Source organism: Venturia canescens, chromosome 7 (assembly GCF_019457755.1).
Source record: "Venturia canescens isolate UGA chromosome 7, ASM1945775v1, whole genome shotgun sequence".
Classification (NCBI taxonomy): Eukaryota; Metazoa; Arthropoda; class Insecta; order Hymenoptera; family Ichneumonidae; genus Venturia; species Venturia canescens.
Genome location: NC_057427.1, coordinates 11773410 through 12874463, shown reverse-complemented (window position 1 = coordinate 12874463; position 1101054 = coordinate 11773410). Strand labels below are relative to the sequence as shown.

The 1101054-nt window shown below is 39.2% G+C and overlaps 72 protein-coding genes and 6 long non-coding RNA genes across 150 annotated transcripts; 40 read left to right on the top strand and 38 right to left on the bottom strand.

Annotated features, from left to right (window-relative positions):
• The first annotated feature begins 44695 nt into the window (after positions 1–44695).
• LOC122413021 (lachesin-like) lies at positions 44696–81482 on the top strand. 2 transcript variants are annotated; one of them, XM_043423086.1, is made up of 11 exons: positions 55042–55081; positions 55433–55524; positions 62687–62793; positions 67456–67641; positions 74105–74188; positions 75241–75364; positions 75898–76035; positions 76643–76762; positions 76941–77006; positions 78506–78676; positions 80340–81482. In XM_043423086.1, the coding sequence occupies exons 2-11, from the start codon at positions 55455–55457 to the stop codon at positions 80666–80668; spliced, it is 1395 nt and encodes a 464-aa protein (XP_043279021.1). In that variant the 5' UTR covers positions 55042–55081; positions 55433–55454; the 3' UTR covers positions 80669–81482. The 2 variants fall into 2 exon arrangements, with proteins under 2 accessions (XP_043279022.1, XP_043279021.1); XM_043423087.1 differs by lacking the exons at positions 55042–55081; positions 76941–77006 and adding an exon at positions 44696–44952.
• A 63401-nt stretch (positions 81483–144883) lies between these two features.
• LOC122414001 (zwei Ig domain protein zig-8-like) lies at positions 144884–425517 on the top strand. The gene is made up of 6 exons (XM_043424741.1): positions 144884–146815; positions 221478–221626; positions 310644–310854; positions 395382–395601; positions 397413–397510; positions 421091–425517. The coding sequence occupies exons 1-6, from the start codon at positions 146758–146760 to the stop codon at positions 421192–421194; spliced, it is 840 nt and encodes a 279-aa protein (XP_043280676.1). The 5' UTR covers positions 144884–146757; the 3' UTR covers positions 421195–425517.
• Positions 425518–437203: 11686 nt separating this feature from the next.
• LOC122414003 (uncharacterized) lies at positions 437204–439473 on the top strand. Its single transcript, XM_043424744.1, has 2 exons — positions 437204–437637; positions 438950–439473. Exons 1-2 carry the CDS (start codon positions 437286–437288, stop codon positions 439147–439149), a joined length of 552 nt encoding a protein of 183 aa, XP_043280679.1. The 5' UTR covers positions 437204–437285; the 3' UTR covers positions 439150–439473.
• A 19686-nt stretch (positions 439474–459159) lies between these two features.
• LOC122413998 (maternal protein exuperantia-like) lies at positions 459160–464353 on the top strand. Of its 2 annotated transcripts, none has more exons than XM_043424739.1 (6): positions 459160–459471; positions 461178–461481; positions 461815–462096; positions 462223–462424; positions 462547–462692; positions 463113–464353. In XM_043424739.1, the coding sequence occupies exons 2-6, from the start codon at positions 461182–461184 to the stop codon at positions 463455–463457; spliced, it is 1275 nt and encodes a 424-aa protein (XP_043280674.1). In that variant the 5' UTR covers positions 459160–459471; positions 461178–461181; the 3' UTR covers positions 463458–464353. The 2 variants fall into 2 exon arrangements, with proteins under 2 accessions (XP_043280674.1, XP_043280673.1); XM_043424738.1 differs by having other exon boundaries at positions 459161–459471; positions 461146–461481.
• A 1425-nt stretch (positions 464354–465778) lies between these two features.
• Positions 465779–483413, top strand: LOC122413991 (xanthine dehydrogenase/oxidase-like). Its single transcript, XM_043424721.1, has 24 exons — positions 465779–466100; positions 467703–467758; positions 470340–470520; positions 471403–471534; positions 473455–473620; positions 473742–473955; positions 474819–475039; positions 475267–475369; positions 475796–475923; positions 476022–476144; positions 476227–476394; positions 476515–476799; positions 477199–477303; positions 477654–477867; positions 478083–478266; positions 478751–479130; positions 479231–479424; positions 479614–479772; positions 479856–479984; positions 480100–480230; positions 480370–480631; positions 481418–481514; positions 481590–481700; positions 482961–483413. Exons 1-24 carry the CDS (start codon positions 466075–466077, stop codon positions 483026–483028), a joined length of 3837 nt encoding a protein of 1278 aa, XP_043280656.1. The 5' UTR covers positions 465779–466074; the 3' UTR covers positions 483029–483413.
• Positions 483414–487531: 4118 nt separating this feature from the next.
• On the bottom strand, positions 487532–489638 carry LOC122414005 (uncharacterized). The gene is made up of 3 exons (XR_006261679.1): positions 489213–489638; positions 488179–488334; positions 487532–487948 (listed from the first exon to the last, which is right to left on the bottom strand). It is a non-coding gene; the product is annotated as an uncharacterized lncRNA (long non-coding RNA).
• On the top strand, positions 488318–495334 carry Cul2 (cullin 2). 3 transcript variants are annotated; one of them, XM_043424729.1, is made up of 8 exons: positions 488318–488656; positions 491296–491500; positions 491597–492095; positions 492246–492425; positions 492512–492730; positions 492931–493101; positions 493681–494703; positions 494828–495334. In XM_043424729.1, the coding sequence occupies exons 2-8, from the start codon at positions 491382–491384 to the stop codon at positions 494957–494959; spliced, it is 2343 nt and encodes a 780-aa protein (XP_043280664.1). In that variant the 5' UTR covers positions 488318–488656; positions 491296–491381; the 3' UTR covers positions 494960–495334. The 3 variants fall into 3 exon arrangements, with proteins under 3 accessions (XP_043280664.1, XP_043280662.1, XP_043280663.1); XM_043424727.1 differs by having other exon boundaries at positions 488318–488792; XM_043424728.1 differs by lacking the exon at positions 488318–488656 and adding an exon at positions 489639–489946.
• A 369-nt stretch (positions 495335–495703) lies between these two features.
• LOC122414002 (homeobox protein ARX-like) lies at positions 495704–498379 on the bottom strand. Its single transcript, XM_043424742.1, has 3 exons — positions 497821–498379; positions 496859–497067; positions 495704–496638 (listed from the first exon to the last, which is right to left on the bottom strand). The coding sequence occupies exons 1-3, from the start codon at positions 498029–498031 to the stop codon at positions 496285–496287; spliced, it is 774 nt and encodes a 257-aa protein (XP_043280677.1). The 5' UTR covers positions 498032–498379; the 3' UTR covers positions 495704–496284.
• A 993-nt stretch (positions 498380–499372) lies between these two features.
• PrBP (Prenyl-binding protein) lies at positions 499373–501677 on the bottom strand. Of its 2 annotated transcripts, XM_043424745.1 has the most exons (5): positions 501561–501677; positions 501113–501443; positions 500666–500728; positions 500334–500591; positions 499373–500052 (listed from the first exon to the last, which is right to left on the bottom strand). In XM_043424745.1, the coding sequence occupies exons 2-5, from the start codon at positions 501151–501153 to the stop codon at positions 499971–499973; spliced, it is 444 nt and encodes a 147-aa protein (XP_043280680.1). In that variant the 5' UTR covers positions 501154–501443; positions 501561–501677; the 3' UTR covers positions 499373–499970. The 2 variants fall into 2 exon arrangements, with proteins under 2 accessions (XP_043280680.1, XP_043280681.1); XM_043424746.1 differs by lacking the exons at positions 501113–501443; positions 501561–501677 and adding an exon at positions 500802–500908.
• Positions 501678–502661: 984 nt separating this feature from the next.
• LOC122413992 (RING finger protein 207-like) lies at positions 502662–516511 on the top strand. Of its 4 annotated transcripts, none has more exons than XM_043424723.1 (8): positions 502662–504221; positions 505179–505605; positions 508140–508288; positions 508397–509184; positions 509326–509682; positions 509762–510044; positions 512351–512782; positions 512886–516511. In XM_043424723.1, exons 2-8 carry the CDS (start codon positions 505397–505399, stop codon positions 513524–513526), a joined length of 2859 nt encoding a protein of 952 aa, XP_043280658.1. In that variant the 5' UTR covers positions 502662–504221; positions 505179–505396; the 3' UTR covers positions 513527–516511. The 4 variants fall into 4 exon arrangements, with proteins under 4 accessions (XP_043280658.1, XP_043280657.1, XP_043280660.1 ...); XM_043424722.1 differs by having other exon boundaries at positions 505176–505605; XM_043424725.1 differs by lacking the exon at positions 505179–505605.
• Positions 516512–519119: 2608 nt separating this feature from the next.
• LOC122413995 (poly(A) RNA polymerase, mitochondrial-like) lies at positions 519120–542834 on the bottom strand. 2 transcript variants are annotated; one of them, XM_043424732.1, is made up of 7 exons: positions 542729–542834; positions 521809–522002; positions 521343–521585; positions 521030–521239; positions 520724–520938; positions 520180–520400; positions 519120–519760 (listed from the first exon to the last, which is right to left on the bottom strand). In XM_043424732.1, the coding sequence occupies exons 2-7, from the start codon at positions 521836–521838 to the stop codon at positions 519201–519203; spliced, it is 1479 nt and encodes a 492-aa protein (XP_043280667.1). In that variant the 5' UTR covers positions 521839–522002; positions 542729–542834; the 3' UTR covers positions 519120–519200. The 2 variants fall into 2 exon arrangements, with proteins under 2 accessions (XP_043280667.1, XP_043280666.1); XM_043424731.1 differs by lacking the exon at positions 542729–542834 and adding an exon at positions 522249–524444.
• On the top strand, positions 535890–546548 carry LOC122413996 (facilitated trehalose transporter Tret1-like). 2 transcript variants are annotated; one of them, XM_043424734.1, is made up of 6 exons: positions 535890–535949; positions 541897–541976; positions 542760–543107; positions 543352–543509; positions 543644–544096; positions 544844–546548. In XM_043424734.1, exons 2-6 carry the CDS (start codon positions 541920–541922, stop codon positions 545451–545453), a joined length of 1626 nt encoding a protein of 541 aa, XP_043280669.1. In that variant the 5' UTR covers positions 535890–535949; positions 541897–541919; the 3' UTR covers positions 545454–546548. The 2 variants fall into 2 exon arrangements, with proteins under 2 accessions (XP_043280669.1, XP_043280668.1); XM_043424733.1 differs by lacking the exon at positions 535890–535949 and adding an exon at positions 537194–537616.
• Positions 546549–546948: 400 nt separating this feature from the next.
• Positions 546949–550018, top strand: LOC122414000 (maspardin-like). Its single transcript, XM_043424740.1, has 6 exons — positions 546949–547195; positions 547637–547771; positions 548113–548339; positions 548427–548535; positions 548801–549049; positions 549158–550018. Exons 1-6 carry the CDS (start codon positions 547040–547042, stop codon positions 549236–549238), a joined length of 957 nt encoding a protein of 318 aa, XP_043280675.1. The 5' UTR covers positions 546949–547039; the 3' UTR covers positions 549239–550018.
• A 1883-nt stretch (positions 550019–551901) lies between these two features.
• On the top strand, positions 551902–555948 carry LOC122413997 (major facilitator superfamily domain-containing protein 12-like). 2 transcript variants are annotated; one of them, XM_043424736.1, is made up of 6 exons: positions 551902–552838; positions 553606–553888; positions 554257–554371; positions 554724–555095; positions 555348–555601; positions 555695–555948. In XM_043424736.1, the coding sequence occupies exons 1-6, from the start codon at positions 552649–552651 to the stop codon at positions 555813–555815; spliced, it is 1335 nt and encodes a 444-aa protein (XP_043280671.1). In that variant the 5' UTR covers positions 551902–552648; the 3' UTR covers positions 555816–555948. The 2 variants fall into 2 exon arrangements, with proteins under 2 accessions (XP_043280671.1, XP_043280672.1); XM_043424737.1 differs by lacking the exon at positions 551902–552838 and adding an exon at positions 552960–553440.
• A 323-nt stretch (positions 555949–556271) lies between these two features.
• On the top strand, positions 556272–600812 carry LOC122413990 (insulin-like receptor). 5 transcript variants are annotated; one of them, XM_043424720.1, is made up of 12 exons: positions 556272–556292; positions 584630–585935; positions 587627–587801; positions 588523–588769; positions 588923–589028; positions 589704–591107; positions 591434–591711; positions 591822–592202; positions 592284–592819; positions 592891–593386; positions 593598–593842; positions 593982–600812. In XM_043424720.1, exons 2-12 carry the CDS (start codon positions 585317–585319, stop codon positions 594655–594657), a joined length of 5163 nt encoding a protein of 1720 aa, XP_043280655.1. In that variant the 5' UTR covers positions 556272–556292; positions 584630–585316; the 3' UTR covers positions 594658–600812. The 5 variants fall into 5 exon arrangements, with proteins under 5 accessions (XP_043280655.1, XP_043280654.1, XP_043280650.1 ...); XM_043424719.1 differs by lacking the exon at positions 556272–556292 and adding an exon at positions 556972–557052; XM_043424715.1 differs by lacking the exon at positions 556272–556292 and adding an exon at positions 557288–558124.
• A 9764-nt stretch (positions 600813–610576) lies between these two features.
• On the top strand, positions 610577–613259 carry LOC122413994 (uncharacterized). The gene has a single exon (XM_043424730.1). The coding sequence runs from the start codon at positions 611224–611226 to the stop codon at positions 613159–613161; it is 1938 nt and encodes a 645-aa protein (XP_043280665.1). The 5' UTR covers positions 610577–611223; the 3' UTR covers positions 613162–613259.
• Positions 613260–613875: 616 nt separating this feature from the next.
• Positions 613876–615495, bottom strand: LOC122412949 (uncharacterized). Its single transcript, XR_006261462.1, has 2 exons — positions 615043–615495; positions 613876–614917 (listed from the first exon to the last, which is right to left on the bottom strand). It is a non-coding gene; the product is annotated as an uncharacterized lncRNA (long non-coding RNA).
• On the top strand, positions 614835–655773 carry LOC122412945 (probable serine/threonine-protein kinase DDB_G0282963). Of its 2 annotated transcripts, none has more exons than XM_043422946.1 (10): positions 614835–614951; positions 622867–623393; positions 623757–624248; positions 625053–626830; positions 627436–627548; positions 643549–643629; positions 648941–650799; positions 651091–653635; positions 653776–653931; positions 654179–655773. In XM_043422946.1, exons 2-10 carry the CDS (start codon positions 623004–623006, stop codon positions 654346–654348), a joined length of 7584 nt encoding a protein of 2527 aa, XP_043278881.1. In that variant the 5' UTR covers positions 614835–614951; positions 622867–623003; the 3' UTR covers positions 654349–655773. The 2 variants fall into 2 exon arrangements, with proteins under 2 accessions (XP_043278881.1, XP_043278880.1); XM_043422945.1 differs by having other exon boundaries at positions 614873–615010.
• On the bottom strand, positions 643424–645147 carry LOC122412948 (uncharacterized). The gene is made up of 3 exons (XR_006261461.1): positions 644265–645147; positions 644004–644182; positions 643424–643846 (listed from the first exon to the last, which is right to left on the bottom strand). It is a non-coding gene; the product is annotated as an uncharacterized lncRNA (long non-coding RNA).
• Positions 655774–655889: 116 nt separating the features above from the next.
• mRpL24 (mitochondrial ribosomal protein L24) lies at positions 655890–657840 on the bottom strand. Its single transcript, XM_043422947.1, has 5 exons — positions 657586–657840; positions 657072–657254; positions 656641–656843; positions 656360–656546; positions 655890–656039 (listed from the first exon to the last, which is right to left on the bottom strand). The coding sequence occupies exons 1-5, from the start codon at positions 657679–657681 to the stop codon at positions 655953–655955; spliced, it is 756 nt and encodes a 251-aa protein (XP_043278882.1). The 5' UTR covers positions 657682–657840; the 3' UTR covers positions 655890–655952.
• A 2673-nt stretch (positions 657841–660513) lies between these two features.
• On the top strand, positions 660514–663394 carry Daao2 (D-amino acid oxidase 2). 2 transcript variants are annotated; one of them, XM_043423189.1, is made up of 7 exons: positions 660514–660847; positions 660962–661171; positions 662206–662417; positions 662517–662619; positions 662755–662872; positions 662985–663086; positions 663156–663394. In XM_043423189.1, exons 1-7 carry the CDS (start codon positions 660663–660665, stop codon positions 663276–663278), a joined length of 1053 nt encoding a protein of 350 aa, XP_043279124.1. In that variant the 5' UTR covers positions 660514–660662; the 3' UTR covers positions 663279–663394. The 2 variants fall into 2 exon arrangements, with proteins under 2 accessions (XP_043279124.1, XP_043279126.1); XM_043423191.1 differs by having other exon boundaries at positions 660515–660847; positions 662206–662431; positions 662552–662619.
• Positions 663395–663892: 498 nt separating this feature from the next.
• Positions 663893–667564, top strand: LOC122413078 (tubulin polyglutamylase TTLL13-like). Of its 2 annotated transcripts, none has more exons than XM_043423185.1 (10): positions 663893–664558; positions 664716–664991; positions 665086–665242; positions 665327–665427; positions 665517–665645; positions 665725–665950; positions 666226–666398; positions 666474–666708; positions 666782–666949; positions 667310–667564. In XM_043423185.1, exons 1-10 carry the CDS (start codon positions 664251–664253, stop codon positions 667547–667549), a joined length of 2013 nt encoding a protein of 670 aa, XP_043279120.1. In that variant the 5' UTR covers positions 663893–664250; the 3' UTR covers positions 667550–667564. The 2 variants fall into 2 exon arrangements, with proteins under 2 accessions (XP_043279120.1, XP_043279119.1); XM_043423184.1 differs by having other exon boundaries at positions 663894–664558; positions 664716–665006.
• A 61-nt stretch (positions 667565–667625) lies between these two features.
• On the bottom strand, positions 667626–675293 carry LOC122413080 (protein pygopus-like). Of its 3 annotated transcripts, none has more exons than XM_043423186.1 (5): positions 674667–675293; positions 673110–673409; positions 672010–673041; positions 671722–671867; positions 667626–671132 (listed from the first exon to the last, which is right to left on the bottom strand). In XM_043423186.1, the coding sequence occupies exons 2-5, from the start codon at positions 673323–673325 to the stop codon at positions 671012–671014; spliced, it is 1515 nt and encodes a 504-aa protein (XP_043279121.1). In that variant the 5' UTR covers positions 673326–673409; positions 674667–675293; the 3' UTR covers positions 667626–671011. The 3 variants fall into 3 exon arrangements, with proteins under 3 accessions (XP_043279121.1, XP_043279123.1, XP_043279122.1); XM_043423188.1 differs by lacking the exon at positions 674667–675293 and adding an exon at positions 674240–674427; XM_043423187.1 differs by lacking the exon at positions 674667–675293 and adding an exon at positions 673744–674124.
• Positions 675294–681544: 6251 nt separating this feature from the next.
• LOC122413099 (putative odorant-binding protein A10) lies at positions 681545–685532 on the top strand. The gene is made up of 3 exons (XM_043423222.1): positions 681545–681759; positions 683937–684132; positions 685126–685532. The coding sequence occupies exons 1-3, from the start codon at positions 681748–681750 to the stop codon at positions 685266–685268; spliced, it is 351 nt and encodes a 116-aa protein (XP_043279157.1). The 5' UTR covers positions 681545–681747; the 3' UTR covers positions 685269–685532.
• LOC122413100 (uncharacterized) lies at positions 684131–701800 on the bottom strand. Of its 2 annotated transcripts, none has more exons than XR_006261489.1 (4): positions 700984–701800; positions 700477–700717; positions 699858–700054; positions 684131–684236 (listed from the first exon to the last, which is right to left on the bottom strand). It is a non-coding gene; the product is annotated as an uncharacterized lncRNA (long non-coding RNA). The 2 variants fall into 2 exon arrangements; XR_006261488.1 differs by lacking the exon at positions 684131–684236 and adding an exon at positions 693887–695950.
• Positions 701801–703826: 2026 nt separating this feature from the next.
• Positions 703827–747673, top strand: LOC122413097 (lachesin-like). Of its 4 annotated transcripts, XM_043423218.1 has the most exons (9): positions 703829–704118; positions 707939–708120; positions 725896–725993; positions 739288–739579; positions 740994–741167; positions 741783–741911; positions 744026–744164; positions 744856–745013; positions 745356–747673. In XM_043423218.1, the coding sequence occupies exons 1-9, from the start codon at positions 704114–704116 to the stop codon at positions 745703–745705; spliced, it is 1527 nt and encodes a 508-aa protein (XP_043279153.1). In that variant the 5' UTR covers positions 703829–704113; the 3' UTR covers positions 745706–747673. The 4 variants fall into 4 exon arrangements, with proteins under 4 accessions (XP_043279154.1, XP_043279153.1, XP_043279156.1 ...); XM_043423219.1 differs by lacking the exon at positions 740994–741167 and having other exon boundaries at positions 703827–704118; XM_043423221.1 differs by lacking the exons at positions 703829–704118; positions 707939–708120; positions 725896–725993 and adding an exon at positions 738625–739071.
• A 5092-nt stretch (positions 747674–752765) lies between these two features.
• vap (RAS p21 protein activator vap) lies at positions 752766–759361 on the top strand. Of its 2 annotated transcripts, none has more exons than XM_043423342.1 (14): positions 752766–753049; positions 753665–753846; positions 753963–754144; positions 754893–755290; positions 755384–755529; positions 755656–755989; positions 756295–756638; positions 756935–757126; positions 757396–757594; positions 757690–757908; positions 757984–758216; positions 758335–758476; positions 758585–758728; positions 758844–759361. In XM_043423342.1, the coding sequence occupies exons 1-14, from the start codon at positions 753002–753004 to the stop codon at positions 758919–758921; spliced, it is 2841 nt and encodes a 946-aa protein (XP_043279277.1). In that variant the 5' UTR covers positions 752766–753001; the 3' UTR covers positions 758922–759361. The 2 variants fall into 2 exon arrangements, with proteins under 2 accessions (XP_043279277.1, XP_043279276.1); XM_043423341.1 differs by having other exon boundaries at positions 753605–753846.
• Positions 759362–759621: 260 nt separating this feature from the next.
• Ras85D (ras-like protein 1) lies at positions 759622–764933 on the bottom strand. 2 transcript variants are annotated; one of them, XM_043423345.1, is made up of 5 exons: positions 764515–764933; positions 764111–764349; positions 763175–763318; positions 762452–762658; positions 759622–762360 (listed from the first exon to the last, which is right to left on the bottom strand). In XM_043423345.1, exons 2-5 carry the CDS (start codon positions 764237–764239, stop codon positions 762256–762258), a joined length of 585 nt encoding a protein of 194 aa, XP_043279280.1. In that variant the 5' UTR covers positions 764240–764349; positions 764515–764933; the 3' UTR covers positions 759622–762255. The 2 variants fall into 2 exon arrangements, with proteins under 2 accessions (XP_043279280.1, XP_043279279.1); XM_043423344.1 differs by having other exon boundaries at positions 764614–764933.
• A 236-nt stretch (positions 764934–765169) lies between these two features.
• mRpS6 (mitochondrial ribosomal protein S6) lies at positions 765170–766642 on the top strand. Its single transcript, XM_043425028.1, has 4 exons — positions 765170–765362; positions 765874–766013; positions 766096–766257; positions 766453–766642. Exons 1-4 carry the CDS (start codon positions 765318–765320, stop codon positions 766553–766555), a joined length of 450 nt encoding a protein of 149 aa, XP_043280963.1. The 5' UTR covers positions 765170–765317; the 3' UTR covers positions 766556–766642.
• On the bottom strand, positions 766643–778424 carry Chd64 (calponin 3). Its single transcript, XM_043425027.1, has 3 exons — positions 778173–778424; positions 768566–768702; positions 766643–768482 (listed from the first exon to the last, which is right to left on the bottom strand). The coding sequence occupies exons 1-3, from the start codon at positions 778224–778226 to the stop codon at positions 768107–768109; spliced, it is 567 nt and encodes a 188-aa protein (XP_043280962.1). The 5' UTR covers positions 778227–778424; the 3' UTR covers positions 766643–768106.
• On the top strand, positions 773752–790774 carry LOC122414127 (alanine--glyoxylate aminotransferase 2, mitochondrial). Of its 3 annotated transcripts, XM_043425015.1 has the most exons (8): positions 784177–784903; positions 785027–785118; positions 785262–785446; positions 786367–786679; positions 786858–787061; positions 787166–787480; positions 789868–790119; positions 790186–790774. In XM_043425015.1, exons 1-8 carry the CDS (start codon positions 784891–784893, stop codon positions 790321–790323), a joined length of 1512 nt encoding a protein of 503 aa, XP_043280950.1. In that variant the 5' UTR covers positions 784177–784890; the 3' UTR covers positions 790324–790774. The 3 variants fall into 3 exon arrangements, with proteins under 3 accessions (XP_043280949.1, XP_043280951.1, XP_043280950.1); XM_043425014.1 differs by lacking the exons at positions 784177–784903; positions 785027–785118 and adding an exon at positions 773752–774294; XM_043425016.1 differs by lacking the exons at positions 784177–784903; positions 785027–785118 and adding an exon at positions 781629–781664.
• Srp68 (signal recognition particle 68) lies at positions 778829–781259 on the bottom strand. The gene is made up of 3 exons (XM_043425013.1): positions 781063–781259; positions 780579–780916; positions 778829–780219 (listed from the first exon to the last, which is right to left on the bottom strand). The coding sequence occupies exons 1-3, from the start codon at positions 781157–781159 to the stop codon at positions 778924–778926; spliced, it is 1731 nt and encodes a 576-aa protein (XP_043280948.1). The 5' UTR covers positions 781160–781259; the 3' UTR covers positions 778829–778923.
• ECSIT (evolutionarily conserved signaling intermediate in Toll pathway, mitochondrial) lies at positions 781434–783478 on the top strand. 2 transcript variants are annotated; one of them, XM_043425018.1, is made up of 3 exons: positions 781434–781602; positions 781898–782879; positions 783086–783478. In XM_043425018.1, the coding sequence occupies exons 2-3, from the start codon at positions 781958–781960 to the stop codon at positions 783391–783393; spliced, it is 1230 nt and encodes a 409-aa protein (XP_043280953.1). In that variant the 5' UTR covers positions 781434–781602; positions 781898–781957; the 3' UTR covers positions 783394–783478. The 2 variants fall into 2 exon arrangements, with proteins under 2 accessions (XP_043280953.1, XP_043280952.1); XM_043425017.1 differs by lacking the exon at positions 781434–781602 and adding an exon at positions 781623–781820.
• LOC122414129 (transmembrane protein 64) lies at positions 790475–794617 on the bottom strand. Its single transcript, XM_043425019.1, has 3 exons — positions 793274–794617; positions 792354–792515; positions 790475–792135 (listed from the first exon to the last, which is right to left on the bottom strand). Exons 1-3 carry the CDS (start codon positions 793802–793804, stop codon positions 791968–791970), a joined length of 861 nt encoding a protein of 286 aa, XP_043280954.1. The 5' UTR covers positions 793805–794617; the 3' UTR covers positions 790475–791967.
• A 380-nt stretch (positions 794618–794997) lies between these two features.
• On the bottom strand, positions 794998–801015 carry Hexo2 (Hexosaminidase 2). Of its 3 annotated transcripts, none has more exons than XM_043425010.1 (7): positions 800100–801015; positions 799287–799479; positions 798254–798443; positions 797482–797725; positions 797060–797384; positions 795639–796365; positions 794998–795459 (listed from the first exon to the last, which is right to left on the bottom strand). In XM_043425010.1, exons 2-7 carry the CDS (start codon positions 799370–799372, stop codon positions 795214–795216), a joined length of 1818 nt encoding a protein of 605 aa, XP_043280945.1. In that variant the 5' UTR covers positions 799373–799479; positions 800100–801015; the 3' UTR covers positions 794998–795213. The 3 variants fall into 3 exon arrangements, with proteins under 3 accessions (XP_043280945.1, XP_043280947.1, XP_043280946.1); XM_043425012.1 differs by having other exon boundaries at positions 799287–799465; XM_043425011.1 differs by having other exon boundaries at positions 800130–801015.
• A 123-nt stretch (positions 801016–801138) lies between these two features.
• LOC122414130 (cone-rod homeobox protein) lies at positions 801139–827298 on the bottom strand. Of its 7 annotated transcripts, none has more exons than XM_043425021.1 (6): positions 827218–827298; positions 804852–805167; positions 803689–804406; positions 803278–803412; positions 802590–802858; positions 801139–802317 (listed from the first exon to the last, which is right to left on the bottom strand). In XM_043425021.1, exons 3-6 carry the CDS (start codon positions 803770–803772, stop codon positions 801987–801989), a joined length of 819 nt encoding a protein of 272 aa, XP_043280956.1. In that variant the 5' UTR covers positions 803773–804406; positions 804852–805167; positions 827218–827298; the 3' UTR covers positions 801139–801986. The 7 variants fall into 7 exon arrangements, with proteins under 7 accessions (XP_043280956.1, XP_043280959.1, XP_043280955.1 ...); XM_043425024.1 differs by lacking the exon at positions 827218–827298 and adding an exon at positions 807055–807268 and having other exon boundaries at positions 804848–805167; XM_043425020.1 differs by lacking the exon at positions 827218–827298 and adding an exon at positions 807055–807268.
• On the top strand, positions 823867–825129 carry LOC122414133 (uncharacterized). The gene is made up of 2 exons (XR_006261706.1): positions 823867–824154; positions 824657–825129. It is a non-coding gene; the product is annotated as an uncharacterized lncRNA (long non-coding RNA).
• A 732-nt stretch (positions 827299–828030) lies between the features above and the next one.
• Positions 828031–830362, bottom strand: Ppt1 (Palmitoyl-protein thioesterase 1). The gene is made up of 5 exons (XM_043424998.1): positions 830230–830362; positions 829647–829756; positions 829429–829556; positions 828600–828758; positions 828031–828495 (listed from the first exon to the last, which is right to left on the bottom strand). Exons 1-5 carry the CDS (start codon positions 830348–830350, stop codon positions 828093–828095), a joined length of 921 nt encoding a protein of 306 aa, XP_043280933.1. The 5' UTR covers positions 830351–830362; the 3' UTR covers positions 828031–828092.
• On the top strand, positions 828713–866542 carry LOC122414124 (transmembrane protein 42). Of its 2 annotated transcripts, none has more exons than XM_043425008.1 (4): positions 828713–828843; positions 864902–865022; positions 865229–865375; positions 866302–866542. In XM_043425008.1, exons 2-4 carry the CDS (start codon positions 864909–864911, stop codon positions 866449–866451), a joined length of 411 nt encoding a protein of 136 aa, XP_043280943.1. In that variant the 5' UTR covers positions 828713–828843; positions 864902–864908; the 3' UTR covers positions 866452–866542. The 2 variants fall into 2 exon arrangements, with proteins under 2 accessions (XP_043280943.1, XP_043280942.1); XM_043425007.1 differs by lacking the exon at positions 828713–828843 and adding an exon at positions 864349–864590.
• Positions 830334–842037, bottom strand: LOC122414118 (uncharacterized). The gene is made up of 3 exons (XM_043424999.1): positions 838981–842037; positions 832863–833308; positions 830334–831588 (listed from the first exon to the last, which is right to left on the bottom strand). Exons 1-3 carry the CDS (start codon positions 839061–839063, stop codon positions 831203–831205), a joined length of 915 nt encoding a protein of 304 aa, XP_043280934.1. The 5' UTR covers positions 839064–842037; the 3' UTR covers positions 830334–831202.
• On the bottom strand, positions 844834–849417 carry MsrA (methionine sulphoxide reductase A). Its single transcript, XM_043425001.1, has 5 exons — positions 849236–849417; positions 848473–848633; positions 847895–848015; positions 847383–847519; positions 844834–846229 (listed from the first exon to the last, which is right to left on the bottom strand). Exons 2-5 carry the CDS (start codon positions 848622–848624, stop codon positions 845992–845994), a joined length of 648 nt encoding a protein of 215 aa, XP_043280936.1. The 5' UTR covers positions 848625–848633; positions 849236–849417; the 3' UTR covers positions 844834–845991.
• On the bottom strand, positions 852358–863478 carry MYPT-75D (Myosin phosphatase targeting subunit 75D). Of its 5 annotated transcripts, XM_043424991.1 has the most exons (9): positions 863258–863478; positions 862962–863002; positions 860675–860938; positions 859946–860391; positions 859738–859863; positions 859570–859645; positions 859260–859477; positions 858879–859056; positions 852358–857507 (listed from the first exon to the last, which is right to left on the bottom strand). In XM_043424991.1, the coding sequence occupies exons 3-9, from the start codon at positions 860901–860903 to the stop codon at positions 857197–857199; spliced, it is 1584 nt and encodes a 527-aa protein (XP_043280926.1). In that variant the 5' UTR covers positions 860904–860938; positions 862962–863002; positions 863258–863478; the 3' UTR covers positions 852358–857196. The 5 variants fall into 5 exon arrangements, with proteins under 5 accessions (XP_043280926.1, XP_043280924.1, XP_043280927.1 ...); XM_043424989.1 differs by having other exon boundaries at positions 862962–863478; XM_043424992.1 differs by having other exon boundaries at positions 852358–857414; positions 862962–863478.
• A 1101-nt stretch (positions 866543–867643) lies between the features above and the next one.
• On the top strand, positions 867644–888897 carry LOC122414116 (dual specificity protein phosphatase 15-like). 2 transcript variants are annotated; one of them, XM_043424997.1, is made up of 8 exons: positions 867644–867913; positions 872423–873013; positions 878640–878756; positions 879012–879136; positions 879413–879584; positions 880097–880275; positions 881671–881871; positions 882634–888897. In XM_043424997.1, exons 2-8 carry the CDS (start codon positions 872993–872995, stop codon positions 882914–882916), a joined length of 1098 nt encoding a protein of 365 aa, XP_043280932.1. In that variant the 5' UTR covers positions 867644–867913; positions 872423–872992; the 3' UTR covers positions 882917–888897. The 2 variants fall into 2 exon arrangements, with proteins under 2 accessions (XP_043280932.1, XP_043280931.1); XM_043424996.1 differs by lacking the exons at positions 867644–867913; positions 872423–873013 and having other exon boundaries at positions 878553–878756.
• On the bottom strand, positions 876129–879919 carry LOC122414115 (RNA polymerase-associated protein CTR9 homolog). 2 transcript variants are annotated; one of them, XM_043424995.1, is made up of 2 exons: positions 878628–879919; positions 876129–878424 (listed from the first exon to the last, which is right to left on the bottom strand). In XM_043424995.1, the coding sequence occupies exon 2, from the start codon at positions 877857–877859 to the stop codon at positions 876303–876305; it is 1557 nt and encodes a 518-aa protein (XP_043280930.1). In that variant the 5' UTR covers positions 877860–878424; positions 878628–879919; the 3' UTR covers positions 876129–876302. The 2 variants fall into 2 exon arrangements, with proteins under 2 accessions (XP_043280930.1, XP_043280929.1); XM_043424994.1 differs by having other exon boundaries at positions 876129–878018.
• An 81-nt stretch (positions 888898–888978) lies between the features above and the next one.
• EMC8-9 (ER membrane protein complex subunit 8/9) lies at positions 888979–890824 on the bottom strand. The gene is made up of 5 exons (XM_043425002.1): positions 890471–890824; positions 890144–890220; positions 889774–889843; positions 889479–889573; positions 888979–889347 (listed from the first exon to the last, which is right to left on the bottom strand). The coding sequence occupies exons 1-5, from the start codon at positions 890678–890680 to the stop codon at positions 889176–889178; spliced, it is 624 nt and encodes a 207-aa protein (XP_043280937.1). The 5' UTR covers positions 890681–890824; the 3' UTR covers positions 888979–889175.
• A 4512-nt stretch (positions 890825–895336) lies between these two features.
• On the top strand, positions 895337–900690 carry LOC122414112 (fas-binding factor 1). 4 transcript variants are annotated; one of them, XM_043424987.1, is made up of 10 exons: positions 895337–895467; positions 896552–896729; positions 896810–897465; positions 897757–898218; positions 898443–898651; positions 898729–899195; positions 899265–899641; positions 899758–900080; positions 900148–900280; positions 900363–900690. In XM_043424987.1, the coding sequence occupies exons 2-10, from the start codon at positions 896552–896554 to the stop codon at positions 900462–900464; spliced, it is 2907 nt and encodes a 968-aa protein (XP_043280922.1). In that variant the 5' UTR covers positions 895337–895467; the 3' UTR covers positions 900465–900690. The 4 variants fall into 4 exon arrangements, with proteins under 4 accessions (XP_043280922.1, XP_043280923.1, XP_043280920.1 ...); XM_043424988.1 differs by lacking the exon at positions 895337–895467 and adding an exon at positions 896044–896294; XM_043424985.1 differs by lacking the exon at positions 895337–895467 and having other exon boundaries at positions 896337–896729.
• LOC122414122 (uncharacterized) lies at positions 897341–901704 on the bottom strand. 4 transcript variants are annotated; one of them, XM_043425003.1, is made up of 6 exons: positions 901450–901704; positions 901237–901369; positions 900894–901014; positions 900699–900807; positions 900538–900608; positions 897341–897477 (listed from the first exon to the last, which is right to left on the bottom strand). In XM_043425003.1, exons 1-5 carry the CDS (start codon positions 901571–901573, stop codon positions 900562–900564), a joined length of 534 nt encoding a protein of 177 aa, XP_043280938.1. In that variant the 5' UTR covers positions 901574–901704; the 3' UTR covers positions 897341–897477; positions 900538–900561. The 4 variants fall into 4 exon arrangements, with proteins under 4 accessions (XP_043280938.1, XP_043280941.1, XP_043280939.1 ...); XM_043425006.1 differs by having other exon boundaries at positions 900538–900602; XM_043425004.1 differs by lacking the exon at positions 897341–897477 and having other exon boundaries at positions 900519–900608.
• A 97-nt stretch (positions 901705–901801) lies between these two features.
• On the top strand, positions 901802–907263 carry LOC122413741 (uncharacterized). 2 transcript variants are annotated; one of them, XM_043424301.1, is made up of 3 exons: positions 901802–902687; positions 903415–904010; positions 904238–907263. In XM_043424301.1, the coding sequence occupies exons 1-3, from the start codon at positions 902177–902179 to the stop codon at positions 906125–906127; spliced, it is 2997 nt and encodes a 998-aa protein (XP_043280236.1). In that variant the 5' UTR covers positions 901802–902176; the 3' UTR covers positions 906128–907263. The 2 variants fall into 2 exon arrangements, with proteins under 2 accessions (XP_043280236.1, XP_043280238.1); XM_043424303.1 differs by lacking the exon at positions 901802–902687 and adding an exon at positions 902904–903025.
• Positions 907264–907362: 99 nt separating this feature from the next.
• On the top strand, positions 907363–910429 carry LOC122413744 (cilia- and flagella-associated protein 91-like). The gene is made up of 8 exons (XM_043424309.1): positions 907363–907567; positions 907658–907836; positions 907929–908137; positions 908256–908616; positions 908723–909057; positions 909142–909363; positions 909440–909741; positions 909829–910429. Exons 1-8 carry the CDS (start codon positions 907455–907457, stop codon positions 910298–910300), a joined length of 2193 nt encoding a protein of 730 aa, XP_043280244.1. The 5' UTR covers positions 907363–907454; the 3' UTR covers positions 910301–910429.
• On the bottom strand, positions 910429–913588 carry pall (pallbearer). The gene is made up of 3 exons (XM_043424315.1): positions 912948–913588; positions 912605–912853; positions 910429–912073 (listed from the first exon to the last, which is right to left on the bottom strand). Exons 1-3 carry the CDS (start codon positions 913032–913034, stop codon positions 911303–911305), a joined length of 1107 nt encoding a protein of 368 aa, XP_043280250.1. The 5' UTR covers positions 913035–913588; the 3' UTR covers positions 910429–911302.
• Positions 913589–914479: 891 nt separating this feature from the next.
• On the bottom strand, positions 914480–947945 carry LOC122413739 (mucin-5AC-like). 3 transcript variants are annotated; one of them, XM_043424298.1, is made up of 10 exons: positions 946987–947945; positions 946520–946732; positions 945637–946036; positions 945396–945535; positions 942299–942482; positions 942020–942169; positions 927105–928780; positions 920469–920559; positions 915812–919539; positions 914480–915704 (listed from the first exon to the last, which is right to left on the bottom strand). In XM_043424298.1, the coding sequence occupies exons 8-10, from the start codon at positions 920536–920538 to the stop codon at positions 915390–915392; spliced, it is 4113 nt and encodes a 1370-aa protein (XP_043280233.1). In that variant the 5' UTR covers positions 920539–920559; positions 927105–928780; positions 942020–942169; positions 942299–942482; positions 945396–945535; positions 945637–946036; positions 946520–946732; positions 946987–947945; the 3' UTR covers positions 914480–915389. The 3 variants fall into 3 exon arrangements, with proteins under 3 accessions (XP_043280233.1, XP_043280232.1, XP_043280234.1); XM_043424297.1 differs by lacking the exon at positions 945396–945535; XM_043424299.1 differs by lacking the exons at positions 942020–942169; positions 942299–942482; positions 945396–945535; ... (1 more) ...; positions 946520–946732; positions 946987–947945 and adding an exon at positions 932474–932515.
• Positions 941570–949438, top strand: Gyc32E (Guanylyl cyclase at 32E). Its single transcript, XM_043424300.1, has 20 exons — positions 941570–941980; positions 942109–942205; positions 942310–942464; positions 943830–944015; positions 944184–944289; positions 944374–944523; positions 944922–945030; positions 945112–945196; positions 945337–945489; positions 945587–945764; positions 945937–946132; positions 946221–946332; positions 946413–946724; positions 946975–947216; positions 947282–947524; positions 947929–948069; positions 948167–948359; positions 948464–948638; positions 948807–948997; positions 949134–949438. Exons 1-20 carry the CDS (start codon positions 941690–941692, stop codon positions 949335–949337), a joined length of 3519 nt encoding a protein of 1172 aa, XP_043280235.1. The 5' UTR covers positions 941570–941689; the 3' UTR covers positions 949338–949438.
• Positions 949101–950509, bottom strand: LOC122413750 (uncharacterized). The gene is made up of 2 exons (XR_006261612.1): positions 950384–950509; positions 949101–949313 (listed from the first exon to the last, which is right to left on the bottom strand). It is a non-coding gene; the product is annotated as an uncharacterized lncRNA (long non-coding RNA).
• A 742-nt stretch (positions 950510–951251) lies between these two features.
• On the top strand, positions 951252–957571 carry LOC122413746 (sodium-independent sulfate anion transporter-like). 2 transcript variants are annotated; one of them, XM_043424312.1, is made up of 11 exons: positions 951254–951384; positions 951502–951719; positions 953299–953471; positions 954119–954273; positions 954987–955284; positions 955386–955707; positions 955883–956044; positions 956128–956268; positions 956670–956815; positions 956927–957118; positions 957198–957571. In XM_043424312.1, exons 3-11 carry the CDS (start codon positions 953337–953339, stop codon positions 957450–957452), a joined length of 1806 nt encoding a protein of 601 aa, XP_043280247.1. In that variant the 5' UTR covers positions 951254–951384; positions 951502–951719; positions 953299–953336; the 3' UTR covers positions 957453–957571. The 2 variants fall into 2 exon arrangements, with proteins under 2 accessions (XP_043280248.1, XP_043280247.1); XM_043424313.1 differs by lacking the exon at positions 957198–957571 and having other exon boundaries at positions 951252–951384; positions 956670–956844; positions 956927–957115.
• A 169-nt stretch (positions 957572–957740) lies between these two features.
• On the bottom strand, positions 957741–977848 carry LOC122413743 (uncharacterized). Of its 4 annotated transcripts, XM_043424305.1 has the most exons (4): positions 962239–962548; positions 961759–961926; positions 961288–961614; positions 957741–960796 (listed from the first exon to the last, which is right to left on the bottom strand). In XM_043424305.1, the coding sequence occupies exons 2-4, from the start codon at positions 961863–961865 to the stop codon at positions 958930–958932; spliced, it is 2301 nt and encodes a 766-aa protein (XP_043280240.1). In that variant the 5' UTR covers positions 961866–961926; positions 962239–962548; the 3' UTR covers positions 957741–958929. The 4 variants fall into 4 exon arrangements, with proteins under 4 accessions (XP_043280240.1, XP_043280242.1, XP_043280241.1 ...); XM_043424307.1 differs by lacking the exons at positions 961759–961926; positions 962239–962548 and adding an exon at positions 977714–977848; XM_043424306.1 differs by lacking the exon at positions 961759–961926 and having other exon boundaries at positions 962239–962541.
• LOC122413745 (sodium-independent sulfate anion transporter) lies at positions 962873–969842 on the top strand. Of its 2 annotated transcripts, none has more exons than XM_043424310.1 (9): positions 962873–963074; positions 965195–965428; positions 966015–966210; positions 966331–966551; positions 966893–967457; positions 967893–968119; positions 968235–968408; positions 968810–968972; positions 969062–969842. In XM_043424310.1, the coding sequence occupies exons 2-9, from the start codon at positions 965207–965209 to the stop codon at positions 969217–969219; spliced, it is 1926 nt and encodes a 641-aa protein (XP_043280245.1). In that variant the 5' UTR covers positions 962873–963074; positions 965195–965206; the 3' UTR covers positions 969220–969842. The 2 variants fall into 2 exon arrangements, with proteins under 2 accessions (XP_043280245.1, XP_043280246.1); XM_043424311.1 differs by having other exon boundaries at positions 962899–962963.
• On the top strand, positions 970502–977541 carry LOC122413747 (methanethiol oxidase). Its single transcript, XM_043424314.1, has 8 exons — positions 970502–973476; positions 973574–973731; positions 973889–974068; positions 974220–974523; positions 974687–974947; positions 975215–975548; positions 975812–975934; positions 976158–977541. The coding sequence occupies exons 1-8, from the start codon at positions 973470–973472 to the stop codon at positions 976198–976200; spliced, it is 1410 nt and encodes a 469-aa protein (XP_043280249.1). The 5' UTR covers positions 970502–973469; the 3' UTR covers positions 976201–977541.
• A 737-nt stretch (positions 977849–978585) lies between the features above and the next one.
• On the top strand, positions 978586–998232 carry Arl4 (ADP ribosylation factor-like 4). Its single transcript, XM_043424984.1, has 4 exons — positions 978586–979067; positions 993685–994308; positions 994604–994819; positions 995326–998232. The coding sequence occupies exons 2-4, from the start codon at positions 994095–994097 to the stop codon at positions 995520–995522; spliced, it is 627 nt and encodes a 208-aa protein (XP_043280919.1). The 5' UTR covers positions 978586–979067; positions 993685–994094; the 3' UTR covers positions 995523–998232.
• A 3158-nt stretch (positions 998233–1001390) lies between these two features.
• LOC122414106 (cilia- and flagella-associated protein 100) lies at positions 1001391–1007035 on the bottom strand. Of its 3 annotated transcripts, none has more exons than XM_043424975.1 (8): positions 1006921–1007035; positions 1004938–1005122; positions 1004612–1004828; positions 1004197–1004454; positions 1003296–1003662; positions 1002871–1003100; positions 1002428–1002751; positions 1001391–1002066 (listed from the first exon to the last, which is right to left on the bottom strand). In XM_043424975.1, the coding sequence occupies exons 2-8, from the start codon at positions 1005075–1005077 to the stop codon at positions 1001671–1001673; spliced, it is 1932 nt and encodes a 643-aa protein (XP_043280910.1). In that variant the 5' UTR covers positions 1005078–1005122; positions 1006921–1007035; the 3' UTR covers positions 1001391–1001670. The 3 variants fall into 3 exon arrangements, with proteins under 3 accessions (XP_043280910.1, XP_043280911.1, XP_043280912.1); XM_043424976.1 differs by having other exon boundaries at positions 1004938–1005119; positions 1006921–1007025; XM_043424977.1 differs by lacking the exons at positions 1004612–1004828; positions 1004938–1005122 and having other exon boundaries at positions 1006921–1007016.
• Positions 1005864–1010245, top strand: LOC122414108 (uncharacterized). Its single transcript, XM_043424981.1, has 4 exons — positions 1005864–1005998; positions 1007700–1007969; positions 1008117–1008500; positions 1008808–1010245. Exons 2-4 carry the CDS (start codon positions 1007706–1007708, stop codon positions 1009495–1009497), a joined length of 1338 nt encoding a protein of 445 aa, XP_043280916.1. The 5' UTR covers positions 1005864–1005998; positions 1007700–1007705; the 3' UTR covers positions 1009498–1010245.
• LOC122414109 (mitochondrial thiamine pyrophosphate carrier-like) lies at positions 1009401–1012145 on the bottom strand. Its single transcript, XM_043424982.1, has 5 exons — positions 1011704–1012145; positions 1011315–1011467; positions 1010942–1011144; positions 1010290–1010763; positions 1009401–1009517 (listed from the first exon to the last, which is right to left on the bottom strand). The coding sequence occupies exons 1-5, from the start codon at positions 1011818–1011820 to the stop codon at positions 1009484–1009486; spliced, it is 981 nt and encodes a 326-aa protein (XP_043280917.1). The 5' UTR covers positions 1011821–1012145; the 3' UTR covers positions 1009401–1009483.
• A 117-nt stretch (positions 1012146–1012262) lies between these two features.
• LOC122414110 (uncharacterized) lies at positions 1012263–1013241 on the bottom strand. The gene is made up of 2 exons (XM_043424983.1): positions 1012572–1013241; positions 1012263–1012499 (listed from the first exon to the last, which is right to left on the bottom strand). The coding sequence occupies exons 1-2, from the start codon at positions 1013055–1013057 to the stop codon at positions 1012272–1012274; spliced, it is 714 nt and encodes a 237-aa protein (XP_043280918.1). The 5' UTR covers positions 1013058–1013241; the 3' UTR covers positions 1012263–1012271.
• Positions 1013242–1013364: 123 nt separating this feature from the next.
• On the bottom strand, positions 1013365–1020107 carry LOC122414107 (ATP-dependent RNA helicase p62-like). Of its 2 annotated transcripts, XM_043424978.1 has the most exons (7): positions 1020036–1020100; positions 1019804–1019892; positions 1017746–1018801; positions 1017270–1017448; positions 1016933–1016992; positions 1014685–1014927; positions 1013365–1014529 (listed from the first exon to the last, which is right to left on the bottom strand). In XM_043424978.1, coding segments are annotated over exons 2-7 (1647 nt in total). In that variant the 5' UTR covers positions 1019806–1019892; positions 1020036–1020100; the 3' UTR covers positions 1013365–1014422. The 2 variants fall into 2 exon arrangements, with proteins under 2 accessions (XP_043280913.1, XP_043280915.1); XM_043424980.1 differs by lacking the exons at positions 1013365–1014529; positions 1014685–1014927 and adding an exon at positions 1015009–1016139 and having other exon boundaries at positions 1020036–1020107.
• A 1502-nt stretch (positions 1020108–1021609) lies between these two features.
• Positions 1021610–1034701, bottom strand: LOC122413809 (DEAD-box ATP-dependent RNA helicase 20-like). Of its 2 annotated transcripts, none has more exons than XM_043424411.1 (4): positions 1034607–1034701; positions 1034191–1034411; positions 1032882–1033338; positions 1021610–1032087 (listed from the first exon to the last, which is right to left on the bottom strand). In XM_043424411.1, the coding sequence occupies exons 2-4, from the start codon at positions 1034220–1034222 to the stop codon at positions 1030378–1030380; spliced, it is 2199 nt and encodes a 732-aa protein (XP_043280346.1). In that variant the 5' UTR covers positions 1034223–1034411; positions 1034607–1034701; the 3' UTR covers positions 1021610–1030377. The 2 variants fall into 2 exon arrangements, with proteins under 2 accessions (XP_043280346.1, XP_043280347.1); XM_043424412.1 differs by having other exon boundaries at positions 1032882–1033332.
• A 1659-nt stretch (positions 1034702–1036360) lies between these two features.
• LOC122413810 (probable ATP-dependent RNA helicase DDX17) lies at positions 1036361–1043232 on the bottom strand. Its single transcript, XM_043424413.1, has 8 exons — positions 1042959–1043232; positions 1041879–1042238; positions 1040847–1041500; positions 1040485–1040657; positions 1040353–1040412; positions 1037782–1038027; positions 1037054–1037239; positions 1036361–1036852 (listed from the first exon to the last, which is right to left on the bottom strand). Exons 1-8 carry the CDS (start codon positions 1042973–1042975, stop codon positions 1036815–1036817), a joined length of 1734 nt encoding a protein of 577 aa, XP_043280348.1. The 5' UTR covers positions 1042976–1043232; the 3' UTR covers positions 1036361–1036814.
• A 993-nt stretch (positions 1043233–1044225) lies between these two features.
• CSN1b (COP9 signalosome subunit 1b) lies at positions 1044226–1047757 on the bottom strand. The gene is made up of 4 exons (XM_043424414.1): positions 1047507–1047757; positions 1047177–1047412; positions 1045061–1046308; positions 1044226–1044704 (listed from the first exon to the last, which is right to left on the bottom strand). Exons 2-4 carry the CDS (start codon positions 1047285–1047287, stop codon positions 1044627–1044629), a joined length of 1437 nt encoding a protein of 478 aa, XP_043280349.1. The 5' UTR covers positions 1047288–1047412; positions 1047507–1047757; the 3' UTR covers positions 1044226–1044626.
• Positions 1047758–1048092: 335 nt separating this feature from the next.
• LOC122413808 (peroxidase-like) lies at positions 1048093–1052786 on the bottom strand. 2 transcript variants are annotated; one of them, XM_043424410.1, is made up of 11 exons: positions 1052764–1052786; positions 1051615–1051792; positions 1051373–1051511; positions 1051134–1051260; positions 1050888–1051073; positions 1050612–1050790; positions 1050403–1050488; positions 1050107–1050326; positions 1049557–1049859; positions 1049234–1049416; positions 1048093–1049164 (listed from the first exon to the last, which is right to left on the bottom strand). In XM_043424410.1, exons 1-11 carry the CDS (start codon positions 1052769–1052771, stop codon positions 1048431–1048433), a joined length of 2343 nt encoding a protein of 780 aa, XP_043280345.1. In that variant the 5' UTR covers positions 1052772–1052786; the 3' UTR covers positions 1048093–1048430. The 2 variants fall into 2 exon arrangements, with proteins under 2 accessions (XP_043280345.1, XP_043280344.1); XM_043424409.1 differs by lacking the exon at positions 1052764–1052786 and adding an exon at positions 1052589–1052726.
• Positions 1052787–1053036: 250 nt separating this feature from the next.
• Sgf29 (SAGA-associated factor 29) lies at positions 1053037–1054777 on the top strand. Its single transcript, XM_043424415.1, has 5 exons — positions 1053037–1053197; positions 1053309–1053566; positions 1053671–1053832; positions 1053915–1054143; positions 1054285–1054777. Exons 1-5 carry the CDS (start codon positions 1053159–1053161, stop codon positions 1054470–1054472), a joined length of 876 nt encoding a protein of 291 aa, XP_043280350.1. The 5' UTR covers positions 1053037–1053158; the 3' UTR covers positions 1054473–1054777.
• On the bottom strand, positions 1054553–1056460 carry LOC122413814 (tubulin-folding cofactor B-like). The gene is made up of 6 exons (XM_043424416.1): positions 1056226–1056460; positions 1055928–1056071; positions 1055519–1055603; positions 1055219–1055410; positions 1054986–1055058; positions 1054553–1054907 (listed from the first exon to the last, which is right to left on the bottom strand). Exons 1-6 carry the CDS (start codon positions 1056340–1056342, stop codon positions 1054790–1054792), a joined length of 729 nt encoding a protein of 242 aa, XP_043280351.1. The 5' UTR covers positions 1056343–1056460; the 3' UTR covers positions 1054553–1054789.
• Positions 1056461–1056944: 484 nt separating this feature from the next.
• LOC122413232 (ribosomal protein S27A) lies at positions 1056945–1060191 on the top strand. Its single transcript, XM_043423429.1, has 4 exons — positions 1056945–1057024; positions 1059258–1059385; positions 1059555–1059772; positions 1059962–1060191. The coding sequence occupies exons 2-4, from the start codon at positions 1059283–1059285 to the stop codon at positions 1060109–1060111; spliced, it is 471 nt and encodes a 156-aa protein (XP_043279364.1). The 5' UTR covers positions 1056945–1057024; positions 1059258–1059282; the 3' UTR covers positions 1060112–1060191.
• On the top strand, positions 1057158–1059170 carry Ip259 (NSA2 ribosome biogenesis factor-like IP259). The gene is made up of 2 exons (XM_043423428.1): positions 1057158–1058165; positions 1058270–1059170. Exon 2 carries the CDS (start codon positions 1058322–1058324, stop codon positions 1059099–1059101), a length of 780 nt encoding a protein of 259 aa, XP_043279363.1. The 5' UTR covers positions 1057158–1058165; positions 1058270–1058321; the 3' UTR covers positions 1059102–1059170.
• Positions 1060192–1060243: 52 nt separating the features above from the next.
• Positions 1060244–1065629, bottom strand: Taf3 (TBP-associated factor 3). 2 transcript variants are annotated; one of them, XM_043423426.1, is made up of 11 exons: positions 1065446–1065629; positions 1065147–1065318; positions 1064273–1064515; positions 1062921–1064095; positions 1062218–1062802; positions 1061940–1062104; positions 1061768–1061868; positions 1061582–1061694; positions 1061339–1061421; positions 1061169–1061266; positions 1060244–1060685 (listed from the first exon to the last, which is right to left on the bottom strand). In XM_043423426.1, the coding sequence occupies exons 2-11, from the start codon at positions 1065310–1065312 to the stop codon at positions 1060550–1060552; spliced, it is 2865 nt and encodes a 954-aa protein (XP_043279361.1). In that variant the 5' UTR covers positions 1065313–1065318; positions 1065446–1065629; the 3' UTR covers positions 1060244–1060549. The 2 variants fall into 2 exon arrangements, with proteins under 2 accessions (XP_043279361.1, XP_043279362.1); XM_043423427.1 differs by having other exon boundaries at positions 1061946–1062104.
• Positions 1065630–1065902: 273 nt separating this feature from the next.
• Positions 1065903–1067405, top strand: LOC122413615 (protein MIS12 homolog). The gene is made up of 4 exons (XM_043424076.1): positions 1065903–1066200; positions 1066568–1066737; positions 1066848–1066985; positions 1067052–1067405. The coding sequence occupies exons 1-4, from the start codon at positions 1066113–1066115 to the stop codon at positions 1067295–1067297; spliced, it is 642 nt and encodes a 213-aa protein (XP_043280011.1). The 5' UTR covers positions 1065903–1066112; the 3' UTR covers positions 1067298–1067405.
• On the bottom strand, positions 1067353–1070719 carry LOC122413614 (coiled-coil domain-containing protein 130 homolog). 2 transcript variants are annotated; one of them, XM_043424075.1, is made up of 5 exons: positions 1070583–1070719; positions 1069039–1069355; positions 1068443–1068703; positions 1068186–1068324; positions 1067353–1068104 (listed from the first exon to the last, which is right to left on the bottom strand). In XM_043424075.1, exons 2-5 carry the CDS (start codon positions 1069348–1069350, stop codon positions 1067878–1067880), a joined length of 939 nt encoding a protein of 312 aa, XP_043280010.1. In that variant the 5' UTR covers positions 1069351–1069355; positions 1070583–1070719; the 3' UTR covers positions 1067353–1067877. The 2 variants fall into 2 exon arrangements, with proteins under 2 accessions (XP_043280010.1, XP_043280008.1); XM_043424073.1 differs by lacking the exon at positions 1070583–1070719 and adding an exon at positions 1069602–1069869.
• Positions 1070017–1075569, top strand: LOC122413609 (death-associated inhibitor of apoptosis 2-like). Its single transcript, XM_043424064.1, has 8 exons — positions 1070017–1071014; positions 1071517–1071637; positions 1072216–1072425; positions 1072517–1072695; positions 1073083–1073226; positions 1073452–1073594; positions 1073734–1073948; positions 1074214–1075569. Exons 1-8 carry the CDS (start codon positions 1070550–1070552, stop codon positions 1074402–1074404), a joined length of 1668 nt encoding a protein of 555 aa, XP_043279999.1. The 5' UTR covers positions 1070017–1070549; the 3' UTR covers positions 1074405–1075569.
• A 566-nt stretch (positions 1075570–1076135) lies between these two features.
• LOC122413611 (baculoviral IAP repeat-containing protein 7-B-like) lies at positions 1076136–1089121 on the top strand. Of its 5 annotated transcripts, none has more exons than XM_043424066.1 (3): positions 1076136–1076345; positions 1084459–1085391; positions 1085604–1089121. In XM_043424066.1, the coding sequence occupies exons 1-3, from the start codon at positions 1076304–1076306 to the stop codon at positions 1085997–1085999; spliced, it is 1371 nt and encodes a 456-aa protein (XP_043280001.1). In that variant the 5' UTR covers positions 1076136–1076303; the 3' UTR covers positions 1086000–1089121. The 5 variants fall into 5 exon arrangements, with proteins under 5 accessions (XP_043280001.1, XP_043280002.1, XP_043280004.1 ...); XM_043424067.1 differs by lacking the exon at positions 1076136–1076345 and adding an exon at positions 1076455–1076629; XM_043424069.1 differs by lacking the exon at positions 1076136–1076345 and adding an exon at positions 1079471–1080311.
• LOC122413613 (annexin A13-like) lies at positions 1087622–1094209 on the bottom strand. Of its 2 annotated transcripts, XM_043424072.1 has the most exons (9): positions 1094193–1094209; positions 1092193–1092330; positions 1092062–1092108; positions 1091415–1091802; positions 1091008–1091090; positions 1090837–1090899; positions 1090497–1090680; positions 1090237–1090418; positions 1087622–1090017 (listed from the first exon to the last, which is right to left on the bottom strand). In XM_043424072.1, the coding sequence occupies exons 2-9, from the start codon at positions 1092263–1092265 to the stop codon at positions 1089952–1089954; spliced, it is 1086 nt and encodes a 361-aa protein (XP_043280007.1). In that variant the 5' UTR covers positions 1092266–1092330; positions 1094193–1094209; the 3' UTR covers positions 1087622–1089951. The 2 variants fall into 2 exon arrangements, with proteins under 2 accessions (XP_043280007.1, XP_043280006.1); XM_043424071.1 differs by lacking the exon at positions 1094193–1094209 and having other exon boundaries at positions 1092193–1093654.
• Son (Son RNA binding protein) lies at positions 1094019–1099926 on the top strand. Of its 3 annotated transcripts, XM_043424060.1 has the most exons (12): positions 1094071–1094631; positions 1094709–1095023; positions 1095181–1095856; positions 1095972–1096123; positions 1096232–1096377; positions 1096493–1096601; positions 1096679–1096908; positions 1097004–1097114; positions 1097236–1097349; positions 1098767–1098995; positions 1099115–1099230; positions 1099705–1099926. In XM_043424060.1, exons 1-12 carry the CDS (start codon positions 1094319–1094321, stop codon positions 1099816–1099818), a joined length of 2625 nt encoding a protein of 874 aa, XP_043279995.1. In that variant the 5' UTR covers positions 1094071–1094318; the 3' UTR covers positions 1099819–1099926. The 3 variants fall into 3 exon arrangements, with proteins under 3 accessions (XP_043279998.1, XP_043279997.1, XP_043279995.1); XM_043424062.1 differs by lacking the exons at positions 1099115–1099230; positions 1099705–1099926 and adding an exon at positions 1098308–1098372 and having other exon boundaries at positions 1094021–1094631; positions 1098767–1098901; XM_043424063.1 differs by lacking the exons at positions 1099115–1099230; positions 1099705–1099926 and having other exon boundaries at positions 1094019–1094631; positions 1098308–1098996.
• Positions 1099927–1101054: the final 1128 nt, after the last annotated feature.

The window sequence follows — 1101054 nt, the reverse complement described above, 5'->3', positions numbered from 1 at the left end:
TTCAGGGCAACATTTTTTTTTTCAGGTGCTCACTCAAAAATCATACATAAAAAAAAACATAAATCAGTTTATACATAAAAAAAAAATTGTCGCGAAAGGAGAACGCGGTTAAAAAATATTTAGAGGTTCATCATCGGCCTTATACTTTTCTCATTTGACTAACATTGAAAATGTGCTTCCTTTCATTGATATTGGTATTTCTCAGTCCGATTTCATATCGTCGGGTTGTATGGGTGAGTTTTTGTAGGAAATTGAATTGGCTACAAAAAAAGTCCTTTGAGAAAAAACGCTCAAGTCAACTGTTTCCGAACTATTACTATTCAAAACGAATTTTAGATGAAAACGTGTTTAAATCTACTTCTCGACTGATTTTTCAAAGATATCGTAAATGAAAATTTTATATGAAATTGAATTTCCTTTTAAGCAAGTCATGTGAATTAAATTTTTCGATTCAACCTTTCACGACTGACGTGAGCTCAAGATATATTTTACGAATAAATGTTCTAGGAAATTTTTCACAGCCATAGAATTTTATTTTAATACCTATTACAATCCGAATGTTAAGAATATTGAATGTACGGTCTTGTAATTTTGTTTTTCCAAATTTTTATTTTCAGATTCAGATTCGTAGTTAGGTACCCGAAAAACTTTCAAGTACCCATTGCAGTTTCACAATCATCAAAAAAAACTTGATGTATTTTGTCTACCATATTATATCGGATAATTCGTTTAGGAGTAAACCGAATTTAGCTTCGCTGCCCCGTACAGCTACAGTAGCTCAGCAACGCTCATTCCGCGTTTATCTCCAAATTCAAAAGTCGCGCGGTAATAACAAATGCCCTGAACTTTGGGGTTGGAAAAAAGTCTGAAACCAGTATCGACATGCACCTGCTCTGGAATCATTATTGACATTGATCTCGTGTCAATGTGGGTGTAGGAAAGCGGGACTAAAATTCGCGACTATATGTGGCTACTGCTATGGAATATCATGTCTGAACTCAAACTTGACTTTTGACACGGAAAGGAAGAGTTCTGTTGAGAAAGAGCTTGACGAGGATGGTTCTTTCATGGTCGATATGGAGACCGAGACGATGATCACAGCCTCGCGGCTTCGCGCATTCGAACACGGTAGAAACTGCTCAGTGAACATCGATGGCCGCTATCCTAATACTCGTCGTGTTCAACAACGTTATTTGATGAATTTGATAATTTTTGTTAACTAATATTTTTTTTACAGGCTCTACACCGAAAAACAAGATTCCAACGATAACCTAAACTGAAAAAATATATTTATTCGTATACAAAACAGGCCAAAACACGAAAAGTATTCAAGATACGAATAAAATGCATTTTACCTTTTTTATATAGAATTTTATGAGCTTTAATTTTTATAATAACCTTCATCCCGATCAGACTAACGGTTACCGAGTTATAATATAAAAACTGAATTAGTGCGCCCTTTTTTCAAGATAGCGGATCGAGTCTTTTTATTTTTTCTTATTTGACTAGGCTATTAGGGTATTCGTCCCACCCACTTCGACTCAATGATCTTTCTTTTTCTAATATATATTTCCCTCGGCAGTTGTTCAAACTACTACAGGATATACATATATATTGTATCATATTATTCAGGAATTAATTGATTCATCGATTTGTGTGCATACGTATATTTATATGATGATATCCATGTATATACGAAACACGGCAGCATGCTCAAAGCCACGCGCGGCGCTTCTGCGTATTAAATTGAGCGTTAATAACATTCAAATCTGCGAGCTTCCTCGACCAGGTCGCAACGTCACCGTTCTCTAATGGTCTCGCTCTGTGTTCCCCACGCTCCTTTCTTTTCAACCCTCATGCAGCAGCTTAACGCTCGTGAATTCTAATGATCTCTTCATCTCCCTTCTCGAAGACGCCGTTTCATCCTTTCTAAATCTTTCTTCTCTCGTTCCAACCGTTCCGACTTCTCGGTCGCGGTATCTTCCTTTACCTGTCGATTAATCATCGGCTCCCATTGTCCCTCCTACATTCATCCCCCATTTCGTCCTTCCGACGCCATTTTATTTTCAGTCGACGTCACGAGACTCCTTTCCATCAATTTTCGAATGTTAAGACGCCGAATACATCTTCGCGCATTATATGCAGATGAGACTTGCAAATCTATTCGAATATCGTTTATTCGGGGGAAACATCACTTTTTTCCGCTTGCAAGCAGCGCATTGCGCACTTGTCTCGTGTTCACCAGCATTGTGCAAACTATACTTATAGGGGAGACCGGGGCAAAACGGGATACTCGAAAAATGAGAGAAATTTTTATGTCTTTTTTTTCAGTGGATAAAGAATACTAATTTTTACAAAATAAACATTGGCAATCTTCGTTATTATTCATATAATTAATTCTAAACTGAATTACAGAGGGTGCGTTCGAGGTACGTTCGAGCGCTGTAAGCGCCGAGATCGCTTTCAACGCTTACAGTGGTAAGTCGGAAGCACTCGGTTACAGGTGTGAAATGCACCCAATTCAATTAAAATCATAGTAAAAAAAAATTTCACGAGTCTTTGAGGGGTACCCCGTTTTGCCTCGGTTTTTTTTTTTTTTTTTTTTTTTAAATTGAACGGAATTTCAGTACATTTCTTAGTTTTTGGGAGTAAAAAATAAACAGAGCTTCCCAAAGTTCTGAAAAGTTCAATATTTCCTTAGGTAGCCCATTTTGCCCGGGTCTCCCCTAAATAGAACGCGCGAGATTATTTAAAACTATCATTGCAGCTGGGTTAATAACTAATTTCCGGTGATAAAGTCGCTTGAACTAACGCAAGAATTCTCATCGAAACGTCCTTACCAGCCGTTTGTTTCACGATGTTCCCGGGAGGCCGGGACAAAACGGTCTACCTACGGAAACGTTGTACAAATTTTTCCGTGCTTTGTCTATTTCTTCTTCTTAAACACCGAGAGTTTCTAACGAATTATTGTTTCATTTTTCAAAAAGTAAAAAATAAAGTAAGATATTTTTTTTTTCTTTGATTTAACAATGTCTGTGATCGGATATATTAAGAGGATGGATCAGTCGGTATATCGCAACCGTGAGTGCGAGAGAGATAGCTGCAAATTTCAAAATAGACATTTTTTGACACAGTTTGACCGATTAAAAAAAGGCTCTGTCAGCCTACGCAGGACGATGGCAAAAATCGACTGACAGAGCCTTTTTTCAATCGGTCAAACTGTGTCAAAGAATTTCGATTTCGAAAATTCCAAGTGAAGTTACCGACTGATCCATCCTCTTGACGCATGATTGGAATTGGAAAAAGAGAGAAAATACGGTGTGATGTAAAGAGTTCTTTGATCTGTGATTGTCCTTTTATCGGTGCTCTAGTCGTCGTCGCTTCCACAAATTCCCGCGACGATATATTATAGCGAAAGTTGAATGCATCCAGATTCCTTTTTCTTCAGCAACTGCTCCTTGATCCGTCACCGACTTCAACGATTCAATGTGGTTCAGAGTGGTTCAGAGGACACCGAACCAGGACCCTATTCTCATCGATGGTCAAATGAATTGTGTCGTATTTGGGTGGGGGTCAAAACAGCGAACGATCAAAATAGCGAACAGGCATTCTGTATATCTATATATGCATATATAGATATACTGAATGCCCTGTTCGCTATTTTGTCGTTCGTTGTTTTGACCCCCACCCCGCTTTATATTGTTACAAGTTGTAATTTTCTGTAATAAAAAAAAAGCCGAAACGGGGTATTACTCAAAAAATTGTGAATTTTTATTTACTGTAATACAACACTCCTTGACTGCTGCAAGTATTGCGTGCAAGTATAAAAAAAAGTAAGAGCAAACAGAAATTTTGAAAGAATCCATTTATTTTTATTTTTTTATTTTTGGAGAAATATAAAAAATCGAGAGGATAAAAGTAAAAATTTCCTTATTTTTCCAAGTACTCCGTTTTGCTCTAGTCTTCCCTACTCCGCGCGATGAGGAAAGAAACAATTATAACGACAAAGTAAGATGAGCGATCAGGGTTAGGGCATGTCAAATGTGCGAATGCGTCTGTCATATGTGATATTTTCCGCACGTTTTTGCAGGTCCTGGTGACTGCGCGAAAAGTTGGAAAGAATTGCGAAGTTATTTGCAGTATTATTAAAGAAGAGGTAAGAACGATGAAATCGAAATCCGAGGTGCCACATTATTCGTTTATGATTCGTCGACATAAGAAGGTATCGAGGCTCGCCATACGCAAAGTTTCGATTTTCAGAATGTCACGAGCGTCTGTGGGTGCCGCAGCGGAGGGATTCGAGCGGGAGGAGGAAGAAAGTTCCCACATTACTTAATTAATCGTCGTACTAATTGAATTGCGTTGTTTAGTGAACCGCAATTTCGTGGATGCACGAACTCAAACTCATCCTTTGCCTCCTTATCCTCGATTCTGCTAACAAGGTTGAGACTCTTGAAATATCTTGAGTAACGACGATAACATTTGCGCAGACCCGGGTGTCACATCTTACGGAACGTTGAGTGCATGAGATAGAAAAAAAAAAAATAAGTGCGCAAAATATAAAATTAATAACTTTATTTCCATAAACTGAAGGGAGATCAAGCTCGTTATATTTTGTTCTCATTACAAAAAGGCAATGCATCGGTATTGTGACGCACTGACCGTGTGTATACCTTCAATACCGAAAGCTTCATTAGTTCCATTCAAATAATCAAAAAGTTCTTTTAATATTTTGTCAATCCATATCTGTGCTCTTGAAATCGTATCTTGCATTGTAAATTTCAATGTTTGCTCCGATCCTTCTCGATCGGTGCTTCCGTTATTTCCCTTGAGATATTTAGAGCCCTCGGTTCACGACTTTTTCTACTCCCTGGTGACAGCACCACCGTAAATATATATTTTGCGGTTTAGATCAAAGCGAGTATCCGAGGATGGCTTTTATTTGGAGAGCAGGTGTGTGTGTGTGTGCGTGTGTGTGTGTGTGTGTGTGTTGTGCCTATTCGTACGGACCCTCTTGTGAGCTAGTTTCGTTATCTTATTTTTTCTTTTCCGTACTTTCCCTCTTCAATAAATTTAAATAGATGCCCAAGACGTCACTAGATAAGGAGTTGCTTTATAGCTGTTCATATATTTCAACGCCCGTGCTGTTGCTTTAGAAACTCTCATTCCATATATGTGTCTACACATACTATATATATGCATAAACACTGTCTTGTGGGGCCGTCTATTCCTCTCTCTCTCTCTCTTCTCTCTCTCTCTCTCTCTCTTCTTCATACGCGACGTGATTTTTCTCGACTTCGATGGCAGGATTTTTGTACGGCGCATCCGTCTATAGATATACATGTATTTATATAGGTTTGAAAGAAGACGTATATAAATATACCCCGATGTATAGGTGTGTGTATTCACACCTTTATCCATCCATCCGATCGGGATACTTCAATCCTTTGATCCTCTTCTGATCTTCTCTACAGCTAAAGAATGCACATGGGATTCAACAGTTCCCGGGGAGCAGTCGACTCGCGCGATTCGACTCCACGTAATTTATATACGTGCATGCAGAGCTATATCGGTGTGGGTTCGACGGTTCGAGTCGAAAGAGCACATCGAGAATAAGTAAACCGATTGTGTATATATATACCGTATTGATATAGACTCGAGTTGCCGAATACGCCAAGACAGGTGCGTGTGTATATATTTAGTAAATAGAAGAGACACGCCGGTCATACATCTGATTATTTTCTTGTTCAAACCGTATGGCGCGAGCGGTATAGCACGATCCTGTGACTCACCGATACCCGGCGTGCTTCACTTTTTCATAATGAAAATAGCTCGTTTTGATAAAGGGAAAAGTGGCTATGTATCTCGCCGCGATTTGCCTGAACGCGGCCGTATAATTATCAATAAAAACTTGGCCTCTAATCGATATCATACATTTTTATACTGCACGTAACTTGGATAGTACATTTTTCAATTTGTTCAATATTTATGATTTTTTTTGAAAATTTTTATTTTTCTTTACAGAATTTTTTTCGATTGTTTTTTATTGTTGAATTTTTTTGAACTTTTCAATTTTTCGTTTTAATTATTATTCATGTATACGCAACGCTTCGATCCCTCGTCTGAGGGGGTGATGCGTAAGTTGTATGAATTCAAGATGCGTTTCAAAAGCTCGAAATCTATTTAATTGCGTAAAAGATTTAGGTTATATATAGCGGGGACAGAAAGTTTTAGAGGCCTCCTTTAGGATGCTCGTAGCCTTCGCGTCGTTGAATATTCATGAGCGACAACGAAGAAGACGAATCGATGTGTGTATATTGGATGAAGAACGCGCTCGCGAGAATAACACATGCTTGAAAGCACGTTCGTATGTACGTTGCATTGTGCGATACGAGTGCGCCGCTACTAAACATGGAGCAGCTATTCCTCTCAAATGTTTTGCGTATACTTAGTGGAAAAGCTTGTTATGTTGTCAAGGGCGTGCGATATTAATGATACCTTTATGAGGATAGTGCATATTGAGGATACTCCCTAATGAATCTCTGCTGGAGAGACGGACCGTTGAGAGGCCACAAACGCACGCGTGTCAAATATATGAATATTTTATTATTTAAGTATCGTGCCTACATTTAAAAAGTCGTAAATTCAAGTTGAACTTGCAGCTATGCGAATATGTTTGAATTCGTTGAATATCTCTGTAACGTACCCACTAAATCGACACAGATTGATGAATATTAAAATTTGACAGTCGACAGACAGAATGCTATCGGAGAGCCCAATGAAATAATTATTTCACATGGCAATCCAGCACTTTTGTCCTCACGTTCCGTTAACGAGCTTCTAAATAGGTAACCGATTTCGAATTCACACGTATTTTAGGAACTGTGCGACAGAAGTCACGTTGGTACAGGTTATTTCTCCGTAGAAGCTCGGTGAGTGGTTCTACGCGCAAGGCCATTCTACCCTCTACTTTTTTCCTTATTTTTTTTATACATGCGTCATAAGTTGTCAGCTTCGTTAGTCTTCCCGCCAAATTTTTTACTACTCGGTCTACAATGAAGCTGAAGCGTTCGATAAAAATCCGAGGAGAAACAACCGCAAACGAGAATAGCTCGAAAAAATGTTCCGATTTGACGTTAGCGAGAAAGCTATCGTCATTTTCCATTGCATCGAGTACATCTTTATCGATACCGATTCCTGTCATGAACACGCTGCTGTTGCCGCTGCTGCTTCTTTATTCTCAATCACTTCTAATTGAACTTTTAACTCTCTCCACGTCCAGGCCAATCTATTTTCATTGTTATCTTCGAGATCGAATCGAATCGTCCCATTCTTGTATCAAACATGAGGCGTGTCTCGAACAGTTGAAACGAGGAGCAGTAAAAATGAAACAGTCTGGTCTAATTTTTGTACGATTGCATCAGTAATTTAGGGTATAGCTTTCAAAATATTACTTTTTTCAAGCTCGCGAGTATGCCTGTCCCGCAGCAGCTTGGGCCCGGGATTGGGCAGGTTTAATTACCTGTCGTGGAGCCGAGCACGGAGTAAAGACAAACTTTACGGATGAAAAAAGTACTCCAAAGTAAAATGGACGAAAAAATGTACTCGGCACGAATAATTCTCCGGAGTGTCGGGAGAGATTTCGTCGGATCCCAATCCGGGCAATTGAGTACTCAAAGTTATAAAGCAGTCTCGAAGTGAATGTGATTTCCATCGACGTTCGGAATAATTACGCGTTGTCCTGTATATAGATAAAAAAAAGGTGGAAACAATGATTTGTTTCCTTGTGCGTCTCTCTTTCTTCATCTATATATCTGGAAAAGTACAGGGTGTCCTCGCCGTTGAATGAGAGTTTTACCCGAGGTTTTACCAATCAAGTATAGAGGAACATGAATCGTCGCGTTGGCTGAATCCCCTTGAACGTATATCAACACATATCTGTTCATAATAATGTATAGAAAAAGTATAAAAGACTTCTAAAGCTTGAGAACAAAAAAAAACAAGTAAAAGGGGAAAAGGTTATCGAAGCAGATATAGGAAAATTATATATAGATATAAGATACGGTAAAATGTGCAGACATCGAGTTTTAATGAGGTGAGACGTCGTTGGGAGCAAGGTACTATTCAAAAGAAGAGATTTAAAGTTTAGTTTAGATTGTATGTGTGCCTGTGTGAGTGTGCGTGTGTGTGTGTGTGTGAATGTGACTGTTTTTCTCGAACCCTTCGATGGAGAACGGGACAGGGAAGTGAAGCGTAAATAATATGCTAATCCAGATGATGTTCCTCGCTTGAAATCTTTCTCCATCCTTTTTTCTTTGCCGTTTTTTCTTCTTTCTTAAGTACTTCTTACGTGTTATCGCGATCGCGCTGTTCTCGGACATTCGCGAGAGCCACGGATCTCGAACCATCCCGACTAATGCATGTTATTTGGAAGGTTTGGGAAAATAAAACTTTTCCGGAGAAAGGGACATAGACGCGGGGAGATCCCATTATACCACTTGCTCGAGATCCTCATAATCCCTGATGAAAAGATTTAAGACAAAATATATTCGATGAGCACCCAAGTGTTATTAAGGTGTTTCGGTATACAGAAGTCAAAATATTAAGAAATTGATCAAATTTGGTGATAAATTTTCTTCAGCATCAAGTGCGAAAACACGAATTTTTTCAAAATTTTCTTGTACTTGGTTATGAAGTAATTATACGCATTAAAGCAGATTTCTTATGCCCGAAATGTATATCTATATATATGGAAACGATATGCTTATACACGTGAACTTTAGTGATCAATTACTCGATAACTGTGTAGAAGAAAAATCTTAAAAAATTTGTAGTGTCAAATTTGACACTAAAGAATATGTTCACCAAATTTTATAAAATTTTGAACTTTTTGAATTTTTTTTTATGTTTTCAGCGTGGTTTAACATGGCAACATTGTATCGTCTGTACCGAAACTCCTTGATTATTCAACAATACCGCCGGTTGAGCCGACGAAAGTATTCAACAGAACGAGAGTATAACAGAAAAACAATAATAGATTGGAAAACGGAAAACTGGCTTGAGTAAGCAGAGAATATGTCTGTGCTAATATGAAATTACTCGTCTAGCACGCACAAATAAATATACATTTATGGACCGTGGGAGCTTTTATACCTGCTGCAGTGAATCCGGTTCTCCGACAAAATAACCAGAAGTTTGCATCGCCCTGATTCGATGGCTAGAGCAAATGGGAAAGGGTTTTGAAGAGAGTCGAAAAACGCGTGCAAAGGATGAGCAGATCAGAAAAGGAGAGAGGAAATGGCGAAAGGCGTGACTACATTCGAATGTTGAGCGTGACGTACACGTGTCTATGTGCACGGGTAGGAGATGCAAATGGGACTTGGGATTGAGTGAGGAGTAAATGTACGAGAGTTACGTTGTGAGAGATGGACAGATCTCATCCCGTCGCATAAGGAATGGACCCACAGGAAAGAGAAAGGGGGGAAAAATAATGGGGGAGTCAATACGATGGAACGAGCGAGGGCAAGAAAAATCTCCAAAAGTTTCGATATTTATGTACGACTTCCACGATGACCCGCTCGCGAAATATTCTACCACGAATATTTCTTCCAATATACGAATATATTATAACCAACTGTTATAATAGATTCTTCTAATGAATATATATATATATTGGGAAAATAGTTCGATTTAACTATGGATTGAAAATCCGTGTAGTTAGTTTCTCGAGAATAAAAATGAAGCGGTGAAAGCCATGCACTGATAACTCCTTCATACACGCGTGGTCTGGAAATTCCTGCACATAAATACATTTGTATTTGGAGAAAAAGTGCGGCTCGAAGGCACGTGTCATCCAGTATATTCTTGTGTAGGCCGCACAACTTTCTGGAGGGTTGAAGAAAAAGAGAGACAGAGAGGAGAAAAAGATCGTAAGGAGGATGAGGACAACGAGAAAAAGAAGGGAAGGAAGAATTTCGGGAGAAGCTTCGGGAGCAGAAGCTTTTTTCTTTTTCCCGAACCTCGAAAATTTACGAGCACCGTCCTGATGGGCTTTCCTTGCTTTCCACCATCTAATATTCTTATCCTCGAGCCTCACCTCGAATCTTCGTGTGTACTCGTCATCATCTACACGCGGGAGCTATACCAAAAAATGTAAACCCCAATATCACGTCAAGATGGAGGCTTATCGTGACATTACGAAAGTGAGTCACTGCTATGAACATATATACAAGGAACAACGAGATAATAGAGTCTCCTTCTCCACCCTAAGGACAATCACATTTTTGCCACACGTTTCAATTTGTCCGTTCAATTATTCATGATAGAATAACTGGCTGATTGTTACTTATACCTCCATAAAGAAATAGTAAGTGACGAAGTAATTTCGAATTTTTCTCTATTCTCGAAGCAACGATGAAACATCCAATCGTAATCATCGTGTATAATATTATTATATTTCGGTTGTTTATTAAATTTATATTTCTAATCGGGATATTGAATAAGAGGAGAAGTCAAAGGCCACATTTCGCTGATCGTTAACTTTATTGATGTACACACTCCGAAGGATGGATTTCTACAAATATCGACGGTGATGATCTATAGTCTTCTTTTTCTAAGGAGATTTCATGTCTTCCATACACTGCATGCAATCTATACACAATCGTGGGCTCAGTAACACACGCACACACGTGCCCACTTATTAAGACGATGGATCAGTCGGTAATCACACCTCGAATTTTTGAAATTGAAACTCTTTGACAACGTTCGTCCGATTAAAATAATAAAAATGTCATCGTACGCAGCACGATCGCAAAAATCCGATGACATTTTTATTTTTTCGATCAAACGAACGACGTGGAAAAATTTCCCTTTCAAAATTTGCAGCTATCTCTCTCGCACTTACGTTTGTGATTACCGACTGATCCATCATCTTAAGGGTTTTTATGCATTAATTATTTATGCATTAATTAATAATCGGTATAGTTTTAATTTTTACGGTCTTTTTGTATAGATGGCTCAACAGTCTTCTTTCATGTTTTTATCGTTTTATCCGTGACAATAAAATATATTATCAACAATTTGATAACGATGACAGGAATAATAGTAATACAAATAATGATAATAATGCACACAATTTAAGGGAAACGTGCATAACGCTTATATTATATCGTAAAACGATGATACAACGTGATATAACGTATATATAAAAACGGGAAGCTCAACCGCACGAGGAGTACTTTCAAATCCGTTAAGCATCTGAGCGAGAGAGAATATTCGGACCTGTATAGTCGTTCTCAGATTCGCACAAGAAGGTATTCGCACGAGTGATAACGTGCTTTGAAAAATATTCTCTCCATCCCCCGTTCTCTCTCACTCCCTCTGCTTTCTTCCCGTTGCCTACGTAGTGGTGAGTGCACGCAGTTTGCGGGGCGCTGCTTACTCCGTGGAGTGATAAGCGTAACGATACTGGGGCGCGAACGTGATTCGGTAAATAAAAATGCTCTCTTGTAAGTCCAAGGTTTTTTTCATTCAACGCTGCCGTTTCCTTCTCTCTCTCTCTCTCTTTCTCTCTGCATATTTAAATGTGAATGTTTATAAAAATATTATTTCAATCAGTAATATACTTTTATTATTAGTAAATATTACTCGTTTTTTGACATATGACTCCATCGGCTCTACAAATTCGTCGATATACGAAACAACGATACCATGAGATAATGAGTTTCTTAAAATCACGAATATTTGGAAATATCTTATTCAATAAGATCAAAATGCTCATCGATTTAAATCACAATGTGTTTCCTGTGAACTATGAATAATGATTTCACTGTAAGGACACCTTGTGTATTTCCTTCTCTTGATTTTTCGAAAATTTTTTTTTCTAGAACGTGTGTGTGTGTGTGTGTGTGTTTTTTTTTATTATTATCAGAGTAACACAGATTTAATAAAAATTCCTGAGTGAGCCACGAACGTCTCGCGAAAACGGGCTCTGACGTTTCGAGAGCATATCGAATTTCGTTCCTGACTGCTTTCTCAACTCTTTCTCCGCCTTTTCAGTCATACCTACTCCTTTTTGGCAGTCTGTAAAAGGGGGATTGATGAATTTTTTGTACAGAAAAATTCATGTACTTTAAATGACATTCTTCCCTATGCAGTTCACTTGTTTAATTAATGAATAATTTTCATCATTGAGACAATGGTACTGAGAAAGATGGAGTCAAAGCTATATAAAGATGAGATCGATTTTGTAAAAGAGAATACTATTCTCGAAGTATTATTAGCAGGACCTCCGATGACATAATTTTCTTTCCCCATCGTCGCGGGTATCTATCGACGAGCTATTATGAACGTTACAATCGGATCGATTTCGCGCGATGTTTATCGAGAAGGATAGTATTATATAAGGTGGGTGGAGGGGATCATTCGATGCGTTGTTCATCAATTTGGGAAGCTATCTTGTGGCTTGAGAGCACTGATGTGGCAACTGGTCTACAGGGAGGCTTTTTCACTCTGAGTAGTTCACGCATGAGTTTGAATCGTATTTTCAAAATGTGTTGGACCCATCGGAAAACTCTTAAACGTACGTTTCCTTTCGACCGATTTTCGGGACTAATATAGAATTGTTTTTTCGTCATAAGGCGTTGGCCCAAGATTTCATTACACTTATTTGTGGCTGAACACTGCGCACATAAAAATGTTCATTAATATTACTGTATTTTGGAGCGGAGTCGGCTTTTTTCACTTCAATCAGACCATATATTTTTTATTTTTTTTTTATTTTATTTTTTTTTTTTAGGTATAGAACGTTCCATATTGAATCGAACGGGTCGAAAAGTGTTTATTTATGATTTTCTTAATTTTTTCGAATACTTGAGTACCTCTCTGGGTCTATATGTTATTATCCCAGTCAAGAGAGCCCCACCAATATTTTATCCCCGCCCAAAATATCTCGCACTGAAATCTCCTATGTCCAGAATATCTCTGCCGATAAATACTCCCAAAATTTCATATCTCCAATGAAAATAACCCATGAATATTGAAAATATAATTTTTTAGAAGTAAAAGAATCCGCGATAAACGCATTATCATTATATTGTCATCATCATAATCATCATTTATATTAATAACAGAATCCGTTTTTTCAAAAATTCAATTCAAAATGTTACATGGTGAGCTATAGCGTGCAAATATTACAGCAAATCACACCTTTCATATTTCAATACAAAGTTCTTTCGCCGCATTCAGGCAATTGCCAACTGTTGTATCATTAACATAATCACTGATTACATTGATTTAATTGAGATATTAATTCAGCTATTGTTCGACCGTAAATTCGTCAAAGCTCAAAAAATTACAAATATAAACACATCATTCACAATAGCCGCACAATTTGAGAAATCAAATTTTTGAGTAGATTTGAAATTTAATTAAATTTCATTTTATTTCAATTGAAAAATTTTAATTTTCAAAATTAGAAAGATGTATAATTTTTTATAGGATATTATGGGCTATCATTGATTGGGATATTATGCGGCATCGTCATATTATTCGGCTGAGATGTTACCGCAAGGGGATATTTTCAAAATTGGGATATTTCAACTGATTTTTTTTGGTGTTATGTTTGGCAGAAGTTATTCAGGGCGACGACCCCTCGTAAAAGAGCTTTGTTAAATTTTGAGATTTCTTTGATAACGTTTTTTTATACTTCAACCAATTTATTTATACATTTTTCTGTGATAGTCGTTTATAAAAACAGAGATTCGAAACAAAAATAGAGAAACGTCTGATTTGGCGTGGAATGCCCTATATATACATAGATAAATCGGCAGACTCGGCTGTCACGTTGTTCATGTCGTACGTATATATAGACGTATATAGAGCTTTGAAGTGTGAGAGTCTTTTGATTCTAGTAAGAGGTTCTTTTTGTTTAGCCACAAAATTGAGGGCAGCTGATCGACCTGATCGAATATCAAATTTAGTCGACTAATTACTATGAAAGCCAACACGAAAAGTGAACCACGTTATCAATCATAGCGAGTTCCGACAACCGAGAGAACCGCCTGATAAAATTTTTCACTGTTATCTGCTTTTATAGTTAAATAGTATAGGGTTGAGAAAAGTACCGCAGTGCTAGATCAATTCATGGAGCTAACGAAATTTGAAGATTCTTACTGAATCGCATAAACGATGATTTCATGGGGGATTAATGAAATATTATAATTTTTGAATTTACTAAATTCTGTTTTACTCTGCAACCACAAATTTTCACTCGTGAAATTCTGGACGATATAATTTAATGTTACAAGAAACAATGATTTCAGATTGTCAATTTAATCAACCGAAGAAGTGAATAATTCAGAAAATGATTGTCGGAAAACCCTCTGGTTTGATTTGAGCGAAATAATTCGTTTTCTCTGTGCTGGCCTCAAGCTTTCTCCGTTCATGATTAATCCATCTAAATCGCAAGAAATATCAACTTTAGATGTGCAAAGGAAGGGGGGGATAAGGGAAGTTCGCGAAAGTTTTGCCGACCAAGAGGGCCACAGATCAGCCACAATTTCACTGAATGCTTTCATCGAAGTCCAAGACTTTTGACAGAGATGCTATTCGGTCATATACACGCCCCTCGTCTTCATTCGCGATCACAAGTAGGGGAATAGCCTTGATCTTCGAAAATACTTGAGGAATGGGGCAAACATCCAATATCCATATATAAATCAATGAATTTATATGGGTAGATCCATTAATTTTTAATAAAAGAGCGTGCGCTTTGGTCGGCGATTTGATGCTGATTTTTTTTTCTTGTAAGTACGTCAGAAAAGGAGATGATCCAGATAATTTGAGTCCGATTCGATCGAACCTGGCCGCTGGAGAATTTTTTGAAATTTCAAAAAGGTCAGTTTTTTAATCAATTTCAAAAGATCGTATTTCAGCTACTATAACACTTAGGGATTCTGTTCAACCAGCATTCTTTTCTGTGACTTTTCAACCAAATCACTGAATCAACAAAATTTCGCCTTTTTTTTTAAATTCTTTCAAACCTACTAGTTACCGAAATAGAGGGTTAAATAACAGCTGATTTTTTTGGGGGGGTGTGTTCTTTTCATATCTGCCTTAATTTCCCTCGATTGTTTCGATTACGTTACTATAGAGCCATGCAAAGATGATCAATTAAAAAAAAAATCGCTATGTTTAGAGAGCTGTCATTTTTTTCTCCGAAATTTGCTTCAAATTTACAAACAAGATGCTTCGTTATGTCCCAACGAAGTCGTGGAAATTTCAACTTGGGAATCGAGCTGAAATCCGAGTTATAAATTTTCGAACATCCCGGAAAAAGCACTATAAAAAAATCATAAAAACTCTCAACGTCTCCGCTTAAGAAACCAGTAGTAGACTTTAAAAAGTCAATGTCTTATTCAATGATTTGATTAACAGACATCTCCCTAGGAAAATCCGGACATATATTTTATTTCAGACTTTTTAAAGTTTACTACTATTTTCTTAAGCGGAGACGTTTTTCGGTTGGGAGTTTTTATGTTTTTTTTAAAACCTTTTTTTATTTCACACTTTTTAAAGTTCATCATTTTTTTATGAGAAAAACCGTCAGGGTGTCAACTCGATACTGGGCAACTCACCACCGCATGTTTGTTGCTGTCGAGTTGGAACTCTACCTTGAAAACGACAGCTTGAAATGAAAGTAGCAGCGTACAACTGTGTGAAGTTGTCGATGATCAAGCACTTCCTTTATACGGTCATCAATTCGATATGGCAAAATAATAAATAGGGGAGAGTAGGGCAAAGCGGAACACCCCCCCCCCCCCTCGAAAATTTAGAAAAATTTGTTGTCCACGGGAAATCTGCTAAATTTCGTTATTCGGCTGAGAATATTCTTTAAAAACTCGAAATTAAAGAAAAACTTTTTTTTTTTTGGAAAATTGTTTTTTTTTTTCAATCAATAAAGTGATCTATCAGCTCAGGATAAACTATGAAATAATTATTATCATAAAAAATATGGATATTTCCAACGTTTGTGATATTTATACAAATTTATCTCGTTTACGATATCTTTGTGGTATTTCATGATACTTCATGATCGGATGAAAAAAATGAAAGTCCCATATGGAAATGCGATTTATATATGCTTCTTATGATGATTTTTTTTTATGCGACCTTGGGAAAAGGGTTAAAATGTAATTGTCAAAATCTGGGGATCCGGTTTCGCGATCGAAAATTTTCTTCAATAATTTTTTTTTGTTTATAAGCTAATGAATACAAAATCGCAAAAATGTTTAGTTCCAAACTGTTTGTTTACAATCAAATCATTTGAGTTTGTACAGGATGGCAGCTTCGTATAATAGACCCATTTTGATTTTGTTGATTTATTTTTTTTTTCTTTAATTTCCGCAAAAATTACGGGACCGATTCTGGAAGTTTGAAGAATAATATTTGCGATTTTGCATTCATTAGTCTCCATTTTTTTCCTAACAAAATTCAGTCAAAAATATTTCATTATAAAAATATTTTTATAATGTATAAAGGAACTAGAAAATTCCCAAATTTTAACGTCTTCCGCGGTGAAATACCAGACTTTGAAATAAGGAATTTGAATTCGGCAAAACACAGCTTTATTTTGTATGTTGTCATTTTTGTACGATGCCTTAGCAAGTTTTTGTCAATAAAAATATATATCTCTATGAAAAATACAAGAAAATTGAAACCAATCGCTTGAGAAAACGCAAAAAATAATTGTTATAACATGTAATTTTTAAAAACTATGTTTTTGCAAAGTACATTCACCCTTTCTTTTGGAAGGACGACAAGAATAGTTACCTGTAGCCATACGTTTCTTAATTTCATACGTTATAGCTAAATTTACAGAAAAAAATAAATATGCTATGCGAGGTAGCCTTTCAATTTTTTTGAGAGTGACAAAAAATTTTATTATTATTATACTTTATGAGTCCATGGATCACTAACACTTTCTGCTATGAGAGCGAAAAAAAAGTTTTTGCTTCACGATTTTTGAGGAAAAACAGGAAAATATCGAAAAGTGGCTTGAGCACTATCTAATTTTTTTTTTCAATCTAAAGTTTTAGGAAAAAGACCTTTTTATGTCCTAACGATTTCCGCCAGAGCTGCGAGAAAAAAAATATCGATTTTTTTGGATCACCCTAATATATACATGTATCATATATTTACGACTATTAGGATATCTGGTAGAGAAAATATGTGAACATTTGTAAGACGATTTTTCTTCCTTGTATTTAGGCTTCGAGATCGGAACATTTTTGGACCCCGCCGATGTTGCTTGGAATATAAAACCACACGTAAATCATGGAGATGTTTGAGAGAAGCATTGACTATTCGGATTTTCGGTCGTATCTTGAATGTCCACAGACGCAAATCCTCTTGAAAATTCCTCTTTCTTTCGTTTAATTGTTGTCGAAAGTCCTTTTCAATGGCGGAGAAAAGATTGAGAAAGCGGTTTACATACATCTATTATAAGTTGGGTTGATATACAGGTTATTCTATGCTCGCACTAAATTTTTCGTAGTTGACTGAAAGCGAATGGATATTCTTGAAAAACTTGAAAAAAGTTTCATGAAAGAAAATATGCTTCAAACGAAATTAGTTTTTATATCGACGTGTGCGTATATCATCATTATTTCTTCCTTTTTGGTGCAATTAGATAAAGTTCTTCAATGCAAAATTTGAAACAATAGACAGTTTTATGCCAACCATAGTAATATTGATTTTCCCACTATAAATTTGTTATTACTTTTCTCATGAAAAGGAAAGAATACGGTGCTAATGATGCTACGATTTATTAATAAACAAATACGAAGTTTTTTAATCAACTTTTATTTTAAATTATTATGTGTACGTTATCCTACTTTCTTATTTCTCGAGGAGATTCCGCCAATGGTAACACTATTATCAATAAAGAGATAGCAAGTGCTGTTCAATTCTGATTTGGGATTTCGTTCTATATTCAGCGGGCATCTTAGAAATTCTCATTTGCTCGAATATGCATATGCATACAGGCTGTTTTATGCCGCATCAAGAGACGAACGATTCCGCTTTGAGCAAACAATCTTTTATGTTAAATCAAAGTTGAGCGAAACGATACAAATGACATGGTATAAAGCGATGAAGAATTCATAAAATCCACTCTGATGACAAGTGTTTGCACTTCAAAACTCAAACTCCATAGTAAGCCTTTCTCTTTTACTCAAAATTGAGTTTTTTTTTCTGAAAGACGTTGCCTCTCACGTTGACAGCTGGTTCATGAACGTGTTATATTTTATGAAAGTTCGTCACCTTTTTGGTCCGTGTGAAATTTGGATCCGTTGAAGTTTTCTTTTCCGAAAAATCCACTTTCATCTTGAACTGTTATTTCACGATGGGAATAAGAAGACAAGCAATTACCTAGAAAAACATGGAAGAGTTGTCATTCGAGTTTGGAATGCATCGGATAATACACGTAAATCTTTTGTATTATTAGAGAAATAAAATGGTTGGTCCGGGAAGAGTTCATGTCGATGATAACAATATTCCGTGCGATCCTGTTACCGGATGATCAATTTGCCAAGCTTGTTAGAGAAAGGCTTTCCCTGTCACTGGTGTGTGTTATATATTATATATTCTTGGATAGAAAAAGACGAAAAGCGAGCGGTAAAAGGATGAAAAGAAAGGATAGAAAAGAGGGACTAGAGTTATTTACTTTATTTACTGGTTTCTTCCACGGAAACTCGTTGAGATAAGCCACCGCCCAACTTTTCTACTCTCTTTATTTCTATTCCTTTACTCTTTCTGTAGGACATATCTTACTCATCTTTTCCTTACCGTTTTGCGTCGACATTCTTCCCGAAACACAGATCAATTTGCCCTTAATCAATACTATGTGGAAATAATCACATTCTCGCTAATCTACACTGCTGTTGAAAAGGTCCGTCAGTTTCGAAAATTAATACTTTTCATTGAAAAACAATCTACAAATACGTTGATTCCAATTATTAAAGTCTATAGCTCAAGTCTTGTTAGAGGATTGTATTGACAGTTAGACTTTATTCAATGTCGTAAAATCCTACTTTAATATGTTTAATTTTTATCCTCATATAGCACAGGCGTATGTGGGAATAAACTACGACTTCCGGTTTGTGTAATATAATATAAAATTCTTTCCGGTTTGATACCGTTGTTAAACACGTTCGACAGTTTCCCGACATATACACCAATATTTAAATCCCAAGAAATTATTTTTAAGTTTGCACCGGATTCCGACTGATCTTACTCTGCTGTCATTGATTGTTCTATTTAAAATTTAAACAAAAGTTTGAGTATCAAAGACTCTTTAATCGACAAATGGTCTGTTTTCTTCGAATAATGAAAATTTCATTCCGGCCTGCGTTTGTTTGTTTTTATATTTATTTTGCTCGAAAAGAGCCCTAGCTATTACCCCATTTTCAGTTTGTTGTTTATTACCATGTTGTCTCTAAGTTATCTCCTTTATTATCCGTTCACTATCAAACTTGGAATAAATAGTCTGTGTACGTATATTATACGTCGTTGGCTCTAGAGTGACGAAATTACACACCTGATTAGCACTCACCGCGCTTTAACGTTGCTTCAGCTTATCTCTTTAATTTCCTGTGCCGAGCATCCCCTGTTCCCTCTCTATCGTTTTTTATTATTTTTTCCTCTCCAACATTCGGCGCAACGATCGTAAGTGGCGAATTCATTTTGTTTTGGGAAATATTTCTCCTTTAATATTTTAAAGTTTCGAATAACAAAACTCATTTGCGAATAAACATTCAGCAGAGCAAGTCTCAATAACTCAACGCTGATTTAATCTACATACACATGATTGAATTGAAACACAGAGTTACTTCTTTTCAAATTACACTTATCTCAGTAACTAATGAGACAATGTTCATTTGTGTGGAGCACATGTTTTTGTGCAGATTCTAATGAATCGCAAATTGTAGTGGGGAAGGGGAAGGAAAATAAGAAAGAATAAGAGAGAGAGAGAAAAGGAAGTGAGCCAGGATTTACTGCGTTTCCGATGAAGTGATTTCCCTCTGCAGAGTAGTCCGTTCGGTGTATAATTAATTCATTGTAATGCGTTCGTCAAGGATTAAAACGCGTTAAAATGGAAATGATACAGCATAATCTTGATTTTTCAACAACTAATTAGTTGATTTATTATTTTTATCATTATTACCATTATTCGGCGTTGGTAAAATGTCTTATCATTGAAGCCATTCGGATTGACGATGAATAATGTTCTCGTAGCTCATTTGACTGGGAGACGAGGAAGCGAAAGTTATTTGGGTAACTCCATAAGGTTCCCCGTGCTCTTGCACCCTCGGCTAGAGGGTGCAAGAGAAATTTGTGTTGAGCATCATTTCGTCCCTGTGGGTATAGAAATAGGTCAAACTGACTTATTTATATGCATATATACATGTATAAATATCATATTATGGATAAATATGTACCCCGTAATGCATATATATATAAAAATGAGGCATTAAATATTAGGCTGGCGTTTTAGCAGAGATTTGATGAATTTTAATTAACGCACCCTCCGCGGACAGGTACCAAGTAAGTGTAAATAATCCACAGTGAATCATCCTCGATTTTCTTCTTCTCTCAATTCGGCAATTCTTATATTCGTTTCGCAATTATGACTTTTTACCGGATTGATTGTTTTGGTGGATAAAATTTATTTTAAATGTTGGGAAATATGTGGCAAAGTGGCCCAAAGGAATTTGACGAGTTTCGTCGATGAGCACAAGGTCATTCACTTTCTTCTATGTCCTAAATATGATTTCTCCTTCTCGTTTTCTAAATTTTGGGGCAAATGGGCACTCCATCAAATGCGGTAAAAATTTATGATTGTAAACTTTCGTTAAACAGTCGTTGTTATTTACTATTTCCAAATAAAACATCGAAGGCTGCGACGAAACAGAAAGAAACAAGGCATAGAGACCCTCCCTCGGATGGGATGAAAAAAAGCCAAAATCCTTCGGTATATTAAATTTTGCCCTATTTTTTTTCAAGCGGAATATATGAACATTTAGTCCACTACTTCGAAGAATAAATGATCTTTCGACTATTGTTGAGTCCTACAATTCTTTATTCATCCTTTTTCTTCTGAATTGCACTAATTTTGCACTAATTTAGTGAGCAAAAACGAAAAACCACCAAAACAAAAATTCTCGTCTCTCTGTTCTCATTTTTATTCAAATTCCTCCGAATATTCGATTTGCTGTGGGACATGCGTAAAATGGGCCCACACCTTGTGTGCAGGTATTGATGATGCCTTAATTATAAATGCAGTTTTGTCAATAAAAATAAAATAAACATAAAATATCAGCAATTTGCACAATTATTCTCACTCTTTATCCTAAATAGTTATAAGTTTTTCGAAAAACAAAGGATTTTTACTGGTCCTGTGTCCTAGAAATTGGAGTTCCGTGGATGTACACTTTGCCCCATATTCCCCTATAATTATTTGGTACATAGTTTTAAGGAATCGGATAAAAATTTTTGAAGGCCTTTCTCTATATTTTCAGCCTAATTTCTCTATATTCAACATAAACCACGACGCCACTTGTGCGCTCTCGTTGAGAAAAATGTAGAAAATATAACTATATTTTTATTCGAATCAAAGAAACTCGAATCGAAGCAACATTATGTTTAGTCTGTGAAGTATCGCATTCTAGAAATAGGACAAATAATGCGAGAATCATGATAATAATATGATTATATCGATCGGTGATACGGAATTGTGAGCTATTTTGACAGTTTGTTTTATCTTCGCTAGTACATGTGAAAGGTAGGGAAACCGGGGGTGCAAGAGAAATGCTACGAAACAGTACATCGAAATAGAGGCCCGATGGAAATCTCGCTTTTAACGTGATAATATCGTACAACTCTATTTCCGATCAAATTTTTGGCATTGAATCGACGTGTATTTCCATTCGAACGACATACGAAAAATTCTTCGTACTCATTATGAACGCGATGAGATATTACGCAACGATAAATGTGTAAAAGTGCGGTAAAAAGGTACGATCCTATCGTCACTAATTCTTTAAATGATAATTCTTTCGTGAAATTTGCTTCGATTATAGCCCTCGGTAACGTCATGATACCAGTTCAGGTACTGCATGATAATGAAATAACATTCGCTTGATTTTTCAAATGATGTTGCTCCTTGAAAAATATTAAAAATGACGTATTACACAACGGCAGAAACAGTTCAAACGTCGAGATACGAGAGACATAGATATTCGTGCTTTTCTCACCGTGATGGCGACACCACGGTCCACGGCTGAGAAATCTTTGTGGTCGTGCCATCGAGAGCGAGCGAGACCGAGCAAAATCGTTGAAATATTATTTTTCTCTACCAAAAGCTCACACTTCGAGGCATTATTTAAATTGGAATTACTTTTCTCATTATGGTGCATCCAGGGAGAAAATCTTGCGCTATTCCGATCTTACTTTTATAATTTACGTTGAAAGGGATTGAGGTTGGGCTCGGAATCTAAAAAAAGAGTGGTAAGTTAATCTTTGACAGTTGGAGCTGCCGAGCCATCTGAGTTTTTAAAGAGCAAGAAAAGTAGGTAGTAGTAGCGGCGAGGGGCGAAGGGGGGAGGGAAGAGAGATCGAGAGATCGAAAGAGCTAGGGGGAGGGTATGGTGCGTACACGCTTTTAGACCAAGTTTAACGTACCGATTAAATGTATTGTTAGTGGATTTGTATTACAGCATATCTTATTAAGATGTAAAAATATTAAAAACGCTAGTTTTGCAAAACCATCAACTGATAAATGCAAATTTCCACGCTGACACATTTTCACTGGTGTTTTTTACAGAATTATCTGCGTTTTTTGATCGATTTTATTGCAACAAGTCTCATTTCGTTCGTCAACTGGTCCTCTATGAATCCGCCATGTAGTTGTTTTTTTTAACTTGATCGTTTCACTGTTGCAGCTAATTGTTCATTAAGTGAAAAAACTTTTTCATTCATAATTTCTGAAGGAATGAGTTAAAGGAAAATCTACGTGGTGAATTCGTAGAGGATCAGTTGAGGAACAAAATGAGACTTGGTGCAATAAAATCGGTTAACAAATACAGATGATTCTTTGAAAAATACCTGCGAAAATGTGTCATCATGGAAATTTGCATCTATCGCAAAACGATAGTTTTGTAAAACTATCATTTTTAATATTTTTTCACGTTAATAAAATATGCTTGAATACATATCTACTAACAATAAGTTTAATCGGTACGTTGAACTTGGTCTAAAAACGTTTTGAAAATTTAGCACTCATTTGACTAGCATGCAGTACAGCATGCATACCCTAACAAAATTATATCTTGCCAAATTTTGAATGATCGAAATCGGTGCAAACATATTTGTCAACCAACCCCATCCTATGCAAGATAAAATCGGTTATATTTAAAGACTATTTTCGTAAGTCTAATCAATAAATATTGAGACACGATATATATTTATTTTAAATAATAATTTTATTGATTAATTATAAAAGTGCGACATGTTTTCGATATATGAGCTCGATCACGACTGTTAATTCTTTTTTTTCTTGATATTACTTAATTTATATTCCAAGGCATACGTAATGCTATTACTTTCATACTCCTATATATTTGAAGGGGAAGTCAATCAATTTCGAATAAAGATACACAGCCCGTCTTGACTTCCGTTGCAAAAATTTTTCTTTTTAATACTTGGTATTGAGCAGCTGCCGCGTCTCTAGATATGTAAGTTTTCTTTACAATTTCACTGTAACATTATGCGAATATCTCTTAAAACAGAGCGTCAATAAAAAAGTATTATAAACTGACCGAATTCGTGGACATACGTATTTATATTATGATTTATTTACTAAAAATTAATGTGGCAAGTGATTACGTCGGAAAGTCAACGGACCTTCATGCACGAATATTTTATAGGTGGTTGCTGTATAAATAAATAAACTTATAACACTTGGTATCAGGACAAAACTGGGTTGCCTTAGGACCCCTCAGGTATTTAGTTTTTTTATTGAAATCGCGCGAGGATGCGTAGTTCATCCCGAAATCAGGCATGATCGGATTCGTATATAAAAATATAGACGCGCCATGATAGCATGCGCAATGGATATTTAGCCGTTCTTGTATCCATCGTTAAAAAGCCCGCGAGGAGAATAATTAAATTTCATCGTTAATCCTGTATAATACTAGACGTCCGAGAGCTTGGTGAGACGAGCTTATCGTCGGTGATCCGTGTTAACAGGCCACTCACATAAACACGTTCCCACGCTAACACACTCGAACCATCCGCCATCAGCTTGATCGTCTGCGTCTACGGTTTTCTTTTTTTTCCAGTGGAATAGAGTTTAAGGAGTTTCGGTACAGGCAATACAATGTTGCCATGCTAAACCATGCTAAAAACATAAAAAATTTCAAAAAGTTTAGAATTTTATAAAATTTGGTGAACATATTCTTTAGTGCCAAATTTGGCAATACAAATTTTTTAAGATTTTTCTTCTACACAGTTATCGAGTAATTGATCACTAAAGTTCACGTGTATAAGCATAGCGTTTTCATATATATAGGTATACATTCCGGGCATAAGAAATCTGCTTTAATGCGTAATTACTCGATAACTAAGTAGAAGAAAATTTTGAAAAAAATTGTGTTTTTGCACTTGATGTTGAACAACATTATCACCAAGTTTGATCAATTTCTTAATATTTAGACTTTTGTACCGAAACTCCTTAATCGCGCGCTTGTCATTTCTTCGTATCATTTTATTGTTTATCGGATGAAGATGTGATTCACGCATCCTCCTTATGTATTTTGAAAAATAATGCGAGAAAACAGTCGTGGACCTTGGCAATTTCTCGTGATAGGTAGAAAAGATAATTGATGAGAGTTTGAAGAAATTTCCAAAATCAATTAAAACGTTCTGAATTCAACTTGGTTCTTTTTTATGTAAGTTCACGTGCGTAACTTTCCATTATGATCATCGACTGCGATGATTCTTTCTTCGTTTTCAAGGAAGTGCTTTCGATCTGAAGGCAACTCCTAAAAATTAATATCACGCTCCAAAGCTTTCCACCACTCGTTTTGAAAATGTTTTATTAGCATTTGGATGCATTATGAGAATATTATCATGCGTTAATTATAATATCAACCCTTAATAGCTGCAGTTTCATCGGAAGACACTATGCTGAATACTTGCAGTATTCATGTACTGCAGTATGCATAGAGGGTTTCTTTTCAACATAAATTTTGATTGAAGAATTTTCACTTATGATTCGTTGAGCTAGATAAATATCTCTAAACGAGATCGTAGACGCAGCAAAATTTTACACGTTTTCCCGGAATGGAGTTTTTCTTGTGTAAAAGTTAAAAAAAAAAAGAAACAACACCACGAGAATGTATGAAATATTTCATTATCTTGTTTCCTTACTTTATAACGATGCATGCATTAGCACAGGTATTCCGCAAAAGTAGCGTTGGAAGTCGACGTTCCAAAGTTCAGACTTTGTCACGTCCAGCTTTTTCGAATTCAGCCCTTTTTTTTTATATAAATGTATTGTCAGTGGACTTATTCCATAAATTTTCTTTTTACATGTTTCGTAGTTGGAGCTCTGCTCCAAAGACCTTTGATGAGCAACCCTCATATTAAATACGAGCAAATTTGAGACAGGATGAAAATGAAAAAAGTTGGAAATGTTTCTGTCTAATCAGTGCTGTCGTGAACCTCTTATCTTAAAGCGAGAATAGTTCTCAAGTCCCTTCCTACCTACGTGCTGTGTATACCCTCGTGTATCGCAGTCTTTTAGACGAACATATTGTTCCCTGTCTACTCCATTGTTTTGACTTACCTTATGCCAGCCATTTGCAAGTTTACGTTCAGCGATTGAGCGATAAGAGTGGAGGAGAGAATCGGGTCATCGCAAGAACGTACAGTGTGTACCAAAAGTCGCGTTTTCGGCTTACCACTCAGATTCATCCCGGAACTTTTAAGCGAAAAATGCTCTCTATGTTTTAACCTCGCGCCTATTGTTCATGATGCACGATAGAGCCATGTAATCGACAATACAACGGCTCTGATGCTTGGATGAGGTACCAATTGTCGCGATCTTATCAGTGCCTTTAATTCGAAATTCTTTGCAACGGAATTGTCTTTGCAACGGAATGCAGAGCACATCAAGGCAAGTGCTGAAATTCTGATCCACAGGATTCCGAACGTTGAGGATTTTTGAAAATTTCAGCATGGTTTTACGGACATTGTGTATGTATATGCTCGTACATATATGACGAAAACAGTCTTCATAACAGTTTGATCGCGAAGGCTGGGATTGTGCGTCTTCTGTGACGTATATAGACACAAGAGCAGGAAAAACGATCGAAGACCAGGAACGAATTCAAGATAACATTTACTTCCGAGGCCTTTTCACTGTTTCATATTCCCAGCATAACGTACGGTTCTTATAATCATCATAACAACTTTTCGTGCGATGTTATCTTTGAACTCTCTTGAAAAAATCTTCAGTCTTTCACGATTTTTAGCATTTATCTATTTATTTACCATGCACACATTTTTCAACCTTAATTATGCATGGGAAACATGTAATTAGTTAATGCGTTACATTGCCGAAAATTCGTTTACAATCATGGGTTTCCTTTCGAGAAAGAGAGACCATTAAATATTTGGAAATGGCGGGGATCACTTGTAAAGACTTTTCTAGAAGCGAAAAATTCATTTAGACCCGTTTTTAAAAAACCGTATATTTACCACGATATTTACAAACGATGTTACGAGAAAAGAAGTCTTATTCTTCCTCAGGCACCTTAATAGATGGGGAGTTTGGATATAAATTACAGTTTATTTATCAGAGAATTTTATTCTTTCAGATTTGTAGATGAACCTTTGAAAAATATCTAAAGACCAGAGGTAGTAAAAAAGGACAAAAAATCTGCTGAATCTGTAATGAATATAATATTTAGAAACTTTGCTCCGGGTTCCTGAATCTTCTGGCTACTCGCGTCTTAAAATTGTGTAAGACGCGGAAGCGTAAATTCAGCTAGCTTCGTTGGCTATAGTCTGGGAAGAGGATTACGAGAGGGGAATAAGAGGGAAGAAAAGTGCCCAGAGCGATGATATCCTTCAGAAGGAAAGAGGTGTAACCAAGCGAGCTAGACGAGATTTCATTCAAGAAGATCAGTGGTCGTTTTGTATACGTATGTACATATAAAACGTACGAATATATACATACGAAGAGAACCACGGTCCATCCCTGGTCTTTTTCTTCCGGACGAATGAAGCCAGAGAACGTTCTCTCGCCACGTGAGCGATAAGGGTAATGTTTCTCCTAATTTTTTTAGACCGTCTTTTATCCTTCTCCTCCTCTCTTTCTTCTTTCTTCCTTCTTCGGGTCATCCCTTATTGCCTTCTATCATCATTCGATTCTTTTTACTTTTCTCTCCCTCCCTGCCTCGCTGTTCGTTTGGCCATATATTCATCTTTCCACCGTATATGATGTGTGAAGATAACGCAAGCTCGTAGAGAGACCCATAGCCCAACAGAGAAAAAAGGACAGCTGCGTGAACGAAGCTCTTTCGCGTTGCATTGAAATAACGTAAATGTCTTCGACTTTATCTTGTCAGATGAACTACATCCGTTTTCAGAACATGCACTTCCGAGGATTTGCTTGAACAGGACAGAATATGGTTCTATTGTACAGTTGAGTATCACCTGCGAATTCCTTATTATCACAGAAGAATCATCGTTTTTTTTTTCAAAAATATCAAAATTCAACCAATAATCAAGGGTTAAATCAAATTTTCGCCTATTTTTAAACCGAATCAGTATTGATTTATCACTAGCTGATGAAGCCAAAAAGAGCTGTGGGAGCGGCAACTTTAACGTTGTTTTGTCCAACCAACAACGCTTCCACTCGTATGGATTTTCACATGTGCTGCATAGCTATAGTAGCATATCGTGTGGGTAAATACATAATATGTGTAATGCACCGTATTATATTCTTTATAGGCAGTAGAGCTTTAGTTAAGATTTCAAGATAGAGGCTTCAGGAGATAACAAAATGGAGGATAGAGCGAGCCAACGTCGTGTTCTCTCTGCACTCTTCCATAGCGATACACACTTGAACATGTCTGTATGGGCTTTTTCCGGTGAATCGAATTACTTCAAAATTTTACTGCAAAATCGGATTGGCCTGATAATAGTTACTCCTCAGTGAAATTTCATCAATTGACTGTTAGAAAGTGCCTCAACGAACAAAGCAAGTCTCATCGTTGTCATTGACTTCTACAGACCTTCAGATCGATAATTTTTTTATCGATATCATCTGTTTCAATGAATCCTCATTTTTAAATAAAAACTCTAATTCCATATACTTCATAGAAAGCATCTTTTGCAATACCTATCGTCATAGGTGCATAAACAATACTGTCGTACATAATTATATGAAACATTTTTATTACAAATCGAACTTCAGGGTCAAGAATACTTATTTGATCGCATTCTGTAACAGTCTGGTAGAGAGTACGAGAAGTTTTTCTACCGAAGGAAAAAAAATAATAAAAAAAAACAACATTGAGCAGAACAACAACTATAATAAAAGCTCCGAGGTTTTTTAAGTCCTCTCAGTACTATGAATTTAACATACACTTTTAATCGCGCCATAGGAATATTTTTTAAACAGAAAAAGTATTTTTTCCCGGTCGAAATTGCCTATATACAGACATACACACACACATATAGGTATTATACTAAAGTTATACGTCATTGCAGCCCGCTCTTTTTCTCTCTCTCTTTCTCTCTCTCTCTAATCTTTTCGGTCTTTCCTTTTCTGCACGTCTGTGTGCGCGTTTTACGTTACGCGAGTTTACATTTGTGCATCAGATGATTGTGTACAACTGTGTGTATATTCGAGTTGGTGTATGCGCGCGTATGCGCGTGTGTGTGTGTTGGTGGCCAGATTTCTCCCTGGCTGTGTCTCTCGTCCGTCCGGACTCAATGTTCTGGAGGAAATCGCTGACTTATGCCTTCGCGGCCAAGTCATAGGTACCTCGACGTTTTTCCGTTTTTTTATCGCTTTTTTTCACCATGCTGAACCCCCTCAACGTACTGGTTTTTTTCTTCTTTTTCATAACCGACGAGTTGCCTCGGTGTGGGTGAGATCGAGGTTGGGGGACTCTTTTACATTGTACCCAGATTTCAGCGATTAATTTTCCCCCCATTGTGTCTCGTGGACTGTGGCAGCGCGCCCTCTAGCGTCCTTCGTCTTTCCTTTTTCACCCAACGATCCACACTAGTGTTGACTATACTTCTCTTACTCCTTCCTCTTTTTTCTACCGCTTTTCCACTCTTTCTCACGTCTTTCAATCCTCTGCCTTCTTTCAGTCCACCTTCTTTACAACTCTGTCTGTCCCTATTCGCTTTCGTCGTTTGCTTCCTCGCTCAATGATTCTTCGCTGCGCCCTCTCGCTATTTAGTACTTTTCTCCTTCATCCCTATGATATCCTCGATTCTTCTCTCTCTTGCTTTATTTATCCGTCTTTTTCTGTAGATATATTCAATATATACTATATATGTGTTCATCATTGTGGATATATATAGAAATCCGTGTGTATCCATGCATGATATCACTCTTGGTAACCAACGCGAGTAATGCATACTCCGCATTTTCGCATTGACAAACACTACCCCGAATAGTGGGTATTAAAAACTATATCCGCTCTAATGGAACATCTATAGTACCGAGGCACTGGGATTCCGGATTTTGATTCTTGACTTCCTCGCTGGATTAGCAATCATGATAAAAATGACACAAATTTGACACAGCTGCAAGCTGCAACAACCTGGCTAGATATATTATATATGTGGAAAGATGTAAAATGAGGCTTTTTGATTCTTCGAAGCAGTGATCCCCTTTTTAATCCGTTACGGAATATCTAACGAATCGTGCTCATTATATGCACTATGAATTATTTGAACTCGATGCAAATTAATAAGCGGTTTGATTTAAATGGAAGACTGTATTTCTTATCTGCTGAGCCTCTCCTTTTAATAAACCCGTACGGCAGAGTTGAGCAATAGATGAAAACATTATTATCAATCTTTCAGCTTTTATAAATAAAACACTGGTATTTTGTTGACACATCGGAGAAGCTAGATTTGCAGAAAAAATGTTTTATTAAAAAGTAGCGTATAATTCGTAAGGTTTAATCTACCGTTTAAATATTACGAGTCTTTGGGATTAATACTAACTTTTTTTTTTACAAGATCTCGCACGTCGAGAACGAAGAATCTTTGGTTTGTAAATCTCTTGTCACCGAAAGAACAATGCACGGCAATCTCGAGACCCAGTTTCTCTCTTTAATACATATAATAATAACCGCAGAGGGGTGAAAACTCCAAGAAAATTTCTTCATCCAGAATACCTTTTTTGCCGCGGCAATCGCACACACAATCGCGTATAGTTGCATGAAAAATTCATGAAATGTTCCCCCGTTTCCGAAATCTATTTCTCTTTCTTTCAGAATAAAATATTCTTTTTTATTATAGTTTTTTGTCTTTTCTTCATTATATCGCGAGGTGTAGAAATTGTTGAGATTGCAAGGACGAGTGACAAAACGATTGCGAAGCAGAGAGAACAGCCTCAGGCTGTAATATACTCTCGTTCCTTCTCTTCCTCTCCCTTTCTGTCACACCTTTCGCCATACACGTTATTGTTTTTGTTTGTACACGAAGAGAGATCTCAAACGCCACCATAATGTCCGAGAGACGATACCAAGATCTTCAAGATACCAAAAAAGTTTTTTTTTAATTTCTCTTTTCTACGCAACACTTATCCTGGTGAGGTGTAATGACGAAGGTTGCACCAACTCGAAGTATGGAACTGAATTCAAACGTGATGCGAATTCGTGGGAAAATAATACCGCGATAATGATGAAAAAACCATTCGTGGAAACGGACGTGTGTAAACGTCCTTCCGAAGAATGAAAGTATCCTAAAAGTAGGCTCGAACAGTTGGTTCCCGATTTTACTTCAATAGCGAAAAATCGCTGAGAGATTCATCTATAATTAAAGCGTTGAATTTGATATTTTAAGACAAATATTTTTCCGCCTCCTTCTTCTCTATCTCCCCTCCTCCGTTTCATTCTCTTTAGAGAACGTAACACCGTAAAATAGGAAGATTCCACTGAGATTGAAATCGAGATGTTGCGGAGTTTTCCGAATGGTATACCATTCGAAGCATCGGTATCGTCTTCGTTTCATATACTCTCGTATAAATATACGATATGTATTGTATAAAGCGTTTACACGGAGTAGAATGACAAATGTGGATAAAGTCAGTGGTGCCATATGTAGTACAAAGCGTCACCGCTTGGAGTGGGTAGCGCCACAAGTACCCAGCCTCAAACTTGTACATACCTGGAACCTGCACATACAATACACACACGTCGATTTAAGCTACGATTTACCCTTTCCCGTCAGGCTATTTCTGGCAGTAACCATAACTTTTGGACAATGTGCGTTTTGTCGTAAACTAGGCGTCACGTTTGTACCTTCATACCGGATGCTTCGTGTATGTACAGCCGACCATTTATGTGTAACTGTACCGTCAACATCATTAAGGCGCACACGTGTATTGGTGTTGAGTAATGGTTTGTGTTTTGCTGACTTCTTATTCACCCAACTGCCACTTCGACTCAGTGTAATAACTATTTATAATATATCGTACAACTTTAGTTTGACCGAGAGATAAAAATTAACTTAGAAAAATTAATTTTGAAAAACGTGATGGGACGAGAGAATAAAATGAAATTTGTACCTCGCAGGTCACGGTATTGATCTCAATCACTTTTGATTTTTTAAGCCTTTTTTTCTCTCGTCTGCTGACAATGAGTGAGATCAAGCGCATTACCAAACGGGACAACAACTGGTATGATGAAATACGGAAGAAACGTTGGTCCGACAAAGCAACCAATAATTTTCTATGATTTTGAATTTTAATTTACATTTTGATGCCTATTACCCAAAGAGTTTGAACTGTTCTCTATATCCTATTTTGTTTTTGTTAATTCGTTATAATTTAATATTCCAACTATTCAATATTCATACCGGGGCCTGACCTAAATAATATCCCATGCACAAAATATCATGATGTAAAAATACAAAATAGAAACAAAAAAAATACAAAATATCTCCGTACACAAATGTCCCAAATAGTATACAAAATGCGTATAAGAAATGTGTATCTAGTTTTGGAATATGTTGATATGAGGTGTATTTCTGTGTATGATTATTATAGATTTGTGGATTATTTTTATGGATTATGGATTATTATGAATTACTCACAGAAATAAAAGTGGAGCAAGTTATTTGCGGAGATGATGGTCATGCAAAAAAAAGTACCGGGATTAAAACAAGAGAATTCCATTACCGATTATTTCCGTGGAGTTGCGCTCAACCGAAGAAAGTAATAATTTTTTTTGTTTCCGATCGAAAAATAATATGTTGGGGCATAACATCATATATGCTTGTGTTGAAATACACAATATTATACTTATCGCATGAATACATGATCATATGTTTGTTTGTGTTATGATTTGTGTTTGCGTAGGATATTTATGGACTGGTTATTTATGCGGAGGTTATTATATACATGAGATCGATTCTGCCACCTGTAATTCAAGGATGGACATATTATCAGGTGATCAAATCTTTTTCCCTGTTCATTATTGACATGTTCTTCGGACATTATTAAATAAGTGTATTGGGTCACGGACCCTTGGTTCATCGATTTTTCTTGCTAAATATTCGTTAAATATTAACGACTTCACCAAGAATCGTACTTGGCGTTGATAGAAGGCGGGAGGGGGTTGTGGGGGGGGGGGGGGGGGGGGGAAGGGAGAGATAGATGAATCATAACGAAAGACTTGCTTCAATCAAGACGATTTAATTTTAATATTTCCCTCATGTCTCGATTGAAATTTGATGACATTTTTTAACTCAATTATTTTCTGAATTGCATACAAGCTTAAGGGGTGAGATGCAATCAAAATTTTCAAAAAATTGATTTTTTTTACATTGTCTTAAAGAATGGTGTTTCGGAAATATTCTTTGACAATTTCAAATTCATTCGATGAATAGTTTCCGGGATATGCCACAACTAGTGAAGGGGCGGAAAGGCCGAAGAGGTGATAATTCTTGGTGTTCGTATTAGAGTACTGAAGTCAATGCGGAATTCGATTCTCACGAGCAAGATTGTCCTCCAATTGTCTATATCCCATAAAATCAATTTATGGAGATCTGAGTAATGATGATTTACTCTTTAATAGGTATATCGATGGCTCCAATCAAAACAACAACGATAGCTTAAATCAGCTAGTTTATAAAACAAGCTCAAAAACAGTGTGTAATAGCAATACTATTGCAGAAATTGTTGCATCTGTTGCTGCTTGTATATTCAATGAAGGTGCACACACTGACCATGAATACACTTGCCATTAATTGTAGCCCTAACAGAAGCCCTATTTTATGCGTCAAGAATTAATGATTACACGTGAGTAATTATTTAATTTGTATTTTTAAACACGAATCAAGTGTAAAATTGTGAAAACCCTTTCAGAAATTTTCAAAAATTTTGAACTCAAAAACTATGAGCTATTTAGCAAGATTTTATAAAGAGTACTTTCGTTACAAAAAGCCGCCATTTTGTTTGTTTAAAGAAAAAAAAGCTTCGATCAAACACTATAGATGTATCATTAAATTAATGATTTCACCGTCATACAAAAAAAAATGGTCAGTACCTTGAACCGGACCCATCAACCTTTACGTATCTTGGTCCGCAAAATTCGAATCCAGGGTCAAATTGGCCAATATACCTCCAAAATTTTGAGTGAATTCCAAAAAACCGCAAAAATGGGGGAAAATTGCACTTAAAAACGTGATAAAAGTTGTCGTCGACCTTTAATTGGGTGTTTTTTTTATGTAATTCGATGCGCTGAATCTGAATCCGGGGCCAGTGAGGACCCCGAAAATTTTGAGTAAACTCCAAAAAACCTCGATATGAATCTCGCATCCTTCGAGTGACTCAATCCCGTTCTGCATTTTGATTGTCTCAATGAGTTGATCGTCTTCCAATTTCATTTCTTCCTCATCGATATTTATATCTTTAACTTTGGTTTCGTTTGTGTTGACTTTGTCACTTTAAAATCATCGCCCATTTTGTCTCGCATAGTTGTTATCAATGTTTCAATTTGTTCTCCTGTTTCACAACCCAGTATCACCGTTCCATGGTTACCTTTCTTCAATCTTGTTACACCAACCGGCATGTTCTTGATATCGACTCTTTCCTTTATTGCTTTTTTTGTAGCCTCACTTTCTTGTTGTTTGTTCGGTTTAATAATTATAACCTTTTCTTTCTTTTCATCTTCGACAACTTGACTATACGTTGTCCTTATTGCTCCTACGGGGTGCTCTATCTCCTACTTTATCAATTCTTTAAGCTTTTGCATTTCCTCCCGAACTATCTCCATAATAATTTTTCTAATTTCATTCTTGCATGCCATTTCGTACTTCATTTATTTTACAGTCGTGATTATCCAATCTATTTTCACTCCTGCCTCTATCTCGGCTGGTCTTTCTTTCCATTGTTGGCGTTGTCACTTTCTTCTGAATAATTTGTTCATATCGTTCCGGACATGGCACTATTTCCTTACGTTCATTCTGCACTTCATGCTTAAACTTACATCCTGAGTGAAGAAATCGTTTCACACAGGACTTGCACTTCAACACATTTGTTGTGATATATTTTTTACACGCAGAACAATGGTATTCAACAAAATCCGTTACCTCTACTATAGTTGAGTCATTGGCACTCATCACAACATATAGGAGTTAAGACCCGAGACGTGTATTACACACGCCCGGGGTTCAACGTCCTCAACAACCACGTTGCACTTTTGACCACCTCTCGACACCTCGCAATTAATGGCTAGTACGTGTCATTAGTTATCACCGATCTCATTCACCGAAAAAATCGATTTTCCACTCATAAATTAATATATTTCGACAAAATTTACATTAGTATGGCTCCCTTTGATGAAACACAACTTTTGAGCTGCGTTTTGGAAATTTCCGACCGTTTTTACCCATGGAAAAATCGGTTTTTATACGGAGCGACTTTAAACACGTCCGGACTCCCGCAGAGAGAGAGAGATCGATTGATCTATTGACCGATTGATTGATACGTATATTTATATACCTTGGATGGAGCCATAAGGTAAATACATAAAATACATTGAAAATAACAAAAATAAAAATAAAATGAGCAAAGATATTATATATATAAAAAAAACTTGATGACTTGCACTCTGAAACGAAAAAAAATACAGATAAAAAAGTGAATAAAAGAAAAAGTAATTGAAAACAATATTATTCTTGTCTGCTAAATTGATGATACAGTAATAATCTTTGCAAACTTGAAATTAGAGCCCGAGATGCAAGAGTTCATCCAAGAGTACCACTGACGCTATCTATAGCAAAAAGATGTTCAAAACAATTTATTTGGCCTTAAACACTGGACGAGAGGCAATATTTGAGATAGCCAATGGAAGAGAGTGCCAAAAATATATCACAGAAAGGTAGAAAGAATTTCAAAACGTGGCAGTGCGATGCAGAGAAATGTAAAACGTAGGAAGATTTTATTTATTACGTATATAAGGTGCTGGAGAGACCAAGAGCGTAAAAAAAGATCGATTGAATAGGCAGAGGTTTTGCCATGCAAAATTTGAAAAGTTAGAATGCCCAGAAATAAAGTTGCCCAGACGCCACTGCGTGAGCTAACCAAATCTCCTTAACCCTAGAACGCATGACTGGGGTGTGAGCACACCCCACGCGAACTTCAAACTACGCTCCCGTCCTAACAAGCGACATTATCGACTGATTATCGACCGATTTTTTTATATATAAATTCAATTGAAATTAGTTTTATCGTACATCATTCTTTTCGTTATAAAAAAACGAAGAAAATGGTGTAGGATAAAGTCAGTTTAGCATCGTAGGACCGGATTTATAAGCAGAAAAGGAGTGGGGTGCGTTCAAACCCCGGTCATGAGGTTGAGGGTATGAAAAAAGGCACATGAGGTGTAGGGTTAAATAAATCTGGATGTCATCTGCAAATATCATATACTTGGTATAAAGTAAATTGTCACCAATGTTGTTGATAAACAAAGAAAAAATAACGGACCAAGCACTGGCCTTGGCGGAACATCCGATGTTGTTGGTGAAAAATTAGAACAGTGCCCCTCTAAATTCAGTACCGCCCGAATGCGATTTGTTAAGTAAGAGAAGATCCATTTTAAGGCAACGATGGAAAAGCCAAGTTTACCGAGTTTTACAAGCAGTTTGATATGAGAGATTGTACCAAAAGGTTTACTAAAATCAAATAGAAAAAGGATAGTTAATTTTTGATTGTTAACAGTTTGACGAACATTGTGACAAATTTTTAGCAAAGCTTTTTGAGTACTGTAACTCTCACGATAGCCCTATTGCCACGGATCAACAGATCGTGAAGCGAAAGATAATTTGGAGTTTGAATCAACGTGACTCTTTTAAGAAATTTGGAAAGTTTGCATTAGCAACTGGGGTCGGCAATTAGATTGTGATCGCGGTGGATTAATTTTCAGCAACAGTCTAATGAAAGCACCCTTCTAAGACGATGGAAAGTACGAAAGTCTGAAACTGTAGTTGAAATGATGAGTAAAAGTTATTGATAATAAAGTATAACTCGGTGAAGATCAACCAGTGACAGTCCATCTGAACCCTCGCCCAAGCCAGGCTTAGTAGCCATAACCAATGATTAACAAATTCAGGGCTAACATTAGAAATCTCAAATTTTGGACGACGCGGTCTTATTCCTTCCACCTCCTTTAGAAAAAATCCTGCTCCCTTAGAAATAAAAAGAGTGAAAGAAACAATAGCTAATTCAACGACTCAATTATTGTATCGAAAGTCAATGCGATCCAGAAAGACAGATGAAAGCAATTTGATAAAACGTCTTCAATGGTATTTGCAATAGCAATGATGACGCTTTAGGAAAGCGTATAAACTTCTGAAGATACTGACAATCAGTCCACTTTTAGCTTTTGTTCAGCTGGTCGAAATGACAGTTCACAGAAATATTAAGTACATTTTCTATCCTCGATGTCCTGCATTGTATAAAGCAAATGAGCATCGATGATAAATGAGGTAAAGCGTAAGTATGAGCCATGTACAGTCATATGTACTTGAAGATGATAATGGTCTGTGAATTGAAAAAAATACAAATAGACAAAAGAGGAAGCGCAAACGAGTAGGAGTGAAATAAAAGGATTTGAAAACTTTCGTGTATAGGAATAAAATTTCGATGATATGTCAAAAGATGCCACTTCTGGGTCACACAAGCAGAAATGTTTTTCGTTGTACGTCATATAAGATTGTCATGGCTCACACGACGTTTTCTATCTCTCTTTTCTTTCTGGATCGTCACGTTTTCATACGACTCTTTCGTCCCTTATCATCTTTCGTGCATTTTTCTGTCGACGTATTTCGTTCTTTCATTTCTTATTTTTGCTTCTACTAACGTTTTTAAAATCTCATACGCTTTCATTTTTTCCCTAATTCGTTTTATACCATATTATTCCAAATTCCATTATTGTTAACCATCGAAAGCGATACTGATTTTAGTTTCAAGTAAATTACCGTTTGTTTTTAACAAAGGTTCACCGATGAAATGTTTTTTGTTTTACCGGACCTCATTGATGTTTTAGTCCGTTTATATTCTTATTTCTTCTCATTCCTTTCTTTCAAAATTCTCCGGTCCTCGCCTTTACATTTGTTTCTTTAAACGGCTCCTGGACTCAAGGGGGATGTCATTGCCGGTGAAGTGGGAGAAGGTTTTCCCAAGGAGGCGGTTGCTGCAGAATTTAAACACTGGAAGAGGGATGGAAGAGAAGCTAGTAGTGGAACAGCTGGCACATACTGGCGACAGCCCGCCCGTCACTAACTCAACCTGTATACACACGCGCCATGTGCGCCAGATACAAACTTCATTGATGTTGGGTGAAAAGAACGGGGTGAGATTTTCGCCCTTCCTCTGCCTTTTTCCTCAGTCAATTGCCCGTCTTTTTTCAACTTTCTTCTTTCCAGCTTCCGCAATACCGCTTATCCAATTTTTTCTGATGTGGCCAGATGCTGATTCGATCACGTCCTAATTTAATCGACCATCGATTTATTTATATTTTTCAAACTCCGCTGATCATCGTGAGCCGGTTCAAACATATTACTGTACTGATTGATGCTTTGATTTTAACTTTCACGTTATCTCGTAGCATAAAAGTGATTGGCAGCGTCCAAATATTGTCTATAAATGATGGCGAGGAAAAAATGTATGAGGAAATACGAGGGAGAGGGAGAATGAGAGCGAGCGAAAAAAGCCGAGAAGCTCGAGACTTGGAGAAGAAAACGATGCAGGAAAACGTACGTTAAGAGACGTGCTCAAGTAGAAATCGTCGTTGAAGGTACGCCGCAATTTTTCATCCACGCTGCGCCCGAACTCTTCGTGCGTTTTCACCACACGCGTGGCGATGAAAAATCGTGGAAGAACGAAAGCACGGCCCGATGGGGGGCTGACGCGTGGATAGACGGAGGAGAGTAATCCAGAAATAGGAAGAGTGAAAGTGGGGGAAGAAAGCAATGAAGAAAAACGTTCAACAGTAGAAGACACGTTTTGTGGAGTTTCTTCTCCTAACCGACGTGCGCTCCCTCTCGATCGGAAAAACGGTATGGTGTATATGGCCTTTATAAAGGCACGCTTCTCGAAGGCGAGTCGAGGCCCTAAAAGTTTCGACGAGACTTTCTTGCTACGAAAAAAAAGACGCCATCTTCGAGTCTCACGATTTTTTGTTCCTTCTTTTTTATGGAGAAGGGCCTGTAATACCACGGTGGATGTATACAACCAGCATCAATAGAGGACATGAAAACTTATGTTGTTTTACTTTCCTATCCATTTTTATTGACTGCAGAGTACACGTGTCAGTAAACGTCGCAATCGTTGTTTTATTTAATGGTAGCGTTTTACTAACTGATGCTTAAGGTACCTGAATTCGTTTGATAATCGATAGACACGGTAGTAACTTGACATCCCATTAATAAAAAGAGGAAAGAATATTTAGCATTATGTTTTATAAATCTCTCTCCAATATTTCCTGTTGTTATTCACTAGAAAAAACTGTATCGCACCTGTCATCAACTTGATTTTAGAGAACTAGTGAGAATCGGCGGTGAATAGCTAATATTTTAACTTCCCATTCTAATTGCTTCTATGAAAAGTTGATTGAGCAAAGTTTTACTTCGAAGTAGTCCGATTTATCTCGTCTGTAAAGTCTTGAATTTCACAAGTGAACGTCTCAATTGTCAATCGTGAGATGAATGGGACAAAGAACATCTCCAAATGAAAGGAGAAAACAACTTTTAGAAGCATGTCAACCGGTGTGTTATTTTGTCCCAACCGTCCCTGTAATTACTCAACAGTTACCTCGTTTCCTCTTGAAGAGATTCTAGTCCGTTTCACTTTTCGAAATATAGAGAATTCTATATGCCTTGACTCGGAAAGAAAAGTGAAGTTTCTCTGGGAACAAAACTTATTGGCATTGAAGAAAAATTATTGCCTTCTTTTATATTGAACACTCGGATGAAGAGCCAGAAAAAACTCTAGCATTAGTTGATCGTTCAAACATCGGGTATACACGTTTTACGAGCATTATATCTTGGCGTTGCTAGAACAATATATTTCAACGCAAAATGTGTGCTATCGAAATTTAATCGTGCTTGCCAAAGAGGTTTGAAATTTCGGTGTATTTAGTACTTTGAATAGATACTTGATTAATTAATAAACACGTTCATGTCCTGAAACTACTTGAGCAAAAATTTTACGCAAACTTGACAGCTTGGAAGTTAAAAAAAAAAATCTGAGTAAGCATAGAAAAGTTATATTTTTTCACTTGATAATCTTGTCGATTCAGCATCTGCCAATAGTATTTAACGGTGTACAGAGATCCGCAGTTCTAACTAAGTGCTGCGAAAGTATCACGTTTGACGCGTATAGGAAACCAAGAGGTCAATCACATAAGAGTTCATCGAAAATCGAAGATTCCAAATACGAACTCGCACACAACGGCACGCGGGAAAGTCGTACTTGGGTGACGCTCGAAGAACGCGATGATTTGTACAAAAGTGAGCCGTAAGGGAGCGCTCGCGTCGTTCACGCCGGAAAAGTAGGCTGCACATGTGTGCTCGCTTCGAGCAAGCTTTATGGTTTATAGCTATTATTACTATCGTCTGTGCGCCCAATCGGTGATTTCACCAAATGGAGGGCGGAAAAAGGTTGCAGGATCGCCAACGGTGGCGGTGCCGGAAAGGGTGGGGGAGTCCGAGAGGAAAGTTGTAGCTTTCGTTGAGAATCGAGTTGTCGTTTAGTCGTCGTCATAGTCGTCGTCCTCATCGTTGTCGTCGTCTGCTGGATACGGGCCCGAAGATACGGAACTCTTCTATTACCATTTCCAACGATCCTCCGCATTTGCATATGGGGTGTCCCACGTCAACCACTGGATTTCTGAAATCTGTACACCGCATCTGGTCGTTTTGAACTGAAAAGTTCGCAACGACAAATCGTTGCTTAGGGATACGACCCACAGTCCCGCCCTGATTGCGAGCGTACCATATAGCGGAAAATGCAACGTTTGATGGACGTTAAGGAGTTTCGGTACTGAAGTCTAAATATATTAAGAAATTGATCAAATTTAGTGATAATGTTATTCAACATCAAGCGCGAAAACACAAATTTTTTCAAAATTTTCTTCTACTTATTGTTAGTTATCGAGTAATTACGCATTAAAGCAGATTTCTTATGCCCGGAATGTATACCTATATATATGGAAACGCTATGCTTAAACAAGTGAACTTTAGTGATCAATTACTCGATAACTGTGTAGAAGAAAAATTTAAAAAAATTTGGCACTAAAGAATATGGTCACTAAATTTTATAAAATTCTGAACTTTTTGAAATTTTTTATGTTTTTAGCATGGTTTAGCATGGCAACATTGTATCGCCTGTACCGAAACTCCTTAAAGTAGCTGCATATACTTTTACAGTTGAGACAATGTTCGGATGGATATAGATCATCACGTTCTCGTCGGCGATCTCTCTAATTTTTTTATATAGTGCAACCATTGCACGTGGATAGAGCTTAATAGTACTTACTATCCATTTAATGATATTTACATTCATCGCGACAATTGGAATTGGAATTTCTCCACACCGTTTTTTTGGTATCCCAGAAACATTTATTTATAATAGTTAGGTCGCGTTAATTGATTAATGATTTGACGAACGCTAAATTAACTATAGATTTTTTAGTTTCAACTAAGGAGTAAATATTAATGGTTTTAAGATTGTATTTTAAGATGTATACGAGAAAAATGGGCGAACTAGTATGCAGGCCAGCTAATAGCACCCTCATGCAAGGGCGGTATTCACATATACTTTTGGCCCCCTTCAATTTGGTTACTGGTGACCTAAAAGGCCATACCAGCGTGGAAATAAAACAAAATTTCTTTTTTCTTTTTTGTCTCTATCGACAGTTTATACTTTCAAGAATATCCTGTTAAAATTCCAATGCTCTATCTTTAATACTCTCCGAATGACAGCTTCTCAAAGGGCAACCGTTCACCGGTATAAAATGCTTCCTTTTCCTGGAGGCGACACTTCTTTCTATCTTAATCTTTCGGCATTGTAAACGGTACGTAATGAGTGTTTTTCGATTCGAGCTGAGTCGGACACAGAGCGAGACTGTCTAACGGACTTTTTCCAATATTTTTCGAAAATTTTCAAAATTTGTTTCTTATAATAATTAATTAATTATAGTAGCTCTTAGTTCACGGTAGGGAGAAAGTTTGCCGAGATTTTTTTTGTTTTCGATTCACCTACTCAATCGGGCGGAAACAAGGCCGCAGTGAGGAAACTTTTTTTTCGGCGCCTCCGAAGACAGGCTATGACTTTTTTAAATATAAAAATATTTCTCAATTAAAAAAATATGTAGTACAAATCACATTTACCTCAACAAATACCTAATTTTTCAAAACATTTAATCCAGTACCTTTCTTAAAAAAAAAATCGTGAAAATCACCCAAAATTTTTAGCGTTTACATCGATTTGGTCCATGTACTAGTAGATCGGACAATCTTTCATCATATTTTTTTAAAGGAACTACCACGATTATCCGTATATGGCACGATATTAGTTAAAGAAAGTTATCATATTATTTAAGGTGATGGATCAATCGTGCGATCCATTACCTTAATGGCAAATAATATGTCGAATTCATTGCGGAAAAAATTCCATTCCGATTTTTTCCCATGATTCCATAATACACTGGGAAAAGTAAATGTTGCTCGTAGTCACTCAACAGCTTCGATCAGAGGCCACCACAGCTTTAATAAGTACAACTAAGTTGCGCTGCAGATGTCAAGTGACGTTGTCACATTTTTATGGGTCCACAAAATTTTAAGATGCCGTAACTATTTGTCGTTTTCGGCTCAACATTTCTAATTCACATGACCGTATAATTAATGGTTTTAACCTTTGACACTTAAATTAAGTTTCTAATTAATATATTATTATTAATAATAATAAAAAAATAATAAAAGTAACTAATTAAATAAATTTCTAAATTAGAAATATATTGAATTTTGAGTTGAAGGGGCTACTGAGTCATTGTGGCCATATAAGCACCGTGTTAAATTCTGCAGTTTTCGGCTATTAATATTTCAAACAAACAGTTGATAAGACTCTATTCGAAATCTGGCAGTAAATGAGAAAAATTGGTTACATTTTGAAACGTTATACGCTCGGGAGGTTGTAGCTACATAAGCAATATATGATCACCGGGCTGTCCACGTATTTATTCATTCCTCCCTTGGACATTTTTTTCTCGTACCCGTTTGTGCTCTGAACGAGAAGCGGTTTACAGAGCTTTTCACGTATGTAAATTGTTGAATGCTTTCGCCATAGCAGCTTTTCTAGAGGCACATTGCCGATGCATTCATTGTATATACATTTATAAGGATGCACATGAATGGAGAAAAGGTTCAGAAAAATAAGAATAAAACAGCGAGAAAATGAGAGCTTATGGAAACTTAGGAGCGGCAGTAAATTTTTTACTTTCCGTAATACATTTTTCTTGAATGTTCACTCTTCAGTAATCTCTTATTAATTCATTTTTCCTTTCCATCTTTGCAGAATCATCGCTCTGACAAATTTGTTTGTATTTTTCTGCATTTTCTTATCGGATAACTTGAGTTATATCGGTGATCTCACCGAGGAAATAAAGAAATAATTTCATTATGTTGATTTGCTTCACATTTCTCCAATTTATTCATCATTTGTCGATATCTCAATTTCTCCCTCCCTCTTTCCATTTACGTGTGCATGCAGATATAAATATAGTATAAAGAAAATTGATGTGGCTGAGGCGATGCTGGAAACTTTCCCGAGACGGCGATTTTCAGTGACTCGTCGCGGTTCCTGAGTCTCCCTCGCCGCTCCCATTCTATTCCGGTCCGGCGTCAGAGAAAATTGGACGGTAGGCGGTCTGAGAAGGGGGTAGGGGGAGGGAGAGGAGCAAGAGGGAAGAAAAGGAAAAAGGAAGAAACGTGTAGACGATAAGAGAGGTGGAGGGGCGAGGCAAGAGAAAGATAAAGAAGGAAAAGAGAAGAAAAAGGGAGAGAGAAAAAGAGGGACGGACCTGCCGTGTGGCATGTTACGTTATCGCATCTCTGAACTCCTAATTGCAGAGGGACCAGTGAGAAATTCCGCGAGCGAGCGAAATGAATGGCAGGTATGAAGAAAAGTAAAAAGAACAAACTATATTTCCAGAGATCGTCTATGCTCAAAAGTGTCTAGGTTGCGATGGAAATTCTAAACCGTCGATCGGGCAACGAGAATGAGAGAGAGAGAGAGAAAGAAATTTACTAGACTATTACATATTAAGCCAGCGTAGTCACTTGTATCACGGCGAATCGTTCAATTCATGTATTTTCCATAAGATCATGTAATCGAAACATTTTATTAATGTATTGTGAACAGTTGAAAAAATGATCTTCTCAGTTGGCTAGAGTTATATATAGTTGATAATCCCTCTTGGTTTGCTATATGCGGGCGTAATGTACATGAAAAGCGGTCGAAAATTGGAATGAATGACGAAAAATGGGCTGTCCCTGTTGATGATGTGAGGTGCGGAACGTTTTGGAAAACACGACCAGACACCAGATCTTTTTATGAAAAAGCTCGTTGGCTGTTCGGTTAATATGTAATTGAAACATGTACGCAGATACATGATCAAAGGTGAGGAGAGCTGCAATTTTTTTCACCAAAAGTTCCCTGTCAGATCTCGCGGTCTCTCTACCACACTGGAGTTTGCGCGTTTCTCCTATTTCTCGCCTCCGCCTACTTTGCGCTCCTTTACATCGAGGAATACTAGAGCGAGGACGATCAGGATCGTCGAACAGTTTACCGGCGTCAACCGGTGCACACGGTTGCTTAACCAGACCGGAAGTTCGTTGATAAAGCGCCGGCGCAGCCACTGTGTATTCTCGTGTCACGTGCGCGCTCAATGTATCTCTTGTTCAATAATCTGCAATGTTTATAAATCATCCGGTTTATCGGAATATCAATCAATGATATCGGCGAATATGCATTTTGTATTTTTTTCATTTCTTTCCTTCTCCCGTTCTTCTGCTTCTTCTTCTTCTTCTTCAACGTCTTCTTATCTCTCGGTTATTTCACTGTCCTGTCACGTGAGTCTTTTTGAGACATTGAAAAATTAATTTTATATTTGGTCTAGTAAATATAATTCTATCTTTCTTTCGTGGTTCTTGTAATTTTTGATTTTTGTATTTTTCATTAAAAAATTGTGAGAGTGAAATTGTTTATGTGACGCCCGAACAAATGTGATTGATTCGATGAACCATCAGCTAATATGAATTTTTAATTTGTACTTCCACTGTCACTCGGATTTATCGAAATACCACTACAAATACAACTTTCATAATCATATTCAAGATACGACAAAATGTGCTCAATTTAAAAATTCATATATGAATGATCAATGTACGATGATCTGACCCGTCTGTCAGAGCACGGACTAGTACGGAGTCAGTAGAATCTTATAACGAACGTAACGTGGGATTTATTTGTTACCTTTTATTTTAAAATTTAGGGAAAATGAGTTACCACACCCCCTCAATTTCTCCACGATATATTTTTAAAATTGCAGGTACAACCACTGTTTATAGTATTTATGCAATGGGATTCTCATGAGAAGTGCTAGATTCATTTGTTGCGCCAACAACCGGTATATGTATATAGGAATAAAAGATGAAAACGTCCGAGCGAGTGACGAAGAGCACATAATCCGCCTGGCGGTAATGTAAAAAAAGAGAATCACAAGTTTGAGAGCCGGTAGGAGAGAAAGAGCAAACCCCTATCCTTCCGTTCATTGTAGCTGCTGGTTGAGAGAATAATTAAAAAATTCAAGCGGTTCGGATGCTCTTACTTGTCAATTCTTTCTGAGATATTTCATAAAAAATTCTCGGGAGTCAAAGGATAAAAAATTATAACCGCTAATAAGCCGTGGATATAAACATTTTTTAATTTGGTGCACTAGCAAGCGTACATTTTTTCTGGCCGTTCAAAGAGCCAAGGAAGTGCTACCAGACGTTGCACTAATCGAGACAGAAAGCAAAATAAACGTCGCAAGGTGATGGAGTCCAAAGCGTTTTGAGCTACAAATAACGCGTATCTCTCGCACAAAATCGAGAAAAATGAAGGAAGGAAAAGAACTGACATTTCCCTGGCAAATAACAACTAGGGAGTACGGCTTATTCGTTTTATTATGTTTAATCTCTTCGTTCGTTCTCGTCGTTTTGAGAGATTTCTCATTTTAATGTGATAATCCTCTTTGCGAATGAAGAGCATTGAGTGAAAAAATAAAATGCAAAAAATATAATTTTTTTTTTTATGAATCCGGTTGAGTGCGAAATGGAATTATATTCTTTTGTGAACATCCGGGTGAAAGAAAGTTCTGGAGAATTTCTAATTGAATGGGCTTTCTTCCACCGTGATAAAACAAATGTTTGAACAGAAGTTTTTCCATACGGTTTATACTGTTCTTAAAGGTTATTCCTTACGATTGTTACTTCTAACGTACCCCATTAAAACTGAATCACTCAGATGGTTGTCGTGCTTGCTGGTCAGAACTTGTCGGTATTTAATTATTGGACAATCATGCGATTTTTTTTTTAGATTTACTTCGAATAAGAATTTCTCAATGGTTTCCGATAGTTCCACATTGAAAAATGCCACGCGGTTTTCGGTTTTCTTTCTAGAGCTCCTCGCTCACGTGGTGATTTTTCCTTCCCTCTCTCCACTTCTCTTTTGGAGGATAAAACTTTAGTCGTAGATACAATTTGTAAAGTTCCAACACACGTGTTCGCAGATGAGTCGGCAATTACATATACTATTTTTCGAATTGGTAAACGCATTGGGATGTTCTACCATCAGTTGAAAAAGGTGTCTTCTCGAATTCTTCTTTCGTCTTACACTTTGAATGCGTACTATTTCGTTTCGATTCCAATAAACTAGACATGTTTGACATCCCTTCAAGCCTCACTCTCTATCTGTTAGTACAAGTAATGTCATTTTTCAATTGCTCCCAAAGGAATAATCCTCTCGTTGAAATACCATGCATCATCGCGATGGCATTACTTTTCACAATGTTTCTACTACTCGAAGAACGTTCTATTCCATTTCGCATCGTGCTACGCCATTAGAACGTGCTTCAAAATCTTTTCGCAGCCACTGAAGAGAAATATATTTTTGTGCTATATCTTGTTCATCCAAACTTAATAGTTCTCCGCTCTTTTATTCATTGCTGATCGTTCACTACGTTGAAGAGAAAGACAGCAAGATAGAGAAAAGATCTGAGGAAAGAGAGAGAGGGAAAGGAAGAAAGGAGGAGTAAACGAGGGAGAGTCAGGGAAAAGTGGAGTCGCTCGTCTGAACGAATGAACGAGATTCCAAGATCCCCTATTAGCGTAATGAGGAATTGCTACGAGTTCGTTATACACGCATCATTCTTCCTATACAACATCACTAAATTCGCGGTTGATCGTTATCGATTTCCTTGAAATTCCTCCCTTGAAACAAATTTGTTTTTTAACGATTTCTTCGGTCCATCACTCAATCGCCATTTTTCTCGTTCCTGATTGCGCCAATGAAATGATTTCTCCAATAACGAAACTTCATATGAGAAGCGTCATTTGTCACGAAGTGTTCATACTTGCGAAACTCGGATTTTAATGAATAATCAGTCAAGAGGTTGAGTATGCACTGTTATAAGAAGAATTAATGACATTTTTGCAACTTCAAATGCAACCAGCATGCTCGACAGTGTGGAAATCATCCTGAATCTTTTATTTAACTTCCGTGTCGCGTGAGACTCGAATAAAGCAGCAGATGCGCCAGAAAACACAGAATGCCACAGATCGTCGCGAGTTCGTATCATACGAGCCACGTCTCTCTCACTCCTGCGTATTTCGCGGTAACTTTTTATTGTCAGTAGCGTTGTTGCGACGCCAAACGAAGACGGTGCAACTATGCGACGGCATGAGGTGTGTTTGCCATCGTTTCTTTCTCCCTCTCTCTTTTATTTCTCTCTTCTCAAAAGAATACCCAAAGGTAAGAAAAACAGGAAGAAAGAGCAAGACAGAGAGAACTAGGCACGAAATTGATAACATAAATATCGTGGCGGACGGTGGCCGCAATTTATAGCCATTGTAATGACCCTTAATGTTCGCGAGTAGTTTGGCTACGGTGAACGCCTTTCCCTTGCCTTCTTTTTCTCTCTGCTATCTTCTACCATCTTCCTTTGCTTCTCTCGTTCTTTAGAGCTCCGTATCCCGTTCTACTCTTTCTTACAGTAGCAGGTTGGCGGGTCTCGTCGTCGTAATTCTCAGATGGGGCCAAACGTCACTAATTTTCTTAGACTCTTGTTTCCAAGTGTCTCTTCCTCAACCTGCTTATTTTCTGCTTGCGGCTCAAATTTATCAATATTCTTTCTCTTCGCTTTTGATGTACGAAATAAAATTGATTTTTCTATACTTTCGGAGGGTGGGATGAAGATATAAATATGTAGGAGAGACCGAGGCTGGTCGGCCAACTTTTCAAACCATTGCTTGTAGACAAGGAACTAAACATGATTTCAAAAACCAAATGGTTGTTTCGAATAGAAGCAACCTTCCTCTATCTCAGATAAAAATTTTCATTTTTAAACGTAAAACGAAATGAGTTATAGAATCGCTTTTTTAACGAATCGTTTTTGTGTCAACCGAACCCACGGTCGGGGTCTCGGTGACTGTGGTACTATTTTTACCTAATAATCAACTACGTATTAGTGGATTTAATAAAAACGGATAGTTATTAATACTATTCATTTGATGATTCGAACGATAAATAAGAAAAGTTCACGTAAGTCAATGTAAAGATAATTTTTGTCCATAAGTGTGCGAGAAACAAATATTTCATCCTCATTAATCAGAATTGCAGTTTTCGTCAAAATTTTCAAATCTTGATAGCATACTTCTGAAGACTTTTGGTTGTTTTAAGGAAGTTGAGGCATTAGAATGAAAATGATGTCATCGCTTTTAAACCGATTGCATCTTATAAAGTGAAGTGTAAAAAAAAATCAGTTAAATTTTCAGACAGTTTAGGAGCGTTGTTGCTGAGAAAAATCAATAACAATTTGGCCCAAATAACATGTAATCTTATGGAAGTCAAGACACATTCAGTGATATCTTCGTTAAAAATGATGCTAAAAATATGAAATTTTTTGGGCAACATGAGCAAGGCTTGCCGAATAATGCCAATTTTTTTCAGATTTATTAGGAGATTTGCTGAGATTATATTAATAATAATCTGTTTCCCGTGCAGTTTTTTGAGGCTAGGATCGTCACTGTTCGTGTTTTCGACTGAGCTTTCACGAGTTTTTCGTCTTTTTTTCCCCAAATTTTCTTTAAAGTGTATGCAACATTGCCAAACTGTAAACTGGCCTAACTTTTGAAAGGTACAGGTCATAACTTTTGGGTAAAAAAAATGACTGTACAGCCTCAACTTCCTTAAACAACGTGTCGCTTCAACGCGTTGAGACACATGAATGAGTGGAGGCTACAGCGAACAATTATATCAACTGGGTGTATGTTTACATTCCGTAGTTTGGGTGTTATTGTTTATTAGTCAAATTGCCTCATTGGCCAACTAGCCCCGGTCTCCCCTATAGTCAGACCAGTTGCATTCGAAGACGCTTGGCGGTAATTTGAAGAGCTACAGTTTAAGAATTGCGGCTTATGTCAAATAACTTCTAACACCACGATAAATATATATATATTTTGTCATTTTAGTGATTTTGGTATACCCATGTAAACAAAGAAGAATCCATTTTCCAACGAGCAGAATATTTATAATCCTTCATTCGTGAGATGAACTGCCATTAAGGAGGGTGGCTACCGATGATACAATGTTGCCATGCTAAACCATGTTAAATACATTAAAAATTTCAAAATGATAAAAATTTAATAAAATTTGGTGAACATATTCTTTGGGGCCAAATTTGACAATACAAATTTTTTAAGATTTTTCTTCTGTACAGTTATCGAGTAGATCACTAAAGTTCAAGTGTATAAGCATAGCGTTTCCATATATATAGGTATACATTCCGGGCATAAGAAATCTGCTTTAATGCGTAATTACTCGATAACCAAGCAGAAGAAAATTTTGAAAAAAATAGTGTCTTCGCACTTGATGTTGAAGAACATTATCACCAAATTTGATCAATTTCTTATAATTTTGACGAGTGTAGCCACCCTCCTTAATGATGACAAGAAAATACTTAAGGAGGGTGGCTAGCGACGATACAATGTTGCCATGCTAAACCATTTTAAATACATTAAAAATTTCAAAATGATAAGAATTTAATAAAATTTGGTGACCATATTAATATATTCTTTAATGCTAAATTTGACAATACAAATTTTTACAGATTTTTTTTCTGTACAGTTATCGAGTAATTGATCGCTAAAGTTCAGGTGTATAAGCATAGCGTTTCCATGTATATAGGTATACATTCCGGGCATAAGAAATCTGCTTTGATGCGTAATTACTCGATAACTAAGCAGAAGAAAATTTTGAAAAAAATGGTGATTTCGCACTTGATGTTGAAGAACATTATCACCAAATTTGATAAATTTCTTATCATTTTGACGAATGTAGCCACCCTCCTTAATGGTTATGAAGTTCCACGATGGTAAAAGTGAAGACATGAGAAAATGAATATATTTTTATTTTCATTATCGAAATTCCATTGAATTAGGATTTGAAACATCGTACAATTGTAAAGCGCTGTTTCAATGAGTTCAATTGGGAATAGAGGAGAGTGTTTCTCATCCCTCGAGGCGATCGCAACACCACATGATTCCCTCGTCTTCGTAGTTTTCGATGGTTCCATAGCGTTGTCGCGTGGTCAAACCGAGTGTAGCTCAAACTATAGGTACTCTTTATAGGTTGCTGCCGATCTCGCAACCTCGAGATTCTTTACCCCATAAATCGAAATACCATGCTCTCCTTTCTCATTTTTTTTTCTCCTTCTCCTTTCTATTGATTTTTCATTTTTCTTTTTTCTTCCTTCTTTCGCTTCCGCCTGAACATCTATATACGTTTGTTTATCTCTTCTCCTTTTTCTCGCCTGCTACAATTCATCCCTTTTGCTTTACTCTCGTTTCCTCGCTGCTCAACATGTATTCCTTTTCTCCTTCTTCCACTCTCCATTTTTTTCCATTTTTCTTTGAGAAAGGAACCTCATGAAGAGTAGATACATTTCAAAGAGTGCTCAAAATACTAGTGCCATAGAATTAGAAATCAAAAGGGAGAGGGAGAGAAAAATTTGATACACTAACGTAATTTGAGGGGAAAAAATCGCTCTTCTCCTCATTTGTCGTTATTTTTCTTCTCTCTTACGCCCCAGTCCCTAATTCGCTTTATAAACATTCGGAAGGCTCTCGGAAAATATAATCTGTGTCACCTCGTAATTTGAGGATTATTTAAGGGCGGGGTAATGTTAATTCGATGAACAAAGGCCCAATTTTAAGAATTTTTTTAGAGGCTACGAGTAATATAAATTTGTTTATTGATTGTGACTTTTTAATATAATATATGAGCAATATTTCCTGAATCTTTAAAACTCAAAGATCAATAATTAACTCGATGGTGGCAAATCTTCAGAAGCACTTCGGAAAAAGTTGTCCACTGGTGGTAAATAGTATAAATGTAAATCTACTCAACCGATTTTTTTTAAATTTAGCATTCTTCCTTACATAATTTACCAGGTATCTACGGAAGGATTTTTTTTCGATTTAAAAATTTTTTTGTGACATTTAGAAGTGAAAATGTCGATTTATCTCCTAAAAAATGAGTCTATTTTTTATTGTAAAATTAATAATTATGAAAAATTTAAAAAAATTCTCGTCGATATTTGGTCAATTAAGTGATGAAGTAGTATGCCAAATTGAAAAAGAATCGGTCGAGTAGAGTTCGATTTATACCATTCAACGGTGGATAACTTTTTTTCCGAAGTGCCGCTAAAGATTTGCTATCATTGAGTTAATTATTGATATTCGAGTTTTAAAAATTCAGGAAATATTGTTCATATATTGTATTATGATATCACAATTATTAAAATAAATTCGTATGATTCGTAGGGTCTAAAAAAATTCTTAAAATTGGGCCTTTTTTCACCGAATTAGCGTACCCTGCACTGAAGCATTTCAGTGCTTTTTGATGGCAGACTACTGAGTCAAAAAAAATGACAGAAATCGACTGTAAGATTTTTTTCCAACCTTCTGTATTGAAGTCTATGTTTCATTCTTAATATTTCATTCTCTAATATTTCTTATGTTCGTCCATCGGTATTACCTTTATTTGTACATTCTCAAGTTATCCGTGTAACTTTCTCATGTCCAGGACCGAGGAGGATAATAATTATTAATAATTCGTCATAATGAGTTAAAAATTGCGCAAAAGAGTTGATCGTTGTCGACTCTCTCGATTACGCTTGCCATTTCTTTGATAAAATATCACAGATTCCACAAATATGTTGCCAAGAGTTTGGAGCTATCGTAAAACGTTGTTAGACAAAAAGAAAAACATACCTTTGTTTCGGTATAAAAAAAGTGATTCAGTGCCGCTGCCCAGAGGCGGGAAAAGGATGAGAAATTGTAGTTAGTGCATGCGTTGGTGAGGATGAGACAAGAGAGACTTTTCGAGCTAGGAGTAGAGCTTTAACAGCAGGGGTGTTGCAGAAAAAGAGACAGCAGTCATACGAGGAATTCAATGCCGACTAAGTTCTTGAAGTTTTTCCAAATGTATTGCTTTTCGTGAGAGACTTGTTCAAAATAATGGCACGCGTTAATGCTGGAAAATTTTCTCATCTATACTTTTATACGATTTTTAAACTTTTTTTTCGACAGCTCAATTATTGCGTAGAGCGACATGTCGTATGGAACAAATTCTACGTGTAATATTGAAGATGCGATTTCACAAACACTACCAACCAAAACTTATAAAATCTCATTAGAACGGCAAACATGCACTAAGCTAACGGATTCGTAGAACGATCGGAAATTCATATCAGACCAGAGAATAACCATATTCAAATGCTCGTTTAATTATATCTGATTCGAAGGTTTCCATAGATTTTTCGTTATCAGTGACCGCTCTACATTGACTCGGACGTGGTTTGATGCTTTATTTTTTTTTTTCATTATGTCTCCCGATTCATCACAAGCTTCGAATTGGGTGTGCGACCTTGAATTTCCGAAATAATATTTGGATGGTTCGAAATAGTGGTTGGATGGCTTTTTCCCCACTTTGCGTAATACGGGACACGAGAAATCCTATGTATCTAAATATATATCCATACAAATACGTTGGATGTATCGTGCGGGCGGGGAAAAGTCGAAAAAGGGTAAAAAAATCATTTGAAACGTGACACAGAGTCGGAACGCGGAAATTTCTATTTTTCCCCTGTTGGATACCACTCTTTTTGTTCACCGTTGTTCTTTATTTTACTCCCTTATTCACTCTCGCTGATTTTTATTTCTTTTTTTTGACGCGACGTAGCTGCGCCGCGAAAATGTTCCTTTTTTAACGTTATTCTCGTTTTTTGGCACACGCGCTATTTTTATTTCACTCTTTCATTCACTCTCGCTGACATTTCTTTTTTTTGTATAATCATTCGAGGTTATGCACGAGAGCGAGGTTCAAAATTTACATAAAAACCGAAGCGGAAGGGTGAAAGAAGATGGCGAATTCTCGCTGTGGAACGAGAAAAGCGGAACAGAGAAATCTTTCCACCGCCTTGAAATTGTTCACAGCTTTCCGGCTCATTCCATTCGTCAATCGTTTTATACTACGCTACGATCGATCATTCATTTCCGTCTCGACGTATTCTTATGCAAAACGATGTGGATCATTAGTTCGAATGTCAAGGGCAGAGACAGTCTCTTTCACGTGAATTTTCAGCAAGCCCTGGTGTGTGACACATTTTTCCATTTTTTCCGTAAATTCTTGGCCAAGAACTCAGAGCGAGACAAATGATCATTCGCACAAGGGAAATAACGAGAATTTTCGCAAGAAAATTGCATCCTTGAAACGTCCGAATGAATAATCACGCGTGGTGCAAAGAAAATTGAAAACATTTTTCTATTTCCTTGGTATTATTATTATCCATATAATTTTCGAAATTTCACGTGATCGAAAACTAATCTCTTAATGTCGCAGAAATCGATTCATGCTGAAATAAAATAAGGTTAATTCTGAATGCGATTTACGAACCTCGTAAGAGAACGTGTCGACCGATCGATGAGTTTTTACAATTGAGTTCTGTTTAAACGCCGAGAATAATGATGAAAACCATCATTCTGGTTAGTCCTACCATGGCGTATGGGTGAAACTGAATTTGCAATTACGTTGAAAATTTCGTGTCAGATAGTTATACCGATCGGATATCAAGTGCTAATAAAATCCTTGCTGTTGTTCTTCAGAAAAACCCGTGGAGAATTTCAAAACGCAGAGTTATGGCAAAATGCCTCAGAAGAAGTGAAAACATCATCGTATATTTTATCCTTGTAAATATTTTCAACTCGAAATCAACAGAAAAATGTTTCCACATGTTTCTCATGTTTATATACGTAACTGAAGATATCTTTCAATAAGGGAATTTAAGTAAGTTGGCAGGTGAGTCGGAGCAGTGTGTTAGTTAGCGAAACTTTTTTTCCAAGTCACACCATCGCACCACTCGAACGGAATGATCGTGAAAACTCGAGCGGAATAATCGTGCGTAGCTCATAAATTTTATGTTCGCGATCAATTCAGAGCAAATATTTTTCAAGAAGGATAAGAATTGCCTGATTTGATGGCAAGGTGTCGATAACAAAGCACAAAGAGAAAATAAGTGGATCTTTTTCAAAATCCGTTGAGAGTAAGGACCTTTTCAAAAATTCTCCGGGCATTGTTAGGGGTTACAATATTTTTTTTGGTTATCGATATTTTTATGAATAATATTTAAAAAAAAAAAAAAAAAATCGTTAATAGTTGGGACGAGAGCTTGTTCGAAATTTGTTCTTAACTAAACTAAAAACCATTTCTACGAGAAAATATTATTGTGTCGGAACGCTCCCTTTTGGTACTGAATACTTTTCCTATGCAAAAGGAAGCCTTCTCAAGGAAATTTAATATACCCCGTTGAGTTACAAAGAGAATGTTCTGGAAGATGCACGTGGGTACTTTACGGAAAAAGACGCAATGTTATGTAAAAGGGTATGTGTACAGACAGGAACGCGATTATAAATGTATGAATGCTATTTCATATCGTGACTCCAAGAATTTGTTGATGCGCAATATCCAGATATTATTACAAATCGCAACCATTGTTTTATCCCGTGGGTGCGCACATTTAATCGAATACGACGAGGCATAACACGAAGTACGCATGGACATGAAAACAAAAACAAACGATAAAACGTGACAAGCCAAAAGTTTCGGAACTTCATTGTGACGCGTTACATTTGACGGGAGTTGGCAAGTCGAATTCCTGAAGTAGATAGTGCCGGTTGAGTTACTGGACCGTAAAGAGACTTACTAAAATGTGGTATATATTTGTGCTTCTAGTTGGTTCGATGATTCCGGCAAAATGGTTGTTGGAGAAAAAGCTATTTTCGTGATGTTGATCGTTCTCCTAACATATCCAAACGATAATTTTGGTAAGTCTTTCCACTTTTAAAGGGTATGTGATTGTTGTAAAAAATGTTCACTGATCGTCGCGATCAGACCGGCAAAAAAAGACGAGAGACGTAGAACTCTAAATAAGCGAATCAACCCTCGAGTTGCAGCGCGCTGATGAGTCGAAGCTTTAGCGCACCTCATTTTCACTTTTCGTTGCACATTAAACGAGAGGCATCTTGTTATCTGAAAATATGGTCCCGCATGTTCTCAACCTCTAGACTATTTAATATGTGTAACTTGTATGGGATAGAGAAAACTTGATAATGCATACAACCGAAAGCATTGGAGGAACATATTTGAGCATCAATATGGCTTTTGAATATATTGCGGACAGTTGCCGCAAGCGCTTTGGTGAAGTCAAGTTTGAGGACATACACACGCGAGGAGCATCATCGTTTGTTATGGAATATGAATTTTGCCAACAGAGCGATATCTATCGCAGTTTGAGGCTTGATTCAACATGATTTCTATATGCATGATTTATTTTTATTGGAAATTGGCATTAATCGGGACTTCTAAACTTCAATATTCGTTTCTTACGATTCATTGTGCTTCTTTGTAATGTGGCTAGTTGTTATTCGTTTAATCGTATTGTAATGATGATGTAGCAACTATTCACGAAAAAATATCGCTGATGAAATATAAATAAATCACTAACTTTTAGTAGCGATCCTGGAACAAGAATCTATTAGATATTTCGGTATTAGATGACTACCTATAAAATCTTTGGAGCCCCCATCGGAGCATGTATCTCTGCTTATTAAAAACTCCTCGACTCGTATGGATTTAGAATGATTATTTGCTGATCGCAATGTTAAAGAAAAATTATTTCGTGCAACGAAAATTCTAAATTGGTAAGCCAGTGTGATCGGACAATTTTTCAAATAATTGAATCTCATCTAAATGAAAGAATAAAAGCAAACATTCCTCGGAATATAGTTGTATATTGAATTCTGCAACTTGAAAAATGTTTGCTTTTGTACAGCTGAATACATGTTACCGATACCGTGAGCATGTCTGGTGAACACAGTCGCCAGTACATTTTCGCGTTGTGTTTTATATACGCTCATTTTGAGATTGTCCGAAAAGTGAGGTCTTTCTTTTCCTTCATCCCTTAATATTTTTCTCTTGTTGAACTTTTTTTTTCATTGTCTACTCTGTTTTTTCATACAAAGGACAATTACGCCTTGCTCGTTGAAAAAAATGTCTCGTTTTCGCTGTTCGAGTTAATAAGGACAAGTTAACAGCGTCAAAGCTGTCGTTGGCAACCAGGTGAATGAAAAGCTCCTTCTCCGTAAAGCCGCTTCAGAGAGCTTATTTTCCTCAGTCTGTCATTTCTATATCACTCGCGTATTATATAGGGGAGACCGGGGCAAAACGGGATACCTAAGGAAATATTGTACTTTTCAGAAGTTTGGGAAGCTCTGTCTATTTTTTACTCCCAAAAACTAAGAAATGCACTGGAATTCTGTTCAATTAAACAAAAAAAAAAAAAAAAACCGAGGCAAAACAGGGTACCCCTTAAAGACTCATGAAATTTTTTTTTACTATGATTTTGATTGAATGCACCTTGGGTGCATTTCGCACCCGTAACCGAGTGCTTCTGACTTACCACTGTAAGCGTTGAAAGCGATCTCGGATCTTACAGCACTCGAACGTAAGTCGAGCGCACGCTGTGAGCGCTCTCAGCGCTTACAACGCTCTAACGTACCTAGAATGCACCCTCTGTAATTCAGTTTAAAATTAATGATATGAATAATAACGAAGATTGCCAATGTTTATTTTGTAAAAATTTGTGTTCTTTATCCACTGAAAAAAAAGACAAAAAAATTTCTCTCGTTTTTCGAGTATCCCGTTTTGTCCCAGTCTACCCTATATATATGGGTCATTCCATACCAAACCGACCAATCCGTGACCCTGACTATTTTTGATTTTGCTGGAAATTTTCTATTATTTTGTACCTACTGAGAGAAGTCGTTCCTAATTTTTTTAGATTTTTTTCTCAACCCATCTGATCACAACAAATTTTTCAAAATTTCGTACAAATCGTAAATTTTTTTGTAAACGCCCATAACTTCTTCAATAACATAGATATCGAAAAAAAATAGTAGGTCATTTTTTTCGTCTTGAGTTGTAGTTTTATGAAAAACATACAAAAAAAAATGACAAGATAAATTTTCATACTTTTTTTTCAGTTTTTAACCAAAAATATTTTTTTTCTTTCAAATTTGGACCATTTTGATTATTTTTTAAATTCATCACGTTTTAACAGACCTTTTTACACATGCAGAAAATTTTTCAGCTTGATATATTCCATAATTTGTTACTTTTTTTTCTACTTCTTACCAGGTGTCAAACGAAAAAGCGTTTTTCTTCCTTGAATGAACAACGCAAGTATTAGAGAAGAGACATTCCGCTTCATTTTGGGTTTTTTTTAATGTCTCTACGTCTACGACCTGTTTTGTTCTTAGCTTCAATTTTGTAATTAGAAAAATTTATTACGATTATTTTTTGCAGAAAAATATTTTTTTTGTATGATGCGGTGTTTCTAATTTTTTTTGCGGCTGCTTTACGGAGTTTTCAGTATAGTTGTATTGAATCGAACACACATTTACCATATAAACTTTTTGAAAAATGGAATCATATTGACGCTCGTAATCCGATGTACTTGACAACTTTTGTATTTATTTAAAAACATTTTCTTTCTTGAATGAAAAGTCTTCCAACCATTGATTTCCATGATTATATAGGTGACTGCTCAAAAACCATAAATGTACTTGTCTCTAGTTTCTTACAATATTCATGCTGTATGTCAGATTTAAAATATACTTCAAGTAACATGCCTTCCTTCATGCACATGCAAATTGCGATAAAAACCTATTTCTCATGAATTAATCTGACTTAGTAATTACAATTAATTATATTACAAATAGAATTTTTTATACCTATTTTGAAAAAAACATTAAGAACTCTAGACGCTATATCATGTTGTGGAGCAATATTCAAGCATCACCTAGGCATTATGCTCATTTTAAGGTTTATAATTCGTATTGCATTATTCGAAAATCATCAACGAAATTAATTTGGTACTAAAATAGTTCAGTAACGGCTGAAGGTGAACTATTTGAGAAATTTCCGGAATTTCAAAAACGTTAATAGCTTGTAAAACACTGAAAAAATAATCTGCCCACTACGGGTGATGGCTTGAAATTTTTTATATGGTATCATGGTGTTTTTAGAACTTTTTCACTTTTTCAAAACACGACGTTTTTTTCGAAAATTTTTTTTTCTGAAATGAGAGATGTTCGGACCACTAAAAATATGATGAGAATGTTTTTAAGACTCAATGTGAGCATGTAAAAAAAATCAAAGAAATCCGAGTGGATCAAGGTCACGGGTTTACACACTTAGACAGGAATACCTCATGTATTTTTTTGGTTTTCAAGAATCTTTTTGGTTTTTTTTCCTGAGATGTTCCATTTTTGAGATTTGCTGTCAACACCGATTCCAGGAGTGCTATTTTCAACACACCCTTATACAAAAAAATACCATGGAACGAATTAAAAACAAAATTTTTCCAGTACATTTGAGTGTGTAAAAGATGTGTACAAGGTTTTATTTAAATCTATTCAACCAATTATTATTTATAAAATAAACAAAAAAACCTAAAATTTCAACGTTCACACTGTTCATAGCCCTTCGAATCGTCTTACACCTTCATCCTTGCTCCGTTATTGTTTACCATACAAAGAAATGAGGAGATATTAATGCACCTTTTAATATTTCATATAAAGCCAATTCAAACTGTATTATACACGGCTGGAAAATGATTACGTTTCACATGATGAAAAAAAAAAACAGTATTAAACCAAGTCCAAAAATGAAATTCATAAACATTGAAAGCTAGTCCAACATAATTGAAAATAGTTTTTTTGAATGAACTGAAATTATATTTTTCTTTAAAAGTGATATATTTTTGAATACGTCTATATGGTAAATGTGTGTTCGATTCAATACGACTATACTGAAAACTCCGTAAAGCAGCCGCAAAAAAAAACATTAGAAACACTGCATCATACATTGTTCAATATAAAAGCACTCGGAGTTGTGTCTTATTCGGCAGGCTGTAGAGAGTGATGGAAGTTCGGGCCAAAAAATTCCTCGAAGCGGGTCGTTCTGGATATAAAGAACCTAAATTTTTGTAAACATCGGAGTTGATAGAAATCCGTGATGGACGGTCAAAGTTAGCGATTTTTCGTAAAATTTCAAAAAAAAAACTTTGGAATGATATTTCTCTAGGCTTCTTCACGTAATTCAAATTTTCCTCATGACTTGCTTGAAAGATATGAAAAACGAAAAAAATGAGCCATATTAGAAGTTAATTAAGCTAGAAATAAGCCTGTAGCATCAATTTGAAAAAGGTCATTTTATTGAAATTTTCAATTCATTTAACTCGATCAGAATAAAAGGCCTCTTGATCTGGACGACTGAACAACATTTTTTTATAATCTAGATGGTGTACTAAAGGAAATGGAACCAGTATTATTTGACTTGAACGTAAAGTTTTTGTAAATCGTTATCTCAAAACGAGGCAAAAAATGAACATTTTTTCACCGTTACAAGGCTCGTTCTCGTGACCTTGAGCACTTAGAGAGTTGAAATTTGGTATTTGAGAATAGTTTTTAATGTACTTCGAAGTATCCAAGTTTGAGCAAGATCGAAAGATCCCTCCCGAGATATTGGGCGAAATTCAATGGATTTACTCATATATATATATGTGCATGCCGATTCATTACGAAATATTAGAGACGTATACACATAGCGATGAATATATAAAACGAATTGAACAATATTACCGGAAAAAGGATAAAGTGCAATATTCTACAAAATCTCACGGTGATTGTCTACTTATAATAGTTTAAATCCTATCATTCTCGTTATGAGATAAATAGGTCAATCCACTAAGCGCTCTCTACAACCTCTTATTTTCTTGAAACTCTCCCTATGTCTTCCGCTTCTTATCCACTACTTATTTCCACGTTGCTCACGATCCAGCTTTCTTGCTTTTTCCTCTACTGATATTCTCGTCCTTGCGTTTTCTTTTTCCTCTTCTTCTTTGCTTCTGCCTTTCCTGCTGTCCCTGGCCCCTTGGGGCACGGAGCCTTCTTTTTCTTGTCTTTCTCTGTCGTTTTCTCCCACACATTCCACTCTCAATGCGGCAGAAAAGCTCATACACTTCTTTTTCAAGCTTTTCTACTCTTTCTCTTCCTCCCCTCCCTCTATTACTCCATTTCTTTCTTCTTCGCACTTTTCGAGACCCAATCTTTCCATCTTTCTCCCTCTCTCTCTCTTTTTCTCGAATTTTCTTCTTTTGCCTTCTCGCCTCAACTCGAAAAGCGCTCTTTCCTCACTTATTCGATACTCATCTTGACTACGGGTTCTCTTATTCACTTGGGGGCTCGCTTATTACGTTTCGTTGTGGCTTCTTGTCGCTGCTTCGAGAGGGCTCTTAGCTATACACCCATTGAGAGTTTTCTATCTTTCTCTCAGTCGACGGACGCCATTTGTGAAAATCCAACACGAAATCGCTCACTCCTCTTTTTGTATACTGTGGACCCTCTTCTCTATGCCCTCTCTTTTTCAATGCCGTTTCAGCCTCTCTCTTTCTCCGTTTCTCTCACAGAGGAAAACTTTATTTCCCTTTGATTCTTTTCAATCATCTCGCAGTACGCGCTTCTGTTATGTACTAACCAGGATTCACGAGCACGGAATCGCTTATTCTTGTGAGCCATCAACCATTCACCAATGCAGTATGTAGGGTAGTATGGGGCAAAATGAAAATTTAAGGATTTAAGCAAGTTTCATTCATGAGCATATGGTCTTTCAACTATTTTTGAGTCCCAAAATTGATGCCCAGTCCTTGTTTCCCGAATTTCGTAAAAAAAAAAAAAAAATTTCGGAGCAAAACGGACACAGCCCCTCAGAGGCATAAAAATCGCAAAACCGACATTTTTCGAAATACAGCCATTCCAAGCGACTGTTCCCGAATAGAATGTCAACTCGATAATATGGGAAAAGAAATGGGACTACTCAGACTCTATTCCTTGGATGTAAATGAAAAGAAATGAGTCAAATCTTATATCCCATTTCTGTCATGTTTTTGAGGAATGCAAAAAATCAACTTTGGGTCCATCGTGTTGGGGTATATTTGGTGTTCGCACTACATCGGAATCCCACCATTGATTCATGGCCTTAGTTTCCGGAATTTCTTCAAAAAAATTTTCCGGGGCACAACGGACACAGCCTCCAAGAGGCATAAAAATCAAAATATCAACATTTTTCGGAATGTAGCAGTTTAGCAGACAGAAAAAAGCTCACCAAGACAGCCAAGTCCTCGTCTTTTGAAGACGTTTCTTGCATTTTTTGCGAAGGGTTATATTCGTAGTCCTCCGAAGATTGGATTTACTGTGTAACATGCAAAAAATGGGCACACACCTTGTGTACAAGTGTTGAAGACGAAGATGTTAGCTATGAGTGCGATTTTTGTAAAAAATGAATAAAAAACCTTTTTTTCTTATTCGTACTTTGATTACTATAGTGGTTTTTAAAAATAAGTCAAAAAAGCGAATAGATAGTGAGAAAGTAGTTTGGGATCTATTTTGCTCTGAAACTTGAATTTTTTGGAGATGTCACCGTGGAATTCAATAATTTACCATGATTTATGGTCAGGACATGATTTGGAACCGAAAAAAAATGTATGCATTTTATGAAATTTCAGTTTCGGGAAAGTCTGTTTTGCCCCATATTACCCTACTCGTGTACACATTATTTGTCCCATAGGAATTTAGTCGCATGGAGCACGCACAAATTTCCTGTAAGATCGAATATGAAGAATTAATTTATATATATTTTTTAATTACGCGTGGACAATTTTTGAATATACACTTCGTTTTAAGTTATAATTCATTCATCGCTATTGAGCTTTATCGAAAACGAGACTGCCCAATATTTCTTAGAAGTCAGAAGCATTAGAGTCGAATTTACATTTTGTACAAATACGTGCATCGCGAAACGGTATTTTGTTTTTTTTCTCAAATAGATGATGCGTATAATTTGTCTTTTCTCAATCGTTGATTCAAGGTGGCGCCTTTCAACCGGAATTCGGTGGTCCGATTGCGAACCTCACAATCCCGTTGGGCAGAGATGCAATGTTTACTTGCTTGGTCGAACATCTCGGAGGATACCGGGTAAGTATCGTGCAGTCTTTTGTCATTTTCAGTAGTCCTATTCTACATTTCGTCGTATCTCCCTTTCGTATTCAGTAGCTTAATAATTTTCATTTTTCAACCAATAAAATTCTGAGAGCAACCATTTTTTGTTTTCGCTTGTTACAAAGCCATTGGTTCTTCAAATCCTGAGAAAAAAAATCAAAAGGTAATTTACTCTCTCAAGTTTTATTTTGAGCAAACGTATAGAATTTAAATTTTTTTATAGACATAAGTTGCTTAGGAAATCTCATTGTTTTGGATAGACGTGCCTCTCTCAGTCTCGGTTTTATAGAACGATCGGTACACACGTGCCGGGAAATTCACCCTCCTTTCTCTCTCTCTCTCTATCTTTCTTTCTGGTTATTTCATTTTTCTCCTCGATATAGTTTCGCAGCGGAGGCGCCTCCAGGGTTTAGTATATTCACGGTAAAATGCAAATTTACCGCAGAAAGTTTAGCGATGCGCTATGATCACTTGAATATATATACATGTAATGTAACATCAAATGTTTACTTTGTCGACAGCACGGGATACCTAATCAATCTGTTTGAAAAACTTATATCACGTAGGAAATTTTATTTTTTTTTCATAGCAACATATTTTTGAATTAATGAAAGATGGGTATTTTTAAGAACTATCCATGCATCACAAAAATTATCATTTTTAATGAATACGCGGGCAACACAGCTGCTCCATCAATTTAGCTCCATGTCTAAATAATTTGCTCAAAATTACTTTGTAGAAATAACCTTTGCGATGATTTTGACTGTTCGGTCAGAGAAATTGGACTTGGAATTCTCATAATTCATCATTATTATCTCTGAATTTAAGTAACCAGCTTCAATTGATTTCAATTTTTCGAGAACTGTTCCATATGGGGCGTTTCATGCCAAATCAGACACTACTTTTGAAGTTCCCATTTTTTATTTTATTGATTTTTTTTTCTCGAAATAAATTTTTTTACTGGAGCTCACCAGATTTATTTCCCATTTTTGATAGCCACCAATTTTTTTTAAATATCGTAATTCTTTTCTCTAAACATATAACTGAATGAAAAATAATGCGAAACTAATGCATGAGTCGAGAAGGAGAAGGGGGGGGGGGGGGGGTTGAAATATTTGTTTTGAAATATCCTTCCAATCTGTTTGATAATGAAATAATATTTTATTATTAAAAAAATATTTTTAATATTATTAAAAATAATTCATGTTAAAATAAAAACGTAATAATATTTAAAAATAAATACGTTCGTTTTTCGGTATTATTTTTTACGTTTTAAACTGGACCGCGTTTTCAGATTAAATTCTTAGTCCTCAATTCTGCGAGCGAGTCCTCCAAGACACAAGCCTCAGCTTCAATTTTGTTTTTGAAAAAGTTTAATTCGATTTTTTTTCGCAGAGTTATCTCGTTTTCAGCAAAAAAAGACAAATTTCAGAAATTGCAGTGTACTGCGAGAACTAATAGATATCAAAGGATGTTTCAAGAGTGAAAAAAGTTGCATCTGGGATTGTTTTAGTCGCTGAAATTCTTTTAGATTTTTTTATACATTTTTTTTTATTAATTTTTCAGTGTAACCTAAAGTGCATTGATAGTCATAAATCGAAAAGAATGAGGTTTTTGATATAACTTTAAGAGGGAAAAAAGTTTCACTTTGTCATTTCCAGTTCATTAAAATTTTTTCGGATTATTTTGCAAATTTTTCTGGTCGGCAAATTTTTACGTTTTTTATCTATATTGCAGCTCGTTTCCTTAGAAAGTTTCATAGCATCTGCAATCGCTTGTTACGAAGTGCAAGGATCTTTTCTAATATGACATTAATAGAATAAAATTAGAATATTTATAAATTTATGCAATTCCCTATTTCGTCAAAATAATAAAAATTCTCGTATCTTATTATGTTAAAGAATTGAAATTTTTGTTTCGACGAAAATGCTCCGCTGCCTTCGCGAGTCTTCCTCCAGTAAGACTCGCAAAGATCCTTGCACTTCATAACGAGCGATTGGAGATGCTATGGAACGCTCCAACGAAACGAACTGCAATAAAGATTAAAAACGTAAAAATTTGCGGACCTAAAAAATTTGGAAAAAAAATCCGAAAAAATTTTAATGAACTCAAAATGATAAAATGAAACTGCTTTCTCACTTAAAATTGTACCAAAAATCCCATCCGTTTCGTTTTATAACAATTAATGCACTGAAGATTCCACCGAAAAATTGATAAAAAAAAAATTTTTGAAAAAAATCTAAAAAAATTTCCGCGATTGAAACAATCTCCGACGCAACTTTTTCTACTCTCGAAACATCCTTTGAAATCTAATAATTTTTGCGGTACACGACAATTTCTGAAATTTAAAAACAAATCGTATTTAACTTTTTCAAAAACAAAATTGAAGCTGAGGCTTGGTCTTAGAGGACGTGCTCGCAGAATTGAGGACCAAGAATTTAATCTCAAAACGCGATCCAGTTGAAAACGAAAAAAATAATGCCGAAAAACGAACTTTTTCAAAATGACGTAGTACACGTAAAAAAAGTCGGAGAGACTTTTCAAAAAAAACCAAATTGAAGCCTAATGTCTCCTCTTTGAAATGCGCCTCGTTGCATCCAGATATATTCACTAACGCGGGAACTTTTCCAGATTTTTGTCCGGAAACTTTTGACCAGTAGTGTATACCAAACAAAATAGTGCTGAGCGTAAAAATATAAAAATAAATAGCGATTTTCACGATGTGAAAAAGTGGGTGAGCGCTGTAGTGGATTTCATCACGACACGAGGCGCGTTGCGGCTCTGCCACAACGACACGGTACTAATGAAAGTAGTTTTGTGTCTACAAACCCATGCAAAGAAAACGAGTGTTTAAACATTTTTGACACACACTTGGAAGTACCATTGCCGGGCGAAACAGTTATTCGATATTTTAAGATTTTTAAATATTGATAATACGCTCATTGTTTTCACTACTACCACATGGTAAAAAACTAGCCGTTTTTCGAGATTTTTGTATTACTTTCATGCAATTCCAATTCCGAACAGCTGCCCGCATTTAGTGACTGGGGATTAGTTGCTTTACGTATTTACATTGTATTACTTCAACCAAATTTTCTCGGGATGGAAGTTCACAGGCAACTATTAACGCAATTCCAATAACAATCCGAGCTACGACCCTCGTATGATTTTCATTTGATTCAGCTGAACATTTTAAAAGTATTATACCTACTACTTTTTTTCTACTTCAACTATTTTTCCATGAGATGCATGGGTATGGTCCGTATGCTGTAGTACCGCACCTAAAATAGTTATTTTTTTATTTAAGTTTAATTTTTTAAATTACTGTTTTAAAAGGATGGATCAGTTGACGAAATGACCGGGCGTCCTCCCCTTTTCCAGCGGTATTGCAGAACTTGCTAGAAGTTACTGCATACTACCGCTAGAGGTCGCGGCGCACGTATTCCTCCAAGTTTCAACGTGCTGGGCGCATAAAAAACTTGATGAGAGACGGGTCTAAACAATTTCAATTGTTTATATGAAAGAACGTTAGTTCTTCGTACATCTCTAAAGCGATTTTTTTAATTGGGCAGTTCAATATGAATTAAACTCTCCAGTGGGAAAAACCACTGGGTTCTCGCTTGAAAAAGCAGTGTAAATGAATAAACAATTCATATTGTTTATAAGGAAGAACGATCGTTCTCCTGTAGATCGCCAACGATTTTCATCCTTGGGTAGTTCAATAAGAATTGAAATATTCAGCGGTAATAAACCACTGTGTAAATGAACATACCGTCAATTTGTATTGCACTTACGCATAAAAATACGAAATATACGCAATTAAAGAAATATATATTATTTCGACCGCTTCTCACATTTTAACGTTGTGAGGTTAGTCATTATATTGTGTTCACTACCCGCACTCTTTGCACAAAACACTCGTTTCCACAAATCCCGGTTCAATGCTCGTTAGTTTTCCGCACGACACAACAATTTTCTCCATAATCCACAACGAGAGCAGCATCCCGATTTTTTTCAAGTAATGAAACCTGGAAATTTATGCTTGCCGCACGAGCTCGCAGTTTCAGTAGTCTAACGATTCAGGGTTACCTTCGTGAAAGCAAGGCAATCGATGATTGAGAATACGATGATCGCGCAGTAAGACGGAGTTCCGGCTAATTAAAATTTGACGAAACCGGTGTATAGTCGATCACTCTTTTCAACCAAAATTTCGAAATGGAAATTTGTCGTCAATTTTACATAGATTTCAATGCAACGAGGCAAATCTTTGTTCCGAATTTGCGCTTCGACTGACAGGCCAAAATTTCGATCCGTCGTTCATTTCTTTCGGAATAATTAGAAGATTACTCCCATGGTAATGGAAAAAAAAAATTTTTATCAAATTTTTCAAAATCGCTCTGTCAGACGATTTGTGTTATACCATAGTGTACGCAGTTCAATTTTTATGAAAATCGGTTGAGCAGTGTCAACGAATTTTGCAATCAAAAATTCGATACCGGCGAAGCGACTGATCCATCCTCTTAATGGCATTGTATTGAATTTTTTAAAACTTGCTCGAAGAACAAACCCGTCTAATCTGTCCGTATAAGTATTGTAAGCGAGACGTATAATTTAATTCGATATTAACGCGGTTCTTAGGTTGGTTGGATAAAGGCCGACACAAAAGCCATCCAGGCGATCCACGATCACGTGATAACCCACAATCCCCGGGTCTCAGTGACCCGAAGCGATCATACAATGTGGAATCTTCACATAAAGGGTGTTGAACTCGAAGACGCTGGATTGTATATGTGCCAAATCAACACCGATCCCATGAAGAGTCAGGTGAGTTTTTTTTTTTTTTTTTGGAAAGTTACGAATTGAGTCAAGGTGGTCTATTAACGATACAAGCGAGAGTGTATAGCAAAAAGTAAACACACGTTTTGCTTAAGATGCATATTTTTCTTGAAAATTGACAGAAGAATTGTGAACTGGTTTTTATTATAGGCTTGAGCACAGCAGTATTGCATCATGCAAAAATTGTCTGTTATTAATCCTAATATGCACTTGAAACATTCTTTGAAATTGTCATTATTATACATAATAAATTTACTCGAGAAATTGTTCATGGGGAAGAATCGGATGAAAAGTTACATGACTCGTAGTGATTGAAAAAGTATTTCTCGCATAAAGTTCATGAATTGTTGTTTCGCCGAATTATGGAATCAGCCGTTATATTCTTTAGCATCAAGTCCGGCTTGAAAAATATTTGATTTTATTATCGTTACTGCAAATGGTCCCCGTGGACCGAGTATATAGCCGTTAAACATGTGAATAATAGGGACATTTTCGTCGGTGTTATGTATAGTAGTGCCTTGAAGCAAGGTTCACGAGTATGTGACAATTCCCGAGGCGCATACCGAGTGATCAGAAGGACTTTGAAATCGCGTTTACGGTTACCTAAATCTATTCGTGAGAGTGAGCTCCGTCGTGGTTGTGGATTCGTGTGGAGCGCTATCGTATTTTGACGAGAATGGTAACCCCTTCCCTCTCACTCAATCCTCTCACAAGGGTGAGCTCTTTAGAGTAGAACTGTGCAGTTCGTCAATCGGCTTAATTTTGGGAGAAGGCTCAGAATTGTTGCTAGGCCACAGGGAAAAGTGGAACACAAAGGAGAAAGGAGAGGTGGGGGTGGAACTGTTTCGAACAATGCCAAAATACGTATCAATATCGAGCTATGATTCCGAGAATTAATTAGAGTCTCGTTCGGTTGTGTGGATCAAATAGCACATCGCGGTATCGATTCCTGGGCTCTCTCAATATCATGCATATGCTTCTATATGCGTCCGTCATTGACATTGAGAATTTATGCACAGAAAGGAAATACGCGTAATAGAAAATCCACAGTATAGGATTATTCGAAATATGAAACGGATGATTGACATTTCAAAGTAATATATCGATTTATGAAATAAAATTAAAAAGCATTGCTGACACGATGCTTGTTTAACGTAACAAAATACAAAATTTTTTTCACTTATTAAGAAAATATTTTCTTCATACCTGTGACGATGTCATTTAGTAAAAAAAGTTTTCTTCCCATCAGATGCAGTTTTCGGGTCATATCTGGTACACCGGATTTCTTCAATATTTGAAATTATGAAATTATATTTGCTTTTATCGAAATTGGATATCTGAGGATTCGATTGAGTTGTTATAACATTATAATGTTTCTATTATCCAGGGTTTTGGTAGCGACTTCCTTGAAAAAAAAGAGACCTTTAGAAAATTTTTCGCAAAATTCTCATCCGATAGTCCGCTTGTATACAATTCAGTCATTCCATATTTAATGATCCGAAGATTAATTTTGTTGATCAAATGGTGAATCAAACCCGTTGAAAGCAACGTCAAAACTTTCTTCGTGTCACAGGTGCTTTTGGCTCTCGCATTACGCTCCTTTGTGGTATCGAATATTTCCAATATCCTTATAGCTTCACCATAGCTGTAACGGGATCCCTTCTTTTGGTAACCACCAAAGCTCACATAGTTGGTAGGTGCTCAAAGTGGGATTTGTCACCGTACGCTTGCAACCTCAAAACACTTTTTATTAATTCGTGAGCCTATATTGGCTCACCAGGTGTTTTTGTGAAACTTTAGTAATTATCAGGCTTGGTAAACGTCAATATACAATGAGAACATTTATCAAATTCGTTATTTATAATTCTATACACAATTTGAATAACTTTCGAATGATTTTAACGTTTGGCGGATTTAGTTGTCAATGGGCTTAATAAAATAACAAAAAATGACGAGCGTTTTATCGATTAGATAATAAAAAAAAGTTGAATTACAGTAGAATGAATGTGAAAATGATAAGAATAGGAAAATCACAAATTCCGGAAGTAATTAGTGTTCAGCGGGTGCAATTTGGGATTAAATTGTGATTCGGTGCTTCGGGATGAAAGTCTGCCTCGGTTCGTTCACTTTTTCAAAGAACTAACCGCGAAGTGGTCCGAGAAATTTCTCACCAAGTAATATATAGATGCATCCAGATCTCGGTTAAGGGGTTGGGGTTAGTTTCGTAAGTCGAGAAATCAGATTGAATTTATGCGGGTATACTCTCGTTCTTCCTGTTTCTTCTATGATTCTCTCTCTTCTTCTCTCCTCGGTTATCGTTACCACGAGACCACGACTAATCCACTAAAATGTTTCTATCCTTTTCACTTCCTGTAAACTCTTCTCTTACCTCTTACGATCCTTCCGAACCCTCTACAGCCCTTCACGAATACACCGTAATGCCTCATATAGCGTGCGGACGAGATTTTCGTTGCTTTACCGCCTCCGAGCCTTTTTCCACGTATAGTCCAGAGCCATACCTTAAGTAACAGGGAAAGAAGAAGCCGATTTTCAGAAATTTCAAAGCACAAAGTTTTCATTTCGTCTTCAGTGGTTACAGACGAGATGGAGGAAAAACGGTAGCAGGTGGCTTTTCTCCGAAAATAATTACAAGTATTACGGTCTAACGATCATTGTATGCAAATTAGTGTACAATGAGCATTAACATGTCACGAGTTTCGTGAGCAATTTTCGAAAATACCTTCTTCTCAGGAGAACATTATTTTTAATGAAATGAAATTTTATCCGATCTTTGCATATTTACATTCGAGTTACACAATCAATAGAAAATCTTTAAATCATTGAGTTCTTCGTGGTATAACAAATTTATTAGTAAATGGTTAAACGGCGGTGTTTATCAACGCGCATAAGTGATAACCGTGTCTCAAGTTCTGCGATGCCCTACCAGCACGGAGCTCGTTGCTTTCCGAAAGATTTCATTCATAGAACTGTAATCCTCCGAGGATGGATACTAAATTTTATAAATACTGGGTAACCTACTTCGAATAGAAGTGATGAAAAATTTTGACATTACTTCATTGTGCTCTAATAATAACGCGGAACAATGATTTCGAGATTCCCTTGAAAATTTATTTAAAATTTATTTAAAATATTCTTGTCTATTATTAGTGGACTGGACAGTTTTTGCTTAAGGGGTCACGTATACGCTTGCTTTCTGAAATATATTAAATACCTTTTTCTCGAAGGTGCGGCGAAGAATCAGTGAAAACTTCCGTCTAGTAGTTGGACGTTATCTTTCGATAGTTGATCTGTGAAAGTAAATATTGGTCACCCGGTACGTGGAGAGTCGGCCGTTTTCGCACACGAGTTCGTACTTAGTTTAGCGGGCTCGCAAGAGTCTCGAGATCTCATCTCGAGTGAAACGAGTTATTTCTTGAGTGCGTGAGCAATCCTACCGACGTTAGACCCAAACGATATATACGAAGTCGTGCACTCGCGAGAAGTTAAAGCGATGAAGTATGCGTGCGACAGAGGTAAATCCTCGCTTCGTTAGTTAAGACATGAGACTCACAAACAGTACACGGTTGCTTCTTGCACGATTTTCCTTGTAATCAAATCATAAGAATATAAAAGGCAGGAGTGCAAACACTCAACGAAATTTTACTCCCTATCACATGCCCTTCTCATTCTCAGGATCTAACTTTACCTATACACACTCGTGCATTATGGTACGCATTAATCGCGGCTGTGTTGGTTTTAATGCTGGCAGTTTATCAGTTGTTCTTGTCTTATCACTTTACCTTGTTCTTACCCTTTTCTTGGCATATCAACATTATTATCATCATCATTATACGCATATCTAATTAACATTATTAAAGTACGATGTACAGTTCTCATCGGTCGATAATGAGAAAAAGTCAATCGAGAGATGCACGGTGGATGGTAGCGACTCCTCAACGTCGAATATTAAAAAGGTTAACATTGCTATTGGTAACGGGAAACACACCAATTGAGAGAGTGAATCGAATAACTCATTCGTTATATATCACTGTGGAGGCAAATGATGAAAGTCAATACGAGTCGTGTTACGGTGAAGATGTATGTATAGTTAATTGTAAATATTGCTCTAGTTAAATGATTTACAAATGATGAGTATCCAGGTAATAGTGCTGGAATATTGCAGCATAAGCAGTCTTCCATTGTGAGGATCAAGGGTGAAAATTCTTTTTTTCTTTCCAACCAATTCTTTCACAGATTTGCTTTCGTGACTGTTTCGGTAGTGTCGGACTAGTTCGCGTATGAAATTACTATTCTTCGTATTATGTATCACGAATTTGTGTGTATGTCTATAGAAAATATATGGGAGACGAGAGACTTCTCCCGAGGCTGAGATTGCTTCGTACCTATACGTATAAATATATACTAGCAGTTAGGCAAAACTTGAATCTTAAGATGTCTGGTTAGAGTGCGTGGCCCATTCATTACAAGATTTCTCAAGCAGCCCGCCAACCACGGCGTTCTCCAGAAAATTTCGTTATAATGATTGAAGTTTCGAGTCACTCTCGTCTCTCGCGTGATGTTCCCCTCATAACAAGAGGACTATAAAGAGGCGCTTAAATCCTTGCAAATCTGAGCGGGACGTAAAAGCGTGACGGAGAATGTTCTCGAGTACGATCGCATAAAGATACGTCCATACGTGTGTAATCAGTTTATACGTGGTTCGGGAAAGGGGCAGACAAAGTTAGGAGAGTAGTGTAACGTAAAGGGAGTTATACATATATGCCTATATAGATTGTCTTTTTATCCTCTATTTGACTAGAGTCTTAGAAGCCTGTACGAATGCACTGAGTATGATTTTGTAAGCCAGCGAAAATCTTGATGGGGAATTACGAAATTCAATTAAGTCATCCCAATACGAATTCTCAGAACTCCGAGCTAAGTACAAATTGGTGCACTCGAGAATAAATCACATTTCGAACTTTTGAAATCGTGATAAATTCTTGCTCGGTTGTTAGTGTTTTGAAATAAGTTTTCATCAACTGTTAGTACAACGAAAAACAAATGCTACATATTATCTCGTCGTTGTTTGTATCGATTCAACCTCTTTTTCACGAAGAAACATTGATGCTGAGTCATAAATTGAATATGGATGGGTTCTTACCCATATTTATAGACATGTCGGCTGATACCCTCACCGAAGATACCTTATTTGCTAAGTATGGAGGGAAACTGCAGAAAACTTTTCCAACATATATCTGCACTGCCGTCCACCCCGCACGAACATTACAGAGAGCGTTGATGCATCGAGATTTCATCCGAATAACCTGGAACTATCGATGCGTCAACATTTTTTTTTAAGTTCCATTCGCGTTTTGACCTTAGAATTCAAACCCAGAATCCATGGAATGAGCTGTTACTCTCCCTCTCTCCTTCCAAATACGACGAACATAATATTCTGATTATTTACTTTGAAATGTACAGCAATATACATTTTTGCGTAGACCAAATTTCATACGAAATGTTCGTGTAAGTAGTAGTTTCGGTTAGTCTGTTAGTTTTGTTTTAGCATTCAAGCGAATATACTTTGAATTTGGGAGATGTTTTTATACGGGATTGTACGAAACGAAAAATAAGAAAAAGTGGATGAAAGGATCGGAAGCTTGAAAAAGACGAAATTATTTTCAAAAGTCTTCAGAGGGAGCGAAAAAAAGGAGAAAGTGAAAAAGATAATGAAGCTGTGTTAATTAACGAAAAACCTCGTCTATGAAACGACCGGTTCTTTCACCCTTAGCCCCGATTGCCCCCTCGAGATCATCATCAAACTGCTCCCCCATGTTGTATCACTTTTTTATCTTTCATTTATCTCTCTCTCTCTCTCTCTTTCTCTGAGCAAGCGCTTCAAAACTGACCCGCACTTTTGACCGGTAGTTCTCCTTCCGATGGAAGTTTAAACAAAAGCTTTTGATACTAAACTTTGAACAATTAGGAACTTGCGCAACATATATGGATATACAAATATCTCACGAGGCTTTATCTTTTGACATTGAGCAAGATACTAATTGTCTAGTAGGAGTTCGACCGCTGATAAGATCTTTGTGCTCGTTAATTTACTCTTAACTGTCACTTTCTTTGTATTTATTTCCAGTCGTCACCAGTTTAGATACAACTAGTTATTCTTCCAGTCCATAACGGTATTAATTCTCATTCTTTCATTGGTCAGTACAGTAACTTGGAGAAAAATCAGCGAAAAATCAAAGTATCGAGAATCAATCATTTTTTTCTGAGGGCTACAAGGGAGAGTCATTAATGGGCATAGCAGAGGAGATTTTATTTTAAATATTTATTAAAATTCTTGTTTCAGAAATTTTCGGATGAGAAATAACTCCCATATAAAAATTTTATCTCTCGACCTTGCTTGCTATACTTAATATTTCAACATGTCAATTTTCAGACCGGCGTTCTCTCAATCGAAGTTCCGCCGGATTTTATAGCGGACGAAACTTCCGGAGACGTAATGGTTGGTGAAGGTGGTCAGGTATGGAAATACGGTTTAAGGTAGACGAGAGAAATGAGTCTGATGAGAAATAACATTCTGATCAAATAAGATACCCAATTTGTTGAGGAGTGTGAATTCTTGAAAGCTACAAATTGCATTTAAGTGGAGAATCAACCGATTGAATTTTGCAGAAATAGAATCCGGACGAATGAGAAAACGTCTGTTCTATTTCACAATAAAGTCCCGTTTGCTCTTGCACTCGTTCCCTCTCGTGCTTTCGGAGAATTCTCTTCTCAAATTGAATAACGTGATATGCAGAGCAAAATTCACTGCGTGTTACGGTTCATCGAGTTCCGTACCTCGATGCGTTTTGGAATTGCAGGAATCCGCGAGGAATTCCACGATATTAAACTGTACAAGGTATCGCGTTTTCGCTCAGTCAATTATCCGTGCCGTTGTTATTCACTTTTTTTTGAGCATTTTCAAATTAAATATTTGAGCTCAAATACAATATATTATCAACGATTTAAATGAGGATAGTTTTGCCCTATATAGTGTCATCATAATGAATCTATCGTAATAAATTTTTTGAATAATAGTTTCTTGTGAAGCTGCAATGATTATAATGTTATTCATTCGTATAAATCAGTAATTTCAGTACTTTAGTCGAAGATTACCGAATCATTACGAAACTACAGGATTCTGTAGGTGGACTTGACTCCAATAAACTGGGAGTCATGGGCATGTATTACCAAACGAAATTTGCAGGAATTTCGATTAAAAATTTTTTAATTTTAACACATCAATTCTATGAACGATACACATATTTCTATTCTCATTTGAGCTATATTCATACGGATAAATTTATAAACTTTTTGTTAATTCCGTCAGCGAAATTTCTCTCAACGACCGCAGAGTGGAGTGCTCTTATAGAATTTATACCATTGAATCGAAATATCGAAAAAGGATAAAAAAATTTGGTACTAATTAGAAGAGAGCATCGCATCGATGCAATTAGTTTGACTGGATGTAAATGAAAATCGGGATTCAGTCTTCATTCAGGATTCGAATGTTGCATTCTCGTATGATAGGTAAAGCTGACTTGTCGCGCGAAAGGCGTACCTCCACCGCACGTTATTTGGAAGAGGGAGGATGGCAAAAACATCGTCATGCGCGAACCAATATCTGCGAATTCACCGAACCATCAAACTCGCAGTGAGTTATCATGAAATAAGTATGCGTCTACTATATGAAAGCGAATCATATTTCCGTATTACGATAAGCGAGACATTTTCCAGCCAACATTTTATGCTAGTAAAAAAATGTCATCATTATCACCGAATTAAAGCATGTTTTAAACTGTTAAAAAGAACCAGCCGATGTAACGAATTTTTTTTTTGGACAACAGAAAATATTGCAGCCTTTGACATATTTTTGTCGAGTGGTTATTAAATATTATAAAATAGCCGATAACGGTCTAATTACGACTTACAAATTTTTCGACCGAAAGGTAATAAATTGTGCACGAATAATTTCAATAATGAGTTGTCAATAATTGAAAGAAATCGATTAAAGCCTACCATTTGTTACAAAAAGTCACCGAAACGGAGTCTTTGAAAGGATTGAGCCCGGAAACTAAATGTGGATGGGCGTTAATTATGTACCACGACGATGTACTTTTTCGAGAGGCAAAAAAGGAAAGAAGAGCAAACGCAATTGGAATCAATAAAGCATCTCCTCTGTCATAGCGATCTCCGTAAAGGAATTTCACGGTGAGGAATTACATCTAACGAAGGTGTCAAGGAATGACATGGGGGCGTATCTATGCATAGCGAGTAATCGAGTACCACCTTCCATCAGTAAACGTATAACGATCAACGTTCATTGTAAGTCAATCATTAATTTATTTCGTTGGTGTAGAAATGTAGCACGATACGGAAAATTCGTGCCACTCTCAAGATACTGGAATATCAGCAGAAAGAGAGAGAAAGAGGACGATGAAAGAGGACGTAAATATGAAAAAAGGAGTAGAAATATGAGGAGAAAAATAGATATATTTGATACTGAATAATTATCGAAAAAGAGAGAGGGGAGAATAGAGAGAAAAAAAACTGTGAAATCGTAATCAATTGAGTAGAATCGAACTCGTGGAACATCAAGACTGTTTCAAAATAGTCTCGTTATTCCGAGCTTACTACATATGCCCTTATGATTTTCAGTCTCTTAATATATGGAAGGCTCACATACAAATAGAATACCGTGTATGGAGAGTCGAAAGCGGTTGCTGGTCGAACTCTCGTCAAGCCTTCGAGGCATGTAGATTGGAATTTCCTCGATATTCGATTCTCCCCCCCCCCCCCCTATCCTCTCTCTATCTCTCTCCGGACCGCTCTCTAAATACACATGATCTGGAAGCTACGCGATGTGAGACCGAACGTTTACCCTCTTCGTCTGCTCCGTGAGTGTGTATACATGCTCTTTATGGGTCCGCAGTTTCACCGGTAATTCACGTACCTAATCAACTTGTCGGCGCGCCGTTGGGCACTGATGTCCTCTTGGAATGCCTCGTCGAGGCATCACCAATGTCGATCAATTATTGGGTCAAGGACAACGGTGAGCGAACGATCAACCAATTGAGATTATGATTTCTTTAGGGATCCATGTTTTCCTCTTTTCTTTCATCTCCTCTTATGTCCCGTTCGCATTTGGATTATTTTAACACTGTTTTATATCTACATAATATATTTATTCATTAGTTTATTAGTGAGCAGGGCATTTTTTATTTTTACAGCATTTGTCACCGAAATATATGATAACTCTATGGTATACGCAATGAAAACCAGCAAACGAGAACCGAGTGAGTCAAAGACGAGACTATAGAAAAAAATTATAAAAAACTTCACTATTTTCAAATTTCTTTATTTGGGCATGAATGAGCAAATATTTTCGAACTCTCGATCAAGTTGATATGCAAAATTTCATTTAAAATACCTATTCATTTAAAATACCAATTCTGCAGATTGAATCATCTGAACAGAGTTCAAAACTCTCATTTGACCGCAAACATATTGCTGGGGGTACATTTTTTGTTGGTTTGGTTAAATCATAATCCTTTATATTTAAACATTTGCACATTTGCAAATGTCGATCTGCGAATTGAAGTTTAATCCCTGTGGGATATGATAATTTTATTTCATTCATTTCCAAGATTGACAGGTAAATGGTGAACGTCTCCGTCTCGGAAACCATTACACGAAGAGTTATTTACATACGGACCCGATCTCTTTCATATGTTCATACGTGTGTATATAATTCAATAAGGTAATCGAATTTATTTCACCGAAAAGTTGGCCAATCCGTCGACTGTTACGCCATATTTGCTGGCACGCTATTTTATTCTTGTCATTCTGTACAATTTGATATTTTCTTATTCGGAAACATTGAATGTGGTCTACACCACATTTATGCTGGATGAAATCGATTCATTCTTATATCAGTTTTTATATGGTTGATCAAAATTTACATCTTATTGCACAAATTCGTCAGTTAATTATAATTATCGGTATTGGCGTTTTATTTCGAGACCAGTTACTGCACTGTCCCAGATTAACGGAACGATCGATTCTTTTCAATTTTTCAATCTAATGAAGATTTTATCGCGAGGAATTTACGTTGCTGAAATGGAATATGTTACGGTCTTTATAAAATTTTCGATCGTAAAATCGCACCCCCTAATTTTTACAACTGCATTTTAATCTTTACCCGGCCGGGATTTGGGAGTTTAGGTCGCCCTTAAAAAGTGCCTAAATTAGGGTCTGGTATCACGTATCTACTATGTACAAAGTTCACATCACAGGGCTAGCCGATATATCGGCTTTCCGGTCCTCTAGAGGTTAACCCTTTTCCCAATGTCCCATCAAAGAATTTTCTTTATCATAAGAAGTACATAAATTACATTATCATATGGAACTGTCATTTTTTTTATCCGACAAATTCTCAAAAAATGACGGACACTTCAACTTCACGAGTAAGGGGAAATCGACCAACCTCGATGCACGGCCCGTTTTGACTCGCTCTGCCTACAAAATTCTTCTTTTTAATGCGTGGCGTCAAGACGCTGCCGAGTCTGTAGATAAAATCCTGAAATTCTGTGATCATATCGGAAAACAGAAAAAAGACAGGCTCCGTGAAAAATTTTTCGAAAACCATTGCAAATTTTACTCAAATGGCACAAAACTTCAGTCGCCATATTGTTTTTGTTTTGACCTATACTAATCTTCAATATTCTCTTCATTATTTCACGGAGTTGATGGATTCGGCAACAATACCGAAAAAAGTGACAAAAATATGTTTCAGAAGAGATGATTATCACGAGCGCCCGTCACGATGTTCAAGTTTTCCAGAAGTCGGCGTTTCAGGTTCGTATGATGTTGACTATACGAAATCTTCAGCTACAGGATCTTGGAAAATATCGGTGTGCCGCGAAAAATTCTTTGGGTGAAGTGGACAGCAGCATACGGTTGTACGGTAAGCTTTCAAATCTTGTAAATTTAAATATTCCATCGCATTCACTAAACAATCGATCTTACAAAGTTACTTATCGGATATGAGAGAACAAACAGGATTTTTTTTATAACTAAAAAGTGTCACTGAACGCAAATAACGACGCGTAATTACCGGTAATTTGAGGGTAACAATTGCAAATAACTAAAATTCTCAATCGCTTTTACTTCTCTCTCATTATACATTTAATATGTATGAAAAGTAATAAGACGAAATTAATAGTTCAAAATTACGAAATTCAATTATTTAGCCACAAATAAACGTTGCCGTCAGTTATACTTTGAAATTTTCAAATTATGATTTCCATCTCTCTTCAAAATTATTTTCGTCGCATGTTTCACGAATTTTCATGAAAAGACTGTTTAATAATTAGATTGACCTATGTAGCTATGACTGCAAATTACTCGAGCTCGTTACTAATTGATGAAAAATTCAAAAAAAAAAAAAAAAAAACACAACAGCAACGAAACTATTGATCTTTCGAGGTCGGCATTCATATTGGTGAGCCAATTTTTTTTTTTCGTCGCATTCGTCTTTATCGTTCCTGATAAAATAAAGAATGATGCTCGAAGGTCCCGAAACAAGTGGAAAATAATAAAGGGGATAGAGAAAGATGACGATTTATCCGGAGAAGAAAAGTGTGATCTTTCACCCGTTGGGGGAAAGAAAGTGCGGACTCGGAGTAGGAGTGAAAAAAAAAACTTTTTTTTCCCTCTTGCAGAGTCCGATCGAGCGCGGTTCTCGCTGATACGAATTTGAGAAACTTTCGTATCCGGGATATCTCGTCCTTTTTCTTTACGTTCCCGATGTCGCTATACGTATTTTTTCGCTTCTACTTTTTCTTCTTTTCTTCTTCTTCTTATTCGGGCGTCACTTACCGTCCGTCGGCGAAAGCTCGCGAGTGTGCCACCATTGTTTCTCGCCTTAGGGACTTTACCCCCGTTCGTCATCCCGAACCCTCTTTCGTATATATATTTGTCCCTTTACCTTCGCATAACTGCCACTTCTACGTCCTCTTTCCATCTCCTAGGTACCACTTTTCTCTGTTTTGCTGTTTTGTTTTTTTTTTTTTTTTTTTTTTTTCGTTCCTCTCACGAGTAACGACAGCCCGGTGGTAATAGTGAAAGGAGTTGCCCGAGGACGCTCTTTGCCATCCTTTATGGCCTGAGGTATTTCAACCCCCCAGGATACACGCGCTTTTACTCACAGATTTTCTACCCCTGTATCGGATCCATCGATGAAAGACATGCACGCGCGCACCCACACATACACACATACACGTGTACACGTATATGTTTTGGACTGCACACGCAATTTATTGAGGTCACGAAACAGCCGGCAAAATTCCACGATCCCTTGTAGAAGCGGCAGCATAAAAACAATGGCATACCATATGTTAGCGAAAATGAAACGTAATGCAAAAACCAAAGCATGAGAATCATCACGTTCTATCAGCGGTGTATACTTAAATGAGCGCGCTGATAAAACTGGTGCATCGCAATCCTTATACTTGTGAAGAGTAACAAGAAATAACCCTGCCAACATGGGACTACGTAGGTAATATCGAAAATAACGATGCGCGAATAAGATATTGAAAAAGACAAAGCTCTGATTGTATGTTTCACAGGTATATCAGGCCCAACGAAAACTCAGACGGTCGGACCACCGGCGTTTTATGATGACGAGGACGAGGTCTCCTTCGGCTCGGCCGATACCGACAAAATAGATTCGAACAACAACCATTACAACGCTAATAAACTATATCCGGTTGACAATACGGTGAACGGGCACGTTAGTTATCCCTCAGCATCGAGTCCAACCCCAACCGTGAAAATGAATAAAAAAATCCGCTCGGGACTCGATCATATGTCATCCGTTGGAACTCGAGATTTCGCCTGTCGCATTAGCTTAATGCTCCTCGCATTCGTCACGATCGTTGGATTCAGGCGGCTCTGAAGATTGAGACCCGACACCGTGAAATCCTTGCGAAAATACGCCCATACACACATATACGAACAACGAGCCGTTCGCATATACACGCTATGTACAGATGTGTGGGCACGCCTACCTTTGTGTATTGAAGTAAAAATTTAAGGGGGCGAGTGAGCAAAGGCGCGAATTTGAGTTAAATCGCCAGCCTACCACTTTTCACCGGGGTGTCTCGAGTGCCGCCTGCCCAAGCAAAGCTTCGAATTTATATATGTATAAATATGTGTTCTCTCGTAGACATACCTATATATATATTTGTGCAAAAGAACGAAAGATTGGTACGAGCAGATAGTGAAATTGAGCTTATCTTGCCAGTTGGCGGCAAGCTCGACGGGGAGAGTACAAAAAAACCACACTCGCGTATACACCTTCACACACCACATTCGGCTCTAAAATCTGCGTGAATTTCGCCGAAATAGAAATTATAGGCTTCCTTTCGACGCTATGAACCGCCGATCCGTCGATGAATTATATGCTTCCTCGGGATATTACCGCGCGAATTTAATGTTTACCTATGATAGATCTAAATTTCGGAAGATAAAACATTTTTATTTTCGGTGTGTGCATGCGCGTGCGTGATTTTGAAGAGATAGCATAACTTCTGAATATTGAAGGATTTCTTACAACACCTGCATCGGGGTACCGTTTTCATTGCTGTTTCGTTTGGATCTAGAATAGCAATCCTTCTATTCTTAAGGAGGGTGGCTACCGACGATACAATGTTGCCATGCTAAACCATGTTAAATACATTAAAAATTTCAAAATGATAAGAATTTAATAATATTTGGTGAACATATTCTTTAGGGCCAAATTTGACAATAGAAATTTTTAAAGATTTTTCTTCTGTACAGTTATCGAGTAATTGATCACTCAAGTTCACGTGTATAAGCATAGCGTTTCCATATATATAGGTATACATTCCGGGCATAAGAAATCTGCTTTAATCCGTAATTAATCGATAACTAAGCAGAAGAAAATTTTGAAAAAAATAGTGTCTTCGCACTTGATGTTGAAGAACATTATCACCAAATTTGATCAATTTCTTATCAATTTGACGAACGTAGCCACCCTCCTTAACAAGTGAAGCTTTTATTTGGCCGATTTATGTTATCCTACACTTGCGTGTTATCATTGTGTATAACGATACAAATCATAGTACCGATATACCTTTTAGGAGGACGCTTATTACTTTTGGAAAGCAATGAATGGGCAACAGTGGACGAGAGCTAGAACAAATGTAGTCCCCAATGTCTGGTACAACGATTGCTTTTTTTTTTCCGTTATCTCAACAAACGTTTCATGTTTTTTCTCATGTGCCGCCCCCACGGAACCGCAATGTGAACGAAACGGGCTCTTCTTTCCGGCTCTGTCCACGGCTTACATTTATGACCCAACGATCTCGCTGTTCTTGTCCCGAGACTTGGTATTTTCCGCACTTAAGCCGCTGGAGTTTCCGGGGGCTCGAGGTCGGACCAACTGTTAATAAAATCTTTAAGACCCTCGCACATATCGACCTGAAACAGCAATTGCCTTTTCCCCTTTCATTTCGTCACGATACAAGCAAGTTCCTTTCAATAAAATCATACCTTTGATTTCTATTGAAGGTTATCATGGACTTTCTTTTCATTTTTCTGCCTAAGTTATTTCAAGTTGGCGAAATTGTGGATGCGCGATAATAATGCTGCGCGCAATATATGTAACAATACATTGAAATAATTTCGTATTATTTTGAAAAAATTTTTTGGCAAAAATGAAAATATCAATTATCTTTTGGATAAATTTTCTCTGCTTTAGATACAGTGGAAGAAAAAAACATGGACAAGGCTTATTGATAATGTTCTACTTTCCGAAAGTATATGAACGAAAATAAAAAAATTCATGCACTGACGTTTTTTTTCTTTGGTACTTCCAAAATTTGGCTCTTAAATAATTATAACTCTCGAAAAAACGTGAGACAAAAACCAAAAATTCGTTCGGATATTACTTTCATTTAGTATCGTTTTATAAAATAAAAATGCGTAAAAATAAAAAACGGCCGAGGTCACGGCTGCTAGATAGGGAGCGGAATGCCTCATAAATACATTAGGATGGTCCTTACCGGGGTAGTTTTAAAATTTTTACTCTCCCAAGGGCTTCTTCCTTGATTAAATAAAAATGATCACTAAAGGTTCAACTATTAATCTTAATCCTAAAATCTGGCCCAAGATATGCCTAGGATTTTCCATTTAACTATCACCTACTTATATCATTTTCATCCTCATTCATCTAATACCCGAACATATCTCGCGCAATTATTCTGATCGGTCATCTTGTCTCGTATATAATTTAATGCTTTTCCATACGCCATTTTCAGTCGATATTTATATGCATTTCCTATGTATAAAGTCATGTTTTTCATACAAACTTACTTTCTATCTGCTGGTAACTAGCGAACAATTCAATTTGTATAATAAAAATGTGTATAACAGTATTGTGAAATCGTCAAGTCTTTTATTTGAATATCTTGTTCCGTGGAAAAGATATCCGAATGAAGAAACAAAAAACAAAACTTAACTGAAATCTTTTCATAAAAAAAGAAGCATTTTCGCCCGTGGGAGAGTACAAATTTGAAAATGACTTTATTATAGACCATAATAAATGATTGCAGCTATATATTGATACACCAAACACCAGAATAAAAAGGTGATCCCTTGCATATATGTACGTAATAAGAAAATTACATAATCAGTGAATCCTCAGGGTATATACACCTGACGTTGTCTCATAATAATGATCATCTCTCTTGAGATTAGTAATGTTGAAACATTTAGAGCCAACTTCATATTATATCAAAGTATTATATCTACGAGCAAGATACCTTTCGCGACACTACCTTACATTTTCGATCAGAATAAGATCCGAGACTATTAAGACTAAAAACTTCACTTATATTTGTCTACGGGGAAATTATGGTGAATCCGGGAAAATTTCATCTCCCAGTGACTTCGAGTTACCCTCAAGTGAACCGACGTAATCTAGCTGTTTATTGATGGGAGTATAAATACGATGGCGCGGATGAATTCACCGGGAAAAAAAACATTGTGGCAATTTCTCTTGTGAGTCGCAACATGAAGATAAATGCTTCGGCACCTGGATGGGTTCCCGATATATGTGCATGTACGTATAATATGTATAAGTCGATCCGAGATGCTCTCTGTACAATCTGTGCTTATTATATTTACTATTTTATGTCCTCATCCATTGCATCCTCTAATTATTATGATATTTTATACATAGGGGAGAGTAGGGCAAAGCGGAACAGCCGGGCAAAAGCGGAACGACCCCTCGAAAATTTGAAACTTTATTTTTCATCTGAAATCTGAAAAATTTCGTTATTCGGCTGAGAACGTGTTTTAAAAACTTAAAATAATAATAAAAAAAAAACATTTTATTTATATTGAATTTTTTTTCAATCAATCAATTGATCTATCAACTCGAGATAAACCGTGAAATAGTTATTATCATTGAAAATATAGATATTTTCAACATATGTGATATTTATACAATTATATCTCGTTTACGATAACTTCATGGTACTCTTAGAAGAACGTGAGACAAGGGTTTACATATGTTCTGTCGACTATTGCAGTAATCAAAAATTGTTTTTCACACTTATTTCTCATATCCTATCAAAAAATGTATGGGGCAAAATAGACTCCCTCTTTGACTAATTTTTTCAGATGTCTGGTGAAATTAAATAAAACTTGAATTTTATGAAAAAAATGGGGCCTTTTCTTTGTACAAAAAAAAATTTGCGTCCACTTTGCCCGTTTTTTTCTACTTATTTTGAATATTGTTAAAAGTTTTTCGTTTCCTGACGTTCTATTTCAACGGAACTTCATTGAAAATATTAGAACGTTAATGTGGGCTGGAGCGACGTTTTTTTGTGTCCACATTGCCTCATTTTTGAATTTATTTTGAATTTTGCTAAAAGTTCTTCGTTTCTTGACGTTCTATCTCAACGGAACTTCGTTAAAATTTATGAAACGAAATTTGGTCTCATCACACTTATTTTCATCTGAAACAAGAAAAAAATAATCTTACAATGAAAATAATTCAGGTTAAAATTTGAGTAAAATGTCTTTTGGGGTGGCACTAAATATGATGTTAGAACGCCTCGAACTGCTATTGTTTTGTTGAATACACGTTATATTCATTTACCTTGGTGTTACAAAAAAGCAAAAGAGTTGTGATTTTTCTCACTTTCCGGTATGTATCCTCAAAAAACAAGAGCACCATGAAGTGATCGTACAGTATAAATGAGATAAAATCGTGTAAATATCACGTGTGTTGGAAATACCCATGTTTTCAATCACAATAATATAATAATAACGAAATTTTGCAGATTTCCAATGGAAAAAAATGTTCTAAATTTTCAGGGAGGGGGGGGGGGGGGTGTTTCGCTTTGCCCGGCTGGCCTATTCTCCCTCATCCAAAAACTGTATTATTCTATTAGCTCGCGCTTCAAAATTTAATTCATGATAAATAAAAAAAAGAGTTCCAAATTATATCGGTATTTCGGAACAGCGCTTTAATGGATCGTTGGTTTTCCTGAAGCATGTACGACGAAAATACGTCTTGAGTCCGAGAATATGACACATTTAGTATTTGTTTCTTTAATCAGCAAACGAATTGTTATATTTATATATATAATGAAATACGCGGATGTGAGCAATGATAGCAACGAGGACGGTCGTTGAACGAAGTCTTTTTAGTATGGCGATTTATTTTCCTCATTTGAGATATCAAATGGGTTATATTATTAAGTTATTTAGTGCTCAAAACTGGCACATATCGAATTAAGACAAATCGAACGAGTGAAAATACTTTGAGCCGGGCTCAGTTAAATAGAAAGTGTTCGATAACTTTTCTTGTTACTAAAAACAACAGTAAATTCGATGATGAATGAAATGTTATTCATCGTATTTATGAAATGTGTGAAATTATAGGGAAGAGTGGGGCAGAGTCAAACAGTCGAGCAAGATAGAACACTCTCACGGAAGAGAATTTGCTGACTAGAATTTAATCATCTCACTCAGGGCATCTGTTTACCACTAAATATTCAATAAAATATTGAATTTTTTCGGAATTTGAAAATTCTTTCAATATTTAAAAATTGGCCCATACGGTGGAGGATTAGCATTGAAAGAGTGATATTTATTGTAAAATTGTGTATTTCAGTGGGGGAAAAAGAAAATCATGAAGAAACTGAAAAATTTGATCATGTACTTTTGAGTATATGATCAGCTGATAATTACCTGGGTAACGATGATGCAAAAAGGGCATCGCATGTCTCCCTCTGTTTTTTTCCTAGATAGATGACATTGAGGTAATACTATATATTTAATGCCTTTAGGGTTTTTTTTTAATAAAGCGTATTTTCATTATAATCGTTTTCATTGTGCTTACTAAAAAAAAAAAGCAAACGGATTGTGATTTTTCTCGTTTTCGAGTGTGTTTCTTAAAAAACAACATAACAGCATTATAAAGTTATCTTGAATCAGACAGAATTGTATAATTATTATATATGTGTGAAATATCCATATTTTGAATGATAATAACTATTTTACTGCTTATCTTCAGCTAAACAGCATTATTTTGGTCATTGAATTCGAGCTTTGGAAGCACATCCTTGGTTGAATAACGAAATTCTGCATTTTTTCCAATGAGAAGAAAACAAATCGCTGTATTAATAAAGGAAGATAAACCAATTGAATTGGTATTGAGACGATCATATCGCTCTTGGGAACTGAGTTATGATTATCCTAATATCCCTAAAATATATATACACAATACTCGTATAAACATCGATACGTTGATAATATATATTATTGAAATCGATTGAATATAACAGCTTTTTAATTAGTAAGAGATGAACGAGAATCATGTAAATTATTGTATATGAGTGTACAATAACACTGTAAACGAAATTATCCCTCTCTTACTCTCTCTCTCTCTCTTTTTGTTGGCCAATGGTTTTTATTTTTAAAATCAAGGTAAAGGTTTCATCGAGCATTTTTCAGAGGAAGTACGAAAAATTGTGCACCTATTAATCCGAAATTTTACTACGACGAACTAATATTTTCATTGACTCATATAATTTCTCAAATTATCACATTTTATTTGCACGGATAAGGGAGTCAGCCCGTGTGACAGCTTGATTTTCACACAATTCCGGGGGATTGATTTATCTGATATGAAAAAACCAAAGAGCGCTTTAATTTATAAAGCAGTAGCCATTGCCTAAGCTAGAATCATACAAAAATATTGAAAATTGAAGAATTTTTACGCTTTGAGACTCAAAATTTCTATTCGAATATATAAACTTTGCTGCAAAAAAATCGCGAAATAACTCTCAAAAATCGGGCCGTCACATGGGGTTGACCCCCCATATAGGCATATAAGTGCAATAAGGACATTGTTTATAGGTTATACAAATGTTTCTGATCTTTTGGACAAGGAATGCGAATAATATCTTATCATTGTTGTAAATTATCTTGAAACTTTCGAGCTCCATTTTATGCGCAATACAGAGAAAATAAAAAAATTAGTAACGAGCGTTGAATTAGACGTCGATAGATTGACGATATAAAATTGTTGCAACAGTACGATGAATTTCAGGGTAAAGACATCAGATTTCGTCATCGGCATGGAGAAATTGATGTACTATATAAAAAGCTTTACTATTGATACAAAGCATAATCAAAGAGACGGCCAAAGTCTGATTCTATAATTAAACCTTAATTTACTTATATTCTATTATTCACACGAGTGTTGTAGCTTTCGAATGTTGAGCTCTGCACTATCTTCTTTTGCCACTGCGTTACGAAATAACTTTGCACGAAAAAATGAATTTTTGAAAACTTGACCATTTCATGAGAATAAAATTCGAATTTTCTTTGACGTTACCGAGGGGCCTCATTCGTTGTACCGCATGATTTTTTCTGACAAACGAACAGAATTGTAAATGGACGCATTTTTAGATATCATAAAAAAATGGACAAGAAATAGCGAAATTTTTCAGAAGCTCAATTTCTGGCGAAAACAATTAGGGCATCATGGACTATTCTCAATAAAGTTCTTATTGCGTTTATCGAGGGTCTAACGAGGACTTGTTTTAGATCTAAATGAAATGATAAGCTATCAATAGCATTATAAATATTATAGAAGGGCATGAATGTGTTCATCAGTGAATGGGTAAGAATGAGGGAGCGAAATAATTCATACGAATCCCCCAACATTTTATATAACCACCTGATAGTTGAAACTGTCATGGTGGAAGTTCCCGAAAACAGCTGGGAACGCGATCCTTGCAGCAAAGTCATTGGAGCGAGCTCTTTTTTTTCAATCAATTTATATTTAAATTGAGCCAGTGCAACGACTTTATATATAGGCTTAATTTTCCCGAAACCGCCAATATTTTTAGCAGCAGGAATTTAAAGATTAATCAAAAATAATTCTGGATCTATTCTGTGAATATTTACACAGACGTGCGATCAGCCAAATGAAGGACTGTATAATAAAGAAAAAACCTACTGAATGGAAAGCAAACGATAGTTTAAATTTTAAAAAATGAGCTAAAGCGTCAATGGTGTATGATGGTTGAATAAAAAATGATCTGCTATGAAAATGCTTAAAATTCTTCCCCAGTTGCCAATCCAAAATATATCCTTCCCAGATTTTCGACGACACTTTGTTTGGGTTTGTTCTTACTGAATTTAAAACAGACTTCACGGACATGATATGCATGCACGTTGTAATAAATATTTTTCTCCTCTTTTCTATGGCTCGGAAAAAAGTACAAATATTAATCGAAATAATCAGAAAATTTTCGCGTCAACAGCCATTAGTTGAAAATTGAACGCGCAATATATCACTCCGGTATTGGAAGTTTCACAGAGCGAAAGTTGAAGGATCTGTTCCATCTTTAACCAATGATTTTTTATTACCATAAGTGAAAATCGCACGGCCAGTAGACAGAATTGCTTTGTGTCTTCTTTTATGTTATTATTCATTCTTGACAGCTAACCATCTAGTAAAGACGAATAATACTTTTAAAGTTCAAGAAACTACGAGTGCGAGAGTAAATGCGTTCGGATTCAATGATTTGTTTATCGTTTATCACATAATCGCATGTAAAGTAGAAAAATGTAATTTTTTTAAACGAACTCTGTAGTGGTGATAATCACAGAAGACTCGTCAAAGATGGAATAGAAGATTGAAATGTGCTTGAGAGTCTACGAGCACGTGGTGGGAGATTGAAGTAAGTCTCGTACAGGACGGATTCAGGCTGCATCGCCCCCGTTTGGCAAGGTAATATGTGCATGCTGCGGAAGGTTTGCAAATCTTACTCGAAAAGTACGAAGACGATCCTAGAGGTTCCTTCATAAATAAACACAACTGCCCGAACATCTGGCGTGGACGTAATTCATCGTGAATTAATTTAAGGGCTCACGGTGCGCTTTCCTTTGCCGCACTGGTACTTTCATTAAGGTCTGCTTGCGCCATTTGGTCCCTCGCTTTCTCCCTCTCTCGGCTTTCTCCCACTCTCCTTCCTCTTACACCCCATCTCGCGCTTTATGCTGATTTTATTTCCCTTCTTTCGCGAACTTTGAGATCTCTCAGTAATTGTGCGGTATTATATTTTATTACCCTGGGCATAATGGCCGCGTAAAATATGGCTCATCGAACTGGCATATCCAGCAAGTCAAGAAAATTTCTCGACTACCTTGAGATATTCTACTTCTCTCTCATTCTATTCTTACCCGGCAGTTTTCGGCTTATGAAATCTTACTTTTTTCTTTTATGCGCACAAGCATTATATTTCTCTTAATTTATTGCGTATGCCGTTCGTGCCAATTCATAACGCGCATTTCCAATCGATTTTCAACGATTTTATCGTTCGGAACTTCCTCCAAGTTTTCGAGTTATCTCGAATATTTTCGAATATGGGAATGCTATACGATTGCTTCGAGATGAATAACTTCATTTTCTTTGGTTTCCTCGATTACTTTCTTCAATATTCATACATTTTGTATATAAAAAAAAAAAAAATAAAAAAAAATATATATTCTGTGTTCTGAGATATTTGACAAATCTTTGAGGCTCGAGGATCAATTACATTTTTCACCGATTTCACTGATAGCCTCGAGTAAGAGTGACTCTCACGGTGAAAAGTGATGGCGTGATAAAACGGTAAAAGAATTTTTTTTCCAATGAAGCATTTTTCTTATGTGCTGTTCACGTATATAAAATGTTTTTTATTTGATCTTCAATTATTCGCAGCTCGTTTATGACTTATCTTCTTTAAACATTCAACTAATCACAATGAGTTGTTTAAGGATGTATGTAAAAAATATCGACGTGTCAAATTTTCCATGAATTTGAAATGTTTAATAGAGTTGATCACGCTGCATCGATTGAAAAAAAGTAAAAGGTACTTAGCCGATGGTTAAAAAGAAATATTCAAGAATTAAAGCGGCATTTAACTCCATGTCATTTATACCGGAAGTTGACAAAATCGAACTAAAATGATAAAAAAATATATAAATTGTTGTCAACGCACGGCAAAAAATAAATTTTCAGAAACTTCAACCTTTTATCGATTTTTTCACGTAAAAAAAACCACTGTTTCCGATGTCATTGTGGAGATATTTGTCGTTAACTTTTGACGTTTCAGCGGCGTTCTGTAGTTAGTACGTCCACCATATTGAACATGTAATTTGATTGGCTTGATCACAGTTATCGAATTGGATAATAATTTTATTAAAAATAGCAAATTATGATTCAAAATGACATAGTTTTATTGTTAAAAATAAAATGCAAACAGAAATGATTCGCCATTGATATTTTAACATAAGACATAACCTTAAAAAATAAGTAGATGTACTGCAGAATTGACCTTATATACATCCTTAAGATTAGTGTTCTTGATCGAGATAAGTTCGAATTTATAACAGTTTTGTGAAAATTGAGTGTTTTTGTAGAAATGTTACAGAAAATATAATTTTTTTCTCAAAGCCCAGTTCTATAGATGGAAAAATAAAAATTCGCGAAACATATTATTCGCAATATCGGTTACGAAATGGGTAGGAATTTCAATTTTATCACGCGATTCCGCGTAATATCGGAGTGTCGAAGATTGACTTTTTTAGAGAACACCGAAGGGACCAGTAAAATTTATCTTATATTATGTTAAACTTGTACGAGACACGGTAGGGAGAGCACAGCATTTAGAGAAGCGCGGATTTTCTTTCTCGTGTTCTATCTATCCGAAAGAAAAGAGACAACGAAGGTGGTCGCAAGCTCCACCGAACGGGATCCTTGCACTATATTTAGCATAAATCGATGGCCTGAGAGTCAGAAAAGTGGCAACAATGCGCTCAAATACACGTTTATAAGCCCTTTTAAAGTTAGCCAAAAACCCTTTCTCTCTGTTTTTCTCTCCACATCCCTTTCGATCTCTCTTATTTCCTCTTTCGTCTCATCCTTGCCTATCGTTCGCTCTTTCCCTCTTGCCACGCACGTGCAGTGTAGGGTAACATTCAAACACTTGGCACCAGCCGGCACCGGGTATGTGACATGAATATTTGTTTCTAATAAGATATGCTGCATCGCAAACGCCATTTGACATACCTATGGGAAACACCAGCGGATTTACATTAAGACCATTAACTCGAAGAGCAGAGCGGGGGGAAAAATTTCCTTACCTCCTGGAACGTGTCCTGCTCGTCTCTAAATTGTAGCTGAAACATATTTGAGACGGAAACTATTTAATTTGTCAATTAGCGGATTTGGTTTTTTTTAAAGTAGTTCGGCCGTTCTATGAGTAGTCAAGTTTGCAACTACTCTATGTTGGTGAAATTTAAGTCTAAATTATTAATAAAATTAATAAACACTCAGATTGAGAATATTTTTACCGCAAGAATGTAATAAAATGCTTTAAATATATCATAAAAGATAAAATGTATACTTCAACTTGACTAGTTAAGGAAGTTGAGGCCGTACAGTAATTTTTTTACCCAAAAGTTACGCTACCTTCAAGTTAGGCCTGTTTAGAGTTTGGTAACGTTGCGTACACTTTAAAGAAGAGTCGAGAAAAAAAAGACGAAAAACTGGTGAAAGCTCAGTCGAAAACACGGACGGTGACGATCCTAGCCTCAAAAAACTGCACGGGAAACAGATTATTATTAATATAGTCTCAGCAAATCTAATAAATTTGAAAAAAATTGACATTATTTAGCAAGCCTTGCTCATGTTGCGAAAAAAATTTAATATTTTTCGCATCATTTTTTAGGGAGATATCATTGAATGTGTATTGACTTCCATAAGATTACATGTTATTTGTCCTAAATTGTTATTGATTTTTCTCAGCAACGAGACTCCTTAATTGTCTGAAAATTTAATTGATTTTGTTTTTACGCTTCACTTAATAAGATGCAATCGGTTAAAAAGTGATGATATCATTTTCTTTCTAATGTCTCAACTTCCTTAAAAAAAAGCGAAGCTACTAGTCGAATAAAAGTACGTGAGTCAGTCTCAAAAATAAATTTAATGAAATTCCCATGATTCCCGAATTTGCCCGAAGTTCAATCAGCTGTTACCAGCAGTCCAACGTAATGACTGACATCCGCTTTCGACACGTTAAAAACCAAAGTTTTTTCATGTTTTCTTTCTTAAAAGCCCCGTAAGGTAATGTTTCTTTTAAAGAAACGGAATCCGTAATTAATTTTCTTTACGAAATAAACTTTTCCAAAGCTCGAACACCGTACAATTTTTTCATGATTAATATTATTGTGTTCCCACATAGGGTACCATGTTAAAAACTCAAAATTGTAAATGAAATCAGTCAAAATTGTAAATGAAATCATTTAAAATTTTGCCCCGTAATTTTGCACCGTACTTTATCGAACGACTGAACTAAAGATGGATATTTTTGCCATGTCGGTGATATTTGCGAAGTTCATAAAATGCTTATTGTGATGACCGTTTCCTTATATTTGAACTGTTTACACTTTGCTATAATATTTGTTATAATTTATCAATAAAAGCAGTATTGAAGCTTTGATCTAAAACGAAAAAATCGTGCTCGCAATCTGAATAATGCTGTTGTATATTGGAATTGTATTGAATCATAAAAATAATGAAATCTAATTTGAATTACGAATTTTGAGTAAGACCTATTTGCCTGATGGTTTTCATTTTGCAGCATAGTAACTCGTCAATTAATGTGAGCAGCCTATTCTATTTTTTGATAAACCATTTTTATTCATTAATAACTTCAGCGCCGCGCTGTCGAAATTAATGAATAGACTTTTGCAGAAAATATAAAAAAAAGAAAAGTCGTTCATCACTCGTTCCAATAGATTGCACGAAACCGGTGTAGTCGAAATCTCCTTAAATGCTGAAAACTCTCGAACTCTTAATTACTACGTCGTTGTGCGGCTGTCCGTCTGATCGATCCGAGCTTAACTGGTTTCCCGATGCCGGAAGACCAATGCGGAGAGGACAATTGTACATTTTTCTCTCTGTTTCGCGTTCTCTCTGGCTCTGTCTGTTTGGTCACGCGTCAATTAAATAAAAGATAAAGTCCATTGAATGCGGCTACGTACTTGTACCATGTTCATGTAGTATCTCAAACCAGATAGTCACCGAGATTTTTTCGATATGTTTTTTTGGCTCACGTCGAAGCGACCGTTCGTTCGTCAAATAAAAAAAAAAACAGTACAAACGTCCAGTCTGGGTTGCCTTTTTACCGATTGGTTAATTGTCGTGAACTCGAAATATGGGGGCGCTTTTCGTTATATTCGTTGATTTTAATTATTCCGAACCTTTTTAGATTTTAGGGACCAAAATTGATTCTGTCGGAAAACAAATATTATTTGAGTAACAGGTTTGTGATCGCAGTTACAAAATCGCTCGTTAAAGCTTCCGTTGCTTCGATAATCTTTTAAAATAATCATTACATAATCATTTTTATTTTATGAGTACCAACGCTCACAGTTTAAGTAACCACAAATATGACACTGCAAATTTGCCGTTTTAGAGTATTCCCAGCAATTTATAATTCATGAACGGTATCAATTTTTCATGGCAAGTAATACGAGAAGTAATATCTTCAAGATCGAGTGCCAATAAGAAAACCTGCCTCTATATCAGTTTCATGCAATTAAGGTCGATCCCCAATGACAGCCCCAAACAAAAGTTATCTACCGTCTGCGTATTAAAAGGATTGATAATTCGTTCGGATCGTAATCAATAACTTTGTAAAGACCCTATACACGTACTCGGTGCCAGCAGATATAGTACAAATATCATTTGCTTTCGTAAAATTTATTCTAAAAGTATTTTTGATCTGACATCGCGAGTAAATTTTTTGACGGAACTATCCGGGCTACGCTTCAACACACAAAAAAGGTTGCCTATACAGACGACATTCGCTTGATCGCTTGCAAAATATATCGTATGCAGCCTAAACATTCGTACTTCTTGAAATTATATCGTTCAAACTAGATGGTCAATCACCTTGATTTTTTTCACAATATCTGTGATATCCTGCTCTAGCTCCTCGTTTTTTATAAACTCCCTAATTTTAGTTCTAACGGTAGAATTAATAATGTGCTGTTTGCCTATGCATGGTCCATACGTTACGTGTTAATTGAGTCAACTTCAATTACATATATTTCGGGTTCGGGATGGTGAAACTTGTTAAAATGTTATAGAGTTCATATGTTAAACAATACGTATGCCAAATTTAAATAATTTCCTAATTTAACTGTCTCGTGGAGGAACTACCTTAAGTAACCTGTATGTAACTGAAACGAATAATTCAGATCGTAACATCAGTGTTCACTCAGAGACTCACGAATATCAATAGTGTTAATAATATAAATAACCCAATTCTATAAAGTGCGGGGTTCCGAAACGTATCTTTCATCAATTGATATCGAAAATGATTCTAATAACTCAAATATATTCGTGGATACAATCGCATAGGGGAGGTGATAAAATTTTCGATCCTCGCTAATGAGGGTAACAAAGTGGTTGTGACTGCGGTAAATTTCTTTGTTACCCGGTGAATATGTTACAAGGAAAAGAGGGCGATTACTGCTCTTGAAAAGATGTCAATTTTGACAGGAAGAGTAGTTGTCGGAAAAGAAAGGGAAAGAGGAAGCGCGAGAGAAATTGCGATTGGGGATTGTGGGAAAAAAATTCTGGAGAGAGTTGTGTGGAAAAAAATCGATAAGTCGCTGGACTCTCGAGACCCGGATGGACCAAAACGCATCGTCATTTGTCCCTTTTCATGGTACTCTTTATCAATCCTCATGCAAACACTTGAAAACTTTTGGGTAAATACATACGTGAAATGCTCAGTAGTATATTTTTTGTACAAAGGACGAGGGATCCTGATGAAACGAAGTAGCGAATAGCGGATTCTCCGAAAGAACTGCCTTCATATATATATACAAACTATATATATCGAAAAGCCCCTTTTTCATCAGCCACTCCACACTGCAGATTGCGAGCTTTGGTATTTTCACTTTATTCACATGTAAATGTATGTATGGGTTTCTCTACGTGAAGTTGAAAAAAACCTCAGTGTGTAATCTCTAAATTATGGATTTTTTAATATTCACGTATCTTTCAATTCCGGCTCCAATATCTTCATTAAGTTAATGATAATGTGTTCTGTCACTTCATTTCATAAAATCCGGACGAATTTTTCTCGATAAATATTTGAAATCAAATTTGCCGTCACCTTTCCCAAATTTTAGTATTAGCTCACGTATAATTATATATATGTAAATTTATACAGGAAACTGATACAACAGCTTGAATGTATGATAAAATATAAAATATATGGTGTTAACAAGCTTCGGGTTATACTTAATGTATAGTTATATTATTATACATTAGATGGATGACCGTGTAATCATGAATCGACTCGCGCTCGCGCATCAGTATAATCGAGCGGGAGGCAATTTTTTTTAAATTCCTGCTGGACCGATCGGCCAGCTTTCCCACGGTTCCCCATAACCCTTGTATAGATCCGGTACGGTGGCGCATAAGGAAAAATTAAGAGGTTTTCCCCATGACAATGGAAAAGAAAACGAAATACCCAACAGCGAGATTTGAATCGGTGCGGAGACACATCTTTTTGAGCGCGTTTCGCAAGTAAACATTTGAGTTACATAACATGAAAAAAAATTGTACCTCTTTCAAGAATTCACAATGAAGAAAAATGTTCAATCATTTTTCAAATTAAAAATTTCGCTTGCTGACAGTCCTCACCTGCGAAACCACCGTAAACGTCTATATGATACCGGGTATACATAATTTGTTCAATTTTGAAAGTCTAAAAAAAATTTCCTTGATGGTAAAAATGTAGCTGTATTATATGACGAACTTTCGGAGAATAAACTTTTTCAACCAGACAAACAAGTGATTAATTTCACACGACCAATTGACTGTTATTTTGATTAAAGAAATATACAATAATATACATGCAGGACACATCGCTGTTTTAATTTTCCAATGGATACAACATGCATCGTTGTATCCATTATAAAGTCTGCATAACTTTACAAGCTCTTAAAATTTCAGGTCGATCGGTTTACTAGCAAAGCAAACTGGATACCTGCCGAGCGATAGCTATTTTAACGCGGTTGAACATGAATATTTCAACGGAGATGATGGAAACTATTTTGTACATATTGTTGAATGGCATATATATGAGATTTGAAAAAATCATCAACTTTTGATTTGCATCTGTTGGGGAATCACTGAACATTCGAACTTGAGATCTGATTAAATAAGTAATGAATCGATGGCAACGAAACCTTTTTCGAAAATTACTGAGGTGCCTCGATCCATTGGCGTCAATATTTTGGTCGTTTGAGCGATATTGTAACTACCACGCGTTCACTCGTTTTTCATTCTAAAGGCCGATCCACGATCGAGAGAACAAATTAATTATCTCATTGTTCAATATTGAAGATACATATGTATATCTGAGCTCAAACGATCAAATAAATCACGGCTTATCCATCCACCTTTTCTGTTATGCGTTATATGCTTTTGGCAAGCAGAAGCGAATAAAAATGAGCGAGAATAGGTCGAGCAAAACAAACGCCGACTGGTCGATTGGATAGCAGCATTTTTGCGCATACTTGTATAAAATTGGTTGTGTTTTACCGTTGGGAAAAATTCATCCGGCAACTCTGCACTCGAGGGAGTTTCGAGTTGTTACCTCCCCACATGGAAAAGTGGGAATCCGGTTCGGGTTCGCCTCCTATCGCAGCTACAAAAACTTTTCATCCACCAACGTCGTAGTCGTTATGGCTTTCTTTCTCTCTTGCGCTCCAATCTTTTCCTCACTTTTTCCTTTTCTCTTCCATGCTCTCGCTTACACTTTCTCTCTGCCCCTATTCTCAAGCAACATCAGTGATTTATATAACAAACCAAGTGAACTTGCCGCTCGGAGGGCGAAAAAAGAATACCCAGAATATTCTCGCTAAAAGTGCTGGGCCAAAGGAATTTTTTTCTAATCGCCGAGCGGTCTATCTCGCCTAATCTAATACCGAGCCAGTTTTTTTCCACGACTCCAAAACCACGGCACTGGAGTTATGAACCCCTCCACAATGAAGGAGGTTCGTACGGTAAGGATTCTTTCTCATTTCACTTCTGATAAACTATTAAGTTAGTAGGTGTACGAGAGTCTACAAATGTTCCTTATTTATGGATAAGGAATAAAATGAATATTATGATATAGCAGTGAAAGTGTGACGCTCTTCTAGAATTCAAAAAAAGTTGAAAACACAATGTTCGTAAAATGCAAATGTTGTCAATGCCCGACTACTTGGTGGGAAAAAGTAAGTTTGTATATCTGATGTTTTTCGTCATCCTTTTTATTTGCCTTGTCCGCTCGGTTAAAGTTATTTCAATTTTTGGGAAGACCTGTACGACCAGCGGTGTATCCGTAAACGTATGGGTACTCGAGAGAAGTTTTGGCACGTATCGCCACGTGAGAAGAACGTGTCCCGACGAAATCAGGGGTAGGTTTTGTAGCGGGGCAAAAAACCATTGTATGCGTAATGTGGATGTAGGAAAAGTGCGGATCGTGCGATGGAAGCACAGCTTGGTGGAGAAAAGGGGGCTCGTTGTGTTGCTAGTGGAAGAGGAAGGTCGAATTGCAATCTACCACGTCAGCTAGTGGTGCTGTCGGGTCCACGATGAAACGACGAGAGAGGACATTGAAAGAGAGAGAGAGAGAGAGAGGCGGATATCGGGAAGGCGGTTCGAGGGGGGTAAAAGAATGGAGAGGAATAGCAGTGTGAAGCGGTATCAAAACTATCTCCCTCCCTCCCTCTGACCCAGGATAGACAGACGCACATTCATGAGGTCGTCCTGTCTATAAAAAAGCAAAGTATGAAAAGCTTGCCTCCTTTTTCCTTGTACCCGTTAACGCGATGTTTTCGTCCTCTCTCTCTCTCTCTCTCTCTCTCTCTCTCTCTCTCTCTCTCTCCCTCTCTTCACCCCCGTTTCTTCAAACTCCACTGGCTAGAAATGGAGAAATACGTCCTGTGCGTATATCCGTGGGGAAAAAAAAGATAGTGGATTTTTCCCCTTTTTACCTTTCACATACCCCTATGGTTCACCTATGCCGACGAGGATCAATCCTGAAACGGCTTACGTGCACTTTCACGGGGAGCCAAACAAAGTCCGGCGTTGCGAGTATTACTTTACGAGCTGAGAAGGACGTGATCCATTTCGTCGTTAATGTGACGTGCGAAGCATCCCTATAAAAGCTTCGGCTTCCGTTGTTCACCAACCACCAACGTACACACTCCATTTTATCTATCTGTAGCTCCCATAAGTCCGCGTTAGTCCATAACAGCTTCGCCCCTCCCAAGTACTAGTATATACACAACTCCCCCCCCGCGTCAGGCCCGAGATCATCATACTGTCGTGGATACGTGATACACGCGTTATTACTTACCATCCTTGTATACACATGTTTTTTCTTACTCATATCATCTGCACTATTTGTCTGCTTTCTCTACCTTCTCTTATTATACTCTCTTTCCCTCATTTTTAATATCTCAAATTCAGTTGTATTATTCCCACTTAAATCTCTATTCTGTACTACCTCTAAAAAATTTCATTTCCCCAAACGTTTTCTGTACCGTGTTTTTTCCAAGCCAATTAAATCCTGATGGAAGTAATTCTGAAATTTTCCTGGCTAGAAATATCGCTGAAGCGACGGATCGAGCGCGATGGAGAGGCGATGCGAGAGAACGTCGTATTTGGGTCTCAAAAAAAGATGCGGAGGTCTTTAACGAAGTGATACGGAGTTTCAAAAATTGCTTGCACCAAGCTATACCGTTTCATGAAAATTTCAATTCCCCATTACAGATGTTTCAAAAATATTGAATTGTTGTTTGTTATATTATTTTAAAATCATTGTCATATTTTATAGTATTTTAGGTTAAACCGCATTTCGATCATCGTTCCGTAAAATCGTATTGTCGGTGGCCGATTTATTCGGTGAAAAAAACGCCTATTTAAAATGAACTTGTTTATGCATGCAATAATCAATTACAATTATTTCCAAGAATAGTGTCATTTAACCAAGCTGTATCGGAAAATGGAATTTTCTTCGATCAATTCGAAAATCTCGTCTATTTTTGTGGAAATAATGATAAAGAGACCACGTAAAGACTCAGAACTTATTTTGTTGAAACGCACGAATGGTTAATGTTTGGCGGATAAATTGACCCGTTTGCTTGTACGGCCCGAGTTTTGAGGCGGTTCAATGGTTTTATCAAATGTCAGAAGCATTATTGCAGTTACCGACTCATTGACAATATGAAAGGAAACTTTTAGATTACGGGGTTTGCAGAACATTCATTTGCGACCGTAAAATGCTATTTTCCTATTTCCCATTTCCACGAAGCTGGACGACGTGACGTCAAGCGCATACACAATTTAATTATTTTTTGCTCTCCCTACTGCTCTGAACTTTCCGTATATGTTTCTGTAATGTGCTTAAAATTGAAAAAAATGTCGACTGCGTTTAGAAATTTGGGAAAATCTTTGGTGACAGTTTGTTCAAAAAATATCGAATTTCATCTAACGATGAACACGAACTGAAAATGCTTCGGTACGAGAATTTAGTTTTGCCTAAAAGATCGGTCACTACTTTTTTTTTTCAATTTTTATGCAATATTTTATGGAACTCTTTTTTTCTGATTCTGGTACAATCATTGCACGAGAGAGGAAAATTTGTAAAAAAAAAATCCCATTAATATACGCTACGTGAAGTAGAAAGGAAAATTGTTTACGTAATCGAAAAGAATCCAGGTGAATGTTGTTCGAATCAACCACAAATATTTCAACCATCCTCGAAATATACACGTAATTTGAATAGCTTTGCGTTCTACAAGATCCCTTGACAAGATTTGCTTCGTTTTACTACCGAGAGACGGTGACACCAATATCAAATAGAGAGCCGGGAAAAAAAGAATGATACTGAAAAAAATGTGATCATGAACGTTCGGTGGATCGTTTGCACCGATACGCGAGGTTCCCTAGCGCCTGTTTTCGTTCACGAGCTTGCCATAATCGTTTGCACGTGATCTCCAAATGTTTCAACCCCGTATTTGTTTCGGAACATCTCTGGTCACGTTGAAGTTTGTGAGCCAATGAAATGAAAAAAAAATATATATATACACACATATATATAAAATGCGAAATAAAGAATCCTTATTAGAATGCGCTCTCATCTTTGAATTTTTCAACGTCTCTTTTTCTGACAGCTATTTTATTCGGCGTTTCACATTGGATACTAAAAAATTTCAGATTGTTTTTATCGTATTATGAGCGAACATTCATTATGTGACTGTGTGACGAAGCGTATGAAAAAATCAAACATCCTATCAATATATAAACAAATTTAAGAGAAAATCCTCCGTAATTACACAAATGTGGGGAAGTTCTATCGCATAAATCCCTCCATTTATATCACGGAATCTGCATCATTCACAAATGAATTGATGCGAGACGTAACGAAAAATAAATCGAATTATGGGAAATTACACAAACGATTGAAGTATTATGTAATCTCGTATATTGAAGGATTTATTTTTGTAATAAACAATGTATTAAAGCAGAGCAATGCTGAACAACAGTAACGATATCGCGTTTGGTATTGCTCATGCGTTTATAATTTAATTGTAAAATTGCATGAAACACGATGATATTTTAAAAAAAAAGAATAAGATTACCATATTTTTTCCAAAAAACCATAAAACTCTAATGATTCCGAATTATCAAGAGCCTCCCGCCGAGTCGTAGATATAGCGAAGCACTCGATAAATTCCTGCCATGCTGACACGGTGAATAAAGCTTTTTTTTAATATTGTTTTTTTTTCAGCTGTTGGTCCACGAAGAGTAATGATTGTTGTACGCGTGTTTTGGTAGAGGGTTGAGGCACGTTGTCGTTTTCCCTCCGTCGGAGGGGTCTAGCGGACGGTGTACGTCGAGTGCAGCGAGGATCTATGCTAGCTCTTCTACGTTGTTCGCTGCTGCACCAACTGTTGGGTTAGAGTTGAAGCGAGAGAAGAGAGAGAGAAAGAGAGAGAGCCCGACCATCAAACACGATGCCAGTCTCGCTTTGCCTTTGCTTACCAGTGGCATTACGTAAGCAAGTTTCGTGATTTATATCTTTGAAAATGAGCTCGTGTGTGAGACAGAGAAAGTCAGAAAGTTGGTAAAGTAGTGGAGGCAAACTCTCAGAGAAAGTCTATCTGACTCGCTTCGTGAATTTACATGCGTTCACCGCTAATTATATATAAAATATCGTGAAATATGCTATCCGTCTCTATTTCATTTCTTCTTGCTACGATTTCCTCAAGCAGGAGAATAAAATGGAAAGCGCGCGCGAATGTTCGAATGCCATGGAGAAATTGACTTTAAAAAAATGGTAGCGAGGTGTATTCGCAACCGATCGGACCGAATCCTCGGTCAGCAATGAACCAACAGAAAATCCCATTCGACGAGACAGTATTTGAACTAGAAAATGTAAAATTACTTACGAGTACGCCAAAAGTTTGGCGACTCGATCGAGTGGATCGAAACTACGCGTCGATGTTCCTGCTCGAAAAGGAAGCGCGGGCAGAGCTAAATAATGGAAACGGAAGAGAATTCAACGTAGACGACGAAGTTTTTAAAAGTGATTTTTACTATGATAACGAGAATGAGTCAAGAAATTTAGTTCGTCGAGACGAAAAATGAGAGTCAGCGAGTTTCGATGTGCATTTTTCGACAATTTTTTCAGCCTCATGGAATTCAACTTATATATGTGAATTGTGTTTTGAGCATTTCGTGAGAGGCATTATATACGCGATCATATAATTGAGCAATTATAATTATGATATATGAGAATTAAAACGAAGATGATTTTCATGCGAATCGACTCTGCTTTACTATTTTGACTCGATCACACCCCTCTTTTTTCTATTATATATGAAGATAAATAATCCGAGGATTCCGATGATTCACTGAAAATTACAGAGAGTGGTGGAAATTGATAGAGTCACGGATGTCGAATATACGTGGTTGGAATACAGTAGAAAGGCGCAATGTGATAAGTCGTATAAGGAGGATTTTGGCCTGCACGAGAGGAAAAAAGAAGATGATCGAGAAGGTAGCGATGATCGTTGGCGTACCAGACAATGGGGTAGCGAGCGTTACGCGCTAGTCGAATGGCCATCGTTAATCAGATGGTCCTCCTCTCGTACGTATTACTCCGTTAGGTATCGCAGGAGCTATCGATGCAGGGTGTCCCAAGAGTCAGCTCCAGCATTATAAAAGTAAGATGTTTAGAGAGTGCTCAACATTTTTTCAGTCCTTCGCAGTGAATTCGGTTCGTACAATAACGAAGGAATCAAGAGGGAAAAGCGTAACACTTGCTACAGCTCTATCAACGGATACATTTGAGTCCAATCGCGCCACGCACGCATCTTTGACTTTCGTCGCATCTTAATAACAATTAGTGGTTCCTCAAGCCAGGATCGCGCGGGATGGAATCCTGCGCAGCACTGCGCAATACTGCACAATATTTTAATTCAATCGATTTCTATACATTGAGCGTGATGTTTCGAACACTCTATGAATACAGATCCGTATATGGATGTAACTGTGCTTTGCGCGTACAACATTGGATATGGTTGGTGCCTTGGAACGATGTGTGATAGCGGAGTAAGGGAGTTTGCTATATTGCCAGGTTGAATACATCCCGGTTACATCGCGTTATATCTCACTTTGGTAGATCGTGACGTTTCACGCTTCCTGGCTTCTTGATGGGGCCTACATTCGTGCATTTACGGCACAGTCTACGCAGACAAATAACATCTTGTCCAAAGCGATCGTAAACTCGATAGCCGTTTAGATATCGCAGAACAATTTTACCACCTCTGAGCACTTTTTGATTTTACAAGAGTACAATTTCGATGTCTCTCCCGAAAATACGCGGTGAAATACGGGACGCTCGACAAATTTACGATTACGGTTTTTTATTCAAGATTGTTATGAACATGAAGAAAATAAAGCTCAAAGAGTCTTTCCTACTCACTTAATTTCCACTTGTGGATAGATCATGCGGCAAGCCGTAATTTCATTATTGCCACGAATGATCATAATTCTTCTATTAAACATTTTTACCGGTCAAAAAATTTCGTTCAAAAAATGTCCATCCCATTAATGCTGTGCTTCATTTATCCAAAATTAAAGAGCAACTTGAAGCATTGTATAGGCATTGTGGCTTGGAGAGATCTTCAAGATAACTGGATGCCGGCTACCGCGTGTTCGTTTTTCGTGCTCAGGTGCGGATCGTGGCGTAACGCTGTCAAGGGACGCTTTCCTATTAATTTCAACCCGACTAATCTCCAATTTGTGTCTTCTTACTTTGTAAAGTATTACCCAGCGTCCATGATTCTCCGTCTCGTTGGTGTTCGAGCAAACTGTAGAAAGTGACAGACTCGGAAGTGAGAAAGAGAGATGTGGGGCTAGCTGCAAAGTAATAAATTGTTTGGGATCTTGAAGGGAATAAACCCCTATCGTCGTTTATACATACAAAAAGCTTCGTACCTGTATTCTGTATGTATGCGTACGCGTGTGCGCGAGTATTTGGATCTACAAATTTTCCCTGGATTCGACGAAGTTCGCAAGCTTGAGTGACAAATATCTTGGGGCATTATTTATTCTATTGAAATAATTATCCATCGATCATTATATAACCTGGAAATTCAACAATGAGAATGTAATTAAAGTGAATTTTTCGTGAATGAAAGAAGGGGAAAAAGTGCTGTCTACGAATTTGATTGCATTTTTCACGATCTGTCACAAGCCTGGAGCGCGCTTAATGGAACAGCGCATAAGATAGAAAGAGAAAGAGAACGAATGAATAGAAGAAAGTGCAAAGCAGGGGTTATTCGGCCTAGTCAGCAGCAACGACATGATGAATGTCAACCATTCAAAGGCGCGCCGGGTGTAATACGTTTGCGCGACACGCTTACACATACACAATCGGTTATTCTTTTCCTCTTTTCTTTTGCCCCTCAATCGCGTGAGGGTTTTTCTGTTTTTTGTTCCTCTTCTTACGCAAGATATACTTTCTCCTCACTAAATCGTTTCTGGTGGCTATATGCCTAAAAAACTGATGTATTCGTGATGGCGATAGAGCCAGAATGATAACCATGAAGAGAGTCTCGATTCCTCTCTTTTCTTCGTTTATCCCTGCTTGTTGTTGATACGGATCGCCAACCTCAACCCGAATCACGACTAATTCTCGGCTTCGCCTCGGCCTTCATATAGCACATGCCAGGAAATCCAACTTTCGGGCCTAGGGTCGTAATATACTATTTTTATGTTTTCTTTTTTATTTTTGCTTCCGCGATGTCAATTATAGAAAGATACTCGGGTTGCAAATTCCTAAGTACCTGGAGTATAGAAAATGTAACACAGGGGCACAGAACTCGACACATTACTTTCGTACCCGCAGCAAACAAAAATATTTGCTACCGTTACTGATCAGGGGTGCTCCTCTAGAGAATTTGTTATGTAGCGGTAGCAAATGCTGCGTTACATCAGCACAGTATTTGCTATGCGAGCAAATCTAGCCCAAATTTGCATTTTTCGTGTCCATAGCAAATACTATTATGCCACCGCAGGGAAAAGGATGCTACAATTACTTATAGTAATGCTATCGTAGCAAAAACACCGTTAGCAAATGATTTTTTGCTGGCCTAACGCATCCATTTCTGTCCGTGCGCAAACGATAGAAAGCCAAGAATATGGCGGATGATGAAGATGTGTTTCCTAAGGGTTGAAACGTGGGAGCGAGGCTGCACGTTTCTACTCAAACACGTTATTACTTGTCGATTTATCTTGTGTGGGTCTCCAAAGCCAACCAACTTGGCTGAACTAGGCTTGATTCAACGGTTAAGCATTTACTCTATCTATATAAAGTGTCCACGGATGGGAAAATAGAGAGAGAAAGAGGAAAAGAGAGAAAGAGATAAGGCAGAGTTAGTTTGACGAACTGTGGAATCTTCTCATTCGCTCTGAGAATCCGGGAATGATTTTCCTGTTCAAGTTTCTCTGTCGCTTACGATCTTCAATCTATTTACTCATTCATTCCTCAGTATGCTCCCTCTTTACCTTATCTTTACCCGTCTCTCTTTCTCTCGTTTGAGCTGTAATCTCGCAGATACTCCAAGCATTGTTTTTTCTCCGTCAATTCCCTTCTTGTACTCTTTCTCTCTCTCTCTCTCTCTCTCTCTCTCTCTCTCTCTCTCTCTCTCTCTCTCTCTCTCTCTCTCTTTCTCTCTCTTTCTTCCCATCCTTTCTTTCTCCCTTCTCACGATATTGAGTCGTGAAAACTGTTTTCTCTGCTTCGAGGAATACTCCAGCATCTCTCTCGACTACCCCAGTTATTGAATTATTCACTATAGATCTGGGGAATCTGTGAACGCTCCGGCAACGACTAAGAGGAAAGACAATTAACAGGAAACAGCTCGAGATAACAACAACAACAAGCGGCATTTCAAACCATCAGCAAGAGCCTTCTCACCTCACTCCCTCTAACTGGTATGGTTCTGGGCAACAAGGTGGTGCCCTCCGAGTCACAGTTTATTTCCCACGATTTGCTTATCTAGACATGCATGTGCATGTGTGCACATAGATATGGGACGATTCAAGCTGAATCGGTAGCTCCGTCACTATAACCGCGGCGTTGTTTGAAATCCGCGAAATATGAGCTCATGTTTTTTTCTCTTACTCTTAAACGCTGAGAAGTTGGTAGATTTTATCTCATTTATTTTTCCACCGTCTCGAATTCGCAATTATCACTTTAATCTAAGGTGGAGCAGTAGTTTTTATCAAGGCAAGTGCCAAATGACTGGGTTAATAATTCAATTCGATATGAGATCGAATTAATATTCCATTCGATTGCGAATACAGCATAAACAAAAATGATGTTCAACTATCACCAGATCCGAGCTTGTATAAAAAAATGATGCTTGAAATTTTTCGAGCTGAAAAGTTAAGATGAATGCTCACGTCTATTTCGCCTGGAGTACATGCACACGCTGAAACGACCAAAACGCGTGGCATTTCCGACCCACATCCACCGCCCTCCTGTTGTCGCCGGCTTTCCGCCTCTGTTATCTTTGTCATGGACTAGCTTGCGCGTTTAAATCGTGATAGCTAAGTTTGTTCTGTTAATTAACCGAAGATTCTTCGTGGTTATGATTTTTTCGACGAAAAACATCGAAGAATAGTTGAACAAGGACGACCCTTGTTATACGAGTTATTCGATTCCCAATAGCTCATTTTTTGCTTGGTTTCCAACATATTTATTCGTGCTCGAGGAAGCACTATTAATTCGGGTAAAAATAACTTTCTCACTGAGTTATTGACTTTCGATACCAATTCATTGTAATTTTTACTTTTTATCAATCCCAAGAGCATGCCATATCTGAGCGCGAAATTTATTGGAGACTGATGATGAATCTCACGTTCGACATAAAATTGAACCTCATAATTTGACTTTGTGTTATAGTTTAACTTCCGATCCTCATTTTTGAACGATTTTGATTTTAATTACGATTAATTATGATTGAAATACGATGTAAAAGATATTGAATTGTAAATAATTTATTGTTTTTCACTTTTTCGCCGTTTAAAAAAAAGCGAATACAACTGCTAAGTGAACTCAATGACAGAATCGCTCAGGAAATTGGTTTCGGAAATAATTTAGACATTGGTTATGTCGCCGCCCTTATCCTTCTCGAGTCACGCTACATCGGATATTCGAATGCGCGTCTGCGAGAATTTATCATTTCGTGTGGATGAATAATTCAATTCCGTTTCGTTCAATACTACAAAGAACACCACGAAGATTCAAGGTTTACAACTATAATTGAATTGTTTTACTGCTATTTATTATTCGTCTTAAAGAAAAAAAAAAAAAAAAAAACATAAAAAACAATACAAAAAAAATGAAATAAGATCACTCATGAAAAAAGTTGTTTATGAATGAAACAGACCTACTTATTTTTTCGACAAACCACAATTTTTTTCAATATTCAATAACTTCATTCGATCTATTGATCAATTGAAGCGCGGTTTACTTTTTAAAAACAGTTTGATGCTATTTAATTATTCCTTTTTCCATCCGCAAGATTGTGAATATTTTCTCTTCTTTTCATTCTCCAGAATATTCCCATTACTTATTCTATAGTCTGGAATTAATTTATTCGTTCAATTAATCTACTGAAGCTGCAATTGCCGACCATTTACGTCTTCCATCTAGTTTCGCTCCATGGGTTGTCTCTTTGTTACTCTTTATCAAGCAAGAGGGTGTATTCCTCTTACTGGCATGAGAGAAAACTCGGATTCCCTCTGTCACCATAGCCGTAGTGGCGAACGAGGTAACAGCTCGAGGAAAACCAAGGAGAAATGGTTCTATGGTACCAACTCGAAAAGCTTCGGTACAAGGTTCCTCTGTACCGTAGTGAAATGTGAAAGTTTCTCAGTATCGTTGCTCTCACGATTCTCTCTATGTTTCGTATGCAGGCCCACTCTAAGAACTTTCGATTGTTCCTCCTACGCCAAAATAACCAATGACGTGTCTCCGCATAATTTAAACGTTCTCAGCATGATGGCTCAAATGTGAGAAATCGGAAGATAAATATATTTAAGTAGTTGAACAGAAATTTACTACTTTGGACTAGTTAAGATATAAATTGAATGAAGAATCCCGCCATATGTTGTCATGCCCAATCGATCGGTTGGGTCACAATCCCAAAATACTATGTACTTTTATTTATTAATATCGTAAAAAAGAATTTCATAAAATGATGAACGTCCTTTACTGTTTTAAACAATTTCTAATATTTTTTAACAATGGACCTTTCATAGTATTGTGTTTATTCTGAATGGAGCGTTCGAGCCTTGTAGAGTCATTACTGCAATCACGGTCTCATTGAGTTCACTTTTTGGAGTTTGGAAATATAGGGCAATGAGGGGCAGAATAGATATTTAAGAATTTAAGCAAATTTTTTTGATGAGCTTTGAGCTATATTTGAGTCCCAAAATTGATTTCCAGATTTGGTTCATGTTTTTGGGTCATGCAATAAATGAACTTTGGATCCATCGTGCTGGGTTATAATTGATGTTTGAACTATATTGAAGTCACATCATTGATTCCCAGTCCTCGTTTCACGAATTTCGTAAAAAAAAATATTTTGGGGCAAAACGGACACAGCCTCTCAGAGACATAAAAATCGAAAAATTGACATTTTTCGAAATAGAGACGTTTGAAGAGACTGTTTTTTAATAGAATGGCAACTCGGTAATATAAGGTAAGATATGAGACAACTTAGGCCTCATTCTTTGAATGTAAGAAAGAAAAATAAGCCACATCTTGAGGTCGCATTTGGGCCATGTTTTTCGGTCATGCGAAAAATGAACTCGTCTTTGGAAGACGTTTTTTTGCATTTTTTGCGACGAATTGTATTCGCTTTCATCCGACGATTGAATCAGCTGTATGGCATGCAAAAAATGGGTAGATACCTTTGTATAGGTGTTGACGACGACGATGTCACCTATGAGAGCAACCTTTGTTCCTTATTTTCTTATTTTGACTGTTATTTTTGTTTTTAGATTAATTACAAAAGATAATAGATAGTAAGAACGTAGTTTGGGATCGAAGTCAGAATTTTATGAAATTTATAAAATTTCAGATTCGAAATGTAACTATTTTGCTCTAAACATTAATTTTTTGTACATTTCATCCTAGAATTCAACAATTGAAGATAATTTAGGGACAGAGCATGGTTTGGATCCGATAGGAAAATTTTGTGTATTTTATAAAATTTTATGTTTTATCGAGTAAAAAAGTAGTTTGGGATCGAAAAAAAATGTATGAATTTTTTAATATTTCAGATTTAGAAAAGTCCGTTTTGTTTTTTCCCATAATCCCTTATACCGTGTTAAACACCAACAATTTGTGAGATATACCCACTGACCAAAAAATCGGTGTCAACCGATGAATGGCTTCTTCATCGACACCTTTAACGAAGTAACCAGTGGAAGCAAGTTTTTTTCAGAGTTATTTTCGGAGTTTATTTGATACTGGACTTTATTAATACGAATTGAATCCGCCGGGAGTCCTTGCGAAAATCCTTTGTACCTCGAGTTTACATCGTCAATGGAGCATTCTCCAGTGGTACACTTTGGCGACACGGGATGGGGTACAAAGTGAGGGTCGTCCATTCGTTCTGTGATTAAAGAAAATTACGCAGAGCAACGGGGAACGATGGATAATTACAGGAGCCTCCGTGAATGCCTGGGCTAGTTTGGTCATCCAAGGTTGGACCAACACTGGACTATGTGAAGTGGTGAAAGCTTTGGACACAAGATAGTCCTGAAGAGATCGACGAACCGAAGGACGAAGAGCAGGAGGAAAAGAGGGCGAGGGAGCTCTTGTTCTGTGTACGTCACCGTTGATGACCACCAACAACAGAGCCAGGCTCTGTGAAACTACTCTCGTGTGTAAGGGTTCGAATACCATAGTAGATTCATCCACAACGCATTCATGGTCTATGAAATATACACATATACATTCGGATCTCACTAATTCAACTGTAAACACTTGCTGGTACTAGAAACTCCTACTAAATACTATTTCTCTTGTCTCTAATGACCGCGAGGTGGACTTTCCATAACTGGATGTCTCTAGGAAAAGGATCAACGTTGTTCGTCTCTTATTAATTCACCAAACGAGACCGGAGAACTCCAGAAATGGCAGAACACATGCTGTACATGGCGCATGGCCTAATTTCTTTATGAAATTTCTTTAATTATTTTAATATATGATGATCCTTGATTCATTATTGAATTTCTATAAATTGGATTAATCATGAACCTCGGGACAGGCTTCGGAAAGAATATTTATTGCGCTATTGCCTATTTCATTTCTCCATTAAATGTCTTTCATAATTTGTTTATCACAGTTATCGTTTAATTTTATGAAGATTGGAACAGTTTTCGACATTCCTTCATGGACTCTTAATGCGTTGCAAAAATCTCATTATCCCTTTTTTTTATTGCTACTCGATCTATGAATATAACTGAAATATCGGAGAAAGTGTGACGAGAATATTATAGTCCGCGCCATGAGAGTTAGGACATTAGAACACTGTACTACACAAGGTATCGTGTACTTTCCAAGTGACAACAAACTTCTGGGAAAATTTGCCTTGAGCTCTTCAGACCCTCTCTCCTTCGGTAAAGGTTCTCGTTAGGCGTCAAAGATCTTGGGTCAGTCTTCCTTCCTGAGGTTTCGCAGTTCTCATTCTCCATCCATCCCCCCCCCCCCTTCTCTCCTCTCTCTTTCCATGGAACCGGAAGCTGCCATAACTAGTAGACTGGGTGTAATTTTTTCCATCGTAACCCCCTGACGCTGTTATCGGTACGAGAGAATCCGATACGGGTTTTAAGTTTTGGTGCACGTACACGTAGTCAAAAAGACGACCGAGAACGAAAAATTATTGAGCGTGAAAAATGATTGCGTCCATATTTGTAAAAGACTTGGCTATCGCGTTCCAGGGTGGTTTGCGGTCCCGCATGAACGGAATATCCGAGCCCACTATCAAAATCGAAGAGATTTACGATGGTGATTCAAACAACGGCTGTCGGCTATGGACTACGAGAATTCACTCTTGGATCTACATAATATCGATTATCTTTTGGCACCAGATAGTCCTATTTTTGACAATAGACGCACCTTCGAGCAATAAAATTAGAATAGTTACTTTTTTTAACCGTCATTTATCTGACTATGAGGTGTAGTTCCTTTTACATATTGAGGAGGATTTTATATATTGAATAGTCATTAGTCAGATTATCAGCCAATCATATCAGACTCTAACTGGTATAGAGGTGGCTGAGAACAAGGTTTTTCTTGAACATTTTCAAGCAATGGTGCCTTTTTGAATTAGTCCACACGAAGTGAACCAACAGAAATGTGACAAAAGTCTAGTTTATCTACACCTAGGAGATGTTACGGTCATTAGCAAGATGTCTGCATATTGTGAAAAATTCGAGTGTTGGGACGATAATGCTTCTTTAGAATTTAGAGGAGTGGAAGATTCAATTTTGTCTCATTTGCCTTTCACATGCAGAGAGTAGAGGCGGACGCTATTCTTAGCTACCAGAGCACATACCATCTGTTTAATTGAGATGCATCTCTATGTAAAACCACGAGACCGGTTCAACGGAACTGGTTTTTTTTCCCTGTTTCTTCCATTCACAAAAGATCCTTGCACACCTTTGTTAGGTTACTGTGAAAAAATATGAGATCTATTGTAACATATACAGTGAATGAATTACGTTTCCTGTAGGAATTCTGAATTTTGGAAATAAAAAAAAAATGAGATCATTTTCCAACGTAGCCAAGTACAGTGAATGAATTAAGGTTCTTGTGGAATTCATTCGTGTACACTTTTAGCCCTAATCCCTCACTTATTCAGAAAAATTTTCCAGCAAACGTCACAGAGCAACAAAGGTTTCTCGAATAATTCTGCAATTATTAAGAGATTATCATCTGTTTTTATGCTAGCTCGGGTTATAAACTTAAAACAGTTTACGCGTACAAGTGCATGCATTGTATCTATACGATGAACTGCACAAATTCATTTTCAACATTACACACAAGCTTGGCGTGCATGGTTTTCAATCGGAAGCTCGGGAAGAGACAATTGTTCAAATTTACTATAAAAACAATAATTAATTAGAATTGTATGAACGAGTGTGAAAAAAAACGATCCCCCAATAAAATACGAGGGGCCCTGTTATATAATGATTTGGTAAACAATACAGATAGGTCAAATTTGTGGATAAAATTGAATAATTAAACGAACGGATAAAGAAATGAAATCAATCAATCCCTTTATATGCCTTTATCTTGTACGGATAGATACGGCCATTCTTTCATGCCCATACGCATTTTAATTTATCCACGCGTCACTTTCACTCGTTTGTCCGTACACTCTTTTTTTTACCAAATGGGCAGATGATTGGATGAATTACACAAGTATTGAAATGGATGAACAAAGAAGTAAGCTGTGTAAACATTGATTTCAGAAAAGAAAACGCGTTGAATACGAAACATTTGGAGTAATGAATTTATCAGTCAAACTAGTCAAGAATAGATATTTTTCTTTGTGTACACAGCGCGGGATCTCACGTCGAACTACTCAATAAAATAGTTGGATGGAAAAGGGATGGCAAATTAAAAAACAATTACATGAGAGGATCATCAAGTTTTCTTCAAATATATGGACGGATGAGGCATTCCTTCGCCGAGCTTCCGATTGAAAACCATGCACGCCAAGCTTGTGTGTAATGTTGAAAATGAATTTGTGCAGTTCATCGTATAGATACAATGCATGCACTTGTACGCGTAAACTGTTTTAAGTTTATAACCCGAGCTAGCATAAAAACAGATGATAATCTCTTAATAATTGCAGAATTATTCGAGAAACCTTTGTTGCTCTGTGACGTTTGCTGGAAAATTTTTCTGAATAAGTGAGGGATTAGGGCTAAAAGTGTACACGAATGAATTCCACAAGAACCTTAATTCATTCACTGTACTTGGCTACGTTGGAAAATGATCTCATTTTTTTTTTATTTCCAAAATTCAGAATTCCTACAGGAAACGTAATTCATTCACTGTATATGTTACAATAGATCTCATATTTTTTCACAGTTAAACATTTTTTAAAATTTATTTATTGACAATGCGAATATAGAAAATCATTTAAAACGACGGTCACGACCTTTTAATACTTGGCGTGCCTTTTTTACTTTTTGAAGTTTTAATATTTACTGATTTCACTTCTTTTTGCGAGACGTGACAACTATATGGGAATCGTATTTCATTCACTATATTTGTCAACTTCAGAAAACGATCTCATTTTTTTTTTATATTTTGAAGTTTTTTATTGAAAATGCAGATATAGTAAATTATTGGAAACTACGGTCGCGACCTTTTAATAATTGGCGTTCTTTTCTTACTTTGTCAATTATTTTTTTTTCTGATTTTACTTGGATTTTACCGCGGTAACAATATTTACTTAAGAAAAAAAATACATTCCTCGTCTTAAACGAAAATTTTTGAAACGATTTATTTCAAGGTGAGTGATTTTCACTATATGACAAAAGCAATCAACACAGCTAATTTTTCTATGTAGACGGACGAAAACTGTGCGGTTATTTTCATGTGAGTTGAAACCTTTTACAAGCAATAATGGTGACGATTTTGATTATCCATTCAGCAACTCGAATTTTCCAATGAAAGATTGGGAAATACCTATGCAATGGGATGATATTTTCATTTTCTATTCCTTTTTTTGAAACCTCCACTTGTTTACTTGGAAAAATGATTTTTGAAACTATCTTCTTCTCATTCATGGATTCCATGTTGACATGGATACTGTCAATGGTTTGCAATGTCCAAGGAGATGTTTCCATGGTATTCAATGTCTAAGACCACAGCTTTATGGTTATTGGTGTCCAGTGACATTTTTTCATGATCTTCTGTAACGTCTGAACCTGCCTCGTCAATGCAAACTATTAAATCGCAGATCTAGATATCGATAACTATGAGGAAATATATCGTAAACCATTGCACCGTTTACCTAAATATCGGGAAATATAAAATTGGCGAATATATATTGAAAAATACGAAGGCATCCACCTAGACATCGAAAACCCTATAGTCGCCAAACTAGACATCGAAAACTATAGAGCCGACGACCTAGATATCGAAAACCTTAGAAAAACTCACCACACTATCGGAAACTATGGAGCCGTTGACTTTCATATCGGGAACCATAGACAAATTCACCTTAACGTCGGAAACTATGGAGCTATCGACCGGGATAGTGAAAACTATGAAGTCGTCAACCTAGTCCACGAAAACAATGGGAAAACATACCTGGACATTGAAAACTACGGAGCCGTTGATCTAGACCTCGAAAAGCATGAAAAAACATACCAGGACGACGAAAGCCATGGAGAAATATACCTAGCCATCGAAAACCATGGAGCTGTCGACGTAGACATCGAAAAAAATGGAGAACCATAACCAAACATCGAAAACTATGGAATTGTTGACCTAGCATCAAAAGCCATGACGGAATATACCTGGACCACGAAAACCATGAAGGAACATACGTAGACATTTAAAACTATGAAGAAATATACCTGGACATCCAAAACCATGGAGGAATATACCTAGACATTGAAAAATATGTAGACACATACCTAGACATCGAAAAGTATGGAGTCATCGACCTAGATCACGGAAATGATGAAGAAATATACCTAGAGAACAAAAACTATGGAAACTCAGACCTAGCAATCGAAAACTGTGGAACCATCAACTTAGACCACGAAAACCATGGAGAAACATACCCAGACATCGAAAACCATGGAGGAATATACCTGAACCACGAAAACCATGATGAAACATGCCTAGACATTGAAAACCATGGAGGAATATACCTGGACGACGAAAAACATGGAGGAATATACCTGGACCACGAAAACCATGAAGGAACATGGTTTTCGTGGTCCTTCATACTTCGTCATTGAAAACTGTGGAGCCGTCGACCTCGACTGCGAAAACCATGAAAAAACATACCTAGACCACGAAAACCATGGAAGAATATACGTAGACCACGAAAACCATAGAGAAACATATCTATACATCGAAAACCATGGAGGAATATACCTGGACCACGAAAACCATGTAGGAACATATCCAGACATCGAAAACTATGAAGGAATATACCTAGACATCAAATCCCATGGAGGAATTATCCTAGACCACGAAAACCATGAAGAAACATGCCTAGACATTGAAAACCATGGAGGAATTATCCTAGACCACGAAAACCATGAAGAAACATGCCTAGACATTGAAAACCATGGAGGAATTATCCTAGACCACGAAAACCATGAAGAAACATGCCTAGACATTGAAAACCATGGAGGAATATACCTAGACATCGAAACCCATGGAGGAATTATCCTAGACCACGAAAACCCGAGAGAAACATACCTGGACTTCGAAAACTGTGGAGCCGTCGACCTCGACTGCGAAAACCATGAAGAAACATATCCAGACCACGAAAACCATAGAGGAATATACCTAGACATCGAAACCCATGGAGGAATTATCCTCGACCACGAAAACCCGAGAGAAACATACCTGGACATCGAAAACTGTGGAGCCGTCGACCTCGACTGCGGAAACCATGAAGAAACATACCTAGACCACGAAAACCATGGAGAAACATATCCATACATCGAAAACCACGGAGGAATATACCTGGACCACGAAAACCATGAAGGTACATATCCAGACATCGAAAACCCTGAAGGAATATACCTAGACATCAAAACCCATGGAGGAATTATCCTAGGCCACGAAAACCATGGAGAAGCATACTTGGACATCGAAAACTGTGGAGCCGTCGACCTCGACGGCGAAAACCATGAAGAAACATATCCAGACCACGAAAACCATAGAGAAATATACCTAGACATCGAAGAAACCCATGGAGGAATTATCCTCGACCACGAAAACCCGAGAGAAACATACCTGGACATCAAAACCTGTGGAGCTGTCGACCTCGACTATGAACACCATGAAGAAACATACTTAGACCACGAAAACCATGGAGAAACATATCCATACATCGGAAACCATGGAGGAATATACCTGGACCACGAAAACCATGAAGGAACACGTCTAGACATTGAAAACCATGAAGGAATATACCTAGACATCAAAACCCATGGAGAAATTATCCTAGACCACGAAAATCGTGGAGAAACATACCTAGACATCGAATACTGTGGAACCGTCGACCTCGACCGCGAAAACCATGAAGAGACATACTTAGACCACGAAAACCATGGAGAAATATACCTTAGACATCAAGAACTATGGAGAAATACACCTGGACATTAAAAACTATGGAGAAATACACCTGCACATCAGAAACCATAGAGGAATATACCTAGACATCGAAACCCATAGAGGAATTATTCGAGACCACGAAAACCATGGAGAAACATACCTGGACATCGAAAACTAAGGAGCCGTCGACCCAAACCTCGAAAACCATGAAAAAACATACCTAGACGACGAAAGCCATGGAGGAATATATCTGGACATAAAAAACTATGGGGTCGTCCACCTAGAAATCGAAAATCGCGATAGAATGTACTTAAACCTAGTCCTCCAAAACCCATGAGCTATCGCCCTAGACATCCTCGAAAAATCCAGCGGCGTCGACCAGAATTTTATATTTTTTTTATTTTTATTATTTATTATTTAATGTTATTCGTATTATTCAATTTTTTTATTTTATTATATTATTATCATTTTATATTATATATTGTATAATATAATATATATATTATATTATATATTAATTATAATAAAATATTTATTATAATAATATTTTATTATTAATTAATATTAATAAATAAAATATATATTATATAATTATATACATATTTTATGCGCAAACCAGGAGCTGGTATTGCCCCCGCTGTGCGCCCATTCTCTGTCTCTCTCGCTCGACGACGCAGAAGGAGAGGGGGTAGCCGCGTTCAGCGTAGTGCGTGACGTAGAGTGTGACAAAAGTAAGAAATCGTGCAAAGGACGTAAGTCCAAATGTAAACAAGCGTAACTTACGCCCCTCTGTCTCTAAGAAAATGAAAATCCCGAAATGATGGATTTTAAATCACTAACGTTACATATCTCAGGATCTACTGGACGGATTTACTTGCAACAAAGACCAATGGAAAGAGAAAAATCGAAAAAAAATCGTCACAAATTTTCAAGCTGTTTTATGAAATGGTTTATTTGTGAGAGCCATTTGAAAATTCTGTGACGTCATAAAACCGGCATATTCGCGTATATAAGAGTAGCGGCAGGGCTCGCGCTGGCTTTTCTTTTGCGCTGCAGTTTTTCCTTTTAATACTTGGCGTCGAGCCGCTACCGCGTCTCTTGATTTACACTAGTAAAAGCTTTTAAGCTCGAAATTTCGAAAATTCTCATCGCTTCGAGGTCGCTTCTATTAATTTTCGCAACGAGTTGAAGAAAAAAACGAACAATTAAGAAGATAATTCTAACTCTTCGTTTGGCAACTATGTAAAATATAATTTTCCAAACAAAAACGCATTCTTTTAAAAATAATCACTCTAATTATAATTAGCCGAACTATACGATCATTTAGTATTGTTTTCGAGAAAGATATGCATTTTTTTAAAGAACAAAATAAAATATTTACGGAAGATTTGTTGCAAAATAGAAACAGAAGAGAGTCAAATACTGTATGAGCATCGCTGTCAAAATGACGGATTGGATGACATCTCGAAATATTACACTGAAATTTAACTGAGCAATTTACTATGTACTTCTGGAATTTGTTCGATAAAAAAATCGAGGAGGTGTGGTGAAATAACTCATCAGTTTGTGCAAAAGGTATCAAGAGACTCGGTAGAGTCCCGGGACAAGTACATTGACAGCCCTGTCGTTGGCTGGCCCGAGGCTCTCACCGAGACCACATTTTCTCAGAATCAAGTAAATAAAATATTTCTACATCCTGTCCTGAAAATTTAAAATCTCCGCGTTCACTGCTTACGTTGCGTAGATTTTTTTCACTTGAACATAAACAAATGTTCGTATTGTATTTAAAAAATAAAGTAAAAATATCTATATTGTTTGATAGGAATGCTTAAAGTAACCAATATTTGTTGGAAAGTACAACAGAAAAATAAGATTTCCGCTGAACGGGACCATGGGAGCATCGAAGCTCTTAATGTTTCCGGCTGCATTATGCAGCTCCATCAGGGAGAATACAACGTTATAACCCATACCAAAGCCTGGCTTCATTCAGATAATGGCAAGATACGGATGAGGAAAATGCAAATTTAAACCATTCCTCGATTGCTGATTGCGCATTTAATTGTGTAATGCAATAAATATTTGACACTGCGAGCTGCTATTGTGCCTGCAGATATATGACATTGCAATGACATCGTTGAAAATGAACCAGTTTCAATAATTGAGAAATCTGAAGCCCAATGTATTTGCATATAAAAATTTCATAACGCTGTTGCGTACAGCCTGTCACCATCAAGTCTGCATTTACCTCAAATCTGATACTGATAATTCCATACCGGGCGGTTCAAACAAATCCATTTTTCATACGATTGTACGTCCACTGTAGAGCCGCGTTTGATAAATGCATCATCGGCGATCGACGCGACTAATTATCCGATCAGCATTCGCATTACCATAAATCACGGGAATTGCACTCCCAAATGATGTCCTTCGCAGTGAAAGTGTGTGAAAAGGAGAGTGAGACGGGAAATGGAAGTGAGAGAAAGACGGAAACTTATTCGACCGACCACGTTGCTGCAATGTCACGTATCCGTCTTAATTAGGCATCTATCTCATCGGGGATAGAAACTCCAATAGCATCAGTTACGCCAATTTCACGTATTATTTGCGAGCGTTGAATTATGTTGAATGACATTTAATCGCTGTGACAATGATACGTGGTAAATCTTATTAACATTTTCTTGATCATCCTTTTCCCTCAGTCCTGAATATCGTCAAAATTTTTTAAATGATTACAATCATACTCGAAACAATCAACTTTATTTTATTACTTATTTAGATTATTAGATTTAGAATTATTGAAGGAAAATATATCGCGTATGTTCTATGATTTTTCAATGTCACAATGACCGAATTTTTAGAATCATACGACATTTTCAATCCTGCATAAATCACAATGTCCGATACAATTCAATTGTATTTGTTGTTTTTGTTTCCTACACAGGTTTCTAGAACATCGAAGCTAATTTCTGGTTCAACGTCCAGCAGAGTTGAGATAGAAATGTGGCTTGAAGAATGTCCGGATTTTTTGTCACTTAGTTGTCTATTTCCAAATTTCAAGTTCTTCAAGTTACAGAGTGGTTGATCAATTATTCTATGGCGGAAGCACAACGAAAATTCGAAATTTTCGCCAATTTTATGGATTTTCTGTCTAGGGATTTAAATTTAATCTCACGTTATGAAACGTATCGAAATACGAGATGGTATAAATTCACCTGAACATTTTTTATCAAGATTAACGGAGATCTCTTTTTTTCACAAGATCTCGATCATACGAGGAAATAGTTTTGAGGATGAAATTTATTTCGTCAATTTGTCTGATGTACTGCTTTTGAACGATGATACGTACTACGAAGTGACAAGGGCACAAAAATGGGTCAGCATGTAGTGAGTTATATCGTATTAGAGTGTATAATATAATAATCTACGGCCCCAAAAGCATTCATGAAAAGAGAGAGAGAGAGAGAGAGAGGGACGCGTATGTGTGTATATGTATATTCATGGAGTATAATTTTCCACCAACTTTGTGAATGTGCCTTTAGCCCACGTGGCTCATATAGCTCGGGATTCGTACTACTTTGTCCATAATTTAGTTAAGAGCGTCATGCGTGTGACGTGCCCAGTATAGAATAGATCGGAACAACCGAAGCGCGAATAGAACTGGCGTAGGGCCAACCCCCAGGTCCAGAATCCGTGTAAGTGACTTATTATCCACACCGTTTACCTATATCCTTTGGCTTCTCGCTCCCTCCCTTCCTCTCTCTTCGCTTCTTTCCTTTTCTCGCCCAACTGGTCCCTGCTATCCGTGTTGTGTAGGATACATACTAAAGAGAATCGCTCCGTAGATGGAAGCATCGAGCAAGCCATTTACAGTATAAGTGACAGAGTGAGAGTGTAGAGAAGAGAGAGAGGCCAGTAGAGTGAGAATAGAGAGAGATAGAGGGTAGAAACGGATGCTAAATACCCGAGGATATTAGAGCCAAACCACTGCTCTGAGAGTTGAACACATCAGGGATGAACGTCAAACAATTGCATCGACTCTTGGCATAGTATTATTACTATACCACAACTTACATATCACCATTACCAATTTCAAGAATCACACTTATACCCTATTGAAATATTAATTGAAAGAATTTCGTCCGGGGGATGAATTTTTAAATGCACCAAAGATTCATCAAAAGCTTAAATGCTTCTTTATCGATAAAAAAGAATTCTCACCAAATTTCAGCTGTTTATACGAAATCTAACTCGTATCCTCAGACTGTCGAAGTTTTCTGTTTAAGGTGTTCCTTCAGCAGGGCCGTATTTTTTGGTGTCGCAAACCAGGGCACTCGAAATTTGGACGGATTCCTAACCTCTGAGAAGTCTTTGTTATATGGGAAAAGCTTCTGCTTCTGCCATTTTTTCAACTTCTATCATTAATATTTTTTTTTAACATTCGATAACCCTTTATTTTTATCATCGCTATGGATTCCTTACATTTTTTTGTAACCGTGAGACAGTTTGTATCAGGAATTTAAAGATATTCAGTGTATGAATTATTGAATAGAAATGTGACGATGATGGAATCTCCGTAAGTTTCCGTATGAATTTTATGATTTTTGAAATTTCAATTCTTCATTAAATGTTCGATAACCTGACCTGAAATTTCGCCAATCTATTCGCATGCGCTTGTACTTTACTGTAAATTAAAATCAATTTCTTTTGTGGAGAGTTCGGGTTCGTGAAAGGAATACCTTAATTCATCTATCTAATTCTTGGCTGCATCTTATGCTATCATCTCGTAAATACGATTGATTGGTCGATCATTTTATACTCTACGAAATTAGTTTAGCATTTTTATTGTCATTCTAATCTATTTACGGATATTTATGGATATTTACGGATCCGCGCCAAAGTTTGGGTTCACCTGGTGGAATTCTTGAAGAATTCTTTTTTTCGGTTGAGCTCGACTGAGTTAAGTGGTGGAGCCCCAAAAATTATGGGGTTTTGGATAAAATTTCAAGAGTAAGAAGAAAGATTTTATTCATAATTTCGACCTTATTGACATTTTTTCTATGTTCATTTTTTCGGAATGGGGGAATTGCTTTTTGGACATTTTATGATAATCCCCGTGTCATTTGTACACAAAAAATAGTTCATTAAAATTTCTTACCTTGTTTATGCATGAGTTTGAAATCATGTATTAAAATTGTCTTCTTTCTTGAAATTTTATTCCAAACCCGATCATTTTCAAGTTCCACCCTTTCTTTCATCAGGCCAGTCCCAATTAAAAATATTGGCAAAAAAATTCAAAGCTCACACAATTTTTTGCCCTTTTATCATTCTCTGAACGCCCACAGTTTTCGGAGACACGCCACAATTTCTGAAATTTCTCATTTTCAGTTGGAATTAAAATAACTATGCAAAATAATATGTAGCAGTACTTTCTGAAGAATAAAACTGAAGCTTTTGCTACCTCCTTCTCCCCCGTTATAGAGAGTAGTGGAAAAAAAATTTTCCCCTAGACAGGCAGTCAGTTTACGAAGGCCAAAAAATGGTCAGGACATGACAAGGGGTTCTAAAGAACATGCAAGCTCAAAAAAAAATCGTAGAAGATATTTAGAGGTGACAAAATGAAACTCTATTTGTCCACTCTAGAACGACGATCATTAAATTTGATTACGTTGACTTTTTAACTGAGCTATTAAACTTTTATTGTGGGCGAAAATTTCGCCAAGTGAACCCAAACTTTGGAGCGGAAGTGCATATTCGTAAAAAGATTGGAGTGATAATAAAAATGCTGAGACCAATGTTGTAGAGTATAAAACAATCGACAATTCAAGCGTAGTTATAAGACGATAGCATAAGACACAAGCCAAGAATTAGATAGATAAAGTTGAAACCGAAAAACTTGCTTGGTAATTGTTATTCAAATGGAAAACTTTGACGGACGGAGGACACGAGTTAGGATTGAAATAAACAGCTGAGATTTGGTACGTCCAAAAATTATATTGATAATAATGATTTGGTAAATGATACGAAAACGGCTTTATTCATTCGCATGCGAAGGAGTATTTTCATGCTGATTATCGTGATAATTATTCGTTGATGTTTCTATTAATGTTTTATAGATTTTGCAGGTTAGAGCATATAGGAGAAATAATTTCAAATATCAACTCAGATTCACTCAAGAGATATCGATGAGATAATAGCACGAATTTCGGCAGTATAGCTTCGCAAAAGATCTTCGTTTCATCATTGCTATCTGCTTCCTTCGATAAGCTTATAAAAAAAATTACAGTAACCAAGAGTCGATACTTTCTTTTTCATTTTGACACAATGGTGCTCCTTTCCGAAGCTCTGGAAATATGTTTATGTAATCGAATTCGCCAACTTGAAGAGCGATACTTTCAGGATGTGTATCAGAATACGGAAAATGGATTTTGTCACCAGTGCAGAAGGAATGAAGATGAAATTTTTCCCTTTCGTTTACATTATTGAGAACGACCGAATAAGTTAAAGTCAGGAAAGGTGTATACATATATTATATTTCGAGAAGCAGAGTGTAAGGGTAGTAGAAGAAGGTAAAATAGACTACCACCCCTGCAGCAAGGACTTGGTATGTAAAAACTTTGAGGTTTGCTACGCACACAATGCCGGAAAGTGAAAACTTTTACGAACCTTCCAGGATGAAATACATATCGTAGGGAAAACAAGAGAGCGAGTGGTGGTATACGAATGTCTGAACTTCTATGTGTATGAAGTTGCGCTGTGCGGACTGTGGTTTTTCCGTAGGAAGAAGGAGGAAAGAAATTTGTCCACGTGTCAGCTTGAAGAACTCCTCACGAGGGTCGATTTTCCTTTGACGGTTTTCACAATTCCTCGATTCGAACAAGTACATACGCAACCCGAGAATATTGGAAAGTCGAGACAACAACGGCGGAATGCAGTATATTAAAACCTGAAGCCTATATCAAATTATAAATACAGTATTAAGATGTTTTTCAACGCCCCCCCCCCCCCCAAAAAAAAAGAAAACATTTTATGTTTGGGAAAATAATATTTGTAAGTCTCGTTCCTGATGATAGTTAGCACTAATCACGCTTATTATGCTTATTTCACAACGTTTTTTAAGTAAAGAAAGGAACGAATCCGTCGTGAGCCTTCTGTTTGCTGATTGGAGTAATAAAGATTTAGAAAATAACCCGCAGACTGAAGAGAAAACTGAGCAATTGTTCGAAAGTCACTCAAGAGATATTGTCTTGAAAGCTTTGACTTTAGAACGAATCAAAATTTAAAGAGACGAAATATTACCGGAAATGAAAAAACACATGGGGTAAATGGGCCAAGGAAGGTCTTCCTCAGAAAATCAGAACAGAAATCTTGAAACTTTACAACAGAAAAGCAGAGTTGTATGTCGAAGCTCCTAAGCTCAATTTAAAAATTGTTCCAATACTGAATGACATCGGTAAAAGAGGGATTAAGCATTTCGTGGAGACCCAAAACTGTGTAAACACGGCCTTGTGACAGCCTTGAGAGCGACAGTGTCTACGAATTATCGATCCTCCAGAAGATGGAATCGATGAAGACATTTTAACCGATTACCTTGTTCGAGCTGGTCCAATCATGTCAGACGTATTCTGTCAATAGTCCATCGATCGTAAATCTTTCATTACACCTCAAATAAACAGAAGTATTGAACTAACGGTGGGAGAAATGGTTTCAGGCGAGTCGTTATATGGGGACAATCTCATAGACAAAGTAAAAAATGCTAGAGGGATCTAGAAAGCCTGGGCGCAACTTAGGGACAAGTCCTAAAAAGATCATTTCAAGCCTTAAGGAAACTCCAAAGCTTATTCCGAGAACTGTTGAAGGTTACATTCGAATTTTGGCCATCATGTCAAGTCGAATTGTTTAATGAAAAGAAAAAAGCGGCATACTTGATTTGAAATCGATTAAAAACTGGATCCACTGCACGTCATGCCAAAAATAAGAAATAAGTGGGTGTTACGCCAAAATAGCTCGGAGACAAAATAAAGCACGACAAAATAACCATCGAAAGTGCTATGAACCCATCCAACGATCCCGCACACACACACACACACAAGTTTGAAAAAAAAATTTTGAAAAATCATTTTATCTTCAATTTTTGGAAAGTCCACTTTGCCTCGAGTGGTCACTTTGCCCCATGTTTTCCTAATACAAAAGATTCGTGTGAAGTGTGAACGAAATATGAAAGAAGCCGTTGATTTATTGGAGAGTCTTGGTTTTATTATAAATTTTGAAAAAGGTAGCTCTAGCGCAAATCAAAAATCTAAATTTTGGGCTTTATTATTGAATTTGTAAAATTTCTCTGAGATAAAAAAAAGTAACTTTGAAAAAAAAAGTAACTTTGAAAATTTGCAAAATTCTTTGGCACTTTAGTGGTAGCATGTCTAGCAGTGGCGTAATGGCCTTATTCATACCAAAAAACTAGAGAACGATAAAAATTTTTAGCCCTGACATTGAATGAAGGAGATTGTGAAGGAAGATTTCTCATTACGGAAAAATTGAGAAATGACTTTGTTTGGTAGAAAAAATGGTGCGCTAATTGGATCAAATCTTATATCAGAATTAAAAATTTTGTACGCGAATAAATTTTTTCGAATATTGGTACGACACGAGACTCGTCTTTTGTCATCGACGAATCTCTCTCGAGCAGATGCAGAAGAGCCAAACGCGAGCGTATTTATCGAATATTAATTTCATTCTGAATTATTTTTATTATTGTACGAGCGAGAGGCAGTTATCACCGAGAGATCATTGAAAATTGTCGATTCGAAGAAAGTCATCAAGAAAATTCAATTGGAGAAATTCAAGGTTAACGAGAACTCCATGCCCCACCCTAGCTGTCGAAGACAATGCGTCTCTCAGCGTTTAGAGGATTTCTATGTTTCGCCTCAATTCAAGTAACTGATAAAACGGGACGAATTATTGAAATAGCTCAATAAAATAAGAAAAAAACGCTCAGTATCGCGTCGAATCGGTCGCTAGCGAGTTGTCGAATTCAAAACATATCGTTGAGGTCAGGTTTTTAATAATTTCGAATAAAATTTGTCTAAGAAAACCTTAAACTGGCCTCTAGGAAGTATCGAGAGCGAATTCTATTTTTGACCACTTTTGCAGAAAAAAGTGTTACAGTCTTAAAGTTTTTTGTTTCTGACTTACTCGACTGCGAAATGTGACTTCAATTGGATAATACCGCAGCCATTGCTTCTATAATAAGGCTCACAGAATTCAATGTCCGCTTTTCACTCACTCAGTGAACTTTCACAGCACATATAGAAGTGGTGTAAAGATAGAAAATAATAATAGCTTCTTACCTCCGATCAGCCGATAATATGGAGGCAGCTTCCCGATACACGAACATCGATTCGGAGTGGGAACTCGCTCCTGAATTTTCACAGAAATCAAAAAGCAGTTTGGTACTTTCTCGATTAATTTATTTGAAGGTAGACTTAACGAAAAATGTCTCAGATATTACTGACGATGATCCAGAAGCAGCAAAAGAAAAAAAAAACAAAAGCAGAAAAAAATTTTAGTTCCTAACTGTTTGTTTACAATCAAACTATTTGAGGGGATGGTAGTTTTGTACAATAGACTTATTTCAATATTGTGAATTTAATTTTTCTTTATATCCGCAAAAATTACGATACACCGAGTTTTGAAGTTTGATGAAAAATATTTGCGATTTTGCATTCATTGTAGTTTACGTTTTATTCTAACAATTGATCTTGGATCATGTAAAATAACTCGTTACGATTAAATGTGCCAAAAATGGAAGAAATATTTTTTAAATAATTTTTTTCCATCGAATTTTTGGCCCTTTTATAAACTGTGACGATGTTTTTTGCGATCTCGTACGATTGATTATAAATAAAATTTCTTTACTTGATTTGACGTCGCGATCAAAAAAATTGGTTGTTACATGTGACGAGTAAAACCAGGAGCAAGCGAGAAAGCGGCTATACCGGGAGGGGGAAGATAACTGAGGAATCAAGAACACTTTGAACGTCGAAACATCATACGAACAGAGCGAGCATTAAGGAGGGCTACGAAAACTTCGTTTTCCGTCGTTGGTTTCGTCTCTCCGTCGCCACGCAGAGTTCATAGAATTGAGATTTCTACTCTTCCGCCGTCAAGAAATGTCATATCGTCCCTCCTCGATTCCCGATGCATCGTGTGGGATTCTGTATCATAAGACCCCACGAATTCAAGTTTCAAGTATCATCGAAAATATTCGTATAAGCTAGGGGTTCAAAGGAGGAATTTCCCGCCGAAAAATTTTAACTCGGCTGTGATTGGGGACCCTGTCTGACGTTTGTACGATAGTACGACGCTACGACGAACCTGTCGATCATTTTCGGAAATATCGAGAGCGATAGGGGGAAGGGGGAAGCAGTTACGGTGCCCTGTCCATTTTCGTCAGATTTTCGGTCGGTATTCAACGGGATGGACGTCGAAAAATCAAGGAAGTTGTAAGTCCTCTTCTTATACTTCTCGAATCGGTAAGTGAGTTCGATCTTTTCTCGGTTGGTCATTTTCACAGTTCGTTCAGTTTAATGGAAACAAAATAGAATATTCGATCCCGAAACAATATGTTCGGCCGCGGCCGCGGTTGCTCCAAAGTGCTCCAAAGACTTTTCTCTGGTGTGAGATTTCAAATTTTATCACGCGCGTTCTCGGCTCTCGTTTTACAGGCCGTGGAAAATTCCCGGATAAAATTTCGCATCGTGGTCGTTAGCGGAAATCCCATTCGTGTTGTGATTTATAATTGTTGAAGCTTTTCGATAATACGTGGGTGAGAGGTCGTGGAACAGTGTGGAATTGAGTGAGAGAGAGCGTGCGGTCAAGAAAAACCAGCTTCGCGAATTGAAATCTTACTCCGGCCTGGATACCGAATAGCGGGTTCCCGGTATTCTTTAACAACGTCATTCTAAATATTTCGTTCTCGAGTAGTTCCGGGACGAAATAATGAAAGCGGGCTCGCATTAGAGTGTAAAGAGTGTAGGTCTTGACCGATAGAATGTGTGTTGCGTACGTGTTGGTTCCACGCTTTCTCTCTCCCGTAAAAATGTTTTGTTCGATTTTTCCGCGTTAAAAAGGACATCATTTTCTTGTATTTGACGAATTTATACCCGAAAATGTCATCCCACGTTGTTTTAATAGATTGTCATTAATTAAATAAATACTACTAAATTTTTCATTAAAAAGTTGACATCGTTGTTCGAATTCTTTTCCTCCGGAGCAACCTCGCCCTTCCCGTTGAACAAAGCCGGCCAACCGTCCTTTTCTGTCTCCGCCCACGGAAATTTTATTTCCGAAAATAACTCGACGAAAGAGAGAGAGAGAGACAGCGACTTTTGTGGCCTTGAGCAATTATTTGAAGTATTGAAAAAAATGGTCACAAAACATATATCAATAATATGCGTGGAGCGTGTTAATTGAAGAGCCAACACGGCGCTGGAACCGTGTATATTTGGGCTTCAACGTCGAACACGTTTGAAACGTGTTGATGTAACACGGAGAACTGCATTTTGATGCAACACGGGGCGTTCATGCAACACACATGAATGAAGCACAGCATTAATGAAACGCACTTTTAGCCCATGTTGTTACAACACGCCTCAAACGTGTAATTTTGCAACACAATAACACACGGCACGGCAAGCAACGTGTGGAAATCGGCATCAACATGTCATAATCGTGTCTGCTGCTCATAATTGCCGAATTATGCCGTAGTTACTATCAGACAAAGTGCCGGGTGGGCCCCGGAGTTTGAAACATTTTTTAAATTTTATAATAGACCCAAGTATAATGTGTTCATAACAACATGTATAGAAAAAAAAAATTATCACAATAAAAGAAAAAAAAAATAATTCTGAAAAATTACATACAACTGTCATCGAGAACGAGAGTTAGAAATATAATTTAAAAATCGAACGAGCCCACCAAAGACAGGCACAATTCTATGAGAAATCTCGTTCGAAGATGATAGTTCCCCACCCCTAGCTGTTCTTCCCTTATGATTTCTTTATCATCTCCATGGGTCATGTCAAATTTTGAATTTGGACAAAAAACAATATGAAGTTGGTCACGAGTTTTGTTTGACTTACAGTTTAGTATGTTTTATTTTACTTACATCTTTGTTTTACTTAAAAAAACGTTGTGAAGTAAGCATGACAAGCATGACTACCTATAACTATCATTTTCAAACGAAACTTTTCATATAATTTTGAGCGAAAGATCCGAAACTTCCTTGTTGTACGGATGTCTGATATATTACGAATTATCAACGTCACCGATCCATTTTTTTCAATTCTTTTTTTTAGTGCCTAAAGTAGCTACTAAATTCTTTGCTAATTCAACCCTGTAGTTCCCTAATTGCGGATGAATCGTCTTTCTCTCCTCTTTCTTCGTAGGACATAAATATCCGTACGAGTTATATATACGGAGTTTTATATGTGTTCGCCAAGCTTTTCCAACTTAAGAGATACCTGATGCGTTGCAACTTAGCGCTAAATTCCGAGATATCGGAAATATTGTTAAAGTTGGCCGTCTGAGGAAATTTCGAGGAGGATTGGGAGTGAAGGAATAAGGTGGTTTAAGGATACTCGGTGTAGGAGGGGTTTAGTTGAGTAACGTTAAGGGGTTGTAGCTCATGTTGGAGGAATAGTCGAGAGGAAGACAGAAGAGGCAGAAAGAGACGAAGAAGAACGAAAGAGAGGGAGAGATCGAGTGAAGTGGCAAGAAGAGGAGAGGAGAGGTGAAAGCTGTCCGCAACACGTCTCTGCTCTCAAGCATCCCGACCGCCCGAGGCGTCCAAGTTTACTTACAAGTTCTCTGCCAACTTCTCAATATTCATCCCAATTATAGTGTATAACGAGACGTGCCTGAGACCAGGCAATTGTTGCTTCTCCGATAGACCAATATTGTATATATGCATATACATATATATGAAAATGAGATGGGCGTATCCATAGTCAAACTCCTTTCACGCGTATGGGCATAACTTAAGAATACGAAACACATGTTAAAGGTAAATTATCGGAGTTGAGGTCAACAACTACTATAATATATTTCAAGTTTTCTCAAGTTTTTGACGTATCTGATCGAAAATTTATTCGACGGGATTTCCATCGATACAAAACTGAAACCGGAAGTTTCAGAAGAAAAGAGGTTGACCAGCATGCACTCAAGATCGTAGATTCTAAATAGATGAGCTAAGTTCGTAATATTGATATTATTTGCGGGAATCTTGAGATCCGCTACGCGGAGAGAGGTTTTTTTTTTTGGAAAAAGTGGTATTTATTGTAACGGGAATTAACGGGAATATCGATTATTGGTTGTAGTAACGACCGTTTAAAAAATTAATCATATAGTGCCGGTGGGGGAACGCCAAATACTACTTTTAGCCCCAGACATAAAAGGAAAAACGTATTGCGTTCGGTTTAGTAGTTGGAACGTTTTCGAATCGGTCCAAGTTTCTTGGTAGAGTTGATTGCCAAATGTGTCCCTTATAAAATCACATTCTTTGTGTTTCACTGATATTTTTCACTCTCTCTCTTTCCCTCTCTTTTTTATTTTCAACTCTTAGTAATCCCCTCAGCGTATCAATAGTAATGATGACATTAATTCGCTTGCGAGTTACGGGACATTTGGGGAACTAAAGAGACAGGGCAAAGGCACTTACGGAAGGACATCGGAATTGTGAAAATTATGAGTATGGCGGAGAGAGCACAAGAGAAAGGAAGGCGGAGAGAGGAAGGCGAAAAAAGGATGGAGAAAGAGAGAGGAAGAGGGGAGGATCTGAGGGGCGGTGAAGAGAACGCTGTTCTCTCCTCGCTTCCAAAACTTTATTCTATCTTCGAAATTAGTTCAGCCGCGTCTTGGCACGTCTTTGTCGAGATGTTGGTGATAAAGTTTAGTATGCTAATTCGTTGAACAGCTGCTCGGGTTTCCGTAGCTCACGCTCTCTCCTTCTCTCTCTCTCTCTCTCTCTCTCCCTCTCTCTCTCTCTCGTTCAAACCCACACTGCAAAATACCACCAAAATTATTGAATTTAAATTGCCGTAATTAAAATGTGTTATGCCCTGCGACACATTACGAATTTCGTGGTAATATCAAGTCATCTTATCCTCTTCCCTTCCTTCCTCACAATTCGAGTCCTTTCCCATCTTCATCGAGTTCTGTCTCTTTCATCTGTAAATTCTCGGTCGGAGGCTATACTTTTAGAATGAGTTTTGTGAAGCTGCTTGTATAGGTAAACCATCATCATATTCTACATATTGCAAGACACTTTCGCAAAGTTTGTACAAGATTATCTACCGCCAGAGAGAACGAGTCATTTATTTTCCACTGAGCAGCTCTGGGTGTATCACTCTCGTGAATCACAGAAGTTGTAAATTGATCTAATTTCTTTTCTGTAAATTTTACGCAAAAAAAAACTGTTAGGATTAACAATCCTCGTTTCCCGTACAGGAATTCCGCCATACCTCACGTTCGAGATTTAGCGTACGTGTCTAAGGTTTCTTTTCACTTATTCAAACCCGAAACGACAGCACCGAGGTTACGTGTGACTTTTGAAGAAAAAAATCTGAAAAAGCTAACAAGTTTACACCCTCTACAGTGAACAGATATGTATTGATGAAACTTGCAAATACAAAAAAAAAACAAAAAAGAACAAAAGGTTCTTCAACCGAAAATAGTTGAATAGTCTAAAACGAGATAGAAACATTTTATTAAGGTGAGGGAAAAACAACATATAAAATGCATTTGTATACATAAAAAATAGGATGAATGCAACGGTAACAAAGAATATGAACCGGATGATGACAACGCAACGACTCGGAGCGAAGACGATCAAAAGGCATATTTGTTTGCGTTTTTTGTTACGGGATTAAATATTCTTGTAACTCTTGTAACTGTCTGTGCCAGTATTATACACGGTCACGTGTGAATTTGAGCTTTTTATGAAAATAAAGAGCAGACACGAAAGAAAATCGAGAATGCGGTGATTTTGGATTTTGAAAACAAAAAAAAATTTTTATTCAAGCATGATTATTTGAGTTTCTATTCACAAAGATGAAAAAGATTTCAGTTTGAGTAGCTTATATTTTCATGGAATTTCTGATTTTTTCAATATTTCGTATTTTAGTTATTCTGCGATGGCTTTTTGAACATAAAAATAACATATTTTTCCTTTTAATTGGGACTCGATAGAATTTTGTGTCAAATTTAGTTTTTACTCTTCAATAATTTCGCAATCACGAAAAATAATATTTTTTCTTTTCTGATTGGACTCGATACAATTTTGTTATAAATTTCGCATTCACTTTTTGAAAAACAAAAAATTAAATTCATTTTTTTCAATTTTTCAAATTTAAATTCAATACTTACAAATGAGGCATTCTTTGTCTTATCCTTAAAACAAAACAAACAATCATACATTTAATTCTCAAAATAAAAAAAAATCCCTTTTCAATTTGTTCGCCATTCAGAAAGTAATGATAAAATTACGAAAACAAATAATAATAAGGATGGAATCACACCCGTAATCTTGAAACAAAACGTCCCCGAACTGTCTCGACCCTCCTGGTACATAAAAGAAAGGATTCTACCCAAAAATCTTGTCACCGAATGAACAAGAACGGCCACGGCCCTCTTGAATAGAAAAGGATATGAAATCTACCAAAAATCTTGAGATTTTTTTAGATTGCTATGTTTTATAACATAAAATTCCTTAAAATAATCCACAGCACCATATGGGAAACTATTATTGTTTTATAATTTTTTTAGATTTATGTATATATATAAAAGACAATTTTTATATTGTTCAAAGTACGTGGAGCATAATGGATCAGTAATAGTCTTTCCAATTAGTCACGACCAATTAAGATCGACCGTTTAACGCGTTGCTCCAATCAAGAGACAGACAAGTCCGTAACTTAACACTTGGCCTGTTCCAGCTTTTGATACGCGAGGCGACGAAAACGCGAGGGGTGACTCAGGGTGGCCAAACTCACAGTGAAAAGAGATGTAGAGGAAGAGAGAGGGAGAGAAGGGCAAAGTAGACCGAGCCATCAGACAGTCCCGCGCGCTTTTCAGCTTCCATACAGGAATGAATAGGGCAAGCTCTGGCAGGGCGCCAGACAGCAAGTAACTTATTATATCTGGCATTAAATTATTATAGAGCCACGGCACCGACAATGGGCACAGCGAAGTGCATAGGAAACGATTAAACTGAATGACGGATCTAGAGACTCTGTATTTTCCTTTCTACTTTTCTCTCTATCTGTCTATCGTTCTCTTTCAATTTTTACCCTGAATACTATTTTAAAGACCCATCCCTGGAAGTGTTTTCATTGGCTAAGTTTACGTCTGATATTCATGACCGTACCGACAAATTTTTCAAACGTCACATCCGAATCAATTTTAACTAACTTTTACAATGAAAATGCCTAAAGTTTGCTGAAAACGTTGGCATCTGCAATTTTACACAAAAACTTTTAGAAATGGATTCGTAGGAACGTCTGAGATAAAAAGTTTGTGGCAATACGAGAAATCGGAAATTTTTTTTCATCGACCTTTGGAAGCTTCAGCTAAATACTAATGCGAAGGTATTGTGTAACACTCAAAGACGTATTCAATTGCACATTTCTTTTGTTACAAGATTCATCTCGGTTCATTCTATGCTAATATGAGAGTTCTCAGATTCATTTCGCTGCTGACATACTCACTGAATATGCAGCATCATGACTATAAGCATCACGCCAATCGAAGCAAAAACCATCATTAGATCGTTTCTTTTGTGTAGATGCTACTATCTTTGCAGCCAATTAGAAATTAATACGGTTTAAGATCATATAGAGGTTCATTTACGAGTTCCTAAGTGCCATTCATATTTGTATACAAACATGTAGCAAGTAACGATGCCTTCAAAACCCCTAATTTTCGCCAATTATTCCTTATGCTTCGATCTTCCACGAGCATAAAAAAAACCTAATAAACTCAAGTTGCAACAATATTCCGATGTAGGATATGGTATGAACCTTTTGGTGGACGAGTTCGATTGGTCGATAATAATTAACAAATGTTTCCATATTCCACGAAATCCAAAAAAATCAATGAAAATTTACCCAGTCGCGTGAGACTCTACACAGTACTTCACGATAACAGCAATTTTTCGTATGTACTGACATTTCAAAAATTCAGTTCATCATCACACAGTTTTCCATTTGCCGATCGCCAGTATTATATATATATATATACGCAGGGGAATCGCGCAACAAGTTACAAATTTACAGAGAATTATATAGATACTGTGAGTGCGTTCTGATATTCACTGCTAGTGCCATCGGTACACGCGAATACACGATGGATCATACCTGTGTATATGTAAGACTCAGGGCAGTGAATTCCTACATATGGTCTATCTTTACATTCATACACAGTCTGTCAGAGCAGAATGTGTATCATAATCCAGTGTATTCAGTGCATTCATATTGTTTAGGGTCTCATCGTTAGAGAGAATAACGAAAAAATAGTCGGCCGATAGAGAGAACAACTATGCACTTGCTGTTACCATTCATTGGTTCACCCAGAATTTCTTTATCGGCGGCGTCGGAAATTTCGGTTGGTGATGAAGTCGCCCTTTTTTTTATCATTACCGACGGTAAGTCAACTCGAGGTGATGAAACCAAAATATTTTTTTAAGAACCCTACATATTTAATGTAGGGTTTTTCCACCTTATAAATTGAAAAACTGACAGAATTCATATTGGAATACATAGAAAAATTTGCATTAATTGAAGTCTTGATCTAATCGATTGCATAAGTAATAAAAAATGTTCGATTAACATGCACCTAAATTTTATCTTTTCAATCATAAATATATGGCCATTGACTACTTTCAACACTATAGTACCGATAACTATTGAAAAACTACCGGAAGATATGATCATTAATAGTAATTTTATAAAGTCTGGATTACATTTTTACTTTTTCGAAAAGCGAACTGATTGGTGGGTGAGAGCATGAGCGGAAAGAGGAAGAGAGATTGCGTCCTCGGTTTGATTCGATTTGTAGGATGAATGGTACTTACTCAGAGGTTGCCGTTTGAGAGAGGTTTAAAAAATGTTTCTTCTTTTATTTCTTGAATTGTAATGAACCAGTGGACGCGATTCCAATGTCATTCAGCAACGAGGGAAAATTCAACAAAAGTCGGTATGAGAGGCAAGCTCCGTCGGATGTCGGTCCAACATACCATACCGATATTTGATAAAAGAGGAACACCAAGTTTGATTCGAAAGTCGACCATGCCGTAGTTTCCAAATTCTCCGCATTATACATGGTAAAATCATCGGTAATAGAGAAAATAAAAAAATCCTGTTTTGAGATGTGTGTATCCTGTGAGTTTCGAATTATCAACGACTCACAAGATACCTTTTAATTTTCCTTGATAGTAAATCTAATTTCATAACGTCGCTTATATGGAGAGATTTACGTACAAACCATTGTCGTGATTACATTGCGAGCAGCACTACACGTAGATTATTGTTATAAAGTTCAATATACGGTTCTTTCAAGTAATGATAAAGAAAATTAGAGAGTTGAAAAATATTCGGTAAAATGAAGTTTGGAAATAATTTCTAAAATCTTGGTTCGGTACATCCCACAATTCTCGCTTGTATTATGGTAAATTATTCTGCGCTATTTATCAATATAGAAATAAAAATACCATTTCTATATATTACTTGTAGGGGATATGAGGGTAAAACGGCGTATACTTAAGGAAATATCCTGCTTTGTAGAAGTTGGAAAGCTTTGTTTATTGCTTATTTTCATACACCAAAAAACTTGGTAATTTTTTGAAATTTCGAAAAAAAAAAATCTTGGGATCCAATATCGGGTTCTCGTTAAAAATTGCTGAAATTTTTTTTCTCACAATCAGTGCAAATGTAATCCAATGCATTGCACCTTGACTGCTCCTTTTGAAAGAGTTGGGAAAGGCTTTTATTCTTTTTCGAAGCTTTTTTTGAATACTCTAAAAGTACTCTTTTTTTTCTTTTTCTGGAAAAATATACTAAATTGCAAGAATAAAACAAAAATAGTTTCCGCGAATTTTGAAGAACCCCGTTTTGCTTCGGTCTTCTCTGCATCATTTTTTTAAATGCAAGCTTGAAATTTCGAAGCGACAGCGAAATCTCTATTGAAACTTTTCCTCTCATAATGCAACGCGTACAGTGTGGAGTACGCATAATCTTAAAGTTTTTTGAGCTACTTCGAAGAAATTTGAAGCAAGAAAAAAAAATGACTTGCCACTTTCTATGGAAATATTTGTACTGCATAAACATTTGAGCTCTATGCGTTTGGTTAGCACGAAAAAGTTTGCAATATCAAATCGTGACGATCTTTTGCTTCTAAACGCGAAGAAAGAGGGTCAATTTAGATATCGGGGATTGAACAAAGCGTTTTAGTGGTTCTGTAGTGTTGCATTGGCTAAAATGCGCTATGCTATAGTTTGATGATGGTATTTCAAACAGACCCAAACTTGTTTATTAATAGCATCGAATCGTACTCAAGTTTAACAATGCAGTTGTTGCAATGTCGAAAGCATCTTCATTGGTTTCCAGATGAAATGAGATGACCCATGGAAGTTCCACTAAATAAGCAGGTTCTCATAACTAAAGATATTCATGAGACTTCTTTTTACGTCATTTTTTGCGGTTCAGTGCGCTATGGCGCTCTGGATAAATCATCACTTTACAATCAGGGGCCCGCCACCGACCACTTGATATTTTATCGAAAATGATAAAAATTCTTTCAGAGAAATAAGAAAGAAGACCATTTTCCTTCAAATCCACAGTTTTTTTAATTGTAGAAATCAGAAGTTAGTTTTGGATGTTACATTGAAAGTTAAGTTTTACATCTTTATGAAGTATTTCGCTGAAAACGAAAAAGAAGGTACCCTCCTCAGGTAACCTTTTCTCGGCCTAGATGTACAGGAGTTGGTCTTCCTTTCGCAGTTGTTTAGGTTTACATATCTGACAGACAAAAGGGCTCAAATCGTCAATACCAGATCACATGAAAGACGCCGCTTTTATTGTCAGTTATCGGTGTACCACTTCTGCGATACGTATACATACATGTATGATATATCCCGAGCTAGTCGTTGGAGAAGCAAGAGAAAATGCAAGAAAGACCAAGTTTCTTCGTGATAGGATACTCTTTAAGGTGTACCGAGGGAAGAAAATGCGCGTCTCCAGTTTGGATCACCTTGCAAGAATGTATATATCTAGACATATCAAGAAATGCGGCAGAGTCATGCATGCGCGTGTATATATTCCTGTAGGGTAATATATGCACATATTTAAAGAGCACAGGGAATTTCTAAAAGTGTTTGAGTGTCGCAGAGCGGCTCGGCTTGATGGTAACACATTACATTGTGTTCCTATGAGGTAGTCTAGTTCAAAACGGCAGATTCGTAAGCTCCAAAGATTTTTTTCAACATTCGTTCATTTTTCATGTCTCGCTGCTCCTAGAGGATTTTGTGTTGGACCGGTAGATTTTGTAACATGCAAGTAAATTTTCAACCAGTCATGAGTCTTTTCCAATCGCAGCTCAAACATTTTAAATGCAAACATCAGGAAACGTGTTTATTTAATTTTCCAAATTCAAGACTAACGACGTCGGATTGCATTCGGATATATTTTGTGTTGGACCGGTAGATTTTGTAACATGCAAGTAAATTTTCAACCAGTCATGAGTCTTTTCCAATCGCAGCTCAAACATTTTAAATGCAAACATCAGAAAAGGTGTTTATTTAATTTTCCAAATTCAAGACTAACGACGTCGGATTGCATTCGGATATATCAATTTACCATTATATAAATTAAAAAAAAAATCAATATGTATATCTGTGGAGCTGTGTTAACTTGAATAATTGTTTGATAGGTGGAGAATTTAATTTAATTCGGCGTGATTAATTTATTAGTTTTACGAAACTAAAAAGAGCCACTAGGAAAATCAGAAAAGAGGTTGACACCAGAAATGTTTGCGTGCATTACGCTGACTGCAACTGTTTACTAATTAATGCTCACGACAAACCGGAGAGGAAAAAGTCTGCTCGGGACGAAGTTTGTAAGGACCACTCCACAATTTCTATATATTCATGCCCTCGCGTTGCTGACATGGAAAAGTGAGCCGGCGATAGAGAAAGCGAGAGCAAGCGGGGTAAAAATGATGAAAAAAAATACTGTGGAGAAAAGAGTGAGGGTTGCTCGTGGGCTTCAAAGTTGATTGCCTGAAGCTTTTCTCCGCACAGTTATATATCGCTGATGCTGCATTAGTTGAAAGAGTCTGTCAGGACGAAGAAGGAATGTACAGACACCGAGAAACTGGAAACGAGTAACGAAACAAAAATTGCCAGAAGTTTTTTATTCTTTCGTTATAAGAATGGCGCGTATTTTTTTTCTCCGTCACCTTGACCAAATTTTTTTTATCTCGGCGTTCGGATGGTCGAGGAATCTTGAGAGTTGCATAGCTTTTTGGGAAACGTTTACTTTCTCGATTCATCAACGGGGCTGACAATATTATTTGAGTTTGAAACTTTGTGATTTCGGTAACGTTACTTTCGATGCTTGAACTTTTCCTTATTCTTCAAATCTGGACTTTTGGATTGCTTTTTCCTAAAATAATATTGCTTGCTATCATTTTTTGTCTAAATTTTGTTCTTCCCTTCTCCAAATTGCCAAAGTCACGGTAATGTATACCTACGCGGAATTACGTTAAGCGAAGTGCGGAGAATTTAGCCTTTAGAACAAAAATTGGAAGGGCGCTAGAGTTCCGTCCTATCCAATCTGTGTGTACACATCACTTCAAAAGCTCTATTCGGGCAAGAGTGGCTATCCATATATGCAGACATTCGCATTCTGTGTATGCGTGAATGTATGCATGTACTACGCGCGCTTTCATTTAGGCACCTTAAGATGATGGATCAGTCGGTAATCACACCTCGAATTTTTTAAATTGAAACTCTTTGACATCGTTCGTCCGATTAAAATAATGAAAATGTTATCGTACGCAGCGCGATCGCAAAAGTCCTATGACATTTTTATTTTTTCGATCAGACGAACGATGTGGAAAAATTTCCTTCTCAAAATTTGTAGCTATCTCTCTCGCACTCACCGTTGTGATTCCAGACTGATCCATCATCTTAAGAGACCATGCTGCAACTGTGGGCGATATGTAAACAGCGTTTTATGAGTAACCTTTTTATTTAAATTTTCATAACTATTAAAGTCACATGTAAAAAATTACCTAAGATAGTGATATTAAATAATAAAGTTTAGTGAAAAATCAACGTTTCTTTTTGTAACCCAACGTTTCAGAAAAAAAAGTGTTCAGTGTATTTTAAATAGATTTGATGAAATATTTCCAGTGCGGGTGATTAGTTTATGTGTTTGAAAAAAATGTCCACAAATCGCAGACTTTGATCTTTTAATTTGGTAACTATCTCGTCATAAGCGCTTATCTACGCGGAAGATACAAATACGTAGAAATCTGAAACAGACATGCACGTCCCTCTGTAATCAACAAACGGACTAATCTATCTAACTATTAATTGATATATGACGGATGAGCAGATGGACTGACCGTAGTTATATACCTGGGAAATATATTATTAGTATATACTGAAAGAATAAATTATGCATATTTCAACAAAGATAATTCTTTCTTCTCCGCGTGTCTCGACCGATCCAGAGAGCCATCAAACAAATTGCCCCTCAAAAAAGATGTGAAATGTTTTAAGTATTTCTTTTCGAGGTAATACTGTATATCCAATAGTATTATGGATTGCATCAACGGGAAATTCTGGGTTTGTGAGTAATTAAGTGCATCTTTATAAGAGTCTGTATATCAGACGAGCTTTTCACATTTTCTTTTGTCCCTCGTGCAAATGCGATAGCCGATGCGTACATTTGGAAAAAAGTGGCTATTGGAAACGCTCTTGAGGGGTCTCTTGAGGATATAAAAATCCGTGCAGTGGCAGAAAAATAGGGTTCAAACTATGGAATGAGCTCATAAAAACCTGCGAAGTTTACGTAGGAATAATAAAAAAACTAAAATGAAAAACGAATGGTCAGAAGGAGTAGCTGTTCCATTTTAATTGAAATGTCCTGAATCGATATACACGATCTTTGTCTTTGATTCTGTGTCTGATTTCAAAATTGTGCAATTCACGTTACTGAAATGAACGACGGGGGACTGTCTCAAACAAATAGAAACCGAAAGCGAGTAATGTGGTGGAGAATAGAGGAGAAAGTAAAAGGTACGTGACGTTTCCACCGAAAAAGTGATCAAAGGACTCCGACAATGATACAAATCCATTATCTTCTCAATGAGCATTTGTATACAACTAATAATGCAGAACAAGAATATACCTTTTAGCTGATGACGAATCGATATATAACGAACAGAACGAGTGACGAGATTGAAATCCCAGATTCCCAGATCACCTCCCTACATGCAGTCGTAACAGGAATATTTGGAATTCTTTGTGGGCTGGAATGATCTCGAACGATGCTCTTACAGTATACATAATAAGGTGATTAAAAAAAATATATTATATTTTCCTCAGTCGCAAGCGATTATTTTAATACATAAAATATAAGCAATTCTCTCGAAATTTGGGTCACCTAAAAAAATTTTAAGAAGTGGTGTAAGCGACGTTAAATATTTTTTTTCTTTCATGGTGAAAAACGACGATAAAAAAAGATTAATTGTCCGGTGTTGCAACGACAAAAATTAACACTCAATCAAGAGTTGATTCTCTCAATATTTGAGCTTGGAGGAAAACCATCTAGAGATCGTCCCATTGGTTTTTCTAAAGTTTTTTTTTATCGATTTTTCGTAAACATCTCGAGATAAAAAAATGATTCGCTTTGTTTCGCAGATTGATGTGTTAACATATCATAAAAACATTATTTTCTCAAAATTTGAATCACCCGATAAATTTTTTAGAGGTGCCGCCAGTGGAATTTATATAATTTTTCATAACTTTGGGCGTAAATTATAACATTTAACGATTCTGTTTGTATAGCATCTAAAAAATATTAGTACTAAGTGAAAAAGTAACATTTACAAAATTTCGCTTCTCTAAAAAATATTCATCGAGGGATCCGATCGATTTTGAGATATTTTTTTCTAATTTCAGCTAAAAACCGGCTTCTGAACGTCATTGGAGACACCACTAAACATTTTTTAGAAGATTTAAATTTTTCCAGAATTACTTTCTGCATTACATACTATATTTTTAATTGTTTGGAGTGGTCGTCAAGTAAGCGGTGATGCTGTCAGCGCGAAAGCAGCGCCGTAATTTATGCAATAGCCCGTCAATTTTTAATACAACGACATAGATCTTTGTATGATTGTGTGTATATGCATGCGTGTAATTCTTTAGAGCATCACTGTTTGTATTACGCTTAGTCCAAACAATTGCACATATTCTTTTTCGGAGATACTTCACTAATCCTCTCGGACCGTATGTTGCTTCTACGCAACACGCGCTTCCAGGCCCAATAAAACTGCATCGGTCGGTAAGGTCGGGGCTCTAACTGCCTATTTCCATGAAGCAAGGTTAGATTGCACCTTAGATACTCCTAAACCAAGAGATAAACTGCTTTAACCCATCGAAATATCGATATGAAGCCGACGTTTCATGTTGAGTTGGCTTTGTGTGAAAACGTGCTTTAGTTATCGCAAAAGAAAAGTGAGTACACATTTTTTTCGTACTCCAAACGTTATTTCCTTTCAAAGGAAAGCTAATATGATGTATTTAAGGTATTAGGTGCTAGATTCATTCGTAAATTTTCCTGATTTTGCTCCCCAAGGACCTGGTGCTGCGCGCAGCGAACATTCAAAAATTCATATTTCCCACCAAAAAAACCGAAATGTCACAATGGATTCGGAAACTAGAAAGTATTTTGAGATAAATTTATGAAGGGAATCATTTTCCGTCAACGCGAAATAGGTCTCGGTCTGAGAGGGCTAACAAGGAAAGGTGTCCTCCTCCGATTTTGATAATTTTTTTATGTTATGGTCCATCGAAAAATAAAAGACACGTATTTTTTTTTTTTTTTTTTTTTTTATCGGCTGAGAGTTATTTTTAAGGGGTGAAATCGACCCCCAAAGTTGGGCATGTTTTGCATCTGGTAGAATGTTTCATATAGAAGCACTCAACCGATCGAAACGAAACCAATTGCAAAATGTTCTGCATGTCAAATAACGTATATGACATGTCTAACTACTCATGCACCCCTATTGCATGGGGATGATTCACCCTCGAATATCCAGATTTTTTTTCGTATAAAAAAAATTTACGATCCGATTCTAATAAAACAAACGCCATTTTGCAATGCAAAGAAAAATCAAATAAAAAAATCAAATGCAATCCCCTTGATTTTTTTTCTTGGAAAAATTCATATACACGTCAACTTGAATTATTTTTGCTCTCTGAAATGTTGTTCCATTGAAATCGAATGAAAATTGTTTTTTATACAAAAAAATTATGAATGTCAGGGGGTGAATTATCCCCATCTAATAGGGGTGCATAAGAAGTTGAAAATGTCATATAGGTTATTTGGCAATCGGTTTTGTTACGTTCGGTTAAGTGCTTCTATTCGAAACACTGTACCAGATTCAAAACATGTCCAAGTCTGTCCATTTTATAAAAAGAATACTGTATTTGGAAGGGGACAGTGCTCAAAATAAAATTTGACATTTTAATACCGTTCAACCCCTCCATTTTTTTGATCTGATGTAACGCGCAGTGCAGGAATATCAAACTTTTTGCCCTTGTAGTGTAATATACTATTATTTTAATCACTCCAATACACAAATTACATGAATTTTAGCCAAATAATACATTTCACTCCTATTCATTTCTAGGATGTTGAAATGTTTATAAAAAAATTTTTGTTTCCTTCCGAATGATCTATCAAGTTTTCATATTTATTGGAACGTTTCATTTTCTTTTGATGATTATGTGATATTACAATAAGTGTTGCTGCAAACCCATCAACGTTTTTCACTGTTTTATCTCGACCCTTTTGTTCCATAAACGAGATAAATGTTTCAATTAAGCAAAATCGTTCTCCAGTGTTGTTTCACGGGTGTAAAATCATGTACTTTTATCTACCTGTGCTCTTGGGTAACGTTATACCTATTAGCGGAAGAGGCGAGAGTATCGTAGGGGATAAATAGTATAAAGTGCAACAGTAGAAAGTGGGTCAAGTTTTGTCACGCTATTATCAGATTACAAGGGTTATAAAGACCGTGGAAAAACGATCCTCGAGTGTGCCATATCCATACTTTTCTCGCACACTCGCACACGTATATAAAAACCCTTTTCGCCCCTCTTGTCTTAACGCTACCGTGTTACAAATCACCTTGAAGTTTCGGAGTGCACGTTCTTTAATGCGTCCTCGTCGTCTTCGTCCCCGGCGTTGTCGTCGTCTCCGGGGTAGTCGTACGTGGTGAAATACCACCCCTGGTTCGAGAAATCCAAGTGAGCCCGAGCTCGTTCTTGTGTTCGCGTTCTCTCGCTAAGCGCGAACACCGAATCCTCGACACGACGCCAGAAGAAAATGTCTCTTTCCCTTTCAGCCTCATTTCATTTCACTCCTGTTCTTTTGTTTCGAGCTCGCACGAAGCGTCTTTTACTTTTTTGTTATTTTTCAACTAACCATTTTCTCAAATTCAAAGTGAGACAGACACTCTGACTTGATTTTATAAGAAACAGACAATATTAAGTTTTGATTGTACTTTTTTGTTTGCTCTGTTTACTGGGGAATTTGAAAACTCGTATGAACGAAATTCATTTTGTACTCCGGGGAGCACCGAGTAATGAAGGAGCAATATCAAAATTTCTTGTTTCCACAACCTCTTCTGACCTTTCATCTCCACTATCTCCCGTGTACAGACACTCGTTTTGAACAGCATATTTTCTTCTCTTATAGTCATAAAAGTACAAAACTTCTCTATTCTCGCTCGTTTTCTTTCTCTCTCTTTCTCTTTCTTTGACTTTCTTTTTCACGTCATGTCGATATCGTTGAGCTTCCTCGGCCTTGCTCATGCTATAAACCGAGAACGTTGTGAGGTACACAAGAATCATCATGATTTATGACATTGGGATTGACTGAAAACAGTGTGGCGTAGCACGCAAAACGACTTGCACGGATTCTACTATGTCTGAGATATTTTTGGCTGAACAGGACATTTGATTGGTGACCTTGTTTTTTTTTATCTTAACCAGATCCTCCTTCACGCTATATCAGAGTTTCATTGTTGACTCCGGTAGAATAATCAACGTTAAGCTTCGAAATTCACAGATGCTAAAAAAGGCCTCGATAAAGAAAAAAGGCAGCTGAAACTTTGTTTCGTAAGCTTACAGACATCGAAGGAAGTCAGTACGAGAGACTGGATCTTTTAGTTTGGGCGAATAACGTGAGATTCGATTTTGAAAGGATGCGCAAAATTTAATATACTGGAAATTCGAAATTTTTTCGTCCGACGATATTGACATTTGTAATCATTTCCCATTTTCATTTTACCCTTAATCTTTCATTATTTTTTTAGGAGCATTCTGTATTCGTAATTAAAATATGTTTTAAATCGTTGCGCTTGCCTGTTATTGGCATCTTGAACGCTGCGTTTTTTTTGCTTTAGCAATAAAGCCTCTTTCATTGAAATGATACTTGCCCGCTACGATCGTCGAAGGTAAATATAACGCGTCGTAGGCGTTTCATCGAAGAAAATTACAAAAAAAAATACCGGTGAAGCGATTCCGTTACCAATGTACAATAATGTACATGTATAATAAAATGATTTCCGAAGTTGACGAGAGGTAAAAAAGAAACAAGGTTTCGTTAGCTCTCTTTAGCCCAGTCGGGTTAGCATTTAACCCTGCAAAAATTCCCGGACATATTTTTATTGTTGGAATCTTGGGGGGGGGGGGGGGGGGGGGGGGTCAGTGGGAGTCTAAATTCAAAATGGCGACCAAATTCCAACGGTGCGTCAGCCGCCATTTTGAATTTAAGCCAAAACGGTTTTTGCTTAATAACTTCGCCATTTTCAACTTTTCGACAAAAGTTTAAATGGCAAAGTTGTTGCAAATTTAATTATCTACAATTTATTTGTTGCAAATTTTTTCGTATAAACGATATTTTTAAAGTTAAGCGACGAAATAGTGAAAAACTATTAACATCGAGTTATCTCGTTGTTACTTGGTTTGTCCGGGTCTCCCCTATATACGAAGCCGCGATGTATAAGAAGTCCACCGACACCACCCCCGTATAACACGCCGATACCACCCTAACGTTTCTTGCCCTGGCCTCTTCGTTGCCTACAGCGACCAACGACTTTGGAACATCGCCACGGAGCGGGGTGTGCGCCAGATTCATCGAGATAAATTCTCTTACGGCGCAAGCAAACATGTGCGCATGCACCATTCCGAAAACAAGAGCCCGCAGAACCATTTCGCGCCCCGTCGCGACACGTACTCGTTCCGTCTCATATACGGGTGCCGCGTGTGTTTCGCGTGTGCGGGTTCTCACCCATTTTCGCCCTCGGTGTGTATTATTATTCGAAAGATAAATAAAACTTTTCTATTTTCCAACGACACGGCCTCCCTCAATCATATTTAATCCACATCGCGCGGTCGCATTCACAGTGCTACCATTTTTATCAATTGTTGATTTTATCAATATATTTGAAAAGGTCTACATTATTTTGCAATTGATAAACGATTTTTCACCACGCTGTTTTTTAGTTGTAACATTTTTTCATACTCTCTGTAAATGATCTGAAAAATTTAATAAACATTTGCTACTTAACAAATACGCGATGACACTACTTTTTGGGATATCCACGAAATGTTCATAAAATTGATCTTTGATTTTCTTACGATATTGACTTATCTATTCTCAACCTTTGATGTTGCATTATCCACTATTATCACCGTACGGGGATACTGCGATCGTTGAAACTTTCAAGTGTGTCGCCGGAAACTAAAAAAAGGATCTAACGATGCAGAATAAGAACGTTTGCTTTTTCGTGCCAAGTGTAAAAATCATCGCGGAACTATCGGATACCGCAACATTCTCGTTCAAGGGGGTTCGTCGTTTATTGGCAAACAAAAAAAGCGCTAAGAAATGCAAAAATTTACGACGGTTGGATGGACACTCGTGCCCAGAGGGTCGGAATTGATTTTCAATTTTGAGAATCTGCCAGTTCCACTCGTGTTTGCTACTTCGGAAAATTGAGGGAAATAAAAAGGAGTATTGGAGCTCGATGATGTATACAGACCTGCACCAAAAAAAATTACCTGTTCCTTGTATTCGTGATTTTCCTGTTATGAAGACGGTGAAAGAAACGAACTGTCAACGCTCGAAATCTTTATGGGATAGTTGGGGAACGAGCCTGTAAAAAATGATTGCAAAAATGTCTTCTTAATACAGTATGATATACAAGATCAGCAAAACCGAAATCCGCTCGAGCAAATTTCTTTCAATTCCATTGCGACGATCAGAATGGGAATGAACATCGAATAGGACGATCGAAAGAGAATGGAAATAAGCCTCTCCCCGAAGAGTGAAATAATAATCCAAAAACGCTGATGAAAAAAGTATATTATCACATGATAATAGAAAAAAAAACTGGAAAATTTGAATTGCTCGGCGTGCGATGAAATTGTCTCGGGAGCCCGCAGTAATCGTGCTATATTTACAAAAAAACAGCACGAAGTAGATGAAGAAAAGTCTGCGACGGGGGTGTCTGTGGCAATAAGCAAGAATATATTTCTTATTTACGTTCCACCGATGAGGGTTGTTAGTGCGTAGAGAATACAAATAAATACCAAGTCTAAGTGAACATCGTCGTTCTGAGTTGGGGATAAAGGGGAGGGTGGGCAATGGGTGATCGTTCGTAGCGAAAGTGACTTTTGATAATCTCGCGCTTCGTCGATTCCCCTTTCGATCTGATTCGAAGCAACGTAACCCTTAAGACTGCCCCTTATTTCTCCAGGGTTCCACGCCTTGAAGGATCTCTCACGATGAGACATTCCATCAGCTACTAACCGAAGTAATCGAAAACATGCGTTAGAACAAACTCAATTTTAACTTTTAATCGGCCCCAATTTTTTTTTTGGAAAGAGCCTGAAAACAGAGATTGGAAAGAAGAACGTCAAAGTCATTTCCTAATGTATATGTGAATTTTTAATACTGACAATGTGTTAGAGTGCAAGTGAAAAGTGCTTTTGTGGACATACGTTAATACTGAATCTGTCCTCGACCTTCCGAGAACAAGGTCGAATACCAGATAGTAACAAAAATAAAGGATTAAGCGGAACGCTGTTCGTAAAGTGTTTTGTTGTGAAAAAATGCTGTTTCACTTGTTATCAGGCTTACTATTGGTGATAGAAACGTGCGGAGTTCAAGGTACGTCTGTCGTATTTTTCTTGTATCACTCTCTCAAAACATTTTGATATGAAAATGTGAGAGTGAAAATAGGGATAACACTTTATCATTGAAATCTTCAAGCGAGGGGCAAATATAAACAATTGTAAATAATATGACGAATGGCAGTTATTGATAATTATGCGAATCGATGCTCAGCTTCCGTTCTTCTTAATTTCAATAAGATACATTTTTCATGAAAACAGCGCCAATAAAATAAAAGTATATATGCACGGAAGTGAATCGACTATAATTATCTCGCGATATTATTATATTGAAAGTGTGTGTTACCGGGCACGTTCCTCGAAAGCACGTAATACCGGACTTTTATCGATACTGTCTGTCTCACGAAGCTTTTATGGCTACATCCGGCCGATTTATATACTTTCACGCATTGAGTTTCTCCTTCTCTCTCTTCCTTTCTCCTTCCATTTCTCCTCTATCCTAGTACACAAGCACGCACGGATGTCATCAGAGTATGTGTGATTCACCCTCCATGAGATTTAGGCTATAAAACTCTAGCACTCGCGTCGAGTGATGGGTGACGTTAAAACTCGATCGTTTCGAGTCTATTATCGCGAATTTTCAGTCTCAGTCCTAATAAACGAAAAAATCAGCTCTTCGACCATAGTTGATTTTTCAATCGGGTATTGGAGAGAAAAACTAAAATTCCCTCCCATGGAATCATGACAATTCCGAGTGGTACCACGCATTTCTATTATTTACAGTCGTGATAATTTATAAACAAGAGATAATTGTTTATAACAAAGAGAGAAACTTGTGAATAAAAAGCACATAACTGTTTTTCGCGAGATGCTAATAGAAGAAAAGTAAGAATAAATAATACGAAGAAAGATATAAAAGAAGATAGGAAATGAAGAGGAGAAATACAGATGAAAAACAGTGAGGGTGATAAAGATACAAGAAAGCAAAGTGTTAATGCAGTTTCATAAGGTCCCCTGTCTTGGGAGAAAGCTAATTGCGTCGGACGATTAATATTCATGAGAAAACACGCGACTCTCTTGCTTTCTCTCTACCTCAGGGTTTTAAGAATTCCATGTTTTTTTAATACCATCGGTAACGGGTGAGAGCAGAAATATTTCTTGGATAGAAGCGGAGCTTCATTTTGTCCACGCCTGTTCACAAGCGTCTCAAGAAATCACGAAAGAGACAATTAAAGTGTCTCATCTGCCTTGATGTAGAGTGGAAACAATTGAGCCCGGATCAAACAGATCTAAAAATTACTCATTAATATTACGAACATTTCGGACACTTTTCAAACTCGATCGATCGATAACATTCTTGGGAAAACCTGTCGCTCAAGCAATGTACTCTCGATTCTGAATGTACTGACTGAGAATCTTTTTGAATATATTTTATAAAGAGATCAGATAGGATTTTCATCACCGGAATTCGGAAAAATCCCATTGCTCTTCCGTTCAATATTTTTAATGTAGGGTTTCACAAAAACCCTTTCATTCGTTCGTACAATTTTTATACACTTGCGGTAATAAGAAGAAAGGCCATATAGAACGATAAAAATAGCCAATCAGCCCCAGATAGGTATTTGGATTGTCCTTTGAGGGATTGTTAGTACTAACGTGATATTATGATCATGCAAGTTTCGAACCTCTATCAACTTGTGTTTTTGAATACATCAAGAAAATAAAAAAAATTGAATTTTTTTTCTCAACAACATCTAAATCGATTTTAATAAAAATTGGACATGTGAAAGAGGCATATGGGGGCTATAGATAGGAAAAAAAATAGGCGACAATCTTCGTAATAACCATTAGAAAACGGCTATTTTTTCCAAAATTGTTCTTTTTCTTTATGATAGCTTTCTGGAGCAAGTTCGAAACTGTATTTTTTAAATGTCTTTTCCAATGTAGCGGTATCCCTGAAATTTGCAAATTGATCAGTAAAGTACGTAATTTTGAAAAACAATAAAAACCGATTTTTAACACTAAATATCAATGTATTTCAATTTTTAAACAATTGAAAATTGAAATGAAGCTTACTTGATAAATGTTTGTGCATTAGGGTATAACTTACAAAACAACGATATTCTTTTTCCTCGGAGCTCAAACGGAAATCGTTGAATATGAAATTTTCCCAGAATTTTAGGTTTCGTAAAAGATATTTCGACAGTGCTCAAACCACTTTTCAATATTCTTTTTTTTCTCAAAAATGCTTTCATAGCAGAAAGTTTTTTATGAAATCGTGAATCATAGTCACTCTCAAAAAACTTTAAAGACTGTCTAGCATAATTTTTTTTTCTACGTATTTAGCTATAAATCATGAGATTGAAAAACATGTGGCTATAAATGACCATTTTCGTCAACGGGTAAAGGTATTTTCATGTATAATTCTATTCAATATACTTCATTTGCAACATAATTCATCAAAATTAGATGTTATATTAAACATTTTTGAGTTTTCTCGCGCAATTGGTTTCAAGTTTCCTGTATTTTTTTCATGCTGTTTTCACGAAAACTTGATAGGGCAGCGTACAAAAATGGTAGAATACCAAATAAAGCTTTGTGTTGCCGAATTCAAATTCTCTATTTACAAAGTCTGATATTTCACTGCAGAAGACGATATAATTTAGAAATTTTCTAGTTTTCCCATTTGTTATAGAAATTAGTAAAATATTTGGACTTAATTCTGTCGAAAAATAAATATACCCATTGTTGGAAGCACGACAAGAATGGTCAATCTCATGACTTATAGCTAAATACGCAGAAAAAAATAAATTATGTGAGGCAGCCTTTAAAGTTTTTTGTGACGAAATTTCATAAAATTCATGATTTCATGGAAGACTTTCGGCTATGAGAGCAAAAACAAAAATTCACTTTGCGATTTTTGAAAAGAAAAAGAAAGTATTAAAAAGTGGTTCGAGCACTATCTAAATATTTTTTAAAAAATCTAAAATTTTGGGAAAATTAAATTTTTTGGATGTACTAAAGATTCCCGTTGGAGCTCCGAGAGAAACAATATTTACTTTTTTAATCACTCCAATGTGCATACAACGTAACATCTGGTCACAATCGCGTGTTTTTTAGTTTAATTACTGGTCTTAACGCATCTCTAAATGCCCAAACGTGTCGTATATTATAACGATCAAACGAGCCTGCCGAAGGCGGGCCAAGTTCGATCGTTATTATAATATACGAAGACGTCTCGTTCGAAGATGATTAACAATAGCAACGTCAGCTATGCCGAAATCCACAACGCTTAGAGACTTTTATTCCAGAATTTTTGTTTCCTCCCGTTATATCAGCACTCCTTTGTTTCTCGTATGAGCGTCATATACCTCATTACGTTTCGTTGTGCCCAATAATTCACACGTCAAGAGAAAAATAGTGATTTTTTCTAATCAGTATAACGAAAGAAACAAGAATGGAAAAGGATAAAAAACGAGCACGATCACGTTCTCGCTCACGAGATCACAAAAGAAAACATGGAGATACTGAAGAAAAACTCGAAAAGATGCAACAGCAGATCCAGATTCTGTCTGATACATTGCTCTGCCTCGTTAATAAGAAAGATCTGGAACAAATTAATGAAAAATCTTCAGGTAAGAATTAACTGTCATAAGAAGACACTGAAACACGTGATTTTTCCACACGAGATAACATGGTACGTAATCCACACGATTCACGTACGCCTAATAAAGGCATGTAACTCGAAGAAACATTATTTATGCTTCATACGAGAAAAATATATATCGGGTTTTATTTCAATTAGAAATAACCTAAGTCTAAATAAGGCCAAAGTATACTTATTGAGTTCGGAACAAATAGTTCAATATACTGAAATAAGAAGAATGACCTTACGCTTTGTTTCCCAGCTTATGACTGCCACGAGCAAAACGATGAGGAACAGTCTGACGCTGGAAAACAATCTGACATCAAAAAAATTGTGACGACTCTGAAATAACCTTCAATATGGAGAAAACAGGAGAAGTCACACAAAAAACAAAAATTGACAGTGAAATTTTAGAGATCTGATGGGAAGATCCAAATCTGATGCCCGTAAATTCAATTAAGCTCCATATAGTGAGATTAAAAATCGATGGAGTACATGGATGAAAGAGGGGCTGTTAGAGGATACCAAAAAGGCATTGCTTAAAAAATACTCGAGAAATGGAGAATTGTACGCTGAACCACCAAAAATAAATTTAGAAGTGGCTGCAGTACTCACTGAAATTTCCAAAAAACGAGACCAACACTTTACGGAAACTCAACTGTCGGTAGGCACGACTATTACTTCGCTTGGAGTAGCTGTGTCACTGTTGTTGGAAGACTCTGAGGAAGGCATTGACCAAATCAAACTCATTGAGTATCTTTGTGGTACGGGCAAGTTAATGTCAGATATTTTTTATCAACACTCAAAAACAAGAAAGTCTTTTATCACTCCGATTGTGAAAAAAAGTGAATCATCGTTAATCATCGAGAACGACAAGTCACAGTATAATTCATGCTAGTCGCCAATGCCAGGAGTTAGATCGCCGATGAGCGATTTAAAAATTTCAATTTGAAAAAACATGTTTTTACAAAAGTGTTTCCAATATTCAACTGAGAAAGGCTGTCGTGACTAGGTATTATATGTAATATGCAAGTAAGCTTGATTTTGATTTTCAATGGTTTAAAAATTGAAATACATTGATTTTTAGTGTTCAAAATCGGTTCTTATTGTTTTTCAGTATGACATACTTTACTGATGAATTTGCAAATTTCAGGGACAAACCTACATTGGAAAAGACATTTAAAAAAGACAGTTGCAAAAAAAGCCGTTTTCTAATGGTTATTACGAAGATTGTCACCTATTTTTTTTCCTAACTATATAGCTCCCATATGCCTCTTCCACATGTCCAATTTTTATTAAAATAGATTTAGATTTTGTTGAAAAAAAAATGCTCAATTTTTTCGATTTATTCAGAAACCCAAGTTGATAGAGGTTCGAAGCTTGCAGGCTAATAATATCAGATTAGTACCAACATTCTCTCAAAGGATAATTCAAATATTACCTCATTTGTTCGTTAATATATATTTTTAATAACACGACATTTCATAAAACAAATTATGTTTTCCTGGAGAATCTTGGTAATTTCATGTTAATATAATTAAATGATATGGTTGGTTTCGTTCGGACGTCATATATGACGAATGATATTTTTGAAAAAAGTAACAAACCATAGTCGTTATTTGCGCTACAAACGCTAACGTTACCATTGAACCATATTATTATAACTTGAATTTTTAGCGCAAAAAGCGACTCCAGGAATGCATTTCATGAAGTGGTCATTAAATTAAATCATTCCACGTTGCGTAACACTATAATATGCTCAAACGGTATAGTAATAGAAATACAATCTTACCCAATATTGTTGTTTGTCGAGAGCTATTATGATTTCGCTCATTCTTAATTGTAAGGTAGGGTCGAAATTTATATAACGTTCATGGGGAAACGAACGCACACACACAGAACTTGTTAATCGGCTTTAGACTTTATGCAGCTTTTATTCTCTCTTAAACCCTTGTACATAACGTCATTATGCCATCAAAATCCGGATTGGCCGGAACATTTTTACTCCGGTTAAATTTACTCGGTGCTTAATATTTTTTACATCCCCGTGACATGATCCATCAAAGAGTTGAATTCGATCCTGAACAGTCGATAGCAACGTTCAACGGATAGATTTTGGTCTTCACCCGAACGATCCATTATTTGAACACACCATGACGTCATAATACCGGCGCATTCATTGTATTAGAGTGTGTGTCTTTTAACATTTGGAAACCCTCGTCCGATAGGACATTTTGTTTCCTGTGGAGCAAAAATAAGTCCATTTTCCATATTTTAATAAAATTCCAACCTGATAAAAATAAACTCGATGGTTTGTCTCTTCGAATGCTTCAGCGCCTATTCGATATCTCCAATTGAAAATTTCGTCTCTAACTCGCGTGAACTTCTAGCGTCTTATATTTTGCTTCGTTATTTATTCCAAGTATTATAAAAATAATGAAAAATTGAAAATAAGAAGAATGCGAGTTAACACTCCCTTGATGCATTTATTCACAGAATCATTCCTGTTTTTTCTCATGGTCCATGAGAGAATTTCAATTCAGTTACATTATGAGACCTTAAAAACGGTGGTTTGGTCGTATGTATGAAATATTTATATTGTCATACCGAAACGGATGAGAGAATGCTGCGTCTTCACGTCGGCATATAGGTTGAGAAGTATGCGCGGAATGTTGTCTATGAGTTATTTATTTGCGATCCTTCTACTCTCAACTATCACATTCTATATCGCTATCACTATTTTTTCCAATGCTGAGATATGTCAATAATGTCTTATGGAATATACAAAAAAAATCGGTTTCCACCATATGAAGGATACACGGGAGAGCTCATTTTGCACAACGAAAAATTTTCTGTCGTTCACTTTCACCAGGAAGCAATATACGTTTTGGCGCGGAGACTTTTTCCTCGGGCTGCGAAGGTCCTCGTGCGAAGACAATAATAAATCTGTTAAATGTGTTTTTTGGGTATACTTCCGAAAGCCATAAAACGCGGGTCGGGTTCGAAATTTGCGCAGACCTTCCTTTTTACATTCTAAGAGAGGCCTTAAAAAGATCGAATTATCGAATAAATCGAATTTTCATTTTTTTACGATGTTAAAAACAATAACGATTTTCTTGTCGTGGGTAGCATATTTAACTCTTGTCAAGAATATAAACCAAGCGTATGAGATTGAAAAAAAAAAAAAAAAATATTAGGTTAGTGCTGTCTTGATGGGAATAAGTGACTTATTTTAAGTGATTTTTCATACCATTATTCCAAGTGTGTTGGGGGTCACAGGGGGTGAAGTCCCCCGAGAGTGACGATTAAAATTTTAAGTTAATCAACATATGCGTACCAAATCTCATACTGTATCCCGCCATAAACTGCATTATGGAATATATGACTGGCAAACAACAATTTTTTGCTTCCATAAATAATCGCACTAGTTGCTACGATGACTTTTCTTTTTTACATCCTTGATGGCCATGTCAAAATGTCTTCGCACCCAAACGTCCCCGCTCTAAAACGCTCTTGTACTCAGCAAAAGTTGCTGTGCTGAAACGGCCGCGCTGAAACGTAACGCACCCTTGCACACTGGCTCTCCTTGAAAAGTAAATGAAAAATGACGGCACACTGCATAAAAGGAATGTAATACTCAATCTTGGAACAATATAGCGTAAACAAAAAATGGAGATTTACGAATCGCGAAAGTAGCTGATTATCTGAATTCTTTACTCTCTTTTGTGATAATTAAATACTTTAAATATGGGTAATTCCACGTCAAGTCGATCAATGGTTGGAACCGACTCCTTCCGAATTGGATGATTTCTTTTCAGAAGTTTCCTTTCGTTATACAACAAAATTCTGTGAAAAGGAAAAAATTGTAAGATTTTTTTTCAAAGGTTATGCAAAATGCCGTACTTTACAATTTTACGAATTTTTCAACATTGTTTTTTAAATATCTCGAAAACTATTTTAGTGACAAAAATGAGTTTGGGTCTACTTCAAAGGGGGTATTAGGGTAATAAAAAAAAATATTTTGCATAAAAATTTCAAAAAATGACAAATTGACAAAATTTTGAAAGTTGACAAATCAAAGTTCTGTATTAAATTTTTTACTTCCTTACCGATTCCAACCATTGGTCGATTTGATATGAAATTACCCATATGCAATGGCGGGAAATGGAATGTGAATTAAAAAATCGGCCACGTAGATCGTTTATAGGCTGCACGGAAGAATGAAGGGTGGATAAAATTCACCAGTGTCGACATACGCTTCGATTGTACAGTTCTACTCAGGCAAAGCGCTCCGCCGTACTAATTAGCAGAATTAATAACGCCATTTTTCATCCATACGTAAGTATATTTATCACTTCTGTGACAGTGTGTGAAGTGAGTATGTAGAGCGTCGGATATGGAAATATGGAAAAAAGTATTTGGCGTCCTTAACAATGACGATAATCCGAAAAAAATTCAAACGAATTAAAATCTAATTAGCTGTACGTTTATTTTTCTAGCATTTTTACATTTCCGCCAAAATTAACAAGAACGCCAGTACTGGGATATATTTTACCTTCTAATTAGGAGGGAGTTATGCTTCGACATTTGCAAGTTCAATGCACGAAATACCGGGATAAAAATCTTATTATATAAATGCTGTTTCAACACCCATATGTTTCCATTTTTTAATACCCAGGACGAAATTTTTTAAATGAACGAGAGCATACGGTCTGGTGAACAATAAACGACAAAAAGTAATAAAGAAAAAAAAAACAAAAATATTTTCTAATCAACTGCGAAGATTTTTTTCCAGACTTTAAGAAATTTGTGAGTATTCATAAATTTTGTGATATTGGAGGAGCTGGAAGAGAAATACTCTTCGCTGAGAGCGAAAATTCGTCAAATCGAAAAAAAGTTAAACGATTCGTTAAAAAAGCGATAGACGGTGAAAAGTAATAAAACTTTGAGTGATCTCTTTTCAGACGAATATTCCAACATTTTTCTTCGTGTTATTCCGTTGAAATCAATCTCGAGCTACTCTTATCGATATTGGTCGGATCGATCGAAACTAGAATGGAATTCGATTGGAGGGAAGAAAAAAAAGAAATGGATAACTTTCTTGCGTTGTTGAATGGCCGATTGAACGATCACCATTGAGGTCACACGAGCATCGATTCATCGTTCCGCGAAAATACCTCCAAAAGCCTCTGATCACGACCATCAGCTTCAGAAATGATGGAACGGTATGCATTGACCCCCTTATCGATGAATTGTAAATTCCGGTCAACCATCAGCAGAAATAGTTCAATAGGATGTCGAAATCATTCTTTTCCGGTTCAGCAGGTGTTGAGAAAAACTGGGCAATTTCCGAAAACAAGCCGTCGCAAGTCGAGACATTCTGATAATAATAAAATCCGCGAACAAAACGGTGCAAGTAGTTTTTTCAAGTTCGAATTACTCCTCTCGTACTATATCTATAATAACGTTTTCCATTTTTTGAGTTTCATTCTATTGGTGTCATGCAACCTCAAAAGCGTTATTTCACTGTAATACAAAGATAGTGACCCTTGTTGACAAAATTACTTTCAACATCACTCTAACATACATTATGGGATAGTACACGTTGCAGAACTAATAAAAATATATGTTACGGTCGTAGCCGATTAGTCTCAGCTTACGAATAATCGGATCCGACTGTTAAGAGAAACGGAGAGATTTCAATTACTGCATATACTCACGATAATAATATCCACGGGCTCGTTGAAATGATTAATCAATTACTTCTCGCTCCGAGCGTACAGAGTTTGGCATGTAAAATAGATGAGATACGAATATATATATTTATCAATATACAAGTTCAAATCATCGGTGTAGTCACCATGGCTATTTCATATTCAACGAACGTAAGCATATTCCGCTCATTTTCCATGTACTACCTAGACTTTTACATCATCTCGATTCACGTCCTCCATGTAGTCGGGGTTATTGCACATATAGTTGTGACCTGTTTTGTTGGCTCAGCTTCGGACGCTCGGCCCCAACCAATATCTTTTCAGTACAATATCGTCGATATAAGGCTTTCTTCCACTTTTTCACGAAAAGCTTGTATCCCACACTTTTTTCAAATTTGCTTTCATAACTGTGACACGAATTCATGGGATGATAAATACGTTCGTAGAAGATAAGGGAAGCTAAATATCGAAGAGGAATATTGATAAAAATATATATATATTTACGTGCCAAGGAGGATGAGTATTAGAGTGTGTCATTACGGGTGACATTTTTTATTCTTTACGGTGACGCCTGAAAAATCATCAGTTTGGTCCCAAGAACGAAACTATGCCAAGGGAAACCTTGGCATAGTTTCTAACCAAGAACTAACCCAAGAAGAAACCTGTCAAAAAATTTAGAGATTGCGCTTTGCTATTGAAGTTGTCCATTTAATAAACATGGGAATTTTTTTTCATTATTTCTATTACTCTATTGCGATTTGCTAATGCTGTAATATTTTCCAAGCGGCCTCTCTTATAGCGGAGTGGATGCTCTATACTAGAGTCCATTTAAACAAGCCCGTAAATCGTATAACTTCACAGATAGTATTGATTAAAATCAATTTCACGTGAAAATTCTTATTCCAATGGCTGTACTGCCTAGACCATTGTTCATTAAAATTCAACCCATCGTTAAATGAACATGGAAAAACTCACCAACTCCCCTAAGAGCTTTTTTCATGTTTGTTGCATGGCGTTCCTCGTCATTTTTGTTACGGTTGAGAGAAGGGCGATGGACTGTGCTTATAGCATGCTCTCATATGCGATACGTGTTAAACGGGCAAATTTTGATACTAATTATCTTCGGTTCTAGACGATCAAATATTTCAAAGTTTCACTAGCAGACAGACGCTGCAGTTTGTTCTGAGCTAGAAAGATTTCAAAAAAATCTGTGGACGGGTTAATTTGCTATCGTACTTCCTTAATGGAAAACTTTAGTACCAAAGCGTGACCTCTGAATATTTTTCGACAGCCATTGCAATACAAATTTCTACGTGAAATTGAGTTTAATCAATACTATCTGTGAAATTATGTAATTTGCGGGCTTGTTTTAATGGACTCTAGTGTAGAGCATCCACTTCGCTATAAGAAGCCGCTTAGAAAATATTACAGCATGGCAAATCGCAATAGGATAATAGAAATAATTTAAAAAAAAAAAATTCCTTGTTAATTAAATGGAAAACTTCAATAGCAAAGCGCGATCTCTAAATTTTTTTTGACAGGGCCATCCCTTGGCACAGTTTCGTTTTTGGGTTCAAACTGAAAATTTTTGGAGCGCCACCGTAAAAAAAAAAAAAAAAATCTCGTCCTGAAAGGACACACACTAATGAGCATGCCGATGTGTTTGAGAATGTTCATATTGACGAGTGTCCAATTCAAAATGGATGGTAATTCCAATAATTTGTGATTTTAATAATTCAGCAGACATCGGAAGAGCTTTTCAAAGTTTTTAACTTGATAATATTTCAATTCATTTATATTTGCGAATGTCAGAAGGGCATCTCTGTGAAGAACTTTCAAGAGCTATTAATGATTTCGAAAAAAACGTTGATCGAATGAATATGGACATGGACAAACCTGTATTTGCTTATATCCCAGTTTGCTGGTTAGACGAAAACGTATGCTACGAGCTGCGGTTTCACGAGGTAAACGCGTTTCGAGGATCAGCTATTTCGCGCAATGTGCGGTCACGATTTCGCGCAGCATACTGCTTGATCTGCTCTTTCTAACTAAACTCTACAATAAGCGTGGGTAAGAGATGTGTCGGTCTATTCGGGCTGCAGCGAGGGTTACCAACCACTACCGAGAAAGCCTCGAATGTCTGCCGAAGAGTCGAATGTTTGTTCCGTCGGTACAGCAAGCATCGGTACTTTTGAGACGATACGTTCGGAGCCCTAGCTCGACAACAAACTTTTCGTCCATCGCAATGACGAAAATTATTTCAATTCGGTGCGCCCATATTCAATTCTGTTATTTCCTTTACTATTCTAAAAAACAATTAATTTCTGCAAAAATAATTTCTCGATTATACATATGCATTAAGATGACCGCAAAAGGGGTACTTTTTTGTTTTTGTGGTTCAAGCCCGCGGGAAAACAATTCAGATTTTTTGACAAAAATCGCAAATATCGTATTACTATTATGCAAGTTTAAAAATCTATGTTCAACTCCTCCGAACCGAGGTCAAATTGTCATTTTCATGACTCTTAAGAAGAGTCTTATTTTATGTCGAATATGGGAATGACGTGGTCAGAATCAGGCGTCACAAATATCGTACATAATATTCTGCCCAAGATTCTGACCAATGAGTTTTTGATTCCACATGAAATTGCAAGTGCACAGCAACTACGGTAGAGCGGTTGTGAAAGCTTTGCAGCCTCGTTTCTAGGGTTCACCGGAAGTGTTCTTATAGTGTTCGGGTGGTCGGATCCGTTGGTCACCACTCGTGCTTCTCTCGTTTACTACATGTCCACCACAGAGCTATCCTCGGTACTGCTCTTTTTTTCTCCCCCCCCCCTCCCCCCTCCCCCTCCGCTGTTCTCTCTCTTCCCGCAATTTTCCCGGCTTCTCTCCCCCCTCTCTCTATCCTCTCCATTTTCTTTGAACGTCTCACTCTCCCATTCTCTTTCTCTCCTTTTCTCCTCATTTCCTCGTACCGGCTATGCTTCAGGATGAGCTCTTGGATTATCCCACCGAGGCAATTAACCGTCGTTCATTCGTAAAACGAGACTAATACAAGCGAATAACGAAATGAGCAGAGGAGAAAGGAGAGTGGGGAAGAGAGTCGAGAAAGATAAAGCCCATTGCAACAGAGACAAATCAGCGAAGAAAAAAAATATTAATAAGAATTAAATATAAAGTAAAGAATTCGCGACGCGACGAAAAATTGAATGAAATGAAAACCCGTTTTCCACTTGACTCAAACTTACGATTTCGTATATATTAGAATATATCAGATTATTCGTATTGACGCGTTAGGCTGGTCCTTATTTTGGGTTGATTTTTTTTTCAAATTCAACCCCCAGTTCGTCTCTAAATGTATAAAAAAAAGTGTGAAAAAGCTGCGGCCTGTAAGTTGACGGGAAGGGGTGCCGGCAAGCTTTATTTTCATTTTAATTTCGACTAAATTTGTGTTTGCTATATATTTGATTACCTTATTTTACTTGCCTTGGAAGCAGTCACAGCACTTCAGCTTGATTCAAAATATTGTTCTTAACAATATTTAAAAAAATATACATATATTAGGGAGCTTTTTTTCACAACTACTTTTTTTCGTTCCTCATGCAAAATTTTGTTAGAAATATCCAAAAAATAATTCCCTGAAAATTTGAGCCCTTAATATTGACTCTAAATACTTTCCCAGAACGTGAAAAGATTTCCCATTTAAAATACACATAAACTTTGATTTCATTTTTTTAAATATCTATATCTCAGTGGCATTGTATGATATCATATTGCATCAAGGCGCTATTTACTCATGATTAAATGCTCTACAAAGGTACCCATGATAACGTAGCTGCAATCTGCACCTGTAAGATGGTACGGGTTGCTAAATCTGATTTTTGCGAAAAATTCTCATTTTTTTGACGTTATTTCATAAGAGACTGGATTTATGGAAAAAATGTGAATGATGAACTTGTAGGAAATTCAATTAATCACAAAAAAAGTCTCAAATTAAATGGCTCAGATTAATATTTGCTGAGACATAAAATATTTACTCTTTCGTAATATGAAATTTTTGAGAATCGTTGAATCAAACTTCTCATAAATGCTAGTTTTCCATTTTTTATCACTAGGATTTCATGCAATTACCATTTTGTTACATCCAGGTGAGTGGAAGAAGATAGAAAATAACTGAGGTACCGAAGCATAATTGAAAACGAAATAGCTTTAAAGCGAAAAAAACTTAACTCACTGTTCGGAAAATAAAAATATTCGAAAGTTGAAGAATTATTCATTGTCTTTTTCTTGTATCGAAATTTTCATTTTCCTGCAAAGATATTATTGTGAAAGATATTTCACGGAAAAAAAATCATGCACTTATACATGTGATTTTCTAATCAGTTTAGCTTTAAAATCTTAACACCTCCTCTTGTGGTTTTTATAAATTCTTGATTTCTGACGTATTTGGTTGATGATTTCGATAACCACAAGAGTAACTAAATAGTTTGTACAAAAAAAACTATTTGCACGGGGAAAAAAACATGAATTGCTTTTTCTTGATCAAATCGTGCTTGCCGGCACCCCTTCCCGTTAACTCACAGACCGCAGCTTTTTCACATCTCTTTTTTTATTCATTTGGAGTTGGGGGTTGAATTTGAAAATAAAATTTCAACCCAAAATAAGGACCACCCTATTGACACATATATGAAAACCCTTTTTCCCTCTACATTCGTTAACAGAGGGTCTTCGGTTAGAAGTGCTCTCTGCAAAAAAAAAGATGTTCTATAAAATCCTAACTAAGAGCTACCTCATACAACATCTGGGTTTGCGAAATTCAGTGGCTCTCAAAGTGAATAACCACCGCTTAGATTGTTTTTCTGAGGTGTTATTTGAAAATTGAACAGCTAAACGAACTTAACTGTAGGTGAAGTTCAACTGCAATTATACAAAGAGTCTCGTTCGAGATGATGATTACGTAGTGTCAAGAAACTCGGTAGAGTTAGCCTTGTACTGCTAGAAGTCACCACATGTTTCAGAGTAAAAGTATTGGAAACCAACTTCCCTCATATGTATGTCGCTGCGCTTATTCTTGTCATTATTCTTTAGAGTTACTTATTGAAAAATTATTAATCTTTGGGGAAGGGAAAAAAGGTCTAAGACCGGGTAGGAATGAAATCATCTCGAACGAGTCTCTCCGTATAATTGCAGTTGGACTTCACCTACAAGTGAGATCGTTTAACTGTTCAATTATCCTTCGTGATCGTTCTCGATGACAATTACGTAAATGTTCAAAGTAAGATACTCGTTCTATAATTCAAATTGGAACAATATTTTTCATTTATTTATTTTCATAATTTCATGCATGAAATATCGCAATATTCTGGTTGAATATTGTCTTAACAAAATCAGATCCATCCTTTTCTATAGGTCGATTATAAAATCTCGCAAAACCTTGCGAATTTCCATTCCATACTATTTCTGATCGTATTAATATCAATTACACTCTTGCACATGCAGCTAATGTTGAAGGATGACGTGTCCTACGTGCCGTAAATAAGTCCGTATTAAGCCCGCGTATTTTTACCCCGTTCTTGATCCACCTACTCAAAGTTTGACTACCCACTGATTTGTGTGCTTTTTGTGATGCAATAAAGAGACTTTTCTCTTCATATCTAATATTTCTGGGCGCTTCAATATATTGCAACAAAGCCCTAGCAGAACAAACTTCCTGTTGATCTTCCAAAAAAGCATTTATAGTAGCAAAAGGGATAATAATAGTAGAGGGAGTGAAGTTCCATGTTTTGAAGATTTTATAGCATCAGGAGCCTTGATTTCTAGCCCATTGTTTTTTCTTGAAATGTTATCTATACTGATTAATGACAGGGCCTGAACTCTTTGCGCTGTTGCCAATGCTAAAAATGTCACTGCTTTCTTCGTAATTTCTTCGAAGTTCAGCGATTCTAAAGATTCCCATTGCGCTATTTAATTCAAAACAATATTGATATCCCAAGTTGTTTTATCTTTGGACTTCGACGGTCTAATTTCATAGACTCCTTTGAAAAAACGACTGATGATCGGACCGCTTGTTACTATACTTCTGTTAATAAAAGAGAAATTGCTGATCTAGCAGTATTCAGTGTACCGTAGGACGCTCTTGCTTCAAATTTCTGTGTTAAAAACCGTAATATTTTTGATGTTGAACCGTCAAAAGAATCATATTTTTTCGAATGGCAATATTCCCCCCATTCTCTTAACGCCCTAGTTGAGAAAGTTTACAAAAACTGTTGATAAAATTTTACGAAGAATAATGAAAAAATATATAATGGCTAAACTTAGAAAGACGCAGTGGTGAGATTTTCACAGGAGAAAATTATTGAATGGTAAGCAAAAAAAGTTATCGGGAGCCAAACTCAAACGCAAGAGAGAGGCAGCAGAGAGGTGCAGATTGTGACATTAGAATATTATGCAACCAAAGGCAAAGCAGGAGGTCACACGCACTTAATAGAAGAATAAACAAAAGAGCCAGAAATAATAAAGTATCATCGAGAGGAAGATATAGCACGATTTCCAGCCTGTCTGCGTCACCCGAGCTTTAGCACGCTTGCGCAGGTCATGAATTAACGGCTTAAGGAAGTTGAAGCGATATCATACGAAAAATACATTAGATTTTATTATTCCAAATTAATGAATTGAAAATTCACGTGAATCTTCTTGAACAGCGCTTAATTATGTGTGAAAAATTTGGAGAGGTTTCACCGCCTGGTAATCGAGATATTCATTGTTGAAAATGACAAGGTTAAACATTGGCTCTTATGGAAGCCCTCAAAAAATTGCAAACTTCAACAATAAATATCTCAATTTCACGACGGTGAATCATCGGCATATCCCGCTAGAAGTTTAATACTGTCTTAAGCTTTCTGTTTAAAAAATTTTAATGTGCAAAGTTGGAAAATAGTTTTAACATACGATACGCTTCAACCTCCTTAAGATGCTTGACAAAAATTAGACCGGAATGAAGAACAGTATCGAAAACTGAGTTGATTTCAAGTTGTTTTTTGAACCTCTTCATACGAAGAATGTGATCGCGAATCATAGGAGACTTGAGGCAGGCTGAGAAAGATTTAAACGCATTATTGTGAGAATTTGAGTTCGCATTCAAACTCGATTAACGAGAGTTTGCTCGAGGTGACAAAGCTCTAACACTCAGGGTATCAGGAATAAGTTCAGAAGAATCTAATGCGGTAAAAACCGCTAATGTTTTTTGGAGGGTCAATTATTTTGGTAGGAATTCCAGAAACACTGATCTCCGAACACTGAGCTGGTTCAGATTTCTTCTTCTTCTTCTTTCTTTCTTTCTGGCTGGCTCTGATCTACGTTTTACAGCGGACCGACCATACGGCCATGTAATGGTTCAGATTTCTGTTCGGTGTCTTATCGTACGAATAAGCGCTACCGAAAAAATGAAAAGACGTTAACCATGGTAACGGCATACCAAAACAATATTTTTGTTTTGTGGTTATATTACATCTCGTATAGAGAAGAAATTTTAGCCGAATATCTCATCATTTGATTGAGCTCTATCGATCAAAAAACAGGACAGTTACCTTCATTGGTACAATCTTCATTGACAATCTTTTCTTGGGGCGATGCATTATTAACACTATCCTGAAATTTCGTTGTCTCTTTTAGAATTTCTATTTTCCTTTTCAATTTTTCCATCTTCGCATGTATTTTCAAATTCTTGTATTCTGCTTTTCTCTCTTCATACTCTATAATTCTTTTTGTTTATCCCATTTTTTCTTATTTTTTATCTTTTAAACTTTTTAGAAACACGTGTGTACTTACTGACACAGAAAGTGATAATGACAAGAACAAGCGTAGCGACATATGAGGGAAATTGGTATCCAACACTTTTACTCTGAAACGTGTGGTGACTTCTAGCAGTACAAGGTTGTAGTACAAAATTATTATTGAGAATGAGTCTCGAAGCATAATTACTCTTCGTAATTGCAGCCAGCACCTCCGAGTGATGTAGTTCTACCAGTATTCATACAGTTCTAGAACTATTTGTCATGCTTCTTGTAAACAGTTGTTTTATTTTTCATGCAATATATGCTAGTGAACAATTTCACGATCACGCTATAAAATAGTAGTAAGAATGACATGCTGATATTTTTCCGTGAATGAATCGAAAAAATGTCAGTCCCATATGATAATCATAATAATTGGCTTTATTTTTTCGAATTACTTAAATATCTCTTTCATGAATGTATTAGTGAATATAGAATCGTGTCGAACAATAGAAAAATATGTACGTTCCGCGTAAATAATGGATTCTGAAACTTGGCCACATGCTATGGCATCCTTTCTTTTTTATCATCAATAGATGAAAAGAAAAAAGTTTTTCATTCAAAGTGAAAAACTTGTTCCCTTTTGTTTGGCACGTTTTTATTCGATATTTCATCTTTTCAGCGTTATATAAGAGCGTATACTTTAACAAAAACGTGTTTGATAGACTCGAGTCTTTTGGGACAGCAGTTTTAATTACTTCGTGCTGATAACAAGTTTTAATATTTCTATCTCACCTTGTATATAGCATCGTTATTCCATTGAATAAGGACTTTTCTTTTTTTTGTGATTGAAAAAATTTTATAGTTTGGAGCCAGTTGCCTCTGTCACCACCACTCCTCTCATATTTCTTTTGAAAACATGATTTTTATAACGTATCCTTTATGACATTCCCTCAGTGTCCCAATGCCGCATAGAGAGGCTGGCCATCTAGTTTTTTGAGTCAACCTTCGGGTTCTCTTCGTACTCTTTTTGTTTCTTTTATTCTTACGACTGCTGAATTTGACGACAATTTTTTTATTCCTGCTAAATTTACATTACAACAAAAAGAAACGAACGCGAATAAAAAAATGAAAGTAAATCTGCTATAGCGTGAATAAAGTATACGATGCAATTGAAATGAAGCTGCTTCCTTCCACTCGGGTAAGCATTAAAGTCATGATAATGTTTGAATGTATTTTTTCGAGAATAAAGTAATTACTTTATTTTGTAGAGAAATGCGATGCATAAATGTCTACTCTATTGTTTGAATTTTTAGTATAGCAGCAAAAGCGTGGCAAAGACAGAGGATTTCATTTTATTCGTCTCTAGCTTTTTTCTGATACTATCATACCACGAAGCTTTAAAAAAGTTGCGAAAACAGGCGCTTGCATTCAACCAGGTTTGAAAAAATTTGTATTAATATTATAATCGAATATGGCTCACAAGTGGATCCCACATGAGCTTCATCGTTTTAAAAATAAATTTCATTACAGCGATGATAAAAACTGCTTACAAGAACCACCTCCATATTAATAATTTTTGGGAAGTGCCGCGTGACTTAAATGTGCTTGTCAAAATTTATTTTCGCTCTGAAATAAGGACTTGACCTCTTGACTTCAAGGTCGTATATGAGCGACAGTAAAATGAAATTGAAAATTTTAATGATACAGTTGCGAATAACGCGAAAGTTTAAGACAAATTCGAGCGCAGTATAGTTGGATTTGCATCTGGTCAGTGATTGATATTGGAGTGCTTCATTTATTTGAAACGCGGTCATTCAAATACAAAGTAACAAATATCAAAATGTCAAGGTAAAGAATTATCCGAAAATAGCAATAGTTACTGTTGAGAAATAACGGAAGAGTGCGTTTTCTCATAATGGTCCATTCGTCCAGAATAATTTTGAAAGTAACAGAGATGCGATCCATTCAACGCATATATTTATATAATCATTGGGCTCATTGGTGATACGGAAAACAGAGTAAAAAGTGACGAGCTCCGCGTCGGGTTGTTGTGCGGCGGCGCTCCATGTACCGAGTGTACGTGAAATTGTACGTTCAGAGTCCAGGATCTCCTTTCCTGCAAGCTCGTAGAAACGAGATATCGCAGTTGGCTACCTTTAACTTACATTGGGCTGGAGCACGGCACAATCTGCGTCGGCAAAAACGTGGACACAGAGGTTACTGGTAGAGGACGATAAAGAAAAAAAAACACGAGAAAAAGAGCAGAGGGAAAAAAATTGTAATGCAACTCGGCAGTAGAGGGGGAATGCGAGAAGGGGGTGGAAGGAAATGGCGAGGGTAATGCATCTATCTCTGTGTTACCAGCGCCATCACGGCTCAAGGCTTAGCTTCGGCGGTAATTACGCAGCCTTTTTTAATTCCAACCAGTAATTCCGTAAAAAGTGAGCAGCCTGCGACTGTGCGACTCGATGCGAGTTGGTGCGAGTGTCCCACGTATACTTGTCCCCCTCTCGTCCCGCCGCCGCTTTGCTGTTCCCTACTCGAAGATTTCCTCGACCGCTCTCGTTTCATCCCAGCAACCATCTTTAGGGATGAGGCACGCACACAAACCCTCGCTCATTCGAGGTCCTCTTCCTCGACCCCACTCCTACACCTATTTTATCGTCATTCCCATTCCTACTCCGACTCCCCTTTTCGTCTTTCTCATCTTCTTATTTTTTGCCTCGCCTCTTCCTTCCTCGTTAATCTAGGACAATTATATTTCCGTAAATGTGCCCCACCCATCGAGGGTTTATCTGCCGGTGGACGGTACGGTTTTACAAAACTTTCACCGGGCTAGCTTCGGTTATCGCCTCCCCGGGTCTTCCAATATATCTATAATGCCCTTACACATAGGTACATTCACGCGTGCATATATTCATATCAAATCTATATTTTATATGAGAAACTACTCTCGTAAATATACCGATCTTTTCCGCAGACGGACGGGCGGAGGAAGCTTTCTCCGTATTATGATATTCCACGCGATACGTAGGTCGACGGGTTATAACATTTTACCTGAGTATTATACGTTATGCGATTAATTATTAATCCATCTGGTTTATATCCAATATTTATAATGGACCGGAAGCACCGAAAGACTTTCGAAAATTCTTATTATTATCTTCGCTGAATACTCTTTCTGTCCTGGATCATTTCATTTTTTCCATGAAACTAAGCTCTCCAAATGATATTATAGTACTACGAAGATGAATGATGAACGAAAATTTATAGTCATTTTTCAGAGATTAGTGTAAATAATTATTAGTTTTAGTCATCGAAAATGTGGATTACGCTGTAATTTGTCTTCCCTTCTTTTAAATATCTCAAACTTCCTTCCGCAGTAATACTTTCACTCGATAACAGTTCGATTTGGAATCGTGTTTCATCGCAAAAACTAATATCCCTTTTGCTTTCTCCCCTGTGGCAAACTTTTCCGATACTTTTCACATCAATGTTCCGTGTCATATCACTCCTCAAGCCCCGAGCTTTCGCGGTGCTTGTATTCCGTTTAGCTTATTTGTTTTTTCGGCTCGTCTTTACTTCTATGTAACGTTCCCACTGGAGTATCTCGGGTGAAAGTTCTAACCTTTTTGAAATTCTCTCATACGCTTTACTTCGTCCCATACACAATAATACGAATATGTGTATATTATATGCTCTTTCCGGAATTCGAAACGAGTGCCTTCCATCCATATAAAAGGCAGAAGCCTTGTATGTCTAACCACGTCCCTCTTACGCTTAAATTTTTAATCATCACATGCACAATTTGACAGCCTACGTTTTCCCTGTATTTATGATTCATTTCCGCAAGCACGAAATCAAACACATTCCTGTGACATTTTCGTCTTCCATCAAATACACTTTTCGTAAGTATGACTGCTATCTAGCAAAGCTCCAAATTTTCATCGATCTTGCAAAAAATCTTGACTATGTCACTCTTTATCGATTTATAGAGTTTCGTTAACAAGTGCGTGAATGATGTAGAAATGAATACCCGTTAGAATGATCGAGCGATTAGGATATTAATCGAGATTCTCCTGAGGAAAGTATATTTACAACTCAATCTTACACAGATTAATCATTCATTTGTAGATGGGATGAGTTTCAACAACGCGGCCACTAGCTACACCGCTGTCCCCAGGCACATTATCTATAACTTAATCGGGCTATAAATAAATATGAACGTCATAATCTCAGTTAGGGAAGAAGTAGCATCTTGTTACTTTCGCTTTTGCGAGGTGCGAAATTCATGCACACACACGCGCGCGCGCGCGTGTGTGTGTTTGTAGAAAGGAGAAAGGGAAGTCGAGGCTGAGAAGAGGCCCGTTGGGATGAACCACGTCGAGAAGTTGATATAAAGCCCTCGAGGGAATTTTCATCCTGCTGGCCAACGGACATTGAATTATATCGTGTGTACGAGAGAAGAAAATACCCATGGTGTGTATAGCCCAGCCTCTAAACATAGAACACGCGGGGCGGCAGAAGGTGATGGAAGAATAGTGAACTCGTTATCCGACTTCATGACACGAAAGAAGAAGAGGTACCCCGTTCGTTATTCCGCTCGAATTCGCGGTCAGAAAAAAAATTTCCAATAAAAATGTGCCATCAGCGTAAATCGTTTGTTAAAGTTTTGAAAAACAGTCTCTCGGTAAATTTTTCTATGAAAATGTTATCCGTATAGTTTTGTTCTCCAGAAGTATTTAACGAGTTCGCGGATTGGGAGGGATGGACGAAACCACAGCATGTATAATGAGTTACGGCCGAATTTCATGTGTATAATTGAAATTAAGCACTTTAAATGTGGAAAATATTTTTATCAGTTTTGAACGTTCATCACTTCTCATTCGAAGGTAGCGTAGGAATATTCCAATTTATGGAATTGAACTTTGATTATATCATAGAATTTCTTTATTATTTATAGTTGCTAATGGAATATCTTTCTCTTTTGGGTTGCATTGTTACAATGAAACTTTCGGAGAGCGTTTTCTCTTCGTCCATTTGTTCATTCTTTTATTTGAAAAGAAACATATAACAAGCTTGGAGGATATGCAGGAAAAGTCATGGTTTCGAAATGAATAGTTGGCATGAAATACCTTATACGTTGTGTAGTAAATGATGTTCCAGACGTACAATATACATATTTATGATTATGGATCGCGTACAATCCGCATTTACATGAACATAATACAGAGATTTTGGTGCAGTCGGGGGATACGCCAATCTCTCGAAAATACTCCAAATGGATTTCCCCTGGGCTCAAATTTCCGTGACTTTAGAGCAAACGTACAGTATTCTGAGTGTCGACCATACATGCACCGACACGGTAGAATGAGGTACCAGTTTCAACGAGGGATGCCTTGGCACCAAAAGGCTCACGGTTTTGTCTCTTCTTGAAGCCTTCTCATTGCTTTTCGTTTGAAAATTCACTCACACATATGTCACATGTATGTGTAGTTTGCAAATTTACATAATCTACATTAGAGTCTCGACCACTCGCGACAATCCCTCGAGATAAGTCGATTCGCACTATGGTATGATGATACATGTAGCATGTGGCGTGAAGTGAGTACTTTGCGCTGAACAGACAAGATTTTTCATCATGGCGTTTCAATTTTATTCGTGTCAACCTGAATCGCGTCAAACCTGAATCTAAAATTGCAATAATTAAAATTATCTTAAGGTAGTTCATGCACAAAATGATTTTCTTAAGGAAATCTTGAACTTACACAGATGAGTTTAAATGGGTAGTCGACTGACACGCATGTCAAAGGTCATAGCCGGGTAAGTAGGGGTGAGCGGCTCCCGCGCGCATTCGTTCTAAATTTTGGCAAAAAAGTTGCTTTTCCATGGGATGCAAACTCATCCTAAGTTTTGACCATGAAGCTGCACTAGGAATAGATATTAAAATACAGCTAGCATTTTTTCAGAAGATTTTTATTTTCTCGGGATCTACTGAACCGATTTTAATGAAAAAATATATGTTGTAAATATATTCACGGAGATTCACACAAAAAATCAAGAACAAGAAGAGATACAATTACCAGTTTTTTCTGTTAGACAATCGGATCTCTTTTTGTCGCCATTTTTTCGTGAGAACGATTTGAAGTTACTGTGACGTCATAAAACCGGCATATTCGTGTACAGTAGAGTGCGGTAGGCCTCGCGCTGGCTGTTTCTTTTCTTTTAATTATTGGCGTCGAGAGGCTACCGCATCTCTTGATTACCACAGACGAAAAATTATCATGTTCAAAATGACGTATCAGCCTCAGGAGAAACAATAATCAAAGTTTGCAATTAAAAAAAAATAATAATAAAAACAGAGTAGGTATACAGCTAAAACTCCGTTCTGTTCTTGCCGCTCTTAGACTAGCATTTATTTATTTCGATTATGTAGGTCGTATGCAAGATTTTATGGAAAAAGACGTATTTGAGTGGTATTCGAGCTCTCGACAGAGAACTTTTCACGACTAGTGTACGTACAAGATTGTTTGGCCAAGCAACACAACATTCAACACTACGTATAACTTTTTTTCTGTCTGACTTTCATATTGATATAAAAAAATGAAAAAATCATTACGGAAGAACATTTTATTTAAGAACTCGAGGTCATGAAAAGTCAAGAGCAGTGGAATTTAAGCTATAGAAGACTTGTAGAGGTAACCACGCAAAAACTTGAAAAACCTTTTGTGCAACCAATCGAAATACGTTATAATAGGAATATACATCTGGATATACGTGTGTATACAAACAATTCGGCGGATGTAGAATTTTTTATCCAAACATACATAAATATATATATATGTATGAGCATGCGCAATTGTATATTGTTGAACGAAGGGGCTGGAAACCAGATGAACTCTAGCGTCAAAAGTTTTCACATAAAAGTTGCTCGAGCATGTCAATATGTAGATTTATGTAGGTATACCACATCGACATATGTGCATAGTACTCATATACGTCTATATTCATCGAGTTGAATATATATTAATAGTCTAGTCACTTTAGCATAAGTTCTATTCAAACGACCTAGCCTTTCGCTAATTTTATAGGTTGTTTGTTTGATTATGTAATTATAGGTTATATAGTATAAGTATAGTATATAGTATAGGCAATATTTAGTGATCTGCGAGATATACTTGAGCAATATAACATCTACGATCATCGAAAAAACATTAGAATTTGTTTGCCAATGGGAGAGTTTTATTTCATCGTGCTCATTGCAACTTTTTTTCCAAATGTTCGTTTTCAAAAACGTATTCAATGGAGCAAGAATATTCCAGATATCTTTGTAACTTTGATCACAATTTCTATTTGTTTATAAGCAATAATGAAAATAGTCAAAAGACGATGACACAAAGTTCCTTGATTTTTTTCTACACTGTTGCTAAAGTGCATCTGCGGATTGATAAATGATACACGATTCGCTTCAGACTCGGCTTCCTGCATCATGTATGAACTTCAAATCGACATTTTGATAATCAAAATCGACATTTTGATTGCGGTTGCAGGAGTAAAATTGATTTTTTTTCCATTTGGAATTAACCGAACAGGACGCGTTCCAAACAGTTGACTGTGAAAAAAAGCGATGTTTCAATTTTCACTAATTTTTTATCACCAAAATGAAATTCTAATTTTTACTAAAAATCAGGGCTATATTCCTAACGGCCAAAACAAGTTATAAAAAAATTTAGCTAGAGGCTGGGTCTCGAGAATAGGACTTCGCTAAAATGCGCGCATTCAAACACAAAAAAAAATTGAAATATTGAGAGGTGAAGAAAAATGATGACGGTCAAAAGGAACTAACAGAGAATGTGCTTTCAGGGAATCATTGAACACGTTGAATTGTCGAAACTCAGCCGTATTCCGTGCACCTTGTCAGTTGGGTTTATTTTTTTATTTTGAAACGACTTGTAAAGTATTCCGCTCGGGGCGCAAGACGTGGCAAGACAAATTTCGTGCCCAGCCACCGGTTGAAAAACTTGATGGAAGTCGAAGCGATTTGCGAATGGAACTCGACATGCATATATGTGTATGTAGTCTCGCTTTTTATGCATGGAGAAGGAAAGGGTCTATTCGGCACTTTACCTTCTCGCTACTTCATACCCCGTTGTAGCAATTCCCCGGATGATATGCAGATACATCCCACCGAGCACCCTCATTTCACTCGCGTTTTCTTCCACATTTGTAAACTCTGCACACACATATATCGACGTTGAATACATTCTCCAAGATTTGTTTATGGGTTTGGAGGAAATTCAATCGGTTTGCATGCAATTCTTCCTATCGATACATTTTGTAAAAGGCTTATGAGATCTTATCAAATTTCGTAGTGCGAGCTATACTTTGAAGATGACTTTCAATGATCCAAGAACCGATTGAATTTATGTTATTAACTATTTTCTTCAAAGAACTTAAACAAATCTAATGTTCTCAAGTTTTTAATAAAAAACATTTTTCTTGCTCCCCCCTAGCCGAAAGTACGCACTTTCCGGCTGTATTTCAGGCCGGGAAGAGCATTTTTCGTGGCCGGCTAACTCGGCTAACTTCAGTGCGCTCTGACGATATTTTTGCGGCCGGTGATCCTTTCATTTCGATATATGAATGTGAAGCCTGTATTCGTTGCCATGATTTTGTTTATTCGTTGCCAAGCATCATTATTATTTGCTTCAAGCGGGCGCGTATAGCGTAGCTTTTATCATTCATGTTATGCGCTATACTGCCATGAACCCGGACGAATAACATACATTTGTTCGTTCAGATGAGAAAACAGAAAATAATGTAACGGGACTAATAAAATGAATATGGTCGTCCCGAATAATGTTGTATTTCCAGATTCCAGGTTCATAGGAAAGAACATATTCATATAAATTGTCAAGTATAGCGGGAAATATTCATATATAGAAATTGTTAACTATCATGGGATTTTAAATCAGACATGTATCAAAGAATTATTTATTTGTACTAATAATATTGTTGTATCATTGTGTGATATTTTGTGTGTGTGTTTTTTGACTTTTTGTTTATGTTTTTAATGCCCGCCCCGACCAGCAAAACCTCGGCTTCGCCTCGGTCCTGCAAAAGTCGGGCGGGCGCCCCCCCACTCCCCCCCTCGCGATTACTAGTAATTATTGAACGTACTTTCGGCTACGGGATCAAGAAAAATAGTATACAACCCACGGCCCAAATGTTGGATGCCCTGGCATGTGCAACTTTCGGGCCTAGGGTCGTAATATACTATTTTTAATTAGTCACTATGCATTAATAGTAATCTTTCATTGCTTATAATTCATATCAATGATATCAATGCCAAAATGCATGCCAAAATACACACTGCGTGTGTACAAAAATCGACACAGATTTTGATTGTTATTGTTGGTATGATTATTATTACTATGGTCATTACGAGTGTAGTTCATACTTATCATCGAAATTGGACTTTCAGTCAGTTTCTTTCTCTGAGGCTCTATCTTTTTCTCGCCTATTCCTATCTTTCACCTCTGTGCCCCACAAGAGAGCTTGAAAAGTCGATCATAAAACAATTGAAAAATCTTCCTGGGACCACTTCGCCATTTTATTTCACTTTCTCTTTCTCTCTCTTCCCTACCCTCTTTCTTCATTTTAAAACTTTTCTTTACTCTCGGTTCCACGACTCAACTGTACCCTGGGGTCGATTGATTGCAGTGATATTGTCCATCTCTTTCTCTATAGTTCGCTTTTCCTTTGTTCCATTCTTTTTCTTTTGCTTGTTCAAGCCTCTTTTGCCTAACGGTCTTTATCGAATTTTTTATTTGCAACTTACAGTGTAATTTCAACATGAGAACAGGAAGAAAAGGAGAAAGAAGGAAAGAGAGTGCGGTAGTTTAGGCAAGAAAATTGATTGAAAAGCAAAGTCCTTTTATACCTATTCGGAAACTGGACTAACTTTTATTCCGAAGATTCTTTTCGAATGCTCAGGACAGATCTTATTTCTGACTCTCCTATACAGTTTCGTCGTTCTCACTCCCTCCTTCCCTTCCATTCTTTTCCTATTTCTTTTCTTCATTTTCTCCAGTCCTTTTTTCACCGCGGGGCTAAAATTCGATCGTTCGGGAAATACGTTTTCCAGTCGAGCTATCGTACGCCTGAGCAACTCCATGACTCGTTTTATACTTTGCTCCACACATACACACATATGTCTCCAATCTGCCCTCTGGACCGTATTCCCACACAATTCATCTTGAGTTCTAGATATCGTACCCTACTATGCCGTATTCACGAAATGGTTCATTCGACGACCAGTCGATGTTAAACAGTGGCGGCAAAAAGATAAAATTATAGATACATCTTCACTGCAAGTACCCTATCGAGCTTTAAATCTCGATAAAACATGGGATCAGTTCACCTACGCGTTAACATTATTGTCAGAATGGAAAATAGACCCGCGAAATTTAAACCCGAATGTTTACGCGCCTATAGTTTCAGCATAGTAGTCGTTGTGAAGCCGAACCCAAAAAGTAGCTGTTAGTCGGACATCACTTATGTCAACAAAACAATTATTACTCATATTACTACTTGACACGTGCGTCCTAATTTTCTAACGCCATCGGAAATTTAATCGTACACTATTATTTTGAAGTAGTAATACGCGAATTTTCAAAACCGAAATGTTGATTCGTCACTATCCAAAGCCGCGGTAGCGTCTTGATGCCAAGTACTAAAAATAAAATTTTGTAGACGCAGCGAGTCAAGACGGACCGTGTATCTTTACTCCAGATCGGTCGATTTCCCCTTACTCATGATGTTGAAGTGGCCGCCATTTGTTGGAAATTTGTTGAATGAAAAAAATAACAGTGCCATATGATAATGTGATTTGTGCGCTTCCTATGATGAAATTTCTTTTTGCTGTGACATGGAAAAAGGGTTAAAATGCAGGTGTAAAAATTAGGAAATGCGATTTCACGATCGAAAATTTTATAAATACTTAAAATATTCCAGACAGTTTTGTGTCAACAAAAAAAAATGCAATGAGTAACAGATAGTAATGGAAAAAATAAACACGAGCCAAGAATAAAAAGAAGAAAAAACGAGAACAGGAAAAAAGGGGAAAAACGGATATAGGATAGAAGTAAACTGTAATACTACACTGTAATGCACACTTAGAGAAAATATAGTATTTCTGGTTGACTATAATGCCAATGTTGTGGATGATGAAACAAATGCTATATATAATATATATATTAGGGTGTGTCGTTTCAGGGCAACATTTTTTTTCAGTTGCTCACTCAAAAATCTTCAGTTTATACATAAAAAAAAAATTGTCGCGAAAGGAGAACGCTGTTAAAAAATATTTAGAGGTTCATCATCGGCCTTATAGTTTTCCCATTTAAATAGCATTGATAATGTGCTTCCTTTCATTGATATTGGTATTTCTCAGTCCGATTTCATATCGTGGGGTTGTGTGGGTGAGTTTTTGTAAGAAATTTAATTGGCTACAAAAAAAGTCCTTTGAAAAAAAACATTCAAGTCAACTGTTTCCGAACTATTACCATTCAAAGCGAATTTTAGATGAAAACATGTGTTTAAATCTACTTCTCGACTGATTTTTCAAAGATATCGTAAATGAAAATTTTATATGAAATTTAATTTCCTTTTAAGCAAGTCATGTGAATTAAATTTTTCGATTTAAACTTTCACGACTGACGTGAGCTCAAGATATATTTTACGGATAAATGTTCTAGGAAATTTTTCCATAGCCATAGAATTTTCTTTTAATACCTATTATAATGTTAAGAATATTGAGTGTACGGTCTTGAAATTTTGTTTTCAATCATCAAAAAAAACTTGATGTATTTTGTCCACCATATTATAACGGTAAACTGGAGTTTCCGAATTTGAATTTCGATTTCTAATGAGCAAAACCAAAGCCTTCGAGTACTGAATTTTATAAAAATCATCAAGAAAATTTCTGTATCTTGCAATGCCGCACAGCAGCGCTATCCTGCAGTACGCCGCACGAAATTTACTCGTAGAGCAGCGTGTACCACGCACAGCGAGCGCACGAAGCGACGCGAGCGTACAACGCGCTGCGAGGCCAGCAAATTTAACACAATCTACAATTTTATTTATGTTTAATGGAAATTCGTTTTTGTTCTTCATCAGCTATGCAATTGGAAGCAAAATAATTGGAATCGAAAATACTTGTGAATAGCAAAAAACTGCTCGCGAACATATTTTTGGTTCATAGTACCATATTTGCATGTTTCTCTGAGGTGATAAAAATATACTTTTATGGTAACGCTCATTCAAAAAAATATGATTGTATTTACTAAATTTTATAAGTCGTTTGCATCAAGCGTATATATTAACAGCAACAATGACCTTGCCAAACATATATTGTGTACATGTCACCAAATAATAGTAATACTTTTCCTTCTAAAATAAATAGAATCATTGACGATCAGGTATTGTACTCTCGACTATATATGCTCATGGTACGCTTGGCAAAGATTTAAGGTAGACCACGGAGAAGAAGGATTTTAACATAAAGAAAGAATTTCAACAAACCGAAGAACATTGATTGACCTAAGTGAGACTCGAACCAGGGACTGTTGGAGTTCGAGTCTGGAGCGCTATCCACTGCGCTACCATACGTTCTATAACTAAATTACAAGCAAACGCATATATAAGTCATCATCACGGTTTATATAGAAGATTTGTTTTTTTCAGCTATAAAATATGTGGTAGCGTAGTGGATTGCGTTCCAAACTCAAACTCTGAAAATCCCGGGGTCGAGCCTTCCTCTGATCGACTTTTTTTTTGTCGCGTCGTACTTTTACTCAGGAGAACGGTATAAACATCGCTTGCAGTATGGTTGTCTTAACGATAACAAATAATCATCAATACCTGGAAACACTCCGCAAAATTATAAAAATTGTTCCTATCATGAAATATTATGATAATGCCTATTCAATTATAGATATTAATTGCAATATGGATGGTAAAATTCAGTAAGGTTTATCCAAACATGAATATGATACGGTGTACCATATTTTTCATATCCAAAACAACTTACTTATAAAGTTACTTGCATTATCTGATCATTGTGAGAATTTTTATCATGATTGATAGTTATGTACTTTTAAATAACACATGGTCATTCACACCATAGGGATTAAATGTTTTGATGATCATGACAGATATAGTAGCAGCAACCACTGCTTTTTTTCTCAACAATGTCCGCAAAAAATACGAGAAAAAAGAAAAAACATTCACTATCTAATCGGAATTGAATCGAAAAAATTAAATGAAAACAAATTACCAAATATTCGGAATGTTCTGATAACAAATTATCTGAATCTGAAATTAAAAATTTGGATTAGAACAAAATTACAAGACCTTATATTCAATATTCTTGACATCACAAAAGGTATTAAAAGAAAATTCTATGGCTATGGAAAAATTTCCTAGAACATTTATCCGTAAAATATATCTTGAGCTCACGTCAGTCGTAAAAGGTTTCATATAAAATTTTCATTTACGATATTTTTGAAAAATCAGTCGAGAAGTAGATTTAACCTTTAGAGGACCGGGATTTGAGAGTTGAAATCGCCCTTAAAAAGTGCTCAAATTAGTGTCTGATATCACGTATCAACTATATACAAAGTTCATATCACAGGTCGAGCCGATATATCGGCTTTCCGGTCCTCTATAGAGGTTAAACACATGTTTTCATCTAAAATTCGCTTTGAATAGGAATAGTTCGGAAACAGTTGACTTGAATGTTTTTTCTCAAAGGACTTCTTTTGTAGCCAATTCAATTTCCTACTAAAACTCACCCATACAACCCCACGATATGACATCGGACTGAGAAGTACCAATATTAATGAAAGGAAGCACATTTTCAATGTTATTTAAATGGGTAAACTATAAGGCCGATGATGAACCTCTAAATATTTTTTAACAGCGTTCTCCTTTCGCGACGATTTTTTTTATGTATAAACTGAAGATTTTTGAGTGAGCACCTGAAAAAAAATGTTGCCCTGAAATGACACACCCTGGCCCATTTTAACTTTGTTATTTTAATATCTCGAAAACTTTTCTGAAAAAATTGTCAGGGTTTGGTGGGGGACGTCTAACGACGTTAACAGTTTTGATCTTCAGTAACTGTCTCGAGGTTATGTGAAGGTCAACTTTGTTTTCTCAATAGAAACTACATATTTTTATCGCAGATTCGTATTTTGTGTTAGAAAAAAAGTAACTTTTGTCTGACAAAGTTTTTGCACAATTCTCAAATTCAAATCGGAAATTGATACTCCAAGTTTTGGAGAATAGTATCACCCATTGGCTTCACCATCAGCGTCGGAATTACCCAGTGTGCACCACGTGGAGGTTGCTGAACGAATTTTACACACCACTTGGCCCTGAGAAGGGCCGTTTGTTTTTTTAACGCCTTTTGCTGCTTGATCTATCGCAATTCGTGTCCAAAATGACCTCCATTGCTCTAGATGCACAGGTTGAGCCTATGTCAGAAATTAATAATCACTGATCTGATGGTGTTGGCATTGATTGTTGTACACGCTCTTCCAATCCATTAATTTTACCATTGATGGGACGATCGAAAAAATGTGGCGCGATAATTTGATTGTCGACGATCCCTATCCAAGTGATAAGACTCCAGCCATGTTGATTACCGATTTCTCTACTCCAGTGAGGGTTCTCTGGTGACCAGTAATAGGAGTTGTGTCTGTTTAGATAACCAATATTGTAAAAGATTGTTTCGTCGTTGAAGCAAACCCTAAAGAAGAAATGTTCATCTTCATCGAATAGTCGGAATGCCCAGCGACAAAATTCAAGTCCTCGAGCGTAGTCTTGAACACCCAATTCCTGTAGGAGGTGGATATGATAAGGATGGTAACGGACGGAGCATAACATTCGCTGAACTGTAGATCACAGTATTCCGAGTTGTTGCATTGTTCGAGTGCTGATATGTAGATCCATGTGAACCATTCCCAAAACAGCAACAAACCGTGGGTCATTTCGGTTCACGTTCCGATTTCTTCGTCACTGACGAACAAGTGCATTGCTACGAGATTGTTTCTCAATGTTTATGATTTCTTGATAAGAAGGGTGATGGCAGCCATGATGGTGCTGAGCGTAAAGAATTGCAGCTTGTCGGTAATTCCTACGACATTCACCAAGCGTCAGTAAAATGTCGACTACCTCATTAGGATCGTAATTAGTCATTGGTTGAATCTTACCACTGACTTTTACAAATTCGGCTTAACACCAGCTTAAATATTTACGCGAATCCAAAAAACGTTTTCGCATATGTATCGATAGGAATAATAGGGAAAGTATTTTGTGAACGGGCGCTGAACTTTGCAAGTAAATCGAACCAGCATGATAATCGGTGATGATTAATTTCAGACATATACTTAACCTGTGCATCCAGAGCAATGGAGGCCATTTTGAACAAGAAATTCGCTAGATCAAGCAGTAACAGGCGTTAAAAAACAAACGGCTTTTCTCGGAGCCAAGTGGTGAGTAAAATCAGATCAGCAACCTCCACGTAATGCATACTGGGTAATACAGAAGCTGACAGTGAAGCGTGATAGCTCAGACAGTAATCAACAATTGGAACTACGCTAGCCAAGCAAGTGGGTGATACTGTTCTCCAAAATTTAGAATATCAGTTTTCGATGTGAATTTGAGATTTTTACAAAAACTTTGTCAGACAAAAGTTACTTATTTTCTAATATAAAATACGAATCTGTGATAAAAAAATATGTAGTTTCTATTAAGAAAACAAGGTTGACCTTTAAATAACCTTGAGGCAGCTACTGAAGATCAAATTTTGTAGACAAAAATTTCATCGGAAGCGCTTCGTTTTCGAAATATTAAAATAACAAAGTTAAAATGGGCCACCTAGTATATGTACAGATGTATCGGTATGCGAACATCCGAAACAGAAAGGTTTGACAGCAGCAGCAGAACATTGAACTTACACTTTACTCGTGGACATTAAGTAAACGTTTTTCTTTTTTTCAACTTAAAATTGAGACAAATAAGACATATTAACATGGTACATATAACGAAGCAGAACGCCAAAAACTGATACCAAAACATTGACCTACTACCAAACAACCGTTCAATGTTCTTTTCCGTACTTGAAACTGAGTAATTTTCATAATTCCGCACTTCTATTATTTTATTTGTATAAGAGCCTTACCGTATATGGCAGATCGGGTAGCGACCGTTATCCTTCTTTGCATACGCCGTATTACTTACACTCGATCCTCAAGGAAAAAAGCATAGTATCGTAGGCATCGTTTTGCCCGATTCGCGCATAAATCAAGGATATACCCTTACACCCCCGGAGAAAAACATATCTTATATATTTCCTAGATTTTTTTTACTCATCTTCGCACCAGTATCGATCTTTTGGTGAGCGAGTATCAGAATAGAATATTCATGTGAACTTTCTTGGATTTAGATGATTAAGCAGCCGACTCGACTATATAAGCTAAAGTCATTATGCGATTCAAATATTTCGTTGACCAAACTAATATTTTTGAATTTCGAAATGTATTGAAAGTCGAGTTTTATTAAATATTGGAATAATTTGAAGAACCGAATGGGAAGGTAAATTCGAGATTGGCTTAATAACGTAAAACAGTTCGATCAATGAAAACGACCTTTTCCGAAAAATCCCAAAATTCTGATGTTATCTTGCAATAGAAATCTGAGGTTATCCTGCTATCACGACTAATACACTTTTATTTTTGGCACAATTTCATCTCATAAATTTCACCCTTAGAGGACAGGAAAAAGAATTATTTACAGTCATCTTGTTCCAACCACTTTCCCGAAAACATCCTCATTTTTTTTTCCACAAGTGTACAAAATATAAAATATAGTCCTTCGGGCAGTGTGAAGTGTATCTATTATTTGTACCATTGTCAGACAAACGACGATAGCACACTGCTGAGGTTGTACTTGCCGACATTGTCATGTTACGAGGATATACATAAGAGTGGAATGTCAACGAGAGATCGGTGGAGGATTCTGCGGGAACGAAGAAATATAAAGGTACCTCGTGGAATTGTCAGGCTCGATATATCGACGAGTATTGCGAACGCGAGGTGGAATACAATAAAATGTTAAAAAAAAACCGACGCTCGAAGTTTTCTCAACGGAGCTGGGTAAACTTACACTGAATTCAGTTTTATTGGCCTGTCCTTTCTTTGGGGGAGGGCCGGCTAAAGTAGAGCATCCAGGCGAAGCAGAACAGCCCTCAACAAATGACATTTTTGTCTCATGGGGAAAGTAAAAAATTCGATGATTCGATTCAGGACAAGCGTTGAAAAAGTATTTGCAAGTTGAAAAAAGAACTTTCGTCACTGTTGTAAAAAATTGTTACTTGTAGACGGAAAATAATAAATGCTTTGCACAATGCTTGCATAATTATCTCTCATTTTTTGTTTTGCAGTCATCAGCTATCTATTTTTTACATGATTGTGTCATGGATTCCCTCGAGAAGTAGTGTTGCTTATATATACTACTCGGTTTATTTATAAATTTTGCAAGAAAATACAGTTAAAAAACGTTGTTTTTGTTTTTTCAAGTTCCCATTCTTAGGAAAATTATTTCTATATCGTAAAAGTTATTCTTCCAAACTGGTGTGCAGGAAACGTAAAATACATCCAATGGTTGGAAAATTGCATACAGATCCATACTTAATGTATGTGGTACATCTATATAAAATGTATTGCGTGTTGCTTCTACACAATAGAAATCGTCGGTGTTTTAATATAACGTCAGATAACGTCAGCTGGTCGCAAGATCATTGAGAGCGACGATCGGAGTTTTAAAGTAGAAAATAAAGAGATGCTTGATACTTGACGTCAGTAAAGTGGCTTTGATGGAGGATCCAAGCTAATATAGATCTTATAGGATCGGATTCCCATTTTGTTTTCCCACCTGGATACCACCTTAAAAAAACTTATCGGATATCGCTATAGTGTTTCTCAAACGTAGTGGAGAGTAAATATCTGGACTATTTTTGGTAATCTTGTTTTCAGAAAAATTTACTTAGGGAATTACTGAGAGAATGACGAGAACATCCGTACGCAATGTTTCTTTGGAAGCTACGGTTGAATTTACGCGTCGGAGCCATTATTTTGCATGGAGTCGAATAGAAAAAAGCTCGTAGACGGGCAGCGAGAATTTATTATTTGAAAATGCTGATTTGATATCTTTGAGAGCTCGGCTTGACGTTTTTCAGCCCCAAAGTGTTTTCCATTTGTCGACCTTTACTGCATCGATAATCCCGTGAAAGTACATAAAAATCGGAGGGCATAAATGTGAAATCGGAAACATTTTCGTATAAACTCTGAACCCGGGCTATGCATATCTCTCCATGTACATGCATCTGAATACCGGAATATGCGCATGTATATTTGCATACATATGCAAGAAAATGTTCGTCGATACATCTCACATGGCGTATGCACATATATGCGCACAGTATATGCATATACGTGATCGCGAATACACCCAGAGACGTCTAGACTCCATCGGTGCTTGCAGCTACCTTCAACATTCTGGGGATGCGAGTTTCTATCTGTATCTACATACACTCAGTCGCCAAATTCCCGCATACAGATTTGTCGAGTAGAAGATTCATCCCTCTCGACCATGTTAGTATTCGTCTTGTATTTGCTGTTCACGTGCACGTGTGTATAGCAATAGCAGGTGCTGGCTTTTCTTCTTGCCGAGGAAAAATCTAGAATGAGGTTTCCATATTTAAGAATGAAAAACATTTCACGAAATTTACGTTACACTTTGTACTGTATGATCCGGATACATTTGCCGGTCTTGTTCATCTCTTGACGCTACATTTTTTGTTACACGTAAATGATTATTAATATAGATTCGGCTGCACATCTTTTGGCGGTGCCGATTTTTCGGATAATGCAGAACTATTCCACTATTATTTCGCGTTGTTTGGTCGGGTGTTAAAAAACCTCGTATAAGTAATATCTCATCGTCAAGGAGATGAAAAATAGTCTGAATCAAGTTTCATAGGATGCCGGGAAGAAGTATTCTTATCCGCTCGGTGATTTTTGAATCTTCAGCCGAAACTTATCAGAATATTGTGACACGATAGCTCACCGACGGAGGGTTATTTCAGTCTGGAACGATCATGAAACGCTTTGCGCGATGAAGAAAAAAGAAAACCGATGGCTAACCACGATTACCAAAGGATTAACTCTACCATTTCAGTTGTGCTCGACAAAAGAAAAGATATTTTAACTTCTTTCAAGTTGTTTCGAAGTCCCTTACAGACTCGCAAAAAATATAGAAGTTTCTTATGTTTTTTTTTTTTTTTTTTTATCAGATCCTTAAGTTTAAGATTTACAAAACTTGTACAGTCATATAGGTGATTTCAACATTTTGAGATTCAATCGCCAGTTGAGAATTGAAAAAAAGCAGTTTCCCCGAACGAAGCAGGTCTGTCTACCGCGGTGGCCCATATCTACGAAGGAGCAGTTGTGCTCGTGTATATGTACGTTGTGTGTTTTCGGAGCCTTTGGCCGAAGGTGCCAACGGAGAGAAGCTTGTCGGTTTACCGTGAGGCAATTTGCTAGTATGCGAACAATGTACATAAGTTCGTATACGTTCGAGAATTCAAGTTTGAAACAGGGAATCCCGATCGATCGATCCTTTCTTGAACTCGACTACATATTCTGTCTATTGCTGAACACGCTCTCTCTCTCTCTCTCTCTCTCTCCCTGTTGCTCTTTCGCTCATCTTTCCTCTCTCAGTCGATCCTACTGACTCTATCCTCACGGTTACGTTAATGGTACTTAAGGTACTTTGTATGTTTCTGTTTCTCTCTCTCTCTCTCTCTCTGTTTCTCTCGCTACCTCCCCCCCCCCCTCTTTCGCGCTCTGGTCCAGTCTATAATCGGAGGCGTTTATTGTGAAAGCCCATACCCAGGACGAATGTAGAAGTACCCATAGGAGGACCATCGTTATAGTACAGAAACAGAGGATATAGGAGGAGAGTGAGAGAAGAGGATCGATACGATCATTATTCCATGGAGCTTACCAGTCCGTGTGTACACTGCATGCTCCGATAATTGAATTATGATACGCGTGGATACGCAAACCTTCCGCCTCTCAACCAAAATCCTCCTCTGCCTCATCCCACCCTTCGACTTCACTATGTATACGCTACTGACCAGCTATATACGTTGTTACTGTGTGTATATGGGTCATTCCATATCAATTGAACAACGTTGCGACGGAGACCCTCTTTGATTTTTTCACATGTTTTTATACATGTAAAAAGAAGTCGTCATCTAAATCTCCACCCATTTCGGAGTTCTCGATTTTTGCTGAAAAAATGTAAATCTCTGACTATAATTATGATAATGTCACTTAATAGGTGTCAATTGTTTTTATTTTTAACGCTCATCCTAAATAAAAATTAAAAACAAAAAAATAATTTTTTTAAATACTTATTTGGTCATTTTAGTCAAAAAATTATTTTTTCATTCATTGAGATACTTTCTATTTTTTTTCAAAAAAATTCACAAAATTCTACCTGAAAAAAATAGATGCAAGATGGACTTTAAATAACTTCTAGTAAAAAAATGTTGAAAAAATTTTTTTTCTGCAATTTCGATTCGTTTTTCTTCTAAGATCACATAATTTCTTCAATCAGTTTCAAAATACATGTACATGACTTTTCTTTTACATTTTACATCTGCTATCTTTACACGCTTTTTTTTATTTCTTATTATTTTAAATACAATGCGTTTTTATTTCAGTTTATCTAGAAATGCTTTTCACAATAATTGTGTTATCAGTATTCGGTGTGGCAGAATGAGTTTGTTGTGTGTTGGATATGGATTTAGCACTCATTAGACGATTCAACGATATTTTCTTCATTGATTGATACTCATCAGTTTTAGAGGAAAATTTAACTTCAATATTCGGAAAATTATTCGGTTGAGAAGCCTATTCATAAAACCCTTGTTGTCATTGTGATTTGCTGATGAAAAGGTAGCTGAAGACTTGTTCTAGCAGCCATCCTTTCCACGATAACACCTACACCATCACTAGGCTCCTTACCAAAGTTAAATTTTTGTTTAAACTGAGTGTCAATCGACGGAAAAAAATTGTTGAATCCTTTAATGAGTGCTAAATTCATACCCAATACATAACAAATTCATTCTGCCCCGCCGAATACTGATAACACGATTAATGTAAAAAGACTTTTTAGGTCAACGGAAATAAAAATCCATGGTATTCAAAATAATAAGAAATAAAAGAAAAAGTCTGTGAAGATAGTGAATCATCAAATAAGATGTAAAATGTAAAAGAAAAGTTATATATTTTGAGATTAATTGAAAAAATTATGTGATCTTAGAAGAAAAACAAATCGAAATTACAGAGAAAAAAATGTATTTTTATTTTTTTTTTACTAGGAGTTATTTGACGCTCATATTGCAATACGGCTCAAAAATTTCGTTTCTTCACGTAGAATTTTGTGAATTAAAAAAAAAAATAGCCGAAAAAGTACTAAAAATTTTTTTTTTAATTTTTGATTTTTATCTAGAAAGACCCTTAAAAATATAAACAAATAATCCATATTAGTTGACATTACCATAATTATAGTCAGAGATATACATTTTTAAATATATATATTATATTCTTACACATATTATTTAAATATTAAAAAAATTAAATCACCCATATATGTGTGTACTTGGAGCCACACCAAATCGTACGATTTGAAAAAGTTTTATTTTTGATTTCCTCAACTTTTTTATAAACAGTCCGACCTCCAAATAAGAAACCCCGCAATAAGAAACTTTCTCCAGTTTCTCACTCGAGCACTTCCCCCACTCCGACTCGAACTTTGAGCTCGAGAATTTTGTACGCGAACCTCTGGTTAAGAAACCAGCTTGGTAGAGATTATTCGGGCAAAGTAGAGTGAACGTGTAGTGTAAATTGATTTGTGCATGCTTGCGTAAGTGTGTGAGTGTGTTAATATAACTGAAAATCTACAAGTTTATTAGAAATTTTTTTTATTCATCAACAAGATATGAAGGATTCTCTGTCGAACCGGCTACTTTGTTTTCGACCATCTCAGATTTACCCCATATCTGATTATTTCGAAGTACCACTAAAACGCACTCTATGCTAATTTTTTCAAATTTTTAAATTCATAATTTTAGAAAATACCGTTTTTTTCAAATGAATATATCTCGGAAACTTGAACTAAAAAAAATGTTTTCACATAAAAGTTGTAGTTTCGTGTGAGCTTTCGAGCGGACGACTCAAAATAATTTTTACGTTCTGGTAACGATGGTTTTTTTACGAAAAAGGGGAGAATTATTTTTGTATTCAAAAACAGCCATTTTTTTGGCTGAAAAAATTCAATATGTCTGACGATATCGCAAAAAAATCGCCAGAATGGCACGGATCGAGGTTCTATGCAATATATAAGAAAAACTCTTCCCCTTGGGGGCTTCTGGTTTCTTATTTGGAGGTTGGACTGTATTGAATTTTCAATCAATCGCTCTTTTTTGGTTTTTCCTTCATAACTTTCTTAATAACGGTTTGAACTGAAGCTTTTTTTCAAAATCTTTGTTTTCAAATGGTTTTTATAGGAAAAAATACAAATAAAAGGTCAAAGTATATTTGATTGAGCCTTTTGAATTTGAAATATTAATGCTGTTCATGAAAGTAAGTGTATCTTACAATTCTCTTGAAAATTTTCTATTTCAAACTACTATTCTATGAATAACTTTTAAAGAGGCTCGGTTACGAACGCTCGTACGCGAGAGAAAAATAATTTTTTTAGTATCTTATGGTTAAATTTCTAATTTTGATGTATACATAATCCCAGATGTGGTCATCGACCATTTTAGAAAGTAAAAAAAAAATTCACGTGTGGACAGGTCTAACACAGGTGTTATAGGAGAGTTCCTCTAAAAACGCATGTCCTATAAGTAATATTTTTACTCTTGCGCAACGGAAAAGAACGAAAAACTAGGGTAGCGTTCCTTAGATTGTGAGGATTGAGAACATATAAAAAACGTTTGGGGTTATTGACTTATCTCAAAAGGTATTAACTGTTGAAGTGTCTGAAAACTCGAACTTCCGGGACAGTTAGTGACTGGGAGTAGATTTAGCAGCGTTGCAGAATTCAGATGTTCCATACAACGCTAAAGCGCATGGGCGACATTTGAAAATGCGGGGAATTCACGGTTATGAATGTGCCAATGAAATTCGTGAATAGACTGATTGTAAGTTAGCTTCACACATATTGCAAACCATTGAAATTGAAGAACCATGTTGCAAGCAAGGGATAAAACCTCCCGAAGATTTCAAAATCTATGCGAAATTAGAACCATTTTAATTATTTGTGTCTGTAATGAAAAAAAGTAATGCGATTCTTAAAATCGTTACTATCTAAATCAAACTTTTGATCTTTCCAATTTCAATGGATTGCAACATACATGAAGCCGAAATTGGAACTTCATTTTTAACAGTTTATTAATGGGTTCGAACTGAAAACACTCTAAACTAACTGAATTGAACTTCTAATAATAGATATAGCAAAGGTATAACAGAGGTTAAGATACAAAAAAAATCACGTAACTGTTGGCATAAAAAAACTATCAGTAGCGTCACTACGGGAGAACGATATTCGTTAAGATGTGCATCACTTTAGAAATTGTATATAAATTCTCAAGTTACTATTATTCAAATATAAAAAAATATATATTCTACAGTGAAAAATTAGCATTATTAAAATAATATTGAACCAATTTTTCAAGGAACACGAAAATAAATAAATATACGTTCGATATAACGGTTCATAAATAGACTAAACGTGTACTTATTGACTCTATGCACCTCTCAACAATTCAAAAATATTGGAGTTATCTGAAGATAGGTAGAAAAAGTATTTACGGTAACGAAAATCGATACTGATAAAGATTTACAAAAAAAAGTTTTTTTTTAGATTATCAAAAATCGAAAACAAAATGTTATTATGAATGGCCCACTACCGGACCAGTCTTAAAAGTTGTTTGAAATCGAAAATATTCAAAAACTCGAAAGACGCACTCACGTCCAAACATGGCATTTAATATTTCAAATTACAAAATCTTAATTGAAATCACTACAACTATTTTTTATTGTAAAGGCCATTCGAAAATAAAGATTTGCAAAAAACACTTCAATTTGGCTCATTATTATTAAGCTATGAACAAAAAACCAAAAAATGAGCGATTTTTTTAAATCGAACATTCTTCGAACAAGTAATCAAAAAAATCTCAAAGTTAACAGAAATTGAGGGATACTAAAATATATTTAAAAAATTAAGGAAATTAAGGAGTTTCGGTACAAAAGTCAAAATATTAAGAAATTGATCAAATTTGGTGATAATGTTCTTCAACATCAAGTGCGAAAACACAAATTTTTTCAAAATTTTCTTCTACTTAGTTATCGAGTAATTACGCATTAAAGCAGATTTCTTATGCCCGGAATGTATACCTATATATATGGAAACGCTATGCTTATACATGTAAACTTTAGTGATCAATTACTCGATAACTGTGTAGAAGAAAAATCTTAAAAAATTTGTATTGTCAAATTTGGCACTAAAGAATATGTTCACCAAATTTTATAAAATTCTAAACTTTTTGAAATTTTTTATGTTTTTAGCATGGTTTAGCATGGCAACATTGTATCGCCTGTACCGAAACTCCTTAAAAATAACATTTTTTCACACCATCCGATTCGGCGTGGAACGCCCCATACATACATACATTATATATGTACGATCAAGTGCAAACGTATATATGTATACATATCCTCTTTTGTACACAATACGACGCACCCCCGGGGACATGTTTGGCACTCACTCAAACTCAAGCTCACACACGTCCCGTATTCACATATCTGTACGTAAAATCTGCATTTGAGCCCTTGCACCAGAGAAGTCACGATTTATTACGAGCCGCTTAAGTCCCTATGCCAAACTGCTGGTCATGAAGAGCAAGCGTGTGAAACACCAATAATGTCGAGAGGTTGATTTCATTGACAATCAACCTAGCTGGAGCCTATATGCAATTATTTCCTTTGATTTTTTCGATGTTTCCTAGGAAGTACTTGTGATTAGTTGGGTTGGGCGGGTCTAACTGGTCGCTTTTATTTGCTGTTCATTTTCATTCGAACGAATTGAAGATACTTTTCCCGTTATTTGCGGACTCATACATTGAAGAAGGGATGGTTATGCCACCAAAGGGGTGTGTTCACCGATCGTAAACTCAACATAGAAGAAGATGCAATTGACCCGAACAAATTGGTCAAGACTCGCGTCTCCTCGTGCATTTATATAATATTGCGTGTGTTTATATGTGATGGCCTACTGACCCTGAGTATTTACGAATTCGAGTAGACCAACTGCGTAGACTGTTACTAGTGGAGATTGAGAAAGATATGTTAACGCGACACGACCTTGTCGTTCACTTTGATATTCACGTCTTCGAGTTATTTGAAACCGAATCTTACTGTTTTGGAATATACATTGGTATAGATAAAGACGATGGAAATAAATTCTGACAATTCGCAACTACATTTTGATTCGAATTTTTGAATCGAGAACATTTTTCATAGTGCAACTCCTGAGTAATATAGATTCTAATGCACCTTTCATAGCCAAGCATATATTCGATAAAATCCGATAACACTTGAATAAGTATTCCTGGAAATGTTGCACTCTTTTCGTTACTCCTGTGATAACAAATGGGAATCGATAGAGAAATGAAAAGATCAAAAGATCTATACAGCAGCTCATCTATCGTCCACTGAGGGCTATCCATCGACCCGCTCTCGTGAATATTTCGAAGATAAAGTTTTTTTTCGTGAGGTTTAAGCCCTCGATGGAAGGCGAAGAGGATTGGACGAAGAGTAAAGTTGAACGTGATTTGGCGCCAATCTGATACTTGCCTTGCCTCCATCGTCGCTGTGTGTAGTTATGTCTCCCCATTCTGCTTGCTCCCTCCCTTACCTTTGAAATATATAGTGCATGTGTGTATACATAGATATGTGCATGTATGTGTGTTGTACACTGTGCGTTGCATAATCCATCGACGTTCGGAGGTTCAGTCTGCCACGCTTGTTATCCGGATCAACGTGTAGATTATTATGCTCTGCTCGACTCGACGAACGCAACCTCTTCCCTCTCCCCACCTTTCTCTTCAATAAAGGTATTCGATATCGTGCTATGGACACCTGTGTTCTTGGGCTTATTCACCGTACGGTTAAACGGACGAGCAACGTAACGAGAAATCTCTCGATTTAGCGTACATGCAATGTCAAAAAGTCAAGCATTACATAATTCGTTGTGTAGTTCAGATATTACGATCGTAATTTACGACAAGAGAAAAAACGTAACGACACTGTTTTTGTCACTTTCCGAGAAAATTTTAATTTCATTTTTATCCAAACACTGTTCCACGATAATCCATTATACGGAATAATAGATTCATTATCTGTCAAGAATTAAAGTCTGTTAAATCACTTTTGTTGAGGCTTATTAACTCGTTATGGAGATCTTGATTTTACAGTAAGTTCATATTGATCTTATAATAAGATTATTAATTTTCGTACTGCTTTTAACTTTCTTGGAATGCATATATTTTTTCGTGTGACTCCAAGCATAAATGGTTTTCTCACAATGAAAGTGATTTCTATAGCGCAAGCGAAAGTCATTCATCATAACATATATAAACGATAGAGAAAGGGAAAAATAAAATCTGTTGTCGAATAAAAATTTTGATAAAAAATACAGGTTCGTTGTTTCTAAAACGGTATATTACTTTAATTCGCAATTATTTTCTTATACTTCATTTTGAATGTCATACTGAAAGTTTTAAATGATATACATGAAATTGTATATTCTTGAAAATTTCAAAAGAAATAGAAAGAATTGTTTCTATTTCTATATAATAGAAGAATAAAAAGAATAAAAATTAATATTTATGAAAACATTTCAAAAAAAATCGAAGAACCCAAACAATTATAAACAAAGGTTTTCATCAATCTAAAAAAATCGAGTGAATACTTTTATGATATTTCGTTATATGGAACTCTTGAAAACTTCATTAAATCACACAATCGATAATAAACATATTCAATTTAATATACTTTCAAAACGAGTGATAAGTGCTTGAAAACAAAACCACGACAATTTTCAAAAACCGTACTTCGTGAAGGGTTTGATAAAAAAAAAAAAATCGAAAAAAATATCATGAGCCTGTCTATCACAGAGTATAAAAAAATAATCAAATATAAGCCGAATCAGAAATGTGAATTTCCACCGTAAGTTGCGTTGGCATAGAGTGTCCTATATTCATTCAAACATATGAGGACAAACAGATCGATGGTGTTGAATCTTACGTCAGTAGGCCAGCTTTGTGAATGAGGATGCCAGTAAGAAGTGGTGCTTGGGACAAAATATATTCCGAAAAATCAGAAAACATTGGCTGAATCTTCGATGCGGCATTAGGGCCGTGCCTCATCTTTTGAATAAAACAGTATATATATTCTCTATCGGTACGGATAAAGGAAAAAAAAGTTCAATCAAAGGAGAGAGAACGGGATGGTGATAGTCGGGAGCTCGTTATCCACATGACCTAGATCGATCGACGCATTTCAATCGAGATTTTCATGAAAACAGTATTGACCGAGTGTGAGAAGACGAAAGAGAAAAGGGGAAAAAGGGGAGAAAGAGGGAAACTGGGGTTCGAATAAACTTGGGTGAAATAGTAAAACCGCTATCTTTATTGCATGTGAACTGCGCATTCTCCTTTCGCCATTCTTTGCGGGACAGCCAGTATTTTATTATTTATAAAACGCTACAAAACACATTTCTTTGTTGATTTTTTGATGATCGATGTAACGTAACGCTCTAGTCGACCCGGCCTGAATGCCGCCACGCGTCGCTTCGAGCTACCTTAATTTTAAAGGAGCAGGTATGAACGAAAGAGAGAGACGCGAATTATGTTGAAACAATAATAAAATGAATTTATTGAACAAATTTTGACTGTTTTTACAAAAATAAATTATCACAATCGCGTTTATGATTTTATTTTATTTGTCCGCGTTGTTTGACTGAATCAGGCGAGAGAAGACTCGAAAGACCCGGAAAAACGGATCATTTTTCTGTGTGAAATCCTCTTACTGAATTTCCAATTTGTTTAATACAACAAAGAACGCCTTATTCATTCGCTGTGTTCCCGCTTATTTTATTTCCTTTCCCACACGCTTTGCATGAGATTTTAAATAGCAAAAAATAATATTCGCAATTTAATTGGTTGACAAACACTGTCCTGGATACCTGACCGCTTGTACCTGGATTTTAATGCCGCTTGTCGATCCAAGAGTGTTTCGCACTATTCCAATTTCTTTTTGATCGCTATTATACAAATTCAAATCACACCGTAGCCTTTTGGATTGATGTTTTGATTCGCTTTTTATTCGGCTTTATTTGTTATAATTCGGCTAGACGGCTTAGTTCAACTATAGTGTAGTACGATGGCCCTAGTGGACAACGAATTATTGAATTATTAAATTATCGGTAGATTCTTAAATTAATTAGTTCGTTTAACCTAACCAATTCGGATAAATTTAAAAACAATCTTGAATTTAGTAAAAATAAATCATAAAATTAATTATTTACCGCCTCTGTTCTAAGCAAACCCAAAAATGAAATGCGGAAAGTTTGCACCGAGTCTCACCAATGTCCCGTGCACAAAATTCGGAAATTTTTAGGCTATTTGGAGTGGACCCTGGACTACGGGATCGATACGTGGCTGAGTCTCATCAATATCCCAGGCATCCAAAGGAATAGTAGGAAAAAGGATTTTTAGGTTATACTAGAATAGAGTGTATTCTTTTAGTCTAGGCTGGTTGAGTTCTCTAGGAGATCCGAGTTGGTTCTAGAGGTAGGGTGAACTGCCCTTCGAATGAGCGGTGCACCGACTCTTATACCCCGTTCCCCACTCTAAAATGTCTCAATCGCCGAAATCTCGGTTTTCGGACGCGTTCTGCGCATGCTTTTGTAACAGGCTTTGCTATTGGCTCGCTGCCATGATTCGCGCCTCTCCATTGGCTGATCGCGATTTTGCCGGATGCGCCGAAATCCGCTTTTCATGTTTTTCAATTAATATTGTTTTCAAAATAATAAAATTTTGATAAGAGTCGTCATTATTTAATTTTCTGCACCATTTGGCTTCTTTATTTGATTTAATATCGTTTAATTTAATGAATTTTGGATAATCACGAAAAGTCACGTTCGTGTTCCTATAGCCCATCAACGCTTGTACCCGCGCATGCGCCGTAAACACGCGTCCTCCTTTATTCGAATTTATGCAAATTTTCTGCATAATAATCAGTCTTTTAATTATTTTTCCTCGATGGCGGCCATTTTTACCGACATTTTGAGCCTAGTTACACTCATTTTGGTTAATAAGAAGATTAGAAAAAATCAAAATGAAAAAATATAATTTTAGCTTCAATTTTTGGCAAGTTGCTATCTGTTCAGAGCGTTGCCCGTTGGCTCGCTCGAGCCTTTGTGCCAGTAGCCAAGATGGCCGCTGGTTGGGACGCACGCCTGTCCATCGCTCCGCGATGTTTTTTAGTCGGGCAGTATATCGGTCGTTTGAGCGGGCTCGGGCCGCTTCGCGAGTGTTACGTCTCAGTATATATCGGTGAACTTGGTTCTAATTTTTCGACCTACCATTATATTCACTGATTGAAAGGTCCCTGTGATCGAAGCAATAGTGCGTCATTCATAAATAAAATACCTGTGTATTTTTAGGTATATTAGTATCATATTATTTATCGCTATTATCATTATTATTTCTACATTGATTTGATAAATCTGGTAATGCCAATAACACATTTTCTCTGTCGAAAAATCAATCACGTGTACCAGCAACAAATGTTTTTTAGATGGGTCAATAAATAAACTTTTGAATATATATTTGCAGTTAAAGAGAATTCGAAAAAAAGAAAAAAATTCTACATCGAATCATCATGTAGTATGTCGTGAGGGGGTGAATAGCCGTTCTTCTACTTTCTCCCCTCAGAAACAAAAGAGTACAATTATTTTTTACGATCGTGAATTAGCTCGCGTTTCTATGCAATGAATTATGGCGGATGCCGGGACGTAGTTACAAAAGCCTAAAATCTCCATTATATCGGAGTTTAATGGATGACCAAGAATCTATTTGACTAACTTCAATATCTCCAATTAGTAGAGTATTCCAAGTCGTTTTTCAATAGTCAAAAAGGTTTAACTCTTGTCACAATGGAAGTAGCATATAAACTTTCGTTTATTAAGTAAAATTATAACAAAGACTAATTAATTGAAAGAGAAAAATTGAAAACAAATAGTTTATAATTTTCATATTTTTAACTGCAACGGTTCATTCGTGAGAACGGTTCGAAAAATTCTATGACGTCATAAATCGGCGAATTCGCGTGTATAAGAGTCCGGTAGGACTTAGGCTAGCTTTTCTTATACACGCTAGTGTTTTTTTTTTAATACTTCGTGTCGAGCAGCTACCACGTCTCTTAAGATGATGGATCAGTCGGTAATCACAACCGTGAGTGCGAGAGAGATAGCTGCAAATTTTGAAAAGGACATTTTTCCACATCGTTCGTCTGATCGAAAAAATAAAAATGTCATCGAATTTTTGCGATCGTGCTGCGTACGATGACATTTTTATTATTTTAATCGGACGAACGATGTCAAAGAGTTTCAATTTCAAAAATTCGAGGTGTGATTACCGACTGATCCATCATCTTAATAATTATTTATAATCTTGAAATTATTTATAATATTGTGATTCACTTGAGTGAAATTAGCTCGATTTTTTGATACTTTTGTCCAAAATTTGAGGTGAAATATCATAAAAAAAGACTATTTCAAAATTGAACGTTAAAAAATGGTATAGGTATAATATTTGATGTCACAAGTCCAGACGACAGCTTACTTACTTACTTGTTATTTATCGGGCTCATGACGAACTATATTTATTGCAATACCTGTCTTGAAAAATTCATTTGAGATGAACCGATTCTACAGGAAAGTTCCATTTTTAACAGTAAGAATCGTTGGGTTTGTGTGTGATTGAAAGACTTATCGTCGATCTCCTTCCTTGTAAGAGGAAATCACAAAATTTGAATTACGTGTAATATAAAGCTATTTTTTCTTAATGGGTTCCCGAAACTTCCTGTCGTTCGATCAACTCGTGGTGCTGCTAAATCTATCTTATAGCGACTATCCGACTCGCTATTCGCTCGAGTTTGTAGTCATGGTGGAGGTCTCAGGATCGTCACAGGGTCTGTGAGATTCAATGGCTTCATCATGGGCTCTTTACAAAGTACTGCGATCGATGCTGGTTAAACAAAAATACAATTTTTAACAGCAAAATGATTTTTGTTTTTATTTTTTCTTTAATGCAAAAGTTGAAAGAGAACAATTGATCTGTTTGAAGTTATGGAAGAATAATTTGTCAAACTTAGAAACTGTTATCGGAATGCCAGAAATCCTATAAACTGTTATTGAAATGCTTTGAATTATACGCGTATTCATTTGATAGAAAATTTATCCCGGTTCCAACTATGTCATCGTTTATTTCTCTAATTCGTGGGATTCGAAAGCCGGTGCAATACCGGAATGTTCCCTTCGAATTAGATTCCTAATTCGTGAGCTCAGGAAGGCTCTATGTTGAAGCAATATTCAGGTAGAGCGAAGTCGAGTATTGCTAGATAATTTTGATAAGAATCATGGAAAGCGTCGCGCTCTGCGCTTAAGGAGGGTAGCTACCGACGATACAATGTTGCCATGCTAAACCATGTTAAATGCATTAAAAATTTCAAAATGATAAGAATTTAATAAAATTTGGTGAACATATTCTTTAGGGCCAAATTTGACAGTACAAATTTTTTAAGATTTTTCTTCTGTACAGTTATCGAGCAATTGATCACTAAAGTTCAAGTGTATAAGCATAGCGTTTCCATATATATAGGTATACATTCTGGGCATAAGAAATCTGCTTTAATGCGTAATTACTCGATAACTAAGCAGAAGAAAATTTTGAAAAAAATGATGTCTTCGCACTTGATGTTGAAGAACATTATCACCAAATTTGATCAATTTCTTATCATTTTGACGAGTCTAGCCACCCTCCTTAAGGAGGGTAGCTACCGACGATACAATGTTGCCATGCTAAACCATGTTAAATACATTAAAAATTTCAAAATGATAAGAATTTAATAAAATTTGGTGAACATATTTTTTAGGACCAAATTTGACAATACAAATTTTTTAAGATTTTTCATCTGTACAGTTATCGAGTAATTGATCACTAAAGTTCAAGTGTATAAGCATAGCATTTCCATATATATAGGTATACATTCCGGGCATAAGAAATCTGCTTTAATGCGTAATTACTCGATAACTAAGCAGAAGAAAATTTTGAAAAAATGGTGTCTTCGCACTTGATGTTGAAGAACATTATCACCAAATTTGATCAATTTCTTATCATTTTGAAGAGTGTAGCCATCCTCCTTAATATCTCGCCCCATAAGAAGTAACTCCCTTCCATGCATCTTGACCGGACTCAGGGTAAGGATGATCCGAGAAGGTGGGGGCATGATGTTCCTCACTCGCCGATTGAGAGAAAGAGATAGAGGAAGAAGGTGGTAGCGTTGATAACGGACACGGCTCGATTCGTTTGATGAGAGCAAGAGTGCCCCTTCCGTCTCCGAATTTTCCCTCGTTAAGGGACCACCTACGTTGTCCCGTTACAATAAATTTGATACTATTACCCACGGCTGTATTCGTCACTCCGTTTGGCTTCCACTCGCCAAGCTCTCATCACAATGATGTTTCGGCCTCCATCGGAGCTATTGGACCTCGTGATTTTTTTCCACAATTCATAATTCAGTCATTTAGAATGATGCAATCTTCTTATTTCAAGGAAGGTGTATGAAAATTCGTCGATAATAAGAAAGTCTTATCACATATATAGATGAGATTAATGCCTATAATCATGTGCTCAGTACATTTTTTGGATTCAAGAAACTTTCAGAGCGTTCGTTCAAATTGAAAAATTTCTTCGTTCATTACTCTGTAACTTGACGAATGTGATTAATCAACGAAAAATCCCCAGTTCATACTTTTGCTAATTAAATGCCAGGTCGGGGCTAAGCCCGGGGAAGATGCAATAATCCGCATCTCGCATCCATACCCCCGAGTCTTTTTATCATATCAATTCCATCATAATAGTAATCCTGTACGCGGAGTATTATGGGTGTTAATTAAGCTATCCGTTTAATTGTTTACCCGAGAAAGTAAAACGCAATGAATGGCATCATTCAAAGCGTTTGTTCCGCATTATTCTTCTTATTCTGCTGCTGCTCCCAGAAGAACATTGAAAAAAGTTGATACAACTCAGAAATACCCTTAACGATATAAAACATAAGAAGCTGTTGAGTATTCATCCGAGGAGAATGTCGGATCTTTTAATCTTTATAATTTCCGTACTTTTCTGCTCACCTCGTTTCTTAAATATCATCAGGGAAATTCGTACTTCGAAGAGAGCGAACAATTACTGAGAATGAAAACAAAAAGATAAGATATTTATAGTGCGCTGTAATTTCTTGTCCGCTTGTCAATAAAAAAAAACCGTTCCGTAAATTTCCGCCAGTCTCTCCGTATATAATATTTTTCATTAATTTATAACCATGATTTTTATGTGTATTGTCTGAGGACCTGGTGCTGTTGGAAAATAAATAAAATGCCGAAGAAATAATGTGTTCGACGGGTCTGTTGCGAGGCAGGAGAGCGCTCGTTAAACGTGCCGATAGATAATACCGAAATATTTAAACAATCCCACGAGAAATTGGTCTGAAGAAATACCTCAAGATGAATATTAAATAGTAGCAAATATGTTTAATTGAATATTATTAAAGAGGACCGTGATTGACTTTGTCGATTTGGAAAAAAAAAAATAACTTCAAGCTTAAAGGCGCATAGTCACGCTATACGACTGGATCAAAGACAAATCAATCAGTAATTGATCGATGAGGATGCGCACCGAACATGCATATTATTTCGCCTCGTTCAATAGTGAGAAAAATTATCATTATATGCAAAAATTGTCCCAAACTTTTCGTAACCTAGGAACCAGAGATGTCAGTGGCAGAACGTGAATCCAATCCCAAATCACGTTCTCGCTGAAGCCTACCTAATTATCCTGAACAACATATTTGATTCAATTTTTTGGAGTAACGAAGGTCCCTTTTCCGTGGGGAGAAGAAAAAACATTTTATGAATTTTTTTGTTCCATAATAGGTAAAACGAAACGGAAATTATGGAACGAGGATTTCTCATGTATCGACTTTCATCACTATTTACATGAAAATGATTGAAATTCAAGTTCACGATGCAAGGAGATTCTTTTTGCGTCCACTGTTTTTTTTCTCATATATCTTCGTGTGATTTTTCATTGTACACCTGTACAGTTGATCACTTAATGTATTTTGATTCTCTTAGTGCGAGTTATCTTCAAATATTAAATACCATCTCTTAGAGGGTATTTCACAGCTCTACTGAATTATCAAGCTCGGTTTCATGAGAGAATATGACGATTTTTCTCATCACAGTTTTCGCACAGTAAATTCTAATTAATAATTCGAACCGACAATTTCAACAAGGTTAGGCAGCAAGCATTTAATAGCAAAGTGACACGGGTCTCATGCTCAAGTCGTCTCGTTCTAATTTCTCACAGAATATATATATTTATAACACACGACTCTTATCCTCGTGGGTCGTTTCGTCGAATTGCCGGAACTTAAAGCTCTCCTTTTGCTCTCGGGCGTCATATAAACTCCCCCGTTGTGACAACGACGACAATTGAGATTATAACTCCAGGGGCTTCCTTGAACCAACATGAAAACATGTGTATCACACGTGTACAAATATATACAGACAGTAAGATCGTAGGGTGGATGAGCACGTTTCATATACAAGTAAGACAAGCCTCCCTCGTCCAAGCGGATGCGTGTGTGTCGAAAGGTCAGGACAAAGTTTCCCCGTCCATTCCCTTGAACAAATTGTTGAACAATGCACGAAGTGGTGAATCTCTCCCAGAACCGAGACGCATGAAGGCCAATAGGGTGCTCTGAAGACCATGTGGACCGACTGCGGAAAAGGACCTAGCGAAACTTGGATCAATACGTATATTTTGTACGCTTTTGGCGTATGGATTCCAATGAATGTTACTATTTATGGCAGCCAGTACGTGGCAAGGGTTCTCTCCCTCCCTCTCTCTCTCTCTCTCTCTCTCTCTCTCTCTCTCTCTCTCTCTCTCTCTCTCTCTCTCCTCCCCTCGTCGTATAAGCCATTGTATTGTAACAGAGAATTTCAACAATAGGCCGGCGCAACAATAATATGACGTAGAGACATGTAATTATCTTTGGTGAACTAGGCACTGGTTGTATTGTTCCTGAATACACGTGGTCGGCACACCAAGAGCTTTGACTTCCTGTTCCTCCTCCCTCTCCGATATTCCTATGCCATGTATATATCATTTTGGACCTTCATCTATCCGACGACTAGTCGTCCCCTCTGATGTCACCGTATCTCGGACTCCTTTATCATCGGAGTTCATCCCTCAAGCCTGGAATATCCTGACTCGCATACTCGCCCATACGAAGCACGGACCTCTTGGTCTTTGCCGCATAACTGCTGCAATTGGTGTGAAACTTTTATCGTCTCATTTCCAAGTAACCTCAAGCTGCACGGAATTCATTTTTCTCTTTTGCCACTTTCTCGTATCAATGCGATTGTCATCGTTGACACCAACGTTATGTTTATTCTATTATTGTTGTTGCTGTTACGATATTTCTTTTGGCTCTATTCCGATCGCATTGCTGTCATTGTTTAAGAGTCACCGAGCTATGACATACGCAGCGCCAAGTGTCCAAAAATCAAACTAAAATCCGTTTCTACCGGATATTTTCGCGAATATAACGATTACGCGAATATAAAAAATATCAAAAAATGTGATTCAATTAGCCGATTTTGGCTGTAGTCCGTTTTCCTACACAAGATTTTTCTCATCAACGCAATGAATAAATGAAAATACGAAGCAGCTTGCGTACGCCATTACACCTTTTACGTTGGTCACAAAGGTTATTTTATGACAAATTGGACACACATTCGTCACAACCGAAGAGACCAGAGTCGGATCCATATCGATTCATTGCTGATTACGATATTTATTTGTCGTGATTTCAATAAAAATTCACAGATAAATCCGGTAGAATACACGCGAGATGTCTGAAATCTGATAGCGATCGTATTCACTATATATAGATATACTTTACTAGTGGAAGTGAAGAACGCCTCAGAACAATGTTCAAGAAAATGTTCTGCGATAATTATAGTGGAAATTATTTTTCAGAATGTTTCAACAAACATCAATATTTTCGTTATAAAATGTAGACGGATCTACTTCAGTGAAATTATTTTGTTAACCATCGGGAATAATGAAGGAAAAGAATTGAGGACAAAAGTGATATTTTTGGCCGTTTGGAAGAATAAATCCGGCGATTATGGAAGCGCATACAAACACCACTGATGGTCGTAAAACACAGGGTGCTTTTGGAACTTACTCGACCATCGCGAACGTTCGGATGGGATGGTTGTTTCTTCAGAGCTCTTGACTTTTTTGTTTCATTTATTTTTCTTTTAATTACATGCTCGGATGATAGCATAAACCATTTCTTGGAGCTCACGGCTGTCGTGGCATTCCAGCGTTAAATTCAAAACAGCTGGGAGTCGTCGGGCGATAAATGGAAGAAGGAAATCAGTAAGAACGGGAGAGGAAACGTTTTGCACTGTGGCTTTTGCGGTGCACGATCGTTGAAGGTACAATTGAAAGTTTTTGGACTGCGTTCCCTCTTCGTTGTCTCTCACTTTCTCCTCTCTCTCTCTTCCGGCTTTTCCTTCACCACTAGCTACATGTATATTTATATATAATAAATGTGGCAAGGGAGAATCCCGCGTTGGGGACTTGACCTCATTTTCTTTACGTGCATGCCCTGTCGCTACCAAACGAATATCAACCATCACATTTAATCAACTAGTCAAAATATTTTCTTAACGAGTTACGCATTAATAAATTCACGTGATAAGGACACATATTTGCAGAATTATTTATCAAGGAATAAGGTTGAGTTTTCATTAGAGTCCGGGAGTTCTAAGTTATATATAAATTTTGCAAAACGGTACGATTTTCGTATAGCTTCGAGTTTGATTATTATGCATCAGTGAAAGATGTACTTAAGTAATACTTTTGAACTTTGAATAATTGAATTACTCTTTATATATCATAATCTCTAATGGAAGGCGATACTCAGCTATTCTTAAGTAATTGAATAACATATATTCAATAAGGCGAACAGCGATTAACTTTGGTCTGAGGAAAAAAATTCAAGCCCAAGTGTTCGATGGGAATTAATCGCACAAAATATAAAAACTAAATAAATACATTGAATAATTTAAATAATTCATCAAAAAATATAAAATTTATTAATATAGAAAAAAAATTAATCTTAAATTATGAAGGTTGAAAAGAAATGCGTTTTCTTTTTTGCTTTTCCATTGCAAACTCGTTCTATAACTAAATTGAGTGCGACAGCAAATCAAGAGCTCGGAGTATCGTTTCTCTCGAAGTGAGAAAAAAGTAATAAATAAGGAGCGATAATGAGGGGATTCCTGATCTTCCGGGTTCCGTAGGTACACAACTCGTTTTTTTTCCTTTTTCGAAAGTCGGCGCGATACAGTGTCACGTCACAGAATAATTAAAAATATTTCATTAAAACTGTCAGGTTCTCATCTTCTTCAGGAAAGAGTTTGTGCTGTTCCTCGAATCTCTGTTCTTATGGCCTAATGGAAAAAATCCATACATAACGTCACGTCGTACTCCTATTGGACTTATCTGCGTTATGACAGTGCGTTATCATGCGATTTTTTCTCAGATTGTGCTTCCTCGCACTAACGGAGATACTTCAAGCTCTTGGCAGCTATTCCAATTCTCCTCTATAGTGTGTATTTGAAAAAAAAAATGAGATCGATTGGACCAACGAGGTGATATTTTACATATTCAAATATTTAACGCTCATGGCGAACAATACTTCGATAGCTTGCACGGTCAATTTCCCATATCACATGTCACTTATTTACGAGCGGATGGGAAACGAATAGCCTGAAAGCATGTCGGGAATGACAATATCACCAGCATCTTCGAGCCCTGCATATAATCTCGAATCAGACTTTAGTCTTCTCACCCTGAAAAAAAAATTCAACACGTAAGGAGTGATGTGAAAAGCGATTCTTGAAAATCACCCGTCCATTTTTTTCGAAGAAAATAATGAAGATGTGAGCATAGCGATAAATAAGCTCTACGCGCGGTGAAACTCTCCATATAGGCGGTCCTCATGGACAAGAGAGTAGCTGAATGTAATCGCATACTTCACAGGAGCTTGTTCTATCGTGGAATGCCAATCAACGAGGCATTCAACGCATGAAATCCTTCAAGAACTTGAGAGTGAGCTCGTACAAAACGTATCTCGTGAATGTATCGATGAATCTTGCTGATAGACTGTACGAAACCGGCTCGAATTAATCAAATTTCCGAGTACGCTTTACCCAAGTAGCAGTACGTGTGGTGAGAGCAGTGTAATAAAGAGAAGAGAGTATAGAAGGAGTGTAGAAAAGGAAAGAGATGCAAGCGAGAGATAGACGGAGATGTAAATCACAGTGCACAGAACCCTCGATGCGTTGTTGCATTATCACGTATAGGTGTATCATCCTTGAACTCGATCCAGTCACAATGGAATTTTCATTTACCCCCTTCCCTCCGCCGTCGTTATCAAATGTTAAGTATTGAAGATCAATCATTGGAAGATTGATTTCATCTACAGAAATCTTTAGGTGGATGAGATACATGCTTTCTTAATTATTTTTGTGTTGATAAAAAACTTATTTTCATATCATGACGAATCGCTGAAAATAAAAAATTTTTTTGTCAAACGTTTTCCATGATTTTTATTCTAAATCAATGTTAACTACCTGCACTGGAAAGAGTGAGAATTTAGCACTGACTTATTCGTTAGAAAATAATTGCAGAGGGTCTGGGCAATATCCTGTGTTATTTGTGTCGTAAAGGAGAAAGTTTACAGTCGCAATTCATGCTTGGAACTGAGAGTTGGCATTTCCCGGAGTACTTTGAATATTTATACGAAATTTAATGGGAGGTGTGCGGGTGTTAAAATGTTTCGAGAGCCGTAGTTAAGAATCACCCAAACGAGTGTATACGTACATACGTACGTATTTTTTTGGGCATTCATTCTCACGAACGCAAGTCACGGACGATTCATGATACTCGTAAACTTCGTGTCACAGTTCGTCGACGACTGCACACTTATGAAGATTATTAAAAATAATAATAATAATAATAAAACGGACGAATGAAAAAAACTCAAAAAAACACGTAAAACCGAGGAAAAATAGTTACGACCAGCATGGGCGAGTTAGAGGAGCACGAATGGGCGGTAAAAATGAAGAAAGGAAGGGAAAAACGGGTCTTTCTCCGGTGAGTACAGAGATACTAGTCTTCGGGCGGTAAAATATGACCGAGACGATTTGCGAACTTTTTTTGACCTCTTGTATACTGTGCACTTTGCAACTGCGTGCGTATACACTTACAGCGGTTAGGTTGAAAAAAAGTTTTCCAACTTTGACGAAAAAGAAGGATAGCGCGTGCAGAGGGAAAGACCAGAAAAAATGAAGAAAACCTTGTCGAGTTTGAGTTGAAATGCTTCGAGTCTTCGAGTGTACTGCAATAATACTACTACGCTCGTTCTCGCTACATACTCCGTATTATTACAAGAGAGAGAGAGAGAGAGGAGCGAGCACTCAAGAAATGAACGACAAAAGTACGCAAAGTTGAGAAAATTGAGAGCAGGTTGAGAGAGAGGGTTAGTTTGAGACGTTGCCAGTTTAACCGTGCAAAGTTGAATTCCATTCCAACTCTTTGTATGATATCGTATAAACCTCGGGGGAGAGATAGCTAACAAATGGACTTGCTCAAAGTGGTATAATTCCAACAGTTTTCGCTCTCGTCATGTCACGAGATACTTCATTAAGTGTTCGCCCTACTAGAGGGCAATTACTCGACCAATGTACGAAGAGGAGAGTGCAGGAATGGGAAGTGATAATACAGTGAATAAGAGGAAGAGTGCTGAGCGCAAGAGTGCAAGAGCTCTGCTTGGATGAATTGAAATTCTCGCCAAAAGCTCGCAACGTGCATGTAAATTCGTTTATTTTTCATTTATACTCAACCCGAATGTGATGTACCGTTCATTTTATAACGAATCGCTTAATCTCGACTATTTCATAGCTTACACACAATTCTGGCTATTATTTTTAACCTAAACCCTAAAAAAACAGTTATTTCCATTCGAGATGTATTATAATTAATTTATAAACATTTCATCCTATAACGTTGATCTTTTGAAGACTCGGCCCTTGTCAAGATTCATATATTTTATTCCTTATTATTTTTTTTGCCTCAATTGCGTCGAATAAATTGGTTCTACATTCTTCATGGCTCACTTGCACTACGGATTATATTTACATTGCCATAATTTATTGATATCAAAACACACTATCTTTTTAGTGTACGATGTGTCCCTAAAAAGCAAATAAAATCATTGGTATTGTTCGTATTAACGTAACATCACCCATACATATCTAAAGCAACGCCTTTGGAGGAATTTCAAATACTAGCATTGTAATGGGGATTTATCTGATGTAATAATGAAATACCAGTATACGCCGAGAAGTTTTATCGATTTGAAGAGAGTCGATACTAGGAAACGGGATAGCGGCTCGACGCCAAAAATATTCAAAGAAAAACCCATTAAAACCTATAGGAGAATTTGCTTTTTATGATTAATTATATAAAAATAATGAATTAGTCAAAGCGATTATTGGATTGAACGCACATTTATTTGGATGATGATCTTTTAACGAGTTAACGGTGCTTTCCTGGCATTATTTTTTCTGGTTCATTCTCGTTATTTTCAAAAAACACAAAGTTTTTGAAGTACGTAAAAAATTTGTGGTAAATAAATGACTCATTTGACATATTGGCTTTATTGCGTATTCATATTAATGAGAGTTTCAAGAAGAAAAATATCCGAATGTAGCCAGTGCCTTCGTTCCATCTGTTTCCCTTTCTTCCATAATCGATATACGAACTTGCCTTTTTCCGTTCGTCATCGATCATTCGAGGAGAAACAATTTCTTTCTCTCAGAGAGAGAGAGAGAGAGAGAAAGAGAGAGAGAGAGAAGAAGAAACAAGAAAATACACTGAAATCGTCTAACTTTTAACCCGGGGAGACCTACAGACTATGTACACACGCACTCAGACATATTTTTTTCTCTTACCTTTTTTACCTCCACCCCTTTGCTCATTATTTTTCTCTCACTCATTGGCTAGCAGTATACACCCTATATAGATCCCTATTTGCTTTTTCCACGAAGCTCATGACTCCCAGCCGCATACGTTTTGCTTTGCTCATTTATTTTATTTTTCATGTTGTTTTTACTCTCTGCCTCGAACCAGAACCACATCGATGGCGAAGTTTCATCGCCAGAGAACAGCGAGTGGATATAATATCTTTTTTCACTTTTTCTTCTCCAAGTTTTTTTTTCACGTTTCATTACTTCAAACGCCAACCAACCATGATTGCTCCCTTCAATCAGTAAGGCCGAAAAAACGCTAGTGAATTACACACGTCTCAGCGGACCGGGAAATTTATATCGAAAAGTTGATAGAGCGCGTAGAAAAACTAACAGACAAGGCGGGCGCACCTGCAGTTCACAAAGTTGGATGTACAAACGCTTTCTACTCTCAAGCCATTTTATGGCGAAAAAATTTTTTTAAACTACTTTTTGCAGAGTTTTTGTTTTTAGTCATCACCACCACTTTTTATACTTATTTTGAAATAGAAATAATATCGGCCTTAAAATCCGTTGGATCATGCAACACACAATGACGAAAAGTGATTAAAGAAATGTTCAATGAAATGCTATTTATACATTGATAGGTCGTAATGTGGCAGTGTTAGGTGAGAATTAACGGAGTATTATTAGAAATTCTTGCGGAGAATTTAAAATTCGCAGTGAAATAACACAACGAAATAATAATATTAACAATGGAACAAACCTAGTTATTAACTAGATTCCGTAAAGATTTAAAGGGGCTTGGAAATAGTCACGTCACTGGATATAACTTTTTCACCATGAGGAAATAATAGGACGCGCTGCATACAACTTGATATTCAACAATAAGTTGTGTGCGTCTTTCTCACTTATCAGCTTCCAGCGTTTCGAGTATAAATATGGATTTCCTTCAGGATATTTGTTCGGTAAAATTCGTTTTTTCGAAGGGGGCGTTCTCGCGTATTTGTGTGTGCATTCATTTAAGCGTGGCAAATGTTCGACGAATACGATTCCGATCACGAAATCAGTTATTCGAGCTCACTTCCGTTTTCCGTCACGTAAGCTCTCCATTCTTTTCCTCCCTTTTATTCGCTATAGTGCGTATTCCTGCACATGCGACAAAGTATCCGTCACTTAAGAAGAACGACAATTCCATTAGATCAGTTCAAAAGGAATAAAGTTGTGAGCGTTCCAGTTTTACTCCAGTTAACATTATCCGTTTCACTCTAATCGAATATCATAAACTATACGAATAAAAGTTTTTAAAACTAATGTTTGTTCCAAAAGTTGTTGTATTCTCGATTTTGGTAAATCTGTCGAACCAGGGCTGCAGCTTAAAATGCACTGAATTTTTTTTCTAACGTTTTTTATCACTCAAGGAAGGTGTCAAATGCAAAATTATGGTGGGGGACACCCTCGACCACCATAAAAAACACCATGAAAATTATAAAACTGAAAATCATAACTAAGACTGATATGAATCGAGAATGGACACACACACACACACACACACACACACACACACACACAACTCAAACATACCGAAAAACAATGGAATATTGCAAGAAGGTGTGACGAGGTTTACATTGCTACAATGTTTATATCCTGAAGCAAATAAGGTTCAGAAATCCGGTAGATATTCGTTCTGCACCAGTCACCATAGTGATTCCTTTAGCTTATTTCATCTCTACAGACTCGTAGAAGGATGTATAACAGACCATAATGAAAATGAAAGAATTAATCTCTAGCTCCAGTACATGTATAATGAATACCTTATGGGTCGCTTGCTAGCACTGCCCTCTGAACGACCGTGTCGCATACTTTTGGTGAGATTGTGTTTTTTTTTTCGTTAGTTTCCCTGGGAGTCTTGCAAGTGCACATAAACGCTCGCCAAAGACTGATAAAACTTTAACCACTGTCCATTCTCTCCGCATTTCTCACTCCCTTTCAAACCCCTCGTCTCTCTAAGAGCTTGCAGTCTCACATAGACACACAAAAGTGCATAGTCTACGTGCCAGTTCTTCCGGAAGTAGGAAACTCAAGTTTGCCCCCTCGTTTGTTCCTCGTTTCTCTCAACTATTATACAACTGCCGTTTGTGGGAATATCATTCTTCTCAACATTTATACTGCCACGACGAGTAATTGGGTCGCAATATTAAAATGCATTTAAAATATGAATCACTTGTAAGACATTAAGTTAAAAACCCTATTTTTAAATATTTTCAAACTTTGCCATTTTGCTTTTCAGATTGTTTTGTTATTAGGTCAACAGCTTCTATAATAATACATTAAGGAGTTTCGGTACAGGCGATACAATGTTGCCATGCTAAATCATGCTAAAAACATAAAAAATTTCAAAAAGTTTAGAATTTTATAAAATTTGGTAAACATATTCTTTAGTGCCAAATTTGACAATACAAATTTTTTAAGACTTTTCTTCTACACAGTTATCGAGTAATTGATCACTAAAGTTTACGTGTATAAGCATAGCGTTTCCATATATATAGGTATACATTCCGGGCATAAGAAATCTGCTTTAATGCGTAATTACTCGATAACTAAGTAGAAGAAAATTTTGAAAAAATTTGTGTCTTCGCACTTGATGTTGAAGAACATTATCACCAAATTTGATCAATTTCTTAATATTTTGACTTTTGTACCGAAACTCCTTAAGTTCAATTATAACATTTTCCTGTATACTGCAATGATCCACATGTTATAAAATCAGATTTTCTTTTTTATATTATTTACATCCCTCTAAACCTTTGGAGGTGTGTTATTTTTTTCAATACCCTCATAATCCGTACTGAACTTAGCTATTCCCGTACGTAGATATATTAAAGAGATGGAACTTAATTAATATTTACACCGAATCAGAAAAAAAGTCGCAACGGTAAGCGGGAATAAAAAGAAACAGTAGCCGGAGATTGCATGGTCAGTAAGGAGGAAAAGAAAGATCGTTCATTAATATAACAACGTAAAAACTGAAACCATAACTTATGAGAAATAAAGGGAAAGGTAGGGAGGGAGAGGATTGATTGATATGTTGTACGAGGAGGGTATGCGGCATCAACCGAAGCGGCAGCATAAAATTTCCCTAACAATAAGCGCGCCGCTGTAATTGTGTCTATGCGGAACGGCGGCTGGTATGGGATGAAAAAAATCTGTGTTATATTCTATTCGGACCTCATTATGTCATATTGCTAAAGCCGTCCCAATTATATGTAAATTATCGAAAATTATGGAAGATCGATTGTCAACGTTATTTGCCTATGTCGCTGGTGAACTTTCGTTACTGTTTTTTATTTTCTTCGAACAAGCCAGGAATCCTGTGAGGATGAAGTGAGGAAAACATTCAAGAAAAATGTAAGTTTTCGGAAGACTTTGATTTTTCATGTGGCTCCTAGGAATAACGAAAAGTAATATGTAATGCGGAGCGAAGAGGTGTAAACTTTAGTAATCCACGAGACATTATTTGATCGTTTGCTCATTCAAATTTAAAGTTCTAGCAGAACCCAACGAATGTATCGCCAACACAGCCGTTTCTTCTTCGCAAGTTTGAGTTTTTTTTTTATATATTGTTACCCATTAAAGGCATGAGATGAAGATTTTTAATTGAGTATTTTTTGTGGAAAAATTCAATAAAAAAAATTCGAGAAATATGTAAATTTGGTCGAGGTGTCACGGTCACTGTAACCTGCCTGGAATGACTCACGCGCAGATAGTGTAAATGTACATTTTCGAAGCAGAAGGGACCTTATGCGTCTTTTATATACGTGGTGAGTGTCTAAAAGCTGCACTATGAGGCATTGATCAAAAGTAAATTTCGTGCACATACACTCTCGTTCTCCAGGGCCCGTGCTCTGCTCGAGTATCGATTATATTATGTATAATGTAGCGACCTATGGATGGATAAATTATAAATGAATATCTAAAATAGTTTCCATAAACGTAGAGGAACATTAACTTCTTTCAAACGTAGAGGAAGATAATGTCCTTTCAGATATGTAAGTGCTACTTAACGGACGGGAAAATTGATTTTGCAATTGAAGCAGCAAAAAGTATCACAATAATCAGCGTAATAATGTGACACGTTGAAATATTTCAAGTTCCAAAAGTTGAAGAGTTAAAAGCCCAATCGAGTTTCTTGATTATGCTGTACATATTATTAGAAAATTCACCTTGTCTTAGTACTTAATAAAAGTTTATACTATTCGAAATAAGAAAACAAAAATCTCGTTAGAATCAAATAAAACGACGTTGAATCTTGCAGATTATTTATCATAGTTGACTTTATCTGCACCCCAATGTTTTGCGCTCCTCCTCTCTTTCTTTGGTTTGCCATAACATCTATTATTCGCTCGGGCATTTCAATTTACCAATACACACGCTTCCGACTTAACAAGTGAGAAGGAGCGAGAGAGTGAGTGAGAGAGAGAGGATGAGAGAAGGAAAAAGAAAAGTAAAGTTGGTACTCGCAGCAATACCTGCTGGATTACTCGAGGTGGACGTACCGCAAAAATGCTATTGGCTTCGTCGTGCGTGACCTGACTTCTGCAGTAGATAAATTTAACTCATTCCAACTATCGTCTTTCTTTTTTTTCTTCCGCCAGCCCACCGATTCTTTTTCTCACGCACCCCCTAGTTCTCTCCCCTTCTAAATCATGGGCAATAGTTCCTGAATATCATTCCGGGTTTGTACGGTAGTTGAATTTTCTTCGATGAGGACAACCGTCACCGCTCCATCGAATTTTCAAGCGTGAATTATTGTTACATTGATATAATCTAACATATAATATGTTTGAGTTAAAAAAAAAAGTATATAAAATTGATTCTTGGTGCGAATCTGGTACACCTTGAACGATTATCAATTATCATGGACACTCGATCAGAACTTTTTTTCCATTGAGTTTCCGTGTCAAGAAAGAGGAAGTTTATGTGATTCACGGAACGAACATATATTGTGAAAAATGAAAAATCGAGGTACCTATCTACATAGATTCCAGCACCATGTTAGCACAGTGTTCTTAACGCAATGACACGAATGAACCTGGAAATTCAAAGCGAAGCCAACATTTTGGAATAAATGTATTAGAAAAAGGTGCATTGCATCGAGGATTATAAAAGCGATACATATGGAATTGTGGAGCAGATCCCAGGAGGTATGATCCGTAAGCCAGGATATTTCACGTGGAAAGCCGCGTAGATAGGTATATACACACAATTCTATGCCGCGAGGCACTTTGGACAGTGATTCGAAAATAATGGGAACACACGGTACCGCGCTTTTATCTCGTTCGTTCGAGTCCCGGAAGGAGGGTAGTACATACAGATATATAAAAGGGTAAAAAAAGCTTTAGGGGACCGAGGGCTTGAAGAGGTGGGGAGGATTGGAAAGGTGCTCGTGCGCCATTAACCTCGCGTATAGAACTCGGCCCATTGGTAAAGGCGTCCCAAGCTTTCAATTGTTCCTCGTTTCTGCACGAATAAATCGGCACAGGATTGTGAGGCTCTCCTGGACGATTTTCTGCTTACATCCGATATATATGTGTCCAGGTATATGTATAAAAGATGTCGTTTCTCTTGCACGTTTCCTTGTAATGTACCGACTACTCTCCTGACCTTCTTTCTCTTGCATCTTCAAATTGAAACTATAGCGGTACTAAAACCAGCTTTCACATTCAACTTATTTTCGTGTGTAACGATCCACGAGTTATGATACACGCTACGCTGCCCGTACAACAAACGCGCGTTACGTAAGTACGAATATATTTTTCTTTATTTGCATCGTTTTCGCTGACAAAGTTAAGCTTTCTCATCAAATGTGGACAGATGTGCAATAACAAATAGTGAAAAAACAAATTTCCATTCGAAAATCATTTTTTGAAGCATTTGAAAAGTTCGTTTTATCCACCCGCGTCCATATGTTGTCGTGTTTATGTGCTATTTTATAAGTCTTTGCATATTTTTGAATTTTCTGTACCGTGATGACGCAGAAGACTATGAAACTTTAATGGATTTTTTAATATCCCTTCTGGATTATTCTCCAGAAATGCACGCCCGTTTTTATTCTTCCACCTGACTATCACTCTCAAGTACCTATATACCCGTGTGGTACAATATGAAAAACGCAACAATGACCAAGTTACCCGCTCGAATCTTGGCGACTTTTTCGTTCTACGGTCGTTTCGTCTGACGCGTATTTCCGCTTTTCACTTACTCTCAGCGCCGATGGGAAAACGACTTGCCGAGTCTGAGATTGTTTCACTCGTTCTACTGATAAACGCTGAGCTCAAGAGTACGGAGCTCCACATACTCACGGGGATTCTTGGATTAAACTATTCAGAATTCATTCATATGCTACTGACATAATGTTTATAATTATCTTGGATATAATGATTATTATTATTATTATTACTGTTGTTGTTGTTATTGGTATTATTGAACGCTTACAATCTTTTTCAACGGGACCCGCGTAGGAGTCCAATGATAAATGGATAAATAATAATTGCTCACGATTATTATTCTAATACGCCAAAGATTATTGAAATAATTGAAAGCTTTTTTTCTTATTTTTCCGTGTATGTAAAATATAAGATCGGTAGGAAAATGGCATCTTCGTTATAAGATGATTTTTTTTCTTCTATACATTTGCTCATCCTCTTACGAGCTTTCTTTACTCTTCTTAACTCTCAATTTCTCTTTCTACGAAGGTTTATTTTTTTTCTCAATACTTTTTTCCTTTCTGCCTCTCTTGGTTCCTTCCATTCTATCATGCCCTTGCCATTGGGGATACTTGACGCAATAAAAGAGTTCCTTTTTCTCCTTCTGTTTCCTACCATCCTCTCTCCGCTACTTCATTCCTGAGCTATCCAATGATTTCGAGTCTTTAGTTTCCGGGTTCTTTTCTACTTTCAGCTTTATTCCTTCTATCTTTTTTCTCCGATGCGAAATAGAAATAGATATATATGTGTCTCTCTCATGTCCGAACAAGAAGGAAAATACGATGAATTATTGTGACTTTATGCCACTGGATTCTCGTGTCTAGCACTTCTTTGTTACGCCATTTCATCATTTCCTCAATGTCTGAGCTTTAGGCTTATTGGTTATTTTCACACCTTTTTCTCTCCACACCGATGTACACATGAATCTGTTGGTTAGAAAAAGTTTGTCTGTTTTTCAATCGAAAACTACCGAGCAGCAGTTTGCGATGTAATTATCACGGGAAGAATATCTGGTTGCGCGATGTTACATATGGAATTGAGGTAAATAATTCAGCCCGAACTTGTTAGGGTCGATTTTCCGTTTTCAATCGGAATCGAATCTTATTTTTGTTACGGTAATTATAAAACCTAAAACACAGCATGAACGCTGTAAAAAATCTAGAGACAAGTACATTTATGCCCTTAGGGCGGTCACGCTCATCGAATTACGAAAAAAAAAAATACAAAAGAAGAAAAATTGAACCCAAAAAATTGCAACCACAAAAAATACAAAGAAAAAACGTTTCAAAAAAACAAATTGCGAGCAAAATTTTTTTTTTTAATTAAAAAAGAAAAAAATTTGGCCGTTGTATTTATTATTATTAGGGCAAGCATTGCAAACATTAGATTTCGCGCTTTTCGATCATCGGAAGAATTAAAAGAGAAAAAAATACTCAAACGTAAAGAGACAAGTATTACAATTTTTCGTTGTTGCCATCGTTTTTATCGTAACATGTGTAACGTACGATATTATTTACGTATATAAATATGGGCGGGATTGTTGTCAGCATCTTTCAGGAAACTCTTAATTCGATATCCACCGGGGAATTTTCCGGATGAACGAGCTTTACCGAGGAAATATCGTCAACTATTTCCCACCAATGTACATACATAGATATTTATTATAAGCATAAGATGGCAGGGGTGGCACATAAGCTGGCTATGTACGTATAATGTGCGAGATCCCGCTTGGAGTGGTTGGGCTTTCCCGGAAACCCATCTTTTTCACGGGGAAACGCGCTTCCGGCTCGCGAAATTATTTCTCAGTCGTAAACTCCTCTTCACCCGCACTTTTACCGCTCACAAGTAACTGCGGCCGCTGGGAATGCGCTGGGAATGAAGGGGCGAGAGGAAGAGGGAAGAAGAAAGAAAAATATACAGTCATGCCGGAGCAGTCATACATATGAGAGGAATACCGCATCCCTTCGCATTTTATACCGCATGCACTATGCCGTACACAATACAGATGGTCTCTCGCGTACTCGAAATGTCCAACGATGATTTAAGGGGCTGCATTTTGTGGTTTTTTTTCCTATTTGTTTTCCCCAATTTTGAGAGTTTGGCACAGAGAAAAGCGCTCGCTATACACCTTTTACGTGCCGTGTTATCACCAATCGTCATCCGTATGTGAGCTAGCATTACTCCATATTTCGTTTAATTTCATTTATTTTCAAGACGCATGGAATGTTCATGCCCGTTGAATGATGAACCTCATTTTTTCCATGCTGAATTTCATTCTCCACCTCCAGTCATTGAAGCGACGCAGCTTCTCAATATTCGAGTCTTTAATATAAGTATAAACAATTTGGTTCAATGAAATTACAGAGGTTCGGTCTCAACATCTTTTCAATAAAGGATTCCAATAAATTTTCGAATTTTCTCCTGTCACACGAATTCTCCATCGTCATGGATACGTTTGACGAGACGATAATGTACGATCGCAGATTTTGGGGATCCAATCAATTTGTATTCTTTCATTGCCGATAGGGACCTTTGATATAGAATCTCAGTTGCCTTCTTTAAATCCCTTGGCGAACCCTTACGTCCTACCGATATATATCTGAGCTATGTTTCTCCCTGCGGTATGAGAGGGAAGTTAGTTGGGATCACCGATGTGATATCTTCTTGGAATACCGACGAGCTGTGATAAACGAATGGTCCACGTCAATTTCGAAAGCTCGGGATCTTCAATGTAGCTGTATACATGTATAGAAAATTGCGAATCATTTGTCTCCCCTACTCGTAGCTTTAGTGACAGTTAAATCGTTATTTACGAACAGGCCGACTTTATCGTAGAACCATCATACTTGGATTTCCCGGTTTTTAATTCGAATCCAATCCGTATGCACGATGACGGTTGTCACGCGATTGTTTGTACGTATACAGCATGTATAGCAGAGATCTATTTGATAATCTTTTTTGGGGAGTTCGCAGTATTTTGTGCATTGTGGTCTAATTTATATTGTAACATTTTAAACACCTTTTCAATTTAATTTTTTTTTGGTAACTAACACACACTATAACATTGCAGCCTACATGCAATTTAGAGTGTTGAGTTTTATTCACTCATAGCCAGGAGGGATGTGGAACAGCGTGATACTAGGAAAAATATTTTCGCTCTCTTTCTCCTCGGTTATAACATTTCTGCGATAAATCTTCCGCTCAACGTGGATTATCAAAGTTTCATTGTCGCTTGTTGAGCAAAGCTGGTTCTTGCCTCCGACTCTCGGCGTTCTCTACTAGCAGCCTCTCGTCGATGTGGCGAGTTGGGCTTCCAACTCTTATCCTATGACAAAAGTTATCAAGACTCGTACAAGTGTATATATGCATATAATCATACACAATGGGGTCGTGTGAATCGGACATTGTCTTTCAAAATCGAGTCTCGCGTACTTTTTGAAAGCGCATTATCCAAAGTTTTCATCATAATCGGGCAACGGACAAAACAGTCTTGGAACCTCTGTTTCGTACAGTAGAAGGTGTGGGTAAAAAGTTAAGGAGAATAGGTTAGCTGGTTTGTGCTTTTAAAAAATTCATAAATTGCATATATTGGTCTATCTTTGTTTCCGAAGATTTGCACCAATGAGAGACTGCACGGGATCCCACGATCAAACTGGGTTCGTAAGCGTCGATTGGAGTAAACTCTGTGAACCTTAATGTATTGATCTTTTGCGCATTCGAAAATATCATTAGCTTCAAGAACTTTCGTTTTCAATAAAACGAAATTTTAAAAAAATCAATCCCAGTGATGAAAAGTCAACCCAAATTCAGTATATTATGATTTTTTTTTCCAACGGAAAGTCTTGTAGACAGTAAAAATTTAACCCAAATTAAAAGTCAACCCAAATTCAGTATATTATGATTTTTTTTCCAACGGAAAGTCTTGTAGACAGTAAAAATTTACTGCGTATATTAAATGTGTGTCGATTTGTAGGAACTATTTATATTCTTCTATATTTTAATGAATATCGCGTTATCACTTCGCGATGTAAAATGAAACGATGTGAGTGGTAAAAATAACATCAATCATTCGGTGTTATTTTCTGATTCGACAACCTATGGTATTTAAATAATAAGTATAACATGTTTCTGGGTAAATTATTCAAATTAGAGGTGTAAAATCACACATGTTTTTTGATCAGCATTCGCGAGGTGTCATTTTTACATCACCTTATTGTGTTTTTACCAATTTTAAAAGTTGATTTTACATCGGATGTTTGTTACAAATGTTTCTGAGGTATACACAACCGTATGGTATCTGCTGTTTGCTTGCTCTATAATGTACAATCGACAAGATACATCAGTTATTAAATTTCATCGAAGAACAGAGATCTTTCAAGGTCACAAATAACCAACGGGTTATTTTCTTAGCCTTGAAAAGCGAACACTGTGAATTTCGAATACATAAGATGACCTCAAAACTCAAACTGAAATGACGATGTTGACGTACATTTTCGTTGTATACATGTTCACTATTATGTCCAATCAATAAGAAAATTGCATAAAAAAAATTATTCAACCAACTGTAAATAATTTCCACACAAAAATTCGAAAAAAATTTCACAAATCATGAAACAACATTACATTTAAAAAATTCAAATCTGTAATTATTATTTGAAGTGTCATTCTAATAAAACAGAAGAAAAAAAAACGAAAAATCAAAATAAAAATTAAAAAAAAATTAATTGAAAAAAATTTCCATCTAAGTTACGTTCAGCATTAAAACTTGTGATATCAATTCGAGGCCAAGTATTTAATGATAATTCAGAATATTCATTCCTACGGGTACCATCAGAACTTGAGAAAATTCTTATGAATCGAAAAGTTACCATTTGAGTTACGTGTAGCATTAAATTTATGATAGCAATCGGAGGACAAGCGTTTTAGTAGTAATTTCGAGTTTGAACATTATGAAATTGTTTCAAGGAGCGCGAAATCCAAAAAAACATATCAAAGGTATAGTAGTTTATTACTCTATGGTGGCAGAGACTTGGAAGAAAATCGATTCTTCGCAGACTTTCAGGATCCCCTGGTATTATTCACAATATTCGACCTTGATTTTAGATCGGTACAAATTATCTTTAAATATGTGTTAAAAGTACTTGTACAGCCCATCACTATTCATTCAAATAAAAATCAATCATAAAGCATACCTGACGGACATTCGGTGTAAAGTCAGTTTGCGAAATTTTTATATTCGAAATTATACAGGGTGAGGCACTAACTATTGCCACCTTAAATATCTCGGTAATTACCGACGTTACAAAAAAATATTTCAGACAAAAGTTTGATGGTGCGAAAGGGGTCATCAAATGCCCCCCAAAACCGAGATATTTAAGGTGGCAATAGTTAGTGCCTCACCCTGTATTCAAAAAATACAATAATGTGGTGTAAAATTACACTTCGAGAATTATAGTCGAGTTGCATGTCATTTAAAACAGTATATGAAAAGGGATATGTTCCACATTTTTGTGTCCTATACTTTCAATTTTTGCAATTTAGACATTCATTGTTCACCGCAACGTTTTTTTATTTTGCCTTCTTTACTCATTCCAAATGATTTGCCTAATGAAATCATTCTATAATAAAATATGCAGAAATTACTTATAACATATCCAACTGGATAGATACATATCAGTTTTTGCTTGAAGATATTTACAAGTAGGAAAAGATGTAATTGGTACCGTGCGCATGCCCGTTAGGTCGTAGATATGTAGACGACTCGGATCGACTCTCCATGTAGGTAAGAAATTTTTCTTAAGAAATTATAGTTGCCACAGATACACAGGGTGAAGAATGACCAGTATTAACGATAAATGCATTTTTTTCATGTAAAAAAAGTTATTTGTCAACAGTAAAAAATGACGAGGTGTATTTTTTACACAGATCCGTGTCATTCATATACACTATTTTGCGGGTTCTATTATTCATTGAACGTCCATTCAACGACTACGTTTTGCTGACTTTTTTTTTACTTGGACAAAGTAAGGGTGTCAATCGAGAAAAGCACCGAAATGTGTTGAGTGATTTGATGTTAACTGATAGCATCAATTTTACATCAAAAACTTTTACACCGTTTGGTAACACAAATCGGGGGAACTTGTATGTATCACTTTTAGTGTTAAATCGATGTTATTTCAAACACAAATTTTTTCTCTGTGGACGTGAAAATATACTTCCACGTCCTTTCATTCGATAAACCGTTAAAAATATCTATCGTTATGAAAAAAGTGCAAACTCAATAACCCAGGAAGGTTTGCATGAACGCTTTAAAAGTAAAGGACGGAAAATGTTGAAAGGGGGCGAGATGACAAAATGATCGGACGGAGTCGAAAAAACTATGACAGACTGTATCTATGTGTTATCTTCAACAACCATTAATCTGAAAAGAACGATGAAAATTATTTTTGAAACTGGTGTCAAATTGTAAAAGCTAAGGGAGATGGGAAATTGAGAGAGAAGTAGAGATAGAGCGAAGAATAAGAGACGGGGAAAATTAGAGAGAAAGAGAACGGGAGAAAATTGTAGACGAGATAGCAAGATTTAAAGGTTTCTTAATTATTATTTAAATGGTTCTTGGCGAGTTTTCGTCATAAAATGATTTCCGAGAACAACTTTAGTAACTTTGCAACGGCTTTCGCCTCTTCAATTTACTTTTGCAGAAACGGAATGGGTAACGTTTATGGACCTAAAGTTTTACTATTTCCAATAGTTTAATCTTTCTTCGGCTTGTTTATTCAGAGACGCGACGGTATCTTGCAAAATTCCTAAACAATATGGGCGCTGGAGTATATTGTGAAGAGAATAATTTCTTTAGATTTTTTTATTGTCGAACACTGGTACATTTTGCATTCTTCTTAAGCTGTGCACTGAAAAAAAGGATCGGTAAATAAAAAAATTAATTAATTATTTGAACTCAAAACTACGATAACGGGTGGCGAAACAAATATGGAATTGTTTCAACTCACTAATTTGATTGATTTTGAAACGACGGATTTTTATTATTTGTATCCACATTTGATTAATTCAACAAAATATCATTCAAATTGAATCGTTTAATTTATAGTTTCAACCAGAATAAGTATAATTCTCCTATACTTTTCTTATTGATTTAAGTAAAAATACGACGAAAAAAATATCATGTTATCTATTGCAAAATTATTTTTCACTGTCCTTGATGGTCATCGCAGTTTATGGTATATCTCTGGAACCAATTTAATCAGAGAAAAATTCCTACTTGCACGGGGATTTAAAACCGATCTACCTACCTACTTACATCTTACTAAGTATACACGCTACCCACTAGACCACCAAGACATTGTTAGATGTAAACTCAAAAAGGCGTTATATAAGTTGTGACTCAACTCTTTTAGTCACGAATGTTTCATCTACACCGATTTTGATGAAAATTAGTACCCGAAAGTTTGCGGGGTGGCTGATTACGAATCTGATTGCAGATTTCCAAAATTTTCAAAATTCAACATGGCCGATCTAATATGACGGATGACTTTTTAAAAAAATCGATCCAATTGGCACGAAACTTGTCACTCGAGGATTTTGGGTCGCTGATGACGAATCCGATATCAGATTTTCAAAATTCAAAATGGCGGATGATTTTTTAAAAATCAACCCAATTAACTTGAAATTTGTTTCTGCGTGTTTTGGGATCGTAGATAACGAACCCAATGTCAGATTTTCAAAATTCGAATCCACCGATTCAATATGGAGGAGAAAAATTGGATAAGTTAATTCCAGAAAATTGCCACTCAAACTTTTACGGGATCACTCTTCACAAATTTGGTATAGATAGTTTTTTATAAAAAAAAAACACACAAAAACAAATTAAAAAACCAAAAAAATTGAATCAGTATTCTGTAACCTCTTTGTGGTTCAAAAGTCCCCTAATAATCATTTTTATGATCATATATCGACTTTCTCCTTTTTCATCCGCCATCTAACATATCATCGCAACATAACTGCTGATAATTTACTTCAACAAAATACTTTAGTATATCGGTTACTACCTGCAGAGTATAAGTTAAAAAAAAAATTGATTATATAACAATCGAAATGTGATTAGATTGAAAAATTATGAAGTAACTCATTGATAGAACTATGTGATTACATTAACCAAATCGGATTTATTAGATCAACTATTACGTGTTCAAGTTTAACTAAATTTGATCGATTTTAACACGCATTTTCGTTTATCGTATTTGGAGAGTCAAATTTACCAATCCTCTCTTTCAGTGTATTTATATCAACTCAAAATCGATGTGTATGCACCGTTTAAATTAATTGTATCATTTACAGTATGACCCACACATATTTTAGTGGAACCCTAACTCATCAGTCGCGTATGCACTGACATTTACAGATGGATAACGAACAGAAAAAAACTTGCGATTAATGTTGCAGCTATTCATTTTCTGCCTGGCGCACTCGAATCCGTAAATGAATTATTAACTGAATATTTTTAGGTACATTTATGAGAAAAAATCGTCGTCCAATATTCCGTAAATTGAGGCCAGTTACGTAAAACCTGAACCTATGACAAAGTTGTCCGTGTGGATTCCGTCACTCGTTTAAAATATAACACCAGATGTCATATCACCATTCATTTGATTTCAACATAGCGGCGGGATGAAACGTTGTACAAAATGAAAACTTTATAGAAAGTATCGGAAACGGAATCCCTCAGCTAAGTGTTGTACTTTTTCGTATGAGGGAGTACAGAACCCCTGATAATAATCGGCATCAACTTCAATCCACTTACAGGTAACTTCATCAACAGGTGCTTTTACGTTCACTGAAAAGTTGATAAAAACCAATATCAACGCTTTTTGAAAAGTATATGAGGAAACTCAATGTCATCGTTGGAAATGTCTCACACAGAGACGAATAACTTCTGTTCAGATGTCTCCTTCTCGAGCACTCGAGTCTCTTGCTGCTGGTTATTATCTTTCATTGTTTTAAATTGGAGGTACAGGCATTTAGTATTCATCCTGAAGTCGATCTATGGAATATCAATAATCCTTTGTTTTTTTTTAGTCATTATTAATCAAGAGACGTTAATAAATTTATCGTTTCATGATTCGTATTTTATTTTATTGCTAGTCTTGTGTTCGTCAAGACTCTTGTAATTAAGTCAGTTCAATGGTTTGGGAACAGTATTCTGACAGCACATTTGTGTGAGATACTTTCATCCAGTGGCCGGGTTTGAGTAGAAAATAAAAAGAAGATACAAAATATCATCACAAATTCATTTACTCTCTATTGAAATTTCCTAGGAATATAGCTGAAGATTTTATAATTAAAAATTTGTGCACTCCCATCGGCTATGGAAATTCAAAAGTGCGCTGTTATTATTCTTCAGATCACAATAATCAGAAATAATCCGTAAATATAGATCCTTATTTTAATAAATAGTTTCGAGTGGATTTTCCATACCTAAGTAAAATGCAGTCATTGAAAACTCTCGCGTGCACTGTAATTCTCATAAAATGAATTTTAGAAAAATTAAATGAAATGTTATATAATATCTAAAAAAAAATAAAAGAATTACAGAAAATCTAATTATGTTTTATCTCTCTTGCAGGTTTGTTCGTCCGCGATCATAAATTAGTGGGCGGCCAGAACACGACTGGATGGCCATATTTCGAGGAAAACGTGCCACGAAATGTAACGACGGCTGTGGGCCAAACGGCATTTTTGCACTGCCGAGTTCATCAACGTGGTGACAAAGAGGTAACTTCTTTTATAGATTTATGTTACCCAAATTGGAAAAAAAATCTAGTCGACCTTTCGGTATTGCATAGTTTTCAGCTCCATCAGTTTCATTATTATGCAGTTTAAGCGAATCGTATACGCCCAACTTTCGACAGTGATGTTGAATGAATTTCATAGAGTATTCATTACACGATTTCTGGTTCTTGTTTGCATCTTTCACAGTTTTCACTATATAACCACGAGTCCCAACAACCGATCGATCAGGCGGCAATCTTGTGTAGTTTTGTTTTTTGTTTGCAAATACTACCGAAGTACCTATCGTTGATGAAATCTACACTTGAAAAAAATATTTCGCATGTGGTAACTTTCCAACGAACGGAGCTTTACGTACTTCCATCCTCAATCATTGCTCTGGTAAGCAATCATTTTCTTAAAGGAAAGAAAAATATGTCCATGTAAAATAACTGTGTATATTGTGGGAATGTTAGGAGAGGTGAAAAACAACCAACGTTATCGCCGCAACAAGCCCGCGAACCAGGGACTTGTCACTAGTATAGGCGTGTCTGGAGCGTGTTTTCTGTTTTAGTCTATCCGAAAGGGCTACCGAACGGTGTGTCCATGTGGTTTTCGGTTAGGTTGAAGCTTATGGAATATTCATGAAGTCTCTGGTTAAAGAGAATTAAAGTGGCTCAAAGGTACGCACCAAAGTAACCAACCCTCTACGCTACGCCTCCTCCTCCTCCCCCTCCTCCCCCCCCACCCCCCTGCCCGCCACGCCAACCTCTTTCTCTATCTGTTTTTCTCTCTAACGGAGTCTTGGACCTTTACGCACTTCATCCCTCAACGTGTATTAGGCCGGTTGATCCTCCAACTGGGGTTAGTTTGAAATTCCCTGTGGTTGCCTCCGCATTATATATCCTTATTACATATATTTTTACATATTTGCACAACTATTCTTCTATGCTGAGTACGTTTTTACAGATATTCTCATCTTTTTTATAGCCTCAATATGAAGGCAGAGTGCACTATATACTAAAAAAAAAAAAAATATCGTAACAAAGATGGCGCAGAGAGTGAATAAACTAGAATAGAATTCGTAATTCCTAAATGATCGCTAAACTTTTAATGAACTGTTCAAACTTTATTTTCACATTAAACGAAAAAAACATTTATTTCATCTTTCATCTCATTTTCTGTAATGACTCTACATATCAGGAACTTGGCTGGGAGGAAAAGGTAGTTTTACAAGTGTTGTGATTTTTTTCGCTTGCAATCCGATAGAATAGAAATTATACTGTACAGTAGAGACAAAAATGTCGCCCTCCAGGTGAACTTTAGCCATGCCGCGGTGCCAATAAACCGAAATATACGGTTCGGGTAATCGTGTGGTCCGCCAATAACGTCGAAATCGTGGAAGTTTTGGAATGCCAGAAAGTAGCACTGCACAGCATGTTCGATACGAGGGTATGCTGTTCGTGGATGAAAAATAAAAAGAACGAAAATATTCCTTGCACGTAGAAAATTCAAGATTCGGCTCGCTCGAGCATTATCAGGTCAATATATCGAAATGTTTTTCTCGTCGAATGTATCACGTCGAAATGTTGTTTTTCCTAGGGGTGGGTTTAACAACCTCGTTATACCCACAGCTCAAGACGAAGAAAGTCGTTTAGACCCCCCCCCCCCCTTCTTCCACCCCCTGTAGCCACTCCATTCAACCCCCCCCCCCCCTTTTAGGGTGCAATATGTTTTGTTGACTGCTCGAGAAAATTTATTCGATGGTGGATCATCGAACGGAACGGAAGTGGAATGCTGATACGAACACACACGCATACACAAGATATGTGTATATATGTGTGTATTATAACTATCCAATCACAGTGGTACTTGTTTCGCGTTTCGGAAGTCCTTCGTTTATTTTTAAAAGTTTCGATCTGCCTTCTCATCCGGGTAGTGTTGTCTGGACACGTTCAATTATTTTTTCCTCGCTTAATACCCAGCGGATATATCTACCAGAATATTCGGTGACCCTATAAAATACGCTTGTTGTCGATATTTCATCCAACAGCCAATAAAAAATATTTCTCCGACCATGAATTTCGATAATTGTTGCTGTATGAAGTGAAAGGTAAGAAAAATATTATGATTTTTAAAAATTTGATAGCCAATGTCATTTAATGAATCTGCATGTATTTTAAAAAAATCTGGAACTGGAAGTTTGTCTGGAATATCGGACAAACAATTTTCTTTAAAAAAAGACATGAAGAAAAAGACACGAAGCCTCTACTCGTTGCTATGTTGCATTCGTTGCCAACTGCTGTTTAATGTCAGAGGTGAGAATTTGTCGCGCGCGTGAAAATGTGAATCTCACGAACGCTAATCGTGAACACGAATCGTAAATTATCGTATAGAGTTGTGGTGAAAGAAAAAGAAAGAAAAATGCCATATAATTGTATCGGTTGAATGGGACAAAGTCATTACCATCACACTTTTTTGCTTATATCGCTCTTATTCATGAAGAAATTCATTTGAAAAATGACAGTTCGGAACAGGACGATATATAAAATGATTTTACTGAAAGAGCAGATAGTTTACCTACTTAAATGACTAGAAATCATCGAAAACATGTGATTGCATCACGATCATATCAGGTTAACTGATCGGCGAAACAAGTAACACATACACAGCGGCATAGGGCTCACTGCATCCAACCCAACAGCTGAGTGTGAAGAAATTATGCAACGTTGCCAAACTTTGTCTTTAATTCAACACGATTTTCAATTACCGAGAATAAATTTTCTATCAACCTTAAGTCATTAAAATAAACGTATTTCTGAATAATAAACAATTAATATTATCATTCACACACTTGAAAATTTTTGCATTGTTAATCCGAATGAATAGTAATCATTCAGTATCTGTAAGGTGGCATTGCTGACGTCACTCAATGTATTAACATAGGAGCTTCGTCTCTTATCCCTACCCTCTAAAAAGATTTAGCAACAACCTTAAAATTTAAGTTCCCACCGATACTTAATAAAATCCAGCTCCAGAGTTGTACAATAACTTCTGGGTCTAAATTTCTTTTTACTAAATATTTGTGGGGTCGGATAATTCTAAAAACATTTGAGTATTTTTTTAAACTTTATTCAGGTGAATATTCATTGATTCCTAATGAACACGTATAAGTTTTTGCATCTTACAACTTTTGAGACGATTAAGCAAAACAGATCACATGGAAAAATTTCTAATTATTGACCATTTTTCTCGTTACATTCTAACACGTTTGCTGAAAAAATCAGTAATTATGTGCACAAAGTTTAAAAAAGGACACTTGTACAGCTTTGGGTTTATTCCATTTGAAAAGATATCCTCAATAGAATCTAGACACCGACATGGCCATAATAGCCCTAGAAAATTAATGGATAATATGGACATAGACGATCTTCGTATCCTTATAACGGTAATACTGCTCGGAGCACATCACGTCACGATGACCTGTCTAATGGAAAATTAGGTCAAACCTATGTTTGAACTCCATTAGCTTCCGAAGTGATGGATAAAAATATTGAAAAAAATTATAATTTAGCTAAGCCGCAATCTTTCAACATTTTTTTTATTGATCGATATGTTGATCTAGCCCATTGACAGATTTCACTTCTCCCCTTAGAACGCAGAACCCCATTAAGGAGGGTTGATCACGAAATCAAAATAATCAGAATTTGATAAAATTTGGTGATAACATTCTTTGGCATCAAGTATAGAAATACAATTTTTTTCAAATTTTTTTACCACATGGTTATCGCATAATTGAGCGTTAAATCGAAGTTCTTATGCACGAGATGTGTAAACTCTATGCTTATACACGTGAACTTTAGTGTTCAATTACTTGAGAGCTATGTGGTAGAAAAATCTAAAAAAAATTTATATTGTCTTATATATTTTTAAGGAATACATTTACCAAATTTTATGAAATTCTTATCATTTTCAAATTCTCAATATTTTTAACATTGTTTAGCATGGCAACAGTCGCGATTCACCCTCCTTAATTGGTTCGTTTTAATTCTAGCCTTGACTGTTTTTGTTCCCTTTCTTTTTATATCTCGATGGTTCGTTAAACCGCATAATAATAGATTAATGTTCCGTGTTTCCGTAAACATTATAAAGGTGCGCGAAGAGAGTAAGAAAGTTAACAAAACAGACAGAGCACAAGGGCGACGGAGTATTAGGGGGGGGGGGGGGGGAGAGAGAAATGTGGCTTTGTGCAATCTCATCGAAGTGCGATCAATTGAAAAGAACCCGTAGTCTCGTCTCGATCGCTGAAATCGAGGACGAAAAAGAGCAGACGGCTATATATACATAGTCTGGGAAATCTTATACTGAGCATTGCATAAGAAGATTTCGAAAGGAAGAAAAATGGTGGGAGGGGAGTAAAAGGAGGATGAAGAGAAAAAACCATCTCCAATTTCCATTCCGCATTTGTATACGTAGACTAACAGCTAGGGAAGAAAATGGCATAGTTCAGATAATTCTAAAAGTAATGTGTTGTGAGTTACGTCTTTGTGTTTGTAAGACATACATATGTATGTGTGCGTGTATGCATGTCTATAACAGGAGATATAGAAGTGAACTGTGGGTAAGAAAGGAATGAAGTCTCTCGGTCTAGAGCTATAAATTACAAACTGGCCAATGGAGAACGTCCAGTTCTTACATTTTCTCGCTTATCTGATGTCCTCTCCTTCAATAAACGAGATTTTCGTCCTTCTTCCCGCATCTCTCTCTCTCTCTCTCTCTCTCTCTCTCTCTCTCTCTCTCTCTCTCTCTCTCTTACGTTTTTACTCTTTGCTCCCGACTCTCGTTTTTTGCCTATATACATGTATATACAAGTATAGTCCTGCTCGGTAGGAACCACATCGAAGCTTTGCTTCAACAGTTTCCCTCGACCCTCTAACCACTTCAAAACTCCCATCTCAAGCGAACCAGCATATACGACTCTACTACGAAAGAAATCTTGTGCAGCGGGTTTCTTCTGAACCTAACGCAATGTTATTTCATCCAACGATGTAACACGTTATCGCGGTGCCGCGGAAACATTTTCACAGACCCCTCGTAAATGTCTGAAAGCGGTGGCCTCGAGGGTTTTCCACATAAGGGTGACCAGGGTATGTTAGAACACTTTTCCTCTCACGTTTGACATGTTTTTGAAGAGCGACATCAGCAGTCAACCGAAAAAATGAAATATATGTAGTTGGTATTCATTAAAATATATCAATGACATCGTTCTTAGTTCACTGGTTCGCTGTATATCGTAATGTGTCCATTACATTAAAATGCGAGTCATTTCTGTAATCGACAAACTATTTAGAAGTATCGAAATAAGTATTTTTATATATCCTCATAGAACACGGTAACATCGAACTATAGCTATTGTTATTAATTATCAACAAAAGATATTCGTGTTGGGTTTGAGAAATGAATTTATAGATCCAATTTAAACGTCGTTCCGTAAAAAATACATAATTAATCCTTTCTCGGCAAATGAGTATAAAAAATATTCAGGACCACAACTGTTCTCGAAGTTTCCACGGAAATTAATTCCTTAAGGTTATATGGCAACTACGTCAGAGTCGTTACACAACTGATAGTGCAATATGTAAAAATGGCATTTAAAGGCTAAATAAAATAATTGTACTATTGATTGAAACGAAAAAGGAGATGTAGAACAGGTTAACCATAATCACTTACTTGGGGTCTAAACGACCCCATTTGTTTTGTGTAGTTCTGACGCTTTCCAGCAAGCGACACTGTAGAATATTATTGTGCAACACTGTGCAACACAGTGTCGTATGGTGCCCGTGCTGTTTCCCTGTAGTTGAAACGCATTGTGTAACACAGTGTTGCTCTGTGATGCTTAGGGTTAAAGTAAAACATAGGGTATCGAAAAAAGAATTTTCAAATTTCAGCTGCACATTTACTTACTGGTTTGATGTACGTTTTCCCTGACAAAAACTCTCAAAATTGAAAATCGACATATTTTTAAATAAAAATTATGTAGGTATTTGAAGAAAAAAGATGAGAACTACAGAATTCAAGAGGCGCCGACTTTTTCGAAAAAAAATCGAAATCAAAGCCGGAACACTGCGGAAAGAAGTGAGGGTCATCACTTACTCTTCAGGGTGCGCAGTAACCGAAGAAATCGTGACATATTAAGAAGCCTCCATCATTCCAGCTAAAGACATGGTCGCAATCGTGTTTGATCTGGAAATTACAGGATTCGGTCTTGAAAAGAAGTTGTTCAAATCGTCATTCAATATCAGAACCAGCAATTTAATTGTTACATTCTTCCATCGAATGGTATCGTTCTATAGAAATTCTATCGAATGGCCGTCGTCTCCGAAGTGACAAGATTGTCGGTTTCTGAGGGACAACTGTTTTTGAAAGACGCAGATGATCGTCAGTCTGGTGAAACGAAACCGCCACTAATTGCCTGTACGGTATTCATCACTTTCTTCAAGAATGAAAGTTGCTAACGCAACTAGTCTTAAAAATCGTTGGATTAGTTGAAGTTTTTTTGAGAATTTTTTGAAAAAAATTGAAACTGTCTTATTGCCTGAAATTAATGTTTTTTTTTGCTTAAAACTGCAAAAAATTGATTAAAATCTACACGAATAATTAAAAAAAAAAATATCTTCGAAAAGAACAGAAAAAAATACTCAAGTTTAACCCTCTCGGACCGTATGTTGCTTCTACGCAACACGCGCTTCCAGGCCCAATAAAACTGCATCGGTCAGTAAGGTCGGGGTTCTAACTGCCTATTTCCATCAAGCAAGGTTAGATTGCACCTTAGATACTCCTAAACCAAGAGATAAACTGCTTTAACCCATCGAAATATCAATATGAAGTCGGCGTTTCATGTTGAGTTGGCGTTGTGTGAAAAGGTGCTTTAGTTATCGCAAAAGAAAAATGTGTACACATTTTTTTTTCGTACCCCAAACGTTATTTCCTTTCAAAGGGAAGCTAATATGATGTATTTAAGGTATTCGGTGCTAGATTCATTCGTAAATTTTCCTGATTTTGCTCCCCAAGGACCTGGTGCTGCGCGCAGCGAACATTCAAAAATTCATATTTCCCAACAAAAAAATCGAAATGTCACAATCGATTCGGAAACTAGAAAGTATTTTGAGATAAAATTATGAAGGGAATCATTTTCCGTCAACGCGAAATAGGTCTCGGTCTGAGAGGGTTAAAAAAAAAAGTTCAATTCGGCCCATTTTTCGGAAAGTTATAGGGAAAAGAAAAAAAATCTCTATTTTTTTCCAAAAATCATAACTTATTATCCAATCCACTAAAAATTCTAGAAAAAATCAAGAGAGCTCCTTTCAATGGGTATAACAACCTGAAAAATTTTGAACCAAATCAAAAATTCAAAAGTTTTGAAGTGGCTGATTTGACGTGGAATGCCCCATATAATTTTTTTAAGCTACACTGGTATCGTATAGTAAGGAAAATTATGAATAAAGATGATAATAATATAAGCAGGTCAGAGAAAACCATAATCTAATAGAGCGAGAAAACGAGGTGCCGTTAAATCGTTCGCACTCGGTTAGCTTTTTGGATCGACGAAGGGTGTTTGCTAGTGGTGCCGGAGGGGTAGTTTCCTTGTTAACTGAGATTTTTATCCTCCATCAGCCTTCGGGATGGTCACCCCTCCGTGTTCTCCACAATAATGTGGTGATGACTGTAGAGGCGATGAAATCGTTAACGACTACACATTGTACTTATGTTATCATACCTATATACAGTATATGCAGACGATATAGAGAGACACGGTAGCGTTTTGACACCAAGTAATAGAAAAAAAAGTTTTCAAATGGCGACAGCAAGATGTGTTTCGGAGGTCGTTGAAATTATCAAAATTATGAAACTCCCTCAATATCATGAGTCTTAGTTTCGATGTTATAATTACGCTTTTGCTACGATCCATGGTAGTATATGCACTTGTAAATCGAGATCAAACGGTATCTCGAATTTATTTTGTCAAGTGCGATATGCATATATTTATTATATTTTTCTCCATGTGAGAACCGTCTCTCCCATACATGGCACTTAGTACTACTAATGTATGCATGCAACATTGGATCCTGGGATAAGGTAGTCGTAAGGGGCGAGCCCCTGGCAGGGGAACGGGTGCCGAATTCGAAACTAAGGAGTACAAAACTGTGATAGGTATATGTTTTTTTTTTAAAATAGTAATGGTTTGATAACAATTTTTCAGAGATAGACGAAAACCCTAAACATTAAAAAACTGCTGCTCCGATTATGAATTGTGAGTTTTATTGTCACTTTGAAAAATAAATAAAAATCACAATTTTACAGTATGTAGCCAAGCAACGTACGTAGATATGATGGATACATCGACACAAATTCACTACAAAAAAAACCAAAAATTTGGCATTGACATGCCCAACAAGCACGTTGAGTGTTCATATTTTGGCGTTTATTTGAAACTTCCAAAAATCTCTAGCCAAAACATACTATCAGCTGAAAGGAATAAAACGATTTAGAGTTTTGAACTTTTTAACACTTCCTACATAATGATCATGATATCGAGACGGTAGGATCGATTTCCCTCCTCCACTACGCAAATTTGGAATCATTGTTTCTGTAAATGTACGACAATTACATTGTATGATGGTGATATGACGGCCTGTGCGATAATTAAATCCGCTTTAGGTCACATGAATCCACGATAGTGATTGGAAAGTAAGAAAATAGAAGTAAGTGGATTTGTGGAACAATTGAACTGTGGTGTAGGGACAAGTGATCCAACTAGAAATTAAGTCATTCCTATGACTCGTTATAACTTGAGCCCCTATCGGATCGTTGATAGCACTTCACTTCTATAATTTTACAGCACCCTTCATCGATGTATATTTCTACCCTACGGATTATCCTATTTACGCGATGTACTATCTCGGGCAAGCCAATGCATTAACGTTTCAACACGATAATATACTCGGGGGTTTTACATGACAATGATAAACGGTTCATGTACGCTACTTTGTACAGAAGTGATTATCGAAATAAGGTCAACAAAAATTTATTAAGTTTGTTACAGTCGCATCAGGATATAGACCACAAATATTGGCGTTTGCATTTTTATTTTACGCTCCATCGAATCAAAGCTCTGAACATTATGTATATTTTTATATCTTTCAATGACAATTTATACTGGCTGAATTTGCAATGGGCTATACCACCCGAAATTTGATAAGAATATAGCCACCTGCGTCGGCGAAGTTTTCTACAGTTTCCTTCGGCCTTCTATGCAAAAGACACACAGCAATCCAAGAAGGGAAGGAGTGAGAGCTTGATCTCACAGGAACAAGAATAGTTGAGTGAAGGGAAGTATGCATACTTTAGTAAAAAAAACAAAAAATCCTCAAATAAGAGGCACATCTCTCAGAATATTTTGTTGTTTTAGATTTGCACATATTTTTGTTTTTAAAGCTTTAGAACTTTTGTGATTTTTGAGAGTAAAATAGGTGTCGGGATATTAGGTAATGTCCTTTAAATAAGACATTTCGGTATATTGAAATGTGAAGCCTCTAATCGTTGCCATAATTTTGTATATTCGTCACTTTGAATCGCTGCCAAGCATTATTATTAGTTAGTTTTTTTGCCGGTAAAGCGCCGCATTGTTGCTAGCGTATTTAAAAAAAATGTGATGTCTCAATTTCTGAAAATGAGCTTCCTCAAGCTCACATGCCAAAATCTCGTATTCTATATCAGTAATTCGGGATATTAAGTAAATATTCATTATGATATTCCATTGCGTAAATTACAGTGTATAACGGAATAGTACACAAATTGGAACGTGTTAACAAGCCATAGGGAGTTCATCAGCCACGTTGCTGAAATTTCTCTCAGTATCAGCACTTTTCTCTCATTCTCTCTCTTTTGGTTCTTGCTGATGCAGTTGTGGCTGCCTCTTGTCGGCATGCTAAGTGCCAGACACGTGAGAGTCTCATTTCACCCTCTTGCTCCGAGTTCAACGTATCACTGTATCTACCTATATACACTCAATTCCATTGCTTAGGCCAGCATCGACGTACGTGAGCCAAGAAAGCTCACTCCGACGGGTGATCCAAAGAAGCCCGCAACAAGCTGAGGTTGAACTATTTGTAAGGGTCCCCTCTCCTTACTCTCTCGTACTATCTCCAGTTTTTTCCCTCGTATCTGCATCTGTAACGTTGTTAGATGTCCATGTCTTACAAGGTGTATCCTGTAACCCTTACATCCATCTTCCATAATTTCAACGACCATCATTGATAAATTGCACATCTGTCCTCTGATACTTTCTGACTTTATTTTAAGAAACCATCACAGTGTAAAATTTTGTGAAATTTTTTTTGGTCTTACCTCAAATTACATACAGTTGGATGTTTTTTCAAAATTTTAAATTGAAATTCGAACTACTACGGTCGTTACGGCCTTTCTTAGAAAAAGGGGTTGAAATGCGAGGCACCGCGTGGACGGACTTTAAACGCGTTTTTCTCAAATTCCTCCTTTTAAAAACGGTGATTACTCTCACAGGGAGGGTTTTCAAGCTATCAGCTTGAAATTTCCACCGAATATTCTTTCTTTTGATTCCTTATGTTTTTATGAAAGCTCTTTTTCTAATCTTCCTATTTTTTCACACGAAGAACTGTTGAAAAGGGTGCTAAAAATTGTACTTTCTATTCAAAACGTCATCAGTTTTTCATATTTCACAAAAAAACCTCCATAGGAACATAGTGACTTTCCTACAGATTAATAATAATCGATTTGATTTTTTCCATTCCGATACATCCCGATCCTCTCTCATTTTATCGATACGACAAAAATCGCGAATTTTCGGCCGGTTATACTGTGATGGTTTCTTAATAAATCAACTCCAACTCTTTTAAAAAATGTTCACATTCGAGACAAACGTACTCGTCACATCGATGTATTCTTGTACCTCCTTACCTATTTGTTTTGCAAAATTAAGACAATGAATTGGTTGTTAGTAGGCAAGAATTTCAACATTTTCATTAAAGTCGTAATAGTAAAAAATTCTTTTTTCTCTCATATAACTTGCTATTAATGAGCTCAAGAACAAAAACCAACAGAGTATGGAATGCAGAATTGAAACATTGATGATCTATCGAGGAATACTTTGTCACATATGCTGGAATAAATGAAATCTTCATAAATAATGTTTTTCTCATTTTTTTTAAATAATAAATCAGAAGCCGTATGGAGACAAATAATTATAGTCAAAAATTTAAACCATGTATGTTTGTTTTGTGTGTCCAATGCTTGAAATTCGATTCAAAACTCTTATTAACGTTGAAAATACCGCATAATTAGTATACTAGTGGAGAATATTATCCACTAATGCTGTAGGATTGTAATATATTTGATATTTTTTCACGGTTTGAAATAATTTTCATTGCGACGTTTGAGAATTTTTCGAGGTTTAATGCGAAAACGGGCGATCATCGATGTACTTGTCCGTATTTTCTTTCCCCGAGAGGGGATTTTTATGTTTTGATATCAAATCTTTTTTTGTGATCTATACGATACAAAATGTTTTATGTAATGTTTAAAAAAAAATTTTGGAATGATTTTCGCCAAATTTTGTGCAATTTGTAAAGGTTTGATATTCTCCGAATATTTGAAATGATGGATAAACGCGAATTGAATTCTCAAGGGCAAATCAATGAAAAATCGATTTTTCAGTGTTTTTCGCGTTTATTAGGGTAGAATATATTTTTATGCGATGAATATTAGGGCTAGAGAAAAATGTTTCAGATAAAAGTTGTAGACAATTAAGTAATGGACATTTTTTGTTATATACATTTTTATGTAGAACCAGTGGATTCAGAGATAAATGCGAAAATAGTTGAAATTTTGAATTGCCAAGACTCCATTAGTTTCAATATAAGAATATATACTCACGCACACGCAATTACGCGTGTTTATTCTTCAAATATAATTGCACGACATACAATTTAGGAAGACACATAGTTTGGAAAGAACGTTTGAGAGGTTATAAGGAATGAACGTTTTTTTTCTCGCTACTCTTATTGAAAATTTAAGGAAATAAGAACAAATGATTGCAAGAAAATTATGTCTCAAATAAACTCAAAGTCAAAGTATTTATACAAGAAGATATTTCCCAACAGGGTGGGGGTCGAAACAGCGAACGATCAAAATAGCGAACAGGCATTCTGTATATCTATATATGCATGTTCGCTATTTTAATCGTTCGCTGTTTCGACCTCCACCCTCCCAACATTAATATCATATATTAACAAATACTTGCGAACAGATTGAGATGAGATTAAACTAACCCGCACTGTTTTCACGAAACTCGCATAACACATTTTACATTTATATATAAAAACTGTAAGTCGAATTTACACAGACGGTGAACGAAAGAAATTATTTCGATACTCGATATAAATGACGTGACTAGAAGACCGAGGATTGTAAACAAACATGGGAACGATGTGACAAGAAGACCGACGGTGTGAAGACAGACGACAGGACCAATCAGAAGTTTTCTCATCCGGGATTAGTTGAAGCCAGTCTTTTCTCGGCGCGGGGATTGGCTATGAAGGGCATCAAAAGGCCTTCATAGCCAATCCAATCAATGATTTAAGAATGAACTGCTGTGCGGTTGCTCCGCACGGTATTTTATACTGGTTTAAACAAAGAAATAATGATAATAATTAATTCTAAAAATAGCTCAAATTGCGATTGACCCGAAGAAATAATCTCGAAACAAAGTTTCGTATCTAAATTTATTGATTAGCCAGCCGACTTGTCGCCGCGATGCGACTGGGTGGGCTGATTATCATTGCTCATTTTTACACGCAGCTCTAGAGTTTTGCTACTGGGTGTCGCCTCGATCGGCTAAACGTTAACTCGACTGGCGCGCAGTTCAAATTAGGATATTTTGTACAAGGAGAAAAGAGGAGTGACGTTTCAATATATATACATACAATATCACAAAAAAAATAGTTTAATATTAGGTCTACTGGAAAGTGCTGTCCGTTTTTGGAATAAAACAAAATACAAGGAAAAGGACAGAATTTTCCAGTAAATGTAATAGAATCAATTGGATTGAACGTATAAGTAAGCAGAAAGATTTGCCCGTGGAATGTGTCCGCATTCATGAACCTTTGTTGGAGATATGTTCACTTGTTTCACGTGTGTACCTATCTCTTGACTTTTCATTCAAATGCGTAGTTCATGGTTGTAGGAAATCGTGACCTGATTTAATGATTCCTCGTCGCTTGGGATTATTGCGTGAGTTGGATATTCGTTGATCGGGATGAAAATTCAAGAATCAATACACCAGGTAAACTGGCCAATGCATAGAACTCTATGGACATCATTAAAAAAAAAAAAAACATACACACATTTTTCATCAACTTTTTGTTGCTATCGAAATTTTCAACATTATTTATTTGACTTTGATACACGTAATGCGAAAAAAAATTAAAAAACTCGAGTGCAATTAATCCCCAATGAATTTGAAAGAGAAAAATTACGTTGCTCAACGTTCGCTGATTGATATAGTGAGTGATAAAATTCCGGATGCTTCAAATATTTTCTACCATTTGTACTGTCTCCGCAAATAACTGCCGCAGTCGGGTTGTAAGATTTCAACTGGAAATAAGTTCGCACAGTTTTGACATATCACGTATGTTCGAATCGTTGCTGGTAGTTAAATAGGCTAGGATTGAATTTGAGAAATCAGAAGGTGGAGAATTCTCGTAAACCTGATGTGGAAATACTCAATATACATGTCGCTTCATCACGTTGTCAAACTCTAGAAGTGTTTATTGCATTTCGAAGATACAAATTTTGATATCACGAAAATTAAACACCCAATGACTTATTGAAATAAATTTCCAAATTCATCATGCAACAACTCAAGTGAATATCTATGCATTTACTTGGCCCAAAGATTTCCTCAAAACTCGGGTATATAAACAAGCAATCATGAAGACTTTTTGTTATATATTTTTCAAATGCTGTTGAAATTAACATGAGGAAATAGAAATACATACGACACACATGTTGAAAATGAATAGAAATTGGTATGGATACACTGTAAACTAAGGAGGTGTGAAAAAGGACCCGAGAAAACAGCCAAACTAGATGAATGAAAATATGACAACAATACATTGGATTAAGGAGGGTGGATCGCGACGATACAATGTTGCCATACTAAAGCATGTTAAAAATATTAAGAATTTCAAAATTATAAGAATTTCATAAAATTTGGTAAATGTATTCTTTAAAAACATATAAGACGATCTAAATTTTTTTAGATTTTTCTACCTCATAGCTCTCGAATAATCGAACACTAAAGTTCACGTGTATAAGCATAGAGTTTACATATATACAGTTATACACCTCGTGCATAAGAACTTCGATTTAACGTTCAATTATGCGATAACCATGTAGTAAAAAAATTTGAAAAAAATCATATTTGTACACAAGATGCCAAAGAATGTTATCACCAAATTTTATCAAATTCTGATTATTTTGATTTCGTGATCCACCCTCCTTAAACACTTTTACTTGATCAAAGTTTTTAAAAATTTATTTGAATTCATTTTAATTCAAGTATAATATAAATGAAATATTCATATTATTTATATTATTTTTATAATACAAATTATAAATATAAATTCAACATAAAATTTCTGTTTAGAAAAAACGTTTGAGTCCCCCGTTAAGAATTTAAAGAAATAAGAACAAGGATTGCAATAAAATTATGTCATAAATAAACGTAAAGTCAAAGTATTTATACAAGGAGAAATTTCCCAATACTAATATATCTTCCATATCATCAAATACTCGCGAACCGATTGCGATGGGAGTAAATTAACCCGCACTGTTTTCACAAAACTCACATAACACATTCTTTTTTATAGTCACATATAAGAACTTTGAATCGAATTCATACATCTCGTACTGTTTCTTCGAAATTTTATCATTTAGATAGCTGTTGCTATTCGTTTACTCACACCATCAAAAACCGATCGATGGTTGTACAATATATATTATAGATATAATATACAGATATACGTTCACGGAGTCTGAACATGGTCGGTGACCCAGAGTGAGCCGAAATCGGTGAGCCACTCAGAAACTCGAGAGCATCGAAGCACTTTCGACCGTGTTATATACAAACACATAAATTTTTGAATGTTTTTGCCCGTGCAAAGTTTTTTCTCAGCAATTACGCCACCGATCATGCGGATTTGCGGCGCAATCGAAAGAGAACTTCAGTTTTCAAAGTCTCAGATAACTCATGAGTCTCATAATTTAACAAAATGACATGCCAATTTTACCCCCACCACCGCGAATCCTTTTATTCAGAGAAAGTATAGTCTCGGCGAGAACCTCGGGCCAGCAGACGACAGGGTTGTAAATGTACTTGTCCCGAGACTCTACCGAGTGTCTTGATATGTTTACAAACACATATATTTTGAGCATGTGTTTTATGCAATTTTAAGGTGGAGCTCCGATTCAAAACAATTACCATACATACGACCCTGAAATTCGCGTTGAACATTCTGTTTAAAATCCCTTATATATTTAAAAAAGTCCTCACTTCTGTCGTAATGATTTATCTATTCAAAATAAATATGAATTTCTCATCATAAAATAATAATGTATTCTTAGATTATACAGTCACGGAGATTAGGCGTGAAACGACCGATAGCTTTTATGGTTTTCTTTACTTAGAAAATATATTTGTTATAATTCAGCTAGAGTCCTATATAGGATCAGCAGTGGGCAGGGGAAAGAAGACAACGGAATGAAGGAGAAAGAACAAAAAAAAATACTAAAAGTCATGAGGGGTCAAGCGATAGAACATAGTAATAGTATGATAAAAAATCATAACAATATATAGTTATGATGATAAAAATCATAACAATATATAGTTATGATGATAAAAATCATAACAATATATACAGTTATGATTTTGTTTGTGTTTGCCATGTTGGGTTAGTTTGAATTAGCCCAGGTTTCTTTGGGTTTGTTAAGACTTGCTACATCAATTTGGGTTGATTTAGGCTCGTTTGGATTAGGGTTAGTGTTTTGTGTCATTTTTGTTTGTCATTTTTTTTTGTGTTTGATTTTGTGATTGCTTGTAATCTAAAATTCACGTCCTTGGAAAAAAGAGTGTCCACCCAATTGAAGCGTGGTAGAACAAAAACTACTTATATCAGTAATCAGATTCGATTAGACATGACTACGTCAAAAAATGTTTACCCTCACCAAATTTACTTTATTCAGAGATAATATCTAGTCTCCACGAGCCTTCAGCCAGTAGACTGCAGAAATAGCTGTCAATGTACTGGTCCCGAAACTCTACTGAGTTTCGTGATGTGAACGAGTACCCGTAACAGATAAAACTCGTTGATTGGACTTGGTGAGTAACCACAATTAATTCGCGCATTTGGCATTTACTATATATCACTCTTTTGAAGGGTGTCAACCACGCATATGCAATATGCAGCGAGACAATTATTAGACTAGTCGAGGGCGAATTTGATCTGCCATCACTGCAGGGTCTTAACCCCTTGCAGTGATGGCAGATCTGCTTCACTAGGTGACATTTTACCAGGGTACGAAGTTCTGCACCGTAGTCTATGGTATTAACGAAATTATACTGTAATTAAATCTCATGGTTGGAAATTCAATGATTCTGTTAAATGATATTGTACTTCCATCAATAGATTCAATCAGTAAAAAGATTCTTAGTAAAGGTTATCACTGAGAAACATAAAACATATCTAGTTCACATGATTTTCAAATTGAATAGTGAAGATTTATCGTTTTGCGAGATATTGATAATAATTCATTTTAATTAATCTGAATGAATGAATGAATTTTTCTTCGGGTGAATAAACTTTGGACGTGATCATAAATTCGTTACTCAACGCTAATGTAGATGATGATTAAATACAAGTACGGGGGGCAAAATGAATATGCTAGTTGGAGAGCCAGCTGATCAAGACACATTCATCAATTTTCTTCGTTAATTTTTACCTCTCGGGCACAGCCAGTCTGGCGCCCAAGGTAGGATTCATGACAGTCATTTTCTCTTCTCTGATAATTCAAGATACGAAGATGGCAAAGTGTGCGAAAAGAATAAATGCAGAGAGGTGAGAAACGATGTTAGCGTAGAAAGCGGAATTACAATTACTGCGATGCTTCCATGCTCCCAACCACCTCGCTTACTGTCGCCGAGACTCTTCCTTCGTTACACTCCATCACTATTTTTAAACGTAATTATCCTCAACACCACTTATATAATTTCAATACTTTTTATTTTTACATTACTGCATTCCATCGTTTTTTCCTAAGCTCTTAATCATAATCGGTTTTTCATCCCTTCTCATCTATTATTTTGCAAGCACGATTAAACATGCGCGCTAATTGGAAGCGTTTCCCGCATTGAGACAAACAACTTAATTTTTTTGAAACAATTCCATATTAGGGAAAATAGAACTATAGTGGGTGTTTAAAAATAGCACAAATAGGAGTTAGCACAACTTGTGGTGCATCACGACTCGTATGTAAGACATGCATAACAAAAATTATTGATCCTACGCATGGAAAATAAGATGCACACGAACAAAATATTTTGTTTTTTCGGCGTAACGAGTCAAGTCTTTTGAACTCCAATATTTATAACCAATAATTACTACAATACAATAATAACTAAATATTGTGACTACAATAACTAAATTTCTATTGATAGACGATACATTGATATGTCAACGAAAATGTCACAGGTTTAATTCCTTTTCATCGTTTCGTTACCGAGGGTCGAAGAGTTTGCATATAGTAAAGAAAATTTAAGTGTGTCACTGGGTTCCATCCTGAAACCGCTTGTTCAGAGTTGAAAGTCACGAGAGAGGAGCTTTCGCTCGCCACTTCACCGTGTACTCGTACGCTCACTTTTTATCACTTTGCCTCAGGCAAACTCGGTTTACAGAGACGAAAAGAGATCAGACCACAATAATATAGATCGAAAGCATCCTCAAACAGAGTTTCTTTCACACCGTTCGGCATGATCGTACTGCAATTCTTTCTTTTTTGGGTTTCTTCGTCTCCGTTTATTTTTTCTCTGCGCTGCTCTTTTTCAGTCTTCAGATCTACCCGATGATAAAAAAGTACATCTACGACTAGAGATTTGAAATTGTTCTTGTGATTTATCAGCAAACTCATACCTACCACGTATGTAGGACATGTCATTCTTGAAATAAAGAACCATCGAACACGAAAATTTTTACGAGTACTGGAGCAAGGGTAGTTGGTCCAGACACTTTCTGTCGGAATTTTAAAAGCGCACCGAGAGGTTAATGAATTCAAAAATGAGCTTTGTGGGATACTATATGTAAATTCTAGTTCGATGGCACGCGAAAACTCGTACATCCGATCGAAAAACTCATGCGAGGTTCATATACTATAATTGTCATACATTGATGCTGTGGCTGGTACAACAGTTGTATAATGACAAACTCGCAAATGGAGTGTAGTGAAGGAATCATTTGTCAAAAGGTGTGCATGAAAAATAATCGAATCTAAAAATTTGTCCACGGTTTGTATTCACAAATATTTTGCTGTTTGATGTTATCATGTTTCTCTTGAAATTTGCAATCGTTGGCGGTCACGAAGTCTGGTATACTCATTATGTGTAAACGAGAATTTGTACGGTGGAGCGGGAAAGAGAGAAGGGAAAGGCCAGCGATGAGTGACATTGCGGTTACACGAATCTACGCTCAGGCCTTGATTAAGCTTCATATTATACAATTTCGCAGCGTGACTTCACAGGGTTTCAACAGTGTATATGATGAATATTGAGCCTGTGATTACGTATTCCTCTATACTCAGCCTTCTCATCTCTTCCCACCTGCACTCTCCTCTCTCTTTCGATGGATTTTAATAAACCACGAGAGTTCTACGCTTCAACATTGCAATGTCCATCAGCCGCACACACCCAGTGTAAGCGCTCATCCTACATAATACTTTACATTAAATTCTGATCCTGTACGTACCTCCCCGTTGCATGAATTTTGAATAGCCGCATGCGAATATTTCCGTTCGGTATACCCATTCGGTGATGAATATTTCAAGAATGTTTTAAATCACGGCATCATTTCGAAAATATAATACAACATATGAGATCGAGCGCAGATCAGAAACGCGTTACTGTTAACCCGCTCTACTTGGTAGAAACAATAAGAAAGTTCGAATGCTTATTCATTTCATAAGGTTAAACGGATTTTTTGTTAATTGCGATCCGAACGAAAAAAAGTCATTAGCTATGCCAATATTATTACCGAATAGTTCTTAACAAACAATTATTGTTTGCCTCCTGGATCTATTATTCAATATGATTAACTCCCGAACCCAATTTTTCATTGGGCCGGCCATCATCGTAGCTGCGTCGACTTCGATCGGTGGATGAGAAGGCAAACGAAAGACGAGATGAGATATATAGCCACGAGGGGAAGAATATTATTAACGACTGGGCGGATCTGCCGAGGGTAATAAATCTTCGGTGCGAGAAAAAACTCGTGTGCATTCGTGTGCTCGTGTAGATGTGTGTCGCCGCTAACACATCTTGGCTCGATTACATTGGAAGAGAGAAAAAGTGCGAAAAAGTGGTAGAGTTAGAAAACGAAGGACATATACGAGAACCGAAAGAAAGAGAAAGAAAGAAGGAGCGAGAGAGTCGACAGCGACGACTGCAAGAACCCTGAAACGTCTAGCAGTCACGTTGGATTCATACATACATTATGTATATATGTATCTAAGCATAATATATCGACGTTATAATTTCCTATAGCTCTCGTTCCCCCGTTAAGAACAAAGAGTTTTTCGTTGTTGAAAAAATTTACTTTCTGAGCTTCGAAAGAATGTGTAATTCATGTTACCTCAACCTACAATGAAAAAAACGTTTCACAACCATTGATTTAAAATATACGTGATCACTATTTAAGCGGATTTTACAAATATCGATATATTTAATAGATATATCGAATAAGATGGCTCCTTCTCTCTCTCTCTCTTTAAGCATATGGCGAAGGAATTCATTGTATTTACAGTAAAATAAGATATAGATTTAAGAAATATGTAAAGAAATTTATTACAAATAGCTGAGAAAGCTAATAAATATCAATCAATCAATCAATCTCAGAGGTTTGTCGTAGAGTCTAAGCCACGTTGCACAGGCTAAAATTTATTAAGAATTCGCTCTCGAGAGAGTTGCGCACCAGGCTCGTGACATCACTGATCTTTCCTCATGTCGACTACTGTTATCTCGTCTATAATAGTTTAATGGCTGAATTGAACCTTGAATTGCAGCGACTTGTTAATGTCTGCACTACGTTCATATTTCATTTGAGGAGAGATCATCATATCACGCCGTTTAGGCGTGAATTGGGCTGGCCATCGACTCATGATAGGAGGCTATATTTTTTGGGGATTTCTATATATAATTTGCTTGATGGTCACGCTCCAAGTTACAGTGATGATCTTTTTTCTCGCTTTGATCATACTGGCTTGATTGAGCGGTCAGGGATTCGCTCTCTTAGACTCAGAAACGAGTGCTTTGTTATTCCGAATCATCGCACCCAGATTTACAGAGAGACTCACGATCTCTTCAACTTTCAGGTTGCTTGTCTTCTAACACTCCCTTCCGAATGAGATTGTTTTTGCTTCGAGTCTTGAAGTTTTCAATCTAAGACGTATTACAGGCTGAGGTTTTACGCAATGCACCAGTTTGAGATTGTGGGTGCTGTGTGCCCTTTATGTTTTTTCATTTTGAGCTAATGTCATTCTTTTCTTTCTTGCTTTTTTCTGCTTATATTATGTATTGAGCTTGTATTATTCTTTCTTCTACTCTACGGTAATTAGTTTGTAACTAACTTGTAGCGTTCCATCAGTTTTCTCAAAGCGTGAGCTTCAGTTATGCATAGTTGGCTTAAATGTAGTTTAGCTTATAGAGCGAGGTCATATCCCGTTTACTCATTGTATTCTCAATAATGTACTACCATTTCTCCTATAATTGTACCCATTATACTCTTATCCTATTTCATTTTACTTTTATTTAGTTGTAATCTGGAGTGTTGAACTTAGGTTAGTTGACTTCTCTATCTTATTCTTTTTTTTTTATTGGTATTTGGTTGTAGAAATTTTTGTATCGTGATAATTTGAATAGCACCATTACCTAAAAATTAAACTGACACAAATACACTATCAAATCGAATAAAATTTCTCTCTCGCTTTTCCTCTTCCTCGAATGAATATGGCTATAAGTGTAGTGGAAAAATGGATGAATAGAAATAAATTGAAGATAATTTAGTGAAGACAAAATATATCATTCTCAGAAGTATACGGAAAAAAGTGCGAGGGAATATTGCAGTACGATACCTAAATGGAGCCGAACTGAAAAAGTGGAAACTATGAAATACTTGGGAACAATTATCGATATTGAATTACGATTTAGTAATTACTGCAAGTACATCTAGAAAAAAATTAGGGAAAAAATAAGCTTTTTAAATAGAATAGGTCAGTATTCGTCATCATATACCCGATGCATGGTAAAAAGACATCGCAAAATCAGGCGATGAGTCACATTACAATACGACAGGTATACAAAGGTGGATGACATGCGACAAGTATTACACCTCATGTCTGTAAGACACAGACTAAGTTATAATGTGTGTAACTGTGCATATTTATTTTCAAAGCTGTAAGAAACTTACTACCGAAACAAATAAAAAGCAAACTGCAAGTTGCTGGAATAAATACGAACAGAATCATACGTCAGACTGGTAGCATTGAGATTCGTTTTTGACAACCGCGGAGTGCGTAAAAAAGGTTATTTTGTGAAGGGATGAAAATGTATAATGCGTTACCCGTTGACGTTAAAAATTGTTAGCAACTAGTGCAATCTAAGCGTATGTCAAAGGAATTCATTGTATCTACGGTTAAATAAGTTCAATGTGTAAAATAAGCAAATTGTAGAACGTTCGATATTTCGAAATTTTCAAAGTTGTAATATCAGATTGCAGAGAAATAAGTTCGAAATTCTTATTTCCGATCGACTATTTAGCCGATTGCGCGTCTAATCGAATATTTCTTCTTTGAATTCGCATTTACTCGAAAATATATATTTCGATAGTTTTCATTTCGAATGCAATTTTAACTGACCAAACAAATGTCAAAAGTTCATATTTTCGACTTCAAAGTGGAGAGTAGTTTTTTTATAGACAGACCAGAATATGGAGTAGCAAAAAATCGAAAGTGAATTTTTTAACCCTCTCAGACCGAGACCTGTTTCGCGTTCACGGAAAATGATTCCCTTCATAATTTTATTTCAAAATACTTTCTAGTTTCTGAATCCATTGTGACATTGCAGTTTTTTCGTTGGAAAATATGAATTTTTGAATGTTCGCTGCGCGCAGCACCAGGTCCTTGGGGAGCAAAATCAGCAAAATTTACGAATTAATCTAGCACCGAAATATCTTAGCATACCTTAAATACATAATCTGAGCTTCCCTTTAAAACGAAATAACGTTTGGAGTACGAAAAAAAAATGTGTACTAACTTTTCTTTTGCGATAACTAAAGCACTTTTTCACACAACGCCAACTCAACATGAAAAGCCGACTAAATATTGTAATTTCGATGGATTGAAGCAGTTTATCTCTTGGTTTAGGAGTATCTGTAGTGCAATATAACCTTGCTTGATGGAAATAGAGAACCCCGATCTTACTGACCGATGCAGTTTTATTGGGCCTGGAAGCGCGTGTTGCGTAGAAGCAACATGCGATTTGAGAGGGTTAAGCCTACAAAACTTAAATATGCAAAATATACCGATGGCTCGAAAAGACGAAAATCAAAATGGCAATGTTTGAAGTTGGAGATCACGGGTCTGAGTAAGTGAGTGAGTGAGTGAGTGAGTGAGTGAGACACGTGTATTTTGAGCTCCGCTGCATTTCTTTATTTCGATCGGTCAACTTTCTATAGCGTTTCGCCATTTTGACCGCTCGGCTTTTTGGTGTTTCAATATTTCAACCCCAGTAATACTTAGTCTTTCGTTATTATATTTTCGAAATTGTGAATATTCATAGTATTGCTGACTCTAGTAATTTATGAATCGAAAGAGTCGAATTTTTGGAAAAATGATATATTAGTCATCGTTCTATAAACGATTGTTACATTCTATTTTCGATGTAAATGTGCTTCAAACCTTGAAGTTTCCACATTAATTATTTTCAACATTCAAAGCTCTAGTCGAATTTATCTGTTTCCATTTCATCATTCGAAGTTTATAAACTCGAGATTTTAGCTGCTCGAAATTTGAGTCATTCTAACATTTCATCCCCACCTTAAATAAGATATAATTTTTTTAAATATGTGAAGTATTACAAATAGCTGAGAAAGCTAATAATATCAATCAGCCGATCCCCCCCCCCCCCTCTCTCTCTCTCTTGCTCATCAGTGTAATTTAAGCTTCGGGCAACGCAAGCTCCCTCTTTTCATTTACCTACGTTTTCTCCGTTCTTAAGTTCCCCTGGGCTATGCTCTCTTACTCCACCCGTTGTATAGGTACACAGATGCACACGCGCAGACGTTCACATGTGTGCATGCGATATACCGGCAAAATGTGATTCTCTCGGCAAAATGCTCTCTATTTTGCAGGGACTTGTCTCGCCCTGTAAAAGCCCGGACGCGAAACCATTTCCTCGTTCCTGTTTTTCAGTTCCCTCGAGTCGCACATACCGCATTTTGCTAACTATTTTCGCTTGATTCTTTGTCCTCCGCTTCGTACCTTTGTTCTCGCACATTTTCCGTTTTGCGTTCTCCGCTTAAAATTATTGACAAGGCATTTGCTATTTCATGATGTTTCCCTGTAACCTGTTGAAGAAAGGAAGAAGTTCAGAAATTCGTAATACAAATATGTTAATTATTTTGTATTGTCGTTAAATAACACCTGCACTAGGGTGTGCGGAAAAAAACGATATTTTTTTTTTACTTTGCATCCAGCCGAAAAAGGTGATTCAAGGTGAAAAAAAAATAATCCCAGAAGGAGAGCTCACCAAAAAATTTTTTCGAATGGCGCTTCGCGTTTCAAGATTTTCCATAAGAATAACCCACGAAATGATTGAGACCTCCGATCATTGTGTCATAACTCTTCAGGAAAAAATCGCACAAAAACCACAATGATATGTTTTTATAGAAAATCGATCCCCCTACAAAAAAAGTCGTTATGAACATTCAGCTTGGAGCAACCATTCTCTTGCTATCACCCTTCGAAGTTGGATCGATAGAAAAAAAATTTCCATAAAAATGTCGAAATCAAATTTTTCGTTTCACAAACAAACTTCTAGGAACTTTTTCGTAGAAAATTACGGAGCATATGTATTTCCGTTATAAAGTAGAACGGCTTTGAGACTTTTTTTTGACGAATCAATGAAAAGTCTCCGCTCATCGTTTTTGCATATGGTCTGTCTAAATTTATCCTCATCAAGCCTTTCACATCTGAACAGTAAACCAATGTCGTTTGTGAAGAATTGACGAAACTCCTTCTTCCTATCACAATAAAAGTAAGCTGATATTTCTTTTAATAGCCAGTTGTTCTTTTTCAATGTTGCCGCCAAGTATTCAGCTCCATTTTCCGGTAGTCCTACATCTCGTATGAGATCATTAAATTCTTCTTGATTTAAGGTATGGGGAGCTTTGCTTTCATCATCAGGGAGGTAATCGTCATCCTCGGAACTTTACGCTTGATAGATCTCGTCAACATCCATGACTATCTCTTATATTATTTGTCGTTATATTATTTTTCATTATTTTTTGGCATTTTTTTGCTATTTATTGTTATTTTTCACGATCTTTGACGGAAGTATGCATGATCGGGACTACTAGCTACCAGAGTCGGATTGAGCAATTTTTTGGAGACGTACGAGTTAAAATAGCCGCCCGGTTTCGGTTTCAGCGCATCAAAATACAAAAAGAGCGTGCTCGATCTAGATTAATAAAACTCTTCCCATACCCATGGTAGCGATGTTGACCCAGTTTTAGCGATTTTAGCAGTTTACTGAACATTTTGCGGGTATGCCAATCTGATTTTAGATTCAGATTCAGCGCGTCAAATTACATAAAAAATACCCCCGAGTACGGTCGAAGACAACTTTTAATATGCTTTTAACAGTGTTTTTCAGCCATTTTTGCGGTTTTTTGGAATTTACTTAAAATTTTGGAGGTGTATTGGCCAATTTGACCTCGGATTCGGATTGAGCGGGCCAAAATACGTAGAGACTGATGGGTCCGGTTCTATGCACAAACCACTTTTTTTTTGTGTGCCGGTGTTATTGATAGTTTTCTTCATATATATATATTTTTTCAAGTTTAGAAATTAGAATTTATCGATGGGAAACATGTAGATTCCGAAGGAAAATTCGAGGTAATAAACTTTCATAAAAAAATGCTTTCTCCTTCGCGCCCTTAATAATGACGTGCGTCGCGAGTTCCCGATAGATAAACCACGTATAAGAGCGGTCGTAAAAAAATCATGACAAAAGCTTATCTCCCAGTTATTACGTGATCACACGCTGCTTTTTTCATAATTACGTGATTCTTGGAAGAGCCAACTCCGGACGTATATTAACTCGGGAAGGTAAAAAAAAATTGGATTGTCGCATGGCAGATGAGTATTAAGAGCCTGGCCAAGACCGAGGATAAGAGACGGGCGAGGAACGAATGGAGAGATGGTACGCTACTGCGACTGCTCCTGTATGTTGCCCGCAGATTTATCTCCTGGTACGTAGAGTCCATTACGCAAAGGAAACGACACGGCGAATATAAAGAATAAGGAAAAAAAAGAAAGAGAATACAGAAACATGGAAAGATGATAAAAACAAATAAGAAAAATTTGAAATGAAACAAAAAGTAGGAACGAAAAAATGAATATAACGAATAAACCGATGCGTGGGTACGTTAGGAAAATTCTGTGGAAAATACAGAAGTAACAAGCAGAGAAAAATCTCTCTCATATTTTCTCTTTCTCACGGTATGTTGCGTTTTGTTATAATCGCTGACTTCGCATACTATATGGGTGATTCCTCATATAATACTTGTTCTTTATCGTAAACTCTAGGTTGTGCCACCGACACAATCATCATCAAAAGAAGCGTAAATTTATGAAAACTACTTAGAATGCATAATAATTTTTTCGTGCTACGTAATTAAAAATAAACAAAAATCAATTATTTTTCATCAAATTCCAAAACCTCGATGATGTCATTCTCGAAGAACAAAAACTGCTATCGAAGTCCTCCTTGCGATGAATAAGCAAATGACGCCCAAGGGAAAAGAGCGAGCCAAAATCGTAAAAGGAAAGATCGAAGGATGAGGGATTTAGGTGGCTCGAGTACAAGCTCGAAAATTCTTCGAACGAATTGTCGGATATCACCTGAGGGAAAAGGGAGTACGTTTAAGCTGATATAGAAGCACCTCCTTCGAATGCGGGCTGGGTGGCACGACAGACGTATCACATCGATTCGATAACTGGCGACTCGCCAGAAATTCGTATAGTCTTTACCCCATTTTGACCATTTGTGCAGTCTAAACGACAACCCCATGCATTGGGCTTCTGCGAGCCAGAAATCATGAGTATTACGACTCGCGTGAAAATTTCCTTGAATTAATCTCATTATGAAGTCCTTAAATACAATATTGTATCAATTATCTAAATCTGTGTAATTTAGAACTTTTGCTGCTGATTTGACAAATTATTCGTTAATTGGGACAATTGTGATCTTACACGTTGCGAACAATGATCTTCAACCACCCGACATACTGCAGAAAAAAGCTCTGATCCTCTTGATTATTTTTTACTAATTCAAAAACAAAAAACATATTACACGAGTCCTCTTGATATCGTGTTTTGTTTGGTGTTACGTATTTTTATGCCCATATCGAAACATATAACCCATGTGCATAGACGCAATGCTTTGCAAAATTTCCATTTCCCATTCCTTCATCTCTGATAGTGTACTTCAACGTATGGCTACCAACAACAGGGAATAACCATGCAAGCAGTGTTAGAAAGCTTGCAGTGGATTTCAACACTCTTGATGGATATTGTATTCATATATTCACTGACCCGAATATACTCCTCTACGGCCTCCTCTCCATATAAGGGGGTCTACACCCTCTCGTTTGCACATCTCTCATTGTCAGCCTCCGTTTCAATCTCACTGTGATATCTTTTACCGCTTTTCATTAGCAGCATATTACCTTTCCGTTTTTCTGAAAAATATTGTGTTGTGATCAAAAGTGACATAACATTCAGAAGATCAAACAAATACCCCGGTTTCTTTACACTCTATATGCTAACGATTCTTTTTATTACCAGTGATAAATGGATGGTTGTTCGAGGTCGACGCTAAATAATTATTTCACAAACTAACAATTTTTATACTAATTTTATGCTAATTCGTAAGTTCGTACCCTTGTGGTCTTTTGATCTCGTTTAGTGCATGAGGGTTCGAGAGAGTTCAAGAGTGATAACGAATAGCTAAATCTCGCGCATGGATATGCTATGCAAATTGCCCTGTCCATTTAAAGGTTTATACGCTGTTAGAAATTTCAAAAGAAATGGTTTTTTATTGCATTTCCGACGTGTAAATACAAGTGATGAGTATATCCCCCGAAAATTTGAAATCGTTCAATTTTCCGATTTATTGTTATCTGAGCCATTTCTCCCTCGTGCGTATCGAGAGCCATAACTGCGTATACAGCTGCTGCTACTTCGGTCGTTAGGGCGAAGTTATTTTCTAACTCACCGAGTGTCCTTACGAAAGTGCGTGTAGGGGAGGGTGGGGCACGACGGCCCCCTCAAGCCGGTAATTTTAGGGGACTGATAGTTGTAATGAACTCGAGAGTTCATAGTTTTTCAAATTTAACGATGTACATAAAACGGTTGGAAAACAACATAAAGAATCAAATCGTTCCGTTTCTATTTGACTCTCAACATTGTAGCCAAATTTTGATCATCGGGTAATCAGAAACCAAAACAACCAAATACAAAAAAGTAATAGACCGGGAAACAAAACGTTTAACTTTGACAAAAATACTACTCGATAACCGCGAATGCCATTCCACTTGGGAAGATCTGTTTATTCGAGTTTTGGACTCGAGTTTCACATTTTCTTTTTTTTAAATTAAAAAATTAGTGAAAGAACACTTTTCTTGGGTTTTTCGCTTACAAAACGAAAACTAATGAAACTATGAAAATTTATTTGAAAACTGAAATGTAGAGAATGATAATGCGAAAAATTATTCTATGAATTTTTAACAAGATAATGAATAAAGATGTTAACATAGATTTCGTCTTAACAAATACGCTTTTGAAATAGATGAAAACCTTTTTTATTATAGATTTTACATACTTAACAAAAAATCTTTAATCTTCAGATTCGGCAACCGGCTGAACTAGATTTTTTGAAATAAATTCAAAAATTAAAAAATGGCGGCGAAAAAAGTAACAAGAACGAACATTTCATAGATTTTCAGTGCTTTTAACCCAAAGAAATAATAGTCAAATTTTATATTTTCAAAATATCCTAGTTCAACTGGTTACTGTAGATGTCTAAAATATGGGGTTCATATTTTATAACAATCGGTTCAGTAGTTTTGCAGATGTTAGCACCAACCGGTGTAAAAAAGTGGTTTTGAGATAGACGCGTGCAAAGTTTGTGGAAAGAAAAAATCACACAAAATTAAGTTACGCTCAATCGGCAATGCCTCCACCATACAAAATGCCTTCCGACTGTTCCAAAAGATCATTTTCTTCCAATTTTGCTTTTTTCCGCTTTGAACGATATCTATAAAAGACTTACAGCTGCTTAAGCGACTAAAGCCAGCGAACGGGTCGAGTCAGCACGTAGTATTGGCGCGTTAAAAAATTACGTTTGAGGATCAGAAAAGTACACTTATTGTTAGACTGCTTCAATCGATAAAAATTTTTTAGCAAAATATTTTTGAATATATTTAAAAAAAAAAAGAAAAAAAGATTACGATTCTTTTTCGAAGTTGGAACGGTGCTTCTCTTAGCATGATAGTGAGGGAGGCGTTCAGCACGCTTGTATTACTGTATTTCCGCCTTCCTGCGGCTGCTATTCGACCGTTGCCACTCCACCACTTTCGCGCGCACCGTCGTTTTTTCTCTCTCATGTTTGCACTCAATTTGCACTTATTTTTCAGCATTTCAACGAAAAATGAAAATGGTCGTTTCGTAGCTCAATACTTATATTTTAAAGACGGTTTGATGAATTGAAACCAGACGACCTCAAAAGCATTCAACCTCGCTGAAAAATATGGTACTCAAAACTTCTGAATGCAATCACTAAAACATTTATTTAATAACTTTTTTATTATCTGAAATCTAGGCGTTTCCGGATAACAAGTCCTACCATTCGAAAGCGCCTGCATTTGCACACAGGAAGTATCCTTCAATACCTACTATCATGCAAAGAAGCAGCTGCGGGAAAGGGAATATCCGTAAAATATAAGTGTGCTGCCCGGCTTTCTCACTGTTATGCGAAGGACCACTGTTTCAACTTCAAAAATAATGACTGACGAATTAAAAAAAAAAAATGTGCGGCTTTTTTCGTTTTTTTTTGTTTTCCCTCACAATTGTTAATCGACTGTGTCATTTCGGTACTCGTTCTCTGTGCATCGCTCTTTTCTACATTTCATCTTTAGAATTCATTTCCATAACTCCATTAGTTTACGTTCCATCCAAAAAAAGGGCGTTTTTCCTCTAATTTGTTAATAAAAAAAAAGAAATGCCAAAGTCGTGGCTAAAACTATAAACTCGGCATAAGGAGACCTTCCCGCGTGAGATAAAATTCACGATTATCGGGTAGTATTTTTGTAACAATCTGATGATTGCAGAGCCCCGATTCCCAGCTGTAAATTCAACACGCGATTCATGCTTTTCCGCACGAACAAGTACAATTTCAATTCACGTTGCGACACTTCTCTCTTTCAAAGATCTTATACAAAAGAATAATCTAGTTTTTGAGTTAAAAAAATATTTACAATTGAATACCATATCGTTCCATAATAATTATTATTTTTATGCATTCCAAAAAACTAAACCCTTACAAGAGGTGTTTAAATAAAGTTTGATATATTGGCACAGACATATCACCGAAAATGTGTTTGAACGCGATATGAAAAAATTGCAAATATATTCTTCGAATCCCCTCATTAACTCAAGCCAAGAATAACTCAATAGAAATAAATAATAAATAAATAATTCAGCAAAATAATAAGTACATAGTCTTGGACGATAGAAAGCATTCTGAAAAAAGTTCACTGTTGTTCTTGAAATCTCCTCGCGAACGAGCTGCCTTTGGCTCTCGTTACTATTTATATAGAACGTATACTGCAAGAGAAAAGAGAACTTGGCATAGGTCGTTATTGATCCATTCTCCCAGTATAGCGATAACTGGCCGTCCGATATCTCAGCAAGACCGGCAAGCATTACTCCCTCTCGCTTCGATATAGAAGGCATCGTTATCCACATATGACCGTTCTATTTTCTCATCGTATTCCCCCCAGGTATACGCCTTTGGCTCTCGTATCCTGGTCGCACCAACGGTATCTCGTTAAATACTTAAATATTTCAGGCATTAGCGTGAGTAGGGCCCGCTTACCTGACCTGAGTGATAGTTGAATAAGGCATGTCTGTTTCTTGTGGCATGGGATCGTATAACGTTCCCCAAATCACCCTTCCTATCTTTTCCAGAGCAGCGTCTGAGCTGACGAAATCCTATTGTGAGCCGCAATGTAAAACCAATATGGAATAAACTGGAAAACTAATGCCATAAGGACGGATAAACAGAATAATTTCAACGATAAGAAATTAATACCAGCTTCATTTCTTTAGTGTGGTTTGAATTTACGTTCCTGTCACTATCTTACAAAGTGACTCATTTTCAATTGAATATTTCGAATTATTTTACGTATAATTAAGAAAGCAGTTTTAAGCAACTTATCAGAAAATTATGGAAATCGTTAATTAAACGATGTTTCGTGTACGAGCAAATGGAATTCGATCACGATCCGCAATGAAACGAACGCTTCGAAGGGTTTGTATTGTATTGAACGTTATACCCAAAAATATACTGATTGCTTTCAAATTTCAAATATGCACAAAAGTTGATTATACTGAGAATATTAACTGGTTGGCTACCAAGCTTTTTTTCAGCTTTCGTGACAAAACTAGCACGAGCTAATAAGTTATCGTAATACACGAACATTTGTTTCTGGGGATTTTCAAGGCTGCTGATTATATTCCCAAACGTAGTTCTCATTTAGTTATCCGTCGCACTATACGATCGGCCTTCCCGATTATCATCCTGCTCTTCCACTTATAATCTTCTCGATTTTGCAGCGATTCTTGCATCTTTCATCCGATTCGATAGCGATCTCTTTGCCAGCTTAATGCTCTGTGTATCGATCTTTAGACATATTTCGTAGCTGCTTGGACCGATTTCCAATTGCATTGCCTCCATTATGTGTAGAATTAAGGAAACTTTCGATGTTATTTTGAATGTAACCGCCGATGCGACGAGTTAAAAGATTTTCACCGGTCAGTTCTTCATAGTCTGGTCTTATCGCTTCATATACTTGGATCGGAAGACCTGGCTTATGTTCGTACTCATCAGCCGAAGCATTCGTAGCTTTAGCTCGTTGCCATGAGCGCGCACACACACACACACACACACACACACACACACAAATTCTTCGCGAAAAAATTTCAAGTGTTATTATGATCCAACATCATGAAATTTACAAATGAAGTTCCGGATAACATTTATCTAGTATCGAAGGTGAATATTCAGAATAAATTCGCATTTATTGATAAAATAAATGAATTTCTATTACGATATCAAGAGACGCGGTAGCGGCTCGACACCATGTATTAAAAGAAAAAACTGCAGCGCAAAAGAAAAGCCAGCGCAAGCCCTGCTGTATACGCGAATATGCCGGTTTATGACGTCACGAGATTTTCAAACGGCTCTCACAGACAAACCATTTGATGGAAGGGTCTGAAAATTGGTGACGATTTTTTTTCGAATTTTCCCTTTCCATTCGTCCTTGTTGCAGGTAAATCCGTCCAGTCGATTCCGATATATGTAGTTTTTGTGATTTAAAATCGATCGTTTCAGGAACTTTTATTTTCTTAGAGACAAAGGGGCGTAAGTTCAACATGTTTACATTTGGACTTACGTCCTTTGCGCGATTGGTTACACTTTGTCACGCGTTACGTCACGCACTACGCTGAACGCAGCTACCCCCTCTCCTTGCACGATTCCGAGCGAGAGAGAGAGAGAGAATCTGCGCACAGCGGGCAATACCAGCTCCTGGTTTACGCATAACATATATCAAGAGACTCGGTAGAGTCTCGGGACAAGTACATTGGCAACCCTGTCGTCTGCTGGCCCGAGCTCGCCGAGACTATATTATCTCTGAATAAACCGATCCGCAGTGGTGGGGGTAAAATTTGCATATCATTTTTATGGAGTATTCCATATCAAGTGGACCACCCCAATTTTTTACAATCTCAAAATGACTTTATACATTTTTGGTGTGTCGTTTGAAGTGTCAGAAATATCTACAAATAATTTCAAATTTTTAACTGTTTTTTCGGTTTTTTTCTAATTCTCTGTGTGATGAAAACTAATGGTTACACAAAAAAAAAGTCAAAAAATAAAATTTCGGTTTTTACACATACTTTCTAATAAAAGAACTTTCTTAACGGTCCACGTTAATTTTTGCGTAATTTTCAACTAAATTAAAAAATTTTATTTTTTTTTCATTGAGAATTTTTCATACAAACCACGAAAAAATTGGCGCGATGGCAAATCAATATGTTCACTATTCACACTGTTTTGTGTGATCTTGCGGAAAAAAGATTTTGATTTTTTTTAAACTCTTGTAACTTTGGGAATAATGGACCGAAATATATACACTAGGGTGGTCCTTATTTGGCGGTGAAATTTTTTTTCTCAAATTCCCCCCTTGGTTCGATTCTAAATCACTAAAAAAGATACCACAACAAAGCTGTGGTCAGTGGGATGATGGGAAAGGGTGCCGGCAAGCCCGCTCGTTGTTTCTACTTCAGTCAAATTTGTGTTTGCTTTATCTTTGGCTGCTATTCTTTTTCTATGTATAAATCACGTCGTAAGCAATCTTCTCAAAATCGAGGAATAATATGCTCCATTATTTCTTTGTTTGATACAATTTTGGTAGGAATAAGGAGGAAGATGAAGGAAAGCCTTATTGTCGTACGGGCGGTGCTCCGCTGTCGCGAGAGCGCTCCATCCGTATAGCCCTCTGACAGACTTCTGTGAAACCAGAAATCGTGCCAGGGAGTAAGGCTGTCCCGTTACTGTATATTCCTCCATGGTTTTTGATGTCCAGGTGTATTTATCCATAATTCTTGATGTCTAGGTATATTCCTCCATGGTTTTCATGGTCGAGGTCGACGGCTCCACAGCTTTTGATGTCTAGATATGTTTCTCCATGGTTTTCGTGGTTTAGGTCGATGGCTCCACAGTTTTCGATGTCTAGGTATATGTTTACGTAGTTTTTGTTGTCTAGGTATATTTCTCTATCATTTTCGTGATCTTGGTCGACGACTCCATAATTTTCGATGTCTAAGTAAATTTCTGATTATTGTTTACGCACTACAGTAGCATTTTGGATTATGAAAATTTCTCAAAATGATCATTCTCAGCTGAATCAGTTCGGACTATTGCTTAAACAATCTCGAATTTCAAATAATTTACAAATAAATCAATTAAATCCCACCCCTATTATCCGAAACCATAAAATAAAAATGGAAAGAAGAAAAATAATGAAAGCGCGTGCCAGACTACGGGCTTCAGACGTCTCCGAATGCCGCCAATATCCCAACACAATGCAGGTTAGGATAAGAAACTCTCTTAGAGAACTCTCTAACTAGACACTCTATTATCTAGAAACCTTTCTTCCAATTTTTCCTTGGATTCCTGTAATATTGGTGAGACTCGGGGACGTATCGATACCGTAGTCCAGGATTCCCACCCATCATCTAAAAACTTGCCGATTCATTGTTGTATAAAACATTGGTGAGACTCGGGGATGAATCGATTTCATTGTCGATACCTAACCTAAAAAGACGCCCGAGACTTTGACGAGATTCGGGAACGTATCGATCCCGCGGTCTGGGTGTTTCTTAAGATGATGGATCAGTCGGTAATCACAACCGTGAGTGCGAGAGAGATAGCTGCAAATTTTGAAAAGGAAATTTTTCCACATCGTTCGTCTGATCGAAAAAATAAAAATGTCATCGGATTTTTGCGATCGTGCTGCGTACGATGACATTTTTATTATTTTAATCGGACGAACGATGTTAAAGAGTTTCAATTTAAAAAATTCGAGGTGTGATTACCGACTGACCCATCATCTTAAAGAAATCCGAAGTGGAGCTTGAAGTCGGGAGAACTGCCTCTCGAATCGGTCGTGCACCGACTTTTATCCCCTCTCCCACCGTGACAATCTCGAGCACCGAGCAATAGTCTCGACTCCCCTCTGCGCATTTTCATTTGTTACAGCGTTTCGGATTGGCTCAATGACCTCATTCTCGTATTGTGGTTGGTCGCTCACGTTTGCTTAATCTCGACCATCAGATATTTATATAACGCAACTATGTTTTACTCACTTTTCGAGCCTTCAACCACTTCAACAGTCGGTGAAAACACCTACTTTCCGTACCGCCGGTACGCTCGCAAAAGCTCGGAAACGTGGTTTGGTTATATAAAGTATCGTGTACATCTCGGAGGCAGGCTCTTTTAACGCACTTTTAAAATCATTGTTAAAATATCCACTTTGCCTCCTTGATACACAATGTACTATTTTGTTTTCTCAAAGTCGCAAGTGACTTTAATACATAATGAAAAAGCAGTCTCTCAAAATTTGAGCCATTTAAAAAATTTTGTAGAGGTCCCGCCAAGGAGGTCGCACACAGTCAAGAGTTGATTTCCTCAAAATTTGAACTTGGAAGAAGAACGTCTAGAGGTCGTTCCAATGGGTTTTCTAAAGTTTTTTTTTCGATTTTTCGTAAACGTCTCAATATAAAAAAATGATACTCTTTGTTTCGTAGGTTGATTTGTTAGTTTTTCGTGATAAAGTAGTTCTGGAAAAATTGGAGTTTCCTAAAAAAATTTAAGAGGTGCTTCTAATAACGTTCAAAATTTTTTTTCAATTTCGCGTAAAAATCGAAATATTTCAAAGTAAATTCCTATACTATGTCAATGTTTATATGTTAGAATAAAATGAAAAACAAATTCTTTCAAATTGTCAACGTAAAAAATTAGTTTTGGTCACACCAAACTTTGTGTCAAAAAGAGCAAAAGAAGGTCGAAAAAGGAAGAGAAACTCGCTGCATAGGTCGCTCGAAGAGAAAAGAATCTGTTCCAAAGTAAGAACGATTTAAGATCGATGTAGATTTTTCTCTTCTCATTACTTGCAGAAAATGAAAGAAAAAATCAATTAAGCAGTATTCAAATCAAAGAAAAATCATGCCTGTTATAGTTTTACATTCAAGTTTTTTATAAAGTTTTCCCCAGTTCCTAGTTTATTGCATACATAATTTATAGATCTTTTTTGTGTATAGTTTAAGATGAATCATGCATGTTTAAAACATTTACAAAAGTATTTTTGACATTTTTTGTCATTTTTTACGATTTTTAACGGAGGTATGCATGAACGGGAATGCTAGCCCCCCGATTCGGATAGAGCCCCTCGAAATACGTATATAACATACTTGATCCAGGTGTCAAAGAATTTTCTGATATTCACAACTACGATTTTTTGAAATTTTTATCCATTTTTAGCCGGATTTTTCCATAGAAGAAAAATTTTGGAGACGTACGAGTTAAATAGACCCCGGATTCGGATTCAACGCATCAAAATACAAAAAGAGCATACTCGATCTAGATCAATAAAATTTTTCCCATACCCATTGTAGCGATTTTTACCCATTTTTAGCGGTTTTTTTAAATTTACTCAAAATTCGGAGATATATTGGCCAATCTGACCCCGGATTCGGATTCAGCGGGCCAAAATACGTGGAGATAGATGGGTCTGATTTAAGGTACTAACCACATTATTTTGGGTGCCGGTGTAATCTTTGTGTGTTTGAAAACAGACCACAGCCGGAATCACATTTTTTGATATTTTTCACATTCGCGATGAAATCCAGTAAAAACGCATTTCAGTTCAATTTTTTGACACTTGGCGCTGCGTATGTCATAGCTCGGTGACTATTAAGGTGCGTACCACTTATCGCCTGCAATGCCCGCAACACCCAAAACTCTGTCTATAGTGGCCGGTATTCGGGCGTTGCGAGCGTTTACAGGCGATAAGTGAAACGAACCTTTAATGAATGAAGAGTAATAATGGCTTCGGCCGCAATTTGATGAGGTATCAAGTACTAATTCAAACAAACCGAAACGACTCGAACAAACGACATTAGTCGTCATGTTTTTGTAACAAAACGAAACCCGGTGATGTTTATAGTAGACACTTTTCAACAATAATATTTGTACCGCCACCAATGAAGAAACGGCATGTTATGAATAATTCAACCATTACAATAAATATTATTTTAATGATATTTCTGAAATTCTCTAATGAATCTTCTAAGTAAGATTTTTCGCAATTTTACTTCTTCGGGCTAACGAATAAAGCTGATAATCGAAGGACATTAAGTTGGTCTCAGTCGCTACAAAACGGTTGATGAAATAGCACTCGCGACACATATAAGCTCTAGTGGATTATAACTCTTGCACTAGAGAATCGTGCTGACGTGCCCGGATACGCATTCTGAAACCAGACATTAATCCTATCTGCGGCATTAAACTCGACTCTCGATTCTCTCTTCCATTTACTATTTTATTCTGCGCTCGCATTCATTTAGCTTCTCCTTTACCTCATATTCTCGTATGTGAAAATACTGAGCTATAATATGTTCATAAAACCTCAACACTAAGTTATCGTTCATAACATAAAAAATCGTACACGCCAAAAGAGAATTCATTTCGGTTGTATTGTAATCAAAATTATTTTTTGCAACTCCATGCAGCTGACACGCCTCCCCGAACTTTTTTTTCCCCCTTAATGTGTGATGCACTTTTCCATGGATTACGAGTACAAACTGGTAATTATAATCTCTCTTGTATGTATTCGTTGCTTTTATTTTATTTTGCCTCCCTATCATTTTAACTGTCATCAAAACCAAATGTCTGAGTCAGCTCGTTAGATGAAAAATTCTCGATTAATCTTGTCAACTATATGACGTTCATGTAGAATCCATAGCTGCGGCAGACCGAAATTTCAAACAGATGAAATACCACATAAATGTATCAGTGATTTATTTTAACTGTGAAGATGACCTTCAAAGACAACGTATTGGAGATTGGAAGCTTTGCATCTCAGAGTATTGACGGGTCCATTTAATGGAATAGAACAACCATTGCATTTCAACGGCACGATTGCGCGAGACAGCATACCGTTATGCGTGAGTTCGAGCTTTAATAGAAAAAATAGTGGGCATGAAAGAAAAGCAAAAATGTGGAAATTTGAATAAGTTAAGAGTCATTAAACACCAGATTTTTCTCATCAACGCAATGAATAAATCAAAATACGAAGCAGTTTTTATGTCGTCACAAAGATTACACTAGCACACAAAAAAAAGTGGTCAACGCATAGAACCGAACCCATCAGTCTCTACATATTTTGGCCCGCTGAATCCGAATCCGGGGTCAGATTGACCAATATACTGTAACGGCCCATATCGCTAATCCTATCACACACTGTCACCAGTTTGTGATGGGACAAAAGGGTTAAAAGTCGGAGACGATGGTTGAGACGGGTAATGCTTTTATTGCACGAGTGTGACTTAAGAGAGAGAGAGAGAGAGAGAGAGAGAGAGAGATTGATTGATTAATATATTTATGCCTTGGACTAAACCAAAAGGCAAGAGAAGAAAGAACATTAAAATAACAAAAATGTAAAATAAACAAAGTATCAAAAATATAGTAAAACTACAGAGTACTTAAAACAAGGATGAAAATAGAAATAGAGAGAGAGAGAGAGAGAGAGAGAGAGAGTGTAGAGGGTTCAGGAGATAGAGATGAACTGCCGTGGATTGGGACGCTAGCCGGGCAGTCGAAAGTAGGGCCCCTTTGTTCTAGCGTTCATTCGTATTGCTCCGCGGAGCGGCCGGCGCGTGGTAAGCGTGCGGCGGCCGGTGAGGGTCAAGGTTAAGTGGGAGATGGAGGTGCATGGGAAATGCTGATGTAGGAATGGAGCAGATATGAGGTTTCTGGTGATAGTGCGGGAAAGGATTAGGGATATGGATCGTTACAATACCTCCAAAATTTTGAGTAAATTCCAAAAAACCGCTAAAATGGCGGAAAATCGCTGTTAAAAGCATGATAAAAGTTGTCTTTAACCTTACTCGGGGGTGTTTTTTTATGCAATTTGATGCTTGATGAAATCTTTCTCTTTGTTCTTCCATAGTCAACTTACCTCGACTACGGGGTCGGTTGACACAAAATTGGTTCGTCAAAAAAGCGATTCAATGACTCATTTCGTTTTACATTTAAAAATTCAAATTTTCATCTAAGATAGGGGAAGGTTGCTTCTATTCGAAACAACCATTTGATTTCTGAAATCGTATTTAGTTTCTTGTTTACAAGCAGCAGTGTAAAAAGTTGGCCAACCAAACTGGGTCTCTCCTATATCAAGAGATTGACAGCCCTGTCGTCTGCTGGTGTCATTTTTCATACAAATTTTACGTTTTTTATGACAATAGATTAATTTTTTGGAAAGAAAGTAAATTCGTTATCGCTGAAGATATGAAAAGTTAGGATTCAGAGTAAAATTTTATGTTTTCTCAATAGGAAAGTTTTATGCTATATCTTCATAGAAACACTACGTTTTTTAGGGCACTGGATGCTGTTTTTAAATCGAATCTAGTATTCCATACAATTGTATATGTTTTATAGCATAAGAGCTTGCGGTTGATAAAATGGAAAATTGCACACTAAACCTCTATTCTTCTCCTCTCTTGGGATAGCGAATGTTTTATTTTTTTTTTTAATGAGTCTATAGTGTCTTAAAAATCTTGGAGATTTTATGTGATGCAACATGAAATCTTCCCATCGAAAATCTAAAAATTTCACCCTCAACCCACGATTTTCGTGTCTATTAAGGTTAGTAAGGTGAAAATTGAGTTCAGAAATAGAATCATCGACCCAAAAAACGATTGTGTACAAATTTTTGTTGAAATTAGTTGAAAACTTGAAAAGTTATTCCAATAAGTATTGCAACGTTTCGATATCCGGGAGATGATCAATTTTCCAAATATCGCAACTTAACATTTTTTAGGTCTTCTTCTCTTACGTGGAAAGGTGTCAGTGTGCAGGTTCGTGCACTGACCAGCAGATTTTGCTTGGAGCGGGTAAAGCCTTCCGATTTCCCCCCATTTTGCAATCCGTGGAGCTTCGCTTGAACTCGATCTTCGACAATAACGGATCCTTTCGTCCAGTAGAGGAGCATCCCCAGTGCTTACTATTATTGCTTTATCGCTGCGCGATCGGACATAGCCTCGCGAAGGCGGAAGTGTAGAGGCTTTATTAGTTTTTTGTTTTTGTAGAATTTTGGTAGGAATATGGAGGAGGAGAAAAGAAAGGTTGGGAGGCTTAATGGTGTATGGGTGGTGCTTCACTGACGCGAGAGCGCTCCATCCGTAGCCCTCTGACAGACTTCTGTGAAACCAGAAATCGTGTAAAAGGGGTAAGACTGTCCCGCTACAGTTCACATATGATACAATACCAGAATGGGCCCTACTTTTTTGTATATATGTGATACAATACCAGTTAACCGATTTAAAACATATCACCTTTTAAACTCGCTCATTATTTCATCGAAAATCGAATTATTCCATCGAAAATAAAACAAGTGAAAAATATTACGCAGTTGGGAATTTAGTTTACATAAATGGTGACTTGCAGCGATGTGCGCGCGTCACCAGCATCGCTGAACTAGCGCTGACAGTTTCAATATGCCTGCCGATATGAATAATCGTACTCACCATGTCAAATATTATATAAAGTTCGTTTCGTCTCAACCTCTGCATAAAGCGCGTTCAGGGAGTCGTTGTTTGCTCTAAAAACTCTAACGCTGACATTGAATGATATTACAATATCTTCTATTTTTAGTGTAAATAGTGACTCCCCGATAGATTCGGATTTTATACTGAATATAATTGTAAAATATGATGATTGGCTTAAAAACTACATCCTTTAAGGAAGATCTTGCCTTACTTGTGATTCAAAAAAGCAACTGAACTTTTCTGCTCTCTTGATGATCAAAAAAACGATTAAAATTTATTCTCGCAATTATTAAAATTATGTGTAACTTATTTGTTAAGATTGATAAATTTTTAATATCATAATAGTGGTTAAAATATTTTTGTAGTAAAATCGTCAAGCAAAATGTGACAACAGCCATCTTCTATTTATATGCGTATGCATATCTATATTTTAAACCAGCTGGCTCATGGGATTGTCGAAACTTCCGCTGTTTATGCCATTATTACTCGTTAACCTCAAAAAGTGTTTTTTCTTTTTCCATTCCCAAGTTATTTTCAACGTTAACAAGGGTTTTTTAAGACATCATTGGTCTCTGAAAACATTCAACTTTCTTATTTCCGTTTTTGGCTCTTCAAAGTTGGGAGAATTCTATTACATTAAATTCAAATCATCACATAGGGAGTGTACCTGTCATAAGAACCTATGTATAATCCTTCAAAAAATATGATTTTTGTTCATTGATTTCTCGATAACTAGACGGTAGATCCTCTAATAATACCGGGAATAGACGCATGGTGTATATTTCTAGTATATTTTAAAATGTCAAGTCTTGAAGTTGAATTTTTTATTTCCGTTAGATTCGCGTTAACTTCCTTAAAATGGCAAATTATCGTGAAGCTTTTGTACATGTCCATTCCATATCAAATCGACCACTTTTTAACCCGACCCCTTTCAATTTGACTAAAACTTGTTAATTTTGTTTCGCCCCCCTAATGACATTTCTGAGAATTTTTTCAAAATTTTCTAGACCAACCGAAAAAAAGTTATGAATTTTATGAAGTAATATCTTTGTTTGTAAACAGCTATACATTTTTCACAAATTGACTTGTATAGGGCCTTTTTTAAAAAATTCTCTATCAAAATTTAAAAAGAATACAAAAATATTTTTTTCACCAAACATGCGCCGAAAGTTCAACTTTCCGAAATCGGAAGGTGCATGTGTGGTGAAAAATAGTATACACTTCACGGGAGTGAAATTAGACCCCCTCAAACCGCGTGCTTATCTGCTATTATTATTATTTATTATTATTATTATTATTGCAATTATCTATTACAATTCTGCCCGCGGTTTGAAGTAGTCTACTTTCCCTCCCTAGGTGTGTAATATACTATTCTTCACACTTCGGTCGAAAGTATAGCATTTCTGCGCTGTAAAAACTGCACGTGCTTCATTTGTCTCAGAGGGAGCAATAGTATATTACACACCTAGGGAGGGAAAGTAGATTACTTCAAACCGCGGGCAGAAGCACGCGGTTTGAGGTGGTCTAATTTCACTCCCGTGGAATATATACTATTTTTCACCACACGGGCAGAAGCTTGATAGCCCTGAATTGCGCGTCAACTGTGCTCGGTTTCGCCTGGAGCATTGTAACGCGCAGTGTAGGAATATCAAACTTTCTGCCCTTGTAGTGTAATATACTATTAGAAGTCGAATCCTATAAGACATCTCAGTTTTCTAAAAAAAAACCATCAATTTTTTAAAATTCGCCACTTTTATTTTATTTTTTATTTTTATTTTCTCAAAAAACGTTGCCTCATTCTACAGGTAATTTCGAAAGTTACTCAGTGTACTCAGGCTGGCTTTTTTTTAGGTACCTTGTTTTCAGTAGCTACCCTATAACCCTGATCAACATGTCAAGTGGATAAAAGTCAGCGATAGCTATACGGTCAATAGAAACAGAGGCCATAAAATTTTTATCAAAAGGGATATGGCAAATCGTTCAGTAACAATCGGTGCATACGTACCAGTGCAATACACTAGGGCTGTGGACTGGGTACGAGTTTTTCCATCAACCCTCGAAACACTGACTAGAACGCTTCAAATTCTCTCGGCGTTTTGTAGTATACAGTTTCAACTGAACTAGATCCTGGTAGTAGTAGGCTGTCGAGTACATTTGGCGATGTGAATACGGTTACATTTGATTGAAGGACCATTGGTAGCGACACTTGGTAGCATCCCATATAGAAATGGTTTAAGCTTCGTGTTTCAAATCGAACTTGTTTCTAAGCTTTGGTGAAAAGAAAAATTATTCATTCAGCCCTGAGAATCTTAACAACAATAAGAATGCCTTACACCAGGTTGTGAATAAGACGTAAGTGAAATGAGGGTTATATCGAAATCACGATAGTTCAAAATGAATGTCTTTTAGATCTAGAGCCGCGGGAGTCACTCGAAACACGCACTTTTCCGTATCTATCGATGTCGCGATAGGCGAGTCACTACTAGAGTCTTTATTTGTGTATCGATGGATGTTGATAAAGGCGAGTCGGTACTAGACTTTTTACAGCTAGCGAGGGGTTTTGAACTATTTTTGAAAATCGCTTTCAGAATATTTAAATACTTGGCATCGAACCACTACCGCGTCTCTTAATAACTATAGCGTTTCGAAAGATATTTAGAGTTCGCGTATTTTTCATTATTTTTTCCTTTCGATCGTGATTAATCAGAATTTAGTGATAAAGTCAGATATCACAATGATGAATAAGAATTAGCCTGATCCTACACCTCAAAAAACCCCTCAAATAAGCACTTTATTTTGAAAATAAAAAAAAAACTATCTTCAAAAGAAAAAAAGTTGTCAAATAAATGCAAAAGTACATTGAATCAGGAATGGAACAACAAAAAAATACAAAATGAAGAATAACATGAATGCAAAAAATAGCACTACAAAAAATGCTAACACGATATACCAGAAAAACGTACGGAGACCAAAAAATTACTACCACGAAAATTTTAAAAAGAAAAACCTTCAAATGACAAAAAATTTCAAACAAAAAAAATTTGGCCGTTGGGCTTGGCGACTGTTTTTTTTTTTTTTTTTTTTCAAGTCACATTACCTAATATATCCTCTATGTTATACTCGTAAACTTGACACGTACAACAACCAAATTTTTTTTCATTGCGGAAAAAATTTTTCAAAACAATTCGCCAAGTACAACGGCTGAATTTTTTCTTATTTCTATTTCTACAAAATGAGGCATTGTGTTTTTTAGGCTTTCTTTCTTAACAATTCGGGGCGTTTCTGTGCTCAATATCTTCGTATTTTCATTCAGCACATTTTGTTTTTAGATTTATTTGCATAGTTTTCGCGTCATGGGCAATGCGAGAAAAATGCATTTTTTCCATTCATTTTTTAACTGAACAAGTAGAATTCGAAACTAGAGTAGGAAAAAATTCAAATTCGAAATTCGAGTTAAAAATATTCTTTTCGAAAAATGCAGTGCATCTGTTTATGTATTTTTAGTAAGTATATATACGATCCTGCAATACGGGAGTTAACTCATATTTTCTTTTGTTTAGTAAGCTCTCATATATCACGATATCTTATAGCAATAACCCCATCATCATTCGTCACTCTGTAGCTTATAGAAATGTCAGTTAGAAGAAAAATATATAGGTTGTCTATATATAGTCGTGTATCAACCACGAACATTTATATAGGTTAATAATCCCTAGAGCACCAGATATTATTAGTATAACCAGATAGTAAAACAAATAAACATCAAAAATGTGTGCAAAAAAGGTAGAGTGGAGATTGTCCGAAAAAACACTAGGAATCTAGAAGAATATCAATATTTATTTTTTAAAAATCAGTCTCATATGATAAAAACGCAATTCAATTGCATCCGACACCGAATAAACTCCCCCGCCGGAGTTCATTCGGTAGATGTCCCTTAATGTTTTATATCGTATTCATCTTATTTGTAAATACTCATATCCTCATCCGCATCATCTTCCTGATTCCCATACATTTGTCAATCACTATAAGTAAATAATAATATTAGTTAAGCGATGTGCTACGGTCAAAAAATAAATAAAATAGTTGTAAGACAATGAAGCAGATAAACAACAACAATAATCCAAACTTAAAACAAACACGAAATTGAGGACGGAGCTTAATCCCCAATATACCTTTTTATATGAGAAAAGAAAAACATTACGCCAAAGTACATGTACAAATCAAAAGAAAAATGAATAAACGCCAAATTTTTAATTGAATATATCGTATTCTGAAAACATAATTGCACACTGTGAAATTTATTAAATTTATTAACCGGTGGGAAAAGGTTATTGCTCTTTTAATGAATTTTAATTATTTGATAATGGGCTTTTGGAAAAATACGGTAGCAACATTTACACATACACACACACACATTTATTATTTCTTTCTTTTATTTATCTAATTTTCTTCATTCACTTACTTTTCACAACAGTTTCCGCACTAAAAACATGACCACGAAACAAAGTCCTGTATTTGATACGTTCGATTGTCAACACAATTGAGAACCACTGTCGTCGAATTTTATTTTGTCGACGAAAATGACCGTGATGACATCTCTGCTTAGCATTTAAACTAAACCCTCGCGTCAGGCTAGGTTCTAGAGTCTTAGTGTTTTTTTGGACAATCTCCACCCTGCCCAAAAAAATACACGATTTTTTGATGCAATCAAAAAATAAATCATTCATATGTTTTCAGTGCTTTAAGCTAAAAAGTTCCAAAAGATTGCGAACGATAGAAAAAAAGGTAATTTTGCATTATCCTCTGAACTACTGTAGTTATTTCATTATTTATTGAAGAAAAAAATTTTGAAACCTTTCGAAAACAGTTGTAAATGTGATTGTTTCTATAAAGAGTCGCTCGCAGCAAACTCCCTTTTTTAAATGTACTTGTCTCAGAGTCGCTATCGCGATTCCTGGTTTTATACTTCTACAACAACCGAAATGGGTAGTGTTTTTCGCACACATTTTTTAACGTTCCGCGATACAATCTAGTGACACTAGGTAGAACTAAAAAATTCTGATCATATATATGAGAGTATGTTCGTTGATGTTTGATACCGACCAACCAAACTTTTATGCGGGTAATATAAAGTTACAGCTGTGAAAGGATTATCAAGATCGCGGGTGTCAAACCTGACGAATATTTCGTGATTCGTTAGTGAAGATTGCGAGGATAGAAGGAGAAATTATTAAAGTGACAATTGTGTTGTTAAGACGAAGGAAGAATAATTGTAAATCATATATATCGTATGATGAAATTGTGATGAAAATCAAACAAATAATCGAAAATGGAAACAAGTTGTCTTTTTTTAACGTTGTGAATTTAGAACATCAGCTATACGTCACCGAATAACTGCAACTATCAGGAAAAATTTATATTTTTATCTTTTACTTCAGTGCCTTTTTCTGTTTATCTCACGAATGTTTGGGAAAATACTCCCTTGCCTTTTTTGTTTATCGGATAAATCTTCCACCTTGTTAAAGACCCTCTGTAAAAAAAAAACTAAAATGCTGTCAAAATTTTCGCATGCAAAAATCTCTTGGCGAAAAAACTGGAATCTTCTAAATATCGAAGATAAATTACGAAGAAATTTGAGTGAAAATCTTGTTCACAATAACTTGTTGAAATAATAAATAAATTGTTTGGAATTAACGAGTAAAGTCGAATGCACGAAAACATGCGTTTCTAAGCCTCGCACAAGATTCAGTTGAATAGTGACAAAAAGTTGTTAAATACAACTCATAGCACAAATGCTACAAAAATAGTTCAGACAAGTACATTTATTTCCCCCAATGAATGGTCCTAGATGGCGAAAAAATAAGTCCAAACTTTATAAGTTAATTGATAATTTGCAAAAAAGAATTTTTTATTTAGATAACGTTACATAATATACACACTTACGAATTCACTAGGTAGGGCAGCCAATTTATTTTTGTTCGTAATTGTTTGTTGAAATTTTTTTCGTGTTGAATTTTGATATTTGTAATCTTTTTTATTTGTCATTTGACGTATTTGGCTACTTCTGAATTTATTCGACAACATTTTGTTTGCTTGAATTGATTAGTGTTCAAAGATCCAATAACGGTCTCGAGGATGTCCGACAAGTAGAGGTTGAAGTAGTTAATGAAGAATAAGTAATTGAAGTAGTTAGTTGGAAACAAGTTACAAGTTTCCCAAGCATATTGAACATTGCGCTGCCACACTTGTTACGTTAGGTTGATTCGCACGAATATCCTAGACACCTTGAAGCAAAACCTCACTCAATAATTTCAGCTCTATGATCGACTACCTCTATCATGACCCCGTCTTCATAATCATGTCAATGTCTCTCCGTCTGCCCCGTTACCTTGATGCACAAACGGTAACTGGTAGTTTAGGCGACGGTGCGTATAATACCCAATCGTACAATAGTTATAGATTGCACACTGTATGGGTAGGGCGTAGGTTCGAGAGAAGGATCATAAGTGCTCACGTAGCATGTGTTACACTTGTTCCATACCTCAAGTGAGTGGGCATCGTAGATGATTTAAGAGATACGTCCTGCTTACGTCATCATAGATCATCCACCATATCTTGACCATGATGGACGAATTGTTCATGCATCGAGATCACAATAATACGAAAGTAACCGCAAACATTCTATCTACGACTAATGATTCTATCTTTCTCTATACTTGGATGTGCTCTCGTGATCTAAAGAATTGAAAATGCGTAATTAAGAACGGTATCGGTGATGTATCCTGAGAGATATGTCAATAAAATGAATTGTTGCAAATGATGATGACCCATACTTGAATTGAAATTCGTTGAATATGATTTTCGATCCTCTTATCCTCTCGACCATTTCAGAAATTTATCGAATCAAACTTTTTCAGCAGAAAAGACAAAGAGGCATGGAAAAAGTAATTACGGATATTGAGCCAACAGCTCGTTATCGCCGTATTTGATCAGGGTTCATTGGAAATCTCCATTGATGGAGCGGAATCACGAAAATTCATCAATTCTTATACAAGCCACAAATCAAGATGAACGTGCGAAGGAACGAATGCACACTGCCCATCTCTTTATTGGCTTTCTGATAAAAAAAAAGTGATGGTCCATAAGCGAAAAACTGTACCAAAAGATAGGCTTCTATTTCTATGGGATGAACCGTACGTGTTCTTGTGTGGATCTAAACGTATATATGTTTGTGTGCACGTCTAACTGTATACTGGATCTCACGAAATGAACAAGAACAAAAAATGGCGAAAGAGACTACTGAACTTTTCCAATCTGCCAGGATCACGCGCGAAAAGAAATAAACCAAGAATTTCATCTCTCCAGTCCACATACCATCCTTTCTCTCACATCACTATCAATCCTTACGTACCTGAGTTAACCCAAGATCAAAAACTAATTTCTAGTGGTTCATTTTCGTTGCGTTCTTGTTATTTATTTACTTCTATCTACTTTCTCATTTTCACGGGAAACAAAAAGGACGAATGGTTTTTCGATTATTCTTATCTCTTGAAAATAAAGAAAACATTCTTTACGTTTTACAGTTATTATTAATACAGTTATAAATAATGTTGTTTGTTAGAGATAAGAGATTGGAAAGTTAATGGCCTGTGAGATGAGGTTCTTCTGAATGCGCTTGGTGAGAACCACTCCTTGCGTTCCGTGATTAAAAATACACGAAGAGAAATAACTTGCCCGATTAGAGTGTCCTAACGTTAACGGTTTAATAGTATTTGAACCAGGGTTGATTGAAGCATTAGAACGAAATACGGGCGAGTGGAAACAGCAAGGAAAGAGACGACCATGAGAGATGGCAAATCCGTAGCAAGAAATCGTAGTAGTAGTCGCGGTAGTAGACTTAATTACTGATCGATAGGAAGCAACGACGCTTTATCTTCATTCTCGAAAAATATGCTTCAAGGATACTTATGCACATTAGGAATTATACGTAAAAAAAAAAATTTTATGAAAAGATTTTCATAAAATCTTTTCGAAAAAATTCGTCATCCAAATAAATCGAGTATTCATTACATTTTCACTAAACTCTAATTACACAGAAACTTTGATATTTTAGAATTAAAATTCCTGATATTTCGTGAACATGATGTAAAAATAAGTGATCCAATTTTTTTTCGACCCCATCGTATATTACATGAAATCTCTATGGAACGAAGTTTACGAGTTTTTAACTATAGCAAATCGCAATGAGCGTCGTTACCTCCCTGTCTGCGAAATCTCAGTGAGCTTTTTCCGTCGTGTCCGTCTCCGAATGGAGCAGCCTCGTACAGGCACTGCGAATTCTTCGTTTTTCTATTTTTTACTATTCTTTCTGTGATATCGTGACCGCTCGTAAGCACGAGACTTTTCCCCGACATTTCGGATTCCGTTACCATAATTTCGTATGGATGAACGTTTCAAACGAAATTGGATTGCCGCTATTTCTGCTTGCGCGCTCTTCCGTTCACGTCGTGTTTTTTATCCGTTCTATATTGCCCAGGTCTCTGTCTCTTGCATTGCCACACACAACTTCGTTTTACTGCGCTTTGCTGACTATCGCGTGTTGCCTTTCACTCGTCTCCGAATACTAAACGTTTCTTTTTTCCTTTCAAACCCACACGTATGTATGAGTATATTGTATGTATGCGCATATACATGCACATCGATAAACGTATTTGGTATAAAAAAATGTAACTCGCATGAATTCATGTAACAGTCTAGGGATATCGAAGAATTCACGTGCGTTAACAAAGGCCAATTCATTCGTATATTTACTTTATCAACGAGAATAGCTTTCGAATTCTACCTCACCCTGAAACGATTTTTTCTTTTTTACTCTATCGATGAATCGGTAAAAGTATTTGCCGAGTGACTAGTCTACTATGTATAAATTCCATGGTTTTTTTCCATTAAAATGCCAAATAGAATCAATTTTATTCGAGAGATTGTAACTGAAACAGCAAAGATCTCATTTGTACGATGCGGCTGGTCAACTATTTCTGTCAGTATAGTAACGATGTAGTAAGAAATTTTGTAGAATGGTAGTGTCGTTCTATTTCAAGGTTTAAATTATTCCAGGCTTAGACGATATTTGCGTTTTTCTTTGAACTTGTCATATTTAACCTATCTGTGTGTTCTCTTGTGATTATAGCGCTTTCACAGTGAACTATAATCAAAGTGCAAGAACAAGAAACTCGAGTACCGAAAATCCAATTTTGCACCTAAATCGGATGAAAACCACGAAACAAAGCTGTTTGAGAAACTACAAACATCGTTCTCAATCGAAATAATTAATCGAATTAATTATCATGATAATATTTTTTTGAATCACAAACAGTTTGGTTCTACTATAACCAACGGGCTATCAAATATGATTTTAAAATAAGATATTTACTAAGAAAAGTAAAAAAAACTCTTCTCGTAAGAGGCTTATGAGAATTCCTTATATTTCAATGGTAATCCTTGACAGATTTCGTATATAAATTGCGCATCTCGGATGAGTAGCATATTTGGCACCTTTTTACCTTTACCGGATACTGCAAGAGCCCGAAACGACCGTTAGGTATTTGAATATTTTCCAGAGACCGAGCTTCACAGAATTGGATTCTTATAAATCCGTGTGTAAATCGGTAAACGAAAAACGTTAGCTCGTCCGTCCGTGCGTTTGACCGTTTATCACTGGGAAACCGACCGACCGATTTCAATGAATCTCTCCACTCGATAGAAAGCTTATGATCCGGCTTTGCACGATGAAGAAAATATTAATGAAATCAGGACCACGTGAGAGATCCTGATCCTACTAGGCAACGTACCTACTACTATACGCAACTTCATTTCACGAATTTGTATTTTTTTGATCTCTTTCAATATTCCAGAAGAACCCAAGGAAATCACTCTTCTCGAACGGGTTTCTAGTATTAATGTTATCAGTGAATGTCAAATAATGGAAAAAAATTAGCTGCGATCTACAGAATGACAAAAAATATTTCACTTTTTTTTCGGTATTTTGTTTTTGAAGAGAATTAGGGTGCTCCGTAAGTTAAACCGAATTTTCGAAAAGTCAGCATCCATTATTGTAACGAGTTTGGAACGAGGAGAGCAGAACCGTTTTAATATAATATATATATAAATGTATTTAGATAGGTATATACCTGAGCAGGTATGTATTATAACTTTCAAGCTTTTACTTACCGCAATAGGTAACTTGTATATACCTACTGTAATACCGCTGAGAAATGTATCATTAGGGATATAGTACGACGCAGAGGTTAAATATTCGTGCTGTTAGACAGATATATACTTATACTTTCCATAGGATGTGCAATGCATTATTTGCTCTTTCGTTATCTCAGCCGTTTGTCTGGCTCCAAATATGGCTCATGCTCCAAATTTATAGGATAACGGGATCCGTTGACTTAGACGCTAAGATTCCTTCTCCTCAACTTGAATTATCTCGTATCTGTTTTACCCGTTTTATGTATCCTGTTAAATTGTTCGAAGAAAAGTGTTCTTTTTCCCGATTAGCATCGGAAGCCCCTTACACGTTTCTCCAACCTTAGAGCAAAAATTCTATTTACTGTTGTTCGCAATGCAACTGTCGTTCTTGTTTATATCGGGAATTATGTTTTTGAAAAAAACTTGAAAAAATGTTCGAGTCATTTTAACTTTTTCTATATAAAGCTAATCGAATGTATGAAGAGAAAATAATTTTACTACATTTATACGAAATTACGATATTCTTTGTTGAATGAATAATCTTTTCCTGTATTGGATCATACTTTAATGTATACGAATCGAGGAACTTGGATGCAGAGTGTGTTTTCGGGAGATTTTGGGACTCAGCTTAACAACCCTATTCGTATAATAGGAGAGAAAACCACGTAAACCGGGTACGATAACCGCGTCGTAAGGCAACTTATGAATATTGAAATTTTCATTATTCCTGCTACCAATAAACGAGCGAGTGAACGAGCAAGGCAAAGGAAGAGAGAAGCCCGCACGTGCATCGTCAAGTTACAATTTCAACTTTCTGAACTAGGCGAAGCTCAATTATGGATGTTATTCTCTCTCATTAGACATTCAGCACCGGTAACCTACGGGAACTCACAGTAGCTTCGGACCAGTGCATTTTCTTCAACCTTTCTAAAACATTCGAATAAAGCAGTAATTACGTCAATCTCTCATACACACATAATTCACGCACATGACGGACATGGAATTTTCTAATAGACACGAGTTTCTACGGGTGTCTGTACCGACTATGTCAAGTTTCCATGTAATATTATAAATGATATTTGAAATTATATTTTACATTATAAAAAAAGTGCTTATCAACGTTAAATAAAGTGCAGATAAATCTGAGTACAGATGAAAATCACAAAAATTCATTACGTTGATAATCGATAAAATGAAGGCAGTTACGAAGCAGTGAAATATGATGTAGTAAGATACAGAGGATTAGAAATATGGTAAAATCTTTGATAATCTAGGCTCAATAATCCCTGAGAGTGCCATGCATCGCGATGAACAAGATCGCACTAATTTTATAATGGTCGACCCGAGGATATCCATTGTAATTGTTCTCGACGGTGACCCAGACTTTTTTAAATCTAACCCAACACGGAAAACGTTATGAGATTGTAACGAAGAATTGCAAATAGAAGGCGGTTTGTTACAAGGAGTAACTTCTGAACGAAAATGTCACGGTACCCTGAAATAATGTTGTAATCACAAAATCACGAACAACTGTATTAATGTAGATGGCGAAGTAACAGCAATACATTCCCTCCGGGTTGCTCTCTAAGCTTTTACTCCTCTCGTTCTCATTTCTAACTTGTTGCTTTTCCTAATTTATACGCGTATACGTATCCAGTACATTCACAACATATGTATATCGATATTTCGGAGAATATTTGGCTATTGGAGCACTTACAAGTTTTAATAGCTTCTGACAATAACCTCGATGCACTATCACCCAATTCATTGAGGTCACAATGGAACGTACCTAAACCAAGCACTTTCTGGTTAATTTCCTACTTCGAGATGACGTACCATTTTTACCAAAAAGACGTTACAAGCCAGTTCCTTTGCACGAATTCGATTATAACTATTCATTTGTCAAAATTTCGGTTTATACCGCTCGATCTTCGGTTTGATTGTAAGAACATCGGTGTGACTGGATTTTGAGTAGCTTCAAAGCGATTTGCGTTAATCGCAATAACATTACTAATCCGCGATTAATGTGTGAACAACAAGAACAGTTCATTTTATAAATTGTAAGTGAATATCGAAAAAATCATCCAAACGCAAAAAAGGTGACTATGCTTAAGAATTTGTAACTCGTTCAGATAAGTATTCTATTTTTTTTACATTTGTATTTACATTTATAAAGAAATGAGGAAGTAAAATAAAAAAATTACAATTATTACGGTGATGTTATACAACATTTTGAGGGCAGGGGTTTTGGAAATTTTTTTCATATAGCAACATGCTTATAAACTAATTTTTGAAAATTTAAAAATTGTGCACACATATTTAGGCCACAGTAAAATAATGACTGCAAACGCAAGAAAACATCATGTATTTAAATGGAAAAATTCAACCCTCGTGGTCAAGGGTTAAGGGTTTTTTCTAATCTTAAAAAATTACAGCCTTACTTTTTACGTATTTCGAACCGATTTAGAGGTAAAGGGTAAAATTAATTTTAACCTCAAATAATGCGCACCCTCATGAATCATATGTATATATTATACATATTTTTTGGTGAATTACCGATGTCTTCTCCATCAATTGAAAATTACTTGATCAATTGGCAATGAATTTTTCATCATTAGAAATTTTTCCGCTAATTGACAATAACTCTACGATCAATTAAAAATGGATTCTCATCGTTTGGCAATAAAGTTTCCATCAATTACAAATTATTTGGTTAATTTATAATGCAATTTGAAATATTTACTGAGTGATAATATCAATTGATATTATCAATTTTTCCAATGCGCATTTTCGAACAATTACAAAATAAAAATAAATTTTTTTTTGCTGATCTCTGCTGGGCGGTCCCCTCTCCAAGGATCGTATTTAACTCGCGACTGATTAACTTGAAAGATCACTCGTGTCATGCACTGTACCATTATTGCCTGGACCTGTCAGAATGCAACTTGAACGGTCGGTAACAATTGACAGGTCCAGGCATTAATAATGCATAGTACCGTACATACAGGGCTCAAAAGTATTTTACAGGTTGACCACAGTCTAAGAACAATGAAGCTCAAACCAGTGTAGAGTATCAAACAATATATAACTAAAAAAAATTCAATGAAGTTAATCGGTCGCTGAAAATTCTTACATTTGAGGGAACCAATATTATGTTTTATCGAATTGGGGGTCGAGGTGAGAGAGTACAACGCTTTCCTATAAACTTTTTTTTTCACCAATAACATATTTCATCCGACTAGTGCATTGAACTGAAAAATTGAAATACATCGAAACGCGGTGGTGGCTTCGTGCACCAATAATTTTTACCAATGTCAAGCCCTCTATCGTATTCGTTACGAACAGCTTTCTCAGCGGTAAAAGAGAGGATACAACAGAAGTGAGAGTGATCAAGACAGAATGAAATATCGTTCAAAAAAAGAGATCGAAACACAGATAAAGCAGGAAACGATAGGAACAAAGAAATAACGTCCCAGCACACGTGCGTATACATATATACATGTGGGACGACGAGATTTCCAGTACCCACGCAAACTCGTCCAACAATCGCCAGCAGTATGTGAATTATTGCCAGAGGCGTCATATGGACCAATGAAAAATCGACGGTCCTCAATATCAAGTTACTCATCAAAGCGATAAAAATGAAAATAATACACCATTTTCTATATAAATATACAAACCTGTACATAGATAAATATATGTGCACGTATGAACACGGTGACCCTCTGTCATGTTCCTATGAATTCGAGGCTCTCGAATAAACGAGCGAGTGAATGGATACGCGAATATTGATAAACCTTATTCCACGGATTCAAACGAGGTTGTCTATAAAATTCCGTATTCCCGTCACACGAATTGTAGGTGGGTCCGAGTTCTTTCGATACATTTCGTTACTCTACGTGATAAGCTCGAAATTAGATCGAATGAAAAAAGAATATAATGATGGCAAGTTGCTTTCGTATATTATTGTATTTCTAAGGACTTTTTGTAAAACTTTCAAATAAACATATCCCTGAACATGGGCACTGTTTGACTAAAAACTCTCGCGTTTAGCATCAAGAGACTCGATAGAGTTTCGAGACAAGTACCTACATTGACAGCTCTGTCATCTGCTGGCCTGAGGCTCGCCGAGACTGTACTCTCTAAATAAACCAATTGGCGGTGGTGGGGATGAAATTGGCATGTTATTTCCTCGAATCACGGAGCTCAGGAGATGCTTCGGAAAGCAAAAATTGGTTTGGACACTAATTTTTAACATCCCTTTCGAATCAGCCCAAAACCAATACAATCAGTGGCGCAATTGCTGACTCGATGAACATATAAATCTATATATTGTACAACCATTTGTCAATTTTTTATGGTATGAACAAACGTAGTTTCGACATAAAAAAGTGCGGTATAAATTTTAACAAATGTTCGTCGTCTAGTGAAGTGCGTAATATCTATTTATTTTATTAAAAATGCTGGTGTAGTGTCATAATATTAAGAAAACTCGATGTGTAGTGAGTTCGACGTGAAAAGTTGACGGTGTGAACGAACTCTTCGAGTTTCCTTTGAGTTAATTTGGGGCGGGGTTGAATTTCCGAACGGTGAGAAATCAGAAGGCTCAAAAGTCCGACAATCTCGCTAGTGCGATACTATATATTTCTAGTCCCAGCTAGATTTTCGGACTTTTGAGCCTTCTGATTTCTCCCCGTTCGGAATTTCAACTCCGCCCCGTTAATTTCTATCAATTCCTAACAACTCTTCACCCCAAAGTGCGATAAATATTGATGGGACTTTTATCGCGTATAATATTGCACGGACTTTACCACGTATAACAAAGTGATACATAACCCGTGTGTGGGATCCAAGAACAAGTGGCAAAAATTTCAAGGACACGCTGACAATATAAAAACGCATGTTGTTAACAAAAACGGTAGTCAATGTTAGTTGGCGAGTTCGGACGGTACGTTAAAACTTTGGTCACTGAGCTGTCACAGTAAAATGATATCGAGTGGTAAAGATAAAAGAGTATCCTGATTGTTACATAGTTTCTTGTTCAAACCTTTTTTCCCTTAGGGGAATTTTTGAGGTTGTAATTAACGGAGAATTGAAATGGTTTCGAATGATGACACGAATATTGAAGGTGATGGCTTTCTATTTTCATGCATTTGTCACCGGAACATCCCAATTTGAAAATTTCTTTTGGTCAATTTTTTTTATTAATGTTAACTAAAAGTCGTTGACGTATTATCAGAATATAACAGATATCAAATATCAGACGAGTTAAAAAAAAAATTTGTCATTTTTGAAGCGTATTTAGTTGCGAATATATGTGCTAGTTGCCATAAATTTATTTTGAGATACCTGCTGCTTTGATACGTAATATTCCATATATATAAGATGCACAAGAGGTCAACATGAACCTCCAACAAATGTAGTTCCTATTTTCAACCGCTCTGCAATGTTATTTTTGTATCGAAACTGCAAGAGTAAAAGATAGGAGCAGAGAGTGCAGTGAGTGAGTGAGTAAGTGAGAGAGGGAGAGGCAAACCGTGGCTTCACATCTCTAGCTGGAATCCAATTACTCAAAATTGTCGTCCGACCCACGTACTCCATACAATATACAAGAGAATCTAGATATATATGTACAGTAGATATCTACACTACTCTATTCTATTGTAAGCAACATGTACATTTTTTTCTTCAGTCTCCTTCATTCTTTGTCCTCTAACCTCCATTCTTTTTCTCGCCATACACGAAGTTAGCCCCTGCCTCTTCTCGTCTCTCCTCTCTCCTCATTCAAGATGTTATTGCCGAAAGGAGTTTCCTTCTTTAATACGTTTCTTTTAATTTTTTTCGCTCTCGTATCCTTTCCCATCGTGTAAAATTTTTTCGGCCACCGTCGAAAAATCTCCCACCAAACGCGGCGACACAATAAAGAATTTATGAGGCTTCACGAACGAGCATTTCGCCTGTTCCCAATGTCTCGATTATGCTCATATTTTACGCGAAGCGGACCGCGACTCTTATTCCTATCCTTTCTTTCCCTCCATGGCTCGCCACTTTCCGACTCTCCCCTTGCTTTGTGGTTGAAGGATGTTCTATCTCTACTCACCTCTCTCTTTTTCCTCTTCTATTCATACATGCAACTGTCAGAGTACCTCTCGTCCTCGTCGCCCTTGCCCGATTTCTCCAGTGCTCACTTTGTCTTTTTCTCCTCCCTTCCACCAACCCATCCGAAATCTTTTTTTCTCCTATCCTCGCCCTTTTTCACCGCTCCTCCTCTTCTCCACATTCGTTCTAGCTGCTCGCTCTCTTTTTATTTGTTTGCTATTCGACGCTGCTGCGTTAGGTAGGCGCCACGCTTCGGTGAAACTACGCTCGTCTCGATGCCATGGAAAAACTCCGAGGGGAAGGAGGCCGCGGAAAGATTGACGAGGGAAATGGGGCAACGGTGAAAACACCTTCTCCCTCTTCCTGCGAACCCAGCGAGCGAGAAATAGCGCGTCAGGAACAGATCGAGTGCGAGAGAGAGAAAGTTTCGTGGCGCGACTGCTGTGGGTGCTTTGCTGATGGCGATATGCGAGTGCCGACGCCAGGCTGGCTCTAGGGGTGTCGAGTGAAGGAGCAGTTTTTGACCCGGTTTACAAAAATCTTTTTCCCTCAATCGATAATGTGGCGTGTTCAAATTGTGCCAAAAACCATCAACTCCACATTTACGAAATACCTTTGAACTAGTGAGATAATTATTATCAACACATTTCCTAATATCAAATAGATTAAAACTTGCTTTGTTTTTCAATAGGATTATTCGCTATTGACTTACTATCGCTACTCTTGTGATATTCCCGTACTACATCAATTTATACTTTATTTTGTACATTCGATCCGTTGTAATGGAATTTCTCCAGAGTATAAAAAAAATTTAACTCTCTGTGTTGAATGATATCATATAGTTTTCTTACTTCAGCCTGACAATCTGAATGTCAAAAGTAATTTTATTCTTGCTCGGTGTGCTCCGACCTGATGAACGATGTCGGGAAATTCCCTTTGACTTTCAGTAAGCATGACTTAGTCAATTGAAGAAGAGGCCCAATCGATCGGTACGAGCGCCGAGACTGGGTTTGGAGGCTCGCCATTAACCCCGTTGCCACTGATGCCAAGGGATTCCAGTGTTGCCTCGTTTCCAGAGTTTCTCGTTTCTAGAAGCGAGCACCGAGATTGTTCCTGTCGTTCCATCACGAGTCTGATGTTTACTGTGCTCTTCCACCATCTGTACCACGGAGACACCTGATCCTGAAACATATTTCGAGAAGTTTCGTAGACTTGCATAAGCAAATGTTTCATTTCTACTATATAAGGAGATTCCTACCCTAAATTGCCATGGAAAAATAACCGCGCTCAAAATAACCTGGTAAAATAACCAACGAAAAAAAACCACGGCCAAAAAAACCGATGAACAATATCACCTATGAACAGAATAAACGTGAAATTTAACCGATAAACAAAATAACACTAATATTCCAGAACGAGCAAACAAACAAACAAATTGTAGGGTGGGTGTTCTCGAAACATCTGGAGACGTTGAACATGTTAAAAACAACAAGCAATGTGTTTATAATCAAGCATTTCAAATCTAGCAATGAAAATCCCACATAAGGTTTTATATTTATCTGCAATCAATATTTTAAATGAATATTTAAATTATTCTCCATATACCAGTGATTCCAAACTAAAAGGTCATTTTAAATAAGATTTATTATTGTCGTGGTTATTTTCATGATCGGTTGTATTGTTCATCGGTTTTTTCTTCATGGTTATTTTTTTGGGGTTGTTTTACTAGGTTATTTTTACATGGTCATTCAAGCCGGATACCATAACGGATTACAGGAATTTACTCGGTCACCGTTTTATTTGATCGTTCGTACTGCAATTAATTATTAACTCGCACAGCACATTAAGGGTGACGAATCTTCATATATTTGTATTCTCAAGAAAAAAATGAATCAGAAAAAAAAAGAAGTAGCCCAAATAACGTTTTGGCCAGATTTTGGCCTTTTTTCCCGTAATCTGTAAGGAATTAGAAGATCGATGATTCATTGATCTGCTCGGACCGCCTAAAGTCCGTCGGTGGAAAACATTATATTATAATCGTACATTGCTCAAAGATCGACAGCTGTAGGAAATCAAAGTACTTAATAAGTAAATGGCAAGGCTAATGATGTTTCCTGAACGAGATAATCCAATACTTTAATAGAAGACAAAATGTGAATATCAGAACACAAGATTATCAATGTAATGTGAGAAAACGAAGACTTATAGTGATTTCATATATTTGAAGGAAGAAAAAATTTGTACGAGAATTTCAATTATAAGCCTCAAAAATTTTATTTTATGGTGGGTAAAAAAATTTGAAGGTAAATTCAGCAATTGAATATTCTTGATATTGGATGTGTGTTAGTCCCGTTTCGTTGATTTTGCAGATCGCCAGAATTCCGTCAGGATTGTACCCTCATACCCAAATAAAATCTGGAGAAAGAAGCGGCTTTGAGGAAAGAAATAAAGTAACGAGGTTGAGAAAACCTTTGGCGTGCATGAAGCGCGGTGGAAGCTCGTTATCCGTTATCCATGGGTGAATGAATTTGAAAAAGGAACGCGAGAGGCAAAGATAATTGAAACATCTTGTAGGTTGTACTACTTTGGCCAGGGATAAAGCCCCAAAATATAAAAAAAGAAGAGACGAGTGGACAAGATATCAGCGGTTATAGAGCCCTATATTTCAATCTACATAATTTCATTTTTTTCTTGACCACTAAATTGTCCATTGCTCTTTAACGGACAAACAAAAAAGGACCTGAGAATTCAGATACAAGTGAATGAATTAATTGTAATTGAAGAGGCAAACCGATGGCTTTTAAATTGGACCCCATTGAGATTGTTGAATGGAAAATCCGATGGGATGTTTTTACTGAAAGACTATTATGATGGGATTTTAGTACCTACATCAGTAAGTTCATGTGGTAACTTTGTGGCCCAACTGAGGAGACTCTCTTTACCTCTGTGCTATTTTCCTCGCTTTCCCTTATGTTCTCGTTCATTCGCGACTCTTTACTATCATCTGTTTAACCTCTGCTTTGAGAAATCTCTTGTTTATCCTTCACATAAAACGTACCGTGTAAACACTGCTGGAACCTCCATTTTAGGAATGACAACAAAACCAAGTCAAAGTTACGCAAAGTTAATTTTTCCGTGTTTGCGTACGCGGCGTGAGATCAGATTGAACCCGACGGCTTCCCCCGTTGAGAGCAAGCTGATCGATATTCGGCGCATTGTGAACAGTTCATAGATCAGGGTAACTAAAACCAGGGTCCAGTATATCGCGCGATCTCTCTCTCTTGCTCTCTCTTCCACCCTTTCCTCTTTAAAAACGCAATTGTATTCCTACTTTTTCGACCTTGAAGAAATTCTATGAGTTACTCTCTTAAGGAGTTTCGGTACAGAAGTCTAAATATTAAAAAATTTTTTCAATTCAAAATTTTTTTTTTTCAAAATTTTCTTCTACTTAGTTATCGAGTAATTACGCATTAAAGCAGATTTCTTATGCCCGCAATATATACCTATATACATATATATATATAGGGAAACGCTATGCTTATACACGTGAACTTTAGTTATCAATTCCTCGATAACTGTGTAGAAGAAAAATTTTAAAAAATTTGTATTGTCAAATTTGGCACTAAAGAATATGTTCACCAAATTTTATAAAATTCTGAACTTTTTAAAATTTTTTATGTTTTTAGCATTATTTAGCATGGCAACATTGTATCGCCTGTACCGAAACTCCTTAATAGGAGCCAATTTTTCTATTTTCTCTATAATTCCTTCTCTTTTGAGTTGACTTTGCATCACTTTGGTTCTCTCAGTTTCTCTGAATTTTTTATTGCTCTCCCATTTAATGATCATGGCTTGCTCTTTCCTCTGATATTGTCCATATTGCTTTTTACTCCCCTTGCTCTTTCCTCTGATATTGTCCATATTGCTTTTTACTCCCTTTCACGTTACCAAACCAGCTATATCTAGTTTTATCAGTCGTTTCTTCCTAGTTCGAATTTTTGAATTTTTATAATCTCTGGTTTTGTTGTAGCCTAAATTCCCCCTATCATTCTTTGTTATCATTTTTTTCTTTCATACTTCACTTATAACCTTTCTATTTTATTTTTATATTTCTACTTTGTCATCACTCCATCTTATTATCTTTGCTATACTGTCTTCTCTCATTTTTTACTTTATCCCAGCTACCCATGTCTGAATTTCATTCTTTATTATTTTCCTTTCCGTGGCCTCATAAACTCGAATCAATGAATCTCTCTGGTTCTCTAGGTGTAGGGAAATAGATGCAATGCCTCTATTGCTGATGTCGATCATCTCATTCTATAATTTTTGGTCAATCCTGCTAGTTCTTTCCGTCTTTCTCATTTTCGATTATTACCATCTCTTTCTAAGCAAAGCACTCCTCAATTGAAAAAAAGACTGTTGACACTCCGTGCAACCGATATTATTACTGACCATACACATGTTTTCCTTTCTCATTACTTCCTTCTGTGCTTTTTTTTCATTTTCTCGTTTAACTGTTATTCCAAAGTTTCAAGACGTTCGGATATGGCAATTTAAAAACTTGCGATCTAAAATTGCAAGTTGCAAAAGGTTTTTGCAGCTGAAACGATTCGTTCCGCACCTCGGTCTTCGTCCCAATTTTTCTATTTTATCCTTTCTACACTACATTTGAGAAATTTTATTTCATCCTTACGTGTATAGTGTTGCGTTTATCGAAATACTATAGCATAAAAAAAAATGTTCGAAATATTACTGCGTGCACCTTCCAGATGGATGCCGTGTGAATTATCAGCGTGTTGCCAACGCTTCGAAAACGTTACAGTATGCATCATCAAGGCTCCCAAGCTGAAACTTCTTGATCTCAGGTAGTCCTTATATACGCATGTACATCGTTCCGAATGACTACATTAGCCCACCAGAGATTTTTAGTTGATCAGCTGATCAATTGAATAACCGAGAGAACAGTGTACCACATAGGATGGTAACCTCTATGGTTGAGATTGTTCTGGTGTTTCCGAATTTCTAGGGCTTCCCCATATTTTCTGAAGAAGTAGCTTGAAGGATTGGCCAGCATTTGAATTTCTCAAACTGGATGAAATGTCCGATTTCCATCTTGTATTCTGCCAAGTCTGACTCAAGCATATGGTCATATATGACACACTGTTAATGTTCTTTGATTCGCGTACTAATCTTTCTCCCATTTTCTCCTATATACACTCCATCGCAAGACATATTAGTCCAACGGAAAAAGACGGCTCACTGGGACATCGAATATACAGGAAACCGCTTCACACCAACAAATACCTTCATGCAACCTCTCGTCATCATCCATCCCAAAAATCATCGGTTGTCAACTCTTTAGTATGTAAAGCTCTAATTATCACCCAACCCGAAACTTTCGACCGTGAACTGGTACACCTAAAACAGATCCTGGTTAACAATGAATACAATATAGGGGAAATCCAACAGACTATCGAACGCTTCCAAAGAAAACTTGCGGGAAAAGATAACAACAAAGAAGCCACGGACGATGAAACCATACGTAGCATCGTCCTACCATGTCTTTAAGGCACAACAGACTGTATCAGCGAGATATTCAGGAAACACAACATCAAGATCATCTTCAAACCATCAAAGAAAGTAGTTCAAGTACTCCCCAACCCAAAAAACCGAAAACCCCCTCTTAACGACCCAGGGGTATACAAAATACTATGTCCCTGTGGTAAAGTGTACATAGGAGAAACCGGGAGGAAGATTAGTACACGAATCAACGAACATTAACGGTGTGTCAGATATGGCCATATTCCGCCATACCATATGCTTCAGTCAGCCTGGTAGAACACTACATAGAAACCGGACATTCTATCCAGTTTGAGAAAGCCCAAATGCTGGCCAACCCTTCGAACTACTTTTCCGGAAAATATAGAGAAGGTCTAGAAATTCGAAAAGACCAGAACAACCTCAACAGAGACGGAGAATTACCAGGTCTACCTTATCTGGCACACTGTCCTCTCGGTTTTTTAATTGATAAGCTAATTTCTGGTTGGTTAAGGCAGCCATTCGGAACGATGGAATTGCATATATAAGGACTTCCTGAGATCAGAGAGCTTCGGTACTAGAGCTTTCAGGCCTTATGATGCAAACTGTAACGTCTGCGAAACGTCGACAACAAGCTGATAATTCACACGGCATCTATCCGGAAACTACACTCAGTTACATGATCGAAAATTGTTCTCTATTCAAAACGCAACCGTATTTGGTCAAGAAAGCATCAGATGCATCGACGTATGCAAGCTCGCAGCTGCACGGTTTGAACGCACTTGCCGTATATGGAATCTTTCGTATGAGCTTACGTTACGTTGGTTCGTATGCTTGGTTTTCGCAAATTAGCTTCAAACATCAAGCACGAGTCTCGAGCATTTCAGCTCCCTACTCCCTGTGCTGTGGCAGACTACAAAATTCGATATGGTGGCAGGAACGTTACTGTTGGTTGGTACCTTACTGCCATAAAGTGTGATGACTACAGAGAGCACGAGTACTCTGCAATCTAGCCACAAGGCTAACGTGCATTCATCCATCAAGATATCCAACACATCCATGTCTATGGTACACATGAACTCTCAGAGAAAGACCTGGTATTTGCCTGTGAAGGTTGTATCCATATGGGGTGCATCTAAAAATCATACCCCTTACAAGAATTTTACAAATATTTTCAAAAATAAAAATACAAGCTCGTTTTGATGAGTGTCCGAAACCGTAATATTTGCGTATATAAATCTGCGGCAAAATCTGCACAGGTTTTCACTTTCTATATCCAACGTTGATACGCTTCAACATCTCCCAATCTTCTTGCCCCTTTGATCAAAAATTGCTCAAACAAACCATCTAATGGATTTTTAAGTTTTTTTCTTATACAGCCCAATTATTTGCACTCACAGCTGCATTTAAACATTTATCATTGAACATTTATTAGCAATATTAATAAAAAGCACTTGCAACAGGACGCTGGAGTATTTCAAGTGGTAAACTTCATAACATTGAAATAACCCAAATATACCCGATCATTAAAATACTAATTGAGTACTCTGTTTTCCTGAAAATATACGATAAAATTAGTAACGTAAATAAACAAATTTCAACCGAGTTTTTCAGGGCGTATCAGAGTTCATTGAATGTATACTATTGTATACCTTTCAAGATATTACACGGTACAGCCAGTGTTGCCAGTTTAGTACAATTGTACTAAATCTAGTACGTTTCCAGTGTATTCAGTACGTCATTACACCTTCCTAAAATCTAGTACGTTTTTCATTTTTAACCCCTGGATATGAATAAAGCTTAAAATCCCATGAAAAACCTGATCCGACCATAAATTTTCCTTGTATATGTACTTATTTGTTCACTCGAATCATTTGTTTTGCTTTTTTTATTTATTACACGTAATAGGTATACGAAAGCAATTAATTAATTCTATTTAGTGATTTAAACAAAAATAAATTCTATACGCCTTCTTAGAATGTAGAAATTATAAATGTAGAACAGTAGAATAGAATGGTGCTGCCATCGAACATCAAGTAAGCTAAATTGAACTGACTAAAAAGAAAACCGAAAAAGTCTAGCCGAACGCCGAACAAAAAGTTGGTCAGACGTTGGATGTTACGTTTACGTTTTACGTTGGTCGTTCGACAGTTAGACCAGCAATGGCAGTGTCGTAATTCTGTTTTGTGATTCCCGAAACTTCCAGTTCCTTCATTTTCAGAAATTATTCGGAAAAATCTAGTAAGAGTGATATTAACAAGTAGAAATAATTCCGAAATATCATGAAAAGGTACGTGCAAAATCTTTTAGTATTTTTTTTTCCGATACAAACACGGTTAGAATACTTTTTCGAACTAGAGGCAAAGAAACAATACTTCGCAACTTTCAAGGTCAAATGTGGCATGTGGTCGTGAAACTGTATCCAAGTTCTGTGTTTTGAGCTTACAGCGTGTATTCCGAACTTAAAACTTGCAAAAATTATTGCCATTAACATTTTAGGTTTTTGATTCTCAAACCGCGAGTAACCAACTCTGGCTCCGGTTCCAGCACAAACAATGACTCCAGCCCCATTCATTTTTCAATGAAGCTGTACCGTACAGCCTCATTCAATTGATAAAAGTTACTCTGCATAGCTTTTGAAAATCTTACATACTTCGTTTAACCCAGAATTCCTGGTGAGTATTATATTGTTAACTCATAAATTTTCTAACTACCTCGCAGTTAACAAAATTCGTTCTATGTTATACGCTGATATTATATTACCCGAGCAAAAAAAAAACAGATATTAATGGAGACTCGACTTCTAGGGTAGAATACACAAAATTTTATGAATATGAGAAATTATTAATTAAGCATAGCGCTTTGTTGTATGAGATTTCGACGAGATCTCAGCCTCGCTTGCCTCGTACGGAATTTCACGGGTCTACGCCTTTGACCTCACCTAGTCTTTGCTCTATTACTTAACAGCCGAGCCTATACAGAGACTCTATTCATTGTTGTGGCTTACACGATTGCCAAAGCACAAATATAACAGTGCCTTTCGTGGCATCATACACGTCCTTCGATGAACATGTTGTTTACGAGAACGAGATGAGGGCGCTTTTCAGAAATGCTATACAAATGTGTGGATGACACTTATACGCATGTATACATGAGCTGTAATGCACTCGTAGGATGAACAGGGAAGTATGTACGCAGAACATGTACATTCGCTTCTGGGCAAATTCTAGAGTGATGTACCTGACTCGGTCCAGATACGTTAGACAAATAGTGAACACAATGGCCTCGGAACAGTTCTAGAGGCATATACAACCAAATTACATTTTTTCCGTCCACACCCGGAAAAACATTTTTTTTTCTCTCTACGTTTCCACACTTTTTGCCTTCATCGAACAAATTATGTCAGTGCTCACAGAACGGTTACTCGTTTGCATTGTTAAAGATACAAGCTGCAAGAAGACTGCAGTGTTTCTATCACGCATGAGTGAACAAGATTGTTGAATTTTCATGATATAGCCGATCAATCGTATTCTTATGTGATGAATGGACTATATTCATCAAAAATTAAGGAAAAGTTTTTTTCAGGAATTTTTTCCTGCGTAATCTGTTATTCACCCAGCCAGATTGTGAATAAATTTCCTTGCGTGACATGTACCTTTGCCAGTAAATAAACCGTTGTGACGTATCCGAGGATGACGATTGCAAGAAAAAATGAGATCGATCCCTTGGTCCACAATGTTGAAACGCCTATTTTCCTGCCTTCCATCACGAAATAACGCATACCTGAAAGAATACCTAATCAGAGCTTGAATTGTTGATTTCATAACTTTTTATTGCACATTATAGTTTTTACTCTTAGCTCCTTCGAATTTCACTTCTGTTCCATTCTTATTCTGAATTGAGTTTGATAATTAAATTTATTTACGTTTATCATTCAAGCGCTTTCATACATTTATGTAAATTTATACGATTTGTTCATGTACCCACCAAGTTTACAAACCGTGACAAGACCCACTGTGACAACCGTAAGCAACGTCAAAATTAGAAAATCGGACTGAATGTATCGACGATTACGTGGATGGCTAATCCATATTCGCAACGACTCGGACCTATACAAGTCAAAATTTTCATTCTTTTTGTGACACGGTTAGTTGAACTAATAAAAAATACACCTGAATGGGTGTTTCTATTCAAAGATTTTTCTTTCTTCAGGCACTGGATGAGTAAAAAGTTTGTCGGGCGTGACTTATCACGCCCGAGAAACGCCTGAGAATCGGAGAAATCGGAAAATTACTCATATATGCGGAATGAATAACAAACGAATTAAATACTCAAAGGAAAAATATTCGTACATGTATACACGAATGATCTTTGTTCAATCATAAGGTCGAGATGTACATATATACATAGAACAAGACACGATTAGCCGATTGAATAGAACACAAAAGCTCTGTTGTTGACTCCCCATTCACGAATCATCGCTATTAACCCTCTCAACATTCCACCTAAATTCCCACATACGGCGCGCTATTCTTGTTGTTCTCAACCTAGATGCTCAATGTACTGATTTATCCAAATAGAAACGAGTCAAATCTCTGTTAACTATGACCATGGTAAACCTCAAGATTAGAGAGGGCAAAACACCACCGATTTCTCCGTTTTCGAGGCTCACACAAAAATGTGATTAATTAATATCATGCTCATATTAAATGACAAGATCATACAATCTTGAATATTTTTGAAATAAATTTCATTAAGCACAAATGCCTAATATTAGGAATCGTGATACTACGATTTCGCGATTGAAATTTTGCTAAATATGTTGTGGATTCAATCAAATGATTTTGGTCCCAAAATAAAATAGCTATTCGGTAAGTTTCATCGATCAAACTTTTTTCACATTCTTACAGCAGTTTAATATCTTTTATTGATGATATTGAAAGTATGGATCAGTCAGCTAACATAACTTCCAATTTCTGAAATTCAATATATTAAACTTGTTTTGACCAGTTAAGAAGTTCAGTCAGCCAACGTAGGAGAAAAACTAGAGCCTTCTCAAGTTCAAAAATTGGTTGTCAGAGCCTTGTTGTAATCGTTTGAACGATGTCGAAAAAGTTTCAACTTCGAAATTCCCAGTTTTCTCCCTCACCCTCGGGGTAGCATGATACCGACTGATCGATACTTCAAGATGAACGATAATGTCAACACTCACCAACCATACCGAGGTGTTTTAACAGCGTTGAAATGGTACCGACACAACTCGCAGTGGCTAAGGCATGATTGGTTCAGCCAACGCTCCAGGCACGAAAGATGAACATAAGCAAGAGTTCCTTTGCATCTTAAGTGAAGTAGTCAAGAAAAAGTCATCCAAGCACACATGGAAAGTTAAAATATATACTTATTTTTCTGCAACTACCATCAATTTACATATGTTTTTATCAATACTCGGAATGGCCTTACCGGTTTCAAAACTTATGTCTAATTGTTTGACACACTTGAGCTGATAAATCGTGTGTAATTCGAAAGAATAGATTGATATAATAATAGTACCCAAACTTCGAATGAATCGTTGGCAAGGGGACCGAGTATTCAAATAGGAAATTCTGTTCGAAAATTAACGTTATAGAAGACCAAAGCTCCGATAATCGCAGAATTTCGGTTCCTATGTACGACACTTTGGACCTATTGTGCAATGGGAATCTGCTGCGTTATTCTGCCTCCTTCCAACGTCTAAACGACGTACAATTGTTGAATACAAATCCCTCCCTAACTATTCGGAAATGCGAATGTTTCCGACGAGAACAGTACCACGAAATCATGCCCTATTTATATGTGAAATAGTTTGGCACGCTGAAGTATCTCGAATTATGAGAGATGCGATAACACGATAAAAATATCGTCAGTTCATTGAAAAACTAGCCACTCTCACAAGCGTTATTGTTAATAAATAATATTTAGTTAGTTATCAATAACTAATTTATAGCATCAAATGAATGATAATAAAAATTGAATAAGACTGTAACAAAAGACTTATTTCGTTGGACGCGAGGGAATCAATCATTGAGTCATAACAACGTTTCTCGAATTTCGACGTTATATTCCGTTCGTAATCCATTGAAATTGTTGATTTTGTTGCCGATCCGCAAACACCGCTGATTCGTTATATTATGATTTTGCATAGTATTATACTCAAACCTTGTTTTATTCAGCATTTCGAAAGTGAAAAACACGAAGTGGTATGTAATTCCGTGCTAAATCCGTTGTACAAAGAATCATTGATTCTTTGTACACTTTGACAAACGAGCTCGGTTAAGAAGCATTGTACGAGATTTGATTCCTCTTGTGTTTCGGAGAAACATGATATTGTGATCATAGAACAGATGTATAACTTTCGTATTCCTATGGAAGTATGAAAGACCGTAATAAATTCCAATGGAATGTAAACTGTGGTGCGTATCAAATGAAATAAGTCAAGTCCGTTACGACGACGTCCGTGATACCATTTCACTTTACAATGTAGAGAATTCCGTCACTCCGACATTTAATCACATAAAATCGTAAAATCAAGTCGACCGTGAATCAATGGAGAGAAAAAAGTTGTCATGACTAACCGAACCAAAGGAGGTTCATTTATAATAGTTACAGTATTTTTTCGAAGGATAATTCATTTTATAGTTGCACGATTGACTTCGCAAATAGTAATTATTCGAAATCTTCAATTCTCCAGGTTGTCAAAATTCGTCTTCGTAACTGGATTGTGCAACAGTTACTGCCTATACGTGGAATAATTTTTGTTGGCACATCAGTAGTGGCTTATGTATTAGTAGATCACAAATATGAAATTTAACTCTGGCGAGGACTTCATTTGATAGAACATTTAAGCATCTCTCATGCATGACTGCTCACTAATTGAAACTTTAGTCCGAATTGTTCATTTATCGGGGATGCACTCTCGTCACGAAACTTTGCAATTCCCGAGAATACACACAATATTTTTGAATATGAACAGTTTATTATAAACTACTCGTCAAAATCAAGAAACTTATATAATGGAAATATAATGTTGCGGTATACTTTGTCTGATGCAACGAAAAAACTTGATTGAAACTTCATTTTTTTGATCGAACAAATCTCTATCCATAAATGCTGCACTTGCTCTTTCATCGTCATTGCCACTCGATCAATTCGTAATCTTACTCTAATTACTGAACTTTCCCCGCCGACTACTTTCCAAATATATAGTTCCGAACCGCTCTGAGTTGTATACAAAAGATGCGGCCACGAATCTAGATATTTCATTAATCTATCGAGTCAAAGATGAACATTGATCATGTTTAAGAGACAGAAAAAGCAAAAAACAATGACTTAAATGGTAAATTTACCTACAAGGTGATATAAGAGGTTCTTTGGAGTGATTCGTATGACAGATTCGACATACACAAGAGCCGGTCGTCCCCAATGAACGAATCTGCGATAAACGATGGCCCGATGATTGTTCTATCGTGATACCGTTAAGAGATTCTCGAATTGTTTCATTCCTTTCCATACTGCATGCATTGGGCAATAGAATATTCTCGGTATCAGCCTCAGAATCCGAAGGTTCTATTCCATCTAAAAACAATGAACGCATTACTCTGTTTCCGTCACCAACGTCATTAAATTCCCCTTAGAATGGAGAGAATTGAATTCAAAGAATATCTTTTCAGTAACAGTAATAAGCTAGTGACCCACTAATTCCCTGTCATTATTACTCAAGGAAAAGTCGTATTTTCAACAAATCAAATGAAATATCGTATTATTCAGAATGACAAATTTTGTCGGTGTATCAAGTAACTTTTCATACTGTAAGTCTTGCTTTCGCCCATTGAAACTATTTTGGTGGACATCAAGATGCCCAATATGTATTGACATTGTGTAATCCAAAACAGTGAATGTCATAGTAAATTTGACCATTTTTTAGGATTAAAAAAACCCTCTTCTATCATTGATATGGTGGTATAAGCATGGTATTTATTTTGCACGTTTCGTTTTCACGCGAAGTAACAGATATATGCGAGAATATATGTCTCGGGCAAACCATTATTCATAAAGTCATTAAACAACGCAGAAAGCTGCATACCAAAACAGATCAGTTTTTGCTGATCATTCGAACTGGCGGGAAACGTATACACGTGTCTATTGGTATAGAATATTCCAATTCGTAAAATAATCCCAATTTTAGACAAAATCATAAAGTTGCGTCTAAACTGAACATAATAATCTTTATCAATCCTTTCGTTCATAATCATGCCCTTAATGGATTTATAGATAAAAAAGGTTTTGTCTGATATGAATAACTTACTAGCCAATTATCATCCACTTCAATAGATATTCATATCAATATTTTTATACATTGATAGTTCATAATGAGAAACAAAGTATTGAATGCAGCATGATTTTAGAAAAATAGAAGCATGATAATATTAATTAACACTAAGAGGTTTTCATTTTCCGACTTGCATATGATTTACACAGGATTGTTGATGGATATTAAAAAATATAGATCTTGTCAAACGTTTTTGCCCGGACGTATGGAAGATTAAAATTTCGTACAGGAATATTCATGTACCGTTCGAACGGCGTAGAGCCTTTTGAAAACAGGATTGGATTCGTCGTACACAGATACGCAATTTGTAAAGGATGCACAGCTCAATAGTTATAAAAAATCAGTTATCATTCAATTTAAAATCTAACGAATGAATCTTACTCTACCTAGCTACAGAATAAAATGACTGAAACTAATATTGAAAAATTTCTTGGTATTCCAAACAAAACGATTACAAGTGTAATGAAAAAATGTATTTCTAGAAATGACTCATCCCATTTTGACCATTACAAAGATGCCATTACTTTAGAACATTACACTATCCGATTAGTAATCAATTTGGAAGTGCTGTTCCAAGAGTTGAAAATTAAGCTACCAAGTGGAATGCACTTTAAGTGAAAGCAATGATGTAACAACCGTAATATCTTTGTATTTACTGTAGTATTATGGTAACAATCAGTGGACTAGAGCCTTGGTTTAGCTAACCACTGATATAAGCGGAAAAAATTTACAAACGCCCTGTAGACAATTATCACGACATAACTTTCGTTTAATAATCTCAATTTTTTTCTCAAATGTAATGATTGACAGTGTCTAATTGTCTGGAAATCGTACGAATACGGTTATATTATTCGTCTAGTTATATGTTTTGGAAACGTCATATTATTTTCACGCACTATTACTGTACTAATGAACTAATAACTGGAGTAATAAAATGAACATATTCGTCCGGAATAATGATGTATTTTCAATATGCGTGAAATAAGTTAATCAAAAGTAAGGCTACATGACGAAGGGACACACGATAAAAATTATCAGGAATATATAATCCGGACGCATAGCCTAATGTCGAATACATAGTAGTCGGATGATTAGACAATGCGTTAACAATTTTAAAGTTAATATCCGACTGCAGAATGAACAAGAAATGTCTCAGGCTTTTTTCACCGTGCATCCCAATTTCCCTGCCTGTATAAACTCACTGAAACAGGATAACTTTTATTTCATACTGACCTGTTATTGTGTATAACATGCTACGAATTAACTAGGGATGCGATGTGTTCAGTAGAAAATGTCTCGTAGCGCGAGAACGTACACTCGGTATTTATATGTACGAAAAATATACATATACTTCTGTCCCCCAGGCAAAATAAAATACGCAGCCCTGGACGAGTTTTCTCGTCCCTTCCTCTGGCTCCTTCTGTTTGGCCTATTATTAGAACGAACTAACAGAACTCTCCAGTGAAATTGACAGTACTCTCACCATGACCACCATTTTTTTCAATTCTTTTGTTTCTATCGCCTGTGCGTTTTTTATATCCTCTCCGTTGTTTTTCTGGGCTCTCGGAGCGCGTGATCGGAAATACTATTAAAAAACAGGAAACATACTTTATTATATATATATGTACATATACTATAGCGTTTGCTTCCATGAATCGAATAGTCGTGATTGGTACATCAAAATAATTAATGGGCTTTTCCAATCAGTGGCATATTGTTCATTCGCAAACATGCTATGCAACGATACGTTTTTTATTTTCGAAGAACATATTACAGATACACTTTGAGACCTATGAAGAATAATCCATACGGGTGATGTGGATAGTCCACTTGTCCTTTTGAAACAATCTTCAAAAACCATTCAAGATTATTCTGCTTATCCCGAAAAGTTCAGTAGCGACTCGTCCTTGACATCATATTGGAAGTAAAAAGTTTTGTCTCGAGTCGCTACCGCGGATCTAGAGTCTCAGAAAAAGTTCAAACAAAACGACAAAAGTAACGCAGGGAAATGTCGACCAAGTTTTCAGAAAGTTTATTCGTCAGTGACAGCCGCTCTCGACTTTGATGTACCGTAATCCAAAAATTTCGTTTTACCCCATACACGCCCAATGTAGGTGATATGAATACAAAAAAAAAGAACACACGGAAGAAAGAGCGAGAGAAAAAGGGAGACGGCAACGTTCTTGAGCAATGTGACAAAGCTGCAATTCCTATACTGCTAGTACCAAACAATCCTGCAGCGACAAAAGTTTTCAATCCCCGTAACGTCGTCTTCAGTCGTTCAACCTCCGTCACGTTTTATCCGGATTTAACGACAGACAAGACTTTTCACTATTGCACACTCCGTGCACATCGTGACAGGTCTTTTCCATAACATTTTGTTCACTGTAATCGATAACACAGTGTAAAGAAAATCTTGTTAACAAACCAGGTATTTGCCGTCGATTTATTTGCATAAAATTAATTATATATCGGTTTTTAATTTTCTCTGATACTAGAACAAACGAAAAATTTTCAACAGCCCTACGTAATCTACGTAAGTATCGGAAACGTCAAAATTATCGATATGACGAAATTAATCGTTTCACATTCTATTACGGAAATATTAAATATTGAATGCTTTTTACCCGGAATTCAGGTGAAGAAAAAATTTAATTTGTTGCCCAGCGACAGGCACGTGAAGTTTGGCAGACCGAAATTCCGAGCGCGAAGCACAAGTAGTTTTGTAAAAATGGGTCCGCCTAAAGATGAAATGTATTTATAAAAAACAAAAAATTTAACTTATGAACCGTTTCCAAAACATCGCTCGTTATAAATAATATGATAACACATTCATTCATAAACTAACTCTATCCTTACTTTCGATCAATTGAATCGCTTATCCGATTGGACGAGATTAACGCATCCACATTCCGATTCACCATTGTGCGCATTAATTAAATTGAGGCATCGAAAGTAATATTGATGAAATAATAATATTAATAGTAATAATAAACCCGCAATAGCTACTGGTGCAGGCTTGGATTACAAAACCTTATCGATCCAATCAAATTTTTCATGCCGCATAGACGGATTGAATTATTTTATGGGCATAAAAAAGGGGAAATATCGGGAACAGACTCATGAGATTCCATTCGGGTTTTCTGCTATGCATCGGGGTTTTGTCAATTCTTACTTCTTGTTGCAGCCAACAAACCAGTCATCTTCTAATTCAACGTGTCAATTATTATGTGTGTTTTATAATTGTCCAGATGATATTATTACAACAATCACGTTCGCCTACCAAAACCGTTGAACAAAAAGTTTGCAATGTATGTATCTCTTGTGCTATGAATAGAAAACTAAATTCTTAAAAGAGAAAGAAAACTGAAAACTCATCATTACTAACAACACATGCGATACACGATAGAATGAATAAACTTATTTTCATTACAAATCCAATATTATGTATTGTAAAATTAAATATAATTATACAATGTACCGTCACTGCTGTTACGGACGATTGTAGAATGACTCCTCAAGCGGGTACAAAACTTTTTCATTGCAAATATTGAAAGACCTCATGAATTCAACTTTTAGACGAATTTGTATGAGCCAGCTTTGTTAATGAGCCAGCCAAATTTGAATCGCATTTCAAATTTGAAATAGCGCAAACTCTAGCGATATCGTCAAAGAAACATTACTAATATAAATAATATATACGTATAATTCATTCGATCGAAATGTCAAAGCTGGATCTTAGGGGCAGATTGTGTAACATAGCCGCAAGGAAATTAGGGGAGGAAGGGTAAAAACTTAATTGGAAATCGGAGCAAGGGAAAAAGCACAAAGTGTAGGAAAGTAAATATACATTGAATCCTAAATCGTTCCGCAACTCAAAAGTATATTTTCTGAATTTTGTAAGGATTTTCACTCCTCTAATATAAATGTATCGAAATATTGTCTTAACTGCTCTTCAGAGTCGATTTTTATGGGGAAAATACCATATTTCCTTACTCGTTACAATTCGTGCGCCTTGCAATAAGCATCCACCATTAGAGTCAAGAAATAAATAAAAAATCTCAAAAAACCACACTGATTCGACAAAATATTGATTTTGTGATGTTAGGTAATCCAATGAGCACTTTGCTAAACGGTGTTCATTTTAATGTGCAGAATATTTAAATATTGATCAATCAATGAAATCTTGAGACAACATCTCAAGGATCTGCATCAAGCCAAGATGTAATTATTCGACATATATATAGGTGGCAAGTGAAGTGGATAGCTTAGAGATGCTTGCCAATAAGCGAATATACGATCAAATCGACGTGTCTCCTGCATTCATGTCGTAGACCCTCAGGTATTGGTACGTTGTAACAGTAACATCGGTACAATAGGTGTATACTCATATACCTAAGAGTATATTGACAGCTACCAGGGCAAGTACGAAATTGCTCATCAAAGGCTTGTAATGGCCGTATAGATTTGATCCATGTCGAAAATTTTCCACTACTTTCCTTATTAATTTGTCATTGCAAAAGTCAAAATTCGCTGAGTCTCACTGTTATTAAAAAACTAGAAATAAAAAATAACAACGACTCATCTATGTGTCATCAAAAAGAAAATATTGAAATAATCGTCCGAGCTTAAGTATTTCATCCTCCTACGATTAAATATATGTTCAGGAATTAATCCACCAAATACAAGAAAGTTGTAAAATGGCTCTTGAACTTCGTAATTGAAGAAAATGACACGCCTATTTCACCTTCACTGGAGTATACCAACGCGCGCTGAAGCACCCGTACAGGTGTTTATTTGCCCTGCTGCGCCCAAGGAAACCTTATAACCATTCGCGTAAACACAACTGTCAAACTGACAGCAGGACTCCGAATTTAAAAGCCCCAGTATAACAACCTAGCGACCAATCACAGTTCATTCACAGAATGCCTGTGAATAAATTTAATATTGGAAACAATAATTAGGCCGGAACTGAATGAGTGAAAGATGGATTGAGGCATGAAAAAACGACAGAGTTTTTCAAACAAGCTCCAAACGCCATAGAAGTTTGGAAGTAAAGTAGTAAAAGGGCAAAAGAGAGCGAGAAAGAGAGACATCGCCTAGCGGCTGCAGCGAATGGTTCGCCTCCTGATATCTGAGTCCAGTTGGACGAGGAATTTCTCTCGAAAAGTTTTCAATATCCGACAGGCAGTTCAAAACACTACGAAGAGATCTACTCGGCTCCAAAAAAGCTTTTCCACTCGTTTTCCACAATCGGTGGAAATATATGCATACAAGTATATGCAATCAAATGGGCTCCTATTTCACCGGCTTTTCACTAAAGCTCCAAACTTTTGACCAGCTCACCTTTTCCGTAAGGTACATCTTCCTTCGATGAACATAAGAATTCAGAAAATTCTAACTTTACGAGTTAAGAAATCAAAAATGAAAATTTTATGAAATCTTCCAATTTGGGGTGGAACGCCCAAAACATAGATATGACGATGAGTGATGTCGAATTTGTTCATGCCTTCGTTTATTCATTCGATTCTCCGAAATTTTTCTGAGTTTGAGAAATTCTTCAAAAAATGAAAATTAGAATTCGAAATTTTTTTGCAGTGTCGAATTTCACCGTTTTACCGAAAATAACGCAAATATAACAATGTACATTGTCAAAACAGAATTACTCGGAGCTGCTGGAACAAAGTAGTGAAATACGAGAACTCGAAATCCCACAAGTTTAATTCAAAAGATCCTATCAATGGAAAATTTCAGGTAAAAAAATAAGCAAAGCCCGAATTTATAATCCTGAATACACACGAGTGAGGCAGGATTCGCGCTGGGCTCTTCCATTAATTGCTACCTCGTCTCTTCATATACACACATACAGTGTAAAAGAAAATTTGTCGCGGTGATTTTACAAAGCTTTCACAATAATCTCATAATAAAGCGAAGTTTATAAATTTATTCCTCCGGACTTCAAGGGGTTGACGGCTACTCAGATTTCCCCTTCGACGGTCACTATTCACGAATTTTTATTTCTTTAACGAAATACGGAGCCGCTATGGAACGTCGAGTTTATTTTCTCAGCAAATTGCTTATCGACCCGAGAAAACACCAAAAATAAAGAGAATGGCTCACATTAAAAACATGAATTTTAATTAGGGATGCTTTCTTGGATTTGCTTGGAAATTCGAATTCGAAAATCCCAAGCCATCAATTAAAACGGTACTTAATGAAGTAAGTAGGGGAGATTGGGTACGGTTGTGGCACGTTACGGTTGTGACAGTTGTCATAAAAGCGAAGGTATCGGGGATAGCGGGGGATAGGGGACAAAGGAGCTGCTTGCACGTCCGAATTTGTCTCAAAGTATACGCCGGTGCCCGCCGTACATGCTAGTATAGAGGCTCCCATTGGTTTTTGATAGCAAAAAGTAAGTATTTTTGTTCGATTTCTTTTGATAATTACTGGCAAAAATATACCGATAGAGAAACAAGAATTTTTCCCTCGAAATAAGTCAAACATTAGTAGTTAAATAGCAGTGCTTACTTTACTGATAGATTGTTTTTTATTGACACAGCGTTTGTTCATTTGCAAAAAAGTGCATTGGGTACGGTTGTATCATTTTTCCTGGGCATGATTATGATGTTAGCTATCAATAACCCAGATCTCTGATTTTGTAGCACATGTTCGAAGATATAATTTTTGCATGCAACAATGCTACAATGGGATGAAAAGTAGGATCCATGATGTTTGTGGGCGTACTGAAATAGTATTCAATCCCCAAATTGAGAATTTTTGGTTGAAACGTTTCCAGATTTTATTTCTATTGTTGCAAAGTTCTATTTGGTTTCTAAAAAAGTTTTATTGCGTTATGTTGTATTACGTTACATATTGCTCGCAAATAAAAAAGTGATTTTAAACCATATTCGAGTATTATTTTAACGTGTCACTACCGGCCCCAGGTATTGTCACAACCGTCCTTGGGATGTGGTCGGTTGTGACAATTTCCCTTTTTTTTCTAACTCACTCATATGAGCTAACCGCTGTATTTAGGAAAATAATCGTAATTTGTATAAGTATACCAATGTACACATGCATTACATTACACAATACTTTTCGTTAAGCTGACTAGCATATTGACAGAACTATGGGCGATCAAACAAAAATCGTTACAACCTTACCCAGTCTCCGTTCTTCGTTTTGTCCAGGTCATTCCTATATACCAATTGGGAATGCAAATGTGGAGACCCTCGGGACAATATTCACTGTATTTTTTTTTAGAAATGCGTACATAACGTCGATCGTTAAATGCAATTCCGATACAAGCCCGTGAGCGTGTTTTTTTTATCATACTAATAACCTGCTCTTTGCAATTCTAACAGAAGTAATTTCAATCAATTTTCGGAAAATTTGATAAGTATGATAAATCGTAAAAAACATAGTAGCGACGAAGTCTTTAATCGGGCAGATAAAGCGCTAATAGGTTCTTACTTACGAATAAGAGAAAAACTTGAAAAAATCTATAAGTAACTTCTGTAACATTTTCAGCATCCTAACGGTTCAGTTTTTTTTTCTTCAAAAGTGCAACTGATATAAAGAGCAAAACTAAATGAATCTTGCACGAATGAACTATGTGCAAACCGTACATTATACGAAAATGCGTCACAGAAGGACCTCATTTAATTGAAATTTTACAAATTGATACAAATTACAGATTTTTTTTTCTTCGAAAAATATTCCTAGCTCATAACAGTCAATTGAGCGGAAAGAGTCGAACAAATAATGTTCGCTTTATGATTAAAAAATTAGAAATTAAAAAAGAATCAGACTGCACGTAGTGTGGGATAAACGACTCTGCATTATCGTTTATTCGTTGACTCTTCGTCTCTGTTGACCTCGGAGATACGTGATCCCGCAAAATATAGGAGTCGCGAAACAAAACCGTGAGCAGCATTTCCTAAGGTTATATTTTATATGTTGAAAAACTAAGAGTTAGCATGGAAATTGGGTCCCGAATCGCGGGATTACAATAATATAAGCTGATAACCCGGATATTCTATACAAAAGCAAACGGTGTTCGGATCGAAAGCTACGTGAACGCTAATACATGCACATTAACGATTCTTCCCTTATCCCGAGTAATCATATGGTGAAAATCTGATATTTTACAACCATATAACAACATCGATCGAATGTACTCTTTAAATATGTTACTATGTGTATTTATTAGGGTGTGTCGAAAAAAATCAATATTTTTTTTTCTGACTCCACAAGCGTTTTTCTTCTTATTGTGCCAAGCGACAAAGCTAGCCGAAAGGATAGCTTGACATAAAATTATTTCGGCCGGCCCACCACATACGTCAATTATCCATAAGAATAACACGTGAAAAAAAACGTCGGTAATTATTGTTGCATATCATGCGTAAAAAAAAATTTCACAGATATTTTGCTTAGGTATTTTTGTATAAAATTAAATTCTCTACAAATAAAGTCCTTAGAGTCATTTGCCTAGAATCAACCGTTCAACGGTTACAGCAGTTTGAAGTTTCTAACGTCACCCAGCCAGATTTCGAATTTGTGAATTTCTATTTTCGAGGTCGCTGCTTTTAATGATGCTGTTTAAATCGGGCTGAAAGCTATTGTCAAGTATAGTTTTTCTAAAATGGCTTCTAGGATTGTTATCTAGGTAAAAATATCGGGTACATACTATTCTTATTTGTTTGAACCAATGACATAAATTGTTTGTCTCTTCATTATTTGTTTGAATAAATTATGAAATTCAATTAATCAAATATAAATATACCAGATACAAATATACACAGAAAGAGAGAGAGAGAGAGAGAACACTTCAGTTTATTTCTCGTGCTTACATCTGAATTGATTAACTTGTCATAATTACATGTTGGCGTAATGCCGAACCGTTTCAGTCTAAAATTGTTATATTGTTGCTTGATTTTCAAAAAATATAAGAAAACATAGGTTTCAGCTCTATGTAAACAGCACCATTAAAAGAAACGACCTCGAAATTAGAAATTGATACATGCGAAATCTGGCTGGGTGACTTTAGAAACTTCAAACTGCTGTAACCGTTGAACGGTTGGTTCTAGGTAAATGACTCTAAGGACTTTATTTGTAGAAAATTTAATTTTATACAAAAATACTTAAGCCGAATATCTGTGAAATTTTTTTTTACGGATGATATGCAACAATAATTACCGACGTTTTTTTTTTCACGTGTTATTCTTATGGATAATTGAAGTATGTGGTGGGCCGGCCGAAATAATTTTATGTCAAGCTGTCCTTTCGGCTAGCTTTGTCGTTTGGCACAATAAGAAGAAAAACGCTTGTGGAGCCAGAAAAAAAAATATTGATTTTTTTCGACACACCCTAGCATTGATGGTATGTAAAAAAAATCGTACGTCTCGATGCTTACGTATAAGCGATGACATTTTCAAAGCGATCGCCGATTTTTTTAAGTGAGCCCCGTCCGACTGGCATTGGAGCAAAAAGGATGCGTGAATACAATAAGAAAGTTTCTCAGCATAGTGAGAAAAGTATGGTTCAGTGAGAAAGAAATTTGCATTTTATTCGCTTCTCATATAACGGCTCGATGGTACGCAAGAGAGTTGAACGTCGTGAGAAAACGTCGGCGCAGCCTTTGCTCCCGTGTGCATGTCGGGGTTTGGACTTGGCTAGCGGTGTAAGTGCGAATATAGAAAAGGGAAAGAGACTGGTAGTGTAGGAAGATGAAAAGGAAAAGGGGGAGGAAGGTAGTACAGAAGGGAGAAAGGGACAATGAGAAAGTGGGAGTATACATATGTTAGAGATAGAGAGAGAAAGAAAGAGAGAAAACGGAAAGTCGTGGAGCGATTGGAAGTTGTTATGGTTCCTCGGCATGGTAGCGGTTCAATTTCAAACTGGTAGAGGTTATAAGGGATTGAAGAAAACCCCATTTGAGCCTAGCATTCGGGTTCCTTCTTTTTTTTCGTTTCTTCTCTCTTTGTGTCTTACCCTGACAATTCTCCTTTCGGTCGTCGTCCTAATAAAAGTGAACAGCAATATTTTCTGGCTAGCTAAATTGGATTGGCATTTTATTAGCAATATTCGTTTGCGTGGCGTTGCGCCAGCTTTCCACGCTTAAACTCTATGCAGATGGATACACACAATGCTATACGCATTGACAGCACACGACTGGCTGTACCGATCCACCACAAAAATCTCATTCTAATTTCACTCCTCGAACTCCTCTACGGCATTTCTATCACCCTTCGATTATTATGCTGTTTCTACTGTATCATTTACATACTTGGGACAGTATGTTTATACAGATTAAGCATTGAGTCGAAACTGCGAAAATGGTATTTCATGTTTTTACTATTTCGTTGAACGGAAAACTTAGAAGGAAGATGAGCTAACGTTATTAGTCCACTAGGGTGAAGTTTTTATTTTTTCTAAATAATTGAAATCTTTCCGAAATGACTTGATTATTTGGTTATTTTTAGCCACGATTAAAAATCTTTAGAGTAAATTTAGAAAGGATGTTCCTTTAAAGGAATTGATTTTTTTTCTTTTTTTCCTATATTAAATTGCTCAATTTGCTAAACTACGAACCCTGAAAGAATTCTTTTAATGAACCTCCGCGTAAATTGAAAATTAGCTCGAAATCCGTTATAAGGTCAGAGGTACACGAAATCTTCCAACGAGCCGAAAATTTGTCCTAATCCGCTGTTCCGATGGTTTCTCCACTTTTTCATTGTAGATTATATTATTACCGTAGTGCGCCAGAAACGGAGAAGCGTATATAATAGTGGAGGAGCGATACGATTCTCGCAGCCATTGATGTTTCACGATGTAACCCCAACAGTATTCGGGGCGTTGGCAATATGCTAAGGTCGATCGGTAGCACATGTGCATGCCTCCGTAACTGTTGGTGCTATTATGATACTTGGCTATTCGGGGTGTACGAAGCGAAGAGGACCGATTTTTTCGAAATGAAAAAAAATCTCAATTTCTCACGACCATCGGTACGCACAATTTGCCTTTTTACCATATATCTATGTATAGGCATAAAATGTACTTGATATATGTGGCTGCCGATTTTTTGCTCGCGTGCGAATATAGAGCAGGAGTGAGAACAAAATGAGGATTCCGCTGACCGATGAACCCCCGGAGCGATACAAGCAAACCCACCGATTATTTCGCCCTCCAAAGGATATATATAGACATATCGTTCCTGATACATTTTATGCCCTTTCGTGGCTCGAATAAATATGATGCTGGACGTTTTCGACGTTTCGAACCGCAATCGAGCCACGCACTATCATCGATAACGAGCTCCTTCCATTAATTTTCACATTTTTATTTATTGCCGGGCTATTTTTCCCAGAGCTCCTATTTCTTCAGTCAAATTCAACTTCACAATTTCCAATATGCTTGATCAGCTTTCGGTTAAATAAAAAAAATCAATTGAATATCGATACGACGGATAGCATTTTCAAGTAGTTTTTATATTAGTTTTATTCTATATTTCCGGCCAACTGTTTCATTTTATCCATGAAGATTATGACGAACCTCCCCGACACGGCACACGGCAATTGAAATTAACGACTATCAATTATGATTATAATCTTAATCGATAATCAATCATTCGTATTTCGATTAGCACGAAGCAATACCCGAAAGCTAATTAATAACGTGAAATGTCGAATATATAGAGCATAATATGCGTGCAGTATATGTCGACGCATATACGTTACGCTTACGTATGTAATGTACCGATATTATTATATATACCGCGACTGTCGGGATATAGAGATTCATGACGAACAACATCGAACCAATTCGAAGCAATTGAACATTGCGAGGATGTGATCATCGCCAATCAGTTGATGTTCGAGCTTGCTTTGGCAGACATGAAACTCCAACGAAACTTGGTTAATGATCGACCAATAATTACAATAACCGGCGGCTACCAAGTAATGAATCCGCTAAATATGATCCTATGGGATTGTTTTGCTGCTCATTAGACGGTATACCTTTCAATCATACTCTTGCTGTGTTGTTTATGAAACTCGAGCATGACGTAAACATGTCGATGTTCGTGTACGCTCTCATCAAAATTGGACCTTCGACAAAATGTGCGAATTTTGAAATCGTATTGCAGATGCCAATCCGTCAATTACATTTTGTTTTATGTAAGGCTCTTTAGAAATGTGTTAAGAAACGGGCGATTCATTCGATGTATCGAATAACCCTCTTTCCAAATTGTATTCATCTTCAGTATTCCAAAAAAAAAAACACCACATAGCATCCTGACTTAATCATAAAGAAGTATCTTCTATTTTTTAACTGATTAATAAATTAACGTAAAACCATAAAGCGATAAAACTATTGGATATTTTAAACGATTTGTATAAAAATTTAGCCCAATAGTTTGAGTGGTCTAACTTGATAGGATTCTTACCATCAACGATGTTTCCTTCTACCCATCACGATGTAAATAAGAATAAGGGGCTCTCCAAACATATGGTCGGATTAGGCATTTCTTCGCCGAGCTTCCGATTGAAAACCATGCACACCAAGTTTGTGTCTAATGTTGACAATGAATTTGTGCAGTACATCATATAGATACAATGCATACACTTGTACCTGTGCTTTTCTTTATAAAAGGTTCTTGTATCGTATTGTGTAAAATGTTTTAAGTTTATAACCTGAGCTAGCATAAAAGCAGATGATAATCTCATAATAATTTCAGAATCATTCTACACACCTTTGTTGCTCTGTGACGCTTGCTGGAAAATTTTCCTGAAGAAGTAAGTGATTAGGGCTAAAAGTGTACACAAATGAATTCCATGAGAAACCTTAATTCATTCCCTGTACCTGGCTACGTTAGAAAATGATCTCATTTTTTTTATTTCCAAAATTCTGAATTTCTACAGTAAAAGTAATTCATTCATTGTATATCTTATAATAGATCTCATATTTTTTCATAGTTAAAAATGTTTCCAAATTTTTTTATTTACAATGCAAATATAGAAAATCATTTAAAACTACGGTCACAACCTTTCAATACTTGGCGTGCCTTTTTTAATTTTTAATTAATTAATTATAGTACTTCAGAAAATATTATAAGTTGACGTATTTTTTATTTTTTTTTCTTTCGATTGCGACCTCTTCGATCTCTGTAGCTTAACGCGTTGAAGAGATATTAATTATTTATTTTTTAATTACATAAAAAAATGTGTGACAACGTTTTATTCCTTTGAACCAAACATTTTTCATATATTACCAAGATTTAGCAGATTCTTTTTTTTTATTCACTACGCTTGAAATGGTTTTTTTAAAACCTTTAATATAAATATAGAGAATAGGTGAAAAAATTTCTTATAAATCATCGTGCATTTGTTTTTTGGACTACATGAGTGTCACATAGGGTTTCACTGAGACTACTGTCCAGGTGACGTAAAACATAAATATAAATGTACTTGTCTCCATTTAAGTTAGAACCATTGAAACGCGGAGATGGCATCAGTAGTTACTGAGAAGTTTCGGCATTCCAAATCACCTGCAGTATTTCACATATGCTGTATTTTCTCTATATTATTACGGTAGAGGTGAAACACTCTTAGAACCGAAGTATTCGAATATCTGAAAACATCAGAACTGGAGTGATTTTGTAGCGGTTTTCCCTCGACAATCAAGTATTTTAAATCATTTACGCATCGCAGTTACTTTGAACCTCGCACTAACAAACCTTTTTTAATACAAACCTATTTCACATAACACATTCAGCGTGATATATGCTACAAACTCTTTTGAAACATCAGCTTTTGCAGAAGTTAGAAATATGGCGACAGCTTTGACGGAGTATTCATAGGGAATCCTTTATCTATTTATATATGAAGAAGTAATTAAATGTAATGAACATTCTCGTAATATTAAAGCATAAAAGTGCGCTCGGATTGTACGGGTTACCGATCTAAGGCGTAGTGGGAAAACTGCCGTGCAATATATTTCTCAACTGGTGCATAAATTAGGACTCGGTGTGCGAGTGCACAAAAGGTTCTCTGTACGAGCTTCGCTTTTATATAGCGATTTGCGGGTATACCAAAGCTCCGTAGCAACGCTTCGAAACCCTTTCCATTGCATTCTCCCCCCCCCCCCCCCCCCCGTCTCGCCACGTCGCTCTTTCCTCATACATCCTTTTCTCTCACTCTCTATCTCTCTCAATTTCTTCTCGAAATTCACTCTCTTCCATGTCGAAAGCTTCGTTGCACTTCTCACACAGTCGTTTATCCCAACATCAGTGGGACAGTGTTTTATATCCTCATTTACCGGTAACGTATCGCTTTTGGTTTCGTACACAAGAAAAGCAAACGACTACAATCCTATAATTTTCGAAATTTTGTCCTCTCCGTCCTCAAGGCCGAAAACCAATCGCAGTGAATCGTATTTGTTTTTTTAAATGAATTATCGAAGATTATTTGTTTTTCTCATATACAAAAAACGTTTGTGAATATCATAAATGTGGTGGAATTCAAAATATGCTTTCTATTCACGTCGGAAACGATTCTCATAAAGTTTCAATGGCACTTCGTCGTGTAGTCATTGGCGACTTTTTGTGTTACGCGAAATATCAAAATATATTGATTTTTCGGATGCATTTGGTATCGAAGTCCTTCATAAAGATGCCTATAATGAGTAAGTAAATTGACGAGAAAATGTAAGAAAAATTTCCACCAAGTGATTGGAATAAAAATTAAAATTTTCAAATTGCTTCCTCAAGATATATGGTTAAGATACACGGTGCTCAAGATGCATGATGCTGAAAGCTTACTTTATGAAGTGCTATATTTTTCATTTTGGCTTCCTCATAGAGGAAGCTTTCAGTATTATTCTAAAAGCTTGAGAAAGCAATTTGTTACTTTTAATTTTTTTTAAATAAAATTTTTACTTATACACAATATCTTAGAAAATTTCTAAAAATTCAAGCGGTTAGACGATTTTTCGAAAAACTCATATTTTCGTAAAATTCTAGAAATCATAAAATTTAAACCGCTCAATCGATATTTCCCAAATCCAATACCAACCTTCCTATTATGATAATCTATTCATACAAAAAAAAATTAGTAATAAATCTTAAAATTTTCGAAAGTTAGAACGTCGACACCCTTTTTTTGAAAATTTCAAAATATGGTAGGATTCATATTTTTTTTCAAATTCTGACAAAATTATCAGAGAATGAAAAGCTTGTATAGATCAACATCTGTGCAAAACGGTAGCCCTGTATCTCAAATCGTTTTCAAGTTACAAGCGTTTGAATTTTGCAGTGCCATAACACACACGAACGCACACACACACATCCGGATTTGCATTCCTATGAACCTGAAAATAGATCATTATTTCGAACGACTATATTCATTTTATCAATCTGGTCACTTTATTTTTGGTCTTCGCATTGATTTTATCTGGAAGAATAAATGTATGTTATTCGTTCGGATTTGTAGCAGTATAGCGCTGTTTGGATAATAGTGCTTGGAAATAATATGACATTTCCATAACATATTTCCGAATAAATAACATAACCTTATTCGTACGGTTTGCAGATGACCAGACACAACCTTTCAAAAAACACGTAGGCAATATCGATTCAAACGTCAAACGTCAAAAGTCAAAAAAATAATTACGTCAACCCTTTCGGAATGCAGAAAAAATTCATTTGCTCCCGCTGAGACAAATGGAGCGCGTGCAGTTTTGACAGCGCAGAAATGTTATACTTTCGGCACTGAAATCGGTGCCGAAAGTACGTACTTTCGACCGACAATGAAGAAAACAATATTGTACGAAAGTTTGTTTTTCTCGCTTGTCTTATATTTATATCTATTCGCAATTGTAGCAGTTGAATTTAATTTATCCCCAACAGAGACTACGAGCTCCATCAATTTTCGTTTATTCCTTATCAACACCGCCTGACAAAGAAACGTCAAATGAACTGGAGATAAACAGTGGAAAGAAATAGCGACGCTAACGACCGAACTCGTTGGAAGATAATTTTATTCAATCTCGAATTTACATTCTATTATTGTCAGCTTTTTTGCAACCTTGCGTCCTCGTTCCATCATGAAATCTCTCTTATTCTTAGCCCTTCTACCACTTCTTATGGTTTTATCTATTTCAAATACTCGTTCCAAAAGTTCCATCGTTCATTGAATTGAAAATATAGAAAGAGGTAAAGGGTGAAGGGGAGAAAACCGCTGCTCCACTATTTAATTCAGAGTCAACGAGAAAATATGATTGTTCTCGACTTTTCGCACTGATATTTTTTTACCATCCAGGACTCTCGTCGGATCAGCAATAGTCGAAAAATAACATAATAATTGAGGTGATTCATGAAACTGTTACAGTACATTGCTCCAATTTTACATTTAACAATGAGCTTTTTTACTCTTTGTTAAACAATATAGCAGTCGTGCGCTGTGATATTTTTTCAACAGCAACGAATAAAAATTTAGCTACGGACAGGAATACCGTTCCATCGATGTTCCAGAAGTTTGATAATACTTGCGAATTGGTGAGTCCAATTGTATGCTGGATTTAAAGAGAGCAATAAAATGGGAGGGTATGGAGAATTAAAGTGGAGGAGGGGTGAATAAGAAAGTAAGAGAAATCCTCGGGACATTTCCGACGTTCCATAATACCCAAATCTTGAATGCGTACAGCTGGAAAGCGAAGAAGAGTGTTGTGGAATAAAAATCATCCTCTTATATTACGAACGTGAAGGAATAATACTATAAAGATCGACTTTTGTTGATCGCTGGATTTCGATTTCGTGCTCAAAAAAATCGATTAATTTAATTTCATCCGATTCAAAATTATTTTACATTCTCCTTGATAAATAATCAAATGAAGTTTTGGAATTGAAGTTTATGTTTTCCGAAGTTACAACAATTCAGTGATTTTTCTTTTATTTTGCGTTCGCAGATGATTTTCGCCGCGGTCATATTATTATATGAACAACGATACTCATCCATATCAATTAGCGCTAAATTGGAATCATAATGAAAACAAGAGTAATAATTCGTTAATAAGATAAACAATAAAAACGATATTTCCCGAATAAATAATCGAAGATAACGATATTAATTAAATGATATTGATATTATTCAATCAAAATGAGAATTCGAAAAATAATAATTCTTCCATATAATAATCATGTTTCTCTAATGGTTGATATGACAACATAAAATGATTTCTACTTTTTGAAGTTGTTAAATCCATCGCTCGAATGAACAAAAACAACGAAAAGAAACGAGCCTCTCCATTTTTAGGAACCTTAATAACATAAAAATAAAATAAACATGGTGTGAGATTCAAGTTATACGGGCTTTAGACGGTGCCGACCAATATCGAATCCCTTAAACCTTGAATGAAAGGAGGCAGACTTTAGGGTATGGGATTGGAACATTGCCGGATCGCTTCAGTATTCAAGGCACCAAGGAATAAAAGGAGAATATGTTCAAGAAAAAAAAAGAAGCACTGGAAATTCAAAAAATAAGACCAACGTTTTTCTCGTTTCACGTTAAACGGTGATCATTGTGATCGGCTCTACGCTTATATAATATATGTAAGTGTAAGATATATAAGTATAATGTGGGCTAGATCGAGAAAGAATATGTCAGTTATTCGTGTTGAATCCTTAAAAATCTGTTAACATGCTGAGTGAGACTCTCGGCCTGCATTTTCAAAGCTTTTTGTAGCACTTCTTTATTCACGTTGTTGAAACAGATTAAATTTGCGACAGATTCCAGCCATCCAATTGGAAAGGTTCGGATCTTCCGTCTTACCTTCTCGTTCCATTCTTCTTTTCTTCGTGTTTCTCTTTCTCGAATCTTTCAACCATGCTGGCCTCACTATTGTTCTCTGTGTGTTGAATCTCTTGTTCGTCTGAAAATGAAAACATTGAGCAAGACTTATGGCATGGTATTTTCCAAAGTCTTTGACGCATGTCAAGCCATCCCCTCGGCTTTTTTGGACTCGCCACTCGAATCAACGGCATCTTCAACATTATGGAACGCTATACGATACAGTATTTTGTCTCTGGAAATTGTCTTCGTCCGACTTCTTTTTTGTTTCGTCTAATTTGTCTTTCCTATGAGTACATTTTTTTATCTTTCAAATTAATGGGAATACCAAAAAAATGATCCATACCATCAATAATACTTAAAAAAAACATGATTGCTATGGCACCAATTTCAATTGTTTGCGTTGTTAAGACCCACCTCTAATTACTCGTTAAAATGATATTCTTGTTCCATTAACCATGGTCGATAAGATTTGAACATAGTGATGTGCCTGAGTCTAACAAATTTGCTAATAAATCAGAAAAAATAAATAATCCATCGATAAAATTATTATCAATAGGAATATGAAAACTTTCTGGACAGGATTAAAGATATCTATTTCTTGGCTCTTGAATTTTAGGTATCCTGGATGCGGAAACGTGACATGCACATACTCAGCGCAGGCATATCGACGTACACGTCCGACCTGAGATTTCAAGTGATACATCCGGACAAGTCGGAAAACTGGACGCTGCAGATAAAGTCACCGCAGAAAAGGGACTCGGGCACTTACGAGTGCCAAGTCAGCACCGAGCCCAAAATGTTTCTCAACTACACCCTCAATGTTGTCGGTGAGTATGCTCGGCTTACGTGCGCGCGCACAGACTCACAGACACAAACCGCATACATATATATATATTCGCCGGTATAAATGCATGGCTATACACATATAAGAGATTCCGTATGAAACGGGGCGCTCATATCGTAAGACTTCAAGCATTTCGTGGTTTCTATTTCGACGCTCCGCGGGATTGTAATCTGATTGCCTTTGAACGTTTGGGCTTTTCGGAGCTCATCTTTCCTCAAAGCTGTGAAAAAATAAATCTGTTGCGATGGTACGAGGTTTCAAAATGTCGAGAAGGTACAAAATTACATGCCCCTTTCGTATACGGCATGTGATAACGATAATAATCCAAAATAGCACACAAAATTTTCTTTCATTGATCCGTTTGAAGTGAAACGACCCGTGTGCGGATATAGCATTAACGCTATATTGGATAATTGAACTCGTTATTCTCCCTTCGGTTCACCTTCCTCTCTATTAATCTACCTCGACATTTCTTGCACGATTTCACTCCTGCAACACATGCAAGGCTTTCATCGGCCACTCCCGTCTATACCGTGATTCATTTCTATTTTTTCTCCTTCCCTCAATCGGCGCTGTGCCAGTACATACTATATTTAGTTTCATTTATTTAACTAAGTTGAATATTTGTTCATCAACGTTATAATTCAACGTTATAACGAACTCTCATAGCGCCTCTAGAGAATGACAACTCATCTCTTCACATGAGTTATTTTTATAAATGTATACATATGCTCTTTTACATCAATTGAAACGTTACGTTATTTGGGAGGTGGTTAAGGAGGGTGGCTACCGACGATACAATGTTGCCATGCTAAACCATGTTAAATACATTAAAAATTTCAAAATGATAAGAATTTAATAAAATTTGGTGAACATATTCTTTAGGGCCAAATTTGAAAATACAAATTTTTCAAGATTTTTCTTCTGTACAGTTATCGAGTAATTGATCACTAAAGTTCAAGTGTATAAGCATAGCGTTTCCATATATATAGGTATACATTCCGGGCATAAGAAATCTGCTTTAATCCGTAATTACTCGATAACTAAACAGAAGAAAATTTTGAAAAAAATTGTGTCTTCGCACTTGATGTTGAAGAACATTATCACCAAATTTGATCAATTTCTTATCATTTTGACGAGTGTAGCCACGCTCCTTAATTTCCCAAGTATCGAAACTTGGGATTTTTTAGATCCTCTTCTCTCCTTTTAGATTCTATTATCCTTTTAGATCCTTTTACTCGTACGGAAAGACGGTTAGTCAGCATCTAACGGGCTGAATATAATGTCTTGATAATTATAATCGACGTGCAACTGTCATTATATCGAACGGTAGGTACCATGCCCTGATATTTGATATTCAAAACCTCGCAAAATCGAGGGGTAATGCTCCATTATTTCTTTTGTTTGATACAATTTGGGTAGGAATAAAGAGAAGGAGAAGAATGGAAAGGTTAGAAGCCTTTTATGCGTAAAAGTGATATATCCGCTGACACGAGAGCGCTCTGTTCGTAGCCCTCTGGCTGATTTCTGCCACACCAGAAATCGTGCCAGGGGATAAGGCTGTCCCATCACATTATATCAACTACTCATAGCTCACAGGGTACAGAGCTTGCAGCAAGAAAAGCGACGAAAATGCGAATGAAAATGAGAGCGTTAGAAGCCATATAATGTAAACTCAAGTCAATTCGGAAAAAAGGATCAAGCATTGTTACAATCAATGAGGGATGGTCCTCCGGCTCGTGCACAAGTACTCAAAGATCATTGAACAGAACTCCCGACGTTAGATTTGGAACTCATCAACCGCTATGAACTTGTACATACAGACATGTATGCGCGAGCATACATTGGTGGGTGCATGCAGAAGCCAACAGCAGCGCGCTTTCCTCAATCCCAGTCACGTGTCTCGCATCATACTATCACCTCCTTAAATCCCGATTCCATCGTGACTTGAAAGTTTTCCTCTTTTTACTCTATCCCTTCCCGGCAAAGGTGGCAAATATAACTCCTGATAGTCCGGATGAAAGTGGTGAAAGAGAACAGAAAAAATAAGCCTCGAAAGACGTAAGTCCGGAGGGAAAAGTAGCAAAATAACTCGTAGAAGAATAAAGAAGCTAACCAGAATGTTCCTATGGCAGCGAAGAGAGCTGAAGGCAATTCAACCGGGTGTTGCATATCTCTTTCCATAACCGCACGCTCGATTATATCTTTTTCGTAATCTTTTTTCTTTTCCTTTTTCTTCTGCTTCTTTCTTTTTCTCTTCTCCTTCTGTTCCTTAACGGCACTATGCGATATCAGCTAGACCACTTACTTAAGCGCAAGATACTAGTCATACATTTTGCCGCAACCTCTTTATCGAGCATATAGGCTCTATAGTGGAAAAAGCCATCTTGATGGAACCATAATAAAGTCAAAAATAATAAATGCAGATGCCAAGGAGCTTGGTAGTGTAGACGTCGAAAATAACCGCGGTTACTCCTGAAATTCGTCTCCGCATTTTTCAATCGTCTCCCAGCAACAAAGCATATCCTCTAGAATTTCCGGACTCCGTTTGTTTGCTTAAGATACATTGAATTTTTAATCAATCATTATAACTACTGGTACGGTGTTGTAGCTGACGCTTGTTACTGCATTGTCTATCCATTGAATGATCATTGACATTTATTATGCATGTATATTATTGCTCCTTCGGTGCTTATGAACGTTTTTCACTACTGATTTCAGTGAAAAAGATTTGTATTTTCCAACGAATCCGATAATTGTCAAGCATAAACGATTGCTGTGACGTTTGCACCATATACATCAAGAGACGCGGTAGCGACTCGACGCCAAGTATTAAAAGAAAAAACGAGAGTGTAAAAGAAAAGTCAGCGCGAGCCCTGCCGCACTCTTATATACGCGAATATGTCGATTTATGACGTCATAACGTTTTTCAAACCGTTCTCATGGATAAACCATTGTAGTTAAAAATCTGAAAATTAGTGATTTATCCATACTTTACAAAAAAAAGTGAAAATTAAATAACAAATATTCATATAAATAATATTTACGAACTTGGCATATCTATTGTATGTGTACTAGAGTGGTTCTTATTTTGGGTTGAATTTTTTTTCAAATTCAACCCCCAGTTCGTCTCTAAATCCATAAAAAAAAAATGTGAAAAAGCTGCGGCCTGTAAGTTGACGGAAAGGGGTACCGGCAAGCTTTATCTTCATTTTAATTTCAACTAAATTTGTGTTTGCTATATATTTGATTACCTTGTTTTACTTGCCTAGGAAGCAGTCACAGCACTTCAGCTTGAATCAAAATATTGTTCTTAAGATGATGGATCAGTCGGTAATCACACCTCGAATTTTTGAAATTGAAACTCTTTGACATCGTTCGTCCGATTAAAATAATGAAAATGTTATCGTACGCAGCGCGATCGCAAAAGTCCGATGACATTTTTATTTTTTCGATCAGACGAACGATGTGGAAAAATTTCCTTCTCAAAATTTGTAGCTATCTCTCTCGCACTCACCGTTGTGATTCCAGACTGATCCATCATCTTAACAATAAAAAAAATATATATACATATATATTATGCTTTTTTTCACAACTACTTTTTTTTCGTTCCCCATGCAAAATTTCGTTGGAAATATCCAAAAAATTATTCCCTGAAAATTTGAGCCCTTAATATTGACTCTAAACACTTTCCCAGAATGTGAAAAGATTTCCCATTTTAAATACACGTAAACTTTGATTTCATTTTTTTAAATATCTATATCTCAGCGGCATTGGATGATATCATATAGCATCAATGCGCAATTTACTGATGATTGAATGCTCTACAAAGATGCCCATGATAACGTAGCTGTAATCTGCACCTGTAAGATGTACGGGTTGTTAAATCTGATTTTTGCGAAAAATTCTCATTTTTTTGACGTTATTTCATAAGTGACTGGATTTACGGAAAAAATGTGAATGACGAACATGTAGGAAATACAATTTATCACAAAAAAAGTCTCATAAATTAAATCGCTCAGATTAATATTTGCTGAGACATAAAACATTTACTCTTTCGTTATATGAAATTTTTGAGAATCGTTGAATCAAATTTCTCATAAATGCTAGTTTTCCATTTTTTATCACTAGGATTTCATGCAATTACCATTTTGTTACATCTAGGTGAGTGGAAGAAGATAGAAAATAACTGAAGTACCGAAGCATAATTGAAAACGCCTTAAAGCGAAAAAAACTTAACTCACTGTTCGGAAAATAAAAATATTCAGAAGTTGAAGAATTATTCATTGTCTTTCTCTTGTATTGAAATTTTCATTTTCCTGCGAAGATACTATTCTGGAAGATATTTCACGGAAAAAAAATCACGCATTTATACATGTGATTTTCTAATTAGTTTAGCTTTAAAATCTTAACACCTCCTCTTGTGGTTGTTATAAATTCTTGATTTCTGATGTATTTGGTTGATGATTTCGATAACCTTGCACCACCACAAGAGTAACTAAATAGTTTGTACTAAAAAAACTACTTGCACATGGAAAAAAAGATGAATTGTTTTTCTTGATTAAATCATGCTTGTCGGCACCCCTTCCCGTCAACTCACAGGCCGCAGCTTTTTCACATCTCGTTTTTTATTCATATGGAGTTAAACTGGGGGTTGAATTTGAAAAAAAAATTTCAACCCAAAATAATGACCACCCTAATATGTACATATAAATAACCACGTTGATCATGCAGAAAAATATAATACTGCTTCGGAAGGTTCGAATATGAATAACGTGAAATTCGATAAAATTATTTGAGTCTGCGCATAAATACAGGCAACGATATTTCCGTACGTGTATTTATTTTTGTAATAGAGACTCGGGACAAAATATGAATATATATACATTCAACTGCATATGAGCGTGAATAAAAAAAATTGAGAGAATAAAAAACACTAAACGCATGGCAATTGCTGGCTCGTGAGATTGCAACCGCTCTCGGCGTTGCAAATCCAAAGTGAGGGGCGATAAAACACGAAACGGCTCGATCGAGATGCCTCCAGACATCGCTTCCCATTATATATTTTTTCTATATTTCCGAAATATATAAAGTAATTCTTTCTCGATTCAGAAATGTTTTCAACCATTTTTTTGTTGAGCGAAATTGGTCGATTTTGGGATTTTCATTGAAAATAAAATGCAAGATTACATCCAATTTTTGTTTTCCTAGCTTCCATAACCAATAAATTTGTTTAACTCGTGAGCTTATACGGTTCATGTATTAGGTATGTGCGTAAAGGGCTCAAAAATAAAATTGGACCGTTCAGATCGGAATAATACTCACACTAAGTCTCCAGCAGAAATATTTTGGAACAAAAGCTCAGAAAAATGTACACGTTTAGAGACTAACCATCAAGAGGAATCACATTTAAGATTTTTTTTTATAATCCCCAAGGTAAAAAGCTTGTCAGTTTTGTTTATTATCAGCGTATAAATCGAGAAAATTTTCATCTAGAAAATGACATGCCAGTTTTACCCCTACCACCGCGAATCGTTTTATTAAGAGAAAAGATTGTCTCGGCGAGAGCCTCAGGCCAGTAGACGACAGGGCTGTCAATGTACTTGTCCCGAGACTCTACCGAGTCTCTTGATGTCCGAATTGTTCAACGCTCTTACTTAACGAATTATGTGTACAGAATGTTCGATAAAGTATCGAATCCTTCCATTGTAATCCAAAACAATGCACGAAAAAATAACTCCAATCACTTGACCTGCTTTGTCACACGTTCACTATCTCGTATGCATGCAAAGTTCAACGACGGTGCAAGCTCCCCGTGGTTTCCCGCAATACAATGCGCCTCTCTGTGCCACTCCAATATTTCGATTGCAACGATGGCAAAAAACCGATTTGCATCTTCTATTTCGTGGACTACGCTCTATATTGTCAAAATTATACTGATTATACATAGAGGCGCATGATTATTCGACCATATCCTGAACTCGTCGTTCCTATTCCACAATGATTGTCCAGATAATGAAATAAAGGTTTTGCATTAATGTATTATTGAGTTTCACACAATAAAACCCCACCGTTTTTCTGAGTCTTTCGGGTTTCTCTCGGCAGATTCGGTTAAACATTGCATATGCATGTAAAATAAAATCGAAATATTTCGAAACAATCATTAAATGCGATTGTCTCCTCCTTTATTTTAGGTAGCTCAAACAGACGTGTGATTAGCGCCAAAACGTCCCGATCGATGAATTATTACCAAAGGGAACGTCACCTCAAGGGACTCGGTAGAGTCTCGAGACAAGTACATTTGCAGCCCTGTCGTCTACTGGTTTATTTGTTTCAGTTTTTCGGTTTATAGTTTTTTTCGTTTGTGATCTTTCCTTGAAATTTTTGTGATATTAATTTGTTTTTGATCATAGCTGATAATAATCAGTTTGTTTTTGTAATGTTTTGTCTTTGTATTTTTGTGGTTGTAACTTTTTGCCTTCAATTTTTCTTCTTTTGTAATTTTTTGTTCGTAATCTGATGTGCTTAACAACTTCTGTATTTAAGCGACACTTTCTTTCTTGAATAAAAGTCTTACAACCATTGATTTCCATGATTTTACAGGTGATTGCCCAAAGGGCATAAATGTACTCGTCTCTAGTCTTTTTACAGCCTCATGTTGTATTTCAGGTTTTTCAAATACCGTAATAACACACTTTGAGTGTCAAGATAACTTTGTTGACCTATTAATTATTTAAGCTTTTCGAACCGATAAATAATTTCCAATGCGGAATTTCAAAATGTTTTAGTTATAACCCTCATTCCCCGTTTCTCGTTTAAAGCACCAATCGTCCCAAAATTACTGATAGAAAATTGGGTAAATGGAAGAACAGGTGTGAGAAAAAGAGATAAAGAATACAAAAACATAATGCACAAGCAAAAGAGTATTTTCGCGGAACCATAACAAGCTCGAGCAAGCAGTACAATTGTGATAATGGGTTGAAATTGTAACCCGTTCAAATCTGATAGGAATACAATGGTGGGAACGCGAGATCAAGTGCTGCATGCACAGTTAAGGACAGGCGTACAAACAATACACACGAGGTGTGAAACAAGCATCGTTTGAACTGTATGGTTTGGCTTAACGGTCGATCGTTAGTGTCGAAGAGAATCTCTCTGCATGGAATGAGTTCGAAATGGGAGAAGGGTCGGTGGAGAGATCGGATGCCGCAAACAGCTTCGCATAAATTATCCTTTTCGAGCGCATAGTCGTTAACCACGAGCAACGAGAATTCCACTATTATCTTGCTAATATCGACGATAACCATGATTTTTGTCGTTACGGGGTTCAATATATATCACGCGTTTCATGTATTCGCCTTTCGCATTGTCAATATCTCCGAGCCAGGTCACAATCCTCATCGCATTGCCGCAAACATCCCTAGAAAACATCCACAATTGGCTCAACATCGGCCAAGTGAGGTTCAGAGTTGGCCAATGTTGAGTCGATTGTCAATGTTTTCTAGGGATATAGTAGTACAAACGTCTCACAGAGACCTCAATGTCGAAATGTCGTTCTGGGCTCGATATATGTCAATTCCATGTTACACTTTAACCGGGATACTAGACCCTCAACGTTTGTAATCATTTTGTAAAATAAATCTTTTGTCTTCGCTTTCAAAAACATTTTCTGAATTTTAGCGTGTTATATTTATTCTCACAGTGTTTCGAATGTATTGTCTCCGGCAATATTTCCGTGGCATTACTTTTTATCATCTCCAAGATGAACTATTAGTTACTAACAGGTATAAAGTTCTTTGTTTGAATACTTTTTCGATTCAGGGAGACGATTGATCTACTGGATGACCACTCGAACTCCTGTGCCGTTGTTCCCGGGGTTGTTTTGCCAACAAATATAACAATAAAAAGCATGGAAATATTTTCAAATACTTCCATTGCAATTTTTAATGCAAAACTCGAGTCATACATACTCGCTGACTCGATGCGTCATATTTCAGGAACAGATGTCTATTCAGGACTCTTCGGTTGCCGCGCTTGAGCATGCTGACACTACTAACCGAGATGATACCGGCCAAGTTCCATACAGTTTCTTCTCGCCCTCGGCAAATTTCAATGAAACTAAATCGGTTCCGATAAGTACATTTACGTGATAGAGAAGGAGCTATGATCAAACTTTTTCGACCGGGATACATCATAACAGTGGCTGTGCTTAATATATCGATCATCTCGCAATCCGAAAATTCTTTGCAGTCCTTGACCGATGATGACGTTCATGCAGCGATTCATCCCGATTAAATATACAAAAAAGGAAATAGGAGAAAAAGACGGTGTGACAAGTCTGTGTGGAGGAAACTTCCGGAGAGAGAAACAGAAAGAGATAGAAAACGAATGGCAGCATGCCAAGTAGATTTCCAGAAGCTCGTCAGCTTTTTCTCCCTACAAGTACTTTTTATCCTACCGTGTTAACACTACGGCATGAATATATTCTTACAATTTGGTAACGATGTCGACAGAAAACCCTAGTATAGCGTAGTCTCGTTATTTTTTAATTTTCTCTCTTTGTAATACCAAAAAAAGCAAAAATGTGAAGGAGAATGCGCTCGTATATGTGTGTGAGAAGCAGGAAACGGTGCATGTCAAAGAAAATTCTAGTAAATGTCAAGCATGATTGGTGAAATGAATACAAAACTCGGAAAGGGAACAAAAATCTCGTAGTAAACATTAATTCGGGCAACTTTTAGATAAAATGACTGTTTTAAAAACCTTTCACCCTAGGTAGCTGATGGAAAGTGTTTCGAATAACACTTTATTTCGAATACTGTTAAATAATGTATAAGATTTGAATAAGATATTCAGACGCAGATCTGTGTGAGCCCAACCTGGAAATGACATTCGATTTAAAAGTTTTAAAAACTTTTTTTTTGGTACAGCCTCTACTCCCGATGGCGAAGTTATTGGTTACTTCAGTCGACGAAGTCGCGCACTTTTACTGCTTACGTTTCAAAAGTGACTAAAAACAGAGTCAATTGCATCAAACATACCTTATTGCGAATGTTGAAATTCACCCCGAAAAAACAAAACATCCGTTATGCATCGCGGATTTCTTCCCTTATTAGAGTTTGTACCCAAGAGCGAACGAACGAATAGCACTCCTTAAAAACGTTTCTGGCAAATATTTCTACAGGAAAGTAAGCATTTTACATATCAAAATCTGTAATATGCAATAGCCTTATGTATATAGAATCCACGCTAACTTGTAGTGGATTCAAGTAACATGGGAATAACATTCAATCGCCGGATTTGTGCAACTTTCCATTTTACCCATTTATCGACGTTATTCAAGGATTATTAAGATTTATTAAAATTTACTATAACGCCTTCATCCTGGATGCATCGCAAAGTACCCAGTACGCACGCATATTTGTTCCCGTGGAAACATGATGCACGAATGGTTTTGAAAACCAATAACTATTCATGAATTTGAAGATATATCACGTATAATCTCCTTTCGTTCAATGTTTATGTTTAATGAAAAGGCATACACGTCGATTCTCATCATACTAATTATGCCGACCACATGAAAGCGTGGAATTTATTTGATGTACGTCAACATGTCGTAATTGATGAATCATTTTCCATCAGAATAATTTTGAGCCACAATCGAATGCGAACATGACGGCAGATAATATAAGTATCCCCAAAATTCTGATGATTGAGTTAATCTCGAAAGATCATTTCCAATTGATGCCTTTGAATATCGAAACATATAGCATACGATTTAAGCGCAAACGTATTCGATATCGGTCAAATCAAGAGACGCGGTAGCGGCTCGACGCCAAATATTAAAAGGGAAAACTGCAGCGCAAAAGAAAAGCCAGCGCGAGCCCTGCCTCTACTCTTATATACGCGAATATGCCGGTTTTATGACGTCAGAGAATTTTCAAACGGCTCTCAGAAACAAACCATTTCATGTAAGAACCTGAAAATTGGTGACGATTTTTTTTCGATTTTTCCCTTTCTATTGGTCTTTGTTGCAAGTAAATCCGTCCAGTCGATCCTGAGATATGAGACGTTAGTGATTTAAAACCCATCGTTTCGGGAACTTTAATTTCTTGGAGACAGACAGGCGTAAGTTCAGCATGTTTACATTTGCACTTACGTCCTTTGCGGGACGTAAGGGACATGTCTCGGCTCTCTTGTCACGCACTACGCTGAACACGGCTACCCCCTCTCCTTGTACGTCGCCGAGCGAGAGAGACAGAGAATGTGCGCACACACATCGGGGGCAATACCAGCTCCTGGTTGACGCATAATATATGTATATATCTATTTATATAATATATATTTTATTTATTAATATTAATTAATGATAAAATATTATTATAATTAATATAAAGATAATATATATATTATATTATATAATATATAATATAATATAATAATAAAAATAAAATTAAATAATAAATAATAAAAATTAAAAAATATAAAATCCTGGTGGACGTCGCCAGATTTTTCGAGGATGTCTAGGGCTCATGGGTTTTGGAGGACTAGGTTTAGGTACATTCTATCGTAATTTTCGATATCTAGGTCGACGACCCCATAGTTTTTATTTCCAGATATATTACTTCATGGCTTTCGTCGTCTAGGTATGTTTTTTCATGGTTTTCGAGATCTGGGTCGACGGCTCCTTAGTTTTCGATGTCCAGGTGTGTTATTCCATGATTTTTGATGTCTAGGTATGTCCCTCCATGGTTTTCGTGTTTCTTCATGGTTTTCGTGGGCGAGGTCGACAGCTCCATAGTAATGGATGTCTAGGTATGTTTCTCCATGGTTTTCGTGGTCTAGGTTGATGGCTCAACAGTTTTCGATGTCTAGGTCGGTGTTTACAAAGTTTTTGTTCTCTAGGTATTTCTCCATAATTTCCATGATCTAGGCCGATGACTCGATAATTTTCGATGTCTAGGTATGTGTCCACATAGTTTTCAATTTCTAGGCATATTCCTCCATGATTTCGGATGTCCAGGTATATTCCGCCATGGTTTTTGATGCTAGGTCAACAATTCCATATTTTTCGATGTCTGGATATGTTTCTCCATGGTTTTCATGGTCTACGTCGACAGCTCCATGGTTTTCGATGGCTAGGTATATTTCTCCATGGCTTCCGTCGTCTTGGTATGTTTTTTTATGCTTTTCGTGGTCGACGACTTCATAGTTTTCACTATCCCGGTCGATAGCTCCATAGGCTCTATAGTTTTCGATGTCTAGATTGGCACTGTAGGGTTTTCGACGTCTAGGTGGATGCCTTCATATTTTTCAATATATATTCGACAATTTTATATTTCCCGATATTTAGGTAGACGGTGCAATGGTTTGCAATATATTTCCTCATAGTTATCGATATCTAGATCGGCGATTTAATAGTCTACATTGACAAGGCAGGTTCTGATGTTACAGAAGACCATGAAAAAATATCATTAGACACTAATAACCATAAAGCTGTCATCTTAGATATTGAATACCATGGAAATGTCTTCTCAGACATTGCAAACCATTGACAGTATCTATGTCAACATGGAATCCATTGAAAGAGAAGAAGAAGAAGATAGTTTTAAAAATCAATTTTCCAAGTAAAAAAATGAAGCTTTTCAAAAAAAGGAATAGAAAATTAAAATACCATCCCGTTGCATAGGAATTTCCCACTCTTTCATTGGAAAATTTGATTTGCTGAATACATAATCAAAATCGTCGCAATTACTGCTTGTAAAAGGTTTTAACTCACATGAACATAACCACACAGTTTTCGTCCATCTACATAGAAAAATTGGCTGTACAGTAGTGTTAATTGCTTTTGTCACATAGAGAAAAGCACTCAACTTGAAACAAATCGTTTTAAAAATTTCCGTTGAAGACGAGGAATGTATTTTTTTCCTAAATAAATATTATCACGCCTCTCAAAAAGAAGTGAAATCAGTTAATATTAAAACTTCAAAAAGTAAAAAAGGCACGCCAAGTATTAAAAGGTATGACCGTAGTTTTAAATGATTTTCTATATTTGCATTGTCAACTATGAAAAAATATGAGATCTATTGTAACATATACAGTGAATGAATTACGTTTCCTGAAGAAATTCGGTTATGGAATCGCAACTTGTATAATAAGAAGACTGGTCAGTTGACTGCCAGTTGAATCTGCATTGCCCTTGACAGCAAGTCCTTCATTATTTTTCAGTTATTTCATCGTAGTATCACTTTTTGTTTTGAACTTCGATTCATTTGCATCCGTATCAACGCTATTTGTCCGTGATACACAATTTCTACCTGAGCCCGTGTGTAAAACGTTTGGAAGACGAAAGATTACAAAATCAATATTTGCCCGGAGCATCGGAAAAAGGTACATCTATTTTTACGGTTATATTTTCATCCGGATTCAATACCATACACGGTAAATAACTATGACCTTTTCAAAGCTTGGCCGGCCCGAATTAAGACCAACATCGATTCGACGTATACCATTTCGATAATCATTGAATTATGGAAGGCTCTTTGATACGAAAGTAGATTCTTAAAAAATAAAAAGAAAATGGATTAAGTTCATGCGATTTGAAAAAATAGCCAATTGAAATATAAACAAATGATAACGACATGAATCTTTCGTTTTATTTAGCATAACTTTTCAATCACATGTAAACTTTATTATTCCTTTACTGCATTTTGTTTTCGCGAATTAAATTGCGTATCTTTTATTATGTAATCGTGGAAGTAAGGATCAGAAGGATCAGAACAAGGCGAACCAATAAGAAATTCATGTAGAGTTGTGATCTTCTTTCGATAACATATTTCTCTCTATGATTAATTATGTTCAAAACCATTATGAGTAAAAAAGAGTTTTTACCATGACAATTATCAAAATAATTGATCTTTTTTTTTATCGATACTCTTTAGAAGAACTGAGAAATAATCAGAAAAAAAACATTCACATCCTGAACCCAGAAATTTACTTCTTTTCTCATAAGATCCAGTATAAATAATATTCATGAATAACCTGGAAATTCAAAAGTTTTTCAAACTGAGGTCTGCTCCGAGCAGAATTCGTTCAACGTTATCCAATTCAACATGAATTATGGAGTCGCAGAAAACATTTTTGAATTAGCTTGTGGGACGCGTGTATTGTGAAACGTATCATGGTGGAAAAAGCTACTAAGGCAAACCATTATGTCGTGAGCCTCGATCCAGCTTTGTACCCACAATGGCTTTGCACTAGCAGAATTTGCTGCATAAGAAACCGTATTCAGTATACGTGCACAATACCTTTTCATTTAGAGAATATGAGAAAATGACATTACCTGTAAATGTCCACTGTTCCATACAAAATGAAATAAATTTGATGTTAAATATTGTGAAATCTTGACAGTTAACATAGAAGTAGTATATTACACACCTAGGGAGGGAAAGTTGACTACTTCAAACCGCGGGCAGAATTGATAAGCACGCGGTTTGAGATGGTCTAATTTCACTCCCGTGGAGTGTATACTATTTTTCACCACACATGCACCGAAAATTCAACCTTCCGATTTCGGAAAGTTGAACTTTCGGCGCATATGTGGTGAAAAGTTTATTTTCTTCACATAGTTGATCGAATGTACGTACTTTTAGCACCGATTTCAGTGCCGAAAGTATAACATTTCTGCGCTGTCAAAACTGCACGCGCTTCATTTGTCTCAGCGGGAGCAAAGACTTTTTTCTGCATTCCGAAAGGGTTGACGTAATTATTTCTTTGACTTTTGACGTTTGACGTTTGAATCGATATTGCCTACGTGTTTTTTGAAAGGTTGTGTCTGTTCATCTGCAAACCGTACGAATAAGGTTATGTTATTAATTCGGAAATATGTTATGGAAATGCCATATTATTTCCAAGCACTATTATCAAAACAGTACTATACGGCTACAAATCCGAACGAATAACATACATTTATCCTTCCAGCAGGTTCACAGGAATGCAAATATTCATATTAATTATCTTTGCTAATCTAGTTTTTTTGATGCTTGTCCCCCCCCCCCCCCCCCCCCCCCGACCAGCAGCACTCGCTTCGCTCGTGCAGCAAATGTCGGGGCAAGTATCGAAACATCTTCTATCGATATAGATGCATATTTCGGAAGAAACATACTTTCGACCGGCTGTGAAGAAAAATAGTATACACCACACGGGCAGGAATGTCAAACTTTCTGCCCTCGTAGTGTAATATACTATTGTCGAAGCGTACATAAGAATAGTATTTTGCCAAAAAAGTACACATAGCTGTATCATTACAATTTTTCGGTATGTTGTGCCTTCTCGTCGCTTTTTTTAACGTAACGTGAGACAATGTGAAAGAATAAGCTCACAAATATTGCGTTCATTTCATAAGAATATGAGCTGTTTCCTGATTCAAAACTTTAAGCTTATTTTGATCCTGCTCTGGTAAGAGGTAACAGCAGTAGGATATGAAGTAATGTAAAATAAACTCCTACTTAACGCCAAATTTTCTTCAAAGGCTTCGAATTCTCTTTTTCTTTACACCTCGGTCGAAAGTACGTAATTTTTGCACCAATTTCAGTACCGAAAGTATAAAATGTCTGCACTGTCAAAACTGTACGTGCGTCATTTGTCTCAGCGGGAACAAAATAGTATACACCACACGGGCAGACGTTTTACAGCCCTTGCATTGTAATATACTATTTGCATCGCGATTAAAAAAAAAAAAAAAAAAAAAAAAAAAAAACAGAAAAATGCATGCTTTTATTACAGCACATATCAATGTAGTATAATTATTCACTAAATAATCCTTTTTCACAATGGCCATTGAAATATATTAAAATATTTAATCTCGAACAGGATCTTCGAAAACGAATCTCGTCCGGTTCGTGAGCATATCTAGTACTCAGCATTGTTTTATCATGACTCAATCGGCAAGGCGCCGAAACATAATAGGCCTAGGATACTCAAATTGAGTCCAGAGGAGTATAAGGTTTTGTGCAGGAAGTAGGCCTTGCTGTAGCGGAAGAGAAGAAGTTGATTCGGGCATCATCAGTTTTAGGCGCAGAGTCAAATGCCTTTAAAATAGACTTAAACTGTTTACTTGGGTTTTGGACTTTGTTATATATAAAAAGATTCTTCTCGCATCTAATATCTGAGGCTCAACTACGTTATTGGCATAAGAACAGAATCTGTAACATTCGTGGTTATTTGAGAGATATTTTGAGTTTATTTTGTAATAAATTATTTATTACATTTACATTCTTTTTTCTCTCATAGGTTCAGTAGAATATAATATATGAGCTTGATTGTACTTCGTTATCCATAATTATTTGACTTATCTTAATTTTCTCATTAGTTAATAATTTCGGGCTCTGTGGTTCGGTCCTGGACCCTAATATCTTTGCGATGATCGAATACAATATTGAAGAACAATTCCAAAAAGACAAGGGATGGCTAGTCCGGTATATTGGGAAAACTTGTGATTTTACAATTTCACAAGTCACAATATTATTGAATTCGATACCGTTTTTGTAATCGTAAATCGAATTTCGTGCAACCATGAGGCAATAACGCTGATGCTGGACGCATGATATAAACACGTAGCCACTAGCATCAAGATCATCTATGTATTAGCGATCTGTATACAGCCCATAATTTATAATGTTTTCGAAAACACTTGCCGCCTACGATTCTTCTAACGAAATGATCTAAAGCAATCCATCTTGAGTATACTTGAATCCAGTGGCTGCCGTAACTCCCAATGGACCCCTGCGATATACTTGGACATCTAACTGCTGCTATGTGATTTAGATTAAAACCTGCACAAAGAGACTAATCATCGACTAATTAGAATATTACTCTAGAGATTCCCTTTTGGTGTAGCACGAATTGTATTGAATATTGATTTCCTAGTAATTCAACGCTCTCTCCCTCTCTCTTCTCTGCATAGGCTTAAATTCTGTAGAAGGTCTCTAACTTGTGAGCTACCCATTAAATTGATTACCACGCTTATCTTTCCTCTTATTGATTATTGTTGTGTTGTTTTCTATGATCTGTCCAGCGAACTCAACATTAAACTGCAGAGAGTGGTTAACGTGTGCATTAGATTTATCTTTGATTTGAGGCGTGATGTACATATCACACCGTATCGCCTTAGACTGGGATGGTTGAGTGTCTGCGACCGTTGGCTATATTTTCAATGTATCGCTATGTATCGTGTGTGTCACGGTGGTGAGGTGCCAATGTATTTAAACGAACTTTTCAATCGAGTGGATCATTCGGTATCGCGTTCTTTGAGACCTCTTCATGAGGATTTTGTTATTCCTCCACATCGAAAACAAACATTTAGAAACGCGTTTTGTGTGTCTGGTTGCTATAACTGGCATTCTCTTCCTGTGGAAGTCACTTCTGCCTCAAGTTTGGAGGTGTTAAAATGCAGATTGTACGCTTTCTTGCTGAAAGCGGATTGCACTAAGCATAACTGGGTGCATTAATGATAAAACTATTTTATCAGCAGTATTCGGGGTATTCGGGGTACATATGATTCTTAAGTTTATCCTAGGGTATCTAGTAATTAAATGTATATATAACTTTTAAAATAAGCTTCTTGGTTTGCATAATTATAAGATCTCACACCTCTACATTCTCTAATTGTAAATTTTCATATAATTGTATCATTTAATTTGCACGAGCTGTCTTTTGATTTTGATTTAGTTATGATTTTATGGTTCACTGTATGATCAAGATTAGTATTAAGTTAAGTCTTTGGTTATATTTTCTACTGTAACAATAGCGTATGACTATGTCATGAGATTCACTGTCGCTTATGCTCGCTCTTTTGTATTAATTGTACTCTTTAACCTAGTTTATTCAACTGTTATAGTTGACTTCTGTACATAGCTTCGTTGCCTAAAAGTTTACACTAAGGCAAATAATAAACAATCAAATCGAATCTCTCCCTCTCTCTCTCTCTCTCTCTCTCGTTCTCTTTCACACATACTTTATCTATACCCATGCTATATATAAGTGTATAATATGTCTATCGATAAAGTTTCCTGCGAATATGCACAAAATTCTATATATCATTGATTACATGCACCTGAATGAGCATGGAATCGAGAAATTTCTTGGGTTGCTCAACCGGCTGCGGGAAATGAGATCGGCAATTTCATTTAAGTGTCATATTATCGGCGAAACTATGGTTCATTCTTAGGTGCATATATATATTTATATGTACATGTATAACTAAAGGTGTAACATGGTTTTCTCTCATATGTGTGTACATATATGGACACACATGTATACATATGTATGCACCGACATATTTGATGATAATGTAAAGTTCCATGTGGGAGATAATGGCACGCTGATGCTGTAACGTATATCGGGTGAATCTCATATTTTGAACCACCTCTGTAACAGGAAATCAGGAAAACGATTGATTTAACGACAGAATATATGACTGCGAAAACTGCAATTAATCTTACAATCGTTGCATAGTGAATCGATTTTTTCACTTTTTATCTGTTCCGTTGCGTTGATTGACGACATCATTATTCAATACCGATTCAATCCTATGATAATGCCAGAAGCCATTTTCTCACGAGTATCTACAGATATTCACTCATGATCGTTCAAATGCATAATTAGACCGTTTTATCGATCCTATGTACGTGTGTAAGCGTTAGTGAGAAAAGATGTGAGATTGTATGCATGTGTAATAATTACGGAGCAAAGTGGTTTAGCACAGGGTTAATTAATTCGAACTATTATACTAATAACTTTAGCAATTTCGATCAAAATGGAATAAGATGATAATGAGAGCGTCATCCGCTTCTGCTGAACGATGCTCGAATCGTTTTTTAACATGCGAGTATTAATTTCTATTAATGCATTAAGTTATCGAATCTTGACCTTTTACTGGTATCCCGAATTGAATATTGTTTCAAGATCGAACTGTGATTTGTATCGAAGCATGAGCGTGTGCGTGATTTACAATCGTGGGTGAACCTGTAATTTTTTATAATTTGAGACTTCCCAGAGGTCAAACTTCCTTAAAATGAACTTACGTGAAGTTCGAAAAAGACTTGAAAGTTAATATTTAAAAGAAAAGCTGCTCACACCTATCACGAAATATACATATATGCGTGCATAAAATTAGCGTTTCACCTTCGCTAAGTACTTGTGTTTTTATGGTAATCGCATGACGCAAAAATATAATGCTTCCATCAGTTTGGTGTATAGCTCGAGATTGAAAAAAAATCCTGCTGATTTTATATTCTCAAAAACTTATTTTTCATTTTTAATGCGAAATTACATCAACAGCATCTTATCAAATATATATATACGGAAAACTCCGTGATACAGTTATGCACGTCCTACATCTGTGCGGATTTAGATAAGGGAGCTGCTCGTGGTACGACACCCTACCAGTCGGGGCGAGGAACACAAACCTGGGTAAATAATAGTACGAGTTTGCCCAATCTAAAAGTTGGTTTTGGGCCAAGACGGATTAGTTAGAGTTTAATTTATGCAAGCTAGTTTCGACCTTTTGGCGAAATTGGAGTCGAGTCTTCTGCTTCGTCTCTTTCTTCAACTACGATATATATATATATATATACCGTACGTAATTGTACTGTTTGTTGCATAGATCACCGTGCCTATATTATCCACTCGTTCTTTTTCCTCTTGTTTCTCTTACACTCTGCTGTTTCTTTATTAGCCTTTCGGATAGACTCACTGCCGAAATTTAACGCTTACACAGCGTTACCACCACGTATGGAAACTTTTGCCTCAAGGAATTCGAAAGTCTCTTGATATACCGCACACTTTCGGTCGAATTTCACGATACCTTAATAACCATTGTCTTACTGCACTTAAACACGATGTTCGTTCGATATTACTTTGTATATTACCATGCCAGTCGAAACGGTATGCAGGCAAATTCGGTTAAGAATGTATAGAAAAGTTTTGTGCCTCGAATCTCGGAGCTCCACTTTTGTTGAGTAACGATTTAAGGAGTTTCGGTACAGGCAATACAATGTTGTCATGCTAAACCATGCTAAAATCATAAAAAATTTCGAAAAGTTCAGAATTTTATAAAATTTGATGAACATATTCTTTAGTGCCAAATTTGACAATACAAATTTTTTAAGATTTTTCTTCTACACAGTTATCGAGTAATTGATCACTAAAGTTCACGTGTATAAGCATAGCGTTTCCATATATATAAGTATACATTCCGGGCATAAGAAGTCTGCTTTAATGCGTAATTACTCGATATCTAGGTAGAAGAAAATTTTGAAAAAATTTGTGTTTTCGCACTTGATGTTGAAGAACATTATCACCAAATTTCATCAATTTCTTAATATTTAGACTTCTGTACCGAAACTCCTTAACGCTTAAGAAAAGACTTTACCAATTTCTGGAATTTCCGTACATCAATATTGTCTTTTTTTAGCTACTGGAGCATGCAACTATGAACTTGCAGTTGTTATAACACGTGGAAAACATTTGCCGCAAAGCTAGCTTCCTGGTAGTTATCAGTCGAAACAACTATAAACCTTTATATAAGAAAGCGCATCATCGAAGGCCCTAGCTTCAATGACCGAAGGCCATCCGTTCTTTTGATTATTTAGTTCATTGTATATGCACTTACAGAAGCTACGTGTATTATTTGCCATAAATACTGAAAGATGAGAGTAAACCAGGCCTCAGGTTCCTTTTCATTTCTTTTAAATTTGTTTTAGCATCAGAAACATAGGTTAATATAATACCTTATCTTCATGTCACTCAAATTGCAAAATTGATCACGATAAGACAAATTGCCGGTATTCTTTTTCTCTCTGCATCTCACATATTGTGCTCTTCCCTTAATTTCTATTTCTATCAATTGCCATAGAACTATAAACCGAGGCAGCTTCATGCCTCGGCCGGAAAGTCACATGAAATACGTTTTTTTCGTCATTCACTCTTGAATACTCTGTCGTTATCATTAGCTGGTTCATTCTATGATAAGACAGAGAACGCGCGCGCGAAAGAGAGAGACACATGGAGGAATGTGCTATTAAATGTGGAAATGGGAAAAACAGAGCAAAGGACAAAATCGATAATAACATTAAGAGGCAAATAGAAGGCGAGATGCGAATGAGAATTCGATAGCAAACTCTATAGTCAATCAAGTCTGCTTCTCAATTAAGGTCATACCTCACACCACTTTGGGAAAATCGACACTCGAAGCCTCCGCTTGAGTTCTCGATTATGAAATTCCGTTTTTTTTTTTTTTTTTTTTTTTTTAATTCAAATCGTTCGATATATTCCCAGGAAGCGAGAATAGACTGCGCAATTTATCAGTGTGCACTCGCTTGAGCATCTCTCACGGGATTTGCAGTCATACACCACATCGCTCTATGATGATAAACTATTTCTTGAGATCTCCGGGCTACTCCTTTTCTCCTTCTTTCCGCTCTATGAGCTTGAATAATCCATATCGTTAAAAACTTCTCACAAAATGGGAAAATCTTGATAAAACTGTTGCGTTGGGGAGAGAAAAAAAGGATTTAAATCCAATCGCTAATCCTTAGGGCATAGTATGTTGGCGCGTATACAAACGAAAGTCAAGGCAAATTGGGTCAAAGGTTGAACAAATTTTCCAATATTACTTCTGCCTCGTCGGATCAATAGTTAAGAGACTGAAACTGAATGATGAATTTTCCATTCTAGGTCAATCCTCATGATTCAGTTCTTATAATGATAATCTATATGGACGCCATCCAGTTTGAGACAGGCAAGCGACGGTCTTTTTGTGAGTTTGTGTAAGTGAATAAGTGCAGATGTAAACTTTCCAAGGGGATCCTGAGACCAGAAATGATCGAATCGTCAAACCAAGACGAGTATCGACTCACACGACAAACAGAATTTTATATGGTTTTCAAAATGTTTACCAAACAGTTTTTCTACGAGAAGAAAACGGTGTATACGAGAATTTTGAAAAATAAACGAGCACAACAATTTTTTCAACGAAAAATGAGTCGATGTTCAAGTTGCAATTGTTATTTCATACAACGAAACCTTTTATTTATGTTAAAAATAAAGTCTGAACGATATTTCTACAAATACCGGGACTAATATTGACATAGTAGCCATAGTACTGGTACCACATTGTTTCTTTCCCCCATTTAGCCCAATGGATTATTTTTTGCAGCTTAATAAACTATTCAATGAATCATAAAGACTGGATGCTCTCAAAGATTTACAGGCAACATTAGTATCCATATTTATTTTACCGGTCATTGATTATTTATTCATTAACGTAATGTGCAGTAATTACTCGAGATTAGTATTAAATTTTTATTGGGTACGATTTATATGAAACGTGCGATGGTCGAAACCCACAACTCTTTGTAGCTGAAGTGGCTGTGGTTACGGTTACTCGTTTAGTTATGGATTATGCATACAGTTCTCATAGTTCGAAAAGTCCGAGATACCTGTTGTTTTATTACAATTTCTATGACACACATCCATCAGTCAATATATTTTCCTTGACTCCTCGCTCTCTCTCTCTCTCTCTCTCTCTCTCTCTCTCTCTTTCTCTCTCTCTTATACAAATTGATAGATACGACGAAATATAGTGGAATATGCTACGCAAGATTGTGATGTCGGCGCCAGTGTCTAGCCATTCTGGTGAGCGAGTAAGGACGCAGGGATGAAAGTCTGCTCATAGTTACTTCACCAGCCGCCGAATGTTCGCGTTAACTGGGTCGTTGAATTAAGCGAGTTGAAAACATAGCTGTGGAAAACGGAGCTGGCTCTCGTTCTTTCGGTTTCTCCAACATTCGTTGAACCATCCGTGTAAATGCCTGTGTTCCGTTGGTTTTCAATGTAAATATCGGCGCACGGGCGCCTGCGTCTATATATGTGTGCATACGATGTGTGATACAGTTTGAAAGCATCTTCGCGCTCAAATCAGCCCAAACATTTGGATTCTAGCCACCCCATAGATTTCAGCTACAATTCGTTTTCACTGGTTCTATAAGATATTGAACGCAAATTCCTGCTCTCTTTTATTCAATCAAGGTTAACTTTCCGATCGATATATATTCTTAATGTTTTCAACGGCAGGGTGACATTTAAAAATCCATCCACAAGGCAAGATTCATGTAGCCATGTACAGAGTTAGTATTCCTACCCTAATATGGTAACCGAAATAAGCATGCCTCACTTCTATTTCATCAATTTTTTTCCGGCTATGTTTTATAACCGGTTAACTCCACGGTAACCTTTTTTTTCAGTTCTCGTGCCAAAACTGGTGCGAGCCAATAAGTTACCAAAATACGCGTACATTTGTTTCTGGGGATTTTCGAGGCTACTAATTCCATTCCTAAACTTAATTTTCCTTAAAACTATCCTTAAAAGGGGTGAAAATGAGGACTAAAGGTAAAAACTTAAATGGCATGTTTTATATATTATATTACCCAACAATACCAAGTTTTTTTAGGGTACCAGAAAGTTGTATTTTCAGTATTATATCGGAATCAGTGAGTAAAATTCACTGTCCCCAAAAGGGTAAAACAAGAGTTAAGGGTAAAATTTTCAGATTTTTCAATGGGAAGTTTTTATGTTATATTATATAAAAACTTTACGTTTTTTAGGGCACCACACGAAAGAAACTTCAATTGCACATGAAATTTTCCTTTGCATTTTTCCCATATCTTATGTTAGAGAATTAGTTGCGAATTTGATTCAAATAGATGTAATGAGAATGAGGTACAGAGAGAGAGAGAGAGAGAGAAAGAGATAGGTTGATTGATTGATTGATTGATTGGTGTAAATCTAGAGTCGCGGCAGCGACTCTGAGACAAGTACATTTATATACGAGTATATGACGAGTTGCTGCTAGAGACTTTTTACCGGAGCGATAGCGTTTCCAATTGTTTTCAAAAATTTTCAAAATTTGTTTCTTCAATAATTAATTAATTATAGGATTCCGGAGAATATTATAAATTGACATATTTTTTATTTTTTTTTCTTTCGATTGCGACCTCTTCGAACTCTGTAGCTTAACGCGTTGAAGAGATATTAATTATTTATTTTTTAATTGCATAAAAAGATGGTCTCGGATTTTCGCACACATTTTTGATGTTTATTTGTTTTATTTAGTGACAAATCTGGTGCCATAATACATGTATATACCTTAGGGTGGTTCTTATTTGAGGTTGACATATTTTTTTCAAATTCCCCCCTGGTTCGATTCCAAATCATTAAAAAAGACACCACGAAAAAGACACCACGAAAAAGTTGGAGTCAGTGGGATGATGGGAAATGGTGCCGGCAAGTCCGAATCGATTGAAAAAAGGCATTTTATATAAAAGTGATGTTTCTCTGCTGGGGTCGGTCATTTATGATTTTATTCGAATCTTTCTTCCTTTTGTAATCTCTGCGTGTTTTCCTATTATAGTCTCTACGACATAGAGTCCAACTATCACACTTCCCTGGGAAAGCCGACGCCGTTCCGAATATCATGTCTCGTGGCACAGCGTCCAGCTAGCACGATATTCTTCCTGAAATCTTTTAAGTCTTCTTGACATAGCCCAAGCCACCATGACTACAAATTCTATCCTCAACTATTAATCTTCTTAAATAATCATTATTCTTTAATAACTTTCATATAAAATGCTGACATAGATCATCCGATGGTTCAGGAATTGTATCTTATTGCGAATTATTCATCAAAACTCTTTCGGCGTTGCGTTCGATTTTCCTTTGACAAACAAATTTTCAAAACAGTTCTTTTATTCTGTGTCTCTCAACATAGCGCCTGACTATCACGTTATAAAAAAATTCCTCAGATGTAAGAATTCACATCAAAACACCGACAAACTGGCATAAGCCTACGAAACAAGATTACTTCGTTTCATCGGCCCTCAAAAAAGGTTGTTCTTGAGCAATGGATCCCGAAAACGACAGATATATGAATTCAGTAATAGCATGCAAATAGAACCGTTTGTTCTCTCCACGAATAGAAAAGTTGTCTATTATCGAGATCAAAGATAATTCAGGAGCAAAGAATAAAAAATCATCTGATTATTTATTCCTGGGCATACGGGAAAATATTGTAGTTCGAATTTTCAACGACTATATGTTAAATAAATACTTGAATGGTTATTTTAATGACAATTGACAAGGGTTTCGAGTACATTTGGATGGCTCGACGTGATTTATACATAGAAAAAGAATAGCAGCCAAGGATAAAGCAAACACAAATTTGACTGAAGTAGAAACAACGAGCGGGCTTGCCGGCACCCTTTCCCATCATCCCACTGACCACAGCTTTGTTGTGGTGTCTTTTTTAGTGATTTAGAATCGAACCAGAGGGGGAATTTAAGAAAACTCACACACACACACACACACACACACACACACACACGCGCGCACACACACACACACACACACACACTTCTGATCGGGAGCCTACACACTTTACGTAGAGCTCGTTTATGTAGAGCTCGAACAATTACGGGATGAATAAAATCATCGAGCTCCCGATATTCGGTTATTCAGCCGAGCTATTATCCGTCACACGCGTTCGTATTCCCAATCCACTCATTCTTTCTCACTCACATTTCCACACTTTTTCCGACTTGTTTTCGCGAATCTTTACGAACAATTAAGTACGAAAAATTGAGATTTTCGCGAACGACCATGCAAGCTAATTATTTAATAGAATAAAGTGATGTCGGAACCCACTTCACAATACCGGAACGTGGGTAGCAAAAGAATATAATTTGAATTATCACGAGGCAAAGCCGCCGACGTGACCGCGTTTTCTCGAGATGTTATCAGTTTGATGGGAACCATTTCAAATTAGTTTTCCCGTTTCGAAAGATTATAAAATTTGACAAAAGGACAACCATTTCCGGGACAATCACTTAACGAGTGTTCACTGAATAAAACGAACAATGAAAAGAGTAAGACTCACGGTATTACACGCTCTCGAGATCACACGTCTCGCCCGCTTGATACTTCACGAAAATTCAACGAGATCGATTCTCGTTACACAGCGCGTTACCGCCCCTCCTTTCGCTCTTCGCTCCAAATTTTCGTACACTGGGTGACAGGTAAGTCACCCGAAATTCCTCTGATGAGCGTTACTCGGGATCCGAATTTTCGCGGGATTAATCAATCGATCTTTTATCTTTTTTAATAACCCCTAGCCCAGATTCTACGTTTATTATCGGGAAGAATGTCGGGAAGGAGAAATATTTCGATCTTGAATCCTGGATTCTTGATTGAAGATCCTGAAACTCCGAAAGGGTGCGACACCCCTTTAGACGGGGCTCCCCTGAGATTTCGGTACAGCGATTTCGATGACACCTCACAAGATTAAGAATTTCGATCTTCTCGAACTTTCGAGAATATTGTGCAGCGTGAAACCTGTAATTGTGTGTGTGTTGTTCGGGACATGATTATATTTTTGCGTACGAGCCCTGCTCGAAGTACGCCGACGTTTCGAGTGTATCCTTTCTGTCCTCGTCTCCAGCCTCTCGCTCAGTTTTTCTAACTCCAACTTTCCCGGGAATTACTCGCATGAAATACAAAACAAAATAGATCGTGTGATATAAATTAAGTGTTTTGTACAATTTCTGCCCTATGAAAGCTTTTACAAAGTCAGTGCGTGGCCGAAGTACCAAATGGAAGAGACGGGAGAGCATTTTTCGGAGTTCTTCATTTTACTTTACGACACAACAAAACGGTGTTGAGAAAAAAAATTATCCTGACACATACGTTACAATACCAGAACGGGTCTGACTTTTTTGTGCATATACACGGAGAGACTTTTATAGCAAAAATTACTATGTTTTTATACCAACGTCGCCTCATATCCATATTATAATAATAATCGCTATAGAGTGTGTCAAATAATGCAAAAGTTTGGAGAACCATTACCGCAGTCCATATTAAATAACGCGCTGTGCTATATCAAAAATGAACACCGAGCGAATTTTCATTAAAAACAGTAAATAATGAAATGATTTGATGAAAATTTACGATATAACATGGCAATCGTTTCTCTGTGCTATACGAAAAATTGAATAGTTTCATTTTTTCCTTTTCACCGCATTGAATTTTGCTCAATAACATAGCAAAATTCATGCGCGCTATAAAAAATTACTATGTTTTTATACCAACGTCGCCTCATATCCATATAATAATAATAATCGCTATAGAGTGTGTCAAATAATGCAAAAGTTTGGAGAACCATTACCGCAGTCCATAATAAATAACGCGCTGTGCTATATCAAAAATAAACACCGAGCGGATTTTCAATAAAAACAGTAAATAATGCAATGATTTGATGAAAATTTACGATATAACATGGCAATCGTTTCTCTGTGCTATACGAAAAATTGAATAGTTTCATTTTTTCCTTTTCACCGCATTGAATTTTGCTCAATAACATAGCAAAATTCATGCACGCACCAAATATATGAGGTGTTGCGGATATAAACACGAAAATTGACTAGGGGCACATAGTAAAAATTCGAGCAGTCGCTTATTCGTTTATGAGCGGATTTTGTATTCACGTCTCGATACCCGAAATTAGTTATTATTATTATGATAGAAATTAGAATTGCCAATAATAGCTCAGCAGTATTTAAAATCCAATTGTTTCGATTCAGTTTCCATACTAAAATGGATAAAAGGTCCCCATTTCACCTTAAAATCTGGATCAATATTAATGATGCCTGCAGAAAAAGGCCCTGAGTTTTTTGAGACAACACATGTTTGTGTTGAAAAATGTGGAAAAATCTTTGCTATCACGATTGCATTGCCAAATTATTATTTTGATAAACATTATGAAGCGTTTGCTATGATGCCGAACATTAATCCTCAATGGTCGGTCATAACTCTCAGTGAATTTGTTGATTGGAATATATGCGTTACCTACAAACTAAAGGCAAGGAATGATAAAAATTACATTCCGAAAACATGGATGTGAAGCAATGTGTATAAATAAATACACGTACGTTGATTATGACAGTGACCGTTATGTATTTTTTTTTCGAAATCCATAAATACAAACATTGTATGTGTATATGTGTATTAAAAATTATTCATCACTCCCAACACCTCAAACCGATTCAAGTTCTTCGAAGTGCTCTGCATCAGAAAAATGAATAAAAATACCCAAACATTATTCCTTTATCAAAATACACAATGCTGGCGAATAGTTGAATTTGTTGTACTTCGACTCGCATATAGCGTATAGAGATTCGCAATAGCAACATTTTGTGAAGTAGATCGTAAAAATCGGAAATACCGCATGATAAAATTTCGCAAGGTGTACTCATGAAAATTTACGAAAGGCAAGAGTAACATTCAGATATTGATACATCGTTCGATGTAAAATGTCACAGACCTAAATTTTGCCTGTTCTACATAGTAAAATTGAAAAAAACTGCTCTCGGCGTTAAAATTACTATGTATTCTGGTGAAATGTAATATATTGGCGATATAAACCAGCGCTGCTATAAAACATAGTAAATATTTCTATGTATACATCCGAAATATTCGTGTAAAAGTCTCTCCGTATATGATACAATACCAGTCAACCGGTTAATATTTAATTGTAAAGCACAGAAAAACAGTTCATTTTTTTCTCAGCTGAGCAAATAAAACGGAGACCAGCATAATACACAGCGTTCCGTATCTTACTTGGACACATTCATAAATATATCTTTTTCAATGTGGTGCATCGTCCGTGATGATGGATTTTTGCTCGTTCCTTTGAAATGTCGACAGAGATGAGCAAGCAGACTGGATCCTGATTGCATGTACACGTGCGAGCACATCTTGAAATTTGATATCGTTAAACCTTATATGCAATATGTGGTTTTGTTCAGCTCTCTTGTAGGGCTGAAACTGTTCTCGGAGTTCTCCTGTAAAGCAACTCTTAGCCTGTTTTACCCTATCCCAGAACAACCAGGACCACGGTTAATCACTACACCGACACGACACACGTGCCTGTATACACAAAAACACCCTATTTCAAACGCACACGAATTCTCTCTCAAAACTATAGACGCTTCCTCGCGTTATCTCTTGATTTATTCGACCCGGATATTAACGTCTAACCCTAGAAGTCGTACTCGCGCGCACAAGTTTGCGTTCTGCGTTTGCTGATACACCAACATACCCGCTTCGCAATATCGCCGCCATTGGCTATTATGATTTATTTAAAAACCCCGACATCCCCGAAATTGCTCTGGATTCATTTTGTTCAAGATCAACCCCAACGTATTTGCAATGTGATTTATCATTTAAAATCGAATTTCGTTTCACTCGAATCTATATCGTGCATCGTGAAACCAACATATAATAATATATTGCTGGCTGATAAAATTGAGCGGTTTGAGTCAGCAAAATGTGATGAAATTAAAAGAGATGTTATTTATTTGTTAATTAATTGTGGCAAAGAGGAAGTAATCGAGTGCATTCATTCATTGCATTCATTCGATGTGGAAAAGCAAAATTTTCAATTTCCTGTAATGCATTCATAGCATACAATTGCACTTTATGGACATCATAGAACTTCGGGTTGCTAGTAAATTTAACAAAAACTCGATATTCTCCTGTTTCTTTCATTTTTTACAGTTCCATCTTTCTAATCCATCCTCAATTTCCGATTCGCTTTTCCTGTTCCCATCAAACACTGTTAATTTCTATAATGCATTTGAAAATTACCGTTGTATATGGCTACCTCTTTCGTTTTATTCGAGATTCTTTAATTATTTTAACGATCGAAACTATGTGTATGTTTGTTGAGTACCAAAACGGTAGGAATGATTAGAAAACAGTTAAAATCATCGATCTGTAAAAAAAAGTGGAGAATTCTGCGTGTACGCCTGATAATCAAGCTAGATACAAAAGCGAATGAGAGCCCCCTCCGTAATGTCCCCGTAGGGCGGCAATGCAGATTACTTTATAATACGATCAAATGATGAATATTTCGAATAAAATTTCATGCTACTCTAATGCATTAAGATGATGGATCACACGATAATACGTTGCCGCAACCTCCCTTCCTCTGTCGGTACTGCAGAACTCGAAACGAGCTACTGCGCAGACTACCGACAGGTGTCGCGGCGGGATGCTTCCATCAGATTTCAACGAAGAACCCGATGAATGAGCAGTAAAAACTGCTGCTCGCTTAAAAAAGCGGTAAAATAGAATAAACAATTTGTATTGTTTATAAGAAGAAACGATTTTCGTTCCGTAAATCTCCAACAATTTTCACCATCGTTGTTCAATGTTGAAGAGTTCAATGGGAATTGAACTCTCCAACAGTGAAGACTGCCAGGTTCTCGCTCGAAAAAGCGGTAGAATTCGATAAACAATTTATATTATTTATATATTTATATTGTTTATCGAATTATCAGTGATGATTGCCGGGTTATCGCTTGAAAAAACGGTAGACATAGATAAATAGTCATATTGAAAAAAAAAGAAAATTTACCAGAATTATTGAAAATTTTGCATCTTCGTTCGCTGTTTTTTTCTCCAGTTATTTTTGCTCCCTTGTGCTCTATCTTCTCCAAAATTCCAATATCCTCGCAGCGAGTCCAGGGCTTTGACGTGTCCATCGATGTACCTTTCGACATCGAGCACGTTCCTCTGTATATTTTGTCCTTTATTCTGCTTAGCACTACACTTTTTCCACAGCACTATACTGTACAAGAAGACTTTCTATCAAATCCATGACGTATACTAAACATCACTTTCTCTTATTCTCTTCTAATGGCAAATCAGTATGTACGCACTATTTTGTGTGTTTTTGCGGAAAAAACTCCTGATTTTGTTTAAACCCTTGTAACTTTGGGAATAATGGACCGAAATAAGTTTTTCTTTTTTTGAAATCTTGAGTTTTCATTGTACGCTATGAAAAAAGTATTAAAAAATAGATAATGTTAATCTCCTTGATTGTTCTCCAGCGTCAAGCGAAAAAAAAATATCGGTTTCATTGGAAGGGACATTTTTTATTTTTTTCAAAAAATCCCCTAATAAACTTTGACTAATTTAACTATTTTTGATACTAATTTTATCGTGGTCAAATTAATTTTCATATTATTTTTCTATTTTTACAATTTTTTTTTATGAAATATTTAATATTTTATGCGGTTGAACGAAAAAAATGTTTCGATCCAGTCACGATAGATTTAAAAAAATCTCTTGGTTTTGCAGGGTTCAGTCTGTTACAAAGATATTATCTGCAATCCGCACGACTTTTATGGATCTTTTTTCTTTGGATTTAAAAAAATTATCTTTTCATCTATTTTTTCCCATTTTTAACAATACTAATCTTACAATTGGTTTGAAACTTTTGTCCCTTTGGATACTTCGAAACTTGGACGTCGAATTTAAAAACTCATCAATTTTTCCCTAACTCTGTATCTAAGAGGTTTTTCGTTCATTGATTACGAATCCAGCATTAGATTTCTTCAATTCACAATGATGAATCCAATATGGTGACCATCAAATTCTAAAAATTCATCAATTTTTTCCAAACTCTGTATACCTACAGAGTTTTTTTAGGTCACCGATTGCCGGCGATAGATTATTCAAAAACCGTAGAATAAAATACACATGGTCGGAACGTCGTTTTAACAATGAAAAAAACTGATAAGATCAAGGTGGGACACTGGTGATCCACCATAATCCATCATGACGGAAAGGGTTAATCATAATTAAATCAGAAACTTTTTTCCACAAAAAACACGCAAAACAGTGTACATACTGATTTTCCATCACGCCAATTTTTTGTGATTTGTAGACAGAAAAAACAAAACCTCTCATATTTTTAGCTTTCTAAAAAGGGTGCCTCTCAATGGAAATTTTTTTTTTTGTTTTTTTTTTCGAAAATTACGCGAAAGTTACTTGGACCCTTAAGGAAGTCATTTTATTAGAAACTATGTGCAAAAACCGAAATTTTATTTCTTGACATTTTATTATGTAATTATTAGTTTCTGATATACAAAGAATAAAAAAAAACGGAAAAATAAATACTGTGGGTAAAATTGAGCAGTTAACAATTTGAAATTGTTTATACATGTTTCTAACACTTCAAACGACACAGCAAAAATTTGTGAAGGCATTTTGAGGTTATGAAAAATCGGGGTGGTCGACTTGATATGGAATACCCCATATAATCAAGATAAACTCGTGAAAGATTTGTAACGATGACAGTATTGACCATGAAAAAAATATTATATTCATCATGTACTTAGATACATGGGTTCGTCAGTGTATCAAAACGAGACAAGGTGAGAGCAAATTTGCGACCGTTCCTGTAATCTTCCTATTCTGCATCGTAGCTAAAAAGAGAGACAACGACAGACATACATATGTGTATACGAGTACCGGAGAGTATATACGAGATCGAGCTTTGCTCACGAGATAAGCTGAGGGAAGCTCCCCGAATGAGAGAATGAAGTGGATGTTTGCTTCTAACTGGCATGAAAGAGACTTTCCCCTTACAGCCGTACACGTTAAGTGCCAGCGAATGATATTACACCCCCGAGCACCTGTTACTTTATTTGAAACAAACAAAACACAAACCGCTTGATGTCGACACACCATTATAAGGGAGCACTCATGTATTACGCAATTCTTCTTACACCGGCTTAATCATTCATCACCATTTACTGAAGCTTCGGAAATCAGCTGTACAACTAGAAAACATTCACAATCGGCTCAACATCGGTCAAGTGGGGCTCAGAGTTGGCCAATGTTGAGCCGACTGGGAATGTTTTCTTGGAAATGAGATCTTTTGAAAAACGTTACATTCTTTCGCTCAACTCAATATAGAAAGCGTTACTATTTAGTATATTTGCAGCATATTGTAGCGTTTTTAAAAAATCCTAGCAACATTATTAGGATGTCACATAATGTGCTAAAATCTTTATATGAGAATACAAAATTAGTAAAAATTTCAAGAAGCTAACAATCATTTCCCCGTTTGTTGGAAATAACTATTTTCACATATATATGAAAAAAATAACAAAGAACCCGATAACAGTGGTGTATGAGTGAAATATTCTTAGACTCGTCTCTAACAGGCTGCGGAGCTTTTTACAAAGGGAAGAAAGCGAACGGACTATGGAACTGTGAAGAACGCACACTCCACATCAACCAATTAGAGTTAAAAGCGGCTCTAATAGCACTCAAATGTTTTGCCACAGAACTACGAAATGTTAATATATTATTAGAAGTAGACAACACGACAACTATGGCATATATAAATAAAATGGGAGGCGTAAGATATCTGAATCTTCACGATTTGGCTGTCGAATTATGGGACTGGTGTGAAGAACGTTATCTATGAATCAGGGCTACATATATTTCCTCAGCAAATAATATCGAGGCGGACCACTTGTCTCGAATTGAAAACCCAGATACCGAATGGGAACTAGCACACTGTGCATTCAAGAAGATAATGAAAAAATTTGGGCCGATGGAAATTGACCTTTTCGCATCACAGCTCAATAAAAAAATATGACACTGAAGAAAAATGTGACATGGAGAAGAGATCCAGATGCTGTAGCTTTTGATGCACTGACTAATTGGTCCAATCTACGGTTCTATGCATTTCCTCCGTTCTCATTGGTTTCTAAAGTTATGCATAAGATCAAAGAAGATTTCGCAACAGGAATTGTTGTAGTTCCGTTATGGCCAACTCAAAATTGGTTCCCTGTCTTCAAAAAATTAATTGTCGGTAATTGGTTAAAATTTAAACCAAACGCTAATTTACTGGTTTCTCCTTGTAGATATCGTTACCACACATTGTATAGGAACGTTACCCTGGTGGTTGCCAAGTTATCAGGCAAGTCTTAATAAATACGAGTACTCCAACAGAAGCAGTGGATATTCTATTGGTATCGTTGGAACAAGGAACGATTAAACAATACAACAGCACTCTTAAAAGTTGGTAGCAGTGGAATAAAACAAGAGCACAAGATCCATTTGTAGTAACAATAGAAAAGATCCTTCAATTTTTATCCGAAAGATTTAATGAAGGTAAGGGACACGGCTCACTGAATTCATCAAGAGCAGCAGCATTAGCCCTTATCTCCAAAGATGACATTTCCAACAACCCTTTAGTAACAAGGTTCATTGAAGGAAGCTATAAAAAACGATCAAGCTTACCAAAATATAAATCAACATGGGACGTCGATCCCGTGCTTGAAAAAATCGCACTCTGGTACCCACTAAATGTACTCGATTTGAAGACATTATCAAAGAAATTGATTATCCTTCTTGCATTAGGAACTGCTCGACGGTCACAAACCCTTTCTTTAATCAAAATTAGTAACATTAGAATACAGAAAGAAAAAAATGAAATACAAATTCCTGATAGAATTAAAACTTCGAGACGCGGTTCACGACAACCATTACTGAAAATTCCAATTTTTGAAGATAGAACAGAACTGTACATTGGAACCACTTTGAAGGAATACTTAAAAGTAACAGAAAAATTAAGACAAAATTTCGATAAATTAATAATCTCGTTTCAAAAACCATTTCGTGAAGTGAAAAGCGAAACAATAAGCAGATGGATAAGAACAACCCTGATCGAACTAGTAGCTGATAAGAAGTTTACTACTCACAGCACTAGACACGCTTCCACATCAAAAGCATATGATCGTGGAATCAGCATACAGGAGATTAAAAAAGTCGCAGGCTGGTCAGAGAAATCTCGCGTTTTCACTGAATTCTATCAACAGCCTATTACAACAGTTTCGCAGAAACGGTATTGATGCCTAAAAAAATACAATTACAATTGTTGTATAATCCAATCACGAAATAAAATACTATTATGGTATACAAAACGAATGTATATTCATACAAAAGTATCAGGCTTTAAAAAGCTACCTTCGTAATCTCAAAGTGCGAGACACGAAGAATAATTGGAGGATCAAACGAGCCCGCCGACGGCGGGCGAAGTTCGATCATAATTATTCGTAGTGTCTCGCACGAGAGATTCTTATCCCAAAAAACCCGACCCAACGCTTCATGGAAGCACAAGCTCTAAAATGAATAACGATATAACAAACACGTAACGAAGTAAAAAAAAAACACAGAATGCTCTGAATATGTGGTTTTCTGGCTCAAAGTAGTGATACTACCTTCGCAATCTCGAAGTGCGGACACTAGGAATAATTATGATCGAACTTCGCCCGTCTTCAGCGGGCTCGTTTGATCCTTCAATTTATTTCGTGGTATGGTTGATGAATTGCCTGCAGAAACTTGCACTATTTGGCCCACGCGATCACGAAAATAAAAGTATTCCATGGATTATTCTAATATCGTTATATCATCAAAATGAAATGCGTGAGTATAAATCGAAGGAATAGTAGAAGTCATTAAATCTGCAAGGTTATCATGCTGATTCAAGGTGTTAACGAGTGCTCAGTTCAATAATTCGAATGGAGATCTATCGTACATAAGAAATGCATGAGATTGCGAAATGTATGAAATGGATGCCGAAGGAGCTGAGCAAGACTTGAGGTGTAGAAGGAGTCTTTACAGAGAAGAACTGGAAGATGAAAAAGTTATTATTGCATAGATCATAGGAATCGAAATTCTGAAGTTCTGTTTATTGAATTTAATTGGCTGTGCAGTATTATAATAGGATTAACGGAATCAAAGATAATAATTCGAAGATATTTGAATCATGGAAAAAGCTTAATCATTTAGTCATAGCAAGCCTCGAAAACCTTTAATAATATTTGATCTTTGACGTTAATTAAGAAAATCTTCAAGCATATAATGTGAAGTAGAGAACCCAACATTTCGGTTGAAATTCTTTGGGTGTATACAAAGTCTCAAAATGAAAAGTGACGTTTTATGATGAATGAGAAATAAAAGGACCTCTCTTATATGGAGATATTGAAATTGAATTCGATCGTAAAATAATCTTGAAAAGGTTCAACTAAGAGATGAAAGCTTCTGCGATTCGGCCGCTTCTATCGATCAACTGCCAGTTGTACAGACAGTTATCATTATTCACCGCACGAGACTATGTGCCAGAAGAAAAATATAATGGTAGAAATTCGTGGTACAACCAGTAGCATGATGAAGGGTCTCTTAGATCCGATTACTTCAAGGCTCATCAAAGGTGCTTCGAGACAAAAAACAGGAGAACTGTAGAGGACTACTGTTGTTTAAGAAGAGGTCGGTCACTGGGTGCGTGAGAGCGCTAGAGTTTTCGTTCGTATAGAGGCTGGTCTTTGAATGAACTAAATTTTGCAGTAGAATTAAACATTTTCTAATGAACGGTACTTAACCTAGTATAATTTTGCTTTTCGGTCTTTACCGTAAGAATCATATTTTAACGTAGTTCGATAGCTAAGTGCCGCATAAAAAATAGGGTGCAGCCCCCTTTCTGTGTGAACATTATTCGTTGTGAAATATGTCCCAAAAATCCTTCAAATTATCGTTAATTATTAGTAAAAAAAATATATGCTTATGATATTTTACTAAAATTTCATAATTGCTCGTGATTTTGGAATTTTTATATTTTTTCTTTTGCATACACCCCTACTAGAATACATCTTCATGCCGTATACACATATACGAGCATACAAATGAACGCTCAGAAGCGCGTCAAACGTGACAACATTGTACACAGGCAACTGTTTGAGACGAGCGCAGCGTCCTAAAGTATAGTGATAATCATTGCCCGTCTCACTCGACAGCGTTGCCCTGTCGCGAACCTTGAAATTTTTCCACTCATATTCTCATACGATTTTTATTAGAATAATTTTTTTCTCAAAAACTAGACGGTAGATCATGTTTTTTTTAAATTTTTTCTTCAGAAGATACTCTAACACTGTGTTTTTTTTTTAAATCAAAATCGTCAGAACTGTTCTCAAGTTATTTAGGTTCACATTTTTTGTTCGACGATTACCATGTGTTCAGATGGGGAAACCACAGAACTTTAACTTGCAATATCTGAAACCTAGATAGAACTACTTTTTTTTAAATCGATTCATTAGATTTTTCTGCGCGACATATATATTTTTTTAAATTTTCGTCAGAAATCGGATTTTGGTATTGAACAACCTTAATACAAGCTTGATCATCGGATGACAATTATACATTCATGAAAATTGAAAAGGAAAGTGAACTATTTACTTATTACTTTGCATAAATTAAAAAATAATATTTACATAATTCTACAATTCTTGATCAGATCAGCAAAAAAATTCATCAGTTATACTTATATGAGTATTCTACTCTTCTACGAATAACTTTAAAAAATTGATTTTTTAATTATTTTCATAGGCTTATTGTACACTTTGGATTTGGAATACAAACGATTTTAATTTCGGAATCTCGTACGAGAGATATTGCAAACTGTCCTTGCTTAAAAAGTCTGTTAAATTAATGCTGCACAGTTTCTTTTTGCGTGAAAACAAAAGGGCCGCTGTGTTCCTTCGATCCGGTAAGTACAATGGACGAAATTTCTAGAGCCTCAAAGCTGTTCCGGTAAGACATTAATGACGATAAAAGAAGTCTTAATAATTGTTGACCGATGACCACAGAGCCAGACATAGCTTCAAGCCTTAGACAGTAAAGTTTCCCTTTTCTGAAAGAACTTGCTACGCTATGAACTCATACCATTACATGAAAAGTACAGTTAGTACTTTTTTGTTTGTTTGGGTCGCAGACAATAGACCCCATCCTCTATGATTTCTCTTCTCTTTCTTTCCATCATCTCTTCCGTCTTTTGACGTACAAGAAAAAGCTCCCGATCGGTGCAAACATCGTATACATCATATTTATTACGGCGGGTTATACCTTCCACGATAACCTTGCGTACAACTGAAAGGATGAAGAGCAGATGTGTAGTTTGAAAGTTCTAAGGCTATGTAGCGTGCGGAGCTGCGTATTCTTGTCCTTCACAGGATTTCATGTCCACAGTTGTTTCAAAATTGATAGCGCAGTTATTCTATTTAATATATATTTTTGGTTGATCGTATCAGAGAAATCAATGATGACAGTTTCTGGTATATTCGAAATGAAAATAAATTCTTGTCAGATTTGCAAATCGCTATTCAATCAAACGAAACTCCGATATTCAGGAGAGAAGAATTCTACATATACAGACGCAAATACATAGGCATGTAGGTTCGCGTACGAGTGGCTGCATGCTATATGGATAGAATAGAACAACCTATCCCTTTATAAGTCTTCTTATCTCCTTAGTAAACGCCTGCGCTCGTGTCCCGCAGACTTTGCTGTTATAAAGTTCTTAATCTTCCGTTATATGCTTCAGCAGTCTTTAACTCTCCGTTCTTTTCTCCGTCTTTCTCTTACTTCGCCCGACTGGAAAGAAAAGTCGAGATCTGCTTTCACCTCTGGACCCCAGTCACCTTTCCCAGTAAAGTAAGACAGAAAACTTCTTACACAGTCAATCTTTCGTCCAATATCGAAAATTCTCTTATCATATATATATATATATATATATATATTTGCAAACACATATACCCACACATACATATATTTATTTATGCATGCAAAGAACTTTGTATATACAAGGTGTTCAAAAAGTCCAGCCCAAGCTTGTTATTCCTGAAAGTCCGCGTGAAATGTAAAGCAGTTCTAATACAAATTTCATGATTCGTGATCTCAAAAATGTTCACCAAAGCCAAAAATTGAACCTCCCACGTCGCTCTCAAAAGACTTACCGATGACTAAGATTCCAAACAGAGACCTGTCTTTTTCCATATTCCTTTTTTATATGTCAGATCAAAAGTTATTGCAGCAAGTTTTTTTGGAACTCATCACATACCATAACTATCCCGTTTGAAGTTGCGAAAAAGCTCGCGTAAATCGAGCACGTGACCTCGTTCTCGAACAGCAAAACTAAAGACTGGATAAGATCACAATCACCTCACGCTGGGACCTGCTTTTTATATCTTATCATAATACTCCGTCAAATTGTGAGCAAGCTACCGTTCGGAACTCGAGATACTCAGAAGTAAGAAAAAGTTTTGAAAAAATTTTAGACGGGATATACCGTTAGAAGAAATGATCGACGTGCTCCGAGACTTTGAGAACACTCTGTATATAAAAATAAAAAGCCTACAGTTTTTTCCTTCCTATTTATAAAGATGAACCGACCGTGAGGAATAGATAGAAAAATACTGAATTCAGAGAAGTTGGGCCATTTATGTTACCTCGGAGTTTGGTTAAGCTCATTTCCGTTATTTGAAGAAAAACTTATACTCTATTTATTTAACCAAGAAGAGCTTTCATCAACATGGATTCGAAAAAAAATTACCATCCTGCGCTGTTTCATTCTCGAAAACATCTAATTCACACACAAATTTTCATCGTCGATTCTCTACTGCGAGAATGATGTAGAAATATTTTCTTTAAAGAAATTTTAGATCCGCTAACGATCGACGCTAGCAATTCAAATGAAAGAAGAATGCATCGAATTTCTGAACGTATAGTGTGAAATAATAGAAAATAATTAAACTTTGAATTAAAAAACAGACTGAAATAATGGAGATGTACTCCCATACGGTCTACCGGTCCCGGTCCGATTCAATATTTAAAATGATTTATTTTAATTGAAAATCTCCTAACAGTAGCCTTTCAACCGAATACTGACCTCGCTGAAACGAACAATGCAAGCACGATGCGAGTGCGGACGCACAATCCATAGCATTCTCCGACCAAACAAATATATCGAACAGGTTCATTCGATTTACTTATCGGTATAGTGCAAACAAATAGTGCCTGGTTCATACAGATTTCTCGGAATACGTACTATGATTGAATCCTTGAGCTCGTCGTGTGACATGTAAACAAAACTGGTTATCAAATCTTTTCGCATGTCAGTATTCACATATACCGCACAGTTTGTAAATTAATCTAACCCACTAAACCCGTAGTAACAATTATTGACAATCTCATTGTTACCATAACGCGATGTCCTCAACCCGACATATGATCATTGTTTCCTTTCGAGAATTAAGGGTAACGCAACACCCTCCCATTTCGGTCGACTAGCTCATTAAACTCATTAAAAATAAGAACGCCTTTTAACTTTATATCAACATCCGATATTCATTAGCAGATGATCATTAGACCCCATGTTTGACACTAGTCGTATAATTGTATAAATTCGTAGAAAGAAGTTCGAAAAAATTATGCGGATACTAGAAAGAAAATTTTTAAGAACTTGGAATTTTGAATGTGGAATTTTGAAAATAGGGTCATTTTCACGTAGGATATTTATAATGAATCATGTACAAGTTATCAATATGAATACGATAATATATAGATGCGATGCATTAATTTGGCATGGAACGGCTTGCATGAACAGTTACATCATAGAGTTATCAGTAGGGAGCAAATGAGGAACATCTCCCGCTCCCGGCCAAAAGTGTTTCGTCCTGAATCGTGCTAGAAAATACATAAGACACCCAGCTATGCAGTATTTGAGAAGATTGTGAATGTTTCTGACTGGCACGCACGTATACATGTACATTTCTTATCACTCAATACGACAAACAAATACCAGAGCTTGCAGAACATTTGAAGAAGCATTCTCCCTTTTCCCTTCTTCCATATTTTCTCTCTCCAGATTCCCGGCATGGTTTCATCCTCAATGGCAATACGAGAGTAAAGTGTTTAGCAAATGGAATAGTATATCTCCTTGATTGTTATTCTCAAGTTCCCCCTTCTCTCTCTCTCTTTCTCTCTCTCTCTCTCTCTCTCTTAGTTTAGGTTATTTTGTTTTGCGATGTGATACACCATTATAATTAATTTCTTTACTGAGCGCCATATTTCAGTTCCTTTTATATTTTAAGTTTATTTACTTAAATGAGTATGATCTGCAACTTCGATTCACAATTTTATATGTCATCATGTCATCTATATACTGAATTGTTACGTTTGTGATACTATGTTATATGCGCCGTTGCCTAAAAGTTGATACTAAGGCAAATATACTTTATCAAATCAAAATCAAATCTCTCTCTATTTTCGCATTTTCATTTTTTTTTCAGTTTTCATTTTCTCATTTTTCAGTTCTCGGTACGCAATGGGTTGAATCTGAATGGGGGTAAATCGAAAGTATTGGTGATGGGGAGTAATGCTAGGGTTCTAGATTTTGATTTTAATAGCCTTCCACCCCTTAACATAAATGGTACTCCTGTACCTTAAAAATCAAAGAACCGAGATTTCTCGAAACACAGACGTTTAAAGCGACTGTTTCCGAATAAAATGTCAACTTGGTAATATAACAAGAGAAGCGCGACCAATTAGGACCCCATTCATTGACATGGAAGAAAAAAAATGAGCCAAATCTTCGTCGAAATTGGTTCATGTTTTTGGATCATGCAAAAAATGAACTTTGGGTCGACCGTGCTGGGGTATAATTGCTGTTAGAACCATACTTGAGCCCCACAATTGACTGCTGATCCTAGTTTCCCAAATTTCGCGAAAAAACAATTTTGGGTCAAATCCGACACAGCTTCTTGAAGTATAAAAAATCGAAAAACCAATATTTTTCGGAATACAGACGTTTAAAAATTTCTCCGTATGCCATGTAGCCGATACTAGCGACGAAACCTCGTGCACCCCGTGCTCAACGGGCGAACCATGGGCGATCTGCCATACTTACAGGCCCGTCGTATCGCGCCAATTAAGCAAGCAGAAAAAAGCGAAGACAGCAAATCCTCGTCTTTTTTGCGAACAATTGTATTCACTTTTCTCTGAAGACTGTATCAGTTGTGTGAAATGCAAAAAATGGGCCCACACCATGTATAAAAGTGTTGATAACGACGATATCAGCTGAGTACGATTTTTGTCAAAAAGAATAAAAAAAACCTTTTTCGCTCTTAAAAACTTGAATTTTGTGTGTATTTCACTGTATAATTCAACCATTTCAATTAATTTAGAATCAAAACATGGTTTGGATCTAAAAGGAAAATTTTATGAATTTTATCAAATTTGACTGGATTTGACTGAATTTTATTGGATTATGGAAGCAGGTTTCGAAATAAATGGCACGAAGTTTAAGCAGAGCAATTATATATTTTATTCAATGAACTTTACTCAAAGAGATCTATCGATTAACTGAACGTTGCAGTGGTCGAAAAAGTGACTCTAACTCTAACGACAAAGGGCCTAGTGTCGACCTCTTTCTTGATCTGTATATTCGTTTTATAAACAAACTTATAGGACTGCGAGCACGCTCTCATGTGTATTGTTTAATATCAAGTTTTATTACTATGCTGATGGATTATTTTTGCTCATATTCCAATAATTTTGAGCAAAAAACAGTAGTTTGGGCTCGAAAAAAAAATTTATGAACCTTGGAATATTTCAGATTTTGAATGGCCCGTTTTGCCCCGGATTTCAACTTTATGTGTCTGTTTTGCCCCATATTCCTCTATAGGAACAGTACAGACGTCGATCCTGGGCGCAACAATAAAACCAAAACGCAGATGTTCTGGGCACGGAAAATGAGAGGAGGGAAAGAGGAAAGAGGATGTTAAGGGGGGGGGGGGGGGGGTCAAACAGGGAGAGAAGTTGAACTAGGTAGGATTCTGGAATCTGGTAACCCAAGGAAAGCAAGGACCAAGGCGACAAGTTCTGCGGATCCTCCAGTGTCGTGTTTAGGTGGTATATACGTAGATAGATATATACCTGCAACGGTATACACGTCCTCGTTCCCCGTATAAATTCAGCATGCTTACACATGTATAAGAGAGAAAGGGATATACTGGTTGTCGTCAAGCAGCGTACGATCTTGTCACTTCCGTCACTCTTCTCCCTCCTAACAGAGTATGATCCTTGACCCCTTTGCTACACTCATGCCTAGCCTTATACTACGTATCCTACAATCTGAATCAACGTACACCCATAATAACGAGATATTCCCGAGGTGGTGGCACTGCGCAAAGTGTTAAAACCCTTACCAATCCACCGCAACAGGACTAGACAAACTTATACGGTGGATTACCCTCCAGCGAGGATTTACTGAGTTTTATGTGTTCCCTCCAAGATTTGAGCCACCATGATACCAAAGATCTATAACGTGACTGTATAACGTACTGCGGATAAATCGATAAGATCTTTCTCTCCCGAACTTGGCTGAGTCAATGACGTTACCCTTCGTTGAATATCAATCAACGATCAACGGACGTCAATCGTTCGTGTATTGTGAAAGAAACAAAAAAAAAGTAATCGAATTGCATAATTACCAAAAATAATATTATTTTCCGAGCTAGTTCCGAGCCGATTGAAAAACGAGAAATTCAAGAGTCCATTCGGCCATAATAAGAAGATAGAAGTATATTAATTTTTCATGGCAATTCTGTGTGAAACAGATCCCATAATATAATACAGGGAGAGAGAGAAAGTTTGGTACAATGACAACGCGTTGGAGCATTGCCAACGTGATTGCAATTGGTACTATGGTAATTTTCTCTAATGCTGACCATTAACCTATTTTGTATGGGTTGGAAAAAGAAAAAAGTTAATAGCTTCATCATATCTTCTTATCGTTCCACGTGTAGGTGGATTTCTCTATCTTTGTGTTTGCGTATTCAACGCACGAACGCACGCACATACGCACGCACCTGTACACATGAGTACAGGAGCTGCAGATACCGATTTCCTTAGAAGAGTACTACTTTTGTATAATGCCGATAACGAAAGAGAGCACGGTCTGCTCCAACAATTTCCAAATTCAAGCAGATTCGGGAGAAGTCAGTACTCGCGTTCGTGTACCTATCATTTAGCGAGAATCAATCGACACTTGATAAAAATATACCTACGCGTACCGATCAGGTTTTTGTAGTTTCCACTTTCACTGACCCTCGTCCAAACAATACTGAAATGCACTAAAATAAAGTAGCTACTAGCAGTACTTCGAGAAGAGTCACGGGGCAATAAATTCAATTTTTTTTTTTTGTAAGAAAACCGTGAGAGAACACTGAAGAAAATCAAAAAGAAAAATGAAATATTTTGATGTTTGTTTACCTTTCCTATCGCACAGCTGAAGTAGTATTTTGTAACTATGCGGTTCTTCTCGATCCAAAGTAAAGAAAATATCATTCAATTTTTCTCGAAATTGTCGAGCAAACAGCAGCTTCTGAAGCTTGTCCTTAGCAATGAAAAAAAAAGTCATAAATTTGAAAATATCGATGAAACATGAGTAAAATGGATGAAAATAATTTAAAATGTAATATAGCTTTGGTGTCCCTACCTGGCCGGCTTCCTTCTATAAAGTGAAGTCAAATGTGTTACGGAGAGCGATACGAAGGGTATTTCGGGTAGTGTACACATACAGTGGTTTGAGATTCTGTGAGCTCGTGAAATTTAAGTCCCCAAACCTTCCACGATTGGCCATATATACCTGCTTTAGTCATAAAACTCGGAATATACATATAACCTATGTATGGTTGACATATAACGTATTTATGCACGGATATTATATATTACGTGCATTCATGTTACAAACATCGCAAAATTGAAGTAAGCAATATATGTTACACACTACCCTAAGAAGGAAGGAGATGAGGGCGGTGGCATGCACAAGGACGAGTAGGTAAGGCTAATGAACCGGCTGTTCAACGAAATTTTTTACATAGAATGATAATTTTACATCGTCAACGAGGGATTAAATCCTCTACGGAATCGAGCATGATCGAAGTCATTTTTACCAATGGCATTTTTCCGACATTTTTTTCAAACCCATCATTGGACGCGATGCAGCAGTGAGGCAACAAAAAAAGAAGGGGTTGTTGGACTCGAATGAATGTCCTTTACAATTCACTACAGTTTATCAATAAAGCCAAACTTGGTACAATCTTATAATTATGGGGTTAAGCTTACGACGACGAGAGTCAAATTGCAATCTAAATTTGAAGAAAGATCGGAGAGTCGCTTTATCGCCGAACCATGTGGGTCAAGGATTTTTTGTTTGCTTTCTCTCAATGTATGTAAAAGCATTAAATAAGGCAAGTGTCACGAGGGGCTATAAATAGACGTGATCCCATTATACAACACTTGAGCAAAGTATAGTTCGATGTTTCGAGCAAGTGGAGAAAAAAAAAATTCAAACTTGAAAAGAGGAACACGATATTATACCCTGTAAAAGCATGTGGGTACCTCGCTCAACTTCCAAGTACAATATACCAATATAGCATATCTGTTCTAAAAATCCACACCTCTCATTACGCGACCAATGTATACGTATATCTATATCTTCGTATATCGTAATATGAAAAGAGGTGTTGACGACATTTTCGTGTTTTATTTTTCCTTCTCGTAGCAGCTTTCAGCGAAGCTTCAAAGGGCAACCTCTGGCGATATCCGAGCATATTGTGGCTTTCCTTGCTATGAAGCAACGAGAGACGGTTTCTCTCTTCGAAAAGCTAAAGATCTTTCGGGTTTTGGGTCACGAGCGGGAGAGTTTTCACCGCCAGGGTATAGTCACGGCGTACCCAGCGCTTTCCGTTCAAACCACCCTCCTCACGTTTTCTCGAGAAAGCATCGACATAGTTATATCATGTATACCATAATAATACCATTGCACTTTTATCATTAGATTTTATATATTGAGACGAACGATACCGCTCGACAATAGCGTACGCGGCCGTATCGACACGGCAATCCGTGATATGAGAATAAATCAATAGAGGCGCCAGCGTCCAGGCTCGCTTATCGACCCGCTCAGCATAGATCACAGGGAAAAGCAATTCCCACAAATTTACATTACATTATCCATTTGTCATTGGAAAATAAGGTCAAATCGATAGAGAATCTTTGTACAGACTAATTGATGGCAATCTCAGAGCAAATGCGTTCAAAAACTCAAGAAAAGTTTATGTTACAAAATCAAACATTCATTTTAAATTGAAACACAACTCGTGCGCGGCGGCGACAAGCTTGTGAGAGTCAATCACAAAATTCAGCCAATACAAGAGGCCTAGAAGCAACAAATGAGAAAACGACTTATCCTCAATTGGCGATTACGAGTTTTCGCTCAAGCGCAGTTAAGTAAAATCAAAATTTATCTTTGGTCGGAATAAATCAACCAATAAAATATCACACGCAATCAAACACCAACCAATCAAGAAATTTAGAGTCAATTAACGGGTTTGCGATTAAATAAAAGAGCGAATCAGGGAAATCATGAAGTCCGCCAAATTGTTATCATTATTTTTTGTTGATTTTTCGCGTATAAAAGGGCACCGAGAACTAGTCTCGAGGCCAGTCTAGTCCTCATCACGCTAGACCCGCTTCCGCTCGCCGATCTGCAGATTGAGCAACTCAGATCCGCATTTACTATTTTCCAGCCGATTTTGACTTGACAACTCAAAATCCGCTTTGCAAAACGTATAGATAAACCTCCACCTCATTGTGAAAGGGGGCAGGCCCCATTCGACTTCGTTTGGGTTCAAGATTTTCACTCTGAGTCACCGATCTGACCAGAAGGGCGGGGACAGTTCGATTTCGTTCTGGACCAAGATTTCTGCCGGATTACCTATCCTTTTCTCACTAAGAGGAAGGTGACCGTTCGGCTTCGTTCGGTCACAAGAATCAAAGAATTACAAAATTAATTTATTCAATTATAGAAAACAACTGATCAGAGATATTCAGGTGAAATTATTACCGCAATTTTTTATGTACAATGAGTTCAAGTATTTCAATTATAATTATTGTTAGCTAATTATTTCAACTGTTAGAATTCTTAAACTACGGACTTCGCGGACCAAGAATGATGAATTCCTCTCGGCAATTCTCGAATTAACAACGTGAATAACGGTTGATCTTTTACCACGCAAAACGATAGTAAAACAATTTATCTCTAATGCGAACGTTACCCCGAAATAATATCGCTCTCTAAATCGATGCGTCAATCACTCTTCATTAACATTAGAGCGCTCTTTTCGAAACGAAAAATAAGAGATAAAAACACAAAATGAAAGCGAAACGACAACTCACCGCTACGGTTTTAGACAAGAAAAAATCCGGAAAAGACAACGGATTTTTCCCCAATATTTCGGATGAAGTCGAATTTTTGACGGGTTGGCGACGGCTCGAGAGAATACGTCAGGTCACGTTGTGCTCCAAAACAAAAGTCCTCGGTAGATTACAAGCTTCCATAATTTCGAATATCGCTCAATTTCAAATTTCGCTCAAACGTTTCACTGACGGACGTTAACCCTTGACAGTCGAGATTTTCCGAAGATCCCCAGTGCTATGTGACGCATCTCGAGGTGAGACAGCTCCGGGTGAGGGCTTCAAGCAAGCGACTCTTGCTCGAAAGTTTAGTGCTCGACGATGACAATATATATATTGATGACCTTGACGACCGGCCTATGTCTTCCCTTGTGACGAATTCTGATATTTTCAACGATGGTTCGACTCATCTCAATCCTTTCTTCTCGTTCACTGCCGCTCGCTCATAAAAAAAAAAAAAATATTCGAAATAAAATTAAATAACATAAAGTAACGCTCGCATTTGACTCGGAAACACTCCTTTCGAGAGGAATTCTTCGTCATTACCTAAGGTTTTCTTTCTCACCTTGCCATTAAATGTGCTGCTCAATTTTATCTCATTACAATATATATGAAGTATTCTAGTCCAAGTGCGTAAATCCGTGACCCTGACCCTCTCGGATTTCTTTGATTTTCTTTCATATGATCACATTCAGTCTAGAAATAATTTTTTAAAATTATTTTTTAAAATAATTTTTTAAAATTATTTTAAAAACAAACAAACAAAACACACAAACAAACCTCATAATTTTTTAAAATTTGTCCAAACATTCCTTATTTCAAAAAAAAATTTTTTTTTTAAACGTCACGTTTTAAAAGTCTAGAAAAATTCTGAAAACACCGTGATAATATATAAAAAATCTTGGACCATTACCCGCAGTGGGCAGATTGTTTTTATTGTGTTTACAAGTAATTAATATTCTCATGATTCCAAAAAATTCTCGAATAGTTCGCCTTGAGCAGACACTGAATTACTTTGATACTCAAATTAATTTCGTTAATGATTTTAGAAAAAATGCAATACGAATTATAAACCTTAAAATAATGAGAGTCATGTCTTCGTGATGCCAGGATGAAGTTTTACGGAAATTGAATATAACCAACAGTGACTTACTTGTTTCTATTTTGAGCTGGGGCGATGTTTCAAATAAAATTATATTTTTGCAGAATGTAAGAATTCAAATTTCGCGCCTTGCTCCCGCTGGATGAACTTTACTCCTCCAGCTCGTGGTTTCCCCCCAAACTGGGCATTGCCTCTCGGTTACCGGCGAAAATAAAACTTGAACTGAGCTTTTTGGTACCGGAATCATCAACCGATACACTTCGCAGTAAATTGTTACAATAAATCACGGACTGACCATCCAAGATTTCTTTGAAAATTATTTTGTACACTCAATTTTCTCGCATATCCAATCGTTTGTAAATCTGTCAAATAAGCAAATGCGGAATGTAATCCGGAACATATAAGATTTTTGTAATATTAAAAAAGATTGTAAAAATAGCAGTATCGAATATATGTTAAGTAAAATCCAAAAAGACCTTTCGCAATGAATAATTTGTAACAGACAAAATTTCACATACCTTGGGCAATGTGTAAAAAATTTTTTTTTCGTCATAATTAAAACTCAGTGAATATTTCGAATAAATCTCTAGGATTATAAGAACTTGCCTATTGAAACGAAGGAATTAACTTTGCTGAAAGACTGTGTATCAACAGGTATGCGAAAAAAAATAATCGCTGCAAATGTGACCTACAACATGCTTGTAGATCCATATAAATAAGATAACTATAATAGCTTATCAAGACTTATGGGCAAAGAGGAGAATGATATTGTTAGAGTCACAAAAATGATAAAGAATCTATTATTATTGCTATTATATTCAGCTTAAAAATTATGGCTCTGGTTGATTTCATTACTATTAATAAAGAATCTTTATAAAGTATACACTTTCATGTTTTATTCATTTGTAAATTACGCACGCATTCTAACCTCTTCCCAACGTTGCCACTGAACTACATACTGAACTACTGATATAAAGTACATTTTGGGTCATTTACTTGCTAATTTATTACTACCACATGCTCTCAACCTGTATTTTTAAGGTCTTAAAATGTTCCTTACGATATTTTCTCTTATTCTTATTATAATGTTAAGTGTATGCCAATACTAATGCTAATATCTTTTTCTGGTTCTCTGTAGCCTATTGAAAATTTAATTGGACCTTTTTCTTATCATAGTATATTGCAGTACCAAGTTTTATGAAATTCTGAATAGTAATTCTAAAACCAACAGTACTACCTTAAATAATCTAAAATAATAGAAAAAGTATTCTAAACTATTTTAATATATAGCGGGAGTTTTTTTTCTATCGTATAGGATACTTAGCGTCAGAACTAAAATGAGAAAATCACGTCAACAAACATCTGAGGATAAAAAACTTTGTGAAAATCAAACTACTTTAAAATTTTCTCTAGTCAGTCCGCCAGTTTGAATTTTGGAAATCTCATTTCAAATTCGAATTCAGCGACCTCAAAATTCCGAAGTACTCGCTTTCACCGCAATCAAACCATTTTTCGAATTTGCTTCTGTCATATTGGACCTGCCGCTTTGAATTTCGGAACTCGATTTTTTTATTCAAAATAGAGGATCTCAAAAACCATGATTTACTAACTTACAATCGAATTGATGCAGTATAAATATTTTTTTTTAGTTTTTTTCTTTTCAAATGCCTCTATATGTATCAATCATGATACAAAAATGGCACGATATTTTATTGCCCCCATGTGTGACGCTGACAGTTAAGAGGTTCCATTGAACTCATTTATAACATTTTTATTTATAACTTCGCACGTTGGTATCATTTTCTTTGTATTGCCAAGATAGCGATTAAAAATCATACGCATTGTATGCGTCTCCTAAATTATTAAACACAGTCGATCAAAAAATATACAATCCACCTGTTCAATTCACTCTCTTCCAACTATCAGCACAACAGCAATCACTCTGTTTTTCATTTTTCATTACGTTGAAAAAAAAAATTTGGCCAATCAAAAATCCATTTAGTCGAACGAAAATACAATGAATTCAACTGGGTTATTTTTCTATTTGATGGCAAATGAATTAGTTCATGCATCGGGACACAGTTGAATCCGCTACATTTTCGTTCAATTAAGGAGGGTGGCTAGCGACGATACAATGTTGCCATGCTAAACCATGTTAAATACAATAAAAATTTCAAAATGATAAGAATTTAATAAAATTTGGTGAACATATTCTTTAGTGCCAAATTTGATAATACAAATTTTTTAAGATTTTTTTTTTGTACAGTTATCGAGTAATTGATCACTAAAATTCACGTGTATAAGCATAGCGTTTCCATATATATAGGTATACATTCCGGGCATAAGAAATCTGCTTGAATGCGTAATTACTCCATAACTAAGCAGAAGAAAATTTTGAAAAAAATTGTGTCTTCGCACTTGATGTTGAAGAACATTATCACCAAATTTGATCAATTTCTTATCATTTTGTCTAATGTAGCCACCCTCCTTAAATAAATGTGAACCGCCGAACAAAATCTTTTTCTCAGTACGGGTGATACAAATGTGCAATCGGAACCGAGGGGCTGAAGGGGGCTTGTATGGGAGAATATGGAGTGAGCCATTGAGAGCTAGGTACCAGTCGGGTAAACTAAGCTCGCTTGTTAATTGAGGCGTTAGCTTGGCATCAAAGCTGATAGTCAGAGACAAGGAACAATAGAGGAAGAGTGAGAGTAAGAGTGAGAGAGGAGAGAGAGAGAGCACTCTTGAGCTCTTGTTCTAGAGGCATCAGACCCATGATATCCCTGATAACCGCATGGGCACTCGAGGCAACATCAGAGTACGTGGTAGTAGATGGCGCTCTCGTCATCCACCGGTCTTAAGCTCTGTGACAAATGCGCTATGGTCAAGATTAAGATGGCTCTTTGTTACAGAAAGCGTGAGAGGAAACACTGAGTTAGCTAAGTTACCACGAACGGAACGCCGTGCATCCCTGAAGACTGATCCATTTAAACGATTTGGGAAATTTCCAATCGGCCGGTATGGCAGATGTTTTGAGATGTAAAAGAGATCAAGATTGTTACCATATACATGGGGTATTTCATATCAAGTGGATCATCCCAATTTTTTATTATCTCGAAATGTCTTCACAAATTTTTGGTGCGTTGTTTGAAGTGTCAGAAACATCTACAAATAATTTTAAATTGTTAACTGCTCAATTTCACCCACACTTTTTGTTTTTTCGTTTTTTTTTTCGATTTTCGGTGTATTGAAAACTAATAATTCCTTTAAAAGAAATGGCAAGAAATAAAATTTCGATTTTCGCACATACTTTCCGATAAAACGACTTCCTTAACGGTCCATATTAATTTTCGCGTAATTTTCGACAAAAATTAAAGAAAAAAAAATTCTTCATTGAGAGACCCTTTTTAGAAAGGTAAAAATATGAGAGGTTTTTTTCTTGTCCGGAAACCATAAAACAATTGACGTGATGGCAAATCAGTATGTACCCACTGTATTGTGTTTTTTTCGGAAATAAGCTTCTGATGTAATTATGATTAACCCTTTTCGTCATTTTTATCTTATCAGCTTTTTATTTTTAAAACGACCATTTGTATTTTTTTATACAGTTTTTTGAAAAATCTATCGCCGTATTTGCAATCAGTGACCCAAAAAAACTCCGTAGGTATACAGAGTTTGGAAAAAATTGATGAATTATTAGAATTCGACGTCCAAGTTTCGAAGGACGAAAAGTTTCAAACTAATTGTAAGATTAGTATTATAAATGGGAAAAAATAGATGAAAAGATAATTTTTTTAAATCCGAAGAAAAAACCCATAAAAGTCTTGCAGATTGCAAATGATATCTTTGTAACAGACTGAACACTGCAAAACAAAGAGAGCTATTTTTAATCCGTCGTGGGTGAACCGAAACATTTTTTCATTCAACCCCATAAAATACTAATTGTTTGATAAAAAAAAAGTTTATATGAAAATATGAAAATGAATTTTGCCACGATAAAACGAGTCTCGAAAATAGTCTCAGAATGAGCAATTTGAATAAAAAGTGATGGGCCAAACAAGTACTTTTCATACGTATTTAAACAAAATTTGATTATGTTGAAATGAAATAAAGTAGATAATTAATATAATTTGAGCGTGTAAATATTGATACGTTCTGATTATAAAGAACCGAGTTTACATTGTTTTAAATGTTGGAAAGGAAGATTTTGAATTTTTTCATGATTGTTGACCCCAATTTGCATTAGTAATTTTGCTGAAACTTCCAAAAGCAGACGAGTATTCTCTACCGCTATTCAAACATAATTTCATATTGTCAAAATTGAAAAATACAGTTAACAAATTTGAGTAAGTAAATCCTAATATATTCTAAATTCCCAATGAATATGTGTTATTTCGAATCACCAACAAGTACTTGGCCTCCAATTGATATCGTCAATTTCAGCGCTCCAAGTTGGAACAAGATTTCTTTTTATTCATTGTATTCATTATGTTGTTAGTCCTTTAGAATAATACTAAGTGGTATTTTACTCGTATGGATAACGATACATTTTTTCAAATTATAGTTCCTGAGTTGTCCCTTAGAAATTAATATTCAAAGTTACCAATAAGTACTTGGCCTCGAAGCGATATCATAAATTTTAGTGCTGCACGTAACTTACAATTAGATGGAAACTTTCAATTAATTTAATTATTTCTCTTTTAGAATCAAATTAGGAGTATGAGATATCGGTTTTTAACCCTTACTAGTCACACCTCAAGTTTCTGGTGTAATAGTCATACGGGGTCCAAAGTACCCCTCTCACTTTGGGAGACGATAAATATTTGAAAAACTGTAAAAAAAAATAAAATAAAAATACTTCAATGTATTTTGGACCTTTAAGAAATGACCATAATGATTTTCTTCTATTCGTGTTATTTTTACTATTAAAAAAAATGTCAAAGAAAATAATGCAGGAAAAATGACTTTTATCACAAAAATTGATGTAGAAATCGTAATTTTCAATTTAAAAAAAAATCAACTCGTTCTGAAAAATGGTTTTTTCCGACGAAACCAAATATCGTACAATTCCAGAGCGCTGAATCCGAAGAAGAAATCCGATTCTAATAATTTCAAATAGTAGATCCACTTTAACAAGAGAGGCTTTGAGTTTTGATTCAATTGAGTTGATTTTAACTCGAGCACCTAAATGTGAGAAATAATTCAATATAATATAAAAGTATTCTAAACAATGTAAATATGTAGCGAGATGTTTCCTTCTCGTATAGGCTCCCAGGTCGCAGAAATAAAGACACAACACTCATACTCGACATAGATCAGTTTCATTTGGCTTCATACGCGTATTTTCGTACTCGATCAGTTGTAAATTAATTTTATCGCTACTCTTCATCTCATATCTCATCAGTCCTTTGGACCTATGTCTGCACTCTAGTGCTTCTACAATGTTCCCGCTACACCTGTGACACGCAGATCGAGGGTATCATCCTAGGGGCATCCACTATACACTCGAATCGCTCTCTTTTGACCCGAAATTGATCTACGATCCCATCGTGGTTCTCTAGTAATCAACTCACCATCTCACACATGGTCATCGTCGAAGGAAAAGCCCAAAAAAAAATTACAAAAAAAAACAAAATGGAGTCAATAACCGCCACGTCCAGGATTCGTGAATCTGGCTTCGGCTGAGAGCGGGATATAAGGCAAAAAAAATATTCTTTTACATTTGTTATTATGACTCGTTTGTCGTACATGATTTGCCAAATTTTTATCCATTATATTGTATCCGAGCTTCACATACTTGGAGTCAGGATTCAAATTCGATATTGACTACCATAAATATCTGAAAATCGAAATCAATCCATTTTTCGTATTTGCGTTCACCATATTGAATCCAACATATTGAATTTTGAAAAACCGATGCCAGATTCGAATTCAGCAGCCCCGAAAACCATAAGGTACTCACTTTCATCTAAATCAATCCATTTTTCGAATTTGCGGCTGCCATATTGGATCCGCTATTTTGAATTTTGAAAATCTGATGTTGAATTCAAATTCAGCGACCCGAAAAACCATGAGGTACTCACTTTCGTCAAAATCAAAACATTTTCCGAATTTGCGTCCGCCATATTGGATCCGCCATTTTGAATTTTGAAAATCTGATGTCGAATTCGAATTCAGCGACCCCAAAAACCATAGTGCACTAAATTTCAATAGAATCGGTGCGGTAGAAATATGTTTTTTTTTCAAATGCCCCTATATGTGTCATGACACAAAAATGGCACGACTTTTTTTTGCCTCTACGTGTGTCACTCACAGTGAAGGGGTTAAAGAAGGCGGTTGTGACCAGATATTATGTTATATTAATACAATGTTTTTTCATGATTTATGATTTTTTTCGAATTGTTCTGTTGAAATTATTTATAAATGGTTTTATAATTTTTTTCATGGAATTTTTTTTCATTTTTCATGATATGGTCAGGAAACAAGGGACTATACATCAATATACTTGTCCCAACATTTTTTCCCCTAAGGGAATTGTTGTTGTTTTATGTTATATACAAGTAAACTTCATTTCAATTTTCAATGGTTTAAAAATTGAAATAGTGGAGAGTAGGGCAAAGCGGAACAGCCCGGCAAAACAGAATACCCCCTGGAAATTTAGAACATATTTTTTCCATTGGAAATCTGTGAGAATTCGTTATTGGGTTAAACACATGCTTCAAAAACTCAAAATTAAAAAAAGAACATTTTTTTTTTTAATTGACTTTTTTTTCTTTTCAATCAATAAACTGACCTATCAGCTCAAGATAAACCGCGAAATAGTTACTATCACTGAAAATATAGACATTTCCAACATATGTGATTTTTATATAATTTTATCTTGTTTATACGATAACTTCATGGTACTGTTATTTTTTGAGGATTCACACACTTTTGGTAACACTAAGGAAAATGGATATATAATATGTTTTCAATAAAACAATAGCAGTTCGAGGTGTTCTAACATCATTTTTAGTGCCACCAAATGACATTTTACCTATCCCAGTCGTAAGCAATGTTGGGCCTCGAAAGCGACACCGTCGGGGAAAAACCGAAATATACGGGAAATTTGGTAAAATTAGTAATTTAACTTTTTGAGAAAAAATCGACAGCCAAATCGCTGACCCAACGGCGCAGACTGCTGTCGAAAAATAATGGATCTGCAGTGGAAAATATTGGATTGTGGTTAACGACTGATACTATTTACCGAAAGTCCGGCCCACCGCGTAAATTCATGAACAATAATAAGTTCTATTTGTGAAAGTTTTCAACAATAATCAAGTAAACAAAATATTAGTTTTATTATGTTATCTCAGATTCGCACCATCTTAACCCGAACGATTTGAAATTGAGGTTTAAACCAAGATCAAACTCAATATCGGCCTCTTTATAACACAACATTCCGGCTGAAGCGGGAAGAGATTAGAAATCTTTGCGTCGACACATGATTCGTACATTCGGATTTTTGACTAGATAATTCCAATATAATTTTTAATCAAGCAACTATTCAATCGAGAAACATTTGGGTACCTTACAGGAAAAATGTGATGGAATGAAAGATAAAAGCATCTTCACCTTTGTCAGATACGTGGGAAAATAAGATATTTTTATCGGACAGAATCAATGGCAGGAATATTAGATCAACGCACTGATATTTGTATGAAGGCACGGTGAATAACACGAGGTACGTGAACCGCTCTCCAACATATGAGAATGAGAGGGTACTACGCGATAAGTTGGGGAGAGGGCCCTGCAGCGCGAATAGGAGATTAGGCCGGGTGAGCACGTGTGACAGTCGAACGGCCAACATAAATTAGATACGAGAGTTGTGGTCCAGTTAAGTTCGAGTATGGAACGCATCCCGTAACAAGACAATTAATACACGGGCTGTTGGACGCGATAGAAGTATCTATATATTCCGAGGAATGTTAACTATATGGGCTAGCTTGTTCGGTACAACACGTATAGAGAGAGGATTTTGGAGAGACGTGAAAGCAAATGAGAAAGGGAGGGAGGAGTGGGAGAAAGAGAGCGAGAGAGAGAGCACGCCCGAGGAAGGGTTGACGCGTCGTTTTGACCACTGTTGGATGGTGCCGCTCGCTTTAGTTGGACGTCCCTACCGAACGGAGCGTGCTTCTATTCTATCCCGAACTATTCACCGGTGTCTCTCTCTCTCTCTCTCTCTCTCTCTCTCTGTATCAAATCACCTTCCAGTTGGTTTCCTCTGGTGTTGTATTGAGCGTACTATAAGCTTTGTGTTTCGTACTTGTTGGTGCAGTTACGTCACCGTTTCTATCACCATTCTCTCTCTCTCTCTCTCTCTCTCTCTCTCTCTCTCTCTCTCTTCTTCTTCTCTCTATTTATAACTCTTTCTATCTTTGTTTTATGCTAGGTCAGATCTTCGATGTTATACAGCAAATACATTGTTCATATAGAAGACCTCCTTTGTTCGAATAGCAATGGTCCCGCACACACGCGCGCGTTCACAAACACGCGGAGACTATCTGCGGAACCCTATTTACATGGCCCTTTCAAGGCCATTCAATTTCGATTTGATGCTCGAAACTCTCGATCCGCGCTTTTCCCCGTTGTTTATCTATATACGAGATCGGACAACATTGCCTCTCGTGTAGGCAGATTGAAGCAACCAAAGGAGCGAGGAAATCCTGTAAGGTGCACAATTCGTATCAGATCCCCATACACACCAAATCCACAAGATGACATGTCGTATTTTGCCAGATCCCCAACCAATCAGACGTCTCTCTTCCCGTTCTCGTTGCAATATCCATGGATTATTCCAAAGTTGAAGAAAAGTATACTTGCGACCTATCATGGAGATATTCAGACTCTAACGCCACATTGCGCATCCTGCGATCTCTATGTAAACAGACTATTTCCCTGTCACTATATCTTTATGAGACCATGTGCCAGTTCTAATGATGCTTCCGAAAACGTTTCATTTTTGGTGAGCCAAATGATATAACACAGCTAAGACGTTCCTATTGAAAATTTGTTTGATATAGCGACAATTGTGCGGTTTGGTTACTTTTCCAAAAATCGATGCAAGAATTTTTTTTCTTCTCGAAGTTGTTGATTGGGCTCTAATAAATGATATTTCATCAAGGGAGGCTGACATTTTCCATAATAAAAAACCATAAGTTATGGGGTTTTGAAGTTATTAGACAGTGTGATGAAATAAGGAATATTTGAATATTTTGGAGTTCACATCAGGACAGGTGGACACACGTCCTTAGTCTGGGGTGTGCTTCCAAAGGCTGGTAACCAAATAACTTAATGAAAACCGTAAACACATAGAAAGTGTTCTGAACCCACCCAACGATTTCGCACACACTTCGAAAAATGTTGGAGACACGTCCGACGATTCGACACACACATCGAAAATGTTCTGAATCCACCCGACGATTTCGCACACATATCGGGTGTGTGGGTCCGAAACATCTTTCGATGTGTGTGCGGTATCGTTGGATGGGGTCAGAGCACTTCCAATGTGTGTTCGCGCGTGCACACACACACACACACACGCGCGCGCGCGCGCGCACACACAGAGGCAGACACATAAGTGTGTGTCCATCTGTCCTAATGTGAACTCCAAAATATTAAAATCCACCCAACTTCATCATACATTTTTCCAACTCTAAAACCCTGCTTGTTCAAAAGCTTTTTTAGTGCCACCTCAAGATATTTTACCCATCCCAGTAGTAGGTAATGTTGGGCCGCGGAAGCGACATCGTCGGGAAAGAACTGCAATTTTAACGAGATTGCCATATCGCCATGAGCTGATGAACTCACAGTTAGTAGCCGCGAAAAAAGTTGCTGACAAAAAGCTGAAAGCAAAAAAAGCTAAACTCTCTCAATATGTCCAGGACTCCACAAAAGACGCAGTGTGTTCTTTCTGCGAGCAAAAATACTCTGAATCGAAAGAAAATTGGGTTCAATGTAGTGAATGCCAATCTTGGGCCGATTGTAATTGCGCCAGAGTCGACAACGATGATTTTTATTACATTTGCGATTTTTGTAAATGAGCGAAGCCATGGTGGAGTTGACTCTTTTTATTAAATATAAAATTTTTTAATTAAAATAAAAGTGAGTGTGCTTTAAACCAAACAATTGAAGTAAAACTTTTTTCGCAACGAACAGATGTATGGGTCATTCCACCAATTATGCAATTGATTATGCCGGAGGGTCCGAATTATGCATAATGGTCATTGCTTTTCAAAAGTACGTGTCACTGTGAGCTTTCATGATTTTTTTCAATTTTTTTTATCTAGCCGTTTCTAAATTATAGAGGTTTGAAAATTTGAAAATTTGCAATTGTTAACTTCTCGTGTTGAAAATATCGACTCCTGAATTATTTTTCGGAACACTAAACGTAGTTATTTTTATATGAAAAAACCTCAGCTTTTCGATAAAAATATTGTAAATATTCTCAGGGATCAGATAAATGCTGAAAAAGCAATTATAACTTTAAAATTGCTTTTTCTCCTAATGTACCATTTTTTAAATATTTTAGAATATTTTTTTCGTAAAGTTCAGACTTTTTTTTACAAAGGAACAGTACTATTTTATTTTGAGATTCTTAAAAAATCAAGTATAAAACAATCAAGTTGAATGATACGTCATGAATTATCGGTGTGTGCCGTACTGCAGCAACGGCCGTCACGTCATTTACGGGTTGATATTCAAAGAGGCAGGGTGTCAGTTCATCACGGGACAAATGGCTACTGTGTCAGTTGGACCGCGCAACTCGCCATTGTTCAACTCTTCAATCGTAGTAAGCCTGCTCCGTGTAAACTCTACAACTGTGTCAATTGGACCTAGCACTAGTCGAGCCCGTAGTATTTGGAAATTTCCCCGCGGCTCGCGCATCCCCACTTTTCCTATTTTTTTTTGGGTACAGCCTGAGCAAGCCCCCACCGTATCCGCAGCACCGCGCAACGTACCATCGTTGAAACTCTCCAACTGTAGCAATTGGACCCCATGTCAAGTGCTCAACCGTGGCCTGTGGCCGATCGCGGCAACCCGGCCTGTATAGCAGTTCGACATTTTGCCAACGCTCGCGTACCCCCACTTTACCTCGCCTGTCTCAAATGCACACGGCGAAAAGTGGCCACCGTGTCTTTTGGACCCTGTGAGACAGGCGAGGTAAAGTGGGGGTACGCGAGCGTTGGCAAAATGTCGAACTGCTACACAGGCCGGGTTGCCGCGATCGGCCACAGGCCACGGTTGAGCACTTGACATGGGGTCCAATTGCTACAGTTGGAGAGTTTCAACGATGGTACGTTGCGCGGTGCTGCGGATACGGTGGGGGCTTGCTCAGGCTGTACCCAAAAAAAAATAGGAAAAGTGGGGATGCGCGAGCCGCGGGGAAATTTCCAAATACTACGGGCTCGACTAGTGCTAGGTCCAATTGACACAGTTGTAGAGTTTACACGGAGCAGGCTTACTACGATTGAAGAGTTGAACAATGGCGAGTTGCGCGGTCCAACTGACACAGTAGCCATTTGTCCCGTGATGAACTGACACCCTGCCTTCAAAGATCTCGACATATAACATTATATTCAGTAGCTGTGTACTTGAATATGTATATAAAAAATATGAAATTCTTGTGATTTTTCGTAGAGGATTACTTTCTCTAGTAAAAAAGTGTTACAAATATTGTAATTTAAAAATTTTTCTAAAATCACTTATTTTTATTGTTTCGTGCTTGGTTTTCATATCGTTCGTTTAAAGCTACTGAACTCAAAACTCACACACGCTTTACTGAGATGTATATATTTCATGAACTGGCAGTGAAAAAAAGAGAGAAAGAAAATGTGCGTGCGCATCACTCTCTCTCTCTCTCTCTCTCTCTCTCTCTCTCTCTCTCTCTCTCTCTCTCTCTCTCTCTCTCTCTTGCTCCTACAATACTTCCAAGTCAGGGCTCAAGACTAAATGTAAGAGTGGGGACGATGGGCCTACACTGTGTATTAGGTATTTCTATCTCTACCAACGTATATATATATATCTCTCAATTATCGTTCGCCTCGCCCAATCACACGAGCCCATGGCAATGAGCGTGAGAGAGAACTAAAATGTACATGCGCATGCGCATTCACACTTTTCGTAGCACTTCCGTCACACACTTCCGTAACAAAATTTTTACCAGTTTACCCCCCAAGCCCAGCGCGCCTGTAGAAGTTTTACTTAAAAAAAAAACATTTCATTCTCGATTCAACATCTATCTTTCGCCGAGTGAGCCAAATTTTCAATTTTGAAAAAAATTTTAATTTATGAAAAAATTCGATTTCTCAATTGAATACTAAGTTTTAAAAGATTTCCTAAGATTGAGTTCTGCAACTTTCCATGATAAAAAAAAAGAAATCCACTTTTTGGGGAAGTGTTCCGCTTTGCCCTCCTGTTCCGCTTTGCCCTACCTTCCCCTACGTAAACTCTCGGACCACTTTTAACGAGCGTACAGAAAACCTTCGGTAATACACTCTCTTGTGGCTTATTAAACTTTTAATTACGATTTGAAAATGAAACACAGCCCTACAACCCATGCGTGAGACCGACGCGTAATCATATCGTCGTTTTTTTCACTTCTCTTGGTTTCCTTATTTTCCACTTCTTCGATCCATGTTTTTTATTATTACTATCACATATCATTACTATTAGTGTTTATTATTATTGAAAACAATGGAAGCACAACGTCCTTCCGGTTTTCATATGAAAATCTGTTTTCAATAATAATATTTCTAGTCTTAAACTGCCATAATGCAATAATGAGTTGAAATAGGAGATAGATTTTTTTACAATTTGAGACGTTTACAGGATTAATCCTATGATGTTTATTTATAAAATTACAATCATTCTTCTTCAATACCCAATTGTTTTCCGATTTTTCAAAATAGGACCATCGTATGTACCGTTTTCATTATATCGACAATAAATCATGACAACGATTCGAAATTTATAAAATGATCGTCGTGTTTTAATAGGTCGTGCCAAATCTATATACCTAACATGTATTCTAACCAGAACGAAATCATATAAATGCGCGGTCGCATGTCGGCACACTGACAAATTGTTGAGAGAATCGAACCTCTAATGTTCGAACGATCCACGAGAATGCGCCATGAACGGTCGTCTTTCAAAGTTGAGCTGTGCGTGTGCAATTATGTCGAATGAGCGACATTACATAAATTAAATGAACCGATCTCGTTTAATAATATGCGGATAGAATATTTCCTGTGTAATTATTGAGAGTACGTTGGCATCATAAAATTTACGACTAGCCTCAGCCAACAAAGGAACAGCGCCCGCATATATTTTTGAAATTAAAGCCACGAGAATAAATAAATATGCTGGGTATCCATGCAAACTTACATTCGTACGTATGCATCCAGACGAATGTATCAGATTTATTACTTTTCGACTGCAGTGTGCGCCATTGGGTCAGCGATTAGGCTGTCGATTTTTTCTCAAAAAGTGGGTTATAAGGAAAGACGATCCTTCAAATTTGATGTTAAATCATGAAATTCTGGTGGATCTATAACTCTTTGGAACGCTTAAAAAATCAATTTTTTAGCTATTCTGATGATATTTTTGCATGCGAACTCTATGAGGTCTAATACTCCTATAAAGCGGCATTTTTCTTCTTCAATCGTCCACTCTTGAGAAAAAAATAGTGTTCTACTCGGAATGATTATTCCATAGAATTAGCACCCTTTTCTTAAATTGCTATTTTCACAAAATTTCCCGTATATTTGAAACGCGGCCGCAGCGATAATTTCTCAAGTGGACGGCTTTAAGAGGATGAATCAGTCTGGTATATCGCAACCGTGAGTGCGAGAGAGATAGCTGCAAATTTCGAAATCAAATCGAAATTCTTTGACACAGTGTGACCGATTAAAAAAAGGCTCTGTTAGTCGATTTTTGCCATCGTCCTGCGTAGGCTGACAGCCTTTTTTTAATCGGTCAAACTGTGTCAAAGAATTTCGATTTTGAAAATTTTAAGTGAGGTTAGTCGACTGATCCATGCTCTTAAGACGGCTCAAAGTTTTCATCCTGATATGTTTTATCACTTCATACACAAATATTTATATATTACAACGTTCCTTTTTATACACGGCCTTCCAAAGCTACTTGATTTTTGAAAAATCGCTGTTTTCAAACAGCTGGGAATATTTATGCTTTTTATGCCCCAATAAAATGGATTGGAATTTTTAGGGAATGAACCTCATTTTATACCCAAACAACACTGAAAATTTTTAGAATAGGTTTTGTCTGGTGAGTGAGCTGTGAATTTTTTGAATATCCCAGTTTCCCACATTTTTATCACCTGTATGGCATTGTCAATGACATTTTGAATTCCACGTAACAAATTTACTATTTTTGTATAAAATTGAAATAAAAACATTTAAAAAACGTAGGGTGTGAGCAATCACGTGAACAATTATTTCCACCGATGAATTAAGGATGTTGAGTCCCAAATCATAAAAGACGATAAAATTCTGGATCTCATAGACTCGGGCAGCCTCCTGACACTGGCTAACTATTCCTAAGCGATTACTGGAAACGTGTTTTGTAGACGCGTTTTATTCCGAAAATCGCCACGTTGTAGCGCTGACTGTTATGTGCTTGCCTTGCTCGCTTCGTTTCAAGTGTCTCGAGCTCCAAGGCTCCGAAAATGCAAATCAGCTTATATTATTTTGATAGACTTGACACATTTACTACATACGCTTGACACCGTAATTGTTTCACGCGTTATATATATATATTACTACAGAGTATGTGTGAAATAGTTATTTTAATTGAAATATGAACGTGTATCGTTCCGGGCTATCCTTCGCGGTACATTTCTAATCCTGCAAAAGTGCACTTTTTTACTGTCCCAAAAGATCCTGAAAGTATCAAATGGTGGAAATTGCTGTGAGGTGCAATGATGATTTTGTGCAAACTAGAAGTGCTGTGTGTGAAAAACATTTTATGTAATTGCGAAATTTGATGGAAGCGAGAACTGCTTGGTCCCGATGGCCAAATGCTTGGAGTAGTAAGTTCTGAATTTACTGCCTTTTTGCAAAATTCTTAATTTCCATCATCTTATCAGCGCGGAATCATCGTGATTGATATATTTGATCATACATTTTCAGTCACGTTACTAAATTCCACGGTTAAACAGTGGTGCGTTCCATCGCAGTTTCCTTATGTTGAGTCAACGGAACCAGATGATACGAAAAAATATTTCTGGTACTGGCGTCATACTGAATGCTCTCTTTTGATTTCAACAAAGAGAAATTACCAACATTGCAGCAGAGCGAAAAAAAGTTTAGAGACAGTATTACGTAGGTATGCACAAAACGAAAACAAAGATCGCCGGAAAAACCGAAATGATGGTCAAAGAATGCATTTGACGAGGTTGCAGAAAAAATACCATGCAACATTAAAACCCAAACGTCAAGCTCAAGAAAAAATAAAAAATTTGAAACAAGAAGTTTTTAAGATACGCAATAAATTGGCACAGTATACCTCTAAAGATCTCGAAAAATATATAGAAAATAATCAAATTTCCCCGAATCAAATTCATGTTTTTACGCAAATTATTGACGCTGCAAAACAGAGAAGTGCGAAACGGCGTAACTACTCTGACAAATGGATGTTGCTTTGCAGACATATGCATATGAAGTCCCCAGCAAGCTACAAATTCTTGCACTGCATTGAAATTCTACCTTATCTTTCGAGTATGAGAGCTGTTCGAAGGTATGCATATTTCATAATGACATTATTGCATAGATCCTCAAAATCTTAAAATATTATTTAAAACAAAATCTTTGGGTTATTATGAAATTGACAATAATTATTTAAAAGTCTGCATAATTATAACTGTTTTTGACCGAAAAATACACATGAAAAATCAAAAAGTTTTACAAGAAATAAACGCCATATTATAAAGCTAAAAATATCAAATATTTTTCATGATTTGCTGTTTTTTTATCGTTTTCACGCATAGAGTGAGGAAGGATTTTTCACGCAAGGAATTGTTCCAAGTTCTAAAACTCACAGTGGAAAAACAAGATGAAATCGTAGTGCCACGGGATTCTTTCGCACGATGAAATTTCAACTCCCGAAAGCGTTCGCGTTGACTTAAAGAACCTCACCTACAAAGGTTTAATTGATTTTGGTAACGAAGAGTCGAATTCAGGGAAGTTTTCAGAAAAAGCAAATCACGCATTAGTTTTAACGTTCTAGGAACGTTCTCTTTGAAAGAAGCCATTCTCAGCTCACTGCGACGTTTGCCTCAAGAGGACCTATAGCTGATACAGTTCTTGCGCAGCTCATCATCAAGGCAATAATTTTGTTATAAAATAGTGGAGGAATGGTTTACGACGTTTTCAGTGATAGTACGCGTGTAAATTAGGACAACTATAATATCAAATGACTGTTGATATGCTATAATTTGTTTCGAACGGCGATCTTTAGTGCTGTATATGAATTGACATTCGAATTTGTTTTAGATAATTCGAGAGTCATTAAAAAACTAGAAGTGTAGAAGACTGTTGTACATCATTCTGACGACAACCTTTCTTTTCGTCGTATCATTCATGTTTTAAGAGAGTATATAAATGTATATAAAGATACAATAGATTCAATAAGTCAATATTGTAGAAGGGATTTTTTGACAGAGAGAAATGATCCGTTGACACAACGTAGATTAATAAGCCCAGATTTATTGTTACATAGATACTTTTTGAACATAGAAAAACGTCTCATATATAGCTCTTTCTTGTGCGAAGCGTAAACGGCCACTACTCTGTCCTCTTGCGCTTGGACGCTTGTGCCTCACATTTCGACAAAAGTCCCCCCTCTTTCCCCACCGTTTGTTTATATTTCGCTCGCTCGACTAAGATACGATCTCGTAAACAGAAACGCCGCGTACACCGTAGAACACTTTCGTGGACACTATAGCCTCGGTAAAATTCGACACTACAATATAGAATTAAATGTAGAAAATAGTCCCCAGAAACGCGCTGAAAACTCAGAAAGCTGGACACTTAGTAAAACTTAAGCCTACGCACAAAATAGGAATTATAATATCCAGCGCACCAATCAAAAAGTATCACAACCAGCGCATCAATCACGGAGCTTCTCAGCTCTGCGAATTACTCCCACCGTTAAGACTTTGTCGTTCCGAGCATACCACGGCTCAGTGTCCTCCCACCATGAGACCCCCGGTCAATCAGAGAGCAGCTCCCCTGCTTAACCCACCGTACGGTTCTCGGCCAATCAAGGAACCCCTCACTTTGTATAAATACCGGGCTCCCGCAGAACCAAGTTGTCATTCTTCTTCGGAGCGAGCGCCGAGCAGGTGCCTCCAGATCAGCAACCTTGTATCAGCCAACAACTATTGTAATGAAACTTCAAGCCAGCACAGGAATTGCGGGTCCGGAAGGTGAGAAGCCCGCTCGCAGTTCCCAGTCTCGTCGCACGAGAGCCCTCCGTAGTCACACAGTCCTTCTTAGGACTTTTCGACTCGCAGAATCGACTGCTGATCGCAAATCGAAACGTGTCGTCGAGCCAGCGCAGGGATTGTGGGTCCGGTAGCTAAGAAGCCCACCCGCAGTCCCCGGTCTCGACGCACGACCGCAATACGTAGTATAGGCGCCTCATGCCTTTTGCTTAACTTCTTACGATCACTACTTGGTGCGATAACCGCAATCCGTGGTATAGGCACCTCACGCCTTTTCAACTTCTTACGGCCACTACTTGGTGTGGTGACTGCAATTCGTCGAATAAGCACCTCTCCTTCTTTTTTCGCTTAATACTGTGAACAATACCCGGTGGGGTGACCGCCCGCATTGTCACTCGGCCTTAGCGCATCCACCCCGAAGCCAGCAAGACCCGGTAAATAATCAGTGTGTCGCCGAAAAAGCGGACTAGCCTCGTCCGGCCTACGCCTGCCTCGCCGTCAGCCATCATTCAGCGCCTAAAGGCAAAGCTAAACTCTCCGCAGAACCCTAAAATCAAACTCATCCGATCACCTTTTCCAGACAGTACAAACCAACTGCCCTTATCAGCGCTAACAAAACTCCAACGTGGAACGCTCGAGTTGAGCACGCTGCCACACGAAATTAGTGTATATCAAGACATGTGCAAGCCAAACCGTTGTCGAAAGAGCTTTTCTAGACGAAGCAGACAGCTGAGGGCTAGACGTGTAACAGGGACGTGTAACACTGCAGCCAAAGTTGGATCCGGTTGAATATCTCACACAACAATGCAGTTTTCCGTATCTTTTGACAGGTCGGGTGAGTCAAGATCCTTTGTATTGGAGGTTTGTACACGAGTCCGGTTGAAAGTAAAATTTCTATAAATATATATTTTTAATTAACAGGCTATGTGAAGTAATGACTTTGATTTGTCTTTGATTTTTTACTTTCTATTTTTTTCCATTTAATGCATGGATGTTTGGCTTTGGATTTTTCTTGGGAAATTTTTTGGTACCCTACGACAAGTAGCTGGTTGTAACGATCATCGCCTTCGATGCCTACTTTTCTATATGTCTACAATACATATATCCTCTCCATATATAGCGTCTTAAGACTTCCGAAAACGCGGAATCATTCTATAACAATGAATAATTCTACCAAACAGTTGATAACCCTGGACGATCTTGAGACGATATATAACAATCTTGACTCCTCCAGAGGTCTTACAGACTATTAAAGTCAAATTACAGCAAATCATGCAGCACAAAGATCAGGATTTTGAACAGTGTCAGAGCACGATTACATCATGTCTATGAGGTCGCTAACGGTATGATGTACCGCTTGACGGTGGATTTGACAAAAAACATATGTAACATATCAGTCAAATGCTTAGAATATAAAGAATCCTTATTAAATTCACACGACAACACAGTTGTTGTCCCTGAAACCACTTTTTATAAAATCGGCAGGAACAGAGTACGTTAGTACATCCTAACAGACATTTGTATCGTTTCGTTCTGTACATAGAAAAAAGCTATCAAACCCACTACCAATCTCGACATATGTTTGAAAAAATAATGCATGACATTTATAAATATAATTCTTTTTTGTTCTCGTGCAAAACGCATGCACGTGATATTTTGTTTCAGCTGATATAAAATTTTATTTCAAAAAGCATGCAATAGTATTGCACACGCATCAATTCGGAGCAAAAAAGAAAACCAGTTGAACAAAAAAAATCGAAATTCTGCAAAACGTTATTGTACTTGTACCATGCAATGTGGACTGTGACACTTGGATTTAAAAAAATAGAAAGTTTGATGAAATATACTTCTATTCATTTAATTTGACTCCAGACCCATTTTTCTGTGTATTTCTAAATAATGAGAAATGTTAAAAAATGTACTGTTGAATTATTTAATTACATAATATATTTCAAAATAGTCATATTTTCTAGGTCATTTTTTTTAACAGACTCGAAACAGCCAACCAAGAATTCAAAATATTGAATTTATATACATATGCAGTGTGACGGTATTTTTCAATACTGATTGCTAAACATGGGAAAATAAAGGGAGTCAAAAATAAAATGAATAATACGCGAAAATTTAAACGCAAAACAATAACAAAAATTGGCTTTATTTGACAAATACTGATTTTGGGCGCCAGCTAAATTTCGGAGAAAAATTTAATAAGCAAAACTAAATCGTAGTTCTTTAGATTTCTCATTAATTACAAAACGATAGTTTCAATCGTAGCTAATGTTCAAACGGGGCGACGTACAAAACGGGGGCTGACTCAAGAAAAGATAGAAATAGACTCAATGCTTTTGAGACTCAAGATTCTCGGGTCGGTGGGCACCTGTCACTCAGGTGTCATACATGTACCCGTGAGATTACGAATTAACAGAATTACCGAACTGGTTCGCCGAATTACACAACGCGGATCAAAGAAAAGAATTGATGAGCAAGAGGCGCTGGGGAGGGGGGGGGGCGGGAGAGAGAGAGGAAGATCACACGAAAAAGGGGCTTAAAACTAACGCCACAGAATAACAAAATTTACAAGACAAAGTACTCGACCGGCGAAATTAAGGTACAGGCCACGACGAAAACTGACGAAGCGACCACGTGTTTTTCATCGTGGTACATTCGAATAAAAAATCCATAATGCCGAAATCAAGCCGGTGGTCGTTGTAGTACTAGAGCCGTATTAAAGCCGTCTACGTGAAAAATTATCACTACGGCCGGAAATTTCGTAAAAAATAGTAATTTAAGAAAAGGGTTCTAATTCAACCGAATTTTCCTTCGGAGTAAAAAAACTATTTTTTTCTCAAAAGTAGAAGGTTCAAGAAGAAAAGTGCTGCTTCATACAAATCTTTGAACCTCATGGAGTTCGCATGAAAAAATAAAAAAATCACTTTAAAAATTTCAAAAAATTCTACAGCGGTCAAAATTCCATGAATGGACTTCAAATTTGGGGGATCATCTTGTTTTATAAACTACTTTGTGGGAAAAAAATCGACAGCCAAGTCACTGACGCAAGCGCGCAGGCTGCGGTCGAAAAGTAATGGATCTGCCCATATATATTTATATATACTACTGGCAGGTAGTAATGAAGGAGTGAAGAGGGAACGTTGTGATATTTTCATAATCGAGTCATAGGGGTTGCTACTTTCCATTTTCCAGTGCAATTTTACGGGGTCGCCGGGCGAGCCCGTGCAAGCATTTATATAAAAGTTGAATTCGATGGAGATGCAGGAGAAGAGATAAAAAGAAAATGGCCGCTCGGCGTGTGCTTTGGATACATCGGAGGAAAAGAAGGGGAGACTGCCACAGGGAACTCAGAAATCGTCGAATCTCTTGGTGGAAAAGCAAGTTTCTGTCACGAAACGTGCCGAGTCGGGCGTGCTTGCACCATTGTTCCTTCCTCGAAGGCACCCTGGAGTGATTTTCATCACCGACGATTGTTCCTCCCTTAGCGAAGTTAACCTAGCCTGCTATTAAGCGACATTGTGTACTTATATATATATATTTGTCGCATGTACATGAGTCGGCTTTTACGAAACGAAAAGTCGTAGAGCGCATTGTTAGCCTTTCGAGTTACGAAACTTACGCCCTTAAGTTTTTCAATAGGTGATGTATGAGGACATATACTCGTCCAACTTGTGAAAACATCGTTTTCGTCTTACAGTTGCTCGAACCCCGTAAAACGACGATTTTTCTTCTATTCGACGCAAAACACGAGCCCCGTGCTTTTCTCCTCCTCCTCCTGCTCTACCTCCTCTCCTCCGACCTTAAAACCTTACTCGCACGAAACGTTCCTTTCTCGCTCAATGCTTCTCAATTACCTTACTCTATATACAGTCATAAACCCAATCTAGGTAAACCTATTCGAAGTTACAGATCGTTAATTCTTGTTCGACAAAACTCCGTGAAAACTTTACTCTCCATCTACAACTCCAATTCATCGAGAACAGTTTTTGTTGTCTCTCTCTCTTTTGGTTATTCTTTTCCTCACTTTTCGCGTACACTCTTATTTTGCGACGGATCTCAATTTTTTGCTTCACCATTATGTTCAATTGATTACACGCAAAAAACTAAAAACAAAATCAGAGTGCATTCTTCAATAGGATTCGATTCAATTTTAAGAATACACCAAACATTCTGACATTATTATATCAGTGTTCCTGCACATCTATTCATTGATAACGAGAATAAATTTGATTGATAAGCTTTTCTTATTTGTACTCAACTCGTGGTCAAAGAGTCTTACGCAATGTCGTTCACCCGTCCGCTCGAAATTTCATGCTCTATTCATCAGACAAAATATGAGAAACCCTATTCATGTTACATATTCGAATCAACAAAGTATACCACAAATCCATACCCAACACACATCAAATTTATCCTGCCACACCGAATACTGATAACGCAATTAGTCTAAAAAGACTTTTTAGATCATCGGAAATAAAAACGCATAGCATTCAAAATAATCAGAAATGAAAGAAAAATTCTGTAATGATAGTGAATCAAGTAAGATGTAAAATTTAATAAAAAAGTTATGTATTTTGAGACTGATTGGAGGAATTACGTGATCTCAGAAAAAAAATAAAAAAAAAACAGGGAAAAAAAGTTTTTTAATTTTTTTTACTAGAAGTTATTTGAAACTCATCTTGCAACACGGTTCAAAAATTTTGCTTTTTAACGCAGAATTTTGTGAATTTAAAAAAAAATCGAAAGTGTCCCAGTAAACGAAAAACCAATTCTTTGACTAAAAATAGCGAAACAAACATTAAAAAACATTATTTTTCCGTTTTTTAAGCAAAAATTGATAACTCCGGAATGGGTGGAGATAACGATCTAAAAATTAAGCTAAAGACTTCTTTTTACATGTATAAAAACATATTAAAAAATCAAAAAAAAAAATCGAAGAGGGTCACCGTCGCAACGTCGTTGAATTGACATGGAATGACCCATACATTATCGCTCGTTTGATCAGTAGTGAAGAGACTTGTAATAAATCTTTCAGTCATTTCACATCGATTAATTCGTCACGTGCGTCTCTTGTTGCGTGTGCATATTTGGATTATAAAATACCTATAATTGATGAGGCTCCGTGTGAAGAGAATAAGATATACGAGATGTACCAGGAAACGTCGAATGGTACGCCACGACAAGGTTGAACATAGCCAAGTATAATAACGATCGACCGGTATGAAGAGAAGAGAACACGCAAACGAGGTAGCGTTTCACCACCAGGCACCATGAGACGAGCAACCCTTGGAACTACGCGATTTGGCGCTATTGAATCATGACGTGTATCTTCCCTCATGCATACACCCCCTTCGAGCCACCGTCGTTTACCGGCTATGTTACTACAAGCGGTCAATGCCTGCCTACCTTTCGCTCTCTCTCTCTCTCTTAACCCACAAACAGTCGGGCAACGTTCCAAATCTCCCCCCCCCCCCCCCCCCTCGCCCGCTCACACATACACACGCACACCCGCACACGCACTACTCGAGTAAGGTAACGCAATTTAAACTGATATATATTCTTGTGTATGAGTATTCATATTTGCGTATCATCGTGATAAATTATTGGTTGGTTCTTCAGCAATGATCATTAACAATGAACGAGCTGCAGGCAAGCGTTCTTCTCATACACGTATGAAAAAGTCTCGTAAACACTGTATTATTACAGCGGTGAAATATTTCTCTCTAATATGGTCTCGAAATCGTCATCGAAATTCTATGAGCGGAACCCGAAGAATAGTTTCACCAATGCTTTTCAATGAATGCTTTCCGATACGGTTGTCGCTTTATTCATTCGTAAGCATATTTATTCCCGCAGAACCCGATAAAACCGCTATATGCAGAAGTTGGAGAAATTTAAAAAATATCTACGATTTTCCTCAAGCTCAATTTTGTTAATAATGTCTCTCCTTTACGGGAAATATCAGAAGAGAGCTTTCGAATTGATTTTTATTTTTAGAACCTGTGTTCACCCTTCGGTACTGCACTCAACCAAATTTTGTTCCTGGAAAAGATAAAATCACCCCCCTATTTTTATTCTTCTTTTCTAGTAGATTACTTCGTTAAATTTGTACAAGAAAAACCACCAAAAGAAGTAAAACTGTAGAATGAGCGTTCCGATCTTGTACACAACACATTACTATCCCTCGCTAAAAAATCAATTAATAATGTATTTTTTGATGCAAGGCAACATTGATTTCATTACATTCTTTCACTTATTATAAGAAGCTGCAATGCAACGCATAATATACTAACATCGATGGTATGATTGATTTCCATTTTATCATAGAACATTCTCTCACCAGCCGAATGAACTCATCTAAATGTTGGTTCAAATCATCGAAGTGATTTGAAAGTTCAAATGTAATTCACGAATGGTCTATACGTAGATTCATTGAATTGTCCGAGCGTAGAAAAATTTAAACTCTCTACCTTTAGGCGGATACTGATAACTTGACGAAACGGAAGACAAATGTTTTTCGTTGGACTCTAAGGAACATGATAAATCCATTTTAAGGGAGAAAATTTTTAAAAGCCGTTGTGATTCAGCACAATCGTCTGAGTAGTGAACCTGATCAATCGACACGGATTTCTGTACTACACGTACACTACTTCACTCGTTATCATTAATTAACCAATAGGTGATGTGTATAATCAAACACCGACACTTGATCAAATACTTAATAAAATATTAGTCAATAAAATGTCCAATGAACGGTGGTTGAAATAATTCAACCCGAGACTCTACCGAATCTCTTGATATTTATTCATTTGTACCTTTATCACTTCGTTCTCGTTACAAGTTCAATCAACCTACTTATCATATAAAAAGACTAATCGAACACATTAAACTTTAACAAGCCCGTTAAACTGCTATTATTTCAGTATTATCGTTTCGATTCAATTTTAATGGATTTTCAGTGCGTCGTAAATAAATATTGTACATAAATTAGGCGAGGCTCACTCGTCGTTTTCATTGGACTTGTGACACTGATATGATAATATGACATGCTCTGTAATCTCTTTATTTCAAATGCAAAAGCTGATTTTTGAACAACGATAAAAGCCACTATCACCGTTACAGGTTCGATGTATCGAACAAAAAAGCTTTATCGGATTTTCAGTGTACAACAAATCTGCGCAGGTTCGGCTCTGTTGCACTTGGGTTTTCACGATTCTTTTCATGTATGTAGGGGTGTATGTAGAGATAGGACATTTCAAGCCAATAAATCATTCTATCTCAAATCGTTGATTTTTTTGTTCGAAATGGTTTTACTCCAAGAATTTTCTAAAACCTTGTTTTTCTGTAACACAAAATGTTGCTCCTTCTTCCTATAATTAAGTCATTGCTTTTTCTCTAATGCTCTCTCTGCGTTAGAGTTGGTTTTGTGAACTCTCCGGTGGTTGCCCGGCATATGAAAAACGGCAACGGTTTCCGTCGCATACGTGAATAGACGACGTCATTACCACACGCCAAAATAAGCGAAATCATTTCGTATAGTATGTGGTACCATAAAATTGATTTCCTATCAACTAGTTCAGCGTTCCTTTCCCTATTGAATTCGATCTTAACTTAACCAGTTTTCCCAAGTAAACGTACTTGAAAACCCGGCTGCGAAGTAGTAAGAATAAAGTGTATGTATCCGAGCGATACAAGACACTTGAAAGAGTTGAACCGAGAGCATCTTTCCTAGTTTGAAACCACGGCGGTCGAAAAGAAAAAATCAAGTCGGAAATCTTGGGTATTATATGAAAAGCTACATAAAAGCCTTGGTCCAAACGGTACATGCTATGATAATATTTGCGCGACCAAAAAACAATTGAAAGAAAATATTGATTCGAAAGAATCTCAATAAAAAGGACAGATGGAATCGAAAATTAAGTAATTTGGATAAACAAAATGACTCACGTATGTAAAGCAAAAAGTGAGAAAACATTTAACTTCTGACTGTGCTCGTGCATCGGTATATAGAAATATACATGTGTGTGTATGGAGATCGGATGAAAATACAATGTGTGGTCGTATTAATACCTTGGAAGCCTCTGCACGAGCCATCATTTATCACACACGGACCTCACAGGTCCGCAAATCACTCTCACCTGCAGGAGCAATCGAGAGGCAGTGGTGGTGGGGTAGTCACAAGGCATATAGCTCTCGAATAGTCCACGGTTTGAGCTTGGGGCGGGCAAACGATAAATTCGATTACGTTTTCGCTTACCGCGCCGCCAATTTTTTTAATCTCAACCTCGTAAACTCTTTTTCTTTTAATCTCTTTCTTTCTTTCTTTTTCTCTTCATGTGTATATAGATGGATAGTTTATTGGACCAACAAACATATACCTGTACATGGTCAGAGTGGGAGTACGTGTTACTCCCACTCTGACCTCGAGATTATGATGACGCAAACCTTGACTTTTTTTCCCACCATCATTTTCACTAGTTACTGAACGTATATATTGAGCTGATTTCTGTTTATTATTGGATTCACGTTCTCCTATCTTAACGATTTTCAGACGTTTTCGAAACGTTTTTGTTCAGATATTTTCATTTGCTAATATTTGGTTGACAATCGATGGGTATTACAGATATAATTAAACTGGCGCATCCATGTGCCCACCTCCGGCATGAATTTTTACTCTCTGCAGAAATACCTACATAATGTGCTTTCGAATCGACATTGATGAGAAAATATGAAGTTAAACGAGAAAAATGTTATCTTTACGGCGATATGGTGGTGAGCTAAAGATACTCAGGTATACAAATTGTGAACGTCCTTCCGATATGAATGTGTATATATTAGGGTATGCGGAAAAAATCGATATTTTTTTTCCGTTGCATCCAACCGAGAAAGTCGAATTAAGGTAAAAAAAAGATCCCCAAAAGCAGAGCTCACCAAAAAATGATTTCGAACGGCGCATCGCGTTTGAAGATTTTCCATAAGAATAACCCAGGAAACTATATTGAGACCTCTGATCATGGTATCATAACTAGGAAAAAATCTTACAAAAATCACAAGAATATGTTTTCATCGAAAACCGATTCCTCTACAAAAAAAAGTCTGTATGAACAATTAGCTCGCAGCAACCGTTTTATGCTATCACCGTTTTTAGTTGAATCGATAAAAAAAAATTTTTCATAAGACTGTAAAAATCAAATTTTTAGTTTCACGAACAAACTTCTTGGTAGTTTTTCGTAGAGAATAACTTCTATTAAAAACTGTTATAGCTATTTTAATTTTGAAATTTTTATAAAATCTCTCATTTTTTTATAATTTTCATAGAATTATTGTAAAAAATTTTCGTCTTGGTTTTCATAGGATAACAACGTTTTTCAGTAATTGTAAATGTAACACTCTACCAGATAGGAAACATGCTCAAATTTGGGGGTTTATTTCATCGATTAAGAATAAGTTGGGTCGATAAAAAAAATGTTTCTTATTTTTCGATAAGCTACATTCTATAAAAAAAATATTGAAATTGGAAGGGGACAATCCCCACAATAAAATTTGACTTTAAAAGTGTTTACCCCCTTAATTTTATTGATCCGAGGAAATTTTATTTATTTTTTTGCTTTGCGAAATCACGTTTGTATTATTAAAATCAGATCGTAAATTTTTGTTATCGGAAAAAATTCTGGATATTCGGGGGTGAATCATCCCTATGTAATAGGGGTGCATAAGAAGTTGGACATATGTCAGATAGGTTATTTGACATGCAGAAAATGTTGAATTGTTTTATTTCGATTGGTTGAGTGCTTTTATATGAAACACTCTATCAGATGCAAAACACGTTCAACTTTGGGGGTCGATTTCACCCGCTAAAAATAACTTTAAGCTCATTAAAAAAATGTGTTTCTTATTTTTCGACATATAAGGAAATTATCGAAATCGAAGAGGAAAATAAAGAATGTTTCCTTGTCAGTCAAAAATATTATTATCCTATGAAAACCAAGCACGAGACGATAAAAATAAGTGATTTTATAAAAAATTTTAAATTACAATAACTATGACAGTTTTTTAATAGAGGAAGTAATTCGCTACGAAAAACTACCAGGAAGTTTGTTCGTGAAACGGAAAATTCGATGTTTACAGTCTTATGAAATTTTTTTTTTTATGTATTCAACTTCAGCAACCAAAATGGTTTTTATGGTTTTTATGTGATTTTTTTCTAGAGAGTTATGATGCGATGATCAGAGGTCTCAATAGTTTCCTGAGTTATTCTCATGGAAAATCTTCAAACACGATGCGTCGTTCGAAATCATTTTTTGATGGGTTCTGATTTTGGGGATCTTTAACTCCCGACTTCCCGCAGGACAAAAAGACGGGAGTTATGCGTTTCACTGCGATCAGTTGATAAGGGGGATTTCTTTTGAAGTAACTTTTCTCTGAAACGGTCACACTTGTCTTGACCAATTTTCGCTCGTGTTTTCTACAAATAACGGGCAGCGTTCTTACACATCGATTGTTAAAATTTATGGTGAACTCGCTCGAAAAATTAATATTTACGTTCAAATTTATTTTTCCACATCAAATCAACCGTAGTGCTCTATTATCGACAACTTCACACAGTTGTACACTGTTCCTTTCACTCTGAGCTGTTTCTTCCAAGGCAGAGTCCGAACTGTATAGTTATCATTCTGTTTTTAAAAAATTTCAGATTTTTAAAACAACTTTTTTTTTCAAAAAAAAGCTTTCTCAAATGAGGGATGTTCGGAACACTCTAAAAATATGATGAGAGTCTTTTTTAGACTCAATGTGATCATATAAAAAAAAATCAAAGAAATCTGAGAGGGTTAGGGTTGCGGGTTTACACACTTGGGCTGGAATACCTCATATATACCTATATCGCGTACGGAAAGTTTCAACACCAGTTGAACTTCAGATTTGTCGAGTGGTCCTCGCTTCCCGGTGTGTATATTGTTAAGCTGAAAAGGAAGAGTTGGAACCTCAATTAAACTCTCGATCTTTCGTCGTGAACATCTGCATTGGATCGGGTATACTAAAATCCTGGGTTGAGGTCCCAGATTTCCTGTCTTTCTCGCTTCTTCCTCTTTATCAATCTGACTTGCTCTTTCCAGGCACACTTTCAATGGAATAGAATAGAGAAAAGATATTGTCCCATTTACATAAAGGAGTAATTCAATGTACAAATCTGTGGAGCAAACGACTTTGAGCCCAAAAGCAGTAAAACGGAGCAATAGTAAGACTAGAGAAATTACTCTCCTATCCCCTGGATGAAAATTCCAAAAGTACACGATAGCGATTGCATTATAATTCCTATTGCAAACTATTTACGTGATGCTCAAATGTCTTTATTGTGAGAGAAGAGAACAAGCAAATTTTAAATACAGCATGAATGTTGTAGAAAAACTAAAGACAAGTACATTTATACCCTTTTTACAGTCACCTGTAAAGTCATAGAAATCAATGTTTGTAAGACTTCTAATTCAAGAAAGAAAACGTTGAAGAAATACAGAAGTTGCCAAGCACATCGGAAACAACAAAATTACAGAAGAAGAAAAATTCGTCTCAAAAATTACAAACACAAATTGAGACTATGTGATAAAATTCTTTCGCTATGTATGTACCGATTTTATATGGTTAGTTATGTTGCAAGTATTTTTATTTAATTAGTGGTTTGAGAGGCACATTTTAAAGGTTTAATTCTCACCGGTGGCGAATTTCTAAAAATAACCGTACAATGCAACTCATCGACAATTTTATGTAAATAACGAAGGCAAAAAAAAAATATAAAAAATGCAGTGACGGGAAAGCGAACACACAAGTGGTACGGCATTTTTGTTTATTGCCCCAAATACTATTCAAAAAATAAAAGATACAGACTTCAGATCATTAAGTACATCAGCCACACATAAAGACCGCACAACAAACCACACGGGAATGTACAAAGTTATTGTTTAGGAGAAAATAATCGTTCGCCCTGCATACTGTCAATACACCAGTAGTTGATAGCGCGATGAATTTAAAATAATGGAAATTGCTGGAGAGATACAACCTCAATACATGACTCCGCTTACGTCGTCCATATATATATGAGCCGATAGATATTTATATAAAGGTGAGCTTGACAGACGGAAACTGCACTGTGATTCTCCTGCAAGACTTGAGGATGGCGATGGAAGCCGTAAATGTCTCTGGATTGCGCAGCAGATGTTTTCGGAGTAATTGTATGTGGCGACGGCCAGTTTCGTTCACTGATCGTCAATGGTATGAGTGTTTCTCGCTGTCGGGATATCGTATAACTGATCGCTTTCACGGAGATCTGCGACCACTTTCGATGAGCGTACAGGGCGAACTATTTTCTACCGAAAATCTACTTCGGAGTCTCTTTGAATCGTCAGATAAGTGGGGATGAGGGGAAGACCCGGACTCACTACAACTAAAAAAATTGTTTGTTGCAATTTATGCAAAGTAGTATCGACTCCACTCAAATATATGGACCACTTTATTTTTGTATGACGATCTAACGAGTAAAGAATATACAGAATGGAAACAAGTCTGAAATTTAATAAAAACAAAGTTCAAAACCGGAAATCAAATTGTCATCGGAATCGTTCACAAAATTCTTTAAATCATTTACTCGTATTACTTACAATTAGTTCGTCAAAATAATTTCATCGTTATTTATTAAAACGCGCCTGAATCCATGAAAACAATCGTTCAACGAAGAATATTCATAATTCTGCAATCTCATCTAGTAACAATACAAAGAATCTTCACAACGCGAATGGAATCAAAACTCAAAACGGTACACGTGCACATGATGTTTGATATCAGACCTCTGAAGCATTCGGCCTTGCTAGTATTTATTGATACTATGGATACTATTTGGCAAATAACCACCTTTTTAATTCTAAAAATGAAGACTATATGAATTCATGAAAAAATACAATTTTTTCGGTTTTTTCCGCCTTTCCTTCATTAATAATTAATCGATCGAAATGTTTCCGTACAAATCCCCTCCATAGAATGGAAAAATGCATTTCTTTCACTAATTAAAAAATAAAATTCACAATTCGAATTCAAAAAACCACTAATACGGTAACAAACGGACTATGGAAATCCACGGACATATCACGCTATCTGTAGTACCAAAACCTGATCGCCACCGCGACTCTTAATCATCGTCTTCGTTAAACGAAAAAAAATGCCTTTTTTCATCAATTAAAAAAAAAATCAAAATCTGAGTTCAAAACACTACGAACCAACAATTTTTTTTACAAATTTTATTGTCCTCCCATCTGGAGAGTTTCGAGATTTTGCGATTCTAATCGATTTATATTAATAGAAATTTTCTTTTATCCTATGAGTGAAAAAAAATAGAATATCGACTTGATTTTATTCAGAACAATGGGAAAATACCGGCTATAATATAAATTCGATCATATACAATGAATAATTAAATCCACGCATAATTCCTTCTTAAATATTCATTAGGGTGGTTCGAAAAAACATTTTTTCTTGCTCCCCTAGCTGAATATTCATATATAGAAATTGTTAACTTTGTGTGTTTTTTTACTTTTTGTGTATGTTTTTAATGCCCGCCCCGACCAGCAAAACCTCGGCTTCGCCTCGGTCTTGCAAAAGTCGGGCGGGCGCCCGCCCCCCCCCCCCCCCCCTGACGATTGCTAGTAATTATTAACGTACTTTCGGCTACTTGGTCTTTCGCAATTGTATTGTTTACTAACGGAGTGACGTCACAAACCGAAACAACATGGCGGCTAGCGTTTCCGCGCGAAAATTGAAAATCACAAATAAAAAATAGTTTTCAAGACAGTTTTTGGTCTTATAAAATTGAAATAAAAATTCTACTGGTTTATTACGATCTCAGGATTATTTTAAAACAGTTTTCAAAAAAAGGTTTGATACCCTATTCCGACGATTTGAAGCCACCAAAATAACAGCAATGCTTATCGTGAAAAAAGATTTTGTCACTTTGTCAAGTTCATTCCGTTAAGGACTCGTCACGATACGAAACAAACAGAAAATAAACTCTCCGTTGTCAGGAAGAAAAAAAAAGAATAATCCTACTGGTAGATTATTAGCTGTCGAGTCACACGATTCACCTTTAGGATGCTGTTGGACGTACAAGGTGATAAGGTTGCAGTAGAACCCTCGATGGAAACGTAAGGTCATGTCAGGGATATAAGCTGCGTACCTGAGCAAAAGAAGAGCAAGGAAAAGAGATAAAAGGATGGAATAAAAAAAAGTGACTCATGCACATCTATCCATGTGGATACACGGACATATGGAAGGAAATGGGTTGGGATGGTTGGTCTGGCGAAAAAAAAAGTGGTAGAAAACGAAGCTGACAAAAGAAATGAGCGAGCCTGCAATGCGCTCGCAGTGCCACGATGAATCGAGTTTCAAAAGACCTTCCAGGTCATGTTCCCGACGCGAAATGAGCACTATATTCGTGTAGGAGCGTCGACATTTTGCATATGTATTCATTTCTCCGCTGTATCCGGGCATGTGAATAGTAACTGTTGGATGAGCAACACAACCAGGAGGCGCGAGAAACAGCGGGCTAGACGAAGGGAAACATAAGCGCGAGGATAGGCATCACTCTCCTTCTACCCAACTCCGCTCTTGTTCTTCGTGGCACCTTCTTTCTTACTGTTTCTTCAGCCAGCAAGCATATTCCCCTGTTGCTTCTGAATACCGTGTGGCACGTCTCAACTTATTACAAACCCAGCCACATACACAACCGCACAGCCACACACTGGCAAACATATGCACAGCTTCTTTTCGCTCTGTGAGTTATTGCGCTTTACCAGAAATGAGTTTCCGTATGCACATCCGGTCGTCCAGGTGCGCACGTATTTCTTGCCCGGTGCACCTAGTATTTGTACAGAACCTACTTCAGACTTGTTCTCGCGCTCCGATCGCATCCGATGTCCCAACACTTGGAGCATTTTTCGCCTGTAATTTTTCCTGCAAATTTTTTCGCCTGTCTTTTTAATATACATACATGTATGCACAAGGGTGTGTATAATTCCTTGGATTATTTAAGATTCCAGACTTGACAGAAAAAGCTCCGGCTTCAACTTTCAAGCAGTGCTACGCTCCATATATTACTTCCCACATTACAAACATGCTACGCTCTTATTGTATGAAAGTTGGACGAATGTTTTGTTGAGAAAATTATTGCGTACTCTCTACTAATTTGTTTGGTACGCTTTCATCGACTGATTGTCGTTTGCTCGACTTTAGCAGAGCTTTTATCAAAACGAAACGGGTCTCACAATCAGTACGATTTATTTTCCAGCTTTCTTTTACAATTACGAAAGATCGTGTGATCATGTTACCAAAATCATGAAATTGCTCTTCAAAGAAAAATCAAACACCATCCCTTCAATCTAAAATCATTTCTTCAGTGTCCCCTTGCGATTTGTGGCGTAACCGTCACAAGTTTTTTCACCTTTTTTCCATTCAATACTTATGGAATATCAATACTAACGATCCGTTATGTTTTTCATTTGGTGCATGCTGATAGTAATTAATATACTCATCCATTAATCATACCAATATTTCCCATCCTTGTGTCTACTAAAAAAATTTCGCGATCGATTCGACAAAACTGATTATTCCATATCTGCATTTTCTATCGTGATTCATTTTTATTTTTTCCGTTCTCACGTGACGGTACTTTGATCTCTTTCATTTCCCACAGATGGAGAGTTCCTAAATTGATCATTTTCTCAAACATACGAGAAAAAGTTGAATAAAAATTATTGGTATAGATTTTAATCAATTTTTCGCAGTTTTAAGAAAAAAACCATTAGTTTCAGGCAATTAGACACTTTCAATTTTTTTCGAAAAATTCTCAAAAAAACTTCAACTAATCCAACGATTTTTGAGACTAGTTGCGTTATGGGATTTCGTTTGGTTATATTTTTTTCGTAATTTTGAAAAAAAAATTCACCAATAAAATCTTAGTTTTAAGCCTGGACATTCAACATTCATGCAAAAATATGCTTCATCGGAATAAATAATCATTTTCTCATTAAGTTCTTCGGCTTCAAACATTCCCGTAATAGTGTTACAAAATTCAATGCCTTTCGTCATGGCATGTTCAGTTAACAATTGATGAGTGCTTTTTTTATACCGATGAAACATTAAAAAATATTTCAAAATGTCATGTAATGATGATTTGATTATTTTTAATGCTTGAGCAGCTTTCCGATTCGAATCATTTGGATTTTGTTTGAAATTATTCTCAACTTCGTTGAACTTCTCTGGTGTAGTCACCGTAACAGATGGACCTGGCAACTCGTGTCCACGGTCCTGGAGTGTATCGATTAATGCAGTTTAATTTAATTGAAACACAAGTTGTGTGATAGATGAATATGAATAAATATTAAATTCTTACCTTTTCAGAGGGTTTTCGCTAGCAACTCTATGAGTTCCAAACTTACAAGTACAAAACCCTCTATAAGCATTACTATTAATAGGAATAAACTGCGGGGCCTAGGGTATGTGCCTTAGAAAAAGGGACCCCTATTGAATTCATAGAGGGAAGAGACACTTATTTAGTTTTAGCAACTTCCTATTGGACACCCTGTATATCATTTTATTCTATACGATGTTACTTATTACTTTGATTTGCACCATGTGCCACAAAGCCTAGCTATGGCATTAATAAATTATAGTCAATCAATCAATCAATCAATCTCTCTGTCTCTCTCTCTATCTCTCTGTTTATCGTAATTTCTTCATTCCGTCTTTCTCTTTCTTCTCATATTTATGTTATTTTGATTCTCACACACAGATTCTCTCTTCTCTCATTCCAGTCTTTTTCTCTTTTTCCACCAAAAAAGTCTCTAGAATCCCAGGCAATATCCCTGCTTACCCCTAATCACTCGATTCAACCTCACTGCTTCAAGAAAAAAAAAGCATGGCCCTCTCAGGGACAAACGAACCTTCGATATACCGGTGTTTTTTTCTTATATTTTTATATTTTTCTGAATGTAGACTGAGCAAAAAAAACATACAATGATCCACAAAGATATTCAGTACATCGAATGATTGGTTTTCGCTACGCACGATTTTTGCCTCTCTCTATAATTTTTCTCTCTTTTGTAGAGCCTTAAACCGAGCGATAAGCCTCCTGACTAAAAATGCCCGATGAAGAAAAAAAATACAGTTGAATGTAATTCCACACAATCTAGAGTCGCGGTAGCGACTCTGAGACAAGTACATTTATATATGATAAGCGATTCCAGAGAGTCTTTACAGGAGCGAGAGTGTTTTTCAGCTGTTTTGGATAACTTTCAAAATTTATTTCTGTAATAATTAAATAAGTACAGTATTTCAGAGAATCCTGCAAGTTGACGTATTTTTTATTTTTTTTCTTTCGATCTCGACCTCTACGATATTCGTTACCTCGATAACAAATGATTCAGGGCCTTGCTATTCTCCGATAGATTTGGGTATTGAACCAAGTTCCAAAACCAAAGGATCTCTTAAATTTAAAAAGAAAAAAATTAATAAACGAAAAGGTCGCAATCGAAAGAAAAGAAAAATAAAAAATACGTAAAATGACAAAATTCTCTGAAATACTATAATTAATTAATTATTAAAGAAACAAATTTTGAAAATTTTCGAAAACAATTGGAAACGCTATCGCTCCGGTAAAGATGTCTCTGAGTCACTGCCGCGACTCTAGATACACCAACTTCAAACTCAATTAAGGTCCATGTTTATCAGCTTCCAACACATGATCGTGGTCGTTATTCTTAATCGAGTAATAAAATAATTTTTTTGGTTTTTCATATTTCCATTATTTGAAAAGAATCGATTTCTCGCAAATATACACGAATCTCTTACGATATACGCGATATAAAAATAAAATATTATTCGTACAGGGGTGCAAGACTATTCTACCAATTACTTAGGAATATATGCAGCGGAGAGTAATATTTTTTGACTATATAAAAGTTCCTTAAGTCCTACCTCCCTCCCCTCCCTGCTCTGACTCGCTTTTTTAACCCCGAGAATGCTTCTTTTCCCGATATTTTGGTGCTACCGTAACGCAGTGCTAAAGAAAAGCTTAAACCAAGCCAGCACTACGCGTGGCTTATCGCATCGGTACACCTGCGACGAACGGGAACGCTTTTCCCATGCAATGCTTTTCTCCCCCGCGTAATAAAATATATCAGCTTGCACCGAGGAAATTTAAAAACTATTTTTCAAATAAATCAAACGAAAATATCTCCCACGAGCTCAAACACCAACTCAACTGGCTCGATATTTTTCAGGCTGCGTGGGAAATTTCAATCGAAACCACGTAATTCTCCGTGGAAAACATTTTATTACAAAATCTGAGTCACGAAAAAAATAATTCATCTGCCAGTTCGTTTCACAAATTCATTTGAGAATTCACGTATGTTTAAGAAACTGAAATCATAATACATTTTATCAACAAACAGACGTAAACCGACCCAACTAGTTCCTTTCTAGGAGAAATCACAATGATGCGATGCTCGGTAGTAATACTACAAGTTTTACATATGCAGCTTTTGGATTTTTTCAATTTCTTCATCATGACTGCACGCGTGTATTTTTTCTTTGTTCTCATACCTAGCGTATCCATATTCATAAAGAATAATTTTTTTTATTTCATACGAAAAAAAAAACATGAAAACATTTTTGTACGTTTTTCTTTTGCATTGTCCAATGGGCTTTGAACAATTAGACTTATAAAAAGTGAAAAAAAAACTTGGAAAAACGATGTGTGAATAGAGATAAATTATAGGAGAGCAAAGGTATGCTCGAATTACATCCTTTCATAAAAGCTGAGCCTTTTTCCTAGCAGTGGAAAATTCGTAAAATTCTACAATAAATTGACACATTCGACGAGCAATTTTTTTACTCGTTTAAGCCTATTTCGTACAATAGTCGATCGAACGTGTGCGGGAATCGAAACGTATACGAATATATCGTATGGGTCAGGAGCAAATCGTTGAGAACGCCGAGTCATGTAAAATGAACGGGAGAAGAAAGAAAAAAATTAGCAAAATTGCCTCGACCTCGCCTCGTTTCCGCTTTCCGTCGTTTCTCGGCTCCACTATCGGATAGGTGAAAAAGCGTCAACGAAATTACGAATTAACTAGTATTTCTACCACGCCTACGTCATCCAGTCGCGTGCGTGTGTGTTCTTTCGGTATCTTTTATTTTTATCTTTTGTTGAAATCGTTTTTTTCAAATCTTGTCGCTGAATTCAATTTAACCTCCTTTACACCCAGTATCACGCATATTATTTTCATCGATCGTTGTCACGAATAGTTATTTATTCTAAAATCGACGACTAAATTTGATCGATGGAGTGCTAAATCGACAATGCACGGATATAAATTATTTGAAACGGGACGATGGTGCGCGTTATGCAATCGTCATCCTCTGTTTGGAACATTTTCCAAATGTCCCAACGTTTCATCAAATTATCATACAAGTTTAATCTACAAATTCATCTATCAATCCCTCAATTCTTGTATGAATATACACGCGGTTGCTTACGATTAATCCAACAATTCACCCCGAAATCAGCTTGCACCAACAATTTAACATGGCTTCTGCCATCACCCTATCATTTGAAATAAGACTCTCAACCCTATTCTAGGCTAAGCTTCAAGCTTTATCAATATGTGTTGAATAAAAACCATATAACGTTATCAGAAAATGGTACAATGTACAATTTGAAAATGTAATATCGAAATGAGTAAAAAAATAACATGTAATGTTTTGATTCTCATCATTTATTTTTCAGACGCAAAAGCACGAATAATAGGGCTGTCTGACATTTACATTAAAACGGGTAGCAGCCTGACACTGACGTGCCTCATGTCCCAGGGTCCGCACGATCTAGGTACAGTTGGCTGGTATCGCGAAAATCAGGCTCTCGACACATCACCGAGATCGGAAAACGACATTGACAGCGAGCCCCGTATCAAAGTCGAAACGGAATGGAGCGAGGCTCTTACGTCAAAGTACGTTACATTTTCACTATATACCTTTCAACCAAGTACATTTAAATAATCATTTTAGCATTGTATGTATAGAACGTACACGTGAAAGCAGTACATATTCCTTACTTCTTTATATATACACTACGACGGTCGTTATTTGGGGTCAAAATTTATTTTACCCTTTCCGCCCCCTGCATCGGTTCGAAATTCACAAAAAGTAATGCTGTAATTTTTTCAGATTTTTAAAACAATGTTTAACCCTCGACCACAGAGGTTAAAGTTTTCCGTTTAACCCATTAATGCGCAAAATGACAATTTTGAACACACAATTTCAAGTACATAGTTTGAACTGAGGAACAAAATAAAAATCCTTCAAAATCTGGTATCAGGGGTTTTTGAGGGTGCTCTGTCAGAATTTGGCATTTATTTTGTAAAATAAAATAAAATTTTTCCTTCAAACCGATTTTCGTTATTGTTGCTGAACCTAAATTACCGTATTATCTAGTGATAATATGGTGATAGATGGAATAATAGTGATAAAATTTTTCTGTAAAGTTGAAACTTTTTGAGAAAAAAATGATGAACTTATATATTATGCGATAGAAAATAATTTTGTTTTCAAAAAGTTTCAACTTAACAAAAAAATTTTATATAACAAAAAATATTTAGAATCATCCAAAGAATACGTGTTAATTTTTTCAGTATTTGTGAAATGTTTCAAAAAATGGTTAAAATTTAAAAATACAAAAAGAGCTAGAAAAAAATTGAAAAAAATTACACGTATTCTTTAGACGATTCTCAGCACATTCTGTTCTATAAAATTGTTTCGTTAGGTTCATACTTTTCGAGAAAAAAAATTATGAAAATTTACATCATGCAAAACCGCCATCTTGGAATAACTAAGAGGGAAAAAAGTGTTCATAACCCGTGTTTTGGAAAGTTTAGACACTAAGGACACCTTTGATAGTGATAATATGGTAATTCAAGTGCAGCAACAGTAACGAAAATCGATTTGAAGGAAAAAAAACGTCAAAAATTCTTGACCTGTCGATTCAAAATCAATGTTAGAAAAAAACAAAATTGTAAAAAATTTCTTAAGAAAATAGCAACTTCAAAAAGACTGAAATAAAATAGAAGAAGTATAATTAAGATGGATAAGAAACCATTTAATTGTTAAATACAACTCTTTCGAGATTCGATTCCTATGGTTAGTATTGATTTATGGTAGGTAAGTCATTTCTATATCAAAATAAACATTTTAATATAATTGTCGAAATTGAATGGTTGTACAAAGAATAAAGGTGATCTAATAAAAAAATCTCACAAAAAACTAAAATATATTATAAACATAATGAAATTTAATTTTCGTCGGGAGATGTCTCTAGTTTTTGTTCATTGATTTGATAAGAGATTTTGCTTTCCACAACATACTTGTCAACTAATTTCTGAAAATTTCTAAATTTTACAAACATATTTAAGCCCACAGTAAAATAGTGACCGCTAACGCAGGAAAACCCCATGTATTTTAAACGGAAAACTTCAACCTCTGTGGTCGAGGATTAAACATTGTTTTAAAAATCTGAAAAAATTACAGCATTATTTTTTATGTATTTCGAACCGATTTACGAGGTGGAAAGGATATAATAAATTTTGTCCCCAAATAACGACCACCCTAATATACACATTTTTTCGTTTAACCAACTTTCGAATTCATTTTATGCTTCGTTTTATGATGTATTTTCACAGTTTTTCATTCTTATATTTTTTTTCACATCTTACATTACAAAATATTACTAATGTTTCGATATCTCCGCTCCTTTCTCTGTCGGCAGATTAAAAATCAAGTACGCGAAGCTCAGCGACTCGGGAAACTACAGCTGCCGACCGACCGTCGCGGAAGGGGCAACAGTAAAGGTGCACGTTATTAATGGTAAGCTCCTTATTATTGTACAATGCTGATTCATGGGTTTTTGCTCTAGTTTTGGGGAATATTTTCCGAAAAACAATTTCCCAACAACGATTTCTTGAAAACAATTTTCCGACAATTCAATTGCCTGAAACTAATTTCCCGAAAATACAAGGGTGCGTTACATTTTGGCGCTGCTATTTTGACGCGACTGTTTTGGTCTAGCTGTTTGTGGGGCGAGATATTTGGGCAGGAGGACGTTTTGCCGCAGAAGTTTAAGCGCAAGGATGTTGGGGGGCGGAGACATTTTAACATTACGATTGCGGCGCTAGGATTTCTCAAAATCAAAACAAAGAAATGCAATGCATTCAATAAAATGAAATCGTAAAGGCTGAAAAAAAAACGGTCATCGTAGCAACAGAGATTAGGATTTTTTTATGGAACCGCGTTTTTCCACGGTTTGCCATTTTTGTGGGATGGAGGATGGAATTTGGTACGTATGATGATTAATTAAAAATTTTAATCGTCATCTGCGTTTGAATACTAAGCGGGTTTGCAGCATGAAAAAATGTGTATGAAAAAATGAGGACGTAGCTCAAAAACAACTGCTCCTACACGAAAAATGGGTAGGAAAAAAAATATTAATCTTTTCACTGTCGAAAACTTTTGCTCTCTAGGATTGATCATTGTTGAAATGAAATAACAAAATTTCGAAAAATTAAGTATTTTATTAGTTTTGATCGTGTAAAACACATTCGCGGTCACTTTCACTAAGATATTTCAAAGTAGCACATCAATTTACATAAGTGTATGAAATTTCAAGTAGATTGGAGGTAACGTCTTTTTGAAACTATACCCCACTATTCTTGATTATAATTATTATGAGCTTAAACATGAGATAACTGAAAAAAATTGTTCCCATTTAGAGACCCATTTTTCGGAAAATTTTATTTTTACGAAATATCTTTTCTGGTTTTGGACAATTGTTTTCGGGGAATTGTATTTTCGGAAAATTTTCCGCGTACCCTCGCTCTGTGAATGTGTCCTTTCAATTTTTCATTCAAACTATGAAAGAATTGTATGTATCATGTAGAGATGAAAATTAGTTTAACCATTTTCCCTCTACATGCCGCCCTATTTGGATCTTTGTTATAACCGCAACATCTACATTATTTCGTATATATGTTGAAACGGTATGATTGTGTTAAAAATCACACCGTTACGCGAGAATACGAGCTTTTAAATAAAAATGAAAGGTAAATATGAAGGAAAAACTTTTTTTAAATGTGCATATTTACAATGCTACAGTGGATTACAAATCTATTATTGATAATTCAAAATGGAAAAATCAGTCACACAATCCTGCTCCAGCGCGCTTAGAGCATTGCAACACCGCACCGAATTGAAGGCGTTCTTCGCATCCAGCATGACCAGTAGATAGAGGGGACGAGAGAAGTGATTCCCCGTCTTCGTGCCTCTGGCTAGCTGCCTCGACAACCTCCTGGATAGCATTGATCATCAACCTCCCTTTCCGAAAGCCTTGCAGAAAGGTCTTCAGCGGCTTGAACGACCGCATGGAGGCGAGGTCGAAGAAACTTCTCCATGAACCTGCCAGCTGTGTATAGCATGTACAGGGGTCTGTAGGATGATGAACTGTCCACTGGTTCACCTATGCCCTTCCCGATTAGCACAAACGTTGCCTGTTTCTAGTGGAGAGGGAAGACCACCGCTGACAGGCAAGTGTTCTGCATTGTCAGGAAAAGCCTCAAATGTCCTTTGACTGCGGTTTTCAACACCTCTGCTGGCAGGCCATCTGAGCGCCGGGCACTTCAACTCCTCTTCTGTAAAGAAGAAAAGTAGTGGCGTCCTCCGGTGTTCAAGAGCAGCGCGGCAGCTTAGGATGTTCATGGGAAAGGGCATCGACGATATTGCTGATGATCCTCGCGTCCATGGGAACGTTTTTGGAAAAACACTTCCAATTGCGGAGGACCGTAGTCCCAAAGGATCGTTGTTCAAATCCTCTCCAAGTTGTTTCCAGCAGCAGCGTTTACTCTGTGCGATGGTCCGGCCACTTTTCTCACCGCCTTATAGGCGACAGTGCTTGGAGCTGCATCGAGAGGGCACTCTGGGTGAGTCTCTTTGTTCGGAGACACTCCAGCCTCAGCTCCGCATGGAGTTTTATCCTCAGCACGGTGTCCCTATAGTCATGGTGAAGGTAGTTCATGACCACCTCCACCACTCTTTCTGTCTATACAGAAAGTGTTCCACCCTGTCGGGTTCCACCTAGGGCTCGCTGGCCATGTATGAAGGCAGAAGACAGCTTTGCGGGGTTCATCTACGCGACGCGTTCCACGATCGCTCTCCAGACCTCGACTTACGATGTCAAGCTTTCCGTCGATGGAGAGACGTCAGGAATCGTTTCTCTGAACCCTTGCCATAAGAAGGTGGACATCAAGCTAGTGTTAAGGAGCACCAGCCCGAGCCTGAACGCCATGTCCTGGATTCGTCCACTTCGGGAGTCTTGCCAGAGTTCCCCCCCGTTCCAGCGTTTTGGCGTTGAATCTCCGGCCACTACCAGCTCGTTCTCTGTGTCCGGGCTGCGTTTTCCAAGCCATCAAGTTTTGCCTGAAGGTCCGCGATCGGCTCATTCGGAGTGAATTAAGAACTGACATGGGTGATAGACCTCAAGGTCATCCTCAACCTCTTCGCAAAGGAGGAACTTTGAACTATCCTTACAGTCTGTTGCTTTGTGCTCCCCTGCACCGCGCTAGTAGTAGGCCTTGCTGTGGTCCAGACCGGTACATCAACGGTCGCAGTAGTCGTAGCCGATGCACTTGAAACATCTCGACACGTCTGCAATAGCACCTTGGCGGTTTCTTCGTCAACAATCACTATTACAGTCACTTACTCGCGCGTGTTGGGTCGGATTAGGTTGATCTGCAGGACTCCGCCGTGCCTTTCTGCGACTCGACCAGGAAACCCTCTGCAACTGTACAATTTTTTTTTTCTCAATTTGTATACCGGGAATGGGAAAAATGCATGTACGCACTGGGGGGGGGGGGGGGGGGGGTGTAAGGCTCTCTGCGTACCGGACTTTCCATAATGGAAATACCTGAATCTCCTGAAAACCACACTCTCCATTCCTCGCATTCGAAGAACGTGTAGAGGGCATCAACAACTGTACGACAATAATAATAATAATCTCATTAACATTGATTTAAATTTCGTTCCGTGGTTATAATCTTGCATTCGAGATTCATTGGAATGTACATTCATTCATTGGTACTTCATTTGCAACGACGAGTCCTGATTAGTTAGATCGATTGGCATTCAAATTAATGTGATTTTATCATAATTAGGTAAATTCATAAATTGAAATTTTTACTTGTGATTTGATGATTGCGTCATCATACGAAAATGCAGGACCAAAATTTTTGAGTGGACGGAATTTTCAAAGATGTCAAAAAATTGAGCTGACATGTATCATAGCAATACGTCTGATTTTCGGAAGATAGTTCAACGACAGATCTAAGATACTAGAAACATATTTTTCAGAAGTTAATAGTGTAGCACGAATCCGGAGGATGACTTGGTAAAATTAAAAATGATTATATCATAGTAATATGTCTGAAAATCGTCTTTACAAGTAAATTTGGGTTAGCTGACATGAACCAAATATTTTTTAAGAAGAAAATTTCGTCGCATTACATTTCAAGACCGTTTTCAAAATGTTAAAAAAATGTATTAATAGATAAGTAGAGGAGGTAAGTAGAAGAGTTTTGCAGTCCGGAGTTTTTATGTTTTTTTAAAACATTTTAATAATCTAACGATTTTATACAGTTTTGGCCATATTGGTATCATACACGATTTTGGTCGTGGGCTCTCGTATACTATCACCACGCATATGCGCCGTTATTCACGCTTAATTTGTAATCGCAACATAAAATCAATTTCTCAAAAGTTTTGAACTTGAATCTTCAATATTTTATTCATAAAAAAGTTATTTAATAATTTCACTCATCATTTTATCACTAAAAAATGAATTTTTAAATTGAAAAAAATGAGAAATTTATTCTTGTGAAAGTTTATTTGAAAAAAGATTGATAGGGGGCGATGTACGCGCTTAACACCGCTTCTCGCTTTAATTGACAGTTTTGATATGGCCACAGATCTTAACAACTGTGCGTGCCATATCAAGTGTTGTGAAGAGGGTGTTTCATCTCAATGCATATATTTTTTTCATAATTCGGGTTAAAATGAGAAAGAGTCTAGAGCTTCCACTTATTTAGAATATCAAACGATCGAAAAATCAGAAAAGCACTCGTGAAAGAAAAGACTGTAAAATAAGAAACTTGGACATGCTTATAATGAGAATAAAGGCGAAAAAAGTGAACGAAAACTCACAATAATTCACAAATGCTGGTAAAAATATTGACCAACTTTTCCGTGAATTCTTGCAATAGTGAAGTAGTTTCTATTCGCATTGTTCGTAGCACGTTGAGAGTCATAGCTAAGGGATATGACCAGTTAGAAGAAGCCTTCATCAGAACGATTTTACGGATCACGAGAGATGCTGAATAGAAGAAATTAGAGGAAGATCGCCATGAAGACGAGGTCTTTGTAAATTGCGGACTAGTTACGTACGATAGAAACGTACAAGTAAAGTTAGCTGTTCGGCCACAGATTCAGCTGCGATTAAACGAAGAGAGGCTTTTTTTCTATACACCCCTATTATTACAAATATTACCAAATTATGTAATCGTAGAATTTTTTGAAAACTTTCTTCCCTCTCCTCATCGTTTTAGTTTGAACTTTATAAAAGACTTTAATTGGAGAACGAAGCGTAGAATATTCATTTATTTTTGTTTGTAGTTAATGTGGATACGTGGAAAGTAAACTGTGGTCAAAATCAAAGAACAGAACATATTTAGAGACACGTAATTTCAATTTCAATGCATGTCTATAAACCCGGAGCGCAACGTCACTAACCTGCCACATAAACCCGGAGCGCAACGTCACTAACCTGCTACAATGAATCAATGACTGAGAGCAAAAAACCTCTCTTTTTAGCTCGAGAATAAAGAGAGAGAGAGAGAGACAGAAAGAGAGAGAGAAGTAGGCAGTTCAACGTAGAGAAAAAACTCAAAGCTCACTGCAGCGCAACCGGACGCGGATTAATTGGCACTCAGCGAATTCGTTTTTCACGATCAATTAGATCAGCTTGTTGTGCAAGAACGGAAGTACGATTCAATTTATAAATTGATACAAATTTGTTTAGTGTACGTGTATCGAAGAATTCGAATAATAATTGAACATCGAATCCTGGGAGTTTCAGAAACTCGGATGTATACAAAATATTCGAAACATGAAAACTCACGTGATTTTCAGCATAAGCAAACTTTATCATTTGAAATAATTGCCTCGTTTGCGGCATTTTTCAGCCATCCGTTCCGGTCGACTCTCCATCCAAATTCATTCCATTTGTCTAAACAGAAGAAGAGAGAAAGAGCAGTAGCAGAATCATAAAAAGGATTGGAGTTGGAAATTCGATTTCTAAAAAGATAAACATGAACTGATTACCATTTTCAATGGTATTTCAGAGAATTTTAATGATGACGCGTATTTTCAGCCATCCCGCGACGCGATTTTGAACATGAAAGATAAAGTCATTGCCGCGGGAACGATTAATAAGAAAAAATGGTTGAAATTCAAGCAGGGACTACCCAAAGTACTTTCACCGTTCGGGACACACAACCTACCATCCGGTAATTTTCTAAATCATGTATTGATGAATTTGCCAAATCATTGATCCAACGTTTTGAAAATTTTTCAACACATTTTGATGATAAATAAAAAAGATGGTCGAGTGAACGAAATTTTTTGCATTCTACATACTTGATTGCTGTTCCATTCGCAACAAAGTACTCGACGAGCTGCATCAAAACGAATTGAGAACGTTGCAACAAGCGATTAAATATTATAACGTTTCGTACAAACACTCAATCGTCTAGTATTTATTTAGTACAACATATTGAGTTTACAGACACATCCATAAAATGGATGCACAGATACGACAAACACAGATAGAAAGGTAATTCCAGATTTCCCAGGACCAAACAAAATTCGTGTGAATCTCGTTCAGCCAACACTTTGGGCAAATATTTATGGAACGTGTACACTCGATTCGACCCCCCCCCCCTTTCCTCCTGCTCTCTTCCCTTCTTCGACGGTAAGGCTCGATAAACTATATTTGTATACATACATGTCTACGTAAAGTATATTTATGTTTATGGTAAAAATGTTACGCAACGAGCAAATAGTGTTTGTCTCGCCTCGGCCTAAAATAAAACGCGACAGGTCCTGGCTGTAGAACCGCGTTCCTCGCGAGCATCGAAAAATACATAAAGGTCAAAGGGTTTTTCTCCTGCAAATAAAAGTCATATCACAAAAATCTCCTTTCAGGGAAAAAAAAGTTGAGTGTATTTACTTAATTCTCCCTTGAAAACTTTTTAGAAATCGAAGCCCCATTCTTCTCATCTTATTCTAAACGTGGAACAACTGAATGTATTAAAACAGTTTCCATCTAAGTTCCATGCGACATAAAAATTTCATGATATCAATTCAAGGGCAAGTATTTATTGGTAATTCGAAATATTCATTCTTACGGGACGCATCCGGAGCTTAGAAAATGTATGATAAATCGAAAAAATTACCATCTATGTTACGTACAGCACTAAAATTTATGATGTCAATTAAAGAAGAATATACTGGTCCGGCTCAGAATGTTTCATCGAAATTAGTGAAAAATCAACAACCATAAAAAACCTTAAAATCGTACTTTCCAATAATTTCGAACAATCCAAACAAACAAACCCCAAATGGATCCTTTTCCGTCCAATCTTTCAATGGCTATTCCTCCTATGAAATCAGTTAAAAAAACAAAATCTTCGCTAACCCTATCTGACACGAAATTTTCTCAGCTTTTAAAATTCTCACCCAGAATTTTCGAAAAGGGTAAATTAACAAAGTTATATTTAAAAAAAAACGCATTTTTTCGGTCTAATATTTTTTTCTATCAACATTTTCTCATTGGAATTCGGTGAGAATTCCTCCGGGGGGTTGAGATTTCGCGTCCATAGATCCTAATCTTCAAAATCCATCACTAATAATTATGAAATTCAAGATGGCGGAATCCAATATGGCGGTTCGAAGCCGAAATTTTTTCAAATTTTTCACTTACCTGGACACGACTGTCTTGTTTGTTGGGATTTGCATTACAAGCTATGAGCAAGGACTTTGGGGTCGCTGATTAAAAATCCGATATCAGATTTTCTGAATTCAAAATTCGAATTCAAATTTGAATAAACATATGAATACACATGCCAACACGGTAGACATATAGGGTAATATGGGGCAAAATGGACACATGGGGCAAAACGAACACAGTGTCCACTTTGCCCCATAAAGTTGAATTCCAGGGCAAACAGACTTTCCCGAAACTGAAATTTCATAAAATGCATAACATTTTTTTTTCGGTTCCAAATCATGTCCTAACCCATAAATCATGGAAAATTGTTGAATTCCACGGTGACATCCCCAAAAAATTCAAGTTTCAGAGCAAAATAGATCCTAAACTACTTTCTCACAATCTATTCGCTTTTTTGACTTATTTTATACAATTAGTATATATTTTAGTATATATAATTAGACTATATAAATAGTAATCAAAGTATGAATAAGGAAAAAAGGTCTTTTATTGAACCATCGAAAAGCTCGATGATAATTATACGAATGTCTCGCCCGAGAGATTACAAAGGTAGTATAGCTACTTGAGGTCCACAATTCACACGTTTAGAGTAATATGATTTTTAATGTTGCCGTCTGGGCGCTCCTATCGTCCTCGATCATCTTTTCTCGTCATTCCGTTTAAAGTTTGTAAAAAAAAAAACAAACAAAATTTTCTCATTTACGAGAGATTGGGTTGGGGAAAACTCCTTGTATATGTTCATTTTTACTGGATTTATTGAAAACTTGAATTAAACACTCACAATTATTACAATGGTTTAAGTAACGTTGGGTGGGTAATCTCTCGGGCGAGACATTCGTATAATTATCATCGAGCTTCACCCACCTTCGACGGGCTCGCTTGATGGTTCAATTATACTTCATGTCTCGCCCTTCGAGATTAAAAAGGTAGAAATTCAGAGTTATTTGTGATTTTTTTTTTTTTATTTTAACATTACTGTCTCTGCGAATTTGTTCTCGCGAATTTCGATAGGGAGCTGATATATATCCGCAAATACTCTGGATCTCTAAGACCAGCCCGCAACTCTCTTTATCTCATCAATAGTAACTCTTTTTTCTGCTGCTTTCGACGTCGACGCGTGGCGTGTACTATGGGCCGTGAATTTTTTGTCTATCCCAAGTTCTCCAAGACTCTTTTTTATCCATCTTCCAATTGTATCTTTTGATACAATTTGATACAATTGTATGGTTTATTAAAGGAAATGAGTAGTTTACTCTCATTACCTCTCAGGTTTTTTGTTCTAAACAAATAATGAATTAAAGTTTTTGCGATGCAAAGGCTCGGTTTATCATTGAAGAAAGGTAATTTCAATAAAGGTTGTACTGCTCCTGCTCTGGATGTTTTAATACGATCTGAAATTTTTATTTCCAGTCCCTTCGGAGTTTCCGTGATATTTCCTATTTCAATAGCTGCCAGTGTTTAAATTCTATGAGCTGTACCTCGGGCAAGGAGTAGCACTAGTTTCTTGGTAAGAGTTTTGATGTCCAGTGATTCGATAGGGTACCAATTCGATATTTTGTCCAGAACTGGGTCTACGTCCCACGTTGTGTCATATCTAGGTTTGCTAGGTTTTATCTTATACACCCCTTTTAAAAATCTACTAATTAGATTACAATCCGCGATTTTCCCCACTGATATGAGTGCAAGAACTGCCCTCCCTGTGTTTAGGGTTTCATGGCTAGCTCCATCTTGAAACCTTTTGGTCAAGAAAGTTAAAACTTTGGTTGCTGAGATATTCAAGGGGTCTGTTTGTGCCTCTTGATTAAATTTCCACCATGATCTGTATGTTGAATCGTACTGTTGAATAGTCGAACTTTCTCACGACGCTATTATAATTTCGATTGATTCCTCTGGTGTGTTTTTATTCTTTAACGCCTGCCTGATAATTTCGCGGCCACCAGGGTAAGTTTTTGCATCAGCGGATACGTTATGCTGCTAGAATGAGAAGTTAATATATTATCATTCGGCTCGAAGATAATGCGAAGAAAAACCACCGACTCCAGACTATCGTGAATGCGTCTAAAGCAAAAGCTTGTGTATCTCTATCCCAAGAGCAGTAATAATCACATTTTTTATTGTTCCTTGACGCAAAAAGGTCCATATTCGGAGTTCCGAAGGTGCTAGTGATCTTTTTATATGCGTATTCGGCTAGCTTCCATTCCATATCGTGATTCGCGAGTCGCGAAAAAGAATCTGCTTCTGTGTTGTCTTCAGAAGCAATATAGGACGCATGTACCCATAAGTCTCCTTTTTCGCACCAGTCCCATAATTTTTTCGCTAGTTTGTGTAACCCTTCACTCTTAGTTCCACCCATTTTATTGATATAAGCTAGCGTAGTTGTATTATCGACTCTTAAAAGAATCTCTGTAGAAGTCAAATCTTTCGCGAAAATTTTTAGTGCCAAGTGAGCTGCTTTCAATTCAAGGTGGTTAATATGACAAGACTTTTCCTTTCTCCACATCCGAGAAAATTTCCTTCTCAAACTTGAAATTTCTGATTTTCCTAAAAGCGACAGGTAATTTCTTTTGCCACCAGATAAGGTCATCGATTATATAGTTTGGAATGCTCATAATTCTGCCATAATCCTTTTCGTTTTTGCTAAGAGCCTCGATTTTCGCTTTTTCTAATAACTTACAGTGTAAAATGCCATAGTCGACTGCAGGACAACTGGCTATCAACATGCCTACAACTTGTGCAAACCTTCTGATTTTACACGTGTTTTTGCTTTTCAAAGCCTCTACTTGAAAAGTGAGTGATTGCTTCTTTTCAGTTGGAAACTCTACTATCATCCTTTTGGAGTCTAATATAAACCCGAGGTATCGGCATCTCGTGTCTGGCGATAAACAGGATGTATTTCTATTAACTATGAATCCTAGTTGTTCAAGCAATTTAAATATTTCTTGTAAGTTACGGTTACAATCTTTTTTGGATGATGCTAAGCACAGAATGTCATCAAGATAAATTACCGATATACATATATCCCTCCTGTCTTAGTTTACTCATTATTGGTTTCATCAGTTTCGCAAAAATGTATGGACTCGTGCACAGCCCGAACGGGAGACATGTGAATTCGAAAATTTTATTTTGAAATTCAAATCTGAGGTATTTCCTACTTCTTTTCTGTATCGGTATCGCAAAGTAGGCATCCTTAATGTCAATTGACCCCATAAATATTCTCTGCTCCAATAATCTACATGCTGATCTAAGACCTTCCAATTTAAAATGTACCGTATCGACAAATGCGTTTAGCTTTTTAAGATTTAAAATGAATCTTTTCGACCCATTTGATTTTTCTCTCAAAAAATAACTTGATAGGAACTGATCTGGAGTGCTTGAACATTTTTCGATCGCCCCGATCTCTAAAAGTCTATCTATTTCTTTTTGAATTTCTGCGGATTCCCGGGAACTCCAGATTTTTCCCTTGCTGACGTGATTTTAATGTGATTTCTCTCTAAATATAATCCTATAGCCCGTTACGAATTGGAGAATAAAATTATCTGATGTAATCTGTTTCCAATTATTTAAAGAATATTTCAGTCTACCCGCGAGATTAACCTGATTAAGTCCGTCCTCTATTGTGATCGTGGTTTGTTGGAGTTCTCTTGATAACGATGGCCTTGATTCCGCGTCGAGTTCGATGGTATTTGGTTCTGTAGCCCGTCGAGGTTGTCGGTTTCCATTGTCTCGGCGGGCTCTTCCAGTTTCCCGAACTGTTGTAGTTGATTTTCCTCGTCGTCGGAATCTTTATTTCTTGGCACATCTTGTCCATGATTTTCATTTCTTTGATTTTTTCCCCCAGCTTGTCTCGGAATAAGTGAGTATCTATGTCTCTTTTTCCCAGTGAAGTCGCTACTTGTTTCGTTAGGCTAGGTAAAATATAGGCTCTACGTGCAATCGATTGGGAATGGTGTAATTCTGTTTGCAGCATTGTTGCCTCCCAGATATTACTCAATATCGCTTTTGAGTCCACTTTTTCGTTCTCCAACAGGAGAGATACAGCGGGACCGAGAGCTGAAATACTGGCTCCTGCTAGTTTTTGTGTCTCGCAAAAATAATTGTCCCGTTTCAATGCGACTTCATTCAATGTAGACGCTATTTCAGGGTTAAGGATCGGAGCCTCCAATAGACAAGGTCCAGCGGGCGGATATTTTTTCAGAAGTTCCTCTTTTACTTCTATTTTCAAGCCTGATTTTAACCAATGGTTCCATCGATTTGATATGCTGGGGTGGATTTTCAAGGAACTTTCTGTCGTCTCATATGTAATCATATTACTCTAACCGTGTGAATTGTGGACCTCAAGTAGCTATACTACCTTTGTAATCTCGAAGGGCGAGACATGAAGTATAATTCATTTTTTACAAAAATCGCACTCATAGCTGACATCTTCGTCTTCAACACTTGTACACAAGGTGTGTGCCCATTTTTTGCATGCTACACAATAAATCCAATCTTCGGAGGACGACGAATATAACCCTTCGCAAAAAATGCAAGAAACGTCTTCAAAAGACGAGGACTTGGCTGTCTTGGTGAGCTTTTTTTCTGTCTGCTAAACTGCTACATTTCAAAAAATTTCGATATTTCGATTTTTATGCCTCTTGGAGGCTGCTGTGTCCGTTGTGCCCCGGAAAATTTTTTTGAAGAAATTTCGGAAACTAGGACCATGAATCAATGGTGGGACTCCGAAATAGTGCGAACACGAAATATACCCCAGCACGATGGACCCAAAGTTGATTTTTTGCATTCCTCAAAAACATGACAGAAATGGGATATATAAGATTTGACTCATTTTTTTTTTCATTTACATCCAAGGAATGGAGCCTGAGTTGGTCCCATTTCTTTCCCCATATTACCGAGTTGACATTCTATTCGGGGACAGTCGCTTGGAACTGCTGTATTTCGAAAAATGTCGGTTTTTCGATTTTTATGCCTCTGAGGGGCTGTGTTCATTTCGTCCCGAAATTTTTTTTTTACGAAATTCGGGAAACAAGAACTAGGCATCATTTTTGGGACTCAAAAATAGTTGAAAGATCATATGCTCATCAATGAAACTGGCTTAAATCGTTAAGTGTCCATTTTGCCCCATTCTACCCTAGAATCTAAACGCGGGGGACGGGTGACGGATCCCTCATCGTGGGTTCGGGGGCCAAGGAGGCAGAGCCCCGGGAGTTTCAGGGGGCAGAACTCCCCAAGTGACAATTAAAATTTCAATTAAATCATCACAAGCGAAACCCGCTAATTCCTACAAAAATACGGATACTCCCCCCCCCCCCCCCCCCTCCATCCTTCGTCTATTCCATCCATCTGAGACCCCGCGACACCGCAAATAATTGCGACCTTCCGAAACCGTGAAATACCGCGAGATAATACGAAAAATTGCTAAAAGAAATTATATCCCTAACAAAAACTCTTCAACAGTGGAAAAAATTACGTCAAGTATTGACTATATAATGATATCGTTTCAATAACCAAGTACGAGTGATGTTTGTTTTTAAGTTTTATTGAAAAATTTGGAAAAAAAATTTAAGCTTTTGAACAAAAACGCCCTCCAATAGGAAGCCCTCCACAGGTCAGTGCGTGCAGCGATTTTGAAGAAAATTCTATTTTATTCAAATAAATACGATATTCTGAAAAATAAAAGTATGCGCGTCAAGTTTTTATTCATGAGCTTGAAATTTTTTGCCAAATTTAAATATAGCAAGTCGGGAGCAAACGACGTGAAAATTTTTCGAGCTCGCGGTAGCCGTAGGAATTTGGTGTTGAGGTATGTCTATAAGTAATCATTTCAGGCTGACGAAATACTGCTTCATATCACTGATTTCGTAAGAGGCTAATAAATGCGAAATTAAATTCGAGAGCTTTCTCTTTGCACGCACATTTCCGTGTATAATTTCAACTCGGAAGAGCATAATGTTGCCCAATATCAATAACGCGTTTGAAATACTTGCATTTATTTAAGGCTCCAAGCATCAGAGTTAAGCCGGGCAGTATAGCGATAGTGCGCTGTTAGGCAATATATTTCAAGGAGATCGGTAACGAATCACTTTCACGACAGATAATCATTTTCATTGAATCCTCAATGCTTTGGTAATCGTCAGTATGAAACGTCAAATTAGTTGGTAAATCGAAACTTGGCGGAGGGATGTGGAAATGATAATATAATTAATAGACACGAGGGTATTTAAACTGTAAAACTAGAAAATGAGTATTAGATTGAGAGAGCCATCATTTCATTTTTGCGAATACTAATAAAACCGTTAGTAGTAGTAGTAGTAATATTTATTTGTACATAGGCTTGCGCCTTTTACAAAGGAGAACGTTTTAAGTGGTTATACATTATGCTTACAAAAATATTCGGTATCCTAAGGATTTCCGTATCACGGTGTGCTTAAACATCTAATTGTGCGTCCGATACAGCGCTATTTTAACAAAAAACTTATCTCTAATTCGTACATTTGCATATTATCTAGAGCTTATACCTCTGATTACTATTTCTTTAATATATGATTAAACGCATGTTTATGTAATTTTACATACATCCTAGTTTTAAACTTCATATGTCATCGGTATGACTAGCTCCGTATTTTGGTTTATCCGTTTCCTATCATAAAAGCCCGAATTTTACAAACTTCGAGTATAAAAAATGCAAGATTTTTCGTGGAAGATTCATCAAGGTTATCCAATGCTATTATTGGATGTGCAATAGGAAGATATTTTTCTCTTAATGGTGCATAAATCGGGCAATCGCACAAAATGTGCTCAATAGTCTCGTATTGAAATCTGTTACATAAAGAGCAAGTAAGGTTACCGTCAATTTTGTAACCTACTTTTTTGAAGCTAATAAAACCGTTAAACAAGCCATTATAATCGAAAAGTCGCTCCCAACATTTTCTTTGTGGTAAGTCCGAACCTAGTTGAATTGAAGATCACAATAACAAGTACGGGTTACCTTGCCCAATGTATAATAATTATATTATAGTCTGATATTGATTCAACTGTTCGGACGTTTCGATAAAGCAATTAATATTTCAGGCATTCTACGCCGTTTCACCTAGCCCATAACCCCGACCATTTAAAATTTTTTTTCATTTTTTTTTTATAAAATATTACCCCATCAAAGAAGTATCCACACCCATTTTTTTATTTTTATCTCTGTCGAGAGTGATAGTTTTCGAAAAATGTGGGTTTTAGAAATTTTTAATACCTTTAAACCCTGATAGCTCCTGAACTAACTGAAACGTCAACAATTACCACCCCATTATTTTTTTTTCAAGCACACTTTCTTCGTCTTTCTTTCTCATCGTCAGCACATTTTTCCTTGTATTTTTTCGAATCTATCATGTTTTTTATTAGAGGATTTTCATTGTCATAAGTCCGATTGATGATTTTAACGATATTGATATTTTTGATTTTACTCCAATAGGTCCAAAATATGTTTCGGTTTATGTATTTTAAATTTAAAATAAAATTGAATCGAATTAAAAATTATTGTGTTTAAAATGATTTATAATAATGAAAATCCTCTAATAAAAAATATGATTTATACAAGGAAGAATTTGACCACAATGCTACTCTGAAGAATCATAAAATGGATCGCTATATTGTATAGAGGATTTTTGGAAAAAATAAAAAATGGCGTTCATCTTTAAAAAAAAATGTTTTTCACTTTAGAAGCAAAAGAAAAGCTGACATTGGAAATTGAATTCTTTTTTTATATTTGTAAGAATGATGTTTCTTTGGGTGAAAAGAAGGAGTTGAGCCGTTCGATGCCTAAAAACAGGTTTTATTTTGTTATAAACAAAGTTTACTAAAAAACAAATGGAGAGAATACTCCGTTTCTAACTTAAAAACAGGAATCGAAAGCGATGTCACTTCTCCCATATTTTCTCTGACTCTGCCTACCGTCCTGCTCTATCAAGGTCTAGCGGTGTAGCAGTCGGTATGGCAGTCTCGGCTCTTCTGCCATGAGATAAAAGATTTCTCTTTTACATATTTTCAAGTAAAAGTGCTCTTCAAAAAAAAAATGATGTGGTGGAATTTATTGATATCTCAGTTAATTCAGGAGTTATCAGGATTAAAAGGTTTACAAAATTTCCCAAACCTACATTTTTCCGAAAATTATAACGCTCCACAGAGAAGAGATAAAGATCTAACAATTGATGTGGGTACTCCTTTCATGGGGTGCTATTTTATATAAAAAAAGGAAAATTGGAAATGATCGAGGTCAAAGGCTAAGTAAAATAGCATGGAATGCCTCATATACACACATATGTTCGCTCATTAGTGCCTATGGCCACTTATTTCGAAAGTATATATAATATTTATATTATTTTGATTATTAGAATCGCATTATACACTTATTATATATGGTAATGTTCAAAATTTGAGAATCCTTCACGGTAATATTCTGCGAAGTGGTGCAATGTGAACAAAAGTCGGATACAAAGGTGTAGAGTTTGCACTCTCCATGAGGACGTTTCCTATCTTGACTCTTATTGCTTCACTCCTACATTCGTGTTTTCCTTTATTTATTTTTCATGTCTCTCTGTCCCTCCTTTTTCAACAATCGCGAAGGAATACTATTGGATTTTTCGATTTTCTTTAGCTCCCGCTATTATTGCTCTCTTTTGCCCTTTGTCTTTATTTCTTTGCCCAGACCCTCTCCGCCATCCGCCCTCTTTTCTCTCTCTCTCTCTCTCCCTCTGTTTGCTTCTTGCCTTTTTCGTTCGTTCAGCCTCAAAACGCCCAGACAATAAATTCAGCCAATAGGTTGGGTCATGGTAAGAGATCGAAAAGGGTGAGGTTTTTCGCCGCGTAGGACGAACGACTCTTGAGTGGTGTTTGGTTAGTGTGGGATTCGCCAGTAGAAATAACGGGATGCAATCAGCCAAAGCGAATGAACTAATTCGCGAAATTCCAGATCCATTATATGCATATCCTGCGACTAATATCTCAATGATTTTACGCAAACGAGAAAAAATACGATAAACAGTGACAAAAGAAACAAGACAAAATGAATTCGCACTTTGTTTCGTTTGACATATTCAATGTCAATTAATGTACAAAAGTTTGCTAAAGCGATTCATATGATCCGATTGCTTTGCACTGTGACGATTTTTTTATTTTGGACGAAAAATAATAAGCAAATAAAAGAGCTGACATGGACGCTCTCCCGTTCGTTTCGCTCGATGCTTCAGCCACGCAACAATTCCACAAAGATTTCCATAGGGCCTTGTTTAAAGAAAAGCATTATTTAATTTATTCGTTAATTTTATTATTTCATGTAATTTGGGAGAGTGGAATTCAAAATTGGAGGGCAGAACATTTGAACCGTCGGCGTACTTCGAGCAGGGCTCGTACGCAAAATACAATCACGTCACACCAACACATACAATTACAGATCACTCGCCACGGAATGTTCCCGAAAGTTCGAGAAGATCAAGAATTTGAAATTTGTAAGGAGTCATCAACACCGCTACATCGAAAACTCAGGGGAGTCCCGTCTAGAGGGGTGTCAGACCTTTTGAGAGTTTCAGGATCTTCGACAAAAATTCGAGATATGACGTCGGAGTATTCCTCCTTCCCGTTATTATTCGCTATAGTAAACATCGAATCTGGGCTAGGGGTTATAGAAATGGTAAAAATATCGAATGATTAATCCCGCGAAAATTCGGGGCCCTGTCGAACGCCCATGGTAAAGATTTCGTGCGACGTACCTGTCGTGTAACGTATGAAAATTTGGAGCGAAGAGGGAAAGGGGGGATGATAACGCGCTGCGTAACGAGGATCGATATCCTCAGATTTTCGTGGAGTATCGAGCGAACTGGACGTGCGATCTCGGGAATCAGTCTCACACGCCGTAAGTCCAACCTTTCGTTGTTCGTTTCGGTCGATGGACTCTTTGAATAATTATTCCCGTGGATTAATATTGCGTAATTCATTTCATGTTATTGTGAAATTTCGCTCGGTCTAATCAGTTTGAACATCGAGAAAATAAACCAGATTTAAAAAACCGAAATTTCTCCAATCATGAAGAAAAATTGATATTTGAATCCAAGTTCATACTTACAGGCACGTGTTCCTCTCACCGGACATAGCTGCGACTTGGCGTAGATTTTTTTTTTATCATTTGGAATCGTTTTGGGGGGCGGCACGATCAATTTTTTTTTTTTACCCATATTAAGGGCCACCCTAATATATATATATATAGTCATAATATAGTCAGTGGGTTTATAAATATAGTTTTGAGTATTATAATAATTCAAGAATCGTTAAGAAATAATTACGGAAGAAGTTATTTTATTAAAGTTATTATTGCAGAAATTGCGGGAGAGGTATGTAGCACTGTAGCACCAATAATAATATTTTCGAAGAGACATTTCATTTGATAATATAACTTATGTCATTCTAGAACATAATTTTTTAATTGCTCCAAATATCAGTGTCGTCACTTTTGGCAGATATTTGTTTGCGACTTAGAAGATGTTCTGGCCTTTAAATTTCGGCACCTGTACCTGAGCATTTATAACGCCTGGCAGTAATTTATAAAAGCTTTTTGTGTATAATAATGTGAAGCCGAAACGTAAATAAACGCGATTCAAGTCTTTCTGACCCGAAGGAACCAGAACGTCCCGAAACACTCAATTTTATAAGCCTAAATGATCATATATCGGGAATGAGTGAGCGGATTTACTTGCAACAAAAACCAATTAAAAGAAAAATATCGAAAAAAAATCGTCGAGAATTTTCAAATTCTAATCTGCAATGGTTTATCCGTCAGAACGATTTTGAAATTGCTATGGTGAAATTGCTATGGTGTATAAAACGGCATATTCGCGTATATAATAGTGCGGCAGGCCCTTGCGCTGACTTTTCTTTTTCACGTTGGTTTTCAGTTATAGGTAACTCTTGTACTGCATGCTAGTCAAATGAGTGCTAAATTTTTTTAATACTTTTAGATCAAGTTTAACGCACCGATTAAACGTAATGTTAGTGAATTTGTATTACAGCATATCTTATTAACATGTAAAGATGTTAAAAACGACAGATTTGCAAAATCATCAACTAATAAATGCAAATTTCTGCGATGATACATTTCCACAGATATTCTTCAAAGAATTATCTGAATTTTTTTACCGATTTTATTGCACCAAGTCACATTTTGTTCCTTAACTGATGCTCTATGAATTCACCATGTAGTTTTTTTTCCACTAAATCGTTTCCCTGATTGCAGCTAATTGTTCATTGCGTAGTGAATTCGTAGAGGATCAGTTAAGGAACGAAATGAGACGTAGTGCAATAAAATTTGTCAAAAAATACAGATAATTCTTTGAAAAATACCAGTGAAAATGTGCCATCGTGGAAATTTGCATTTATCAGTTGATGATTTTGCAAAACTATTGTTTTTGATATTTTCACCAGTTAATAATTTGCTGCAATACAAATCCACTAACAATACGTTTAACCTCTAGATGACCGGAAAGCCGATATATCGGCTCGCCCTTGAAAAGTGCCCAAATTAGTATCTGGTATAACGTATCAACTATATGTAAAGTTCATATCACAGGGCGAGCCGATATATCGTATTTCCGATCCTCTGGAGGTTAATCGGTACATTAAACTTGGTCTATAAGCGTTTTGAAAACTTAGCACTCATTTGACTAGCATGCAATACAGGAGTTACCTTCATACTCGGCGACGAGCCACTACCGCGGCTCTGGATAAATCCACTGAATATATTATGACTATTTATATATATATATGTGTGTGTCAATGTTACGTTTACGATAGGATTGGTCGTTGTTCGAGAGTGAACCAGCTTTAACGATACAAGGGTTGTGTTCATCATCTGATAATAAATTCTCAAATGTTTAAGGTGACTCAGGAAGCTGACGCAGTAAATAGTCATTATAATTTTAAAAAATCACCAGCTCTGAAGAGAATCGAACATGGGCGATTCTACTTGAAAAAAAGTATAACCGGAAAAAAATCAGCTGATACGTGTGTCGGTAGATACTGTGGGCAAATGATACACTTGGTCGCTTGGCACGAGTGGCAATTGCTACACTTGGAGACTTCGTACGTTGCGTTGCAAATTGAGGCACTGGGCCCATTCGGCTGGTGTCAAGCTGGGACCCTGATACACCTGATCGCTTGACACGAATGGCAATTGCTACACTCGGGAACTTCGTACGATGGCAAGTTATGCTGGGCAATTGAGACACTGGGCATTTGGTTGATGTCGTACTGGGACCCTCCCTTCTTTTTATTTGTAATAAATTCGGTTGTCTCGAAAATTATTTGTTAAGATTTGATGATATTTATGATTTGACTCACTTTTCTTTTTTATATCCAAGGAATGGGGCCTAAGTGGTTCCATCTTTTTTGTTATATTACCGAGTTGGCATTCTATTCGGAAATAATCGCTTCGAACTTCTAGATTTCGAAAAACGTCGGTTTTTCCATTCTTGATGCCTCTGAGAGGCTGTGTCCGTTTTGCCCCGTAATACCTTATCTTACAGCCTCGTTTTCTGTTCAGAAAATTAATTGAAATGAATCATACATAGTCAAAGGGATCAATGCACAAAGAAGAAAAAACGACAAGTATTATATGTAAAACTTGAATGTTTTGGTACACCTGTTTTTGTTGTTATGCTCTCATGCGACAAGTCATACTGTGAGTGCGCAACGGTGAAAACAGGAATACCAAAACAATTGATTTTTACATACTTGTCGTTTTTTCTTCTTTGTACGTTGATCCCTTTGATGGTGTATGATTTATTTTAATTAATTTTCTGAGCGAAAAACTCGGCTATGAGATATATCATGAAATATTGACAGATAATTTTCGAGACAACTGAATTCATCACAAAAAAGAATCGTCGTGAACAGAATTTCTTTCATAATCGTATATAAGTTTTTTTTCATACAAAATTGAGTTTGATTATTATTAATCACTCGAAAACGGTTGATTTTTTAGAGTTTGATGAAGAGACTGTTTTAATAGAGAAATCAATTCTCTCAAAATCTTATAAGGGAAAAGTCGTGGGATGGAATCAGGCTGAGTAGGATCTAAAATAACGAAAATAAACGATTTTTCAATGTTAATCAAATGGGAAAAATTCAAGGTCGATGAGGGACCTCTAGATATTGATCAACAACAGTCTACTTGTGTGAAGCTTTGTTTTTGAGTATAAACTGAAGATTTTTGAAGCAACAATTGAAAAAAAAAGTTGCCCAAAAACGACACAACCTAGTCTCTATGCCCATCGATCTATATCGAAACCACGTGTGTCGGTTCCTCGCCTAATTCTCACATCTCTCTCTTTCTCTCTCACTCTTTCTATCTACTGATACATCTTCACGTAATATTAATTACAAATGAAAATTCAGCATCTGAATGAATGAATGAAAATGAAATTGACAGCATCTCGAACGAAATCTTCCCGATTATAAATTCAGAATACAAACACACGAGAAAATTCAAACTCAAACGTATATAAACCAAACAATAATATATGAATAACTTTGAGGTGTTCAAAGTTCGACTGAAACGAATTTCGATACACGAAACCCGTTGCTTCGTACGAACTTGGTAACGCTTACATAGGAAAAACTCCAAAAAAAATAACTATTTATAAAAAATGTCGCAGGCGTCATAAAAGTTGGTTCATATAAGACGACGTCAGGAGGTGAATAGGCAGGAAGAAAAAAGAAGTCAAAAATTGATACCCTTGCATATCATGCAAATGGCGAATCGCGAAGGCCATTTTTTCATACATATATATAGAAATATATACGTACTGCGAGGTTTAGGAAGAATGTAATGCTCCAAGGGAAGATAAAGTGGGACGCAAAGGAGTCAAGTGTTTATGAGATACGCAGGCGTATATAAACTTGTCCTGCTAAACTTGACAGCTATAACTCCCGTTCCAGCCTCTAGCGATATACGGAAGAGAGACATGAAAACTGTCAATGTATGCAGTAGGCTATAGTGAAACGGCAATTTTCAGAAAATATGCACAGAATTAAGCCACGGATTTCCATCATTTTTCAACGGACACGAAATCAACCACGTTATTCTCGCCGTTTCGGAGAAAGGACATTGACATTCAAATGGCGTTACAAAAAAGAGCATAAAAATCGGCGAACGAAGCGCAACGCGACGTTATTGTTAATATTCGACCAAAAATTATTCGAGTAACCCGCGATAACTTGTCAATTTGAATACTCAATAAAATGAAAAACTATAACGGCACGAGCGATGTTCCGCCCTAATATGGTTCGACATCTGCTACATGCGTAAAAACGACAAAGAAAAAACTTTTATACTACTTTTTATGAAAACCCGAATACGTTAAAACATTTCCGCTCACCCTCCCTCGCTCTTTATATACGGTACATAGTTACATTCAACGTTGGAAAGTTTGCATGCTCGATATCGATTTTAAGAAAAATCGCTAATTCAGTGATAATGAAATTGGTACGCTCAGTACCAATTTCCCAGTACAATCCTAATAATCTTAGTTATCGTTTCTCCAAATTTCAATAGTTCCAGATTCCTTCGGTTACTTATTGATTCGAAAAGCAAGAGCAGGCTCGAATAAATGAAAAATTCTCATTGAGCAATAGTGATTGTAAAAAAGGATATACTCGAGCTTTTGCTTCTGAGATCGGTAGACAACTGTGCGTTTTTATAGATCCGCGATGGTGCGGCATGCTTCGTACCTCTGAAAACGGGCTTTCTATCCGCGAGTGTAAACGACCATAATTTATCACACCACTCGCGCGGAGAAGAGTGCAGAGATGGCTGTATATAAGCAGACAAACCAACAGAATTTGGCTGAATCTAAGCGATATTAGACCATCTTCGGTCCATACAGCTATTTTATATTAATGCACCTCACCTGCTTCCTCACTTGCAATTTATATCGACAGCAGGTCTATCGAATTTTAGCACCAAAAGCCGAAAATTTACAATTCGAACGATGAGAAATTCACATCCCAAATATTAGTGAACGCGAACAATCGAACAGGATACTCGATACCTAAAAAATGGCTGGAAATCACTCTTGAGAACTGGAATGTCGATCATAGTAATATGAATAAAAAGTGGTTATATCAATTCTTAGAGGTCTTCTCAGTTCGTACGTTTTAATCTCAAATTCGTTCAAATAATCCATAAGAGGATGGATCAGTCGACGAAATGATCGGGCACTCTTCCCCCTTTTAAGCAGTACTGCAGAACTCGCTAAGCGCTACTGCGCCGCTAAACATCGCGGCACGCGTCTTTCTCCAAGTTCCGATGCTCTGGGCGCATAAGAAACTTGATGAGAGACGGGTATAAACAATTTCAATTGCTTATACGGAAGAACGTTAGTTCTTCCGATTTTCTAACTGGACAGCTCAATATGAATTGAACTCTCCAGTGATTTGAACTATACCCAACGATTTTCATCGTTGGGCAGTTCAATAAGAATTGAAATCTCCAGTGGTAATAAACCACTGGATTCTCGCTTCAATAAGCAGTGCAAATGAGCACATCGTCAATTTGTATTGTTGTGCACTTACGTATAAAATTACGAAATATGCGCGATTAAAAAAATATACATTTTTTTCGACCGCTTCTCACATTTTAACGTTGTGAGGTTAATCATTATGTTATTTTCATTCCTCGCACTCGTTGCATAAAACAATTGTTTCCACAAACGCTGGTTCAATGCTCGTTACGTTTCCGCACAACACAACACTTTTCTCCATAATCCACGACGCGAGCAACATCCCGATTTTTTTCAAGTAATGAAACCTGGAAATTTATGCTTGCCGCACGAGCTCGGAGTTTTGGCTGTCAAACGACTCAGGGTTACCTTCGTGAAAGCAGGACAATCGATGATTGAGAATATCGCGATCGCGCAGTAAAACGGAAGTTCCGGCTAACCAAAATTTGACGAAATCGGTATACAGTTGATCAATTTTCAAAATGAAAATTTGTCGTCAATTTTACTCCGATGGTAACGAAAAAAAAAATGTTTTTGAGAATTTCACAAATACCCTCCGTCGGATGATTTGTGCCATACCACTGTATACAGAATTAAATTTTTAACAAAATCAGTTGGACAGTGTTAACAAATTTCGCAACTGAAAATTCGATAGCGGCGAAACGACTGATCCATCTTCATAAGCAGAGTTATTCGAAAAATATCAATTTCACTCGTATGAGTAACTTTGCTGAAATTTAAGTTAAGAACCATTGATTCTTAATGTTGGGAACTAACGAAAACGTTTATTTTGTAAAATTTCAGAAGAACATCCAGCAGCGATGCAGCACGGTAACACAGCAGCGGGTTCCCCAACATGCAAAACGATTCTCATAACAATCGCATTTCTTCTTGGACAGTTGAGATAATTTCCGTTTCAAAGGAGAAAATGTAAAGGAGCGAAGAAGCAAACGCGCGTTCTCGAAAGCCCAAGAGAAGGACAGAGAGAGAGAGAGAGAGAGAGAGAGAGAGAGAGAGAGAGAATAGGGGCATGAGGAGGGAAGTGGAAGAGGGAGAGAGAGAAAGCGGTAACCGTGTAGGACACAAAAAATAAATAGATATTAATAATAATTCTCCAATAAATGTACTACATTGCCCGAGAAGGTGTGTTTATTCTTTAATAAGCAATGAGCCAAGTGAGATAACGGTGTAAACCTCGTATGTATTACGAGGCATAAATTCTGGATGAAACGAATGTATGTGATTTATCTGTGAAAAAGAGGGCAAAACAAAGAAAGTCAACGATTCCTCTTTCCGTCTCTCTTTTTCTCTCCATAATGAGAAAAATAAAAAGACTCAATAGAACAACCGTTTGCACAACCCCTTCTCCGTAACCACCCGCCGAGTGTTTTAGGGTGAGCCCATTAAAAATTTCTACAGGGTCGAAATTATTGAGTTTCGTCGACAAGACCGTGAGGCGAAATAATTAAAATGTAGCTCCGTAAATGTATGGTGAGCTATGTACGTCCTCGATGTCGAGAAAACTCGCAAAAATGGTTTCTCTTATACATGTGTAAATACGTGTGTATGGCCATAGCACCAAAATTCTCGATAATGGATATATGATGAAACATTTTTAAAAATGTAACTGCACGTATCTGCGTTAATGAAGCGCATTAAAAAATGTATAGAGAAATAACAAGAGCAAGAGAAAATTATTACGTAGACTGGAAGAAATAAAAAGAGTTCTTCATTATTAAAACACTTTTTTCTTTAACGCGAAAGAACGTTGACGGCAGATCGTTAACAAATTTTCATTAACTTTTGTATAGTTGTCAATATTTTTCTACCCACGTAACATTTTCATTCATCGATCGACATTTATAAATACAAATGTATCGATACCTCTTTCTCAACCTCGATCGCAAGTGATCGTCTATCTATTATTTTGTACATTTCACTCATTTACTCCCATCGTCTTTTGGCTCATGAACGACTGCAAAATGACTATAAGAGATTCGCTAAATAAAAATTATTCATCTTTTTTTTCAGGGCATTTGAATTTTTGTAAACGTTTTTCTAGATTTTGTCTCCTTCCTGGGAATTCGTTAACGTGAAAAATTCAAATTCTGGCTTGTTGATAAAATTCAATGGGTAATATTGAATAGGGGCTGCCGAAGGGTATAACGGAGAGAAAAATAAGGTTTGATAAGACTCAGGGCCTGGGGAGGTTGGAGACGAAGGAATTTGATATGAAAAGGCCAACGTGACTCTCGTCGCGTGAACACAAGATCGTCTTCGATGATAATGTCAAACGATGGTATATACATATATATGATAATGTCTGATTATTATCATTTGCTGCCGCTGATATTGCCGACATAGCGTCAGGTGTGAAAGAACATAGTATAAAAGGAATAACAGAGAGAAAACGAGAAATTCTTCGCAAAATCGTTGCCTTCCGGTCATGAAACGCAGCAATGCACCAACGGGAAAAATGAGAAAAATGAATCCATTCGCACGATTGTAGATACGTACTTGGGTGCCTGCACAACGATCAAATCATCAAGCGCTAGAAGATCGACACTCTCATATCTCTTTATGCGTGTGCACTCATACGTATACGAGCGTTTGCACAAAATGTTCAGTAAATTTTCGACTGTTCCTCCCGACAATCTCACGCAGGATTCTGACCAGCAACTCGTTGCGTTGTTCCTTAAATGTCTAAACAAATTCCTCCTTTTTCATCTCCGCGAATATTCAGACGCGATATGCGAACAATTCGAGCTATATCAAATTTTTAAATTCACATTTTTCACCAATGTGTTCGAGTACAGACTCGAACAGAAGCTAGTTTAAATTTGGCACTAAATAATCTCGTTTTATTTTTTGTATTGCTTCATCGAATATATCTGACGTCATTGAAAAAATGGGAGGGTTCGAAATAAGCACACGTTGCCCCGAGTAACTATTACCGACGACTTCACTCTTTCCAGGCTCGATACTGTTGTTCATCTTGGGTTGAAACTTAATAAAATATGTTAAATTTCGCTACTTGTTTTTTTCTCTTCGTCACCGAGATAAATTTTGCGAACAATGGGGAGCAATCTGTTTCAATAATCGTCAATTAGCATCATGTCAAGTCTTTTACATTCGAAATGAACAGCTGAAGAGGCTTGACGAGTCACAATCTCAAGACAGAACCCTCGAATAGAACATAGTATACCACACGTGAACAATGACAATGTAAATCCGACCACCAATATGAACGCTCGATCGAAAATCGTTCTGTTTTATATCGACCACCCCAAATACCTGTTTGGGCAAACAACTTCTACGTATAACTGTAATAATCGCTATATGAAATAATACCATGCACGTATTAACGTATGTGCATTTACCACCGAATATGATTGTCCCATCGATTTTGAATGTACTATTTGTGTTTCTTTATCTTTCCAATTTTACAATCAATTTAATTTTTTCCATCGGCGAAATGAAATGCGTCGTGCCACCACTTCGATCGTTCAGTATCGGCGTCAGGCTTGTAATGAATAATAACTAGATGCGCCTGTATGGATGCGGGTATGTTTCGAGAGCGCGCGCGCGAGCACACGTTGTGACCAAATGTTCGCTTGAGAGTTGGAGTCGAGTCGACGGAGTAGTAGCGTTCAAACTAACTAAGCAGATACTGTATTTATTTTGAAGACGAAAAAGGAAAATAGTTTTCCCGAGTTATTTCCCATTTGCAACATTCCTCTCGTCTGATTTCTACTGGAACCACTGCTTCGGAATTCAACTTTATACTTCCGAACATCCCCGTTGAATCGGAATACAATGTAGTAGCTTTCCGAAATTATCACCCCTTCTCCACCGCTCCAAAAAAAAAAAAATGATAAAGGCAACTTTTGCGACTCGCATTTCGCACCAATTGATTCTTATTCGGCGTAGACCGCGGACCACAAACGTGTGACGCGTTCAATGAGTTGTGAACCCTGTGAAAATTTATTGAATACATTCAGAATTACGTGTACGCGTAAAAATACGCGTTGTGCGTGTACGTATGCGTGTACGTCTAGATGGTAATGAAAAATATTGCTCAAGCAATGAAATCGCTCAATAATACTACCATATATTTCATTTTCCATTAAGTACTTGATCTTTTTTCATCATCGATGAATTATGAAATTTTAGAGCAATACGATTTGTACTCGTTTTCAATAATATCCCATGCTGTTTCTGCGGAAGCAACGGGATCAAGAGACACCGAAGCGGTTCGACTGCAATTACATTAATACCCATACAAAAACCAAACGAATAATTCGATCGAAATTTTTGTTACAACGATTCAGAGTGGATCCAATTTGATCAAGTGGATTTTCGTTATAAAGAATGTTCGATCACACGCTCCGTTCGATTTGGAAAACGGAAAGCCTCGCGTTCCATTATTTTCACAGAAAAATGAATTTATTGTTGGTGCACGAAATATCCGAGGTATGCAATTTACATTGCGTTCCAACGCTCGCAACATCCATATTCCTCCCGACTAAAATAAGCCTCCGAACCTTATCAACAGCCTCGATGTGGGTTTATAAAAAAAGAGAAAAGTCACAGCCCCGCTGTTATATTATGTAAATTGAGTGTTAAGCCATAAAAGCCCGAGCAGAAGAAAGTACTGCGAATGTTATTGAACGGAACTGAGAGTGAAAAGTTTTGTTGAAGTATTCTTGAAGAGGCGTTTGCGAGTGAGAAGAAAAACAATTCAATCGGCGTAGCCAGGCATTAGTGTTGTGTACAAAAAGAAAACAAACAAAAAACGAATATGTTGTACTTGCGAAATTTTCAAGAGAAAACAAAAAAGAAATGTAATTCCTACACAGTTGAATGTTAATACTGGAGTAATTGTAGATTACGAAATACCGTTTTAATAAGTGTCTCGCCCCTTTTTTCACCTTCTTTCAAACGCTCGTTTTGTTACTTAGTTAGCCATCGTGTCCTCTCCTCCGATCCATTGACTTGTGAAAGCGAGCATTCCCTCGTCGGGATAATATACTTTACCGACATGCTTCCGTCATTCGCTCCCCCCCCCCCCCCCTTCGCCCCTCTTTCTCTGTCTATGACCCCGTTAAGATTTCATTGTTTCGGTGCATGCGTATTTTCCGCGCATTCTTGTATATAATATATTTTAATCTTGTAAATAAATTATATCCATAAATAATTTAAGAAAATACATGAAAACTCGTCCTTATGAATTTTCGGATTGCGATTTTTTTCATTATTTGCCCTCCCTCATCCTCAATATCAATTGAAAAATTTTGATGCCTAATTTTGCACAGAGGGGAAACAAATAGTCTTTTAGAAATAAAAATCAAGGGAGTGAACTGTGAAGATGTGCTGGTTTCCTACTCCTGTGTTGAGCAAAACAAGCTACAATCGGTGGTTGCACGAAAGCAATTAAATCTACCGAGGAAATGATCACAGTAATTGTTGCTCATATGTTCATATATTTGTTAAGAAATACATCGAGTGTATCATGAAAGAATTTTTTCCGTCTATGCCACCGTGATTTTTCGACGGGAAGTTGCAAAAGTCCCTTGTACATCTATATCGGATTCGGTCCGAAATGTTTTTGCGTATGCATGCGCCATCGTTCCGCAGCGAAACTCGTATACACTTTCATGGATTCCCGTAGGAAAAGCTCACTCTCAAAGTTTTTCTACGTTCGCTTCAAATACCTCAACGCGCAAAGTTCATTCCCGATGCTCTACCGAATTGCAATGGCTTTTGTGAAGCAAACTTTAAAATCAAAGTGCTGTTTCCAAGCCTCATAAATAAGTGGAATATCACGAACTCGTGGCCAAAGATAGACGAAGAATGTCTAAATGAAGATGAGAAAAATTCAAAGCCAAAGAAGAATTATCACATTGCGATAAAAAATATAAAACAGAAAACTAATAACGAATTGAAAGGAAAAATGATAATATACAGTTTGAGTCCCATTGCTCGAGGCATTTCAGTCTTACGTTTATCCAGAATTGTTCGACTAAAACATTGATATTCTTTTTGATCATTCTTCTTACGAAATTTTATTTCCAGTTGTTTTGAAATAAGAAAAGACCCATGTATTAACTAATGATATAATTTATGGGTAAAAAATACGAATGAACGGAAAGCGAACTAATGAAGCATCATAGTCAAAATCAGAATAATGCGGTAGAATCTTAGTAAAGGTTCGTTACCCAGACGTTTCACGGGCTATCTTTTTTGACGTTGTTATTCAATTTTTTTTCATTTCGCTCACGCTTAAAAACATTAAATAAAACAAAAGAAAAACCAAATCCCGGATGAATCTCCCACGTAACATGAAAAATACTTAAACATATAATATCAAGCTTAAGCAAAGGGTTTTTCATCTGCACTGGCACACTTTTCTCATGCGCACGTATTTTTGTGCTTGCCGCCGCATGCTTAATCTCCGAAATATTTTGAATAATCCCTATTTTTGTCTTTTTTTTTCAACAAGTTCATATTTCTCCGCTTTTTCAATATGCAACTACGAAGTCTCGCGCATATGGAAAAGTTTGGCTTGGCGGAAATAAACTTGCCTGTCAATCAGCGTTCCCTCCTTTTTAGCGGTACTGCAGAACTCGCTAGGAGCTACTGCATACTACCGCTAGACATCGCGGCGCGCGTCTTCCTCCAAGTTCCAACGCGCTGGGCGCATAAGAAACTTTATGAAAGACGGGTATAAACAATTTCAATTGTTTATACGAAAGAACGTTCTTCGTACATCTCCAGCGATTTTTCTAAGTGGGCAGCTCAATATGAATCGAACTATCCAGTGGGAAAAATCACTATATTCTCGCTTGAGGAAGCGGTTTAAATAAATAAACAATTGATATTGTTTGTTTATAAGGAATAACAATCGTTCTCTCTAAAACCGGTGTATAGTCGATCACTTTTTTCAACCAAAATTTCGAAATGGAAATTTGTCGTCAATTTTACATAGATTTCAATGCAACAAGGCTTAAAATCTTTGTTCCGAATTTGCGCTTCGACTGACAGGCCAAAATTTCGATCCGTTCATTTCTTTCAGAATAATCATAAGATTACTCCCATGGTAATGGAAAAAAAAAATGAAAATCGGTTGAGCGACGTCAACGAATTTTGCAATCAAAAATTCGATACCGGCGAAGCGACTGATCCATCCTCTTAAGGTCGATCCCCTACGACAACCCCAATCAAAAGTTATGTACCGTCTGCATATTAAAAGGGTTGATAATTCGTTCGAATCGCGTAATCAATAACTTTGTAATGACCCTATATATACGTACTTGGTGCCAGCAGATATAGTACAAATATCATTTGCTTTCGTAAAATTTATTCTAAAGGTATTTTTGATCTGACGTCGCGAATAAATTTTTTGACGGAACTATCCGGGCTACGCTTCAACACACAGAAAAGATTGCCCATACAGACGACATTCGCTTGTTCGCTCGCAAAATATATCCTATGCAGCCTAAACCTTCGTACTTCTCGAGACTATATCTGTCAAACTAGATGGTCGATCACCTTGATTTTTTTTCACAATATCTGTGATATCCTGCTCTAGCTCCTCCTCGTTTTTTATAAACTTCCTAATTTTAGTACTAGCGGTAGAATTAATAATGTGCTGTTTGCCTATGCATGGTCCATATGACGATAATAATAATAATAATATTTATTTGTTTAAGATCGTAGACCTATTACAAATTATCTGTTTTACAGGCTACGTTTTACAGATATAATTTTATGATTTATCTTACTGACTAAGTATAAAAGCTCGATTTTTGCAGCTTAAAGTTATGAAGGCGTATATATTTTTTATGAACTCTGTGGGAAGTATCTCTAAACCTGCAGGGTAATCGAAGTAAATATTAGTTAAATATTTATCCCGTTGTGGTTTATGTAATTTACATTCATTTAGAATATGTCTTACAGATTCATTAGCCTTTTCATCACAGAGTAAACAAATATCTTCTCCAGAAAAACTATATCTAAAATTTTTAAATTTGAACGAAAAGAAATGTTTGCCTGCTAGCCTGCATTGAGCCATGACTCTCTTGTGGGCTAAAGGAATGTGTTGTAGCAAATAATTTTCACATGCTAGTACATTGAGTTGTTTGATTTTTTTATAATCCAAACTATAGGATGATAGCATAACTTTTACAGCGTCGGCACGAAATCTTACGCTACTCATTACTTCCATTGCAATGGGGATAGCCTTCTTAAGAGTGTCTGGCTTCATATCGTTAAGAATATGATCTAAATGGAATTCTTCTAACATCGATTTCAAGGTGGTGAACCAATTGTATCTTTTGACGTTTTCTTCTGATAGATCTAATGCTATTAGTTTATCTAGGCTGATTCTCGGATAACGGTTTGCGGGCATTTTGAGGATTCTTACAAGATAACCAAGTGCTCTTTTAATAATGAGTAATTCTAATGGGTATCTACCTGTTTCAATTCTGACCATGTACTTCGGAGTGGTAGGAGATATTGCGAGAAGGGACTTAAAGAAGCGTTGTTGTATTATTTCAATGTGATTGGTGTAATTTAGCCCCCAAATCCCTGCACCATAGAGTAATGTTGATTCGACAACTGCTTTGAATATTTTAATATTCGCTTCCCAACTATTCATGCGCGTGGCTATCATTGGAGACCAAACACTGCCGATTGCAAGTTGTGCTCTTGAAACGAAGTGCGATGCAGCCATATTGAAGAGTCCTGAGCGAGAGAAAGGGACACCCAGATAGACATACGATTTGACAATTTCTAATTGTTCATTTTTGTACCTGAAGGGCCGTGATTTTCGAATTCTTCCTGCTTTTTGGCATATCATGATTTTCGTTTTCGAGGTATTAACCACTAATTTGTTATCGTCACAGTATGCTTCGAGTATGTTTAATTTGTTTTGTAAGCCTATCGCGTCCTCCGCGGTTATAATGAGGTCATCTGCAAATAATAATAGTTCCATATTCTGTTTAGTTTTTCTACATCCTTTCTCTATGAAGAAATCCTCTATATCCGCTAGTAATAGTGAGAATAGGATCGGGCTGGCCGGGTCCCCCTGTAGCACCCCTTGTGTGGTTTCTATTTCTCTAGTTCTGTTACATCCATTAATTCTTACCTGAAATCGAGCACTTTCATAATAGTTTTGTAATACTGTCACCATTTGTGTTGAGACACCTAATTTTAGTAATTTTTTCCACAACACTGTATGCGTTACTGAGTCGAAGGCTCTCTTGAAATCTATAAAAGCTAACCATATTTTCCCTCTTGGTTTGCTCACTGCTGTACTTATTTTTGTGTTCAAAGTAAATAAATTATCCTCGCAGGAACGTTTTTCTCTGAATCCTGTTTGTGCTTCAGGGATTATATTATTCTGTTCTGCCCATTGGTTTAGTCTGTTAGCCAAGATTGTTGTGAATATTTTTGCAAGCGTGTTTGCAAGTGTTATGCCTCTGTAATTCATTGGATCATGGATATCGCCTTTTTTGTAAAACATTATAACCTCTGAGTTACCCCAATCCCTCGGTATTACTCCCGTAGAAAGCGTTCTATTAAATAAGTGTATAATATAATCTCTCCATTTGGGCGGCATAGCCTTGTAAAAGAAACTCGGAATTCCATTCGGCCCTGGTGCTTTATTCGCTTTTAACTTTTTAATATTTACCAACAATTCGTCTGTTGTGATTGGATTATCTAGTACTGCATTCCTGGCTCTCCGTGGAATTTCCAGATTTTCTTCTCGGTTCGGCAGTATTGACCGATAGAAAGTTTCCCACTCCTCACATGATATTGGACACTTGTTTATTTTCCTTTTTCGAAATCTATTAACGACACCCCAGAAATTCTTTGCATTTTTTACATTTGAGACTGCTTTTGTGACCGATTCAAAGTATTGTTTTTTAGTTATTTTTACAAGTTTGATATATGCTTTCCGTTGTTCTTTAAATTGTATTTCACTACCTATCGTTTTATTCTTTATCCAGACTTTATAGAGCTTTCTAATTTCCTTTTTTGTTTCTCTACATTTTTTGTTAAACCATGGCTTATCTTTTCTTCTTATTAGAGCTGCCTTTGTCATTTTCCTGACCATTTCTAGTTCAATGGCACTGCTACGGATCGCGGTTGTAATGTGACGGCTTACTTCATCCGGGTTCTCGCTATATACTATTAATTTCTTATTCATGTTCTCCCAGAAATCTTCATGTTTTTCAGGTTCCCATTTTAGAATTGGGTTAATCATGTTTATACTATTTTGTTCATTCGGTGTGTTGGGTGTTGACACGTCTAGCCATACCTTAATTGGGAGGTGGTCAGAATTGCCTATATTCAATACTGCGAAGTCATTAATCCACTCTATGCAAGCCACATTAATCCAAACCATGTCTAACACACTACTACCTCTCCCAATAAATGTAATATTCCCGTTTGGGTCTGCTTGCGTTCGTCCGTTAAGTGTAAAAAGTCCCAGTCCAACGAGGTTATCTACGAGAATCGAGCCATTATGATTATTATACTTATCACATGACTTCCTTTTGTGTGATATTTTAGACGAATATACTATGTTTTCATCTATTTGATTGTTCAGTCCGATACGACCATTAAAGTCACCACCGAGAATTATTGGGATGTCGTGAATCTCCATAAGATCTTGAATGTAATTTGTTAACATTGTTAATCTTTCATTATAGTGATGTTCTCTTATATATACCGTAATTACTATTACCTCAAGTGCATTAATAGTACATTTTATCGCTATCCATATGTTACTTATATTTAGTACTGTGTAACTTGAGACTAATTTTTGGTTAAGTAAGATACATAACCCCCCACTGGCTCTACCTGCTGAATAGTCTTTAGATGCCGGACTAGTTATAATGTCATGCACATTGAAAAAAGAATTCGACATGGCGATTGAATCATCCAGTCTCCATGTTTCAGTCAACCCTATAATTGCGCAATATTCAACATCTTTTTCAAATTCGTCTACTGTTAGTTCGAAAAGATTTTTTAACCCGTGCACATTCCAAAACATGATACTCTGTTTCATAGAAGCTTCTCTTGTTTGTGTTAACCTCAAGTTCTCATTTTTATTATGATTATTACCCTCTCTCACTGCCGGATTGGTGTCGGTTAGTTGATGTTCTTTGTCGTCTTGTGTCAGGTTGTGCTGTTGTGCCATCTCATTACCGTCAGTTGTTGTTTCCACGCTCATTCTTTCATTGCAGACGTCGATTCTGTTATGGGTTTCCCTCCGCCAGATGTCAGTGTCGTAATTTCCTTCGTTCCCTTTATCCGTGTCATTAGGAACGCTGTTGTTCGTTTGTTGTTCGGTTACGGGTAGATGGCGCATTGCGCGATGATGGTGATTTTGGGTGCTGTGCGTCTTCCACAAGACCGTCATACTTCCATATATAATTTTTGCCATCAATTTGAAGTTTTTTGTAACCGATTTTGATTTGTCGCCCATTACTTTCCTCCGTTCGAGCAATAGCTATAATATTGTTCTGAATTTGTCGTTCTCGCGGCGTACGGTCATGTGTGATGTAATATGGCGAGTCTTTCAAGCGATTCCTGTTGTCCATAACCCTCTTTTTATCATTTGCTTCTTCCAGTTTAGCTAAAGTAATCCCGGAGTTCCCGTCTTTTCCTCTTTTCCCAATAGGGTATGCCTCCCTGATTTTTACTCTCACCTGTAGTATTCTTTCAAGAAACTCCTCTACGCTACCTTTGGTATCGTAGGGCTCGAGCTTGAGTCCATGAATGACGATGTTCATTTTTCGATCTCCCCTGTCTCTTGCTTCTTCTTTTTCCTCGAGGTAGTGAATTTTTTCTTGTAGAACATTTTTTTCCTCCTCCCATTGTTGATGGTGTTTTGTAAGATCGTCTTCGATTCTATTGATGCGATCCCATGCTTCTTTCGCCTTTATGCTGTCCTCAGTCAGTTTCGTAACCATGTCTGTCAGATTCTCCAGTTTATCAAGGATTCTGCTTAGATCCTGTGAATTTTGTTGTTCTTCGCTCGAAGTGTTTAACCCTTCTCCTCCACTTTTGGTTTGAGATTGAGTTTTTCTCTTAATTATATCCGTGATTTTCTGGGTGGATTGGTTTTTTTTCCCAAGTCCTTGTTTCGTTTCTAAATTCTTACCCGCCATAATCGTCAGTTTTGTTTCACTTGCAACTCAGATACGCGCGGTCTAACCTCACTTTTTACTATCTTTCTGTTTAGCTTACAGGTTATATTAGACTAACGATCTTTTCTAACATTTAGTGATTGTACTGTTTATTTCTGAATTGATGTTTATTCTAGGCACTTTTTAACAAGTTTGTCACAGAAAATCAACGAAATTTTACGGAAATTCACAGGAGCTTGCTAGAGTACGTCTACTCGCATCCCGCGTTGAATATTGATCCCCCATGGTCCATATGTTACGTGTTAATTGAGTCAACTTCAATTACATATATCTCGGGTTCGGGATGGTGAAACTTGTTAAAATTTTGTAGAGGTGTTGTTCATATGTTAAACAATACGTATGCCAAATTTAAATGATTTCCTAATTTAACTGTCTCGTGGACGAACCTCCTTAAGGCCTAAGCCTAAGCCTTTTCCTCGCCACGTGACCTCCGGCCAATCACGTGAAATTGGTCGGATATGAAAAGTATATCAGAATGGAGGTTCTCGCGGTGCTCTGCACATTTGTCGACGGAGTGAGCGCCGAGTGCCTCCCGACTACCAACGCTTCTTTGTTCACCAACAAACTTCTAACTCTATCCACGATAAACCAGCATCTTTTCACCGCCTCCACATCATTTCTTCCATCCAGTAACTCCGAGCGACTACTATCAAACGATTCAACCGAGGTGGAACATCACGGCTTGGATTCTTGCGCTCTCCCCTCCTCTCCACCATGCTCTCAAGTCAGCGCGGAATTTTGGATCCGGTAGCTGCAATCTCCAACAATCTTAGGGCTTAATGAACAGTCGCTGGTCATATTATTCTATAACGAAATATTTTCTCAAGCATTCTTATCGCTCACATTCCGCATCGCTTCCGGACGACCTCGGTGATCGTGTCCACGTCATCTTAAGGCCGGCGCACACTATAGTGACGGAGCGGGCCGCATCGCAAAGCACTTGAAAAATGCGACAGCACACACTAGAGACGAGCCGGGCCGCATCGCATCGCAGTGAGAACAAAATTCTCTACTTCAGTCAGTGTTGTTCATTTTCGAGTTGTCGAAAATCATCGCACTGTCTTTTTTTTTTTTAATATTACTCAGAACTTCACTTACTCCATCGCTTCACTCTTATGCCACTAAATAAATTTATCTGACACGATCGCGATCGAATGTGTTGCAATTGTGTCCTCCTTTTTTCTACGATCTGAAATACGCACATGAACGAACTCCGAGCACAACATCGACAACCAATCAAAGTACGCGTCTATAGCAGCTTCAAAAATAACTCGCACTTCGAGATTTCGTGACAACTCTTCTTTTATGAAAGGATCGAGTCCAATTTACGTAACCGATCACATACAATGATGCTAAATGTAGGTGGTGTGCAGGCATCCGCTCATCTCCGTTACATCGCTCCGCTCCGCATTAGTGGCAACGCACCCTTCTCTGTATCCCAAAAAACAGTATTTATTATTAACGAAAACGCTGCAGGCCTTCATCGGGAAATTTTATCAAATGCGTCAAAGTTTTTTCGAAGATTGCAGATTCGCTAGGGGTCCGGCTTCCCTAAGTTACATATGAACGGCAAACAGATATTTAAGGTATAACTGGATGGATAGCTCGATCAAAAATTATATCTGATTGGAATATCCGTACTTCGTGATGCAATAAAAATCTAAAAAATTCAACAACATTTGGAAAGCTATGCACAACAATTATCAATAATAATATTGCCCAAAAATTAATAACAAATTAATAATCATTTTGCGGTGACCCATTGTTTGTTTTTTACGAATCAAATGTGTGTATTTTTCCTCATGAATTTTTTCAGAATTTTCGTAGATTTTTGAAATTTCTTGAAAAGACTTTGAAAAAAATTTTTAAAAATTTGAATTTTGGATATGTTTTAGAAGACATATTAACCATCAATTTTGAAAAGTCTCAAGGTTACTAGATCAAAAATGTACAAATAGAGCCACTTAAAAAATTTAAAAAAGGAAATTTCAGAAATCCACGAAAATCCTGAAAAAAATCATGAGCATTCAGAAAAATGCGCACATTCGATTTGTCAAAAAAAAACTAGGGTTTACTATAAAATTGTTAAAAAATTATTTATTTAAACAATTTATTAAGAACTTTTGGGCAATATTATTATTGATAATTGTAGTTCATAACTTTCCAAATGTTGCTGAATTTTTTCAGATTTTTATTGCATCACGAAGTACGGAAATTCCGATCAGGTACAATTTATCGGCTGGGCTATCCATCCAGTAATACCTTAACAAGCAATTGATTGCGGTCAAAAAAACGGATTGACCATTTTTTTCATTTGTCATTAGCCGCTTAACTAAGAATGCTAGCGCATTTTTGTTTCGGACTTTTTTCACACAGAACATTATGATGAACAACTTTTATCGCAAAATTTTTTCGATAGAGCACTTTCCAAAAGTAGTAACTAAAAAACATCAATTTATTCTTGATAATTTTTTATTACTAAAACGCTAGTTGGATTTATACGAAAACTCAGGGTTATATTCCTATAGGCCCAAACAACCTATAAAAAAATTGGCTAACCTCTGCACTTGTTGAATAGAACTTTTGCTAAGGCACTACAATGGCTGTACCCTAGGGTGGCCGCAATTCAGGTCACTTTTTTTTGCAAATTCCTTCGCGGAAACATCATCAACATCATAAAAAAAAACGTACACTAAATTTTAATGCGCTAAGAGAATTTAAACAATTGTCACCGAAGAGTTGAAGCTTTAAATCCAAAACACGTGTATTTATCAAACTTGTTACTTAATTATTATCTGCCTCCCATAATAATGACGATAGAAATCTAAAATTTGGCACACTTGTTGTTCATATTAAAAGGTAGGTAATGTATTTTTTTCAGATTTTTCCGAAGATTATTTCCATGATTTTTACCGTTACAAAGATAACGATATTTTTGATTTTTTTAGTACTTTCATCACGGTCAATCGAAGCACTTTTAACCTTTAGAGGACCGGCATTTGAGAGTTGAAATCGCCCTTGAAAAGTGCTCAAATTAGTGTCTTGTATCACGTATAAACTATATACAAAGTTCATATCACAGGGTGAACCGATATCCGGTCCTCTAGAGGTTAAACGTCCCTTTGAAGCATTTAGACAAAGTTTGAGCCGTAATCAACACTGTACACTTAACAATAACTCATCAAAACCTGAAATTGTGTGAGAATTCATCGATGAAGCGCTCCCCAAATAAAGTCCCTCTGACAACGTTTGGATACGTTTTTTAAAAATTTCAGACGACTTGCTTCATAATTAAATTTAGTTTCTCATCATTAGTGAATCTTTTATTTCAACTTTTGAAGAACCTGTGAAGTTACATGGAAAACAATTTTTTTCCCAAATCAATGAGTAGAATTATTTTTTTACTTATTTAAAAATATTAAAGTAAGCTTAACGTGATATAAATGTATCATTTTATGGATCATGTTGTACGATTATTATGATTTTTTTCTATAAATTGTGTAGAAGTTTTTTGTGTAGTAGTTTTTTTGTATAAATTGTATATCTGTAGCTAAGTTTCAAATCCGTTTGATAATTTGAAATCGGACGACCTTCGGAACAGCATCCAACCTCGCTGCAAAATTCTGATTGCGTGGAATTACGCGTCAACTAATTATCCGACAGTATCTTGGTTCTGTACAGAGGAAGTACTTATCGATATCTAGTATCTCGAAAAGTGCTCACGCTATAACTTAAAGAATGTATACATACAACTTTACAGAATACATACGACGTTATAATTTAAAGAAAGATTAAAGTTTTTGATTTTCTTTCTTTCTCCTTGCATATTTTACTTCATTTTATTCAATATTAATTCTTTACAATGGGTGGTATTTTGGACTAGTTGGTTTTTGTTTTAATAGTAATAAACCGAAGAAAGGCGATTTTTTACATAAAATTCATAATTTAAAAAATAAATAAATAAACTCGAGTAGAAATCTGTGCAGTAATATATCGATCTTAGTACTTATTGGTGTATGTAATAATGCTATTTTGCTTGGGCCACCACGAGGAAAAAGGTTTTTTTCACTTCAATCAAGAGAGATACTTGAATTGATAAATTCGTAACCGAACGAACGTGGAAATAATAAATTAATAACGCACGCCATTTCTCGACAAATCTATAACTTGCGATACCTGTGTCGCATGAACCGTAATGACGTCATCGGAGTATTCACATCTGACATATAGAGGGTGGCTGAAACAAAAGCCAACGAAAGGAACTCAGGTTCGGTGACAATACGTTTATCGAGAGCCGAGTTTTTCGGGGATATTGATTATTCCTGAAAGGCTACGGAAATAGAAAATAGGTTGAATTGTGAAGTGCATTTCGGAATAATTGGACCAAAAATAATCTTATTGATCGTAATCATTAACTAGCTCACTCATTCGCCCATTGATTACGTAACATCAGTTACGATGTGAGCGTTTACCAGGAGACGCGCGGTCGCACCGACAGATATCTTTTTTTTCTATCATTTGAACAACTGTACCAACAAACGTATGTAATTCTTTGGCTGTTAATCATCCGTATCCAAGGCGGTTGATTCAATTTCATCATTTCATCATCCATTTTGATGTTCCAAAAAGTCCCGGTACTTTTATCACAAGTTTTATACATTTATTTATCGTAACGTTTCCACAGTCGTCGAACCGCGTCTCAACGCAATCGTTGTTTTTTTCACTTGAAATTTCTTCCGCCTCGCTTCTAACCTTCGCCTCTTCTGCAAATCAATGAAATGAGGCTATTTTTTTGTGTAAATTTTTTTATATATTTCGCGCTGTTTGCCGGCTTAGAAACGATAAGCGGATTTTCTATCGAAAATTATTTTTACGAATCGAACGAAAACGATGATTACGACGATGATTATGAATATCCTGAGATCAACGGCGGTATCACTTTGGAAGTACGGACTGACAAATCGAATCAACTCAAAACGAATTCGGAGTCAAAAAAAATGAAAAAGCAGATGCACGACCAACCGGCCGAGGAAGACAGTGATTGTATCCAAAGTTTTCTCCAAAACGTTGTTGATATTTTCAAGTTACTCGATTTTCTTGGTGACAGCGAGGAAGAAGACGATCCTCAGGGTTTGTACTATTCAACATTTACTCGAACAGAATTAATGAGAGACCACGAACGTGTTGCATCGGTAATTCGAAAACCTTTCGAAGGAAAGGAAAAAGCGGATTTGAATTTTCCAAAATATCGCGAAAGGCCGTAGGACCATAAGCATAGTCGTTCGGCCTTAGAAAGGTATTTGGATTATCCTTTGTGGAAATGTTGGTACTAATGTGATATTATGATCCCGCAAGTTTCAAAACTCTATCAATTTGGGTTTTTAAATAAATTAAGAAAATCAAAAATTTGGAAAATTTTTTTTCTCAACAACAGCTGAATTGATTTTAACAAAAATTGAACACATGAAAGAGGCATATAGATGCTATACTCAAGGACGATGACTAAAATATCGATTTTTCAAAAATTCGACTATCACTCTTTCGATTCATAAATTACTATAGTCAGCAATTTTCGACCAATTTTTGCTGTTTTTTGGAATTTACTCAAAATTTTTGGAGTGTATCGACCGATCTGACTCTAGATTCAGATTCAGCGCATCAAATTACATAAAAAACACCCCCGAGTAAATTCAAAAACAACTTTTATCATGCCTTTAACAGCGATTTTCCGCCATTTTTCGGTTTTTTGGACTTTACTCAAAATTTTGGAGGTATATTGGCCAATCTGACCCCGGATTCGGATTCATCGGCCCAAAATACATAGAGATTGATGGATCCGGTTCTAGGTACTGACCACTTTTTTTTTGTGTGCCAATATTTTTAATGTTCAAAAGCGGTTTTAATTGCTTTTCAATGTAGCGCACTTTTCCGTTCTATTTCGTAAATTTCATGGACATCGCTACATCGGAAAAGACATTTCAAAAGGAAAGTTTTAAAGTTGTTCCAGAAAGCTATCACAAAGAAAAAGAACAATTTTGGAAAAAATAGCCGTTTTCTAATGGCTATTATGAAGATTATCGGCTATTTTTTTCCCTGAGTATAGCTTCTATATGCCTTTTTCATGTGTTCAATTTTTGTTAAAATCAATTCACCTGTTGTTGAGAAAGAAAATTTTCCAAAGTTTTGATTTTCTCAATTTATTCAAAAACCCAAATTGATAGAGGTTTGAAACTTCCAGGATCGTAATATTACATTAGTACCAACATTCCTTCAAAGGATAATCCTGATATCTTTCTGGGACAGATTGGTTATGCTTATCGTCCTATGGCCTTTCTGCGATCGAGGAGACGTTACCCCAACGAACCCCTTCCTTTCATGCCCTCTCTACCGTCCAGCTCATTATTCTTTGAAGTTGTACAATTGTTTTCTATCTTAATTCTAGATGAAGTTTCATTGACGACCCTTTCTCCAGTCGTTAAAACCACATCGCACAAAACAGCCGAAAATATTTCTACGACAAAAGCGTCACAAGTAACAACAGCTAAAATTCCAGAAGTATCAAGTACAACGGCTAATTCGGTTAACGATGTAACTACGGCTATACCACAAAATGGCACGACTCCGGACAAAAAAAAGCTCTAAAAATCACGCTCGATATTCGTAAAACTTCATTTTATTGTATTAAATAATGAATATAATAATGACAACCAATACAAAAGTGTCCTAACGGAAAGTTATGATTGAATGAATATGAAACTCATTAACAGTTTATTGAGAATAGGGTGATGCAAAAAAAGTCGATATTTTTTTTCAGAGCTCCAATGGAAATCGTTAGTACATCAAAAAAAGTAATTTTTCAAAAATTTCAGATTTGTCGAAAGAAAATTTAGATAATGCTCAAGCCACTTTTCGATATTTTCCTGTTTTTTTTTCAAAATTAGCGACGCAAAATTTTTTTTTTGCTCTCGTAGCAGAAAGAAATTTTGTAAATCTCAAAAAAATTGAAAGGCTGCCTCGCATGATTTATTTCTTTTTTTGCTTCCTCATAGAGGAAGCTATGTGATGATGAAATTTTTTTTCCAGTTTTCATTGTCAATGTTCTCAAAATGTCCCGAAACATCGAAAAATCATATCTAGAAAAAATGTCCGGATGTGTGTGTCAATGTTATGACACTGCAAAATTCAAACGCTTATAATTCAAAAATGATTTGAGATACAGGGCTACCGTTTTGTATATATGTTAATCTGAACAAGCTCTTCATTCTCTGATAATTTTGTAAGAATTTGAAAAAAAATACGAATCCTACGATATTTTGAAATTTTTTAAAAAAAGAGTGTCGACGCTTTAACTTCCGGAAATTTTAAGATTTATTACTATTTTTTTTTTAAATAAATAGATTATCATAATAAGAAGGTTGGTATTGAATTTGGGAAATATCGGTTGAGCGGTTTAAATTTTATGATTTATAGAATTTTACGAAAATATGAGTTTTTCGAAAAATCGTCTAATCGCTTTAATTTTTGGAAATTTTGTAAGATATTTTGTATAAGTCTGTACTTCCTCTATATTTCTTCTTCTTATACATTCATATTATCGATACTATATGTCTATACTAATAGTTTAAATGCAAAGATATCATTGCTTATCACGTCTTGACTACTGAACGAAAATTTTTTTTATGTCTTTAAACAAAGAGATAAATTTAAGTTCGTAAAAGAAGGTAGAGAAAATACGATATTTCCTTGTATACAAAAAAAAATGCTGAAAATTGAAATTTGCTTTCTCAAGATGGTCAAGATGCACGGAGCTCAAGATGCACGATGCTCAAAGCTTACTCTATGAGGTGCTATATTTTTTATTTTGTCATCCTCTCACTACACAAGCACCCCAAACAAACCAAAACAATTATTAACAAGAAATGATTGATGACCTTTATACAGTAATATTTATCAAAAAAGACGCAAATTGATTTGTGCTGTTATAAGTCGTAATAACTTTTTTTTAATTTTTTTTTATGAGATATGTGTTGGTTTACCTTCTCGTGATGCATCTTGAAAACAAAAGTGTTTAAAATAAAATATGACGATTCCCAACAGATTCATCATAATCATCACAAGCTCTTTGTAGTCATTCACGTTTTTCGATCTCACGATTTATAGCTAAATATACAAAAAAAAAGAAGAAAATTATGAGAGGCAGCGTTACAATTTTTTTTGAGCGTTACAAAATTTGATAAGATTCATGATTTCATGTGATACTATACTAACACTTTCTGCTACGAGAGCAAAAAAAAAGTTCGCTTCACCATTTGTGAGAAAAAAAAAACAGGAAAATATCGAAAAGTGGCTTGAGCACTATCTAATTCTTTTCTTTAAAATTTTGAAATTTTGGGACAATTACATTTTTTTGATGTACTAACGATTTCCGTTGGAGCTCCCAGAAAAAAAAATATCGATTTTTTTTACATCACCCTAATTGAGAAGCATTTCTGATCGGATCTTCGACGATATGAAAAAATTGTGCAATTTTTCTCATCGCATATTGAGATTTTTATTAAAAAATTCTTATTCAAAGTATTTCGAAGTGAAGCCATTTTTGAATTCCAGTACTGTCCGACTTCGTGAATAACAAATATTTAATTTTCATTTGAGAAGGTACCTATTTATTTTTTTTTCCTACGTTCGATGAATCGCATCATCGTCGGTTATTTTAGCGACCGCAATGTACAGTATATGAAGACAGACGTGTACATTTCTCGATAAGCATTAGGAAGAAAAGCTGAAGAGGGGCACCGGCAATTCGTACAATAGTATTGCGATCACGTAGGTACATTGACCGATCGAAATAATCACGAAAGCAATAAGAAAATTGCTCAATTCCAAACTATTCCCGACCAAATGAAATGGCAATAACGATACAATCCCCGCACACAGGTGGATTATATCCAATGAGTTTGCCAAGCGTTGTAACTTACGTATTCCCAATTAATGCAGTTTTTCCGCAACGTCCCAATTATTGCGCGAGTGCTCGCATTATTATCAATCTCCGATATACGTTCATTTCACATATCCGCGTAAAAGAGACTTCGCTGGACCTCATCGCCAATATAACATTCAAATTTTTATTCCGTTACTGAAAGATGACTAAAGAAAAATGTACAAGATCGATTCTCAATTGTTCGTTTGAACTCGAATTGATCACATATCTTGCAAACTTATCGATCGTATGAACTCAATATTAGGATTATTATTTGGGAGCTGATAAAAATCGTTCGACTACTTTTGTTAAATTGTTCAAAATTGTTGTTTTGTTTTCCGTTGCATATCGAATCATTTTGCTTCCAGTGGGAGTATTACAAACACCAGTAATTATAGGCAGCCTTTGGCAAGATTAATACTTGGTTGAGTAGCCGCTTATTAAGCTTGCATCGATCACTCGATTCGGACATTGATCGGGGTGCGATCGGGATCCTCATGCAAATTCTATGATAAAAACGCACGAGTTCGTAATGGTTCACGGATGCGTACACCACTGTAACAATTATAAAACAAATGAATAAATGATATGAAAATATATATCGAACGATGAGCAGCCTCCGATCATGTGAGATGCGTGGCTGAATGATTCGCCAGAAGTATTTCCGTTGATTCGGCAAATAATCGTATTCTGTTTCGTCGCTAAAATCCAATATTTGCCAAGCTAAATGATCGTTTGTCTCCTTTTCTTTATTCCTTCGCCCCCCCCCCCCCCCCCCCCCGCCCCAGTCTTTCCACTCTTTTTTCCTTTCTTCGGCGGTTTCTCTCTTTTTCTCTTCTTGCTTCGTGCAATGTACGCGAACTAATAAAATTTAGATGAAAATTTTGAACATTCAAATGTTGGTTGGAGCACAAATGGTTTTATGGTGCCTATATATCCATCGATTTATGGATGTCGATGAATTTAGTAGCGAACGTCCGCGTATCAACGCGTCCTTTATGGATCGCATCAAATTGCCATTAACCCCATTAACGGTGCAAAAGATAAATCAATAGTACAACGATTCGAAATCCCCTTCCCCTCACAGCCCAGGGGAAAGGATTGGGCCATAAATCACACCGTGTTCCCACTATTTCTCCGATAGCTCTGTGTGCTTGATTACCTATGGATGTCCGGACATAAGTTTTTTAAACAAATCGTCCTATTCTCGTTATGCCAACACAATGAAAAATATTATTGCCGAACTAACGAAATACATTGATCAATTTTCCTTTTTTCTAAATATGCGCGTAAGAAAAATAATCGTACTTCCCATCTCATGTTACATAAATATTTTCAAATGTTCTCATGCGTTACAAAAGCTGTAATCCAACTCGTTACAAAATATTTTCTCTGTGCACCTGCTTTTGAGATTTGGAATATACTCAAAATATACCATCGAGAAAAAAGGTGACAAGACAAGTTTATATAACAACATTTTATACATTTTATAGTTGTATGGCTTCGCCGGAATTACTTGCTATTCACGGGTGGAACGATACACGTTTGTGGTTACTCATAGGCTATCACATGGAAATACAGGTAAAAGTCCTTCAATTTATCTTCTGCGAGGTATACATAGGTGCGTTGAAGAGATTTATAGTAATGTCGCATGTCGTTGGGCCTGAAAATTGAGCAATTTTTAAACGGGAGATGGCACGCCGTGTACGAATGTAGGGACATATTTTATTAACGTGTGTTTTTCAGTACGATCTCGTAAAGAGAAAAAAAGTACATTTTAGAATGAGGCTATTAATTAACGATAATATTTGCGCATAGAAAAAATCCGGATGCTTTAATCAACGATCCTCCGGTCCGGGACGAAACTGCCCATTGTCAATTTCGGGCAATTCTTTCCATGTCAAATCGACCACTTTCAAACCCCCCGACCCTTTACGATTTGGCTGAAACTTCCGTAATCTCGTTTTTCCCTATTGAGACATTCATGAGAATTTTTTCAAATTTTTTTACGCAACCCAAAAAAGTTATGGATTTTTCAAAAAGATGTCTCATCCAATACAACTCTAATCTTTTACAACTTCATTCCGGTACAACTTGATTTTCACTTATTTCAGAGTTGTATCGGAATGAAGTTGTAAAAGATTAGAGTTGTATTGGATGAGAGATTTTTTTGGGAATATTTAAGAGTACAGATGCATATGATTAAAGATGTATTAGAATAGACACGTTTTTAAATAAAGATCTTTAAGCCTACAGATAATTTGAATTAGAGATAATTTGACAAGGAGTTATTAAGAACGTACTTATTTATGAGTACAGTTTAATTGCCCTGAAAGTTCTTTTATTTAGAGATATTTATGAATAGAGATAGATACTATATAAATAGATTAGAAATTAGGTATGAAATATCTTGAAATCATTCACAAAGATTAATATTGATGTGAAACAAACTTTTTGAATGTAGAGGAGTTGAAAATTGAAAACAAACAAGAAAGTTTTTTTTTAATAAAAAAAAAAAAATAGAAAAAAAATCGGCCCACTAAGGAACTTACGGGGTTACTTGCAGAATAAATCAAATTTTTTTTCGAGATAATAAAAAAAAAAAGTGTCGGAATTCGAAAAATTGATGTGTTTTTCCAAAAAACTAAAAAATAGAACACAGTGGATGGGTCTTACTTAAACCAAGTTTTTATTGAGCATCCTCGGCTTGAAATGCCGATCGTAAATCGTTTATTTTGTAGTGCCTCTTCAACCCAAAAGGATTGCAACAACAATCTCGCCAGATCGGAACTGTCCCACCGATAGTTTCCATCTCATCAATGTCTTATGACTACCTTCTCTATTAATCTTTTCGAACTGCTATTCGACACTTCGCTTGTAGTCAAATAGGATCTATAATTCAAAAGGGTATTGCACGTACGAAACATCACTTTTTGTTGAATGTTCAGGCCTAAAACTAAGATTATAACGCAACTAGTCTTAAAAATCGTTGGATTAGTTGAAGTTTTTTTGCGAATTTTTTGAAAAAAATTGAAACTGTCTTATTGCCTGAAATTGATGGTTTTTTGCTTAAAACTGCAAAAAATTGATTAAAATCTGCACCAATAATTTTTTCAAAAATATCTTCGAAAAGAACAGAAAAAAAACACTCAAGTTTAAAAAAAAAGTTCAATTCGGCCCATTTTTCGAAAAGTTATGGGGAAAAGAAAAAAAAATCTCTATTTTTTTCCAAAAATCATAACTCATTATTCAATCGATTAAAAATTCTGGCAAAAATCAAGAGAGCTCCTTTCAATGGTTATAATAACATGAAAAATTTTGAACCAAATCCAAAATCCAAAAGATTTGAAGTGGCTGATTTGACGTGGAATGCCCCATATGAATATTTGCATTTCTATGAACCTGAAAATAGATCATTATTTGGAACGACTATCTAGAGTCGCGGTAGCGATTCATAGACAAGTATACATTATGTTATGACAAATTGCTGCCAGAGACTCTTTACCGGTATTCATTTTATCGATCCGGTCACATTATTTTTTGTCTTCGTATTCATTGCATTTGGAAGGATAAACGTTTGTTACTCGTCCGGATTTGTAGCAGTATAGTTTTCCATAACATGTTTCTGGATAAATAAAATAACCTTATTCGTACGGTTTCCCGATGACTAGACATGGCCTTTCAAAAAAAAACGTCAGGGGTCAAAAAAATAATCACGTCAAACCTTTCGGAATGCATAAAAAAATGTTGCTCCCGCTGTGACAAATGATGCACCTGCCTTTTTGACAGTGCACAAATGTTTCGGCTTTGAAATCGGTGCCGAAAGTACGTACTTTTTCTCGGGCATTGTGACGCACAGTGCAGGTATATCAAACTTTCTGCCCTTGTAGTGTAATATACTATTTAGTATGAACCCTATCATGATATTTGGTTTGTTTTATCCTGTGTTTTCATGCACCCTATGCACAGTGTTTTATTGGATTTGTTTGAATTTTCGCGTCCTGTTGCCACAGGGAGGTAGGAAACGCATAGGAACGCACAAAATCATAATCATCGTTCGCATCAACGTTCGTTAATCGCGGCCAAGAGCGATTTGTTGGTTTATTGAGAAAGAGGGTGGATAAAAGCTCCAGCAGCGGCTTCAGGCTTCCTGAAACATGCACGTGTACCAAGATAACGGATGTATGCGCCGATACACGCTTAGTACGGCTTTGCCGGTAATAAATATTGATTACTCTCCCCGTAAGGAGAATTTTGTATGATAGAAGAGAACAACGGTATGAAAGGGAAAACAGGAGGAAGAGAAGAGAGATTAGGGTCGGGAAATTTCGGTCCTTGGGGTAGAGAATGACACTGCGGGGGGAAATCCTAATCGAAAAAAACCTCGGCGTCCGGTCCCCTCTCTTGCTGCTGGCACAAGTGCTAAGTAAGACAAACGATTCTGCGCTAAAATGTTTCCCCGTGAGGCGCGCAATACACACTCACGGTGGACGTTGTTAACGTTGCATCGCCGGCGGACGAAGCAGCCGAACATGGCAGAAGAGAACGACGACGAGAACGGCGGAACAGAGCAAAGAAAAGACGGAGAGAGCTCTGTGACACTCGGGATGAGAGCGATACAGGAGAGTTGCTTGTATATCATCAACGACGACTCCCTTGAGTCCACGGCTCTCGCAACCTCCTGTATTTATATTCGTATATATATCGCGTTTGCCTACGCCGATTATCTCGGACGTACGGGATGAATATCCTGCTGCTTGATTTTTATCGAACTGTATTAATTATCTACATTGATACAGTCACTCGATTCATTGATATTTCTCATTTGTACACTGAAAAAATAATTTAGCTGATTCAACGAAATTGTTGTTGGATAAACATATGTCGTTGATTCTCGCGAATAAATATATTTCTCGTTTTGTTGGAGCAAGAAATTTCATTTGCTCGCCACGACTCGTTGACCCAACAAGAAATTCAGTTGAATCAGCAAATTTATTTTCTCGGGGTACGAGGCTCCTAGCACAGATCGTAGCGTCTCTTTTTCGGGCTCCGGCATTTGGAGCGTATCGCTCTTGCAAAACACTCGGCTCGGCGAAAGAACGTTGAAGGCTAATGAATTTTTTAATATTTTCTAATGAATTTCCGCTGCAGTTAGACTCATTCGCGAATATGCTGGGTGAAAGGAAATATGTTGAAAATGCCCCAAAATGACCACTCGCTTTTTGGGGCATTTTCAAATTCTCGGGCAAAGTGGCCACTCGCACGGAATTCCGATTTCTCGGGCACATGACCAGTAAGAATCCTTTATTTTTCCTGAGAGAATTTGACCTCTTTCAAACAGAGAGTGAGAATCATTGTGCGTATTACTGATGATTGTCTATTTTATTTTTATTGACAAAAATCGCATCTATAGCACACAAGGTCTGAGCACATTTCACGCATGTCCCGCAGCAAATCCAGTCTTCGGAGGAATGCGAATAAAAATTTGTCTCTTTCGGTCGTCTTTCTTTTATTGCTAACCAAATTTGAAGGGCTTGAGAAGAGTGGCTGCTTTTTGCCCTAAAAAAAATTATTCGACCAATTTCGAAAAAAAAAGAATGGACAAAGAATTTTAGGACTCAAGAATAGTCGAAAGATCTTTCACTCCTCGATATAGTAGACTAAATATTTTTTTTCCAAAATTCAAGAAACATTTTTGGGACATGAAAAAGAGTGAATAACCCTGTGCTCACCGACGAAACTCGTTAAATTCCCTAAGCGGGACACTTTGCCCGTATTCTCCTACCACTTTGTACAAGAAACTGCACAAGGATCGAATTAAATACGCGCGTATTCCTTCTCCTATATGGATATATAAAGTAAAGGTATTTATACATCGGGGATGGCACTAAAACCTCTTGGTTCGTACACGGAATTTCTGGTGCACGTATAGGGTGGAGAAATAATCCAACGGTAGTCTTCCTAAGCAGCTCCCCGAAGGATTATCTCGTACCTTTAACTACTAATTAACTCAATTACAGTATTACAGAGTATTCAAAGTCTCGTTGCCACGCGCACACTTCCCTGTGCTTCGATGCTCAATCCAAGTGCGTGCGTAAATAAATACTGCTGCTGCTGCTGCTGCTGCTGGCGAAACGGGGCGACGAACAACCGAAGGGCGCACCAATTGTCCCGAGTCCCATCGAGAAATTAGTACAAGCGTGTCTACAATACCCGGGGCTCCTACTCGCGCAAGAGAACTCGCTCTGTAGTGCTTCCTGCTTAATTATATTATTATACTCTGGATTCCCCCAATGTTTCACTGTCGTTTACAAACTGAAGATGAGCCTGAAAAAGGTGCGGCCGTCTCGGTCTCGACCATTTATCTGGAAAGGTTTCCTCGAGCCAAATGGCAAAGCCTCGAAAAAAGGTGTCAATTCTTCGCCCTCATTGTCCAAACCTACTCCACCAACGATGTCGCAAAAGTTTTTCACAAACCGAAGAATTGCTGTTGCTAATTAAGGTTAAAATAAGCGTGGGGTCCCTCGCCATTTGGAGCGTTGTTTCTTCTATATAATTCTTTGAGTCTGAAATTCCATTAATTTCAACTTTTCCAAGTGAGATTCGTAGCCTCAGTTGAAAGAAAAAAAATAAAACGCTAATTCGAAGGAATTAGCGTTTTCTTTTTTTTATAAATTTCTTCTTTAACTTTTTTTTTATAACTGAGTTTTTTCTTATAACTGAAGAGTTACATTTCGAATTTAAGCTTCGTGTTCAATTATTTTTTTGATCAAGTATTTAAAAATTCTGATTTATAAAAAACTTCCGGATCGGCATGACAGATTGATTAAAAGAAGTACAAATGCTGTTCCTTCGAGCTTTTCCGACTTGTAAACGCATCAAACAATTGGAATAGTGGATAACATCGCAAGGGGCATTTTTACTCTTGGCGCCGCTCGATCGGACAACGGAAAAGTCAACACTCCCGACCGGATCGGAGGGTGAACGATCCGAAATATCAATACATGAATATATATTTTCCTTGAGATAGAATAAACGAAAAATTATTGGAAAATCATGAGAAGGAGACAAAAATTTGTCTCTTGCAGAACCCCCTCGATTCCATCCTTCCACAAACTCGAAAGCATCCCATCGAAATACGATGAAATACCTGTCCCGCCCACAAGGAAAAACAGTTTAATTTTATTTTCCCATTCCGTTATTATACCCTCGTGGAAAGGGACCTTAACAATATTTGTTTGTATCATGCGTGGGAAGGTTACGAGTTGACTCGTTCGATCAAACATTACGAGCTGTATACGATTTTGCAATAAAGGAGTTATCGTTCCCTAACTCCTACTTTAAGAGGAATGAGAAAAATAGAGGGAAGAGTGCGGCGAAAGAGCTAAAATTCCGTTTTTGGGATTTCGAAAGAAGGAAAAAACTTGACCTCGTCATTTTCGAAAACTGTGCATTTCCAATGATCGTTTACGTGTCGCGATCGTTTAAATGATTTCGTCGTATAAAATATAGGGTAATATGGGGCAAAACGGACTTATTTCCCGAAACTGAAATTATGCATTTCATAAAATGCATAAAATTTTTTTTTCGGTTCCAAATCATGTTCTGACCATAAACCATGGTAAATTGTAGAATTCCACGGTGACATCCCCAAAAAATTCAAGTTTCAGAGCAAAATAGATCCCAAATTACTTTCTCACTATCTATTCGCTTTTTGAATTATTTTTAAAAACCACAATAGTAATCAAAGTACGACTAAGGAAAAAAGGTTTTTTAATCATTTTTTACAAAAATCGCACTCGTAGCTGACATCTTCGTCATCAACACTTATACACAAGGTGTGTGCCCATTTTTTGCATGTTACACGGTAAATCCAATCTTCGGAAGACGACGAATATAACCCTTCGCAAAAAATGCAAGAAGCGTCTTCAGAAGACGAGGACTTGGCTGTCTTGGTGAGCTTTTTTTTCTGTCTGCTAAACTGCTACATTTCGAAAAATTTCGATATTTCGATTTTTATGCCTCTTGGAGGCTGCTGTGTCCGATGTGCCCTGGAAAATTTTTTTGAAGAAATTTCGGAAAGTAGGACCATAAATCAATGGTGGGACTCCGATATAGTGCGAACACGAAATATACCCCAGCACGATGGACCCAAAGTTGATTTTTTACATTCCTCAAAAACATGACAGAAATGGGATAGATAAGATTTGACTCATTTTTTTTTCATTTACATCCAAGGAATGGAGCCTGAGTGGTCGCATTTCTTTTCCCATATTACCGAGTTGACATTCTATTCGGGAACAGTAGCTTGGAACGGTTGTATTTCGAAAAATGTCGGTTTTCGACTTTTATGCCTCTGAGGGGCTGTGTCCGTTTTGCCCCGAATTTTTTTTTTACGAAATTCGGAAAACAAGGACTGGGCATCAATTCTGGGACTCAAAAATATTTGAAAGACCATATGCTCACCAATGAAACTTGCTTAAATCCTTAAGTGTCCATTTTGCCCCATACTACCCTACTGCTTTTCATTATTTTTTCTTTCCTTCAAAGAGCGCCGCCCTCCCTTTATCAATTCTTGCTTACGAGGCGATGAGGTGACGAAACGCCGATGACGGAAATGGTATTTCGTCGCAACACCGACGGGCGTGCAAGCGCTTACACCTGTGGCGTTTTGTCTCGGAACTTTGCAAGCTTGAACCATGCGTTGAAGCAATGCGCACATCGACATCTACCGCCCGTCAATCTCCGATGATAACAACCTCGTTTCCTCGATATGAGGCTGGGAATAATACGATCGCGATGCTTCAAATGCGGTTAAGGAGGTTACCCCGTGTGGCAGCCAGATGTTTTGGGGTTTTTTGCGGCGAGGAAAAACTTTTGAAAATTTGAAGGATTTATTTATTACTATTTCAACTCTATTATATGATAGAATTTTTGAACTTTAATACTTCGGGTAGATTCGGTGCACAACTATACTCCACAGGAACCGATATGTTTCTCCATGGTCTCCACGAGTACGGGCGATGGGTTCATTTGAGTTAAAAAATCCAAAGAGCGTTTTGATTTGTAAAGCAGTGGCTATCGCCTGAACTGTAATCGTAAAGAAATATTAAAAATTGAAGGATTTTCGGGCTTTGAAAGATTTTTAAAATTAAAATTTTGTCTTTCAAAGCCCGAAAATCCTTCGATTTTTAATATTTCTTCACGATTCTAGGGGGTGAGATGCAGGGTGAGCCCCTTAAATATTCTCAAATGACTCGTGTACGTTTCATTCGCGGCTTCTGGAAATGTAAAGCTGTACCGCAAAGTTGTATACAAAATGAACAAATGGGCCAATCTCGTTTGATAAAAAAGGATGCAGCCGCTAGTTAGGACAGTCGACGCGATCCAAGAGTAAACAACAAGAGAGTGCTCATTACAGAGATTAATACGGCACTGTCGTTATTGTAACGAGTCCTATTTACCGGAGATTCTTGTCCGAGCTTCCACCATCCGCATCACCGAATCACGTACGCGAACCACATGTATGAAGAAAAATCTAAAACGCTCTCTCCCCCTCTCACTTTTCCCCTTGTCTTTGAAGTATGCTATTATGTGTGCGCCACGAGCCACGTGACTCATATAAACGGCAACCGGGAATTAATGATGCAAACGAGTCACCGCTAATCCGTGATCGTACAGTTAACCGGTACGGGATTTTTGTGGTCGTACGGATCGTCGGTTAATTGTGGTAATAAATTTTCTCCCTTACCTCAACAAAATCGAGCTCCCGGTGGCTCTGCGAATCTCTGTACGTATGTATAAACAAAGTTGCTTGTGCAGGACGATACGTCACACGGGCTACCCGTACGCACCGCCACGCGTGTAGCCTGCTGGTCGTATTATATCCCCAAATGTTCATATTTTGTCACAGCGATTGGCTAACTCCGGGCCACATCCGCGTTCGACGCTTTAAGGAAGTTGAGGCTGTACAGTCATTTTTTTACCCAAAAGTGATGACCTGTACCTTTCAAAAGTTAGGCCAGTTTACAGTTTGGCAACGTTGCATACACTTTAAAGAAAAGTTGGGGAAAAAAAGACGAAAAACTGGTGAAAGCTCAGTCGAAAACACGAACGGTGACGACCCCAGCCTCAAAAAACTGCACGGGAAACAGATTATTATTAATATAATCTCAGCAAATCTTCGAATAAATCTGAAAAAATTGGCATTATTCGGCAAGCCTTGCTCATGTTGCCCAAAAAATTTCATATTTTTAGCATCATTTTTAACGGAGATATCACCGAATGTGTCTTGACTTCCATAAGATTACATGTTATTTGGCCCAAATTGTTATTGATTTTTCTCAGCAACGACGCTCCTAAACTGTCTGAAAATTTAACTGATTTTTTTTTACACTTCACTTTATAAGATGCAATCGGTTTAAAAGCGGTGACATCATTTTCATTCTAATGCCTCAACTTCCTTAAGAATTTTCATGATCAATCACCGCTGGTGCTACTGCTTCCTTGATATTCCGTGGATCGTCCCTCATCTCAATTGAATCCGTTATTTCCGTCTCTTCCGCGAGTTCATAAACCCTGTAGATATATCAACATTTATTTATTCGTGTTTTTGTTTATTCTGGCTGGACGGTAAAAATTGAAAAAAACATCTGCTACTAAGTTACATCAAAGAAGCATTGAAGAACGCGGAATAAGATGATGATAGTTTTCAGTAACTGCGATTGACCCGGTTTGCCACTTCCACCGAGCGAACGAGACGGATCCGGTCTCCGGACTCGAGTCTATTATTAATAGAGGCTATTTGGTGCTTCGTACGTAACGCTATCACGCTCGTGTGCTCATTAGAGACGTATTTATTGAGATGAAATATAACACAAGTACTTTTGCTTACACGAAGACTAAATACACTGGGGGGTGGTGAGCAAGAGAGGCCTGTGACGGTCCAGCTTGGCACGATCTGTGAATGAACAGCGACCACACGGGACGGGGACCAAGCGTTGTATAACCGGAGAGCAAGAGAGAGAGAGAGAGGAAGGCGGGAGGAGGTAAACGAAAATGCTAACGTAGTGGCCGACCCTCGTTTCTCTGCCACCAACATTCGTGTTTTCGCGCCCTGCCGAGTCGCGATGGTGGGAGGGAAAATGGGAAAAGAGGTTGCGGGCAAACAAGAGTGCAACCTACATCTCTATCTCTTGCTCTCCCATGCTCGGACATTACACTCAAGCACAGGTTTAAATGAGGTCGCTCAACGCTCCAGGCTTTCTCCCACGAAATTGTTCCACCACGTTGTCATCTCGGCCTCGGTAAATACATATGTAGGTACTGCGTATGTACAAATACATACGAGCCATTCCACGCCGGGCGGGCTTGACATTTTTCAACTGCAACCCTGACCCCCCTTTGTCGGTCGCTATTTTTTCACACATTTTCTCACCCAAGGAATATGCGAACGGGCATCTCGTCACTGACTACTTCATCCAGCTTCTTTTCTATTTCCCAAGCGGCGTTTGAGCGAGCTTTACATTTATTTCGTCCTCCCAGCGTCCCTGGCGCGGCGCGCCTATTTTTCCGGATCAACGCAGCGTGTGCGCCTGCGGCAGCGATCGCTCGGAAACTAAGATCGCTCAAATAAATCTTCAAACCAAATTACACGCAATTGTCGATCTGTATTTGTGGAAAGAAAAGAGGAAAATATCGAAAAGTGGTTTGAGTACTGTCAAAAGATTTTTCTAAAAATCTGAAATTTTGGGAAAATTCCTTTTTTTTATGTACTAACGATTTCCGTTGAAGCTCCAAGAAAAAAAAATCGATTTTTGTTCGCATCGCCCTAGTATGTATACAAATAGACACAATACTCGAAGATGTACAAGGAGCAGCGTTCGATCGTTGAATTGTACACGTCTCGAGTGCGGGGTAGTACGTGCTGGGTGTACGAGTACCGCATGGCCGCGTGATAAACGTAGAGATGTACCGGCGCGTGCACAGCGGGAGGGATCCGCACGCCAAACGAAATAAACTGAATTTGCTCAACGATTTTCCATTAACACGTCGCAGCCCGCCGCACCGGGGGCGAAATCTCTGATAAACTTTATGCATATACACGCAAATATTTTTTCAATGTAGGGGAGACCGGGGCAAAACGGGATACCTAAGGAAATATTGAACTTTTCAGAAGTTTGGGAAGCTCCGTCTATTTTTTACTCCCAAAAACTAAGAAATTTACTGGAATTCTTTTTAATTTTCAAAAAAAAAAAAATTCCGAGGCAAAAAGAGGCACCTGTCAAAAACTGATGAAATTTTTTTTACTATGATTTTAATTCAATGCACCTTGGGTGCATTTTGCACCCGTAACCGAGTGCTTCCGACTTACCGCTGTAAGCGTTGAAAGCGATCTCAGCGCTTACAGAGCTCAAACGTAAGTCGGGCGCATGCTGCGAGCGCTCTCAGCGCTTACAACGCTCTAACGTACGTCGAACGCATCGAATTCAATTCAAAATTAATTATATGAATAATAACGAAGATTGCCGATGTTTATTGTGTTAAAAAGTGTATTCTTTATCTACTGAATCATGGATTTAGTGCCAAAATTGTGCGGAGTGGGTACACATGATTTATGCGCAGGTCGTAGACAGTAATTTGCGAAGCAGTAATCGCAGATATACAAATACTTTTTGTATATCCGTGTAGCAACGTTTTCACTTTGGAAGTGATGTAAAAAAAGAGAATTTGAAAAAAACGATTTAAAAAAAAATCAAAATCCGAAAAAAAAACAAGATAGTTTGGAAAAAATATGTTTCATGTTCTTTTCGGACAAGTATAAAAATTGGGAAAAAAAAGAGAACAAAATTTCTCTCATTTTTCGGGTATCCCGTTTTGCCCCGGTCTCCCCTATATAATACGTGCGAATACACATGCATTACGGAAACTCTGATGTTGCGTGTACCCGCGTGACACAAGCAGAAACGCGCAAATATATACTATGACTCTACCGAAAGGAGCGTCTGCACCTTTGTTTTCGCCGTCGCTTGACCGCTTGCCTTCCGAAAAGTGCCCGAACTCTGCGCCACTTTTTCGAGCAATCGTCGATTTCTCAAAATGAAAGATGCGGACGCTCTCGCTTGAACGAAAGCAGACTACTGTGATGCGTTCAACTTTTTTTCACTTATAGCGAAACAAAAACAATGTCAAATTTTTGTAGAATGCCAACGTTTGACCTTGGCGCTCACGCACGTTTTGTAATGGAGTGTGATTAATTAAGAGTATTTTACTACAGGGTCAGAGTCCGGAAATAAATCTCATTTATGGATGACCGCGACGCTGGGACGCGGAGTTACTGAGGCGACTGGATCCCGAACTGCGAGCCCGCAAATGACTTATTTTTGAGCTGTGAAAAGAAAGAGGTTTACATATAATTATTGTCACCAACGAATATTGAATTCACGCAAATCAATATGCGCTTTCGCATCATTGATGCTGAACAATGAGAAGGCCACACGAAATGAAAATGATATCTGTTGAATTATGCAAGCAGATTTCGAAATAAATGGCACAAAGTTTAAGCAGAGCAATTATATATTTTATTCAATGAACTTTACTCTAAGAGATCTATCGATTAACTGAGCGTTGCAGTGGTCGAAAAAGTCACTCTAACTCTAACGACAAAGGGCCTCGTGTCGACCTCTTTCTTGACCTGTATATTCGTTTTATAAACAAACTTGTAGGACTGCAAGCACGCTCTTATGTGTATTGTTTAATATCAAGTTTTATTACTATGCTGATGGATTATTTTTGCTCATATTTCAATAATATCATCGCTTTTAAACCGATTGCATCTTATAAAGTGAAGTATAAAAAGAAATCTGTTAAGGAGGGTGGATCACAAAATAAAAATAAGCAGAATTCGATAAAATATGGTGATAACATTCTTTGGCATCAAGTCGCATCAAGTATACAAATACAATTTATTTCAAATTTTTTTACCACATGATCATTGAACAATTGAGCGTTAAATCAAAGTTCTTATGCACGAGATGTATAACTGTATATATGTAAACTCTATGCTTATATACACGTGATCTTTAGTGTTCAATTACTCGAGAGCTATGTGGTAGAAAAATCTAAAAAAAATTTATATTGTCCTATATATTTTTAAAGAATACATTTGCCAAATTTTATGTAATTCTTATCATTTTGAAATTCTTAATATTTTTAACATGTTTTAGCATGGCAACACTATTAAATTTTCACACAGTTTAGGAGCACCGTTACTGAGAAAAATCATTAACAATTTGGGCCAAATAACATGTAACCTTATGGAAGTCAAGGTACATTCAGTAATGTCTCTGTTAAAAATGAAGCTAAAAGTATGAAATGTTTTGGGCAACATGAGCAAGGCTTGCTGAATAACGTCAATTTTTTCAGATTAATTAGGAGATTTGCTGAGATTATATTAATAATAATCTGTATCCCGTACAGTTTTTTGAGGCTAGGATCGTCACCGTCCGTGTTTTCGACTGAGCTTTCACCAGTTTTTCGTATTTTTTTCCCCACTCTTCTTTAAAGTGTATATGCAACATTGCCAAAATGTAAACTGGCCTAACTTTTGAAAGGTACCGGTCATAAATTTTGGGTAAAAAAAATGACTGTACGGCCGCAACTTCGTCTTTAAAGAATAACACTACCGAAAAATGTAAAATTCGATAGAAAAAACGATTAATTAGTTAACGAAAACGCGGGAAAATTAACGGGAATGGAAAATCTACAGTAGGATGGCGCAAAAAAATTGACTATTTTTTTTTCAGGGTCTCCTATGAAAATATGTTAATTTATCATGCTTCAAGAGCCCCCTCCAGAAATCAGCTCAAAAAAAATTTTTTTAAAGGTCGCTCAAGATTTTTAAAAATTCCAGCAAAAATAGTCAAAATTTGACTTTTATTATTTAAAAAAATTTTTTGCTCAATACAGCGAAATTATGTACAGAAAAAACCAATTAATTTCTGAAATTTTTAACTCCAAATGTTCATTTTAAAAGGTCGCTCAAAATTCATTTTAATTTTTATATACTTTGCTTTTAATGCTTCAAGCGACTTTTAAATATTGATTATCAATTTGAATTTTGAGTTCCAATTAGTAAGATAATCGATGAAAATACAGCGCGAAACGGAGGAAAAATCGTACATAGGAAAAATCATAATGTAGCTAATAGACCAGAAAAACGGAAATTTTTTTACGAACATCACTCAGTATTGTGCCAAATTCACTCATTATGACAGTCAATAAATGTTTTAATTAAACATAATTACATTTTCTCTGCTAACTAGTTTTCGTAATTGTTTGAATTATTTAAATAAAAATATCGACCTATTGTAAAATCATACCTTGTTACGTCAGATTTTTCCTCCATTTCGTTGTGTATTTATAACCATTATCTTACTTATTTTAAGGTAACTCCTGTACTGCATGCTAGTCAAATGAGTACTAAATTTTCAAAACGCTTTTAGACCAAGTTTAACGTACCGACTAAATGCATTGTTAGTGGATTTGTATTACAGCATATCTTATTAAGATGTAAAAATATTAAAAACGCTAGTTTTACAAAACCACCAACTGATAAATGCAAATTTCCACGCTGACACATTTTCGCTGGTATTTTTCAAAGAATTATCTGCGTTTTTTGATCGATTTCATTGCAACAAGTCTCATTTTGTTCGTCAACTGGTCCTTTATGAATTCACCACGTAGTTGTTTTTTTAACTTGATCGTTTCACTGTTGCAGCTAATTGTTCATTAAGTGAAAAAACTTTTTCATTCATAATTTCTGAAGGAATGAGTTTAAAGGAAAATCTACGAGGTGAATTCGTAGAGGATCAGTTGAGGAACGAAATTAGACTTGGTGCAATAAAATCGGTTAAAAAATACAGATGATTCTTCAAAAATGCCTGTGAAAATGTGTCATCATGGAAATTTGCGTCTATCAGTTGATGGTTTTGCAAAACTGTCATTTTAAATATTTTTTCGCGTTAATAAAATATGCTTGAATACATATCTACTAACAATAAGTTTAATCGATACGTTGAACTTGGTATAAAAGCGTTTTGAAAATTTAGCACTCATTTGACTAGCATGCAGTACAGGATTCGAGTTACCTCAAGTGAAAATTAAAATGAATAATCCATATGAATATTTAAAGGCCTCTCGAAACATCGAAAGCAAAGCATATAAAAATTAAAATGAACTACAAGCGACCTTTTAAAATGAATATTTTGAGTTAAAAATTTCAGAAACTCATTGGTTTTTTCTGAACAAAATTTCGATGTATCGACCAAAAAAATTTTCAAAATAAAGTCAAATTTCAACTATTTTTGGAATTTTTAAAAATCTTGAGCGACCTTTAAACATTTTTTTGTTGAGTTGATTTTTGGAGGGGCTCTTGAAACATGATAAATTAACATATTATTATCGGAGACCCTGAAAAAAAAAATAGTCGATTTTTTTGCACCACCCTAATCTACAGGCAAAAAAAACACCAATTACGATTATTTTCAAGCGACGTTGACAGGGCTTAAAATTTATCTCGAATCAAATTTCCATAACGATTCGATCATAATATTGATACACGGAGAAAACGGATTCGTTTTGTATAATGAGGAATATATTTTTTTTTTCAAGAATTTTAAAAGTATTTACGCATCGATTACAAACAGTATTTTTTTAATTTTTCAATTTTTCATCCCTTCAATTCTAAACAGCTTCATGAGCATAGCAAAAAGTGATGCACGTGCGAGAACGATATTTCGTTTTGTTTTCGAGTGTTATTCATCATGTCAGACTAGCACTTACTGATAAGTGGAAATGTATTGTAAATCACAAATTTTCACTGTCAGCATCGTAAATTCTATGATAAATACACGAATATACACCGAATACGTGTGACATTTTACCATACATATCGTTTTTTTTCAGGGTTGCCCGAGCATACTTTACAATATAAACATTGAAGTGACTGAAAACATTTTTTACTATGCTTATAGAGAAAAACACTCTTAAGTCTTTTGAATAAAAGGGTATTGGTCTTTTTACTATGGTGGATAGAACAGTTCTTATTACTGATGCTCTTTGAAGTAATGCTGCAATCCAGTTCTATACTGTCCCCGAGATACTATATTCTTAGTATACTTTCCTCTAGAATTTTCGGCCTCGTTTTCTCCGTGTACGTATACATACTTTTTGTTGCAACGAGAGACAAGCATCCGGGGCCAATCTAGAAGTTTAATTCTTACGAGTTCAAATTCTTTACGTATAGAACACGCTATTTATTTTTTCATCGCCCACCTATAATTAGTTTATCGATGCGGAGTTGTAGAGTAGAATGTTACAGTGTATTTATTGAAGAGTGCGTGCGTGAAATCTCGAGAAGGGGTGCCACCTGTGAGCGAAGAAACGAAGCTTGGATCGAGCTTTCGCTCCGCCGATGACGAGTGGCGAGTTTCATCGCGTCTTACGACGACGTTACGATACAGTGCGACACGTGCGCTCCAACGACAACGAGAGAGGCGCTTATGTGACAGGGGAGCAGGGAAGTAGGGAGAAGAAAGAAGAACAACGACGACGAAAAAGTGGAGCGGGCGGGGAGGGAGGTAAAAAGAAAGAAAGAGATGATACGTGTTTAGTACGCCGCCAAGAGCGGAGAAGCGAAAATAAAAGAAAGAGAGAAAAAAGCTTTCGGTCAAATCATAGGCAGTGTGGCGCGAGAGCACGAGAGTACGAGATTGGCTGATACGGTTATCTGAGAGGCCTGTCGGGATCTGCCGGGATTTCCCCTCTTTTACGGGCCCCATCGAATTGGTTCGGTAGCAGTTTGTCCGAGAGCAGCGCACGTCACGTTCATTTTCATCCCATTTACCGTCAAAGAAAATTTATCGCTCTTACGCGACGATAGGAGCTTTGTAACTTGTAACGCACGCGAGAATTTGACAACGATTTCCGTAAGTATTTTACGATAAGCCCCGATTAAATTGTAGGGCGGGGCATAATAGATGAAAATGTTTGGAGAAAGAACAAGAATCAACCAAAAAGGAAAGATTGTAAACGAGAAAAGGGACTCGACGAATTGTGCAAATTTTGCTGCCGGCAGCCACGTGTGTAGCATTATTATTTTATTCTTTATATCGCATTACATTTCTTTTTCTCTTCCTCGCTCTCATCTTCCATTCCTTTATCACTCTCACCATCGCACCAATTTTATCTCTCAGCGCCAACGAGATCGTTCTCCATATTAATATTGATTTATATCTTACAATCACGTTCATTTCGCTCTTCTTGTGTCGTTATTATTATTATACAGTTTGCTAATTCTTCAAATAACGTGTGTCGTATTAGACACAAACGCCTGAAATACTTGTGCAATACACGATGAATATTTTTTTCATGTACAACACGTGAAGAAAAAATGCTCGCGTTCATTCGTTCGCGACCTCGATTCTTCTTTGAGAAAAAAAAAAGAGAGAGAGAAAAAATAAAACAAAACAAATACGTTAATGAACGTTTTCTGGGCACACGGAGTTTTCCGTGTCTCTAATCAAATATCTCGCGAGTGTCAAAGTTATCTTCCGAACGTTTGTCCCAAGAGGTGTAATATACCATCGTATTATTTGGTGCTAAGCTAAAACTGCTCTATACCTACATATTTATATACCCTCGTTTATAGATTCGTAAAGATATCAAACACTATATTAAGTAAAATGTTAAAATTCCCATTTTTCATCGCAAAATAAAATTGTTTCTACAAAATGGAGACACGTCGCGTGGAATAATTGTCGAAATAATCGCTTTCGGGAAAGTTCGTTCGGTTCAATCAGTTTCCGTTGCACAAATAAAAAATCGCTTTCCAAACAGGTATATATGAAATAAAAAAAATATTGCGGTATAAAATATAAACGAATTAAAACATAATTTTATGATAAAATGCTGCTCGAGGTGCTTCAAATGAACATTTATATTATTTCGTTACAAAAGCACAATGCCCGTCGAGGAATCCTCGTAACGTTTATAATAGCAATGTAAATACAGTGCGGCTACAAAGTCATTCTTTCGTCAAGTCCGATCGCTTATCCTTGTTATTGTTTTCTCACGCTCCGGGGAATTTGAATAAGACCTGGTCAAAGCGAATAAACTCGTTCGCTGGTTGTGTATATTTATTGTTTCGTTTGAATTTCTGTTTCCATATATACGTACCCGAATATACACGAAGCTAAGAAATTTTAGCTCGAACAAAATAAATACTATCTTCGTGTTCTGCTCGAATTCCCAAGAAATCACACAGCATAAATCTGATTTTCCACATTTTTTCCATCCAACGCAGACGTTTTTTTCGTTTTTCTTTGAATGTAAGTCGCATTCATTATTAACGAATATAAATTAAAACTTGAATTAATCGCGATGCGAAATTCTTTGGCTCCGACAGATCGATCGTAATTTCTCAAAATTTTTTATACCTATTTTTTGTGTTTAGTTTATTATTGTTGTTGTTAGCTTCGCGTCCAAGTACAGAATTGGTAAAATTTTCGTCAAGCCCGCCTCTGTATATTCGCATGCGTCGGACGCGGCTAAACCATTTTTATTGTTATTATTTAAAAACTGTGTGCTGGCTTGCTTCGAAGGACAAAGGGAATAAAAAGACTGATATCGATAGTTCAATGATGGTATCGAGCACGAGCGTGGTTGAAAACGGAGATATCGCTCCGGCGATCAAAGCCCCGGACGATCATTTGGGTGTTCCGTCCGGAAATTATCGTCTCGTAGGTTGGGATATGGACGCCACTGGAAGACGCTTCATTGACGAAATTTGTCAAATAGCTATTTACACCCCGGACTCGGAATACTCGCAGTACGTGATGCCTTTCTCCGATCTCAGTCCTACCGCAAAGAAGAGACATCATCTAAAAGTCATGAATGCTGGATGCTACAGAGTTTTGAAAAACAGCTTTACCAACAAGGTAAAACTCGCCTATACCAAATTTCCATCCCGACTCGAAACTATTATTTAGCCATTGACACTCTCGTGCGTTATTTACGTGGTACGTGACAAAGTTTAACGAGAAAATCACAGTTTTTATTGGAAGCATTGGCCTCAAAAATATCTTATGAGCACATCATATCGATAATGGAAGGCACGAATGAAAATTTATTTTTTTTACCTGCGAGGCTCTCTACTAAATACGTTATGAATCGCACGAAAATAAAAATATATTGTACAATTATCGGAGACACTTGTCCACCGAGAAATATTCTTTTCAACGCTAATTTAGTTTCAACATTTTGGCAATAAGGTATTAAAAACGAAGAGCGCGATATCGGCCCTGACGGACTTTTTAGGATGGTTGGAGAGCGTCAAGGGTGACGCAACGGACGGGATTATTCTCGTGCATCATGAGCCACGCAGAGTCAATCCATCGATGCTGATCGAGGCACTGACCAAATATAATTTGCTCGATCGATTCAAGACGATCGTCAAAGGTTTCGCGAATGGTTTCGACATTGCCAAAGCCAAGTGTACCAACACGATCAAGGTCTTTTCCCTCAGGACACTGTCACGAGTCTTTCTCGAAAAGGTAGGCTCTTTAAGAATTTAAAATTGTCGCTTTTCTTTTATCCTTTTGAAAATCGCTCATCTCTAAATTGCTTAATTTTATTTTTTTCGCTTGTTTTCTCTCTCTCTCTCTTTCACTTTTTTCCAGGACGAAGAATTGAGCAGCGCGACTCATCGGGCTCGCTTGGCTCTCCAAATTGTCGAACATTTGAGCAGCGTCGATGAGGAAAATGGTAGAGTCGACGAGGAAATCGGTAGCGGCGATAGTGAACAAAAAATAACGAAAGGGGTCGTTGAATTTATTCGAGAATTCGTACAAACCGTGGAGGCTGCGGAGAAAGAATGTGCAGGTGAGAACGACAACTTTGAAAAAGATTACGTTATACGTAATAAAACAAGTTTTTCACAAACGCATTTTACTATTTTGCGATACTATACGATATTTTTCTTCTCTAATTTTTATTTTTCGCAGAGCACAAACTCGTATTGGAGAGACAAAACAGCTTGAGACCCATTTTTGTGCCTCTGTTGAACAGCATGGGCCGACGAGAAAGGCAGCATGCAAGTCCGTTGCGTAGATTACTCGCCGAATCTGCTATAGATTATGTCCAATTGCAGGTTAGTTCGAAATGTAATAATTAACATTCATACGTATCAGTCCAATTTCGTAGTATTTACTGTTCGATATGTACACTGCAGGTTTTGCATGAAACGTTCAACCACGTATTATGAATCGTTACCGTCATTTTTGGTTCCATTTACTATTAAATAAATTGATGCACCGATTGAATCTAAATTATTATCAAATTTTTATATACGAATCATCATTATATCGTCGATCGATCGGCCAACGAGAATACAATTATAATAATCGTAGAAGACGGCTTGTTTTATTTTCTTATTTTGACAAAAGCTTCGAACGATGCTTGTCAAAAATTATGTTAAAAACGTATACTTCTGCGCATTAAAAAAAAATGTGAATTTGAAGAAAAGCTTAAAATTCGTTCGGTGGATGATGAAAATGTGAAAAATTTCTAGGAAGCGTGGGCTAATAACCGGAAGGAGGGGCTGGAAAACTTAATCGAGAAGAAGGTTACGAGCGGGAAAAAAGACATAGATGATCTGATAGAGATTCTCGAGTATCATTTTGATCCTGATAAAAAGCCATCTCGACCGAACGAGGAGGAGAAAAAAAATGTCGACAAGGTTACATCGGAGAAAAAGAAGAAGAAGAAGAAGAGGAGCTCGAACAACAATAATCTGTCCGGAGCTGAGAGTCCGGACACAACCTCGTACTCGCCAGAAAAACTTAAAGTTGAGGCAGAACAAGTGGTTCCCTCCAGGGAAGCACAACTTTCAGAGTCGTCCGAAAGCCTAATTTAATTCATTTAATTCATTTACGAAAACTAAGTTGATCAAATACGCGTCATTCCTATTGCGTTTCGTACAAACCAGGCATCGATTGAGTAGCTAAAAAAAAATATATCTTTTCTCGTTGAAGATAAAATGGGGAACAAGAAGGAAAAGAGAGGGAAAGAATCGTTAAAATTCAATCGAACAATAACGAGGCATGGTCCTGGCGACGAAGCCGTCCAACTAATATTGCAAAACAGATGTGCAAAAGCATCGTATTATTTTATTCAAACTCACTATTATATTATTATTTCTCTTGTTTCAATCGTACAACCTTAACGTACGTTGTGATTGAATATTAATTAGTTTTCTACATTCGTAATCGTATTATAATACGGAGCCGGATCGAATGGATCTCGTTCGAGAACTGATTTGCGGTAATAAGACGCTTATAAACGACCTGCGTATACGCAGTTGGGCTGAACCAAAAAGTAAATCGTATACAGAAGTATTTTCTCATTGATAATTACCGATGGAGAGAACGTATCTCTCCGATTGCATCGTACTTATTTTTTGATCCGTACGTAACTGGACGATCGTTGGATCCTCGTCCCCTTATTTTTGTTTCTGATTATTATTTTTTTTTTCTTTTCTACAAATACACAACATAATATCAAACAGATAATGGATCGGAGCGTCGTCGACGAGTCTGGAGAATGACTATTGATGACGAGAATGACACAAATTTTTGGATTTCTCGATGTCGTTGTACATTTAGCTCATAAAGTATTGTACCTCGTCACCGAATTCCAGATCATGCATCAGCGATATTATGTTGATAACAAGAAAAAATAATACACAACTCGCTTGTTCAACCAAGATCTCATTTTGTATTATCTCAAAGTATAATAAAGTTTATTCGATAATTGCGCTACGTTCTATCCGTCACCCGCATCATGTCCTCTGTCGTCTGTCCACCGTACAAATGAGTCGAAATATTTCAAACCATTTGACGGTGTAAAAAAAAACCTGGAAAATACGATGATTTCGAAAACAAGCTTTGTATGACGCTTTTTGAAATTTTCCGATCAACAGAGAGCATAGCGGAAAATATCTCTCCACCATATTGGTTTTTTTTTTTTCCATTATCAACTCTTATCACGAAACCATCATGACGGCAGAACAGAGATGATGCGGTCAGCTGTAGAATAAAAAGTGAAACGAAGATATGAAAAGCGATAGATTTGTAAAATCATCGATCGATAGTCACTCATTTTTATTTGGTATTTTCGAAGGATGTGCACAATTTTCAACAGACTGCGATGCACCTCGTCTTGTTGCGTTTCTTCAAGTTTTCTGTTAATTCGGCACATGGATTTTTACCAAAATCGATCATTTTCTTTTGTCGCTCATTTTGTATTTCGAGGAAAAAGAAAATTCCAACAGATTTTAAACGAATGCCGTAGCGTATTTAAATCGGTTTGCAATGTCAGGTTATACTTTGAAAAATACCGTTGAAAATCGGACTTTATGTAAAATTTGCATTTATCGCTTGACGGTTTTTCACAAATATCGTTAACAATATTTTACTAGATTAAGAGAGTGCGTTCTCTTACAAATTCACCTTCACTATAGGTGAGCACTCGCATCTGCGGACTAGCACGCAGCCGATACTCGAAATACTTTCTACAACCTTTCATACTACGAGCTGCAGCTCGCGCAGTGTCGTTTTTTTCAACCCAGCAGACAACAGCATAAATTTCTATTGGATTAAATTCAACGGGTTATTATTTGATGAATTTTTCCGATTCTCATCCGAAGAGTTTCAAACGATTTTATTCTAATTTCAACCTTGAGGAATCACGATATCGAGACGCATCGATGTTCCCAAAGTACAATCTCAAAAAAAATAAATTTATGCGCCTCGATAACTGAAATTCAGCTTACACCGTTCCGACTATCGAATAAAATCACATTTTGGAAAAATCACTTCCGGGTTCGGGAGATTTGACGAAAAAAATGGCTCATTTTTGTATCGACCAATCTACGTACAAAGAAGGAGAGAGAGGAACGAATGGTACATGTTGGTAATAAAGCTCTTCAAATCGTCGAGTCATCTCCTCTCGAGTCTCGTTGCACATCGCAACATTTAATTCTTTCCGATTAGCTCGACTCTTCTCCCCACACCCCTCTCTTTTAAAACAGAGATTTTCATACGAACAAGTATAATTTGGAGAGTCAATGCGGTCGAACGAGAAGTTTAACTCTTCCCAAGTGCTGTGCGCCGACGACTCGATGGGGAGGGAGAAGATAAAGGAGCAACTCGGGAGTTTATATATAAAAGGATATTGGAAAGAGTGTCGAAAGAACGGAATGATTCAATCGCCGCCGGTCGGCCCGAGTTCGTTCACCATCCACCGTAGCGCCTCGCTCGTTTCTTCTTCATCGCATATCGCACTACCAGTTTGCCCGTGAGACACGCGTTCTTGTTTATAAGTCGAAGGTCGTACGTCGTACGGACGACGCTCGTCTACCCGCTCATCGTGTCGGCGACCCCGAACACGAATCAAACGTGTTGTCGTATACGGAATTTCATGTTTTAGAAGAAATTCCAAGTGACAAGAGCGAATTTTGAGTACTTCGAACGATGGGACAGGGTCAAATTGGGTCCGAGTAAGTATCACAAAAGAGGTGTGAATAACTTTCGATATATTACAGTGTTAAGCACTATCGACCTTTTCGCAATAGTTGTTTTGTAAAAAAAGTGACAGACTTCTTTTCGTCTCGGCCGTTCGCAAAATATGTAACTACCGCTGGGCTTGATTATTGAGCATTGAAACAAAAATACGGTCAATGACAAGAGTGCTTATGCGTAACGATTACAATTCTTGTTAATAATCGTTTTGGGTCGCGAAAGAGAACGGGATCGAGTTTTCAGGTTAATCGGTTCTATGCGAATCCAGATAATTCGTTTTTTCGTTAAAATACATGGTAGCTATTAAGATCGGATTTATCGTTTGACCGCTGCATCGTTGAAACTGTTAGCTCGATCCGAGGAAACAAGCGCGAAAAATGTTCGACCAAAGAATAAGTATGCAGCGTCGGCGTTGCACAAATGTTATTGCAATGACACAGATAAGCTCTGTTAAACCGAGTGAAAAATGAATAAAAAACAACGTGTTTTGTCTCGTCGTTTTTGTTAGAGCCTGTACGAGGTTCATCCGCCGATTTGAAACGACTTCAAAGTCGCACGAAATCACCTTCGCGTTGTCATATATCTTCCGGGAAAAATGAACAATTACAGTCTTCGGCTTCTCGAATTAGTGCACACATTTTCCACGAATCACGAGCAAATTCTTGCTTCATTATGGCGCCAAATTATTTCGAGTGGACTTGGCAACGCTTGTGAAATCGTTTAAGGAGTTTCGCTACAGGCGATACAATGTTGCCATGCTAAACCGTGCTAAAAACATAAAAAATTTCAAAAAGTTTAGAATTTTATAAAATTTGGTGAACATATTCTTTAGTGCCAAATTTGATAATACAAATTTTTTAAGTTTTTTCTTCTACACAGTTATCGAGTAATTGATCACTAAAGTTCACGTCTATAAGCATAGCGTTTCTATATATATATAGGTATACATTCTGGGCAAAAGAAATCTGCTTTAATGCGTAATTACTCGATAACTAGGTAGAAGAAAATTTTGAAAAAATTTGTGTCTTCGCACCTGATGTTGAAGAACATTATCACCAAATGTGATAAATTTCTTAATATTTAGACTTTTGTAACGAAACTCCTTAAGAGAAAAAATAAAATCGAGTGAAAGTTCACAAACGAGCCGCAGTGATTATACAATGTTGCGAGCATTTTTTTTCTTCCATCGCTTTTCCTTATTCGCTCGAGAACGAATGACAGCGCGGTATGACATAATGCCGGTAAGCTAGACCATAGGATTTCCTGTGCAATTCCACCGTCAGCTCTTGCAATCCGTTAGTTAGTAGATTCAAGTCTCGTGTCATAGCAAATTCTAATCTCTTATCTCAAATACTATTTCATGCCCATTTCTGAAATAATATACTCTATGCGTTGTGAGAATGTCTACGATTTGAGTGCTCTAAATTTTCTTGGAATTCTCGTCGATATATTCCGAGCGATCGTGCGCAGTTGTCGAAGAAAGTAACTAGATTGATCGTTATCGTACACTTGAACGAGACTCGTTGCGTTTACAATCGTATTTTTTACCTTTGATTTGACCTTCGTCTTTTCTGCTTCAGGGAATCGGAGTTGAAGGGAAACGTTCTAGTATGGATCAACGGAAACCCTTATACAGGTCAGACTTGGGTGAATCATTCATTTATTATTGTTATTGTTGTTGGTGTTGTTGAAGAAATTGTTGGTATGGAGAGCTGCTCGTAAATTTGCTCGTAAATTTTCTCGTAAATGGCTCGTAGTAATTGAGAAATTATGGAACCTTTTTTTTTATTCTTTTCATACTTCAATATTCTTCTGAAAATGATGAAAAAAAAATTCTTTGAAATTTTTTTTCTTTCCAATTGTTATTTTTTTTTTTTTTTTTGTGAATTATATATCTTTATATTTTCTGAAAAGAAGCAGTCGAGGTGCATTGAATTGAAATTGAGGGGAAAAAAAAATTTCACAAATTTTTCAGGTGTAGCCCGTTTTGTCTCAAAAGAGTTTTTTTTTCTTGAAACATATGCAACAATTCCAATACATTTCTTGGAGTTTGATTGATTTATTTGATTCAATATAATTATAAATAAACAACAAAAGATTTAAAAAATCAAGTAATTAAGAAAAATAATAATCACAAAAGGGAATGATCCGATTATCGCAGCAATCACGACAGTAACAATATACAATGTAATTCATCGGTGACAATTATTGGGTAAATCATGAGAGAACAATGGTCCAGAGCCAAGAGTAAAAGAAATGGAGAGAATTTTCGAAAATTCAAAAAAATATAATATTTCGTTAAGGAGGGTGGATCGCTACGATTCAACGTTGCCATACTAAACCATGTTAAAAACATAAAAAATTTCAAAATGATAAGTCATTCATTGGATGGAAATGAAATTCTCCCCAAAATCGCTACTCGTACGGGCCTATGGAGGATTTCTTTGCCGGAATTATTTTGAGAATTCATTCATTTGCAAACCATGCGCGCCAAGTTTGTGTTCAGAAGCCTGGAATTTTTTTTCCAAATTTTTTAAGAAAACATAAAAGTGAACATCACCCGTGCTTGGCTTTATATAAATGATATCAGAATATACTTTCAATACTTGGCCTAATTTGTTTCACTTTTAATTTTACGGAGGGTGGATCGCGACGATACAATATTGTCATGCTAAACCATGTTAAAAACATGAATAATTTCAAAATGATAAGAATAAAATTTGGTAAATGTATTCTTTAAAAATACACAAGACAATATAAAATTTTTTCGACTTTTCTACCACATAACTCTCGAGTAATTGAACACTAAAGTTCACGTCTGTAAGCATAGAGTTTACATATATTCATCTCATGCATGAGAACTTTGATTCAACGCTCAGTTATTCGATAACCATGTGGTAAAAAAATTTGAAAAAAATTCTGTTTGTATACTCGATGCCAAAGAGCATTATCCCCAAATTTGGTGAAATTCTGATTATTTTGATTTCGTGATCCACCCTCCGTAAGTAGCCTGCTTTGCCTTGACCTCTTTATAATTGAATATATTTTGAAATAAATTACATTGAATGCGGAGATTTAGCGAAAAAATATGTTTACGTCGCGCGAGCCGCGAGGATCGTGCATATCTGTGAGCAATAATGTATAAGTATGGTATACGTATTTATCGTATTGTTTGAGTGAAGCACGGGCACATGGCAATATCTTTCTTCCGAGAATACGACTTATTAAGGTTGCTTCCACTGGTAACGAGATTACCACCACCGTATATTACTTCGTTTTCATATTTTTATCATTCCCTCTCCGCGTCTTGGATCGTTCAAGAATCGTTAAGAGGTTGACGATGCATGAAAAACGCTCGAGTACGAGAATGATTGCGGGCGCGAGGGTGGGAGACGGAGAGATTCGGAAAATGATGGGTCATTAGAAAATCGTCCGCTGTTCTTCTCTTCCGAGCCTCTCGTTAGAGACGACCGCACAAAATCTATGTCATTATGGCGCAACAGCATGATGAGTGAAGATTTATCATCATTTGCGAATCGGTAGAAAATAAAAACTGGTTATTGAATATGAAAATGTGCAACGACCAAGGCCAGCAATCGTCCTTCCGACGAATACATTTTTTATGTTTGAGGAAGTTGAGGCTGTACAGTCATTTTTTTTACCCAATAGTTATGACCTGTACCTTTCAAAAGTTAGGCCAGTTTACAGTTTGGCAATGTTGCATACACTTTAAAGAAAAGTTGGGGAAAAAAAAACGAAAAACTGGTGAAAGCTTAGTCGAAAACACGAACGGTGACGATCCTAGCCTCAAAAAACTGCACGGGAAACAGATTATTATTAATATAATCTCAGCAAATCTCCTAATGAATCTGAAAAAAATTGACATTGTTCGGCAAGCCTTGCTCATGTTGCCCAAAAAATTTCATATTTTTAGCATCATTTTTAACGGAGATATCACTGAATGTGTCTTGACTTCCATAAGATTACATGTTATTTGGCCCAAATTGTTATTGATTTTTCTCAGCAACGACGCTCCTAAACTGCCTGAAAATTTAACTGATTTTTTTTTTACACTTTACTTTATAAGATGCAATCGGTTTAAAAGCGATGACATCATTTTCATTCTAATGCCTCAACTTCCTTAAGGAACGAACGCAAGCGGAAATTCCTTGCCGAGGAGACACCGACAAATCGAAAATCATGTGCGCGCGTTACAGTTTCAGAAGATATACGACCGGAAACATCCCTGAACATTTTCATACGAGATCATGCCGGATTAAAAGGGACAAAGTCGATGTGCCTGGAGGGCGGATGCGGGGCTTGCATCGTCAGTGCCGACATTCATGGTGAAATAATGGCCGTCAATTCGTGCCTCGTTCCGATATTAATTTGCAACGGGTGAGTGAAAAAGCATCGGGTGCGAGATGTAATTTTGTCATGGACGATTCATCGGATTCGTCACGAGTTCAGCAATTCTACACTACACGCGTTATATTAATCGATTGAACGCTTTCCAGCAGCCCGATTTCGTTGAAAAACATCGCAATCGCACCACCTTCGTTATCGATTCTCATTCGTATTCACTCACTTCTTTCTACACTCTGCGGAGTGAGAAGAAAAATTCGTTGATCGAACCGAGCTCATTATTTTGGGCGGTGTTTTTGTATCCCGAATAATTTTTCTTCGATAGCAAATTTTATTCCATTTGTTCAATCGAATGATGAAAATCTCTGAAAGAAGGCATCGACAACCTGGTTTGTTTATTTCGATACTTTTTAGACGTTTCGGTGAATAATTTGTTTGTATCTCACTCGTGAAATTGAGCGAACGGTAATCGTTGCGGGATTAATCGACGAACTTGTCTCAATGCCGTTTTAGTATGAATTTATTGAGCCGCACCGAAGCTTCGTTGCTGCGATCCGCGACTCGGTGTTCGGCATTTGCGCATTATTTAGTTTTGCCTGAAAAAAAATGTTTTTTCCCCATCGAAGTAAATAAACGGTTTTATCTCGTGTCAGCGTACTTCCAACGACTGCAACGGCCTCGTGAGATCGTCTAAATGATCGCGGGGATTTCAAAATTGCTATAATAGTCGTAATTATATGAGTCTCGTACGAGAGGTGTTTCGCTAAAGTTTTATTGTCGTTATCATGAAAAATTCAACGAATCGGAAAGTTCGAATTTCAATTGGGACGCCCCGAATAATTGCAATTATATTTTGTTCGGCCATTCCGCATTATATCGGTAAACCAGGTAAATGAGCCTTTTTTCATTACACAGATGGAAAATCAAAACGGTCGAGGGTATTGGGAACAGAAAGATTGGCTATCATAAAATTCAAGCCGCTCTTGCCGATATGAACGGTTCGCAGTGTGGATTCTGTTCACCCGGAATGGTCATGAATATGTACAGGTGGGTCCAAACATTTGATATTCAGTTTTTTTTTTTTTTTTTTTTTTTTTTTTTTTTCATTCTCAAATAGTATTTTTGTCGATCGTCAAAGAACAATTTTTTCATTTTTTCTTTATAAACATGACATCGTCGGTTTGATAAACTTCCATTTAATTTTCACCGCGTGGTATTTAATTTCGACCTTTTCGCTCCGAAACATGATGCTTCGCGGTGGATTACGCACGGGCTCGCATCTCATACGAATTACGGAAATATTATCCATTAGATTTATCCAGGAGAAAAGTAGGCGCGCGTGTTTTCACGTGCACGTTAATAATAATTGTTCTTTCTGGCAATAGGACAACTCTAATCTTAAGGAAATCTAGGGCGTAATCCTACGTCTATTCGAATACATTTTCAATCACATTCATCTTTACTCTTAAATATTCGCACAAAGATCTCTGATCGTATACAAATGTAATCTTTTACAACTTCGTTCCGAAACAATTGTAAAATGATTGAAAATCTTATTGAACTTGTACATCCAATCAATCGATTATCTGACACCGGTCGAGTAGCAAATTCAGTGAAATTATATTCACCCCCGTAGCCTGAAAGATTGAATCATCATTCAAATCTTGTCATAATGTGCAGCACATGTTCATATAGCTAGTGTTTCTGTTACTACGATATCACTCTGTTCTGCTTATCCCAATTATTTCCGCGATTTAACGCTGGGGCTATCCAAAACGCAATTAGTTGCGTAATTATTCGCGCGCATACCGAAAAATTTCCCACGAAATTGTGTTTTTTTTCCAAATTCGCCAAGTTTTCAACAGCACTATAGCAGTTCGAAAAATTATAAAAAGATTGATGTTTACCTACAAATGCAATCTTTACGAACGTTCGAATACGCATATTCGAGAGTAGAGATGAATGTGGTTAGACATTTTATAAAATAGAGATATTTAAACATTAGGGTGGTCCTTAACAGGGGTGTTTTCGATGTTTTTTTACTCCCAGGGGCTCAGATGCTTCTAAATTGATAAAAAATAATTCCCTGAAAAAAATAGAAAAAACAATACAAATTATGAATATCACAAGCTTGAAAGTTTGAAATAAAATTTTTTTTTTTGTTTTATGAAAAACTGAAAAAAAGGTATGAAAATTGATATCATTCCCCTTCCCCCTCCATTAAACACAACTCGAGACGAAAAAAGCGACCTACTAGTTTTTTTGTTTGATATCTCTGACATTGAATAAGCTATGTTTACAAAAGAATTTTACGGAATTTCGAAAAATGTTTTGTGTTCAGATGGATTGAGACACGAGTCTTAAAAAATTTCGAACGACTGCTTTTCATATGCGTAATAGAAAATTTTGAGTAAAATAAAAAAATGATCAGGGTCACCGATTGGTCGATTTGGCATGGAATGAGTTTAATAATGTACGAATGCAGTTTAATTACGACGCTGAGAGGAGCTCTCTGGATTAAAGATACTACTTATGATGAATGGAAATGTATAGGATTATAGGTATTCGCCTTAGAGTTCTTCAGGATTATGGAAACAAAAATTAGAGTAACAGTCTTATTGCCGTTTATTCTCCATCAACTGGTCGCTCCAATCAACGTTATTCCTTCTCCTCTCTTATTCTCCTCCTTCGACACGTGACCAAACGTTATTTTTTTTTGCAATCAAACTTTGACTTAACATTCCCATATTTCGTGATTGTTGTCGGTGAAATTGAAATGTTCGTTTCTATTATTTTCGGAGGTTTGAAAATTTGTCTTGTTCGGAGCAACACAATATTCATGGGACTAGATTTTTTATTACAATGAAGAAAAAAAGTAGAAGAAGAAAGGCGTACGCGCGCGCCATTGAATTCGATTCCTGTATCCATGTTGATCCAATTTTCTATTTGCCGCAATCGCGGATGCAGTTTGATACAGCAGCACCAGGGTAAAGAATTGTCGATGAAGGAAATTGAAAATTCGTTCGGCAGCAACATTTGTCGATGCACCGGATATCGACCTATTCTCGATACTTTCAAAGGCTTCGCGAGCGACGCGAATCCCGCATTGTCCAAGAAAATTAACGATATCGAGGTAATCCCAACTTTTCGTGATCACTCGCGTTCCATGCGGTCGAGAGAAATGCGCAAATTGATATTTAAAAAAAAATATAAATGTAAACAAACATAGACAATGGCACTGTTATTAATTTTAGGAACTGTACAAACTCAAGACGTGTCCAAAATCTGGGAAAGCATGCACCGGCGACTGCTCGACTAATGCTGCTGCTATCGGCAAGCCCGAAAGAGTTTCGATGCATTTCGCGGATGCACAATTCCACAAACTCGTTTCTCTCGAAAACTTGTTCGCCATTTTCGAGAAGCACCCGAAAGCTACTTACGTTCTCAACGGTGGCAATACGGCTCATGGTGAGAATGCTCTTGCGATTTATCGACGACGCATCATCCAAGTTGAATAACAATTTATTTGAGTTTTGCGAAAGAAAAAAAAAGTATGAAAGATACGTTCCGGTCCAACTTTCGTGTTATAAATCATAAAAATTATTATTCGAAGAATAAAAAGCCGATCCGTTCTAATGTCAGCGGTGAGTCACTCTTACAACTACAATTTTTCGGCAAATGTCTCTGCGGCCCGTAACACCGTTATAAATAATTTCAAAAAAAATATTAACAATTTTTTTGACCTAGATTCGGTTAAATGTTTCTGGTGTTCACTGATTGGTTTATCAAAGAATTACCGACTCGGCTCTGGCAACCACCGATCAAGTCTCGCGATATAAATCGGAAATTGAAGAAATTCAACTTATCGCACTCTTTCTATTTGTTCGAATTGCATAATATTTTTTGTTTCTACTATTCCTGTATGTATTCCAACAACAATGAAGCTTTTTATTAATTCTCCTACGAAACGTAAAGTTTTATTAAATTAATCAAACGAGCTTCGTAAATTTTTCGAGAAATACCAATCAATGAGCGCTAATTGGAGGAAAATTGGCTCGGAAGTCCTCACGCGAGCGACGTTAGCGCGACAGGCGAACGGTACCGAAACAACTATTTTATTAATTTTCGAAAATAATTCCTCCGGTGCGGCAAAGCCAGCGATCCGACGAAAAGAGCGCAGGGCGGTGCGAGTGCATGCCAGATGCCGGATGCATTTTTGAGCGCGGATGTCGCTAATTCGAAGCATGAAAAACATCCAAAAATGGTTAATAATAAAAATTCAGCGTGCAGAAAGCAGCGGGCTGTGATCTCGTTTGATACTCGTGTTGCAGGCGTTTATCGTTTGGTTAAACCGGAAATTTACCTCGACGTAAATGACATTCCTGACCTACATCGGGTCGTGAAGGATAGTGACTCGTTAACCCTCGGTGGAAACGTGTCGCTGAGCATCGCCAAGAAGACCTTTGAGGAATTCTCCAAGGAGCCTGGATTTGGATACTTGAGCCACATGGCTAATCACATAGATCTGATTGCGAGCGTTCCAGTTCGAAATGTAAGTTTCGCTGTGCGGCATAATATCAATTCTTAAGTAAGCGCCTACCTTTTGAACATTTCTGTTAATCAATGTCCAAGAGCTATTATATTTCTATATTCTATCATCGTTCAACGACGACCAACGAATGCCGCAAAACTCTCGAAATGCTATGGGCCGATTATTCAACGAGGGAGGGAGCAGCGGACTCGATTTTACTCTCTGTGTGAATATTTGTTTCATTATAGATTGGAACTCTCGCTGGAAATTTAATGATAAAACACCAGCATCGTGAATTTCCGTCGGACCTCTTTCTCATTCTTGAAACAGCCGGAGCGCAAATGCACGTTCGTAAGTTTCACACAATCACGAGGGAAAACTCCAGCTTGGAAAGTTGAAAACAAACGCGCGGCCCCTTTCTTTGTCAGAACAACGCCATCATGCGATACTGATTCGCGCGAATTGAATAAGAGTCCCTCGGTTGAAAAGCGAAGCACCACGCACCGCTCGTCGACGCCTGCTGGGATAATAATCAATTTCCCAAAAAGTCATTTGCCCCGACAATATATACATTATCAGCTTTTCATTTTTCATCAGACTTTCAGTTGAATTAAAATCTTCCAGTTGTCATGGATTTTTTCAAGCGCTTCATCATTATTCGCTATGTAGTATTCTTTATTAACCGAATCACTCTCGCCCCTCCGTTTTCGCACACTCTCTTCAGGCTCGACGGTTCGAATCGACATTGACCACGCCTGTTTTTTTCATTTTTTTCAGTCGAAAGCCCTTCTATAAAGAACAGCATAAGCTTTCTAGATTTTCTCAATACCGATATGAATCATAAAATTATATACAGCATTGTTCTATCGCCGATGAGCGACGATTACGTCTACCGCTCCTTCAAGGTAAGAATGAAAATTGTAGTGATCCATCGAGTCTCTAAACACAACTTCTTCGAATGACTCGATCGTTCCGATAATATTTTCTTCTCTTTTTTCGACAGATCATGCCCAGGTCTCAAAATGCTCACGCTCATGTCAATGCCGGATTTCGCTTCAAATTAGACGGAGCCAACAAAATTTTGGAAAAACCAAACATCATATTCGGAGGAATAGATGAAAATTTCGTAAGTCAGCTACGAAGGAGATGAAAAATATCTCGTCGGCCGTTTATGAAAATACATCGATTATTATCGTACATTTTCATAGTTTCACGCGACCGAGACGGAAGCTTTTCTCGAAGGAAAAAATCTTCTGGACAATAAAGTTTTGAAAGGCGCTCTCAAAACATTGGATTCCGAGCTGAAGCCCGACCATCGCTTGCCCGATTATTCTCCGGAGTTTCGGAAAACTGTGGCTGTCGGACTCTTCTACAAGGTCAGATAGTTGACACTATTTTCTCGTATTTTGTCTACTGCACACGAATCGATGTTCGTCCTACCTCGGAGAATCCACAAATTGATTAAATGAAATAATTCAAGTTGCTGATCCTTGCAGTTCGTACTGAGCATAAAACCGGACAGCGCGGAGCCAAAGTTACGAAGCGGTGGTGAAATGTTGGAGCGTGGCCTTTCGTCGGCGACTCACGATTACGACACGGACAAAAATATGTGGCCGGTAAACGAGCCGGTACCGAAAATGGAATCGATTTATCAGACTTCGGGCGAAGGACAATACGTAAACGACATACCAACGAACCCCGAGGATACGGTTCATTGCGCATTCGTTCATTCGGAATTTTCAAGCGGAAAAATTGAGGGCGTCGATGCCAGCGACGCATTGGTCGGTATATAAAACAACGACGTCAACGCGGCAACGAAATAAACAAACAAAGCGAACGAGAAACGAACGAAAATTAGAATAAAAATTAATACAACTTGGAATAAAAACAAACGAGATGATCTCGTCGCGAATAAAGCTCGTCAGACCGAGACGTGCAATTTTCATTGCTTTCCCGAGCTATCCTCACCCGGTGTGTACATGCCAGCTTATAATGCTCTTCGTGCATATTCGTGAGTGCATATGCAGATCGTTTCGCCGTTCGATGCTCCATTTTATACACGAATTCAGGCAACAAGCGAATCAAGAAATAATAATGATCATTCGTTCAATCGATCGCGCGCGATATACATTGGGCTTGAGCCAGTTTATTTTATTCCTTGTTTCTATATACTTTTTCAGGGATTACCCGGAGTGATAGCCTACTTCGGTGCTCAAGATGTGACCGGTAAAAATGTTTCGATCGACGGCTCGAACAAGATCATGTTTCTCGACTCGGACGAGCGGGTATACTTATTTTTTCTCTTCATTTTTTTTCGCATGCGGACCCATCTAATGCGAGCTTCATCATTGTTTTTACGACTCTCTGCCGATTGACGAATCGGGGAACATTATTCGAAGCAGAAAGGTTCAAAATTTTTGTCGTCAGAAAAAATAATTCTTGTGGTGTTCGAGCCAAACGGTAGTTTTGTGATTTTTTGAAAAAATAAAAGCAAGGACCAGGCGTCGCTATTGTTCCAAAGAGAGATTAAAATTTATGGTCTCGAGAGTGAATAATAAAGTTCGTGTAATCGTTGACAAACGAAAAAATTCTCTAGCAAAAAGAGGAACAGCGCTGCTAATTCATTTCTTTCCAGTTGTTTGCAGAGAAAGAGATCGAGTACGCTGGTCAACCGATCGGTGTTGTAGTTGCCGAGACTCAGGCGCTCGCGAACGAGGCTGCGAAACTAGTCAAAGTCACGTATTCGGAGACACTGAAGAAAAAAGCGATCGTAACAATTCAGGACGCTATTGCTTCGGGTGATAAAACCCGACTGTTCCAAACTGCACACATGCCAGCGAAGCGAAAAGGTCTCATTTTTTTTTCCACTTCTCTCCTTTACTCTTGGTACTCTCTATCGAGGCCTGCCGCGCGCATTCCAACGTTCGCAACGGCTTATCCGTCGCTTTTTATTTCTCGCCTGTTTCATCGTATTTTCGTTTGACCGTTTGTGGCAAACGCTCGTATGACGCTCGCACCGCCGCATGATTTTGGCAAGTGATAAAATTTGATTTATAATTACCAGGAAACGATGCGAAGCACGTTATCAAGGGTACTCTCGAGGTAGGATCTCAGTATCACTTCACGATGGAACCGCAGAGTTGCATTTGCATACCGACGGAAGACGGTATTGACGTTTATCCCGCTTCGCAGTGGCTCGATTTGACTCAAGTTTCGATAGCTTCTTGCCTCGGTGTTCCAAACAACAGGTATTTATTTCTATTTATAATATGACCGCCCGTTTTTGCTTTTCAATCTTCGATAATCCTGCAGCCACGTGTCTCTGCGTGTGTGTATGTGTTCATATATACCCACGTCAACCAAACTTTCGAACCCAAGTATCATTCGATGAAAAATGATCGATTATGATGAATTATTATGGTGAACTTTCACGGATCGGCTTTGCTCCGCCGCATAGCTAGTTTTTTTTTTTATTTACTCTTGCGCAGCATCGATATTTCAACTCGCGCTCATTGTCATTTTATACCGGAACAAACGACGCGGTGAAGTGAATATTTTTTATTCAGACAATAAAAAAATAAAAAAAAAATTGTTCGGGTTCGTTGAGCAGGACAAAATAAATAACGGTTCGTTGTACACTCCTTATTTTATAATGGTAAATGGTTTCAAGCAACCGCATCAAGCCTCATCCCGACTTATGCTCATATGTTTAAAAAAAAAAACGTATTTCAGCATAAACGTCAACGTAAGGCGTTTGGGGGGTGGTTACGGCGCAAAGATCTCGCGATCGACTCAAGTATCGTGCGCGTGCGCGCTTGTATGCCACCTGTTGAGACGACCGGTTCGATTCATCATGACGATCGAGAGTAACATGGCAACGGTGGGCAAACGTTACTCGATGAAACAGGATTACGAAGTCGGTATTGACGACAACGGCCTCATACAGTATCTCAATTCGATGCATTGGGGAAATGCCGGCTGTTCTTTCAACGAGTTGCACGCCCCATTTCTCATTCATCACTTTTACACTTGTTACGATTCCGAAACATGGAGCTGCGACGGATTCGAAGCGAAGACCGATATACCCTCCAATACCTTCTGCAGAGCACCCGGTTAGCCCTCGCATTCGCTTCATTCTTTTACTGAATCATCCGATGCGCACCTATGGATTATTTAATCATTATTAACTGATCCTGTGAAAATTCTTTTCAGCATCTACGGAGGGAATCGCAATGGCGGAAAACATAATGGAACACATAGCCCGAACGATCGGAAAAGATCCGTTGGAAGTGCGCATATTGAACATGAATTCAATAGACAAGGAAGCTCTACTACCCATGATCGAAGATATGAAGAAAACTTCGGATTACGAGGCTCGCAAGAGAGCGGTTGAAATTTTCAACAGCGTATGTCTTTCTTTTCCTGTGCCTCTTATCGCCCTCTACCAGTGTCTTTTATACACATATCTTGGATAATTAAAAATTTCAATCTCATATACGTTATTAGAAAAAAAAAATAGTGGTTAAAGCGGAAAGTTTTTTAGCGAGGGCAGCAGGTAAATGAGTAAAAGATTTCTTCTGTGCTGCCTACAACAGGAAAATCGTTGGAAAAAGAAGGGAATATCGTTCGTAGTGATGAAGTATCCTCTGATGTACTGGGGACAATTTCACGCAATGGTTTCGATATTTGCACGCGATGGTACTGTCTCGGTGGTTCACGGTGGTGTAGAATGTGGTCAAGGAATTCATACAAAGGTATCAAGATAAATGATAAATGATGAATCCTCATGCAGACACATTAGGATCTAAATAAAAATATTATTTTTTTGTCTTCCAAGGTTGCCCAAGTCGCCGCTCATACTTTGGGGATTGATCTGCACATGGTCTCCGTTAAACCGACCAATAACATGATAACTCCGAACAATTCGGTGACAGGGGGAAGTTTAACGAGCGAGTCATGCGCTTATGTATATAGTCATTTATTATTCGCTTCGTTATTCATTCTTATGCGTTTATTCGCTGGCCACTCACCGATGGCACCTCAATATGCTTTCTTTACCCATTGTAGTTATTCTATTTCAGGCAACGATGATGGCGTGCAAAGAAATTTTGAAGCGACTCGAGCCGATCAGAGCGAAAATGGAAAATGCCAGTTGGACGGAGTTGCTGATGGCCGCTCATGCGGCTGACGTGGATTTGTGCGCCCGTTACATGTACGTTTCGTCACTCCCTTCAGGACTATGATAAAAGTCGATTCTTGTACCATTCTCGTCACAAATGCGAGTTAGAAAAAGCTCGAAAATGCACGTGCAGAGGAACAACGAATTATTGCGAGACGAAATATCATTGCAGGATGGCGCCGGCAACGAAGGACCTCGAACTCAAGCCATACCCGATCTACGGCGTGACCGTAGCAGAAGTCGAGTTGGACCTGTTGACGGGTCAACATATCATAAGAAGGGTCGACATTATGGAGGACGCGGGAATTAGCCTCAACCCAGAAATTGATTTGGGACAGGTTGAAGGAGCTTTCATAATGGGCATCGGTTACTGGACCAGCGAAGAATTGATCTACGACCTGGATACCGGTGCTCTCACCAACACTAGAACTTGGGTGATTTACATTTGAAATTCTTACACCGTGGAACACTCTGCACAGACCTTCTTTTCGGCGATATAGAAGATTCTGCATGTAAAAGGAATTTTGGCACATCGCATTATTTTTCAAAATAATAAAGTAGCTTAAGACAAGAAAGAAGGGGTCTGTACCAGCAAATTTCAGCTAGATCGAAAATACCAGCTGTGTACAGCCGAAACCTTTCTCAAATTGAAATTATTTTGAATAAAAATGATTGAAAAAGGAAAAACAAAAGTCAAGTTCCGATGCGCATCAGTACACGCTTACTTATTCCGGATTATATTCGCATGCATTTGTAAATGTGCCGCTGCGCGCCATGACGAACGGAAAAACTTTTTCTTCTTCGATTTCGGAAACGTCGGTAAAAACTCTAAGTTCCAAGAGCCAAATGAGCTCTTGGAAAATCATACTTTGCGACGTGGTCGTACACGGTGACAAAACTTGGGAAGCTACATCTACCCTCCCTCCGATTCGGTCTCAGAGAAATTAATTAATTAAATTTTCCATTTTATTCTTCAAATCTATCAGATGCAATTAAAGAGAAAAGAACACAAAAACGATGAATTCTCGTATAAGTTGCGAAGCATGAATTTTGCTATCGCGAAGCGACGTCTCATATAAAAATCTTATTTCAGAAGGTCAATCAGGTCGAAATCGAAGATGAAAAAAAAAAAAATCTCGAAAAAGCTCAACATAAACTAGATTCACGTGGATAACCAGATTTGCTGTCTTACAATGAAATTATATTTTTCGGTATTTCAGAATTATAAACCTCCCGGAGCCAAGGACATTCCGGTTGACCTAAGAGTTAGTTTTCGTCGAAACGCACCGAATCCAACCGGTGTATTACGCTCAAAAGGTAAAGATCCTTTGAATTAGTGCTTCAATAGTTGTTTTTGAATTTTTCCTCATCAAAGGTACGAAAAAATTTTAGCCACCGGAGAACCACCTCTGTGCATGAGTTGTTCGATTCCAATAGCCATGAGAAATGCTCTTAATGCTGCAAGAATGGACGCCGGAAACAGCGATGCGTGGTATGAATTGGGTCAGTAGCAAATTAATTGTTCTCCATCCCTTGACCCCGTTTTTAATGTTTTTTTTTTCCTCTCCCCGTTTGTCTCACATTATCGCATCATCTCTCATTATAACGAGCCTAAAATTTTGATCGAGGCATTATATTATGTATACATTTTTTATTTACTCGCAACAAGATGATTATCCAATCTTAGTCGAGTATGTTGTCCAGGTATTATTACGGTAGGGAGTAGATTGGCCGAAAATGGCCGCTGTCACTATTTCCGGTCGGCCAAAGTCACTAGCCGAAAAAAATGGGGTAAGATAGTTGTAGAAACAAGGCACAGATGTCGCAATAAGCTTTTTCGTCGATAAATTCGGAAATTACAGTTTCGGCGGCAGGGATTCTCATTCTCATATGAATTCATACGATAGATATGCATCCGAGACTTGTTTTGGCAGTTATACGTCATCTTGACATTTAAGGTTATGATCCCCAAAGTGTGTTGATGCATGCGGAGTGTAAAATTCATGAATGAAAATAATTAGTTAAAAGTGGAAGGAGTTTATTATCAATGACGCGATTAATATGTGTTTAATAATAATAATGATGATGGTGATATTTTTTCGTAGAACTTGTGATATATGAAATGGCAGGGTGTCAGTACATCACCGAGCAATTGGATCCGGCATTGTTCGCGTATATAATAGATATATAGATATATATATAGATAATAGATATACGCGAACAATGCCGGATCCAATTGCTCGGTGATGTACTGACACCCTGCCATTTCATATATCACAAGTTCTATCACTGCATCAACACACTTTGGGGATCATAACCTCAAATGTCAAGATGACGTATAACTGCCAAAACAAGTCTCGGATGCGTATCTATCGTATGAATTCATATGAGAATGAGAATCCCTGCCGCCCAGACTGTAATTTCCGAATTTATCGACGAAAAAGCTTATTGCGACATCTATGCCTTGTTTCTACAACTATCTTACCCCATTTTTTTCGGCTAGTGACTTTGGCCGACCGGAAATAGTGACAGCGGCCATTTTCGGCCAATCTACTCCCTACCACAAAAAAAGGTGTTTCGCGACTTGTCATTGGAAAATGAAGACGGGAACAAGCCGACGCAAAAAAGGAACTCTCACAATAATCCGATATTGATCAGATGGGCGTATTGGCATTTTTATCCATACCTAACTACTGCGGCGATAATAATTATCGAATTACGTGAATGCGAATAAGCGTTCCAACAGACCTGTTTTGTTTACAGGTGGGCCTGTTACAACGGAGAAAATACTACTCAAGAGCCTCACCAACAAAGATCTAATGGTGCTATAAGTGGATTGACATATGCTAAGATGAATCGCCCGGTAATCGCGTTAAACGCTGTACCGGGCATGGGTCATGAATTTAATTGTCAATCGCACAGTTGCCGATCGCAACATATTGAAATAGAAAGAAAAAGTACGAAATATTGTATAGCGAGAGGGTTAAAGGTTGGGTACACGGGGTAGGTTACATTTTCATATATATCAATAAATTCGATAATCGACATATACACCCTGTTATTCTGTACGCGTACCCTCTTCGAACCACAGTGTTTACACATGCCCATTGGATAAATAGAGCCTTTTTATCGCGAGGCCCATGCATTGGCCGAGCGTATATACGACGACTGGGGTGTATTGCTACACGACAAACAATTAAACGAACAATGCTGAAAGTTGTTTTTTCATGAGTAATATAATGAACGATATGACGGCTTTCGTCGTGGTATCCGCCGAGAGAACGTGCAACCTATTATCGAGGTTGTGACAAGTGTGTTCAAATCTATATATACATGTGTATACATTGAATTGGGTGCATAAATCTACATGGGACTAGATTTTCAACGACCACCCTAGTTATTCATTGCCGCTATATGACATCGGGTTATTATTTTGAAGAGCTTTCCAGAAGAGAACTATGAACACTCCTATTACAAAACAAGAGCCGCTACCATCACTTTTAGTAAGCTATTTCAATATTATTATCGAAAAAATTATAAAATTCAATAGCTACGCAATATTGTTTGAACATTGAAATATGGTGTGTTTGATTTATAAAAGGTAGAATACGCAGCATACTAAAACTGCTCTCGGCGAGTTATACCGAATTACCGTGTTATTGACGTATTGTGTTTTGTATGATATCGCTTTGGGGGGGGGGGGGGGGGGGGATAAAAAACAATTGAAGATATATAAGAACGAAACGCTGTTGCTACCAATTATATTATTTACCATTTGTCATACATTAAAATAGAAGACACGACTTTTCATCACTTTCCCAATTCTGTCGCTGCCATGGATAACTCGAGTCATCAGCTGTGTTAAAAAAAAGATGTCAAGTGAACAAGACACGTCAAAATATATTTGACGACTCCGATTGTCGAGGTCCGAAGTTCGAAGTAAAGCTCGCATTGTCAGCGTCCAGCGAGTGAAAAGAACGAAACGTCAACTGAAATTGACCTTTATGCTCCGTTATGCACTACGACGTACTTCGATCATATACCAGAGTAGCCTGTACACGCGATCAATAATAGCGGCTGTCCGGGTTATTAAGTAAAAAAAAAAGGAAAAAAGGATTCAACGTGTGCCCTGCCATACAACTCGTTGCTATACATACGCAACGCGGAGAAATACATGAGACATAAACTCTCCCATATGATCACTTTATCTAGAGACGCGGCACAATCTTGGCGCCAAGTACTATAAAACTGCGAAATACGAAATACCGCGAGAAAACGCGAAAAATTAAAAAAAAATATATCCCCAACCGAAACTTTTTAATAGTGGAAAAAATTGCGCCAAATATTAAAAATATATACTGATATTTCAAGAAAGCCAAGTACAAATGATGTTTAATTTTATGTTTTCTTGAAAAATTTGGAAAAAAAATATCCAAGCTTTTTTGAGCAAACACTTGGCGTAGATACTTTTTTCAGAATTGAGTGTTCATTGGATGAAAACAAAATTCTCCCCAAAATCGCTACTCGTACGGGCCTATGGAGGATTTCTTTGCCGGAATTATTTTAAGAATTCATTCATTTGCAAACCATGCAAATTTTTTAAGATTGTTTAGACGAAAATCACGTCTTATGAGAACGATTTGAAATTAACGCAATGGGTAGTCGAATATTCAAGCAATATCCCTGCAAAATTTGAAGCTAAAAATGGCGCATACCGGGGTGCAACGTGCATGTATGTGTCACATCTTCAAATGACTTGTGCGTGTGTTAGTTGTCCATGTTGCACCCCGGTTGTAGTTCAAAATTTGACACCAGATGTCTCACGAATTTTGTCAGATCCCAATAATCATTAGTGTTTTTACGTAAAATCAAACAAAAAATGGAAGTAGTTGCGTTTATACCTCGCGAAAAAAAAATAACGAAAAGAGAAAAAAAAAAGAAAAAAGAAGTTTCGATGACTAAAAGTTGGACCGGACCATCAGCAAATATCACTTTTATTGTTAAAACTAGCATTATCTATCCTGAATATTTATAACTAATGCTATATTAACACAATATAATGAGCCTATACCACACACGTACTTAACACGGCGATTGCACCTCCGTCTGCGCCATATTAAATTTAGGCCACGCCTCCATGTCAGATCCCAATAGTACTGAATACACGACTAATTTTATTTTAAGGTAGGAGTCGCGCGACCATCGATATTAGACGAACTCGTGACTTTTAAATTATATAATTTTTACGTGATAAACTTTCATATGGCTGAAGGATTTAATACGTTACCGAAGATTATATCAATAAGAAATTTACGATCAAAAATAGAAATATAACACGGCATTTTATGCGAGAAACCCATCCCGCCAATACTATAATTGCAGAATTCATTTCCTTATCGATTAGACATAGTTTACGTTACAATTGCTCCTCACAGATGATATTATAAAGATTCCAATGTGACCATAAAAATATAGGGCCATCGACTCATTCGAAGAGAATTTTTAAAATAATCTCGATGAAAACTCAGAAAATGGCAGGAGATCTATCGTCATGATGTGGCTCGATATACTTGGCAACGTTACGTGTAAGCATATATATACGCACATGAGAGCGTAGATCGACCACGAACGTCCACGAATGTATACATATATACGTATACTTTTTGTGATAGCCGGCGAGTTTGGAGGCTATAGGTATCTGTCAACTGTCAGGTGAGAACCGATATATATATATTGAAAAACCGAGTCAAATAAGCAATCATAAGATATTTCTAATCATAAACTATTAAAAGATTTATTTAATACAGAAAATCTTTCTTATAACCTATTTTATTTCGACGATTAATAAATAGTCGAAGTAGTGACCATAGAGTCGCGCGACTCTTACCTCAAAATCGTAAGATCTGTTTAGCGTCGGTAATGAAACATGTAAACAAAGTGTCCATGTGGTGACGTGTTAGGTATATAATATAGGCATCGCGTATCGCGCACACAATGACCCATTTTTAATCGCGAATATCTCAAAAACTAAATAGTCAATCGATTTGAAATTTTGACAGTCGGTCCACAAAGGCTATTATTACACCATATTTAAATTTCAGCCGGTTCTTAAGATTTCAACAAAAGTACAGAACTACCTTAAACTTTCAACTCTGATTTTTTCGATGCTGCCGGGGGTTGATCGTAAAAAAATGTACACCATTCAATTCAGCGTCATCAAATTAATCGTAAATCAAGTTTTCAGATTTCTGCTTGAAAGTTGCTCGCCATTCCTGCATTTTGACTGGACTATTGGGCTCCGTGGTGAGAGTGTCTTGAGGACTTTACCGGCTGTTTCCGGCGAACCGAATTGCCCCATACACGTTACGACGTCAGGTTGACCTATACAGGGATAAATACACAGGCAAATCTGTCAGGTATACGGTAGCGTGCATGGCCGGTGCGCGCTTTCGTTGATCGATTTCAACGAAATTTATAAAACGGAGTGCGAGATAGAAGAAGCAGAATTCTATTTTATCATCGTTCAGTACAAAAAATCTACAATAAAATACTTTCATACCTAGTTTGAATTCATTAAATTGAACGAATTAATAGATCTATAAATGAACGAATAATACATAAAAATAATAAATTCCTATATTGTATACATGTTTTTACTGAATTTAATGCGGTCGAGTGCGTATGTGCTAACGTTTTTGAATACTTCCGCATTCGATTGAATCGATTGTTGGAAAAACAAAAAAATGTTATAACTACAGACCTCCACTGAGTTAGCCCCCCCAAATCAAATATTTGGATTTTTTTTAAACATATTTTTTAGGGGTCGTACAGTGGTTCGTGGTGGCGCGATTGAATCGATCAGTGGTGAACCATTTTTTCAAAAAATAAAATTCAAAATTTTACCCCTGAGTTGGCCCCCTTAAATCGACTATATTGATTTTTTTTTTTACAAATTTCTTGAGGGTCGTACAGTGGTTAATGGTGGTACAATTAAATAGTTCAGTGGTACACCTTTTTTTAAAAAAAATGAATTTTAAAATATAGCCCCTGAGTTAACCCCCTCAAATCGACTATATTGATTTTTTTTTTACAAATTTCTTGGGGACCGTATAGTGGTTAATGGTGGCGCGATTAAATTATTCAGTGGTATACCACTTCTACAGGAAACAAGGGCGAAGAATAATCACCAAAGGAACAACTTCAGGTCGTAGTAGACCCTTGGCTGAAGCGGTTTATCCGGTTTCCAGTGGCCAGTCTAAACGGTCTAAACTCACTCACCGTGCAGCCGGGAGTCTAGCCGAAAAGAAGAAAAAGATCTTCAGGCCGGTTCTGTATATTTGGCAGACGAAAATGATGAAACTTTTATTTTTTTGTTCAAATGATTATCGAATTGTTTTCGCAAGTTTTCGAAGTTATTGAAATAGACTTCGAAAGAATAGTTAATAAATCATTAATAAAAATTAATTGGTGTATAGTTGGCAGATCTTAGCCTTGAACTTGAAAAATCGTTTTTTTTTTAAACGATCAGAAATCATTTGGGATTAAATATTAGTATAATTAAAAGTGTTGGTAGGCACTGCATTGTCCAAAAATGGCGTTTTCACTATCTTCGCTCGGCTGAAAGTCACTAGCCGACTCTCGTTTTTTTAGTAGTTGCACGTCATGTTGACTCGGACAATCTCCACCCTACCATATGAGCACTGAAGAATTTAATGGCGCCACCATTGACCACTGTATGATAATCAAGAAATCTGTAAAAAGAAAAATTAATATAGTCGATTTGAGGGGGCTAACTCAGGGGCTAAATTTTAAAATTCATGTTTTTGAAAAAATGGTTTAACACTGAACGATTTAATTGCACCACCATTAACCACTGTACGACCCTCAAGAAATTAAAAAAAAAAAAAAATCAATATAGTCAAGTTGAAAGGTTAACTTGGGGGTAAAATTTTGGAATTTATTTTTTGAAAAAATACTTCACCACTGAACGATTTAATTGCGCCACCACGAACCACTGTACGACCTCCAAGAAATTTGTCTAAAAAAAAATGCAAATATGGGGGGGCTAACTCAGTGGAGATTCGTGGCGCCCCGATACAGTTGCGTCAGTTGCGTCGAACGGCCTTCGCCATACTGCCTGAAAAAGTAATATGGCCGCCTAATGTTATTGCGAGAAAAGTGAGAAAAATTGAGTGGCAAGTGGTGGCGAACGTGGGTCAAATCTTTTAAAACGATTAAATAAAATTGTCGATAATTGCGGTAAGCAAGGGACTGCTCAAGTCAGTGGGAAAAAGGGCTTGAGTTTGCGTCGGAATAGTGACAATTTACGTGACAGACGGAATTTCTCGTAACCTCGAATCGAACGTTAAAACATCGAAACGAAGTTGGGGGAAAAAGTGGCTCAAGAACGAGGAATATAACACGCGGAGGGGGTGGTGCTTGAGTGAGAAAGATAAAAGGTTAAGAAAAAAATACTAAAAAAACGATAAAAATATATAAAGTTTATAACGAACGAAATTATTTCGACATTTCTCTTGTCGGGTGAGGTGCAATGATATATCGTCAACTTTCGAAATGAACTCTCACGAGAAAAAGGTTCGTTCACGACCTCATCATTCACCCCGATTTTCATCAAATGACCATGACCATGATGAAATTTTGCAGCTTAGAGTTAAAAAATAAACACAATACTAATTTTTTTCTACGAATCGATATTTTTTAAATGAATTCGTTTGCCATTCATTCTGAAACTGGATTTTTCTACATTTCTACATAACTGCTTCGTGCATAGGAGTTTATCGTCCAACACTTCGATGCGTTCAATGTTGTTTATATGTACGAACGAAGTAAATGATTTCTACCCTCCGAATGTTGATAATTTTCGAAAATTTTGGTATCTCGAGAAACATATGGCGTGGAAAACATTATAGAGCGAAGGAAAACGGGATTTCTTAACGCCCTTGGACGAGTATTCTTTGGAACAGTTCAAATCAGCTGGTCTACTGCTTGACTAACCTCGGCTCTTGATTCATATCCCTCTCCTCCCGCTGCCCCTCTTTAACACTCGCTCGTCCCACTGTTCCATCACCGTTTACGACTTCCTTGGGTGGAAATGACTCGAACGATTTTCTCACGATTCCCATACAGTTAGAGTTCGTTTAACCGAGTCGAAAACATTCTGGGATGTGGATTTTTGAACCAGAGAACAAGTTTCGTTTTTGAAAAACTCTTATAAATGAGGAAAAATGAAAGAACTATCGAGAATCGAAAAAATTCATAACTTCACTTTTTATCAAACTTTTTGAATTTTCCAGTCGTTATTCGTCGAGTGAAACGTGCAGAATGAAAAATAATAGCTTCCGCGTTGTTGTGCTGAGATAATATTGTATTCGTTTCCATTGTTGTGTTTTCCCAAAAAAAAACGTGTTCCTTGTGTCGCTACGTGCTGGAGAAAAACGAAAGTGTGGACGCTGCGGTGCGCGAAAGAGGGGCGGGGACGAGGAGCATTGAGTCTACAGTTTACGCTTCAACGGATATTTTTTCTCTAACGCAGTGCTTGATACTCGCTTTGCGAAAATTTCTAGAATTCTTGTTCCTTTGTTCGCAAGATTTCTCTCACTTTTGCTCCTGCTGTAGATCGTAAATAACCACTTTCAACCGCGCGAGACAAAACAATTCTGCTTTTGCTGAATGAACTATTCCAAAAGCGCGTGCAGCAGCATGACATTGACATTCGACAGAAGCGAACGGTCAGTATGCCGATTATACCCGCGTTCGCTTATTTTTATTTATTTTACGTGAGGTTCAAATTTTTTCTGCCTGCTCAAAATTTGTCGTCTCTGCAAATTTGGTTTTGAGGCATTTGGCGAGATTGTAAACGCTAGAAAAATACTTCGATTTATAAAAATGAAGGAGTCGACTATGAAAACTGAAGTGAACAAAATTTTTCGACTATTCGACGTGATTTCGAAAAAAAATCCAAAATTAGACAACGAAGCAGCGCTCGTCAGTTTGGAAATAATAAGAATTTGTATTTCTTTTTACCTATTTTTTTTTTTTTTTTTTTTTCCATTTCCACTGTCCTTAATAGTGACCAAGTTAAAAATGACAAAAGCCCAAAAAACCAGTTCGAGAAACGTGTGCGTTCTAAATTTAGTTGAACACGCGGTGTGGTGTCCCGTGATGAGGAGGGGTGAGAGAAATAAAGAGGCAACTTTTCCCTCGCGATTGTACCAAGAAATATTGTCTCGTTTCGTCGTTAATTCGACGGTCTGACAAACGTTTGAGTCTTCGTGTTTAACGAACGAATTTTCATTTTCCAAATATGTTGCCTCTGTAATACTAAATACGTAGGATGATGCGCAGAAATTTGAAGAAAGAGTGACGAGGGTGCAAAAAATACGTTGGCGAGCTGCCAACGAATGGTGGTGGTACTCGCCGAGGCCGCGAGAACTAGATAACGAGCCTCAAATCACAAACGGTGCAAAAAATAATAAACCCGATACAAATAAACGTAAATGAAGAAGCCGAGGTTTCCTGCTCGAAATTGGACAACCAATTTCTTCTATTTTCCTTGAAAAATTCTCTCCCATTTCCACATCCGACGCATAACTACACCCTCGTTTTCATGACCCGTTAACCCACTTGCAAACTGGACTGAAAATATACCGCATGACACGAATGTTTTGCAAAAAAAATCTCCTTCCATTTCTCCGCTAACGTGCATTTACGTTAATGCTTTTTTACACCACGATCCTAAGTGTGTATCGTTCGACTGCAATAAAAATTGATTCATTTACTCTAAATACGTGAATATTTTCAGTGACGTAAATTTCAATTGACTAAAATTCGTATTTCGTTTGCGTTGACCCTCGTCCTCGTTAAGGGGGTCGGTACCGTGTGGGTCTTTGAACACGTAGCACTTTTGTTTCCCAAAGCACAGAAAAGCCTTGCAGTTAAAGTGATTTTTCACAATAATATTTCTACATATTCGCCCTTTTTATGAATACTTTTTGGAATCGTACAAAAAATTGTTCTATTTTTCGAAATATTAAGAGTAAAAACACAAGATTTTGATGGAACAATTGAAAAATTTCAGATTCGTTGCGGATGAAGAAAAGTGATGTGGCATCGGTACGAGAAAATTTCTCGACAAAGTGATCAACGTTTCATATAAAAGGAAGGATGTCGTTGAAACCGCGTATGGTAGATTTCCGGGAGACGTGGGACGTTCTCCGGGAAACAGTGAAAGGTGTAATAACACTCGCGGATGTGCCCCGTTCGACATGGAACGACAGATTCAGGTAAAATGAAAAATCGAGAAAGAAAATGGACGATAAAATAAAAAATAAAACGTTGAGCGATAAACAAGTGAATAAATAAATTCGTTTGTTTCACAGCGACGTCTACTCGCTGTGCGTAGCTTATCCGGAACCGATGGCCGACCGTTTGTACAACGAGACAAAGCGCTTTTTGGACAACCATGTTTCTCAATTGTTGATGCGTGTTCGTGGACACGGCGACAACGGTCTTCTCCAGGCTTATCATCGAGCGTGGACCGAATATTCTCAAGGAATAAATTATCTGCATCGTTTGTACTTATATCTCAATCAACAACACATTAAGAAACAAAAATTAACCGATGCCGAAATAATTTACGGTGTGTCCTCGACAATCGCGGTCGATTGTCAGGAACAAATGGAGATCGGTGAATTGGGTCTTGACATATGGAAAAAACGAATGATCGCACCGTTGAGACGACAGCTCGTGGCTCTTCTCCTCGAGGGTATTCACGCCGATCGTATGGGCGAAGCACAACCTGCTACGACTGACGTTATTTGTGGCGTTATCGAAAGTTTCGTCAGGGTTGAAGAATACAAAATGAAAGGACCATTAGATGTACGTTGACAGTTAATGAGTGGTCGATTTTAGTCGGATTTTTGATGCAGAAGAAAAATGTACTTTTGCTATCACCGTGACGACGTTCTCCGAATGAGTGTCAGAAAAATTTCTGATATTTAAAGTTATTTTTTTCTCTACTATTTGCAGATGTACCAGGAAATATTCGAAGGTCCATTTCTGGAAGCGAGTGGTGAATTCTATTCTCGAGAGGCTTCGGAACTGCTGCAACAGTCGGACGTGACGCGTTACATGGAGCGAGTTACCTGGCGGTTGAGTCAGGAAGAACTCCGAGCTCACAAGTTTTTGCATCCCAGTTCAACGCCAAAAGTTCGTGAATTTTCTGGCAAAGGCATATTTGTATTTGCTAAATCCTAAAGTTTGACGCGATTCAACCTTTTGCTCTCGTTCTCAAGGTTAGACAGTGCTGCGAGGAAAAAATGGTGGCTGCCCACGTAGCTTGGTTACATACGGAATCTGATCTGATGGTCGAACACGAACGACGAAGGGACCTCGCCCTTTTGTACCCGCTCATTCGACCTTTGCCTTCGGGACTAGCACCATTGGTGCAAAAACTTACTCAGCATATAACCCAACAAGGGTTGCAGGCCATTGGTCCAATGCAAGGAGAAAATGTAATTTTTCTAGCAATTTCAATCCACGAAAATAACGAAAAATATTGTTTCCATTTACCATTTTCGCAATTCATCGAAAAGTTCAATTTTCCTTGAACATTTGATGCTGAATGAGAATCGAATTGCGTTGTAGCGACGCAGCATTCTCAAATTAATTTTGATGTCCGTTTCCTTATGGATTTTTTTTTCTCTGTGACCAGGTTCACACCCAATTTGTCGAAAGCATGTTGGCCGTGCACTCGAAATATTCGGAACTGATAAAGGACGTTTTCAAAGGTGAACAAGCGTTTATCGGCGCATTGGATAAAGCTTGCTCAGCGGTTGTGAATCACAGGCCGGCAGCTCGACAACCAGTTCGTGCTCCTGAGCTGGTAAGAACTATTTTCATAGTGAAGGGGAACTTGAATGTGACGGGCCAAAAAAATACTGTTTTTTTAGAACATTTTTACGCAGAAACAAAGCGTTAATCAAACCTCGGATCCAGCATAATTTCGAGAAAATATATTGAACTATTCTAGCGTCAATTAGTGAAGCATATTAAAAATTTTCACGACTGAAGGTTCTTGAGCGTCGTTCATAAAATCCCAGTTACCCCAAGAGAATTTTTTCGCCTCTTTCGCTCCAAGGATTTTGAAAAATAATTAATACCGAATGAAAAAATGTGACTCCATAAAATCTCAGTCGCTGTAATAACGAATAAATAAAGGAAAAATTTAAATTTGGATCATTCGACTCCAGATAATCCCTGGGATGAGATCAAAAGAGTTGTTTTGGCCAAAACGTAGTCGAATTTTTCGTTGCTTTTTTCTTGATGTGTCTTTTCAAACATAGTTATTGTTGGAGAACGTGAAAAAATAGTTAATTTGGCCCGCCACAACAGCGTTCTTGTAAAGTAAATTAATTTCACGAATTTCATATAAATTTCAAAATTTTTGAAACTCAACCTCTAGCTCGCCAAGTACTGCGACTCATTATTGAAGAAATCAGCAAAAGGTGTATCGGAGGCGGAAATAGATGAGAAGTTATCGCGTTCAATAACGGTATTCAAGTACGTGGACGACAAGGACGTATTTCAAAAGTTTTACGCTCGTATGTTAGCGAAGCGTTTGATACACCAGCAATCACAGTCGATGGACGCGGAGGAGGCGATGATCGATCGTCTAAAGCAGACTTGCGGTTACGAGTTTACGAACAAGCTTCATCGGATGTTTACCGACATGTCAGTTTCGGTGGATTTGAATGTAAAATTCGCAGCAAGTCTGAGAGAAAGAAACGCGGATGCTCAATTGGGGATTGGATTCGTCGTTTACGTATTACAAGCTGGCGCTTGGCCTTTGTCCTTGCCACCGTCACCGGGTCCGTTCCACGTGCCACAACAATTGGAGCGTTCGGTTCAAGCTTTCGAGAGTTTTTATCACGCCCAATTCAGCGGTCGTAAAATCACTTGGCTTCACCACTTGTGCCAGGGTGAATTAAAGCTAAATTACCTCAAGAAGCCTTATCTCGTAACCGTGCAAACCTATCAAATGGCGTTGCTTTTGTTGTTCGAACATTGTGACGCGTTACCGTGTCGAGAAGCTGCGGCTTCGTTGCGTCTGTCCCACGAGCAACTCGTCAAACACGCAGTTATTCTTGTCGATTGTAAAATATTGAAAAAAGCATCCTCAAACTCTTCAACCTCGAGCAGCTCTGTCACCGAAGAGGACAACGGCAAGGACAGCAGTGCCGAAAACACAACCTCCTCAACGACTACCACGAATCTCGAGGAAGACTCCGTTCTTCAGCTCAATTTCGATTATTACAACAAAAGAACCAAATTTCGAGTCACCGGAGCTTTGCAGAGGGACGCACCGAGTGAGACTGAGGCAACTCACAGGAGCGTCGATGATGATAGAAAATTGTATCTGCAGGCTGCCATTGTCAGAACTATGAAAAGTCGAAAAATTCTAAGACACAATCAGCTCGTCCAGGAGGTAAGAATTCTTTGCTCGTTGAGATCGCTTTTTATTATTTTTTTTTTTTATTTAGTCTTTCTGATGTTATCGATGTTAGAAAAAAGAGCTAATCGTTTAATGAATTCGTTATTGGTGTTTATAGGTTCTCAGCCAATCGAAGGTGACATTCGCTCCATCGATAGGTATGATAAAGAAGTGCATTGAGGCTTTGATCGACAAGCAATACATCGAACGTACCGCGAACAGTGCAGACGAGTATTCTTATGTCGCGTAACCCTGTGCCACATCCCCACCCCCATCCTACTTCACAACGTCGTCGTATTTCCTACGCTCGTCGAACAGGCGCCCCTCGTATCTTCGTAAAACCCTTTAAGGTGAGAAAATGAAAGCAAGGAACCATCAACTGACGATCTTATCGCGCCCGTGCTGATAACATCCATGAAAAGTGGTACGAAAAACAAAAGCACACGATTACGACGAGAGGTTGCTTCTCTGCGTCGTATCGGTGATCGCTTAACCTCGAACGTTCAATTTAATATTGATCACGAAGATGATGAATGGAATTATGAAAAACAAATTAATGAAAATGTAATATATGCGCACCGAAACTGAAAAAAAATCACAATAAATAGATATCGTTACTATTTTATCTCAAGGCTTTTTCTTTCTCATTTGTATCACTCTTTTGTCTCTTTGACTTGAGTTTTTTTCGACCCTTATAACTTTTGTTTGGGTACTCACTGTAATCCTTGAAGAAAACTCTGAACGAAAAATTCCCTGAAAGAAGTTCGAGCTCAAATAATAACTTTTGGTGCTTAAAAAATCGATAACTTTTCGTATCATCGTTCCATCACTCGTTCCATTTGTTTGATTAATTTCGAAACGATTTATTTATTCAAATATTTAAATTCATTATTATTCCTTGTTTGTCAAGGGTCTGAATACGACGAGATCGTTTGGACTTGATGTGGCCTTCGTGTAACTAAAAAAAAATGATTCGAATGCTGCAGAAAACCGCTATTATATAACACATTTATTCAATCTCTCCATAACTTTTCCATGCGAAAAACTTCGACAGGACGTTCAACAATTCGGATACAAATAGGTTCAAAAATTCTCGCGATTAAACTTTACATGCCGATCATTTAGATGAAATAATTATTATTTATTGTTATTGATTTTAATGCTATTTACGGAGGAAATGATGTTCGGTATCTATTTTGAGATTTATTATTTTTCAATTGCTAGAATTTTTCACAAAAATTCCCTAAAAGTCGTCTATGGCCAAAATCTATTTTCCATTGTAACTGACAATCATTTTCAAAACTGGAAGAAAAAATGAAGCAAAATAATGAAAAAAATGGAACTTATGGAATGTGGATGCAACGGGACTTATTGGCACTGTAAATTATTGCTTCGTGAAATTTTTTTATTACACGTCATTGCTAAGATTGTTTTTTATTTGGAAAAATATGTTTTTTGGTCCCCGATTCCACTGGGTATGAGAAATAATTTAGTTTTTCTTGATAATTTTATTCGTTTCTATGACTAGAGCAATGAGAGGTATTGCGTTAATATTGCTTGAGAAATTTATTTCGATTAGGAACGCGGCGTTTTGAGTTGCAAGAGATCAGGATCGAGAAGATTGCTCGGATCATCGTTGTCCTGAAGAGTTTTACTGCTGAGACCGTTTACGATGAGTGGCGATGCTGTGGCGACGTTTCCATACGGTGAAAAACCAGCCCATTCCATACCGAGATAAATTGGTGGCGGACTGCCCAGAGGAGCTTCCAGCAAGAGATGATCGGTTTGATGTTGCTGCTGGTGATGATGAGACTGTTGGGCACCGTCTGGACAATCAGCCGTTTGTAAATGTGATGGATTCAAGGCATTCCCAAGCTTGCACTGTTTCTCTTGCTTTCGCCATTTGGCGCGTCGATTTTGAAACCAAACCTTCAAAGCAAAACGATTTTTGTTGATTTTTTCTTCATTCGAAGTTTCGGTTTTTGAAATAATTTATTAAAAATTTTCACATTTTTACGTGCTATTTTTCCAGAAGCCCCAATATTCGAGTGTGCAATTGCGACTTGTGGAATGAATTTCAGACTAAAATTCACTCCTAATTGGCTCTCTTGAAACCGAGTTTAATGAATAAACAATTTTTCGAATTTACCTGCACTCGTGCTTCGGTAAGTTGAATTCTCATGGCCAGTTCCTCCCGGAAGAAGACATCGGGATAGTGTGTTTTTTGGAAAGCACGTTCCAGCTCTTCGAGTTGAAAATTGGTGAAGGTGGTGCGGTATCTTCGTTGCTTACGTTTCCCGACGATCCCAACGGACAAGGGGCGTTCCTCACTTCCAGGGCTCGGTGAAAAATCATAAGCTGCGATAACGCGGAATGAAATAAATAGTTTATCCTCTTCGAATGATTGGGTTATGAAAACTTAGCGTTGGTGCCGGAGGAACTGCTCGCAAAGTTCAATGAATCGAGTGTTAACACCTCATGAATATCGACAGATGTAAACCCATTAGAACTAACGATATTTAAGTTTGTTCATTGGACGGGGAGAGAAAAAGCGAGAGAGAGAATGTGCTAAGAAGAAAAGGGCCGTAGTTGACAGTGGCCCGCTTAATGCACTTAGCAATAATTTAATTGAGTCGACGACTGGTCCCTAAATTACGTTACGAACCCAAGTGCCGAGACGAGGCTGGTTCTACTTCTGTTGCTGAGATAATAGACGCGCGGTGCTCAAGTTACATACACGCATCGTTTCTAACGAGCCGCAAATCCCGAAGCCTTTATCTCGCGAGCGCGTAGCGTTCCGGGGGACCGATGAATTTCGCGTGCCTCAAAGTTATTCGCGTTACGCGAGTGGATTCTCGATTGCGTTCGTGGTTTCATAAGTTTCTCCGGAGCAGGAAGGAAAAGTCGTGTGATTATGAGAGAAAAATATGAAGAGACAGCTCGATAACGCATTTCCACGTGAAAACCTACAAAAGTGGCTGAACTGGAACTAGGACAGTAAACAGTTTCTAAATTGAAGAATCGAGAAACACTATTTGACATAGGAACAAACGAATTTATAATCAAGTGAGAAAATGAACGTATTCTTATACGTTCATATCGAGGACTCACTGAATTTTGCTGGAAAACAGACGGAGGATGATTGTCCAGCAATGAGACCAGCGAGGGAACTGGACTGAAGATCATTAGCAGCATTGATATCGTCGACGGTATTGCAGCCAGCGACGATGGCACCAGCTGAGACGAGGGGGTCTCTGGGTGATCCAACAAGAAAAAGTTGTCCACCTTCGTTACCACTTTCATCGTCGTCCTTCAAGTTCATCACAATATAGTCCTCAATTTTCGACGTGGTAGCCAACTTGACGATTTTAACTAAAACTTTTTCACAAAATCACTTCGACGACGATCTTCAAATCGTCGTTCCCTTCGACGAATCAACAGGAGATATATTTTGAAGTAAAGGGAAGGAAGAGGGTGACTTTCGATTGGATTTAATGACGAGGGTCGCGAAAGTATGTACAATAATAAATCGAAAGTGCATCGATAAAGACGTATGTGTATTAGTTTTCGTTGGACGTTGGGAATATGAGACAACCGGTTGATTATAATCAAATAACGAGAAAGCGTAGCACAGTGGTGAAACGTGTCGTACCGAGCACTACGTTACGAATTGCCTGGCCCATAACTCCCCTGTGCCCCCCACGTTTCCCTCTTTTCCACCCCTTATTTTTCTTCTCTGCCTCACGACGTTCGTCAATGTTTTTTATCTTCGCTTCTTTGCTCCTGCTTTCTTAGTTCCTGCTCTTCTTCCTCTTCTTTTTACTTTCTTCGACTGAGACTCTACATAAGTAGATGGATATACCTGTGCATTTGGTAAGTTAAAAGAAAAAAAATCGACCAACCAACACCCCTGCGAGCTCAGGGGGAAAAGAAGAGAGGGAACCCTCTTCTCCTCCTCCACTTTCTTCTTTTCACTTATGTCAACGATACGTGAACTCTTGCTGCTGTGTCCGGTATTCGTCGTATTCCTAGGTGATCCAGAATTCTACCTTTCGGGGCTTCCTCGACGTAAACGTCCCGGACTCACCCCCGCGTCAAAGACTCCTCATCGCCAGGTCGAAGCCACACAAATGTTTCCCACTCTCTTCCTCTCTCCCTCCTTTCCTCGTCGTTTTTTCTGTCTCTTTCTTTTTGCCTGTGTCTTTTATATATGTAGTTTTTGCTATTACGATAGTCTTCTAGAATCGATAAACGGAGACAATATCACGACAAAGTGCAAACAGATTGTTTCAAAAAATTTCTTAAGCTCTTAACAAAAGGAACTGAGAAGAAACTGAAATTTTTGCCATTATTGCTCATGAAATATTTTGTGCAGCATAAGAAATTTTTACTTTAAAGGAAATTTGTATTTTACATATTTCAATTTCTATGAATGCAAGCAGCCAATTAAAAGAATTTTGGTGGAAAAACATCAAACATTTTCAACGTACGAAATATTCAATCCTTTAAAAAAATGTTTTGAATCGAACGAGGGTACGCCTCGTTGGTGAGTTCCTCTTATCGGAAATATTTATTTTGGATTGACGGAAATTTTGAAAAATTTTTTACTACTAGACAAAAACTCGAGTCCCTAATTGAAATAATAAAATCCAACGTCTTGTACTTAATTCACAACATTTGTTCTTTATTTTTAATAATTTATAATACAACTGGTAAATAAATCGATTTCTATTTCCATTACTGCAATTAACATCTAATAACACAAAAAAACATGTGTTTATTGGATAATTTATGGTTAGAAATCTACAAATTATGTACAATATATATAAAACATTTATCGGACGATTGCGTGTCTCGGTGCTATAGTTTTGCCACAAAGAGCGTGAAATTTTGTAGGCCTTAAGAAATTTTTTTTTTCTTACTATTCAACAAAATTCCAATGAACAATGCAGCGATAGAATGTGACTGGAATATGTAAAAACTCACTCAAACGATCGTGATTACGGAAAACTTGTGGATAACGAACTGAGATCATTGCGGTGATAGTGTGAGTGCACAATTTTGTAAATAAACATAAACTCGATACACCACATTGTTGAAAAACAACTTTTGCTTCGCAGACTGTTTGCTGATACGATTCTCGTTCTTATCTGGAGGTATGTTGTCTGTTGTTCGCAAACTTGTAATTCTTCATATGCAGAGAGTTAAGTTCATCAATTGGTTCGGTTTTTGGTCCCCGGAGAGCATTTTGGACCGATTGACTAAACGTAAAAAAGACGGACTCGACTCGTCGAGACGAGCAAATCGTCGTCGAAGAATTTTGTTTCGATCACGACATTGCCACTGCACCAAAAAAAAAGAAAACATTTTTTAGATTATTTAGAGAGAAGACAGAAAATTGATTCATTGCTACTGAAAATGAAACACGACGTTTCTACTCCATGAAAAATTGAGTTTCCAATCACTTTCATGGCATTGAAGAGACAGGAAGATCATTCAAAAAAATGATGGAAATCGTAGTGAAACTGACATTTAGGAATTTTTTATTATTTCTCTTAATACGAATTGATATACAACTGTACTTTGTATCACAACAATTGTGAAACTAGTAAATTCAAACTTACTTGAGTACATTGGCTGGCATCATTGAACTTTCAGGTGCAGCTTCGATGGTACTTTGCCATGTGTTTGTGCTATTTGGAATGACGAAGCCAAATTCGAAAAACCATTCTTCTAAACAATGTCCTTTGAATAGGACTTTTTGTTCCAGTCTAAATCGTTCCAACGGTTCAGCCGAACTAAAGTTAATTTCCCTCGAAACGGCTCGACAGCGTAAAATCCCCTTGGGAACTCTTGCCTCGTGTTCAACTTCAGGAACGGACCTTCAAAAAAATTTTTTTGTGTAGCAGGCATAAAATTTGAGAATTTTTTACAATTGATAAAATGTTGTACTCACAGATCTTCGTTGCCTTGCCATAATATTTTCCCACTATCCGCATCCCTCAAATTCATCCAATTACTACAAGTAGTATTAGTTAGGGAAAATAATCGATAGACAGGCTAATTAATAGAGAAAATCAATAGCTTCGCACTTTGAAAAAAATTATATCGTTTTCCTAATCGATTAACCTCGAATCGTGTTCGTCGCACTATCGAGCTTCAATGTTATTTATTATTCATACAAATAGAATCATCGATCATTGTGAAAGATATAAATTAACGTCGATTAACTTAAATATAACGCATGTGTGAGATAACAAACACCGGAAAACTTGGTTTTCGATGGACAAGTGACAGTTGATAAATGACATAACCTCAAAACAGAATGACAGAATGGAGATGCAGTGCGGAGTACCGTGATTCCAAATCCTAAATATAAAGTTGGATCGATAAAAAAGGATACACCTGAAAGCCTTTGAGAATGTCTTCGCTTCGTGACGGCATATTAAATATATGTAAAAAAAATAAAATATAAGCGCGATTATCGTAGCGAGCGTAGCGATAAAAGTCTTCTTATTCTCTTTGGCGGAGGTTGGAGGGGCCTCGATAGAGGATAGAGGGCAGAGTAGTCGATCCCCCCTAGCCGCTGGGTTGTTTTTCCGTGGTGCTGACCAATGGGCGTAAGGCATAATACATTATTCTTCTTCCAATTTGGCTAGCGTCACGTAGAGGGCCGTGAGGCTAGCCTGGCTCCGGCCAAAAGTCGTTTTTTTTTGAGGTTGGTGTGAGCTTCTCTAAAAATATGTATTTTATTTTCGAATGTGGATTTATTATTTTAAAGTGAACGCTGCGTTGTTGAGTGTGGAAAAGGAAACAGAGAATAGGTGATTCAGGGAAGTCACAAAACACACCGAGACTGTGAATCACATTCCTTGTTCCATATATCTCCCAAGCGAACGGCTACATGTCAATGTTTATGTTTACATTTTTTCTCCCTCTTTTTATATTATATCCCCCACGTGAGCTGGGCAGCTCTCGAGAGATACAGAAAATGGGAGAATTTAATGTGGCATTTTATATATAATCTGTTGTAAGTTTATTTAGTTTTTATTGTTTTATCATCCTTCTAGATCGCTCATCGCTCAATCATTGAGACGGGCCGGTTACCAATGGTTCCATTTTTCTCCAACTTTTATGTTTATTAATTTGATGTTTTATTATTTCGTTAATTTTTTTTTATTAATTGGTGCAATTACATTCTACACTGTTACTTTCATGTCACTTGATGAATTTCGCAGGATGACAGAGAAACACCTCTACCTTCTCGCAGGTTCGCCGGCCGCGCGCTCGAGAGGATTCAAAGCCGAAAAAAATAGTGCTGAAGTGAACGTATTGATCGGCCCATACCGCGTAAACACGAAGATTCTTCGTAATTTTATTGGCCAAACGAGCGAGCGAATGAGAACGCGAGACTTTGAAATTTCTCGCGCGTAAAATGCCGAGTAAATATATAAGAAGGAAGTGCACGAGCGGAGGCGTTATATTTGGTAAATCGTATGCATCTAAAGTTGGTGTTTGCCGGATACGTTGGTGCGTCCCCGAATAGATTTGCATGAATAATGAAATATTCCTGAAAAGAAATGGCAAAGGAATCGTTAACGAGGCCGCAGTGCGGGTCTGCTTCCACGTGTTCTATTTCTCGACGAAATAACACTGACGAAAAATCTAAATAGAGGTTGGGCAAGAGCGGTTGAAGCGGTGTGTACGAGCGGAGCTCTTTCCACGGCCTTTTTGTCCTTTACCATGTAAATATTGATTTTATAATGAGCAAAAAATATTCGACGAAATAGGAGAGCACGTAATAAAAAGGAAAGGGTGAAAAATAGAAAGAAAAAAAAAAGAATTGGGAAAAAAAATTGAAGGAGCGCAATGCGGTTTCCGGTTGCCAACCATGCTCTGCAGCAGCAGGATGGACGGGGTGGGAAGGCGAAAAGCAGGGCGTTGAGAGAGGTTGAGTGCTTTCCACCCCCCGATGCTCCCTGAATTTACGAAGTGAAATACCCGCACACATTTTCACTCGCACACACTCCGAACGCGCACACGTACACACCAACACTCAAGTCGCCCACGTCCGAAAAGCGTATCAAGGGGTCAACGCGAAAAACGCCTCAAGGCTTCGGGGCGGCATGGTTCAACCCTATCTCTTTCATTCTCCAAGTGTTTTCACGTCGCTCCGGCCTCCCGCGCGCGCGCGCCCAGCCATTCCGGACTGTTACCCCCTTCGATTACGTTATAATCCTGAAAAGCCCGTCCCCCGCGACGAGTATACGAGATGGAACGAAGCAGGGATTAGTCGGGATTTCGTGAGGCATGTACTTGCGGCGATAATCAACAAATCGAGCCCCGAAATAACAGGAGCGGAGACAACGAGGTGCGAGGCGAGGGAAAACTCGCCGAGTCTCCATCGGATGCTGAAGACCTTAACAACGGAGACCATTTGACCGTTGACCCGGCGTGGAGGATCCCGAGAATGAGTTAATTTATTCTGTTGGGAACTGCGAGGATTGGAAAAAATGTGATAAAATAGGATGAACGTTGTCCGGAGGGTTGAGGAAACGTACAGAAATAGGATGCCGGCGGTGCTGGGGCTGGAGGTGCAAAAGCGGGCGCAGGGGGGGGCGCGAGGATTCGAGCCACTGGGGAGATGAAAAGCACAAGTTTAACTTTGAAAAAGCTCTTGAGACGGTTGGAAAGAAAGGGTGGAAAGAGAAAAGCGTATGTAAAATCGAGGGAACTGTGTACCGGATTTTTTCCTCCCATCCTGAGAATGTGAGCGCGGTACAACTGTCAGGGGGATCGAGAAAAAGAGAGAGCACGAGTTTTTAGGTGTGGCAAATCCATCGGTGCGAGAGTCACCAAGCCTGTACGTAATATAGAGAGACGAAAGGCCAGAGGGTGCATCGCGATGAACGGGGGTGGTGGCAGAAGGGATTTCCCACAGCAAGTTTACGATGGATTGTGCCGCTCGGCGGAGAGGGGGGCGGCCGACGGCGGGGAGAAAATCGCGGGGGTGCGCCAGCGCAAATCCAACATACGAAAACTATCCCTACTTCCCATCAATGACGTAGATACTTGAAGAAAGTGGTGGCAGTGGCGCTGGCGCGTTTACAATTCTACCAACAAGCCTCCCCTGTTCCACCAGCAACCAGTTTCGAAAACGCGCACCCCCCCCCTGGGCCCCCTCTCCCGACAACCCGGAGACGAAGCTTCGCCCCTGATGCTGCTGATGTTTTTTATTCTCACAGCTATTCCGCAAGCTCGCGTGTGTTCGCCCGTACTCCTGGATCTCGCTTCCGCACCCCTCTCCCAATCCCCTTTCAACCCGCCACTACAATCGCTCTTCCTCCCTCCCCCTCGGCCCGCTCGACGTCTCTCTCCGTCTCATTCACTCACCCCGAGCCTACGTCAGAATGACGGCGGTAAAGGAGGAGCACCAGTAGCAGCAGCACCGGGCATCCACGGATCCGGATCACTGCTGGCCGCCCCAGCTCCGAGCTGCTCTCGCACTCCGGGTATATTTTATAAACTATATTTTCTCCAACTCTTGATCTTTCTTACGTTTGTTGTTGTTGTTGTTGTTGTTGTTGTTGTTTTTTTTTTTTTTTTTTTTTTCTATACTTTTGCCATAAGGTACTTCCGTCGTTTTGTTTCGCTGTTAACGAGTTTACAAGCTGGGATATTTCGGGCGGCTCGTTCGATGGGGAAATAGCGTGGAAAATGTTGTGCCGCTAATAACGTGACGAGGGTCGACAGCCCTCGAATCTTTCTTAATTCTCGGAGTGCCAGCGATCATTGACGAGGACGTTTTGATGCAGTGACGAGAAGCCTGGTCGATTCGTTATTTCCGGCATAATCGCGAGATCGACCAGTTCAAACCTTTCAACATGTTTACATTAATCTCGAGGCAGTGGTTTTACGAAAAAAAGTGATTTTCGAAGATCGTAACGTCCCTCGAAACTGAGAATCTTCTCGAACGGCCGGGAATTCCAATCCTGCTCTGGATGTGCCGTAGAAAGAAATGAGATCGTTCGATTGCCACGAGAGTAAACAGTTCAGCACGCCCCGTCGGGCGTGTACGTCTCGGCTGGGAGCTGAGGAGGTGCGCTACTCGAAACAAAACAAATATTTTCCCGGCTCTCTCGACCACCCCGCGCATACCATCGCTCACTCCCCGATCCGATAAATCGGAGCAAACGTCAAAGCGAATATCCGAATTGTCGGGGTGAACGAGTCAAGCGAACCTTACGAATAATTGCCACTCGAGATAACTGAATCCGACGAGAGACGGCGAGCATTAATCGGAACGATTGAGAAAAGTCCAATCGGAAACGCCGAGTGTTATCTTTCGTATGAGTTCGGAGTTGACATGAATATTAAATGGGATTGTGGATTGTTGTTTGTCCTGTGAGAGGCGCAAACCGCCCTCCGAGTCGTTCTCATCGGTGCCTTTTGTATTTCCATCTCAGCAGGTTATGGCGAAAGCCGGGAAGAAGCGAGGACGATGATAAAGGCTCGATCGGTCTCGACGTCATGCTGATTGGATGGATCGCTTCAAGAGGTTGAACCTCTCGTCGCTCTCGGCCAGCAGCTCCCTCAAAGTAGGCTAAACCTCGTGGGCCCTCTTCGCCGAGAGGTCGTGACCCGATGTGATCATTCCAAGAGCGAGAAGACAAAACGCCCCCCGAGGATGGCGGGATCCGGCTCCGGACTCGGCGACGGGCTCGGGGACAACGATCCCACTTCCGGCTCCTCGGGCACACCGAGGAATCCTTTAACTTGTGGAGTTTGTCACGACTATTACAACGACCCATGCCTCTTATCGTGCTTTCACACTTTTTGCGCTCGCTGCATTCGGGGACCTCACGTTGACAACAAAATATCCTGTCCGACTTGCGGGTAAATATATACGAAAAAAGGGGGGGAAAAAAAAAGGAAAATACGCCTCGACCAGTAGGCCCGAGTGCATGAAGCATGTGCGACCGCATTGATGTGTTTACGAACTTTTTCATTTCACGAATAAAACTTGAAAAGCTCGTTGCGCCCAGATCCATTTGTTGTACAAGAATCGACGTAGCTCGATACAGAATCAAACGATAGTGGCAACAAAACAAAAACAGAAGAAAGAAACGTATTTGTTTTCACGCGGTAGATTTTCATCCGGATTTAATTTACTTTTAATTAGACGCGCCGCGAATCCAGGAAGCTCCGAGTCGTTCGAACAAAACTATTTTCATTCGATTCTCTCGCTTGACATTCTCTCCGTTTCAACAACTTTTCCACCGAGAAAGTAAAGAAAGTTGAGAGACCGATGAATGGCATCGAGCGGGGGGGGGATGAAGAAAGGGAGGAATGGAAAGAGAAATTGACAGACAGATAGAGATGGAAAGAGAAAATATTCACAGTTGCATAGCAACCCTATCGTATCTCTCGATCTCTGGCATTCATTGTTTGGCCATTCTTATTGTCTACACGGAGCTGATTGTATGCTTACGCTCTTCCTCCTCATCCTACTCGCTCCCTCTTCAACTCCATTCAACAATTCGAGGGATGTATGTACCTTTTGAAGTGTATTTGCGTCTGCCAGCAGCCCCCTCCCGACGCGCCCCTCCGCATCCCAGTAATTCAATTATTAAGGCCCACATCACTTCGGGGCTTTGACTTAGCCCTGCTTTCTCTATCGTCCAACTTTCGGCGCGCTCCCACCGCGAGTCTAATTTTATAACGCACTGATGAGATAACGCACTTGATCTCTCGAGTGGCCATTGTTTCTGTCCCGCGACTAAGTTAGTCCTTTGAGAAGGGCAACTCGACGTTCTTCGATTGGTAAACGAAACAAGCTCTCCGGGGAAAAACATTCGCACTTCGATTCTCCATTTATTCAATGCTGGATCGAATTATGTCTATGAATGCAGTTATCGCTCCTCGGTATCCTGGCTAAACAGTTTTGAGAGGGTAGTCGAATAGAAACCGACGAACCGAACGATGATCAAAGCGCTTCCACGCCAATGGATCGTCATTGAGCGTCCTGCCTTCTCTCTCGTATCAATCTAACCGTCATCCGTTTTTTGCCCCTTAAAAAGCTCCCCGGGGAGCCCTAATTCGAACTTTTATCGTCAGCCGCGTACAGATTCGTTTCCTCGATAATGTGACTCTTGATTTTATCCGCGAGCACGCGAGCTTTCTCTTTATTTTTGTTTTATTTTTATTCCAACGACCGTTCGGATCAATGGGACGAAAAGATTTGAGACTGCTGGAAGCGATGCCTTCCGGGAAAACGTCCCTGAAATGCGATCTTGAGATAATTACGGAAATCACGAAGATTAAATGAGCTGGAAAAGTTTGGCTCCGATCCTTCAAGATGATCATGGAACACGCATCCCTTCGACGCTCCCTCAATATAATCGCGTGGTTTCAAGCGTTACTAAACTTTGCCATCAGATTTCCTCTCGCGCGGTATCTCAAAGTTTTCTCCCCGTGTTATTAAAAGCATCGAAATGGATTCGATTGATACGATAGACTGTTGACCCAGTTCTAACGAAACGTCCAATGTACCGCGGCCGTCCAAAGAAACTCAATTAATCCAATTGTGAGACCAGACGTCGGAGGCCACTTCCCAAGTCCCCACCCCCGCCCCGAAACCAAATATTTTCCCTCGCACCACTCAAATTGATCTAATTTCTCACTTATGAATGTTACTCTGATTGAGTGATGAGAGTGCTCAGCCATGAATTGTGCTTTCAACCACTGAGTTGCCAGCTCGACCCTCCGTTCTCCGTTACGTCTAACTGCTCCACCGGAAGTCAAGGAATTCAATATTATTACGGACTCCGAAGAGCCAATGATAATCTACAGGGTGCACCTCAACTTTTTGCGCAGGATGTTGATGAATTTTCAAAAATGTGTACGCATTCGTAATTCCACACGTAGAAGCGCTACAGATTCGTACTTTTTCATGAAAAAGTTACGCTGTTCACTGACCCTCGAAGGGAATTGCGAGGGACATTTTTTTTCGCGATCTCAATGCGGGTTGGAGGATTTTTCCGGGTTTTTTTTTTTTTTTTTTTTTTTTTTTTTTCAATTTCTCTAGTCCGTGGTTTCGGATCAAATGAGATTCAGTTGTTCCCGAGCTGCTGGATTCGGACGAACTTTTGAGTCGGTGGGACGTATAGAGATAACGTCGAAGGGCCGATATTTGGAAGTTTTGAAAAATATTGTCCCGCTGTAGGGAAAAAATCTGGATTGCTGAAAGTGTAATGAGGGCTTCGATGTTTCGGGAGGATGCATGAACGAGAAAAGCGCACGCGTTCATACCGAACTCGTTTGATTTTATATATACATATAAAATAAAAAGCTCACGTTCCAAAAAGTATAAGCACAAAGAAACGTGAAAGGGGTAAATAAAAATATGAAATAAATTTGATGTTATCCAGTCAAATGACTCAATTGAAGGAAGGCGCGATGCTTCCACCGGTCGATCAGTTGATGCGACAGCTCGTGGAGTTGGCTAATTCGGAGAATCCACCGTGCGCGAATTGTGACAAAAGGGACAAGTCCGGAATGTTTTTTTGCACGACATGCGGTGAGTCTCGAGTTGTATGTCGATGAATAAATGTCGGTTGGGCGGATGCGATGCGAATGCACCGGTGGAGGGAGCGGTAACGAGAGGTTAAAATTGTAAATGATCCAGGTCAGGCGCTGTGCACGCTCTGTCGAGAGCCGACTCATCGGGCGAAGATGTTTTCTTCCCACGAAGTGGTGCACATGAGCAAGTGTTCAAAGGATACTCAGCGACGTTGTTCGACCCACGGTGAACTCTACATAATGTACAGTCAGAGTGCGAAATGCATGCTGTGCGCGACTTGCTTCCGCGAGACTCCGGCAGACGCGAGGATCCATTGCGTCGACATTGAGAGCGCTTGGCAACAAGCATCAAAGAAGATGGAGCGGACGGCTAATCACATCTGCGAATTGCAAGCCGGAGTCCACGACAACCTTCTCGCATTGAAGTCGCAGCTCGACGAGCTGCGCCGCTCTTTGGAGAGTGAAAAAAAGTCGCTCAACGCTTATTGCCAGGGCATGCAAGAGGTTGTTAACAAAACCCATTCGGCTGTGCTGACGGAGTTGCAGAGACAGTTCGAGACGAAGGAAAGGATGGTCAGAGCTCAGCTGCTCTCTCTGGGCTCGGCCCTCCCGGTCCTTCAGATGCATCTGATGCTCTGCACTGTTTTTACGACGGGTGCGACCAAGCACCAGTTCCTGGAGCTGGCTCATCCGATGCTCGAGAGACTCGACAGGGTCGCGCAGCTCGGCCATCCTCCGAGACCCCCCCTCGTCACTGTTCATCTCAAAAACACTTATAGAAACGATTTTGCTAGGGCTCTTCAGCCTTACGTTGGCCAGAGCGTCGGGGGAGGGCAGAAGGAAGCTCTGTACGATCACACTCACATGATGGGACAGGATCCAATCATACTTCAGGTTAGCAATCACCGAAAAATCAGGGATCGATTCAATTGAAATTCCAACTTTTTTTATTCAGCTGTAATAATTGCGCCTGGTTTATAATCATTTTTGTCAACGTTAAAAAACAAAAAAAAACACTTTGTCCTTGCTGTACAGAGCGCGAAGAGCTCCCAGAGAGGGCAGAACAAGAGCACCGGCCAGCAGCAGGACTCGAGTGCACCGTTCTCCAATCATTGCAGAACTTTTGATTCCCAGTTAAAAGAACTCAGCCAACAATTGATGGCCGTTAAAGAGCGGCTGGGGGAGTTGCACCGGGACGTGGCGGTTCTACGGAGAGCGAATACCCCGCCGTTGGGCTCGCGGTACGAGCACGTTGCCAGAGACTGTAAAATTCTGGAACAGCAGCTCGAGCATCACCAGATCGAGTTGGAAGGTCTCGGCAACATATTCGACGCTCTGTGGGAAGAGCAGCTGTGCAAAATTCACGTAGAAAAGGAAATATTCCATGCACAGGTAAACATTATTTGGGGGAGTTGGCACGCCTCGATAAAAAGGTCGGCCGAGAACGATCGTTTATCACTGAACTTTCCAGATGAATGACATCGTGACTCTCCGGGGCGAGGTTAAACAACTACAGAACTTGACCCAGCAGCTCGAGCCGTTTGTCAAGTCATTCACAGCGGGTGTCAACGCTGGCGAGATAAGAGCTGCAGCCTTGGATTCGTCCGACCAACAACACCTCGAAGCACTCTTGGATCATTTGGCACGTCTTCAAATGCAGGAATCTCAGCAATCTCAGCCAACCGCGCCTACCAAAGATTGCCGGCATTCGAGAAACACACCGACCAGCGCGGACAACGCCCTTTACATGAAAGGTGAAACAATTTAATCGGCTCATTGTCATTCCCCTTAAGGGGGAATATCAGTGCGAGGACGGGCTTGGAAATGAGGTATTTTTTGGGAATCGTTTGGCAAAACGGCTCGATCAGATCATTTGAAATTTTGTGTATTAATTTCGTTTAAGTATTGAAGAATAGAAGCAACTTTTTTTTATTTTTAGTACAGTTTTATTAAGCGGAGGAGCGCTCACAAAATGGTATCTCAATAAGAGACTCCCCGAGCACAGGTGCGACAGCAAGCATCCGAAACGAAAAATTCAAAAAAATATTATTGAATTATAGTAGTACAGATATCGCAGCATCGTAGGAAATTTGGAAATTTTGATTAGACAAAAAATACCGACCATGTTTCAAAAAAATCGAATTTTATACAAAAATTTTTCAGTAAATTGTTAATAAAAACAAAGTAAACAATTTGAAAAAAGAAAAGAAAAGAAAAAAAAACTTCTGAAGAGAGTCCTTTTTGAATGAAGTCGATTGGACAAAATTTGACAGAGTTATGCCGTCAATCGGGTCAAAAAATATCGTTTCGGGAAAAACGCGTTTAAAGTTTTGAAAGAATAAAATTGAACGATGTAACTTAAATATTAATATAAAACAAGTTCTCACCGATTAGTCTTGCTGTCCCTGGACCATGCGCAGAAGCTCTTTTGCGCCCAAGCTTTTTTTTTCACACTGACATTCCCCCTCAAGTTTTCAATCGTCATTTATTCATTGGTGAGTCATGGAATCCGGTTAAGATTTTTTCCCCTATTTTTTCGTCCCTTCTTGCCTCGGACCGGACACATCGATCGAATACTTTAAGCCGAATTCGTGTCAATTACGAGCCCTCGTAAATCCTGGTCGGAGAGACACGAGCTTAATATTCAGTCATTAAGTTTCACGGCCTTAAAATGTCAGCGTTCTTTTGCATTATTCAAAAAGCAGCCTCACTCTTAAATGGGACACCCGGTGTACCGCGAATTCGAACACATGCAAAACGTGAAATACTTTTATTATATGGGCGAGCATGCGGAGCGTCCAGCAAGAAAAAAGAGAGAAAAAGAGGGTTGAAGGGAACGAGAGCAAACGAGAGAGAGAGTGTGAGAGGCTACGAAGAAGGCAAAAGCTCGGCAGCGACACAAAGCTCCGAGAGAACGAAAGAAATATGGGCTAGGAAAGAAAGGAGAAAGTGGAATACAGAGTGGAGCCAGAGAGTATAAAGTAGAAAAAGAGAAAAAACGAAGACAAATGGCTGAAAGCGTTGCGTAGAATAGGGCGATAAGAGCTGGAGCGACGCGGATGGTCCGCAGTTGCCGACAAAGCTTCTCGAATAATGAAAGCTCCCTCTTTCCCTAAAAAGGGTAAGAGAGGGGGGAGGAGCGCGAAAAAGGAGTAAGAAAAAAGTTGCGGAGGAAGAGAAAAGAAAACTTTAAACTAACAAACTTTTAAACAAACCGTTGCGATTAGACGAAAGGGGAAAAAGAATCTTGGAAAACTGCAAGGCTCCAAGCACATTTTGGCTTTTCGTTGAGGTACATCATGCCCGAAGGATCGTATTTTATGGGAATCTAAATTGAATCGATATTTACTCCCTCAATTAAATAATCACTAAATTCATGTCAGAGTTATTCATTCGAAATTGTAAATACATTTATTCAATTTATCTCATGGCGAATGAAATTACAAGCCATTTGTTAATCGGGGATTCATCGCTGGCTGAACCCGAAATTTCATTCGTCCCTGGCGAAAATGCTACACAGTCTTTAGGTAAAAAATCGCATTAGAGAGCGCAAAGGGTCGAGAAGAAGTATTTTAAAAAGACAGGAGGCTGTGACAGGAATGACCCAGGCCAACAAGAAGACACAAAATGCCGAAATAAGCAAATGCGAAGTTATACGAGTGCTCATTACCGCAATTTCGATTAATCTTCAACACGAACATATCTTTATTACCAGTAAGACAATCGTCTTGAATTTTTTACCAAATCTTCGTTATATACTTCATTGTTATTGTGCATTTTTTCATAAAATTCGTAAGAAGCGCTCATTCGTCATATGGAAAGATAAACGATTTTTTACGCGCAGTCCCAATGCCCCTGTGTATTTGTCTTCATACATTTAAAGACTTTTATCTCGATAATCAATAATTGCAACCATAAAAATCATTGAATTTATCGATAGATAAAAAAAAAAAATATATATATAATAAAAATTGAAGAATGGATTTGAAAGTGCACTTTTGTTTTGGCGATGAGTTAAAAAAAAATTGACGATCTCGTCGTTGTTTTGTTGTGGTAACAGAAGCGAAGGAGATGCCGACCCGGTGCAGAACTCCGTTGGGAGGAGTCGGAGCTCTCCTGGACTCCGGTGGGAACATCGTGGTTTACGGGCCGACGAAGCAGCCCGACGTGAAACGAGGAGTGCTCAGTCAATTGATAGAAAAAGCTCGGCCTCGGGAGGACCGAAAAAAATCACCGGGTCGCGAGGAGGGTGCTCGTGACAGGAGCGTCGGACGGAGATCGAGGAAATCACCGGACAACGCGAAACCGAAAACGCCGCCGGGTCACGGAGGCTCTTCGTCGAGTAGTAAAGTTCGTACGTTGTATCGATCGTTGAAAGGAGCAGCGAGCTCGAGCAACGCGGTGACCGACGGCCCGGTTTCCGGCGGTCAAGATGGAAACGAGCAGCCTGAAAGGTGCACGGAATCGCAGCAACGACAGTCCCAGTCGGGCGGTGAGTTTTGTCGCGGAAATGAGCCCGTTATCGATCGAATGGAGAAACGACAGCCGGACAATAAGATTCGATAGAAATTCTTTAAATAATTTATTGTCAACAGGAGCGGAAGAGAGTGACTATCAGAGAATATCGGATGCGTCGACACTCGGAGAAGCCAAGAAACGTGTCCAGGCCCAAGTGCACGCCGCCCCGACGGACGAGCAGCAACCGACGACCTCGAAAACCGTTAAATATTATCCGATGAGCGACCCCGAGGACATTTTTTATCCGAATGAAAAATCAGGAAGCGCCGGAAGCGTCTCAGGACGCAGGAGGCGGAGAGCGAGCTGCGACAGCCTGAGCACGACAGGCTCGGGAAACAGTCCGAGATCGAGCATAGTCGATGCCACCATGGGCCAGTCCGGCGGCGCGCCTCAAGACACGAGGAAAGCCCTTTCCGTGCTCTTCGGCACTCCAGCCGGACAAACAATGTCAGTCGGCAAAGCTGCAGCGCGCGTCCAGAAACAAAGATCGTGGGAAACGTTTCCACGCCCGAAGAGCAAGCGAGGCATCAGCCCCTCCGTCATCGCAGCTGCCGAATCCAACGCAACCGGGCTTGGACAACTTAAAAAAGCTGATAGCTTCGAAGGCCACGAAGAAGCTGTCAGAACACTCGTTGCCGCCGTTCAGGAAACTCGCTCTCATCACAGGCACCATCACGCTCATCAACATCGTTATCATCGTAAGAGCAAAACAAATTAAGCTTAAGAACACACACACACACACACAAACACAAACACACGCGCATACGTTTATTAAGTTTTTCAAACATTTTCATTATCGGTATTAATCGTTAACGAGGCAATGACAAGGAATTGGAAAGGCTACGAGAACGCGGAATCGACGCCGCATCACCGATATCGATAACGCGTTGGTCGGACTATCGGAGCTGGGTTACTCGCTTCCAAACACTCCACTCCTTCGATCTAACCGTAACAACCGAAGCCACTTTTTGCCACTATTTTTTATCGGGTTTAAAGTATCTTCGATGTCATCGCCCACCGCGATTACCTCTCGATTCATATTCGAAGATATATCAGCCGATAAATACTTACTCATCAACTTTGAGAATGCAGAGTCTGAGATAGAGATTAGGTTCGATTAAACACGTTCAATGAAAGTCCCGTTTTATCCAATGTTTCCGGAAAAAACGCTCTACTCCCGTGAACATTCACGCGGGATGATCAGTTCGGACGAATTATTGAGACACCGATCAGAGTCAATGTGGCAGATCCGGTTAACTCTATTTGGAATACGTTTTCATGGAATCAAGGTGAATGCCTGATGGAGACTCATCGAATGAATGCTCATTTTTCAAAGTGCATTTAAGGAAGATCATGCGTTACTTGGATTTAAAAAAGTGACTGAACTTTTTGCTGTTTTCATGATCAATGAAACGATTACAATTTGGTCTCGTAATTATTAAAATTATGTGTTACGTATTTGATGAGATTGATAAATTTTTAATATAATGATTGCGGCTAATAAAATACTTTCGTAGTTAAATCGTCAAGCCAAATGTGACAACAGCCATTTTATATTTATATGCGTATGCATATCTATATTTTAAACTAGCTGGCTCGCATGGTGCTGTCAAACCTTCCAACGTTTGTGTCGTTATTACTCGTTAACCTCAAACAAGTGTTTTTCTTCTTCAATTCCCAAGTGATTTTCAACGGTAATAAGGCTTTCTCCAAAGCATCATTGATGTCTAAAAACATTATATTTTCTTATTCTCGTTTTTGGCCCTTCAAAGTTGGGAGGATCCTATTTCATGAAATCCAAATGGTCGCACAAGAAGAGTGCCTGCCATAAGGGCTAAAAAAATGTGATTTTCGTGAATTGTTTTTTCGATAACTAGACGGTAGATCTTATAATAATTCCGAGAATAGATGCACGCTGTATATTTCTAGGATATTTCCAAATTTCAACTCTTAGATTCGCGTGATCTTCCTTAAACAAAGTTTCATTGAAAATCGACAGTGTCGCGTTTGCATAGAAATTTTTCAGGTAAAAATCCGCACTTTTCAAACGCTCTCAATTCTTCAAATTTCATTTTCTTCCCCAATGAATCCTCCACCGAGTTTTTCGCGTCGATTTTCCTCCGAACTCCATCGCTTTACGCTCCCCGTTGCATCCCCAATCCAGTGAGTGGTTAAAAAAAATTTTTATTACAGTTATTTGAATGTTCATGATGACAGATCGTCGAAAGATGAAAATACGATTTGACAAAGCGCGGTGAATTTTCCGGGGAATGGGATATAGTACAGCGCGAAGCATAAAAATTCGTCGAAAATTGTGGATTACTCTCTGGAAAATCTCCGTAAAAAAATAACGTCGTGAAATGTAGTCACCGGTTGATGATTCTGTGAATTTATCGTTATTAAATATTCCTCAGGGTAAATCTGCCGTCGGTTCATCCATTCGGCGAATGAAACTTTGAATGAAAGTATTTTTAAAAAATGTAGCACTCACTCGACCAGTGCAAAGCTGCTGCGCGGTATTGACTCGAGTATTAAAAAAAAAAGTTACGTATACTTCGAACTTTGGCTGGTGCAACGTTTATATGCTGGCGAAGAAAAAAAGGGACAAACAGTTTTATACGTTCTGGCTGACAAGCCGCGTCGAAGTGAGCGCTCCAACTCAGCTCGACTGAGCTCATGAAAAGGCCTTTTGCTGTGACATTTCGTGTTAAAATTGTCGGCTTTATAGCGTTTAAATTATCGAGTTTAAGGAAAGCAACTACTGCAGGGATCTCTGGAGGGTAAATCGACGTAATATTATCAACATGCACAACCGTTATAGCACCGATCGACTCGATTGTGTTACAATTGTTTAATGCCCTCATGTTCTTCGGTTCAGATTCCTCGATTGGAGGGAAAATTAACTAGGAATATTTATTTTGCTCGGGGTTTTACGATACGAATTTCACAGTGATTTTTTTCAACCTCGAATTTCCCGAAATATATTTACTTCGCGACGATAATCTCACACATCAGAATTGTGCTCAAACGATAACGTTTACCTTGGAAAAAAGTTGATGATTTTTTGTCTATGGGTTAAGTCTTAAAAGTTGCAGAATCCATGAGAAAAATTCAACGAACGAAAGGTTTTTCGTATCCTTCATGTATTTTTGAATAAACACTTTTCACGAGACTAAATTTGAGCCCGATACAGGCGATGCTGAATTTCGAGTTCGGACGAATAACGAGGTTTTACGTACGAACGATTTTTCGAGACTGTTTTAACGAAACGATTATTTTATACTCCAGTCCGAACTCATCGGCAAACAAATTCAAAAGTTTTGACAAAGTTTTACAAGATTTCACGAAATATTTCGCCGCGAATGGCACACGGGAAATCCACGAATTGTTAAAATAGCCACGAGAAATACAAATGGAAACTCATTTCGACGGGACGATATTAATTGATTGGATTATTTATTTATAAAAATATTTTCAACGCCACGTTCAATGAAACTGCCAAAAATTTGATGATTCCCTTTCGAAATACATACATACGATTCTATCGAAATATAACTGTAAACTCGAGTGGGTATTCGTTCAATTTTATAGAAATTTTACTGCATCGAAGCCATATTATCATGTAACCGCATAGGATTTCCTCATCGCGTTTTTATACGAACACGCACTCGTTAAAATAAACTGAAATTTTTCGAAAGAGAAACGAATTGTCGACTCAATCGACCCCTAAAAACGAAAATCCTATGTTTCGAAATATAAAAAAAACGTCAAGTATTCAAAAAATGACGACCTTTGAAACTCGGAGCATCGAAGGGAGCATTTAGAGCCTTGATTAGTAATTACATAGGAGAAAAAATAAAAATAAAACGCAAATAAATAAGTAAAACTCATTAGCGTGCGCCCAACCATCGATTTTATCCGGGCAGTCAAAGATGCTGTTAATACGTCAGAAAAAGCGTCATATATGGAGCCAATTGCCATTTTGGAGAAAATATTTAACTTTTGTTGGCTAGAAGCTTTTCAACAAACTTGGGTAAAACTTGTTTTTACACTTGTTTCTCGACTAAACATTTCAAATACAATTGTAATTCCGAAACTTCGCAATTGAGCAAACATCTGAAAAAATTCAATCGTCTTCGAAAAATTGCTCACATTCTTTAGCGATTATTAAAATAATCATCTTAAAATATTATCGACGTATTGATCGAAAAAAAAACCGTTCTTCGACGGACGGAAATGCATCTTTGAGTCGTTGAATGACGTGAATTTGCTGATTTTTCTGAATACTTTTAAAATCCATTTCTCTTCAAGTCAAATTTTGCTCAAAACCAAAAGTGCGACGAACCGAAAAATCGATTTGAAAAATCGCTGCACATTTGTGTGTCAATTTTTGATAATTCTGCTCTGCTGATATTCACGAGTGTTCGTAACTTTCTGAAAACGGCTGATTTCTTTCAGATTTTATTGTGAACCGCCAAGTTCCGAAGTTTTTGTAGAACGAAATTATTGGAAAATTGTAAAATACAATTTGCACTGCGAATCACTGGATTTGACCCTCAAAGTACAGGTTTCTCCGTAGTGATGAAAAAGCTCCTCCACAAATTCCAGATTGTCCGAGACTTCTGGTACTGCAAATTAAAAAACGAAAATTAGCATGTTATGAAAAAAAAATTATCATTTTTCATATGATGAGCAGTTTAAATTTGAGTTGAAACTTTGGGTGGATGATTCGAGCCCTAGTGTGCTTGGAGGATCTAAAATAATTTGTTACGAAACTTTGTGCTGGAGGTGTATGGTACAAGAAACAAAAAAACTAAATTTGTATGTGACGAAGGGAGTAAATATTCCAATGAATTCGCTGAATTACCGAGGAAAGTGTGTGACGCGTTTGTAGGGTTCTTTGGCTACCAGAAAGCTACGAAAAATAATTGCCAATTAATATTTCACAAGTGTCCAGGGGGGGGGGGGGGGAGGGGGGGGGGGTGATTGAAGTAGAAATTTGAAGAAAAAAGAAACCAAGTAAATAATTTAAAAAATAAAAATAAAATAAATAAACGAAAAAACGAAGTATATCGTGAAGAAAAAATCGTCGATCACCGGAAAGTCACGGTTCGTCGACATAAATGACGTTAAAACGGATAAATAGCTAGTTAGTCAAATACACTGCCAGCCACGGTACATAACGAATTTAATCGATGGTAATTACGAGAAAAAGAATAAATGAATAAAAGTTACGACGATGAAATGATACTCGAGGAAAGAATGAAGTTATTAATCATAATAAGGGAACTTCGCGCGAGGCTCACGCAAGGACGTTATTGAATAATAGTATATATGAACAATATATATATATATATGTGTATATATAATTTGATTATATATATATATATAGATATATATGTATGTGTACATAAGAATGTGTTAAATGCATAACGCATTGACTCTGATTAATTGTCATATCGTATATACACATACGTATATATTTGACTATGTATAATATCAATGAAAAAAACCAAAAGAAAAAAAAAGAATAAAAAAGTTGTTCTTCATTTATACCTTTTGTTTTCATACCTTGGCCGAGAAATTTCGTTTTTTCGAAAGTGAACTTGATCACTGGGTCGAAAACGATTTCCATGTTTTTTTTTCGACAGAGACGTTGGTGTCATATACGATAATGGGATTGCATTGTAGACCATTTTTTTCGTTTCTCGATAACGAGTCGCATCCTGCTGATATTTCTCGATGGAAACTCTATGAAATGATCGGAAGTTTCGAAAGACTGCACAAAAGGTTTTAACCGAAGATGTTGACGTCGTTTTGACTCGGAGCTGGAAATCTAAGCGAAATTTCATAACGCAAAAATGTTCCTCGAGCCTCTAATTAGAGAGCTATCACATTGGTAAGAATTTTTCTTATTCCTCTTTGGTTGGTAGACAATTGTGCGGAGAACCGTTGAGTTAAACGTACTCTAAACCGTCCAATGACCTATTTTCTCTCGACGCAACCGGCGGACGGCTCGGCTCATCCAGAATGAGTTTCCGGTAAGACCTTATCCGAGAAGCCAATTAATTTGCAATTTGTGGCTGCGTGAGTGGCTCTGTAAGTTGCCACGCCAAGTGGCTTTTCGGACGGTGGTTCATTCAACCTCGTTTTTATGTTTTGTAACAGAGGAAGCTTCGTTTCGGCTGTGAATACTGCAGCATTTCAATAAAAATGTAGTAAACGTTCTCCGAGACTTAAATAGGGCAGAATTTTCAAGGATTTTCCGGTCAAATTGACGAACTGAGTACGGGAAAAATAAAATATACGAATCGATGAAATGTCAATTTATTTACAAAGTTATTAAGAAACGTCTGGGTCAGATGCGACTTAAATTATATACACAAGGAATTTCAACATGGCCTCGCACGTTTTTTTTTCTTTTTACTATTTCTCTTGGACTGTGAATCCAGATCTAAACCCTCATCCGAGCTTTCAATTTCTTCAGTTTTTTTTTGGTTTTTTGAAGATTTTTTTTTATCGCCAGACATGTTAAACAATGCCGCAACGTTCACAACGCGCTTACCACCAATGTAATTAACGATTTCCAACTTTTGTTGAAGTATCGCAAGTAAACCTGGTTGGTAAGTTGTGTCGAGGACGGCAGTTTCCAAAATCCACAAAGCGTTTCTCACCGCCAACTTCAATTTTTCCGTTTCTTCGAAGCTCACGTTTTTACTAACGTTCAACTTTTTTTCCAGCGGATTACAGATGTACAAGGGTGAAAAATCGGGTTTATTCAAAGTCTTACCCTCTCGCAACGATATTGCTTTGGTGGAAAAATCAAATGTTGAGTAATATTCGAGAAATCCTGATAACAGTGTCTCAAGACTGTCGTTGTTTGTATCGATTATCGGCAATTTTGTTACGTCGCAAAGAAATGGGCAACCAACCGATTGTACGTTGGATCCAACTGTAAATTCAATCATTTACTTTAATTAATATTTTCAATTCGATAATTTATAGATCAATGTCAAATTTCAATTAAAATTCTATAGTAGAAAATAATTCATCAATTATTTATTTAAATTCTTTAAATTCGAGTATGATTTTTTCAAAAAACGTATTAGAAAATTCTGAAAGATGTCAAACCTCAAGAATAGCGCAAGTATTAATAATTTTTGATAATGAAATAAGTAGCAGCTTTATCTCGGCCATATACCTCATGAGGTGAGTTATTATTGTTATGAGTAAATATTTTACTGTATGGACACATCTGGGCTCATGGTCACAGCCCACTTTGGAGTGACTGTGATTTTCTGTGTTCGTGTATTATTTGATGACTTTTATTCTATTCGTTTACTGGTCGATTCTTGAGTGGTGTGGACTAACCTGTAAGTTTCTCGAGTTCATCGAGGGAAGGAATAATACGTTTCTGTTGGAGATAAAACAGCACGAGGAGAGTAATCGAAAAATTTGTGATCCAACGACCGGGTACGGGATTCGTGATTCCAACGTGATGGGCCCAATGTCGTATTGTGAATATGAGAGGTCGAACTCGGTAATCGACTTCACCGTAAAAACACAATAATTCCGCCATGTGTACTGCCATCCTTAAAAGAGCAATTTGTATTTAGTGAAATTCAGCAAGTATGGATTTAAGTTTTTTTATACTTTGATTGCAGTAGATTTTTGACTTGAAACTTTTAAATGGAGTCAGACGAGGCCCCAGATATTGAATTAGAGAACTCTCCTGCCATCCTTTTCAAACTTTTTTTCAATTGACAAATAATGCAAAAAAAATTGAGTTATTCGATCACGTTATGAAATGTGAGGAATTTTATATGCTGATAAAAAGGACTAAGTTCGTTCACGATCTCGCTATGGAGCTTTACATTTGAAAAACGAAATTGTCAAATCGAATATATTGACTTACCCATTCGACATCGAAAGATCACATTCGAGTCCTGTGAGTCTTTGATCAAATTTTATGATTGGCACACGAGCTTGCAATATTCGCCTGACATTCGAAATACCAGGCATAAAATATTGTATCGAATCAGCGATAATTTCCAGAAATTTCTTTGACTGCAATTTGCCGTCGTGCGATATCAATTTACTGTGAAATACAAATCGGCTCGATGATGTATCCTGACAGATAAAAAACACACATACAATGCAGCAAAGCTTAAGGACCCTTTTTCAAAGATAATCAAACGTTCTAATTACAATATTTACACACCAATTTCTGCACCTCGAAGTTTAATGCGAGATCGAGATCGCAGCCACGTTTACCAAAACCGTTGACAGACGATCCGAATGGTAAAATTGTAAGGTGAGGAAAAAAACCAAGAAAACATCGCTCGAGTTGATGAGCCGTCAAAAAACGCATTCGTATATCAACTTCTTCCAATTTCCAAGCCTCGTAAAGGGTAGTCATTTGTTGTGATACCTTAGACATTCGATAATGAGGAAAATAATGTAAAAAATATACAATTTTTATTTACCTTGTTGATCATTGTAATAAGATATGCATATAAAGAAAATATACCTACCGAATCAGCAGCGGCGATGGAATTAATGATTTTCTCATTGTTGGGAAGCATTGAAACACCCAGTGATAACTTCACGTTGCTCAAGTCCTCCTCATCTTTATTATTACCATTTGTTGCACGATTGTTTCGAAACCATACCATTGGAGATTGTACCGGAATGACTTCATCATAATTCACATGAGTGGCAGATTTAAGGGCAGCATTAACACTCAATGCCTCACCAAATTCCACCAAAAAGTAGTGCTACACGAATAATGTCCACAAATTTACTTCAACCATTTTTTCTACCAGTAAAACTTAAAAAAAAGACCACACCCGATAGAAAATTTGAAAACATTCACAATTGTATGAATAAATCTTCGAGTCTTCCCAAACTATCCAATGAGAGAAAAACACAAAACACAGCAGTATCAAGAGAAAAGAAGGTTAAATAATTATAATACTCGTACAGTTCAGGTCAACTCACCGAGTCACTTGTGATCGAGTAATGATGCATGCTGTCAACCCTGCCAAATTGTTTGCAATACGCATATAATTCTGAGTGAGAATTTGCTGATTGAACTTGTACAAGGATGGTTCGACTGGCTTCTTGTCTCCGTCGCTCAAGGAGTTCTCCAAAAGGAACATAATCTTTGTTATGCGGTACAACATGATTGTTCCCTAGACCAGAGGTAAAGAAATTTATAAAATCGAAAGAAGGAAGAATTGAAAATTCAAAATAGTGTTCATTAGCATCTATGTACATTAAGATTGGGTTCTGTGATTTGAGGTTAGGTCGGATTTGTTGAACGTTCAACTAGTAGAAAAAATGAAAATGTCAGGGTTGGCTTGTTTGTTGGATGGTACTATTGACTATCGAATATTACAAAAAGATTAATAAAAATTTGTTACTAAATGAAGACTTACGAACGAAATTCTTTTGAAAATTTGAGGTTATGTCACAATGACCGTTAGAATGAAGAGAACACGTCCATTTCGAGGATTTTCCATAATTTGATAATTTATTCGCGTAGCTAACGATAGTTCGCAACATGACATCACGACTTGTCAATTTAAATAAGTAACAATTGTTAGTTAACGATACTGTGTTCGCGTTGGCACGAGCGAACAGCGCCATTTTTAAATAACAGGAGGAAACACGCGGTGGCGCCATGTTCTGGCCAACTGGAGACTTATCGCTATTTTTTTCGTATCGATGGCTGGCAAATGTCTGAATTATTTCCTCGACGACTGCCTCGTTATCGTGTGAGTTTGTAACGAACCATATGCCATTTCGCAATCAAACATTTTCAAGTTCACATCACATTCGACACAATACTGTGTAGTATGCTCAACGTATCGAATTCCTAAAGGATTAACAGGATCAGATTTGTCTCCCAAACCTCGATATTTATAAAAATCGTCAAATAAGAAAGAGCTTTTACGGAGCAGTTTTTCAACAACCAGCCTTTTAGAATGCAACCATATTCAGTGTCGAAAATGTATAGCTGTAGGAGGTAAGAGTGAGTCTCGCTCGAAGCACACGAGAGACGTTCCATCCTCATTTTGAAGCTTCCAACGTTAAATGAAGTCTTTATTAAGGATTTCATAGTGTATTTCATCTCAATAATGAAAATACGTCCATTGGGGATGATTCATTTTCTTGGTGAGGTTAATATTTGACATAAACGATGAGTGAGAGGTGATAATTTTTGTGTGCCAGAAGAAAATATTATTTTCGTGTAATCGAACTTGTTCCACGATGTTTTTCATGTCGAACATTTTCACTTTTTTTCGTTAATATGTTCAACGAAGTGTCTTTATTAGTGTATGAATAGAGACAAGGATGCAAACAACATTGAATATTCTCGGTCGTAAACCCATAAAATTATAAAAACAAGTCTAATTTGCTCGTGTCACAATACACGATGGCATTCATCATTTATCCTCATGATTATTTTTGTGAGCTATTTACTGTAGCTTTTTTTACAAAGTGAATGCGAAAGGGGTTTCGTTTTGTGTTCTAGTAGTCTGAAAAGTCATTAAAAAAAAAAAGATTTTATTGGTTTCTCAATTATTTATGACGAGTGATGCGTCACTACAAATAATGGCGGTTGAAAAAAATCTTTAATAACGACGAAATGATTAAGGTGAAAAACGTGTTGAAACGTAGTAAAAATTCGTAGGTATTTCGGAAGAATGCGTAACTTCGTAAATTGTTAAACCTCATAAATCCGGTTTTACGAGTGATTTTTATTGAAAAGTTTCCAAACCAGAATCCCTCTTCGGCATAAGATGACTTTGAGAACGGCGGAGAGCCGATGGGAACGCGAGATTTGCGATCAATTAACGCCCATCGAGAGTTCTCGTTTTCGAAACATTTTCTATCCACAAAGTGTTCGGCGATAAGCCACGCCATCACTTTTTAACTATATATTTATCCTCATTTGCTTCTTTGCTCACCGCTAATTGTTGATTTCCTCAATAATTTCAACACCCAGACTCAATTCCCGATTCGAAAATAGATTCGACGTTTTCCTCGAGACTTTCCTTTATTTTTTAATAACCCTCCGCAATGCTCTACCGAAATTTTTCTTAATTTTTTTTTTTAAATATGAAATCCCGGAACCAAAGCGCTCTGAGCTCGGGAGCAATCTTTCGTGACGAGACAAAAGTTCTTATTGACGTAAATAACGATACTACAGAGCGGGGCATGGAAAATAGTGATTGTCGCCTAATCAGCCCTCTAATGACATTCGTAACCAAAGATTACTAGCGCGATTCGGAGATAATGGAGCAAGAATCACGAAATTGCGCCTGCTCGCGTATCGTATCGCGACGTAATTTTATCTGCGCGGACACTTTTTATTATTTTTCTCGTCGAGGATGCGCATCGGGTCGCATTAACGAGCCGGAAAGTCATCAATTTTTCATATTCTTTCAATCACCTAGCCTCCCAACGTGCTCTTAAAATAGTATCGACAATTGTTTCCGGAGGCTGGTATACAGACGAGTTCGAAAGATCATCGGAAAAGCAAAATTCTTGAGAAATAATATTCGAACGACTTTCGTATCAATTTTTCGCGTCCCATAAACAGGAAATTTCCCTTTTTAATTTCTTCTCCGACGGTTCAATCGAACTCGAGAGTCAACGTCCACGACGAGCGGAAAAAAGCCTCGTTACGATCGGAACGGGCGGTCTCGTTTTCCGTACGTTTGCTTCGCTGCAACAATGGGAAAGAATTGCGAAAAATTGTGCAGCGAAGCGGTCTGCCGCAGCGGGCACCCGAGAACACAGTTTTTTTCAGTTCACCTCGACTCCAAACCAATAATCCCGAGTATCGATCCTCCGTTGCGCGCTCTCGTGATTATTTCTCAAATTATGAACTATCCTAATTCGTTTATTTTTTTCCATCTTTCACTCAACGCCTGGCTGATGAACCGCGCTCGACTCCACATACTCGCTCAACCGTGTCGTCTTTCCGTTGCAGTTGTCGCTCGTTTTTTTCTCTCTTGCACACCGCCGACGATGAGCGGCTCGCTTCGCTCAGCTTTTAAGTGGGAAAAGAATTATGATACAGCGACTAGGAGGTTTTAACATGAGCAAAAAAAATATTCTGGGAATTGGGAGGGAGCGAAAATTGCCGCGTGTCGAGAAATCTTGAAAAGTGCAAGAGTCGAATATTTCGAGGGGGGCCGAGGGATGAGGTTTTCGCAAACTCTTCCAATTTCGTGGATTTTTCGACGAGGAAAATGGAGAAGCCTGTTTGAAGGAAGGAACGGTTAAATTGGAGGGGCGCGAGGCTCGCTGTTTCGTTCTTCGCGGCGTCTCACAGGCCCGAAGAGGCAATGTTTGATTGGGAATCTAGAACAAGCTTGTTGGAAGAAAATTCTTATCGAATATTCTCGCAGGATCGTCGCGGCAGAAAAAACCTCATGGCACAGTGGTCATTGCCAAGGTTAGATTGCATAAGAAATCGGTGGGTGGGAACGCGCAGACGGAATCGCGTATCGCAGACTGCTCGCACCAACGTGATTCACGTACTCGTGCGAAGGCAGCAGCACCAATTGAGAAAGCCCCACGTACGTACACGCCGGTCAATCAATTACGTGGTCAGGCGATGTCGATTTGATGAAAAATGAAAATTCACGTGGCCGGCGTTAGATTCGAAGGATTGGGAGCATTGAAAGGGGGGGGGGGGGGGGGAAACGATCGATCGAGCCGGCGCGCTCGCTCCAGTAGGAAACCGGTGCAATCAAATGAATCTCACTCAAGTGCTGGAGGAATGATTATTCGTCAATATTATCGCTTGTGACTGGTGTGAGACGATAATCGACAGTTGCGCAATTTATGAAAAACGCTGGTGCTCGCGCGCCTACCGAGATAACGAAAAATCGGTTCGATACGATTGAAGGGTGAAGCTAGTGCTCGATCGAACGGGGGCGAAATTTTCAGCGTGGAACGCTCTCGAAACCGCCTTTTTCCGCTGCACCATCGCGCTCTTTTTCTTCTTCCCTGTTTGACTGATGGAAATTTAATGTAGTTCGTGAAGCGGTTGTCGGGTAAAATTCCAAATCGTTTCCGGTGCCGAATGATCGTGCCGCACGAGTGTTGCGCGTCTCCTCGAAGACAACGCGACTCGAGATTTTATCTGACCAAATTATATGCCACTACATGTAATAGCCCGCCGCGAATAATCCATCGGCGCGACCACAAAGCGATACTCGAATCTCCCGTCGAAAGGAGAAACGACGTATCGCGTGGAAACGGCGTTATCAGCGTCGAAAAAAGCTCTGCTAAAAGCCATCGAAATACTCATAAATCAGGAGAGACTCAAACTCCGTTTTCGATTTCTGGCCACTCGCACCGACCAATCGCGACTGTCCACGTTGGCCGGAGAAACCCGGAACATCGATTTTTCGGTTGTCTCGACGGACTTTCGCCTTCGCGAAGAAGAGTCAGCCGGCACGGGAAATCGAGACTGAAAAAATTCGTTTCGGGCATTTTCTTGGGGAGGGGAACCGAGTAGCAACTTTTTTTCTCGAAAACAATTTCGGGGCTTTCCAAAACGGCGGGCGTACTCGCGCAAAAGTTAGCCAGCCGATCACTCCCGAATTTTGTACGTCGCTGCCTCCTTTTTGAAATTGAAAAATAAAATATCTTGCAAAAAAGTACTTTTCAGAACGAAAATTAGTCAAATAACGAGGCCGCTTGACGTTTGCACTTTCACAATGCGCAATTCCCGAAATTCCTCCGTTACTTTTCCCTCCGGGACCTCCGAAATGGAAACCATGAATTTCGAGAACAAAAAGTGTCGCCCCGTTCGTTTCCACCAAAGTCCAGGGGACGCCCACGAATTCCGATGCGCCGCAACCGACTAATTTATAGACAAAAAAACGAATTTTGTCAGGCGAAATACCAAAGTTTGGAATGTTCTTACTCCCTCCCATTTTCCCCAAAAACAAAAATGAAAATTCACGACTTCCAGGTCTCCCTCGGTTTGGAAAATGCGGATGCTCTTTTGCCGTTTCGCGCACGGATCGTTCACAGCAGCGAATATGACGCTGCAGCGTCCGAAACTGCATGTCGACACGTTCCGAACTTCGTGCCTATTCGTAGAGAAGGGGAAAAAAATGGTTAATAATAATCGAATGCAAAGTATAAAAGTTAATCTGCGTGACATTGTGGAAGGTCGAAAATATCGCGATACAATAAGTCTCGTGTGTGTATTTAACGAGGTTGTTAACATACGTGTGTATCGTACTACTCTTCGTGTTATTCAATCCCAATTATCCTTTGCGATATACACGAGTGAGGACGAGAGCGTTAAGCACGTATGCCGCGCAAGCAGATAGCGCAGCGTTGAGCGAAGAATTCGCGTAATTCCCTTTCGATTCGGACGAAGACAACATTGATTGCATTATTTAACATGATTAATTTAATTACGTAATGTGTGGATGAACTTTACGGGAGCACTGAGGGGTTCTCGGGGCTTCATACTCCGTTGCACGCGCGCGCACACACACATACACACACGCGCGCGCGCGCGCGCGTCCCTCGTTTCTCTGATTTCCTAAATGCTCAATCGCGTTTGCTTCGATGCGAATTTATAATTATTCCGCTCATTAGAGATCAACGAGTCGATTGATCGTAATGGTGCTTGACACTATAAAGAGTTCGCGTTTACAGATCAACACCCACGAAAGCGAGGCGCGCTAATGAAACAAGAATTATGAATTTTTCAGCAAAAAGCGAGAATACCGAGCGGCTCATTAGCGCCGATAAATAATGCAATTTGAATGCGATTATTCTCGGAGTTTATGGACATTTTGAATTAGCTTCGGGAACTCGCTGGTGCTCCGAACGCTCGAGACAATCAAATTAATTAGCGCGGTAAGAGACTCTCATCGAGAAGAAATGATCGGCGACGCTGGCTCTTCGCGGATGAGGAAACAACCAATGAAATTACGTTTTTCAAAGTGCGCACAAAAACCTGTAACGGGAATGAGGATAAAAAGCAGAGGGAATAAGTTGAGCGACGAACTCGCGTCGACGCAAATGATCGACGACGCAAGTTTTCTATTTCGTTTATAAATCTTTCAACCCCCCGCCACAAGATTAATCGCGACGAATCTCATTCGAGTTTCGCATATTCTGAGATTCGAATACATAGCTCGACTCAACTTTTAACACGCAATTCCCAAGCTGACGCGCTCGCTGCACGCCCGTAAATGCTGACAAAATGCAAATCGAACGCGCGCGCGCGCGCAGATTCGTCAATACTGCGGTGGAAAAGGAACAGCCTCAAAGCAGCATGTTTCCTCTGACACTCCGCATCTCGAGATCCCATCACACAAATTTCCACCGGACGCCTCTCGAATGACAAGTCTCTTCAGCCGCGCACAGGCTTCCTCGATCAGCGCGAACCACCATTATATGCGACAAATGTGTTTGGAGTTCGAATTGAGAGTCTCGTGATCGCGCGGCACGTTTCCCTCGACGTTCGCTTTTGTTTATGGACTCGATATCGTACGCGCAATTCATTTTTCACGAAACTACACAACTATAGTGGATTCGCGAGGAGCAAGTTTGCGGAGAACGAACGTGCCGATTGCGAGCCTCTGTCGACACGGGCGATTGAGACCGAAACCCGAATTTCCCTCATCGATCCTAGTTTCTATCGAGGCATTATTTCCCCCTGATCGAAAGCGAGACGCTTCGCGATCGCACGCGAATCGTCGAAGAAAGAATTCCGGTGGGCGAGAATGAAGTCATCGAAGGATAAAGAGAATTCGCGAAATCTCTCGAGCCGCCAATTTCATGGTAATTTTTATTTCGTTAATAATCGCACTGAAATGTGGACCAAGGATTTAGGCGGTCTTGCGGAAGGTAGACGAGCTTCGGTGGTCGACCAATTGAAAGCGAAATAGCGCCCATAAAATTCATGGTCGACTCGAGTCACAGATTTCTTTGGATTTTTTATTCGCTTCTCGTATTAGTTACGAGGGAATCGTAGGATTATTCGTCGATTTAATTCACGCCGGACATACCTCGGAGCGGTGTAAATGTCAGGACGGTACGTCGGGCGTGAGGTCATCGAATCGTTCTCGAATTTCGCTACACCGGAAATGAAAGTCCACAAAGGTTGACGGTCGCGTCCATTTTCTATTGAGATTCGAGGAGTTTCGGAGAGAAAACACTCCGAGCCAAGTTGAAAAGTTCTTGCAGGACACGCGCACGCTTTCAAGGAATCATTTGATCAGAGTTTTATCGAGCCCGCGTGAATAATTCCCCAAAAACGATAAACGTCGCTCGTCCCTGGATCCCGGCGCTTCTTCCAACCCACGAACTCTCATTCGAGTACATAAATAATTGATGAGATTAACCCACACTCGGGTATTTTATTGAACGAATAAATGTTCATTCATAAATTCGATACCCCGAAACGAATGTTTGCGAATTCGCAAAAAATTTCAAGATCGTAGAATTAGTTTCGCTTTGAATTAAACTGGAAAACGTTGAAATCCGAGTGTTACGTATAAGCGAGCTCGGACAGTGGAAAAATGATGAAAAGAAGTTGAAATTCATGTAGGATAAAAATCGGTATTAATGTCTGCGAGGAGGATCATTAACCAGTGACGCGACCTCTTTATCAACACTCCGTCGGTGCATCCTACCTCCGGTCATGGTTATAAGATTTTTAATCGTTACGCAAGCGACTCGCCGCGTCAGTCGCGAGATTTTCCAGAGTCGCATTAAAGGTATTAAGAAGCGGCGAGTCCTGCGCGTCAGAAACTGCTTGCGTACACGTAAATTTAATACGCGCACGAGAATGATCGAGAATCCAGATTTTCCTCGAGGCTCGAACCTTCACCGTGTCGATATTGTTTATTTCGTAGCGATCGATCCAATTCCGCACCGCGAATAATAAACGATCTTTTAAAACGGCAATTACGAACGGAGCAAGCCGCTCGTAATTGGCAGGCTTTTTGTCCCATCGGCGGCAATCTTTTATTCAATCTCGGTAACGAAATTACAAAGACGAAGACAGCTCCGAGCGCTGATTAATGGCAGATCAATCTCTGGTGCGAAATTCAAATTTTATTGGTGACGTTCGTTTGTTCGACTCTCGTAAATTAACTCGAAGTCGTTTCATTTTTAATCTCACTCGCGAGCAGTAAAAAATCGATCGCATGTGCCGCTGCGGGGTGCCGATTTTGATGCGAGATATTCTGTAATAATGGAGAGAACATCGCGACCACTTTTTACTCAGTTACTTTTCCGCGGATTGTAATCGAGAAAACCTGCGCTTGGCAACGCCTCGCTGCGGCATCGGAATCGTTCGAAATTCATTTTGTTACAATCAACGCGAACGTTTTCGTTCAAGCTAAATATTTGAGCTGCAGCGAGGCTTCTTTGCTCTCAAACGAAACTCCGTTGAGGCGACGAAACTTTTTGCGTTGGGCGCGGACGAAATATTTTATCGAACGTTGAAACAAAACACGCCGCAAAGGAGACTTCGGTCTCGATCGCGCACTCGAGTAAAATCCAAAGCGGACGATTCCAATTCGGCGCTTCGGAAGCGGCCAATTCACGTCGGCTTTATCGCAATTGCGATGTAATGGCAGAAAAAAGGTGGAAAAGTGGCGACTTTGTTGTCTAATGCTCGGACACACAAGCGGAGAGAACAGTCATTAGGACTGAACCACGTAATCCGCGGTAGCTTCGGCCCAAGATATCGCTCTTTGAACTCCTCGACTAATCGGTGCATTATGAAGCGGACGAGAGCCGCAATAAAAGTCAACTCGACGAATCAAAACGAGGAACTTGTCATGGCGACTATTTTCGACACACGAATAACCGAGGTCCAGCAATAGGCGGACGAAACGCTGCCAGGAAAAACCTTTTTTTGCCATTTTCTTAGGCCACTAAATTTTTCGCCGTTAGAGCGAATCCCTCAACCGTCGACGATATTAATCTTTCGATAGCTGCTCGTGAATTTTTTTATTTGGCCCGAGATTCCCCAGTCGGCTCGATCTCGGTAGTTTTATTTAGCTTCCGCAGATCGCGAGCTTCGATTTTCGGCGCGAATCGCCGCCTAATCTCGGCGTAAACACGGCATATCGGTCTTTGTCGGCCCCGCGACGAAGCCGGCCGACACAAAAGTTAGATTGGATCTTGGACTGAAACAATAGAAATAACATTGATTGGTGAGGCTCCTGATAAGAATTTTGTCAGCGAGTACAGTCGACCCAAATACTCGACTCGAACGAAAGTCGTTCATTTTTCGCGATGGATTTTCGATCCTTCGGCCTTCCTCGGTCAATTGTGAGCCGGAATTTTGGCTCTTTCGTTAAGATTGAACGCGAATGAAATCGGGCAAAACCCACAGGCTCGAGTGGGGAAAAAAAATAAAAATATTTGCGTCTAGTCGACACGGTTTTCGTTGGGTTCTTCCTATACGAGATAAGAAATCGAGCATGAAAGTGGGACGAAGAAAAAAATGGTTATCACGACTCGAGCAAAGTTTCGATACTCGAAACGATTTTGACCACAATCGCGATCCGCGCTAATAAAATTCCCCAAGGACTCGACAGTTACGTGGTCTCTCGTCCACAAAAGCGTTATCAACTTATTTTAATCCCTACGAGAGAAGCTCGTGAGATTTGAACGACGAAAAGAGACGGGAAATCGAAAAAACAGAACGAGAGACGCCAATCCCGAGGAAAGAACTTCCGGACTGTGCCAAGCGAACTGCTTAACCTTGCAGTCCTCGCTTCCTCGTCTTACTGCGGTAGAGCGTCCAGCAGCTTCGCTGACTTTCATTCAAGCGAACGTTGTCTCGCGCGCGAGAGAACGAGTCAATGGTAAGGTCGTGAGGGAAGTAAATATACGTATTTATATTGCAGTGCTGTTTAGCATTAAAGGTAACGACGAAATGATCGTGCCGCACGAAAATCAATGCCTCTGGTTCGATCGAGGGAGGACGTGCGTTTGGATCAACAAAAATGGATATTTTCATTCGATTTTTCAGCAGAAATCGATTTGGTTATAAAATCGAAAAATTTCTCGAAGAGATTCTGAAGTGGCGGCGTTCTGGAGTGACCAATAAATTCAAATCCAATTGAACTGAAAACTGCATGAGCGCCACGTTTCTAGAGTTCGATCTCGACTCGAATTTCCGCGTGATTTTGTAATCAAACTTTTTTCCCCTCCATTTCAGTGAGAATTGGAATAAACGTTGAATTTTGCAAGAGCCCAAAAGTCTTTTATTCCAAAGAAATAAATTGAATCCGGCTCGTTAGCGAGTGAGATTTCAACCCCCGCGATAACGCCGTCGGCAGTGGCCAATTTCTTAAATTTTCATACCGACGCGAACTGGCTGAATTTACGTAATAATTGACAATCGCGAGTACGTGGGACGAAGAGCCGAGCCGCGAAAGAAGAGGAAGGAGAAAAAAATGTTCGATTCTCTACGATTCGAGCGGTATCGGATCGAGAATCCCAAGCCGACGAGAACAGCGAGGGAACGAGGTGTCATCGACACCGCGACGAGTCCGTTCGGTCGAGTGGTGCTGTGTCCAGGTTTGATAATATCACATTATCGAATACGTGACACTCGCCCCGACGTGACACGCGCCTCAGTCCAAGTCGCCAATGACAAATCCGGCTAATTTCGTCCCCCAAAAAGAGCAATCTCATCGTTGAATAGCTCGACTATTTTAAAGCAGCGCAAAAGCCTCGACAAAATGTGCGTCGATTCAGATTTCCATCGAATTTTATTCCCGACCCCCTAAACTAATCGATTGGTCAAAAAAAAATTTCACTATTATTTGAATCCTTTGTAAGCAGAGCGATCTCCGAGTAAAAAAACTTCGTTCCGGCTCTCGAGCTGGAAAGCCTGCGAGGATTCAGCTATGAGAAGGTGAGAGAGCCAGTGTGAAGATAAATAATAGTCGTCTGCCTATTGATCCAAACGGATATAAATTCTCAATGAGGAATTTAATAATAGACCTGTCATGGGATGATCGCCATTGAAAAATATGGCTGGATCGTTTAATAACAATATTTGCCAATCGATAAATTCCTTTTTCTTTTATTTACCAACATCAAGTATAAACGTCTAGTCTCTGTGTATATAAATAAATGAGGAATCGAGGAGCATTTGTATGTAATCGGCGTTTCGCATTGTTCCGCATTAAAAGAATAGTTGATCGAGGTAATTGAACATATTTTACTCGTTGTATTGTGATCGATGAAACCGACAATTTAGCTTTTGAGCAAAAGGAGAAATCGATGAAAAAAAATTGATAGAAAAAAGAAAAAAAACGACAACGACCACAACAAAACGGCAGAATAGGTAACCGTAGATAAATAACGTCAATGCTGCGAGAGTTATAGGCGAGTATATTCGTCTGTAATACACCTCTTTATATATGTAAATAAGTGATTGGATTTTTTCAGCAAAACGATACAAAATCGTGATAAGGAAGAGGACGAGTTACGGGTATAGAGAGACAGATCGATTAGAAAGCAAGGTCCCGTTCAGATTACTGTTGTTGTAACAACACGCAAATTCATGTTAGATTACATGCAAAACATATTATTCAATGGCTCATTAATAATGAAACTCCTTTCGAGGTATAAAACTCTCGAGGGCTTCCCAGTGACGTCGCAGGCTTCGATAAAAACAAATGCTGCTGCTTTTTTTTCTAATCGGTCCATCGACCCCGAACTTCATGAATGAGATGATGCAGGGGAAGGCTGCTGGGAGAGGCTCGTTCGCATGGATCGATATTGTCGATTTTTTTATGTTAACGTTGTTATCGAATTAAGAGAACGAGGCTGAATTATGAGAAAAGATTGAATTTATTAACCTGAAATTGAAAGAATCAAAAGACAATTTCAATCGATACGTCTTTTCGTCACTCAAGCTGACATTAGCTTATTTTTAAAAAAACAAACGCTTTTATTTTTATTCTTTTGTTGAAAACAACTCGTTGCACACTCGAGTATAGAAACGTTCTGAAACTACGCGTTCCAAGAATCTTTTGTTTTCTCGACGTTACACTCCCGCGGGCGAGCAGGGGGACAAACGAGGGCGAAAATCCTTCGATTTTTTTTTTACGAATCGCTCGATGGACGAGTGACCAGCTCGAACCGGAATCATTGGATCTCGAACGCTTTTATAGCAACGTTTCGCGCACTCTCGCTCTTTTGCCGGATTCGATTGAGCTGGCGATGGTTTAGATGGGAAGAACGAGAGCTGCGAGTAATTTTCGTGGGTTCGAGCGCACACCAGCTGCTACCGCAGTTGCAATCGCAATGTCGCCCCTTAAAACGGTTTGCAGTGTGCTCCAACAGAGCCTGTAGTTCAATTGGATATTGTTTATTGTGAAGGAAGAAAAAAAGGGAGAACGAAAAAGGAAAAAAAACGAAGAAGAAAATGAGCATATATATAATTATGTCGACTGATTTACTGGTCGTCCTCGACTCGGCTGGCTCCTGGAAGCGGCGGCAACGTGTGCGCGGGTGGCCAGCACATCGAGAGAGGAAGGGACAGAAAAAAACGATCGCGAGGTGGAAAAAACGAGGGTATTCAATCTCCCGGTTACAAGAGCGAATAGCTCGGGGCGACAAACTGTCGTTTTCTTCGTGTGTTCCGCGTTCGCGGCTTGTTAAACGGACTCTCGATGAATAGTCGAGAAAGAGAGCCCCGCGGGAGGAGGACCGGGGCGGGGGCAAGGAAGAAAAATATTTCTTCGAAAAGTGGGCGCGCGAGCTTCGTTTCCGTCTCGAAGATATTTGAATTTGGATTAATCCGCGGAAAGGGACGTCGACTCGATGCAATCGGGGGCGTGCGCGCGGCGCGAGGACTCGTCGAAGAAACCGTGGCGCGAATGTGGGCCAGGTGTGGGAGAACGGACTACGAAAAATCGTCACGATTGTTTTCGAGAAAGGTTCGAAAATGCGCATACAATCGCGTGAGAGGAACTCGGCTAGTGAAGAAACGAAATAACGGGGGAAAAAAATCCGGTCTCCGAGGCTGATTCAAGGCCACGAGAATTATTTTCCAACTCGTAGTAAAAAACCATTTGTCCAACGCTTTGAAAAACGAGGATTTTTCATTGCCCGGAAAAATGCGAAATCGCAACCTCCTCGCCGAGCAACAAAGCTCCGAAAAAGTCGATCCGAGGCCCGCGAACCTTCCGGCCAAGGTCACAGGGTCAAGGCTACCACCGTCAATCACCACCTTCTCGACTCCTTTCAATCTCTTTTTTCCCTCCAACGCGTGTCCCCTTTTTCCTCAATCCAGAGACGTCTACGAAAAACGTCGCAATTGATCCACCACCGCGAGCAGGGCGATTATTCGACGGTCGCCAGTTTTCCTCGCATCATATTCGCCCATTGATACCGGAGAAGATTGCATCACTCGCGAATCCCAACCGAGTACACACCGACTCACGTTGAAAATGGCAAACACGAGAGTGCTCTGATCATACGTACGCGGAAACATCAACAAGCGATTAAAGAGCACTTCCCAACCCGACGAGAGCCTCCGATCCTCCCGCACGAACCCCTCGCTCGTTTCTTCCGAAGTCGCAATCATCTGTTGGTAGTAAACAACAATAATGACGCGATAACAAGAGGAAAACGATTGAAAATTTGGAGACTCGATAATAAGAGCAACCTTGAACTTCCGCCGGTCGCTCGAACTGTCAGTGGCCGTCAGGAAAATGAAAGAATTTTTTTCCATTTCGATTATTTGTTCTAATCTCTTTCCAAAGCTTTCGTGCCAATTCTGCATTATCCATTCGCTTATCGGCAGAGTTTCAGTCCCCGTGCGGTGAGACTCGAAACGAAAATCTTGAGCAACGTGAACTTTCCTGACGATCATCTATTTCTGCACGAGGTTATACTTCGGATATTTTTGAACCCGAAGAACTTCGGTTGATGTGTTCTCAGCGAAATCGTCCACTTATTTTTCTTTGGTTTCTTCCAAAATGCAATCTTCGAAGATGCGCCGTAGCTCGCAGCCGACTCCGGCTATCTTTGCCCGTATTTTCGAACGAGCAGACACGTTTCTCGGTCCTCGGAACCTCGTCAATTCAGAGCCCAGCTCGAAGGTGAGTAAATACTGTAAATTAGAATAAACGCTCGCGAATGCGAAAGATTAAACGGTTTTAAAAAGATAACATCTGCTCCTGCTGCTGCTGCTGCTCCTTCCATCTACCCCCATCGATTTATATCAGGGACGCAATGAGCTCTGGGCTCATTGTTGTTCACAATTAATCCTCGCTTTTTCTCTACTCGTTTCAAGTGCATACGACCACGTTACGATCACCTTCGCTCGTATCCACATACATGTGCTCTACGGGCTTGTATATGCCTGCGTGAAACGATCGAGCGAGGGAATGGCATGACCGTTTGCAGGGTCGTGCCTCCCATCAACTACACATGTAGTCCATTCACTGGGGAATATACGCTACTCCTCTCGAAGAGATACTATTATAAAAATCTTAGAGAGAGAGAGAAACGTTTATTGGTACAAAAACGTGATTATAACGAACATGGCAATGAGAAGGTTCTCGAATCGTGACCCACATTTGTCGTATCTATTTAACAATTAAGACGCAGCAACGTTTATAAAAAAAATCAAGAGCAGAACGGAGCTGAATGTACGAAGGATTGGCTCCTTCGAGCCCAATAAGTTTCGGGCCGCAGGGAGTTTCGGGGAGTTGGCAAAAGTTGCTCCGAATCTGCGAGTCTTTTGGATCGTTTTCTCTGGCTCGCAAGATCTCGGTTCGCTTCGATCTGTTTTCGCGCGTGCGTGCTCGATTTTCGAGGAAGGAAGCTCGGCGCTTCCGGTGGAATCGCAATCGCTGCGATGACGGATGTATATCCGCGGAACCGAATGGTACCGCGAGGGACGAAATTCATTCGGGAAGGTGGACAAATGCGAAATGTGAAAAATGTGAAGATTGCAGAGATTAAAGGTTCCGAGTTAAAGAGAAACGATAAATCGAACGTATACTCGAATCAATCGAATCACGCGCTGCTCGTCGCTTGACAATGATTACGAATCCGAAAGCGATCAAAGGAGACTGCGGATCGGCTCGGTTAAATGCGGAAATGGTTAATTGTCGGCAAGAATAAGAGAGCGAAAAGAAAGGAAGAGGTGCGAGGCGCACAGGACAATGCAAAGGCGAAAGAGCGATGCAGAGTTTGCTCGAGCAGCGAGAGAGTTTCTGATTAGCAAACGAGCGTGTCTTGGAGCGAGTCGCTCGCCGGTTGTACACCCGCGACGTGAGACCACCGTGTTGAGCGATATAAATGCGGGACCTCGAGCGAAATAGGCTCAGTTCGAACGGAAAAAACGTCGCGGACGAATTCGCGCTCGGAGGAAAGAGACGAGCGGAGCCACGTGATTCAATACACAAGACAAAAGTGCAGAAACAAATGTGAGCACACACGACGACTCGGAGGGAATTTAAACGTTTATCGCTGTAACCGGCTTCCGAAAAATTACGGTTATCATATTTCGCGTATCGCTGACAAGATAATAAGCCGCGTTGAGAATCGCGACGTTCCGGAAGTGAATTAAACCGCGATGTAGAATCCCCGATCGCGAGGTTTATTTTCACGAGATTTTTCTTCCTTCGCGCGGCTTGTTTTTCAACGTTTCTCATAATCCTGAGTAAAACAACGTCGCATCGGAAGTTCCTCAAGATTTATTCGACTCGGTGCTCCGACAAAAGCGTCTGCGATTGTTGTTCTTTTGCACCGCGACGAGGTGAGTATATTTAATGCGTTGATTGCGCTACCGAAGCGCGGTTCACGGGCGTTCGAGCCGCTATAAATATTGACGCGAGGATTATTTTGGCGGGTCTATTTTGGCGACTTTTTTGGCGGCATGCCGAAGCTCCGCGCTCGTTCGGCGTGCGCGGTGACGGAAACGCGATTTTTCGCTCAACCGCTCTTTTCATTCTGCTGGCAGAAAGAACTCATTGTTCGCTTACTTCCTCGCGAGCATTTCGCCGTTTCGATCGTTTCGCAAACCTAATAAACTCGCTTGACTTTCAACGTCGCATTAGTCTCACGAGAAATCATTAAATCGGCAAACGAACACGAGCCACTCCACAAGCGAACGCATTCATCTCACTCCTTTCATTATTAAGGAATCTCGAAACGATACTCGCCAATCTGCAAAAATGCTGTCATCCCGAAGCTCCTACTGAGCTACGCTTCACGAGATTCTTGTTACCGAGAATGATAAGGAATTTTTAAAAATAACCGGAAGCAGAAAATTGTTGTTGAAAGGATCGCTTAGAATTCTTATCGTTTATTGTGCTCGCTGTAATAACGAGTTCTTCGATGTAGAAAGATCGATCTATTGATTGTATATTTCCGGCCAACCACACGCTAAAAGGCACGAGACTAAAAAATAGTACAGTACCATTTTTTACAATATAAAAACAAAATAAAAAGAAAATCGAATAAGACAAAAATAAAATAATCAAAACAAAACTAAGAATAAAGACAGAGTTTGGAGTTCTCTAGCGAGAGATCGATACGATATAAATAAAATCGAAAGAAAATAAAATATAACTAGGAATAAAGAGAGAGAATCGGTAATTTGCGGTAGTCGAGTTTATTAAGCATCCTCGAATTCGTTGTCGACTTGGCTCAACCTCGCCGAGCCCGCATATTTTCACATCAACAAGTTTGCGATCTATTATTCCGAGTACGCGTTTGAGAGAAAATCCATTTGATCGAATCGACTGTTCACCGCGAACGAATTAAAAATGAGATCGCCCGAACGAGTCCGCGGAGCCAAGGTCACGATCCATTTTATTCTCCTTCACAATCCTTCCCTCTAACACCCCTTAATACAGGCTAATTCGATAAATATACGTATAGAATGGCGAATGAACGATGGTGAGCGGTGTTCGGTTTGTCACGAATCGATCCGTGGCTCTCGTAATTCGATATTTTCATCGTATATCGATAGACGAAAGAGGAGAGTGCGAAATCGATACGGAACACTCGAACCTTTATGGATACGAAAATTTTTCAAATCTCGATTTCTTTTGGTTTTTATAACCTTTGGAAAAATAGTCTGAAAGCATCGCTCAGGAGGTCATTTCGTTGTCAATTAATATTTGCATTTTATAATGTTGTGTCAATAAATTGTTGATAAATTGAGAAAAACGCGGAGATACCGAGTCGCGCTGTGACTTTTTTGGTGAAATTTTGCCGGGTAGGACGACCGCGTCCACAGAAATTGAAGTCCAAATGAAAGTGGAAGATTCTCCGTAAGAAAAATCTACGAGAGTCCGGAATTCCACGCGCATGTCAAGCGAGCGAGGAAAATCTATGAGCGGGAAATCGTGACAAACAAAGTCGTTGGAGCGCACCGGCAAACAGCCGGATCGGAAGATTATTGAGCTGGCGCGTGATGGGAATATCCGTCGTGCGATCCGAAAAACGAGTGAACGACGAGGATTATTTTTTTCGCATTGCTAGTTGAATGTTGCGCCGAACGATGGCGGCGCCCTTCCACGAGAAATCCCGAAGATGTTGTTCATCTTTTTTCGTCGAGCAGCGTGTGCTGTTCTCGGCCTCGGAACTCATTAGTCGCTTTTAATTGCTTCCTTCAAATTGATCGCTCCTGTTTCCGCGGTTGTAAAAAACTATTGATAACATTAACGAAGGTAATCGAATTAGATTTTTTTACTCAAAGGCCATCCCACCTGCTCGCCTTATTCGTCATCGATATCTAATTTCGTTTCACAATCGACGGATTCGGCTTCGCATTTAACAATATATCGGGAGGGAAGATGAGAAATGCTGGATAATTGCACGTTTTCCTTGATAAAAACTCGATTTGTGGATTTTCTGCAGTTTCATTTAAGGAAGTTGAGGCTGTACAGTCATTTTTTTACCCAAAAGTGATGACCTGTACCTTTCAAAAGTTAGGCCAGTTTACAGTTTGGCAATGTTGCATACACTTTAAAGAAAAGTTGGGGAAGAAAAGACGAAAAACTGGTGAAAGCTCAGTCGAAAACACGAACGGTGACGATCCTAGCCTCAAAAAACTGCACGGAAAACAGATTATTATTAATATAATCTCAGCAAATCTCCTAATAAATCTGAAAAAAATTGACATTATTCGGCAAGCCTTGCTCGTGTTGCCCAAAAAATTTCATATTTTTAGCATCATTTTTAACGGAGATATCACCGAATGTGTCTTGACTTCCATAAGATTACATGTTATTTGGCCCAAATTGTTATTGATTTTTCTCAGCAACGACGCTCCTAAACTGTCTGAAAATTTGACTGATTTTTTTTTACACTTCACTTTATAAGATGCAATCGGTTTAAAAGCGGTGACATCATTTTCATTCTAATGCCTCAACTTCCTTAAACTCGAATCACGCGAACTGATGTTGTCGCTCACCATCAAAGGCCAGCGGCAACATTTCCGTATCAATTTTTTTTGCACCGCACTGCCTTCTCGTGGACCGTCCGTACATTCCTCTTCCTCAGTTTCTACTGATTCATCTACTTCGCTCATTATCCTCTTATCGCGTACTTCATTCGTCTCATCGACCTGAGATGAATTCGTATAACTCACGCTCCGGACTCGAGCGCTCCATACAGATGCGTGCCTTCTTTACGAGCCTGAACTACCAAATCGGGGGCAACAACTTTTCGTAACACTTTTCTTGAGGAAATGAACATTCGACAAAGTTTGGACGAAATTCTTCGGCTCGAGTAAAAACTCGATTGGTTCGAACCTCTCGAACAAAATTTTTTGGTGCTTCGACGAAAATTCTTTTCAATAATATACAATCAGAGAGCTTTAGAATTCATTGGGATTTAAATCTGCTGCAAATATTGAAGAAATCAAAAAATTGTTCGCCTCGAAGCGCGAACGTTTGAAAAAAGGATCCTAATCGATCCCTCGTCGAAATGAAGTTTGCCCGGGTGGCTATGCGAATGGAAACTGCTTCGAGTGGAATTGGTACTCGGATCGGTGGCCGTCAGGCCACGCTCGAGTCCGCGCATCGGCAGCTGCGCAGTTTCTTCAAGTTTCTACCGGCCGACTAAAATTGGAGCCGAATTTTCACAAGTTTCCTGAGCTCTCGTGTGAATTTGGCGTGGATTTGCGCGAGGGAAAAGCGCGGCTGGTGGGCGGTCCCTCGAGGGTTTTTTTCAGGAACACGGAAACCCGTAAAGTGAAACGAAATAATAAATCGTTAAAACGCGTTCTGGGCCAACCGCGACCTTGTATTTCAAAAGCAAACAAAAAATCTTTCTTTCCCAGTTCCGCAAAGACTCGCGCGCCCTCTGCCCGCCGCGACAGGCTCGTTTCTTGGTTGCCCCGCTCCCGATCGGCTCCCCCTGATCGAATCGATTCCTCAAAAGTTCCAAAGCAACCCCCCGAAAACCAGCTGTTTTCCTCAAAAAATCAATCAACCTGCAACTCTTGCGCGCTGCCGAGATTGTAAAAGGCACTGGCGCGAGAGTCGAGCTGAGTCAGCACGCACCATCTCCTAAAATCACCTAGTCAATAGAGAATGCGACAAACTCGATGCTGTCCGCATGTGAATGCGAATAACGTGCGAAGAGTGCGCAGACGAAGTGTCAACCGAGGGCATGTGGTCACGAGACGTCCCTTAAACATTTTGAGTCATGAAACGAGGCGTCTCTGATAAAGCGATCGCATTATTCAATAAAAAAAGACGGAACCGGCATGTGATGCCGGTTTGAATTGAAGGCAACGACGATGATCCGGCGCGAGGATGCGCGCATCAGTGTCATACGCGTACAGACTTTGTTCGATTGAATGCCACAATTATCATTGTGGTATTTATACCCTTGTGCGATAACACAACGCGTGACTCAAACGTTTACAATCAATTTTGCGCGCCGTTTTTCTCCGCTCGTCGGGAGACGACGGCGTTCCATTATTCGAATACAATTATATTGAATAATCCGATGAATCAGCTCTCCACCTTCCTTTTCCTCTTCGTATATTAATTTTGTTTTTCTTTTTCATCTTTGCAGGGCTTTCCCCGAAGATCAACAGGATGGTCGCACGAGCCAAGTACTGGTGGAAAACATTCAACAGTGGCGGCATTCAAGGCGTAAGTTTTGTTTTGCTTTACTAATCTCGCGTAATTAATCAACTCGGAAATTCAAATATTGACTTGCCGCGCGTAACATTGAATCACCCGTCGAGCCTGGATCTGCGCTCCGAGCATGCCGCGATTAGCGCACGAAACTTCGTTCAACGTGCTTTTTGTGCGCGTGGAAGAATCGAGGCTGTTTTGTTGGTGGATCACGTTCGCGGAGCCTCCGCGTGATTATCCATTTTCAATGACGCTGAAGTTTCCAACGTCGGAGTCCAACGAAATGATCTGAAAAACTCTCAAATAATTCCAGTTAATCTCCAATCTTGTTCCCTGCCGAATTTCCAATTCGTAATATTTCAAGCCACATCAATAATTCGTGAAATAAAAAAATAATGAATTATGAATCTTTTTTTCGTTCATTTCGTTGAACTCCGACGTTGCAAACTTCAGCGTCGTCATTTTCAGCGTTGGCGTGTCAAGAGACGCGGCAGCGTCTCGAAGCCAAGTATTAAAAGAAAAGAAACAGCCAAGCCAGCGCGAGGCCTGCCGCGGGCTCTCTGCTGTACGCGAATGTGCCGGTTTCATGAGGTCGCAGCGACCTTCAAATCGTTCTCACGAAAAAATGGCTCGACCGAAAATTTGAATTTCTTTGATGGGTTTTCTGTATGGAAAGAATGAAGAAAAAAAACATCCTGAGAAGATTTTTCCAAAAGCTGCCACAGAATTTACAATTTCGAGTCGATCGACGTGAAAAATATTCTTACACTTGAATTACGGAGTCGATTACAACTGCAGATCTTCGCCGGCCTCGCAGCCCACTCGGGACAAATATCTGTGGGCCTCTCGCAGGGCTTCAGTGCCGTTCTAATACCGAAACTCTTGGAAACAAAGTTCGCAACCGTTTCCGAAGGATCCTGGATAGCTTCACTGGGCGTCATATCGAACCCCATCGGAGCACTGATCGCAGGGTCTCTGGCTGAATGTTTTGGACGCAGATCGGCCATCGCGTTGGCGACTCTTCCCCACATGGCTGGTTGGCTCCTCATAGCTCTGTCGACCAATATTCCGATGCTGTACGTCGGTCGTTTCATCAGTGGAATCGGAACCGGAATGGCCAATGGCCTGTACCTCTACGTCAGTGAGGTAAATGGCATTTCTAAGTGAATATATGCATCGTTGTTTCTGGAGGCTTCGCTTCTGCCATGAATTTTTCGAGTCCGAAGACTTTTGTTGCGCACACCGCGAAATCGGCTAGGAATAGAGCAATAATGCTCAGGACCAAATTTTTAGAGGACAAAATTTCCTATGAAAAAGTCCCCGAAGACGTTTTTCTATCTCCAGTTATTTGGCCTTGTTCAAATTGAAGACGAAAAATTACGGTTTACAGGCAGCGGCACCGCACCAAAGAGCCTGGCTCGCGAGCTCTGGTCCTGTGCTCGTTTCTTTCGGGGTTTTGATGATTTATACACTGGGAGCTTTGACGACGTGGCAGAGAACAGCAGCCATAAGCATCGGGCCTGCCATACTTTCGTTGGCTTTAACGAGGTAAATCAATCGATAGAAAAATCTGTTTTCATGATTTCTTTAGCAGTTTCAATATATCGTTTTTTTTTTTTTTTTTTTTTCTATAGTTGTTTTGATAATTACGATGATCATTTTTTTGTTAATCGAATTAACAGAATGCTCCCAGAGACTCCTGCGTGGCTGGCGACTCGTGGGCGCGTCGAAGAAGCCAAGGAATCACTGTTTTGGTTGAGAGGTCCAGGAATCAGCACCGAAAACGAGTACAAAGAACTGTGCTCGACGAACGTCATACGAGAAAAGGAAAAATCGACGATTATCGAGGCCCTCCATAGCCCAAGAGTCTGGAAACCGTTTTTAATCCTCTTCGCCTTCTTCGCCCTCCAACAATTATCCGGAATTTACGTAATTCTATTTTACGCCGTAACCGTACTGGAGGATATCGGTGTCAAGATGGACGCCTACACCGGAAGTGTTGGACTAGCCTTGGTACGACTTGTCGCATCCCTCCTCGGAGTTGGACTCGCTGGATATTTCGGCAGAAGGACTTTGGCCTGTGCCAGTGCTTTCGGCATGGCTGTTTCAGCAGGTGGAGTCGCCTTGTCGATGAGGTGACATTGTTTTTTCCTATTTCCATGAAAAAATTTGTTGCTCCTAGTTCCAGCGATTGAGTTTCTTGAACGTAAAGTCTGTATCGAGGCTACAAACTATTCCAATTATCTTGGTGACATGAAATGTTCCTTGTCTGAAAAAAAAAAACCTTTATTTAGTCATAAATCTTCGAGTTTTCCAACACGAAGATTATGGTGTGTGATAAAATCGCTCCAAGTCGACATTTGATTATTAAATCCTACACAATAAGGGATAAAAGTTTCGCAAAATTTTGAAGAATCAAAGTTCACTCGTGGCCTCGCGAAGTTCGATGGAACGGAATCCAGCGTTCCAGTTATTTCGTTTCAGCCAATTGATAAACTTCTGAGAATTAACTCGTTTCCAAGTATATTAAGAATACAAATTTACTGATCGAACGAAATTTTTGCTCGATCAACGAATCGTGGCGAGTGAAAGTCAATTTTTCAACTTGAACTGTTTTAAAAAATTGAGTTGCTGGCTCAAATTAGTATTTCTCACTATAACAAAAGTTTGGTCAAGCCACCGAAGCTTGCTGGAACCAACAAAACTATCGTCAGCAAATTTCTTGTCTCAGTGAATCCATTCGACGTCGAATCCCCCCTTCGTGTCAAATTGTTAAAAGCAAAAAACGAAATTCCACGTTGATGAGCTAAAATTTATCAAAATTGATGGTCTCGAAGAACCAAAAATGACTCAAAAGCAATTGGATTTTGTTTGAATTTCAGATACGATGTTCCTTCGTGGATTCCATTGGTCTGCGTGGCCCTGCACGTTGGATTTTCGATGATCGGTTATCTGACGCTACCATGGGTAATGACATCGGAGCTCTATCCGTTGAGGTTTCGTGGTGCAGCGGGTGGATTAACAACGAGCATAGCTCAGTTGATGACATTTGCAGCGATAAAAACATATCCTGACATGAGTTATTCGATTGGCCTTGAAGCAACGATGTGGACATTCGCATGCGTCGCTCTGATAGGAGCAGCATTTGCGATAACGGTGTTGCCAGAAACACGAGGTCGCAGTTTGGATCAGATCGAGTGTAGATTTTCAGGAGAGTGTGAGGAAATGGGAGGAGATCAAAATCCCCGGAGCATTGTTGTTCCTCAGCCAAAGAACGTCACGCTCAAAAGATTCACTTCGATCACCGAAGAAAAACATTCGAACATGGTCACGAATGCTTTTGCTTATGACAACTTTTGCCTCGATCTTACCAACGAGAATTCTTTGAAAACTCAAGACGAATTGAACTTAGGGAAACGCGAATGGACTCCTAGTACAGACACAAGAATTCCTGTCATCAGTACTATTTTACTGGAGCATGCGTACCTCTGAGATTTCAACACACTCACAAGACTTTTTCGTATGCAGATTTTTCCGACTTATTTTCACTCATCGACGTGTATTTTTTCCATCGAGCCATTTTTTTATCAGTTTTTTTGTACATTTTCCAATTTCACGTTTGTTTTTTTAACTCTTTTCATATTTTGACGTTTCTTCGACCACTTAACCTCAATTTTTATCGGATTTGTTACAAAAATTTTGTGTTTCTGTTCACTGTTGATTTTGAACTATTTGGCTTTTTTCGGTTTTCATTCCCATTCGAGTTTTTTCTTTACGAGAAAATTTCGTTTCCAGTTGTCGTTATTCCCATTATTGTTAAATTATGTACACGTCTTCCATGTTTGATTAAGCATTCAAACTCGATCTCTTGTTGCAATTGTGATTTTTTTGTAAATATTGTATGAACAAAGAATTCTCGTTTCTCGTTATAGAATCAACGTATGACGTTTATTGTACATAGAAAACGGTTCGACGAATGCTGGCTGCTCATTGGTACTTCGATGCACTCGCAATAATCGGAGACTGCATTTTTCTTTTATACACAATATAGAAATGCACTTTTCATACGACGTCGTTGCACCCCAGCATTCACGAGTCCAAGTGCCGTTCAGTATTATAATTGTAGATTTATGAATATTATTATTGTTACTTTATTATTTTTATCACATAAATGTACGATATTTATTCACTTCCGTCTGCAATCAAAGTAATACGAAGGCATATCTGCATCAACGGACATATTTGTAAATAATCACAAAATGCATTCCTTGCCGCGATTATTCGCTCAGGAATGCAAAATAATTGTTGAACTCATTCCAGAAATTAAACTGTTTCCTCTATCTGGAATAATAAACCGACTCATTTTTATAAATGGACACGAAACTGAAGTACACAAACTGATTCTAAGCAATGTTGACCGCGTTCGGACACTGATCCCACCATACGCGCGCCACTTTGTTCAATGTCGACCAATTTTATACTTGTATATATTATTTTGTAAACTATTTATTGTACAAAATGTCACTATTCACAAAAAAAAACTATGTATCCCAGTGAAAAAATACAGTAAAAACTCTGTAAACTAAATATCGAAGTACTCAAACTCTGTTTTTTCGTCGTTTTATTCAACTCCATTATTTCGTTCCACAATCGATTGACGAAAATCTCGTGACAAAGTTGTGGTTTGTTTTGAATAGAAATAATAGTTCGGACCTTCTACTATACGAGTTTCGATACGTCGGCTGAAAAATTAAAGCTCAACGATTTAGAATACTACTATGAATACTTATTCCGAAGTGGCCAAAGTGAGAAGCGCGCGGCGTTACCCTCCGAATCACGGTCAACGCTGTAGAATTCTTTAAACAGAATTACCGGCGGAGTTCGTCGTTGACAATATTCCCCCCTTCTCAATCGCGTCATCGCGTCGATAATGTCGATATTGCAGAAAACACTCATCGAGTTCACAGCGAAAAGCTAAACAAAAAACAAGTTAGTCGTTCAAACTCAAGCACTGAAGTAACATTTTTTTTGTATTGTTTTTTTTTTTTTAATCTCGTCGCGATTATATTCACGTCTTAATGCAAATTGTTGACGACTGTTCGTCTGGTCGAACAGCTGAACGCGACGGAACAATAATGTCTTATACAAGTGAATTGTCACAATCAAAGGAATATCACAGCTTTCGTAGTTCTGTTCCATTGCGAAAAATAGTCGTTGACACTGACGGGACGAAGGTAGCAAACTGTCAATACATAATTGGTCATATTTATTCTTTTACCCATAACACCGTTATCATTTTCTCTTGTGCCTCTCAATTGGTTGATATTTTAATTACTGCACTTTTTGAGAATGTCGATTCTTATAAATTCTGAAGCTCAGCTTTGTTTTCCGTTCAATCAATTCGTGAAAAGAATCATTTTTGTTCGTGAAGGACGCAGGGAAAATGAGATTTCTTCTGCAGTTGTTTTCAAATCTTTATTTTAATCGTATTCATCGAAATAATTAAACAACCAATCAAAAAAACTTAGGTTAGGTATTCCAATCATTGTATATTTTGTTCGTTGTTACCAACCTGGCATCCAAAATCATTTTATAAATCCAAATGATTCTGCTCAGTATAAAATATTCTCCAATAATAAGCTAATTCCATTTTGTTCTCTTTTTTTTTGTTCAAGGGATGGAAGGTTTATGATTCCAACCCCAAAACAATAAAATGTCCACTCATTTGTCTTCCTCCTGCCAGTGGCACGTCCGATATATTTTTCAAACAGATTCTAGGCCTGGCGGCCAAAGGTTATCGGGTTATATCGGCAAGTATCACAAATTGCTTGAGAACTCGTTCAGAGAAAGAACAATTATTGATTTTATACAAAAAAGATTATTTTACAAAAAAGTAAAGAGAAGCACTATTTTAAAACATAATTCGTTTAAAATAATTTTTTTTGTCTATAAAGAATATTCATAAGTGTTTCCAATTTGAATCCAATAAAAAAATTGTACATATCAAAGAACCTGAAAAACTTCTCATACAAAATGAATGAAATATGATGAAAAGTGAACAAAGAAACGATTATAGGATGAAATCTTTGTTTGGTCATTAAAACTTAGACACAATCAAAGCGAAATAATTTTATAAAGAACATTTTTTCAGGCTGAACCTCCGGTGTACTGGAATGTGAAAGAATGGTGCGACGGTTTCAAAAAGCTGTTGGATTATATGGAGCTGGACAAAGTTCATTTGTTTGGAGCATCATTGGGCGGCTTTTTAGCTCAGAAATTTACTGAACTTAATTCCCACTGTCCAAGAGTAGTCTCGTTGATTCTATGCAACAGTTTCACAGACACTTCCGTGTTCAGCTATAACGATTCAGCTGCTATGTGAGTTCATAATCGTTATCATTGCCACCCAATGTCTTGTGCGCTTTCCCACTCTCATTGAAACTGCTTGAACTCTTTTATTGGAAGATTCTGGATTCTGCCATCTCTTGTTTTGAAAAAAATGGTCATGGGGAATTTCACGACAAATAAAGGTGATCCTGAAATCATCGATAGCATTGACTTCATGGTAGAAAGGGTAAGCACAAGTATTTTCAATAAATTTTTCTGGAATTTGATCTTTTCATTCGAAAAGTGAATTTTTATATCGTTACGAAATGTTATTTTTCATGTATGCTGTCCGATAGAAAAGTCATGTCCGTTGGCGACTATTTTTTGATTGTGTTTTCTTTCCGATGCCAAAGGATATTTGGAAATGAATTTTTTTCAAAATCTCATAATTTTATCCCTAGAGTTGAAAACTGACGAATATGCCCTAAAATCATTTTGATCGGATTTGACAGCTGGAAAGTTTGAATCAACCGGAATTGGCATCCCGTTTGACGATGAATTGCGTGAGTTGTTACGTGGAACCTCAAAAAATATCAAATTTACCAATAACGATATTGGACGTTTTCGACGAATACGCGCTATCGAACGTCGTCAGAGAGGAAATGTACAAATGTTATCCAAACGCAAAACTGGCTCATCTCAAGAGCGGTGGCAATTTTCCATACTTGAGTCGTTCCGCTGAAGTTAATTTGCATCTACAAGTAAGATAAAAAATCCACAACGAAGAATTCCTTTTCCACATTCATAAGAAATTATCTTGCATTCTGAGAAAAAAGGTGCTGGCTAAAATTTTTCTTCCAATTCTCCAGATTCACCTGCGGCAATTCGAGGGCACAGAATACGCAGCTTCATCAAGAAATCGTCCTGCAAGCATGGAGCAAAATACTTGAAACACCCGGACGAAAAAGCAGCTCGTATAAAAAAAAATAATTGCGAGACTAAAATTGATAAACTGCCACGAATTTGCAGCAAGAAATTGTACATAAAAATGGTCGATACAAATTGCAACGTTCCTAAAAAAAAAACGACAAAAGAATACTGAGCCCTCGTCGATCGAGCTCAGGGTATTCAACAGTAAATAAATAAACACAACAACAATCGAAACCGTCGCCAATCCATGAAATCTAAAGTGATGAGAAATATTTGAGATAGTAATCAAAGTGTACGCTTTAAGATTGCTTTACGGTTAAACTGCGAAAAATATTGAAATTATAAATCGCACATTAATCGAGCCCATGACAATACGTACCAGTGTCGGAAAAACCATTGATCAACGCAGATTTTTTAATCACTCGTTTTAAAAGTTATCAATTCATTTCTGAGCTTCGCTATTTCCAGCCACATTGTCCCATTCAAAGGTGCATTTTTCTTTTTATACTCTTGAAAAATAGAAGAAATATTATACTGCGTATCTCATGCATACTTTCTGGACATCCGCTTTAGTTTACATTGCCCCATTCTGATCACAATGCTCACAAGTTTATACCGCGATTATTGTTTAATCATACACACGGGATACGTACTTCCCGTTATTCATAGTGTACATAGCCAATATATACAAAGATTATTATAATGTAACTATAAATATATATTATACGAATGTTTTGTTACTCAAATCGGCCTCTCGCGACGGTGAAAATAAATTTAAATGTATATACTTTTGTATCAAACTTTTAGTACGAGAGATATTCTCATTTAATTGTCCCTCACGTTGTGTGCAAGCATTTTTCTCACTAACGGAAAATATTTTTTTTCATCAACGCCGATATGTGATGTTCTTTTTTGTTGTTGTTGTTTTTTTTTCATCCCATATCATAATTTAATAAAAAAAAGGAAAAAAAATAAAATAAAATAGAAAAAATGAAAATAGGAGAAAAACTCGATTGCAAAAAAAACAACCTGTAGAAGTCATTGAATTTTGTAGAATTAGATTGAAGACTCCTGGTAATCCGACATTGTTTAAAATGATGCGAAAAAAATTCTGGTCGGATGCGATATTACGGAAATTTAAACCGGGAAAAATAGTCTGAGAAGAAAATCGTTCGAATCGGCATCGACGAAGAAATTTTGGGTAAACCCTCGCGTTCGAGAAATTGCGGAGAGTTTAGCAAAATGGCATTGTCGTTGCAGTGAGAATTCGACGTCGAATAATTTCGGAAGTAATGCCATGACGAATAATTTCAGTTGGGAAGCAACGCTGACGACAAAGTTGGGCTTCTCAACTGAATCGAATTCTCTCGCTGAGAGAGAATCCACAGAGCTTGAGTACGCGGTTAACGACATTTTTTGTACCTTTACATCCACCGATCCCTCTCACGGGAGGAAAAGAGATGGAGAGCTGGGAGACCGTACAAGACTCCGTGGAAGGTGGTATCGATTCCCCAACGGGTGGTTGCACGCCGGACTTTTTGCACACACGCACACACCGATACACATGTAAACAAAGAGAAACACACACTTGTTAGCTACCACGAGGATCTCGGGTTACCTACTCATGAAAGACTACGAGAGAGTACTGAACTAAAAAGGCGTTTTGCGTACGGCTTGAAAAACCGGTGTCTCGCTGATTTCGCACTCTTCCATCGACTTTTTTATCTTTCAAAATACTTTCATTGTATCTTTCATGTTTTTTCAACCGAAAAATCAACATTTCGTGTCGATTTTTTTCCCCATATTTTCAAAACTATTTCGACTCATCGATTCCATTTGACGTTTCGAAGTCGTTTCAAAACTCTGATGTATTTTCATTCGATTTCTTCGCTTTGGGGACTGTTCGCATTATTTTAGGTTCGAACGAAACTTGTCTCGGTCCCGGCAGCTTCCGCGAGAGATCTTTTCGCGTGCTGATTTATCCATGTTTTTTCACTACCCCGAACGAGACCTCGTTAATGAGCTTAACGAAACTTTATCTTATCTGCGACGGTTTGCATTTCTCAAAATTCGTTCCGTTACCTCGCCGAATGAGCTCCCAGCTTACGACTGCGCGAGCGTCTCATGTTTTTATTCGTAATACTGGCTCCGGGAGCCTCGCTTTCCTCGATGAATCATTTTACACCGTTTTTTTCATCGAAAAATACAAATTTTCGGGCACTTTTCGCATAACCCCTTAACCCCCCTCGAGCGTAAGCCCTTAAAGCAAGAAAAAATGTTGGCCGATTATTCGAAACAGAAGTTTCCTCTCGCGCCACGCGAAGCGCTAAAATATTTTGAATTTCGATGCTTGGACGAGCCCAAAAAATCAATAAATTCATTCCAAACGGAACTTAATTATGATAGAAAAATCAAAATAAATGTTCAGAGTAGCATTTTATGTAACGTGCGCATTACATAAAATAAGAAGCGCGCTTCACCGTTCAATTAGAAGGAGCAAACACAGTGTGACTCATGATTGAAGAGAAAAAAAGTTGCGTTAATTATTAGACGGAGGGTCCGCGAAAAAAATGTTTCTTCCGCCACTTTTTTCTCCTCCCAAGGCTCGTTCTTCTCGGCGCGGGATCGGTAGTGTGGTCCGTAGGTGAATGCAATAGCGAGCAATAGTCGTTACAGGGCCGCGAGCGAGGTGAGTCGTGCGTGGGGAGTCCGTAAACTCTCGGCCGTCTTCGTGACACAAGAAACTTCGCCGCACGACAAGTGTCACTATAAGCGTTGACGTACTTTTGTAACTTCACTACCGCGCGGTATATAAAAGCGAGAGTGTTAAAACTGGGCACGAGAGTGTCCAGTAAAAACAATAAATAACATGAAAAATATCAAAGAAAAAGGTAAATATTTACGGTAAGACGGTAAACGAAGATGAAAAAAAATGTATTTGGTTAATTGAAATGTCAGAGGCTCGTCGCGATGAGCGTATGCAGCAGCAACCACTACTCGAAGTTTCATTTCCATAAATCAACGCGTGTGCGCCAGACTTGTGTGGATTCGACAGTTCGAATCTTCGAATAATTTCCAATTCAGTGAGCACGTGTCATCGCTTCCGTATATGCGAGAACAAAGAAAAGGTTTAAAGCTCGAATGTACGCAAGAATATCCTGTGAGGAAGCCCCGTGATTATTGGCCAAATCCAAAAATTTTCTTACCTTTTTTTCTGTGATAAACTACGAGAATTATTTTGTGTTTTTATAACGTTGAGCGATCGCTCGGATGTTTACGAGTTGTAACAATCGAAGTTGGAATAACTTCAGACCGCGAGACACGCTCCTCTGTCGTTCGACACTTGAAAATAACTTACGACACTAAGTTCGGGCGATTTTTCGTTACAAAAATGTGTTGAAAGTGAACGAACAACGAAAGAGATTTGAAAATGGAACGAACGGACGAGAACACACCGTTATTCGTGGAGAGAGCAATTTCTCTTTCTACGAGACTGTCTTACGCCCTTGGACACATTTTCAACGATCTTGCGGCGGCTATGTGGTTCTCGTACACTCTTATTTATCTTCAGAGAATCGCGTTGTTAGAGCCCATCAATGCCGGCGCTCTGCTTTTCCTCGGTGAGTCGAAACACAGTGGGCAATAAAGTGTTTATAAACGGCACTATTATCAGTGTCAAGATTGTGCATTTTTTCGCTTTTTTTTTTCAAATTCATTATCAAACTTGACCGGAAGTACCGATAGAATTAAACTGACAATTTATAATCTCGGAATTGATAAGTTTATTGAGAAATCGGTTGTGCAATAGCACAGCGATTCCCAAAATACTGAATCGAAGGCGTTACTGAAGAGAAAAAAAATCGCGATAACTCGGCCATTCTTGCCGCTCGCATTCAGAAAACTTTAAGCAAATCGAAAAAAAAAATGTTTCATTCAATCTGTGGGAGAAAATGGGCGCAATGACAGTCGTGGCGAAGTTGTAACTTCTCTAAGATTTATAAATTGCTGGCCTCGAGTCGACCCATAAACGTGATGGGACTATCAGTATTGCGTGCTCGTGATAAATTGTGCAGCCGTAAAACTCAAATCGAGGGTTTTTTGTACGTACATCTGTTTGTCTGGACGTACGTTGAAAAAAACGCTCAAACGAACTATTGAGAAAAGTAGAGAAAAGCGATGTAAAAAAACACGTGTCAGGAGCGTCGAATTCAATAAATCGATTGTAAGAACCGTTAAATGTCTCGTAATTGTATTTACCTTTTCGTAATGTCACGGGAGTATTTCAAAATGTCATCGAAACTGGGCTTTTTTTGTCGCATTCTAATCGATATATTGAACGCATTGATGACACTGATACTAAGAAAAACAACGAATTTTTTACCTCAAGGTCAATTCGTGGACGCCCTGATGACACCAGTTTTCGGTATTCTCGTGGACCGTTACAGCAAGAAGAAAATCTGGCACGTGATTGGATCGGTTCTCGTCACTTTTTCATTCCCCATTATTTTCGGTAGCTTCGCCGATGCGCTTACGCCAACTGCCATGTTTGTTTACGTACTGAGTATAACGCTTTTCCAAACTGGGTGGGCAGCCGTTCAAATTTCTCATCTTTCGATGATACCGGCTTTGACCAACTCTTCACTCGTACGGGCCGATCTAACTGCCATTCGGTGAGCTTCTTTTGCATAGATTTTTCCGGACGTTACACTTGCGTTTTTTAGAGATTTTTTACCCACTCCCCGTCGTCATTTCAACCCCACTCCTGCTCACTTGCACGTTCCCGTCACTCACACACCACTCAAAAGTATTGTTGACACCAACTTTTTTCTAATGCTCTTCGAATCTCGAAACACTCGGGAAAACCAATAAAATCTGTGCCGATCTAGTCGGCCATACTTTTTTTTACTAAATTCGACGAAAAAAACTTTTAACGAAAACAAACATCTTTGTAGCGCCATCTGCGACCGTGTTGTTGAATCGATTGTTCATGTCAATCTTCTCGAATGATTATAATCAACGTTCGCATCCTTTTTCCCAGATATTCAGCTCAAGTCGGCGCAGCCGTCATCGTATTTATTGTAACATGGATCGTACTTCCAACGAATGAAGATTCCGTAACTCGTCTCGGGCTACAGGATGCATACAAATTTAGAGTAAGTACTGTAAAAAATGCAGCTTTCCTTCCGATCGCGCACTGTCTGCCTTCGCCGCCTAGCGGCGCGCTGGGGCACTGTGCGTTGTGCAAAAACCGAAAAAATAACTGTTTTTCAAAATGGCCGTCATCGAAAGAAGCGCGACGAGCGTGACTAACGCATCACAATATCCAATTTTTTTTATGAAAAGTCTTCAATAAAAAACTTTATAAAAATAGCTTTTCGTAGTGGTCTTCTAAATGAAAATGAATATAATTGATAATTAGCAGTCGTTCAAAATATCGAACAATAAACTTCTCAGTTTTTTTTGAGCTACTTATTTCATCCGCAAACGTTCCAATGATGATTTCAGAATATAGTGCTCGTTCTAACTGCGGTAGGAATCGTGGCGACGGTTTTTTTTCACGTTTTTTTGAAAGCGAAGCTCCTCGATAGTGGCTCGAGTGAAAAAACGCGTCGAGAAAATGGTACAGGAACACCAGAACTCGAGGAATCATCGAAAAGGCGATCGTGGGTCGGTACGAGTCTTCTTCTACGAATCGCTCTCCTCTATGTCGCGAGCCGTTTGTTTATAACACTTGCTACCGTTTATCTGCCACTCTACATCGAGGAAATGGAGGTCGGTGGTAAACAAGCATTGGCTACTGTACCATTGACCTCGTATCTTGCTTCGTTCGTTGCTGCTCTTGGACTAAAGTACATTAACCGATCGTGCGGTACGAAGGTAAATAAAAAACTACAAATTTTCATTATGCATATCAGTATTTTTATTATTACTTGTTTCATTATTACGACTGATAAAAAATGATAAAAAAAAATGGTTTATTTATAATTTTTTTTTGTTTTTTTTGTTTATATTACAAGAAATTCGTATCGTTGCTGTCAATGCGGAATAAAGTGCTGATGAATGATAATTTGATTGAAACAATGAAAAGTGAAACTGAAATTTTTTGTGTTTTTGAAAACTATTTTCCAGGTTTGTTATCTGATTGGTGCTCTCATCGGAATTTTAGCCTCGATAGTGACAGCATTCGGTGGTAGTAACGAACTCGTCGTTTATACTGTTGCAATATTAATTGGAGCAGCGAGTTCGATCACAATGGTAACTGCTTTGAGCGTGACTGCCGAGCTCATTGGACCAAGAACGGAAAATAGCGCTCTCGTTTATTCGATCGTTACGTTTTTGGACAAAATCGTAACCGGCGTCGTCGTCATACTCATTGAAAAATGGTGAGTTTTATCGAATGATTTTTCGGAATTTTGATTTTTCAGAAGCGCAAACAAATCATAGCATTGGGAAATTGATTTTCTCTTTTTTTTCAGGCGTTGCATCGAGAAGGAAATTTGTCCAAATTACAACAGAGACACGTTATCGCTCGTATGTGCTTCTTCAATGTTGCTCGGTTTAGTGACTCTGATGTCGGTGGCGCGTTGTCTAACTTGACAGAACTTCAATAGCGTGGGAGCTGCATTTTTAAACACGACTCAGAAAACAGAAATCAAATAACGTATAGGAAGAAAAATGAAAATTGAAAAAAATGTAAATACGGTTGAAATAAAATTCGTACTTATTATAATTTTCGACAAAAATACAACCCTCGATCCAAAGAAAATTTTCCTCACTCTTTTTTCATGTAATTTTCCTTCCTCGATTAAATCCCATTCGCCATTTTTCACAACATACGACGCTCCTCCAGACGGTGCTGAACTGACCGGCCGTCATGAGAACTAGAAACATCGAAGGCTATAAAACGAGGCGTCAGATGGCGCAGTTGGTAAGTGAAGAGGGCTACGGAATAAACAAAGTTTCTCGATGCCGGCATTATCGGCCCTAAAGATCGAGCATTTCCGCATGGCAATGACCCTTCGTCGGCGCAAATCTCCGGAATAAAGCTTTCGTTCTGCAGATTCCGGCACGAATGTCTGTATCTATACACATTTTCGATTCTATACATGTATATAATAATAACAAAGATGGTGAAACGTTTGTATATCGACGTGTGCGTATATGTTTGTAAATTGTTGTTATTCGATTCGAAAGGTAAGGCGGGGGGGGGGGGAGGAAGAATGCCGGGCGAGAAAAGAATGAGAGAGAGCGGAATAAAGGAAAGATGAGCAAATGAGAGATCCGGTGGGAAGAGCGAGAACGATGGGCAATAGCGTGGAAAGAGAAGGAGAGAGAGAATGAGGAACGAAGCGCGGCTGTCGAAAAGCAGTTTTTATCGTGTACGAGTTTCTTGTGGGTTCGAGAATAGCTGAGAGATCATACAGCAGCATATAAACACGTAGTTAGAAAGATATAAATTAGTTCATGTGTGAATATATGATGATTAATACGTATATGGATGATGTAGTACAAGTGCGTGAATATAGGTGGCATCGGGGCGCGAATGCGCGTGACTCCAGTCACGGCAGCAGCAGCAGCAGCAGCAAGGATAAAAAAAGACGGTAAAGACGGTCTCGGGGGGTGGGGGGAGGGGGGGGGGCGCAAAGAATAAATAAAAAAGAGGAAGAAGGAAGAAGACGACAACGAAAGGAGACAACGACGACGACAACGTCGAGGGCCGGCAACACACACCGCAGAGTCTCGGGACGACGGAGAGAATTGGCGGTGGTAATCGAACGAAGGTCCGGGCCACCGGGGGTTCCCCATCCGTCCGTGGGAAAACTCGTTTCGGAAGGTGCGCCGTTGCGCAGAAACCGATCGCGCAGATTCTTGTTTTGCTCGACGGGCCGAGGCGAAACGTAGTAAGAGGAAGAGGAATAGAGAGAGGGAGAGGGATGTACATGTATGTATAGGAGCAAAATGAGCGAGTGGGGAAGGCACGAAGAGAGGTGGAAGCGGCAACGAGCGCGAGAAAGAAAGATAGCGGCAGGGAGGGAGGGGGAAGCGTGTGCGAGGGAGAGAGAGAGAGTCGTCGCCGTTGAGACACACTCACGGGGGCATGGCGTGGTGCTGCCTGGTGCTCGGAGCTCTAGTAAACAACTTGTGTGCCACTCGTGAGGATATGTATCTGTGCCTCGTTAAGAATTGACGTATTTTTGTGCTCTAGTGGTGCGTTATAATTTTCATCCTTCATTTTTTCCGTTCCTTACCGTCACGGGGGGTCCACTGATCTCTTATTTCCACGCGTTGTATACATTTCCACGTGGGGAGCAGCAGATACACAATTCGCTTACTCCTTACCGGAACCCGAGAGAGGCACAAGCGCGCCCACGAGAAAATGACGAAAAGTCCGTAAGAATAAAAGGACACGAGGAGAAAAAAGCGCCAGCGCATTAAACGGGGTGTGTTTTCATCGTGTAATTTTTCTTTCCCTCTTCCCTTTTTACTTTGCTCGCCTCCTCCCCACATTTTTATATACAACAAAAATAGTGTCTCGGTGCGCGCGAGAGTGTATTGTGCATTAAAATAAACTATGTATGAGAAAAAAGATGAATAATATTTCCGTAAAACGCTGCGGATAGTGCGTGTGTTGTTATTGTGGAAAACGAATATATATATATATATATATGCATACGCGTGTATATATATTCTCACACAAATCATTTCGGGGTTGGAGGAGAGGTGAAATTGGCTGAATAAAAAGCAACCCTACCCTCCCACTTTACTTGACCACCAAGTACACGAAACCTCACCTCCCCTCTCGCTCTTCCTCCTTCTACGTCGACTCTCCTCCTTCCTATTGGGCTACTATCCACGTAGTTTGTGGAATTTTCGGTTTACGGCGTGCCGTCTCGCTCGGACTCTCGGTGAGTGACTTCTCGACTATACCTTCATCTCTCTCTCTCACTTCTCCGACACCGCATCGCCTACCCTCGTCCCCTTCCCACTCCATTCTTGATGCCTCGCCGGCCTCCCATCCCTTCCCCTTCGCTGCTCCTCGCCCCTCCCTCCCTTTTGCGACCCCTTGTCACACTTTGACTACATCCGTCTCGCTCGTCCTCCATCATCCCCTGGCATTTCTCTCTTTCCTTCGTTCCTTCCATCTCAATCTCTTCGTGTCTCCTCTATCTCTCTCCTATTCCCATATTCTTCTCTTCTCGCCCCCCCCCCCCCCCCCCTCTTCCACTCCCCTCTGTGCTCTATCTCTGTGTTAATAATATGTACTACCACTGTGCCGCCGCAACGACGACAACGACGCCGCCGCCGCCGCGTAATTTTCGCCACTCGGGAACGTCGTCGCGTGTGATACAAGGAGGCACAACGACGCCGGGTGTATCTCTTGTGTCCCGCAATGTTGTTTTTCGAGCCTACAGCATCTCGCATAGGCGCGCGCGCGCGTGCGCACGCGAGTTTCGTAGCTACATGAACATGTATTTATTAATTTATTTGTTTTTAGGACGAATTATGTATAGGTTTTTTTATCGTTCAAACCGGCGGCAGCATCGTGTGCGCTCATGCTCGGGTGGATGGTGAAAAAATATATATAGATTCCGCGCGGTAACACAATTCGGCAGATGCCATCTCCGTCCCCCCTCGCCCCTCGATCGCTTCGCTTTTTCTCCTTTTCATTTTCGTCGTGCCTCTCCTCCTCGAGGTTTGATGCCCCTTACACGTGTTTGTATGCTCGTAGAACCGAACAAGTATGGCAGCGATGACGCCAATGGTTTCTTTTCCTTCTCACTTTTATCTGATGAATCTTCACTGTATATTAAGCTATGACGTCGCCGATGATTTTTCTTCTCTTCTTTTTTATGAGAGACCCAGGGCCCTCCCGCTTCGCTGTACCCTACTGGTGTATTGTAGCAAATAGATACCGAGAAGTTCTCGCTAATATATCTCTTTCTCTTCCTCTCGAAACCCGATTCTTTATTTTCTGTTTACTATAGCCATGCTCTTTACCTGTATTTTTTTATCGATATATATATATATATATAATTTATATGTACGAGTAATTTGTGTGGCATATTAGAACGTGCGTTTATATATATGTATGTTTTTTTTTGTCGCTCGGTGCGTTATATACCTATTAAAAGCTGCTACGTACACGCGGCGCTCGTCACACTCGAGGCCATTGCTCGCTTAGAGGACTGTGTAGACGTAGTCGCGACGCGCCTCGAGTTACTTCGAGCCGGCTTCAAACACACTTATAACCAATTTCGATGTACGTGCAGACTCATCGATAACTAACAAACGGAATGACGCAAAACACTCGATTTAACGCTTCGAGTGATGCCCGTTACGAGTTTTTGCTCTCAATCGCATAAACACAGAGATATAATACTCGCGACTAATAATTAGGTGTTTTGTCGTAACGTCGAAAACTGAGAAAGTACCGTGTAGTTACGCATACACGAGCCTCCGATAATTTCAAGTGCTCTCGCAAACTAACTCGTTCTCGTGTTTTTATTTTTCCCCACCATCGCGCTCCCGCTCCTCTCTCCGGCATACGCAGTGTCTATATTTACCGAAAGGCGAACCTGCTCGCGTTCGAACTGACCATAACCTCAAAACGCGGGAACAATGACGATAGAGACTTTCAATAGAAGTCGTAAATAACTGAATAGAGTTGGAATTTCGAATGAGGCATTGAGAGACTGCATTTTCAATAGATTCGCGGAGGAGAAGTTGAGGGGAGTGTTGAAAATGGTTGAAAAGTCAACATAACCTCTAAGCCGAAACGTCGAACGATCCGAGCCGCGCTGCGAACGGGCGACCATAAACGTTTCTGCACCCTCGTGTCACGTGATGCCTTTGTTTTTCCAGTGCTAGGCTTACCTGAGAAATGCTGAGTTTCGAGCTGAAATTGAAGTTTACTGAGAACTCTGAGAATCGTTGGAAGTAACAAACCGTCGTCGGGAACAAAAAAAAATTGTGTACGTGTGAAAGAAAAACCGTCGAAGGCGCTCGGCACGAAAATGCACGTTGGCCGCACGAAACAGAGGAAAAACCCATAACAAACCCCAACCAATGAAAACAGCAATGGTGTGCCCGAGAAATGCACGCGAGTGAACTGCCATAAGTCGTTTTATGTGCGAGCATCCAAACTACGCGCTTGATAGACTTTTATGTGGCTCTTCCTCACTCCCTCCGTGTGTACTTTGCAGCGCTCCCGTGCTGAGAAGTCGGCGGCGAGCCTGACACTTTGCGCAATCAACGCTCTCGCTCCTGTGCTCTCTTTCTCTCCGCTTGCGTTGTCCCTATCGGTGCGACGATGTCGATGCGGGTATGCGTTCCGTGTCAATGTTTGTGTATCCGCGTATTAAAAAAGGATTTCCTCCCAGGAGGTTGGGCCTCTATTTTATTGGGTGAAAAAATCGAGGTATTTACTCGTTTGACTGATCCTTCGAGCGAGAAAATATGATTTTCCGTCACATTTTATTCCGCCTAATCACTTATTTTCGTCGAACATTAACCAGAAAAGTAAAAAAGTCCATTTTTTTGTGGCGATGCACGTGTATGTTTTTTGTCATATCCTTGGACGCTGCACACACCGCAGTCGCGTCGATCATTCGCCATTTCGCTCGATCCCCTCCGTCCCATTGGTCGAACTCAAACTGTCCCTTTCTCTTTATCTCCGTTCTCTATCTGCTCTTGCGTTCGTAACTGCATGGCGAGAGAGCGCCTCGAGACACCCAATCGCGAACAACGTCCAAGATGTTCTGACGCTTTGCTCCATTCGTTCTTCGTTCAATTACAAATGGGGCCCCGCTTTTGCCTCACAAAACGATTTTCTTGTCTACGATCTCGCGGGCTTTCATCTTCTTTGCGGTTAGCTCCGAAGAATACTGCGCGCAGCAGCGTCCTGTCCTAACCTCTCCGCGCGAGACGAAGCCTCCCATGCTAGATGTTTTATCGTTCGCCGATGTAAAGTGGGTCTCTCGCCGTAGTCACTTTCGATATAACCATCGGACAGATGGTCGTGTTTTGAGTTCGGTGCGCGAGAGAGTTGGCATACCTTGGCCTCTCCTCCGTACGTGTGTGTGCGCGCGTGCGTGCGTGTGTTGCGGCACACGCATGCACGATCCTCGACGTCGGCGTGTGTGTGTGTGTGTGCGTATACTAATGAAGCGCGGTAGTGTTGACCCTCGTCGGTAGACCGCGTCCCTCGACCACGTGCTACGTTCGCCTGCATTCCCATCGAGATATTTTCTTTTCTCGTTTACAAATCGAGACCCCCAATTCCAGGAATTTTCGCCTATGCCTCATTCCTGTTCTCATCTTTTATGTCGCATCCTTCGAATTGGGTTCGTCGAAACAACATGAAACTGAATATTCAAGTCGGCGGGAAAAGACACGAGGCATTTCTGTGTGACGAAAATTTAGAAAAAGCGAACTTTCTCTTTGTAATTCTGGTCTTAGAGCCCGCGCGCCCCTCCAACTTCGTTTTTCTCTTTCTCTCGCCCCGAAAGTTTCGTGCGAGCGGGCGAACCGGCATCTTGTGAAAAAAAGAGCGCGCTCGTTTAGCACGAACGCGTCAGAGAGGTTATGTTAGGCTCGCTCAAGGTCGGCTCTCTCGACGATCTTCTTTAGAAGGGTCCCTTTTTCTTCGTATTTTGTTGTGTGTGTGTGTGTGTTTTTTTATCCTCTCGATCTCTCTCGATTGTTTGTTTTTTGCTTTGCTTACGCGGCGAAAGCTCGGAGGTGGCTGAAAACAGTCTTCTCATGCGAGTGCGATTCTATTTTCACGAAGTTCACAATGGCGTCAAACCCCTCTTTTTTCCTGGTCTCCTTTCGTTCTTCGATTGAATTCGAGGTTTCAACGAATCTCGAACATTCGCCGCGCGCGTGCTCCTCGACGTTTATTGTGTCGGACCAACTTGCCCGTCTGTTAAGGAGTTTCGGTACAGGCGATACAATGTTGCCATTCTAAACCATGCTAAAAACATAAAAAAATTCAAAATTGACAGAATTTTATAAAATTTGGTGAACATATTCTTTAGTGCCAAATTTGACAATACACATTTTTTAAGATTTTTCTTCCACACATTTGATCACTAAAGTTCACCTTTATAAGCATAGCTTTCCATATACAGGGTGAATCATTTAACGTGACCACCTCGAATAATTCCTAAAATAAGCGTTGTATGAAAAAAATGTTCAGACACAAGTTGCACGGTTTTGAGAGGCACATTCTGTGGTACATATGTTGTTTTGATAGGTCCAGACGTTTCGGAGATTTGAAGGTCAACTTCGTTTCTTTAAGGAGGGTGGCTACCGACGATACAATGTTGCCATGCTAAACCATGTTAAATACATTAAAAATTTCAAAATGATAAGAATTTAATAAAATTTGGTGAACATATTCTTTAGGGCCAAATTTGACAATACAAATTTTTTACGATTTTTCTTCTGTACAGTTATCGAGTAATTGATCACTAAAGTTCAAGTGTATAAGCATAGCGTTTCCATATGTATAGGTATATATTCCGGGCATGAGAAATCTGCTTTAATGCGTAATTACTCGATAACTAAGCAGAAGAAAATTTTGAAAAAAATGGTGTCTTCGCACTTGATGTTAAAGAACATTATCACCAAATTTAATCAATTTCTTATCATTTCGACGAGTGTAGCCACCCTCCTTAAGCGGAATGCTATATTTTTATTTGTATAAAAATATGGTGGAGTATCGAATTCTGAGTAAAAAAGTATAGACCTACATTAGCCCTAATTTCACTATATTCCTTCCATTACCTATGATACCTATGTAAAGACGGGAAATCGTGATGGTATTGATATTAGGATTATCTGAATAATGTAATTCATGTTTTATTGCAGAAAATTTATTTTAACAAATGTTCGAAGTGATGGCCATTAACCTCGACACATTTCCGAAGACGTAGAACTAATCATTCTCTCGATCTTCGAATAGTTTCTGGTGTGATAGCGGCGCTATCATGATCGTGACGTTACAATGCCAGTGTTTACAATCATCAGAAACGTCTCCTGCTATTATTGACATTATTGTTGAAGATCAAGAGAATTATTAGTCCTACGTCTTCGGAAATGTGTCGAGGTTAGTGGCCATCACTTCGAACATTTGTTAAAATAAATTTTCTGCAAAAAAAACATGAATTAGATTATTCAGATAATCCTATTGTCAATACCATCATCACGATTTCCCACGACGCTGAAGTTCCCAACGAAATGAACGGAAAAAACGTTTTTAATTCGCCAAATTTATTTCACGAATCGTTGGTGCAGCTTGAAAAACTACGAATCGCAAATTTGGCAGGGAACAAAATAGGAGAATTACTGGAATTATTTAAGAGTTTTTTTCGATCATTTCGTTGGACTCCAACGTTGGAAACTTCAGCGTCATGATTTCCCTTCTTTACGTAGGCATCGTAGGTAATGGAATGAATGTAGTGAAATAACTTGTCAACTATTAGATTTAGGGCTAATGTAGGTCTATACTTTTTCATTCAGAATTCGATACTCTACCATATTTTTATATAAAAAATATAGCATTCTACTGAAAAAAAACAAAGTTGACCTTCAAATCTTCGAAACGTCTCCATCTATCAAAACAACATGTGCACCACACAATGTGCCCCTCGAAACCGTGCAACTTTTGTCTGAACGTTTTTTTCATACAACGCTTATTTTAGTAATTATTCGAAGTCATCACGTTTAATGATTCACTCACCCTGTATATAGGTATACATTCCGGGCATAAGAAATGTGCTTTAATGCGTAATTACTCGATAACTGGGTAGAAGAAAATTTTGAAAAAATTCGTGTCTTCGCATTTGATGTTGAAGAGCATTATCACCAAATTTCATAAATTTTTAAATATTTAGACTTCTGTACCGAAACTCCTTAATCCTGCGCGTAGATTCGCGTGCACGTGTGTAGGTTATTCGTGTAACGCGAGCCTCTCGCATACGAATACCGCAGTTCGAAATTATCGCGAGCGCGAAGCATTTGAGGAGCTTCTTAACGCGCGCGCTCGCGCTCGCGCGTCCATCCGCGAACCGGCATTATATTTTTTCGTCAGGTCACTTCCGCTTTCTACTTTCATCGCGAGACCGAAAATAATAGTTTCGTCTAATGTTCGCGCGGGTCTCGAGTGCTTTGAAATTTCGAAAATAAATTCGCAACTCGGACTCGGCTTTGTTCTCATTCGCTTTTTCTTCTCGAGGAAAAAATTCTCGCTCGTATCGTGTGACCTCTATTTTGGGCCGCACGTTTACGCAACGAAGCATCGCTCGACCACGCGTCAGACGTCGGCCTCCTTTACAATCGGGACTATCAACAATACTCTCATTACTTTTTGCCATGTTCTCGCAGTATTCTGGCGAATAAATAAAAATAGTAACCTGCCGCGGGACTGAATTATTTTTCTCGTAACAAACGCGAAAAAAAAAGCTTCTCGTCGCCCCATTTCCACACAAATCATAACTCACTGTTGATCGTTCGAGAATTTATGTTTCTTCATAGTGATTTTTTCATTCGAGAGAAATTCCTGAAAACTAAATTCGTTGGGATCTCACGCGGTGTGGTCGGTTCGCGTGACACATGCGCAGTTTCCCGTACGTCGGCCTATCGGAATGCGCGCGCGCCTCGGACAGTCCCAAGCAAAAGTGCTTTCCCGCAAACGAAAACTCGGAACTGCGGACAAGCGAACACTCGAGTCACAAAACTTTCGGAATTCCTAACCTCCGATCGCGACTGTTTCGGAAAAAACCGCGTTCCTTGGTTTTTTTGGTTACTCGTGTCAATCCCGGCCCGGTTTTTCCGCCTCGTGGCTAATTTTGCCGAGCGATTGAAGCCTCGGGATCGTCGAGCTTCAACGGCCGAGTGAAACTAGCCAAAAGGGGGAAAAATGTGTCCGCCGGAACGAAGGTAGCACATTTTGTCCATCATTTTCATTCCGTTCCGCCATTCGGAAAATATTTCAATCGTCAGAATGGCGGAGCGTAGTTTGCCCAGTCCGCGGGCGACGGAATTTCCGAAGGATCGTTATCGCTGCTTCATCGCCAATTTTTCATTTCCCTAGAAAATCACATTTCCACCAAAAAGTGTACATCGAATTCCGACGAAACCGATAATTTTTAAATCCTCCTTTACGACAATGGCTAGAAACGCGAAGGCGAGCCGAGTGCTCGAGGCACCGTGAAATCATGATTGCACTTGCACGCATATGCTAAAAATTTTCAGCCGGAAATCCTGTACGTGTTTGTGTACAAAGTAATGGAACGTGGCCTGTAACGAAGCCGAAAGACCCGGAGAAGAAGAAGAAGAAGCGCAAGAAGTAGTTTCACTGGTAGGAGCATAAAGACGACGGCGACGAAGGAGGAGAAGAAGAAGAAGAAGTTGAAAAAGGAGGAAAAAGAGAGCTGTGCCTATGGAACAAGCACCGCATTCCTCGATACGCCTTCTCGAGTTCCCGCTCACAATTCTCTTTCTCACACTCTCTCGCACTCCCGACTTATATAAAATATTCAATTGGCGTGAATTTGGACCACCCTTTTATTTTCGATCTAATTTTTAGCCGCGAACGCGTTCGCGGCACCGCTCGTTTATTCATTCGGAGATGAGACAGCGGAATCTCGCGATTCCGCGCGGGAATCTTCCGTTGGCATGGAAAAGAAAATGCAAAGTGCGCATCCGAGTAGACACCGCGCTTGATTAAGGGATCAAAAGGGAATGGAAAAATTCTTGATGCATTATTCATCGGATATCGATGGAAAGACTACTTTTTCGATCTAATATTCCCGCTCGAAGCCCAAACCCCGGTATACCCCGGTGCGCGACAGCTAAATTCAGATCGCGGAGAATCATTAGAAATTTAGTTGCCAAAGAATTATTTATCGCTCGCACAATCGGTGGTGAATTTAATCACGGCCGCGTGCTCGGCCAGGAAATTCAACCCCGAGACCGCCCGCTCGCGTCTCCGTTTCGAGTCTCATCTCGCCTCGAAAGGCGCTCGGACGAGGGACTCGAGAGTTTTAATTCCCGGAACGAGGCGAGGCGAATTTTCCCAAGGAGCTTGCGTCCCGAGTCGATCGGGGGAGATCGAACCTGGAAAAATCGCTCGCGAGCGTAAATTCTAACAGAAGCGTCCAAACGCTCTAATTGCGGTACAGATCTGGGTTGACTGGAACCTCGCGGCGCGACGTTCCTTCGTCTCGTCTCCGCAATTTCCGCCTCGCCCACAGTCTCCTGCTGATCGATACAACAGAGACATCGGTACAATGGGATTGTACATTCGGAGAGTAGAGAAAACGAAAAAAAAACGAGAATCGTTTGTGCAAGGGGCTTGAAATACAGTGGCTGCGAAAAGGGCAGCTGCTCATTTCGACACGGAAGCGACGCTCTTCGTGCACGACGCGCTTGTTACAGCTCCTGCGATTAAATTCAACGAAGTATATGCGCGACGACGCGAGGGATGGAACATCGAAGCAAAACTTCGGCGAGGGGCTCGATTCGAAAAAAAAATGGAACGAAAGTGACTTATTAAAGTGGCGGAAAGAGAGCGACGAGGATGCATTAATAACTGTGAATCCCCCGGAGAATCAATTGGCCTCGTTCCCTCTTGGCGAGTATTCCGCAAAGAAAAACGGAACATTCGCGCACCGACAATTAAGACTGAACGTTGCCTGCTGCCCCCCCCCCCCCCCCCCCGACACTAAAAAGACCTCGAAACTTTCTCCCCGCTTCGGAAACACGTCGCTCAAGAGTCGCGTTTCTCGGGGTACTCGCTTTCGTACGCGTGTATATAATAACCGAGCGATTAAAGAAGACACGACGAAAGACGAAGAATCGCGGAAGAAAATAAAAGAGAGAGAGAGCGAGGCACAGCGGGGAGGCGATGAACCGGAGCTCGATACTTCGCTCTCTCAATAAGCGGTGAGCTCATGCTCGATACTTCGTCCGTGTGTGCTCTCTCTTCCCCACCCTCTCTCTCTCTCTCTCTCTCTCCGTGTGTAAGTACAAACACAACTCCTCCAGGTTTAGTGCATTAAGGCAGGAGAAGTCTAATCCACGCACATGCGACTGTGCGCGGTCTTTCGCATGTGTGATGATATACGCACGCGGGTATTAGTCGGTGGGCCGAGCCACGGGGCGAACTGGGGAAACGAGTGCGCGTCCACGTGACGCCCGGTCATGGCCGGTCACATCAAAATGTGAATGAGCCAGGCGCGAGCTTTCGGCACGCGCGCCCGGACGCGTCTCTCTCCGGGTCTGGCTCTCTCGCACTCTCGTTTTTTTCGACACTTGTTTCCACTTTCTGCGCTCTCGTACACGAAATAGCGATCCGCCGTGCAAAACGCCACCGCAGTGATTATTTTGGCTGTCGTTCCTCGGGCCGCATTTCGCTCCGAGGAGGCTCCCTATCAAAGTGGAAATTCCCCGAGCGAAATCCGCGCTTTTGTACGTTGGACGGAGACCCCCCGACAGACCGAAGGACGGAACGGTTTTTCGGGTGTCGGGTGCCGGAAACTCCGAAGCTTTTCCGTACTTCCGAGGCCTTTTGTCCTCCTCTCGAATGCCCCCTTTCCCGATTCGTAATGCGGAGACGAAAAAATTCAAGTTTTTGCACCTTCGGCCACGTCGCTCGCCACGACTCCGAATCCGAGCCCCTGCGAACGAACGCAAACAAAAACACACCCACCCCTGGCCCTTAAAGAGTCCCGGAAAGGCTCAGACCCGGAGAATCCTATTACCAACTGTTTAATTGGCTCCGAAGGATATCGCGACTCGGTGGTGGAATGCTCCACCTTCGCCAGCTCTCCCGCAACAAAACTTTTCTTTACGCTCGCATCGAGGTTACGCAAGCGTCGTTCATAAGAGACGAGTAAATCTGACGCGAATAACATACAATTCCAGCGAGGAAGCACAGTGCCGGAAATGATGAGAGAGTGTTTTGTAAACAGGAGTCTTTGGGGGAAAGAATAATTGTTTTGACTCGTGACTAATTGAATTGTTCAGGCTGACTCGTGGCTGCGATGGTAATAACGCTCTCGGGAGTCAAACAGTTTGAAAAACTTCTTTACCGTCAGCCACACGCAGAAATGGTGCTTTCGCGCTAGTCTTCCACCGGGCTCGTTTGTTTTGAGAGCTTTGACGTTTTATTCAACTGCGTCGAGAGTTATTATCGAATCAGGGGAAGTTGGCGAGGGGGGTTTAAAATTGCCAAAGTTCGTCCACGCTCTCGGCCCTCTCTCGAGCCGCTTCGACATTACCCAATAAGCTGCGATACTACCGGTCACACAATACTCACGAGAAATACGTCTTTCCAAAATAACTTTTGACATTTGACGCGGTGCGCCGGAATTATTGATAATTCCGAGGCTCGCGTGCTCCCCGTTTGTTCCAACGGTTTTTCCTCCCTCCTCTCCGTCGCTTAGAAGTTCCCCGAGACACGGAGCAAAGTGGGCGTGTGTGCGCGCCAGAAAAAGAGGGTGAAAACAGACTCGCGGAGTAAACACGTGCGATTGCAAACGGAGTGTCAACGTTTCAAGGGTCATAATCAGCCGTGATATATTCCGATCAATAAATCCTCGTGAAATCACTTGTTTTGTTAGCGGAGCTATTGCTGTTTCTACGAAATGTGGAACTTTCAATGAAATTTTTCGATTTCTTCCTTCATCGTAATTCTGAATTAAATTATTCACCGGTTTCTTATCGAATCGTCGCTACGTTTTTCCATTCATTTATTTATTCTCGTCGTTTCCTCGGCTACCCTTGAAACGCGTCGCTCAAAAGCTTCTTTTATTCTTGGAACCCGATCCGATTTTACTGTTTTTTTTTTTTTTTAAGTCGTTTGGTCGTTCTGCGACTAGTCAAATTCGCAACTACTTTATTCCGATTAATTTGAAGTCAAAATTATTAATAAAATTAATAAACACTTACATTGAGAATATTTTTATCACAAGAATGTAATAAAATGCTTTTAAAATATCATAAAAGATCAAATTTATACTTCAACTCGACCAGTTAATGATTCAGTCGGTACCGGTGACGATTTAAATACGCATTATCTAGGGAACATTTTTATTGGGCGAAAGGAAGTTTATATCTGATGTGCGATGGCACCGAGAAAAAGGAATGGTAAAGCGAAGCTACTGGACGAATGAAAGCACGTGAGTCAGGCTCGAAAATAAATTTGATTCCTGAATTTGCTCGAAGTTCAATCAACTGTTATCGGCAGTCCAACGTAATGACTGACATCCGCTTTTGCGACGCGTCAAAAACTCAAGTTTTTTCATGTTTTCTTTCTTAAAAGGACGGCGAGGTAGTGCTTTTTTTAAAGAAACGAAATCTGCGATGAATTTTCTTGACGATATAAACTTTTCCGAAGCTCGAAGACCGTACAATTATTTTCCCACAGCGGGGGTATCGTGTTGAAAACTCAAAATTGTAAATGAAATAATTGAAAATTTTGCCCCGTCAGAGGCCCCGGATCGATACTTTATCGAACGGTAAAATCGTTTTTTTTTCACCCCATTTTTTATCAAACGAAGCAATTTCTTTGTACGAGGGAAAAATAAAGTGGTTGATGTGTGCTGCCAAAATTTTATCGTGACGAGGAAAATGAAATTGGTGTCTTTCATTTCCCCAGAAAATGCCCTCTGGAGGAGTGAAAGTGAATTTTTCGGAACATCCGGAATCAGCGATATTTTCTTAGACGTCATATAGAAAAGGCACGAGGTGCGATTTGGAGCGAACTTTGCCGAGGGGCGAGCAAGAAATTCGTTCCCAAACCGCAATTCCGTGGAGTCTCCTCAGCAGAGAAAAAATCGATCGCATTTATTGCTAATTCTTCGAACAACAACCTGCATTGCGATTTACTGCTCGAAAATAAAAATGAAAAACTTCGAAGAAAACTCTGTTGTGAGTAGAGAAATTCATGTCGGCGAGAACGTTAACGCACGCGTGGCAAATAATAAAAGCATGAAACGTAAAAAGCTCGTAACGCGACACTTGGAAACAATGTAAAACGAGAAATGAATTATTCTCCCTTTTATCACTTCGCGCTCCTTCAGTTCCAGAGAAACTTGTCATTCGCGTTATTTTTTTATCGATCAACGATTTACGCCAACACGTCGCTATCCGGATCGTAGGAATAATATTCTTATAGTTTTCCGCCTCGCGCTTGATTTTATTGTTGGAAAAAAGGTAAAAAATTCTCCCCCTCGTTTTCATCGTTTCTCACTCGCATCGCTCAGAATCCCAATTCTTTCCCCGATCATTGAACGCAGCAATTTTCTCCGCGCGACGTATTTTCGGCACCGGAAATGCTGCCCCAGTCGCATCCACAAATTTTTCAGTCCAATCAATTGCCTGAACTCGGAGGGATGTCAATGTTACGGTGACGACCCCGGGCGGGGTATTTCGGAACCGCGTTGCAGTCTGTTTTCGATTTTCATCCGAGTGTGAACGCATCAAAATGGAGATAAAGTTTGATTATCCCGGGGACACACGTGCGGGAGGGTTTTGCGTGGGCCTTAAAGGGTGCGAATAGAATTGCGAGGGCGGAATTCACCGGAGCTATAACGACGTCACCGTGAGCTCGATCTTCAGTCGTCAGTTCGTTTTGAAACCCGCACTTGGGCGAGATGCTTTTGCACCTCATTACGAAAGCATATTTTTCGAGCTCTTGTGTCTCGGGCTCTTGGCGCTGTCGTTTACTCTCGTGAAAGCGGTGCAATAACCAAGCTCGTGCGACGCGTCCTTAAATCTCGTTTACGTTCCTCGTTTTCCGTCGTTTATGAAAATCGCGAGAGAGTTCGTCGCTCTTTTTATGTATTTTTTTTTCCTTGTATTTTTGATTCTTCGGTAGGAAAAGAATTGGGGCTCTTCGCGTGCTCGTTAACGTCTGCAAACGATCGTTCTCGTGAGTATTTTTTCCAGGCGGGAGAGACACGCGCTTCGACGTTACTTGTTGATTCATACACGCCGTTCCACCAGTTCCTCGACCATTTTCCCGCAATGCTGACACCTTCCTTTCACCGCCTTTTCGTAAGCAAGCGTTACAAAAAAATCCATACACTTCGCGTAACTGCGTTCAATGAAATTCCTCATCGACGAGTCACGAAATCGTTGCGAAAAGGCGAAACAGATGGCGAGTAATCGCCCCGTCATCGCGCTCTCTTTCCTCGGCTTTCTCAAAACACGAGTTTGTTTTTATTTCTTGCCGACCCTCGTCCCAAGTGCCGCATCACCAGACAAACGTTCGCGCGTCATCACAGAAATATGGGTACGCATAAACACCTATTCGCTTGGCAAATCGTATGAATTTTGCGTTCGGAATAAAAATGCAAAATATTTCATGAAAATTCAGTGGAAATAAACATTTTTTCGTGTTTTTACAAATAATTACAAAGGAATAATGAAAATGATGAACGATCCAGGTCCATTTATCGCTCGTGAGTTTTCTTCCCCCCTGCTCCGAGAGATGATAATCTCGTCGATAACGTCGAGTGTATCGGTCGAAAGTATCGCGCATCTTTGGTTAAACCCTTTCGACCTCGGGCGGCGTGCGTCGTTAGAGGCGCACATGCGCGTGTTATTGTTGGCCGTAATCGTGCCCCGAGCCTCGTGTCATTGTCGCTTGACGTGGACGGATTTAAAATTCTCGAGAGGGCAAACACGCGTGAGATATGCGAGAAGATGAAAGGAGATGCCATTTTGGAGGTTAACGAACGGTAGTTTAGGGTCGCACGTGTCGATCGCGTGGAGAGAGAACACTTTCGGTGACGCCTCGACGGCGTCAAATCGTCGTGTTTTTTTCTGTATTTGTTTCTTTATCGATGTCGCTGCTATTTTGAATCCTTGGCATTTCCACCCGAGCCCCGAGAGCCCGTTTTTCACTTGAAAGCGTGCCGAACTCGAGCGGGACGTTGAATGGTTGAAAAATCCTGCTGAAGAGGAAAAAAATCACGAAAACTTTGGTGGGGATTAGATTTTACGGGAATTCGACGCTTCTTGGGCTCCGCGGCTGTTCCTCCATCTCAATTTTGTCCCGAGAGCCTCGGTCCTTGAGAGAAAATCATAAAAATCGTAATTCAATATTTATGCTCGCAAAATCGAAGTTTTTCGTCTCAGGATCCTTCGCGGTGGTTTTTTCAACCGGTTTTTGCCCCTCGACGCGCGTTCGCCCCTGCCCCTTAATAACATAGTTTCGTTTCCCCGAAAGCTTTGGTTTATCGTCGATTTTCGAGAAATTTAAGCATATGCGCAATTAGGTGCGTCACTCTTTTCTCTCTCGGTCTCACCCGCGGTTCGGAGGCTCTCCGCCGTCGCGGCGAAAAGCGTGCAGAGGTAGTCGGGCGACGGAGTCGACGTCAAGCGCGCGCGATACGGGCATGTGGCAATGTTTTGGCCGTCATCGATCGGCCACCCTTTTACGCGCTGCGGCGTAGTATCATGCGAGCCGTCCTTCCTCCCTTCGGCTTCCCCTCTCTCGGCCTCCACCCCCTGCCACTTGCATAATCCACCCACGCCCTGGTTCACTCAGCCACCCTCAGACAGCAGGGGCTCTCATTTCCTTCGTTCGCGAACAATCCACGCGGCACGAATTACGCTCACGCGACCACGCTCCTCAAAAACGTCACAACAATTTTTTTCTTCCTCCATGCCCCCTTCCAGCTCTCTTTCGCTTTATTTTCCTTCGGCTAATGCGATTACGGCCTCCCTCCATATTTTTTTGACTTTTTCCTACGGCTAATTTTGACGATTCGCCGCAAATCGCGGGCCTTCCACGGTTCGGGGATCGATCGACTTATTTATCGACTCGCTTCTCTCTCCCTGTGTTGTTTTTATGAAGCTGAAGTTTGCAACGTTCGAGTCCAACCGGAACGATGTTACTAAAAACAACAACCGACACTTATTCGTGAAATAAAAAATTGGTTAATAACAAATGTTTTTTTTTTTTTTTCGCATTCTGCCTTGCTTTCAATAATAATTTATCGAAATCTCGAGCGAATCGCTGGAACTCGGCTGGTATTTTTAAAATTCGTATAAATTTAGTTGAAAAACGATGGAATTTGAGAACGCGAGGGAATCCAAAGACCGACGTCCATCGTTCCCGTTGATGCATGCCCGTGCTTATGGAGGCCGAGAAAATGACGTTTTTCATTCGGAGATGAAGAGGTTGGACGAAGCTTCGTGAATATATTGTTAGAGGACGGGAAAACGGGGCGAGCGTCGTTCGCTCTGTTATGAGAACTACGTCGAGCGGAGTTACCGATCTTTTTCATAGGTAACTCGAGTAGAAAGGAAAGTTTCGCGGTTATGTCGCGCTACTGCTGCGTAGTATTCTCTCCCGCCTCTCTTTCTACCGCGCAGAGTCTGTTCCGTCCTCTCCGACGAAGCTGGAGCAACAACCTCAGGGTTTTGCGATCCTCGAAAAATCAGATTATTTTTCCACTAGGTTAGTCGACGCGTACGAATTTTCAACGAATTTGAGTGCCCCGTTTTATAGCATCGTCGAAAATGGCTCTTGCCACTGTAACGACGCATCGCCGCCGGTTCCTGGACGACGGACCGCACCGGCCCTTCGCCCGAGAAAATTGGGAGCGAATCATCCGAATATTCCGCCGGCCTTTTTCAATCAATAATTTGTTCGGCTCAATGCGAGAACAACGAGGCGCGTTCGAAATTTGCTTTCGAGAAATCGAAGAGATCGCGAGCCCTGTTTTTTCTCCTCCGCCCCCTCCGCATCGGGCACGTATCGAGTTCCATTTCTGATGAAACGCCTCACCGCAGGCTACCGACGTACCAAGATACATTGTAGTGACGGAGAATTTAAAAAAAACGCTCGGAGTTGAGAGAGCGATCGACAAGCTTGTCGTGGAGCATGTTCTGTGAAGATTTCGTTCTCAAGTATATAATGGACTTTGTATACGAGCATCGAAGCGCGGCGCGCCCAGACAGGAAGATGCGAAGAAGCGTGGCGTTGCGGGCGCGAAGGGACGTTGCAGACGCAAAAAAATTGAAGCGCGAGGCTCCCCATTCACCGCTTCGGGAATTCGCCCTCTTCCGAGCGGCTGCTAAACCAGCCGCGGCCTATTTTTCATTCTTTTTTCACGCGCTCGTCGCGGCGGTGCTCATTCGGTCTTTCGTCTTCGAAAATAATACGTCGCGATACGCGAACCCTTTTTTCCGAAGCGAGCGCCCTTCTCGATTACTCGATTCCACGATTTTTCACGTGTCCTCGCAGCCGATCGGCGTTCCCGTAATCGCGCGAAATAACGAGTCCGCGCATTCGTGGACTCGAGAAATAGGAACAAAAGAGCCGTCAAACGCTTCTAATAATATCTCATAATTGCGCAAACTTGTTTCAACGATTAAGGCATGTGTACTTGATAATCGTAGCGATTCATTGCGCACACTCGATCCCAGGATCCTTGGGAACCGGGCGGAGCTTATTTCTGGGAAAGCGAAGCAGTTTCCCCCCACCCTGCGATGCGTGAAGCGGAGAACGCTCTCGCATACTTAGCGGGGACGCGCGCGCGTCGCGTGTAATTTATCTTGCGAAGAATCGCCATCTCAAGTTCTTGGAAAGTTCAACACATTCCAGGGGAGTTGCATTTGAAGTTTGACCGCAGAAAATAACCGTCGAGAAGTCGTCCTCGAAGCTTCGCTTCCCGGGCGATCGAGTCTCCCACCTCGATTCACTAATTTCATATTTCCAACGAGTCTTTCGAATCAATAAAATGACAGACCCTACGCCGCATTCCAACTTCCAACAACTTCAACGCCAGACGATCCGAGCCGAGATTACTTTGCTATACGTTACTCGACGGTGTTCGCCTTCCCCCCTCCCCAGTTTCGCCTTGTAACGCGCTCGGGCAGCCCAACGCCCCGACGAAGCGTGTTGCGTGCACTTCGCTCTCCGCGCGCGTTTGCCTTTTACGAGCTCGTGAAGTCTGTGACTTTATTATATTCCTCGCGAGGGAGAAAATTTTTTCAGCCTTTTCTCTTTCAGAGTTTTGAAACCCTCTAAATTCTTGCGACTCTTCGCTCGAGCAATGTCAAAAAATGCGATTCCTCACGAGTGTCCGGGGCGATCGGAGCTCGTTCGATATCTTGGACTAAAAATTATTCGTGAGCTTTCCACGCGAATTCTCAAAATAAATCCGTCCAACTTTTCATCAGAAACGTGCAAAGAATTTTTCATACGGTTCGCAACGTCTTCCAGTCCAGCGATATGATGTAAAACCCTCCGATAATTCCAGTACTTTCAACTTCGTTCCCTCCCCAATTTGCAATTCGTAGTTTTTCAAGCTGCACCGCGGTGCTTCGCCAAATAAGAAATCGGCGAATCTCAAGTGTTTTTTTCCTCCCCTTCGTTGGACTCGAACGTCGCGAAGATCAGCGTCGTGAACTCGCTGGAAAATGACAGCAGTGGCTTCTCGTCGTATACTCGGAGCTCGTGAACTTCAAGTTCGATTAATCAATGACACACATATTTATAGAAAACGCGTTGAATTTCACAGGGACGCGAATCGTCGCTTGGAAAGGTCCTAAAGTGTGTCAATTATTCGGAAGATAATCGATATTGAATGAGAGAAGCACGAGAGCGGGATGGGCGGGATGCGAGGGGGGAAGAAGGGGTACGGAGAGAGAGAGAGAGAAGAAAAAAGAGGCCAGACACAACGGATCGGCGAAATTTTCTCGGGGCTCTGTCGCGTCTGTCAGTTGGTCGGTTGCGGTTTTACGGGGTGAGAGAAAGAGACGGAAAGAGGCTTTATAAAACGCATAGTCTAGACGCTTCGTCGTCGGGGCCAGCCCCAATGAAGCGCCCGATCTGTCCGGTGACTCGACCGGGACACACGCGCTCTTCGCGATCACCGGCTCTCTCTCTCCGTTTTTCATTTTCTCTCTTTCTCGCGTGTTCTATAAACGGAACACTCCAACTATCTTTCCCGCCGGGGGATCTCCATCTCACGAATTTTCCGCCTTCCTACACATTTATCTCGTCGCACTCTCGCCGCAAAGTCTCCTTACGTGGGCGACATCTCGCCATTTCCCGCACGCCCCGATTTTATATTTATTAATACCCGGCCAACTTAGCATTTCGAAACACTACGAATCTGTCAATTTTATATTTTCTATCCTTAAACAACGGACAAACTTATCGAGCACCGCCTCGGGGAGCAGGCTGCTTCAAAATAAAAATTCTAAATTCACAAGATAAAAGGGCAGCTGAACGGACGCAGTTACCGCGCCATCCCGCGATCGGTGCATCCGAAAATCAAATCAATGATCACCCCAAAGTTTGCGACGTTGGACCCCAACGAAATGCGAACGAAAAACCAAAATTTTGTCATTCCTTTTTCCATTTAACGACCCATTTACGCTTGCCTTAAAAACCTTCCAACTGCGAATAGCAAAGTGAAAAAATTACGCCGAACTTAGCAACCTTCGAGTCCAACGAAATTATCTGAAAAGCTCTCCGTACCGATGTTTCGTGAAATGAAAAATTGGTGAATTACAAATATTTATTTCCTTCATTTCGTTGGACTCCAACGTCGCAAAGTTCAGCGTCGTTGACGCTCCTTGATTAATCGATTGAGGCGAACGCTCTTCGATCCGAGAATCCACAGTAGATTCGAGAATTCTACTGTTGGCTACTCAGGTATCAAACTGTTTGTGCGGTTCCGGCAGTGTCGTTTAGCTCGTTCCTCCCTAAGTACGCACATCTCAAAATATATGTACATAAACAGAGATTCATCTCGTTGACACTATGTATAGATCGCAGTCAGAAATAGCGCAACGAGTCTCGTGCTGCTGTTTGCTACGCGTAGCGAGAGGCTTCCCCTCGTCGAGTCCAGTCTTTCAATTCTATTATACTCGTACACATAGAGAGTTGTGCACATGTCACCACTGACACATGCCTCCGCGTATTTCACACTAGCGCAAAGATCGACGCTTCTGTGTGTCCCTCTGACTTTCGTCTCCGACACCTCCAGCGTTTCGAGTCCCTGCATTGTTTACTCCCGTCAATTCGTGTCCGCGATGGTGGATTAGCTAGACAAAAGCGTTTAGTTTGTGTCGAGCTATTAATCGTCGGTCGTCTCGGCTTGTGGGCATTGCAGTTTTGACGGTTATTCGGTTCCCCCATTTCGCGGCTAGTTTTTCTACGAGAATAGTTTTATTTTCGACGAGATTGTGGATAGAATGCGGTGATTTTGAGGTCGGGAAGATCGCGGAGTTCCTTGAATTTCGTAGGCACTTTGTTTTTTATCGTTTCGCAGAAACGATGATGAATGGTGGATACGCGTTGCGGAATATGAAAAGCACATTAGTCGCTTCGCTCGAATCACCGCGACTCGATCGGCGTCCTCGTGTTCTTCATACCCGCGCATAAATAAGCGGCGGAGAGACGCGATACTCTGCGGGAGAGAGGAGCGCGTACGAAAGTCGACGTAAACAAGCTGATAGTGGCTGACGAGCTAAATGACGAGCTCTTGCTTATTTCGCGCGTCGGGTCATTTCTTCGTGTGGGAGGGGCGAGCCCGCGAAGAAACGTCCGGAAGGATGAAGAATCGAAGGGAAGCCTCGTTAATCCGAATGGAAAGTATGAAAGAGAGTTAGTGTCCGCGCGTAAAGGTGGCCCAAACGTAAGAGAATTCTTGGTATTTCAATACGAGTGTGCGCGACGAGGGAACGAGGATACAGCGCCGTGCATAACAAACAAAGCGGATAATTAATGCGCTTGAGACAAAAATAAACAAGTTCTCGAGTAAGAAAAAGGCGAATGGGAAGGGAGGAAACAGCGAGAAATTTAAGATGCAAAGGCAGGCGAGAGGCGGCCAGGCACTCGGGGAGAACGTGTCGCGTATTTTTTAATGGTAAAAACGTTGGGGTTGTCTCTCATTCGGCGCGTTTCTCTATTCCTCGGACGGGGCTATATATGCGATACGCGAGTGAGCGTCGCTGGTACGTACGTAAAGCATTTGCTCCGTAGTACTATGAGAGAGCGGCGGCGGCAATGCACCATCGCCAGAGAGCAGGGAGCGCACAGAGTGCGCAGCATCGCGCGTCAAAATCGTTCGTAACACACCGCGGAGGGGAGGGGGTGTCTCGTACACAGCCTCTTTCTTCCCCCGCCCGCGCCCTTCTGCCCTCGCGATTTTCCCCGCCTCGCGTTCCCTCCGCTGCCCCTCGGGCCGCGACGTGAACGGGCTCCGTTGGATGGCGCGTATAGTAAAACGAGCTCTCGTGAATGAAGGCTCGGTTCTCTCTCTCTCTCTCTCTCTCTCTCTCTCTCTCGCTCGACGTATTATATATTTTTTCCCCCCACCACAGACCTCTCGTTTCTGCTGCTGGTAAAGCGTTCGGGACTCGCCGCTCCCGAAGAGCGCGGCGTTTCTCTCTCATCGCTTTTGCCATGCCTAAACTCGTCCCTGTTTCGACTGCGAGGAGGGGGCGCCTCCCCCCCGCCGCTCCGTTCGCTGTCCCTCTACGCTTCGAGCCGAATCTCCTTTCTTTCTTCGAGTTCCGCAGTCCGCGAGAGCACTGGCGGAGAGATCTCGTGCGCAGATCGGACCAACACGAGTCGCCTTTTCTCTCTCTCGCTCCCTCTCCCTCGCCCCTTTATTTCTCTATTTCTTCCTATCGCTCTTTCGCTCGTGGTCTCTTAGGAACTTTGGAACACGGCATAAATGTGTTTATCGCTATATACACAGGCTTTATCCTCGTCCCGTGTCTACCTTCCTTCGTCGTGTTACCAACACTCTTTATGTTTGTGTATAAGACATTCCACCTTAATTCGATCTTCCAATGTTTGGGTTTGTTTTCGTTTTTTTCATAACGCCCTGGATATATTGAGCCTTCACAAGATCTCCGAGTTATTGCTTTTTCTTGACACTCCTGCTCTCCCCCCCTCCACAGCAGAGCTGGGAAATTAGTTACACAAAGCACACACCTCGTGGTATCGCGACTTCATCCCATTTCGTTCGACTCGCACGAGGACACGGTTATTTCACATTTCTTTCCTTTTGGATGCTTTTTTTTTTTTAATTTTTTTTTCTACCGAAGCCAAATACTGGATTTTTGGATTCGCGTTAGAAATTTTACCCCCGCCGGGGTTGAGACGCGAAGACGACTCGGTTTTTGGCATTTCATATACTTGTCCCGCGGGGACATGAACGCTCGCACGATTTTCATCATTCTTACGCCTTTTCGGCTCGGAATGCCACGTATACGTGCCTCCTGTGGAGTCTTATAAGTATAGTATCTTTCGAATTCCTTTCCCAGGTCGATCTCTGTGCCCCGTTCGAACGGCTTCTCTCGCTCTCTCTCATTTTCTCCTAGCTCTGTTAACCGACACACACGACTCTCGTTAAAATCGTAATAACCTCCTCTCAGCTCTCCCCAACACACACGCACACACACACACACACAACTATTTATCACTTATTTACCACTCGAGATGCCTCGCACGGTTATCGTACTAATCGAGGAAAAAACAGTCATTTTTTTGTTTACTCGTGGATACCTACTTTGATAAAGTGGCTGGCCTGGCGACTCGGGAAGTTGCGAGGAAAGCCGAAAAATTTCTACTCAACATCGTACGATGCTTATCAAAGCGTTTAATCTTCCCTAAAATACGATTGTCCTCCATCCATTATCTCGTCATTTTTCTACGAATATTCTCCATTTAATTAGCCGAGCGAGGAAGGACGGTGGCCTGGAGAAATTCAACAGTTTTTAATTTTTTTCGATTTCACTTTAAACTCATAATATTTGAACTCGATTTATTGGAATATGAGCAAAAATAATCCATCAGTATAGTAATAAACCTTGATATTAAACAATACACATGAGAGCGTGCTCGCAGTCCTGTAAGTTTTTTTATAAAACGAATATACAGATCAAGAAAGAGGTCGATGGATGATCTCTTAGAGTAAACTTCATTGAATAAAATATATAATTGCTCTGCTTAAACTTTGTGCCATTTATTTCGAAACTTGCTTCCATAATCCAATACGATTCATGCAAACAGTCATTTCGTGGGGATTTTTGCTCGACGAGAGTCTGAAACTGAGGGGAAAAATCGTTTTTCTCGTGACTTTGAGCCAAAACGAGGTTCCTCGTGGACGAGGATAATTTACAAGCTGATGTACTCTCGTTATTACGATGCTCTTGTTTTTGTTGTTGGAAATGTTGATTCGATTGTTAGTGGGGTCGTAGAACGCGCTACTACAGTGGGCTGTGTCGCGAGAGCGATTGCTCGAAATCGAGAATAACAAGAAGTGGGAGTCAGAGGGAGGGGGGAGGGTTTTTGATGACTAGAGGAGCATGGCGATCGAATGTCCTTGGAAATCAATCGATCGAGTTAGAATAGTGGCGGTGCGAGTGGTTTTCTTTTTTCTTCGTTTTTTCTTTCCGTTCGATCGTTTATTTTTTCGCCTGTATACGGTCCTCATTAGCCACGATCACTTTTGATAAGTATAAAAGTGCAGGGCGTTCCGCGCCAGCTCCGGCCTACTTTTGACTCTCACGCTCTCAAATTCCATTCGTGACTCGATTAACGTCGTTTATTCTCGCTGTAAAAGGAATTCACGGTTTTTCCTCCTCTCGCAGCGTCATATTTTTCGAGGGGCTCTTCTTATTTCTAATTCGTTTGAAATGTAAATAAAAACGTTGTTTCAATCGAATTACAAATTCGAAAGATCTCCGCTCGGCCGAGACGACTTTGAGCACCGTTTGAGCGAACTAATAGAATGACACGACGAAATACGCTGCTCGGAGATTTATTTTTCCAAAGTATAAATACGCCGGGGAGAAAAAGCTCCTCGCGATTGGCCAACGCGAGCCTCATGAGCACTGACACTTTTAATGCTCTGAAAAATAATTGTCACTGGCCGCTCTCGCTCGATCGTAAGTAGCCTCTCGAGGAACAGCTAAGAGTGCAAACGCTGGGTTAAATAGTCAATCTCTTAAAGGCCATATAATGGCTCGTGGAATTCGCATTGATTGGTCTCGCTGCGAGACCGATTCGTCTGGATAAACTCGCCACTGGGAATTTTGTCCTCGTACGAAAACACTCGTGACACGTGTGCCGCCGCTCCGCGAGGGCATTCGAAGCGGAAAGATGAAAAAAATTTAACGTTGATTGAATTCGCGGAGAGATGATCTCGATTGTTCCCAACCTTTTTTCCTCTCTCTCGCTCTCTTCCTGGCAACCGTCCTTGCCAATTTTTGTTTGCGAACTGATTTTAAATAACACTCCATGCGAATAGATTGGTGGAGGAATTTCAGGTCAGCTTATTATCGAACATTTAATGTTGAATTAAAGCTTGAAAAACCGTAAAATTTATCACCAAATTTCATTGAATTATTCGTGTACTTGTGATAATTCTAAATCCCTGACACGAACTGTCTCACGGATAGAAAAAAATCCAGGGAATCCACAGCGACGATAAAAATGAAGGCTTACCGAATCCTTAAAAGATATATTAACGATAAAATTTGAAAAAATTGCAGAAGCAGAAGTTGTTGAATCAGTCGGAATTTCGAGTGCCCCGATTCGCCCCACTAAAAAATACGCTCATGCCAAAGGAATACCTTAATTCGATTATAAAAAATTATGAAGTAGAAGCAAAGAATTTTCAATGAAAATATTATTTTTTCATTACTCGCAGCAGGATATCAATAAATCGAGCTCAATAAATGTGTTCTCGTGGTTGGGTGGCATATATATTTTCGGTCTCTTACTCGAGCAGCTATCGAGAGCACGAAAGTTGGCGGTGAGGGACGATGAAGAGAGATGGAATGTGAGATGGTGTACGGCGCTTTGACCCCTTTAAATGCAATAAATCAATTATCCCTCTTTATTAAGAGAATTTTGTATTTAATCGTATCATGGTACTTGACCCTTCGAATGATCCACGCGTCATACTCTTTCCCCCTTCTCGCCCTCGGCGTGTTACTCTGATTATTTTTTATTTTCCCACTCGTGCTCGAAGCTCCTTTTTACCCTCTCCTTCTCCCTTTTGCCTACTTAACGAGGATCGTCGTAGTAGCTTGAGAGACACGAAGGAAAGACGCGAGAGAAGGAATAAAAAAAGGAACGAAGTAAAACCAAAAGAGTGTTCGCGAGGGTAGACAGTCGTTGAGTTTTGCGGGCAGAGTCATCGTTGGCGCGCGACGCCGCGGTTACGGGATTAGTTATTATACTCTTGTGGTTTAAGCTTTTGTGGCGAGAACAAACCTTCTTTTCGGCTGCTACCGTTATGCCGTTTTTTCTTCCCTCGTTTTTCTCGCTCCGCGCCCCCTGCCGCCGCCCTCGTAAACCAAATTTATTTTCACTGCGGATGCTGTTTTGTGGTATTTCTTAAATCTCAATAACGCACGCGCACGTGCTGAAAAAAGGGAAAGAAGATTAAAACACGGCACACGAAATATTTGACGTTCCGGCTCCGATCCGGAGGAGAGAGACTCGAAAATCTTCGTGTAGGTTTAACGGAGATTTTATGCTCCTTCTTAACCATTTAAACGCCGGGATGCACACGTTCTCCTCTCGCAGTGCGGAGTGATAATCGCAGGAAATTCCAAGCCTCGTTTTCTATCCTGATGCGCTCTCTCGGTCTGCTTATCGATACACGCGTGCTCGTACTTTTTATTCGTTCCTTTTTCTTTCCAAAGAAGATGAAAAAATAACGCGGTGAATCACTCCGATTTTGTTGCGAGTCATCTTCCAGTAATCACGTGCGGAGCCTTCGACGCGCGTAATCGTAATTTTGCATCGGGAATTAAAACGATTCGTGAGTTCGTGCTTGGCGCGACGAGAAAACGCATCCAATGATTTTAATCCCTTTGCTGGCCCACGGAGGGCGTTAAAAATCAATAATTGACGAGTCATTATCGCGATCGAAGAACCAAGCGAATGCGCTCATTTTGCCGAAGGAATAAACGTGCTTGACAAACGTTAATGCGCACTTTTAATATTCGGCAGGATTTTAACGCTGCCGTCATCTTGTCGCCTCTCTCTCCAAGGTTTTTTTTTTTTTCTTCTTCATACTTTCCCATCAATTTGCTTGTTTGTGCCTCGACACGAGTTGCTCCAATTCGTACAGTATTCCAGGCACGAGTTCGTCTCGTCGTCGCGCAGTTAGTCCTCGCGCTTTTAGCAGCGTCGCACACGCGGGGAATCGATCGCCGAGTTAGGCGGGACGAAGACGAAGACGGCGGCGACGACGACGACGACGACGACTACGTCAAGAACGACGCTACCAGGGACGCAGAAAAGCTCGAAACGAAACTCGAGCGGTTTATAATCGGGAGAATTTTCGACGACAACGAGATCATCAACGATATCGTAGTACCTCGACTCTCCTCTAAATAAAACAGCCACGTGGCCAGACGTATTATTATTTGCAGAGCCTAACCGGAGCTCGACGAACTCTCTGGCATCCACAGACACACATATGGGACTTTCCGTCCCCGCGATTCAACTCGCTTTCACTATTTTACTTTTTCTCGATGTTTTTCGTTACTCGAAACTGTGACTATTTGCGTCTCCTGTGCTCGGGGCGAACTCTTCCTTTCGTTGGGGCTCATTTTTCCATCTTTTTCTACAATTTTTTTTGTGCAGATTGTTGCGAGGCCCTGAAATCCGAAGATCCGTAAAAAACTTGTCGTCGCGTTTCTCCTCCGACTTATGAATTCCTTGGCGACTCGAGCAGCCTCGTTCCTTAATTATCGACAGTCGTACCACGTTGAATAACTTCGTGAGGAAGAATTTTCGGTTTCGCTGACTCCGAGCAGCGAAAAATGCTGCCATTCTCTCCAGCCGATTGATTTCATCCTTTATATCGATTCTCAATTCGACACTTTGTTCCCCCGGAATTCCACTGGCTCGAATCGTCACTCGCAAGAGTCTAGCGGGGAAAATTTTCTCAAAGCAATTAACGCGAAACGACCCGTTCGCTGATAGTGACGATTCGCCAGACACGCGTGTGTACATTCGTTTATTTACACACGGTACAATGCGAATTGGGCGTTCCTTTCGTTTTATTCTTTTCTCGTTCGTCATCTCTCGTCTTGTGATACTTGGATTAATGAATTTTTATAATACGAACTAAATTATCGCTATCCCCGATAATTCATATCGTTTCGACCTCGTTATTTGACGAAATAAATCTTTTTCCTACGAAATCTTGGAAGCTCCGAAATAAATGAGCCGAGCACTTTTCTTTAAGATATTTTAACCATTCGAAAACGTCGAGATACGATTTTCGACGCGAGAAGCACACGAAAAATATGAAATTTCACGAGAGAATATAAATTCGATGCTTTTTTTTTCTACAGTTTTTACTAATTTTTGTCTATCTTCCTTTTATTTTCAGGAGCGACAGACGCTCCGTGACAGCTGAAGAACTACGGAGAGTCAAAAACGGAGGAGGGCGATCGAAGTGAGGAGAAATTCTCGAGGACTCAATAGCGAGGACCGAAGCGTCAGGATGTGGAGACGAAAGCGACACTTTCGATCAGGCATGAGTGATTTCGGAGCTTGAATCAGGCGATGATCGTCGGGAAATAGGGAAAAGAAGAGCTCGGAGAGAAAGACTGGAGGGTTTCGTTGGAGGATAAGGATCGAAGGGAGCAAAAAAGAAAATGGATTGAAGATATTTTCACGATCGTAGGACCCGTGAAACTCTTTCGTTTTTATTTCTTTCCTGTAATTTCTCGAGGCTTCCGAAGCGCGCGGGTGGCAACGAATACCGAAAAATATGCGATTGTTGGGAGCTGCGTTACGAGAAAAGCTCACGATGCTGAGCGGGACTCGCGTCGCGAAGAGATTGTTCCTTCGATCGACGTCGATCTGTGGTCCGGAGGACGCGTGGTAAAGATTCGTAAACAATATTAAAAAGCATCGATTGACGAAGCCTCGAAAAAGCAGAGGAAAAATAGAGCGTCGTCGCTGGTCGGAAAAAAAGCTCAATTATAATTGTAATGCGCGTATCATCATTGTAACGATAGAAGAAAAGGAAAAACCGGGCATCGATATCGCCGATAAGAAGATCCGGCGAACGATGTCGATAGAAGATAAAACGATGAAAGGAATTTTCAGTAATTCCCGGAAGGACAAGAGGGTCCTCGGCAAACGAAGAAATTCATCGACGCATCGTCGTCCTCTCCGTAATTTCGTCGAGGAAGATTCGGCGGAGGCCGGAACACGAGGTAAAATTCACGACGATTGCATCGGGCTAAGACTCGTCGATGAAAATTCGAGGAGCGAGCTTATGACTCGCTGCGAATTGTGCAAACGCTTGAGCTTCGATGTCCAACCGGATGGTTCAGCTTCAACGAAGAGCGACGAGAAGTTAAACGAGACGAGAAACGACGAGAAATGTTGGGGCGAAAATTTTCGGTGCCCTCGAACCATGTCGAGAAACGACGTTATTGCTCATTCGCGATCTGGTCTCGAACACGATAATCGATCCTTGCGATGTGCCTCGAGCGTCGTCCGATGGAATTCCGCTGATCTTTCACGGCCAAGAAGATTTTATACTCTCGGTACTCGGGACGCATTTGGCTGGATAATCCCGTTCGTTCTTCTAACTATTCTCACTAGCGTTGTCTCGGCCGAATTACTAACTTTTCCTGTCGCCGAGGTATACAGGAATTCCTCAATCAACGCTAAAAGAGAGGGTGAGTCTCCGATCTTGATGAAAACTCTCATTTTTCAATTTTTTCATTTTTTATTACGTTATATTGGTTCTATAAGTTTTTGCTTTTCTACAAACGACGTGTCAACAATATTTTTTCCCTTCATTAGCAATCGATGGACGAATAACCGACCAGAATTTGCCAAAATTTACGAGAATCCTTCTCATTTTTATTTATTCATATTAAAACAATGTTAACGTTAACAGTCGTGTTCTCAAAAAGTATGTAAAATCGCATCGTTTGACGTTTCACTGCATCTCGTATAGTTTGGAGTTTCGTGCGAGTCTGTTTCGTCGCTCCTCGACACGAATAAAAACACTTTTTTGAAGTTTCTACTGAAAAAATATTTCGCACAGACTTGGGATGCACGAGACTAAATAACAAAAAAAGACTCGGACTGCACGGAGCTCAGAGATCGAAATTAGATTATTAGAAAAACTAGTTTTTCTTCTGATTAGATGAGCAATGAGCATGAAATTAAAATGAGGGAAGGCCGATCGAAATCTAATTTATGACGATCGTGCTGTGTCCACTAGCAATTTCACTTGTTTGCACGTCCAACACTTGGAGTATTCACACGGAGAATTCTCCGGATGAAACCTCACGAGCAATAATAGTCGTCGGTGGAATTGCGTTCCTGAGGAATCACGTGAAAATGTATGGGGCTTTTTAATGCTAGCGAGGGAAAAAAAGTTATTTCAATTCACACCGAAACGATGAGTGCCTACGAGCCTTTGGAGAGCAGCTTAAAACGCCCCGTATACTCGTATATAAACACGCCTATAAATTAGAATTTTGTTGTAGTGTGTAAATTAGTGATAGCAAATGTCTGTAAAGCTGTTATTTACGAGATAGTTTAGTTTATCTTAATCGTTAAATAAAACCTCGATAAATGTCGTGAATTAATTGGTCCATAAATATTGGAAAACGGAATACGATGATTGACATTAACAGAGACCGATCGAATACGTGTGAATGGACGATCAAAAGAATCGCTAAAGATTCGTGTACCAGTTTTCTTTTCGTTTTGACTAGATAGAAGAAAATTATATCGAAAATTAGTACGCAGAGATTCGATGTTTATTATTGCATTAAAATAGTTGCGAATGTGTGTGTGTGTGTGTGTTTTTTTTTTTTTTTTTTTTCAATCTCATTCACTGTAACGCATTGAGAAAATCTGGTAGCGCACGAAGCAGCGATCTCTCTTCAGGTACGAGAGTATTTCATGCTCCTCGAGGAAGGAGCGGAGAGAAAAAACAACGGCAACGAGTTTTCGCTGGGCTGTTTTTTCAGCTTCCGTGATCTGATTATTGTACAAGAACAATGAGAGCTTAAGCGCGAGAGAAAGAGAAAAAGAAAAAAGGAGAGGAAACTCCGAGTGCAAGGACGAGGAGGGAGATGAAAGAGAAAGAGATCGTCTAGACATTGGACTTCCGGCAGGAAGAGACCCTCGACCTTAGCTGCTATGAGCCACCTGGTCTCGCCTTTCCAGCATCCCTTTTCTCATCTCCCTTATCCTAATTTTACAACATCCTAAAGTTTTACCCTCCTTCCTTCCTTCCTTCCTTCCTTCTTTATCCCATGAAATAAAACGTCGACGGAGAATGCTCTCGCGGATCAAATTTTACCCTTTTTTCTGACCGACCCTCTTCTCTCGTTTTGCTTTTTTTCAGTGTGCCAAAGCATAGATATAAGAAATAGCGTCAGTGAATTCTCGAGACTCGAAGGATGCCGGGTCGTCGAAGGCTTCGTGCAAATATTGCTTATTGACCATGCGGACGATACGGCACTCGCAAATCTTTCCTACCCGGATCTTATCGAAATCACCGGATACCTCGTACTCTACAGGTAATTCAGACGCTTCTCTGTACATTTCCCCCTTAATACTGTCCTCGAATACTCGGATCGCTCGCCCTCCGTTCCTCGCTTAGTTTTTGGATTGCCCAAATCTGAGATATTGTGTTAAATGGGAAATAATTTGTTCCGTTTTTGAGCAGCATTTTTTCGAGCTTTTCAAATAATTTGCTTGGCCGGTTAAACGTAAGGATGATTTTCTGGGAAACGAACTTTAAGACTCCAAAATTTCGATGCCAAATTTCGCTTCGGGGTTTCATCATCGAACGGATAAAAATAATTTACCTAAAAAAAGATGAATAGATAGGAAATTTTTGAACAATTTTCATTCAGGACAAGTATCGAGGGAGCTGAATTGAGAGTTGAAAATCTTAGTAGCGCTCGTTCCAGTTTTATACTTTGAATTATTTGGATTTTCCGATCTTTCGCGAATTTTCAAATTTCCCGATAAGTTTTTACAATTTTTTTGACTTTATATTCATCGAGAGTTCATTGATTAAATATAAGAGTAAAAAAGATGAATTTTCGGGGCCCGCGTCTCCGACGTTGCGAGTTTGGGAAAGTATGAATGACTCGCACAAAAGCAACTTTTTATGAATTCTGTCACAGCGAAATCGATTGAAACGAATGATGCCGAATCATTTATGATTTTCGATCTCTGCCACTTCGGTCAGAGTGAATGAACTCGAGTATAAAAAACATAAATATTTCGCAGGGTCAACGGTTTGAGAAGCGTGGGTCGCCTTTTCCCGAACCTCACGGTGATACGTGGACATTCGTTATTCATAAATTATGCATTGGTGGCGTTCGAGATGATGCATCTTCAAGAGATCGGGCTTCATTCGCTGACCGACATATTACGAGGATCTGTGAGATTTGAAAAAAATCCAGCTCTCTGTTACGTCGACACGATCGATTGGGATTTGATCGCGAAAGCTGGTCGTGGAGAGCACGTGATCTCGGTGAGTTTATTTTTATTTTTATAGATTTCTCTTCACGAGTGAAAGTGAAAACTGATTTCTCAAATGAGAATTTGAAAATTCTCATTTGAATTTTAATTGAAAAAAAAATGAGAAAAAATCATAACAAGCTCGAAAATTCGTTTTTGCTTACAGGGCAACAAACCTAGAAACGGATGTCCGGTGTGTGACAAACATTGTCCATCGCGTTCGACCAAACCCGACGATACCTTGTGCTGGAATAGACAACACTGCCAAAAAGGTGAGAAATCATTTCTCGACTGGCGCGCGCGCGAGACTGGAAAGAATTCATTTCGAGTTCAGAATATTCGTGGGAAAATTGAAGTTATCAAAAACGTTTGGACTCATTAGATATCGTAAAAGAAAAAAAAACGAATTTATAGAAATGCACAGAAATGTAGTTGCAAATTCAAGCAAATTCGAAGTTAAAATAAAAAAATCTTGAGAAATTTTGTAGAATCTAAAAAAGTCTGTAACGTGGATGTTTGTAGAGAAATTCAACATCGTTTTTTGATAAAATGAACGATTACTTTGAAAAATTCTTTAAATTTCGAGAAAATTCAATGCATTACAATGTTTCAATTCATTCGAGGATAGCTCGTCACATGGAAGAAATTTTTAATTTTTTTCTTTGAACGCAAACTGCCAAAGTTCTTGAACTCGTGAACGATGATTGAAGGAGTTTTTTTTTTTTTCGTTTTGTTCGACGTAATTGCGCTCGAGTATGGTAATACAGTAATTCGTAATAGAATATTTATTTCCGTTTAGACACAAGGTGATTGTGTACATAAAACTTTTGTTCGGGTTCGACCTTAAGTTTTGTTTTGATATAAAAATGAATAATTCAAGGCAATAAGAACAAAAATAACTGCTGTAAAAAGTAATATTGTTTGTTTATTTGTTTGGTGACGGATAGTTTGCGATCGAAAGTGTAAAGACCGGGCGTGTACGTCGACGGGCATGTGCTGTCATCCCTCGTGCTTGGGTGGTTGTACAGGAGAATTGGCTCAGCACTGTACAGCCTGTAGAGAAGTGTCGGTAGCGGGTAATCAGTGCGTGCAGCGTTGCCCATCGGGAACGTACGAGTTTATGAATCGTCGTTGCATACAGGAGAACGAGTGTCGAAGAATGAAGAAACCGCCCGAGGCGATCGGTACAATCCGCGAATATCCTTACAAGCCGTTTAAAGACAGTTGCATCATGGAATGTCCAGCTGGTTGGATGGACGAGGATCGTAATGGTTTGGCATCGTGTAAACAATGCGACGGCCATTGTTTACGAGAATGCGCAGGCGCGAACGTAAATAGTATCGCATCTGCTCAAAAATTACGGGGTTGTACCCACATAAGTGGAAGTTTGGAAATTCAGATTCGAGGCGGTAAAAACATAGTTAAGGAATTGGAGGACAGTTTGAACTCGATCGAGGTGATCGACGGGTACTTGAAAATAGTCCGTAGTTTCCCTCTCATATCGCTGAACTTTTTCAAAAGACTCAAAGTCATAAAAGGCAACTATCTCGACAACAATAAATACACGCTTTCTGTACTCGATAATCAAAATCTTCAAGAGCTCTGGGACTGGGGCACACATCCATCCATTAAAATATTGTCACGCGACGGTCCAGCCAAAGTATTTTTTCATTTCAATCCTAAATTATGTCTCCAACAAATCGAAACCCTTCGACAAGTCGCCAATCTCGCTGAATTCACCGATCTCGAAGTCGCACCGAACAGCAACGGGGATAAGGTCGCCTGCAACGTAACCGAACTCAAAGCCGAAGTCACCAAGAAAAATTCCGAAGCTGCGCTCATCCAGTGGGAAGCCTTCAACCATGACGATACACGATCTCTTCTAGGATACGTTTTTTATTTCATCGAAGCCCCCAGCCGAAATGTCACCATGTACGACGGTCGAGATGCTTGCGGCGGTGATGGCTGGCGCGTCGATGACGTTAGCGCCGCTGACGACTTACCCAGTATCCATATAACCGGCAATCGTACTATCCACAGACAACCCCACTATCTTACCCATATATTGACTCAATTAAAACCATATACGCAGTACGCTTTCTACGTCAAGACTTATACCATCGCCACTGAAAGATCAGGCGCCCAGAGCAAAGTCCAATATTTCACTACGCTTCCTGACGCACCCAGCCAACCCAGAAGCTTATCGATATGGAGCAACGCCAGTAGCGAATTAGTCATTTCGTGGAATGAACCTGCGAGAAAAAACGGAAATTTGACACATTACAAAATTATCGGACATTGGGATCGCGATGATCCTGCTTTTGTAGCTCAGAGAAATTATTGCGATGAACGTGAGTCTTGGTTTTCTTCTCTCGTATGTTTACTCAAAAATCTATATTCGCATGGCGACGTTGGAGTGAAATATGTTTTGAGAGATAATGCGTGTACAGAATTGCCAAAAAAAAACCACTCCCCTTTATTATTGCGTTTCAAGCTTTCAGAAACACTCCAAGCTTTTTTATTTCTAAATGAGCACCGATTTCATGATGTGTGGCTGATAATTTCTTTTTTTTTCTGAACTTTTGAAAGCTCGAAATAAAATAAATACAATAATTACAATGAAGTGTGTAAAAATTGAAAAAAAAGTGCTTATTACACTAATTTTTTATTCTTACAGCTATGCTTTTACCGGAGAAAAAATCAATGTCAGAAATGGCGGAAGAAGAGCGTAAAAAAGTGGAATTAGAATCGGAATATGAGAAGTCCCCGCCGAAAGGCCGATGCGACTGTTCTAGTCGAAAGCCAGAGCAATCGAGCGAACTTGAGAAAGAGATCTCGAGTTCCATAGCGTTCGAGGATGCGCTTCATAATGCGGTTTATGTAAAAAGGACAAATTCACGTAGAAGACGAGACATCGATGCCGTGCCGTGGAAAAGAGACACGGGTTATGCGCAGGTAAAAAACAAACAATTTTAATTATTCTCCAAACACAATGAAAATAATGGAGCGAGAAGATTGAATTGCATAATCCTTTTTTAATCATCAATACTTTCTTTTGTTAACAGGAAAAAGACTATATTGACCCGAGTGAAAACAAAATCGAGAACGGCACTTACGTCAGATTCGCAGTGTTGGTACCAGCGACGAACAAGACATTCGTCATGCGAAATTTGCGACATTTTGCCGAATATTACATCGAGATAATCGCCTGTCGCGAAAAAGTCTTCAATGAAACACAGAACTATTGTTCAACGAAAGCGGTGAAAGCTTATCGCACATTGCCCATCGAGAGCGCGGACAACATACCACCGAGTTCATTCAAGCTCGAAAAAATTGGTGGCAATAACAGTTACACTTTTGTCAAATTACAGTGGGACGAGCCACCACAGCCAAATGGTCTAATAATCACTTATCAGATCGAATACAAGAGACTGGATATACAAAATGTGAGTTTTCGATTCGGAGTTAAAATACACCGGAATGAACAAACAACATGAGACGTCTGTTATTTATCTATTTCGTTTCAGATTCAACCTACCCAGGTTTGCATAACGCGTCACGACTTCATAAAAGCTGATTATTCCTACATTTTGAAGGATCTCGCGCCCGGCAATTACTCTGTAAAAGTACGAGCCACGAGTTTGGCAGGGAGCGGCGCTGATTCCGAGACGAAATATTTCTACATCGAGGAGTTCTACACGAGCAGCAAATTTTGGATCGCCTTTTGGTCAATATCGAGCATAACACTTTTGACGCTTTCTCTCGTTACGTTCTACGTGTGTAAACGGAAATTTATGCGCAACGTACCGAGCATGAGACTGATCGCGACTGTTAATCCCGAATACGTCAGCACTGTTTATATCCCCGATGAATGGGAAGTACCGAGAAAGAAAATTCAATTACTACGGGAATTGGGAAACGGCTCTTTCGGCATGGTGTACGAAGGCTTGGCAAAGGACGTTGTCAAATCTAAACCCGAAGTTCGATGTGCCGTTAAAACTGTCAATGAAAATGCTACCGATCGCGAAAGAATTGAATTCTTGAACGAAGCCTCCGTTATGAAGTAAGTGAACGACCAAACGATTATACACAACCTGAATGACGTTTATTCTCAACGACAATTTCCATTTGCAGGGCTTTCAACACCTACCACGTCGTGAGATTGTTGGGCGTCGTGTCGCAAGGACAACCGACGCTGGTTGTCATGGAGCTCATGGTAAACGGTGATTTGAAAACGTATCTACGAAGTCATCGACCCGATCAGTGTGAGAATTTCATGAAACAGCCACCGACGTTGAAAAGGATTTTACGTATGGCTGTTGAGATTGCCGACGGCATGGCATATTTGTCAGCCAAAAAATTCGTTCATCGTGACTTGGCCGCACGTAATTGCATGGTTGCCGAAGATTTGACCGTGAAAATCGGCGACTTTGGTATGACCAGAGACATTTACGAGACCGATTATTATAGAAAGGGGACGAAGGGACTTTTGCCGGTGAGATGGATGGCGCCTGAGAGCTTGAAAGATGGCGTTTTTACAAGCTTCTCTGACGTTTGGAGTTACGGTGTCGTTCTCTGGGAAATGGTTACACTTGCCTCCCAACCTTATCAGGGTCTCTCCAACGATCAGGTTATTATAATGAATTTCTCACAAAATTCCAATTGCATGGCTATTGAAATTCATTTTCAATGCTCAACAAATATATTTCTCGTCGAATATTCGCGCATGGCCTAAGCTACGTCACGTTTTCTATTGATGTGAATAGCGATGGTACGAAATTGTTGTTCGGAATAAAGCATTTCACGAAAGATTTTTAATGTGATTCTCATTTTTTCTGAAGGTTTTGCGATACGTGATCGACGGAGGTGTCATGGAACGACCCGAAAATTGTCCTGATTCGATGTATACACTGATGCGAAGAACTTGGAATCACAAGTCAAACCGTAGACCAACATTTATCGATATTGCGACAATGCTGTTGAGCGAAGTTGACGTCGAAGGTTTCGACAGAGTGAGCTTTTATCACTCCCCCGAGGGGATTGAGGCGCGTAATCAGAACAACTCGCATTCGCCGCACAATGACAAGTGAGTTCATGTACTTTGGCGTGATGAAATCCAAGAATAAAAAACGTTGTTGTTCTCGTGTTGAACGAAATCAAGGAATTTTATGAAATAATAAAGAATGACAATGAGATTTTGTTTTTTTTTTTTTCATTGATTTCAGGGATTTGGAATTGTCAGCTTTGCAAGATTTGCGAGAAGACGAGGGCGAGGATGACGAGGATTCACCGTTGCGACAAGATTTCGGAGATTTCGCAAGTATCGAGCCATCGTATTTGAAGAATAATTCGAATTCGAGATACGGAGGAGAGCCTTACGGTGAAAATTCAAAGGTCGTTACGAAATTTCACGATTTAAACTCATCGAAGATACCATTAAAAGCAGGATTCGATGATTTTGATGGTGTGTCAGCGGGCTCGTTGAATTCGAGCAAAGACACTCTGGACTTTCCATTCGTTGAGGACAGTTTGAAGTCTGTTAAAGTTTCACCGTCCAATAGGAAGAAAAGTTCATCCCGCGGTAGCTTGAGTCTCAAGTCGATGAAGCAACAGCCACGGAGCCCGGCGAGTTGCAGCGAAATCGCTGTTTCGATGCAAGATAGTCCGGGTTTGTCTTTGAAGTCACGAAAAAATAGTCCGGATTATGAGAATCATACGCCTGAGGTTTTGTCGATGATCGAAGGCAAGGAACCGATCAAATTACGTATTAATTTTCCACCCATCGACGATATCGATGTCGTTGATAACTCCTCTACTAATAACGATAAATGCTCTCAACCCGAATACACTGAAAAATCAGAGACTCTTAACAATGGTTTTATAAGTGGTACTACAACGTAGTCTCGCGTGATATTTGGCAAACACTCGAATCGTTGAATCCTCTAAAAACGATGATTCATCGTGCTTTTATTCCTCGAGCAAATTTCACTTTCATTTTTTCTACTTTTTCATTTTCTTCTTTCTTTTGTTTGTTCGTTTGCTTATTATTGACAAAGAAATAATCACGCGTTATAGCGTGGATGATGTTCTTGAGGCCCGAATCGAAAGGAATTTGCGACTAATGTGCGAAAACGAAACAAGAAGACTTACATTGTACAGAGTTTTGTACAACGTTTGAGTTAAGCTTGAACCTATTTTTCATTCCAATATGTTTGAAAATGAGCAGCTACATATTCCTGAAAATGAGATAGTTTTGTAAAAGACACGTAATGTTCCCACGTTTTTTTTTTTTTTTTTTTTACATTTTTCAGTGCAAATTCCTATTAATAATATTTATCAAACCGTGTACAGTAATTATAATATAATAAATTTATTTCTAACGTTAGTTTCGTTGTTGAAAAATCAATTTTTACCCTGTTCAAGGGTTAAGGCTTGAGATGGTAAATTTTCAACGAATTTTGAGTGAAATAACCTCGGCTTGAAATGACGAATCAACTTCAACCCGAATACGAGTTACTCTCAAGGTTTATTTTGAATTTAACACTCGAGTATAACGATTCGGGCTCTCTATGAAACTTGAAAAAAGAAATAAAAAGTATGGAAAAGAGCAGAGAGTGTCTGAGCTAGTCTTACGATGTTTTACAACTGAAATTTGGGTTACGGAGCTTCCGAGATATTTCTTGTAACAGAGAAAGGTGTTTGTGTTTTTGTTCACATACGAATGAAACATGTGGCGAGCGAGGGAGAGAGTGAGAAAGAGATGCGGGAAAAATGTTAGTATTTTAAAATAACGTAGCTTGTAATGATAAATTTAAATTTTTAACGTCCCTAACGTACCGGAAATATCTCCAAATTTAGCCATTATCCTACACTGAACAAGAGAAAGAGAGGGAAAGAAAGAGAGAACGAGATAGAGAGTTATTGAAAAAAATGATTATTTATCACGTTCAAGTCCTCCAATAATTTTCGTCTCTCTTAGTTTAAAATGTCGGTACGTCTTTACGAGTAATTGTACCTTTTGTTTTTCTCTCGGTGCAAGCCAACGACTCGTCGATGGATTATTTGTAAACAAGATTGCGATTCTTTCATTTCTTTAAGAATCTTTGATAACGCTTATCCGATGTTACTTTGTTTTTTCTTTTGTTTTGTTGTTTTTTTTTCTCTTTTTACACGAAACCATTGATTTTGTCCACATTTTATTGAGATATCAAACGACGTTAATACTTGTTCTTGTTATTATCTCCATCGGATTGAAATGGAATTGAAGTCGAACGAACAAAAAAAGTGTATAAAATCAAATGAAACGAAATGAATTATTGGATTTTTCTACTAATACTTTCAATATTTTCTGTTGAATGAAATATGATATCGTTGAACATTGTTTTTTGTCACGTCGAAGTCTATTCGTTCTAAAAGTAATGAGAGATTCGCAACTCGGGTATGTAAACTATAAAAATAAGGATAAAAAAAGAAACAAAAACAGCAGATACTGCCTATTAGGTGTCGTTGCGAGCCACGTTTCGTCGCTCAAACTACTCGTGGCTTTTCGCCACTTTGTAAATCGTTTAAGAGAGCCAGGCAGCAAATTTTTTCGCAGCCATCCCTCCCAACGAACAATCATTCCCATTTCCTTTGCCCCAGGACCCTTTTCTCCTGCTTTCAATTCCTCTCTACTTACTTTTCAACAACGCCGAAAGAATCGCTCGGAGGTAAAAATGTAATATTTATAAGTCATGGATAGCCAATTTATTGTTAAAATTATTATTCGAGGGAATGTTAATTTTTGTATTTACTGTTTCTCCCCTTGAGATTTAACTGGGGATGAACGTAGTTGAAATGGAAACAAAAATTAGAACAATTTCACGTCTCATCGACACGATATTTTTCACGAAGAACCAAACTTTCAATCTCAATGAAATTTTTTTCAAATTTTTCAACTTTTCATTCAATATCAACTGAATTTATCCTCGTGTCCCCCTTCGCCGACAGTTCTTGCATTGAAAAAAAAATTTCAAAAAGTCTTGTTGAAAACACCAAAACGAAATAATCACCCTCGACATAAAACTTGGATTTTTTGCAAATTAAATTCAAATCTAAAAATCTCTTAATCATGAACGATCCACGCACCGTTTATTTCGATTTCTCTACTTTTCCTCAATTTCTTCAACTGATCACGCGATCGAGCAAATCTTTTTTACCATTCAAGTGAGTCTGTGCGAGTTAAAGTGAAATTTTTCGATAATAAATCATTGAAGAACGACCAACAATTTTCCGTTCATATCGTATGTTATTCGCACACTTTTTAAAAACTGCGAACTACCATTTTTTACGCTTCCAATTATTTCAATCACTTAACGAAACGAATTTCAATTATTTTCCAATGCTCGTTAAAACATCGTTGAATTATTTAAGATTTTTTAAACCACCGAAGCACTACCCACGAACTATCCTCCCACACGTGTCCTCGAGACAAGCTTTTTAAAAATGTTTTTCCCTCCAAAGCAGTTCATTCTTATTGAAAAATGTTGCTCCACCCTTTTTGATATCGCCTCCTTGCGAGCACTCCACTTTGTACTTTCGCGTTATCCTTTAACTCGGCTCATGAAAAAACTCTACTTTTTCCTGATGCATACAAAAACAATTGGTGCGAAGTTCCAGTACGTCAAAGAGGCTACTTGCGAGAAATCATTTATCGTCGCTTTTTTTTTTCTAAACACACTTGAGCGAGCGATGAAAGTCAAAAATAAAACGTTCCCCAACCCACTGTATTGGCAATCAAGGCTAATGGTATTTTTTTTAACTGTATATCTGAACTAATCGACTTAAGAATTTCGATCGAAAAAAAAACGAGAACGTACGAGAGAAGCTAATATCATGTAATCCCTCCTAAAAAATAAATCAATTCTCGTGAGCGAACGGAAAAAGTACGATGAATGTTGAGTGTAAAATAAAAAAAACAAAAGAAAACAGAACAAACGAAAGAGTATGGAAATCGACAAAGAAACGATGTTCTGTGCAGGACAAAAAACAACGTCGAGAGTTATTGAATATCGAAAAGAAGAAAATAAGAAGAAAGAAACTTGCATTTCCCCCTCTCCCCCCCCCCCCCCGACCTCTCCGCCCCAGAATCAATAACACACTTTTCTTTTTCGTGTAAACAAGAGAACATAGACTGTACAAAGCCTAGTGAGAGCCAAGATTGACGTCGAACAAGAAAAAAAATAGATCGATGAATAATAAAAGAGATAAAAAAACTGGCGTTGGAATTATTGGCGAGGGATACAGAAATAAACCGAGAGAGTGAGAGGAAGAATGAGAGAATGTGAGAGAGAGAGAGAGAGAGAGAGAGAGAGAGAGAGAGAGAGATGTGAACTAATTGAAAGGCGATGAAGATTTTTTTCAAATGAATATTGACGATCCACGCAATACAGTTAAAACTATATAGATAAAAAGAGAGAAGAAGAAGAATAATAAAACGAGCCTCAAAACAAGACTGATTAGCTAATGCCCTCTGTAAACCCGTAACCTCCCGTTAAGTGAAAGAAAGAAAAAGCTAAACGAAAACGAAAAAAAAAAAAAAAATAATGTTGCGAAACAACATGGTAGAAGTTCCATAAAGTTTTTTTTTCTTTCTGTCATTGCTTTTCTTTTTTTTTTTGTTGTTAATTCTCTCACCGCGTTAAGTTCTATTTTTCGTTTGGATTGACGTTGCATCCGACGAGCATAATCGTTCGAGCAGCGTCATCCGCTTGACTGACTGTTGATCCGACACAATCCCCGAGAGTTTAGTAATGCGTTGTGAATAAAAAAAAAAAAAAATTCGAGTACCAGCGGACAGTCAAGTTCCGAGGAAAAAAAAACACACACACACAAAAAAGTCATCGATGAAAAAAAGAAAAAGAAACATATTTATGTATAAATGTATATGCAGCGTTCGATCATGGTATTTTTCTCGAAGTACCAGTGACCTAATATACAAAATAATTACCTTCATTTTCACCGTTTCACAATATCATTTATATATGTTGGAGTTGAAAATTGATGCACGAAAAAAAAAAGAAAATTAACGTCAAGTTTGTTTGTTTGATCATTATGAAATTATAATTATTTGATTTTTTTTTTTTTTGTACAGAAAGAAAACGTAAACGTATCAGATGCAACGAGGTAATTTAAATAGTTGTGTATAGAATCGTACGAATATTATAATTGTACAAGTCTTTTGTCTCTTTTTATTGTTTTTTGTTTCTAATTGTCGTAAGATAAAAGAAAAAGAGAAAAGAAAGCGTATGTTTTGTGTTTACTTCTCTCCAGCTGTACGATGCATTTATGAAACAAAATAACGGCATACTTTTCAGCTCTCTCTCCTCCTAACTCACCAAGAAATTCTTACCAAATCAGTATAATTTGTCGCTTTCGTCCGTGCCTCGAGCGCCCGTACCGTCACGCCAATTTCGTATTACACAAACTGTTGCAATTATTACGTTTCAATATTCAAAATTTCATGTTGTTTTTTTTTATCGTCCGCGCCAAAAACTAAGTAAAAGTAAACGAATAAATGAAGAAAACAACACTGATGTATACATCGACTTTCCGGCGAATGCGAGAGGCACTCTCGTCTTCGTCAGTGCCAATGTATCAATTAAGCGTGCATCCAAACGGGTGGCCCAATCTTTCGGTTCACGATTCCATCAACATCGTGCCTCTTATAAGAAATACTTTACACGGTGCTAAAAACCTTTACTCTCCTCGATATCACGAGAAATTTTTTATTTCTTCCATTTTTTATCTTTATTTTTCGATACCTTACATTTTTTTCGGAAAAAAAACCTTCTTCGTTGTATTTCTTTATTCATTTTAAAAATCCTTAGTGCTTTAACGTTATTGACGCGACAAAATTATGCTTCGCAACGCGACACGAAGAGCTCCAACGTCGTTGAGATTTCACCACATTTTTAAGTACAAACAAACCACCTGAAGACCGAAATTTTCGTCTTTCCCCTCCCGGGGAAAATGATTTTCGCATTCTCCTTCTCTTCCGAATCGTCATTCTACCGATGTATAAATGTGAATGCCTGTATAAGCTGTGTGCAATTGTGCACAACAAATGTGTATGCATATACATATATATAAAAGATAAAATGAAGAAAGAACGAAACAAAATCCTACATGCAATTACGTTTTCTGTTTTTTCTCTTTCGCCAGCACACACACACACGCGCGCGCGCGCGCGCGCGCAAGGTATTTCAAAGTACCGTCAGTCTAATTAATCGTTGACAGAAATCAAATGTCAGACGCCATTCAGCCGATACCCCAGCGTATTATATTTGAAGAATTAATGATAATATTAAAAATCGTAATTATTCATATTAATAACGTTATTAATAATTATCATAGATATTAATTTAAATAGTTGTAACAATACGAAGAAAAAACAAAACAAAACGCTATAATAATGATTAAAATAAGAATAATAATAATAAAGAAGGAAAAAAGCCTCGCTCGTATTTTCAAGTATTGATAAATGACAGAAAATGGATAGTAAAAAAAACAAAACAATACAAACAACAGAATAAACGATTAATGCTTATGATGTTTCTGAACATATAAATATATATACATACCTATTTAGTATATGTATACATACCACGTATGGTTTTTGTTTCAATTATAATTTTAATTTAATGTTATTTTATTTGATATTTAATAAGAGTGTTTGAATCACCGATCAGGTCTATCCTCGAACAGAAATATCAAGAGGAGTATGCGTGGTCGTTTTTTCTCTAGCGTTCGACAATCGAGCAGCTCTTCTGGTTTTGACTTTTGCTATTGCTGTTTTCGTTTTTTTTTTTTTTTGCAATTTCTTTTCCTCGTTCCGTTTTGAACGAATTGTTATCTCTTCATCTATCTCTCTTTCTGTACTACACCGACTGGCGACTGCTCGAGAATGGGCCACCGAAGGCCTCAGTCTCATTGAGCATATGATGTATATGTAATTTATACATATGTGTGTAAATATTATATACTTGGAGGTAAAATTAAGACAAGTGAAATAATAACTCGTTTACTTTTTTTCCTTTTTTTCTCTGTCAAGTTCACATCTCATTGGGTGTTCGTATATGAATGTAGTTTCATTTATTTATGTGTTGATACGGGATGAAGCGGCGGGGCTCTCATCGCGTGTCGACACTTTCAACGCTTCGAGATTCTTCTGGATAAATGACTGCTAAATATACTCGAAATAAATCATGGGAATTGGGCATCTTTGCTGGCAATCCGTAATCAAAGTGATCGATTGGGATTTTTGGTAATGCACGAGTGATTTAATCTGTTAAAAGGTCGCGGATGAAAGACGGAAATCGAATTGCTTCCGAATAATATCCAGTTTTTAAGGATGGGAGGTCGAGCACCTTTGGGCTCTTTTTGCTTCTCTCGTTAATGATTCGATCACTCAAGCTTTTGTGAATTTTTTATCTTTCGAATTGACAGCAAGGGGTTTCTATGATTGTGATTCTTCGAAGTTCTTTGAGACATGCAAAGTTCACGCTTTTTTTTGTCCTCAAAAGCATTTTTCAAAGGGAAAGTCGGACTGCGCAAGAAAAAATCGCGGGTTAAACGATGATTCGGTAAACAGCGTCGTATTTACTTCGCAGCCTCGTTTGATGGGTTTCGTGAATACTGAAAAGTGCTCCGCTACCTCGCAGAGGACAAGGCCATCCACAGACAAACAATGAGTTCAAGGTAATCCTATCCTCGACCTTTGCGAGCTCGATTTCAAGTCGCTTTGGCGACAGTCCTTGCGACCAATTAGTAACGTAATCGGCCGGTTTCATCGCGAATAGTTTTGAAAGGTTTCCCCCTCAAAATTATACGGTTCTGAGGGAAATTAAGGAGGGTGGCTACGTTCGTCAAATTGATAAGAAATTGATCAAATTTGGTGATAATGTTCTTCAACATCAAGTGCGAAGACACAATTTTTTTCAAAATTTTCTTCTGCTTAGTTATCGAGTAATTACGCATTAAAGCAGATTTCTTATGCCCGGAATGTATACCTATATATATGGAAACGCTATGCTTATACACGTGAACTTTGGTGATCAATTACTCGATAACTGTACAGAAGAAAAATCTTAAAAAATTTGTATTGTCAAATTTAACTCTAAAGAATATGTTCACCAAATTTTATTAAATTCTTATCATTTTGAATTTTTTTATGTTTTTAGCATGGTTTAGCATGGCAACATTGTATCGTCCCTAGCCACCCTCCTTAAATCAAAGTCATACGATTTTTTTTTGCTTATCGTAACTTTGGCCAAGTGTGGAAAAGGTGATTTCATTGCAGTTATTGTCAAGTAGAATTCATGTCCTCGAATTCACTTGTCATCTCAAAGTTACAAATTCTACAACCTCTTAAAAAATCTGAAGTTAAAGAATTAAATGATTTCCAAATGTGTACACGAGTCGTGCAATTTCTATTTGAGTAAAAATTTCATAAAAAATGATTTTTTTGTCATCGTAAGTTGGAGCACAAATCTACGAAAAATTCAGAACTCGATTATATTGTACAGTCCTATTTTTGCATCCAAAAAAGTCCCATTTACCAGCATCGAAGATTATCAATCGTGGATCATCGTACGAAAGATGCTCGTAACTCGAGACGAAGGGCATTTTATAAAGTGAGTGTGCAATGACCGTTCCGAAAAGCTGGCTCTCGTCTGGCACGAGAGAATGTTCGAATACCATGAACCTGCGTTTTATACCGTTATCATCACCTGTTACTCCCCAGGGGGCTTCTCATTTTGCCCCTTCTCCCGGCTCTCGGCCAGCTTCTCCGTCGTTCGACGCTGGGTTATCATGATCCATTTTATTTTCCGGTCAATATAATTCTACGCGTGTACATATTTATACGTGACACATATAAGGATCGTTGGACGTTGGGTCGCACGATTTTCGTCGATCGTTTTATATGTTTTCTTATCGAAATAACGTTGCGCGAAGTGGCCGTTTTTTTCTCAATGTGAGAAGAAATTTTTCGGGTTTAAAGGTCCGCAGAAAAGTGATGCTTTTTATATCGATTGGCTACCACTGTTCGTCTTCGATTCGAATACCGGTCTTCCTCGATCTCGTCAATCGAATCGTTCGTCTTTCCTTCTCATCGACTCAGAAGCCAGCGATTGATTCTTCCCTCGCAGTGATTTCTCTTTCTCTTTATAATTTTCTCCCTTCGCTCCTCTCGCGATAAAATTCTCCATCAATCTTCAGCCGATCGCGTTCCGATCGATCATCACATTTTTCTAATAATATTTCCCATAACTACAATTTCACCGAGCAATTACAAAATCCAGTCAACGGAGCAGTCGAGCTCTCATTTTTTTACATTTTTCATGTAACTGTATTTACGCCGGTGAAATCGTTGAAACGAGACGTGAAACAATTTCATCTGTCATTAAGTTTTATCGTCGGATCTCTGTCGTCGAACGCGCATTTTTTCGCAGGGATATACTTGTCGTCGAATAAGTTGAACGACGAGCGAAGAAAAAAATCGCTTTCACAAAAGCCTCCGACCTTTGTTCGGGCTACAAAAATCAAGCTCCGAATATACTCTCGGCAGTCAAACTTCCAGGAGATTCGTAAATTATATTCGAAATCACTCGGAATTGATTCTGGCGAATTGAGGAGCGTGAATTTGTACGTAACTGCGCTGGAGAAGCAGCGATTTGAATTTCTCACTCGAGTCGTACGTTTTTTACTATGCCGCACATCGTGTGCGAACATCGGCCAATGCGAAGATCCGTTATACGGCCGAATTCAGTAATTTCTGTCGAGCAATCGTCTGCCAATAAAAACAAACGGGAGAAATACGGCGAATGAAAATCCGCGCGTTTACTCTATTTTCGTATTAAACTCTCAGCTAAAAGATTGTCCCATTCATAGTTAAAAGAGTACTTTAGCCATTCACTGGCCGTTTTTATGCTGCGAGGAGCCTTCAACTCCGATATAAATAATAAAGCAAACATCGATGAATGTCAACTCTACACCAGGCGGTATTTCAGTATCGCATCGCCTCGACGCACGCTCGTAACTTTATCATGCGCCGTGTACGGTTGAGGGTTGAGGGTAACCGCAGTAGGAATTCTGAATGAATGAACGTAAGAATGCACGTGCCTGAGAGAAACCGCGCGATAAAACCGCGAGTTCGGTTCCGGGGACACGTTTTTTTTCTGAAACGAGTCTGAACAACGAGTACAAGGAATTTAATGTGAAGTCGAAATTAAGGTAGATCATGTCCGAAGGATCGTATTTTATGGGTGTCTAAATTGGGTCGATTTTTATTTCCTAAATAAAGATATATTGTCACTCTAAATTAATGTCAGGGTAGTTAATTCCAAATCGTAAATACATCTTTTCAACTTATCTTTTGCCGAATGAAATTACGAGCCATTTATTGAGCGGGGATCCATCGCTGACTGAACCCAAAATTTCATTCGTCCCTGGCTAAAATACTATTGTTTTATGAATAAAAAATTGCAGAGATCACAACGGGAAAGGGATCGAGAAAAAAGTATTAATAACAAGACAGAAGGTTATGACAGGAATGGGCCAAGCCAAGAAGAAGCAAAATGCCGAAATAAGCAAATGTGAGGTTACGAGTGCTCATCACCAATTTCGTTAAATCTTTAACCTAATATATTTTTATTACTAGTAAGACAATCGATTTTTTTTTCCCAGACCTTCATTTATGCTTCATTCGTAATATGGAAAGAAAAACGTTTTTTTGCGCATAGTCTCGATAATCCTGTGTATTTTTCTTCATATTTAAGAGGATGGATCAGTTGGTATATCGCAACCGTTAGTGCGAGAGAGATAGCTGCAAATTTCGAAATCGAAATTCTTAGACACAGTTTGACCGATTAAAAAAAGGCTCTGTCAGTCGATTTTTGCCATCGTTCTGCGTAGGCTGACAGAGCCTTTTTTCGATCGGTCAAACCGTGTCAGAGAATTTCAATTTCAAAAATTCCAAGCGAGGTTAGTCAACTGATCCATACTCTTAAACGCGTTTATCTAAATCGCCGATAAGACGAACCCCTTAAAATTTGATACGCGCTTTAGTCGACTGCCCATTTAAACTCTGAGCGAATTATTTCACGACTTTCTTAAGAAAATCGTTTTGAAAATTGAGTGTTATCGCATTTAGAGATGAAACATTACGCAACTTAAGAATAGTACGTGCAATTATCCAAGGAGTCGGGATGTGAATATTGAGCGTCGATTAGACGCGGGAACGACCTCGATCTTTCCATTGTTGTACAACGCGCGAGAAAGGGAGACAAACGGATGATGCACTCAGTGGAGTAAGCCACGTCGTCGACTCGCGTGTAAATGTGCGTAATACAGATTGCACGAGAGAAACGTTACGCGCGAATGAAGAAGGAGTCGACTTGAAATCTGGAGGATGTTTGAGCGCGTGTACGTATATTTGCAGGTGTATTTCATCCGCGTACGTAAATATTTGCGTTCATGTGCATTGATGCAAGAGTTTGCATGTGTATAAAGTGGACGACGAGCGGGTGCCAAGGCACGTTTCAGCAGCCCAGATTCGCTGTACGGGTGAGATACCGTTAAACCGCGATTCCGAGACGATGTACAGGATGTCCCAAAAGCCTGGGAAGCTCGCAGTTTCTTCAGGGAGCTCAAAAAAGCTGTGACCTTCGAAATTAGCTGCTGACGAGATCGATTCGATTCCCTCTGCACGGTCCACTAGCTTAATAAAATGTCAGCACTTTCTGGACTGCCTCGACTCAATTCGAAAAGAGACAAAGTGGATTTCCAGTGGAAAATAACGTGGCGAGCGTTCCTTCTTTTACGACGCCTGATTCCTACTTGCCCGTAATCATTTCGCCGGCGATGATTCGCGTCGTCGAGTGACCGAGGCTCAGGGAATATTGATCTCCGAAGAGGTCGACCTACTTGAAGAAATGAAATCGTTCGTGGATGCGTTTTTATCGTGCGCATCGACGAACGTCCGGGCACACTCGAAGGAAATTTTGCATGACTCGAAGCAACACAGGGTCGTTTCGCGTCGAAGGAGCTGTCATTATGGCGTACGACTTCTTCGGAAACTTCTTATTCCCTCGTAATGGAAGTGGACTTGAAATTGGTGTGAATTTTTGATGCTCATCGGCGTCACGAGTCCCTGCGCTGAGCTCAATTTTCCTCAGTGCGGTTCAACTCTTCGTAGACTTCGCGTACGCGGATGAGTCGAACAACACAAAAATAGGAGATTGGACGAGCTCGCTGTCGGGCTGAACGTGCTTCGTGAGCACCAGGAGGAAACGAGGATGAAGACCGTTGCGATCCTCGGAGCTTTTATCGCGTTCGAGCTCCTCGTAAATGCAGTCGAGTGTTCGAATTGGCTCGACGAACTGACGGAGTACATAGCCGAGGATTCCGGAGCTCGTCAAGTCGCGTTGCTGACGAATCTTGGCGGTAATGAAACTACTCGGAGCCCCTTGATCGACGATATTTCTATGAAGCTGTTGGCCAAAATTCCTGTACGGAAGATCGACACGCCGAAAGATTTCAAGCCGTCGAAAGGCGCGCCGAACACCGACACGACGGCAACGTTGTTCCTCCTCGTTCACGAGTCTTCGGATGCTCCGGCGAGTTTGCCATCGAGAAGCTTCCTTCAGGCGGTAGCAGCGATGGCAGTTTTGCACTACAAACCTAAATATTTGGTGTTGTCCATCGGCGCAGTCGCGTCGGAGAGTCTTAAGGGGTTTTTGGAGTACGCTTGGAGCCTGAGATTGCTAGATTTGACGATCATCGAGTGGGTCGATTCGAAGGGAGCCCAAACCATGAAAAGCGCAGGCTACCAAATGAACCTGCCGACAATTCATCGACTCAACCCCTTCAAGAATGAGTACACAAAGCTCCGGTGGACCGGAAACGACGTGCCGCTATTTCCTGACAAAGTTAGCGACATGTGGGGACACCGGTTGCGAGTGCGCGTCGTCGATTCGGAACCGTTCACCATCGGCAAGTTCAACGAGAGGGGCGAACCCATTAGAATCGCAGGTGCCAACATCGTGCTCCTGCAAACGGTCGCGCGAGCGATGAACGCCACTTTGAAATATCTCCAGCCAACGTACGAAGTAGACAGGAGCAAATTCGAGAGCGAACACGATTACGTTCACTACAACGGAGTGCTTCAGAGGTTCGACGTGAGCTCGTACTTGTTGGTGGCCTCGGCAACGTCGCCGTATCGATCGCTGCGTACGAGCCCGATCCTCTACGACGACTTTTGTGCGGTTGTCCCGGTTCAAAAGATCTCCACGGGCCCGGACTTCAAGGACCTGATCAAAGCGTTCTCGCTGAGCATCGTCACAGTTTTGATCTTCTCGACGGTCAGTCGCACGCTGCGATTTTCCCCTCGGATTTGGGGAGTTTTCTACATCATGCGATTGTTCTTCGGCGTCTCGGTGACTCGCCAACCGCGTAGAAACGTCGAGCGCATAATATTCGCCACCCTGCTCGCCATTTCGGCGATCGACTCCTCCTCCATCTACACCGCCATGACCGACGTCAGTATCCACACTTTCGAGACGAAGGAATTCCACACGGTGAAGGAGCTCGCCGACTCGGAGTTGAAGCCGATAATCGGGCCTTTCAGCTGCAACAAAACGTTTTTCGGTGCTCAAGGTCCCTTGCTGAAATTGAAAAAGAAAATCGCTGTGTTTAAAAAACCTTTCACTGTGATGCACTGCGCAAAACGTGCGGCGAGAGATAAAAATATCACGTGTTTGATGGATACAGCGAGAGCTGCCATCGCTGTGGCGAGGAGCAGGCGCGGCAAAGAAGACAAAATTAAAATATCCAAAGTTTGCTTCTGGTCGGACAACTACGCTTTTCAATTGAACGGGCGATTGCCTTATCGATTTAAAATAGATGAGCGTATTGGTGCCATGAAAAGTGCTGGATTGATCAACAGGTTGTATCGTGTTGAAAAGGACGAGGATGACGGAACTCCTAAAAATATTGAAGAGGAAATTGCCGACGAGAACGAAAAAAACAAGACGGAACTCCATCGACATTTACTGACGGTTATCGCCGTCGGCTACTCGGCGTCGCTCTTCGTATTCGTTATCGAGATCGTTGTTCATCGGGTATCGAAGTACAGAAAATCGAAAATACAACCGGCTTACTTTCCATTCACGGAATAAATTGCGGGGGAAAAAAACACGAGTAAAGTAGGAACGACGCTTGTTTTTCCTTTGCTGGAATCTATGCGTGTCTGCAAAGCGATTGAACGATGCTTCGACGGACAACGAGGGACAAAAAGCTTTCGCAAGCGAGCAGTAAATTGCTTCTTTTCTACTGGTGCGATGGAATTTTATGCGTTCGTGGTCGTTCCGAAAGCGAGACTTTTCGATAAGAAAAAACAACGATCAACGAGAAAAAGCTCTGAAAAGCTTGACCTACTTAGGCCAATGTAAATTGTTGTGAATTTGTCCTTATCGTTTCTGCACGGACGATTGATACTTTGTAGAAACTTGACACGCCATACAAGCGAATTTCAATGTCGCGTGAAGTTAAATTAGAAACAACTTTTCAAATAGTTAGATTTTATCTGTACCCAGTATGACGACCGAATGAATAGTGTGTTTCGCTGTTAGAGGAGGAAAGTAGATTATTTCAAATCGTGGGGGCAATTGTCACTCGAACCGCAGGCGAGGCTATCTGGCGAGCGGTTTCAGAGAGTTTTTTCTCACTTCTGTGGAGCGAATATATTCGATTTTCGCGCACCGGAAAAGTATTAGCTTTACGTTTAGGGATCGTAGCAGCGAATTATTTTCCAATTGATATTGGCGCTTGGTAGGAATTTACTGAGGTAATTGCTGCATATTTTTACTTTAAGGGTGAATGATACAAAAGTCGAAATAATTAGAAATTGATCAAATTTGGTGATAATGTTCTTCAACATCAAGTGCGAAAACACAAATTTTTTCAAAATTTTCTTCTGCTTAGTTATCGAGTAATTACGCATTAAAGCAGATTTCTTATGCCTGGAATGTATACCTATATATATGGAAACGCTATGCTTATACACGTGAACTTTAGTGATCAATTACTCGATAACTGTACAGAAGAAAAATCTTAAAAAATTTGTATTGTCAAATTTGCCACTAAAGAATATGTTCACCAAATTTTATAAAATTCTTATCATTTTGAATTTTTTTATGTTTTTAGCATGGTTTAGCATGGCAACATCGTATCGCCTGTGCAATATATCCTTAAACGTGTTTTCTTTAATTATTTATTCAACTGTCACTATTATGTGCAAATGTGTCTATATATGCATATACGGATATACAGAATGCCTGTTAGAAATTTTAGTCGTTCTAACTTCTGATACCCAAATGTGGGTGACTCGATGACATAATTTCATAAGTATTTTTAAATATGGTAAAATTGCCTCTGAAAAACACGGCCTAGCGATCAGGGTTGCGGCATGAATATCGCCCGGATATTATTTTGGTGTTTCTCTACTTCGAGCTCGCCTGGACTCATGTCAAGAGTTCAAACTGGATAGACCATTTGACACGGTACATTTCCGAAGATTCGGGAGCTCGTCAAGTGGTATTTTTGACTAATCATCATGGATAATCAGCCTGTTCGAGTTCAACAGAACTTTTGACAAACCCGGAAATGCTACGAAGAATTTGATGAAGAAAAGCCATGTTGACTCAGGGGAGATGATGCTCTGTCCAGCATGAGCTGATGTCGCAATTTCATGAAGTAACAGTGGAGGAAAAAAAAGCTCAAAATCGCGAATGTCCGTTTCTGGTCGGACAATGTCGCGTTTCCAATAGGCACGAGGAGCCCTTATCGTTCTAAAATCGATGACATCATACTGCGAATCCATAGAGCTGGATTGATTCAGAAACTGTATGCTGATGCACAAATTGCTTTGACCAAAGACGAACATGCGAAAGAAGACGAAAACAAAACTGAAGATAAACAAAGTATGATTTCTTTGCATAAACACTTGCTGATCATCGCAATTACCGGTTACGTTACATCGATGCTGGTATTCTTAAGGTAGGAGTCGCGCGACAATTGATATTAGACGAACTCGTGATTTTTAAATTATATCATTTTTACGTGATAAACTTTCATATGGCTAAAGGATTTAATAGGTTACCGAAGATTATATCAAGAAATTTACGATCAAAAATAGAAATATAACACGGCATCGTATGAGAAACCCATCCCGCCAACACTATGATTGCAGAATTCATTTCCTTATCGATTAGATATAGTTTATGTTAAAATTGCTCCTCATAGATTATATTATAAAGATTCTAATGTGACCATAAAAATATAGGACCATCGACTAATTCGAAGAGAATTTTTAAAATAATCTCGATGAAAACTCAGAAAATGGCAGGAGATCGACTGCCATGAAGTGGCTCGATATACTTCGCAACGTTAAGAATGTATACATATATATATGTATATATTGAAAAACCGGGTCAAATAAGCAATCGTAAGATATTTCTAATCATAAATTATTAAACATGATCTTGTATAAATTTATACGAATACAGTTAAAATTGCCCCAAGATTTATTCAATACAGAAAACCTTTCTTATAACCTATTTTATTTCGACGATTAATAAATAGTCATTTGACCATAGAGTCGCGCGACTCTTACCTTAATCGAACTCGTTGTTCATCAAATACTAAAATTCAAGAAATCAAAAAATCGAAGAGACCGTGTTGTCTCGTTCATATTAACACCAATACTGAGAACATGGAAATAACATCTTTTCATATTCTTATGAAAGCACGCTAGTGGCATCGGTGCACTCGAAAAGATTCGTTGCAATGGATACGATATTAGATGAAAGGTGCATTCGTCCAGAAATATGTTTTTTGCAGTTGGACAAAACGTATGGTTATTATAATCGTACATTGTATACAGGAAATGGCTACGCACGCATTTACGCTAAAAGTATTATCATGTATATCGAATTGATAAGCTGCAGCTTAGGAGGCGAAGGTTTCTTCTCTACCATACTTTGTGGAATCTCCATACACGTTCTGCGAGTGAATTTCGTCGTTGCGTGTTCGACTGTGATGAGAAAAAACGGGACTGATATTATCATGCCTTTTAAGGCCTTTTCACGATTTTATCTATACGCAATGCAACAAACGGATAGAAAGCCTATTCACTTACAGCACGTAGATTATTAGCCAATTAATATTGATTTTGGATGGAACTTGCTGCATTACCTACTGTGCATTTTCCAATTCCTCTAGTCGGTTTGGACACTTCGTTCGCTGGACTTTGTTAGCTGTTTTTATTCGGTCTGTACGTAAATAATTTGAAGGCGATAGGTCAATCGCTTACGTGTCATCGTGTGCGTTAACGGGATCTGGGAACGGAATAACAATCAAAATTGCACAATGAATATTACCCGGATTATTTTGGCGTTTCTCTACTTCGTGCTCGTCTGGACCCGTGTCAAAAGTTCGAACTGGGTAGACCATTTGACACGGTACATTGCCGAGGATTCGGGAGCTCGTCAAGTGGCATTTTTGACTAATTTAATGGAAAATGAAACGATAACGAGTCGAACGGTAAATGATATTCGGAAAAAGTTGGAGAAAGAAATTACCATTCGGGGTATCAACATCGAGAAAGACCCTGATCAAACAAACGATTCACCATCGAACAACGACTACGAGGATTCTTATGGGATCGGTTCTGGTGCAACGCTTTTTCTGCTCGTCCATGGATCTTCTGATACGCCGCCCACTCCACCGTCCAAAAGGTTCGTCAACGCTGTGGCAAACATGGCAACTTTCCACTACAATTCCAAATTTTTGTTTCTGATCGTTAATGAAGAATTGACCGACAGTTTTGAGGATTTGTTAGAACATGCTTGGACAAAGAAGTTGTTGGATTTCACAGTTGTCGAGTGGGTCGAACCAAAAGAGCCACGAACGTTAGAACCGGAACGCTATCAATTGAGTCCATCAATTATTCACCAGTTCAATCCTTTCGCGAAGAAATACACAAAATGTGAATGGTCTGAAAGCAACATTCTTCTGTTTCCTAAAAAATTGGACAACATGCACGGATACCCGCTCAGAATCAGAGCCGTTGATTCCGAGCCATTTACAATCGCCAAGTTTAATGAATTCGATGAGCCTATTAAAGTTGGTGGTGCAAATATGGATCTGCTCTACGCTATAGCCGATAGAATGAACGCATCTTTAAAATTTCTCCCGACAAAGCCCATTGAAGAACGAAATAAATCGATTAATGTTCAGGATTGGACGTATCACCTGGGGGAACTTCAGCAAATGGATTTACATTCTTATTTGTCAACGCGAGATATTTCAGGCAAGTACGGATCGTTACAAACTACTTCCATAAGAATCGCCGAATTTTGTGCAATTGTACCAGTCTTGAGTGCACCTCGATCACACACGACGACATCGCATATTTACTCCTTTTGTTTCTTCAGTGCAATCATTTTGATATACTGGATTGTAAGTCGTGTGCTTGGACTAACTTCTCCTGTTTGGAATCCTCTCAATATTGCGAACATTCTAATCGGAGCTTTCGATGCTCGACCATCACAAAAAAATGTCGAGCGAATCTTGTTCGTGTCCTTGCTCACTGTATCCTGCATTTTTTCGTCTTCTATTTACACCGCCCTTACGAACCTGAGCTTAGAGAAGACGAGTGAAATGGAGTTCGATTCGATCGAGAGTCTCACTCGATCAGGATTCACGCCGATAATCAGCCTGTTCGACTTCAACAGAACTTTTTACAAACCCGGAAACGCCATGAAGAATTTGATGAAGAAAACCCATGTTGACTCGGGGAACATGATGCTTTGTCCACGACGGGCAGCTGTAGAGAAAAATATAATTTGTTTGATGGACAAAGCAAGAGCTGAGGTGGCGATTTCACGAAGTAACAGTGGAGGAAAAAAAAAACTGAAAATCGCGAACATACATTTCTGGTCGGACAATGTCGCATTTCTAATAGGCAAGAGGAGCCCTTATCGCTCCAAAATCGATGACATCATACGGCGAATGCATAGAGCTGGACTGATTCAGAAACTGTATGCTGATGCAAAAATTACTTTGACCAAGAACGAACATGCGGAAGAAGACGAAAACAAAACTGAAGATAAACAGAGCATGATTTCTTTGCATAAACACTTGCTGATCATCGCAATTACCGGTTACGTTACAGCGCTGCTGGTATTCTTAATCGAACTCGTTGTACATCAAATGCTAAAATTCAAGAAATCGAAAAATCGAAGTCGTGTCGCCTTCTTCACATCGGCATCATCATCCAAAAGGAGAAGAAAGAACATTCCATAATTTTTAATCCAAGCACGTTTGTCGTATTAATCATACAAAAGATTGTGTGTCATTAAAAAGTGTGCATCAAATTCACTAAAATAAATAACCAGCACGATAGAAGCAATAATAAAAAAAACGTAATGCGACTTGAATTTTCAAACGTTTACTTACCAATAACCCTTTTTTTGGGAGCCTAGATTTTCGAAAATTTTCAGTACTACGTTGTATCCAATGTATCCGAGGAGGAAAGAGAGAGAGAGAGAGAGAGAGAGATCGATTGATTGTATATTTTCGTCCAAGCACCCTAAAGGGCACAAGACAAAAAATACCACAGTAGGACTTTTTGCAATATAAACAAAATAAAAAGAAAATAAAATGAAATGAAATAAAAATAAAATATAACTAGGAATAAAAATAGTAAGCGAAAAAGAGTGAAGGAAGAATTCACGAATCCCACATAACCTCGTACAGCACTAAAAATGGGACACATCTTCGCTGTCATAGTTGCGAGTTAAAAAGAGAGAGGAAGCAACAAAGATATAAGAACGTGGGAGAAGATATAGAGGAGCATCAGCCCCGGAGAGATTCTCGATTCTCAGCTCTTTCCTCTTTCTCTCTCAATCTCCGTAGCTCTAGGCTCAACAGGTTTTTACAAGAGGGACACTGCGTATAGGCACGAGTGGGTCAGCAGCAGCAGCAGCAGCAGCAACTAATGCTCTGTTCCAAGACCGGTAAGATTAGTATACCTCATTTATTACACATAGAGCATAAATACAGGACATATCGAGTAAAATCTGTTTAATCACTCAGAGACTGTATAATTAAACGAAAGAAAACAAAAAGTTGTTATTTTTTTTAATTTTCAGATGATCGCAAAGAGAAGTCAGCCGAGACGATTCTTTCTCATTTTTCGCCCACAATTTTTCATCCCCATTCCATCGACTCGAGGTATTCCAGTCACTTTATTCCACCACCGGAAGTATCGCGATCACTTTTTCTTCGCTAATCTAACGAATTGCGATGAAAATTTCAACGCACGTATCGGAGTTGCGAGAAAAGTTGTAGGCTCAGCCCCCCGGAGGTCGTTCCGCTCGATTTAATCTCGCGATCGGAGCGTGTCCACCGCGTGAAAATATCCGCGGGGGCGGTCAGGTGAAAATCTTTACTGGCGCGATCAGTGACGAGACGAGGCCGATGGCCACTTAGGTGAGCGGTGTTTGTAATGAAACAGGCGATCCTCCGAAGCTCAGCAGGAGCAAACTACAGTAAATTATCTCTCTGTATATACCTTAACACACATATATATGTGTATAAACGGTATATAGAATCCGCAGAGAGCACGAAAGAAGAAAGTCGAGGCCTACCGGCTCGGGCCCCTCGCGTCAGTCCAGCGACGCCCGTTCTCTCGGATGCACGTCTCCGTACAGTGTTTCATGTACATTCCGTCAAAATCTTGATTCCGCGATTCACCGAAGCGAGCCAAATCCAATGGATTTAACATTAAAATCGATTTGAAAACTGAAATAACATCGAGAGCGATGGAGAGAGAAGGAAAAAATTGACCGGATCCGCCGACGATGATTTTATAATAAATTCATTGATGTCGGGACTTGATAAACTCGAACATCCGAAAAATCACGTTTTTTAAACTCCACGGATATAGTATCAGCGACAAGTGCAAGCTCCGAATACGGAGAGACACGTGCGTGTATGTGTGCGTGGAACTTGCGGATTACGTCTCCTCCCATCGACTCGTCTCTGCACCTTTCGAATCCTGTATATAAATGTATATTTATGCATGAGTAAATGTACGTGTATATAATAGATTCTCAACGTCACATTTCAAACGATTCGTAAATAATCTGTGGTGAGTTAAGAGAATGCGTGAAATACGCTTACGTTAATCTCTCGTATAGTGCGAGATGAATGTGCACTCGCGTGCACGAGATTCTAACCGGCTAGAGATTCGGATCTTTCATCCTCTCTTTTTTACTTTCCTGTTTCGAGGATCGGCTAAGCATGCTAATGAGCGTAATTACGAGGGGCTTGGCCGTGCAGTATTCTGCGAGTTGCGAATTTCGTTAGTTGTTTTGTCCCTGGTCACATTTACCGTCGTTTTTTCCGTGTTTGTTTTTCCACGGAGCGTTGACGCGCTCCGTTTTCATAACTTCGTTGCACAGAATCTCGAAGTTCGATTTTAGTCCGTCGTTCGAGCGTTTTTCCTCCGTAAATCTCGTCCCTTCTCGCTCGTCTCACGAGTATCTCATTTTCTGACCTCCCTCCTTCTCATATTATATTCCGCACGTGAAATTTAATGCTGCGCGAAGGTGAGCCACCGCCCCCCCCCCCCCTCCCGCCTGCGGGGAGGCCTGCCCAACTCGCGCAATTAAGCGCTTTCGTTCGGCTCGCCCGAGTTTTTTCCAAATCCTCGTTCAACTAGTTTTTTTGGAAGTTCGCACGCTCGGTGGAGCCGGTGAAATTAGCATGGAATCGAAGAAAGGGTGAGAACGTTATTCATCTCGGGGTGAAGACACCGCGCGGGAAGGTGGCGATGAAACGGGGCCCGAGAAACCGCCGTTGCGCAGGTGTGTGATGACATTTTTAAGAAATTCCACCGAACAGTGCAACCGAGGGCCGCAATCGGGGCCACGGATATCTGGCCCAATCATTTTCTCCGCATCTCCGATGATCATTTCGCTGACTAAAATTCCTAAAATTACTCCGGTTGTAATCTCCGTAAAGAAAGTCGCCGAGTTTATTGTTCGTACGTGACGGGGGCATGGAATTTTTCAATGAAATTGACCATCAATATGCGCAGGACTTTAATTGAGTCAGCATCCGCGAGCGGCACTCGTTCTCTCCGTTAATTAACTGCTTTTATTGCCTCCCGGTGCAAATGAGGTTATCAAAATCATTCTTTATCACATTTCATTCTATTTTCATAATTCATGAACCCGCGATGATAAATCACGCTCTTAACTGAGATTTCATAGTTAACTGCAGCTGCATGCGCTTGGCACGCTTTTCCGGCGTCTCGTCACGCCCAATTCAACGCTCCATTCAAAGTAATCCCGTTTCAATTTGATTTTATCAAAAATCATTCGAGTTTCGATCGAACTCGTGCTAGAATTTTTATACCCAAGAAAAATAACGTAATGTCATGTCATCTATGCACGTATATTCAACGTACTACATTGTGTGCGGAGAGCGCATGGAATGCAGTCGGCCTAGGTCTCTCTCGATAAAGGGTAAAGAGGGAGGGGGCAGCGGGCTCATGCGTTTTATCCTTTTACGTATATCATTCGTGTACGGCTTCTCGGGAGACCGTCTCGACGTCATTTACTTGTTGTGTCTCTCGCGAAGACGCATATTTCCGGGTCTATTATTCGGAGCAAACAGGCTTTGGCTCTATCGCAACAGACACGTGTCATTTATGCTGCAGTTCGCGAACAATTAGCGCTTGAAGTTATCGGTGAGCTCGATTTGAGCCGCGGACAGACGTCCAAGGAGTCGGATTCTCGTAGATTTTTCAGACTCTTCACTTCGTTAGTGGGCTTTTCCTCACGAATTTAAATCGCTTTAAAAACCACTCGTTTCAATCGCAAATTTTGTATTTGCTGCACCATATCTCGAGTTAGAAAGTACAAACACCGGAGGCCAATTTCGCGGTTGAACGGAAATACAAAAATCTTATAAGTTGACTCCCAACTCCGTCGATTCCGAATCCCCCGATCGGAGGAGAGCTCGCGGAGTCTCTTTATCCGCGGAGATTTTCCTCTCCACTTTTAACCCCGAGCTCTCAAATGAGTTCTGCAGTTCGCATCGCGCGAGGGGCGACAAATTCGAGAAACACGGAAGTCAGTTAACGGCCGGCGATGATTAAGTGCGCGATTGAGATCGCGATAGCGGATCGATAATAATCTCGAGAATCTCAACTGTCCCATTGCCCCGTATTTCACCGTACTGACCTACATTACTCTCAAATGTCATAGTCCTGAGCAAAGAGAAAACGACGATCCCGCGATCGCTGCTTTCCTTCGGGAGGTTCAATTATTTATCAATATAATCATCATTATTTTGACAAATCGTTGAAGAACGATACAGAAACGACGCTAAGAGTCATGAGGAAATATTGCGTTGAATAACGTGCGGACAAAAAAGCCCATTTTTTCTAGCTCCTTGACATTTTCCATTTTTAATAGCCCGTGAATTCCTGGCCCCGTGACCGCAGTGTAAATATTCCCGCGCACTCGGTAACCGTCGGCTGGTAGAAAATCATCATGTCCATTCCCGCCGAAGCGTATTATCGATATATACGTATACAGCGCCGCGTGCATTTGTTCGAGAGCTCGTTGATTTCCACGCTTATACATACGAGGCTCATATTTCTGCGTGCAAATCTATATACATGTGTTTATACGCTCTCGCTAACTCCCGCAATTATTCGTAATAGCGAGAAAGTTGGAGCGCGCGCGAGGGAAGCTTCTTCACGTGTACGCGAGACGTTTGGATTAACATTAATAGCGCTGCGACATCAATTTCGTTGCTGAAACGACGAGGGCGATAAAGTTCGAACGAAAGTCTGCGAGTCCTTTCAATATCTCCGACGCAAGATCGGCGAAAAATTGGAAACGGAGAAAGTCGTCCAAATTTTCACGCGTAACGCCCCCGCAAAATAGCAAAGATGTCATTTCGTGCGGACGAAAACATTGGGACGGAGCGTACGCCCCCGAAAAACTCACAATCGCGTACGACGCAGCCGGAAATAATGAACGCATTGTTTTGGCTCGCTAACGAGCAAATTTTCGATCGCAATTTACTGCTGCTTCGATCGTATAATGGAGATTAGGCTTGTCTCAACGAGAACAAACGACGTCAAAGATCATTGCGTAAGAATCTCAGCCTGAGGAGAGCTCGCCACTCCGTTGCTGGACTGAAAAACTTTCGTATCTCTCCGAGGGCTGCTGCTCCAGCGTAGAACTGAGTTAGGGATCTATCGTTTCGCATGATATATACGTGGCCATGTAAACGTACTTTTCGCTGGCAGCACCACGCGCGTGCACACTTCCTCCATCAACAATGGGGCTGGGAAATAGAACGGATATCGTATTTACCTGCTGTACACAGCAAGCACACACGTTTCTTTGTAACCGGTGGAAAAAAAATCATGACGTTTCACGTAACTTAACGCTTCGTTGCTATTTTTAATCCTTTCATCAATCCAACGACGTCCATTGATCACTGGGACAAAAACAACGTCAAGTCATTTCCAAATTTACCTAATTTCGCAATAGTCCACTGACACTATGACGAATCTCTGCTCGGTCTTGGAAGCATCGGAGCATAAAAAGAACTTCGCTGATGTTTCGCTCGACCGAAACTTTCAATTTATTTTTCTATGTGAAATAAAACGAAAATTCTGTGATGGAAAGGGTCGAGGGATTTTTGAAAATCGAAAGACTGCGAAGATCCGTGAACACGCGTGAATTTAAATATTTTTGTAGTCTCTCGACGAACCTCAAGCCTCCTCATTTCGCTCCAGTTATAAATCCACTGACTCAGTAAAATTCGTAATTAAGTGGAACAAATGCATGAGAAAATGACAGGCCCTGCTGCGAACGAAGGAAAATGTAGAGGAAAGTCGATTCGATTATATCGACGGGGGGGGGGGTTTCAATTACGTATTCTCAATTAAAGCGAATTGTGCTAATGGCATCTGCACACGGTCGTTACGTTCCATTATACACATATACGCATATATAAATTGGAGTGTTATCCGTATCGAGAGCACAGTACTTAAAACTACACAAGATCGCGTCGAGGGCTTCTTATTGGAAGTTTACGCTCCGTATGGCCTGGAATCCGCGAGCTCGTCAGGCGCGCGGAACATATCCTTTTTTTTACACAACGCGCAGAACCCACCGGTTCTGTATTCGCGGCAGAGTGCATTCTTGCACAATGTTTCCTGCACTCCGATAACGAAAAGTCGTTCGAAATCGTTAGAAAATCGAGCAAATTAAAATTGCCTCGATTTCGCTTCCTCGTTGGTGCTGGATTAAAAAACTCGATGAAGTCGATCTATTCGGCTGGTGGGAGGCAAAAGTTTGTCGGAATTTATCAACCTCGACATCTTTGTCAGGGAGACGTGGGAGCGATAAAATTCGCTGTGAAAAAATATTTCGTAAATGAGCAAAAAACTCGTTGAGAAACTTGGGGAAAGCTTTTTTTTTCTATAAATTGTTTAGTCGTTTGTTTAGCTCGATATTACTCGGTGAGAAAATATTGATTCGAGTCACGAAAATGACGGAATTCCCTTCCGCACAGGCCTCGAATTTAATGGCATCGAATAAGAAGAAAGGACTGAGAAAAAAATGGAAAAAATTTATGCAACGGAACGAGCGCTGGGAAACGGGGACCCGAAAGGCTATGAAAATTCGTGTAAATAGGACGTGAAAAATGCATTTAATTGAGCAGTGAAACCGATTTAATTTAACACGATAAATATATTTGATCGAATTCGAATGAATCGGGAGAGGATTTAAGTCGTTTACTTGACTGGAGAAATCTGTTTCATTCGAATTCAAATATATGCGCCGGAGTTTCGTTTAATTAAGCAGGAAAATTTGAATTCTTTTTATAGCTCTGGAATATTTATTTTATTTATTCACCGACGTAATAGGAAAAGCGTTCACGTTCAACGGGCTGACGGAATTTCGTAATTTTTCGCACCGCTGGCTCGAAAAAAGCCTCGAACGAAACTATCCTGGTCCACTTGCAATTTTTTGCACTTTCACAAAATTTCATCAGTGCAAAAGCCGGACAATAAATTGATGCAATTCGGACTAATCTCCATCGTGCATCGATACCCGCATGGATGAAACTCGATTTGGCTTTTGCCACTCCCACACCGTCTACAGTGACTCATTTACCAAAATTCAGAACCGCAAACAAAACATACTTCGAGCCGGAACTTTGAAAATTTTTATACCCCAAGAAATCGTGAAATTTGAAATCGATCAAAACTCGATAGATTCTCCATGCAAACAATGGAAAATCTGCGGTTAATCCGTAGACACCACACTCCCTTTGAGCTCGGTGCAAATTTGCACTTGGATTTTTCAAATCGTTGTTTTTATTTCATCCACGAATGTATGGAATTGATCTTACAACGTGACTTTATAGGGGTAACAATTCTTAGTATAATCGATTACAATCATTTAAAAAATTGAAAAATAAACTTGTACTGTATAGAAAAATGGCCAAATTGGAGAAAGGAATTTTGAAAGCGCCTGTTTTTTTTTTTATTTCATTTTCGTGGACGCAAATTTGCACCAGCGTGTTGTCTGCGGGTTAACATCGACCCTCAAAAATATTTTTAGCACATACAAACATGAAAAAATGTGAAACGATCAGTCCGAAAGGTTTACGATTGCCCAAAGTCTTTGCTCATTTCCGAGAGTATGAAATAACTCGATATTTGTATTTGGTCGCGCAAGCAGGCGATTGGGTTCGAATCGATGGAGGTTCAGACACCGGCGAGCTCGAGACAAGACGAAGAACCGTGTTCTCTGGAGAGTTTCGCATCGAGAATCGAGAATGCGGCGCTCTCGGACGGTTCTCTGTCTTTTTTCTTTCTCCCTCGCTCTCTTCCCCTTTCCCGGGGGCTATGAATTCCGTTACACGCGAGCCCGAGCACTTGTACGATCGTTTCTTCTCTCGTACTCTCCATCTCCTCGTCTCCTCGACCAACAGGTATCTCGCGGTGTGTTCCACGACGAAATTTTTCTTTTCATTTCGTTTTTTTATCCAACCTTCCTCGCCCGTGAGATCCGCAAAGCAACGGAGCAACTTATTTCACGTATACGCATACATGCTCGCGTATCGATTCGTCTCCGTAATAAACACACACGAAAATGCGTGGATGTGTGTCTCGATATGAACGTACGTACATGCGAGGAGTAAAAAATATTCACGTTGTACAACATTCCAACGATTATATGTTTGTTTAATATTTTTTCTCTCGCGCAGCAGCTTAGATTCGAAACTTTTATTCCGTCCCACACTGTTTCTCTGCGGGCAGGCTAACGACACTGTTCCGTTTCCATGGAAATATAGTTAGATGAGCGAACGTCGTGGGATATTCGTCGAATCGATTAATCGCATCTCGGCTCCATTCACTCGGAGGAAACGAGTTGATTTATGCGCCATGAATAATCAAGCGATAACAGTGCTTTTTGCGCGTGAGCACCTTCGACTCAGAGGCCCAAAACGCTCACACACTTTGTTTACTCTTCCAAATATTTCAATCCAGATAAAAATGAGATAAAGTATTTAGGGATCGGACCCGGAGACGGGGAAAAACGGAAAATGGGTTCGCGTGCGTCTGATTATTAAGGCTGACGAGTCCGTAACTACTCAGCCGTTTCTCTCGGAAGGACGGGGGACTGGAGAGCTAAATTGTCTCTCTCGCCGACTCCTCGTATGCATACACGCCATCCAATCGATTACTTGACAGTGACCCTCCCCTCCATCCCTCATTTTTTTCGCTCTCTGCAAACCTCACGGGGTCAATTTCTATACTTTCTACTTCTCACATTCTACGAGATGAGATCGCGCGCAGGATGCGCTTTATGCGGCGAGATGCTGCTGCCTGTTCGAGATAAAAATATCGATACTTTCTCGCGTGCATACATATCGATTAAATGAAATTCTTGTATGCCATTATTTATACGATACCGGGAGCTCGAATCCGCAATCTCTCCAGGGCATTAGCTGGAAAGCTCGAAAGTTTCTTCGCTATTCGTCCTACGGAGTCTCGTTCCTTTTTTTTACACTCTGTTTTTTTCGACACGAATATTCCTTCGTTAATGCGCGTCGTCAACGTTTCTGGAAAGCTGTTCGAAAACTAAGGGGAAAATGATCGCAGTGGAAAGCGTGGAAGATACGATCCTTCTTTCGCGGAAACGAAGATGATTCCTCGGGCCAGGAAATTTAATTGATTCACTTAGTCTCTTCTAACCTAATTAGAATTTTCAAAAAATCGATTTTTTCATTGCATTTTTCGAAAGTATATTTAAAAGTATGAAACTACAATTTTATATAGACCTGAGCAGTCCAAGTGAACTTTTGAGCGACGTTTACTTGGCTGTCTGAGCGCGCTAATACGCGCCGCCCAGTGCGGTACCGCGTACCCGCATTTTTTTAAACGCGTTTTTCTCAAAATTACGTTTTTCAACGGCTCGTTGATCCGAAACTATTCAACCGATCTTTACCAAAATTTTACCACGTGTTCTTTGTGTCAGCAGAATTATTTTTTTTTTGCAGAAAACGATGAAAAAAACGTGCTTTTTCGTAGTTTTCGGAAAAATGGCCGGCATTTTGTGGTTTTTGAAAAACTACCTATTGAATCTAAAACGATTTTTATTTTTTTTCTCTCATCATCCATTCCAGAGATTTTATCGCAACGGGGCGCACCCAATTTTTTTTGGACCTGTCTTCACCCCCATTTTTCCGTACGAAGACTGCTGAATCAAATATTTATAATTTACACCGGTTAAAAAAATTCGTGAAAATGGTCTTTTCAATGCCCGTCTCATTATTAATTAACTCCACTTCGTACTGAGATTAGGCTGATTATCGGTGGCCCATTTCAACGGGACTTGATATTTCTGTAGTTCACTGGAACAGTGAGAATTCGTTTAATGCATTTGTCCTCGTTTACAGGAAGTAGCGGAGCGCAAGATTTCGTCGTGTATAAAGATCAAAGGCGAAGAGCTGCGAGGGAGAGTGCATCCAGGAGCGATGAATGGCACATCGGATTGAGGACGTGATCTCGGGCCGGCGACGAAAAACTCGGAGAAATGGCTTCGGCGACGGCGTGTAATTTCAGGCAAAAGGAGCTCTCGAAAAACGAGCCCGATTTCGTGACCGTCGTCAGCGTTGGAAATAATCAGCAACCGATGACAGCTGACAACTTTGTGACGGTCCTTTCGATCGGTACGATAGAAAAGAATCTTCTGCAAAATGATGCTTCAATGCCTGCCAGTGTGATCAGTAACTCGGACGTGCATCCGGAGGAAGAGGTCGAAGTTTTCAGACTTCCCGGTGAACCACTTGGCTTCGGTCTCAAATTCGAGGGAGGCGCTAAAAATGCCGAAAAAGTCAAAAGACTTTTCGTACAAAGCTGCGCCGAACAGAGCCCTGCGAGCAGAGCCAAATGCTCGTGGGGAACCATTGGCGAAGGTGATGAGGTTCGTAGAATTATTCTCACGACGGCATCCAAACGCTCTTCGTCGATTTCCATTTCAACGCTCATTCGATGACATTCAAGTTCTCATAAAAATATGATTTTCAATTTCTGAGAAGAAAGAACGTTTTTATAATCTTATTTATGGTTTTTCTCACAATATTTTAAGCTACTTTTAAGTTCGTGGTGAGCGATCATTTCGTTTTCCTGTTCGATGTAATCGATCACAGTAATTTGTGTCAGAATTATGAGGGAAAAAGAGTTTTTGGTTGATTGGAAAGTGACAAATTTCTGTTGAGAAATAATATGATGAGATTCGGGTTTAAAGTAATAATGGCGAATAAAGATTGTCGTTAACATTAAACAGGTACTGTCGATCGACGGAGTTCCAGTGACCCACATGAGTCGTCTAGACTGTGTCAGACTTCTGAAAGAGTCGCAGTTGGTGATAAAATTGCTCGTCAGATGTCGGGGCGCTCTGAGGCCGGAAGTCGTGAGTGCGGAGCTCAAATCACCGCCGGAGAATACAGCGAAGTGCGAAAAAAAAATTCCACCGGAATTGCCATCGGTGCCGCCGCCTGTGCCGCCTCGGAAATTGCGTCACGCTCGCGGTTCCGGGGACGGCGAGGCTAATCCAATTCCGGCTAAAAAAACTTGGAACGGAAGTCCCGTGTCGAGTGGATCCTCCTCCCAAAATGATTCTCCGCAATCCAAACAAAACTTTCAAATTGTTGGCTCGCCGAGAAATTCGAAAATTAATGAAGAGTCCTCGCTGATGAAAAGTCCTCAAGGCTCACCAAACGGCTGTCCGAAAAAATCGCTCAGCGAAAGATCGCCGGAATCAACGAAATGCAAACAGGTCTCGAGTCTCATTCATTTAATTTAGACAATTTTTTAAAATATTTTAGCAATTGAGATAAACGAATCGATTAAAGTAGCTCGCCCGTTCGATAAAGTACGGTGAAGCTTCACTTTTTTTACGGTAAATGATAGTTTAAGGTCCCCTGATCACGGTAAGCACAGTTCCAGGGCCTCTTGCGGAGCAAAATTTACAATTTTGAGTTTTTAACACGGTACCCTGTGAGAGGGCTCACAATAGTATTAATTGTGAAAAAATTGCACGGTCTTGGAGCTTCGGAAAAGTTTATATCGTGAAGAAAATTTATCGGAGATTTCGTTTCTTTATAAAAAAACATTAGCTTACGAGGTTTTTGAGAAAGAAAACATGAAAAAACTTAGTTTTTGACGTGTCTGTCATTACGTTGGTAACAGCTGTTTGAACTTCGGGCAAATTCAAATTCACTTCAAATTTGTATTTGAAGTGTCATCGGTATCGACTCAATCATTAACTAGTCAAGTTGAAATATAAATTTGATCTTTTATGATATTTTTAAAGCATTTTATTACATTCTTCTGATAAAAATATTCTCAATGTGAGTGTTTATTAATTTTATTAATAATTTAGACTTCGAATTGATCAACGTAAAGTAGTTGCAAACTTGACTAGTCGTAGAACGGGCGAGCTACTTTAAATTTTCGTTCCCTTATTTGAAAAAAAAGCTCAGAAATGAAAAGTGAGATTTTTTTCACGTGACTCGTATAGTTTAACCTGGGTTCTCGTATCCTCGGAAACTGACTAAAATTGCACGTCTAATATTCGCAGGAGCCACCGGAAGCGATGGTTTACCTCGACGCGCGTTCGCAGGACGGTTCGAGTACGCACGGAAGCACATCGGACGACACGGGAAGTTCGATGTCAACGGTCGTCGACAGATTTTCTTTGAGCGATCGATTTTCGACGGTTTCGACGACGTCGACGACGTCCGGCGGGGCGGTCGAGCAGAATGGTGGTGGGGATCGGGCGCTCGAGGAGAATCCCGAGGAGACGTTCGGTCCTCGTGACATGGCGAGGCTGCCAACGCTGGAGCATTTGGAAAAGGATTTTTTGACGAATCCTTCGGAATATTTGTTGAAACGTTTGGCCAATTCGGAAGCTGTGACACACGTGGAATCGCGCGGAGACGCCGGCGCTGTCGTCGAAAAAATAACGGCAGTTGTCGCCCCCAATACGATACTCATCGAAGAAACGATGACGTTGCAACCGCCGTTGAGCTTCCAGGACGCGCCGTTGAGTTACGGTCACGAAACGCGACCGGGGCTCGTCTACACAGCTGAGTTGGCCGCCGATTCAACGACCCATTTTCGACCGATACGCGACGAAGCGTCGGTCGTCGAGTGCGTCAACGGTGGAGTTGGAAATTCTTACAGAGCTTCTTACGAAACTATCGTTTCCCCCGTAGCCCCGAAGTTACCGATTCGTAATCACGTTAACAGAATACCGGTTAATCAGCAAAAAGATTCGACGATCGTACCAGAAAGCGTGGAAAGCGAGACTCATCACTCTCGGGAGATGCCCGTGCCGAGAGAATCCATCGATCGAGTCGCGCCGCTCCTCCCGCCGAAACCGTTGCCCCGAAAAGACATAAAGCTCAAGAGAAAAAGGCCTCCGCCTCCGCCGCCACCGCCACCGCGGCGAGAGCCTCCGCCTCCGGTTCCCGTCAGAAATCAACCCGAAGCGATCAAAGTTTCCAGCACGTCTCCGAATGGCCGAGCACTCTTCAAGGGAGATTCTAAAGTCTCGGAGAATACGAGTCTCGACGAGGACTCAACGGCATCAACCAATTGCGGCAACGACGAGAGTCTCGAGGTAGATGACAACGAAGATACCCTCTTGACCGACGGTGACGAGCGCAACACTCCACGAACGAACAAAGTTCTGGAAATCATCGAAATGAAAAAAAACCGAGCTTTCGTCGAGTCGACCGAGCAAATGTCACCCTCGAAAAAAAACGACGGTACTCCAAAGACTTGCCCGGTGCGAAACGGCGCCTCGATCCTTCCCGCGCCCAGAGAAAAGCGAAAAACTTTTGAGCACAAACGAGGAGAAACGATATCGACCGATCTTGACGATTCGGAGGAATCGAACAGCTCGGAAATTTGGCAAGAAGCGAAAGACCATCAGGACAGCAGTGAAGCCGTTACCAGCGACTTACAAACAGCGAATGTACTCGATGCTTCGGACGACTCCCCGCGAGATCAATCAGCCACTGGTAAAGAGGCGAATCGATCGAGAGACGAAAAAGAAAAGAAGAACGAGGAGGACGATGAAGAAGACGACGACGACGACGACGACGACGACGAAACTTATCGATCGTTGGACGAGATCAAAGAAGATTTCAAGAGCACCGAGAGCAACGGGACTTTGAGCGAAAGCTCCGAAGACGACGATCTGAGCAGGCAACGAATTTGTGAGAATCCGGAAAACGAGAGAGACTCGACGAGCGACGACAGCGAGGATAACGCCGATGATTATTATTGGCAGAGTAATCTAGCGACCATTGGCGAAGAGGAGGAAAACTCCTCGTTGGAATACACAAATGCGTAAGCTACGAGCGTCATTTATTCTCCGTAAAAATGAGCTCAAAATTGAGTTTCCAATTTTCTTTCGATTTTCATCATCCTCGCAAATAACCTCACGGAGAAAAGTTCTCGTTTTTTTTTGCAATCCCGTAAACGAGCTTCTGGCACAGGTAATTTCCACTCGTTTATTTGTGCGCGTTAATTAAGCTAACTGCTCGAACGAGAGTAATTCGAGTAAACTTTTGCATCCTGTTGAGAGCGCCAGCAGGTTCGATTAGCCGGAAACGATAAAGATACACACAAAAGGAGAAGAGCGATCGGGCGTCGGAAAACACACGGAGTTATGTCACCGCGAGAGTAAATACACGCGTGTACGCGCCGGCGGTCGAAAGTAAAGGTTAATTGGGTGCGCTATTGACTGAGCGAAAAGATAAAATAAAAGAATAAAAAACGAGAGAAATAGAGGGAGAAAGAGATAAAGCGAGAATCGAACGTAACGCAGCAAATCGGTGAAATTTGTGAGGCTTTTTCGATGGGAAAATTCTCGTATGAAATTAAAATCGAAAGGAGATCTGCTCGGGGGGAGTTGGCGCGAGCTAATCGCCGATAAATATTTATCGTTGCAGCAACAAGGACGTGAACAATTGCGAAGACAAGTCATCGTGTCTCGGGCGAGTCGAGTTAAAGAGTGAAACAGCGCGGGGGTGTGCGCTCGAGATAACTGAAGCGATGAAGAATGGTGAGTACGAGCTCCGCTATGAGATCGAGTCTTTTTATTAGTTATATTACATGTTTTTTAATAACAACAATAACGAAGGAAAACAGTACGGGAATATCGATCCCTCGATCGTGCATATTAAGGCCGAGACACACCCTTGGAAATAAAATACTGAGAAAGAACGAGAGGAAGAAAAGACGGATAATATAAAGAGGGACGGAGAGAGACCCACGCGTTTTGCTCAATCGCGACGAATGCTCGGCGCACCGCACATTTTACCGTGCAAAAGGTTACCCGGGTGTCGTCGCGTTTCAATCGTTTTTTCTCTTCCGTTTTTCGTCTCTTGTTATTTGACGGTGGGTGTCGATGCAATTTTAACAGTGCGACCGTGATTGGTGCGTTAATCGAGCGTGTCATAAGATCCACGAGACGCTCGGCCGTTGCTCAAGATGCATTTCTGCAATGGCCGAAGCTCCGGCGCGCGCGCGCGGGGCAAAGAAATCCGAGACAAAGAGTTTTTTCTCGACGAATCGCACGATCTTGTCAAACGCGTTTAACTCACGGAAAATCGATGCCGCGCATAGATGAAAAAGGAGGCGAGAGTCGCAATGAAGTTGCAAATGATTTATCCAATTTATCCAATATCGAGCGGAATTCCACGCTCGCGATTCCCACGCGCGGGATAGCAATGTCCGACTCCAAAGTCTTTCTCCGTCTGCCCCCCCCCCGCTTTTTTCATTCTCATTTTCGCCTCAATCGCGCCCGTACTTCATCGTTTACGATCGAATCGAGGCATGTGTGACTCTCCCGAGGTAAAACGGGGGGCGCGAGGGACCACTCCTCGAAGGTGGAAATGACCGAAGTTGGCCCCGTGCATTGACTCCGTGCAGACACACGCTCTCGAACGTGCGGCTTATCAGAAGGCGATAATTACGTAATTCCGCGTGTTAAATAATCGGCTTTCGGTTCATTTCTGTTCGCTCGGAGCTGACAATATAGTGAGCGGTAAGGGTTCGGTATAAGCCGCGGGGGGCAAAAAGCGGGCCAGTCGAATGTCAAGAATCGCGGATTAATTGCGGGCCGCGCGCGGCCGCGGTAATTCAATTGAGAAATGCGGGCAAATGCGCAGTGGAATAAGTAAAAATTCTGCTCCGTAATCGCGTGCTTTGGTAAAAACACACACGCGAAGCGGGCCGATGTTACGGGCGAGGGTTCGCGGTGGGTGTGAGAAAAACCGGCTCCTCCGCGTCAGCGTTCAAGCCCTCTTTGCCTCCCACTCCGCCCCGGCATATTTCGTTCTCCGTACTTGGCTGCTGTAGTCGCGCTGCGCCCGGGAGAGCTCAAGAGAGGTGAAAATTGACGCTCCTTCTCTCGCGCGCGAGTCTCGTTCACGCGAGTGTTCTCCGCGTGTACCCGTACCAACAGAAACACAGAGAAATACGAGCGCGCCGGAGAGAAATGAGATGGCGCGAGTGTGGGTGGCTGGCCGAGAGCGTTTGCCCAGTGGAGAGAGCACACCGCGACGAGAGAGGTCTGCGCGAGCCCTGCGGCTCTTACTTGGTAGTCACAACAATATGGCGTTACTCTTTCCTCTCTCTTTCGAGCGCGCGGGCTCAACGTTGCATGGCTCGGGCACACAGCATCTCTCGATTCTTCACCATTGCTCGAGCTTTACTCACCGTCCCAACACTTTATTTCCGTCTCTCTTTCACCAACGTACGAACGATCACCAGTGGCTGACCGCTCTCAAGGTCTCATTCCCCCTTATAATCGCGAGAGTCCGCGCTCTCGCGCGTACTCGCCTTTTCCTTCCTTCCTTTTCGAGATCTCTTTCCCTGTTACATCGCTTCGTATATATACTCTCTCTGCCAACCTCTCGCTCTCTGCATGTCCTACGTACTTGGAGACTCGCACTGGCCAACGAGTTTTCGTACCTATACAGATATAAAAGGAGGCCTCCATTCGCGAGTATACTGGACACACCGTGCGCAGATAAGCGTTCCCTTTATATATGTGGCATGCGAGATGCGAGACTCACTCAAACTCTTACGACTCTATACACGTGTACTCGCGGGGCTTGAACATATATTCAGGCGAATATGCACACATACGGAGCGTATGCATATTTATTAGTTGGCGGTATATAGATGATTACATGAGAAGAGTTTATAAGATAGGGCAATTGCGCGCTCCGGGGGAATCGAAGAAACTACATTCCTCGAGAAGGTGGAGAACGCGCGTGCGTCTATACGCTCGTATATAGGGTAGAGGGAAGCAGAGTAAAGGAGAGAGAGAGAGAGAGAGAGAGAAAGAAATGCAAGGTCCTTGGCTGCACTCGCTGGATGAAGCAAACCCTCCTGGTGCCCATTCCCTTCGACTAGTATTATACTGACCTAAAGATTACTAGCACAGTCGGGAACGACGAGGAGATCGAGATTCTCGAGGCGAAATAACGAGAGTCGAAAACACATGGCGCGGCGGTTTTAAGGTCCTGGTGCACGCGAGATCAATTCTTGGTGCGATTTGAAATCTCGCTGCAACGGGACTCGCGTTTCTGCGTCGATGTTACCTTTTCGGTTTTCAAGTTCGATTAATTTTACTCCGGATATGCTCTTTCCACCAAACGCGAAAGTTTGTCGCGCGGAAATAACTGCGGGAGTGGGTTTCTCCTGCGGCGAGCATTCGTGAGCGAAATACCACATGAATTTTATATGTACTTTATTGAGCAGAAGTGAGGAAAGAGGGATCTTTCATAAAATCAAAATGTCGCTCATATTTTTTCAAGCGGGAGTTGTTTCATTTGCATTGAAATGTACGCGCGTGTGCGCACGTTGCATAAAATATCTATATATAGAGCGAGGCTCGCGGATGTTCGTGAGAAAGGCGTGACACCAAAAGTGAGGGCGAGTGAGGGAGAAAGAGAAAGAAACACAGACTTTGAGGCACCGCAACTCCAAGATCGTAAAACGTCCCTCGCGCGACCGCGACTCGGTTTCGTTTCGTCTCGAATGGAATAAGAAACGCGACTCGCTCCGCTTCGAATTCCCGAGGGATTCAACAACGTCGAAATTAATGAAGGCTCGAAAAAAGGGCCTGGAGAGCACGCTAAATCGGGCGAGATTTAACGGAATAGGAAGCAACGCGTTTCGAGTCCGAAAGCGTTCGCTGCGCGCCTATTCGGACCATCGCGGCATTCGCGTTGCAGCTTTTCTCAAGCTTTCGTCCAACGATTCTTGCCACGTGAATTTTCGTACGTATTTATGTGCACCGAGAAGAGAAATGCGCTCGTTGCATAGCACAAATACCATTTCCCGGTAGATACAGAGAAAAGAATCTCTCCTGCGAGCGTCTCTCGTCCCCTCTCTCCGAGCGACGTGCTTTTTTCGCCTCTCTTTTACTCCTTCGCTCCTCTCCGAGATCGTCTCTTACATTCGCCTGGACGAGGAAGCTTCGCGGATGACTTTAAAGGGTGAAGGAAACGACAACGAGAGAGAGAGAAAAAGGACAAGAAGACGAGCCGCTATATCGCCAATGGCGGAATTATCCATCTCCCTTGCTCTCTCTCTCTCTCTCTCATTCCCTTTATCTTTCTCTGCCTCCCTCTCTCTCTCTTTTCTCTTTCCCGGAGGTTATGGCTCGTCGCAAGTTATGCCAAAGGATACACAAGCTTGTGCACCAGGACGTACCGACTGTACTCAACTCTCCGCACACATCAACGCGCTCACAGTTCTTATATGCGCTTCTTTCTTCCCTGTCGTTGTTGTCTCGTTATTTCTTATGCCAGAATCTCTGCGTACGCGCTTAACCGCGTCCTACCGAGGGAAAGAGAGAGAGAGAGAGAGAGACGTGGACGGAGAGGAAAGGACACCCTGGAGATAGAACCTCCGGCTACGTAAAGTACTGTACAATAATCTTATCCCCTTTTATAAAAGAAAAAAGTCCTTTGCCAAGTTTACTCATCGGCCGTTTACACTCAACTTTCCAAAGTAAACTCAATTATCCAAGATTTTCTTAGTATTTCTCTCCTTTCGTCGAATCATTTTTTTCAGTTCGATACAAATAATTGATTTTGATTTTCTGTGCTTCGAACAATGCTGCGCCTGATGACTAAATTCCTCAGTTCCACGGAAGATTATTCGGGGATAAAGTTGTTCGAAAGAGAGTCTGAAAACTAACGTATTTTTCATCTAGAAAGAGTCGGAAAAAAGCTCCTGATTTCGAGGCTGAATTTCGGAGTGGGGAAGATGTTTGCAAAGGAACACAATCATGGTGGCTGAAAAGGGATTAAACCCGCGCCTCTTCCGCGCGAGAGGAGCGCCCTCTCTCTTTCTCTTTCTTCTTTCCCCCGTATACTTTGCGCGAAGAGTTTGTGCTCTGGGCTCTTGCTGGCTCGTTTCTGTTTGCCGATCGTGTGTTTCTCATATCGTGCAAGAGAGAACTCGCTGGCAGTTTCCTCGCGTTTGCCAGTCTCGAGTCGACTCTCCTCAAGTCAAATTGTACTCGCGTTAAACTCGCCGGCTTTCTGTACCCCGCTCGCGTTCACATTCCCGTTTTTTCTTCTCTCTTATTCCTCTTTTCTCAATTCGTTATCACGATTTTCACACTCGAGAATTTCGAACATGTCTATCGACTCGTGAGTTTCATATTTTTGTGCATTTTCTGTGGATTTGTGGGAACGATACGCCAGTTTTTCCTGACAAAGAGGTAATTATAAAAGCCCCTGAAACGATGGAACTTCAACACTTTTCCATTTGAATATAAATACCATGCCGGGTACTTTTGTCGAGGAGCCAAAAATCAATTGCAAATCTTCCTACGCTCCTTCATTCCCATCGCAGTTTATCGCCTCACTAAACATTCACGAGAATTACGATTTTCCACGTCAGTCGCGTGCTCGTCAATGATAGATAAATACGCTCAGCGACTTCCTTTGTTTTCCTCGAGGGAGTATTGCACGCTTAGTTTACGCCTGGCTCCCCGCAAATATATCAACAAACGGAAAGAAAAATTGGAAAGTCACGCTTCTACGATTCACTTGTCTTCTGCTCTTTGTATTTCGGCCCCATTTTTTACACTTTCTGGCTTTTCGTGACGAATCGCTCAAATGAGAACAAAATCCGGCAAAATTTTATCGCTGAAATAAATGAGAAAATAAATTAATGGAAGATTGAAAAACCGAGAGGGAGATTACATAGTAACGAGGCTCGTTCTGGAGGAGGAACATTTTTTTGCCCACGAGTTTCAATCACAGTTCCGTGTTCAATCACATTTTGCTATTGTGTGTTGAATATAAAACTCGCTCGAAAATCATCCCATTAAACGAGTAAGATATTGAGACACCGATGAAAATCGTTTCGAGAATAAATTAACCTTTTTTTCTATATCGTAAGCCGTTCGTTTGCTCAGCTGAGCGAAATTGGAAGATTAAGCTTTGAGGAATTTCAACCGTAGACAGACGACATTTTTCAGGCGAACTTTTTCATAGGGAAATTTGATGCAAATGAACCTGTCAAGAATCAAGTGTCTTTTGCCGCCCGGAAGAAAATTCTTTATGGAGATTCGTGAATCTAAGATTTCATTACCACGAGATTGAGCTTGGCGTGTCTCAAGTTGAAACGCGATGGATCGAAAATTCCAATAATTCACGATTTTTCAATAAAAAATTTGTATTCTAATTTGAAAAATAAATTTTCCAAAACCTGACTAAATGGGAGTAGCATTTTGGTCGAGTATTCACCAGAGCAAAATCGTCGAGTCGAGGGCTAACCAGCACCGTGCACGAAATGACGAAGAATTCCATCGGAATTAGCGAGTCTCATTCATCGCAGCTTTTCAATATGAGTGAAAGACGCGAAGGCGCGCATCGTAAAAGAAAATTGCTTCGAACGACCTTGACTGTAGGAACAATGAGAGTTCCGAGGTTGACGTACCTCGGAGATCTCGCTCTGGCGAAACGAGCAAGGAAGAAAGAGGGCGCGACGAGAAATATGGACTCGGGATGATGCTCGACAGATGGCTTTAGAACGTGATATTTTTAAAAATACGCTTCGATATGCGCGCATGGTAAGCTGAGAAGCGCGTGGCGGTTCACGTCTCGATGTCGTCGTTGAGGGCTGCCATAACGTTTGCCGAACAAGGAAAAGGGCTTCCGAATGCTTCTCTCCGCGCACTTTATACATAAACATAGGAATTTATATTTATAGACGTTACCCATATTTATTGGACCATAAATACTCGAAATTTACGTCGATATTTTTCAAACATCACGCGAGATCCCCTAAAAACAAGGTTCCAATGTCAAAAGCACTGAATTTCCTCATTCGTCATTCTATTTTTAAACGTTTCAAAATAGTTTGAGATTCATAGCATCGAAGACGAAGCGAATTGGAGATAGCGTCCTTTCCGGAGGATCAATAATTACAACGGCTCATTTCGGAGGTTGAGCTAGCCAAGTGCCTTAATAGGATACTTCAATGCTTCTGGTATCCTATGAACCACAGCTGTCAAAAATTAGAGAATGCTGTCAAGAAACTAGAGGCAAGTACATTCGTGCCCTTTGGGCAGTCACCTGTAAAATCATGGAAATCAATGGTTCCGCGATTGAAGAGAAACAAAACGTTGTCAAATAAATGCAGAGGTTGCCAAACACATCGGATTACGAACGAAATAAAAAATTACGAAAGCAGAAAAATTGGACGGAAAAAGGACAAAAAACACAGAGACAAAACATTAAATAAATAAATAGCGATAGAAAAAATTGAGATTGCAAAAATTGCAAAAAATTATAGCACGCTTCGGTGCTTCTGATATCCTATGTACGGATCTATATATAAAAGAGTGAATATATATGCGCTATGTTCGGCAGCTGGCTGGCTGGATTACACACACCTGCCTTTCGACTAACTTTTTTCGTTTCTTTTTCGTTTCTCGTTCCTCCTCATTCTCGTCTTTCATTCGGCCCAATGGAGTTTCGGTTGCAGTGACCAAAGGATGTATTCATTCGCATAGTAGCCGAGGTAGATTACGAACGTCAAAGGAATCGACTTGTCACTTCATAAAAATCGTTCCTCGTTGACGAGAGGGCGACATTTTTTACTTCTTTATTCTCGTCTGCGCGAGCGTCGCGCGGTACAACTCTTTTTCGACGCAGAAATGATTTTCGTGTTTCTTTTTTCGTTCGCGACTCGATATTATCAGCGGCGAAGTGCGTCCGGCCGATTTGCTAATCCGTCTTTCTCGTTTCTCCTCCCATTCGTTTTTTTTGCTTTCTACTCGCTTCAGTCATTATCGAGGCTGCCGCGATGAGAGACAGAATGTTTCGTCACGAAGCCACTTCAGCCTCTGTCCTTGCTGATTATCGCTATTTTACACTCGTCCAGTCGAACAATCTTAGAAGCACACTCGCCAAATGTTATCCTGCGACCTCGCACAATAACGCCCACGCGCGGATTGCGCTCCCCGAGGTCGCCCTGCTCGCAGTAAACTTTCGTTAATGCGCGAATAATTCGACGTGAAATTCAACCTTTTAGTCCAAATCCTCGCGGGAGTTTGGTGCATTTTTATCGCGCTCATTTGGAGTGCAGCGCTCTCAATTATTTCGATGAAATTCCATCGCCCCGCGGGGCCGGAGTTCATTTATCGAGAATCATGCACGTTTTTTTTTTAGAAGACGGACAAATAATGGTTTTTTTCCATCGAGAAATTGTTGAAATCTTGGGCTCTGAAGATCGACATTAAATCGAGGCCACAAGAAGCTCATTTTTTCTCCTCGTGGCTCGTTTTGTCATCCCTTTGTGCGGATGACGAGTTTATGCAACGTTCGCGAGAAGCCGGCGCTCTGGACGAAAGAATGAAGAAAAAAGCGAGCGAGGGCGAGCGAGGGGCGAGGAAAGAGCGCGGAAGCTTGAAAGAGCAACAAGCAGAAGCGCGTGGCACAATTAATCCATTCATCGCGAGAGATATCTCTAACTGGCCGCGTGCGCTTAATAAATTCACGCACGAGACTCTCGGCGCGATTATTAAAGGAGTCGAGTGAAAGAAAAAAACGGAGCGATGCCGAGTGAAGGGGAGAGCAAAAAAATTGGCGAGAAAATGGACGAAAAAGTCACGCACCGGCACGAATTTATTAAAATACGGAAGTTATTCCGCTACATTTTAATATTTAAATGTGGAGCATGCCAGCCCGGGATCAATTTAATTCTCGACCGCCCATTAAAACATTGAATGTTGCTCGAATACAAAAATTGAAGGAATCGTCGCGCTCCGTCAAAACCGGAAATCGTCTCGGGGGATAAAATTAAACGCCATCCAATTTTTGTCCTTCCCCCGGTTTCCTCGTCGCAGGAAAACGCCAGCGAAAATATTTGTCTCCCTTTCAATCGCAGTGACATGCCCTCGAAATATAAATACTTCGGCGCGAGTACACTTTTATCATCAAAAGAGAACAGGCGCCACGGAGTCAAAGCGCGAAAACGCAGACGCGAGAGCTGCACGCGTGAAGAATCCGACTCTCGTATTTAGTACAGGACACGCTCCGTTGACTGGCATCATAATTGCGAATACATTGCGCGAGCACGTACACACATACACGCGCATGTGTAAGCTTAGGGCAATCTGAGAACGCGTTTATTATAGTCATGAGCTCCATATTCTGGACTGGAATATAACACACGTTTCAACGCTGCAAGCTGTGTGAGTTCGACTATATGGAGATTTCAGCTCGAGTTTTGCCACGTTGAACTCTTTTTTATTTCTTTCTTTCTTTCCCATCAATTAGATATAATACCGGTACACGCGTTTCACTGATATTGTACTGTGGCATTAGGACGCGAACAAATGACGGTAAACGATCGCGCGAGAAACGTTCGAGTGTTGAAATTGATTTCAAATGAATTATTCAACTCCGCTTTTTTGCATTGTTCGAGAAACAGAAAAGAAAACACGCTTTTTATTAAGTGCTTGTACGGACTTGTGATGGGCGGAAAAATCAATTTTTTTTTTCAATTCTTCAAGTAGAATGACTGAAGAATGTTCTCGCCAAATTTCATGAAGATCGGAGCATTAGATTCGTAGCTATGTTTATTATAATAATAGCTAGAGCCTGGACGGAGGATTTCGTATTTTGTTGGGGAAAAAAATATATTGTAACAAAAAAACCGAAAATCTAACACCTCGGAAAATGAATTTTTTGTTAAAGCTGTCTCGCCATTTTTTTTTTAATCAACATTTTTACAAATCCTTCGTCCAGGCCCGAGCTATTATTATAATAAGTGGTATAAATTTCGTATGGATCGGATTAATAGCTTTTTAGTTATTATCATGTCCACCGCAACTGATGCTCAAAAAAAGGTGCTACTCGAATACAGCTGGAGTTGCGCCATTTTGAGAAATTTTTTCATGAAAAAAATTGTACAAGTACACGAACACATGGACTAATTAATCTTGTTCACAGTTTTTCAACAAACATTTATTTTCTTGTTGAAAAAAATGAAGAAAACCACGTTTTTTCGCTCGCTGCAAGGGCATTAAGGCCTTCATCGAGGAAACATTCTTAAATGATTTCTCCGTCATTACAGACTGTTTTAGAGAGGCGGAAGCAAAGATTGACCACTTTTTTAAAAGGATTTTTTCAGGCACCGCAATGCGGGATCGTGCGGGACGTTATTTTCGGGTTTTTAGTTCGAAGACGATGATATTGGACGATTGTCAATTTGTCTTCTTCTTCGAGAGCATTGGAAGAAAATATTGCGAAACAACGGATGGTGCTCCAAAGTTTTGAGGAGTGCAGAATAGGGGACGGGAGTTTCATCATTTTGACGTTTCTCGAGTAGTGCATTTTTTGTTTTCAAACGGAGTCCGAACATCGCGAATTGCGCAATAGTAGTTATTGTTGTTTTAAAAACGAGAAAGTTTGAACGAGTGTTTCGAGGATCTCGAGTTGCGTAAAAATTCATTAGTATAAATAAACGAATATCGCAGTATGTGTTGGAGCGACTAATCGATGATGGAACTCGTGTAGCCATAAAGTCCAAATATGAAGATTAATTGTGCTCGCAGAGTTATTTCAATCGTCGTAATTGATCGGTAAAGCGTAATTAAACGATTTCATTTAGTTTCTGAATCGATTGAAAATAAAGTGTGTACTCGTAAAATGTACGAAAAAAGTAGGTTCGATCGAGGAGAGGATATGCCAATTGAATAGTGCACGAGCGTGAAAAGTGTACGGAGCAGACACGAACCTCGAGAGTTAATGGGTCGAGGTCGATGCTCACTCGAGAGTTTCGATAATCGCCTCGCCAACGTTTTTTCTCCCTCAATATTCTTTTTCGAGCCTCCTATAAACTCGATTTTTTCAACGGAGCACCAGCTCGACTGAGAAATCAAAGAAATATTATTTATTTTCAAATCGCTCAAATGCCAAACCAGATTTCAATCCTACGGTCTCATTTTCTACGTGAACTCATCTCCTATTTATATTTATGCGGCCATAAATGTGTTCCATGTGGTACACACAACTGTGTGAAGTAACAGTTTGAAAAACGTTGGATGACTGTGCACACTTTGGATCGCGTTTACGAGCAGCTTGACCACCAACGATGTGACGAGCACATTCGCCATTCGCGAGCAGGTTCTCCTCGCTCCTCAGCATGAGAGATCAGCGAGAAACTTTTGTCTCCTTCCTGCCTCCGTCTTTCTTCTTTATCATATCGTATGAATAGAATCGTCATTCAAGCATCGTTTGAGCTCCCTTTCAGGCCAGTTAAACTCTCCTCTCTTTCTTCTCCTGCTCGCTCCTCTCTTTTCTAATCCACGTATCTCTCTATCCGCATCTATAAAACTCCCATAAATCGTGACTCCGAGTTTGAGCAACGAGTCTCCCAGAAGCAGGACAAACTCAAGACGTTCGTAGCACTCCCAATTAAAAATGTATTTGCACTAATATTATTCGTCGAAAAACACACACCAACGAAACCACGACTCACCTGCGCGCGAGCATCTTCAAAAGCCACGGAAGCATTAGAGATTCCTCGAGCCTCCGGGCTCGTCGCTAATTTATTCCACAACGGTTAAATAAACAGGAGGAAAAGGGAGTCGTTGAAGAATCGAGAAAATGGACACCCACTTGTGAAGCGGGGCCTTGGAAGTGTTGGGAACACGCGTACTTTTCAGACCGAGCTCGTCCGCGAGTGCAACTTTTGTCCCGGCACCTTCGTTTCTCGAATTTTACAACTTTACGCGCCGTTCGCGCAGCGTTTCCGTGTCTGGAGAATGTTGACTGGAAAGCCAGCAAGATGAGTCTAGGAAACTCGACCGTTTGGAGCCAAAGATTTTTTGCAAGAATCACAAACTCGATTTCACTGTCGACGGTTTAAAATGTGCCGTACAATAAATAAGCGTGCAAATTGAATTTTCAAAATTTTTTAATTAGCAGAGAAGAAATATGTTGCAACGAATGTTGAGGGTGATTTCGAAGTTACGGAAATTGGGCATTTTTCTTGAATTCCATTCAATCTGCAAGCTCGGACAGCGAGGGCCACTCGTTAAAATCTTGAGACATCTTTCGAGAGTAAGAAGAAGCAGGAAACCGAGTGAGAAAGAGAGGTAAAAAGAGCGGAAGAGAGAGAGAGAGAGCGAGAGAATGAATGGAGAAGGAAGCAAGCATGCCGGCGTGGGTGGGAATGAGTTACGCTAAAAGGAGCTCGTCGGACGGGCCACGGGTCGAGCGCGTCTCGGCGCAGGGAGGCACAAACACCGGATCTGAACTAAATGAAAACTTTCCCCAGGCATTTTATGCCTTTATAGCGTCATTAAGAACGATTTTCAAGAGTCTTGCCACGGGGTAAAAAACGATCAATTTATCGCGTATGAAATCACCGGCGCTTCCTTGACGCGGCCGCTTTTAAATCATAAGGGTAAAAATACATTTTTGTCTGGCTATTTTCGAGGATGAGGTTTCTCGGTAAGCTGATAAATCATCGAATTCGAGTCCCGGGATCAGGTGAATTTTCGAGTTGGACAAAACACACTTTTCCAGGTCGTATAGAATTCGTGTTTTCTCGAGTTCCCCCCGGAGATAAAATCTTCTATAAATTCACGAGGAAGAGATGCTAGCAATAAAAATAAATCCTTAATGAGCGATGCGCCTCCGCGGGAACGTATAAAAACCTTGTACGTTTGATGGCGGCGGTGCATCCCCGTAAAAATACGTGGACCAAAGGAACACGCGAGTCGAAATCTGAGAAGTTCGCGGACGAACGAGAAACGGAAAACAAAAACTAATAAACAAAAAAAAACGAAAAAATAGACACAGGAAGCCGAATACCAGTGTGGTTCGCGCGTGTTTTTGGGCTCCCCCCGCGAGACAGAGGTCTTGCCTGGCTCGCCGCGAGCGAGCGGCGTATCTCGTGTGACCGCGGTGAAAAATGAAAAAAACAATGTTCAAAGTGAATAAAAAGGGAATAAAAAAGGGGAAAATACACGTGGTACGCGGTCTCGTCTATATTTGGGCTCTCGGTGCGTAAAACAGCCGTGAGGGGTCCACGCATACGTACGACTCGATCGCTCGGGTCCTGCACATAAGAGAACGCGCGTGCACTCTCCGATGCATATTTCGTACTCGGGCGCTCCGCGAGCGCGCGCACGATTCTCCGCGTCTCCCTATTCTCCATCTTTTTCTCCGCGTTCTCTCTGTCCCACTCTTTCAACAGCAGCGAGCCAGCAGCCAGCAATTTGCCGTAATTATTATATTTATCTTTCTCATTCACTTAAGTCTCTCGGCGTAAGATCCCTACCACCGCAATCCTCGCTCTGCTCATTCTTCACTCTCGATTCTCTCTCCCTCTGGCTCGCTCTACCTTACAGCATCTCTCTTCGCACACGTTCGGACTGAAGCATGCGTGTGCGGTACAATAAAAGCCCTCGCAAGAATTTACGTTTCCGCAAACAAATTTACGCGCTTTGCTCTCCTTGCGAGCCCCTACAATATACGTGGAAATATTCCGGGCTTCCGAACTTCAACTGCGGACTCGATCGATTATGTATTTTGGCTTCTTCATCAATCATCCACCTTTTTCGAAGGCTCCTTCGGAGAGAAGCAAAACCAACGAGACTTTCAGGCTCCGGAACATCGCCACGAGCTCGTGCCTCCTTCTCGTTACCACGAACGTTGTAATACACGACATTTTATTAATTGCATAACGATTTATCTCATTTCACTTAGTCGAGCTACCGATTACGTGAGAAACTGCACATAAACTGCTTGACGATGCAATGATAAAATTAACGGATAAATTCACCGCGACGAGTCGTAATTACGTAATGAGAGACGCGCAGTCGCATCATAATTTTGCTAACATCCAAGCAACTGACGATTAGCCTAGCTAATGGTAAATGAATGCGGCGAATTTATGGCTAAATTGACCGTCACTTTGGGAAGCTACGAAGAAACATTGAAATATTTGAGAAAATGTTTACAGTCAAGGTAGTTCATATGCACGAAAGAATTTTCTTAAGAGGACTCGAAGTTCACACAGAACTTAAATGGGTAGTTAATGACTTGTAATTTCATTCGCCAAAAGATAAGTTGAAATAATGTATTTACAATTTCGAATTAATAACTCTGACATTAATTTAGAGTGATAATATGTTTAATTAGGAAGTAAAAATCGATCGAGTTTCGACCCCCATTAAATACGATCCTACGGGCATGGTTTACCTTAATTGCTAGCAGTGGGCAAATTCGTGGAGAAATGGCGGGAGAAAAGAACGCGACAGAAAGACTAAAAAGTATACTTTGTCTCAAAAAGTAATTGAGTTAGGTAATAAAAATTTGTTGATAACGATAGATTCGCTCTCTCTCTCTCCTACTTTTTCTTTTCCCGTCGTCTCGTATGTAACAATAGTTTAAAGAGCACAAAGTTCCGAGGAGACGGATGAAGCAGAAGACGAGGAGACAGAGAGGAAAAGCTGGAAGAGAGAGGGAGGAGAATCCACTGCGGCGAAGAAGCTGCGATGGTCCAGCAACGTGGAGAGCCACCAGCAGCAACTTCACTCCGATGCTGCTGCTGCTGCTGCCGCTGCTGTTGCAGCCCCGGAGGTGATGACCTGCTCAAGGCCACCCGCTCCACATCTTCGTGGCTCTTCGACTCTCTCTCTCTCTCTCGCGATGCGCTCGCGGACGAGCAAGAATGAAGAGAGAGAGAGAGAGAGAGAGAGATACTAGCGTCATTATTATTATTTGTGGCTCTCCCTTTGCTCGCTTTTTCTCCCTCCTGTCCAGACTCGAGCTTTACCTCCCCTCCGCAATCTTTTATGTCCCCGTCGAATTCGACCTCCCCGAGAGCCCAACGAAATCGCTCAGCATATCCCGTAGGATGGAAATAAAAAAGAACGAGGAAGATGAGGAATAAAAAATAATGGTAAAGAAAGAAAACGAGCGAGGAGGGCGCTTGCCACGAACCGGACATCCATTTATCTCGCGAATATTCGAATCTCGCATCGCCCAGTCACTGGTCAACCACCCCGGGCTGATAAAATATATGTATTCCTCGTATATGGGGCTTTTTGCTCAAAAAAACCCGGGGAAACGTCACGAAGAAATGTAGCAGCCTCCTTCGGCTCGCTTGGAGCGAGTCACTTCCTCGAAGCCTTTTTTACATTCCTAAAACTGACATTTCGCAGACGCATGAAAAATCGACATTACCGATCAAAGTGTCGAGTCGCGTAACCCACGGGAATTTCAATTCAGCTGGAAATTGAGAAAAAAGCAAATTCCCGATGAGTTCGCACGGAACGGACTTTACATGTGGGAACATTTAAACTCAACGTCAGAAGAACCAACGTCCTGAATGATTTTGCACGCAGGACGAAGCCCGGCTAAGCCCTTATGCGTGTTAACAGCCTCCGTATATCCATACAAATGCGGAAGCGAATTTCTCGCGGGATCGTTCAACGTGTACACTCGGAAAGCATGCGCGTGAGCACTCGCGTCTCTCCGTATATATAGCTATGGCAGAAACACTTATCTCTTCTGTTTGTACCGGTAATACCCGAAAGACTCGAACGACCGGAGCCTTTCTAGGTCTATACGCGCAGAGTCGATCGACGAGTCGAAGGATTTTATGACGTTTGCTATTTATATTGCAGCGGGGTAGCGATCAAAGAGAGAGAAAAATTTGTCGGGGATCGTGTTTCAGAGCCTCTCGATCGAAATCCTCGCATCGACGTGCAACAGAATTTCTGCCCATTTACGTGTTACCGTTTTCCAGCGTGTGTGTGTGTGTGTGTGTGTGTGCGCATATCGAATTTAAAAGTTTTTTAGTTTCATTAGAGTCTAAATTTAAATACAGATATAAGGCTCAATAAAGCCAGGTCAACTGGTGTCAATCACACATGTGCAGCTGTATCCACTCTCGAGCGAATAGAAATAACGATCGCAAAATACTCCGCCACCGGCTCATCTCCATTTGTTTGTTCTCCTCCAAGTGGAGGCTTGAATAACGCGATAATGAATTTGAAAACGAAACTGCGAGGCTCAGCTCGAGTGCTGAGACGCGTAAATGCTCCTCTCGTTTGGACAAACGATGAAAAATATTTCGATCGAGTCGAAAATGCTGGAATTTTTGCTCCGTGAATTGTAAAAAGTGTGAGAAACAATTGGCATTGGGATCGATTCAGTTCTTCTGTAGCTTTTTTTTCTGTGGCTATTTTTTTGTTCAATATTTTTGCGAACACATCTGCAGCTCCGGGAGGAGGAGGGGGTCAAATAAAAAATGGTGTTTGTCCGACCTTGGGATATGACGCAACTTGAGCGTCGAACATTTGGTGCTTGCTTGGGCCGAAAAATGAAGGCGCTAATTTTTGTTAATTGCCCTGGGTGGGTTCGGCGATACGGCCGGTCCGACAGACTTGCTGTTCCGGGAGGCTCCGTTCTTTCTTTTATTACTCGTATTCCTTAAACTACTGTAAAACAAAATGAAATAAAACATTTTTGACATTCTCTTTTTCTTTATTTGTGTTGCAGGAACGATCGTCGATGTGACGAAGCCGGAGTGCGTGAGGCGAATAAGCAACGAAACCGCCGACTCGTTGGACAACAAACTTGGTAAGAGGCCAATATTTGTTTTTTCTCTTCTATTTTTCATTTTTTTTCATCCTTCCTCGTGGCTCTCCAGTTGATTTCTCGTTGCAAATTCGATGGTGAAATATCTTTCGGGATAATTGGATTAAAAAATGGCTACTCACGTTACGAAACGATGGCAAGTTCGCGGGCGAAACTTGACGTATTTTTTCCCCTCGCTATCTCACTTCGCGAGTGATTACTGAAAGAAAAAGTAGTGAAATTCATTTTACACCAAAGTCAAATATCTCTCGTGCCTTTGTGTTTACACCGCATTGAGAGCTGGCGCTCACTCATTTTTCATCCGAGTCTCTCTCATTCCCCAATGCAAAATCATCGGATCTGAAGGCTCTTCTTACCTCACGTAGACGAACTTCGCATTGAGAGGCTCGAGTCTCGGCGAATTCGCGAGCTCAACAAACGCTACTCGCCATGCAAACTCGAAGCATTCGTCGATGCTGCCAGTGTTTCCGCATTCTGTCGTCCTATTTCTGACTCTAACTTACGATCCTGCCGGAGTACTGGCCTGTTCCATGTTCTATAACAACATAAAAAAACGTACGCGTCTACATGGACACACTTATAAATGCCTAAAAAAGAAGGAAAAAATAGCCTCTCACTCTCCATTGTCCCTGGGGGCGATCAACGAAGTCGACGACTCGATTACTATGTGTGCATTCATCTGTCAATCACCCCGCGTTGTTCCCTTGTTGGCACTATCATTCTTTCAAATTATATCGAATCCACATCTGACCGAACTAAACGTAACACGATCCAAAACCAATTACTTATTTCATTTCATTCCTTCCACAATCCTCTACGAAATTTTCGAGAAAAAAGCACGAGCCAGCAGTCACGGGACCTTTCGATTGGCACTCAGGGCAACTTTCATTCACATACTTTCGATCGAATTCAACGCGACCAATCAGTCGTTTTATTTAAAACGCCCCTGCTTACAATTTTCAAGTATTTTCTATATTCGGGAAAATTTTATTAATAAAATTATAAGAATATTTTTATCACAAGAATATTATAAAATGCTTTAAAAATATCATGAAAAATCAAATTTATACTTCAACTTGACTAGTTAATGATCGAGTCCGAGTTTTGAAACACACTAAATTTGAGGAACATTTTTATTGCGCGAAAGAAAGTTTATACATCGGTGTAACGCCACCGAGATAAAGGAATGGTCAATTCATTGAAAAAAGCGAAGCTACTAGACGAGTGAAAGCACGTGAGTCAGTCTCAAAATAAATTTGATGAAATTCCCCCGATTCCCAACGTAATGACTGACATCCGCTTTCAACACGTCAAAAACTAAAGTTTTTTCAAAAAAAGCTCGAAGAGCTCGAAGACCGTACAATTTTTTCACAATTGACACTATTGTGAGCCCTCCCATAGGGCACCGTGTTAAAAACTCAAAGTTTTATCATTTACCGTAGAAAAAAAAAAAAAGTGGTCCTTCACCGTACTTTATCGAGCGGCCGAACTACTTTAAAAACGTACAAAAATAAACGGAACGAACGAAAAAGTTTTCGTCAGAATTTCTAAATTATAGCGCCGCCAATTCGGCTAAATTTTTTTATTGCACTTTCGAGCCGCGACTCACGAGTTCCTCGTGAATAAACTTAGCTTTGTTTACAAGCCCGTTAATAAAGGCTCCGAGTAAAAAAACGTTGGAGAAACAATAAGTCGAAAAAAGTGAGTGGAAAATTTGGAAAACAAACATGATTTAAGAATGTTCTTTCTCCCCGCGATGACGATACTGCCGCATTTGTCCCTCTTTCTCTCACGCTTTGTCTCGTTCGGCCGCTTCTTTTTATTTCTCGTGCGTTGTCTCATGTCGAGTCGCTGAGGTAGTTTGCCGGTATACTTGCCGGAGGTATAAACCGAGCGGAAGCTGGCCTCGACGAGCAATGTCGTCCAGTCTCGGCGCAGCCTCCTCACCGGCAAGAGACACCGGAGGAGTGCCATCGTGCGTTAATCTCCGCGAGTCGTATAATAAACCGGCAAACCCGATTTGGTTACGTGAAAAATGATGTAATTTGGAGGAATGAAAATTTGGTCTTGGGGACGAAGTAAAACTGAAAATTGTAGTGCCTCGCCGGGGCCTTGATGACAGAAATACATTCCGCTGCGAGTCTGCGAAGGAGTGAATAAAAAAGGAACGAGTCCGCGGCGCATAGGCGAGATCGGTGAGATAAAAATTCAAAAACTCGGAACGAATTTAAGCGAGTAAAAATTCATGCTCGTAACAGTGTCAAACGCTATCTCAAAGTGGTGAATTATGGGTGAGCAGAGTTCCCGGAATCGTCAGGATAAATAACGAAATATTCAGTGCTCCAAGTGACAGCGAATCGCGAGGATTCGCCCCACCGATTATTCGCTCCGACTCCGAGCGAAACAGCCCGAAATACTGGCCACGATTATTTTCCCATGAGTTTGCCTACAGCTCCGCTCAACTGTGATCCAGTCCGAGAAAACTAAACGCCCGGCTACGAGAAGATTTCCATTAAAACAGGTACATTTTTGCTCGATCGTACGAAGCTCCAAATTCCGAAAATTCGCGTAGCCTTTCGGTGCCCCTTCCGCATTGAGCTTCCCGGTAATTCGACGCCTCCCGATAATCTTCGAGACGAAAAAATTCGCTCACCAATAAAATATGGAAGGGAGCTCGCTCGCGGGAGAGCTCGAAATTCCATTATTTTCATTGTCAAGTCAACACGAATATGCTCCGGGAAAAGAGAGCGTTTTCAACATATGGCTCATGACAGAAAGATGCACATAAATATGAGCGTACACGTTTACAGAATAGACGCGAATACTCGGACACGCACGCGTATGTATAAAATAAACGTGACGCACGCTGATATCGAAACAAACAGCGCAGAGTTGCGGATGATGTTACCGTTCTTTTTCCCTCTTACTCACGCTCCAGCTCATCGAGAATAAAAAACCTTTAACGATGTATCGATATTTAGCGATATATTCGCATTAAATCGTATCGCATATACCGTACGCCCATTTATATCTGCGTATATACATATATATATATGTGTGAATTACGATTAGAGGGATCGACTGCAAAGCACGCTTTGCTCAGAGGAATGTCAATCGTCGTTGATCGAGCAAACTCATGCCACTCATCGCTCCTACCTATATATACACGCATAGCAAACAGAAACGAGTTTTTCACTAGCTATGTATAGCTGTAAGTGGTTACGGTGATTGGCTACCTAGACGTAAAAAGCGAAAAAAACGAGCGCGCGGCTCGAATCAAGTTTAAGGCAAAAAAAGCGAATACATTCCCGGGATCCTTCATTAAATTAAGAAAATTTCAATGGCTCGAGTCGCGGGAATTACTCATACGAGTCTCAGTTCAATTTGGAATTACGAGGGGAAACGTAATATCTACGCTCCGCGGAAAATGTACTCGGGAAATGAAGGAGAAAAATATGATTTTTTGTTCGTTACTCGCGGTCTTGACGGAAGGTCAAAAACAGGTTGGACGAATATTTTTTGCGGGTTTTTCGAGCCTCGCGCGGTGAGTCCGCCCCGCGCCTGCTTTGTCGAGAATTTTTCTGGATACTCTCGCGGTGCGGAACGAATATGTGCGCGTAGACGCGCTCTCTGCAGAGACAACGATAAGGAGAGTGCAAACAATCCGCTCTATCCGACAACTTTGAGATGTGGAGAAAAATCTTTCTTCCTCATTTGTCTCTCGAATTTTTCTCCTCTTTTCACTTCGAATTCAATCTTTGCATACTCGAAATACTCCGACGATTGAGAGACCGGGAGACGGCTGCCGAATAACAAAACTCGGAGTTATGTGTGCCGAAGAGTTTGTTCAGTTGGCGAGACCGACGTTGCTTGGAGAGAAAAAATGTTTTATTAAATTGGCCACCCCCCCCTCGGGCCCCTCTTAAGGTCGAAGCGTCGTCACGAATTCAGTGAAAGTTGCGAAATTCTGTGCCAGTTATTCGTGGATAAAATAAATCGATTTGTCCCAATTATGGAAAGACTTCGAGCTTTTTCGAGCCTTTTCGCATCCATTTTTTTTCTCGCGTCATTAATTATATTTTCTCGCGCCACTGTTGGTAGAAAAATTTAATGAGAGCTGAACGGTTGGAAAATTCGTGTCAATCGTTTTTCGTTGTTATCGAGAGAAATGAAAATAATGAAAAATTTGAGTATTCTGAAAAACTTCATTTCTTTTCCGTCGCAGCGTTTACTTTTTGTTATTCAGCCAAATTCCTCGCTGCGACGAGCATTACCGAGCGCAATTGTGTATGCTAAGCGTCGGCGAAGAGATAAGAAAGTTTCACGTGCTTTCAAAGGCCATATTGCTCGTACGTTCCGGCGACGAAAAATGATATATTTTTAGTTGCATCACGGCGGGGATCAAAGTCTGAAGAAAAATCGTTTAAAAAGCGTCAGCAAAACGTGATTGTCGCGATTGAAAATTCCCGAGGGAGAAAACATTTCTGAGCTTCATTTAATTATCGCTAATTACTTCGAAACAGAGATTTTTATTTCCGCGTGTGCAATCGTAACAATAAAAGCATCAAAAGCTCCGTCGTCGTGCGGAGATACAACGTCAGATGCTTATCTCCCGATAATCGTTCGCCAGATTTTTTCCTCTGTGACCGAACGACACAACGGAATAATCTTCGACTCTACGAGAAGGCACAAAGAGCACTCTAAATATGACGTAATTGGCAACATCGTGATTCGATCCTAGCAACGATCTCGAGACAAAGAGTCGCCGCATCGACAGAGCCGCTCAATTTCTCGAGTTTTTTTCATTGAAAATATGAAAATCATTGAAACTCGAAATTCAAGCTCTCTTTTCGCACTCGATTCGAACGAATGATCCCCCGATGGAGTTTTCCCAGGGTTGAATGATCAGGGAAAAAATTCTGAGCGTCCGAGTCTTCGCGATGTGATTAAAGAACGTAGACAACCGTAAATTAAGGTCATAAATCAGTCCATTGAAATTGAAATACCCCAGCGCGTTGAAAGAAAATATCGCACTCGAGAAAGATAGTATCGCGCTGACGGACGACAAGCTGGCTAAGTCGATAGAATTATTAATACTCTGGTTTTTTCTCTCTCTCTCTCTTTGATAAGAAACGGCATTCCCTGAGTGATAAAACACGAGTTGACTCGCGACCGTAACGTCTAGCACGTGCGTATTTAGCAGCACGAAAAAGCGAAGGAAGAATTTGCCTGATTTGCAGCAATTGTTATTCGTACGAGCGAGTGAAAAGGGGCTTTTCGATTTTTGTTACAGATACCCAAGTAAATGGTAGAATGGAAAACTGCGGAGGCGATCAACGCCTGCCCCCGGACGGGGACGAATTTCCAGCGACGTATCAAGAGTTCAGCGTTTGTACGAGCGAGCAATATCAGTACGTAGGTACCTCGGCGAGATTAACGCCGCGAATCGGTACCACCAACCACAATATCAACGCGAACAACAACAACAACAACAACAATAATAACAACAACTGCATAAAATCGAGTTCGGAAAATCTCGTGAGGAACGAGAAAGAGGAGAATTCATCGAGCTTAACAACGTCTTCGACGTCGAGCTCGAAATACACGAAAAGTAGCTTCGAAAAGGTCGACAGCGAATCGACGAAAACGCTGAGAATCGAGTCGACGAGCAAAAAAATTATTAGCAAAGACAGCAACGATGCGATAGCGAGTTATCGAGAGTCTCGTGAAAAATCGTCGTCCTACGTTCAAACAACTAACCACACGAGTCCCCAAGCGGAAAAGCATTCGTCGAGCCAGTACATAACGAGCAGTCACAAGCGAGAGATCGTGCCCAAACCGGAAGCCCGGGAGAGGGACGAATTCACGGAAGTTTCTAAGCGATCGAAATCTTCGTATTTCAGCGATGAAAACTCGGGGGCAAAGGTTTGCGAGGCCGCGGCGCTCGTCGTGAGCGAAAAAACGTTCGATGTACCGAGCTACTACTCGAAAGATACGAAATCGCCTGAAAAAATCAAGACGCAAGCGAAAAAGCATGACGAGAAAGAGGGAAGCACGAGGGAAACGGTTAACGAGAAAAATGACCCCGATTACCCGGACAGTCCGCCGCCGCCTCTGCCGTTGACCGGACCGCCGAAAATCGAAGCGGCGGTTTGCTCGATCGGAAAAAGCATCGAAAAGATTCCAGAATCAGCTTCCAATCGGAAATACTCGTTGAACAGTGATCTGCGACGGCAAGACGACAAATCCGAGAAATCGGTGAGAGACAAAATCGCCATGTTTTCTTCTCAAAGCTCCCTCGAATCGCCCCTCTTCCCTGCCCAATCCTCCGTCTCCGGTCCCGTTGCAACAGTCGCGACGACGATTACGAGCAACGCAAAAAAGCTCTCCAAGTACAAGTCTTCGGACGACGTTTTCAACGATGATAAAATCGACGATAAGCGGGCATATGGGAATACGATAGAAAGGACTCGGAGCTTCGTCGATCTCACTGACTCCGCCAAGTACCATTTCAACGAGCAAACGATCAAGGAGAAGGCTCAACGTCCACCGAGCTTGCCGAAGACTCTCCCGCCCGACGAGACCGATTGTTCGGCGCTGGCGAGCGCCCCTAAAACGAGTTTGGCCGCTTCCGAAATGTCTCAAAAGCCGATTTCCCTCGGCGATAAAACAGCCGATAAAGTATTCTCGAATTTCGAGTTTATCGACGTTCCCGTCAAGCCGATCGCGAGCTTCAAATCCTCGGGGACTTTGCGGCCTAACAACAACGAGGAGCGTGCAATTGCGACGGAACAAAAAATCCTTTTCCCGACTGAAGTCAATCACAATGGCCTACGCTCCTCCCAACCGAGCCTCACACGAGCCACGAGCTTCTCCGGCGAATCAAGCTTCTCTAACGACCTTTCACAATCCGCCAACTCAACGGTTGCGAACAGCGGACAAATCTCGAGAACGAACTCGCTCGCTTCCACCTTCAAACGTAACAACGAAGACATGAGACGACAAAGCTTGAATCAACTCATCGAGCAACGGCGCAAAGGCATCTCGAAATTACGAGGACTAGTCATCCCCGAAAAACACAGCGTTCCTGTCGACAAACCGATAATCGATTTGCCGGAAATCAAATCCAGGGATTCGATACTTTTGCATCAGGTAAGCGGCCCGAAACGAGGAGACGAATTTTTTAATGAAACTTTTATCCACTCGACGACGCTTTCGTCGCAGTCAACATTTCATTTAGAACCAGCGAACAAAGCGCTTTATTGTTGAATAAACCAAATTATTGTTGAGCTAACAAATTCCATTTTTTGCGAGGACTTTCATAAAGTCAGAATAATAAAAGTAAAAATAGCAAATAATATTGAGAAAAATGTGAAAAGTTTTAACGTACACGTTCGGGTTGACACGGAAAGGCGAAACGCAGTAACGAAATTCTGTCCACAGTTACCAAAATCGAGTATCCAGGACAAATGGGGATCGCAAAGTTCATTGGCGAGTAACGCGAGTACGACGAGTTTACCGATGAAGGCAACAACGTCGTTCAAGATGCCAGCACCGCAGATAATGTCCAAATATTCGCCAGCGTTCAAGCGAAAGAGTTTGGCCGTTTACGGAACGTCGACGAGTAATTCTTCGGTGTCGAACACTCCGACGTCGACGGCACGAGGGAGCCCGGTCCAAGGTTACTCGGGGATGAGCGCGGAGCCGCCAAAAAGTTTGGAAAGTATATGCAGCCCAACGAGGAGCGATTACAGTTTCGAGTTCGTGTCTTCGACGAGTGTGTCACCGGAAACAATGAGGAATCGTTCAAGGCCGTTGCAGCGAAAGATACGCGGAGATTACGACGATTCGGACAATGACTCAGCGGTGAGCAGCTCGCAGAGCAGCATTTCCCGAGGTTTCAGTCCGCCGACTTCCCCCGTGCCTTCCGAACGTTCGAGCTTATCTTCCGAAAGATCTTATCACACTTCGTTAATAATGGATGTGCCAGCGAGACACTGCTCGAGCAAAGAGACCTCGATACGTCCGGAAATGAGGATGCAGCACTTGGCAAGACCGGTTTTGTACAACGAGAGAACGTACTCGAACTCGGAGAGGTCGTCGAGCGGAAGCAGCAGCTGTGGAAGTCCAAACGCGAGGTCCCCCCTTCCGGAGGTCAGTCCCCGAAATTCTCACATCCCCCAGAGACAAGCTCTGAAACGCTCGAGCAGTACGGAAACTAATTGCAGCAGCGGCAGCTCCTCGACGCTCACTTCCGGCTCGCAGGCCAGCGCTGAATCACTTTCACGTCGGGTGCTCAAGCCCCAAAGCGTCGAAGCTATTAATCGAAAAAATATTTTGGCCTCTGCCAGATGCAGAAGCGGCCGGGACCTCAACGGCTCGCCGTTGATTCAACGCAAGTTTTCCAACGACGAAGAATTACCGATGTCGAGTTTGGCACAAGAGAATGGAGCCTGTCGTAACGGCACTGCCGGCCTGCTCAACAGGAAAGACGTCAAAATTGCTTATATAGAAATCACCGAAAGCTTCGAGGAGGAACGACAACAGGATCAGCTGAGAAGGAAGAGCCTTCAAATGAGAAAAGTTGCGGAAACTGTGGAAACGAAGGTCGCTAATTCGGAAGACGATTCAACCGATTCGAACCTCACGGAGGCTTCCAATGGCCTCAAAATGTGGGTTCGCTCGGAGGCCAAAGCACTCATGTCCGAAGTACCGAGAACGCGATTGGAACACGCGAAAAAACATTCTTCCAGTTTGGACTCGTCGCCGCCGCCGCCGCCGCCGTTGAAAAATCGCAGTCAATCTTCGAACAACGTGGAAAACACGAGTCTCACGAGCGGTACACGAACGTGGAACAAGAGCGTGGAGCAAGAGAAAAACGGTGAGAAAATTGAGACTCGCGTACTGCAGAAAAGCCAGAGTCTGACGAGCACGAAGGAGTCGATAGTGGACTCGATAAACGAAGATCTTTTGACAACGTTGACGACGAAAAGTCGGTCCAGGGCGCCGATTAATCTGGAGGATCGCAGCTTCGGTCGCTCCTCCAGACAAATGAGCCTGGAAGACATTTTAGTCGGGAAAAAAACGGAGGAAAAAACTTTTTTGCATAATGAAAATTCGGCTGATTCGAACGTCGCGAAGACCGCGAGCCCACCGGCCAAATTTCCACCTGCGACGTTGCCCAGGAGCAACAACGGGCGCCCGAGTCTCGGAGAAACCGCTTGGACCTCGAGCGAGGATAAATCTTTCGTGTCGAAAATACCGATGCCAGAAAAACTGAGCAAATCAGTCGACGTCGTTGACGAATCGGCGAGATTAAACGCCAACTCAAGAATCTCCAAAATTCCGACTCAACGGACCCTCGGGAGACGGAGCGCCAGTGTTACCGACATGAAGAAAGCTCTCGAGAGAACCGAGTCCATGGGCGGATCCACGATCGTCGCCAACAACCATCCAGCAATCGTTTCCCATCACCGATTCCCCAGTCTCGACAGCAGCGTCGAAGACACGACTCGCTCCAGCGCCCACGATCCGGAAAAATTCAATGGCGAACAATTCGGCAGCATCAGTTCTCTCGCGAGTTCAACGAGCCTCATATCCCAACAGGAACTTGCCCAGCTCGTCGAAGAGGCTAATGCCCTCGAAGACTCTCGTGGCAATCACGAAGTGATCGTTGTACTTTTGCACAAAGAAAATCCGCATGGCAGTGTCGGAATTACGCTCGCTGGAGGCGTCGACTGCGAAGCTAAAGAAATCACTGTCCACCGCGTCCTCGGACATTCCATCGCTGACAAAGACGGTCGCGTTCAACGAGGCGATCGTATCCTCAGCATCAATGGACGAAGCACCAGAGGGCTCAGTCATCGAGAGAGCTTGGCTGTTCTCAAACAACCCAGATCCGAAGTCGTGCTCGTTGTCTCGAGGTCCAGGTTCGATGACGGCCCACGACTTCGTTCGAGAACTGAAAGCGTCGAAACTATAGTTGAAGGTAAAATCAGACAAAATCATCAAATTATTCCTGTTCGAGTTGGAGGCATTTTTATATTCTAAATATAAATAAATTTGTCGGATCTCCGATGAATGGAGGAAAAAAATTAATTTCAGCGTCTCCGCTCGATGTTTTTACAGGATCCGAAATGTGCGGAACTTTCGACGAAACTGCGTGGGGTCCGCCAACGCGGGTAACCATATTCAAGGACGGTGCGGGTCTCGGTTTCAGTTTAGCGGGAGGATGCGACAGTCCGCTCGGGGACCGCCCGTTGGTTATCAAAAAAATATTCACCGGTCAGTTCTCGCGAAACTAAATTTTTTTATCCTCCAAGATCGAAGAGTTGAAACTTCTGTCGAATTCTCATTAATCTCGCGTCGATTCAAAAAATCACAATTTCCATCGAATCGTCGAGTCTAAATAATTTGCGATCATTTTCGTCATCGCAGATACGGTCGAGTCAACGAGAATTCAAAAATTCAATTGGATCGTCATCGATTAAATGAAAAAAATCTAATAATTTTTCAATTTTTCGTCATGCAGGAGGTGCTGCTGAGAAAACTGCTTCCCTGACAGCCGGCGATCAGTTGATCGAAGTGAATGGGGTGGACGTAACGCGAATGACGAGAATCGAGGCTTGGTCATTGATGAAAAAGCTGAGCGATGGGGAAGCAAATCTCCTAGTCAGGCACCCTGCCACAAAGTCATCGTGAATGGTAGTCATTTATTTATTTATATATATTATTTAATAAAAATATATATATATATATGAATAAATAACTATACGAATGAATGAATGAATGAGAAGCTTAATGAAAGCGTTAGCTGAGTAGCTTTACAGATATAAAGTGTTATTGTAAATATAAAATGTTGTTAATTGGTTACGGTTTAAGGCCCGAGAGGTCTTTTCCTAATTTGTTAAAAAACAAAAAAAAACAAAAAAAAATCTATCGAAAGAGCGTACTCGAAAAAAAAGTCCCTACGTGGAAATGGCCATAAACTTTTATCTCAATTTCGTGATGGACATCATTCATATGAGCAGCAATAGAAAAATTTTCTGCTGCAAAGAAGTGCCAAAAAAATCTATTTTTCCAGTGTAACATCAAGAATATTCGAACTATTCTGAAACCTTGGAAAAATCGATGTCAAAGATCGTAAAATTTGTTGTTTTTCAGATAAAAAGATTAGCTTCGTTCGAATGATGTCCTCCATTCGTTTTTTCATGTACTTTATGTGTACTTTGTCCTACAATAATACTGGCAGTGCAATAATTTATATACTATTTATATTTATAAAAATATGCGTGTGGACCTAAGGCATTACAGAAATATCCTGAAATAAGTAATCGAATGTGAAGAAAAAAATTGATAATTATCCGTACGAAAATTTGTAATTTTTCTTCAACTTTTCAACATCACAAATCCCATTCGTACTTGGGTATTCGAGTCTCATATTCCGCCCTTCCTAACGTGCGATTGATTTTTGTAACTTTTGCATTTCTTTCTTTTTTGTTTACTAATGCTTCAGAGCTTTTTATTGAATTGTATATATGTAGAGAGGATTGATGAGAAGAGACGAAAAAGAGCATGAAAAATATGCATTCGATGGGCGCGACTACGATAAATGAAAAATCCTGACTCATCCCGTAAATTAATATAAATAATATGTTGCTAAATGTAATAGATACGAATTATTGTTATTGGAGTATTTAAATTTATAAGAAATCTTCATTCGTCCGGAACTTCATCAGGAGCTGAACGAGCAAATTATGTGAATTATATTATTATATCGTCCTGTGATACGTGTGTGCGTTTGTCTGTTTGTATAGCGATATTTGGCCTCAAAAACTCAACTATCGGTGCAAACAATTTTTTTTTTGTTCTTCCTTTTGTTTTTCGCTAAATATGCCACATTATGATTCAATAGTTTTTTTCTGTTTAATTTAAGTCAGTGTAACATTTATGTATTATTGATATTGTTATTATTCTTATAATAATAATTATTATTATTATTTTATTATTACCACGTAATCGCTTGATCGAAATAACAATATTTTTTTGTATCCTTTCTTGGTTTGTACACGAAAGAAATTTTCATGTAGCTTTCTTCTCGGAATAAATCATTTATGGCAACGCAAAGTTTTTTGAGTTGGGATATTTTTCACTATTTCCTTCGAACGATTTTGAGGATATTTTTTTATGGCTTCGTTTCACGTACTTATAAAGAGGACGAGAATGGAGAAAAAAATGTTGTGTAAACTACACAAATTATTATTATTTTGGATAAAATCAAAGTTAACTTTCTTACAATTTTCAAATTAATACCAATAGTACTTCTTTGGAATTCGGTCTTCCTTTATTCCCATTTTATCCATTATGTCCATCTCGAAGGTTTTCAACACAGGCTGAAAAATAATTACGAAAACTGTGTCAGTACACCGGAATTTTGACGTTAAAGAATGATTACATGTTTTGCAGACAAAATTTGGAGATATCAGAATTTAAAAACTCTGAAATCGGAATGAAATATTGAGACATCTTTGATACTTTAGACAAATTGTTTTTGAAAAAGAATCATTAGAAAAAGTTATTGTCTAGTATTGCTCATAGGAATCGTTCTTTGAACAATAATAAAGCATTTGCAAATTTATTACGTATAATACGATTTAATAATTCGTTTAATTCCCCGTAATTTGTTTGTCGTATATTGTGTCAACATTTTTACCTCGAAGGTAATCTCTTCAACATCCGCTTTCAAGGTGTCTTTAGGTTTATCATTGTACAGATGAGGGAGCTTGTAATCTATGGTTTCATTGTCTGATACCGGAATGGGTATTATTCTGCCAGTTCTTGTTGAAACCCTGACACGATCGCCCTCAATTGTGTAACGCCATTCCACATCGGTTGCCTTACTATTCAATAATGATCAGAAAATGAAATTTTTTCATTAAAAGGATCAGTCGTGCCGCAAAAATTATTCTGAAAAGCAATAAATTCGATACTAACCTATCACTTGGGTCCACCAGTTTAATATCATTTAAAACGCACAAAGGCATTTCTTGTTTAATGTAAATACCAGGGAAGTTTTCCTCTTTACCCATACGATGCAAACGAGTGTGCAAACCTTCAACGTAAACCCAATTCCTTTCCGCTATGATTTGTGTCACTTTACCTTGTTTGCCCTTGTCATCTCCTACCAAAATCTCAACCTACCATGATTAAAAATATTCAATTAGCCTGTATATTCATTCAATTTTCAAATAAAAATAACTTTCACTATAATACTTATAATAGCTACTTCCTCATTACAGTAAAATGATTTATTTTCTTATTACTAACATAAATTTTGTTTCAATATTTGAGAATCTAAACTCAAATCACAATTGGAAGTAAGTTATTGAACCAAAGGCTATGGTGAATCATTTCAGACTGCTTACTTTGTCTCCTCGAAAGAAACTCCAATCTTTTATAGGTTGAACATGAATTGTCTGTCTCATAGTTCCTGGTGCATTATGGAAATAAAATTTCCTCTCCCATGGGCGAGAGGTATTGAAGAAAAATTTTTTGCGCTCAACCGTACGAGGCAAATAGTTAGGTTTGTTTGGTGTTTTCCAATAAACCTGAAGGAAAATTTTTAATCGGTATTAATTCCTGAGAAAGACACGGAACCTAAAATCTCCAAGAAAATGATTGGGCATGAAGTATCTTGTAACTTGGACAGTTGAGGCATGATTTTGAAAAGCTATCTTCTCGATGAGAAACACATTCCATACTTTGTTTCAGTTCTCAGCGACTTCAAATATCCCGGACAATGAAAAAGTTTTATCAGAGTTCCTCCTCAAGTAAATACTTTCAAATGGCAATTATTACAAGTACGTATTTGAAGAATTGATTATAGAGAAAACTATAAATGATATATGACAGGAAGTATTAGTTTTTGAAATATCTTACTTGTTCCATGGCACGTTTTATATATCGATCCGGCAAATTTGAATATTTCACTGACTCCCGATGCCACCGAACAAAGAGTTCAGTAGTTAATCTCATTTCGATGTGGATATGATGAAAAAACAGAAAAACCTTTTATTTATGTTCAGAATCGTAGTTAATAATTGCTCGAATCGAGAGGAGGAAATATAACCTCTAAATCTCTCGAATCGAAAATATAACAGTGTAGTATTTTCCGTGTGGGGAGAAAAGAAGAAGAGCAGCCGACCGAGCCGACCGAACGACAACGACAAGGGGAAGAATAAACTACATATACTAGGGAATTTTATCTTGACTCCGCCGGTACTGAAGAGAGATGAACAAGGGAAAGTCTTGCTGCAACGGATCATGGATCACTTTTCAAACTCAATGTAAACATTTCGATCAAACTGATGTGTGATGTTCAAACTCCAATAAAAATATTTGTCAGACTAGAAAACAAGAAACTACCAAATATTTGTATCATTATGCGATATTTACCCCTCAATTTGTCATTGATGATCACGAAAGTTTTCTGCACCATCATTCTTGAATTGAAAATTCAATTTCTTCGATGCAGTTATTCCGTTGCTATTTATACTAAACACTCGTCAGAATCCATTGTGTTCCTCATTACACTCCCGTCGAATTGTTTCCTCTATCATTTCACAGATGAGTAACACAGTAAAAATTTGTGTGAATTAAAAAATGAGTGAACTCTATCACACCGAAAACACTACAAGATTTCATAACCTTCATTCGTCAACAGACAAAGACTGTTGGGACCGTTTGGACCGTTTGAAAAAGAATTTGACCCCAAATTTAGTACAGCCATAAATTTCTACAGCTAAAAAATAAAATTGTAAACAGGGGGTGCGTTTCTTGAGTGTTATGCTGTTCTGTTCGATAAAAACGAGTTCAAAAACTCCTTTTCGGCTCACTATATACAGGTCCACCGTAACGTTTATGCACATCTTGTGTGTTACAGTGTTTACCTTTACGATCAAGTCACCTTCAACGATTTGTATAAAGTACGACTTCACAGTGATTTCGGGCGTTTTGTTTGACACGCCCAATTCGAAGAAAGTGTTCCAACGCTCATTTTTCTCAGAATTTATTCCGGTACTATTAAAATAAGCAATAACATTATATGTATAAAGTTATGAAACCTATACAAATCCGACCATCCGACTTGAATGTAAATACTAATAAACAGTAACTTCGATCATAAAAAGAATATTCGTTCGAGCAGTCGAATAATTTTATTTCACCGAAAAAATGACTCGACACCTAAATATTTGCTTTTTTTTTATTTCTCAACAATGAATTGTAACTCCCTGCGTTCACATGAGCGTGGCAACTCGAAAAATTCATTTTTATACGAAAAAATACGTAAATAATTAGCATATATCTTGAAAGGGTATTTATAACTTTATCGATAATGATCTGCAACGAACACTCGCTTCTGTAGCGTGGTCTCCGATAACAAAAATTCTGAATTTCTCTCACTCTCTCCCCGTTTCTCTTGCTCCTTCATTCGAAACTCGGTGTCTGCTATCCGAAACGGTTAGCAACGACGAAACGTCACGATCGCGGTGAGCTTCTCGTTGCTCCGACCACCCTGTCGCAACGACAATCAGATATTGCCATTCCGATAACGATACAAGAATTCTGTCAATTATCGTCATGGGAATTGCTGCTTCGATTGTAATAAAAAACGAAAAAAAAACACTCGAAAAACCAGGAGGAAACTACATTTATTTTTCGTTCGATAATTCGAATTGATGTTGAAATTGTTTCGTAAAATTCTCCGAAAATTCTAACCTGAGCATGCAACTTTCAACAGCATTTTTTTCATCGTTCACCAAATTGTATACTGAAGTACACGAAAAGCTTGTACGAGGAAAAAAAGCGATAAGCACACGACGGAATACGACTTCGATCCAATTAGTGAAATATTTAAAGGATCGTCTTCGAAGGCCCTACAGCTGTGAGGCTTGCGTTTCAAAACCGTGATATAACTCTCACGGAGGTAGCCTTCGTCGCGTTTCCGGACTTTATTATGTCTAAACCGCTCGGATATCGTGTTAATAAACACGAGCTATCAACGAGGCATCATAAAGCAACAATGCATTTTATATACAAAACTCTTGACCGAGAGGGCCTTCTCGATCGTCGCGCGAAGAATGAATGAGCTTCAGTGATGCGATCGAGCCTCCAACCGTCGAGTCGAAGGACTTGAATTTTTTGTTTTTATTCTCGTCCAAGAATTTCAACGTAAGAACGTAACGTTTGGTGTTGCAAAAAAACTCGAGAAATTCGTCACTCTCAACAGTTGACAGTTGCAAGCTAAAAAGTGAATATAAAACTATTCAAAGTAGTGTTTTTTTTATTGAGGAATGAGAAGGAGTTGGGAACATTTACTGACGTCGAAGGAAATCGTCGGTAAAAAATGAAAAATTGTATTTCGCTATCGGTAAGCAGAGTATAAAGCCTTTTTGTTATTCATTTGAAGGATTATGCCCCGTTTATCGATTAGCGAAGTGCAAATATTGCTTCGCATAATGATGAGAACTTGGGTGCGTCGTGAAATCATCGGAACGTTTGATATTCCGGAAACTGAACGTTCGTTCGACTCAAGCTTCGATATTCGTAACTCAACAAAACGATTCCCATATTCTAGCATAATAGCCCTGTCACTTGAAATGGGATTATGCCCCGAATATGCGATATCGTGAGAAATCGAGTGCAAGGAGAGCCATGATGTTGTGTGTTTGCAAGCGAAAGTATGATGAATCTCGAGAGCATCAGTCACGTGACCTTTCACTCCGTCTCTCCGAGCGGCCGTTTTTCTCTTTGTTTCTCACTTTTTCACTTGTATCGTCAGTTCAACGTTATCAGTACGCGAATTCGAGATTAATAGTCGAGGTTGAGAGCTCTTGGAGTGAAGAGCGCGTTTGCAGAGTCGAGACGTTTTCGTCGAGTCGAACAGCCCGATTTTTTGAGAGGTTCGAGTGGGGAAAGTATTTGAAGGAGAAAACAAGGCGGAGAGCGAAGAAACTATGAACATCGCGGTCATCGGCGCCGGAGTTATCGGCGTCTCTTCGGCCGTCGCCGTACAAAAAGCTTTTCCCAAATCTCGTGTTTCGATTTTCGCTGACGTTTTCACACCCGACACGACTGGCGACGGCAGCGCTGGACTCTGGGGCCCTTTCATCATTGGCGATACTCCTGTTACCGAATTCACGTGAGGTCGATCGACGATTATTTACAGAAAAATTGAGAAAAATTTTCAGCAACTCGCCCCGATCGAATTCTCGCTCGCTGCTCATTTCATCCTGAATATTTGTCCGAAATCCAGCCGGTACGGCGGAGCCACTCATCGCTGGTTGGAACATTTTTGGAAACGTGGTCTCGCCCAGGAAATTGGCCTTTCCCTGATACCCGTGATCCGAGTCAGGCGAGGGGAAGGCTTCGCAATGCCAGAGTGGAAATCAGAAGTTTACGGAGCTGCCGAATTGAGCCAGGAAGAACTAAAAAAATTGAGCGACGAACACAAAACAAATTACAGGTGACTTTTGTTTATTACTCAATGAATTTATCAACTAATTCAGTATTTTCGTCACTCTCGATGAACCTTCGGAAAAATCTTCGATCGTTACACAATTAAACTAAATTCTCACGATTGGATGTACAAAATTTCATATTAATTAACATTAATTCAATTTTTCTCGTTCCAAGGCGTCAAAACAAGTCTCCAAATTTCTCCATTCGTTCACGTGATTCGCGTGTCAAAAGTTTCGACTCCTTTAAGGCCGGGGTAACGTCTATACGGTGGAATAGCAAATTAATTTTACTCGTTGTGACGTCATATTACAATATATGAACAATTATTCCCGAATTTTTAAAACACGAACGTCAATCATTAACTCAATGGTAGCAAATCTTCAGAGTTCGGAAAAAAGTTGTCCGTCTGTGAACAGTATAAATGGAAATCTGCTCGACCGATCCTTTTGAAATTTGGTGTGATGTTTTCTTTCACAATTGATCAAGATTTCTAGGAGAGGATTTTTTTTTTTTTTCGATTTTTTTGCATTTTTTACGACACTTAGAAATGAAAACACTGATTTCTGCCTAAAAAAAATGAGCCCATTTGTTATTGTAAAATTAATAATTATGAAAAATTGGAAAAAATCTCTCGCAGATACCTGATCAATTGAGTGAGGAAGTGTAACATGCCAGATTTGGAAAAATCGTTCGAATAGATTTCGATTTGCACTGTTGACCGGAACTTTTTGCCAAAGTGCCTCAGCTACCGTCGAGTCAATAATTGATATCAGAGTTTTAAAAATTCAGGAAATTGTCTTCGTACATTGTACCATGATGTCGCAATAAATAAAATAAATTTGTACTGTCTGTAGCGTCTTAAAAAACCCTTGAAATTGAAACGAGTTTTTTGGACAAAAGTATTTGTAAGCTTTTCGGTTTCTTTTATTTAGAAAATTCGACAGTATTGAAAAATCTTCCAAGAGTTTCACGTTTTTTTGAGAGCCATTAATGCCACCTTTTGCAAAAACTTGTATTAAGGACAGATTTTCAATGCAGAGGCGGAATGCGCTTCGTGACTTACACCGTCGAGCCAGCACGACTTTTACCCTGGCTCATGAAAAAATTCGCCGCAGCTGGTGGAATAATACAAAAAATGAAGATCAATAGTTTTGACGAGTTGGCGAAGAAGGGATACGACACGGTGATAAATTGCAGCGGCATCGGTGCACGAGAACTCGCGAGTGATACCTCGCTCCTTCCTGTCAGAGGTCAAGTAACCAGGGTATCAAACTTTTCGTCTTTTTTTCCTCTCCATCTTTCTTAGTTTTACTCCTTCGTGTTGTTTTTCTTTCGGGTTTTCACTACAGGCGATGATTCATCGGAGCGAATCGACGTTTTTCAGGTCGAGGCACCGTGGGCTTTGGGTGTTTTCATTGAGGAAGACAGTCCTGGAAATTATATTATTCCCAAGTAATAAATATTTTGATGAAAATATTTGTTCGATGACTGAAACTTTGCTGGATCTGGTTGATTAAAGAAAATACTTAATCTCATTTTGGAGGGAGTTTTAGTGTGATTTTTCAAGATTTTTCACTTCGTTTGCAGTATCGAAACCGTTATAATCGGAGGAACAGCGACTCCGAATGATTACGATACGAATATTCGAGCGACCGAAACGAACTTCATTCTGAAGGGGTGTTCGAGAATCAGTCCAGCTCTTGAAGTAATTTTGTCACTTGATTTATCACGAATTATAACAGCAGTCGAGATAACGGAACTCGTTTTCTTGACGATTCGGGTGAACTTCGGGCTTGAAAATCGTTTTTTTCGTTCAGGACTCCAAAGTCGTGAAACACTGGTGCGGACTCCGACCGAAGAGGACGAAAATTCGCGTGGAAAAAGAAACTCGCTCAACCGAGGATGGAAAAATCTTTGAGGTGACTACGCGAACCCTCCTTCGCGTGAGAATCCCTCGATAAATCTAAAATGATTCATCGAATTTTCAGGTGATACACAATTATGGACACGGCGGAGCAGGGGTCACTGTGTTTTGGGGTTGCGCACTCCGCGTCGTAGAAATATTGAGAGAAAGCACTCTCGACCCAAAGTCTCAATCTTCGAAGCTCTGAAACAACGATTTTTCATTAGAATTTCTCATCGAAAGCAACGATTTTCTAAAATTTATTGTAAAAACGTTTTTCTCGTCTGTCTGAGATTCTCGAATAAACTTGGCCGATCAGATCGAGTCTGTTGCTGCCAGATTATTTCTAAATTTCATAACGACGAGTGACCCAACACTTGAAAAGTGATGCAACGAGAGTCTGCACAGTTTCGAAAACACCAAACATTCGATTGTCAACCGAGTTACAAGGTCGTCAGATAATGGATTATCCAACATTGAAAAAATCCAATTTTTGTTCGACTCCACAAATTCTAGCCTCGCCGGACGGTCATTATTGTTGAAATTATTTCGTTCGTGTTAAGCTCCCAAAAAGCTGCGACGTCGTGCAACGACGCGACGAATATGCAGAGACCTTTTGACGTTCCAAAGAGATTAACAACAGAGTAAGAAACTACAAACTGGCACACACGATTAACATGCGCTATTTCAGGCATAATGCCGTGATTCTTGAAGGCTATTAAATGCACGAGGATATAATTACGTACGTGCGTCTCGTCGCAATACGAGTTTTGTGCCCGAGGCTCGTGATAGAATCTAATTATAACTGAAAGCACACGTTTTACGTTTTTGTTATTCCTCAAATGTCCCTCGCGCGGTTAATATTTCTTCGGTATTCGGCAAGTGCATATCCGAGAAATTCAAGTCGTCGAAGGTGGTGGACAAAAGTGAGGAAGAAAAGTCTCGGGTGAATTTGTTTTTGGGGGGATTTAAATAAGTGGGCTTTTCATTCGAGTGGATCGTGGTCGGCGACGGCAAGTCGTTTGAGCAGCATAAAAACTTACTACGGAATTGAGGACAAGTCTTGGCCGTTATTTTGACACCGGGAATGTTGCAAATTATATCAATCAATATTACCGTGACGTAATGCCGACGAGCAGTGAAATAAAATTCATCGGATTCATGAAAATAATGCAAAGTTATGGTGATGAGTATTCCTGGAGATAATAAATCCTCGATAAGCCAAAATCACACGCCGAAAAAAGTGATAAGTGCACAACTGCACGATAATCCGTTTCGATCTCAGAGGAAATCGAAGCATCGCAGGATCGACGATGACCCGGAAACCGCGAGATATTTACACAAGAAAATTCACGATTGGAACAAATACGAATTCGCAAATGTCAATTTTCACGAATTCGAGAAAAAGGAGGAAAATTCTATTTCCATAATCAAATTACCGCAGGATAACGAGATTAAACCGCTTCCGCGAAAAAAGAAGAAACGAAGGTTCGTTCTTCATCGTTCTTCCAGCCAAAAATTCTTGCTCGAATAACTTTTTTGGTTAGGAGCCGAAAAAAATGATTTCCGTCCGGAGAGTAAAAAATCTAGACATTCGTCGTCGACACTGAAGCTTGAATGTGAATTTTTCCACTCTAAATCGCAGGTTTTTGTCGATATGCACGAGCAATTGTAAATACGAAGTGGTCCGTCGCGTCGCCGCTCGTTACGGAATGCGCGAAGTAGCGGAGGACAGTAACTGGAACCTTTATTGGACGGATTTGAGCATAAGCATCGAGCGAGCAAAGGACATGAAGCGATATCAAAAAGTCAATCATTTCCCGGGGATGACGGAGATCTGCAGGAAGGATTTATTGGCCCGAAACCTCAACCGGATGCTGCGAATATTCCCGAAGGAGTATAATTTCTTTCCGAAAACTTGGTGCTTTCCAGCAGAGTGAGAAACATTGTAACGCGAGTCCTTCGAGCCCGTCGAAGGCTTCGGCGGAACGTATAATTTCGAGGCTTATTTTCAGCCACGGGGATGCTGTGGCTTATTCGAAAGTGAGACGATCCAAGACTTTCATCATCAAACCGGAAACCGGATGCCAGGGAAAGGGAATTTACATAACGAAAAATTTGAAGGATGTCAGGCCCTACGATCGCATGATTTGCCAGGTTTATCTGTCCAAGGTGAGAGCGATTCGGCTCCATCACGAGAAGGGGGCGAAGCATTTGTTGAAAATATCGAACTTGAGAAATTATTCGACCTTTCAGCCATTTTTGTTGGACGGTTTGAAATTCGATCTCCGCGTCTACGCGCTCATAACGTCCTGCGATCCACTGAGAATTTACGTCTACAACGATGGTCTGGCAAGGTGATAAAACAATAAAACGAGGAAACGTTTCCGGCTCGGTGAGGATTCCTGCAAAGCTCGTTTTTTAAATGAGATGAAAAACCTTTCAGATTCGCAACGAGCAGGTACAAAGAGCCAACGGGTCACAATATTTCCAACGTTTTTATGCACCTGACGAATTACTCGGTGAATAAGCACAGCCACATGTACGTAGTCGACGAGGAAACCGGAAGTAAGAGGTAATCGTAAAATAATAAAAAGGCTTCTCGTGATTATTTTATTTCGATAAATACGTTTATGTTAGCTGAAATGATACAGGAAGATATCGACCTTGAACAAGTGCCTGAAATCGAGGGATCTCGACGTCGACGAATTGTGGCGAAAAATCGATGAGATAATCATAAAAACCGTGATCGCTGCTTATCCTGTATTGAAGCACAGTTATCACACGTGCTTTCCCACCCACGATCTTACTTACGCCTGCTTCGAGATTCTCGGATTCGACGTAATCTTGGATTGGAAACTCAAGCCTTATTTACTCGAGGTAAATTAGAGAAAATCGAGTGTGTCGAAGGAAGTGAAATTTCAATGGCAATTGCATGAATTTGAGTCGGAAAGATTTCGAGCATTCGCGTAGAGCGGTTTATCCAAAACGAAACTTTTCAGCCCCTTAAAGGGGGGTCCTCATTCAAAGTACATATATAAATATGTAGATATTTAAAAAGTACAAAAGAATTCCCGAACAGCAGGAGCCCCCTTAAAAGACGAACAAAGCTGTTCGGTACAATGAAATTGATAAAATTCAACGCATTCGTCCAGGTTAATCACTCGCCAAGTTTTCACACCGATGCCCAAATCGACAAGGACATCAAGGAATCGTTGCTGAACGACACATTCGAAATGTTGAATTTCCATCAATGTGATAAACGCAAAATAATGGAGGAGGATAGAAGACGCGTGAGGGATCGATTGCTGCACGGAATAAATCCGAAGTACGATTTTCTGGGTGTAGACTGGAGCTTCAAAACTGCATCCGAAGCTGCAGAGAAACCATTTGATTGTTGCAGCACCACTGAAAGCTCGGTCGGTTTGACGAAGAGCGAGAAAATTGAGGAGGATCCGATCCAGGAACAGTACAGATGGGAGGACGGCCACATGGGCAATTTTCGTCGTATTTATCCTGGCCCGGACAGCGAAAAATACGTTGTCTTTTTCAAGCAAAGCGGCACTTCGATGTTCCAGGAGACCGTTGCGTCGAGGGCGAGACAGGAAGCCGCGACGATTCAACGCGCCGAAATAGACGTAAACTTTCTTACCTGATAATCCGATCGATTTTCTTCGATTATTCACTGCTTTTTTTACCTTCGTATAACAGCTCAACGCTAAATTGAAGATGAAGGAAAACACGGAGACGAAGAGAATTTTGGGGAAATGGAGCGAACAAAAACTGGGACTCGAGAGCCCCAGCGGTACGAGCAGTCGACTCAATCCACCAATTTCGAACACTGACAGACGCCCTGTCAACGAAATTCCCACGCCCAACGTGAGTCTACCATAAATTCAAATTTTACTTAATTATTACCAACGAATTATTTAGCAACATAAAAATGAGATTTTCGAAATGCCAAATACCGAAAATACCAAACAATCATTTCAATTTACGAACTCACAACAAATTCCCATAATTTGCACGGAGATTTAATCATTTTTCGACCTTCGATCAGCGGTATTCCCTTAATTCTCCACCCCATTGTATGAGAAAAGTATAATTCAGTGATTAAAAAGTTCAAAAATTGTGTCGAATTTTCAGTTTTTTTTTCAATCAACATTATCAAAAAGTTATTTTCAAACATTCGTTCCGAGTCTGATTGCTAATTCTGTGTTCGTTCCCCAATAAAAAAAGGCCCAAAAATCTGTGGTTAGTACATCGAAAAGCACAGTTTCGTCTTTCGAGCCGGAGACGATATCGGAATCGGAGGAACGAGAGCGACTAAAATTACTAACGCAGAGGGATTTCCTGATCAAGAGTTCTGGAATTCTCGAGCACATTTACATGGCGATGTTGAAAAACGGAAGTTTGAGGCCGGCGGACATAAAGCGTTATGGAATGTACGATAAGCTCGTATTAAATAAAAACGAATGAATAAATGATCGAAAAGAGAGTCGATAGATGGAGAAAACGTAGTGAAAGTAGTAGTAAGAAAAAAAAATTCTTCGTATTTACCAGATCCTCGATATCTTTATGTTTTCTTATTTTTTTTTTGTTTATGTACAGAAATGTCGCATATTATCGTTATAGTATTTTATAATGTATAACAACTCTTTCGTTTTTGTGTTTTTTGTGTTTTTTTTTTCCCCCATTTTTTCGTTTTTTTCTATCGGTGATACATATATATTTGTTTCCATTTCTTCATCTCGTATTCACATGATAAAAAATAAACTATGAACAATTTTTTGTTTTGTTTTCGTGGCCATGGGTGTGTGTGTGTGGGTGTGTGTGTGTACGGGTATTTCTCGATCAATTTCGTAGATGAGAGTGCGTGTATTCGAATTTCTAGCATCAAAGGGTAATTGATTGTACGGCGTATTTATTTTATTTTCAATTTTTCATTCAAATGTTTTCTTAAATAATTTTTTCATCGGATTGATCGTTTTTATGATTAAAACCGCGTGTCGTCTCAATGTGATTGTGTTTATTTGTTTTTTCCTTCTCATTAGTGTCTACACTCATGCCCATGCGGGTGTAAAATGTCATTCTTTCGAATCTTCTTTCTCTCTCATTCTCTCTATCCTCATTCGTCTGTCAATTTATATCGTCAATAAAATTTAAGATGTGCAGCTCTGACCACTTTTGTTATCGCCGATTCGACGAAAAAAAAAAACTGACCAAAACATTTTTTTAAATGTCAGACGATGCAAGATGCTCTATTTACAATGTGCCACACGAAGCTGTGGTCGATTCACAATCCTTTTTATTTCATTTTCTCTTTCACTGCGAAATACGAAGCTTCGCATTCGTGATTAAAAATTTAAAAAAAAAAAAAAAGAAGAAAAAAAAACAAAAAAATATGTATAGAATCTTAATTATGTATGAATATATTTACATAAAGGGTTGCGCGATAATTTTTGCTTAAAAGATATAATAACGAAGATTCTTGTTTGTTTGTTTTCGAATTTCCAAATCACCTCTGTGTATCTATCGTGTAAGCGAGAGTAAGTAAATAATTTTTCTTACGCGTTTAAGGACGGGGGAGGGGGGGGGGGGGGGGGACAATAGTTGAGGGGATTTTAATATTTCAATCGTACGAGAAAATGCCACGATGAAAATTCAGGAATTGCTAAAATTTCAGGCCAGTGGTTAATGCCAAATATATATGTATATATATACAACTTACATCGAAAGGATTAAAAAAAAAAAGGAAAAAAAGTAGGACAACACCTCGAGTCGAAAGGTTTGACTAATTATAGGGGTGGGGAACTGGGATAATGTTCGATGGGAATTGAGGAATTCTCAAAATTGACCAAATAAATAAAACTCGACAAACGATTAATCTAAAATGATGATCAAACTTCGTGCGTAAACTCGGTTAAAATTAATGAATACTCGTCTCGAAGAAGCTTTTCGTGTTTTTTTTGTTTTTTTTTTGTTTTCTTTAACTCCACGTGAATTAATTGCTTCGACTCGAACGAAAACTTCACGATTAAATGAACTTTTTTTGCACCCAGATAATCACGATTTTGTACACACAATTATTGGCTCTCGATTATTCGTGACTCTTGACGTAAAGCCGGAGTAAACTCGGGAAAAACGAAACAGTTTTTTCTCACTTTTACGAATAATTAGAAGAGTCCGATTCGAGGAGAAATAAAGATAAAAGAAAATGGACGTTCGGACGTCGCGAAAAGGATATTTCGTTGTAATACTTGTATGAGAATTATGTTATGCGGATTTCTAAACCGTCAAATGAAATAACTAAAACAATAACAACAAAAAACCTGCGATATTAGGACATTGGTCGTAACTGCTACGCAAAAAAAGAAAAGTAAACGAGGAAAATACCTGCTCCGGGAATTATCTCCTCTTTTTTTTTTTTCATTTCGAATCTATCCGAGATTTTCGTACAAAATCAATCAAAGCTTATTCCTAACGAGAGCAATTCCGCTTTTTTTTTAAATATTTTCTTCTAATCGTTAAAACATCTCGTGCGATCCAGTCAGTCGAATCAGCACTCAACTTTTTCAATCGTACGCTTTTGAGACAAAAATTTGTTGGAGCGAAAGAAAATTTTCTAACACGAACGAGAATAGTTTTCCAGATACTGACTCGAGGAAAAGTCGGAAAACGAATATTTCAAAAATGACAAACGTTTCCGGAAGAATTCGAAAAATACCGGGGAAAATGGAAACACTCGTTTCATACGAGGAAGAAATATCACGTGTGATCTCGTTGGGTAGTGAAACTTCGATGAAATAAAATAGTTGGCATGAAAATGTGTAATTTATTCCGAAGCTCTAGAGGACCGGAGAACCGATATATCGGCTGAACTTTACGTGATTCCAGACACTAATTTGGGCACTTTTAAAAGGCGTCTTTAACTTTCAAATCCCGGCCGTCCAAAGGTTAATGACGAACGAAAAATCATTAATATTTTCATTTCCAAGTTTTGATCTTTTCAAGTAAGTACTGTCAATAAATTAATAGTTTGTGTCTTTTCCATGGATTTATTGTATGAGTCACTGGGACGAAAATGTATTCGAAGTTTTTAAAAATTGAGTTTCTGTTTCGACGCAACTGAATCATAAGCGTTTTACAACACACGATCGATTATTTCGATAGCTGCCAATTAAATAATAAAACCAATACTGAGAAACGCGAGGCGATGAGATAACAATATTGGAAAAGCAGAAACCACCGGGATCGAGCGATTCTTCAAATTTCTCATTTGCGTCAATTATGTTAATCGATTGAAGGAACGATCTTGTAGGCAATTATAATTAGACTCGACGGAGAGAATTCGAAATACAAAATAAGATGGCTAACGAGTGCGTTAGTTCTCGGAACCCTTGGAGAGTTGAGAAAACAACGCGTCGAAAGAGCGTGAAAACAAAAAAAGATGGAACGAAAATGATTCTCAAACAGTCAATTCAAAATGAATTTTTGAGGACTTGCCTACTCGATGAATGTTAATAATTTTCATGTTTCCTCTTCTTTTTTTTCTGTTTCATCCATCTTCCTCTTTATGTCAACAATTTAAAGCTAGAGAGTTATTTAACAAACACTGTAGGTCCATATAATATGCGCTTTCGACGAGCGCTCGCACTTTTCGTATTAAAACGCACGTGTGTCTGTGTTTGTGTGTAATATTTTTTTTCTTCTTTGTTTTTTTTTTTTTTTTTTTTTTTTTTTTCAAGTTGCAGTCAATTTTCTTTCGTGTATATGAGAAAAGTCTTTGCATTTTTACGTCGACAGAAATATGAAGAAAAACGTGTGTGCGAATCCTGACACGAGCTCGCATTATCAGTGTTTTCGTGTACTTGAGAGTATATTATAAAAACTTTAACAAAGTGTCACTTGTGCGTCGTACTCACGACGTACCGAGGATCGTTATGGCTTGAATTTCACGAGAGGTATGTTTTTCGATTGTAAACACTTATCACACACCCATTCCGCATAAACTTCTTGAGTCAGTAATTGAAAGGCTGCTTCCGAAAGTCCCGAGCATCCTCTGCAATTTTTTCATTCAAAAATCAGGTAAGTATCATATAAGTAAATTACTGAAATGCTGAGCAGAATTTTAATTTAAAAAATTTCTATTTCTGAAAAATAATTGTTTTGACAGATCAAAACTAGATCTATGAGAAAAACTTGTAAACTTCGAACAGCTTCAGAATTGCAAGATAATGAATTGAGTGAGATATTTCGATCTAATTAAATTTTACATTTCGAAACGATGAAAATCATTAAATGTGTATAATATTTAACCCTCAACGACTAAAAGGGATGGTCACTGACCTTACGGCTAAACACTATCACCAACCGGATCGCATCAACTGTCAATTAACTGTAACTGTTACAGAGGACGCTTCAAAAAATAAATTAATTTCAATATAAGGAATTTGTAAAGTTCAAAATTCACGAGTGTGTTAACGTTGTCGCTCAATGTCACTGAGCCTCTTGTAACGATTGAGTTTCAAACTATAAATAATAAGGCCACAAGTTGACTCGTAGAATCATCTTGTGATCGAGCTATATCCCAACTAGTCATTGAGGATTGAATTTGCAAGATTTAACGCGTTAACCAATCGAATACTAACCGATGGAACCAAAAGTTGCAGCCAGATTCACAGAGGATGCCCTGGTCGTTGTCGTGGACCTCTTTGTGACAGATTCCACAAGGATAAATGGGCGGAGCGTTGGGGTTTTGTGAGTTGAATACCATCGGTTGATTGGGAGGATAGATCTGTAAAATGAAAACGCAATAAAATAAGGTTTCGAACATGGAAAAAAGTACACACAACTTTCAAAGCCCAAGGCAGCATGTAAAAGTAAAAAATTTCGCAGTATCAGAACGATGTGAGATTGAGTACCATTACGCAACGTACCTTTCCAGCGGAGACAGGCATAGGTTTGGGTCCCATGCCGGGTGGTCCCTGAAAGCCGTGAGGAGGTAGGGATCCACCCATGTTCATGGGATGTCCGATAGGTGGTCCACCGCTCATATTACTGGACATTGAGCCCATGGGAGCGCCCATGTGTCCCATTTGATTGTGATGGGGAATGTTCATATTGGACATATTATTCATAGGAGGGCCGGCCATATTCATGTTGCTTATCGTGTTAGGTCCGGATATATTCATGTTTGAGTTGACCATAGAACTCATAGTGGTCATCGGGCCGTTTAACGGTCGTCCCATATTGCTAAGATTATTGCCCATGTGATTGGGATGTGGCTGCGAGCCGTTATGACTAAGAGGACTATTGACGTTGTTCATGGTGGTTGGACCGTTCAACGGACTGTTCGGAGGTATGTGACTATTCATATTGTTCATATTCATAGGTCCGTTGTTCATGTGATTGTGATTATTGCCAGGCATATTGTTCATAGGTGATCCGAGCGGTCCTCCCATAGAACTGCCCATACTGTGGCCCATATTGTTCATAGGACTACCCATTGGACCACTGTTCATACTGTTCATCGGACTCCCCATGGGCGGACCGCTCATCTGATTGTTTCCCATGTGGCCCATTCCCATGTGATTGTTCATTGTGTTCATTGGTCCTGGTGGCATGTTATTCGGTCCCATGCTATTCATCGGACTCATACCGCCTATGGGAGCATGATTTATCGGTGACATTCCACCCATGTGGTTCATGTGATTACCCATCGGTGAATTGCCCATTGGACTCATGTTTCCCATGTTATGAGGAATCATCGGGCTCATTCCACCTATGGAACTCAACGGACTCATTCCCCTCATCGGCGGACCACCCATGTGATGCGGATGATGAGGATGCATGTGCGGCGATCCTCCGTGCATCATTGTGTTTTGCGCGGACTGTGGCGGTGTATCGTCAAACGGATTACTCGCTACTATCGTATCCCCATAACCCGACAAAGGCGGTGGTAGTAAATCCTGTAAAGTTACAATGTTATTTCGATCCACGACGCGCGTTTTATTGATTTAGACAGTTTCTAATTTACCTGTACTGTTGGAGGTTGCGGCTGAGCTGCTTGAGCAACATTTGCGTTTGTACGTCGTTTTTTCTTGGGATTTGCGCCTGCTGGAGGTGGCGGCGGAGGATGAGGATGGGCGTTTGTTTCCGGATGAGGCGCGTTTGGTCCCATCCCGACACCCATTCCCATACCCCCTAGCGGCATCCTTGCAAAGGGTGGCATGCCTGCTATATTATGGCTCATCTCCTCCGTTCTGTTCCCTTATTTTATCATGCCGGGCCGTGTAACAACTTGCACATCCGATGGTGACTCGATACTCCGACCCAACTATAAAACCATTTTTAATTGTTGCATAAAACACCCAAAATGAAACAGACGTTTGTGACACACGTTCAAGATCTTCTCATGATTCCTTAGAAATTGTAGGAGACTAAAAAATCTATCACGGTTGCCGGGCAATAAGATCTCTCAACTTTTCATGAAAATATTTTAAAAAATGAATACACGTATTGTCTCAATAATCACAAATACCATGTAAGCAAAACTTTGTAAATCTCGTTTCTCAGATAACTGAGCACATATGAAAAAAGAAGTTTTTTCCACTTTCTGAACCTGACACCAATAAACATGCCCAACCGTTAATAATTCACGAATAAAATACCTCGTAATTCTTCAGTCGAGGGTCAAATGCGAAAACTATTTGCATAATTTATGACACTGGTAATAATGAGTTTATATTCTCAAAACAAAAATATAACGCGTTCTTTTGAGCAGATTTGACAGTTGCCCGGATTCCGAATTGTTCAACTGTCAGACATCATTTAAGTCAATCGGACGAAAGAAAAAAGGAGGTACAGGGAATAGTAAAAAAAAAAAAAAAGTAAAAAGCAGAAAAAACCCAAAATACGAATACGTTGCGGATGGGAAAATATCTATTTACAATTCTAAACGTGGGTACAAATTTACGCTGACACGAGCGCGCACGAGCGAACGTTCACGAAAAGCCATATGCGCGTGGGAGGACATATATACATACAAAAAAGAGTATTTATACACGGCGCACAGTACACGCGAGGATGGATCAAGATTTCGATATATATATATATAAATATGAATGTGTGTATACTTATAAACTTATAATACACACACACACGTACATGTATTTTTTTCTTGAGGGAGGGAACGAGCAAAACGGAGATAATGTATCGCGATAGTGAAACTCGATGGAAATGGCGTCCTCTTTAGTTATAAAAGCGCATACACGAACACTCGGTGTGTGTATCTTCGTGAGAAAAGAAGCGAAAAAAAAAACAGAAAAAAAGAAAGTAAAGCTTTACCGATGCCAGTTTTCAACTTATCCAACCTAACCTACAGTGTATATATGCGTGTGTGTACATATATATACACATATACTTATTCTTTTTTTATAGACGGTTTTGTACCGAGTTATATTTTCGTACAGGCGACGCAACAAGAGAGCGCTCTCGTTATTCATGCACTTGTTTTATAAAACACTCAGATATGAATAAAATAGTGAAATAATTAAATAGTTTTTAGTTGAACAAACTATTTTAGTAACCATACCAGAACATTATAAGTCGAATCGTTTCGCGAACATATCTCCTCTCTCTCTCTCTCACTCGCTCTTTTTCACTCACTCTCACTCGATTTCTTTCTCCCGGTTCGTCGGGACAAAACACACGGGGCCAGAGGAGGGAATCGTGCGTTTCGAGAGAGCGCGCGCCTCTACTCCGCGACGAGATACTCAAGTTTTTTTTTTGTTGTTTCCCTCCAGCCAACTTGTAACCACACAGCGTTCCGGTCTTTTTTCTTTCTTACTTCTTTCTTGTTTTAAACTCTTTTGTTTCAATTTCTTTGTATTTTTTTTTTATTCGTTATCGCAGTTGCAATCACATGCTCCCACACGAGATATTTCACAACACCCACTTCGCGCGTTCCCGTCTCCCGATACTCGATGTTTCTCTCTCTATTTTTTTCTCTTAGTTGCGGCCTCACTCTCTTAACATTTCTCACGTTTGACTTGTACTCTTCTATCAACCCTTCAATTTTTTTTCTCTTTTTGATTTTTTATTTTCACAACTGTTTTACGGTTAAAATGCACACGCAAGCCCTCCGGGTCGCGCGATGGCCATTGTCGACACACAGTCTCTCTCTCTCTCAACCAGCAGGAGCCTTCTCACCACTACCAACAATACAGGAGCTGTTTTGACTCGAGTCTTTCCTTTGTGTGTGCGGCTTGTCTCTGCCTGGCTTCAAAATTCTCTCCACAGATGGCGAACCCTACCCGCATTCCCAATTCAACTTTCGCCATGTCACGCATCGCGTTTTCCGATTTTCTTCCGATTCTATGTTATTATTTTGACCTTTATTTTCTTCGTTTTTCGAAAGTATCGTTTCCAATAAGCATTCCTTTCCATCAATTTGAACGATTTATTTATGATCATTTGACGGCACTAATCCCATTTACCGGGAAGTTTAATCACGCTTATTCGTTCAATTTACGGAGTGGAGTACTGACAAGTGCTGCTCCAAGTGGGACTTGAAGAAGTTCGTTTTTTTTATTCAAATACAAACATTCGATACTCTGACAAGTGCAACGTTATCGAATAATTGTCAAATAGATTATTTGTTACTTTTTTTAACGAATTTTCAACATCAGTCGTACAAGTGTAGCAAAAACTTCGTCGAAAATTAAACGTTCTTAAAATCAGTAAGTGGAATAATTAAAACAATCGGTCGGAGTCGAGTCAACCGATAAGCCGGTAACGAATTTAAATTCAGAAAATTGGTGATCCATTATTCGCTTTATTCCAGCGAATATTCAAACTAGTTCACGCGATTCGGCACCAGGGCGGCGCTAATGAGTAGCTTCAGCGCGGGAAATCAAGTTTTGTTGCCCCCTGCTGGTGACTGCGATGAACTAATATTATTTATTTTATATTGTTTATCACGCGTACATCTGTGTTTCATGTTCATTCACTGTCGTTCATAAGTTTTTGATGCGAGTATGTAATAAGAACTACTTTCTCCCGACAGTCGAATCAAATTGATCGAATCTTCGTAGCTTTCGATAGATTTTTCCCTCATTCCATGTTTCATCGATTTCAATTTTTTCAAAAATATTCATAAAAACACGGAATATCGAAAACATATCCTATTTTATTCTTTGTATTTATTTATTTTTTTTTTATTCAGCCCTTCAATTGATTAATTATATCGATTTTTAATAAAAATTTCCTAATCATGATAATTATACATTGTATTTGGTATTGATTCGAAAAAAAATAATTACGAATTTTTCACTTACCTCGGGCACCGTGAATTCTTTGCTGATAATAAAAATGGCGATAATAATTTTCTCATCGCACGAAAACACGCCGGAAATTTGTGCTGAGATACAATAATATTTTCAATCCTATCGTTTTATCGATTAAAAAATCAAAATGAAATTCGGAAATCAGCTAACAATCGTGATTGAAAGTGAACTGAAATCCTCAGTTTTTTATATCGAACTTTGAATTCGAGTTCGGAATAAACGGCCCTAATGCCGCGGGTGCAAATTATTCAAACATACACAAACCTTACAACGGATTCGACATCAGATAAAACGATGTACAATAAAACAGAATTTGGTGTACACTCGATGATAAAACTACAGAAATATACGTAAGACTCGACATCACGCAAAAAAAAGTACGTTATTGGAAAAATTTGAGGTTATAAATGACATTTTAGCAAGAATTATGAGTGTATTCGTCGAACAGTCGTGCGCCCGGGCAGCGGAATTCGTGTTTGGAAAACAGTTCTACGAATTTTCGGAAATAAATACGCGGGTGATGAGTTCTAAAGTGAGATTTCGTCTCGATACCCCGAAAATGGAGATATCCGGTTCGGAAGTTCGACAGTAATTACGAAGTTATAACCGTTGTTGGAACGTCTATGGAACGCTCTAGGAAGACAGTGAAATGATTTCTCCGATGGAACAAGAGTTCTCGAGCGATCGTAAACCCACGCGAACTCCGTCGCATCTCCGTTCGTGTGCGGCTTGACGCTGAAATTGGGTGAAAATAGTGAAAAAAGTGCGAAATCGTTGAGCACTCGATGAGAATTTATTGACCTCTCGAGAGATACGTGCTGAAGGTTATAGCTGTGAAAACACAAAGTGGGTTGAATCTGCATGAAAAACAAAGGAATAAAAAGGAAACGAGAAAAACCGTCGCTGCTCTCTTATTCCTCCCTTTCTTTCTGGCTCGTTTCCGTCGATCTTCGGGCTAGTCAGTCCCTCGAACACCGAATAGATTCAACAAACAAACACATCCAGACACAATTCGGTAAACATAAAATAGGAATCAGCGGAGCCATCCTTCCCTCCACCCAACAAATCAGGAGCCATGTTTTCCTCTCTTTCTCTCCTCGGCTTCCTCTCAGTCTCCTTCTCTCGCTTTTTCTTTGCCTCCAAGGCGCTCTCTTACACGCGTGTTCTGAATAAGAAACGAGCGATTTGCACAAATTATCCGGAGCGAGGAAAACGCAGCATCGAAGGGCGAGGTCTTTCGCGAAAGGTCGGAATCTCATATGCTCTGATAATACGTATCGTACGCGCTTCCATATATAAATACAGACACAACACACACGTGCACGAGCATATGCCTCATATGATAAACGTTACGTTCAACGATACTTGATCCTGCGATACATTATACACTGCGAAGTATTAACCTGTTACGTATACAATCTGCATTAAATAATGAAAATACGTTGAACCTGTAAGGCATTTTAAGGCGAACAAAAGAAAATGAACAATTTTGCATAATTGATGTACTCGCAGTGATTTTCATGAAAATAAATTGTTTTAAAAAACTGTGGGGTTTTGTCAGGGTGCAAATATGATGCAATTTTATTCATCAAATAATAAGAATTTATTTTGACTAACCAAAGAGAAATAGGTTCGAATAATTAAGGGTTTATAATTTAATTTCATTTACGCTTTTCCGATAATTTTCCATTGATTTTAATTGGTTTTAATGAATTAATCCATCAGACTCGTTATTGTCATGGAATTGAAGGGGAATTGAAATCGTGTTTTTCGTTTTATCGTAATTATTTATTCGCCGCGGTCGAAAATAAACGAGAGTAATGATCGTTTCGTATATACTTTTTTTTTTTTAATTTTTTTTTTTTTTAATTTTATGAAAACCTCCAAACCAACGAGATTATTTGCCCGGCCAAATTACTTTCATCCGCGAATCACGCCCTCGTCAATTTGTACTACCGGAACTCGGGATTAATCATTTAATCTTCATTCCTACACACGAGAGTTTCAGGATTTCAATTCGCGATAATAACAGTGATATTGCGAGGTGGATGAATGCGAGGGAACACCGGGACAAAAAAGAAGAATCGTTTACTGAGAAGTCGCGGTACTTTCTTCTCGAAAGCCTCGCTCGCGGGACTCGAATCTCTCACGTACTTTACATACGGGCTTTTTTATGCTGAAACGCGCCTCCGTAAAGGTTTTCGTGCTTCATCTCATGTTTTTACATTCGTCCTGCCATCAAATTTTTTCCCCTCATTTCAATCCTGACTCGAGAATTTCTCGTATTTTTTCATCAATTTTATAATATTTTTAAAAGAAATATCTTTGAAATAAATTTACCGACTACAAATCGTTCGCAACAGATTCGAATATTGTACATTTTCGTTCGCAGTCACATGAGAAAAAATATGTGTTCAATTAATAAGAAATAAAAAATGTTCTCTCCCCTCAAATGATAAATTTGTTCCTCTTTTCAGTGATCGTAAAAATGGTGGAGTGAAAATCTCAAAAATTAATATCACTCGCGTACGCGAACATGATTTATTCCAATACGGAAGAAAATTTAATGCGCTGAATAAAAATCTTGTAAATTCGTTCGAAGCCCCCATCGATTGAAAGGTTCTTTATTTTCAAAATTATGATGACACGGTTGCGTTCAGAGAAATTTTCTTTTACAGTTCCAATTACTATTTTGGAGACCGATCGATTCGAGGTGAAAGGTTCTATGGACAAAACTCGTACAAAGAAAGGAATAAAGAAAAAAAATAACCGGATATGCCTGGGGATAAATAACGTACATCGGCCTCGTGCGGTCAAACCCGTTAATGACGTGATCTCGAAACTAACAGTCCTTTCGCTTGCTCCGCGGGATGCTGCTTTCTCCTTTATTAAACGCGCGGGTACAAAAACACATGTACACGAATATATATATATCTATGACTCTACGCAGTGGGAATGCCCCTATGATTACCTGGGGAAAACAGCTGTCACAATAGTAAGTTTTGAACTTTCACCCATAAGCTGATTGCTGGCGCGATCATAACCTCAAACGTCAACGAACGTGGCCTAAACAAAGGCCATATTTCAATTCCATTAGGAAGAGTGAAATTGAGAAAGAAAAATTCAAGAGATACGAGTAAAAAATGTCTTAGTATCCTTAAAACGTTGTTCCCTGTGTTTAACCACTTTTTCAAAGCTTCTCCGCGGCTAGGGACATGGAGTGTTGGTACACGTGCGATAATAAAACTGAAAAGCGCTCTTCAATCCCTCGTTTTGAGGAAAGATAGTGAGAAAAAAGGAGGACGGAGAAGAAAAAACATCGAAGATCGAATCACTGCGGAGTGCACGTAGTTTGCAGAGTACGCGAAATCGAGAATTAATTTTTTTGCTCTTCATACTCTCATTCGCGTAGCTCGCGTATATATTATGTACACACTAACCTATATGTCTGTGCGGTTATACGCGTCCGAATATATACCTGTGTAGAAAAGGGTATACGTACGTAAAAGAGTAGACGAGAAGCGCGTGTGTTTAATCGCATTTCACAGCGGAGCTGATCCATTTTCCTCGTCTCTTCTTTTCCTACGATTTCGATCGCACTCACGGGAAGCTCGGCGGCGTGAGCTCCCCGGTTCAACAATAAAAGCGATTTTGTCTCGGTTGCAAAGCAGCGCGCGCGGCGCTGCGTGCTACGCGAACCGTGTACCCGGAGTGCATGTACGTTCGATCGATAGATGGCGTCGAGACACGCGTGGATCTCGTCAGGGTAAAATTCACGATCGTCCGAAAATATATATCGACGCTGTTGCACACTGCACACTTCATTCATTTCTGTTCGTCGTTTCGCTTCTGCTGCTTTGTTTTCTTTTTCTTTTTGTTTCGTTTTCCTCTTTCCTACGATCTCTCTCCTTTTCATTTATTCTTTGTCCCTTTCGTCCTCGTAGTCGAGCAGAGAGACAACGTCCCCCGATATCTTTTTTTGCTTTTTCGTTCTTTTATCAGTTTCTCGTTTTTTTTTTCCTTCGTAATTCATTGTTCTTGTCTCGTTTTCTTTTGTTCTTCATTTGATGGACAAGAGCGTCTCTCGCGTTTCGACTCAGCTGAGCCAGCATCACATTTGCGTACGGCATAGTAATCTCCGCAGTGCCGCCAATCCCTGTATGTACTCGTTTTCCCTCCCTCATCGAACAACCGTTTTTTATTTCAATTTTCTCTTTTTTCATCCTATTCTTTTTCTACCGCGTTCCTCGCGATTGGCAGGAATAAAAAACATCGATAATGCAAATGGCGCCCCTCTAAGACCACACGCGATCGAACGAAATTTCGATATGCCAGAGACATTTTGCTTCCCCCGCCCCCTCGTTCAATAAAATTCCAGCGTTTTTATAATCCCAACCGTGCACTCGTGTTTTCACTTAGAGATTTTGAAACTAAAACCCTGCGAAAAGTGTTGAAAAGTTTCGTAGTGTATTCCGGAGGGGGGAGCAGCCTGCTGCCCCAACCTTGTGAAAATCTAAACAAAGGAAACAACACTTGAAATTTCACAACTTTCTTTTTGTTTTTCGTAGAATCCAAACGGTCAAAAAGTCGAAGCTCCGTCGTCGAGTCTCGGAGTTGCCATTACTGACCATTATTCCCGTTGTCCCAATTCTTTACTATTTTCGACGATCTTTTCAAACTGATACAAAAACAACTTTGTACAGTTAACCTAACTTTATTATCGTAAAAAAACGTCGAGAACGATTCGATGTTGGGGACGGTGGAAAGACTCGGAGATGCGTACAAGTGGATTTTCGTAGAATCTCACATCAGTCGTGGCCAACACAATGCAAAGGAAAGGGGAGAGGGCGTGCTGTGAGAGCTGCGGAAAAGAATAAAGAAAAAGAGCGTAAAAACATGCCCGCCCAATGCTTCGGCGGTACCCACTCCCTCCCTCCTGTAAACGATGATGATAAATAAATACGTATATATCCATGTGCTCACGTAAACACACGTATACACGTACACAATGCACAGAAGTACGCTGAAAACACGACGTTGAGAGAATGGAAGCGGCCCCCATATATTTATATGTGTATATGGACAATACCCACACTTTCGTATTTACGATCCGTCCACAAGGAGGTAAGCCACTGACAAACTCCAAGGGGACCGTCCCAGTGCGTTCTCTGATTTCGATGTGAACGGTACTCTCTTAAAATCCCAACGGTCCGATATTTCACATTATCAACAAAACTTTTACACACACTCGAACCCTCCACCGAAAAAATAACTCACTCCGTCACAGAAGAATTTGGACGTTAAAAATCCAACGACTTTCGTTTCATCATGTCGATCAAGGTGAGTCCGAAGCATGGTCTTGGTCAATGATTTTTTTTCTTTCTCTCTGTCTCCATAAAATACAATGTGTTTGAATAGATGGGGACGGTTTGTGACATTGCTTTTGGCGCGAAATATTTCAGTCTATCACCCAAAGGCACGAGCTCTTCCGTGTCGAATCGACCCGGCCTTGGCCCTCGAAACTCATCATTTTTGGCACTTTTTCATAAACTTTGATATTTTTAGGGACTCAATTATTTTCTAATAATTACCATAAAAAAGGAAATCTCCACAGTATTGAACGTTCGAAACGCTCCCTCGAGTTATTAAAAAATCTCTAAGGACTTTTGTTCACATCTTCGCATATTCCGCTCGAGTGTCATTTAAAAAAAAAAACCAATTTTTCAAAATCAAGAGTCTCACAGCGAAAAATCACTGCGCACGAATCAGTAGCTTGTCGAAAAATCTTCCAACGAAGTTCAGAAAAGAGGCAAACTCGAGAGCACCCCAAGAAAGAACTCGCTAACCTCCAATATTCCCGAGCTCCACCATAATTTCATTCTTCTCAATAATCCAACGTAAAAATTCACGAAAACAGCCATTTTTTCGTGAAGCTTCGCGAGCGGAAAAATTCTGCACGATCGACATTGGAAGATGCGAAACGAACACGCGCATGCATATGCGAGACGAAATAATACGAGAGTGTGTACATACATTTATCGACGAGGTTGGGGATCGGGGGCAGAGAGAAAGACGGAAAGATTCTTCCATTTCCATTGGTTAAATCTCAGCCTCGATCGGATCGTTTTTTGCCCTTCATTTTCACACTGTAAAGCGTGCTTGCTCGTAAATACGCACACGCTCCTCGACTCTGTCTACGTATACGGTGGAACATTCGCGTCTGTGCATGTGCCGGTTACATAAAAAATACATAAGTATAGTTTTATAGGGTATTGACAAAGAGAAGCAAAATCGCTCGCCTCCGGTGCATGTCTGTATGGAATTTATATACGCGAAATGTATCCTGCATGCATAGAGCGTAGGTTCGCGGCTGCTCGTGTGGAATGTTAAACGACTACTTATCGAGGCGAGCCGCACACACGAACCGCACTACTACGGTAACCACGCGCCGCGAGTGCCACTCACGGGATTCCCCTTAACTTTCTCGCTTACGTAGACGTACCTGTCCGATATAGAGAAAGAGCAATACGAAGGAGGACAAGCACACGAGTAATACTAACTTCTCTATTTTTCTTGGCATTACTTTCTTCGTTTTATTTTCCATAGACTTTCTTTATCCTCGTCTCATTTTCACTCGCGACTCAATTCTCTCGTTTATTACTTCTCTTCTGTCCCTTTCGATTTTTTCTTGATCGTTCAATCCCCCCCCCCCCCCCCCCCCCCCCGACGTTTTTCTGCGAATGCGTTAGTTTCGAGAGTTTGCCAGTTTCTCGCACACACTGCTTGGAAATGCGGGAGCTTTAGCGCGCCCGGCACCGTTGGAGATGTACTTCAAACGCCCTTTTTGCTGCTCCGGCCTCTCTCTCTCCTCCTTTTTTCACTGATTCAACAACCCTTGGGTTTTCTTCTTACGAGCAACAACTTCGTTTCACAATTTTTTTGTTATTTCGAAATATATGTCAATCGGAAATGGCCAAACTGACGTGAAAAAAAAGTTCTTTAACGCTTCTACACTTTTGTACACTTGAATATATTTTCTCGATGTTGTTTTTTAATTTTGGTGCAATCATACTTTGAATCACTGAATTTAGAATCGTTGGGAGGCTTGAAAAAAAACACGTTTTTTTTTTGTAAATTCCTCAAGTTTTGAATTTCATTGAGACTTTCTATCGGAGAATCAGTTTTTGTACCCGAAAAAAGGTGAACTTTTGTAGCTGAATACTGCAGTGAGATTCCAGACTTTTTTTCCTGAGGAGCGAGTGGAATTTCTGCGAAGTGCAACGATGCGATCTTCAGCAACGTACCATAATTTTCCTGCTAGTGTATTTTCGAGAGGAGGAGAAAAAAGTGCGAAGCCCTCAAACTGGCCTTTTCTCATTATCATTTAACGTCGTTACTTATGATACGAGTTTTTTCCGCTGAAAAATAAGGATGAGAATAAAAAAATCGTGTTAATAAAGCCCGGAATGCGCGAGGATGAGTTTTTGTTAAGAGAAAACTCGTTTGACCTGTTCCAGGTTGTGTCCATTGTGGGTTTGTTGATGGCTTGCTGTTTGGTTACCATGGCCCAGGAAAGCGGGGATCGGACGGCCAAATCACGAGTCTCGGATGACCAATTAGACATTGCTTTGAACGACCAGCGTTATCTGAGACGTCAGATCAAATGTGCTCTCGGGGAGGCGCCCTGCGATCCGGTTGGCCGTCGTCTCAAAAGTATGTATTTTCGAGTCTTTCGCTGCGCCATATTTCCAGCGCAAAATCGCGAGTCCCATCGTACGAATCAAATTTTCGCTCCCTATTTTCTTCCACATTTTTTTCTACGTAAAAAACAAATTCAAATTTTACGATAAAAATGGAGAAGAATGAATAAATTTTGCATCAAAAGCCACGTCCAAAGAATCACTTCTTTGACAATGAAAAATTTCGCTCGAGATGAATCCCGTTGAATTTCGATGTCAAAGCGATCGAGGGAACGGAAAATTCAACTAAAACAAACTAAAGTGCTTAATCCCCTCCTTCAGTTTCGATCAATTTGACGAAAAGGTCAGCGCAAAGTAGCGAGCCACGCTTGCTTTAACGTGAAACGACTTATACTCCATTTAATACATCTTATCAGCTGCTTTTTCGCACTTTGGAGGCAAACCGACATTTTAATCGTATTTCAAAGTTTCGGTGTCACGAGCGTGTCCCCTTTCACCCTTATAAAACCTCCGTTCTACGTAGTTTGTGTGCTCTCGCGGGTTGCCGGCTTTGAAAAGGACAGGATAAAGTTGCTCTGCTCACTTATATCAATTTAAGCTCCGATTACCTGATAGCCAGCTGGCTTTACCTTCTCTCTCAGACGACCCCTCGCCCGCCCCGAGTTGAACTTATATCTGGATTATCCTCGTTTAATAATTTTCTTACTTTGCATGTATTTTGACAATGCGGAGTCCAAAATGTGAGAAAAAAATGTGCTGACTAAACTATTTCTGCAACCTGCTCGATTCGTCATTGGCCGAAGAAAAAATTCTTCTCATCTGCTCAATTTTATTTTCTACGCCTTTGAAAAATCAGATAAATTGAGAAAAGCCAGTCGTCGCATTCGAAATCATTTTTCCTTCCTAAATTCGGCGCAAGCTCGACCCTGTCCATCGGAATGTTCTCCCGCATCGGAAAACGTTAAAATCAAGTTTTGTGTGTCTGTATTTTATTCGGCAATTTCAGGTTTGGCTCCTTTGATACTTCGTGGTTCGTGCCCTCAATGCTCGCCCGACGAGACTCGTCAGATCAAGAAAGTTATCGCTCACATACAGCGAGTCTATCCAAAGGAGTGGGCGAAAGTGGTCAAGCAATACGCTGGCGCTTAACTTCACGATCGAGAAGGAAACGGCGAGAGGGAGGGAGGAAGGAAAGTGTGAAAAAAAACGATTATTCTCACGAGCGGATAAGGATTGACGGAGGAAAATCAAGCAGAAAGAAGACGCAAATCTCAATTCTATTCCACTCATCAATTTTCACACTAATTATTTATTATTTATTATCATGTTTTTATTACTCGTTTTATCATATTGCGGATGTTGTTGTGTTTAGTTTTCACGGAACAATAAATATTGTTAGTGGGCCAAAAAAAAGCTTTCAAGCCTTGCATCCTTTTTCTCATTCGTACTCATCCGTTTGAAGTTTGTTTATTCATCGGTTTCTCGACTGTGAATACGAATCTAAATGGAAATTCAAATATCCAGAGTCACCGATCGAACGAAATTCGTGAAAGACTTTAGAGACGAAAAATAGTAGTTCGATTTATCCGAAAAGTGATGGTAAAATAAATTCCCCCATAAAAAGACGAATTTCGATTTTTTGCTTGCACGATATTGTTGCAATTGGAGTAATGGGAGAACAGATGAGGGTAGAAAAACACGAGGAATCCGGAAAAATAAACGGACAGGAAATTCAGTCGCGTATCGTTACAGATATTTGACTGTGTTCGTAAAAATGAATGAATGTTTACGAACGGAAAAAAGAAACGGTATTTTTCGAGGCAGATTTTTCATTTCATCTCTTCATGGAATTCAGCCACGAGAGTTGCGCGCTCGAAGCGCGATTGGATTTATCGATGGCGAAAAAAAAGTACGAAAAACCGTTGATTTTTTAACGGTTATGGCTGTGGATAGAGGAAGAGGAGGAAGAAGTGTGTACAAAATGTGGGGCTTAAAATTTGAAGGGGAGAGGATGAAATTCAGCCGCTGAGTAAGATCTCCGTGGCCGTCTTGGTTCGCGATTAAGGATCATTAGAATAATTATGCTATGTATATGCGAGCCCGAACTAATTTCACCAGGGCGAGATCTGCTTGGCTGCTGTCTTCGCTCCTTCTGGTACACAGAGCCCCTTCGCCTCGGTTCTTGCGTCTTTATTTCTCGGGGAGGGGAGGGGGGGGGGGGGCTTCACCGTCTCGGGGTTTTGTGTTGACAAAAAGGTAGTCGAGGATGAAAGGGGTGAAAGAGAAACGGCGCAAGAGGCGAGAGAAAGAAGAAAAAGAAGTAGAAGAAGAAGAAGAAGAAGAAGAACGTGAGGGCAAAACAGGAAAATTGGGCAAAAGTTTCGCGATAAGAAGGATTTTTAAATGGAGCAGCAATACACTCTCGTAAAAAGCGAGACAATAAAAGTGTTATACGAAGAAATCCTTTTTCGACTACGTTTAAGACAGCAGCCAAGATTTTTCTCTTATTACTATTTTTCAACTACGGATATGAAAAAAATTCTCGCTCCCCCATTATTTCACAGTGCTAATAAAAAACGTATCAATTAGCCGAATATATTTTCCTGGCTATATATATCTTCGAAACTCGATGAAGCGTTGAGTGCACAATTTAATTAATCAGGAGCACACCGGATGAATTTTCCAAGGGGAAAGAGTAAGGGGGGATTTCAGTGTGCTCGACGCAAACTCTTTCGGTTGTGGAATAGAATTTTACAGGAAAAATTGGGGCTGAGCGAAGCACTATTACGTTCAGACTGTTATTGAATAACTAGAATTAGTTGGTAAATTTATTTTAGAAAAATATCCGCACTACATCCAACTCTGGTCGAGAGCGTGCTCGGTTTCCAAATGATTTCGTATGAATTTTAATTGTAAAGTCATTCCTCGCGAATAAAACGATTTAAAATAGATTGCTCGGACATGAAATTTTGCTGCTCGTTCTCCTCGCCCTCTACAAACGATTTAAAAACACTAAAGAAGACTCGTTGAATACAAATTCATTGAAATCTATCGATTGAGTTGATAAGCTCGCCAATGTCATTCGTTTATCTCGATCTTTAATTACTTCTCATTGAAACAATCGAATGATAACGCGCAATTCGTGTGACACTCCAAAGTGATAATTCAATAATCAATTATACGGGAGCATCGATTCAATGGTTATTCAATTAACTGATTTATCAGCAGAGCGAGAGAGAGAGAGTTTCAATTAATGTTGGCAGTAATTTAACTGATTAATCTTCAATTGGCTCTCTGCAGCTAGCCCAATTGGTGTTTTTATGGGGACTGATGGATCGGAGGATTATCAGGCTCTCCCATGTATGGATCTGCTGGATGATGGAATATTCGAGCGCGAGATGAAGCCAGTTGGAGTATCTGGCCTTTGACTAGTCCAACAAAAGTTCAATGAGCCAATGAACGAGGGCAAGATTGGCTCGATTGTTCGACCTTTTATTTCGATAGCTTAAACGATCCTTTTTCATCTGAAAATCGACAATTTTCAAACGCGTCATGGAAGAGTTATTATTCTATCGAGAATATTGGGAATTAAAAGTGCTTTGTGGCACGTCGGACGTGCCAGAAGGAAAGGGGCCGCCGCGCGAGACTGTTCACCGTGCATTATTGAATTCGGGGAAAATCGCGTGAGGGATTATTCCAGCATGTCCGTTGTACAGGTGCAGAAAATACAATTCCGTTGGCAGCTCCCGCTTAAACTGATTGCTAATTAATTTCATTGGGGACGAATGAATAAGGGAAATACGTTGAGGAAGTATAAATAGTTATAAACGTCTTTATAAATGTCTGTATAGGATTGTCTGGTGCAGCAGGCTCGGGGGGTGAGGAGGAAAAGTGAAAGAGAGCACGAGCTAAATTCCCAAGAGAATTATTCCATCGCTGCTGCGAGAGCGCGCTGTCATTCTCCGTTTCTCCCTTTCCCCTTTCCGTTCTTCGACACCGCGTTCGTTCTTATTTCTCTGGAAAACAAAAGCAACTACTTTCGCGTCCGACCGGTGGCGTGAGTATAGAAAGGAAAGAAAGAGGAAGAGGAGCGAAGAAAGAATGCGAAAACGAGGGGAGGTGAGCCGTGCCAAGGGGGGGAGGAAAATTCGCCTGCGTATATAGTGCAGTCGTTGGAAAATGGGCAAAACTTTCTTCCCCAAAAGTTCTCACGCCCAGGACTTTATAAGGGCGACTGAACAAGTGGTGGAAGAAGAATAAGAAGGAGGAACGGAAGGGAGCGGGCACGGGTCGGGGGAGTGAAAGGGGCACTGGGATTCGGTAGGTCCAAGTGATTTCTTTCCTCGTTTCGAGAGTTCACAACGAACGAGGTTTAGTCTGTGGGACACGTGGGTCTCGCTCGTAGCCAGAAACGACGAATTTCTCGCTCGCCCTCTACCATTTTTTTTTATTCCCGTCGACTCGAGCATTCCAGCACAAATCGATGGATCCTCGTCCTGCAGGATTCCCTCCATTATTTTTTATCCTTTCTCATAATCCTATAAAAGCCAGCCAATATTTTTCCTCCCATTTCTCACTTCTGCAAAAAAAAAAACTGGACAAAAATCATGAAAAATCAGCATTCGCAAAACTCCCGCACAGCAGATTTTCCTTAAATCCTGTCGAAATCCGCATCCCCTCGGAGCAACGAGTTTAAAGAAAAATTGGAATTCATCCAATGTTTCGACTCAACGGTGCATTTTGAAAAACTCCACCAAATCGCTTCGGCTCGTCGGAAACGGAAAAGCCATTCGATCGATCCACCGAATAAACAAATTTCACGAATAACGAATATTATGAGAAGCGAAGGCTCGCAATAAACCCGAAAGAAATAAAATTCTCGATCGAAATATAAAAAGTTATAGGAAAAACGGTCGAGAGTTGAGGATTAAGGGGTATAGAGACTCGATCTGGAAAGTCCGCTGTATACGTCGGAGCACAGGAGTTTATGTAGCAGAGGTATAGGGGATCGTGAAGATCGCTAAGCGTTTGGAGCTTCGGGAACGATACAAGTGGGATCACAGAGACAAAATCGAAGAAGACACCTCCCGAGTTGTGGCTCTTTCGACAAGGGACTCTACGTATACACACAATACGTATATAAACCCACATGTGCTATTATGCGATATAGACAAGTTGGTGAACACACACACACACACAGGCGCACGAGAGAAACTCTCTTCTCGTGGCGGGTTCCACGGGGAGCCTCTCGTTGGGTAACTGCAAACGACGTTTCGATGATACATCGAGTGCAACCGCATATACACGCGCTGTATAAACTAACTATGGTCTCGGTGTTCACATACTTTGGTCGCGACTCTCTCGCTCTCGCGTCTCGCACTTTGAGAGACGAAGCATATCCTCTCTCCTTTCGGTTTTCAGTCTTTTGCGTTAAAAGTCTATTTCTCGGGGGGGATTATTCGGCGAAGCTGCTGGTATCCGCACAACAACGAGTTCCTCTTCCGCGCTGTTCTCTCGGTCACGATTCGGAAGGCGGCTCATTATTTTGGCTGGATGGTTGATTCGATTGGCCCAGAAGTACGGGGACTCGATTGGGGCCGCTGCGAAGACATTTGGGGAGGTTTTTCAGTCATTTTGTAGGATCGGCTCTCGCGTTAAGGCCACTGTAAAAATGAGGTGGTTATTACGGCTATTCGCGAAGGGTGTTTGCGTCGCGGTCGTTTCAGAACCGTTGACGAGGCCTGCGCAGCCGGGAGCTTTCCAATCAGCCGAGTACGATTTCATATTTCGGTAGTAAAGGAGCCAGGAGAGGAGCCTGCCTACTTCGGAGTATTAAGCACACGCCTGTTGCTCTTCTCATCAAATAAAATTAGAGTCTCGGATCGTGAGGATTCGTTGAAACGTCTTTGTACAGATCGACCCAAGCTGGAGTCAGGTCATTCGCATTTTTTATGTGCTTCGTGCTCTCTCTCTCTCTCTCTACGAGGCTCCGCGTTGCCTTCTCGGATCGCGTACCCAGAGGAGGTTCATTGTCGAGCGCGGCATCGATGGTGGGCTTTGTCTCGTGGATGAGTCGTCCCACGGATCAATGGAGAACGAGCGAAAATTCCACCTCCGGGGGGGCTTCTTAATATATGCCAGCAAAATGAAAAACAACTTTTTGGACATTTCGAAAGCGACAGCATCCGCGGTTTGCCCTGGCGCATCTGATTTTACATCAGTTCACAAAATTAACACAAGCCTCGTAGTATATAGCGGGGACGGGGCGTGGGAGTTTCACAATAACGTCGACTTATCAGCGTAAGCTTCAATTAAGGGGTAAATTGAGAATCGCGACAAGGACGAGGACGAGCTGAACGTCATTTTTGCATCGAGTCTTTAACCGAGTCCCTGCGACGATTTATCTTCACTTTAATTAACGACTCGCCGACACGACTCGTCAGGAGGGAATTAGGCGAAAGAAGCCCATTATAAGAGCCCCGATTCCGGGCACTCGCTTCAAATTTTCGTCATAGCGACTGTGACGCGGAAGGCCCCGTGCCCGTCGGCACACACGTATCTACTTATGCAGGTGTCCATTGTGTCCCAGTCGAGGACTGATACCCGATGAAGCTCCGTAAGCGATGTGCTGCCTCCTCGATCTCTCTTCGTCCCCTTCGTTCGTCCTCGCTCTCTCCTTTCCTCTTTGCCCCGTCTCCGAGTGCCTCTCGATAACGCGCGTGGTGAACACAAAGACTTCCTGTACACAGATTGTCGAGGGGGTTACGAGGCTCGGCTGGCTCCGCGGAGTTGTGCGGCACTTCGGGGTACATAAGCACCGGTAAGTACCGCTGCTTATGTACTTTATACGCGTGCACGGTGCAGACGAGGCGAAGCGTTCCGCGCGGAGCTACAGCGTTGGCTGGATAAACGAGGGATTTTATACCACACGTGGGCTGATTTATCTCGGAATGAGGTGAACAGCGGGAGGGAGATGGAGAGAAAAAGCTTATTGTTCGACAAGCCAAATGGGTATTTATCTGTGTCGTACCGTTGGTGCATCAATATCGGAGCGTACTGCTCGCTATTTAAGGAAGCGCGTGTTCGAGTATTCGTCTACACATAACGCACAAGGCTGTACGTAGGAAAACATAGCTTTTGAGTGTGGAGCAGTCGTCCATTTCTTGGTAAATACACGTGTGTTTAACCGTTTCCCTTTGGTTCGCGTTGCTACTCTCGCGCGGTCTGCGGTACACGGGCTCGGGGCTGCGCGCGGATAAGCGTGTACACATACACGGGTAAAGCCCGCACGTGGAGAAAGCACACGTTGCTCGTACGGATGTTTCGTGTGGGAGGAAACCGTTCGGGGGATGCGGCACGGTGTCCCACGAAATCTCCATGGAGAACATTGCAGTAAGTCAGTCAACTTCACCGCGTTGCGAGAGAGAGAGAGGCCAAAGAGAGGGAATAAGTGGTGTAGCGGGTACACTAACTATTTACCTGGGATGTATGTACGTGTGCTGTATACGCAACCTCTGAGCTTGGTCCACGCCACCGCCAGGGGGGGCTCGGTGCGGAGGTGGCGTGAGAAGCAACCAAGAGAGAGTGAGAGAGAGGGGGGGGGGGGGGGGCAGGATTTTCAGCTGGAAGCCCGGGTGTGCGCCCGAGCGAGAAGGTGCTCCACGTACAAATATATATCCGTATATTCTAAGCTCCTCTCTCCCCCTCTTTCTAGGGGGGAGGAAAGACTTGTTCGCTTCTGGTTTGACTAGAGTATACGTACTAGAGACCGGGGAGCACACACGCTCGCGATAATGTGTGGGAGAAGGAAGAGGACTCTTCCGATATACAGAGCACGAGGCCCGAGTAAGACAGAGTGAGAGAGAATGCTCGGATGAAAGTGAAGGGTAGGAGCGTGGGTACGCGGGCTGTGTGCCGAGGGCACAAGTTAGTGTCTATATGTACCCGTGGAGATCGATAGAGGACAGAATCCCGGGACATCCCCAGCGATCCTGTTCTCTTATTCTTGCAAGAAACGTCCTCGCATAGCTTTCCGTTCTCTTAACTGTACGTACACAGATATACGACTGTTGCTTCAACCCTTGCCTGTCCCCGTCTCTCTCTCTCTCTCTCTCTTCGGCGGAGCTTCCTGCTCCGCGCGGACACGAACCATTTCTCATTCCGTACATCCTTGCCTCTTTCGCCTCTTCCTCTCTTCTGATACTCTCGTCGCAGGTATGTGCGTCCACACGTACAACACATACGGTGTAGGATGCGCGTCAGATTTTCTACGTGTCCCTGTCGTCTCCCGAAACTTCACCCCCTCCCGCCCCCACCGTCGCCGTACCATTTTGCATTAACTACAATCCTCCCCCGCCCCGCCCCCCCCCCCTCTCTCTTCGTCCTCGTAAGTACCACCGCGGCTCCGATGCATCGTGCATCATCTCGATGGCACACGTATACCCGTGTGCCCGGGTACACGGACGTACAGGTCGCGATACGTACGTGCGCGACGCCGAGGACGGAACGCGGGGGAACACGAACGCCCACCGATTCACGAAGCCTCGCGCATCGTATCGCGGAAGCGCGACTAACTAACGCGTAATTATCAAGATACTCGGGGAGGATGAGAAAAGAGGGGCTCGAATTAGTGTGCGAGGAAGCGTCGGGGCAAAGTGGCTTTAGGAGCCTCCAGGCAGAGGGACCGAGACAGACCAGCCCGAAAAGTCGAGTGCGAGGTGCGGACCCGCGATCTTCGTTGCACCGCTCTACATCCCAGTCCCTCCGAGCCCCTCTCTCTCTCTCTCCCTCGCTCTTTATCTCTGTACAATCTTCTCATTCACTCGATCTTCCAATTTCTCTTTCTCTTCGTCCCCCGCCGCTCTCTCTCTCTCTCTGGCCATATCAAACGCGAGGTTGCTCCTCGTCTCGTTCTCACTCGCGCGATGTCGCTGCCTCGTTCCGGGACGTCCTAACGACGAGACGGCGACTCTTCCGCGAGGCGCGCCCCCCGGGGGGGAGACAAGGGAATGAGGAAAAGAAGGCAGTGTAGAAGGATCACCGGATACAGGCGATAACGACGGATTTACGGATTGTACGATTTAACAGCTCGTGATCTTTTCTCCCGTTCTCGAGCTCTCGCCTGCTGTGCTCTCTCCGGCCCCCTGCCCCAGGGCCCTATTCTCTTTTTCATTCCAGCGACTCCAGATTTCTTTAGCTACTCTCACCATCGCCAAACGACTCGCGCCCTTAATCTTTTTCGTGTATTCTCGTCGTCCCATTCACCTCCAATTAGTTTTTCAATCAAACACGACACTCGCTCTTCTCTATATTCCTCTCGTTTAACCCAACGCCTCGAGACTCCGAGGTGTCCTCCTCGGATAATTGTTCGACGTCGATATGTATATAATACGGGAACGAACAATGGAAACGGCGACGGAAACTAAGAGGAAAATAAATGAAACATCGACGTTGGGAAGTTACAGTTCTTCATTCCTCGGCGGACTTTCTTCTCTCGTTGGCCCAAACAATACGAGATACGCCGAGGCATTAAAAGTCTTGCCGTTCGGCCACGTAACCCGTGCACTTTGACTCTGACGATTCGCCTTTTCATTTTATTGGAGGGGCTCGCATCGTTCTCAAAACGAGGGTCCAAAGGTTTTGGGCAATTTTTTTTAGCGTCGACACTATGCCAAGAAATCAGATTCGTTGCTTCTAGAATTATTATCTTACGCGATAGTTACGAGAGTAAAAGTTTACAGAGAAAATGAATTAACTGGAAAAAAATCTCCCAATAGTTCGCTTTTCATTTTCATAAGAACATTCGTTAAGTAGTTAGTTTAGTTAGTTTATATTTACAATACATTGAGATAACAGATTGTGACATTTTTTTGCATAAATTGCTCATCTCATGTCGCCTTATAATTATTAGTCTGCTCGGGCAAAGCCCTTAAATTGCATGACTCTACAATGAAATATGCCAATTTTCGGGCATTTTCGATGCTCAACTCTACAACCGTGTTTGGAAAATCTGGAGTCCCAAAATAGTGGTTTCGAATGGGCTCAAAGCCTGGGCAGCTGACCAACATGTGTGCCAAAGTGTCGGCTTCTTGACTCTTACATACAGGACTGTTGTCTTCCAATTCATAATTACATTAAATACTAATTTTTTCAAGTCCGGTGAGTCTGATTTGAACGGTGATTGTCAGAAGCACAAGTGGGAGTCTAGATTTAAAATATTCTTCCGTTTGAAGTGCGTCAAGTTGTTTCAGTTGTTTATAAATCGGTGAGCATGAAGAGCGCATAGCTCTGGCCGCATCGGCCTGAAATTTCTTCGGGAAAATATTTTGCAGGATTTGATCGATGTTATTCGCAATAGCAGCCGATGACAGATTTCTTAAAAGATGCTCAGGACCTATTTCAGCCAGTGGCCGACTAAGGCGCGTGAACCAGTTGTACTTTGGCCCATTATTTTCCGACACGTGTAAAGCTTGAGTAAGTAACAAAGTTTTCTTGACTCCTCAGCTTCAAAAAAGTGCATGAAAAGCTTGAAGGATTCGTGTGCACAAAAAATCGTCAATTTCGTTATTTCCTTTCACATTACATTGGGTTGCTCTAAAACTTTAATCCTCACGTTGATTCGGAGCCTCGTTCGTTCGTGCGTGCAAAGTAAGATGAATATTTACACGATAAAATGAGTGCTCGGTTTTTATAGTCGAAGAGCGCTCGACCGGAGGGATTGCTGCAATCGCTTTTTTCATGAAATCCTCTTCAGAAGATAGTTGCCATAATAGCAAAAGTTCCATTCGTCGACAGCGCCATATTTGCCAAAGCACTGATACTTTTTTTCAGTCGTAAGCCAATAAAAAGTGTGAGAGTGCGTATGCAGATCGATCTCGAGTGGAGGTTTCATCTCCTAAATATGAATGTACTCTAGCGCAGGGTTCAGCACAACCGCGATGTATATTCATACGAGGCCAATAGTTTTTCTGTAGAGTCACCGCAGAGAAACATAATCAAACGGTAGATTTTTCACGGTTGACGCGTCAAACGATTCACAGCCACGGGGGATGCTTCATTTCGAAAAACGAAAAGAAATTGGATTTGATTGGACTTGCTGGCACCGCAGGCTGACAAGAATGGAGAGGAGAGATATGAGGAATAATAAAAAACGAAGGACTCGGAAAAAAATTAGCATTTCGCAGCCGCTGCTCTGTACACCGACGGGCTTTTCGTGCCATTTTCCACGAAGACGTAACAATAAATAAATCAGCTTTTGCGGTTGATGCAATTTCCGAAATTTGCAACAACTTTTTGTTCGTACCCAGAAGCGTGGAGTTTGCCTTGGGATGCAGAAACTAAAACTCTTGCGCACTCTCGTCCCTGCATGAATATCGCTGCGCGCACCACGACAGTCTCCCGGCTTTGTCCGAGTTTTTCAAGGGCTTTGAACAAGGTAACGGGCTGAAAAATCCAGCTGTTTTTTATCACTGTTTTTAAGGGAATATCCCATGCTCGCTTTTATCTCGCGGCTTTCCTCCACGACTCAAGAAATCATTTTTTAAAAATACTTCTTTGTTGTTTAATCCTGTATATCCCAGTCCGTTTCACGATCCATCAGCTTTTCAAAAATTTATTCTACCGATTCGTTCTTCCATTATATGGAGTTGCACAGAAAACGTATCAATTTTCACTGTATTAATGCTGGTGGAGATCCAATTTCAATCGCACGGTTCTGTTACAACATCGAAACGATGCCGCATTCAAAGAGTTCCGCAGTCTCCTCGTTTCAATTAATCAACATCATAACGATCGCTTCGAAGCTCCTTGAAATTCAACGCACATTCCCTGTTCTGCAACAGAATCGATCAAATTGAATCAATATACTTTTGGAAATTATTCATTGTGTACAACGATAAGGAAAAACGTTCTTCCATCCAATCTAATATAAAAGCATCGATAGCCTTTTTTACTCCGCAGTCGGTATTCTTGACTAATGTCGTTTTTTAAAAAAATAAACACTTTGAAGGTTTGATTTCGAGTCATCGAACTTGGGAGACGGTCGTTGACGCTCCTGAAACACGAAAAGTCTGTCTTCATCCATTTTAAAAAATTCATAATCGCGAAAATTTTCAGAAACACCAATCGACGGGTTTTTACTATTTTTAGGGGTCGAAATGACCCCTAAAAACAAAAATTCAGGATATTATTTTGAACCTCCCCGAATAAGAATATCATGGGAAAAAGTTTTAACCCGATTATCAAAGTGGCGAAAAAAATCAGCAACGAGGCCACGTTTACGAAAAAAAGGTTTTTTCACTAAAAAAATATCATAACTCTGGAACTGGAAAGCAGCTTCCCCGGGCGCCAATATAATTAACAACATCTAAACTAAAGTTGCTCTAAATGAAAAATTTTCCTTTTATCAGAAAAAAAATGTACATTATTCTCAAATTTTTCTAGGCAAATAAAAGTGTATGGAAAATGATTTTCGAGCGGAATCCCACTCTCGTCGTCCTTAATCTTCCACGTCGATCTTCCAGCCGCGCGCGATCGCAATTTCTCCTTTTTTTCGTCATTTTTTTTAGTCGACACGGTGACTACTCATTCTCTCCCTCTCTCTCGCGCTGGTTGCATGCCAGGCTTCTTTGCAATGCCGAGCGTGCATGAAAGACGGCGGAGAAACAGAAGAGAGAGAGAGAGCGAGAGAGAGGAGCCTTCCGTTCCCCATGCTCGCCTCTTTTTCCGTGTACACGTCTAGGGAAATCCCCAACGGATCTACGTCAATGCCTGGCAAGAGTCGTGGTCCGAATTCCTTATCGTCCCACGAGACTCTCGGGACTTATCGAGAGACGACGAAGCTTTCGCTTCCTCGCATCCCATTTCTGCCCTTTCCCATGCGTCGCTCACGAATGTTTTACAAACAAGCGTTCGCGCACCTTCCTTCTGTTCCTTCGCATCAGCGTCTGTAAGCGAATTTTATAAATAAATTCGTTCCTCGAACACGGCGAATTCACAGAGTGATTTTACTCAAATTAATTAACCTGCCGTGCCACGATCTTTGACCTTTCAGTCTTGTGCATCAGCATTTATCCATTTTTGAGTCTGTTGTGCCGGCTTTTCGTCATTCAAACACTTTTGACCGAACGACACGTCGCAGCTTACTTTCGTGCATGGCTCGAGTCGTACGAGCTCATCAATGAGGGATAAAAATTCACATTTTCAGTGCTCTCCCAACAATTCAAACCGTGCGAACACCGAGTTCTATTTTTTGTATGCGAAAGTCCTACGAAATAATGCACTATCTAAATATTTCGTTTCAAAATCGGCTGCGCGATCACTTCTCCGAGGAGCGAGACATTTTTTCCTGATTTTCCTGGCCGAAATTAGGGACGGTATCGACCGAAAAGCTTCGTCAGATTTTAGACTCAGATTAGATAGAGAGCAGCTCGAAAAAACTGTTCGAACTTCCGGTGGATCGTACGTGAGAAAAATGCGCAGACCGTTAGCCTTCGCAAAAGATTCGATATTCGTTGCTCGGATAATCTCGACGTGAGCGACCGTCTCGTTTTAATTCGACGGCGAATAGTTCTCAATGATTTGAGGATACGGAAGCTCGAGCGAAGAAGAAACTGTTATGCGCATGTGAAGCAGCGAGTGTGAAAGTTATCGTTTTAGCGTTTGTAACCCCCTCATAAATTGCCGAGTGTGTTCTTCAGATCATAATTTCATCAGGAAGAAAGTTGGCCCGTATTTCAAAGCGCGTGGTTTAGCACCGCTGCGGCATCGCGGGCGCGCGCGCGCGCGTTGTTCGCTGATTTAAATTTTCCTTCCCATTTCCAATGACTTTTCATTCATAATTTACGCGATATCGTATGAAAATCGTTGGATAAAACAGCAGGGGAGGGCGAGTCGGTTGAAATATGCGTGGTTCGGGGGGTGCACCAAAAGTGTAATCCGCGCGACAAATAAGCTTGAAAAATGCGCTCCCTTAAAAATCTCATAAATGTTGATTCGAGGGTAAAATCATATTGAAACAATAACAAAGTAATGAGGAAGATTGAGCTGTAAATTCGAAAACTTTAGCAGGCCACAATAACGAATTAACCAAAAAACAAAGTGAAAATTTCATGGAAGCTCGTAATAACGAGCATATCCGGCCAATGGGAAATCTCATTTCACACACTTTTCGCAAATTTTCTCATCCCTTCGCTCATAAATGCATTCAAAAATCGAGCAAGAAATGCTGACGTCGATGCACGAAGGTTGCAATAACGCTGGAAACGCCCTTATAACGTAATTCTGAGGTTTCGAAAGGTTTCAATGAAAATAAAAAAGCTTCGTGCGCGTTAAATCAGAGCTGGGATTGGTATGTTTTCAGTGGAAAGCCTGGAAATGGCGATGTGTCATACGCTGGGGTAATAAAACCATATCGATATTTGACGTTTTATTTGACTGAGTGATTCGGCTTTTATAAACGTCACGTAGAAGCGGGAAAAATATTCCCATTCGGTAAAATCTTGGTACACGCATGAAAAAATATGTTATAAGGTCGGATGAGTGTCGAGAGCCGTAGTGGGGAAATATGATGTCAAAAGAGGGCTGATTGCTCATCAACGAAATATGAAGGTAGCGAGCGCGTTTATTAAACTGGCCGGTTGATGAATTTTCCTCGGCTTAATGTATGCAATATATCGCTGGACATATGCGCGCATATGTGTGCAAAGAAGGCGTGTACCGAGCAACAGCTAGCCCCACAATAATATACAGAGTTGGAGAGGATCGAGAGAAGCGAGAAAAGCGAGCGAGAGCGCGAGAGAGAAGAATAAACGCGATAGACGCGTTTACGAACAAGCAATATTTTCTCGTTATATCACAGATGGATATAGAGAGGAGCGAGGAGATCCTCCACGAGCTCTTCTCTCCTATACACGACCTACTTTTCCAGGATGAATGAAGGCCATCAATTATTATTTATAATACGTGCTCGCCCCGCGTCGCCGTTTTTGGCAGCAGCAGCCTTTGCGAGGCTTGTTTCTCGGCTCTGCTGCCGGACGATTGTCAACATTTGACCTCCGAAAGATTACATTTATTTTTCAAATTCGGGCGTTCGTTTCTATGGCGTTTCCAAACAGTAAGGAAATTCATTTTCCGTTTTGTTTACGGAGATTTTCGCCGGGAGCAATTTTATTACCTTCGATCTGTCGATAATATTTGATTTTTGGAAAAATCATCTCCCAAAAACTCTGCCCTGTTGCTTGTTCTCCTTTTTTTTTTCTTTTTTTTTTTTTTTTTTTTTTTTTAATTCGGATCGCTCGATTTTTGTGGATTATGCGGCGTAGTGCACACGGACCTGTCGATTCAGCTCGGAATACCTCATATAAAATGCATCAAAACCCGGCCTCGAACGAGTGGGAATCGTCGGAGCGCAGTGACACAATGTAGCTGTCACGTTCAAACGTCAAAGTCTAAAAGTTTCGGTTTGTTTGTGATTAATATCAGAAAGAAGAGAGAGTGAGAGAAAAAATGGTCTTTTCTCCTTTCTTGCCATTCCTTCGTTCGTCATAAGCCTAATTAACGCGTGGCTGCACGCTCATTGACGCACGTGGAACACGGTGAAAGTATGTGAAAGACACAACGACGGTGTATTCAATGTGCGTTGACGCCGGGCGATAAATATAGCAGGCCAATCGCTGCCCTTTAACAAAATATCGATTGCTATCCATCATCGAGCTTTACGTTTTCATAATTTCCACAAACCTCCTTCTCCGAGATAATAATGTACTCGGAAACGAGCCCTTTTGTTCACCTCTTGGACGATGCGAACCTCTAGCCTTCTAACGACAAAAGGTTTTCGCTTGGCATGACATTTTTTGCGCTGTTCGAGTGTTTTTTTCCTCTTGAAACTGTGGACGATTCTCCATCATCGAAAGATCATTTCGTGGCGTGACGAAAATCTGAAACAGTTTCAAAACAATTGTCATCGTCTCGTCTGCAAGTCTTATTTTTGAGTTTCGATGAAAAATAAGCCTCGCTCGGAATCAAAGAAAGCTCGACAATTCAGCAGAACCACGTTCACACGCTCGTGTGTTTATTTAGAGATCCATACGTTCAATGGGATTCGTGAAATAGCGAAAGATTCCAAGCTCGACGATTGCTTCCGTTTGGAATGTTACGAGGCTCGACGCTTTCGAGGTGTAGTGCCAATACTCCAGGCTGACTCGATTGCTGGCAAAACGCTCGGCCAAGTAACATGTGCGGACCAACGATAAGCTCGCCAAAATAAGCGCAGTCACGTATTTTATGAAATATTCTGTTACATGCACACGCGCATAAATGTATATGCGACTGAAAATACGCGATCGTGCACAAAACTTACGCTTCGGATCCTCCGGTGTGGGAGAAAAAACGCCCGCGATAGCATCATGAAGCCTCGCTGTGACGAAGTAATCATCGACCGACAAGTTTTCGTGAGGGAGCCCTCGACCGACGCTCGATTTTCCGTTTACGCTTTGGCTTCTTTTACGACATATATTATATCAGTGTTCAGTCACGTTGAAAAAAGCCTCGTGGAAAAATCGTAGACAGGCTCGTGGATTTTCGATTTTCTTTCAAGAGACCTGAGTGAAAATGTAACGAGATAATTACGGTTTTTGATAAATTTTCCATGCTTTTTTTCTCCTCTGAAAATATCGTTTCGAACGACATCGATCAACTGACCAAATATCTCATCGATCCGACAATAGAGAACGAAATTTATCGAATATGTTCGTTACACCTAATATTAAACATTCCATGTAACGTTTCGAGATGACACTTATTTCAAATTGAGATTCCCAAAATTCGTTGGATATTCATGGAGAAATATCAGTGGCAAAAAACTCACGGAAATAAACGTCGAATATAAATCGTGGCTCGGTGAGAGACGTTGGGAAATTGGAAAGTTTTTCATTTTCACTGAAAACTCGATCATTGTAACTATTAACTCAATTATTATGATCACTTTCGTATTTAATTTGCGATTATTATTTTTCAATTGGTTCATCGCGATGTGGACTCGAGTTAGAGAGGATAGTTGAAAAAGTTTGACGTACAGAAAAGGAGAATTGAAGGTGCTGCGGAGCGGTGATCAGAGTACATCGTGTGGACGCCGACACACAGAGAGCAAAGTCTGATAGCAATCGTTCCGCAGTGGAGATCGAGAATAGTTTTCTCTCCGCCGATTCTCCATTACGATTGCATATATACTTGTAATTTATATACGTGTATAAAACGTGAGATATACGTGTATGAGGTATAACTACAATGGGAGAGTATCGACAGAAACAAGTTTCGCCGAGCTGTCCGAGCATATCGAACCACGAGACGTATACACTGACGTAAAACTTCACTCACTCCACGGGCTCAAGCGAGACTCTTCAATTTTCACAATTATCGTTACAATACCATCGGATCGTATAGCATATCTGCAGCCACAGTTCGGTTTTCTCGGTTACTCGTTGAACGTCGACGTGTGTAGTCGTGTATAGGTGAACAATACTCGATCGTCCATTTTCGGTTGCGCGCTCGTGGCGCCCTCTTTGTGTTTACAAACTTTACTTGATCGTTCAGTCGAACGTATACACAGCACACAGGCGACACAATTTCGACGAACCAGTAGGAGTTTAACAATCTGTCAAATATAAATACCACATTTATGGCCTCCGTGTGCCAGAAATACAATTTAGTTAAATCCTTTTTATGCAAAGTGTACCGACAGCTTATGAACTACGCCGCGCACTACACTTCTTCTTTTTTATGATAATGCGAACCGTGTAAAAAAACGAACGAAAATTAACGAAGCCACGTGTACAAGCTCGCGCGCTCCAACTCCTGGAATTCTCCCTCGTAAAATCCTCTTTGTATATTATCCGTGGAATTTTCTATAAAACTGTAACGCGGAAATAATAATCTAACTTTCTCCCTCCCTCTCGTGCTTGCTAAAAAATCCGAAAATTACTCTCGGCCACCGAACTTTTTTTCCCTCGTTTTTTCAACTCCTGTCGATAATTTGATCGAATATTTGCAGATATGGAAAACCCGCTGCGAAAGAAAAACGATACAGAGCGTGATGCTTGTGCATCGAGTTCGGTGCTGTTTTTTTTTTTACATTTCTCTACCGAAATATTTTATAATTGTACGCATTCGCTTCGGGGGTATCGACTTTTTGGTTATACAATACTTTGCTTCATTCTCGTCGAATTGTTGGTTTACATAAAAAAAAAAATTTTTCACGTAAACTTCATCACTTTTTTTCTCGGCTAGTAGCAGTAATTCGGGGTGGAAAAAACGAGAAATCATTAGGACCTCATTTGTTTTTCATTATTCGATCGATCGACTCTTCGCAAACGAAATAGTATGAAGTACGCAAATAAGATGATCAAATAAATACGAATGTTGTTCGAATGACTGTACACGCGATAAAGCGAATCATTCCCATCATTATGTGTGCTGAAAGCAATTGTGAAAATAGCCAAACGCTACTATATAAGTGCCCTTTGAGAGTCCACGAGCAATTGAGCTGGTCCGTTGAATCGTATAATCGTGGAATTTCAGGAGCAACCTGAAATGAGAATCCTCGGTGGTGGCAATAATGAATAATCGTAAATTCATAATCCTTTGTTGGCAAGAATTTCTAGTCTACACTCGCGGAGAATATTTTCCAGTTCGACTATACATGCGAGATGATTTCTTTCATGATATTTCTTTTATCACTTATTTCCGTGCGTGCATTATTGTAAGCTTAATAATCCGCATTTATGAGAAATTCGTGCAACAAATGACTCGCGAATGATTCCAGCCGTTGAAAAGTTCGATATATCCGATTTTGCCTAGCGCATTGCCAATTCTCCAAATTTTCAACCAAAATGAACATTTTCCACATCAACCGGCAGCATGATTTTCCGAACACAAATGATCATCCTCCACTTCTTCAAATCGGAACAATGAGAGTAATGAAAATTCGATGTAAAAACCGAAACAATTGGAGACTCGTAATGGAAATTTTTCAACGGTTTTCGTTCCGCACCCTTCGCGTTTCCCTCACAATAGGATTGCTCGTACATTTTTCAGTACACCGATGAAAATAGGGGCACTGAGCTTTGTTCAAACGTCGAAAAAAACAACGAGTCGAATAACAAGTAAAAATAGTACTTACGAAAATGCAAAACCGCGTACGCTCATCGGCCGTGAAGCTGATTCGATTCGTCATAAAACAATGATTACGCTGAACGAACGAACGATTCGCAAGGATCTCCGTAAAATTGGAAAATATATGGAAAAGTGTGCCGAGCCTGACGCTCGAGTGTGAGTGTGTGTGTGTGTGTGTGCGCGCGCTCGCGCGAGTCGCTGTAACGAGTACAAAGCGACGAAGGCAAAGCAATATCAATTTTGCGTAATGAATTGGACATTATACGGCATTAACGAGAGATCGAGTGATTTGGTAGTTGGGGCAAGCATAAAAGGTGAGAGAATTGTTGATAAAGGGTTCGTGGAATAGAATGGGAAGGGGAGGAGCGAGCGGATAGGAGAAGAAGGAGAGACAAAAAGAGAGTGAAAGAAAGGTGATACAAAGAGAGAAAAAGGAGAGGAGATGCAGGACCTGCGCGTTGAATAATGGCGCGAGGCGCTGTGTGTGTGCGGGAAGGCGCAAGTGAGCGGATCCTCGAGGCTCTCGACGTCGCGCAACCCCGCGAAACCTGACACTCCAGTACACGCGTCTCGACGCCCGGGGATGCGTCCGCGACTTTGGGGCTTGAGATAACTCTGCATTTACGATTGACGGAAGTGAACGCTCGTCCGAGAAGCTGCGTAACGTAAATAAAGATTCTAATTTATTGTGAGAGGGGAATAATCGAGTTTGGACAATAAAATAAACCGAATTGAATTTTCAACATTCCAAAGTGCGATTTAAAAGTGCGTTTCATTGAAAACAAATCTCATCTTATGACATTCAAGTATAATGCTAAAGTTTCCTCATGAGGTGAGTCCGCAAAGTCGAAACTTTTATTCCCGAAACTTCCGAACATGTTTCAAGACTTTTTTTCTCCTTCAACATCGCGATCGTAGATATTAAACGAGTGGAAAATCTTGCGATAAAATTTCTCATTTCTCCTCAAATCTTTGGCAAACATTTTCGTTTCATTGCTCAGCGAAATCTCATCGTTTATCCGTGACTCGCGCCTTTTTTGATCCTCCGTGACTTTATCGCTGAAGAACAGGCCTGCGGAAGATGTACGTTGGCTTTTTTTCGTTCGAGGTACTTTCTCCGGGTCCTGCATATTCATGTCTCAGTGAGATTCGCTCTAATTTATGTACATCGAGGGTTTACTTTTTATTAATAAGTGCTCGAGTAATTCGTAAGGCGCTCTCAAAAAACTTTGCTTTCCACTGCGGCACGGGGGGACGGGGGACGTAAAATTGACACTTTTTATCATCCCCGACGTTGAAACAACATTCGGTCCTCATCCCGAGAAAAGGGCGATTAAAAAAGCGATAAAACTTCAAAATCAACGTCAACGGAGAACGAGGAAATTTTCAGTCATCCCCCAACGTAACTCGAAGCCGGCGAAAGCAGGTTCCTCTCGCCAGAGCGAGCGCGGACGTCGCAGAATTTTCACGAGTACGTAAAAGCGGACCGAGGCTACTTTGAATTGAGAAGTTTGGCAAAGAGCCCCAACAAAAATAAAATTGCTAATGCCAATTAAAAGTTTGGCGAATCTCATATCCTCTCGCTCCATTAGAAAGAGCATCATTTTTGTGAATAGCATGAAAAATAAACTAAAACTACAAGCTCCGCTGTAGGCTCGTTCCAAATCGGAATAAATACTTGATTTTTGCCACTCTGTCGAAGTATAGTTCGAAGAGGCGAGTCCGTAAGACATTTAGGGAAAAATGGGTCCGCGCCATGTCGCGAGACATTTTTCATACTTTAGTGAGATAAATGCCATAAGACGTTGTTTGATCGCTCGAGTTTGTATGCGGGCTCTATAAGTGCTCCCTCGTCCCGATCCCGAGATATTATCATTCGGCTCTTTATATGCTCGTGTGGCAATATACGTATATGTATGGAAATGTGAGAGCAAGCACGACGTGGTGATTTCGCAGGCTCGAGGCAAGGGATTTAAGGCTGCTGGCATAAAAATCGCCTTTACGTTCCGGACGTTCTCTCGTATATTGGAGAGAGAGGATGAGAGCGAGGCGGGAGAAAGGGGGGCAAAGGGAGCGCGCGGGAATATTTGTTACAGGCGGACGGCGTGTGTGCACAATTTCGACGAATGGGTAAACGTACTTAACGCTTTTCCAAGCCCCCACGCATCCTGCTACGCGAGTACCGAAACTCCGCGTAACTCTTCGTTCGATAAAAAATTGCGAAAAACTTCTGGAACCTAAATTTTTTGAAATTTCTCCGTCTCCCTTTCTCTTTCTGTCTGTGTGTGTGTGTGTGTGTGTGTGTGTGTGTGTTTATGGGGAATGATAAAAGCAATATTGAAATCGAGCCTTTGACGCGGGGCCGGCGAGCGGGATGGAAAAGTGTGAGAATCGAAAGAGCGGAGAAAAATTCTTGTGAAAATTAAATTCCATTGGTACGGACTCCGATGAAATGATATGATAGAAAAACATTGAGCGAAGTCGAGGATTTTTCGAGGCTTTTTATAAAAACCTTTGAAAGGCATTTTTTTCGAGCGAGCGAAAAAGAGGAAAAATCTCGTCGAAGCGTTGACAAATAGCTGAATATTATTTTTCGCGGGATAAAAAATCGGTGCACCGCGGAAGCTCCATTCGAATTAGCAATTGTGATGCCATCTTTTCGAGTCGGGACGGACGAACGGGAGAAACTTGGAAGAAAGGAATGAGAAAAATAAAAAATAAAAGGTCGCACTGGGCTCGACAGCGGGAAGAATCGACTTTCGCTTTCTCATAAACTTTTCATCCCGTAAATAAAATCTTTTTATTGAAGCACTTTAGCGCGTGTGCGCCGAAGCAGGAGCTTTGAGAAGTTGTAAAAAAAATTGGACCTCCGTGGTCGTGCGCTATATTTTGTCGCTGCCCTCGACTCTTACAACCTTTTCAAATTCTTAACGATCATAAACTTCAACAAAAAATACGCTATCCAACGATATTAAATCTTGTCATTAGCTATAAATCTTCCGACAAATCGCGGCGCTTACACTCTCGCCAAATATCACAATTGCTGTTTGTTTTATCATTTTTACGAATGTGGGATGATCAAGCACTGAGAGAGAAACTGGCATCAATCGAAGTAAGAATTTAAGGCAGTTCATCCACGAAACGATTTCCTCAAGACTCGAAATTTACACAGACTTTAAATGACTGACACGCGGTATCAAATTTTAAGGGGTTCTTCTTATTCGTTATTTAAATAAACGTGTTCAAATACGACGAAAAACAGACGGACTGTCGAAAAAAATCGTTTATCTTTCCATATAACGCTTGGGAAGAGTTCTCCTTGGCTTGGCCCATTCCTCTCATGGTCTTCTGTCTTTTTATTAAGGAAGCTGAGCCCGTACAGTCATTTTTTTTAACTCAAAAATTATGACCTCTACCTTTCAAAAGTTAGATCAGTTTACAGTTTGGCTATGTTGCATACACTTTAAAGAAGAGTTGGGAAAAAGGAGACGAAAAACTGGTGAAAGCTCAGTCGAAAACACGGACGGTGACGATCCTAGCCTCAAAAAACTGCACGGGAAATAGATTGTTATTATTATTATAGTCTCAGCAAATCTGCTAATAAATCTGAAAAAAATTGACATTGTTGCCCAAAAAATTTCATATTCTCAGTATTTTTTTTACACTTCACTTTATAAGATGCAATAGTTTTGAAAGCGATGACATCATTTTCATTCCCACACACTTTTTTCTTGATCCATTTCCCTCTGTGTGTTTCCCTTAGCGCTCTCTAAAGCGATTTTTGGGCGAATGAAATTTCGGGTTCAGTCAGCGATGCGGATCCCCGCTAAATAAATGGCTCGTAATTTCATTAGCCAAAAAATAAGTCGAAAAAATGTATTTACAATTTCGCATTGATAACTCTGACATTAATTAGCGAGTGATAATATATCTTTGATTAGGGAGTAAAAAATCGATCGAATTTGGACATCCATAAAATACGATCCTGCGGGCATGATCTAGTCTTAAGCAGAGGTATATATATCAGAGTGAAAGAGCTTCGGGGGTAAAAGAATCGAGAGAAGACGATATTAAGGATCGAATTCCTCGTGATAGACGATCCATCGTCTATCAACTACAATAAGAACCGTAGGAGAAGAAATAACACACGCAGAAAGTAAGAACTAGAAGTACAAAGAGGGAAAAGGGGTGGAGGAGAGCGAGGGAAAAAAGCATTGAAAAAGGTAAGAGCACTCGCGATATTCTAGAAGTAAAGAATCTCCGGGCTCACGTCGAGGATTTATCGTTTGCACACGACAATAAGTGTTATGGTAGAGTGTCGCGTACACATTCCGAGGGTGCACGAGACATTCCATGTTAAATCGTTGAAGGAAAAATCTGATTTCGGGGCTTGAAAGAATCGAGGACGAGGCGAGTCGGTAAAAGTGTCTCGGAATTCCCCGTGAGCCGAAATTTCGTATCGAAATCGGCTGAAAAAGGGGCGGACTCGTTAGGGAAACCCTCGTTCCGGATGCCCTGCTCGAAATAATTGAGCCTCGAGCCTCTAAATCTCTCGGGCCATATACGAAGAAAATAAATGTTGTTTGCCTACCAATAAAAAACGCTTTCTGTATGCACGCTTAAAGGCATTTATTGTTTGAATTGTTTCAAAGAATGAGTGTGGCACGGCTATTACTGTGCTACGTACTTCTCGAAGACTACAGTACGAATCTAAGCGCAGCAATTGGCAGCAGGAACGCCCGCAGCACCGGAAGTAACGCGGCAAGGAACACCGGAAATGTCGCTGCGAGGACGAGCGAAGTCGTCCAACGGGATCTCAGCCTGGAGGAGAACGGTGAGCATTTCTCAATTATAAAATCCATCACGACCCTGTTTTCTCATTCTTCCTTCGACGAATTTCGTATACGAAAGCGTACTTTGAAAAATTCGCCTTCGTACTCGCGTTCATTTAACACCCTTGTAAATCTCCGAACGCACATTCATCTATGAACAGATAAATGGAGAGTTTGCTCGCGTATATATAAAATCGGTCGCGCGCAACGCGCGCGGCGGCAATTACTTTGGCGTTAATTGATTTATCCTCGCCCGCGCGCACGCGACACACCGGAGAATGAGGGAACGAGAGAATGGAGCGTGTTACAAGCGCGCATACACATTTCTATACACAGTTATTCTCAACTTCGTTTCTCCCGCGACGCGCCCACGTGTATCCACATATTTATAGGCATACCGGGTGTCCCGGGCCCAGGGCTCGATCCATTTTCCTCAAATTCCGACACAAGAATGTGCCAACTTAATGAAACGGAGGATCGAGGAAGTTTGCAAAGGTTGGAGTCCAGCGAACCGATCTAAAAATGCTCTCCAATTATTTCAGTAATTCTCCATCTCGTAATTTTTCAAGCCACAACAGAAATGAGAAATTGGTCAATGAAAAATGACTTTTTCCTTCTTTTCGTTGGACTCCGACTCTGCGAATCCTTCGAATTGTCTCGTTGAGAAGCTGCAGAGTGTGAAAGAAAGTCATTCAACTCCCAAGTTAACCCTCTCGCGGAGCGCATGTTTTGCTTCTGCATCGGTCACTAAGGTCGGGCCTAAACTAAATAAAAATGATGCTAAACTAAGAGATAAACTGCTTCGACTCATCGAAATATATCGATACGAAGCCGCGGCGTTTCGTGTTTCAATTATCGCAAAATAAACGTGCGAGTACGCACATTTGTTTTTCATGCTCCAAACGTTACATTTTTTCAAAGGAAAGCTAATATGATGTACACTTGAGGCGTCAGGTGTTAGATTAATTCGTAAATTTTCCTGATTTTACTCCCCAAGTATAGCTGGTGCTGCGCGCACCGAGCATTCCAAAATTTTCCCATTTCCCATAAAAAAAGCTGAAACGTCAAAATGGATTCGTAAACTAAAGAGTGTATTTGAGATCTAAAATTATATACGAACGGATTTCCTTCGTCGTGAAATTCCACCAGGAACGGAAATCGATTTTTTAAAATCGTCGCGTCTCGGACAAAAAACACGTTCGAAGTTCGCCGGAGCCTCGCGACGAGAGGGCCCGCGAAAAGAAGTGTCTTTCGAAAACGTTTCCCATTTCCTCGCCACGATCTAACGATTTACAAAGAAAAAAATAATTCAAATTCGTTTTTTTTTCGTGCCGCATTTGTCATGGGACACCCTGTATCGAATCGTTTACGTCTGGCCAGAATGGGGGTTATAACGTTTCAAGGGCCGTCCGGTTCGGCCAAAAACGCGAATCGTTGTGCCTGTAATCTCTTATTCTCGTATATATATACGTTTCCATTAGCCTATAACCTTTTTCTCTTATTGAACGAGAACAAAAAAGAGAAGGGGCGGGGAGCGGAAGGATTCTCTTATGGCATGCATGAGCGATGGATGCTGTGGTAACATTTCCTTTTAGTTTGTGTGTGTGTTTTTGTTTTTTGTTGTTATCAGTCGAGGGACGGAGCCGGGAACGTCGAGCGAGTTTAACGTCGAGTGGCACTTCGATTACGACAGTTTTTATCCCGATTCTTGAAAAGTCAATTTTCAATTTAGTTACGTCATTTCCCATCAATTTATACAGACGCGTCGATGCGCCGTAGCGGATTGTCGGGGGATTGAAGATCCTCAATAAATTCGTCAAGACACGGGGCGCGGGCGGCTTAACAGAAATAACAAGTGCTCGCGGAACGTTTTTATCATTCTGCGAGTCCCCGCGAGCAAGGCTTCGCGTGCGGATGGAAGAAAAATGCAGTAATTTTGGGCGTAATCGAGGGGGCGGAAAACCGAATTCGAGTTAGCTCAATCAGCGAGGAGATCTTTTCAATGACATTAGCCGTACGAGGGAGCCGCGTAATGACGTCCCTTCCGCCCCCCTTCCCTCGGTCCCACCCCCGAGTCCAAGCGGATTTTCATATTCTCTAGCCGGCACAAGAGTCCGGAGAGTGAGAGGAAAGAGCGGCGCAGAGCGAGACGGCGGAAGCGCCGCAGCCTCCCTTTTTCCTCTCTCGAGAATTCTCGCTCTCGTTTCCCTCCGCGCGCAGTGCATTAGACGCGGCCGGAGTTTCCTCACGAAGGATGTTCGAGACGAGGGGGCATAACTCTACGGATTTGTGCTTGTCAACGCGTCGGTGAAAGTGCACAGCCTCGGCTAATTGTCGAGTCGGACACCCGCCCCGCCGAAAAAGCCGGTCTCTGCTCGTGTGCGTGGAAAATACACGTGGAAGGCCGCACACGCCAGGGGTGGAAGTCGTGGTTTAGTCGGCCGAGCGAAGCTACGCTCCTCCGTGACAAGCTCTCCGCGCAGGCGAGGGAGACGCGTCGAGCTTTCATTAACCGCACCGCATATACTTCGTTATATGTGCAAAGAAACCTTTAGGAAAAGCGAGCGAGCGAGCGAGCGGCGGGGAGCAAAAGGGACGAGAGTAAAAACGCGGTGGGGAGAGTTAGCGAGTAAAAGACGAGCGGAGAAAAGTCAGCGAGATTGCGGAACCGCTACGATTGCACATCTGTGCAAAGCTCCGCTGCGGCGGGGGAGAAAAAACTTGGTGCGAAAATCTGGCCTGCTCGCGATCCTCCGGGAACACATCGGAAGAAAGGACGCGGGGAGGCCAAGGGCCGGCGAGCTCTGCGTCGCGCCTCAAGCGCGAGGAATCGGGAGACGAAGGGACGAGGAGGGAGCGCGGGGGGGAAAGTTCAAGTGCTCGGGATGGTGACTCGGCACGTTTGCGTCCCTACGGAAACGTGAAAGAGCGAGAGAGCTCCGAGAGCAGGGACCGAGGGGAATACGGAAGCCGAGAGTTTACCAACTTTTTCCTTTGACGATGAAAGATATTAATTAAACTGTCACAGCCAGCAGGGAGAGACAAACTCTATTTCGCCACTTACAAGTTTACCGGACTCTCTTGCCTGCTTCTCTCCTCCCATTCGCGCGCCCTTTCTCAGGTATTTTCCCGTATATATTTCCATGTGCGAATCGTGCCTCGCCCCCCGAGCTCAAGTCGACTCGCGACCCGCGTGAATCCGTTCCGAAGAACCACCCCCCCGGTTTTTCGTCCTCGTACCGGACACTTGTCGACGAAAATTCGGTCTACCAAGTACACGAAATACCGAGGGGACCGAGCTCCCACGCGGCGGCTAGTAATATCGTAAATAATACGAGCCCGCGAGCGCTCGGGTTGCAGTTTCATTATTGTCGCCCTCGGCATGCCCCCTTAACCGAATCAATTTCACTCGATGACATTTGTGTATCCAAGTGTAGAGGCGTGCGCGCGGATCCACAGCGCAACCAAGACGTCGTCACTCGCAATCGCGTTCCTTAGCTCAATAATCATCGGGATTAAGCAACCCGAAATTGCGCGCATTCGCTTGTACACGCTCATAAATATATCGCTATACGCGAGACGTTACGCGGGCCAAAAGCTGAGGCACACTATAGCGAGACTCCCGCGCGCACGCGGCAAATCAGATTAATTAGAGTTCGAAGTCGAGCATTCGTGAAAATCGTATATTATTGCGGCGCCGAGGGTAACAGCTTGCTGAGCTCGCCAAGCAACTCCCCCGACTCCGCGGAACCGTGTGTGCGCGCGCGTGTGTGCCTTCGCGTCTTTCTACACGAGTATATGTACCGAGCGTTACAAAGCGTTGGCGCTATTCGAACGTGATAAGTAAAAAAGCCTCGACCCCGCCCCTGGGCCCATTCAATTTTCGACAGTTTTGCAATTACAAACACCAGCCATTGTTAACACGGTGCTCCTCGTCCCGCCCGCCGAACTTTCCCCGGGAATTTAGCGAGCCTGTGCATGCGATCGAAAAGACCGGGACGTTGGGTTACCGAGAAAATAAAATCCTCTGCGAATTCGGCATGCGTTTTACCTTCGAATTTTCCGCGTTATGTGATTTCCGTTATTATGTGATTAGAATTTTCATGAAAGTGGAATCTCTCAATTTATCGATGAGGAAGCGGCGACAGCTGCAACAGCGGGGTGGGGAATCACTCACGGCTCAAAAATCTTGCTTGCTTCATTATTCGAGCTATTCACTTTTTTCGATTTGTTCGATCTCGATTCTTTGACAGTTTTTACTGTTTTTAGGCTTTTTAGGATTTTGCGGAATTCGAAGGTCGAGGGGGGAAAAGGAAAAAAATGCTCGCTCGTCGTTCTTCAAAAAATATTCAATTCGGATTAAAACGAACACTGCTCCAATCAGCGTTTTCAGTCCTTTGAGGTTTCTCAAGTGTACCTCGAAAATGACGAAATTGATTTTCAGCTGTTCTTTTTAAACGCAAAAACGCGCAAAAACTTAAAAATTGTATTTTTTCCAAAAATTATCCAAAAAAATGGTTGTTCGTCCTTCTCTTAGGAGATATTTATTTTGAATAAGGTCTCCAGACCTTTTCCAAGTACCTTAAAAACAACGAAACTGATATTCACTGTTTTAAACTTTTTTAAAAACGTTTCGTACGAGCTGCTCACGAAAACGTGCATAAAAATGTGAATTTCGAGTTTCAAATATCTCAAAAAAAGAAACGAATAAAGTTGCATCTCCACGAGGGTCTTTTGAATGCTTCGCGAAACCGCGAGCCCCCTCGCTCTCCTCGCAAGAGTCCATTTTCCCGAATCCTTAAGAAATATTAAGTGCGCGAGATGTGCCGGACCCAACTATATAATTACGAGGGGGCGTTGAGTCCATAATATAAACAGGATTTCTGTCAAAACATACAAATCCGTCGGCGAATAAATGGAGCCATGGCGAGACGCGAAGGTTTGCGAGATTGTGCGGATTTGAAAGCGAAATAAAACCGCTCCGAAGAGACAGGAGGATCCTTTTTTTATCCCCGTGAATTCTCATCTCCTCCACAAATAATTTGGTAGCGAAAAAAGGGAGCGCTTTGTGCGTTACCCTTTCGATCGTAGCAGCAGGCTTTAAAACCATGCAGCAGGATATTCGCGAGGGGAGCTGTTTTCACGGGGCTCGCGGTACGAAGAAACAGCCAAAGAAAAAGTACAAGCGCGAGAGTAAAAAAGGACTTTCCGCATACTTGATTTACGTCGGGTGGATGTTAAATTCCAGGCATAAAAAAATGCATCGGGTAAGACCGACTCGAGGCGCCCCCGGAGAACAAAGAAGTGCTTTAATTCCAGATTGCTACTCGTATTTGCTCGTTTTTTTCGTCTCATCTTCCCTGGATTATGAAAAAGTTTGCTTGCGCCTCCCCCCCTTTATTGGCCAACGAGAACGATTTCACTTGTAAATCTCGTTATTTTTCATTAAGCAAAAGAGCCATTTGTAGCGTCATTTTGTAATCCTTATATCACAAGCAGATTTCCTTCCTCGAACTTCTGAGCCCCCCCCCCATTACCATGAAATAGTCCCTACTTCGTTGCTTCGCTCAGTAAATTCTCAACTCTCGCAAATATTTTTTTTTATTATACCTCCATTAATCGAGAAGCGAAGGTAATTAGTGTACCCGCGTATTGAAAAAGTATTCCGGGTTACGTTCACCGCCGCACACGTAGCCATTGGCTTTTCCCCCTGCTCTATCTTCCTCCTCGCTTAGTAATTCGATAATTCCTTCATTCTCACCATTTACGAGAATCCTCAATTACATACGAGATTACACTATAATTCGAGGCTGCTGGAGGCAGCGTACCAGTGCGCACAGGGCGTATTAATCTGCGAGAGTGGCGAAAAGAGAAGGTGGGCGAGTGAGTTGTGGAGGTTGCGTGTGGCGAGTGTTTGTCCTGCGGGGAGAAGAGGACGTTGGCTCTCTTCATCCGTTAATTCTTTCTTCCCTGCTCTTCTCGTTGTGTATTTCCATCTTTCGATGCTTTTCTTATTGCATCTTCGTCCCATATTTTTCGCACCCGCTCTCTTCGTTGTTCGAAAAGTAGCTCGTTACGAATGGCCGAATCGACGCGAGCGTTCCAGACCAGCGCGGAATTCGCGCCGTATGCACACGCAAGTAACAAGATTTTACTGCGGGGAACGGGATCGCTTTAGGACGCAAGCAACGTGTACAGGCGGTGCAACACTCGTTCCCGCGTCGTCGCCCTCGAAAGCCAGGAACGTCCCTCTCGATCAGCAATTAGAGCGAGTGTTTGACGCTGCGTTCTCCTCCTCCGATTCGCATCGAGTTTGTACGCGCGACAAAACCATTTCGACATTCTTCCCATTGCAATAAAGGAATCGCAGAGAAAGAGGGAGCGGGCGAGCTCGCCTCCAATTTCGCGAATATTCCTCGAACGATCGATCCAATGGGGGGTGCTATAGCGACTCGAGTTTGGGCCGAAAATCGGTGTTTGAGGAAAGTTTAAAAAGACAGAGTCGCGGATGATCGATTTAGGGCTGAAGACTCACGAATCTGGGGGGCTCTTTTCAGATTTTCTTCAACGACGTTCTTCCATTTTTCCTCGCACGAGCTCCGCCAGCATCGTCAATCCCGATTTCTCGTTTGTCTTGGGAAATGAAAAATTATTTTTGGCAACTGCATAATATAATAATAAGTATGTAAATTACGGCACTCGAGGAGAAATAAGGGGCGTTGCGAGCGAGGCGGGCAGAGCAAACAGATCTGGCATTTGAATACTATATAAGCTCACATTTATGTGCGCAAGAGATTGGGGCAAAATGAGACGGAGGGCCAAAACTAAGCGTTTTGCTTTATAAAAAGAGTAAATTTCGCATCATTCGAATAAAATGACTTAACCAAATCCTCGTTGGGTCAACGCAATTGCGCAACTTTAGCTGCGTCGGTCGATCGTTTCGTCGGCAGTTCAAGCTCTACCATCGCGTTAGATATTCAACCATTTTGTTCATCTTTTTATATATTATTTTCAAATTCGAATTGATCCACCATTAATTTCCTAAACTTTTGACTTGAATCACTTTATTTTGAGTATTCGCAATTTTGTTTTCGAATGAATGAATTTCAAATTTTCGGAATTTTCCAGCACCAAAATTATTTCGATTTTTAATCATTTTATGAATTTTTCATCCGAATCAATTTATTTTTAAGTAAAAATAACGAAAATTTTGTTCTCTTCGTGATACGCTCGTAACGAAATAATATCGTTTGGGTTGAGTTTGCGCGAAGAATCGAATCGCAGTCGGGCCAAACGATCAGAGAAATTTGGACTTTTCGGTCTGTTTCATTTTGCCTCGTGCGCTTTCGAAAATTTATATGCTCGCATGTAAATTTATATATTGCATAAACGTGAATCACGTAATGCACACGGGATCGTAGTGAACACGTAGCTGATAACGAGCTGCATTTCTATAGGAAAGAGAGACGTGGCGCGGTGTTTTCTGGTGGAGAGCGAAAAAGGCCAGAATAATGGAGAGCAAGAGACTCGGGATTATCAAACCGCTGGTTTTTTTAGCCTGTTTTACGGGTGTACACGCGGAGACAGCTGGACTGCAATATTAAAGCGATCCCTTATCCGAGTTCCAAGTGGGGAAAAAAACGGTTATATACGAGGGGAGTGGCATCCCTTTGAAAAACATAGCTCTTTTGTAAAATATATTTCTGCGGAGGAGGCTCGTGTTTAGAAAAAGGAGCACAAAATTAATCGAAAGTGAATGATTTATTGGGCGAGCTTGGAACGTATAGCTCCGGTTGTAAAACAACGAGCACACTCGAGTCCCCGCAGCGCCCGGGACAGCTCCTCAAAGTCTCCGATCGTCCCCGTGGGAGAAGAATCATCTCGAGGACTTTGTTCCTACTAAAATCCCAGTAGCTTCGATGAGACAGACCATTTAACGGGGGCCAGCAAGTAGAGTGATTTGTGGTTTTCGGATGACTGTTCTCCAATTTCGTACGGAATCTGCGTCCATTTTTTACCTTGTAAAATTCATTGATTAATGACTCGCCAGGGGTCGAGCTGCGCGGGAAAAAAATGGTTGTTTCCTCGTGCGAAACTGCCACTGTTAAAAGCTCTCTCACGGTTCTCATAAACTTGTCAGAATTCCCCTGGACTCGAGAAACGCCGAGCTCACGCGCATCGCGATCGAAAACTAACCAGACTCGTTGTTCGATCTCGAGGAGCGCGACGAGTCCGTTTGTCCGCAGCGAGCTGTTCGCGCACGTGACTCCAATGCCCCGAAATATTCGAGAGCCGGAATATTCTAATTTGAAATAGACGAAAAAGCGTGTCTAGGAAAAGAGATACTCGCGAAAGGGTGCGAGAGGGAAAAAGGCTGCCCTTCAGCGCGCGGTCCGACGTCGTCCTATCACGAGCAAACTTTAACGTGTGTTCGGTACGTAGGAGCGCGTGCTTATAGGTGCCCGCCGCTCTGTGCTTTCCGAGGCTGGAACATTCGTCAGCGGGAGTTGTGTGACAAACGCGATAACGAACGAGACTTTGAGAGGGTGCGAGCCGTGGCAACGCGCTTACCCGAGTTTCGTGTTCCACGTGTACAGCCCCATCGCCGACGCCCGCGCATGCATCGGGTGTCTCGAAGTTCGCTCGAGTCCTTCGGGCCCTCGACGGGCAAATCCCGAAGGTAAAAGTCCTTCGACACTTTTATCGTGGACGAAAGCTGGACGAGAGAAAAATCCCGGGGGACTCGAAGCTAGCAGATTTCGACTCGAATTTTCATTTGGAAGTGGAAATTTGCTTTCAGACACCGGGCTCTCGTTGGACCGCGCGGGCGTGTAAACGCGGTTACAAAGGCAGGAGAAACGTCCGTTGATACGTGCGACTGCGGATGCGGGAATACCTCGACATATTTAACATTTAGCTGCAATCGTTAAATGACGCGTGACTCTCGAAAGGACGGAATACATGGGAGAGAATAATGCGCGTTATTTCGAGTTAATATTTACGCATCGCCGGGGCGCACGCGGACCGACCGCGAGCTTTACGCGCGCCCACTTTTCTCCACTTATTTTATCTCTTCGCGCTGCCGCTGTCTTTCACGCCCGAGTTACGAATCCTCTTTGTTTCAAATGGTCTCGCGAATCACTCTCATCGTAACTCAAACGATTCTTTCATCGCGGAATCACGTTCCCCGACTCCGTTTTATTCAATCTTCACCTCAATGCTGCTGGATTCTGTCGCGTGAAAAAACTCTGCAATATCTCGCGTGACGAAACACACGCGATTCTTTTCGCTATACCAGCAGCCTTCGTTGCGAGAGCTTTAATTACGGCGGAGAGCTCGGAGACAACGGAATAATTATAAGCGTTTTAAGGAAGGAACATCACCTGCCGGATGAAGAATTTTTCACGCGCGCTCATGCCACAAAACCAGAGTTCCAACGTTTCGCGTCAAAACATGCCAGAAAGTTCTAAAAAAAAAACAAGTTTATCTCACGAAAAAAGTATCCTCGGGCCTTGAAATCGTGACAGTAAATTTTTTCATTATTTATTACTGTGTTGGAATTTTTTGATCGCGATTTTGTTAATTCGATTGCCAAATGAACTTCCCTCAACGACCATTATATTCCCAATGAACAATCTTCGAACGCTAAAAAAGTGTATTTTTAAAGAAACCGATGAATTTACGAAGATTATATTTGAATCCTGAGCTCACTCGGCGCATCGCTACGATTATTTGCCCAGCGCGAGTCCGGGGGAGCGAGAACCTCAACTCTGATACGGATACAAACGCGAATATTTCTCCATAAATGTAATACGCACGCACGACGGTGAAGATCCTCCGCGCGAATATGCTGAAAAATGGGATCCCATTGGCCACGATCCTGTGCTCCATCCTCGTTGAATTTAGTCCCGTTTTTATGGTAAAATCTTCGAGGAATTTCGGACCGCTGTTCTCGAGCATGATCTTCGCCGCACGCACTGCCACGAGCAATTTTCACGAATTTTCTTCTCTTCGATTATGATAATGTTATGCACAAGTTGAATAAACTTGCTCGGCGCTTTAAACTACCGAATTTCACGTCAACCTCGCGTCCGAAAAAGAAGCTTGAATGGGCAACGATTAAGTCTTTTCGCGTGCATAAACATATAAGAGGAAGTTGATGGCTCCGTAATTCGAGGGACCGTGCGCGGGGTGCGACGATTATCTCTCGCTTCAACTTTAGAAGCCCTAAAACTCAGATTTGGAGGTTTTACATCACCGCCCACGACAAGACCTTCCGAAACGAATTTCTCCTCCGATACAAACCTCGCTGTACAGGCTGACTCAAAAGCTGCGCAACGATCGTCCTCAAATATATGCTGCAGTCTTCGTTGCGGACACTTTGAACGAGAAGCGAAAATCTAATCGACGAAAATATTCTTCAATCCCGACTGGAGGGGGGATCGAACAGGAAATTGAACTTTGAAATTCTGGAAGCAACTTGTAAGCCGATGGGTTCGAGGCTCAATAATGTAGAACGAATAAGCAACGAGGAAACGTCGAAAATATTAACACCACACTCCCTTTGGGATCACACACTCGCGACACTGGTGCAAACTTGCACTTGGAGACTTTTCAAAACGTTTTTATTTCTTCCATGAATGTATGGAATTAATCTTACAGCGAGACTTTTTCGGGGTAACAATTCCTGAGTAATCGATTACAAGCATCGAAAGAATTGGAAAATCAAGTTTTGGCACAGAAAAAAGGTCAAACTGAGGAAAGGAATTTCGAAGTTTTCATGAGTGCGAATTTGCACCAGTGTCGTGTGTCTCCGGGTTCAAATCAGTGGATAGTTTTGACTGGGAAAAGCCTTACGAGAGTACCGAAGACACTGCCGTCGAGATTTCTCATCGTCGAAGCCGCTTTTCGTCGCTCGACAGCGAATAATTTCATTTAGTTTCGCGGCTTAAAAATTCTCAGAAATAGAATATCGCGATTGTCGAATCTGCGGAATGGTCACCAGAAAAAAAAAACGTCAAAATCAAAGTAAAAATGAGGGAAAATCCAAAGGCGATTTGGCCTTTGGGATTTCCCAGCAGTTCGCCCGTTTCGAGACTAATGACTGATGAATAAGCGAGTGACTCGAGATGAAATTCTCGAGTTCTGAGCGCTCCTGTACAGAGGCAGTGTATATCCGTGCGGTGCGTCCGTTGAGTCGTAAGCTATGACCGCAAGGGACGACTCCCTTGTCCGCTGCTAACCTTTACTCACACTTAATTGTTCTCCGGTTCGTTCTCTTTCTCTCGTACTTTCTCCCTCGCTCGTTTCCATTTCGCGTCGGCACGAACCGTGCGAACTTTGCCCTAACGACCTTGTGGTTTTCGTCAATTAAGGTACAGCGCTAAAATTCATTTAAAACACACACACACAGACACGGGCGCGCGAATCCCTCACGGTGCATTCCCTCGGAAGCAAGCAACAGCTCAGCGCGGCCTTCCCCGCGGGGAAGCACATGTAAAAATGTGGGCGCAGCCCACATTTAATATCAGAAAAGTGTCCCCAGTGAGTTTCCTCTTCCTCCGGGACGCTCCCCGCCCGCGCGAGCATCGCCGTCGTGCATTCTCCCAGCACCGAACTTTTTATCTCTCCTACTCCCACACGTGTCTTTGAGTCTATTTATATTTCGCACTTGGAATAGAGTCCGATATACGGGGAAAAGTGCCGGCGGCACGGTACAAGGAGGAAGGAAGCGCGGGCGGACTCGGTGAAACGAGAAAGAAAAAGGGTGAAAATAAGTCGCCGGCTTGTGTGTCCCTCGGCCCAACCAAACCCCCCACACATTTTTCTATCTATCTCAGTCTCGCTCCACTCCAGCAGCCCTCTTAGGAAATACCACACTCTTACCCCCCTCCGGCGCTCGCCAGCCAGAGGAGATTGAATTATTTTCCCCTCGGAATAATTCTCCTATGAAATAAAACTCATAATATACGCGTATACGTATACATCGTATATATAAATGGTCTAAGCACTTTTGCAGAGGCTATTTCGGGCGAGAATCCTCGAGGATACGGGTCCGTCCATGCGGAGCAATTTCGGGAGCTTTTGTTTATGTTTATTCTCGTGGAACACGAGCGTGGATTTTGGCTCCTTGGAAATTTTCGACACCGAGTTGACATTTGCATGAAAATGGGCGGGGATAAAATGTTGGAATGAGCAAAATTTCGAACAGCTGAAATCTCGAGTTTGTAAGCTTGGAATGATAACACGGAGACAGATTAACTGGACTAGAGGTTTCAAGGTTGAAAATAAATTAAGTGGAAACTCCAAAGTTCGAAGGACGTTTATACTACATCGAAAATAGCATATAACGACTCATAAATTATTACAGTCTGCAATACTGTGAATATTCACAATTTCGAAAATATAAAAAGTCGAACGGGGTCAAATGGCGAAACGTTGGAAAGTCGGACCGATCGAAATAAAGAAATGCAGCGGTGTTCAAAATACACGCGTCTCACTCGGATCGAGCCGCATCGCTGTTCTCCATATATCCAAGTTTTATAGCCTCGAAAAATGCACTTTCGATTTTTTTCTACTTATCTATAAAACAACTACTCTCAATTTTGAACTCGAAAATATGAACTTTTCACATTCGTATACGCTCTGTTAAAATCGCATTCGAAATGTAAACTGTCGAAATATACATTTCCGAGTGAATACGAATTCGAAGGAATATTCGGTTAAACGCGTAATCTGCTAAATACTCGATCGGAAATGACAATTTCGAATTACTTATTTTTCTCCAGTCTGATATATATTACAACTTGAAAAATTTCGAAATGTCGATCGTCCTACACTTTGGTTGTTTGACCTATTGAATCCCCTATCCCATGAAAATATTTCGAACAAAACTGTACATTTTGAGGAGTCGATAATAGAGCCACTTCCGGAAGCTTCAAAGGGCTCAAGTTTAGCACGAATGAGAAGAAAAAAGCGATCTTCCAAATGGAATATCCTTTAGACATAAATAATACGACTGTATATAGGTGGAAAGAGAGATATGAAGGTAAGAGGAAAAGAAGGAGAAACTACGCCTGGTCTAGTATAACCACGACGGGGGGGGGAACGGGATAGTACGCGATTCACAACGAGGGCGAGGGTAGGGCGCACAGTGGCAACGGGTGCTGCCTCCGGTCGCCAGTTTTCTTGTCCTATTCCACATATACTCACAGCGGCGGGCGCAACCCTTTTCTCTCTTTCTCTCTTTCGCGAGAGGAGGAGCGAGCCGTCGGGAAACCGAGCTATTTTCCTCCTCGAATATCCCCGCGTTATATATACGTGCACGTGTATCTCTTTCTCTCTTACTTTTTCTCTCCGGACTCTGGCGGCTCTGCCGAATCCGCCGCAACTGGCACATCCGGCCGCGGCGCGGGAGACCCCGAGAGATCTTTCTTTCTCTTTCCTTTTCCTCTGCCGAACTAACCCTCATATTACATTCTGGGATATAGGAAAAGCTGAGAATTCCGTTTCCTCTTCTCTCTCTCTCTCTCTCTCAATTGCTCCCTCTCGGCCGCGCGGGCTCGAACTCTCGGCTGTTTCTGTCAGTGAATATCTTATCATAATACTCATACATACGTATATTAAATTCCAGAAAGAAAAAAAACGGAAGGGCGTAAGCTTCCAGGATTAAATACGCGGTGTAAAGTGGACCTCGAGCCTCTTTTCTTATCAAACTCGCGATGATGTACTTTGTGGCAAGATAAACTTTGGAGGAATATATCTCGGTGCGTAGGCGTCTGTACATCGCTGCGATTATCATAGTTTTCGAAAAGACTTTCTTTATTTAGTGTTTACGAAATCCGCCCGCGATATTGCGAGCGCGCCGCTCTCTCGCCTCCTCCATTTATTCCTCGCTGCGCGTCACAATTTTCCCAACCGCATCCATCTCCGTCTCTTTATTCGTCTCGCCCTGCTTTCCATCTTGCTTCATTTGCCTTCGCGATCCGAACGAATAAGGAAACGAGCCGGAGACTGGAATTCCCTTCTGCATATCGCACCTCCGGAATCCCCTGACAAATTTCCCTTCAAGTTTTTCACTCCGTTCTCGAGCAGCCCCCCCCCCCCCCCCCCCCGCGAATAAACTCGATTCTTTTGCTACCAATGAAACTGCCCGACGGCGAGTTACAACTCATTCCGCTCACGCATTTCGCATTTCGATAAAAACCGTCGTCGCGGATGATGAAAACATTTTTGAGATGCGGACACGAGTTTCGTTAGCGGGTCAACTATTTATCGAAAACGCGCGCGGCGCACCTGTTACTCGGATTAACAAATAAATTATCCCCAATCTCCGGCTCGTAAATTCCCGCCCTAAATTCCATGCATTTTTTTCGCATTTTTCAGCGCTCCGCATCGAAAAAAAACCTCCCCGCGTGTGCCTATCGTTACATAGAAACTCGATATGGAAAACAAATGAAGCGTCAACAACGAAGAAACTGCTTTATTGCGAACCGAGGACCGAGGAGCAATATCGGATTCAGATTTTGATATTTCCGCTTACCTGCTTTGCCCTCCTCGCTTCACACTCGCTCAGGAATGTAATAAACGAGGCTCAGATTATCCAGAGTTAACGGAGCCTTCTCCGCGAGCGCGGGATAACATTACAAAAACGTGCTCAAAAGTCTTTCGTTCGGAATAAATTCGAATGGAAGAGACACCGACGACGCGAGACGAGTTTGTCAAGAATTCCATTGCACTTGGCACCAAGGAAACTCGTTGGTTCTGCTGAAGTTTTAAAACAATTCAAAATTATTGAAGCGCGAGGCGACGCTGTTAAAATTGTTTCCGATCGTCGAAAATGCATAATTTTGCGGAGGTAAACGAATTCGAAAACATTGCTAAGAACAGAAATGGCAGAATAACAACCGCCCTCTTTACGCTGCTCCAAACAGCCGCACTCTAAAATTCGCAAAATCAATAAAATGCAATGTTTCTTATTATTTTGTCATTAATAATCTGTGTTAGCCGCCTAGACACGTTGAAGCAGGGTGGAGACGTTGTTCGTGCATAAAATAAAAATCTTTAGAGTGAAAATGTTATCGAGTAGATTTGTAAGAGTCGAGTTATGTTGCAGCAAGTCAACAATTCTACTTTCGCTGAATGGTATTAAACGACAGTTTTGTTGAAAAATACGTGACCAAAGAGCGGAGTTGTTATAGAGTAGGGCTGTGATGAGTGTAGTTATACATAGCACGTTAAGGGGGTCCTGCTTTAGAAATTCGAAAAAATCGATTGTTTTCGGGATTTTTTTTAGAATCGACGGAAGTAACTGAGCATAGCGAACTTTTCGGTATAGTTTCAAGGATATTTCGAGAGTACAAAAGCATTTTTTTTCATGTGCGAAATACTAAATTTTACATGTTTTATGCGGAAGGTCTGATTGTCGAAATTTCTCAGCTGTGTACGCAATGTGGAGGTCGTAATTATTGTCTGGAACAAAAATTCCAATTTTTTTTCCATTATCATGTATTTTCCTTCCACACGAGCCTATAAAAACGCGAAAAAATTGCGAAATTCTATATTTTTAGCGAGTGTGAAAAAAAAACGCAAGCTATCCTCCTTAATTATACACGAGTAGACGCGGAGTTGTTTTATGAATTTCGGAGTAAAGATTTTAGAAGGAAAATTATTTTTTCGACTAGAAGAAATTAGTTGCTCGTAGGAAGCTGCAATCGAATGTTTATTTTCAAGCGATTTGCCGCCTTCGCCCGAGTGAAATATTAGGACAAGTTTCACCGATTGTTTCCCCTTTCTCTGGCCAGCAAAGGCGGGGCAGCCTGCTCACCGTTTTCCTCTTTTTTTTTCCTCGTCCCTGTAGATCCGGAAAGAGGAAGAAAGAGCGTGCGAGTGCGCGGCTGAGCATCCCTCCTGACGTAAAGAAAGTTTAAGTTCTATGGAGCGATCGAAATACGGCAAGCTCGCCTGGGAATCCTCAACTCCTCGTTGGCGCGAGCGCTGCGCGTTTCTATCGGGATCGTGAGAGATCGGTCTCTCCCCAAAGACTACACTTACTCGTCCGAGCGAAGCTTTTCGATCTTTCGCGATATATCTATAGCAACAGCGAAGACCGAGAGACTTAGGAAGAGCGAGAAAAGAGGAAGGCGGACGGACGGACGAACGGAGATGCGACAAACTTTAAGCTAAAACTTTGCCCGAAGAAGCGTAGATCTAAAGGGGAGTGCTAATAAAAATGGGAAGGCGAGCGAGCGAGAGTTCAAGAAAATAAGGAAAAAGGATCAAGAGGAATGAGCGACCGGGAAAGAACGAAATAAAAATAGTAAAAGTGAGCTAACTCGATACAGAGAGAGAGAGCGCGCGGAATCCCCGAGGCACAACCTCTTTTGAGCTTAACGACCACTTTATGACCGGAAGTAACCAAATTACGAGCAATAAGAATCAATAATAAACAAAAGATTGAACGTCGAAACGTCCAAATTTCACGACACCATTCCCATGCAATTCTGCGCGGATTCGCATTTTCTTCTCACGATCAAAGCCGAATTACTCAATCCCAAACTTTGCCACCCTCGCAGCATCAAATCGTCAAAATTTAGCCACAAACCGAGTTATTCGCGTGCCTGAAATGTTGCCAACAACGGATACGAGTTTCTCCGTTGTCGCGGACGATCTTAAATTCCGTAGCCGCCGTGCACTCTATTTAACCAGCAAAAGCAAATTTTATGTGAGACTCCCTGCGCGAGAAATTCTCCAACTATGCAATAATAAACGAATTTTCACGGGCATCGATATGAATACAGGCGAAACGGAGTCCTCCATTGACAGTTATTGAGAAACGTGAGCTGAGATTCGATACGCATCTTTCAATAAGTTGCAACTAAGGTAAGCCGAGAAGCCTGGTCCATCCTCAGCGTGTATCGTGACTTTCGATAACTATAGAACTGCTCCACACACACACACACACACACACACTTTACGTTCGTATGTGCATTCGGGCGTGTGTGTGTGTGCGTGCGTGGTTGCATCGGATACATGTTACCAGGGGCAGTAGTTACGGCGGTTTAAGGGCGAATGTTCCGTGCGGAGCGCACGTGTTCGGCTTAACAAGAAGCTCTACGGAGCGGCATCTCCCGCATTTCGGCGAATATATACGCGTTCGTATATCTATAAATGGCTTTATCCCACCCACTGATTCGAGTGCAACGCACGAGGTCTTGCCAGAATCGTAGAGTCTCGAAAAGTTTGTCGCCAATTCCGACCCCCTGCTCTCTCTCTCTCTCTACTTCACTCGCGGTGCGATGGCCTCACACGAGTAGTTTGTGAGTCGAGAATGGACCAACAAATATGTGAAAAGCCCGATACGGGGTCCACACCTTTACAAAATGGAACTTGTTACGTCTCAGCTTTGAAATTTCCATATTCCATGTGTGAACTTTTTCCCCCCTTGACGCGCCAGGGAATTGATTTTTTCGGCACGAAAGCGTTGGCAAACTTGGACATTCGTTGGAGATTGTGCGCTCCGCGCAGGCTGTGCGCGGAAATAATCAATTTCAAATGTTTCTTCACATTCTCCCGGCTCATCGAACTTTATTCTTTCGCGTATCCTATTAATTCCTGCTGACTTTCACGCGGGCAATAGAAGGTCGATTGATTTCAATTAACTCGCGTGCTGCCTCGTGCGTCACAACCTTCCCGAATTATACATCCTACAAATAAACTCGCATCCTATCAATTTAATCCTCCCCCATTGCGATAACAGACTAATCTATGATTCACAGATGTTCCGAGCTTCGCTAAACCGATCGGAAACGTGACAGCAGCTTGCCGGGGGGAAGCAGTTCTCTCGTGCACCATTAGAGGATTGGGTAACTACAAGGTAAGAGAAGTTACATGTGACCTAAATAGCCCCTGTATACGGGGATCATATAACCGCAGCACCCAAATTAGTCGCGCGTACTCGCGATATGCTTTCCTTCGGAATAACAATATTAAACGAATTTATCGCGCAGCGATTGCTGTTCTGCTTTGCTCGAATGACACCTTCGAAATTCACGAATTTGGTTGAGGTGAGAAAGCAAATGAATTTGGGGGACTAAAAACATCGTTCGGGGAGCCATTTTGCACGGACAAAATAGTCAGAATTACTAGGCTGCCGTAGTGTTGGGGTTCGCCATTTTGGAGGTTCTTTACCAAAAAAGTTGTAATTTTCCTGTAGTTTCTCAAAATTCAAATTTATCAATTGCTTATTTTACAGCTGAGCATACTCAAATTCCAAGAGCTCGAGTTTTTGAAAATTCACTATGGCACGTAGCAGCATTTCATTCGTCCTTGAATATTCGCACGGAGAGGAAAAAATTGTAAAAATCGCTATGACGCCAAAGTGTCAGGCTTCTACATCCCGGATTTTGGAGGTTTTTACCAAAAACATTGTAATTTCCAAGTAAATTCCGAATAAAAACTTAAATTGCGTATTTTGCTCTGACAAAGGTTTAAACTGTGCTATTTTTTCGTACGCAGTTCACCGAGGAAGCATTGTAAAATTTATGTTGACTCGATGATGAACTGTAGTAAAGTAGAATTATTAAGGTATTCCTCTCACGAACCCGAACTCTCTACAAAAAATTGATTTTAATTTACAGTAAAGTATAAACAAGTACATGCGAATAGATTGGCGAAATTTCAGGTCAGCAGGTTATCGAACATTTAATGAAGAATTAAAATTTAATGTAAGGAATCCATAGCGATGATAAAAATAAAGGATTATCGAATGTTGAAAAAATATATCAACGATAGAAGTTGGAAAAATGGCAGAAACCGAAGCTTTTCCTTTATAACAGCGACTTCTCAGAAGTTAGGAATCCATCCAAATTTCGAGTGCCCTAGTTTGCGACACCGAAAAATACGGTCCTGCGGAAGGAATACCTTAATGCCCTTTTGCATAGTCAGTACTGTTTTCACAATCGAAATTTACAGTTGAACATAGTGAAATTTGAAGAGCTCGAACACAAGCATCGCTTGTTTTGGCATCACACATCAATTTTAAGCGAGTTCTCGCTTCACAAAAAATGACTATGTGTGTTCGTAAGAATAAATAAATAACTGGAATTTTCTCTCCGTGTAGGAAGCTCGAACGTGCGATCCGCGGTCGATATCATCACACTGTCGAAAAAATCTAGATAACCGTTTGGCTTTTTTATTCCATTTTATCTGAGGGTTATTGAAAAAAAAATTGTTTAGACAAATTCTGAGATGGAATCGTCGAAAACCATAAGCTTTAATATGGTTTGCTGAAATGTTCATTTAACGGATATTCTCACGGGGATAAAACGTTAACGATTGGATAATTTCTACATTTGCCTGATTTCAAAAGTGACCCCGCTCCCCAGGCCCGCGCGCGCGCGGGCGGGAGAGGACTTTAACTCCGGGCGTTAAAGTGATATAAGAGTAGTTAAGGAGCAAAGTCGAGACGATTCCTTAACGAGTCCCCTGGATCGTCTTCCACTTTATTCTTCGTTCATGTCCTTTTACGCCCCCGAGATGATAAAATCCAACGAGATGACCCTCGAGCAACCAATAGACAGAGGGGGAGAGCAAAAGAGAGACGCAGAAGCGACGAGAGGGAAGAAAGAAGCTGGAAAAGATGAAATAAAATCGTGCGTGAAACGCGTGCGTTAGATTCCGCCTTAAATCCAAATTTTTCGAATAAAACTGACCATTTATTCGAGTTTTATGAACCGCACCATTTTTCTAAGCTTACTTTTGATAGTGAATAATTCACAAAAGCCGAAGCTCCGTAATCTCTTGAGAAAAAAAAAGCGATAAAGTCGTTTGAGAGCTTTGCCCATGAAAAACTCGTTTTCCACCGATTTTTCCGGTAATCGCGTCTTCATGAAGCTCTCGAGAAGGAGTTTTTCACTGCATCCATTATTACATAATAAGAAAAGTGGAAAAAGAACATTTTTTGTCTTCGAAAAACCGGGTGGGGTTCAATATGTCGAATAACTGAATTGTAGAACGGTCGATATTTCGAAATTTTAAAAGTTGTGATATCAGTTTGGAGAAAAATAAGTTATTCGAAATTCTTATTCCCGATCGACTATTCAGCAGATTGCGCGTTTAATCAAAAATTCCTTCTTTGAATTCATATTTACCCGAAAATATATATTTCAATAGTTTTCATTTGGATCGCAATTTTAACAGACCATCCGAATGTCAAAAGTTCATATTTTCGAATTCAAAATGGAGAGTAATTGTTTTACAGACAGACCAGAATAGACAGTAGCAAAAAATCGAAAGTGAATTTTTCGAGCCTATAAAACTTGGATATGCGGAATAGCGATGGCTCGAAAAGGCGAAAGTCAAAATGGCGATGTTTAAAATTGGAGATCACCGGTCTGAGTAAGCGAGTGAGTGAGACGCGTGTGTTTGGAGCTCCGCTGCATTTCTTTATTTTGATCGATCGACTTTCTAACGTTTCGCTATTTTGACCGTTCGACTTTTTGGCGTTTCAGTATTTCAACCTCAGTAATATTTGGTCTTTCGTTATTATATTTTCAAAATTGTGAATTTTCACAGTATCGCTGACCGTAGTAATTTATGAATCGAAAGAGTCGATAGTCGAATTTTCGAAAAATCGATATTTTACTCATCGTCCTATGGGCGATTGTTACATTCTATTTTTGCTTGCAGTTTCTGCTTTATTTATTTTCGGCATTCAAAGCTCTAGTCGAATCTATCCGTCTCCATATTATCATTCGAAGTTTATAAATTCGAGATTTTAACTGTTCGAAATTTTAGTCACTCCAACATTTGATCCCCATCCCGAAAAACAATGCGCCATTGATTTTCTTGTTAAAAAAACGTTGAAGAAATCGAACGTTAATTAAGAAAAAATTCGAATGGCCCAACGAATGAGAAAATATCAGGATTAAAACACGATTTTTCATTCCCAATGAGAAAGCTCGTATTGTTAACGAGGATGCGGGAACGCGAATTCCGTTCGTCAGACATCTCTGCAGTGTCAAAACGCGAGAAACGAGTCAATCAGAGAAGCTTATTGTAAATAAGTTATTAAAGAGCTGCAAGACAAATGAATAAAACGCTCCGAGAAAAGACTCTTTGAAAAGCTCGCGCAAAATTCATATTAATGTAGAGATATATAGAGATAATTATTGAAGCATATTTTCTCGGAAAAAGGATCAACGAAGTCAAGAGACTGCGAGAAACATGATAAAAATATTCGCAGCGATATAAATAGCCTCGCCTCGCTCCATTAAGGGAGGGCGAGAGAGGGAACGGGGGGGAACAATGCCCCTGGGACTGAATTCTTCATGGTCCGCATCATTCTCGACATCGGAGCGTTGACAACGTCACGAGGAGAGTGAGACGATATAAAAATGGAAAAAAAAATAAATAAATAAAATAAAAAAGAAAAAAAAACTATATGAAACAAGTGGATCCTTCATTTTCAGTGCTCGAGGAAAAAACTACTGCAAATTTGCAAACGGACCTCATTACTAGCCACGACGTCGCGTTTCATTATTTGCTCTTTGACAAAGAGAAAAACAAAATACTTGAAACATTCGCTTCCCGTTGGAACGAACGATCATTCTATGGAAGCTTAGGGACAACCGTGAAACGCATGATGCAAAAAAACTCCCTGAATTTTTGGTTAAACTTGTTTTTAACGAGGCAAAAAAATCGCTCAATTAATTCCCCTGGTATTCGTGGACGTTGCGTTTCGTTACTCCCACAGTTCGCGTTATCCCTCATTTTGCATAATTGAACGATCCACGATGAGAGCGGAGAACGGCAAGTTCAATAGTGAAAGATTAACATCAACTTGCCTCCGCCAGCAACGTGCTTGCGATCACGTTCATCACTGTAAAGTTACTCAATAATCAACGAGGACCGCGAAAGGTTCAGGGCGAGGCATCATCAGTGGATCACGAAAATGTGAAGATTCCGGGACTAAAACTACTGGCACAAAAACTAATTCTCGTTGAGACTTTTTCGTCGTCGTCAAGCTCTTTTCGAACATAAATAATTTCATAAATAAGTAGCAGCTCGAGGAGATTCAGCAAGTTCTGTTGGCGAATAAAATTCACGACAAAAAATATCCTCGTGCTAATGGTCAAGTTTTATTTTGCCAGAAATTAGTAGCTCGACGGGAATTTTTGCTCGTTAATAAAAAAATTCACGCTCGATGAATAACCAGTTTAGTCCAGAGGTTTAAAATTTGAGCGAAAATATAACGCGTTTTGCAGTGTTTTTCATGAATATAAACTAATTAAACACTCTGAAAAAAAATCCACTTGTAGCAGGCACTATTCGAATTCAAACCGGAAATATAAACATGAAATTTACACACGAAGAAACATTTATCCAGAGATAAAAGCGTGATCAAATTTTCTTCACTTAAATTTAAAAAAATTCCATTCTCTCAACCAACTTATTAAAGTTTCGAGAATTTCACGTCTCGTACTGCTCTTTCTCCGATGTTCATGCTTCTTCCTTCAGGATAAGAGCGTTCCCAAGCCCGTATTACGAATATCGCGTAATTAATTCAACAGGATTTGCATGCATGTCAAAAAAAGTCGAATGAATATTCCGAAGCAGGGTGGTTCTCATTCTCAATTCATTCTTCCCACATTATTATTATTATCATACACTAAATATTCTTCCACGTCATTACGAATCGCAAGGAATAATCGGTCCCTCGAGATGGGAGTTAATCGAGCAACTGGGCAGGAGCATTTTCACGAAAACAATGACGATTTCAGTTACGGCAAAACGAGAACAAATCGAGGCAAAGGAACGAAGCCAGAATATAAATTCCCCTCGACGAAATGCGCGTTAGAAACGCTCGTCGATTTATTTCGCCGATCTGTTCCCCGATTGTAATACCTATTTTGTTAATTAGCTGGCGCCATTCGACTGCGATCTCACCAGCGATTAATTCCCCAAATAAATCGCACCGTACAAAAACAACAATAATAATTTTTCTATTCTTCGAATGCGGAAGGAATATCTCAAATCTACGTAATATTACATTCCGCATATACAATAACACGAAAGAGAGAACCCGCGCTGGGCTGTTACGTATACATTTCACTTTGCCGCACAAAAGACGAGGAGATTTCACGTTTATTTCTATTTGCGCCATCTCCCTCTGCGCATATATACGTCTAAGCGTTTCTATACATCTATGCATATTCATAGAGGGAAGGAAAACCTTAAGGAAAAGTGTTCTGAGGAGAGAGCAGCTTGTGTTATTTCTCGTTGGAACAAAGTGCGGAGAAATGATGATACGGGTACATAAGGAAAAGCATCGGGGGTTGAGTGTTGTTGAAGGAAGGAAAGAAAGAAGATGCGGAGTGAAAGGAAATCGTCGTTGTCTCAGTGCTGGGGCGGTCTCGTCCAAATAATATGCGCAAAGTATATGTACGAGGGGGAAAAAGCGGTAGAAAAAATACTTTTGAGATTGCGATTTGGCAGGGTCCCCGCGCCCAGAGACGCGAGAGTTTGAAACGTTTGACATGAAATTGGAGTATTTATCGGTTAAAATAACATTTTTCATTGAGAAGAGTCCCCGGAGTGCACTTTCATTTGGCAAGGGGAAGGGGAATGTAGATTCGATTATTCGACGAGATGGAGAGGAGCTGGCGAAAGTGGTTCAAGAGATTTCGATGGATCTCGTTCATTTCCGGTTGAATATTGCGCGATAATGAGTTCATTATGGAGAGAGAAAAGGAACGATCTTTTGGCTCGTCAATGGAAAAGTAATGAGCTGATCTAGCCGGATGGTTATAGAGGCGAATATGAGAGGAATCAATCGACGTTGGACCGTGGGCAGGGTAGAAACGACCAATGCCCCGCAACGGGAATGTCGTGTCTGGGAAAACGAGGTGTACAAGGGAAAATGGTGAAAGAAAATTAAGGGGAGAGGTCCATCGTCGATGGTGGCGTTTTCTCGTGTCTACTTGTCAAAGTTTCTGTATAAAATGTGTCCTGGCCAACTCTCCCGCATCGGACATCGGTGCCCTCGGTATTGGCGCTTTTTTCTTTTTCTTTTCCGGCACATATGCGCGCAAGAGTTTTGCCGAGGGTGCGATGATGATTCCAACAAATGGTTTTTCTCTCTCCGCCGCTCGGTGCATCCTCCTGGCCGCTCTCCCTCTGGCTTTTCTCGCTCCGCTTCTCCCGTCCCCATTAGGCATCGATGAACGAGAGGATTTGGGCAGCGGAGCAAGAGTCAGCAGAGAGACGGAGATAAAGATAGGAAGAAAAATGGACGGAGGGGAGGGGGAGATTAGAGTACGAAAAGACAAGAAAGGGAAGAAGGAGCATAAAGATATGGTCGTGGAGTCCGAAGCGTTAGTGTTTTCCCTGGGGGTAAACGCGAGCATATACTTGCCTCGAGGGCTTATTCAGACAAATCGGTGATTGCTGCGGAGGCGAGTGAAAAGGGTAGTATCTACACAGGCGTGGCACACGTACGGGAAAGTATTCAAACACGTAGGAGATAACTGTAGAGAGAGAGAGAGAGAGAGGGAAAGCTAAACGAGAGGAGTTTGGTTTCCGCGTGATGTTAGATCGATGGGCTTGCATTCAAAGGGACGTATGCGAGTGCTTTTCGAGCATCGAGTCCAGGCTCTTCTGGCAATGGAGCATCTCCGTGTGCGGATGGGGGAATAAAGGCGGGGGGGGGGGGGGGGGGGGGGGGCGCAGCGGCGAGAAATAGCGGAAAGAGTGTGGAGCGCGTGGTCATTGGAGCGAGAAAGAGGGAGAAAGCAGTCGGAAGATAGAAAAGCGGACCAAGTCTCTCGATCTCTCTTCCTCTCTCTCTCTCTATCTCGGCCCTCTGCGCTGGATTTGCCACTGGCATATATACCGAAAGGAACAACGAGGAAAAGCTAGAACGAGCAGAGAAGTAGAGAGGATGAGAGGAGAGGAGAGAGAGAAGAATGATTGTTTCCATGATTACAATGGAACGGAAGAGGAAAAGGGGCTGGGGTGAATGAACGTGTAAGGGGCGGTAGAGGCCAGAAATGGCATGAAAGGGTATGGGGAGCAATCTCTTAGCGCTAACGTAGATTCGTGGCCCAAGGACTCTCGAAATATCACACCGATGGGTAGACAGATCCTGGTGCATGTGTACGCTGCTGTACGTACGCGTATGAAGCACCCGCAACTCTCTGTATTCGGGGAGCTCACCCAAACGAAATATTCGTACATGCAGCCTCGCGCGTTCGTCTTATTCTTCATCCCTCGCGCCGGGACCGTACGTCAAGCATCATCTATTATACGTGTGCTCCCGCACACGTTTACTTTTGGGAAACATATGAAAACCCCAGAAGGGAATCTTTCGGTGCTAACTCCTTGGATAATGTGTGTCAGCTGTCGAATCTACGTCTCTCTCTTTCTCTCTCTGTTTTTCGACTCCTAAGCCACCCGGGCCCGATCAAAATCCCACGTATTTCATTCCCTCGGAATATTCCACTTCTCAAGTCTCGTCTCTCCTCTTTGCCAGCCCTCGCGCCTCTCGCTCCTCTTTGCAAATTTTACCAGCTCGAATCTTAGCCGCAGAGGAAGAGGGAGGGCGAGAGACGGAAGAGACTCCGATGGAAAACTCTCGGAAAGCCTCGCGCCAAGCAAACCCAAATGTATCTTTGCTCCTCATTCGTTGATCCGTTCATTCGAATCCCCGATAAACCATCATTTTCACACGTTATTACTGGTATTACTCTTCCCCGTGTGATCCCTCGCGTTCTCGCCCGATGCCTCCGCACCAAGCCCGCCGATAACCTCACCAACTTTTCTCCTTCGGGCCCACGATATGCGAAAATATTCTTCAACCTTCGTACGTACTTCCGGAGCATATATCGTCGGGGAATATCGCTATGGAACACTTTTCCAGTGCCTCAGAAATTTCTTTGCCCTCTCTTCTTCATCCAGACCTTTATTTATGTTTGCATCCACGCCCAGCTGTATGCTCCTACGTACCTATAAATACAAGAAGAACAGAATGTACGAGGTGATTTTTCCAGATTCGTGTTTCACGTGTAGGTTAACGCGACAACATTTTTTTTCCCGAGTTTCGAACGATATTCAAATTCGTGAACGCTGTAGACGCTTTCTGTAGCCTCGAAATTTTACGTACAATAGTGTATGAATAATTGAAAATGAAGAAAAACCGTCGAAGTAGTGGGAAACGAAAAATATTAAGGGAAGAGATAAAGAAATGTGGGCAAGCATAAGCTGCGGAAATGCTGGGAGAGATGGAAAGAAAGGGGAGGAGAAATGGACGTGCAGGATGCAAATGAAACATTGGAGCGTCTAATAATTTGCGAAAAAGGAAGACAATCAATGACAGAGGAAACGAATGAACATATATAGAAGAGTGGACAATGCTGAAGTTTGCAATGTTCCAGCCCAGCGAAATGAAGGAAAAAAATATTTGTAATTCACCTATTTTTTATTCCACGATAAAGTATGAATGCAGGTTGAAAAACTACGAAAAATTCGACGGAGAGTGAAATTGGAGAATTACTGGAATTTGTGGAGGACTTTTTTACATCATTTCGTTGGACTCGAACGTTGCAAGCTTCAGCCTCATGCGTGTGGACAAAAGGGGCTAAAGATAGAAGGGGGGAATCAGGGAAGAGTTGATGAAGAGCCTAAAAGGAGAAATGGCTGTGCAAATCTGCCAGTTTTTTAGAGAAATAGAAGCAATATGTAGAAAAAGAGAGAAAGAGAGTACTGTGATTATTATACTTTAAGGACATATGTGCAAATAAAACTCATTACTACCACTACTACATTTACTGTAATGTGTGAGCTTGTAAACGGAGGAATAATCTTGCGTTTTACGTCCCATTGCACTTTTGTAATAACGAGGACGAGAAAAGAGCACGATTGTTAATTTCTCCCCCGTGGCCGAGGAAGAGCTCCAATGAAAAGGTTCTCAGGCCTCTTGATTCGTGTCGACGATTTCCATTTCTCACATTTGATGATCCTGGTGCGTGGGACAATCGTAGATAATTGCTTCGCGAAAATTATAACTGAGAATATACAAATTTCGAGTGGCCCAGGGGTCGGTGCTGCAGTGAAATTCAGACCTCGATTGAATGATTAAAACCCTGTAACAAAGTAGATCGTGTCAGAAATTGCAACGATGAACGAGAAGTAGTTTGATCCTTCCCTTCAAAAATCCCCCCAAATAAGCCATTCGTCGTGAAAGGTTATAAAAAACGAGCTTAAATACAATCGCTAAATTAAGTCGCAAAATAATAACCGCACAGACGAAGCATTGAAAAAATAAATTCAGACGAAATATTGGAAAACATTCCAAACGGAAAAAAAATAATAAACGAAAAATTCAAATAAAAAAATTTGGCTACTTGCGCCGACGTGGTTCGAGCCAGAAAAACAAAATTTCCCGAATTTACTAAAAATTTGTCAGCCCTCAGCTGTTCTCGGATTTCCCGGAAGGAAAACCCTCTCCCCGGCGCTTCCGGTCGAACACCTTTGCGTAGAGCGAGCTGTACAAGTGACCGAAGATGTCCATTCCATAGCGTTCACGAATCCAGTCCAGATTAAGGTAGCCAGCCGGGGCATTAAATATTCGTCCTCCCCGTGCTCGTGCTACCGTCCAAGTAGTAAATCCCATTATTCGTCAGACAGGCTCTCGAGTATCCGCGACGAGAAAGCGAGCTTCGATTTTCACCTCGCAAATGTAAGATTCGATGCAGCAAAAAACACGGGAATTACAGCGAAGCATCATCGTCGCAAGCGGGAGGAATCGAGGTGAAAAGAGCGAGCTTCTTACGCTGATAGTTGGAATAAAAATCACGTGGCTGAGGACTCCTTTGCGGAGACACCGATATGAGTGACGTGCCGATCCGGCGCGGATCACTATATTTTCAGACGCTCGGGTTTAAGACTCCTCTTTTCGAATCTCCCGGTCCTTTGTCGCGAGATCAAAGGAACGAGGCGGAGCGGCAACCCGAATTCTGCCTGTGACGACAACTACGCGAAACTCTCTCTCTCTCTCTCTCTCCCTTCCTCTGACGTTTATATATTCATCAATATATACCCATGTAAAGGTCCGTATGTATAAATATATGAGATCGTGGATAATATGTGCCCAGAGCATTTGACGATTGCACATTGCAAACGCGGGGGGGGGGGGGGGGGGGGGGAGTTGCGATGTTCACCAGAGATCCCTCTTTCTGTCGTGACTGTGGGATTTGACCGAAATCAGAGGGAAGCGAGCACGCTTCATATTTTGCCTTCCTCAGTCGCGATCTTCTCCTCCATGCTTGTACAAAGTCTATGGAATGTTATATATTCGAGGCTTTATCGTTCGTTTACACGTATAGAGATATGTACCGGGCTGAGCCTTCTTCTTGTAATCTTGCCTCGCGCGGTTTTGCCTCCCGCAAATTTGTACCATTCGCAAAAGCTCTTGAGGCATTTAATCGCTCCAATAGACTCTTCGGAAGCGCGTCTCGACTGCGCTTTGTCCTGTGCTCAAGCCCCTTCTCATCTTTTCCGCGGATATATTCTCACAAGGAGGTTAAAGCGAATTTATGGTGTGGAGGGAATGACGAACCGAAGACTCGAGGCAGTTTGTGTCTTGGAGCCCAGCAATGACGTTTGAGAGAGTGTGAAAAATTGGAGGTTGTGAGACTGATGGAAGCGCGCCTCCGATTCGGGGGATGGAAAGGGGATTTTTTTTCAAAAACTTTATTGGACGCGATATTATGTTCTAAGCTCGATGTTTGTTGCCGCGCGAATAGCCGAGCGAGGATTCGCTGCGCTCGTAATTCGACGTTTCCCTGTGTTATTCCCTCTCGATCTCGTGTCGCGTCGAAGAGGACTCGTACATAGCCTGAGACGGAAGTAGAATAAGAGGAGTTATCTCGCGAGAAAATCCGTCGAGTAGCTGTCGGATTTAGCCCCCACTCCTCCCTCCCTTTGCCTTCGTCTTGCTTTCCCTCCGTCTACGTGGCTCTCTCTAGAACACATCAACCACACTCGCTCCTTCAAATTCACCCAAGGGACAGGAAGCGGTATCGGAGAACTCTCCTGCCCGTGGGTGAAGAATATCCACTCGGTGTTTGGCGTATGCCAAACATGCAATTGAAATCCTCGAGAGTCTCTTTCTCTCCTTTCGCGTTTTACCTTGCGAGCGAGCTGCGCGCTCCCATAATCTCGCGTCTTCCGAAACCTCGGCGCTCTCTAAATTTGTTACGAAATACTCAACCTTTCCGCGTCATCTTAAACTTATTCGATGCACCTCCCGAGCACGAGAAAGACTCGTGTTTACAAAGAGTATTGAGAAACTGACGCGTACACTACTCGAGCCTTTTCACATGCGATATTCTCTCCCCTTCTATATTTCCCGAGTATATTCACGCAAGTAAAACATTTCGCACTCCACCGTTCATTTCTACTTTCAAACTTTTGCGTGTGAAGGATTATGTGGAGAAGAGACCTTTCCACTTAGAGAATAAGCGTCTCCCGTAGCCACGAAGCTCCCACACGGTATTTGTCAATCCATTTATTCGTCAAAGACGTCAAAGAACGTACTCGAGAAGCAACAAACTCGTAACTCAGACTTTTTCTTACCGAGACATTTGTCCTTGGGTGGTGCACCACTTATTCACCCTTTTTATCCCACGAGGAAAGCTTTTTCCTCCTTTACGAAACTCGAAAGACATACATCGATATCCACGAGTTATATATATACGATAAGAAAACACGAAACAGGGAAGAAAAATAATAAAAGTGTCCTTACGTACGCATTCGAGGTTGTTGAGCTGCTCCATCATTATTTGATTGAACATCGTCGATCGAGAGATATGAACCGCGCTGCAAACTTTTTCTTACGGAACGTATGAGAGGGAGAAGAAAACGAGGATGTTTTATGTGGAATACGCGAGCTTATTTCGTTTCCAGGGTCACTATAAATCTTTGACGTTATGATATAACGAAAGAGAGTGGAAGAGAATACAATTGTGAGCTATAATTGATGAGCCGAGCCGTATGTATCGACGCAGCTCTCGATGTTTTCGAGTACACTCGTGCGAACACACAGATGAATCGAACTTTTGTTATTATTCCTTCGCGAGAGATACGAGAGACGAAAATAATATTCAGATTATCTATCTTCCGCTGGTTCTTAACGACCCAATCAATTTCCAAGCACATTATATTCCACGAGTACGAGGCCACGATCGTATATTCGATAATTGAAAACACATCGAAGCTTTAGCGAAGCCTCGTTATATATATTCTATTCGGAATAACTTAGCTTAGCGTGTGCCTCTGTTGGCTGGATAAGCGTCTAGTACCGTGACGCGACCGCAGAGTGGCGCGAGTGCGGCGGTTCATCAGTGCGCTGCCGGCGCTACGGGACATAAGATGGGAGCTGAATACTCTCTATTGGCCCACAGAGTGTAGAATAGGGGTAAGGAAACTTCCGCAATCTTAGCCGTTTATGTAAGGGTCTGGAAGATCGCGGCGAGCTGATAGATCTAGCCGAATTGAACGATGGCTGTGTAGAATCGTATAACGGTGGCAGTAGTGTCAGGTGCTCGTAACTATACGTATAAGTGTGTGGAGTGGAGTTATGAATCGGATTGGGCTGAATATGCATCAGGAATGATCGTGTGCGATAATAATATTCGTCGAGTTATACGTATACGTATTGTGCGCAGGGGGAACGCTGCAATAGAGAGAAAACGAGGTGGCGCTGTGTACACTCCCTTTATTTCACTTTGCCCGTCTCTCTCTCTCTCTCTCGTTCGAGTTCTCGATGTGGGTGCCCCCCCGCATGTAAATGGAGTTTCAATGATGGCGGCCTGATATTTGCACAACTATACCCGGAGAATTTCGATCGTAGCCGATAGTTGAAAAGCCCTTTATGTTATATGGGCCTCTCGTCGGTGCGATATGCATACATTCGAGACTATATATTGGCGTACATTATTTACAATCGAAGACTGGTATACGCATGCATATGTATGGCGAGGAAAGAGGGAATGAAAAGCCTCGTATTTTCTATCGTAGTGTACATAAATTTTGATTTCCCTCCGTCGTTAAGCCTCGTAGCCTCTCGTATCTCGTTTGCCTCACATCCGAACGATTATTATGATGGACAGGTTGCCTGGCTCCGTGCCGAAGATCAAACGGTCCTCTCGATCGGACAACGTACGATATCTCACTCGAATCGTTTCACCGTGACAGTCGAAAACGTCACGAGCAAGAACCAGAGCTTCAACAACAACAACAACAACAACAACAATGAGCATCAAGACACATCAACGATGACGGATGAGACAACGACCTGGCGTTTGCACATTCGTTCGCTGAAGGAAGCTGACCGTGGCTGTTACATGTGCCAAGTGAATACGAGGCCCATGTTGAGCCAACTGGGATGTGTCGACGTACTCGGTAGGTCATATTCTCCCCTTTACCCCGCCGCTCTCACGCTTGCGGTATTGCTTAATTGCGCATCACGCATTCCTTCCGAGTGTGTTGTACACTTGGTTCAACACAACGCTACGCAGTTTAGAATTTCTCCTGCGCCTGTATAGCTCGATGTACACGAAGCGCCGCGATCCTCTTGTTCCCGAGGACTGCGTGCATACAGTCCAAATCACGAATCGCCCCGACGCGGATTCTCACCGCCGAAAGGGCTCGCCCGTCCCGCTCAAGCCCGCAAACGGCTTTCATCCTCTCGCCCTTTTGTCCCGCGGTGAAAGACGACGCCCGACTATATATCCGGCACGCCAACTACCGAATGACACGGACCGAGTGAATCCTCGTGTCGCAACATGCATCTCCACCGCCGACGTCTCCCCTTAACGCCTTGTCTCATACACCCTGCTACACAACTAATACAATTGACGCTAAGCACCTTCCTCGAGCATCCTGTCGTCTCTTTGTTCTCACATTACCCTCCGCATCTAGTTAATTCCTCCAACGTTTCATCTCCTTCTCCGCATCTTTACGCCGCCTATTTAGCCGCCATTTGCGACGGTCAATGCTCTCGCCGCGCGAACCAGTCTCGCATTATTCCCATTATCGCAATCGTACTCTCGACGCCATTCCAATTCTCGTTCGCCCCCCCCCCCCCCCCCCCCCCGATCCTCCAACTGTCTCATCCAAGTGACAATTGTTTACCGCCGCAAGGGCTTCGGTTCCCGGCGATCACATTGCGTGTCTCCTTCGTCTCACAAGTTCCTTAACAGCCCCTAGGAAATGTCCTCGTTTCACAGATCATACCCAGATATACGGGAGCCGAAGCTTCGAAGCCGGGGCTATGAGGATCGCTCGCACTACGGACACGGCCAGCCACGCGATGCTTAAATTATGACTCGTTCGATCGTTAACACAAAATTCCTTGTGCCGCTGCGTTTTAACGAATTTCGATGCAACGAAATTGGATTTAAAAAACAAGTATTTCGATAACCATCATCGTTACCGGGCGCCCCCGTCCGTTGTGGGAGGAAGAAAAACCGCGCGATTCCATACCCCGAAATGTTCTTTGCTCGATCCGTGCAACGTTTCGTTCTCCTTTTCATACCCCTCGCATTCCCCGGGCTCCGGGATTCAGAGAAATACATTTGTCCGGGGTAGCGCGGCCTCATGAAAAATGCAACTTTTATTTTTGAATGGAAACAAAATTCTCATCGACGCCGCTCTTGGCTAATTTCATTTTCCTTTTTTCCTCGTTCCCCTCGAATTCACTCGGTCCTCGGTCTCGTATACAGCCCATAAATATGAGAGAGAAATATATATTTGCGCGATACGTATACACGCCCCTGGGAACGGAGAGGCGTATAATGATATTTTCGTTGCTCAGTCGCACCGGATATACTCGTGGACGGTACGTCCGAGGGCGAGGTATCCATTATGGAGGGTGAAAATGCAACGCTGACGTGCAAAGCTTCCGGTCGACCGTTGCCACAGGTATACTGGCGAACCGAGAAAAATCATTTCATCCTGACGAGGGGCTTTCGCGACGAACTCGTTCAAGGTAACTTTTCCTTAACTTAGTTTTTTCTCCTCCCCTTCCCACATCTCTTTTCCTACGAGCCTTATTCATCCTCTCGGAGATTCTGTTTTTCATCCAGCTAAATAAGGACAATATATAAACTTTCATATTTCAGCCCCCCATTTTCTTCCTTTCCACGCAAATTGGCTCAACTTTGGGAAACAAAATTTAACAATCACAATAATAATGATAACGGAATTGACGAGGACAGCATTCACCTGCGTTTTCTCCTCCGCACGAATTAGCGCCCATTTTTTCAACCTCCTTTTCCGTACAGTCGAGAGTTGCATTTTTGTGTGAAACGCGGGTATATTCGAAACTCGGCAAAGCTGGCGTTTAAAATAACCGAATTGAAGCATAAATTTATTGAAACGGCCGAAAAAACTTTCGTTTAAGAACTCGCTTAAAAATGAATAATACGCCGAGCCTGATGTCGGCCTCGCACGAGGATGACAATTGCGTCAATAGTTGGTTGTTTTTATCGCGAACATTCCCACTCCCATGAATGTTCGTTTAGTAGAAAAAGAGGGAAAAAATCTCCTCCCACGAAATTTCACCGAGTGAACGAGAAGAAGTGAATTATTGGTATTTTTACAGTGTACAACGCGACTGGTGAACGCTTGGAGCTCACCAGAGTTGACAGAAGGCAAACCGGAGCGTATCTTTGCATAGCGAAAAATGAAGTGCCCCCGGCAATCAGTAAGAGGGTTTATTTGAGAGTCAATTGTGAGTATATTCTCCTATATATAATAAAGATCGCATATAAATCATTCCGTTCGGCTACACACCTCGAATGAGAAATCTGTTTTTTCTTCTTTTCTTTTTTCTTTTTCATAAAAGTAGCAACGAATAAAATAAAATGAAGTGAAAATAGAGTTGAAATAAAATAAGTTCAAAATCAAATAAGAAAGTTGAGCGAGAGAGAGAGAGAGAGAGTTAAGATGGAAAAGCACAAGATCGATCGATCTTTATTACGAGCGTCTGCTGAACTCTTCGGACTTTTTCCTCCCCCCTCCATCCTCTCCATTACCCCCGCCAATGACCCTCCTCGGTCTTCCCTGTCGACAAGCAATCCTGACAGTCGACGCACGTCACTCCCTAACATTTTTCTTGACCCCTTCGAGTAAACTCTTGCGAGTATCTTCATATAGGTCTGTATGTACATTTTTCAACGCTTTGTCATATATATTTTGGAAGGTTTTCGATGTGACATGGCCAAGAATGGCAGCAGCACACGCACGTGGCGAATCAAGTAAGCAAGGGCGAATAAATGACGCGATATAGCCAAAACGAAGACTCATTCAAGGGGAGCGGTAGCTCAAAAGAGGAAAAAAATAAAGTCTGAAACTCCGGGGCGAAACGAAACATCGCCGTTCTCTCTGAATTTTACGTCGTAAAGTTTACACAACTTGTGAAGTTCCAGTTTATCGATCACAACGTTTTTTCGAGATACATCGGTTTTATATTTTGTCATTCTTTTATTTCCCATTCGCTCGAATGTACCGGATGTGGTGATGGGTCGGGGAAAAAAATTCTTGTGAAATATCTGTTTTTTCAACGGCCCTGGTGGATATCCGCCGCACTGAGAAATGCTCGGTTCCGACGAGCGGAATACGCGCGGAATTTAACTTCTCATGAAATGTTTTTTCCAATTTTTTTCGTCCTAATATTTACGATGAAATACGAAAAAATTTGAAGCAAAATAAGTTCTTCGAAGAGTCGAGAGCTCGAACTGTAATTTCAGCATAAAAAAGTTCGCCTTCCCGAACCCCGGAAAGCCGACGAGAATCGGCTTCGGAATTCGGTCCTAACCTATATCTGTCACACACGTCGGAAAAAAAACGGGCATAACTGTCAAGAGTTGATCGTTGGGAGAAAAATAACCAACGCAGTCCTGTTTAGAAAGGAAATTTCATCGGAAATCATCGCAGCTGTTGGAACATTGGAAACATCGAAATTCGAATAAAACTAATAATTTTTTCATATCCTTTTTACCGCGAGCGTCTATTTTTTTCTGAGCTTCTCACTCGTGTCCCTCGCTATCGTGCAACGAAAACTTTATACAAACAGCGACCTATGGAGTTTTATTGGAAAAGTATTGTAGAATAGAATGATATTTTTCTACAGGAAACCTTGTTTTTCATCTGTATTACACAACATATGTATACGAACATACAAAAATAGATCTCGAATATTGATATATATTTATTGCGCCACTTGGCCAGTCACTGAATCGGATAAAAATTGCTTTCCCTTCCTCCGAGATTCTCAATCGTTTGTTATTTAGCAAAAATAAAAAAAAGAGCTCGGAATGTTTCCTCAACGATTTTCTAACAAAAGTGAGTTCCGGTATCCTCTGCAAATATCAGATCGAAAGAAAATGGAGAAATTTAGAAGAAAATTTTGTGTCGTGAGGCCTTCGCAGGTGTTTACATTTTTCCCAGGCCTTCTCAGCCCGAAACCCCAAAAACCGACAAATCCCAATTCCTTATTTCATAAAAAGAAGAATTTTTGTGCAATTCGTCGAAATAAAAATGTCGTCGAATGTCAATGAAAACGAGAATAATAAAACGAAACTTGGTGCGCGATCGAATCAACAAAATATCCAATCTCACAAATGCTATCGAATCAATTTTTCTCCTTCACCCGTTGAACATTACGAACGAACAGGTTTTATCCACAATTCTCGACCACTCGCGATGCTCGGAATGATTGTAATACCACGATCGTCTGCAATATCTTCGTGTGCTCGAGTGTACTTGAATAAAAATCAATTTATATTTTTCTGCTCGAAATCCTCGTGGCTATTGGGAAACATTGGAACACACACACACACGCAGTCGCACCGAGCGCAAAGGTTAGGAACGAATTGTTGAACTCACCTCTGAACACGAACGTCTCGCTCATCTGTGAGATCGAAGCATCGCCGAAAACAATAAATTTGTGGACGAAACGGAGGGACCAGGTCATAATGAGCGGGTGCGTATACATTCGGTATCTCGAGCGTCCATGTGGATACATTTATAAACATACATGTCGTGCGTTCGGTGACTGGGAGATACAAAAGGGCGTTTATCACACGATTCAATGCTTAACTATGTAGGTTAACGACCTTTTGTTTATTAGCAGTCCATGCTCAGTTCGCAACGTAAAAGCTCGTTTGTGTTTATGTACGCGTCTCCTCCTCGCTCGGTGTGTTATGTGTCTCCTCCGTGGATTGTGCGTGTTACATATACGCCGAGCAATCAATTTATCTGTTGGGGAAATCGTGCAAATCGCATTGCGCTACACAAACTGCTTCTCTGTCTCCCTCGTAAACTGTCTAGAGGAATAATCTATTCGACGAGTATCGTCAGTTTGCATATACAATCGTGTGATACACGCTCGCCACATCAGGCACGCCGATGATGTGTGTGCTTTGTGCTCGATGTCCCGTATACACTACTCCCCTGTGTTTAACGATCGTCCAACGCCATCTCCTGGCAATACCATACAACTCTCCCGTGCTTACGCGTCACACGCGCGTCCTCTTCTTGCAATTGATCCGAGCATATCAACCCTAATAATTCCTCTCTTCTCTGACTCTCCCCGTTAATTTAATCATACGTAAACGCCACAGTATTATGGTGAAACGATAACATAACTTCTCTCCGTCTCTTTCTCGAAATAGTGGACGATACGTGATCGACGAACGCACCAACCCCGATGACGAATGGAAGACAACGATCGAATTGAAAATAAAAAATCTACAAAAATCTGACCTGGGAGAATACAACTGCTCAGCAACTTCCAGTATGGGCTACGCTGAATCTATTCTTGGTCTTTACGGTAAGAATTTTTCCCCCTTCCATTTCTATTTCATTATCTAACGTTTTTAATGGCGATTAAGAGATTATGATGATTTTTCCAAATTTTGACAATCGCAATCGACATTTTTGAGTGCTCATTTTCAAAACGAGTTTTTTTTAATTGAAATTATTTCAAAATTTACATTTTTCTATGTCGTCTACATTTCGTGTAATTCAATTATTTCATTGGTATCGTCAGTCGAATAATTTTATTAAATTTGAGTTGTAGAGTCTGTAAATAATTAGCGAAATCAGATTTTATTTAAAAAACTGTGAACAATTAAATTGATTCGAAATCTCAAAATATGCTTCGAAATTTCAGAACGACAGCAAGACACGACGACGTCTCGTCCGGTGATATGGACGAGCTCGAGAAAAAGCAATCGTGAGAGATCGTCCTACTTGACGACCCCGAGGTACAATCACCATCGTCCGAGTACACCGATGATCGGACAGAGAACAACCTCACTTCTGACATCGAAGAAAAAATACTTTTTTAGTACGACTAGTACGAGCACCCTGACACCCCGGGTTATTTTGAACAAAGACAAGAATGCCTTGAAACATAACGAAGTTTTAAATATAAGAAACATCGGTATAAGCATTGTCAATGAACGAATTCAAATTTTATTACCAACCGTTTATTTATTGGTAATATTTTCAATGGTTTGAAACACACTTATAGAAAGTCGTGCTCCATTTTTTTTTAATCATTCATTCACTTTTTGCAAACTTTGCCACTTTTTATTGCCCGGTTGTGTTCAATGAAAAAAAAAAAAAAAAACAACGTGAATGTTACCAGAACTCACAGCAATTATTTTTGTAGATTTTTTTTTTTTCGTTTTCCATTCGCACGTCGTCGTAGTCACGATATTCCATTTATGTAGTTTTTTTACGTAATTTTCACTGTTGTCGAGTTGCAGAATATTCGGAGAAATTTTGGTTATTCTACTCCTGAATTTAATTGAAAACATCTCTGTATTTTCAGCGTATCGGAACCTCAAAGCCCCCATCAGTAAATTCGTTCGTGCGAACGAAAAAAAAATGCTAAAAAAGTCGTTGAAAGCTAGACGAAAATGAATATGTTCTCAATTTTCGTATACAACAGTTACGTACACTACCGCTCAAATTTTCTCGGGCTATTTTATTACGTGAACGATTTTTTTTTCGTTGAAAAGTTAAACCGGCTAGGAAAAAAATTTCAATCATTTTTTACTCCCCCAACGTGTTCGTATTCCCGTGAAATGTACGTGCGTGTGTGTGCGCGTTGCGAAGAAGGTGGTTGAACCATTGAATTGAATGATTATTTTGTATAAGGCTGAATTCTGTTTGAATTTTGAAATGATCTGAAATAGTTTGCATTTTGATAAAGCTTTGAAATGATCTAAAAACACTTTCCAATAATTCCAGTAGTTCTACAATTTTGCTTCCTACCGAATTCGCAATTCGTAGTTTTTCAACCTACACAGATGCTTCGTGAAATGAGAAATTGGTGAATTACAAATGTTTTTTTCGTTCAATTTCGTTGGACTCAACAACTTCAGCGTCGTTTATTTTGTTCATTTTTTACATTTCATTTCTCTTATAATCTGCTCGCTAATGTCAACTTTATACTTCGAACGTATTTGTTCCATAAAGGAAAATCCGAATTATTGCAATGTTAATAGAGATGATTTTTCGTTGAATAATGTTTAAATGAAAAGATTTTTGGTACAAATGTTTAGTAAGTAATTGGACTGCTTCGAAATATTTGAACGGTAGTGTACATCTGTAATGACAGGTCATATAGGAACAACTCTAAAACGTGCAATCAAGTACATTGACGTTGGAAGTCAATCGGAAAAAGATATATTGGAGTCGTCACTATTTGAAACCTACATACGTTCATAATCAAATGCAGACAAATAATTAGAGTACTAATTTATGTATAAGGGAAGAAGAAATCCGAATAGGGTGTATCAAGAATTCCTATTGAATGATAAGATCGAAAAAGCCCATATCCTCGTAAATATATTCATATCGGTAGTGAGTGTGATGCTACATTTATTTAAATATAATTGAATAAGAATAAACGAACTATATTCATGGTCGAGACGAGAAGAGACCCTCGCTGATTCACATTGTACAGATATTTTACTTTTCATTTATTTATTCTTTAAATTCCTATCAATATCATTCGGTCGTAATCGAATTGAGGAACGTACAGGAAGATATGTGAACGAGAAAACTATATTTCTGGAGGATATTGCAACGAGAAGAAAAAATAAATTTTAAAAACTCCTCATTCACTGTTTTCCCCCTTGTGTAATTGTTCCTGGCAAAGATTGGCACAAATCATATCTTTCTAGTCTTATCGGAAGGAACGTTAGTCAACTTATAGTTAAAAATGTACAGTTCATCGTCTTAAATCCACACGAGCTAAAGGATTGTACATGAAAAGGTAAACAGAAAAAAAAACAAAAAAAGATTAACGAATTGTACTGAATGTACCTATGTGTGAACTTTTAAAAATATCGAACGATGCTCAATATATTGATACTGATGAAGTTATGTTCAAAAAGCGTTGGTTATAGGCGATTAAAATAAAATCTATATATAAATATATCAAGACTTAAATGAGAAAAATGTGCTCAAAATGAAGAAAAAAAAAAAACCATGAAATGACGTAGCTCTCGCTGGAAAATAACGTATGAACAACGTGTGTAATTTTAGCGTGCGAAATATTTTTATTTCTTTGTTTTTTTTTTCCTAGATTTAGATGAAGCTTAAACGAATTGTATTTTTTATCATTGATGTATTCGTTATGAAAATATGGAAAGATAAAGGAAATCATGATAATAATGTCAGTCAATTTATTTATCCCTTATGACTTATTCGTATAGAATTATCAAGATAATAGTACCAATTTGTTATACGCTTTGAAGCAAATCTGAAGAAAAAATCTCAGGAAAAAAATAAAATGCTGACCGCCATCCCTAGACATCCTATGGATACGTATGGACTCTTTCTCTCTCCGATTCGAGCGCACTTCCAAAATATACCTCCAACCCTGAAAATTTCAATTTATGAAAATTTAATAATGATGAATGATATGGTTTGATTGCAGTTGTCGAAGCAAACAAATGTTTGTCTACTCTTTGGACCTTTCTTTTTTTGATAGTGTGCTTTATATTATTTATTTTATCAATTGTCGCTCGATTTTTAGAACAGAACTTTCAAGTTAACCATTTCACAAAAGATTTTTCCTTACAATGAGAGCCAGAATTTACAAAAATGGTAGTTTATTTTGTCGATCAGAACTTCCCCCTGCAAATACAACTAATTTTTCTCAAGTCATCACTATAATATAAAATCTGATGATTCAATAAAAGTGTCCGCTTTATAATGTTTTGGAGGTACATTAATTGTCTTAAAAAATATTTGAATCGCCTTACTATCCCGGTTTGTGGTATTTATGGTAAGAATTATCCGGTCTATATCTGTACCGAGAATGACAGGAGCTTAAGAAAAGTTGTAGTAACAATTAACTGAATAATTGCAATAATGATGATGGGAAAACGGTGGACAAATCAATTTCTATTATTTAATCGACATTCAAATATAATAATGTTCTTCACTCACCCAACTTTTTTCCTATCCATAAGGCTTGGCACAATCGATCTTACGTAGGCACATGTGCATATGAGAAGCAACACGACTGTGACTAAACTCTGAAAATTGAATAGGGCAGACTACCCGAAAAAAAACGGAGGTCACAAACCATAGGTAAACAAAAGACAACAGAAAGAGAGGTTATCTCCATAAAATTTAGTAGTTTTTGTTGAATTTTGAAACGGATTACATTTTAATTCCGTTAAAATTTACACGAGCTTATAACTCACCATTTTGTTATTGTTTTGTATCTCGTCAAATAAATCTCTCGGAACGGTGCTGAAAATACTACGTGACAGCTTTTTTTTGTATTCGTGTATTCTCTACTACAGCTTCCCTCGAAATTTCGCGATTTGCGAATTTTCTTCCGGTACTCGTGTTTTTGTTGGTACCACTGTCATGATTTAAATGACCGGTTACTTTGCAACAAAGATTTCTCGATAACCGATTGGCGATAACATGGCATACAGTATTGGTTACCATACTGGATAAATGACTCTGATGATTATATAAAAATTAATAAATATGCATTTGAAACATAATTGACAGCTTATTTATTGTTCACAGAAAAAAAGTATGATCTCATAACCACGAACGTACAATGCGAAAAACTAGTTTCTTGGCATCTCGTAAGTAATTTGGGGTATGGCGCATATTACCCACCGTGCATATTCCCCATTGAAATTTTGCATTGGCATCACTGGGCTTGAACACGAAGATTCATAGAGAGGCATGATACTAAAATATTTTTCTGTTTTATCATTCGTTATAAGTATTAATGAATATGTAATATACAGATAGAGCATCGGGTTGTATTTTTTGGAGCAGTAGCGCTGATCACTCGCTAATTCAAATATTGAAGTGCTGCATGAGCACTTGAAGAAAAAAAATACGACGACAGAGATTCTCAACTTTGTTGACAGTTGAGTAAAGACACATTTACATATTTACCAGAAACATTTCAACGAAAATTTGCACAACTACCACCATATATCGACTCTGCAAAACATTCTATTCGTAAATCTATAAATCGCAACGACTGTATCATGAAAATAAATAATATGAAAATATTATATCTAGCGGTTCATTATTTGAAAAAAATACTTCTATGAAATATCCAAACGTCATCCTGACGTTCACGTGTTTTGATCATTCAATCGGCAGAATGTCTACATTTGTAACATGAAAATCATTTTTCATATTTCGCGCACTCGTATTAAAAAAAAAAAAATCGTTGGTGTAGTTACTCACGGTTACAGGAACGGGCCGCGATCTTCTTCCTACCTTTTTCTCCCGCGATCCTTGCGATCTCCGTTTTCCTCGACGCGATCCTCTCCCTCTCCGTCTTCCTCCACGATCCTTTCGCTTTCCCTCTGCCTCTACGATTCTTTTATCCTGCTCCATGGTTCTGATCATAAAGAACTTTCCACATATTTTCAACACACTTTTCTTCCAATGTTTTTTCGTCCTCCCATGTTTAGAATTTATCATTTCACCTTTAACTTTTGTTATCACTTCACCGTATCGCAGAAAATCGTAATCGCGATTCATTATCACAAAGTTATATTTCCGCTGGTCTTTTTTTTCGAGAACGAACTTGGCTTTTTATTCATCAAAAATTTAACTTTATACCGACGCGAGAGAAAAAATTCGTTATTTAATTGTACGACCGATTGAATACGAAAATTAACATAAACGAAAAAAAATATCCCCATTTTTCAGGGAGAGCTCTTCTTTACCTACTCTTCCCTAGGTTTTTTCCCCAGAAAACCGTTTTTGCGCAAATGGATAAGCCAAAATACGTCGAGTAACAGAAACAATTGTAGTGACAAAACCTGTACCACCGTTTCATAGAGAATCGAGTGTGCCCGCGTGCGTGCACGCGTGATCGGTTGCTCGCGTCCTATTGTTAGCATTTGACTAGTAAAAACTATTCGTAATGCTGTACATAGCTGCGGTTATACGCGTTGCGTGCGTTGCTTAGCGTGCAGCGTTTGCAACTCCGACTTATCTGCATGGAATCTTGCCTGCGCGACTTCAAAGTGATACAGAAACTGTATCGAGCTCGGAACTGTGTCAAACTATCCGCTATGGAGTAGATTTACTGACTGTCCGTCTTCGCTTGCCGACAACCCCATGGCTTTAGGACCGTGCGTTAGGTGCTTTGCTTTGCGTTGCGTTGCTCGGGGTATGCTTGCATCTTAGCTCGCTTGCGGACACGCGCGCGTGCGAGCATACACAAGACTCTCGAAGCTATATTACAGGCGTCACAAAACTCTTTCTGTTACTGGCCCTTGCCTCGATACTATTTTTCACGAATTACCAAAATTTTATAAATACTCATTCATGTGCAAATTTTGTAATAATAATAACATCGAGTGCGAGGACTTCCCTATCGGTTTATCTATATAGTTGCGTCAAAAAAAGGAATCTCAGAAATTAAAGAAAAAAAATGTATATTGACAAGGAGCGAATAATTATTTTTTATTAAATTTCAACTTTAATATTCGTTACGTTGTGTTTTCGTGTCTTTTATCGATTCGCACGATCTTAAGTTCTTTTATTTTGTAATTTAGATGACCGATCAGTTGCTTCAGCGAGATTGAATTTACTGTTAAAATTATGAAATAACTGTTAAAACTACAATAATTGATAAAATTATGACCGCTACCAATTTTTATTGGTTTCTATTTTATTTGTTTATCAATGGATTGAAAAAAATTGAATCGTAAAAAAAGATTATTTTAGTCATTCAGGATAAAGTAGGATTCCACGTGTCGTATTTCGTGCCCCGTTTTCTCAGTTCACTGGAATGTACAATGCGTAACGATAACGCACGCTCACGTTCCGCGCCAGTCCCCACCCTACGCCCGCCGGGGCCGGGGCGGTGAGTGAATTGGTGTTGTGCCTCTCTCCCTCCCGGACGGAGCTCCCCCTTCCTGTGCGCGCCGAGCGGGCCGAGCGACGTGAGTGAAACGAATCATGTTGCGCCTGCGCCTCTCCCCTGTCTCGAGCTCCGCCCGGTGTCCGCCCATCTCCCCTCTCTCCTGCTGGCTGACCGAACGCCTCTATCCCCACTCCGCTCTGCTACTACGCTATAGCGAATAGTCCAAACACGACCAAGCGTAAACGCGTGAAAACGTAAACACGTGAAGAACGAAAACAAACTGAACGAATTATCCAAAATCCATTCGTAAATATTCACCGATTAATTGCCATAATTATCAATACACAAAATTGTATGTACCGAACCGTTGAATAAATTATGATCATCCATTAAAATTATACATTATTTGTAGCACTCTAATATTTATATATTAAGATATTTTTATCAAATTTTAATTAATATTTTTTTATTTGCGACATGGCGATTAGGAATTTGCGCCGTGCAAATTCCCATCTTTTGTTGTTTACAGAGAGATTAATAACAACTTTTATCGTTTTGAATCTCGGCGTACACATTCGTTGAACAAAGAGACGCGTTATCATAGTTAAACGCAAAATTCGTGCTTCGCTAGACAAAAATTCCGACAGATATACATATATGTTATATCATATATATGGATGTACATATGTTCAAAAATGTTTCTTGGTAAACAAAAGTAAATGTTAAATAAATATATTCGATTCATCAAGTCACATGTGTATATACAAACTGTTAGTGCATGACTGATGTACATATATGTGAATATTTATTATTCCCGTAATAAAAATCCAACGTGATGTTCTTTAATCGTACTAATTCATATTCAAGTGCTCATGCAGCACTTCAATATTTGAATAATTAGCGAGTGATCAGCACTGCTGACTCCAAAAAATACAACCCGACGCTCTATCTGTATTAAATTCATTAATACTTATAACGAATGGTAAAACAGAAACATATTTTCTATTCAGTATCATGCCTCTCTATGAATCTTCGTGTTCAAGCTCAGTGATGCCAATGCAAAACTTCAATGGGGAATATGCACGGTGGGTAATATGCGCCATACCCGTAATTTGACCATTTCGTAAAGTAACGGTATTTTTACATAGCCAAAACGCCGCAACCCGCTTTCCAGGCAAGAGGGATGAATTTAATGGGCAGCGTGTGTCTCTAGTAGCTGCTGGTGGTGTGGTGTATGCCAGTGATAAAATGGATGTCGAGAAACGTCAATACATTTTGTATCGACGAATTCATATTCACGATTTTGCAAGAGTTTCTCATTAAAGCGAGAGTTTTGTGAGTACATTCGGATGAAGCTCGAGACAACAAGCGTCTACGTTCATAGGGTTTGAGGGTGAACTTACCGAATAATTTCTATTTATGCGAGAGCAATGGCAGAATTTGTACGCGGCGGACCTAGCGTGTCAAACAGTGCAAAGGTATAGTATAATACATATATATATATCTTCATATTACACACAATTTGTATTCTCGAAAAAACAATAAAACATTTCGTACTATAAATAGTACACAATCGTAACGTGTTTCGATATCCACGAAACATTGCGTTTGAACCATTCGAATTAAACATGATATCAGCACCCGCAATTATTATTTTTTGTTCGTGAGTTTCTTTTACTTCAAATGCCCCTTTGTTCGTCGTTAATGTGATCGAGTCACGTAAAAACAAGAATCAAACGAATACAGTGACGCATTGCCATAGAAATTTGCAACTTTTATTCATTGATTTATTCAACACTCGGAGAATACCCAAAAAGACGAAATTTCTGCAATCAAAATAATTGCCATTATTAATCTCAAGCTCCATTCCCATCACTATTAAGAATTTGAAAATTCGAACTTATTGTTATTCTTGTGCCATGCATTTTGGTGTTCTTACAATACTATTTATTTCAATCAATTTTCTTGTACTTCTGTTATGTTCGTGTTTTGATTTTGTTTTTCTTTTGCTACTGTTTTCACGGCGAATACAGAGTTCAGATTTCTCAGAGGATATTCTAGCCAAGGCTCTTAAGAGGGGCTTGCAATTGCAGGTCGATATCAACAATAAAGGTGGATCTCCAAGCACAGGAAGTGAAGATGGCGGACCTAACGAATCTCTCAATGTGGAAAATGAGTTTGATCCATTTTTAGAAAATATTCCTGACGATACTCAAGATGCAGAAGAGCCTGACAGTAGTAACAATACTTTTTTAACAGCACCACCTGAAAATCAGTGAGTTCAATATAGAAATTCTGAATTCTTCGTCATTTTGTCTGCATATTTGATGCTGAAATACATTCACATTTTTGAGAATACAATAATTTCATTAGTATTTCTTAATTATTCAGATGGTATCATGGAAGACTGGACAGATTCACAGCGGAAGAGAGATTATGGGACGCCAGTAAAATGGGAAGTTATCTGGTCCGCGAAAGTGACAGAAAACCTGGTAGTTATGTTTTGTCATATCTAGGAAGAACAGGCATTAATCACTTTCGTATAACAGCAGTATGCGGAGACTACTATATAGGTAAAGATTATTTTTGCAAAATTAATTAAATTATCAGCAAGAAAAATAAGAACAAAGATTTGCAACTCTATTGATGTTTGAAGTTTGTTTACAATCTAAAGTTCCAATGCTTTATCTTACAAGCATGAAAAATCTTTTCTGATATGTTCAAAGTGATAGCTATTTACATTGGAATTTTTTAAAATAATTTTCCTTACGGAAAATGATAGCTCCGGCACTGAAGTGTGCAGAACGTTTGTGGCTGTCAAGATTTTTTCGGTATTTTTTTACATGGCTAATTTGAGAAAAGACCTTGAAAGTTTTCAGCTGATTGACAAATCTTTGGCTGCGTGACATGGCCGGCTATTTGAAAAAGTGATTTGAAAAAAAATAATTGTTGATCCATCTTCAACCCACATAATATACTTTTCTATAATCTTTTTATAATCATATAATTTAATACTTTTCTATAATCAAACTGTTTTGTCTTGCTAAACATTTTTTGGAAATGTAAAACAAATTGTTTCAAAAAGGTTAAAAAAATAAGGTCATTACTCACAACACGCCAACAGTTTTGAAACTTTGAGGTCTATCCCTTTTGGCATTTATGAAATTACAAGGAAATATCCACTGCAAGGGGTTTGTCAAAATCATTCTAGATCAGTTATTTCGTCCTACCGATTGACCCTCGCAAAGAAAAAAAGGGAAAACAAAATTTCAACCAAACTGGCGTTGGTAAGTTGCGTAATGAAAATATTTCGTGTTTCAGGTGGTCGACAATTCAACAGTCTTTCGGATTTGGTAGCCTACTATACCCATTGTTCCGATTTATTGAAGAGAGAACGATTAATGCATCCGACACCACCGCCTGAGCCGGTGAACGATAAAAAGCGTATCGTAGCAATATTGCCATACACAAAAATGCCAGACACAGATGAGTTGACTTTTCAAAAAGGTGACATATTCTTCGTTCACAACGACATGGGAGATGGTTGGCTGTGGGTTACAGCCCATAGGACTGGCGAGCAGGGTTTGATTTTTCGTGAATTGGTTGACGATCTCGACGATGCGATCGATCCAAATACGGTGTTCTCTTGGTTTCATCCCAACGTTACGAAGAGCGAAGCTGTCGATATGTTGGTCAAAGCAGGACCGGGAAGTTTTCTAGTGAGTCATATTTCTAGTCAATATTGTTTTTTTGTTTATTAATCCTAACGAATATTGAGCGTTATTTGACTTTCGACTCCCTGAATATTCCAGGTCAGACCTTCGGATAATAGCCCAGGCGATTACTCATTATTCTTCCACATAAACAATCAAATTCAACGATTCCGAATCGAAAAGAAGGGTGTGCGATATCTCATGGGTGGCAGAACTTTCGAGTGTCTCGACGCTGTTATCAACCGGTAAATAATTCACGAGAAAAACTATTTTTATGAAATTTTATTTACTTTTTTCAACAAAATCATTAATTAGCCATGGTAACACAAAAATGTTGAACACGCTAAAATTAAACTCTCGTTTTCTCGCAGATATCGAAAGGAACAAATAGTCGAAGGTCACACGCTGGTCCAAGCCATGGTGACGGAACCGGACGGTAGCGTCAGGGTAAATCGCGAGGTTCAACATGCCGAAAAAATTTACGCAACATTGCGGGAATGTCGAGAACAATCGGGAGCTAAGAAAAACAAGGGCATTAAAATGCAAGGATACTTGGAGAAAAAATCGGAAAAGAACAAAAAGTGGAAAGCTCTTTACTTTGTGCTTTTGGTCGACGCTTCCGATACGCATCTTTATCTTTACGATAATCCTAAACGAACTAAACCTAAGGGTCTCATAGACCTGAGTTGCGCCTATCTTTATCAGGTACGACATGAATATTCTGTGAACGATTGTTTGTACAGCACGAAAAATAACCGGGTACCTAACACATTGAAGTTGAACTCACGCAACCAGACGTCACATTTGATAAAAATTTGTTTTTCGCAAATTCCCAAAAATTTGGCATTCCTGACAGAAAATTTTCAGGAAAAAATTCCTTCATATGATATGCTTGGAAAGTGGGCTTGGTTTTTTTTGTCCTCTATTTTTGTTTGATTTTACTTCCTCTTGTCAGTTAAAATGCTCCACAACATGTTCTAAAACATTAAAATATTCCTTTCCTCTACTAGGTCCACGAAAGTGTCTTCGATCGACCTCACTGTTTCCAATTGGTTGAGCGTGCCCTGCCGTGTTTAGCCACTATAACTTATTTAGCCGCACCGAATACCGAAAACGCTCAAGACTGGATAAACGCCCTAAAACCATTGTGCGTTTCGCAATTGACAAGAGCTCCTAAAGTCGCGCGTTTGCGCGAACTCCGCTCGCTTCATCTTCACATTCTCGACGCTCATAGACTTCCGTACAAATTCGTTCCTAATCCTTTTATAATAGTGGCTCTCAACAACGTTAAAGTCGCCAGGACAAAAGTTAAGACTGGCCTCGATCCTCTGTGGGACGAGGAATTCGTTTTGGAGTACGTATCATAGAAACTAAAAAAAATGATTAAAGAACCCAAATTCATTGAATCCAATTTTCTTCAAACACAATTTCTGAAAGTTGCTCTTCCAATCAGATGCAAAATTATATTTAAGAAACTAATATATTTGCTAAAATTTTGCGAGTATTAAACATTCGAGGAATATTTTCCAACTGCTGGTTGCTGTCACTCGCGATAGTCCGAATGGAATTTAAAAAATCAGCTCTCCGTCTGCTATCGCGTTGAGTGAAGCGCAAATGATATATTATTAATGTAACGAATTCTGTTCACAGAGATGTGCCACCGGACGTGATGACTTTCTCTCTCACGTTGTACAATAAAACAAAACGAAGCAAGGACACGGAGGTCGCCGAACTGTCCGTTGAACTTGCAAATTTGGCTAACGGAGAGGAAATGGACGAGTGGTATCCGCTCTCAGGGGTCACACCTATCGGAGAGTGGGGAGCATTGCGACTGCGACTACGGTACAATCACTGACGATTAAGGCCAGTTTATGGTCTTCGAGGATACTGTGACTGTACAGTCAGATTGAGAATTGCAGTAGAAATTCTGCATAAATTAATGGAGGATTTTTCCCATTGGTTCATCTTTTACTAAATTTGTTAAATAACTGTCCAATCTGTGAATCCTTGAAAACTGTAGTAAATTTGGTCCGAATATTTTTATCAAAAAGTTTTTTCTCTGAACGAAGATAAATCATTATCACTAACGAAGAAAAAAAACAAATTTACAGATACAGACACGATCTTGCAATGCCACCGGAAGAATACAGTCCACTACAAGAATTGCTACTCGATCCGGAATTGCACGTAGTACGAGCTTTAGCGGACGTCTGTCATTTGGATAGAGTTCCTTTAGCAAATAGCCTACTAAGAATATTTCGACACGAGAGAAAAGAGGCTGATCTTTTACGATCCTTGAATCAGGCTGAAGTACGTTCCGATAAATTTTTAAAAAATCATGCTTTCAAAGTAAATATACTTAACATGGATTATTATTATTATTATTTTTTTTTTCAATTGATAAGGTTGATAAGGAGGACGAAACACCGACGCTCTTTCGAGCTGCAAGCCTTACAACAACGCTCATGGATCTTTATATGAAGTCTGTTTGCACATCTTTTCTTAAAGCTGCATTGCGCGAGACTATAGTTAAGCTTATTGAGAGCAAACAGAGTTGCGAATTAAACCCCACGAAGATGGATTCGCCGGAAGATGCTTGTAGCAATGCTGAATTTTTATTACAAGTATGTCGATAAACAACTTTTTCTACTAATGGAAACGATGCTTTCGCTCAAATTATAACAAAAATATTTCTTTAGGTTCTTGACGAAGTAACGCTAAGTATTTTTACGAGTCCCGATGCATGCCCCAAAACGCTCAGATATATTTGCGGCTGTCTCCAAAGAGCAGTCGTAGCAAAATGGCCTCATGAAAGATTAGTAAGAACGCGAGTTGTCAGCGGATTTATATTTTTAAGATTGCTCTGCCCTGCCATTCTTAATCCAAGATCGTTCAATTTGATTGCCGAGCCCCCGCCTCCAGCGGCTGCAAGGTAAGAACAAAGCCAAACTCTGAAGAAAGTTTATGAAATTATTGGTATGGAATTTATTTTTGAGATCACTATTAAATCAATTTCATATGGAATATAATTCGTTTACGTTTGTTCACAGATCATTAGTGATGGTTGCGAAATGCTTGCAAAATTTGGCAAATTTAGTTGAGTTCGGAGGTAAAGAACCCTACATGGAAGTCGTTAATCCGTTTATTCTGAAAAATAAGGAACGGATGGTTGTTTTTTTGGACCAATTGTCAGTACGTATGACCTGTAAAAACAATCAAAAACTCGATACTGAAAAATCCTGATTATCCAATTCTTGCGCTTGAAGAATACTGAATCATTTTAAAATAAATTCATTTCAGAACGTAATAGAAAAGCCTGAATCCGAAGGAACGGATCCGAGAAGCAAGAGTACGTGTGTCTCGGACACAGCGAGAGATTTGGCGACACTGCATCACATTTGTGTTTCACATTTGAAAGAACTTCAAGTTCTCTCGAAGACTCAGGTAAGAAAAGCGAGACCACAAAGAACGATGAATAAAAATGTTAAAAAAACTATGCACTTTTCGTTAAATTCGATTTTCAGTCTCCCAATGAATATGAAATATTTTGTTTTTACAGCCGACAATAAAGCAGCTGGTTACTGTCACGGAGATGTTGAGTAAGCACAAGCAAAAATATATGGAAATGATACGGTAGTGAGAAGGCGATCACTGAACGATAATAATGCCAAACACGACAAAATAATTGTTCAAGCAAAACAAAATAATAAATAACAATATTAATAATAATTAATAATAACAATAGTAACGAGGGATAAGAAAAAAAACGAAATACAAGAACATCAAATATTTACAGATTACACTGTAGTATCTAACAATACATCATAATTAAGTGGTTTAATTAATTAAACTTAACAGACTGACGTGCCATATATATGATTGTATACACACAAGCCTACGTTTACTATTTCGTATGTGACTAGAATATAGTTTATATATACAAGTATATACAAGACAAAAAAACAATGAAGTTAAACGACAGTGATATAGGTACATACGGAATCATATAGACGTACGACGATTTTATATTTACTTAGGTGCTCCGTAATGAATAAACATTGAAGCATTATAAACTGAGCCAGGTGTGAAAGACCTCATTTGATTATTTTTCCTTGATTCTCTCTCCGGTAATCGTTTTCTCCGATCCCCGTCGCTTATATCATCGTTATTATTTCAATGACCGAACACAACGTTATTGTTTGCAATTTTACGGAGCTGCAAGTGATGTGAAAATAAAATATACGCGTCATTTATCTCCAAACTACTCATCACGTTAGAATATAATCGGTATAAAGGAATGACAAATTTTAGTAGAGATTTAATAACAACAATGTGTCTGAATGTATGTAGAAACGTTTCTTTATTTAATTGAGATATCTTACATACTAATCATTACATAATATTCGTCACAGAATTACTCTGTTAACGCCATTATATGGCAGAGTCGAAAAAGATGAAAGTATATCTAAGGACAATGGATAAAGTTGTTTTTTATCGGCTCAGCGCTTAGATTTGCTGGCATTAGCGAAAGTTTGTCGACTCGTTGGATTCTGTTTTTTTTTCTTCAATATGTATAGTATTGTTATTATTAATATTATTATTAGTAGTAATATTATATATAGACTTATATATCATGAAATTTTGGCCCGTGTTCCACTATGTATATATACAAATATACTAGATATGTTACACTTGGAACGCAGCGATTGGTACACTCGAAAAATTATCTCGAGATTTATCAAGGTCTCGCACCCAACGAGTCTAGAAAATTTCACTGGGCCCGCGCGCGCGGCTCTTTGTCTCTTCAGTCACAATGAATATTCATCAAATAATTCCACACCGTTGTAACATGCCATTTCGATAGCTCATGTTTTTATTTGGTTGTTCGTTTGCTCCGGTAGTTGAGTTAATCGTGTGAACTTGAGGGGCGAGAGCTCATGCGGAATATAAAATGATTCAATGATCGTGAGCATCTCAAAACAAACAAGATCCTTAAATCTTCATCCACGCATTATAATGAAAAGTCTTATGCTGTTTATAACTATAGAAATGAAATTGTTAAAATTAGTGCTCCACCGACATTGAGAAGCCTTTTTCAAAACAGTCAAGTAGAACGATTTAATTTTTCCTTTCAATGTCCTTTAACCTTTCTCTCTTCTCTTCTTTTTTACAGTTAATTTTATTTTTTTCACATTTTCTTCGAATAATTCAAATATTTTTAATAAAACAGTTTTCATATATAAAATAGTAGATGGCAACTTTTCAGCATAGCACTTGTGATGTCAACGTGAAATTCAATTATATTGTGCTACTCTATAGTAACTGATTGTTTCTCAAAAATACTAATTGTAAGTTGTTGATTTGTTCCTGAAAATGGCTGTCTATGAACTTTTCGTTTAGCACCACCTGAGAATTAAAATCAATAGAAAACATCTTTTGTGCTTTACGTCGGTATTTATCAGTTTTCTTTTTTCTATAACTATTTACAATTAATGCGACAAAATTCGTAATGATAAACGAACAAGTTACGAATTTATTATGATTAAGTAACTTTGTTATACGAGTGCGCGTTTTATTCATGAAAAGGAATCATTAATTTTCCATTTCCGTTGTCGAGTGCCCTGGCATTACAGATTTAATGAAAAAATTTTACGACATTTGATTGCTTATAATATCCTAAAAACGTACCGTATATACGAAAATTTTTTAACTGTTTTCACATGTAGTTACATAAGAAATTTGGTACCACGAATGTTAATTTGCAATATTGATTGAGAGCCACTTTTCAGTTTTACAGTAATCCCATCTTTTCGCGTATACAATTGTGTGTCTATACACACGCGCATATATGCACATGTGTGTGTGGGGTCAAATTTAAATTTACTAAAACTGTTGTCCAATCGTTTGATATTCATTGGAACAAGTATACGTTGAAATAAATAAGAATTATAAAAATTAACTCATTGGTAATACCAAATGCTCTGATTCAATTTTCCGAGTGTGTGTAAAATTAAGCAAAATTTAATTCTTCGTTTATCGAAAATATATAAACAGTTATGGGAAAACTGCGAACATGATTAAAACTCAAATTGCAAAAGTGACAGTAAATATAATAAGAAATAATATTTAAAAAATGGCAGGCACACAAGATTCGTCCTCGTTCGATGAAAACAATGTGGTAAGTTACGTTTTGATTAAAAAGAACATCTATTCATCTTGTTATTCCGTTTGGTTTTCATTTAATTGTATCCGATCAGTCTGAAAATTTCTGTAAACTGTGCCGAAGTTAAATGAATAAAACCGCTTTTTGGAGCGTTCGTGGGATTATACCTTAAATGACAGTACATATACCGATGGTAAGAGAAAACATGGCAGCGATTTTTTTTCGTCTATAACAGACAACGTTTGAAAAAAGGTGTACCCCCATTGCGGTTTTAATAAAAATTGCTGAATCATTGCGCTTCATTACTAAATTAGATGTTCCATCATTTTCTGAACGCACTTCCAGGCGAATCAAACGTTCTCATTCATGTTTTTTTTTTGTTTTTTTTTTTCATAAGACATATCTATATCTACAATTGAATTGTGCTTTTTGATACTTCCAATCAGCATCTTAAATCCTCGATTTTCAGAGATAGAGAGAAAAATATTTATATGTGAACTCGAAATAAACGATGTTTGTTGAATCTCCGAATTCATCAATGGATATACAAATTAGTGTAATATCATACAACAATTATACGAGAATTTTCTCTTTACCTTTTGGTTCATAAAAACAAACAAAGAAACCAAAAAAAAAAAGAAATTTTGTGCTTATAATTTCTTAAATATTCAATAGAGCAAGCTGCAAATTGTGCATAAATTCGACGTAATCTAAGGCTTTTTACACTATACGCTTGCATTATTGTGTTGAGTAATGGTTTTTGTTTGTTTCTCCTTTTCTTTATCCTTTATCATCCATATTGCGTTATTTAGAGAAGACAGCATCGGGGTCTCCTACGACCAGAGTTGCCGGCTCGCATACGTTTTCTCTTCTCTTTACCACGATGCTCCTTGTCTTTCCGTATTTCTCTGACCTATGGTTTTCGTTTTTTTATTGTATAAATATAAAAATATAGAAAAAAATTTTTTTCAATATCTATTTTTCTATTTTTTTTTTAATCTTACCAGAGTATAAAACGCGTCGTCAACGCCCATCCTTGTTTTCGCCGACGTCTCCACAAATGGTACACCGTACTGATGAGCAACTTCTCTCGCTTGGGTCATATTGACCGCCCATGTCTGCTGGAGATCGCATTTATTTCCAACTAAGACCATAGGCACTTCCTCAGCATCCTTCACCCTTTTTATCTGTTCTCGATATGTTCCTATATCCTGGATAGCAAAAACCATTTTGTCAAATTTTTTTCTATTAACGATCCAACTATGTTGTTGTATTACAATCTAATTATCATTGATCGTTCATTTAAATACCGAGAGATAAAGATCTTCAATGACAATAGAATTTTCAAACATCTTCCAACAATTCTCTCGATAATTAAGAGATGTAATAATTGTCGGTGAAACTCATTTTTTAATCGATTTCAAGTACACGGGCGAAAAATTCAGCCAGCCGCAAATATTACCATTCTATAGCCCTCTATGGAATCTTTTTGCGAAAAAAAGAAAAAAAAAAACAATTTTTCAGCGCGTCAAAATTTCGGTAAAAAAATTCGAGTGATCAATATTTAAATAATTTATTAAAAAAGTTTTCAGAATTATGATTGAAATAAAATGTGAGGTCATAATTTAATACTTTCAGAATTTTGATTTAAAAAGTTCTTAGCTGATTTGATGCTTAATGATTACTTCATTTCCAAGTTCTAGTCTAAGATCATCAATTACACGAACCTCAAAACTTTTAGCCGAATTAACAGCAAACACAAGCAAAAATCCTTCTCCTGTTCTCATATACTGATCTCTCATTGCACTGTATTCCTCTTGGCCAGCTGTGTCAAGAATATCTAGCAAACACGTCTCCCCATCTATAACAACCTGCAGACAGTAAAAATTCAACACATCTTGTATCATTTCAACGTAGTACACAATTTTTTTTTGCTTTTTTCCTGCACGCACGTATTACGAACTGCAATATTCTGTCGTTTGTCTCTAATTCGTCTAAAGAGAGTGATGATTTGAAGCATTTGTGCTCTGTGAGTATGAGTCATCATAGCATTCCTACATGTCTCAACTACAAGAGGTTGCCATTTTTTTTTCTTTTTCTAACGTACGAGAGACTCAAGAGCTATTGCCAATTGTCAATGAAATGTTCAGCAATATTATTTCCACACGTTTCAAAAATGATTTTAAGGCCTCGTCCTTTCAGTATGAGAAGAAACCTACGTACAAGATTAATTTTTAAACCTGATTTTTTACATATGAAAGTCGTTCGGTGCATGTTTTTTAAATCACTATTCCATTTTGTGAATTGCCATATCCAAACTCCGTTATCTTAACATTTCTACAACAAAGGTTCATTAGATACACAAAAATTTACATTTTGATTGGAATATTCATGGAACACCTTACGAAGATATTCCATGTTTACTTTTTCACTAAAAACCATTGTATCTATGGGATAAGAGATACGATTCCTTCAATGATCTATCAAAGTGTATGTAAGATTCTAGATTCTAAAATTTCAATTACTAAATTTACAACAATTCAAAAACTGTCCAAAAATTACTCCAAAACCAAAGAAAAAAAGAATAGATATAGAATGGATTATGTTTTTCTATTGTTTCTACAAGAGTACGTTTTATAGATGATAAAGAAAAAGGATTTTACCTGTTTCCTATAAGAGTCTTCTATCGTTGGGTCATATTCATCGACAAAGTGATTTTGAATTAATTGTATGGTAAGAGCGGATTTGCCAACACCTCCAGCTCCAACAACGACGAGTTTATATTCCGTCATGTTGTTGATTTTATAAAGCAATCAACCTTTATAAATGTCACGTTTTTAAATATATTTATGGATATTTATGTAAATATCCAACGTAGTTAAAAAATGTGTAGTCCGAAAGCCTGTAATGAGGAAAACAAGTATTTTTTTTCATAGAGCGATCGAAAAATTCTGTCAATTACAAAAAAAAACCGAGAAGTGAAATTGAAATGTCATAAAAGTGAAAATATAAATTTCTCTATCAAACATAACAAAAACTAAATAATCATAAACTTTGTAGAGCTTACACGAGAAACACACGAGACCCTTTGTTCGAAAAGTATTCGGTTTTTTTATTCTTTCACTCAATCGCACCAGTTAAAAAGGTTAAAAAAAAGTAGACTTACGTTAAAATACGAATGTTTGGAATTGAATAATCGGACGATTCGAATTAGTTTTTATTTTTTTAATAGAATAGGAATAATTTAGGACGAAGATAATATTTAAGAGTACATTCCACGATAATCCAAGCCTCCTGAACACCTTTATTATTATGAGCAATCAGTCACTGCCTGGCTGCGAGACCCAGACCCACTATAGCCATAGATTCCACAGCCGTTTAATATATATCTCTAATATATATGTTATAAAATTGTACACCAAGCCCAGGGAGAGTACGAGAGAGAACCTAACGAGTGGATGCGGTGATGCTTCACTCTGGGATATATGCTCTGTCATACAAAATCAAGACAGAGGGCATAATTATTGCAAAAAATAAAAGTAACCAATAAGGAAAAAAATATCGCAATGGCGCGTCACACGTTTTCTTGATTTTCTTACAATCCGGAAACGGCGTGAAACGCCATCTGGCGAAGCGTCATTTCATTAAAACAGGAAACTAGATGATATTTATATTACCGACCGTTGTTTCCAAAACAGATGATATAATGGCGCATACGACTCTTCTGCTTCTCGGTACCGTGTATTGTGTGCCTGCGATACGTGATACGTGAGTGAACATTAAAGTGTAAATATTATTTTATTCATTTTTCGCGCTGACAAAAAGAACTCTACGAATAAACGTCACCAATTCTGTAAAAAAACAACAATAATGCCGACCTACGAGATGCCAATTCTATTTCGTGTTATGACACGCGTAAGTTTTTCAAATTAACATTTGTTGAAAGTGTTCTGGCTGAATAGGATAAAATTGTAGCCGGGATATATTTCTTTTCTGTTCATTAAAAAATAAGTGTTCATTCATAAATACCCGACAGAAATATGCTTCAATATTTCTAGTCGATAACCGTTCCGATAAAGGTTGTTCGTTCAAAATCAAATACATTTAATTCCATATTTGATTGAAAGTACAGCGAGTACTTAACCTATAAATCGAATTCATTTTTTCTACCGGTTATTAAATGAATGCATTTAATCTTTTTCTGTTTATATCTAAAGACTGTTACTTATTTTTTTTATATGAATTCGTAAATTACCAAAAATGACATGACAGTTGCAATAAAAAATGAACAAGAATAGAGAACCTATTGAAAACAATATTAACCCTATGTACTGCACACTTCTATGTCGTGCATATATTATGGGGTCGTTGTGGGACCCCATAAGATGAGTGAAAAAAAAGGTCAACAATGATGGAATCATTTCAGCCTGAAGTTGTGTCAACGCTGAAAAGAGTTGCGTCAGCAATATTCAACAAAGGTGGTTTTATCAGGAAAATTGATAATTTGGGCTTGCAGCCTACGCCCTACAAAACCAAAGCCCACGGGCATATTCACAGAGAAGCAAAGTACAATTCTCATATGTATTTCTATTAATTAGGACTAAAGATAAGAAATGAAGTAACAAAAACTTTTTATTGTCTTATTTAGCTATTTCATTTTACACTTTGATGTTCCACCATTGTCGCTGGAAGACATAAATGAGGAATACTTACGTGACATTGATATCATTAGAGCAAGAATATATAAAAAAGAAGAAGAGCCTATGCCGCCATGTACTTTGCATACGGAGATATTGCCTCCCGCTTACAGGTTTGTTCGATTAATAATTTTCAGAAAAATTTTGGAATCTTTCAACTCTTTCAAATAATCTTTTTTACTGCTTATTTTTCCAATATCATTTATTGTCATATGTTCAAATTTTCGTTTGTCTGCTTGTGATTATTGAGTTTAGTAACTAATGGACAAAGTGATAGATAAAAAATAAAAAATTGAATTTTTTTCCAGGCCAAGTGTGCAAAAAATGGTGGAAACTGCAAGGAAACAGTCCAGAAATAAACATGCATGGAACAGTCACTCTGGACTTCATTACTATCCTTTCCAGAGATAGTTTGCAAAAAATCAGGAAATAAAAAACAATGTGTATATCGTAGCTTATTGTATGAAATTTTGTCAAATAAAACACACTAAAAAGTAATTCAATTCAATTTCTTTATTTACCGCAATGATATTTGCAATACATTTGCGGATAAACGTGTGTATTATATATCTGGATTTTTAGTTTGGGTTTTTGTTTATAACCACCAAAAAAATGTTTGTACAAAATACTGTAAACATTCGATATAGTATAACTCGTTGTCTTATAATATTAATAATACAAATAATATAAGTGTAACATGTGCAACATGTTTTATTTTCCTTTTGTTTTTTCTCATGGAAAAAATTAATGTCGAAATGATTTGAGAGCTTCAAGCAATACAATAGATAATTAAAAATTCATACATTTCTTCACAATCTATTCGTAAGTTGTAATAAGGCCAAAAACAAATCGACTTTATGGGTATTTTGATTGATTTCTCGTATTTTTCAGATTGATTTTTCGATTCACTCTTAATCCCGTAAGAAAATCATTTTAAAAACAAAGTAAGAAAAAAAAGTATAGATATTGATTGTTTTTTTACATGGAAACAAAAAGATCGTTATAGAATTCTGTTTGGAATGCTTTTATTGAACGATCAGCGATTCATGATTTTTTATAACTACACAAAATTTGGCCTCTTCATTCAAAAACTTGAATCCTTGGAATTGACAATTATTTTGTTATAAATTATTTAGTTACATCATTAACTAAATTCATGTGGACCCTTCATACAGAGCTGAGCACTTCAAAGTGTAACTGTGAAGTTTCAATAAATAAGTATGAGTTATAAACGAATTTTTCAAAGAGGGAAGACAAGTGGCTAGACTGACGATCAAAGGTCAGCATAAAAAATCATTTCAAAAATTAGTAACTCAAATGTGCAAGTTTGCTTCAAAAAGTCCGACTCGAAGCAGTACTTTCAGCTGTAACTTCTGTGTCAGAAAAGGAATGCGGTATTCGATAAACTCTTTCCAAGTCGGAGCTAGAAAATACTTGAAAGAGTGTGGGGTTGGAGATGGAAAAAGCAGTGCAAAAGGCTTGGACGAGGCCACTGCAAGAATGAGTTTTCTGTGCTGTGAGATTTCTGATCTTGTGTTGGAATGTTGGTGGACATTACTGTAATTACGATAGTATTGAGAATCAAAAAACTGACAACGAAAAGCTTGAAGCAGCAAATTCTCTGTTCAAAAAAAGGGAAATGGTTTTGGAATAATTGAATGTGCTTAACTCTCTTTCATAACTCAGTCGTTGACGTCTGTTTTAAAAAGCTCGCTCGACGGCTCTCACGTTGAGTAATTAACGCCCCATTATAATATAGAAAGTATTAAAATCTTCCACATCGATAATTAACCATTTTTTTCTCATCATCGTCGCGTCGTAAATAAAGTAATGAAATAATTACGAGGATATATGATTAAAAAAAAAGAAAAAGATGAAGAATAGGGAAACGCAAAAAATAGGTCGATTTGAAAAGATTTTGTAAAGCGTTTGAAACAATTAAATCGGGAGATTTTCATTTGTTTACATGTGTCGCGTGTTGCCGAAATTGATGCCACTTTGGTTGGCACCCTTGTTGCTACCGTACTGTAAACTGATCACACCTTGTCCGGCTCTCAGCTGCTCTTCCGTGAAGTTACGTACGTTTTTGTCGGCCTCTTTGGGTCCGATGCTCGGTTTACCATAATTGTTGGCTTTCCTTCCAAGCGATTGCAAACAAATGACGACGGAGTTGAGATTTTGTCGTTCCCAAAGATCAACCGTTTGGAATGTTTCTTGTGGCGGTACACCGAGGGCTCTGGCTGCTTCTAAAAACGCGTTTATGTTTTCCATACATTTGAAGGTTAACGTCGATTGGTTGATCTTCTTGACCGATCCTTCCTTGATAAGGTTTACGAGCCTGTGGAAAAACTTCGTTTTATACAAAAATCTCAAGATTATTCGACGGATATCGCATGCAGCTCAATCCGTAAGTTCACAGACCTGCAGAGTAGAGTGCCATCTTTGAGTAGTTCATAGAAATTGTCCATGTCTCCGCTCGTATTAATGTTCTCACCCGTTATCGTTTGTATCCATCCCAAACATTCCTCAGCGAGTTTTTCGCTGTACTTGCTGTTAATCTGCACAAAGATAAAAGAAAATCGTTTATTCTAATAGGAATTCGAAAACTCGGGAGCTTTTTCACGTTTATATGAGAATCGCGCATTTTTTAAGTACGACAGATATTAGCTGTTCAGGTACCGATAATGCGGTTTCACCGTTCGACGCGATAACGATATTGGCTTTAAATGAAAGATTAGCGGAATTAAGTTTTTATCGATGATACGAGAGCATTTCCTTTCTCTTCGAAACAATATCGGAACGATATCCCACCAAACAAAAAACCAACATCGAGGAAAATCTTCCTTTGTCTCCATAAAGTGTTCATAAACATTACTGTCATATTTTTCATACGGTTCATCGTTCCATTTCAGTTTACAGAGTAAGTCGAAATTTTAATCAACCATACATTTAACCTCAACTTGAAAAATATCCATTTTTTTTGTCAGCTCGTTACGCTAGCAAGTATTCACGTTCTCATGGTGACAAATTGGTCTGAATAAGTACAGAAAAATAGAAATGAATATTCACCAATGAAATATATCGTCAAAACGAAAAAGTAATATAACCTCAAAAATTTTCATAAATTCGTCCTCTCATCGAAATAATTTCATACGTTCGACTCGAATATAACGTAAACGTTGTTTTCGGACAACAAAGTGCGTATCTGTCTCAACGATAATGAAATAGTATTATACGCTTATGAAACACGGGAAAGAGGGTTTTATGTGAATGCGTGAAATATAGATGGGGGAAGACTCGTTGACGAGGCCGCAAAAACTCGGATCAGCTTACTCGTCAGCACCTATATAGGGTTACCAGCGTTAGCAACGCGTTTATTAATTATCCCACAGCCACAAAGTAACGCATCCTGTAACTATCCGACTTTTTATTATATACAAGTACGTGGATATAATATACGTTCACTTCACGTGTTTATATACATGTGTGCGTGCGTGCGTGTGTGTGTGTATTGACAAAAAACAGCTGAGCTAGCGATCCCATTGCCCAAGTCATCGACCCTTTCAATTGTCTTTCGCTTCTATAAACACGATCACATTATTACTTTCGCGAACAAATTGGTTAAGGAAGTTGAAGCGATATATATAGGACATCATACGAAAAATACGTTAGATTTTATTATTCCAAAATAATGAGTTGCAAATTTACGTGAATCTTCTTGAATAGCGCTTAAATATGTGTGATAAATTTGAAGAGGTTTCACCGCCTAGTAATCGAGATATTCATTGTCGAAAATGACAAGGTTAAACATGTAAAAATTGCAAACTTCAACAATAAATAGCTCAATTTCACGACGGTGAACCATCGGCATATCCCGCCAGGAGTTTAATACTGTCTTGAGCTTTCTGTTTAAAAAATTTTTATGTGCAAAGTTGGAAAATAGTTTTAACATAAGATACGCTTCAACCTCCTTAAAGCTTTCATAATAAATTCCACGGTTGCGTCGTTGGGAGAGAAACAAATTCCATTCTTTTGATGTTTCATTTTTTAAGCTTTCGTTTTTTTCTTGACCGCGAACAAAAGTTCCGAAACAATTAAAAAGTACTCTCGACCGTCGGTAAATTAATTTCGTACCGCGGAAATTTGCGTGAGTGCGAGAGTGATAGCTGCAAATTTCGAAAGTGAAATTTGTCCACACCGTTTCGCTCGATCGAAGTAATGAAAATGTTAGCCCATTTTTGCCCTCGCCCTGCGCGGGCTGACAGAGCCTCTTTTTAATCCGTCAAAGTGCATCAGAGAATTTTGATTTCGAAAATTCCAAGTGAGGTTAGGTGACTGACCCATACTCTTAAATTCCATTTTGAGGTTATTCCTTCGCGATATGCCAAGCGCTGCGTTTATAACGGGATAAAATAATTAGAATTTACGAACGTTGAGAAGCGCTATCGCTTTGTCATACACGTGAGAGAAAAAGTAATCGTAAAACAAAGTGGCGTACATTTCTTAGCTCAAATGATCCGGAAAATCGGACTAACTTTTTAGCATAAGCTCGATTCCAAGCGCGCGCGGATGAAATCGTGTGTGAGCGAGGGAGAGGAGGGAGGAAGCAAAATAAATGATTGTAGGAGTGTTTCACTTCAAAGTACATCGTTCGCGGCGGAGTGTTCGAAAAGTTTCCCATGCTCTCGCGACTCCCCGGCGGTGAATTTCCATCCTTCGTTCACTTTCACCCGCACGGACGAACGCGGAATGCAGGAAGCGCATATATCCCCCTTCATTTTGTATTTATGTATGTCTTACGATGATGAACGAGGGGCTCCCCGACTCGTAGACGAAATTGAGCTTCGATGGGACTTTCCTTGCATCAAATAAACGAATAAACATTTTTTTTCGTCCTTTGTAAGATTAATAATGTCCCAACACTTCCATTAGCTTTTCGTCATCGCCGTACGAGTGTTTAGCGAATTGAAAAGAGTTTTGTAGACGCCCTAGTATCGTGACCCGAAAAATTCTCTCGTGACTCAAAAGGATCGCGATAGAGGCCCTCGGCTATGCATACGAGCGCCCTCTACAGTATCTCCGCGAGGCATGCGAGATTCTTTCGCTCTGCCCCCCTCGCCGGAGAGTATCCGAGGGCGAGGTCGTTGTCCTTTTATTTCTTCGGGTCCCAGATCTGGCAGTTGGGAGACTGAAAATGTTGCAGGTATTCGTGACGATTCGTAACGGAAAAATCGTTACGGTTGAGTTCAAATTCATTCGTTTTCACGGGCCCCTGGAACGAGCCGAAACATCGTTACGAATCGCAACTCTCTTCTTCCTGCTTTATGAATAATAGAAATATTGGGAAATCTACGGACGAGCAGGAAGAACGGAAAAATATATTTCGCACGAGTGCTTACTCAGTCGAGGTCAATTGTCCTCCAAGGTCGTCTCGTATATTCTCATCCGCCGCTATCACTATTCGCATCAATCGAGTGGAAAAAAATCACGCTGCTGAATATCGAGAGTCTCCATATTGGCAAAAAGAAGAGAGAAAAAAAATAGTGTGCATTCTGCTTGATGACCTGATTAATCGATCTTCGACTCCGGCCAATGGCGACTCTTCATTCTTGTCGTTCGATCAATTACACGGCACTCGTCGAACATTTGCGCTCACGTATGATTAAGTGTACATAGACTTGTTATAAAGCGCGAAAACACCCGGATTAGGAACGTGTTTCGTACGTCGATCAATTAAGGAGAATCAATAGGATTTGTAACGAGATATACATTTTCTTATTTTTTTTTTCGACATATCGAGAAAGTGGAACGCATCCTTGAAGGGGGTTTTGGTCACGATGTGCAAATCTTCGATCACTCCAATTATAGCAATATTCGAGCTACACCGTGTGTCAAGGTGCGTACCGTACGTGAGAAAAAAAATATTCAACAATTCCGATTGGATCATATTTCTTAACGATTTTTTAATCCTTAAACGTCGCGTTTTTCGAGATTTTAGTAGGCCGAATGTACCGCTCGTGTTCACCGAGAATAAAAAAGCAATGAAGATCGCTTTACTGGAACTTTGACTACGAAATAAAATCGTTGACCCACTTTGCGTAAGGTTATACATTTGCGCAATGTTACGCTATCTCTTTTTCTCCTTTTTTCTCTCCATCCCTTTCATCCCGCACATATAAAGCGTAAAGCATATCTCCGGTCCGTTTGCAGCGTTTACAGTCGTAAAGACTTCGTAATCAAACTGCTAAAAATTTATTTGCGAAAATACTGTTTTATTTCTATTTCACTGGGACACCAGTGCGCTGCAAGTTGTTGCGGCCGGTATTTTCGTTTCTAACCTCCAAACACGCGAAGTCGAAGTATCGCGTCGAAATTCCGAACTGTCCGGAAATGGCTGCGAAAGCTCGAACTCGAGGGAAAAACAAGACACGCGCGAACTCGATTCTCCACTGCGCTCCCTGGCAAAAGATTGTGTTAGGAATATTGAATTGAAAACTCGGGGAATCTCGTAAACTTCACTGCATGCATAAATGAGCCGCGCGACAGTATCTCGAAGAAGTTTTGCACAAGGCAAAACAGATATTTCTCGTTTGCGTCCTTATATGGTTAAGTTGAGAGGGGCCCCGAGAAACTGGCAGAAGTGAGAGAGAAGAAAATAGAGGACGCGGCGAAGAAGTGTCCTGTGAGCGATAACCGCAAGAGCAAGAACGTCGTCGCACCGGCGTAAATTCGTATTCGTGTGCGGCGAGAGAGCAGAGTGGGGAGAAAAATAAAGAAACAAAGGAGACGCGAGGATTGGTAGTGGCGCTCTCTGGAGCAAACGAAGAAAAGCAAAACAAAAACCGGCTTGGCGTTATCTCAATGCTGGTTGCATATCCTTCAATTTTTTCTCTCTTCCACTCCTCCATGAATTCAAGTACATTCAACGATGGTAGTCACGTTTCATGTAAACTCAATTACGTCACTTACTATTTTTATGGAATACGAAAATTCTCGATAAAATAGAACCGTTCGTTGTTAACGTCGATGCATTTCTCCAATCCTTGACTTTTCAATCCTGATTCGGGCCACCATTTTGTAGTGTACGAAAACCGTGATTTGGCAGATTGAAAAACAATGCCAAATTCGAGACCTCTGTAGTTCGGAACACGCGTACATGAGTGTGAGACATGCGTAAGAAGAAGAGAGAGAATTTGTACGAGAGAGCAAAGGAGGTCGAGGTTGCCAATATTTTAACGTAACCCCCGAGTCGTACAATTTGCGAGGTGAACGAGCACTTTTCTCTCCCCAAGTTACAACTACACGGTACTTAATAAAAAGTGTATGTAAATATACACGAGAATAACGCAAATTCCATTGCCTTATAACTTCATTATTCTTATCGCAGGAAAATTATTTCGTGTTATTAAAAAATGGAGAGCACAAATGTATCGCACGCTCAAAGTGACACCAGCAATTCCAGTTGGAATTTCGCGTTGTTTCGAACGTTTGAATCGACTGTTTGTATTTTGATCATTTTGAAAAAATAATTTTTGGATTAAATATGGTTGACTTTATTCTAAAAACTGGTTTACGGGTTCTAAAAAATATTTTGAAAAACAATCGCATTGAACCATCTGTGCAGGAGCAACGTGCCCCGAAACCGATTTCATCCATGATCAACGTTGCGTCGCTCGGCATGATTAACGTTGTTTTGTTCCATCGAAAATTCCATTACAGTTTCTTCTCGATCCGATACTAAAGCATTCAAGTCTATTGTGGAGATAATTCCTCAGGGAGCGCTTTCTCGTGCGAAATTGGCGGGTCCGATAGTACATATATTTATATATTTATGACATAAGGAATGAGTTATGCGAGTGAGTCATGGCGGTATAAGCGCGCGTATAGATGACGCGCAGGAGCACAGCAGCGCCCACCGGAGACGAGTCGAAGGTTCTTCCCGTATTCGGCAGAATTCGCTCGCACTTCTGACTCGCGCGCCCCGTCCTTCTCTTTTTTACTTTCGGCTTCGATTCACCATCTGCGGTTTATTACCATGCGTTTTTGTGGGGCACGTGTATATTCTGGAATTCCAGAGTTCTTCCCATCTGTCCGTCATTATTTTAGCGGGATCCTCCCTCGCGCTCTTCAACACCGAGTCGTATATTTTCGTAAGTCTTTGTTTCTCTCCTGACTTTGTTTATCTTTTTTATCGAATTTTCCCGAGTATTTTTGACCCCGCTTACCCTTAGCACAATTATCGTTGTCCTTATTCGATTTTTTTCAAATCGCGTGCTTTGTTTCGTTGAAAATCGATGCCGCGTTCGGGCGTCATAACCTCCAAATCTTCCGATGTAAATTCGAGGATTTTTCTTCCGCGCTCTTCCTGCTCTCTCACTCTCTTTCTCTCTACGCCAGCATTATCGATATGTGCTGTTATTATAAAGTAGAAAAAACGTTTGTGAGGGCTCGTGATTTCCTCTTCTGGAATGAAGGATGAAACTATTTTTAGAACGTGAACAAACGTTCCCTTCTTCATCGTTGATTCTTGGACGTTCTTCCCCCTGCGTCTCCGAGACTCGTGCCCTACAAACGCACGTGTACTCGAAATCTTTTAGAAGCTTCGTCGTTGACCGCTCCCGTTTTTTTTCTCGTGCTCTTTTGTGGTCGATTTATTACGACGGCTTATTTTTATGGAGAATGAAAGATCGAGCGAACTGTCAACGCGCTATAGTGCAATATAATAGAGTCAGTGAAAAAGTAGTCTTTCGTTTAGCAGTAAATTCCATGCAGACCTGATAACAACTCCCGGCTTGCGGTTCCTATCTTTGTGTATACTGCGGTCGTGGATTGCGAACTATACTACTTTACTACGCCCGCTCCCCTGGCTCTTCGATTCCCGCGATTATTGTGTTTTCACTTAATTTTCTCATACTCACGACGCTTCGAGAGTTTCGCGTAGAGTTTCAAGCTCGAAGAAACTTTCGAAGGGGGGACGACAAGTATGCCTCCGATCTGAGCATCGTAAAAACTTTCGACGTGTGATCCGTTGCGAGCACGTAGCACGTGAAAAAATAAAAATCATCGATCGCTGACGTCACTATAAGAAGCCCCGAACTCAGCTCACGCTAATAAATTTTAAAACTCTTGATTTTCGTGTGTTTTTTTCCCCGAGGAACGTGCATCGTATATGTCGAAACAAGTTTTACGCGAAAAGTGAGATCCATTTTTTAAATTAAAAACATCGATAAAAATGGCGGTGCGTCACACATTCTTACGGGATTATGTCGGGTACGATTAGTATTTTTCAACGCGTTGAAAGACGCTCTATCAGTCGCTTGAACGTACCAGAGACAGCGGAAAAGCAGATTCCCATTTTTATCGGAAATTTCTGATATTGAGAGAGACAAATAGCACCGCGCGCTATGATGAAAAGAAATAAAAATAAAATGGATACGTCACCAACAAAAACGGGAATTTAATGTTTCTTTTCGATCTAAAATGACAATAATTAATTACAAAATTATGTGACAGTTGTCATGTGACATTCGGCTTATCGCCATTTTTGTCGCGAGTGCGCAAAGTGCAATGATTAATCCATTTGTTGTTTCTTCACGCTCGACCCCTTCGCTCAAGTCGATGAGTAGAGTGCGGAAAACAATCGAAATAATTGGCTGAGCTAATGTTATGCATACACATCACGTACAGCTTTCTCCTTGTCGAGAGCAGATAAGTGCGAGACTTTTTTGGTATAGTTGCGCGTTGCATTGTTTGAGGTTATGCGGGCTACAGTGGCGCTCCCCGTGCGACGACGCATTCAACTACAGCGAACGTAACAAAACGGTATCGCGATTAATTTCTCGCTAGCCTCGCTTATTTTGTACCATCCGTTATTACGTACGACGAGGAGAAAAGACGCGTGTGACAAGACCGCTCAGCAAGAAGCAATACGAACCGTAACCGGGACAAGTTCCGTTAAACTCCCGCGAATGCATACACTTAACCCTTTCGTGCATACACTCGAGCTTCGATCCCTCATGATCTCAAGTCTTCGAAAGTGTGACTGACTCGTACCAATTCGAGACGAATATTTATGCTCGACGCCTGTCATTTTTCACTCCTATGAAATTTCACCTTCAGGTTTAAGGTACTTTCAAAAATAATAGCGAGAACTTTGCGAGGGACTTTGCTAACGAAATTCATTTTGCACTGGCATATTTTCGATTCTCGAAATTAACGAGGAACGTGATAATTGGGGTATTTACGTCTGCGAACACGAGTGATCACAATTTTCACTTTTTCCAATTGACAGCTTCCTCAGACAATTGATTTCTCTACATATTCGGTAAAACGACAAAATGTTCATGCAGTTGAATAGACGACGACGCAAAAGCAATAGAAGTACGAAAGAAAATACTTCCGGGCTTGGTTTCGAGAGCGTGTGATTTATAGGTTATGGTAGTGTTTGTGAAAATAAATGGGCTAGTGTGTTTAGAAGCGTGTACGTATAAAGTTACGTTATCGATTCATTCAACCTCGAAGAGAAGCTTACACACTGTGAGACAGCGGATTAACATATGCTTGTTAACGTAACGGGATATAGTAAAAGCGATTTCTTCGTTTCTTTCGTGAAGAATTTCGTTTAAATTTTGATCAAACCTGTACAATGAAATATTACTCACACAGTATATATAGAGATACGAGTATATTTGGGGAGTTTGGTCAGCGATTTCACGAGCCCAGGGCCTTTCCCCCACTCCCCTTTTTCGGAGAACCTGCTCTTCGTCGCGGACAACAAACTAACGTTTTTTTCATCTTTTAAAATTCCCCACAAGAGCTCGCTAGTGGCGTTCGAGAAAAATTCGTAGAGCCGGCTAGCAGCTGTTACCTTTGTTAAATCTTCATTTTGTTTTTTTCCTTCCAACTTTTGGAATAATCATTTAAAAGCATATACTTATAAATAAATTCGTACGAGCAGATACTTTCATAACTCTTGTTAAATTGATATTAGACGAACACGTTCGACTTATCGTTGCTTTTGACGGATGAGCAAACCTCGAAAAATTTACACCGCTCAAGTGTTTATACAGAGAAGCTGTTTTACGATTTTGTCATCGTGTCGAATATCGTCGATGACGTCAAGTTACCAGTGTAGAGAAAAAAAATGCCTTTATCACGATCGCTTATTCCTCTTTCCGGATTCAATGGATGTTTGTGGGGAATTATGAAATCTATTTTATTGCGAATTCATATTAATAAGTTTAGTTTTTCTCGTATTTTGTTCGTATTGTTTCTCTATCGAACGATTCGCAATTTATCGCAGCTCAGAGTTCTCGATTGATAAACAACAGCCTATCCAATTGTGAGTTAATCCTGATTTCCTAACCTTTATCAGTATGAGTAATAAGGTTGTAGATATGCGAAAAGTTTCAACGTCAATTTTCATTAGGCGATCAATCAATTCCGCTTCTAAGCTATTTATCCGTTGTACTGTTCGTGTTTATGGAGCAAATTCTCGTTATTTGTTCACGAATCAGGGCAAACACACTAATTAAGATACGGAACGTGCTGAAATTTCTCGATAACCAATTGTGACAGGTCATCTTATGAAATATCAAGTTCGAAAAATTCCTTCGAAATCTTATTTTATAAAATATTTTCTTAATTTAAAATTATGAGAAGAGAACATTTTGCGCGCGTTATTAAGCAGATACGAGAAACGAGTGAGGCGCGAGGGAGGTTTTCGGCCGGGCTCACTGGGTCAAACTGGGACCGGGAGGAATGGGTGGTTGTATGAATCGAAAGGGTTGTAGAGTAGGTCAGGGGTGAAATCCGATGAACACCAAAGGAGAGTGGTAACCAGAAAAACAAGATAAATATGTAAGTGCGTCTTAGAATGTTGCAAATAGATCGAAACTGGTGATGAAATTGCGATGCGAGGGTTTGTGTGTAAGATCAAGTCTCACGAAAAAAAGAGGTGTTTAAAAAACAAAGATTTTTTTTATTCGGAAAATCGTCAATATTTAGAAAAATATTTTGAAATTCTTACCTTGCGCTGTGCCTCGGCGGCGAATCCAGACTTGGTAGCTCGGTTTCCGGCCATATTTATTAAAATATACAATAATATGTAATCGTAATAATCACGTTTTAACGCGGAGATAAATTTCAACAACCACCGAAATATACGAGCGTATTGTTTTTCTTTATTCGAGTTTTGACGGTCTCAAAATCAAAGTTCGAATGTTTCACGACTACGTCTTCACAATACGGAGGACTTTGCTCAACTAACCGTCACCGTCAACGCTCCAGTCGCAGAGTCGCTATCACGATCGGTTACCGCGCGTCATTTGACCTGGGTGAAGAAGCGCGCGCGACACTGTTGGTACTCGAAGACCATCACAGGTGGCGCTGTTTCAATTGGGCCGTCGATAATGTAGAAATCGTGGAACATATTGAACATATTTCTTCTTTTGTCAATAAAAAAACATGGTAAAGAATCTTGAAATTTATCATGACATTTTTTGTCATTCGGATTCTACCATGCTTGACATAATTTTGAATTTTCGAAGAAATAAGTTCTATCATTTTAGTCACTTATTTGTGACACGAAAAATTAGTAAATCCAGTTCGGAATTTTAGGGTAGATAACTGTACAGGTTATCAAAACTAGATCAGACATTAGAATATGAAAACAAAACAAAAAAATTTCATTCCCGTGTAATTTCATGTATTTCGTAAATATCCGTTATTACAGTGGTACAAAGAGGATCCCAGATATTTGAAATGAGTGTAAATAAACTTTACTTATTGCCCCAGCCCCATAAACCTTTGACGAATCCTGTAAGACCTGCTTGGCTGGCCGCTTTTCCTTGATTACCAATTTTGTCGGTAAGATCAGGAAATTCAACCATGTTAAACGCGAGATCGAAGAAAAGAGGTTTGCAGGGAATGCTTTGCATGGGTGGTGGGAGGTTGTAAACATTCGGTTGTTTCGTAACGAGTGAAGGATCTTCGCGATATTCGTGAAGGCGTTCAGCCAAAGGTTTTTTGCTTTTCGTTTGTTTAATGTTGCCGGATTCATCTTCTTGACCTTCTTCGAGAACACTATGAGCATGGACAGCATATTGAGCGCCTTCGATCGAAGATTCTAATTTTGCAAGGTCATGTTTGAGCCCATCGGGCAAGAGGAAAGGATTTTTGAGGGCATCCTTAACGTGATGAAGGGACCTTTGATAAAGCGCCATTGCTTCACGCCAACGATGTAAATTGGCGAGGGACTGAGCCATGTAAAAGCACCGGAAAGCACGATAGCCTTTGGTCCTTGCCTCGTGTTCTTGAAGAAAAGCTTCGTCGTCCTGCAGCTGTGACATTTCCACTAAATTGTGTAAAGCTGCCTCGTACAAACGAACAATATCTTGGGGTTTTGCTTTTTCCGATTTCTCGGCAATGTCCACCAGCGCCAAATTACGCTCGAGAGTTCTCGACAGTCTAATGTACTGCAAATAAGCAATGAGATGCTGAATCGACGAGGCTTTCTCACCGTCACGATTCTTCAACTCTCCCTTGAATGATTCTCGTACGGTTCCAATCACATCTTTGCAATCGATCAAATGAGCCTCCAGAAGATCGATCTTCGCTTGAGTTGTTGTAGCTTTCGAGAGGGTTTGGTTCAATTGCGAATCCGCTATCAGTAAACCAGCTGCACGAGGTGGCAGCATTCCGCAAGCTTTTCCTCGCCAAGTTATCTCTTCTGCGTTATTCTGCTTCTCACGAGTTTGAGCTATCAGAGAGTCCAAATTTGCCAGCAGTTCCCCGCTCAACTGACCTCTCATCTGCATCAAATCCTCAATTGCTGATGTGTCTCCTACGTTGTATGCGCAGTATCTCAAACTTGGAGACAATTCCTCAACCCGAGCTTTGTAAACTATTTGCTCTAATTCTGGTAACGCCGCTGCCAATTCACCATAAACCACTTGTGCCTTTTTCAAATTTGCCATCGCTTCCTTCCATAACTGCAACTCGAACTGCAATGACCCTTGCATCCAAGCTACGTAAGCCTGTGCTTCCAGTTTTGTTCGTGCATCACAATGGACATTCTGCAGAGAAAATTCATATATTCATTTTATTATTCAAAAATCTCTTTTTCATGTATGAATAAAACAATGAATTTTTTGGAATAATATTTTTGGAACATTGCACCTGCAAAGTAGATAATTGAGTTGAACGTAATTCGTTAACGAGCATCTTCAGGAGGAAAATTATTCAGTTTTTCTGCGATCAGATTTTTTGGTAATTTTTCCAACGGATTTTACTTTTAATTGAATAATAAATTATTAAAATTTCACTTATGAGCAAAAGAACCTTTTTGTTCTATTTCCAGAAGAATGGAGTATTTTCTGTCAATTTATGGTCAAATGTACAAAGACAAACATTTTTGCTTAATAAGATAACTTACTTCAATCAATTCCTGCAATTGTAATGCATAAGTTGCAGCTTTTCTGAGTCGAGCGACAAGATGAAATTTTTTTCTTGGCTCAGTGTTGCATTCGATGCGCAACTGCATGGCGTAGCTCCAAGCACGCTCAGCCATGGTCAAAGGGATTTGTAGGAATTTGTCGTCAATAACCATAGCAGTGGTGACGTCTCGTTTTTTGAAATGACGACGATCACCCTGCGGCACTTTGAGAACTTTCCTGAGACGGCGTAAACGTCTAGAGCAATAGCCCCGGTAGCGTTGATAATCGCCATGGCGAAGACCGTGCTGTTGTTGGGCTTCCTTAATGGTTTTCAAAACTTTGAAATTTGTTAAGGAAATGAATATTGATAATGTTGAATGAACAGCTGGATGATATTATGGTTAAAAATTCGACATATGGAAAATTTGGACACGAACACTTGTTCCCTTCTGCTAGAATCGTTTGTCAGTAATGAAAGGATACTTTCGAGAGAATAAGGTTTACGCTCTTGTTGTTTGGATGGATCCACACTTTCAACATTTTCGCTAATGGAGTCTGAATTTTTTTCTTGAATTACCATGATTCAATTAATGGAATTTAATTTCCACAAATACTCAAAATCTTCGACACGAAGGTGTGTTCCTTAGCTATCGGACCAACAATATTTTGTGTATATCTATATTCATAGAAAATGTTCCGCGTTGTAGTTTATCCCGCAGCAGTGCTGTTCCTTGCGGACAAAAATTGAACTTATTTTCCTAGCTTATCAACGGTGAGTAAAAAAATTTTATAAAACTAATGTAGTACACGGAAGTATCTACTGACTGATTTTATGTATGAATTATTTTTTGTTTTTGTTTTGAAATTATATTTGATTTTAATTGTTTCGTGCTGCCAATAATGTGTGGAAAACAAGAACGATTGCAAGAATTAAAAGACTGGTTTTGATGGCTGCTGTCATCTTTTGGCTTTCGGGGTATTTTCTGAGTTTCCTTCAATTTGTATTGGCTTACCACCGTACACGTGAGTTTAAATTGGTTCAAATACATGATTCTTTATTGCCGGCCAAGATGGTGACATTCATGGTAGGAAATCAACAACGTTTATAGCTCATTTAAATTTTAAGTGATCAAAAGTTTTTGTGCTCATTTAACTTGTGGTATTTCGTAATTCATAATTGAACGAAAAAAATGTTTTTCGTCGCTTGTTATTAAGGAAAATTGTTTGCTTAACAATGAGAGGTTAGGATTTTATTAATTTTCTATCTTCTCGTCTACATGAAACTTCACTATAATTGGTTTTATATTATTTTTCATAGAAACAATTTCAAGTTTAAAAGTGGAAGCATGAATTGATTTTGTTTCTTCTGAATTCGAAAATGGTAATGGCTCAAACTCGCAGCAGAATGTATAACATTCTGCGCAGTGCAGTGTCACTAATAAATCACTGTTCGCACCGCTGTAACCAAATCGAGGTTTCGTCAATTTTCATGACAAAAAGGCTGCTTCAAACATCTGTGAAATGTTGGGAGCAAGAACAAAAACCTAAAACACCTTCGAGAGCTCTTGTACTCCTTTCATTCGACAATGTTAAAAAAAAGGAAAAGGAATCATTTCTCGATGTTTTACACACATACGAGTCCCGTGAACCAGCAAGAAAAGGTCACGTAGAATTCATCAAAGTAGCTATGAATTACATGGATGAATTTGGAGTTAGCGAAGATCTCGAAATCTATAAAAGATTGATAGACATAATGCCGAAAGGAAGGTTCATCTCTAAGTCACCAATGGCAGCTGATTTTATGTATTATCCGAAGCAACAACAAATTATAATTGATTTGTTAGAAAAAATGGAAACGAACGGCGTGATTCCTGATTCTGAAACGGAACTAATGCTCTTGAATATTTTTGGACAATTTGGTATTCCTCTACGCAAATTCTGGCGCATGATGTACTGGATGCCTAAATTTAGAAATAGCAATCCTTGGCCAACACCTCGTCCTGTCCCCGATGATGCAATGGTTCTGGCAAGATTGGCTATCGAAAAAATTTCCAGTGTAGATGTACAGACGAAAATAACGGTTTTTCAAACTGAAGAAGTTGCAGACTCCATCGACAAAACTTGGATTGTCTCTGCAATGAGCCCTGAGCAAGAAGAACTCTTACTAGAACACCCAAAGAATGAAGCCTGTTACGTCGAAGGCCCTTACAAAGTTTGGGTCGCTCATGTTCCCATTGATTATTTCATGCTCAGAGCTGAACCTCGAGCTCCTATTGATCGAGGGGATATCGACGAGGATGGTAAACAAATTTAATATTTATTGTTATTAGGTTATTCGAGTTTTTTCCTGTAGTAAATCACACATTGTTATTGTCTGGAGAGTGCAATTTTTCCCAGTTTTCCTCAGCAATTATTTTTTTTTCTTTTCCAACGACTTGATAAAACAAACTGTTGATTGCACGAGTCCGAAGTGGTGAAACTGCATTTTTAATCTGCATTTTTACAGATATATCTCAAATAAAAGTGGAGTTTTGGAACAACCCGAAGAATATGCTCGGTCCGGTCCGCTCGGTTCACGAAGAAGAAGACGCGACAATTTATTCCCTCTGCGCGACCGGAACGTCGAGCAAGGATTCTCTACTCTCGTGGGTTCGTTGTCTGCAACGAAAAAATCCAGTTCTCGAACATATACCGATTTTGTTCACGTTCACGGGACCGGTGGTGGATGTTAAAGAGATCACTGATGGCAAACCACCTAAAGAAACACCATCCGACGAAGAGAGCCAACAAACTGGTCGAATAAAAGACACCTGATGAGTGTTAAATTCTTCATTGTTACAATAAAATATAATTTTTGTACATAAACGACTGTAGTAAAAGGAAAACATGAATTCCGAAATTCGACTAATTCTTTTGGTATTTAAAAAAAAAAAGTCTCATTTTCTTTAACCCCAAAATATAATTATTAGCATTTCAAGTATGTGATTTGCCAGAACATAAAATTTTCAGAATATTCAATTCATCAATTTTGATTTCCATACTCAATCTGAATGGGTTCCGTCATGTTTGATTCAAGGGCAAAATATTCAGTAGAAATATAATTTTATAAAATAGCTCTCATAGAATTCAAACCCTGCAAACTCCTTCTCTGAGAATTACGACTCAAAAAATAGGATATTTTACGCACGGTTATTTTATCTACGATTATTTGGTCCGAGGTTATTTTTGAAACGATTATTTTGTCATGATCTATGGGAATTATTTTTCCAATAAACAAAATCAAATTTTATGCATAAAAATAGTTCTGATAATTTATTTAGATAAAAAACTGAACCATGATTTTTTTCAATTAAGAAAGTTGAGGCTGTACAGTCATTTTTTTTACCCAAAAGTATATGACCTGTACCTTTCAAAAGTTAGGCCGTTTGGCAATGTTACGTACACTTTAAAGAAAAGTTGGGAAAAAAAGACGAAAAACTGGTGAAAGCTTAGTCGAAAACACGAACGGTGACGATCCTAGCCTTAAAAAACTGCACGGGAAACAAATTATTATTAATATAATCTCAGCAAATCTCTTAATAAATCTGAAAAAAATTAACATTATTCAGCAAGCCTTGCTCATGTTGCCCAAAAAATTTCATATTTTTAGCATCATTTTTAACGAAGATGTCACTGAATGTGTCTTGACGTCCATAAGATTACGCGTTGTTTGGCCCAAATTGTTATTGATTTTTCTCTGCAACGACGCTCCTAAACTGTCTGAAAATTTAATTAACTGATTTTTTTTTACACTTCACTTTATAAGATGCAATCGGTTATTAAAAGCGATGACATAATTTTCATTCTAATATGCCTTAACTTCCTTAAAAGATGAAAATATTAAGGCAAAATCTCGCGTGGATCATCCATGCACATTCGAAAGTTTTTTCTTTCCACCCGGTATAATTCGAAGCTGAGAGTGTGTATTGCGTGTACTCGATGCAACCGATCAACTTTCCAGTCTCTCCCGACGATTAATGAGCTCCGCGTAGACTTGCTCATAAGGTTTTGAACGTTTACGACACAGTCTTGAGCGAGTGTTTCGCCGGATCGGTCGACACCGATCGTGCGCCGGTTCATAAATATCCGATTCGATAAATGGGCATAAGCAAAAGAAGAAAATAATCGCGAGCTCGATTAATCGAGCAGTCCTTATCGCAGATATTTGTAGCTTTATAAACTCACTAGCGAAAGATTAAAACAAAGAGAGAGAAAGAGGAAAATAGAAATAGGCAGTTTCTTAAAAATTGTTTATTATAGAACCACATCACAATGTTATCGCGAAGTGAGTATTAAGAAAATGCTATTCGAATGAATCCCCATTGATGGAGTCAAAAGAGATGAAAATTTTTTCCATTACTTTTACGCGTTTCAAGAGACATTTTAATAATTTTACAAATTTTGCAAGATCTCAAATTACGATGGACGCACCCCAAAAAATTCAGCACATACGATTTGTCAGAGATGCCGGAATGCAACTACGTTCCTTCGATTTATAGCGCAAGTCTCATGATATCTAATAAAAAAAATAAAAAAATGTGAAAAATGATTCAAATTTTATTCAAGATTCGTCACTCTTAACAAATTCCAACATTTTTCTTCGCTCCCGAGACCTCACCGTGTGATTTTTGATTCAATAACAGGGAGCGACTTACGACACCGTGAGAGAATCGCGAACTAAAAACGTATCCCCGAGTCACAAACCTTTTTACAAAACACCTTTGTTGATACACGAGGGTCGTGATCAGTGGCTATGGGATCACACAGGACGAAGATATCTCGACATGTTTGGCGGTATTGTCACCGTCTCTGTTGGTCATTGCCATCCGTGAGTATTCATTTTTTTAAACATAATCCGAAACGGTTGAATTAAGGAGGGTGACTACGTTCGTCAAATTGATAAGAAATTGATCAAATTTGGTGATAATGTTCTTCAACATCAAGTGCGAAGACACAATTTTTTTCAAAATTTTCTTCTGCTTAGCTATCGAGTAATTACGGATTAAAGCAGATTTCTTATGCCCGGAATGTATACCTATATATATGGAAACGCTATGCTTATACACTTGAACTTTAGTGATCAATTACTCGATAACTGTACAGAAGAAAAATCTTAAAAAATTTGTATTGTCAAATTTGGCCCTAAAGAATATGTTCACCAAATTTTATTAAATTCTTATCATTTTGAAATTTTTAATGTATTTAACATGGTTTAGCATGGCAACATTGTATCCTCGATAGCCACCCTCCTTAATAGAAACACTGGTTGAACGCAAGCTTGTCATTTTGACGAATGAAAAAATTCGGATCATTACCAGATTGAATTTCAAAATCATACGGTAATTGACGTACGAAGTCATTGAAAATATAGAAAAGACCATAAATCAAACAACATTCAATGTAACAATTGAAATCCTTAAAACATTTGTCGGTACTCAACATCAATCTGATTCCACTGTAAAGCAAAAATTTGCTCTTGGCGCAAAATTAGAAGCTCGTTAATTTTAGCGATAAAAATAAAATAAATATTATTTTGTACCAAAAAATGCTACAAGCATTTTCGAACGTACGAAGAACATTTTTATTTTAATCGATACTTTCTCCAGACCTCGTGATACGATTTCAAAGAAAAACAAACATTGAGCAACCGCGAGACGTGCGGGACTCCGTTCTAAAAATAGCCGCCAATATTATGTATTCGATGAGAGCATCGACCGCATAATTGATAGAACTCCTTTGAATTTACAGAAAAATAGTAGCTGCTGCGTCAACACAGCTTGGAAGACTGGCTCATACAACTTCGATTTACATGCACTCGGGTTTTTATGAATACGCAGAAAAATTGAGATCGAAATTACCGAATGAACTGAGCGTTGTTTACATGGTAAACAGTGGATCCGAAGCTACGGATTTGGCTTTCCTCATGGCCAGATTGTACACAGGAGCCCACGATATAATATCTTTGCAAAATTGTTATCACGGGGCTGGTATTGGGTCGGTTGCTTCGACAGCCATGTCGACATGGCGATATCCGGTGTCTCAGCCACCTGGTTATATTCACGTAACTATAAAGACGCCGAAAAAATACAAGTCTTTTTTCCATGGTCTTATGTGAGAAAAAACATACTTCGATTCTCGCTTAAAGTGAATAGTATTTGAAAAAAAAACTATAAAATATAAAACAAAATGAAAGAAAATTCGTTAAATCATAAAAGAAAAAATGGTCTTTAAAAATTCAGGCAATGAATCCCGATCCGTACAAAGGACTCTGGGGCGGTCCGCAGTGTCGCGACTGTCCGGTCCGTTCCAAACCGCAAAACTGTGATTGTACCGAAAACGATTGTTTCGCATCGGACAATTATTTGGAGGAATTTAAAAAAGTTTTCAAGTACAGTTCGCCTGGAAATGGACGCGTAGCGGCTTTCATTGCAGAGAGTATCCAAGTTCGTACGAAAACAAAGAAAATATAGGTTAAACCCACGGGAAATGGTAAAAACATAAATAAAAACGAAACACGAAAAAAGCGATCGTTCATTTTTATACCCAGGGGATTGGCGGCGTCGTACAATATCCAAAATCATATTTGAAAAAAGTTTACGAGCTCGTGCGAGACAAAGGAGGCGTTTGCATCGCCGACGAAGTACAGACAGGTTTCGCTCGAACCGGCGATCATTTTTGGGGCTTCGAAGGTCATCAAGTTCAACCGGATATCGTGACAATGGCCAAAGGAATTGGTAATGGCTTTCCAATGGGCGCTGTTGTAACGACACCGAAAATCGCTGCTGTACTCGACAAAGCTTTGCATTTCAATACTTTCGGCGGCAACCCGGTCGCTTGTGCCGTAGGATCAGCTGTTCTTGACGTGAGTCATTTTTTTTCCGTTACTCAACAATTTTTTTTTTTTTTAATTCAAAAGTAGTATTTTCTCAATCATTTTTCAATCATTCAATTTTTTAATAATGAATCCCCCGCGAAAATATTTTTGCACCGGAAATCAACGGACATGAATATTCTCACAGCTTTGTTTGCATCTTGAAACTTTGACCTCCAAAGCGATTGTGTACTGCCGCTAACAATGACCGTTTATGCAATTATCATCGATGATTTATCTCTATAAAGTCTCTACTAACACTGTTATCAAAGTCAATTATATTCTCTCCTTAGTTGATTTTCATCTATTTTTCGGATTTTTTTCTACTTCTATCGTGAACGTCCAAATAATTTTGGTTACAAGTTCAAAACTTTCAGAATAATCTGGCATAGCGTCACAGTACGTTTAACAATTTTCTGCAGGGTGTAAAATTTTCTTTTCTGCAGGCCAATTATTTGGCACGAATTACAGATCATTTCCATCAATCGATATTTTGTTTGCTTAAATAAAACACATTTGAGCTGCGAGACGATAAAAATCGTTTTTATCGAAAAATCGATTAAGGAAGTTAATGCGAATCTAATGGAAATGGAAAATTCCAACTTTAACCCTACACCTCATGTGCCTTTTTTCATACCCTCAACCTCATGACCGGGGTTTGAACGCACCCCACTCTTTTTCTGCTTATAAATCCGGTTCTACGATGCTAAACTGACTTTATCCTACACCATTTTCTTCGTTTTTTTATAACGAAAAGAATGATGTACGATAAAACTAATTTCAATTGAATTTATATATAAAAAAATCCGTCGATAATCAGTCGATAATGTCGCTTGTTAGGACGGGAGCGTAGTTTGAAGTTCGCATGGGGTGTGCTCACACCCCAGTCATGCGTTCTAGGGTTAAGATGATGGATCAGTCGGTAATCACAACAGTGAGTGCGAGAGAGATAGCTGCAAATTTTGAAAAGGAAATTTTTCCACATCGTTCGTCTGATCGAAAAAATAAAAATGTCATCGGATTTTTGCGATCGTGCTGCGTACGATGACATTTTTATTATTTTAATCGGACGAACGATGTCAAAGAGTTTCAATTTCAAAAATTCGAGGTGTGATTACCGACTGATCCATCATCTTAAGACTTGACATTTTGAAATATGCTAGAAATATACACCATGCGTGTATTCCCGGAATTATTAGAGGATCTTATGACAGGTACACTCCCTGTGTGATGATTTGAATTATAATAGGATCCTCCCAACTTTGAAGAGCCAAAAACGAAAATAAGAAAGTTGAATGTTTTTAGAGACCAATGATGTCTTAAAAAACCCTTGTTAACGTTGAAAATAACTTGGGAATGGAAAAAGAAAAAACACTTTTTGAGGTTAACTAGTAATAACGGCATAAACAGCGGAAGTTTCGAGACAATCCCATGAGCCAGCGGGTTTAAAATATAGATATGCATACGCATGTAAATAGAAAATGGCTGTTGTCACACTTTGCTTGACGATTTAACTACGAAAGTATTTTAACCGCTATCATAATATTCAAAATTTATCAATCTTAACAAATAAGTTACAGAAAATCTTAATAACGGCGAGAATAAATTTTAATCGTTTTTTTGATCATCAAGAGAGCAAAAAAGTTCAGTTGATGATGGATCAGTCGGTAATCACACCTCGAATTTTTGAAATTGAAACTCTTTGACATCGTTCGTCCGATAAAAATAATAAAAACGTCATCGTACGCAGCACGATCGCAAAAATCCGATGACATTTTTATTTTTTCGATCAGACGAACGATGTGGAAAAATTTCCTTTTCAAAATTTGCAGCTATCTCTCTCGCACTCATGGTTGTGATTACCGACTGATCCATCATCTTAAGGTGATCTATCACTTGCGTGGTGCTTGCGTGAGTGCGAGAGAGATGGCTGCAAAATGGTTACACGTTTTACTCGGACATCCTTGACTTTTTGAGAAAAATAAAAGTTACACCTTGTTCTCTAATAAAATGAGAATAGCGTGTAACTCATATTTTCTTTCAAATATCAACCTACTCGGAATAAAACGTGCAGCAGGATTTTTACCGACTGAACAACTGATAGATCACCTTAATGCTTAAAAAGTCGTGACTCGAGTCCGACAACTCCTGTCAATATCAGCTTATAATAAAATGTTCAAATTTTGTTATAACGATTTGCAAAAAAGTAGAAAATAAATTGGAAACTTCAAGCGTATCGGCGTTCACTTGGATTAAAAAGATTTTCGAGAATTCGAAATTTTAAGGTTCTCATGATTTTTTAAGAAACACACATTTTTAATACGAAAAAAGAAAAAAATATTTGCACAGGTCATTTAATCTGCTGAATTATTGTTTAGGTAATAGAAGAAGAACGACTTCAGGAAAATGCGTTGACGGTGGGAACTTATATGCTGCATCGTTTGAGCACTCTTAAGCTCGATCACCCAAATATTGTTGGTGACGTTCGTGGCAAAGGATTAATGATCGGTGTGGAGCTCGTGAGTGATCAAGCCACGAGAGCGCCTCTCTCGACTAATCATATGCTTGAAATATTTGAGGATATAAAAGACATGGGCGTTTTGGTTGGCAAGGGAGGGCTCGACGCTAATGTGAGTCGGTGCTAATTTTTAATGCCCATTTTGGTATTTTGCAGAAAAATAATGATCTCATTGCAGGTGTTGCGAATAAAGCCTCCGATGTGCGTTACCAAGCAGGACGTCGATTTTACCATTGAAGTTTTTAAGTCAGCGTTCGACAAATTTCGTGACAAACACTTAAAGAACAAGGAAGCAGTATATTTTGGTGCAGTCTGATAAGAACGAAACCTTTGAGTTGTTCTTCCGGTACAACAACTAAAAATATTCAAGAAATATTCACTATTTTTCTGTGATGATTCCTCAACTTTGAAAATAAGAAAATTCAATTTTTATACGATTTATATACGGATAAGAAAAAAGTACATTATGTTTTTACATCATATTTTGTATTTTTGTACATTATTGCAGTTTTACAAATTTTAAACAACACTCCCGTTATCGTAATAACGCTTGTTTTTATGGTAACAACCTTGCGTGAGTTATAAATAAGTTTTATAAAACGTATGACACTGTCCGAAGTGTCAGATGTTTTTTTTTTTTTTTATCATATTCACAGTTATTTGTAATTAACATCGATCCGGTGTACAGGAACGAACACGTACATGAAGATCATACTTTTCCTTTCGACTATGTACATTTCGTTGTAAATATAAAATATATGTGTATAGAGTTTCTGTTCATTATTTTTATTCCTTTTTAATTTGCTTCCTAATATATATTCATCAGAGATATTTGCGGGCAAAAAAAAACTCGCCAGTCAGGAGGACCAAAAATAAAAATAAACCGGCAGAAATAATAGACAAAGAAAACGATGGAACGAGAATTTTGAATTTTTATAACACAGACTTTGTAAAGGCAAATATTGGTTATGCTGACATTTCAAACCTTCGGAATGGGGTGTAAAAAATTTCTATTTTCAATATTATTTCATATCGAGCCTGTATAATCTGAAAAAATAAAGTTCTTCTTGTCTATTGATTGTTTTATCCTTCCCTAGCGAAGGAAGACTCAATTTGAGTAGAAACTTTATAAATTAATCAATAACTGTTAATTCGTAACGATAATAGAAATTCTCCCCTTTTCCCAGTGACGTGAAATGATCCATTTTCAAATATTTACACGTCTCTTCGAGATCTAGAAAATCGAACAAGTTGCACTAACGAACATATCCCGAGAACATAAAATTGCATTACATCAAATGAAACTCGATGTAAAAAAAAAACAAAAAACTGGTATATCGTGACGAAAATTAAAATGTATAGAACGAGGAAGAAATTGAAATACCATTGTAAACGAGTTAGAAAAACAAGTCAAGTTTTCAAATGCAAAATCAACAGAATGTAAATCATCGTCAGTAGAGCGATTCCAAGTTTGGCACGTTTTTGTTTCTTCTTATTTCGATTTATTTGAAGTGCACTCTCTTATCGGTGTGCACCGTTGAAGGTAAAAATATCTTCGAGACTCGTGCTCACGTATATTCGAAAAGAACATCCAATGAAGTATCGTGTATGAGGGTAATTTTCTCAGTATAATACGTGAGGCTGGCTCAGTAATTTTCGAGCGAATAAAAAGTGAGTAGAAAATAATTCTACATTAGCGACGTATCGCCTTATTTCGTGGATTCGAATTGGCTGTTCTCTGTTCTACGATTTTGTTATTATTTAACATTTTCTTTTCAATTTCTATATTTTCCCTGAATTTTTTCTCGTCTTTGACTCTTTCTCAACTCCCTTCTCTCACCTGGTTAAACAGTCTTCATATATTCGTTGAACTATTTCCTGACTTTCGCGATTTTATAAGAGCGAAAAAAATAAAAGGAACATAAAACGTTAATGACCTTTTTTTCTCCGCTGCGCCATATTATGCAATGAGATTCGTCAGCGATACCTTCGAGTCCGGCAAGCTAGACTCGTGAAGAAAGTGGGGAGTATCGGCCATCGAGGCAAGGTCGGCCTCCAACAGTGCGAGATGAAGTTCTCTTCGTGCTTTCTGTACTACGTATACCATCAGCGATACACCCACGAGTATCTGAAATAGAATCAAACGATCGATTTATCATTAGAATAGTAATGCACTCGCGTACTCGAGCGGTATCACTTGTTTCTGTTTGTTTTTCTTCTATACAAAGGCTTCGGTATTGTAAAAAGAAAGGGAATCTAGAATTTTCATTAAAATATTTCACTTGGATTATTTTTTATGACGTTGAACAAAAATTGGAGGAATTTTTATTTCCAATTGTATTTTACCTGAAAACAGAAGACGATATAGCCCGTTGTTGCTGCTGATTTATCTTCGAGTACTTCTTGCATCGAGTGCAAACTGCTACCAAGATATACGTTGATAAATTGAGCAGGAAAAAGTCCAATTGCGCTGGCTATGTGATAACGCAAACCTCCTATATTGCTCACCTGAAATGTTACCTCACTGTTATTTTCCACAATTCGTTGATTGCTTTGGTATCTTTTATTCACGTGTACAAAGCTAAAAGGTGGACCAAATATCTTTAAATCACTTCATAATTATTGTAATTAATAATATTCATCAATAACAATGAAATATTCGGTTGAGGATAAAAGCTGAATGAACCAACGATGCTACTTTACTAAATTTCGTATGGAATAATTTGAAAATATTATTCAACGTTAATTTCGCTTCTCTGAAATCGAATCTCAAATATTTTCAGTGATAAACATTCATCGAATTGATTTTTTTTGAGAATTTGCGTATTTTTGACACCCACGATTTTCCTGCTTATGTACTTGGAATACAATTTTCTGATAGTAAAACGATTCTTAGTTCTTGTAGCAGGTTGACATTTAAGTATTGACTCTGTTCTAAAAAAAAATTTCCATGCCAGTTTGTTGAATTCTGAAGTGGGGCATTCGAGTTCTGCCTTTTAAATGCAGACAAGCCATTGATGCAATTGATGACTACGTTTTCAATAAATTATAGTAAATAAAAAAAAGAAAATACGATTTTCAAATTAGTCCTAAATAAAAGCATACTCGAATATGGTCACTCAAATTACATTGAACAGTGTCGTTTTTATACTCTGTACTAAAACCAAATTTTGCAAACTAGTCCAATTACAGTCAAATAAAAATATTAAAAGTTGAATCTTCATTTGGAATTGTCAAATGGATGTCCACCAAATGAGAAAACTTACTGCAAATATGGTGTTCTGAAGGCCGAATGGAATTGGTGTCAATCTGGCAAAAAGAACAACTCGAAAGGCTTGAGGGCCTGATATCACTCTGAGTATAGCTTTGGCAGTTTCACTCCTGAGAAGCGTGCCGACAGGCAATCTGGAGGAAAGAGCTCTGAGAGTGGTATGAGCTATTGCTATTCCGAGATTAGCGGCAATAATGACCATGGTGATTCCTTGCAGAATACCAAATAAATAGCCACTGGCGATGATTAGAAACAAGTAGCCGATGACAATGGGAAACGAGACAACGGTGAAAAGTGCAACAACTATGACTGTGACGATCCAGGTGTCTTGATTGTTGATCCAGTAGAGCAAAATTTTGATGTAATCGCGACAAACAAAAACAATGGCACCAAGGAGAGCCAAAGTCGCTATAGTCACAGTAACATAACAAATGGAATTAGCACTGATGCAATTACATCGCATCGATGGTACATTTTTGGAAGGTCTTGCACTGGACTCAAGGCTTTCTATGTCGATTATATCCATAATCTATGCCTTTTTCTTCTTTTCAATAATACTCCTAACTTTATTTTTTGTATTTTCTATTTCTATTTGAAATTTTTCAACGAAAAGGAGCTCAAAGAATAACGATAAATTTCAGGTACTCTGAAATTTGAGATTGTTTAACAACGCTTAATTTCGATTCAGTCAAATTGGAGCCAAGTTTCCTTTGTAGTGAAACGTGGTAAGGTAAAGTAAACAAACATGGGAAGGAGGTTGATAAAACATAACCTCTTGATATTCTATGGTGTTTCCAAGTTTCGTAGTAAAGTTGGGGAGTTAAAAAAATTATAGAAATAGGTATAATAACAAAAAAAAAATCCGAAGGAGGTACGCGCGTGAGATCGATTGACTTTCTCTGCTTGTTATTATTTTTGACGTTCAACTGTCTCTTTTTGACATTTTATGACACGTCAATGTAATCCAAAATTCTGGATGGAAGACGCGATGCACCACACTTTAAATCTTCGCCAAGGATTCAACATCACTTCGTTATAAATCTTCTTTCCAAACATTTCCGCGAGTTATTTGTTGTTGGAGAAAAATGCGCAACTGTCAAACGCGGTACATCGTTTACACCACGAATTGTTCCTTTGACGTTTTACTTTTTTTTTCCCTTTATAAGTAAACCGCTAACCCGGATCCGCCTCCTCCGGCACCGCCTACTTCCCTACTGTCTCAACTGGCTGCGATTCTCGTCGTCGCCGCCGTCGTCTATTCACGGCGATTTTTTTTCAGCACTTGCAGCTTTACCACCACGATTGCAGATTGTCGTTCGGCTGCAAGATGGCGCTGACATGACGACTCAAGACTCAACTAGACTTTTCAACGTACACAAAACCAAAACTAATCGCCTCAATGGAAGTTCTATCCCGTGAAATACGCCTCCGCGGTTATCGTCCGATACGCTCGCTATTCTGTTCATATCAAACTGACAAAATATTATTGAACTTTTAATTCGTACACGAAAAGTAAACACAAATTTGATGTTCGTTTTCACTTGTGTTTACCATTTTTCTACTGTTCAAAATTAACAAATTTTTTCGAACTCAATTCATTCTCGAATAAAAAGATTAAAATAAAAATAGAGATCATTCAATCGTCTTGAAAAACTTTTCCAAAACGAATTTTTTCAAAATTATCGGCAGAAATAGAAAAAACCTTTTTTTTCGAACGTATATAGCAACTATTTTTTTTCTTATTCAATTAATAGCTTACATATAAGAATATTTATGTGTCATGAGGATGAAAAATAAGTCTTGGATTCGAGTCTCCTGAATACTTTTCCTGCTATGGCACATTTGAGCATAGACTTTGGTGGCTCGGGAGGGGGGGGGGGGGGGAGGAGGAGGAAAAAGACACGAGGAATACATGGAAAGATGATTACGAACACATCACAAGCACATTCTCTCGTGTTGGTTGCACCATTCCGGTGTGAGAGCGTCACCGTAAACAAATCGTGTCTCGAGTCGTGTTTTATGAGACTGGAGTCTCGGTTCAGCGTCCCTGGTCGTTATGTTCGTAGGATCGCTCCACAGTCTTTCGGCAACGGCTGCAGCGCGAGGCCAAACTCTTGAGTCGAGGCCTCCGCCGTTAACGTATTCGCCCCACATGCAGGCCTCGCCGCCCAGAACGCCTTTCTACAAATTGGTAAAAAAAAGTGAAAAAACGATGAAAACAAAAGCGAAATGACAGGACGAGGAAAAAGTGAGGAAATTGGGGGCAGACGAAGCGACGTTTTTCGTTATCATAAAAAAGAAGAACGAAACGAAACGACGGAAAAAAAGTGAAACAAAATAAAGAGGAAAAAATGAGTTACGTGTCTGGGGATTCGATTGTTGTAAGCGTCGCGCCAAGTGTGGAACTGAGTTCTGCCCCAGAAGCCGTGGTCGAGGTACCAAGCGTTCTTCGTCGACATTATAAGACGATAGCCGAGTTTTAAAAGCTCGTAGGGAACAGGCGAGCTCGACTCGAGCCAAGTTTGCACAACGAAGCGATTTTTGTCGAGGTGACGGCTGATGATTTCGGGGCTGGTGAGCGCAGAGCTCCACAGGATGGTGCTGTCATTAGCACCGCCTTTTATTTCGTCCAATATTTTTCTCTGCTTCGTGTGGAAGTTGGCCCACAATTGGAGAAAATCATCCATCGATCTTCCCATGCCACTGGACTCCATGGCACTCGCGATCTCCGGTGTCGAGTTCCAGCAGTTTATGAAAACTTCGTCCCCGCCCAAATGTAAAGTACTCCTAGTCCCGATGACTTCGAGAACGTCCCGATAGATGTCCCGAAGTACCTCGTAAGCGTTCGGGTTCACCGGATTTATTTGCCCGCACGGCGGTTGGATGCAGTAGTCACGCCAGGGCTGTTGATTCACGCAAACTGCGATGTTCCCGAGACCCTCGGCCGGCCCCCACTCCCAACCCGCTCCGACGTGCGACGGCGAATCCAGCTCGAGAATCACTCGAACACCACGATATTTCGCGTAACGAACCACGTGACCGAGGTCCTCGGGGCTGTATGTCATCTCGGTCGAGTAGGCTCCGTATCTGATCATAAATCGCTCGTAAATCGTTGTTTTTATATTTTGTACCTCAACTGATGTACCGGGAGAAGGAAAAAATTCATTTTCGAATTCTTAGACGTCTGATTCAACGAAAATACACTCGATTCCACCTTTTTATAGTTTTCCTATTTTTTCTCAACGAATCGCGAATGAAAAGTAACTTGGCAATGTCCGGATTTAATAGCTGATTTATTCGTACGAATTTTTATCGAATAATTAGACTTTGGAAAAATCGGGATTTTGGTCGCTGTGACCTGCCAGGGCTGCTCACGACAAAAATCTGAGTGAAAGTCGAGGAACAAATTTGAAAAAATCAAACAGTTTTGACTCTTATTCGCTGATAGCGAAAAAAAGTTTTCCATATGGAATAAAACTTTCATCGTGATCATTGGGTCATTGGACTTGCTAAAACGCGATGGAAAAATGGAATTTTCATGCGCAAAAAACAATTCAGAGTGTCGCTACTACGAACACTAAAACTCAAAGGCGCAAAGTTGCAATGCCCGAATGACAGAAATATTCTTTCTCGTTCATTTTTCGTCATTGTTTTTGAGAAAATTATCGCAAGGGCGCATTCACTTTTCGTTATGTCGAAACCTCCCGAACACGATGGAGGTCCTCGTTTTCAGTGACGTGAGAAACTTAATATCATAGAAACGATAAGTATTTGAGCTCACAGTGACATGAAAGGTCTCCTCTTTATTCGCAGTGGAAAGCTTTGGCTGTCGGTAGCGTGCCAATGCAGAACGTTCATCTTCGATGCCGCAAGAGCATCGATCGTTCTTGTTATGTCGGAAACAGGAAGAAAATTCCTGGCTGTATCGATGAGCAAACCACGATGAGGAAAAACAGGTGCGTCAGAAATACTCGCGTAGTCCAGTATAGCGAGACCCGCAGTGCCATCTTCAGTGACGACTCGAACTATCAGCTGTGACAAGGTTTCCAGAGCGTGTCGAGCACCGTAAATCGTGGCCGCTTTGATTGTCGCGTTTATTTCGTTTCCTGTAGAATTTTCCAAAGCCCAATTATTCGAGGGAATAAATTTGCTTTGAATATTTTCGTCTCCTGTCGAACGTCAACCAATAAAAATCGTAAAAACCTTTGGTGACGATCCTCAGTCTGTAAGACTCGTCCGTATTCCAATCGAGTTCTTCGTCGCCAGATTTCACACTTATCGCGACACTCATCGTTGTGTTTCTTCTTCTGCATTTTGACCAAATCGGCCCACAGGTCAGCAATATTTGAGCGGTAAACTGGCTCCATATCTCCGAGATGAACAATCGCAGGGATTTCGCCACGTTTGTCCCTTCGTAACGTACGTAATTGGGGTCGAGATCGATGTACTGCGAAATATAATTTTTAAAGCGATTTTATTTCATGCTATTCGAGACAAACGAGTTTTTGACTTTTTCGAATATTGAACCAGTCAAAAAGGCCCACAATTGAGGCCTGTCAACCCATTTCACCTCGTCGCTCTACAAAATATCGGAAAAATCTTATTTTTAAGGAGTCTTTTTATCTTTTTCTTTCCATTGGCCCTTGTCGCTAGTTTTTATTCGAGCGAATGGCTTATTTGCGTATGCGAGGCTGACAAATGGGATTTTTTTATGTATTCAAAATGATTTTATTTTAATTCACTACAAATCTACGACGAGCTGGTCGATCGAAGAATCGTGAAAGCAGCTCGTACACATTTTTTTTAGTGTTTGATATCCGGAGTTCTTTATTTTTCAAAACGCCTAAAAAATCATGAAAAAAATGAAAAGTCTAGAGGAAAGCAATCGGAGGCCTTGTCGGCATCTTCGGGCAAGACTGCGATCGATTTCCCGCACCGAATTCATAAATAATGTGAAAAAACAAGGGACACTCACGTTTTTACTGTAGTTCGAAGCTCCAGTTGGAACTGGCCAGAGTCCTGCTGTCCGACCGCAAACTAACCGGCACGATTCTATGGTCGTGTGCTCATTTTTCGATTTCAAATCTTTCGGATCAATCCTTACTACCGGAGTGCTCGTCCGTTGGCAATAGTGGCCATTCACGCATTCAAAAGTTCTGAAGAATCTGCGATCGTGTACGAAATAAAATGGATTCGATAATTCTCGATTTTCTACTGAGCATTTCGTAACGTGGAATTTGTGGACGAACAAATAAATTCGCTGACTCAACAAAATATTTGTCTGATCAGCAAATCATTAGAGGCCTTCATTTTCTTATTGTTAGTGGAACGACAGTGTCAAGCTTTTTCTCTCATCCCGATTAATCGTTCAAATCCGAAATTATAATTCGAACAAAACATTGGCGAGACCGAACCTCTTTTTATGATGTAATTGAAGAAATTTTTTTTCTTCAATTCGAGGTTCTGACAATGTAAATTTCTTGAAACTGTGAATTTGAAATCTCTCCAGTTTGAATTAAAAAATACGTTCCACGAATGAAAATCGATCCAATCAAGAGACGTTTTGATCCGGCGTTTTTTATGAAAGGGCAAGTGCAATTGTTTAAGGCGGTTACACCAACGTGATTGAAAGGACAGAGAAAATAACCAACCATAATTCGAACGGATTGACTCTGGAACTTTCTTTACTTTGCTCAAAGCTTCTCGCCAATTCTTCATTGTTTGGCTGTAAAAAGAAGTTTGAATACCGGAATTTTGGTGGCTCTTGAGAGTCCTCCGAGTAGCTTTGCAGCGAAGAAATTAGAGTGACCGCGAGGTCTGGCTTGGCACAGGGCAGGAAAATGTGTATCGCGTGTTTGGATAAAACAGAAAAATCTCTAATTACATTTATTCGTTGCACGCACGGTCAGCATCATTGAATCAAAGAACTTCAATCACGTTGCGCCGCTGATCACGAAACGTGAGAATCATTACGAGATAGCGGAGTACAAAAATAATGAAAAACTCACGTATTCGTCGGACCTGTCGTTTCCAGAGCCACTCCAGCCTTCAAAACAGCTGCGGCGACTAACGCAAGCAAAATCTCGAGCTTCATGATGTACTGTAATTAGAGAAGACGCTCGCGCGACGGGCGGGACCTTCAACCATCAACTTTTCTCCCCTCTCCGTTCTCACATTGATCTGTAGACTGAAACCGCGACTCTGAGAGAGTTGCATCAACGTATTAATTCATTAAAAATCATCATCGATACGATGCTCCTTGCAGGTGAATTTCTTAAAAGCAGAACTCGAAAGAACGATCGCTTCTTTTCTCATTGCACTGTAAAAACAGTGGAAATTATTTATCCATCAAATACTAATCGAAGTCTGCGAGAGCAAACGACCATTATTTCGATGCCTCGTTTTGTTTTTATTTCTCTGTTTATTTTCTATCGGATTGCCAACTCCCCCTGAGCGGAGGATGATAAGGAACTTCCGGTCTGAACGAATGAGCAGTGCTCGCGAGCAGCAGGAGTGTCATCCGGCGAAGGAGAAAGAAAACAACGTCGATCGGGTTATTTCACGAATGTACAACACTCTCGTTCATCTCCGCACGTTAAAAGTGTGGATGAAACGTCGGACTGATTCGGAGGGAAACCGGAGCCGGAGTTAAATGAAGTATCGATGGTAAAACGAGCGCAGAGTAATGCGAAGAAACCAGTAAAAATGGGAAAGTATTGAATTATAAAAAGGGAATTAGAACCCTGAAATTTGTCAAATAAATGGAAAAATTAATGGGAGAATGAAAATCGGCGTGAATTCTTCGGTTTATTGAGAAATACCTGGAGGCTATATTTTCGTTGGTTACTCGCCTTTCACCTGTTTCACGATTTCCATTCCGACCACTCTCTCTCTCTCTCTTTCTCTTTTCTCGGGCCAAGCAAGTGTGGGTCGGATAAATTGCGAATGGGGAAGCCTCGGCGAGGTCACTTCACGACGGTCTCGCGAGAACTAAACTTGGAGAATTGAGCACTGGTGCGGTGTACACACGCTCACGTGGAGAGTCGGAAGAGAAAGAGCGAGAGACAAACACAGACGCGAAGAAAAAGAGAAACAGAGAATACCGTGGAAGGGAAACGATCCGTGTTGTGGTTTGGCGGCTCTTGAGTGTGGTAGTGTCAGCCGTACAGGCTCGTCACGTCGAAAGACTATAATGTCTCACAATAATTCTTTTTTTACTCTGTTATTATACTCTATATCTATATATGACAGTACGTAGCAACCAAAGGGGGAAATAGTCGTAACAGAGCAAAGACACGACTTTGGTTGCCCTGGTCGATAGCTTGTGCTTTGATTTCCACTGTGTTTTTCGCACTGGCAACTGTTTACGAGGCAAAAATTGAAAAGAAAACTGTATATTTTGAGAATTGATTAAAAAATCGAGTGAGACTCGATTTTATTGAAATTCCAGGTGTCATTTTCAGTTTAAATCGTAAAAGAAAATCATTTTTCATAATTTTTCATTTTTTCTCATAAAAACAATGATTCTTTTACTGAAAAACCATTCTTAAAAGATTACCAAGCATTTCTGTTGAAAGAGTATTCGTTGTTTCATTTGCCACGACTACTCTAGCCAGAGCTTTTAAAAATAAATAATTCTAGGTGCCAAACATAAAAGCATCGTTTTCACGAGCAAAGAAAAATGCAGAACTACTTTTATCAGTTTTTGAGATACGTGATAATTTGAGGATCATGAAAGAGGGCGAATCGAACAAATGATAAGAGACTCAAAAATTCGTTTTGCTTACGTTTCGCATCGTGGGAACGCACACTATCGCTCTATTTCAATGACTGTTTAGGCACAACTGTGTCACTTTATCATTGTTTTTATTATTATTGTTATTATTATCTTGCCAGCTCGCGCCACACATTTTTCTCTTTATCGATAATCCAAACATTCGATATATATTTTGTTCTTCCTCCATATTTCCTCGATCGAATGTTTGGTAGTATGTCAGACTAGTTGATCGCTATCTTACGATAATATATATATATATATATATATATAATTTATATTTTTTTTTATATCTACTAATTAAATGTAATTCGTGTATCGTTATTATCGTTACTGATCAATTTATATTCGAGTCATTTGGCGAGAAAGATCGGGTGAGCGAGAGTCGTGTCTTGCGTTATTTACAGGCTTTTCGCAGTATTTCCAAATTTATATGTGCTTACAAGACCCTTTTTTATGAAGAGTGTCGTAAAAGTAGTGCTTGGAATAAAAGGAATTTTCAAATCGCGAAATTCTGAAGGGAAAAGCACTTGGAAGCTTTTCTCCAGGATTCAGAGTTTATGAAATATTAACCGATTCGTGATATTCAATTTGAAAAGTCGAATATGCTCCGCCTCGCAACGAACAAGCGTTTGCCTCTTATCGCGACCACTCGATTGGCTATCACTGATCGATTAATATCTCACGAACCGTAAATCGAAAAGAAAAAGGTTCAGAAGGGTTTATTTCGAGAATTTGGCAATCTAAGAATTCTGAAAATTTGAATGAATTTTCTTGAGTTTTCTGGTATTCGTGTGTGTTTCTGACTCACCCCGATGTCTGTAATCGCCTCGTATTTCTTTTTTCTCTCAACAAGTGTCAACGTTTCGGATTACCATTGTTACAGTTTGTTTCTTTGAGTGTTATTGAACGAATAAAAATGAATGAAACTGGTTCAATTGTTGTTCCGATTGCCGTTGAGAGTGACGTCGAGCGGCTCGTCGTGAATCGATCCACGATTCATCGGCGTTCCAGGACTCAATGGATTTTGTTGCCGCGAATCGTTGCTAGGCAAATGATGATGGTAAAGTGATGTTATGCGCGGTGTCCGCGATGGATTCGGCCCTTTGATCGTTAAATCGATTTCCGCCTCTTGCGGCGGTCTCGATTCTCTCACGCCCATCTCTTGCTCGACACTCGATGCTGGACTCGACGAATTTCTTGGCCCCGGGGAACCGCAGCCACACTTTACACGCTCTGGCGACTTGTCACAGCCTACCGAGTATCTGAACGGAATAAAAATCCGATAAACATCAAAAAAAGTTACAAAAAAGCAATGATTTCGTCCAAGTTTCCGCACTATTTTCGCGTCGCCCTTCAAACATTTTTGTTCCACTCGATTCGACAATATAATCTCGATAAAATTGTCAAAATCACAGTCACGAAATTCAACGGAAACGCAGATTTTCAAGACAATCCATCAAATTTTATTGTTTTTTTAAAAAGTAAACTTTAATTAGACCCGAAATTTCACTTCGAACCCATTCAAAGGACTCACCCATGAGGTGGCAAAATTCTATAATCCCGACACATCGACATCGGCCCCGTTGTCCCGTTTTCCTGAGTTTTGTCGCTCGGCGAGCCAAGACCCGTCGGCGGTGGCGACGAGGCATCGTGGCCCTCGGAACTCGAACCCGTTGCCGGTGGTGGTCGCAGAAGGAGCGGCGCCGCGCTACCGAGACCAAGACATCGCATCCTCCAAGCATCCTGCAGCAACTGAAGGCGCGCCTGCTTTCGCCATTTTGCTCGACGATTTTGGAACCAGACCTGAACGCATTACACTTTTAATTAACGACAAAAAGCGATGATTATCCACCATTGATCGAGATGCTCATCGACGAGTGTGATTCAAGCCCCATTTTTCTCGTTATCAAGATTTTTATTAATCCTGACTGCAAATTATTCGAACAAGTTTAATGGCACTTTAAGACCAGTTACTGTCTCGACATCGATTTTCAATTAGTTTGTATTTGCGAGATCAAAAAAATGTTCGTTTTCATAGAACCCAACGGAATCGGAGCTGAAGAGACTCCAAGATAGACAGAAATATGGGGACAAAAATTTTCGAGCCTTTCTTCAGCGAGGAGCGAATTACAATTATTGTCATAGAAACTGTCATATAAAAAAAAGCTTATTTTCACTTGGTTCGTTGCTGTTATTGTTACGGATATTGCCAAAATAGTTACCTGAACCCGAGCTTCCGAAAGTGAGATTCTAAGAGCAACTTCCTCCCGTAGAAAGACGTCGGGATAATGAGTCTTCTGAAAAAGTGATTCAAGCTCTTGAAGCTGCTGCGGTGTGAACGTAGTTCGATTCCGTCTCTGCAGAAGATAATTAAATAAACGAGAGAGTCTCATGTGACTGGGAGTACTTCGAGTCTTGGAGAGCATTTCTTGTCGTGAGATGGATGTTCAGTAAGAGTTTCAAGCAGCACACGATGTCATTGACGAAAGAACAGGTGGGAAAGTGTAAATACGCAAAGTTTCGTGTCGAATTTATCTGGTTTTCAAACTCTGGGTACAAAACTTGTAGAAAATTAGAGCTCGAAGATCGTGGAGGGATAAATAAATGAGAAAATAAAAAAATAAAAAACGTACACTGACCTGACGCCGCCGTCCGAACATGTATTCGGTGAGCAAGTCAGCCTGAGGTCCGAGCGGTGATAAATAAGGTCCAGCCATATTTTTCCCTTTGGTTATGAAACTATTTGTAAGTATATTTATATATTTCGTCGATACTCCAAGAAACAAAGTCCGGACGAAGTTCGGCAAGTATATTTGCACTTCCGGTTCGAGTCAAACTGTCTTCAGGGATTATCGAAACTCCGAGGAATGCCGCGATCGTAAAGAGGCGCGTGATACGTTCGAACCAGGGAATCAAATCTGTTAAGGGGTGCGAGATTTATCACCGGGACGTAGAGATTGCCGAGTGGATGCCAAGAGACTGATACGAGATTCGCTGAGCTTTCGGAGCAACCCCTGCACACGCGGGGGTTGACGATACCTCGCTGTCCTCTCATTGGCCGAAAGGATTTTAGCAGGGGCGGTTCTCCACCCTCCCCCGTAGCCGCGTTGGTCCACGCCTTCGAATCTCTCTCATTTTGCCGCTAAATACGCTGCATTTGTTATTGATATTTCTGCGTCGTAAATACAACATATAAAATCCGTTAAAGATTATTTCAAAGGTCTGCAGAGAAGCTTTCTTCGCTGCGCAGAGTTATTGGCTGCTGTTTTTCTCCATGGACCAGTATTCGCAGTTGTGGAAAGCGTCCATTTCACTCGAAGGATTCACGAAAACGTGCACAGCGATTCCCACCTGAAAAACAATTATCCAAACTCGTTATTTGCTAAAAAAAACTACGCACCGAGCTGCCTTTATTAACGCGTACCGACATTTTCAGGCGAGACGATTGAGCAATAAAATTCCTCCGAATCCGGATGTATTAAATTTATTTCTACTACACGAACATTGGAAAAAGCATGATTCTTTAGCGACTCAACACAAATTTCTATAACGCGTTCCACGATTTTGGCAACTTGCAAACACTCGAAAGCTTTTGTAGCCGCTTTTCTACGTGTTTGAATTTCTAAGCTGTTTCTGAACATCCCAAAACGCTGAAAGGCTTTTCCGCAATTATTTTTTCGACGTTCGATGACCCTTGGTGTCTATGGAATCGTGCACAGCTATTTTCATGCCCACAAGATGGTACGAGCAAATAAAAGCAGCGTCGAGCTGATCGGAGTCAATTTCGTGTACCGACACCCGTAAATAATCGCTTTCGACGAGCCCCGAGTCTCCCGAGTATCCAGCGTTGCGTCGAGCCGCGTCGAGGGCCTCTCGCAGCCCCAAAACACTTGCCGAGTGGATAAACATTCTCTATTAGTCCCACAAGTATAGTTAGGTGCGAACAAACGATTCCAAGGGAGCGTGAGTGCATTTGGAGTGTTTTAAAAGAGGGCAAGCACGGGGAGCCCTCGCATGTGCCTCGACCTTTTTGTGCCGGCTCTCCCAAAAGGTCTCCGCTTCCAGCATCTTTTTTTAGACCCCAAAAACCTCGAAATTCTCGTCCCAGAAGTCTGAAAATACGAAAAACTCGTTAGTACCGACACAAAGACGATTCTGCGTGTACAAAAAAAAATTCTATAAAATTGTTAATATCGTGAAAGATGCGAAAAAGCATCAACAGAATAAGACGACTGAGAAATCGATTATCAATTAATTACCCAAGAGTCGTACAGTTCAGTGAATATTAAAGCTCGACAAAAGATGAAAGGAAATACGTACAGCTCGGTAGAAAAAAAAATAAAGAAAAACTATTGTGTATTTTTCTTCAGTGTATATTCTTTAATCACTGATCTCGCAATAAAATCGCCGACGAATATTCTCCCTCTATATCTGTGGATAATGAAATACATAAATATAACTATGTATAATGACGAACGCCATTGTTGTCACGAGGAGTGTAGCGGGGGGTGAAAAAGCGAAAAGAAAGTATACGCAATCTTTTTAATTATGAGAAGGTGCGCGCGCGAGTTTTCTCTCTCTTTCTCTCTCTTCGGGTATTCTCCCGCGTTTATGAATTCGGCTATCTCCGTTGCTCTCCGGTAGCAGGCGCCCTCTTTGTGTTTCACGTTTGTTTTGTTGTCAGAGCTCTATTATATTCGGCTTTTTTTTATATTATAACGCGGCTCGCGGGTGTGCTCTCGCAAGCGCGCCTCGCTCTTCTGCCTCTCGAAAGAGAGAGAGAAAAGGCGGGAGAGGGAAAAAGAAAAAAGCGCGAAGGGGCTGATGGGTCAGGGGCGGAGAGGGAATAACTGTGCTGGCCGGGGGTTGCGACCGGAATGGGGGTTGGAGAAGACCGGAGAGAGAGAGGGTGCCAGGGTGAGATTGCTTTAGTAATGAATTACATGGCTTGAGGCTATGTGCGGCCTCTGTCTGCCCTGATGCACGCCTCTCTTCTCTATATATCCTACTCCCCCCCCCGCACACACCTCAGAGACCTCTAGCGTCGACCATGGCTAACCCAGACACACGCTCCACCGCATTTTCTCTATTTGAAATATATGTCTGTATGTGTATGGACAGAACGCAGATTATGCCTCGGCTCGTTCGGCTTTCTTATTCTTATTCCTCCTTCTTCTCTACCCTTGCGTACCTCCACAGAGAAAGCCATGAAAAATTCATTATCGTTTGAGACGCGATCACAATCTTTCCTGTGCACTTTTCACTTGGCTGTCACCTTCGTTACGTTTCTCATGGAAATGGCGATCGTGTCAATCAGCGATGTTTTAGTGGCAGTCGAAATTTGTTTTCGCGATAGAACTGCATGAAATGTGGCTCTCACAACGTCGAAGGATAAATTATACACAAACGTGTCAGAATTGAAAATTTCGTGTGACGAATTACGAAAAGGATTTTCGCATTCCCAATGGATCGCATGCGAAAAAAACGTTTTCATTCGCTTTTCAAAAAAAAAAATAGAGGTTCGTCCAGTCGTAGTGATTTCGTCATTTTTTTCTCGAATTGATACGAAGACTTTCAACAAAGATCCGCCATTCATCGGACACAATCCACCGCCCAGTGGAACCGCCCTTGTTCTTCCCTTCATAATGCGATACACCGTGCTCTCCCTTCACTCTTATTCACTTAATCCCACGTTCGCACCCCGGCCCTGTTGTTTGCTGTATTTTCTGTTACCCTTTCTCCTGCGTGTCCTAATAGCGGGTTTTATACGTGCCTGTATAAATGTGTGTAGATACGCGAGGGTGTGAATCCAAGAGTCACACACAAAGAGGGGTAAAGTTTTACTAGACATGTTTGATCATAGACGCTCTCGCCACGCCCAGGTCGTTCCAAACATTCCTCACTTTCTTTCGATTTTTTTATCACTTCACACTTAAACTCATACTCGGCAAAAATAAAGACGAATTGACTACACGTACAATTAACTTGAGTTAACTAACCTCAAATATTTCACACGACGCCACGGAAACAAATCAGACGTAAATGAACGCTGAATTACCGAGACCGAAGTTACGTGAATTCTTAATTAGCGTAAACTCGTAACTTAATCGAACAACTGTAGAAAAACGTGACACCGACCGACATTGATGTCGGTCGGTCGAGAACTACCGAAAATCGAATATCTACATCAACGCCTTACCTCGCTTTGGAACGAATCAGCACGCTACTGAAAAGGAAATGATAAAAAAATAAACGAATAATTTTCACACCATGGTATTTCTGATTTCTGGGAGACAAAAAATTATAACGAGAACAAGAAATAAGTCGCTGCGGTGGTAATGTCGTTCGGTTTTGTCGCAGGATGACCTCTGAACGTCCTCCAAACTTACGTTGATAGAAAAAAAGCTTCTGCTCCTTTACAGCGCTCCCTATCCCGCGCTATTCAACTATCGCATGAAACAATGCCCCCTATCTTCCATTTACTCGATATCTGCGTCCATCTATACAAACGTGTGTTAACTGGTACGTTCTCGTATAGTACATTTGTGCACATATATAGAGAGCGATCGAACCTCGTTCGATGTGTACATAACCAACGCGAAACGAGTAGCATTTGTGATTGCGCTAAACCTAAACAATGGTCCCTCTACGTATGCTTTCGTCCTTGCGTTCTTTCACTCTTCGTTCCTCTCTCGTCGGATCACTCGATCGCTATAGTATTATGCACGAGAAATGAAAAACCGTCGATATATACATATATGTGCGTGTGTGTAAGTGCGTGTATATAGATTTTGCTTCCGCTCCAATTCATTCATCCTTCTGGACTCACGTTAATTGGCTTTTTCTCCGCTCTTCATTGCAAAAATCTCTGCGTCCTAACACGCGCCATTTTTAGGTTAAACATTCGATTACTTCATGCGTTCATTTTTAGGCCTCGAATTTCGAACAATACTTCGCGAGTGACTTGTGGGATTTTTTTAGCTCCTGGATTTTTCCGAGGCTTGCGACCATCAACCGTACTCAACTTCGGGTCATGACGCCCTTAAAGGTATTTTACATCGACAAGGTCGGGGCGATCCGTGACTTTGACTCGGACGATCGAAACAGTGGGGGCTCTCGATTCAATCGGAATGTTTTATGTGGTCGAGTGTGCGTTTGCGGGATCGAAAGAAACGCCCAGTTGCGCGTATTTAAGCTTCAAAGGAAAAGGAGATTCATTTTTTTGAGTATTCGACAAAAATCGTAGAATGAATATAAAAAAATGACATCTGGCATTGGTTTCGAAGCGCGAGTTTTCATTCGAAATAAAATTCGACGTTTGGAAGAGTCGATCGCGCGTCTCTCTACGCAATTTGTCGTGCACTCTGAGCTTTCGTTCCTGTCAAAAACACTGGCGAATCGTTGATTCGTAGTATTTTCTCCTTTGGTTTTCGCAATTCCGTCGAAAACCGACTGTCAACGCGTAATTCGTTACTTTTCATTGTTCACGGGTAGAAGAGCGGGGTGGGGTTGGGTGCGGATGAGATATTGTTACGTGAAAATTTCGACTGAATATTCCTCGAGGAAAGGGTATTACAGCGCCACCGCCGAGGCCACCGCGGTACACAGCAACTCTTCGCGCCGTCCGACACTCGGGAATGAGAAAACATTAATCTAGGCATGTTTTGCAATCTCCCACGTTCGCGCACCCACGCCACAATATACTCTTACGCGTTTATATGTATACAAAGCGATATATAAATATATATTTATATGTACTTCAAATAGAACTCCGTTATTGTGAAGGTTATGGCGTGTGCATCGTATACACAATGTGCACACAGCGAAAAGCACGAGTGTATTATTACATCCGTCCTATCTCCCCCTTCCACGCTCGCAAGCTCTTTCTCCACTTGTCTTCCGGCGCATTCACAGACTTTGTATATTATAATAATAACAATAATGATATTTCGTGTGGAAGAGAACGAAAGCCTTGGCAAAACGCCTCCGAGATTAATATTTCGACGATAACGATTTAATTTCTGTCTCTCTCGTACTCTTGCGAATTTTTTAAGTTAGGACAGCTCGTCGAAGTTTGGGTACATTAATTCGGATCTATTCCAAGCGTTACCACTTTTACACCGTCACGAACGTCACGAATCGTGTACACGATATAGATGGGTATATGAAGGAAAAATATTTAGAGTTGATTAGTTCGGAATTTGTGACGGACAGTCGAAGTGGCGCTGAGTTCGCACAAAGGAATGCCTATTGTATTTATTTTTGGTGCTGTTATTATGATCATTTCTGTTTAATATTTGGAGCTAAGCCATCATTTCAGACAAGTACATTGTGCCGAATTGTCGAAACTTTTTAGCGAATTGTTCGCAAATATTTTGAATAAGAGAATGAAGGATGCCCGGAAGAAGTCGGGAGCGAGGAGGGAGTCGGGTGGGTGAGTTAAGAGATGAATATAAAAAAATTGGACGAAGATAACGGAGTTCCGCGATGTTTTCGTTGGAGCCGAAAAAAAAAGAGAAAGAGACGTAGAAAAAAATGGGCGCATACACCAGCCGCCCAATCAATGAATGGACCGCCGGGGCAGACAATTCCTCTGTGTTACAAAAGAACGAGCGACATTTTTTGTCGTTTTTCTTTTTTTCGGGGCTTTGCAGTTTCATTACCGGTAATAATGCAAATGAAAAAGAAATCTCCGAGTCGTTCCAACGCTCGGGTGCGGTTCGCGAAGAACGACTCAAGTAAGAAAAAAATAATGCTTTTATATACAGATATATACATTTTTGTAGGATAAAAGAAAAAATGACGTTGGTTCCGTCTCTTTCACGAGGAATTATCGTGAGTACCGGGGTTGAGTAGCCCCATAAGAAATTCATGTCGACCATCAATGTCCGAAATTGCGACACAAAGAATATTTTCAAATATATTTTTTTAAATATATCACAAATGGACGAATATAATTTTGGAAATTTACTTTCGTAACCTCAAATTTCAATGTTTTCGATCAATGTCCAAAAAATGTACCGCATCATTATACTTACCGAAACCGTATCATTCAGCAAATATTCTCTTATCATCATCACGAAACAAATAAAAGGGGGGAAAAAAAACTGCCTTTCACTGAAAACAATGGGTCCAAAAGACCAAATAGCACACGTCGGTGAATTCCCTCGGCCATCTTGTTTCGCGCGAAGAATGTCACAGACGAGCGACGCGCGGTGAGCGTCCTCGGGTGACGAAGTACGGCAACTTTGGGCCACTGGAGCGTACCTTACGCGCGGTAACGCCTGTCGTTGAACCCGCGAAGGTGCGAAGCGGAAGTATCACGGGCCAACACCTTTTTACTCGCTAGAGCACTAAGAAAACACGTAACTTTTAGGGCTTCCGAGAATCTCTATGAATTTTTATTCTTTTCTTCCTCTGTTCCATTACTATCATTATCTATTATCATTATACTCTTTTCTTGTCGGAGTGCATACTCAAGAATCTCGAGGTGTCGAAAGTTTATTCGCGCTCCCGGAAGCGTGATTTTGTTGTTTTGTTCTTCGTGTAGTATATACGCGTGTTTCGTTTTGCTATTTTTTTCGTGAACCGCGTGTATTTCTGCTTCTGTGCTCGAGCCTCTGAGGGATGAAGAATTTTTTTCGAGGACGCGTCAATTCGTCAAGTGGCAATCTTTTCTCCGCCACTGCAACAAAAAGTACGCGTAGCGTGAGAGGAAACGCGGGGTCCAGCGAAGCAGAGATGTCACAAATACTTCAATGTATGTACGTATATTAGCTCACTTATTTTTAAATAAACGATCGTTTCGAGCAATGCGGTTTTTCTCAAACGAGTGTCACGAACATAACCTAAAAAAAAAGCCGATTTCTCGGGTGATTTTTCTTCTGACTGACGCAACTTATCGAGAATGAACTTTCTAAAAAAATATCGCACACATTATAACGATCGTGATAGCCAAGTTTTCTTGGCTTTTTAGGTGATTCCTAAATCCTCAGAAAAGGGAAGAACGAAACAACCGCGTCACCAATTTTTTGGTAGGCGAGCATGAAAAACTACGGAACGCACAAAAAGTGAAATACCCCTGTATTCCAACGATGCGCATTCCAATCTAATATTTTCCAGTCGAAAACTCTCGAGTTTCAGCCTCGCCTTTTTCCCCGAGTAAAATTCGAACAAGATTAACACAAAAGAATGGCCCGTTATCCGCCATGTGAACAAGGGTTTTTCAGCATAAAAACGAATAATTCTCGTTTGCATTAGTCCGTAGAGTTGAAGCAGCACACAAAAGTCATCCGGTGAATGCAAATGTACGTAATTAGCTGCACATGAGGAGAGAGAGAGAGAGTCTCGGGGAGTATATGTAAGTTGCATTGAGGCAGCTTGGATCGAGTGTCGAGAGGATGAGACTAAAGAGAAAAGCAACATATACGTTTACGCCTATATACAGGTATACGTGAACATATGTTGGATGGTGAAATAGTGGGTTGCGCGAACGCGAGTGCCCCCCTGTGGTGAGATCGGGATATAACGTTGCTCTGGGTATAAATGTGACTAAATGAATCCACTAACGGGGTTGGTATTTGCTACAGTAATGGAAGGGGTAATTAAAACCACCCTTCTGCGGAAACGAAGTACAGAGAGAGGGAGAGAGTGAGAGAGAGAAAGAAGGAGGGAGAGTGAGGTTGAGTGAGATAAGCCCACAGGGCCGCGCTTTCGAACCACGCTGTCATCATCGCCGTTAAACCACTTTCCTGAACAAACCGCCCTTTGCTTTTCTATAATATAACGTATATATATATATTCCTCGACATTGGTGTATATCTGTGTATATTCGCCCATATACATATATATTAAACTGTGGAGAGGAGAGTAGGCCGACATCGCAGGACTTTGCCCAATTTCCATTCAACTCGAGCTAAACTTCGTCCGTATCTCCCTTGGAGCTCCATAACGAGTTCGCGAAACAAACGGAATTCGATAATTCTTAATCAACTACGCTCGCTCCCGGGTTTCGTCATTCCCCCGAGTCCTCTCTTCCTCTTCAATCTCTTCGTCACGAACTTTCGACAGGAGCGTCAATTTTCAAACGAAAGAAAGGGTATATTTATTAAATCTAATCTCACTTGCTTGAGGCGTTTTTACAGTGTTCCGTACTGAATTAACAAGTGCTTACAAAATGGCGGATCTTTCTTCGCTAGGCGCGGCCCTGGACGAGACACGAACTCTCAGCTCTCGACAACCCGATCTGCAAGGAAATTCGTGTGCGGTTACGCCGCGTGCTTTATAAATGCTACTAATTACAAAGGTCTCTGCTACGACGAAGAATATGTGCGTTTTTAGTCGAAGGTGGGGCAAAATGGAACACTTATTTTTGCACGATGCATATTTTTGTTTTTTTTTTTTTAAATTTTATTTGTTTTTTGATTTTTTTTTTTAAATAAATTTGTTTCTTACTGCATCGCTTTACCGACCTTCACCCTGAAATTTTTTTTTTTTTTGGACAAAAAAACTTCTTTCACCGACGATTGCCGGCTCAATTGCAGCAACGAATAATTTTTTCTCCAAAGTAAAAACGACGCCGAAAAATTTAGCGTCGAACACAAGGTCGCTTCTCACAAGGTCATTTTTTCAATATTTTCGTTGGATTTCAGGTGGTGGACGAGCAATCCGGGATGAGCGGTTACCCAACCGACTGTTGGTCTCACTCGGGATCGAATCGAACCGACGAGGGTTGAAGAGCAACTGCGAAGGACTTGATGGAGTAATGAGCAAAGCCTGGGATTTTCCGCGTGGTCCATATTGCCCCAGGGTGCTCCGTATTGCCTCGGTTTCGAGTACAAATACGTTGGTTGGTAAGTCCCGTATGTATGCATGCGTACATTTAATTTGCCATTTTGTTATTGCTCCTCGTTCTTTTCCCTTTGTTTACGTTTTTTTCCTCTTTCTGCCGCAGTCGAGTCTACTGGGTCGAGATAAACGAGAAGGAAAAAGAACAAATAGATTACGGAGAATCAGGGAAAACAAAGAGGGACAGAGAGGCCGGGCAAAAAGAGTCGATAACCGAATGCGGAGAATCGTCAATGCTAAATCTCGATTTTTTCTTCTTTTTTCCGTCGCGTACGTCTGTGCACGCGTTCGTTTGTTCCGGTTCTCCTTTCTTTCCATCTGCTTTCTTTGAACATTGTTTCGTGGTATCCGCAGATTCATGAGACGCCCATTGTGATTCTCGTTTGAGAATGATGCGCTAATTGCGACGGTTAATTAGTCTCGGTTTTCAACGATGGTCCACCGACGACTCGGAATATAAGGAAGGGTGAAAGAAACGAATCGGGAAATACAATGCATCGCGAAGGATGTTTCTTCGGAGAGGACTTTTTTCGCTGCTTCCCGTGGAATCTCGTGAGGGATGATCATATCGAAGGGCCCTGGAATGAAGGTCAAACGCGAATGTGAGCCGCGAGGGAACCGGATCTGAAGAGATGAGAAACGGTGACGAGAGAGAGGACGAGAGTGTGAGCTGGTTGAGAATAAACTAAAGTTAAAAAGGGATGAATAAGAAAAAATAATGGGAGGAAAGAAACGTTGAAGACACAAAGAGAAAGTAGGGAAAGAAGAAACAGTGGGAGGGAGAGGGAGGTAGAAAAAGGAGGGAAAACGAGGACGGAGATAGTGAGGATGAGATTGGTTTCTCCCGTGGCTTCTTCATGAAAGACTAAAAGGAAGAGCCAATAGTGGTTTACTCAGTAGTTACGTTTTAGCAGTTAGCTTTGTCTCTTTCTTCGGAGGCGATCTCTCGCTCTCTTTCTCTCTCGTTTCCCCTGTTCCTCTCTTGACACAGCTAGTCGCCCCGTCTTACTCTCTCATTTTCTGACTACCCCGATTTGCCTGACTTCCGGTGGAGAAACGCGAGCGAGCGAGGGCATAGAAAATTTGCGGTCTGGAGGATCCTTGCTCTCGTGATGCTCTCAGGTTTCTCTCGTCGACTACGAGAGAGCATCAACAGCGTCTTGGCTCACTTCACCAATGAGAGATAAAGAGAGGGAGGAAGAAAGAGTGAGCGAGAGCGAGCAAGCGAGAGAACCATGGAGATGGGAGTCGAAAGTTCTCTCGTTTAATTACCAGTGAAATATCGTTAATTAGCTGGGCGCGCAATCCGGTTCAGTGATGCTGAGGGATGAGGATGGACCGCGGTCGTTTCAATATCCTACCGAATTTTCAAAACCCTTCAGCCTCCAAAACCATCCCAACTATCAATGTATACATATACATTTACGTAGAGCACGTTGCTCTACACAGAAGAATTTAGCCGTGATGAACTTCATTTGTACGTCCATTCGATGCTTGTTAACAAAAGGGAGCTCAACTCAAGTCGTATTGACGGGTTAATGATTTTCTTCGCTTTTTTATTTTCTCTAGAAACATTTCAACAGTAAAAATGTTATTCCGCAATTAACGAGTTATCTTTTTTACAGATGAATCCTGCAAAACGGAGTAGCAGATCTGAAATTTTCCTTCGTCTTACTCAATCGTACCATTCGCTCAAGGAAGCCTCACACATGCCCATCGACCGTCGTTGTCAATGGGAGTCTCAGTACCTTGTGAATCCCTCTGTCCGAATCTCATCATAGTCGTTAATTCCTGGCCTCTCTGTCCATTCTGACCACGGTTTGATCTACATGCAGTACGAATGTTCCACATGCATACATCTAGAGAGAAGAGCGTCGCTATAAAGGGGGTCCGCAGAATCGTTTGCAAATCCTGCCCCGTTGACAGCTTGCAGAATTCCGGAGTCCTCGGTTGCTTTTATCTTCCACGTATCGCTGATGAGCTCTCGATCGAAGAAGAAGAAGCCAATGGAACGTGGCGGTTCCGAAAAAAGGCGTGGCAACCCCAGACCTCCGGATTCGCTGGAACTTGACTTTTCATAACTCACGAACAGTGCATCAGTGAGGAAAATCACTGAGGACTCTTCAGAATTTCAGTCTCTCTTAATACGACTTTACTCGCCGCTGTTATTAAGGACACTCCGTATGTGGATCGAGCTTCAGCTCGCCCTTCCAAACGCAGTCCAGTTTCGCTACATATACTTGTGTGTTTATATGGACACGTGAGTGCGAGAGGTGGACTAAAACTGACGCGGGTGGAGTCGGAGGAGATTCTAATTAATCAGCTAGTCCACCGCGCGTGGGCCGCAAACGAGAACACATTCGCGACCCCAATCCTCTTCACACACTCCTACATCCCCAAACCCTATCCAACGTCTGATATTCAAAGGGGCATCGTTCGCAACGTTTAACGTTTTCAAATCTCTTTTATTACGTCCTTCCGTGGACAACGAATCTCTGAGTAATTAATCGAGTCCGAAGAAACAAAATGGCGTGGTCGAACAATTTTCCGGATTAATTTCCCCGCCGCTATGCGCCCGCCTGCGCCCAAGCGAGCTCTGCACTGCCATCTTTTTTTGGGCACAATAAAAGTAGGACGTTTTACACTAAGATGACGATAGTGTTGACGAGAATTTTTTCTGAGACTGGACGAAATATCTTGACCAGAAATTCACTGATTTCCATCCACTTCATTTTGTTCGCTAGTTTCGTTATTTTTTTTCATAAATTTTGAGTTGAAAGAATTCGAAAATTTATCAAATATTCGTCAACCACGATCAGAGTGTTATTGTAAAACACAAAAGTTTGTATACAATTTATAATCTTAGTTTTTTCAAAAGAGAGTTTTTTCAGAAGTCGATCTCGGGTCGACGAGAACTCAAAATCCACGAAAAATTGTTTTCTCTATTGATTTATTGAATTTTTTACATTACAGTCTGGGATCCAATCAAGAGTCCACAACCACGATCGACCGGTTACCGGAAACGCACAAATTCCATGAGAAATGAGTTTTCATTGGTTTTGAGGAATTCTTTGGAAGGAAAAGTCTCGAGCCGTCCTGGAATGTCCAATGTACCACTGCGGGACCACCTCGTATCTCTGCACTCGTCGACGTACGCGAATACTGTTCCTGTGCTCGATAATCTCCGCAAACGCTGTTGCATGGTCTGAATCAACGTGATCGACGTACGTCTTTATATTCACTCGACCGCCCATGTGCCCATTTGGTATTTAAATTTAGATGGGAGAATCGTAGCGATATCAAAAACTGAATCGTCAAATGCCAAAAACAAAAAAGCAATACCAAATGAGAAAAGCAAACGCCAAAACAACAACGTTTGCTTGGATCCACGATTCAAATTTCGTGAGTCGAACCCTTTTGTTCCCGGAGGCAAGTACTCGCTTTACAAAAGCATGTGTCTAGATATTTTTTGTTCATGGACCTTTCGTAAAAATTCCCGTTTTTTACGTGTTTTTTAAAACGCTACAACTCGAGCTCTCTATTGGCCTTTTCCGATTAATACGCGCGTCCGATTTTCCACTCGCTTCTCTTTCCATTTCATTTCTGCACCATTCTCTCCCTCCTCCCAGTCACTCGCTCCCTTCCCTGGTCGTTATCCGTAATTAGCGAGGTTAATCCTCGACGAACGTCGAAACTGATTCCCCTGTAACGTACATGCGGACCTCACCTGTATTTCTGGCAGTCGGTGAATCACACTTGTCTTCTAAACTATTCGTGGACTTGATTTGAAGCTCGATGTAAATATCATTTTTTTAATCTGAGATCTTCAAGCCTGAGTGTCTTAAGTCGCCACGGAAACTTTGGCTTTTACAATTTCGAAAACGATGAAAAATTTGCCTTCAAATTTGCCTCCGAATCTAAGATTATTTATTATTTCAATGAACATCGACAAATGCCGTGAAATTCTGCCAAATAAAAGTCGAGTGAAAACAGAAGGAGAAATCTCCAAAACGTTCGTACCAACCGAATCTTCTTCCTCCTCGTTGATAACCCAGCGGCTGGTGCTCGAGTGAAAATCATATTGCGGCCCTCCAGCCTCATCTTCCAGTGATCAGAAAAGTTGCATCATGTCGAAGTCACGATTTTTCTGCCATTTCTGCTCCTGGTTCGAGCTCCATAGTATTTTTAAAATTTCTCTACAGTGTAATTACACTCGCGTCCTAATTTGTCAAATACTTATAACCGAAAAATCAATCAGTACAGTAGCCGCAGTATCATTCTCAATGAACTTCCCGATTGGCATATGGCAAGAGCCCGGTTTTCAAGGGTTAATTCCATTAGGTTATATGGACCATAATGGCTGAGATTATCTCGAAGATTCTCGTTTGACTCCCGATTCAATTGGATCTCTGCCCCATAATAGTACCTTACCATAATATGAGTGTAGTTTAAAGGGAGTGTGCACGCTAGAATGAGAGAGAGAGAGAGATCAAATAGGACCCTTCACTTTTTCAAGTGCACCCCTAAAAAAAATGAATCCCCCTAAAAAGCGTGTGCTAACACGGAGGCTCGTAGATGAGATTAGTTTTCATTGAAGGTGCTGAGACTCGAGTATTTCATTGGGGTGTGTTTCGCTCGTATATCTGTAGACATATTGGCGTTGGGATTGTCGTTTGCGCACGAGTCAGAGAATGGACAATGAATAAGAATCGAATGTTGTAGTAGAAAACATGAATATGTCTGTATACATAGCTTGGATGCTGTGCATAAAATACTGAACTGATTGTTCCCCTGGGTTTCTCGCAACCCCTGATGCGTGCACGAGACCAGCACGCCGCATCAATTCCATAACAGGTATCAGAAGAGCACGTATGATTTGGGTGTGCGTTTTTGACGCGCGTGTGCTCCAAAACAATTACTAATTGATGCTCGGTGAAACGATTGAATGACAATAATTACATGGTCCAGAGAAGAAACGACCAAAACGTGATTGATCAATCGCTCTTCGCAGCTCCTAAACTTCATCAGTTTCATGAGAACTTTTCACGCTCTGATCAATTAATCCCCTTCCCCAAGGCACGACTAATTGGAAAAACGATTCAAAAGACACGTTCGTTGCTTCTCGTTCGTCTCTCCTGAAGGCTGTTTTTTGAGTAGCAACGCTATTTTCCAATTTGAAAATGACCAAAAAGACTTTTTTTAATTCGATCTTTTATTTTCCAATAAAACGAGATGAATTTTCATCGAGGGCAAATGAGAGTTTTCAAGAACATAAATATCGTCGAAACGCAGTTATTTTCGTCGCGATCGCAGACCCGAACAATAATGAAAACTATTCGATCTTGCATGGAGATTCTTTTTTTTGTTTCCTTCATCGTAAGCCTTGTGACATTACTCAATAGAATGGGCTTTCTCTCCCTCTCTCTATCTTCTCCTTTCTCTCTCTCTAGTTCGGCGGTACAGCCATTGGAGCGTTGTCGAGCGGCGCGGATGGTGCGGTACCAACCGTTATTTCCATCTCAATTAATATTTTAATCAAGCCTCTTGTATACCGCGTTGTTCCATTTACGCTTGGATGAACATTAAAACCATGACGCGCGCATCAGAACCACCACCAGGTCTGCCGCTCGTTTCCCAAACCAATACACAATGCCTATAGCTATTATTATTACTCCGTGGATTCATATCGTCTCTCCAATATATACACACTCTACATAATAAATCCATGTACACAAACATACTAATTCGCCAATGAAAAAATAGTCGGGCTGTCCGTTTGCGCGTGTGACTACTCATGACCAGAGAATTACTGAACGAATTGCAATTTATTTCTCTATTTTTACGCTGCTCGTCCTTCAATCTTATTCTTTTTTTTACAGAATCGGCTCTGCTACTTCCGATACGTGGTTGCACCCTCAGTGGGAGAATTTCTTCGAAGTAACTACTGCGCTGTAGTTCTTGGGCACCACGTCGACAACCTGAGAGTTTTCACCATCCGGGAAGCACACTTCCGACTATTTTCGTAACTGTCATACTAAAGTTACGAACTTATGTGGAGTTTTCATGAAAACTGCGAAAGCAATCGGAACGCTTTTGCTGATCTAGGGGTTTCGAATTTTCATATGCGTTTGCGAAATATCGAAAAATTGCCGCCTTCTCCCCCTCTTGAATGAAGAATTAACGAAAACCGTCAGAGCACAGGTCGAGCACTCGGAAAACGTTGCCGTTTTCGTGTTATTTCTGCTGCATGATCCAATGAATCTTTCCCAAGTACTCGGAGAGAAAAACATAGGGAAAATTGTCGTGGTACCAGAGTTCTGGATACCCTGTCAGCACTTCCTGGCCGTCAGGGTCTAAATAACCTGAGGTTTGAGATTGTCATCTGATTTTTGGTTTTATCGTTCATTAGCAGCGTCAGTTGGTCAATGGTTGTTTCATTTTTTTTCAATGTTTCGATTCGTGCTCTTTTGGAGGCCGTTGGACCGGTCGTTCCAGTGCGGCGTTCATGCGAAAACTTTTTCGGTCGTTGATTTTCCTACATTTTGATCCAATAACTTGGCCAACGCTGTTTTAATTTTTTATGCCACATTTTGCCGGAAATACCATCAAGAGATCGCTCTCGTTGGACATTTTTTCGACTCGGTCGTGACGATAAGTTTAGAAAAATCATTAAATGCGACTTTGAAGTAAAAACTTTGACTATTGAGTTTTTCTAGATATTTCTGCGACGAATTACCATTCAGAAATTCGATGAATGGCTAGAGGCTATCGACACATTTCGCTTTACTCGAAAATTAGCGTTAGATTCGTCCCTGGATAACTCAATTGGTTGCGGGCCAATGAAGCCCTCGAAAATTGGCGAAAACCGGTTGATTATCGAAAGTCGATCGAAGCAATTGCGAATTCGCCATAAACCGAAAAACCCGGATTAACGAAGAGACCGCAGGTCATTCAACAGGGTAAATTGTTCGAGTACGAATCGAATGTGGACAATTCCGGACTAAAGAGGCTGACTGTTTTTTTCTTCAATACTTTACGCATTTTCCCACAATTTCGTGAAGAAATTTTCCTACATAAAATGCTACCAATGTCGATTCCCTTGACGAAAATCAAAAATCCCGAAAACAAATCACAAAAGCGATCCCGTAAGAGCGTGTCTGTTGATTTGGATGTGAGAAGAAACGTGGTGAGGGTTTTCAGAAACAATCGACGATTAGGAATGTGATGAGATAGCGCGAGTTTTCAGTACAGTACCCGCCGCGAAATGAGCGAGTGGAAGAGACCGAAAGGGCGAGGGGGGGGGGGGGGGGGGGAGGGTCGATGTTTAGAGGGGAGGCTTGGGGGTGGATGGTGGCCGTTAACAATGGGTGCATTGTAGAGGCTCTCCAGCGTTGTCCGGTCGAATAGACGAAACTCTTCTCGTATATAGTGACACCAAGAGGGGGGAGAGAGAAGGAGAGCGAAAAGGATTGACTGATTGTGAGATAAAAGGAGAGAAGAGACAGGAGGGTGTACGTATCCGGCGTTCAAATGATTCGCGAGGAGAAGATACATAGAGAAGATGTGCACGCTTAGCTTGACTGAGGCGCGACGGAAATTCCGTGGAAATAGGGAAAAGGTGGAAAATTTCGAAAGGGAAGGAAGAGAAAGAAGAGGAGAAGGAGGGAGGGCGAGAGGATCGAGGGGCGAGTAAAGGGAAAGGGAACAGCATTCATTCTCGTTTCGCGGTGGCTCTAATGGCTGTGGCTTAGAGAAAACCCTTGCAAAACGGCTGAGCATCAACGGAGCAAGATAGAAAAATAGAGGGAGTGGGATAGAGAGGGTGAGAAGTGAGGGAGGAGAAGAGTAACGACATGGTCGTATATCTATAGGGAAAGTTCGCCACAAGGATTTTCCACCAGCTGAAAATGTTGAGCCCCCAACCCTTCGTCCCTTTTTTACCGCTCAAAAGCCCGGGGAAATGGCAGATGAGTGAAAATGATATGCCGGACAATGGGCATTGTTTACAAGACTGCTATGATTCGCTACAGGCTCGCAAGAGCCAGCGAAACTCCATGCTACTTATTCCATCTCTTTCTGCTTATCCGAGAGCTTCCTATGCGAAAATTTGCTCGAGCGAGCCGAGAAAATATCGCAGCAGAATCGCAGACGAACCAAAGTGTTTCACAGTCTCACAGCCATTTTCTGCTTTCAGATTCGTCCCTGGAGCTGGTCGCGTCGTCATTGGAACTCTCGGAAAAATCATTTTCCACATCGGCGTTTAGATCGGTGCATCAAAGGCATTCAACGAGGGATCAATCGTGTCGGAATATGCCATAGTATTATCCGCTTCGTCATCAGCCTTCGTTCATATATAAAAATCCTTTTCATACCCACCAACTGAGCCCAACAACGCTCCTCCTCACCGCGCCATTATTTCTGTAACGGAGTGACAGACTCTATCAGCCTTGCATGCAACAGCGAAAGAAATCTTTTTTCTATTCCTCAACGAAAAGCTAAAATTTTCTGGCACCGCTAATTATCCTTGTTCCTCCGGATATAATGGAGCTCACAATGATGGAAATACCCACCTTATTGTACATACTAAAATGATCGGATACGGTGTATAAACGGGCTAACACGAGAGAAATACACCGCATCGACCTTGCCAGCATCATATGTTTATATATATTGAGACAGAGATAGCTTGTTAATCATCACGTATCATGACATACGTACGAGACATATTAGAGCGATACACGTCTTTATACATATATGCAAACTTGCACATGTCTGTAATGCATAAAACGTACGGTTGGAAAGGGATATATAATAAGCCCGAGGCATATCATAGTGGCAGGTGTATCCGCATGTATATGTATACGGATTTCGGATCAAAACGCGCCACGAAGCGACGATGGGCGAGATGGGCAGCTTGACACGGAGCGATAATAATCTCACGCGAAGTGTTACATTCTTAGTCAGTACCAATTTCGTTGCTGCTATTTTTTTAATTATCGGATATTCATGAACGAATTTGGAGTATAACGAAAGGCGGTTTTGCACCGAAACTTCGTCGCGGTGGCGGAAAACGTTGAGTGTCTTCGAATGTCATTTTTTGAGCGTTTTCGATGTGCTGTCGCGAGTAATGCAGTTTGCTGGCTTGGTTGGATGACTCGGCGATTATGCATTTGCCGAATGACATTTCAGGGTTGTCATTGCGCCTACGAAAGTGAAGGCGCAGTGAAGAAAATTTGCTGAAAATTGTTTTCAATTCGAGATTTTAAGGATTCGAATAGAATTTTTCGGTTCCGAAGGCTCCCGAGTCATCCAAAAATAACTCCATCTCGCTTTGGCGTTGAATTTCCCATATTTAAGGGAGACACATGTGTAATCCACGTATCACGTGCATTGTAGAAACGAAATACCTACCTCAACCTACGATTCGAGTATGGCACACGTTCTTATCGATATTTCTATATATCCTGACGTTTCTATGTACATAATAGCATGTGGAGAATGATATACCGGATAATACAAAACATAATACGTGTACCTGATATATACAGATAATCAGGCAGAAATTTCTCGGTTTTCGGAACGCCCATTGGCATCAAACCAACCAGGATTTATCCCCGCTCTTCAACCAACCGCCGAGCGAAACCACCCTCGTTTCCCTTATTGCGTGATTGTATCCTGCCTTCGGTTATGTACTCCGATTTTACGCATATGTATTAGGCTGACATCGAAATACGTCTTTACATACGAATTGCCTCTCCTTTTGTCCTTTTATTTTCCTTATTTTAATTCGTTTCAATTTTTACTCCCATCCCAATTGAATCTAATTGTATTTTTTTGTATTATTAATTATTTGGTTCTACGTTTTTGTTTGAATTCATTTCTTTTTAAATTGATTCAATGTCCATATTTCTCACTCTTTTATTCTCGCTTCCAGTTTTATTGGTTCCATTTAATTGTTTTTTTTTTTTTTTTTTTTTTCAATTTAACTCCTTTCAAGTTTACTATTTCAATTGAATTAATTTTTCATTTTTTCTTCTTTCATTTGATTTATTAATTTTGATTCACCACTTTTGTTATTTCCGTTTTTATTTGCAATCTTATATCCGTAATTGTTACTTCGATATTCCGGTCGTGCGTGCCTCCATATTGCCTGGAATTCGACAATGTTGAGCTCCGAAATGGATTGGAATTTGATTCTGCTGTGGAACAAAAATGGAATTTCCGCTTTGTCAGATTGAGTGCACCCACGCTGTGATTTTCGGCCCGGGAAGGTTTTTTTCCCGGTAGAATCGGCGATCGTTCTTCGTTGAAACACTGGAAGAGAAAAGTCGGAGGCGGCACGCCATCGCAAATATAGTTCTGTGATATGACAATGAATTGATATCTTCCTTTCGGTGGGCTCGATCCAACTCCCCCCACCGCTCTCCATCGCCCTTCTGCGCTATCCGTACATACCCAATTCTTCCTCTCTCGCTCTCTCTCTCTCTCTCTTTCACTGTATTTCGCTACTAATGGACCGGCTGGTTTCCTTCTCATCTGTACACTTCGTCGAGCGTTCTCCGTCTTCGCAGATATCCGGACACCCCCGTTTGAGAGCATAAACGCGCCCGCTCGACGAGAGCACGCAGAGCGGGAGCGAAAGAGCGCTAAAGAAAAGAGAAAGAGCAAGAGAGAGAGCTCGGGATATCGTACGACAATGGAGAAAGCGAGCGGCGCACATCTGTAGGTACTCGCGGAAACAATGAACTGAGAGCTGCTGTATGCGATTGTGGAGCAGCAGCGGATAGCATTGTATAATATACTCTGTTGTTTCCAGCCCCCCGCTGCCCCCTCCCTCACTCCTAACCCTTCAAACCATCGCCCGTATTCCTCTGTCGGTAGAGCCCCGCGAACGCTAGAGGGCGCTCTCGCGACCTACCTCTATCTCCCTCCTCTTTTCCGAGCCCCGCGTGCTCTTTCTCTCTTTCGCTCTTTGAGCACATCGCGGGGCGAAGGATACACCTATCGTCTATCCCCAGAAGTTACGTGTTGCGATGCGCTACGTCGTCCATGTATTTACAAGTATTTATGTATTTCCGAGCGCAAGTATGCGGGGCCTGCTCTCGTCGGTAACAGGTGTACGTGAAAATGTGTGTTATGTTTCGTCCCGATGGAAAAATATGCTTGTGTGAAGTATGGAGATAAAGGACCGAAGCGAGTCTCGCTGCATTCTGTTGCGAATCTGTTGCTGCTTTTTTCGTACCCCGCCGCTGGTATGTATATTTCGAGTGCACATTTATACGCACATACGCTTATGATTCTGTGTGCAAAACACAGTTGACTAATGCCAATGTTTTTTCTCCTTTATTCTCTCCGAGTTTTCTCTCTTTTTGCCTCTCGTTTTTTTTCTTTCGCTTCCTTTGTCGAAATTAGCTCTTACTTGCGCATACGAGACTACTACAAAATAGGATTCGGACAATGAAACAGCATGAGAGATTACTCACTTTGTGCACGCCGATCCGTTTGACGGAGAGGCGCTCTTTATTTGGAAAATTGATGCGCGAGCGGGAGGCAGCAACGTAGGCTCGTTTGGCCGGCTCTTTAGACAGTTTTGCTCGTCGACTTTGGGACGTGCGAGATTGCGACTCGAGCTCAAGTTTCTTCCTCGTTTTACACTCGTTTCGATCGATCGATGAGCGCTGGAGACTCCACTCAAAAAGACGACAACAAATTTCGAACTTTTATTCTACATTTTTGTTCCTTGCTTTATTTCAGGGATGCATTCAAACGGATCTAAATGTCTTGAAAGTCGACGCCTGCAAAGGAGTTCTGGGAGGGAAATATGCCCGTTTACGTTCGTCGCGGACGTTACAAGGGTGGAAGTTCGCTCGGCTCGAGAGAAAAAAAAGAGAGCGAGAGAAGCCGAGCACAGCGCGAGTTAGCAGCTTTCAAAAGCTCCGCCGTGTACAGAACCGGCGAAAACTGCAAACACAAATAAGCCGACAAAGACTGAGAATAATAAGCTAATCGTACCTGCGTTCCACAAATGTATATACACGGAAATTACGTCCTCCCACAGCAAGGCGAAAATGGAGAAAGAGAAAATGACAGAAAGAGGAATATAAAAAAGGGAGGAATTATGAGATGAATGACTAAGAACAGAGAGAATGTACAACGGAATTTTCCCCCCGTTCTCCCGTTATCCTGTTTTGCCCCCTCGCGATAGAGCAACGAGAGAGAGAGAGAGAGAGAGAGAGAGAGAAAAGAAACAACGACGAAAAAAAGAGAAAAACAATGAAAACGAGCATTAAAAAAACTGCGCTGACTGAACTAACCGCGAGCGCATATTTCATCCGTCTCTAGTCACCAACACGCGTATATTTTTACCTAAGAGACTCGTATACGTTTACAGTGTCAACACAAAAAAGGATCCCTTTACGAAAGGAAACTCGGCCGTGTAGAATCGATTCGACAATATATTTACACTCATAAATATATACAGATATTTTTTCATTTATATATTATTCGAATATACTTTATCTTTTGTAAAACCGAGCGAGCTCCGCTTTGACTCTTCCTCGTAACAAACGAACGAATGCATTCTTTCGTATCCCCCCCTCCTCCTCTCCCGCGACGAATTCCCGAAAGTATTTACACGCCTATATATTTCCACGTGTTATTTTATATTTGAAACTTTTGCGCGTGTTGCTTCGTCCTCGTATTTTCCAAGAATTGGAAACTCAATTTTTTCTACAATTTTTCCAAACCTCCGTTGACAAACGCCCGACGAATTTTTTCCGTTGTTTTTTTTTTCAAATTTAGTGTTTTTACAGAACAATGAAAGTGTCACGGTCTTTCGGATGAATTACCGAGAATTCGGACGAATTATTCGGACACAGTTTCCGCTTCAGAAGTGCCGGACGCGTCGAATCCGTGTATAGGTTAGGAGGCTTCCAGAGACAACGTACGAGACGCCATGGGAATTGAACGCACAAATGATGAAAAAAGCAACGTCCTTGTGCATTATGCGAATATTCTTTTAGATCACACACGAGAAAGCCTGGCTTGGCTTTGATTCTCTTTATGAAAAAGACAAAGAGAGTGTCTCGGGAATTTCGACAACGGGGAAACGTATTAACATAAATGTGTTTACACGCCCAGTATTTCGACGTGTGTCGTCGTCATATCTTGACGAAAGTTGGCACAAAGGGCGAAAACAAAACGAGAAACATGCAGAGCGCAGGGGTTGAATAATAATAAGAGAACTCAATCTCGTACGGTGTATTGTCAAAGGTCCTCGTTGTTGGATGATAACGGGGCTAAAAGAGAAAGAATAAATAAGACGGCGAGCGCGGGAGAAAGAGAGCGCTGCTCTCCGGGAGAGCGAAGGGCTCGATTTTTGCAGATGAGAGATATCTCATCTCGTAATGCGCTTCGCATTGCTTATGTCGGGGCGAATGGCAAATTCAAACCTGCGAGAAGAAGAGAGAGATAAATGGAGAAAAAATGTTATAAAAGTGAGAAGGAGATAAAGAGGGCTGGAGGCACGAGATGGAGAGAGAGAAAGGAATGGCGGAAGTGGGGGACAGGGGCACAGTGTAATCATATATGATGACCGTATTTGTAAGGGTCGGCGAGTGGCGCGCCAGGGGCGTGGGGGGCTTGAAAAGCGTCGAGATAATACTGGCGCAGAAGGTGGAGGAAAAAGAGGGGGGCTCGGTCGGAAGTAAACGCGTGTGTAACTCATGTGAATCCAGCATGAGTTTACGGTTTTTTCTCTCTCTCTCTATATATATTTTTTTATTCTTTTTTACTCCTCTACCTATATAATATATACAATAAAAAAGAAAGATTGAAAGAATGTTTGCTGCATGGAAAATCCGTCGCGTGGCACAATGTGCGAGTGGTGTTTTCCAGAAGGCTGGGGGTGTGTGCATCAGTCCCGAGCACAAGGAAAAACAAGGGGCGGGGAAGGGGGGGGGGGATACGAAAGAGGATACAGCCAGCACCCCTGGAATTTCATCTCTTTATTTACATTTACATGTACTCATATCATACGCTCACGTCCGCTGGCTCCTCACTAACGAAAGGACGTAAATCCCAACGCTCGCCACACCGAACCCTCAAACTTATCCCCTTCTCACTATCTTCTCCAACCTTTTTATTACGCCCACGTGTAACTGGGCCTGTGTGTGCAACGGAAAGAGAGATCGGACTCGAGTTTACCAACAGCAGCGAGCCCCTCGCTGCAATGGAGTCGCGAACTCTTCACAAAGTGAACTCATAATGTAATCTCTTAATGGGGCCACCGGGCGTACGGCGATATTAACGGATACCTTGTGTTGGTGAATATAAACCTGTGACGGACCAAAGTACACTGCTTGTGAGCTTCTCTTCACTCCCCGGGACCCAACTCACTCTCTAGCCCCCCCCCCCCCCCTTATCGCACTCTTTCGCCTTTTTTTTATAAACACTCTGCTTTACGGGCAACCAAGAATTCGACGCGTCTACATGGAGCTTCGTTTTTTTAACGTTTCCGACTGGCAGACTTCACCGTTGACCGACAAAACGATTCGTTTTTTTTTTTCTCTTTTTGGAAGAAACTTCTGTCGGATAGCTCGATGACGACGATTTTCTCGTCGCGATACTCGACGATTGACTAAAAGGGTTCAATCGTCGCACACGATCTCGAGTACCATCGCAAAAACGGGGGTGAGGGTACTCTCACACAAGCTTTATCTTGATTCGCTTGTCATATGGCGCTCTTCCGAAAAACATTCGAAACTCTGTTCTCCAACAGTTGGCACCACTTAATCTATCGATGATCGTTGCTTTTTGTCAATATTTTCAAAATCTCCGGTCTGCCGGACTCTGTGATTGAAGAAATAATGGAATTGAATATACCGGAAGTTTCGATCGTGAATTTTCACTCGTTTCATTTAGAAACAGGTTTGAAGATTACTTTTTCGTATGGAATTTTAGCTAAATATTCGAACGGAAAGATTCTGAAGTGGATTCGAAATGTTGCTCGTGATTTCCTACTTTATCGATCTTTGCTAGAAAATTGCGAGCCCTATTTTACCGACTATCGGCATCAAAAACGGTTTTGACTGTTCGTAGTTTTTGTGTTAGAAAGCATCATCATTGTGTTGGGAATGAAATAGAGAGCGTTTATTATCGACAATAGTGGATGATACAGCCAACTTGACGTTTATGTCAAATGCTTTTTAATAATTTGGTCGACGAACCAGTCGTCGGTAAACTGGAGATGGTTCGTATCGAGGGAGAGGAAGACGATTTTCCCAGCTTCGTTCATCTGCCGCAGGCCGAGGCGATCTTCCTTGTAGAGGGCAGATTCTTCGAGGCTTTCAAGCTCGACGGCTTGGCCGTTTTTATAAAATCCGAACCATTCGCTCTCTCGAGGTTGAACCATCGTGTCTCTGTCGAATTTCACCAGCACGAGACGATCCAGTTTCATCAAATTTTCTTTGTACGTTTCGTTGACCACAAGCTCGTTGTTTATATCGGCCAAAAAGACGGAATTCTTTTTGTAGAGATCCTCCTTCAACGGATCGTGCCAGTAACTAGCCTGAACCAATCTGTTTTGTACGAACCTTGAAAAAAGAAATCATTGCGTCGATCAGTGTTGTCAGTTTCGCCCCGACTCGATCTTTTCGTTTGAAACTTTTTTCTCTTGTCCACTCGGTCAAATATTTACTTGGTGTAGGCCGCGTGATTGAGGAGCCTCCTCATATAGTCGCACAGTTTGTGTTCCAAAACTGCGCAGTTGGGCAGCCCGTAAACGCCTTGATGTTGACCGCCCAAAGATATCAATTTTCTCATCGGTGGATTGGGACAACGTTGCGCCACTGCTCGCCTGACAATTTTAATTCGATTTTTCAACAAAACGTTCCCAATATTACGGCCAAATGGAAATGAACCGCGAACACTTTGAAATCGAGGTAAGTCTACATGCGAAACTGTCGGTCCAAAATGTCTTCGTTGAAACCGTGACAGTGAGGAAACTCAATCGAAGAACAGAGCCCATAACTTCGATTGGGTGCTTACTCGCATTAAATTTTACGGGACGAACGCACTGAACGAGTCCGCCATTGACGAGGAACCGTATTCCGAGGGCGCGCAAGCAGAGCACCCGTTCATCAAGTCGAATTGAGACTCGCTTTATGAAAATGCACGACTGGCTATTATATCGACCCTCGCATGAACCAGAAATACGAAATTTGGTCTCTTTAGGAAAATCTGGAATGGCGCATTTATAAAGAGAGTTTGACGTTTTTGCAGTTTCTATCGTTAACATTTCCTCCATGCACGGTTACCCCTTATTTTTTCTCTCTCGCATTCTCTATTAATTCTTGGTTAAAAATAAAAATGAGTGCTTTACGGATGTTTGTGTTAGTGCAAAGAATGCCTGAACTCGCTGACGCGAGGATGATAACCGGCAGAGCCAAAACAACGGATTTTTTAATCAGCAGTGTTCGCGATTCCGAGAATTATTTTCCAATCTCATGGAAAAAAAGAATAATTACAAGAATTGTCCTCCTTGGGAAAATCCAATTGCGTTGAAACCGTTGCTCAGTTTGGGGTCATTCGAAAGGTCGTTGCAAACTTGCTCGACTTGTTCGTTCACATTTTTCAAGTAGCTGTTCTCAACGTCCTGAGCAAATACATATACAAAGTGTTAGAAGATTCGAACTCAGTGGAGTGGAGCGTTTCGGAATAATTGTGCGGCTATAACGGTATTTACTTCCATCTCATTGTTCCCGATGCGTATCGACTTGACGTAAACATTGGGTATTTGTTCTTCGAGTATGATTTTTATCTGTCCAAGACTGAAGGAGAAACAGCAACTGTCGCCTGGAATAGTAAGAAGAAAACGTTGCGTTGTCAGAGGTCACGAAACGGTCGGACTTGTTATCCGAGTGAAAAAGAACGATCGATATTTTCAGGACGATCGAAGCTGCTCGCGGCCTCGTAACAAAGAGGAAAGAAACAATGAAAGCTGCGCTGCTTTGATTATTGCGAATTTTCGTCCGAGCTGCTTGATTGCAGCGAGTAATTGGCGAGCGGCGGCCGAGAGTGATTCTCCCTCGTTAGCGTATCACGAAGAGAAGAGGTTCGATAACAACGAGACAAATGAAAACAAATAGAAAATGTTTACGCAATGTGATTTCTCCGGCTGGAGCGATAAACTTTCGCCGACACTCGTTTACATGTACACACACAAATACGAGCCGTATTCGTACGAAATAATGGCCAGCAAGCACTCGTTGCACACCGACGTTTTTTCCCTTCCGTTTTAATATGCAGGAAAATCGATGATTACTCACCCATTCCGTGCCACAGGACGACCGGTGTTGGGGAATCAGTTGAGTTCGTCGCAGAATTAACGCCAATGGCGTAATTCATTAGGAAAATCAATAGCAACATTGTCTTTTGACGAATATACATTTTATTGTTAATGTTATTGTTGAAAATAAGTTTTATAAATGTTTATCTCCTTCAGGATCGTACGTAGGTGGAAAATAACGTTCTGCCTTTCTCCGCAACAACAACAAAAATTCGTACGAATTCCGATGCTGCACTGAGCTGCAGCGGTCTCTTCTGTTTGCTTTTGTCGCTGCGTTCTCTCGTGCTGCCACTCTCAGGCGACGCTAGCGCCACGGACGGACATGATCGGAAAGAAAATCCTCGGATTCTCCTCCTTACCAACCTTAGGCACAACACACTTTCATTCCCTCGCATAAGGAGCGAACGAGTCAGTTTTTTTCTTTACACTTATAACCTACTAATGGCACTTTTTCATGACGTGTCAACATTTTGTTAATTCGGTATTTGACCATGGAAGAAACAGAATTAAATCGTTCGTACTATTTAAATAATACACATTATCATATATCACAAAATGAAGAATATTAAATAACACGCTGGATTGTCCTCGAATTATCAAAATACACGAGTTTCAATGCGATGACAACAGTGATACAGTCAACTTCAAATTTTTCGATAAAAATTCATGTTCGAATTAAGCGAGGTTCGTCTCGAATAAATGAAGCTTCTTAAAAACATATATGAATCGACGTAAAAATACGATGTCAGTCTTGAAATTTCTGTTTCGTTTTCGTCATTGTTTTTCTTTGTCACTTTTTTTCTAGTTTTTTGTCTCATCAACATCGCGATTCACAAAAAAAATTGGTGTATGAAAAAATATACGATATTTGGTTGTTGGTTTTTTTTTTCTACAAAACGACGCTTCGTTATTTGTTGGATCGGAAAATGGGGGGGGGGGGGGGGGGGGCTCGCTTAAACTATTCTACGCAAATCTCCGGAATGACGTCTTCGGAGAGATCGCGTGTGCGCGCGACAAGCCAATTCGAAAAATTCTTTGTTAAGTCCATTAAGCCGTTTCTCCAACCGCAGATTATTCAGGAATCTGTCCTTTTTAGAACGAGAAAAATGGCCGCGACCGATGGTCATTCGGAAAGCTGCTTCCTCGGCGGCGGTCAGCACGAACTCCCGCAGCGGATTTCCCTCCGGATCGACGCATTCCGTGTCCGTGGAATTTTTCGATTTTTCATTATTCACGGACGCGTCGCGACTCACGTTTGTTGATTTTTCTTCGGCTCGCTCGTTGCTCGGACCAACCGCCGTCGTCGTTGCCGCCGCAGTTCGCGAAGCGTACATGAATTCTGGAAAGAATGAGGCCGATCGAATTGTTCATTATTCATTGTTCAATCCCGTTTACGATCACTCGACGACGCTAAATTATCCATGAATTACTCAAAGCTCCGTCTCACGCATGCCGCGTTTTTTCCGATCTTTTTCAACTTTTTATTCGTTCTGAAAAACCACTATCGATGTCACTAATTATTCCTTTTTGAAAACAGCCCAATGCGAGCTTCGTTTTTCTTCATCGAGATAAATAACACTGAAAATCAATTTGCTAGTCATTAGAAATTCTAATAAAAGCAAATGTTTGCAGACATTTTTGTAGTCCAATTCATCAATTTCTCTGTCTCGTATTTACGGGACTGAAGCAACGTGAGCAATGAGTCATAAAATGTAGAAAAGCCTATAAAACCGTTTTCTCGTATTTTCGAATGAATTTTTTCCATTTTTTTTTTTTTTTTTTTTTTTTTTTTATTACTCTCGTTTTAAGTACGAAAGTACGAATGGGAAGTAAAATAATCAAATAAATTGTAAGAATTCATGAAAAACTGTCAAATTCTTTTTTCTTGTATTTTCAAAACGATAATTCAGCGGGTCAATTAAGGTAGATCATGCCCGTAGGATCGTATCTTATGGGTGTCCAAATTGGGTTAATTTGACTTCCTAATTAACGATATTATCACTCAAAATTAATGTCAGAGTTATTAATTCAAAATTGTGAATAAATTTGTTCACCTTATGTTGTGGAAAATGAAATTACATGCCATGCATCAAACGCGGGGATCCATCACTGACTGAACCCGAAATTTTATTCGTGCCTGACTAAAATACTAGTTTTTATGTGAAAAATCGCATTAGAGAGCGCGAAAGGAAAACACAAAGGGAAGTGGACGAAGAAAAAAGTGTTAATAAGAAGACAGAAGGCTATGAGAGGAATGGGCCAAGCCAAGAAGAAACAAAATGCCGAAATAAGCAAATGTGAGGTTACGAGTGCCAACCTTCATTGTATACTTCACTGTCATCGTGTACTTTTTCATAAACTTCGTAAGAAGCGTTCATTCGTTATTATATGGAAAGGTAAAGAATTTTTTACGCACAAGGCGCGTGTATCGGTGCCTGAAAATGCGCGACTTTGCAATTAAATTACAAAATAACTCGATGGTCAATCTAGTCGAAATTTTGCTAATCGTCGTCACGTAAAATATTAAAGGCTCGTGTGCAAGGTTATGGAAATAACTAGAGTTTGGATGAGGAGGAAATAATAGAAATGAAATAAACGAAGAGTGCGATTTACCGATTTCACTGTCGTCCGACGAATCGGCAGAGCTACCGGAAGTGGAAGTCGATTGCCAGGAGGGTGCGGGTTGTCTCATGAGAGTGCTCGGTGTCGAGGTCGTGACGAGGCCCGAGGTCGTCGTGTAGTACGGTTTATTTTTATTTCGTATGATTAACGATACGTCGAAGCTGGACGGTCGCTTCCTGTATCTGTGTTGGGTCGCCCGCCTGTGCCGATTCTCTTGATGGAGAGAATTGTTGTTCTCAGTCGGGAGGCAATTTGCCGAGGCCGTTTGATGGTGCTCGAGACTGGTTAGCCTCGTCGTCGAGGGTGTCGCTGCTGATGCGAACGCAGCGCCGCCACCTTTGTCGCTGCGGTCGCTGCCTTCGGCAGGCATTTTCGTGCGGCCGGCTACGGCGACCATTTTGCTTTCTGTTGTTTTCGTGTCGGTTGCTTCGATGTATCTGTGAAAACAATCCACAAAGTAAGTTTAGTGTGAATCGGCCTCGGCGATTCTCGGTTAAATATAAAAAATTGTGAGTGTTGCTCGAGCTGCGAATCGGCTTCGATGGATTTCGTGAAAAATGACAGTTTTCGCTCGACTCAAAATCAGTTTTTTCACCATTCGTCCTCTTATTGTCAATTCTCACTGCATTCAAATGTTCTCCGCGTAATGAAATGAGTCACTCTCGATGACGTAGCTTCAGATAGAGGCTCGTTCGTAAGGAATGCGTTTAATGGAATAATGCCCTCGCGTGACAGGATAAATGTTTTAATGGGGAGAAAGCACAAACGATTCTCTCTCGCGCGTCCCCTCTTTTCTCCCCTTTCATTCTGCACATCTTTACACGTATACAGACGATTAAAAGTGTACTCGAAAGCACCGATTCCATGTGGGCGAGCGAGCACCGAATCTACCAAACTGAACGACTGCTCGGCCATTGATAAGCCGCGCGTATCGTCTGGAAGTCAAGTGGTTAACTTTTCAGTGCCTTTAAGTGCTCGTGTTTTTTTCTTATCGCTCGTGACGCAGGCTCACTGAAAAAATCCTTCGGAGATGGACTATCGCGGGAAAGATTGAAGCATGTGTGAGGGAAGAAACGATCGATTTGATTTGACAAAAAAAGTTTCGTGGAGAATCGTCAGTTTCGAAACGTCATAGAAAAATGAACGTTAGCCGCTTTGATTGTTCGGAAATAAACAGTCTTTCGAATCGTTCCTTCACAATTTTATACCGTGCACATGGTCGGCTGAAAAAAATGAAAAAAAGGAGGAAAGTTTTTCCGTGGTCAGGCTGATTAAATTGCAGTCGATGGCCTTGCTCTCCCGGTACAAACACTCGTAACTCCGAGGAAGGTCCCCGAGCTCGTTTCAGGCGACCTTAACTCTTTCTCTCTCTCTCTCGAAAAAAAGCGTATGAATCTAGCCCGCACAATGTGCACATGTACACAGAACGTTTCGGGATTGAGCGAGGAAAGACCTTTAAATAGCCACGGCCAGGACAGAATTGACTCGAATCCGTGGGGTTTTCGTACCGTTTTAATTTTCGCGAGATTGTTCCAACGGTGTCTCGCTTTTTTATTCCGTTCGAATGTATTTTTGGATTCCCGATAGAATGAAAACGAATTTCATTACGAGTGCGAATTTAGCTTTTAAATAAATCATTCGAAATGTATTTTCGAGCGAGTTTTCCATCCGGTGTGTGAAATATTCGCTCGTTAAAAATCATCCGAAGCGTATTTTCGACCGAATGTTTTATCCGGTCGAAAATATCAACACTCTTGACATTTTCATGCGGAGACAGAGACGAATCGGACATTCACAAATACGTCGCTTCCCTCGAATTTAACTTCGCGACAAAATCGATTTCCAGGAGCCAAGTGGCACGTCAAATCGGACGTTTCTCATTATTCGTACCGATAAGAGTCTCATTATTAATTATGATGAAACCGCGCGCATGTGGCGCACGTTCTTATCGCGCCGGGTTCGATCCAGAATATTTTTGTGTAAGACGATAATTTCCTTATTGCAGCTCCGCCGCTGTTTCGTCGATCGCGGCTCTCTCCGCGGGCTCGCATAACATCCCCGCTTTTTATCTCCGCTATCGAGAAATTGTAAGAAGCGTTTCTCTCGTTTTATCATTTTTTTCAAGTAGAACAATACAAAACGTTTTATTGACTTTACGGCCTCGTAACACAAATTGTAAAGTTGAGCGCAAAAATTCTGAGCGAGAAAACGAGAACGTCGATGCGCCCATAAAATCGACGCTCGTTTGACTTCACTTTTTATCGACTAGGATGAGAATTGAGAAAAATTACTCGACCATCGAGTCGTGAGCAATCTCTTTATCGGCTCCTCGTTTCCCGTTGAATCTCAGCCCCCGAATCGATGACGTGCTTTTTCGAGGTTAGGTCACAAAAAATATACGATCAGGCCAGGAATCCTCGTGTACGAGAAAGCGTTGCTTTTTCCAGGGGCAGATTCCGCGGAAGAGGAAACGAAGCGAGAATTCAAATTCCGGGGCTAAATTTTCCTCTGTTAAAACAACAACGCAGTGGTGAAGGAAAACGAGATTTGTTCTCGTGTGCAAATTTTTCCTGATAGGCATCTCCGCTCGGCCGGAGGATCAAACGAGCAGGAATCGAGGCAGCAGCGGATTAAACGATTTTTCAATGCGTCGAGTACAAAGGGCGATTGATGAAAAATAAGTTGGGCGTGGCAATAATGGTTGGAGGCGTCCTTGCGAAATGGAGAGTTATTCTCGACGTAGAACGATTGTCATTAGAGTTCACGGTCAATGTCAGCGAGAGTGCAAGTGGCGACTATTATATTCACGCTCGAGCAAATTGCTGTTCCATCTCGTCGCGGTCGTCGTACACGGACGAGCGCGCCCTCGCGCGCCGACAGATATTCGTGTATTTATCCACCGAGCGGTGAAGATTAGAAAAAAAAGTCTTGCACAATAAATTCGTTTCGTAAATCGCGCTGGTGCCTCGTCGCACGCGTTTATCGGGGATACAAACCCTGCTTTTTATCGATCCTATTTTCAGCTCTCGAACAATCGGCCAACGCAATTGCCTGCGTTTCCGTTAATTCGATTCCGCTCGCAGAGATTCCCGATCGAGATCGCGCGCCGCCGCGCATCGGATAATGTTGAAACCACCGCACAAAGTCGAATTGATTTTACGATTGTTCGACACAAAGTAACTGCGCGATCCACTGATGCGATGCGAGCGCTCGATAAATTCGAGAAAAACGACGAAAAAGATCTTCTCACAACGGTCGTTCATCGCGAGTTTCATTATTCTTCGGTTTCCCAATTTTTCTGAGATTCGAGAGACTCTTTGCACAGACTTATTACAACGATCCTCAGTGTCGGAAGAATCGCCAAGTGGGGAAGCGCACCTCGAATATCTGACAAGCGAGCACTGCGCGGACCGCGATAACCTCAAAAGTTGGCGCGCGATTTCTCTGTTTTCGGACCGCATCAAAATGACCGGGGTTCCAATGAAAAAGTCGGTAAATCAGAGGGAATGGCGAAAGCGATACAAAATTCAGAGATAATTAAAAGAGAGCGAGAATCGCGGCTGGTCAGCGATGTCTTCCGTGCCTCCCGTGTCCCGCGTAACTCATGTTGTCTCTCTCCCGTGCCGTGGGTGCGTATGGGTACGCCATTCGTGTAGGAAGAACGCCGAGAGAGGCAGCACCAGCGAGCGAGCGAGAGAAAAAAAAGCAAGCACGGCGCTCTCCGAGGTTTACGTTCACGAACGGCGCGCATTTTGGGTACACGTGCCCTGACGACTTGCGGAATACGCACTAGCGCGAGAGCCAGTTGTATATATAGATTCGAGGCTATGTATTATACACTGACTAGAAGGAGGTGAGAAAGAAAGAGAAAGATGGGAAAAAAGGCCTATTGGTACGGTGCAAGTGGACTCAACGTGCTATGAATAATGGAGTCGCTTAATTACGATAACTGCGTAACAATTACGTTACATTTATTCGTATTATTTTCACGATTATCTCACAATCGCATCTCATTTATTGTTAGCGACTACAATAGTTTATTGTTAAAATCGCGAGTGTCATCCATTCGAGAAAACTTGTTTTTCAACGACGTTTTCTGCGTTTGACAGTTTTTCTAACCTCACTAACGCAACAGAGGAACCGCGTGTTTTTTTTCTCCGCGAACTTCTCGTCTGGGATAATTCATGAAAAATCTTCTTAATAAAAGTGCATGCGAATAGATTCGCGAAATTTCAGATCAGGTTATCGAACATTTAATAGAGAATAAAAACTTGAAAAATCTTCAAATTTATACGGGAGCTTGCGGAGATTTCGTCACCACCCCATTGCTATTCAATAATTAATAAACTAAATAATTTTAAACGATAAAAATATCGTTTAAAATTATTTAAAAAACTAGAGACGATAAAAACAAAAGGTTACCAAATGAGAGATATTGTCGATAGATTGGAAAAATGGCAGAAGCACAAACTTTTTCGTGACGAAAACAAACATCCCCCCCTGCCTCAGCTCTTTCCCCGTATCTTTTTCTCCTCCAAAGATAATCCGAGACTGCAGAAGCGACGAGGATATTATCGCGAAAAGTATGCCGAGGCTCGGATCCTCTCTCGAGAGCTAAGAATAAAATACTTGGGTTATACAATAAAGAAATGAGGGAAGAACCCGCAGCTAAACGACCTAAACCAATACGAGCGGCTCGCCGTCCTGGGGGTTGACCCCGTCGGTGATTTTGCCTCCTTCTCCCTTTCCCTTTTATCTCGGCTCGCTTCTTTCTTCTTCCACGCGCTATCCCACCGGTGCGGTAAACTCGGCGCAAATTCTCGCGTGACACGAGTGTCTGCGTCCCCGCAAAGTCTACACGAACGTAAAACTATGGATAGAAAGAAAAAGGGAATTTGTGGGAGAAGAAACACGCGGAGGGACACTCGGTGAGTCACGGGACACGTGGAGACATTTGGGACTCGTCGGATAAACTATTTTTCGTTGTAGTCGATGTTTGCAAGGAATTATTTCGTGCGAGATCCGTCTCGGTTCCCGTTTTTTCGTGACGGTCACGCACGACCCGTTTTCATTTTCTTCCTTCGTTCAGTAATGACAGCGCTTAATTACAATGCTCAACGAATATGCTGCGACAATTATTTTTCTCCCGCCATGCGTTTTTTTCGCAATTGGGAAACGTGCGCGTACCGCCCGTTTTTTATTCGCCTCAGTATCACCGGATTGGCAGCCATAGAAAAAACTTTGAGGCTCTTCACCTTCTCTTCAATTATTTTCCAACGTTTATGGACGAGACGGAAAGGTAAGATCGATCAATCTCAACGTAAACGTCGGCGTATGCACGCGGCCGTATACAGTTGCATATTATTCTTGGTTAAATCAGTACCCGGAATGATTACACGAGTCTGCGTTTCGCCAAAGGAAAGGATGACGATAATGCCTGATATACACTCTGACTCATTCAGCGCACCGAAGAGACAAGACGCCGTAAATAATTAACATAAAATTAATCTACGTCTCGCGGATTGTAGTAATAAATAAAAGGGAGATACATTATCGCATGAATCACCCGGATTTGCACTGCTCGTAGTTTTTTATTCTTCCAAATTCCACAGAATATATAAAATCATAATAAAATTGGATCGGCGATATGAAGAAATGCATTAGCTGAGTGAGGCGCTGTCATTTTTTAATGCCGCGGAGAGCGATTTCGTTGAAAACACGGAAAAGAAAAATGACGATAAAATATTCTTGAAAGGAGGCGGTTCGAGGTGCGAGAGCATTGGAAATTGATGCCACTGTGGATTTTTACGGTCTCGAGAAGTCACACGAGGCTCGTTTGTCCGTGACATAACCCGGAATACCAAACAAAGCTTCCTCACAAGTCAACAGGTTTATCCGATGTTTTCACCTTTCATTTTTCGCGTCGAACGAGCGAATGCGAAATTTCGCTGCGTTTATCTTTCTTGTACTTACCGGTGTACAGCCATAAATATTTTGAATATTCTGCTTAAAAATCACTGACTGCCCTCATTACACGGAATCGAATTGAAATGAAACCGAATCTACATAAATTCGGAGAATATTGGAAAATATAAAATGTCAAACTAACCTGTACTGCGGGTCGAGGAACCTCTGACAATTCCAGGCAAATCGTATCGCCAGTGAGGCGAAAGTCGACGAAACTATACCCATTTTTCACCGGAACGCTTGTGTCCTCGTTCAACACGAAATTTCGTATTTTTCTTTTTATTTCATCGAAAACAGAGCGAGAATGATTAAATAAATGTTTTAAAATTCACGCAACACTTATTTCTGCTTTTAGCGCTCGATTTTGTTTCGTAAACACACCGGTATATTTGTTCATACTTTGTATGGCTCAGAGTCGCTGGAGATTCTCTCGAGGCAGCGCCGCAACAACACAACGGTCAGCCAGAAAACTTTCAAACTTTCTCCCCGTCCGAACGTTATAAACACCACTTTTGTTTTGGTTTTCACTGTTAATTTTTTTGTCGATTATTCTCTGGCTACTGTCAAGGCTATCGTTGCGGTACAACATTCACGAATAATCGTAAAAATCATCGAAAAATGTCTGTCATCAAAGGTATGAACGAACACATCGACTCGACGTTTCCAAAGTCACGTTCGTCTCGTTATTTTCACTGTTTATTATCGAAATGAAGGTTTTCACTATCGACGAAACAATTTCGAGAAACTTTTGCCTATTTTTTCATTTCGGTTTATCACACTTCAAGCGATTTTTGGAGGCCAAATCTTTGCACAAATCTCGGCGGTTCACTTTATTCGATGAAGTTCTAAAGAGTCGCGACGATCGTTTGACAGTTTGAAGGTTTTTTCAAGTTCCGAAATTCACACAATCGTTGTAAAACAAATTGCGAGAATCATCGTCGTTATTTATTCAGTCATTCGCACTCAACTTTTTCACTTCGTTATTCTTTCGTTGTTTTTGCGCGATCAATTGCCGTTGAGTGAGTTTTGTTCTTTTTTATCGTCGGCTCGTCTTCGTCCGCGTAATTCTTAATTTCTCGTACTTTTGTGCCTCCAGAGTGTGCAAGCGCGAAGGGGAGGGGGCGCGCGTGTGTGTACTCGACGCTCGCGTTACAGGGAGTGGCTTTTTCGATTGACGCTCACTCGCATTTATACGCGAACGAAAAACGTGTATGACGACGACGGCAACGACGAAGGAACTATACGTGAACGAGCTCGAGCCTTCTCGCCAACCGATCGCCCCCCACTTTTTACTCTCGCGAGCTCATACCGCCGCGACCACGTGGCTCCAAAAGCATGGCACTTACAGGTTTATGCAAAATCGATAGCACACACGCTTTTCCTCTGAAAACGTCTCGAACGCCTGTCACTCATCGCGAGTTACAATTTGGTGGGTATTTGAGACAAACCGGAGCTCGTTTTCACACTTTTAATGTCCAAAAGATCGATAAAAATTCAAAATTTTCGATATTTTCACTTTTTCCAAAAAAATCCATTTTTTTCAACATTTTTTCATTCGCATCTGATGAAATTTGATCCGATGGAATTGCTGATTTTTGTAACATTGAGTCACAAATCGAGCGAATCAGCTTTCAGAGGTCGTTGACATTTTGAAAAATCGTCATTTCCAACTAAAACTATCGTCGACGCCCGACATATTTTGAAATATTGCAAACTTATTTTGTTTATCGAAATATTCAGTTTATTTTGTACGAGCCGATCGTTGCAACGCAACTTCCATACATCAGCGAAACAGTAAAGATATTCATAGTGCGAATGGTAAATCTATGCACGTATCCCATTCTGTGGATACGGCTATTTATATTCACGGTATAAAATTACCCGTATATGAAGTATTTTATATCTGGTATCGAACTAATTAAAAGATAAAAAAGGCTCGTCAATCGCTCGGTGAAAGGGAAAACCAGAAAAGCAAGTTCAGCTGCATTCGAATTATTCTCACAGACTGACAATATCTTTGAATTTCATTTCGGAATATCAGAAGACCGAGGAAATGTTTGAATTCGAAAAAGGAGAGAAAAATGGTTAAAAAAATCTTAAGATTCTTGGAGTCAATAAAAAAGTTGGATAATTCAGGAGTTCCGTCGAGTCGAATTCCGTCGTATAACCGTAATGCCCCAATTCGATCATTCAACCTGTTGATCACACTCGCTATTGAAAATATTATCGGATTAGATACTGGTCGACGACTGATTGACGTCGAAATAAAATTGAGAATTGTTTGGATAGAGGTTAGGTTGCCTGTCATTTTTATCCTCGTGACGTAACCTCACAACCGTATTTGCATGCATGACTCAAATATTTTGATAGATAAAAGGGTCGTTGGAAAATTGAGACACGATCGCGAGTCTCGATTCGCAACACTTTATCGAATATCGTTCTACATTTCTGAGAGAACGTTGACGACAATATATTTTTGATAACACGTCGCAAGTCACGAGTGTCTACAATTATGATGAATTCATAACTCGAATCGTTGTAAAGAAAGATCGTTATAAAAACTCCCGGTAATGATTTATTTATCAAATTCCTCCGAAGAAAAAGCACACTCTCATCCAGTTTTATCGGAAGGCTTAAGCCGTCAATTAATTCAGTACTTAACGTAGATAAAGAATCGTTTCCTTTCACTCTCTTCGCAGTGTAGAAATTTCCTCGCCACTCCCACACGTTCGGAGATTTAAAAAATCCGTTTCTCTAACGCTGATCGAGTTAGGGAAAAGCGCATAAAAAATAAGCAGGAATTTATGCTATCCGGCGCCCCGAATGCGAACGGTGCGCTACGACGAGCTGTGTTAGCTTTGAGAAGCTCCGAGTACACGTGCACTCGCGACGATCGCGTCCCTGGCCTTCGATGAGACCGCAGCGGCTTGTGAGAAACGAGACGATGCGAGCGTGGCTAAGATTTTTCCGTCTTGCGTTTTGTTTCCTTCCACCAGCCTCACTCTGCACAATCTTCGCACATGAATCATTTTTGACGTACAATTACAATCTCATTATCATTCCGATTTCCGCTTCGAAAACAGATGCGAATTGATGCAGTCACGTACGTATGCACCGAGCGATCTAGTGTCGCTAATTTCATTGATTCGCTACCCGAGACTCTCGCGATCTCGATACTTTGTCCTTTCGAGTCTATTTCAAGAGTAAATTTCTTATTCGCCTTAAGACCGAGGCTAAATATACGACGCCATTACCGCTTCGAAGCACTCGTCATACGAATTTTAATTATCACAAACGTTCACGTTTCTTGGAAAAAATTTACGAGCCAATGAATACAGACTTTACGTTCCACAGGTATAGAATCGTGGTCAAAAAACAACGCTCAAAAGTTCCAAGTCATTACCAGTTCAGTAATTGCTGGTCATTGTGCAGTTTTCCTTTTCATAATCCTTCCAATAAAGTTCCACGAGGATTTCAAAAAACGGTAATTATGTAGTTTGATTACTTTTCCGAAAATCAACGAAAGAAATTTTTTTTTAGCATGGACGGCTTCGATTAGTTACCATTGATGATATTTCGTCGGGGGAGGCTAACATTTTCCATAAAAACCATGTGTTTGAGGTTTTGAAGTTATTGGAAAAATATGATGAAATATGGTATATTTGAATATTTTTGAGTTCACAACACGACAGAGCGCGCGGGCACACACACACACACACACACACACACACACACACACACACACACACACACACACACACACACACACACACACACACACACACACGCACACACGCACGCACGCACGCACGCACGCACGCACGCACGCACACACACACACACACACACACACACACACACACACACACACACACACACACACGCGCGCGCGCGCGCGCGCGCGCGCACGCACGCACGCACGCACACACACACACACACACACGCGCGCACGCACGCGCACACACACACACACACACACACACACACGCGCACGCACGCACGCACGCACGCACGCACGCACGCACGCACGCACGCACGCACGCACGCACGCACGCACGCACGCACACACACACACATCAAAGGTATTCTAAACCCACCCAGCAATACCACACAAGCATCAAAAATGCTCTGAATACACCTACCGATTTCGCATAAACATCGCATATGTGTATCCGGAACAACTTTTGATGTGTGTGCGAAATCGTCGTATTGGTTCAGAACACTTTCGATGTGTGTGTGGAATCGTTGGGTGGGTTTAGAAAACTTTCGATGTGTGGGTGTGGTTTCGCTGGGCGGGTTTAGAGCAACTTTGGTGTGTGTGTGTGTGTGTGTGTGTGTGTGTGTGTGTGTGTGTGTGTGTGTGTGTGTGTGTGTGTGTGTGTGCGTGTGTGTGTGTCCACCTGTCCTAATGTGAACTCCTAAATAGCCTGATATACGCCAAATCCCCGCATTTTTCCAACAACTTCAAAACTCCATAACTCATGGTTTTTATGGAAAATGTTAGCCTCCCCCGACGAAATATCACTTACTATAGTCCAATCGATAACTTCGAGAAGAAGAAAAAAAAATTCCATTGATTTTCGGAAAAGTAACCAAACTACATAATTACCCAAAAAACTACCATTTCGTTGTTTGTTCACGATGAAGAGAAGTTCAAAATGTGATTTTATGACAAACCTTTTTCGAATCCGCATAATTAAAAGCTTTGAATATCCGCTCAGCCATGTTTGACTGCTTTCTGACATCGAAGATCTTTCTAGCATTGCTTTTGTTTTTTTCATACACTCGAGACCGGTTTCACCCGTTGCCTGTTTTGTATTCAAAAATGAAAATATTTACAAATTCGAGGAGTGTACGGTCATTGGTGCACTCTTGAAAAGAAACACTGGCGTGAAACCAATTTTTTTTATTAGCCTTCACAATTCAGACATGCCTATTTCGGAGACAATTTATTTTTGGAATTCCAAGAAAAACACTATAATTCACAACATCGAATAGGTGCGAAACGTTTTATTCGTGGATCGATGACGACGCGACTAAGAAATTTTCAAAAATATGTCATCAGGCAGTAGTTATGTTTAATCATAATAACGAAATGAAATGTTGTTAACCTCAAAAGATAAGCGCGAGTAATCCTGTAAAGTGGAGCATTAAATGATTCATAGCGGTTTCACGGACAATGTACGTAACACAGATGAAAATTAGTTCAATTGGACGGTTCGTCGACGTTTTCGGCGACTCTCCAATCCGATCCGAGTTCTGAAAATAGAATCTCGGTGCAACGTTCGGTTGTAATTGAGTATGCGAGAAAACATAGTTTTTTCCAAAAAATAAGGAACACGGAATAAATATTGATTTCCATGCTGTGCCATCGAGGAAAAAAAGAGAGATGAATCTTTACAAAAATAACTGAAAGCGCGTACGCGCTCGATGTCGCTCGTGTGACAACGAAATTTACGTGTATTTTTCGCCAAGCGCCAGAGACTCCAAAAGCCCACGCTTCAGTTTCACTTTGAGAGAACAATAAAAAACGAATAAAGCAGTAGAAAATAGGAACGGAACAAGAAAAAAGCAAGAAGGTAATCGCAACGATAAACAAGAGCTTTGCCAAATTCTTGTCACATGAAGATTGACTTGAATTTCACGCTGCCAAGACGCCACAAAACTGAACTTCGCTTTATTATTGCTTGTTGTTACAAAGAAGCTACCTTAGAAAAAAATAGTTCGAAATGAAAACGCGTCTCACGTTTAACTGCACAGAAAAATACTACAAAAAAACTTCGCGATATCGAAGTATATTCGCAAAGTAGTTCGATGAAGTAGAAATCCAAGTCCAAAGTCCAACTGTCGCAACACCTTCCGCTGCACCGTCGCGCCATCTTCAGACGGAGCATTCAAAACCTCGTTTACTATTTTTCTTCCTTACTTACCGACGGTTAGTTCGCTCGAACATTACCGACCATTGATAAAAAAGGGTGAACAAAACTCGTTCGACTTGAATACACATCATTTATTTTCAGAAACAATGTTATACTGACAAACAAAATTCATGTTACACTATAAGAAGAGGTAATTTTACAGGCTACACGAATATACCGAGAAATTGAGTTTTCGTCCATCTCTGTAACGTCTATCTCTAAATACTTCTCTAATCGAGAGAATTCATTGCGGGGTCAATTAATAATTGCCCAGTTTTGTCAAAGTGCGATCGTAATCGAGCAGTGTGTTTCAAGCTAAGGCACGTGTACGGCTTCGTGAATACATATGTGTGCTAATTTGTGTATATTAATGCATAGGGCTTTCCAGGCCAGTCGAACCGTTGAAGGAAGTTAATTTTGAAGCTTCAACCATTTCCTTTGTTCGTTTTTTTTACAACACATCAAGAAACAAGTGATTTATTTCGTGCCCTCGCAACTAGACATCAATCGCAGCATTGTCGTTCCAACGTCTTGAGTAAAAAATTTTTGTACACTCTAATGTTCGAGGTACTGGAGTTATTGTTCTTTTGAACGGAAAAGAAAATGTTCAAACTGTCAAGGTAAAACGTGCGTCGCATTAAAACTCGAGCAAATTGGGCGATTTTGTTCTTCGTATACGCACGATATATGTTCGGTGGTATTCAATTTCGTTTAGTTTTGATATTGAGTGTAGAATAGTCGAAAGATATGATCATTCTTGAATATAGTTTAATTGAGAATTCTTTTCCGCCAAGTGTTCCAAGTTGAATAGGAAACTCATTAATTTATTCTGAAACTCGTGTGATGCCTGGAATCTTCGTTTACACGAATTGACTATATATATAGATATCAAGAGACTCGGTAGAGTTACTCATTTCTGTGATCAAACAAACACCAAACGCGTGTGTGCTGTGACGTACTTGAACCCTGCCAATTAATCGCGGTCTCTGTGGTCGAACGTATCGGTTAAATTCTTTTTTCTAATAATTCAACCAACAAGTATTTGAGATGATTTATTCATTTTGTGAATTCCAAACTCGATTCAATAAGGAATAATGTGTGTTCGTGAATAATAAAGAAAATACTTTGCGGTGTTTATCGATGTTTACGTTCTCTCTTTTGTCTCTCCTCGTTCGAACAGCTCCTCCTCTTTCGTCCGATATGGCTTTTTATACTCGATGCGGTTGGTTAGGGAGCTAGCAGTAAAGTCCTGCTCCTTGGTTCTCGACAACGCACTTTCTCAAATACTGTATGGCTTTCTCACTGAGATTAAAATTCGCTACGTCCTTTTCAAACTGCTCGATCGAACCCGCACCCGCTATATAACCGTTGAGTTTGCTCGCCAGTGGCGAGGTCCGTAAAGCTTCGCCGCTTGTCAGGCCAATCGTTTCGACCAACCAAGGGTGACCTTGAAGACGATACTTTTGATGGTAACTGTCGAAAACATGAGAAAATATGACGTGAGCGACGGTAGTCAAAAAAATGTTCACCGAAAACAGAGCGAATTCTTCGTTTGTTTCGTTCGCTCTAACAAAGTGTTTTGTGCAGTTCCACAAGATTTTCGTGCATCAACATTTTATTGATGTTTTTGAGAAGATAAATCGAGTGAAGTAAAAAAAAAAAAAGTAGATTCTGTCGTGACTCGATGAGTATTTTGCTCATTTTTTATGCATCGAAGTATTTGGTTCGCCAAGTTTGAGGTTATATTTGCATTCGAACCTTTAATTCTCCCTGTGTTTTCTTGCGTCGTTATTCCGGTCGTTGCAGCCAGCCCCAAATAATCATGAAAAAATAGGTTGTTCGATAATTCTACATCTTTGTGATGCCAATTGTATCTTATCGCGAGACGTTATGAAATAAAATCTTATATGACCGGCTAACGAGATTACGCGTAGAGGGCGCCCGTGAGGAACAAAAATATATTGTCCCCGTATCCGACGTCTCGTCTATCTTCGGTGACATCAACAATTGCGTAATAATTCATGCATCGAAGCTCTCGTCACAGAGTCGTAATGACAAAGAGGTTACGATCAGATTGACGCTCGTTTTTTCGCCATGTTTTAATCGACTAACGAATTTTCAACCCACTGAAATTTCTCTTCCGTTCAGAGGAATCGGAACAATGGAAAAATTCGGTGACAGATATGAAAAAGTATCGAGGACACGAGTTCAATTTAATCTCCGACCGAATGTCACTGACTGGAGATATATTTGGAATTTTTTTCCTCCTTTCAAAACAAATATGTGTATTTTTTTAATACTGTATGGAATTTGAAGTCACGTTGACGGGTTCGAAAAGCTCGTCTCGTTCACATATTTGCATTTGAGTTATTTTTCATCCGACGTCAAAATTGAACGAGACGAAATATTTTAAACGAAAAGTCACCGTCGAATAGTCACTCCTCAGTAAATAGATTTTTCGAACTGATTCATTCGCGGCGGGCGAGATCTGTCAAATTCTGACAAGCCCCAAATCGACCCTGACCACGATACTCGCGACTACCCGCTGTTTTCCCCCGTCATTTTTCGTTCGAGATGAAAAACTTTCCAAACTCATTGAAATTTCTTGAGGAAAAATCGTACTCACTCTTCAGCCGGATAGAATCTCTCGAACTCTTTGATCGCCGTCGTCAACGGTTCGCCTCGTTCGTGTTGCTCGTGAGCTCGTGATTTTTCAGCGATTGTTTTCTGTTCATCGTCGTGATACAGAATCAACGAACCGTACTGTAATTTCGAGAGAATTTTTTTGCTTTTCTTTTCCATCCACAATGGCGAGATTTCGTGATTATTTTCGCGCTCCCACTCTGTTTTCTCAAAAAAAAAAAAAAAAAAAAAAAAAAAAAAAAAAAAAAAAAACTCGAAGCGGAAAATAAACAAAAAATCATAAATTCGATAAAAATGCGACAAGAGAAATCGCTGACTCCGCCACTCCTTTTTTCCTTTTTCACCATATTTCCATCCCATTATTCCACAAAGTTAAATCAACTCAAAACTCTTTCTTCTTCCCCTGCTTCATAAAACTCGTATTTACAAATATAATTTGCAATTACGATAATAAAACGGATTATAACGAGGCACCAGCGCCTCTCGACAAACTACCTGCGTCTTGATCTTAGTCGTGAGACCGTATTCATGGTTATTCCAGAACAGACTCAGCAACTCGGTGAACGATACTATTGCAGGGTCATACTCGATGTCGATGACCTCGGTATGGTCTCCGCTGCAAGGAGAAAGATAAATTCACGTTAACGTTTGAAACGCACACGCTCTTAGATAGTGTTTACGTTTATTATGATAATCATCGAACTCATAGTCACTAATGTGATGCAGGAAACCTGTTAAATTCGTACGAACGCTACAGACAGTGAAGTGAATTTATTTGAAGGCTTCGTTCGCTTTTTAAACAACAATATCTGTACTATCGTCGTCAATTTTATGCAGTGAACAATTTTCTTCCGTTTTTCTTTTTTTTTCATGAATTTTCAGTCTCTCGAGAGATTTTTATCGTTTTTGTCGTCCTCATCGAGTTTCGATCGGTCAGGAGCATCGAGTTATTCATGAAAACTTGAGCGATCGATTATCGCAGTCGAACGGATCGCGTGGTTTTCAGTATCGGCATTTTCCTCGTTGCAATTGTGACTTTTTTCTTTACTGTGGAATTTTCATGACGTTCTTACATATTTCTGTATGTTGGCGATGGTTTATTGCCGCCGGCGTAGCCGACGCAAGTCGTCACAACGCCGGGAGTCGCTCCGAATAAAGAATCACCTGCCCAGAAACAGCCCATGCCGAAAGTCGCACGCTTCGTTTTGGCTACTTGCTCCGGCATTTTTCAACTCTGGCGAAGCAAACAGAGAAATGGTTTTTTCATTGTTTTTATGTGGTTTTGAGGCGAGGTCGGGTGGAGAAGTGTGACCGCGTTGACGAACTTTCTACGACTCTAATGTCGACGCGAGGGAAAGAGCGCGTCATTCCGTGCAGCGGGGCAAACGACTCGACGGAAATTTGATGATTTGCCAGTTTTTCGTGTGCAAATGTGAGGCAATCTTTGGGCGCGCGTCGCCAAACGGATTTTCAAATGCAAGCAGCTCGCGAGACCGAGATAAGTACGACGCTGTTACAACTACGCTCGATAATCCAACGTTCGAAAAGCCAGCGTCGTCGGCACCGAAATTTAAGCAGTTTTTCCAATCGGAAAAAAATTCGTTCAACGACACTTTCGCTGGAGCAATGGCGAACAATTCGTCGGCCCGGGCAGCTTCGTCCCCTCAATTTTTATCATCAAACTTTCAACTTAAAATTCGACTTTCATTGAATCAAATCTCATTCGTATTTTTCAGTTTCGGACGCGATGAAATTAAATTCAAAGGGTCGATGCTTTTGGAGAACAACCGAAGAGACGATTTTCAAGGGACTCCCAACAGAGATGAAAACACTTACGAAACTTTGCGAATTGCTGGTACTCGAAGATCGATGCCGAACCGTGGGAGAACTTGAAGCGCCAAGGTCCAGGGATGGGAAAAGTATTCGGTCGACGAAAGCAGTCCGGTGGGTGCGAGGGATCTATCCGGACCTTCCGATGGAACTGATCGCTTCGGACTGACTGTCGCGTGGTGCTGGGAACACGAGATTTTATGGATTTCACGCGGCAATCCTCCCCACCACTTGGACTGACGATTGCTCGATATAATCTCACTCTTGGGGGCAATACTTCATTTACAATTGGCCCCTTCTCCGGCGAGAACGTTTTTAAAAACGTTCTCGAGCCCTGCGCGAATATTCTCGTGCGCAAAATTCCCTGCTGAGCTTACGGAACGGGAGAAACTAAGGGAAAACTAATGAAAAGACGACGGCGCGATCAGGACGGAAGAAAAGCGACGAGGAAATGAAGGAAATTTTCCACCTGCTGGAGTCAAAGATGTTATTTTTTCGAAAAATATTTGGGAAGGCTTTCGGGGATCGAGAATTTTAGACCTTGAAAATTATTTCGGCACAGTTTATTTACGAAAAGTATGTGCAAAAGGAAAAAGTAGCCCGGCTGGAAACTTCGGGTAATGAAAAATTGTTTAAATTCACAGGAAATGGTTGAGATGACGAAACAGAAGTTGAAGATCATAAAAACGAGGAAAAACGAAGAAGGAAGAAGAAGAAGAAGGACGAGGGAGTGGAAGAAGGAAGAAAAAAGTTGAGAGTACGTCCGAACACGCATTTCCAGACTCCCAATTACCTCGGACAGGTTCCCCGAGTCTTCCCAGAATCTGAAACTTCCTCAGCGAACCGAAGCTTCCAGTTTTTCTTCCATTATTATATGTAGTACTTTTTAAATCGTTAATATCCGCTCGAAATTTGTTGGAAACTCATCAAAACTCGTATTCTCGGTGAGCTCGACGGCGTCAAACGCCACGTTTTAAACGCGTGAATTCGATTGCGTATCTCCTTGATTTTCTTCGAGATTTCCGTGGCTTTGTAATGGCACGGATTTCTTTTCTTATCTCCACAGATTCTTCACATTTGAGTCATTTGACTAGTTCAATATTTACATTTCGTCTAGATAAAAATAGCCCCCTCGAGTTTTCGTATCTCTGAGCCTTTTCGGTGTTCCTAGTTGGACCGATTTTTTTTCATCAGCAATTATTCATTCGGTCTCCAGAACGAAGCAATTTTTCGGAGAGTAATGAAGCTCAATGTTTCAATTAAAAAAATATTCAAGGATGAACTCACGAAGATGATTTAAACTTATCGAGTCCTTTTGTTCAACAAATAATTTCTTTTTTCTCTTGTTCATGTTAAACTTTCAATCGTTTGGCGAATGCCATCAATTTTACTGAATTATATAATAATTGATAAAAATGTGATGTGGGAATAGGAGCGTGTTGGAGGCCTCTTGGAAGGGTTTATCAAACTCGTTGGCGAGCTTGCATCAGAAAATATTAATTGGTCGTCTGCTTGGGGGTAACTTTCGTAATGTTACGGACAATTGACAGTCCGACTGATGTAACATTCTCCTCGACATAACTAAGCGAGAGAATGAAAATAATGATGATAGCGGAGAGAAGAAGAGTCGATTGTCGACGGGAGACGATCTGGACCCGCAGTCTTCGGCCGCTCGTCTTCGCTATCTGGTCTCGTGGGTAAAGTTATCGCGACGTTTCTTTTCAAACATTTTGTTTACAGAGCCAACATTCTTATAATAGGAACAAACAAATTAAGAAAAAAGCTTCGTTCTTGTTCCTACTAACAATTGTAGATTTTTTGTATTCGTTGCAGAGGAAACGTCAGCTGCCGTCTTTAGAAATCTTAGAAATTTTTGAAAAAGATCGCAGCGACGACAAGTTTCGTGCCAATCATTAGTTGTCTCAGATTTTACGTTTGATCGATCTGATTTACGTTCAAAGGAACGCTTTTTCCTTAAACGTCAATCGCTTTGCTCGCTGGAACGTTTTTGGAGGATCTTTGGGATTAGAAAGTTTTTTCTATCAACAGGAACGTTCGCTTGGCGTTTTTAATCTTCGGTAAACTCTCGTGACTCATTCACTCTTCATTTCACCGGGTTCAAGGTCCTGCGCATTTTCAGATGTTCTCAGACAAAGATGCATTTCAGTGTTGGATCCCACGTCGAATGAAAAATTTATCGACAAACATAATAACTCACAGTTTGACAGAACAGAGATGAGAGAGTCGAAACACACTTGTTTTGGCATGGAAAAAAAAGTTGCTCGTCGGACAGAAGAAACACGTTCATCGATGATTATTTATTGCTGATCGATTTATCGCAAAAAATTTTATTTTCGCATCGTTCGTATTCTCCAGTTTTCAAGTAAATCCATCAAAATTACTGTCAAACTTGTGAATTACGCGTAATAAATTAACCGGACAATTGTTTCGAAATGATGCAACGTATCGCGATAAAACTAAATTGTCTCGTCCGACATCGCTGGAATTAATCAGGAAATTTTGTCATCATTTATTAACGAACGAAGAATTAGCGAATCCGATGTTCACACGATTTTCGAGTTTGCACTCGAGCCTCCCGTAACGGGACGAGTGACTTGTTGTTCGATTAAATATTTCCACGCCGAAAAATACAAAACGACGAATCGCCCTTTCTTTTTGTGTCCACGTAATTCATTCGGTCTGAGACCAGTGACATAATTTTTTCCGACGCATGGCTTTCGTAAACTCCTCGAGCAACGATCAATGAGGAGCGGAATCAACGGATTGGCTATATACATAGAGCGTGGAACGCGTGGCCGTCGCTTAGCTCGCCACGAGGCTCGGAGCGAGACACGAGAAGAAGAGAGAGCGAGAGAAAGATAATAAGCGGAAGAGCTACTAGGTCAATGGCAAGCTTTCTGCACCAGCTCGATTCCGAAAGGCGTGAACAGAATTCTCGATACCACGAGACACGTTTCTCGTCGAATTTAAACAATGTGGAATGTACATTTTCGCTTTGTTGATCCACCGAGTCATTGAACGAAGGGGAAAGGGGCTGAGGATTTTGATTTTTATTTAAAATATCGAGGGAAAATAAACAAATATTGAAAATGAAAAACAAAAGAACGTACGTGTTTGATATGCAATATATTATCGCTTATCCGTACATATATACATATATATTAATTAAATAATATATTCAAATTAATGATATTTCGATATACAAGAGAATGACAAGCAGATTCGCATTTATAATGTATTTCGTACCGTTTCAGATGTTTCGAAACGTGCTTATATCTGAAAATGTAAGAACGTGAGAGGAACGCGTCGATAATAAAAAGAGATTATAACAGTGTACACGTGTCTCTCTGCGTGAATGAATGTCAATTTTAATCCACGTTTGTACGCGTTATTCGTGCGGAGGATCTCGCGGATACGTATACATTAGTTTACACACATCGATATAAACGATCCTCGTGAACGGATGGCAGGACAGGATGAAGTTTTTGGCAAGACTCTTTTTCAAACGTGCAATCGAGTGTTTCTTGTTCTCTGCATTGAATTCGCGTATTAAATATATTTTGTATTGTCAGAAGAAGTTTTCTTGGAACACATTAAGAATGAACCGCATGTACGAAAACGATTTTTCCGCTCGTTCTCGATTCAGCTTTCGTAGCTCTACGAAGGCTACTTGAGTAGAAACAGCCAAGATACACAATTTTAATGAATTTCAAGTAAACTGTTTCCTATAGCTTATCAACTATTATTAACGTTATTATACTTCGTTTCATGTCTTTCCTTCTCGTTAACATTGTATTTTCCAATCGGTGAGACGACGCTCGTCGAATTTTCTTCCATACGTTTTTTCAATTATCTCTACTTTCGTGGGTTACAATTCGACGTTTGTGTCTTGTAGATATAGTTTTATGGGAACTTTGTGAATTACACGTGGCTCTGTTTAACAGAATTTTAACGCAACTCATTAAATCTCTAAGACTCTGGGACTTCGGCCAAATTCTCTAACAATCCTCTGTTCTCAACTATCACAATTCTCATACGCAACGCTTGAAGGGGACTCTGTCCTCGAGAATCGAAAAAATGTCGCGTTTCTCGAATGTGTGTTTTCCTCATTCGAGAGTTTTATTGAATCGCAATGACGAAAGTCGGAAATTCGAGAAACTTTTTTCTCGGTTTTCACCCATTTTTTATGGTTTTTTGTGCCTCGTTCGAGTCGAATTTTGGTTTTTAGATTCTCCGTTCGATTTTCAAACGTTCCGTGTCACTTATTTATCATAAAAATCAACAATATTTGAAGTTTTTATAATATTCAGTTTCTACGATTTTATTACTCAACATTTCGGCGAAAATTCTGATTTTTCCATTATCCACATCAGTCTACCGAAATAAATAACGCGGGATTACAGTCCTCGTAGCGGTTAACGAAATCCAGAAATTCAACAAGTTCCAATTTCGACCTTCCCTCTCTTTTGTAATAGCAATTTTGTTATGTATTTACATTTTTTTAATGATTATAATAATAACACACTGTCCGAACGATCCCAGAGTGACAACCTTCGAATAATACCGCCAAAAAGAGCGCAAATGAAGTGTTTTTTCGTTTTCAAACGTTCATTAAATTATATCTCTTTCGTAACAACGTTGTAACACTGACCCTTTATTCAAATTTCACAACGATCAATTATTTCTCGACTATCGATTAATAACTCGCAAATTATACGCGTAACGTGTAATTAACCGTCCAACCGCGGACAACATACAAATGCAAAAGATTTTTTGTTCTCCTTTTTCCCACGAATCGATCATCAATAATATATTCTACAACGTCGATATGTTTGATCATCGCGATACATGTTTTATGGAATACTTTATCGAGGCCAATTGCCAAAGAATCAATAAATAATTTGAACAGTGTTTGCGATCTGACGGACGATGTAAGCGTGTCATGATTTTACGGACGTTTACAATTCCTTACGATTCTTTTTTCGTCGTACTATTATGCAACTCTACGTTTTTTAGTTACGTTATGTTTTTTTTTTTCAGTGGATTATTAGTATATGGATAGCAGAAATTGACAAAATTACAATTTTATTTATTTCTTCAATAAATTAAGGCCTCCATTTCTTGCATCGAGTAGCCGAGGATTTTCTTCATTTTATTTGTTAATATTTCATAGGTCTAGAGGTAATTAAGGGCTGTGAAGAGTGCAAACGTTGAAATGGTGTGTTGAAAAAAATGGCTCTCCTTGAGTTGGTAGCAAAACGGAAAGAGTTTTTATTCTTTATCCCAGCGACTCGATTCAAATTGCATTTTGTAGGGAAAACGTATGTTTTCAGCATAACGTTGCAGTTTTTTGATATTATATTTTTTTTCTTCTTTTATAAACAATTTTCTACTGAGAATCTTATTGAGAAAAATAAAAAAAAAACATCTGAAATTCCAACGTTTACATTGCTCATAGCCCTTATTATTTTTTCGTATTCATTTTTCGATGAATTTCGCCCTAATTTTTTATCAGTTCTTTTCCATTTTATGGATTTGTTGAATCTGCACTTGTTTATTGGGAATTTTAAGCGTAACTTTTAAATTTGGTATTCAATGCTTGTACTTACAAGTGTTTTTTTCCACAAAAGCTTTTAACCCCGGAGCTTGAAACGAAAAGAGGCGAAACAAAGGATTTTGTGTGAGAAGTTAAATTTTGTCAATTTCTGCTGGATAGAACGATTCTACGTAGTGAAAGATGAGAAAATTGATTGCTAAGAAAAATTGGAGCAGTATTGGTACATTGACGAGAATCGATGAGAGTCGTTTATTCTTATTTTAATTTGTTCCTTTTTAATTATTTTCGTTTTTTAAATAAACCGAACAATTGTGTTGTCGTTGTCAAAACTTGTGCGAATAAGTTGTTTGTTCGTATTACTGTTTCGTAAATTGAATAAATTTGTGCGCAATAAACGTCACTGGCGAAGGCCAGCAATTTGAGTTATTTCAGTTTCTTGTTTGTTTGTTTGTTTGTTTATTAACCGTAATCGTCAATTTATCTCAGAAATATTTGAGGTCGTTAATCTCTCGTAACGAGTAATCATTGAATCACGACGATATACATTCATTTTCTACGCAATATTACACATAAATATTTTCATAAAAACTATAAAAAAATATTTGCTCGCGCATCTATCACATCATTTATCGACCCAAAGTTTATCTCTTATTATTTTCATTTATTTTATTTCGTTTTTTTTTTAATTTTTCTACAAATGAGCCCCAAATCTCAAAATAGCGAAAAGAAAGCTTCATTGACTGTGCGCTTCTCTCGTCTCGGTCTCGTACGTAGACATGAAAATGAGCAAATTTTTGCGATTACGAGCGCAGAGAAAGAAAGAGGTAAAGATTCAGTGAAGAAGAAAAAATGAAAAGAGAGAGCTCTGCGAAGTCGCTCATCACAGAATTACCATCTGCAGCAGCAAATGCTCTATCAACGATTCCAACAGAAACATATTCTTCTAACCGAGACCGAAGATACCGAGGAGAAAAGAGAACGTCGTTCGAATATTTCAGAAAAAGTTTTTTTCGTCTTCAGCCAATAATTCTTAGACCTAATCGAATTTTTTGGTTTCATTTTTTGTTTTTCGTGCGATACGACCATTTACTTGGATTGTGATGTGTTGCACGACGAATCCTCGGTCTACTAACGAAAACGAAAAAAAAAATCTCTAAATAGCCGATTCTTAGAGGCGATGCAAGAAGACAGATAATTGCGGAATTTTGGTCCACACAATTGTCACGAATTTTATAGGCCGTTGTTCTTTGATTTTCTGTTCGTTTTAGCTTTTTGCTTCTTCTTCTTCTTCTTCTTCTTCTTTACATTTTGACGAGGACGTGGAAGAGGGGAGCGGTTGAAAAACTTAATGTATCTTTGAAAAAAATATATAATATCTATGCAATGTATATAAAATATATAATATATCTATATACTCTAAGTACAGAAATAAATAAAATTATATACAAAACGTTTAAGGGTTTTTACCGCAATTTCTTTTAATCGAGCTTTCTTCCCTGTGCGAACGTTATCTCTCACATTTGAGCTCGTTATTATACAGAATGACTTTTAGTCACTCGGCTGCATTCAATGACTTTGTGGTGCTTTTTGAGAGAGGATTTTTTGGTGACGAGACTCGTTTTGTTTAACGTTTGGCTTTGCGAATTTGAGTTTGACGATGAATCGAGCTCGTCGCGCAGTTTCCGAGACTTCGAATGCTCACTGAGCAATGAATCCGAAATTTCGACTTTTATGCCGATGGATTTTCCACTCATCCATAGGCAAACTCAAATAAACAAGTTTCGAGTACGCAGTCGTTTTAGTTACGTCTTAAATCACTCTGCAAAAAGATTAACTTCTCGTTTCGATATATCGCGGGGAAATAAATCGTTTTAAGTACATCTTTGTCTTTTTCAGTGCTTCTCACAATTGCGTTTTGAGAATGTTTGTAATACTTTGATTCTGTGTCTTGGCCCGACACCGAGGGCTTTTCTTTGCTCGTTTTTTCTATAACGTATTTTCATGTTGATCGATTTTTTTGACCCCACATTTTTATGTTATCGACGAGATTGACATTTCCTTGGGGAATCTCGTCGCGAGTCTTAGCGCTATTCTAATTTTAGTGGTCTCTTCATTATGAAGGCTCCGAGGAGCCCATGGAAGTTTGTAGGAAGTGTAACTCGGTCGTAAAAAAGGGATGTTGAAGTTTGCATCTCCGGAGATCGACATAATACAATATTTTTTCGATTATTTGTGGAATTTACACACGAGTTATGTGAAAGATAATGAATTTGACAACCGAGCATATTTTCACTCCGAAAGCAACGATTCGATCTCCTTTTCCAACAGTGCAAACTCCAACACCACGAGAAAATTGGTTCGGTTGAGCCCGGGAGAGGTCAGAATCCATTCACATAATGACGCAGCAGTTCTTTTCCGTTTGAGTGTCGCCAATGATTTCGCTCGTGTTTCCAGTGAACCGATGGAAGTCGTCGCTGGTCATTTCGGCGTTTGACATCGGCGCGACGTTCATTGGTACCCCGTTGCCATTAGCGTCGACCATGTTCGGTGTGGTGTGACGATTTTGGGACCTCTGCTTCTTCAAGTCGGACAACGACTTGACGAAAACTACAGACACGTGTATGTTGATCTTGCCGTTAGCATCACTCTCTGCTGTGTAAACGGGCTGATGGCTGCCGATAGGCGGTTCAGGCCCTGTCACTGCCGAGGCAAATACGTAAATCTAATGCTACTCTCGATTTTCCTCGTTTCTTTTGCTCTACAATCTTTCAACTTTTACCACTTTTGCCAATTCCTCCCTCGCTTTTGCCCAAATCTTCGACTCTAATATCCGCGCCTTTTGTTCCCTGATCAATGTGACTGACAAAAAATAAGACGTTCAGACAACAATGAGAGTAGTTTCAAAGAGAGCAATCGAATTTTAAAGAAACATCAATGAGTTCATGCTCCAAATCGATTTCTCTACAATATTCCCAATGACTGATCGTATTTTTTTCATCTTACGTAGCATGCCATCTACCATTTCTTCAGCTTGCATTTAATTTACTAATGAACTAACCATATTTTTCTTTCGTCATCTTCGTTCTACTGTTTCAAGTTTATTGAATTTTGATATAATAAACGTTTTTCAAACGCTAACGATATCCGGGTATGCTCACCTTCTATTTATGTGTGGATTCGAATAAATAGTTCAAATGGACCTGGTGCTAATGAATGATAAATGTGCAAAATCCATAATGCCTTAGAAGCATGCATAATTTTCGTCATTATTCTAAAATAGAACATTTTCCATGATCCACATTGCTGAGCAAGCTATTTTGTTTTTTTCTAAACCAAAGAGGCACGGTCGATTTTCAAATATTAGGCCGATTTCAATGCTTCGCATTCGTTTATTGGGCGCAGCGTCGCGACATTTTTTTACTAGGAACTATACGATATTTTGACAGTCATTTAATGCACGAAAGAACAAAATGATCTTTTTCGCCTACGACAAAAAAGTCGACGAGAAATTGAAAAATTATGATTTTCTATAGAAATATCAATTCCGTCGACCGAACCTCCTCCGACATAAAATTTCCCAACTCTATCAATACATTCATTCCATGTTCAACATTTCTTCTCTTTCTTCTTTCTTTGAATTATTTTTGTATCTGTTTACATACTTAGAGAAATAAGAAAGTTACGTAAAAAACTGACCTCATGAATATTAATATCGGGAGGGGGCACGTCATTGGTGGAAAAGAAAAAATAGCGCAGGTACATTACCATCGTTTGTTCATTGGCATTGAAAATATCGAATCTAAGGATATTTTTGTGGTGAAATAACCTGCTATAGCTACGAGAAAATCATTTTTCGAAGCTTGTTTTTTTCAATTCTTCCAAATAATTTCTGCGCGTTTCGTGATAAAAATTCCCGAATTCGGGGCTCGTTTACCGACACGTTAGAACTTCGTCGGGACCGTAAACTGTTTCGTACAGCGAAAAAAACAGTTTTTTACAGCCTGTCACTACAAATATCGTACAAGGACCAGAACCAATTTAAAATGATGAAAATTTCTTGTGTTTTTGTACCTGAGTCTTTATCAACGTCCTCGTGAAGAAAAGAGTCGTTGTCTTTGCCCTCGGGACCTCGTCGAACCGACGTTGTCAGCGCACTCGAATCACCGTCGTCGTTCGTTACCTCTTGCTGGGAACTTGCGCTATTCCCAATCGCTGCGATATTGTTCGTCACTACGGGCGCGACGTATGTCTGAGAGAAATAAATATTTAGTTTAGCAGTCTGCAAATCAATTTCTCCATAGTGCTCAAAGAAGAAACTTTAGTAAATAATCGAATAAAAATGAATTTCGTATCTGCCCTCAGCTCCAAGGAAATTGACGACTTTCGAAAAAGGAAAATGTTTTTTGGTTCCCCCCCTTGGAAAGGGAAAAATTTCTTTGCATGGCTTCGTACCTGTTGAGCTTGGATCCTCAGTCTCGCCTCTTCTTGAGCATCCTTTTTGGTCGTGAGGACTTTATCCCTGATGGAAGTTCTTCTGACGCTTTGGGTTCGTGTATTAATACTTTGTGATCGGCGCACTCGTCTGCCCTGGGCCTCGCGAAGCTTTTTGCTCTCTTGTTCCGTTTTCAGTTCGACTATTCGATCTCTGATTTCAGGATCTTCGCAAATGTCTGGGTGAGACAGAAAAAAAAAATTGACGATTAATCCAACGGTTCAATTAATTGAGCTTGAAATATTGATTCTTTGGACAACTGCGAATTACCGGCAGGCGTTTCGTCGTGTTTATTCTTCGCGTTTAAATCCGCACCATTTTGCACCAATAATTCGAGCACTTCCAGCTACATCGACAAAAAATCATTGAAACAATTAAATCGAACACGAAAAATAAAGTTTCGTTGTTTTACAAGAAAATCCCTCGGGATGAACTTACGTGACCCCAACAAGCCGCTGCGTGCACCGGCTGCCATCTGTCATTGTCCTCGACATCGGTGGCAACGTGCTGATCCAAAAGATACTCGACTACTCTGAGATAACCATTGGCTGCTGCTATGTGAAGCTAAAAATATAAATGAACTTTATCGAATGCTCCTTAAGAAATAGAGACTCGATCGATTTTTTGTTTGCTCGCGATTACTCACGGGTGTAGCACCTTGATGATCTTTGTATTCGAGATCGCCACCTCTCGTCGCGATTTTCTGAAGATCGAGCAACATTTGGACCTCCGTGGAAGCTCTAGTCTCGTCAATCAGTTCTTGAGTCACGCCACGACTCGCCATTTCCCCTTCGATGCAATCCAACGTTTTCTCGTCCTCGCATATGTCATAAGGCATATTTCCATCCGCGTTCACTGCCAATAAATTAGCACCTCGAGCTATGAGGTAACGAACCAAATGCAAATGACCACAAGTCGCAGCGGCGTGCAACGGCGTCCATTTTTCGCTGTCCTCCGCATTTACGTTCGCACCAAATTCAACGAGCAACTTCATCATGTCCTCGTTATCGTCGATGCAGCATTGATGAAGCGCTGTCAAACCGTCCTCGTTCGTTGAGTCTGGATTTACTCCTTTTTTCAAAAGTCTCCTCACTGTGGAATATCAATAAAGCATTTATATTTGCAATTCCAAGCATTTTTAACTTAATTAAATCGAAAGAAAAAAATGTTCAATTATTTTTCTTCCTTTATTCAAAGTTTTTTGAATTTTCATTTATTTACAAGTACAATTTAACAAATAAGAGAGCCGGACAACTCTCGGCTGCGTTTTTATTTTCAATTAACAACCAAAATCTTCCTCGAAAAAAATTATTCTCAACGATATTTCAGACGAGTATACAAAACAAATTTTGGAAGATGAGCTCGTTATCGTTACCTTCGTCAATGTCGTTTCTCGCTGCTGCTTCGAGCAGCATAACACTGTCGTTGAAGTATATGTGTCTTTTGGTACTGGTATTTCGGGTCTGATGACGAAGCCACTCTTTTTCCCTTTGTCGCCATACTTTGAGTTGGTGGAGACGTCGGTGACGAGCGAGATGCAGCCTTTCTTGGGTCGTTAGTCTCTCAACGTGCACCATTTCGGCCACCAAATCCGAGTGCTCCATGGCTATGTGTTTGTAGTTCTGGCAGCTGTATTTACCTGATGGAAAAATGTTGAAAATTCGAATTAATAATCGTTCAAAATCCAGCGCTTGGTCTCGTCACACCGAAATATCGAGCTTTTCGTTTTCACTGCACTACAACAAAATGCACTAAATTTCTTCAACATCAACACAGCAACGGGAATTCGGTTTTTTTCGTTAGTACTTATGAGATTTTTTACACTCGTTTACAATGTGAATTCTCTGTTTTCTACCTTTGTGAGTGCTGCTTCTAGCAGCACGTCTCGTTATTCGTCTTGGATCAAAATACAATGAGCTCTTCATTGTCCTTCCTTGTTTTTTTTCTACAATGATTTTTACTGTACTTGACAACAAATATTTAAGTGAATACGAAATATTATTTCTCTCAATTTCAAACTATGAGTTCTCGTTGTGCGAGTTCAGTTTAATCTGAGGCAAATATGCAGTGAACCGGAGATGTTACCTGTGGAGAGTACACATTTGTACTCCCTCGGCCTCAACTTGTCAACACAAACTTTATGGCACAGAGATAAATTTGTTAGGGGAATAAAAAAACAAGCATTCACGCTACAGCAGTCAGACATATTTGGTTTGAATTTTAAGGAAAAAAATATCTGTCGCAGCAATATATTTTCTCATTAAAGACTCCACGACTGAAATGCTGGGATTGGGATTTCAATTTATAATTCTCATTTCGAGTCCTTAATCTTTTGAGGAAAAAAATATTCTACGGCAGAATCTTCAGGCAATTATTTTCTGGAATTCAAAAACTGCTCTCTCTCTCTCTCTCTCTCTGGGTAAGTCAAAATCATCTTTTAGATTTTAAAAATGTTCTTCTGATAGAAAAAAAATTTCTTCCAGCTAAAAAAATGCTGTTTTGCTTCAACAAATCTTTCGCATAGAAATTCAATTCTTAACGTTTATTTTTCCCTCCGATTTATCAATTTTCCTCTCATTCGACACAGAACATAAGCTGCTGCCAGGAAGAGGACTGAATTGACAAGCTGAAAAAGTCAGACCACAAGACTCAGTTTACATCTTCTCGCAGCTGTTTTCATACAGAAAAAATTATGCTTGACGCTGCGCTGTGAAAAAAAAAAATTCTCCATTGTTTCTATTCAGAAACTTTTTGTTTTTGCAAACAAGTCTTTTGATCCGAGTTTCATAAAAAAACAGTATGCAGCCCGGTAACCAATGGGGAAGCATAACTTCATCTGACGTAAACTTTTCACAAAAAATATTCTGCAATTTCTGCGCAGCTGTTGAGCCACGAAGATTGAAAAATGAAAGTAATTAATTTGTCGAAATTGATAACTGAATCAAACGATTAGTTAATAGAAAAATAAAAGTTTATAGAAAGCTGCGAATCGTACGATATTTCGTTTATTTTTTATCAACTGTAAAAATCCATTTGATACTTCGACTCGAAGCAATAACGGTGATTCGGTTGCGTAATCACACGTGTACTATCTAAAGAGAACTATTATCAGAGCTTATCAATTTCCGGAATGAAATAAGCGGGCCAGAGAGAAGAAACAAAACATTATATCACAACGTCAAATTTCCTCTTCGATCGAGATTCAAATTTTTGAAGTGTATCCCGAATAATTGGTAAAACTCGTGAACCTTTCTCACGAGAGATTAAAATAGTACATGTATGAATGAGTCCTGGCAGTGCAACGCGAATGTGAACGTGTACACGCAGTCATCGAAGCCAGTGAGCGTGTCATAAGTTATATGTTCACTGGTTTGAGTTGCATTCCAGTCTCCATTATTCGAAAAATCGTACTGGAACGTATTGCTTTCGAGGAATTCTAAAGCACCTCAACATCCATAAATATTTTTCTTTAGCAGATACGAGGACGAAAGAGATGAAAATAAATAATATTTCGAGTGTCAGATACAAAGATAAACATTTTAGTAGTCAAAAGTAGTGAGAGGGTTGAGGAGAGAGAAAGCAGGAAGTTTTGCCCGGAGACCTGGAACTACACGGATTAAGGATACGGGAATAAAAGTTCAATTTTGTTCGTTCCCACTCACGTCAGATTCGTATGACCCGTGACTGCCGAGACACATATCACCTGACGAAATAAGCCCTCTGTACTCAAATATGCTTCGTTACGATGAACATTTTTGAAATTATCATTTGTTACGACGAATCACTCGGTATCGTTGATCGTTGCATACACGCAGCCTTACGCACGCACACACACATACACACGCACACTCATACACACGGACACAGCACTCAAGCACGTTGCATTCGTTTTTTTTGTATTCCCACGAACCGTGTGTACAGGTTCGATCCGGGTTCGCAAGGAAAATATTTATTTTACCGTTCTCCGGCAAGGAGTTTCCGAATTCGCGACATTTCTCCACCGTTCTCTATTCCCTTTGGGCTTCCTTTATTGATCTTTTCCGCACACTTTCGTTACCGACGTTTTATTATACCGAAATAATCGGATCGCGCGATTTAAAGACGTCCCGATGCCGCGGTTGTAACATCGGGAACGCTAGGAAATGCCAACGCACACGGGATAAGGTTTACCTGTCGGCGGCCATTTTTCAACTACCTGTAGCCAGCGAAACACACCGCTAGAGGCTACAAAACACCCACCGACGTACCCATACTCATTCAATTCGTTCCACACACACTTTCCTTCATTATCTCCTTTCTACGAAAGCTCTTATACTAAAAATTCCCGTGTAAGGAATTAAAATACGTCGTCGGTGGGAAAATAGTCGCTCGATTTCAACAGCTCGTGCGGGTTTTCTTACTTAATAATATCACGTCTCGTTATCATGACTTTCCAATCGATTTATTATTTTATTATTGCTATTTCTGTTTAGTTCATCAGGAAACTCAATTATTCCATTAAATCAGAATTACAAAATTAGATCCATTTCACACTCTGTTACATTCGCTCACTCGTTTATAATCATGCACTAGCGTCAAAGATTTTTTGGACACTTTCGATCGCGTTTCACGTTCTCATTAAATCATATAAATTCATAAATTGGAAGTCTCTCGATATTTCTTAGTTTTTGCTTCTTGATTATAATGATTCGATCGTTGGGAAGAAAATCATCGCTCGCGTGCTCGCTGCAATCTTATTTTTCTTAATCCCGCGTTTATATGTTTTTTTGTCGTTTCTCGCATCCTTCGATACGAATATTTCCACGTGTCACCCTCATCGCCCCACGCAGAGATAAATTGTTTTTTGCAATGACAAAGAATGATACAGTCGAAGACAACATTTTGAAAAATTGTTTGATTGATTATTCATCGGTGGAATTTCAGAAAGGATGAATCCAAAGGAGAATTCCGTACGGAATTTCGCACGCCTGACCCGTATTTCCCCCGACCGCCCTCGATCCCAGATCAGACGTAAAAAATGTTGAATGGGATTTTATAAGTGGCGAGTTTCGCGCCAGTGATGCGGCGCGACGGTCTCTCACTGCATGTTTCCCAGTCCCTGTCGGTCTCGTGTGTATATTTTGGTGCCTCCGAGAGACTCGTTCGGCTCGCGTAATATCGAACTGCTGCGTACATCCGAGATAAAAAAGCACGCGTCGAGGCTTGCATCAACGACGATATGAAGGAACGAGAGCGGTGAATTACTGAAAAAACAAGACGAACGTTCCTCGTTCGCATAACCGCAAAAACACGTAAGTGCGTTTGGCATAATTGCTCCGCTAATTTTTCACGATTTTATCTCTCGTAACGCGCGTTCGACAATCAGATAACTCGGAAAAGTACCGCTATCGAGACGATGTAAAAAAAAAACGTATCGTACTGTTCCAGCATCAAAAACCGACGCACGACTGTAAACTTTTACATCTTTTTGACGTTTCTCAAACGTATTTACAAAAATTATACTTATTCACGACTCTAATTTCTCGAATTAGGCTTTTCCTCGTAATTAAATTAATTCTGTTTTTAATCGCGGTGTCAGAATCATGAATTTATTCGATTCCAGATAAACGATGAATAAGCCGCCGACAAACGGCTGCTTACAGCTGTCCGTTGTCGCAGGAATCTGCGCTACCATCGGAAGTTTGTTCGGAAAACTCGCCGGCAGCTTGTACTTCACGACACTGGTAAATATGGCGCGAATGAGTTCCGATAAAAAAAAATTTGTTTTATTTGTTTTGTTTGAACGTTATTCAGCTACGAAATCTACTTTTTTCACTAATTTTGCAAATTTATTGGTTGACAAATTAACCTCCCGACGCGATTGTATCAGCTGAGGTTACCGGCTGAGGTTTTATGCGACGAAAAAGACGAATTTTTGCAATGATTTTAGGTTTCTTCGCTCTTCAAATCGTTTCTCCTCGTTGTTATGGTCGTTAGCAACACCGCAGGATGCACTTTATTCGTCAAGAGCCTTCAGGGCAGTGGGTCTTCCTTGCCAGCGACAGTGGTCAGTGCTGCCACCAATTACTTTTGCTCGGTAGGTAAAATCAGTCGCATGATCGAATCGAAATATCAATATATAAATTTGACAAGTCCCCATCGAATTGTGGATCCATGCGTCAGTTTTCATATTTCCTTGGGACTGAAATGAATGTTTTCAAAACTGTGCGAGAAAAGAGCTGAAAAATATTAGCGAACTTTCCCTCGAACGTTTGCGACAGCAGACCGCGGGCGTTTAAAAAATAACTCGAAAAGATAAACGTGATTGAATGTCGTCGAACTCGGGAGCTCGTTGCTAACCAGACCACACAGTGCATAACCTCCATTAATAATGAAATAAAAGCAAAGAACCAAGAAAATGTAAAAAGGCAGGGAAAAAACGATGAATCATTTTGCTTTTGCAATCGCTTTAATGATCTCTTGGCACGTTATCGATATTCACCTAACTGGAAACGCGCGGTGGCCAAGTGCACGAGTGTTCTGAATAATTTAATGCAGAGAGAAAGTCGTTTCGCGAATTACACGAGCGTTTGTCACCTCACGGCGAATGGAACTTGGAACATTGAAGGAAATACGGAATTTTTAAGTTTCTTCTTTATTGCATAAAACCGAGAAAAAAATTGGAAACTAAAAGTTTTTTTTATTGACATTTTGCTGGGTTTTATTCGAGTTCCGTGACAAAAAAAACTATGACAGAGTCGATAATTGGCTTTCAACGATGTTTGAATGCACGAAAAGTTTTCGTCATTCGATTTAGTTTATTCCCTGCGTTCAACGTTGTGTGTTTCGTGCGGAGAATATAGCGTTTAAAAATATTCCATATATTCGCCTGTATAATTGAATGATCGATCGACGTGGAAGGCGATCAATATTGCGCCAGAGAGAACACACGCGTCGCAAACGCAATTTCGTGAAAAGGGATTATTGTGTTTTTTTTTCTTCACTCATACTTTCGTGCTTCAGGCTCTCATCGGTTTTCTCGTGTTCGGTGAGTCCACCTCGTTGATGTGGTGGTGCGGGACGTCGCTCGTCCTACTTGGTCTAATTCTCATCTGCTGCACACCATCGGGAAAGCTCTCGAGTCCTCCGTCCACCAAAGACAAAGAACTGTGATTGCTCCAACGGCTTGATAGCGTCATTTGTGTATTTTTAAACTCCTAAAACTCTCGGCTGGAGTATGAATAAATAAACGAAAATATTCCGACGCCGAGTGTGCTATCCTCGATGGAAAAAGCTTTAATTCCCTTCCCTATTTGTTTATTCTTTTTGTCAACGGTCTTGGGTTTGCATATTGGATTTCACGAGAACTTTGGCCCGCGCGAGCCGCGAAAAGTGGACGAACTCGTAGGAAACTCGAACGACTCGAACGTTTTTTTTTAATATTCTCTTTTTTTTCTCTCTCCCTCTTCGTTATTTTCTTTCTGCCGGAGGAAAAAGAATAATCGTTTATCGGTTCCGGCGTTTCGCGAAGTGCCCTAGTTTCTCAAACTATCGAGTGTACGACTTACCCAGTCTCGGGGCAGAGTCTATAGGCCGTTACATCGAGTAGTAAAGCTCAGGCTCTCGGCTTTTCGCAAATGCGCGTCTCCGATGGAAATTTCGCTTGACTTTTATAAAATAGCTGTCACCGGGAACAAAGTGTCAAACAGTGTGGGCAGCATTTTTGAGGTTATAATTTACTGCCTGATCGAAGCGCGCATCGAGCCGGTCGTCGTCGCGATCACAGTCGAGAATAGTATTTTTCTCCAAAATACAAGATTTTCGTGTTTTTTTTCGCGCTAAATGAAAATTGATCGACAACGTCAGGCTGCAGCGAGCGTGTACGGCAGACTTCGCTCCCGTTCTCGCTGCCGGTTGGGCCTCGCTCGGAGTCCGAGAATCGCGTGTGTTTTGAGGGCGCTAACCGTTTCTAGTAAAAAATAGAGTTTCCTCGATTTTTTGGGGGGCGGCAGGCCAGCGAGGGTTGCTTGGGCAGGCGAGGCGGAAAAGTGCAGCAGCCGTTGGGCAGCGATACAGCAAAGGGAAATTCGCACGCGGCGGAAAGCGAGGAGGAGCAGCGTTGGGAAGAGGGAAGCAGCGGGGTATTTTATCGAGCGGCGCTTGCGCACCCTCGTCGCCGGCGACCAACCCGGACCTCGTCTTTCTTCCCTCTCAAGCCCTCTCGCTCTTTCCCCTCGTTTCCTATTCCTTCCTGGTCTGCTCTCTCTCTCGGGCGTTTGCAGCCCCTCGGCGGAGCGGCGATCCTTCGCGTTGACAGTCCGCAAAATCCCAGCAGCACGTTTCAGTGAGCTTCGTGCCGATGAGAACGAGAGACGCTCTCGCCCCATGGTGCGCTCCTTCGACACGCGCCACACACTTTTCTCTCTCTCTCTCTCTCTTCATTTATATTTTTTTTCCCGCCCGCCGTCGCGCGCGAGCCGCTCGGCTGGAAAAATCCAAAAGTTTTTTCGACCGCCACTCGGAGTGAGAGTTATTCCACGCGTCGGAGCACATCCCTCTTGGAATAAAAACCACTCGGCTCCTTCTCAGCGCCTTTATTTGCCCATTCGTCTCTGTGCTGAATCTCGCCGTTGAGGTAGGCCAATGCTCTCGCAAATCTTCTCCTTTTTCCCTCCTCCAAACACCCTCCAATCGCTCATCGACGATCGATATTTATCACTTTTTTTCGGAGTCTTCCTAATGAAAAATCTTGTTGTTAATTTTCCCTCGATCGGCCTCTCCCCTCCGTCAATTAGCCGCGTTCAGCGACCAGCTGCGCTCGGACGAGCCTCAAATCAGACACTTTTCCTCCGAGAGCCTTTTTCACCTCCTTTTTTTTTTTTTTTTCCTCGCTATACCGCTTCCTCTCTCTCGCTTCGCGGTGCTCCCGCTGATAACGCCACACCCTCGACAAACTTCAATGAGATTGAGTTACAACAACGAGCAGCACGGACACGAGGCTGCTCTCGACTCTGCAAACGCTTCCCTCGACATGCATAAATACGCGCATCCGCCAACGCGGGGGACACGAAAAGGGGCTTATTTATCGCTCACCTGGGAAGAGGGACGAAATCCTACGCGAGGGGAATCAATCGCGAGAAGCGTTTCCTCGCCGAGCTTTTAACCCGTGCGGACTGGTGCAATTCCTTTCCTCGATTTTCCCTTTTTTCTCTAACAAAACTCGACTCTTCCAGTTTTCCGACGATTCTAATCGATCGCTCGGGAATTTTCGGCCCTGAAAAAAAAATCGCTGTGAGATCGGTTCCATTAAGGAAGTTGAGGCATTAGAATGAAAATGATGTCACCGCTTTTAAACCGATTGCATCTTGTAAAGTGAAGTGTAAAAAAAAATCAGTTAAATTTTCAGACAGTTTAGGAGCGTCGTTGCTGAGAAAAATCAATAACAATTTGGCCCAAATAACATGTAATCTTATGGAAGTCAAGACACATTCGGTGATATCTCCGTTAAAAATGATGCTAAAAATATGAAATTTTTTGGGCAACGTGAGCAAGGCTTGCCGAATAATGTCAATTTTTTTTCAGATTTATTAGGAGATTTGCTGAGATTATATTAATAATAATCTGTTTTCCGTGCAGTTTTTTGAGGCTAGGATCGTCACTGTTCGTGTTTTCGACTGAGCTTTCACCAGTTTTTCGTCTTTTTTCCCCCAACTTTTCTTTAAAGTGTATGCAACATTGCCAAACTGTAAACTGGCCTAACTTTTGAAAGGTACAGGTCATCACTTTTGGGTAAAAAAATGACTGTACAGCCTCAACTTCCTTAAGGTAGCTCCTGCACCGGACGCTAGTAAAATGAGCGCGATATTTCAAAAACGCTGTTAGACCAAATTTACTCTCAACGGATATGCATACAGGCATATTTTATTAACGCGAAAAAACATTTAAAATCATAGTTTTGCAAAGCTGTCAACTGATAAATGCAAATTCCCACGATGACACGTTTTCTCAGGTATTTCTCAAATAATCATCTCCATTTTTAACCGATTTTATTTTGCACCGAGTCTCATTTTTCAGCTGAGCTGATCCTCGACGGGCTCATCACGTAGATTTTTTCTTCGAATTCATTCCTTCAGAACAAATGACAAATGAAAAGGTTTCTTCGCTTAATGAACAATTAGCTGCAACAGTCGAGCGATTGAGTTAAAAAAAAGTGCACGATGAATTCGTAGAAAATCGGTTGAGGAATAAAACGAGGCTTGTAATGAAACGAGTCACAGAAAAGGCAGATTATTCTTTGAAAAATACCAGCAGTGAAAATGAGTCATCGTGGAAATTTGCATTTATCAGTTGATTGTTTAGTTAAACTATCGTTTTTCATATTTTTACATGTTAAGGAGTTTCGGTACAAAAGTTCAAATATTAAGAAATTGATCAAACTTGGTGATAATGTTGTTCAACATCAAGTGCAAAAACACAATTTTTTTCAAAATTTTCTTCTACTTAGTTATCGAGTAATTACGCATTAAAGCAGATTTCTCATGCCCGGAATGTATACCTATATATATGAAAACGCTATGCTTATACACGTAAACTTTAGTGATCAATTACTCGATAACTGTGTAGAAGAAAAATCTTAAAAAATTTGTATTGCCAAATTTGGCACTAAAGAATATGTTCACCAAATTTTATAAAATTCTAAACTTTTTGAAATTTTTTATGTTTTTAGCATGGTTTAGCATGGCAACATTGTATTGCCTGTACCGAAACTCCTTAATAAGATACGCTGTTCATTGGTACGTGAAACTCGGTCTAAAAGCGTTTTTAAAATTTAGTCTCATTTGACGAGCATGCGGTACAGTAGTTGGCTCAATGGATGGAATAAAAGGGTTTTCGTAAAGTCGAGTATTTTTTCGTTTGCAAATGCATTCGCGAGATCGCAGTCGACTTACGAGTTACGGGGTTATTCAAGGATTGTGCAATCTTAAGCGAGCCTGATCGAATTTGGCTGCCCCGGAGCTTCCAAATTCGTGACTCGACGGGGTCGGAGCCTCCGCATTTTCGAGGGTCCTCGCCGAGCTCGTAAAGCCCCGAAACTCGTGTTTTTCTCACCGGTTTAACTTGAGCATCGCTTTCGATGTTTCTTTCCTCCGAAACTCCTTTCGAAGGATCGCTCTCTTCGGTGGCCGAACTCGGCCGCGAGTTCGCGTCGCGTGTGGGCGAACTTGATCCTGCTGGCTATCGCATTCGTGGTTTGCTGCGTGCTCGAATCCATACGCGGACGTGCCCACAGACTTGGGAGAGCCGCGAGCACGAGAGAAGCGTCGAAGTGTGTCGATGCGAAAATATCTGGCACGTGGGCTCGAGGTTCGTGGCTCCCCGTTGAGCCAAAAAGAAGATTCCAAGCTCGAGGGTCGAATGGGCGATGGGAATTTTCGTATCATCGAGGACCGGGTTTCATCGTGTCAGGATACGAGCTTATTGGAATCGATTCAAGCGAGATTTCGATCATTTCCGAGGCTCCGTAAAGCAGCATTTCACGTTGACTTGCTTCCTCGAACGATGTCGAGACCCCGGACGGGATCTCGTCCTCTCGTTGGCTTTTCGCGAGCAATCAAATTTGAGATTCGAGCAAATTCAACAATGGTATAAAGATTCGCCTGGCTGTTTCTGTTCCCCGATCGAGGGACTCTCGTCGTTCCTATTTACAACGAAGAGTCTCCCCAGGGCTGCGGGCCTACTCGCGGATTGAGGCTCGAAAGAAAATAATCGATATCTCGGACGCCGAATTCTATTCGAACGTTTCGTACACTTATTGTCGCGAGCCCCGCAGCGAGAGTGAGCTTTGGCCTATCGAGGAACGGAGGAGGAGGCGGGAGCAGGAGAGACAAAAGCACAAAACCCTCCGCCCTGCAGCGCGATTTTCCTTCCCCGTCCTCGTCGCCTCGTTAAATCTTTAAAGTCTCAAAAGTATGTCATCTCACAGCGAAAACGTTTGCTTCTCGTCGCAGAGAGGATCCGACAATATATCTGAGCCGGTGGAGAGGGCTTTGCTAAAAGCGAGCCCGTGCACACAGAGGCCCTGGGAATGGAGAACGTGACAATACTCCAATTTCGCATTATACACATTCTTCTCATTCTTCGGTGTGGCCTAAAAAATGAAAAAAAGAAAGGCTTTCAATATGAGCGTGGCGAGGGGGACGAAAGGGGGGCGAGGGCCGGGAGGGGCATGCATTTGATCATTCTCGAAGCGGCTGGATTGCTGAGCCAAATGTTGAGGACGTATATCTTCGTCCGCGATTCTCCGTTCCGTTTTCCCCCTTTCTTGTAACGCCTTCTCCAAATTTTCACGTTATTTCCGTTCTCGTTGCTTGTGCTGCTCCGGAAATGCTCGTGCGATTCATGCACGTTGGAGGCACTCGATTGAAACGCTCTGCGGCTGTGAAAACACGCACACTCGAACGCAAGGCCTCTGCTAAGGGACGTCAACCGCGAGTCAATACGGCGCTCATTGTCGCAAAGCTCTGACGATTCCGGATTCTCTTGATTCTCGCGAATTTTACGAGGAAAATTCGTGCGCTGGAGAAGCGAGGCTCTTTGCTGTTTTGATAACGAACTTTGCTGTTTTTAATAATCGCAGGTAATCGAGGCCGTTGCGGGGTCGGAATCTTGATCAGTCTTTGTTGGGTTTCAATAGAGTTTCTCGCGGGCAGCTCGATCGATGCGAAAAGCATTTTCTGTGTATTTTGCTCAAGCCTCGCCCCCCCCGTACGCACACTTTTCTCTCGCCGCGTTATTTTCGCGGGCCGGTAAACCTTTTTTCCCGACGAAAAGCTCTCCGAGCTTTTGAAAAACCGCTGACTAGCGGAGAATCAATATTTCGTTTGAAGAGAAGCTGAAGACTGGCTTTTAAATGAAATAATGAGGTTCGCACGTTTGCGGGAGGGACGCGAGTCGCTTTCATCCCCGCGCTGACTTCCCTGCTCGCAGCCTCGAAGCGTAATGCTCTCAAAGGATTTTTGCACGGTTTTCAGCGGATCCCTCGCTCCCATCCGTTCACGTGCTCTCCCCGCGATCACATTTCGGCATCCAACAATCACGAATCCTTCCACTTCCATCGACCTATAGAAAAAGATTGTTGTTCCAGTGAGCCCGATCGTCGCGGACTTCGTTTTTACGCTTTCGAGTTGCCAGCGCGCGCGATCGATCGCGGAGCTGAAAAAATGAAATAAGACCCATCGGCTCGAGAAAAACGGCAGGAAAATCGAACTGAAGAGAGCGAAGAGCGAGATGCAGGGGCTCGCGAAGCGCTCGAGTCGACGGAACCGGGGGGCATAAGTATCGACGGAAACGGGAAAAGATTTGCTTCGGAATAATCGACGGAAATAATGGGGCGTTATGATAATCGGGGCGGCCAATTGCGGGGCACGGGACAGCTGGACAAGGAGCCGAGTCCCGAGGAGGCCGAAGGGGCAAGAAAAATGTGAGTAAACCTGCGCGCGATTCCAAATCCCAGGAGCAAAGGAAAGAAACGAAAAGCGAAAGTCTTTTGCTCCCTCGTGTCGAAGTGCGCGTCGCACGCGCGATTTATCGGCCTCGGTAAACGCGTCGTTGGAGCATCCAGCACCGAAAATTGATCGCCCCGTCGTCCGCGAGCCTGCTGCTGATCCACCCGCACCGGAGTCACCACTCCGGAATCGCTCTTTCGGCCACCAACATGGGGAATGGCATGAACAAGGTACGTGACGGAATGAAACTCCGTTTAATTATGCACCTATCGATTAGTTAATGTCTCGTATCAACCGCGCGGCGCTCGCACGAATAAGAATCGTTTGGTCATCGAGGGCAGGAGCTCGCGAAAAAAACGCGAATTCATCATCTTCGCCCGTTCGCTGTCGAGGAAATTTCATTTACCAACGGAATTTGGGCCAAGCTGAACAATTTTGTTGATGAAAGCTCGAGCGGCGCAAGGGCGAGTCGAAATCGACTAATTTCGCTATTTTTTGTCTCGAGAAATGCGAAAACGAGATTTTTCTTTCGAGTATTCCCCGATGCGAGAAAAGCAAAGTAATAACTCAACAACAAAGTTATAAAACGCAGAGAAAATACGTTTTCGAACTCGATAGCGTAACAGCCGAGCACGACGCCGATGTTGGGGGGAAAAAAGAGCGAAGAATTTTTTTCTTTCCATCGGTCGACGCGTCGCTTCACTGACGTAGAGGCATTCCGAGTAGGACATATGGCGCCGTTTCGATTGGCGACTCGCCAGCAAAACGTACAACGTCAGTTAGCCTCGCATCCACAAGGAAATAACGTGATGCAACTCTTCCCAAGACTCATTACCAATTCCATGAGCAAAAATATACCCCGACGATTGCTAGCCGTTCAGTTCGAACCGGGGGACGGTAAACTAGTGATTTTTCCTCGGTGCTGAACTTTCATTGCTCTGCATCACTAATTATTTGAGTTTTCTCGATTTTTTAATTCAACTTCCTTCAGTTCCTCGGGCCCGAGTCTCCAGCTTCTGCGTTCGAAGTCTCTCTTGTTTCACGTACGAAATAATATCGCGGCGAACTTCTTCCTTTGACAGTTTCGACTCCCCAACAGCGTCACGAGATTATACGTCGTTAATATCCTCGCAACTGTCGCTTCGCGTTCCCTTTTTTAGCTCGCTTTCATCGATTTAACAATCGCCAAAATTGCAGCTCTTCCAGATATATGTCAACTCCATCAATGCAGTTGCGGCGTGCCCCTGCAATTCTATTTTACTTTCCCTTCCGATCGATGTTCACACTTTTTTCGTGTATTGTAGACTTTCCGTGTTGTCAGGCGGGAGATGAAAAATTTGATTTATCGAGCACAAATTTAGTGGAGGACGCGCGAAAAATTTGAGCATTTTTTCCGAGCAGTTCCGACCGATCGAAAAGACTGTTTTCACGATTTTTTTCATATTTATTATACTCAGTTTTCGTGCGGAAAAATGGGAAAGAAGACAGATTCAAAAGAACGATGGGTGTGCACTGTTGATAAAATCTCGGGAATTAATGACTGGGGGGAAAAAAATAAAAATGGTTTAGATTCGATAGGTAAATGGCTGCGTAGCGCGCCTCACATGATTTTTTCAAAAATCACAAAATGCCGGCGGCACTTTTCCAAAAACTACGAGAAAGCACGTTTTTTTCATCGCTTTTGCCTAAGGATCGGTTGAATAGTTTCGCGGATTTCGCCAACGGGCCGTCGAAAACGTAATTTTGAGAAAGTTTAAAGAAAGGCCAGCAGGTACGCGGTTCCGCACTGGGCGGTGCGTATCAGCGCGTTCGGAGAGCCGAGTAAACGTCGCTCAAAAGTGCACTCGGGCTGGTCATATCTGTTTAAAATTTGAGTACGATACTTTCGAATGTGTATAATTTCGAAAAATGCAACAAAAAAATCGATTTTTTGAAAATTCTTATCAGTGCAGACCCCTTGAGAAACTGAATTCGTTCGCAGGGATTTCGAGCCAGGAAGTGCGATTTGTGTCGTGTCGGCATTCCCGAAAAGCTCAGGAATTGATTCACCAAGAGTTCGCACTCGTAAATGTCGTGTACCAATTCACCGCGCTGACTCGAATTGTCCCCAATTCCGCGCATAAAGCGAGTACACGAAGGAGCACACGTGAGCCCGTGTCTGCGCATTTGTGTGCGGGTTTATCGGAGGGAAAGGACGTAGCGGGGGTCGAGGATTCCACGCGGAGTAGCAAAAGATAATCGTAAACAGTGAAAGGCTTTTGCGCTTCGGCACACAGGCGCGCGACAAAGAGCAGCAACAATCGTGACTTTGCGAGCTCATCAAGTGCGCTGGCTGTTGATGGATTGAAATTATTCCAGGCCATTTCCCTCTCCAATTATCGATCATCCCCTCGTCGCTTGTGGATTCGTCACGAGGCATTTGTCCCCGCGCGCGCGCGCGCGAACTCCCATTTCGTTCTAATCGCGATTTAAATATTTCATAGTCGCAGGGAGTCGCAAATAAAAAGTGAAAAAGTCTTGAAGAACCGGACTCGGCGGGGGTGGAAAATTCCGCGTAAAAACCCGACATCGTGCTTTCGAACGTGCGATAACGATTCATTAGCCTCTTTCACGCCAGTGCGTGCTCACACACGCTCTATTAATCCTTTATTTTATGGTAATCATTTTAATCCGAGGGACACGAAGCTCGTTTATCTCGGCTCGAGAAGAAGCCACAAAACTCGCAGAAAATGTCAGTCGGGCGGAAAGTCGAATCTGCGAGGAGCTCGAACTCAATTTTTCAAATTCATCGAAAGTCGAGTCGAAAAGGCAGCGGAGTTGCTCACACTCGATCGACGAAGCGAATCGACGGAATATTCGAGTTAATCGTTTCGTACACACGTGCGGTTATGAAGCCTATGCCAACAGATTGCTTCGACAAAATCTAATTGAATCTTGTTGTGATATAAACGTGGCTGGATTTAATGCAGCGTGCGATCGGTACAACGACTTTTTTATCTCGGGAATGAGACCGAGGGACTGAGACGGCGGGACGAGGGAAGCGCGGCCGACGGTAATGTCGCCCGTAACGCGAATTGGCCTCGGCAACTAATTGAACAATTGATCGATCGATCTTTCTTTTATCGGCGACGCGTGGACGAATAATTGTCCGGCGATCGTCAAAAGTTGACAGCTATCGGTAAACAATGCCCCTCGAGTTTGTAAACGCGGAGGTGATCGATGGAAAATAGTTGGAAATGCTCGCTCAATGAGGAGTGAAAACGCCTTTTCATCGGGTTTCGTTCGGAGACTCGGGAGCAGGGGAGAAAGTCAGGGGATCGAAAAACCATTGAAATGGAGCTGGAAGTTTATTTTTACCGATGAAAAAACTACTCTTGAGAGAAGACTCAACAATTGATCGTAAGAAAATAGTTTGAATATTCGAGGGATCGAAACAATTTCGAGGTTTACCAGTCAGGTTAACAATATTTTTTCAAAGAGCAGTTACGCTTTTGCGGTATTTATTTATACGACGAAATTTTACAAATATGAATCGGTTTCTTCGAGGCTCTTGGGGGGACTGCGATTGGAATTTCTTCGGGGTATGTCGACCGGGGGATCGTCCAGGTCGAAATTACCGCGGTGATTGGGTCGCGAGTTTTCCGGAGGGACATTTTCCGAGTCGCTGGTGTCTTCGTCGAAATTAGCGCGGTGCTTCGGTCGTGACTTTTTCTGAGAGATTTTTTCGGAATCGTCGGTATCCTGGTGGAAGTTGCGGCGTCGATTGGCTCGCGGTTTCTTCCGAACGATCGTCTCGGAGTCGCTGGAATCGTCGTCGAAGCTGGTGCGGCGATTCGGTCGCGGTTTCTTGCGAACGATTATCTCCGAGTCTTTGGTGTCTCGGTCGAAGTTACGGCGACTGGATCGCGAGCCTCGTTCGACCTCAGGGCGGCGGCGGCGCTCGCCAGCAGATTTTCGTCTGACGCACGTTTTTTTCCGTCCGCCGTTGTTCTCTTGCATTTTCCGTCGCGAAGCCTCGGGACGCTTTCGGCGACGATTTTTCGGCTTCTGCAGCGATTCCGATTTCATTTTTTTGTGACTTTCCGAGGTTTCCTTCGCGAGGGCTGACTTGGTCGGCGCCGCCGTCGTCGTCGACGGGGCTGCGCTGCTCGACGAGGGACTCGCCACTTTTTTTTTCGCTCCATCGCCCGAAGCGTCGTCGCTGTACCTCTGGGCCTTGCGGCGCGTATTTCCCGCCGCCGCTTGGGCGCCGGCTTTCGGTTTTTTCCTTTTACGTTTCTCGCAGGAGCAACAACCGGAGCAACAGCGCTGAGCGGTGCACCGATCCAAAAGGTCCTCCAGCTCTTCCGTCTCCTCGTCGTCGCGAGCCTCGAATTTCTCGAGCACTCCTGACAAAAACCGTTCGAAATAGGGCGCCAAACTTTCTCGGCGTTCCTTCGACGAGCTTCTCAGCTTCGCCATCATCAGTTTCACCTTCTCCTCGAGCCCGCTCAACTCGCTGTTGTTGTCTTCGTCGATTTCGAACATCGAACGAAAAGTCGGGACTTTTTTGTCTCCCGCGACGCTCCTTGGGTCGAGCATGATTCCCAGAGCCCTGTGCAAGCCTGTGTCATTGAGCGGAGACCGATTTCCAGCTCCCGAGGAGAGCCCCTTCCCGTCCAGGTCGTTTTTCTCCGCGGCCCTTCCGGGCTGCTTCCGAGCGCCGTTTTCAATGCTCCTCCTCGCAGGAGCGGAGTCCGAGAGAAGCGCAGAAACGGAGTTGATCAAGCGGTCGCCATTCGCGTTGGATTTCGAGCTTCCTTTATCCTCGAACAATCCTCGAGGCTCGAAGCTCCCCGTCGCGTTTCTCCCCGAGGCTTCCGGTCCCTTTCGACCGGCGCTGAGGCTCGTCCCGTTCGAGAATCTCGCCCTGAGGGGAGCCTCGTTCTCACCGGACGTCTCGAGCGACGACGAATTCGACGGTTTCGATGATCCCCCGAGCCTCGAAGAGGCTAATGTCGTTTGACCCGAAACTCCGTGGATTCTCGACACGAACGCAACGATCGAGGATATCAGTATCGAGCGGCGGAGCCTCATCGTCGCCTGCGATCAAACGACGAAACTTTCTCGCTAATCGTACAACGAAGGAGTCACACCTCGAGTGAAACGTGCGTCCGAGATCGAAGTTCCGCCGTCCCGAAACGTCTGAGCGACGCTCGCTCTCGTCTCGCATTGAGAACGCTCGATAGCCCCAACCTATAAGAGACATAAAAGAAAAAACGAAAAGAGCTCAACGTCGGCGTTACGCGATTATTGATAAGACGCTCGTGGAACCGAGAGTGTGCCGAATCCGCGACTGATAACTAACCGGATTATTTTTCCTCCAGTTTATCCACGCTCTTTATAGTTGCCGTACATCTCGGAGAGAAATACATGCGCCGATGCGGAGGAGAAAAAATCCGAGCACAGACTCGGGGACACCGTGACCGAAATCCCGATCGAATAATTCGCCCGTAATCACACTCTAGTATCGGAATTACAAATTCAAACATTAAATCCCGAGTCCACTATGGAATTCCGTTCCGCCGAGGCGAATTCCTCGACCCCGCGCGCGCGCCACTTTTCGCCTCTTTTCGCAATCCTCGTCGAGGGCGCGCGGGAGCTATACAATAATTCGAGCAATAAATTGAAATTCTTTCCTATCGAATATGAATATTCGACGTTGTCGAAATATCCGATAAACATCGATCCAAATATTGTCGGAATGAGTCGGCTTTCGCGGTATTTTCACTCGGAACTTATACTCATTCATAAATTCCAATGAAACTTTCGAGTTTTAAATCCCCCTGGCAACAAGTGACTCACCTTTTTTCTCAGGTTCTTCCGGGACTCTACGTGGGCAATTATCGAGACAGCAAAGATCCCGTTCAACTGGAACGTTTCGAGATAACTCACATCCTTGCCATCCACGATGCGGCTCGGCAGCTCCACCCTGTGAGTGCAATCGTTCCTCGACACATTTTATTCGCGCCGAATCGCGCTTTCGTTCATGAAAATCTCCAATTTCCTCGACACTAGAGTTTTTTTTTATCGCCGCGTTTCAATAACCTCGGTGCTCTTTAGGCTGGAAAATAAAATGAAAGAATTCGAATGAAAGCCCCTTAAATCCGGGGCTAAAATCACCGAACTCTCGTCACTTTGCGACGATCGCGGGGCGAGCAACTTTTCTTCATTTCAACTTCGTTTCAGGACAAGCACTACTTGTGCATCTTGGCTGCTGACACCCCGGATCAAAATCTCTCGCAATATTTTTCGCTGTGCAACGATTTCATTCACGCAGCTCGATTGCGAGGCGGCAACGTGTTGATCCACTGGTGAGAGTTTAAAGTTTCAATGCACCCGAGCACGTGAAAAAGTATCACGAATAAGATTGTTTTCGACGAGCAATTCATAGAAATTCTTTCGCGATTAAGCTTGGGCTGAAAAACACAAAGATTTGAATGAAAAAAATCGCTTCCGCGGCTCATCATAGAACTTTGGAAACTTTCGGAAAAGCTCCCTCGGGCAAAATCGATTGAGTTTATCGGGAAACATGAAAATATTTGGCCAACGGTGCTCCGCGTTTGAAATAACATCGGCGAACTTATCAGTTTGGCAGGCATGTCGAGGAGCGTGACAGTCGCAGTTGCTTATATCATGAGCATCACGAATCTCTCGTGGAAAGAAGCACTCAAAGTAGTGAGAGTGGGTCGTGCCGTCGCAAATCCTAACGTTGGTTTTCAGCGTCAACTCGAGGACTTTGAGTCGAGTCGTTTGCAAGAGGTAAGCACAGGATAAAGTGATAAAAACGTGGGCTGAAAAAAAATCAACATCATTTTGGATGGCCCTCGAAATTTATGAATCCCTGAATAAAACTTGAGCATAAATTCGCTGAGGGAATGAGATTGGGAGAGCAAATATTCGTGAAAAAATACTCTTTTCATTTTAACCGTTATTGAAATTCACGAATATTTCCACTTTTTTTACAATTATTCTCTCCACTTTTTACCCTCGTTTTTTACCTTTTGCTATCAATTTTTTTACTCACTCAAATCCTCATGCTTCTTCGTTTTTTAATTTTCGGAGTGAATATTCCCCAAAAAAACGAGTCGATACCGTTTTTTTTGGACGTACCAATTTCCATATTTTTCGGATCGCAAATTCTGCTCAAGTTTTTTCATTCTCCGGACCAGCATAATTTTGCAAAAAAAAACAACCTGCAACCGCGATCCGGAAGCCCTCCGTGGCTGTTTCGGCCCCGATTTATCACTGCATCGATATTTTTTTGTAACCAGGAAAGAAGGCGACTGAGAGAACGCTTTCCCAGCCTTGCTCTCACCGTCAATGACGCCGAGGCCTGCAGAGCCAATCTCAGCAATTACGAGACTCTCGCTAACGCTCGTGAAGTTTGCGAAGGAAAATGCGCCATGGGAAGGCCCTGCCCGACCGGGCTCTGCCGGCAGCGCTCCAAGAGGTTCGTCCACCACCCATTTCTTCTTTTCCCCATTTTCGTCGCATGACTACCTTTTTTAACCTTCATTTCTTTCGTTGTAGCATTTTAATCTCGTTTATGAAGAAAATTGTTCGATTTTTATCCCAAAAAGTAGTTCAATCATTTTCCTAGCGATATTTAATCACCCAGTGAACAGAAATTTATTTAAAACATCCAGTCTTCTCGTTGGGGGAAAATAATTTTTTGACGTAACAAAAACTCCACTTTTCCAAAAACTCAAATTTTTTTGAATTCATTCTGCTTCATTTTTCTCGTCATTGAATGCATTATTCGCAAAATTTTTCAAAATTTTCCATTTTCCCAGGATACAAATGCACGGAGAGAAAAAATTTTATTGCCATAAACATTGTAATTTCCAAGTAAATTCCGAATAAAAACATTTGAGGAGTTTCAGTAGAGAAGTATAAATATTAAGAAATTGATCAAATTTGGTGATAATGTTCTTCAACATCAAATGCGAAAACACACATTTTTTCAAAATTTTCTTCTACCTAGTTATCGAGTAATTACGCATTAAAGTAGATTTCTTATATTCTAACTTTAGTGTTGAATTACTTGATAACTGTGTAGAAGAAAAATCTTAAAAAATTTGTATTGTCAAATTTGGCACTAAAGAATATGCTCACCAAATTTTATAAAATTCTGAACTTTTTGAAATTTTTTATGTTTTTAGCATGGTTTAGCATGGCAACATTGTATCGCCTGTACCAAAACTCCTTAAATTGCGTATTTCGCTCCGAAACTGTGCTATTTTTTCCTACGCAGATAACCGAGGAAACATTGTAAAATTAATGTTGACTCGATGACGAACCGTAAAGTAGAATTATCGAGTTCTCGTTTTAAAAAAAATTACTATCTATGTTCGTAAGAATTAATAAATATTACGATATAGAACCCTACCCCTGTGGGACCGTAGTAAATTTTACAGGGATTATCTCTTCGTGTGAAAAATAAAAAAAAGTCACGAAAAAATTGTTTTTACTTTGTTACTTTTCGCATGATTTTAGAGTTACGTAAAAATCGTCAATTTTTCGGTCATTCTGGACGAAAATCCATCGAACTTTTTTTAGATTCGTTGTATATAGAATATTTCATGAAAATCTTCGACGTTCAGGCCTGAATTCAGTTGAAAATAATTTTGGAATGTGTACAAGTAGACCCCCGTTCGGGAGATTGTTTAACAATAAGAAGCATGTTTGAAATGAATTTTCAATTGATTGACGAATCATTGTTCCAAGGAATGTTTAATTAGCGGGATTGCGACTGAGCGAGCATGATAAATACGTTGAATTTGTTAGATAGAAACGATCCGACAAAAAATGGTATCATTAGCTCTTTCCCTTACGAATGAATAAGGACACTGAGGCGAAAATCGTCGACGAGCAGTACCGGAAGTCTTGGATCCGCTCGAACGCCACCGCAAACTCCGAGGCTTTTGCCATCAGCTCCACCGTCACCAGCGCTGCCGAGGTCGGCGAGCGTCATGTCAGCAACGGCGAGACCCCGCAGTGGACCTGCAGGATTATTATCGTACACAGGATCAGCTCCACCCTCTCGGTAACAAACAACTCAGTCTCTGATCGATTTCGAATCACCTCTGTTTACCTTTTTGTGCCTCTTGTTTGAAACTCGTAACGTTCCTGGTTGCAATTTTGTTAACAATTTTCGACTGAAAAAAAAAATGGAAAATTGATAGTAAGTTGGCGAGAAGCTTGGAATTTTTAACTCGGAAAATGTGATTGAAAATCGAGTTGAAAAAGTGACAGAATAGCAGCCACGAACATCGAATGTTTCACGCCACTTTTCAGTCAAAGTTGAACATTTTTTCAACTCTCGTTTCGACCCCAATATTCTGATCCTCGAACCTCGGGATTTTTCATGCTTTACTTTCAACACTCACGGGCTGCCAGACGCTGCTTTGAAAAAACTGTGACAAAATTTTAGTAATTTTTCTTTCATCAAGGGGGTCATCCCGTCCGGCAGCCCGATTTTTTGGCAGTTTTTTCTCTATTTTTTCCGGGGATGATGAGAAACATAGACCTTTGAAATTCGAAGGGTTCATTTATCGGTATTTCAACTCTATAATAGAATTTTTTAACTCCGATATCTCGGGTTCTGAACTGAAATCACACAAAAATATTAAAAACTGAAGGATTTTTCCTCGCCACAAAAACTCGGAAAAATCGGGCTCCCACACCGGGTGACCTGAACGGCAGGGAAAGTGTCTCGGGAGAGGAATCCGGCCGGGAGCGTTGTTTTCCGGATTCCGCCCCCTTTTTCCTCCTTCCGTTAAAAATATTCGTTCCTTCGTTGGCACAGAGCCGTGTCCAGGGTGGATTTATCGTCGGCAGTGGCGTGCAGCAGCAGCAGTACAAATCTCTTTTCGTCGGGTAGAACGAATTCCATAACATCAGGTAGCAACTGGCGTTTATCGTCGGCGAGTTCAGCGCCTGATACGCCGAGCAAGACGCCGCCGGTGTCGCCGATGCACATGGCGCGGCGGAGCTCGGCTCGCCGAGTAGTGGAATCGCCGTCCTCAACGCCGCCGGATTCGCCCAAGTTTTTGACGAGGCGCGGTGGCCTGACGAGGCGAACGACTTGATCGCCACCGGCGACTCCACCCGAGTCGCCATCGGACTCGTTCTCCAGAGCAGGATCGTCCAGCTGTCAGTCCTCTTACTGTCCTCGCGCGTCGTCGTACGCTCGAGTCGTCGGCGAAGGATCGGCGCGACGTTCGGCGGCCTTTTCCTCGATAACTCTTTTCGAGTCCAAGTCGTTGGATTCGTCGATCAACTACTTTCCTCGGGAGGCGAGGGACGCCTTCGTCGGCGGCAAACGATTGCCTTTGATCGAAGCAACGTCCACGTCCTATCTGACCGGTCATCGCGGCCAGTGCAGGCCGAACACGTCGCAGCAATGGTACGCGTCGGATCGCTTCAACAGCCCGGTCAGTCCTGCGACCAGGACTCCGCCCCTGAATATTAATCATCGATAAATTCGGCTCCCCTTCTCTGTGATTTTTTTCCTCCTTTTCTCATGCGTCCATCCACGGTCTTGCGTTGCGTTCAAAGCGCTCGCCAAGTCGAGCGCTCGCGGTCTGACAATTCTTTGTTCACAGTTATTCGACAACCGTTTCTGCAGCAGGGACCGATCCAGCGCGTCCGTGCAGCGTTCCCGGCTAATTACGTGTCTTTATCTTTCGCCACTGCAATTGAGAGTTCACGGAGCAACAAATAACGCGTTTCCGGCTTATAAACTCGAGACATAGGAAATAAATATATTGAACAATGTGCGCTTTTATGCGCGCGCCCCTTAACAACTTTGCTAGTACAAGTGAATATTTCGCGATGAAAGATGAAAAAAACACATGAATTTTCAATGCGACGCTCGCGATATCGTTAAATTTACAGAAATTAGGGTAGCCCGATAATTTTTTGACGATTCTACGTCGGGATTTTATCACAAATGAAAGAAACAGCTGACGCGGGGTGCGGGTTTGTTGAATAAATTACTTGTCTCCTCTCACCTTCGAAAAACATTTTGTATATTTTTAAACAAAAGGTTTTACTACTATTTCCACAGTATTGATATACCGCGAACGAAGAAAATTAACGAGCGATTGAAAATACGCAGCGAACGTTGTCTCTTATCGCCGATTTCAATGTCTGCTGCTGCCACGTAAATGGTATTCTTTGAGGACCCACTTCCGTGAGCTGTTTCTTTCCTCGTACAGTCGAGCCATCCTCGACGCCCAATGGATAAAGTTATTTTTTTGCATTATTATACTCAAGTAGATGAATTATTAACGAGAATAAAACATTGTTGAGAGGAATTTTTTGAAGATTGTATGTCTGTTGGCAAGACACAAGTATATGAAGAGCGAAAGGACAGAACGGAATGGGGTTGACGATATCACTGTATAAGTACCTTAACGTACATTGTTGTTGTTTAAATGCACATAAGCACAGGAGAGTTATGTATATACATATATTTATATACAGGCGAAGATATGTGCAGGCTGTTCGACGAGCGATGCTTCAAAATGTGAACTCGAGGGGAGGACCAGAATTCGAGTGGTGAAGTTTCATAACGTTTCTGCCAAGCTCCTCTTTTGGTGCGCATAGCGTCCAAGGCATTGGAGATAGAGCAAAAGTTCGCATAACCAATGTTGTGGGCTATGAAGATGTCGAAAAAAAAGTTGCAGGTGGCACTTTTCTATCTTCAGTAATCAACTCGTGAGAGCGGACCGAAAAAATATCGCCGAAAGGATCGCTTCTACGTTTCGGTGTACGAGATTTAATCTGCTCCCAGGGCCAAACTACCGGCGATGGAAATATGCCGCCGGGGACTTTTTTTTAGATAATTTCATGCCCTGCAAGAATGGTTCTGCGAAGTTTTGCTCTATCTCGAACCGTTTCGTCGGTACGCCCGATGAAAGACTCGGAGCGCAGTCCCGCAGTCGAGTTGACACTTTCCACCTTCGTTCGCGTGACGCAACTTGCATGCGACATAAATATTTGAGAATCTGCGTTGAACGCACCGGGGCTAGACCTTGGATTTATGAAGTTTGTGATGAAATGATCTTGCACTCGTTATTAAAATGAAAATAATTATTAAAAACAATAATAATAACGATACATGAAGAAATAAAAATGAAATGCAAAATTTCTAATTCGTTAGTCGATCACGTCCTAATGAAATCAATGACGACCGAACATAATATATATATGCTTAAATATATAAATATATATTACAACGATATGGTCCATCCGACGCTAAAGTATTATTTATACGCATTCGTGATACACTGACAATCTCAATGGGAAAACAAGATTAAAGCAAAATGTCCACTCCATCGCATTGAAAGAAAATTCAACTTTACGTTATCCATTTGCGAGTTCAAAATACTCTCGTAGACTCGCGCGGCCATATTAGGACGTGATCCCTGGAAAAAAAATCTCACGAATAACATTAATATCACGATGATTAGATAAAGCGTTTGCGAGAATAAACTCATACATAAATATATATATATATTGTAAATGACATAATTACAGCGCTCGAAATCTGTCAATGCTCTAATTTTGTACGAAAAAAAAAAAAAAAAAAAAAAAAAAAAAAAAAAACCAGAACAACATTCTATTTATGAGAGTTGAACGTTTGAGGGGTGTGAAATTTGTTGAGAATTGTTGTTGATGAATCGACGAAATGGAAGAAGTAATAATTTGTAAACCGTGCGAAGCAAACGCGAGTCAATGTTTCACTCGACTCGAGAAAATCGGTTGTAAAAAATGGAGTTTTTCATATTTTGTTTTTTCTCTCCCTTAGAGCTAATTGAAAATGAAAATTTCCTGAATAAGAGACGCCAAAAGGAAGCGAGACACCGGAGCAGTGTTTCAGCCTTTTTTCACTGTTGAGAATTTTGATTTGTTTTTGTTTATTGACATTGACGTAGAACGCTATGAGGTGTATTGTGGGTAGCCACGTTTTTATATTCCTCGGGTGAATAATCCTGCGGTTAAAAAATCTTTTACGAGTGATAAGATCGGAGCTTTAGAGTGATTATTGAAAATTGTAAAAAGACGAGAGAGGAAATAACGAGACCATAGGCTATTTCTAAACTAGAAATACAACTTCGAGGATGCTAGGATCGCGAATGTAAACTGACGTCGCGAAATTGACGGGTGAACTTCGAACATAGCGAAAGGAAACCGAGAAATAATAATCTCGCTGCAAAATAAGGAGTCAGCGAGAACGAGGATAAATGCATTCATATAAATGCGCCTAGAATCACGATGCGTGAAAAATTTTTACAAAAAAAAACGCCAAACTTCGTAGCTCGAGCTCTGTCGCGCTATCGAAATTTTCCATTCAATATTGTATATGAAAAATCGAGACAAATGCGCGCAATCGTTTGTGTTGGACGACGCGAATAAATAACTTAAGGCGGAACAAGAAATAACGAGGAAGGAACAAGAGAGCCTAAAAGCTGAGAATTAGGCAACATCTCGTGGCTGTGCACTGTGATTTCAAAAAACAATATCTCTGTATCGCAACTTATCTCAATGACGTAGGAATTAGTAAAGTTGGTCGAAACGAATTTCGTTTAATTGTGTCCTCGTGTAGGCTAAAATGCGAAATTATTTCGGCAAAATTCATTTCAAATGAAAATAATTCTGAAAAGCTTTTTTTCTATAAAAATTTTTTGAAAATATTTTATTGCAACATCTCAACCAAATACTCTTGAACGAATAGAATTAATTAGACATTTTTTGGGTTTCGTTACACGAACCGAGTTGATTATTTTTGTACATGCATATGGAAATTTGCGAATGTTTCTAAAACGTTTCGAGGAACAGAATTGAATTACATTTAACTCTGAAATTAATTGAATTTGAAAACCAGATCCAAAGAACAATAAATGGGTATAAAAACTGCTCTGATGACGTAACGAATAATTCGACAAAGAAACCAAGAAAATTCGTTCATTCAACGTTGCAAATTCCTACGTGATGTACCTCGAAATTGATTTTTCGTTATTTCGTAACCCAACAGAGAATGAATGGAGCGAGAGTGAATAAGCTGAATGTCTCCTTTTCTCATCTCAATCTCATCTTTTTGGTGTCATGAAAAAACCATGTTTATTATAAGTCGCGTGATATGAGGGGGAGACTATCGACCAGCACGTTGAAAGGGGGTGACAAATTCGAACCGATGTCAAATTTGCATCGTTGGAATGCAACGAGATTACTCTTCGTGATTTCATCAAGCTAATTCGATCATAATGGGACATTTGACAGATCTTTAAAAACTCTCGTTTCGATCCAACGGTACAGACTTTTACAATAACAATAATGTAATGAAACATCGTCACATTATTACGTTTGCCCAATGGACGAAGGCCACGATACACCAATTATTAGTTACGTGTGTGCGATTGGCGGTATTTTTGATACATCTGAATAGTAATCTGTGATGTGTGTGAGTGTGCGAATCACCACTGCGAGTCATATCATAATTCATCATTTTTCATTTAGAATAGAATTGCAAAGCGAGATAAAACAAAAAACGATAAGAATCCTAATCATTTCTATTAACATATCAAGAATTCTATTCTCGATGTCCAATTTTGAGCTCGGTAGGTGCTAAACTGAGATAACTAAAGTAGATATTGAATGAATAATAACAAAAAAAAGGCAAAACGATCTTCAAGATTCTCGTGCAAGTATAAGATATGCGTGTAATTTATGTAGATACACCGTGAAAGAAACGCACAAGCACAAATACAGGCAGCAGTTTTCTTCTCAGAACGATTCATAGGAAAATGTGAAAACAGCTTTGAGCACTAATCAAATTGAGGAAAACCTCGGCCGGACTTTTAATTAATCGGGTTTTTTTTTCAATTATTTTTACTTCACGTAATTAACAGGGAACTAAAAAAAAATCAAGAACTGCGCCCATGAAGTGTATTCCGGTTCGCTTAATTTTTAGTCGTTAGAAAAAGAGATTTTTTCAACATTTTTGTACATGATATTTACAAAAATTAACATTGTTTCTATTACTCAAATATTTTTCAGAATAATCCCTTATGCAGAATAATTTTATTAATTTATTCGATTTTTATTTGAATCTAATGTTAATTCGAAAATGGAATGCTTTCCAGTTTGATCAATTCTTGAAATTTTATCCAAGCATTTGCGGACTAATAAAGTTCTTGAAAATCGATTTACCGATGGATTCAATTTTCATTTGCATCAGGTATTTGACAGAATATTCAACGTTTTCGAGTTCGATTGAATCTCAACATTGTTGTCGGATGTTCAATTGAAAAGTTGACACTCTAAAATTTTATTAACGAATGCTCATCGTTGTAATTGTCCATCATCGATAAGCTCTTAATCATGCTCACAGAATGTGTGGAAAACACTGACTGGCAAAGATAAAAAAAGTGGGACCGTTCGCTAATTTTTTTCAAGTGAACGGCTTATTCGTTCGAAAATATACTATTGTGGCTACTTTTAAATGATTCAATGTTTAAATGAAGTTTCGTCAAAATTGAGAGAAATTTTGACATTTTTAAAGTTTTACTCACGACTCTCAGGAACAGAGAATTCATTTTCCTTCATTTTCAAAGTGGATGTGTTTTTGTGAAGATGTTGGGAATTTTTTAAACGGAATATAAAGTTCATTGGTCCCTTGAGTGTCAATTTTTTATGGAAACTCGATTCGACCTCAAAATTTCGTATTAAAAATGAAAAAGGTATAAACATTGATTGTAATACTAAATATCCTGTGAAAAGTGCTCAATGCTGTAGTTACTTAATAAAATAATATCTATACGGAAATGCTAGACACTTAAGAAGCCTGCATCGTTCCGTGCCGCCTCGCTAATAAGCTCAATCGCTCGCTGGCTCTCGAGTTGTTTATTTTCGTCGAACGAAGAGCAATAAAAATGATGCAAATACCAAGTTGGTTGAACCAAAAAAAGTGGAGATCGGTATGTTAGCGCAAAAATAAAATCGTTGCCCGACTCTGGAACGGTTGGATGATGAATAAAAGATATAAAAAATTTGTTCCTCTAAATTTGACTACAAAGCTTGTTTTATTGAAATCCCAATTGAAGAGAGAGTCTGCAGGGTTTTGGAGAATGAGAAGAAGACTGAATATTGGCTGACATACCTATTTATGAATCTTATGTCTTATGTACATTTGATTTTATCATTGGAATATACAATGATCAGCAAGCTATGTGCTCGGGCATGTGTAAGTATAAATAAAATAATAATCTTTTATCTCTCAAAAATGCTTATTCATCAAATTCCAATTTTTTGTTAGTTTGTTTGTTTATTTGACGTATTTTTTCACTGCTGCTTCGCCATTACTTGTTTTATCGTTTTATTGAGCTCGGTGTTCTTCCAGTTCAACGACACGTTGTCCAAGTGATTGTCAAAATCAATGAGATTTCGGTATTCCTCGTCTCTCAACAACGTATAGATTGTTTCTAACAATGCCTCTTCGTTTTCCAGAATAACGCTATGGGAGCGGAGAAACCAAAAAATATGAGTAAAAGCAAATATTTTTCAAATCGGAATATCTTCGACACATTTCGATTTTTTTATATTCTCGTTTCAACTTTATGTTTTTTTCTGTAACTGGTCACTCACTCTGCACTGTCTTTGACTTTCCATTTTCCATCCAAATGCTGAAACACCCTTAAAGGATTCGTTTGCATTCCAAGATTTATTTCTCTGTTGTCTATCTGTAAATATGATTCAAAAACTACAATATTGAATCGTTAAAATTCTAGAATTCAATTATCAAGGATAATTAGTGACTGAAAAAAGTACAATTTGCTTCATTCCAGCCAAGAATGAAAATTATACAAATTATATTTTGTTCAATGTTGAACTTTAGGTTTTTCCCTTCAATGAAAAATATTCAGAGGCTTTCTGTACTCACTACTGTCATAATAGCACTGTGGTAGTTCTCTGCTATTTTGTCGGCTATCCTATGCGCTGGTTTGTCCGTACTATAGATGAACAGTAGTATTAAATTTTTTCAATCACTGTCCTTAAAATTGGAGATTTTGAGAGCAAAATATCAAAGTATATAAAGACGAGCATATACAACATAAATGGCTACATTTTCGTCCATTTAACGCCCAGATTCACTGAAGTGAACATTCAAAGTTTTCAATTGAAAACATGAAAACAAGAACACAGTTTCATGGTTTTTTCTATAGTAAACTAAAAACTTTGACCATTTAATTATGGAAAGAAACAACGAGACAAAATAATTTAGATTCAACAGCATTAATTCTCTTAATTACCTCATATCATTTATGAGTTCGTTGGCCAAATAATAGCCAGCGATGACGAGGCCTTGTTGCGATGCATATTGATCGACCTGCATATAAAATACGAAATGAGTGGTATTTCTTGAAAAATGCGGGTCATATATACGATCGATCGAAATGAAACATTCAAATAGTTGTCACGAAAACAATCGAAGTTAGGTTAGGAAGGATAGTTCTAAAAATAATGCCCTTCATCTGTGAATAGTTAGCAAGATAATTGTAGAAGAAAATTTTATAACAATTGAACAGAAAAAAGTTGTAGCAAAATTAATTAAAAGAAAAAACATGAACGAAACTTACCAGTGTTAGCGCTACCTCGGCCATTGGCGAAACGTGTAGACAAATGTGGAATAATGGTATAGCATCTTCGATTACTAACTCCGATGATTTATTGTCACTTTTGCTCTTTTGTTTTGCAAGTAACAAACCATTTATAGCGCAATGAGGATATTTGGCAGCATGTAAAATGACTTTGCAGTAAGCACGGGACGAGAACGTCACTTCGGCCATTTTTAAACACGAAACACACACTCCATGGGTGTAGAATATAGAATATGTACTAACACACCCAAATATTAGGCGAATGATCAAGTGACCAACTATTATAGGAATATTCAACTTTTAAAGAAACTGAATGAAAGATTCAATGCATAATGGTCTAGAAATATTTTCTTTGTTTATTATCCACATTTAATTTGCACTTCAATTAATTCGAAAATAAAAACTCATTTCACTCATTTGATCAACTTAGTAGGATCAAACATTTGTAGCGGATAAATAAGGACGGCTTGGTAGAGTTAAACCTAGTTTATTATCACACTACATAAATATAAAATATCAAAAGTATGAAGGAAAAAGCGATGATGATCGTAACGCGCGAACAACCAGAATCTCTCTCTACGCCACAGCTCTAGCGGCTTCTTTTACACGCACGCGCAGTCGAGATCCTCTCGGACTTTTAGGATTTGTTTCCTTCTACTGGCATGTGTGGTGTCGCTCGTGGTCGATGTGAGGCTTGTCGAGGGCGCCACAGCCACTCCCCCCTTAGTGTTAAAGGTCACTTGTTTTGTGCTTCTGACCTTTGATTCGGTCGAGGCGTCTTTCCCGCAGATGTTCGGTACAGCTGAGCTTTTCGTTTCATGAGTGATGTCTTGTTGGACAATAAATGCCGGTTTGAGTCTTTCGATGGAGATGTTTTTTGGCTTTCCGTCGATATCCACGTTGAAAAGGTTGTCGTTAATTCTTTCAATGATTCTGTACGGACCTCTGTACGGTGGTTCGAGCGGCGCCTTTACGTGATCGCTTCGTACGAAAACGTGCGTGCAAGTGGTCATGTTTTTTTCAAGGAACAGTTTTGTTTTGCTGTGATGCGACGTGGGCGTTGGGCGAATGTTCCGCATTATGACCCGAAGTTTCTCGACGAATGTTTGAGGGTTCGATTGTTGTTCTTGATGTACGAAAAACTCACCTGGAATCCGTAAGGTGGTTCCGTAGATTAGTTCTGCTGGGGACGCTTTTAAATCCTCCTTATAGCAGTTTCGCAGGCCCATCATGACGAACGGTAGTGCGTCCATCCAAGGGATCGTTGGTTTGCACATTAATGCTGCCTTGAGGGTTCTGTGCCAGCGTTCAATTATCCCGTTTGATGCCGGATGGTACGGGGAAGTTCTTATTTTGCTGGCACCGATGAATTGGTTCAGTGTTTTGAATAGCGTTGACTCGAATTGAGCGCCCTGGTCGGTGGTGATTGTGAGTGGCGGTCCAAAATTACTCACCCAGTGAGTGAAGAATGCAGTGGCAATTGTTTCCGCAGTCATGTCGCGTAAAGGCACGGCCACTGGCCATCTTGAGAATCTGTCTATCATTGTTAAGCAGTAGCGGTGTCCTCTGTCGTCGGGAAGGACGATGATGTCCATGTTCACGTGGTTGAAACGCACGTCCGGAACGTCAATGTTTTTTGGTGGCACTCTGTTGTGTCTTTGAACTTTGGCACGTTGACATTCGAGACATTCTTTGCTCCATTTTGTTATGTCTTTTCTGAGACCAGGCCAAATGTATTTTTCCCGCACTTGTCGGCAGGTGTTTCGGTTGCTTGGGTGTGCCAGGCCGTGTACGATGTTGAACGCTGTTTTCCTTAGGCAGATGGGTAAGTATGGCCTCACAATGCCCGTGGAAATGTCGCAGTAAATGTGCAGGTTCGGTTCGATCGTAAGACGTTGGAGCTTCAGGGAAGTCGGTTGTTCTAGCAGTGTTTCCAGTTCTTGGTCCGCATCCTGTGCAGTTTGGATATTTTCTGCACTGAGTAAGGTTGGCATGTTGATTGCTTCAATTCGGGATAGAGCATCGGCTATTATGTTCTCCTCACCTTTCACGTGACTGATGTCGGTTGAGAATTGCGATATGTAGCTCAGTTGACGCAATTGTCGCGGTGAAGCCTTATCGGATTTTTGAGCGAAAGCATACGTGAGGGGTTTGTGGTCGGTTTTGATGGAGAATTCCCGACATTCGAGAAGGTGCTGGAAATGTTTGATTCCTGAGAATATTGCCAATAGTTCTCGATCGTAGGTGCTGTAGTTTTGCTCGGTGGGGGTTAATTTTCGTGAGAAAAATCCAACGGGACTCCAAATGTTGTCGATTTTTTGTTCGAGTGAGGCACCGATTGCGGTGTTGGATGCATCTGTGTGCAACGTTAGCGGTGCTGATGGTGAGAGAAAAGCTGTGATGGTTATTGATGTGAGACTGTTTTTGCAGTTCTCGAAAGCCTTTTCAGTTTCTTCTGTCCAGTTGATTTTTCTCTTATCATTCTTTTTAGAATCTTTGAGAAATGCCAGGAGCGGTGCTTGAAGTTTCGCTGCTTTTGGGATGTTTCTCCGATAATAGTTGATCATGCCTAAGAAGGTTCGAAGCTCTTTGATTGTGGTAGGCTTGGGATACTTCGAAATCGCCTCGATGCGCTCCTGAGGTGGTTTGTAACCGTCTTGATTAATCGTGTATCCCAAGTAGGATACTTCGTTTCGTCCTAAGATGCATTTGCTGGCGTTGATTCGAAGACCGTGTTCTCTGAGTTTTTTGAAAACGATGCGCAGGCGTTGAAGGTGTTGTTCTTCGGATTCGGACCAGATGAGAATGTCATCAATGTAACAGAAAACAAAATCGAGGTCGCGGAATATTGAATCTACGAATCTTTGGAAGGTTTGAGTCGCGCACCGTAGTCCGTAAGGCATCACGAGGAACTCATATAGCCCGAACGGAGTGATTATGGCCGTTTTCGGGATGTCGTTTTCCGCCATTGGAATTTGGTGGTATGCCTTCGATAAATCCAAAGTGCTGAAGATCTTTTGTCCGTGGAGTTGTGGAAAGATGTCTTGAATCAGAGGCGGTGGGTATCTGTCTGGAATTGTTATAGAGTTCAATTTCCTATAGTCGCCGCATGGTCGCCAGTCACCGGTTTTTTTCTTCCTGATGAGTAATGGGCTTGACCACGGACTTTTCGATGGACGGATTGTGCCTTGTTCTAGCATCGTGTTGAATTCTTCGCGGGCTGCTTTTAATTTTTCCCCGGCCAGTTTGCGTGCACGTTCGGCTATGGGTGGACCTGTGGTTTCAATGTGATGAGCGATGTTGCAATCTGAAACTTTGCGAAATTCATGAGATGGTTTAGTGATGTCAATGAATTCGAGCATGAGGTTCTCATATTGTGATTTGTGTGGAGTTGTCGGAAGACTTTCGGTGTTGATTGTGGAGATGGTATGGATTGGCGTTTCTCGCAGGTTACCGTTTGACGACATTGTTGTGGAAGGATCGAGGATTAGTTGTTTTTTTAGGTCGATGATTAGACCATAGTGGACGAGGAAATCTGCTCCGATGATGGGTGTTTGTACGTCCGCTATGATGAAGAGCCATTTAAAAGCGCGTCTCAATCCCAGGTCTAAGGTTAGAAGAATTACTCCATATGTGTTGATGTTTGTTGAGTTGGCTGCGTGAAGTTTGACATTCGACGGAACCAGTGTCTTTTTTATGGAGGTGCGCGGAATCAGTGAGACTACAGAGCCCGTGTCTACAAGAAAACTGTGAGTTGTTTTCGTGTCAGTAATGAGGAGACGGTATTCTTTTTGGGACAGATTATTGTTATTGCTGTCGCATCCTCCTGTCTCTGTGGGCGACAGCGTTGTTAGTTTTCCGCTTGAGAAGTTGAAGGAGAATTTTTTGTCTTGAAGTCACATGGCGCTTGGCATCGTCGGGCGTTGTCACCGAATTTTTGATGATAATAACAGGTAGGACTGTTTGCTGGGATTCGAGCACGAGATTTTGATCTTGATCTCGATCTGTTCCCGTTTTGTTGCACCAGCTTGTTGAGCGTGCTAGCAATTTCTTTCATTTGGGCCGAAAGTTTGTCTATTTGGTCTTGCATGCTTTGTTTTTCTTTCGCTTTGGGTTTGGCGAGGTCTTGATGACTCGCAGCCATCACCTGCGAGTTGGTGTTGAAACTTGTAGTTGGCGTTGCAAAATTGTTTGCAACTTCAACGATTTTGTCGGCCTGTGCTGCCACTTTGGTCAAATCTTGATCCTCGTTGATGGCGAGGATGGCTCGCACATGCTCAGGGAGATGTTCAAAGAATAATGTGCGCAGCGCTGGGTCGTTGAGCTGTCCACCGGCTTGGTTTTTTATTTGTTGCAGGATCATCGATGGTTTTTCGTTTGTGAATTCAATGCCTCTGAGCAAACGTCGTAGTTTAGTTTCTGCAGTTTCAGCATACATGGTGAGTATTCTGTTTTTTATAGTCACATACTTGCTTTCAGCTGGCGGTGTGCTCAGCAGATCTGACACAGCTGGCAAGGTGTCATTGTCGAGGTGCAGAAGAACGTGGCGATATTGAATTGTATCGTCGGTAATTCCGTTGAGTTGAAAGCTGTTCTCGATTAAACCGAACCAGATTGCTGGATTGGCCTTCCAAAAGGGTGGCAGTTTGAGGTTAACCGGCGTGGTTGACATGTTACCTGGTATGTTTTCGCTGACTTCTGTTTGTATTTGTAGGAGATTTCCTTCGAGTCTTCGTTGCTGTTCTTTGAGAGCTTCGAATGGATTCTCGTTGATTTGATGGGTATGCGTGGATTCCGGTGGTTCCTGGGAACCCTGTGCGGATGCAGTTTGGACAGAAGTCGTTTCTGGTGATGGTGGATAAGTTGCTTCGGAGGTTATGTTGGTCGGCGAAGCTTGTGAGCTTTGAGATCGTGTGACGGCACCTACCATTCCTCGTCGGGGTCACCAATTGTAGCGGATAAATAAGGACGGCTTGGTAGAGTTAAACCTAGTTTATTATCACACTACATAAATATAAAATATCAAAAGTATGAAGGAAAAAGCGATGATGATCGTAACGCGCGAACAACCAGAATCTCTCTCTACGCCACAGCTCTAGCGGCTTCTTTTACACGCACGCGCAGTCGAGATCCTCTCGGACTTTTAGGATTTGTTTCCTTCTACTGGCATGTGTGGTGTCGCTCGTGGTCGATGTGAGGCTTGTCGAGGGCGCCACACATTAACCACCAACCTCAACACTGTTTTAAACATTTTTAAAAATTTTTTATCACTATTTTTTTAATCATTTTCAATTATATGAATATGGTGTACCATAAAAATTAATGAAAATTAATAAAATAATGTAAAGTGGTCGGTCACCGTTAAATATTTTAAGCTGCAATATTCCGGTACCAGTATATAACCGACGACCAGCAGCCCTTTAAGACTCTTATTCAGAACTTAATGTTTTTTTTTTTCTAATCAATTCACGTCTTTAATGAATTACAAGGTGATTATTGAAGAAAGAAACAAAATTCGACGTTTTTTGCGTTGTTTTTGAAGAATGTTTATTTTGATAGGGAAAAGTAGCGCCGATAGGAGCAGCACTTGTCAATGAATGAATATTGTGACAGCTCATTTCGTATTTGTATACATAAAAAACTCCAAGGAAACAGTGCCGGAGTTCACGAGTCACTCTTAGCTTTACAAATAGGCAGTCCGTATATTAACTTTACTTCTCTAGTTACAGTCATGCTCAGCTAAATGATTATTATTTGTTTTTATGAATAAGAATTGATTGAGTCCAGTTCAAATAATTGAAAGGTAAAATGGGATTATCTAGCGATCAGATAAAAATGGTTTTGAGCAATTAAAAAAAATCCTATTTATTTGTTTGAAAATACATTCTCCAATATATTATTATTCCAAAAATATCACTCCATCAAAGTGTTACTATTTTTGTCTAAATTTCTTTAATTTTACTGGTTTCTGCTCTTCAATTAGTTTCTATCAATATTTATATTAATATTCTAACGAATATAAAAAAAATGTTCAGACCTTTTTTTCAATTTTTGCTACAGATGGGCGATTTTTCTGACGAATCTGACATAAATCCCTCGGAGATGGAAAGAATGGTTGAAGAATTGGAAGATCTCGACAATACGTTGCTCAGAGGTCCTTCAATGAAACAAGGTCCTTTTCCCAACAGCAGTGAAAACAAGGATATAACGGAAGTGAAAAAGAGAGTAGCTTTCAAGGGTATTCGAGAAACGTTTTTCAGTAGTAAGGTATAAATACAAAGAGAATTATGAACAGACACGATGTTGAATTAATTTCAGACGACGACGATCCTCTAGCTGATTTACTGAGCGACGATGATGCTTCGTACGGGATTAAAAAACCAAACATTTCTGCCACGAAAAGCAGTCTCGTGGCGGACTTGTTTGGAATAAAAAATCAAAAGCCGGAAGAAAAAAAAACTGAACTGCCAAAAGCACAGAAGCCACCGGAAGTGCAGAGCGTTGAAGGAAATCGAGAGACGATTATTCCGGATGAGCATTTGCAAACTACCAAAAAGTCCGCAGTGCCGCCGGCTCAAGGACGCACGGTTTCTCAGAATACTCGGGAAAAATCACAGAATGTTGAAGAAAAAGCTGGGAAGACGGAAGACTCGCAAAAACTGCCCAGTGCCAAAGCTCGAAAATCTTCCTTGATGGAGGATTTGTTCGGCACCAGATCACGATCAGCTCCGAGCATAGAAATCGATCCGCGACCAATTATCTCAAAACCCAATAACCAGAATTCGTCAAATCCGGTTCGTCCGGAATCCTCCAAATCCGAACCACCGACCAAAAGCTCTTCCGGTTACGTCGTCGATTTTGGAACGGTCAGAGAATCTCGAAGAGGCAGACAAAGTTCTGCAGTCATCAGCGATCCACTCGGATTATTTTCAGACTCCAAACCCACCGAACCGGTCACTCAAACTCCCGTTGACGTAAGTTTTTTCCTGAAAATATGCAAAATTTACATTTTTTTTAAATTCGAAATTACGTGGATTCAATTTAACGATCTTTCATCAATTTGTTTTCGTGTAAAAATTAATTTTTGCGTATGCATTTTAAAAGTTCAATTACACAGCGCTTTGTCTTAAAAATCTACGACTTCTGATCAAAATTATTCAGTCGAAATCAAATTGACGAATAATTCGAAACAATCCATTGAACTCGGTTTTATTTGTGATTAGAAATATAGTCGAATGCATAAATATTGTATTTTGTCGTTTTAGCCAGAAAAAAAGAAAGATTTGCAAGTCGATAAAAAACCGCACAACGAAGATTTGCCAGAATGGTTGGGTGGCACAGGAAAAACGAAAGAAACGAAAATGGAGATTGAAAAGCACCAACCCACCAGTAAAAAAGAACCTCAAACGAGCGAGCCTAATGCGGATCCATTGTTACAAAAAAATCATGAAACTCTTTTTTATCCTGATTTGTCGACGATGATGGGTACGCAATTTGATCAACAAGCTGCTTTGATTACCATGCAACAACAAGAACACGAGCTTAAAACTGCAGCCTCGTTGTCATATCAGAACGAGCAAGTGACTAAAATTGTTGAAAATCAAAAAGCGAAACTCGACGAGCAGGCTAAAATGTTCAATGTCCTGATAAAACATCAGCTCGACAGGCAAGCGATGCTCGAAACACAAATGAAAATTCAACAGGCTCGAATCGATCATTACATTCAAGTGAGTAAAAAAATTGTACGATCCTAAGGAATAGAGAGCAGACGAATTTTTAAAATCTTTTTCGTGAATGATATTGTTAAATTGAAATTCATCAAGTTTTGATATTGTCATTATGAAAATTCAATTTTTGGAAGCTTTAAAGATGACTGAATTGTCACATGTCCTAGTTTGAATATAAAGTCCAATCGTGTCATGTTTTGTGTTTTCATTTGACTAAACTGCAGACTTTGATGTCACAACCAACTTCTTTGCCAACTGGTTCGATTCCCGGAGAAAAAAGTGTCAATGAAACCGAGAAGTCAGAAGACGAATCGCTTGGTGCTGAAACCATGGTTAAAAAATTAGAATTGGAAAAATTGCATTTGGAAAACACAGTTGAAATTCTAAAGGAAAAGCACGAGGGCGAAATAACGATACTCCAAGAGTCATACGAGTAAATATCCAATGAGCCTACGATGTCAATAATCGGGATACGAGTATTGAATACGAAAACCGAACAATTTATTTCAGGAAACAACTTTCGTTTCAACGTCAAGGGATGGACAAATTGGAGAAAAAAATGTATGAATATTGCGAGGGATTGGAGAACGAGTGTGAAAAAAGGGTAGTAAAAATGAAGAGTGAAAAGGAGGAAATTGAAGTGAGTTTCAAAGAAGAAATTGAACGGTTGAAGAAAAATGAAAAAATACTCATCGAGGAAATGTATGATCGACATTCGCACAATGTTGAACTATTGCAAAAGGAACATGCCGAAACGATCGACGAGATAACACGTGCCAAAGAAATTGAACGGCAGGCTGTTGATACTATAAGCAATCACAAAACTGATCTCGTTGATTTGTTACAACGTTCGGAACTTGTTTTTGAGAATTTTCAACAGTTTCAACAAAAGTTTGAAATCAGAAACGAAGAATTCAGCGAGACCCGTGGAGCTCATCTGAAAAAACAGGAGGAACATTTGCAGCGTAAATTAAAAAGTTCAATATTTTTCGTTTTTAATAGAAATTTTTATGTTTATGAGCTCAATGATGTTTTCTTATTTTCAGTGCTCAGAAACCAATTGAATTTGCAACAAGACTCTTTAGCGGATGAACGAAAAAGATTGTTGGAGATTGCCCACAACTTGGATGTGGGCACGGCTCAATTGACAGCGGAGTTCAAGAAAAACAGTTCGTTACTCAACGAAACCGAGGAACGATTGGCTATTAGGGAACGCGCACTTATACGTGAGAAACAATTGTTTGACGAACAAGTGAAATGGGAGCGTGAACATTTGCAGGTAATTAAAGACGCATGGTCGAAGGAACAGGAACGTCAGTTGAACGTAATTCACACTGAGAGAGAAAGCGTTGCTAATGAAAGAGCAAAATTGGAAGTATCCTTCAAGCTGAAGAGCAGCGAAGATGAAATGGCTAAGATTGAGGTAAGAAGAAAAACGAAAATTCATTTTGATGAAAAAATTTGAGCATTTTTTACACGTTTGCTTATTACGATAAAACAATATTGAAAATAAATTTAAAAAAAATGCTTTATGGTCAGTTGGAAGCTGCATTGAAAACTGCCCAGGAGGCAGCGCAGGAAGCGAGTCAAGAGAAACTAAAGTGGCAGGAAAAATGTCGTTCTCTTGATGCGCAAAAATGTTTGCTGCGAGAAAAAGAGAAACACTTGGTCAATAAAGCCAAGGAATTGGAGACTTTAACGCAGTCGGCGTTGAAAAAACGAGACGAAGGTATCGAAGCGTTAAAAGAGGCAAAACGTGTCGAACAGCGGCACAAAGAGCATCTTATGGAGTTGCAAATTCAGTTAGAGAGTTTGGCTCATCGAGAGAACAGAAAAGCCACTGAAAAATTGCACATTGCGAGGTAAGAATTTGTTTTTCAACTTTCGTAAAATTAGGAACTCGTAATTATTGTGGAACCTTTTTTTCAGGGAGAAACTAGCTTCAAGGGTCTTTGCGGCTGAGAAACCAGAAAAAGATACAAACGAACGAGTCTCATCAGTACCCCTCGCGAATGATAGATCCTTTATATCGAATCATTCTCATATTTCAACGCATTTTAAGGTAATTTCGAAAGATTCGTAATTTTTCAACTTTATCAGTCGACTCGAGTCTCCGTTTTAATGTCTAAGTTTGCCAATTCCAGGATGTAGTTGATCCACACCTCTTGATGCTCAAACTGGATCTCGACAATAAATTAGACACTACGGAGGAACTCCTTGCCAGTATGCAAGTCATCAGTCAATAATTTAAAACTCACGTAACAGTATTTTATACAAAAAAAATATTGTAATGTTTCTTACTCAAAATAAGTTACGCACTAGTCATGATGAGGTCCCAAATTGTTACTCATCAAATATTGTTCTCTCCAGGTCTTGTTCATTATCTGCAACTAAGCAAATAAACATCAAGCTCTGTCATTTTGTATACTCAAAAAATTCATACCAATAAAATATTATTTGTGCATTAATAAATAATGTACCATTATCCATTTCTATAATGACATGCATATTTTCCATCAATGTTTCTAATTTGTCGATCGATGATTGTGTAGCTTTGTATACGTCAGAACTCGATTGCGCGCAGGATTGCTAAAATAAAATTGTAAATATATTACAATATCAAAGTCTGCCATATTAAAGTTCAAAAACAATGGAAATATAGAAAATTCTCATACCACGCTGCTGGTTAATTTGAAACCGTTATTTTGCAAATTATTTTCAGAGTCTGGCTTGGTATAGACATTTTTGGCATTATTCATGAAAGCAATTGCATCATTCAGAAAGTCCAAAGTTTGCCTAGAACATATGATAAAGGAATTTCGAATGAAGTGGTAATAATGATTGGAGAGTCATAACAAAAGCTGATAGTTAACCTGAATGATATTCCACTACGCAACCAATTATCTAGTTAAATAAATGCAATAATTGAAGTTGCGAAGTATTTTCATATTCGAATCTATCAGTTTTTGTTCTGAACCTTCTTGATTGAGGATGCTTAGAAAAAAAACAGGTTTATACTTGTGATATTTGTTCGAGATCGGCAGACCGTCGAGTTGCTTTGATTCGTTGACAACTTTGCTAATTGCGTGTTTATGACCGGTTATGATGTGTAAATTTCTGCCGATGGTTTCTATATATTGATTAGTTTGATCTAAATACACAAATATTTCTTGTTATCGGCTATTCTTGTTAAAAAATGACTCGGGTGTAGATGCAAAAAGTTAATATAACCTGACAGTTTTCGTAATTCCTTAATACGAGAGTTGTATTGACGGTTTTCTTCACACTCCAGCGTTAATAATTCTGCATCACTAGCTTTGCGTGATTCACGTAGGAGTGTTATTGTGGTATCCATCTCACTGAGAAAAAATAGTTAATCTCAAACGTTAACAGGAATAGTTTGAAAAGTTTCAATTGTCAAACACAAGTCAAACAGTTCAAACTTAACGTTTCGCGCGAACAGCTGATTCTTCGTTTTGTAAAGGCGCCGATTCGTTGGTGGGTGGCATGTTACACAGTCGGTAACGAGCGTAACTGTGCCATCTGCAGTGAATTGACACAATTTTTGCTTGAACCTCTTCATCACAAAACGTCAAAAATCAGAGCTTTCGTGTCAGAATAGTCTCCTTGATATAAAGAGATAAATAAAGTACATATTGGATGTGTTCTAAACAATTCAGCATTTCTCTGCAACACAACAAATGAATATACACGAATAGCAAAGTGTTCGTCATATTGATTGCCAAATGAAACCAGATATTAATAAATTCTTTCCATGTCATAGCCATGGAATATCTTGAGAATTGCATCAATTGATACTTCTGTTGTAAACAGTGAGAGTTTTGTGTTCAATGTAAACAGTCACAGTTTTGTGAATTTTGCTCGGTATAACAATAACGAGTATTAAACTTATTTACGAATCGACAAACGAGAAAATTGCGGCTTCAAATCGGAAACAATGTCGAATGTATATCCAACATTGCCTCGGCTGAGTGTCAGAGACAGTTTCGATGAAGATGATTTGAGCGATGTCGACGATGAAGTGTTTATAAGGGATGGAAAAAATGGGGGTTTGAAATTGGATGAAGATCGAGGTGTAAAAAGGCCTTTAATGGCACCAAGGAGAAAAGTCAAAAATGGCAAAATTAATGGAAATCAAAAATTACCTTACAGAGCTCTTTTGGCTCCCTTTTGCTATGGCTTACTTGCTCTTCTGGTACTTCTCGGGCTCATCATTGCTTGCATTTATACGGTCAATCTGTTCCCCATACCTATTGATATTCTGAAAAAATGGATGTACGGCAGTGAGAAGAAAGTTTTAGATGCATTGAATGTTGTCCCATGCACCTCGCTTGCCTCTTCTGTTCTTTGGACTCGAACTTTGCCAAAATTGACATCCGAAGCTCCGTTTAGAAGTAATGATGTTAATGGAGATCAAATTGACGACATTATTGTTGGATTCAGCACAGGTATATATCCAAAGTTTTGAAGCATCATTTTTTGTCAAAAAAAAAAAATGTCCCGAATATTTGTTAATAAGTATATGGTTTGTGAAATATTTGCAATAGAAAGCCAATATTGCAGATTTGAGAAACTATCTTGACTTAAGAGTTTCATCAGTAAATTGCACGTTTATTAATGTTGTAATTATTATTTATATTTTTCTTTGTTTTTCTTATGTTTTTCAGACTCGACCACAATGAATTTTTTTATTTAGAAAAAACATCGTCGTATGCACGTATGTTTGCATCTGTGTCCATTGTCTCTTGTGCAAAAAATGTATATTGTATACATACAAATTGCTAAGGTGATTAACTTTTTTATTTATTGTCGCTTTTTTCACATAAAATTATTTATGCCATTTCGTTATTGTATTTGCAGCATTTAAAACCTGATCATTGTTTTTTTCAGTCTATTTTTTTAAATTTAGCAAATTTACAGAAAATATTTTGCTTGCTTTGTTTACAAAAATTCAATCAGCTTCTATCGTTTGTTGAACAAATTTATTTTATATTTTAGATTTTTTCATGTCTGAAATTACAGAAGTATAAACTGAATTATTATCAGATTTGTACATATTTTAGATAAAAATAAATTTCGAAGCAGAAATAAAGTGAATGCTGAATGGAAACAATTTGATCAAAGTGAAATCTACCCCATGAAGTTAGCCAAATAATTTGTGTTTTTAATTTTTAGGATTGGATGCTATGGACGCCCCAGAAAATTTGTGCGATTTTTATTTTGGCGGTCAAAAGCCTTGCTTAGGAGGAATCATGGCATTGGATGGTAAAACTGGTTCAACGATATGGACCCACTGGACAGCACATGCAATTTTTAATGTCAATTGCGAAGTGGATATCACAAAGGATAATGTAAAAGATTGTTTGATAACCGGAAGAGGTGGAATTTTGCACACAGTGGATGGGAGTGATGGCACAGCTGTATGGAAATTCAAGCTCGAATCCAAAATGACTTCTGAAGAAGGAAGTATCTTGGACGTTTATGACGCTACGTTTATGAATGATGTGGATGGTGATGACATCGGAGATGTGATTGCTTCGCATACTTTGCAATCCGGTGATTTAAGGTCTAGCGAAATTATTCTAATTTCTGGAAAAACTGGAAGTATCATTCGACGCGTCGATTTCCCAAGAAAAGAAGAACTTTTCATTGCGCCGCGACCTCTCGTACATCCTGATGGGGAAATGCTGCTCGTACTTGTTTCAAGCACACCAAAAAAATCCGGCGGCCTCTACATCATATCGTACAGCGAGTTAATTCATGGGCATTTGGTAAAAATTATAAACGATTTCTCATTTAAATTAATAGAATTTAATAGTAGTCATTGGATTTTGAGAAAGGATCCTAGCAAAATTTTGAAATTGACAGAGTTACGTTACACCCAAAAAAATTTTTCAACTGTTTGAATTCTTTTGCATGCGTTGGCAGATTTTTTAGATTAAAAGTAGATTGCGATTTATAATTTTTAGTTAAAACAAGATAAAAAATTGAATTTCAGCATTTGCGTGAACTTTACTGGGGCCTAGGAAAAGGAATATTGTTGCCACCAATCTTTACGGACATAACGTCGGACGGAACAGAGGACATAATAATAGCAACGGTGAATGCGACAATAATGGCATTCAATGGCCTAACATTGGAGCATATTTGGAATTACACGGTAGCCAATTCCGAAGTAATAAGTATACCGATTCCTGGTTATTACAACGACGACGACGTGCCTGATTTCATGGTGAAACATCAGATAGGACCTGGATATCCACTTTATTATTACACGGTATCAACGATATTGGACGGCAAGAATGGAACGCCGATTTTAGAAAAATCGATCACGGACACGCTGAGTGGTCAAATGTCTGGATTATCGATTAGCGTGGATGATTATGGCAATGATTGGTTTCTTTATTGGTCATCGAATTGTTTGAACCATGAAGATTCTCACGAAAAGTATCGTTTCCTCGCAGGCCAAAATTTGCTCTCACAGTCACGAGCCGATCTCTGCAAATTGCGTTTTAACACGACCCTCGTTACGAGATTGTGGGCGCTTAGTCAACACGTCGGTCCGCCCGGACAATCGATATATTTTTCCGAAGACTGGAAAACGGTCGAGTACAATAATTCGGTCGATCCGAGGCTCGAAGCGGACAAATATCTCAGTGACCATTCGAACTTCGACGATTTCACTCATATCTTGAACGAAGGGCTTCCTCTCGTTTCTGAAAGATCGCCTCGAGTCGAGAAAATTCATAGGAAAACTTCGAGTTTTCGACATCGAAACAACGGCAAAGACGAAGACGAAACGAGCAATTATTACAGAAAACAAATCGTCGTTCCAGCTGAAAATTCCGAAGAAAACAAAGACTTGGTTTATGCAAATAATCCTGCTGTTGCTGATAATTATCAAATTTATAAAGAACCAAAAATTTATAATTCCCGCAGAAAAAACGTCGATGAGAATTGGAACGATCAGAACGACTGGCAGGAAAGTGAGAAACAGTACGATATGATGTATGACGAAGATTCTGGTGAGTTGTCCAGGATGAGTGACGTTCGCGAGCAAAGAAGCGATTTGACCGGACCGGAAAATGCGCCGGTAAACAAATCCGAAGGCGTTAAAAATCAGTATGATCTCAACATGGATTATACGAACGGTGGTAGTAATTACGTTAAATATTCTCCCGTGTCTTCAGTCGAATCCGGTTTTTCGTTGTACAACGATGAAATAGTGAAACCGGAAGTGGAAAAAAAGAGGAGAAAGAGGCCCGGTGCAGACGCAACGAGAGCCAAAAGTTTTGGGAGATTCACTGAGAACGAAGATTACGCTGATATCGAGCAGATTTTCAAACGGGAATCGATGAGGAATTATTTCCAAACTAAAACTTCGAAGCCCGATAAAAATGAACGAGATAAACGCAGCGGTGGGGATGAAAGTAGAAAAATCGTCAAAGGAATTCAGCGACAACCACCCACAGGAATCTTATTGCCCTCGATTGCACCATCGACGAGTAAAACTTCCGTCGACTTGATATTTTCAACCTACTGGCTGCCGCCTTCGGAAATTTCTATCATACTGTCGCAACGCGATTTGGATTGCATCAAATCCAAACGCTCGACGAAAAACGAGTACGACAATGAAAATATCGTCGGCGAATGCCTCGCTGAACGCGGGGTTGACTATAAACTTTACCAAGAAAGCACATCTCGAGAAAACGTGAAAATACCTCTCGGCCAAATGACTGTTTATCGATTAAAATTGGAATGCGTTTGCCCCGATGATATGCTGCCTGGACAGCAATGCAAAAATATCTCTCAACAACAAAGTTGGCCCGCGCACTTAGGAATTTCGGCAAATGGTTTCTTCAAACCCCCCAATAATCGACGCACTTGAAATCTTCCATTTTTATTTCCCATTTAAATTAAAGTGCAATTCCTTGTGGAAAAACTTGACGTTAATATTCTCTGAAGCAGAAATTCATCGACTGTCAAACATGGAAATTCAACATTTTACAATTCCATTCTGAATGGAACATTTTTCATGCTCTCTCAACTCGACTGTGACTTTAAAATATGACTGCACACGTTTGACATGACACCAACAATTGAGTCGGAAAAATTCTGAATATATTTAGTCCTCTGTGAAACTTCAGAAACAATGGTTTCAGTATTAATATGTCCGAAAAGTTTGTCGTAATATTATTCAAACAAAACGATTGCGTAAACCGAATATGGCGATGCTTTTATAAATTCACATAAATTTTCTTAAAACCATATTTTCTTGTAGATTTTTCCAAAAATCGTTTGAAAATGCGTGAAAAATGAAAAATTTTACTTTTGGAAATAAGGCAAAACGAGGAATTTGAAATAATTGAAAAGTATTTTCAAAAGTCATTAGTTTGGTCGCAAAGTATATTGCATCGTTGAAAAATCCTATTTTTTATTCCAAGTGTATGATTACGTAACATTTCGTGACGTGAGCGATTTGAAAAAATGTATGACTTCCAAGATATTGAGTAATTATGAAATTCAACAAATATACACACCGTTTATAAAGTTGTCGCGTCGTTATGCTGGATTTCGAGGAAGCTGTCTCACCCTCGTAAATTTCAAAGCGAGCACGAAAAAAGTAGAAAATGCCCAAAAACTGTAGAGTAACCATCGATCGCACTATTTCAGGCTGTTGAAAAATATTATTACTCAACAATGCGTGAGAAATCATTTGAAAAATGAAGTAAACCAAAGACGAAAAAAAGAGAGCAAATCGTGAAATGAATGCGATTTTACACGTTCGATTGCAGACACAAAATAAGCGATATGAAAAATATAAACAAATGTTTGTTCTTATAAATTTTGTATGTATAGATAAGATACTAAGATTGGGGGAAAGAATGTAGAGTCTAGAAAATTCATTGAATTTGTGTTGAATCATTTCCTTTTGTAAGCAAAAGGACTAACTAAACATTTTTCTGTATTAAATATTTAAACATTCGTTAAGAAAAGTTCAATAAACTGATTGATGTAAAAAAATGTTGGTTACTCCTTCGTTTCAAAGAATGTCTGACCAGCCGGGTATTTATTTCCTGTGGCAACCGAAGTTTGATCGATAGAATGTTGAGTGACTTTCGTGGAGAATATTGAAGAATTTTCGTAGTCGAAAACAAAAGTTTATCCAAAGAAATGTCATTGGTAATCGTAGGTTTGTATATTCAGTAGCAATTATGTCGATAAGTGTAACGAAATGTGCTGCAGCCTCGATAATTATAAAGTCGTGTTATCAGCCATCGATTTGTCGTCCGGAATCAAAGTCGTTGGATCACGAAAAAAGGTCGAGGTAAAATCGTACTTAAAAATATAGATAATTTTCTCCTTCGCCAGTTGCAGCGAATCGTTCTGTGACAGCTCACCATTTTTCACGTTTCAGGAGCCCGAGTTATCGAATCCACGGGTCAGGAGGCGGAGATGGAGACGAGGCAACGACAATTTACGAAAATCGAAATAACGAAGAATTGGCCAAGTGCAAAGGAACCCAAACGGATTATCGGGAAAGTGAAAGCCAAACTTCACCATGGGAAGCACCTTACAAAATAGCTGCTCGGTCAAGTACGTTTCTCATGCTCAAATTCCATTGGATCGCAACTCGATTGACATTTCCTTCAAAATAAATGATCAATGGCTCACTATATTCGATGCAGAAAAAAAACCTGAAATTTTGAGTCTGAGGACGTCAACCTGGGGAAATGGATTGCCAGCTGGTATGCACGAAATTCTAAGAATCAAGAGGATGCGAATGAAGAGAGCTTGGCTGGAGGTTCTGCCGCCGATGGATACCCCGGAGAATGTCAAAATTTGTGATGCCATCATTTCGGCGATTGAAGCGAACGAGTGGGCTTTCCGGGAGGCGGTAAGTTCGATGAAAAGTTATGAATTATTGAGCTAAAAATTAATCGATCAGTGTTGTAATGTCGAAAATGCATTGTTTATGATTCTTATGAACAAAATGATTGTTTCACTGTCGTTAGGAGATTCAATTCGTAATGGAATCGCAGCTGGAATTATTGGAAAAAATGAGAGAAAACAAGGCGAAAATCAAACAAGAAATTATTGGCCAGAGAATCGAGAGATTTGCGAATCGTTTGGGTCAGCAGCGAGACCAACGAATAGTCGGTATAAGAGGAAAGTTTTTGAGGGAAGTTCGGAAATTGAATCGCAAGCATCGTGGGTCCAGTGCAGCGACGTATAAACTTCATCGCTCAGACATTATTGCAAGATACGCAAATCCGAGTTCGCACATGTACGCACCAGAAATGCGTTTTGGTTTCAAGTCAAAACCTTCTCATGAAATATTGGATAAAACGTTGCTTTCCGAGGCTTACGTGACCAGTGAGTGTAGAACAAAGGAACAAAGTTTACATTTTTTTTAGATAATAAAAAAAAACCAACTCAGTCTTTTGCAACGGATGCAAAAATTTTGAATATTTTCTTCCAGGCGACATTGCAGTCGACGATTCGTTGAAATGGTTACCAACGAATGGAGAATTGAAAGATTCGAGATTGATCCGAAGAGCCGACGATTTGTGCATCCGCCGCACTCGATGGACCGACGAAAAGCTCAAGAAGCTCCACGCGGATTTGAAATCCATCAGATTGAACGAAAGCAAAAAGGGGAAAAAAGAGAGACCGCAGCTGTTGAAACGGAAAATCAAATTGCCAGCTTTGCCGGTGACACCGTTGAGAAGGAGAACCGATGACAAAGACAATTACTGGGAAAGCAGCTCCTTGTTCTTGCAAAAAATCACGAGAGGCAGGGCGGTTCAGTGCATGGTAAAAAAAAATTCCTCCATTTTTTTTCTTCCATTTATCACCCGATGCGGTTCAAATGAGAAAAAATATTTTTCATCTTTCAAGATGTACGAGGGTCGCGATCGTTGTAGAGAATTGATAGAAGAGCTTAAATCGACAGACTTGCTCAAAGACCCTGAAGAAATTTCCCATCGAAATAACGCCGCGAATGTATTCGCTCAATCTCGGGAGCAGAGAGACCGATTCATCAAAGATAATCGTCTCGATGAAGTTCTTGATTCGTTGGAGGGCATTTCTGTGGCTGGCCTGTTGGATATGCTCAGCAAAGTGAGTTTCGTAATTGAAGCTTTCTCAAAAAATACAACGATGCAAATCGCTGCGAATAAACATTGGAAATCTGTAGGAAGAGACGCGTCTGCGTGAAGAACGAAAAGCTCACGCTCTGGCCATGTTAATCGAAAGGGAGAGAACGCGAAGAGAAGCCGAGGAAGCTGGCAGGCGACAACTGGAGCGCAATCGTCGTCGGGAACTGGACGAGATGTTCCGTCAAGTGGTCAAAGTCAATCAAGACACTGTTCAAGCATATTTGGAAGGTGTCATTAACGAAGAAATCGAGATAAGTGCGGAGAGAGAGGCGAAGCAATATGTCGAGGGAATTGCCGATGAAATCGATGCCTCAGTGGCAGAGTATCAAGAGCAAGAACCGTGAGGCGAACAAAAATTTCGATAATTCAATTTTTTTTCTATGTTGTTGTTTTATGGATTATTGATTCGTTCTATTTTTTTCTTCAGAGATCCAATTCGAGACCAAGAAATGATCGCAGACATGGTGCACAACTTTTTGCTGCCAGAAGTCAACAAGCAGATGATGAGGCAGAAAATACACGACAGACAGCAGGGTTATCTTCGCGAAGCTCATCTCATGATTTACAATGAAATGAAGAACTTGAAGTCAGGAGAAAGCGACAACTTGGGAGATTCGGTTGATGAAAAAATTCACGAAGACGAGGAAAAAGTCGACGAGAACAGCGACAACTTGGAACGTTTTTCCAGCGGGGAATTTCACGAGGAAGATAAGTCAAACGACGATGAAAATAAGAGCGCGAAAGATTTTGGACAAGAACAATCTTACAGTGAGGTAGAAAAATGTGTCGATGACAATGACAAATCGCAAACGTTTTCAAGCGATGAGTCTCATGGAGGGAGTGAATCCATGAGCGAGGAAGATATTGAATTATATGACGAGATAAAAAAATTGACGTAAAGCAATCAACAAATAATTGAAATAGTTTCGATGTTTTTTCTTCAACGGAAGGAATAGATTTCGTCGAACGCAATATCTTTTGTGTGGTTTTTGTTTTTATTGTCCGTAAATATAAAGCATTATGAGTATTATCGATTTTCAACAATTATTTATTTCCCTTACATTCTTTCATTGGCATTTGACTATTTCCTTATTTTCTATGTATTTGGGCAATAGTCATTACGTTTGTTTTTCTCCGTAGCACACGAAATCTACATCGCGATATGACGAATTTTCTTTCTTTTCATTTATGTATGTTTATCTGCACTTACGAGCTTAAAACTCAAAATCACACAGTTTCCATACAGGAAAAGTTTTCCAAAACCATTTCTGTAAAAAGTAGACCCATTTTTTTCTGGATATTAAAAATCAGCGGTCGTTTACATCGATACATTCGCTGGCCCGTTGGAATCTTTTCCATAAAATTGAACAGCAGTCAGCAAAATTTTGCGACATAAACGAATTACTTGTTGAATTACGCAAAGAATTACTAGAAAAAAATGCCCGCTACGTTTTAGTTCGTTGTTCAATCGGAAAATCGTAAAGCGATTTCCAAGAAATGGTATTGCTCAATCGAAGAATAAATCCACAGAGAAATTAAATAAGAATCTTGAATTTGACGATAACAAGGATACTATTTTATGATTTTATTTTCTCTCGAGCATTCGGCAGTGTTCAGATATGTACATATTTCGTGCGATGTAATTGATGCGCGATTGCCGAATAGTGAAACAATAATTGGCTAGCAAACCAGTAACTTGGGTGAAATGTTCGAAAAATTATTAACAAAGTAAAATTAAATGAATACGGGGAGTAGAGAAAAAATTATACTACGCAGCAATTAAGGCGATTAAAAATAAAAACGACAAGAGTTTCGGTTTTCTCAATGTTTTATGAACGCGATACTTACAACGTTCTATATATTTGGAAAAAAAAGAAAGAAAAGAAAAAAAACACGGAGTACTAGTGTTTGGTACAGTTGGAGGAAAAATCGTCGGTAGAATTTGTGCAGAGAAGTTCAGAAATGAATTTTTTAAACTTGACATCTTTCGCATCACTGGATGACTTTCTTTCGATAATGAGTTTCCGTTTTTTCGCCATCAATTGTTTCACTTGTGAGGATTCGTTGTCTCGTGGTTCCACGATATCCATACATTTTCTCTTGCAATTATCAATAGCATCAGATTTTTGAGCTTCTTCGCGAGATCGTGTCAATTCAGCGTTTAAATCGACAATTTTTTGCTCCCAATCTTCGAAGTGCCGTTTCATTTCGGCCAATTGTGCGTCCTGTTCGTTCAACTTTTTTGCCTGTTGCTTGAGCTTTATGCTCTGGGCTTTCATGTGAAAACTTTGTCTTTTTATTCGCAAATAAAGCTTGTTCATCCGATTCTTGGCTGTGAGAAATAATAATTTGTTTTGTTTCGTTTTGTTGTACATTTTTTTAAGAGCTTTGTTCAATTTCTCCGAATTGTACGTGTGTGCAGTTATGTATGAACTCGCACTTCCTCCGTGGTGCGTTAACATCAAACTTCCACCTGGCAAATCGTAAGGGGCAACCCCACTCGTCGAAGACGAAGTGTTCATGCTGTGCTTTAATGCTGGCAAAATTTTCTCGTCAAAATGTTCCATTGCCATGCTGCTGATGTCTCGCAGTTCCTGGAGAATCTCATACGCTCGTGGCGGAGTTTTCGAATCTCGGATCAATCGCAGTAGTCGGAATATTTCGTCGATCACCTGTGTAGGCATTAGACTTTTTGGCATTTTGTTTCTTTTATACTAAAGGGATTATTATCATTTTGTGCTAATCAACTATCAGCCGGTTTTCAAAATTTCAATACTTACTGATTACACAAAAATCTCAGACTCAAGCAATTTGTAAATTTGCACAGAAATTGATTTGGAACAGAGAAAATTTTCGAATGTCATAAAAATATTGTTCGATGGGAATATATTTCAAGAGATTCTTTACAGTAATGTAAAATAAGTTCCATGGGTATTATGATTGGTAAATTCCTATAAATCCTCATGCGATTGTCGAAAATATTTGAATTTTCAAAATGTCCTTAGCAGTTTTAAAAAAAGTTGGTCAATTCCCCAGTAGTAAAAAAGGAGACCAGAAAAATGTTACATTTGCTTTACGGTACAAAAAAGAGTTGTCTGATTACATTTTGAACATTTTATTTTGAAATTAATGTTTTCTTTAAGTATATTTTTTAATTAAATAATAAATAATATGTGGAAAATTTTGTTATAGTCAATACTTGCCTTCCCAGGTATGAAGCAACAGAGATGTAAGTTTATGTATTTGATAAATGTCATGGACAGCATAGAAATTCTTGTTTCTATGGCGGTAAGCGCATCGCAATGACGAGCCAAAGGATGAGTTCTTCTTTCGGACTCTCTTCTGGGCAATTTGCTCTTGACAGAACGAAGACATTGAGCATGATGTTTTTCCATCAGGCTGAAGCCACGATTGAGCAATTTTTGGCATGTTCGATTAAAATGTTTGCAGACCTATTAGACAAAGAATTCTCTTCAATTTCGATCCTTCTTTGCAAGATGATTACCGATTATCGTAGAAACCCTAAAAAACTAAGTTTTTACTTACGATTCTGTTTTTAGCGATTTCATCGTACGAGAGATTCGAGAGAATCGTCTCGAGCACTACATCAGGCAGATCAATAATTAGCAACATTTCAGTAATTAGTTTTATATACTGCCACAATGTACAGAGTAGGAGAACTTGTGAAAAAGTTGTTATATCCCAATTATATTCCAAGAATTTCTAAAAACGATTTATTTTGCGACGATTTTTGTTCTTTCTCGTCGAACTGCACTTCGGTACACTTAGTAAATGGCACTTCCTGTCGTGAACAAAGCACGATGTAATTTGATAGTATATCAATTGGGTCCTTTCGAATGAAAACAATGGTATTATGTTATGTATTTATAAAGTACGTCACGCTATCGAGTCTTGTACTTTCGCCTCCCTTTTGAAATCACGAATCACGAGCACTGCTCTACAAGACTGTTAGAAGCTCTATAGTACGTCGTTCCCAGTGAAAAACAAACAAAAACGTAACGTTCTTATTGTCATATAATACGTTGTGCACGCAATATATATTCAATATTCCATTGAAGATTATAAAAAAAAAAAATATACATGCACTTTCGCAAATATCTTCTCGATAATGTAGTTTTCGGTTGCGCGAAGGCGAAAAAACTGTTCCCTCAACAAGGAAACATAACCTAAGCTGACCTAATAATATATATGAATTAGAAAAGAAAAAAAGTAATGCAAATCACTGATAATGGCGCCTCTCATGGCAAAAATATAAAACATGAAATAACCATTTGTACTCCGTCACTAATGCAGATATTGAAAAACTCGAATTTGACAGTTGGTTTTCTATTCGGATTGCGAAGGTATGCAACTTTATATAAATATATTTCGTTTCCAAAAACTGTTGAAGCAATGGCCACGTTATTTCTAAAGCAAATTTAATTACCTCTGCAAGACCAACTTCTCTTACTGTGCGTGGATAACGAGCTTTACCCGCCCTACTGTAATATTTTCTTCGATAATTTAAGGTGAGAATTTCCGTTATAATTCGATGGTCGCTTTGAACTGACTCAAAAAAACTACAGTATTTTTATTTCAATCAGTACATTTTAGTATTCGTTCACGATCAATCTTTTCACGGGTTACGTACGTCATTAATTGAACATTATCTGCCGTGCTTTGAATTTGACTAGACGTCTTGTACATTAAAAAACTGTCTGATTCCATCGAACCAAGAGATTTTGTATGTTTCATTCGTTGCACGTCGTAATTCATGGCATTACTCTCGCGTTCTTTTTGTGGTCTTATTTGGACATTAGCATCGAAGTATGAAGCCGACAATAATTCGTCACAGATCGCAGCAGTCTAAGGTCTTTAGTGGATGATATTTGTGGTGTAATACTATATAAAGTGAACATGAATACGATAAGCTTGACGGTTATGAAGTATAATATGCTCGCTATCGTAGATCGAGATGTAAGATAAGTGCGTGAGATATATATGCGATGTTCTTTACTTAATCGTGGAAGGTCAACTGCGTAATATCCGGAAGTCAATACAAAGTAGTGAGATCCCGCTGTTTTGTTGATTCTGATTTATTCGTAGCAAATTACAATCGAACTTGAATACGTTTTTCGTTTTAATTAATAAAACACGTTGGTGCGCTAATTATTTAGCAATAAAATTATAACGAATTACATTTTATAATGGCGGATGAACGAAGGGATATATAATTATTTACAAATGCTACAACTAATTGCATAATATTCTCAATCGTACATAGAAAACGATTTACTTATTTCATTACTCCAGCGTAACTGTTATACTTTATCTCATAACTTATTTATTAATTGTCACTCGATGAAAATGACTCGCGTGTACTCATCACTTTGAACAATCCAGATATTTTTATCGTTTTTTTTGCAGATCAATTTTTTAAATCAAACTTGTCAATCATTATTTACATTTTGCGTTCCGAGGGCTTATAATATTGAGCTTCAAATCACCACTCTCATAAACCAATAATAAATGAATTATCGGAAAAAGTCTGAATTGGACCATGACTTTCGTCTCATCTTGTCAACGCTCTTAGACAAACGAAACTTGTACAGTACGAATACGATCTCGGCGAGTTTGAAATATCTTGATTTTAATCGGTTTTCTATACTTTACACTCCCCGTGCAATCAGTGAACTATGATTATCCAGTAATAATGATATTTTTATATGTAATTATGAAAAATAATTAGATTTTTATAGACAATTATTACTGGATATCCCACCACCCAATAAATCCCCCTGAACGTCGCATACGATCTTGAGCCACATCGCGAGGCTGTTAATGTAAATCACGATTGAAAAAATCGAACCGAAGTTCCCCTTATTTTCAGCCTGCGGTGATAAAGACCGTACGGAGATTCAATGAATTACCAATGATTCTCGAAATTTGGATTCAGTTTCGTTATTTCCAGATTAATTTTCTTCCTTATTACGCCCGTTGCGAGTAGATTTTTCTCGCTGAGCGGTTGAACGTTTCCTCCGGCAACGACCATCTGCTCTCGAAAAAATCATCCTCGTTTCGATTATTATTGTACTTTCTTAAACACATCGGAAGACGGGAGCTCCGTTCGCAGCGTCGCGACACCGGCCAGAATACAAAGTCTTCGGGGCATTTGTAGAGGTAGCCCTGAAGAGTCCGCTCCTCGTCTCTCATGCATTTGTAAAATACGTTGCTGCACTCTTCCTCGTTGTAAGGGTAGTAGCCTTGGTCCGGACACAGGGTCTCGCGTTGTTCAATGTGGACCTTCGGAATTTCGGAAAGATTTGTTGTTGAGAGTTTGATCAAGTCGTAAGTTTAATTTCATTTAAATTAATGAATTTTCCTGTTGACTCATTCCAGCGGTGACTTACCATTGACGTTGGTGATTGTTCGACCCTGCGGTAAACTCGAGCTCCAGCGGTAACACCGGCGCAAGGCTCGGAGGATTGCTCCTCGGGCACACACTCGATTTTCTTGTTGTCGAATATCGTATTTTCGGGGCAGTGGAACGACAGGACCTTGACATTCATGTCGGCATCCGAAGTGCACTGGTAGAAGATGTTGCAGTATTTAGGATGACGTCTGAAGCCGGTGGGACAAACGAGGACGATTTGTTCTCCGGTGAGGTTTCCTACGGGGCAGATGACCGAGCCTGCCGGAGGGGGTTGGCTCGTAGCGCCTTCTGTACTCGACGGTCCAGGTGGTGCCGTTGTTTCTTGAGAAGCAGGAGGCGTCCCGGAACTGTCAGCTCCGGACGCCGGGCTGCTTGTGGATTGCGGTGTCGTCGCTGGCTCCTCTTGGCTTGTACTTTCGCCACCTTCGTTTGATGTTCCAGAGGACGACGCTTCGGTAGCAGTTTCCGAAGAACTGCTCGCGGTCGGCGCAGACGTTCCTGATGGGGGACCAGTGGTCGTCACTTCCGAACTGGGCGTTGAACCGCAGTCTGGAGCACCGTTGGTGGAAGCGTCAGTTGTTCCTGGGCCGGGCTGCGTCCCCTGGGCATCCTTGCAGTTCCTGGGCGGGTACACCGCTGAGGCATGGTTGCAAGTGCTTATGCTAGGGTCGAAGATCGTTCCGGGTGCACAGTCGAAGTGATAGACGCTGAAACCATTTCCGTTGTCGACACAGCGATAGAATTTGCCGCAGTAATCCGGATTGGGGAAGAAACCTTCCTTGTTGCATACTATTCCGTTGTTGCTCGCGGGGTTGTCGCAGGGACGGGAACTGCTTCCGCTTTCGGATGAACCTGAGCTTGACGACTCGGAGGAGGAAGAGGACGTCGACGACTCGGAGGGAGACGAAGACGTCGAAGATTCCGAAGAGGGTGACGAAGACGAGGAGCTCTCAGAAGATGATCCCGGTGAAGTAATTCCTGCTGGCTGTGAAGGCGCGGTATTTTGACCCTTGCACGTGGCTACTTGATGAATGTAATTGCAAGTAAGAAGTCCCTGGTCCCATGCCGTACCCGGTCCGCAATCGAAATCGAACCTCCTGTAGCCGCTACGCTCGTTTTTCACGCAACGATAGAATTTCGTGCAATCCTTCTCATTCGGGAAGAAACCTTCGCCCTTGCACTGGGGACAACTTCCACATGACGATGGGGGTGATGCAGTTGGGGATGATCCGGCTGGTCCCTGACTCGGGCTCGTCGAGCCTCCGGTCGGTGATCCTTCGGAGGTACCTTGACTCGGTGTCAACGTCGACGAACCTTCGGACGATGGGACAGCGGACGTTCCTTCGGTAGGTGGGACTTCGGTAGAACCTTGAGAGGGCGGGACCGTAGTTGCTTCAGACGATGGAACTGTTGTTGCTTCAGATGATGGAACTGTTGTTGCTTCCGAAGGTGGGACCGTTGTTGCCTCCGAAGGTGGGACCGTTGTTGCCTCCGAAGGTGGGACCGTTGTTGCCTCCGAAGGTGGGAGCGTTGTTGCCTCCGAAGGTGGGACCGTTGTTGCCTCCGAAGGTGGAACCGTTGTTGCCTCCGAAGGTGGGACCGTTGTTGCCTCCGAAGGTGGGACCGTTGTTGCCTCCGAAGGTGGGACCGTTGTTGCTTCCGAAGGTGGGACCGTTGTTGCCTCCGAAGGTGGGACTGTAGTTGCTTCGGAAGATGGGACCGTTGTTGCTTCCGAAGGTGGGACTGTAGTTGCTTCGGAAGATGGGACTGTCGTGGCTTCCGAAGGTGGGACTGTCGTTGCTTCCGAAGGTGGAGCCGTTGAAGTTTCTCCGGACGGTGAAGCTTCGGTAGACCCCTGCGACGGCGGCACCGTGGAACTTCCTTCAGAAGATGGCGGTTGCGTAGAGCCTTGTGCAGGCGGAGCCGTAGAAGCTCCTTGGGAAGGTGGACCGCCGGTTGACTCGGGACCATGCGTGCTCCCCTGGGGTGGATTCGAAGCCCCGGAATCTCGACATTCAGGGCGGCTGGACTCCCAAGGATGGACGCAAGTGAGGAGCTTCTGATCCCAAGTAGTGCCGACACCGCACGTGAAATCGTATCGAGTGAATGAACCTTTTCCGTTACCAACGCAACGGTAGAACTTCTGGCAATCTTGAGCATCTTCCATGAAACCTTCTGTCTTACACTGACGGCCACTGCAGCTTGATCCGGTTGGTTTTCCCGGAGTGGTTCCCGGTCCACTGTTACAGCCGCCACCATCGCCCGGGCTACCTGAACTTGGTGGAGTCCCTGAAGGAGCTCCCGTAGAACTACCTCCTTGACCTGGACTTACCGAACTTGATGTAGTTCCCGCAGTTGCTCCCGTCGGACTTTCGGAAGAACTACTTCCCTGACTCGGGCCGACCGAACTTGGTGTAACGCCAGGAGCCGTTCCTGTCGGTCTTCCAGTAGAGTCACTACCCGGGAACCAGGTTATCGTCACAGTCGGTTCGGTCGTTCCATGACCCGGGGCGCTGGATCCCGGGCCATGGGAAGACTGTCCCGGTGGGTTCGAGCCTCCGGGGCCCTGACAGCCAACTCTGTTAGCCGCCCAAGGGTGATTGCAGCTCTCTATTTTCGGGTCCCAGACCGTTCCTTCGCCACAATTGAATTCGTACCTCCGGAACGATCCGTTTCCTTCGTCAACGCATCTGTAGAACTTGGTGCAATCTTCAGGGTCAGCCATGAAACCTGCACACGTGCATTCAGTGCCGACGTTCGGGGTATTGGGCCCTTGGCCTGTGCCTTGAGTCGGCGGTACGGAAGCTGCCGTACTGCCGGGTGCTGGAGTAGGCTGACTCGAGCTCGGTGAAGATCCGGGAGGTTTTCCTGTCGGTCTCCCAGTGGAGTCGCTACCCGGGAACCAGGTGACCGTCATAGTGGGTTCGGTCGCTCCATTACCCGGGGCGGTGGATCCCGGGCCATGGGAAGACTGTCCCGGTGGGTTCGAGCCTCCAGGGCTCCGGCAGCCAACTCTGTTTGCTGCCCAAGGGTGATTGCAGCTCTCAGTTTTCGGGTCCCAGACCGTTCCTTCGCCACAATTGAATTCATATCTCCGGAAGGATCCGTTTCCTTCGTCAACGCATCTGTAGAACTTGGTGCAATCTTGAGGATCAGCCAAGAAGCCTGCGCACGTGCATTCGGTGCCGATGTTCGGGGTGTCGGGCCCTTGAGCTGTGCCCTGCGCAGTCGGTACGGAAGCAACCGTGCTACCGGCTCCTTGAGTAGGGCGAGCCGTCGTTTCGGTCACAGCTGCAGTTGTTCCCGCCGAGCCAGGTCCGCGCGGAGGTCCGCAAGAAGGACATGTGCCACGAGGCGGGGTGGGGGAAGGTTGCGATTCCGGTTTACCCTGATTACCGGGCTTTTCCTTTTCCGTACCGGGCTTATTGTTCGAATCGACGTCGTTGATCTTGTCACCTTGCTCGTTAGTGCCACCGCATTCCGGTCTTCCGCACACATCCGGATGGGTACAAATGTCGCCCTGATCCTTCGAAAACACCGTGCCCGGGCCGCACTCGAATCTATATTTAACGAGGGGCCCACCGTTGCCAAAATCGACGCATCTGTAATAGACTGTACAGTCGCGAGGATCGGCGTGGTAACCTTCTTCGGTACATTTGAAACTGGATCCTTGCTGGTTCCCGCTTCTAGGATCGTCGTAATAGCCTGCGAAGAAAAAAAACTCGGTGAATACTATTCAACGACGAGAAAGCCTGATCCGAAGGCGGATCGCTCTACGACAGAAGTGCATTGAGCACCGGAACCGGGCGTAATCACTAAACAAATCTCATCGCGAGATCCGCGGAGCCCTGCCGCATTCCCAACCGCCCAATGTGTATCGACAATCTCGAAAAGATTGACTCTCCGAACTCATCGATGCGAGCGAGGATTCTCAGGAAAGGAATCGACTCGGATAGTCAAGGGCTCCTCGCCCTCGTATCTTCGATCTTCTTGTTTTGAGGACACTGCGACAGAACCTGTTTGACGACGACAACGCTTGCTCTCTTCGAGCCTGTATGCTCAGCACGCATCCACTCCTCGGCTATGTGTCGCGCACGAGCATTAACCGATCTCCCGGGACGCCCCGCAACGATCGCAAAAATAGAGTCCTCCCGTCTCTCGGACACTGAGACAAACTGATTCAACGAGATACGAATGTACAGGCTGGCCGGAGCAGCGCGCACCCGGACGGCGAAGAACCACCGGGTTGGAAGATCGCCTCCGGAGTCCTCGTCCAGCTCTTCGGAACTTCGCGATCCCCTGAGCTCGCAAATGTCCGTTTGACTTTTAGGACATCTTGTATAATGCGAGGGGCGCTTTTGCTCCGAACCCCAGGCTTGACGCACCGCGCACTCGCCTCACGTATTCGCCTCTCCTCTGTACAAGTACACCCAACGAGAATTCCATAATTGGTGGTGATTCGTAAGATCTCGTTTTCTACCCTGCAGTATCGCTCTCCCCAGGACCTCGGCATCCCGTCACTCCGAACTATTTCCAGCCGGGCAGCCAACATTCTTTCGCATTCCACAACCTCCTGCCTCTCATTTTCTTTCACTATATCAATAAACTATAATCCTTCGGCGTGTTTTACTTACTGCTTTCTGCTATCGCTGCTAATGACAGAGCAACCAGGAGACTCCAGCTGCCGGAGCGCTCGAGCCACATGATCGGTGCAAGTTTTCCTTGCTGTTTGAAAAATCATTGAAACACGTTATCCTCATGATCGAGTTAAACACGCTCGCTTATTAATCTATACAATTAATGCAGCAATCCAAGAAAAACGAATCGCGTCCCGACGCCCTAAGAGATCGACGACCAGCACCGTTTTATCCCCGTCCGAACTTCCCAAGCATGCGCGATAGGAAATGGACGTTCCCATGTTCGTCCCTAAATGAGATTCATTGAATGACAGTTAAATAATTCATTCTGCCCCTGTTGGCAAGCTTCCAATCGAAGATTCCCCGATACCGGCAGCGACCACGGTAAACTCGACAATTCTACTGCTTTTCGAATCTAACTGTCAATAGGGAGTTTGCTGGGTCAATCGAACGAGCGGTTCTTGCATAAAACTTACTTTTCACCCGCATTCTTCCTCTCCCACGTTGATTCGCGTACGAGTCATTGTGTCCTCGTATTCTCACGCTCATTCAGCCTCGCATTGGGACAAATTCTACTTTGCACGACTCCTAGAACATTTGACCTCCACGGCGGGGTGGGATTGTAGACAAAAATAAGGGCACTGCCAACTTCCAGACATGGAAATCAACAACCGGCGCATAACTCCGTCGAAAAATTCCTTCACGTGTCTCACTATTGGTTTTTAATGCCTGCGAAATATCTTGTATGCGCAAAACCGCTATAACAGAGGCGCACTTTATAATGTACATTTATGTATGTGCATGCGTTATGTGAATTCGTGTGTTTGCGCATATATTATGCAGGCAGCAGGCCCGAGGTGCTTGTAACAACATATTTGTAACATATATCCTTTCCCCTTTCGTAACGAGCTGAAAGCCTCGCTGATCGGACAAGTTCACCACTCGATCTTTCTCTCTTTTCGTCCCTCTCTCTCTTTCCACCGGATGACATAACGCGAGAGAGCGAGGTTTCCCAGGTTCACCGGCACACGAGTCGAGAAGTAAGCTACCGAGCAGGTTCAGTGTCAATGCCACATCGTGTTGCAACGATCTTGCGAGCATTTTATCCTCCACTCGATATGCGGTCCAATAAATAGTATGAGAATTAAATTGGAGCGTTTCCGAATCGTTGCTATCGCAATGCTCTCCTGAAGTTTATCTTTGCTTCAGACCCACTTTCGAAATTGTCCCATCGGCAACGAAGTGCTTCTTGCGAAAATTCTCTGAGCAAGTCTCAAGGTTTTGGAGATGGTTTCCTGGGGCTGGAAAAAGCCGCGAATCGGTTTGGGAGATTGTGTCAGTCGAACAGGAGAGTTCTGGGACGTACACGAAGCGCATCCATGGTTGGAAATATTCGCGGATGGCCCCTCGAGGCCCCATTCGCACACGTGGACAATGCACTCCTCGCGGTCTCCTTCGAATACAAATTCAATGCGCGAGTCTGGATTTATTTATCGGATAATTCGCTCCACGAAATTTCAATCGTTACATGTTCCTTCTTATTAGGCTTCTTGGAACAGTTGTTGGACTTTGGGCTGAATTATTTTTCATGATTTTCTCGACCGTGGCGAGGTCGAGGGATGATTGACTCCGGGGCGATACCCGCCGCGTCCGTTAACAGTACTTCTCTTCCCCGCTGTCGGCGACACACTTTTTTTGGTCGAGGAGACCCGTGGACGCGAAATGTCAGTGCGAGGAATATTTATTGGGACGTATGAATATAAAAGCTATCTTGAACGCCGCTGATCCTCGACTCCATCGTTATTTATTGCGTCGCTCCATTTTTCTGTTGCAGAGTGGAACAAGAAAAATGAAGAGTGTTTAAAAAATGGAGATTTAATGAAAGAGATTGTCGGGAAGAGAGTTGAAGCGAATGTGCACTTGGAGGATTTGTCAATGAGAAACGACTGCAGTGAGGATTGGTCAGAAACTAACGTTTCTTCTGATTACAAAACTTCCTGCTGCTGTTTCATCGGATAACTTTGCTGGATGACTCGTTTTATAATTCGCCGAAGAATGGCACCGAGTAATTTAAAATGACAACAAAGGCCACGACTGCTGTCGTCGTTGTTCGGATTCGTGATTTCCTGAGGAATCACGGATCTGGTTTTCAACCAAGTTGGAAAAGATCTTGAGGATCGTGTGTGCGCGGCAAATTACTGAAATTCTGCAAAGAACGATTATCTTGGAATTCAAGTGAAACGGAGATTTTTCGCGGCTGCGAATCATCCGACGTGCAAGAGCCAGAGGGAGAGAGGCGGACTGGCATCTTCGTTGTTTGGACGTTCTAATAAGGACGAGCTCCCAACTCCCCTGACACACGCGTCGATTTACGTCTAGCGAGCGTCATGTATCTCGACCGAGAATAGGGTTTTAAGGTAGTTCACGCACGAAACGATTTTCTCAAGAAACTTTTGAAATTTACAGAGTTTAAATGGCTAGTCGACTCACACGCGTATCAAATATGAAGAAAAATACACAGGGTTACGGTATATGCGTAAAAAATCGTTTATCTTTCCATACAACGAATGAACGCTTCTTACCAAGTTTGTGAAAAAGTACACAGTAACAATGAAGTACGAAGGTTAACTTATTTGCAAATTTGCTTATTTCGGCATTTCGTTTCCTCTTGGCTCGGGCCATTGCTGTCACAGCCTTCTGTCTTTTTATTAACACTTTCTTCTCGATCCATTTCCCTTTGTGTTTACCCTTTGCGCCCTCTAATGCGACTTTTAACTTAAAATCTACAGTATTTTCGCCAGGGACTACTGAAATTTCGGGTTCAGTCGCAGTGCGACAGATCCCCCTTCAATGAATGGCTTGTAATTTCGTCAGCCAAAAAATGAGTTGAAATAATGTATTTACAATTTCGAATTAACAACTCTGACATTGATCCAAAATGATTGTATCCTCAATCAGGGAGTAAAAATCGATCGAATTGGAGCACCCATAAAATTCGATCCTTCGGGCATGTTCTATCTTAAATCGAAATAAGAAGAAAACGAGGAAGTGAAAAAATGAGCTCCCCAGGGAGGGGGAACCAAGAAAAAGAGAGAGAGAGAGAGAGAGAAAGGCGGGAGATCATGTACGACGCGATGGGGGCTATTATAGTGTAACTAGCTATAGCGAATAACGTTGGAACGATAGTGAATAACGTGCGGTACAATCACGAGCGTTTTCGCACCGTGCTTGTGTCCGTACGTGGTCTGCTCTCTTGGGATGGGTTTATAACCTTGCAAGGCTCACTGGGCAAGGTCGTTCGGGCGCAACTTTGAGCGGCCGACTACCTCAATCTACTCGATATAAAGCGAAGACGAGACCGGACCTCGTACCTTTGCGTTATATCGATATTCCTATCGAGATTATATATAGGTGAATACGTAATTTTATAAGCTGCATAAATAGATGCAAATAGGGGTGAAGGGACCGGAGCAGGACAGCTTTATCGAGAATCCACATCGGGGATGGGGGCTCAATAGACTCGGAGCTCTGATGAGAGATACTTGAATCAGGTTCAAAAGTAAAGTACTCGTGAAATACTTAAAAACGAGCACTACTAGTGATTGTAATTTTGAGAACTCGAATGATCGATTATTCGCGGCGTTGCAGGACTCGAAATTGCCCGGAGCCCGAAGCCCTTTTCCAACGCCATCTTCATCCCAGTCATTGCGCGCACTTATAGACATAAATTAACCTGCTGTGTATCCGTCTACAAAAGTATCCTCCGTGCAATTAAGGCCATATACACTTGGAAATTGCACATACGTGACGTTTTTTCTTTCTTTATTTCTCTCTTTCGGTACACGCATGGTATACGAGATAAATCGTGCTCTTTTATCCTCGCGGATGCTTGCTGCATGCGCCTCTGGGATAGCGCACGGGCCTTGGGCGGAAATTCATGATTTCTTCTCCTCATGTTCTTTCCCTTTCTTCCCCTTTATCTCTCATAGCTCTCCCACTTTATTTCGCTGCAGAGAGAATCCTCGCTTTTCCCGTCTGATAGTAACGCTCGTGCGCTCGTCCACAGCTGCGCACGGGCCACAAGGGCATAAATGTCTCTGGAAAAGCGCTTCGTCCGTACATCGCCAGGTTTGAATACGCTTCGCCACTCGCGCCCAGTTCTGTGTTCATATGGAATTCAAATGTGCGCGAGATTCATTATACCGAGAAGGCGTTACTGCCTTCAAATTCACCGTCTATGGGAACTTAATCGTTGAATTTCATCACGCTTGGAATGTAACTATTAAAATGCAGGTTTTACGGTACGCGCGTGTTTTAATATTCGTCATGTACGCGGTTTTAGGAATGGAAATCATTGTTCCGAGTTCCCGGGGCGAAGCGCTGCTCCAGGCCGAGAGTTCGAGGCTCCAATTTCTTCAAGATTATCCCAAAAGTTGTTCGTCCACAGGAATCCTCGTATTTCATAATAAAATGCTTATAAACATCGTTTAAACGAAGCCTAACGAAGCATTGAAAAGTTTCGACGCTATCTCCAGTCCTCAATGCTATCTGACTCGTCCGCCGCCATAATTCACACGAGCCGCGATTTTTTATTGCTCCGTAAGCGCAAGTTTTATTGTTCAGAGTCCCATGAACATCAACGCCGATAGGAATATACGTTTCTACGTGGTTCAAGGTCCGTTTCGTAAGCGATTATCAACCTCCCCCAAGCCACGCCGCGTAACTCCTTCTCCCATAAAACGTTGACCAGCCTTTCGGATATCCTGCGGTCTCACAACAAACCACAAGATTTTTATATCAGGAGGAAGCGTTCAGTGTTAAATCGTCTAATAATTCGACGTAGAGCGCTCGCACCAGGTGCTTCGAACAGGTGTCGATCAGCTATGACAAACCATTATCTCCTTTTGTTTCCTGTCTCCGCAATTTTTCCTCTCACCATCCCTATTTATAGCTTTGACTCGCTCCAAACTTTGTTTCCGTTTGTGGCGAATCTCGCAACGAAGATTGTTTCGTACGTAATGCTAAAAGAACAATTTTGGAACATTTTCATCAATTTTTACCCCTTATAAGTGTCGCGAATACTTTATTACTGAAAAATCGAACGAATTTCTCAAACGAAGTGAAGAAAATGCTTCGGGAGTATCCGCGAGAGGTGAAGGACCGGCGAGGTGATGACGAATAATTTGAAACAAAAAACGAGAATTTTTGTGAAAACGTGTCAAAAACTCATTCCCTTGCAGTTTCCATTTAATTATAAATTTTCGGAGGATCGAAATATCGAATAAATGATTTGAGTCGACGGATGCGGATCACTGCACGCGATGAGTCACCGTCCAACACGCGCGATCTCAAGAGCAAAATTGTGGAGTAAAATTCCGACCTTAATGGTGCTCGAATCGGATCGTTTCATAGTTTGAACAGCTGACCAATTTTTCAAGGATGCAGCACGTTTCGTTGCTTCGGATATTGTGTAGAGGAGCCTCGAGAGGAAGACCCGTTTCGTTGGATGTCAGTCAAGTTTGGGCTCAGCTTAATTACGTGAATTTCGACTTGTGAGATGGAATCTGCATGATAGCGTGAGACCCGACGAGAAATTGAAACTCCTTTGAAGAAAATATGCACGTTTCGAAATCAAATGAATTTCTGTCATTTGAAATTCCGATCGTTGTATAATCCTGCGCGCTTTGTGATTGCATTAGGTCGTGCAAGGACTAGCGATCCGACGAATATGAATCAAGGCCGAAAATGTATTAATTATGTCATTTAGTCTGATTGGTATTCGTCCAATGTCGAGTTTTGACGTAAACGTCAATAGAGCATTATTTGGCAATGTTCATGACGTTTGAGAAGGACGAGGCTCCGACGAGATATTCCGCACGATTTAACGAGCCTAATCGATCGAGCTCGAGCAAATCAATATTGAGATATGCGCTCTGTATACCTGCCGAAAATATTTGATGCTCGTATGAAAGTGCAATAATGCGAGCTTCGAATACTTATGCACGAACGAATTCGGAAACTTAATAATGGAGGATTGAAGGACTATTGAAGCGCATTTTAACAAAAGATCGACGCGAACGTCCACACTTCCGCCTTCACCTTTCGTCGTTCGTTCTCTTTCCAACTCGTTTTCCATTGTGTTTAGAATATTCTCGGGCAGCATAATTTTGTCCAAACCTCGTCATTTCTACCTCGATACGTTTCTGACCCCTGCCAAAAGTTATGTTCTGAATCGATTTTTTGCTGGTACAAAAACAAATGACTGCAAATTGGGTGGGATCTGATTGAGTTTTTCAGTGAATTGCTGCATCAATTTCCACTTTGTTCTGAGCATTATCGAAAAAGTTCCTTGCCTTGGGCAACTCATTATCAAAAAACAAACAATCTCATATTCGCGAAGTGTACGAAATAAAACTTTTTGGAGCATAAGAGATTTGGCCGAATTTTGATAAAATAAATAAAAAATCGAGCGCTCGAATCGGCAGCGCTACTCGTCAAGTTCTCACTTTCGCGTAGTCTGCAACGAAAAATAGTTTAAAAGTGGCTCGAAAAAATGGCGGATGTTTAAGTCCCTGAGAGCAACCCCCATTCTCGGGACTCTGCCCTCGAATCGTAAAAATTTTTGGGGCTTACCTCGCGCCGTAGCTTTGAGTTACAATGGGCCAAGAGCTCGTTCGATGCCGCGGACACTGCACTTTGAAAACCGATTAAAATCGATGCATCGATCGTGGCAAAATCGGAGTCCAAGAAATCACAAAAACCGACTGAATAACTAGAGTCGAAAATGAGCTCGAGATCGAGTCCCCGGTGTACCCGGAATTAGTGTGAAATCGGTATTGGATCGTGGCACGTCTCGTGAGGGAGTAATTCCTCCGAAGGTGGATGGCTCCTACTTATATATGAAGACTTGGCCAAGAGTTCGTTCTCCAATTGATCGTTGTGATGGTACACATGTGTGTTTGCAGTTTGTGAACGCCTCGGAAAGCACACTCGCGTGTACACAAAGACGAAAACTCGTGCACGAGCATCACAAATGTACATGCACGCCGTCCTACCGTGTCTTAATCGTATGTGTGTTTAAGCTGCGTACGTTCGATAGGTACGCAGCACGTACGTGTACCGAACACCGAGAATCGTCGAGTCTCTCGTGGTGGTGGATCGTGGATCGTGGAAGGTGTGCTTGCTCGCCTCCTGGAAGGGGACACATCTCGATCATTACATCCTCGATACTCTTCGTACTCTCGGACCTATTTCGTCGTTCATTTATGCATCTGCATGCTTGTACGAAATGCATGGTCTACGTGTTTCCAGTGATTCGCGTCATTGTGCACAGTGACACTTAATCACAGATAAATGAGAGGGCTATTTTTCTTCGGGGGCGAATCATCGTTGGCAATAATTGTGGGAGAAATCGCTCGGTTTACACTTGACGAAAAAAAAACATGGAAATTTGTTCATTCATCGGGAATTCTTGTCTCGTTATCTTCATTCGAGTTCTCACTTGCGTTGGGTCGGCCCCCGCTTCATTGGGACGCAATTTCTATGTTCTGGAGCATTTTCGATGTCAATTTTAAACGGCTGAATAAAAACATGGAGAAATGTAGATCCCGGTGCCTGAGAACGGGAGGGAGAAAATTGTCACGGTGATCGGTGGCGGAAGGGCCAAAAATGTGGCGTTTCGTCACTAAAATCGCAGAGACTGTTCGTCGCGTCGATCTCACTCGGGGATCGCGTTATCTTTTCATTGATTTTTCGGTTGTATAATATTTGTGAATTAAAGACGAATAAATGCGGTTTTGAGGGGAACCGGAACGCGAGACGGGGAGAAGAGAGAAAGCAAGAGGGAATCGGTTCGCCTCGAGCCCTCTCGGATCGAGCGTAATTTGTGCGTCAAGGTCTCATTTCTCGAGGAGACACTTGGACAAATATGGCCGGGTATTGACATTTCGGTAGACAGCCCGTTGGAAAAAAACCGATTGAAATACGTAAAGCGAGTGTAAAAGAAAGGAGGAAAGGGTGGAATAAAGACGGCCCTTTTGATTCCTAGAATCTGTTCGTGCTCGGCGTCCCGGACCCGTTTGTCGCGATCGACGAGGCTGCTGCTGCCGCTGTCGCTGCTGCTGTTTTGCTCCTGGCGACTGCGACAAACGGAGGCAAAAATCGGTCCTTGCGCCCGCGAGCGCGCGGCCACCGACCTGGTGGCGTCTCCCTCAGAGATCTCGAGCGTTACACCGCTCCCCTCGCAAAGAGATCTCACTTTTTAGCTCCTCCGCATCTCCTCGGCGCGTTCGTCCCCGCATTGGAAACAACTGAAACGAGAGGAGAGAAATAAAAATTCTACGAAAAGTAAAACGAAAGGGTTTCGATTCGTATATTATGCGCGCGGGACGGGGAAAAGCTGACGGCTCGAATTTACGACTTGAGCGAAACCCTCGCGGAAGATGGTGCTTGCGTCGATCCTCAAATAAGTCGGTGCGAGTGTGTCCACGTACCACATATATGTTTTCCAGAATCCATCGCAAACGCCCAACCCAGGGACGTTCTACGTGCGAGAAAATGTGACGGAAAAAATGAGTCGTCGCATCGAAAAAGGGCGAAATTCCGCGTCGAATCGTCTTTTTTATTGGACTTTCGAATCTTTCCGGTTTCTCGTGTGTTCACTGAATGGCAAAAGCATCGAACGAGTGAAAAAAAGGATGCTCCACTCTGCCCCAAGGTTCCATTTGGCCCCGATTCCTCTTACACAACATCCACGATTGGGGTGAGTATAATCGCTCTCGTAAGGGCGGCTCCTGTTTCTCATTTTTTTTCTCCACTCTCCCGGCGCACAGAGAGACAACCGAGACGTTTATGGGTAAAGCGAAGTACTTGAGAAACGGTCCATTGTCCTTTCATGCGCGGTACATAATACCCGATCAGTGGGAAGCAGCAGCGAGAGGGAGAGAGAGAGAGCAAGGTTTGCTTCGTTGCACCTTTGCGTAAATAAAATAAATACCGCGCAGGCACATATCGATCTATACATTATTCCGCGAGGTGCTAGTAAGCTGGTAGCCCATCGGAAGTGTGGTATGCGCTGCTGCTGGACGTCGCAATGTCCCATAGAAAACAGCAGCTTTTTCAAATTACGGAATATAAAAATTGGATAAAAATACAACCTCGACGGGTAACACATTCCCGGAGGATCTGTGCTCCCTCGTTATCCTCAAAGCAGCGAGACCCGATGTTAGAAAGAGAAGGAGCTTGAAGGGGGAGAAAGAGAGGGAGAGAAATCCGGATTTTTGCTGCGCCTTCGTGCGTGGCACTCGCACGAGAGCGTCGATTAAAAATTGCGTAAAAATTGAGTACACGCTGCCGGTTCGACGCTCGTTGATCAAACGGGAAACGCGCCTTGGCACCTTTGACTCTTTGTCCAGCGAGTTTCCGAGATCGTTTCGCTCTCCGAGGATAAGATTTTAAAAGCTGCTGATCGCGAACGAGCGTGGAAAGATCCGTGGGGATTTTTCACTCGCGATAAAACCATGATGTTTCGTAGAAATATTGACTGAGACGAATGAAAATATTTTTATGGATGTATTCGATGCTCGGAGGTACGCAGCTCCTCGCTGGACGAGCCTGTCCTATCCCACGCTGTGGGACAAGCTCCGTCGAGTTCGTTCAACCTTAGACGAACCGGGATGGTCCAATTTTCCTCCACTTCCTCATTCTCGTGCTTGCCCACGTTACTTTTTCGTCGTATCTTCGATATTCGATAAAATTCAACTTCCAATATCGATCTCGATTCGATCGGAATATTTTCGAACAAAAAAAATATTGTTGCGACGCTGGCGGAGCGAAAAAAATCGTTGAAAATATTCACCGATCATCACTCTCGATGAATTCCGCAAATAAACTTGACGATTCCCACAAGAAAATCGCTGAAAACTATATTTTTCGAGGCGACTCATCCGCAGGCGAAACGGGCCAAGTATTACACGCAATATAATCGCCAATAATATGTAACCTCGGCACGTTCCATACGTGTGCATCATATGGGCTGCTGCTGGTTTGAGAGCCAATCGAGAAGCCATGAACTTGAGTCACGGAACGCGCCACTCGCGCCCAAACTTTCGTCTCTTTTTCGTGGGTGCACGAGCTCGCGCTATAAATAAAATCCCATGCTGCCACGGACACCGTTGAATTGTTCCACGTGGTAAAACTACTTTCGTTCATCCACTTAATTCCCTGATGAAAAAACCGGTGTAGCAAATCCCATCCGCGGACTCGACGCGGCCCAAGGACCGAGAGGATTTCGACGTTTTTATGTCGGAGAAATAAACGATTCGTTGATCGTTTATTATCATTGGCCAGAACCGTTGACAGATGACGGGGGAAAAAATGATTTTTAAAAGATTAAAATCGTTCGAAAATTGAAAAATTTTCGCCAGAAATAATCGAAATATCGAACTCGCTGAAGCGACAATGGGTTTGACAAAATATAAACAATCGTCCGAGGATCAAACGGAAAAAATCATTCGCCAGCGAAAAACTCTGGACGAGACACCCTTTGTGCGTATAGACGCCGTGACGTGAAACGGGGAGGGTCCGGAGTTGGGCAGAAACGAGATCGTTACCGCGAGTGCAAAAGAGAGTCGCGTGTGCCCGAGAGGCTCTCGGTATGCGAGAGATCTCTCGGCGATGCTGCGCCTCTCTCGGACAGTGAGAATCTCTCGTGCGATTAAAGCGTAAATGTGTGTGCACTGAGACACAAGATTCGCGACAATTTATCACTCTCTCTCGAGAGAGAGAGAGAGAGGGAAGAAAGAAAAAATTTGATACAACATTCCTAATAAAAATATGGAAGAATTCGATGAAATTTCTGCTTGTTGACAACACTGAGAATTTTATAATTATATCATTAAATTTTATTATATTGTTATGAAATTCAACGCGAAAAAAAACTAATGTTTCCGCCTCGAATCACGTCTCTAGAATTCGAAGAATTTTTTTCAGAGTTTTACGAGTTACGCATTCGCGCGGATCGCGTGTGTGAATGATATTAATGAGCTCGTACGTTAGCCCCGGGGTACAAACGAGACCGTGTAATCTCAATGATTTTCATTCGCATCGTCCGCCGCCACTTTACGAGCGTTAAACTATTGAAAAAACAGAAATAAAATGGGCAAAAACGACGCCGAATTACGAAGCCCGGTATGAAGCTTCTTGCCGGTTTTATCCAAGAGCCAAAAGTGACACGATTACTAGCGAGCTCACGCAGAGCGTCGACGTTTTCACGGCGAATTCGAGGCCGAATTTCCGGACTGAAATCGATTTTCCAAGCGTAGATTCGCGGCTTCGAGGATTCGACAAAAACGGCTAAATTTGTACAATTCCTTACCAACGAAACTTTCGCTTCGCGATAAAATGAGAGAGAGCCCAGCGTCATTCTCGACGCCCCGTACGCCGAGGATTTTACCGCTATCCTCAGGATAATTTTCAACTTAACGATCCTCGTGTTTCGTTTTTTGCGAATTAAGTAGGACAAAAACGTATCGAGAAGAGTGCGAGACGGAGAAGATTCGGCTGCGTCGAATAAAGCGTGCCAGCGCATTTGTCCCGAGCGCTCGGACCCTCGATCTCAACTATTTTCAACAGCGATCTAATTGCAATGAGAAAAAACGAGGGATAATAAAAAAACAAAAAATTTCAAGCGTTTTTGATTTGATAGAAAAAAACGACGATTGAAACTGGCGCCGAATCGATTCGGCATAAAAGGTCCGCTGCGTTCGTGAGCGATTTTTCGCTTCCGTTCGGACGCGGGGTTCCGCTAATAAATGCCTTCCGTCTCGAATCCTCTTAGTGCCATTTGCAATTAGCATAGCTTTTAATTAGAGATACAAGGCCGCTCGGGAGGGCACGTATCGAGATCGCTGATGCTGAAGAGAGAAAGGAGCGAAGGGAGGGCGAAAGCAATGAAACAACTTTAAGGCGCCAAGCTGCACGGCGTATGCCACGGCCGAGCGTACCTGCGAGAGACGTAAAGGGCGTAACCCCAATAATTTCCCACCGCAGTTACGCCACTCTGGACGTTCGACCTCCCGAAGGCAAATGTTTCGCGGGCGAACGTTCTCCTTTTGTGCCATATGCAAATCCATCGACGACTTCAACGACGGAGAGTTCCCTATTGAATAAAACAAAAAGTATATTACTAAATAAACGCGCGCGTTTGGATTGTCAGCATAGAAATAACGGTGCATCGATTAGCATCATCGTCGCCGCGCGCGGACACAGGCGAGGCCCAACACGCTCACTTTCTCACCAATTATACGCTCAAATGCAACAGGACTTATGAACTTGAACGAGGATGCGACTCGGACGTTGCGTGTTCACTGGGCTTATTGATAAAAAGGAAAATATTTTTTTCCTCCAAGTCGCGAGTGATTATGTTAATACACAATGAAAAGTTCGTTGATCGAAACAATTTTTTAGAGGGGGCGCCGACGACGTTGAAACTTTTTTTTTCTTAGTGAAAAACGACGATGAAAAAAGATCGATTGCTCGGTGTTGCCACTCAATCGGGAGTTGATCCTCTCAAAATTTGCGAGCTTGGGGGAAAAACATCTGGAGGTCGTCCCAATGCTTTTTCTAAAGTTTTTTTTTTCGATTTTTCGTAAACGTTTTCGAGATAAAAATGATTCGTCTTGTTTCGCAGGTATGTTAGGGTATCGTGGAAACATTATTTTCTCAATATTTGAATGAGCTGACAAACTTTTTAGAGACGCCCCCAGTGGAATGAAAAAATATATCAATTTTCTAGAAAATTTTTTTCACCAAGAAAAAAGAAATTTAACGTCGTTGGCGCCACCTCTACAAATTTTTTTAGAACTTTGTGACGTCAAGTGCCGAAGAAAAAGCTTTCCCGAGGGTACCCGGACGGGAGGGTTTTCGGGGATATTTTTTGTTTGTTAAAAGAGCCTGAAAGAATTTGAGAATTTTTTCGATTTTCGTCCCGGAACTTGAGCTCGTTGACAAGAAAGTAGATTTTCCTTATTCGAGTGATATTGGAAAAAAAAATTTCCCAAAAATCGAGAAAAATGGTTTTTTTGCAAAAATCTGACGAAAAGTCAGGAAAAAAGTAATTTTCCAATTGACTCTCCGATCTTTATGGGCGGAAAAAACCCGGGAGAAGACTCTTCTACGGAGGTTCGAACGACCCCAAGATCCTCCGGATCTGGAAATGAGCTTTTGGTTTTCGATCAGCCTGTACCCGGGGAAGGGCTGCGGCACAAATTCCCCGGCGCACTTGCGTCCCGATAGCCGAGTCTCGTGACATTTCCAAGTCTTCGGAACAAAGTTCCCGTTCGTCACAGTTTTCACCTCGTCCCGTTCGTTTCCCGGGAACAAACGAACGATCAGAAGCTCGACGAAGCGACTCGAGTTTTCAGTCTTTTGGAGCATACTCCCCGGACAAATCGTTTCGCACATTGACTTATGATAATTCTCCATATAAAGAGCAACAAAGCAGCTGCATATGCGCGGTGCCGACCGACCGGATGTGCCATTGAAAAATGCTTCCATCCAATTTGGCCCGAAGTTAACGGTTCCATGAAAATTTTACGTTCTCGTACTCAGCATCTTTTGGGGCGCGTGGAAGAAAAAAATGCGCCAAAGTTATCGGACCGTTGTGATCGACGTGGCATGCGCTCCCGTCAATAAACTCGAATATATTTTGATTCGAAACTCGCCAAGTGACGTTCAGCTCCTTAGAATTCATCGTGGTCCGGGGCATTCTTTTCTCATCTTTTTTCTTTCTTTTCCTCGTTCGCTCTTCCCCTCCCTTTCTCCCCGGAGTATTCGAGTGACGTAAACGTATACAGAATCGGCTTTGCCAAGAATTTAATCGTCCGGCATAAATAAAATAACCGTTACTATCAATCATCTCGTTCTCCCTATTTACGTAGTCTTTTTATTCGCTATGCGCGCACGTCGATGGCGTTAAACATAGAACGAATAAATCATCGACGCCTGTGGAGCCTGCCACTAAAAATCGTTCCGAAAATTTATTGTTGCGCTTGATAATGAACGGTAATTGAAGGAGAAGAAAAAATCTGTGGGAGCATGATTATCGAGGCTCTCGTTTAATTGAATTCGGAAATTTCTCGCCTTTTTGTACTCTTTGACCGATGAGACGAGAAAAAACGCACCGAACCGTCGTCTTTTTTGCTACGTTTTCAAATCCTCGCTTCGCATCGTGTACGGTAAAAATACGAGCCGAGTGTGTTGCCGCGCGCGTCAAAGATTATTACTGCGAGCCTTGTGCCAATTGCGAGACACATGTGTCAGCTCGCGAACACCAATTTATATGAAGCATTCGAGCTCGTGTGTGCCATAAAAAAGAAATGATTATTTCGCACAATTATTCTTTGCGTAATTAGTTAATGCTCCTTTTGTTAATAATTTTAATATAGAATCTCGCATTTCACGAAAAATCCCAAGAAAAAAGTTTATTGACAATTATTCGCGTGGCTCAAAGGCTCGTTTCTTTCTGCGCTTCTCGAAGGAAAAAGGATCATCGACATAACGAACGAAGCGGAGTACAAATTGGCATGAAATCTACTCCCGCGTGCGCTCCGTCGCGGGCTGAGAAACGACGACGGAGTCGCGACGCGCACTCTTTTCCTTTTTCTCTATGAAATCAAGTCGATCGGCTAGCCGGGAATAAAAATCAGACCTCCGGCCGGTCTCAGGCTCGCGGAGGGCGTAAGCAGATTTATTTTTCTCTCTTTCTCTCTCCGCTCTTGCAGCTTGCGCTCCCGCCAGGATAAGAGCACCCCAGATTTTTCCTCCGGTAACAAACCCCGAGTTTCTTCTGTCTCTCGCACTCGAGATGAGCTTCTCGGCGGGCTCAATGAATGTAAACGACTATCGTGTGTGTGCGGCTGTGTGATCGTATAACGAAATGGGCTTGAATCTATTTATCTGGCTTGCGGAACCGGTTGAATATTTTTCTATCTTTTTCCTTCTTTTTTCCTCTCTTTTCTCTTTCTTCGTCTTCCCTCAACCTCCCGCTCTTTCTCTCTCCTCTGCTGTCTTGACCACGGCCAAGGTGATGCTTGCGTGTACACGAAGCTTTAATAGTCCTCCTCGGAGGGAATTCAACGAGCTGATCGTCGATATAACCACGCGCAGAATCCACGCCGCGCCCGGTGTATGTATACGCTCTCGACGCTATGTATAATTATATCATTGAAAACATCGAGAGATAATCGGCTGTGATGTTCGATTTAATTTATGCGAAAACCTGCTTCGGTTTGCTTCGACTTTGGCTCGCGTAGGGAACCACCCTCGTTTCGTCCCTTGGGAAAATCCCGCGGTGACGAAACAGCGATTCGGTGCAGTTGAAAACTTCGCTGGGGCCGAAGCTGGAAGGGGGCAAATCCGGATTAGGCAAGCGACGAGATGCGGAGCCGACGTGCGTAATTTTCGGCTCGAATCTTCTCGGGCCTTTCTCAATATTTCATTGCTCGATCCCTCGCTGAAATAAGGGGAAAAACGAAGTATACGACGAGCCGGTAACGTGATGGGAGAATATTTGTTTTTATGAGAACGAAGAATGCTGAGGCCTTGAATGACGAAAAGGCAAGATCGCTCAGACGATTAATTATCAAAGAACATATTTGCTGAACGAATTATACAGAGGTTTCCATCATTATTTTTTGTCAAGCGTGCGTTAATCGTTCGGTGTTTATTCGTCCGAAGAAAGTTCGTTTTCTTAAAGAATTTTAATGAGTGTTTAACAAAAAGAGTTTGAAAATATTTATTCGACAATCTGAACGATCAATGAGTGACAACGATTTCTTGAATTTTGGAGTATTCCAATTTGGCTGAAATCCCCCATGGATCGCGGTGCCCCGGGAAATTGGTGAGAAAATAAACGGTTGTCTGTGCCTGAGTAATTGGCAATTGCGGATGTTTCGTGAGAGCTTGTCAAATAATCAGACATCGACGGATGCCATTTAGCGAGGAATCGTGGGGGGGGGGAAAAACGTTTTGAATAAACGAGGAAGAAAATTGGAAAAATAGAATCATTTTTTCCAGCGCTAATCACCAGATTTCACGATGAAAAAATGGCTTCTCGGTTGATATCAGTTGGAAACTTTTTCCAATGAGATATGAGCAGGCCAATAAAAATGAGTGCAATCGTGCAGGCTCTGAAGACGAGAAGAAAAAAAAAAATTTTTCACTAATTCATATTCTGCCAAAGATATTGATCATTCGTTAAGGGTCTAAATCCTAATTAGACGAGCGAACGAAAGACTATTTCTACGAATTCTTTTGACCGGTATCAATTATAAATGTGGATAAAAAAAGTGTCGGGCCTAAAAAATACACTCTTAAAATACACAAAAAATTTTCTTTATATTCATTTTACTCAGTTTTCGTAGAGAAAAATGGGGCAGAAGACAGGTCCAAAAAAAAGTTGGACGTGCGTCGTTGATAAAATCTCTGGAATGGATGATCGGAGAGAAAAAAAAATAAAAATGGTTTTAGATTCAATAGGTAAATGGCTGTAGCGCATGTCACGCGACTTTTGATTTTTTTCAAAAAACTACGCAAAAGCACGTTTTTTAGCCAAAAAAAAATAGTTCCGCTAAAAATTTCAAAATTCGTACGATACGATCCATAGCTACAGTCGTAAAGAACACGTGGTAAAATTTTGGTAAGGATCGGTTGAATAGTTTCGGAGATTTCATCAACGAGAGCCGTCGAAAAACGTAATTTTGAGAAAAACGCGTTTAAAGAAAGGCAAAAACGCGGTTCCGCACTGGGCGGTGCGTAGCAGCGCGCTCAGACAGCCAAGTAAACGTCGCTCAAAAGTGCACTTGGACTCGTCAGGTCTTTATAAAATTTGACTACTTTTAAATATGCGTATACTTTCGAAACATACAATAAAAAAATCGATTTTTTTGAAAATTCTAATTAGAGTAGACCCCTTGAAAGATAAATGAGTGCGCAATTACACGGGTCGAATAGTTAAAAATTGTAATTCAATTGACGATGCTTGGGCGCGTTGAGACGTTCGAGAGAAGGAGCGAATCATATTGAAACACACGCGGCTGTGCTGCTGGTTGGAACGTCGGAGATTCTCCGATCAACGAACTCTTTCGAAACGAGCCAACTTTGACTCTGATTTCTTTCATATTCTGCATTCGTAAATAGATTAACAGGTGTGCACATTGGTCGTTCGACGTAAAATCGAGTGCTCGGAAAAGCTCCTTCATTCACTCTGATCTCCGAATTGATAAATTTTATTTGACTTTTTATTGAATATCGAAGCTTCCGATCTTCGATGGAAGTTCGAAAAATCTTTGGACGAAGAAACCGCTCAACAAAAGTCAGCTTGACGTGAATCATCTCGCGGAAACGTACTGACGAAAAAAATCTCAAAGTTCCTCGTTATTCATAAATTCATAAGGTTCGTAAAGAGACGCCGATTTGTACTGGACCTTAACGACCATCAACACCTGCACAAATCACCAGGCTCTCGAGGCACCGTGTTCGCTATCGCGGATCGGGAGACGTTCATGGGAAAAACGTTTCTGTATACACGGAGTGTCTCGAAACTCGCGATTGAAACTCGCAAAATACGTCGATCGAGGCATTTCGAAGTGGAAAAGTCTGAGAATTTTGTCTCCGCGGTTCGTCGCCAAGTGCGGGAATATAAAAACTGAAAAAAATCTTTTTTCAGCGGAATACCCTGGAACCTCCTTCGAGTTTCGTCCCCCCGAGTTTCACCGTCACTTTTGGCACAGCCTGTACCCCATTTCGGCTAAGAATCAATGACACAGAGATCGCTACTTCGCCACGGTGAAGATTTCCAGACTCTGCTCGTGTACCGAAGACTTTTAGAGAGCGTGCGTAATAGCACGCGAATCTTGATTACGATTTTCCTTGGAGCGTAACGCGATATAACAAGACTCGAATTATCCACTGAAAATAATGACACCAACAGCGCCACACGGATGTAAAGAACCGAAGAACCGATGATGAATCATCGAACGAGTATTCGAGGGACGTACAAGTATTTCTATTATATTTATACCTCTCCGTATAAATATATAAATATGTGCATGAGGCATTCCACGTGAAACCGTTCGAAATCTCTCATTTTTTCATGATTTTTTTAGTATTTCGATGTTCACTGTTCCCTTCGGACTCGCTCTCGTCCGGAGTATAGACACAAACAAATTTATGACAGCTGCTGTCAGATTCGCTTCGCAAAACACGGCTGAAAATCACGAATATTTCAAATTGACGATGAAAGTCCAAAAAAAAATCAATTGCGCAAAAAAACCTGTTTATTTTTTCATAAAAAAAGTATATTAGAATCCACGTTTTTCGTGACGTTCAAAAAACACGACTTTTTCGAGAATTTTTACCCCCTGGGAGCATCGAAAAGCCTCGAGAATTCGAACGGTTATTGTGGGAAAGTTTGTTTTTTGTGGGTATACTGAAACGCGACGTAATGCGCGGAGGATCGCCCGTATTAATGTTGACAAACATCGTAATTTCATCAATTTTTTATCACTGTTAGTGCGACTATTCGTTGACTGGGGTTTAATAGATTCTGGGATGTCTCCAATGTCACGTTGCAAGCGTGCAGTTCCGCTTTAGTTAATTATGCATCATGATCGATGTGACGTGACGCGAAAGAAAATCATTTCCAACATGAAAAGTTGGGATGAGGGAAAAAATGTTGAAATTTTGATGTTCGCATGGGAAAAAGTTTGTTTTTTGTTGAACCTCGCGAATTTCATCACCATCGAATTAATTTATGGGACACGTTTTGAATTTTGCCGAAGATTTTGTTGTTTTTCACGCAATTTAGATTTCGAGTGGATAGAATGAAGCAGCGAATTCCATCGGCAGCCCCCATAACTTCCATAGGGACTAAGAATTGAGGGGAAAAGAAGGGAGGAAGAGATAAAAGCAGCGTTTTATCGCGAGAATTATTAGCGAAATGGAAATTCCTCTATCCGGGGATTTTCAAAGGTTCCGGCGCAAGGAGGAAATAAAATCGGGATAACGAGAGTGCATCGAACATTAATTACGATCGTAATCGTGAGGAATGCGAGAGAGGGGGCCGCGAACGCAGGCTCTGCGAACGGCGAATGAAAGATCGTCGAATTCATCGATCGACTTTCCCATTTATCATAAACGTCGGACTATCAGCGGTCGATAAAAAGCTTTTTTCATGTGCGCCCGAAAAACTCTCGGACCAATGGGAATGTCGATTCGATACGATCTAACTTTTCGCAGCAGTTTACTTTATCGACTGATAATCAAATCGATTGATTTATCAACGCGAGTTGCGCTCTTGCTCAAGAACCGTCAAATTTCTCATCGTTTTTTTTTCAAGTTCCTGGAAAGAAACAATTAAAATTCCCACTGGCAGGGATCAAATATCATCAGTCATTTTCACGCTGAACACCTCCGACGTGAAAACCGCACGTACAGTCTCCGAATAAACAAACGCTAATTGGAAAAAAGCTCCAATGGCCAGAGCGAATCAATCAAAGTGGAATGCGAACGAATTATCGAAAGTATCCGCTACAATTTTCACACCCCCACTGCAGCCCCCCATCGCTGCGTCCTTAAAATGATATTTTAATTTAAAAAAATTGGGTCAAGATAAATTTCGCACCGTTATTTGACAAACAAATCCCCCTGCGAACATAAGCCTCGAACATTCATTTCTACGATGTTAAATGAAATGTTTTTCCGCACCTAATCCAAAGCACCGATCAACACCACCAGTCTGTTCTACACACAGAAAAGGAGGCCAAAAAATTCGAAGAGCAGTAATAACAATTGTTCCATCCACCGTAGTAAAAAGACCAATACCCGTACCTCTTTTATTCAAAAGACTCGAGAGAGTCTTTTTCTTCATAAGCATGGTAAAAAATATTTTCAGTCACTTCAGAGATGTTTATATTGCAAAGTATCAAAATGTTTTCAAGCGCGATATTTCGGTTTTTTATTTCTCATGTTTTATTTGAATTTTTTTCACTTTACAAAATAATGACAGATTTGTATTTTTTTAAATCTGATGTTTTTTCAGGATTTGTGAAATTTTTTTCGAATTGTTCTGGTGACATTATTTACAGTTGGTTTCATTATTTTTTCTATGGATTGCAAAGTATGCTCGAGCAACCCTGAAAAAAAACTATTTCTAGGGCAAAATGTCACACGTATTCGGTGTATGTTCGTGTATTAATCACAGAATTTACCACGTCGACAGTGAAAATTTGTGATTTGCAATACATTTCCACTCATCAGTAAAAGTCTGACAGGATGAGTAACACTCGAAAACAAAAGGAAATATAGTTCTCAGGTCCATCACTTATCGCTATCCACATAAAGCTGTTTAGAATTCAAGGAACGAGAAGAATTGGAAAATTCAAAAAATACTACGCAGTTTGTAATTGGTGCCTGAATGCTTTGAAAATTCTTGAATAATAAAATACTCCTCAGTATACAAAACGAATCAGTTTTTTCCGTGTACAAGGGAAGCGACGTTCCGACATATTTTGTTTAACGCACGAACGAATTCGTGTGGCGTATAATTTTTTAAATTCCTTCATTAACGTCGTAGTAATCCATTCGGGTTGTGTATTATGGATAACCGTGAATAGATAGCGGAGGCCGGATCAGAGGGGTTGGATAACAGAAACAGTCGATAGGAGGGTGGCGAGACCTTAAGAAAATTGTATAAAACCCGGAGGACAGGACGTAGACACGAAACTAATGACAATATCGTTTGTACGTATGCATATAAATATACACGAGGCTTCGGGAGCTTTGGGGTCGTGAAGGGTTGGAATTCCGGCGCCTGGCACTTGAAAAGTTGACCACGCGGCGCAGAAGCGAAAAAGCCTTCGCACTCCTTCTGTTCCTTTGAACAAATATTCATGTATTTTCCATTGATACGTATTCGATCGAGAATCGGGACGAGACGTGATCGGGAGGCGCGTTATCGCGTCTCGAAAAAACTCTCGGCGCTAATTTCGAATCGGAGTTCGAAATGAAGGGACCGACGGCAATCGGAGCGCTTTGATACAAGTGCATTTCGAGTGTTGCAGCACAAACGTCGTTGTTTACTTCGATATTAAAAAAAGAAATTGTTTTTAATGAAATTTTCAATTTTTTTTTAACTCACTGGATAAAAGTGCGACTTTGATATGAACCCAGTGCGATCTCGATCTTTTCGTTTCGATGACTTTTACAAGTATCATAATGCCACGAGGTTTGGAGAATTTCGAGAGTTTTTTGTAATCGTGGCTGCTGCTGGATTCTTAATAGTCTCTTTGGCGAGCGCCGAAGAAAATTTCGAAAAATGTCCCAACAGTGCGAACGCTACGTTTCGTGGTTACAGGCTTCTCTACGACTATTTAAGGAGTGGGAGCAATGCACTCAGAAATTCTGACAAAACTATCACCATCGGCTTTCTTGGATCTTACGGACGAAGTCAGGTGATCAAAGCGCTCGGAAATCTCGAGTTTTTAACTTACCACTACTCCTCTGCGGACGTAAACCGAATTCATGGTTCAAAACGTGTTCGCTGCTTCATTGATGAGATTTTAGAAAATTTCTGTTCAAGGTTATCCTCGGAGCTCTGCCACTCGCCGTTGCCAGAGTCAACGAAGATCCAAATCTTTTGCCTGGATACAAATTGAACTTTTTAGCAGCTGACATAGGTGAGGAGTTTTTGAAATTTTAGCCCATTAAATTCGATGGAAAATGAATTTTCCCCAAACTTTAATTTTCTTTTGTTTATGCAATCGAAATACCATTTTCGAAGGGCGGGGCGACGATGCACTTTCCCACACTGCATTGAGCATAAGAATAATGACGGAAATGCAAGATTCCGGCGTCGTCGCTTTCATCGGTCCCGACGTATTTTGCAAAATCGAGGCACTCGTTGCCGCAGCTTGGAACTTGCCACTCATCTCTTACGTAAGTCGAAACTCCGTTCTAAAAGTTTTAACAATTATTTAAAAGAAAAAAAGAATCAACGAAATTATTTCTGTCTGGAAAAAACAATTCCAACTTCCTAATTTTTTCCGATTTTTTTATTCATACGTTTCATTCACCGTGCATGTTTACGAAGAAGAAGAAGAAACAGAGACGTCGTTCAGTATCCCTCGGAGATTGATGCCCCCGAGGGACAAGAAATCTCATTCTAACACCCTCGCCTTAACCACTAATGAAAAAAAATGCTGACGCTGACCATCCCCCATTTTCTCACTGTTATTTTCCAAAGTTTCTTTACTGTACTGACCCTTTCGGCTCATCTCATTCCAAATTGAAAAAGAGGACAGAAAATCCATGAAAATGTCTGGTCGTCAGTGGACGAAAGCTCAGAGTCCCATTCTCAGTTTTCTTTCATCAAACATTTTCGATCATTGCACATTGGCGAACAGTTTTTCTGAATTTTTGTATTTTTTAACCCTCGTGGATCAAAAACGCAAAACAATTTCATTATTTCGGCTGCTCTTCGTACAATTTCTCTTCTCAGCCCACTCAACCAGTCGTCTGTGTCGTGGGAAGCTTTTGTTTTGGTAAAACCTCCTTATTTGGTTAATCGATTATTCGGGAATGTTAGACACCGCGTTGGGGTCTTCACAGCTTTCATTATGCACGAAAAGCAAGGCCAAAACAACATTTTTCGAGCTTATGAATAGATAGACGAAATTGACCAACGCAACGTCTCGAATATTTATTAATATATTCCAAGAATTATTTCAGTCGCCAAATTTAGTTTTGAAACCTTAATGGAATTCAGGGTCGTGGGAGGAAAAGTCATCTTGGATCTTAGGTAGAACCGACTAACAGGATTTGGGAGAAAAACAATCTTTATTTTCTTAATAATCATACTGAATAACTTTTTTTAATGCTTTGAAAAATATCTGAATGATCAGAGAGATGAAGTGAAAAAAATTCAACGTCGAGGAAGCGAGGCCTTTTATGTCGATAACGAGGGCGACCTTTGAGCCTTGAGGACTTATTTCGTGATACTGAACAATTTTTGGAAGCCTGTATGGGGAGGTGGGAGATAAGTCAACAATCGGGAGGATCAAATTTGTAGAATGGGTGAAAAAAGGCTTCGGATTTTGCGAGAAACCGTGAAAGGAGTTGAAATAAAAATAAGTGCCCTTCGTCAAAATGGGAGTGACGGAAAGTACTAAAATTCAATTAAAATTGAATAAAACTCAATGGAAAATCCCTCGATAGTTTTTATTTTTATCAAAATTTCGTATCAATTTATTTATCGAATTATTAGCTCGTTTGCCATCAAAGTTTCTATTTTTCGTGCTTCAGAAATGCGAAGATCCGGAAGTCTCGAACAGCAACGTTTTCTATACATTCGCAAGAACTTTGCCGTCGACCAGTAAAATTGGCAAAAGTGTCGTCGCCCTCCTGAGAACTTACGGATGGAACAAAGTGGTCGTTTTGTACGGCACTGTCCGTTCGACGAGCGACAACAAATTGAACGATTATCTTACGGTATGTTTGATAAAACGATTCACCGAAACGGAAATTTGAAATTTGGAAAATATTTGACCTTGAAAAACTATAAATTCAAATGAATCGAAAGTTTTGCCAAAACCAAAGTTTCAGCGATTGAAAAAACGCCTCGAAGGTACGTGAAAATCGAAATGTTGCTTTTTTTAGACTTATGGAATTCAGGTTACGGGAACTTACACTGTGAACGATTATATTCCGATGTTTGAGAGCAAACTCGACGCTATCGTGACGGGAACTTATCGGAAAACTCGAAGTAAGAATTATTCTCAGTTAAGACAAAATATTTCGCACTGAAAAAGCTAATAATTGGATATCAATCGTTTAATCAATGGCGAAGTATACGTTTTCGTTGGAGAACACATCGCGCTCGTGGATTTTGTAAAATGCTTGCAAAAACGGCGCCTCTTGTACACCGGAAAATACGTCGTTATTTCCGTCGACGACAAAATTTACGATCCGCGTAAACAAAAAGAAATGACTCAGAGAAGTGAGTATTTGAATTATCGAAAATTTACCGTAATTACCATAGTCGATTTTTTTTTTAATGAGAGTTCAAAATTGGAGTAAAATTTGCATGGATTTTTGGAGTGCATTTGGAAGAAATTTTAGTAAATTTATCAAAGAGGCTAATGCTTGGGACTGGAGTTAAAATTTTGACAAGAATTTCGTGCAGTTTCGAACCTTCGAAGAAGCAAAAGTACTGCCAACTTTTTGCATTGAAACGAATCTGTAATTTTCTCGTTCAAATAATGTCTTCGAGTGACCGAATGAATTGCACGAGATTCGAGATTCAGCGTCGCCTAATTTTACTTCAGTTTTTTCCTAAACTTCAAAAAATGGCTAAAAATTTTGCTTCAATCTTCTGCTTCGCAATTTGATTGGCAGACTACATCGATCCCTATCTCCCGGATCGAAACATGTCCGAAGACATAAAATTCGGATTTCGTTCTGTACTAAAACTAACTCCGACTCACATAAAAAATCCAAATTTCCAGTGAGTTTTTGACAATAGCTCCAAATCATTTCATTGTCGCAGAGGATTAAATAATCGACAGAAAAAACTATTCTTTGACAGGTCAATTTCTGAACGAATCAAAGAGTACTCGGTGCGATGGCCGTTCTGTGTGCCGTATCACAGTGAAATATTCAAAACAATTGCAGTGAGTCGCACATTCAAACATTAAATAATTATTAGAATGCAATTTGCAAGCAAATTGCCCATTCGCAGCGATTTAATCTCGAGCACGATTTGGATAATTCGTTCGAAACTGTTTTATTGTCAGTATGATTATTTGTCAAGGTACCCATTCAAGCGGCGCATCTGTATGACGCTGTTATGATTTATGCGCAAGCAGTTACCGAAATTTTGAAAGCAGGCGAAGATCCACGCAACGGTTCAGCCATTCAGAGACGAATACGAAATCGCAGCTATCACTCGATCCAAGGATACGACGTGAGCACTTAAAATCTTCCAGCTATTCGATAAAAATATTATTTCCCTTTTTTCGAACAAAGGAAAAGAAAATCATAAAATTTTGACACTCGATTAGGTATTCATCGATGAGAACGGTGACGCCGAATGTAATTTCACCGTCGTTACCTTGCTCAAGGATTATTCATCGGGTGACAGGAGAGCGAAACGGTCGATGCAACCGGTCGGCTATTTCCATTACGATAACAACGGTTCCGGTGGACTACCGATGTTCAAATACACCGATTCTAGGAGAGGTGAGAAAAAGCGTGAAAAAGCCTCCAATTTTCGATAATGACAAAAAGTTTTTTTGCCACTTTCTGGAGCTGGAGAACTCGATGAAATGTTCATTCAGCAGCAGTTTGTTGGAAAGTTGTAAGGTGTCCGAATGAGCTGACCAAGCGTTGTCGATTCGATGAAATTTTCCAGAAATCGAGTGGGTCGGAAAGGGACCACCGACGGCTGACCCGATCTGCGATTATCCCGGCGATGATCTGTGCGACGAAGAAACCAAGGACTCGAATGGATCCTGGAAAAAAATAAACGATTGGAGCGATTGGAGACTATATTTAGCACTTTCAGCGTTTGTTGGAATGGTCGTGATATCAGCAGCTTTTGCTTTCAAGTATGCTCGTTGTGACAATCACATGAATATTTTCCTCCAACGATAAATCACTTTTGCACGATAAATCAACGAGGCGTCTTTAAATCAGGCACTATCGCTACGAGCAGAAACTTGCGTGCATTTTGTGGAGAATCGAGCTCAACAGCTTAACGATGTTGCCTGACGAGCCGAGTGATTTACAGCAAAATGGAAAAAATTCCGTAATTATTCAAGCGCAAGATTAGCCCTACTAATTTCTCATTGACGAATATTAATGTCGATTATTCTATGAGATTTTTAGCGCTTCGAGACGTACGGTTGTTCCTCACGAACTTACACTAAAGTGGCTCTTTATCGTGAGAATTTGGTCGCAGTGAAGGAGGTTCACAAAAAAACAATGGACCTTACAAGATCGATAAGAAAAGAGTTGAAACAAATTCGGGAAGTGAGACACGAGAATTTGGTCCATTTCGTCGGTGCTGTCGTCGAAGCGGGGGCTATTTTCATCGTTACGACGTACTGCGCCAGAGGATCGCTCCAGGACATTTTGAGGAACAGTGATCTTCGTCTGGACACGATGTTCGTGTCGTCCCTCATCGGTGATTTGCTCAGGGTACTAAGCTTCAACAAAAAAAAATTCATTTCTTTTCATTAATTAATTCCAAGTACTTGTTTAGTGAAGGCAATGAAAATTGTCTTTGCTATTAATAAAAACGAATAATGAGCTGAACAAATCCATTTTCAATATCAAATCACTGGAAAGTTCGTACATCATCGAATATTTCGAACTTGAAATATTAAGTGAAGGCAGTTTACTGTAAATTAATTTATTCGTGGATAAATAAAAAGCTCTATTGCTTCAGGGAATGATTTACCTTCACGACAGCGAAATAGGATCACACGGAAATTTGACAAGTACCAATTGTCTGGTGGACAGTCGTTGGATACTCCAAGTATCGGACTTTGGTCTGAACGAATTTAAGGCTGGAAGCGAGGAGCCGAATGGCCTCGTTAAATTGCAGAACAAAAAGTTGTACATGGCGCCTGAAATATTGAGGAATCCGTTGCCATGTCCGAAGGGTACTCAAAAGGGTGACGTTTACAGGTAAACCATGTGAAAATTGTGGAATTGAAGGTATTTTATCGAATTTTAAACTGAACGATCATCAGCCTAGGCCTGGTGCTCTACGAAACGATGACACGTCGAGATCCCTGGCAGGACACTCTTCTCAGTCCTATCGAAATAATCCAGGGAATTCGTAGCGGTCAATTACTCAGACCGGATCTTGGCAGGCTCAAATCAGTGTCTGGCTATGTCAGAAAGTGCATTGCTTCCTGCTGGCAGGAAGAATCTGACCGACGTCCTGATATGAAACTCGTATCTGTGGTACTCAAACCAATGCAATCAGGATTGTGAGTTTAGTTTCGTAGGAATTCCAAATTTATGATGAGAAAAGAAATTGGGCGATTCGACAGGATTTTATGAGATCAAGAAAATCCGGAGAACAACATTTTTTGACTATGAAATCGACTGGAATGAATTTTTGATTGGACAAAAATTTGGTTTATTCAATGATCTTACTTGCTGGCTCAAAGCCCAGGCAAATGCGAATCCAATGACAAAAACATCGTCCAAGTACCACAAAATTTGTGGGGCCCACAGTTTTCATTCTTATTGCCACGAATCATTGAACAGAAATTTTATCGAATAAAACAATTTCTTAGCTCGTGCATCGAAACGAATAAATAATGAGAAATTAGCATATGATTTCGTATCCGTGGGTCACTAACGTCAATGAGAATAAAATCGTTTCCAGAAAGTCCAATATTTTTGATAACATGTTAGCAATGATGCAAAAATACACTTGCAATCTCGAGGATCTTGTGCAAGAGAGAACGAACGAGCTGATGGGAGAGAAAGAAAAAACTGATGCGCTCCTTCATCGCATGTTTCCACGGTGAGTGCACAAAAAATCATTAACAATTTCGTTGGTTGTCACACGAGTTGGGAATCGTCATAATTGAGGGATTTTTGTGGGTGATTTTTCGAAACAGAACTGTCGCTGAATCGTTGAAACGTGGAGAACCGATCGAAGCGGAGAGTTTCGATTCGGTAACGATTCTGTTCAGTGACATTGTCGGATTTACCGAATTGGCAGCGAACAGTACGCCTCTCGAAGTTGTTACGTTGTTGAATGAACTTTACACTTATTACGACTACATCATCTCCCATTATGACGTGTACAAGGTGAGAACAGCGTCACTTCGATGTTGATTCAATTCACGATCGCTTGAAGAATTTCAGCCTTTCCCGATCCATTTTATTATCCAACAACGAATTTCTTTGTGGAGGTCGAAACTATCGGAGACGCTTACATGGTCGTTTCCGGTCTGCCCATAAAAAACGGCAACAAACATGCCGGGGAAATCGCGTCCATGGCTCTTCACCTGCTGAGACGAATTCGAAGGTTTGAATTACCTCATAAGCCGGGCGAAGGTCTGCAAATTCGAGTCGGAATTCATTCCGGTTAGTTTCGTATAAAAATTGCATTTTTATCACAATCATTTGAAGTATTTATAACTGAATCTTTGCCTCGTCGAAAACGAAGCGAGAGTTTCACTTCATTTTGACTAAAAAGTAAAAAAACTGCACAAAATATTTATCCGGAAACGAATGAATCTGCTCTTTTCGAAGGCCAATGCGTCGCCGGTGTCGTTGGATTGAAAATGCCACGGTATTGTCTATTCGGTGACACTGTCAATACAGCATCGAGAATGGAGTCCTCAGGCTTGCCATTGAAAATTCACATGTCCGAGGAAACGTGGAAATTGTTGCAAAAACTCGGCGGCTACGAAACTGAGGAACGTGGGATTATTCATATCAAGGTAAATGTACACTGTGGTGACTTTTGAGTTGTTTTTTACGCTTCGAAATCATTTCTGACGCAAATTCTTATCTAAAAATATTGTGAATAAAAATTAAGTGGAATTTGGTTGTTGAAAAAGTGATATTTTACAACAGGGAAAAGGAAACATGAAAACGTACTGGTTGATAGGCGAAGATCCTCTGCAACGTCAGAACAGGATTTACGATTCGGTGACCCACTTGCACCACTCACACTTCGGCTCGTCCTACTCGCTCTCATTCGACGGGCTTCCAAACTCTTCGGAAGCAGGCAACAAACACAATTTTCAGGAACTCCTAGGAGGAAAAAGAGCTTCATGATTATTCGTAGAATGAGATTTTTCTGTACTCGTGACTGTCAATTATGAAATATTGTCGTTGGATAATAATGATGTTTGTTAATAAAGAAATTAAGTGAGAAAGATTTTCATTTTTATTAAAAAAATGCCCGAAATGGTCGTCACGATCGTAAAATTGAAAAGATTTATTCTCAAAATTGATATTTTCTGTTGAAAAACGCCTTGTTCGACGCCTTTTCTGCACTAAAATGCGAATAAATCATTGAATCCGGTGAAAAGCGGCTGCGCTCATGACCAGTCGCTGTCGGTACATGAATTCTTAATTGCAAATTAAAACAAGAGATCTACGAAAGCAGCAAGGTCGTCTTGGCTACGTTGACTATCCTGACAGCAAATAACGCAATTACAATCGTTCATCGTTTGCAGCCTGTTATTAGACCGTTACGTCACAGCGGCCCTCGCACTTCCGTGGTATAGTTTAGAACCCGGTCGCCATGGTCGAGGACTATTCGATCGATAATCGAACGAAAAATCGTGATTTTGGGATTATTGGAAATGTTTACATTTTTTCTGACAATGAAATTAAGAAATCGAACATTTTATTTTCCGAATCAACCTGTTCGCGTCGATGAGAGATTTTTCGACACTGCAAGTGTCCTGAGCCACTTTACGCTTAAGCCCGAATTGAGTACTTTCTCAGTTATTTTTAGAAATTTGCGTAATTCGAGAAAAAATCTCTTTTTTCATTAGTAAAAAAATCAGAAAAAATTCAATTTGTATTTGTGATATTGTCTTTAGATTTAAAAATAATCTTCGGATTAAAATGACATCTTGTCGATAACGATGAACAATTGTGTCACGAAAGAGTACAATTCTGCGAGGATACGAAACGTCAATGCGAGGAGGGGTCTCAAGCCATCAGACTTTTGCTACGTAGCGTATATTAAATTTCCAAACAGTTTCATTCTCGGGACGCTCGATAATGGAATTAACGCCCGGCCATTGCCACGAGCGAAATATTGATTTTCACATTTGTTTTTTCCTCGACTATTCTCAATCTATATTTACATTTTTCTTCGTCCTTGACAATCGTCCCTGATTTTGATTTCAACTCGGTATTGAAAGAAAAAATGAAAAAAGTTCGAAATCCTTTTTCTCCAACGATCCACCGATTCTCCAGATAATTCCAATTCCACCAACCGCTCAATAGCTCGAACAGTGACGCCAAATGACAAAAAAATTGGTGACTAATTGCTCTCCAATCCGCATGAAAAATAACCATCATTTTTCTTCCGCTGTTGACCGATCCAACATTCTTTGTCTTCGAGCTCAAACATAGTTGCGCTTTTGCACATAAAAATCCTCCGACGCGATCGAAATTGCGTTACGTAAAAAAGTCGCGTATTTCCTTGCGTCACGAATGTTGTTTTTTCTCTTACTTCGCCTCCACCGAAAACAATGAAAATTCTTCAAACAAATGATCATGATTCCGTGAAGAGAATTTCGAAATGACAGTGCGATCGATCGGTTGCGAAATCACGACCTGAAACATAAAAAAAAAAGATCAAACACACGCATTTGAACAAATGTAAAAAAATGATCGAATCTATTGAGCTCATTTGTAAAATTTGAACTTGAAAAAAAAACAAAACAATCTTTGTCCCGAAATTTTTGTTTCGCTTCGATAAGCGAAAAACCGCCAATTTTTCGACAACTTGAGAAAAATCAAACAAATGCAACTCGTCGAATGCCGATCCGCCTTCGATGTAAATAATGAAATTACAACAAACTCAAACGACTCGAAGAACGTGATTTTATTTTATTCCCCTGAGAACGTTGTTATTGATTCATTTTTGTTGAACAGTTTAAACGGAAAAAAATTTGTAATCACGCGGTGCCCCACCACGTTACGAGGAGCCATCATATCGTCGCAGTCTCGTTGTCTCGAGCCTCGTTTAGTCGGTACTAGTAGCGTGAAGGAAGTTCGCTCACGTTCGAAAGACAAATCACAGAACGCAGATTTGAGTCTGACATAATGTGTGACGCGACAGTAGCTACAGATTCTTGAGGTTCTTGGCAACAGCTGATTTCTCTTTAAAATTCGATTTGCGAGGCTCTCGATTCGAATTTCGCGGCTTCTATCGTTACCGAAAGTTTTCATCTCGTTTTTTTTTTTTTTATATCAGATTCCAAGAATCCAATCATCGAAGCGTTTTCTGCGACTATCGTCAACGATTATTCAAATCTCGCACGAAACGGACTTTTATTACGTTGCGATTCGTTCTCCAGTGACAGACAATAAAAAAAAATTGACCGCTTCCGATCGTACGTAGAATCCGGGAGTGGAAAAATGTGCCAAAGTATCTGGATAACGATGAACCGAACGAGCGCCTTTTAATTTTGGGTAAGAATTTTATCGATTCGATAAATTTGTCAAAATCCTCAAAATTCAAAGAGAAAACGATTCGTTGAAAGTGAGGAATTCATTTTTATGATTGAATTTGAGAAAAAAACGAAGAAAATTCCGAAAAAATCATCCTGGTTGATCGAGCTTAATAAAGCAGTGAATTGAATAATAAATTGGAGTGGTCAACTTCCGGAAGTTCAATGCCAGAACAGGAGTGACTGTCGAGACGGTCAATTTAGGCGCGGAATGATCGATTACACGATCTCGACATTGATTTGTGTTAATTAATTCGCCAAAGGACTAGTCCGTTTCACGTCTACTGCAAGGTCAACTATGAAGTTTAAAAAAACCCGTTTTGGCTCAACGACCAGGCGAGAAATATCGATACGATGTAAGAACACGTGCCGTGTCATTAAGCAGCAATCAATTGCATCGAATCTTGACAAGTGTACGACCCGATCGTGGAAGGAAACTAATTGCACAGGCATTCATCATTCATGGAATTTTTAATATGCATATCGATTTCAAGGGAAATTAAAACAATCGAATCTGAAAACCTCACGTCCCACTAAACTCAAGAGATTTTCCAATTCAATTAATTTTGGCATAAAACTTCGACTGCATTTTTATATGGAAAAAGTGTATGTTTACAGCTAAAAATAGCATTTTTTCAAGTGGGAATCCTGCTTTAGAAAGTCAAAAAATCCATGGTTTTTGGAAATTTTTTTCTTTTTGACGAAAATAACTCACCATAGCGAACTTTTCGTTATAGTTTAAAGAATATTTTAAAAGTACGAAAATAGTTTTTTTAGTGTGAGAAATACATTGTAAATGGTTTTTACGCCAAGTCTGATTGTCGAAGTTTTTTAGCTGCGTACAATGTAGAGATCGTAATTATTGTTTGCAACAAAAATTCCAATTTTTTTTCCATTGTCATATATTTTCCTTCCATATGAACCTTGAAAACCCGAAAAAATTGTGAAATTTCATATTTAAACAACGTTGAAGTGATATTCTTCTTCTTTAGTAGCGTTTTTTTTCAAACTCGCTAAAAATATAGAATTTCGCAATTTTTTCGAGTTTTTATAAATTCATTCCCAAAAACAATGAATTTTTTTTACTTTTTAAAGCAGGAAGGTAATTAAGACAATTAAAACTCAAATTTATTTCAATTTTTTTTTATTTTCCTTGAGTTTCCTGAAAACGAAAATAGTTTCACTGAATCCTGATTCGTTGAATTCTAAAGACAAAACCGTACGTGAGTTGAAACTAGGAAAAAAAATGAAAGACTTCAACAACCACGTGACGATGGAATTTGATTTTGGAGTATTTTCATTGAAAACGACACTCGGGGTGCGAGCGAAAGAAATTCATATTTTGAGGAATGGCTCCGAAATCAGTTGACCTGAGAGCAATTCGATCGAGCTCGTCAATATCAATCGATACATCATATCGATCAGTACTATCAATATTATCAGATGAATCAATATTAATCAGTGTAAAACAAAAATAAAACGACACTACCCTCATGTGTGTATCTGTTTGGAAGAAATTACCTCGAATCCAATTTTTTCAGAATATCGATAATCAAATCGATCCATTCGGAGGACAAATATGACGAGAATAAATTGCAAGAGGCTCCTCAGAAGACGAATACCAATAACGAGATGGCTACCGTCTTACAGTGGAGCTGACGCACTCGGTGATCTCATTGCTGGTTTAACGGTTGGCCTCACATTAATTCCACAGGTAAATTTTCCACTCGAAGGATACCTTCGATAAGGGAATTCGGAAAAGTGGTTCTATTCCTTGTCAACATCGTTTTGGAGATCTGAGCTTTTTGCCTGTTCGGAGAATTGACTACGAACACAACGCACTGCTCACAAAAGTATATTTTTCGGAATGCTTTCGGTGATTAAAATTAAAAACTGAAGACCCAAGTCCAAAAATCCTCTTGCGGAGTGTTGATCACGTTTTTAGGATTCTTCGATCATCCTCAGATCTAAACAGTAAAGAAATAGTATTTTATCACAGTTTTTTGAACTTTCCAAAAACAGGATTTTTTTAAATTGAACGTGCAGGACTCGTATCATGTGAATTTTGCAGCAGAAATTGCGTACGAAAAAGGGCATTCGGCGAACTTTCAATGACTCTTCGTAACGAACAGGAAAATTGTAAAATAGAAAATTTTCACTGTAAATATTCGTTTTCGACCTCGTAAAGATTCCCCAAAATATGATAAATCTCGACAATTCTTATGGGAACTCAACCGCGATTACGTGAAATGAAAATGAACATTGTGAAATATGAATTCTTATTCCCATTCTATAAATTAATCCGCATTTTCTAATCGAAAAAATCATTCGTAAGATTATTATAATTATAATTCCTGACAGGCTATCGCTTATGCAAGTTTGGCTGGCCTGAGCGCTCAATACGGTCTCTACAGTTCTTTCGCAGGAAGTCTAGTCTACATATTATTCGGAACATGCCGGGAGGTCAACATAGGACCAACTGCCGTTATATCGCTACTTACTTATACGTATACCAGGTAAGATACAACCAATCACAAAAATCTTCGTAGCAAAATTTTGTGTCTTTTTTATTAATAAGAAAAGTCGACGAAAAAATGGTGAATTTCGAAAAATATGCTCCTGAAAATAGGTCAACTATGAAACGGGTGCTCTAATCTATTTCGAGGGATTGAAATTCGTTTATTTCGAGCAAGTCTCGTTTCAATAATCTCGTTTTATGAACCGAACTTTTTTCATCAAGTAATTTTATTTAATGGTAAATCAGTACTCATCGACACAAAGCAAAACACAAAGAGACCGTCACTGTTCCATGCGGTCTCGACGAGAAGAAAATCTTCTGAATCAATTGACGAGACGAATTATTTTACAACGCCTTAAATTGAGGATCCTGACACGATGAGAGCTATGAAAGTGTGTTATTGTGTCTCATGAATGGAAGGTGAATGGCCCTGTTACAGACCTCTTAGAAATAATCAGCTCAAGGATTTGCTGGTTAAATACTCCAAGTCACGTGACTCTAAGATTCGATCAATTTTTTTCACATTGCTCAGAATGTTGCGAGTGGTGAGAAAAAAATGAAAAGATTTTCTCCCTTCAGAACGCTCGGGAAATGGAAGTTTCAGCATTAAATCCATCGGAACATGGTCAATCAATCAAATATTTGATAGAATTTTTAGATTCTGACCGAAATTCATTCCAATTATCGTTTCGAACTATTTATTCGTAACAGAGGAATACCCGAGTACGCAGCACTGTTGTGTTTTCTATCGGGGTGCGTAACGATAGCACTGGGAGTTCTGAGACTCGGGTTTCTCGTGGAATTCATATCGAGGCCCGTAGTATCTGGTTTCACGTCAGCAGTCAGTATTATCGTGGCCTGCAGTCAAATAAAAGGATTGCTTGGTATTAAAATCAATGCCGAGAGATTTATCGAAATTTGGAAGGAACTTTACGTGCACGTTAACGAATCGCGAATGCCGGATTTGATACTTTCATGCTGCTGTATCATAATTCTTCTCATTTTGAAGGTAAACATTCTACAATTTCGAGTAATTTAAATTCTGCAATGAAATGAGTCTCATTCGGTGTTTAATTTTTCAAAGTTTTCTTCTCATCGTTGTTTTCCCAGAGTCTCAAAGATTTGAAAACATCGAGCCGAATGATGAGTAAATTATTCTGGCTGTTGGGAATCGGCAGAAACGCAATTGTCGTCATTATAAGCGCCGGAATATCGTATTACTACGAAATACATTGCCAACCAGAAGGCGCACCATTTTTACTCACCGGACACGTGGAAAAAGGTTTTCCGAGTGTGGAATCACCGCCGTTCTCCTTCGTCCGCGGAAACGACACCGTCAGCTTCCCCGAAATGATTTCACACATAGGAAGTGGAATAATCGTTGTGCCTATTATTTCCCTCATTGCGAACGTCGCCATTGCCAAAGCTTTCTGTAAGTTTTTAAACAGGAACAATTTAGATTACAGACTAACATAAATTTGGGCATTTTTAAAAAGTTTTTCTACGAATTTTCCAGTTGCGTTGATTTCAAACATTCATTGAATCAGCATTTTTAAAAAATATTTAAGCAACGAAATTCTTTTCTCATTTTCATTCACTTTTTAAAGCACGTGGACAGACCATGGACGCAACACAAGAAATGCTAACTTTGGGTCTCTGCAACGTTGTTGGATCGTTCTTCCGCTCGATGCCAGTTTCAGGATCTTTTTCCAGAAGCGCCGTCAGCAATGCATCGGGTGTCAGAACGCCTATGGGCGGGCTTTACACAGGTCTCAGCCGTCTTTTCAGAATCCTGAGCATTTCCATCCCACGATTGGTCTTCGAGAGTCCTAATTTATGCGGCACTTTACAGGTCTTCTGGTCATGTTGGCGCTGACCTTCCTCACTCCTTATTTCTATTACATTCCACGAGCAACATTGAGCTCGGTTATAATATGCGCTGTTGTATTTATGGTCGAATTCAGTATTCTTCAGCCCCTATGGAGAAGTTCTAGTGAGTATAAAGTTTCGATGCAGTGAGCACTCGAGACGAGGCAGATTGTTCAAATATTTTGCTGAATTGAAACCTTAAAACGAGTCAAAAACTCTCCAAATTTTGTCTTCACCATAAAATGTTTCCCGTTTGTGATATTAACGATCGATTATTCTTCGTTTTTTCTTAGCGAAGACGATGTCGTATGACCAAAACGAATGTAGACGATAAAAAATGTATAAAACGAAGAAAAAGGTTGAAAAAAATACAAAAAACTTTCAAAATAAGCATCCAAAGAGTATTTTTCAAATTATCGTCAATTTCACCACTTTTGCCAAAATAAATAAAATCAAGGCTCAGGAACTTCCGACAATTAACAACAATCGATGACTTTTTTTCTGTCGATTTTGTTTAACGGATAGAACGAGATCTTCTACCTGCTCTGGTGACTTTCCTCGCCTGCCTTTTCGCTTCTGTCGAGTTGGGTATTCTCATCGGAGTGGCCGTGGACATTGGAATTCTGGCGTATTTCAGTGCCCGACCAAAAATCCATATCGAAGACCGATACGTGAGAAATCGTTGCTTTGACATCCTCCTGTAAAAAGAAATGAAGAATTAAGCAGTTTTCTGGATTATTGACATTCTTTGTAACTTTTTGTCGTTCAACCACCCTTTTCAGACAGCTGCAGCATGTTACGTTTTGGTCAGACCAAGTGGTGGTCTGCAATTTCCGGCAGTGAGTTACCTTAAAACCCGAGTGACGAAAAGCTTGTTCGACAAGCCTCGAAACAATCTAAAAAACTTAGTCGATCCACCAAAAATAGTGTTGGACTGTAAACACATTGATAAGATTGACTTTACAGCATTGCAAGTGAGAAAACCAAGTTTTGCTTTTTGGACGCAAAAAATATTTCCAGTCAACGGTTTTCAATTTGAGCTTTTTTTCACAGGGTCTCAGCGAAGTTATCGACGATTTGACCAAGGAAAATGGCTATCTCATTCTTTTCAATCCGACCAATCAACTCTCACAGAACTTGCAAAAGCTCGTGAAAGATCCGATATTGACAGCACACTCGGATTTGGAATTATTGACAATACTGAGACAAATTGGAACGACTCCCAAGCTCAATGCAGTAACGGAAGGCATCGATTCGAGGAATATCGACAGGACTAAACAGCCAAACATTTCCAGCACTGATCTCTGAACAGTGATAAATTCAGAATGCCTCGTGATATTTTTCCCTAAAAGACAATTATTTTGACGATTTAAAAGATTGTTCATGTGTTAGAAAAAAAGATGAATAATATTTTGTACTGAAATTAATGAAGTTTCACTTTCTTTGTATACAATATTCATGGTTTTGCCAGATTCGATGAATCTTTGCCTTTGAAAAATCATCTACACTATTCAAGATTTTTTTCTAATATTTCCTGCAATCATAAAACCAAACTCCTGACATTCTCATAAAAATTTTCCACAACAAACGCTGCTCTCGATTTGGTAGAGGTTTTATTTATATAAAAAAGAAAATAATACACGTCGTTTTTCTTAGCTTTCGTTCACAAAGCTCCGTTTTCAACGAACTCGAAGAAGCATTCATTTTCCCGTAGATAAATGTCGTCATGCCTCCACGTTAAAATATATTTATATCTCTTACATAACTATTAATATTTTATATACTGAAGCAAATCACGCGACCATTTTATGGTCTGGGCTCGAAAAAGTACGTAGACTTATTCTTTTAATCGTGAACGCACTTTGTGGAAATTCCATCACAAAAGCTCGAAGCATGTTTTGCTCTGATATGATCATTGCTTGGATAGCTTTGGAAAAGTGGCACTATCGTGCGTAGAATCACAAAATTTTTCTTTCATTGAGGCACTTGATTAACTTTTCGAGTCAGTTAATTTTATAGTCATCGAAGAGCGCATTTCGATTGTTTATTACGAAGAGGCACATTGCATTTAACGAAACATATAAAGCAAATCGTTTTTTTAACAACGAAAAAGAAAAAAATAATTCAATGAAAGTGGAATTTTCGTCATTTTTCAGACTCTCTACTTTGGGAAAATGTAATGAAACGAGTGTCAGGAGAAAAAAATAAAATGAGAAACAAAAAAGCAAGTGTGAAAAATTTTTGGAAAATTGATGGTTCATAACATTCCGTAAATTTCAAATGAAGCATAAAGAAAAATTAATAAACTGGTAAATGATAGTAATGTCATCGAGAAAAAGGAATATTACTTTAAATGCAAAGTATCTGGAGCCACAATAGTTTAAGCGTTTGCATGTCGCAACTGCACGTAAACTCTCTTAACAAGGGAATGAGAAAAATAGCGATCTAAGAATTCTATATAGGAGTATAAAATCGTTGCCGTATACATTAATTCGTCTTCGGCGAGGAGAAAAATTAAACGAAAAGAAAAGAAAAGAAAAATGAATTTGGTTGAAATCCTGTACAGTCTTTGGCACAAGGAACGAAGTTAAAGTTCACAAAGTTTGCACCTTTGGAAAGCAGCACGAACCATCATTTTTGCTTAATCGTCGAGTTCTATTTGCAGCTGTTTAAATTTCGAGAGACTCTCAAATTCTCGACGATATTAAAATACTGAAAAAAAAAAGACTTTGTGACCCCTACCAAGGATGCAAACTTCGACAAATTCAAAAAGTGAAATGTTCTCTTAACGCGTTTGTTGCTGAAATTTTTCTCGTCTTCCTTCCACGTTTGAATATGAACGTTGTCCCGTTTGATGCTGCTGACGAGTATCTTGATTGAAAGATGCCCTGTAAGGTCCCGGAACTCTATTGCTACCGTGTGAATAATCGAAATGTTCGTTGCCAAAGTTCGAAGCTTCGTCGTATTGGGTCATCAGAGGTGATACTTGTCCATGAAAATTGGTTCTCGGGCGAGGGCCTGGTTCCAAACCACGAGGCGTCGTTACGATTCGTGGGATCATGTTAGCCGGCACAGCAGGGCGGGTCGCCGGATATCCCGGAGGTCCTCGCACGTGGTTCGATAAAAGTCTGCACTGCGATGGGATGAGACCGTCACGAGGCACGTCATATGATGGCTCTTGGAACTGTGCTGCCTGAAAACTTAGGTTCTGAGTCTGTAAAATCGGAATTCGAGTACGATGAGATGGTGCGGTACCGCGTAGCGTTGCTGATTCGTTTGCCATTTGAATGTTTGGCCTGCTATCGACAAAAACAATGTTGCTCGGCGAAGAATTTTCGGCGATCATAGCACGTTCAGGGCAATAGTAACCTTCTCCCGGTAACTGATTGATCAATCCTAGTTGACTCCGGTGCACGAAAAGTGGATTTTCTGGATCATGAGGCGAGTGTAATATCACATAATCCGATGGCGCGGGGAATGTATAAACGAAACTGGGCTCTTCCGGTATTGGAGTTTGTACCGCTGCTTCTTGTGCTTCCTCCGGCTGATAATTCTTGTAACTCTCGAAAACTTGGCGTTGCGGAGACGAAAGATAATCTTCTCTCTGTTTTTGCAGAAGAAGTCGATAAAGCAAAGGATCGTAATGAGCCAAGTTATCATACAACGGTTGCGAGCTTTGGCGGGCAGCTATATAGCTACTGGGAGGTTCGTTCTGATGGTAATAAGGTTGATTTTCAACGAATCCCGGAGGAGGATTGTGCATTGGCGTGAAACTTTTAGGAGGTGCCGATTTTTCTGCAAGATTGTCAACGACACTGGTCGCAATGGTAACTTCTGGTTTTGACGTTGATGGAATGTCTTCGTCGTCGGGACGTGGTCCGTTCAATCTCGATCTGAATCCTTGCAAACGAAGTTTCTCCGATTGTTTGAGAGCGTTTTCACAGGCTTCGGAGTTTTCACTCTTTTGTAAAATTCTCAATTGTGGAGGTTGTTCTTCTCTGTGCAAATTTTTATCTGAAACATCGTGATTGGATTTCCGGGATTCCAAACGTTCGTGGGATGACGAAAATTTCTCTGGGATAGCTTCGATCTCATTGTCGTTTTTGGACAGATTTTCCTCACTTTCTCGCTCAACTCGCGACTGTCCTTTGACGTAACGATATCTCGTATTATTTTCTCGTCTCGGATTGTACGGATATTCCTTGGGTTGACTGTACCTGTTTGTTGCGTGATTATTTTGCGGCCTGAATTCATTACGATGAGAATTGCAATTTTCTGGTTCTTCCGAATTGGTGGAGTTCAGGGTACTCTGAAATCTTTCTTTTTGCTGATTCATACTCGAATGTGGTTCGCTGATTTGCGAACCTCGACCGATTGTCGCAAATTTCTGGATCCCTCCTCTCGCTGTCTCGGAACTGCTCGTATTCGCTCTTCCGCGTCCCCTGGACTCTATTCCATTCCTGCTGCAGGTCGCCTCCTCGATTTTTTTGACGCTCCCTCCAACGAAGCTAGATTTTCTCGCAGTAATCGATCGTCCCGGAGGAGGGTTGTGTATTTCAATCACGGTTTTCGCGGATGCGTTATTGTTCGTATCGGATGGTTTTGCAGATTCTTCTGGTTCTGGATCTGGCAAATTACTTTGCTTCTTGGTCCTGAATAAAGAAAAACAAATTAGTTGTTGGACAATAGCGTTTCGAAAATTGGGCTTCGCAAATTTGACATATACGTAAAAAAAATAGGTACAAGGAAATCTGAAGATTGTGAATTTGTTAAAATTTGAAATGTCACAAATCATAAAATAATGAATTGTGAACAATTCGAATGCCCAGATTTGTAAATATGACAAGTTAGTGAAAAACGAACGCGTTGCAAAAGTAAAAATAACAATTTGAGGTAATTGCAAAATAACAAAAAAAACTACAGATTTCAAATTTATATTTGTTTCTTTATTTATTATGAGAATTACAAAGAAAAACAAATACCCAGATATATAGATAGCGAGTATCGAAACTCACCATATTGTGTTAAAATGAGTGTTTAAAAAATTGTACAATTGCAAAAATCAAGTGATTAATAACTTGAAAAATTAATGTAAAACACAGCGTATAAAATGTCAAAATTCTAAATGATTCCAATTTCTTACCAAAACCCATCGTCATCCGACTTTCTGTCGATATCGTCATCGTCCGCAATAGTAAGATTTGCAATCTTCCGATTATTTTCCTCATATAACTTCCTGCTTTCTTCCATAGCCTTCTTCATATCTTCATCAGATTCAGCCTCAGTCGTAGTAGCAGCATTCGCTTTGCGAAACAAGCTTTCTCCAAGTTTTTTGTTACCGTTCCAGACGGTATTGGATGATCCCGGATCATTATCCGAGAGTGATCTATTCTGTTGAGCTGTCCGATTCCTTCCACGTGCTTTTCCTTTTCTACCATTAGCCATTTCTTCGTGAGAGATTATGCGATGCCTGTGGGAAACGAAGAATTTCAGTTTCAGAATGGTACTATTACGCCTCTGGGCAAAATGAGCTGTCAAAATGATAACAGAATATTGCTAACTGAACAGATTAGTTTGTGAGTGATAAGAAAAAAACATGATAAGCCGAACATACGGAATGGCCGGACTCTTGAGCCAATTCATACTATGAAATTTGGTAATCAAGTTCTCTGCCCCGACGACTTCGTTGTTGCACGCGGAATTTCGTTCGTTCGAAACCATCTTTTGGTTTTCTGGACGAGGCGGAACGAATAAAAAAAATCGGTTGAATCGAAAAACGCCGCTGAAGGTCATCGCACACGACGCAATCGCGTAAAATAAAGACACGCATGTTTTAATAGTATTTAACAAGCATGCGATCAGGACAAAATAACGTACATCATCTTGATTAACTCGAGGGTTATCAGGCAATTGTAATTTTTCCAATTTTCTTTTTCTTTTCTTTTTGACATCGCGTAATTTGGACATGCTCTGAAGTTAATAATAAATTTCGAGGTGAGGAAAGAACGTGCAATGTTTTTGTTGATTCGGGATCCTTATCCGCCTCGAACTATACACGACAACTTTGTTAAATAATTGTTAAGATGATACGTACCACGGCACGTAGTAAAACAACGAACGACCGGCTAATGCGCCAGCCACACTGCGTATCGTTGTTTTTTTTCTCTCTTTGTTTCAACCCGATACCGCGAAGGAATTTTGTGATTTGTTTGGCTTATCGCGCCTAGGAAGAGCGCGCTCGATGACCGGTCTTTGTCGAGCTGTGCGCAAGCGCAGCAAGTTGGCGCTGTATGCCGGTTGAGCGATTAATTCAATCACTATAAAAATTGTCATTCTCCTAAATTTTCTTATGAAAAAATTGCATTGAAGTATGAGAAAAGAACGATTAATTTCATGTTCAATGAACAACGTATAAATGTTTTCGTTTGTTGTTCAACTAACTTTCACGCACTTTTAAACAGAGTCCCTAGATGAATCTCGCCCAAAATCCAATCGAATGATAAACTTGGAAATTTCTCACAATTGCCATTTATATATAGGAATACACGTACACAATTTTACAGGTGCCGTCGATTAATCGTTTAATCGAAAGTACACTTCGAGAATATTAGTGGGGGTAAAAAGGGTAGGATAGCTCAGTGACCGTAAACTAGCGCCACGGCCAACACTAACGGCAGGAATGTAAAGCTAAGTAGGGATCGCTGGCACCGGAGAAATTCTCGTATACATCAGTCAACGGTGGTTGGCCCAACCAGCCGGCAGTTTCTTTGCTGTCGCAAATTACGGTCCTTATTCTTTCAAGGATTCTCTTTCCTTTCCGTATGTGCTGAATTTATATATTGTGATTACGTTGTTTTTCTTCGTAATTTGAATAAAAATACAATAATAATAAAATGCAGTGACGTCAGTAAGTCGGTACTTCCGTCCATAGTAAGCTGGTTTTTTCTCTTACACTTCTTACCCACCCTTTCTCGACTTCATGCAGGGACTGGTTCGCACACAGAGAAAAAAACTACTAGTGCAGCTGTTCAAAGAAGTTTTAAGAAATAAAATTAAATAAAAAAAAGCAACCGACATTACTTATCATCGTAAACGATGAATGATCGAAATTCATGATATTTCCTATTATAGTAATTGTCCAACGATCGATATTGTTATTTGACCCGAAGAAAGAGCTCATGTTTCAACGAAAGAATGTTGAAAAAATTACCTCCTGAACTAAGTTCTCTTTTCCAAGTATTCCACAGTGGGCTAAATACATTTTTTTTCGTATGCAATAATAATTTTTATTCAAGAAAATATTTTCTAGTGATAAAACAATCCTCCCAAAAGGTAATAATGCAACGAGTGCTCGAGATTCTTTTAAATTTCGAAAAAAAAAAATGACCAATTTTTTTTAAAGCTCTCACTATTGAGACTCGAAAGATTTTTCAAAAATAAGTCATCAGCATTTCAAATTCCAGTTTTATATGGTGAATACGTTGAAAGGTATAAATAATATACGCGAAGGGAGAAAGTAGCTCGTGCAAGCCTACTTTTGTGCAAACCAGTGAACCCGCGAGATGAGAGCAAAATCTTCGTCGTAATTATCGAGCGTTTTATAACATTACGATTATTCGTTATATTAAGGGGTGAATAACGGAAAAAAGTCATTGCTCCGTCGAAATCAGAGTCGATTACATTGAGATTCGTATTTAAATACTTTCAAGTTTATTGAAACATGGCCTTGAATCGTGAATTTCACTCGTTACTCGTTACGCAATTCGCACAACGGTTTATTAGAGACAATCGAAGGCTATTTACGATGATAAAGGACAAGAAAAAAATAAGCGATAAAAAATTGTAGGTTCCAATCACCGTTCAGTGTGAAGACAATGTGACACGAAGAACGAAATTATTATGACAAAAATGCTTAATACGACAAATAGAAATTCAGAGAAGGATAAACTTTGATATCAATTTAAATGGAATTGTAACTTGAAAGAAAAATGATGAAAATAGCTGTCGAGAGTTCGTGAACGCTTCGGTGTAGTCTCGGCAGAGCGCTACACTCTTTTTATTTTGAATTCCAACTGCACTATTATGTAACAGTGGGCAATCTTTCAATGGGAATTCCAAATTCACGATATCGAGACCAAATAATTTAGTTTCATGCTTGCACTTACCGAGGCATCAGGAAAATTTACATTTTACGCAATAACTCAAATAATTTTCTGTCCATTTATAAAATTTCAATTTTCAGTTGCACACGAAATACGACAAAGTTCCACGCAGAAGAATGAGGATTTTGGTCGTCCGTTTCGAGAATCGTAGCATAGAAAATAAACATTATCAGAAATCGATAAACATGATTATTCCTTTTTGAGGTGACGTGACAACTTGAAATAATTTTTTCTTTTTTCAAGAGCCTGCGACACGTCACGTTTCCGTTCACACGTTAAACTCCTACGTCTCAAAACCACGTGTTTTTCAGGATCGAAGGATAAAAGAAACCGAAGATAATAATAATATAAAAAGAGACACTGCGGAGGTCGAAGAAACTTTTTCTCGATGAAACCACACTCGTGGAGCGTAGGGAATTGGGTATATAAAGGATTGGACCGGAGATCATTTGTTTTCAGTTTGTCTCTGTAGATTGAACCATGCAAATGATTGTTATTATTTCGGGGGTATAAATAGTGGCTCGGTATCGAGGGTGGGCTCGAAATCACTCATTATCGGGGAGAGACGAGACGAGATTCAATTTGAATACGAGTAATTACGATACTGATTAATAAAAATATGTAAAATATCGAAGAAATTTTTATTTACACTCCAAATTATCGAGTTTAACATCTGCTTTTTGAAGCTTGTAAAAATACAAAGTTCCGAGCTCCGAGATCGGTTAAAGAAGCACTCGACGAAACGCTGCGTTACCGCGAGCGCCCGCCGCGACTCGCCACCTAGCGACGGTCGATCGAAACGATTATTTTAAATTGAGAATCCCGAGTCGTATAGCGAGCGGAGTGAACGGCGGACGAAATAAAAATTCTTTTTATTTTCATCTTCAGATACTAGCGAAAATGGTGAGCGAGGAAAAAGAAAAAAACCGACGAAAACGTCTCGGATCCTCGGGCTACAACAGATGCAAAAAATTGCTGGAAAAAAGACTGCCGATTTGGCGATGGCTGCCACAATACAACATGGAGAAATGCGTGAGTGATGCCATCGCAGGTGTGACCGTAGGCTTAACGGTCATGCCGCAAGGACTCGCTTATGCCATTTTGGCAGGCCTCGAGCCCCAGGTAAATACTCAAATGAGAACATTCTCGAAACTTGTTATTCGAAAATTTGTGTGAAATCGTATGGAAAAACGTGATTTTAATCGAACACTCAACTTCTTGAGCCACAAACTTTTGCGTTTCCATTTTTTAAATTCTTTTTTGTATCGTGCAATATTCAAAATGATTAATAATGCACATTCGTCGTTTCCAAATATTCACTAAATGCACATTTAGCATTATTTCCACCAAGACAAAAGCAAGAGCCTGGTCTGCAATTGAATATGTGTGTCAGTGAGAAAATTGGGCTCATTTTCCGTCGAATTGGGGGCTCGAACCAGTCGCATCGTTTTTAAAATTACTTTTCACTCGCGTAACTCATTTTCACGTTCCTCGAAACACTCGGTCCAATTGATCGAATAAAATATTTGAATATTTTTTCTCCATAATTCATTCTCGTATCTAAAAAAAATGTTGACAGCTTGCAAGGTTTTAAAAAAAATGGCAACAGCTTCAGAATTGTTGTAATCGATAAATGTCGGATGTTTCGACACTGGCACGTTCTCCGTAGAAAAACTTGATTGACAAAACTGCCTGAATTCCCTTGCAGTATGGTCTGTACTCGGCGTTTATGGGGGCGATAGTTTACGTGGTATTTGGTTCCTGCAAGGATATCACAATAGGTCCGACAGCATTGATGGCTATAATGACTCATGAGTACGTACAAGGGAGAAGTCCCGATTTTGCGATTCTCCTAGCATTTCTATCCGGATGCTTGCAGCTCGTAATGGCTTGTCTACATCTCGGTAATTTTTTGTTATCACGATCGAAGAGAGTGTTGTTATAAAAAGTTGAAGCACAGCGAGTGTCGATTCGACGTCCTTCGGCCCGGAGACTCGTTCCTCATTTTGTATTTTTCTCCACAGACGTTCTAATCGATTTTATATCGATACCGGTCACGGTGGGATTCACATCAGCGACTTCGGTAATAATCGTCGCGTCTCAATTGAAGGGCCTGTTAGGCCTGAAGATATCGTCGTCCGGTTTCGTCGACACCATTACCAAAGTCGTACAGAACATTGGCAGCACGTCGCCGTGCGACGCTGGCATGAGCGCGACGTGCATCATCCTCCTTCTGCTGCTCAGGGTGAGACCCTTTTTATTTTCGTTTGCTCTCCTTCTTCGAGGCTCCCAAGATTTTCCAGTTCAAAGGTCACGAGTGATCGATGCTTTTTTCTTGGCAAGCGCTGTTTCGAGGTCGGGCTCTGATCTCTGTTGAGCAACTCTCCTTCCGACGAGGCCAACTGTGAGGATTTTGTACCAATTGCTATTGAGTCTGTCAATTCGAATGAAAGATCCTTCGGAATTCGAATTCTCGTGGCTTCTGCACTTTTTCCATGGGGAAGATTCTGTTTTGTAGCTGTAAAATTAAGATTAATCTTGTAAAAGAATACTTTGCGATGAAACGACGGTGAAATTTGTTCGCAGAGAATGAAAGACGTGAAATTATGCTCCGACGAGGCGGCGAAGCCGACGAAATCTCAGCTGCTCGTGAGCAAACTCATCTGGCTGATATCGACCGCCCGTAACGCCATAATCGTCGTGGCCTGCTCGACGCTCGCTTACAAAATGGAGCAATCTGGTGGGTCACCGTTCGTGCTCACCGGTACCGTGAGATCAGGACTCCCGACGTTCGGTTTGCCCCCATTCTCCACTCAAATGAACAATCGGACGTTGAACTTTGTCGAAATGTGCTCCGAGCTCGGACCCGCGATCCTGCTCGTTCCGATAATCGGCGTCCTGGGCAACGTCGCCATCGCCAAAGCCTTCGCCAACGGCGAAAGCGTCGATGCTACACAAGAACTCTTGTGCCTTGGGATCTGCAACGTTCTAGGATCCTGCGCCAACTCGATGCCCGTCACCGGAAGCTTCAGCCGCTCGGCCGTCAATCATGCCAGTGGCGTCAGGACCCCCATGGGCGGACTTTATACCGGCGCACTCATACTTTTGGCTCTGAGTCTTCTCACTCCGTACTTTTACTTCATTCCCAAAGGTTCGTTCCGCCTCTTTCCTCGATCCGTCCAGTAAATTCGCCACGTTTCGTCGTCTTTTCGTGCTCGGAGAGTCTCCCCGGTTCGTGCAATAACATTTAATGGTCTGCAAAATTAAAGAATATCTTAAAATGAAGTAAAATTTATCGGCGGAATTAAAATTCTCTTTTGCTCGCAATTCTGCATGAAATTTCTCACAATAAATCAAAAAGTTCTCAAATTTTTAGCTTCATTAAATTTCCTCAAATAATTATCGAAAAATCAAAACTCACACGATCACAGATTCACAAAAGTTCCCAACCGTGCCAAAATTCTCTCCACTTTCTCAAATATTCTGTCATTCGCCACTGCATTTTATAACAAAATCTCTCTCAAACTCAGCGTGGAAACGTGATTTTCAGCATTATTTTAATTCCTTGTAAAATTATGATTCCCAGCATCTCTCGCAGCCGTTATAATATGTGCGGTGATATACATGATCGAGTACGAAGTGGTAAAACTGATGTGGAAATCGAGTAAGAAAGATCTCATCCCGATGTTCGCGACATTTTTCCTGTGTCTCATTATCGGCGTTGAGTACGGTATTCTCATTGGAGTAGGAGTGAATCTGATATTCCTGTTGTATCCGTCGGCGAGGCCGTCGATGCACGTCGAAAAATGCATCGTGAGTGGTTTGACCGGTGAATGACGATCGGAGCTCTATTTTTGTAGAGAATTCCAAAAATGTCTTCGTGTCTTTCGTGTGACTTCGTTGACGCTAACTTGTGAATTATTTTCAGACCGATTCCGGGACGGATTATCTCTTGGTCACTCCCGGTAACAGCCTGTACTTTCCGGCCGTCGATTTCATCAAACAATTCGTTGGTCACGCGGGCGTTCGAGAGGGTTCTAGTCAATTGCCGGTTGTCGTTGATTGTCGATATGTTCTGGGCGCTGATTTCACGGCGGCGAAAGTAATTTTCATGAAGATCATGTTTTAATGATGCTGAAGTTTCCAACGTTGGAGTCCAACGAAATGATCGAAAAAAACTCTCCAATAATTCCAGTAATTCTCCTATTTTGTTCCCTGCCAAATTTGCGATTCGCAGTTTTTCAAGCTGCACCAACGACTCGTGAAATAAAAAATTGGTGAATTACAAATGTTTTTTTTCGTTCATTTCGTTGAACTCGAACGTTGGAAACTTCAGCGTCGTATGTTTTAATGTTAATTCAGAAATTGCTATTCCTCGCACAAAATTTACAAAGCTTGAGAAAATATTCGTGTTACTTTAAAAAACTAGATTGTGGGGGATGATTTGACAAAAAGGAGATTCAGAATGTGCATGAGCCTGAGAAAACTTGAAATATTTTTCAGGGAATGGCTGCGCTGATAAACGAGTTCAACAACCGAAAGCAAGCTCTCTACTTTTACAATCCCCGTGCCGAAGTCGTTGCGGTTTTGCGGGGTGCATGCGGCGAGGAATTTCAACAAGTTTCCAGTCAGGAAGAATTGTCGTACTTGCTCAAGCCGCGCTCAGGTAAAACGCTCGTTCTCTCATAGTCTTCGTAATTTTTATTCGAAAATTCGTGATTCGTCGCTTGACCGAATATTATTTTCTCGTTCCAGGAACGAATACTCATCAGCAACTTTTGCCAATGAAAATAAACGAATCTCTGGAGCCACTGTCGAAAAGCAACCCCGAGCTTTACCATCGATTCAGTTACACAAACTGTCACGAGCTACGAGAAGTAACGACGAGCCTCTTACCAGCCGCGGTCAGCTGAGACACAAACTAACCTCGTTTTCAATTAAATTAACATCATTTCATAAACTCTCTTTTTATTTCCATTGTTTTTATTTATACTATTATATTTTATAAGATTATATTTTCTTTTATATCATTTATATTTTGAGTCATTCGTTATTTCGTTCACTCTTATCACCATCGCGTTTATTATTTCAACGCTGTCTCTGTACGCTCGAAATTTTAATCGTTGTGATTAGGTAGTATTTTTATAAAGATAGCTATACGAGTCGCTGGACGACAAAAACCGAAACAGTATTTTAAAGGAGAGAAAAAATAACAAGAAAAATAAGAAAGGTATTCGAATATTTCAAATGATACGAAAAAGCCCATTAATTCGTGGGAAATTGAAGCTCGTTTTACTGGGAATCGAAGAAATTTATTGTTTTGTAGTCCAATTTAGAATCTGCAGAGAATTTAACGAACCTTACAGTCGACGATTTGTCATTGGAACAAATTTTCGAATAAATCAAAGAATTTCCGGTTCTTCAGTAGCACGAGCTTTAACGTCATTCTTTCCGAGCGATTTTTTTGAGATTAATTGGAAGGATGGAACAACATGTGATTGAACGAATAAAGCAATCTCGATTTTTGCTCATCGTCTCCGCGTCGTAGGAAGCTTTTTTTAATGGACGATTATTGTAGCCACGAGAATTCAGATTTGGTAGCCTGATGAGCTTCGTTTGAGGGACGAGAGGGATACGAAAGTCTCTTTTTTATGATCCCAGTGTCGCCGGGGCTCCGGCAACGCCAATTTTCCGTTCCTACCCAATATATTTACAGAAAATTTGACGTTTTACTCATTTATGATTACTCATGTGCAAATCCCATTGTTCACGGGGCGGCTGTCATCAGTTTTTTGACTCCCACGTAATTACGAAAACGGCAGCGAGGACACTCGGCACGTGTTCATCGAAACCAACAAAGTTCGATTTTCCGTCATTATTATCTTCGAAAAAGATCACAATCGAAATAAAGACTGATTTTTTCGATTCTTTGGCATCTTGACGAGCATCAAAATTCTGATCGAATAAAATTCGAGACTGAAAACGTTCCGTGGCAAATTTTTCCCGCTTCGAACCCAGTGGAGGGTCCCAATTTCAGGGAGTATTCAGCTCCAGCGAGAAGGATCGGGCGAGGGCGAGCAGGAACAGTCGCGAGGAGTCGAATCCAGTTCGCGTTCCTTCGTTTTATTGATTCGTTGAGCCCGGGCTGTGTTTATATCTCTCCGTTATTCGGGGTGGTTCGGTGGAGTTCGGAGACGTCATGACCGCGCCTACACACGTGGGAGGTTTGTGTACCGCGATAGAAAACGAGAGAGCGAACAAGAGGGAGGAAACTTGACCAAGGGAACTCGCAATCAACAAGTCCACATGCCTGAACGAATTTTTCCTAGTCACCCTGTTGAAGAGGCACGAAAAACAAAACGTTCGAAGGCTCCGTTCGAACATGTTAGAGCCGAGGCGATGAACGAATTTCCCAAGATTTTATCGAAGCAAAGTATCGAACGGGCGATCAATGTGGAATCGTCCGGTTAAGCGATGACGAAGATTCTCATCGAATGGACAGTTTCTCCACTGAAAAATAATAATCGAAAGTGCGAATGTTGTGAAGTGCGAAAAGTTCGAAACAATCTTTGGCGCTTGGAATTCCCGGATCCTCGAGAGCCAACGTCCGAAATTTCGTTCGTAAATTCCTCGAATATCGTCGGGACTCCACAATCGTTTACCAAAAAATCCCACAAAAATGCAGGAGCCACGAGCCGAGTGTCCGCTCTTTTCCCACTCGTCGAAACTTAAAAATAGGCTTTTGCCAGTTTCACTCACGCTCCAGCTGATATCTCGCAGTCTCACCAGTGAATTAAATATCGTGCCAATTTTTTCTCTCCCCAATCTCTTGCATCGAAAATTAACGACCCGACAAAAGTTTGCCCTCCGAACGCAATGAAATCGTTTTTTCGATAAAATAATAGACACCAAACGCTCGTTTAAAATCGTCGATACTTCGTCACAACTTTTCAGTTCAAAAGAGCCAAAAGAACTTTCAATTACGTGCCGGTGAGGAGGAGAATGCCAAAGCCGACCCCTTCGACGGTGAGAAATGGAAAAATTAAATAGACAAAAAATTTGTACGAAAATCTTAATGCGTTCTGTCTGAAAGAGTGAAACATTCCCCCAGCAAAAAATCAACCTCTTCGACATGACAGACTGAGAAAATGTGCGTGAGCGAAAATTTCTAAAAGAAAAAAAAGTAAAACTCAAATTTTTTAATCTTAACGTCAAAGCTCATTGATTTTTGAAGATCGATCAAGAATGTCGATATTTTACAAGATTTTTATAGGCGTCAGTGTTATTTTGGGCGTAGTTTTTCTCGCGGTGTTAAACGGTAACAAACTGAGTCTCGAGACCAAAAGGAACGCTCTGTTGTTAGAAATAATTGGCAACGTCAGTCACGGGCTCGACAAATTGGACACTGGTTTGGAGAGCATCATGACTGAGACGAGAGTGGCGAAAGAGCGAATCCATCGACTGGTAGCGATGCATCGTGAGAGTCTGGCTTGTGCTGCGCGTCTCCGGAACAAAAGATTGGAAATTCTGGCGAAGCCTTCGTCGAGAACTGGTGGAAATGAGCGGCGGAAGGACACGTGACGAAAATCGACTGTGATAAATATCGTGTAGCGACGAGAGCAAGTAAATGAGCGAGAAAAATTGAAAAATTCTTCAATAAATGTCTACAATTCGAAAAAGTTCAGTAAAGCCCAAAAAGAATCATTGCAAATGCCAAAATCAGAGTTTCGAGGGAGAACAGAATTTTTGAAATTTCATATTCATCGAAATTTTTCTCAGGCTCTCGACCAAAATCACTTTCAATTATTCCGAATTACTGTCATTTTCGTATTTTGTGACTCGCTAACGAATCCAGTCGTTCTTATCAAGCCATTGAATTCTGTGATTTTCTAGTCAATTCATTTTCAAGTTCGAACACTTTCTTACCAATTTATACCGAGTAATCAGAATTTTTAAAATCGAAAATTACCGAAACGTCAGCCAATCGATGTGACAAGCAACTTGAATCGTTACTTTTTAAATGTAATTTGAAAAAAAAAAAAAAAAAAAAAAAAACACTGAAAATTTGAATGGATCAATTATCGTCTTTCACAACGTTAACGAATGATGAAAAACGACACGAAGATTGTTCATTCATCTATAAACTATAATCCAAAGGATACGTCAATTAATGAAATATTTGTTAACGAAATTATCGAGTACGAAGTACCCTTAGAAGGTTTTAAGATAATCACAAATATCACGAATCCTCGGACCACGCAACAAGTACACGCGAACGAAGAAAGCTTCAATAACGTTCGTGTGTAATCTCGACAATCACAAAGTTAGTTCTATCCCCTAGAATATTAAAAATAAAAACCTGACACACGTTAGCCTTGCCAATGAAACATTGTGCAATATAATGATTAAGGAAACAGCACCAACTACAAACGTCAAAGTATAATTGAATGAGGAATCGCGCACCGAACGAGGAAAAAGCGCGGAGAGACTCGTGCGCGAATAAACAAGACGAAAAAGCGATAATAAACGCTTTCGGATAAGTCGGAAATAAAAAAACATTGCGGAACATCGTAGTCTCCGTGAGAGCGTAAGCATCATTGGAACGTCGCGATGACATAAATGCGATAATTGGAAGCTCGAAGAATGTAACTTTTGCGAAATCGGGCGAGAAAGTTTGTCATTACGTCCTTAAAGTCCTTTGAATAATTCGGAAAAAAGTGGTGGTAAAGCAGCACTCTGAGCAGAGGAAATAAAAATCCTTCGATTCGATTAGAATTTGTAAACGAAAAAAGTGAAAAAATATTTTTGTATCCATGTTTTCCAACTGCAACTGCGGTGCCATATTTTTCAACGCGCTCCAGGAGAGATAACGTCACTTATCGTGAAAGTCGAAAGCGTCGCTTTTTATTTATAAAACGCCGCACGACTGTTCAACGAGAATTGAAAACGAGGAGGGGGAAAAGATAGGAAAGAAGGGAGGACGAGATTGTGCCAATGCAGCGAGTCATCGTTGTGTACAAATAAACAAGCATAGAGCGAGACCGAAGCACTTAGTTCTGTCCGAACTACCGTGGAGGCGTAATCCGAGTGAGGATTGCGCAGTATCATCGCTAAGGCGGTATTAAAATCTCGTATTCGCGCTGATAATTTCGAGATCGCGATAATGCCAGGTAATTGAAAATTCTTGTAATTCGTAAATGTCACGTTTTTTTCTACATTTGTATAAACTGGTAAGACGATTTCTCATTTGAAAACCTTTTTTGAAAGCTTGCAAGAGTGGTCCCGGCTACAGAAGCCCACTTTCGGCGATGCTCGAAGGACCGCGAGAAAAAATATTGTACGTCGTTTGTCCGCACACCGACCCGAATAAGCCGGACGTTCTCGCGACCGTCGATGTCGACGCCTCCAGCCCAACTTACTGTCAGGTAATCCGCAACGTTTTTATTCTTTTGTTTATACCGAGAAACTCCGACTTTGGAATCCTCAGAAAGTTTATTTTGGGCGGAGAAAAAAATATGGAAGTTCGAGTGCTCTGTTTACGCTTCCTCCTCGCTGCTTATTCGTTGATATTTGACTCGACAGATCGTGCACAAGCTACGAATGCTTCACGTCGGCGACGAGCTCCATCACTCGGGATGGAACGTCTGTTCGAGCTGCCACGACAAGCCTCGCAATCGCGACACTTTGGTACTCCCGTCTTTGATGTCGGACAGAGTTTATTTCGTTGATACGAGCGACGAGACAAATCCAGTGATAAAAAAGGTGATGAGAGAGCAAGTTTTCGTATTTTCGGTCTTCTCTTCACTTTTTTAGGCTCGTTCGACTTGCTCGTTTTATTTTCGCGTCCGATGCGAAATTCATCATCGGGGAATGAAATGTTCAATGATTTATCTTAAACATCGATGTCTCCCAGGTTTTAGAGCCCGAGGAAATGCACAAAGTCGGCTTATCGACGCCTCACACTTCCCACTGCGCCCCGACCGGCGAAATCATGATATCGACGATGGGCAAACCGAACGGTGACGGTTTGGGCGATTTCCTGTGTGTCGACAGCGAAACGCTCCGAGTCAAGGGCACTTGGACGGAGGGCGAAAAAAAAGCTCAATTCGGATACGATTTTTGGTATCAGCCACACCAGGATGCTCTCGTTTCCACGGAGTGGGGCGTGCCTCGAGTTTTCAAAGGTGGCTACGCCCCCGGACACAGCGAGGATCCTGGTCAGTTGAAAAAGTCGACGCTCCTTTGGTTTTTACAATAATATTTCGCAATTTAATTTTCTCCGCCGAAATGAAGTTGAATTATCGAGTTGGTTCTCGCAGTTACGAATCGACGAATTGTTTTTTCCAATTTTTAATCGCGAATTACGTACCCGCGCGTCAGCTATCTACGGTCGAAGTTTGAACTTTTACTCGTGGAACGATAAGAAACTCGTTCAAACGATAAATCTCGGTGACGAGGGGATCGCTCCGCTGGAGATACGATTTCTGCACGAACCGACGGCCGCCGAGGGCTACGTCGGGTGCGCCGTGCCTGCCAATGTTCATCGATTCTTCAAGAACGAAAATGGCGCTTGGGAAACCGAGAAGGTTATCGACGTGCCCGTTAAGAAAGTCGAAGGATGGATGGCTCCGCAAATGTCGGGTACGAGGCACCTTCGTTAATCTTTTTCCCTTCGACCCACTCACACTTTTTCCTCCGTCGATGCTCTGCTCGTGGAAACACATTCGTCGCCACGATTTTGTTCCTTTTTTGTGAAAAGTTTCAATGCTTTCTTCTCACGCGTATTTCCAGTCGATCGAATATTTTTTAAATTCACTATTCGAAATATTGAAGTTTTCAAATTTCACTAGATAATTGTCCACTTTCGAAGGTTTTTCAATGTCGATTTTTTGACGTATTTGCACACAGGAATGATCACTGACATTCTGCTCAGTCTCGACGACAAGTACCTCTACTTTTCGAACTTTTTGCACGGCGACGTCAGACAGTACGACGTTACGGATCGTCGGAAACCGAAATTGGTCGGTCAAGTATTTCTCGGCGGTTCCCTACTCTCAGACTCGAACGTGCGCGTCGTCGATGACGAGGAAATGAGCAGCCAGCCTGACCCGATTTTCATTAAGGGTCGCAGACTGTACGGTTCACCGCAAATGCTGCAATTGAGTCTCGATGGCCGGAGGCTCTACGTCTCAACTTCCATTTTCAAACCGTGGGATAAACAATTTTATCCTCAACATGTCGAGTAAGTTTATGCACTTTTTGTTCACTCATTGTTTAAATTTTATGTCAAATTAGAGACGAACACGTTCAGGTAATTTTAGTTCATCGTAAAATTAAGTTTTCTTTGTGGAATCGAATCAAAATTCAACGTCAAATTGACGAGAAATTTGTAGTCGTCTTTTAACACGAAATCTTCATTTTTCGCTGGCGCGTGTCGAACTTTCAATCGAACGAATCCGCACATTTCGATCTCAATTGACGATAATCGAAATGTTTACGAAACAGGCACGGCTCGACGATAGTGAAATTGGACGTTGACGTCGAAAATGGCGGCATGAAACTCGACGAGAACTTCCTCGTCGATTTCGGTGCTGACAAAAACGATATTTTACTAGCTCACGAAATGAGGTAAGGAATTAAGCTTGCATTTTTGCAGTGTGAAACTTTTTCGAATCTTTTTTTTCTCATTGGGTTCTCGAGAACTTATCGGAACAAATCGACGTCTGAATCGATCACGGCGATGTCAAGGGATTTTAGAAAAAAACGGTTTCCAAAATTCTCTCGCGACAATTTTGACAAACGATCTAAAAAACGACTAACCTCAAAGACCATAAATTTTTACGATTTCTAGATACCCCGGAGGAGATTGTACTTCGGACATTTGGCTTCCATGAAAGTTGATCTTCCACGAAAGAAGCCCAACATACGAGTGATTTTTTATTAAAATGAATACACTAAGAAACGCAAGTTCTCTCGAATTGATTAAATAAAAAAAAGGTCGACTCGACCGTTGGATGGTTTCGTCGGGATGTTTATTTCGTCCAAAGTATGAAAATGAATTGAACTCAAAGCCAAAGTATCGAAAAATGCACGTACTTGACCACTCAAAATAGGTTAAACCCGAAGAATGGCGATTTTACGATGCACGGAAGAAAAAAATGCTGCCTCATGAATGCTGGACGAGACAACAATGACCGGAAGTTCGTGAAAGCAAAGTAATCGTGCGCGGCTACTGCAGCGCCACTATTCCGAAAGTACCTGCAGCACTAATCGAAAAACGTAAAAGAACATGCAGCACAAAAAAACGAAATGTGAATGCTATTTTTTACCAACGGAACGTAAGAAAGCTAAGCGAAGGTTCTTCACTCGTTGCAATATGTAATAATAATAATGGGGGACTTTAAAACGCTGCAGAATCGATCGTCTCGCACCTGCCATCACACTTGAGACTCGAGACCTCTCTACGCTGACTCGAGAACTCTCTTTTCGACACCCTGCGAAGCGAGTCACGCGATTCGACACCTGGCACGCGTTCGCCAATGAAAAAATAAATGTGAAAAAAAAAAACAAATGGCACGCAACGATTGTCTCTCGGATTAAATTCGTTACGCATCTTCTTGCATCTGGCGAGAAATTTTTCGAATAACTCACCATTTCGTTCCAACCTTTTTTTCATTCTTATTCCACGGACCATCCCTCACGTCACACTTTAGTCACTTTTATATTGGATGAAAATTATTTTTCGAAAATCTAACCTAAAAACTTATGTGTCAAACATTCGAATAACTGATGCGACCAAAGATTCTTTATACGCGACCACAATAAAGCTCGTGATGCATTATTATTATTATTCAATAGAAAATTAGAAACAAAATTTCAGAAAACTGATTTTCTTGAATGAATCCCCAAGTAACAGCATTGTTCAGGTAGTGTTTTGGCTAAAACAGTATAAACTCTTGAAATAACCTTAAACTGAAATGACGTCACGCAGGAAAGTGTGGGATCATTTTTTGTTTCAACGAATATTTTCCGGTTTTAGCTATGCAAAATACTCGACCACAAAGCATTTACATACGTATACTTATAGTACACCGCGCGTGATCGCAATCTGCGATAATCGTAGTCATGTTATAAAGTATTTTCAAGTGCCCCTTATCACGAACACCCACGCTCAATGTTCCCCGTCGTTCCTGTATAAAAGTTTATAACTCCTATAAATAGACGATTACGACAAATTCACTTGTATTCATTATAATAAATCTTAATCCGTCACTCTCCCTGCTGTATATTCCTCCGTCTCTCGCACCGAAATACCGGCGAAATTTCCCCGGCATTAAAATAACCGAGAGTCATGAAAGAAAGTTGTTGAGAAAAAATCACGTATGTTTTACTAAAAAATGAGCTCACCAAACTCCACGGCGTCATAAATCTTCGGTATACTTGTTTCTGATCCAATTCTCTAGGAACTCGCGCACTCCCGCGACAGAATGAACACAAAAATTGTAAACCGATTCGTTGCACTTACATTGTTGCAGTGAACTTTTCGAGTTTTCGACTGCCTACTGCTTCAAAATATAAGTGACACTAGAAGTTTTGCGGCCCTCTGTGTTTTGTTTTCAACAGTTACCCGCCAACGCGCACAAACCGGTGGCGCTCCCAAGTGGATGTTCAGTAAATTCTTGAAGTTGAGCGACACTGTTCGTCGGTTAAGTTACCGTCGAAAAATACTAAATTATGACCAAATTTGTAAAACTTTTTCACCTGTACTATTATAAAATACCGGATAATCATCTCCGGTTTTCGATTTCGATTCGGACGAATGGTTATTAAATTTATTCGAAATTTTTCACGGAATTGAACAAACGTTATCTCGAATCACCGACAACAATGTCTCTTTATATTGTTGATTTTTTAAAAAGAGTAATCCACATTTAATGGATTCAGTTTCAAATTAGAAAATTCCTTTTGCATCCGCAGGTTTGATGAATTTTTAAAAAAGTTGGCCGGAATATGACATGAACAAGACTCGTAGAAATTGTTGTTATCGAATCGCCACTATCGATAAATATTAAGCAACGGATAATTTTTCATCTGAATTTCGTGTTATTCAGCCGCGAGCGAAAATTGCGGTGATTTTTTTTATCGTGGGTCTCGTCGTCGTCGCCGAGTGAGCGAGAACGAGCAATAAAAACCGGAAATATCCGAGTGAATCCGAGCGCGCTGCTCGTGTGGTAAAACTCGAGCCCACCGTTCAGTGTTCAGTGTTCAGTTCAGTAGTCTCGCTGCCTCGGTGTGCGGTGCATCGGTATACGCTTCGGGCGATCCGTTGTCCCGTTCGTCGTCGAGGACACCGTGAAACCCGGCCTATAAATTTCGCGTCTCCAATATTATCCTCGACCCTTAAAAAGAAGGAAAAAAAGGTGCCGAACCTTTTCGAAGAAGCTGAAGATCTTCGTGTGAATTGTTCAAAAAATCAATCCAAAAAAGTCAGAAGAAACACCGATATACTTGGTCGGTGTATCGCATTTTTGGAGGTACACACAGTGTCAAAAAATCTCCTTCTAACAACAAAAAAAGTTCGAAAGATTATTTCATTCGTGAAGAGAAACGAATATTAGAACAATCGAATAGCGGGTGTCAGAATAAGAATATATCGGTGCGCGGGTGCGTTATCAGTGTCGATCTTGTAATTGTTCGATGTATACATGTTTGGATTCAATACCCAATTGGATATTCAGGATTTTTGACAGCGCTACTCATGGTAAGGCATATCAAAGTGAACGTCTACGAAGCACAATATTACAAACAATAACAATGGTATTGTCGAAAATAAAAAAATCAGTAGCACACTGTTCTCAGCATGGGAATAAAGACACAAGTAGGTTTGTTAGCCCATGGTGTTGGTGCGTATGAATAACCGCGTCGTATTATGTAACGAGAGAAAAGAGATTTCTCCGGAAAGACAGCGCAGAGCGTCGATTTTTTGTTTTGTTTCATTTTTTCGCCAACTGTGAACAGAAATCCAATGCATTTCTTCACGAGTTTGACTACAATGGCTCCAATTGTATGTTTACGTCCATACATTAGGGACTTCCTACTTAGTGACTATCAGCCTATTTATACAGAAAATTCACCGTGAAATTAGCCAGTTTTTTTTCCACATGACTCTGTCATTGTTTCGGGAGTCAGGAATCTACGGTTCCGTGAAGTTCTTCAAACACATGCCTCGGCAACCTGTTCAAAAATCCAAAATAATGGAACGCATGATAAAAATCTACTTGCTACATCCAACTTTGTGTTTCCCGTTTGAGGTCATCCTGAAACCGAATTTCTCCGGGAATCTTCTAGTAACGATAAAAAACACGAAATTTCATTTCCATTCGAATTTCGAGTCGAGTCTAAAAGGTCAGGTATTCCGGGTCGGCCCTCGTCATTAGAATGTTTATTTTACAACTGAAATTCCGCCGGTCTGTTCACATCTTTTCTCTTTGTACGTGAGAAAGTGAAAATAAATGTCGAATAATGAGTCAGGATTGCTTTTATAATGAAAAAATCTATACGAGAACGCAGGACTACTCGAAGTCTGCGTTTTTATCTCAAGTTTTTCTCTCGATACGTAATGGGACGGAAAACATTTTGAGTAAGTAGGTTAAGGGGGCGGACAGATTTTTATGACTCTCCGGAAATTTCGAAACATTTCGTGATCCAGTTGACATCTCCGTGTATTTGTGCGCGGCCCCGCACATCCGTCCAAGTCGAATGTCGCAATAATTGTAGTTTTTAACTGAGATAACACGGAATAGCCGAATCCAATGACGGCGAGGAGAGCACGTTACCGTTACGAGAGGACGGAGAAATAAAATAAAGGAAAAAAAACCGAGTCTGCTGGTGTTCTGGTGCATACGTGCTCGAGCCCATGCCCCGTGTTCGCGCTCCCGCAATTAATCTCGAGCTTCTTTACGGGGTACGAGCATCGTCACCGTTTCAAATGAAAAAATCTTATCGCTCCCCGAAAGTTCCAAGTTTTTTAAGAATATTCGAAGCAGAAATGTTGGTGCTTCGCGGCCAGAAATCTTCTTGTCAAAAAATCGAATTTCCAATATTCATTAATTTTTTGTTTTATGCCGAAGATTTTTTCGACGGCTCTCGGTGTTCGGTGGGATCGTAATTACATTCCAGAATTCTTGCCCCTGTTGTGACAAAGTTAAACGATGCGGCAAGTGTTACTCATCGTCTCTTTTGGCTTCGAAAACATTTTTTTATCTCCACTCGATCGAGAAAGAGAAGACTCGATGATTCGTCATCCAATAGCTTCGTAGATACACAAACCACGCTCTTCGCCGCTTGTTTATAAAAGCGCACACGTAGATCCGTATACATTTATATCTCGTTTAATCAAAGAGAACAAAAAGAAACATTTCCGAGTGCGAAGCTTATTCGTGTCGACGGAGCGTCGAACCGAGGCGACGACAATCTCAATTTCGTTACTTGACAATTTTCTCAACTCCTTCGACACTTTTCATAATCTCAATAAACAATTAGAATTATGATCCCGTGAATTTGGAACAAACTACCGAGGCAAACGTCTCAAATATTGATTTTTTTTCGTCACGTCAAACTCGATCGTGTCGAATTATTTTATCGCACGTTCTTCGTCTCTCGTTGTCTACGTTTTCCGAGCCACGTGTCCCTCAACGATCGAATCGACGCTGTCTCGTATCAGAAACTAAATTAATGCGCGAACGACGGAGGTTCGACAAAAACGGGCTCGTCAATGAACGATTTCCTCCTCCGACGAGCCCCGTATCGCGAGAGCTCTTGCAAAAAGTTCTGAAAAAAGTGGTCTTTTCTCTCCTCGCCGAGTGACATGGAGCGGAGGAGACAGAAAGATGCGTGAAGCGAGTCGACGAGGAGACGAGACGATAAAGAGTTTCTGCCTGGCAACGAGATCATTGCGCTGTGCGATCCCGTCGTTCGGCGGCGAACAGCTGATCGCCCGATGCGCGCTTTCCGTTCGTTCCCGCAGCTCCGTTGCCATATGCCCGCCTCGACTCGCGCCGATTTTCATCTCCCGCCCTCTGCACCTCCTTTTCGGCCGTTCCACTCTCTTCGGCCGGCTTTTTCTTCATTTTTGTCAACATTTTCTCCTCCCTTCCTCCCCCCGGCCGCTCGCCTCGCTCCTCCTCTGTTTTCTTTCCTTCTCCCTCCCTCTTCGTCGCCGGCTCGTGCCGCATCATTTCCACAACAATTCCGTGTGTTTTTTCCCCTCCCCGAGGCGCGTATCGCAGCAGCTATCGTCGCAGAGGCTCGCGTCCAACTTAATAATTTGTGTCCCCTCGGTGAATAGAGCGTTGTTTTCGCGAGGAGAAACAAGCTCTTTATTCTGGTTCGAGGAAAAAAAGGCGAGTGAAAAGTCGAGCGTCCTGGACGAAAGGAGATAATTAATCGATCGCCGGTTTTTTCGGAGATCAAACAAGCGTTTTCTCGGCTCGAAGACTCACCATTTCCCCCTCGCTCTCTTTTCGTTATTTTTATTGTTTTTCGTCTCCGCGTAAACACACGTTCGTGTCAGGGCACAAAGAAAAATGTGCCTCGTGACGAGAAGCCGGCGGGCGCGCGTCAGTTTTTGCTCGAGGCTAAGAATAGAGTGGGAGAAACTCCCGGCATGAAATTATGCCTGGTTTATCTCGCTCGCGCGCTTCTCCTCCCCTTTATTCCTGAAATAGATTTTCATTTGTTTGCACGATTTAAAGCCTTTCCAGCCTCCGAGAGTTTACGCTCTCTTGGCTTCCACTTTCCGAATTTTCGGGATACATTTCTGTCGAGTTTCATAATTTTCGGATGCCCCGAGCGCACGGTTAATTATTGATGTTTCAAACTCCCACACCAACCCTACCCAGCATCTGTTTTATGTTCGTAGACAAAATGAAGGAGGAACGAGATAACTGCTGCCGTATATTCCGAGGTTCTTAGACCGCGCTCACTCAATCAATATCGATAAAAACGTTTGCCCATGAAATAATCGAATTTCCCGTGTCAAGTGCCAGGACACGAGGATCTTTGTTTTGAAATTCATTTCCCCAGTGACACGATGACAGTGGCGCCACCGTTCGGGCCTCGATTACGAAACAAGAGTGCCAATCACTGTCCAATCTTTTGTAAGGACTTCGGACATGCGCAACGCGCCCAGTCGATAGGCTACCAAAGAATATGTCGCGTGTCTTACACCCTCCCCGTCATATTTTTTCACTCTCATCGCGTCGAGTTATTTGACGAGTTTGTGACATCTCTCCAGACCGGAGACTCCAGCGATCTTTATGTGAGAGCCTTCAACTCGCACGATTTTCTCTCTCTCTCTCTCGCGCCCTCGCGGCTGGTCGCGAGATCCAATTAGGATCGACCGAATCGCACAGCGCAGCGGGACGAGTAACATTTAACTAATTTTGATCCGTGGGGCGTTTCGCAGTGAACGCTGCGTTCGGACTTTCCACAAGATTAGACGCACGGTCAAAATGCTACGCGGAATAAAATCGAGGCTTTTGACGGGGAAAATAGAAAATGCATTTTAGAATTTTTCTGAGATTAGGCGAACAATTGAAGAATGGATGCGGTGAGAAAAAAAATGTTTCTCGAACGAATTCCCATTCGGTTCAAGCGAAATGTGGTGGATTCAACACTGCTTTTTGATGAATTAAATAAATCGTTTGCCACTTCGCAACAATGTTGTTGAACCCCCAATTTTCGTTGAACAACGTCAACGGAATTTTTTTAAATCGACAAGCTTTTTCGTCATCGAACTTTTGAAGGAACCTTCAACTACTTAAATTTGAATCGAGTCGAAAGAAACTTTGTCATTTTTCAAACCATTCGGACGTTCATGCTCAGAGGCCACGAAAACGGGATGAAAATGAAAATTTCAATGAAAACTTTGGAAGATCGTCAAATAATTGTCGACTGAATACCGCTGACAAGAACTTTTATAATTTCCAATGAGAGTTGTCGAACCGAACGTTGCCAGGAGATTCGCCTATCGATTACCGAGCGGGAGTTCATTCTGACTAGATTCTGGCTGCGTTAGCTGGGAACAAACCTAATAAAATTACAGGAGCCTGCGTCAACGCAGGTTTTCGACTAATTTTTCTTGATTCCCACCAAAAAATCGTGGTTGGCGGACTGATAACTAAAAAACTATTTATCCGATCCATACGAAATTTATACCACTTATTTATTATACCAACAGCTTGGGCCTGGGCGAAGGATTTGTAGAAATTTTGATTTAAATAAAAATGGCGACAGTTTTAACAAAAAATTCATTTTTCGCGCGCCAAATTTTCGGTTTTTTGTTACAATTTTTTCTCTCCAACAAAATACGAAATCCTTCGTCCAGGCCCTAGCTATTATTGTACTAAATAAGTGTTATAAACTTCGTGTCGATCGGATTCATAGTTTTTTAGCAGTCGTGTCCACCGCAAAGGTATTTAAAAAAAAAAAGACGATTCTGAGATAAACGCGTTCGAAGATTCGAGTATTGGACGACCGCGCGCACCGAGCTTTATGAAATTTCGTGAGAATATTCTTCAGACATTGTACTTGAAGAATAATAAAAAAAATCGATTTTTCCGCCCGTCACAAGTGCACATAAGGCCTTAAACTTGACGTGGCATCGCCCATACGCGGCTTTGGCTCATTTATATCGTCACGAATCGTACGTATCTACATGCAAATGTATTTCGTACGTAGATGAACACGCACGTGTGCCTCTTGGCTTATGTACGTCGCTGCTACACATACAAAGGTCGAGTTACCCACGAGATGCGTGTTTCGAGTTCTCGGTAGCTTCGGACAACGGGACATTATGCTGTTGGTGCATTCGAAGTAAATATACGTAGGTTGTGACGGAGGCAGCTGTTGCGAATGAGATCCATTCTGCGGTGGCAGCAGAACTCGCAGATTTTTCCAACTTCTTCGATATTCAACATTTTTTAATTCTATTCATCGACGAAGAATTTTATTTTTCATTGATTTTTTCTCTCCTTTTTGACGTTCCGTTTCTCCTCGATATTCTTGACGGATTTCGAGGCCGCAGAAGCTTTCTAGTTTCCACGAGTCCTTCGAGAATCGAATGAAGAACTTCCGGAAATTTCGATCATGTCAAAATGTGGAGCTTATCATTAAAATATAAATATAAACATTAATAAATAAATTTATAATAAAAATAAATACTTGATATTGAAATGATAAAATTATTGTAGATAAAAAATGAATAAACATTAATTACACACAAAATAAATGTCAAGTATATTAAAAAATAATAATTGATGAAAATACATTCATAATAATTAGCTATAATAAATATTTAATACCTAAAGTTACAAATTTTCAATATTTTATCAAATTTTAGTTTCACAAGTTAAAACAATATTTGTTTTTAATGAAAAAAATGTTATTTAAAATCATTCGTGACGAAGCAGAAAAAAATTGACGAAGCACAGTGTCCATGGAAAATGAGAATAAAAGCTCAGCTGGACAGGGCTTTTGCCATTTGACGTTTCCAGGATTCTATTTATAATATTAAAGCCTCGCGCAGAGGAGATTCTAGTACGGATGATTCTCGCTGGGCAAACAGGTCGATACACTTTGATCACCGATACGTGAACGTTCCTATCGGTACATCATCGTTTCAATAAAGCTTCGCGCCGCTCCCCCCCCCCCCCCCCCCCCCCCCCCCCTTTCGCTTCTCCATCGATTTCATTCGCTCGACGAATATCACTGTATTTTTATGATATATAAATATGGAGGATTGTTATTGCTCGAGCGAGACGCTAACACAGCTGTATGTAGTTCATGGCTTATGGATGCGATCTCGAAGGAATAATGTGCCTGGCACGTGGCCATTCGCCCTTCGGTTACTATTATTGGTTCGCCAGTAGTGGGTTGCTCGAGGGCGAGGGCGCATTAAATCCAAAAAGATTCACCGGTGCTAGGAAACCCGTAAATTCGAGGCTATTCGCGACGCGGTATCGTTCGAGTACGATGCTGACGTTTACAACGTCGGAGTCCAACGAAATTATGTAAAAAAGCCTTCAACGATTCCAGTAATTCTCCAATTTCGTTCCCTCTCGAATTTGCAATTCGTAGTTTTTCAAGCTGCACCGATGCTTCGTGAAGTAAAAATTGAGTGAATTAAAAATGCTTTTTTCCTCCACTCCGTTGGACTCCAACGCTGCAAACTTCAGCGCCGTAACGATTGTTTTGTCACTGGGCAGCTGCGTAAACGGTGTAAATAATTGGAGAAGTTGATTTTCATCTGCGCCGTTGCTCTCGATGAGGCAACAACGTTTTTGTACTCGAAAGCAATTTCGTCCCGACTCCAAGCTTGCGCGTGTGCGCTTGTTCGTTCTAATTTGTGCTGTCAACGTCGGGGCGTCCTGCCATCAATCTGGCACCGCTGCGGCACGGCTCGGGGATGCCGGAAGTGAGAAAACTGGGCCGCGGAGGGCTCAATGTGTCAAATAACCAAATCGTCGAACGGTCGATACCTCGAAATTTTAATAGTTGTCATATCAGATTGGAGAAAAATAAGTAACTCGAAATCCTTATTTGCGATCTACCATTTGGCAGATTACACGTTTAAGGAGGGTGGATCACGAAATCAAAATAATCGGAATTTGATCAAATTTCGTCATAACAATCTCTGGCATCGAGCATACAAATACAATTTTTTTCACATTCTTTAACCACATGGTTATCTAATAATTGAGCGTTTAATCCAAGTTCTTGTGCACGGGATGTATAACTTGTGTAAACTCTGTGCTTATACACGTGAGCTTTAGTGTTCAATTACTCGAGAGCTGTACAGAAGAAAAATCTTTAAAAATTTATATCGTCTTATATTTTTTTAAAGAATACATTTACCAAATTTTATGAAATTCTTATCATTTTCAAATTCTTAATATTCATAGTTTAGCATGGCAACGTTGTATCGTCGCGATCCACCCTCCTTAATCGAATATTTCTCCATTGAATTCGTATTTACCCGAAAATATATATTTCGATAGCTTTCATTTCGGATGCAATTTTAACAAGTCATACGAATATCATAAGTTCATATTTTCGAATTCAAAATAAAGTTGCTTTATAGACAGACCAGATAATAGAATAGGAAAAAATCGAAAGTGAATTTTTCGAGGCTATAAAATTTGTTTATGCAGAATAGCGATGGCTTGGAAATGCGAAAGTCAAATGACGATGTTTGAAATTGGAGGTCACCGGTCTGAGTAGGTGAGTGAGTGAGACGCGTCTGTTTTGAGCTCCGCTGCATTTATTTATTTTGATCGTTCGACTTGCTAACACTTCGAGTGACAGTCGAATTTTCTGAAAGTCGATATTTTAGTCGTCGTTCTGTGGGCGATTGTTACATTATATTTTCTATGTAAACGTCCTTCGAGCCTTGAAGCTTCTGCTTTATTTATTTTCGACGCTCAAAGCTCTGGTCGAATCGACTTGTCTCCAAATAATCGTTCCAAGTTTGTAAACTCGAGAGATTTAAGCTCTTTGAAATTTGAGTAATTCCAACATTTAATCCCCGCCCGGCTGGAGGTGGACGAAGATTAATTGGGAATCGAGTGGAACGCGAGAAAGCTTGAATTTCATAGAATATTCGATCGAGAAAAAACTTCGGTGTTCTCGGCAGAGTCTGTAACAGTGTCAGCGCGCTCTCGTTCGCCCAACGAATTTTCCAGTTTTGCACACTCGACCCATCAATAATGCAGCCCTGACTTTATTCCCCGAGCAATTCGCTCTCGTTCTGCGTTAGCAAAGCCTGCGAACACGCAGTCATCGACGGCGAGGGGTGCGCGGGCGGGCGCGTATGCCGAAAGTTTATTTCGGCGTCATTTGTTAAGAGGGAATATTGCCGTGCCAATTTTCGTGGGGACGCGTAACACTTTCCACCGAGATATCGAGTCTACGCGCGAAGAGGAACAAGGACGGGCGCCCGAGAGACGATTTAACCCCGCCGGGGGCTCTCCTCCCAGTCAGAAGGGCGGAACACTTGCTCACTGGTGTGAACTTGACCTCATTTCGCTCTTCGGACCTCCTTTTATTTGCATACCTTTGCATATAGAGCAATAAACTATTTTATTACGCACTCTCAATACTAGAAATACGAGTTCCTTACTTCGATTGCTTACCAACAGTGTCCAACGCGTCCGGCGTGTGCTCATCGGCATATAACGGTGTGCTGCGCCCCCCCCCCCCCCCCCCCCGCGCGAGAGAGACTCGACACGCTTATCTACGCGCCGTAAACCGTATAAAAACTTGACGAATAATGCTGTAATTAGCTCCATCGCCTAACGGTTCGACTCGCTGTATATCGGGCTAATAATCATTGCGTAATTGCGATCCATCGAAGGATTCGATCCCGTGCAGTATCATTAGAGTCTACGCGTCAAAATTCCCTCTTCCTCGGCTCCAGTCGGCTCGCGATACATCCGCGAGTGTTGGAAATTCGTTGGATCTCGTGTCCGCGTCGTGTTGGACGTTTGGTAACGCGCGATAAACGTTCGAGCCGATTCCGCGGCTGAGTTTATGTCCTGGGACAATAAAGCGTGGGGGGAAAAAAGCTTGGGACGAGTACATTGATGGTCCCTTGATTTCTGATGTCATAAAAAAGGCCATGAAAAAAAATGACGAACCCTGCTGAAAATTACTTGAACACAAGAATTGAGAAAATGTTTAGAAATCGGGAAGAAAAATGATATTGAAATGAAAATCTAAAGCGTAAATAAAGGTGATAAATATTGGAGGTTTTATCGCCACTTGAGGTGCGCTCTCTTCGGATAATGTCGTTGGAGGATCGATTTTTTATAGACTGCGCGGATGTTTCTGAGTATTGATTTTTATGTATCGATTCCACGCATCTTTTTTATCTCCGTTTTACGTATTTTTATACACGATTTTGTAGGCTTCTGATTTGTTGATTTTCTCATCAATTTTTACCCCGCTCAATTCCGTTTTTCGTTTACTTTTGCTAATTGGCCAAAGAGAATTGTTTTGAGAGGAACTTTCTGGAGATAAAATACCGCACAATGGCCCCGTGGAAAAGTTTAAATTGCCTCGCGATCATGACTCCGAACTACGAGAATCTTTTATAGATCGAATCGACAACTTGCTCCCTCGAACTTTAAAGAGTTCGTGCAGGCGCGAGCCAACGCGCGGGGACCTACTTTTGTTCCGGCTTCGCGTACTCAACGCGACCACATGCGCTTCTCCATCTTCTTTTCACACTGACTTTTGTCCTCGTTTTATCGTACTTTTGCCTCACGCCTGTGCTGCATCTTTCGCGGCCACCGAATTCACGCGGATTTCAGTCCCATTAGCGCACTCGTTTCGGCTCATGCGTTTTTCATTATTTTTACTTTTTTAATTTATTATTATTATTATTATTATTATTATTATTATTATTATTATTATTATGAATAAATAGTAATCATATTAATCAATATTTTATATTTATTTTAATTAATTGATCAATATTTTGTTTTATTAATTAAGGACTGGGTAACGTCTAATCGGTGGAAAAAGGCCCAATTTTAAGGATTTTTTTAGACCCTACAGGTAGTAGCAAATCAATTTTATTGATTGTGACATCATATTACAATGTGTGAACAATATTTCTGGAATTTTGAACATTAGTAAATAACTCGATGCTAGCAAATCTTCAGAGGCATCTTCAGAAAAAAGTTATCCATCGGTTAAGGTAATTTCTGTACTGCATGCTAGTCAAACGAGCGCTAAATTTTAAAAACGCTTTTAGACCAAGTTTAACGTACCGATTAAATGTATTGTTAGTGGATTTGTATTACAGCATATCTTGTTTAGATGTAAAAATATTAAAAACGCTAGTTTTGCAAAACCGTCAACTGACAAACACAAATTTCCACGCCGACACATTTTCACTGGTATTTTTCAAAGAATCATCTGCGTTTTTTGATCGATTTTATTGCAACAAGTCTCATTTTGTTCGTCAACTGGTCCTCTGTCAATCATGACGCTGAAGTTTCCAACGTTGGAGTCCAACGAAATGATTGAAAAAAACTCTCCAATAATTCCAGTATTTTGTTCCCTGCCAAATTTGCGATTCGTAGTTTTTCAAGCTGCACCAACGATTCGTGAAATAAAAAATTGGTGAATTAACAACGTTTTTTTCGTTCATTTCGTTGGACTCCAACGTTGGAAACTTCAGCGTCGTTGTCAATCCACCTGGTAGTTGTTTTTTTAACTTGATCGTTTCACCGTTGCAGCTAATTGTTCATTAAGTGAAAAAACTTTTTCATTCATAATTTTTGAAGGAATGAGTTTAAAGGAAAATCTACGCGGTGAATTCGTAGAGGATCAGTTGAGGCACGAAATGAGACTTGGTGCAATAAAATCGGTTAAAAAATACAGATGATTATTTGAAAAATAGCTGTGAAAGTGTGTCATCATGGAAATTTGCATCTATCGGTTGATAGTTTTACAAAACTATCATTTTAAATATTTTTTCACCTTAAAAAAATACGCTTGAATACATATCTACTGACAATAAGTTTAATCGGTACGTTGAACTTGGTCTAAAAGCGTTTTGAAAATTAAGCACTCATTTGACAAGCATGCAGTACAGGAGTTACCTCAACAGTATAAATCGAAAGCCTCTCGACCGAAATTTGGCATTGTACTTCCTCACACAATTGGCCAGGTATCTACGAGAAGATTTTTATTTTTTTTCGATTTTTTGCATTTTTTGTGACACTCGGAAGTGAAAACACTGACTTTCGTCTAAAAAATGAACCTATTTTTTATTGTAAAATGAATAATTATGAAAAATTGGAAAAAAGCTCTCGCAGATACCTGGTCAATTGTGTAGGGAAGGAAATTTCAGAAGGGATCGGTCGAGTGGATTTCGATTTACACTGTTCATCGGTGGACAACTTTATTCCAAAGTGCCTCTGCGCTGCCATCGAGAGTTTATTGTTGATATTCGAGTTTTAAAAATTGTGGAAATTTTCTTCATATATTGTACTACGACGTCGCAATCAATAAAATAAATTTGTATTATCTGCAGCGTCTAAAAAAATTCTTGAACCTTTTTTTCACCGAATTGAGCTTACCCCGCCCTTGAGAGTATGGATCAGTCACCTAACCTCACATTTGTACGCACCGACTGACCCACGCTCTTGATGCTATTAATGAATTAATAACGATTCATTATTCGTCAATTTATGAGCCTAAATTAGGGTGAAATTCTAAATAAAAGGGAGAAAAATGACAAAACGTTTTTGAGTTCATAGTCCATTCGTGTTCGAAGACAATCCTTGGCTCATGAGCACGCTCCGAGTGAATTTTTTATCCCAGAGTAGCGTGAGCAACGGTCGTTTCTCGTGGGCCCTGCGCCATGAGTGAAATGTCACGAGTTCGATCTTCCGAATAATTTATCCTTCAAAAGTCTCCTCAAACAATATATTTTTAAAGCAAAATTTCTATTTTACCAATAAAAATGTGCAATTGAGCGACGACACCAACTTTTTCGTCGTTTTCCAAGTATTCGGTGACCCCTCGGCCCGCGAGAAACGATTCGACTCGCGTCCGGGACGCCGAGCCTAAGATTTCTTTAATCTCGAAAGAACTCGCCGCACATTCACGGTGAAGATCGAAGGACACCGCGGGCAAGAGTTGAGAACGGATTTTCTGGCGTGTTGCCAAGATCGATCGCGGTCTCCGGGATCCGTTGGGGCTCGAATTGCCAACGAGAGACTTTGAAAACGTAAATATTGAGTTGTACATCGACGGAGTTGCTCGGAGGATGAGAGATGAACGATTTAAACGAAATTCGAGGTTGGCCGAGAGGCGAGGAGAGTCGCAGCAAGAGAAATCTGGCGCTGTAGGTCGTGCCTGTGTGCGCGTGTGTGTGTTGAATATGTGTCAGGTGTGTCCCACCTTCCACGAGCGTCACTTACTCCTCGACGACGATGTACGCCGCGAGGACTCTTTTCTATAATAATTCTAAGCGATATCTAACCGCTGTATTCGCGCTGTGCCCGCGACCGCGATCGAGCCAAGTGCGTTTGATCGATGGAAGAGAAATCTCTCGGTTTCGCAACGCTTGGATCGAGAGAATGGAAATTAAATATAAAAAATCATGAGCATGACGCTGAAGTTTGTGACGTTGGAGCCGGACGAAACGATGTCAAAAAAAGCCTCCCCCAATAATTCCAGTGATTCCTCGAGCTGCAGCGATGCTCGTCAAATCAAAAATTGGCGAATGACGAATCTTATTTTCCTTCACTTCGTCGGACTCGAACGTTGCGAACTTGAGCGTCCGGTGCGGGGACCGCGAGCGTTGAAATTCGCAGAATTTCCAAAACTTCTTCTCCCTTTTATAATTTTCGTGTCCAGAGCCTGCGACTCTGAGAATGACGCTGAAGTTTGCAACGTTGGAGTCCAACGAAATGATCCAAAAAAACTCTCGAATAATTCCAGTAAATCTCCAATTTTGTTACCTGCCGAATTTGCAATTCGCTATTTTTCAACCCACATCAATGATTCGTCGAATAGAAAAATGATTAATTATCAATCTTATTTTCGATCATTTCGTTGGACTCCAACGTTGGAAACTTCAGCGTCACCCTGCCGATATTTCCCGAGGATTCTCCATATTCCACCGCGCTCGATAATCAATAAAATATTAAAATATATGTAATTGAGAGAGTTTCGTGCTCGCGGAGGTTTCATAATTTTATTCTATAACGATTTCGTGCTGATAATTGACCGATCGAATGAAACGCTGTTTCGAACGCGCGAGTACATTTCGAACAGTTCTGTCATAGAGATTGTGAATGCGGCTGCCCGGAGGAGGGGGGCGAGGACGAGCGGGGTGAAAAAACGGCGGAGGTATTCGGTGAGAGTGACGAGGAGAGCGGATGGCCCACTGCCCGGCGAGCTCAACCAGCCGCGCGATCCTGCATCCCTGAAAGATCGAACGTTGTTCTTCTCTCGCTCTCCCGTGTAGCCGGCTAAACGGGGGAGAGGAAAAAACAATGCGCGAAAAGATCGAGAGAGGGAGGGAGAGGAACACGTGGAGGGAGCGAGACAGCCGAGCTCGTATGAAAAGAATGAAAGAGAGGAAAATGCTGCTGGGACAAACGATCTCTCTCGCCTACATGTATCGAGCGCACGAACATTCTCTCTACGCGAGGGCACGACGCGATGCATCACATTTCGTTATTACTGTGTACGTTCTTGCCGCTGTATATTCGCGCTCGCGCTCGTTTCTCTCCGCGTGTATCTCTCGAGAATATATCGGCGGTCCATGCTGTTGCGATATCCTGCATCCCGCTCTCTTGTCGTCGACGCTTCGGAATCTCGTCCCACATAATAATGTCGAACGGAGGGCGAGAGAGAGAGAGAGAGAGAGAGAGAGAGAGAGAGAGAGCACCTGCTCGGACGTGATGCAGCGAAACTCGTGTGGCATGAAGCAGAGCTGCGGAGCGATACATTTGGCACCTGCTCGCCAAGATTTATCCCGGCAATGAGTTTCGGAACGGTGCTGGACCATCTCGGAGCTCCTGCTGGCTAGAAAATTACGGTCGGGACTCGATTTTCTTGGGAGGAGTTTTGAAATCAATGGCTTTTGTAAAAATCAATTTTTATCGGGAGCTTTTGTCGGGATTTTTTCCGTGGCAATAAAAATCGCGGAATCTCGATCCGCGCGGTGCCGCAACCGCCTTCAGGCTCACCGAAAACCTTCTCCGAACCGCGAAATCGCTCTTCGCGGATTATAAGAGGGATGGAAATAGGCGCAAGGGCCTCGACGCAGGTAAAAAGGGCTTCTTCCCAGTCCTTTCGCCCGGGAGATCCTCTTAGCTTTTACGCGCCTCTGCCTCGCACGGCCAACTTAGAAGCTATCGATCCAGTCGAGAATCTCCTCCCGCATTCATTTTTCTCTGTACCGACCTGGACCCTTCGAACGACAAAGGGCCTGGAGTGTGCGAGTTTGGTCGAGTTCTCGCTGCACTTCTCCCCGTCTGCGTTTTCGAAATCCCAAAAATCATGATAATTTGAAAAAACTAAGGTTACGAAAGACGTGAATTTTTGTTGCACTTTTTCAATGTCAAAATGCCGAGAGGACGATTAAAAATTCCAGGATTTTGACACCGGCACGAGCTCCCGACCACGAATATTAATTCGAATGAGTTTTTCCCACGAATAATCACGCGTAACGACCATTTCTGAAAAGCCATTTCGCAAAACTCGGTTACTCAGAATATCGAATAACTTGTTTGCTAAAGCGACAGCGTTCGCGAAGAGCAACGATGCATTACTTTTGTTTCTGTTTGCAGGCAGCCCGCGGTCGGAGTGACGTCAATAAAAGTTGGACGAATGTGAAATAAATAAAGGGACAGAGAGCGAAAAAAGACTGGAAGCACACAAAGGCCGGGGCCGAACGTCGTAACGAGCTGAATCGAGAGAGCGGAGCAAGAGAAAAATAAAAGGAGCGGAGAAGCGAGGAGAAGAAAAGGCAGCGAGGATGAAACCGTGGGGGCTCTAGATGCGTGGCAAAGAGAAGAAAACGAGATAGGCGAAAGCCCGGTCTCGTCTTACTGTCGAAAAAGGGAGAGAAAAGCAAGCAGTTGGCGAGGAGAGGGCCGGAGGAGGAAAGAAAAATAGGATATCGAAGAAAAGCACAGAGCGAGAAAGAGAGGGAGAGGAAGAAAGTGAAAAAAAATAAAAACGGCAGTGGAAGGAAGGAATGGGTGCCGGGATGGGTAGGAACGGTACGAGCGGCGGTGGTTTGCTCGAGGCACTACCCACGGGTACACCGCTCCACGTTGCAATGCTCGGCCTCGACAGTGCTGGAAAAACAACTGCACTCTATCGTCTAAAATTTGATCAATATCTCAACACGGTGCCCACCATTGGCTTCAATTGCGAGAGAGTTCGCGGCGGTATTGGAAAAGCCAAAGGTTAGTTGTACATTCATCGATTTGTCCGTCCCCTCGTCGTTATTCGTGTGATTTTTATGTGCTTACATTCGTTTTATGGTGTTTTATGATCCTCCTTTTTTTAAACGCGTCAAGAAAAACACTTTTATTCGTTGAAATCTTGAATTTTCTAATGGTCGATAGATTTTTAAAGAAGTTTGTTTATTTTTGGGGATTTTTATGCACCCGTTAACATACGAATCACATTTGATACACGCGTAGTTTCAAATGACACACGAATCCGTCCCAATGCTCAATTCTCTTTGGCTAATACCAGGCGTCAGCTTTCTCGTCTGGGACGTGGGTGGACAGGAAAAGCTTCGACCTCTTTGGAAATCTTACACGAGATGCACCGACGGCATCATTTTTGTCGTCGATTCTTGTGACGCTGAGAGACTCGAAGAAGCTAAAATGGAGCTAACGAGGACCGCGAGAAGTCCTGACAATGCTGGAGTCCCGATACTCATACTCGCCAACAAACAGGATCTTCCCGGTAAATATTCATTATTTTTTTTCCTTTCGTTCACTGCTACTCGTAAAAGCTACGAGTGCTCTTTCCATCGCGACCTCCAATCCCGGGACTTGACATGAAAAAATGAATAAAAGACAAAGTCGACTTGCAATTTTCATGTTTGAATCACTTTTTTGTCGCAAACATTATTTTATCATTGCAATCGTGAATTGCGATTCTTGGAATTTCATTATTTTTTCGAATAAATTGTTCAACAAAATCGTTAGTCCCGCCGTCGTCGTGTTTTGATAATTATTTTATTGCAGCGAGCTCTTGATTTCCCTGAAGAAATAAACTAAATTTTTGGCAAATCCCCAGTGCTCTGATTTTGTTGAATTGAAATTCCTTTTATTCGAAAATTTGATATTTTTATGAATAAATAGTCGAGGCAACTTCCTTTAAATTTTCAATTTTGTTACGTTTTGTTTGTTTTAATTGAAAAATCATCAACTGTCTTTTTCATGTTTGATTTTTGGATAATTTTTCAGGTGCGAAAGAGGTTGGTGAGCTGGAGAAGCATTTGGGTGTTTTGGAATTGGCAGGATCGCCTGGAACGTCGTGTATAAGAGTACAGCCGGCGTGTGCGATAACCGGTGAGGGTTTGCACGAGGGTCTCGACACGCTTTATCAATTGATCCTTAAGCGACGTAAATTGGCCAAGTTGAATCGTAAGAGGGCGAGGTAGGCCCGGGCCTCGGAGGACTGCACATGCGTCTTCTGATATTGCCCAACGAGCACGACGACGACGACGACGACGAGAACGACGAGAACGGCGATAAAAACGACGACGGATGCCTTAACGTCGTCAGCGCCGGGAGTCGAGAGCTCGAGGCGCGTTGTACGCGGCAACGAAAAAAAACACGAGACCAATCTCACATTCGTGGTCGATCCCGCGAGCGCAGCGGCCACTTTGCGGGATATTCATCGAGACTCAAGACTGAATCACGACCAAGAAGAAAAACGCGTTACTTTTGATCCGAAACTCGATTAAAATGAAGGAGAAACACAAACGAAACGGGAATTTTATGGTTTTTTCGATTTTCTTTTATAAAACACGACCAAAAAACAAATCGTTGAGTTTAACCAAAAATTATATTGCGACGAAAATGTCTTGAATTTTCATTTTTAGTGACACTTTTCATTCGATCGTCGTCAAGGTACCAACGCGAAGATTCTTTCTCGCATTGTCCCGAGAGAAAGAGGCACTTTCGTCAATTGTCTTCGACATGCGACCTTCTTTTTTCATAATATATATATATATTCATTTCAATGTATTTACAAAGCTATGTATATATATTGTGAAAAAAAAAACAGGAAAGGATCGCTTCCAGAGCCCTCTTACGCTTAACTTATCACAGAGACAATCCGCTTTCTCGGGCTCTATGAAATTACCATCGTCGCACACTTATTGCGCTGTGCGAATCCCAAGTTTTTTGCGCGTCAACTCGCGCACAATGAGAGTCTCTCTATTCAGTGGCTGTAACAGGCTCAAAAAGACATTCTTAAGAAGGAAAAACTCGTGGGAGGAATAAGGGAAAAAAGTTAAAATGAAGGTGCGTGGCTGAAGAATTTCAAAGAGTGCTCTAATTTTCTCCGAACTTCTTGCTTTAGAATTGAAGCGGCTTGTACACTTTCCGTGCCCCAAACAAGGTGCTCGTGTTGATTTTTCGACTCTATCCCCATGGAAATTCAGTGGGTTTTTCGATATTTTTCAAATTTAATACTTTCGTTCGTTGCTTTTGTTTTATGAACGATTCTCATGTTACTTGAGTCCTTCGAGGGTAAAGTGAAAAAATAAAGAAGAAAGTTCGTGCACGTTTGTATTCTCGAGCAGTGAGAACATTTAGTCCAAATGAGAGATTTGTCCCCAAGGGTTTAATCGCCAAAGACAACGATTTAGACGTACCAAGGACTCGTGAGAAATATTCTCCCGTCCCTCTTCGGTATTCCTGTGAGGTGCAAAAGAATTGTACATGTTTCTCTCTTGTGTAACGTCTTTCTTGCCTGTCTCTCTCTCTCTCTCTCTCTCGCTCGCTCACCGTTTCTACATCTCCGATTCCCCATCACTGTCGTAGTTCTCTGTTACCAGCTCACCCAGCAATTGCGTACTCGTGCCTATCCATTTTTTACACCTTTTATATCTTGCTGCATAATACTATATGCTGTATAAAAAGATTTACTACTCTCGCAAGCGAGAGAGGGAAAGCGCGAGTGCGAGAGAGAGAGAGGGGGGCCCCTAAAGAAAAAAGCGACGACTCCAATGTAGCGTTGAGATTAGAGAGCGAGTATTTGTAACGTATGATTGTTGTGTGAGCGAAACAGCGGGAAGGGTGTGGAAAAAAACGTAAAGGGGGGAAAACAGAGCCACGAGTAGCGACGTCGTCGTAAGAAAATGTGTCTCTGAGATTTTTATTCCAACATGCAAACACAGTGAACGTGTTGTTATTTATTTCGCGTGAGTTCCTTGGATTATCACCCTCCCAAAACCAGGATTGAATATTTTCTTCCAGTTCCTCCAATCCTCAGAACAATAACCATCGAAATACTATTTTTTCGTCGTCTCATATATAAAAAAAAACAAACAAAGCGACAACGGTGTTTTGCGCGCTCAATTTTTCGTCGTGGACTCATCGACCGAACGATTTCGTTCGCAACTTCGAAACAAATGATTCAAGAGTTCGCGTACTTGGGACAAATGTGCGTTGACGAGTGTAACGAGTGATTTATGCTAGTCGATCGGACAGTTCGGTAAACGATGAATACAACACAAAATACCTATAGCAAATATATATACAAATCTTATAAATATAAAGAAACAAAAATATGTATATAGCGTCGTCGGGAGAGGAGGAAAAAAGGCGTGATCGAGTGAGCGGAAGTGTGTAAATAGCGGATGAGCCGAGCAATCGGCTCGTATCAAAGCTCGGTCGATATTTTTTCGTCTTTACTTTGTTTTCTAGAAATACTTAATAATTGTGCTCAGTGGCTCCGAGCTCGGCTATTCCAAATGAGATAATTGTTAAATTCTTCGTTTCGTCTCGTTCGACGTTTGTTGTTAGAGAGCTTTTAAAACACCCTAAAAAAAATCGTTATGAGAAAATAGAGAGTGTAATATTAAATGATACTTGTAACAGGGAATGAAAATCCGCTCGAAATGTGTCAATGTGCTGCGGGAAAATTTCGAAAAGAGATAATCTCACTTGTAATCAGATCGAGTCACGAGCCACTTACCAGTTTCAAATAGTCGAACACATAATTGTTGTTTTTTATATCAACTTGTCGTTCGAGGAGAACACAAAACTCTATATTATAATCTTAACGACCTTGCCCTTGTTGTGTTTTTTCTATTACATATATATATAAACATAAATATATATATAAATATATAAATACAATCACGAATATTTTATCTCGCGCTTCGATCAAAACCCAGATTAAACACCTATTTATATACGCGTAAAACATTACATACTTGGTAGTATCTCATCATCATTATTACTGTCATTTTTATTATTATCATTATTATTGTTGTTATTATTGTAAAAAAAGACCTTTAGGGTACGTGTATCATGGAGATGATCGATTGAGAGGAATCATTGATTCGTGTAGTCGTGAGAGCGACGATGGAACGTTTGAAAATATGATCGATGCTCTCGCTTGTTAAAGTCTCCGGAAATGAAACGAAAAAACAAGTATAAAAACAAAACAGCTGACTTCCCATTCGTCGTATTTCATCATCTAGTGTAGATTGTTCATGAATTTTTCGCCTCTGATGAAAGGAAAGGAGAATAATATTAAATGTGTCATTTTATTGGTATGTCGAGAACGAGACACTTTTATGCTTCGCGTGCTCTTGCAAGGATGAAACTTTCGAATCGAGGGGGGAGGGGAGGGGGGGGGCTACTTTCAACGGGACGTTGAACGTACAATTCGGGTTTTTTTGGATATTTTTTAAAAATAAATCCAATTGCGTTATGTTTACAAAAAAAAAAGGTTTTTATTCGGCCTCATAATCCGGCTTCCCGACCCTCGAAATACTTGAATTAATTTGATTCACTCGTTTCGTCAATCTCATCGCATTTTCATTATTGAGTTTTATTTTGTTGTATTTATAACTTGTGCTGTACGATTCGAATCCTTATTTTACGCTAGGACGAACTCACTGCACAATAAACGAACTTCCGGCTCGCTTGGATTCAATACGCAATGACGATAAAATACGTTTCCGGTGGTTCTCACCGCGAAAGGGCCGCTCGGAAATATATCAGTTGGAACGAGGCTATGTAGGAGGACGTGGAATTATTAAAATTGCTATTTAATTTGTGCAATGGAGATCAATGACCTCGGGGAAATGACACTCCCCTTTGCTTTGAAAATAAAACGTTTTTCAGGCATTTCGAATCCCTTCATTCTGGGATTCGAATTATTCGAGTCATTTTTCTCGAGCCTCAAATTTTTTTGCCTTCGTTTGTCTTGTTTGTCTGCTGTTCCTTTCCTCAGACAAGACTGAAAACAGCGCTGGAAAACGAATTTAAACATTTGAATTGTCGAGGTGAAAGAGGAGCGACAAGTGGGCTGTTCTGTGGGCGATTCGGGTGATTCTTTGTAACGCTCCTTCTATAGTGATCCTTCGGTGAGTTTATTTCTCTCTACAACCTTCCCTTCGTTGTTTTTTTTTTTGGCGAGTCGAACGAGTTGTCTCCACTCTCATACCATATACAATCTAATTTATGCGATCACACATAAATTCGCTGTCTAGTCGGGCGAGCATTCATTTCGATGAAAAGGAGACTTCAATGAAAGGTTCCAGTCGCCCAGTAATCATCGTACTTTTCAATGATGAAAAATCCACCGACTGAAATGACTTTGAATAAAAATCCATCCTCGTTAACAATTGAACGAGAAAAATGACACAGAAATTATACTAAATTATCCCCGAACGAAAAGAATTTGGAAATCAAATTTCGTCATAAAATTAGGAAAAGTCAAGGATTTTGGAAATTGAAATTGAAACGTATGAATGAGAATTTGAAAACAAATGCAAGTTTCGACGATGCAGAAAAATGGTTCCTGGGATCGAACTTGAAACATGTGGAAAAAAAATTGAAAAGAAAATTGAACCTTAGGAATTGAGAATGAAATATTTGAATCGAAATACTCCAATTTTGTTCCAATCGCATTAATCCTGATAAAGCTCGAAACCGATTACCCTTAATCATTAGATTCAATTTGTATGTTCCAATGATTATAACTTACTTTTATAGATTCGATTCAAGGACACGAGAGGGAAAAACTAGAAGATGAAGAAATAGTAAATAGCCGAGTGACCGAGTCGTCGAGAAAATGATTGTACGGTTATCCGTAGACCGGATAGGCAAGTGCTATTTCTCATCCTCTCTGACAGAAGACATCACGTTAAGCAACTTTATCGCACGTGCCATTCGTGTACCGACGATTACCCGTTTGAATTTTTATCCAACTGGAGAATCCGGTCTACGCGGAGCAACGGTCCTGCTCGTGGTTACTCCGACCATGGTCGTCTCTTCGCATACGTGACTCTGATCTGAAGTGTGTATGCACAAATATACTTGGATTCGTGTGAGGAGAAGCCCACCAGGGAAGTCGATGAACCATTTTTCTTACTTTTTACCTTTTTTCTCAAGATTTTTCGTTTTCGTTAAATTTCACGTCTTAAGATAACAATCGTAAGAAATCTTCAACCAAATGTTGATATCCACTCTATTGTAATAATTAAAAATTGTTAAAACGTCATTAATGGGAATTCAGTTGAATTGTTTTGAATACTGATCCATCCGGGGATGCAGTGGAAACGTTTTTTCGTTTTGGTTGAATAAAATTTTGTCGAGAATTCAAATTATTGTAAGTTTCAACGGGCTTGATAAAGGGATTGAAATTTTTCGAACGTCCTCAGACGCCTTGATGCCTTTTCTGAGAATCCATCACTACGAATGATTTTTAAACTGATTTGAATGATTAATTTGATCTAAATTTGATAATTTCGATGTGAAGTGAAATTTTTTTGACAATTAATTAAAAAACGCAATTTACCCACGACAGTGATTCGAATGTTTTACGAGATGAAAGTTATGAAATGAAGAATATAGTCTTGGAAGGGGGGAAAAAACAGGATCGCGTCGTGGATAGCAACAGAAAAATCGTGGGATGAGACGCCAGACTCCGAGGGCAAAAAAAGCACGAAAGAATCAAAACACCGACCTCACCGACAGGTTGAAGTGGAGGGGACGAGGAGGGGGGAGGGAGAGAAAGAGCGAGAGGTTTTGGAGCTTCTTGAAGGGTTGTTTTTCTGCCCTGGCAAACGCACGCTCAATCTCTCTGGCCACAGAACCTCTTGTTGCCATGGGGATAACTCATCCAAGTCCTCGCCACCCACTGGTCTACAGCCGCGAACGAAAATGATCACTTTCACTTTCTACGAATACTAATTCACAATAAAGGAACCGGGCGATTATAAATTCATATGAAACCATCGGTTGGAAAATTTAAAGGGGAAAAAACCAGGAAAATATGGATAGAAATTTTCTTCAAATTTTATTCATTTGGATAAAAAAAATGGAAAAATTACTGCTTTTGTTTCGTCATTGAGTTAGAAATTGAGGTAAAATATCAAATGAGAAATCGTTGCCATCTTTCATTGTCTGTAGACCAGTAATTGGACGCAAAAGTGACGAATGAATTGTAAAGATAAGAATTTTCGTTGAAAAATCATGTGAAAAATTCTCGGTTCTGTTTTTATGATGTAGAAAGATCGATGTTTTTATAATATGCTTTAAAAATTCTGGGAATCTCGTACTTTAAATTTCTTCTGAATTTTCTTTGCGTTCGACTATTTTTTCGATTTTATCAGAACAAAATTTCTTCCTGTCGTCCTTGTCCCCTTGTACGCTTCTAGCCATTTCTAACTTTTCAGCTTCTCTCGCGAGAGTTGCTTTGCTCTTGAAGGACAAATCGAAGTCATCGGGAAGTTGGGATTCGAATTTCGTGGGATCGTCGAGTTTGCAGTAGTTCGTAAAGAAATTTAAAAACGTCATTTCGTCCTCGGTGGGAGGTTGAACTTCAGGAACGACTGCCTCTTTCGGCTTCGAACTTATCGAAACTGCACGTGCCCGAGGTTTACGTCTCTGCGGTTTCGGTTTTGGCCCTTCCATTATTCTCTCCAGGGCAGCTAGCAGGCGATGCATCAACTCGAACTAAAAAATAAAATAATCATTTTGAAAAAAAAGTTTTTTTATGATCCAGAGAGTAAATCGATGTCCCTGCACTGTGATTGCTCGCCAAATTTTGACACTCCGAGCTTGCTCCGAACTCGAATTATTTTCTAACAAAAAAAATCATTTTCGTGGACGCTTTTTGCATTGAAAATTCCTTCTCATCATAACTGAAAAACTTTTTTACAGACTTTTTCTCCTGAAAAATTTGTAGCACTCAGACTTGGGAATTAATTGCAGGCAATTTTTTTCTTCAGATCTTTCGCTTTATCATTTCTACGATGAGAAAGAATTCAAGTAGAAAAATAATAAAACTGAAAATCAATGTTCCTATAGCTGAAACCTTTCTCGCTGCATCTTCAGCATCTTTCATCGTCTTCATCTCTTGTCTGAAGCCCTCTTTCTCGCATACTCGTACGATATCGTGAGGCAGATTGTCCAATTCCATGTTAAGCTGCTCATAAGTTTTTTCGATGAGGTGCATCATCGTGTACGAATCAAGATTAGCGTCGTTCGGTCCTACACAGCTCTCGTAAGTGTCCTCGACGAAAACTCGTAAATAGAGCACTGGCTCTGAGCACACGAGATCGCGAAATACGCCGTGGAGAAGATGATTCGCGTATTTTTCTAAAGACTTCGCTCTCTCCTCTGCTAGACGAATATTTTCCTATTTTTACATTAATTACAATTGAGAAAATCGATTTTTTATCCTTAAAATTCAAATTGTTTAAAAGATTTTCTACAAAAACGAAGCAACAATTTGAATGTGGAACGACAAAAATCCACCTCGAGGTCACTGAGCCCTTCTTCGATTTCACCGAGCTCTTGTTTTATCAGAATCTCAGTTTGGACGATGCTCGAGGCCATTTCTGCCATCGGTCCAGCCAACGACTCGAGATGAATGAGAGCATTGAGATTCTGCAGTTCCATAGACCTGAAAACCTGCATCAGCTCTTTCGGATCTTTGAAATAAAGCTGAGGCGGGGGAGCCTCTGCGACTTCCAACTCGAACAAATCTGCAAAGAAAACAACTTTTTTAAATCGTGTCTTTCATTCGCGTTGCATGATGAAGTCAGCAGAGTCCATCGTAGATTGTATAATCGAGATTCGAACCGTTATTTCATCATACATTTTTGAATTGATTTTGTTTCAATGTGTGGAAATTCCATTGAAAAACGAATTTTGCAAATTTTTTTATTTTTCACACTTGCCGATGAGAGACTCTAGAGAAACCGAGTTGTCGACGGTCTTGTATCTCCCCAGGAGATCATCCATTTTTGCAGAAACGATACTCGAGCCTGAGGAGGAACGGTGAATCCAATCGTGCTCGAGGCGCCAGGATATCGGCGATACTTGATAGAGAAATTTTTGGCACATTTTAACTGTCCGCCACGACTCCTCGAGCGAGTATACCTCGAGACGTAGTTGACCCAAATCTTTAGACAATTGATTACGCCTCGTAGTCGCAGCATAAGTCAATTTTACTTCCTCCTCGGCTTCGTTCAGGATTGCCATGCTGTCACCGTGATCTTTTGATAAAAACTCCTCAAAACCGTTCACGCAGATCCTATAATTTTCCTAAGCATTCAAATAATCATGAAATTATTATCATTATTTTATTTCATCAAATTTTTAACTTTCAACAATATGCAAGAAATCTGCACAAATTTGCTCGTCCACAAGACGATTTACAAGAGCGATTATTTTTTAAAAAATTGTTAATCTTTTTCAGCTGAAATGAAATTCAATAATTTTCCAGAGTATTCCGAAAATACGTTCAACAGTTGTGCTTTTTTTTAGACAAAATACAGACTGCGAAATGCCTAATTTCTCATGAGATTTTCCCAAGGCTTTGAAAATTTTTATTTTTCTCTAAATTTAAATTTCGAGGAATATCGAATTGTTTGAATTTAAAAAATGTTCAACGAAGATCCTTTCAAAAACGATTTACAATTGTAAATATTGCCGAAATCATTCAACTCGTCGAACTAAAAAAACGACTCGTTATGCATCGAAAAAAATTTCGCTATGATCGTCACGTTCTTAACTTTTTTCAACGACTCGGTACAAAATTATGATTGCTGTGTGAAGAGATACGAGTTCTCGAATGACCTTTGTCTCATTGAGCCGACGTTGTTCTTCGTCAAACTGTTGATCGATACGAATACAGTCGTCCCTTTCAGCCCCGATGAGTAGTCGAGTCCTGAGAACATTCCGAGCGTCGTCGATGTAACGCTGCTTCGAGAATTTTTCGCCAACGGTGCGTCCCGTTATATCGGTGAAATAATTCGGATCGACATCAGTCATCGCTGTTGCTTTATCCAAATCCTTGTGTTTCGTCGCTTCTTCCGCTTCAAGTTCGACGTCCACCTTGAGGGAATGGAACATTAAAAAAAATGTTGAACGAGTGCGAATGAATTTATGAATTTTTGCATCGAGTTTCGTTCATTTTTCGAATGAATTTTTTGAACTTTCTAATCAAAATTATTCAGAGTCTGGGTTTTGGGATTGTTACGAATAACTTTACTCTGATTCTTCGAAGAATATCCTTCGACCTTTCGAGCAACTCGGCCTCAGCTTCAACCGCGCTTTTTTTCGGCTCATTTTTCGCGGACCACGCTTTGGCCCAATGGAGATAAGCCAACCAGTGACTTTTCGGGGGCAGCACGAACGGCGATTGGTCGTCGTTCGAAAATATTGGTTTTCCCAAGTGTTCGTGACCACTGGTGAAGTAGTACTGCGTCCTATTTTTTGTTTTCATTATTAAAATCTCTCCCATTATCAGCCTTCGTAAACGTTGGTTAAGAATCGTTTATCGGGAAAGTTCGAGCTACCAATTCGAACGGTTTTTACCTCCGCCCATTGCGCCGATGGAAAATGAAGTCTTTCACCGAGGGATACTTGACTCTTGATTTCGAAAGCACCGGAAGTTTGAAATTTCGATCGATCTGTCGAATTCTCGAGAAACTATGGGATTCGGAAGTGTCACTCATTTTTGTCCAACTTCAGTTGTCAGTCGAATATCTCGGACGCATCTACTGTCAAAATATCGACGAATCAACGACGTTTCTACAACATTCGATAACCTAGCAACGGTCCTCCCGCCTCGTCCTGCGCACGACTCGATTTTTGTGTCGCGCAACAATCTTTTTACATTTACGAGCTCTTGAGCCAGTCGCCTGCGGAGGCGCGAACATTTTGAATTCAAATTTCACAAATTTCACATCTTTTTCGCAAAGTCCCATTTTTTCCACGATCAGCAAATGAATACTCAAAATGTTTGCATCCAACCTTTCAAATAACAAGCCAATAAAAACGAAATAAAGTCCCTCCAAAAAAATCGATGAGGAAACTCCAATTTTGGGAGAAAGAAAATTCACGTCGATTCGTTTGATCAATAAAAAAAATGAGGGAAATCCAGATGAAAATTAATGACTCATATGTTCGCACAAATTCGTTTTCCCCGTAATATCGATCGAGAAACGTGAATTAAAATTGTTTGCAGCAAACTGTAACAATACTTCAGACTATTTTTATTAAGCAACTGCTGAATAAATTTATACGGTACTGATGAGAGGAGAAAGACGCCTCTTTCCATCGGACATGCACCCGTACAATTGAATGTATATATCTATAGAGCTTAGCCGGCGTTCTAGTTTCGAGATTCAGTACGTTCTTCGTGAGAAAGAAAGGAAGCGTTCGTAAGGAGGAAACGCTCGTACGGGGTTTAGTACGGTTGAGGAGTCGCTTCGAGAAGGCACTTTCATTATACTTCATAACGCCGAAGGTGCAAGCCGAAAAGTATCGCTGCAATCGAGTGCAAAGTGGTTTTGACAGTTTTATTTCTTCGTAGTGGAAACTCGTAGTAATATGTGCGATTTTTTAATTATAACAGTGTGAGACGAGTGCTGTTGGTAAGATTATTCAAAAATGAGTCCTTCAAGTTCGGTTTTATTTTCTCGAGATCCATTCGAATGAAATTTCTCCTTTTCGTGTTATTTTTGCTCTCCCTTCGCGACACGCCCTTCCCATTTAAGCAGGCTTTTATTAGAACATTTTGCACGTTCGTTGTGAAACTTGGACAATCGGAAAATGCACTCTGAAAATGATCCAACGTGGAATAATAAAATTCTATGGTCTGAGAAGCAGCACTGGAAGGAAATTTACACTTTTACGAGGCAACGATTCGCGGTGATGAAAAATAGGGAAGGCAAATACGAGCATATATATGGGATTTGTGATAGCCACGAAAGATATCGAAACAATAGAACAATAGCCGAGTGGTCCAGCACACGTTTTTCCAAAGTATATAATGCTATTGTGCTGAAACGATCGAATACTTGATTTCCGAGAGTATAATTTTTAATAATTGCACACCTTGAAAATTGCCCAACTTCCATTCATTCGATTTCACGTATAGCTACGAGTGTGTTCGAGCTATTGCTGTTTATTTTCGTTGAGGAACGAACGAAACAATGAGATTGTGAAAGAATTTCATTCGAGTAACGACACTTGCTATTTATTTTTTCCGGATTTTGTGCATTTAGCAGAATTTTTTGTTAGAGTGAAGAAAAAACAGAGTTAACCGATCACCTTTGTCGATCGGTTATTTCGATCAGGAATTTATGGACGGAAGCTCATTGGGGAAAAAGACTTTTGGTTTCTCAAGCCATGCTATTTTCACAAATTCTTATAATTTTGAAAAACTATTTTCGTTACTTTTCAATCGGTCGATGATTTAAAAATTCTTGCACATTCTCTCGAGCCCGTACTTCTGTCAGAGATAATTGTGTGTGGGCCCGAGACGGGCATGAAGAAAAAATAAAAGAAAATTACTTCCGAGGTTTCACCGGCGGTGTTCGGTCGCCGGGAGCAGCCGAACGCGAGCGCATTCATGCTCTGTTTCAGCGAATGCGAATCGGGCGGCTGTTGAGTTTCTACAGGAAGTTCGATGCTCGTACGCGCCCATGAGAATCAACACGTGCTTTTATTTTCCCACCAATTTCACCTAAACTGCGAGCCGGTTAATTCGTTTTGTCGTCGAAAAAAATTCTTTTTCCACTTTCGACCGAACTCGAGAATCCAAAGGTCGGAGGCCCCACAAGTTTCGACCTTTCTCCCCGTGTTTTAATGATTTGTGAAATTTCATTCTCAAGCTAAAAAACAGAAGAAAAAAAATTGAAACTGTCGGCACTTCGAAGCGGAAATAATTAGCGGAAAATGTCATCAATCGTTGTGCTAAAAGGTGGAAAATTTTCGAAAACTTGCGGCAACTCGCGTGACTTCCGTAAAATGAGAAAGAAAAAAAATGAAACGAAGCCATCAACAGAGAAAATTTCTCAAGCGTGCGTCTCGTGAGAAATTTAATTAATTTCAATCGTGTCGTAGCTCCCAAGAAAGTCCCCCCCGTGTCCTTGACGTCAAAATGCACATCGAGTCGTTTTATCTCCTCGTTTAATCAGTTTCAGAATGGAACAACCTTCGTCGCGTTATTCGTAATTATAGAAAAGCCTAGACACGAGTTTAGAAACGTTCTGGTGGAGGGACTTTCTACAAAATGGTTTGAAATTAGCAGACGACCTGAGATCTAAGCGTTCAATTTACACTGCCAACAGACTACGATGGCAACGAGCTGGAAATTCGTCGTTTCAACTTTGTTGACGATTCTGTCGTCCTCGTCGGTTATCCCAATGATTTCATCGAGCTCGACTTCCGCCCTGGGAAACTTGGATCGATGTGGGGGCCGGTTGGAACGAGCTTTGGATGCTCTTCAGAGAGATTCACCTCGAAGAAATCGACTCGATGAGGAAGAAGCTGGGATCGTGTACCAACAAAAACTCTCGTCAGCACCTTTCGAAATGACCGTCTCCCGGATCGCAGTCAAGGTACGAAATCTGCAATCGAAAACGGTTCAAAAATCATTAAATATTTTCATACTGTTTTTCCTCTCAATTCATATTTTCATGCACTCAAATTTTTCAACGGAATTCAGAGATTGTGATTTCTATGAAAAGCCTTCTTTCCTTTCGCAGCTTCCTCAGGATTCTCGGAATCACGGTGAACATTGGGCACGCGTGGAAAGATGTTCTTACGAGCCGAAAAGCAACGCTCTCCAGACGCGAGTGATGTTCAACGATTTGTCAGTTTCCGGTGTAATATCACTTTTACCAAGAGACAATCAAGCTCCGATCTCAGCTGAATCCTGCCGAATGAGCTTACGTCTCAGACGAGCTGGCATCGAATTTTATACGAATCCCATAGCTCGGGGACGCGGACAAATGAGAATAAGGACCGAGTCGAGCTTTCTGGAGCCAAGATTTGCCTCGATATATGCTTACGGCTGCAGACCAACGAGAACTGATAAAGAAATCAAAAGATACGACAAATGGCCACAAACTCATCAGAATAAGTACCAGGTAGTTTCATAGACTTTTCTAGAATTCATTTTGTAAAATGAAACAATACTGAAATCACCATTTTACGCGCTTCTATTATTCTATCTTCGGTATTTCACGATTTTCTACTTTCGATTCTTCAATTTTTCATCAACACTTATATCTGTTACTTATTAATTTATTGGAATTTTTCGGTTTGCACGTTCTCCGGAGTTAATTTCAATTCATCGATGTTTAAATAAAATTCAAAAAGCTCCAAAGCCACATATTCGTGAGGAAAGTCTTACCGATAATGGAAAATGATTTTTTATATTTTTTAATCGCCCAGCAATCACCATCAGTAAGTCAATTATCAATCGAAGAGCCGTACGAAGCTCCTGAGCCCCGTGAAATAGCTGGTCGCACGAAGGAAGAGGACGTAACAATAGCAAACGAGGAAACGAGGGCCCGAGCGCTCTCCGATTCTGACGTGAATTTGGGTATTTGGCGTAAAAACATTTGGGTGACGAAAATTCCACGGCGAAGAAGACGGAGAAGGTCGATCGCCGAAAATGATCCAGGACTGAACAATTCAACGGCGGAAGCTTCAAATTACTTTCTGCGTTCACTGGTGAAAGATGTGGCAAAAAAAACGTCCTCGAACTCGACGAAATCTGTAAAAAAAATGGATGCCTTGAAACACGAGGATGAAAACGATACGTTTGAAAACTTGGGGGAATCGAGATTGAAAAATAGCCTCAAAAGAGAAACAACGCTTTCCCAACTTCTTTATCAGCCCGTTGCCGATCGTCAAGAACGAGAATTTCCCGAAAATGATTTTGATCAATCCTTGTCCGACGAAGACCTCGCTGAACGAAACGATCATTGGCTCTCTCGCGAAACTATCGCCACCGAAATGGAAGACGTTTTTCTTCGTGGTGCTAGCCAAGCTCTCACTAGATACATCGAACGCGAACTCCATCCAGCGATCAAAGAAACCCTCATGTTATCCATGGGCTACACTATTAGTTATGGATAATTCCAAAAAGAAATAGAAAGCTGAAAAGACAATAAAAAAGATTAAGGCATTGCTTCAGAAATTTTTAACAATTGATTTTTCTGTTATTGACTAATGATTACTTTCGTGAATACTTGAAAAGTGGACGTAATTTCGGTGGATAAAAAAATGACGATTTTTTCGATTGTTTATTTTTGAGTAGTTCACTCCATTCGTTTGGAAGAGTAGTGAAAAATAATCGGGAAAATCAACTTTTTCATTGCCAAAATGACGAAGAGTAAGAAAGTTTCTATACACCCAGTCTTTTCACAGACTTCAAATCGTTCAGTCAATCTAGAGCTCCGAACACTTTTCGCTAATCATGAGAGCTGCAAAATTACCAAAGTTAGACAAAAACCTGATATGTCCAAGCAATTGAAATTGTAGTTAGAACGATCGGTAGATTATTCAATTGCGCCTGAATCGTGATTCATTTGTTCGAAAACCTTTAAAAAGCTTTTGGTTTTTGTTACCCGCTACGTTTCGATGAGTCAATGTGAGAACAAAAATTTGTATTTGTTCGTTTATAAGAATATATTTATAATTTATTATTTATCACAAATTATTCTAATCCTAGGTTTGCCGATTGAAGGAATATAAGTAAAGCTTATTATAAACATGTTACTAAATGTAATCAGTACGTAGGCAATCTTGATTTTGTGATTCAAGAAGATTTATACGAATGTTAACTGTTGATTTTACTAATAAAAAAGGATAATTTTCAGTCCAATGAAACGTTTTTTCAATTCTTATGGTGAACGATTGCTTTTTTACCGTGGAGTAGTGCTCGTTGAGAATTCTCGCATTTTTTGAAGCAACAAAAGCGTTTGTTCGTAAACAGTAAAATGGAGAGCCGTTGTAGCTGCAGCCTTTATTTGACTTGGGACTAGACCTTTGAACAAGCCACAAAAGCCTTCGTTCCGAAAAGTCTGAACGGCGCAATCGATAAGACCGTGACAAGTGAAAAATTGGCCAAAACCTTTACGACCGTGCTCGAAGCCTTGAATCTGCAATCGTTTTCGCGCTAAATCGAAAGGATAAACGAGAGTTTTTGCAGCGAGACCGGCACTGCTTCCCGCGATCATGGAACTCGTAATGTTCGTTTGGTCATTCGGATAATAAATTTGCCACGTATCGACGAACCATCCGTAGAACATGAATTGGAGTCCGGCGTGTGGCGATATTTGCAACAAGGTAGGCGATAAGCCACGGAAAAACGATCTGGTCGATTCGGTCCTCAAGATAGTTCTGTAAGGAAATAATTTATGTGAAATAGCAGTTGGTAACTTTGTACGAAATTATTTCTAATTTAAAGAAAATGAAGAAAAAGATGTTGACTTTTGAGATTTGCGGACAGTAAGAAAATGTGATTGAGTTGTTGCAAAACAACTAGTTTTAATCATTTTTCCATTATTTCTATACGTACAGATAAGGGTTCAAAACTCCTCTGTAAACTGGGTTATTCGAGGACTGTGAAACCAATCTTGTCCTGACTGTATCAAAAGGATATGAAATTATTGTAGCCACGCTTCCTGCTGCTGCTCCGGCAATAAAATTCACTGACTTTTTCCATTCTGGTACATCAGCAATTTGGTCAAAGAATTTTTTGAAAATATTGTATGAATAAAACTGTAATAGAAAAGCTCATTGAACGATGCATCGATTAGAACCAAATCTTGAATATTTCTTTGTATCATCAATTATGGATAAAAATAATTTTGTCGCAGTTTATAAGAATTTCCAGATTATTTACCTACTTTAATCAATTAATATGTATGTTGATAATTACTAATATATACCTGTCCTAGACCGTACACGATGGAAAGTATTTGCGCAGGCACATGACCTTTCCATAATGCTAACAATCCCTCTTCCTTAACAATAACATTCACGGCGTGTGCCAGAGATCTGTATTTGCTGTTGTCGTTGTGTCTGATTGGTTCGACTTGGAGCTGGAAGGGATTATTTTGACGGGAGAAAAAATGTTAATGTTAATGGTTATGGATACCTTTTGAAAAAATTTTTAAACCAAAAAAACAATTTTGTTGACATTGATTTTTTTTGGAAAACAATCACTTTCTATTCTTCATTTAACCCATTTTATTCGTATAGATGCAACAGAAAATTACAAGAGTTTGCTTTTAATAATGTAAATTGAAGATAAAAATGGGAATTGTTCTATTGATACCTGAAACCTGATTTTAATAACATCGAGAGGTTGACAAATTAATCTCGTTACGAAACCACTCGTGCCACCGGCTATTGCGTGATCCGAATCTTTATCTCTAGCAGAATGCGATCCCATTGCTGCATAACTTGCTGCTTTTTGATTTTGTTTATATTGATGACAATAGCTGTGTACTAATTACTGACAAATAAGATAAAAACATTTTACGCAAATGATAACAATAGCTGTGCGCTATTCGCTGACGAAGATAAAAATAACATGTGCAAGTGACTTGCGAATGGCAAGTTGTTCGTTCGGTAATAGACATAACCTAGCTCTTATTCCTCTGTTTAACTCGAGTACGCGATAAATAACAGAGTGTATGATGCAATATTTTTGTTTGTACGCTTCTTTTCAATCGAAAATTTTCAATCGTTGGCAGTGACAATAAGGAATCAAAAAACTATGATTATTTCCCAAAATTCGCGAATATAGAAAATTGTTCATAACATGAAAAATCAAACGATTTTTAAAATTTTTGAGTTTTTATCCCAGGAAACGATTATAAGCAAGAAAAACTTGGCGATTTTCAAATATTTTTAATTATTGTTTCGATTGGAGGACACTGATTCTCTGGAAACGGCCATATATTATCATCTTTTTCTTCGGACGATATTCCGGTCCAATAGTCATCAACGATTTGTTCTAAACTTTCGCCCCACGAACTTTCCACGAGAACTTTTATAGTTTTCTCTTCAGGAAGATGAGTAGTATCTCCTACACTTGCGAGATCCTCTAGTCGTTTCATGAGACATGCCTGAAAGAAAAAAAAACGTATTCCGACGAAAAATCCAATCAATGAATTCGGCAAGTGAATTTTCCAACTCACGTGACTTTTCGTTTTAACGTCTCGCAATTCGTTATAGAAAGTGTACAAATTTTTCATTAAATTTCGATACGCATTTGTAACTTCTTCGAAATTCTCACGGTCGATTTCTTTACAAGGGTTTTCGGATCCCAATGAGTCGACTACTTTTCTACCGTACCATTTTTTAAAAAATCTCTCACCGACGCTTATTTCCATTGGAAAATATTTAGAAATTCCCAAAAGTTTCGGCTTGAAATTCGTCAAACACAAACAAGCTTGGAATATTTCTTCCTCGGTAGATTCCATAAGATGGATCATATAATTCGGGTAAACAAGCATTAATCCAGTAACTCGATCAGAAAAATGTTCCCTTGCATATTCGCAGTAAATTTTTAAAACATCGTCGTTTGAAAGTTCGATTTCACCGAAAAATAATAATCGACACAATTCTGATTTATTTTCCAAAGAAACGTGGCCGAAAATCGAACGAGTGTTCACTTCCTCCATGCTGGACGAACGGTTTGATCAATATAAAATTGCATAACCAAACAAATTTGAATTCAACTCAATTCTCCTCTCTGTTCATTGAAAATGAGATGACTCGAAGATACCAACGAAGTGTTTCTCAAAAATATTCCATTTTTGTTGCTTTTTTAGTCCATAAATAAAATCTGAAGTTTTAACTATTGGAGAAAATGTAGTTAACCTACTCACGATCGTCCCAACATTGCTCCTCCCAAGCAACTCCATATCCATTGCTAAAATGACAGGATTGAGAAAACGAATATAAAAGAAAATGTCACTCATTAATGGATAATTTTTTTTCATAATGTTTATTTTCATTTTTTTCACGTTTGCGTTACATTCGTAAACGAGATAAGTTCTCATCGAAGTGTTGCACACGGCACGAAAAAGGCTATCATATTGTTAACAGAATGTTGTCACATAAGGGTCGTGAAGACCCCATCAGATCAATTGTACCTTGATTTTGGTCAGACGCTTGGGATCCACAAATTTTTTCTTTTTTTCTTTTATCGTGAAACATAAATCGATCGTACAATCGATGTAAACAATCTGATTTAAGATTCGAAACGTGAAAACAAAAGAAAAATCGGGAAAAAAATCGGTAAATTTGTCACAATGACCTGAAGCGATACTGACCATTCCAGAAACTTGGAATGAATACTGAAGTGTTTCAATGGTCCATGCCTCTTATTTTGGCTATCAACCGAACGATAGTCATTTTGACATATGGGAAAAATTGGACCGACGTAAAATTTTCTTACCACAAATGAATTTAACAAAATATCAAGTTTTTTCTGCAAATTACGATTAAACCTCGTAAATACTCGATCGACAGATTTTTGGATTGAGTTTTAAAATTTTGATTAGCGAACATAAATGAAAAAGCAAATCTCGAATTCACCGAAAGACTTTCAGGGATCGTCATGAATCACCATGCTGCTAAAAATTCTGTCTTCATATAGCATTTAACTGGCCAATTTTTTTCCCGAATTTCCCATATTACAAAATGCTTCGTCCATATACACACAGTGGATAAAAACGAACTTCTCGACATGTCCATTTGTTTTTTTTTTTTTCACATAAGATGATCTAAATTCGGTTTAGAATCGACAGCGGAGCTCCAGACGTAACAAAAGCTAAGAGAAATATAAATAAGAATTGTTTTAATTGATGGCCGAGCAATTGAACGACGAATATCAACGCGGAACCCCATTTGAGACGTTTTTTGCGATGTGATTCTTCATTTTTGCATTTCTTTAAAATCTAATCGAAATTAGTCGGTGATCGTCGATCTCAAGTGGTTCACATTCTGCTCATTCATTCGGCCTAAGATATTGATCCATTAAATCAACTGTAACTGTTGAATCCGTTGCTTCGTCCGCTGTCGAAACGTTTGTGCACTCCCGAAAATGAATTTTCCCTTCCCCGTCCACTTCCGCCATAGCCCCAACGGTCTGAAAAATAATTTAATTTATTAAATATTAAATATCCTTGAATTAAATTCAGTTTTGTGATAACAAAAGATCAAAATTTCAGCTCAAAGAATCATTTCACAGCTTTATAAACTCTCATATCTAGACCAATTTCCAACAAAAAAAAAAATTCTCACTTCTCGCTCCATAACCGCCACCTCCGCCTCTCGCAGCGAGTTCCGAAAGTTTGGGGTTGATGACTTGGTTAGCCTCTTGCAGTACATTGATGAGATCCTTAGCTTGACGACCATTTTGCGGTGTGAAAAAGGCATAGCTGGTGCCTGTACTTTCGGACCGTCCTGTCCTGCCAATCCTGTGGATGTAATCCTCGGACGACGACGGATAATCGAAGTTGATCACGTACTTCACGTCATCAACGTCTGAGGAGATGTGAATGTTTTTTTTTTTTTTATAGAATATGGGGACGATGCTTGACCGACTCTCGTAAGGATTTTGAAGAAAAAAAAAAAAAAAACATGCCTTTGCCGCGAATTGGGTTACGGTTAGCCGCGAAAGGGAAAGAGTATTTGCGCATCGTTTATTATTTTCATTTCAAATGTTTTTCAGATTGAAATTTTTCTCAATAACTTCAACAGCGAATTGCTGATTTTTCGTTGTCCGCTTCTCTCTTTCGAGTTTAAAGCAGTACAGAAAATAAATGGAAATGTTCCATCTCCGATAGGAGAGACAAGAGGGTGTCCAATTCAAGATTTCTTACTCATCCCATTGTGTTATGTAAAAGAAAGATCCTCGTGTTTAAACTAGTTGCTGGAAGATTCGAATTATCCGGAGATGATAATATCTTGAAGAAATTTAGAGCTCAAGTCGCAAAAATAGTGAACTGAGCACCAGATAATCGTCCGATAGGACATTATATCCGGGACTTGTTGAAGTCCAGCGAGAGAACTCGAAAGATTTGGGCAACGTGATACAAAAGAAAAAAATTGTATGTTTGATGAATGTTGAAAAGAATAAATATAAACTAGAAGCTCGTGTGTGTGTGTGTGTGTGTGTGTATGTATGAATGAGTGGTAGGCTTGGTTTCATGATAAATACAAACCCTGTTAACCGCTGAACATTGAACAATTGCGATGCGAGCGGATACTCATAATATATCGCTTCCCGAGGATGTGATATTCTTGAATGGAATTTCACAAAGTTCTCGTAATAGTCCTGTTTTTCTATTACGGAGAGATCCTCATCGAGTAGCGATAGTAGCAAAATCGTATAAGATTGTTGTCCGCACCGGATGAACATTGGCTATGGTGAGTATTTTTTTTTTTTTTTTTTTTTTTATCCCACAGCCAACGAGCGTAACAGTACCCGGGCACCACCTTAAATATTCGTGTGGTACACAGGCTGTACACAGAGGCACATTTTGAGTACATGTTCTTTTTTTCTCTTTTTGTTTTCAAGTGTACTTGAATTGCGCATGTACATCGTCTATATATCCACTTGCATATATAGCTCTTTTCTAGAGCACAGACAGTGAGTGAGCCATGTTTTATTTGCTTCGATATACCGACCACGTATCGGTATCGATTCTTATTTTGCTCATTGCGCACTCAACACAATCTGTGCACCATGTGCCTCTGAAACAAAGGACAACCAGACTGATTAACATAAATTATCAGATGCCCACACTTAACTTCTAAGTACTGCTTTACGTTACTTTCGTTATTTCTCTCCCTTTCCTTTTTCTCTCCCCTTCACCCACTTTTTTCCTTCTGCAATGTTTATAAAGAAAATTTCTCAGTTTTATACGAGCTCCGGTTAAAAGTTTCTGCTCAAGGAATGAAGTTTTTCTGCGTTATCAATTTGCTTATTCTAGAATTCCCTATTTTTTTTTGCTTCATTGATCCACGACGATCCACAACAAAGGTTCGAGTTTAAATGATCACTTTTCTAGCCTACGAATCAGAATCGATTGTACCATTTTTTTTTAAATCTGCTGAATAAACTGCAAGAGTGCCTGAACTCGAAGAAATACTTCCTTTTTAAAAAAAGATTCAAAGCTCAATGATTCGTTGGAAAAATTGAATGTTTGTTTTTTTGCTTCTTATTTTTTCTTGGGAGAAAGCGTCTCGGCGAGATCGGAAAGTTTCCAAAATCTGCAAACCATTACTCGCAAGTTTCAAATAGTGAGGCATCATTTCATATAACCAGTCTGTGCTACATCGCCACCCTTTCGTCCTCCATTTCCATCCGAAAGAATCTAATAATGATCTAACAGCCCAACGGATTTGTAATCCACCACGACACCCACACGAATGCATCATGATCTTTTTTACTCTCTTTGTTTTTCATCCTTTCAACCCCCTTCCCTTTTCACAACCCTTGAATAATGGAAAATATTTAAAAGAACACTTGGTGGTTCCAACTCACCCAGACCACGGGCAGCCACGTCCGTAGCTACAAGAATCGAGCCTTTCTTGTTTCTGAATTCTTAAAAAGAAAAATGAACAAAAATGATGTTACGACGATTAATATTACTTATAATAAAATATGTTATTCGCTGCAATCGTGATCTCAATTGTTTCATAAATTCCAAATTACTTTTCAAAATTATTGATAAAATTGTGACGTTCTCCTTTCCATTCTCATTAATCTTTGAAGGAAAATTTTTTCATTGTTTTCAAGCGAACGTTCACAATAACGAAAGACAAATAATTTGAGAAAATAAGAAACTTTGTATTATAGAAAGTTTTTTTTTCATCCTTACCTCTGAGAACATAATCGCGTTCCTGTTGTGACTTATCGCCGTGCATGCACACTGCAGGCCACCCATAACGACGAATGTTCCTTGTGATGTTCTCTACTTTTTTCTTCGTTTCAACGAAAATAATTGTCTTTCCACCGTCCTCATTTACATTACCAATTTCTTGGAGTAAAGTTCCCAACCTAGAAGATTAATTATGATTTTCTTGTTAATCCTATGCGAATCATGTGACAATTCATTTGTGATCTTGAGATCATGTTCAGTTCTTCTTAGAGGTTGATATATGGTGTAATAATCATTGTGATTCATAGAAGTGTATCATCATGAAAAAGACGAGATCAAAAGGAAACGTGTTTTTTCAACAAATCGAGTTAATAAACGTTCAATCATTTATAGTACCACATATCAAATTGAATATGATTTATTAAAAAATGAAAAAGAAATAAAAATTCAAGGAATAATGGAAAAAAAGAACTTACTTTGCTTCTTTCTCATGTTCCTGGCAAACATCAACAATTTGTAGAATATTGTGATTAGCCGAAAGTGACAACGATCCAATATTCAGTTGAGTGTAGTCTGTAAGATATTCTTCGGCCAAGTTTCGCACTTCTTTTGGCCAGGTAGCGGACCACATGAGTACTTGTCTATCAGGTCTGATTTGTTCAATGATTTTACGGATTTGTGGTTCGAATCCCATGTCCAACATGCGATCGGCTTCATCGAGAACGAGATAAGTGCATCTACGAAGATTAGTGGTGCCACGTTCGAGGAAATCAATCAGTCGTCCAGGTGTTGCGATGACGATTTCGACTCCACGTTCCAAATCGCGGGCTTGACTGCCCTTAGGAGCACCTCCGAAAATGCAAGTGTTTCTGACGTAGGACAGCGAGCCAAAATCGTTTGCGACGGTTTGGATCTGTTGGGCGAGTTCGCGAGTTGGTGCAAGAACGAGAGCAATCGGTCCGTCTCCACGATTGAGTGGTTGTTGGCTGTTGATATGAACAATAGCAGGCAAAATGTAACCAAGTGTTTTGCCCGATCCAGTCTGAGCGATTCCCACCATATTTCTGCCAGACATGGCGATTGGCCAGCCTTGAGCCTGGATCGCAGTTGGCTCAGAAAAGCCCTGCTTCCTGATTCCTTGCATAACGTAATCAGGGAAATTACCCTCTTCAAAAAATTGTATGGGGTTCGGCAATTTTTCACCCTTCAAAGTAATTTGTTTGGTTTCCCTGAATGTGTCGACCTCACGGGGATGACGACTCGATACGTTCGGATGTGGAATGTAAAAGTCTTTCTTGAATGGCTTCAAATTCTCATAATCCCAATTTGGTTTCCTCAAGTTTCCACCCGCACCTCCACCTCTTCCACCATTTCTTCCCATCGCACCTCCTCCTGCATTACTGCTTCCTCTATTTCCTCCAAAACGTCCACCGTTTCCTCCACCTGAACCATAACCGTTACGCTGACCCATCCCGCCACGACTTCCACCAGTACCGCCACTACGATAACCACCGGATGAACCTCCGTAAGTCCTAAACAGACGAAAGAAATTGGTCCCTTGTCAAGTTTCAAGATTTTCAGTTTTATATCATGTGATAATTCAATCAATCCATTGAAATTATTAATTCAAGATTCATATTTAATTGTAAGTCTAAAAAATTATGAGTATCTTTGTACCCAATACTTTTTTTTTCTCATATTTATTGGCAAAATCATAAAAACACTGACAGCATTTTCCTTGTTTTTCAAAAAAAATTTAATATTTGGCAGAAGCTTAAATTTGTGCATAAAATTCATTGTCTTTTTAAAAATTCAATAACAAGGCGTGGTTATAAAGTTTAAGGAAAATATTGCCTTTCATCGGAATGTAAAATCAGTGTTACATGGCATGACGCAATTTCAACAATTGAACCCAGTTGTTATATCTATGTCATCAATAGGCTTATATATGTATAAATCCTGTGACAGCAGTTATTTAAAGGAGATGTGAACAAACCAATTTGGAAGTGGCAATTTATTTTGAAATTATTCAAGTATAAAAATAGTGTTATTCCATCCTTCCATGGATGTTAAAACAATTGTAGTGAACCTTGAGAGACGGACCCAGACAAAATGTGTGGGCACCGAAGGCATAGTTCACCATTTTATGTACCTCGTACAAGCATTCATGCTCTGTCGAAGTGCGAGACAGGGTCATGCCAAAATACGAGGATAGAACAACGTCGGCGGCTTTTCGCGAAAAAGTAGTAGAGAAAACTAGTTGTCAATTGGGAGTAATTATTTCGATAAAAAAATTCAATAAGTTAATTCGACGTCACGTTTTTTTTTCACGATGGCGTGGTTCAATAAGATGGCGCATGCGCATTAGTTTGGTCATTATTAAAATGGCCGTCCATCGTTCGGCTGCCAAGGCCATCAACGAATTTTTCGTAGTGACGAAGCATGAAAATTTATTGACGTTAGCATTTAGAAGACAACAAAACAACTGTAATTCAACGAAATTCCAACGAAACAAAGATGTCACAATTACTTACATGATTGATGTAGGGTTTGATGCTTTTCGTTCCCTTGGAAAATGGATGGTAGAGCTTGACTTTGTCAAAGTGCTTAGCGGCTTAGATCTCTGCAACAATTTTCGTTTGATTACTATTCCGAGTTCTTAAGAACCGTCACGCTATTCTGAGAACCACTCCGCACGTAATTTCTAACTCCAAAAACAACAAATTGTTCGAAGTTAAAAATATTTTGTTGAGAGACACAACTTACCCGTGCCGCTTCTAGGGACGGAAAGAACGATCGTCTACGATGCCGGATGTGAGTCAACGCTCGCTACCGCCGCCGAGCGGCAATAATGCCAAACTCTGCTGCGCACAAACGCATTCCTAATCGTCTGCGCAATTTCCAGGTTTGGACAAAGTAATGATTTTCCACTCCAACCAATCGCAACCTAAGGCATTTATATTTCCTATCCAAGGACCAATACCATTTGAGCAGCTTTCTCCTATAGGTAGCTCGATAGCGTGACCCACCGTATTAAAACTAAAAATACAAACCGCGGTTGCAGAAATTCGTTACTAATAAATTCATTATTCAATATTTTGCATTTTATGTTATATAAGGAATTTCAGTTTAAAAACTGTATAAAGAACATCAATTATTCAGAACCCTCCCCGTAGATTACCATTCACTTCCGCGTTCTTCGTCTACGATTCGTTGCCAAAGTGCGCATGCGCAAGAACGTTGCGCGCCTTGCAACATGTTCGCTATATAATTTCGTCGATAAATCGCTTCGTTTATTATTCATATTTGATCACGTTTCAAGAATATATTTTACTAAATTCTTGACCGACCGAAGTTCGTTATCCAATTGTCAAAAATTTATTGTAAAATATTTGGTATTTACAAAGCAAACGTTCTCGGGAATCGATCCAAAATTTATGACGTGAGATAGAATACAGTCGAATGTGTCCGAACATTCAAGAATTGTTAAGTGAATTCCCAGAATCGAGTAAAATATTTTTTGGGTAATCGAAAGTCATCCGTAAATATTTTCCGTAAATTGAGAACTCTTCTGCTACACTTCTCGCAAAAATAAACTTTCTTGTAGATTCTGGAACCTTCCAGATCGTCCCGGATATTGCAAATTCCTAACCCCACCACAAAAGGTCGGATCGATTCAATCCTCAAACAAAACGCGACACGCCCATGAAAAAACATGGAAAAAAAATTGGAAGTGAAATCGATACTGAATAAAAAGAACTACAATTAGAGTAAAAATCTCAAATCACTGAAGCATCCCTAAATGTACGAGAACCTTCCAGAAGGCATTTTCTAATTGGAAAATAACAGTTTATTCGCGAATATTCTAACCATCTACTACTACACTTCTGTGTATTATGTTACTTCATATAAACTACAAAATCTTTTGAAATGCTTAAAAGACGATAAAATATTCAGAATATTTTTACAATGAAACTACGTCAAAAGAGGCGGTGAAATTTTCGAAAAAACATCGCTGCATGTAAGCTGTAATTTAAATCCGTGGAGGATATTTTATTGTGACCTTGTAACTCCAACGTCGTTGTCAGCATCCGTGAACTCGAACACGGGTCGTGGATATCGATCGCTTATCCGCCTAGTACGTTATGGCGAGTGAAATAATCCGAAAGAATTCATGAAAATTCGTTTCAATTTTTTCATTTTGCACTGAATAATGTGAAAAACACAAAAATTACCAATGCTCAGAGGCACTATAATCATAATCGAATCACGACGTATAATTTGAAGGATATTGGGAAAAGGATCGTACAATATCGAAGATAATAAATGATTGAACACAATTGCAATAGGTTTATCATTTTATTTTCTATCATAATACTGTATAACATACAAGAAATGCACTTTAGTGAAACCTACAGAAGAGAATTTGAATGTAGAGCAGTATTTCCTTATTGTTTCTTTTTTTCTCTTTAATTATTTAATTGTTACTTTTTTTCGTCCAACATTCTTACTTCCGGGGGTCTTAGTATTATTAACGAGTTTGTCTCCTTTGTTTTACGTTTGAAAAAAATGATAATTCGTGTTTAAATAACGTGACTACTTATTATGGGGCAATAAGTGTTTTCTTTTAACGGTTTGCGAGGGGCATAAACCTCTTTTTTTTAAATGTAGTTCTCAGCGAGGGCTGCGGCTGTTATATTCATATTACCACGTACACATTGCTTAATATCACGTTGTTTTCTCTCTCTCTTTCTGTCTTCCTGAAATTATGTCATGGTCAAAAAATAAATAGGCTCCTTTACAATAATCATTTCTCTCTCTCTCTCTCTCTCGCATCTTTGAAAAATTTAATAGTATAACTGGAATAAACACTCGGACAACGACCAGGGAACATTATCGCGAAAACTCATGTGCTTTTTATTTCCTTAACTTCAAAAATTCATTGGGTTTCATTGAAATATTCTTGCATATCGTAAACTAGTATCAAATATAAAAACTTATCCAAGTTTGTTAATTTTTTTTTACACACGAGAAATACCTCGTTTTTCTTTAATCTCGTTTCCTTTTTTTATACTTATAATATCACTTTTCAGGAGTTTGATTGTATTGAGCAAATTATCGGCTGCTCAACGAGAATTCGACGAAGGCGGCTCCTTCGAAAACGAGAAATTAAAAAATAGGAAAAAGATCATCTCGATTATTTTCTTCTTTCAACAAGTCTCTTGTTTACGTATTGTCTTTTTTCTTTTTCTTGCAGACCTGAGACGACCTTACTAAATGTCACATTATACGATACATATACGTCTTGAGAATCATCTCGAGCAAAAAAACGAGGTTTTCTTTTGCATTCTGACGATTCTATCGAACGTCTCGTTTTAAGCTTAATTCCAACGAGACGAAATGAAAACAATAAAACCACGAACAGAAGTGACATTACAATAATTTTGACTAGATTCTAGCTAAATACAACGTTCCCAATAGTCGTGTTAGTGAGTGCACTTGAGAAAAAACATGTGCTCTTCCTTGATAACTCCTTTAAATATTAATCAAGCAGGACTTGTAGTGAAAACTATTTAGGACCAAACAAGTAGTCCGAAATAATTTAGTACGATAGTAAGAAAAATTTTAAAAAACCAACACAAAATTTTCAACTCGAAGTTTGTGAGCCAAAACCTCACTGTCAGAGTCGATCTTGAAAAAATTATTTGTTTCTTCAATTTACTCGAAAATCTTAACATTTATTCTCAAGAGAAAACGACACATGTCTACGCGAAGCATTTTGTTTTTTCTAGCCGATCGCAAAAATCACCACATCGTTGTACATTTTTTCTTTTTTTTTTCCAGAGATACAGAGAGAGTACTCGCTGAACGGGCCTCGGAAAACAAAAATTATAATAATAAAAAAAATAAGGAAAAATGATAATTGAACGAAAAATGGACGAACAGAATAAAAAAGAGAAAGTAAACTGAATTTCCTTAAGAGATTTATCATTATAAAGAAATCCCCGAGAAAATCGACGCTCTCTCGTGTACACACACAAATTAGACAATTATAATATTGAACAGAGTAAAGAATATTTTGTCGCAACGATGCACAGGTACTACTTTCGAATGTAATATTTTCGCTCATTTTTGTCAGCTCTCGTGTACGTTTACTTTTTCAAATTCATCATTTCTTTGTTTTCTTTTTCATCTTTTTTCAAAATGAAACAGAGCCAATGTTATTCGTGGCGCGCTGTTGTGTCTATAGTGTGTCACACACGCACGAGAAAGGTAGGAGTTGGAATCTAGTAGCATAGCACACAATCAGCACACTGCTGAGATTATAGTACAATTTGTTTTATCGAAACATCATTTGTTTAGTTTCGTTTTTTTATTTCTTTTATTTTTCATTTTCATTTGATAATTCGCGTGAGAGACAAAAAAGCCAGAATCTTTTGATTTACAAAACTCAAGTAACTAATTTAATCGTTATAAGAAAAAAACTCATTCGGAGAGCTTTTTTGTATTTATTTATTTATTTATTTTTTTTTTTCAAAACTAATCTAAGATTGTCCGCCGTTTCTTATATACTTTTTATACGTTAAAAAAATTTGTTTCTATCGAACGTCGAAAAATGATCGGATCAACCGAGCAACGAGGTTGGCCGTGCCAATGAGGGAAGTTTCATACTTTTGCAAAAAACTTATGCATTCGTGTGTTTGTCTATGTGTATTTATATAAAGAGAGTGCAACGAAATAAAAACCGAACAGTGATCGGCAAGACATTACTTTTTCGTTTCTCAATATTTAATTGTACAAGACCAAAAGTTGTTTCATTATCGAGAGATATAACGCAATATTATTTTATAGCCTTTTCGGTATTCGCACCTTCGATAACGTTTTTTTTTTATTTTTTTTTTTTTTATCGTAATGGAATTGAATTCAGCATCGTAAAAATGCGATGAAACTTGTTTTCTTTCCTATGAGCAGTGCTCAAAACTTGCAGTTGTGAAAAATTACGAAAATTCGTTAAACTTTCTCCAAGCGGTCTGGTAAGAGTAGAAAAATTTGGAAATTATGAAAAAAAAATAAAGCTAACCGAAAAAACACTTTCACGTTCATTTCAACGGTGCTAATTCAATATCATTTTTTTGTCTTCAGTCTCTTTTACAAGAAGGCGTACGAATAACGTTATAAAATATATTGTGTTCTGAGATAACGAGATGTACAATTAGATCGATATTTTTTTCCTTTGTTTATCTTCGTTATTAATTTTACAGTATGCGAACGTGTACTTGTTGCTGCTAAACTCGTATACAAATTGGCGAGTGGTTTTGTTTCTCGTTTTCTTTTGTATTCCCACTCCCTTTCTCTCTCTCTCTCTCTCTCTCTCTTTCCTTCTTCCTCATCTTTCTTTACTTCAGTCTTGTATAAAGGAGATAATTACTTCGTTAACATTACAATATGCGTATTTTTACGTTTAGAATAATTAAAAAAGTTTCTTTTTTTTTCTCTCTCTCTCTCTCATTATTATGTTTTTTTCTTCTTCTTTTAATGTACGCGATATCACAGAGCTCAGCATAATGTTTATTGAAGGTACTCGAGTTTCATTAGCAATTCGTCAATCTCGTTGGACAATATGAATCATAACTTCCACCGGCTTTTACTGAGAGGCGACAATCAACGCGCACCAAAATCATTATTTTACTCATGCACTTCTTATTCTTCTCGTATTCGTTTAAAGTTTGTTTTTTGGCGGATTTAATTAGAATGACCAATGCTCATTTCGACGTGCACAATTGCAGCTTCGGATGAAAAATTCGGGCGTTTTTATTCTCTCTTTCATAAACACGAAATTCTCATTCTCATCGAAGCTTGAGTTCGAAATTTCATGGAAATACTAAGTTTTTTCTCATCTTTCGTTTATCCCATTTTCTTTGCTTTCAACAAGCACGCCTATCTTTCTCATCAGTTCGCAACACGCTAATTGCGCTGTCGCACTTCAGTGTGTGTGTGAGTGTGGCGTTGTGTGAGTGTAAAAGTGTGAAGTTTCAGTTTTCTTTTCGTCGTGTGCACGATAGGGGGACTTTTGTTCGAGTACGAGATATCTCCTACAAGTTGAAAGAAAATAATTTCTTACTGACAAATAGTAATACTTGTTTCACTTATTTGTTGTAACTTGTTGTTGTTTTTGTTTCTTTTTTCCTAGCGAGAAACTATTTCGTTTCAATTTATCATATTGAAAAATAATTTGTTTTTTTTTTTCAGCTAGTTTAGCTACAGCAGTTTCTTCTGTAAATCCCCTAACGATCGATGTTCAATAAGAGAATTATCATTTAAGAAGAGTTTACAATCCTCGTCTTTGCCCCACTTTTATTACTTTATTTTTCTTTTCATTTCTCGTCATAAATATTTCGACCACCTCGTTTGAAAATGATTTTTCTTTTCGTTGGACCTATCATTTGTGAATCGCTTTATTAAACTTGTCGATTTGTCTTGTGGGAGGACTCTCGCGAAATGAATGTCTCAATCATCGTCTGTTACTTCATTTTTTATTTAACACTTTAACTCATTTATCCGCTTCCTTATTATTTTGCCGCTCCCCTTTTTTTTGCCCCGTTTCAACAGCAGGATTTGCATCGAGAATAAACATGATATGATTGTACCACATATATAAAATTGATGAGATACCGTTCCCTATATATATACGTTATTATTCTTTTTTTTTTTTTCATCGATCATGTTGCACAATAGAACAGTGGATTTTTCGTAAATCATTCTCATCTATGTGCCTACATCTTACATATCACAGAACTACGCGCACACCCGCTATCGATACGACTGTGAAACCGCGCGTCGTGCTAAAGTTTCGTTGAAAAAAAATGTTCTTCCGTTTCTATTCATTTCCAATGAATTATCGTGTTCTCGACGGTACAGAAGATTCTCGGTGTTAAGTCGGTGAAAGGTTACGAAAAATGAATTGACGAATGAGCGAATACGAAGCGTGCCCTCGGGAGGTCGAGGGTTTCAGATTTCTGCAGAATTTCAAGGGTCCAATGAAATTACGATTTTTCAAATCCCCCTTCGCTCAATTTCTTCCCCACCTAAATTATTACACTCAACTGGGACGTCGCGGAGGTGGTGAGACGCGTGTCTGTGCGCGGGCGAAAACGGTACCACGGAAATACTCGATAGCGGGTATACACAAATGTGCGGGAGCCTCCAGACTTTTTCGACGCTCGGTTATTCATTTATCTGAATGAAAATTTTACAACTTTTTAATAATCACACTCTATCCTCGATTTTTCGTCGATCGAGACGAAACGCCCGAGGCGCACTGTCAAACGGAAAACAAAAACAAAAATCTTTTATTCTTTCGAGCCTCGCGAACATCGAAAATGGGGTGTTTCTCGTGTAGGGACCAAATTCCGAACGATTCGCGCGGAGAACGGCGGCGGGGCGACTGGGTCGGCGAGAAGGGGCGGGGGAGGGAGGGGGCACAAAACACGTTTTATTAAATCAATGGGCTCTCGTAGATCGGGGGCGGGACGAAGAGATTTCTTGACTCGTTATACAAAAACGAGATACTCCGTGTTTCTCGCTCTTCTTCTATATTCTCAATTTATTCTCTTCTCTTTATTCGTAGAGGAACCGCGATTCGAGTAACATTACACCGAAGTATGTAACCGATACAGTTACAACGTTACACGTAGTACGATACGAAGAAAAAAAAAACAGAGTTTGCTAATAATAATCATAATAATAACAATTACAATAAAGATAATGTGAAGAGAATAATAAAACGATTGAAGGTGACGAAAACCGAACGAAACTTTTACTTGACGATCTTATTTTCCTTCCTTTTTTCATTCCATTTTTATATTCTCGTGGAGGTGATTTTTTCTTCGAATCTTACGAGATCCGGACGTAGAAAACTCAATTCATTTGAATTATTACTAATGAAAGGATACACATAATTCATGACGTATATAAACATACATACGTATATAAAAAAATATGTATATTTATGTATATATACGTGCTTGTATATATCAGAAAAAAATCACGATCGAGCATTGACGAATGTGCACTCAATATATTTATTAGATAGTATTTATACGTTTCGTGCGAAGTGTTTCGGGAGGTGGCACGATATCAAGCACAATTGCTCGTTTTTGTCTCGTTACTCGAGCAAAATTGGCGGTTCTTGGAGTTACTTACGAGAAATAATGAACGGAAGAAAAAACGAAGAAAATTGAAGGGGAAAATACGGTAGTGTGAACTACGCTCGAGATTTGTCTTCGGTCTCTTTGATTGAAAAAAATCATAGAGAATTTTGAGTTTCTCACTTTAAATGTTTTTCACGCTTTAAATCTTATTTTTTCACGGTTTTCTCCTTGTTATATTCATTAATTAATACATGTTTAGTTTCCCGTCCCCCTGTAGTATGAGCTTATAAGAACGTGTGTTTTTGAAACGTGCACGCGCGGACTGCTAGCCTCGTAATGTGTTACATCTTTTTGTTCTTCATTTTCTTCATCTCATAGTATTTAATAGTTGCGTATAGGTTAAGTTTAGATGCATCGTTATTTCGTTATTGATTGCAGTAGTATTCGGTAATAATTCGCGAGTAATATTATTAATCATGTTTGTCTTTCATTTTCGTAATTAATAGACAGCTTACAAACATTCGTAAGTAATGCTTGTGTTACTTCGTGTTTGTTTCTTCATTTCTTCTTCATATAATCTTCGATTTGTTTAGTATCGTTTTGCTTTATTTATTTATTTATTTTTTTTTCATCAACTTCAAATTCCCCTCTTCTTTAATGACTAAACGTAAAAGTGGTCGAAATTCAACTCGCTCTGCAGTTAAACTCAGAAAAACAAACGGACAACGAGATTTCTCTTTGATTCATTTGTTTGCTTATTATTTTCTTTCTCACTCGCTCTCTCTCTCTCTTTCTCTCTCTCAAGAATTCACTCTTTTCTATTTTATTTCAGCCTTATTGCAGCCTGCACACGTGCCTGCACGACATTTTGCGTAAAAAAAGGGTGAGAGGCCACTCGATGGCCAATTGCATAATTATTAAACAATTTTCTTGTCCTTCGTTCAATAAACTCGTTATTTTTATTACGTCTTCTCTAAATTTTGTCTTCTCTAGCTTGCTTTCTCACTCTTATTTTCTCTTCACTATTAATCGTTCGTTGATACGATCAACGAATGATTTAACCATACAAAAATAAGATACTGAGCTTTGCTCTGTCATGCACAGCCATGTGACTACGGCGGCGCCCCCTTTTTCAAGAATTATATCGCGTTTAGTCTCTCTCTCCCTCTTCTTCGATCTTTCCAATTTTTGCACGTACAAATCCATCTTTGTTCTTATTGTTTGTTCTAATCGTGACAATGAAGCAAAAACAAAATTTATCTGATCGCCTTCTCCTATTATTCGTAGTCCTATATTTAATATGGACCCATTTGCCTCTTCAGATGCCTTAATAAAAATGCACCGGGGGCATAGCAATTTCGAATATTTCGTGAATAAGTCGAGTGGCGAAAAATCCAGAGACTCAAATCGTCATGGTAAACACACGTGTATTTCAAACTCTACACGAGCGTTATTAGTTTTTCTCGTGTTTTTCATTTGTCTCCCTTCTGTCAATCGAGCATGGGTGCGCGCACGGCTTTATTTTTATGCAAAAGGCCAATTTATAATCGTTTCTCGTTTTCGAGTTATTCTCTTTATCTCTTATTATTCTTCTCTCATTTTTTTCTTTCATCTCTTTCAAACGTTTTTTCATCATTTTATTCATCATTTTGTATTGTTTCACTTATTTCCTTTCTTTTTTCTTTCTTTCGTGGAGCTTTATCTGCATTACGCGAGAGAAACACATATATATATAAATAAATCATAAATTATTAAACTAACCCACCCATTCAACATTCCCCTACGTCCCCGCCCCTTCTATATGTTTCGTGCATTTCAGAAAAGCATACAGGTAAGTATACATAGTTTTTTTTTCGCAAGGAGATTACTATTCAAATACCATTATGAATGACCATCGTTTAACTACATTCGTGGCCACGACCAAATATTCTGTATGAGTCTTTTTATTTCTTTCTTTCTCTCTCGTTTTTTCTTTTTTTTTTTTCAATTCATTTTTCACCATTAATTCTTGTCGTTCTTTCGATCTTCATATTTTCTGCTCATACTTTAAACATTATTAATATTAGATATCAATATTACCCTCAACTAACAAGCTAAACGCTACATCAAGACTCGTTTCTGGAATGTGCCCTAATCCTCGATTCAAGGAATATCGAATCGCAAAGATTTTTTTTCTTTACGTTTTTATTCCCCCTCCCTTGTAAAAAATCGATGAGGAATTAAACGTTCCGGCACAATTATCGTTTTTTTTTATTTTTATTATTACACGCGCATTATTGTGCAAAAAAGCTTACTCTCAAGTGTCCCGTGAAAAAAATATAGATTTTTCTTCCCCCCCCCCCCCCCCCCCCTCCCGCCCGACGACCCTAAAAACAAAACGATCGTTTCAATCTTATATCCGACGAAAGGAAAAAAAAAACGATTTTCTTCAACGATCCGTTTTACTCGAATCATCGTTCGTTTTTCTCTATCGCTATCTCGTTAATACGCGGATTGTATAAACAAAAAAAAAATCGACACTCAAAAGCATTTTCGGCAGCATTCCAGAAAGATACGATATTAAGAAAGAAAAAGTTAAGGAAAAAAAAAAATTATAGTTTAAACAAACAATTACATTTAAAAACATGTTTTCGAAAAAAATACCACCGTTCCATAATAGTGATTATTATTATTATTATTATTATTTTGTATTTCTTTTATATTTCTCATTGATGGACGCGGTTCGAGGGACTCGCGAATATCTTACGTGTCGTTACGATTTCTTTGCGAATTATTTCGTGCATCAATTAAACGTATTTCTTATTTTTATTCCCCCTTATTTATTTTTTTTTGTATTTTCTTCCATTTCGATATAGTCAAAGAAATGTTTAATTTAATCACTGCTCTTTCCCGCCCAGTTACCTTTTGCCAAATTATTTGACGCAAGCCCCGACGACTGATTTACCTCGTGTGAAGCGTCACTGCTGAACGGGTGTCGGTGGGTAAGGGTAACCGTAAGGTGGTACTGCCTGGAATTGTCCGTAGCTCATGGATTGATAGGCGCAGGGATTCGCAGGCGGTGGTGGTGGTCTGTTCGTCTGGAAGAATTTGTTATTCACGAGGCTCTGTATACTCGTGTCGGTGTGGCCACCGGATGGCATGATGAAGGGTGGTGGCATCGAGTACATTCCTTGGCCATTGGGGGTCGCTCCGTAGGCTTGATTTTGACGATTGTTGATACGGCTGCCTTGATATCCGCCACCGTTTCCGGCACCACTGTTGCCCGTGCGTCCTTGATATCTTGGTCCACCGGAGCCATTTTGTTGATAACCATTGCCACCGTTTTGATAGCCGTTTTGGGGATATCCGTTGATGTGGCGAGGCTGTTGTTGCTGTTGTTGAACTTGTTGCTGATGATGTTGATTCATCGGTTGATGTTGTTGGGATTGTTGGTGATAGCCGTTTTGATAAGAGTTTTGACGATTGTTTACGTAGCCGTTGTTCTGTCTCATCATCGCTCCACGATCATGCATCGAGTTGTGCTGATTGTGCCAACTTCCGGTTCCACCGCCGACGTAGCCGCTTCCCGTGGGGCTCGAATTACTCCTCGGACTTCCGTTGCCCATTCCGTCTTTCGGATTAGTCACCGATCTCGCAATGCTCCAACGTTGACGTCCTTTGCCGAATTGATTGCGTTGCGAATTAGCCAATTCCGCCAATTGAGGATTTATCGCTTGTCCAGCTTCCTCCAACACGGATATCAGTTCTTTCGCTTGACGCGCGTTGTTCGGTGTGAAATATGCGTACGCCGTACCAGCGGCTTGACAACGCCCCGTTCTACCTATCCTGTGGATATAATCCTCCGAACTGTTTGGATAATCGAAATTCACAACGTATTTAACATCCTCCACGTCCAAACCACGGGCGGCAACATCCGTGGCTACCAGAATCGGAGTTTTTCCGTTACGGAATTCCGTCAGCACGTAATCTCGCTCCGGCTGGGATTTGTCACCGTGTATCGAAATCGCCGACCATCCCTCACGTTTTATCGCTTTCGTTATGTCGTCCACTTTCTTTTTCGTCTCGACGAATATTATCGTTTTGTTTCCACGATCGCAGCCGATCTCTCTCAACAAACTCGACAACTTTTGCTCCTTCTCGTGCTCCTGACATATCTCGATTATCTGACGGATGTTGTGATTCGCTGCCAATGTCAACGAACCTATGTTTATCTGAATATAATCTGTCAGGAAATCTTCTGCCAACGCTTGCACCTCCTTCGGCCAAGTTGCCGACCACATCAACACCTGACGGTCCGGCCTTATCTGCTCAATTATCTTACGGATCTGAGGCTCGAATCCCATGTCCAACATTCGATCGGCCTCGTCCAACACCAAATACGTACATCTTCGCAAATTCGTCGTTCCCTTCTCCAGAAAATCTATCAGACGTCCCGGTGTTGCTATACAAATTTCCACTCCGTGCTCCAGGTCACGTGCCTGCGGACCCTTCGGCGATCCTCCGAATATACATGTGTTACGGATCCTCGACGACGAACCGAAATCCCTCGCCACCGTCTGGATCTGCTGAGCCAATTCCCTCGTTGGTGCCAATACTAACACGATCGGACCGTCACCGCGATTCAGACGCGGTTGGTTGTTTATGTGCACCGTTGCTGGTAGAATGTACTAAAATTCAACAAAGATAGAAGTCAAATTTTAATCAAAGAAATTGTATTATTGGCCCTCCAAACAAAAAATCACAACCTGTTTCTCTTTCTTTTTTTTTAGAATTTGATGTGAACATTCGAACCACATCAGATTTTCATTTTTTGGGTGAATGATCCACGTTCTTAAGTCCCAAGTTTCATTGTTTTATCTGGCTCGCTAATTGTCGTCGTCATCGTTAAAATGCATGTTAATTTGCAAAATGAGTTTACTAACAAAACGATCAAAGATAGAGCCAAGAATCGAAATTTTTTCTGTAGATCACTTGCAAAAATGACTGGTTGTGGCAGTCAAAATACACAGCTTTTAGGTTTTTTTTGACATGATTTCAAGAATAGAATCTAAAAGTAAAGGCTAGGGGGCCCTTTTTGTTAAAAATTTAGTGCCCCACACAATTCCTTTCGTAAATTTCTGTTCTATCGACAATCGTGTGATCAATGGTTGACAAATTCAGTTGTGAAAATTCAAGTTCGATGATGACCGAAAATCCAAAAAGGATTTGATTCGAAAGCGTTGGTGGGATTTATGATTCGAAATTTGGGATCAGATTTGACTTTACATTCATAAGCTTTCGATTTTGACTTTGTATTATTTTTATAATACTACAAGAATTAAGGAGTAAGCCAAAACTGTTATATTTCTGTAATGCGAGCTGGAAGATGTAAATATGATACATGAAGAAATGATTTATGCCTAAAAGGACATACAAATCCCAAAAATTGTGGAACGGGTAAGGACATTTAGAAACAACTCACAGCAAGAGTTTTTCCAGATCCAGTTTGGGCAATGCCGACCATGTCACGGCCACTGAGAGCAATGGGCCATCCTTGAGCCTGAATAGCGGTGGGTTCTTGAAATCCTTGTTTTCTAATTTCCTGCATGACGTACTCAGGGAAATTGCTTTCTTCAAAGGCTTGTATAGGGAAAGGAGTGTTGTTTCCCTTGACGGTAATTTCTTTGCCAGCATGGTATTGGGTCACCTCGTCTGGAGTTCTTCCTCTAACGTTGGCGTGCGGAACGTACAAGTTTTTTGTTATTGCAGGCATCAGAGGCGTCTCCCAATTTGGTTTTTTCAACTGATCGCCAGGACATTTCTTTTGATTTTGCTTTTTCATGGCGTAGTCATTCTGATTTTGTTGTTGACTGTTCCAGTACGTTCCACCGCCACCGCCGTTCCTGTTGCCATATTCCCTGTTCCCCCTGGGTCTGTAACTGACCGCATCGTCAATTGAGACCTTAGCTCAAACCCCATAACCCAAAAAAACAATTTTTTCTCCAAAAACAGCTCAATTTCACTAGAATTAGTAGGATGATATCTGTCACGCACTAAAGTTACAGGATTCAAATTATTAGAGAAATTTTATCAATTAAATGATACCAAAATGTTTGGTTCTTTCAGATATTTCCAGATTTTTTTTACAACTGTCGAAAAATAAAAAAGGATAAGAACTGAAAAGATTCTTTCCCCAAAAAATTTTACATTTTCGTGATGTGCAAGTCAACACTGTCTTTTGAATGGCAAAAGGAAAAAATTTAACCACACAATCTAGTTCTTAAATGGAATATAAAATTTGATATTTTTGAAATCGAAATATTCTTTCGAATCTTACAACTATGTAGAGAAATTGAACAGAGTAAGAGTCAATAAAGAAATTTTTTCATTTTAATCTGTAATTTGAAGGAAAATTCTAAGGCAATTCAACCATGGTTCAACGGACGACTATATTCATGCAATAATTCATAAGGTAACAAAAAAAATTGGAAGAAATGATTGGGTTGAAGATTTTCGAGTATACATTATTTTTGTAGAAATCCGTAAATAAGAAATTTAGATCATATTTAGAAAAAAGATCGATCTACAAAATGGCGGACGGTGGCAGGGAGAAGTGCGAAATGTTAAGACTATATATACATATACAAATTTTATCGACCCCTCCGCAACAGAGAACGTGTGCAAGACCTACCACCTCCATTTTGGGAATAAAATTTGAGGGTTTTTTTTTTTTTAAGAGCCGACAAGGCGAAAGAAAAAACAAGGAAAACGTATAACGAAATATTACTTACGAAGTTTGATTGGGATATCCGTTGCTATACATTTTCGCTAGAGATCAGTTTCGTTAAAAACGCGAACCGATCTACTCGTCGTTCTGTCTGCCCGTCTATTAACTACGCGTACGTGTATGTATGTAATAACTCGTGTATATATATATATATAAATATATATATACCCTTCTCTATACACACACACTTAGAAAACGACGATGGTAGCCTCTCGCCAATCAAACCTACGAACAACGAGAGACTCGAATGTATATCCAAGTTGCAAATCTAATATTCGTTTGGATCGCTTGCAACGAGCGATTACAAAAAGTTTCAATCGTTAGTGCTTAATGAGAGTAAAAATCGAGTGATAATCGTGAATAATTGAGAAAATAATCAAATTGGGACAAAGGCTGCGGTGTTATCTTGTGATAACTTACCCAAAGGACCCGGCGAACAGAGGAGCTACACAATGGCTGACAGGCACTGGGGAAGACGGAAACGAGCGACTGGGCGCAACGTTATACCGTTTTCAGAATACCACCATCACGTGAAACTTCCAGAATCATCACGTGACCTCTCGACGACCAATGAAAATTTTCCAATACCGTGACGTAGCTCACGCCCCGACCAATCGTAGAGCTTCGTCTAAAATCGATCCTCTCTCGCGCCTGGCTTTCGCTTTCTCTCGTTTCTCTTTCCTTTTTTCCCTCTCTCTCCCTCTTCTTCTTTTATTTAATTTTTTTTCTAATTTCTCGTCTCGCCCTGCGCTCTTCAGCCAACTCCGAGAATCCCCACGATTTGCTTGTGTTTAGAGATACCTATAGATATATATACAACGCTTTCTAACACTTTCATACTTGTTCGATAAAATCGTCCATCTGACGCTGTTATTTTTTCACTGTATTCTCCTCTCTTTATTTGTGTGTGCACCCGGGGTGGTCCCTTCAGAATCGTGCTTTGTTTTTTTTATCTTTCGTTTCCTCGTTCGCAGGTACCGTGAAAAAATAAAAAAGGCATTTCCGTAAATAACGAGCAAAAAAATCACCGGAAATATTATTCGCGTAGCTCTCGGCAATGGTTGAGGGCTGTCGTCAACTTCAATAGTTTTTTCTTCATCAGCTAATTATTACTTGCATTATCCCGAATGGATTTTTGCAACAAAGTTCAATGACCTGCTTCTGCTTTTTTTAGGCTATTCTCAAAATTACTTTCCCCTGCAATTGTATTTTTCGCTCGTTTCTCTTTTCCCCCTACTTTGTTCCGACAAATGGACAATAAACGTACCACCCTGTAGATTTTTTGAGCGAAACTTGGCTATTATCGCTATCGTTTCCATAAGCCGCGCTATCTGGCTGGCGTTTTATTGATTATACTATAAAAATATAATGGAATCGATAGACTTTTCACTATTTATGAGATAAAATCGATATTTGCGGTTTCCAAAAATTAATAAGCTTATATTTATTAACAAGCTTCGTTCGCTACTATATTCGTCGCTGTAGGTCTATATGCTTACTTGTTTTATTTTTTCGAAAAGAATGAAGATTGAATAGACTGGATTCACCGGCGCTTTTGAAATATAAAAAGCAAATAACAAAATTGTGCGGAAAATTTAGACGATTCAGACATTGAATGTGGATGCGATAGGGCGTCGAAAATTTGGAATAATCTACGATTGCTTTGAAACATGAGAACATTTGAAATAAAAACAGAAAAATTTCTGAGAATTATTGAAAAGTGCTAACTTTTTTTCTAACGAGTTTGACAGGTCGATATGATTTTAAGTAAGAACAAAATATCATCAAGGGAATTGAAATGGCGGTGATTATAAAATACAATTTTAACTAACGAATTATTTGAGCGTGTAAGACTTTATTGTTTGCTTCGAAACGAATGTCTCGAGACACAATGAAAATGAAAAAAATTCATATTTCCGAACTCAAAAATCTCTTGTGGAGCTCGCTGATGAGAGGAGTGGGGGAATCAATAAAATACGCAACAGCCAATGGGACGAGTTGCCAGGGCAGGGAAGTTTCGCCTGGTCTTTTATCTCGCTTGGAAAATCGATGGAGCTGTGTTACACGGGGGTTGATACGATGGAAGGAGAGTGGGGGAGCTCGAGTCAAGGACGTTCATGTTAAAGAAACAAAAAACATGTAAAAACTAAAAAATTTCCATTTTTCGCTACTCATTTGAATTTAAACAAATTTTATTCGTTATTACAATTGCATTAAATACTGTACATTGAATGAACTCGTTTCTCTCATATTTATACTATATATATTTGCATATATATATATATGTTTATACGTAAATACAGAGGAATGAATAACCAAGTTGAACAAAATTGTCGTTTTGTTTCATTTTTAAAAGATAAAAAAAGAAATTTATCATTTTCTCGACTAACGAGATTTCAATAAAATATAAACGTTACATTTGGAAAGGAAGGAACGGAAACTTGTGATGTAGACTAAATTTCCTCGACATTAATCACGTTTCGTCTTCGTCGATTTTTCGAGAGTTTCCTCGTCAATCGAATCTCTTTATTTTCAATCGTTCCATATCTTTTCTCACTTCCCACACTTCGTTTTTCTAAGTCATTTTAGCATGTTCATTCTTAATTCATTTCGTCAATCCAAACAAGATCATCTCTCGCTGCTCCAATAACTCTTGCCGATCACTTCTGTGGAATGGAACACATTTCGATGTTAGTTCTAAGCAGTAAAGGTCAGGAGAACGGTAATCGTCAAGAAAATGTAATTTAACGTCAATTCTCAATTTCAAAACTGATGAAACAGAAATGATTTTGAGGATTCCCAATTATTTACGAATTTCGTATTATTCTCATAGTTTTATGTGGATTTGAAAAAATTTTGCAACTTGCCTGTGCGATTATTAATGGGACTACGACTTCGGGAGTAACTACGACTGTAACTCCGCCTGTTGTTGCGTCCATTGTGTTCTCTACTCATGCTTCGACTTCCGCTACGACTTCGGCTCCTCGAATAACTACGGTCTCTTCCGGTTCTCATGCCGCCTCCTCGTCCACGCCATTTGTTTCGTCCTCCACCTGACAAAAAAAGGAAAATTGTTTTCTAAAAATTCATTCGACAGCCATTTTTGTATTACTCTATCACCAATTTGGTAATTCAATTCCAAAATACCCACAATTACACATGGCAAAACCACAACGGAGCGTCTACGGTACTCCAAGAACTCGAATACCGAAAAAAATATATTTTCGAGACAAATTTTATTATCAATTTTGTATTACCAATCGGCTTTGCTAAATAAAAAATTCAGAAACATGAAATTTGTGGAAAATTTTAGAGCTTTTCAGTTTCATAAATTCAAGACAGCCTCAGTAATGAAATAAATTTTGAAACGTCACTCCATTCTAGAACAATTCATAATTTTGAGGAAATTTTTCTAGATATTATTCAATGAAAATCATTTTTTAAGAGATCAGAAAAACAATGTCTCCGATCATTGTTCTGAAAGATCTTGTCCATGAAACAAATAATTTTTCATTCAGAAAAAGCGTACCAAAAATTCGTTTACGCAGAGCTTGTCATAGAAATAAAATTCACAGTTTTTGTAAAAAAAACGTACCACCCCTGTGTCGCCCGAAGCCTCCATTCCTGCTGTCGGCAAGTTCAAGTAATTTGGGGTTGATAACTTGATTGGCTTCCTTCAATACTTGTATCAAGTCGTTCGCTTTATTGGAGTTATTCGGTGTGAAGAATGTATAAGCTGTCCCGGTCTTCTGTCTTCGGCCAGTGCGGCCGATGCGATGAACGTAGTCTTCGGAGCAAGACGGGTAATCAAAGTTGATAACAAACTTGACATCCTCAACGTCTGAAATTTATACGGGGAGAAAGCGTTGACAAAAATACTTGGTAAACAATACACGCGAGACCGTATTTCATAATTTTTTTGTTCAAAAAGAGCATCGTTTCGGTTATCTTAGGTAAACACGTTTTTAAATCCATTTCATCAAAGTTGCACTATCGTTTCATTGTAACGCAAGGTTACAATTTGAGCATTAATCTACTGCGGTTCAAATATTTTCTTTCAATACAATATTGTATGAGAAACTGCGAGAAAAATCAATTTTTCAATTCATTGAATTTGAACGTTTAAAACGTGAACAGTCATTTTTTTCATTTTATTTGAATTCACGATAGTGCTCGCTACACGAAATGTTAGTACGACGAGGAATGGGAAATCGGAATTGGATGAGTGCCGTTACGGAAAAAACTCTTCAACGTTTACTGAAAAAATACATACGCGAGTCTCCGAAAATATTATCCGAATAAAAAAAGACTCCAAATCCTAAAAAAAACTATTCAAATGCACTGATGTGCGTTTATATCAGTAAAAAACGACGGTGAGAAATTTCTAAGCCGACTAACAAAACGCAACAATAACTAGCTCGAAACTACGTGAATTTAAATGAAACTAGGGATAAATCTGAGAAGCGAGTATTCCTAATAATGAAATCAGTGAATATGAACTAAGGAAATGAAGCAAATTTTTCAGAAGCAACAATGAAGGAATAAAAAAACGAACTAAAACGTGATTCGGTAGGGTTTTTTCCGCAACGCAGGAATAAAATATGAGGAAATAAAAGCGGAAATATTTATAGGATTTCGACAATTGATGGGATAGTCTCATTACTAGTTATTAGAACATATAAATTACATGTATATATATATATATATATATATATATATATATATATAGATGTAAATATGGAAAAAAATAAGAATAATAAATATAAGGCATTGGGCGAGTGTCGATAGCAACGTACGGGCACAGGGGCGTGGGCTGTTTGCGCTCGCTCCAGCTACAGCCTCCGGCCGTTTCCGTTGCGAAAGAGGACGCGGCGCGTTTGGCTTTTTTCATTGAGTGCAGAGCATCGTTAAGCCATGTGCCCGCGTAACCCGGTAGTAGCCACGAACCCTCTTATTAGCGTATTATCATTTGTATTTTTTGTTTTTTGTGATTGATTTTTTTGGATTACTCTCGAATATCAGCCATTATTCTGGAAATGGCTCAGACTGGCAAACCGGGTCTAGTTCTGAGATTTCTATCTCTTTCTCTCTCTCTCTTTTCTTTCTCTCTCTCTCACTCTCTTTCTCTCTTATTTTCTCTGATTCTTGTGTACGTGCGGGTGCACCAAACGATCACAGCATGGTTGAGGCCCAAGTGTAACACAGGCGTAGTGAAGAACCCGTGTGTGAGAGATAGTGAGAGACATTTGTGATCAGGCGCGCCATGACAGCGTTGTCAGGAGAAAATAACGACCCCCAACACCACACGTTTTGGGGGGTTCGTTGGGTCCCCTTGATGTGGTCATTCAATGGATCTCTCCCCCATCGGACAACACACTTATCGTTGGGGGGGACGAGGGAAGGCCTCCCCCCCACCCTTCATCGAGCACAATTGACGATTAGAGGCACGCGCAGCAGCCACCGCAGACAATGCAAACCAGTTGTGCACCACCGAATTTTTCAAAGAGGCGGGTCTCGGGGCGACTCCCCATATATTGCTTTGCATTACCCGACGTGGGCCTGCGCGCAATGTGCCTCTGCAATCCAAACAAACATCGAACCGCGTTAGCTAAATAATAGTTTTTTCATATTTTTTTGTTGTTTCGTCGATTTTATGCATTAATTTTTCTTTTTCTTTATTTTACGTTGCAACCACCCTTTTCATTTGAAACAACTCTCTGGCTTCTAGTTTTTACAACATAATAATATCGTTGCTTCTCTTGATTTTTACAGGCAGATTTAAAATTTACAAGTGCTACTTCGACTGATCTTTAGATGGTTCAAGGCAACTGAGAATCGAACCTAAACCCCGCGAATCATTCCATAATAAAATTATTATTTGCTTATTTTTCATTTTTTTTTTTTGAAAATTGCAGTACCCTGCAAGCGGGGCGCGATTGTATCAATTTGCCTATTTGTCATTACGATATTATTATTATTTATCATTGTTCAGAGGCTATTTTGAGATGATTTTTAATCTTCTTTTTCAATTGAATTTTGAAGCAGTGAAATCAAAAAGTTAACGTGATTGCAATCGTTTGAAATAATTCATCGCCATTACAAATGTAAATCAATTGTTTATATTTTTTTTTCTTTAATATGGAAATAAGCTTTGATCGTTACTCACCAAGTCCCCGGGCCGCTACGTCAGTTGCTACTAGAATTGGCGCTTTGCCCGATCTGAAATCTGAAATTTCCGACGTTAGAAAATCTTGTTTTTCCTCCCTCAACATTCGCAGAAATGAAACGATTCGCTCACCTTGCAACACCCAATCTCTTTCCTGTTGTGTTTTATCGCCGTGAATGCATACCGCCGGCCACCCATCTCGCTTCATTTTTCTTGTGATTTCCTCGACTCTTCGTTTCGTCTCGATAAAAACGATCGTTTTGTTCTCTTGTTCGGCCATTATTTCTTTCAAGAGCGTACTCAATCTAAAATTATTTTAAAAAATGATTGTTTAGCATTCGCGCAAAAACAGAATTTGAAAGAGTCTCAACGGAGAGGGTTCTCAGGTGATGAACTTTTCTTCAACGAACAATGTAAAACGATTAGAATTTTGTTGCTTGAGGATTCGACAAACACAATCAAAGAAATGAGATTTCCGTATAAAAAATTCTCACTTGTTCTCTTTTTCATAATCCTGACAAACGTCGATGATCTGCAGGATATTGTGATTGGCCGAGAGCTGCAAGGATCCGACGTTTATTTGCGTGTAATCCTTGAGAAAATCTTCAGCCAGATTTTTCACTTCTTTTGGCCACGTTGCCGACCACATAAGAGTTTGTCGATCGGGCCTAATCTGCTCAATGATTTTCCGTATCTGCGGCTCAAAGCCCATGTCCAACATTCTGTCGGCTTCGTCGAGAACGAGATATGTGCAACGCTTCAGATTCGTTCGACAAGATTCCAAAAAATCGAGCAAACGGCCAGGCGTCGCTATGACGATTTCTACACCTCCGTCCAAATCACGCGCTTGGGCACCTTTTGGCGCTCCACCGTACAAACAAGTATTTCTTATCCCTGATGAATGACCAAAATCGTCAGCAACCTGTTGAATCTGCTGTGCGAGCTCTCTTGTCGGTGCTAACACCAATGCCACCGGACCATCCTTGCGAGACAGCTTTGGCTGACTGTTTATATGAACTATCGCTGGCAATATGTATGACAGTGTTTTTCCTGAACCTGTCGATGCAATCCCAACCATATCGCGGCCACTTAAAGCTATCGGCCATCCTTGAGCTTGGATCGGTGTTGGCTCTTTGAATCCCTGGCGCCTTGAAAAAAAAATATACAAAGATCAACATAGAGTGAAACAGACAGTAATATTTTCTATCGTTTTAGGATTGTTGTCTGTCATTTTCCATTTTTTTTTTTTTTTTTAATCGAATAAATTGAGGATGAGTTTCACAGAGTACGAGCAACAATGTCACTTCTGATATCCTTAATTTGACATTTTTTTCAAAATTCTGCCATAGAAAATAAGAAAACTTTTGAAAAAATCCATACAAGAAGCTTTGACTGAAAGAATTGATGTGTTTTTGATGTTATTGAATGGAGCGTACCAATAAGTATATTTCAAGCATCTTAAAAATGCTAAAAATGAATTTTGGAGAAATTTTAACTTGAAATGAAAATAATAACGAAAATCTTACTTTATTTCCTTGATAACGTAATCTGGAAATCCAGCTTCATCGAATGTAAACACAGGGTTGGGTATGCTTGAGCCACGCAAAGTGATTTCCTTATCGCTTCTGTATTGTTCAATAATTCTTGGATCTCGGTTGTGCACTACGTCGCTAGGAATGTAAAAATCTTTTTTAAAAGGCTCTAGACGATTCAGGTCCCATCGAGGCTTTCGTAAGTTTGCTCCGGGTTGATTTCGTCCACCTCTGCCGCTTCCCATGCCGCTTCTCTCACGAGTAGGTCCGCTTGCCCATCCTCTTCTGTCCCTGGGAGAACGGCTTCGCGAGCGAGTTCGTGATCTCCGTCTTCTATCACGATCTCGACTACGACTGTTTCAAATAAAATTTGTTAAGCATTCTCTAGAAAAAATTTCATCAGCAGTATTTGCCAAAAACGAAAAAATTTGCCACAGATACCAAAAAACAGTCAGTCGATTATTTTACAAAAGAAATTATGGATTTATTGTGATTCTATATTAATTTTTGTATCAGATTGGAATAAATAAAATATTCATCTTTTCGTAATTATGAGAGAAACCATGCATTTACTAATTATCGAATATTCGATTTTTGAAATTGTTCAAATAATCATACATTTTAATGCATTTTCTTATATAGAAATATAGCAATTTCAAAAATAAAGTGTAATACAAGAATAAAACGACACAAGCGTATAAATAAATAAGTAGTAAAGGGAGTACATAATAAAAGTACTTTCACGTGTATAGATATATATACGTGGGGCACAGTGGATTGATTGGGCCATGGCCGCATTGGCGCGTTAAGAAGAAATAGCGACTAAGAATTCATATTTCCTCGAACCTTACATAATTCATAGTCCTCGACTTTCCAAAAGCGAAAAATAGAAATAAGAGTTCATAAAAGCAGTCGACGACGCGTGTGGTTTTTCATTATCTATTCAGAAAGGTTATAGAGAAACAAAAAAAAACAGAAAACAAGTACGAAATATTTGCCAGCTACACGGTGACGAAACGTTCGAAAAAATAGTCACACAATCGAACGATATGAAGTTGTATCACCAGCACTTACCTTCTATATCGTCCCATTATTATTCTTATGAGTTACTTGCACACGCGTCTTTTCCCAAATATTAAATTTAAACACGGAAGACTAAAGTATTATATCAAAATGAGGACATGAGTAAAAAAACTCGTGAATTATGCTGTATATCCGCTTGTGGTGAACGAATGCACACTGAATTTCGTCGTTCTTCGTCTTTCTCAGTGTGTAATCGATGTAAAAAGTGTGGGTGCTGTTACAATGCAAAGTATTATGGATCAGATTTGTGTGTGTACGTGTGTACGACAAATCATCAAGAAACGAGCTACCGAAGCCGGCGGCGTACCCCTTATTGGTAGGGAACGGTAGTATCAGACGCTCTCACCGAACGACGCTACGTGGCCGCTTCCTGCATCACGATTAGTCACGAGATCCGTGCCGCGAATATTCAAAAGAAAAAAAAAGATTTTACAACTTTTTTACTGCTCATCAAAAAAATCTTTTACTTTGTAACAATTCCTGTGCTTTATTCATTATCTCCAACATTGCATACAAAATAAAGTGTCGGTCCACAAGAAAAATCATTTCGCGAATTGTAAAAATAGCGAAAAACTACGAGAGAACCAGAATATTTTCATGTTTTTTCTTAGTTCGTTGTTCAGTTTCATGATCATTGTCTTTCGAAAATTCCGAATGAAGATCCCTAAACATAACAAACTTACAGTTAAAGTTTAACCAACGAAATTTTTCTAAATTGATGTTCAAACTTTTCAAAAAGGTTACATTCAAGCGCTCGCCATTTCGTCGAAAACCATTACTTTCATAATCGGTTAAGACCAATGATCGGGATTTTTATTTTGATATTCTACTAAATTTTTGTTTCGTTGCAAATGCGTTACTACCGGCAAGTTTGGGCCTACTGTCTCAGCCAGTTTGTCAGAACACGTTCAAAACTTTGGCCGGAACTTCGTTACGGCCAGAACTTCGTTGTTCTGTGAAATTTTCAATCATAAAAAATTGTATCCATGATACAATGATGATACATTTTTCCAGCAACATAACCTGATTTTTGAAAGTTTCCCTAAAAAGTTCCCTACCTTTTTTCCCGGTCCTGTCGAATTTAGCAGAAAAGTCCAAGCTATTTTGTGATACAATGAGTATTCGAAAGAAAAATGAAGGAAAAGTACATGTTGGAAAATTTCGTTTAACAGTGTACACGTTCGCTGTCTTTGACGAGTATGCTAAACGCGTAATACGTAATCTCGTAAAGCTCAAATTATCCTCGAGAGCAATATTATAAGCTTCGCTTTTTCTTTTTATTTTCAATAATAGGGTAGCCATGTTTTTTTTATGTACATTACACATATGAAATTAAAGAATCATTAGCAGTAGTTGACGGGTGTTTTGTATTTGTGTATGTGTTTTTTTTTTAATGTATTCGTGTGACGTTTCATGAGGTACGAAGAACCGTCCACTCTGAGCCTGGGAACACAATGGCAAAGTAGGGATGTGTTTAAACACACTCGCACACGATCGTGAGTCGGTAACGATTGGTGATTTTTTTCAACTCTTTTTTTCCATTATTTTTTATTCGTTTTTTTCTTTTTATTTAGTTTTTTTTTTTAATATTTTTTTTTATGAAGTTCGCGTCGTTCTTAAATCGAGTCTGAGGTGTTTTGTCCAATTATTTTCATTTGCTTAGCTTCGCGGTGCTAAGCTGCTGTTGCCCGGGGCTACGGACATTTCACCTCCTTGGTTGCTGTCGCGTTGTGGACACTGAAAATATTAATCAAGCCATTTATCGATATTTTCATGATGTTTTATCATAGATCAGAAAATTCATCGTGATTCTATATAAATATTAGAGAAACTTTTCTAAAAACATTTTGAAAAAATTCTATCGGAAAATATTCTTTTGAACTTCAAGTTGAAAATTTTGATGCAAAAACAATTGGTAAATGATTGTGAACGAATTTTTTCGTTCTATTAATTACTTTAATCGCGTATGAAAGCAAAATACTCGACGGAACGACTATGATAGAATTCAATTCCACCGAGAAATCGTTCGAGATATTAAATATTTGAAAAGATTACTAAGAAATGAATAATTGAATAAAAAAAGAGGTAATTACTTTAACGCGAATTTGATGTTTCAATATTGCCGCTCGGAGGATGAGCATTCTCGTGCGTCTTTGATACTCCTTGCCGATACTAATGCACTTTTCAAAGGTGGTGCTTCGTTGATCGACGTCTTTGGCGTACAATATTTTGTTGTGAGAATCTATCCTCGCTTGTATTTGTCCCTCGAGTATAAGTTGCATCAATTCGTCTTCGAGCGCGGCGACGGTACGATTGAAAGCGACAGCCATGCGTCTCATGTCAGCGCTGAGATACGGGCTGAAGTATTGTATGAGGGCGCGATTTCGTATCTGAGTATACAATAGATTGACATGAGGTGCTATGTACATATCGAGTAATATGTTGTCCTTGATTTCATCGAGTAATTTCAAGCACGAGGCATATTTTGATTCGTAAAATTTAAATATTATGTCGCGCAGCTGTGGCTCAAGTTCCAAAAATAATTTGAACGAACTACTGAATATAACTTGTTTTTGTAGCTCGTGTCTATCGAAAGTGGCTAAGGCGCAAAGGCCACCGTAAAGCGCGACGTTTCCTGGTGAGAGTAACTCTGGATAATCGCAATAATCGAGAGAGGCGTCGAGGAAACGCTTTGCCGCTAATTTATACTTTCTCATTGCCAACGCTGCCAAGCCTGAGGCCACTTTGAGCTTGGTCAACACAAATTGACTGTAATCTTTGCCCAACAAGCCAGGAGCGTTTTCGGCTTTTGCCACAAAGGTCAATACGTGCGTCCAATTTTGTAAATAGACTGAAACCTTGATTACGTTCAAACACATCGTTACTATGTGCTTTCCACTTGTACAATAATCGCGCCCTCTCGAATAACATTTCAACGCGTTCGCCAAATCACCGCAATCCAAATAATGATCACCGAGATCGTCGTGGCCTCTTCTTATACTTTCTTTTATCGAATTACTACGATAATTCTTCAAATCCGTGTCCAACTTTTCCAACTTCAAGGCCGCTTTCTTCGATCTCGATTCTACCCAGATCTGATCTATCGTTGGAATATCCTGGGACGTTGATTGCGCCGCTATGTCTGGCAACCCCGGTGTCGCTATTGCATCCTGTAACTTTTTGTGCAATATTTGGTAAAGCGATACGTTGTACGTCGTCATCACATATGCTATCGCCATTTTTAACGCCTCCACTCGCAGACTCGGACAGTGATCCGCTATGTAATTGAGTCTGTATAGTTTCGCCAATCCTGTGTAACTGTTTGCGTACACCTCGAGATCCTGCAACCAACAAAAATTAGAGATTTCGCATATTGGGGAAAAAAAATCGTTTCTATTTCTTATTTTTTTTATTTCTATTAATTTTGTGATTTTCAAAATGTAACCTTTGGATCCCAATCAACCACTATTTCTATAATCTCAGAGTGCAGCTGTATTTACAAATTTTGACTAAAGCTGACACACTTTATAAATTTATCTTTCAAGCTGTTATTTTCGTACTAAGTTGTAACTGAAGATTGCAGAAATTAATTAGGAGAATTTTCAAAACGATTTTGTACAGCTCAAAATATAATTGAAAACTATTTATAAGCTAGGGAAAGATATAAATATTGAAATAAATAGTTGCTGCTCCTCCACTAAGAATATTAACTATTTGATTCTCCAAAGATTTAGAATCAAATTATGAACTGATCAAAAATCAAAAATCTCAAGTTGAAGAGCGACAAGATACAAAATGTTGTCAATTCACAGAAACAATTGTCTACTCCAAATGAATATAGAATTTTCTCATGTTCTCGAATACTTGTAAACTAATCCAGTAACCATTGCGAATTGATTGATCAAAGCACACAAAACAAACAAAAATTTGAAATTCTCAGTTTCAATGGTTTTGAAATTCTCTATAAAACTTTTTTTCATTTTTGGAGTGATAATCAATACAGATTAAATCTGTAATCACAATCTTCACAAAACAATCAAGAACAACTTGGAATTGTGATACGAAATATCTCATATAACAATGAATGCTTGAAAATAGTTTCTTCTATGGATTCGTTATAGAAAATTTGTTTTGGTATCCAAGGTAACGGATTGTAATCGATAAGGCTCGAATGATTAATTAAATGAAAGAAGAATGAAAAATTCTTACGAAGGTTGGATTCTCAACGATGTAAGGCTCATCTTCGGTATTGTCATTGTCTTCAGGGGGTGCGTCGACCTGCATTGGCTCGACAGCATTGTGCTGTACGAACGAAAACATTTTTTTCGTCCGTTCTCCGCAGCACTGGATTCCAGGAGATTGTTAGTAATTCACGTTGTTATTCCGAGTGTATATTCAGGTCGTTGTACTTCTTAGAGACAAGGAGATGAGAGCACCTGTCAGAACTAACCCCTAACTTGATCGTACCTCTTTCTTTGTTGGTGAAAAATATATATCATATTGAATAAACATTATTTTGAGGCTATACACTAAATTTACCTGATGTATCATGATTCTTTTTCTTATTTACTACGACGACATATTCCGCAGATCTTCGAACAGTAGATTTATCAATATTTAATGCTTGACAAATCCTCTCATTTAAGCAGCTAGGGGTACTCGTGCTTTATCACACACCACCTTTACCAAATGGATAGTTATATAGAAGTATCGGTCAAATTCCGTAATGGATCCTCAACACTTCGAAGCGAATTTTCTCCACAAACGCTACAAGAATCGACTATATCATTTTGAGAAGCCGCTCATCGCGCCGCACCGAACACACTTTTCGAAAGGGTTCAATTGTATTTTTTTTCACCTCCTCGCGTATTATCGACAATTCATTCAACCAAAAATTCCATAGGCATCTGCTAGAGAGCGCCACATTCATGTTACTGGTTTCGAAATTTCTTGTATCGATTGAGCAGTCAAGCGGGAAGTTCAAATTTCATTATACACTCAGTATCGAACTTAACCTCGGCCATCGGGAGTTTGTCGATAAATGTCTTTTGCCGAGCTACCAGCTCAAACCATGATCATTCCCTTTCCTAAATGGTATTTTTTTAAATGTAGACTCATCAGGGGCTTATTATCGAAAAAAATATATTTGAGTATTGTCATATACACATGATGTTGGTATAATGAAATGATAAAATACCTACAACGTTTCCAAGGTTACTAACCAACGGGTCATTTTGGCCCACACAGAGAAGTCAGTTCTCGATTCTCTCGTTATTGATTTAAATGGATGGATCAGTCTGTGTTTCACAATACGAAGTCACTTGACGAAACGAAGAATTTCTGTGAAGTTACGAGCCTCCAGTTTGCCTGAGTTGCGAAGACCCAGGGTAGTGACGACGAAAGTTGTAATTGAATAGCGATTCAGGGTTGATAATGAAGAAAGGAGATAGTGGATTTGCAAAATTATTTGCCAGGATAAATCTGATGATTTCCAGTCAAATGCTTGATTTGATGTTCGGGAAAAATGTCAGCCCAAGCATGAAAATTGAGTTGATGAAAGTTGTTGTTGTCACAGGAAAGTCTCTTATTTTTTAGGCGATCGGGAGCAAGAAATACAAAAGGTTGGATCGTTTGAACGTCGTCTGTCGTATAACAAAGTATCTGAGAAAGTGTAACGCGTTTGATTTGTTTCAATTGCAAGGGAGTAAAGCTATTTTCTTGATTTTCATTTTCAAACCAGAATCTGTCGCCCCTTCGAAGATTACTAAATTGTTGAGCGATGATGCAGGCAAAGGTGGGTCCAACCAGACCACCGCGTACCGGCTTCTCTGCCAAGCCAGCGGAAAACAAATCGATGTCTTCAACGGAATCATAAAGTTTTCGGAATTTCCGAGCTATCGAGGCTGATGTCACTCGTTGAAAATCAATCCAATGTCTGATGAGCGTCAAGCCACAAATTGACCTCCACTCCGCGTAGGTTCGAATTCCATGGTCTCGTCCCCTTTGAATATTAATAGCTGCCAAGTCCATGCCGAACTTGAAGCTCGGAGTTTGGAAGAGATGATTCGTCAATTCTGACGTTATAAATTCATCTCGCCTCTGACAGGGTTGGTTTACGAGTCCAAGTAACAATCGGTCCAGCGATCCAGGAGCATGTAAATTTTGTTGGTTGCTAAATTCTTCGTGAATCGTAACATCTGAAGAGTTTGAATAAACGATAAGAAAACGGTGCATCGTAAAAGGGCAACTTATGAAAGAATACTCACTGTTGAATATCAACTCGTGCTGGCCATCGACTCTGATGAAGTTTTTTTGTACCAAAGAATGACCGAAGCGATAGGCAGCGGTTGAAAAAGTGTTCTCAATCGTCGGATTGATGCTTGGGTCATAGTTTTTGTAATAACCTTCTTTCTCAATCTGCAGATCGTAGATTCGAGTTATGTCGTGTCCTGCAATGATAATATATAAATCCTGTAAAGTGCTCAACTCGATGGAGATAGATTTGGAATCTTCGATTCACTCGTGAGTATCAAATTCGTCATTAATTTTTAAATTGACGCGACGATTTCGGTTTCGTTGATGAACGTACCAAGAACAATTGGCAAATATTCTCGATACGTGATCAACTGTACCAAGGCTCCAACGATGCGTCGGGCTTCCTGATACAATTTTTCGTCGTTCCAGTGCGCATTTATTGCTGCCAGTTTTGTGGCAATTCCGTTGTGTAATCTCAAAAATATGATGTGCAGGGACATGAGAGCTGGCTGTTCACTCAATCGACCATCCCCAGCCTTAAAACACTTTGTCGAAACAGAGCCTTGCCTGCAGGAATCAGTCTCAGGAAGCGATGACGCAGGTTGATGGGCTTGAAGCAATCCGTACTGCAGCCAGCCTGCAATGCAGCAATTGTTCGAGTTAGTAACGCAGTCGAGACTCTTCGTTTGGGGAAAATCAATCAACGGCGAGGAATTTAATGAGATAATTTAGAAAGTTTAAAAAAAAAGTCCAAATTGGAACTCTGAATTTAAATGGGGAAGTGGAACTCAAACGAGCTCTCGAATGGGACTTTTCAGGACTTTTTTTCAAGGGCTCCTGTCAGAGTTCCAATTGAATTCTCATGATGAAAACAGTTGACCAACCGTGACGAAAGAGACGAACGTTGTCACTGTGTTCAACGCTGCTGCCATAGACCATGGAGGCATCCAGGTAGCTCGTGGCCTGGGTCAGTTGTTCCCTAGATCCGAAAGCACAATTTTCCCTGGGGGCTGGACTGCTCCGTACGAATTCCAAACATCGCACTCCCAATGGGCCAAGGTAACTGTCCTGTGGAGACACGGGTATTGGGAGGCAGTCCGGATGCTGGAAGCAAGAAAATGTGATGAATTATCATTAGAAAATTTGGAACTATAATGAGAATTCTTGACTTCGTATTCACCATAAATTCTGGGAGTAGGAATCCCATTCCGCCGTTCAGGCAGCACTGAGGAAACTGACCGTTGAATCCGGTACTCTGTGCTGTAGCTAATGACATTCAAAGCCATCAGAAATCACAAAACTGATTTTTTCAGTAGCAATCGATCGAACAGCCAAAGTGCACGTTCTCTATCAAGAGACCCTAAAATTTGTCAGTTACTTTTGACCTACCAGTAATATCATGATCAACGAACTGGCCCCATTGCATCAGCATGTGTGTTATCGTGTCCAGAGAAACATTTCGGTCTTCGTGAATGATATTTGAAACGTCTCTGGGACTGGGGAGAGGATGCCCGTTAACTGAACGCCTAATTTCTTGTATTCCATCGTGATAAGCGGCAGGCACAAATCTGAAAGTGGAAATATTGAAGAGAAGGAAAAAAAAAGGATGAAAAAATCTGAGGTCAAACTCTTCGTTTGAATCTGCATAAAATCCAACGTTCGTACCTTACCATTGTTGACATGGCAGAACCCCACCACAACTCCCTAAGATTGTTACAACTTCCATCAACGGTTCTGAACCTCAAGCTGGCTGGTGGACACTGAGGGACTCCCCTCCGTGGGCACTGTTCAGCGAGCACGTTTCTTTCAGTGTTCTGACGACTGATGGAGACAGTTGAACCATTGGCAAGCCTGCGAACGTACACATTCAAATTTCTACTGGCAACACTTGGCAATACTTCTCCAACTTACTGTTTTTGTAATGCAGTGGAGCCTGCTAAAGCAGCGTGTGCAAATGTCGCCAATCGTTTCGCTTCTTTCGACTGTCTATTAAAAGTAGCGACAAACTGTGCAGGGTGGTCCAGCCCCAAAAACAATCCTGTAGCGTGATCGATAGAATCGGAATATCACCAAGTGCCGGGCTAATTCTCAAGCTTTTTATTTTTTTGGTTTTTTAATCAACTTTTTAGCAAAATTCAAAGTTTACTGACCTAGGGAGTGCAGTTCTTGTTCCTTGGATGAAAACTGCTCTTTTATTTTCCAGAAGTCGGGATCATCAGCTCCCACGGAGTCTTCACTTTGAGGAGGGGTTCGTGCAGAATTATTAATCGAATTAGCCTCTGAAACAAGCTTTCATTCCATTATTCGTATTATGTTAATTTCTCATAATGCTTCGATGCGCTGATCATTTTTAAATTAATGTGCAAAAATAAAAGAAAAGATTTTCGTATACCACGCTGTTTCCCTGCTTCGTTATTTTTGGTAGAAAAGTTGCATTTTTAATAGACTCTCGATGTCCCGTTTGATTGAGAACCTTATCGTATAATCCGGAGGAATCAAGTTCCGCGCTGTATCCTTCATAATTTCTTCTTAACTCTAACGATGTCGTGATCAAAATGAAGCTCATAAATCTGAAAAGAGTCAATTTCTTCGAATAGAATTCCCAGCGGGATCCGAGCGATTTTTTCGTGAATTTTGTAAAGTGGGTGTTGTAACGAAAAAAGAAATATTTGTTTGAATTTTTAGCAATCTTCATGAGGTGCCTGAAATAGAAAGTACTGAAGAATGTTTGAGAATTTAATGAGGATTTTGATTTTAAATTACGTGTTCTAACATAGCCGAGTTTACTCAGCTATTCAACGTTCTACGATACCCCGAACGGGGTACGAAATACACAACACCCTGAAAGAAGGGTTGACTTTGGGTATCATGAAGCAATTCAGCGGAATTTATCGTTGGATGGAGCACGGACCTTGTGCGAGAAAAATGTGAACGATCTGCGCCACTCAACGGCTGTTGCGTGAAGTAACGGGTACAAATAATATGCGGAAATAGTGAAAGGTTCGAGTTAACAGTAAATCATTACACGCGTTCTCTAGAATTTGGCACGCTCACCGGGTATTCTCGCAAGAGAGACAAAGAATCTTTTTTTGTGTTTTTTACTGTCCGGTGATTTTCGTTTAGTCATTTTGAAAAATTGATATCCCCCGCATTTCGTTGTTTCAAATGGGATGGCATGAAATGACATTCGCCGACGTTCGACATAGCGTATACTTTAAACTATAGAAATTGTTGATGGTTTTCTCATTTTCAAATAACAAAAATTAATAAATTATGAAAATTCATTTGCACGGTAAGCATTTTTGTGTATAGACTGTACGAAGTTTTTTTTATTAAATTATACATTAAAAAAATTTTTAAACTTACATGGTCGATCGATACATCGTTCAAATATTCAAATCCAGCGAGAAAATGTTCAAAAAATGTTATTGACAACAAAGAAAAGTTTTTTTTTCGAACTACTAATGTACTATACGGATCCCAATAGCAGAGGATCCAAAGAAAAAGAAAGATTCGCGAGGACGCTTCTTTAACTACCTACTTCTTCATAGCGGCGAAAAACCCGTTCTGCTTGTCGAATTCCAACAGCCCTCAACAACAGGTAGATTTTTAACTTTTTTTTTCTACTGGTGTTTCCACACAGACGACGGACAGTAAATTGAAATATTTGAAGGAATCTCCAGCGATCCTTTTGTTTTTTTTTTTACATGAATGAATTTCCGTTTTTTTAAATTCATTAAAATCCGCAACCTCTCGGTCGATACATTAACGTTTCTCGCGGCGTCCGCTATCAGAAAACGCCAGCTTTCGTGAAAATGACTGAAATCAAAAGATCTCTGTGTTTCTCTAATTCTATGGAATTCGGTATTTGTTTTGTTATGGTTTTGATCATAACATCACGAATTCAAACGATTTTTTGGTATTCCACTAAAAACAATGCCATTCAATACAGATGTAGCAGCTCATCAAATTCAAGTATGTCACTAGATATATAAAAACATTTTGTTCATTTTCAATTTTGATTATTTCGTTTTCAATGATGTCATAAAGTCATAAAAACATAAATCGATGAGCTTATGCTTTTAGGAGCGTTTGAAATATATTTATCAAACGGTTCACGACATACAAATCGAACGTAGTCGTTCCGAGCACAGTTTGAACGACGTTATAAAGGCCCATGAAAAAGTTTCGCCCGATGACAAGCTCACAGCATACTATCAACAAAAATTGCGAAATCTCTACAACACAGCGGTACACGATGCTCAACGGGAAGAGGACTTGTTGCGCAAAGCTTTAGTTAAAATAAACGAAATTCGTGCCATAAGGAACGAACGTAGAATCCAGGTATTTATGATTTGAAAATAATCACAAAGAAACGAATTTTCATCACTTTTTTCTGGGCCATGTGGAGTTCCGTTATATCAGCTAATCAGTCTCTGTTGACAAAGGCACGCAATGCTGGAAACAAGGAAACAATACGACGAGGAGCTTTAATGAAAATGCTACTGAGTACAGCACAAACTTTGCCTTTATACGTTGGAAAATCACCTGGAGCTAAAGCTCCGCCACTTTGTGGTGCTGTGCCAGCGGAATCAACATACATAGCTAAAGTGAGTCCAAGCAAATTTTCAAAAACTCTTTATTATTATGGGAGCGTTTCTCAGGGAAAATAATTCTGCGTTTGTGGCCTAGATGGGTGACATGGTTGCAGCCTTGGTCAAAGGTTCGGAAGAAGAAGAAAACTGGATTCTTGCTGAAGTTGTGTATTTCAACTCCACAACCAATAAATACGAAGTCGACGATATTGACGAAGAGCAAAAAGACAGACATATTTTATCTCGAAGACGAGTTATCCCTTTGCCACTGATGCGAGCTAACCCAGAGACGGATGCACATGCTTTGTTCGCAAAAGGATCCATCGGTAGTGATGATTCAATTTATATTTTTCTAAAATATAATGAGAAATAACGTGAAATATTACTTTTTCATGCAGAAAATACAAGTAGCGAAAATCTTCAAAATGACTTTTCCAAGTGATAATTTAACGTTTGTACTGTTTCAGTAATGGCTCTGTATCCTCAAACCACATGTTTTTATAAAGCTGTTGTGAATCAACTGCCAAACACAGCCACTGAAGAATATGAAGTGTTATTCGAAGATGCAACCTATTCGGACGGCTACTCACCACCATTGAATGTTGCTCAACGTTACGTCATAGCGATAAAAGAGAACAAAAAGAATAAAAGTTGAAGATTTATCGAAATTCCGTTAAAAATTCTGCGATGTTTGGTTTCACGTCTGTTTTCAAGTAATGTATTTCGTTCACAGCATAATCCGTCGCATCAATGATCTTTATTAACGTGGTTTTTTTGGAACACTTCATAGTTAAACTAAATGTATATAAAACGTTTTTGCGCGATCAATGATTGAAAGAATGTATCAAAATTTAAGCCCTAAATGCATTTTTTCAATGTTTATTTAACAAATCGTATTCATGTAGATTTTAAAAGCTTACTGGAATTTAAATAAAAAATAAATATATACGAATCGATCAACAATGAGTTGATTTACATTTCTTCATTGAGATCGTAGTCTTCTTCAGGAAAATCGCCAATTACTACGTGTGCCGGTTTCACGAAGCTACCATATTTCGGTGGACACTCGAAATATCGCTTGCCATTTACTCTGAAAATGAATTTAATTGATTTTTTCTAAACCTCTGGATCGCCTAACGAAAATTCAAAATTTAACTTTTCCACTTACGTGCCGTCGTTTTTTCCTAGTGGTTCGTCGTACTTTAAGCCTACCCACCATCCTTCTTTGAAGTCTGTTTTACCTGAAAATGAATTTTCCCCCATGAATTTCAACGTTTGAGTCCGTTTTTTTAATGATTGAATAAATGATTTATAGAATTTTACGTATAAAGCTCAAATTACTATTTGCTTTCCCTGGTACAACTCTTCGATTCTACTGAATTCTGTCAAATGTTCACTTACCAACGTACATGATGGTTGCCTTACGTTTGGGCTGCATTGGGACTCGTACTTCGCACCTATCACCAGCTTTCATATTTTGGGCCAATTCTTCTTCAATTTGAGCATCTCGAAGTTTTTCTTCCATCTTTCGTTTCATATCCTCCTCATTATATTTTCCAAGTTTATTTTTCTCCAAAAAAGCTTTGACGGTATCTGAAACAAGATTTTTATATGAGTTATTATTATTTTTCAAATATGTTATTTTGATTAAATACACGATTGTCTTGTAAAGTCACGGTGGAAAAAGTTTTTTTACTCCACCTGATCGCTTGGAATATTCCTCTTCGGATATTTGGAATTTTTCAACAGATGCCAAGTTGTCCACAGGAATTGATGTGTCTACTACCTATAATAATTTGAAATAATTCAAATTGATGACTAGCAAATTTTCTTTCGTATGCTCAACTTGTTTAAAGACAAAATACTCTAAAAAAATATTGGTGTATCATATGATTATAAAAAATTTTTGTTTTGAAAGGTGAGAAAATTTGTCAAAGTTTTTACTTATTTTTTTCATCAAAAGTGATATCAAAACTTGTGCAGATTTTTTATGGTTTGTTATCATTCTAGAATTCTGTGCAGTCATTGGTATCCTTTAGGAAATGTTCTAGTAACAGCAAAAAGCAGAATGGAAAAGTAAATGGCTCTGCATTGATTACCATGGACTTACATGAATTCTCATTCCGCTGTCAATTGGATAAGATCCCAATAAACGAGATCCTTCGTTTGGCTGACAAACCAATTGATTTTTTTTGTCATACGCTTCAAGACGCATTGTTGCTTGATTTCCTCCCGTCAGTAACTCTAATTTTCCCTGGAAAATACAATTTGGACGAACAATTCAAAAAAGTTCCATCAGGTTTGGAGTAAAAATAAAATTGGTTGAAATTGTGACATTTTGTGAGAATAATATCTAAAGGACGTGCTAAAAAAAGGAGAAAAATTGACAGAATGACATGAAATCGAACCTTAAAATCATCGATCGTTATTGACTTTTGAAATCTTCTTTCGGCACAGCACAAATCATTGCCGGAATTAGTTATATTTAAAATAACAAAATCACATGTTGGTATAAAGTTCGACATGTTTGCAGTGCAAAAAGAAACTCAGTTTAGTCTCAATCCTGTTTGCAATTCAAACGCTACAAATATATGATACAATGAAAAATAGTTGGAGTTTGGAGTGTTGAAGTATGAATATATCGTAGAAGGACCATAGAAATTATGAAGAACAGAAGAAAAGCCAATTTTTACGAAACCTTATAGATCGATGCTGTGAAGTTCTCTCGATCGGTAAAACAGCCAATTTTCTAAATTCTCAATAATTGTTATAATGCAATTAAAGTTTTTGAATCTTTGAAATTATCTTTTTATTTTGACTTTGTTCCTTACTCTAAAATCAAAGAATCCTTATATAAAATGATCTTTTTAGTCTAGGAGTCGCGGCAGCGATAATCTTTTCACCTAGATTAGGTTTTAAGCTGTAAATATTAAGGTCATTTGCAAATTTAAATAACAATTTGAACTGAAAGCTATTAAAAATTATGAATTGAATTCATACGATTCAAGAATTAGGAGATGAAATTAATAAAAAAATCCTAAATAGTAACTAATACTGTCGAACTAGATATCCGTGCCATCTATCACCTGTAACGGAAACCATAAAGTGTACATCCCCCAATATTTTTCATCGCTTTATATGGTTAACCTTCTGTGAGTAGTGTCTAATCATAGACGCTCTTTTCCGTGTTACGCGACGTAGCCGAAGGTATGTTCAATTAAACAAGTGGAATAATATTCATTATTTTCGTAACAGCGCACGTTTTATCGTAAATATATTGTTTTATTGAATATTTTTTTTGTTAATTTCTATTCGGTATCTACAAATATTCATTTGAAACACTATATTCGTTTGTGCAAACAATTTTTGTGTGTTGAGCGGGTGGACCACGTTTTTCCAATGTTTTAATGCCACCATTACGATCTAACATCGTCTCTACACCTTCGATATCCTAATTCAATGCAATTACATCGATTTAATATCACTCAGAGCTGACCGTTTTTCATCCATTGAACATTTTTTTTCGATTCCTTTTTGTTCAATTCATTCTCGCAATTTTACGGAAATTAGGTTAGGTCGCGAATGATGTGCTATGGAAATGTCCCACCGGCCACATGCCTACCACTTTACGGGATGACGCGCTTTTTTTTCTTCATTCTTTTTTTATTCGTAATTTTGAAGTTTTCATTCGAAAATCTCAATACGATACAACCCTTAATAGCTCCTTAGTCATTAACGGTTTAAATTAATTTTTCGAGTCTGTGACCAGACTGGATCCGTAAAACCTGTGCCAATTGGATTTTACGTGTACCTTTGATGAGTCAATGTTTTGACTAAAATTCAGAAAACTTGATAAATTCATACTTGTGGAAATATTTTTCGAAAAAGGGAAGGACTTCAAAATAATCTATTTCAAGCCAATAGTTTCAAGAGTATGAGCTTGTAGAAAATGAAATTATTTTGCTGTAGCAAAAAGTTGAAACTAGTCAGTCCTACTTGAAAAACATTCTTAATTTGAATCCTATTGCAAGTTCAACGTCATGAAATAAACTTGATTAAATATACTCAAATAATTTGCAACATTTTGACTGAACTTGATAAAAAATGCAATTTCTGTATAAACTTTTGTAACTGGCTCAATATAATGGCTCATGAGTTTCCCAGCCAGCAGTCACATACAAAAGTAATGCCTGAAATTTCAGGATAACTTCGATTTGAAGTAAACTCAATTGAACATTTTGTATTTTACCTCAGCGGTAAAATACCAGAAATGCATTTGATAAGAGCAAAGTTAAGTAATCATCTAAAGGGGATTGCCACGGATACTTTAAAACAGTAGAAAAAAGAGGTAAGTTGTCTGGATAGTTGAGACTACACTGAGAACCATTCATAAAAATTTGTTGCATTCATTATTTCCTCGCTGAATTTACCAATGTGATTTTTATGTTGCAGATAGGCTTAAGGGATTTAAAACTGATCAAGGGCTAACGATAAAACTGTCAAAATGCCACAGAACGAATACATTGAGCGTCACAGAAAGTTGCACGGTAGAAGATTGGATTATGAAGAAAGAAAAAGGAAAAGGGAGGCTCGAGAGCCACACAAGCGAGCAGAACGTGCCCGTAGTCTTCGGGGCATCAAAGCTAAAATATTCAACAAGGAGCGCCGCAATGAGAAGATCCAGATGAAGAAGAAGATCAAAGCACATGAAGAAAAGAAAGGCAAAACAAAGACGGAGAATGCACCAGAAGCAGCGCTGCCGGTTTATCTCTTGGATCGAGATGTTACTTCACGATCCAAGGTTCTTTCCAACATGATCAAACAGAAACGTAAAGAAAAATCAGCAAAATGGGATGTTCCAATACCAAAAGTCAAAGCCCAATCAGAATCTGAAGTTTTCAAAGTCGTACGAACTGGAAAGTCGAAACGCAATTCGTGGAAAAGGATGGTCACCAAAGTCACATACGTCGGAGAGAATTTCACTCGAAAACCACCTAAATTTGAACGATTCATCAGGCCAATGGCACTCCGATTTCGTAAAGCTCACATTACACATCCTGAACTCAAAGCCACTTTTTATTTGCCCATTATCGGTGTTAAAAAGAATCCCAACTCGGCTATGTACACGACACTCGGTGTTATCACAAAGGGCACAATTATTGAAGTCAATATTTCAGAATTGGGTCTTGTGACCCAATCTGGTAAAGTAGTCTGGGGTAAATACGCCCAAGTTACAAATAACCCAGAAAACGATGGCTGCATTAACGCTGTTTTATTAGTTTAAGTCTGTACATCTATGTTTTGTAATATTATTGGCTTCAATAAAGAAATTTGAAAGAAAAAGAAAAAAAAATCGATTTGTCTCATGATTTGTCTTCCCATCTTTTCCATATTCACCTACTCGTTTGCTCGTGTTTTCAAACTTAACAATTTGTTACAGGGATTGCTGACGGCATCGTCCAAACATGCAGATCTTTGTGAAGACTCTCACGGGCAAGACCATCACCCTTGAGGTTGAGGCATCCGATACTATCGAAAATGTTAAAGCTAAAATTCAAGACAAGGAAGGCAAGTCTCGATTTTTATAATGCTAGTGCATACCAAAAAATTTATACAAAAAGTTCTTGAGTAGTATGCTCAATTTAATTAAGAGTAAATATAACTTCAATGGATAGGGTAGAGATCAGAAAACAGAAAAAGAAACGATTTGTAATAAACTTTCTTGTCTATACTTCAGGAATTCCACCAGATCAACAGAGGTTGATCTTCGCCGGTAAACAGCTCGAGGATGGCAGAACGTTGTCTGATTACAATATCCAAAAAGAATCGACGTTGCATCTCGTACTCAGATTACGTGGTGGAGCCAAAAAACGTAAGAAGAAGAATTACTCGACACCCAAGAAGATCAAACACAAGAAGAAGAAGGTCAAGCTTGCTGTCTTGAAATTTTACAAGGTGAGTTGAAAAAAAAAACAACAATGAAGGGAAATAAAAATGTTTGATAAAGCGAAAATCACTGTACTTTGAATTTTTTAACGTTTCTGCGTGAACTTTAGTAAGTTTTTCGCATCCCATTACTCACAAACTTGAATTGACCTTTGGATTTTCGATGTACTTACCTGTGGCACAATTTCTATGTTCTAGGTTGATGAGAATGGAAAAATTCACCGTCTGAGGCGAGAATGTCCATCGGAACAGTGCGGGGCAGGTGTCTTCATGGCTGCAATGGAAGATCGTCACTACTGTGGCAAATGCGGATACACTCTCGTATTCAATAAGCCCGAGGAGAAATAAATTCAAGAGTTCTTTTATAACACGTTTCATTGTATCTTAAATCTGAACGATGAAATAAAATATTCCTGAAAAACCACAAACCTCTTGATTCCCATGATTTTTTTTTTAATTGTTCCAAAAATAAAATCTTCGTGAGGTCAATAATATATATTTTATTAAACATATGCATCACCGTAACATTTACGGTATCAATATATTATATATCACTTCTAAAAACGAAACGATGATTAAATTATAAAGCAAAGTGATCGAGAACAACCAATAATTATTCCTTAGTTGAATCATTCGCATAAGCAGCTATCAGCTACCTTGCAACTAAGATCGAATTTCTTTCCTAATTAAAATTTGTGTTATTCTATCCTTACATATTTTCAATTTCGTGTATCAAGAAAAAAATAAACTATTAACAGTGCTATTTTGTCCATGAACGGCCTTCGTTTAAGCTGTCGCTTTTATCTTCCTTTTACGTTTTTTCTTCTTTTTGTCGTGATGGAGCTCTTCTTTTTTCGCTATGCAATTCCGGCAATACCAGTCTTCGTGATCAGCTGGTGGTACTTGAACTCCGACACAAACCCTGTTGAAAAGTTTAAGCCTGATAAATTCTAGTAAAAATCTCAACCGACGAGTTTGACGCAATTAATTTGTATTTTTTAATATTATGAGATTGCAAAATCTCATGAAATGGTGGAGAAGAGGTGCCTAAATTCAAGTAACTCTAGCACTAAATTTATAAACTTGAACGCTCGACATCAGAGTTGTCAGACATTGTCCAATGCCACTCTGAAATTGAAAACTCGAATAAAAAATCAGAAAAAAATCGAAATCATGAACTTCAAACGCTCATCATGATATACCGAAACCAAATGAGTCAGAAATCAAAATTTACATCAATAATAACAAAATGATGGTATCCTGGAAATGTACTCTGAATTAGAAAACAAAAACAAATACTTTGCAGTAACAATTACATCGGAATCATCGATCGGGGAGCTATGGAAATCGTTACGAAACGAAGATGAAAACGTTGATAATATAGAAACGATCATGAAATAATTACCAATGATACCAAGCATCACAGTCGTCGCAACCAATCATAGGCGATCCGTCGTCTTGGTTGCCACAAGCAGGGCATATCCAAACTTGGCGGTTTGGATCCTACAATTAAAACGCTGAAATTAATACCTGATCGATAGACAGAAGAATTGACCAATGACAAAAAAAACAAACCACAGTAATAGGCTGAACTGCATCATGATTCCCCATGATCGGTATAATATCGTCTTTCGTCGCGTATACGTCCGTTTTGAATTCTGAGGAAGTAGAGAAAATTGAAGCAATTTGAATGATTACTAATCCATGGTTTTAGGTGCATTCCATATTTTCGTGTAGATTTTTATAAATTGAGAAAGCAAATACCACTGTTGAGATATTTCGGTCAACAACGTTCTTAGGAGGATATATAATTCTTACTCATTAATTTTTGTTTCGGAGGTCTCGTCACCAGAGCCGAAATTTTCGCCAGTTCTGGACTCGGTTCCCTTTTCTTCTCTTCTACCGGCTTTTTGATAAGCGGCTTTATAGTGCTGTAACATTGAATGAAATATTTGTCATTGAATTGTTGAATTAATTTTAAACAATGAGCAATAGGGAATTTACATTTTTTTCATCGTAGTATTATCGGGCGTAGGAGGTCGTGGCGATGCTGGGCCAAGCTTCAACGTAATTTTAGGTACAGCCTCTGTAGTTTTGTTGTCCTTCTATAAAACAAAAAAAAAAGCATTTATTTTCAATCTTTCGAGCATGAGGAAGGGATTGAAAAAACAGTTACCCTCACTTCCTTGTCCTTTCGTTTGTCCTTTTTATCCTTCTTATCTTTGAGTTTGGTAAGCTTGCCCTTCTTTCCTTTGCTCTTATCCTTAATCTTGTGTTTTTCTTTCTTCTCTTTTTTCTTCTTAAGCTTATCTTTTCTTTCCTTTTTATGGTCCTTCGTTTTCTGAAAAAATATAAAAGTTGGAACACCGGAATTTAGTATCCGCCCGAACTAAACTTAGTTTCTGATTAATTTGTAGCTACATGGGAAAACAAGATAAAGACACAAACTGTCACCTTAATGGTTTTGACTGATTTGTCAGGCTTTTCAGGCTTCGTCATGAGTCGTGGTAACGTTGGCACCGGAGCGATGGTCGTGACTGGCATGGTAGGCGAAATAACATCGTTGTGCATGATGTTTGAAGTAGCAGTTGCTTGAAGAGACATTTCTTTATCGATTTTATTAGATTTCGGGATTTTCTCAGTCACAGATTTCATGTTTTTAGTAGATTCGATCGGAGTAGAAATTACTTCGGGAGGTAACGTCACGGGTTTTTTCTCGCGTTCCGAACCTTTCGTTTTGGGCGGCAAAAATTCGTCCGGCAGAATATTCGTCGTCAGGAATCGTGGAGCTATTGGCAAATTCGGCATCGAAGGATGAATTCCTGGAACATTTCGGCCCAAAGGTAGAGGATAGCGTGGGAAAATTGAATGAGCCATTGGGTGTGGTATGAGACCTGGTGCTGATGGAAATGGTGGGAAAAAGGGAAAAGGCAACGTTGGCGGATTGTTCAACTCCCTGTGAGCCTCTGCTTCAACTGCTTGAGGAGTTTTTGGCCTATCGCACAGTAGAGATTCTTGGATGTCAACGGCAGTCTTGGCCTGCAAATTGAACATTTTTATTTTCACTCATTCTTGAATCATGTACCAGTTGAGTACAGTTCGTACAAATCATGAATTTATAGTGGAATATTTGAAAAAGTAAGAAGAAAATACCGACCTTTTTCGGGCTGATACTTCGTTTAGGACTCTTGGAACGGGGTTCTTTTTTCCGAACATTTCGTTCTTTTTTCTTTTTCTTAATGTCAACCATAACAGGTACTTCGAGCTCTGGAGTTTTTGGAGTGCTCGGTGTACCGGGTGGAGACATGTCACCGAAGATGTAAACATCGGACGGTGGGCTTTGCGGATCGTTTGTTTCTGCGCCTTCGTCGATATGTACATCGGGTGTTTTTGGGATTTTTTTCTCGTCTCTTTTAGAATCGATATCGATACTTTGTACACCTTTGTCAGAGATTTCGTCGATAATGAGCCCTGGAGAGCTTTCACGGGAATCGAGGTCTTTATATTTATTCGATGGTTCAGGGCCATCAGAACTTTTTTCTTCACGCGGTTTTGATATTTTCTTGAAAATGTTAAGTTTTTGTTTGTCTGGTTCGGAAGGCAATTTGTAAACAACATCCTCTTTTTCTTCGAGGGGAAGAGAAACCGACGTCGTTTCTGGTACCCTCTCAGTTTTTATTTTAGTCTGTGGTGCCTTGGGTACTTTTGGAGAGTTTTCTTTATGAGCATTGAGCTGAGGACTGCTCGGTCTGTTAGAGTTTCTCGGACTGCTCGCATGCCCTTTGCTGCCGCTAGGTTTCGATGATTGCAGTTTTGCATGTTCCTTCGCATTAGCAAGCTTTTTTGTTTTAATGTCGCTTATGTTGTCGGGCTTGAACAACTCTTTGACACGGATTTTCTTTTTATTCTCTTTATCCAGCTTGTTACGGTGTTCAGGACCTTTTTTAATGGCTTTTTTAGGTTTCTTCTCTGGCTTCAACTCTGGCGGAACCATGGGATATGAACTCACAGGTGGAGGCGATTCAGCTCGCGCTGGGTGCGGTGTTCGAGGCTCTGGCAGTTTACCCTCCCGAGCAGGAGAAAGGAAGCCTGAAGTTGTCATTATGACACTGTGGATTTCTCGCAATGGACGACCTTCTTCTAACATTTTAGGACGTTTTGCGAGCGAATTGTGTTCTGATGGCAGTAAACCTCCTGGACGCTTGAAAACTGGTTGATTCGACTGATTGAGCGGCGTCTCGATCACACCGTCCATCGGCTGTTGGGAACTAGTAGGGCTGAAATCCGCTTGGCAAGGACGTGGAGCTTCGATCTGTTCGACTGGAGCAGGCTCTGGAATATTTCACAATTTGATTAGCAGACAATTCTATATTTCATTTATGGTTACCATAGAACCAAGAAAATAGTAAATGATTCAAGTTCAATCTCACAAATGAAGAATTTTCTATGCCAAGAATAATATTGGAATCGTTTTGAAATGCAAAGAGTAACAAACTCGTTGGTACCAACCTTCGGTATCAGGATACATTGCTGGTAAGTGTTCGTGAACGTGTACAGATCTAGTAACAACTTCTTGACTGCCAGGTTTTAAAAAATTCAAATGATTTTCCCGGTGGACTGGAAATTTTGGTACCGAGACAATGCACGGAAGGGAATCAACATTTCTAACATATTCAGAAAGCTCAGGGATGAGCACGTGCATGTGTTGGAATGCCAGACCTAAATCATCGAGATTGCCTTCCGTTCTTCCAACTGAAATCAAGGAATGTTCGCACAAACACTGTCAATAAATGAAAATATGATGAACTTGGTGATACTGACAAAAAATGGATTCTTTCTGAATTTCCTCAGTGTCGTTCCTTTCCCAAAAATATTTGTACAGCATTTTCTACTTTATTCTGAGCTGCAATTTGAACTAAATCCCAGTGACTGTGATTCAGTCATTTTCACCCAAATAAAAATCTTGACAAATAAATAAAAGCGTACTTTTTTTTCTATTTTTCCTGAATAGTTTAGCCTCATAAAAAATGTAAACACAAATTTTCTTATAATGATTTTTCTAAAAACTCATTTCAGCCTTAGTTGTGACCAAAAATATTATAACAGTTTTTGTTATGAACAAATCAGTTTTTGGAGCAATCTTTAAAAATCATCATTATGCAGCTTTAATACTATAAACTAAGCAATATTCCTTGTAAATTCTTCAAGGTTCTCTGTAGAGAAAAAAATATGTTTAAATTTGTTGAAATAAGAAAAAATGTATGTGGTGAGAATACCAATATACATTGGAGTAAGAAATGAAATTTTCATAGATATATGGAATTTACTATCTTACTTCAACAGAATTGAACTCCAACGTTCGATAAAATTATATTATACTTACGAACTTCTGCATATTGCTTGGTTAGTTTTGATATTCGTAATAAATACTCTTGCATCAAATCAACAAGAAATTCCAAGGGAGTTGAATTGATAGAATGCCATCCGATCATCTGGCATATTTGTGCAATCACCATCTTCAGGATAGCTCGATTATATTCCTCTGGCATTTTTATCTTCATGTAAACAATGAAGACAACAAATATTGTAAAAACTATAAAACTTAACGAGTATAAAATTTATGCACGAATAAACTTCCTTTCAAGTACTATTACACTTCTGTGTACTTGTAAATATTTTTACCTTGTGATGGTTTACTGGTATATTTAATTAATAATGCGATTGGAACTGCATAATACGGATTTGCTAATTCACTAAGAACCGAAATTTTTATTTCAGAGTAATAAGTTTGATTAAATCTTTTATAATTATTTTGTTTATTTTCGATGGAACTTTTGTCAAACCCACACAGACTTTGCAGCTTGCACAAGCCATAGTGTTAGTAACGAACACAGATTCATATGCCATATACGAACTTGGTGTCGACGGTGTCGACATGTTTAGTTTCGAATCCAGCCAATGGTGCGCTCTATATCGTGAATGTCAAAATAATCAATTGCAAAGATAAAGGTTTTTGCCGAAATTGCTATTTTGTTCTATACGTTATCTGGCTCATTTACTTGTTTGAATAAATTTTATAGCTCAAAAGGCTCAGAGTAAACAAAATTGCGTGACAAAAGTTTGTAAAAACAGCTGAGCTCAATTGGTAAATTGTCATGTGTTACAGCTCGAACGGTAATCAACAATCGTTGAGCTGAACTACAGCTGACAAGCCTCTCTATAAAATGTTATACCAGTATATTTCAAACCTTGACCCCTTGACCAACCTTTTTAATAGATGCTCATTTTGGCGGCAATATCTGTAACCGACATCATTATATTGTTATTAATTAACTTGTAAAGAAAAACTATGTCCTGCTGTGAATCACAAGTACGCAAAGATGAGGAGTACGAAATGCAGCTACTTGGCTTTACGTCGAGAAGCATTTATACGATAGGTAACTACAGTCAATATAAATCGAACAATTCATCAAATATCTTTGGCTGTCAATTTTTGGAGCTCATTAATTTCTCCAGTTTCATCCGTTTCCTAAAAAGGGATAGAAAAATATTTAACAATTTTTTTGTGGGGAATCAACGCTGTACACAATTCGTATTATTCATTATGTTTTTTAAAATCACTTGAGCAGTATGTGCAAGGGAGAATCAGTATCCTCATATTTCAGTAACAAATACCAAAGTTGATAGGGATTTTAATATCAACTATATTTTTTAACAATAAATTTTCTCCCATATGAAATTTGAGGTTGAAAACTGCCCATTCATTCTCTATGTAATAACTTCATTATGTTTATTGAATTACAGTCCAAAACATTGCCGCTGGAAAGCTTCAATCCTGTATAAAAAAACTTTGTACGTGTCTACAAATTACGTATAAAGAAAAAGAAAATTCTGCTGCAATTATCAAAGATAATGAGAAAAATCTTGCAAAAATATATTATCTGCATTCAAAGCCTCATAAGGAAGTAGTAAAGGTAATGTACTTTCATGCACAATGTCTCCAAATATTGACTCGTTACATTGTTGAGCAACAAAAAAAAAACAAAAAAATATTCACTCATCATCTGTGCTTGAAATATTCCAGAAGTGCATTCAACAATTGATTGCTGTGCCTAAAAATATTTTATTGCAAGAAGATTTGGGTCAGAGGACTCAATTCTCAGAAAAAGAATTCCAAAAGATTGAAGCAGAACTGAAGATTCTTCAGTCTCAAGCTCACAGGGTATGACAATTATAATGAGATATGACATAAAAAATTTCATAAAAACTATGAGAAACATTTTTACAGGCAATTATTTTTCGTGAGGCTCTACAAGAAGAACTCGATCAGCTCACTGAATTCGATGTGCTAATACAAGATGCAGAGATAATATCTTCAATCGTTGAAAATAGCACAACGTACACTGGCATAGACGAAGAAACTATTAAATGTGTTGAAAGATGTAAAACCCTGGAAAAAGCTGTAGGAAAATCCATAACAAATACGCTTTCCTGTGTATCCGAAACATCCCTAGCTTCCGATGACTTCACGTGAATTTTCTTAAAATTCAAAGATTAAATTTTTATTTTCATAATGAATTTTTTCCCTGTTCAGTTCTCAACTCGTGTTTTATTATTCGATTGAATAAATTATTTATTTACATTGGCTTCGTTTATTATACATAAATAGATCATTGATTCTTATTTTTAAAAAATAATGTGGAAAATCTATGTATTACAACGCATCACTTTGAGCAGAATCAATTCAAGGATCAACGATTCGCAATTAGCACTAAAAAATAATTGACTTATAAATATTCAAATAATCGTGGGCAACGTTTCAACGGTGATTTAGTTTTTTCATATTTCTAGTGAACTGCAGAGTTCTGAAATTGTTATGGAATACGTATAATTCTTCATTGTCTTTGGATATTATTTTGGAGCAGTTTATCATGCGTCAAAAACTTTGGCAGATCACACCTGGACTTTGAGAGTCCAAATACGGATCCATACTTTACAAACAATATTGATTTAATTGTTTCGATGAAGGCTAATCACGAGTTAACTTTTCTGGATTGCTTCAACGAAGATGTAGTTTGCATCTGCTTCGTAACAACAAAAAATTTGATTTAATCCTACGTATCACTGTCTGAGCTTGTACATGTGTAACTAACAAGAGAAACATTTCCATTGTCAGTTGACGCCGGCGTTGGAGCTTTTGAAAGAGTTGCTGATGGCTCTGGTATGTTTCGGTGTATGACTCCAAGGTTTTTTGTTTTTTTGGAAGATCTTTGTTCTTTCTGCTTTGATCGTACAACGGAAATCAGTCTTTTCAACGGCACAGTGGAAGTCTCCTTCGAATCTAAATGGAAATCAATAAATTAAATGTTTTTAAAAACTGGTTTCTTTAAACAAACAAACGATGGGCTGACAATCTTCATACCTTTTCGTTTATTTTGAGTCAACAAGCGTGCAATTTCTATATCATCTTTATGCTCTTGGACCAAAGTCATGTCCAATCCAGCTTTTTTCAACAACGATTGATCCGACAATTTGACTCGTTCAAGTTCTTTTTTTCGTGCCTAAAACCATAATTTTCATTGATGGTTGATTAATAAATTTTCTCGGAGCTTTTAAAAAGAGAAGACTACACTATTCGTCATTTTTCATGAAGATAATGAGGTCAAAATGAAGACAAACCCTGAAAGATGTTCGTAAAGCACAGTTGGAAGCGTAATCGTCGCTCCATTGAGCTTTATTCAATGCGATTGCACTATTTAAAGCGGAATCTCGAAACCGCGCTGTTTTAACGTCGTTCGTACCGTGTTCCAACTTATACATTGCATCGTCGTACAATCTTCTGGATACTTCTTTAGTCTCTGGCACAACTTGCTCATTTTCTTTCGGGTCCCATCTATTTTCTTGTCTCCGAGCTCCACTTACTATGACATAATCTAAATTCTGAAAAATACATTGCGTTCCTTTTAATCTAAGGGGGAAAATACTCGTCAACTTGCCACTAACACTTATCAGAATATAAAAAGTAAAAAAGTTTTATAAATTCTTAATCTCATGAAAAGTTTTTTAATTTAGAAAATAAACCTGAAAAAATTTGGAAGATTATGGAATGTTATAAATATGTTTTGACTAATTGACAAGAGATTCTACCAAGAGACAAGAGATTTTTAATAATATTCCGCTCCATTGTTTTGAAATTCCTGCAAATTAGTCATTTTTGTGCAAACATAATTATTTTATGGAGCTAAACCTGAAAATAGTTTTGAAATTATACATACCGCAGGATCAGTTTTGATTTCAAAGTGATTATCACACAAATGGCATTTCATACGGAATTGATACAGCGGTGTGCTGTAATACATTCCTATCTTAGTCTTCTCAGCATTGTATCGTACACCCATGCCGATGTGATTGCCGCATCCTTCGCACCAAATGTTGTATGGCATTTCAAATCGAATGATTAGAATGCCCATGTGTAGTTTGCGAGCTCGTTCTCGCAATGCATGAGTTCCCATAAACTTGTTGAGACCACCTACCCGCGGATCATAATCCGGCGGGTAGTACAAATTTGTTCCTTTTCGTTCACCCATTTTTACTATAAAACAATCGAATTATCTGATATTAATTCATTAAGAATCGTGCATGTACTAATCAAGAGTGCACTCCTATAATTGACATATTAGGGGAGATGATCAGTTTTAAAAAACCAGGTACTCAAATTTCAACACGAACTTCGCTCGGATCTTCTGGACCCAACATACTCATAGAATTGATCAATCACCTCGAAAGGAAAGGAAAACGTTCTAAATATTCGAAATATAATGTATTTGAAAAAGGTTACCTGCTTTGTTATTGTTTTCGTGTTCTCTGACAAATTTGACTTAAGCAAATCCTTCTAAAGTTTGTTACGATACTCAATCATGTAATTGTCGAAATGGAAGAAAAAAACGACGCAATTTGTAGAGCTCTAAATTACGACAGTATTTAAAAACTGTTTTTATTGTCGTATAAAAAAAGGCAATGACGACAAAATTGACAGGCGTTTTTATCCTGCAAAGTAGCGCTTCTTTTATTATTTGAGCGGTCGACTAGAGAACAACATCGTAACTTTATTCCTTGCAATCATCCCACAGCCCAGAAATCAGCCGATATTGCAGGTCTATTGAAATCTTTTTCAAGTACCAAAACTGACCACGTGGGCGGTAAAATAAGCGCGCATGCGTACATATTTTTCTTCCGGGTTTGACGTAGTCACGGATTCCACTTTTTATTCCGGGGAATCTCCATGGAATCTCCACTCAAGTAGGAATTTGACAGTTCAGAATTAGAATAAACACAATAACACAAACAGTGTAAACCTTACATTGAATTGCAAATTGAAAGATAAACAATTTTGGTGCGAAACGAAGGTTTATCATTAACAAGAGTGCGATGTCATCGTAAAATAGTCGTGTTGTATAAAAACCGTGAGATATTGTGAGATAATTATAGTGATCGAAAGATTTCAACGATTGAGCATTGTTTTTTTGCCTTTTTTCGTATCGACTTTCACTCGAGCCGAAGTGACTAGCAATAACTATTGTTGTTGTGTGACGACAACGAAGAAAAATTTGATTCAGTGATTCGATTATTTCATAAAGTGAAACTAAAGATTTCCAATTGTCATTGTGAATGTCGAAATATTTCGCAATGATTTTCACAGACTGTCGTCCATTATAACAAAAAATATACTTTTCCGAAATATTATTTCTTATTAATATTTTCTGCATTCAAAACAAAATAAACAACAATGAATATCGAAGAAAATAGGTTAAATACGTACGTCAGCTGGCCTGCGAACGCACCTATAAGTCCCGAACGTTTAGCGAAAGGAGGATTTTACGCTACGGGTCGAGCACTCGAAGTTCAGTGTTTTCTTTGTGGTGTTAAAATTTCCGAATGGAATTATGGTGATCAGGCGATGGTCAGACATCGTCAAGCTGATCCTGAATGTCCATTTGTGCTGCGACCGACTGAAACTTGCAACGTTCCTTTAATTCCACCTTTGCAAACGCCAAGTTCAGATACTTCGTCTCAAATGCTCACACACGGGGGTTCCTCTTCAGCTTCTGTTTCACAGATGTCTAATCCTTGTACACAATACAGCAGTGTTTTCCAAAGGTTAAAATCATTTGACAATTGGCCCATTCCCTTCATTGTTTCTCCATCAAGTCTTGCCAGAGCTGGATTTTATTATCTTCAGGACAATGCCAGAGTAAGAAACATCTAACATGGATTTTTTCATAACTTTAAACATTAACATAAGTTTTACACAGACTCTTTCTTCATGTTTATCAGATGTAATCAATTTTAGTAACTTAATACTATAGTTGAAATTACAATATTTTTCTTCTGATACCCTGTCATATCCTCTCCATTTCCTACTTCTAATACTTACTATTCTATCACGATTCATCTTCCAGTTTATCTTTGTGGCGTATGGAAGAATAAATTTGGTAGCCACATGAAGTTCATAACCTTTCTACAAATTTTGTTAAAGATTTCTCCATATTGAAGATGCACTAAGTAAAAAAATTATCTTCCCTTTCTATCCTTCAAATTGCCAAATTTTTCTAGATTAGTTATAAATTAATATTCAAATGTAGGCGTTTTATTTAATTGACCGAGACATAAAAATTTTCATTTTACTTAGTTGATTTTTACTGACAAAATCATTTCAATGTAATAATGACTGACAAACATGTTTTTTATTTCAGGTAAAATGTGCTTTTTGCGAAGGCATCATAATGAAATGGGATCCTGGAGATGATCCAATCAAGAAACATAGGCAAATTTTTCCAAATTGTAATTTCTACAACCACCCTTACATTGCTGAAGGTAAATTTTGATTAGTGCTGTACTTTGCATTACTGAATTTGAAATTAAACTTCTTCAATGCATTTTTTATTTTTCTGCTGAAATCAGAATCGTTGTATTTCTCACATGCAAATATAAATCCACAAATATTTCCCAAATACTCGATCCTCTCTTGTTCTAATATTTAAGAAATTTTTGAGAATTTATAATTGTCGAAGAAAATTGAGAATAATTTTCACTCAATCGAGATTCTACTGTACCTAAAAAACTCTTGCTACACGTTATGACAGAGTGTACCAATGAATTTGCTTCATCTGATTATAGCAGCAACTAAAAATATAACTTTTGGCAATGTCACTTAGTGACTGAAGTACTTTTCACATGTCCGTGCGCAGATCAGCTGGTGATTATAGTGATTTCATAAGTCTTGTTCATGGGATCAGGTATTGACATTGATAGAAAAAAACATCGACATTGCACATTCGAACCTCCATTGAGTACTAAATCATTACCCATCATTTTTCTCTGTGCTTTAAAATACAGATAGGAAACAATAAATCTAAATATATCAAGTGTTTTATATGTGTGATGTTGTGTAGTGCTGACTGCAGAAAAAGGCGAGTTGAGCAATATCAAACTCTTGCCCGGTACAAGTGTCGACCTAAGTGAGCTCGGAGTTCAGAGACACACTGCGCCCCGTGAACCAAAACATTCCACTTATGAGGGAAGATTACGGACTTTCGAAGGATGGCCCGAAAATCTCAAACAAACACCAGAAATGTTGGCCCTTGCTGGTTTTTATTACGTCGGTTAGTGTTTCTCTATTTCTTTGATTCATAAAGTAAAAAAAAATTATTCAAATGTTTACTAAATACGGAAATCTATAATCGCACAATGCAGGAATAGGCGATCAAGTGAGATGTTTCCACTGTGACGGAGGGCTGAGAAATTGGGAAGAAACCGATGATGCTTGGACAGAGCACGCAAGATGGTTTCCAAAATGTGGCTTCGTCTTGCTAGTGCGTGGACAAGACTTTATAAAACACTGTATCGACAATAGACCTCCTCTTGATCCATTGGTGAGTCACTTAATTTCAATGACTCATTATACTTACTCAAAAATGACTTAATGATCACACAAACGTGAATCGGTTTATCTTCTGATGGCTCATTTTTCCTCTACTTTCATTATTTACTTTTGAAATTGAGCAATCCTTTGTTTATTTTATTTATTAGCTGATCCATCGTTCTCTCATTATCTTAATATGTTTCTGGATCACTCTGTTCGTGGCAATAGCATCGAGGATTTACTTTGTAGCTCTCATTTCAAAATTTTAACCAATTATTCGCACTTTTCTGTAAACAAAATTTTTTGCAACTAGAGAAATATCGTGAACTAAATCCTTTTTAATAGATTCGATTTTTTCAACTTTTTTATGTTTCAATTCTTTCTCTCGATATTGTAGATACTGATGGGGGTCCCGGAAGATGGCGAAGAAGATGCTATGCCGGAAAACCGACCAATCGCCGTCCCAAGTACGGCAAGATCTCGAGCTCGGGAAGTAACGGATGCAGAGGTCGAAGGCTTTCTCAGCTCTGGGCCAGCGATGGTTCGTGTATAAATAAAATTTATAACAATTTATCATAATTAATAAATTAATTTAATATTTTAATTATTTATTTTTAATTATTAATCATTATTAACAAATTAATAATAAAAAAATAAAATAAATTAATAAAAATTGTAACATTTTATTACGGAAAAGCTTTTAATTTCGGCGAATGATGAGAAAAATTCAAATCGTTAGTGAGACATTTCGGTGCTATGCTTTCAGGCGGCGTTAGAGATTGGTTTGAACGTTGGACGAGTTAAAATGGCAATTAAACAAAGAATCGAATCGACGGGATTGCCATATGCGAATGCTGATGAATTAATCGAGGATGTTCGCTACGTTCATCTCGCTGAGGAAAACGATATGTATGATCTCATTCATAAACTGACTTGAGATCTATTGATTGAAAATTTATTATAAAAAAATGTTTATTTTCTAAATGTATTCATGAAACAATGTACGAAGTTGATGATAACCTGATCTTTCGATATGAAAATATTACAGCACGGAAACAGGCGACTCCGAATCACCGTCTTCGGAGCTGTCGAATCTCCTCAATCAAGTAATAACGCTCCAGTCGAATCGGTCAATGGCGTTTATAAAAAATATCGAAAAAAGACGTCGAAAAATCGAAAATGGGGAAAGCTCAAACGAATCTTCGAAACTCGAGAGTGAACGAGCTATTCGCCAAGTGGAATCACCGGCAGCTGACAGAACCAGTGAGTTTCATTCAAATTTCTTTACCTTTAAATGAAAACAACAACGCCTTCATGAAATTCCAATAATCCCTAAAGCATTTCGAACGATCCTAGATCATCGGTCAAAATTTGCGAATAATTTCACCGATTTTGAATCGAAAACAATTGAAGAAAATATCAACTCGTGAAATCATTGCAATCCAGTTTACGATTTTGAATTTGTTTTCAATGAAAAACACGAAAATTCGTCTCGATTAAAACTCAAAACAACATCGTTTTATTACAGCCGTCTTGGAGGAAGAGAATCGTAGATTAAAGGAAGCTCGATTGTGCAAAGTTTGCATGGATCGTGAGGTCTCAGTGGTTTTCTTGCCGTGCGGACATCTAGCGACTTGCGTTCATTGCGCCCCCTCGTTAACACACTGTCCGATGTGTCGTCAAGAGATTCGCGCGACAGTCCGTACCTTTCTAGCTTGATCGATGCGCGATTAGAAAAGCGTGATTATTAAACGAATTTACTTAGAAATTTAGAGGAAAAATAAAAAATTAATTAAGAGAGAATAAAGTAATGGACAATAGCGGCAAAAGGTTAGATCGCACTTGAAAAACTTAATATATTACGAAGAACAGAACAAAAATATATGTACAAATAATATATCTGAAGAGCAAATGTCGTAGTCATGTCGTGACTAACTTCACTGTCTGAGAACAAGGCATTATTCTGTCTGATAAATATCGTCGAAGAATGAACGCTCGATATTGACCTTTTGTTTTTCCTCGCTCCGGCGTAGTTGCAAACATATCGCGTTGTGAAAAAGATGCTCATTTTGAAGTTTGCATCGTTACAATGGAAGTCACTTTTCAATCGGAATTGATTTTTTTTTCCAACTGATGAAATGCTGTTCGTTTTCAATGGGGAACGGCGCGCAACGTTTTCTTGATATTTACATTTTGCCAAAATTTATTTGCCAATATTTGTTCTCTTAACTGTAAAGACGATTTCGATTATGAGAACTGGGTAACATTTTCCAGTTTTATTTCAACAAAAGTGAAGGATTTTTCGCGGAGGAAGGACAAAAAATATTGACTATTTGACGAGGTCTGAATCGGACAACAATGACAAGAATTTCATTCGCGTTCCCACGACGATGCAAGCTTCATCGACAGAGACGAAGAAAAACCTGATGCTATTAACGATAAATCATATAACGAGCTTCGAGTATTCGTAATACGAGATAAATAACAAAAAAGAATCAGCAAACGGTAGAATCTAACAGAGATAAGAATGATGAAAATGTTATAAGCAAACATAAGTGGAGATACACAATAAATTAGAGCTGAGAGTCTTCGTGGTGTCTATTGGCCTCACTGAAATGCTAAAACTACGAAAAGACACTCGAAGCAGAGAAGAGATTAAAAGAAAAGAAAAATAAAGTTAAAAAAATAATAATAAATTCGCTTTTTCCTGAAATTATCTAAATCATAAATGGAATTGTGATCCGTGAATTATTTTCTTAAGCCTCGTCTAACTTATTTTCTTAAATACATATTGTGTCTATTTATTGTCTGTCGAGTGTCGTCGAAGGAGAGAAAGAGAGAAAAGCGTTATTGGAAATATACGATGATTATCGGCAACCGGCAACGAACTGGCTAAATAATCATTTCGTCTTATTCTCCAATCACCGGTTTCGTACTTTTTACATTTTTCAATGTATTTTTTTCCGGCGTTCGTGATAAGAGAACGAAGAAATGTATTTTTTTTCTCTGAAACAGGGGAAACGGTTCGAGGGAATCGTTAAAGCTCGATAAGATATGGAATTCGATGTTTCATTGATTACAAACACTCCGAGGACTTTTACCCATGAAATCTGTGTCAACGAGACACGAACTCTTCTCACATTGCGTCGATTGAGCATTTCTCATGATTTATCTATTTTTTTTGTCGTAGCTCACTCCGTCGATTCTCCTTTTTGCCCCCTTTAACTGCGAATAAAAAAGGAGGCACCAGGAAGTGGTGGAAAGTCATGAGAAAAAGGCGTCGATTGGGTTGCGCCGTCGCGGCGACTTATCGACCGATAAACCGATCGTTTCGATGGCTTTTATCACGAATTCTGATAAAGTGAAATCGAGAATTGTCGTACGACGATCGAAGGGCGAATATATAAACGGAATTTATCTCGTCGTTTATTCGATAGTAGAAAATCAACGGACGATGAATCGCCGGGCGGTTGGCTCGTCTTCGAGCAACTTCGAGTCAATGAGTTAGGCCTTGGGAGCTTCAATCACGCGAAGTGATAAATTTTATTATGCGATTTTTTTAGTGCTCAAAACTCCGTTTTTTAGTTATTTCAACGAGTTAAACGATTTTGTGCAGAAATGCCAAGTGAACGAAGGGAGATGGAAAACATTCGTAAGAACGTGAGTCACTGATTAATCGTGTGCATTTAAAAGAGCTGTCGTCACTTTTCGCCGACCACCCGGTGATGGATCATACAAATATTTCAATGTCGTATATGCCGGGCGACGAGAACCGTGATTGTGATATTTTAAACGAGCAACGATTCAACACGTTCGTCGATAACGCGAAGCAACTTTTCTTATTGAAAAAATTCGAACGAACTCGAGATTGTTAGTTCTCGTATTCATCGTCGTGGGTTTCGGTAAACAGGAACATTTAAATGGAGAAACTATTTCGAGAAAACGTGAGTCTTTCCTTCACGATGAAAATTGGATTTATGACTCAGTGCTAGGGCCAACCATTGGCAGGCAAAAATTACGTTTTTTTCCCCCCCCCCCCCCCCCCCCCCAAGGCACTGATATTTCTTTGTCAACGAACTTCGATTTTACTCAGATTTTTTCAAACTTTAATTTTCAACCACGTAGGAAAACAACTGCTGCCAAAAAGTGGACGTTTCGCACACGAAACTGTCAAATGTTCACTCTTTTGAAGATTGGCAGGCTTCTAGGCTCACCGACAGCTTCAAAATACTAGAGATGATAAAAAAACGTAATTTTTATCGAAAAATTGTGCTAAACTGCGCACTGATTGTCAGCTCTCCATTCAACCATTCAAAGTGACAGTTTTAAGGACAAATTATTATTTTGCCATATTGAGAAGTATTTAGAATTTTTTGTTAACGTCATTTGACGGTTATGTTTCGATGTGTTTGCACCGTAGAGTCCAAAACAATCTGGCGTTTTCTCCGTTTGAAATTAGTCCGGAAAGATCGTTTTCTCGTTTCAAAGGCCTCCTCAACCTTCATTCGGAACGCAGATGCGGTGTCATTTGCTGCTTAAAAAAAATTAGTAATGACCCGCGTTCTGCCCGCTATAACTCACCCGTCTAGACAAACAGATAAGAACGCCGCCGGCTGACGACAGCGCCGGATTTTAGGGTGTCCTCCATATTGCACGTTCACCGAGCGCGCAACACGGTGGCGTTGCGAGCGCGGTTCGAACGCGTTCTTTGCTTATTTTATAGATTCTTGGTTAAATTAGCAGGGGCAATATTGCTGCTTCTTCGGGGCTCGTGTTTTCGCATATTTTCGTTGAAATTGCGCTTCGAAAGGTACACATGTCAAATAAAACGCAGTTCCACGGTAAGTGACAGCTGTGCGATGAGCCCACGTTTTGGACGATGATTTACACGCACCGCAACTCGCAATCGTTCCGCGAAGTCTTGAACCTGCGAATCCCTCGCAAAATCTCACGCTCGAACAATTTTTTCTCAATCCGAGATTCTCATTTCAATAAAAGAAAACCTAGAAATTGTCTAAAACAAAAAGAAGTCTCTGGTTTCGAATGTTTCCCGTCAGACATTAGTGTAAAAACTATTCTCAAAAGTTACGTAATGGATCGATTACTGATGATAAAAACTGAGATATTCCGACGGATGCAGGTTGAAAATAATCCTTAAACGAATGTTCAAGGCGAGCACGTGGGTGTATATATAATCGTCGATGAGCGAACGAGGGTGTTCGGAAAAAAAGAAATGTAAAGCAAACAGCTTATAGCGATGTGCGAGAACGGTCACGTTTGTTGCGTTTCATCAACACAATTCTCAGAATTGACGTTAGCGTCCGTGACTCAAACGTGGTCCAGAGATAAACAAGTTATATATTGAACTCTGTTCTAACGTGGATCCGGTTAAATTTCACTTTCGATTTCATTATTTTTTCATGCTGAATTATATTTTTATAAAACATTCGTTCAAAACGAAAGGTTATAACCAAACAAATGTGTATTTGTACACATGTGCAAAGCGACCAACGTGAAATCCAAAGAGGCGCCATCGACTGAGACGACAATCCCGTATGCGCGTGCATGATAATCTATTGGTGCAATTGAAATAAAATAACACTGGAACGCTGACTCCCATGCTCGTCCCATATAAAGATCTTAACGACCCCCAACCCCTTTCGGCACAGAAATGATGAGGCGAATCCTTCCTTCTTTTCTCTCCGATCTGCGCATGCCTGAACGCACGACTATACAGTTTGAACGGAAAACCGTTTTTTGGCGCGTGACACTTTAATATTTGAGGTTAGTTCTCGCTGTGCCAGTTAATTCTCTGGGAAATTTGCAGGAAAAGATGAAAACAAGGCGCTGAATATCCCGATATGAATTCGACGACCTATTGTTTTTGCAGCTTATACTGACACAAGCATAGAAAAGTTGTTTGCTCGAAAACGTTTTTTTTTCGGCATTTCGTCGCCAGTCTGATTGCAAACGCATGTCCCGACGATTCGTCACCCGCAGAGGCCACACTTACGATAGCATCCCTTCCTTGCCCACAAAGAAAATAAAACTGCTGATTTGCACGAACATATGTAGCGTGCGAGCGAAATGAGCGCAATTTGTGCGAAGCGAGATACGTACGAAAAAAAGGAAAATCACAGGTTAAGCCCCGCTTATTCCCGCAGAAGAGTCATCATTTTCCTAACGACTTTCCGGCTATTGCGTGCTCGCTGCGATTGCCAATAAGTGTGCGAACCCTTGGTTTCGCGCCTGTCAAATGAACATGAACAATTCGTCGCGATACTTTCGCATTTCCGAAACGCCGGCAGCCATGTCAGGACACTAGCGCCGCTACTTTGTACTACGCGACGCCTAGGGCTTTGCCATGCTTTTGATGCATTAGGTTTTTATATATAATGAAAAAAGGATGAAGAAAAAAACGAAATCTTTGGAGCAGATGTTTCTTACGAACAAGCTTGCTGCTCGAAAACGCCGGCTGATTTTTTAACCGAAAAGTTAGCGGCAGAGGATTTTGCTTTGAGGGGAGCTCAGGCGTTCGTCACGTGAAGTTTTTAGGCTTTGTCTAAAAATTTGATTTTTCCAAGATTCTTAAAACTTTTCAAGACAATGTACGGGGAGGCCGGGAGACGGAAAAATCGAAAATTGGATGAAACGTCGCAGTAAAAACTGCGCAACGTGGAAATGTCGGAGAATTACCCCCGTTGGGCTGTGTCCGGGGGTTTATCGATCGGTTGGAAGCCTTCGCAACGAGGAAAAAGGGCCTCCCTTTCCATACGATTTAAACAATAATCTGAGGAGCCAGTCGGTCGGCTCATAGTGGAGCCCGCGTACCTTAGAATTCGTCCTACCCCCAAAATCATTCGAAAATAATATAAACACGTAGTGTTTTTGCCGGGAGACTTTCGTTTTCGAAAACTCCTTGGAAGTCTCGTGTTATTTCTTTGTTTGTTTTTTCCCCCTCCTCGCCGTTGTTTTCTAACTGGAAAGCGACGGAGAATTATTCCTCCGAATAATGTGATAATCGTGCGATTGTTTCGAGCTGCTTGTGTAAATAAAATACCGATTGTATTTGTGGAATATATAGTGTATATTTATTTTTGTTATTTCGTTACGGCTGACGGCCTTTCCCCGCGGCCTTCTATCTTCTCGCGACGACGCCTGACTGTATTTTAGTTTTGTACTTATAATACGCCGAGCCAACGATCATCGGCCATTGCAGAGGCCGCTCGTTGTCTGTAACGAAGTGAAATGCTTGCGTTCTCAGTGTTACACGGCAGTGTCCGTTCGTTATAATATTTCTTTTTTTTTTCTTTTCCAAATTAAAATAAAAATCACACACATATAACAACGACAAGATAACCTTGTGAAAAGTAACTCGTAACTCCTAAAATACGTGCGCAACTAAACTCATTTCGCTAATCGCGCGTAATATATTCGTTCAACAATAAAACGTGTCTACTAGTTCTTCCGTGTGTGTGTTCCTTTGTATTCGTTCAATTTTTTTACATATTTACGTTTGAACGTGTGTTACGTGACAAACAAGGATTGTACATTATACAAGTTTATTCTATTTATTCGGAATTTAAGAAGAAAACAAAAACGAAGCGTCAACGAGAGGGCGTAACGGTACGTTGAAAGACAAAATTCATTTTGTTCGCTTCGATCTATAAAGGCTGCTCTCATCCCACGTCATCGAAACGTACATTAAATTACGAACACTCGGTTACCTTTTGAATCTTCACCGCCTCGAGTCTAACGAAATGAACGGGGGGAAAAACATTTCCAATCCTCTAATTTCTATTCCTTTCCTGTTTGCAATTCGTACTTATTCAAAACCGACACAAATAGCTCGTCGAGCGTAAAAATTGGAGAATCACAAATCTTTTTTTCCTTCATTTTTCTCGACTTCGATCCAAACGTCAGCGTCATCGTCTCGTTATCACCGAGATTTCCGAGAATAAAAATCTACAACGCGACGAAAAATTCCCTCGCTCGTAATTTTTTCTTTCGCGTCGGCACTGCACTGTCGCTTCGTTTATCTATATTTTTATTCACAAGATCATTCCGATAAGATCGTGCCAACATATGGAATTGAAAAAAGACAAGTCCCGCGCGGATCCTGCGAAATACGCGTATACCAAGGACATGTGTAAGGCTCGAGCGAGATTGTCTCGAAGTGTATGTCAATAAAAGAGATTATTTTTATATCCTCTACTTTTCGAGATGTTGAAAACCTCGTTAGATAAGACAACTGGAAAAAAAGCATTACAATCGAATACAAAGACGCTCCTCGGGCGACTATGCGATATCACGCGCAAACAACCCAGTCGAAAAATTTCAGCAGTTTTTTGTTTCGTATGAAAAATGAGGCCGAAGGCAGACTGTAATTTACGTTTTTTCAGCACATAACCTTCAAAACGGATCTGTTTATTCTTTATTTTTCCTTATTTTTTTCATTCTTCCTCAACATCGAGCTCACATATATATCCATGCACGATAATATATCTCCATACGTATAGTTTATCTTTTCGAAAGTGGCTTCCTGTTGAAAACCGAAAAGAGAGTCCTGCTCGCTTCTCCTTGCTGCCGTCTGGCATTATAGCACAAAGAACAGCCAACGGGCTTTGTACTGCGGGACACACAACGCGATACATATCTGTATCTTGCTTACGTGCCCACTTCCGTTGTGCGACGTTGCCGGCTCGTTTGTGAGGACCGCGGGAGGGAGGAAAGGAGAGAGAGGGGAGGGAATGCGAAAGAGAGACAAAAAAACATGTGAAAGTTCAAATAAAGATTACTGTTTCGCGATATATATCTATACGCGCACACGAATGTTTAAAACTTCAAGAGCCACGAGCATGTTCTCGAATCCCATCAACTCACGTATATATACGCGTATTATAGAATACATTGACTCCCACGTGAAGAATTGACGCGGAGAACAGACGCTCCCAAAAACGGGTAGGATTGCTTTTTATTTTTTCCTCTTGCGTCGCAAATGGCACAGATTAAAGCTACGTCATTCATGAAAGCCCAGCCTGTGTATCGATCGCTCCTTTACACGAGCGCCTAGAAACTGTGTGGTCTTTAGAATCGGGATGTCGATATGTATATGTGTTGAGGCGCTTATTCAATGCTTCGTTATAAGGCTGTACATCGAGCCTAGAAAACGAACTGTTCGAACTATTACGTCTTCTTTATTTTAAGCCACTCCGCGTGCTCTTTTTTTATATTTATATACACTTGGAAGGATTTTTTTTATTGTATATGGGAATACTCGTGGGAAGGCGATCACAACACGAACGCGTGAATCAGCGCTTCGTGGCCTTTTTTGGAAATTCGACGCAGAAATCGCGACTCGCCGTTTTCTCTAGCTGTCCAACGCGCTTATCATGTTTATTGCGAATAATCATGATTCGCCTAACGAAGGGGACCGAAAGCCTTAATATTAAGCTTTGATGCCTTCATTCATCTACTTCTCTTACTACTCCGTCGCTTACTTATATTTGCTTGCTATTTCGGGCCGTTGAACCAAAGCAAATTTTACGATTTTTTTACTTTATTTTTCTCGTTCAATGTGAATTTCAAATTCTCACCGGAGTATTCGCAATGTTGGCTCGGAATATATCCAGACAATAATTACCCGGAGACCCGCGCGCATTCCTATGGTCTCTCCGAGTGGGGGGAATGAGAATTCATCGTACCGCTCGTGCGACTCGTACGGACTGTGTACTAAAATCCCCTAGGGAAGGGAGCGCTCAACGTGGACTCCGACCGCGATGTGGCTGCCGGAGAGCTGTGTTGTCATTGTACAGTAGACTCTCAATATTTATGTCCCTTTTGCTAGCTCGGATATTTCTGATCGAGTGCACCACTCCCATTGTCTTGTGCTACTCAACGATAGCAAACGCACGTTGATTTTTTCTGGTAAAAAAGTATTAATACAGATTATTTGAATTTGATCGTTGAAGAATTTCTGGGGCAACATGAAAATTTCGGTTTCTCAAACTTGCCGCATATTGATGACGCTGACGCGAGCAGATAAATGGCCCGTTAGATTCGTACATTTTATTTCGCTTATGAACAATATTTCAAAAATGTCCGAATAGAAAAAGTTCGAAGTTTGAAACAATCACAAGAACGAAAACTTCGACTTTCGACCTTCGCGCTAATCGGAAATGAACTGTAGATACGAAGAGTAACAAGAGATCGTAGTGGGAAAAAAATACGGGGCCATGGGAAACTCGGCGTACAAGCGGCAACGTTGCGCGCGTTCATACATTGACATGGACACACACATAGGCGGGTGAACGAGCTGTGTACAGCTGTGGGGCAGGACTGTGAATACGAGCCACGATTGTGACCACGAGGTCGCTTCTCAGAGTTTCTCGAGTGCCCTGCCGTTCTGGGAACTACGGGATATCTTTTATCTCTTTCACTCCCATTCTCTGTCTCGTTTTTCTTCCATCGCTCTCTTTTCCCGTCAGAGCGCCGTCCGCGTAGTAGAAAAACTATCCGTCGATGAGACTTCATTTCGGTATTTCCGTCCGGGCACACGCGTAATCGATTAAAATAAGTTCAGTGCGCGAATTGTGTATTCGAACAAAAACATGGAATTTGAAAAACATTACACTGTTCAATAGTTTTTAAAATTTCATTTCCGACTCTGTACGTTCTCTCAATTATTTTCATAATAAACGAAAAGTGAGTTTTTTGTGCTTCTCTGTATACCAAATTTATACTCTCGTGGTATCTGAATTGCGACTGTAGTTTTTTCTCAACACGTGTTGTTCTCTTGACAGTTGCGAAACAATTGGGAACTTCCTAATTTCATAGGCTAATGAGGCGTGTTTTCGTGACGCGGCTATATCCAAGAGTTTTTCGCGCCAGATGTCGCTTCTTCTACGACTTTGTTGTTGACGACGCAAAGCGTATCAAAAGTATCAAAACATTCCGCAGCGCACATTCGCGTCCGTGTATACCAGTGTTTTTTTCCATTTCTTATTTTTGAAATCACGTGTACGAGAAATAAATCATCACACAGTGAACCATGATTATCGATAGATGTGTTAGTGTTATTTTATTATCTATTTTTCTCCTTCAACAACCTTACCGATCAATCATACATTAGCAATAATCGTCTGTCATTTACTTTTATTGCATGATGTCACGCATTTCCAACGATTCGACAAATGAAAATTTCCGGTCATTGTACGATAAAAATTAAACAAGTGATAACGTAGAATTTTATCCATTTCTTCGCATTTTTTGTTTTGTTATCTCCTCTGCTCTACATCAAAGTGCGGAAGTATGTGGTAAAAAATAGTCGAGTGCCTTTCATTCATAAATCGTGGTTTTAAGCTTTTCGTTTTTTTCGTACAATAACGAAAAATAAAACTGCGCGCCATCGTAGCAACTTCGTTTCCCTGTTAATTTTGACGCTCAACGTTATTGAAAATCGTAACAGATCTAACTGAATCTTTGTATTTGAGTGCGAAAATTGTTCTATTAGTCTGTGACTAGAAGCTTTGTATTTTGTAATACTGTGCGAAATATATTCCCGAATTGTATTGTAAATAATCTTTAAAAACATCAAATATCAAATGCTGTCAACTTTTGAAAATATTTTGACACTTTGCAGTGGCCGTGCAACAAAAGTTACCATTTTATTGTTGAATCGTGAACTCTAAATTAGAATTGCAAATTCTGAGATTTAAAATTCTTAATAAGTATAAGAGATGTGCAATGAATGGTGTTTTCTGCTTGCTTGCAGCCTTCAAGGGAAGGAGGCGAAGAGCATCATATACATGAAGAGAACAAGAGGTTGAGAGAGAGTACCGTGAAAAACGATAAAATGACGGATATCATAGAGCACTGCGACCTGCGAGATAATATTAGTTCCATGAAGCAGTCGATAGTGCCGACGAATCGTTCTCCGTTGTTTTCACCACGTTCTCAGCTGGTAGCAACGGTAGACGAAGTGGATAACCGTGATTATCGTATGGAGGAGGTCAGACTGAGAAGTTATTCAACATGGCCGGTGCCGTTTTTGGATCCAGCTAAAATGGCAGCAGCTGGTTTTTACTATACCGGCGAGGGTGACAAAGCTAAATGTTTTGAGTGCAAAGTGGATATCGGTGGATGGGTAGAAGGTGACAATCCAATGACGGAGCATCAAAGATGGCAAGAACAATGTCGTTTCATAAGAAAAATTCCATGCGGAAACGTGCCCATTGGTGAAAATCCAAATTCTATACCACAGCCAAGACCACGAGGTCACGACGTCTGCGGCCCTTATGGAATCGAATATAGACCGGGTTCTGTGCCGGATTGTCACACCGCATCGTCCGATATTCCCCTGCCAAGCACAGCTAAATTGGGCTCTCTAGGAATCGGTCGACCCAAAGGACCGGCTCATCCGGAGTATGCCAGTTACGACGCCAGACTAAGTACTTTCAAATCATGGCCAAAATCTATGCCACAAACTAAAGAGTGCCTCGCCGATGCTGGCTTCTGGTACACCGGCAGAAGTGATCAAACTATTTGTTATCACTGCGGGGGAGGTCTTAAAGACTGGGAGCCTACCGATGATCCGTGGGAACAACATGCACAATGGTTTTCCAAATGTTATTATCTCCTTATGGTGAAAGGACAGGCATACGTCAACACCGTCACCGGTCAGACCATTTCGCTGCCTTCCAACGAGGTAGTTATGATTTGTGATCAATCAAATATTCAATTGATCACTGAAAATCCATTCCCCAGCTGATATATTCAGTTCAATCAACGGTTGTTTGATCAATACGTTTCAAAAAAACAAGTAACAACAATAAAAAAAACTGGCAAAAAACTGTAATTTTCGAAAGTGAGCAAATTTTCTAATGAACTTTTCTTTTCTGTCCCTTTCTGCTTCAACAGGAAACAATGCAAATGAATTTGCCGAGTTATATAAAGAAGGTCGAGCCAAAAGTGAGCTCGGAAAAGGAGAAAGATGGTGAAAAATCGAGCAACGCGGGTCCGAGCGCTCAGAGCAGCAGCACCAGCGTCAACAGCCTGGTTGAAGGATCGAGAAGTGCAACAGTGGATGAAAAATCGAGTCCGCAAAAGGTCGAAGCTGGTACGACGTCGCAGGAGAACGCGAAGAAGCCAATCGACGATGCGCGTCTCTGTAAAATATGTTACGGCGAGGAATTGGGGGTCGTATTTTTGCCCTGCGGCCACATGGTATCTTGTGTCAAGTGTGCGCCAGGTATGGTTACGTGCGCCCTTTGTCGACAATCGGTCTCGATGACCGTGCGTGCATTTTTCTCATAGTAGGGTCCCGGAGTGCCCTAGGTTATTTACTTTAAACGTCAACAAATTTAATTTTCTTATAAATTCTAAAAGAAAACACGATTGTCGAGAGAATCGTTTAAATTTAATAAACAAACAAAACGCTTCAATTTCAAAACGTAGATTGAACATTAATGAGAGCCCCGTTTAACCCGAACAATCCAGCGTCGTCGATTCGCGCCCCATGCGCTTTATTTAAGGTAGCAAACATGGCGTTTTTTTTTCTTTTTTTTTTCTTTTTTTTTTTTCAAAATTTAGGGAGAAAACGAAACAAGCTGAATGACATGACTCATGGAGCATACCGGTTTGCGAATACGAGCACGAATTTAGGGGATGATCTGTTTTTTCTCGCGTCATTCTTCCCCATCGCTAATACTAACGGGGAAGAGCGTGGGATGTGAAAAAGATAAAACGCTTTTTTCGTTCAGTCGAACGACCGTCTCAAAAACGTGCGAACCTTCGACTCTATATTTCGTTCCCCTTTCGTATACTGAGCCTGATAGAACAGAGCCTTAAATTCGTCGCTCATATTCGCAACCGTGACGTTGCTATTTGCGTAATCTCAAATTCGTCGTTTATTATTGAACTCACACACGCACACACGCGAAAAGAAACTCGATTATTTAAAGAAATTAAAAAATATTCGATTCTCGAGGAAGAATCATTTTGTCGAAAAAAAAAACGAGTAACGAGAAAGACAAAATACGAAAAATAAAAAAATAAAGTTAAATAGCAACTTTACATGATGTCTAGTCATATCCAGTATTACTCAGCAAATGATCATAAGTGGGCGATCGTTAAAATTCGCAGATAAGCGAGAAAATGAAGAGAGTTTGAAAAACAGGGGTAATAGATGAAAATTGAATAAAAATGGCAAATGTTCCGAAATCTATTGAGTCTTTGTCCATTTTTTATATCTGTATATTTTTTTATTATCTATATTCTGAATATTTCGGTAAAAACATATGGATAATCAGGGGAGAACAGGAGAAGAAATTTCTTTTCAAGCGTACTTTGTACTTCGTGTAATTACGAATTAATAGTATTCGATATATATTGTACAGTGGACACGTTAAGGAGGAGGGGAAAGAAAAAATGAGAAAAACGAGATAAGCACACACAGTAAAGCGCTGATTCAAAGTTTCTGTCGAAAGTGTATGTTCGGTGAATAAGCTGAAAGAAACGAGAGTAGAAATATCGACAGATTGTTTCATAATTTTCATGGAAAAACAATTATTTCGACTGAACTACTGCGGGGCCTCCGATCTGATAAGGCTCCATTCGAAGAAGAACAAAAACGGCAAAACATGGTTTTATAAAGCAACTGCGACTGACTCAAAACAAAAAAATTGTAAGAGAGAGCGAAAGATTACGAAGATTCGATATCCCATGTTGCTACCGATAATCTTAAAGTGCTTTGGAGGACAAAATACATCATTTTATTCGAATAACATTCTCAAGCCCCGCGAGATAAACGATAAAAAATATGCGATTTCTCACTTTGAGCTTTCAAGAGGGTTTTCAAACTACGAAAATCGTTAATTGACGCGGAATGTAGCTGCAACTATAAAACACACACGTACATTCGTACTCGATTTTGTTGCATTTAAAAAAAAAAAAAAAAAAAACAAATTTCTTTTTTAATTCCCCACGGAATAACGAAACGTGGAAAAGTGATGATCGCTCCAGAAACAAAGATAAAAAGGATCCTTCACTTTTGACGAATTTTGATAAACTCACTCGAAAAACAAATCGTACATCAGTTATAATCATATTCATGGGGGTTAGGGTTAGCGTATTTACAATTTGGGAGAAAGAAACAAAATAAGAATGAAACCTGCTCGAACGGCCGAGAAACTGCCGAAAATTCTCTTCTCTCCCCCCACGATTTTTTCTTCTTTTCTTTGTTTATTTTTTATTTTTCGTTTATTTTAAATAATAAATAGATTTTTAATGAGATAGGTAACTGCGAAACAATTGTTGGACACGTAAATAAATAGATTGCAGAATCATATCAATAAATCTAGTTTCTCTATCGTCCGGGCCAGCTTTTACATACACACACGTACACACCCACATATATATACAAAAATTATACTATTGTCGTCTCGTGATGAGAAAACACTTGTAATTATAGCTGAGAGAGCTCAAAAATCGATGTGTAAAGAAGAACGTGTCAAAATTATACGTTCTGAAAAAAAAAAAACGATCGATTCGTTCAAGAGCAAAGAACGTTTGATACGAAAAGCTAGAATAGATCGATAAGAATATGCAATTGGGGCAGAATAAGAAATTTTAGAAAGAATATAAACCGGAAAATCTTATGCGAAATAAAAAGAGACAATTTTTTGTTTGTTTGTTTTATTTGATGAAATTTGTCGCAGACCTCTATTGGTGCGCGACTGTCGAGTGGTTCGCATCAACGTATATGAGTGAAAACGAAACTGAAAAGCATCGAAAAAAAGGAATTTTTCAACCAATTTCTCCATCTTCTTGCCAATTTTAACTGAAGCTCGTTGCTGTGTTTTTTCGGACTTATTCGATTTGGAGATCGAAAGGCTTTTACAGACTTTCAATGAAGCTTGCTCAGGTTAATTGCTCCTAAAAGCTTTTACAGGCTTTTAACGAAGTTTCCAGACACAAAGCTTCAAAAATGCTCTTATACGTCACGTTTAAATTTGCTGGAAGGTGGAACGACCGGCTTTGTCGGGAAACTGATGGAAAATCGATAAAAAATGGCTGAAGAATAATCGTTGATATTGAGAACCCTCGAGATTCGATATTGGCACGTTTTTTACATGGAGGGAAACGAAAGAGACAGAGAGGGGCTTTTAATTGAATTTTTTGGCCCGGACGATATGTTTTTTGCTGTATCACGATGCTCCTCAACATCGTACAAAAACCTCCCCCCACACTCACACACACACACACACATTGTATAGCATTTTCATAAAGGCTTAGCGAAAATCACAATTTTTCGTCATTTTCTTCGATTTTTTTTCGTTTATGTTCAATATTATTTTAATTCATTATTTTCGCTAAGCATTTTCTATATATAAGAAAATGTACAATATTATAAGTTGAAATAAACTGTCAAATAATAAGAGCGTGTTTTGTCATTGAGCGACGATGCTCCGAGGATTTTCAGCAACCTTTTTCCATTTTAAACTTTCGAACATTGATTTTCTTCCGTTCCAGTGCTCAAGTACTTTGCAGGATATACCAGCAGCAGCAGCAGCAGAAATATTTATCCCCAGGAAAAGAGAACGAAGAGCAACTGTACGGCGTTGTGCCCTTCGAAACGAGCGCGCATTCCTGCTCTTTGCTTTTTCTTCAAGTACGCCGGAGAACGTAGGAATTGAAGAAAAAAGAGAGAAAAACAATGATCGTCGAAAAGAAATAAGAAAAGCTGGGAAAAAAGGAGAGGAAAAAACGCTCACTCGAAGCAACCGGTATAACGTCGTGTCCTGAGTTTATATAGCAACAGCGCAACCAGTTTGGTCAGCCCTTAGCCACATTCCTTTCTCGTGGGAACGCTGAAGCCCAGAGGGGGTCTCTGATCCCGTGCACTCGACACACACACACACACACACACACCTTTCGATTCATTCACGTATCGTTCGAATATCCTGCTCACTGCTCCATTCCCCTCCCCGCATCGCCAGGTTTTAAAACTACCGATTATGTTATACACTCGTGCAGACAAAAATATTGTAACTAAAAATAGAAGAAAAGAGACTGGTGGATTTGCTTAAAAATTACATCGATTGGTTTTCTTGCATCGAGTTTTTTCAAAAACTACAGAATCTGGGCTCGAAGAAGAGTTGAAAAGCATCGATCGCTATTCCTGAAACATCTTCACAGAATCTTCATCGTTTTTTCATCTTCACTGGTCCACGCACTCCCGTCGAAATTTCCACTCCAATGACGTGTTCTAGCTGTCGATGTAATAGCCGAGGAACCCGAGCAACAGCTTTAGGTAGTAGCCGTCAAAGATATACTGTAATGTTTCAATCCAATTTATAACTTTTTTTCGAAAATATTGTACCAGTGAGAAAATAATCGGCGAATAGAATTTTCCTTGCTGGAATATTGAAAAACTTTGGGAAAATACATCAGGGCTTTTGGAATAATAATAATAATAATAATAATAATAATAATAATAATAATAATAATAATAATAATAATAATGATTATTATTATATAAAACTGTCCTTACCGACAAATCGTCCGCCAAAAAACGCGAGTACCTACGATAATAGTACATTATTATGGTACCAAGGTCAATTTCGGACCTTCCAATGATAATGCGAGTGATCGTTGGCAAATCGAGGTCATCCTCGTCTATCGCATCGTTCAATACGTCGGCGAAATATCTATGCGGATTTATGATGAATCTGACTGTTTGAAAGATTCGTTATTGTCAATCATCAATATTGGGGTGAAAATCAGTTTTTTTATCTTATTCAGTTCATATACCAATAATGTCATAGAAGTCTCCATTTAATCCCGGAAATTTTTCATCCACCGCTGCTCTGATTGTGTGCTCCGTGAGTTTCATATATTCACGATTTATCGTTTGTAATTGTGCAGCATTTGTTTCCAACAAAATTGAATTGAGTAACGTCAAATTCGCCTCTTCAGGGCCTTCCAACATCCCCACCTGCAGTGAAGAACAGAAAAATGGGAATTGGAAATATGTTGAAATTCACTTTTGAATCATCCTCGTGCGTCTCTCATTAAGAGTTGACCTTAAAATTTCGATTTCACGTCATTATGATCATTCGAAATGAATTTTTTCATAAATTGTTGGACCTACCAATACTTTGGCAACGTTCACTGCATTTTCTTGATCTACGACGAAACTCTCGTCTCTTGTGTCCTGAAAATTATTGTTCAAGAAATATTTCAAGTCTGAGATGAAAAAAAATGTAATTTTTCTAACAACTGTAATATATAAAATTCAAAAAATGATGATACCGATTCTTACATTGCAAAGAATGTAAACGATTTCCTTGAACTCGTTCGTGGTGTTCATTTGGTTGAATTGTTCCATGAACGTCGTATCATAATCTGTTAAATTTCATAGTCATAAAAAATAGTTCGATATCGCCCCACTCGTTTAAACAACTGTGGCACCGTTCGATTTATTTCAATAGAGGCGATCTGCTATTTAGCATAAAATTTTCCTCGTGCGAGCAATATAAAAATTCAATCGTACACGCGCCATAGCCTCTTCGTTTTTTGATAACGAAAGCGAATGCGGTGTATGATAAAGTAACATTTCGCGCGAACTCAATGATAAAAAGTTTGGTTCAGTTCGAGTTGGATGAGAAAAAATTTTTTTTTTCCTCGAATAATGTTTCGAGGATTTAATATTTCAGCATTGACACTTACGAGATTCGTATTCTTCGAAGGTTGCATCACGAGTACGTTTGTCCATGGAGAGCAAAACTTCAAGAATCGTATATTCATCGCTATAGTAAAGGGCTTCGTTCAATTCCATCGAGTACAGTATTATGGGTGACGATAATACTGCAGACATGACATCTTTGAATTCTTCACTGGACGTCAGAGGCAGCAGTACCTTAAACAATACTTCGTTTCCATATAATTGATTAATTTTGTAAATAATCTTTTCGCGCTGTACGGAGGTGCGTTTTGTGAAAAGAGACAGCAGTGTATCCAAGAAATTAGAGGGGTTGTTCAATGCTTCCCTTAGTTTTTTAGCATCTGCTGTTACGTTGAAGATTTCGGGAGAAACGATGGTTGATTGGAGTGGTATCTGGATGAAAATAATTGAATTATGAAACGACTCAACTTTCTCACATCTTCAAGGGCATTGTCTCGCCAGAGCGTTGTTTCGTGCTTTGTTTATATTTTTTTTTCACACGAGGATATTTCCGATAAAGGAGCTCAGATTCTGTTACGCCCCCTTTTTCACGCGCGTTCGAACTTCGAAGTAACGGAAAAGTTAAAACGCGTCAACGCAGCTATGGCAAGACAATAACCTAAAATTATTTGTTTTCATTTCGTATACGCACGACCACAGGATTTTTGTCTTCGGCTTCGTCTTCATCGAATTCAGACGCTGAAAAAAGATTTTTACACGCAATTTTAACTCTGGTTGCGACAATGGTGTTGAATTTAATTTTGTTTTTATTTTGGTACGTACCACTGACTACGAACAACAGTGCAAATATTACGGACCACCGAATAATTCGAGCCATTTTTCGTCGTGTGCTCATTTCAAAAATTTTAGCAACTGTGACACAGGTATCGATGTCCCTGGCTTTTTATTGAGGATCTGCGTCTGTTCGTCGTACATTTTATTTGCTTAGAATATAACGTAAGCGTACCTTAGCCTACTGTCTATTTGAAAAAACAACTCAAAGTGTATATTCGTCAAAAGTATTCTCAAATTAATTTGAAGCAGGAGAAAAATGGGTAGTGGGAGAATCTCATTATCAGACAAGCATACGATCATTCGATGTCGACGGAAAAAATGTGACGCTTGATTTGCGAACGCTGCCTACAAATTGTTCGGATATATAATTCTCGGGATCGCAGCTTTTTCTTAACCTCAATTTTTTGGACAGACTTTGTACACAAACAGTTAATATCAATTATTATCGCTATTCATCGGTTGGAAGATTCGATATTCATCTGGCAAGCCCAGCATTCGATCAAGTAATTTCATAACCGTAGCAAAATCTTTCAATGTGAAAAAATAAAATTGCAGCCGATATCACCGTTGAACCCAATTGTTCGTATAACGAGTGAAGAGAATTTTTTTTTATTTTTCCAAGTGCTTAGATATGTGATATTACGTGTTGTATATAATAGTAACGATGAATTTAATTGAGTATTCACGATCAGTTGAATTTCTATACTCTGTTTTCTGTGTAGACAGTTGGTTTTTATGAATATACGATTCGGGCCTGGCAATCGATCTATATACGTCAGCAGAGGATTATCCTTTTTGCTAGATTCAACAATCATGTCCAGAAGTTTTTTTTTAACAAAATTTACGTTCACAAAAAAAACACGAACGTACTAAAGACAAATCACACGGTAGAGGAAGATTTCAGGAAGATTTCTTGCACGTTTCATGAACTGATAATAATAATCAGGGCAGTGGACCTGACAAAGAATGCAAAAAAATGCGAAACTTTTCTATTCAATGCTGCCCAACGGATTTGTTCCACAGAAAGGTTAAGTTATAATGAATTTGGCATTTTTTTCACGTGCGAAGAATTCTCAGCTGGAAAAAGTCGAATCGCAATAAAAAACTATTCTTTTCTGACTTGAATTGGCACAAGCGGTCTTTAGTGCGCACGCGCTTACGTACGATCGAATTCGATGCCGACAAGCCTATTACGTGTTTGTCGCTTGTCGATATCCAATTCGATCTTACACGTGATAGCGATCCCCGTTGTGCAAAGAATGACTGTGTATATGGACAAAAGAATATCGGTTCGAAGTCTTTTATCGCTCACTTTTCCTGTACATTTTTTCACTCATTATCTATTTAACCTTGAAGCATGCTTCGAAAACTTTGTTATAATATTAAAAAAACACGTGCCGAATATGTAGAGCGGAAAGATTGAGTTGGAATGTTCCAGCTGGTGTGATATTTTTAAAAAATTTTCATTATATGAATGAAGCTCAATTCGAGGTTCGGATGAGCTTTCAAAACTTTAAACTAAATTTGTCGCACAGCTTCGTTTTGGCATTAAAATACTTCCCTCCAAAGGATTTCCAGCGCATTTTAATATTTTTCGAGTAATCTTTTTTATTTACTGCTACATTTTCCAAAAAACTATTTTTTTCAGTACTTTATTGATATTTTTGGCGTTTAATTTTTTTTTTTAATATTTTTCATAACCTACTGATGATAAGCTGATCTGAATATCATAACAATAACGATATTTTATAAATTGGAGATGACGCTCTGTGTGAAATTCCTGCTCGAAATTTGGCAATCAGTTTTCTAGTTCTACAGTTCGAAATTTTGGATACATTATTATTGCGATCTGACAATCATTTTCTAATTCTACTCTTTTTCGTGGTTGATTCGAAAATGAGTACGAATGCGATGATAGCGATCCATGCGGTGAAATGGCCAATTTGAATGACGAACGAAGAGTATAGTATCAAGTATGATTTCCTAACCTCTCTCTAGTCTCGGATCACTTGAATTGGGAGTTCGAATCGTTTTGATTCAGTGGTCTCATCAGGGTCTCATCGCGTTGTATTCAAACACAGTATATCAAGCATTAACAAAGATTACGTTTAACAATGGCTGATCTCTTTGACATAGCAAATTTAATAACAAAAGTAGGAGTAGAGGCAGTGAAAATAAAGCAAGAGCCGGGTTTGCCTGAAAAATCATCGAATGAAATATTAACAGAATTATTCAGTACGTTCGATGCTGACGAAGGTATTGCATCGCCGGTTGTTGATAAAGATCCTGAAGAGGATAACGACGATAACAAATCAACGCAGGGAAAAAAGAAAAAGAAGAGCAAAAAAAAACACAAGCATAAGGACAAGAAACACAAAAAGAAGAGCAAACACAATTCTTCTGAAAGTGACAGCGATGAAAATGCTGGTAAGACAACAAATGAAATTGAAATTCTTTTTATTTATTTATTTATATCTGTGATTTTTATTTTTTACTGTCAACAGGCATAAAGAAAAAAAAGAAACACAAGAAAAAATCAAAAAGAAAACATTCTCCTCATTCGAGCGATGAATCTGATTCCAATGTACAGAGGGCTAAAAAACTCAAAACTGAATCCATGTCTTTGGTGGAATGTAAGAAAGAACCGGAAGATGAAAAAAAATTGGCTGTTGAGTATGTCCATGCAAAGCTTTTCAATACAGATTTTGGGACAAAAACTGTTAGTTCAGAGAATCCTGGGAGCCCAAAATTGCCTTCGGTACTAAAAAAAGTACGGGATGAGGAAGATGACGAAGAGGCAGGGATTCCCAGACTATTTGGTAAGATTTTTGACGAGATATTGATCCTTAAAGGCACATGGTAAAAAAATACAAATGGAATGACCATGTTGGTAGCATATCAGCCATTGAGTTTTATAGTAAAGTATGAGAACATTATGAAAAAAGTATGGTAAGAGTCTTTTGTTTTTGATGGTAGAAAAGGGGAAACAACAGCTCCAAACCAAAATATTGATAAAGGATTTGAAAAATAGCACTGTCTACAATGAAACGGTGAAAGAAATAGAGACAAGGGAAAAAGAGAAAGCAGCAAGAATGGAGGACGGTGAAATCTCTGATAGCAGTTCGTACAATCGAACACCAACTCTGAGCCCTACACCACCTCTCGGAGGAGATTCGCCAAGCGATTCACCAGTTCATAGTCCGTCTTATAGAAAACGAAATAGAACTGTGAGCCCTGGTTCCGCTGGAGTGATGAAAACAGATTTGAGGCTCATTCTCAAAGAGAAGGAGAAAAAGAAATTTAGTAAATCAAAAAAGTCAGAGGCTCGTGAAACTCGAGACTCCAGAAACAAAGCGAGTAGAGATCATCGCGTCGGTAACAAAGAGTCCAGACACAGAATGAACGAGCGTCGCAGTGAATCGCATGAACACAAAATCCATGATCCTTCGAGTCATCGCCGGAGTCGTAGTGGCGGACGGGATAGTCGGCGAAGGAGCCACGAGAGACGAGATCGCAGTGCTGACAAACGTGGAGGCAGGAGTCGAGATCGAAGAAAATATAACAAAGACGACCCGGATGATTATGGGAATCGAAGCGATGATAAATATTGGGACAAGTATGGAAGAACTCGTAGCAGAAGTAAAGAGAGAAAGTAAGTTCATCGATCCTATTTTTGTTTGCCAATTCGCTAAACTAGTCTTTTCACATTACTTGTTTATTATATATAACAGCTGTATTGAAGATTTATTATGAATTCGTTTCCACAGAGAAAGAATAGAGATAGACAAAAAAAAATTATTAGAAATCGCACGACGAAATGCAATAAACATGATCAAGCAAGGAGCTCTGCCTTTGGCCCAGCAGGACAAAGCTATCGCAGCTATACAAGCGGGTGGAAAAAGTGTGGACGAACTTACAGGTGAATTATAGTTTGGAACTGAAAAAAACCTTAGAGAAGAAACTGATTGTCGTGATATTTTCAACATACAGGAAAGAGAAATGTGACGTTTTATGTTCTTGTTTTTAGACTTCTGTAAGTCTTTGTCAAAATCTGAAGCTCTTGGTGAATTATCGAGTATATCATCGGACGACGATGGGAACAGTTCGGAAAAAGGATTCCATCATCCATTTATATTGCGCGAACGACCTACTTCAATAATCATGAACATTAAGGTTTGTAAATCTATCTAAAAAGCCAAAAAAATATCTGTGACACATAGATTCGATGGATAAAACTATTTTCGAAAAGCCCAAATGAAATTGCATTGATGAATGAAAATGTATGCAGGATGCGAAACAACTTCCGAACAAGACTTTCCAAGAAAAGACTGCGGAATCGTCGACGCAACTGACGTTGAAATTCCCCGTTTCGAGTGGTCAACACCACAGAAAAACTGGTGATTATTTTTTCATTCGCTCTCAATAATCAATTTGAATCCTTGCACATTTTAACAAAAATTTGATATTTTCGCAGAGAGCGAATGGATACCAGTCGTGCCGAAGAAACCCGAGCCGAAAAAAACTTTTGTGCCCGCTATCAGCAAACCTGTGCAACAAACTTTTGCCATTTTGCCTCCACTCGCCCCAGCTCCGCCAGCACCTTTGCCAGTTCCGGCTCCACTTCCCGTTCCGGCGCCAGTGACAGTACAAACAGTAATGCCTGCAGCACAACCTCAAGTTTTTCCGCCGGCTCCTGCAGTCGAGGTTCGTTCGTGAAAAAATTTTTCTTCCCTTCTGTTCTTAAGTTTACTTAAAGAGAATTCGTAAAACTTTCGAATAAAATACTCCTCGAATTCCAGCCTGTCGACATTGGATCTATCGTTTCTCAAAGGCTCGCAGCGATGAGAAGATTGCGGGAGAATCCTCAAGACGTCGAAGCTCTGAGTTCGATGTATCACGCCCAGAACGGAGTAATTTTCTTTTTTTCCAATTTTTATTCATTGAATCCTATTGAATGAGGATTCTGTGAATTCAATTGAACCCATTGCCGTTGGCTAAAGAAGTTAATTTTTCAATTCACATTTCAACCAGATGAAAAACTGGGCAGAAAGTAAGCAGATGCCAGGTCAGTTCACTGGTAGTACTGGTGTGAAAGTCTTGTCACCGGCTGAACTTCATTCGGGCTATCAAGCCTGGGCACGTAAGGTAACGTCAGAAAATCCATAAAATGGGGTATAACAAAACGAGTCTAGAGGCACGAGAACTCTTTCTTACGAGTTTTCCAATTACTGATTCCACAAATAAGTACTAAAAAAAATAATCACGATGTGACGTACAGTATTGTACAGCATTTGTCACATTTGTGACGTACAGTATCCGTTTGCACTGTTTCATAGAATTTTTACAAAATGAAAAGTGTGCAAAGAGTTGCCCAAGAGTCATGATACCAAAAGTGAACTTGAGTTTCGAACAAAGCCTCAAATCAAATGAAGACATTTTTTAATCGGATTTTGGAGCTCAACTCAAGTTCACAAATGAATCTCAACAAATTGACGTTTATTTTTGAACTCAACAAATTCCGAGCTTACTGTATTGCAAGATTTTTGTCAAAAACGAAGGAAAAATAATCAGTAATAGGAAAACTCGTTTTTCGGAAGAACATTGAAGAATTCATGGTGCAAAAGAGAGATCCCACGATGTTTGAGGGTCCTGAGAGCAAAGTTCATTTGTACATCGAACCGTGTGAATGTGTGTGTGCCTGTAACAAGTTTTCAGGTACAGTCTCGTACAAGACCGTCGTGAGAGGATCTTCGAAAGATCTTTGGTCTCGATGAGACTGTGTCGTAGGCACAGACCACTTCTCTAAACAGAGGTGGATTCTGTGCCTGCGCGGACATTGGATCGACGTGGCCTGGAGCATTGAACAATTTTACATTTATATTCGTTAACTTCCGAGCGATTGAATACACAGAGAACCAAGCTCCACTGACCACCGATCCTCCTGTGAGACTATTGCTAATTATCGTTAGCTCGCAGATCGGATTTCTACATTTGATTCCTCGTACTGGGAGAATAACACTCAAAAAGTTATGGGGAAAGATGAAAAATGTAGGAGGCTACGATATTTAGCATCAGTCTAGTTCCACCTGAGAATTTGTTACAGGCATGTATCTCCATCATTGAAGATATGACACCGGCAGCCCGATGATCGATTTATGATTTAAATTGGTGAGTATTTGCCATCCAGTTACTTGAATAATAAGTGAATCGTATCCGACACTTTCGAAAATGCCTTCCCTCATTCTAACTCCTCAATCCCATGCTCTGCTTTTCTTTCCATCTTATTTTTTTCTGGTTAATATTTTTGCAAATTACACGTTGAAATAACGATGGAAGCAGCTCTCATAACGAAACTCATTCGACCAAATCGATTTTCTTGTAACGATAACGACAGTTTTCGACAATCAGTCCTTGCTCAGTTCTTATCTGACGTCCATGTAAAAAATGACTCATCGAGTGTAATCAAGTGTAACAATCGACACGCGAAAAAATCGTTCTCCTCCCAACAGTTATCGGAATTTTAAACTCTCTGTGCTCAAATTAATTACTTCACTTTGTACAGGATCAATTAGTCACGGCTGCACCGGTTTCCGGTGGAATGGGAATGGCGTTACTCCAAAAAATGGGCTGGCGACCAGGCGAAGGTTTAGGAAAAAACAAAGAGGGTACCCTCGTTCCTTTACAACTTGAAGTTAAACTCGACAAAAGGGGACTAGTCAGCGAACAGGACGTTGGTCAAAAAGTTGGAAAAATTCAAAAACCTGTTGTACCCGTAATCAAAACTCTCGAAGGTATTTTTTGGGCCAAAATATACTGAGCTTTGGGCATCGTCATAAATATCGATAAAAGATTGATTATAAAATGGCTCAAATTATTGGTGTGGAATAAACATCATTTTTTCATCTTTCAGGAAAACATCCAGTTTCTCTGCTGGGTGAATATTGTTCGAAACGAAAATTCGGAGCTCCCGTCTACGAATTGTGTTTCGAGTGTGGTCCGGATCATAAGAAAAATTTTCTTTTTAAAGTACGTTGGATTATTTTATTTGACACGATCCATCAATTCTCCATTTCATTCTATAATTCGTTCGTTGATGGGAGAATTAAACGAAACAGTTTGAACACGAATAATTCAAATCTTCTCCGTCCAATTCTTCGAGTAAAGGAAAAAAAGTTTTTCATCGTTACAAACACACTTTTTCAACAATCGATTACAATGTGCCTCATTGAAGGCAATTGGTTTTGAAGATTTTTGGGTTTCCTACGAAATCAAAGATAACTTTGATTCGACGGATTTTTTTCATGGCAGTTTTTCAAGCAAGCCGTGCCACAATCGTACTTTTTTTATGTTGCGCGAACGGGTAACATTTCGAAAAGCCTGTGTCTCACCGTTCCGTTTCTTTTTCTGTCACACAATTACCTTCGCAATCGATGAAAAATTTGAAATTAAAATTGTAAAAGGTTGAGCTTCGACTGTAACGCGAAACACGTTTTGTTACAGGTGAAAGTAAACGGCATAGAATACAAGCCAACAGTGGCGAGTCCAAACAAGAAGCAGGCAAAGGCGGAAGCGGCGCAAATCTGTTTGCAGACATTAGGACTTTTGCCAGCCTGAGCGAAGATAGGGAAGGAAATGTCAAAATTGTACATTTGGGTGTAAAATATTGATCGAAATACGTCCGGAGAGGATTATTTCGTGAATAAAAGAGGCAATTAGCACTTTTACAGAAATTTGAATTGAGGCTCCGAGGTCCGAGGGGTTTCGGTATTTCTCAAGCTCAACATTTTTTCGTACACAATTTTCGCACGAAGAAGAGAAAGAGTATGAAAAGGTATCGGTGCTTTTGAAGTGCGACCGGGCGTTATCTCGTGCAAAGGAGTGGGTGCAACGTCTGTTTTGATACTTCGCGCTCCTCTTTAGTTTTTATTTTTATTTTATTTTTCATTGTTATATTTTTTTTTCAGCTCGCCAAGAGCAAAGTCTTCCAAACGTATCGTCGAATTACACACCTTCTGACCTGTAATTTGGACACTATTTCACATGCCGTAAGCATGCAATCACGAAAAGGTGTTTCTCCCTCCTTCCAACTTAAGTGGCCCCCCTCTCGCCTTTTCTCTCCCTCCCACAAATAGATTAAGAATTTATCGGTTAACAAGAGAGTTTCGGGTCCCGACGAAATCCACTGTGTGGATTTTTACAAATATTTCGACCGTCATCGTGGTTTTGACGTTCGATTTTAATACCAAATCAAACTTCACTCGAGAGTTGAGAGAGTTGAAAATCCTCAGAGTTTATTCTAATCACGATAATGGGAGGTTGATTCTGTTTCGGTATCGCCCACAAATGTTTCGTTCATGCCTTTGAAGTCACTCTTGAAATAATAATTCGTTGGAATTTGAAAAAAATAGTTTTAGTTTTGAAATGAACGTTAATTAATTTCGTTAAATTATCAACTCGATCGAGTACTTCGATACTATAAAGATCGTAATTTAAAATTGAGTTTGCAGCGGCGCAGCTCCGAAATTTAGTAATTAAAGGTGATGCTTCGAAGGAGTTGCTTTCTATTTTCAGATAAAATAGTGTATCGATGTATTCGGATGTGTGCGATAGTTTTACACGAAACAGACACAAATTCTTGTTGCTTTTATATATCATTTTGTTTTTCCTCTTCAAGGTATCACGTATGCCAGTGACGGGACACGAGATTAATCTTGACGCTGCCAATACGCTTCGCATCGCAATCGGCTGTACGTCATCGACGCAGAACTCAGTGCGATGCAACCGGGGAGAGAAGTTTTCTTCAACGAATTCGTAGAAATCACTGCGGTTGAATATTGACCCCGATAGTTG

Excerpts from the sequence above, each read along its gene's own strand:
- LOC122413021 (XM_043423086.1), top strand. The coding sequence starts at position 55,455 with ATGGTTGTTGGAGAAAAAGCTATTTTCGTGATGTTGATCGTTCTCCTA. Across the intron at positions 74,189-75,240 it reads TGGTTGGTGAAGGTGGTCAG|GTAAAGCTGACTTGTCGCGC; the intron begins GTATGGAAATAC and ends CTCGTATGATAG. Across the intron at positions 78,677-80,339 it reads CAGCAGCATACGGTTGTACG|GTATATCAGGCCCAACGAAA; the intron begins GTAAGCTTTCAA and ends TATGTTTCACAG.
- LOC122414001 (XM_043424741.1), top strand. The coding sequence starts at position 146,758 with ATGCTGTTTCACTTGTTATCAGGCTTACTATTGGTGATAGAAACGTGC. Across the intron at positions 221,627-310,643 it reads ATCAACGTGGTGACAAAGAG|GTATCCTGGATGCGGAAACG; the intron begins GTAACTTCTTTT and ends CTTGAATTTTAG. Across the intron at positions 395,602-397,412 it reads AGCGAGGCTCTTACGTCAAA|ATTAAAAATCAAGTACGCGA; the intron begins GTACGTTACATT and ends CTCTGTCGGCAG.
- LOC122414003 (XM_043424744.1), top strand. The coding sequence starts at position 437,286 with ATGAGGCTATTTTTTTGTGTAAATTTTTTTATATATTTCGCGCTGTTT. Across the intron at positions 437,638-438,949 it reads GGAAGAAGACGATCCTCAGG|ATGAAGTTTCATTGACGACC; the intron begins GTTTGTACTATT and ends TCTTAATTCTAG.
- LOC122413998 (XM_043424739.1), top strand. The coding sequence starts at position 461,182 with ATGATGGTATCGAGCACGAGCGTGGTTGAAAACGGAGATATCGCTCCG. Across the intron at positions 462,097-462,222 it reads CACGAGTCTTTCTCGAAAAG|GACGAAGAATTGAGCAGCGC; the intron begins GTAGGCTCTTTA and ends ACTTTTTTCCAG. Across the intron at positions 462,425-462,546 it reads TGCGGAGAAAGAATGTGCAG|AGCACAAACTCGTATTGGAG; the intron begins GTGAGAACGACA and ends TATTTTTCGCAG.
- LOC122413991 (XM_043424721.1), top strand. The coding sequence starts at position 466,075 with ATGGGACAGGGTCAAATTGGGTCCGA. Across the intron at positions 473,956-474,818 it reads CGGTGGCAATACGGCTCATG|GCGTTTATCGTTTGGTTAAA; the intron begins GTGAGAATGCTC and ends CTCGTGTTGCAG. Across the intron at positions 479,425-479,613 it reads CGGTTGAAATTTTCAACAGC|GAAAATCGTTGGAAAAAGAA; the intron begins GTATGTCTTTCT and ends TGCCTACAACAG.
- Cul2 (XM_043424729.1), top strand. The coding sequence starts at position 491,382 with ATGTCGTTGAAACCGCGTATGGTAGATTTCCGGGAGACGTGGGACGTT. Across the intron at positions 491,501-491,596 it reads ACATGGAACGACAGATTCAG|CGACGTCTACTCGCTGTGCG; the intron begins GTAAAATGAAAA and ends TTTGTTTCACAG. Across the intron at positions 494,704-494,827 it reads ACAATCAGCTCGTCCAGGAG|GTTCTCAGCCAATCGAAGGT; the intron begins GTAAGAATTCTT and ends TGGTGTTTATAG.
- LOC122414002 (XM_043424742.1), bottom strand. The coding sequence starts at position 498,031 with ATGAACTTGAAGGACGACGATGAAAGTGGTAACGAAGGTGGACAACTT. Across the intron at positions 497,068-497,820 it reads CTGTTTTCCAGCAAAATTCA|CTTATGATTTTTCACCGAGC; the intron begins GTGAGTCCTCGA and ends GCGTTATCGCAG. Across the intron at positions 496,639-496,858 it reads TTACCGAAGCACGAGTGCAG|GTTTGGTTTCAAAATCGACG; the intron begins GTAAATTCGAAA and ends TTTGCTTTGAAG.
- PrBP (XM_043424745.1), bottom strand. The coding sequence starts at position 501,153 with ATGCCGTCACGAAGCGAAGACATTCTCAAAGGCTTTCAGGT. Across the intron at positions 500,592-500,665 it reads TGGCAAGGCAACGAAGATCT|GTCCGTTCCTGAAGTTGAAC; the intron begins GTGAGTACAACA and ends ATTTTTTTGAAG. Across the intron at positions 500,053-500,333 it reads ATGCCAGCCAATGTACTCAA|TGGCAATGTCGTGATCGAAA; the intron begins GTAAGTTTGAAT and ends TTTTTGGTGCAG.
- LOC122413992 (XM_043424723.1), top strand. The coding sequence starts at position 505,397 with ATGGCGGGATCCGGCTCCGGACTCGGCGACGGGCTCGGGGACAACGAT. Across the intron at positions 509,185-509,325 it reads AGGATCCAATCATACTTCAG|AGCGCGAAGAGCTCCCAGAG; the intron begins GTTAGCAATCAC and ends CTTGCTGTACAG. Across the intron at positions 512,783-512,885 it reads ACGACAGTCCCAGTCGGGCG|GAGCGGAAGAGAGTGACTAT; the intron begins GTGAGTTTTGTC and ends TATTGTCAACAG.
- LOC122413995 (XM_043424731.1), bottom strand. The coding sequence starts at position 522,495 with ATGGCGCCACCGCGTGTTTCCTCCTGTTATTTAAAAATGGCGCTGTTC. Across the intron at positions 521,240-521,342 it reads CCATCGCCGCTGCTGATTCG|GTATCACAACAAATGACTAC; the intron begins GTAGGTATATTT and ends CGAATGTCTAAG. Across the intron at positions 519,761-520,179 it reads TGAACTCGAGAAACTTACAG|TTGGATCCAACGTACAATCG; the intron begins GTTAGTCCACAC and ends TTGAATTTACAG.
- LOC122413996 (XM_043424734.1), top strand. The coding sequence starts at position 541,920 with ATGGTCGCACGAGCCAAGTACTGGTGGAAAACATTCAACAGTGGCGGC. Across the intron at positions 543,108-543,351 it reads TGTACCTCTACGTCAGTGAG|GCAGCGGCACCGCACCAAAG; the intron begins GTAAATGGCATT and ends TACGGTTTACAG. Across the intron at positions 544,097-544,843 it reads GGAGTCGCCTTGTCGATGAG|ATACGATGTTCCTTCGTGGA; the intron begins GTGACATTGTTT and ends TTTGAATTTCAG.
- LOC122414000 (XM_043424740.1), top strand. The coding sequence starts at position 547,040 with ATGCAAATTGTTGACGACTGTTCGTCTGGTCGAACAGCTGAACGCGAC. Across the intron at positions 547,196-547,636 it reads TTGACACTGACGGGACGAAG|GGATGGAAGGTTTATGATTC; the intron begins GTAGCAAACTGT and ends TTTTTGTTCAAG. Across the intron at positions 549,050-549,157 it reads AAGTTAATTTGCATCTACAA|ATTCACCTGCGGCAATTCGA; the intron begins GTAAGATAAAAA and ends CCAATTCTCCAG.
- LOC122413997 (XM_043424736.1), top strand. The coding sequence starts at position 552,649 with ATGGAACGAACGGACGAGAACACACCGTTATTCGTGGAGAGAGCAATT. Across the intron at positions 552,839-553,605 it reads CGGCGCTCTGCTTTTCCTCG|GTCAATTCGTGGACGCCCTG; the intron begins GTGAGTCGAAAC and ends TTTTACCTCAAG. Across the intron at positions 555,602-555,694 it reads GTCATACTCATTGAAAAATG|GCGTTGCATCGAGAAGGAAA; the intron begins GTGAGTTTTATC and ends CTTTTTTTTCAG.
- LOC122413990 (XM_043424720.1), top strand. The coding sequence starts at position 585,317 with ATGTCGATAGAAGATAAAACGATGAAAGGAATTTTCAGTAATTCCCGG. Across the intron at positions 588,770-588,922 it reads GTGGAGAGCACGTGATCTCG|GGCAACAAACCTAGAAACGG; the intron begins GTGAGTTTATTT and ends TTTTGCTTACAG. Across the intron at positions 591,108-591,433 it reads GAGAAATTATTGCGATGAAC|CTATGCTTTTACCGGAGAAA; the intron begins GTGAGTCTTGGT and ends TTATTCTTACAG.
- LOC122413994 (XM_043424730.1), top strand. The coding sequence starts at position 611,224 with ATGAATATTACCCGGATTATTTTGGCGTTTCTCTACTTCGTGCTCGTC.
- LOC122412945 (XM_043422946.1), top strand. The coding sequence starts at position 623,004 with ATGGCTTCGGCGACGGCGTGTAATTTCAGGCAAAAGGAGCTCTCGAAA. Across the intron at positions 650,800-651,090 it reads ATTCGATACTTTTGCATCAG|TTACCAAAATCGAGTATCCA; the intron begins GTAAGCGGCCCG and ends TTCTGTCCACAG. Across the intron at positions 653,932-654,178 it reads TATCAAAAAAATATTCACCG|GAGGTGCTGCTGAGAAAACT; the intron begins GTCAGTTCTCGC and ends TTCGTCATGCAG.
- mRpL24 (XM_043422947.1), bottom strand. The coding sequence starts at position 657,681 with ATGAGATTAACTACTGAACTCTTTGTTCGGTGGCATCGGGAGTCAGTG. Across the intron at positions 656,844-657,071 it reads GTTTCTTTCGAGGAGACAAA|GTTGAGATTTTGGTAGGAGA; the intron begins GTAAGCAGTCTG and ends TAATCATGGTAG. Across the intron at positions 656,040-656,359 it reads TTGAAGAGATTACCTTCGAG|CCTGTGTTGAAAACCTTCGA; the intron begins GTAAAAATGTTG and ends ATTATTTTTCAG.
- Daao2 (XM_043423189.1), top strand. The coding sequence starts at position 660,663 with ATGAACATCGCGGTCATCGGCGCCGGAGTTATCGGCGTCTCTTCGGCC. Across the intron at positions 662,620-662,754 it reads GGAAATTATATTATTCCCAA|TATCGAAACCGTTATAATCG; the intron begins GTAATAAATATT and ends CTTCGTTTGCAG. Across the intron at positions 662,873-662,984 it reads GAATCAGTCCAGCTCTTGAA|GACTCCAAAGTCGTGAAACA; the intron begins GTAATTTTGTCA and ends TTTTTCGTTCAG.
- LOC122413078 (XM_043423184.1), top strand. The coding sequence starts at position 664,251 with ATGGTGATGAGTATTCCTGGAGATAATAAATCCTCGATAAGCCAAAAT. Across the intron at positions 665,646-665,724 it reads GAGGAAACCGGAAGTAAGAG|GAAGATATCGACCTTGAACA; the intron begins GTAATCGTAAAA and ends GAAATGATACAG. Across the intron at positions 666,709-666,781 it reads TTCAACGCGCCGAAATAGAC|CTCAACGCTAAATTGAAGAT; the intron begins GTAAACTTTCTT and ends TTCGTATAACAG.
- LOC122413080 (XM_043423186.1), bottom strand. The coding sequence starts at position 673,325 with ATGAGCCATAATATAGCAGGCATGCCACCCTTTGCAAGGATGCCGCTA. Across the intron at positions 671,868-672,009 it reads TGCCTGTCTCCGCTGGAAAG|ATCTATCCTCCCAATCAACC; the intron begins GTACGTTGCGTA and ends TTCATTTTACAG. Across the intron at positions 671,133-671,721 it reads TGCAACTTTTGGTTCCATCG|AGGATGCTCGGGACTTTCGG; the intron begins GTTAGTATTCGA and ends AAAAAATTGCAG.
- LOC122413099 (XM_043423222.1), top strand. Across the intron at positions 684,133-685,125 it reads GGTTGGCCGTCGTCTCAAAA|GTTTGGCTCCTTTGATACTT; the intron begins GTATGTATTTTC and ends CGGCAATTTCAG.
- LOC122413097 (XM_043423218.1), top strand. Across the intron at positions 741,168-741,782 it reads TCGCGACGAACTCGTTCAAG|TGTACAACGCGACTGGTGAA; the intron begins GTAACTTTTCCT and ends GTATTTTTACAG. Across the intron at positions 744,165-744,855 it reads GACCAGGTCATAATGAGCGG|TGGACGATACGTGATCGACG; the intron begins GTGCGTATACAT and ends TTCTCGAAATAG.
- vap (XM_043423341.1), top strand. The coding sequence starts at position 753,002 with ATGGCAGAATTTGTACGCGGCGGACCTAGCGTGTCAAACAGTGCAAAG. Across the intron at positions 757,595-757,689 it reads GATCCTTGAATCAGGCTGAA|GTTGATAAGGAGGACGAAAC; the intron begins GTACGTTCCGAT and ends TCAATTGATAAG. Across the intron at positions 757,909-757,983 it reads ATGCTGAATTTTTATTACAA|GTTCTTGACGAAGTAACGCT; the intron begins GTATGTCGATAA and ends ATATTTCTTTAG.
- Ras85D (XM_043423345.1), bottom strand. The coding sequence starts at position 764,239 with ATGACGGAATATAAACTCGTCGTTGTTGGAGCTGGAGGTGTTGGCAAA. Across the intron at positions 762,659-763,174 it reads ATTCGGCTAAAAGTTTTGAG|GATATAGGAACATATCGAGA; the intron begins GTTCGTGTAATT and ends TTTGCTATCCAG. Across the intron at positions 762,361-762,451 it reads ACGACGCGTTTTATACTCTG|GTCAGAGAAATACGGAAAGA; the intron begins GTAAGATTAAAA and ends CGAAAACCATAG.
- mRpS6 (XM_043425028.1), top strand. The coding sequence starts at position 765,318 with ATGCCGACCTACGAGATGCCAATTCTATTTCGTGTTATGACACGC. Across the intron at positions 766,014-766,095 it reads CATATTCACAGAGAAGCAAA|CTATTTCATTTTACACTTTG; the intron begins GTACAATTCTCA and ends TGTCTTATTTAG. Across the intron at positions 766,258-766,452 it reads ATATTGCCTCCCGCTTACAG|GCCAAGTGTGCAAAAAATGG; the intron begins GTTTGTTCGATT and ends ATTTTTTTCCAG.
- LOC122414127 (XM_043425014.1), top strand. The coding sequence starts at position 773,995 with ATGCGAGTGAGTCATGGCGGTATAAGCGCGCGTATAGATGACGCGCAG. Across the intron at positions 785,447-786,366 it reads TCTGTTGGTCATTGCCATCC|AAAAATAGTAGCTGCTGCGT; the intron begins GTGAGTATTCAT and ends TTGAATTTACAG. Across the intron at positions 787,481-789,867 it reads TAGGATCAGCTGTTCTTGAC|GTAATAGAAGAAGAACGACT; the intron begins GTGAGTCATTTT and ends ATTATTGTTTAG.
- Chd64 (XM_043425027.1), bottom strand. The coding sequence starts at position 778,226 with ATGGCCGGAAACCGAGCTACCAAGTCTGGATTCGCCGCCGAGGCACAG. Across the intron at positions 768,703-778,172 it reads CCGCCGAGGCACAGCGCAAG|ATTAACAGCAAGTACAGCGA; the intron begins GTAAGAATTTCA and ends ATCTTTGTGCAG. Across the intron at positions 768,483-768,565 it reads GATGGCACTCTACTCTGCAG|GCTCGTAAACCTTATCAAGG; the intron begins GTCTGTGAACTT and ends GTTTTTCCACAG.
- Srp68 (XM_043425013.1), bottom strand. The coding sequence starts at position 781,159 with ATGGTAATTCAAGAAAAAAATTCAGACTCCATTAGCGAAAATGTTGAA. Across the intron at positions 780,917-781,062 it reads TAAACCTTATTCTCTCGAAA|TTTTGAAAACCATTAAGGAA; the intron begins GTATCCTTTCAT and ends CAAATTTCAAAG. Across the intron at positions 780,220-780,578 it reads AATTGCAGGAATTGATTGAA|AATGTCCATTGTGATGCACG; the intron begins GTAAGTTATCTT and ends TTTTCTCTGCAG.
- ECSIT (XM_043425018.1), top strand. The coding sequence starts at position 781,958 with ATGGTAATGGCTCAAACTCGCAGCAGAATGTATAACATTCTGCGCAGT. Across the intron at positions 782,880-783,085 it reads AGGGGATATCGACGAGGATG|ATATATCTCAAATAAAAGTG; the intron begins GTAAACAAATTT and ends GCATTTTTACAG.
- LOC122414129 (XM_043425019.1), bottom strand. The coding sequence starts at position 793,804 with ATGGATATAATCGACATAGAAAGCCTTGAGTCCAGTGCAAGACCTTCC. Across the intron at positions 792,516-793,273 it reads TTCAGAACACCATATTTGCA|GTGAGCAATATAGGAGGTTT; the intron begins GTAAGTTTTCTC and ends GTAACATTTCAG. Across the intron at positions 792,136-792,353 it reads ATATCGTCTTCTGTTTTCAG|ATACTCGTGGGTGTATCGCT; the intron begins GTAAAATACAAT and ends ATTCTATTTCAG.
- Hexo2 (XM_043425010.1), bottom strand. The coding sequence starts at position 799,372 with ATGAAGCTCGAGATTTTGCTTGCGTTAGTCGCCGCAGCTGTTTTGAAG. Across the intron at positions 797,726-798,253 it reads CTTCGAACTACAGTAAAAAC|TACATCGATCTCGACCCCAA; the intron begins GTGAGTGTCCCT and ends TATATTTCGCAG. Across the intron at positions 795,460-795,638 it reads ACAATCGAATCCCCAGACAC|AAAGGCGTTCTGGGCGGCGA; the intron begins GTAACTCATTTT and ends ACCAATTTGTAG.
- LOC122414130 (XM_043425021.1), bottom strand. The coding sequence starts at position 803,772 with ATGGCTGGACCTTATTTATCACCGCTCGGACCTCAGGCTGACTTGCTC. Across the intron at positions 803,413-803,688 it reads GACGGCGGCGTCAGGTCAGT|AGACGGAATCGAACTACGTT; the intron begins GTACGTTTTTTA and ends TATCTTCTGCAG. Across the intron at positions 802,318-802,589 it reads AGAATTTTGCCACCTCATGG|ATACTCGGTAGGCTGTGACA; the intron begins GTGAGTCCTTTG and ends TATTCCGTTCAG.
- Ppt1 (XM_043424998.1), bottom strand. The coding sequence starts at position 830,350 with ATGTATATTCGTCAAAAGACAATGTTGCTATTGATTTTCCTAATGAAT. Across the intron at positions 829,557-829,646 it reads TCGGGAACAATGAGATGGAA|GACGTTGAGAACAGCTACTT; the intron begins GTAAATACCGTT and ends GTATTTGCTCAG. Across the intron at positions 828,759-829,428 it reads TCCCAAGGAGGACAATTCTT|GCGAGCAGTGGCGCAACGTT; the intron begins GTAATTATTCTT and ends TAAAATTGTCAG.
- LOC122414118 (XM_043424999.1), bottom strand. The coding sequence starts at position 839,063 with ATGGGTATAGTTTCGTCGACTTTCGCCTCACTGGCGATACGATTTGCC. Across the intron at positions 833,309-838,980 it reads TTCCTCGACCCGCAGTACAG|ATACATCGAAGCAACCGACA; the intron begins GTTAGTTTGACA and ends TTGTTTTCACAG. Across the intron at positions 831,589-832,862 it reads GTCGGACGACAGTGAAATCG|AATTCATGTACGCTTCGCGA; the intron begins GTAAATCGCACT and ends CATTCTTTCCAG.
- MsrA (XM_043425001.1), bottom strand. The coding sequence starts at position 848,624 with ATGCCGGAGCAAGTAGCCAAAACGAAGCGTGCGACTTTCGGCATGGGC. Across the intron at positions 847,520-847,894 it reads CGACTAAGATCAAGACGCAG|TACGGTTCGTTGATTCTGTA; the intron begins GTAGTTTGTCGA and ends TCGAAATTACAG. Across the intron at positions 846,230-847,382 it reads AGATTCTATCCGGCTGAAGA|TTACCATCAAAAGTATCGTC; the intron begins GTGAGTACGATT and ends TGTTTTCGACAG.
- MYPT-75D (XM_043424989.1), bottom strand. The coding sequence starts at position 860,903 with ATGGAGCACTCGGATTTGGTGGCCGAAATGGTGCACGTTGAGAGACTA. Across the intron at positions 859,646-859,737 it reads CAGCGGCTTGTTGGGGTCAC|CTGGAAGTGCTCGAATTATT; the intron begins GTAAGTTCATCC and ends TTGTCGATGTAG. Across the intron at positions 859,478-859,569 it reads ACACGACGAAACGCCTGCCG|ACATTTGCGAAGATCCTGAA; the intron begins GTAATTCGCAGT and ends TGTCTCACCCAG.
- LOC122414124 (XM_043425008.1), top strand. The coding sequence starts at position 864,909 with ATGAATAAGCCGCCGACAAACGGCTGCTTACAGCTGTCCGTTGTCGCA. Across the intron at positions 865,023-865,228 it reads GCTTGTACTTCACGACACTG|GTTTCTTCGCTCTTCAAATC; the intron begins GTAAATATGGCG and ends CAATGATTTTAG. Across the intron at positions 865,376-866,301 it reads CCACCAATTACTTTTGCTCG|GCTCTCATCGGTTTTCTCGT; the intron begins GTAGGTAAAATC and ends TTCGTGCTTCAG.
- LOC122414115 (XM_043424995.1), bottom strand. The coding sequence starts at position 877,859 with ATGAGGCTCCGCCGCTCGATACTGATATCCTCGATCGTTGCGTTCGTG.
- LOC122414116 (XM_043424996.1), top strand. The coding sequence starts at position 878,583 with ATGAAACTTTCGAGTTTTAAATCCCCCTGGCAACAAGTGACTCACCTT. Across the intron at positions 880,276-881,670 it reads TGCCGGCAGCGCTCCAAGAG|GACACTGAGGCGAAAATCGT; the intron begins GTTCGTCCACCA and ends CGAATGAATAAG. Across the intron at positions 881,872-882,633 it reads GGATCAGCTCCACCCTCTCG|AGCCGTGTCCAGGGTGGATT; the intron begins GTAACAAACAAC and ends TCGTTGGCACAG.
- EMC8-9 (XM_043425002.1), bottom strand. The coding sequence starts at position 890,680 with ATGGCCGAAGTGACGTTCTCGTCCCGTGCTTACTGCAAAGTCATTTTA. Across the intron at positions 889,574-889,773 it reads ACAGTGCTATTATGACAGTA|ATAGACAACAGAGAAATAAA; the intron begins GTGAGTACAGAA and ends TCATATTTACAG. Across the intron at positions 889,348-889,478 it reads AAAGTCAAAGACAGTGCAGA|CGTTATTCTGGAAAACGAAG; the intron begins GTGAGTGACCAG and ends CCGCTCCCATAG.
- LOC122414112 (XM_043424985.1), top strand. The coding sequence starts at position 896,519 with ATGTTCAGACCTTTTTTTCAATTTTTGCTACAGATGGGCGATTTTTCT. Across the intron at positions 899,196-899,264 it reads TTTGCAGCGTAAATTAAAAA|TGCTCAGAAACCAATTGAAT; the intron begins GTTCAATATTTT and ends TCTTATTTTCAG. Across the intron at positions 899,642-899,757 it reads ATGAAATGGCTAAGATTGAG|TTGGAAGCTGCATTGAAAAC; the intron begins GTAAGAAGAAAA and ends CTTTATGGTCAG.
- LOC122414122 (XM_043425003.1), bottom strand. The coding sequence starts at position 901,573 with ATGGATACCACAATAACACTCCTACGTGAATCACGCAAAGCTAGTGAT. Across the intron at positions 901,015-901,236 it reads ATCTCGAACAAATATCACAA|GCAAACTTTGGACTTTCTGA; the intron begins GTATAAACCTGT and ends CATATGTTCTAG. Across the intron at positions 900,808-900,893 it reads TCAAATTAACCAGCAGCGTG|CAATCCTGCGCGCAATCGAG; the intron begins GTATGAGAATTT and ends ATTTTATTTTAG.
- LOC122413741 (XM_043424301.1), top strand. The coding sequence starts at position 902,177 with ATGTCGAATGTATATCCAACATTGCCTCGGCTGAGTGTCAGAGACAGT. Across the intron at positions 902,688-903,414 it reads TATTGTTGGATTCAGCACAG|GATTGGATGCTATGGACGCC; the intron begins GTATATATCCAA and ends TTTAATTTTTAG. Across the intron at positions 904,011-904,237 it reads AGTTAATTCATGGGCATTTG|CATTTGCGTGAACTTTACTG; the intron begins GTAAAAATTATA and ends ATTGAATTTCAG.
- LOC122413744 (XM_043424309.1), top strand. The coding sequence starts at position 907,455 with ATGTCGATAAGTGTAACGAAATGTGCTGCAGCCTCGATAATTATAAAG. Across the intron at positions 908,617-908,722 it reads TTCCGAGGCTTACGTGACCA|GCGACATTGCAGTCGACGAT; the intron begins GTGAGTGTAGAA and ends ATTTTCTTCCAG. Across the intron at positions 909,364-909,439 it reads TGTTGGATATGCTCAGCAAA|GAAGAGACGCGTCTGCGTGA; the intron begins GTGAGTTTCGTA and ends GGAAATCTGTAG.
- pall (XM_043424315.1), bottom strand. The coding sequence starts at position 913,034 with ATGTTGCTAATTATTGATCTGCCTGATGTAGTGCTCGAGACGATTCTC. Across the intron at positions 912,854-912,947 it reads AAATCGCTAAAAACAGAATC|GTCTGCAAACATTTTAATCG; the intron begins GTAAGTAAAAAC and ends TTTGTCTAATAG. Across the intron at positions 912,074-912,604 it reads GTTGCTTCATACCTGGGAAG|GTGATCGACGAAATATTCCG; the intron begins GCAAGTATTGAC and ends ATGCCTACACAG.
- LOC122413739 (XM_043424298.1), bottom strand. The coding sequence starts at position 920,538 with ATGTGGCTCGAGCGCTCCGGCAGCTGGAGTCTCCTGGTTGCTCTGTCA. Across the intron at positions 919,540-920,468 it reads AGCAGCGATAGCAGAAAGCA|GCTATTACGACGATCCTAGA; the intron begins GTAAGTAAAACA and ends TTTTCTTCGCAG. Across the intron at positions 915,705-915,811 it reads AACAATCACCAACGTCAATG|GTCCACATTGAACAACGCGA; the intron begins GTAAGTCACCGC and ends GAAATTCCGAAG.
- Gyc32E (XM_043424300.1), top strand. The coding sequence starts at position 941,690 with ATGAACCCAGTGCGATCTCGATCTTTTCGTTTCGATGACTTTTACAAG. Across the intron at positions 948,070-948,166 it reads CTTCATCGCATGTTTCCACG|AACTGTCGCTGAATCGTTGA; the intron begins GTGAGTGCACAA and ends TTTTCGAAACAG. Across the intron at positions 948,360-948,463 it reads CCCATTATGACGTGTACAAG|GTCGAAACTATCGGAGACGC; the intron begins GTGAGAACAGCG and ends TTCTTTGTGGAG.
- LOC122413746 (XM_043424312.1), top strand. The coding sequence starts at position 953,337 with ATGACGAGAATAAATTGCAAGAGGCTCCTCAGAAGACGAATACCAATA. Across the intron at positions 956,269-956,669 it reads GCCCCTATGGAGAAGTTCTA|AACGAGATCTTCTACCTGCT; the intron begins GTGAGTATAAAG and ends TTTAACGGATAG. Across the intron at positions 956,816-956,926 it reads TCCATATCGAAGACCGATAC|ACAGCTGCAGCATGTTACGT; the intron begins GTGAGAAATCGT and ends CACCCTTTTCAG.
- LOC122413743 (XM_043424304.1), bottom strand. The coding sequence starts at position 962,111 with ATGTCCAAATTACGCGATGTCAAAAAGAAAAGAAAAAGAAAATTGGAA. Across the intron at positions 961,615-961,758 it reads CTCAAGAGTCCGGCCATTCC|GCATCGCATAATCTCTCACG; the intron begins GTATGTTCGGCT and ends CGTTTCCCACAG. Across the intron at positions 960,797-961,287 it reads TCGGATGACGATGGGTTTTG|GACCAAGAAGCAAAGTAATT; the intron begins GTAAGAAATTGG and ends TTCTTTATTCAG.
- LOC122413745 (XM_043424310.1), top strand. The coding sequence starts at position 965,207 with ATGGTGAGCGAGGAAAAAGAAAAAAACCGACGAAAACGTCTCGGATCC. Across the intron at positions 966,211-966,330 it reads AATGGCTTGTCTACATCTCG|ACGTTCTAATCGATTTTATA; the intron begins GTAATTTTTTGT and ends TTTTCTCCACAG. Across the intron at positions 968,409-968,809 it reads CTGATTTCACGGCGGCGAAA|GGAATGGCTGCGCTGATAAA; the intron begins GTAATTTTCATG and ends AATATTTTTCAG.
- LOC122413747 (XM_043424314.1), top strand. Across the intron at positions 974,069-974,219 it reads CAAATCCAGTGATAAAAAAG|GTTTTAGAGCCCGAGGAAAT; the intron begins GTGATGAGAGAG and ends GATGTCTCCCAG. Across the intron at positions 974,524-974,686 it reads CGGACACAGCGAGGATCCTG|CTATCTACGGTCGAAGTTTG; the intron begins GTCAGTTGAAAA and ends CCCGCGCGTCAG.
- Arl4 (XM_043424984.1), top strand. The coding sequence starts at position 994,095 with ATGGGTGCCGGGATGGGTAGGAACGGTACGAGCGGCGGTGGTTTGCTC. Across the intron at positions 994,309-994,603 it reads CGGTATTGGAAAAGCCAAAG|GCGTCAGCTTTCTCGTCTGG; the intron begins GTTAGTTGTACA and ends GGCTAATACCAG. Across the intron at positions 994,820-995,325 it reads CAACAAACAGGATCTTCCCG|GTGCGAAAGAGGTTGGTGAG; the intron begins GTAAATATTCAT and ends ATAATTTTTCAG.
- LOC122414106 (XM_043424975.1), bottom strand. The coding sequence starts at position 1,005,077 with ATGAGTGACACTTCCGAATCCCATAGTTTCTCGAGAATTCGACAGATC. Across the intron at positions 1,004,455-1,004,611 it reads ATATTCTTCGAAGAATCAGA|GTGGACGTCGAACTTGAAGC; the intron begins GTAAAGTTATTC and ends CATTCCCTCAAG. Across the intron at positions 1,003,101-1,003,295 it reads TTCTCTAGAGTCTCTCATCG|ATTTGTTCGAGTTGGAAGTC; the intron begins GCAAGTGTGAAA and ends TTTTCTTTGCAG.
- LOC122414108 (XM_043424981.1), top strand. The coding sequence starts at position 1,007,706 with ATGGCAACGAGCTGGAAATTCGTCGTTTCAACTTTGTTGACGATTCTG. Across the intron at positions 1,007,970-1,008,116 it reads TCTCCCGGATCGCAGTCAAG|CTTCCTCAGGATTCTCGGAA; the intron begins GTACGAAATCTG and ends TTCCTTTCGCAG. Across the intron at positions 1,008,501-1,008,807 it reads CTCATCAGAATAAGTACCAG|CAATCACCATCAGTAAGTCA; the intron begins GTAGTTTCATAG and ends TTAATCGCCCAG.
- LOC122414109 (XM_043424982.1), bottom strand. The coding sequence starts at position 1,011,820 with ATGGGATCGCATTCTGCTAGAGATAAAGATTCGGATCACGCAATAGCC. Across the intron at positions 1,010,764-1,010,941 it reads GGAGTTTTGAACCCTTATCT|AACTATCTTGAGGACCGAAT; the intron begins GTACGTATAGAA and ends ATTTCCTTACAG. Across the intron at positions 1,009,518-1,010,289 it reads TCAACGAGCACTACTCCACG|CTTTCTATTTCTTTTTGGAA; the intron begins GTAAAAAAGCAA and ends TTGTCTTTTCAG.
- LOC122414110 (XM_043424983.1), bottom strand. The coding sequence starts at position 1,013,057 with ATGGAGGAAGTGAACACTCGTTCGATTTTCGGCCACGTTTCTTTGGAA. Across the intron at positions 1,012,500-1,012,571 it reads ACGTTAAAACGAAAAGTCAC|GCATGTCTCATGAAACGACT; the intron begins GTGAGTTGGAAA and ends TTTTTCTTTCAG.
- LOC122414107 (XM_043424978.1), bottom strand. Across the intron at positions 1,017,449-1,017,745 it reads GAACATGAGAAAGAAGCAAA|GTTGGGAACTTTACTCCAAG; the intron begins GTAAGTTCTTTT and ends TTAATCTTCTAG. Across the intron at positions 1,014,530-1,014,684 it reads TGGCGGTTATGGAGCGAGAA|ACCGTTGGGGCTATGGCGGA; the intron begins GTGAGAATTTTT and ends ATTATTTTTCAG.
- LOC122413809 (XM_043424411.1), bottom strand. The coding sequence starts at position 1,034,222 with ATGTATAGCAACGGATATCCCAATCAAACTTC. Across the intron at positions 1,033,339-1,034,190 it reads GGATATCCCAATCAAACTTC|TTACAGACCCAGGGGGAACA; the intron begins GTAAGTAATATT and ends CGATGCGGTCAG. Across the intron at positions 1,032,088-1,032,881 it reads GATCTGGAAAAACTCTTGCT|TACATTCTACCAGCAACGGT; the intron begins GTGAGTTGTTTC and ends GTTGAATTTTAG.
- LOC122413810 (XM_043424413.1), bottom strand. Across the intron at positions 1,041,501-1,041,878 it reads TACGTTATCAAGGAAATAAA|GCGCCAGGGATTCAAAGAGC; the intron begins GTAAGATTTTCG and ends TTTTTTTTCAAG. Across the intron at positions 1,040,658-1,040,846 it reads GATTATGAAAAAGAGAACAA|ATTGAGTACGCTCTTGAAAG; the intron begins GTGAGAATTTTT and ends AAATAATTTTAG.
- CSN1b (XM_043424414.1), bottom strand. The coding sequence starts at position 1,047,287 with ATGTTTTCGTTCGTACAGCACAATGCTGTCGAGCCAATGCAGGTCGAC. Across the intron at positions 1,046,309-1,047,176 it reads TCGTTGAGAATCCAACCTTC|GATCTCGAGGTGTACGCAAA; the intron begins GTAAGAATTTTT and ends TGTTGGTTGCAG. Across the intron at positions 1,044,705-1,045,060 it reads AACATCAAATTCGCGTTAAA|TGTCCACAACGCGACAGCAA; the intron begins GTAATTACCTCT and ends TAATATTTTCAG.
- LOC122413808 (XM_043424409.1), bottom strand. Across the intron at positions 1,051,074-1,051,133 it reads TCCACTGCATTACAAAAACA|GCTTGCCAATGGTTCAACTG; the intron begins GTAAGTTGGAGA and ends GTACGTTCGCAG. Across the intron at positions 1,050,327-1,050,402 it reads TCCTACTCCCAGAATTTATG|CATCCGGACTGCCTCCCAAT; the intron begins GTGAATACGAAG and ends TCTTGCTTCCAG.
- Sgf29 (XM_043424415.1), top strand. The coding sequence starts at position 1,053,159 with ATGCCATTCAATACAGATGTAGCAGCTCATCAAATTCAA. Across the intron at positions 1,053,567-1,053,670 it reads GGAACGAACGTAGAATCCAG|GCACGCAATGCTGGAAACAA; the intron begins GTATTTATGATT and ends CTGTTGACAAAG. Across the intron at positions 1,054,144-1,054,284 it reads GTTCGCAAAAGGATCCATCG|TAATGGCTCTGTATCCTCAA; the intron begins GTAGTGATGATT and ends GTACTGTTTCAG.
- LOC122413814 (XM_043424416.1), bottom strand. The coding sequence starts at position 1,056,342 with ATGTCGAACTTTATACCAACATGTGATTTTGTTATTTTAAATATAACT. Across the intron at positions 1,056,072-1,056,225 it reads TAACGATCGATGATTTTAAG|GGAAAATTAGAGTTACTGAC; the intron begins GTTCGATTTCAT and ends TGTATTTTCCAG. Across the intron at positions 1,055,059-1,055,218 it reads GGCAACCATCATGTACGTTG|GTAAAACAGACTTCAAAGAA; the intron begins GTAAGTGAACAT and ends ATTCATTTTCAG.
- Ip259 (XM_043423428.1), top strand. The coding sequence starts at position 1,058,322 with ATGCCACAGAACGAATACATTGAGCGTCACAGAAAGTTGCACGGTAGA.
- LOC122413232 (XM_043423429.1), top strand. The coding sequence starts at position 1,059,283 with ATGCAGATCTTTGTGAAGACTCTCACGGGCAAGACCATCACCCTTGAG. Across the intron at positions 1,059,386-1,059,554 it reads TAAAATTCAAGACAAGGAAG|GAATTCCACCAGATCAACAG; the intron begins GCAAGTCTCGAT and ends TCTATACTTCAG. Across the intron at positions 1,059,773-1,059,961 it reads CTGTCTTGAAATTTTACAAG|GTTGATGAGAATGGAAAAAT; the intron begins GTGAGTTGAAAA and ends TCTATGTTCTAG.
- Taf3 (XM_043423426.1), bottom strand. The coding sequence starts at position 1,065,312 with ATGCCAGAGGAATATAATCGAGCTATCCTGAAGATGGTGATTGCACAA. Across the intron at positions 1,064,096-1,064,272 it reads AATGTATCCTGATACCGAAG|AGCCTGCTCCAGTCGAACAG; the intron begins GTTGGTACCAAC and ends GAAATATTCCAG. Across the intron at positions 1,061,422-1,061,581 it reads TCCGAAACAAAAATTAATGA|AATTCAAAACGGACGTATAC; the intron begins GTAAGAATTATA and ends CTACTTCCTCAG.
- LOC122413615 (XM_043424076.1), top strand. The coding sequence starts at position 1,066,113 with ATGTCCTGCTGTGAATCACAAGTACGCAAAGATGAGGAGTACGAAATG. Across the intron at positions 1,066,201-1,066,567 it reads GAGAAGCATTTATACGATAG|TCCAAAACATTGCCGCTGGA; the intron begins GTAACTACAGTC and ends ATTGAATTACAG. Across the intron at positions 1,066,986-1,067,051 it reads TTCAGTCTCAAGCTCACAGG|GCAATTATTTTTCGTGAGGC; the intron begins GTATGACAATTA and ends ACATTTTTACAG.
- LOC122413614 (XM_043424075.1), bottom strand. The coding sequence starts at position 1,069,350 with ATGGGTGAACGAAAAGGAACAAATTTGTACTACCCGCCGGATTATGAT. Across the intron at positions 1,068,704-1,069,038 it reads AAATCAAAACTGATCCTGCG|AATTTAGATTATGTCATAGT; the intron begins GTATGTATAATT and ends TGTATTTTTCAG. Across the intron at positions 1,068,325-1,068,442 it reads CTTTACGAACATCTTTCAGG|GCACGAAAAAAAGAACTTGA; the intron begins GTTTGTCTTCAT and ends TTATGGTTTTAG.
- LOC122413609 (XM_043424064.1), top strand. The coding sequence starts at position 1,070,550 with ATGAATATCGAAGAAAATAGGTTAAATACGTACGTCAGCTGGCCTGCG. Across the intron at positions 1,072,426-1,072,516 it reads TGCTGGTTTTTATTACGTCG|GAATAGGCGATCAAGTGAGA; the intron begins GTTAGTGTTTCT and ends CGCACAATGCAG. Across the intron at positions 1,073,595-1,073,733 it reads CTCGCTGAGGAAAACGATAT|CACGGAAACAGGCGACTCCG; the intron begins GTATGATCTCAT and ends AAAATATTACAG.
- LOC122413611 (XM_043424066.1), top strand. The coding sequence starts at position 1,076,304 with ATGCCAAGTGAACGAAGGGAGATGGAAAACATTCGTAAGAAC. Across the intron at positions 1,076,346-1,084,458 it reads TGGAAAACATTCGTAAGAAC|CCTTCAAGGGAAGGAGGCGA; the intron begins GTGAGTCACTGA and ends GCTTGCTTGCAG. Across the intron at positions 1,085,392-1,085,603 it reads TTTCGCTGCCTTCCAACGAG|GAAACAATGCAAATGAATTT; the intron begins GTAGTTATGATT and ends CTGCTTCAACAG.
- LOC122413613 (XM_043424072.1), bottom strand. The coding sequence starts at position 1,092,265 with ATGAGCACACGACGAAAAATGGCTCGAATTATTCGGTGGTCCGTAATA. Across the intron at positions 1,090,900-1,091,007 it reads TCGTTTACATTCTTTGCAAT|GACACAAGAGACGAGAGTTT; the intron begins GTAAGAATCGGT and ends AATAATTTTCAG. Across the intron at positions 1,090,419-1,090,496 it reads AGACTTCTATGACATTATTG|TCAGATTCATCATAAATCCG; the intron begins GTATATGAACTG and ends TCTTTCAAACAG.
- Son (XM_043424060.1), top strand. The coding sequence starts at position 1,094,319 with ATGGCTGATCTCTTTGACATAGCAAATTTAATAACAAAAGTAGGAGTA. Across the intron at positions 1,096,124-1,096,231 it reads AAGTGTGGACGAACTTACAG|ACTTCTGTAAGTCTTTGTCA; the intron begins GTGAATTATAGT and ends TCTTGTTTTTAG. Across the intron at positions 1,098,996-1,099,114 it reads CGTAATCAAAACTCTCGAAG|GAAAACATCCAGTTTCTCTG; the intron begins GTATTTTTTGGG and ends TTCATCTTTCAG.